The 1,107,953-nt window shown below is 35.5% G+C and overlaps 7 protein-coding genes across 19 annotated transcripts; 5 read left to right on the plus strand and 2 right to left on the minus strand.

The window, feature by feature from the left end:
• Positions 1-79,206: 79,206 nt before the first annotated feature.
• On the minus strand, positions 79,207-81,009 carry LOC145665189 (zinc finger MYM-type protein 1-like). The gene has a single exon (XM_081732474.1). It carries the CDS (start codon positions 81,007-81,009, stop codon positions 79,207-79,209), a length of 1,803 nt encoding a protein of 600 aa, XP_081588600.1.
• Positions 81,010-98,932: 17,923 nt separating this feature from the next.
• Positions 98,933-203,521, plus strand: LOC145664225 (uncharacterized). Of its 8 annotated transcripts, none has more exons than XM_081730689.1 (8): positions 99,114-99,230; positions 173,723-173,888; positions 181,000-181,158; positions 184,656-184,808; positions 190,372-190,626; positions 194,668-195,067; positions 200,980-201,023; positions 202,837-203,521. In XM_081730689.1, exons 2-8 carry the CDS (start codon positions 173,742-173,744, stop codon positions 203,500-203,502), a joined length of 1,824 nt encoding a protein of 607 aa, XP_081586815.1. In that variant the 5' UTR covers positions 99,114-99,230; positions 173,723-173,741; the 3' UTR covers positions 203,503-203,521. The 8 variants fall into 8 exon arrangements, with proteins under 8 accessions (XP_081586811.1, XP_081586815.1, XP_081586810.1 ...); XM_081730690.1 differs by lacking the exon at positions 99,114-99,230 and adding an exon at positions 128,341-128,445; XM_081730688.1 differs by lacking the exon at positions 99,114-99,230 and adding an exon at positions 168,190-168,458.
• On the plus strand, positions 128,452-151,964 carry LOC145664226 (peroxynitrite isomerase THAP4-like). The gene is made up of 3 exons (XM_081730693.1): positions 128,452-128,875; positions 145,509-146,463; positions 151,147-151,964. Exons 1-2 carry the CDS (start codon positions 128,726-128,728, stop codon positions 145,611-145,613), a joined length of 255 nt encoding a protein of 84 aa, XP_081586819.1. The 5' UTR covers positions 128,452-128,725; the 3' UTR covers positions 145,614-146,463; positions 151,147-151,964.
• A 23,671-nt stretch (positions 203,522-227,192) lies between the features above and the next one.
• LOC145664227 (putative OPA3-like protein CG13603) lies at positions 227,193-295,938 on the minus strand. 5 transcript variants are annotated; one of them, XM_081730697.1, is made up of 3 exons: positions 295,746-295,884; positions 253,600-253,842; positions 227,193-231,499 (listed from the first exon to the last, which is right to left on the minus strand). In XM_081730697.1, the coding sequence occupies exons 2-3, from the start codon at positions 253,739-253,741 to the stop codon at positions 231,048-231,050; spliced, it is 594 nt and encodes a 197-aa protein (XP_081586823.1). In that variant the 5' UTR covers positions 253,742-253,842; positions 295,746-295,884; the 3' UTR covers positions 227,193-231,047. The 5 variants fall into 5 exon arrangements, with proteins under 5 accessions (XP_081586823.1, XP_081586822.1, XP_081586821.1 ...); XM_081730696.1 differs by lacking the exon at positions 295,746-295,884 and adding an exon at positions 266,086-266,500; XM_081730695.1 differs by lacking the exon at positions 253,600-253,842 and having other exon boundaries at positions 295,746-295,938.
• A 721-nt stretch (positions 295,939-296,659) lies between these two features.
• Positions 296,660-771,121, plus strand: Syt14 (Synaptotagmin 14). 2 transcript variants are annotated; one of them, XM_081730700.1, is made up of 10 exons: positions 296,660-297,046; positions 629,226-629,390; positions 663,083-663,280; positions 672,894-673,165; positions 741,224-741,436; positions 742,694-742,802; positions 747,425-747,582; positions 750,252-750,415; positions 754,001-754,142; positions 757,440-771,121. In XM_081730700.1, exons 1-10 carry the CDS (start codon positions 297,040-297,042, stop codon positions 757,635-757,637), a joined length of 1,626 nt encoding a protein of 541 aa, XP_081586826.1. In that variant the 5' UTR covers positions 296,660-297,039; the 3' UTR covers positions 757,638-771,121. The 2 variants fall into 2 exon arrangements, with proteins under 2 accessions (XP_081586826.1, XP_081586825.1); XM_081730699.1 differs by lacking the exon at positions 296,660-297,046 and adding an exon at positions 400,996-401,615.
• A 22,421-nt stretch (positions 771,122-793,542) lies between these two features.
• LOC145664230 (uncharacterized) lies at positions 793,543-796,489 on the plus strand. The gene has a single exon (XM_081730703.1). It carries the CDS (start codon positions 793,914-793,916, stop codon positions 795,129-795,131), a length of 1,218 nt encoding a protein of 405 aa, XP_081586829.1. The 5' UTR covers positions 793,543-793,913; the 3' UTR covers positions 795,132-796,489.
• A 286,447-nt stretch (positions 796,490-1,082,936) lies between these two features.
• On the plus strand, positions 1,082,937-1,084,325 carry LOC145665191 (zinc finger MYM-type protein 1-like). The gene has a single exon (XM_081732475.1). It carries the CDS (start codon positions 1,082,937-1,082,939, stop codon positions 1,084,323-1,084,325), a length of 1,389 nt encoding a protein of 462 aa, XP_081588601.1.
• The last annotated feature ends 23,628 nt before the right edge of the window (positions 1,084,326-1,107,953 follow it).

A 1,107,953-nucleotide genomic window follows, 5' to 3' on the forward strand; every position in this document is an offset into this window, starting at 1 on the left:
ACAGGTTTTACTGTATACTAATCGGTTTGTATCTAGGAAAATAGGCAAGCCATTCCACGAAAATTTCACATCATGCTTTCTTTTATGAGTTATAGCTGCAGTGTTTCCAGAAGGCAAAATACTCAACCATTCACCTTTCATTCTTGTACCTTTGGATATTATCATTGGATGGAATAAAGTGTTCAAGCGCGTTTCCACAAGCCCAACCGATACTTTTTCACCATGTTCTTACCCTACCGAATGTACAACTTTTGACCCTATTCTTACACATACGTTTGGCTGTTTATGCAAACATAAACGGTACCATTGATATAAATTGATTCTGGATTATTCATTACATCCTTCTCAAGTTTCTGAAAATAATCCACGACAACACTAGAGAGCTCAATTTCAAAGCCCTTTCTGGATTTAACTTGTGGCATTTGCGTAGTGCGATTTCTGGATGGCAAGATAAGAATAGCTTCAACCAGTCATATCCGGCAGTTTTTCTTGACTGAACCTGTGTTTAACTTTGTTGTTCACAGAAAGTATACACGCAACTTCTAATACTTTTAATGTTAATGGACAGCCAACCAGGGGCGGATCCAGGACCGACTTCTGGGGGGGGGGGGGGACGGTGGGTTGTCATACTGCTACTTTTAAGGCTCTAAACTTTGGGATGGGTTTTATTTATATATATATAAAATAAGAAAGTTTCCTCTTCTGGGGGGCAATCGCCCCCCCTGGATCCGCCCCTGCAGCCAACATTACATAACCTTCCTTCTTTTTGGACGTCATATCCTTTCTGTCGTCTCTCATTTGACGTCGTTCAATATAATTTCTTAATATTCTTGGTGAATTTCAACGATTTGTTGCACCGCACTGCTCACAAACCTTTTGCTTTCACGTATGGATTTGATTGTTGCTTCAAGTATATCCTAGGACCATTGTGTACGTAGATTTCTTTGATTGTAGTTATGTGGGATCTCAAACACAAATCGGAAGCAAAACAGTAGGTCTACGTGCCACTGTTGAAAATATCTTCTTTTAATGAAAAGCAACACATAAAACTTGGCATTGTTACTCGAAATTGAAGTTGGTACTATTGCCTTGAAACCTTGGCCATAACAACCAGCTTCATGAGTCAACTTCTCAACTCCTAGCTCAGGGTCCTGGCAACCCTGAGAGAAACCAAGAAGAGACGATTTGCGCAACGGAATATTTTAGAAAACCCAGGATCTTGCCCCCGGAGAATGCAGCAGAACGAAGAAGTAATTAAACCAATCCTCAGCAACCTTCCAAATCTTATTTGTTTAGTTTAAATTACATTGTATTATATCGGATGTACTATTCCAAATGATTTTCTCAATTCCTCAGAAATACAAATTATTAACAAAAAGTAGCTTAGCATCGTAGTCTCAGAACCATAAATGAAATGTTGTTTAACCAGCGTCAGGTACCATGGGGTCAATTTTGACCCCAAACACTTATACTAACAAATATCCTTCATTAGGTAAACCCGAGCACAAGTCTGTAGTAAGCATAATTCCTGTCTGAAACCAAAGTGAAAATACAAAAAGAAAAAAAAAGGCTAGAAGCAATTTCGAATGTATTAAAAGTTACAGCACTGTGAAGAACGTGAAGAACACTGGGGTCAATTTTGACCCCATGGTACCTGACGCGGGTTAACACATGAGTAATATCTTAATAGTTCCACAACTTACATCAGGCAAAAGAAAGACAGGAAAAAATCAAATTTTAATAGCATATAGGTCGGCTTACATTTGTTCTTGTTAACATCTGCAAGTTTGCAATAATTTCCTCACGACAAATTGTAGGTTACAACTGAAGGATTTTCAAATTGACGTAATATAACTTTGAATAACAATTTAGAGACCATGTTTATTTACTATCCCTCCTTGTACCAAGAAATCGATGACTTCCAATCCTCTAATCACAATAGGCCATCACACAAATTCCAAGAAGTCGAGATTTAACATAAACAAACACTAGTGAACCTGTTAACACCTTTGGCCTTGCAGACAGTCATTACAGATTTAAACGGACGAATCTGACCTACACCTGAGCGAGCGTCCGCCGGCAGAAGTGCGACCCATTCCTAGTTTAATTCAGGAGCCGCCACACCACAGAGGAGAAAAGAAAAGAAAAAAGAAAAAAAGAAACGGAGAAATTATTATTATCTCATCTCCATTTGGCAGCTTCAATGTACTTGAGCGCACTTTAATATCACTTTTATTACCCTAATGTCAAATTAAAGCCACATCAGAAATCTTAAAAGCAACTTCTGCACGGTAAAGTCCTGCATACCAATTTCGGAAGATAAATTCACGACCAAGGTTCCGGTGACGTAGCACACTGTTAAAGCACTCGACGACACGACGACGGCCATAACTACGTAGTTAGTACTCACTAACGACAGTCCCTTACGGGCGAACAGAGGAGGGCGGAGTAGACAAGCGACGTGAAAACGTGGAAATATATATATTGTAGAGATATATTAAAAGATTATAATATTTTTATTTGGTGATTGGGATAATTATAATTTAAAACCAAACTTAAAGCTCAGAATATTACAACGATGTTAAATTGTGACATGCATGGCACGTGTTATTGTTTGTTATTGTCTGTCTGTTTGTGTAAGCAGTTTCACATGGTTATGTTTATGTTTTGTTATTCGTGAAATTCTGGCGAGACGCTAACTCGCAGGATTATGTAAATAGAAATTAAGAAAATTAATGTCAGCTTGAAATGTGTAATAACATCATTTGTTAACATTGACACAATTCGGATATGGCATAATATTCAGATTCGCAGAAATTGATAGTCTGGGAATTCGGTCACAATGTAATACGGTTTGAAACAAATGTTTAACCAATAGCTGAGGTAAACAAAGTCGAATCACGAAATGACGAATTCCATCGTCTGCAAGATGAAACAAAAACCCAGATTTGGATGGAATCAGGATCAGTTAGAGAGTAGCGGATGAACCATAGATCAGTCGCAGCTCAGAAGTAGATCAGAGGTTGATCTAAGTTTAAGTTCAAGTACTACGAACTACCATCTACTAATGGTTGGCCATTAGTTGGCTAACTGTGTAAGCCGAGTCGCAGATACCAACCTCGTCCTGATAGAGAGACATAGCCCAGCAGTGGATATTCGTCGTTCAACCTTTACAAACCTTTACAAACTCTCTCTTTCTCTTTCCCTGTTCCACGGAAAATTCAGTGTATTAAGAATAAACGTATTAATAGTAATATAAGGACCTGAATATAGATATATCTATGAAACCTAAACAATAAAGAAATTAAATATAATTAGAAGAGAACAATGTAATGGGTGATAATATCAGTTAAAGATTTATATTTTGCTCCTCTAGCTAGCCTCATTCCGTACCTTCTTTAACTACTGAGAATGCTTTAGACTGTGCCACTGCTCAACTCGTACAAGAAAAGGAAAAATATATTTAGGAAACGGTAGCAGACACCGCCTCATTTGAGATTTACTTTAATCTGAAAGAAGATATACTAAGGAATCCCTTAGATGTTATCCCTTAGATTTTATTGTACACATGAATTATCGCGATGGATAAAGACGATATATTGTGTTTACTTCCCAATGGGATAATAATAAAAAAGCAGGTTCACACCAAATAAGAAGAAAAGAAGAAACAAACAAGCCAATCCATGTCACTCAACGCAAATAAGATGACTAACGAGTGATTAGCACTGAACTTGTAAAGACACTAAATGGGAGTATACCTCAAATATTAAATACAAGAAATAGAAATAAATCAACTAATTATGAGTCTATAATATAGTTATCTGTTACGGACAGGATACATTACAACCTTTAATAACTACGCTTCTCTTTTGGAATGTTTCTTTCTTAAGTTCGAAACAAAGAGAAAATACAAAATGCCTAGTAAACTATATCTAACATACATACATAAACTTTAGCAAACCAAAAACTTACTCCTTAAATTTAGATCGGGACTTCTATATAACCGTTTTCAAGATTTACAGCACAATGACACAAACAAAAATAACACGTATCCAATAAGAATCCGTGACGTGGATTAGTTGCCAGTAATTGCAATATTCCCTTACGCGTGCTTCGGTACAAACACCAGCACGCACCAAACGGTTGCCGTCACTAATGGAACACGAAGAGATACGAAGAGGACCCATTCAACCCTTCCACATTTCCGCCTCCAAAGACTGCCTATAAATCTAATATCTCGCGGCAGAAGGCATCAGTTGTTAACTGATTATATTCTACCTTCTCTCCAAGTTGCATCAGGCGGACGAGACTCCTCTACCCTATCCCTGAGCGGCAACGAGCAAGAGGTAAACTCACCTATCTCCATGCTGCAACGGGCAGGAGATACTAACCCTACCTCTGAGTTGCTATGGGCAAGAGATTCCTTCAGATCCAGCTGCAACTAGTAGGATCATTCTTAACCTTAGAACGTACAACGTCCTTCCGGCAGGACGTAACGTCCAATAAGTCCTACCATGATTATCTATAAATTAGAGTACTTTCCATATGTCCGGCAGGACAGAAATTCTCCTGGTAGAAAGAGCATGAACTCTAGTTTTAGCGCAAAAAACGGTTACGTACGTACTACTCTGGTTGGTTCAATAATGGCGAGATGTTTTCTAAAGGTGATTGTTTGTACGTTTACGATCTTTTTTTTTTTTTTTTTTTTTTTGATCCACCAAACACCAATCATGTATAGAGTAGAGTGAATTTCGGTTATAAGAGGGAAACACTAAACCTACTCTTATATTGTTTATTGTATATTTTAAAATGTGTACTGCTGGAAGGTTTACGTCCTTCTAGAGGGACAAACTCACATTCTTACTATTGAGGAGATGCGTCCTTCCGGCAGAACGGCGGCTCGTGTACAGAGGTCCTTCCGGAAGAGCCTTCCAGTAGGACAGAGGCTTGAACTTTCTATCATTAACCAACAAACCTTAAACCTCCGAGCTGCTACGCGCAGGAGGTAAATTTATAGAGGAAATACTATTAGACAATTAATTATTTGTAATCTTGTATATAAAGTGTGCAATGTTTTTATAATAAAAAAGTGAGGGAAAAACAGGTGTACTATTACTATACTGAATATTACAAAATGCATATAGGACATACAGTGTTTGTCCGGAAAGTAATAGGACTGATTTTATTCTGCCATGACTGTACTTCGGAGCGCGCGCACCGACTGGATCCGGTAGAGGGCGTTCCTAGCTAACGAACGAGCGGCTGGTCAGTTGTCTCCGAGCACACGGAAAGTCAGGACAGGCTTTTTCGTGCGGCGTGTTTCTGTGAGTGGTGCAAGCCGAAAATGCAGCGTTCGTTAGAGCAGAGGTACGCGATTAAATTCTGTGTTAAACTCGGTAAATCTGCGACAGAGACGTTTGATATGATCAAGCAGGCTTACCCAGGTGATGCTTTAGCAAGAAGTGGTGTGTTTCGGTGGCACAAGGCCTTTTCGGAGGGCCGGGAAGAGGTCGCCTATGAAGACCGTGCTGGAAGACCTTCGACTTCGACAAACACCGACAATGTGACTCGTGTGCGCGAAGTTTTGAACTCAGACCGTCGACTAAGTATCGTTTAATTGCCCAGATGTTAAATTTACCAAAAACTGTGGTTCATAAAATTGTGACGGAGTATTTGAACATGCGCAAGGTGTGCGCGAAGATTGTCCCAAAAGTGCTCACTGACGACCAGAAATTGCGGCGAGTGGAATTGTGCCAAGAAAATTTGAACATGTGTGAAAGTGACCCCCAATTTTTGAATAACGTAATCACAGGTGACGAATCATGGATCTTTGAGTATGATCCCGAGACAAAGGCAATCTTCCGAGTGGCACACGCCGGCGTCTCCTCGCCCAAAAAGAATGAGCAAATCCAAAGTGAAAACGATGCTCATTGTCTTTTATGACATCAAAGGCATCGTCCACCATGAATTTGTTCCTCCTGGACAAACCGTCAACGCCAAGTTTTACGTGGAAGTGCTCAAGAGACTCAAACGAAGGGTCAATCGGGTCCGACCAGACATCGGAGCCGACTGGAAGCTGCACCACGACAACGCCCCGGCTCACACCGCCTTTCTTGTGAACAGCTATCTGACCAAGGCCGGCATCCCAACGCTTCCGCAGCCGCCCTACAGCCCAGATGTGACCCCCCGGACTTCTTTTTCTTTCCTCGCCTGAAACGCCCGATGAGTCGACAAGCATTTTGAGACGACAGAGGGGATCCAAGCAGCTTGCACCGCGGCTCTCAAGGCTATTCCGGAGAATGACTTCCGTGACGCCTTCAATGCTTGGAAATCGCGCTGGCAGCGCTGCATCGACGCAGAAGGAGCCTATTTTGAAAGTTTTTAAAGAATTGTAACGATTGGCTCAATAATTTTTTAAAAATCGACTCAGTCCTATTACTTGCCGGACAAACCCTGTATTTTTATGTCACCTACCAAATTCATTTGAAACTTTCTGAGAAATAGCTACTTGGCGTTATTTCCTCGATTGGCGTCATTCTCCCAAATACCTTATAAGTGCTTTTATTATTTGCTTGTTAACTTCTGTACATTTGAGAATGTTGCGTTTACCGTTGGTGCACGTGGTATCGGGTTCAATTCCCGGTGGGAGAGCAATAAACAACATTGAACGCATTACGGTGATCCGGATGGTTGCCCACGATAAAAATAGTAGGCTTTCACTGGTCCTTTCGAAATAATAAACACTTCTAACCAGAGTATATACACTTGTTTATTAAAAACTAAATTACAGTGTAACGGTTTCGACAACTTAACGCTGTCTTCATCAGACACAGAGTGAGTTAGTGTCTGATGAAGACAACGTTAAGTTGTCGAAATCGTTACACTGTAATTTAGTTTTAATAAACAAGTGTGTATATACTCTGGTCAGAAATGTTTATTATTTCCTTAGTGAGTTCCAGAGTCGTGATGGATAGAGTTGCATGGTTCTATCGAAAGACATGTTTAGTTGCCATTACGTATGTTCCGATACATTGTTGACTACAGTGAAGTCAATACTTGATAACAGTATATTACTTACAAACGTGTATTGTATTTTTCTAGGGGGCGCGGTGGCTCAGTGGTAGAGCGTTCACCTCTGGTGCTTTGGGTCTCGGGTTCGATCCCAGCCCCGGCCAAGTGAACTTTGTTGTGGACAAACACCGTGTGCGTGGGTTTTCTCGGGGTTCTCCCGTTTCCTCCCACTTGCTTCATTCCACCATTTCATTCATTACTCATCATCACCGTCTCCTTTAGCCTAACCGGCATAACCGTGGGACGTAAAACTCAAAGATTTCATTTCATTTTTGTATTTTTCTATGCATTTTTAAAATAAGGCCATTATTTGTATGAGCGTTCTCCAATGGAGTTTTCTGAAACTAAGAGAGGTCAACTCAGTTTGATATTTAATAGATATCAATTAAACAGAGGGAGAGGAAGCGTGGTGAAATTGTTTGGCGTCCGTGGCGAATAAAAATTTTAAAAATCCATCAATTAACCGTGCGGGTCCATGGCGTCCGTAGGTTACTTACTACCCCCTTTCGTATGTGGTGAGTGCGAAGCTTATACGACAGGCCCATCTCTGTCAGAAAGGTGCCAATAAAAGAGGGCACCCAGTCCGGCTAGTATTTACAATGGACCTTATCGCACTGTAAATATAACGAACGTGTATGTATGTGTGTGAGTGAGAGAGAGAGAGAGAGTATGTAACTACTGGATGAAACGCTACTCGATCAGGTGGCAGGCGTGTTCGTGAAATTAGGACGAAACGCTACTGATACGAAATGCTGTTTGGGACGAAACTATACGACTCGTGATGGGATTGGGACGAAACGCTACTTAAGACGAAACGACACGACACGTCCAAAAATAAACAAGAAGAAACAAAACTTCGTTCAAATAAAGATTAAAACATTTTAAAAAATATAAATATCAAAGATAAAATTAAATTCGTACTCTTAAGTTTTTCTATACTCACATTTACTAGATTCGTAAAGATCTACTATACTAAGTTTAGTCAATATTTGATAAATTTAATTGATCGGGTTTAGTGAATTTTCTTGTTTTTACTGAGTTCAAATCGAAATTGGATGGCCAATAACTCGCAAATTAAATATCTGTACACCATAATATGTCATGTACTTGATAACAGTATTTCTTTCAGAAAAAAATGTTCGAGGGGGCACACTTAGGATTCCGGGAGGCACTGCTGGTACTATTCTATTTATTATTATATTACAGACGTATTATTTTGGTCTCCTCCGGGGAGGCACTCTCAGAGCTTTGGGGTACAGTGTCCCCCCAAATACATGTCTGAAAGAAACACTGCTTGAGAAGCTCCTCAAGGTTTATCTTCATTCCAAAGAATAAAGATCACTCAAGTAGGAAAAAAGTGTCCACGATTACATACAGTTTTAACAGCGTCCCTTTATACTAAGTTGCGAATTCTAAAGCGAATGAAACTATTTTTAAATACATCCGTCCATGAGATCAGGAAAAAAAATGATCTCCAACTTAGAATCTTTGAAGTACTTATAGTGCAAATGACAAATGTATCCGCGCTTGAATACATTTTTGATTGTGCTTTTTATACTAATTTGAGGTTGCTAAATGCAGTGGAACTATTTTTTAAATATATGTGAATAGTTTTCAATATCTAGGTAGTATTATTAAACAAGATACGAAATGTGAATGATAACTAGAAAGCAACATTAGAAATGGTGAAAGATCTTTAAGATGATTGCGACGATAATGATAAGAAGCATACTGTATAAGTACTAAACGAAGAGGTACAAAAGTTCTCAGATGAGTATTATAATGTACGGATAACAAATGTGGACTTTACGGAAAGACAAGATGTATTTGAGTTCTCGGAATGTAATGTTGAAGGAAATGGAGAACTTAGCTGATTTGAATGATAAGTGAATGACTGACACTGTAAATAATAAGGGTAAAATAATATCATTGTATAAAATTAAGGGGTTAGAACTTGTTGGGAAAGGAACTATGGTCCGAGTACTTAGTAGAAGGCAATTTCGTAGTTAATGGAGCCGAACTAGCTCAAGCCCTTTTCCCATTAGTACAATGGGGACCGCGCCAAGGTTGGACGACGACAAGCCTGGACACTTTTTGTGTCCAGGCTTGTCGTTGGCCAACCTTGTCGTCAGCGACCCAAAATCAGATATGTCAAAGCATCTCGGGGTCGATCCCGACAAGCCTGGACACCTTCAGGAAAGTGTCCAGGCTTGTCGTTGGCCAACCTTGTCGTCAGCGACCCAAAATGAGATGTGTCCAGGCTTGTCGGGATCGACCACAACAAGCTTGGACACCCCAGGAATGTGTCCAGGCTTGTCGTCGTCCAACCTTGTCGTCAACGACCCAAAATGAGATGTTTCCAGGCTTGTCGGGATCGACCGCGACAAACCTGGACACCCAGGGAATGTGTCCAGGCTTGTCGTCAACGACCCAATTTAAAATGTCTGTTCCAACAAACTCTACCAGTTAAGGCGTTTCCAGTTCATACATACATGCCCTTCAATATAGAGTTGCACGGCTCGCATCTATATATCGCTATTGGCTGATTCTCGCCAGTCAGCTACTGCCCTCTACTAGAGGATTTTCGAATTATTTTAATTTTTTTTCTTTTATTAAAAGAGATTATTTTTATTTACAAAATTTTCGTTTTACAGTAGAGCGTCGATTATCCGAACGTCGGTCAACCGAACGACCGGTTAACCGACCTGTGTACTCGCTCGCACCTGTTACTCTCCCACCCTACCGTCCATCATCCCCCTCACTCCCAAACCAAGTTTCCCACAGTAGTCGCCGCACTGAGCCACCGCTGGCGGAACATTGCTTCTAATGGGGCCTTCATAAGGCGCTGCTGACCGGCCAAGCCGCCAGTCGCTGTGTTTCAACAATTAGCACACTTGTGTCGATTTGGCACTGGCTGTAGAAGTAGCGGCAGTATCAAAGCTGTTCACAGCAACAGCTGCGCCAGCTTAGAGTTGGGGCGTGCCGCTCCGCGCATGGCAAATAAACATGTGCAGTTCGATTATCCAAACAAACCAGTTTTCCGAACACCCATGTCCCCCAATTACTTCGGATAATCGACGCTCTACTGTACTTAAATAATTTACTTAAATAATTATTAAATGAGATGTGTGCCCTTGTACATAAAATTTTCGCCGAACTGAGCTGGCGCCGATACAGTGTCATCGAAACGTAGCAGCCCCAAAGCCTGATGGCTTGAATAGGTTTGAACCCTCATGTCTGTGGTACTTCTTACGATTTTTATGAATATTACGGTGGTATAAAAATAACACTGCAGTATAATCAGAGAGAACAGTTGCCCTTGTACATTGATAACACTAACTGCCCTTGTACACCCGTACAAGTGAATAAACAGTTGTATTTGTCAGACCTACGTGCTTTGAATGCACCAAATTGGCCCATTGGAATGTGTCCAGGCTTGTCGTTGGCAAACCTTGTCGTCAGCGATCCAAAATCGATCCCGACAAGCCTGGACATCTCAGGAATGTGTCCAGGCTTGACGTTGGCCAACCTTGTCGTGAGCGACCCAAAATTAGATGTGTCCAGGTTTGTCGGGATCGACCACGACAAGCTTGAACACCCCAGGAATGTGTCTAGGCTTGTCGCCGTCCAACCTTGTCGTCAACGACCCAAAATGAGATGTATCCAGGCTTGTCGGGATCGACCACTACAAGCTTGGACACCTCAGGAATTCGTTCGAATCTGGTGCAAGAGGATAAATTGAGAAGTGTCCAAGCTTGTCGTTGTCCAACCTTGTCGGGAGCGACCAAAATTAAGTGTCCAGGCTTGTCGTCGTCCAACCTTGTCTGCGTCCCAGTACAATGATGTTGCAAATGGATTGTGCGTATACTCAGTACGTTCTCCATTTGCCATCCTCGATGTTACTAAGCTTTTATATATATAAAACAATGATCTCATTGCATTTTATGCAGCATGTACAAACATAAAATGACGCTATTTTACCTGAAGATGGCGTGCTGTGTTCCTCTCCAGAGTAAATTTTTCCCTCCTGTATTTTATTTACTTTTATAATCTATCCAAAAAGCAAATATTGTACAGTTATGTTAAAAATAACTTAGCTTCCATAAACTTTAACCTTACACAAGAGTCCGGCAAATTAGTTGTATAGTGTATTCTATTCAGGGGCGGTGGGTTGTCATACTGCTACTTTTAAGGGCTCCAGACTTTGGGATGGGTTTTATATGTATATATATAAAATAAGAAAGTTTCCTCTTCTGGGGGGGTGACTGCCCCGATCGCCCCCCTCCTGGATCCGCCTCTGATTCTATTCTTTATCTTTATGGACTTTCGTTTTTATAAGCACCAAAATTTAACAACTGCGAAAGCAAATGTAGAGCATTGAAAATGAAAATGGATTACAAAATGTATTAAAATATGTTACAGGGCTGTAACTTAAACGAATTGTTAGTGCGCTCGACCTTGATGTGTGTAGTATTTGATTTTATTCCCGGTGGGAGAGTTAATTTTCAAATGTTCCCAACATCATCAGACAATAGAGGAACTATTTGAATTAACAGGCATCGAACTCCGTTCCAGAAAGCCAGAAATAATGGCGCCTGGAAGACGATGCGATAGTCAAACATCATCCAGTAGACGTACGTCATTTGGTTTCAATTCATCTTCATAGACTGTAGTGCCAGGGAGTTAATTTATTATTTCTGCCTGTTAGCTAATTTCATCAGTAGGCTACTTCAATACCGTGTAACTAAAGAAAACTAATCTGAATAGCTTCGGAGGGAAGTCGGAAGAGTTAGGGGCCGGCAATTTCATGTCTTTTTGTGTTCTGAATAATGTGTGATGCGAAGTATTTCGTGACGGTATATTTCACATTTTCTTCACTTATAAGCGTGAAAGAAAATATTGCAGAATGTGTTCTCCTGAGTAAGAGAATTCATGCTGCTGACAATCCTTAACACTTCCGAAATCGTACTAAAGGATTTCATGTTCACTGCTATCAAGGCCTCTCGTTTGCCTACTTTGAATCAATCATAAAGTTAGAGGATATCTTAAAATTCGGTTGATGGCATGTCTGGGAATTTCACCCTGTATGGAATACTCTGTACACTCACTGAACATTAATGCAATATGCATTTTTGAATTGCGTATGCGTGACTTCCTTTACACTGATGAGGACCACCATCCACAGTTTCTAGAATTCGAAATAGAACCTCTTGAGATTTGGCTTTTTCGCGATTTGGGACAGCCCTAGCTCTGAAACTATGCACTTTTCAGCATAGGTCCATATGCACTTTTTCTCTTATTTTGATGTAAAGAATCAACTCTTACAGTTTGTCTGTATAGTTCATTAACTCCCTGCAAAAAACCACGATATCACTGCCCACACTGTAACAGAACCACCCCCATGCTTTACAGTTGGGAGCAGACAGTCTGTATCATAGGTCTGCGACGGTGTTCTCCATACGTAAACACGACCGGTTGTTGGAAACAAGGTGAAAGTCGAATCATCGGACCACATTACCTGTTTCCACTGCTCATGAGTCCACGCCTTGTGGTCCGTGCACCACTGGATACACCTCTTCGCATTTAGTGCTGTGACCAGGGGTTTTGCGATAGCGGCCCTACCATGAATTTTCATTTTATGAAGTTCCCGCCGCACTGTTTTCGCGGAAACCGGGTTCTGTAGGCCGGAATTGAGTTCAGACGTAATTTTCATTGCAGTGGTCTTTTTAGCTGCTACAATCCGTTTTAATGCCCTCCGGTCCCTATCTGACAGGATTGTCTTTCGACCACGTTTGTGCTTTGCAGACGTCGTTTGCCCATTAATTGTGGATGCCACCGTGACATTGGATACAGTGCCTTTCGATACCCCCACAATGTTCGCCGCTGTTGCCACTGAAGCTCCAACGAGACGGGCACAAACGATCATGCCTCTTTGGAAGTCTGTCAGGTCGCCCATTTTACCACACCACGACACTCACAGGTGAACTGGTTACTGCTGACGAAAGAGGAAGGTCCACATGACACATTGAAAACAAAACAAAAAAAAAAAAAAAAAAAAAAAAAAAAGCGATCGGCAACCGCAACACGTGTTGTACAGTGGAGGGCCAAACTTACATGTCCTGTATAAAGTTTTAGAATTTTTTATCAACCCCTTCTATATAATCATGCTTTTTCTGAAATGATATAAATTGAGTGCTTGAACCCCCGTGATAAAATTCTATGTCACTGTCAATTTTAATATGCCAGAGAGCTCATGTTCTGCACTAATATGCATTTAATAATAATAATAAAAAGAATGTAGAACATCTTCATTCTATTTCTTTCACGAACAGCGAGTGCTTTGGGGATAACACTATATTCTTAACATAGAAAGCAAAAAGTATTGGACTACGGCGGATCAGTGAAAGAGCTTTCACCTCTGATGCGCGGGGTCCCAGCTCTCACCAAGTGAACTTTGTGGTGGATAAACACCTGTGCGTTGTTTTTTCGTAATTATCCCACTTCCTTCATTCCACCATTATCATTATCCATCTCATTATCACCGTCTCTCTCAGGCTAATGCACAACGTGGGCATTACATATAGTACATCATTTCAGATTTTTGCCAGGGTATGGCAAGATGCTCCACTTACATAAGAAGTTCACTTTTTATTGCTGTATTAGTATACAATCGATTAATATGTATGGGCTTCTCAAACTCAGGAAGCTTCTCACCGCCCCTTGCCCTCCCCAAATGAAGCTTCTGGTTAAATTAAAAAAAAGAAAATAAAAAGTACGATATTGGCTGGTCAGGGTATTGTGTCAACAATAGAAGTTCGTTTACATAATATTTTTTGAATTTATTTTATTGTTGTAATAAATTTCAATATTTCATATTCCTATAGTTACATAGAGTAGAAGTTAGAAAAATGGAAGTATGGTGAGTTGATAATTTCATTTTTAATATTTTGGTTAAATCACTAGCAAAATTTACTATAAACTGTTCAGAATTTGGATTCTTAAAAAAATAAATATGCATGTCGAATTTTCGATAGAAATATTTTTCGTAAACAATCATTCATGCAATAGGCCTAAATAAGAACGAAAATTTACGTATATTGGCGTAGTTATTTGATAAAATACTATATTATAAATATATATTGATGATTAATGTTTTCAAATTCACAACTATAATACTTTAAAAGTATTTAGTAAATACCCATTGATATAGCCCTATATGTATATAGCCCCATTTATATCTCTGGATATTGAGAAAAATGGCAGTGATTCTCGTTTGAAATTGAATATGGTTGTTCTAATCTAACAGTTGGCAATATGAACATAAATGCAGCTATGGTAGGGATTAGAAATGTGGGGCCAGCTATTTAGAAAAATTAGGAGTAAAATATAGTATTTATTGAAAAAAACAAATTTCAATGGCGTACGCAGAATTTCAAAAGGAAGCTTCAAGAACTCAATCTCATATCTTTTCAGGATAAGCGTGATTTTTGTATGTATATATCTTAATGTTTACTTTTCCTTGATATCTTTTCAATGTGGGATTTAAACCTCAAAATCCCTCTTGCGTACGCTTGACAAATTTACAATATACTACTCAGGTTCGTCTTCATGCTGTGCATCGAAAAGTAGTCGTTTAGAGTATTTTGCGACGGATTGCGTTGGTGCAACTATCAGTTAGTTCTGTAACTGTCTTCGTTATGTCAAGGATGTCAAGATTGATGTTTTTCTCGACAGATGGTGCAACTGACGGTTAGCTGTGTAACCCTGTAGCCAGTGATGTCAACTTGTTCATTGTTTTGTTTTATTCTTTCTTCAAATAACAAGGACATAAATTTCGTTTCTTTTTATATACTTGATTTTTAAGATTCACATATGATTAAGTCACTTCTGACTAGCATGACTTTTCCGATGACAAAGAAAAGTCTTCATACTAAAAGTTGACAACATTGACACATTTATTGATGACTCATTCGTAGAGAATTTCTCTGGGATGGATTATACATATAGCGAAAATCCCATATATATTTCCCATTTCGACAAAAATTTCTTTTATCCCATTCCGAACAATTAACGTCAAAAATCCCAGAAAATGGAATTTTCCAAGGGTTGGCATCACTGTATGTAGTATGCCTTCATTCTGCCAAGTTTGATATAAATTTATATTATCGTCTCTGCAACAGACGGCGTTGATCCCAAGGTGAATCAATTTTCCCGATAGATGGTGTTAATGCTCCTGTCGTTAGCTGTGTAGCATGTTTTTGATGTATTTATGCTATTTGAGAAAATTTTCTTTGAAAATTTAATTGAGTATCCAACAAGATGTGCATTTTACAATTCTGTGGTATTTTGTTTAAGATGATAAGGGACTGACATAGTGTTATTAAGCATGAGCTTGGTTACGTCTCGGACGGTTGTTGATAGATTTCATAGAATACTATTATGGTTTGAGGAATTCGCGGTCACTCCCTTAAGTGTGTAATTTGTTTTTTGATTTCTATTTAATTCTTAGATAGCATTTTATTGATGCGTTTATTTTCAATATCCGTTATGTTTAAAATACTGGAAAGTACTGCCAATTTCAGGTGCTGAGAAGAATACCGGCTACAGCGAGTTGTAGCTGAAGCAGGCTTTTTAAAGTTGGCTATTCGTGTATAATATTATTGTAAGCGTACTTATGTAACCCACCGCCACCTAATATCCACTTTCCAAGATATTTTAATACCAATTGACTAAAAAATGCCTGCTCCAGCACTTTCGGCGCCCCAACCCTTAGCGTTACTCGCCTGCCTTCGTTCTCTTAGTATAAGTTCTACAGTTTATCGCGACCAAAATTGTGAATTACCGCGCCTACTTGTTCTTGACACTTGTCACGCAATAAACTGAACATTATGTTGCTTGTAATTGTGGTAGTAATCGAAGTACTCTTTTATTTTCTTTAAGTTATAATTATAACTTGTCGATTGGACAAATATAAATTGCAGTTACTCTAACTTTACTATAGCAGTCAATCAAACATGATTAAAGATTAAAGATACTGAAATCGTTAAAGAATCATTTAAGACCACTATAATTGGCTTTCTAGCTTTGTGAAAATATCCAGGAATGCCCATAGTGCGATGGTTATGCTCACCTAACATGAGTCAATAGAATTTGAGGAAGTTGGGAGAAAATAAGTTGAAACTCGAGAGCAACTTTGAAAAATATATTTTAAAAAGTATAATTTATACAAAGAAAGCATCACCGCCAGTGGATGGTCAACACAGTGTTCAGTTAGGAGAGCATGGACAAACGAAAAAGAAATAATAGCCAAGTGTTGCTATGCCTTGTTGATGTCGGAGGGTTCATGCATTGATGTATTGTTTGAACGAAGCCGAAGTCTTCCTACGGAAAAGTGGGCTCATATACTGCGAAATTTGTGAATGCGCAAAGCATGCCCCCAAAACAGTGATGCGTGTAAGGAAACAGGAAATAATCATATCCATGGACGCTTTTCGCGCAATGTGATTATACCACTGGATAACACGTATATTGTTCACATGATTATGACAGCGAATATCGTTGTCCACAATACTAGCTAGACGCTGGAGTATAATGCATGTGAAATTGTCTTAGTCGAAAGTTTGACAGAATCTGGTGAACATTGTGCTGGGCACGTGTGATTTTCACTGATTCAGATCCACAAGCGCGTTGATTACATCGTTGTGGAGATCGTTGCAGGCGTGTTCAGCGGCAGGAGAGTCGTACAGTGATGGTTACATGCCTAGTAGACACTATCGTGGTGAGCGTAATCTGTTAGCATATTGTGACATCCAAAAGGCAGACGTGTTGATGTGAGGCGGCAGCATTGGGTACAACATACAACCTCAGCTGCTACCCATTCAGAGTAACCTCACAGATCTACACATCAGGAAAGTTCCTTCACACAACTTCGATGCAATTTCAACAGGATAATGCCTGCTCACATGTACGTATATATCCCTCATGCTACTTTCCTGACCTGCACATCGCCTGATATGTCACTGTGTTATTGTTTGTCGTCATCTTGTTCATGCCAGACCTTCGACAAGCAGTGTCGATGTCTTGTTGAGTGTACGTTTTAAGCTATGTTTACTGGACTTTGCTCAGTGAATCCGGGAACTTCTCAATTTCAGTCACGGAACATAACCACTTTGCTTTAAAATGCTGTAACATTAGAAAAACAAGACTTCTGGTAACCTTAGGTTTAGCAGCGTGGCAGGCGATTTTCCAGAAATGCATCCAACGCCTGTTTGATTAGACAATGTAACCTTGATAAGTCTAAATGCATAGTTTTGGAGGGTTGTTCAGTTCTTAAATGTACTCGTTTTTGTATAGTCATGTAATGAATCTGTAGTATATATTTTTGGTGTGCGATTTTTGGATATAGTGGTGCCCATGTTGTATGAAGTTTATCAGGGCTGTCGTTTGTGATTTCCCCTGCTCCGGGCTAGATCTACCTCTACTTTATCATTGTCAACGGTACAAGATATTAATACTATGAAACTAAATGATCAGTACATTCAATGTGCTCCTTTCGCCAAGAATATTTTTTTCTTCAGGTAATTATGACGTCACGAAAGGAAAAATGTTTTAGCCATTAAGAATATCACGAGGGCCGTTTATTTATCTCATATGATAATAAGCTACGTAGTAGCTACTTGTATTTAACATTGTTAACGACTTAACAAACTTTCTTAACATGAGTCCTTTCTCAGTGAGGGTAAGTGGTTGCTGAATGATAGTAAGCTCACTCCTATTGTGAAGTGTCTCTCTGTCGATCACAGGCCAAATGAGTTATAAAGTCTAATTTAGCAAATCAGAATAAGGACATACTCTGTGGTTAAAAGCATAATTTGTATGAGTTTTCTCAGGATTTTCCCGACTTCTTCCACCATTTTATTCCACCATTTATCCAATTTTCTACAGGCAAGGGCGCCGATTTCTCTGTAAATTATGCGTTGCCTATTCATAAAAGATACATATAACAATTAAAAATACATATTCACAAAAATACATGGGGACAACCTGAACTCTGGGGGGACCAGACCCCTCCGGGATCGGCACCTTTGCCTACAGGGTCCGTGAAATGTTAAACTAAATATCGGTATTTCATTTAATTTTTGCTTGAATGGTAATGCAGAATGACTCAGAGCTTAAGTGAAGTTAAAGGTTCCAGTACAAACATCCTTAAATTCATATTGTAGATGAATGTCTTGTTAGATCTCCGATGTGTATGAAGAACAGAGTGTCTTGCAGAAGGACTTTTATTTTTATTTTATTTTATTTTTTTTATTTATTTATTTATTTTGTTTCTCAGAGGCGTTAGGAGAGAAGCGATAGAAAGTTATGTTAATATAAATTAAGCAATAGAAGAATAGGTTTTATCCCTATCCTTATCCTCCTACTGATACAAACAACGGTCTTATCCTCTGCTGGTACCTGAAGTGGTAGTTTTTCCGATTTCTGTATTGAATACCGCATAGTTTGGAAGTTCATAATACATTAACCAAATCAAGATTAACCGAATTTCCGGATTAACCAAATTGTTAAATAAAAATTTATCCCTGCCTAGGGTGACCATAATTTCAACACCTAAGTAAACAAACCTAAAGTTGTGTGTTTTTTGCACATGCATCAAGTCATGAAAAATCTACCTTATTATTTATGAAAATGCTTCGGGCTTCTGTGCGTGATATATCTATAGGCTTATCAATTCCTGTAGACACTCTAGTATTTTAAGTTGAAAACTTTTTTTTATTTATTAATTAACGATATTACTTTTTTCATGAGGCCCCACGGCTGGTTAGACAAGACTTCAATCAGGCCCGCCACACACATCAATGGTCACACTTCCATTAGCGATGCTTTTCAAATTCATACACCACTGTATGCGGGCCGGTAGTCACCCGGGGTGGGGGGTGGGGATTCCAAGACATGTAAAAATAATCTAAAATGACCGATATTAATGTCAAAGAGCTCAATGATGAAATTCAAAATCGTGTTTACTTTCAAATTTAGAACCCCATCAGCTAAGGAACGGGGGCCATAATAGAGGGCTCATCGAGACATGTAATAATAATCCAAAATAATCGATATTAGTGTCAAATGAATAGTTTTCGCTGTCGCTGAGACAGGCGTTGACTTCCAAATACGGTCCCCACCGGCTGGGGGCCAAAGGCGTTGTTTGTTTGAAAATTGAAACCAGAGAGCCATAGGGGGCGTTTACCGGCATATGTAAAAGTAGTAGAAAATTATAGATATTAATGTCATCATAGTTTTCGCGGTATCGGCTGGGGGCCAGAAGCGATTTTTTCACAATTTGAACCAGGGAGGTCTCAGGGGGCATTTATCAGGACATGTAAAAGTAGTAGAAAATGACCAATATTTGTGTCGAATCCATATTTATCGGGGTAGGTCATATGTATAGTGACACTCCCGATAGTGTTTACTTTCAAATTAAGCCCCCATCGGCCATCCCAATGAAAACACATCTAGGTTGTTGCATATACATTCACATAAAATAGATCAAATTTTAGAAATGTTTCTTAATATTGTTCTTTCGTTGTTCAGTTTGTTTACATTGATATTTTATCTGATCCGTGCGAAGAACGGACATAACAGCTAGTCTTACATAATATACAACTTGCAAAGAATAACAAACAACCCAAAACGAAACCAATCCCTTTCCAACTGTTGGCAAAATCGTTGATTTATCAACAAACACAGCAAACTAAGTACATTTTTTTCACTTCCTTTCGCGATCTTCAGATTGAGAAATCCCAGGTTAGAACATATTGGTTTGGAAGGACTGCTTCAATGAGGTTTATGTTGCTCCTGAAAACATGACTTTATAATGAAGATGTCTGTTTCTTGCACCGAACTCTACGTATATTACAGAATTATTGTAACATTTAACTTATGTAGACATTAGCAAAAGTGGACCTACCTTTATTAATATAGGTCTGAAAGATATTTTCTTAATTCTTTGCCTTTCGAAGGGACTTCTTGTACTTCATTGTGTACTTCTTGCCAGCAAATTACCCTTATCTATTCTTTTGTTGCTAATATCCGACCGAATGCAGTATGAATATCAATGCAATTTCTTTGACACAGAAATCATTATTCTTCGTAAGTTGTCCGAAATGGATTCAAATTGATTATGAAAAGCAGCCTCCCTTTCACCAGTACACGCATGAGTTTGTGTTTTTCTTGTATATGTGCTAGTATTAACTGAGTGTTTAACGTTCAGTTTCAGCACCGAGGCTATATGGCGCACAAACTGAGTTTAATGGTGTTTCAAACTGTGTAAGCTTAACCTAAGCGAACCCGCGACTCCTTGAGATTGGAAACTTATTTCTTACCTGCAGAACGCCAATGAAAATTATTTGAGAATGTAGCATGAAAGATCGAGTTAAAGCAGATGAGTATAAACACGTTTAATAGAAAACATAAGAGCATACGTTGCATAAACTACAGATTGTCCGAAGTGGCACTGACAATTTTTAAATATGTTATTTTGGTATAGTAAAGAGTAGCTAGAAACAGCTTATATTTCTGATATAAATTCACGAAGTTTTATTGCAGCTACTTTTACCTCAGTATAGCTGCACTGAGTTCCGAGTGTTATACGGAGAGTGTCCATCTTCAATTCAATCTCTCTCAACGTGTTCTGCGGCATAAGTGGAATTACAAAAACAATAAGAGTAATAGGATCCGAATACGGATCTTCAAAATAATCTATCATTTCGCTAAAAAATAAATTGTCTTTGGTGTACCCCAAACAAAAAAGTTCAGAAGGGGAATGTGTGTATTGCGTTCCATGGATTATGCGTGAAACACTCTCTTATCGACTTCACAGGTTCATCTCACACTCGAGGTTTACCACTACCGTGAAGTTTCACCTCATTCTCTGTCCATGAAAATGTTTCCTTCCATATCTTGATAGTATTACGTGACGAAGGATACTTGTGAAACACACGGCGAAAGTTCCATTGTATTTTCAGAACCATTTTTGTCACTTTCTACTACCACACACATTATGCCTTTTAAACTACATTAGCACCACCGCGCCTGCACCGATTTCACAAATTAATTACTGTTTTTGCAACGCTTAGCTAACCAAAAGTTTGTTTGTTAAATGTGTAATAACTATTTAAAAACTGTCAGTTGGTATTCGAGCACGCTGTACTATTCCGCGTTTTCAGAACAGTAATTAAATTGCTTTAAATTGCATGACAGTAATAATTTATTTATTTTACTTTCAGATTATGTTTCACTTATACATTTATGGAATGTAATTCCTTCAACTGGTGAAAGAATCTGTCTTGACCCGAGTGGGTTACGTGCGTTGCTTAGGCAGCTTTGGTAAGCTCCTTAACAAGTAGATATTATTAGAGAAAATATATAAAAGGCATCTTGTCCACAGTAGCATCCCATTGTAGAATTTAACTTAATCTCTCTTTTCAGCATTGAGTTTGTATAAAACATGTACCGACAGTTTGATGGGATTCAAATCAGTGTAGAGCTCCATGGCTCTATGGTTAGCGTACGCGCTTTCGGTGCGGTGATTCCTTAAAACTGCGGAGAAGTTAAATATTTCCATCGGCTCGCAACTTTTACCAAATCATATACAAAACCTATGCTTGTATTAGCGAAATTCATACCGAGGATTCTCACATAGTGATGAGCACAAGAGTTGGATCTTGATCTTACATGCATTAAGACCATACTTTCAACCTAAGGGTGCATGACCAAGACCCAGACCATACTTTTAAGGCTCCCGCAAGACCAAGACCAAAGTGCAAGAGACTTGCACACATACTACTTGAATATTTTTGTTGAAGAAATTGTTTTGTTGAAGCAAATGCATGTACATTTATTGCAACAACCTTTGTCCAGAAAGTTCGGTCAATGTGTCTATATTTGGAATGTACTATTATCTTACCTGAATCAGCAATTACTGTCCTTCGAAGTAATCCAGTTGGTGGTAATGCACTTCTGAGAATGTCTGTACAAGTTCTGGAAACTCCAGGCGTACTCGTCTTTAGGGATAGCTTTCAACTGGGTCATAATATTACGTAGTATGTCGAAAAGCTTCTGGCCCTTCAGATCTGATTTCAATTTGGGGAACAAGAAAAAGCCTAGAGCAGACAAGTCTGGGGAGTATGGTATGTAATTCAGTGACAGAGCTTTCCTGTTGGCCAGGAATTGCTGATCCTGAAAAGCATCGTGTGGTCTGGCATTGTTGTGGAATAGGGTCCAGTCGCCTTACTTGGCATATTGGAGGTGTACCCGCTTGATCCATTGCAGTTTCAGTATTTCCACATACATAGCGGTATTTAACATTATATCCTCAGGAAGGAATTTTTATGGATAAGACCCTCAAAATCGAAGAACACCATGAACATTATTTTGATGCAGAATATCTCACTTCGCACGTTCTTGCTTTTCGGCACGCCGTCACTTCATACTTTGACGCTTTACGATGGTTTTCGCAAAATTTGGGTCTTGATCCGCCATGCAATTGAATTCTCCAAAGGTGTCAAGCCGAAGTTACATTCATTCTGGCGTCAAAGTGTGGGGCACGAGTCGGTAGCAAAACTTGCGTTTATCAAATCCAGGGTCACTATGAGGTGGGTCCTCTCACGACAAATTCCAACAATTCTTACTTCCCCCGATATCATTCACAGTGTCACATGACAATCCTGGGCCAAAAGTTCGTTCACTTTGTGTACGTTGTCTGGGATGCATGCAGTTGCAGGCTGACAGCTTCGGAGAGCGTCTTCCATGGAGTCCCGCCGTTCTCGGCAACGTTTAAACCGCTCATAAACACACTTCAAGGTGACAACACGTTCTCCGTAAACTGTTGTCAGAACTTCATGAGTATCTTTCGCTGATTTTCCAAGTTTGAAACAAAACAGCACATCATTCGTTGATCCATTTTGGTATCCATTTTTGATTTGGGCCTCTTGCATTACACCTTCACTCTACAATGTGCTGTTTGCACACGAAAAGCATACTTGCAGCGCCGCCGCTCACGAATTTGTTCAGAGATGTCTTGACCTGTCCCACGCGGGATGCGGCGTGGTGGCGCACTGTTACGACAGTGAGCAGTTTGACATCATTCACAGAACTTTCTGAACAGAGATTGTATTAGTGGTTAGCATCTAAAACATACATAATTCTATGCTTTGTACTTACTTCAGAAAGTTCATGAGAAGTACGAATTTTAAATTTATATACTGAATCAACCAAAGCTAATTATAAAATATACAATCTCATACAATTGTACGTACCTGATTAATAGACAATATAATTGAAATATCTAATATTCCAATTATGTGTAGGTTCTTTAAAGTGTTCTGTCTTTACAGGCAGATTCTCATTCGCCAGATCTACCAATCAAAGATCTTTGTTTGGATCCAAAAATAATTGAGAAACTCTTAAGAAGTGAGGGTGGATAAAAGAAGAAGTTTCATGTGTTTTTAAGGAGAAATAGATCTAAACTTACTTGGTTACATTCTTCACATCATGGAATAATAATAATAATAATAATAAACTAATATTCTTTGTGCCACAAGTACATAACCTGCAGAGACATTCATTCAGAAAAACATTCAATATAAAAATATTATTCGCAAAAGCAGTTGTTCTTGTAATTACAAAGGAATTTATCAGATTTTAAATATCAAAGACATTAAAACAGTGAAAATTAATAGTATCTATCACAAATCAATACGTAAGAGAAATTTTTGCAAAATCAAGCTTGCCAATGAGTGCAAAGGGAAAACAAACAAAAAACAAAAAAAGAAGTCAATTTGTGTAACTGGCCAAAGGAGTGCAACGAAAATGATGAAAGAATATACGATTGACAACCTTCGTCAGTACAATATTTTTCTTGATTCTTCTATGGATTTACGGTTGGAGATGGAAAAATGGAAAAATAGTCTCAGTTAATTATAAATTACGTAGATAGCAAGCTTTGAAATGAGCTGCAACACTTGGAAAAGTTCGTAACACACGTCAAGATGCAACATTTTGTACAAAATATTTTATCACTAGTTGAATGTGAAAAGTATACACAAAGACTCAGAAATTATTGAGATTTAAATTGGGAAGAAACAAAAAAGTTCAGTTTGAACTAGTAATCAAATGTTCTAAAGTTCAAGATTTCTTACTCAATGACTGTAGAGCTATCGAACAACACTCACCGATTATTTTAAGGAAGAAACTCTAATGGTTCAGTGCTTATGATTGATTATTCAACGTTCTTTAATCATTTCAAGACTGTTACTTACTCTCTATGGTGTATCTGAAATTCTTACACTTAATATTACCGTGTAATATGCAGCAGATACTTCTTATACTACATCTTCAAAGAGCTGAAACATATAGCATCTGCAAGAATTGTTGCTGCTACTGATTGTGGGATTTTGTACCCAGCTTCTACATTGGAAATGCTGTCCATGCCTGATGAGTCCAGTGGATGTTAGTAAGTATAATATTAGAGATAAACATTAATTTGCTGAAGTATCTTCCTCTTCCTTTTCAGATCAACAAACACTTTTCAAGAACTGAACATTATATATAATTGTTTGACTTGTGGCTCAAGGAAACTTATTGAACAAATTCAAATTTATCACAGCTCCGAAATCTCATCAAAATTCTTGGAAATGAGTTTTCCCGAAGTCAAGAGTTAGTTAGATTGTTTTGTCTTACCCGAAAAGTATCAACTCACCCCATTTGATAGAAGTTGTTAGGCAACCAAAAGGAAAAATATAGAAGAAAGGAATTCAAAGCTATTAGTCAATTTATTACACACCTTGCTTTCACCAGTAAAACTTCCCTTAAAACCTGCCCAATAGCATAGGCCAACGCTCTAACCTGTCTCGTCTACAGATTTCTGTGTGATCATCACTGGACCTTGCTTGTACTTAGATGAGATAGATGGAGAAGCAGACGATGTTAACAGTGTTGCTTTTACGTTAAGTTTACCTTTCTCTTGACTCTCCTCCGGTGGGCTGCCATGGTCCCAGTGTAGTTCTATACGATAGATGTCGTCACCATACAATGCTGGTGTTTCGTCTGAGTAAATTGCGGATAGGACATGTTGTTGATAGTAAGCAGCATTGATCTTACTTTTGTTTCGATCTTTATTAGCATAAGCAAGTAACAACCGAGAAACCTTTCGAGAAACTTTGCAATGACGCACCAAGTTAGATCGGTATTTTTCATGAACACCTCTGTAGGTGATAGCCAACCTTTTCCACAGAACCTTAGGTAAATCTATGCTTCCTCCATTGTCAGTACAAACGTCCACCGGTAACAGATAGATTTGGCTCGTACAGTTTTCTGCCCTTCTGTTTCTTTCGTGATGTTAACGCATACAACTGACCCTGCGAACAGTTTGCAGTTTCAATTTGTGATCGATTGCATGATTCATTATTGGTTGGGCCACACGTAATCGTTTGGCCATAACACCCTTAGGCAATGGATTCTCACAAGCAGCCATGTTCTGTTTCTTCTTTTATCACAGACCTTGTGAGTTTCAGTGACGCCTTCTTTGGTGCATTGGTGATGTGAGTTTTGGGCATGAATAATGTTTAATTAAATCACTGGCAGTGGGCGGTCCTAATACAGTCATCGTTTCAACACTGTTTTACTATGAGGGAAATGTTAAAGTTTCCATAGGAAAAAGCCATAACGTACCCTTCTCAAAAGCGACTTTTCTCATCGAAATTTTGCCCACTACAAGACTTTCACTCTGCTACACAACAAGTGAGAGGCTGATTCACATGTATGTTTACAATTTTGTTACTCTGTAGAACCAAGTTTGACAGTTGTCAATATCTTCAAGTTGTTCGGTTGGAAACATGGCCAGCTTCTGTACTGAAGTGGAAGAGAAGGGAACGCGGGTCAAGGAAAGCAACAACAGCAACGATGGGATTCGCATATGCTGATTATACATCCCTTAACTTGAAAGTAGACGGTTAGTCAGCTTAAATCCCTCAGGATGTCGTGCTTTAAAAAATTGATTTTAGTTTTAAGCTACATATATAATTGTATATACACATACATTCTCCTTGACGTGTGTATACAACCTCTGTCCAGAGAGTTCAGTGAATGTGTCTATATTTCGAATGGTTTGTTGTCTTTTACCTGAAGCAGTAGTCACTGTTCTTAGAAGTAATCTCCGTTGTTGGTGGGAACGGCTGTACAACCTCTGGAAACTCCTGGCGTCCTCGTCTTTAGGGATGGCCTTCAGCTGGGTCGTAACAATATGTTGGATGTCCGAAAACTCCTGGTCTTTCAGAGCTGATTTCAACTTGAGGAACAAGAAAAAGTCCGGGGGAGACAAGTCTTGGGAGTAGAGTGGGTGATTGAGTGACGCAACTCCCTTGGGTTGTGAGGAAGAATGCTGTGCAGGTCAGGAACTGCTGATCCAGATAGGCAGTATGTAGCCGGGCAGTGTCGTGGAGCTCGGGCCAGTTGGGGTGTACCTGCTTGATCCGTTGCAGCAGACGTTTCAGTATTTCTACGTACATAGCTACATTTAAAGAGATATCTTCAGGGGTGTAATTCTTTATGGATGAGACCCTCAGACTCGAAGAACACCACGAGTATTGTCTTGAAGAGGAATATCTGACTTTGCACCTTCTTGCTTTCCGACGACCCTAGACCCCGGCACTTCATGCTTTGACTCTTGCCTTTGGGGTCGTACCTCAGGCACCAGGTCTCACCACTACCGCCGCCACCGCTTTCAGGAAATTTTAGTCTCGACCACCATTTCGATGAGGTCTGCAAAGGCGTCAAGCCGAATTTCCATTTGTTCCAGCATCAAAGTATGGAGCACGAGTCGGTAGCAAAGCTTGCGTTTACTAAATGCTGGACCACTTCTCTCGACAAATTCCAACAATTCTCATTTCCTCTCCATCATTCACACTGCCACATATAAGTCTAAACTAACTACTAGCGTTGTTTCTTAATCTCCTAATTACTTTTACTTATATTAGTTATTTTTATTAATTATTCATTTATTGAATTTCTGACCCATGATTCTGACTAAGAAACTAAAAGTAGCATTTAAAAAACAATGAAATGAATTATGACAAACCCTAACCGTTGATTTCTAAAATATTATATATTGAGTGGCCCTCGTAGCGTAGTCGCTAACATTCTCGCTTTCGTTGCGAGCAGTCCCGAGTTCGATTCCCGGTGGGGGCACTCGGTTGGAAAAGTGTAAAAAGCTTTTTCAGGCCAGTAGTCCTGAATGAAGTTTTCCTGGGTTTTCCTCATTCACACCAGGCAAACACCGAGGTGGTACTTAACTTATAGGTCTCAGGCCGCTTCCTTCCTTTCCCAATCCTTTCTTCATTCCCTTTCCCCGGATTGTGTGCTCCCCGAAAGACGTCATCCCTCATGCACGTGACGGGCTAACATTACCATAGATACCGAAAGCCCAGAAATCTAGATCTTGAATCCTATATATTAGGTTCCAACTTAAATATTAATAATAAATAAATTAACTCTCACACATTAACGTAAAACAATTAAAATATATCATTGAATAAAATGAACATAACTAAGATATTTTATTCTTTTCAGGTTTCAGAAGTGTTCAATGCCGGAAAACAAACCATGCTTAAATCTTCTTAATCTTGGCAACTACATTGAAATTCTAAATAAAGAAGAGCAAGATGTATCTCTTCCCTCTCAAGAAGGTAAGCTTTATCTTTATAGGCATTTTTTCTACTCCAATCGAACGAGAAACCTTGTAAATGGTTTCGGTTACAAGGGATTTAATTTTATGTCTTGCTAAAATGTTACACATATTTTCAAGGATCTCAGTGCTGTATATTTACAGTATTTCTATTAACGTTAATGGTTTAGTAATTTGTCATGCTCCCTTCTAACCAAAATGCCATGCCGCATGTCTTTCATGAAGTATGACCTCAAGTTCGATTCCTGACGTATTCATGAATCATTCTGTACAACCCCAGTGTATACAGAATGACACAATGACGAAGGACTGTGAAAGGCTGACGATGCATCAACTAAAATCCCTCTAGTCGGCCGTAACACTTAGTGCGTTGAAATGCTACAAACAAAAGTTGTGGTTATAACCCTTTTAGCTATATTATTAATTGATTAGATTGGGGTTTAGCGTCTTTGCCAGCATCGAGGCTATATGAGACATGAACCTACAACTTAGTGTAAAGCCTGAGCCGTATGAGCTTCCTCCGGGAATCGAACCTAAGTCTTCCGCGCCGAAGACATGAATGCTAACTAACAAAGAACTTATCCATTTACTATGAATGACAGGAAATATTTAAAAAAAAAAAAAAGAGTATATGAAACACAATAGTGTTATGTCTGGAAGGAAATCACTTCTGTAACGTAATTAATAGATGAGCTAAGATTACATGTACAGTAAAACCTGTCAACTTGGCCACCTTTCTAAGTTGGCCACCTGCTTATCTTGGCCTGGTTCGTCTTGAACCTGCATTTTTCCATAAAACATTGGTTACTTATTACTCTGTAACTTGGCCACCTGTCTATCTTGGAAGTTGGCCGCATTGAAGCAATGTTACAATATGATGATAATGATAACTTTACCCGTGTATCTTGGCCACACAAAATACAGTTTTGTTATTTTTCTGAACTTTTTCGTATATCATGTGAGAGCCAGATGTTCTGTGACCGAAGACAAAGAAGTATGGATTCTCACAATTTGTTCTTGGAGGACAATGGCCAGAACACTACCCTGATGAAGGGTTGGTGAAGAAAGATGTGAATAAGAAAAAGCACGTAGAGGAATTCAGGAAATAGTTGTACGTATTTGTTTACTCTGTCTGTTTGGGTAAACCATTAGCTATATCGTATCCTTTTATCAGTGGAGATCTTTAGTAATTCCGGAAAATTCTCAAGGTTAAAGCTAACCATCTCAATTGTCAACTCTTGGCACCGGACTGCTTGTCGAAAGGTAGCGGAGGTTTTAAGATATGAATTCCCTTAAGATTCTTTAAACAATCTTTTACTCCGACGGAAACACTTGTAGCTGATTAGCAGAAGGTAGGTAACTACAAAATTAGAATGTGCATATGTGCAAAAAAGAATAAAAGAAATATGTCTATAACGAACCAGAATGAATAAATTTGTTATTAATAACTGATTCGCTATTTTTCGAAAGGTATCTACAGAAAATATTTGTCACTGTTTAATCAGTTCAGATGAAAGTTTCTTGCTCTACAGACAGCAAAAGAGCAATTTCTGACTTCGGTGTATGTGTATGTATGTGTGTGTATGTGTGTTCAGTGATCTCTGTATTCAGTGGAAGGGGACATGCTGAGTTCATGAATTTAGAATGGATTCAAAACGTAGAAAGTTGAATGAATTGTGCGTAAAGAAGGAAAGGAGGAGTTAGATTTGATAAAGGTGTGAGTCAATGCACAATATCTGTACAATTTGGGGTATCAAAATCTACCGTAGGGAACATTAATAAAATCAGGGACTCAATTATTAAGGCCTGGGAAAATAACTGCAATAATGGCAGGAAAAGAACTGTGTGTTGTAATGATTACTCTATAACATTATTTAAAAGTAGCTGTCATGCTATTGCTTATTAAAATTTAAAATCAAGTATTACTAGAAATCCTATTCTAAAATTACACCATTCATACTTATTTTCTGTAAGTTGACCACCTGTCTAAGTTGGCCACTTTTCAATGGAACTGATGGTGGCCAACATAGACAAGTTTCACTGTATAACATCACAAGCTCAGTATATGTTCAGGAAATAAACTGGGGGTGCCCAGTCAGTCAAGAGGAAGTGTGTTGTTGAACAGAGTTGTGTGAAAGTGCATAATGGAAAAGACACCGTCTTTACGAGTTTAAACTGAAATATTCTATACATCATCAACAGTGAATTTTCGTACTGGTGATTCAGCATTGAAAAATTAGCTAAGAGGTAACGGAACAATATAATATTCTGATGATCTCCTTATCAATATCGGGGAAGTGGACCCTCGGGAAAGTATCTGTGCTATTGCAGATTAATTGAATATACATTCAACCATGTCGTCCAGGAGCTTCCAGCAATCGGTAAACTGAAAAAGTTGGACTCAGGATCCTCATCTGGATGTGTGCGGTTCTCTGAGTGTGTCAATAACCGGGAAGGTTTCCTGCATTTTAGTGTTAATTTGATGAAAAATGGATCTGCTACGGCAATGGGCTATTTGGATCGTGACAAGGTCCAAACTCCGTGAGTTGTAGTATGAAACCATTCATCATTCACCATATTCTACTGACATTTCTCTTACCGACTACCGCCTCTTCCGGCATCTTGATCACTTCTTGGCGGAGAATGCCTCTGATCACCGGAGAGTGCAACGTGCAGTTGAGAGCTTCCCATCGCAAACTCTAGACTTGTTTCATCATGAAGCTCCAGAGACAGTGTTGCTGTAGCTGAGTTCTACTCTAACAAGATATAATTTCTTCAGTCTTTGAAAATTGCATGGCACTTGGATGTTTCAATCGCACTAGCCCAAGTACAAATACATGTATGTGCATGTAAGTATGTGTATCTATGTAAGTATCTAATGGTATCTGTCAACATTTTAGTATTTACATGGTAAAATTTCTTAGCATCATCTTCAAAATAGGTATATTGGTGTTGTTTCTATATTTGAATGGTTAAATATGATTTATAACAAAAATATTCCAATGAATAACTTCGTTTGGAATATTTGGTTAGTCATAAAATATATTCCCATGTCTTAACGGATTTAGCTTCGCAAAACAAAAGAGAGATTATGGATTTTATAGTTTTAGTGATAATATTTTTTTTATAAACTGATCACCAGTTAAATTAGAGACAGCAGGACAGTTGCAGAAACAGCCCTGCAGAGCTTCACCAGAGTATGTGAAGGAAACATATTGCGTGTGTACTCCTGGGGAAAGGAACACCGCCATTGGACCGTGGAAATGTGGAAAAAGGTTGCCTGGACAGATGAGCCACGTTTCACATTGGCACATGTCGATGGACGGATACGGGTGCGTCGCCAACCGTAGGAAGCAGTGGATTCATCATGCCAGCAGGGAATTGTGCAGGACGGTGGTGGTGGTATTCTCATCTGGGGCACGTTTACGTGGTCTGAAATGGGTTCCATAACATGTGTGACATGGTTACTCACAGGTAAACACTACCGCGATCTTCTGTATGACCATGTCCTGTCATTTGCTCGGCCGCAACATCCGGATAGTGACCTCATCAATGTGCCGGACCACCGCTCTAGGATGGCAGCAGACTGGTGTGATGAGCACTACTCTGATTTAGCAACACTTCCGTGGCCATCACGGTCACAGAACCTCAATTCCACCGAACACATCTGGGATGCCAAGGAACGACGTCGTCGGACTGTGGGCCCTTTTCCGACCAACCTGCGGGCTATGTGGGAGACTTTTCAGCAGATATGGATTGAGATGCCACAACAACACTTCAGGCGCCTCGTGGAGTCCATGCCGCGGCGGGTAGCCGCCGTTATCAGAGAGAAAAGTAGTTCTACAGGGTAATAGGTAGGTGTCTCTAATTCAACTGGAGATCAGTGTATATTTTTAGTTCTGCTTTTCTTTCATATAATTGTGAGGATAACTTCTTAGTGGTATAATGCTCTATTCTGGCTGGAAGCGTCGCATTTTAATCTTGAGCCATGCGTGTGCAAGTTGATGACATTATTCACGCAGCTTCCCTCGTTCCCTTCCACTTTCTCACTATATTTTTTAAAATCAAACTATTCACTCGCATCTATCAGCTAAAATACAATACGAACAAAGATAATTAGCAAGCGTATCATTCTTATATCAATATTGCAATAAATATACAGTAAATATATTCCGTTTGCAGTTAAAGGTGGCTTTAGCTTCTATCTGATGTTATCTCACAACAAAGATACTTAAAAGCTGAACACTAAGAGCGATTGATCTTCATATCGTACTTTTGCAGTCCTTGATCCATTATGTTAAGCACTGCTTTCAGCTGTTCTTCATCTTGTGCTAACACAACTATATCACCAGCAAATCTACGGAAGTTTACCTTCTCACCATGTACCATCACTCTTTTATTATTTTTCATTTTCTCTCGCAATTCGTCTATACCATGTTGAATATGCATTCGCCACATCTTTTCACAACGGTTTTATCTCTATTCAATCGTTGCATTACTCTCCTGTTTCTATAATTTACACAGCCTTTTCGGCATTCTAAACACTATTTTCTAATTAACTCTGTGAAATGCCTTTCGCAGTTCAACAAAGACAAGTACCTTTATCTTTCGTATCCTCTTTCGAAGATTAAATTCAACCCCAAAATTGCTTCGCACGTTCCTCTTCTACTAAATCCAAATTGTTCATCTGTCAGTATGTATTCCACCTTTCCTTCCATTCTCCGTAGAACGATTGCGATTAGTATTTTCGACGTACAAGTTCCATATTACTCACATTTAATGGCCGACGCTTCTTGGGTAAAGGTAAAGTAACACGTTTCTAAGTCATCCAGAAGTTGTGCTACCTCATACATCCTTTGCACAAGGGGAAACAGTTGATTAAATGTTTGAAACCTGAGGCCTTGATAAATTATGCAGAACGTTATCAATATTAGGAGCATAATTTTCTGATATGTTGTTTGCATTGAATAAACTGTGTAGTACAGAGTATATTTTGTGAACCACTTCAGTCAGAAATGATTTTTCTTTGTATAATACATTCATTCAGTATTGAATTAGATATATTACAAAGAAGATACAGGTTACCCTGAGGGACGCTCTTAAATTTATTTTTCATCCTCGTTTTTCTTTCAACCATTCTTAACTTTCCCCAGCACCTTTCAATTATAATCTGCATTAGTTCTTTGACCCTTCTCATGTGCTTTTGTATTTGGAACTAAATTCTGTCCTTACTTTACAGTTATCAGAGATAATAGATGTTATAATTTATTATAAGAAAGCAGCAATTGTTTACTTAGGTTCCTGTTATTTCTATTTCTTTCTTATTACAAATGTAAATATTCTAAATATTTGACGTACTAAATCTATTTGTTATCAATTTTCAGATCACTCATGGTATGCAGCGTTGATTTTATGGTATGTTGCTTTGATTAAATGGGGTGGTTGGATCAATGGGTGGGTGGGGATAGTGTACCATCAATCTTCAGAGACTTCAAAGGGTCAAAGGTGAAGATTGATGGTGGCTGGATTGACAGACAGGGGAACAGGCAGTGGAAGGAGGCGTTTGGGCCGCTGGGCAGACGGCCGGATGTAGTTACGTCTTTTTTTTTTTCAAAATCGACACTTTACATATTGATCTTTTTTTTTTTTTCTTGGGTGGCGTTGGATTGGGTGCGTGGGATGTCTTACAGAGGCAATGCCAATTAAATCTTAAGAGACATCCCAATTAAGAGGCAGAACGGTATTACTCTGACACACACACATATACACATAGACATATACACCTACGACACCACTTCCATGCACGCATACACATATACATACGTATAAATATATTAAACTAAACATATCTCATCTTTACCAATAACACCTCCACCCTCATATATATACATATATATTAGAGTAATCGTTATTTTTAAACTTCTCAGTTTCTTTTAGTCTCACCCTCTAAACTAGTTCCATATCAGACCAAAGTAACCCATGAGAAAACAACTTATTTGAATAATACACAGCAAAAATGATGATGTTTAACAGCTCAATTTGTCTGCCACTGTTAAAGTGTTATTTCAACAGCAACACCTTCGCCTTCCTAATCTTTAAATATCTAAGAACTGACAGTGAGAGTGTATATTAGTTGTTATTTTTGCTATATGTAAAGCTCTACGCGGTATATTCGACATTTATAGCAATAAACGAACAACATATGATATTTCCTGATGATGTTCACAACGTATGGTGTCAAAAAATTCACATTAACTAGTAGAGATATCATACGTTTTTCGTTTATTGCTATAAATGTCAAATATACTGCGTAAAACTTTGTATATAGCAAAAATAACAACTAATATACACTCTTACTGTCAGTTCTTAGATATGTGTGGGCTTATTCAGAGTCGTTCTGACGCGTGTTTAGTGCCATACTAAAGAGATCGATTAACATATGTTTCTTGCAGTAGTCAAGCCTTTAGAATGACGCTAATCATGTGTCAAAACGACTCTGCATAAGGCGGTTAAAGATTAGGAAAGCGATTGTGTTAGTGTTAAAATAACACCTTAACAGTGGTAAACAGATTGAGTCGTTTTAATGGCATCATTGTCTGCAGTGTACTGTATGGTGCCCCAAACGACCGCAAGTTTCGAATGCATTTATTATATACAATATGAAGGAAATGTACCTTGTAAACTTAGAAAGACAATTGCAAGTTAATAAACAGATATTGCTATACGTTCCTTTAGTGGACAATATAAACGCATAAATTTCCTCCATCTCTTTCCTGCCACCAAACCCTCTAGCCCGTCCCTCCTAACATTTGTAACACACTCTCATTCGCTTTCCACTAGACCCAGCTAATTCTCTCAATTCTTCTCCATATCCACATTTCGAAAGAATCCTGTCGTTTTTCATCACTTTTGCGCAATGTCTATGTTTCTGACCTATCCAGTACAATACTCCACACGAAGCACTTTTTGAGTTATTTTCTCAATTCAAGGTCTCACAAAATAGTATTTTCTTTCTTCTAAAGGCATTTTCCGTCATTCTTATCCTTGCTTTTATTTCACCTTCACACTTCGTACCACAACTAATAGTGCTAGCCTACCTAGGTATCGAAAACTAGATACCTGCTCTATTTTTTCCCTCCTACTTCTATATTTGCCACCGACCGCTTCGTTCCAATCACCATGACTTTTGTCTTTCTTACATTTATTTTTATCCCATATTCTAAACAGCCCTTCCTCAAGTTTTCTAACATTTTATTGATTTCTTCAGAGTCCACCACATGTGCAATATCATCTGCAAATCCTATACACATAGCCTAATCATGATACCTTCTACTGAAATGCCATCTTGATTATGTAGGCTCTTTTTCACTATGTCTTCTAGATAGATATTAAATATTGTTGGCGAGAGATGGCATCCCTATCGGGCCCCCTTCTAATTACACTGTCCTCTGTCATTTCTTCCCCTATTCTAACACTTACTTTTGGGTTTATTTATAAGTTTCTTGGAAGTCTTCGATCTTTCCATTCTAACCTTTCTTCAGAACTTCCAAACAATTTCCAATTCACGCGACCGAAATTCTTTTCTAAATCAACAAATACCACATACACCTTTTTCTATAAACTGTCACCGATCGCCCTTAAAAATCCAATTGCATCTCTTGTGCCCTTAACTCTCCTGAACCCGAACTGTTCCTCCTCAACATTTTCATTTGATCTTCCATACAGCCTTCTCTTCAGAGTTCGAAGTAAAATTTTTGCGGCACGACATATGAAACTAAGAGTTCTATAATCCTCACATCATTCTGGGTTCGATTACTTAGCCATCGATATCGTGATCGTCTTCAAGAAGTCTATTGGCAACTCTTCTGTTTCACATACTTCATTGCATAGTAGGAACAAATTTTCTTTCCCTTCCTCTCGTATTTTTAATGAACTCGATTGGTGTATTATCTATCCCGTTGCCTTTCCATTCTTAATCTCAGATATAACCTGTTCAAACTCATCGCGGAGAATAGTAAACCCCTTTATCATTTTATCAATATATATTCAGTCACTAGAATCTGTTTTAACTTTACTAATCTTAAACCAATAAGCTTATGCAGTAGAAACTCATCTGGAAAAGTTGCCAAAACATATATTAATAAATAGGACAAAATTATATTTAAATAAATATTCTGTATCGGAGTAATGAGATGGTTCGTAACATCATTGTTAAAATAATAACTACTAAATGACTAGGGATAAATTTGAAATAACGTGACGTAAGTTTGTGGTGAAATGCTATCCCAAAACGGTATGACACACGACCTTCTTTCTATTAGCCTAAGATATTTGGACCTGAATCCAAGATGGTTGACTTCAGGATGGCTGCCATAATGGTACTATACAATAATACATGCGGTTCTGTCTATATTACCCTTGCTAATATATGGTATCATCTCTCTAACCGTCCCAAACTTACAAAGTGCCAGTACAATTATCTCATGTTTTATAGTGTAAGTACATTCGAACCTTGATGTCCCCTGGGGCACCATTTAACATTATTCCATTGAGTTTTTTTTTTTTTTTGTGTGTGTGTGTGTGTATGTGTGGATTACTTTGGTCTGCTGTCATACCATTTTACGGGCTGAGAGTCAAAGAAAATCGGAAGTTTAAAAATAGAGACTACCCTAACACACACACACACACACACACACACATATATATATATATATATATATATATATATATATATATATATATATATATACGCGGTGTCTCTGTGGTAGAGCCCTTACCTGTAGTTTGTGGTGTCCCTGGTTCGATCCCAGCCAAGTAAGTTAGTATGGAAAATGTCATGTTCGTGGGTTTTCTCGGGGTGTTCTCCTTTCCTCCCACTTTCTCATTCCACGAATTCTTCCATCATCATTCACTTATCTTAATCATCGTCTCCCTTAGCCTAAAACTCATAACGTGGGACGTTAACCTGAAATTTCTATGGTAAATCTACCCCTGTTAGACACTTACGGTTTGTAGAGTTTTTTAAGATACTTTTTTGTTGTTGTTGTTTAATGCCCCACTCTATGCATCGAGGCAAGGAGAGTTGATGGTTATGAGATGGATGATAATGGTGAAATGACGACAGTGGCAGAAAACGGGAAAACTCTTAGAAAACCTACGCATACGGTGTTTGTCCACCACAAAGCCCATTTGGCAGGATTTGAAATTGAATCAGGTACACCATGCGCTAGAGGTAAGCGTTCTACCACAGACACTGTGGCTTTACACCGTTTCCACCTACGCGCACTCTAGCTCTTGAGATCGTAAGTGAGAGGAAATACCCAAGCTAACCAGAATTGCAACACAACACGCACGCGTTTTATAGTTACGGAACAAACGCCACTAGCCAAGTGGCATCACTTGTGTGGAGTTGGAATTGTTTATCCTTGGTGCTGCTTTGTATGTTTTCCTGCTTATAGCGTCCAGTGATTGTAATGTATGACCAAGAAGAGTGAATGGGGTGCCTGAAATTTTATCTTTGTTGGAGAAAACTGGAGTTGAGAGCGTTGTTATTCAGCAAATTATAATTCTTTGAATAAATCATAAGTTTACAAGTGTTTTCCGGTTCGTAAATGAAAATTTCAATTAAAGGCTTGATCAATTTCTGTGAGCTCGCAAGGCCTCACTGTTAAATTGCTACACATCCATCTGAGCACTTTCATTTCGGCTATGCCTAGTTTCTTCTCTTGTGCCTTTTTGATTCCGCAAGTCTCTGTTCCGTACAGCATTGCAAATCTCACTACGGTCTTGTAGACTTTCTTTCATCTTACTTATTCTTTTAACGCAAAGAAATATGAGTCTTTATTTCACCTCTTTTTCCACATTTAATTGCCCATCCTCATTTACCATGGAACCTAGGTATTTAACTGTATTTACTTCCTTTATATGTTGGGCTCTCATCTATACGGTTTCTCTTCCATCTCCTCCAAAGTTGATATATTCAGTTTTCTTCCTACATAATTTTAATCCTCTGTCCTAAAGAATATTCTCCACTTTTTTTAGTTTCTCTTCTAACTTATCTATCTTGGTATTGCGTACGACAATGTCATCTGCAGACACATACACCAAGGTAACGCATTTCTAATACTTTCAGATAGGACCACCAAAGCTAAGTTAAATATTTATGGGCTCAATGAGGATCCTTGATGTAACCCGATTGATACATATCTAGTCTGTGTAGCCCCGCTGCTCTTGATCCTTGTTCTAGCTTTTTTTATATATATCTTGGGCGAGGCAAACGTGCTTTTCTGATACATCTCTATTTCTCATGCACCTTCAAATCTGTTGACGTGACACTCGGTCCTAAAGCTTCCTCAAGGCCGATAAACACTATATATTCTTCTTTTCTTAGTTTTTCCATCATTTGTGTAATTGCAAAAATCGCATCTATTGTTTCCCAGCCTAGTATCAATCCGCATTGTTCCTCCTCTATCGATATCTCTTCGCGAATCTGTCTCTCAATGATTTTTACCACCCAAACCTTCATTGTATGGAACATTGAAAAGGGAAAAGCATTCTAAACTTGTGATTTATACGAAGCATTTCTCTTAAGTGCTTATCGAGGCATAATTATGGTCTCGGCTTAGTTTTTCCCAATAAAAACAATTTCAGACATCTCCTTATTCTTTGTGGTCATACATAACAATAATCACAGGATTCTACGAGTCGGAAGACATACAATGCACCACCAAAGAGGAACCACTTTACAGACTGACGCCACTCACAACATTGGCATGGGAACCCCAAGCTACAATGTCTAGCGGCATGTTCCCTAACTACAAAACGTATACATATTGTGTTGTAATCCTGGTTATTTTTGTGTACCCTCTCCAATAGCTGATAGTGATATGAACAATTACACAGTCACACGACACATACCTTACCTGGCTCTCCATATGTTATGTATGTTTCTTCATAGCTTATGGCATTTTCAGCAGCGCCCTAACACTTGGTCTGATGCCTACATTTTCATCTGACCCGATGTCCTATGGCCCAGATGTCTCTCCTGAAGTTTTCGGGCTCCTTTGTCTGTCTTCCCCCTATCTAGCCATTCTTTCAGCCACCCCATTGAAGCTGGTAGGAGAAAAGTCTTCAAGTTGGCCAGATTACTGAGGAACATAGTGAGTAGCTATTCAAGATGGAAAGTTCCCTTCTAATAAGAAGTTACGCTAGAAGATATTAAGGATTCGTAATTTAAAGACCACCGAATACAGCTAAAGGAAATAAGAAGCATCTCAACAAATGGTGACCAAAGGAGAGGGAAGAGTCCACTATCAGCGAAAGAAGATTTGTATCGTCAAACAACACAATACAAACGTTAATGTTGGATATATATTTTCCTGTCAAAAACATAAATTGTGCTTACAGAAACCCTTGTGTTTTATAAATAAATATAAATCTTTGCCTTCAATTCAATGGGTTCCTTTTAATTTCCTCAGTAGGTTTCTTAAATGTAGGTCTATATACTTTTTATCAGATATTCTTAAAGATGTTTAATACCTGCACCATCTTTATTTTTAGTCTTGATTTATTCGGGGAATTATTATTATTATTATTTTCTTAGAAATGAACAGAAGTTTTAACAGTTTGACTTTATTGCTTCCTCAAATCTATTTGAATGTCTTTATATTTTGTAATTTATAATTTAAAAAGTTATTAATCAATTAAATGAATAATTTGTAACGCAAATTCGGTTTGGAAAAGCAAGGGACATTTAACTAAACTTGAAGGGGAAACAATCAAAACACATCATTGAAAATTTCTGTTTATTTGAAATAAAATAGAAAATAATTCCCCGAATACGAATCCAGTAAATAAATGGGCTAAAGAACAAGGATGATGAAAGTGTTCAACATGGTTAACTACGACCTATTCAGGTGCTTTTGTAGGGGACGAAGAATGGAAATTAACTGAGATCGCGCTTTTACGTAACTTTGGCAACAAACGATATTCACGATTTTCACGATATTCACGATTCACGATTTTCTTAAAAATCCAGAAAACTTACAGATGCATCATTACTCTACTATCTATGTTCAGTGCCTTACCTCTCCAAAGAGGAGTGGTGAAAAAGGAAGTGACACAGTGTGTCTATCGGTGACGAAAGTCACGAATGTCACGAAGAAGTCACGAAATCAGAAAACGGTCATGAAAGTCACGAAAAAGTCACGAAATTTTGCTTTTAGGTCACGATGTTTTTAAACTGTACAAATGTAAGTACAGATTGGAAAATTTTGTTCTATAACGTCAAAATTCACCACCAAAAATGCATACAGTTTATATAGTATACAGTATATAGTTTATAGTTGGCTTTAGACGCCACCAAATCGCAAGCAAAGTATGTTTCTATCGCATGGATGAAAATTCGGCCTAATTCGTACCCGAATTCGCTCTTGAAAATGTTAGGAAAGTTTATGATTTGGTAAAGAAAAGGTCACGAAAAAGTCACGAAATATCATTTTGGAATTTTAGTAGACACCCTGTGACAGTTATTTTTAACTTTTAAATTACAATACAACCATTACCGTTAAGTGGAGTATCTTGTTCATCGTAATAAAAAGGTGTTATCGAGGGTAATATTTATAAAACTGATTTCATATTCCATAAATGAGGCCCTTTTTAAATAATTGAAACCTGGGTGAACGAAGTAGTAACAATTAGTCGAGATTGTACTCGTGTCCACCTTGTATTTTTCAACGTAAACAAACATGAAATTTATTAGCTCGTAGTGATACCAACCTGAAATGTTACAAAATCCCATCTCGTGAGGCAAAAATTTGCGTGTTATACTAATTACAAAACCTGTATTTAAAATATAAAAATGTATCGCTCACCTTTCTCGATGTAAGTCTGAGTATTCCAAGAAGTTCTAATTCTTCCGTAGTAATAACATTTTACACATAATTTGGGCAGTTTTGCTCGCAGAGTTCACTACACGCACATAATATAGGTATATGGAGGCCAGTGGCGTATTTTATGGGCAACCGAGGCTACCGGCGGTACCTCTGCAACATTAGTAAAGTTAATATAAAACGTATAAATTAATTTAAAATAATACGTTTACAGTTTATTATCTTCTTTTCATGGTACTAGTTTCTCTATATTGTCGCAAACAGTGTTTCTTTTAGAAATAATGTTCCGAGGGGCATACTTAGTATTTCGGGGGGCACTGCTGATACTATTCTATTTATTATTATATTATAAATATATTTTGGTCTGCTCCGGGGAGGCACTCTCAGAGCTCCAGGGGGAACAGTGCCCCCCAAAAACAGGTCTGGAAGAAACACTAGTCGCAAACGTGAATACGTACTAAGGCCGCGCCTTCATTGCTTTCGAGTGGGGGCGCAGTGGCACAGTGGTAGCGCGTTCACCTCCGGTGCTTGGGGTCGTTGGTTCGATCCCAGCTCGCGCCGTGTGGACTTTGTGGTGGACAAACACTGTGCTCGTGGATTTTCTCGGGGTACTCCCGTTTCCTCCCACTTTCTTCATTTCACTCATTTCTCATCATCGCCGTTTCCTTTAGCCTAACCGGCATAACTGTGGGAGTTAAAACTCAAAGATTTCATTCATTTTTCCATCGCTTCCGAGTGCGAATGAGAATTTCCCAGCACGTGTAATTAAATTGGAGTGCCTCGACTAGTTCCGACCTGCGAATTCCAAAAACCGACGAAAAGATGCGAATATGAACGATCCCAACATGCTGGGATTATTCGTCCGAATTCGTGCGAATGGAGAGTCGTCTGCAGAGAAATTGAGCGCTACGTGAGAGAAGAAAGTTTCTTTTGCGTGAAAGTAGACGACGTTGTGATGTGCGCAGATAAAAATAAAAATAAAAATGGAAATAGATGTTGATATTTTAATAAATTGTGTTTTTGATAAAGTTCCATTGTGGATCCAAGGTCATTCAGATTACCACAAACGACACGTCGTGACCAGATTATGGGCAGATGTAAGTAAAGAACTTGGAGTGGAAGGTATGTATAATTTTCTTTGATTTCTCTTTAAAATATGAAGATTCAATTAATACACGAACCGCTACTTTTTATTCGATTTATATTTCCCCTTTGTTCCTCAAATAATGATTTTACAAATACATGTAATTATTGACTAATATGTTGGAAATAGCAAAAACGTTTTTTTTTTTCACTCATGGAGAAAATTTTAAAATTTTCTTAGAAAGTTGGTTGATTTTGCAATCTATAATTTTATTTAGTTAATTTATTTTAAAGTGAAAATAGCAGTTACCACAGAAGCATAATAATAACAGGAGCTACATTGACTCTATTTTGCACACAAAGGAAATTAATAAATATTATTATTATTATTATTATTATTATTATTATTATTATTATTATTATTATTATTATTATTATTATTATTATTATTATTATTACTGCTCTGAAAACTTTAAGGTATGAATTTTCAAGCAACAATATTTCACATTGAAGGTTTGAAAGAGATATTGCAACTTGATTCGCATTCACAAAACTTCGGATGTAGTAGAGGCACATGAATTCACAGTTTGCATTCGCATTCGCGTTCGCAGTAGCATTCGGATGCAATGGATGGAGACGCGGCCTCACGCTCTCACAGACACTGATGATTTGGCAACCTCTCAGATACCTCTGTTCACTACTGTCAGCACGTAGGTTCTTTCGTAACTGTGTGTTAGCGACCCACGACAGACAACGAAGCAGGGTTCCTCCCTGTGAAGCGGTTTCTGTAGGTGGAGCGAGTTCATCAAAGTTAACAAAAATGTCATAGCAGAATTTCGGATCTATCTGAGAATTTCGAACATCATTTCGTAGCGCTTTGCGTCAACGCAATGCAAAATTTGTGCTTTATTTTGCGATTCTTGTTATTGTAGTCATAATTACATATTGCGTTATTTGCATTGAGATGAATTCGCTGATTTTGCGCCAACCCTTACGAAATGAGCCCCGCCGGCAGTATTGTAGATTGGAAAATGTGTTAACTTCTATTATTCTGGTGAGCATTGTGAGTAATATCTAGCTGGAAAATGAAATGCTACAAAGAAAATTATCAATTTTTATTTATGTTACAAAGTAAATTGATTATAGAACGTTTTTTTGTAAGGCTAAAATTAATACACTAATGGATTTAAGACCAAATAGCAGGCTTTAGGATTTTAATTTTGAGTAAGCCCGCACTCTCGCTTATGGATACATATACACATTTAATTGATTAATTACACTAGGAAATTACTTTTACAGTAATGGTTGATGCTATTTGTTAAATAATTATCTACCATTAATATAAACAGTGAAAAATATATTTGCTCTTTATTGTATCTTTTAGCATTTATATATTTTTCAAAATTTTTGGGTAGCCCATGTCTACTTGGTCTACGCGCTAAAGACGCTACTTTCAAATAGCAAAATCACTATACATATTTCGTGATGCAAATTGATGAACAAAAAACATTGTACGGGATAACCAGCACAATCTGTAACCGTTTGCGTTTACACAATGTAAAATTTGCGATTTAGGTAGCGATAATGGACATAACAAGAATAATGACTGTCTGAGAAGAACAGGTATTATCGGGACCGGACTAGGTATGACGATATACTGGATTCGCATATAATTAAGAATAGTTTCTTTTCTCCACGATGTATTAGGTTTTGGATTAATTACACGGCTATGATAAGGGGCATTATTCAAAACTATAACTGATGGCTCCTCTAAGCGTTTCAGTATGGAGTTTTCACAAACCAATTCTCGAAAATTTCTGCGCTTATTGTCCCATGATAATCAGCAGGAGCATCAGACATTTTCTTGTGGGTTATAAATAAAGCACTATCTACAAAACCAAATCGGCCACCACAGTGCATAATAACTATCCGTTCCCCTTTTTTGTCCGAAGTTGCAACTGTGCAATTGTCAGAGTCGTCGGACCAATTTTTCATTTGGCACGTGTTGCTATCGTTTCATCGAGGTACACGTCAGAGTATCCCGCGGAACGGTAAGCTTTAATTTCTTCGAGATAACGGTATCTCCAAGCAATAACTTCATTGGACTCACATTTCGCGCTTTTTCTAGACACTGATTTATATGAAAACCCCATACTATGTAACAGACGACGTAATGTTCTAATCGAATATGGAAATTCATAGTTAGTCCCGGATGTCTTCTCACACATAATTCGAGACAGCGTTCTTGCAGTAGGTGACACTCCTTTCTTATAGCACTCATATACCGTACGTCGCAGCAAATCGCGAGTAAAATCATCTATTTTGCCGAACGGTAACTGCTTTCTGTTCACGTGTCGTTTTGTTGGCGTTCGATAAACACTGGGATCTGGAATTTGTAAAATATTTTTTATCGTTGTGAGTCCAATCCGCGTAGCATCCGCTGTTAGTTTCATAACGTTTTTGCTGGGTAAAACTCCACCTTTTCGAATAACTTCACGCAAAAACTTTTGTACATTTCGCACTATAAGGACGCTTTGCTTCCTCAGCTTTGCTCCACTTCCAAGTACACGATCCTCCTTTCTGTTACTTGGACTTCTCTGGCCAGAAGGACCAGGTTGCGGATCATTTGGTACCGCAGAACTACTTATCCACGGCCGAAAGAAATTGGACATTTTCACTCAGCGAGAAAATACTAAGACACCAGCACACTACAATCACTTTGAACAAAGTGTCGAGGGAAACTAGAGAACTCAAATTTACCAACTGACAACTATTGACAACATTGGTGGCCATAAACAATAAATTCAAGCGTTCTATAAGAAACTAAGTTTATAGAGAAAGCATTCTGTAAGCTAATATTTTCCCTTCCTTCTATTCGTTTCTTTAAGTTTCAAAACAGTAGAAATAAACTATTTTAACTTTTTTATATGCTACTGCTTATTCATGGATGAAGAAGACTTAAGTTAAAACTGTCTTTCTTTTTTTTCTTTCCATTATAAATTTCAAAAAAAAAAAATCATATTTAAATTTACAAGGATGTGATTAATTTTATGGTTTGCAAAGTGCGGAAAACTGTAAAACTCAAGAGATAAAAAAGGAAAATAACCCTACTGCCTGCCCCTTGTAAATTATAGCACCAAAAGTAAAGTTGCTTGAAGGAACTGAGAATATTTACACTTTTAAAGGCATTTACACACTTCGCTTTTCGTTTTTTTTTAAATGTCATTCTGAAGGAAAGAGGATCCTTTAAAAAAAAGGGAAACATTCATTAGTTCATTTTTCCGTGTAGATCTTTTATGGGTAATACATAAATATGTCACTTCATCCAAAACTTCATCCAAAACAAAAACATTATGCAAGTTGGTGTGTAGGGAAAACTGAAAAATCAGTTCGTACTTTTGCTGTCCTCACATGACAATCTGGACTAAAAACCTTAAAACAGAAAGGAACAAGGTCATTCAGAAATCTGGCAGCATTGAGTGCTTCGCGAACCCCAGTGAAGTTTGCGGTTGCTAAGCCACAGGAGGTAGAGGAAAGGCTTCCTTCTTCCAGGAAAAATAGTCGCTTATCCATGGCCCCGACTTTATATTCAGAATTTTTGCGAAGACTGGTGCAGAATGACAACCAACGTCAGTAACAGAGGCGATTCTTGAGGGAAATGACATTGGTAAAAATTAACATTTTACGAATGCAATCCACGAGAAGCTAACTGCGCAAATATGTAATGGGATTTCCTTTACGGTGGAAAACATTAATGGTCTCAAAGCAAAAGTTCAAACAAAAAACACACCAATCACTTTTTATTCATTGTTATGCATATTATTATTATTATTATTATTATTATTATTATTATTATTATTATTATTATTATATTAATAATAATAATATACGAGATAAGTGGTAGCCCATGCCTTCAAACCAGTATACGCCACTGATACAGGTCTACGTAAACACACATACAGTAGTAATGGCATGACTTGGGTCAGTGACCTATGGGTACCTAGGACCACCCCATCTAGATTTTGGCAGGGGTACCGTGGCCCACTCCCTAAATTTTAACAGGGGTACATAGGATCACCCCCCCCTTAAATTTTGGAAATTGCCAAATCAAAAACTTTGGAATGGTAGCCTTGGACCAGGGTATGTACCTCTATCAGTATTGGGGAACCATCTCATTCCCTTTTATGGTTAAAAAATTGCCAAAAAGTCAAATTTTGGAGGTTTTTGACCTAATTTATCCCCTTTGATGCGGTCTTATTACCTTATATAGTTATATGTGCGTATACAGGGGTTCATTCCCTTTCATAAGACATGGGTACATTGATGCACCACTTTAAATTTTTGGGAGAAGTACCTTGGCCCATCCCTTAAATTTTGGAAATTGCCAAATTTAAACATTTGGTATAATAACATAGAACCCTAATATGTATCACTATAAATTTGGGTGGTCCATTTCGTTCCCTTTTATGGGTACAAAATTGTCAAAGTATAAACGTAAGCGATATGTTGTTCCACGTGTTCAGTTTTTGGCCCAATTTATCCCCTTGGATGAGGTTCTATTACCTTATATGGTTATATGGGCTTGTATAGGGCTCCATTACCTTTCATAAGACATTAGTCTATTGGTGCACTCCTTTAAAAATTTAGGAGGGATACCTTGGCCCACCCTTTAAGTTTTGGAAATTGTCCAATTTAAACATTTGGTATAATAGTACAGAATCTCAATAAGTACCATTATAAATTTGGGTGGTCCACCTCGTTCCCTTTCATGGGAAAAAATGTTAAAAAATCAAATTTCGGAGGTTATTGACCCCCTTTGGATAATCGAACAGTTAATTTGTTAATCGAACAGTTAAAAACCGGATAAAGTTTGACGGTTATCCGTGAAACGTGAAATTTTTAAGGTTGAAAATTTTTTGAAATATTTTGTTTGAAAAATTTTGTTTCAAATTTTTGTTTGAAAATTTTTTGTTTGAATTTTTCTGTTTCAAAATTTTGCTTGAATAGTTTTTTCAGTTTGAAAATTTTTGTTTTAAAATTTTTGTTTGAATTTTGTTTCAAAACTTTTGTTCGAATTTTTTGTTTGAAATTTTTTTGTTTGAAATTTTTTCGCTTCAAATTTTTTTATTTTTTTTCAAAATTTTTCTTGTAAAATTTGTTTCAAAATTTTTGTTGGAAACATTTTGTTTGGAAATTTTTTTTCAAAATTTTGTTTGAATTTTTTTAAAAGTTTGTTCACTCATTGGTAAAGAATCGGAATTGTTTAGAACAAAAACATCTAGCAACACTGTTTATTATGATGCAATAGTACACGTCAGAACATGGTAATGCAACGTCATCTGTTTTGCATCTTATATAAGTATCGTTCGAGTTAGTATTCTTCATAACGTCATCATTGCTACTTGTCTACAGTTTCTAAACACACGTCATGTGATGAAATCATTTACCAAGATTACGGATTTACAACAGAATATACCTTATAGAATCTTATCTAGCCAAATGATTCCTACAAAGTTTGGATTTAGAATCGTAGTGAAGTTTGAAAATGATAAGAATATTATTTTACCAGCAAGATATTTACCCATGGAAACATCAAAATAAGAACTGTTACGTTTCTTAAACACTGGATCTTTATGCTACAAAGGATTCTTGGGTCGAAGTCATAAATTTGAATTTAGTACACATCCGGGTACGTCAGTACATTCCTTTTCAGTGATGTCAGCCACAGCTGTATGACTTGGGGTGAAATCATCAATGCAGGTGTCAGCAAATTTCGTGTCAGCGTGTAAGCTATAACCCGTGAAATTTTTCGAGCAAGTGCGTTTTAGCAGGAAAAATGTGTACTTCTAGCGATAAAGAATTCCTCTTCGGAAGCTACTATCCAATAAATATATTTAAAACAAAACATGTGATGATTGGTAACAGTGCTACAACATTTGAATCTGTTATTCGATTGTGCAAAGCAGAACAATTTGATGTACAGCTGGACTTTGAAGAATGGCAAATATTATGTACACGAATCGACCAAATGATTGATTATTTTCATGATGAGCTAAATGTGACCATAGTCAAATCATTAGGCTCAAATCATGAAGTGGTGCTACGTACAGTTCTCGAGGAGATGGTGCTGCTACGTAAAAAGATTAAATTGCATGTCCCTCGTAACATGGTGTATCTAACGCAAACGGAATGAAACAAATTCATCAACGTATTTCAGTGTGTAAAACATTCGGTGGAAGTGTGCAACAAAACAAGAGTATTCCTGAAAAAGTACTATTTTGAGAAATGTGTTATGCATATAATGCAACATGTATCTAGATGGTGTGATGGTTGTCAACATCGTTTGTGGGCGCATACCTGCATTGATAAACAGTTTATTTGTGATCATATGGACATTGCATTTCCACCGATTGACATAGCAAGACAAACTGGTGCAAGAAGTTCAAAATACATTGTATCGACAATATCCAGATCATTTATCTGGTATGGATGTATGTGATTAACCAGTGCAGTGTAATAAAATGATCAATTTTATGATTTGTGTTTTTCATTTCAAGTACAACCCCATGTTCTGACGTATACTATTGCATCATAATAAACAGTGTTGCTGAATGTTTTTGTTCTAAATAATTCCGGTTCTTTACCAATGAGTGAACAAACTAAAATTTTTAAAACAAAATGTTTTCAACAAAAATTTTGAAAAAAAGTTTACAAACAAAAATTTTGAAACAATAATAAAACATTTTGAAACAAAAATTTCAAAAGAAAAAAATTGAAACAAAAATTTGAAATAAAAATTTTCAAGCTAAGAAATTTCAAACAAAAATTCTCAAACTTAAAAATTTCACGTTTCACGGTTAACCGTTAAACTTTGTCTGGCTTTTAACTATTCGATTAACAAATAAACGGTTTTGATCATATTTATCAGTGAGTGCAAAATGTTGAACGAAAATGTTCAAACCAAGATTTTTAAACAATGATCGATAAATGTTAAACAAAACTTAAAACTGAGTGCAGCAAAGATTAGTGAATCATCAACCAATCAGATTACACGAAAGATAGTGATCATCCAATCAAATTGCATCAACAATAACTGTCAGTGATCAGATTACATCTCCTTCTGACTAAATTTCAGTGTTGTAGCATACCAGGTATTATATGTTGCTTTTATACTATGAGAGATAAGATTCAATAAGGTTTCCTATCAAATTTCTGAAAACTCAAGGTAAAATCAACCACCACCAATGATCTTAGACTATGAGCTGTGACTAAAGTTCAAAGTATTGCTTCATATTTCGCGCCTCATACTAAAATTCTGTTTATCACAATTCCCAAATTTAAAGAATGGCCGTATGTACACTCATGTCCAAAATTATTGTCGCATGTCTATAAATATGTTGTTGTAGGAATATGATTTGATAACGAATTCGCCCGGTATTTCTTATAATGTTACTATGTGTATAATTGGCAAAGACTTGTATGTGGCAAATTTCATATCAAAGAGCAGTAAATAAGAACAATAAAACAAAAATAAAGCTTTCTCATTCATTTAGCAACATTTTGTTTTATTAATTCTAATTTTCGTATTTGTAAATTTTTTCCTATGAAATTTACCACAAATATACATTTCCCAATTATACACATAGTATCAGTATTAAAAACACCCTGCAAAATCATTATATATTCTTACAAGAAGACAGTTATAGATATGCGACAATCATTTTGGACATAAGTGTACCTCTCTCGATATACCTAAGTCTTAGAATTAACCATATATGTTCAATGAGGTCAATTACCTCCGTCAATTGTTTACCTCAGCAGAACCAACTGTTGTCTAGAAGTGTGTACCCAAACTTAAGAAGTACCACAACAAGTTTCGAAAAGGAAATGAATCCCTGTACACTACCTCATCAAGGTCAATCACGCGGTACAACATATTGCTTACGTTTATATTTTGGCTCATAAGCGGGAATGATCAAGACCAATGGGGTAATTTCATTTTGACAATTTTCAAATTATCTTCCCAGAGTTTAAGAGGAACGTATCAATGTTCTGGATCCTTAATCCTATCATAGGACAATAATTGACCAAATGACCACACTAATATTTGACAGTAGGGGGGCGCGGTGGCTCAGTGGTAGAACGTTCACTTCTGGTGCTTGGGGCCCCGGGTTCGATCCCAGCCCCCGCCAAGTGAACTTTGTGGTGGACAAACACCGTGCTCGTGGGTTTTCTCTGGGTTCTTCCGTTTCCTCCCACTTTCTTCATTCCACCATTCCACTCATCTCTCATTATCACCGTCTCCTTTAGCCTAACCGGCATAATCGTGGGACGTAAAACTTAAAGATTTCATTTCATTTCACTAATATTTGACAATGATTTACCCAAGCTGGATCACCCAATTCTAAGAACAACTACCAAGTATTGATTTAACAATAAGAAATGTACCCCTCCCAAAATTTGAGATTGGTGCACAAATATACCTATGTGTTATGGAAAGTAAGAAACATATACTCATTCAATAGTAAAGCCATATCAAAGAAGATAAAATAGGTCAATAACTAGGGGCAGGCGTTTTTCGCAAGTTGCGAAATCGCGAAACTTTTCCTATAAAGCCGAGAGTTGGTTTCCCAACGAACTACGTCAGATTGAGTAAGGAAATAGGTATTTTAAAGTTGCGACAAAATGCGATAAGTGACATTTTGAACGAAATATGCCGCAAAACGCGACAAATTGCGAATTTTTAAGAACGTAAATTTTAATTGTTAAAATAAGAAATAAAAAGTACAATTTTTCAGAGGAGAGAAAAATTTAAACTTAAATAACTTGTGCCTGTCGGCAATATGGCTTCCAATAACGAGTACTGACTGTGAAAGGATTTTTTAAAAATACAGCTTGGTAGTCAATGATAGAAAGCTACAAATGAAAGAAGAAAATGTTGAAACATGCAACATGCTGCACTCTTCATCAGAATAATAATTTGCAGACGAGATATACTAGAAGATACTTCACTAATGTATTGTATGTATGTGTTTTTACATGTATATATGTTTTCGGTGTATAATTAACACAATGTGTGGTGTTTTGTGATGGCAATCGTGATGATACTGTGCCAGTGTATTTTAAGCTTTTGGACTTGTAAAAGAAGAAAGAAATAATTTGTTGTTAGTAACTGCATAAAGTATAACTTCATTGTCCTAAGTATCATTATTGATTTATTGCTTATTACTTATATTGGGCTTACATTAGAATTTGTATAATTTATATTAGAATTTGTAAAATAATTTACTTAGCGACAAAATGAGATATTTTATATCTCAAAGTGCGCAAAATACGAAATTTTTAATATCAAATTGCGAAAAACTCCTGCCCATATCAATAACCTTCAAATTTAAATATTTGACCATAAGAGGGACAAAAACATTTACAATGGGTCCTAGAAAACGTTTACCGAATTTTATTTGGTATTTCCCAAATTTAAAGAATGGTCCTATGTACACCAAACAAAATTTAAAAGGGAACATCAAAGTATAAGGGAAATGACCCCTGTATACATTCATCCTCACCAAAGGGTTTCAGTTACTTCCAAAATTTACATTTTTTGACATTTTTTTACCCATCAAAGGGAACGAGATTTATAATGGTATTTATTAGGGTCCTATACTATTGTACCAAATTGGGCAATTTCCAAATTTTAAGGGGTGATCCAATGTACCATTCCTAAATTTTCAGTGTACCTATATCTTAACAAAGAATATAGACCTCTGTACACGTCCATATGTTCATATAAGGTAATAAGACCTCATCCAAAATTAATAAAATAGGTCATTTTAATTGTTGGCAATTTTTTTATCCATGAAAGAAAACGAAATGAACAACCCAAGTTTATGGTGATACATATTAGGGTCCTATACTACTATATTAAATGTTTAAATAGGGCAATATCCCAAATATAAGGTAATAAAACCTCATCAAAGGGGGTCAATAACCTCGAAAATTTAAGTTTGTGGTAATTTTTTATCCATTGAAGGGAACGAGGTAGACCACCCAAATTTATAGTGCTACATATTGAGGTCCTATACTATTGTAACAAATTGGGCAATTTCCAAATTTTAAGGGGTGGGCCAAGATATCCCACCCAGATTTTAAGAAGAGTGCATCAATGTACACTTATGACCAAAATTATTGTAGCATGTCTATAAATATGTTGTTGTATGAATATAATTTGATAACGAATTCGCTCGGTATTTCTTATAATGTTGGTATGTGTATAATCGGCAAAGACATGGATGTAGCAAATCTTATGTCAAAAGAGCAGTAAATAAGAACAATAGTACGAGAATAAAACTTTCTTGTCCATTTTGCAACATTTTGTTTTACTCATTTTAATTTTCGTATTTGTAGTTCTTTTCCTATGAAATTTAGCTCAAATATGCATTTCCCGATTCTACACGCAGTATCAGTATTAAAAGTACCCTGCAAAATCATTTTCAAATTATATTCTTAAAAAAGGGAGTCATAGATATGCGACATTCAGTTTGGACATAAGTGTACCTATGTCTTATGTAAGAGAATGAACCCCTATATATGCCCATATAACTATATAAGGTAATAGGACCTCATACAAGGGGGGTGAATTGGGCGAAAAACAGAACACGTGGTACAACGTATTGCTTACGTTTATATTTGGCAATTTTTACCCGTACCACCACCTAAATTAATAGTGATACATATTAGGGTCCAATATTATTACACCAAATGTTTAAATTGGGCAAGTACATATTTTAGGAAGAACTATACGCCTTTTTGTGAGAGTTATTTAGTTCTTGAAAAATAAGCTCTGCATTTTTAAATTTGTCTTCCAAGCAAGGAACTCGAAAATAATGCGAAGCATTCTAGCAGTCTAACTATGCAAGAAAGCAGTGCCAGCCATCTTGTATATGCATGAACCAACAGAAGATAAGATTGGCGATATAAAAGAATTTTTACGAAAAACTGAAAAGGGTATTTGACCAGCTCTCGCGATATCATATGAAAATTCTCTAAGAGGATTTCAATGCGAAGATAGGACGAGAGAATACTTTCAAACCGGTTATAGGAAATGAAAGTCTGCATAATGAAAGTAATTACGTTAGTTAGTATCTTGAACTTTGCAACATCCAAAAACCTTATCGTGAAGAGTACAAAATTCCCACACCATGACCTTCATTAATACACTTGGATCTCACATATAATAAAATTGATCACGTTTTAGTATATAGAAGAAGGCAGTCTAGTGTAACTGATGTTCGTCCGCTTAGAGGAGCTGACTGTGACACTGATTACTACTTGGTAACAGGGATAATGAGAGAAAAATTATCTTGAATAAAGGAGATATTCAACATCTAAAAACGGAGTAATATAACTTAAAGAAATTAGAGGAGAGCCAGGCAAGAAGAGAATATCAGATTAAGATGTCCAATAGATTTTCGGTTTTAAAAGATTTCCAATGCACTAGTGTTGAGGATATGCGGATTGAAATTAGAGACAGCACTACAATTTATGCAAAATAAAAATTGGGGCACACTAAAATACATAGGAACAAACAAGGGCTTGACTAGAAATGTACTAAAGTAGCAGAGAAGAGATAACAGGCAAAACTGCTTTGGCTACAAAATCCGAACAATTAAGTATGGACGATTTCAAAAATGAATTACCACCTGCAAATTCGGTAGTGTTCATTAAACGTACTGATCTGAAATACATTATAATAAATCGAGTAGGGAGCGTGGGTCATACCTTCCATTCCCGACTAACAATAAAGAAAAATTGAATGAGTTATATTTTACTGCTAAATTTCTATCAGAAAGAGGCTATACTAAAAGTCTAAATTCATTCATAATGAAAAGTTACAAATGTTTAAAAGGAAATTGAGTGTTGGCTCCCTAAGTATGTAGCATATCTTGTATATTTCGCATTTCATACGTGGGTGAAACAAAGTGAATTATAGGATAGAAACGAATTTTGAGTCAATTAATATAAATAAAATATCTCTTGAAATGACCGAAAAGGGTGCCATTTTCTAGTCATTTCTGAGCATTCGTCTGTTTCGAAAATCCAGTCTCGATTTCGCCTATTGCGGATATAACGTTGTAATTCGCAATGATAGATTGAACACGCTAGAGCTGAAACGGGTCATCGCAGTGACACGGTGATTCGATTCAGACTCGGTGACCCAGAGGAAAAAAAGAGACTTTACTTATTTCCATTACATGAAGTGTTCGTGTGCGTGTGTGTGTGTGTGTGTGTGTGTGTGTGTGTGTGTGTGAAGGAGAGAGAAGAGAGAAGAGGAAGATGCAATACCTGCTAAGGAAATATCAAGAAAGATGGGTAGAGAGTGAAAGAGAAATGAATATAAATACGAAAAATACTTATCATTACTCTCTATGATAAAGACTGCTTACGCTTTTTATTCGGATTCTCTTATAACTTCTCCGAGCTACGTTGATAGCAAATGCTTTATAAAAAGAGATACTACCTGATAGGGATTCGAACCGAGATTTTTTGGAAGTCTAGGACCATACTAATACAGCAACGGTTACTCTTCCAGAAACATTTTATAAAAGCCATAGTGTTTCTTTCTAAGAACAATAACGTGAAAAGTGGATACAACAGACCAATTAATGTTTCGAATTTCCTAGTATCCCGTGTATTATTTGCTCTTTCCCAACAAACATTCTTAAATCGTCTCTATCATGATAAAAGCATTTGCGTCCACATTCCTACGGATTGTTCGTTTAGTATGGGAAGTTACTCTTCGATTCTTCAAGACCACTTTGTCAAAAGAAACCTTTACCCTTACACCACACAGCTAGCTGAAGCTATTACTCAAATCTTACTAAATTCAGGTCAGCTCTTTTGAACTAACCGTTTCTTTCTGTAATGTTATTTACCCTAAAGTGCAAGCCGATATTAATTTATTTGACGACTTGGTTACAAATTAATGCCCACTAATAAACGAAATAACATACAATCCAGGAAAAATTACAGAAATAATAACATACTATGCAGAAATTACTCCGTGCAAGCTCAAAAGTACGCTAATAATAATAATAATAATAATAATAATAATAATAATAATAATAATAATAATAATAATAATAATAACAATAATAATAATAATAAATGTTCAGCTTCACTGTGTAGTTGTCATTTCAATGAATAATAATATCAATATGCGGAGTCAAGTAGTGTTGTAAATAAAAAAAACGGTTCGTATTTTTTCAGAAATTTACGTTTTTTTTAGAAAAAAACATTGCCTCTCGTTTTTTTCTAAATTTCGTTTTTTTTTCAAATAGTCATTTGTAATGCATCTTACGTCAATTTAAGTATGAAATATTTTTATGTAGGTGTAATTACCGTAAAATGCAACATAAATTATACGCTAGATACTGATACGCTACAAATATTTTACAATTTACATGAATATCATACCTATTAACAATTCGGGTTTGAGCAGTTTTCATCACTATCAATTAAGAAATAAAAGTAGAAGTGAAATTTTGTTTTTTCGTGAAAGCAGGCCTTTAATAAGTACAAAAATAATGTCACGAACAGTATCCAATAACTTGTCTAAAGGTAAAAACTAATACTAATTTGCCTAATAGTATTTTTCTAAATGTCATATATAAATAATTTGTCGACTAGATATATATGATATGCAGAGCCGGCTCTACCATATATGCAACACGTGCATTTGCGTGGAGCGGCAAGCTTGGATGGTCCGGCAAAATCTGTCATAAGTATATTGTAATATCCTATGTGATGTGGTAAACAAGCAATTCCACATCAATGTTTACAAACACCTCCACATGGTTCGGCAAGAGGATCTCCCACCAGAGGGACCTATAATCACATGCAGACGACGGCTTCTGGCCCCTCCCACGGAGCAGCAGTGCCACCGCCACCCAAAGGACCCTATAAATTGGATGGACAAACGCAACTTGATACCAGTTTTCTGGAGACCCTCCTTTAGTCTGCTACGGGACTCTTGGAGTAACCTAACCCCAGGTCTCTAGTCTGCTATGGGACTACGCCTATCCCATCTCCTGGCTTAGCCTGCTACGGGGCTCTGTCTGGGAATCCTAACCTCAGCCGCTTAGCCTGCTACGGGGCTCTGTTGGCCACTTAACCCGCCTCTGCTTGCTACGGAGCATTGGTTCCTTAAATCCACTCCTCTTAGCCTGCTACGGGGCTCTGTTGGAGATCCTGTCTGCGACCTTACGGTCCAAGACCACCTATAACTCACCTTGATTCTAGAGAGATCAATTTGTATAGTATTTTGTGAAAATACTTTTATAGAGGAAACTTTTTATAATAAAAACTGGTAGTGAGAGTCGATTCCGGACGCTCTTTTTATTAACTGCTCTACCCAAAGATCCTATATGAGACAAAGTTTTACAATATTATTTAAATTAAATATTTCTTGTTGGAAACAGACTTCATGAGGATGGTAGTTACATTTACTAAGCTGACCTTCTATTTGAATACTACATTCATAAATTAAGTTTAGGTTGCATTAGTTTAAGGCCACATGGATAATGCTAAAGCAAATGGTCGAATAAATCCGAGCACAAATTGCTTAATTGTTTCAAATGCAAGAATTCAATTCTCGAATAGTAGTGAATATTTGTTCCATGTAGTACGTTATCACAGTTTTGATATGAAACTAGTCTTGTTTTTGTCAGAAACAAGTTTCTTATCATTGAAGATAGAAACAAGTTTTTTTTAATGTTAGATGTAGAAGAAAAATCAAGAAATAAAGATAAAAGAGCTAGTTGCACTGGAATTGCAAACTGATACATTGAGATTGAAGCTCGATAGTGAATTCTATAAAAAGGATTACCATCTTTCCTCTGCAGGTGTGTTTGCTTTATCTTTCACTAACATAATAGATAAATATTTAAAGAAAAATAAACAGACACGACGGGATTGCATTTTTAGTAAGTATTTAAGCCTTTCTGAGTGGGACTGCACTTACCCTCACCTTTGTTGTTCATGCTGGAGTAGCATACTTAAAATCATGATTTTAAGATTTGTTCTTTCTGGAGAAAGGGGGAGGCGGCAAATTATGCCATTGCACGAGGCGACAAATTGACTAGGACCGGCTCTGATGATATGTATATAAAAGACATGAATATAGGATGACACAATTTGAAGTAGTGCAGGGCGTTTCAAAATTAATATTAGGGTTTTGAAACTTTGTAGTATCTATTACAATTAACTTACAATTATAAATATTATATCAAATGAAAGAGCAACTCAAACAGTTTTGTACTCACGCATGTACATGCATTGTTTCTTCTGTCTGCCGTTAGAAAGAACAAGTAGCAAAGATGGAGACTAGAGAGCAGAAAGCTTTTTGTGTTTTAATAAAGACTGAATCTGTAATTACAGTGCAACCGTCTGTGTGAAGAATATTAAGGAGAAGCTTGTAGCTACGTCTTTATCGTTTGCAGTTGCTACAGGTATAAAGCCTACAGATTACGGTTTACATGCCAATTTCGCAAGTGAAATATTCCTGCATAACAATGAAGATTTTCTGGATCGTGTCGTCTTCAGTGATAAATCGACCTTTCACCTAAGAGCTAATGTGAACACTCATAATGTTTGCATCTGGCCGTCAGCAAATCCTCAGGAGATAGTACAGTTGAAACGAGACTCCCCTAAATTGAATGTGTTTTGTGCCATATGGCAGAAACTTTATGGGCCTTTCTCGCCTATCGACTAGATGTGTGCCGTGTGACGAATGAATCTCACATCGCACACTTGTAGCAAAGACTGTTTGAGGTGCTATTTTACTTGATGCATTGCTTATAATTGTACATAAAATGTAATAAGTACTACGAAGACTTAAAGCCCCAAAATTTATTTTGAAACACCCTGCATTTCTCACCAACAGTGTTGGAACTAAGATGTAAAAAGGAGAGAAAATTTTCCTTAAAGTTACAACGATATTATTATTAGTCGAGACTATAACTACAAAACAACATGAGTTAGTAGTCAAAAAATGTAATCAAATGTATACTCGATGGCCCAGGTGGCCAAAGTGGCACACACGGGTGTGTCACTTGTTTAATCCGCTCCTGTGTGGACACTAATTAAGATATCGGGATATTATTCTTGCAAAATATGGCTGGACTATAGTTTATCATATTAATTTCTTTTTCTTCTGGTGTCGAATTTCCTTCTCAAATTTCACCCCAGTCAAAAATTCGAGAATTTTCTAATTTCGAATTTCCTTTACTTCCTTTTTCCCTGTAGCTTCCTTAGTTGTAGAAAGACATCCTTAAGACTTGCCAGGGAGATGCCTCGGATGGATACCTAACTGTTGACATCAATTGGATGGGCCTGCGCGCAGTGTTGCCAATTAGGGAAATTTAAATTCTCCTATATTTGGGCAAAAAATTAGAAATTTTTGTTTATAAATCGGTATTTATACGTTCGAGTGCAAGTCAACTTACGCCAATCGAAAATTTGTCCTTACTTAACAAACGAAAGTACAGATCGTTACAATGGGGTACGTAAAATTCGTATTTAGGTTCTAACCTTTGATTTTTCTAGTTTTTGCCTACTTTTCTGTTTACCGTAATATATTTTTGGTAATTAGAAACTTTATTCCTCAAATATCGCCATCATACTTGTAGGATATATTAGTGGTGTACCTATGTTTAATTTAAGATAATTTGCGTCTGCCTGGCAGCAGTGTTGCCAGCTACAGAAAATTTTAATTTCAGATTTTAGGGGGAAATTTTGGAAAAAATATATGTTTTGTCTCTATTATTTACCTCTTGTTGGCTATATCGGAACGAACGTACCAGTATCTAGAAGTCTCGTCTTTGCTCTACACAACGCACTATAGAAAGTTTCAATAGGATAATTAGGGGAAGTACAGTTGAGGTTTACAGTAGACCTTGTTCTCTAATTGGAAAGATAACTGATTTTTTTAAAGGTAGAATGAGATATTTTTTATTGACATGCTTACTTTATTAGATATCGTCACAATACTTGTTGGATATATTAGAGGGATACCAAAGCTTATTTTAAGATAGTTTGTGTGTGTCTGATGGTAGTGTTGCCAGCTACAGAAAATTTTAATTCCGGATTTTAGGGGCAAATTTTGGAAAAAATTCCCTTTTTATTTCTATTATTTCCTTCTTGTTGGCTACATTCGAACAAACGTACCAATGTATAATAGCCTCATCCTTAGCCTACACAGCGCACTACAAAAAGCTTCACTAGAATAATTAGGAGAAGTACAGTTGAGGTTTATAATAAACCATGCTCTGGAAATGGTAAGAAAATGGTGAATTTGTGAGGTAGAATGAGATTTTTTAAAATTTCATGCTTACTTTGTTAGATATCGCCATGATACTTGTAGGATATATTCTTGGAGTACTACGGTTTATTTCCAGATAGTTTTCGTTTGTCTGATGGCAGCGTTTCTAGCCAAAACAATTAATTTCCACTATTAGGTGAAAAATTCGGAAAAATTCCCTTTTCCCCTCTATTATTACCCTCTTACTGGCTACATTGAAACAAACGTATCACTACCTGAAAGCTTCCTCTTTTCCCTACAGAACGCACCATAAAAAGTTTCAATCGGATAATTAGAGAATCTGTAGCCTCGGCATATTTGATTTTTGCTTCTGAGGCCTAAAAAGTGTCAACATTTCATGTGTATGACAGAATTTTTTTTCCCTCTTTGAATGGAAGCCAGCGACTTCAGGATTTCAGTGTACCTTATCAACACACTAAAGATTTGTTTAGGTGACTTGAACTCATATAGCAGCAGTGGTGCTAGATACAAAAAATTTTGAAATTCGGTTAGGGAATTTTCTGTAAATTTTCACCCCTACATTTCCCTCAATAATTTCCCACCCGTTGGCAACAATGCAATGCAACTTACACCAAAAAATACCCACTTCTATTTTCTAAAAAATAAGACCTTAACCATATCAATCAAATGAATAGTTTTTGAGCAATAAGTCACTAACTGGAAATGTAGGAAAACGTCAAAAATGACCTGGGGCCGAAAAAAATAATCGCACAATTTTGCTCGTATAGGTACAAAGAAACAAATGATTTGTAAGTTACGAGGGATTCGACTCAAGTTCTGTTGATTATTTCAATAATCTGCCACATAAATCAATAAATAATAGTTGCCAGAAAAAAACAGACTTTTGAAAAAAACGAAAAAGAACGATGTTTTTTATTGAAAAAAACTTCACAGAAAAAAAACCGTTTTTTTACAACACTAGAGTCAAGCTAAAAGATCATTCTTTGAAAATTAGGCAGTTGTTCCGTTTACTCTTCCGTTTTCAGAAAATTCACGCACGTGGTGTTTATCAATCATGAAGTCTGTATAACATGAGATGGATCAATCTTATGTATCCATTAAAGTCGGGACCAGTACTACACATGTTATTGTCGAATAAATCAAACTTGTGTGCAGCGTTACAAAAATATTTACTTACGTCCTGTACGAGTGGACATGGGCTCAAGTCCGTTGGGAACTATAGATCACAGTGGTTCTTAACATATTTTAACCAAAATTGCAAGTTCCAATGTTAGGAGCTCAGCTGTTCGTTTTAGTCTTTCGTAATAATTATTATTGATAATGTTTAAATCGGTAATTTTTGTCCTTTCTTATTCTTTTCATTCTTTTCTTTATTTAAAAATATATTCAAAGAAATGCCACCACAATTACTCTTATTTGTAATGTAAACGCCATTTATAATTGATACCTAAAGAACAAAAATCCAACGTAGCTGTAAAAATTAAAAAACAAAAACTGGAAGTTAGGGGTTCGAACACATACTCCCAATATGGGCAATACAGAACTTGAATATATTGGTTGTTACTAAGCGTAATCGTCATGGCCAAGCGGTTAAAAGCAACTGGTTGTAAAGCTTTAAATGTCCATGAATATGGGTTCGAACCCCCATACTTCCATCTTCGTTTTTTACTTTTTTGCAGCTAAGTCGAAAAGTTAAATTTTTGTTCTTTATCAATTGTAAATGGTGTTTACATTCAAAATAAGAGTAATTATGGTGGCATTTATTTGGATATATTTTTAAAATAAAAGAAAGAATAACAATACGTAAAGACAAAAAACAATAACCGGTTCTAAACATTATCAATAAAATTACTACCTAAGACTAAAACAAATAGCTTAGCTCCTAACGACGGGACTAACATATTTTGGTTTAAAATATGTTAAGAACCACTGTGTTCTATAGTCCCGAACGGACTTGAACCCATGTCCACACGCACAAGACGTAAGTAAATATTTTTGTAACGCTGCACACAAGATTGAGTTACTCGACAATAACATGTGAAGTACTAATCCTGACTTTCGTGTATACATAAGATCGATCCCATCTCATGTCATAAAGATCTTATGGTGGATAAATACCATGTGCGTGAATTCTGGAAACAGAAGAGTAAATGGATCAATTGCCTAATCTTCAAAGAGTGTTCGTTAGATTGACTCCGCATATTGATATTAATCGTTGAAATGACAACTACACAGTGAAGCTGAATATTTATTATTATTATTATTATTATTATTATTATTATTATTATTATTATTATTATTATTATTATTATTATTATTATTATAAGCGTACTTTTGAAATTTCACGGCGGGATTACTGCATAATATTATACATATGCATAATATTACTGCATATTTCTGTATTTTTCCTGTATTGTACGTTATTTCGTTTATTAATGGACATTAGCTTGTTTCCAAGTCGTCGAATAAATGAATTTCGGCGTGTACTTTAGTGTAAATAACATTATAGAAAGAAGCCGGTTCATTCAAAAGACCAGACCTGAACTTAGTAAAATTTGAGTCATAGTTTCAGGTGGCAGGGTAGTGTAGAGGTAACGTCCTGCACTCATGAGTAGTATAAGTTCAAATCCTGGTCAAGTCAGTTTTTTTCCACAAAGTAATCGTGAAGAATCGAAGAGTGACTTCTCATACTGAATGAGCAATCCGTAAGAATGTGGATGCAAATACTTTTATCATGATAGAGACGATTTACAATTGTTGGTTGGGAAAGGGCAAATAATAACTATGGGGGTACTACGACAATTTGAAACATTCAATTGGTCCGTAGTATCCACTTTTCATGTTATAGTTCTTAGAAAGAAACATTATAGCTTTTGTTAATGATGTTTCAGGTAGAGTAACCGTTGGTGTATCGGTAACGTCCTAGACTTCCAAAAGAAAAATATCGGTTCGAATCCCTATCAGGTAGTAACTCTTTTTATAAAGCATTTGCTATCAACGTTGCTTGGAGAAGTTACAAGAGAATCCGAATAAAAAGTGTATGCAGACTTCATCATACAGAGGAATGATAAGTAGTTTTCGTGTTTATATTCGTTTCTCTGTCTGTCTGTCTGTCAGTCTCTTTCTCTCTCTCTCCCTCTCTCCCTCTCACTCTCTCTCTCTCTCTCTCTCTCGCATACACACACTTTATGTAAAGGAAATAAGTAAAGTCTCCTTTTATCCTCTGGGTCACCGAGTCTCAATCGAATCACCGTGTCACTGCGATGACCCGTTTCAGCTCTAGCGTGTTCATTCTATCATTGCGAATTACAACGTTATATCCGCAATAGGCGAAATCGAGACTGGATTTTCGAGACAGACGAATGCTCAGAAATGACTAGAAAATGGCACCATTTTCGGTCATTGCAAAAGAGATTTTATTTATATTAATTTGACACAAAATTCGTTCCCATCCTATAATTCTTCAATTTGTTTTCACCAACATCCAATTTTCCTGTTTAGCATTCGTAACTTACGATACAATTAGGACCTTTAGTGTAGACTCTTTCTGATAGAAATTTTGCAGTAAAATATCACTCATTCAATTTTTCTTTCTATTTTCTCTTTTCTTTTCTTGTTTATTTTGCATTATTAGTCTGGAATGGAAGGTATGGCGTAGGCTACCTACTAGGTTTATTATAATGTATTTCAGAGCATTACGTTTAATGAACGCTGCCGAATTTGCAACCGAGCTACGCGCAAATACAGGATGTGTGTTAAGCTTTTGGCATGATCCTAGATGTGTCGAGGAACTTTTCAGTTTCACTGGAAATTCTGTATTTAATTCATCACCAAGTTTGGTAATCATTTTGAAAATGACTTAATGAATTTTTCAAGCATCCTCTACGTATATATTTGAATAGTTCTCACAAATTTTTTAAAAAACGTTATTTCTATATTACTGTTGGATTTCTGGAAACGGATCTTTATAATATTAAGTTCTTTTCTTACTATATTTAAATCCAATACTTTTATCTGCGCTTCCTTTTATTTTTCTTCTATTTTCCTTTCTTTCTGTCTCACTTCCGTACATCTAACAGATATCTATTGGTTTCAATTTTCGATTGAGATATGTTTAAGTTTCTCTCTACCTCAACTTATGAATCTCGTTTCTTGTCATTTGTATCCTTTCACTGTATTGATAATAATATATGTTTATTTTGAAATTCGAATTGTGCTCATGTTTTTGCTGATTTTAATATGAAGAGAGCAAAGGAGGAGATAGAGGGGATCCCACTAGCAGACACGATTATGGAATAAGATATATATTGGATGGCCTAGCTGCAAGGTGTTAGCTGTCGCTTTTCGTTTTTTATGCGGAGTGTATAAGTTCAGTAATTCACCATGAATAGAGTCAATTAGAAGTGTTTTTGTAACGAAGAAATAACAACATGAAATGTGAAATCTTTTTATAACAAACTGTCGATGTTTGTGAGTCGACAAAATTTATATTTTCGGGTACACGTCACTTCAAAATCCCGGTGGCCAGAATTAGCCCAGGATAGGGGACTTAAAGTTAAAAAATGACAATCTCAGGAAAATGCAGAAGTCTTTTAGCCTGAGAGAAAAAGGAATTAAATCTCTCATTTCTAGTTCTATTAGTCAAGTAGTTCTGAGTCTATGTGAAAATTACGGATAGAAATAAGGACAATGAATTATGATTATTTTGTAGAACATTCCACTCTAACATCACAGGAATTTCATCTTCCGGTTTGCTTAGTTGTGGAAAATTACAGAGTATAGTGCTATATTATGTAAACTATGTCTACTGTCTCTGATTTCTGATGACAATCAGAAACTGAGATGTAAGATAAATAGTAATAGTTTTCTATTAAGAGGGAAGTATATACTTTTATTTTAACAATTTTTTTTGGCTTAAAATGTTTGTTCGGGTTCACCCCCTTCGCTCTCAGCCTTAGCTACGGAAATGGAGGAACATACTTAAATTTTGGTTATTGATTCAAGTATATTCCATTTCCTAAATTTTCTAAATCGATCTTCGGACTGGTAGGGGGAGCGAGTTACTTTGACTTGCGATAGATGGAGTAAATAAAACTTAATGCTTACAATAGTGTCTTCTAATGACAATTTCTTTATTACTACAAGTTGCAACGTAAATAAATCCACTTGCAAATTTGCAATATTATACATTGTAATTTCTTAGGCTCCAAAACTTTTCTGTTCTCGAAAAGAAAGAAAAAAGCACCTGCTAAAAACAAATGCTTCGGACTTTGACCTAGAATTTATCATAATAAAGTTTTTTTTTTTGTTCCTCTCTCGGATATTTCCATCCCATTTGGCCTTTGAGACAGCTCATTGAAACATAACCGCAATATGCAGACATGCTCTTAGACAGAATCAGAGATTTGAAAAGGAAACCAGTTTTCAATAATAATAATAATAATAATAATAATAATAATAATAATAATAATAATAATAATAATAATAATAATAATAATAATAATAATAATAATAATAATAGAATAATAATGATAAGAATAATTATTATGATAACAATTGGGTTTACAACTAGGGTCCCATCTCTTTATTTTGCATTGTAGGCCCTCAAGTCTGTTACGCGGTGTTCCTTAGTCTGTGTTTGTCTCTCTTTCCGTTTCCTGTGGATGTTTGTTTTTGTGCTGTTAGGCGTTTATATTAAACCTTTACATTATGTAACTTCCTCCTTTTTTCACGAGTTTTTTTTTTTGAAGAAGGAAAGAAACTACTTTCCTCTGATATCTATTTCTTACTTTTCATCTTGTTTGAACTGCTTAAGTAAGGTCATTTTGTAACTTTTTATGTCATCCATTTCCGCACAATAATAAAATCGTTATTTTTAACAATTTATTTTATTCTCTTACATGCAGTTTTCCACACTGATGTATTTGTAACAAAATTGAGGTTTGATCTAACGCCTTTCTAATTCTCAACCAACCTAACGACCCACTTTTCGGGTTGCCTAGTATTGCAGGAAGAGGGAATTGCAGGTTTTAATGCACTTTTGGAGTCGTGTATACAAGGTATAACCCTAGTAACGGTAGAAGATTTGTGCAGGCTTAAAACAAACGAGTTCTTCCAATTCAAGAATATTTACATAAACATTTCTTACTATCCACAATCTTCTTGCAAAAACAACTAGACGTAACTTCTCTGTGAAAAATTTTAATACACTGTTCTTTGTTAATTAATGAAAAATATAAATTCTCTATAGCAAAATCACTAATGGTTGAATATTTTACCGTTTTAGTAGTCTATGTTTTGTAAAGAATGCTGTTTGTGCTCTAAGAAAAACACCGCAAAATGAATAATAAATAATAATAACAATGAACAATTTTATGTCACTGAGATATACATAGCAACAGTCAATAATAAATACGGGATGTCTCAAAAGTCCCCTGTCATAGGGTAACTGTTATTATCAGAATTACAATAAAATGTAAGACTGGAGACCGTCTCCAAACATAGTGTTTTGAATTTAAAGTGAAGGAATTTTTAAATTGGACAAGTCGTTTGGGCTGTATGCTGGGGAAGGGAAGAAGGGGACGGGAGGTGGACAAATTTTGTAAGGATATGGTGAATGGGGGCATGTTTGAAATAGGGGCTGGCCATCGACGCGTTAGCATAACAGACATTAAACTTCAAACTTCATTCACTTATGATATGGATCCAGGTAAATGGTAATGTTTCATTTTCATTTAACATTGGGTGCATAAAAGAGTGTTCAGCCCAAACGGCTCGTCCGATTTTTTAAAGAAAATCCTTCACTTTAGATTGGAAACGTTATATTTAGAGGCGGTTTCCCCTGTTTCATTTTGTTGTAGCTCTGATAATAACAGAATTACCCTATGTCAGGGGACTTTTGAGACACCTTGTAGAATTAGTTATGCATACTGTATATATGAATTATAAATAATAAAACTGTATTTAACGCTTGAGACAAGTGTCCAAAAAGATAATGAATAGAATATTGACAACAATAACATATGTTATTAACACAGTATACAAAATTATTCAATATATTACATCTGTATTCAACATGAATTGCAAAGAATACAAAGGCGTTGCAACTAACCATTTGGGTATTTACTCATAAATCTTCTTATTTGCTAATGTCTCAAGCAAGTTTTTATACATTTTTTTCAATTATCTCATAGCACTTGACGTCACAGACAGCCATTTATGTGGAACATTTATATGTTTATTATTCTTTCTGTTATACAAATGAATATCTGATACAAGAAGAAAAAGAAACAAATTTATTGATGCAGAGGAAAAACATTTTGTACTGTTTTGAAACAATAAAATGTTTAATATTTTAGACTTGCAGTTTTTCCACTTCATGCATTAACCTATAATGTCATCCCATTTATGGTCTATATTTCCTTTATCAAAATTGAGTAGCGGATTAGTGTTCGAGTGTAAAAAAGGTCTATCCGTGCTGGATACCAAGGATGAAGTACATTAAGGCCTGCTATGCACTATGAGATAAATCCTAGTAAGTGTTATGACAAATGTGAAAAATGTTATGACATATCTCGTAGGAAATCCTACCCTTTTTGTGCCGTAAACGTGAAGATTTTTCCTGTCTGGCCTGATTACGTGCTTGAGAAGTACAACATGCATTTCTCACGAAATATTAAACTCTCAGGTGCAATGCCCACATATTTGGATTTCTTTGAAATGTTCTTTCAAAATTATATTACACATTTCTTCCGTACATTTCACAAATTTGTGAGATCTAAAATAGAATAGCACCAGTATAACTACGCCCATGTTTGTCAATTGTTAAATTGCATACCTCTAAAACAGCATACTCTCTCTCACCTGATGTCGTTTAAACCGAAATCTTACGAATCTTCTTTCCGAAATAGAGCGTGCTCTAAACAAGAGAAATCTCATAGGATCGTTCAGAACACAGGAAATGACATGCGATCTGATGCCATACACGTTGAGATTTTGACTCTAGGAATAATCGTAAGAGATTTCCTAGGATCTATCCTATAGTGTATAGCAGGAGTAACACCACTATCAATCTGGTGCCTGTTTTCGTTTAAGTACCTGTATAAATCTGAAGTGAGTAGCTCCTCACTTTCTGAATCCCTCAGTTTCTTTTACTCTAACTGAAATTCTTTTCGTCATACCCATATAAGAATTAGAGCATGAACAAAAATAAACAAATAAATAAAATATAACAAAAAATAAAATATCTTTAGATTTTTAGTTTAGAAATTGTGTTCGGTAGTTTAGAAATTGTGTTTACAAACTGTGAAAAACTTTCCACAGTTTTTCAGAAATAGCAGACCATAGAGATAAAAAAAATCTATATTTATCTTTCTAGAGTGGCAATTTTGTAGCCTATTGTGAAACTTTCATGCGCCATTGTTCCATTTTTCTAGTACGTAAACATCAAATCCATTTTCCTTACCTAAATCAATCAGTAACTGTAAATGTTTGTTGATCTGAAGTTCTAATCCTTTAGAGATGATGGGAAAAGTTCGTAGAAAAATATTCTTCCGACAATTCGTTTATATTATGTCTGATCCCACTGAATATTTGTGTATAAAATAATCACATACTGTTTCCTTCCTATACACTGAGTTGACGAATTTATAGTTGTGCCGGTAAATCTTGAGGTCGAGAAAATTTGGACAGATATCTGATTCCCTTCCAAATTAAACTTTATATTTTTGTGGATGGAATTAAATTCCAATAGAATCCTACGAAATGTTTTTATCCTTGTAAATAATTAGGAAATCGTTAACTTACCTAAAATACCTGAAGAATACCTCCTGCCTGCATTAGCGGACATTATTAATAAGTCATTTACTCAAGGAATCTTTCCGGATGTATTCGAACTATCAGTCCTGATAAACCTTGTTCAAAAAAGAATGTAGAAAATGAATAGAAAATTACCTACAGTTTCACTTTCTTCTATTTTTTCAAAACTTATTGAAAATCTAATATGTAAACGATTGCTAAGCTTCATAAAATGAAAAAAAAAGAATGAGCTTAATCTGGAAATTACAGCATTGCTTTATAAAAGACAAATTACTGTGATATGTAAACATATCAAAGTAGCTATAACATAAGATGATTAAGAAGTAATCTACGCATAAATAGTGATATTTCAAAAGAATTTGATTGTGAAGATTGTGATATTCTTTAAGATATATATAAAATAGAGAATTTGATATTAGGGTTATTTCTTTAGAATGACTCAATCAAAAAATGGTCCAAATTTTTCATATGGATGAAATAAATAAAATTCTCACACCAAACCCCAACCTAGAGGATCACCCCTTGTCCTCTGTCTGCGACTGCTTGTTCAATATATTCGTATCTAACCTGTTTATCTAGAGGCCATCTCCTCGATTTGCAACCTGAGGACACGCAATTCCGTGGTGACAGGAACCCATATTACATGATCTAATCTGATCTAATCTAAAAATGGCTGAGTGCAGAGAATAGCATGATCAACAAAAATAAACATATCCGTAATATCAATGAATTATAAGTTAAAATTATCTGAGTTAACAACTGACTTTATGTAAGAGCTAATCTCCAAACTGTTTTTAAATACACGTTTAAATTTCGAAGTGTTATCAGTAATAATAAACGAAGTTAACCATTTCGCTAACTTGTAGATTAGTGAATTTCGGCCTGAAATAATGGGTCTTAAACGGAAACAATACGTTAATACAGATTTTCCAAAGCTGTATTAACCTTCCTTATGACATCATTTTAGTGGATGATTGACTGTGGGGAATGTATCTGTTTTGGGTTCAATTTGTTTCAAAGGTAGGGAAATAATATTATTATCGTTAGAAAGGTGAGATTCCACTCTGTAACGTTTCCTTCGAGGCGATTTTCCATATCTCTGGTTGTTTCAAAGTTACCGCCATGAAACAAGCATAAAGATACGAAGAAACTCAAATTTTGTAGGTAAAAGTCATCATATTTAAAGATGGCAGCACCATATAAGAGTTACGCTAACTCAAATAACTTTCAGCGTTAATTACCTTTAATTTGACACCAGAATGAAGTTTCTATCTTCATTCTGTGATGAGTTATAACCAGTTAAGTATGAATGGGTGTGTTCGCGCGACCGCCATAGTTGTGACGTCATTTTAAGGGTGAATGGACACTTTTACAGGATGGTAACATGCTAATTTAGTCCAAGAGCTAAGGAAGGTTTTATTTACTCTTGATACTCAAAAGCGTCATAGTGTTTTTCTGAAAGCCTATCACCTACACAATCAAGATATGGAAATCTTACTAAAAATCAGTGGTGGAGGCATGAAATATGACGTCATCGATATGGGCGCCGTCACAATTCACAGCACAGTCTTTAAATAAGGGTAACTTTCCAATCAATGAAGCTAGAAACTTCGTTCTTATGCCAAATTAATGGTAATGGATGTGCTAAGTATTACAAGTCATTGCTGTTTACATATATTGCTGCCATTTTAAATATGTCGCATGATTTGCTTAGAATTTAATTTCTTTTGCTTCACTGTATTCCTTTCATGGCAAATATATATGAAACCGCTAGAGATAGGGGAAAACAGCTCGAAATAAACTAGATGGAGCAGAATTTGGCCTTTCCAACGGTACCAATATCATTATTGTATCTTAAAAAGTGGCTGAGATACTCAGTTTTACGTTAGTCATAGTGTAGTTCTCGACCTTCAATAATATACAAAGCAAACCGCTGCATTTGGTTCCAATTCATTGTAAATACTGAAGAGTGTTTGTTTTTTCTTTAAGAAAAATTATCACCAAAACTGTGTAAACAGTCTTAGAAATTAAGGATATTGAGATTTATAATGATTATAAGCATTTTTGTTACCACAAGGATCTGGAAAGAATGAGAAGAAAAACTGCCACTGTAGTCGTTGGTTTGGCTTGGGACAATTATGATGTGCATTTGGAAACTCTTTCAGGTGAAGGCACATTACATGATACTTTTGGCATTTGTTTCAGAATAAAGAAGTTGTTGCAGAAACAGAAGAGATTCCTCATACGTTGTAAGTCAAGAACATTTCAACACCAATCTAGAATCTTAGAACCATAACCAAAGAAACCCAAACTTGTAAACACTCTTTGAACTTCTACTGTAAAGCGGCTGAAGGGAAAGGGACCAAATCTTGTATACAGGGATTGGAAGTAATCCACATCTGACCCTGAGAAATAGCATGATGGCGGCCATTTTGAAGTCCGCAATTTTGTATTCGGACCCAAAATTTTAAATGGAAATGATGTTTTGTGACATCGTTTTTGGGTAACCTTTCATTATAAAAACATCTTCCTATATTTTCAACTTATCTCTGGTCATTTAATTCTTTTTAGCTTTGAAATAATAGTTTATCTTTCAACATTGTTTTTTCTTTATAGGTTACTGTAATAATAATAAACTATTACATACGTGTAACAAGGAAATAATTATATATGTTATATAATTACACCCCGTCGAAATACACACCAGCCTATATTGAAATTATTTATATGAAATGAAATTACATAAACAATATAATGAATGTTTAAAATGATAATAAAAGAAAGCTGAAGGCTGTGGATAACTAGCAAATTCTACTGCATCATTAAGCCAATTTTTGTAGAATCTGGATACCTTTTTGTGTTCACTGACTATCCGCAATATGTATTGTTTCTCTCTTTTGTCCTTTGTTAAAATGTTCCCGTATTCTTGTATCAGTTTAACACCTCTCTCCGCAACATCATTCACCGCCACAATGTTTTTCAATATATTCAACCCACTTGAAAGTTCACATCTTCTTTCCAAGTAGATGGGCATGTGCATTTCTTTCTTTACTTTATGATTTAATTCAAATAAGGGAAACTATTCAACAATCTTATAAATCTGCAGCCCATACAATGTCCGTGAACCTGGCCCCACCCACATCGGCACTAATTTTAAAACATATGCCAAAAATTAGTGCCCAATTAGTGCTGACGACCTGTAATGTTTAAAAAAATTGTGCTGTTACACAGACTTCAAAAAAGCTTCAAGAAGAAGTGGGTGGTGCTAGCGTGAACCTAGCCCGACCCACTCAACCGATTGAGATGAAACATATACACAAAGTTAGTGTTAAATTAGTACTGTCGATACCACTACCATACCAACACTAACATTGTGTATAGGTTTCATCTCAATCGGTTCAGTGGGTGGGGCTAGGTTCACGCTAGCCCCACCCACTTCTTAGTTTTTTGACGTTTGTGTAACAGCACTAATTTTGAAAACTATGCCAAAATTAGCGCTATATTAGTGCTGACGATAAAGCATAGGAAGAAAATTAGTGCTATGTATAGTATGATGAAAATGAGGATCGATTGTTTTCTTTGACGATGCCGCCATATTAGATTTTCGAATATATTTGACCAACTGATAATGGCACTAATTTTCTTTTTATGCGGTATCGACAGCACTAATTTAACACTAACATTGTGTATAGGTTTCATCTCAATCGGTTGAGTGGGTGGGGCTAGGTTCACGCTAGCCCCACCCACTTCTTTTTAGTTTTTTGACGTTTGTGTAACAGCACTAATTTTGAAAACTATGCCAAAAATTAGTGCTATATTAGTGCTGACGATAAAGCATAGAAAGAAAATTAGTGCTATGTATAGTATGATAAAAATGAGGATCGATTGTTTTCTTTGATGATGCCGCCATATTAGATTTTCGAATATATTTGGCCTACTGATAATGGCACTAATTTTCTTTTTATGCGGTATCGACAGCACTAATTTACCACTAACATTGTGCATAGGTTTCATCTCAATCGGCTGAGTGGGTGGGGCTAGCGTGAACTTAGCCCCACCCAAAAATCGTTTTTGTTTTTTGACGTTTGTGTAACAGCACTAATTTTTTTAACATTATAGGTCGTCAGCACTAATTCGGCCCTAACTTTTGTCATATGTTTTAAAATTAGTGCCGCTGTGGGTGGGGCCAGGTTCACGTGAAGACAGCCCCACCCACGTTTAATAATGGAACACTAATTTTGTTAACTATGCCAAAAATTAGTGCTGACGATACTGCATAGAAAAAAGATTAGTTCTATATATATCTTATCATAAAAATGAGGGATCTTTGGTTTTCTTTGATGATGCCGCCATTGAACATTTTCGAATATATTTTGGCCTTCTGATAATAGCACTAATTTTCTTTTTATGCGGTATCGACAGCACTAATTTAACACTAACCTTGGGTATAGGTTTCATCTCGACCGGTTGAGTGGGTGGGGCTAGCGTGAACCTAGCCCCACCCAGAATCTTTTTTTGTTTTTTGAAGTCTGTGTAACGGCACAAATTTTTTTAACATTACAGGTCGTCAGCACTAATTGGGCACTAATTTTTGGCATATGTTTTAAAATTAGTGCCGATGTGGGTGGGGCCAGGTTCACGGACATGCCCATACAGAGATATAAACTCTCAGAATATTAAGCTTTATTACTTCGGGACTTTTATTTTTCATAGTTGATAATTATTGCGTGTTCAGAGATAAGTGGAAAATAAAGGCAGACGTTTGTCGTCAAAAGCTACCTCAAAATGATATCATACGAGGCTATTTCTATTTAAAATTTTGTGCCCGAATCCAAGATGGTGGATGTAAAGATATGCCTCATCTCGGTCACTACTCAGTATCAGGTATGGATCTACTTCTACAACCTCTATCCAAGATATGATTCCTTTCCCTCAGCCATTTTTAAGTTACAAGAGTTTATTACAAACTTTTGACATATACTATACTACATTGTAAATGCATTTAGATGTTTAGGTCGTTTGGGGGTCGGTTAAATATTCTTCGATTGAGCCCATTTTTTTCACAGATTAATTTGGTCCGACATGGAACCAATTTAGGGGTGGGGATCAAAGAAATTCGGAAATCGAAAATTAATGACCACCCTAGAGGATAGGTTGGAAGTAAAAAAAAAAAAAAAAAAAAAAAACGTGGATTTGTTACCAGTTCAAAAAATTGAATACATGGAAAACATTAGCTTACCGCCCACCGGGACAGATTTTGTTTTTGAAACACTAAACATATTGCATCAACTTGCTTCTGAATGAGGCAATCATTTGTGCTTGTTCACTATGATCTAGCTATAGCAAAATTGGCTATTTTAATACAAAATAGGATAGTCCTCGTTTCGATGACATCTTCATTTTCTTTGATTCGTTTCATATTGAATTACCGTTCTTCGGTGCACTCGGCTATATCCTTGACGATCTGGAATAGAACATATTTTGATTGAAAGTGGAGTTCTGGCCTCTGGCTCACTCCAAGGATTCATGAAGGGAAAGCATTACAACCGATGAAAACGCCTTCACATATTACTATCACTAGCCTTGCAACGAAGTCACTTCAGCAAGTTCTTACAAACAAGTGATGAAAGTATGCTTTTGAATTTAGAAGAGATAAAAGCACAAGTAATAATTTGTAACCAAATTTTAACAGAGGATACCTTAAAAACAATTTTGAGTGATCACGATGTAACACAATTGCATGACGAGTACAAAGCTTTCACAGACAAGACAAGAAAAGGTTTGTATGGTAAAACTGCACAATTATTTCAAAAGTACATAGATTTCGCGGAAATTTACAAATGTTTCTATATATCATACAGAACCCGTAATGTTGAGATGTATATGCAAGCCAATTAAAAAATGTGCCCCATTTTCTTTACGTGTAATAGGCCAAATTACGCTCGTTGGATGCAAGTATACCTTCTGAAGCTTCTTAATATGGAAGAGATATACTCAGGCGTCAGGAAAAAAACTCTTTCTGAAGGAGGACTATCCATCAAACTATCCATGTAGCGGAGGACTATCCGCTACATGTTCTTTTTCTCGTGTTCCAGTAGAAATGGCGCTAGAACAAACCGTGAAAAAGGACGCCGTGTCAAGGTTTGGTGGTATCACAGCATTCGATAATTCAGATTCTGCCAAAGTAAGATGGATGAAAATAAGATCCAGCAGGAGCAAAATTGTGACAGATTTATGGGAACTAAGTGGATTAACACATGCAGAAGACATGAAAGCGGAATTTCATATTTCTAGAATCAGCAGAGATAACAATGATGTTACAGAAATCATGAATACTATGGTTAAAGTTTTAAATTCTTTCTACAGCATTGAACCGAATACTCCCATTTTAAACTTATCCACTTGCGAAGTTATTACGGATGAGATGACAGACCAACTGATACAAGGTTCTGAAAAGGTGAAACATTTAAAAATATGTATGCTAAGGATCATAACAAGAAACATAGTTGTGGCCGCGCGTAGCGTAGTCACTAACGCTCTTGCCTTCGGTGCGAGCGGTCCCGGGTTCAATTTCCGGTGGGGTCACTCGGTCGAAAATGTGTAAAAAGCTTTTTCAGGCCAGCCATCCTGAATGAGGTTTTTCTGAACATTCCTTATTCACACCAGGCAAATGCGGGTGGTACCTAACGTATAGGTCCAGGCCGCTTCCGTCCTTCCCCTTCCCCGGATTGTGTGCTCGCCGAGGGACGTCATCCCTCAAATCATGAAGGGCTAAATGGCCTTAGATGCCGAAATCTAAATCCTAAAGAAACATAGTTAAAAACTGTGCAAACATTTTAGCCCAAAAATCAAATACAACTCAACGTTGGAAATCGTGAAATGTTCGCGAGATCTTTTCAGGAAATTACTTCATCTTGCAGCAGTCGAGAAAAGAGACACTGAAAAAGTGATCGAGTATCCACTTACCCCAATTCCACTATCTCTGGGTTAAATAGGAGGTTATATGAACAAAACTGACAAGACCAAACCAATGTATGAAATAGAGAAATATCCGAAAATCAATCAACGAAAATCCCCATCAAGTGCATGTTGTTATATATGATGCAATGTTCGTCATTCATTGTTTGAAATTTCCTTACACTTACGGTGAACTTACAAATAAAGTACTGGAAACAATTTGCCATACATGCGCAAATGAGGTTCATCTAACTTGTGATGTTCACAAGACGCCAGGCATAAAGGATCCTGAACATGACCATCGATATGGAACAGTGTTCTGTGGTGACACAGTAGTGACAGGACCAGAACAGAAGACTACAGAGAAGTCACATGAGTCCTTGAGAAGCAGTTCATTTAAAACATCACTCCTTGCCTTCATTTGTAGTGCATTCTTGGTGAAAAAGTACGAGTATTGTATATAAGCACTGAAAGCACATACTATCAGTACAGCAAGCAAAATAATGTTATGAATTGCAAACAGGATCCTGAACTGAAATGTAACCACGAAGAAGCATATACACGCATAGTTTGGCACATTCGATACATAATCCAGAACCTAAACAATATCGTCGTTCGAGGTAATGACGCGGATATATTTATTTTGCTAATTTGTCGTCAAAGGCACTTCCAGAATTACAGTATGAGTGGATACAGGATTAGCCTCCAATAATACCAGATGGTTAATTGACGTTACTAATATTACGAAAGAACTAGGTGATCATTTAGCTCTAGCATTACCAGGATTCCATGCATTCACTGGATCAAACTTTACTGCAGCATTCGCTAGGCAAGGAAAGGTTAAGCCGTTCATGATAATGTTGAACACTATAATATACAAGAAGTTTTTTTCGCAAGTTTGGGAGAATCAGTACATTTCGAAAATAGCCTGTTTCCTAACGCCGAGCAATATGTGTTCCGTACATACTCTTTGCACATCAGTCACAGAAGCAAGGTACAACCTATTCAAAACCAAATGTGCTCCTAAACAGGCACACCAACCTTTGAAGAGGATACAAAGTATTGATCCCACTCTTCTTCCTCCATCTAGAGCTGCTATTCGTGAAAAGTTAAAAAGAAGTAATGCTGTTGCATTAATATGGAAGAAAGCTAATCAACGAAATCCTCACAAAAATATTGACCCTTTACAACACGGACGTTATTTGCATAATTGGAAGTACAAGATTCAGTGGTTTGAAGGACCTGTGTGCCCAGAAAAGCTAGAAATTAAAAATGATGAACAATCAGAAAATCAAGAGGATGAATATAGTGACGACAGTGGTGAAAGCGATAACTCAAATAAGGAGAAGACTGTTATTCTTCTTCATCTCCAACGATTTCAATTATTATCGAGAGCATTTTTAGTAATGATATTAACAGTCCATAGTGTAAGTTACGTATTTAAATACATATAATTATTACACTTAATATAATTAAGTGATGTGTTTTTATTATAATTATTATAAGTAGTAGTAACATTATTGATCAACTATTAATCTATAGATTTTAAGTGTGTAGATGAGTTGAATTTGAGTCGGCTCAGAGCCGACTCTAGCCGAGTCGGTTGGGTGAGCTGTTGGCTCGGCTCACTCCTCGGTTCGAGTCGATAGTGAATGAGCTGTGAGCCGAGCTACTCGAGTCGTTGACAATTTTAAACCCGGGCCGAGCAGTTTTGAAGATATTTGGCCAGTGTCCTATAACTTTAAACAGTGTTTGGCTCGAGCTCGAATACTCAACCTAGACCCTCAACCCAAATTCAGAATCTCGTGAACAATGTCCTTGACTTCTAGACTTCACGACTACAGAGGTTGGTAATCAACTAGTTTTTTAGTATTCAAATACAAACTGCCCATCTTTCATGTTTATATAGAGTGTTGTTAAAATTATTATTATTATTATTATTATTATTATTATTATTATTATTATTATTAATAATAATAATAATAATAGCGGTAGTAATAGTAGTACGGAAAATTGAAGTAATTTTTTCACATACTTTAAGTTTCGGACCTAAAAGTAACGCGTTACTTTCGAAGTAAAGTAACAATTACTTTTTTGGGGCAACTAACGCGTTACTAACGCGTTACATTTTAAGAGAAAGTAAAGTAACTTGTAACGCGTTACATTTTTACAAGTAACTTACCCAACACTGTTCACCTGATACAGACTTCCTCATGTTCGTATCTCGCTGCCGAATTTTCGGAGTTTCTAATTTTAATAGCGTATGGAATTCTGAATAGTCCATTCTGTAGAATTTTCTTTTTTGTAGGAACGAGGATCTTCTGCAAGTAGTTCATTATTCACCATTGAAAATATGGTGCTTTCCTGTGAATTATTGAGTCGAATTCACTCCCTGGTTCAGCAGCTCCTCTTTACTGTTTCTCTCTCTGTCTCTCGTTCTTTTTTTTTGGGGGGGGGGAAAGGAGGGCGGATTTTGTGCCGACAACAGAGCAGATATCTCTGCTACGGCTATTTCATCCTCTTCGGATGAACTCATATTGTGAAGTAGAAAAACAATAATATTTACAATTACGACAGTTGATTGTCCTGTGCGTAACACATTCTTCAAGTGTTTTTCGTCTGTTTAATACAGCGACCACGAGAGGCTCTGCTGGTAAAACCTACCTAGTTTTAAAGATCGTCTGTGACCCCTACATCACCTCAGGGGACTTGATCTTCTGATTTCGCTTCGACTGGATGTACACCTGTGACAGGACTACAGCCGATTCCGAGTGATTTCACGTGATCCTTTTGTGGATTTATAGTGTACTTGACTTGTGTAGTGTTCTTCACCTTTTATTTTCTCCGTGTGTTGTGTATTAGCGCAAGCTCTTTTTTTATTATTTTTTCTCTTTTGTCGCTGCCTAACATAGCAGCATCATCAGACGGACACGTGTTTCGATCCACTAATATGGATACTTCTACTCATTCTACTACTAATTCTTCAAATTCTCATGTATCAAATGTGCCCTATGCACATACTAACAATAACAGTTATGTTATCATCATCTATTATCTTATGTCATCCACGTTTCCTCCACTTCTGCTTTGAGCAAACAGCATCCTATGAAACTAGGTAGATTCTTATACAATAATAATCTAACAGATGTAACTGATATTCGTACTCTTGGCCCTCAGGGCTTGAAGGTCCTTTTTCGTACTGGCAAAGCCGCCAACGATTTCCTTCAACATCCTTTATTGATGGCACATAATTTGCGTGCTTACATTCAGAACTATGCCGATTCTTGTCAGGGTATATTACGAGGAGTCGATCCGTCCTTAACGGACGATGAACTCATCACTGCGTTGCGATGTAGTGCTCCAATTTTACATGTTCGTCGCATGTTTCGTAAACGTTCTTCCTCTGATGATTCCTTAGTTCCCGCTACATCTGACTCTTCTTTACCTCCAACCTCCAATTCTCAACCTTCTGTTACGGATTCTACATCTTCTTCCATCCTCAATGGGACAATTGCAACTAAAGCAATGTACTAACGCAATGTACTAACTGCCTATTTTACGGCCATTTTAAGCAGGCCTGCCGTGGTAAACAAACTTGTGTCCCGTGCGGCCTACCTGGCCACCCTTCTTCCTCCTGCTCTGCACCTCCCAAGTGCAAGCACTGTGTTGGTGACCACGTGTCCACCTTCCCTCAGTGTCCTGAACGCCTCATACAAATTCAAATTAACACCCTACAGGCTACAGATCATCTATCCTACACCGATGCTAAACGACGCTATTTGACCACGACCCCTGCACAACGCTCCTTAAAGGGAGCAGAGGCGGCCTTAGTAGTATGCGGGGCCGCGGGCGGGGGATTCGGTAGGCGAAGCCCCCCCCCGAAGCCAGGAAACATAGGTGAAATTTTTGAGGGGGTAAGGGGTTCTTATGGCATGAGGGTCGATATAACTTACGACATTAATGATTCGGAAACATTTTAAATGCATGCAAGATCAACAAACTAGAACACATAATAAAACTATCACTTACTTACGAAGCAGCTGCTTTGACGGTCACAGACGGAAATACACTTTTGTGGCTTTTCGCTGTGCAAAATCGTTGATAAGGTCCTCGTAGTCCATTGTTGAGGCAACTTCCTTTTCGATGGACAAAATAGCTAAACCGCACAATCTGTTTTGCGACATTGTTGATCGTAGATAGTTTTTGATAAGTTTCAACTTCGAAAAGCTTCTTTCCGCGCTGGAAACTGTCACAGGAATTGTCAACATAATTCTGTATGCAATAACGATGTTGGGAAATGAATCTTGAATGGGCTAAACGTACTGAAGACACTCTTGGGCAGCATTTATGTTATCAGGAAGCATTTCTCGAAAAATCTTCAATTCCGCGCACAAGTCAATCCAGTCCAAATCGCGTGAATCTTCTGCGCGTAACATGTTGTCCAAATCCATGCAGCACTTTAACAAATAATCGTCGTTCAATGACCGCAAACCCTTCAAGTTGTATAGAAATCCAAAAATTGAAGCATACTCTTCCAGTTGTTCGAATCTTTTTTCCATTGAGGTAAGTGCTTGATCCACTATCCATAAGAAATATCCTGTTCTGAAGGACTCCTCCGGCGAAGATGTTTCTTCGTCGTTACCCTCATAATCGAATTGTTTTTTCTTGCATCTGACTCTTCGTTCCTTGAATTTCTGAGCTACGTTCATTTCGGACGCAATTTCCTTTGCTGCGATCATAGCATCGGAGAGTCCGGTTTCCCGGTACTTTCTCAAGAAAGTAACAAGGCCTTTGATTTGCTGTATTGCCACATCGAGCTGCATGTCAGCTGATTGCAAAGTTTTGCTGACAGCATTCACAGGAAATAAAATGTCATACCACATGATTAAGCTCAGAATAAACTCGAAGCTTTCGAGCTCATAATTTGCAAGACATTCGGCTTCACTTTTTAGTAGCTGATCATTGGCGGTATCTGCGACAGTGAACAGTGCCTTTCTGACTTCTTTCGTCTGATAACGCAGCGCTTTCACACTTTCCAGGCGGCACTCCCACCGCGTTTCTGAAAGTGATTTTGTAGTCATGAAAGACACGGTTTTTTCCAAAATTTTCCACCTTTCAGCCGAGGCAGCAAAGCATTTATATATTCTCTGTATGACACCAAAAAACGTCACTGCTTGGAAGTTGCACTTAGCCATGTCTCCTAAAACAAGGTTCAAATTATGGCAGCCACACGGAGTGTAAAATGCTCGACTGTTCATGCGAAGAATGTGCGCTTGAACTCCTTGGTGTTTTCCCTTCATGTTCGCACCATTGTCGTACTCCTGGCCACGACAATCGGCGATGTCCAGACCGAGGTTCGCCAGTGCGGCAAGAAGAGCTTCAGACAACCCCTTTCCTGTTGCGTTGTCCACATCCAGAAATTCGATGAAGTGCTCCACCACCTTCACTTCCGGATCTGATACGTCCACAAAACGCAATATTAGGGACATCTGCTCTTTGTGGCCAACATCAGCCGTGCAGTCAAGGATGACGGCAAAATATTTAGCAAGTTTCACTTTATCAATAATTTTCCCCTTTACTTCTGACGCCATCAGGTCGATAAGCTCGTTTTGGATGCTATGCCCGAGGTAATGGTCGTGAGATTCGTCGTTCTTAATTTGGCGGAGATGTTCTTGCATGGTTGGATCGAATTTGGCCAGCATCTCAATTAAGCCTAAAAACTGACCATTGTTCGGCGCATAAAGTTTCTTCGTTCTTCCACGAAATGCGCTGTTGTTTTCGGCAAGGTACTGTACAATCGCTAGAATTCTTGTTAACACTGCACGCCAATGCAGCTTTTCTTTTCTAATTCGTTCTAGCATCATGTTATCTATTGCGCTACCATTGGACATTCTCCGAGCTGATTCCAACCACGCTGTCATGCAATTAACGTGATTTACAGAAACTTCGTGGTGCTGAAGTTTATCGCCAAGATGCTTCCAGTCGCAGCAGCCTTCGTTTGCTAACTGGCCTCTAGTAGCTGTCGTGCCAAACAACTTACAAGGAAAACAAAATACTCTGTCTCTGATCTTCGAATAACTTAGCCATCGCCTATTCACTGCTTCTCCGTTTGGCATCCTCCGTGTAAAGAAATTGTTCGAAAAATGACCGTTACCTTCGTCCTTTGGGTATTCACAGTCACTTAGCCTGATTGGACCCTACTCCACTAACATGTCACGCACTTCACTGTTAATATGTTTCCAATTACCTGGACCGTATATGTCCTCGAACAGTGTGCTCGTCGTTTGAAGAGTGTCAGAAGTATGCAGAGGAATGGTCACGCTTTCACAGGAGAGGTCACTTTCTGGGTCTGTTGCAACAACGTTGTCCCCAGAGAATTGCACCAAGTTTTCATTGTTGCTTGTGGGACAACAGGGCGTAAAAACAGTTGTTGCCGGCTAGTTTGTTGTCTTCGTCGGACGCAAAACTTGGTATCACAACCTGGTTTGTCGCATCACACCGGTCGCTCACAATCACAGACAAATCATCATTCGTGTTCTCAAGTTTTCGGTGTTGATCCGCTGATTTTACCGCTACAACAAACTTGTCCAAATATCCCTTTTGCTTCTGAATGAAATCATCTTTATATTTCCGTTTCTTGGCTTTCGCAGCCCCACTTTCGTATTTACGGAATTTGTCTCTGTCTCTGCCACTCATGATGGTCACTTATTCTTTACCCAATAAACGAATAATCGGAAGACACTCACGCACTAATCATAATATTACGTATCCACATCTCACTACGACTGCGCGGTCCGAATTCCGAAGCCAAACTGAGGTGCTACACAAGGCGTACAATAGGAGCTATTTCTTGGAAGCGATGACTCAGAGGTGTCCGTAGCAACAGGACCACTCTTCTGACCCAAAAGCAACAAACAACATGACTTCTCACTCTATTTCGACAACAAAGAAAAGTTGAGATAAGGCCATTTAGAGTCACGTGCATGGTATTAGCGTCGCCTTGTTTGCTGACCCGTTGTTAATCCGAAACTCAATGGCGTAAATATTACGGTACTTTAAAACCAAAAATATCATGCTAAACGCTTTCATAGTAATGGTGTAGATTTCGGAAATTTAAAGCTTCTAAAAGTAAAATATTGAGTAAGAAGTTCTGGTTTATGAAAACTGGTTTCCGAAGAAATCCACCACACCGTATTATTGGCCAAAGTATTCACTTAACTCTAAGCTACGGTACATTAAAATGTTGCAGAGGCCCCGCATATTTGAGCTGACTGTGACAAGAGAATATCCTATCGCGGGGCCTGGGGCGGACGCCCCAGTCGCCACCCCCAAAGGCCGCCTCTGAAAGGGAGATCCATCTACCCATTCTACTTCGTCCTCTCTTGCCACTTCTAGTTTACTCCGTTCTCTATCCCTATCTCTGCTTCCTTTTCATATTCAGCTGCTCTCTCGGCCTTCCACTTCTTATTCTCCTTCCTCTCCTTCCGGTGTTCGAAAAAAGTGCTCTCTTAGTCCTCACTCTTCGCCTTCTCTTTCTGCCCGATCTCTTCCAACTGAAGGATTCCCTTTAGCACTTTCTTCCCTTCCCAGCACCGTCACAGCTTTTCAGAAACCGTCACATGCGGCAGATCCTCTACCTTCTTTTTCCTCCGCTGTTTCTTCTATCCTTTCTATTTTAAAAAAATCTCAACACAAATTTTCTCCTTCCGACTATAAATCTTGCATCACCATACTTAAGCTATTACAATCACATTTACAATAACATCATCTGGTTCACTCTTTTCTAATCTCTTACAATGGAACATGAGGAGTTCTTGCAGTAAAATGTATGCCTTACATCACCTCATATCTTTATTTCATCCGTCTTTTCTCTTACTCCAAGAAACCCGGCTTACAGATTCCTACCGTTTTAATATCCCTTCCTACCATTGGCTTCATGATGTTCGCCCAGACGGTCGAGCGAGACTCTCTCTCGGCATTCATAATACTTTGCCTTACGTTTCACAAACTCCTCCTATCCAATACCCAGAAGTTCAATGCTAAATGATCACCGTTCACTCTCTCACTATGGTTAACCTTTATATTTCCCCTCATGTCCACCCTCCTGATCATCTCTGCCCTATCTTTTTAATTTCCTTTTCCCTCCCTGGATTGTAGGCGGTGACGTAAATTGTAACCACCCGTTCGGGGGGCTCTCTTTTCCAACCCAGCTGGCTCTGCTTTGTATCGCCTCCTTCCCACCTTACCCTGTACGCTTCTGAATACCGACACTCGTACACGTCTTCCCCGTCCCCGCGAACTTCCTACCGCTCCTGATCTTACCTTTTGTTCTCCTGCTTACTCTAGCCACCTTACATGGGTTGTTTCTTCCGATCCTTACGGCAGTGATCACTTCCCCATCATTGTACATAACTCTACTTCTCCTCCCTTTTCTTTCTTATCCTCTATAGGTCGCCCATTTTCTACTAACCTCGATTGGTCTCTGTATTCATCCAGCTTTGATCATTTCCCTCCCCCTCCCTCGTCCCGCGATCCCTTACACCTTTACACTGCTTTCTGTTCTCGCCTTTCCCAGGCAGTATCACACTCCCACCCTGATAGCTCTCCCTCAATTCGTTCCTCCCTTGTCCATTCTCCTTATCCTAAATGGTGGACTACGGAATTTCAGCAATAGATTTTCCGCCGGCGTCAAGCCCTTAAAACATACCTCGGCACTCGCTCCTATTCCAATTTCCTGGTATATCAACAAACCCAAGCCACCACGACCCGTATTCTTCAACAAACCCATCGTAATGCCTGGCGACAATTTTGTTCAACCCTAAGTTATGGTTCCTCTTTATCCTCCATTTGGAAATTTTACCGGTCCCCTCGTAAAAAGACATGTCGTCCTCCCTCTGGTGAATCTATATCCTCTCCCTGGCTGCATCAATTCCATTCCCAATTAGCCCCATCCACGTGCCTCTTCCCTCCTCTCTGGCTCTCTCCTCTTTATTCTCCAGAACTATCCACCCCTATCCATCTTCCATTCACCATGTCTGAACTCTCTCTCATCTAATCCCGTCTACCCAACTCTTCATCTGGCAAAGACGGCATACATTACCGACACCTACAACATATTCCTCCACTGTACCAGCATTTCCTACTCACCTTATATAAAACTGTATGGTCTTCTGAACGAATTCCCTCTCCGCAGAAAGACTACCTTATTATTCCCATCCTCAAACCTACAAAACAACCTGGTATCGCTGAACATTATCGCCCTATTGCCCTCTCCTCGTGTCTCTTAAAGGTCTTCGAACATCTCCTGAAACAACGCCTCCAATGGTTCTTTGAACCCACCTTTTATTTTACAAACACCAATACGGTTGTCGACTTGGTTCCAGCGTTTCTGACTAGCTGTCTGTTTTTATCTCCGATATTTGGCTTGCTTTTTCCCGCACCCAGTTTGTTTTTGCCGTATTCATTGACCTTTCTCAGGGTTATGACTCTGTTCCCCTTTATGACCTCATAGATATACTTTGGCAACAAGGCATCCTTTCGAAATATTTCCGTATTATTTACAACCTTCTGGTCCAACGTACCTTGTATCTTCGCCTCGGTTCCCAGCTCTCTGAAGGTCGCACCACTTCTCAAGGTCTTCCTCAAGGTTTTGTATTATCTCCTCTTTTGTTCAATCTCTTTCTGGCCCCTATATTTCGCCAAACCAGTAACACTGTACGGGTTCTTCCCTATTGTGATGATTTAGCCTTCTAAATTACTTCTCCCTCCTCTCAACTTGCTATACCCCAACTCATTTCAGCTCTCACCACATTCTCCACCTGGTGTTCCAAATATGGCTTAAGAATAAACTGCAACAAAACTTCTTTTCTCGTTTTTACCCGCAAACGCACTCCCGCCTTACCCTCCCTTTTACCGGTATTACCCTTCCTCGCCGTCCCTCTGTTAAATACCTCGGAATTGTCTTAGACTCTTCTTTACGTTGGATCCCCCAATACCAACTTCTACATCAAAAAACATCATCCTTCTTACGTTTAATTCGCTCTATTTCCACTTCTACTTGGTCTACAGATTTCCGTGTCCTCCTCATGCTATATAAACAGGTTTACTAACATATTTTAACGTATGGTGTTTTTTTCTCTCTCTTTCTCCTTCCAGAGTCTTTCAAAATTTCCAGTCCCTTCAATATACTACTCTCTGCCGTACTTTTAGCCTTTCATCCAACACTGCTGCTACTGCGCTTTATTCTGAGACCCGAGTTCCACCCTTAGCAATTCAGTTGAAACATCTCTCCGAAAAATTCTGTCTTCAACGTTTCCAATTTACCCGATCCTCTTTCCTCCCTAAACTCACTCTGCTCCGACACCTTCATACAGGCCGCAAATGTTCTCCATATCTCACATTTTCCCTTTCATATGCACCAGCTACCTAGATCTTGCACCACATCTGTTACACATCCAGCGCACGTACACTCCCTTGCTACTTGCATGCCTATCCAGTTTTTTTCCCCAATCTTTTTCTTTCACTTTTCCTCAATACCCTCCCGCCCATTTTTTGACTCCCGTCTCTTACCAACATTGTTTCCCTCATCCATTCCTCCTCTCCCTCAGCACACCGTGCATTTGTATTGCGACGGTTCTGGCCAGGGCTTGCATTTGGATACGACCCGCTCCCGGAAGTACGTTTTTACGCGCGCTACTCTAGCCAGCTGTTTTACGCGCTATCCTAGTCAGTTGTTTTAAGTTGGTCACAAAATCTATATCATGGAGTACAAGGGCAACAAAACGAGCCCTGCGGGGCTTCTAACCCGTTCCTCCTCCCCCTCCTACTACTATTACTTATCTGCAAAAAAAGTAAGTAAATCACATTTTTGAGTTTCGTATTATTTTAATTTAAAAAGGGTTATAAAAATGTAAAAAAATGTTTAAAAAACTTTCCTCGGGCCGGGTTTGAACTTACGCCAAAAGAGACTTTCGTTACTAGCATATAGTGCTAGCCCACTCGGCCACGAGGACCGACAAGAACAATCCTCTGAATTCTGCTATTTGAAAGCAACGTGGCAAGACATAGATATCGCCAACCAATCAGAACTGTTTTTTTCCTTCCTACTTCCGGGAGCATTACTCTCCTGAGCTAGTCCTTTTGGGATTAGCCTTTTACGATTCCTCTCTTCAGCAATGTTTCAGCTTTAAACTGCCCCATTATGTCTCCACCTTTCTCACAGAAGCTTATGCCTTGTTTGCGACTCTTCTTCATTTTCTTCTGCAACAGTATATATCTATCTGTATCGCCACTGATTCTAAATCCCTCCTCCAATCTTTACAATCTTCCCCCTGGACTTCGAAATCCTCCTGGATTCTTTATGAAATTCGCCTTCTTCTATACCGTCGGACTTCCCTCAACTATACTACTTGCTTAATTTGGTCCAAAGGTCATGTCGGCATCCTTGGGAATTGTCTAGCTGATGCCGCAGCCCGTTTCGGAGCCCTGCACGGTACTCCCATAGATCTTTCAGTCTCGCCTATTGACCTTTTTCGACGACTTATTACACTTCATTATCAACGCTGGACTGCTTATAATGCCTCATGTACAAAAGCACGTTAATACTGGCTCCATCCTTGTTCTCTCCGCTCTCTATCTTGATTCATTCAACATACTTTCTCTCCCTCCTTTCTCCATTTTCTGCTCCGTAACAGACTTCATATTCTGTATACTCCCCAACGCTTATATCTTTCCCGAAAACGCACTACTCCACTTTGTGATTGTGGTCTCGATACAGGGTCCATCAATCATATCATTTTCTCTTGCCCTCTCTACCAACAATATCGCCAGCCATTTCTCTCTATCCTTCATAAATTTCACGGTTCTGTTCCATTTAATGTAGATACGTTAATTTTCACCTTATCCCCACCTGTTCTTACTGCCTATTACTTTTATTTACAAAGATCTACGTTATTTAGCATCTTATAAGCATCTCAGTACAGATTCATGTCATTTCATCATCTGTTTTCATTTGAAAACACCTATTATAATTGCCGGGAGAGCGATCTTTGCTAAGGCAAGTAGCAACCGAAGAAGAAGATCACTTCAGGATAAAAGAAATTGCATGGAAGTTTGAGTTAAGCAATACTGTCAAGTTGTAACCTGAGTTGAGGCCTTAGTTCAAATCCGTGTGAGACGGGCTCAATAATATTTAACCCCATGGTTGTTTAATTAACCAGCCTTAATTCTTCAGAACTGCATACTGTCCTTTTTCCAAAGAGATTGCACCCATCCTTTTAGGTCACCGATAATGGCAAGGAGGAAATACTACCAAAAGGTGAAGGTGAAGCAGGATCTAAAGAGCCAACATTGGCCTCTTTTTCAGGGATCCAGGATGCTTCGTGCATTTGAAATTCGCCAATGTCGACGATGCAAAATTCTCTTCCTCGTCGACTACAGAATCGAAGTGGCTACATATGCGAAGAAGCAGATACGTCTCGCTTGTGAACAAGCTTTTGAGCGTCTTCTTTGGACTTTCGACTCAAGTTTACCCCTTTTCAAATTTCAAATCAGTGCTAGAAATGCGAATAAACTCGATTTCTTCAGAAATATTCAAATCAAAAAATTAGTACGAGATGAATATCCGACGAATAAAGTTTTTAATATCTTACTTTGGTCTGCAAATCTTGTATCGTTCCGCCGCGGAAAATATTATTTCACGAAAAAGAGTTTCTTCTGTTTCAGGTGCGAAACCCCTTAGAAGAAAAGAGTGGGTAATGATTCAAATCAAAAGTTTAAATATATATTCTCAGAAATAGCGATACGAGTGGCAACGCGAGGATATTTTCAAGCGTTGGTTATGATCACTGACAACTAACTCCAGAAAAGTATGTACTGTGAATGCAATGCTACGATAGCCACAAAATGAAGTTTTATTGTGTTTAAAACATGCAGGGTTCGTCACCAGTCATGCAGGTGTCTAGTGCATCTTCGAATCTTTTCTGTATGATTCCATTTATATAGTCTATGGTTAGCAATTTTCCAAAACAATAGAAACATCTATTTATCTGTAAATATATAAAAATGATAGTGACTATGGTCGTAACTTAATGACTATTGCGCCACCCAACCGATCTCGTTCGAGTTTTCAACATAAATTAGATTCGGACTTAGAATGATTTTTATCATTTCATTTTGAAGGAGCAACTTGGGACAGAGGGAGATATATAAAATGATCGAAAATGACCGATATTAGTGTCGAATCCATTGCTTTCGGTGTCGTTGAGATTAACACTGACACTTCCGATACCGTTTAAATCCAAATTGAGCACCTATTAATACTCCTAAGGGGGAATGGTGGAATATAAAACTAATTGAAAATGGCCAATCCTAGTATCGAATTCATGGTTCTTGGAGTCCCTAACATAAGTTGATTGGTGACAGTTTTGGTGTCCTTTATGTACAAAATTAAAACGCATTCTCCCCGTGCGAAGAAAGAGTATTATTCTAGTTTATTTTTAAAAAAGAACTTAGTAATATTATTTGTTTAAAACATTGTATATGAAATCTGAGAATAAAAATAAAAATTACAGAAAAAAAACATGCGTTACGTAACGAAGACGTAACCCCGCTCCAACCCCCTTGTCACACTTCGTAACGCAAGTCCGAACCCGCTCTCCCTTTTGCCGCGTTACGTAATATGTGGACGACCCCTAACAAAAATATCTTTTGCCGTACAAACCATTAAAAACACTATAAACCGAAATACAGCAAAAACATTATATTACTACTCATTTGAATCAATACTAACGTATGGATTAATATTTTGGGCAAATACTGTAAAAAGTAGAGATATATTTGTTCTTCAAAAAAAGAGTTGTACGAATCCTGGCCGATGTAGGGCCGCGAGCATCCTGTAGGAAATATCTTAAAGAACTAGCTATACTGCCTTTACTATGTTTGTACGAAAAGGGAGTAAACTATGCTGGCATTATGCTATACAATAAGTCAGGGCCGGTGCGAGTGGGGAGTCGAGCCGTGCCATTGCCCAGGGCGGCAAGTCTAAGAGGCGGCAAAATTTGAAAAACAAAAGTATACTATCAAAATATAATGCTTCGTAATAGGCCCACATGGAGAAATAAAATTGTATTCACCTGAGAATGTTATTAAACTTACTTCACTCACATTCGAAATAATACTCACTCAGGAAATTCGGCTTCATTTTCAATTATCAAACTACTAGCTACAGATATCTCGTTCAATATTTCTCCTGCAATGGCGTAGATAAGATTTTCAGCTAAGGTGGATAAGACTATCAAAGTTTCTTTTATATTTTTTCTCTTCAGCAATGTTCTAACATTCCACTCCAAATATGCAAAAGATACACTTCCACTTGAGGCAGGCCGTTCTAGCCCACAGCTTCTAGAGACATTTCGGTTCTAGCAGCGAGTTGTTAACCAATTTACTGAGCAAATAACCAAGTTCCGTTTTGTACAAATTATATATAGTAATGGAGAATGCCTTGTAAAAATTTGCGAATATTTTCTTGGTTTCGTACCGGTAACAGACATCGCTAGTCTAGGACTCACAGAAGTAGTAGTTAAACAGATAAAGGAAATTAACATTCCTATCGAAGACATGAGGGGCCAAGGGTACGACAATGGTTCCAATATGAAAAGCAAACATTCAGGTATTCAGAAGAGAATTTAAGAAATAAATTTCCAAGTCTTTTATGCTCCTTGTAGTAGTCATTCACTAAATCTTGTCTCAACGATGCAATTACAGCAGCTCAGTACGCCGTTTCATTTTTCTACAGCTAAAAAAGTTTATAACTTTTTTTTTTGCGTCAGTTCAACGTTCGGCCATACTAAAGGAACATATTAGCAGTCTAGTCTAACTTTAAAACTGTTAAGCACCATAAGGTGGGAGAGCCGAATTGATGCTCTGACTCAACTTACTGGTTAGATATCAAATAGGGAGGTTTATGATGCCTTACTTCAAATAAGTAACGACAATAGAACAGATAGAATGGTCACCCACGATGCTCTGTGTATTGCAAACCAGTTGCGTTGCTACTTTGCTCACTTGTTATCTGGTATGATTTTTTACTCCACATAAATATAGTAAGCAAAGTGTCCAAAGCATTGATTCTCATGTGTTTATGCAGTCGGGTTTCTTTAAAACGTATTTGAGTACTTTGAGAAGAGAAGAAATTATGCAAAGTTTCAATCTTACTTAGTTGATGTGATGAAGTTGGTATCAGCATTCCATATAGATGATCCACGGATAGGTAATACAGTGCATGCTCGAAGTCCAAAGAAGAAGAGACAATTTCAGTACAAGGCAGAGCTATTGAAGATACACAAACAAGATACAAGATCGATTTTTATTACAAAGTTCTAGAAATGATTTTGTTAGCTTTAAGAGGAAGGTTTGAGCAACTTAAACATCACAGCGAGTATTTCGATTTTCTTTACGATATAAGTAATCGTTAAGATATGCCATCTGAACTTTTGTCTGAAAAGTGTATTAGCCAGCATTTTAACACACGAATAATCTAAAGATATTAACCCCAGTGATTTGAAAGACGAACTGAAAGAACTGTTGTCCACTATAATTAAGCCTAAATGTTTACCAAAAGAGACTTTAAAATTAATTAAGGAACATGACTGTGCTCCCAATGTAAGTGTTGCACTTAGGATTTTGTTAACCTTACCGGTCAACAGTGACAAGTGGGGAAAGAAGTTTTTCGAAACTTAAGCTTATTAAAAACTATATACGTTCTTTCATGTGTGAAACACACTTGAGTAGTCTAGCGATGATATCAACAGTACACGAATTGGCTGGAACATTGGACTATGCGAATGTGATAAAAGAATTTGCTCATAACAAAGCAAGAAAAGTTACTTTCAATTAAGGTGTGTTAAATTTGTGTCTGTCTATTGTGTTCTAGTACATTATAGGGTTTAGGCTAATCACTTAGTTTTGCCGTAATATCTGATTCACTATATTATCTTCATGTTCCATACTCTATTGGAAACACCATTTGACATAAAATAAACTTAAAATTCTTAGTCGTGACTAAAACATACCTCTTTTATTTTATTTTCTGTATGTGCGTCAAATAGGAACATACTGTTGTTGATACCGTACATTTCAGACGTAATGCGAACCCCGATAGTGGTCATTCACTCCAGAAACACCTTTCAGCTTGCCAGCCAGAAGCATCCTGCGCGCTCGTATTTGGACGTTCGGAATGGCTCTTATGTTACCGTTCGGTTGAGTGGAACAGGACAAAATAGGAACGTTCACTGTCAAAACTAGGAGAATCTAGAATATCATTAGCATGTTTATTCTACTTGCTCTCCTCTCGCTATAGAGGATCGAGCTGGCAGTGTGATTCAACTATGCTGTTTCGTTTGCTTCCTAATCCAAGAGTAGTAAGGGGGCCACCCTATCTCACTCTTAATTATCCAATTTGGGGCCTCATGGGTTAATGCGAATGAATCAGGGATGCTTTGGCCTGGGATTGCGTCACCTATTGAAATTTTGCTTATGCATATTCAGGGGCCATGCACGCTGGTGCGAATGAGTCAGAGGTACCTTGGCCCTGCTATGACGTCCTTGAATTGGGAGTTTTGGATCAGATGTTATGATGATTCTTTAAAATTACTAAAAATATGATCTTGATGATTTATTACGTTATGAAATAGTACAGGTTTACAAATGCTTTTTATTTTTCGTTCCCTTTTATGGCATAAAATTTGGAGATTGTTATCCCTTTGATGAGATGGACTAACACTGGTGCAAATGAAATCTTTAGTTTTACGTCCCACGGATATGCCGGTTAGGCTAAAGGAGACGGTGACGATGAGAAATGAATGAAAGTGTGGGAGAAACACATCCGGTTGAGAAGCGCTGTGGTAAGTAACCTTCTATTAAAATGGTCCCAGGTTCGATTCAATGTCTTGAAAATATGCGTTTGTTTGTTCTGTGGTAGGGATTCGGGTTTTCACGTAGCGTAATGCCTATAACCGTTCTAAGAAGCTTTGCGTGCTTTCAAGATGATACGAAAGAAAAGTCCGATTATGGCTGGCCAGCTAGCTCATCACGTCGACGTTGATCTGAAACAAATAAAAGGTTACAGTTCACTAAAACGGTTCGTAAGTTAGAGCTGCTGATAAGATAAAGCTTGATTAAACTTCATTTCAAGCAATATCAATGTCTCGATTCGGCTATGGCTTACCAAACGGTTCATCGTCTCAAAAACTTAGTCCCAAATATTTCTTCAAGACAATTAAAATTTTAAAATCAGTGAACGACTATGGTTATGCCTTATGAAATGAGTTATGACCAAACAGATCATTGCTATTTTTTAAAATTTTTATGGAGTTTTCTCGTCATCTGAAATGATAAACTTTTATGACTATAAAACTTGAATAGAGGATAGTTATTGATGAAAAGTTACCTTTGCCCAAAATTGGTTAATCCCTACCTCTAACTTCTAGTTTGACATGGGAATCCATTCATTAATTTTACACTTTGAATTTTAAGATTACAAATGTAGTCAAAACCTTAATTTGTTGTAAACCGTTTATTTCTAAGGTGTAATCTAATTAAGTGATAACTTTCAAACCTCTGCTTATTTTTTTTAAAAAAGTTTGTAAGAAAATTTCGAATTATTTTTTGTTCGAAACTTTAAACTTTCAGTTCGAAAATTTTGGTTTGAAATTTTAGGTTCAAAAATTTGATTTGTAAATTTCGTTATATCTTTTTTTAGTTTGACAGGTTGAATCTTTTAATTCGAAAATTTGAGTCTGACTTTTTTTCGTTTGAAATAATCTTGATTTAATTTTTTTGTTCGAAAATTTTAGTTTCAAATTTCTAGTTCTAAAATTTGGTTTCAACTTTTTTGGTTCGAAAATTGTAATTTGAAATTTTCAAGTTATAAAATTTTTAGTTTCACAGGTTGAAACTTTTTATTCAAAAATCTCAGTTCGAATTTTTCCTTTGAAAAATCATTTCATTTTTGTTCGAAAATTTTAGTTTCAACTTTCTAGTTCTAAAAATTGGTTTCAACTTCTTTCGGTTCGAAAATTTTGATTTCATGTTTCGAAAAATTTTATTTTATATTTCTAGTTCGAAAATTTCAGTGTGAAATTGTTTGATTTGAAAAACTTGAAATCGAATTTTTTTATTTCATCTTTTTTGTTCGAAACTTTTTTGTATTATATCAAAATTTGTTTCGAAACCTTTTCACTCTAAAATTTCACTTTGAATTTTTCTTGATTTGAAATTTCGAATTAAAAAAAACTTATTTCAAGTTTTTTTGTTCAAAAATTTTAGTTTCAACTTTCTAGTTCTAAAATTTGGTTTCAACTTTTTTAGTTCGAAAATTGTGATTTGAAAATTTCAAGTTATAAAATTTTTAGTTTGACACAGGTTGAAACTTTTAATTCGAAAATTTCAGTTGAAATTTTTTGATTTTAAACTTTTGAGTTCTAAAATTTCAGTTTCAAATTTTCACTTGAACTTTTGTAATAACTGGAAATTAATGGACTCGAAATTTAATCCAATAGTTAAAAAAATTATTTGTTATTTGAATAGTTAAAAACCGTTTATTTGTTAATCGAATAGTTAAAAACCGTTTATTTGTTGATCGAATAGTTAAAAACCGGATAAGGTTTTACGGTTAACCGTGAAACAATTCCTTCTTTGCACTCACTGAAAAATTTTGCTTAAATATTTTGAGATGATGATTTTAACTAAACCTTCAATGTTATTTAAGACATAAATTACACGAACTAACACCAAGACCAAGAAGGTAACCTGAAAGTATCGTGGTTCTCTCTTATCAAAAAGCTTAAGAGGAGTGCATTAAGGTACGCATATCCTCATTATATGTAAATAAAGTGACAGTAAACTCTACTTTGAAGAGCTCACACAACGTTTATGTAGAGCATAAATCCAAAACAGCACGAAAAGTTGTTAATATCAGTCATATAAGCCATCATCGAGAATCAAATTCATGACCTTCGGAAACTAAATCTAGCCTGTGCATGCCTATAACGTAATAAAGAGAATACATGAGGTTAGAAACCTTCCCAAATTATATCTTTAGCAATTTTAGGTGATCAAATACTAAAATTAGTTCTGGAGTCCATGACTTTGGTTCTGCCAAATTAATCCACCAATCATGAAATTTTAGTGTTCGTTCATGCACCCATGCCCTATAAAAGCCTATACTCATGACGTCATTATTATTTATCCACGAACGGAAACGAAAGGTAGTAACTAGGTTCAGCTTCCCTCTTTTACCTTCTCTAGGAATGAATGTATTCTTCAAAGTAAACCATTACACATATATGTTCTTGTTTTGTCATAAGAAATAATTCCTCAATGTTATCTCGTTACATGAGTATGATTAATCGTTGTTACAATGAACCAATCAGTTTTAAGAAAACGTAAATGTGGTGTCACAGACGAAAACAAGAGGTACTAACTAGGTCCAAAATAACCTCATCTGATCCCTTTTCTCCTTCTCAAAGAATGAATATATCTTTTCAAAGTAAATCATTACACACTATTTGACAATTAAACACCGTACTTGTTCAAACAAACAATGCCAACGATACTGTGACAACGAATACGTAAGCATATGTAACACGTTATAGTTGATGATTCTTTTTCAACATATGATTATAAGTCAATACACAAAGAAGCTTTTTTAAATCTTTCCAACAGTTTTATTTAATCCACAAACGAATACAATATAAATTATTATTGATAACCAAGTCCGGGATCGCCCCTCCCCCTCTTTTATGCGTCTCAAATAAATGTATACTTTCCTGGATACACTATTTGACAATTGAATATCGTGGTTCGAGTCCCATAAGTCTCGTAAATGAAAACTATACCTTAACCAAAAATCAAGTATTCCTCACAAAGTTTTCGAGTTAAGTTGATTTTGAGTTTAACGTCCCGTTCAGCAGCGAGGATAAAACCTATTAATTAAGGTGAAATCCGAACCGCATAAGCTCCTTCCGGGAATCGAACCCTGGTCTCCCACGTTAAAGGCGCATACGCTAACCGATTAGCCACAGAGGAACTCCAAAGTTTTCAAGTTTCATATTAATACTAATACTAATTTATACTATTACTGGGTCTACTAATTCATAATGTAATAGGTCATCAAGAAAGAAATCAAACCTTGTTTTGGTAATGTTATACCCATAAAAGGGAACGAAACAAGCCATCATAACCTCCAAGCAAAAAATCCCAGCTCAGTGACGTCATACGAACACATTAGCTCAAACCAAATACCTCTAATTCATTCGCACCAGTAAAGAGCGCGGTAGCTCAGTGGTAAAGGGTTTACCTCTGCTGTATGGGGTCCCTGGTTCAAACCCCGCAAAAGTAGTTTTGAGGTGGGAAATATTATGCTCGGGATACTCCAATTTTCTCCCACACTTTCATTCATTTCTCATCGTCACCGTCTCCTTTAGCCTAAACGGCAAAACCGTGGGACGTAAAACTAAAGATTTCATTTGCACCAGTGTTAGTCCATCTCATCAAAGGGATAACAATCTCCAAATTTTATGCCATAAAAGGGAACGAAAAATAAAAAGCATTTGTAAACCTGTACTATTTCATAACGTAATAAATCATCAAGATCATATTTTTAGTAATTTTAAAGAATCATCATAACATCTGATCCAAAACTCCCAATTCAAGGACGTCATAGCAGGGCCAAGGTACCTCTGACTCATTCGCACCAGCGTGCATGGCCCCTGAATATGCATAAGCAAAATTTCAATAGGTGACGCAATCCCAGGCCAAAGCATCCCTGATTCATTCGCATTAACCCATGAGGCCCCAAATTGGATAATCAAGAGTGAGATAGGGTGGCCCCCTTACTACTCTTGAATTAGGAAGCAAACGAAACAGCATAGTTGAATCACACTGCCAGCTCGATCCTCTATAGCGAGAGGAGAGCGAGTAGAGTAAACATGCTAATGACATTTTAAATTCTTCTTGTTTTGATAGGGATGTTTTGATAGGGGACAGTGAACGTTCCTATTTTGTCCTGTTCCACTCAGCCGAACGGTAACATAAGAGCCATTCCGAACGTCCAAATACGAGCATGCAGGATGCTTCTGGCTGGCAAGCTGAAAGGTGTTTCTGGAGTGAATGACCACTATCGGGGTTCGCATTACGTCTGAAATCTACGGTATTAACAACAGTATGTTCCTATTTGACGCTGGCGGTGTAAATGCGGCATAGGCCGTCCGAACTTATTTTTAAAAAAAGAAAGAAAGGGAAATATGTAAACATCTTCCCATGTTGATGACGAAACTTACAGACAGATGAAAACAACGAAAAACTGTCATATTTTTACCCTTACCACCGGTAACAGCGGTAATATGGACTACACGCCTCTGCATTTATACATTATAATATTTCGAAATATCATTATTACAGCATGTCTTTACATGAAAAGACCTATTTTCTTAATTTACTATTACTATTTAGATTGTAAATACTTAATTGATTATATTCATCTATTGTGTAGAAGCAATATGATAATAGGCAGTCTTTGAATTTTCTTTTGTATGTAACATTAGACTTGATTTCCTTTAATTTGTTTGTTGACTTATTGTATAGGATAACGCCAGCATAGTTTACTCCCTTTTCGTACAAACATAGTAAAGGCAGTATAGCTAGTTCTTTAAGATATTTCCTACAGGATGCTCGCGGCCCTACATCGGCCAGGATTCGTACAACTCTTTTTTTGAAGAACAAATATATCTCTACTTTTTACAGTATTTGCCCAAAATATTAATCCATACGTTAGTATTGATTCAAATGAGTAGTAATATAATGTTTTTGCTGTATTTCGGTTTATAGTGTTTTTAATGGTTTGTACGGCAAAAGATATTTTTGTTAGGGGTCGTCCACATATTACGTAACGCGGCAAAAGGGAGAGCGGGTTCGGACTTGCGTTACGAAGTGTGACAAGGGGGTTGGAGCGGGGTTACGTCTTCGTTACGTAACGCATGTTTTTTTTCTGTAATTTTTATTTTTATTCTCAGATTTCATATACAATGTTTTAAACAAATAATATTACTAAGTTCTTTTTTAAAAATAAACTAGAATAATACTCTTTCTTCGCACGGGGAGAATGCGTTTTAATTTTGTACATAAAGGACACCAAAACTGTCACCAATCAACTTATGTTAGGGACTCCAAGAACCATGAATTCGATACTAGGATTGGTTATTTTCAATTAGTTTTATATTTCACCATTCCCCCCTAGGAGTATTAATAGGTGCTCAATTTGGATTTAAACGGTATCGGAAGTGTCAGTGTTAATCTCAACGACCCCGAAAGCAATGGATTCGACACTAATATCGGTCATTTACGATCATTTTATATATCTCCCTCTGTCCCAAGTTGCTCCTTCAAAATGAAATGATAAAAATCATTCTAAGTCCGAACCTAATTTATGTTGAAAACTCGATCGAGATCGGTTGGATGGCTCAATAGTCATTAAGTTACGACCATAGTCACTATCATTTTTGTATATTTACAGATAAATAAATGTTTCTATTGTTTTGTTTCGCCATGAGGAAAACATCGACGAATGAGATTGTGAAACCAGGGTTCGTGCAGCAAAATTCTACCAAACCCTTTAAAGTTTTGACTTAATTTTTTTACTTTTGTTTTATAGGATGAAGATAAGAAATCTTGTTCAATATCTTACAGAAGTTCATGATGTCAGTTTTTGGAGAAAGAAAAAGATGACTTTGAAGAATATCTATGGTCAGTGAGAGACGATTTCGATTGTATTTAGTAAAAAATGGAAGAACCTGAAGAGCCACACTTTTAAAAAAGATCAAGGCAAATGAAGTGGGATTTGACTCCCTCCTCTAAAAAATCGTTGCCAATGCCTATAGTATGAAATGATTGAAACGCTAAAAGAAAAAAAGTACTAAATTTCCTATATAGAAAAACTAAAGATACTTGTAATATCAACAACCGTTAACAATCGTGAAAGTGTCACGCCACACCACTGTATAAATGTATGAATTATGTTTAACATTAAATGTGTTTAATATATGTACTGTTCCAACTAAGCATGACGAATCCCTTGTACTATCGGAAAATTACTCCGAAGTTTGTACAGAATGGAGGGTAACAAGGGCGCCCATCTTGTAGTTTCCAGGGGGAGCAACTAGAAGCGACATTTGAAATACGACTAGCTGAGGAGAGTAATGCTCCCGGAAGTAGGAACGAAAAACACAATTCTCATTGGTTGGCGTTATCCATTTCTTACAACGTTGCTGTCAAATAGCAGTAATCAAACGATTGTTGTTGTCGGTCTTCCTGGCCGAGTGGGTTAGCGCTTTATGCTGGTAACGAAAATCTATTTTGGCGTGAGTTCAAACCCGGCCAGAGGAGTTTTTTTACATTTTTTACATTTTTATAACACTTTTTAAATTAAAATAATATGAAAATAATACTCAAAAATGTGATTTACTTACTTTTGTGCACATAAGTAGTAGTACTAGTAGTAGGAAAGGGTTAGAAGCCTCGCAGGGCTCGTTTTGTTCCCCGTGTACTCCATGATATAGGGCTCGTTTTGTTCCCCTTGTACTCCATGATATAAATTTTATGACCAACTTACAACAACTGGCTAGGATAGCGCGTAAAACAGCTGGCTAGAGTAGCGCGCGAAAAAACAATTCTTGGAGCATGTCTCTCCCGAGCGGGTCATTTTCAAATGTCTCAAATTTTGCGTAAGTATTCAAAAAAATCTATAGGGTTTTCGATCTTTCGAAGTACAATTTTTCTAGAGGGTTCGAGCCACCCACCTTGCCCTCCTGATGGACGCCCTTGGAGGGTAAATAAGTGAATTGAAATGAAACTGTTGAGGGACCTATCGATCTGTGGTTCTATTGCGTATCAATTTCCGCAAAGCTTAGGAGTAGCAACACAACGTAATTATTGTTGCTTTAACCATTGTAGCAAATTTTGGGTTGTGCTTAGGTCGTGGTTGACGCTAACATTTACGGAATGAGGTATGAGAGTCAATTAATAGAACGAGGGTACTCGACATAAAAGTGTACTGTGTGTCCATGTTTTGTCGTTATTTCTATTTTTCAGAATATATATAATTTTAATTATTTTTATATAAAAAAGTAATATGCCTTTATGTGCTGCGGTAGGTTGTACAAACTCAACAGAAAAAGGATATTTAATGAAAGTATTTCCTAGAGATCCAGTGAGAAGAAAACAATGGGCAGAAAAGCTAAGGCGAGCGAACTGGCAACCTACAAACAATTCATACCTTTGTCATGTAAGTAATCGTTTCTTAATTATTTTGAAGCTTACCTCTATCTCTTTTCGTGTAGATTAAGTTTAAGAATACTAATTTAAATAAGAATTCGCATACAGGTGTAGTTTTGGCGCACCACTATAAATAACTTGAAAAATTGTAGTTCTTTCACTGATTTACTTCCTATTGTCTCCTTAAAGATTTGCGCTGGGCGACATGAAAATATCTCACTTGGCATAGATAAAGTTGAAGGAGGGCTACCAGAGATAATTGTTGAAATATTACAATTCTTTTTCGATTTGCGTATAAATACGGTTTCCGGATGTACGACATAACTACAGCGCAAAAGCACAAACCAACCTGTGCTAAGTGGCTACTAAAAGCATGAATGCTTTCTAATCGAGTGAGGGTAGAGCGAAGCCGGTGGGCACGCGCTGCAGCGTGGGGGTTCTTCCCCGAAGGGAGCAGACGAGTCAGCGATGGTGGGTATACGCGTATGCGAGGCAGTGTAAAAGAACTGCATTTTGGCAAATATGAGAGTTTCAATATCACTTGCCGTGGCTTTACACTAGTAACGTTTCACTTGTTAACACAAAATACAGCTTCTGTATACTCTGCAGAAACACACCGCGGGCGGAAAATAACATCTAATAGAGTTATCTTTCATATGCTCTCACTTATTTTATCCAACGTAAAGCACTTATAATGATTTTATACTAGTAACTCTACACGTGTAAACCTGAAATACAGCTGTATTACTTTGTATAAAATTTTGTCGCTTGCAGAAATGTGTTCCTTATGAATATATCTTTTCATACAAAGTATTCAATTTCACCTGTAGATCTTCCAAAATGTGGTGCTCCGAAACTACACCAGCACCAGAATTTCTTCACTAATTTTGTTCCTACAGTTCATCAAAATTTTCTAGTACCGGTAGGTAATTTAATACCCAACTTAGCCTAGATGGAGATCAAGGGAACCACCAGAAATAATTGTTGAACAATTATTGTTGAAAATTGACGGGACCAGGCGCGTCAGCAGTGGCGATTTTTACGCGTAAGCGTACACTTGTAAACATTTGAAAATGATCTATTAGGCACTATTTTCCACTGGCGGAGCATTTCTGCACAATGTATAAAAGATATGTTTACAAGTGTGGCGTTACTAGTTTTCAAGGACTACAGTTGAAGCAGTATTAAAGCTTGTATCATTGCGAAAACATACGTGTTTTATTACTGCCGCTTACGCGTATGCACGTCGTCGTTGACGAGCCTGCTCACTTCGGACGCACGCACCCCCTGCGATAGCAGACAGGCCCACCTGCCTTAACCTGCTTTCTGGCATTAGTGCTGGCCACCTAACAGAGGTTGATTTGTGTTTTTGCATTGTAGTTTTTATGTAATGTATTTCTACGCATATCCTAAAAGAATTGTATTTGTAATCATTTACTTCTGTTGGCACCCTTGAATTTCTTCTACACTGAGTGATGTAAGGTGATATGAAATGAAATTAAATCTTTGAGTTTTACGTCCCACGTGTATGCCGGCTTGGCTAAAGGAGACTGTGATGATGAAATAATGAATGAAATGTTGGGAGGAAACAGACGAACCCCGAGAAGACGCACGCACACGGTGTTTGTCCACCACGAAGTTCACTTGGTGCGTATATATTGGATGGACAAAGATATGGAAAGACCTGAAAAATTGCACATTACATTTATTAATAGCAGGTAGAACCACCTTTGGCACTCAGAACGGAGTGCAGTCGACGGAGAATAGAGAAATACAGGTATCGTGTGATTGTCAAAGTGATGTTTTACTATTCTTTCACCAAAGCATACGTAAGTTATTGTAGGGACGATGGTGGTTGGTAGCGGGCTCACACCTTGGTCTCCAAAACTGACCACAAGAGCTCAATGATATTGAATTCTGGCGATAGTGGAGGCCATGGCAGATCTGACTTCTCTTTTTGCTCATCAAACCAATCCTAGACGATGTGAGCTGTATGAACATGGGGGTCTTTCATCTTGAAACACAATATTACCATCTGGGAACAAGGTTTGCACCATGGGATGCAGCTGGTCATTCAAAATGTTTACTTAGTCCTTAGCAGTGACATGTCCATGCAGGGTCATGATGGGTCCGGTAGGATACCAGGGTAAGGCTGCCCAACTTATTACTGAATCACCGCCATGCTTCACTCTTGATAACAGACAGTCCGTATCGTATGCTTGTGCTGGCGTTCTTCACACGTAAACTCGGCCAGCAGTTGGAAACAATGTAAAGGAAGACTCGGCCGACGAGATTACAGTTTTCTACTGCTGCATTGTCTAGTTTTTATGGACGCTGCACCACCGTCTCCGTATCGCATCATGGTCAACAGTCACGAGTGGTTTGGGAATTGTAGACCTGCCATAAATACACTGCTTGTGGAGTTCTCTTCTGACTGTTTTGACACTGACAGGGTTTGTAAGCACTGTATACAGTTCAGGTGTGACTTTTGGTGCCGTGGTGATCTTCGGTTTGGTTTCAATCCTACCCAATGTGCGTCTGTCTTTGTCACTCAACACGCTCCTGCATCCACGCTGGTGCTTCGCTGATTCGTTTTTCCGGAACACTCGTAGGCAGTCATGATCTCCGAGACTGTGCCTCTTGATACTCCAAACATTTTCACTACTTTCGTCACGAAAGCTCCCACCATACGCGCACCCACACTTTACCCTTTTTGAAACTCTTTCAGCTCAGACATGATTCACGATAACCTGCAAGGACCGGTCGCTGAACTGTAACTCGCCCATCTTTCGATTCGCTAGGTTGTATACCTCACAGGATGAGCCGGTGTCCACAGCGACACCTACTATTCGGACGCAAATCGTGTTTGAAATGGCTGCCTCTTTTATACCAGGTGGTTCCACATTTTTGTCTTATCTCCTCAATATATATCAATGTCCCACCAATAAAGGACGATATTTTCAGGAATGATAGTATAGGTCATGACAAGTAATTGTTCGAGATATTGATGAAAAGACCACTCTATTTCGTATATATTGCTTCGAAGGTACATATCTCCGAACTAATGAAAATTTCACAGTCATTCAAAAATAGGTAGGTAGCACACGTAATAGGTATTGCATTCGAGACGTATCACATTCATTGCACTCACGAATTTCAATATCCCGGGAAAAATTCTGGAATTCATATTCGAATTTAAGTCTGCCCATTGAATTGAAACAATTTAAGTTGCTTTTTTCCACAACAATGCAAGCCAGCGGGAAAAGTACACAGGTGTTTTCACAAATTTGTTTGGCTTCTTTCTTTGACTCTTGGATAGGTTATGCATATGTCTCTGTGTGTGTTTGTGTCTGGGTATAACAAACGGTTCTGCGAACTCTAAATATTTTAACAACCGGTGCGAACCGGCTGAATTGGTTTATAAGGGCTATTTCTTTTCATAAAGTCACTTAAAAAGCGACTATACGTAGGCAAATTTTTAATTTCAGACTAAGTATAAATATACTATTCTACGCGCTTTTTCTTCATTTCTTTTCACAATTGAGTAGGATCTGTATTTGTTTATTACTTCAGTCAGTCTTCTGAGTATTAATTTCTCTCATAAATTATATTTATTGTTTTCGCCATAAATACTGATCAAACAATAATATTAAAAGGGAGAGTTTTTCGTTACAGGAATTACAAAAAGAGGACACGGCCTATACAAATTTAGAACCGTCGAACTACATACTCTGCTAATTAAGATATACTAGTTACCGTTCATAGAGTAGTGTAGTATATCTTAATTAATAGGGTATGTAGTTCGACAGTTCTAAATTTGTATAGTCCGTGTCCTCTTTTTGTAATTCCTGTAACGAGAAACTCTCCCTTTTAATATTATTGTTTGATCAGTATTTATGGCGAAAACAATAAAAATAATTGAAGCGCTTGGAGGATAAAGGAGTTATGTTACATTTTTCAAAATGTTGCGTTCTGGCTGTTCATACACGTGTTATATGCTACTCATGTTACCAAACACATTATTTGGTGAGTCCTCGTCCTAGTGCAGATATTTAGAAACGATGAAGGTTGTATGTTAACGGACAAAGTTGTGAAAGTCAATTTTCCCATCATATTCAATTTGTTACATACCACCTTTATCCTCCAAGCGCTTCAATTTATGAGAGAAATTAATACTTAGAAGACTGACTGAAATAATAAACAAATACAGATCCTACTCAATTCTGAAAAGAAATAAAGAAAAAGCGCGTAGAATAGTATATTTATGCTTAGCCTGAAATTAAAAATTTGCCTACGTATAGTCGCTTTTTAAGTGACTTTATGAAAAGTAATAGTCCTTATAAACCAAGTTTGACATGAATTTCTGTTTCAATTCCTTTGAATCGATGTTATATTGATCCACATCTGTTAGAATTTTCCAAAGGCATGTGGCAATCCATAGGCTGATTCTTTGAATCGTGGTTGCATCCTACATATCGAAAGTTAAATGAGAAACAGAGAAACGAATGAAAACAACGATATTGCAAAAAGTATTCGATACCTTCTTTGTTATTATTATTATGAAAGTAAATAATGCACAATAAGATCGATAACTCGAACCATCAGTAGTAATCTAGTAATATCACTTATGTGAAAGCAGAATATTGATTCATAAAACGTGTCGTGATAATTTTTTACAGAATATTAAATATATATATTTATTTTTAATATTGAGTTTGAGACAGAAAGAGAAGATAGACCACTTAATAAGTTATTGAATTAGTTATTTTATGAAAAACATGATATCAATGTGGAGAATGGTGTTATATAGTTTTTTTTTTTTTTTTTTGTGATTTAACATTGAAAATATACTCAATCGATTAATATTTATTATATAAATCGCGTTCATTTGGCATTATGATTTCAATTTACCTACGAAGGAAGGCATTTCCTCCTTCCTTTAAAGCCTTTGGTAGATAGAAAAACTGCAGGCTGACTCGCAGAACTAATTATAATTTTAAAAAAAGAAAGGGAAAAAAAAAAGAAACGATTTTCGTTCGTTCAAATTAGAAACAAACTAAAGAGAAAATTATACTAATTTTCATTCTCCATTGAATACCAAGCCTACCTTAATAATAAGTAATGCTTGGTTTTCATGTTTGAGCCATTTTACATGTAAGAGAAGCAGTTTTTGTTCTTATGCTACGCTGAATTTTTATCAGTCCATTGCAACAACCACAAGCGATCGTTATGTATTCTTTTACAAATAAGAGCTGTTTTTAAGAGGCTTATTTAGGATAACTCTTAAACTTAAACAAAATTACCTTTGGTTGTATACAGGTTCACTTGGAGAACACTTATGGAAATTTGCAACTATATACAATGTTTCTTGCTATCGATAAGAAATGAAATTTCAATATACAGCAGACTCTTTTTAATTCGAACTTGGATAATTCGGACAAAAGTCTATTCCTCTTGAAAATTGTATTAAAAACAATGGTAAAAAATCGTGGGAAAATCGAACTTTTGAACCTCCTGTTTGGACAATTTGAAGTATTTACAGTGGAGAAATTTGCAGGGTTCGACAGATTGCAAACAGAACAATGCAATTTCAACTGTTTTTTGTTTATTTGTTACCTTATCCAGAGGTGACTGTGGGAAAGGGAAAGTTTTGTTTGTTAATACCACCTCCGCTGAACTCCCTCCCGTTATAGATAACCCTGCAGAAGGTGGTTGGTATGCATCTCCCCTCCTCCTCAATAACCTGGAAGTGTGAACGACGTTGGACCCTGTCCTCCACTAGCAAATGACTAGTACGAGACATTTGTGCAATTCTTTTTAACTGAACTAAAAGCAGTGACAAAAAGTTAAGCAGATTCATTTGTGATCTATTGGCGTGCATTATGTACAATGTCGAATTGTGGCGCGTATTTTAATTCCTTACAAAAATGTGGTATTTTAAAGGTAACGTGCATTGCTTATTATTTAGTTTTTCATATACAGTACAGTTATTTTGTTTCCTTAATTTTACTTAAAAGTAAGGGTTTTTGGTTAATTCGAATTTTTTTCGTGTGCCTTTGGACTTCGAATTAAAGAGACTCCATTGTAGTAGAAACTATGTTTTTTTTTTCTTTTTTTTATGTTCGAAATAGGTGACAGCATTAATTTCCAGTAATAATTGTAAACTTTTGTAATTTATTCTGTATGTGACCACACAAACAGCTTTATAATTTCGATTCTTTTACGGTAAAAAATATTTTGTGAAATGTAACGGAAATTGAGAAAGGAGCCTTCTTTGCGAGTTTCTCAATATTAATCAATGGATGTGAAGAATATGTTTAATGATTGCATTTAAAATCCAAAATTTAGTTTGGCTACTGCATATGTTTGAAATTATAGTAATTACTTAATTTCTTAATGAATGAAAGTTCTGAATTTCTGGTTACTTATTACTAATTAACATATTAAAAATACACTATCACATATACACACATATACGTATGTAGATGTATAATGTGTGTATATGTTTTGTATGTATGTAGATAGATAAAAATATCATACAACTAGATACGTATGCTTCCCCGATAAACACCACCCTTACGAAGACACTTATGTGTCGGGTGGGGAGGATTGCGTGCTACAGTGAAATTTAGAGCTGTGTCGGTGGTAGTTCACTACCAGAAGGGCCACCCCTACCGAATTGGTCTAAATGGAGTAGCCAGACGAAGAGTGTTCTGGGAGAAGGCAGCAGTTCTCCAGTAGCCAAGTTGGCGGAAATCATAGTGATTGGTACGGCAACTTGCACATTAGTCCCAGGCGTGGTCAGAGTGACTTTAACGGCTGGGATACTGCGGGGTGGAAGGCAACGGGAAACCACCACTCTATTTTCCCTAGTTTGCTGGCAGCAAAAATAGAACATATGAACAATGGTCTTTCGCAGGTCAAAATGTAGTTCCGGAGGTAAAATATCCCCCCATTCGGATCTCCGGGAGGAGGATGGCTTGGGAAGGACTATTGGACGAAAACGTAATAATGGGGGGAAGACAGACAGAGAAAGAAAGACATGGAAGAGCAAAAGGTTTAGGATAGGGACATGGAACGTACGTACTATGTTACAGGGAGGAAAATTAGAAAATCTTAAAGAAGAAATGAAACAAAATAATTTAGATTTGGTAGGCGTTTGTGAAGTTAGATGGGAAGGTAATGGAGTATTGAACAGCGAAGGATATAGAATGTTTTATTCAGGTAATGAAAAGGGCGGTCATAATGGCGTAGGAATAATTCTTGGAAAGCGCTTAAAGGAGAGGGTAGTGAAAGTAGAATTTATTGATGATAGAGTTATGATGTTAAGACTTAAAGGAAAAACGAAGGATCTAGTGGTGATACAGACATATGCACCGACGACTTCGCATGCAAATGAAGAAGTAGAGGAAAATTATGAGAAAATAGAAGAAATTATAGATAGGGAGAAGAAGGGTGCATGCATAATTCTAATTGGAGATTTCAATGCAGTTGTGGGAGAAAAACAGGAAGGTAGTATCGTAGGCAAATATGGTTTAGGAGAAAGAAATGATAGGGGAGAGGGACTAGTGAATTTTGTAGACAGAATTCACTAGTAATTGGGAACACTTGGTTCAATCAGCGCAAGAGAAGAAGATATACATGGAAATCACCAATAGACGGCGGAAGATATCAGATAGACTATGTTATGATTCAGAACAGGTATCGGAATAGCTTAAAGAACGCGAAGACCCTTCCCGGGGCTGATATTTTCTCTGATCATAATCTTGTGCTGGCCGAAGTAGATATTCAACTGAAAAATGTAGGCAGAAGAAAAGTAGGTAACAAAGTGTTTAATACTGAAAAGTTGAAAAACGAGGAAATAAGAAATCTTTTCGTTGAAAAATTCGAAGAAAAATGTTCAAACGAGGAAAGGATAGGCGCAGGTAGTAACGCACGGTGGAAACATATTAAACGTTGCTTACAGCAGGCTGCAGAAGAAGCAGTAGGTTACCGCGAACACAAAACTGCTAAAAAAAAAAAAAAAAAAAAAAACATGGGTTACAGAGCAGATGTTGCAAAAAATGAGGGAGAGTAAGATGTGGAAACAGGTTAATACAGAAGAGAGTAGAAAGATGTACAGAAAGTTAAATAATGAATTACGAAGAGAAACAGACAGAGCGAGGGAAGAGTTTTACAAAAGCAAATGCGAGGACATAGAAGAATTAGAAAGAGTTGGGAAATATGAGGAAATGTACAAGGAGGTGAAATCGATGGAATTTCGGAGGAAACAAGGGGGTATTATGATGGCAATAGAAAATAAGAATGGGAAGATAGTCAGCGAGAGAAATGAGGTCATAGGAAGGTGGAAAGAATACATTGAAGACTTATATGAGAGTAGGGATAGACCGTGTAGCCTAAATGTTGAAGTAGAAAATGAAGTAGGCGAGGATGATAAAGGATTTAGTATTCTTCGGGATGAGTTTGAAAAGGCTATATCCGAGATTAGAAATGGAAAGGCAACCGGAATAGATAACATACCAATCGAATTCATTAAAAATATAGGAGACAAGGGAAAGAAATAATTGTTGCGACTATGCAATGAAATATATGAAACAGGAGAATGGCCAAAAGACTTTCTGAAAACGATCATGATACCGATGGCTAAGAAATCGAACCTAAAGAGGTGTGAGGATTATAGAACTATTAGTCTCATATCTCATGCAGCTAAAATTCTGCTCCGAATACTGAACAGATGGTTATATGGAAGAACAAATAAAGATGTTGAGGAGGAGCAGTTCGGGTTCAGAAGAGGCAAAGGCACAAGAGATGCTATTGGATTATTAAGGGCGATCGGTGAAAGATTTATAGAAAAAGGGAAAGAGGTGTATGTTGTATTTATTGATCTAGAAAAGGCTTTTGACCGCGTGAATTGGGAATTGTTGTTGGGAGTTCTAACAAAGATAGGGTTGGAATGGAAAGATAGAAGACTCATAAGAAACTTATACATGAACCAACAAGTAAGTGTTAGGATAGGGGAAGAACTGACGGAAGAGAGTGCAATTGGAAGGGCAGTTCGACAAGGATGCTGCCTCTCGCCAACACTATTTAATGTCTATCTAGAAGAGATAGTGAAAAAGAGCCTACATGATGATGATGGCATTTCGGTAGGAGGTAGAATGATTAGATGCATAAGATTTGCAGACGATATGGCGCTTGTTGCAGAATCTGAAAAGAAAATCAATAAAATGTTAGAAAAAATGAGAAAGGGCTTTGAAGAATATGGGATGAAAATAAATGTTAGAAAGACAAAAGCCATGGTGATTGGAACGAAGGGGTCTGTGTCAAATATAAAAGTAGGAGGGGAGAAAATAGAACAAGTGAATAGTTTTCGATACCTGGGTAGTATACTTAGTAATGACATGAAATGCGAACGTGAAATAAAAGCAAGGATAGGAATGGCGAAAGAAGCCTTTAGGAGGAAGAAAAATCTGTTTTGTGGAACCTTGAATAAAGAGTTGAGAAAAAGACTCATAAAATGCTTCGTGTCGAGTGTTGTACTGTATGGGGCGGAAACGTGGACATTACGTAAAGGTGACGAAAATCGACTGGAAGCCTTCGAAATGTGGGTGTGGAGAAGAATGGAAAGAATTAGTTGGGTAGAGCGGAAAACGAATGAGAGTGTTAGAAATGGTGGGTGAGAAAAGAACACTTTTAGATATTATTAGGAAGAGGAAGAGAAACTGGTTGGGACATTGCCTAAGAAGAGATTGTATCATGAGGGACGTCCTAGAGGGTATGGTGGCGGGAAAGAGAGGGAGGGGGCGAAAGAGACTACAATTAATGGATGATATTAAAACAGAAAGATCATACGTGAAGACGAAAAGGTTAGCGGAGGACCGTGGAGCATGGAAGCTTCTCAGCTGCGGCAAGTGACCTGCCAATAAAGGCAGAATACCTATGATAATGATGATGAGATACGTATGCACAAAAAAAAAAAAAAAAAAAAAAATATCCTGATGATACAAGTAGTTAGTGAGAAATGATTCAAATTGGAAGCATTTCATATGCCAATGGAATTTTAAAAAATATCACTGGTAGTCAGTCTTCGAAGTGAGACGGTATGCGGTGGTATGCCATACCGTCACTGGAAAGTAGATGCTAAATACCTTTAATAAATCCTTTGTTATACACAGTAATTGACGAATAGCTTTGCACGTAAAAGGGTTTATTTCTTATGTAGAAAAGTTGACAACACCGACATTTTTCTTACTTTTTTCCTACCTTTTGTTTTTAAAATGAGGTGTCTGCAAAGATGTCACCTAATTTATATTTCGATGTGCCATATTGCATTTTTTCTTTGTTATGTGTGTGTCTTCTTACCTTAATGCATATAAATGCCGTGTTTTGAGCATGGGCAGGTTTAGGAGTTGTCTGCTATGGAAGCGGACCTTCCGGTGTTTCGAATACCCCACAGTCGAGTGGGGGACCGGGAGTTTTCCCGCAGGAAGTTATTGATATTCTCATTCGGTGTTTGAACATTTTCGTGTATAATTCTCTATAATACAACATAAGAGGATTTTTTTTTTTTTCAGAAATTTGGAGGGGATCAAAGTCTCTCCATGCCCCACTCCCATCTCCGCGTTACTACAGAGAAGCTTTCCAATGGTTTCAGTCATTATGTAAATAGAAATGCAATTTTTTAGGCAACATACCCTCACTGCATTTCAACATTTAGGTAGTCGGTATGTCAAGTCAAAATCGTAATAAAACATACCGCCTCTGGTTCTTTTCAACTTCGAACTTCTGGTAGTGATAAGTCTTTGGAAAAGAGGAAATTCTTTGGGATAAATTTTGACCTCTTAAGCCCCTAATCTACAACTGCTTCAAGTTCGAAAATGCGCCTGCGTGTCTCTTCACTCCTTTCATTTGCACCGTTGTGATTAATCCGATTGGGTAGAAAAGCATGATTAACTGAGCAAACTCATCACCATCAAAACACCGAGCACGTATTTCAGGGTTTGACCGTTTCTGACTTTCAAAACGCTGGTGCATACACTATAAGTGATTACTCGGCACTTTGTATATCACATCGTCATTAACAACTCGATATAATAATTTCCTTTAAGTAATATCGGTAAGTAAAAAGTTGTGACTCTTATTGAAACGTTTGGGTTGCGAGCAAGAAAATTTTTAACAAATCTATTTCTTTGCAAACTGACAGTGTTAGTTTAATAGGGCGCCAATATCTTTTCGGGGCGACGCATCGTTACTCACTTCCAACACTCGTTCGGCGCTCTCTTGCTATCAGCGCCCGGAGCAACCGCCCCACTCCCCCCCCCAGCTACGGCTCTGTCCATACTCGGCACATAATAGCTTCAATCGTGTATTCTGTGCATGACTATGTATGTTAAATATTCTGATCTACATTGGAAGAGAAGACAGACAAGTAGTATGTTGCCCCAGTTATTCGTCATTTACAGTGAATGCTTATTGAAGGAAGCATTAATGGGAATTGGAGATTTCAAGATTGGATGGCAAATCATTAACAAAATCAGGTATGCAGGTGATACAGTTATAGCTAGAACCGAAAATATACTACAGGAGATGATTGACAAAATAGTTGACACTGAGAAGCTAAATGGAATGGAAATCAACATTGAAATGTGGAAAGTCATGAGAATATCCAGTGCAAACGGGCCCTTACAGGTCAGAGTAGAACAAAGAGAACTTGAAGAGGTCGATAATTTCGAGTATCTGGGAAGTATTTTGACGAAAGACGCTTACTGTACCAAAGATATCAGGTCAAAAATGGCCATAACCAAAAAAGCATTTAACAAGATAAGATCTAACTGATTCATATTAGCTTTGCTATATTTAATAAATTACACTAAAATACAATTGCTGAGCAAAGTAACGTTTTATTATAAAGTAATAAACTTATAAATGTGACAGTTTCGGATATCTAACATATCCTTCTTCAGACACCATCTAAAATAAATGAAAATGGATATCTATATATAGTCATTGTTATAACAATTTAAAATTCTTTAACAGACATATATTCATTGTTAATAAAATTTTTAATTTCTCTTAACTTATATATACTGTATAGTCATTGTTAAAAATATTTAATTCTTTTAACCGACATATATAACCGAAACACGAAAAATTCTGAACGCTGATTGGCTAATCAATAAAGAATCATCCAATCTTAAGAGAAGTTTATCAAATTGAAACTAAACCCCCATATCCTCCTTGGTCTAGTGGAATATCAGCTACAAATCAAGACTTTTCAATAACTTGTCCCACTTCTTGTCGATTTTAAGTCCTGTATTCCAATTCATAATACAGCTTTCCTCTTTTCCAATGTACCTGACCTCTTTCCACTTTCTTATTAACGTCCTTTGTTCCCTTGCTAACACTTCACTCTCACACCAATTAATATTATGCCTCGTGTCCCTTACATGTTTAAAAATGGCATTACTTTCTCTTTCCAATCTAACATCATCTTGATGTTGCTTTAATCTCTCTTTTAGTTTTTTCCCCGTTTCACCTATATAACAGCTATCACAATCACCACACTTTATTTTATAAACTTCTCCTCTTCTTTCATTGATCTCTCGGCTTTCTTCTTTTTCTTTTTCATCTTTCTTCTTTTTCTTCATTCTTAGCACATTCAAAAGTCTTCTACTCCCTTTCCTGTGTGTATAAACTTTCCCTATTTTCTTTAGAACTCTCTTGATTACCTTAGTATCAAGAGAGAATAGAAAAGAAGAGAAGTCATGGTGGGGAATATAAAGTATAGGGGAGGATACTGAGGTAACCAAGAGAGTTCTAAAGAAAATAGGGAATGTTTATACATACAGGAAAGGGAGTAGAAGACTTTTGGATGTGTTAAGAATGAAGAAAAAGAAGAAAGCCGAAAGGAGATGAATGAAAGAAGACAAGTAGTTTATAAGATAAAGTGTGGTCATTGTAATAGCTGTTATATAGGTGAAACGGGGGAAAAAACTAAAAGAGCGATTAAAGCAACATCAAGATGATGTTAGATTGGAAAGAGAAAGGAATGCCATTTTTAAACATGTAAGGGACACGGGACATAATATTAATTGGTGTGAGAGTGAAGTGTTACCAAGGGAACAAAGGGCGTTAATAAGAAAGTGGAAAGAGGCCAGGTTCATTGGAAAAGAGGAAAGCTGTATTATGAATTGGAATACAGGACTTAAAATCGACGAGAAGTGGGACAAGTTATTGAAAGGTCTTGATTTGTAGCTGATATTCCACTAGACCAAGGAGGATATGGGGGTTTAGTTTCAATTTGATAACTTCTCTTAAGATTGGATGATTCTTTATTGATTAGCCAATCAGCGTTCAGAATTTTTCGTGTTTCGGTTATATATGTCGGTTAAAAGAATTAAAAACTCTTAACAATGACTATATATGTGGAGTTTGTTATCAAAACGTCTCTTGTCCACTTTTTTTTGAAAATTGAGATATCAATATACACGGAATCATCGAATAATTGTCTACATCTTTGCAATTTTATTTCAAGTCAAAACGTCTCTTGTCCACTGCAAAATGGCGGACACCTTACAGCAATAAAGTTCCGAAGCAAAACGTCCTATGTCCATTCCTCTTTAAACACGATTCTTCCTGTTTTACTTCAAACTGCCTCTTGTCCAAGGATTTTTCTCAGCAATTACTTGACACAAAAGTGCATTAATTATTGCTTTTTAGAACATTTAATGGATATTTAAGTCCACAAACTAGTTGATTTGGTACCACTGGCTCAACTGAGATAATTGACAAAAGATTTGTGCGATAACCTTATATTTTAAGGTGATTACATTGTCGAGGTCACATCAAACATATTGTTCGACGTATTTCTTAGTAAAATAGGTGCTTGAAGTTTGAAGGCACTTAGAAAAGTGATTTGTCAAACTCTGTGCAGTATCGCAGTTCATTTTCATAGATATGAGTGGTAATATTAAAGTGAATAAAATATTCACATTTTCATTATTTTGCATCAAATTGTCTCTTGTCCGATAGATTTGCTTTCATAACGTCCCCTGTCCATTTTTTAGTTTCAAAATGTCCCTTATCCAAATTAAATACCTTTATTATTCGTTACTTGTGTCTTGAATAATGGAATTTGTTTATAAAATAAGGCAATAGTGGTTTAAAGAATTTCTACACTAAATCTTACAATATTTATTAACCTTTTAAAATAATTATTAGTTTTTTTCGATTTGCAAAATCTTTGTTGGGTGGACAAGGGACGTTTTGATAATAAGCTCCACATATGTAAGTTAAAGAGAAATTAAAAATTTTATTAACAATGAATATATATCTGTTTAAAGACTTTAAAATTGTTATAACAATGACTATAAGATATATAGATATCCATTTTCATTTATTTTAGATGGTGTCTGAAGAAGGATATGTTAGATATCCAAAACTGTCACATTTATAAGTTTATTAATTTATAATAAAACGTTGCTTTGCTTAGCAATTGTATTTTAGTGTAAGATAAGGTCATTCTTAACTAGCAGACTTAATATTGGACTAAAGAAGAAGTTGATACTAAATATGGAGTATTGGACTGTATGGTTCAGAAACTTGGACATTATGGAGTTTGGAGCAGAAACATTTAGAGAGCTTTAAAATATGATGTTGGAGGAAGATAAAGAAGATAAAATGGACAGAGAGAGAGAGTAACAAACGAAGATGTTTTGAAACGGATAGGAGAGAAGAGAAAGCTTTTAACCAGGATTCTTTGTGGGAAGGCCAATTGGATTGGACACATCTTGCGAAGAAATTGTCTTCATATCGCCATAGAAGGAAAGATGGAAGAAAGCGAGGAATAGGAAGAAAATGAACAATTGATGGATGATTTGAAAAATAGAAGAAAATATTGGAACTTGAAAGAGGAAGCTGAAGATTGAGAAACGTAGAAGAGTCATTTTCAGGCCCAAACCTTAAAACTGATTAGTTCCAGGACCTGCCAAAAGGCAGAATAAATATAATAATAATACCTATCTTGAGAATACGGTATATTGTTTTCTGAGGAAACAAGACCCTAATATTGTAGGATTTCCACAGACCTGGAAAATCAGAGAAAGGTCATTCGGTCCGGGAAAGTTAGAGAAATTTACCAAACATATATCTTACGAATAAAGAAACTGAAAGTAGCCTATAGCTACTAAATCGAAAATACATATTTAAAAAGTAGTAACATTTTAAAATCAAATTGAGATTGGCTGGGCTGTATCTTAGTCAGTAGAGTGGCCATTACCAATCCAGTCATCTAGGCTTTAAGACCTTAAAACGACTTGATCAGAAAAGAAAGAAGACGAGAATAAGAGTTAACACAGTCAGACAGGAAATAAAAGTACATGTACTCCGAAAGAATATTAAGCATTAAGTAAAATTTGTGTATATCAGTTTCATGAAGAAACGAGCACATTCCGTGAAATTGCACATTGACAGTAAAGTAGTGCAAGAACTAAAGAAAAAAGAGATACCATAAAGCAGCATTCAAAGTTTTAGGTGTTATTAGTTGCGTAAGTAGTTCGTATCAGTCGAGTTATTAACATGTTCGTGTAATCATTATACATAGACTACGATATTGTTGTATTATAGTCCGCAAAGGTGGTGAAAATAAAACAATAGAAATTGAAATAAGAATATTAACATATGTAGGAAGGTATATATATATATATATATATTAAATGTTAAAAATCACCTGGAAAGATATAGAGAATATTGAAGCTAAGTATGATCAGCTGTAAGGGCGACGTAAAAAGTCATGAAAATTTATATTCAAGTCAGGGAATCTGTAGAAACCTGAACTAATGGATGCTATAGGATATATATATCATAAATAAATGGAAAGTCACTTTGTATCCAACAATTAATTTGGGTATGTTACGTGATCTCGGCTCTCTCTTCTCTCTGAAATCTTCTTCAGTAAGAGCTCTTCTGGTTGTGCATTCCTCCTTACAGATTCATCCCTAAAGAGGATTTTTCTGGAATATTTTAAGAACACAGAATGATCTGAAAACACTTGAAATTCTGTACTATCACTTGTTAACCCCTATTTTTCTGAACTTAGTCCTTAAATATAGAAATATCTAAAAATGAAATCCACAACACGTCGCAGGGATGAATGATCACTTTTTTTTAACCGAATAAAATAATTTTCTAAATACTGTCAGAGAAATCTAGAAATTTCTGTATTTAAGATTATTTCTGTAAATGATAATGTACAGGGAGTAACATGTTTTCAGATGTCCTGTGTCTTTCAAATATTCCAAGAAAGTTCTCTTCGCGTATGAATGTCTCAAGAGGAAAGAGCACCTAGAGGAATTGTTATTCGAGAGAGGCGAAAGCATGTAACAAACGAAGATGAACTTCTAAATATAAGATGAATGCCTATTTGTGTAAGGCCCTATGCCTACAAAACTTTTATGATTAGCGTATTTATATTTTCGCATTTTCCATTATATACATTAAAAGTGTCATTCTGTGTTGTAGCTGAAGTTTTAGACTTCTAAATTATCGTTTCTATAAGTGTAATAAAACTTATACCTGTAGAACTTATACCTTGTAGTATGGCTGTCCACAGGTATCGAAGCAAACATGGTAAAAAGTAGCGAAAAGTTTTTTTTTCCTTCCTACTATTTGATTTGAATAGATTCTGTCTGTCTTTTTATCGCTGTGTTGATAGCAAAAGTTGAATGGCATTGATATTTACGTTAATTAGTTGAGTGACACCGTAAGGAGTTAAATGAAGCACAACTGCGATCCGTTATTTAATAGCCACCGAAAATTTCAATAGGAACTCCTATCTTCCTTTGGGGAGTTTTCGTAAAGCATCTACTACAAGCTCATCACTAGGGCGCGGAAGTTGAGGGAAAATCCTCTTTTTTACGAGTGCCCGAAGACAAAGCTTAACATTATATATGTTCATTTTGGGTCATTGCAAGCCAGAAAATGGTAGATTTTATTTGTTCTTTTTTGCCTTTTTCGGCGTTTTGTTGTTTATTGGTCTTTTTTAAAGCTTTTTATAGGTCTTTACGTCTTTTTTGGCACTTTATCTTTCGACAATAAATTTATTGGTCATTAACTCGAACCACCGCCACCTCTTAAACATCTGTTCTTTAGTAAAGAATATTCAAAAGATAAGACATTGTTCAACGATTGAACTAATAAGACCAGATTTGAAACAATCACAAGTCAGATAAGGAGGTGTAACAATGTCCTCTAGCAGAGGGATGAGGGTGAGGAAGTTTTCTTATTTTAGTTTAGACTTCAGTGTGTGGAAGAAGGATAGACCTTTAACATGCCTAAAATTAAGCCTAGTAAACTTTCCTTTTGCGCCAATTTGTGTCTGAATTTAGGCCAGGGTGTCCCAAGGGTGCGCGGTTGCCTGGGGCGCCCTCGTCAGGGGGGAAGGAAGGAACAAATTAATATGTTTTGTCCTTTTTCTGAACAGTTGCTGACAACGGCGCAGACGTTGCAAAATTTATGTGGGTGCATAGGGTCTATCAATGGCGGGACATGTCATGTATTTTCAGGGGAGTCTCGATATTTTTTGATTGATTTCCTTTTACTTAAAATCTTCTATGAACTTTGTCATAAAGGGTTATTTTTTGATTCTATTCACAATATATATATATATATATATATATATATATATATATATATATATATATATATATATATATTGTGGGGACTGCCTTCGACTAGGCCAGAGATAGGCAAGGAAGGGAAAGTGTGTTGCTTGGATGCATTTGCACAAACATATTTGAGAGAATTATATTTTAGAATTTAGTAATTTTAACTTCCATCTCAATGTTTTAATTGCTTATTTTTTGATCATGGCAAGTGAGAAATATTTATTTTACTTTGCTTCTATCAAAGTAAAAATCTTGTGGATGCGGCGCACCCGGAGCCCCGGTGCACCCACGTAGTCGACGCGCATGGTTGCTGATCTCTTTCCACCACGGAAATAAGGGAATTTCGTAGCAGTACGGTATGTGTTGTATGTTTAGAGCTGAATAGCGGAACTGTTTGGATGGCGTATTTAGTGGGAAAATTTCGCAATTATTAAATGCCAAACTATATTAATAGTTCAAATAAATATTTCTTGATTAGCTTCGTTTTTACTCCCTTTTCTGCCACCAAACCGCTGATTGGAATATTCTGTATCAAGTATAAAAGAGGAGAAACTAGAACAGATGACTAGTTTTCGGTATCTACTTAGTAGCATTAGTAAAGACATGAAGTGCAAACGTGAAATAAGATAAAATAGTCCTTAAGGCCTACTCAGGAAGTCCAACAGTTGAACATCCTCGGCCGTAGCTACCTAGTGACCAACCACCTTCAATCGAAAAGTCGCGTAGCCGAGTATCTCTATAATGAATTACCAAGACCCCAGTTCGAAACAGTCGTAGTTGCTGCCGAAACCCAAACCTACAAGAAGCTTCAATGGTGTCGTTCCCTCAAACTCACACACATGCGTATATAATAACATAAAACAGCAGGTTGGCTGTGGGAAGAGACCAATAGTTTTCTCTCTCGAGCAGAATTACAACTTAAAGGATGCTCCATGGTTTGCCTACCTATTATATTCATATAAAGGATATTTTATGCAGAATACGTATTTTGACAATAATCATGTATATGAAGTGTAACCTGGAAGTAAGTCCTCATTTTTCTTAAGTAAGAATTTTATCACTTAACAAAAATCAAGCGTGCAATTATGTTCCTACTCAAGTACTTTTTTTTTCTTTCTTTTTTTTTTTTTACAGGCAACACACACACAAACTTCAACTTTATTTGTTTCTTGATGTATTCATTTGAATTTACACAATTATCCACCTTTCGAGTTATTTAGACAGGTATTACGTTTCCGAACATTACTCAATGTAGGGCATTATTCTACATTTATAGTGGCTACGTTGATACATGTTATTTTCATTCCTTTGTTTCAGGATTGCAGTTACAGACATGTGAAATAGGAAAAAAATTATTGACTAATTGTTTGTGCTGAAAGTGTGTGAAGTGATTGTGAAGAGGGCCACTGTGTTTCATAACACATTCGATAGAAATATTGAGAAAGGGAGGGAAATATATCCCTCCCTTCCATAATAAGTTCTGTAACAGCAATCCTGAAACAAAGGAATGAAAATAACATGCATCATTGTAGCCAATATAAATTTATAAACATCCATACTGACTAACAAAAATAATGACCTCTATTGAGTAATGTTTGGAAACGTAATACCTGTTTAAATAACTCGAAAGGTGAATAATTGTGTAAATTCAAATGAATACACCAAGAAACAAATGAAGTTAAATATAAATTAATTTCATGCTACAGGTAAATAGCTACAGGCAAATGGTTATCGATCTGAACCCAGATATTCACACGGTCAATATCTTGCAATGTTTAGTTTATGTTGAATTTTGAATCGGATCCTGTTGAGTGCCCAAAATGAAACTTTGTGGTGTTTTAGTACACATATGAGACTATAATCTGGGAAATTTTGAACAAATTCATAGGGACATTTCTGTGCGAAATTCAAAATTTAATTTTACATTTGAATTTTTGAAGTGTTATTTTTTTGTTATACAGGTTTTTCCAATATAATACAACTTGTAGAGCAATCTTTAATCTTCACAATGGTGTTTGTTCTGTCTCTAGTGCACATATTTACCATTTTCTGACAATTTTTAATAATAACTGTAACTGGAAAAATGCTCTTTTAGGCAAGTTTTGAACACCCTGTATGGGGACACTTTCAGAAGGAGAGGGATTTTTGGATTTTGGGATTTTTTCATCTCCCACTGTAATAAAGCTGTGCACCAATTTTTACAAAAAAATTAAGATCGCCAGGTCAGATTTTGTCATTTCATTGGTTGATTTCGCATGGAATGTCCCAGGGATGACGTCTCTCGGCAATAGGAAAGGAAGGAAGCGGCCTGGGACCTATGTTAGGTACCATTCCGGCATTTGCGTGATATGAATGAGGAAAACCATTCAGAATGGCTGGCTTGAAAAAGCTTTTTACACTTTTTCGACCGAGAGCCTCTACCGAAATCGAACCCGGGACCTCTCGCACAGCAGGCAAGAGCGCTAGCGATTACGCTACACGGGGCCACAGAGGACACGCATCTGTAGTGTGAATGGTCAGGGGCCCCTAGTTCGAACCCATGCTATATGAGTTTGTGGTGGGCAACATTGTGTCCGTAGGTTTTCTCGCGATTCTGACATTTCCTCTTAAATGATCATTCCACCGTTTTTTTTTTTTGTAATTATTTACTCTCATTAATCATCCGTTTCCCTTTGCCTACAGGACATATTCGTGGAACATAAAAGTAAAAAGAAAAATCATTTTGTTTTATTCAGTAATCAGCCCATTGTAACTAGTTTGTCATCATTACTGTGTTACTATATCTGTTTATTTCTTGGTTTAAATGTTAACTCGTGTTCAAAACACTTCACTCGATCTGTAAATGTTCACATGGGCTAATATAAACAATGTAAGAGTGTGTTACAGGGCTGAAGAAAAGGACAGTAAGCGTGAAGATAGTATGGTGAAACAATATTTTTAATGTGTAAAGTAGTTCGATAATAGCACTAGTGAGTTCTCAGAAGGCTCATGGGCATGCAGGGCCCGCCTTAGGTAGTGCGGGGCCCGATTGGGAACATTTTGCGAGGTCCCAGGTTTACAAATATACACGAGGGCTGACTGAAAAGTTTTGAGCCTTGAGGAAATTGTAAGAAGTACAGGTTTGGTAATACCTTTATTTTTCAACATAATCCCCTTAGACAGCAACACACTTGCTCCAACCGTGCTGCAGTCCTCTTATCCCAGTAGAAAAAAAAAAAGTTCTAGGTTGTGAGCACAGAAACTCCTCCACAGCTGTCATTACCGCTTGCAAAACGTCGTCCAGTTAGAGCCCTTTTTTAGATCTGGGAACAAGTGGAAGTCTGAGGGGCTAGATTTGGAGAACATAGTGGATGACGAACGAGTTCAAAGCCGCATTCATGAATAGTAGCCATGGCAACTGCTGATGTGTGGCCGGGAGCATTGTCATGATGGTAGAGAACGCCTCTGGAGATCATTTGTGGCCTTTTTTCTTGAATTTGGACTCGAAGTTTTTTCAAAAGGCTACTATAATATTATCCTGTGATGGCATGACCCCTTTGCAGGTAATCAATGAATATCACACCTTGGGAATCCCAAAAAACAGAGGCCATCATTTTACCAGCGAAGGGATCACCTTTGCCTTCTTTGAAGAAGGGGAGGAGGGTTGCTTTCATTGTTTGGATTGTTATTTTGTTTCTGGCTGTAATGGTGTACCCAACATTCGTCCATAGTGATGAATCGACAGAAAAATCGTCCACATCACGTTCTAACACTTTTAAATTGTCCACGGATAGGAGATACTGAGTGCGTTTTTGTTCTTTAGTCAGAAGACGTTTGAAAATTTGAAAATTTTCATTTTATTTGTAAAACGGGTAAAGGAATGAAAAACAAAAACACGTTAACCGACATCGGGAGGAAGTAGACATTTATTTGAGGGTATGCTTATCATGGCCATCATCTTAAAGTCGGTCATCTTGTATCTCTCTCGACTTTTTAAATAGGAAGAGGGTCACGTAATGTATCAAATCTTTGAAGATCTTTTTTAAAAGAATTCAAGTCAGGAAAACCTAATGCACGCTAGTGAGAATATTTAGAGAGTAGCTACTTATGAAAGGTATAATCAGCTTGAGATCATTATCGACTGCAGACAAAATGAAATGGTGATGAGACGATCAAATCTTAAGGAACTGATGGAAGATGGATGACATATTTTCGATTGGATTATTCGAATTAGAAGACAAACCATCATAAGCAGCCACCTATTCATTATTCACTACTAAAAAAAGTATAATAAATTCGGACTTCCTGACTTGATTTTTAAAAAAATAAATCCACGGGATTTTCCGCAGGAGAGGGCAAAGTTTGTCCTCTGGTTTTGTATTTTTAATATAGCTATAATAAGCACTGGCGCAAATCTCGGGGAGATCAGGAGGACATGTCTCCCCAATCTTGGAACTGGGGGGGACTGTCTCGGCCAATAATCCGATTTGATTCGCGGTAGTATCACATTACATATTCAGTAAGAACGCCAGGAACTTTTACTTGGTGGGGTGTTCTAAATAAAAGAGGGTGTGCATCCAGTATAATAATATAAATTTTTGCACAAACTCAAAGGAAACAATATTTTTAGGGATGTATGTAAGGAATTTATGTAAGGAAATTTGGGGGGTGTTGGGGGTTTGGACACTATCTATTTTTTACAAGTTGTGAAAACATAAACTACTGCAGCAATAAATTACGGAAATTTTTGTTTATGCCTGGCGTGTCGCCACGTTTGGCCTAATCCTCGTTTCGCCTAACCAATTATCTGACACTTTTATGACAGATAAATGATAAGATTTGTGTCCGCCATTTTAGGCGAAAAAAGGATCCTCGTTTGGCCTAATCCTCGTTATGCCTAAAATGGTGGACAATAAGAAAAAATCGTGGAAATTCAACTAGAGGGAAATTATATAAGAGAAAATTCCCTAAAGAATTAAGAAATGCAAAATATATAGATTAATATATTAATTATTTTCGAGGAGTTAGGATTACCATATCTCCTTTATGTATTTGCTAGGACCATGGATATATACGAATATATATGAGTAGGTGAATAGCAAAACCCGTTAAATTCACATTTTAAAATTTGTGACAAATCGAGAAAAACTGTTTAAACACGTCATAATTGTTAAATAACATTAGAAACTAGAGAACATTAAAAAATTAAGAATAATGTGAGTGTTGGTCTGTCGAAAGCTGTATAATCACACTAGTCTGTGAATTGCGTTATTGAAGAAAATACTTTGGATTTAACAGGTTTTGCGTATGTAAATGGAAATAACAGCTTTTGCATCTGGACGAGCGGCCATTTTTGTTGAGGCTCAAGATACAAAACCTATCAAAAAGAAAGGGAGTCAGAGTCAGAAATCAGTATTATGCCTACTAAAATATTGGGGTGGGGGATATGGATACATAAATGCTACATTAATTTTGTTCTAAATTGAAAACAATGGATCCAAATGTGCAAAAAATTGAATTATGTAACCTCCTCTCCATCATCATCTACTAAATGGAAATCCATATCGTCGTCGTCCTCTGGTGCATCACCATTTTCTCGGTTTTCTATTTCTCAAAAACCTCTTTGTAAAACGTGAGCTTTGAGCTGTTTTCAATCGTCAAACCCTTCGTAACTACAAGTGGAGTTAATTATACCTATCCGTATACATTTCTAAACTGAATGACTATATTTTGGAAGAGTTCTTAACCTTTTATGGACTAACATAGGGTGAATATTAATTGGCCAATCATCCCATATATGAATTTGAAATATAGCAAAACAAAATGTGCAAATGTTGAGTTTGAGCAAAACAGTGGCAGAAAGAGAATCAGAAATGGTAAATAAGTGGCAATTTTTTTTTAACATGTTGTACCAGAAGCATGTTATAATTTTGAATGATAATGGACACGAGACATTTTAAGAAAGAGATTCTGCTGAAGCTGAAGAGACCGTTTAGAGAAGAACCTAATCCAGCAATGTTCTGTTCAAAGTAAAGAGTTATCCTGAAATACAAAACAAACGACTTTTAACCATAGATAGTCCACTCACTTTGTCTTTTGGGGTACATTTCGTTTCCAGTTTTTCGTGTGTCTTGTACGTTTTCTAGTCAATTTTGGTGTTGTCTGATAACAAAATTATAATCATCGCTGCTTAGAGTATCGTTTTCTTTTAATTTTGCGTGCATTTGTCTAGTAATTATTAAAGAAAAGCAAATAAGCACAGAAAAGTTTCACGAACAGTTAGGTTAAGACGTATAGTGTCTCCATTTTCAGTCCAGGGTGCGCGGTGGCTCAGTAGTAGAGCGTTCACCTCCGGTGCTTGGGGTCCCTAGTTCGATCCCAGCTCGCGCCATGTGGACTTTGTGGTGGACAAACATCGTGCTCGTGGGTTTTCTCGGGGTTCTCCCACTTTCTTCATTCCACCATTTCATTCATTTCTCATAATCACCGTCTCCTTTAGCCTAACCGTCATAATCGTGGGACGTAAAACTAAAGATTTCATTTTCTTTTTTTTTCAATTTTTAGTCCAAAAATAAAAAAAAATAATAATGAAAGCACACACTTCAAATTCTGCCAAATAAAATTTCGAATGATTTACGAAGAGTTGCAATAAATATTCAGATTACTAAACTAATCCTATACAGTACGAAACCTCAAATTGTTTGAAATATGGAATTAACCGGGTTTGATTCTGCTTTTCTCATTAGGTTATTTGCAGGTTTGGGATTTAACAGTTTATGAAACAATATGGAAGAGGGATTTAACTGGTTTTGCATCTGAATTTTTCAGTTCTTCACATAGTAAGGAATATTTTTTTTTTCGAAAAATTTCCCTCCAGTTTTGTCTTCACGATTATTTTTTTTATAGTTCACCATTTTAGGCAAAACGAGGATTAGGCCAAACGAGTATCCTTATTTCGCGTAAAATGGCGGACATAAAGCTTATCTTTTATCTGTCATAAAAGTGTCAGATAATTGGTTAGGCGAAACGAGGATTAGGCCAAACGATGCAAGATCATGCCTGGAAACTTAATACAAACTATTCATTTCTTTGTTAGGGGGAGGCTATACCCTCCCTTGTGGAGTCCATGGATGTACCTGTATTTTAATATGCTGTTGTGTCTACTTGACAACCAAGAGTAGCAGAGCCATCTTAACGGTACCATAGCCACTTGACCGGGTGCCCCGCTAGCGGAATGGCATGTATTAACTACATGTGTTAGGAGCAAAATTTAGTAATAGAGACCACAATAAACTTGTTTGCTCTGGAACCTAATATGCTGTTAAAACGGCACTGGTAATAGATTAAACTGGACAGTAGAATATACGGCACTAACGCGGGGCACCCGGTCCGGAGAAATCGGTCCAATCGGCTTAAGGCCGGCCCTGTGGGCATGATTATCATCTTAAGTTTGTGCGTCCTTGTGTTGAACTCAGTAAAGAAGTTAGGTTATTTTTACTTGGGGAAATGTTTTTTCATCTGTTAATTTCCTTGGACTTCTCACTACACGGCTAACTATCGAATCCATGACGAACTTGCATACAAGAAATTAGCACTCTACTATCAAATCACTTTGCTTTTGTATTGATGATTGTTTTGTTTGTTGAATTGATGTATTGTTGAATTAATGAAGAAAATTCGCTTCGTAAGAGCGGTAGGTGACCTAAACGTGAGAACATTAATTAGTTCATTAATTCAGGCTGGATACTCACTATAATTTTGCTCTTAGATCAGGGGGGTAAGGAGGTACAATGCTACCCCCTGAGTTTGAAATTATATAATTTTATCAATAGAATGGGAGTAAATCAGTGATAAACGCGAAATTTTATTTATGTTTGCTAAGCTGTTCCCTTATTGAGCTGCACAGTCAGTTTGCCCTGAACTGGCATATGACGTATAAACATGGCGGCCATTGGTTTTGAGCGCACGAGTAGCAGATTGGAATTGAACCATAAATTTCTAGTTAGAATCATCGCATGAGCGAAAGGAAGTGTTCTCCGTAATCAGCTAGCTCTGAAGTATTTTTTAGCGCAAGAAAACAAGAATAAAATGTCCATTGTAGCGTATACACCATTAGAATGTTCGTTATACCGCTCAATTATTGCTTTTGTTTCGCAATAGCTTAGTGATTATGTCTTGAAGTTAAAAAATATATATGATATTCAATTCAGTATTGTTTTGGTGATATATATTTAACCTAACAGCGTTACGAAAATACGTTCTTAGTGCGAGAGCTTTAAAGAGAAAAAAGATTTTCTTCTTTAATTTGATGAACTGTTCATAACACTGGTATACAAATTTTGATCAAGGTCGTGCTTATGTTGATTTTTCGACGGTTTCTTAATGATTTGCACCCGCTGAACACGAATATGACAGTTATTTTCCCGTAATGTCAAAATTTGTGATGATATAAGCATATCCAATTTTATTGAAACAGTAACATATTATACAATGGTATCTTATGAGAACATTGAACTACAAGCATAACACAAACATTGTAGTCATGCTTCTGTTGATTTTTCATTGGTTTCTTAATGATTTACACCCGCTGAACACGAATATGGCAGTTATTTTCCCGTAATGTTAACATTTGTAATGATATAAGCATATTAGATTTTACTGAAACAGTAACATATTATAGAATTGCATCTTATAGGAACATTGAACTACAAATATAACACATACATTTTGAACATCAACTTTCTGGGTAACAAAAATCTACATAAAAATACATAAATACCAAAATATATGAATATTACATTTCTTATAAAAAATATACAAAAGTACTTGAAATTTGAGGAAAGTGTTCAGCAAGTACTGGAATTACCGTAATCAAAAGTGAAGGTTTAGTGGTTCTTTTTCTTTTGTGGAAAACGTTCACTTCGTCACTGACTAACCCCCAAATATAATCACCCATCATTGCACAGTTCTGTTTTCTATTACCAGAATGTCCTCATGGAAACGTTCCCAGTGCTCTTCGCTGTTCCTGGAATAAGCTCCGTTCTTTCAGGCCACACGGTTTAATCGTAATGCTGGTTAGTTGCCCGACTGTCCCACAGACATAGAAAGCAGGTATATTTAGTATAATCACTTTGCAACCCCCCCCCAAAAAAAACAATAATTTTGAAATCCCCACACACGTCCCATTGATGTCCCTCATATTTAATTTTCTCCAACATCAGCTTCACATTTGAATAACTTTTCTTCATGTGGATGGAATATGCAACAGGGATTGAAGGATACTGATCTCCGTTGTGCAAAATAACAGCCTTCGGACTGGTACTCGTACTGTCCATGAACAGTCGCCATTCCTTTGGTTCATATTGAAAGCCAATTGCCCTTAAAAGATCACCGATATCTGTACAGTAGCACAATGAATCCTTAAAGAAAATAAACAGAAAAACATTGGTGTCTGCATCTGTACTTAAATATTTTGCAGGAAGGAAGTAGAAAGTTCAATTCTTTGAGTTGTGGTGCTGGCAATTCGGACTTATTTTTCGGTAATTGTAGATCTCTAATCAGACCATCTAGTTCTTTTTGGTTCAGTAAATGAGGTTTCTCACTATCTTCCAAAACGAACGAACTATCTGAACTGTTGGAATGAGCTGCTTCTTCACTGAAAACCGTTTGGGGCGGAAATGAGGAAAAAGGGAGATCTTCACTATGCGGAACAGGTGCTCGGGACAATGGTATGTTTGGGTATTGCAGCTAACGTCTGTTCTTGCCTTTCTTGTAGTGCGTGAAGTCGATCATGCAAAAATAACAATGATCATGATGGTTGGTAGGTTCTCTACACACTCGCGGAATGGCAAACGGTATGCTTTTCCTATTCCCACGCAACCAATGTTCCAACGTCGACCTGCAATTGCCACAAGATACATACGGAGCCCATGGCTTGTCAAGATCCCCAACCGCCATTCCGAAGTAAGCTTTATAGGCTGGCTGCACAAAATTTTGTTCCAGGCACAATCCTATGCTTCAACTGCTTCGGACCAATATAGTATCCACACATATAACAAAAGGAATCTGCACATAACTTGCAGTTTCGACCCGACGACCTGTTGCTCACATAATACGAATTACACACTGACTACCTTTTTGAAAAATGTTTCCATTTATTTTATAACAACTTATTTATTTTGTAATAATTTTTGTAAGTTTTATAAAATGAATATTATTTAAAAATATTTAAAATAGAAATAATATTTAAAAAGTAGTAAACAAGGAACATAGACAGCATGATAAGTCATCAATTACCGTTGAGTTCATTTTTCTAGACGCTGCCTTTACCTAGATTTTTGAGTAATTCAAACTCTGTTTACACTGTAATTTCTATGGATGGCAACACTGAAAATTCTTCCTATTCATATTTTCGGGTGTAGAATAACATTATCTATCATTGTAGTAAGTTATATTTTATTACCTCTTTCCACTTAGGAAAAACGGGCAAAAGAAAAATTATTAGTTTTTCAAAAATATTTAGTAGTCTGCCCCCTTAACTAGACGCACGTACCCTTAGAAAGACATATACCATAATATAAAATAACTGTGGAAAATGTGGAAGCAGCACTTTGCGACCATTTCATTACTACCAAAATTGCCTACAGCTTAATTATTGCTTAGACTCTATTTAATCAATTTACAATTCTGCTATGAATTTTTAGAATCTATTATTCTCTGTTTGGTACTTTGAACAATTGTCTAATAACAAATGCGCTACCACCTAGCGAGTATCGAAATAAATGCACGCGAATTGCTCTGCATAAACCAGTATAAATAGAAAAACAAAACATGCTTATATCACTGAAAATATTGACACTACATAAAAATAATTGCCGGATTCGTGTTCAGGGGGTCATATTACATAGAAATTCGTCAAGAAACAATAATAAGCAAAATTTTGTATACCAGTGTAATCTGAACTAATTTTGAGAGGCCATCTGTGGTAATTAGCCCTAACATATTTAGTCTTATAGTTGTACAGATCAGGATGTTTCTTGTATGAATCCTGCTTCCTATATCCATGCTGTAATCAATTATAGCGCCGGCGCACTGGTTTTTTTTTCTTTGATAGGATGTTGTATAGAAATAGAACAAGTTTGTTTTAGAGCAGTTGCAACAGATGTGAGGAACAAAGAAATTGTATAATTTTGATGTCACACACATTCAAATTGTACTTTCATGAAACATCTTATACAACAGATCATGGGATTATTTAATCATGTGCAACAGGCTTATATATTATTTTGCGTAAACAAAATGAAAACTTGAAGAAACTGGTGATTGATTGTAGTTGGCAACCCTTATATGTATTTATCAGCTTTACTTCATTTCAGCCATTTTGAATCTTATTTAATTTTCTCGTGATCAATTCATTTGTATATTCTCGTAATGGTTTATTGTGTTGCTCCTAACTGTAAGAATCATACAGAGAAAGGCTACAAGTTGTATAGGTTTCCATGTAATGCCGATAGAAGAAAAATCTGGGCTCTCAATGTGAGAAGGGCGAATTGGGTGCCGACCAACCGCTCTTACATATGTGAGGTACAGTGTATTATATTTTTATTTTAAATCAACTCTTTGAAATTACGTATGCATAATAATATGCTGCCAAAAAATTTAGATAAATTTGGACTACTTCGACTGTGTTTTCTAGTCGATCAATGGTAGACAAAGTGATAGGAAGTATGCTGGTTAGATGAGCTTGTTCAGTCTTCGTTAGTCCACCATGTTTGGTCTTTCCTTACATCAACATATAATCGTATGTTAAGAAACTATCCTAATTTATGGTACAATAAATAAATTGTGTCCGTGGTGTAGAGTTATGGGTTGTAGTGCACCTAATTGCAGTAACAGTAGTAGAAAAGGATTTCGGCAATTTGCATTTCCTAGAGAGAAGCAGAGACGCTTATTATGGCTGAAAATGTGTCGTCGGGATAACTGGGAGCCAACTCTATATTCAAGATTATGTGAGGTGTGTAGTAGTTTCCTCTTGTATTTATTCATATTTAAATTACTTTGTTGGTGCAGACGTAGTTTATGGATCCATAGATGTATGTGTTTCTTTCGATCAAGAGATCGACTTTTAGCTCCTTGAAACATAGTTTCTTAAGGAAGATGTTGGATTCCCGGGTGAAAAATTACGTAGGAACGTTGATAATTGTGTGTATACAGTGTGCGAGCATATATACGCCTAATACGAACCCCACTGCGGAAAACAAATCAACCTGTGCTAGGTAATCTCTAAAGGAGTGTATGTAATTGAATCAGAACAGGGCGAATCTGGTGGGCCAGTGCGAGATTGCGTCCCTAAGGATGCAGGCGCAATAGAAATGGTGTTTATGCTCGAAAACAAAGATATTAGAAAATAACACTTTACATATTTCTTCTGTACATTATAAAGTACGAACAATGTAAAGCAGAAAGGGTCCAGTTATTTTTTTCGGCCTATGTTTAGCAGAAGGGGTCCAGCTCTTTTCTCTAAAAAATGTTACGATTTTGGTAATTTCTGTTCACATTCGGTTAGTTTGGGGTAGGGTTGGTTAGTTTAAGTTAGGTTAGGCTAGTTTAGGTTACGTTAGGTTAGTTTAGTTCAGGGTGGATTGATTTAAATCAGTCTGATTTAAATCACGATTTAAATCAAGATTTAAATCACTTGATTTTTTTAATAAAAATCGTTGATTTAAATCGAATTCCGAAATAAATTAATTTAAAGTGAAAATAAGTAAAATCCCGTTTCTGTTTTGTTATTTCGATTATGGAAATTAATAATCATAATACAATGAGACTCAAATGTACAGTATAGTATGAAAACAAATGTCATGCAGAGGATGATTAGGGAAAATCCCGTTTTGAACAGATAACGGAGCAATCCTGTTTTCTTCTTTTCGTAACATTGGGTTTGGGTTTTAAGATCGTTAACTATTCCAACGGGGAAATCACTATCGATATTTAAGACGAAAATTCTTTTTTGTGCGTGTCTGTTTGTTTGTTCCTAGATAATAGGGTGTATTTAGAGGGGTCCTATCCTCTCTCCATTTTTGTTTTTTGTTTTATAACTTTAGGCGAAATTTATGTATTTCATGCTACAAGCTAGTTCTGAGTTTTTAAAAATAGGCCCCTGGCAAATATAAGTAACTTTTGTGAAAAAAGTGTCATTTTGATAAACGTTGCTGTACTTTTTCCTTAATGCTTAACCTTTTAAATTATATAATTAAATTATTCTATTTAAATTATATTATATTTAATATTTTTAGGTGATAGGGTAGAATCTTCATTATTCGATTAAAAAAGTACCAATAAGGCTTTTTACTTCGTTTTCTTCAAGACTGGAGGCATTCTAGAACATGTTACATATTCTTTCACGCCTTTCTGCGTTGAGGCATAGTGTGTGATGACGTCAAATTTTAAAAAATGATTTTTTTGTTATGCGTATTATTATTATTATTTGGCATTTTGCGGGTTATATTTTGCATTCAGAAGACTGAAATTTTGCACACGCGTTCAGTGCACCCCTTAATAATTTTCAGATGTTTTCAGATCTTTGTAGAAACAGCGGGGTCCAGAGAGGCAAAAATGTTTAAAAAAAAAACAATATTTTTAACAAAAACTGCTTTTTTCGTGATTTTCCCGTCTCAGATGGAGACATATGAATGGTTCTGTTTCAAAGGCTGTTCTATTCTGAAGAAAATGATGTACGTAGTATGCTCCTAGGATAAATAGGGATGTCGCAGGAAATTGTTATCTGAGATTCTGTTTTATAAGGGAATCTGGGGTATTTGAGGAATATTATTTTTCACGGGCTTACTTTTGCACCTACAAGATTGAAATTTTACACATGTACTCAGTGCACCCCTCAGTATTTTTTAGATTTGTTTCAGATCTCTGCCTTAAAACAGGGGCAGGGGTCCACAGAGGTATTATTTATTAAAAAAAAAAAAAAAAAGATATTTTTAACAGAAAATTCATTTTTTCGTGATTTACCCGCCCCAGATACATGATGGAGACATTTGAAGGGACACGTTTGAAAATTTGTTTTATTCTGAAGAGAATAATGTACAAATCATGATTCTAGGATAAATAGGGATGTCTGAGGAAATTTTTATATTACATCCGGGTCATCTTGGGAATGTTCTTAGCACATTGTTAAATAATTTCCACACCCTTACTACTCAAGATAGAAGCTTGAAATTTTGTACATACATTTAGTACACCCCTTAGTATTTCCCAGTTGCTTTTGAGATCTGTGCGTTAACACAGGGGAATCCAGAGGGGATTAAAATGTTTTAAAAAAAGTAAAAAAAAAATGCCGATTACTCTCAAAATTTCCCGCTTCAGGGACATGATAGGGAAATGTGAATATTACCGTTTCAAAAACTGTTCTATTCTAAAAAGAGTGATGTATGTACCATGATCCTAGGATAAATAGGGATGATGCTGTAGCTGCTTGACTGAAAGTCTATAATTTACGTTTAAAAAGAGCCATGATTTAAAAGGGTTAAGAAACATTGTTTGGGATTGATATAAGTTAACGATTGGGGATAATTCAAAATTCAACCCCAATACTTTCACTTAAATGGCATAATTAGCATTTAATACTAATTCCTAATGCTTTTTCTTTAGTTCGCGACTTGCATTATACGAGGAGAAAGATTTGATTTAAATCAAAAAAATCGATTTAAATCAAAAAAATCAACAAAAATGATTTTTTTGAAAAAAATCATGATTTTTTCCCACCCTGGTTTAGTTTATGTTATATTAGTGTAGGAGCCCCGTATAATTTTCCAAAAAAATGATGGAATTTCGTTTACTTCTACTAATATTACGTTAGTTCAGGTTAGCTTACGTTAGTTTATGTTAGGTTAGGTTACGTTATGTTACGTCTAAGTACTTGTATCACTCATTTCTCCTGTAAATTTCGCGTTTTTTACGTGCTTCTGGACCCCTTGTACTAAACATACCCCTTTTTTTTCTAACAAATGTTAGAATTTCGAAACTTCCTGTTCACATTAGGGTAGTTTCGGTTAGGTGAGGTTACTTCGTTAGATTATATAAGTGTAGGGATCCAGCATAGTTTCCAAAAAATGATAGAATTTCGCTTATTTTATTAATATTAGGTTAATTTAGGTGATTTTAGGTCTAAGTACTTGCATCTTCCATTTCTCCTGTAAATTTTGTATTTTTTACGTACTTCTAGACCCCGTCTGCTAAACATTTACGTAAACTACCGTCACATAAAGAAGAAATGGAGAACTCTTATGTCCGTACATGGTACTATTACTTGATCATTGCTTCCTTGGATATTACAGGAGCAGACGGTTCTACCAAATTTTGACACATGTCATACATTTTCAAGTTAGGTTAGAGCTTTGTATTTCTTTTAGCAGAGCATGCACTAAGTGACGAATTCCATTACTACTTGCAGAGTGACTTCAGGAGGGCTCGGTATAAATACAGTGTGGACGTATGGCTTAAAAACTGTAGTGCATGAAACATGAATCAACTTGTGCTAGGGGGCGACTAAAAAACACGAATGCTATCTAATTGGGTCAGGACAGGCGCTTCAGCGACGGGGCGTGTACACAAACTAGGATCGTTGAGGAGCACACTTACTCATATAATGTTTTCACTATCACTTAAAATTGTGCTGTACACTGACAGTAATACCTTATATTTACACTCTCGTTCCTTCACGAAAATGTTTCTTATCGTATTTTACCTATAAATTTTCTATGGAGAACCGTCTGCTAGAGTAAGCCCCTTCCTTGTAGCGTAAACCGGGGTTTAAAGTGCACACTTTGCATTACATTGTTGGTGCCGGTTTATTGTACAGATCTGTGCATAAATTCATTGCATATAACCTTCTTTTTGAGTAAATCGACTGTATCTTAACTATTTTTGGGGTGTGAACTTGCATTTGTCTGTAAAGATTCAATTTATGACGACTTCAGTGTATGTACATGACAAGAACTATTGTGCGAAACACAGTAACCAGCTTCTGGCAGGTGGCCACTAAAAAGCACGAATGCTATCAAACCGAGTTAGGACACAAGCGCTGCAGAGGAGTTGAAGCGGTAGCGACGGGCAGCGTCCATAGGGCGCAGGCGCGTCAGCGAAGATATATTTTCACATAAAGAGGGTAGCACAACACTGTACATAGCATAAAAACACTTATATTTAAATGTTGGATTACGTATTTCTAAGTTGCAAAATACGTCATAGGTAAATCTCCTGGTAATTTTTATTACTTGCATATTTGTGTTCCAAATTAGCATAACATATTGCTAACGTAATTATCTCATCTACGTGATTTCCTTAACTCTTGGACACTTCTATAATTGCGCGTCATTAATTAACATACTGACTTAAGATATTTCATTTATTTACTGTAGATAATGGCTACTTTGTGAGAAAATCCATTAACAAGTTAATGTATCTCTACGTAGATATGCATCTTATAGGTAAGAACATAGCATATTCAGATTGTTTCACACTGGTCTATTGAAATATTATTACAAATTTGTTCTGTAAATTTTATACAAAACTATGTAGAGCCGTACAGTATATCTGCGCCACGTTATTATTAGAGAGGTTTCTACATTATTAGAGGATTAGATTCACATAAACCCTCGTGCGCCAAACCAATATGCTAAGATAACTAAACGAGATAAAAGTTAACGTAAGGAACTAAACTGACCTAACCGCACCCATTCATAAGTTAATATTGTCATGTTGAAAAGCAGGGTGTTAGGTTGGGTTAAGGGAATAAATTGCCTTATTAGATATCCCCATTTATTTTGATTACTTATACGTTCCTCTTTTGAAATAACAGTAGATATTTCTCGTGTAAATTTTACAAATCTATAGATCCGTAAAAAATGGTAATTTCACGGTTAAAATGAGTGAATGCATATCGATCAACAGGAACTGATCCTTTATCTCCATAATACATGATTGCATCTTGCACCCGCCTCTGTGCTACCAGAGAATCTTCGATTTGGTTTTCTACAATTAGTGTCTTATTGACTAAGAACTCGCCCTCCACTGAGACATTGCAGTGGGATGAAATTGAACATTCCACAAACCAGAATACGGTATTCTTGTTTCTTGAACATTAACCTGGTACTGCCCTTCTTCTCGTCGTGTTCTCTGAAGTCATGAGACCCCGAAATTTCAGTACAGAAAGACATAAATTGACACTTTACTTTCTCAGCTACAGAATCAGATATTCTGTTATGCTCGTGCAGAGTTCGTAGGATGTGTTTCATCCTAGTCTATGCAAGTTGTGATTGTTCTTTTGTAGTCTTGGGTGCAAAGCTGACAAAGCACTACTAGTTTGTACTTCAGACGGTTCGTTTCCACAATATTCGTGATTGTGCCCAGCAAAAAGTTTCGACAGTCAAGTCTGAAAGCTAGTATCTGATCCTTTCAGTTGTCTTAAAAAAACGATGTCCACGAAGATGATTGCTGACAGATGACGAGAAGAGCCCTGAAACAGGGGTAGCGGGGAAAGGTCAACGACACGGTCAAGTCCATTTTCGGTTTTTGAGGTGTGGTCTATACTTAGATGTCGTCTGCTACTCCGGGTAAAGTTATATGTGTGCTATTCCGTGGTGTCATTTGAAACCCCGTGCGAAAAGTGCGCGAGCCCATACCTACGTCATACTACTTCTGCTAGGGTTCATCTCGTCATCTGTCCACTGTGACATACTTCGATTTCTGATTTTACATGATCAATTATCGCCCTCTCTGTCTTACACACAAATACACACACAGTACCTCACTCCTTCAGTACGAAATAGCAACACTGCATCATGGGAATGCTGTTTCATTGTGGTCGTCTTCACATGTCAATCTGTACAATTAATAGAGAGGAAACAATGTTAGATTAAAGAAAGAAAGAAAGAAAAAAAATCGTACGCTTGCACATTTACATGCTTTCCATGACATTTTACGCTAAATGCATGATTTCCTTGAACTTCCCCGAATGTGGGAACCCTGTAGGAAATCATATAAAGCGAGAAAAGTTAGTTTAAAAAAATGGTCAGTTCTTCGCTTTTGTATATTTTAGTTGTGAATATATATATATATATATATATATATATATATATATATATATATATATATATATATATATATATATATATATATATATATATATATATAATATGTGTGTGTGTATATAATATTGCTATTTGGTATTTACGATGATTTGTATGTTGTGAATGAAACCGTTACGTAGAAAACCACATGTTGGTTAACAAAAGTCAGCACAAAAATTTTAAGTTTACGGTAAAATGTAATATTTTAGAGGAAAATTAAAACTAGTATAGAATTACAATGGGAACTGCACTAGAAATTGAGTATATACTAACAGCCTTTCGGACAATCTACTCTTAGTATCTTCATGCTTATATTTTCTAGGCATCGTTCATAGTTCGCTGCAGATTAACGTTAAGAAGGCATAAGCAGAATATATATATATATATATAGACGCAGCGTTTTTCTTTTGTGTGTGTGTGTAAAATTCTGCGCAAACCTAAAGCCAACTAAAACCTTAATGCAACCTTTTACTAGGATGCTGCCCACTATTTGCATGAAGCTTTTAATTTGTATAAAACTCACATAATAAGAACTGCAATACAACCGAAAAAAAAAAAACCCTCCAGAAGTATACTTCAAAACCTGGAATGAAATGATAGCCCTACTGAGATCGTAATTAATCGTGTTTATGTAAGTACACGCTTAGTTTGAGAATCGACTTTAAATATGTATTTATGAAAAGAAAATCTCCAGAACATAATATCACTGACAAAATATGTTTAGGGAGCAGAATAGCGAATGTTATTCGCGCTTGATCAGGTTCGCTCAAATGGTGTTCAACTGAAACCTGGAACAAAAAGCTATGTCCTCTGTTTTTATAGTACATACTCGTGTGTCAGTATAAACCAATAATAAAATGTTTTTTTTTCTTTCTGTGAACTAGTTAATTACACATCGAAAATTCTTCATTTATAAAAGGATTTGCGAACATTTTATTTTGATAATTACACTCATACAAACGAAGAAGTGTTGCATTAAAAAAGGAAGTAAAATGTTATCTTATGATAATTAGAAATGCATAAATCAGATTTATATATATATATATATATATATAATACCATAATTTGAATCAAAAACACTACGAACGCTTCACTTACAACTAAGGAAATTAGGTCTACTAAAGATCTACCTCTATTTTCTCAACACTACATCTGAATAATTACGCACATAAAAACGAAAAAATAGTTGCATTAAAAATTAGATAAGGCAATTTCTGAATTCTCTCGTATCTGGTTTAATATATGACATGTATTACGATTATCACATGTTAGAAAGGTCCTTTGATTGTAACATTTATTGTAAGAAAGCATGACAATTGAAAATGAGATTTAGGAAAAAAGAAAAAAACTCTCAAGATTTCAGTTCTTAAAAAAAAGAAAATCTTATTTTTTAAATCCAGTTAACGCTTTTACACTCTTGGATTTTTTTGACGAAATATTGTCTTTCAGTTAGTACCTACTTTCTTAGGACTATTCATTCGAGTATCATGGCTGATATGTCATCCTCTTTAGAATAAAACAAGCTTTTAAATGGTACGAGAAGGAAAATTTTGGGTAAAGCAGGTGAATGTCACTCCAAAAAATTTCTTTTTTGAAATTTGATCCTCTCTGGAGCGACCTTGGCTATAGGTACCCTAGCATAATCTACCTTGAAAGATACTATACGGTTTGTACATAATGAGTGTGCTAGTTTCCTTGTATATCTAGAATAGTTACAAGGGGAAAATGTCTTTCAGTTCTGTATGACAATACCAAATTTCACATGTAAATAAGATAAAAGTAGGATATACAAAATAAAAGTTTTCGAGTACTATTTATCCGAATATTGTGGTTAATAGTTATTCTCTTCTGAATGAAACAAAGTCTACCATGTTCATATGTTTATAATGTACAAAAGAAGGAAATTCGGGATAAATAGGGAAACCTCCTCCTCCCTTTTGGCGCCCCGATGGAGCGGTCTCAGCTACAATTACTCAAATATAATCTACCTTGAAAAATACTATGGCCTATATGTTATGCGTATGCAAAGTTTTGTTTCAACAAAAAATTGTTATGGGAAAAAATATTTCTCAATTGCTTTTTTTTTGAAAAATAAACACTGCTGAACAAGACTGCACTTATTTAATATAAAAACACATTTACACGTGACGTTTCGATCTTCTAGCCAAGATCCTCATCAGACGTGCCTTTTTTTTAAACTGGGTTTTTCACAACCAGGCCCGCAACAAGGGTTTCTGTCACCCGGGGCAAACACACAATTCGGCGTTCCCCCCCCCCCCACAAGGTTTAGTCGAAAAGTATCACTTATGGATTGCAACTGTAAATAACATTCTTAATGAAACCAGTTATATCGATTTTTAAGTACTTTAACCCTCCAATACGCGCGCGGGCTACCATTGTAGCCCAGCGTTTTTATTTTCCCTGCCGCAAAGTAATTCGAGATGCTTTGTCAAACGTAAAATCAGAAGGATCTCATTGTTATTCTGCTTGAAAGTTTCATGAGCTACATCTGTAGCCCGCGCGACTAGTGATGTCACGGGTGTTCCAAAGCGTCAAAGTTTTTTCATTATAGTTTGAGTGTTGATCAGATTGTCAATGAGTTTGCAAAATGCCAATTCTGATGAGAAATGTTTTTAAAACCAATATTTACGATCCAAAATCATTGAGAACATAACAATGCAACAATGAAAAGCTTATTTTTATTTCTGTAAATTTTTCGGTGTAATCCTTTGATGTGGAGAAAGAAGAAAACTTTCCATCAACAATGAAGCACACAAGAACTCCACACTATATTGTTATGTGTACCTCTCGAACTTGAGCACTTTCTGTACCTTTTGGGCACCTTTCTGTATACTTTCTCTTTCTGTATATATGCACCTCTAAGGTGCACACAAGTGATAGAAAAAACTGATTCGAGCAAAGCATCTGTCTTTACAGTGCATTAACTAGAAAGTTCATTAAATATGAAAGAAATTGCTTCATAAAATATTAATAAATAGATCAAGATATTTAGATTATTTAATGTATAGTAAATATTATACATTATACACGATTAATGTAAAAAAAAAATGATTGAAATTAACAATAAAGCATAATAAAGCATAAGTTGGACTGATAGATAATTCAAAATGCCTCGAAAAGCTCTCAAGCAAAACTAATAGATAAAGCTTCATACAGCCTTCACTCGCAAAATCTCTTGGTAGGCGTACAAGAAACAATTAAATACATCGAGGCGTTAAATTATCTTTTCCGCCACAAAACTGCCCTCTAGTTTAAAAACATTACAGCAATTGCGTAACATTACAGGGGGCGCGTCTGAGCTAAACTCTTCAACCACCAGAAAGCAACAAAAACCGGGAACTTTTCGCCCCCGCCCCTATTGATAACAGCGTTTTAAACTTCAGAGCTGTTCTCAATGGAATTATACAAACAAACAGCTCCTTGTGGTAGGAAAAGGAAAGGGGGGCGGATTCTCTGTGGTCGTCGCCCAAGGGAACAAATGCATGCAATATTAGGTTTTTAATGTATGACATTACACCTATTTAGATGAGATTCTCTCTCTCTCTCTCTCTCTCTCTCTCTCTCTCTCTCTCTCTCTCTCTCTCTCTCTCTGAATGCCTCGAAAAGCTCTCAAGCAAAACTAATAGATAAAGCTTCATACAGCCTTCACTCGCAAAATCTCTTGGTAGGCGTACAAGAAACAATTAAATACATCGAGGCGTTAAATTATCTTTTCCGCCACAAAACTGCCCTCTAGTTTAAAAACATTACAGCAATTGCGTAACATTACAGGGGGCTCTCTCTCTCTCTCTACATATATATATATATATATATATATATATATATATAAAATCAACGAAAAGAGGTCCCATGGAAAAGGCCAAGTAAACTTTTGATTTCTTTTAACCTCTAGAATAAGTTCTTCAAGGAAAAGGGTGCGATTTTTAAAAACAATTGATATATCTTCTTTCCGGCGCCCCCTCCAACCACGCGCCCGGGGCACGTGCCCCCTCTACCCCCCCCTTGTTGCGGCCCTGTTCACAACCCAGATTTGTATACACGCATATAATATGCTTACAATGTAATTTATTATATGCATGCAAACCTATAAACCTATATGTCATGCTAACAACGTATCCAAGAAGCACACACCGAGTTTGGTATAGCAATAGTTGATAGTACAGTGCACACCTTTTGATCCAATTTCTGTGATGCGGTCAAGCAAGGTAAAGGAAGTCAAATAATAAATCTTTTAAACAAAGGATTACAAAAAGTACATCTACAGCACATAAAACAGTGGATTACAAACAGTACATCTACAGCAAATACTGGGTATATTTTCAGTTTTCATTATAAAATTACACCAAAAGTCAAATCCGATACGTGCTTCCCTTAGCCTTCCTGACTGGTAGGCTTCACTGAATTTTCGAATGTTCGACACTAAAGCAGTAGACGAAGAAGATGGTAAAGTTATTGTTTAATGGAAATTTGTGATTTTGTTCAATAAAGAAATACTCTACATCTTATACTACAAAAGCTAAACGACGTATATTTTTGGGCACGAAATCGTGGGGGGAAAAAAAAAGTCGTCCTGTATTTAGAAATATACTACACACTGATTCAAAATACGAGTGCTACACAATGAGTATAGGAATTTCTGTTGGTGCGAATGAAGTATAACTTCGTTTATCTTTGTTTACGGTAGCTTTGGTGTGGTAACACCAGTTATTTTACTGGAGGTTAAGTTAATGTATTTGAGCTTACGTTATACCACAAGTTCAACCGGGCCAAATGAGACAAGTCCCCCTACGTAAGGGTCCCACTTTTTGAACTTAATGAATAAAACGTAAAAGAAAATAAAAGGTGAGTCAGATAGTATACACAAAATGCTATTGAATAAACTACTAACTTTGTTGTAGACCAGAAATTTGAGTTCGTGACATCGTAGGTAATTGTCTGATACTCAGCTTGCGGACTTAAAAATAACTAGTAGTAGCTCCCAGCGCAAGCATACGAGAGCTTATATTTTCACTCCAGGTATATGTGTGCGTATGTAGTACTTTATTTTCTGGAAATTATTGGACAGATTTCAGCCAAAATCGATGACAAAATACTCTACGATCTAAGGAATAAAATTTGGTATATTTGGTGGCCGGGCTCGGTCAGGGACAGCCTCGGCTCACCGTATATGTAGTACTTTATTTCTTGGTAATTACTGGCTGGATCCGATCGAAATTCAATGTGAAAGTAGCCTATCGTGTAGAATTTAAATTCGCTACATTTGATGGCCGGGGAAACAGGCTCGGTTTGCCTTTCATGTAATACTTTATATTTCGGTAGCTACTGACCGGATCTGAACTAATTTGGTGGACAAGCAATTCATCGTCTAAGGAATGAAGATCGTTATATTTGGTGGCCTAGCTCGGATAGGAACAGGCTCGGCTGTGTAACGAAGGTTTTGTTTCACAGCTTTACACGCCGGGAGCTTCTGAGTTAGGTTCACCTAGGTATGTATCATTTAATATCATTTTGTGTTTGTTGTTCTTTATTGTGATTTAACTGTTTGCTAAAATTCATGTAAGTGGGGGTGAGCGTAGCAAAGACTTTTACGGTGATGCCTAAACTTGTATACTGTATATTTGAGGCAAATACTCTTCTACCGCAATAAAAAATTGAACTCGAAACCATGCACACATACAGCACATACATTAGCAGCCTGTAACGGAGATCTACAATACCTAGTACTCACTGAACATAAGCTAATAAGAAGTGAAGAATGACCCACTACAGTGTGCCATGCAGTCAAACAGTCTGGGGGCCAGTATATGATGAATGCAGATTTCCTTCTTTACAGAGACCATATCATCATTCGTTTACTGACTTTACATTTCTTTTTTCAACTGTATTTGCATAGTCACAGGAATGCTGATACTACAAGATGTTGATCATATTATTTGTCCTGTACGGAAGTTTTCTCCTAATACCTTCAAAGCTGCTCCATTAGTGACTTCCCACTTTTATTAGGTATGCTCACACAAAATTGATTTGTGTCGTGACCCACATGAAAGTGCAGGAGCGAGTGAGTAGCAGAAAGGGTTAGGACACCATGGTGTAGAGGAAACTGCTACTTTCTCGTTGTAAAATGCTTGATGAAGTTCAGTGCTTCTTAAAAAGGATTACATGGTAATAAGGCGTATATTATGTATGCACTTTTTACATTTTTACTTCAGATGAGATGCCTGCATAAATTTGACCAGGCTTTAGAAAATCCCGGTCGCCAGGTCGACTTGAAATACGTGTTGAGTCCGTGCTTTTTTCTTCTTTATTTTCTTTAACGTTACTGTTTCGAGTTTTTACCTACCGCACTTCTGATTTTATGTTCCGAGATAGATTATAGTCAGATTGTAGTAATAGTCAAATTATAATAATGAATTTGTTATAAAGCTCAAAGTATTAAATTTATCTTAAATTTCAAGTCTTTTTACTTCTGTTGAATTACGAGTACTGCTATATCGCTTTTCTTCATGCTGTATCAGTGTTTGTGCTTTAGAGTTAGCTAAATTTTACTACTTCCAGTTCAGACATGGACGTTTTCAAATACTCCAAATCAGGATTTGAAGCCATCTTGACTGATGAATTATTTTAGCATACCAGTGTGGAAGAAAGACTTGTTTAGATTTTGAGTTGGAACAATGTGAAGCGAGGGATGAAATTTCACAATTGGACAACGTTATTGCTTTAGAACAGTAACATAACTGTTCTTTACTTTTTTATACCAGTAACTATAATTTAAGGCCGAAATGTGTGGATCTATATTACATTGGATTTGTATCATTGGTGAGCCTGGGTTTTACAACTGGCTCCTGGTTCAAAAGAAAATCTTCCCTGCTTTAGACGTTAGTGTTTCTTTTATGAAGTATAGATTTACCCACTTAATTTCAGCTATATGCATTGCTTTATTAGATACTACTACTAAGTATTACTGCTACTACTAATAGTAATAATAATGCAAACCTAGTCTATTTGCATAATATGGAACTTGTTTTATGAAACGATTACTAGTCCTGTTAAACAGTCACGGCAACCAATGAGTTACCTAAAATAATATCTTAACCTTAGTAAAATAATTAAACTTTTTAAGACTATTACTATATACGTAGGTCAAGATCTGATTAGTTCGGTAATTAGCAAACTGTGTTGTAATTAAACAGCATTTCCAATTTTCAGCTTTGTGACTCAGTGCATACATGATAATGGACCTTTTCTATTGAAAAATGTTTCATAATGTTTGGCTGGTATATAAAAAAAGAGCTCCCTCGTAGTTATATGGTTAGCGTACGCGTCTTCGGCATGGGAGATCGGGTTCGACTGCGGGCAGGAGTTCATATGGTTTCGATCCCACGTTAAGCTGTAGGTCTACGTGTCATCGCCTCGGTGTTTGAAAGGGACGCTAAACTCCAATCCAACCAACTCAGATTCAAAAGTATTCAGTTGCAACTTAGAGATTATTGGGGACATAAGAAACTCACTTAAGGTGTTCCTTTTTTCTTTTTTTTATGAGCTTCATCTTAAATAGCCTAATAATCTTGCTTGATTTGGTAAAATTTACTAGTTTCGTAAATACCATGAAGTTTACAAATGTCATGATTTTTTTAAATATCTTTAAAAATTGCATATGCAAGGAAATGTTCGATTTTCGTATACTTTAGATGAGTTTCTTGCATCATTCCCTAGAAATGTTTGCTTTGTGTCGTAGTTTTGCTTGATTATTTTAAGGATAATTATCAAAGGCTTGCATGTGGCATGAGGTGCTAATGACAGGGCGTATTTAAATTCTTAGAGTGGTAGTATTGGATTAAGTTAGAAATCAAGCTGATATTAGTAGATATGAGAAGCAGTATTCCAACTTGTCTACAAATGAATAAAATTAGATTTTTATTGTTGATCAATTTCCTGTATAGGCTTAAAAAGATTTAAAAGAAGGAAAGATTGATATAAGATGGATATTTAATATTAAATAAATAAAAGACTTATCTCCCTATCCCTGTGTGAATTTTTTTTGAACGAACTGTTTCAAGGCTTCACTCGTCTCTTTTTCAGTGTATATTATTCCACTTCGCTGCTAAACTTACGATACAGTGGGAGAATTTTCCACTCAGAAAAATCCCAGAACCTGAATAAAGTGCTCTTCAAATGAAAACATCAATCATTTCACACTCCCAGGTTATCTATCACAAAAATGCTAAAATATTCCTCTTGAAAAACCGGCACTAGGTTCGGAAAGTATTTAGCAAATGTCCATGATCTAGAAATATATTCCAGTTATACTGGTAATTATTAAATGCCTAAGTTGTAGGAAGTCCCATCTCACACACAATTAAATATGTTGATTATTTACCAATATGGTTGTAAATTTCATAGCATGAACACTCACTCGTTTGTTCTGGAAAACCTTTGGCAAGTTGCAGAACAAATTAAGTATTAATGTAGCTGCTGTAAGAATCTGTTCTTATGAAACAAATACAGATTTTTGACCAGGAGTACCTGGACTATTGGAAAAGAAAATGTTTAGAAAATAAAATATAAATGAACGTTGATTTCATACATTGTCTTCGTGTTTTATTGAAATTCTTAATTATGACATCCTATCTTTTGTCCACATTCCCTTTGGGAACCACATCAATGTAATACGAACTGTTTGATTATTTGATTCCTACATAGGCTTCAAATGGATTGATTATGCCGTTTAAAGTCTCTCAAATACTCATTAATTCTCGTTGAAATACTTCTTTTGTTGATATCTATATGAATGATTGAAAACAGGACAATGTAGGAAATAAAATCTTTAATAGTTTTTATATCCTGACTGTGTGCCCATCAAGTTTTCACCCATTGTCCATTCTAATTTGCACCCATTAAGAGAAAACGATCTTTCTGATTTGACCATTTGCGACGTAACCAAAAATTCCTGAAGCGTTTATTTTGTATACGGAGGCAAAATTTACGAGCTGAATAAGAACTTTGCTATGGGAAGGCCTTTATCTTCCTTATTAGCTAACCTCGGCCAATTAAATTTGTGGTAGACAACATCGTGTCCGTGATTTTTCTCGGGGTGCTTCAGTTTCCTCCCACATTTTCATTCTTCCATCATTATTCACTTTCCTTAATCATCGTCTCCTTTAGCCTAACAGGACATAATCGTGGGACGTTAAACTGAAAGGTTTCAATTCATTTCATTTCTATTAGTTAACATGGTTATGAATTATTTCGCTTAAAAATATTCTCATACAAGAAAACTTCAGATTTGTCAGTTATTACCGTATTGCGTATGACTGATTAATTATTTAGAACCATAAGTATAGTGCACCTCCTAAAATTAGTAGTCTTAACGAAAACTTAAAATTTATCTCGAAAAAGGATCAGACAATAGTACGAACTTTTTAGATCTTCATATTTAGAGTGTGGACAACAGATGTCATACTATTATTAGTATTTTTTTTAAAAAAAGAAAAACTTCTGTGGTATGTAGTTTAGGATGTCATTTTCCGATCATTTCTAATAATTATTGCATTTTTGCTTGATGCTGAACAAAAAGCATTCATTGTCTTTCGGATAATTCGTCCAGGCTACAGCTCATCTTCATAGTTTACGAGCACGAACCGGTTTTGGCACAAATTTGGTCCTGCTAGGGTTGCCGTTGAAATCAATGTACGTGTTCTCGTGGGCTCCGAGGTTACTGTCATGGGATTTTGCATAAGGATGATTAACGAACTTGCCACTAATTTCTGTCAAAATAATACAATACATGAAGAATAACATTATTCAGGTTACAAGTTGGTTGTAATTATTATTGTAACTGCAAACAATCTGACGCTTCGAATTTTCTGTTTCTGGTAGTTTAGGGTTAAAATTTCATTGCAGTTTTCATTCATGAATGTATATCTTTCTGTTGTTCTTATTAATTTGTTTCATATTCAAATTTAAATATGAGGATACAGTAGAGCGATTTGATTTAAACCGCGATTTAAATGAAGGTTGAATCCAAATTTCGAAATTATTTGTAAGGTAAAATGTGCAAAATGCCATTTTTTTTTTAAGTCTCTTACCAATATAAAACTCATAACGAAACATTTTCTGATAAATGTAACATGCATTTGCTATAGAGTATAAAACTTCTAATTTTGTCTCATGCTAGTATTTCTGTTTTGTTAGATGCACATATAGGACCCCGCACTTTTCGTATGGAAAAATAGCTTCATTAAGTTTCGTCAATGTGCCATATTTCGATTCCTCACATCTTCGTGAACATAGTCATAATGCGCACAGCAATCGGAAAGCCCTTATTAAGCCTTATCGAGGGCTTCCTACCAACCTATCTTGATAACTTTAATATGGTCGTCTCTAATAAAATGTTGCTTTCATTTGACAAATCATCAAAACTTAAAGTTGTTTAAGATGGTTAGTTAATAAAAATAGTTGGATAATTAAACTACTGTGTTTTCGCAGGATACTGTGGCGGATGCAATCTATTGGGACATATGTGCTGTGTCATATGCTCTAGATTTCGTCCAATGGACGATGATGACTACCAACACAGAGCGCAGATGGTGAAGGAGTGGAGATGTTTATGCCTGTGGAAAACAGACATCGAATGTGTAGACTGGCCACAACATTCTTCGGTCCTTAATTCAATTAAATAAGTCTGGAATGCCCTTGGATGTCCAATTGCAATCCAAAATGCACCACTCGAAGGTCTGAAGGACTTAAGTGGGTGTTTGGAATGAGTGGGATGTATTACAACAGAAGTGCTGGCTAGACTCATCCGTTGTATGGAAATACTCAGTAATCCTCTATAGCCGTTCGGTTTAAGTTTAAGACTGAACATTTCTGGCAATTTCAAACAGAACCATGTGAAATCGACAGAATGAACCTTCGAAGGACAGGTGCCGTACGGTCGCAATTTGCTTTTTCTGTATCATATGACTTCCAGTGTGGTTCCTAGGTATCTCTTACACACGTTTGATTCAGTAGCTCATTATCAATATCTCTCTTCATTCGTATGACACTTCCTGTGGTATCCCTTAACTTCTGAACACGAATATGTGCGGAGGAGTCTTTTTCCTCTACCAGAAATCCTGCACCGGCATGACGAGCAGTTTCATAACCAGGGATACGTTATAAATAGTTTGGTGGAGTAGGCACCACGCTTCTCGTTCATAAGCAGATTGAACATTTCTGGTACGCCTTTGCATATTCAATTGCAATCTGAAATCCACCACCTAGGATTCTGACGGATGTTTTTGCAAGAGTAGGGTGTTTTACAATAGGAGCTACTGGCTGACGTCATCCGTAATATGGGAACACGGTGCACAACGTGTTTAGCCGTTCCGGTGACCAAGAGTGAAAGTTTGTTGGAATAATAACAGGACCGATGTGTGTTCTCAGTATGAATCGACACAAGGTAGGTTCCTTAGAGTAGCCATTTGCTGTAATTCTATGTCATATGACCTTCAGCGTGGTCTGTGGGTATCTTTCTCACACATTCAACTCCGCAGAACGGCATGGACCCCTGTGCTTATTTGTGTCATTTTCCCATAGTGTCCCGTAACTTCGAATACTATAATAAAATTCTGTTTGGATCACCCAGTCATTTAATATTATAGTAAAATTCCGTTCTTATATCACGTGTGTCGCCCAATCCATCTATTTTATTATCTTAACCTCAATTTTTGATGATTTGTCGAAGAGAGTGACATTTAATCGGAAACGACCATATTGAAACTATAATTGTTTCCGGTTTGTGGAAAACCCTTTATAAGGCCTAATTGGGGTCTTGCTAGTTATTGCGCCCATTAAGACGTACGTTCAGAAAGATGTAAAGAATAGAAGTACCGAAATTACCGTAAGACGTTTCTCCAGAAGGAAAGTGCGCGATCCTGTGTCATAATTGTGATTTGCTTATTACTCATACAATCATATTCATCAGAACCATATAAGCCTCACACATAAGAAATTGGCTTGGCATACTTCCATAAGACTGTAGCAAAGAGACCGTAGACTATTGAAAATATTTTATACATGCCTTAAAGGAAAAGGAGGTGGGTAAAAATTTATGCCAAAAATAGAGTATCTCACTATAAGCTCCTTCTCAAAAATAAGTCGACATATGTCAACATTTGAAACTATCCTCTTCTGGGAAGATGATCGGGATAGTTTGTTTTCTTTTTTAAATCTTTATATACATACATATATATAAACATGGTCATTGACTGCCTCATCATGAGGGTAAATCGGCTGAACTGTTTGAAACGAATTTTGAACATAGCACCAGGCTCGAATTGGATCAAAATATGTATACTACGGGAATAAAGGTGATCAAAATGTGTGCCAAAAAATAGTCTCTCACTTGAGCTCCTCAACAATTTAAAGTTAATTTTTGAAAATCGTCAGCACTTGAGTCGACTTAGGCTTTTATCATTATACTTGATTGAAATACGTATTTTAAGGGTATAAAGGATTTTTTTTAATTTTTTACAAACAGTACCTCTTGAAATGCAGTTTTGAACATCGTTAGCACTTGAGACGAACTGGATGTTTATCATTTCATTTCGATTCAGATATATATTTCGCAAATTTTTCCCGTGCAACACCGAATATTTTAGCTTACATATATACGCAGATCCTTATCAATTTAATGGAAACACTTGGTGCTGTAAACACGTCAGATATCTGGTTGACAATGGTCAGGTGGCCGTTGCAGCGCCGGGTTTTGGTGTTCGGGTACACGATGTGTGAACAGCAGATAGTGATCGTGTAAAATGGTCAGTCTTTCTGATTTGCGAAGAAAAAAAAATCGTTGACACTCGGTTATATGTTGCGACTATGACGAAAGTGGAAAGTGTGGTGGATGTGTCGCGAGGGACAGTGTCAAGATGATGATGGCCTCTCGCTGCAAAACCACATCAGCAAAGAAGTACAGTTGTTGGACGAAGTCTTAGTGACAGGTCCCGCTGAGAATTAAAGCGGTCTGTCACAGAATAGTCGGGTGACTGCGGTGCAACTGTCAGAGAAATTCAAGCAGCATCTTTCACAGCCTGTGTGCACAATCACGGTCCCCTGCGAGTTACGAGACATGCATACATGAGGTCGGGTTGCAAATACGGAACCGCTGATAACGAGCCATAACACTATGGCACGACGCCATTGGCACCGCGAACATGCAACACAGAAAGCTGATGACTAGGAGCGTATATGATCGGATAACCATCGATGACCTCATTTCAAACCATTGGGTATGCTATGTGGGGCGGACACGTAAAGTAGTGTATGGTCTGTAGTGTCTCCCACTCAAACGTGAAATAAGGCGTCGGCTTTGTGATTCTGTGGACCTCAATATCCTGGTTTTCAGTGGGTTCTGATTTGACATTTACCTGTTGAGGTCATTATCGGCTAATGATTATGTGCCTATTTTAGGGGACCTTGTGCATTCTTAGTTCAGATATTCTTTTCGGGTAATTACGCCATTTTCGAAATGGTAATGCGCCCATTCACACAGCTGGAGCTGTTCAACGTCCTTTGAGGAACATCAGGATGAAGTGAACACTCTCTGGCCCACCCGATTAGCAAACTTGAACATAATTGAACACATGCGGTCCATTTTAGAGATACGAATGCTGCGCAGACTTCCCCCTCCATCTTCTCACGAAACAGTGATGCACTGTACGTGGAATGGTATGATATTTCACTTACTAGCATTTATGACTTCGATGACTCCATTGCACGTCACATCAACTATTGGCGAAAGGTAGTCCAACACTACATTAGTGTAGTAAGTTGAACTTTTTAGGTGTTTCAATTTGATAAGTATTTATATATACGCACTGGTTAAAAATTGGTTGTTCTTCAAGAATAATATTCTGTGTGGGTTCCATCATTCACAGTGCACTTGACAATATTTCATTGGAATGCATGTCACTTGAAAATGGTAACTAGTTGTAGCCTCAGGTAACACAAATATAATAAGAAGGAAGTACCATTGTGTGACTGCTCAGCAAGCTCCATAGCGAAATGTTATCCTTCTGGAATAATATTGTACTACTGAAGATTTGATCCACTGTGTAAGTCAAGAATTGGACCGGAGTTAAAGCTTGTTGGTGTGTGCTTGTAAAGTTCATCTTTTTCTTTCTATCTCGATGCACATCATGTAAGCCATCTTCAGTATAGTTCCATATCTGCACTGTATTTGCTCTTTGGCGTCGTTTTTTAATTAGATTTAAAGCAACAGATGCCAGCTGTAAAATGTTGAGCATATCCTCTGTCTTCTGATGTGTTAAGTTACTCACTTTCTCTGCGTAATTGCATTAATATTTGAACGAGTTTCTTATCAAATTTTCCCTCAAAATTGCCAGGTTTTTAACATACGGTAAAGCCAAGCAATCAACTACAGTATTCCATCGGATATCAGGAGGAGTTGAGGCTTGACCCTTATCTTCGTGATATTTACTAAATACAAAATTTTTATGTGGTACTTCACAATATACACCACCCGTTTATTGACACCTTCAGCTACAGGTCTTTTGTTAGGTAATGTAGTAAATTAGCTGTATAACCATATGTAATAATATCAGTATTTTGTGGTACGCGTAACATTTTTTTCATCTTGGCTGCATTATCTGTAATGAACCGGAATTCGTTACTTCGGAGTCAAGTAGCTCCCCAAATTTCAATCGCCTCACGATACTGGATCAGCACCAAAAATTGGTGCTTTTTCCCAGAGGATCGAATCCGAGGCATCACGTCTATTACTGAACCGCGAAGGATCTCAATATTATTTTTAAGTTTATAACTTAGCCATGGCCATCGAAATTTTCCCCAGTTGTATACAACTATGATTTAGAGACATTTTCTTGTCACTTAGCCAGGGTTGGCTGGTTTAAACCAGCTGATCTTTTCAAAAAAAAAAAAAAAGTTTAAATAAAAAAACAAAAATATTCGTAAAAGTATAAGTGTTCGTAAAATCTTGATGAACAAACATTTGTGAGTTATCATGTTTCACTCCCGTATATTATCATATTCAGATCTAAATTCCCCATTCATTACTCAAATAGATAAGACGACAAAAGTAACTTATGAATGTTTCTTTTGTGTGTGTGTGTGTGTTTTAATTTATTATTATTGTTACGCAATTGCAATCAAAAGAAAAATTCTAAATATTGTTTCGTTTTAATAATGTTTACTATTGATAAAATACATCGAAATGCCGTATAGTTTTTTTTGAGGGGGGAGGGGTATCATACAAATCCCACGAGAGGCATTTATTGAAATCAGAAGTATCTTTGGTATCTATTTATGTATAAATGGTCAGAGCCAAAGAGGACTCAAAATAATTCGTATCTTTATTCACTTTTCTTACTGATATGCAAATTAAGTTCTTGTATTTCATGAACTTGGACTAAAAAGTCGTAGTGAACTAACTTGGACTAAATTAGTTCTTCTGTACTCTGCAGTATTTTGAAATTGTCCATGTGTAAGTCTGTATGATGGTTTGACTTGTGCAATCGTTTATCTTTTTGTCCTTCTGAAATGACTCTTGACAATTATATTAACAAGTATGTAAAGATCAGTACAATGTATTTTTATCAGGAGTCCATCGTGAGTGAGTCGGCAGATGTATCGCATTTGTGGCCAATTAGTCTCGGTTTCGAGTTCAAATGGAGGACAGTTTCTCTCGGATGTAAGCCGTGAAGCGGTTTGTATTCCTCTTTAAGTTTATGTGACCCTTTCCAGCATAACCGATTGTTGCATAATAACACCAAGACGAAACAAACTTATTTCTGCCCATATGGGATACTGTCTACCCATTCGGCTGAGACCTCTTGTACAGAGATTTTCCCGTGTTAACTTAATCCGATGAGAACGCGGACGAGCTCCATCTTGTTGAAGTGACATGTTGATGAGAAGATTGTTACAGAGAGCGACATGATCTAACTTGTTCATACAGCATTTTCCTGTGTTAACCTAATCCGATAACTCCGTCCATCTTTTACATGACTTTTGCTCACTATGTGATACTGTTGTAGTAGTTTACATACGAATCTTATGAAAATTTCTTTCTATCAATCTATCATTATTATTATCATTTCAGAGACAAGTTGAAATCGCCGCCACAAACGAATTAAACTGGTCCTAAAGTATTGAGAAGACTCCTTTTAAGAAGCTAAACTACGAAGGCGGAGACGTACGGTTCCCGCGAACTCCTGACCTCTTTATAGAAGAGGAGGTTATCGATCTGACTAGAGCAAAACTACTACACAGATTTATCCCACATTATCCTCGGATGCCGATGAAGTTTATTCGTCATCGGCAGATGCAATTATTGATTGTGCCGGAAACGCTGTCGCCTAGGTATCTTCAACACCAGCGTAATCTTCATGCTTGCTGATACGTGTAAGCTGTAAGTGCGGATTGAGATAGGTTGACTCTGAGTGCATGAAGGGGGTATTGAAAAGTAGGATAGTGGTAAAATATTTCTGTGCGCCAGGTGTGTTTTTGAATAGTTTAACCATTTTGGGCACGAGTATTCTAGCAGATCAGCATAATCTTGAAACCCGAGCATAACTGCCAGCCCCAGTGTTGTAGAGGACATCTCCAGACAGTATATACTATGCGAAATAGTTTATTGCTGATTTACAAACAAGAGAAAGATTTTGCAAATTATATATGACTGTTGTAAATGATGCGAGGTATCTTCCCACACTGGAAGAAACAAATGTGATGTGTGATTTAAGAAAACCAAACTTTGTAAATATTCGTCGAGTATAGTGCTTTTCAAAATGTATCATGTGGCGGAGGTTCTGTATTATGTAGTACAGAAAACATTGATGTGAATTGTGTATTAAAAAGTATAAATGTACGTGTATATTATTTACGAGGTTAAATAAAGTAATGAGACTTTTTTTCGTATATGGTGACAACTCTGCACCCTGCTGCCTCAGGTAGTGTGTAACCTTGGTCTTTCCCAACCACAACCGCATGTGGCTCGCACTTGAAATGTTTCAATCAGAAGTAGCAGCTTGAAGAATGACGTCGTATGTTTGCTCCTCGTCACAGCAATGTATGTACACTCATATCCAAAATTATTGTCGCATGTCTATAAATATGTTGTTGTAGGAATATAATTTGATAACGAATTCGCCTGGTATTTCTTATAATGTTAGTATGTGTATAATCGGCAAAGACATGTATGTGGAAAATTTCATGTAAAAAGAGCAGTAAATAAGAACAATAGAACTTTCTTCTCCATTTAGCAACATTTTGTTTTACTCATTCTAATTTTCATATTTATAACTCTTTTCCTATGAAATTAACTACAAATATACATTTTCCGATTATGCACTATCAAATTATATTCTTACAAGAAGACAGTTATAGATATGCGACAATCATTTTGGACATGAGTGTACATCATTCAAATTCTGTAAACGCACACCACCTAAATATTTCTTCAATTTGGGGAAGAAGTGGGAATCACTAGGTCAGGCGGATATGGAGGGAGGATGTGGAAGTAATTCTTAACGCAAATCACTTAAGACATTCGTTATTTGATATTGTCTTCCTGCAGTAAAGGTCTCGCGTACAGCTTTCTAGAACGATTTTAGACGAGTACTTGTCGTAATGAGTCAGACAAAAGTTTGGAATATATTTCCCATTAATTATCCTTCCCTTTGGTAGATAACCTACCAAGATTATCCCATCACAATATCAATCTCAAAAACAATCAATACCTTGCTTACAAAAGAAACTGCCCAATTGTAAAGGGAATCTTCTGGTCTGCATCATTCCTTAGAACATTTTAATCTTTCAGTGAGGTTGCTAGAAAAATGTGTCATGATTTCCTGTTAATAGTCTAGCATTCCTGATAATGCTGTGGCTTAGTGGTACAGCGCTTGCGTCTTGAATGTTAGTTTCCTGACTCGATCCTAACTCATGTGGGGGCGCGGTGGCTCAGTGGTAAAGCGTTCACCTCTGGTGCTCGGGGTCCCGGGTTCGATCCCAGCCCCCGCCAAGTGAACTTTGTGGTGGACAAACATCGTGCTCGTGGGTTTTCTCGGGGTTCTCCCGTTTCCTCCCACTTTCTTCATTCCACCATTTCACTCATCTCTCATCATCACCGTCTCCTTTAGCCTAACCGGCATAATCGTGGAACGTAAAACTTAAAGATTTCATTTCATTTCATTTCGATCCTAACTCATGTTAAGCGTCAGCTCTGCCCACGGTTTTCTCAGCGTTCTATTTTCTTCCACTTTCTTCATTCCACCATTTCATTTCTCATTATCACCGTCTCCCATTGCCTCGGAGCATTATCGTGGGACGTTAAACTTTCAAAAAGAAGTGCAACACCCTGTTGTTACTTAGAATTTCCAAGAACTTTATCTATATATTAATACTAGTTGTTCGTATTCTTGTTTCTTATTCCTAGTTTACGGAGATTTAAGAAAAAGCAATCCTCGTATTTTGCTTCCCCAAACTAGAAAATCTGTATAGCTACCCATGTACCTTTCTGTCGAGGTTGAATTGAAATCTTTAAAGTCGTATACGTTTAAAAAGAGAGAAATAAATAACTGTATATTTCGATCCCTAAGTCTCCTAAATTTCCTGTAAAACTCATATATAGAAGTTTTCATTTTTTCTATTTAAGCGAACAGCTTTAGCGTTTTTACAACATTCATTTTTAACCATGTATCTGCAACATATTTTCTTTGCATTTGAAATCTTAATTAGTTTTGTTTAATAATAGATATTTCTACTAAAATACAAATTTAAGATTTAAATATAAGTATACATTTAAAACTGATATAAAATGCTCCTTATAATATTTTGAGATATCAAGAAGAGAAGTGCCGTCGGTATTCGGGAAGAAAATTTAATTTTATAGGTCCACGTCACTGATGATAATCACAGACGACGTCTTCCTCTGATCTGTGATTAGTTTAAAGCTATATTTTAAGCAACATTTCTGTCTGACATTATCATTGGGTCGCGTTAGTACGACACTTAATATTATGTTTCTGTAATTTCAGACTTACATGCCATAAAAAACAATTATTTTTAGCAGTTAGCGACAGTCTGCGCGTGCAGGAATACAAATAATAATAAGAAACACGTCAAACTAGGTGGTCTCTACCATCTAACTTTGCTTTACAGTTCCATAGTAAGGAACCACTATACGAGCTTTCTATTTTACGAAATTCACAAACGGCCTGTCACCACTAAGGGTAAAAACCCCTTCTTCCGGGTAAAAAAAAAACATTCACAATAATATTGAAAAGATGGACCTTTGAAAATTTTGTTCGAAAATTTTTAGTTTTAATTCGCCATCACTAGAGTGAAGTGCCAGGATGTACAGTCAAATATTAACCGTCTGAATTGAAACAAAGTAGATCCAATGTCAAAAGCATCTTTTTAGATTAACTTTTATTTATTTTAAAAGAAACTTTCAATTTTGATAAAATTGTTCTGCGTTATCTTGGATTTTTTAAAAGTATATAATATGTATTATATCCTTCCCTGCTGGTCAACTGGTAGCGCGTGTCCCTTTACAATCCTAGTGGGAGAGCGGAAAATTTAATTTCACAATTCTTCACTTTTATTAATCAACAGTCTTCTTTAGCTTAAAGGACATATCGTGGGACGTTAACTCAGATTTAATTTCATATGTGCATACTAGCCGAACTTGCAATGAATCCCTTCCCACTTGTTTACTATAGCAATATCAATCATTTCTAAAATACCTAAACCAAGAATGACCAAAAGTGGCGCTTTTAAAGGGAATCGTTTTAAAAAAAAAAAAGTCGTCGTCTCCGCCTCGGTACTTGTCTATCTTGACAAAGCTTTAGCGACTTATGGACTTACGTTAATCTTACGGGCTTAAAACGACCTCTGCAATGTTAAATAGAGAAATAGGAGCAGTACCGTACTTTGGGGGTAGGGGCGCCGAAGTAAGGGGGTGCAAAATTCGGGAGAAAAAAAAGAAAAGGATAGAAGAAACATATAAAAAAATAGTTAAAATAGTACTAGTATGTGCTTAAATTTTCTTCCTGCTTTAGGAAGTGGTCCCATATTGTTACTCATGGTAGGAAAATGCATGTGCAGATAAATGGGGTAAACCTACCTAACTTCGTGATATACCTTATTTCGTGATACGAGACAAATTATTCTTCACAGAAGAAGGAATTCATTATAGATAGGTACAGCGGTGCTTAAGAGAGGGCAGGAATATCGACAAGTGTTGAAAAGGTTTTCCAGTGGTAACGATGTTAGTTGGTCCACAGGGTAGAAAGCGGTTCTCAGTAGCGACCTTCGAAGACCAAATATTTTGTATCTGTGTACGCAGGCCCGTATTTAGGCAAGTGCTATTTTGTGCTTGAGCACAGGGCGGGAAATTTTGGATTTTTTAAAAAAAAGATTCACAATAAAGCGCGAGAAAATATGTTAGTGTTTAATTCGCTCTAATTACAGTAGTTACTAATTAGCTAGCTTATCTGATTGTTTAAAAAGTCATTCTCTGCCACCCCTACTCCAAGGGGTGAGAATGGTCTTGAACATCATGAAAACTGATACCGTTAAACTCAGCGACCTCGAAAACTATGAATTCAACATTAATATCTGTCGTTTTCGATTACTTCTAAAATCTTGCCCCCTCCCTGGGAGTGGAGTATAACTTTGAAGTTTAATCGATTTAAAACTGTCACTATTCATTTCAGCGACCGCAAAAACTGTGAATTCAACTCTTAATAGTGGTCGTTTTCGGGGGCGGCAATAATATTCACAATATATACAGGGGCTCACGCTTTTTAAAAAAAATACTCTGGTTATCATTTTGTGTATAACTTAAAACAGTAGTGCAACTGTAAAGCAACAGACACTTATCAAATTGCATCATATTCGTATAAAATTTTGTACCAGGGTGCTCATGGTCGATATGAGTTTCACCCTCTCTTCAATCCTTCCTTCATTAAAGCATTTTCCGTAAATAATATCTGGTTTCACTAAAACGGGAATATTTCCTCTGAATCCTCACGCAGTATCCAGTGAAGCACGTACAACAGACCCAAGACGTCTCGATTCCTCCCTGGACACAACTAGATCTGTATGTGCTGAGAATGGATCACTCGCTTCCACTAATAGCACTACATCACCGATGGATAGTCTTCTCCGTGTACCGAATTTAACCCTGCCTGACAAAAACAATACTGTTTCTGGCAGAAAAGCTCGACGAGACATGAAACCAACATCTTCCTGATCAGACCACACGTCACTACAGTGCAACATGATTCTCCAGCTAAAAGAAACAAGTGTCAGCGTAAGCAAACTGATGACTTGAGAGCTAGTTGTAACGATAGTTACAGTTCGGGAAAGAATCGTAGCCCCTGGATTCAGTGCTGCTCCTGTTTACGGTGGTTTCATGAAAGGTGCCAGAATCTTAATTCAGCTGACATAACCATTTTCATGTGCAACGTATATGCAATGACAAATGACAGTGGTACAGACGATGACAATTAATGTAACGTGAGAACACTACCGTATCACGAAATTAGGTACATACCCTCACGGAATAAGGTATGCTATCACGAAGTTAGGTAGCTCACACATATTGTGTATTCTGTTTGTTTATTTATATTGTTTTTTGTATTGTTTGCGCTTCTTTTACTGCAGCATTGTGTTTATGTTGGACCTTCCCAATATAGAAATTATATCTATTCTACATGCTTGTAAATGTGTATTATTTCAGTTATCCTCCTTCATATCACGAAGTTAGGTAGGTTTACCCTATAAAATGGAAGAAAAAATTAATAAAAAGTGATCAACATCAAGGAAAAGCAGTGTTATTTTTTTGAAAATTTTCTTACGCTTCGCGCCAACCAAGGTGGCGCTTCGCGTCTGATCTGTAGAACTCGCTCATATGTACAGAGGCGCCCGTCGTATACTCTTGACCCGGGTGCTGATTTTCCACGGCCCGGCACTGAGTGGGAGAACAGGCAAATCTACACAAAATTTTGAATCGACTAGCGAAAACGGCAAATGTCTAGGCTTGTGGTTTCCGAGATCTCACTGTCGAAAGGAATTGGTCACAGGCGTATAAACGTGTGACCAATTCCTAAAAAAGGAAAATAGAGGTAATTAGATATGACTTTTCCAACACTCCTCGTAATACATTTTTAATGCTGTGTGAAAACAATACAGGAGCACAGTCCTCTTTAATGTAAAAGTTCTTCATAATACAGAATTTTGTCTTCAGTTCCGTATAACTAACATTCCCTTGTACAACTTTTGAATAGAATTCTTTACTTTCTTCTGAATCATTGTCAAAGTAAGACTTCAACTTCTTCACGTCATTAGCTTTATTTTTGCTTACAGGATTTCACTGATGGAAGTTGAGGTGCTTCAAACATTATTGAAGTATTTCTCTTTCTAGGTTTAAGCACCTCAACGTCTATCGGTAAAGCAAAGAAAGTATTTTGAAAAAAGGCATTGTGCGCTAGTAGGTCTTCTTACATAATGCAATACTCTTGCCTCAGATATGTTAAAAGGCAATTTGGCTTTCATTAAACTCTTCGAGATTGATTTCATATCGTAATTATACTAGTCTTTTCCCCAAGAGGCTGATATTGAAGTACCAGAATCCGTTGTAAAACGCATTAAAAAAAAAAAAAAGATCCTAATGATCCTAAATTTCTAGTCAATAGAACAAAAGTTAGTTTGAAAACTCCTTAGTAAAGTATCAAAATCCAATCACGTACGTATACGGTTTTCAATAAATCGAAAGATCATAATACCTTTTGTATCAGCTTGGTGTATCAAATCGTTCCTGAGATATGCTGAACATAGCCTAAAATTTAGTAACGCCGATAACTCGTAATTACAACTATAAAAAATATTGCTAATGTTACAAAACAATCATTTTTAAAAGTTTCCACAAATACTCTATTTTAAGCAGGATAGCACTCTCTACTCATGTTTTTCTTATCCCCAGAATGGTTTGAGATGTCAAATTGCTGCAAATGATGGTATAAACACGTACGCCTATTGAAGACCAACTGTGTGATTGGGTGTGATACTTACCTAAGCACTTTTTTCAAAATAAAGCCTTTTGAAAAAAAAAATATCAAATTTTCAATTCCCCCTAACTATCGTCCTATTTATTCGAAATACATCATATTATGACCATGTGTTTTCGCTAGATTTGCATTGCTTTACCAATCTCATTTCTGTTATTACTGTTCTACAAGGAGGAGTCAAATTGTGCAATATTCTAGTACATAACATAATTGTGTTTACTGCAGTACATTGAAAACGGTTAACATTAGCCCCTCCTATTGGACTGTCTGCAGCCACTTTCCGTTCAGTTCCTCGGTTCCATATCGATACCACATCCTGCCCTTAGAGGCAAAGAAGTAAGTCACTGTTTCCACATCCTGCTGGTTCGTGAAGTATCATGATTTCAGGAAATGCACCATGGACCGAAACAGGTAGTAATCCGAAGGGGCAATGTTAGGATTATATGTCGAGTATGGCTCAGTTCGATACTCTCAAGATCCTGCATTTTTTGTTGCGTTTTTCGAATTGAGTGTGGTTTTGCGTTATATACGTATACTCTTGAGGTACTGTATCGATTGCAAAAATCATTTGTCACCTATCATCGTTTCTGTTTTATAGCAATAAATGTTGAAACTGGAAATAGTTAATTTGAACCACTTCCGGTTTGAATAAAGGATTAACGTGGGAGATAGAACCTATTTTTGTGACGCTGAATCGATTGCAAAAAAAAAAAAAAAATCTCGTGTACTGTTTTTGCTGTATGGAAGTCAGTATTCAAACCGCACGTAGCAGTTAATTTGAACAACTTTCGGTTTTGGCAGTGTTGTGGGTTATTATATGTTCTCTTCAGACTCTGAATCGATTGCAGAAAACCGTTTGTCGTTATTTATAGCATTTTTATTCTATTGCGATAAAGTTGAAACCGAAATGGTTAATTTGAACCATATCCGGCTTGAATAGAGGGTTAACGGAGATGTAACCTTTTCTTGGCAAGGGGAATCGCATGCAAAATAAAATGCATCTCGAGATCTCGTACCGTTTTTGCTGTATGGAAATAAGTATTAAAATGGGCGTAGTAGTAAATTTAAACTACTTCCGGTTTTAGTGAGGTGTTGCGGGTTGGGATTATTTGTGCTTTTGAGGTCCTGAATCTATTACAGATTTTTTTTTTTTTTTTTTTTGTCGCTTTCTCATTTTTAAAAATCTATTGCGATAAATGTTGAAATCAGAAATGATTAATTTGAACCACTTCCGATTTGTATAGAGTTTCAGCAGAGAAGCTGGAGCCTATTATTGGAACGCTGAATCAATTGCAAAGAGCCATTTTTTTGACATCTTTTATCGTTTGTGCTCTACTGAAATCAGTATTGAAACCGAAAACAATAGTAAATTGAAATCACGTTCAGTTTCGATAAAATATCGAAGATAGTCACATTCGATCTTATGCAGAGTTGTTTTGACGTATGATTTAGCGTCATACTAAAGACCTGACTATGTAAGAAACATGTTAGTCGAACTTTTTAGTATGGCACTAATCACGCATCAGAACGACTCTGCATAGTCTTTAGAACGCTGAATTGATTACAAAAAACCGCTTCTCGACATATCCTACCGTTTTTGCTCTGTCACCTGTCAACACACGAACAGAGTGAGGAAGACGTTCAATAAGACTTTGACATTTTGAAAATGTAGAACGTAATGTATGTTTAAAAACAGTAAAACGATTCCATAAGAAGTCTTAGCGTATAGTCCTTTGGACAGCGTTTCTCAGCCGCTGTGTCGTGACACGTTGTCACGAAAACATGACAGATGTGTCGCGAGATCTGAAAAAAAAAAAAAAAAAATCTTCAGAAGGAAATAAAAATTTATCGCCAATCGACTTGATTTCACACTTCTTCCAAGTTTAAAGCTGGAAAGTTTGCTTTTAACGCAGTTCATTCAGAAAAAAAAAAAAAATCAGTCATGCGCAACGACTTTTGGGTGCTCCGGGGCTGCGCCGCACTCAAGAATTTTAGTTTGATAGAAACAAAATAAAATAAATATTTCTCACTTCCCTTATCAAAATATAAGCAATTAAAACATTGAGATGGAAGTTAAAAATTCTAACTTCTAAAATACAATTGTTTGTTTCAAATGTGTTTGTACAAAGGCAACCAAGCAACGCACTTCCCCTTTCCTTGTCTGTCTCAGGCATAGTCACAGGCAGTCCCCACAATAATAATAATAATAATAATAATAATAATAATAATAAATTAACTATATTGTGAATAGAATCGAGCACAGCCCTGTATGACATTATTCATAAAATATTTTAATGGGAAGGAAATAAAAAATATCGAGACTCCCCTAAAACATATAATACGTCCTGCCATTGATATTGCACCCACATAAGTTTTAGAAAGTCGGCGCCGTTGATTTCAATAACACGATTCTAGTGTTTGGTATATTTCTGAGGGTAATATTTATCCTAATCCTGCTTGAGTTTCTTTTATGTTAATATGTTTCTATTCAAAAGCAGGGCCGGCGCTAGCAGTTTTTCCGCCCTGGGCGGTACTCTCAGATGCCACCCCATTATTCCGCAAACTTTATTTTGGCAGAAGACGTTCAAAAGTAAGATGCCTATTTAAAAACATGTATGAAGTGGAAAAGTAAACAAAAATTTTGAACTACCTCTCAGGAATGCTTACGTAATATTTAAACGACTCCATACATGACACTATTCAGTGTGCTCGATTTCGCTCTATATCTGTGATATACAGCAGCACATAAAGAAAAGAAAATTTAAAAAATATGCTTTTAGTCACGATTTAAAATTTCTATTTTTAAGCTTATTTTGTTCCAAAAGGTGTTTCAAATAGAGTATGGAGCTTGAAGATAATATAGTGAGTCAGATATTACGGCAAAATGAAATGGTTAGCCTAAGCCTTATAATGTACTAAAACACAATAGAGAGGCAAATTTAACATACTTTAATGAAAGAAACTTTTCTCGCTTTGTTATGAGCAAATTCCTTTATTATATTCACGTTCCAATGTTTTAATCAATTTGTGTTCTATTGATATGATCGCTAGACCACTTAAGCGTGTTTCAGATATGGAAGGACGTAGATAGTTTTTAATAAGCTTGAGTTGAGAAAAAGTTTTTTCTCCACTTGCCACTGTTAAGGTTAAGGTTAACAAAATCTTAAGTGCAATACTGACATTTGGAGCAAAGTCATGTTCTTTAATTTAGTCTCTTTTGGTGTACTTTTAGGCTTAATTACAGCGGATAACACTTTCAGTTTGTCTTTCAAACTAGTGGGGGGTTAATATCTTTAGATTCTTCGTGTGTTAAAATGCTGGCAAGTAAAGTAGGGAAGGTGGGGACATAATGGACACCTTAAGGTCGAAATTGAAATAGCAACGTTGCTATGAATGAAAAGTCGATGCTTTTGCAGTACCATATTCTTTATTATTTCTTTTACAAATGTAAATAGGTATAAGGCGTAAAAGGTTTACCAAACAAGTTGTATGGTCAAATAAATTGACCTATTGTGAATGACCGTTTTACCCCACCTCCCTGGGTAAAATGGCCCCATCCTTGGAATATATAGCTACATATTAACCAAAATTATGTTTTGTTTCGATAAGAAAATGCTAGTTTACTTATTCATTGAAAATGTTAATGAAACAATTAGTTGTACAACTATAAAACAATGAACGTAAAACTATAAAAACGAAAATAATACTAAAATAAAACTAAGTGAAAAGAAAATACGAAGTGGAATAGAGGGTCTATCAAAAATTTTCTAGATTTGGTCTCTTACATGTCAACAGATGACAAAACAAGGACACACGCTCGATCACAGCGAGCACTGACCTTCATACTTTTCTCAGGATAACATGGTGCCCTACTCAATTCGACACGGGATATTTTGGTTCCCTGTACAATGTTAAGGGGCCATTTTGCCCCAATCCCGGTATAATTTTCAAAAACCCTTTATCTGCTATCCACCATCTTTCACAAGGAAATCATGTATGATTGATGGCCAAACCTTTCTCACTATCTGTGTGTGTACCACGTTTCATTCAAGTAATTACTTTTTTCAGCAACAGGTAGCATATTCAGTATATACCTTATATCGACGTACCATGAAAATGGTTTTCTCCACTTACTTCACACGCTATTGAAAGTAGCGAAGTCTCCCTTTCTAAACACTTCGTGCCATATTAACTACAGCTTGTGCGGTAGTACAGTTCAAAGCATAGAAAATGTTACAGAAAGTTTAAGTCCAACTTAAAAACACTCTCTTGCGCCGTGTGTTTATGCATTCTCAAATACACTTCTCATCGACTAGTTACTTCCGGTATTCAACCCAACTCACCCCCTCCTCCACCTCTCCTTGTCTAAAGCTCTATGTGACGTAACATACTCTTTCCATTCAGACGAAAAAAAAAAAGCAGGAACCAGTTTACAAGGTTTATCGCTCTAAAACCATCTCTTTCATTCGTTTGTTCTGAAATGCTTTTCAGAGCCTGAATAAAACGTCACAAAATGTTTCCATAGCTTCTTAAACACCCTTATTTGCATTCTTTCCCTTCTTCAAAGGCTGCATATAACATCAACCTAGGAAGATGCTCCTTGTGAATTCTATGGAAATTGTTAATCATGGCAATAGGTTTTGTACTTCCCAAAGTCTGTAATGCGGGCGCAGAGCTCTAAAAGCTACTGACAGAAATGAGTGTTTTTCATTTCTTGTCAGTAATTGCAAGCAAATGTTCCAGTTGGCGTCATTTGGGCAGGACAGAAGGGTGTAATTGCCCCCTCCCTTGAGCTTGAGAAATACATATAGTTTGATCAAATCTGTAGTAATATAATTTAAAAAAAAGTTCGATCCCAGCTTGCGCCAAGTAAACTTTATGGTGCACAAACCCCGTGAGCGTGGGTTCTCCCGTTTCCTCCCACTTTTTCATTCCACAATTTCCTTTATTGCTTATCGACACCATCTCCTTTATCCTACTCAGCATAATCGAGGGACGGAAAACTTAAAGATTCCATTTATTTTTTTACTAATAAAAATAAAACTATTATGTCGGCGGAGAATCTCCGCCTCCCCTCCGCCCGGACCTGACAAAATCTAAAATGACGCTGCTTTTAACAACAAAACCTATATAGTTACGATAGCAGATTGCTTTTTTTTTTATTCCTCTATTACCCCTGCCTTAGCTATTTACTTATGGACTTATTGGCAGACGCTTCTGCCCCTTTCTCTTCTCTTTTTCGTTGTTTGTAACTCAAACGCCGGGGGGTTGGGCTTTTTTTGACCTGAGATCTAATTTCATATCTCAGGTCTCTTATACATTTTTATTATTTTTTTTAACTGAAATGCAAATATAATTAATTAATACAATCATAATACAATAAACAAACAAGACAAGACAAATACATACCGGTACTACTACAACACAAGACCAACTAAAGGAATCCATAACAACACAAACAATTAATTTCCTGTGAACTGAATTAAAATGAATTTCTAAATTGAACCACATTATACTATACAATAATTTCCTATCAAAATTATTTGATCTGCATATTTGGTTTTCCCTGTATATACGAAATTAGTTTCTCTTCTCATAACCTTTTATTTATTTAACCTTGTTTTTCCCTGTATGACGAGTTGTTTTCCCTATATGACTAAACAATTTTCCTTTTGACTATACAGTAACTAACCTACTTGGTTTCTCGAATGTGGTTTCATTTTTTTTTTTAATATTAATATTAGGTCCTCCATATATCCAGAACAATAAAATACGTACAATAAAACTAAAATTTACTTCCTTCCGTATACCTAATTGTACGTCGGTTCTCCGTGTAATTCCAACATTTTTTTGAACAAAACCTTAAATATAATAAACTCTTATTATAGTTAAAACACTAAAACCTATTCACACAACACTCAAAACACTCACATAATAACACACAAATACACTTAAGACTTGATTTGAGAACTCGAAGTTCAAGGTTTGTAGACTAAACATGAGTTATCGCTCTCTCTATTCCTGGCAAGATCAAGACCGATAATAACTATTTATCTCTGATATGTTTGTACATAGTCTATTTAAAATGGCTCCATATTCTTGATGTTTTATTAACTCAGGTATACTATGTTCTTTAATAAGTCTTAAAGTATTCCTAGCAACCTGATCTTCCTCTAAATTCAAATTCCTACAATAAAATAATTGGTGGCCTGGAGACTGAACTTCACCACAATCACACAAATCAGACTCCAGCAGGCCTCTCTTAGCAAATGTAGTCCGAAATGCGCCATGGCCCGATAAAAATTGTATCGTATGCTTGTTAAGGTTCAAATTTCCAAGCTTCAGACTATTCCTTATTGATGGGAAGATTTCATAGACTCTTCTTGACTCTACTTTGTAAGTTCTCTTGCAAAGAGTACAGGGGTTGGACAAAAAAAAAAAAAAAAAAAAATCTAAAACGTTTGCAAAAGTGTGAAAATCATACCTAGTATGGTGTGGAGCCTCCTTTTGCGTCCAAGACAGCTTGGATCTGACGTGCAATGGACGTATACAGTTCCTGAATCGTGGTCTGTGGAATTTTGTGCCATTGTTTTTCCACTCCAGTTCCTTAAGGGATGCTGGTGGAGAGTAATGAAACCGAACACGCCTTTCTCAGACCACAATGGCTCAATGATGTTCAGATCTGGTGATTGTGGGACCCAGGGGAGGTATGATAGTTCCTGGTCACGCTCCTCAAACCACGATTTCACCGTTTTTGCAGCGTGACAGGGTGCCAAATCATCTTGGTAGACGCTATCACAATCAGGGAACAATATTTGAGCCATGGGTAGAACCTGGTCCCCTGGCCTCGTACGCCTTAGCATTCATCATTCCATGCAGGGCTATGATGGAACCTGCAGAAAATCACGATATAACTGCCCATACTGTAACAAAACCACCCCCATGTTTTACAGTTGGGAACGGATAGTCTGTATCATAGGCCTGCGACGGTGTTCTCCATACGTAAACACGACCGGTTGTTGGAAACAAGATGAAGGTCGATTCATCGGACCACATTACGTGTTTCCATTCTCATGAGTCCACGCCTTGTGGTCCTTGCACCACCGGATACGCTTCTTCGCATTTACTGTTGTGACCAGGGGTTTGACGATAGCGGCCCTGCCATGAATTTTCATTTTATGAAGTTCCCGTTGCACTGTTTTCGATAAAACCGGGTTCTGTAGGCCGGAATTGAGTTCAGACGTAATTTTCATTGTAGTGGTCTTCCTTTTAGCTGCTACAATCCGTTTTAATGCCGTCCGGTCCCTGTCTGACAGGATTGTCTTTCGACCACAGTTGTGCTTTGCAGAGATCGTTTGCTCATGAATTGTATATGCCCTCGTGACATTGAATACAGTGCCTTTCGATACCCCCCACAATGTTCGCCACTGTTGCCACTGAAGCTCCAACCAGACTGGCACCAACGATCATGCCTCTTTGGAGGTCTGTCAGGTCGCCCATTTTACCGCACCACTTTCACACCACGACACTCACAGGTGAACTGGTTACTGCTGACGGAAGAGAAAGGTCCACATGACACATTGAAAACAAAAAGCGATCGGCAACTGCAACACGTGCTATACAGTGGAGGGCCAAATTTACGTGTCCTGTATGAAGTGTTTTTAGATTTTTTTTTGTCGACCCCTGTATATGCTCTATAATATCTTCCATCGAATATATTCTTGTTTGAAATAAATGCGCCAGTTTATTATAATTGTCTTTAAGTAGCCAATATTTACCAGCGGATCTTAAAATAGGTAAATGAAATGGTTCAATGCCTAGGATCACCTGTAGTACCTCGACTGGTGTAGTCGCCATCGCACCGGACATCCTAACTAAACATTTTCTTTGTGCCTGGGGCTACAGAATCAAGTACCATAAGAAGCTATAGTTAAAAAGATTGTCTTATAGTATAGCCTACAGTCCCGTGGAGACAGTTTAAAATCTTTGGCCATTATATAAAACTAGCAGCGTTCACCCCGCTTCGCTGCGGTCACCCCGGAACGCAATAAACTTTGTTACTTAGATAATTTTTACTTTTTCGCTTTCAAGTGATATGATAAAAACCATAGAAGATTGCAGTAAATCTTAACATTATATCGCCTGTCATTTATGTTAACCCGCCCCGCTTCGCTGCGGTCATCCCGGTGCTGGCATATTGTAAAAGTGTCTGTAAAAATAAGCAAATCAATTAAAAAATTTTAAACAGAAGATTCAAGCTATTTTCCGCTGTATATCGCCTGTCATTTATGTTAACCCGCCGAGTGACACGGTCATGCGGGTTGCATATAAATACGTTTATTTTTACCTATGATGAACTAATAACAAAGGATTTGTGGACACCTGAATGGTCAATTATCTCAAGACACTGGTAATTGAAAATTAAAGTGATATGATAAAAACCATCTAGGGTCCAAATCCTAATAACCCCCCAAAAATGAAAGAAATTGGTTCAGCCGTATTAGCGTGATGAGCGGACAAAGGATTTTGTACGTTCTCTTTTATATATATAGATATTTTCTTCGCAAGTCATATTATTTTTTTATTTCTGTCGGTCTATGTGATAGCAAAGCTAAGCATTTGGTAGATCCAAAGTCCTAAATACTTGAAACATTCCACTCTTGATATTATCGCGTTATTAATCTTAATTGCAGGATTCGTTTCCAATTTGCCTTTGACAAGCATATGTTTTGTTTTTCCTGAGGATACTTGAAATTTTGCTGACTCGCACCATTTAGTTAGCGTTTCCATGCCATTTTAGCATTAGGTTCCAAGTCCCTTCTAGAGTTTGCATAATTATTAGGGCTAGGTCATATGCATAAGCGATTACGCCTGCGACTTCTTTAAGATTGTTGAGCTTAACCAAGCCGGGTTGCAGTATTAGGTCCCAAAGAAGTGGGCTTAAAACCGAGCCTTGTGGATAACCTTTGGTAATATTTTTCTTGATTTCTAAGTTGTAACTTTTATATATTACTTGTCTCCGTGCACAGTAATTTTTGATCAATTACAGGCTAGCCGGTTCTAAATTAATATTAACCAGTTCTCTAAATTACTGTGCTCTGCAGATTGCTAGAGCGCTTACATTTGGTTTCAAGAAGGTTTGATCCCAAGCCATATGAGTTCATGGATGACATTGAGAGAGAGAGATTCAAATATGGAGACAGAAAGGAATGACTTACATATATAAGTTTAGAATTGGAGAAAAAATGATCGGACAGCATCCGTATCATGATGAAAATTGTGACTTTGTGAAACAGAAGGAAAGGTTCCGAACTGTAGGATCACATGACGCAGTTGTTGAATTAAGATGGAGTATTATTTTTAGAGCATCAGATGATTACGAAGGGAGAGAAAGATCTGGAGAATTAACAATTTAAAAAATCTTTGAGATTTGTATCTGTAGTCGTTCTATAATAATAATAATAAAAAGGATTGTATGTATTTTCATGTGTTTGCTTTTATGGATCAGGGGCATCCATTAAGCGAGGGCAGGAGGGTGCAATTACAAGAGTTTGGGGAATACGTAGGCCCTGTACTTTAATCGATTGTCTAATAATATACTAGTACAAAACGTGAAAGTCTTATGTCGGTGGTACTCTTACCTCCCTCAAGTGCAGTCTGAAATGACGCCTCTGTTATGGATCGGTACAGGGGTAGAAGTGAGGGGGGGGAACACGGGCGCTCACGCCGTCTCTCACTTTCAGAAAATGTCTGCGGCATCCTCCACTTTCTAAAAAAAAATACAATGGGCAAAAATAGTCACGGGGGACGGCGTGACATCATGCGTCCCGCTACATTTTCAGACCTACTTTTACCTTTGGATCCAGGGAAAAAAATCTCATGCAGGGATACCACGAAAGTTTGAAATGTACTTTAGTGTCCCCCAAAGAAAAAGGGAAAAAAAAGTTGAAAAACGCTGCTCTGGAAAATAATAGTCTATTCTTAGTTCACATACGGATTTCTCATATGAGTCTGGCAACACTGAACAGTGGGTACTCTTACTAATTCTATTTATGCCAAATATGCACCTATTTCAACATAGGTAACCATTTTGTGTCTGCGAGTTAAATAATGGACCGGTTTTAATATAATACTGAGCGAGTTGCAGAAAATGTTGTATGAACTCATAAATGCTAGTTGAACAAATCAAATGGGGGGTTGTAGTGCTCCAAACTGCACGAATCAGTCAGGTAAGACTAGAATGTATCGCTTTCCTGGCTGTTTTGCAAGAAGGCTTGAGTGGTATTTGAGATGCGGCAGAATGGATTGGGTGCCGAATAATAATTCACGATTATGTGAGGTAAGATTGTGAATAATAATAAGAAGAGTAATGAAACGAGTGTTACGAATTCACGTACTGGTTTACTTTTGGCGCATCAGTAGAAAAAATTGTTGAAAAATTGGGTGACATGTAACTATCTCAATTGTCATAGATGAAATTCAAGGGGCCACCGGAAGTAATTGTTGAAAACTTACAATTGCGTACCGGAATAAATACTATGGTGTATCTAACATACCAACCTGTGCTAAATGGGCACTTAAATGCACGAATATTGACGAAATGAGGGCAGGGAGCAACTGGTGAGCCCATGCAAGTGAGCGTCCGAAGGGAGCAGGCGCGTCAGTGATGGTGTTTAATTCCGTAAGCGAGGGTAGTGGAAAGAATTTGGTTTGGAGATGATAGAACTGTTAATAGCACTTGTCATAATTTCATATTGGCAACGCTCCACTTGTAAACTAAATATAGGTTCTATATACTGTGCAGAAGTATACTGCCAGTGGAAAATAGCATTTGATAGAGTTACCTATCATATGCTCTTTTTATTTTTCGTAAAACACTTGTAGTGATTTTACATTAGTAACTTACACTTGTAAACCTAAAATATAACACTATTTTATTGTATTTAATTTTATATTTAAATTTGTTCCTTAAAAACGTGTTTTTTCGTGCAAAGTATTGAATTTTACCTGTAAATCTTTCAAAATATGGTCTGCCAAGGCTACACCAACACTCCAATTCACATGTGGGCTAAATTTATAGACTCGTAAATAATTTTTTTCATTAATTTCTTTATCCCTTTATAAAATGTTTCAGGTTCCATTCAGAGGTGCCCTTTTTAGTTCAGATAAAATATCTGGGCTACTTATAAGGAATTAGCATATTTTTGGATTTGGGAGGTCAGATTTTTTTTTCTTTCTTTCTTAAAATTTGTACTCGCATTATTTTCTGTATTTTTTGATGGTTCAGATTTTGAGATTAACAGACCAGAATTCTTTGCTTAAGATTAGCACTTTCTTCCTAGGGTCGCGGTGGCTCAGTTGTAGGGCGTTCACTTTTGATGCACGGGGTCTCTGATTGGTCAATTCGAACTCGCGCCAAGTAAACTTTGGTGGACAAACACCGTGTGCGTGAGTTTTCTCGGGGTTCTCCCGTTTCCTCTCACTTTCTTCATTCCACCAATTCACTCATTTCTCATCATCAACGTCTCCTTTACCTACCCTGCATAATCGGAGGACGTAAAATTCCAAAGTTTGCACTTTCTTCTTATATTTTCTGTTTTTGATGGGTTAGGTTAGGTTACGTTACGTTAGTAATTACTCTTACGTAACAACTCATTTCTACTGTAAACATGGTGTTTTCTTTTTACCTAAGTTTGGGCCCTCAGTTCTAAAATCATCCTGGAATCTGTCCGCTTTATACTCTTTTCATCGTCTCTTGGTGCGGATTAAGTTTAGGCACACCGCACTTTGCAAACTTTGCAGATAAAATTAAGCAATACATAGAAAGTTGGAACATGTTTCTACAGTCGTTTAACTTAAGTGGTAAGTAATACAGCCGTATTTGATGCTACAAGTGTAAGATTACTACTGTTAAATCATTATTATAAACGCTATGAGACAGCTAGAACAAGTACGCACATATGAAAGAGGATTGTATTGTATGTTTCCTGATCGCATAGTATTTCTATACACTATGCAAAAGGTATATTTTATTTCACAAGTATAGCAATACTAGTGAATAGCCATTACAAGTCCAGTATCAGTATCATTGTGAGAAATCACGGAGATGACAGATGTGTATAATAACTTGTCGCCCTTTTGGGGCCCCACTATAACGAACTGGTTGCATTCGTGTTTTTTAATGGCAGTGCAGATACAGAATAGTCTGCCACCCCCCCCCCCCCAAAAAAAAAATCTTTCCTAATTATCCCTTTAAATGATTACCCAAGACGTTTTGGACTGTTATTACCTTGGCGTATGGGCCTATGTTTAGCAGAAGGGGTCCAGCTTTTTTTCTCTAAAAAATGATACAATTTTGGTAGTTTCTGTTCACATTCGGTTAGTTTAGGGTAGGGTTGGTTAGTTTAAGTTAGGTTAGGCTAGTATAGGTTACTTTAGGTTATGTTATATTAGTGTAGGGATCCCGCATAATTTTCCAAAAAATGATAGAATTTCGCTTATTTCTACTAATATTACGTTAGTTTAGGTTAGTTCAGGTTAGCTTACGTTAGTTTATGTTAGGTTAGGTTAGATTTGGTTACGTTATGTTACGTCTAAGTACTTGCATCATTCATTTCTCCTGTAAATTTTGTGTTTTTTACGAGCTTCTGGACCCCTTGTACTAAACATACCCCGGCGTATGTTCAAATGATCGCGTACAGACTGATAATAAACGTGCAAACTGATATATGCTGAAAATGATTGCATGCTATCCTACTTTGTGCAATGATTTGTGCCTTGTGAATGACACGCAACTCACTCGTGGTGCCTTAGAAATTATTTCTTATAGTAAGAGCTGTATTTAACGGTGCAGATTCACCTTACCGAAATACTGACACATCCAGACGTACACCATAGGCCTACAAACCGACTTCTTTTCGCTGATCATTAAACGAGAATGCTCTCTAAGTGAGTCAGGGGAGTAGGGCAGCAATGAATATATGCATAAACGAGGATAGTGAAGAAACATTTCATATAACATAAAAATTTATGTCTTGCATGTGAAACAAGTTTCCGACGCTTCTGTGATCACTGTGTACGGTGCCTTTACAGAACATTAAACGTCTTCAGGTCTGTCCTCATGAGCTAGAATAGCACTGTGTATTTTAATGGAAACCTAGCACAAGATGGTACTTTTTGTTTGTTTGTTTATGTAAGTTCGATCCCTACAGGTCATTCTGTAAGGAACTTTACCTATGCTATGTGGGTTATTGTCATGTCCTGAGCACAAACTTTGGGGAGAACAATAAGTAGAAAACCAGTGAAGGATTTAGGTTTTCAGCGGTGTACCTAAACTTAACCTGCATGAACTTTTCTTAAGTAATACACTAATAAATTGTAAAGTGTTATTTTCTTTGCATCTGCCCAAATTATTGCGTACAAATTGATAACATGCCACAAAAACTATTACTGATATGAAGAACACGAACTAACCTATGTTAGGTGGTGATTAGAAGAAAATGTATTTATCCCGGTTCGAGGCAGGTTGAAGTTTGTGGGGCCCACGAGGGTTTCTGTAGAGAACAGGCGCGTTAATGACGGCGAAATGCACTTACACTTAAGATTTTCTTACAGATTGCAGCACACTAATATTAGAACTCAGCATTGATTCTTCACCTCCCCTGGTCTCTTTACTAAGTACAAGAAAAGTCCATCTATTATAAGCCCGCTTCCAAAAATTAATATCTCATCTTTCTCACATTCAACAAATCTCATAGACTTTAAGCAGGCTGCATACAAAATGAAACATTCTTATTTAATCATTACTTTTACACAGAAATAAAATATACATACATTCGGAATACAGTCTCTACTAATAGTTTTTTTCTTCTTTCACGGTTCAGATCTGTTAATTGCAGTTTTTGTTTAAGCTTTCGCTGACATTTGAAAAATCAGCAATTTCGACCATCTTCCTATTGTTCTACTACTTACGATACAATAAAATATTTTCCAGTATAAACCAACATACCTTGTGCAGGTCTAAATCTCAAATGCAAATTAACATGTACCTTGGATCATTTTATTCAGGAGTTGAAGATAATGAGAGTTCACTCGTGAGTGTGGATTCAGTTTTAAGCTAGATTTTGCAACTTGTAGCTTCTGTGATTTTTAAATTTTACTTCCTACGTTTTTCTAGTTGTAATACGGAATTAAATAAGTTAAAAGGCATATTTGTGGTAATAATGTAATGTAAGTATTCTTCGTCATATTACTAAACAAACGTTACATGCGACGTATTTACAATATGGTAATCGAGCAAAATATTCAGTGCTGCACGTACGTTGATTTGAGTTACATGTTGGACGGCTACATACATAAAATCTAATAAAATGTAATAGAATGTAATAGATAAAGTTTATCCTATTTGTGATAATGTAAGAATCATTATATTATGTATTTGTCGATTCCAATATACTTCGACATCTGTCAGTTATGTTATGTACACCGAGGATAATAAGCGTACTCGCCTTTGGCGTGGGAGACCCGGGTTCTATTCCCGGTGGGAGCTCATGTGGTTCGTATTCTACGTTAATCAGTAGGTCCACATCTTATATAGCCTCGCTGCTGAAAGAGACGTTAAAAAACTCAAAATCATATCAACCAAAGATGGTAAATGAATATATAAATTAAGTATTAGATAATTAAAAGCGCAGTTCCAAATCATGATTGTTGAATCCTAAAGTAATGGGAAGGTATAAGTTAAAAAATAGTTACATGTATACAAAAGGAATTCGTTTTATTAATGTAAATAGAGAATAAAAATATCTTCAGTCTTAAACCTTACTTTTAAATGCCTTGTCCAACTCAATTGGCCTTCTCTTTTTCTCTATAACTGACTAATTGTAAATCAGGAGAAAAAATAAAAAGCAGATATATTGGTTTCTCAGCTTATACTACGAATCTTTTATCAGGAGAGGTTTTAATTGGAACTGTAAACTAAACTTTGGGCACTTAAAATTCATGCAAATTAAGAACGCAGTGTTATTTTTTCTGAAAATTAATAGGCGAAATCCCCTGATTTACTAAGGAAGACTTATTTATGTAAAAGGAGAGCATGTAAGTCATCTGTAAACATAGAAACAGCGTTTGAAAGTGTACTTCATTACAATGCAAGTGTAACGCAAAGCGTGCTTGTAGTGACCATCTAGCACATCTTCATGCATGTTCTTCGCACTTGTATTCTTTTATGCGCATTGCCATCGTGTGCTTGCTCCCTATGGACTCATTATTGTTCGAGTAATCTAACTTGGCCTTGTGGTTAATCGGAATAGATGACTGTTAGCTTGTAGTGGCTACCTAGCAAAAGATTGGTGCGTGTTTTTCTAACGAGCGATCGTTTTAATGGCATATCAGTTCGCAAAGATATTATTTATAGTATAAAAGTGCGCATATATATAATATATATTACATACATACGGGTACTATTAAGACACACAAGTTTGCAGCCATATTATAAATCTGTACGCAATTTGTAGGCAGACGCCAAGAGAACAAATCGAGAAGGCGTTCGGATAATTATATTCATCTAAGTTTTTCATTTCTGTATTTTTTTTTTTACTTCAGAACCTTTAAGAATCCAGGAATGGCTCGTTGCAAAGCACCGAATTGTAATGCTAACTCAAATAAAGGTGACAAGCTTTTCAGATTTCCGGCCAATAGTGAAAGAAGACGTTTATGGATTCGTATGGGTCAACTTACGTCATCCTCGAAATATGATAGATATTGTCGAGTAAGTGGTACCTTTATTCATGGAAGTTAGGAATATAGATGCTACCGTATAATGACTATGATGATTTCAGAAAAAAAGTTTCTAATGTCATCAAAGGTTGTTGGCATTTAGAATTTTAGCACTTATGTACAGATTATGAATAGGGACACCCAAAGGTAATGACTGTTCTCCTGTTGTTTTCTGTATAAAAATTGACTCCCAACTCCTTATAAACTTTAATTCTATTAGCGACTTTCCATTTTACTATATATGCTCAAACAAAGGATTTTCATAATCTATCGGAATGGGTATCATTTGGATTGTCGTCATTCTTCACTCTAAATACAGGACACGTAAAAAATAAGAAAGAAAAAAAAAAATTCTAAGCATGCATACATGAAAAAATAACGTAAGTTATTTTTGCATTTAAGAATATATATATATATATATATATATATATATATATATATATATATATATATATATATATATATATATATATATATATATATATATATATATATATATATATATATTCAGTACACCTAATTACTTGATCACAAATTATTCATTTCGAACACTACTGATATTTAGCAATAGAGTACATTGCTTTAGAATTTTTCAGAAGCTGTTTGTTGTGCATCACTAGTGAACAAATACACTGCCGGTCCTAATGAGCAAATAATGTGCAACCTATTCAGCTTTTATATAGGACAGGTAAAATATGGAAGGTCTATCAACCTTAGAGAGCATTTATAGCCCAGCAGTAGAGTACTTCTAGTGCGAAGGCTCTCGAATTCGATTTCGGGACATGCAAGCGGATATCCCGGTGGATAACATAGTTTCCATTATTTTTCTCCTACATTCTCATTCGACCAATCCTTACATAATCATTGGTTTTCTGTAATTATCTGTCTCCTTTAGCCTAAATGGGATGATCATGGGAATTGAAAATTAAATGGACAAACGTAGGCGAGTTAGGTCGCTGAAACGGGGTGCTATTGAAGTTAATGTCCCTTTAATTACATTGATAGGTGTGTACAAGGTGTTAATTTACATTGTGTGCAAGTGCTGTTCTTACACAGGAGCCAATGGTAGTGGCTCTTACGTTAATTATGTTTTTTCTCTACCCTATTATTTTAGTTAAAGGTGTGACGCATACCGTACGTAATTAAGTTGCTCAGATATTACTCTTTCTTTCTGAAATAGACTTTATATGTAAAATTTTCAAATTATTGGTAACATGTATCACTAAAATTAGTAGCTAACTGTATAAGCTTGTATACAAACTATTATTTTTACGAGCACCGTATTTGATCACTATGAGATGATATCACAAGATTCTTGAACACCAGTTCCGAAAAAAATTATTTATTGTCTAAAACAATGGTGCTCATTCACGAGCTGTCGGTCAAAATTTGGTAATAACACTGTTCAAATTTGTTCCTTGATCTGAAAGAGAGATGTGTAAGGAAGGGTAATTGTACTAGTGTTTTATCTTTTTCGTCGTGTACGTTGAGATGTATTTCACATGTACAAGATTACCAAGTATGATTTATCCACAAGTACCGTAAGAAGTAGTAGTATTATAGCTACGTAAGATTGCTGATCTTAAATTTGTGTACACAAGTTTTGTAAATGTATGAGAAGTGATTTCATGTACCGTAGAATAAGTAAAGAAATTAATAATATTATGGTTAAACATTGCATAATTTCAATTGAATTGGGTTGATTTTGAGTTTAACGTCCCTTTCAGCAGCGAGGCTATATAACTTAGATGGCGTAATTTCAAGCAAGTGATATGGCAATCCCTATTAATTGAAAAGTATTTCGCAATTCACACTACATACATTAGGCATTCACATTACTGTATCTACATAGAAAATGAGTTGATTTTTTTAGCATATAATATTTTCATGATAGTACTGTATAGTAAGTAATGGCAACACAATTAAAATGCTAAACTGCGCGTTTGTTGCGTCAAACCCCAGTGCTGTTTCTTTAGGTTCTTTTACTTCCTGGTAAGTCTCCTGGTTTTAAGATATTAGAAAGTGGTTATGTTCAAAAACATTACAGGAGCCATTAGGAATTTAACACATTGAGCATAGGTATATAGTAGGTTTACGTTAAAATTCTTGATCCTTGAGAAGTGATTTAAAAGAATATTTCGAAAGCTTACCTGCTTCATTCTTCCGGTTTAAAAATACAATTAGAAAACTGTTGTAAGTCCTAAAATTTTCCTTTTGTAAAATGTTACGTATAAACAATTTTTGAAATAGATTTTTCGTTTCAGAGCAATGGGGATTATCAAAAGGACGATTTAGGACTTACATGACGCCTCTACTTGTATTGTTTACAATCTGAAGAATGCAGCAAAAAACTTCACAAATGTAAATAATTTCTCCATGATCGACCTCTTGAGGTAAGCCTATTAAATGTATTCATTCGTAGTCATTATGTTGTGGTCCCTTTTTCCTCACACTTAAGGCAATGTTTGGTTTATAAGTGTAAAGTCGCAAATAAAAATATGTTGCAATAACGTTTTATATGATTATTTTATTGCCATTATTGTTGTGTACCTCTGTTCGAAATCTGAAAGTATGGGTATAAAAAATGTAAAATTACTAATAGAAGAGGCTTTACTATGTGTATATGAAAAAACAAGTGAATTAATAATCATGCACGAACCGCCCATTGATTCGGTGCTGCTTGGAATAAATATCTGCTCCTTGTGACTTAAGAAATTATATTTCATGTGCAGATTACACCATATGTGATAATCGACTATTAACTTACATTTACTTTGAGAGTGTATGAAGAAAATAGCTTAATACTAAATACTAACCTTGTGTCCCAAAAGAATATTATATTACAGTAAATTATTGCAACCCTTTCTGGGGTCATTGTCAGTACCTTTGCTCCTGCTGTTGTGCTTATTCGTGATTATTAATCCACGTAGGGGACATTCTTGAACCACTTAACTTGAGAGTATGAAGAAAAGCCCATTTATTTTTGTGTAGTTTGTATAACCTCACACATCCTCACTTTTGGGCTTCCATAGTTTAGAAAAGAACTGCAAGCATTTAAATGGTATAAATAATATTTTCAAAGGATGCACTATACGTTCTTCCAGCGATATTTTGCAAAAACGGTTCTGTTTACATAAGCATTTTCCACTAGGCACACCCTTCTTATAGAAGTAACTAAGTATAACTTCTTTTCTGTGAAAATTTATTTAGTGTATTTTCCGTGTTTTATTGTTTCATAAGCCTTATGTCAGGACACTTTAATATTATTATATATATATTTTTTTAATTTGTAAGTTAATTTGTAATTGTAACTTAGCTAGCTATGGGGATAAGGAGACCAGTAAAAAGTAAGGGAAAGTTGGAAATGCAGTCAGGGAAATTAGGAACGAATTTTCTGGTGACATCCTGTGACGATGCCTCCAGACATGGTTGAAATAATGTAATATAATACAATATTCTTTTGGGATACAAGGTTAGTACTTAATTTAATATATCATATTGCGCCCATTATCAAAGTAGCTACGTATGTTCTTTTCTTGAAATAGATAAACTATGTAACGCAAGTCATGTGAATAGCTAATTTTAGCGTGTTTTTCATTTTTAGTAAGAGTAATGTAGGTTAGTCGTGCTGTTAATATTAATACATTTTATGTGTCGGGTGTATGGAAATTCCAGTGCCATAGGCCAAAGCCAGTTAAGGGTAAAGAAAAGAAAGCGCTCTTGAACATAGTTTTCAACCTAAAATGATGGAAATTTTTCCAGTCACACCAGCCGTTTGGACGTACACGGAGTTGTTTCTTTTAAGGCAGGGAGTACCAGAATGGAGCCCAAGTACCTGGTGCGATTGGAAAAATTCCATAATTTTAAATTGAAAACTGCACATTTACAACAACTTTCCTTTTTTTGTATCTTTTATCACAACAGTGTTGGTCTATGGCCTCAGACTTTTGATGCAGCTGGTACATACATGTATATCGTCTTAAAAGAGCACCTACATAAAATTCGACGACCAATAGTCGCTACTCTCAATATAGTGGCGTTCCGTAGGACATCACGCTGCTTGTAGATCTACATGTTCAAATTAGTTTCCTCCATTATAGGAATAGTACTAATGGATATTGAATTACTGCCTTCAAATTTCCATGTGTGGCTAAAGATGCCTATAAATTATGTATCTGTACATGCACACGGAGAATGTAAGACAATATCGTTGAAACGTATGCGGCGAATTATTATATGGATGCTTTCTTAAGTGATTTTTTTCTGATTAATCTGAATCCTATTACGTCATTAAGTCATTTTATTTGTGGTCTGTATTCATGCAAGGGTCACAGTGGCTCACTCGTAGAGCCCTTATCTCTGGTGCGTGGGGTCCCTCGTTCGACCCCCAGGCAAGTAAGTTTGTAGGGGACAAAATCATGTCCGTGGATTTTCTTGGGATACTTCCGTTTCCTTCCACATTCTCACTCTACCAATTCTTCTATCATTCACTTGCCTTAATCATCGTCTCCCTTAGCCTAAAGGACATAATCATAGGATGTTGAACTAAAAGATTTTGTATGCATGCATACTGAGTCTAAGAATGTAAGATTGCTACTATAAACGGAGTTTTTATTGTCTATACAGCCCTCTTTCATTTACAAATTTAAACAATAAAACTACCAAGTTTTCGCAAGACTAACGTAATTCTGTGATACTTTATTTAGGCTGTTATTCTGAAGCTTGTAGAATACATTAAGAAAAAGAATTATGTTAATATTTTATTTTTCGAAGCTATCCGGCTCCAAAGCTGTAAAATACTGCAACCACAAGATCGAAAGTAGAAATACTACTTGTCCAGTCCTCATGGGTGACACGCAGATATAATTAAAAGTTTTTGTCTTACATCGAGTGTTTGTCTTATGTTTCTCATACATAACATGTTCAACAATAAATAGAATTTTACCTTGTCATGGTACTAGTTTTAAAATTTAAAATCACACATTAAAATTTATATACGAAAATATTTGCAGCTATAATTTTAAGGTTATGCCAATAGCATCTGTAATTTGCATGCAGAAGACTATATTATCGCTTCCCATAGTCAAACAAATTTTAAATTCTTTATTTCAATGAAGTACAAACGTCTTTTTGTATTATTACAAAGTATTTGACTGCTTATGCTGTATTATCTTAAATTTCATTGTATACAGGGAACAGTATTAACAAATGGAAGAAATGTGTTTCTTACGTATAATACCTAGTTAGTTAGATGTTTCAATGTCTCGTCGGTTATATTTGTAGCTCTTCGATATGCAAATTACATAATGAGCTTCTTCGTGACTATATGGTTAGCATACGAGTCTTTGACGCGGGAGACCTGGTTCGATTCTTGGTAGGAGCTCATGTGGTTAGAATACCACATTAATAGGTAGATTCACATCAACCAAACAAATTATAGAATATACTAATATTCATAAATATATCATCATTTGAAGAAAACAAATATATACATTGAGACAGAAAGAGAGGGCTCTTTTTCCAGGAATTCTAAAAACCCTGTTCATTTCTCTGGACCTTCCCCTATTAGTCTTCGCGACACGTGGTAGAGATTTATGATCCCTTCCGGCTAAAAACCAATGTTGCCTCGATTCCCTTTCCTTTTTCCTAGTTGTTTTTTTTAAATTTTGTTGTTGTTAACTGAAAATAGGAAGGAAAACTTTCTCCTTATTTTGCCGGACTTTTAACTACACAAGTGGATCGGAGGTACGGCAACACTGAGAGCAATGACAGCTTACACGCTCGTGAGGACTAGCCGAGGGTTGTGGGGATGAAAAGAAGAAGTGGTTGGGGAAAGAGCCCTTTAAAGCTGTCCCGATGTTTAATATTGTCTCACAATAAAATTTAATGTCCAGCTTAACATGAAACATTAAACATGTATTCTTTTATTTGTACTATTACACCCAGCCGTTATAATTATTCCTCCATTCGACGCACATTAGGTTATATCAATTCCGGACATAAGTATGTTTCAGTTGTGAACTTACTTTCGAACATAAGATAAATTTTCATTGAAAGTTACATTTATTTCTGGTTAGGGTTCAGTAGTCTTGAAATCTGTTGCGAGGACTCTTTAATTCGTGCCGGGAATCTCTTGAAAATGTTCTCTGGATATCTGTAGGATCTCAGCTAATGACTTTGTTGAGAAATGTTTATCGTCTTCGAATATCTTGCTTGCACGCTTCTAGTGTGGATTCCATCATTTTATCATATTTATTATTTAATGGAGATATCACGTGAAAGCTCCATTGACGATTTTCTTCATATATGTGGTCAAGTGCTTTGACTTCAATTGTGTTTGCTGTAAAGTGCTTGCTGGATGGATATATCCGTATATATTGTCATTTGTCCGAATTTGTTATCTATTATTCAGATATCTTGGCCATTGCTACATGAAACACAAGGAAAACGTAGTGATTTATTACCTGTAGTGATTTGAATTAGTACCTGTAGTTATGAAGGAGTACCTTGTATGCCATATTTCGTCCCATCCTCCCTTTTAATTTCTAAGTCATCTCTTGGATTTGTTATACTCAAGTAAACCTACTTACAATACATAAGTTACAATGCGTTGTCATACATTTACCAGTTGCTGAATAAAAATGGGCAGGGAATTACTCAAATCCTAATAACAGATGTTGTGAGAAAGGCTGATCGAAACAAGAAGTGTTAGTCCAGGCCATAAAACGTCAGGTGTGAATTTAGTAGCCAAATAAGGGGGTTTGGTCACCATTTTTTTTTTTCCCGCAGTTTGAGGGTAAACGAGAGCCTATCACGAGTCTAAAATATTCGATCGCCAATGGCGATCAGGCAACTGAAAATTTCGTGCTGTGCTGTAAACTAAAGAAAACAGATGCTAAGTTCTTGTACTCTTCGAGGCAAAGGTGAACACTCTGCGACTGGGCTAACGCGGGCCTGTACTTGTTGATCAAACTCATGAGACTAACAATGATCTGGTAGATCAGTGCGTAATTAATGAATAAAATTTTAGACATAGTTTTGTGTATGATAGAGGGTCGTTATTACAAATATTTTTTTTTTTTTTTTTGTTTGTTTGTTTCCAGGCACATTTTGATGAATCACAATTTGAATCTCATAGAGCTGATGGCAAGAAGAAGTTGAAGCCGAATGCAGTTCCAACTATTTTCGATTTTTCGAAACCACCACCCAAGCATAGCAAGAAAAAGATCGTTGGCCAGGAGCTACTAGAAGCCAGTGAAGAGGTAAAAATAGACACAGTAATTAGTTGATGCAAAGAGTAAAGGTGATGATGTAGAAATGTAGTATCATTCTCTTTGATTAGCACACTGGTAACATATCTGTGCGATCTTGAAATGTATCGTGATACGTTTTACAATTTCATTCCCAGGAAAAGTCAATATTCAGTAAGAATACTCTTAAGTTTCGATAAGAATATTTTTAAGACTATCAACCACCAAATTGTAAGTTATCAACTTGAGTGTTCTAGACGTATGATGCGAAACTACTGCCGAGCAAATTCTAAACAAATACAGAATAATCCCAAACGTCAAGATCTGCCATCAAATTTAAGAGAAATACTAAATGACAAATTTGAAAAACTGTTAAAATCAGTCTGCCGATCTAGTGCTGATAGGTGTTTATATAATGATTTGTGCCATTACTGAACTTATTACACTGGTAGTTGATTGAAATTAAAATTTGAGAAGCCAGATATGCATCTCTCTTCCCAAAGTACTTGCTTTCAGATACAAATCACACTGATTTTTTTTTTTTTCATTTGTATTTCTATATTTTTCAATGCAATTGTGCTTTCGTGATAGTAGTGAGCCATCTGCTCATGTATATGGAACAACTTCCAAATGAAAAGAATGGATGAGTTGTAAGGACCACCAATTGATTTTCCCATTGGTAGCATATTGCTTCCCAATAGTCGAATTGCACTTCATGCATCTGTGAGATTATCTTAGTGGGTTGTAGATTTCGAAGCAGCATCAAACGTGTATCTAAACAATCTTAATTGTCGGTTTGAAAAGGTTTTATTTAATGTTATCTGCTCTCTTTCTGTATATAAATGTTCGGGCATGTGGTCCTTGGTTCGATCCCAGCGCGCCTCAAGTGAACTTTCTGGTGGACAAACACCGTTTGCGTTAATTTTCTCGGGGTTCTCCCGTTTTCTTCATGTCGCCATTTATCATCACCGTCTCTTTTAGCCGGCATAACCATCGGACATAAAACTTATAAGATTTCATTTTTTTTGTATATAAATGTTCCGCTCTGATCACCTCCTCCTAGATTTTGATGATATTTGGTATCGGATTGTGCCGATGACCTAGCATATGTTTTCATCGTGTTACTTCCATTAAAATGCATATCCTAAAGGAGGAAAAGGAATAATATAGGTAAATATATATAATAATATGAATAAATTGAGTATCTTACGAGCCCGTCAAGTTACAAAGATCAATCTCGGTATATAAACTCATTAAAAATAAGAGGAAAATGTCCGATAGTTTCTGAAAAATTCCGTTTTAAGGAGGGGGAAGAGGTTTATCATCTCCGTATGTCGGCAAAGTTCTAGAACACAGGTCCCCCTTCCAATTTAGTTGTAATAAAGACAGAAGTAAAGTGCTCTGTGGGGCTCTAACCCGCCTTCACTGGCTAACGCTCGCTCGGCAATACTATGTGAATTGAGTATTGAACTTTGGCACACAAAGGAACTAACGTGATACTAGCCTATATAGGTGGACCTGTGTTCTGGAACCTTCCCCTGTGGGTCTTATGTTTCAACATAATTCTGGAGTGCCTGGAGCAAATTCAGCCAAACTTGGTATACATATGATCTATAATCTGACTGAGAGATGAGAAGGATGACATATAAACGTAATCGAAGATGACCGATATTAGTATCGTATTCATAGTTTTCAGGGTCACAGAAATGGATAGTAATACTCTCGATTTCATTGAAGTCCAAATTCAATCCTTTGACATGGAAGGGGGTGGGAAGAACGAGAAAAGGTAAAAAATGAAATACCCAAAATGATCAAGATTAGAATCGAATGCATAGTTTTCTGGGTCATGTAAAGCAATCGACTGTGAAGTGACTTTTGAAACATAGTGCGACTTCAAGCTTGATTTTTATCATGTCAGTTCGATTAAAGGGTTTATTCTCGATAGGTAGGGAGGGTATTTCAAAATATATGTCAAAAGTGAAGTATCTTATGGATTTTTGTGATAACTCTTTCATTGAAATGTGCATTTTAAGGGGTAAGAGGATTATATTATTTTCCATAAACCTATTCTTAAGGTATGAAGAACGATCATTTCAGATAGTCTATGTACGAGCGAAATATAGCTATACATATATAAATGAAAGTCACTATGTTACTTAACTCTTGAACTACCCGACCGATCTCAATCAAATTTTCAGCAAAGATGAGGTTCGTCCTGGGATGGTTTTTATCATTCACTTTGACAGTGAAACTTGGGTGAGGGGGAGATGTTTAAAAATGATCGAAAGTGACCTATATTAGTATCGAATCCAGAGTTTTCGGGGTTGCTGGGGTGAACAGTGACCGGCCGATGCCGTTTAAAACCAAATTCAGTTTCGTGGCTTGGGGACAGGGAGATATGAAAACGACCGATATTAGTGTCGAATTCATAGTTTTTAGGGTTTCTAAGTTGATTGGTGACAGTTTTGGTGCCCTTTATGTCCAAAATGAAAATTATTCTTCCCGTGCGAAAAACGGGCATTCTGCTGGTATATATATATATATATATATATATATATATATATATATATATATATATATATATATATATATAAATGTAAAAAGTTTGATGCTTAACTCCTCCATCACTGGACCGATTTTGATGATTTTTGCTACACTTCTAGTCACTGCCTTCCAGAGATTAAGTCAATAAAGTGAACTTAGATGATTCTTACTTCCCTCGGATGTGTGCTTCCAGAAAGACATATTTTCCTTCCGTTCTACCACAGAGTAACATAGCTAAATGTTTGAAAGAGTCTAAGAGAAATAGACCATCTGGACATGATCATCAAGTAAATGTTTAATTAGCCACGGAACAGCCTGTAGTAGTGTTTGTGTACTCTGTAAATATGTTGATAATAGTTGTAAGTTTCGAAAAAACGTAGTTTTATTTTCTTGTTATCAATAATGTCTTGTGAACTACAACGAGAGAAAGATAGTACGTTTATTGATTTCGTTAGGGATTGCACCTTTAAAAGCTTTAAAACAATTAATTGAACAGCGAGGTAGTACAAAGGTACGCGTACCGATTTCATTCTGAAAAGTGGCAAAATAATGGCAACCCAGGCTTACAATGCAGTGATATTGAAAGTGAATACTGTATGTTCATTTGTGACCCCAATTTTGCGAGTTTTTTAGCTTCCAGTGTAAGCATTCGTAAGGTTATAGTTTCACTCCAGTCGTATCTGATACTTTATTTCTTGGTAGCTACTGGCTGCATCTGGACCTAATTTGATGATTTAGCAAGGAGCCATCGTCTATAGAATAGAGATAGCTCGATATTTAGTGACCGAGCTCGACTACAGATAAGCTTGGCTTATGTTGGTAGGCCTACTTTAATTCTACAAGTGTTACTGTATTAAAATAATAGTTTTTCAGAATTAGAAATTCCATATAATTATATTGACAAACATTACTTAGTACTTAGAGATCTGAAATATTACTTAGCGTTCTTTTGTGTTTCTTCCTAGGAAAGCTCTACATTGTGTGAGAAGACTTACGAAACATCTGTTCTTGAATCAAAGAAGATTAAAATTTCTCCTTCTACACTTAAAAGGAATGATAACCGAAAGCGGAAAGTTGCATCACAATATACAGAAACAGAAGAAGTCGAAGCTCGAGAGGTATAAAATAATTATCAGTGGCATTACCTTTTTTTTTTTTTTTTTTGTGTCTAAATGGAAAGGCTGATAAATTGAATTGATTGATTGAGTTTGTCCTTGTTCATCACTCAGTCTATATGCGACGAGTGACCTATTAAAATAGGTTCCGAACTGCTATTTGGGATTGTATCTAAGGTAAGCATTCCCACTGGTAATCGTACCCGGTATTACGCGGAGGGAAAACCTGTGTTAACCATATCATTGCGAAAGGATACGACTGATTAAACTTGTATGATGATTTCAAAAAGTCCTTGGTTCGTAGTCGCACTCAGAATCGGTTATAGTTACAAATGTCTTTCAAATGTGGCAACATCGAAAACTATGCTTTGATTAATTTTTCGAATTTTTCATAAGAAACTAATTCCCGAATGAGATAAAGTAAACGGTGAGATATGCTCGCCTAATCAAAATTTCCAGTTTTATTCTTATGAGATTTACCTATTAGGTAGATAACACTCTTGCAAATAGGATAGCAACCCAGACTGAATAGGATAGCTTGATACGTAACTGAAACGTATTACAATTGTCAAAACTTCAAGAAAACAAATGAAATAAATGGATTGAAAACTTAGCAATTGTCAGACTTCTTAAAATATAAAATTGTGTTGGTATAGTTGTACTTGGGTTGCATAGTATTAAGTAATGAACTATTCAGTTTTTCTATAAATGCATACTATGTAGTATCTTCGAATGTTATCTATGCACAAATATACATTTGTGTGTGTGCTTGTTACATACACATTTTACAATTATTTGCACACCTGTTCGGAATATCGGACAAGTATTCAAAATTCAGAACAGATGCAAATAATTTAGAAAGTATGTAACAAGTACCTTAATAAATAGATAAATAAATAAATAAATAACAATTTACGTTTTGTTTAAGTGGATGTGGAACGTGAAAGGGAAGATTTGGTTGGCTCTGGAATGTGTGAACGTGGCCTTTCACTTTCTGTATATATATATATATATATATATATATATATATATATATATATATATATATATATATATATATTATACTTCTTCCATAACGTGTCTAATAAAGATGATGTTACATTGGTCAAACTGTTACATAAGTATTATTAATATATTAGTTCTTTGGACAGTTTTGTTTTATTGATACATGATAAATTAGTTAACAGAATGTAGTAAAAAAACAGTATCACATAAAACTGAAAAGTTACACTGTAAGCGCTGTTGCTGAAGAGTTCATCCGATAGGAAAAAGAATGAAGAATGAAGAAAAAAATTCAGGAAGAAACTGTAATCGTTCATTTCGGTGTTATATTGGAGTGCGGAGTCACATAATAGTGTGCCAGGTTAAAAGTGGACAACGGAGAAAGATAAAGGAAACAAGTTAGTCCAGTAAGAGTACAGGGGAGAGGAGGAGTAATAAATGAAGCGAGTGTGTTATATCCTTACATATATAAATTTGTCTTATCATTTATTAGACTTCCTAATAGAATGCCAATGTTTCTCGGTCGCTAGTATCAGAGCCAAAATCTGTAAGAGATGGCGAAAAACTGCTTTTTGGAATCGATTCAGCGTCCCAAGGTTAAGTTCCATCTTTTCCAGTAAGCTTCTCTTTAAACCGGAGGGGGTAGAAATTACAGTTTCTAATTTCAGCGTTATTCACCGTAGAAAAAAACAAATATATAGCGAGAGGTGGTTTTTGGAATAGATTCAATGTTACAAGCATGGATTCCGTGTCCATCCTTATTGCTGTACTAAAAACAAAATTTACTATAGTTTGCTATTTCACTATTGATCTCTATAGAACGAAAATGTTCAGAGGAGCGAAATTTTTAATACGGGTTCAGTACCGTAAGAAAAGGTTTCATGTCTGACCTTATCTATCTTTTACAACGAGGAGATATAGTTCTATTATTTACAGTTTCAGTGTAGGATTCTCTTAGCCTGGAAGTCAACCGTAGTTCGACTGTGAAACTAAACTCCCTTGTTATGCCTTCTCTCTGATACACTTCTATCGATAAATCTGGCCTACTAGTTACGTCTTTCTTCACTTCAACCTGACAACACTATCTTGCATTGCAGTATGGTGCTCAACTTTACATCCTATTCTGACCTTTTGGTTCTTTAATTTTACTAAACAGTATTTGAACATATCTTGCGGAGTCAGGATTTGTTTTGTGTAAGATCTTTGAAGGGAAGCTTGTGTTCTGCCTATCCCATCGCAAGAATTCTTCCCGTGTGATGAGGCAAAGAAATTCCACTCTGCTAGTAAACCAAAATCATGTTTGTGTTGGCAGACATTAATGAAGTTTTTCTTATTTTTGTATTGGCTGCTTGCGCCATTGCTAAAGTAAATGATCATCTCAACATCGTATATGATATTCGTAATTTCCCTAATGAGATGGATGTTGAAATGTGTACACAGTTGTGATATTTTGATCAAGGTGGTCACTAAGTACACAAATAGATTTGCAACATACTTTGTCTTCTTTTTTAAATTAGATGACAGACGGATGCATTGTTGCTTGTGTGTTAGTCCAGTGACAACGTTGAATTGAGTCCTGTACTGTAAGTGTATATTTTTCTACAAAATTACCGATCACTAAACAGTGGATTTCTTTCAGGTTTTCTTTCGTTTCCTTGAAATACTGAGCTTGAGCTTTTGAGATAAAGTGATGGGATTTTCAAAGCACAAGCTTATCAGTAAGAAATTGTGAAGTGCAGGTCTTCACCCTGTACTAATTTTCATGCCAATATGTGAATGATTGAATTTGCATATTAATATTTAAATGAAAATTTAAGTAGTATTTGTTTATTATATATTATTTTTTTGTTATTCTAGTAAGACTGATATTATTGGATAAGTTGTTTCATACGACTGCAACTATTTTGTGTAAATTGTTGTATATCTATTGTTATAAGCCCTATTGAAATAATTAAGTGCACAGAAACTGTATTGATTATTTTATGTTTCAGATCTATCTACCTCGATTCTTTAACATGAGAAGCCACATGGTGAATTATTAATCTTGATATTATTATTGTTATTATTATTATTTAAGACTTCTTATATACTATCTTATTCAGCATTGAACTTGAAGAAATCTAATAGTTTTTTTTTTCTTTCCTCGTTCACAGTTGGGCATCGAGAATACGAAAACAAATGAAGAAATAGTAGCCACCTACTCATACTATAGCCCACTAAATAAGAGGGGAATTACTTTAATATCGTATCTGAGTTAACATGGCTACAAATATATGGAAAAGAGGGAAAGGTTAGCACCACTGCTACCAACTTGATGTAGGTCTCTGTAATATCCCACGCACAATACCTGGTGCATTAACACTTTTCGAAATATGTAACACCTCAAAGGAGCAATGGTTGGTTTTGTCAACCGTCACTGTGGTTGTCAGTGGTCGAGGCTAGCTCATAGTTGCCATGATGCACTTGACTTTGAAATTTTATGTAGCTGTGTAACTCTGAGTTTTACTAAAATATGTAGAGGCAGTCGTATGAAGCATAATTATTCTTGGAAACATATCACGCACGTGTATGTTGTATTTTTATTAACACGGGTCCCGTCGATAAGAATAGTTTATATTCTTTTTCTATTGAAATAACGCTTTGGAAAGCACTCCTCATGTCACCCTCTCCCAGAAGGTGGACAGGGTCATTGAGCGGACGACAGTGAAGGCCTAGCGACTCAAGGAAAATATTTTTTTTTCATAGTTTTTGTGTATGTCATATATTGTTTTATATTTGTATACTTTACCCATATTCCAGAGATTATTTCTAGTTACCAATAACCATTGATTCTTTGTACAGATTTTAATTATTTCATAAATCCCATATAATGGGGATGTTTGGCATCACAGCAGATGACAGGGGTGGTTTCAAAACAACTGTCCTGTGGGTAGGGATGGTAGCACAGACTTGGTTGACTTTGGTGCTGTGAGGTAGGACAATATTTTATATATTTTAAAATGTTTGCAGCGATTTTTAGTTACTGTATAAACACCAACATATGAGTGAAATATATTGCTGGATTCCACAAAGCTCAAGAAAGCGGGGTGTATATATAGACTTTTCTGTTATATACAACACTTGCAAAGATATTTGGGATCAAGTAAATTCATTTGTATTATTGTTTGTCCAAAGCTTTTGTACTAGCCACCTAGGTAGAACATGGCCTGAAGCATATTGCTTCTTGCAGAAATGACAGGACCGGGTCGCTGTTTTGATTTACTCGTTTTTACTACACAAGCATTAAAATATATGAAATAATTAATTTTCCTCACTAAAATTACATCAGTATGGTGCATCAAGGAACGGTGATACAAAATTGCATCAAGATGCGGCGAGAGGAGGAATTCGAACTTTCCATTGTTGCTCGTAAAGGCAATTGGGAGTTGATTTCCATTGTTTGGGGCCTTTGTTGATATTTTTTCTTTGGTACAAAATATATTAACATATTTTTCTTTGTTGTACACATACACAGGGTTCTGGAATAAAAAGCATTATGCTTTATGCTTTATTTCTGTAAATTATGCTGTTTTATGCTTATAAGATTAGCAAATTTGGATATGTGAAGTGGTCAAAATCACAGATATGGTACAGTCCGCAGCAAAAAACCTGCAACATGAGCATGAAAGATTATTGTGAAACTACGCCTAACAGCGCAGGGAATGAACATAACGTCTAAGTGGCACGAATCACACCAGGAGAAACCTCGGCGTCCTCTCCTGCACACTTATTTTGGAAATCTTCCGTCGTTTCATGTTGCAGTTTTTTTTTTTTTTTTCGGACTGTACCAAACATAGGTGGAAAATTCCATTATGCTGTTACTGCTTTCTATGCTTTATTGTCCCCCTAGTTATTACATACTGCATACAAGAAGAAAGAAAACACTGATCACACATGAAATAGAAACTCCAACCGGAAGTAGGCTCAGATCTTGCAAACGATATTGAAAAATTCTCCCCGTTATGGTACCCCTTACCGATTTTTTATCAAGACGTCTTTCACTTGCGTCAGTAAAGGGAGACGTACAAATGTTGTGAGGAATGGCAAGGAGAGTCATGCTCATATGTGAATGATGCGCTGTATAGAGACCGAAGGTTCAGCTAGTTTAACATTAAGAATCACTTCGGTTTATGAGCTCCCTCGTGGCTAAGCGGTTAGCGTACGCGCCTTTGGCGTGGGAGACCCGGGTTCGATTCCCGGCGGGAGTTCATGTGGTTCGGATTCCACGTTAATCAGTAGGTCCACGTCTCATATAGCCTCGCTGCTGAACGGGACGCTAAACTAAAATCAACTCAACTCAACTCACTTCGGTTTATGTATATTCTATTTAATATTATATTTCATACTTGATAAATTACCCCTTAGGAGTCTTACATGAAACTGAAATGAACGAAGAAATCCGCCAATCTATATACTATGTACTATTTCCCAATACATCCGTCTTTGTCCCGTAGACTTTAACACAATAGAATATTGTGGTCTTTTCTTTAGGGTCTTATCTTCTGTTATTTCATCTTTTTATTAGGATGAAACTACAGAGGTACAAAATGAAAATCTTCCTCCGAAGAAAGCAAAACAGGACACGTCAAAGAGTTCATCTGCAGGAACAACCAAACATTCATCACCCACAGGCACAGAAACTGTTCGGAGGAGAGGGAGACCAAGGAAGGCTTCAAAAGAAGAGCTGCAAGAAAACACAAACAACGAGATGGTTGCTTCAAGACGGTCAGTTAGAATCAAGATGAGGAAGGGAAGATCTGCACGTTATGTTAAGAGAAAGGTTAATATTTTTCATTAATTTAGTGCTGTGTAGGGAATGTTGATCTTTGAGATAGCGGAGAGGAATCAATCGAATGCTTCTCATGTTGTCTTCAATATTGTTAGTTATATAGGAAGCGCGTCACTCTTAATCGTTTCAAAAGTTTTATTTGTCAAGAATTGAACCTTCTCTCTCTAATATTGTCTTCTTTTCTTCTTGGGTCAGCAGTCTTTCAATTGGTTGACTCAGCATTCCATTCTTCCCAATCCTCAACCAGACTTTTCATTTACTTTTACCATTACTTCCACATATCGTGTATTATTTGGTGCATTTATTTCAGTCGCTTCCTTCCTCTATGCATTTTTCCTTGTAACATTCCCTCCATAGTAACGTAATTACTCCATGTCTCATAGGATGTTCAATCATCCTATCTTTTCGAAACATTCTTCAGTATACTCTTTTTTTAATCCTGTCATTTCCAGCACTCGTTCCTGTGATATGTTATCTACTCATTTAGTTCTTAACATTCTTCTGTAGCATCACATTTCGGAGGCATCGATTTTTCGATTTTCCTTATAGAGTCCATGCTTTATATCCAACGTCACGCTCCATACGTGTGTTTTCATCGACATTTTCTTCAGTTGTGTGTCTATATTTCCGGTTAGAAACTTTCCGTTGTGTTCCAGTACCTTCTTTGCTTGAAATATTTAGGATTTTACATTTTCTTTACACCTATTATCACTTGTTCTTTTAATCTCAAAGAAACAGAGCTCGGAGAGTATCTTTGTAATAAGGCCACAATTACTCAGTTCTTGTATATGTTGTAACTTTATATTCCAGCCTATTCTATCACGCAAGTTCCGTAATTTAGTTTTTCATACACTTTTCTGAAGCATAGGAGAAAGTGACCATCCCATCTCTTATTTATTGGCTAGGAATACTCTATAAACGATGATGTGGGAAATAGAAATGTTCCCACAGCGGATGGAATCGTTATGAAATTTCGTCGTCGAAATTTTGGGGAAAAAAGCATCTATAAAGATAGTCGTCTACTTTTACCTTTCGCGTTAAGGATACCGATTCAAAGCCGAGAGGCATTTTTCGATCCAAGAGAAAGGTAAAATCGGTTTATAATCAAGTAAATACTCTTTGTAGACCAATAGCATATCTTTTGGTCTTAGGCTGCGTAATCCGAAACTATTCTTCCTCAACATCCCCATTTGTTCTTCCATATACCTTTTTGTACAATCATAATTTTGATGTATACAATAACGAGACTAGTGGGTTGAAGTCTTCATATATTTCTGTGTTCTGGTCTTAGACAACGGTATTCTTGTCATCTTCAGGAAATCTCTTAGTTATCTGTCTCATATATTTCATTACAGAGTCGTAACAATTCTGTCTTCCCTTTGGCTCCATATTCTTAATGAACTTAATTACGTATGTCCATTCTTCATTTCTCATATCACTTTCCCAAACAGGACCTGAAGTATAGTTTAACTTAATCATTCACTCTTGGTTTAATTCTTCAACATTTAGATCCTCCGTGGGTAAGCGGTTAGCGTATGCGCGTTTGGCGTGGCAGACCCGGGTTCTATTCCAGCCGGAAGCTCGTGTGCTTCGGATTACACGTTAATCGTCAGGTTCCGTCTCATATAGCCTGTTGAAAGGGACGTTAAAGTTAATCAACTCTTCAACATTTAGACTTCGCAGTATATCTCTAATATCATACAAGTCCATTATATAGTCTTCTCAACTTCTTAAAACTTCGTTTCGTTCACTGAACTACCTTCCCATTCTTATTTCGTATCGTTATTACCGGTAATACCCAGATCTTTCCACTAAATTCCCGCAAGTTTCACCTCCTTTTAATTTGTTATTCTACTTCCTGGACTTTTTTTTTTTTTTTTTTGTTTTGTTTCAGCGTTATCATATTTCCAGATCTTTTTTCATTCTATGAATATTCTTACCGTAACCAGTGATTTGTTATTCGATTTCTGTTTCGGGGCCGCAGTGGCTCAGTAGAAGAACGTTCGCCTCTTGTGCAGGGGGTCCCGGGTTCAAACCCTTCTCCCGTTTCCTCCTACTTTCTTCATTCCACCATTTCATTCATTTCTCATCACCACCATCTCCTTTAGCCTAGCCGGCATAATCGTGGGACGTAAAACTCAAAGATTTCATTTTTTTTTTCGATTTCTGTTTACGGTATCCTGCTACCTTTGTTGAGATCAGTGTCGAAAAAATAATAAAATAAAATAAAAAATAATCTTGAAGTCACTAGCCCAATTTTATTTACTTGTGTATGTTTTTTTAGTCTGGTTTATTGTTTTAGTTGTATATTATTCAAATTTGATTAGTAAAAGATTACACCCCTTTTCTTGATGGAGCTGCAATAAATTTATTATGTAATTTATGGACGGGTGGTCTAAATGAGGTAATAAAAAGTGTGTTACTGGCAAGGCTTTATGATAAAATTAAATAACTAACAAATAGGTGAATGTCAATAAAGTGAGGTTAATGTCAGAAAAGACATAAAACAGTGGACCTTTAAATAAATTAATAAATAGGTGTTAGCAAACATATGTTAAGTAACCACAAAAGGAACTAAACTGGAGTATGTTTATAACTTTACCATCCCGGCATTGTTTTATCATTAATGAAAGTTATGAGATGTAATTAAAACAATAGTGTGTGTGTTTATGTTTTAAACAAATCCGTTGACGAATCCATTGAAAATTTTGTCGTTAATAAATATTTGAACTTACGCTTGTTTTAAGTTAATAATGTGTTAGATAATTTAGCAAATGAATTATTGATCCTAGTCAAAGATTCTGTTGTTACAGCATATACAGATTACGATAGGGAGGTTACAATTTATATATATATATATTATGAGAAGGACATTTTCGTAACTATAAAAAATTATGTATAGCACACTCATATTATTCCTTAATGATTGTCATTGACTAGTTACTAGAAAAATTTTTGACAGGCTTACTGCTACTTCATTTATAGATTTGAAGAGCTAAAGAAACTAATTAAAAAGTAATTACTGTGAAACCGCACAAGAAATATACAGAAAAGATGGGAGAAAAATTCACAAAGGTTTTCTAAAATTGAGAGTTGAGACATTTTGTTTTAGACAGTGTGGTGAGTCGACTAACACGGAAATTTTGGCAAATAACTCAATGACTCTATTAATTTCTCATCCAACACCTGTGGTGTTTGGGGTCCCGGGTTCGATCCCAGCCCCCGCCAAGTGAACTTTGTGATGGACAAACATGTGTGCGTGGGTTTCCTCGGGGTTCTCCCGTTTCCTCACACTTTCTGCATTCCAACATTTCATTCATTACTCATCACCGTCTCCTTTAGCCTAACCGGCATAAACGTAGGACGTAAAAACTCAAAGATTTCATTTCATTTTCATTTCTCATCCAAGTTGCCTACATTAATTATTTCAGACGTTTTAGTCTTTAAGTTGCAAGTTTCTAAAATGTTCCTTATGTCGTAGAGGTAGTTGTTTTATTTCTTGAATATCTTGGGAGTCTTAGAAGCTATTATTATTTTAACAATCCCAAGACTTGCTACTTCTCTGTTTATTATGTTTATTTCTCGTATAGTTCCACAATAATAACTGGGAAAGTTTTTTTTTTAGTATCCTGAAATTACTATTGAGGACAGCGTCGAAAACATTTTAGTTACAAAGGTCGAACGAGAATCATTATTAAATAATGTATGTACAGTGCATGTTAAGCCTCCTATGTTGAAGTCTACATATATCGTATTTGGACACAACTTGTTTTTGATAAGAATAATATTTTTGCCTTGCATTGAAAAATCCCTTCTGTAAACCGACTTATGAAAGGCCAGTAGGAAGTCTCACAGGATTTACATTTTGTTCCTTTTGTACACATGTTTTCAAAACAACTTCAGCAAGTATTTTTTGTCTGGTGTTTTACATTTCATTTTACGCCTGATGTTTGATAATTACATCTCATAACTTTTGTGTCTGATGTTTATTATGCGCAAAATAGCGTTACATTAGTTTTCACTTTGTTGTAGATTCCACCTCCGACAGTAGAGTCGGATGATGCTAGCAGTATTGGCCAAGGGGATGATTTCCCATCTGTAATCGTAGAAATCGTTGAAGGCAGTAATGGAAGGAAACTCGAACTTAATGAGCACATGGAAGAAGTAGTTCAATGTTTTGTTTGTAACAATGCTATTCGGAACACCGTAGCAACAGAACTGAGCGTGTTAACGGAGACAACGAAAACGAAATTGTCTAACAAATTAAGCAAAATCATTGAGGGAACCGGAGTGTCTGTATCAGAAAGTAACTTTCTATGCAAGAAATGTGTTCAGTTGCTGAACTACGTTGATCGTATCGAAGTGGAAGTTTGTATGTTGAAGAAGTCAATTGTCAATTCTGTAACGAAGAATCATCCAAAACTAGATAAAGGTAAGTCGATAATTCTGTGTGTCGTTGAAAATAGTGATTGGACGAAATATAATGTACGCAAAATTTAATGAGAGAGCTGTGAATGAAGATATTGTACTATCTTAACTTCATTGTATTATATTTATGTCTGTTGTTTACTTGGACAGATTTAACCCTTTTAAGATATATCGTAGTTTTTAAGCTTGGGTGAGCTTCTCTTTAACCCTAGATTTCTGAAGTTTTACACAATCAGTGGGCCCTTTAGGTTTTATCTGAATTTTTTCGGATCTCTTCGTCAACACAGAAAGGGGGGGGGGGGTTCAGAGGGGTTAAAGCGTAAAAAAGGTATATTTCTTGACCAAAAATCCCACTTTCGTGATTATTGCTCCGCTCGGATACATGATAGGGACATCTGAGTGGTACTTTCTGAAAGCCCACTCGATTCTAAACAAAACAACGTATGAATCATCATTCTACGATAATTAGGGACGTGTCAGGGATTTCTTTTACATAATATCCTTTTTGTTACTACTGTAATTTGAAGCGCTTTGCGTGCTTTTCCCACATAGGAAAATATTTTTCCCGCACTTAGTATTGATGATAGGAGATTGGTATTTGTCACAAGTAATTAATACCACAAGTACTATTTTTGCAAGTGATTTCCAGATCTGTATGTTTACCACGGGCCGCGCCAAAGGGTCTCAAACAGGGTTGGCAAAAACCATGGTTTTTATTAAAAAACAAAAAAAAAAAAAACGTTTTTTTTTTTATTGTTTAAACCAGGTTTTTATGGTTTAAATAATTTGCTCTATATATTCATATCATATATGGACAGAAATAAGTTTGTTTCGCCTTGATGTTATTATGCAACAACCGGGTTATGCTGGAAGGGGTCACATAAGCTTAAAGCGGAATAAAAACCGCTTCTCGAGTTACATCCGAGAGAAAATGTCCTCCATTTGAACTCGGAACCAGGACTAATTGGCCACAAATGCGATACGTCTGCCGACTCACTCACGAAGGAATGCTGATGATAATAATAATAATAAAAAAAAAACACGTTGTACTGATCTTTACATGCTTCTTAATATAACTGTCAAGAGTCATTTCAGAAGGACAAAAAGATAAACAGTTGCACACGTGAAACCATTACACAGAATTACATATGAACAATTTCAAAGTACTACGGAGTACAGAAGAACTAATTTAGTTCAAGTTAGTTAACAACGACTTTTATTGGTCCAAATTAAAGAAATACACCGACTTAATCTACATATCAATAAGAAAAGTGAATAAAGATACGAATTATTTGAGTCCACTTCGGCTCAGACTCATTTATACATAAATAGATACCAAAGATACTTATTTCACTAAATACCTCTCGTGGGGTCTGTATGACCCCCCCCCCACACACACACAAAGTACGGCATTTTCGATGTATTTTATCAATAGTAAACATTGAAACGAAACAATATTTAGAATTTTTCTTCGATTGCAATTACATAACAATAATAACAACTACAAAAAATCACAAAATAAACATTTATAAACTAATAAAAAAAAAGATGCTTTTGTAGTATAATCTTTTTGAGTAATGAATGGGGAATTTAGGTCTGAATATAATACGAATAATATACGGGAGTGAAACGTGATAACTCACAAATGTGTGTTCATCAAGATTTTACAAACACTTACACTTTTACAAACATTTTTTTGTTTTTTGGTTTTTCCACAAAAAATCCCTATTTTCCTCAACTTTTCCCTGCTTAGGTACATCCGAGGGACATGTGAGTAGTACTGTCTGAAAGCGTACTCTATTTTGAAGAGAACGGCGCATGAATCGTGATCTACGATAATTAGGAACGTGTCAGGAATTTTTTTAATTTTGTAGGGTGCATTTTAGGGAAATTTTGGGCGTTTTTTGATGCTTTCCCAACATGTATAAAACTGTTTACCGCCATTACCATTGAAGACAGGAAATTCTAATTTGTCACAAGTAATTAGTACACTACGTAGTATTTTTCAAGATTTTTTCAAGTTTGTGCTCAGACTCGGAAGGGGGGGGGGGGGGGGCTCGTGGGCCCCAAACTTTGAAGAAGGTTCTTTGGTCAAAAAAATCCCGATTTCCCTTCAGAAAACATCCTCTCAGATACATGATAGGGACATGTGAGTGCTACTGTCTGAAAGCCTACCCTATTCTGAACAAAACGACGTGTGAACCATAATCCTACGATAATTAGGAATGATGCTGTACCTTCTTGACTGAAAGTCAACAAAAACACCTTAAAAAAAAAAAATCTTAAAAGGGTTATGTGAGTGAGTCAGAGAGAGGGGGAGGGGGATTTTCTAGAGACACCGTACGTTTTGATCTTGACGTGATAGTACCAACCTGAATCGACTGTTTTCAGATGCAATTAAACGACTCTTCCAGGACTCCAATCTGGGAAGGAGCATCAGGGGTGAAATTCGGGAAAATTTGTTACCATAGACATGATTTCTTTTGAAACGATATAACGTTTCTTAATTTTTGAGTACGTGACTGCATCTCGACTGAGCCTGACCAAGAGAAGTCTCGTTTAGGGGCATCTTGGAAAAATTCGGGAGGAAGTAGATATTTTCTCTAATGATTTTCATTAAATAGGGTATACATTGTTTTGAGGTGCGGAAAGCGATTTCGATCGGTCTTAACTTTAGCAAAAGTTATTTGAACGAACTAAAAAAAAAAAAAAAAAAAAAAAGGCAGAGGACGATTTATATGAAATGGAGGGCATCTATTCGGGTAAGAGAAGGCTTGTTCACTAAATTTCAATGATGAAAAAAAAAAAAAAAAAAAAAAAACAAACTTATTTTGGGGCGATTTGTGAGAGATTTGCAGAACTTAAGGGTATTTAAACGTGTCAGCGATTATTCAGAAAACAGAAGATATGTATCTAACTTCATCTTTCAAGTATTTCCTTGTGTTACTTCGTAGTCGAATGGCCAATGCATCTGCTTTCATGTTCTTGACCCTGGATTTGATTGAGTATTGCTTTGGGTAAAAACCCAAGTAGTGGTTCGATTCTGCTTTAAGCTGTAGATACCAACTTCAAGTATGTACTACTATTATCTTTGCCATTCTGATAACGGCATTTCTTCTAGGATATTTTCTATGTATTCATTAGAATAAGGTTGTTATCGATGTAAACAAAGTGGTCGCTGCTAAGGAAATAATCTTTTCAATGGATACATTATATACTTCTACTTATTACATATTAATATATATATATATTCCATTTTTATTGAACTTCTCATTAAAACAAATTTCCCGCTACCACAAATAATATGGTAGACAATAGTCTTTCGTGCACCCATCTTAGACTTAAATTCCGCCTAATGCAGCAATAGTTAACAGCCCTGTCTCTATCATAGGTATATCTTTTTATTTTCCGTTGAATTTCCAGCACACAATGTTCAGTGATTTCATTATTACTTTTGTATATAAAGTAAAGGTACATTTGTGCGAAGAAATAAGTCATACACTGTAATTGTTAAGTTGTCCCTATTATATTTCTCTTGTGTTGGGTAAATTTATTAGTCAGTATGTAAAGATGATAAAGCTCACTTCATGTATAAAACTATAAATAATAATAAAGCAAAATACAAAATCGATTGAGTATAGTTCAGTAGCCGTTTACTAACATTTCCTTAGGTTTTGAAGTACTCGCATTTTGAATGCTTCAAGTCTCTTTATATATCCACGTTTCTTCCTCATGCAATACAATACTCACCACAAAACATATAGCAAGTAGAATATTTTCATAAACTCTTCATTTAGCAACCTGTAAAATACGTTATTGCTCAAGGCTCCCTTTGCCATTCTTTTTTGTTTCATTTCCCATTCAAAGTGCGTGGTAAATCTTATTTTCATTATAAGAATCTAATGATTATGTGTGTCGCAGTATACTCTAAATATGTATTTTCGATAATATGCTACAATCCTTTTATTCTTTTCTTTGACATGTGATGGCGATTTAAAGGAGAAATGACATGTCAAATATGATAGTCGTAGTATCTTTCCGTAAGTAAATTTGACAGATTTAAGAAAACCTTTAATTGATTTTACTTCCCTATCTTGTAGTTCCAGTTCTTATTAATATGAAAATATTATTCATGTATTCTCCTATTTTAATAATGAGAGTTAAAATAGGAAAAGGGATTGATGTTCGATCCAGGGTCAAAATATTGTGGTTTCTACATCGTCGTTCTACTTCTCGCTCACGAGAGATATGGTGATCTTTATTAGAAACTAATTTTGAGGAGGTTCATTTTATTTTGTGCAATGGACTTTAAAAAGTGCATTTCGTTCCATTTCTCATTTTCTTTCTTTCTACAATACAATATGCTCTCTGTTCACGTTTAATCCGTACCCGTGGGGGAAAAGAGCTGAAAACTTGCTCTCACAGATTTTGCTAATACGTCTCGATAAGGCTCCAGCCAATGAGAGTATATGTGCAGATGAAATGACTAAAAATTCGTATGTTATGAGGGAGTTTGAGACTTCATTTTACGCCTGGGTTCTAGACTCATGGGCGAGGCTTCAAGAGAGAAGTAGGAAGAGCGAAGGACTATTCTGGAAGATGGCGTCATGAAAATTAAACCTGCGTGATATAACATTCAATTTTAATTTGGTAGTGATATTCTTTTCTTAACCTTTGTATATCTGCTACAACAAAGTATGTAACTGTGAAAGTTTGTCAAATATACTCAGGTTAAATTGCTGATTGATTCCTTCGTCGTCTCTTGTGTGCGTAGTCCGCCTAGTATAAGCTTCTTTATACTGTACTTTCTATAATAGAATGAATTTGCTGAAGTATATCGTTTTCAGTATAACATATAATATTGTAGTTTATTGAGGTTGGAACGAGACTTCGTTTTGTTCGAATCACATCACAATCTGCGGGAAAATAGCATTTGTGTGTAGATAGCTTTGTATGTATTCAGGTTCGATATTAGCGAAGCTGACAATGCACGGTCATATATTTGCTGAATGGTTTCGAAGTTCGATTCCCGAGCTTGCTTATTAGTTTGGTTTCTTTGCTACCCGCAGTAATCATTATAGGGATTAAGGAAATACAAGTTGTTTTATATTGCTATACCGTACATTCAGACCTAGCCGTTCTACAACTCTCGAAAGAAGGGTTTTTCTGTTTCTGTATTTGAGTACGAAATCTGATTGTAGAAGTCAATATATGTTTGCAATAATGTAGACACTAATTTAAACTAAGAAATGCAACACTGCTTCAGTGATCCAGTTGTTATACTGGAAGTTACACCGATTTACCTGTTTCGTTTCCTCCTGTTACTATAAAAATCCCTCACAAGTGTGGTTGTCAGAATATAGTAAATTGATCATAATTTTTTAATTTGCTTATAGTTTTGCAATGTTATCATAATTCTTTTTTACTGTGTCTACTTACTAATCACTGAACTTTAAACAATTACGGAAGAGAAGGATGTAATAGTTACTAAAAATCCTCAGTTACAATACATGTGCAAGATTTGTGTAGAAGTATATATATAAATACCTTATCACAGAAATTCAATGGTCAAAGAAAGAATTTATTTTGATTTGTATGCATGACAAGCGGCAAAAATTGCTTTGGACAATGTTCTTATTGTTTGGGTATGTTAAAAGTTACAAAAATATAAAAAGTTGACCTTAATTTCAAAATAGAACTTAGGAAACATAATAATTAGAAAGAAAGAAGTATAATGTAATAAGGATAACGTCCGGCATATTGTTGTTAAGAACAAGTGTATTTATCTCTAGGTGAATGAAAAAGTGGATCAACCTTTTTTTTCCTTTTTTGTAAGAACTATAGTTGTGGTACAGTGAATATTTATAGTTTTATGTTTATTTTAGTATTTTCGTAAAGTTGCATTTTTTCTTTCAGGTACAAGTCGAATAATAGATAATGAGAGTGATCATACTGATCCAGTAAGTATGCTTTCTCTTTCTTTCTCTCTCTCTGCCTATATATATATATATATATATATATATATATATATATATATATATATATAATATTAGACTTAAATGTACTACGATGATGCTCGAATTCTAAGGGAAACAGACAGTGATGATAGTAATGAACGAAATGGTTGAATGAAAAAGGGAGAGGAAACGGGAAAGGTCACGCACACGGTATTTGTCCACTACAAAGTTTACTTACGCGAACTAGGATCGAATCAGGGACTCCAGGCACCAGGGTTCTACTACCTAGCTACTGTGGCTCCGAATATATCCATAGAAAAAAAAAAATGTAAAGAACGAAATATTTGCTATTAACTCAGTACCTCTGAAACGTTCTGACGGGGAAGGGGGGGAGGTCATTAGGGTTACGTGGTTTGGTTCCAGGCTGTGTAAGTAGTTGGAATTTAATGGAGGAATGAAACTAATTATATGCGTTTGTCAGTAGAAAGCAAGGGAATAACAAATGAAAAGAAATATTTGAATAATATAAAAAGGGATTGAAAATTAAAAGATGTAAACAAAAATGATTTAATAATAATTAATAGTAATAAATAAAAAATTAAGAGATAATGCAATATGAAAAATATGTAATATAAATAATTCTATATTTTCATATTTATCAGTTTGTTTATTATTATTATTCCACACAATTTTGTTCTTCATTGTCTCCCATATTTGCCCATTTTGTAGCTACATATATATAATAATCGTGTATATATCCTATATGTTGTAATATTTTTTTCTTCTTCAAAAGGTCAAAATACAAGAGAGAAGATTAAAATGTATGCCTACAAACTGAAATTATGCATTTCTTTTATAATCATATAAACCTTTTTGTAGAAAAGCATAGGAGCATTCCTTATTAGAAAGTATCCGGACAAGCTCAGTAGTGAGACACGTGTCAGTCCAATACTTTTACCAAATTAGTTTCTTTTCTGCCGCGCAGGCATAATTTCCTGGATAAGAGTTTCCCTTGCAATTAAGTACATAAGTAGCCCAGTATATCTTCGTTGAGAGTATGACCAAACATACTTACAGAAGTAAGATAGAAGTTCTCCTGTCTTCCTTTCGATTTGAAATTTTGGGAAATATAGATCCATAGCTTCCAAATGGAGAATAAATAATTAGTCTATAAGTTCTACGAAGAATCCTGCTCTTAAAAATATTAGATCGTTCAATTGAGAAGCCCTTCTGTGCAGAAGGAAAACGCACATAAAACCACACTGTAAAACTTACAAGACTGAAAATAAAACATTTCAGTTTTACTTCCCATGACTATGCCCTATAGACTAAAGGAGACAGATGTTTAATGAAGGTGAATTATTGTGATAGAATTCATGGGATAAGAATGTTGGATAAAAAGGGGGGAACCTTGAGAAAACACACGGAAACAATGTTGTCCACTACAAACACTCACTACCTGCGATCGAGTCAGGGACTCCTCACACAAGAGGTGATCGCTTTACCATTGAGCGACCGTGTCCCTTTTGAAAGATTTTGTTTATCTGATTATTGCATAAGAATATGTCAAACAGTATATGTTCATTTCCACCAAATTATACGAAACATAATTTTGTCGGGAAGGAGGAACAACAAAATATGGGGGTTGTATTGGGACATGGTCTGTACAAGAGCGGCATATAATTCCAATTTAATTTATATCTGTTTCAGGCGGGTAAACATTTAAGTATATTCTTGTTACCTATCCCATTGACTAAGAGTATGTGTTAGCTCGAGGAGATGCTTGTGTTTTAATATTGTATGTCTTATCTTTCAGGATACTGGTGATGCTATTGATGAGATAGAACAACCTATAATTGTCTCAGAAAACGAAGATGACATTGAGACACCGCATTTAACAGCTGACTTGTCAGAGAATGCAAGTACTATTGCGCCGAACGACCCAGTGAAAAATGTGATAAAATGCCGAATATGTTCTTTCAAAACTCATCATCAGTCTTTGATGATATTTCATCTTCGGAGTCACACAAAAAATACTCGTAACTGTGATTTCTGTGGTGTATCGATGTGTTCGTTGCAGACAAAAACATCGAATCGTCCAGTTGCAGCACGTCCACATTCTGACGAACATAGAACAAAAGAAATGTCAAATAACGCGAGTTTGACTAAATCAAATGTAAAACAAGTAAGTGATACGGATGTAAATATAAACAACCGTGTTTCGGTGATTTGTGTCAATGAGTCAACGAAAGATAAGTCAGTGTCAACAGTTGAAGCTAGTAAATCGTGGAGAGACAGTATTGCAGAAGCTTTTATTCAAAACGTTAAAACAGAGAATGTAGAAGTCGACCAAGTTTTAGTTGAAAATGACTTTGGTACAGAAGGTACACCATATCAGATGATGTATGTAGGGAATGATTTAAGTGATGATAGTGATGATGAATATTGTTTTGTAATTGAAAATACTATAAATTTACAATAAAAGCTGTAAATAAATGCAACGATTGAGATGATGTTCTAAACTCACTAAATGCTTGAATTTACTTTGTAAGCAAGTAAGAGATGCAAAGGCTCGGAAAAAACTGCTTTTTTGAAAAAAAAAAAAAAAAGTTTTTTTTTCTGCTTCGCATTTTTTTGCTTGGAAAATTTTGGACGTTTTTCAAAATTCTGCTTTAAATTGACAAAGCAGATTTTGTTTCGCTTCTCTACAACATAGAAACTCATTTAATTAGTTGTTGATGCAGATAGTAATATAAAACCTCGAAAATAAACCATGAATTTCGAAAAGATTCTTCTTGAACAATTTTAATTCTTAACATATTTACATTATCAATCCCAAAGGATTAACCAACGTATATAATAGGATTTTTTTTTAACCTCTTACATACAAAAGTAAGTACTTTTTTAAAAAACAAACGAGACACAAATAACTAGCAAAATTGTATGTAATATTTTTACTTCAAAATATCCCACACCCTCTTATGAAAACAAAATATAATTAAAACATGAGAGAAATACATTTATATGATAATCTTAAACGTTGTACTTCGGAATCTTCGTTTTGGGTGGTTTTGTACATTCTTGAAATTTTGCAGTTGTTTTAAATTTCATGTATATTGTACAAACATTTCGAACGAATTTTCCATTCATTGATCATAGGGCCGCGGTGGCTCAGTGGTAGAGCGTTCACCTCTGGTGCTTGGGGTCCCTGGTACCATCCCAGCCTCCGCCATGTGAACTTTGTGGTGGACAAACACCGTGTGCGTGGGTTTTCTCGGGGTTCTCCCGTTTCCTCCCACTTTCTTCATTCCACCATTTCATTCATTACTCATCATCACCGTCTCCTTTAGCCTAACTGGCATAACCGTGGGACGTAAAACTCACAGATTTCATTTCATTTTTTTCATTGATCATATACGTAATAATCTGTTACCACCTATCAGGTGCTTCGGATCTGCAAAATTGGTAAAGTTCCGAATTCTTTAATGCACTGACTGTTCCTTGAGCTTGTTTAGAATCGAGAAAGTACCGAGTTTTCTGTTCATGGATCATATGTGTAATAGACCGTTCATCTGAGCGTGTTGTTTCCTAGGCTCTAGAATACATAACCACCATCACGGTTTACCCAGTGCTGAAGTTTTCTGCACTTTTAACAAGAGGGATACAACATATCACTACGGAAAAGAAAAAAAAGGGGGGGGGAAGAAAAACTACGGAAGACATTTAAGAAGAGTAGAAAGAATCGATTATTGTTCTAATTCACAAGAAAAGCGACAAAACCGCAACAATTATCGAGACCTCTCTCTCCTGTCAACCTCCTATAAAATTCTCTCATACATTATCTTAGCAAGATTGATCCCATACGCAGATAAAATTATTGGAGATTATCATTTGTGGATTTAGACGAAATCGATCAACTATCGACCAGATATTTACCATTCGACAAATACTCAAAAAGAAATGGGAATATAATACCCCAATATATCAACTATTTATTGATTTTAGAAAGGCTTACGACTCGGTTAGGAGGGAAATGTTGTACAACATCCTTACAGAATTTGGAATGCCGAAGAAACTAGTTAGATTAATTAAAATGTGTTTAAATGAATCCCAGAATAAAGTCCGACTGTCCACTAGCTTTCACATCGAGAAGGGCCTGAAACAAGGAGATACCAGGGTCTAGAGCTGAATGGTATTCACCACTGATAGGGGATGATTGTAGAACAATCGAAATAAATGGAGAGGCCTTATTAAATGCCTGCAGCGACATTGGTTAGCAGAGAAAACTAAATAGAAGAGTACCGGGATCGCAATACGACAAATTATGGCTGCGTCAAAATATCAAATAATACTTTCGACAAAGTGGATACTTTCAAATATCTAGGATGAATATTAACAGACCAAATCGTATCCACGAAGAAATTAAATGTTGACGGAAAGCAGGAAATTCGTGTTGTTATTCAGTTCAAAATATTTTGTCATCGCGAATTCTGTTGAGGAATATAAAGCTTAAAATATATAAAACGATAATCATACTTGTGCTTATGGTTGTAAAACATGGTCGCTTATTCTGAGGGAAGAACGCAGACTGAAAGTATTTGAGAATAAAATCCTGAGGCGAATATTTGGATCTAAGGGGAATGGAATGAGGAATAGCGGAAACTTCATAACAAAGAACTGCATAATTAATACGGTTTACCAGACATTGTTAGGGTCATCAAGACTAGGAGGCTCAGGTGGGCAGGTCATGTAGCCAGAATGGAAGAAATAGGAACGCTTTCAAAGTTTCAGGGATCTCCTATAACCTGCAGGTAATCTCTGCGTTCCTTTGGAGACTCCCTCACACACATCTTGCGGAGGTTTGAAGCATACATTTTTCAATAGAGCAGGTATGACTTCGAGTGTCATGTTCTAAACCGCACTCCCTATGTTGCGTTGTTTATGAATTACAGCCCTCTGAAGTTCATTTTTCCCACGCTTTCGGCACTTTATATCGCCGAAACTATCCCTCACTGATCAAAGTTCTAGAGGACTTTTTTGCTTGTTTCGGTGCCAGGAATCAGCTCCCGAATACATATATGATTGGAGTGTAATCTTTGTCACTTCAATGTGTGCATTTTCAATTATTATTCTATAAACTTGTTATTATCGTATCAATTCTGATGTTTGCATGGTCAAGTGGGAGACAAGGCATGATTAACCTTAACTTCGCCATGTAAAATAAGACTAAATAAATCATTGCACAGCTATACAGTATAATAGAAATGTGGAAGTACGCTCTGACCGATATATTGAAAAACTTAAGTTTAAATATGTGCTAGAAGCAAAAGTACTAAGCTCTAAGAAATGAAACATGGATGACTAAAAATGAAATGATCTAAAGAAGAAAAGAAATGTCGATAACTCAGAAGTTAAAATACAGTTAAGTAGCCTCTAAAATTGCTCTCAAATACTTCGTACTTTAATTTATAAAATGTGCTCCATCCATCATGACGGTGAATTATAGAGCGATATATGGCATTTAGTCAGGAAATCTTATTTAATTGTAGAATATACTGTAAGAAAGCTATTTAGATAGAAAAATCATCAAAATAAAAAAAAAAGCAGAAAAGCCAGCTTTTATGCATCTCTAAAAGCAGGGCTGGACTTAGGCCGTGCAGGGCCCAATATCTCTGAAATAGAATGGAAAGTAGTCAAAGTGTGCCTATATTTTAAAAAAAAAATGTATGGGACTCAATAGCCAAACAGATGTAATTTACATTTTAATATAATATTGCATACATATTAGCCTACAAGTAACTAACAGTATTTATATATTACCTCTGAAGAGCACATAGTCACAGTGTCACGTGCTTCAGTGACTGTGAAATGACTTCTTTTATTTTTCTTCGAAAAAAATGAAATTTTAAGTGTGCTGTCAGAAATAAATTATACATTTTGAACTTCTAAAAATCAGTGAACACCCATAAACTATAAATGAGTCATTTTCTTATTCCTTTTTATTATGAGAAATTTATTTTTCTTGCTGCTTCTCTGCAGGTCTTTTAGAATTTTGTCTAACTTCAAACTCCTACTAATTTAAATTCAATAGACAAAATTGCCAAGCTGGTCAAATGCTCTTGCTGAATTGATGATCGCAAATAAGTTTTGATCAGCTTCGACTTGAAAAACTTATTTCTGTAAATGTCACAGTTACTAGAATTATCAAGAAAATCGTATATTGTAGTGTGTTCTTTTGTATATTTGACAACCTGATAGTAGAATATATTCTAGAAGCCCTGTTAAGTACTACGTACATACATCGTACCATTATATAGAATGAGGCAAAAGTCTGCAAACCTTTATTTTAAATAAAGTTGAGATATTGAGATTAAGTATTGGAAATAGGTAATAGGGATGAGCATCATGGTGGTTACCTAGAATTTAGTTCGAGAATTTTAAATGGAAAGGGGAGAGATACTACATATAGTTTTAACATCCCATATACATATTTTTGCTTTATTGTTCTTTATTTTGGAGAGCGGATCATTAAGGCTGTCTATTAAGAGATTCAACACAATAGCAATCCTCCAAGAACAAATCAAGTTCTCCTGATGAGTGGTGGTGACAGTATCAGAATCATTGCAATGAAATCCAACGCGCGTCCATTATCAAGATATTAAAGAAATTTATATTCCTAAGAATATCACCGCAGTTATGTAAAAAGCTCCAAAGCCAGTTCCTGAGAGTTACTGTGTGTATCAGATGTCCATGTTACAGTTGCTTCATATTCCCACGTGGCCTCCCTATGAAGTGCAATAGCAAGAGCACTTATGGATTCGAGATAAGCTAATAGATCAAAATGTTTTGTCTCCATCACTCTCACGCACGTGACGTAAAAGTCTAAATTTTGCTGATTTTTCCATCATCAACTCCCACACACGGAAGTTCTATATATCTAAATACGTCTAAACAATTAATTATATTTTTTTATAACAGCATTGCATATTTTAAAACACTTTGTATTAGGTTGTAAAGAAAGTTATTGCGTTTTTTTTTACTTCCATTTTCAGTGATGTATTTTCAACTCAAATGTCGTTATAATATTGTGCCTATATACAGGGTTTTCATAAAGTCTGGACGGATTTAATTTGCTTATAATTTTCATAAAAATGCTCAATGAAATCAAATAAAGTGCAAACGGTAGTGGAAGGATTAAATTTTTAGTTGGCAACACTGTTAGATAAGCGGCAACTCTGAACACGTTGAGAGAGGGAGGGCAAGGGTCAGTTTCTTACCAAATTCCATCCATTGTTGTTTCAATGTTGACTGTTAAAAGTAAGTTGTAAGCTGTATTGGTGTGTGTGTCTTTTAAAGAAATAAATAAAGCGGAAATCAGAAATCTTTTAAAGAAATCAGCGGATCAAACACGACGGAACGCTGTGAGTGGATTCCAGCGCCACCTACGCGAATGTGTGGACGTAAATGGCGCCCAGTTGGAGGTGTGGTGGTGAATGAACTGAGCTGGTGCAGATTACAGGTAAAAATTTAATCCTTCCGCTACCGTTTGCACTTTATTTGATTTCAATATGAGCATTTTTATGTAAATTATAAGCGAATTAAATCCGTCCATACTTTATGAAAACCCTGTATATAAGTTTAAAGCGCGTTTTTCGCTCTATCTATTTGTTGTATTGGTTTTGTTTTGAAATACTTTTTTTTTTTTCACTTTTTTCTGGACTTCAAAAATAGCATGGACAAGAGGCGAATTCGCACGATTTTCTTGTTCCAGTTCAAGTTAGGCCGAAAAGCTGCCCAGATAGCTCGTAATATCAACGATGCATTTGGCCCAGAAACCACTAACGAACTTACGGCACAATGGTGGTTCAAGAAATTTCGCAGCGGTGACGAGAGCCTGGAAGATGACGAGCACAGTGATCGGCCATCCGCTGTTGACAACGACCAACTTAGTCAAAGCCAATCTACGCACAACTGTTCGAGAACTTGCTAAAGACCTGGGTGTAACACCTATGACTATTTCCAACCACCTGCAAGAGATTAGGAAGTCAAAAAAACACGATAAATGAGTGACGCACGAATTGACCGAAAATCATCGAAATCGTCGTTTTAAGGTGTCGTCTTTTTTTCTTGTGCGGAACAAGGACGACCCGTTTCTCGACAGGATTGTGGCGTGTGATGAGAAGTGGATCCTTTACAACAATCGGCGACGTTCGGCGCTGTGGTTGGACGTCGGCGAAGCTCCTCATTAGTTCCCGAAGCCAAAACTCCACCCACAAAAGATCATGGTGACTGTTTGGTGGTCTGCAGCCGGTCTCATCCATCACAGCTTCCTGAATCTGGGCTAAACGATTACGGCGGAGAAGCACTGCCAACAAATCGACGAAATGACCAGAAGCTTCGAAGTATGTGCCCGGCATTGGTCAACAGAAAGGGACCAATCATGCTCCACGACAACGCTTGTCCCCATGTTGCACAACAGACGCTGCAAAAGTTGAACACATTGGGCTACGAAACTCGGTCTCATCCACCATACTCGTCGGACCTTTCGCCCACCTACTACCGCTTTTTCAGGCATCTCGACAACTTCCTCCGCGAGAAATATTTCAAAAGCAGAGACCATACCGAAGCGACCTTCAACGACTTCGTCGCGTCCAGAACTCTAGAAGTCTATGCTACCGGCATTAACACATTTGCTTCTCGTTGGCAAAAGTGTATTGATTGTCATGGTTTTTATTTCGATTAATAAAGTTTTGTTTGAATTGAGATATGCTCTTTTGAAATTGAAGGTTGGAAACCGCAAGAACTTTCTTTACAACCTGATACATTAATCTGTGTTAGTGACATAAATAACCATCTTTTAGTGTAATTGTAAAGTCAATTAAACATTTGTCATTTAATTTGGTAGTTGATAGTAGTGGAATAATGTTGAAATAACTCTGTCTTCATATAATTTCATCTTAATATGCAAACCGAAAGCAAATGTAATCTGTATATGGGTAGTATCAAAGCGCCAATATGATAACGGTTCAACTTCGAATTATTAAAGAAGAAAACAGTGGAACACATCAGAGCCTTGCAAACGCAGGCCCGAAGACGGCCCGGCTGGATCTGTATTCTGTGCCCGGCTCGGCCCGAATTGAGCCGGGTGGAGAACGGGCCGAGCATAACCGAGCTGAGAACAACCAAGTCTGATAAGTCAGTCCTTCAATATTCAATGGAAAGTGAGAAATATATCGTCGTAACATTGGAATGTATGTTTGTCCGTTTCGAATGGGGAAAATCGTGTGAAAGGTTACCTAAGGGTTTGCTTTCTATATCTCTATTCTGTCTATCTATTTGTTATATGTGTTTGCTCAGTCCAGCTATATTTAATACAGCTCAGGACGAACAAGTTTTATACTGCATTTATTAGTGAGTTACGAATAAGAGGATAGGTCAAACTGCTACACCGTATGTAGTACTAACAGTACAACAACTACTATTATTACGATTACGAATACTAATGCTAATTCCACTATTGCTGCCACTGCTACTACTATTACTACTACTACTACTACTCATTAATATACTAATACGACAGCAAATACCACTAGTGCTATTACTAGTAATATGAAAACAAAACAACAACTACTACCACTAATACCACTACATCTACTATTATTACTGCTACTATTACTATTGTTACTAACCCTACGATGACTACTACTATTACTACTTCTACAATTACTATTACTATTAATACTACTATTATTGGTACTAATACTACTACTAAATTACCATGAAAAATACTGTCACTGACACTATTTCTACTATTACTGCTATTTTGCATAACGCTTTTCAATATAACTTCCTCCTAGATGAACTACCATCAGTAAAAACCTTTTTGATTGCGTTAGTAAAGTAGTTACATATTTCAAGAAGTCTGGATTGGTAACCCGGTTGCCACATACTGTTAACCAAGACACTGAGGTAAGATGGAACACTAAACTCATCGGGTAGTATTCAGAGAGAATTAATTAATCAATATTTAGTCACCGACTAGTTAGTGCCATACTAGCACTTCAGTAAGGAAAGTGTACTTTTTGGTATTCAGAGTCTACTTTGAATACAACTAAAAAGTTGATTTGGGTATGATTAACTAATATAACCCAATGCATTAGGTGAGAAAAATAAATGTGGCAACTACGGAAAAGAGATGTGCGCATGCGTAGTCTGTAAAAATGGAAATACATGACATACGAAATCCGAAATGTGTCGCACAAGCTAAACCGTGGCTAAAAAGGTACCCTCTGCTCTAGATTAATTAGTCACATGTAGTGAACTACGTCCTAATCAGAGACTCTGAATACACTTTTGACAACCATCTGTTAGTCATACCTATAGTAAGGCATTAATCAGACATCAAAACGACTCTGCATAAGGCCCATCATGTTGAAATCTGTGTATTCGCAGGTCGTCGACATCCGGCGGATATTAGAAAAGCATAAAGTTCAGCGCTTAGATTGCCTTGATGAATCCTTAAGGAAAGAAATTACTTAAGTATTTTTAGAAGATTTCTACGATGCCACCTTGATACTGCCTTGGTTTGAAAGACTAAACAAAACTTTGCAAAGTTAACAAAAGTTGATTGTAATGATATGTCGCAGCTTAAGGTTCGGGTGGAACAGTTTCGTAATGAGAAGGTCGACATTAGTATGGATCATAAAGTGGAGATCTTCAGCCTTAACTTTTCATCTCCGAGCAGTGTCTGTAGATGAGGGATTATTTGTCCACATAGAAGTATGTCGTCTCATTTCGTTAGAGTCAGCTATTGCAGTTGACTTTTTTGATTCCCTCGCCAAGGATAGTAGCTCAGGCATACACGGTTTGGAGCTGCCTACCAAGAAGAATAAATTAATGAAATGGGAAGATGGACCTTCAATTTCTAGTGAATTTGACGATGAACTACCTCAACATGCCATCATGTCCAAGAGAACTAGATATACATCAATGCTGGAAGCAACAAGAGGAAACATTACCAAAATTGTGCAAATTAGCGCATCAGTATTTGGTCATCCGTGCTTCTACTGCGTCTACTGAAAGAGCTTTTCGTACTACAGGCAATATAGTTCAGCAATGGAGAAAGGCTCTAAAGCCTGAGACTGTTGACTATTTCCAAGCTATTCGATAAGTACAAGGACATACAGTAAAGCGATGTTCATTCTGCACTATTAGTTTCGTAGGAGAACTTGTATTTTTATTCTACTACTGATATTTATACATTTATCCCTCAGCGGACGTTGGTGGTATATTTCGTTCAACAATGTTGTGTGTTGATTTTGTTTGATTTACTTGTGTTACAGCCGTTCCAGGAACACCTAATCATCCTTGGCGTTTTGGTGATTTATTTGATCATTATATGTTATCGTATTTGTAGCATCATACTATAAACAATACAGGAACATATAACACCATTTGCTATCTACTTTGCTAATTGACCATTACTACAAAATGCGCTGATCTTATGAACACGCCAGTTCACGGTTTCGGCTTCCGTGCTCTAATGGTTGCGTACCTAATTCTACTTAGTAGGTCAAGAACTTGATTTTATCGTACGTTCTTTAGGTAACTACGGCTCAGGCCGTATGGATGATGATGGGATGAATTGGTGGAATGAAAACAGTGGGAGGAAACGGGGCCACTCCAAAAATTCCCACGCACACGGTATTTGTCCACTACAAAATTCATGTACCAAGAGCAAGTATCGATTCGACGACCTCTAGCACCAGATGTGAGTGTTTTACCTACTGAATCACCGTTGCCCCTCGTAGATCAAGCATCGGTTCACATTCTACGCAGACCAGCCATAATAACTAGCATTTCTCCGATTTTTTCTGTACTTAAAAGGTAAATTCTGTACCGTCAGACATGTCAATTCTGACGCGAAGTCGTAGCAATTGTAGTAGTATTAGCAGTGGTCGTAGTAGTAATAGTAGAAGAAATAGTAGTAGTAGCAGTAGTAATAAAAATAATAGTAGTCAGTACTTTTCAGTCTTGAATAAAGAGTCAGTTTCCCAAAGTTAGTTTACAGTGTCCGGGCCGGCTCGGCTCGGAAATACATGTACCCGGTTCGGCTCTATAGCATTTGTGTCCAACCCGGAATGTACCCTGCCCCGTTAGGGCCCGGTCCAGTTTGATATACTTGAAAAGGGCCGGGTAATCTTGCCAGGCCAAACGGGCGCGCCCGGCCCGTGCAGGGCTCTGGAACACGTCTCGCCCGACTCTCTAATAAACTGATATTTTAACGAACTTTTTCTTTAACTGCAACACATTTAAAAAGCTATCGCTCGGTACAGACTAAATATGGAATATGCTACAAATGAATATACACTAAGATTTCTGACAAGTAATATATACAGAGTAGATCATTTACCTTGGTAAGCCCTTGTAACTTTTAAACTAATGGACTAAAACGCTGAAATTTTGTATGCATATATCGCGAGGAGAATATGGTTTAACATACTCTGTGATATCAAATTAACAGTCGCCAACATAAAGTTATTTTTCAAATGGCACTACGTCAGGTTCAGTACATACTTGTAATCTACATGTAAAACGAATATCACATTTGATATTCAGGTTGCAAACTAAGGACGTTACAATATCTCAAATATTCAAATTTTGGAATTCTCCATCCAAATTGTAGAAAAATTTCATTTTTGTCTGGTGTATTTTTATTTTATTTTACTAGACTGTCTTTAAGAATTTTAGTCCACTCTGAATATATATAATCTCAATCAATTTAATGGAAACACGCCCGGTGTCTGGGTTGGCAAAGGTTAGGCTACGACCACAACACCGGGACGTTGGTGGTGGGTGTTAAGACTAACTCCGTACTATCTGAGTAGTAGTAGTAGTAGAACAGCATTGTGCAGTGAATTGAGCAGACGATGATAGTGTAAATAGGTGACACTCTTAGTTTTAAAGTGAGCAAATTGTTGGTGCTCGGTTATGTGGTGTATATATGATGAAAGTAGCAAGTATGTTGGATCTTTCGGAAGGGGCAATCTGCAAGGTGATGACGGCCTATAAAACTTACAGCAAAAATCATATTGTCGAAGAGGAATAGTGGCCGGCAGAAAATCCTTAGTAACAAGTCCTGATGAACATTAAAGCGGATTGTCTTCTAGAACGTCGTGCAACTGCGGTGCAAGTGATGAAAAAACACAAGGAACAGCTGCAGTTTATGTCCACAATCACACCCCACCACGAGTTACATGATATGAACATAGAGAGTCATTAACATATTATTTAGTAATAAAGTTAATTAATTTCAGTATCTAGGGGTAAAACCAAGTAACAAAACCATAACATTAGTCTGATTCCAGCCTATCGTAAACAGATTCGAGTAATGACGGGACCAAAGTCATGGTGTAGTTTGAAATATATATGGAAGACAAAAAAACCTTGTATTCATCCATGATTCATTAACGGTCACCGACACCTAGACGTCTTTCGCGACTACGTGTTACTGTGCTTAATCTCGGTGGCAGATTCCTAGATTTTTCCAAGACGGAGTGTTCCTGTACTATACTGGAGAAATAAGAACGTGGTAAGTGAAACAGTTGTTAAGATACACATATATAGTGAAAAAATGTATGGCTGGATCAAGATTCGAACCCAGGTCTCCCGCTTAGTGTCGCGACGCGTTAATCACTATGCTACCCAGTCGTCTTGCAAGGCTATACATTCTTTCATTCTTGATGTCGTTGCTCAATCAGTGAGACCACATGGACTGTATCATAGCTCCCGTTTTGCTTGTACAACCCAGTGTCTCTATTACAGAACACCTTCGACAGTTGAATTTATATTTTAAATTTAGAAAAGAACCGATTTTATATCACGGATTCCTGCACTTAAAGAAGAATTGATATATAAAATCTGTTATTTCTTGAATTTATCAGTTTCAGGATGTTCGATCAACGAGGCCATCTTAAAGGCATGCTATATCTTCAAAAGATCACTTAGACAATCTCCAGCAACGATTCTGCATGTTTGTGACTCCATTTATTCCGCTGTGTTACTTGAAGTCTTCAAGGAGCGAGAAGAAAGCTGTGTCGCACAAGTGGTAAGTATACATTGCTGAAGTCGTCTTCTGTGAATTTTACTGGGCGCAGCCATATTGGTTACAAACAATCTGTTGCTAAGGTGGTTGTTAAGGCAGTTTCAATGGCGTTGTATGTGACAGCTATGAGTCTTGTGAAAGACGAACTTAAAATTATGAAAAAAAAAAAAAAAAAAGGCTAGATTTTCATGAATAGCAGTGAATATTTTATACATATAGGAAAGCTATATTTATCATAATATGAAATAAAATTACTCTGCATTTTAATTCCTTCAATCGCCAATAACTTGCTAGACAAGTGAGTGAGAATCCCAAGCATGTATTTACATGAGCGCACTATAATAATAATTTTAGATTGAGTTTAATTAAAATTATTGAAAATTGTTATGCTATATACTTCTGTCATATTGTTTGTTTAGCTTCAGTGAAAATGTTTAATATGGAAGAAAATTGATTTTTATAAAATTAGTGATCGATATTCGGAACAAAGGAGTACAGCGCTAGAATAACCAATGCATTTTAAAGCATACAATTACGAATACATAATCTCAGAAACTTAGCATCTTCGTGGAAACAATTTCCTAATTTATTCTTCATTCTTTTGTCAGTGGGTATCCATTCTTTGCTTGGCACTGGTAAAGTTGAGGTATAACACTCTAACTATCCTATATAATGTCCTAATGTTATCTGAATTGTTTTCTTTGCGTCTACCAAAAACGACGTACAGATTTGTAACATGCCAGCATATAGAATGTATTAAAATTCATAAGGAGAACACGTACCAACTTACGCTGGGTGGTCACTTCACGTAACACTACATCTATGATGATTAAGGGCAGCTTGAAGCTCGAGCGCATGTAAGGATGCATCTGTAGGGAGCAGGCGGATCAATGAAGTTGGATATGCGTGAAAGAAAGACAGGTACGAAAAGCGTACACTAGCCAGGGCTAGTAATCACTATAAGTGGATTTGCATTTCAATTTCTTAGTAACCATGGCACATTTTTAACGCTGTTTCTGTGTTCTCCCTCTACAGAAATAATTTTCTTGCACAGAAGTATTTTCGTAGATTAGTTAAATTTTACACATAAATCTTCAAATAATGATCCCGTATTTTTCATGTGTACTTAGCGTAGATCAATAGGATGGAGCAATTATATTTTATGTCAAATTGGATGAGACAAATTAACAAGGCCAATTTAAACTTTACTATACTCTTACCGAAATTCATATGCGGTGTCGCGCCCACGAATGGTCTCAAGGGAAAATAGACCTTCGTGGTCGACTTGGGATTTTCAGTGTTTTGAAATTATAAGAACACCGCTTCTATCACTTGCATTCAAAGAATAGCGAATAGTTTGTTCACGCTCCAAAGTAAACTTTGGTAGAATACACAAATATCGATTTAAACAGACACAAGCGCTTAAATAATTTATGGGTGTACTAACAGGGTGTTAAGACACCAACAGAGAACGATTGCCAAGAACAACAGAGTATTTATATACCGCCAGATCATAAATATCACATAATAAGAGCAATTCGTAACAATCTATCACACTGGAAGAGTCATAAATCATATTAGGGCGCAATAGCATGAGAAAAGCAGTCACGGGGAGACTGTCGGCCACCAATTTATATCGAAGTAGTGATTCGTACACAACAAAATAACAATATTCAAGAATAAAAGGAAGCCTCGAAAAAGGCTGTTTATATAGGGACTTTAAATTAGTCCGAATCTAAGGCGAGCTATGCAGCTCGGATGGTAGATGGTTTATTAGCACACAATTACAATAGCAATTAGGTCAGGGCGCAAAGGCGCAGATGTACATCTCAAGCAATAGGGCTATCGAATGAACACTCGTCAAGGGGGACGGAGTTCGGGTCCCAAAGCAATGCAGACAACTACAATGTGACGGTCTCGTTAGAAGTCAGACGAGCGGAGTTAGTACGCAAAAGAATGAATGATTAATACTAATATAAATTAACGTTTATACAATATGTCAAATTAGATCTCGTAGCACAGTTAATGTTCATGTGTAGGCTTCAGCGAGTTGGAATACCACTGCTATCAGTCAGTTTAGATTACTGAACAATTATCATGTCAAAATACATCATATCGCTACCATTAAACAAAGACTGACACTCGTTAGCAAAAGAGATCTTCGAAATCAAATCTAAATAACAATTGACCAAAAGAGAGGAGTGCTTAGGATTCGCTCTATCAACATTCACATACGTTATAAAAAATAAAAGACTTCAAAGTAATTGAAACACAAGAAAACACACAAGAAACACAAGAACAGGATAGACGGACGATGACCAGAACTTCGTACAGGATGATGTCGTCACTGGGCTTCGTACAGGATTAGAGATCTTCGGAATATTGGAACTTGGCACAGGCTGGTCTTCTGGATCGAAAATGTTGGAATAGAGGTGAGACGAATAGTAGAACTCGGCACCCAGACACAATGGCATCCAACGGGATTTCACTCCACATGTGTCTGCTTTCCCCAGTAGACTACAGCATTCGCACGCCGATGAATGAGGCGTTAATAGATGTCTCAAGGAAAACGAGGAGATTCGAATAAGAAAGTATTGATAATTTAGAATAACGCAAGTATGTAGTTCGATGTATAAGAGTTTTATTGGTTGGCTCGAATAAGTTCGTGGACTTGATACAACAACTGACTTCCTACATGGTCTTGAGAATTATGTAAATCAGTCTTAGCACAAGTAGACAGTAGTTGACGGTCGAGGAAGCATTTAGGAGCCGAAGTAGTTAGAGTTAAAAGTTTAGTTGGACTGTATACTCTTTTCGTCAAGTAGTACTGTACAGCTGGTTAGAATGAATTGACAACACACGCACTGTTCGTATTCAAAGTTAAGATATGGAAGTTCTTAACTTAAGAGTCGGAAGGAGTCAAGTGACCTTGACAAATCGAAGATATCGCAGTGCAAAGTGTTTCCTTATTTTGGCAACAGATGGGGTTGTTGCTGAAATGCCGTCAAAGCAAATGGCACCCCTCCTTTTCCTTCGTTTTCCCCTGCATGTGGTCAAAGTTGGACAGCGCAGGAGGGGGATGGTTACGGATGTAAATGGGACAGAGGAGTGAAATTCCTTTCTTTTGGCTAAAAGAGAAACAGAACTAAAGAAAAAATAAATACAGAGATATTGTAAGAGGGACCAACATGATATCAGCCGTCAGCCACTCAAATATTTACAACGGTCACAAACATACCATAGAGAACTAAAGCACTTGTCGCCTGTCTCTTTCTCAAAGGATTCTACCTATGGTAAATAACGCGGGAATAGTGCAGGAAGAGTCTGATATAAAATGAAGAACCATGCAAATATTAAAAAAAAAAAACGGGAGAGTCGATATTCTAATTTATTTTGGGCCTTCGTGGTTAAAAAAAAAACAAAAAAAAACTTGGAATTGAAAGGCAGAAAACCCAGACAAAGATCTGAAATGTATTGGCAATGTGACTCTTTTTTAGTGGAATCCATTTCTTTATTTTCTTTTCAAAATATGATCACCAGATTTACCCTCTGTCTCGCCTTCACATTCGAATGGTCCTGGGATCGATACCAGTAGCTGACCATCCTGAATTTTTCCTATTACAACAGGAAAGGGACGCAATGTTACATTTAGCCTTGGGTACCGGCTTAGAAGGACAGGAGGGAGCATATGCTCTGCTTGGTATTGGTTTTTATTTGGGGAAATAGACCACTTCATTAACAATAGAATTAAAAGATGTGTCACCTTCTTCAGGAAGGTACACTCATGTCCAAAATTATTGTCGCATGTCTATAAATATGTTGTTGTAGGAATATAATTTGATAACGAATTCACCCGGTATTTCTTATAATGTTAGTATGTGTACAATCGGCAGAGACATGTATGCAAGTTTCATGTCAAAAGAGGAGTAAATAAGAACAATAAAACGAAAATAAAACTTTCGTGTCCATTTAGCAACATTATGATTTACTCATTCTAATTTTCGTATTTATAAATATTTTCCTATGAAATTTACCATATATACATTTCCCGATTATACACATAGTATCAGTATTAAAAGTACCCAGCAAATTCAGTATTACATTATATTCTTACATGAAGACAGTTATAGATATGCGACAATCATTTTGGAGATGAGTGTACAAGGACGTAACAGGTGTTTGTTTCAAACATTGAATAAGTGTTCGTATACATTGAACTTATTTCCTGACGTCATAGAACTAAGAACTGTCATAGAGCGACGTAAGTCCGGCGACAATACAATATTTCATTTTTACTTTCATACTTTGCAATATATCTATTTATTTTAAAAGCAAATTTTAATGTGTTTTTATTTTCAACTATTTTATCCTAAAATAAATACTAGCCTTTAACCAGCCCTTATTTCCCTGGTTGCATATCACTTTAGGATTTGGAAAATGTGTCCAACGAATAAAAAAAATGATAAAACACCTTTTAAAGACATTCTTTTGTTAATCAATTCGCACTAAAAAGTTAAAAATAATCTTATCTATGCAAGCCTAAATAAAAAGAATGGGGCGCGTCATTTTAAGAATTTATAAAGTAACTGTATGTAAGCCTATATTAGAGCGCATCCCATTTTTTTTTTTTAGTCATGCATAACCAAAATTGTTTTCTACTTTTAAGTGCGACTTGATTAATGAAAGAATGTCTTTAAAATGTTTATTAGTATGTTTTTCTATTATTATTGTTAATGTTTGCATCCTTGGCATAGGATGTTTATTTTGTAAGGTACCGTATGGTGCGTTTCTATACTACTAGGGTATATAAAAATTTAGTTTCCTATGCGATACATTAAACAGCACTTTTTTTTAAAAAAAAAATAAAAATTACTACCGAATATAGAGTATTCCTCCGCTAATAAGAGGGAGACAGATTGAGGATACCAAACACCCCTACCATTGATTGAGAAATATTTCGGTGTCGACACTGATGAACATCATTTACATTTGAATTTGAATGTTTTATGGGCTTTAGGCAATTGATTCAGACCGGGATACATGGGGGACAGAATGTTGGAAGCAAGTAGTCCAGTCCCTAGTTTGAATGCCTGGAATGAATAAGGACTCTTCCCTCCTTGGTAAAACCTGCCGAATCTGAAGCAATATCAAAGAAACACTGCTTCGAAAAGAGAGGGAGCAAACATGCATAAATAGATAGTCAGAGTCGGATTTAGGTTTCGTGGGGCCCCAAGCTGTTTAAGGTAATGGGGTCCTTTATGTGTCCAGATGAACATAGGCACCCTACATACAGAAATGAACAAACTAGAGATAATTTAGGAAGCAGACTAGCAGAAGGAGCCCCATTAATTACATGAACGTAGGCTACACAGCAGGAAGCATTGTTGCTACGTATATATACATTTTATTTTATTTTTTTAATTTTCTTATATTTTAGAAATGTATATCCAGTTTTTCTTTAGATTTTTCGGCCCCAAGAGAGCAGGGCCCTAAGCTATAGCTTGTTTAGCTTATACGTAAATCCGGCACTGTAAACAGTATACACATACAGGCGCGGATCCAAAGGTGGCTATAGAGGCTATAGCCCCCCGCCCCTTGACGTTCAGGTATACACTGGATAAAATGGGCTTCAATCCTGTTTACTCTGGATAAAGAGACAAACTATGGTTTTGCTCCTCCCTTGATCATATCCTGGATCCGCCACTATATATATATATATATATATATATATATATATATATATATATATATATATATATATATATATATATAATGTTTGTGTTTAGTATGTTGTACGATGGAAGCTGATGAAAGAGCTTTATATTATTCTTGATTTCTTGACAGGCAAACAAAGAATATTTCGGGGATTAATCTACTCGATTATTATAATAAGATTATAATAATATATTTTATTTTTTTCTCTTGTATGTATATTCTCAGTCCTGCAGGAAGTTTTCATTTCTTTCTTGGAATAGATAAACGAAGACTTTGGTTCGGCTTCTCCTTCACAAATCTCTGTCGAAAGGTTGACTTTATCGCTGCCAACACAAATTACTTCTTCTCATAGAAACCATCTACAAATACACTGTACTGCTGAAACAGAAACCATCAACTAAAGAGGTCATAAATTTTGCTATTCCTCGTGTTTGAAGTTCCCGTTCTTCACAACGACTTCCTTTCTCCCGCCCCTGTTAAGAAGTTCAAAGTAGGTTTTCAAAAGGACTGGCTCCCGCTGAGAAGGAAAGTGGGATGAGGAATGACTATAGTGCCATCTAGCAGTTAGACGGCCAAATACGTGAACACGAAAAAATCTGATTTCTGTAGATTCAATAATGAAGGATATAATTTCTCATCGATTGTGTAATGAATGTCATTGGAAACAGCGAAAAAATAGTACAGTAGCGCACAAATACAAAGGTAGTACTCCATTCTCAAAAAAGTCCGAAGTTTTTAGCTCTTTTCCTTACTGTAAAAAAACAGAAGACTTTTCCCTCTAATTTTGATCATTTTCTTATGGGAATTTGGATTATAATTATCTGTATTTATAAGAAGAAAATATCACGCACAGCGTTCAAATTGCACCTTTAAAATGAGATGCATCATATTGAGTGAGCTATTGAGACATTTTTGCGAAAGAACGAAATGAAACCATGATTTGCCTAAAAAATGGTTGAGATCCCATGTTAAATTGAACACCAATCTTCCGGCCGCTGTGGCGCACTCCTTCTCCCTCTTAAGCTGAAGTTAACACTGGTGAATGAATTGACGATAACATACGCACTGTTCGTTACAAAATTAAGAGATGGAAGTTCTTACCTTGGCGACCGTGATATTTTTAAGTATTCAGTTCATACGCCTTTAGATGGAATTAAGAGTTAGTATCCGACACAACTAAGTAGCACTAGTCGGTGGTAGGCGTGTCGGAAGGTGAAGTGTCTACGGGAGACAGTCTCCAAGTAGAAGTTCCCGTGGAAGGGGCAACGAGCAAAGCTCGTGCCTTGACGGTTAGAGAGCGGTACCCCTAAGACGTCGGACATGTCCGCGTCGTGACGTTCGAAGGAGTTCCACCCCGAACGGGCCACAGACTTGAAGTCTGCTCCGCGTGGTTTCGGCGTAGTCCCCCCCCCCTTCACAAGAGAGAGGGTGCACTAGGTTTTTGTTTAGCCGTTATCAATTGCACTTGGCACTTCGGAAGTGTCGGGTGGATATGAAGGTAAGCTTGAGCTTTACCTGATTGGAGTTTAATTATCTATAGAACGAAATTCAGACTAAGCTTACGCAAGACAACGAGAGGCGCTTCGTAAAAGCTTCCTTTACATGATATTTTTTTTAAATACAGAACCCTGATAACTTTAAGAGGTTGACATTCGACCTCATGTTTACCAAGAGTCATGTGTGGTTATAGAAAGAAAAAAAAATTGGATGACAAGTTTAATTACTCTATTGCTCGCCAGACACATTATGATTCCAATAAAATTTGGAGACTTTAAAAGTTCAAACCTCGTACATGTACTGTGAAAATAATAACTTAGGATCTATGACAATTTGTATTACGAAAACTGTCAAAAACAGAGTAATAGAATTTATAATAGAACACTTGTGGTTCTGTTGCGAGGAAATGAGTCTTCATGTTAGTTTTACAGAATATATTACTGGCAAGTAAAAATAACCTTTTCACCTTTGAACAAAAATAAAATTTAATTTAGAGTATTCCTGTCCCTTCTATTTATTTAAAGCTATGATAAACAAGTGAGGATCTGTTACGTTTCTCTTAAAAAGAAAAATGTTATCTTTCCCAGACGGAAGAGGTTATAGTTTAAGTGCTTCCAAAGCAGACAAGTCAGCTGTCTGAGGGAGGATGGAATAGACACGATATTTCAACCGAGAGAAAATAATAATAAAGCAGCTGGAAGGAACTGGGTGAGCGCTAAGAGAATGCATAACTTCTATATGTTCTTCTCTTTTCCCTATTTTAAGACTTTAAGAAAAATAATATGCTATAATGTAATTAGCGAAGTTAATTGTCGTAAATTGACTATTTTTTTTTTTTTTTTTTTTTTTTTTATGGAGTGTGGCTCAACATTCGCTGAATTTTGGCACGGCATGAGCGCCACCATTACAGCGGTAAGGTACGGTTAGGTTAGGTTGTGATTACTTAAATGCGGTTGTTGTACATTTATGTGTACTGCCGATTTACTAATTTTAAAATCATCCATTGCCTGCAAATCTCAATTGTATCAAGAGTTTCAAATGTTTACACATATATGTAATCACAAAGGTAAAATTGTTATTGAACTTAACGCTGGTGAGGATCGGAAAGAACGGAGGTAGGTGAGTATCACTCCATGCTGGGACAGGGACTGTTCGAAGATTATATTATGCCTTTAAACGCTTTCAATTATCAGTTTACTAAGAAACGATTTTACAGTATTCTGAGTATTAATATATATTAAACAGCGAAATTAGCCTTAAAATGTCACAAACAAACAAACAGAAAAAGATAGAGCAAGGGAGCTTTGGTAAAAATATGTTTATTTTAATTTCTTTTGTGGCAAATATGCAAGGAGAGAAAGTGTTCTTCAAAAAGATTGAAACATATCTGTTCACCCAATAAGTAATGAATCATTATATCGCTTGTTGTACAGTGTGGCTTTGCTTTCTGTTTCTCTTTAATACGTTATATAGTACAATATTTCTAATTTCATTCTTGGGAAAACAAAACGACATTGCATGTACCTCTTAAACTGTTATGCTTATATCCGAAAACGAAACAAATCATTTTCATAGGCGAGTACCATGTAACTACTTCATATAACCCGCTCAAAGCTGGTTTGTTTGTAACCAGCTAGCTGAACATGAAGCGGAAATGACGTTTAATTCACCAGCGTATATTCAATGCATCTTTGTAGGATACCTAATCGCAAATTCAGCGGTCAATATATCCCAAACAAAGAATAGTAAGTCAAAAATAATTCACACATGGCTTTCTAGGAAACAACAAGCCTAAAATCCTGTTTCGTACTGCCATCTTTCTATTTTAATTCTTGAGCTAAATTTAAGTTGGTCACCATATTGCCCATATAACCCAAAGCTTTTACTTATGCACATCAATGTGACTTCAATCCCGCCATTCGTTTATAAAGAGTGTTACTACTTTTGCCACGCACTATAGTTACAATAAGTAACAAGAAAGCCGAAACAGGTTAAGGGAGAAAAAGAGAATTTCAGATAAAGTAAGATTTAGACCATATGTAACTTTCAGTTCTCAAAGATAAGAGTACAGCTCAAACATTCTAAATGTGAATAGTATTTCAGAACGTACTTTGACTGCATATTTACACAGGAAAGAAAAACTGTTTCCGAGATATTGCGACTTGAAAGTTTTTCTCCGTCGAAAATTTAATGACTGAAGTCGCCTAGTCTTCTTGGGGTATCTGTTAAATTTTATCTAAAATCAATAAGTATGTCTATTAACAATAGAGTACACGGAGTAGATTTTTAATAAATTATTATTAATAGCATGGTCGACATTATTTGCTATTTCTTTTATGTATGTATTTACACAAACCTGCTTCTGCTGTTTTTATTTATTTTATGAACGTTCTTCTTAGTTATGCCAATATCTATATCTCTGGCTGAGCAAATGATCTTATACACATGAAGTTATTATAAGGGATCTGTAGACGATCCCTTCTATTCAGTAATATTTTTCGCGATACAAACGGAAGACGTGCTATATCGTGCTGCATCTGCGCTGTAGAAATCAATTGATGATACGAGTATACGGATTCAATTTCCCTCGGTACCTTTCGTAACTGAAGAAACCTAAGAAAATATAATAAAAGCTCATTTTACGGCTTGAACCAGCCTGAAAGAAATGACCAAACTGCTAGAATAAAAACATTCTAATTGAAAAAGAAAACTGAGTATATAATGGCATGTTAAGATAGACACTCCTATAAATAATTATTATGACCGATGAAATGAGCTAGGGATTCATCCAAAGTGTAACTCCATTCGTTGTTAGAAGTAGGGGTATAGTCTTTCTTGTGATGTCAGTTCGTCGTAAAACTAGTGTTGGGTAATATGGTTCGCTCACTAAAAAGAGCCAGTTCATTTGAACAACCTACTTCATCTCTTTACCTGAATAAAGTTGGAGATAAAACTGTTAATGCGGCACAGAACACATTTAAAAAAATTCACGCTATGTACTAGTCTTTTTTTTTTTTTCCATTATTGTGATCTGTGTTGGAACTGGAAATCGCAAATCTTCGGCCTGAATAGGGATTAAAATTTATTTTTAGGTTGCTAAATGTATATCAGAAAGCAATTTCTCGCCATCTCCGACCGTTTTTGCTCTATGCAGATTGATAGTGTAGAGAAAAGGGAAGAGGTGGAATGCATTCTTGAGACGGTGAATGATTTGCAGAAAATCGCTTCGTATTACATCTTACCGATTTTGCTCTATGGCGACTAACGTTAAAACAGCAAATGGTTTATTTCTACCATTTCTAGTTTGAATGAGGATTCATGAAGCAGAAGGAACATGTTTTTGGGACTCTAAATCTATCCTAAGAAATCATTTTTCGTTAACTTCTATGATTTTCGCTCTAATACTTTACAACAGACCCACATAGCATAGTTGGTAAATTTAAAATTCTAAACACTAGTGACTGATTTAGGCACAGTTTTCTGTCATATAAAGATAATTACTTCTCATTTAGTGAAAGAAAACTACTATTTTTTGACAATTTGTTCCAAAGTTATTGGAAGATTTTTATTGACCTGGTCTATTCTTCAGTAGCACTGTACATACAAACATTTTTTCAGGGCAATTGACCTAATTAACTCCTTCAACCTCTCCATTCATAATTAATATCAAAAAGCAATTAAACGTCTATTTGTTCAAAAGTATATTGGTATTTTCTTTCAGTTCTGCAACAAAAATTTCGGAGGTGTAACTGTCAATCTAGCTCTGTCCTATCTTTGCTACATGACAGATTTCTTGGCACAAAGGAGCTCGGAATTAAACAAAATGATTAATTCATTTTGTTCCGCAGTAATTGCAAGCAAATGTTTCAGGGGCGTCATTTGAGCAGCACAGGAGTGGGGTAATTCCCCTCTCCCTTAGTGTGATAAAAAACATAGCTTGATCAAATGTATAGTAAAACACTGATATAAAAAGTGAAACTCTTATGTCGTTGGAGAATCTTCCCGCCCCAAACAAAATTTAAAATGACTCTGCTTTTAACAATAAACCTATAAAGTTACGATAGCACAATGCTAGATCGCTTACATTTGCTTTAAAACGTTTAGTCTACGAAGAATCATAAAAAAATATATAAGAACACTTTCAGTGGATCCTAACTATGGTCCTTCAGATTCGTAGTCGGCTGCATTAACCATCGGGCTACGACCACTTCCCCTTAAAATACGTTGTCACTGATACCTTTACAGCAATTGAATTTGCCCCCGACTTCCAATCTTCTATGACATTTTTCTTTGTTCTTTCGTATTCCTCTTATGTTATCACTTATCTACACCATGAATTATTTGTATTTACAACTTCTGCCCTCTTACGTAATGTGTTTTAGACTTCCATTCCCTCTTTGCACAAAACTATAGCTTTAACGAATTTAATTCTCATATTCTCCATATCAGTCGATGCAGGAATGTCAAATCACAAACACGCATAAGGAATTTCTCACATATATTGTTGCTTCGGAATTCCATATACAAGCTGGAATAATAAACCTAGTCCTACTGAGGAAAAATATTTTAATTATTTGAGAAATACCATTCCTTGGATTGTAACTGGAATATCCAGGTCAGTATAGTGGAATTTAACATTAATCTGCATCGAAAAGAATATGCTCGAGTTCCTTACACTCTATCAATAGTTTCAATATCTGAATAATCTTTGCTGAAAGTAGATACACACTTCTGTAGAAGTTATTCATTGTTAGTCATTTACTGTAAATTGCAAATAATTCAATTCATATTGTTCATCTTTTTTCCTTTAATTTCGAATTATTATTTTTTTTTAAAAAAAGGAAAGTACAACTGCGAACGGTACAAATATTTATTTACAAGTATATTTACATGGCAACAATCGTATCACAATATACCACCCTGTGTATATAACTTACAGGTTCATCTTTCAGAAAAAAGAAAAAAAAAACTTCTGTTTAGGATGGTTTAAATCACATGATTTGACAAACAAAAATATGTCATACCTTTATTGTCTTTATTTTACAACTAATTGGATTAGGCACAATCTTTAAATTGGTATATCAGATCCTTAATTTGCTCACGTTTGTTCAAAGTAAATCCACTTCACACCTATTTCTTAGTTAACATACCTTTACAGAAATTCTGAAGTAAAAACCGAGCTTACTCCAAATTTCAATTCAGTTAATAGCCAAGTACTTGAATACTTAGTTATTACTTGTATTATAGCCAATATATTGGGTGTTCCGTGCGGTGCTATATAATAAATTACCAAGAGAATTGAAATACATAATAGATGATATAAAGTTTTTGAGAGAGGTTAAAAATATGCTAATTTGTAAATCTTATTATTCTGTAGATGAGTATATAGGTGAATAATCATTTATTATTTCTGAAGGCAATAAAACTTGGTATGTAGATATACTGTAACCATTAGATTAAATAATAAATCTTTATTTTTTCCTTCTTTTATTGTAAAAAAAATTTAGTTTTTATATTCGTATGCTTATAGTTTGTTTGTATGTGTTTATTAACTCTTTATTTAACCAATGTATTATTGTGAAATGACATGTTCTATACCATATGTACAAATTTGTGTACTTTGTATGGTGAAATGAACGCAAATAAATCAAATCAAATCAAATCAAATCAAAAGTCCACCATTAAATGAGTTGTCAGTTTCAGCTAACGACCAGTGCCGTTACAAAGAAGGTGCAGATGGGTACAAATAGCAAAAGGCGATCGAGTAAAGCTAGAGGCGACACACTGCCGTCATAGTTGTATCAAAATGTTGTCCTGCAAATACATTTCAAACGATATATTACTTGGCACCCTCGCTAGTTATTATTATTATTATTATTCAGCCATTCATTTTGGCGACACCCCCTTGAATTTTATTAGCTCAAAATATCATACTGTTAAAACAAGAGTACTGGTCTTGGAATGTTTTCTTAGATCATTCTCCCCCCCCCCTCTCCCAATTTTGTGTGAGCTTAATTTTGTCTTGCAGGGATCTTTCAAATGACGTATCACTAGACCTCTTTGCTATTTAAAATTATTGATTTGCCCCTCTACTCACTACGATGATGGCCCTAATTGAATTTTATTAAGCCAAAATGTCCGCCAAATTGATGGATCACGGATTTCAGCAATTTTCACTAAAATTTTTTTCTGAGAAAAAGAGTGGGAAAACTTCTGGGACATCCTGTGTATATATAAAAATATAGCATAAGTAAACTTTCAATGATCTTCATTAACAGAAATTCGACTTGTTATACCCTGGCCGGTGAACGATGATTTCTGACAGCTTTGCACAAGGCCACGGCGAGCGAGCAGAAGACAGTAGGTCAACCAACCTTATGGGGCGTTTACACTTGGTCGATTTAGTCGCACGACTAAATCGACTCGCTGCATTTGCCACTAAATCGAAGCAACTAGGCCGAATCAGATCGATGGATGAATTCAATTATTTCAACCACTGAAAATAGAACGTCTTTCAATTCAGTTGCGTTAACTTAGTCGCCTTCGATCAACAAGCGATTAAGTTGAAGTCCCGTTTACGCGGTCGATTAAGTTGAAAGTGACGTCAATTCAACTGAATCGAACGCAAATCGACTAAGTGTAAACGCCCCATTAGGCTCAGAACCTGTCGCGTCTCCATGATAACCACCGCACATTGCCAGACTTTCACTTACCCCCTCTAACTCTCAACGTGGAAGCAGACGATTCTCCCCATGCGCAAGAAGCACATGGTAACACCGCGCTCCTCAGTCGTCCTCGCAGGCTGAATTGACAGAAATCATCGTTCGCCGGCCAAGGTATAACACAGACTTTAAGTAATTTTCTGCAAAATATTTTTTTTTTTTTCGAATTTAACTTAATTGCAATGCTTAGTACCTTTCACTAACCAAACTTACAAAAACTTTGTTACATTATGAACAAACAGATACCAGTTAACTTAACAAAAAAATGATTACTTACCAAAGAATCCTCTCTCGGAAAGCCTAAACACTTTTTAGACGTTTCGGAACTCACAGTTGGTTCCTTCTTCAGTGGCAAGGTAAAAGGGGTTAAAATGGATAGGAGATAAAAGGTGTAAAATAAATAAATGTAGCATAGAGAGTAGATCCTGAGATGAACGAGCAGAGCGAAGTGCAAAAGGAGTTGACTGAATCAAAGAAAGCGCGGTGTCTATGTTATGTCACTATTGCCAGATTCAAAGAGGGCATCAAAGGTAGGTACCCACGTTGTATTAATGTTGCCAGTATCAAGGTTCAATGCAGGTTTGTATTTATGAATAAAGAATGATTCTTTAATCTCGGGGTTTTTTTTTTTTTTTTTTTTTTTTTTTGCTGAACCTATTACCTTAACCTGTTTATATTATGTGTATATTGTCTTTAAATGAAGCGCCAATATAAATAATATAAAACAGGTTAAGGTAATAGGTTCAGAAAAAAAAATAAAGAATCATTCTTTATTCATAAATACAAACCTGCATTGAACCTTGATACTGGCAACATTGATACAACATGGGTACCTAACTTTGATGCCCTCTTTGAATCTGGCACTAGTGACGTAGTATAGACACCGCACCTTCTTTGATTCAGTCCACTCCTTTTGCACTTCGCTCTGCTAGTTCATCTCAGGATCTACTCTTTACGCTACATTTATTTATTTAGTGGTTCCTTGTTTTCCACCTTTTATCTTCTACCCATTTTAATCCCTTTCACCTTGCCACTGAGGAAGGAACTAGCTGAGAGTTCCGAAACGTCTAAAAAAGTGTTTAGGCTTTCCAAGAGAGGATTTTTTGATAACTAGCCAATTTTTTGTTAATTTAAATCATCCTCTTATGCGCCCATAAATCCTAAATAAATACCAGATTTGTATTTTAGTCATCAAATCGCTTCAGAGTTGTGGAATCACAATACATGCTACTGTTAGCTGAGATCGAATGTACACTTCTACAAGATTTTATAAAGTGAAACATATGGAAAATTTGGAAGCTTATAAATTTATTTTAAACTATACTGCACAATTATGAACAAGTCTTCAGTTGTTAAGATTGCACTAGACTTTGTTTATATACACTCTTTTTTTCTTTTTGTTCAGTTCTCTGTCAGGCACTTTTGATCGACTAGGTCAAATTGTCATGTGTTTTCTCATGTATTTGAAAATTAGACTAATGTAGTGACACGACTTTCATTTGTAATATTTATAATTTGAGTTGTGTCATCAGCCATTACTAAATACGTCACGTGTTTTAGAATAAATCATAGATTCTATTTACGTTTATACACTTTTTCGATTATTGCTTGTATATATTGTTTTCTCTAATTTCACCATAAATCTTACAGGACCAATAATCTCTTATTTGATAATTCTGGATAAGTATATGCTCATCTATTTTATAAGAAACAATAGTTTTTACTGTTTTATATGGAAGTGTTTCACTTTAGAATTGTATACATCTACTATAACAACCTATGGATTACTCAAATTCATGCATTTATACCCAATTCACTGCAACCTTCTTCCACTTAAAAATGTACGTTAAAAAAAATTAACAACTTTCCTGCACATAGAAGACACTATATTTTGTTTTCCACAGTTACTTTGTTTCCTAGAAAATACAAATACCTACAAAACGTATACTAAAGTCAGCTCACGTGTTCATCTACACTAGCCATTAGTCATTATCGCTTTCTTTTAACATCTTTATGCAAATACTCTATCGCTTCGTTAAGGATTCCTGTAGGTTGAGAGTTAGGTTGTTGGTCCTCTGGAGACTTGGTTAGTTTCTTGGTAAATATCTGCCAAGGCTTTAGCTTTGATTCCAAATCATACACAACTCGCATCAATTCCCTAATTTGAGCGTCTTGTTTTTCCGTTTGGAAATAGAGTTCTTGGATTGTATAATTTAACGTTGATATTTCGTTATTTAGTTTCTCTTCTTTTTCCTTTTCTTTGCGACTACTTCTGTTGTATTCGAAATACAGAACACCGGCTGCAATGATGAATATTATTCCTTCACCCAGTAAGTTAGCACCTAATTCAATAGCCATGTTCTCATTTAGTTTAGGAACGTGTGTTGGCTTTCCGAGATTCAATATCCACATCTTAGACTTCACCTCGCACCAGTTGTAAACTGAAATAGAGAAATATTATATTAGCATTTTTATGAAACATTTTAATTATTTCTGCATTGCAATTCTTTACGTTTTTACAACACAAGATTTCAGAAACAGTCCAAAGAATGAACAACTATTCTCTGAATAACTTCCCAATAAATTTAACAATTTCAACACGTTTGAATCATTTACAGAAAGTAAGTTGCTACCACACAGAATCCTTTAGGAACACGAAAAAGCCTCTATCTATACTGTATCTACAAATCTACCTTTAAATATTTCTTAAAATCTACATTGTTAGCGTTTAACGAAATTGTATTATACCAAATTTAAAAACCCCGAAATTATTGTAAATATTTAAGTTTATGTAATCAATTCAAAGGCTGGATTGAGCACAAAATACCAACTGTCTGAATTGAATGAATTAAGTCAAGTCCGCTTCATTGAAATAAGCCCAAAACTTATTTAATTCTATCAGACAATGGACGTGGAACTCTCAGACAAGGAATTATGAAAGGCGTCCGGATTGCATCTGCAGCTGTATATAAAAAGGACCATCTACGTTCACTCAACATACACTTCAAGTCTACACTTCAGCTCTAGACTTACCATTCGCCTACAAAAGTTACGTAAGTCAAGAAGAGGTGGAGCCTTCGAGGTTTACTTCAACTACCGTAAGGAACACAATGTAAGTGTCTTTTCATATTAACTTTTTTCTAATAGTTTCAGATTCCTTGCTTCGTATCTCAACTACAGCCTTTATACACGTTATGAGAACGAGTAATGAAATTAAAACCTCTTTATCACTCAATTATCAGTTTCTTATTCCCTTCAATTCATGTTAGTCTTTATCTCTCGCAATATTCTGTGAGAAATTAACCTAAAATTTACATTGGCTAACTTGCAATAGAAGGTTCGATTCTCAGTTGACACTCCAGTATTTAGTATTCTTTACAGAATGACAATATACCAATTGATGGACCCCATTAACCTCAACAAAATGATGAATGAGTGTAGAGCTCATGCGTAGTTTATCAATAAAAACTAATTTATTTGTAAATTTAACTGATACTGTACGAGAACCTCCCAACCTAAAAGTTGATACTGAAGTATATCCTATTAAACTGTATAGCAATATGACAGTACATAGTAATGGTTAATGAGATATAGTCTAAATTATCACTAACTCTTAAAATTTTACTTCCTGTTTAAAATAATGTCCAACATAGTCGATAGACGATTTAGAATTTCACAGAATAACATGCTTGAGAAAATTCCCGGTATATTACGAGAGAAATAATAAATAAAAAACAAATAAATAAAGTTCATTTTTGAGCTGAGGTGAATTTGAGTTTAACTTCCGGTCAGCAGCGAGGCTATATGAGACGTGGACCTACTGATTAACGTGGAATCCAAACCACATGAGCTCCCATCGGAAAAAGTTCATCTTTATGACACTAAAAAAGTACGTCCTTCGTCGCCAATAATACCTGGCAATTTTTATTTTGCTAAAAAAAATATTGTTTATTTTTACGTAATCTATATGTTAGAAACGCTGTTAACTAGCAGATTGTATCTTCTGTTGTGTTCCGCAACGGTGACACACATCCCTAAAATGACACAGATACTCCTAACACTTAAGGACAGACTACTTGCAATAATAATTGCTCTTTTCTAAAATACACAGCATCTGAAAATTAACGTCCTAATTTCTGTTCAATAAACCGAAATGTTATTTGTAGGTATAAATGTCATGAATTATTCTCAGGTTTTCGAAAATTTGCATTCTGATTTTTATCTCAAATATTCAATAGCGCAACATTAACTAGTTGAAACGTTATTTCTCCGTTATGATGAATAGTTCGTTGAAAATTGTACATTACCATACAGCTTAACGTTAAGAACCAAAGGTACTATATCAGGTCTAGGGGGGCGCGTTGGCTTAGTGGTAGAGCGTTCACCTCCGGTACTTGGGGTCCCTGGTTCAATCTCAGCTCGCGTCCTGTGGACTTTGTGGTGGACAAATACCGTGCTCGTGGGTTTTCTCGGGGTTCTCTCGTTTCCTCCCACTTTATTAATTCCACTATTTCATTCACTTCTCTTATCACCGTCTCCTTTAGCCTAACCGGCATAACCGTGGGACAAATAACTTAAAGATTTCATTTCCATTTGTATCAGGTCTTTCGCTTATAAACTTTTTACTTGCGTAATGATTTTACTTTTGAATATAGTATATCGTATGTATATGTATTTTGCTGCTTAAATGTTTTTGTATAAAACTATTATCGACGGGCATTTCATTTTGAAACGAATTAATAATTTCTTCAATTCCCCCCCCCCCCAGACACGTTTGTTTAATAGTGGATACTAATTTCTGAAAGTCCATCGTAAAAGATGATTGTATAGAATGTGTGTAACACAAAAGATATCTTTGACAATCTTGAGCCCGAGTTAAACTGTCTAAAACCTCTTCTAACTTTTGCCCTTTCTCTCAGTCTTTTTCTTCATTTTCGAAAAAGAAGCACTTGTCGGAAGTCTTATACATTTAGTGAATATGACTAGATTACGATTTAGTATGTTACCCATAAAGATAAAATAACGAAATAAAAAAAAACTGTCATGGTGATGACAAAAATAAATAGTGGTGATGGTCACATTAGCAACTCTAATCAAAAAATAACAATTTTATTTTTCATTTAAGTTCTACAAAATTGTTAATGTTTATCGAATATCCAAACATGAGAAACATATCAATCGATACAGCTCATTCTGCTTAACAAAATGATGTGAATGTGTGTGACACATCATGCGTAGTTTTTCAAGAAAATCCACATAAACAATCTTATTTTGTAAACCTAAAAACTGATGTGCAATAACCACCTATTAAGATGAAACTGATATTTAAGTTTACACTTATCGCTTTTCATTAGAGTAATATAAGACACTAGTATACAGTGTTGTTAGCGAGATAAAGCCCATAACTATTATTATTAACTCTTGAATTTTAATTTTTAACTACAATATTATCCTAAGTTAAAATAGTATATATCAATCGATGGATTACATTCAACTACATCAATGATCTTGTAATGTATTACGTGCTTGTGTGTACAAACATTTTATACGTGTTTTGGTTTACGAACAACAAGCACGCTCACTTTACGATGGAGGCTTTAGCAATACTTATGATTACATGACGACGAGGGAACAGCAGCGTAACTCCTTTTTGACGCGCTATATAGCGGTGAGAATTTTACGGACAGTTACTAATTTTGCATTTTTTTTTTTTTTTTTTTTTGAGTGTGTGTGTGTGTGTGTGGGGGGGATTGCAGTGGAACCTAGGAAGTACTTACTTTAACTTAAAGCCTTAGTTTGCAGTGGAGTTAACGATTTTTTTTTTTTTTTTTTTTTTAAAGCAGCATCGGGAAAATTTTAATAACAACTCAGCCTGGCTTGCAATGGAGCAGAGAGTGTTTCACACTTTCTTTTTACGTAGTTTGCTACTAAAAAGAAATTCCCAAAACCTTTAGGTTGAAGGAACGCTTATTTTTACATTTAAAAAATCATATTATTATAATATTTTATAATTAAAATATTGTTTATAGTAAATTTTTATAATAAACTAGTAATAAAAAAGATTCAAACTTATAATTTTTACTTTACCAAGCTCTACCTACCCTTATATAGATAAAACGTTACATGGTGAAGGCGTTTGGCCCAGTTCCTCAGATTACTCCTAACACTGAGAAATACTAATATATATATATATATATATATATATATATATATATATATATATATATATATATATACACTACCAGTGTAAATGTGTGTATATTAGTACTAATAATAAAAATAATAATAAAAAATAGAAGACAGTCATAGATATACTTAAGTAATATGTAGTCATCACTCGACTTCTAAAGCGAGTATATGTGTGTTAGGGTATTAGGACTTTATTCTTCTAGTGAATGCCATTCAGTTAACGTTAGACTTGGGAGTTTGGCGAAATACTGTTTTATTGAAATAAGCAAAAAGCTTACAAGCTGGATAACATCCATATTTATCTTAATATAATGCAGAGGGTGACATAAAATTAATAATTCTGGATCGTATTATCAGCGCATCAACCACTACGCTGATGTAATGAAAAACGTATGAAAAAATAAATAAAAAATGCTAGGCCTTAAGTGACGAACATTACGCTTCCAAATTTGAGATTATGATACAATATTACAGTGTTCAGTTTTTCAAGATATTGTTCCGAACTATGAAACATGCAAGAAGATTCAGGAACAAATGTCACAGCTTTCACGGGTATTGGGTGAAATGACAAGAGGATGTTATTCTGAGCAAACAAGTTCCTATATATGTGTGTTCTATATCCAATTGTTTTTGCGTCAATCTTGGAACCAATCTCGCGTCAATCAATTCAATCTTGGAACTCGACAACATTCACTAAATATTCATAGAACATCCAGTAATAGTTGTACGGATCAATTCATATCTCATACGAATGGCAATGGAGCGAACTTTCGAATGGTTTAAAGTGCGTTGCAGTAGTGTAGATGAAGAGAAAAGAAGAGAGGGATATTTGTAGAAGTTCCCTGGAAAATATCCCGTTTTTCTGACTATTTGTGCATATTGGATGGCCATGCTCTCGTTGACGCAGACGAAAGTCTATGTAAAGTTATCACAATATTGCAAGCGGTGATTATATTCAATGAGAAAAAGCGGAAAGGCTATTAATCACCGCAAAAAATACGTAGCAGAATTTTCTTCTACATGCAACAGGTAGCGTTTTCGGAAGATGCTACTTCCTTCATCAGCCTATGGTAGACTTCAAAAAGGATAAAAAACATGAAGGATGGTTAAAAAATGGTTAAAAGCTTAGGATATGTAAAAAAAACAAATCTTCTGTCAAACATCAAAACACACAGGAATATAAACTTACTGACATTGTACACTGCTGTTCACTGTTTTCTGTTCTTGCTTTCCAAATGGTGAAAGTATGTAGTGAAAAGATTACTCCAAATAATATATATTTCTCCTCTATCCAGGTAAAGTGAAGACCTTTCTTTGTGAATATAATATGATTCCTTAATTTTTCGTTCCGTTGCTGTTTTAGCTTTTTCAATTAAACATGATTCCACGATTTGATGGTTATAATCTCTAAGATGCGTTCCTAGACCGGATAACAGTTGCGGATTCCGAGATTTCGAGGTACGAACGTGCTCAGTTATTCTAGTACAAATGTTCCTTTTTGTTTGACCTATATACACTTTATCACACTGACATTTCATCGATAGACGCCACTGCTTTGTAAAGAGTCAGTAAAAAATGCTTTAGAATTGGTTATGTATTTATCTATAGATTTTGGAGGAACTTCTGAAATTTTGATGATGTGTCTTATGCAGAATCTTCTTAATTTTCGCTGAAAAATGTGGAACCAAAGGGACACCAATCCATCTGTCAGTTATTGCATCTGTTGTTGGTTGATGGTGGGTGCCGACAATCTCCTGTTGTACTTGTTTGTACCATTTTGCATAATATTGCATCAACCAACATTTCTACATACGTAATGTTAATATCATTAGTTTTACTTGTATTATTAGTATTATTTTTATTATTAGTCGTAGCGATATTGCGGTGCAAAGTATCGACGGAAAAAGACGCTGAATCGGTACTGTATAGTATATTAAACGAGACTCGCGTAATCTTAGATATTATTACGGCAAAAATAATAATTTCCGGATATGTTTAACAGTCAAAGCAATATTTTTACATGGAGAAAAAGCGGAAAGGCTATTACTCACCGCAAAAAATATGGAGCAGAATTTTCTTCTATATGCAACAGGTAGCGCTTTCGGAAGATGCTACTTCCTTCATCAGCCTGTGGTAGACTTCAAAAAGGATAAAAAACATGAAGGATGGTTAAAAAATGGTTAAAAAGTTAGGATATGTAAAAAACAAATCTTCTGTCAAACATTAAAACACACGGGAATAGAAACTCACTAACATGGTGGGTGTCGACGATCTCTTGTTGTACTTGTTTGTACCATTTTGCATAATATTGCATCAACCAACAACAGATACCGTAACTGACAGATGGATTGGTGTCCCTTTGGTTCCACATTTTTCAGCAAAAATAAAGAAGATTCTGCAAAGACACAACATAAAAATTTCAGAAATTCCTCCAAAATCTAAAGATAAATACATAACCAATTTTAAAGCATTTTTTACTGACCCTTTACAAAGCAGTGGCGTCAATCGGGTGAAATGTCAGAGTGATAAAGTGCATATAGGTCAAACAAAAAGAAACATTTGTACTAGAATAACTGAGCACGTTCGTACCTCGAAATCTCGGAATCCGCAACAGTTATCCGGTCTAGCAACGCATCTTAGAGATTATAACCATCAAATCGTGGAATCATGTTTAATTGAAAAAGCAAAAACAGCAACGGAACGAAAAATTAAGGAATCATATATTCACACAGAAAGACCTTCACTTAACCTGGATAGAGGAGAAATAAATATTATTTGGAGTAATCTTCTCAGTACATACTTTTACCACTTGGAAAGCAAGAACAGAGAACAGTGAACAGCAGTGTATAATGTCAGTGAGTTTCTATTCCCGTGTTTTAATGTTTGACAGAAGATTTGTTTTTTTACATATCCTAACCTTTTAACCATTTTTTAACCATCCTTCATGATTTTTATCCTTTTTGAAGTCTACCACAGGCTGAGGAAGGAAGTAGCATCTTTTGAAAGCGCTACCTGTTGCATGTAGAAAATTCTGCTACAATTTTTTTGCGGTGAGTAATAGCCTTTCCGCTTTTTCTCCATGTAAAGATATTGTTTTGTCTGTTAAACATATCCGGATTTTTTTTTTTTTTTTTTTTGCTGTAATAATAGCTAAGATTACACGAATCTTGTTTAATATACTGTACAGTACCGATTCAGCGGTTTTTTCCGTCGATACTGTGCTCCGCAGTACCGCTACGACTAATAATAAAAATAATACTAATAATACAAGTAAAACTAATAATATTAACATTATATGTGTAGAAATACCGCTGGAAACATTACAAACGAATAATCACTTTGCGGATTTTACGGATTATTGTGGTTCTTTTGGATATTCACTGCTGCGGAGATCTAACAACTGTGACAGTTGACTGTCGTAGGCGTTGCAAGAAAATAAACGAATTTTTCTAAGAGTTCTGTATCCTACGTGTGTATGCGCTCATTAAAGATGCCATACATTTTTTCATTCTGAAGGACATGATAATATAGTAAACGTTTACGGATTTTGCAATAGGAATATTCTACTACTGCTGAAGAGTATCACTGGTGATTCCAGTTCGTAAAGTGTTTGTAAATATCTTCGATTTTTGTGTGAATGTAGTATGCTTCCAAGTGCCCATGTTATTTCTGAATGACGTTTGCAGTAACATGTACAGTAGGAATACATTCTTGTAATGGTTTAATACACTCGCAACAACTAGCACGAGACGTATTTCTGCTCGTTTTCGTGGTATGCCATTAACATGGGTATGGCGAACACTAAATGAGAAGGAATTGTAACCAATTTCTCTTCAGATGCAAAATCAACATCCTGGTAAGTGTCAAAAGTCTGGAACTTTGTTCATTATACTTTCCTACATATAGTATTAGAGTCCACACTAAAATTTTGGTATTGCTTGTTCTAAGTAAGTAAATTTTCCCTGACTCGTGACACCGAGAACATTATCATTTCAAAACGCTAGTACCAAACAATAATTATACACTAACGATATCTTTAAATCTCGGAATTTTGAATAGCCCCATTAGCCTATATCTGATAATCTACAATAAACAAATCTATTCTTTTTTTCTTTTGTTCCAGTCAGATTTAAAAAAAAAAATAATTTGTTGTTCTTTCAAAGTTTGATCACTGTGAACCGTGTATATACAAACGAAGCCAAACACGCATTGACGATCACATATCTAACTTTCTGCAACTTACATTAATTGAGCAAGTCGAAGAACTTTCCTTGGATACTCGGGTGAGTATGTACGAATATTTTCAGAATGATGACGGTCCCACTTATGGTAACAGATCTGTAAAGAATTATCTTGACAAACGTTTGCCAAATCACTGGATTGGTTGTGGGGTTACTTGGCTTTCACGATCATCCGACCTAATCCCCGTAGACGTTTGTTAATTAGGCTAAATGAAAGACGACAGCGCAGAAGTGAATACCCACACTGAACTACTAGCACGCACTACGGACGCTGCTAACACTACAAAAGAGCGTTCCAATGCTCTCTACCACGCAACACTGAACACTGATATAAGAGCACAAAAATGTATGTATATTTGAGTAGGCTGACGCTGGAATTTTTAAAAATGTACTACCGTCCATTACTGTATATTAATTTATTTAAAAAAAAAAAAAAAATCTCTGCTATTATAACAGCAAATAACATGCTTCCGAATATGTTCAACAGACAAAATACTATCTTTGAATGGATACTCGTCTGTGTCGGCGATAGTGTTGCCATCCAATATCCGTAAATAGTCTGAGAAAAGGTATATTTTTCAAGGAAAGTTTACAATAGTCTCTCTATTCCTCCTCTACATCAACACCACTGCAACGTTTTGTATACTGTTCGAAAGTCCACTCGAAATGAAACGCTTACCTGCCTCGCACGTGAAAACTATTAGAAATAAAACACATATGTTTAGGACCTTTTCTATTCAGAATCATATCCCCATTGTCATCCGCGGCTCGCGAATCTCCATGTACAGTATATCAAATATAGCTTTAAAGAAAAAAAAAAGAAAAAGCACAATTTAAAAGCTAAAATTTCTTTAATAAATAAATAAATAAATCAGTGTGTTTACTTCCATTAAATACCAAAACAATGAAATATCCAGAGACTAAATTTGTTTCTGGTTTAAGAGTACACGAAAATTATAAAATGGAAGAGTATTTTTAGCTTAGTTGGATATGAAAAAATAATATGTTCTCTGAGCATTTAATTGCTTATGAAGTTTGGCCTCTCAATCCATTTCTATCCCTCTTCCCCCGTGATTTGCATTTCTTCCACTTTCGTGAAGATCCTACAGTAAAACTATTTTACAGAAGGCTTAATTTAGTGTACTACAATCCAATGAGTTTCTAAAAGCTATTAGCAAAAGTATTGAACAATTGAGTGGGGCTAGGATACAGTGAAACTCACCTATCTGAACTTAGAAAATGGTAATAGCTGACGTTGGTTGTTATTAAGTATTGAGAGCGGGAGAGAGGGGATATTAATAACCAATTGGGATTACTAATTGTTATTATCTGATTTGTACTGTTATACCATGTCAAACATTACTTAAAAAAAAAAAAAAAAAGTTTATGAACTATTTTTTAAATCTACTGAAAACTCAATATTTATTTACTTACCCTTCCTTGTTCAAAATAATCACCATAATATTTTATGCATCACCATGCACTTTATGATCAAAATAGTCCATTCCAATACCTAGTGTATTAAAAACATTGAACTACTTTCATAAGTATAATAGCTATTACTAACAAATGTAGGTTAAGTCAAAGCTTGGAAAGATTAAAAATAAAGTAAATATTAACAACTAGTTATAGCTGCATAGGCAAAAGCGGAAACAGAAATCACACGACGAGCAGAAGCATCACGACAAAACACAAATCATGCATTTATATCTATACAATAGGTCAACATTTCTTCAATTGACTGCATTGGCTTAAACACTTCCCAAGTTTCAGCACAAAGCAATTATTACTACGGAAGACACGGTTTAGTATATCATGATTCAATTGAAGTTTTCTAAGTTGTTAGCAGAAATGTTGAAAGGTGGAGTGGGGCTCTTCACAACTACTATAGTGATACTGTATTGTACGTAGAATTATATTTTCAGACATTAAACATTCCTAATATGAGCCAATTTTTGCCAAGCAGAACAAACTTTGCCGAGCGTTTTCAAAATTCCAATGATCACAGAAATAAATATTCGAAAGCACATTTCCCAGATTTCAAGAATATTTAAAATTTAGAAAACTGTTTTGCAGTCAGTCTCTCTATATCTTCAGATATTCTTGTCTTACGGCCCACACATATACGCAGTTTGTCCCATTCGCCATCCGCCCCGAGCTGTCATTGAGTAAAGCAAGGGGCCGATAGGAAATACCAAGAAGGATAAAATGACATGACTTTTTTTTTTTTTTTTTTTAGTTTTATGTTCCATGATTATGCCCTGTAGACTAAGGAAACGAATGATTAATATAAAAGTGAATGATTTTCAAAGATTTGGTGAAATGATAATGGCAGAGGAAAGGGGAAAACCCCAACAAAACCTACGAAACGATGTTATCCGTACAAATTACATGTCCTGGTTCCAGGTGTAAGGCAATAAGTAGGGAGTCCGTACAAATTACATGTCCTGGTCCCAAGTGTAAGGCATAAGTAGGGAGTACCCTTTTCAACAAGATATACCTCAATAAAGAGTTAAAGTAGTTAAAGGGGGCCCATGGAACTTTTGGATTTATTAAAAAAAAAAAAAAAAAAAAAGAACTTGGGCTTCGCAGTTTATTAGCATACCCCTAGACTATTAAGTTACAACTAAGGTAATCCTCCTGGGTTAATACGGTTAGCTGTAGCCTATGAGATAAAGGACTCAATCTTCTGAGTTTTGAATGTATGAAGATTCATATTTATACTTGTAAAACAAAATTTGAATCAATTAAGATCTTTTCTATACAAAAACGAATAGAGATAGAATTAATAATAGAAATCTATCTATCTATATATTTTTTTCGTATTACAGACAATGTATTAAAACTAACCTGACTTTTGGCACCGCCCTGTTTTAGAACCGGAGAAGCCTAGATACGACTGAAAAAGGGATTTTCCTTTTTTTAAACGAGACAGTTTCAACACAATTATAAGGTAAAGAAAATGTTATTCTAGGCTAACTTGCGTTGCAGTAGAAGTTGTCGAAGTAATCCGGACCTCTCTTTAAGTACCCTTATGAAAAAATACTTATTTTTTGATAAATACAACATTAAAACAAAATGCAAATAATGATAATAGTGGTAATAAATGTAGATATTAAAATAGGCCTATCACGCAACTACAGCTGTGATTTTCTTAATGGGTTACTTGACAACACTATTTTCAATCGAGTAAGAAGAGGAGACTGTCTGCTGAGCAGATTTTCCACATTATTTGCTAATAGACGTTTTCTTTTACTTCAGCTGATACGCAGATGACACTTGTCTTTTGGTAAGTGCAGAAAACGAAAATTTGGTGACGGAAATCAGTAAACAAACATTAGGGAAAGTGTTCAACTGACTGAGAAACAATAATCTTATATTAAATGTAAATAAGTCATGCCATTGATTTTCATCAATGATCCTCAGAGGTACACCATTCTTGTGAACGTTTGGTGAACCATAGAGTCGATGTGGTTGGCTTCCGTATGCGGACAGACCTTTCCGTAGATCTTTAGCAACACGTTTTCTTCTCAATGGTTCACGTAAGATCTCTGGTTAGTTTCTTGTAGGCACGGTCGTGTAGTAGGTCAGCTTTTTCCTTCTTATAAGCTTGTGTAGACAGCAGGACGATGGCATTACCCTTTTCAGCTGGCAGTATTATGTCTGGATTACCACGAAGTGACTCAAGAGCAGCACGTTCGGCTTTGGTTATCGTTGGATTTTGGTAGAATGACCCTAGAAAGGACTTATTTGACCTCCACTCGTATCTCGTCACTCACATCCGGTGGCAGGTGCCTAACAGCTCGCTCAATTCCGGCTATAATCTTCTCGGTGAGGATATACTTCGATGTAGGTGCGAAGTTTAAAAAATTCGATCCTTTCTTCGATCCAAATGTTTCAGTCGGCAGTTTTTGGCACAGGTGATCGCTTTTATACTTGAACACACTAAATGGATATAAAGTTGAGAGAAACGTCTGGAGAGCGATAATTCATTGTATACCGGTACTTTCAGTTTTCGCTTATTTCCCTAGGCTATCAATCGGTGGATGAATGTTGGTGAAGTTTATACATTTAGGGAAAAATATGAAATCTCGTTTCGTGGCTATGTTCTGTAAGCTAAAGGAGATGTACGATTAGTGCAAGTGAACGATTGTGAAATAGTTGGTGCAATGATGATGTGGAAGGAAACAATCCGAGAAAACCGACGGACTACCATTGTACAATTATCGGTGGAAATGCATTCGTTTCCTCTATATATTCTGTATTAAAAACTTTGGAATGAATGGATTATTAAAAAATATATTACTTTTTCTATTTATTCAAAGTTACTGATAAAAAAAAAACATAAGGAAAGAGGTATGCATTTTTATTGTTGCGAATAATGGAATCACTGATAGAATACCAGAGATATTTTCTTTATGATAATTATAGTAAGGTATTAAGTTATTCAACATCACCTTTAAAAGTCTCAAAATAAAAGTGATAATGAACAGTTTCTTCCAATGCGAGTTATCTTTTCGCTCACAATCTTCTGGAATGTAACTGTTTCAACTTCACTGGTATATTAAGTATATATTAATTATATTGATAATTACTGTGCTCTTAACTTTGTTCTTCATGTATAGTGAATCGCCCCTACGACAGAACGTTAAAACTGTGTACCGATGTATCTTGTGGATCAAACGCGAAATAGGAAGGCATGTAATATAAAGTTTGGATATTCTATACGATAAATTGTATAACGCAACTTGTTAGACTACAAAAGCAATCAGAGAATTTTGTCTCAGTCAATTAGCAAATTTACATAAAAATCTCTGATACTCATATTTCAGAAATCCCAAAATCATCGTATTTTAATATACTACTTCACAATCGTTCGTTAATATACTATGCATTAGCAGCAACAAATGCATAAGAAACTAAATTCTTAAAAAAGATATCTTTTAATGCAGTTTTCCTAATAAACAATTACAGAGTAGCCACATAAAAATGTTTCGTTATCTAGAAGAGTACGGAACAATAAAAGTAATACATACACATTTTCGTCTGCTACATAAAATATATTAATATATATCACTGATACTGCATTGTATTTCTACACAGTCCGTACACAATACGTAAGTATGAATGATGAGCGTGTTAAAGCGTTAACAAATTTATTGCCCGAGTACTGCCTTGAGGAGTTCTTTCATTTTGCGAAGTTCTTCAGTCATTTCTTCATCCATGAAATACTGAACATGTACCAATTCTGTTAAATTTCGTATTTGAGTACATAATTGCGCTTCTGTATTTTATTTCTTGCGGGCATCCCTACCACATTCAACAGCAACTGCTGCTATTCCAGTAAAAACGATAACAAGTTCGCCTAATAAATTGCATCCCAATTCAATTGCTTGTCTCTCGTTCAGTTTAGGAATTTTTGTTGGCCTTCCAAGCTTCATAATGCATATCGCACCAGTGCAATACTGGAAATATGAAAACAAACGTTCATGCTGCTATCATACATATTCAGAAGTGAAGCAATCATACAAATACTACCGTGTCCAAAAACAACTTTTAAAAATATATATTTCTTAATAACGCAATAAGAGTAAAAATATGACAGATATCTGAGTCTTTTTTTATTAATTGTATATAAGAGTCTGTGAAATCCTGAATCAAGATAAGAATACAGTAACATAACGCACAAACAACGTTTTCAACTAGTAATTTTACAGAATGATTCCTGACATCTAACTTTAACGTGAAATAATTTTAAAAAGCTTCAAATATGAGGGTCCAATGGTATGACTAATCCGTTTTCCAGACATGATGATACAAGACAAAAATGACAAGACAATTTCACGGACGTAACAATGCAACCTTGATCCATGTTAACACCCGACATTTTTACACATGTCATATTTATTCAACAGAATCGTTGGTCTACCTGTGCAACCCAGTTACTGGCAAGAGAGTAACATTAACATGGCAGACGGATGTCTGAGACTTGAAGAATGGAAGCAAGTTATTAAATATTACTGAAGGTTTGAGAATGGTGCTGCGGTTCAGAGACAGTGAAGACGTGAATATAAGACTGACCCAGTTTCAAGGATAACAATTACACGTCTACGAGACAAATTAGAGGTTCATGGAACAGTGTGTGATGTGCAGAATGGCCGATCATGACCACCTCGCACGGCCATAAGTGTTGAGTCGTCAGTTGTTGTCCTGAAACGGTTTCAGCGATCACCACAAACATTTTCAACATAAGGACTCGTAAGAGCGGTGTAAGTGCAAGTATTGTGCTACGCATAATGAAGAAATGTAAGCTGCGTGTGTACATTCCATGGCTGGTGCAATAGCTAAGTGACGACGACCCAGATCACAGGATAAAATTTTGTGAAGGATTCAGGACATCGTTGCGCGTGAACCGGGATTTCTTGGTAGCATTGTTTGACCGGATGAGACCCAATTCAAACTTAATGGAATGTCAATAGGTATAATTGTGTGTACTGGGTTTGAGATAATTTCCACATTACTGTTGAAAAGGCAGCGAATTTGCCTGGCATAAATGTCTGATATGGTAAGTCTTCTAGGGAACTTATTGGGCCTTTCCATTTTAAAGATACTAAAGAAAAAAGGTACCTAACAATGCTTGCCGATTCCATTTTCCTTGCCATTCCTGCAATGTACGGTAATGGCAGGTTTTATTACCAACAAGGTGACACCTTGCTGCCTATCATAGGGATGTGCGAGCATGCGTGGATCAAAATTGACCAGGTTACTGGACAGAAGCAGAAGACCAATCGACTATCCTGCATGCTCTTCAGATCTTACGCCGCTCGATTTTTTTTCTTATGGGGCACAGTAAAAAATGTGGTGTACCTTCGTAAATACTTTGAGATACGACTTAAACTGTGTGCGCAAAAATACCATTGGAGACTTTGATGCGAAATACGAAAGCAGTCATGACTTGTACTCAGAAATGTGCTCATTCTGAAGGCCATAATCTTGAACATTTACTTAACCACCATTTCGAGCATTCAGTGGTTTGACCAAAAAGTACACTTATTTTTCAAATTGAACTGTAGCCTTACTTTTCCAAGAAACTTAACTTTATAGATTGCAAAATAAATTTTCTATGAGAGTTCAAAGTGTGTATATATAATTTTGACCCACCCTATATATATCGAAACATGTCGTCGTGTGAGAACCAGAGGAACGAGGAGTGTAACTCCATTTTCGTAGGTTTACACGCGAGAGTACAAAAATATTATTTGCTTAGAAACTTGTGTTTTTAATAGGATGGTAATTGAGCTACATTACAACAGATGATCGACAAGAAGAATAGATGGTGTTCCGTTTCATTTACATCAAGTGGGGCTTTCAAAATTATGTCCAAATATGAAGAAAATGTAAACCGCATTTCTGGGGTTACATTCCTCTGGTTCTCATGCGACGATATGCAGCTACTCATTTACCGTACGTATTCATCCACACGTGGTATTCACTTATTTCTTTAAACAAAAGGTGGTTATAGGTATGTTAACTTTCAGACACACTAGTAATACATTGTTATGACTTTCTAGACTAATATTTCTTGGTATTACGTAAGGATTATTGCCATTCAGGTGGCTATTATTTCGTGATTTGTGGTCAGCACATCAATTGCCATCACAGTTATTTCTACAGCTCTCTCGTGACTATAAAGTTAGCGTACGTGCCTTGGGCGCGGAAGACTAGGGTTCGATGGCCGGTGGAAGCTCATGTTCGGGTCCACGTCTCATATAGCTTGAATGATAAAAGAGAAATTATATTTCAATGTAACCGCCCGATTAGTTATTTCTAGTTTTCTATAGTAGTTCCACACTTCTTAATTTAAGTAGTCATCCAACTGATCCGATGCTGAGTCATCATAGAAAACTCTTGTTTCCATCTTGCCAACCGACCTTACGACCACATACGGTACATTTGCTACACGAAGCTTGAGTAGTTGAATTATTCCCAAATAGATTCAGTTAATGTAAAGTTTACTATAATAATTAATAACTTAAGCACATCAATAAAACTATCTTCTTACAAGGTTGCTATTTGTTGTGGTATACAACCTTATGTATGGAATATAGTATAGTGTGGCTCTACGACTTATTACACTGCAGTCATTTAATAAAATGTTTCCAAAATACAAGAAGTATCAGTGGAGGTAAAGACAACGACTATATCTGTGACTGACACTTATTGCATAGAATATTTCAAAGTATCCAAGTGTTTTATCGGGGAAATTTAACTTTTCACTGAACGAAACTGCGAACGGTAACGAAAATAAACATAGAAAAAGAAAACTTCTATTCTTACAATGAAATAAATGAGTTTTTTCTGTCGTACCCTACATATATGAAAAAAGAATTAAGTCTATATACAGGAAAGATTTATTTTTTTTATATAATAATTCTGAACCAGCTAATACTTAATATATTGATTTTCTACTGTAACATAAATCCTCATATAGTCATTTCATTACTCTACTTAGTATCCTATAAGTTTTAAATGTTCTTATTCTACATTTTGTGGTAAACGAGTTCTTTCAGTCTTTTAATTTCGGTACTTTGATTATCGGTCATGAAATATAGTTCTTGCATGGAATCAGACAATTTACGTATCTCCATATATAATTGCGATTCTTTCTGCTCCTTCTTACGAGAATCCCTGGTGTATTCGAACATTATTATTGAGGCTGCTACGAAAAATATTGTTGCTTCGCCTAATACTTTAGATCCCAATTCGATTGCTTGGTTCTCGTTTAATTTAGGTATATTTTTTGGTCTTCCAAGGTTCATAATCCACATTCTACATTGCATATCGAGCCAGTGAATCACTAGAAATATGAAAGAACGAAATTGACGATATATTGCTATGTATAAATGAACTATATAAAATTGTTCTACTTGATGCCACTGAGTTTATTCCTTCAATTTCTGCTAGTTAAGGAAAAAATAGATTCGTCTCTGAACTATCATATCTTCTTACAAGTTGTATTATGTTAACTCAAATTTCAACATAAACTGTAATTGATCTTTACAAATGAAGGACGGTAATTATTATTGATCAACTTTATATTTAGAAGCATCTTGAATTGCTCGCTATTTCCCTCCTTTTTATTAAGTTCAATCTCCTCTTTTGTAGCGTAATACAGGCCAATGTGCTCATCAAAAACGAACGTGCTCATTATTAGATGTTCGGAAACAACGACGAGTTTACGAATAGAAAACCGTACAATATTAGATATGTTCCATCACTAACAATCTAGAACAACTATGAACTAGGTACAATCTCAAAAATAAATTGTACAGTCATCAGCGAAAGTGTAAATATTATGTGTTCTCCAGCCGCTACTCTGAGTCCCTGCAATGTATTTCCTTGTAAGCTACCAAAAACTATAACGTAAAAATTAAAGAGAAAGTCAAACTGTTGCATTATTAGCAGTTATAAATATTTTTATATAAACCGAAAATATGAACTAGAATTATGCATCAGTGTCATGATTAATTTCAAACATGTGTAAGAGATGTCTCTTGTTACAAAATAAATTCTGTGTATTTATTTAAACACAGGCAACATCCACCTGTAGAAAAAAATTATTGTCAAAAAATTTAACACCTCTAGAAACGAATATGAAACAAAACCAAACTGTAAAGTATTTTCATATATATTCTTCTCTACAAAGTTATTACAACATGGAAAAATATTTTTTTCCTTCCTATAAGTTATGACGGACGTAAAAACAATTGATAATTTACAATCACTTACGCGAACAACGTAAAACATTACTTAATCATTTTCCATAACAATTATTAATCTTGTTCGACTTTTATTTATTCTTAAGTCTGTACAAAACGTGACTAATTTTCACTGAGCGCGTATGAATAAACTTCCAAATTTAGCCTCGGAACTTCCTCTCAATCATATCCTTAATTTCTTTAACTTCTGCAGTTTGTTTCTCGCTTAAGGCATACAGTTCCTTCATAGAATTTGCTAACCTATTTATTTCACCATAAATTTGTGACTCTTTTTCATTCTTCTTGCGGGCATCCCTGGTATATTCAAATACTAGTATTGATGCTGCTATACAAAATATCACTGATTCACCTAATATATTGGACCCTAATTCAATTGCCTGATTCTCGTTCAATTTAGGGACATTCGTTGGCCTTCCAAGATTCATTAGCCACATCCTACAGTACACATCCAGCCAGTGAAAAACTAGAAATACGAAAGAACAAAACTTCATGATGTGCTGACAAGAAACGCATTGATTATACATATGTACTAGTATTTGTTGCCAAGGATACTAATTCTTCAGATTTCTCCTGCCTAAAATCTAAACTTTTAACTAACGTTAATACAATGTTTCAGGACAATTAAGTTTCAGGGCTGATGCTGATATTTTGTAGCTAATGGCAGAAAATTGTTTTATCATGTCAGATTAATGGTATTATATTCTTCTTTTGCAGGAATGTGAAGAGTTGGTAAAGAGAGCACCTATGGCCTACTAAGCATTCGTCATTAAAGATACCCTGGTTTCCATTGTCACGAATTCTTACAACGAACAAAGGGCGAACATTACGTTTTGCTGAAAAGTTCAGGAAATCAGTAACAGAGATTTACGAGATGATCAGAACTGATCGCCGTGAGAATGCCTTAATCTAATGGTAGTATGTTTGTATGATACGTCTGGTTCAGTGGTGGATTTGCACATATTTCTGATGACACCAGGGTGGGAGTCTATCAACCACTCGTCCAGAGGAAGTGCTCAAATGCTCTCTTTACAAAATATTTATCTTCTCTAAAAGAAGAATATCATAGTATTAGTTTTACAAGATAATTTTTTGTTACAGTAACTACAGAGTACCAGCATCTGTCCTGGAACTTTACTGTCAAATCTCGTATTATTAATAGAAAAATAAATTGTAGAACTTAAAAATTTGATGTGAGGGGACTTTTTTAAAATTAGCTGTACAGTTAAGTAGAACTTGGGAAAAATTTTAGACAAACAACAGGAAGCACTGCCACTATAACTTTAAAGCAGTTCCGTCACAGTTTCTATTCATTCCAACTGTAATTCAACTTAATTTTTTTTTTTTTTTTTTGTTTTGTTTGTTTGTTTGCTTTTTGTTTTTAAATTCCTGCCGATTTGTCCTTATGATTTACTTATCGATTCCATCAACGACACACAATATAAACAAAAACCAAATAAAATCATGTTTCCCTTTCAGTTATCAGGCAAACACGAAAATACTGAGACACATACAAACAGAATAAGTTTTGTTCACAGTTCATGAACATAGAAGTTACCAAAGAGAAAATAGAATACGAATATTAGAAGCAAACAATGGACGAAAAAATATACACATGCAATATAAGATACATAGGTGAAATTATTGTCAGTATCCTTTGAAGACAACTGTTACAGTAGAAAGCAAAGGTTTTAGTAAAAATTAAAATACCGTACAATAATAAGTAAAAAAAAAAAAAAAAAAAAAAAAAAAAAAAAAAAAAAGCTGTATGGACTATTGTTTCCGTATGAATTTCTCCAATTGACATTTATCTATAACATGAAATATTAATTGCTCCCGTGCCACCGCCCTAGTCAATGTTCTACAGCCCTTTCCATTTTCATCACAATACTGAATTTATAGAACTGTACGGCAAATTCGTATTCTCTTGGTTAAAAAAAAAAAAAAAAAAAAAATCCCCATATAGAAAATTCCGTCTTTTTATCTTACGAAATTACCCCCTCTCATAAATTTGTGAACTTTTTTTGCTTTCTTCTTGCGGGCATTCCAGATACATTCAAATACTATTGTTGATACTGCTGTACACAATATCACTTTAGCCTAATATATTAGATCTAATTCAATTGCCTCAGTCTTGTTTATTTAGGAACACTTGCTGGTTCTCCAAGATATATTTTATCTTTCCCACATAATAAATTCGTACATATAATCTAACTATTCCAAGTACGCCAAAGCCGCATATACCAAATTTCGTCTTTTGCATTCAAAAGAAATATGAGATTCTAGCTAAATGTTGCACTTACCCCATCTTTCTGGGGGATTCATCTTTCTGGGGGATTGAATTTTCAAAAATTCGTTATACTTACATGTACAGGCAATGATTTAATCATTACATCGAATATGATCCGGATTCACAAAGTAGTTTCGGCTAATGAACAGAATTACATCGGACACTTCTTTTTATATAAAGGACTAGCTAATACGTATGGCTTCCCACCAAGTAGATCTGGAAACATCTGTTAAGATGATATGTATTAAATTGTCAATAATATTTATGACGCGCTATATTAAACTTGTGAAAGAGAAAGACATCAGTAATATGTGTAGCAAGAAGTTTCCATATACTAAATTCAGTACCTTACATGCAGGGGTTCGACAGAGACATGCAACAATAGTCTAACTCCTCATCTTTCATTTGCGTCATCTGTATTGAATTCAGGCAAAGATTATCATATTCTTCTTCTGTGAAAATCTCCCCTTCCCTTATGATGGCTTCTCAATCATACCCAAAGTCACTGCGATCCCCCGAAGTAGTTGTTCCGTCATGGCACTAAACCAGCCGAAGGATTTAAGACGACTAGCTGGCGATATGTAATTGGGGATACATAATTAGCTCATCGTTAGTCTCATCATTCTTGAAACTGCTTTTCTTGACTAGAGTTCGTTATCCCTTTTACGTAGCTCTTCAACTGTCTTCACGACACTAAGTGAGTGACCTACTGCTAATCGCATCTTGTTTTCCCCAGGACCACTAAATAGCGGCTAGATTCGACAGCACTTGATTTCGGTGATCTCAAGCTTCCGTTATGATACAATCTAAAAATTTAATCTTCATTTTTATGTACCTACCAAATACTTTTAACCCCTTCCTCCTTTCCTCCTCAGGGTTGAATTTTCAAATTATTTTTAACGATATTTTACAAATTATTAAAGTCAAATCCAATTCAAGATTTGTCACGATACATTAAAGTATGTTGATCTACATAAAGGTTTCTGCTGAGAGCGAAAACATCTCTCCCTCCAATCCTATATTGAACTTGTGTACGTGAATGAGATAGTATTCTGCATTATTAGAAGCCCTAATATAAAAAAGTCCATGCCTTTATATTCAGCGACTCAAAAGCAATGTAGAAATCTTCTAAATCCCGTAGGCGATGAGAAGGTGGATTTCCAAATTTTAAGACTGTGGGAACCTGCAACAAATTGACCTATACAAGAAAGATCTCGATTCACTATATAGCTTTGTGTAACGAAATTCTCATAAAATAATTGTCATGCAATAGGTTGTGCACAAAGAGTTGAGAGGTGCACACGATACACGATAAGTAGAAGAATTGATGGATTTTATCGGGATTTAAGCCCAGATCTCCGACTTGACGTGTTGATGCATTAGCACACTACACTAGCTAGTCCGCTTCTTAAATATTCCGTGTAGTCTGAGTGGCTGAGCACTGACTTCAAGAGTTGCAGAATGTATGGTTGTTGAGGAAGAGGACCGGATAGCGCGGTGGTTAACACACCAGCACCATAAACCATAGGCCAGAGTTCGAATCACGGTTCAGTCGTGCATTTTTCACTCTTTGCAAATTCAAGGTACATTTCACAAGATTAACAAACGATTATTAACAGTCACAAAATATTGATACACCACGTGCCAGTATGACGAAAACTAAACATAGAATCTACAAAAAGCATATAATTCCATGATTTGACGTTGGGCTCCGACCTCTTAACATAACATTTTCCCTATTACCAACCATTTACCTTTTACTTACGATCATTACCTACGAATGAATTCACACTACGATACAACGTATTTAACAATTAACTGATGGTGAGTATCTACTACTTCTTTCTACCTATTTCTTGCCGATTTTTATTTTATAACGTTCCTTTACCCTGAACTTTATAGAAATAATACACAGATGCAGATGTAAAGTCACAAAGCAAGCAACAGCCAGAAAATTAATATTAAACTTCGTGTTAAACTTCAAAAATAGAATGCCAAGCAGTGAGTAGTGAATAGACAAAAGAGAGAAAATAGAAATTACATACATTGAGCTGGAGGCATACAGATTTTATTCCGAAAAAAGGGGCTGCTTTTCGCTCTTCTCTTTATGAACTCTGATGCTGGCTTAGCAACTTGCTTAACGAACAAAAATATCAATTTGGAAACTGGGAAAATTGGTGAAGGCATTTTGATGAAGTGCTCGTGATATCCAACGATATATATTACGTGAAGCAATTGAAGAGAAGTGGCAGTCCTTTGAACCTTCTTTGCTGGTAATGAATCTGCTCCTGAAATTCAGATAGAATTGGCTATGAGAAAGCTAAACTCTCATTTTACATCTGATTCATGAAATCTCTAGGAAACGTCTATTGATTTCGCATGGTCTATATGCTATGTCTTTAGTATTTAGATTCAGCAGTTCAGTAGTACAAAAGCTTTATCGGTGAGGACTAGCAATGTACCGTATCTTTTGAGTGTCTGTGTGTAATTCTAGCAGAGAAAGAAATCTGAATAAGCAACATAACGTATTAAACACGGAAGATAATTTCTAAATATTTAATGCTAATTAAAGAAAACCCATCTCTCTGAACAGTAATTTTGACAACAGCAATCTGTAACTTAACGTACTGGTCGGAGCACAACATCCCTTTACGATTACTTTACTTGTTTATGTTAATGTTACCTCACTTAAGTAGTACGACGCGTTAAACTTCTAAATATATAGTGTCATGAAACCAATCACGTTCTTACATCAATAATAACTGCGAAATAGTCAACTTCATGCCTCCAATGCATTACTAACATCCACTAATTTTAAGTTTCAATAATCTTTAGGAAAATCTCCTTCGATCCATAGTCAAAATTTTTTAACGTGTTTTAAAATTGTCACAATTAAAATATTACACACATAAACGAAACGTGATTGTGATAAAAGAAATTTGATTCTGTGAAGATTTTTTCTTTATATATTGAACAATTTAAATAGTAAATGTACGAAGCTAATTTTAAAGGAATTATCATATCAGTTAATCATAACAATAGTTTCTACAGGAAAACTATACTTCACCCTAAAGCTGGAAATGCAATTATTACAGTCTCTATTAATCACACAAACATAAAATCACTCTCAATACTTTTCATTAACTAACTAATAGAGCTTCCTGATGGCTGTATGGTTAACGTACGCGCTTTTGGCACGAGAAACCCGGATTCGATCCTCCATATTGGCTCTCATGTGGTTCGGATCCCAAGTTAAGCTGCAGTTAATATGGTTCACAGAATGATTAATAAATCTAATCTAATCTACGCTCATATCTCATATAGCTTCGCTGCTCAAAGGAACTCTAAACTGCAATCAAATCCAATCCAAATTAACTAGTCAATGAATTAATCGTGCTGCTAACGTTTATGAACCACCTGTTTTATTACATGGTTGTAAAGTTAGACTTAGATATTATTTCTTTGCTTATTGTATCAAAAAAGCTCTCTCAGTTTAACAACGAAAGTAAAAAAAAGATGATGAAACGCGGGTCAACCTATTTCCAGAAACCTAAATATATATAGCCTATATAACAGGTGCGTCAAAATAAATATATATATATATATATATATATATATATATATATATATATATATATATACTTCCAACTGTCACAGAAAATTTAATTTTCAACCTAAAAGGTTGAATTTCTGGAAAATAAAGTAATGTTATGTTTTCTCAACAGATGACAAAACACTCGTCAGTCTAGCTGTGCAACCCAGTTAGTGGAGAGAGAGCAACATCAACTTGGCAGATGGGCATTTCAGCTTTAAAGAGAGGAAGCAGATTAAGTGATACTCGAAGCTTGAGAATGTTATTGCAGTTCAGAGATAATGGAGACGTATGCGACTGATTCATCTTCAAGAATAACAATTACACGTCTACAAGTCAAATTCGAGGTTCATGGAACAGTGTGAAGTGCAAAAAGGCCGATTAAATCTTCCGGGCAATGATCACGTGACAGCGGCACCTGCTAGTAGTATGTTACGCCTAATCAAGAAAGGTGCCTAAACAAGAAAGGTAAGTTGCGTGTGTACATTCCAAGGCTGGTGCAACAAGTGACGACGATCCAGATCGCAAGATACAATTTTGTGAATGAGTTCAGGAGATGGTTACACGCAGGTTCGGACTGGCCAGGGCAGGAGGGCAGGAATCCCTGCCGGGGCCCTCATATATATATATATATATATATATATATATATAATGAATAGTGAATAACACGAAAAGTAGGATAAAACAAGTCTACCATTATTGGAATGAAACTAACAATATTATAAAGTTCTGTTTGGGGCCTAGTAAAAGGTATTTCAACAATAGGAAAAATGGAGCCCCAGCATCATATTGTCTAACTGTGTATTGGGGCCCCATAAATGCCGAAATGAGACTGACTTTAAAAGTCTTGCTGGGGCCCTCTGTTAGTCATTTGACAAGTTATTGCAACATCACAAAAAAAAAAACAGGACAGTTCCCCACCCTGGGGCCCATACCACGCGTAAATGAAGCTGATGGCTTTATGAAGAAAAGCCACACCCTCATTGCAAAGGTTTTAAAATACTCTGTTAAACTTGTCTTGTAAAAGGGCAAAGGGGAAAGGATGTTGTTCGTTTGTCACCTTTTTGTCGAAAACATTCATAAACAAACTCGTACGCATTATAGGACATGCCATTCAGAAGTACATTTTAACTAGCATAAAAAAGCTCAAACATTTAGTGTACTGATTGACTCGACTCAAGATGTATCGTCACTCAAGAAGCTTAGTGTGGTTTTTCGCTATGTAATCAATAGAAAAGCATTTGAACGTCTTCTGAGTCTTGTTTTGGCTCATGATATGACCGGATTGGGTATATATCAGCTGGTGAAAGACATGTTCGATAAACATGGTGCGTTTATGGCAAATGCGGTAGCCTGTTCGTCTGATGGGGTGTCCAATGTGAAGGGTTGCTACGAAGGTGTGCAGAGTTATTTGAAACAGGACAATTCTGAAAATGCGCACATACATTATATGGCTCATGTCCGTAATTTGATAATGATAGATTCCACAGAGCAAGATGAAGTAAATCTATTTGGTCTCATTCAGACGAGTTCAGTGTTTCTATCTGAATAACATAAGCACATGGATGTGTGAACGGAAGAAGCAATGCAGAATTATACTGGAAATGACAAGCTTCTTAGGCTTCAAAAAATTGAAGCTACTCGTCTGTGGATTAAACACAGAGCTTTAAATGCGATCATTGATACCCAGATTTATCAAGGGAAAGACCAAGATAAACAGGCTTCCAAAGAAACCGTTTTCTGACTTTTCTGCTGTTCCTAATTGACATTACAACCAGCAGACAGTTCGATGTAAAAACGAAGTTTGAAGCCCAGACCTTGTTGCATAATTGGTGTGAATTCCAAACCACTGTGATATGTGCTGTGTACGATAAGCTATTCACGTTAACAATCCCATCTCTAAATAGTTCAGTCTCAAGCTCTGAACTACACTACTGCTTGGAATTTAATAGCAAAATTACGTGAACAGCTACGCGAGGAACTTCAACACCAAGATAAAGAATTTGAAAAAGTATATGACAAGCGGAAGACTTTTGCAAACTGACATTGAGATTGAAAATGATCTTCCTGTTTGTCAGCTATGAAGAAAAAAAGTATGACTGATGAAAAGCCATCTGATGAGAGAGGTCAAGACTTAAGCCCATCAGATTTCTTTAAATTAAAACATTATTATGAGATTTTGAATTCAGCAATAAACAATGTGGAAGAAAGGTTTGAACCTCTTTCTGAATTAGTTAAGGATTTACGGTTACTAAATCCTAAATGTTTCAACGAAATAAAAGAACAGCTTCCAAAGAACGCATTTAAAACAACAAAAGGTGCAACAAAGTTAAACCTCGATATGGCTCAACTATCAAAAGAACTTAAACAATTCGCAAACAAGTACAAATTTATTTGCTGGTGTTGTAACCTTCAAAACAAGTGGACAAACTATCAAACAGGAATGCATCGAAGATTTCAATGATGAAGACTTCGAAGAAACGGAAGAGCAAGAAAGTGTGAAAACCGATAGAGCTTGTGGCACATCCTTGTCCTGTGCAGAAGTTATTCTTTTTGACTTTGTACAACAGACGAGTTCATTAAATGCACTATATGTCGCTTATAAATATGCCTTAACATTACCATGTACACAAGTGTACTGCGAACGAGTATTCTCAAAACTGAAATTAATTAAAACAAAATTCCTCTTTTCTGTCTCAGGACATATTGGAAACGTTTATGTTAATCAGCATGGAATATGATCATGATATCTAGTATTATCAATGTTGAAAAGGTGTTAGGAGAACTCTGTGAATCTTCCGTAGAACTGGAGAGGTTGTTGCGTTGTTAACCTTTACACCGCGAGACCTTTAAAAGCCGGAAAATCTTTAAATGCGGAGGAATTTACACTGCTTTTGAAGGGTAGCACATAATTTGAAATATCTCAGCTTCTAATTGACCGAAACCCACGAAACAAAAACCATTTGGCTCTACATTCTCCATATTTTGTCCTAGAAGTATATTTATATACATCGAAGCCAATGCTTTTCTATGTTTGTTGTTAAATTTTAAATTTTTATAAGAAAAGAATTATATTTTTTTAAAACATACCTCCCCTTCTTTTAAATATTAAGAACAGCAATGACGCAGCTATTTGTTTTCTGAGTACTACTAATGTACTTTATATTACACAAGAAAGATTGACTCGAGTGCCACATTTTTTTTTTTTTTTTTTTTTTACATTGAAATAAAATATTTACTTTCTTCAATTTGGAGAAAAGTATCTGGGTTGGTAACACTTTTCTTTACTAAGTAATTTTCTGGAAAGGTCAAAAGATATCAGTAAAAATAATAAAAGCAAACATTACTCACATGTGATGTTGGTAGGAAGTCAAAACCGTATTTGGGAGCAGGATATAGTATGTCCATTACATATGGGCGTAATCAAGGGGCTTGAAATGATTTTTTTTTTTTTTTTCAAGTTGCACTTATTTTCTTTGTGTAGCTCTTTTGCTTTTGCGCTAGAAATATTTATGCCCTGTGTTATTCTTACGTCTAATTTTAGTCTTTCTGGGAAAACATTCTAAGTAATACAAGGTTAGGGTGTTACTAGAGATAGTGGTAAGCGTTCTTCTTAGGTGGTCCTAGATTCGAATCCGGTTGTTTCTTCAGTATTTTTCCACAATTCTAGTAGGCCAATACCAGATATTATCTTTAAATACAGCCCGACTTCCTTTCTTGCTGTTGGCTATTGATGACTCCAATTAAAACTGGCCTCGCGGACCTATCTTGAAGTTCGTTACATAATAACCACTTATTAGACCTTCTTTCGTTGGTACTTGATTTTTTCTTTTTATTTTATTATTTTTTTAAGCATGCACAGCTCTATTAAGCCACTAGTTAATACTGAGCTTTACATTGACTACAACGTAACGATCTACATAATATATGTATATGTTGTTCTTTAATCCACATTACTATTAACCGTTCTATTCTACATCACTCGTATTTCCCTATAGAATGGAAAATAATAGACTAATAATTACTCAAACTCCTTTGCAAACTTTTAGTGACCTAAGGTATAAAACCGAAATCTCACGTCATTAACCTCCAACTGATTACCAAGCTCCCTCTTAGCTATATGGATAGCGCACACGTCTTCAACGCGGGAGACCTAGGTTCGATTCCCGGCGAAAGCTCATGTGGTTCGGATTCCACATTAAGCTGTAGCTGAGCTTATACACCTTGATGCTGAAAGGGACGCTAAGCCCCAACCCAACTGAATATCCTGTCCGGAATTCTGGGTCACATCTTATTCTGGTGGCTATAATTTTATCCTGATAATTTCTTGTTACAATTCCCTTCCTTATGCAGGGTTTGAAAAAACCCGGCGTTTTCTAAAAAGCACCTGGGCGCATTGGTTTTTTTCGGGTATTCTCGAGTTTAATTTTTTTTTCCGAATTATTTCAATGTCTTTGGGGTAAAAGTGTTAAAATGTGATTTATATTTCAAGGTTGTCATTGTCGCAACTTGCAACAATTTTCTAATCACTGCTGTTTTGAAAAAATGGCCGCCATTTTGAAATTTTACATTGGATCGCCGAGAAATCTACCCAGCAAATTTAGAACGTCTCATGCTTCCACCATCAAAATTTAATTTAAAAGATCGAATATTGCGCGTTGTAGCGTGAATACTCCTATTAAAAAAAAAAAAAAAAAAAAAAAAAAAAAAAAAAAAAAAAAATCGCCACTTCGAAATTTTACGTTGGTATGCCGTCAAAATCTATACAGGAAGTTTAAAGTGCCTCGTGCTTGTATCCTGAAAATTTAAACTTAAAATACCGAAAGTTGTACCCTGTAGTGTGTGTGGTACAGGCAGACAAACGAACAAATGTAGATCGAGTCATCCCAGGAGCTTCAGTGACGTTCGTCAAATATGAATACCAAATGTATTAATTTAAAACAAATATACAATTCTCGTTTTATAAAATAAATGTTTCAAAATGTATTATATGAAATAAATATTTACCAGCGTAAAATAAATGGTTTTATTGTTGAAGTTCACTTCCGATACTTTGTGAGTTCAATTACGGGAATTTCCCGAGTACTTGTTTCAAACCCTTTCTTTCCCGAAAATTAATATAAAACAATTAACAAACATATAACTCACATTTTTGTAAAATGAATGTTTCAAAATGTCTTAAATGAAATTAAATATCTTCCAGAATAAAATACTTTTATTGTTGAAGTATTCAGTTTCGATGCTTTGTGCATTCAATTGCGGGAATTTCCCGAGCACTTCTTTCACGGCAGGTTTTTCCCGAAAATGCAGCTTTCTTTACTGTACATCGAAATTTCCACTAGTACGAAAGTTTGAATTCAGCACTTGAAGTAGTAAGCGTTACTTAGTCTTCGGAGCTCCGAGCATTAAGCTTCTTAAATTTGACAAGAATTTTTACGCTACTTCTGGTGTTGATTCTACAGAATGCTTATTTGAAGAGTAGCAACAAATGACTGAACTAAACTGTTGTTGGAAAACCAAATTTTACTGACGAATACTTGTGTTACCATCAAAGGTAAGAAATAAAACGATTAGTTTTACTAATGCGTTTACGTATTTACTGATAGTACCGGTACTTACGACCTTAAACCCGTCAAACGTATGAGGAACACCGTCCCTCGGCGTCGCCGAGCACACTATTTACGAAAAGTATTTTCTAAAATATAAAACTGCATATTTTACTTCAAACAGGCTATAAGCATAATCCATACATTAATTTGCTCTATAATTACCTTAAGCTAAGGTTTTTTTTTCTTCTTTTTTTTTAACCATTCAGTGCATTCAGAACTTTATAAGGGTCTTATGTTGAATGTTGTACACCTTAACGTGAAAGCATCTAATTCGTCCAAAGAAAGTCCAAAATCTTATAAGAATCACTTTCAATGTGATTATCTTAGTTATACCAATAATATACTAACAAAAAGCTACAAGACCGAGGTGGGTCTTTTCAGGTGGGCCCAACCCGAAAAAAGCTGGCGTTTCTTCGGGCTGAGCCCAGCAAACCCTGCCCCTATGTGATACAAACTTCTGTTGGGCGATGGCAAGCATGACTGCATACAGATGGGAAACATACTTGTACTAGGTAGTATCAATATTACCGTTGTTTTCATCTTATCACTTGAAGAATTGAATGTCTAAATGACCTACTGTCATCAACAACACATACTTGAACAAGTTTATTAATTAGTTTTTATTTTCTACTACTACTGTATATGTCTGATTACTTTTTGACAAGCAACTAACTCTCGTTGTTTTACCGAATTTTGGTATAAAATAGATCTCGTTAAGGAAAGAACAGAATTATAAATCATAATACCAATACAAAATTGTTCCCATAAAAGTGAAATGGTACACCACACAGCCTACCAGTAATCGTAATGTGGATTCGCCCATTGTCGGTTCTTGCGTTGCTGAATAATAATTCAACATTTTGAAAAGCGCCAACGAAACACTTACTTGGAAGAATTTTATGCGAAAGATTTGATTTTGGTATGTGTAGGTGTGAAAGATAGTACGTAAACATGCTTTGTAATAAAGAAGCGAGGGACATAGAACACGATTTTAAAAAAAAAAATGATGCTTGCTGTATACAATGTATTCGATACAAATAAAGTACAAGGTGTGAGAAATAAAGTCACCGGTGAGATATGTGTATGAACACAAGCAATATTTGGAATATACTTCGAAAGCATGTAGGTTTACTTTACACGGACCCCTGAAATACGCGAAGTAGAAATAAGAAATTAAGTCAAGATAAGCAAATCAAAACTAATAACCTTTACGCGCTTATCTAGCGTCGCTAACGGGCCAGTTTGTAGTGAGTACCTCGCCTACGTTGTTCCGTGTCTTTGAAATTGGTGGTGGCTATTCTAAGCCAAACGTATACTAAGTGACTGAGTGAAATGTATTACCGCCACTGTAAAAGCCATACCACACTGTAGAGAGCTAAACTGTGGAGAAAAATTGATTGTGAATCACTGTAATTTCCGGCGCAACAAGCTGTATACAATTTAAGAAAAATCTGACAGGTTCAGTTATCCATAAACTTTAGAATTTATGAACCGATTTGAGCATAGTGGGATGTTACAAGGGTCGTTCAAGGTGACCGGAACTTACATTTCTTCAGAGGAAACAGATAGCACAAGAAACACCAAACTACATCAGCTTTTCAAAGTATTCTCTGTGCGCGTCGAGGTACCGTTGCCATCGTTATGGCGGTTCCCTGATTCCTTTGGCGCAGAAAGAACTTGGTTGTTGTCGCAGCCACTGCAGGACTTTGTTCCGCAGTTCTTCAGCTGTCGTGAATTTCTTCTCTCCCGGATGGTCTTTAAGGAATGCAAACAAATGATAATCACTGGGGCTAAATTTGGACTGTAGGGGGATGGTGTAGAACTTCCTAGCGGATTTCGGCCAGAGTTGTTGTTGTCACATTGGCCATGTGAGGGCGGGCATTGTCATGGAGAAGAATGACATTTCCAAACATCTCAGGTCTTTTCTTGTGAATGGACTTTCGTACAGCTCCACTCAAAAATGTGGAGTAATACTGGGCATTAATTGTGCTCCCTTTGTCCAGAAAATCCACATGGATAAAACCCTTCATGTCCCAGAAGACACTTGCCATGATCTTTCCAGCGGACGGCTGCGTTTTGCTTTTCTTGCGCGGCTGGGAACCTTTATGCCGCCACTCCATGCTGCTTTTTTTGGTCTCTGGGGTTGAATTGTGCAACCATGTTCCATCACACGTGATGATGGATTGCAACAATTCATCACCAGCTCGAAACCAATTCAGAAGCTGTTCACAGACCGTTATGCGTATCCACTTCTGATCAAATGTCAGCTGGCGGGGAACCCACCTTGTACAGATTTTGCGGAAGCGTAAGTGGTCGTGAATGATTGTCTCAACACTCCCGACACTGATATTCACCTCGGCAGCAATATCCCGCACTGTTACTCGTCGTTCTCAAGAGTCATTTTTTCAAAACGTGCGATATTCACTGGTGTGACTACAGTTGGGCGAATGTGTCCATGTGTTTTGTCACCAGCTCCTGTCCAGCTTCGCGAAACTGTTCACACCATTCGTACACTCTTGTCCGTGATATGGTTTGTTCACCATACTAAGCTTGCAATCTTCTGAAAATCTCAGCTGGTTTAACTTTCATCTTCACAAGAAATTTGATTACACACCGCTACTCCACAACCACAGACACATTGCTTGCCGCCATGTTCGCTGCAATTACTGCGCGTGCGCCAAATACATCACGCCGGGCGCTAGTTACTCGACAAGGAATACATTACATCACCCGCAAGTTTCATTATGATCCGGCTATTCATCGATTATTTACGTACGAAAATCCCGGTAAACGTTGAACGACCCTTGTAACTTGAAAAAACATTAATTTTGGGTTATATAAAGGTAACCAAGAAAGTTCATCCACCACCTTCGAACATCGATATGTCACCTAAGATCAAAAATTGTCAACATCAACATTGACGATCTTCTGTTAATGTACGCTATGGATTTTATCGCGGTAGAATTTGGTGGGCCATGAAGCGAAGAAGGGATCAAGTAAATTTTGCTCCTCTACTAGGGATTTGAACTGGGATCCTTTAAGATGAATGTTCAAAGAATGGAACAGGTAATAATCGGACGGTACAATGTCCAGGGAGTATGGCGGATGCAATAGCGTTTTCCATCCAAGGCGTAGAATGGTGTCCCGAGTCATCCTTGACACGTGGAGAATAGCGTTGTCCTGTAACAGGAGGACCCCTTTGCGATTCAGAAGTGCCGGCTCCAGAGTTTTGAGTTTTTCTTGAACACGGCTCAACTGCTAACAGTACACAGTTGCACTGATGCTCTGACCAGCTGGTAGCAGTTCCCGATGTACGATGCCGCGAGCAGTCCACCAAACACACAGGAGAACCTTCATCTGGTGCAGTGTTGGTTTCGGCTGTTTTGGAATCGGTTCATGGGATGCTCATGCTAACCAATGATGACGGCGCCGTGAAGCTTGGTACAGGACCCACTTCTCATCACATGTGAAAACCCTTCTGGCCCGGAGTCAAATCATGTGGGATCCATCGACCCAACTTGAAGTTCTTCCCAAGTTGATGGAGGTCTCCACTCACACTGAATTGCAGTCCCTGTTCTTCACATGTCTGTCCACTGTTCGCTTCAATTGCTGCCTGCAGTTCATTTTGTACATGTGTTGGTCTTCCGGCACGTGGTGCGTCTTTGAGTGTTTCATGACAGTCCTTAAACTTGTTAAATCACCGCTGCACTGTCTGCGTAGTCATGACCAAAGGCTTGGCACATCTTCAGCTCCGCTGCAGCGACGTTTGATCCCATTTTGAACTCGTACAGCATACACGCCCTTATGACGCTCTGTGGAAGTCCCATGTTCACTCTGTCCTTGCGCAAGTTCACGATGTACTGAACTGCCACAACCAGGTAGTATGTTGGGTATACTCACACCAACAACTGACTTTCGCCTTATCTCCATTCGCATTCAACTCACGGTGTGAGGGCCAATTGAACACAGACCTCTACCAAAAGCGACAGAACGTTCTTGTTTACCTTTATATAAATACGAAATCAATTAGGTGCAGGTCCAGAACTGTCCGTCAAATTAGAAAGATATCTTTCTCTTACTTTCCTTCCTTCAAATGATACCCTAAGACGTTCTGAACTGTTATTGCCTTGGCGTATGCCCAATAATTGCATATAGGTTGATAATAAGGGTGCAAACTGATGTGCTTCCCTTACGGGTACTTCATAATAACAACTGTGCAAAAAACACAAACCAATTTGTGCTAGGTGGCCACTAAAAACAATAATGCTATCTTAACCGAATTACTGTGGGAGCAAAGCAGGGACTTCCACGGGGAAGCACAAAGATGCGTCCGTAGAAAGCAGGCGTGTCAGCGACGGAGGTACCCGCATGAACGAAAATATTGCAAAAACATTTGATATTTCATAAAATTACATAGGTTAGAGCAATTATAATGCTTTCACATTACTAACTCTATACTTGTAAACATAAAATACAGCTTTCCTAGATCGTCCAAAAATACTCCGCCGTTGGAAATTAGTATATCACACAATCGTCTTTGACATGCATTTACTCACTTTAACCCTACTATAGTCCTTGTAATGATTTAACACTAGTAATATTACACTTGTAAAAAATAAAAGGACAGCAGAAGAAGGCCAGCTATATTTTCTAAAATATGTTACAATTTCGGTAGTTTCTGTTCTCATTAGGTTAGTTTCAGTTAGATTAGTTACCTTATGTTAGATTATATTAGTATAGGGGTCCAGCACAACTCTAAAATAAATGGTAGAATTTCACTTATTTCTGTTAACTTTTCCCGTAAACTTTGTATTTTTTACGTACCTGTCGACCCCTTTTGCTAAATTTTTACCAATTAAAATACTGTTTTCCTACATTTACAGAAAGGCTCCGACAGTGGAAATTAATATCCTAGACAATCGTTTATCATATCCACTCACTTGTTTTAACCGTAAAACTACCAGTGAATTATGTCGGACAGATGGGGGTCAAAATTAGGTATAATAATAATAATAAATAAATAAATAAATAAATAAATAAATAAAATATGTACAGGAGAAATCATTCCATGTTCCGAAGTGTGAGTAATTGTGATCGTAGTGATATCGAAAATCAGTGAGTGCAATCGGGGAGAGTGAATATGTTATAGACTATTTGCTCTTCGCGAATAATACTTAAGGGTGTAGGAATACACAAAGTTTGAGCGTTTTGAGGTATGGCTGGGCAAGGCATACATACGGAAGCAAACCTAACCTAACCTGGTATAACCTAACCTAACCTGATGTTAATGAGACTTATAAAAAGTCTTATAACAGCAAACGAATACTTACACTGTGCAGGAGGCATACATATATACGTGCGAAAGAAGAGACTAGATTTTGCCCGCTGCTTTAGTGAATCAGCTATGGGTCTACTTATATGCCTTAGCAACAGTCCAGCCAGTTTCGCGACTGGATACGCACCTACAACCATGTTTTCACGTTCAATACTACAGAGAGTGAGAAGATCCTGAGTTCTTGGTCCATACATGAATTACTGGATACCCACAAGAAGCAACAGAACAGAAAATGTCCAAATATTTATTTCCACAAACATCATTAATGAAGTATTTCTGAGCTTCAAGCACGGTAATTTATCCATTATTTTAATTTTGAGTTTTAGTTGATTTGTTTATAACGTATCTTGGACATGTTTCATGACCATATAATCTGAGAACAAATTTTGTCCCATAATTATACTACACACAGACTATTAACTCATGCAAAACAAAGAGGTGTTATACAAGGAGATGAAATGATGCCCCAGAATTGATTTATTTATTGATGTAACTGAAAACTATATGTAGCTAATTTTAAATCACATTTAACAATACTATCACGAATGAAGCATTAATAGTCTCATAGTCGATTTATTTACATGTTGTTCTTTTATGCGAGTGGTTTCAGCCTTCATTCCTGATGAGAGATAGATTTTTCGGTAATGATCAAAAACTGAATTAAGTAGCACGGTCCCGGGTACGATTCCCCGTGGACACTTGGTCGAAAAAGTGTAACAGCTTTTTCAAGCCAGCCATCTTGAGTGAGGTGTTTCCTGGGTTTCCCTAATTCACACCAAGCAAATGCCCGGATGGTATCTATCATAATGGCCGCTTCCTTCCTTCCCTTTCATCGGTTAACGAGCTCGTCGAGGAACGTCATCCTTTAACGTGACGGGGTTAAATAGTCTTAGTTGCGACAGCTCGAAATCTAATTTCTAAGAAGTAGCAAATTAGAGCCGCTAATAATAATAATAATAATAATAATAATAATAATAATAATAATAATAATAATAATAATAATAATAAAATAGATTAACAAACGACGTGAATGTGTTGGTAACATATTTAAGTAACCAATCTTCTGGGTTTTAGAAGGTCTATGGCCAATGGATTCTACTTTATTATCATTACCTTAGTAACACGTACATAGCTTGCCTATATTTTTTTACTGTTTAATGTTATGTAACATTATTCTCTTTACCTCTCTCGATATGCTCTAAGGAACTGTTATACTTCTTGTTTACGTGAAGACTAGAGCTAATAAGCTTATCAACATGCATTAATGTAGACTGGTCCATTGATGCGACTCATTCTAAAATTATTGTTGCAAGTTCGAAAAAAAAAAGTCTAAACTGGCAGAATATCAACAACCATACTTTGTTTACAGGGTTCTTTATGTGACTTGTTACAATATTTCTTAATATGCATCTTACAGAGATGTAACGTTTAATGCTTGAACCTATTAGTCATACGATACACTGTCCATCATTAACAGTTTTACTTTTTATGGTTATGATAGGCAAAAAAGGCCCGATCTTTACCCACCTCCTTTGATTATTAATATTAAAACTTGAGTAAATTCTAATTACGGGGGCCAAAATTTGTTTCCGAAGAATTCATACTCATAACTGTAGTCTAATTTTGGTTAGGTTAGGTTACATTACGTTGTATTTACCTTCATGGTTTGTATTGGCCTCCCGCAATTAGAATTAGCTTTAAAATTTTATAACAAAATTTAATTTTCCCTAAGTACGGGACATTTAATAAGATTTGAGGAACGTTCCAGTAAAATCAAATAATAATAATTTCACATTCTAACAGATACTATAGGGTACTTGTTATTAAATTAAGTTCAGTAAGATTCCAGTTCATTAAATTAAAAAAAAAAAGCAATTCATCATATAAATCAATGGACTAAAACACATAGATGGCACGGCTATTCACCACTCTTAATATTATAAGTGTGTTCTTTCTTTCTTAACATTGAAGTTTATATCTTCAGGTGCACACTTAGATCCCAGTCACCTATTATTGAGTTTTGTTATAAGTAAATGTTTTGTAATTTAATGTAAAGTTGATGAAAATAATGGAAGACAGTACATTAATCGCGTCCTCCTAATGAACCCTCGTAACTATCTTTATCACAGACAGAATGACCTTTTTTTGTTTGTTTGTTTACGCCTAGGCGAGGCAAGTAAAGCTTTTAAAAAGCGAATATTTCCAGCGGTAATTCTAAGTTATAAAAATCCTTAATTGTTGTCTCCTTAACTGAAGTAAAATTTAAATATTACCTATCGTACTGTATTGATAAAATTTTAATTAGTTGGGTAATACTGAACGAAGAATCATTTTTGGTTTCTTATCAGTGCATTAAATTAACGCTTTTGAGGAAAGCACTGTCTTCTAGTAATTTGTAGAATACTTTCCTTCTAAATATGAATATTTATTTAGCGCATCAGGCATTGATTTTGAGAGACGTGAGAATGAGTACTAAAAGAACTGCCTGTCCCCAATTTTAGGATGAGTATTCATCCTAATGACAGAGCAGAAATTGAAGGAATTCTCTCCTCCTACATAAATATTACAACTTCTACCATTAGTCAACTGAATCTCTTACAATTATATAATTACATGAATTATAATATACGAACTAAGATTAAAACAGGTTTTATTGTAATACCTATTTTGATTCCCAAACAAAAACAGACAAAATAAAAGCAGGAAAGTTTCTTTGGTTTTTAATTTTCAAATAGTTATCTAAAATTCTAGTAAATTAAGTTTCTGTTTAAACTATTCTAACAATAAAGGCTGTAGTTTAATTTTAAATCCAGTCAAAGAAACAACCTAGTTCTCTATATATAAGAAAAATGATACTAAAAACATGAAAATAAAACACAAATGAAAATGAAAATAAAACAATATCATCTCGTTGCATTGAAGAGTCATTCCAAGCTATTTTTTTTTAACGAACCAATATGCACACGCTTTCAACACAGAAAAAAAAAAAAAAAAAAAAAAAAAGAATTTAGTTTTAAACCTTAGATTAATTTTTAAAAATACATCCTATTTAGTATTCTTTTACCACAAGTTCTTCATTGTTTTATATTCTGAATTTACAATAAAATATCTGGCGATATCCAAGTTGGGAAATTCAGTCCTACGCTGTTAATATTAAGTTCATCTCTATGTTGGACAACTGAACATTTCCCAGTCAATGTTATCATCTTCATTATTTATAAACTGCAAACATCTTCAAAGAAGACAGAAGGAGATGGTACCATTTATTCTTTCTTTTGTCTGGTGTTGGAGCGTTCATAAATAGAAAGACCCCCGACATATTCACTGACAACAAAAAGCACCAAGAAAGCGTCGTCTAATTCAACTACAATTTGGTAGATGCGTAGTGCTATGAAAAGTGTGTAAACAATTAGAGATTTAAAGATCGGGAACTTCGCGAATGGCCACCAAAGGGTAGCAGTGTCAGCACAGTGCAGGAAGGTCAAGAAACACGCATAATGCATTAGACATTACCAGCATTTGGCGGTGTTCGAAAGAGGCCGCATCGTGAGGTTTCACGAGACCTATGGGCGTTTCGTGTAACTGCCAGACACGTGGGACATTCCGATGTCACTATGAAACGATGTTGCTGTTCGTCGATACGTGGAGGCGCCAACGCACGAAGTGAAGGTTTCGGTAGGCCACGACAGATCACAACACGGCAGTATCATCACATTGTGCATGAAGTATTACGTAACCGTGTGACGTCTGCGCCTGCCCTCGTCGACCCTCTAGAACACCTTGTGTTATCCCGCACAGTGTCTGGACGACTGGTATCAGCTGAATTGCAGGTGCGCCGTCCCCTGCTTAGGTTACCATTAAAACCACTGCATAATCGATAGCGTGTGGAGGGTGCCGCACTCGACCGGCATGGAATCCTTATGAATGGTAGCGGATCGCGTTCAAGGATAAGTGCGTGTGTATGTGTGTGTGGAATGGCATACTGGCGTTATTCCTGGAATCATCGCGTATGATTTTAAGTCACCTTTCGTAGTCATTCGCGGAATCTTGGCGGCACAGCGATACGTGGATGAGATTCTGCGTGAGCACGCATTCTGTGAGAGCACGGTGGTAACTTTTTTCAAGACAACGCTTGGCCATACACGGCACATGTATCTACAGGGTGTCTACTAAAATTCCAAAATGAAATTTCGTGACTTTTTCGTAACCTTTTCTTTACCAAACCATAAAATTTCGTAACATTTTCAAGAGGGAATTTGGGCACGAATTAGGCTGAATTTTCATGCATGCGATAGAAGCATGCTTTGCTAGCGATTTGATAGCGTCCAAAGCCGACTATAGACAATTTTGGTGGTGAATTTTGATGTTTTATTGAACAATTGAGTTGATTTTAGTTTAGCGTCCCTTTCAGCAGCGAGGCTATATGAGACGTGGACCTACTGATTAACGTGGAATCCGAACCACATGAGCTCCCGCCGGGAATCGAACCCGGGTCTCCCACGCCAAAGGCGCGTACGCTAACCGCTTAGCCACGGAGGAGCTCTTTTATTGAACAAAATTTTCTAGTCTGTAATTATAATAGTACAGATAACAAAAAAAAAAAAAAAAAAAAATAATCGTGACCCAAAAACTAAATTTCGTGACTTTTTCTTGACTTTCATGACTTTTTCGTGACACTCGTGACCGATAGACACCCTGATCTATGGTCTGTCTACATTATGCTGAGGTTTCTCCCTGGAAAGCAACATCACCTGATCTCTCCCCAATTGAACACGTTTGGAATCAGCTCGGTCGCCAACTTCGTGCTAATGCTGATCTGCAAGATATCGAGGCGTAGTTACAGCAGCTAAAAACTGACTTGGTTTACGCAACGATACGACGACTCTTCGACTCACTTCCAAGCCGGATCAACGTATTCGTGCCCGAGGAACTTCCTGATATGGAACACGCAATACGCTCGTACAACCATACCTGTTGTCGGATTGATCTGATATTGTTACAATTATTACAATAAAGTTGTATGACCTTGCACCCCATGAAGTTTCATTTCACTCTCTCCATTTCTTCTAGTGTCTTAATTTTTGTTTTGGTCAAAGAGTGTATTTTACGTATGTCCAGTCCACACAGATTTATTTAGCTATGTGTGTCCACTGTTTTCTCGTCACGTCTTCAGTTTTTTTTTTTTTTTTTTTTTCATTTGGAAAGCTTGCAAGGAATTTATAACAAATGACAACCAGATTCATATTAGAAAATGTAGAAGAGAAAGAAAATAACAATAACCCATTCCTACTGCTTGATAGTTCTCAACAGCCAGTATGAGTAGCAGAGTCATTCTGTTTGTGAATCCAGAACTAAAAGACGGTAGAAGCGAGACGAAATAGATATTCCAACTTTTCCTGGAACTGATGGTCTTATCTGCATCTATTATATTAAGTAGAAAGGAGAAATGAAGTATGTGCAGTAGCGTTTTGTACGAAATCAACATATTGAAGTTACAACATTTAAATCATGAAGTGCGAATGGCAATTTAAGATATTTATTACCATTAAACGGGGTTATTTTCGGATACACACATATTTGCAAATTGAACATAATGTAGAATATTCTGTTATTTCCAAAAGCAGTTTATAGCCACGTCTGAGAATTAAGTCTCTGCTTCTCTCTCATGACAACTTTCGAAACCATAAGTGCCTTGTCGACTGTACAGCAGCCTGAATTAGGTTGTGCATAGATACGGGAGGAGTTATTGTTGACAAACATTTATCGTGCATGCAGGAAGTAGTGCCACTGTTACAAAACTGATACACAAAATGAATATTGAATAATTTGATTATTACATGTCCAAGGGTGAAAATTTGGTTGTACCCACGAGGACGGAGTTTCCTTAGTCACAATTCTAGAGGTTCCTGAATTCATAGAGAAAATCTTTCATTGGACAGGTACTTCCAATCAGACTGCATCTATTACTGTAGACCACCCCCTTAGTTGGGAATTTCATTTTTACCTCTGCGTATGTTGATAACGTGGATGTGTACTAAAAACGTAATGGTGTGGTGGCGAACTGTATCAAAATTGAAGCATAAAGACTGCCACCATCCGTGCTGGCAAGGGAAGCTGGCTATGACAGGTGAAACCTTCTTGAAACATATCTCTCAGAAAAGAACAACAGTGACTTAACCTCAACGAAATATCTATTAGCACATCCATGGCATCCTCTGAGACATGAAAAGCAAATGACAGGATCTTTAGCAGTGGCAAAAGCGTATCGATACAGTTCATATCTACTGCACGACGAGCTACTACTCTGAGAGAAAGGAAGAGAAACACATTAACTGAGATGGAAACCAGCAGGGTGGAAAAAATAATGATTTTTTTTTAAAAAAATCATTTTTGTTGATTTTTTTAATTTAAATCGATTCTTTTTGATTTAAATCAAATCTTTGTCCTCGTATAATACAAGTCGCAAACTGAAGAAAAAGCATTAGAAATTAGTATTAAATGCTAATTATGCTATTTAAGTGAAAGTATTGGGGTTGAATTTTGAATTATCAACAATCGTTAACCTATATCTATCCCAAACAATGTTTCTTAACCCTTTTAAATTATGGCTCTTTTTGAAGGTTAATTATAGACTTTCAGTCAAGCAGCTACAGCATCATCCCTATTTATCCTAGGATCATGGTACATACATCACTCTTTTTAGAATAGAAGAGCTTTTGAACCGGTAACATTCACATTTTCCTATCATGTCCCTGAAGCGGGAAATGTTGAGAGTAATAGACATTTTTATTTTATTTTTTTTAAATTTTGATCCCCTCTGGATTCCCCTGTGTTAACGCACATATCTCAAAATCAACTGGGAAATACTAAGGAATGTACTAAATGTGTGTACAAAATTTCAAGCTTCTATCTTGAGTAGTAAGGGTGAGGAAACTATTTAATAATGAGCTAAGAACATTCCCACAATGCCGCAGATGACCCGGATGTAATATAAAAATTTCCTCAGACATCCCTATTTATTCTAGGATCATGATTTGTACATTATTCTCTTCAGAATAAAACAAATTTTCAAACGGTGCCCTTCAAATGTCTCCATCATGTATCTGGGGCGGGAAAATCACGAAAAAAGAAATTTCCTGTTAAAAGTGTATTTTTTTATTTTTTTTTTACCTCTGTGGACCCCTCCCCCCGTTTTAAAGGCAGAGATCTGAAACAAATCTAAAAATTACCGAGGGGTGCACTGAGTAAATGTGCAAAATTTCGATCTTGTGGGTGCAAAAATAAGCCCGCGAAAAATATTCCCCAGATTCCCGTATAAAACAGGATCTCAGATAAGTTTCCTCAGACGTTCCTATTTATCATAGGAGCATAGTACGTACATCATTTTCTTCAGAATAGAACAGCCTTTCAAACGGTACCATTCATATGTCTCCATCTGAGCCGGGAAAATCACGAAAAAAGCTAATTTTTTGTTAAAAATATCCTTTTTTTAAATCATTTTTGCCCCTCTGGATCCCGCTGTTTCCACGCAGAGATCTGAAAACATCTGAAAATTATTAAGGAATGCACTGAACGAGTGTGCAGAATTTGTCTTCTGAATGCAAAAAGTAACCCGCCAGAAAATAATAACGCATAACAAAAATATCTTTTTAAATTTATGACGTCATCAGACACTATGCCTCAACGCAGAAAGGCGTGAAAGCATATGTAACATGTTCTAAAATACCTCCAGTCTTGAAGAAAACGAAGTAAAAATCCTTATTGGTACTTTTTTAATCGAATAATGAAAATTCTGCCAGATCCCCTAAAAATAGGTGATATAATTTAAAAGGTTAAGGAAAAAGTACAGCAACGTTTATCAAAATGACACTTTTTTCACAAAAGTTACTGATATTTGGCAGGGGCCTATTTTTAAAAACTCAGAACTAGCTTGCAGCATGAAATACATAAATTTCGCCATAAGTTATAAGATGAACAAAAAAAATGGAGAGGGGATAGGACCCCTATAAATACACCCTATTATCTGGGAACAAACAAACAGACACGCACAAAAAAGAATTTTTGTCTTAATCGATGGTGATTTCCCCGTTGGAATAGTTAACGATTTTAAAACCGAAACCCAATGCTACGAAAAGAAGAAAGCAGGATTGCTCCGTTACCAGTTCAAAACGGGATTTTCCCTAATCATCCTCTGCATGACACTTGTTTTTATACTATACTGTACATTTGAGTCTAATTGTATTATGGTTTTAACTTCCATAATCGAAATAACAGAACAGAAACGGGATTTTACTTATTTCCACTTTATATTAATTTATTTCGGAATTCGATTTAAATCAACGATTTTTATTTAAAAATCAAGTGATTTAAATCTTGATTTAAATCATGATTTAAATCAGATTGATTTAAATCAATCCACCCTGGAAACCAGTGAAGTGAAAGTTAGGTATCGTCTTCAGCAATTCCTTACACAAAGTCTGATGACAATTTCCTCGGAGCTCTCGAGAACACGGACATTGATTGAAATGAATACACTGCTTCTCACTGTAAGTTTCAGGCAACCTAGCAAGGCCATACAGAATTTGTGCCAGAGCCTTTTAAATCATAAAGATAAGCTGTATCACCAGACGAAATATCTAAAAGAATATGAACGCCTTTTTCTTCAGCACCATGCAAAAGTGCAATAATCGTCGGTAATGATCGGAAAATGAAGATGTCTTAAAACCGCACGCCAGATGAGATTTTCAAATAATAAATTCACACACACAAAGATGCTGCCGAACAATCTTCAATACGAACAAGCTGGTTTTATATGAGGAACATATACATGAATACTCTAACTTTGGCATTTTGGATTTGGACGCATTTTCCCCTCGTTTCAATAGTTCTTTGTACGCCACAATTTTTGGTTTTCTTTCTTCACTGCATTTTCTGTTTCAAATGTTAATTTGTTCAATGGGAGTTACTTCATGATCTTTTGAACTTAATTTTTCAAACAATATGCTTGAACTTTTATAAAGATATTTTTTTCCTTTATACAACTATGATTAACAGGATTGTTGAATATACGTATAACTAAGAATGAAGTGCCCTTTAGCAGCCTAACTTCAATACATTGCAAATTTTCAATCCATACTTCCCTCCAAACACGACTTGTGCTTAAGTTATTCTAGTTAATGGGTTAGCTTTGGGATAGAAACGGGAAGAGATATCACAGTACATAGTGCTCGGATAATAAAATTATGCTTTTATATTTAAAACGAAAGGTTGATTCTATTATGCTCATCTAGTTTTGGATGGAAATTAGTTACTTTTTTTTTCCCTAATTTTCTAATTATACTCAAAACTGTACTAAAGTAACCCCATTTTAAGTTATATGCATTTTTTATACTACACGAATTTTTTATTATAATATTTATATAAATGTTATTTAGTGAGTTGGCTAGAAGCTGAATGTGCCTTTCAGGATCTTAGTACCGACACATATTATACGCAAACCTGCAGCTTAACGTGAAATCAGAGCTACGCGAGCTCTCATCAGGGATCTAACCCGAGTCTCCTACGCCAAAGATCCTCGAGGAAGCTCTGATATAAATTACGAGTGACGTTGTGCATTGCTTAAGTGAGCAATTCCCTGTTTTTCCCTCTCACTACTTTCAAGCCTAAACTATACGAGTGAGTCTCTAATCTCCAACAAAATACACAGTACGTTTTCTAATAATTGCTGCGTGTTTAATATATTCCACTGAAAATATTTTATTTAAAGTTGAAAGGATTTACCCCTCATTACCGGTCCATTTCAACTCCAAGCATCTGAAACGATTGGAAAACAACCATATTAGCCCTTTCTATTATTATTATTTTGTTCAAAAGATCCAATATATTTCAATCAAATGTTTATTTTGCACGCCTTATATCTGGAGAACTACATACAAACCCAAACTATCACTTAACTCAGTATGATGTGCTTATTTCGTAGAAAATATGAAAACTCGATTTAGGGGCCGTTCGAAAATTTTGTGGCCCCTGATCCAAAAACAAATTATTGGCCAAGATCGCAATCTTTTAATACATTTTTTATCATTCCTAATTGTTTCTCTTTCTGTTTGTTACGAAAGTTTTCATAGAATATACTTTTTTTTAAAATCATGGAGGGGAGGGGGAGAAGGTGAGTCAGTCCTCACATTTGACTAATTTTACTTTCCGAGTGAGAAAGGTGTGAACGCCTCAATAAACATATACACCATATTGTATCAAAATCGAATAATTTTGACGAACGTTATCCCTGAACACAAATTTTTAAACTTTGGGGATGGGGGGGAGGGGGAATAACTTCAGTCTATCACTCTAAATTGATTTTGAATCCAAGTATTCGAAACAATAGTGAAACCTTAAAAAATATGCGCTATGCTGCATCAAAATCTAATATTGGTTTTACAAGACATCGTACATTATGCTTTTTAAATCAGGAAAGAAGGGGAGGAAATAATCACACAATTTCACAGTTTGTTTTTGATTGATTTTAATCTCAGGCACTGAGAATTATGGAAAAGTGTCTGTCAAAGAACATATACATAATATTGGTTCACGTACGTTATAGCGTATGAGGGAAGAGGGTGGAATAATTATTCACTACTTTAGTCGTTTTTAACTTCATGCAGAGAGGATGATTGAGAAGAATCAAAGAAAATACGCACATTGCACACTTTTTACACGAAAATTATAGTTGAACATATATTTTTTAAATATAATTCTTGGCAAATTTTAAACCAAAATTGAGAAATTATTCGAAATGTTCTATATATATATATATATATATATATATATATATATATATATATATAAAAGAAAACTTTGCTATAATCAAATCACTTTTATGTAATTTATACTGGGAAATTATATTGCAAACTTACAACATGGAGTGGATTTTATTCTTAATCAGTTGCAGCCCCAAACAATTGTAATTTCTGCGGGTTTAAGGAAAACACGCACTAAGTTTCATTAAAATCGAAGAAGTTTTGCGAGAGTTATCGTGAAACGGGCAGACACACAAATGTTGATCGAGTTGAATGGTAGAAGTGTCGCTATGCTCGCTTCAACTATAAAATACCATTACTAATAGAGCGAATGCAACATATATTATCAATAAAATTAATACTATTTTTTTTTTTTAATTCCCAAGGAAATTAATATACAATATTTCGGAAACTATCAAGTTTCCATTACCAAGGACCGTAGAGGCTTATAAATATTTAGTAAAGATGTTTTCACATTCGTAAAGTTACGTCTTCAATGGATATCTTCTTTTTGTTTTTAGAAAAAGGTAACTTCTTTAAACAGCTCACTTTATTATTAGGGGCTACTCTGTGTATACATTCTCCTTCTTTTAAGAACTAAGGTTAGTATTAAGTGCAGTTATACGAAGCTTAATTACTAACAAGTGAATTTCGTTTCACAGTGTGAATTTACAGTAGACTTCCAAACTATGGATATAAAATATTCAAACTTGTAACTAGTATAGATAAATAACTATTGACTGCAATAGATCAAATATAGAAACTATTCCTTGGACGCTGAATCCACATTAGAAAGCATTACTCACTATGTCTTGCTGTTTTTGTTCTAAGGCGATAAAGGTTGAAAAACTGGAAATAGTTAATCTGAACCAATTCTGGATTGAATAAATCATCAAGGGAGGAGATAAAAATCCTACTCTTCGGAAGACGAATCGATTGCGATATTTCTTACCGTTTTTGCTCTACGAAATTAATACTGAAACCGAAGTAATAATAAATTTCAACACTTTCGGTTTAGGTAGAGTGCTGCGAGTTGTGCTATTATGTTTCCTTGATACTCTGAATCATTTGTAAAAATAGTTGCTATCGAATACCATTTTTTCTATGGCAATAAATGTTGAAACCGAAAACGGTTTATTTTAACCACTTCCTTTGAATATAGGGTTAACAGAAGAGATTAAACCTCTTCTTGAGACGCTAAATCAATTAAAAAAAAAAAAAAAACGCATCTCGATTTCTCTTACCATTTTCGTTATTTGGAAATCAGTATTGAAACCGGAAGTAATATTAAATTTGAGCCACTTTCGGTTTTGGTAGAGTGTTCGGGTAGTCATGTAATGTTGCGTTGAGACATTGAATCGTTTGCAGGAAACCGCTTCTCCCTATCTTTTACCGTTTCCGTTTTATGGCGATAAAGGTTGAAACCAGAAATGGCTCATTTAAATCATTTCTGATTTGAATAAAAAGTTAACGGTGAGATGAAACCTATCGTTGAGACGCTGAATCGATTGAAAAAAAAAATCGATATCTCTTATCATTTTTGCTCTGATACCTGTCGACAGATAGACAGGCGGACAAAGTCGTTCTATAAGACTTTCTACACTTATGCATAGCATAGTCTGAAAGTTAAAAAAAAAGGGGGGGGATGAATACACAAGGTAGCCCGCAATAATAAAATAAGTTATCTACTGAAGTTACAAGGTTAAAAATAAGATACTTTAAAAAATTGAAGATATCCACTGAAGAGCAGTTTTAAGCATGTGGAGACCTCTTTGATAAATATAATATAGGAATCTACGGTCTTTGATAATATAAACTCGATGGAGTTTCCGAAATATTAGATGTTATTTTCCTTTAAAATACAGAAAGGTTAGTATTAATTTTATGTACTAGATACCGGTACAAACTGATACGCAGATGATTAAAATAAGTATGTTACGATTTATAATAGTTATTACTTCAACACGCACTTATTTTCTGTAAGTCTGTCATCTGTCTAAAGTAGCCAGCTGACGGCTACCTTCCACTGAAACCGATGGTTAACCAACATAGACAGGAAGCTTTTTCTTTCTTTTTTTGCGGCGGCGGGGCAGGAAGGGGAGTACTTCTGTTAAAATAATACACTAATGACAACTAGTTGAAATCCCAGTTATCATGAAATCTCAGTTATACTAGACAGCAGAATTAACCGTGCAGCATGCGCATGCGTACTGATTAATAATATGGATACAATCTGATGTGCCATGAAAATAATTATAAACTTTTTACAGAATACCATATCAAAAAGCGTGCACAAACTTGTGCTACGGTACGATAGAGTAGTATATGTTAGGTTAGGTTAGTAGTTGTAATATATTGCATTTATAAGTATTTCAATGGCGTTTTCGCAGTGATACTTTTATCCTATAGCACTTGTAATAGTTACATAATACTTATGTGCATTTATAACATAAAATACAGTTTTCCTACACTCTACACAAATACTCCGCCAGTAGAAAATTATATCTAATACAGCCCTCTTTCATATGTACTAACTCATTTTAAACGTCCTATGACACTTGTCATGATTTGAGACTAGTAACCCTACACTTGTAAACACAAAATGCAACGTTAATACATTGTGCAGAAATACTCCAACGGCGGAAATTGACATCTAATACGCAGACTTCCTTTTAACACTAAAATTACCATTTTTATGTCAGCCACTTCTCAATCTGCATCGAATTAACATCAGCCTAAACTATTACATGGTATGTGAGAATAACATTAGTGATATGTCAACAGTCACTCTTATCATTAAATTTTCTACTGTAGGCGGAACGAAATTTCAAAATGCCAGACGTTAGTCAATACTGAATACTACTCATATAATATTAATATTTCGAAATATATACTTACGATTTGCAGGAGGTATGCATATATACGTACGAAAAAAATAATTTTCCTTCGCCTTTTCTTTCACAACATTAGCTATGGGCTTACTTATATGCTTTAGTAACAGACCAACAAGCTTTGCCATTGGAAACGAACCTATTACCATTTCTCAACACATAGAGCAATCAAATGCTAAATATCCACAAAATACAGGTAATAACCACAAATACACTCATGAAATAGCCCAATTCAAAAATACAGTACAATATTGTATATGCTCTTTATATTTTTACAAGGTATGATATTTAAACTTTGTACAGAATACCATATCACAGACTATCGTGTAGATATTCATATCTTTGGCATCATGACAGAAATCGTACATGCCAGTCCACATATGCTAAACTCTTTGGAAAACAGGCTTTTTTTTTTTTTTTTCAGTTATTTCCGAATCCTGCTTTTTAGATATGCCTTTATATATCCTGCTCAGAATAATAATAGAACGGAATTAAAGAAAGATAAGCTTTTATACAACATGGACTTATGTCATCAGGAAGCTAATGGGCCCTTAAGAGTAAAATTTAATCAGAAGTTTTAGATTTCGACAGCCCACAATCAATCGTAATGGATACGTCAATCAAAACAGTACTTGTTACAAAGCATAAGCTATTGCCAACATATTATAAGCCCTCTTGTTTCTCAGGTATAATTAAGGAATTAACGATTGCTAGAAAATCGAACACTACATTGCTTGATAATTTCTCCGAAACCAGAGCCGTCTGAAAGGACTGAATGTATATAATTTATTGATGACAGATGTTTCTACATTTCAAGCAGTGCTTTCATTCCTTGTACAGGGTGTCTACTAAAATTCCAAAATGAAATTTCGTGACTTTTTCTTTACCAAACCATAAAATTTCGTTCTCATAAACATTCTCAAGAGCGAATTGCGGTTCGAATTAGGCCGAATTTTCATGCATGTGATAGAAGCGTGCTTTGCTTGTGATTTGGAAGCGTTTAAAGCCGATCCTACACATTTTTGGTGGTAAATTTCGACGTTTCATAGAACAAAATTTCCAGTCTGCACTTATATTTGTAAGATAAATAATTTTTAAAAAAATCGTGACCCAAAAGCTAAATTTCGTGACTTTTTCTTGACTTTCATGACAGTTTTCAGATTTCGTGAGTTCTTCGGGACTTTCGTAACTTTCGTGACCGACAGACACCCTGTTGTAGAAGAATGAGCGTACAGATTGTAACGGTTTCATTCTGCTTATTCCCAAATCATGGACAATTCTACAATATGTTTAGCGTCTAACAATAAATAAATAAATAAAAATTCAAAGATGAGACATATACGAATCGAGATTTTAGCACCTGAATAACATGATGTGGGACAGTGAATAATCGAGGAAATCGAGAAAAATAAAGTTATTTTTTAAGACTTAAAAACTGATGGTATACAGCAACCACACCAGCTATTAAGATGAAAGTCATACTGAAGTATTCAGTAATTATTACACTATTCAAGACAACGCTATACAATATAGTTAATGAGATTTAGTCCATAATTATGATTAATTTTTGTTTAACTATAATATTGCTCTAACAGGTGACTAGTTTTCGATACCTGGGTATTACTAATAATGATGATTTGAAGCGTGAAGGTGAAATAAAAGCAAGGATAGGAATGGCAAAAGAAGCCTTTAGGAGGAAGAAAATACTATTTTGTGGGACCTTGAATAAAGAGTTGAGAAAAAGACTTATACAATACTTCGTGAGAAGCATTGTACTGTATGGGTCAGAAACATGGACATTACATAGAAGTGATGAAAAACGACTGGAACGCAAAGAATTAGCTGGGTGGAGCGAAAAATGAATGAGATGGTGTTTGAAATGGTGGGGGCAAGAAAGAACAATTTTAAATATTATTAAGAAGAGGAAAAGAAACTGGTTGAGTCATTGGCTAAGAATGAACTGTATCATGAGAGACATTTTAGAGGGTATGATGAAAGGAAAAAGAGGGAGGGACAAAGGAGACTACAATTAATGGACGATATCAACACAGAAAAATCGTACATGAAGACGAAGAGGTTAGTGAAAGACCATCGAACATGGAAGCTTTTCCGTTGCAACAAGTGACCTGCCAATAATGGCAAAGTACCTATGACGATGATGATGATAATATTGCCCAAAGACAGAATATATATGAATTAAACTGAATAAAATGACGTACTTGTAGGTAAGTTTCCATGCGTAGCTTCAGAGATAAGAAAGGAAAACTAATTTTTAAGGCGTTAAAAAGAAGGTCGTTCGTTGCCAATATAATGAACAGTATATTTTTTATTCTACTGAAATACATTTATTTATTTATTTACTGTACATAAAAATATACACGGATAAGTATTAGATTGTATCCAGTGTTGTTTGATTTCTCTTAACAGTGACACACATAGAGCTAATAATAAAACACACACTACTTAGAGTGTTACGATGGACCATGTTTTTATTATATTCAACATTTACATGTTTTTGAATGCTTAATTTTCATATACAACACATATACAAACATGCCACACGGTGTTCAAAAAGTCAATAGACTTGTGTAAGACAAGTACTGAATGAAAGAGCTAGTTAATAATGAGGACAACAGCTTTAACATGTTTTATTCACAATTTCAACTTTTCGTATTTCTATAACTATATTATTTAACGATTCAAGAAATAATACAAATAAACTTTATTTAAATTATGTTTATAGCACGTCTCTCATTTCATTTAAAATGTCATATTATTGAACATGAGTATTATGACTCAAAGTGTGCTCTACACCCATTTACAGAAAGTATAGGTTTTAGTAGTATTCTTTGAATTATTTACTTAGTTCGCTCTATAGCTTAGTTGTATTGTGCGTCAGGTTTCCAACTACTCCAGAAAGTGTTTATAATTTTTCATTTCTATCTTAGAATTTAGTCGTATGTTATTTGACGAGCTAACATTACCAACCAGTTTCGCCTTAGAAGTATTGATATTATAGTTTCTTGTTGCCGTTTCCCGTTCTTCAAACATGTTATCCTGTTGTGATTAAAGTTAAATTATCTTTAGACCGTCGCTAATGGAGACGAAAAAGAAGTATACTTCAACATTTGAAAAAAAAATCACACAGTAAATCGGTAATGAAGCTATTCTTTAGTGTTTGAAAGGGAACTTCACCTATTTGAATTGGCACTATCTTTGTATTTAGTGGATATACCCCGCCTCCTTTCCACATTTCGTGTGTATCGGAAAGTGTTGACGGCTATTCTTTCCCACGTTACTACAAATGCTCCTTAAGGTATGTGGATGTTTCTTCTGGTATCTCAACCACTTCTTTCGTGCATCAATATTCAGTTCCTTCTGCACTGTTCGACCCCACTACCATATCAACGCTTTTATTTCCACGATAATATCTGCCACTTCTGTCATCTTTCTGATACACGTGATTCCTTTCCTATCTTTGTGAGTTATTTCTAGTATACTGTTCTTTATGCTTTGTTGTCGAATCTGCATACAGTTCAAAAGAAATAATAATATAAAACTCCTATCCTCTTCATGGTGACACTGTGTACCATATTTCCTAATGACCTGTCATCGTAGCAAAATCATCGCGACCCACCGAATACATTTTCCTTGGAAACGGAATTTACAGAACTAATTTGTTATGTAATAAGAATTTCTACCTCCACCCCCCCCCCCCCCACCTTACGGTTAAATTTTCATAAGTTAAAATATTCATGATATAAAACCTCTCCACTTGATGTGCTAGAGACGCAAAATAAATAATAATCACAAGACAAACTGAATGAAAATCGCATGTAAACTAAGATACTGAAAAACCTTTTTCGTTACCCCTATGTCACTGAATTATCGTACGAGACTTTTTCGTATTCAGTGTGTTAAAAAGTTCCAACACGAAATTTCGTCGTCCGTTTACGACTAGCAGTTTTAAACAAATGCATGGTGATAAAAGATTTGATGAATAATGTTGTAAGGGTTAAAATAAGCGATTAGGTTTTACTACACAACAATTATTTATAACAAAACTTAGCAATATAGGTGACTGGATCCTTCGTCTGCAACTGAATATGAAAACTTAAGAAAAATGAAAACTAAGTGTATCGTACATAAGATGTATTATTATAATAAATTAGCGAATAAATCTTTGAAGAAGTGCATATTATGTGTATATGATTGAACATCGTCCTCCAGAGAACTTGATGCTCTAATAAGGGAATCAACTGTATATTGAATGCATATATAATTCCAACTTAAGTAAAGCAAAGCCATTATTCTTATGACAGAAATATTGGTTACGCTCAATAGCAAATCGAATATGTGATTATCTCCGTTGAATCCATAGATAATATAAACATGACCGAATAATAAAATGATTCGAGCAATAGTTGCCAAATCTGTACAAAAATCATTAAAAAGTTCACACTCTGCATTTTTTTTGCATTCACATTATAGAAAATGTAGTGTTCGCAAAATAGGTTTATCCTTCAATTTTTAACTATAATACTAAAACCGTATGTCAGCATATGGGCGCATGGAAATTAAAGGTAACATACAGGATGTTTCAAAACAACACCGACAACGTTTGGGAGGTGATTCCTAACACCAAGATAAGACGAAAAGTATAGACCAACCCGGGTGCACAAATGCTTCCTTTCGGAGTTATAGGCTGAGGGAAACTTATGGGACCCACCGTAGCCGGGTCAAGGCTTCACTTAGGAACTAGTATGTGGCTTATCCAAATATCAATGTTTCAGTTCCACAACGATTTTTATAGAGGTACTTGGTGAGTACTTCAAATTATATGCCTGTAGCCAAACTGTCTCTATAAAAATTGTTGCGTGAGTACCTTAGGATTCAAAAACGTATTTTTGGATAGCACACATATTAGTTTCTAAGTGAAGTTTTGACCCGACTACGGTAGATCCCATAGTTTTGGAGCTATGGACTTTTAAATTTCATTTTTTCAAGTTTTCGGCAGCCTACAACTCCGAAAGGGAGCATTTGTGCACACAGGTTGGTCTATACTTTTCGTCTTATCTTTGTGTCAGGAATCACCTCCCAAGCGTTGTCGTTGTTGTTTTGAAACACCCTGTATATGTAGCTGGACTGTTTTACGTGATGATTATTTTTTGCTAGATGCTGTTCATACGATGGGCAGTTTTCGTATCACTGGAAACCTTTCAAGAGAAGTTTTTTTCTTTTTCTTTTTCTTTCTTTTTTCTTTTTTTTTTTAAAGTGAGGTTAAAATAAGTTAATTTTGGTGGTTAGTAGAGTCAGGTCTAACGTTGGCTAGGATAATTCTGGTGGTTCGTAGAGTAGGTTAGATTACGTTAGTAGGGTACGTCAGTTTAGCTTAAGTTAATAGGATAACTTGAGTTAAGTTACCAGAGTAAAGTAGTTTAAGTTAGGTTAGTGTTTGTATGTTGTGTTTACAAGCACCTTAATGTGGATTTCACAATGTCAAGAGTATCTAATTTTGGTTAGGTTAGGTAACATTAATTTAACTATTTTTTCATCCGAGCATGAGGTATAATGCTTTGTACTATTTTTAAATTTTAATATTGATTTTACGTGTTTGTATGGCGGAGTTTTTTTTCCCCCCTACCTCTAACTTTTAAACTTGAAGTTGGAACAGGTTGAAACGTGATCAGAATCTCATCGAGCTGAACATCCGCATATTAAATTCAAGATGACGGGGACACGCCTACTTTTGGTAACCACGCCAAAATCACTATTGAGATTTCGAAAAATTGAAATTCTTTCTCACTTCAATAATTTTTGCGCTTTCAGTACTTTCATAGGCCTTGAAGTAAATGCTGTTCTTGTCCACAAGCATCGGAATCGCACTGAAACTTTAAATAAGTGAATTTAACGTCATGGTAACCTTTAAAATTAAAGAAGGAAACATGCCATATTCGAACTCTCTATTGACAGCTGGCCTAGAATCATATTATTACTGTATATTTCATACAATATTTTCTCCATCTTAAATCTACAAATAATGAAAACATGAAAATAAAAGTAGTGTACAGCACGCTTTATTTTATTTATTTATTCATTTTCAAGTCTTACACGTTGTGAAATTCATTACAGTGAGAAAAGAAAGAAAGGAGGAATAACACTACTAATGCTAGTCTCTTAAGTCCAAGATCAAGACTACAACATTAGCAATACTGCAGAAGTATTCCATAGATATACAATGAAAGAAAAATCAGCATCTGTTCGTAAGACGATCATTCCTGTGGAAAAAAATTCTCATTTAACCCCAAAATACTTTTTTTTTTTTTTTTAAAGCAATTTACAAATAATATTACATTTATAAATAACTTTCATGGAGTCCTCTCCGTTGGTCTACTGGCTAGCGCGTGCATCTTTGGTATACGTAGTCCCAGGTTTGATTCCTATTAGAAGAGCAATAAAATTTGAACGTATTAAGATTATTCGGATTCCACTTTGAACAGCAGGTCCGCGTATTATATAGCCTCGGTGATGAAAAGAAACACTAAATTTTGACAAACGAACAAACACCCATCAACGTCCAGTTAGGTTTAGTTTAAGGTTCACTTAGTTCGATACCTTTCATGGTGTTCATGCAATGATTGCCTTCGAAGCTAGAAACTAGAAGGGCAGTCTTCTTATGAAATAACTACCTTTCATATATATATAAAATATATAAATTTGATGCTCGGTGTTGCCACCTTCTTCTGAGTCTTTTAACTGGGAATGGATTGTGTTAAGATTTAGGTGAATAATAAAGTCAAGCTCTCAATTCTATGATAACTTTAATCAAAATGCTAACTTACGTTTTTCTACACTTTATTGCTATTTCTCTCCTTTTCCCATGTCCCCGTGACAGAGAGGTTAACGTTGATTGCTCTCTGTTCGCGTGACCCCGGTTTCATTCTCGATAGGGTACTTGCCTCATTCGTCCCGTCTTATATAGCCTCAGCGCTGAACAAACACGTTAAAGTTTAACCAACAACTTCCTCCTTTTTCTCGTCGCCCATGATATCAAAGTGTATTGTTGCCAGGTAACGATAATAATTACTGAATGCCAATTGTGGAATAGTCTGTGTTAAAGAAAGCTTGTAATGGCAGTAATAATAATAATTGATCATTGTCAGACTTTTGTCTTTTAGTGAGACATTTGCTTATACCTCTCTATATCATTCAATGTCCTACTTAATAACCGCAGCTAGAAGATATACTCCCCGTTAAAGCAATAGTATCTGATAATTTTTACATAATTGCATAGTGAAGGCGTGGATTGTCATTGCGTTCAAACAGGGATACTTTCTGCATATATAATATGACTCGGCAGAATCGAAATAAAAAAAAGGGAAGTTTATAAAACTAACCTTTAATAACGCACAACAACAACGTTCCTGATGTGGGACCGAAGCGTGGATGGCATCGTGTGCGCAGTGCGACAGTCCGTACGTTGCAGTGGAATAATTAACCTAAATCTATAATTTGCACTTGTGTAAAACTTCTATATTTGTAATTTTTTGTAAGTATTCTTCTAACGTTTTGAAAGGTCAGATGTCGTGGTAATGTTATTTTAATTCCTCTTATACGCTTTTCAACCCTTATTTTTACAGATATCTCCGACATCCCAATATACGAGGCACATATTAAAAAATAAAGTTTGATAATTTTTTATGCAGGGTGGGCAGCTCTGGTGAGCAAATAAAGTTGAGCATTCATTTGAATATGACCTAGTATTCAGTGCTTGTAACAGAGATTGAATCGTCAGAGTGAAGTTGCCTATCTGTGAGTAGCAGTAAGGTGAAACGTCTGCCGTAATACAAAATCCCGCCAAATGTGGAGCGAAATCTGTCATATGATTTCTGAACGCCCAAAGAACAGAAGGCAGCTCACATTCATAGGGAACTGTGTGCCATTTATGGACGGACAATAATGAGTAAAGAGAAGGAGAGGTAAAAGTGCAGAGAGTTTCGGGAAGAGTGTTTAAATGTCAATGAGGGTAGCGGAAGGCCTAGTGTCCAGACGAACGATTTATTGGAACACGTTAAAGGGAAAATGAGATCAAATCACCGGATCACAATAGCTGAACTCGCCAAATAATTTCCAGAAGTGCCTGCCAAAACAGTGCATTAAACTATGACTGACAAGCTGGGTTATCACAAACTGTGTGCGAGGTGGGTGCCATAAAAATTCCAACAACCCTCCTATATATTGGAAAATTCTGAAATTCATAAATTCAGATTCTAATTCTGCTAATTATCAACACCGGAATAATACAAACAGGGATGTTAATAGTAATGGTAACTAGAACATACAAAATGTTGCATGAAACCATCTGGAAGGAAAGAAAAAATTGCTTTAAGTACAAAAGTACTACGTAACAAACTTTACTGCAAATTGCAAATTCAAAATTAAAATGGAATATTAACAAACGGTTTCAAATTTTAGTAGTATGGACAAGATCTCTCCCTGATTTCATTTCGTCCGTTGAATAAACAAGACATTAAAAAGGGACAAGACCCTGTACACACGGTGTAACTTTTAATTAGTAAGACAAAATAAATAAATAAATAAATAAATAAAGTATTCAAGAATTGGTTAGCATCATACAACTGAATATTTAAATCGGACATAGATCTGTTCATCATTATGGATAGAAGCAATTGGGAGAAAATTCACTCTAAACTTACTTTCTCGAACTATTTGAACGTCAATTTAAATCAGTACCTTATTTACAGAATCGTTGTGTATTGACGAAACTGTGAAAACCTTACACAATGAAACTCGACTTTACGTATAAATATATGATTTCCGAAAATTCATACAAACGGACTACCACTAACGATTGCCAAATAGTAAAAATCTTTGCCCCTTAGAGAATGCAGATCAATTAATCCATCAATGTACTCATAATGCTCAATTCGATCCTTTCAAATTTAAGTTTGGAGTTCATTCCCCTTAGAAATAAACGGAATAATTAAAATTCTGTTGATATGCTTGCAAATCAATGATTTTATCTTCGAGAACAAGGTGTTACACGGTTTCCCAATCGAAATAAAAAAAAAGGGAAGTTTATAAAACTAACCTTTAATAACGCACAACAACAACGTTCCTGATGTGGGACCGAAGCGTGGATGGCATCGTGTGCGCAGTGCGACAGTCCGTACGTTGCAGTGGAATAATTACACTTGTCCTCATTCAACTTTACAATATCAACTGAACACAACAAGAAAACGGGGAAAATACTTTTAAAAAAATAAGAATTAATAGATTTTCTGAATTTGAAATCACGGTTTATTCCATTTTTCTTTATGGTTTACGAATTTCACGGCCTATTCACGGTTGGATGGGTACCCTGGGCGTAGCATAAATAGATGGAAAGACTGGCTACGGAAAGCTCCTTTCTCCTTTATTAGCAGCATCATGATGAACCATTTCGAATGTAATATTTTGAAAAATAAGAGTTCAAATTCATGTCTTTAGAACTGCAGAATATTTACAGGCACTACGTCATTAAATCAAATATATTCAAAAATTAAAGTCCTCTTGAATTAGAAAATTATACTAGTTTTGTTCTTTTAGATTTGAGATTCAGTATAGGAAGCAATGAACTCATTTCTAAATTGTGCAGAAAATCGATATCGCGTGACTCTATACACAAAATAAATTCGCTCACTCATGCAAGATTTAGGCTTCTCCGCTGATCTAGTAACTAATGCGTGCGCCTTTGGTGCACGTGGCCCCGGGTTCGATTTCCAGTAGGAAATCACAAAAAGTTTAATATTAATATATCTTTCACTAATTATTCGTCTCCTTTATTCTGAGGGACATAACTGTGGGACGTTAAATTAAATAATTTCATTCCAGTCTTTTTCCTTCAACTCTCACAGTTACCAGTGGGTTACAAAACGAATCGCTTTCTTCAAGATTACTTAATTATAAATTGAAAAGTAGCAAGTGTTCTACAGCTATTATACCTCTACTTGCGGTCATAACATTTTGCCCTGAAAACTTCATCCGCACCTACGCGATGCTTATAAAATTTAAAATAAAATATCCATTATCGTCACACATGAAAAGGCTTTCTAAAGGAAACTATGATTTTGCAGCCACTGTCATTGTGGACTCCTACTGTTACATCTTTCCAATGGTGGGTATACAATGTAAACGCACAGAAATATTATTCTGAAAGTAGACTTGTACCCCCCCCCCCCCAATATATATATTCCGCATTATATCTAAAATTATAGTATACTGTATGAAGAAAACAAATTGTTCCCTTATTTTGAACAGAATTAACTAATCCATCTTGATCATTTTGGATTCAGATACGTTCAATCCACTATTAAAGATATTAAGACGGTTGCAAACGAAATAATGGATTCTGAGTTCGATACATATACTACTCTGAATTAAGTTAAGCTTTTGACAAGTACTAAATCGTATCTTGCTTTCAAAATTACAGTTCTGTGTAACACATGATATTGAGATCTATCTAAGATCTATCTACTGATCGACGGCAGAGTAAACTTAATAATACGAGATTTGATATGCTACACGTTTTTACTGGTGTTCCTCAGGGATTAGTACTAGGCCCGGTTTTATCCTTAGTGTATATGAACGACCTATTTAATTCCCTAGTGGGTAAATCCATGCGAAGTGGTCCAGAAAAGGAATAAATCGTTGCTCGACAATTTTTAAAAATTCTGATTTTTTATGTACAGGTAACTTATCATGTCGTTAGTTCAAAATAAGCATTATTTTAATTTTATTGGCTTTTGGTTTCGAGTGGCAGCCATATTTGTTTTCGAAGATGTGCCGTTTTGTGGTGTTGTAAAGGGTTACAGAATCTGAAATATCTCAGCCCCTAATTACCCTATCGATGTGAAACCAAAACCAAAATGTTCAGTAAGTTCTACACTTTAAGAGTAGATATTAGTTATTGTCATTCATAAATTATGAATGGGTAAAATTAAAATTTGAAAAAGTAAGTGATTGACGTTAAAAATCCCAACTTTGGCACCTATTTTTCTAAGAAGGGAAGGGGTTAGGAAGTTGAGCTTTACTGAATAAAGAGGTTTGATGTGGTTCTTATCACTCACCAAGTTTCAACCCTTCCGTTCTTCCGGGGTTCTTCCGTTTCCTCCCACTTTCTTCATTCCACCATTTCATTCATTTCTCATAATCACCGTATCCTTTAGCCTAACAGGCATAATCGCGGGACGTAAAGATTTCATTTCATTTTTTAAAAAATAGTTTTATTGTTAGTATTTGATTCCGATGCTTTGTGCGTTTAATTGCGGGAATTTCCCGAGCACTTCTTTCGCGAGGAAGGTTTATTATTATTATTATTATTATTATTATTATTTTCCGAAAATGCAACCTTTTTTTTTTTTACTATACATCGAAACTTTCACTACGGTAGTACGGAAGTTTGAATTCATCACTTGAAATAGTAAGCGTTACGTACTCTTCGAAACTCCGAGCATTAAGATTCTTAAATTTCACAAGAATTTTTATGCTATTGCTGCTGTTGATTCCACAGAATGCTTATTTGAAAAGTAGCAACAAATAACTAAACTAAACTGTTGTTGGAAAACCAAACTCTACTGAAGAATACTTGTGTTACCATCAAAGGTAATAAAAAATAATACTAATAGTTTTATTAATACACTACCTATTTACTAGTAGTACCAGCACCTATGGCCCTAAACCCATCAGACGTATGAGGGATAATGTCCTTCGCCGTCGCCGAGTGGGCGAGGACACTATTCACGGAAAGTATTTTCTAAAGTATAAAATTGCATATTTTACTTCAAATAGGCTATAAGCACAATCCATAGATTAATTTGTTCTATAATTATCTCAATCTCAGGTACGGCATTTATATATATATATATATATATATATATATATAATGCATTAAGAACTTTATAAAGGTCTTACGTTGAATGTTGTATACCTTAATGTGAAAGCACCTAATTCGCCCAAGGAATGTCCAAAATCTGATAAAAATCACTTCCAATGTGATCACCTTAATTGCACCAATATACTAACAAAAAGCTCAAAAACCCAGGTGGGTTTCTTGGGTGGGTCCAACCCGAAAAACCCGGTGGGTTCTTTCGGGCAGGGCCCACTTGGGCAAACCCTGGCTTTCAGTGACGTAAATTCAGTAGCTGCAAATCACTAACCATCAATAATTTCAAGTAAGTAATGTTGGAACTGCATCATTATGAAAAAGTTTCCTACTACAGAACCTAATTTTTTTGCGTTTACCTGCACATAATTGAAATTATTAGTACTTTGAAGTAACAAATAGTAATATATACGTAATGCATGCTCGCAAATACGCAATGATCTTAAGTTACAGAAAGGAACACAGGACTGCAACATTTTCTGTAACAAGCAATGCGGTTTGTCGATGCGCGCAAACAAATAATTCCACATTTTACAGATGATTACTCTTTTTGTAGAACTAATGGTGCAGTTATGATTTGACAAAAGACCTACAATATATCTGTGAAGTACAAAAATTCATATATGTGTATAAAATAGCTTGTTTTGTCGTCAACGAGCATTACAGAGCGAGAACTGTTTTGTGCTGTAGATGTGCAATATGGTGTCCTGAGCGAGGGAAATTCAAAGTATATGTTCACGTGCGTGTTATTTTCGATTACATAAAGGTGGCAATCCATTAAATAATCAAGCAAGACAAATTGTTTTAAACGTGTATTTTACGACGTGCCGATCGCTGTAAGAGTGAGTGAGTAGTCTTATTGCTGATATGATAGGTGTCAGTGAGCTGGTGATTTTTTCGTTGAAAAATGAATTCTTGGAAGAAGGGAAAGTGTCAACACCGGCAAAGACAAGAAAAGATTGCACTGAGCTTCGAGGTAAGACCAATTTATATTTTAATGTAGGTATGTGTTTGTGTTCTAAAATATTTTTCCTTATGTTTGCTGTTGCTTCGTTCTGCTGTTTACCTGATCTTCGAACGTGACTGACTCCTGTGATCGTTAGTCGGAAGCTCTGTCTCGATTCCTACGCATCGCTTCACACACTGGCTGACAATTGTACAAAACTCACATTAACGCGCGCATGAATACAATACTTTCCTTCTGATTTTGAGTGGACCAGTGCTTACGTCACTGCAAGCTTAGATTGGCCACGACTTTATTTTTTGCTACCGGTATTTGTACGTAATTTGGTGAACGTACAATTTTCTAAATACACTAATAATATGTTAATAGGAAATACTGTATATAGTGTTACGAAATTGAATAATATATTTGTAATGATCTCTATAATGTAACTATTCACAGGTAGGCATCTGTGTAGTTGTAATAATGGGTTTAAAAAGGGTACACTTTGTGACTTGTAACGCTTATGTTGAAGAGTTTAATATATATTTACAATTTTCTCTTTCTTTGGATCTTGAGCTCTCTCGTGGCTAAACGGTTAGCGTACGCACCTTTGGCGTGGGAGACCCGGGTTCGATTCCCGGCGGGAGCTCATGTGGTTCGGATTCCACGTTAATCAGTAGGTCCACGTCTCATATAGCCTCGCTGCTGAACGGGACGCTAAACTAAAATCAAATCAAAAATCTTTCTTTGCATCTTATATTCTATTCTTGACGAAGTCTGTTATGTAGTCTAATAACTAACAAAGTTTCTTATTTTATCATTTTCTTGTTGCCGACAGTTCATCAATTTCCACGTAAAGAAGTCTGAAAACAGAGGATGTATGTAAGCAAACATCGTTGCTGACTTTACATCGTTATGTGGTGGGTCCCAGATTGTCCAACTGCGCACATAAACACTATCTGTCAGTAGCACTTAAAAACTATCTTGTGAAAATGAAGATGCGAGTGTACAATGCACGTTATTCTTCCCTTATGGAGAATTATGGGGAAGGTTCTAGGACGCAAGTCCCCAAATAGGTTAGTAGCCAAGTTGGTACCTTTCTGTACCAACTTAACTCACTACCTCTGTACCAGCTCAATACTTAACTCACACAGGATTGCCAAGCGAACGAAAGGAGTGAAGGCGAGTTAGAAGCCCCACAGGGCACGTTGTTTTCTATCTTTATTACAACTCAATGGAGAGGGGGACCAATGTTCTAGAAACCTGCCTAATTATGTTTAAGAAAGGTTTACATTATTTCTTTGTTAAGTAATTGATTTTACCGTAATAGTTTCCAAGCTTGGAATGTACTCAAATAGTTGTTTAAAAAAATAAAACCTTGAACCAGAGCTTTCCCGAAATAATTCTTCTTGCTCTCCGTCTTTTCCCACTTATGTGGAGTCTACGTTTCTGATGAGTTCTCCATAAGGTCTTTCATGGAATTCTTCCCTTGTTACTTAACCATATCTATCTATTTCCTCCTTCGTCTCCTTCTACCTTTCTTCCCACCCACCTCCCTTGCCATCACTCTTTTGACAACATAGTCGTTTGTTTTTCTCATTAGATACCATACCACTGCAGTGTTCTTTCTTGGCTTTTCTTTCATCTATTTTTACGTACATACGCATCTCACAAGATCCCGCATATACATATTTGGATTACTTACACAATGTTCTATTAAAATAATATTGCATATTGCTTCTCAAAGTTTGAAAAATATACGAATCCATCAGCACCGTCACAACCTGAGATACAGATAATTTGATGTGAATACTGATCAATGTTCTGAATTCAAACTGACTAGAATTCTCGGAAAGAGTTCTATTAAGCATTGTATGAGGAGTGAAGGCATTACTGCTGTGTCGCCGGACCAGTTTGAAAATCGAAAAGAAGTACCAAAGTGTACTGCTTTCGGTTGGATTAAATTACGTTAGATTACGTTATTAGGCGTGCAGTTTTACTATGCGGATCCGTCGGAGGAGGAGGAACGGTTAGAAGCTCCGCAGCGGTTGGTTGGGTTCTATTCTCGACATGAAATAGGCAAGGGCAAATTAAAGACTTGCCCAAATTTGTCTGTACATTTTACAATCTATGAACCCGTATAGTAAAACAAGTGTACCTCTCCGCAAAATAGTCCATCCGCCTCCACATACAGTGCCGCGTACTTTCACTCATTCTTCTTCACAAACGTAAATAAATTCTCCAATTGACCCGGTAAATTTCCTAAAATTGGTCCGGCGATACAGCAGCTAACCCGAAGTGAAAACAGTATGGTAACTCAAGAGGAGCATAGAAGTGAAGAAAATAAATCTCGAAAGTTGTGAATACCTTCTTTGGAAATATTAAATTACAATGTAGGTTGTTTTTCGCATTTGCTTTCGTTTGTACACATTGTGTGCTGCGAGTTTGGGAAGTTAGTAGTTTTCTAGAAAATATAAGCTGTCTTCATCACCACCTGACTCTGCCCGATGCTCTCGGCACACGGTAATAATTACTACTCGCATGATCAACTTTGAGCTCGTGCTCAAAGATATAACTACCCTTGTGAAGATACTACTACAGGTTAAAAGTGATGAGTTTACGATTGGCTGTATTTATAACCATAACGGTTGTCTTCCTAAAGTAAAACTGAACCCAGGAATGTAACTACTCCCATAAGAAACAAATTTTAAAGATACTTCGGGCAGATTTCATGAACAAAGTACAGGTAATTAATTTATTTATGAACCTATATTGTAGATCTGAACCACTGTAATAACGTACTATTCCCTTCCCTCTAGAAAAAGCGGTGGTTACGCATACGGTCAAATTGTTTGCAATTACGTCAACTGCAGAATGTACAATTATTATTTTGAAATTAAAGACTGCTTTGTTTACTTTATGTCGAATGATCTTTCATAACATTAAAATCGTGAGTTTCTGTACATGACATTACTCTGACTTCATATTACAAGCAAAAATAAATCTTATTCTTGCGCATGCACAGGCAATATACACAGATACAAGATTCTGTAATGAACTTATTTGCTAATCACTTACACTGTGCAGGTGGCATACATACGTATGTACGAAAGAAATAACTGTTTTTCGCCCGACTTTTAACAATGTTAGCAATTGGTTTACTTAATTGTTTTATCAACAAAGCTCCAAGTTTTACAACAGGAAATGCACCCACTACCATGTTTATCCGGTCATTCAGAACTTGCACTATTCCACAGCATCTATAAATCTAGTATTTGCAGTTTATCATTTTACTGCTATGATTCAGTAATATATATATATATATTTCTCACTAAAAGAAAAAAAATAAAAAAATCGATTCGTACAACTCAAAGCTTGTGAAAAAATATCTGTTGTGATGTTAAGGATTTCCTTTGTAAAATCTGTGTAGTGATCCCCTCTAAAAAGAACACTTCTCAACATCTAGGAAGCCGACACAAAATAGTAGACTGTAATACCTCTTGACTATGAGAAGTTTCTTCGGTTATGATTTCTATTCATATACTTTTGAAATATTTCTTTTTATTCCTTAATAATGCAGAAGTTTCGAAGTAATTTTTCGGGTTTTGATAATCAGTCCTCCTTCCCCTTACTTCTTGAAAAATTGATTGGAATGAAAATTGATTAACTCTGATATTTCCGATAAAATAGTACAACAATCATGAGATATATATTGGCAACTCTGACTGTAGTAACATTTACGTGAAAAGTTATCTTTCAAAATCATAAAAGTTACGCTACTATAATTATCTTAAAACGAAAAATGCTGTAGACTAATTGGTATCAAAACTATTTTAGTTTTTAAAACTAATATTATTCTGTTTTGCGGTTTCCAGGAAAATTCAATTTTATGAAGTAGTCATGTCTGGATAGATTTCTGCTACAAAATACAAAAGAGAAACACAAGTTGCGCATGACAAGTACACCCACAATAAATGTTTCACTTCAAACATAATACTCAGGTGCAAATCAAAATATTTTGTCATACATAGAAGTAGAATTTTATATCTGGCCTTATAGCACACAGACAAAATATACAATATTTACTGAATTTTGCAGGAAACACATAAATGCACAAGGTACAACTCAACGATTACGTATTGAACGGTAGTCGAGAATCGAGATTGAGTTGACTTGGGTGAAAAAGCGCTCATGTTCAGTTTCTTTTTTTGTAACATACTGTTTTATCTAGTGTTGATGATAAAAGTGGATATAAATAATTCCATAATGACTATTATATTAGGTGTTGACAATCGCTAGTGCTAAATGAAAAAAGACATATTACACAAGTGATGCCACTCATGGAATAGAATCGTTTCCGTTCAAATGAGTGATGCAGAGTAAGTCCAATAATTGCAAAATTAATGGTAGATTTTATAGTATAAATAGTAGCGCTACTAGTATCTAAATGTTATGGCTTGCTAAATGTTTGAAGCTATTATGTGTCACGTAGTATGCTCCTTAGCAATATGTTTTAGTTGATGAGCCATACGCAAACGCATACGTTTTTCTTATGTGCATCTTTTAAAAATCAAAACACTGCCATATGGGTAATCAGAAATCAAATATTACACTTCATTTTTCTTTTCGGTTTGGACAAAGTAAGGAACTGATTATCCCCATACTTATGGACATTACTATTTCAATGAGAAAGCAAAGCCTAAGAAATATGTGCTAGTTATGTATGCATTTAAATAAGAATGATGTTTTTCTGTAAGTTTGAACTTAATTATCAGTATTGGACGCTGATTAACGCAAGTTATATTTTGTTCTCGTGAAATTTCAACGGATACTTTGAAATTTCAACGGAAAATCTAGCTCTTAGGTGATAGCTTCCCTTTCTTTCACAAATTTAAAGTATGATATCATCGGACAATAGAAAAGATCTGAAGAAAGGGAATGACCACAGCTTATGTTTAATATACTTTATAGTAAGAATATAATGTAGTTAAGCAACATATTTATGATAAGAGTCATTATGAGTGGAATGCAAGCACCCTCATTTTCTGTTCCCAACATATAATTGGGAAAATTATGCTTAACAATTTATTTATTTATTTATTTTTTTTCCGTTTTCATTAGTGATTCTCTGCTCTTTTTTTAAAAAAAACTACAAGATAAACTGAAATATATTTTCTTCATTGGCGACTTCAGAGATCTGCAAAAGGGAAGTCACATCGATAATTGCAGTGAAACCGGCTTTGCACTCATCCCCCCACAAAATCAACCCCCAGCTTTGGATTTATCACTTTGAAGGCATTGTTTAAGTTCTGTGACCAGTGGTGTATGCAAGGGAATCGGGTTTAACTTCCCTTTGAAGAGATGCAAAAAATATATTAAGATATATACATGTATAACATATTTTTAGGACAAATCGCACTTGTCTTGAAAAGATATTAGAGCGAGTGCTTGAATCCCCACACTCTTTCTTCAATTTGAATTTCTTTATCGATTCTATAAAGATCCACTAACACATCCACATCTATAAAGATACACATCCACTAACATACTTATTAACAATGTGACTGGAAATGATACAGAAAAATAATGATTGAAAATTAACTAACTCTATTTATCATTTTTTTTAATAACATTTATTAACTTGTAAAATAGGAACACGATAATATTGTCGTGAAGCACTGAAATTCAAATATACGTTTGTCTTCAATCGTTTCGAAAGCAAATGAGAGTTCATTCAATCATTCATTTTCAGCACCAAGACGCAAGCGTATTTAGGGATTTGGGATTAGGATTTCTGGGCTTTCGGCATCTAAGGCCATTTAGCCCTTCACGATTCGAGGGATGACGTCCCTCGGCGAGCACACAATCCGGGGAAAGGGAAGGAAGGAAGCAGCCTGGGACCTATAAGTTAGGTACCACCCCGGCATTTGCCTGGTGTGAATGAGGAAAACCTCATTCAGGGTGGCTGGCCTCAAAAAGCTGTTACACTTTTTCGACCGAGTGACCCCACCGGGAATCGAACCCGGGACGCGCAAACGTATTGTTTAACATAGAATCTGAATCATACATGCTTCTATTGGGAATCGAACCCTGGTATCTAGTGCGGAAGACACATTTTCTAACTATATCCATGAGGAAGTTCCAACATATGCGTGAAGTTCCACAAGTCTAGAAGAAATAGAATTTACTGAGCCGCCGTGTGTGTTCCCTGCCTTAAACCCACCTCCTTTACATCGCTTGAAGATTGACTATTCTCCATTAATTCGTATTTTATAATGATTTATTTGAATTACAAGTGTTAGACTTACATATTCGTCTGTGGCTTCGCATCTTGCTTTCACAGGTATCCATTCGTACCTTAAATGTTTGAAAAAAAAAAGTAATGTTACTTTATGTCAGGTGTTCTTAAATTTCGAAATTCAGAAGTGCAGTAATACAACTTTCCCTTCATAATAATTTGTATGTGAGTGCCATAAAGAATGCTTCGAAGATGTATTACCTAGTCATCACGTCCTTGAAACGACATAAGTCAGTCTTTTCCTGCGATAGAGAAATATTTCCATCCCCTTTCATCGTGTATAGGACGCTCGAAACCAGCACAGGCTAAGAGGCTTCAACTCGACCCACCAACCCGCCTCCTCTTTTTTCCCGCGGCTATAAGCAAGTAGGTAGAAACTAGTCTACATTTCTTTCAGTCACATGAAAAGTGTGATTACGTTGTACGCAAGGGCAGAGGTTTAAAGGACTGCTCTTGAGGCTGGGTAACGCGAGAAAGGGCCTGGTCAGAACACATGAACAGTGAGTAACGTCAAGCAATGTGACTTGCGATATGTTGCTAAATCTCTTAACGACATCAATCACGGTCACAAACTCCGTATTAAGAAATTAAAATTTTTGTTCGGTCGTTCCTCATCTCTATACAAAAACATAATTATTCTTGATTAAATAATATTTTTTGTATTCATTGGGAAGGCACGTGATTTTGTGATTATACTACAGAGCCGCCCCTAAGTTTCAAATTTTAGCTATTGTATTCTATCTAGGGGGAAATAGTTATTGTTTTCACCTTTGACCTGGGAGAGGAGAGGGGTGAGAGTACACCTACAGGTTGTTCAGAATTCCGAAACCTACATTAAATTTTGAACGTTCACTCTAATAAAATATCCTGTTGAAAAGTAAAACTACACAAATCTAAATTACGTACTTCAGCAAAGTATATTTTCCAATGCGTCTCGCTTATTAGAATCACGCAAGCGGGATTTATATGGCTGTAATGTTATTTCGTCCGTTCGTCTTTCCGTTACTCCACATGATAATTCTTGAACGAAAGTGAACATTTTTGAATTCTGCTTTCTCTACAACAGATAACTAGAGCCAGAGGCGAACCTACATAAGGGTCTACTGGGTCCGGATTCCCTCTCCAAAAAACTTCCTAACTCAACATACATTTGTACATGTTCTCAATAAAACTATACATGTTTAACAGGAAAATTATTGATGTAGCATGAAAATTTGATCTTGCATTTCATCTTTTCTTATTAAAAACAATCAAGTTTTATCATTTTTTTTCTGAAAATATAGATGGGAGTATTTTACAATTACTTATCGTCTTTTTGGGTACAGAATAATATCCGTTCATACATAGACATAGTGGCTCATAGTATTGGATCCCCCACGCGAAAGCTTGGATCACTGCCAACAACAACAACAACAACAACAACAACAAAAGTCTTGGGTGCGCGTCTGGCTAGAGCAGTGGTTCTCAATCGATGTGTCGCGACAAACTGGTGTACCATGCAGTCCTTTAAGATGTGTCGCAAAATTTTAGAATTTAAAAATCATGAAGAATTTAATAATAATTACTAAAATCGAGACAGACTGTACCAGTCAACACCTCCAGCGGTAGCAATAATGCTTAATGCTATATGGAGTCATTATATAGCACAAACTCAATAACTAATAGGTTTGACTATTATAATACATATTATTATTATTATTATTATTATTATTATTATTATTATTATTATATAAAATATCAAACAAGTATGTCGTGATGCCCTGGACGTTCAGTAAAGTGTGTCGTCAGCAAGGGCGCCGATCCTGGGGGGGGCGGACGCCCCCAAATATATATACTTTCTTCATTTGAATGCCCTCCCCAAATTTACAGAGAAATCGGCGCCCTTGGTCGTCAGTCAAAAAAAGGTTGAGAACTATTGGGATAGATCGATTATCTCGGCTGAGTTTGTTAATGGAGTCATCTTCACGACTAACGATGAATTTAACGCTGGCTGTCCATATCCCATTTTCTACTGTTGAAAGAAAAGTGTGTATTTCTAAAGTGCTAGAAGTTACACGTAGAACCGTTAGATGGAAGCAAAAGTCCTCCAGCTGTTGACATCTATCGGACGAAATTGAAACTTTTAGAAATAGAAATAAATGTATGTTTTTGTGTGATCCTTTTTACAGTTTATTAACACATATTAACAGTGATTAATATCTTAGTTCTAAATATGAAAGTACGGTACTCACAGCATCGATTATAAGCAGTATTTCAGAAATTTAAGATAAACACTACGAGAAATTAAGATGGTGGTAATAGAAGCAAGAACACTTCGGGAGGAAATTTTTGACACTAACGATCATCCACAAAAAAAGGAAAGGTTTCGTCCATGAATGAGAGATTGGAAAATGTTGTAAGCATATACCAGGAAAAAAAAAAGGATTTATATCCATATTGGTAAGATTTCGTCCTTAAGTCACTTTCACATCTTTGATCTCCCCAACCCCACTCTTCTGTGAAGTTATGCTAATTTGCAATTTCTTGCTGCTTCGCAACCACTAGAATTTACTGTTGTTTCCTAGCCACGGCTTTGGAAAAACTTGCCGACATTTTACTATACATTTAAATTTTAAATAAGGTTACTTTTAGAGCCTTGTATTTTAGACTTTTTGTTGTAATTGAAAAACTTATCAAGAATTTATTTCACATTTTCTTTATGGTTATTTCATCAAATAAAATCTTGAATTAAACGTTTCTCATGATTGTTCCTTTAGGCTAAAGGGGAATGACGATTAAAGAATTGGCAGAACGAAGAGAAATGTGTAGACGAATAACTTTTAAAAAGGCATTTATTTCGAAGTTGGGCGTCGGCTTTCGTCAAGTTTTTTCGCTGTTATCTCCTTTCCACACTTTCTGTAATTTGTTATTAGGTTTATTAATCCGTGCTCTTCACAAACTTTTAAAAGATTTTGCTCGTTATCAACGTATTGCTTCACAAATGTTAAAACTGCTAGTCCATTGCCCTTGTACATTTGCCATGTTGATAACATAAATGCTCGTTTCTTTCCCACAATGCAACTGTTCGGTTGCCTTGCGCCAAGTAGTTCCCTCCGCTCGCCGTATAGTCCCATGTTTATAACCGCTTATATATAACAAATAAACAGATTTTTCGAGACTCTTATATATTATCAAGCACACAAACGATCACATTATCCATATCTTTCCTGTAAATTTTAAAAATTTCACTGGAAACAGACGCCCAACTTTGGAATTTAACCCTTTAAAAAAATGGATACAATGTTTTCCATCACAGATTTTTACATTTGGGATCGAATCAGCCACCCTTTCCGGCAGTGACTACTTGACTTTCTCCCATTTTTGTTTTAGAACGGAAATTCAAATCACAATTATCAAGGAAATGTTCGTTCTTTGCACAGGGAGAATAGATTTGCGAAAATTATTTAAAAGAAATATTTGAACCCCATTCCCCAATAAGATGCGTATATGAATAGTAATGAAATGATAATTCCAAACTCGATCCAAGTGCTAAATGTTAATATCTAAAAAACACAAACAATGTTAATACCTAATAACACAATTACTTTGTTCAATCTGTTTATTCTTAATCTGTACCTTTACTTTATCCTTGGTTCATTAAATTATTCGTATTCCATAATTTACCTATCTTACTTGGATCACAATCTAAATCTTAAATCTTCTTATTTAACATTTGTAATCATAGTAATATTGTCTGGATCATCAATCTATCTCTTTCTTATCACATGCTATAAACTCTTTAACTGCGTAACAGTATGTATTCCATTTGAAAGCACTTTGTGCCACTCACACATATCCAACACTAAATATATTCAAAATTTATTTTCTAAGAGTTAGCCATATTCTTTCTGAAAAAAAAAATAAAAATAAAACTAATTCTCCCTTTAGGATACACATTTCAATCAAAGTGTAATGATAAAAAGCGCGAACATTTCAATTAAAGTGTAATGATAAAAAGCGCGAACATTTCAATCAAAGTGTAATGATAAAAAGCGCGAACATTTCAATCAAAGTGTAATGATAAAAAGCGCGAACATTTCAATCAAAGTGTAATAATAAAAGCACTAATCAATCCAAGCGCGAACATTTTAATGGCTTAACTGTTTGCTTATTTCGTCATTTTATGAATACAAAATGGGAAAACTGTGAACTTATTTTTAATAAGGAGTTTACATATCAAATTTTATCTTCCTGATTTGAGGGGTTCCTGATATAATCTATTTCTGGGATAAATTTTGAATGCTCTTTTTTTCCCCTTAGGATAAACATTTTAATGAAGTTATACTTTAAAGCTCCACTTTGAGGTAGGCACTAAGGATAATAAAATGCATTTCAAACGGTTCATCGTTACTGCGTAATGATAAGACTGACAACATTGATTTCATATTTGATATATATATTGATGTTTATCGCGTTTATTGGCCAATGTTTTCATGCCATGGAGTGAGCACATTTTGGCATTTGTAAGCGTTCACGCGACGTATAAAGTATTTCAGCTTGAATTATGTTCTTGTAGTTGCTAATACCCATATTTCCACTCAATGGCATTCTTCACACTCAGAATAATCTAATGTTATATATTAAAATGATAGGTTTATATATTTGTGGTCAAGAAAAGTTTATATGTTTTTGGCCAATCTCTTCGACAATGAGACCTTGAAAACCACAAGTGCTAGAAACGTGCCGTTTTCGCTGGTCGATTTCAAATTTTTGTGCATACTTGGCAGTTCTCTTTCAAATTTTCAAAAAAGAAAAAAGTCTTTATATTTCTATTCTGCATTTTAGGCGTCATTTTCATCCTAATATTGCCCCTACGACATTAACATTGATAACCTTGTGAAAGACAACCAGTCGAGGAGCTACGTGTAGCGGTTGATGGACATTTCAGGCATTTTGCTTTAATCTGAATGACAAAACCTATTGCAAGCTGGCAACTCCGAAGGCTTGTAGACTCACAATGGGGCGTAGTCGGATATAGAATTATTATTATTATTATATATATATATATATATATATATATATATATATATATATATATATATATATATATATATATATATATATATATATATATATATATATATATAATTGCATTTAGTATCATCTATCACTTACCCAAGTTTGTCGCAAACCCATCCCAACTTCTGTATATATATTAAAATACTACATTTATATGAGCAATTCACTCCCATTGAGAGTCTTCCTGTCCTTTATTTGTGTCCGTAAAGGGACTTGTACTGATATAGTCAGAAGGAGATTCACGCTCATATTATAGAACTGTTCAGCTAGTTGTATTATTAATATTTAGGGTCAGATGTAGTGTTACTGACGAGACGAGAATTACTTTTCTAAATTCGGAACGAGACGACAAACACGACAATTCTCTTCTCGTTTCCGATATGCGAATCGAAATATTTAACGAATCTCAAGAACAACACAAATTCACCCAAGTTTTAGGTCTCAAACAATATTTTCGTATTACATGATTGATAATATAAAAAAATTGTAAATTAATAAACTGGTTGTACGAATACAATACGTTTATAAATGCGGAACTCAATACATATTATATTCCAATATTGTTGTATCACACCTTTCATAAACTTCTCGTGGCGCGGAAGGATTCTCATAACATTTAGATGAAATTTACGGATGTAAATTACTACATAAATATTCAAAATGACATAAGAAAATATTCGAGATAAAACAGTAAAAGTTGTATCGATCTTCAAGACGAGACAAGATGAGAAAATATTATTTCTCATCTTGTCTCGTCTCGTCTCGGTAACACTAGAAAGATATTTCTATGGACGGAAGATGGGAAGGACGGTGGCTTAGTCGTATATTTTGAGCGGAAAATTGAAACAAAGTATTCTGGTTCGATTTCAGATCATCCGAGCTTATAGTAGCCCTATTTATAGAAAGGTAAGCATAATTATAGACAACCTTTGCCCATTTGAGATCCTAGTGAGGACATTGATGCAAATTTAATTAAAAATGTTTTCAGAAATAAATAAATACATACGGCTATACACAATCCTTTACACTTTTAGGCTATTTAATAATAATATGATGACAATATGGCGGACATGATGGATCTTCATCCATATGTGTATGTTTTTTGATATTACGGGTGATTATCTGAATTTTTGTGTTTTCTCACCCTTCATTACACCAATATTTTCATCACTTATGTGTATATGCTATTCGCCTCCTTTCTCCTATTTGACATAAATGTAGAACGTTAATGTAAAATTTTCGTTTAGTGCCAGGTATCCTTTTTACGTATAAAAAACAAGATACTTTTATGTATTAGTGATGTTCTTAATAGTTTAAAATCAGGCTAATAGTTGTCACCAGTTGCGCTGCCTCCTATCTGATGCCAAGAGATGATCCTAGGGCACAGACAATTTGTGAACAAACGAAAGGCTTGGGGAGAACAAACTAGTATTCTAAAGTCGAACTCATTCTACGTGCATTTTAAGATGGTGATAAGGTGAAGGTCAGTTGTTGGTGTGGGTATATTCAACATACTATTTGGTTGTGGCAGTTCAATTACACCGTGAACTTGCGTAAGGACAGAGTGAGCATGGGATCTCCACAGAGCGTCTTAAGGGCGTGTATGCTGTACGAGTTCAAACTGGGGTCAAGCGGGGCGGAGGGTATGCCAGGCCTTTGGTGAGAGTGTCGTGATTACGCAGACAGTGCAATAGAGGTTTAACAAGTTTAAGGACGATGGAGAAACACTGCAAGACGCACCACGTGCTGGAAGAACAACACATCTTCAAAATGAAGATATTCAGGCAGCAATTGATTCGAACAGTGGCCAGAAATGTGAGAAACTGGACTACAATTCAGTGTGAGTGGAGACCTCCATCAACTTGGGAAGAACTTCAAGTTGGGTCGATGGATCCCACATGATTTGACTCCGGGCCAGAAGGGTTTTCACATGTGATGAGAAGTGGGTTCTGTACCAAGCTTTACGGCGCCGTCATCATTGGTTAGCATGAGCATCCCATGAACCGATTCCAAAACAGCTGAAACCAGCACTGCACCAAATGAAGGTTCTCCTGTGTGTTTGGTGGACTGCTCGCGGCATCGTCCATCGGGAACTGCTACCAGCTGGTCAGAGCATCAATACAACTGTGTACTGTCAGCAGTTGAACCATGTTCAAGAAAACCTCAAAACTCTGGAGCCAGCACTTCTCAATCGCTAAGGGGTCCTCCTATTACAGGACAACGCTAAGCCCTACTTGGCTAGGATAAGCCGGGACACCATTCTACGCCTTGGATGCATCCGCCATATTCCCCGACATTGCACCGTTCGATTATCACCTGTTCCATTGCTTGGACAATCACCTTAGAAGACTCCAGTTCAAATTCGTAGTAGATGTGCAAAATGCACTTGATACCTTCGCTTCACGGCCGACCAAGTTCTACCGCAATGGAATCTATGGCCTTCCAGAACGTTGGCAGAAGATCGTCAATTCTGATGGGGAAATTTTTTGAATTTTTAGGTACGTTTTACATTAGATGGCATATCGATGTTCGAATGTGTTGGGTGAAAAAGCGACAGAGCTATCTTGGTTACCTTTATATTACGATTTGTTTCTCGATTCATTTTCTGTCCGTCTTAAAGAAAACATCTGTAGAGAAAGAAGAAAGAAGACTCTTGTGTATCGTAATGTTTTCTGTATGACTTTGTCAGTGTTGGTTGAATCGATGAGTTGAAATTCGAAAGATGGTTCTTTTTCCTTCGCTTTAAAACATCTGTAATAGGATATTATTATTATTATTATTATTATTATTATTATTATTATTATTATTATTATTATTATTATTATTATTATTATTATTTCAATTGTCAGCTCAGTATTTCTTTTGTTCTTAAGTAAAGATACAACTTTTGAATAAAACAATTCACCAAACAATGAATACTTGTTCAAGCGTTTCATAGGAATATCTAAGTGGAAATGAAACGAACTCTTTAAGTTTTACGTCCCATGGTTATACCGGCTAAGCTAAAGGAGACGCTGATAATGACGGAAATGGTGAAATGATGAAAGTGGGAGGAAACGAGAGAACCCCGAGAAAATTCAAGCACAAAGTGTTTGTCTACCACAAAGCTCACTTGGCGGAAGCTGAGATCGGACTGAGGACCTCATGCACCAAATGTGAACGCTTTACCACTGAGCCAGAATAGCTAAGTGGATACCATGACGTCGTAATGCATATTCATTATACGATCAACTGAAGTCCGGCTCAAACCTCTTGACGTCTGTCGAAACCCAATGGTGTGCAAGTGCGACGTTGTCGGACTTCGCTTCTTTTCGTGTACAAGGCATAACGTCAGAATTTAACGCGAGAAATTACCTAAGATATTGAAAAAACAATTCACAAATTTATTCGTTTTTCCAAGTTATTAACGCTAAAGTGACATATGTCATAAGAACATACGGTACGTTCTGAAATTGCTTTATCCTAATCCAAGAACAAAGCTATTAGACAACGTCGTCCAACTTGCATTGAATATGTAAAAATGAGGACACGCTTTAAACGTAAGGAAGTTTGAGCCAAACTGTAGAGTAAGCGCTCTTTAATCCGACATTCTACGGCTCTGTACATTCTGTAATATGGCTTCGATCAAACTGTTCGTGTGTTTTTCGGGTGGATTAGGAAGTTTGTTGATTTTGACCATTGCGCTGTCCGTACACAGGTTTGTGGTTCATTTAATGTTTATCGTGACTGTCACTTTCAGTTTCAATACAGCGTTTCCTTTTTCTAGCGGATTGTGTATCATGTTTTCATTTCGGTACATCGTTTTTTCTTTCGGATTTCATATTACGTTTTCGTTTCAGTACTTTTCCGAATGTGCCAGATTAAAGACCGCCTATACTTTGTCATCTATATCCGTAGACTGTAGTAGTGCATGAATCTCCTTAACTTAAAAAAAATCAAACTGACATCAACAAAATTTTCACCAAGTCTTTGTGAAATCTGAGAGTGGGCTACCTATCATGACTCTGAGCTTCAAAGGAACTTATCAATAGTATAAATGATGAAATGTAGTGTGTGACAAAATTGTTTTTTTTTTTCGTTTAATTATTTTTAGTGTGTAACTTTTTCTTTTTTCTAATGAGTTGAACCTTTCGCTTTTCCGCTTTAGAAAGTGACAAAGTTAGGTTTCAACTTTAGGAAAAATCAGCATTGCAAAATCTCATTTCTTGGAGACCTAACTGGACTGTTAGTATTGTATTTGAATCCAAAATTGTTGGCGAAAACGTGATTTAGCTACTTTACTTTTAGTAAAGACATTTAGGGAAAACTTTGAGATGAGAGGTTTGAGATTTCCAAATCTCCTGTGAATTGAAACTCGTATCTATTACTAGGCTTTTAAAACCACAAGTTTCTATATATACTTCCAGTAATTTTTATCAATCCAGTACCCCTGAAAGTTTAAAATTACTTGCATTTTTAAAGATATAACTTCAGACAAGGTAAATGAATAGCAATTTTTACTAAACAAAATTATGATAATTAAATTTTTGTGTCGTGTGTATAATGAAACGCAAATTTGACTTTGTATTTCGGTAGATATTGTCCTCAAAATGCATGCAGTCGACCAGAGTTTTTTGCCAATACTTTTGTTTTTTTTTCTTTGTTAAACAGAAGCTCTTTTTTCCTGTGTAATTTAACCAAATCTATTCTATTATATACCAGTAGCGATTAGTGGTCTGTAAAAGCACCAGTTGCAATGTTGCAATATCAAAGGTATGTAGTTACGCGCAAGTATTTCCCTCCCCCAACATTTTTGAGTGTTTGAGAGCTTCAAATTTTTCTTCATTGATATGTGAAATGCTGGTCGCCAAGTTTTTCTCAATAGAAAGCATCGCTACTGCAAATATTTTCTGCTTTATTTTCTTTAGGGTACAGAAACACCTCTCTCCTCCGACAATATGCATTTTGTTAACTCTATGGCCAATGGAACCGGGAGGTTCAATGCCGCGTTCACAAAAGCTCTCCACTGACTTCTATCCTTAGCTAACTGGGTCCAGTTTCTACTTGGTATTCCTATTGCTGCGAGATCCATCTTAATATTGTCCTCCCATCTGCGCCTAGGTCTTCCTAATGGTCGTCTTCCGTTTGGTTTTCCAATCAAGACTTTGAAAGCGTTTCTACTTTCTTCCATCCTAGCTACATGACCTGCCCACCTAAGCCTCCTAGACTTGATGGCCCTAACAATGTTTGGTAAACCGTATAAATTATGTAGTTCCTCGTTATGAAGTTTCCGTTCCTCTTGGATCCGAATATTCGTCTCAGAATCTTGTTCTCAAATACTTTCGGTCTCAGATTGAGCGATCATATTTCGCAACCATACAGAACAACAGGTATGATTATCGTTTTATATATTTTAAGCTTTAAATTTCTCGACAGAATTCGCGACGACAAGAGATTTTGAACTGAATAATAACACAAATTCCATACTTTTAATCGACATTTAATTACTTCTTGAATATGATTTTTGTCTGTTAATCCTGATATCTGATATTTGAAGCTATCCACTTCATAAAAAGTATTATTTAATATTTTAACGCATCCATGCCGTATTACAATCTCGACGCATTTCCATGTATTTAGTTTTCTCTGCATTTACTTCTAAATCCAAGTCACTGCAAGCGTTTAATAATGCTTCTTTGTATGAATATAATTGACAAAAAGTCCATTTTCAGTAACTAGGCATTTTTGTTTGCTGTTCTACTATAAACACGCGTGAAATCTAAAATTTTTTCCCTTCGAAAATGAAAAAAATAATAGTTTAACATTCCAGCAATTTAGGCTAAAAAAGACAGATGAGTATTGAAAGTGAATGATTTGAGATTAATTTTTTATGCTCTCCGCCGGAAATCGAACACGGGATCATGTGCACGAAAGACAGAGCTAGTAATTAGACCAGTGGTAAGACATTTTTTCTTCGAGACTCGATCGCCCCCCCCCCCCAGAATAGGATATTTTTTTTATTTTAAAAATAAAATCTATCCAAAGAATTTTGACCTTTGTATTATAAATGTAAAATAAAATCTATTGACTTTGAACGAAAGCCCTCCCACAAACATTCAGCGTGGATCCTCCCCTGCTACCACCAGACGCGTATTTGTTCTTTTTGAGTTTCTGTTTTGTGAATAACTTCTTTCTTCCAAGCGTCTATATCTCACTCATCCTGTCAATTGAGTCAAGTGCTGCCAAGAGGAGGAATTCGTAACTACTACAGGAGCTGACTATATACCAGTTGTGGACGAAAGAGCAACTGGAAGAGGGCAATACGAGAGGATAGCAGCGATGCAAAAATAAACCCACCTCCTTATGTTAAGAGATAGGAGCTCGCTGCCATATGCTCAATATTACTGCTTCCAGTGGCAACGCTCGCTGCAACTGGAAATGTAAATCTCTCTCTTTCTTTCAGTTTTTTAATTGATTTTTTAAAGAAATGCATCAATACTGTTTTGCGGTCAAGAACAAAGGTTTATGTTTTACTGATACACTAATTTAATCCTTAAAATATCTTTAGTATTAAAAAAAAAATCTGGTTACACAACCATAAAACATACACCGTGTATAGTACCAGCCGCCGCTGTTATATACACAGTTAAGAAAAGTGAATAAAACGTATGTTTAGCCTTTTGTTTTCCGATGTTGGTAAACTATGGAGAACTATGAATATCTATTTTCTTTTTTCTTTTCTCTTTTTGTTTCTTTTGTTCTAGAACTGCCTCCTCCTAATATTTTACTTGATTCATTCCGAACTCTTTGGTTGAAAATATCGCCTACTCTTCGTGATTTAAGATTAAAATGAGATCAAGGACGTTCGGTAAGACTTATCGATCAATGGGAAACCAACTCAGGGCATCTGTTGATTACTTTTCCTTTCTCCCCGTCCCTTTTCTTTTTCTTTTTCATTCGCAAAACACTAGCAAAGAAAAAAAAGAAATGGAATAATAGAACTTCAAAATGTATGTTTATGTGACAAATTCATTAATATAATAGTTCTTCTCATGTAAGAGCTAGATCAGCGTTTCTCGTGCTGTTGATCACAAGTTGTTCTCGAGGATATTTCCTTGTGGTTCTCTTACGTTGAACATTAGTTCAAAAACTAAGAGAAAGTAGAATTCAAGTAAATGATGCATTACACATTATAATGGAGAATTTAAAACAGATGTAGACTATATAAACATACCATGCTATAGATTTATATAAGTTTACATATTGGAATTAATGTATAGCAGATTATATTGCCTAGAACCAGAAGAAGAGACTTCTGGAATCCTAAGCCTTATCATCCCTTAGATATGGATGAAGTTGTAAATGGAGGGAAATCTGGACAGCTAATTTGGATTGAATAATTTTAATTTCTTAAATAACATTTTCGTATTACTGTATTGTTACTTTATAATTTAGCCTACTCTCTCCATCTGATTTTGTATGTATATAATTCCTATTCATTGAAAATTTCCCAATGTACTATTGTAATTTAAATTTTTGTATATTGTTTTTATTTTAAATAATAATAATAATAATAATAATAATAATAATAATAATAATAATAATAATAATAATAATAATAATAATAATAATAATAATAGATTATGCAATTTAATAGGATAAATAATATACAAATTCTAATCACTTACATAAATGTATTACAAGTAATATATGCGTCAATGTTAATACGGTATCACGATTAGGAAAAGACAAATAAAAATAAACTCATTTTTTAATTAACTCTATTATGACATCCATATACACTGAAAAAATCCTTTATCCGAACAGCGTTATATTGTACAAGTATACAGTAACCTTATGTTTACTACAGAAATCAGTACGGAGCATACGTTATCCATATCCTACATACTGCCCTTAGATGTTAAATCATGCCGTTGCAGGATGCCTGACATCTAACAGTCTTTCGGATATTACATACGCTATGTATACATTTGTTACATTCAGCTATATGTTACATCCGTCTACCTGTATGTGAGATCCTGACCGCTTATTTTTTTTTCGTTATTATTAGTTTTTTCGTTCGTACGGAAAGTACGCTTATTCGGAATACTTATACGGAAAGTACGTATAAAATATACTTTTTCAGTCATACGTTTGCTGTATGTTAAGTCTAAAATCTACAAGATTTACACATGTAACTACATTTTTACGTACGCCACATACGATTATTTCTCAGTGTATGACGTCAAGATGAAGGCAATGAATTTGTAATTAAGTGAAAATTCTCAAGAATAGTTTTCTAGAAAATCGGGGAAAACTAAGTTTCTTTTGGCTCTAAAAAGTTGTGTTGTTCGCCGATAATGATAATTGAATGAGTGAGTGAAAAAAAAAGAGAACATTTCAAAAGTAAAACACAACATCACATGATATCAGTTTCTGTACAAGTAAATATATAATCTCATGACGTTGTTGGTATTTTGGAAAATCTAAGGTCAACATACGCTAACAAATATCCCATATGAATACATTTGTATAGAAGTAACTGTATTTCCAATATGGAATTTTGTTTTCCGTTCTCTAAATGTAAGATGTTGTGGGATGTTCTCCTTTTCCTACTCACTGATTCAGTTGGTAGTTTCTATTCTGCTAGAACAGTTTATTTATGGACTAGTGTTAGGACTGTATATGTCACCTTAGATGACAAATAACTCTCTCTCTCTCTCTCTCTCTCTCTCTCTCTCTCTCTCTCTATATATATATATATATATATATATATATATATATATATATATATATATATAGAGAGAGAGAGAGAGAGAGAGAGAGAGAGAGAGTTATTTGTCATCTAAGGTGACATATACAGTCCTAACACTAGTCCACTTATTATTTGAAATTAAAAACATAATTCATGTTAAAACTGACCCATTTTCTGGTTCAGTGCAGGCCAGGAAATAGTTAACTCTTAATATAATATTTTAGAAGAAAAGAAAAAATGAGCTAAGGTCTTTGAGAAAGCTAAAGGATGAAAGAGTTAGATTGACGTCATTCTTAAAGTTATATATATAATTCTAAGTTTGTTTGGTGACGTCCTGTTTTCCTTACAGGAAAATCAATTTTCAAAAATATTGTAAAAATATACAAGAGTTTTATGTATGATTTGAGTATAAAAATGTTTAAAAATATAGCTCTGTGCCCGTTTATCATTATCGGAATTAGTTTTTGAACTGTAAAGGAAAGTTTGTCAAAATTTAATACTACCAAATAGAAGCACTTCGATATTATGGATATCTTTATAATAATATGCTTCGAGAATATAAAATACCCTACTATTACTGATATCATATTCATGAGCAGAAACTAATAAATTGCTTATTGTTCACTGTTGAATATTGGCTGTCTTAAATTTATGACATCATCATTTACGAATTTACATTTTTCAACATTAAAATATAATTGTAATAATAACTACTATAGAACATTATCATCATAATAAATATTCAGCTGGATCTGCTGGCGTAGTCCTATCTCTCTTGGAGCTGAAATAATATAATGGATTAAATATTAATTAAAGAAAAACTTAGAATATCTTAATAGCATATTAGAAGTTATAAAGTTACTGTATGGCCGTAGGTTATTCACACGTAATAGAGCAATAATTCAAATGAAGAGAAATTAATCGATTTCAAATCACAAACTTAGAGACAAAGGTTTCGTTGTTAGTTATGTTGAAATATCAACAGCGAACTTCAGTACAAAATTTCTACACCTGATAAATCATTGTTTTTTCAACTTTGTTCAAGAATGCATTAGTTACTCAACAATCTACTCAATTTCAGACACTTACGAGGTGAATGCACGCTTTAAGAGCCATACTATTTAGAAAGATTCCATACTTAACTATCTACTTCTTATCATCTTCACTACATACTTGTCTGCTCTTACTGCTAGTTTAGTAGACTAGAACACACTCCTTTGCTGAACGGTGCCCCGTATTCAATTCCCAGTGGGAGACCCTTAAAATTTGACTCATTACATTGATTCTTATTCCAATCTAAAGTGTAGATTCACGTGTCACATGGCCTCGATGCTGAAAACTTATGCTAAATTCGAATCCAACCAGCCAACTACATACTCGTAAACCCAACTAAGGTGGGAGTACGCAGTTTTATCACCCATCCCTATTGCAAAAGTCTGATAAATGATGAATCAAAAGATGTCGTTATTTAATCAGCCAGTGCATGCTGCTATGTTCGAGCACTTGACCGGAAGACGGAACTAAGCAGGAACGAAGGGTAGCCATTCTTCTCTGTGTAACGCTGATCTAATATTGTGAGTTGAAATTCGTCCAATTGTGTAGTATGTAAGTTTATTTTCTGCACACAATATTGTAAATAATTATGTAGTCTCGCATTTGATTCTAGTCTTTTCACTTGATAGTTGTGGCATAGTACAATGTATGCAATTTTCCCATAGTGAAAACACAATGACGAAATTTTAAACTGTCAGTGTGTTTTGTTATGATAGGGCAGTTCTTTTCTAGTTAGAGTCCAGAGGAAATAATATGAAATAACTGCAGGTTTTTGAACAGGAACAACAGAGAGATAATGGGATTTTTGAGCAAATTTAACAAATATTTAAATTAGTGTTATGTAATAAACAGAAATTACAAAAGCAATTTTGTAGATATTCGCGTAAGAAATATTCACATTCAGTACGTAGTAGATTTTGACAGGTTTTTCAACATTAAAGTGAGTTTTCTCCACTTCAGCGATTTTGGACTTCTACGAGTTTCTCTTGAACTCTCCATTTGACTCAAACTATTTGATACTTAATCTTCCTTATATAGTTCTTAGTTTGCTTTTAGAAGCAATTGCAAAAATCTAGACATCATATTTTCGATGTAAAGAGTCAAGAGTATTACAAAAGATAACATGGTTATTTATTTAATAACCAATATGTTTGTATTGGTTTAAAATGAGTTAAAATAAATATTTCTAGCATTTCTTTATAACGTTAGATGAAAATTGCAAAGTTTATATGTAGTACTATTACCTTATCTTACCAACTGACACTACAGCTCAGGGTGAGCTCTGGTCTCCACCAAATGTCTCGAAGCTTCTCGACCTTCAACCATTTCTTTCCAGCCTCTTATCTTCATCACCTTCAGATCTTGCTCTACATGTTCTTTCCATCTTATTTTCGGACGCCCTCTTTTCCTGTTGGAGTATATCTTTTCATTAAACACCTTTTTCGGCATTCTATTATCTTCCATTCTTTCTGGGTGTCCGAACCATCTCAGGCTATGCGATTTAACAAATCTTACAATATCTTGTCTCTTCAGTATATTGTCTATTTCTTCATTATTTCTTATCACCCATTGGTTTCCTCTTCTTACTGGACCATATATCTTCCGTATGATTTTCCTTTCAATGTATTTTCTTCTTCCTTCCTTAGAACGCAAGTTTCACTTCCATATGCAACAATCGGTCTAATTAGTGTTTTGTATACCTTAATTTTAGTTTTGTATCTATCCACCTGCTTTTCAGTAACTGTAAGTTTACGTAGTATGCTCTATTTCCTGCTTGTATACGTTCTTGGATTGTTGTTTTCATGTTATTTTGGTCATTTATCACCATGCCCAGATACTTAAAGTTTCTAACTGCTTCGAATTCTTTCCCTTTAATTGTGATGTTATTACATTGATTCTCTTTTCTTGTACTTAACAGGAATTTAGTTTTGTGTGTGTGTGTGTGTGGATTAGTGACCAGTCCTATCTTATTCGCTTCATTTTCCATTGTATTATAAATTTCTTCTTGTTGTTTGATAGTTCTAGCTATTATGATCACATCGTTGGCATATGCAAGGATTTGGCTTAATTTGTGAAATATTGTCCCTCTATTGTCAATCTCCTTAATGACCTTATGCAACGCGATATTAAAGAGTATCGTTGACAATCCGTCTCCTTACCTTACTCCTTGGTTATATACAAAATCTTCTGTTATATTACTTACTTTAACTTTGGATCTGGTTTCTTTAGGTGTCATTATTGTCAAATTGATCGTTTACTTGGTATTTCCATGTTTACCATTGTCTCTATCAGCCTTTTCCTATATACGCTATCAAATGCGCTCTTAAAGTCCACAAATTAGTACGTGCAGGTCTATATCGTGTTCATAATGCTTTTCAACTATTTGCCTGAGGGTAAACAGATGGTTTGTTATGCTCTTTCCTGATCTGAAGCCACACTGATGTTCTTTTATCTTCTTATCTATAATCTTTTGGATTCTTAATTGTAATATTCCTGTCAATATTTTGTATGTAGTATTTAATAATGTTATTCCTTTGTAGTTTTCGCAGTTAGATTTATCTCCCTTTTGGTGTACGGGGTATAATATTCATATTTTCCATTTTTCTGGTATCTCTTCTTCTTTCCATATTTTCACTACAACTTTTATATTTCTTCTTGCATTTCTGATTCAGTATATTTTAGCATTTCGGTCGTGATATTATCATCTCCTGGTGCATTATTATTTTTCATTTTTCTTCAAATAGTATTAAATTCTTCTCTTGTGGGTTCTAATTCCATCTCTCTTTCTTCAATCTGTATGTTTCTTCCTATTTCTTCGAGTTCACCTTCCTCATCCTCACCATTGAGTTGGTCTTTAAAATACTCTTTCCATCTTTTTAATATGTCTTCCGTATTTTCCATTAGTCTTCCGTCCTTATCCTTGCACCCGATCTCTTTGGGTAAATACACTGTTCAACAAATTTTGATCGAAAGTATGTAAATTCTTTGAAATTGCTATTTTTACATTCATTTAAGCATAATATGAAAGGAAATGATAATAGAAGAATTTTCCTAGCTCAGGTTGTGAAAAAAACGCCCTTGTACAACAGTAGCTGTATATATACAAATGTATTAATATTTATAGAACATTTAAGCAAAATCCTTGTAAAAACCTACATTTCACCTTTTTTTTTATCTATTTCACTGTGATGTGATAAGCTGGGGAGTTAAGAAGTACCCTAACCTATAGCTTTCTATACCCTTGTACTTCATTTTTCAAAATTGCGCAAATACCAGTTTCACAGCGATACAGAAAATAAAGTAAGCGTTGTCAAGTTAAACATTAACAATTCCGTAATAAAAATCAGTATTAACATCAAAACATGAAAAATATGTACAAATACCTTTTTGTGCAAGAACTACACTGCAATGTAGACAAACGTTTCAAGTGATCCCTTGTACAGGATTATGTTTATTTTATTTTGAGCGTCTTCGCTTGGCTTGCCTTTTGTAGGTTACATCTGGAGCATTCCTTGCAATAGTCCAACAGTAGTCGGCCAATATGTTAGAACTCCACTTTCCCTCATATCTCTTCTCCATGGCTGCAATATCTTGATGGAAACGCTCACCATGTTCGTCACTTACTGCTCCACAATCTTCGAGAAAGAAGTCTAGATGTGAATGAAGAAAGTGGAGTTTTAGAGACATATTGCAACCAAGATTTTCGTAGCACAATAACAACTTTGCTACCAGTTGTTTGTAATTTGTTGCTCGGTGTCTTCCCAAGAACTGTGAACAATCACTCTTCAAGCTTTCTCCTCACCTTGGAGAATTTCGTCGAATTTGTGACCTTTGAATAGTTGCCTAATCTGTGGCCCTATGAAAACACCCTCTTTAACTTTGGCATCACTTAATCGAGGGAATTGTCCTCTTAGGTACTTATAGGCCTCACCCTCTTGGTTCATGCTCTTAACAAAACTTTTCATAAGACCTAATTTAATATGTAGAGGGGGAAGCAAAATTCGGTTACGATCTACCAGTGGTTCATGCTGCACATTTTTCACTCCCGGCTGAAGAGTTTCTCTGGTACTCCAATCACTTTTGCGGTAATGAGAGCCACGATCTCTACTGTCCCATTCACATATAAAGCAACAATACTTTGTATACCCTAACTGCATACCTAGCAACAGTGCTATTACTTTAAGGTCACCACAAATGAGTCACTGAAAATCGTAATATTTAATGGCTTGAAGTAAACGTTTCAAGTTTTCATAAGATTCCTTCATATGAACTGCGTAAACTACATGAATTGAAGGAAGTTCATTTCCAATATGTAAAAGCACTGCTTTTAAACTCACCTTGGACGAATCTATAAAGAGTTTCCACTCCGTAGGTTCGTAATTAATTTTAAGTGCCCTCATGAGACCATTTACATCTGTACATGCCACAAGTGTGTCTTCCATAGTAAAAAATGAAGTGAACATCTTCTCCCTATTCCGATACACTGAAATATTTACTTTTTCCTGCAATAAATTCCATTGCTTTAAGCGTGACGCTAAAATTTCGGCTTTGCTTTTCAAGAGGTCCAGTCCCTGATTAGATCACTTAGTTCCTCTTGAGTAAGTCTATGTGGTTCACATGGAGGTTCTTCTACAATAAACATAGGGTCCTTCGAAGTACTTGATTCAGGAGCTTCAACTTCTTGATCATCATCAGAAAAAAGATCGTATTCTTTAGGTGGGTCAGGAACAGATAGTCCTTCTCCATGTGGAACAGGGCGCATTGCAGAAGGAATGTTAGGATAGATCAAGGCCCACTTCTTCTTCGTGGAAATTCCCTTCTTGACGGAAGGAACCATACAAAAATAACAGTCTCTGATGTGGTCGCTTGGCTCCCTCCAAATCATGGGCACTGCAAAAGGCATTGAGCGCCCCTTCCCATTAATCCAATTTCTTAGATTGCTGGCACAAGTGTTACACACAATGTGGGGTGCCCAAGATTTATCTTGGTCTCCAATTTTACAACCAAAGTAATATTGATAGGCTTTTCTTATTAGTGGTGTTATAGTCTGCTTTTGTGAGGAAAATGTCTTCCCCACACACGTAGCAGAAGCTATCCGCACTGTTTACACAATTTCGCGGCATTTTTGTTTATTGAAATCCTCAAAATGTCACTTGAAATAGTTCCGACAACTATTTAAAAATATACATTCGAAATACCAGTATTTTTGCGTACTTGTAGTTGTATTTTTATGTCCTGCACTACACAAACGTCACACCCAAAACGATGATAACTGCACTAAACCTGTCTTTTCTAACAATAGCAGAACACTACTGAGATAAGGAACACAATGAAACCAAGCGTTCATATAGTTTCTCCAGTATTGCCGGATCAGTGTAACATTTTACCCCAAACGAAGCGAATATATTTATTTTTAAAGCGTTATTATTAGACATGCATGTAAAACGAAAAGTAGAGCGAAACGAAGAGTAGAGTAGTCGAAAATGAAAAATGAAAAATGAAATCTTTGAGTTTTACGTCCCACGATTATGCCGGTTAGGCTAAAGGAGACGGTGATGATGAGTAATGAATGAAATAGTGTAATGAAGAAAGTGGGAGGAAACGGGAGAACCCTGAGAAAACCCACGCACACGGTGTTTGTCCACCACAAAGTTCACTTGGCGGGGGCTGGGATTGAACCCGGGACCCCAAGCACCAAAGGTGAACGCTCTAACACTGAGCCACCTAATATTCGAAAATAACTTTCAAATTCGCTGATCAGCACTACAAAATCAATAAGAATTAGCTGATTTTGTTCAATTTACATTTTCGTTGTTGAACAGTGATATCTCTTACTCATCTTCTTCCAAGCAAAATAAAATTTTCTTGTTTCACTTGTTCTTTCTAATTGTTCAATTTGCCCTACTTGTTCTTTTATAAATCTTTTCTTTTGTTTGCATATTTTATTTGCTTCTCTTCTCAATTCCTTATATGTAGTACTATGTAAACTATAAACATTTCCAGCAAGCTACATTCTCTTCCGCTAATTAAGTTGCCTGCTTGCAGATAATATTGTTGTAAATTGGCGAAATTGTTTATACCCTGTTGGGAATTTGCCACTACGTAAAACGAAACTCTTGCTAGTAGCAAATTCCCAACAGAGTATAGACAATTTCGCCAACTTACAACAATATTGTCTGCAAGCAGGTAACTTAATTAGCGGAAGAGAATGAAACTTGCTGCTATTTTTTTTATAGTTTACATAGTATGTCACGCTCTTCGACAACGCTTTATTATTTTGACAAATCTGACATTTATTTTAGAGTTATTGTATTGGCCTAAACTGAGTCGCCACCACGTTTACGCAAAACGTGGAAAAAAGTATTTTAGTTCCAGATCCTTGATTTCAGAAGCAAATAACCATGAAGATCTATACGATCACATTGCACGGTACAGTATGAGAATAAACCGTGACTAACTGACGGAATGTATGGAAGTTTTCAAGTAAAATACGAATTTCCAACACTAAACTTAATACAAATCAATAATACCGTTTGGTTACCGAACTTAGTTAAGAATTCCGCATCTAGCATTTCCATGATCAGAACTTATCTTGTTATGACTCTAAAGTTACTATTTATATATCCAGCATTCGCCACAGCTCCTTAATTCCACAAAGGCAACGTATATTAACTATAAATTCTATCATATTTCAAATACATTCTTAAATCTTCCATTAATACATTTATCTTTAAATATTCATATTCATAATTATATCTTTTATTCCTTTTATATATAGCCTCTGTATAAATAATCATCGTTCCGGCGTTGCTGTATATGCTACTTAACTTCATAATTCAATATTTAAATTTCATGGATTAACTCAGTCTCACACAAAGGAATAGATTACATCTAATGATATGCGGATTCATATGTCATTCAATCATGTAGATAAAGATTCCGTAACAAAATAGGCATTACGATTATTATAAAGTCGTGCCGAAACAAATAACTATTTTCAAAAGATTTATATTGATTAAATTGTAGAAGGTTACTAAAATTTGGATTTTATACTTGTAGATTACACAATAGTTTACATTAGAACCATTTTACGGTGATGTGGCGGTAGGGAAGAGTAAGGGCCTAAGCCCTAGAAGAAAGTATTTAACTCTGCATATTCATTATTTTCTTAGCACCTTTAAAATATACACAAAACGTTCGAAACTTAAATAATTATAAATTAAATTATGTAACTTTTGGCCGATGACAATTTAAACACAATAATAACTTCTGAAGATTATTATTTTAATTAAATTTTCCGTTAAAAGTAACAGATTAACAATTTCCAATCACAAAAACATTTCTTTCACTCTTATTCTTCTTATTCTTAATATTCTTTCTTCTTCATCTAATATTTAAATAAATTAATTTCTGGTACCGACCAAAATTAAGTTGACATATGACAAAACATATAACAAATAAAATTTACATACTGAACAACACGAATATAAACACAGAAAGCACAGACACAAATAAACCAACAACATGACAAGCAAAAGGAATAAACAAGGTATAAACAAGAATAGTTGTGGGGCATAACAACTTTCCCCCTCTTCAAGAAAAAAAAAATTATCAGTGATATTTTTTTTTTATGTCTTCTCTATAGCATATTTTTCCATTAATTTAGTTTTTTGTTCAAGTGAACATTTGAAGAGTTTCAAATTTCGGAAGTTATGAGTTCCAATCGATTTATTATCTAAAGTATCCAGCACTGCACAATTGCGTAACACTTTACTTACTAAATAAGGTCCCACATAGCAGTTCAAATATTTCGCTGATTCATTTTTGAACGCAGATGATAAATAGTGTGTCTTTTTCATAACTAAATCTCCAGGTTTCAGCACAATATCTTTCTCACTCGTGGCTTTAGTAGATGATTTCGGCAGGACAGGATTTCGTAAGCTTATGATTCTATCATGTATATCCAAAGGATATAATTCCTCCGGCCAATTATACGCTTTCTTGAATATGTCCACAGATGAATGCCCGAGAAAGATTTCGGCAGGAACCTGTTGCGTCATGGTATTCACAGAATTATTTAAAAGATCCTGTACAGGTTTCAACATTTTACTCCAATTACTTTGTTCTTCAGCACAATACAGTCTTATAATCCGGTTGAGATCTCGATGTTTTCTTTCTATGATACCATTTCCTCGAGGATTATAAGGAGATGTTAGGCAATGTTTAATTTTGCGTTCCTGGCAAAACTTTTTCCACTGCGCCGAGGTAAATTGTGCTCCTTGATCGCTTACAATGGAAGATGGATAAGGAAAAACATAAAAGTAGTACTTTTCTAGCGTTCTAATTATTTCCGCGGTGTTAGCTTTACGTAGAGGATAGAAACAAACAAAGCGTGAGTATACATCAACAACGGATAGAATATACTGGAAACCATGACTATTAGGAAGTTTACCTTCTAAATCTAAACAAATCTTATTATGTGCATAATTTGCGTCCAGATGATATTTTTCACATTGGATTTTACGATTCGCTGGTTTAGTCTTAGCGCACTCTAAACAATCTTGGATGCAGTGTATCATATCCTTTTTCAATGTTTTCCAATAGAAAATGGATTTGCAAAAAGCTAAACACTTCTTTTGACCAAAATGGCCCTTCTGATGGATTCGACGAACAATGTCCTTGGCCATAGTTTGGGGCACTACCAGAAGCCAACTCCCACGTTTCACGTTCTTAACAAACAGTAATGATCTGAATAATTTAATATGTTCCGAGTTTTCTACTTTTATTTTATTCTTCAATAAGTTGCAATAATCATCTTGTGATTGCTTCCTCCTCATTTCCTCCGGATCATACAAATCAGGATCTTCTTTAAATATAAAATTACCATATAATCGGTGAATATCTTGACCCAGTTGTTTCGGGTTGCGTACGATGTCATCATTAGTAACTATATCAGGGGATACATTTCCATCGCAGCCACCTACCCCTGTTTCCGTAGGCTGCGGCGTTAGTTTCCCGATTGCGGATTCTGAATCGGATGTGACACATCGGTAGCAGATGATGACACATTAATTTTTTCCAATTCAGAAGCATTAACTCTTGAGTTTCCATTCTGATTTTGACCCATTCGAAAGTTTCTTCTTCTATTCCACCAAGGTGGTGGAGGACCATATGGATTCATATACCATCCACGATTGTTTCCTCTCCTATTAGGGTAAACTGGTCCGTAGTTGTATCTCCATTTGTTCTGGTTAATATTTTCAGATGGTGATTCGTTAACAAATGATGGATTGTTATCTGGGTTCTCTGTTTGGGATGCGGAGTCCATCTTCATCCTTTTCGCGTATCGTATTTGTGGAGTTCGCATGTATGGTTTATTATTTCCTGAGTATCGAGGTTTCGACTCATTATAACTCCACGGATCACCATAGTCTTCCATATCGGCTATCTTTAGTACCAGGTCATCCACATTTCGACTAGGGTTCGCTCGGACGATTTTGGCATCTTCTGGCGGTATGTTATCTAAGATTATTTCCATGAGTTCTTTTTCATTCCCATCTGTTATTATAGCGTGATAGCGCTCCACTATTGCCCATACGAAATCCGTTAAAGAAGGATATTGGTTCCGTTCATGTCGCATATTCTGTAATCTCCGCTTTTGTACCCTCTCTAGTCTTGGGGACAAATACTGTCGCTTGAAGCTGTCAACAAAATCCTGGTATGTCTGCAGATTTGGCAACACGTTCCTGAACCATGCTCCTGCTCCCTTAAGTAAACATCTTTGCGTGATTACCAATTTTTCGTCTTCACGCAACGTGAAGAGATTCAATGTTTGGGTAAGTTCTTCCAGAAAAGCTTTTGCTGTTCCATTGGGCTGACCGTCGAACTTAGGAAAATGACTTAAATCATTCATAGTTATACGTCCTATCGTTCCACATGTTTCGATCGGATTCATACTGATGGTTTTATTCCCCATTACTGGATTATTAATCGCAGAGTGCTCTATCACAGAACATACTGGTACAGGGTGAGGTGTAACTATGGAACCAATACTAGATCTGTTCGTCATCAACGAATCATTGGCATAGCTACTCTGTTGATTACTGGTTACCGTTGTAATAGTAGTACTACATACGGTCGCAGAACTCAGCAATATAGGTACTACCGGAGTATTATCGTGACCTACGTCCTTCCCGTTCATGTAAGATTTTTCTTCACACGGTCTTTGGTTCCTCATTTCTTCTTCCAGCTTCGTCATGCGAGTTTTCACTTCGTCTTCCAGTTTTTCAATTCGACGGGTATTATCTTCAATTTTCTGACAATTCTCCTCTTGTCTGCTCCTAGTCGTGGCTACTTCCATACTGACGTCATCATGAGCCTTGACTAACGAATCAACCGTTTTTTCCACCTCTTCTAATCGTTTCTCCGTTTCTTCCTCCTTTTTCTTTATACCTACAATTTCTTTCTTCAAATCTCCAATCGCTATATTTAAGTCCTCCCGTATTTCTTCCTTCAACTCTTTTCCGAATGTTTGCATGTTATTAGCCAATGTGGTGATGTTATTGGTAACTTCTAACCGAAATAGGGATATCTGCTGCATAAACATTTTAAACATTTCTTGGCTGTTTAGTTCTGATGGTGGCACACTCGGTTGTTCCTTGGCTTCATGTAAAACGACTGATTCCATTAAAATACAGATGTCTTGTGATTTATCTGCTTGTGCTTTTTCTTCAATTTCTCCTTCTTCCTTCGAATTTTGCAATTCTTCCTGTCTAGTTTCTTCGTTTGACACTTCTTCTTCTTTTGAATTTTGTACTTTTTCTTTCCGTTGAGTTTCTTCTTTTCCCAGTTCTCTCTCTTTTCCTTTTCCTTTCTCTTCTTCGGTATCTTCAAAATCATCCTCACTATCTGTCTTATTATTATTTTCGCTTCCTTTCAGTTGGCAGTCTTTACAGATCCAGTTCGAAAAGTATTCCATATCTTGATCATCTGGGTTTTCTATAGTTCCCACACATCTCTGGTGAAACAATTTTGTGCAGTTACCACAGGTAATTGCTTTATCTCGTGTATTAATTTTCCTCTTACTTCCTTTCTTTATTGTCGGAACTACTTCTTGGCAACACTTAAAAAAGTCTTTTTCAACTTCAGTACCTGACATGTTAATCTTTATAGTATCTAGGACCGTAGCACCTTTTCTTCTTTCTCACCACATTCACCATATTTATTTCCTCGTCTTCACAGTTAACATTTTGGGGGGAAATTTTCAAAAACATTCCTTCATATTTCATATATTCGATAGAGCGATTTATTAACATCTTCACGACGATTTGCCTTCTTTATCTAATATCCTGGCTGGGTCGCCAAATTCTTTGTCACGCTCTTCGACAACGCTTTATTATTTTGACAAATCTGACATTTATTTTAGAGTTATTGTATTGGCCTAAACTGAGTCGCCACCACGTTTACGCAAAACGTGGAAAAAAGTATTTTAGTTCCAGATCCTTGATTTCAGAAGCAAATAACCATGAAGATCTATACGATCACATTGCACGGTACAGTATGAGAATAAACCGTGACTAACTGACGGAATGTATGGAAGTTTTCAAGTAAAATACGAATTTCCAACACTAAACTTAATACAAATCAATAATACCGTTTGGTTACCGAACTTAGTTAAGAATTCCGCATCTAGCATTTCCATGATCAGAACTTATCTTGTTATGACTCTAAAGTTACTATTTATATATCCAGCATTCGCCACAGCTCCTTAATTCCACAAAGGCAACGTATATTAACTATAAATTCTATCATATTTCAAATACATTCTTAAATCTTCCATTAATACATTTATCTTTAAATATTCATATTCATAATTATATCTTTTATTCCTTTTATATATAGCCTCTGTATAAATAATCATCGTTCCGGCGTTGCTGTATATGCTACTTAACTTCATAATTCAATATTTAAATTTCATGGATTAACTCAGTCTCACACAAAGGAATAGATTACATCTAATGATATGCGGATTCATATGTCATTCAATCATGTAGATAAAGATTCCGTAACAAAATAGGCATTACGATTATTATAAAGTCGTGCCGAAACAAATAACTATTTTCAAAAGATTTATATTGATTAAATTGTAGAAGGTTACTAAAATTTGGATTTTATACTTGTAGATTACACAATAGTTTACATTAGAACCATTTTACGGTGATGTGGCGGTAGGGAAGAGTAAGGGCCTAAGCCCTAGAAGAAAGTATTTAACTCTGCATATTCATTATTTTCTTAGCACCTTTAAAATATACACAAAACGTTCGAAACTTAAATAATTATAAATTAAATTATGTAACTTTTGGCCGATGACAATTTAAACACAATAATAACTTCTGAAGATTATTATTTTAATTAAATTTTCCGTTAAAAGTAACAGATTAACAATTTCCAATCACAAAAACATTTCTTTCACTCTTATTCTTCTTATTCTTAATATTCTTTCTTCTTCATCTAATATTTAAATAAATTAATTTCTGGTACCGACCAAAATTAAGTTGACATATGACAAAACATATAACAAATAAAATTTACATACTGAACAACACGAATATAAACACAGAAAGCACAGACACAAATAAACCAACAACATGACAAGCAAAAGGAATAAACAAGGTATAAACAAGAATAGTTGTGGGGCATAACAAGTATTACGTATAAACTTTACAATTTTCACCTAATGTTATAAATGAAATACTAGAAATAATTATTTTAACTCATTTTTAACCATTACAAACATATTAGCTATTAAATTAATAATCATGTTATTTTTTGTAATACTCTTGACTGTCTGTGGAATAAATATTAGTGTTCAAACTTAGCGTCGCAAAATTGCGCAATCTATGTATCTTATTTCTGTGAAACCTCTGTCGAACTCATTTTCTAATTATACCTTCGTATGTCATTTCTTCTCCTATTCTAACTCTTACTCTTTGGTTCATATATAAGTTTTTCTTCTTCTATTACAACTCTTACTCTTTGGTTTATACAGTATGTTTCTTCTTCTCCTTTCTAACTCTTACCCGTTGCTTCATGTATAAATTTCTTCTTCTCCTATCCTAAGTCTTACCTGTTCGTTCATATATGTTTCTTTTCCTATTCTAACTCTTACCTGTTGCTTCATATATTACATAAGTTCATTATGCGTCTTCTGTCCCTCATTTCAATCTAAATTTCGTTAGCATTCTAATCAAGATATCGCAATTCACTCAGTCTATCGCTTTTCAAAATCAATGAACACTGCATATACGTTTAAACTGAAACTTATTCTCCTCAAATTCTTTATTTGGTCTGACCTGCAGTTTCCTGCTTAATATTCGGAATACAATTTTTACTATATAGATGTGAATCTGATTGTTCAGTGCACTTCATACATGTTTCCTTCCTTTTCCGACGTAATCATCACGACATATATTTTTTAAAGGTCGTTTTCCTATTATATATATTTCAGACCATATACGAAACATTTCTTTCTTCTATTCTCCACTTAAATTCATAATTAATTCAATAGGTACACTCATGTCCAAAATGATTGTCGCATATCTATAACTGTCTTCTTGTAAGAATATAATTTGATAATGATTTTGCAGATTACTTTTAATACTGATATTATGTGTATAATCCGGAAATGTATATTTATGGTAAATTTCATTGGAAAAGAATTATAAATACGAAAATTATAATGAGTAAAACAAAATGTTGCTAAATGTACAAGAAAGTTTTATTTTCGTTTTATTGTTCTTATTTACTGCTCTTTTGACATGAAATTTGCCACACACATGTCTGACGATTATACACATACTAACATTATACGAAATACCGGGCGAATTCGTTATCAAATTATATTCCTACAACAACATATTTATAGACATGTGACAATAATTTTGGACATGAATGTACATTATCTACTCTAACTACTCTCCCATTCCTCATGGCAAGACATGCTTGTTCGAATCAATCCTTCATCATTGTATATACTTTTTGTCGTTTACACTTACACATTTGTATATTCTATTAAACTGATATTCTATTATTGATGTTCAGTTTCTTTTTTTAAAAAGTATGTTTAAAGTTTGAAACATTTTGAGATGTGTGAAAAAGGAAGTGATATGGAATTAGTGTTGAACATCCCTCTTTTTTATCCTGTGGTTTTATATGAGGAACTATCTTATTTGAAATGAACTGAAATTTTAATTGTTCGGTTTTTACTAATTTTTTCTCCGAATCTATTTAAATGTTCCTTACTTCTTCAAAATTAAATGTTGTTATATGTACTATTAATATTTAAAATAAAGTCGAATTTAAGTAATATTAAAGCTATGCATAATACAAATTATTAAAAAAAAAGCAATGAGCATTTTAGTAGCCTTGAAGAAGAAACGAATAAAATTACGTTATTAAAATTCCAGCTCATTCAAAGATGAATAGTTCTTCATATAAATTGAATCACTGATTGGAAAAAGGGAATAAGTGCATCAGACCTAAGTTTTCAAAAACGCCAAAAAACCTTCCCGAAGCGTTGTTTGTATTTGTTGCAAAAAGTGTATAATTGATTACTTGTAGCAAAAGAACTAACAAACACTAAGACAAGAAGAAGAATCTTGTATTGCAGCACTGTAACTGGTTAGATAAGCTTAAAAACGGAAAAAATATTCCCTTTTTCCAATCAATTAGAGTTGGACGCAATTGCAATTGTGTGTAGGGTATGTAATGTTCAGTTTATGATAGAAAACTATGAAAATGTACATGCTGAATACAATGTTGTATGTTATTCTTGGATATATGTATCCGAACTATCACGCATGTTAGGCTTCTAACACTTTTATTGTCACCGAGCTCACTCGTGGCTAAGCAGTTAGCGTACGCGCCTTTGGCGTGGGAGAACCGGGTTCGATTCCCGGCGGGAGCTCATGTGGTTCGGATTCCACGTTAATCAGTAGGTCCACGTCTCATATAGCCTCGCTGCTGAACGGGACGCTAAACTAAAATCAACTCAACTCAACTCAACTTTTATTGTCACCGTTCTTTTTTTTTTTTTTTTTTTTTTTTTTTTTTGTACAGCACATGTTATTCGTACAGCAAGAAAAGTAATACAATAGACAGCTGAACAAAATACGTAGCAAAATACGTTGTCTCAATAGAATGTCTTTACATAGGGTCCTATCCGTGCGCATCTTCGTCTTCTACAGTTTCTTGGTCAGAGGTTTTTCATGAACAAATCATCCTATAAAATTGTTTGTATTGGTCAGGGATGCATTTGATGATTTGTGAAGAATCGTTTTTCGTTTACGATTGATCGAGACTTGCCGTATGCCTTTGACGTTCGCTGTGGAACGTTTGTGACATTATTTTTGAGTAATCGAAAAATATCAGTTCTTAGTCCATTGATAAACGTATGAGCTTGCCCATAACCTAGAGATTCTGCTTTATAAACAGTTTCTATATTTACTTACTTAGAATTTCACTGTTTTGTCCACAATGCTACCTGAAGATTTCTTGTAAAACGGTTACCACCAAAGTTTAAAATATGAGATTTCTTCATTGATAACTTCGTAAACCTGAAATGGAATATTACTATTTCTTGCATTCGCAATCATGTGGTTATACTGTGCTGGTAAATAAATGCGATTGTGTCGTTTGAGTTCTCGTTTGATTATAGCAATATTTCGGTCACATGGTAAAAACTGTGACCTCTGACAGGCAAATATTGCTGTATAGTGCTGAACCGTTATGACACGGCCAGGCTGAAAAGCATTCATGTCATTGTATGATTGCTGGTTTGGCATTGTATGATGACGTCTTATATCACTGAAAACACATAATCTATAACTGATTGGGGCAAAAATTTCTCTATAGATTGTGCAATGCAAAGACAAGGCGAAGTATCGAAACGTCAGCAGAGGGCTCTAGTACTTGCCTAGTCTCACAGTTGTGGTGGTATCCTATAGTGACTGGAAGAAGGAAATAAGAAACGTAGTTATTCCCTTTTTCTAATCAGCGAGAGATTTTGTCTTCTACATTGGTTATATAGAGTTGGCCAAACATTCCTATTTTCTACTCAACGATGTAACTATCTTAAAGGAACGCATCTGCTATCTCAGGTTAAAATCGCAAAAAATTGTACTTATTCCCTTTTTCCAATCAGAGGTTCAATTAATGTGTTGAAAAGTAAAAATGGCGTAAATTTTGAATACCGTTAATGAGTTATGAAAATAATCAGAAGTTGGTTCTGTTAAACAACACGTTATATTTTTATATTATATTCACTCAATATGTAGTTACTCTACTTCCAAAGGAACTTGCTTGCTTCCTCATGGATAGAACATTAAACTTTTACGGCATGGTCACATATACGAACCTTATTTCGATACAACATATTAGTTCGAGCAGTGGTTAGAATTCCACTTGAAGTCTCTCCATCACAACTTCAATATTACTTAAAGATGTAATGCCAAGATTTAAATCTATTTTCAAAAATTTTAGTGAAGTTTCTAACAGGATTTGTCTTATCAAAATTCATACACTATTTCTACTTTAAGCGTATACCAAGATTTTACACGTAGTATGCCCATCACTGTGAGGATGAGGTGTATTATTTTTTAGAAGTATGTATCTCACTCTTGTCGTCGCGAATTCTGTCGAGAAATTTGAAGCTTAAAATATACAAAACGGTAATCATGCCTGTTGTTTTGTATGGCTGCGAAACATGGTCACTTACTCTGAGGGAAGAACATAGACTGAAAGTATTTCAGAACAAGATCCTGAGACGAATATTCGGACCCAAGAGGAACGGGAATGGGGAATGGCGGAAACTTCATAACGAGGAACTACATAATTTATATGGTTTACCCAACATTGTTAGGGTCGCGAAGACTAGGAGGCTTAGGTGGGCGGGTCATGTAGCTAGAATGGAAGAAAGTAGAAACGCTTTCAAAGTCTTGACAGGAAGACCAATCGGAAAACGACCATTAGGAAGACCTAGGCGCAGATGGGAGGACAATATTAAGATGGATCTCGCAGAGATTGGAATACAAAGTAGAAACTGGATGCAGTTAGCTAAGGATAGAAGTCAGTGGAGAGCTTTTGTGAACGCGGCATTGAACCTCCGGGTTCCATAGGCCATAGAGTTAGTTAGTTAGTTAGTATGTATCTCACTGTTAGGAGTATTGGTGTCACTGTTAGGAGAGACGAAATAACAATATATCCAATCAGATGCTTCTTACGATACAGTACAGAATGATAAACTATCAATACAAACGAAATGAAATCTTTAAATTTTACGTCTCATGGTAATGCCGGCTAGGGTAAAGGAGACGGCGATAATGAGAAAGGAATGAAATGGTGGAATGATGAAATGGGGGAGACGGGAGAACCCCGAGAAAACCCACGCACGCTGTGTTTGTCCATCACAAAGTTCACTTGGCGCGAGCTGGGATCGAACCTAGAACCTCATGCGCCAGAGGTGAACGCTCTAGTACTGAGCCACCGCGATCTGGAACTATCAACTGCATCAGATTGTCGATGAACAACGTATTTCTTAATACCACGTTTTCCTTAATTTTCTCGAAAACTGCTCATGAGAGTTTACTCTCTCAAGTGTATTATTTTGTTCATCCTGATGTGATCTACCCTTGATATTTGTCTTATCTTTGTACAACATTAAGTAAAAATTAAAGTCTAAGAGTAAATAATTGTTTTAGGCTATAACATCATGTATCGTATTAGACATCTAGTGTCTTGCTAGTGTCATATTGAATAATTATACTTCAGTATCACTTTCATCTTAATACATGATGTATGTTGTAAGCATATTTCTTTATTTTAGATTTACAAATAAAAATAATATTTTTCTCAATTTTCTCGAAAATTACTCATGAACATTTTTGTCATCTATATCCTTTCGTTCAGCTCAATGAGTTCTATCGATTGGTACATGTCTCATCTCTTGAGGCATGTTTTTCGTTAAACACTAGAAGTATTGTTGATATCAAATTTAAACACCAGTGTTATATATTTTCTGAATATTAGAGTTGCTGATGTATATTTGATATATAAGTAATGTCTAAAGGGGTCAGACTACTAAATATTTTCCAAAAGCTAAATTTTTTTCTTTTGCCAGTTTTTCGTAAGTGAAAGGTGATAATGAAATGTATCTTACCACAGTAATAGATAATGTTATTCTACACCCGAAAATAAAAATCGGAAGAATTTTCAGTGTTGCCATCCATAGAAATTACAATGGGACCAGAATTTGAATTACCCAAAAATCTAGGCTATGGCAGCGACTAGAAAAATGAACTCAACGGCAATTGATGACTTATCATGCTGTCTGTGTTCCTTGTTAACTACTTTTCAATAATATTTGTATTTATTTTTTAATAAAGAGTACAAAATAAATAATTTTTAATAAACAGTAGAATTAAAATACAAATATTATTTAAAAAAGTAATTAATAAGGAACACAGACAACATGATAAGTCATCAATTGCCGTTGAGTTCATCTTTCTAGTCATTGCCAAATTGCCATAACCTAGATTTTTGGGTAATTCAAATTCTGGTCACACTGTAATTTCTATGCATGGCAACACTGAAAATTCTTCCGAATCGTATTTTCGGGTGTAGAATAACATTATCTATTACTGCCGTAAGTTATATTTCATTATCACTTTTTACTTACGAAAAACTGGCAAAAGAAAAATTTTTAGATTTTGAAAAATATTCAATAATCTGCCCCCTTGCCTTCCTGCTTGTAATCTAAAATTAAAGGAAAGCTCATTCTTGCAATTCACGGATAAATTGTGAAAAAGACGTTGGACAGCCAGATAATAACATTTTACGCAAATTGTGATAGTTACGATAAAGTGATCGTGACCAGTGTTGTATGTACTTGTTAGCTTGCAATAACGTTTATGTGTACAATTTTCGAAATTAATAGTATACAATCGTAAAAATATCTTACAAAACGATGGTTTATTGCAAAATACTTTGACTCAAAGAATAAATTACAAGTAATAAACTTGTTACTTTTCCTGAAGAGTCTAAGTCTTGAATGAGACAGAGGCTCTTCAGCGTAGTGCTTGGAAAGATTGCCTCACTTGTTCTACCTTCCCGTGACTCAGCCTTGATTCGACTTGATCCTAAACGGATTATTCAGAAGTCGAAGTCGGAAGATGTTTCCCATTTTTCCCAAACACTCTTGGTCGATTACAATTTGCCTCACTTGTGAGGGGACAACCCCATGCCGTAAGCGTCGGTGGACTACCGATAGGCAACTAGCGACATGTTCCCAAAAATTGGTGGTCCCGCAGCCAAAAATTGGTCCCACTTCCGCTTTGAAAACTATTCCACCACTGGCAGAGAAGCGACGGAACGCCAACGAACCACAAAATTGTTTCCCTAAAATACGTTAAATCGCCTTTGCATTAAGGTGAGTCTACAAACATTTTTTAAAAAAGTAAAAATAAAGTGCCCTGAGCTGGGCGTGAACCACCAACCTTAGGGTTATTAGGTGCGTGTTCTTCCGAATTCGCCCCGGAGGCGATTGTGAAGACACAGCTTGTAGAGTGATAAATCGTTGAAGTATTTTTAATATTTCTAATCAGAGTGCTCCATTAACCGTGTATATTTGACGATAACTGTTTGGAATCAGATCAAATGCACTCGTCATGTAATTTTATAATAAAATGGCAAGCGTCTATTTACTTTTTTCATAGTTCTCCCATATTCACTTGTTAGTGATCGGCGACAGTTGCCAACTAAATTCATACAATTATACGCACCCATCTCAAGATTTTTCACTTCATGATGTAAAGGCAGGAGTTACTCTTGACCCCCGGAGCTCAAATATTGTCCTTATAATAACAATTCATCAGGGAAAAGTAATATATAATAATAACCGCATGCACATGACTGGGATAGTTCGTGTTGGTCCCTTTGCGATTCTCCGTGACAAATCAAAGGAGCGGGGATCAAAATGAAGTCCTCGCTGTTACGCTGTTACGGTGGTAACTTCAATATCCCCGATTCTAGATATCTGCTTCGACTCGACGAATCCCTGCCACTAGTGGCACACTAGCGGCAATCCTTCGACGCGTCGCTATATTGACGATCGCCATTTACCAGCAAGTGGGCCACTAGGTGTTGGCGACGTTTACGGCATGGAGAAGCTAATAAACAAACAAACCAATAAATAAATCTAAAACCTTATAAAAATGTTTTCCCAAAATTTACATCTAGCAAAATCACTTGTTGGTATTCCAAAACTGCAAATTCACCTGTATTCATAATTTACTTCTATCGTAGTTTTGATATGAGAATGATGTGTCTGAAACTGTAACACGGGTCAATTAAGACTTTTTTTCTTTAGTCAGATTTAGCAGTTTTACTTAGCAGTTAGTCAATTTGGATCTGTGATTTTAGAGTTTTAGAGATTTCCTTAAATTTTTCATTTCTACAACAGTTGGCAACTAACACCATTAACGTATCTCTTTCGATATTTCCATAGGCAATGGCTTGGTCACTCCCAGTATATTTCATACAATGAACTACGGTGTCTTACTCCATTAATCCGAACTACATTTAATATCCAACAACTCTGTACATTTTCTCTTAAATCTGCAAACTTTCTACTAGGTTAAAACTGAGTATTTTCTATTTTCTTCCTTTCTTGCTAAAACGAAAGTGTTCTTTAGACAACCTGAAATAATGACAATATATTACATTATGTTGCATAGGGCATTTTATGTAGCATATCATTTGACAGTTGGACACTTTCTTCGTATATTGAAAGCAACAGGGATTAAGTCCTTCTACACTTACATGAGAAGTAAACAAAATCTTTTTAATTCGTGGAATTGTGCCAATGCACCTTGTCCAGAGAGTTTTTAATTTAAGATTATTATTATTATTATTATTATTATTATTATTATTATTATTATTATTATTATTATTATTATTATTATTATTATTATTATTATTATTATTTATTGACTTAGGTTTTCCTGAATATTAAGCAATATTTCACAAAAGCTATTATATTTTTAAACAAATGTGTTCGATATCAAGTTTTCATAAAGTAGTCACTCTCTCCTATAAATAATTTCAGAGGGGCCGCGGTGGCTCAGTGATAAAGCGTTCACCTTTGGTGCATGGGATCCTTGGTTCGACCCCAGCTCGCACCAAGTGAATTTTGTGGTGGACAAACACCATGTGCATGGGTTTTCTCGGGGTTCTCCCGTTTTCTCCCACTTTCTTCATTCCACCATTTCATTCATTTCTCATCATCACCGTGTCCTTTAGCCTAGTCGGTATAACCATGGGTCGTAAAACTTAAAGATTTGATCTCAAATAATTCCAACCCAAACAGTTGCAGGAAGTATGTCATTTCAAATAAAACAAACTACTCTATAAAATTCTGTGTACAGTATTATTATTTTTTAAATATACAATTCTAGCGGACCTTATTTCTAAATCGAAGGGTAAGAAGACTAAATTCATTCTTATTATTATAGATTAATTTCAATTGAAGCAGTTAAAATAGTTGGGGAAAAATTAGAAAGCCATACCCTATATTCCAGTGTGCCACAACCGGATAACAGGCACACTTGCGTGCCCAGCAAATTACAAGAATATTTGTCGAGTTTATTTTATTTTTTATTATCAACGATTCTCCCATGGATCAGCTGTCTGTATACAGTTAAACAAACAAGTATCACGTTGAGGGAATGAGTGTAATTATTTACTTTAATAGTAATAGAAAGGTATATTTTCTTGTATTCTCTACCGGGAATAACTGCATCCGGTCTAGAAAGCTGGGGCTAACAACGAAGGAATCCGATGTGCCAAACACACACCACTCTATAGTCATGAGTGCCACAAGTCCTTTTCTACGTCTTGGCACCCTAAAGGTTGTTGCCTTCAAAGAGAGAGAGAGAGAAATAACTTAAGTCTATTGCACTTCCATGCTTAAATAAATACATTATGTAAATAACTGTTTCGTTTTCTGTTATTATTATTATTATTATTATTATAAATTTCTTAGGAAGTTGACTGCTATATGTATGTACACTGCTCTCCCGTGCAGCGCCTCGTGTATGATTTTCCATACATAAACTATATATTCCAAGTTTGTTGTGTTCGTTCTATAGGTGTGTTTGTAATTAGATGCATATGGCGTAGAAGTCAAAATTTAATGTCCACGCTACGTATATGCAAAACTATAGACAAAAAAATTTATGAACAAAGACATTTATGGCGCTAAAACAAAGGGCAAAAATAAAGAATTACTGGCGGATTGTTGCCCGTTGTGCACAGGTATTAACGGTTAACAGTGTTAAATTTAAACACATAGTTTTAATTAAGCACGAATTTAACTTATAGAGTACAGTGCGGAAAGGCTGAGGAGTTTGCTAGGATCGTTACAATATCGAACCCCGTAAAATGTACTGCAAACCTGTCCGCAAGCCCCCCGTAATGTTCAACAGATGTTGTGCATTAATGCTCATTTCAATGCAAACCTATATAGATCTACGCACTTCAATACTAAACGAAGGTGCAGAGACTATTCATGAGTTCCAGTATTAAACTCTCTCACCCAATGTATTCTCCTAACATGTCTCCCAGCGATTACAATATTTTTTGGTATCTCAATCACTTCCTAGTAGGATAGCTTTAACTAGAGACCACTGATTAACCTGGTATTGGATGTTTCACTTTCTTACCTTTGGAGTTGACAGTCATGGGTTGGACTTTTACACGCAAATATCTAATATTAACAACGTTTCTTCTAGAATTTCGTAATATTGTATTATTTCTTTGTATTATTCATTAGCTTGATTAGACTTGTTTAAACACTTTTCTCTTTGCACCTATTCCTTAACGTTGGATAAAAATACACTAGTTCTCACCGGGAATCAAATCCAGAACCAATGCACTTGAACCATTTGGCCACAGCAAGGCACATTTAAAAAGAAGTTTCGATTTTCTTAGGAAAATTGTGATTGGGTGTAACATTTAAAAATATATTTAAGAATGGGTACGGATGAAACGCACTGAATTTTCTCGCTCGAATTTCTTAAACTGACTCGTGTTAGGCTGCAGCTATTACTGAAACATTTATTTGGGAAATGCGAATAAAATAATGTGTTTTAGAAAACTGCTCGAAGCAACTTACGTCCAAAAGTAAAGTACCCATTCGTCATATTTCTGTTAGAAATAACTTATGCCATACATTAGAATTATTAAGCAGATAATTGTATGTGAACTATGAGCAAAAGCGTCTGAGTACTTTCTGAGAAAATCGTTAAAAATGTCATCCCCAAGAATAAAATATCCCTTTTATATTTTTTCAGGACAAACGAGTTATGCTATTTATGAAATACGAACAAAATTGCCAGAGTAATTATCGACAAAATCGTAGGGTAAAACTTGCTCCGAAAAGTAATATACCACTTCTAGCTTTTTAGGATGTTGGAATTATACCATATCGTTAGGTTATTTATGTAACATTTATTTATGAAATATGAACAAAATTGGGTCAGGCGTTAATGGGAAAATCGTCGAAGAGTAGGCTAAACTACCTCTTCTGAATGTTTACAGGACGAACGAGTTGCGTCATATTGTCAGGTTATTAATGATACATTTATTTATAAAATGTGATTGAGAAAATTGTACAAAAAAATGCATCCCATACAGTAAATTACACCTTACGTATTTTTTAGAGCAATGATTCATACTATATTTGTAAAAATACAAACAAAATCTTTACAGCCGTTTTTGAGACAATTTAATGATTTTAAATTTTCATCCTTCAGTAAACTACCCTTATTTTTAGGTGTCGGAGGATATAGAATTCGAAACGATAGTGTTATGAACACAAATCTCCGGGTGTAGATGAAATTCCGGCTGAGTTAATTTTAGCTGGGGGCGAAAAATTGTGGAACAAGATACACAAACTCATTCTCCTTATATGGAACAAGGAAGAATTGCCACAAGAGTGGAAAGAATCAATCATTGTTCCAATTTACTAGAAAGGCGACAAAACTGTAATAATTATCGAGGCATTTCTCTTCTATCAACATCCTATAAAATCCTTTCAAATATTCTGTTAGCAAGACTGACCCCATACGCAGATGAAATTATTGGAGATTATCAGTGCGGATTCAGACGAAATCGATCAACTATCGACCAAATATTTACCATTCGCCAAATACTCGAAAAAAGTGGGAATACAATACCCCGGTACATCGACTATTTATTGATTTTAGAAAGGCGTACGACTCGGTTAGGAGAGAAACATTATACAACGTCCTTACAGAACTTCGAATACCGAGAAAGCTAATTAGATTAATTAAGATATGTTTAAATGAATCCCAAAGTAAAGTCCGGGTAGGAAAAATTTTGTCCACGAGCTTTCACGTCGAAAATGGCCTGAAACAAGGAGATGCGTTGTCGCCATTATTATTTAACTTCGTTCTGGAATACGCTATAAGGAAAATCAAAGATAGCAACCAGGGCCTACAGTTGAACGGTATTGACCAGGTTATGGCATATGCTGATGATGTAAATTTAATAGGGGATGATAGGAGAACAATAGAAAGAAATGCAGAGATCTTATTAAACTCTTGCAGGGACATGGGTTTAGAAGTAAATGCAGAGAAAACTAAATACATGGAAGTGCGTCGGGACCGGAATACAGCAAATTATAGATGCGTTAAAATATTAAATAATACTTTTGGTAAAATGGATAGTTTCAAATATCTAGGATCAATATTAAGAGAGGGAAATCATATTCACGAAGAAATTAAATGTCGACTCAAAGCAGGGAATTCGTGTTACTATTCGGTTCAAAATCTCTTGTTGTCGCGAATTCTGTCGAGGAATTTGAAGCTTAAAATATACAAAACGATTATTATGCCTGTTGTTCTGTATGGCTGCGAAAGATGGTCACTTACTCTGAGGGAAGAACATAGATTGAAAGTATTTGAGAACAAGATCCTGAGACGAATATTCGGACCCAAGAGGAACGGGAATGGGGAATGGCGGAAACTTCATAACGAGGAACTACATAATTTATATGATCTACCCAACATTGTTAGGGTCGTCAAGTCTAGGAGGCTTAGGTGGGCGGGTCATGTAGCTAGAATGGAAGAAAGTAGAAATGCTTTCAAAGTCTTGACTGGAAGACCAATCGGAAAACGACCATTAGGAAGACCTAGGCGCAGATGGGAGGACAATATTAAGATGGATCTCGCAGAGATTGGAATACAAAGTAGAAACTGGATGCAGTTAGCTAAGAATAGAAGTCAGTGGAGAGCTTTTGTGAACGCGGCATTGAACCTCCGGGTTCCATAGGCCATATACTTAGTTTTTTTAAAGTGTTATAAAAACTTCATGTCTAGAATTCGGTCCAGATACGTCGAACAGTATGGCCTCTATTTGAATACATAAAAAAGCGTGACGAACCGACAGACGAACAGATGGACAGACATCAAAATTACTTTTTCGATATATGGGGGCGTGAAACTTGAATTCATTGAAATCTCGAATTCGATTTTTATCACTATTACTACAATTTCTTCTTTCGTCGCTCGAACGTGAAAACGAATAGGAATACAACGACACGTAAGGTGATAATTTGTAATTCCCAAAATTTAATGAGTTAAGTTTAATGTGTTGCCGTGCTAGAAAAAAAGCTTATACCTGTTTGTTATATCATTTTAATATCAGTTTTTCACGCTACTATATAATGTAGAAATATGGTATGATTATCGTTCATATTCATGCTATCTTTTGGAAATATTCGTGTTCCGCATACATAGATCTGTATAATTTAGCTTCGTTCAACGAAAACATTCCTTACACAGACTTATGATTGCATTTTGAAATCGTGTTTTTGTCGTCGTTAGAATTTAGTAAATATAAGCATAACACTCAAATTAGTTTTTGACTTTTACAGAAAACCAAATTTCTGTAAAAAAAAAAAAGCCCAAAAGAAAAAAACTGCGGCTGACTTAATTCCCACCCTCCTTGTGCAGTGCATAATAAAACGCAAGTGTTATATAAATTATCCCCTACTCTCATTCGTTGCCGCTAGCGCAAATTATAAATAAAATTTTAAAAAATCATTCCTATAAATCAAAAAGACCATCTAATCAAAGTAAATAATTTTAAAAAAATAAAAATTAAAAATAAAGTAATTGTTTTTAAGCACTCAGGTTGTTAAATATATAATTTGCTTGTAGTTTACTTATTGTATATTATTTGTTTAATCATAATACATAATACTCGTAATTTTAATCTCACGTTAAATTCTTAGCCGTAATCGCTCGTAACTTTACAGTGTATTATAAAGATTTATAAATTATTTGTTTTAATTTTTTTTTATTTATTATCTTTACGGCAAGCACTTTTCTCTTCCCCAATATCTTTTCAGCGGCGGGTGAAAACGGGAACTGCTTATATAGTTTATAATGACCTTTCGTGGGTGCTAATTGCCACAAAGCCAAAGTTTAAAGCAAATGGTTAAAAAAAATGTCGTCTGTTAGCAATCCAAAATAAATCGTCCTATTCCCAATAAACCCACAAAGGTCGGTCATAATTTCTTGCAATTGTGGATATGAAAAAAAGAGAGAGGGAGAAAGTCAATACTCTAAAGAAAAAAAACACAAGCACACACACACACACAGACAAACGATAATTTGACATCAGCTTTTTCCTATCTTCCTTTTTTTCACGACAACAAGCATCATTTGATGTAACGTCATGTCGATATAACAAGGGGTAAACTTGGGAAGACTGTCAAGGTCGCGTATGTTATTTTTCCTGTTCTTGACATACAAATCCGAAGTGAGTTGTCTGCTGTTCAAGAACGGGCAGGTAACATACAAGACCATAAACTGAAAACAATAACTGTTTGCAATAGTACACGTATTCTAATACTGAATAAATACGTCGATTAAAGGATACTATCAATAAGTTATTTCCTTATTATACTGTTTCGGTTCTTATTAACATCAAAGTTATACACTTCCAATAATGTTTTGTTAAAAAAATGGGATGGGATAGGATGGGATTCGATGTGGTGTCAAAATAATAAAATATCCACGAGTCCGCCACTCTATCCACCTAACCACAGAGGCTACGTTGTGTTTGTTCTTTTTTCTTAAGAAATAATCTTCATAACCATGGTGCGTATCGCTTCGAACCTTAACATAAGAGTTTTTCTGTTTAATTCTATATTTTCGTACGACATCTTAGTTACAGAAGCTAATTTATATTTGGCAGGCAATCTACACACTAGGTTTTAACCAATAAATGCAACATTTTAGTTCAGTATCCAGTTCCTTGATCCATCTCCTCGACTTCCCTACTGAATTCCCTCCGCAATCGTGCTGTACTACTGAAAAAATCCCTAGAAATCATCGTTGCCAGTATACACAAAACCGAGCATAATTTTGTTTTTTGTTTATATTTTTATTATTTTATTATATTTTTTTGGAAATATCTCCTTAGATGGATTGCTCTCTATTATCTCCACATACTAATAACTCAATTTTACCAATAAACGTAAGGAAAAAGGAATAAATACGGAAAATCGTGAGTTACAGTATACGCGCAATTTTTTTTTTGCGCATGGGAGTACATACTTCTGAATTTTTTTTTAAACGTTTAGATTGTCTTCGTTTCGAGCTTTTCGTCTTTGATTTGACTTTTCTCTAGAAAGCAAAAGCAAAGAAAAAGAAAGAAAGAAAAGGAAGAAAATTAGAAAGACAGGATATATCGTATGCGGTGGATGAATTTCATTCAATCTGGGTTAAACCTGGCATGATGGTAGTCGCTGACAAGATTGTAAGCATAAGAAGTATTATGGTGTGCGAATCTTAGGTTTCCGAGTTATGATTTTCATCAAGAAACTTCTAATTGCTATTTAGAACACACACACATAGAGGTGATGAAGAGAGCGTCGCTTGTAGAGGGGTAAATTATTGAGGTCTTTTGTATTCGGAAAAATCAGAGTTCTCCTTTAACTGCATATATTCGACTATAACCGTTTGGGATAAGAAAAAATCTGCTTGCCATGTAATTTTATAACAAATTGACGAGTGCCTATTTACTTTATTTCATGGTTTTTCCATATTCACTTTCAAATGATTGGCGACAGTTGTCATCTAATAAAGTTGATGCGTTTATTGCTTCTAGAATACAATCGCTTAGAAAAAGAAGCAACAAATGCATCAAATGTGGGAGATGAATTTAGAATCCTAAATGGCGAATGTCTAGCACATCTTGTGCTGTTAGGGTATCTGAAACAATATGTACCTAAAGGACGTACTTAGAACATGATACATCTATATGTCCCAAGTGACGACATAAAAACAAATGATTGTTAGAGTGCGAAACTGAGCCAGGTATATAAATGCTATATTTGTGGTACATAATTGCAAATATCAATTAGGTGTAACAAGAACCTAAAACTGTAGATAGCTGAAGTACATATTTAGCACATGAATATCATATGTGCCAAGTGTCGGGTACCTAAAAAGTAGCTGGGACACCTAAATGGCACATGCCTAGCACACCTTGTACTGTTAGGGGTATTCTAAAATGACATTATTTTTACTGTTAAATAAGATAAATATATTTTTAAAAACGTTTTCTTGAAATTATTTAATTTTCAAAATTTCCCGTTTTCTGAATCACTCTGTATATGCCGTGTGTCGTGAAGATGACGGACTACAATGGACTGTGACATACCAAGCTTGCCTGATATTTTCCGAATGTCTACGTAGTGTTCCCTATGAGACTAGACGAGGCAGGATTGTTACGAAATACGAAACGAGAAGAAAGTCTTGCAATAGAAAAATATACTTTTCGAGACGAGACAACCTGAAATTGTGTCTTGTACTGGGACAACACTACCTCCAAGTGTTAATAGTTGGATTTGTCTCTACAGCTTAGCATATGACTAGGATTAACAGTTTCTGACCTAATTGACGTAATCTTCTTATTACATAATTTTTGGCATTAACCTTTACTTTACGGCTGTCACTACACTGCCAGAATAGTAAATCCGTTCTTTACCGGGTGTCACTGTACTGACACAGGCGAAAAGTTTACTTTGACCCGCGAGCACATATATTTTTTTTTTAAATGATGTGCCTTATTGTATGAAGAGATAGTCCATAGTGAAAGGAACCAGAAACGTTGGTTCTCAACCGGTGTGCTCACGGGTCAAAGTAGACCTTTCGCCTGTGTCAGTACAGTGACACGCGGGAAAGAACGGATTTACTATTCTGGCAGTGTACTGACAAGCCGTAAAATAAAGGTTAAAGAACTTAACTTCTTAAATGTAATACATTTAAAATTCTCTTTGTTATTTCAAAACGCTGGAAAGAAGTGGAAACCATAGAGAAGAGGTTTGAACTGCAACTTAAAAATTATAAATAAACATTGTTTAAATTGATATAATGTATGTTTTTCATCTTTCCACTCGCGGCGTGTTCCTTGTAGATAGCCTACGCGTTATTGAGAGCTGCTGCGCGGGCCATAGGTTGTAAATACTTATCAAATTTGGGCTTAGAAAGAAAACAGTTAGAAGAATGTATTGAGAATTGAGAAGTTTTTTGCATCATACATATATATCATAACATAGATTAAAATATAGAACTATTATTTCGTCTGTAGAATAAAGAAAAAGAAAGGCCGTTTCCATGGTCATAGAGATATTGATCTGTTGTGCACTTCGCTGTTTCATATAAGTCAATGGTGTCATTGCACTGCAGGAAACATATAACATGCACATGTAGACTCCTACACACAGCACTCACTCAACATGCAGGGAAATTTATGCTCATGGGTGCTAGTGAGGAAATTAAGTTAATAGCCTATAAAAGCAGTGGGATGAGGTTTTAGTGGAGCACAAACAAGGTGGCAATGTTCTGTATCAAATTGCATTATATTTGTTTTCAAGTAAAGAATGAAAGTTTCAGTTTTTCTGTGCTTTCTTATTCTGTGCCATCGTTGATTTTTTTTTTTAGCCGATTCATTTATACGAAGAACTATTTATCTCTACAATGATGTAATTTTACTAATTTCCTCTTCAATTCTAATTAAATGTCCCTTGTTTTCTCCAAAATGATTTAATATGACTTAAATTGAGTTTGATTATTATAAATTAAAATTACATATCTCAAAATTTAATTTTCAGGAAGTTCGTGACGGTTAGGTAGATTTGAATAACCATTAAAATTCTAGTTCATTCTCAAGAAAACAGAAGAACATAATTCTCAAATAAATTAATGAGCAATAAAACCAAAACAGATCAGGTATTCAACTAAAGTTGCTCAACATGATTAGCCTACTAAGGCGCCATTTTGGATTTTTTTTCCATTGATGGAGATTTTAAATATCAAAGATGCATGTAAATTAACATTTAATATTGTTTTATTTTTTATACATATATTTTGCTTCTTAGAAAACAAAATTCTAACACTAAATGTAAAACTATGCATTACGTTTCAATGTGATATATTTCAGAAACATAACAGGTTCATTCAAGGGGGCGTCCACGGGGAGTCCACCGGGTCTGGACCACCCCAAAACTTCCTAACTCAACATACATTTGTACACTTTCTGAATAAAACTATAACTGAAGCACCCCGCCGAACAACGATATATGTTACGTTTTAGCGATTTCGAGAAAAACGAGAACTCATAACACATTTCAGGAGTACAATAGGAAAAATAAAACCAGAAGCTAGCGATGTTCATCGGAGTAATAGAAAAAAAAAAAAAGTAAAATAAACGTGCCTGCATGAATGAACAGGAAGTTTTTCTCCAAAGCACTAAAATGTAACATATATCGTTGTTCGGCGGGTGCTTCAATTGTTAAACAGAGAAATGATTGATGTAGCATGAAAATTGATCTTACATTTCATCCGTATTTTTTCTCTTATAAAAGCATTCTAGTTCTATATTTTTCCCTGAAAATATAGGTCGAAGTGTTTTACAATTATGTATCATCTTTTCGGGTGTAGAATAATATCCGTTCAATACTACATAGACGTAGTATAGTGGCTTATAGTATTGAAGCCCCCCCCCCCCGAATAATTTCTGGGTGTGCGTCTGGGTTCACTCCTATTCTTTAGCATTTCTCAGAGGTTCCTACCTGTTCTGCCTAACGACTCTCTAGCACTTTGTAACACAATTTTGACCTAATTTTATATTTAGGCAGAACAGGAATTCATGTTCCGCCTAATTCCTGTTCTGCCTAATTCTCGCAAAAGGGATATCTAAATTTGAGGGAAATTTATTAGTACCAATTTTCCCTTGGTTTTCAAATACTATTCCAGAACCGTTAATTTAAATTCTCTGAAATGGGAATATAAGCTGTAATTCATTACGGAAAAACAAGTCATACAGTCATATTAAAAAAAAAAATATTTCCCATAAGCTCTATCTTTAGCATAAACCTCTCGTGGAAGAGCACCCTCAGAACCGTTCATTGTAACGTAAGTTTTGCAGTAAAAACAATTCTAATGAGTCATACACTATGGTGCAGGACCTATAGTGTGCTATGAGTGTAAGATCAAAATTCTAGACTTTGTTTTGGTATCATATTATTGTATACCAACTCAAATTCGATAAGAGTTTTCTCATGGGTTGTTTTTCTCATTTTATTCATTTTATGACCATCAAGTAGAAAACTATAACATAATAAATTCTACCAATAAGAAGGTAAATTCTATTTGAAATTAAAACTAAATTTGTATGTCCTTTGTTAGTGGAAAGGCATTTAAAAAGTAATGCTTAACAGGTTGACTGCCACGGGGGTGAAGTGGTTTCCTTAGCTTGGGGCCATGCCGCGAAATTTTCTGTGATTACCATTATTTCTGTGATTTTTGTTTACTTCTATATTGTAAACACATACTATAAGAAAATCCACGGGCTACGATCACTTTGCAACTTTCTGAGGCCAAATGAATATTTCAATCCATATATCCAGGTCTCGTGGCCTACACAAGATATGTATGTGAGACCAGGTTTCGTGTTTCATGTCAGTCTTAATCACATTTATAAGACAGCTCATATTAAATAATATAGTATAAATAATTCAATTTACGTAGCTTTTGGCAGCTAGTAAGGACACCTGAATCTAAGGCCTGTAATGTCTCCTTATTTGAAATAAGCAACTTAGAAAAATGGAATCAGTATGGAAAAATGGAGGACCAACTACAATCAAGAAGTAGTTGACATCTAGTTTTGCCTAATCAGAAGTAAGTATTTGTTGCCGTTTAGAGCTACTTTGGTGAGCAAACTGAATGCCAACGAATTCTTGCTTGTAATAGGCCAGATATTCCTCAACGTTTTTAGCTGTTCTTTAAATTACGTAAATGTTTCTAATGGCTTTCCAATATACTGTCGAAATCGGTTTTTGAAAAACCGAAAACCGGTTTTTGAAAAAAGTAAAATTTCATAAAACCGAAATGTCGGTTTTGAAAACCACTTTTGCGGTTTCGGCTTTGAAAACACCTTTTGCGATTTCAGTTTCGAAAACCGCATTTGCGGTTTCCGGTTTTCAGAAAATCGGTTTTCTCAAAACCGAAAACCGAAAATGTCACAAAAATTCGACAGTACTAATATCAAGTAACAACGAGAAAACAGCAAAGAATCTTTCCCCACTTCGGCTTACAGTTGCCAGATGGAGGGAAGTTTCTCTCGGCGTAGGGAAAAAATGCTCAAAATTTGCAGAGGGGAAATAAGGTATTTTCTCTTAAAATGTCTTAAAGTGTAGGGAAATTCTTGTTGAGCATACTTTTACAATTGGCAGAATAATAAAAAAAAAAAGTTGCAATTTCTCACAAAGAGGCACGGGTATCGTTATTGGGAAGTAAAAAGATACAGAATAAAACATGATCGGTGTTTCCTTCATGTATAAACTATTGCAGGTGTCTGGGACTTGCGATAAGAAACCAGTCAACACATGCAAAACCACACCATTCACATTCATCGGAGTGGCAACAAATCAACAATAAAATTGTGTATTGCGATCTAAATTTTCTTTCTTTTCTTTTCTTTTTTAATGAAAGGGAGGTGGTGCCTTTTTGTTAACAAAAGAGAGTGGCAGTACTATTTTTAAAAACAAGGGGAAAAAATAATAATAATATAAAAGATCTCAGTCTAAGTGGATGAGTTTTCGAATTGAATTTCATGAGTTGGATGTGTAGTGATCTCAAATAGAGATATACTTTATTTTCTATTTAGCTTAGTGTTGCCATATTACCCGATTTTTAGCGGTTACCACCCGATTTTCAGATTCTATATTCGTCCCCTTAAGCATACCTTAATCACCCAAAAAAAAAAAAAAACGCTTTTTGGGATTGGAGAAAAATCTAAGACGACTTAGTTGATAAAGTGATGGTATATTCAACGTAAACCGCTACATCTCTGACAATCTCAATTGCGATTGAGTTAAATTTGGACTCGCGCTCAGGCTCAGGCTGTGCGCTATCTCAGCAATGCACGTGTGCAGGGCCATTTGCTAATAAAATATCTGCTCTAATGCACAATGGTTTTCTTTGTGTAGTATATGTGTTTTTAATGTAAAGTATTGGAGGTTCTATACGAATGAATATTCGTTTGTAGATGTGACAAACGTACTTGAATTATTCATGCCTTCATAAGCTACAAGAATGCCGAACGACAATTTCAAGTGTAAGTTTAAAGGCTCTTATAGAAGCGAATTTACGTTTGTTAGCCAGGGCAGAACTCAGTTTGAAGCAAAATGTACACTCTGAAAAACTGTTTCGTTTGAAAAGTAGGCTGCAGGGAAGTAAACTGGACCCCACCTGATTTTTATATATTTTGTAAACTAGACCACGAGGAACACGAACCTGAAGGAATTTTGACATTCCGGATTTTGGAACTCGAGATATTCGATCATAAAGTGACCATGGAAGCAAACTGGACCCCAACTGATTTTTATACATCTTGTAAAGTAGACCACGAGGAACACGAATCTCAAGGAATTTTGACATTCCGAATTTCGGAACTCGAGATATTCGAACATAAAGTGACCACGGAAGTAAACCGGACCCTACCTGATTTTCTATATATTTTGTAAACTAGATCACGAGGAACACGAATTTGAAGGAGTTTTGACATTCCGACTTCCGGAACTCGAGATATTAAAACAAAGTTTAATATAGACGCTATGTGTCTATATGAAAAAACACAATATTCTCTATACGAAACATATTATGTCCTGTGAGATATATAAAGGTAACCAAGAAAGTTCTGTTGCTTTTTGTGGAGGTCTGTGTTCAATTGCCCTCACACCGTGAGTTGAATGCGAATGGAGATAAGGCGAAAGTTAGTTGTTGGTGTGGGTATATCCAACATTCTACCTGCTTGTGGCAGTTCAGTTACAACGTGAACTTGTGTAAGGACAGAGTGAATATTGAACTTCCACAGAGAGTTATAAGGGCGTGTATACTGTACGAGTTCAAACTGGGGTCAAACGCCACTGCAGCGGCCCGGAAGATATCTCAGGCCTTTCGTGACGGTGTCATGATTACGCAGATAGTGCAAGGGTGGTTTAGCAAGTTTAAGGACGGTGACGAAACACTCACGAAAGACGCAACACGTGCCGGAAGACGAACACATGTACAAAATGAAGATCTTCAGGTAGCAATTGAGGCGAACAGTAGACAGACATGTGAGGAACTGGGGCTAACATTCAATGTAAGTGGAGAAACTATTCGGCAGCACCTCCATTAACTTGGGAAGCACTACAAGTTGGGTCTATAGGTCCCATATGATTTGACTCTGGGCCAGAAGGTTACGCGAGCACACACCTGTGTTTGTTTGCTGTTTCGTCTGAGGAAGGAGCCATTTCTGGACAGGATGTTGACATGTGATGAGAAGTGGGTCCTGTACGAAGCTCCACGGCGTCGTCATCATTGGTGAAAATTCCATGAACCGGTTCCAAAACAGCTGAAACCAGCAATACAGCAGAAAATCCTCCTATGTGTTTGATAGACTGCTCGCGACATCGTGCATCGGGAACTGCTACCGGCTGGTCAGAGCAGAACATCAATGCAACTGTCTACTCTCAGCAGTTGAGCTGTGTTCAAGAAAAAATTTAGAACTCTGGAGCCAGCACTTCTCAATCGCTAAGGAGTTCAACCGTTATGGGACAACGCTAAGCCCCACATGGCTAGAATGACCCAGGACACCATCCTACGCCTCGGATGGGAAACAATATTGCATCCGCCATACTCCCCGGACATTGCACCGTCCGATTATCACCTGTTCCATTCCTTGGACACTCACCTTAGAGTTCTCCAGTTCAACTCCGTAGTAGAGATGCAAAATGCACTTGATACCTTCTTCGCTTCACGGCAAACCAAGTTCTAACGCGAAGGAATCCATGCCCATCCCGAACGTTGGCAGAAGGTCGTTGATACTGATGGTACTATTTTTGATCTTCCAGGTACGTCTTAGGTGACATATCGATGCTCTAAGTCAGCGTTTCCCAACCGGTGTGCCGTGAATGGGCCGCTGGTGTGCCGCGAGGAAATCAAAACAAATTATTAATTCTATAGCAATCAAATTGCAAGACAAAGGAAAAATGTATATTTGTATTTCACATTATTATGAACCTCTACTATGAATCTACAACTTTAAGTTTCATACCGTGTTACTTTTCTGTACATTTTTAATGTTGAAAAAATATTTGTTATCATTGTTACGACTATTATTGTTTCTTTATTGCTGCAGACTATTTCGTAACTTGAAATTTTAAAATATCATTCAATCCTTTCGACAAAGCAAACATGCATACAAATTACCTACATTTGTGTTTTGAAACTAAAAGAGATTTGTTTGTTCGTTCGTTATTTAGTGATCTTTCTTCTTAGTGAAAGGTTGGATACAGTTTTCGAAAAAGAAAGCTTAGTTTTAAAAACCTGAGTCCAATATTTCATTATAATTGTTTTCTATTTTTAAATTAGAATGAAAAATAAGCATAAATATTTACCACGGGGAAGAACCAGCGATTGAGCTTTCTTCTCTGTGAGAAGATCAGTAATCACAGAAAAAAATGCCACGGTATTATATATATTTACAAAGAATAATAACTATTAGTGTGCCGCGAGAATTCAAGTTACACCCATAGTGTGCCGCAAGTTGAAAAAGGTTGGGAAACGCTACTCTAAGTTGAATGTCAAAAAGCGACGGAACTTTCTTCGTTACTTTTATACATACTATATAAAACTGCTGTATAAGTTCTAGTATCTCGAGTTCGGGAAGTCGGAATGTCAAAATTCCTTCAGATTATTGCTCATTTTGGTCTAGTTTACAAAATATATATATATATAAAAACAAATTGTGTCCTTTTTGCTTCCGTGGTCACTTTATGTTCAAATATCTCGAGTTCCGAAATTTGGAATATCAAAATTTTTTCAGATTCGTGTTCCTCGTAGTATACTTTACAAAATATATAAAAATCAGGTGGGGTCCAGTTTACTTCCGTGGTCATTTTATGACCGAATATCTCGAGTTCCGAAATTCGGAATGTCAAAATTCCTTCAGATTCGTGTTCCTCGTGGTCTAATTTACAAAATATATAAAAATAAGGTGGGGTCTAGTTTGCTTCTTTGGTAAGTTTATGTTCGAATATCTCGAGTTCTGAAATTCGGAATGTCAAAATTCCTTGAGATTCGTGTTCCTCGTGGTCTAATTTACCAAATGTATGAAAATCAGGTTGGGTCCAGTTTTCTTCCCTGCAGCCGAAAAGTACATTGGAAGTGTCATCAAAGAAATAACTAAAAAAAAAAAAAAGTGTGAAGGATCCCAGGTCAGTATTTGTAACACACAAGTTTACATCAGTACTTACGGTTTAGAACCTCAAACTTTTCTGATTTTGAAATACGGCAACCCTAATTTAGCTGTGACTTGTACAACCATCGAACTTTCCCTTTAGTACAGTGCTGCAGATATTACCATAATAGTCTTGGAGTAAATAAAAAAAAGTTAAAACACACATATAAATCAATACAATTGTCTCGATTGATGGATGCTTTCACAATTGTTAAAAGGTGTAATTAAAAACAGCAAACATTGTTTCTGCTTTGAAAAGGACAAATATGGTTTTGCTTATAAAACTGCAAACACGGTTTCGGGCGGCTTTCGCTTTCGAAAAGAGCTTTTGCGTTTTCCGTTTGGAAATCTGCTTTTGTGGTTTCGGCTTTAAAAGCGCATTTGCGATTTCGGTTTTGAAAACCCCTTTTGCGGTTTCGGTTTTGAAAACTGCATTTGCGGTTTCAGTTTTGAAAACCGCTTTTGCAGTTTCGGTTCGGTTTTCTCAAAAACCGAAAACCGCAAATGTCAAAAATTCGACAGCACTACTTTCCACTAAGACTTGTACATCATATTTACTCTGAATTTCAAATAAAATTTACTGTCTTTGGTGTTAGTAATGTAAGGAAAATATTTATAGCCCATTGTAGATACTACATCATAATTAGTGTATGACTCCTTAGAATTGTTTTTACTTGAAAGTTAATGTTACAACGGACAGTTTAGCGAGTGGCTTTCCACGAAACTTAAGCCACTATACATATTATGGTGGGTCGAGACAAACGTATTTCTTCAAGTTCGATACTTTAATATTACTTGCAAAATAACCTTCCACAAAAAATACCATCTTTATTACAAAAAAAGTAAATTCAACTTGTGTACTTCAGAGTTAACAGAATGGAATCAAATCAAACCTAACAGTTCCATATGATTGCAAATATCCCGTCTATCTAAAAAAAAAAAAAAAAAAAAAAAAAAAAACCTTTTGGACATAACCATAAATAGCCGCTACTCACGCACTTGAACAGAAATGTTTTCCATGGTCGCACATTACGCTTAACTGTAGACTAAGAAAGGTGCGTCAGCAGTAAACGGAAAGGTAAACGGAAAAAGGAAACAGATTATCAAAAGAGACATTGCACATAGACCTTTAATAACGAAATAGACTCTGAAGATGTCAACCATCACGTAGTCATGTCAATCATACTCAATAATTTGGAGTGGAATACGGCTGTTTTGGTGTAGGACGTTTCGCTACAAAGACGTTTAATTTTGAGGCTGGTTCGGTGTAAAGTTCCCAATCTTTACACCGAAACGTCAAGTCTTTCTAACGAAAGTTTTTCAATAGGAAAAAATAAACGTAACGCAAGTTATTCATTAGGAAAAATTAAATTCATGAAAAAATAAAAGATTTAAAATAAAAATTAAATGTTGCATGTAATGTTATAATCTGCGTGAAATAATTCTTTTTTTTTTTAAATTTATTTTACAATATGAACTAGAAGCACAAGTTTAATGCTTTCTTGATGTTGATATCAATAGAAGCTGGTAATTTTACTAGAAACTTAATACAAGTATCCTTATGTATAACATGTATTATTGGAAGTGTCAAATCAGACGCAAGAAGCAAGACTTTGTTGACGTTTGAGAGGAACTGGGGAACATGAAGTCAGAACAAACAAACAAACCAAAAAAAAAAAAAAAAATGTCGGCGTTACAAAGAGGCTGAGCAACATTTGTACAAATGCAAACTTAATGATGTAATTATTTGTTAAAAGGAGTTGCATACAATATTAAATTCTAAATTTGGTGATACTGATGAAACTGACGTTGTTCAGATTTTCTTGACCAGAATTCCAATGAGGCAGGCACATACGCAGGAATTTATTTTGGGAGGGCCCAAATTCAATATGAGAATGAATTATATTAAAATTTGTAAAATCGCCCCTAAAATTAGACTAAATTTACACAAAAGTTAGGATTTCGGAGGGTCCACAGGACCCGCCTCCTGTGATTCAATCTGTAAGTGGATTTCTTACGAACATTGTGCAATAGACTCATTTGTTAACGCTGATCAGTTTGAAATAAATTTGAACTAAATTTGAGTATTATTGTTGATGTTATTATTGTCATTCACATTATAAGTTGAATATATTATTATGAACACATTTCATTCTATCATGAATGTGCTCCAATATCATTCTCTTAATTGTCTCAATACCATTTTAACCAGTTTACGCTATGGCATGGTAAGTACACTGCGGCATTTCGAGTGTAAGATCACAAAATTCAAAGTACTTTTTTAAAAAATCATTTTTTCTACGTAAATTAGTTCTTCCTTTTTCTTCATTACGAGTACATAATTAATGCTCTCAAATAATTTTTTTACGCCAAAACATCCCTTACAGCCAAACGTCCCCATATAGAAACGTCCTGCACCAAAACGTTCTATACTAAAACTCCTAGAGCCATTTGAAATATATTGTAATAAGTAGATTTGATGTGTATAAGCAATATATATATATATATATATATATATATATATATATATATATATATATATATATATATACAGTATATTACTAGACTATTAATGTAATATACAACACACAACGTACGTAGAAACTAACACATATTCATTCAGGGATGTAGCCAGCAAGTTGTTTTATGGGAACATGACTCAATGTGTTACTAACGAAGAAAAAAGAACGCTATATTTCAATTAATCAGACAAATAGTAAATGGAAAACTGTTAGGGAAACAAACTTACATAAAATAAAACAAAAAATACTAATATTTCTACAAGTTTCATTTATAGCCTCCCCCCCTTCCCAGAAAAAAGTCTAAGTTACGGCGCTGCTGACAGCAACTGCAATTGTCGGGAAAATAATTAGTATTAAATTTCCCTTAAATGTAAATATCCCTTTTTACGAAGATGAGGCAGAAAGGGAATTAGGTAGAACATGAAATCGTGTTCTGCCTAAAGGTAAGATTAGATAAAAAGCGTGTTACAAAGTGTTCATTAGGCAGAACAGGAAGACATCTAGGGGAACAAGATGGCGACGGACATCTTTACACCTGGAGTGTGATGCTCCTACAATTGTGCAATTGTGAATTTGTTCATAATTTCAAGTTTTGACAAAATTTAATTTCTTTACATTTTTTATATATTATTACATCTTTTTTATATGTCCTGAGCCTCTAACCCCCAAGTAATTTTACAAATAGTGTAAAAACAAATTTACTTAGAACAGGCGAATTCGTCCATGTTGGAACGCGCCATTTTATACAAATCTACGGTTTCAAAAACTATTAAAACAAATTTAATGAAGCTGTCCACTGGGCAATAAGGCTGGGACTTTCTTTATAAATCTCCCAAAAGGGAGATAGCTAGAACTAGAACAGGAAGACACCTTCTCAGAATAATGCAAATTATGAGAATGAAATTATTATCCTTTTTCACTTTTTATCAGTTTATTTTATAACATCTCGTATAAAATAGAAAATACTTACAATACAGTTTACTATGAAAACAATTGAAGTCCTTTACAACATTGTCAGTGCTTACTCTATGTATAAACTAATTAACAGTTTGGTGATTATCATCCAAAGAAGTGACTGTGCAGCTCCATATTGAAGGATCATTAATCCTCCAACTCCACGTACACAATTCAAAGAACATTAAACGATAATTGGAATCATATATACGCAAAGGGGTAGTTTCTGGGTTTTAACCCCCTCTAGAGAAGATATTATGTAAAGTAAACATTTTATATCTATATATATCATCACATGAATATGAAGCCCTTTTTAGGAGAAATTTAATTTCTTGATAATTAAAACATAAATGATTTGTTTTTTCTAAGTATATTTTGTAGGATGATTCAGGGTATTGGAATACAAAGGGTCTTTCCTAGTAAGCTAGTAAAATCGGTCCTTAATCCAAATTGGGTCGCTATTGATCCAAAAGTTACCCTTGACTTAAAACTATCTCAAAAATTTTTTTGACACCCTCCCCCTCCCCTTACCGAATTATAGTATCATACATGAGCAAAATTGAATGTTTTTTTAAATTTTGGCGGTGGTGGTCGAAACATTTTGAAAGTTTCACAGATTGTAGATACTATGTAGATGTAAATGTGTAATTTTTTTCAAAACCATCGATGCGTATTTTCTTAATTTTTGCGTGTTGAAAGTTTCAAAAAATTGTAGGAAAAAAATTTGGGGGGACACGTTGCTCATTTTTTGGTTAAAAAAATTGTTATACTCTTAGGTACAACATATTTTTTCGAAACCTGAAAGTGATGGCAACATTGTCAAAAAGAAATAAAACTGAAAACAGACGTGTTTTTCTACACAATCTGTGAAACTTTCAAAATTTCGACCACCACCACCAAAATTAAAAAAAAAAATATTCAATTTTGAGCATGTATGATACGATAATTCGGTAAGGGGAGGGGGTCAAACATTTTTTTTAAGTAGGTTTAGGTCAAGGGTAAACTTTTTGGTCAATAGCGACCCAATTTGGATCAAGGGCCGATTTCACTATCTTACTAGGAAAGACCCTTTTAAATAAAAGAACAATGCTCAACTACATTTGATAAAAGAAATAAGTACAAATGCCATTGAGCTATTTTTATAGTGTGTACTGGATAAGAGATCCAGACATTTTGTTAGTTAAATAAGCCATTTCTTTATAAGTTCAACATTTAGGAGTCTCTTTGAACAAAATCTTTTCATGATACAAAAGTGTAGCTCTTCTTTAAAAAAGAAAAAGAAAATAATTTTTATCATGCTAAAAGTGAAACAATAATTTTTCCCAGCTGTAAATGAAAGTAAATAATTTTGCACCGTGTCAAAAAAGATTAGGTTATTCTTTTTTAAAAAAACTGACTGCTTATACCATGCTAAAATACAAAACAAATGATTCCTTTTATGCTTTCGTAGTACAAGTAGCATTTCTGTTATCACCAAAATTTGCCCACTTCACATGAAAATGTGAAAAGAAATTGAACTTAACAGACTTACTTAGAAGTGTTACACATACAGTAGCTACTCGGTAGGAAAAAAGTTAAATTCATAGTACGTTTACTTTCAATTTTTGCACATCGGACACACAAATATGTCATCTGCACCACAGTCAGCATGAGCCCACTTGTAACAACGGGTGCATTTTACCAACTTTTCACTAAATTAATCTTTAGAATACAATGAACTTCAAAATACACATTGTGTATCACATTCATTTTCATCTAATTCTAAACTGTAAGAAGATTCTGCTAATGAGAAAGATTCTTCCGACGTTAAACTCAAAGTCAACTTAACTCATCTGTGGATTCTTCACATTTGTTCGGCACAACTTTCCTCATACTTTAAGTTAAATCCGAGTAATGTGATTGTTGCTTTCTCTTGACCTCACTAAGTTTCATATCTTGAGTTCCTGTAACACTCCTACCAGACAAGTTCTTCTTCACCGTCTTCATAGATTTTTTTTTATGGTGGTGTTATAGTTACTGGCTGATTCACAACTTGAGATTTCCCGGAGTTTGTAAGAGATGGGCTTGTTTTTAATGCGGGTTTTGGCTCAATGATTTCTGGCATTACTATAGGATTGCCATCAGAGATGATATTGTTTGGAAACTGTGTAGCTTGAACAGGACTTATTTCAGGCTCCTATTTCTGTTCAAATTGCCCTAACCCACTGCAGTTTGGTTGGGGATCCACGTCATTGTTGGGTAGTTCAACTGACTGACTCGTCATATTCTACTTTTCATTTTTAGAAGTAAGAGAATGTATTGTGAAATCATCATCGCGAAAAGATGTCTATTACAGAGGTTGTTTCCAATTGGTGACGATTTCAAACTGTACTTACCTTAAGAGAAAGCATGTTGCCAACATTGAGAGCAGTCGTTCTTTCAGAAAAAATGTTCTGGAAGGGGGGGCACTGCTGGTACTTTTCTATTTATTATTATATTGTAGACGTATTATTTTGGCCTCCTTCGGGGGGCAGTGTTCCCCCCCAGAAAAACGTCTGGAAGAAACACTGATTGAGAGTGTTTTATTTGGTCGCTCTGCATCTGGGCAATTGCCCGATAGCAAAGTTTCCACTGTAGGAAACTGGCACGCAGTGTAGTAATGTTGAGTCGCAACCACTCCTCCTAACAGGGTTTCCATAGCCCTTCAACGGTGTGGGGTTTCCTGTGAAACAAGGCTCGTTTCAGGAAGCTGAATGTGAAAAAGTCCTTCGATGACGCAACAGCAGACTTCACTGGAATGTCTGTGAATGAAATGGCATGAATTCGAGTTTCTTCTGCCATTTGTTGGAGGAAAAGGCGGGTTAAGCGAGATGTTTGGCTTGACACCTTGTCTTGATTCACCCACACACGGTTATTGTCCTTCCCATGGGCGGCGATTAGGGGGGGCAAGAGGGGGCAGTTGCCCCCCCACTTTTTTGAAGTGGAGACCTAATTTATATAGTTTCATTTGAAAATGTAAAAGGGTGTCCACACAATTTGGAGAAAAGATCTTTGACTTTTCCCTGACTTTCCATGACGAAATTCCAGATTTCCCTGACTCCTGAATAACTTAAAAATATAGAAGAAAAAAAGAAACCCAGCCTCCACACTCCCCACAGTTGGCCTTGTTCTCTTCCGCTTCTCTTTTTTCCTTTTTTCAATTTTCTTTCCAAAGGAATGTAAATTTACAAACATGTGCATTAGGCCGATATTGGTTAGGCTTACATATTACACAAAATATAAAGTTACAAACGAAAGTGTGCAGTATACAGAGTACTTAAGATATGAAAAAAATTACACATTATAATACCAATTACACAGCATTATAATATTGCCTATAGTAACAAACAGTTCATACATGATTTTACTGATTATTAAAAAAAAAAAAAACACACACACACACTATTTAACACACATTACATTATGTAACACACACACATCACTTTTGCTGGTGCAGTTGTTAAATGTAACCCATTTAGAAATTTGTTTTCATTCCTTCTCGCATAGTTTCCTTCTCATTGATCTGAATATCGTTCTTGTCATCTCCGCAGTTTAATTTTCTTCTCTTCTTCCTCCAACTCCTTTAGTTGTTGCTGTTGTTGTCTTCCGTTTCTCTCTCCTCTTCTAGTCTCCAGCATTTATTTCTCTTTTCTTTTCCAAATACAACTGATATTGTCTCATTGAACTTCTCACTGAATTTATCATACCTCTTGTAATTATTAATCTTGATGATCCACTTATTCTCATCACACAATCATATATGATCCGTTGAGCAACCAGAGATTCTTCTTGTAAGTTCTCAACAATGAGAATTTTATTTATTGTGAGATCACTTTCAAAAAAATGCGTTTCCACGAAAGAAGATAAAACACAATTTCATAACTAACCATAAGTCAACGAAGTTCTTCCCATTTCCTAAAGTAAAAAACTCATCAAGTCCAATACCATCTCTGTCATTGGCTATGAATTCATTCCAGTGTTCCTTAAATTCTTCAGTCTGAGCTTTTGCTGTGAGCTGGAGATACTATTTCTTTGCGTTCTCAGCCACTTGTCCAGATATCCTCTTGGCACCATTCAATTCTTCTAGAACAGCGTCTACCCTTTTGAGCAAATATGCCAGAATACAGTTAGACGTGTTTCTCGCAAAAAATTAGTTTCAACAACTATATCAGAGAACACTGACTCCCTCAATATCATCATTGAGAACACTACATTTTGCATCCAGTAACAGTAAAGATATCAACCCTATTTCATAAATTCAGTAATTGAACAATGGACCTAAATCGATTTTATCCTGACTTTCCCTGACCAATCTGCCATTTCCCTGACTTCACCTGATACATTTTTACTTCCCTGACCTTTCTCTGACTTTCACTTACTTATTTTCCAGAATGTGGACACCCTGATAAAGGGTTTGTAGAAAAAATGGTGCAATATGATATTTCCGTTGCGTGAGTAGGTATTGGTTATTTGTCTTCCCATAGAGTTAAGAAAGCTACAGGAATTGCGTTTTAATTGCAATTCAAAGCAATTAATATTGCAATTGCATATTTCTTTAAATGTCATAGCAAATGTTTGCAGTACTTACTGTATTTTATTTTCTAAGAGAAAAAACATTCCTTTAATGGCATGTGTGGAATTAAAAGTATAAGTTGTTATAAGTTGTTCATTAATCCCCAGTTTCAATATAACTTCTGCAAAACAAGCCTCATTATTCATTACTATGATTAATATTATCCTTTCTATTTATTTGTTTTGCAAATTTATTATTGAATAATCTGATCAAACAGTTTTCCAGACAGAATTTTAAGATGTTCATGAGCAAGATTTTAAATCTCTTTTTACACTTTCGATGTTTAAGAGTATAAAGGGCTAGTACCTACCTGTATTGCTCTTATGAATTTACTTAAAATAGAAATACGATATACGGTATTTTAAGTGAAAAAAGATAGTATCCTATTAGTTATACAACCTTTCATCAAACAGTATTAGAAACAATCAGAAAATCTAACATTGATATACAATTGTTCAGATCATGTCTTGCCCCCCCACTTTTAACGTCCAACCGCCGCCACTGGTCCCTCCCCTAGAGATGGGAATGTCATGTCGATAAACTTGTGTCAGGATGTTAGCCTGATAATATTTCGAATTCATCTCCGTAATTTTAGCTACATGATGATGGTCAGCTTGCCCTGATACAAGTATCCAACAATGGTTATGAAGCTTGTGCCAAAACTGTCCTTGCACTCAGTGAACCAACTTTGAAAGTCCCTCGTACCTGTTGATCGATAAAAAAAAAAAAAAATGCACGTGGCTTGTGACAGTCATCGAAATGAACATACGCCTCATTCAGTGTTATAACAAATTTCCATTTTTCAACGGTCAAGTACCTCTTCTACAGCTTTCGACAATTGGTGCGACTTTCCTGGATGTGTTTTGGCAAGAGTTTATGAACACGCCCCTTCCGTCACTTTACCAACCTCAAATTGAGGTGAATGATGGTGTGCAGTGTCTTCAGTGATGTCTGTAGGTAGCCGGTTCGCCATACTCATCTGTGTGGGTTGCTTCCCCCTGGTGACTAGAGCCCCGACTTCCAGAATTTTAGTTCTTATGCGGCTAGTGGCAGGCCACGGCTTGGCCTCTTTATTCCACACATGAATCATCCCACGCCTTGCCTTACCTTCGCCTTTCAACGCCTGTGGTATGTCACTTTTGAACAGAGTGAACCCACGCTCTTTGCACAGTTTGATAACTGTAGTTCACGTCGGAAAGGGCAGTCATGTAGCCTTCACAATAAGCACTTATTTTGGGCGGCATTTGTCCCGATATGCACTTACCACACCTGTCAGCAAAGCCAATGGTCCAAGGTACCCACACGACTGGCAGCTTCCTTCTGTTCCCGTTTGGTGGTGCTGTACAAGGTGTGTAATTTCGTCACCATAGGTCGGAAACAACCTCTGCAGAAGTAAATAAATATTCTTTCTAAATATATTAACAGATGTTTTTATAGTAGCAGTTCTGTTGTATGCATCTGACAATATTCTGGCAATTTTTGTGGTTTTTATTAGTTTCCCTGGATTTTGACGCAACCATGCTTCAACTTCTTTTCACGTAAGATGTTTTGAAAAGAAACATGAAACGTATGGCTAGAGGCTGCATTTTATGTATTGAGGATGGTGGAAAACAAATAATAGAAACATTGTGTTCTCTCGCTTTTTCAATCACAGCTGTATTTCTTACGTGGGATAGTGACCGTCTGAAACCAGAAGCACAGATTCTTGGAGTGAAAGTCATGTGAATTCCAGGAAATAATCAAATCACTGAGAAAAGATTTTATTTTGAATTTAACATGATGGTTGCATGCTGCAATGGATCCTGCAGGCACATAATCCATGAGGTCATCGTGTGTATTCTTGTGTGGCCAAATGAATAGAGAGGGAATATATTTTCCTACTGCATTCATGCACAACTCTATATTACTATGTCCAGTTTACCTCTTGCAGTGATGAAAACTATAAAACATATTCTGTGAACATATAAACTTGGAAAGCAATATGCTCCTAATAGGAGACTCTTGATTATTATAGTAATTCAATTCTGAGATTGGTCTCATATATTGAACATCTTCCAGGCGTCATGAACATCTTTGTCTCAGAAGTGTAAGAAAACAAGCAAATGATTACATAGTATGACACACAAATGCACCACCAAAAAAAAAAAAAAAAAAAGGATCAGTAACAATTTATTACATAGGTATTGAGATGCTAATTTCAAAACGACAGAAAGAATTCCAGAAGCACGTTTTTCTTCGTACATTTGCTCCGTCACCAACTCGTCGCGCAAAGAGTTCACGCGACTTTCAGTGGTATGGCTCAATTCTCCTTGTGTTTTAGCTTCTTTTCGCTAGAGTGGAGCTCTTCCTTCACAAGATACATGGGATCTCATTTTAGGTGTATATCCTCAAATTCGTAGTCTTTAACCTATATATACAAATCTTGCGTATGCTGAGAAAGTATGAGATTGAGTGCTTGAATCTTCCCCTTGACGAAATTCTGCGTACGCCACTGCACACATATATTTATCTTACTTTGTATGAGGGATCTTTTTGATTTAATGCAGTTCATTTAAATGACGGCAAGATTTTTTTTTTTTTTTTTTTTTTTTTAGAAAAAGGTTCTGAATGCTGTAAAGTAAGTTATGTAAATGCGTTATTCAATTATATTATGCATTTTAACTTCATAATGTAGAATACACTTAAAAACAATGCAGAAAAGATCTCTCACACATTTGTTTTCGGTGCATTACTGTACATTTTTCCGTACATATTCTGTGATATTTTAAGTTTTCTCCTTACTAGCCATAGATGCACGCCATAAATACAAATATTACCTAAATCTGGGATTAGAACAAGTAGTACAGAAAACATAGCTCCGTAAAACTCAATGATCAATAACACTTTAACAGCAACACAAAATACATCATCATGGCCCGTAACTGTGCTATTCTGTTTCATAGCTGCGTTATGAAGTGCTGTTTTCGTTGCAATATTTTTGCTTCACGTTACTGTATGCTATAACCGTATATATACACAGATCGACATATTAGTGATGATTATTTAAAAAAAAATCATTTTGAGTAAATAGTGTGATTCAGCTAATTTGCAGCCATAGATCAGAAACAAATTCAAAGTATTGACATAACTTGCAGCATCCAGTTATAGAAATGGTGCTCATATTTGCAGCAAAACATTTCATATGAACTTCATTTTTCAGATTTTCTTTGAAGCTAATTATCCTCTGGTATATAAACATATAATTTTGTCCGTTGTATTATCATCATCATACTGCCACCATTGACTCATATGCCACACATTATATGACTTTGCAACTTATAGGCCGGATAGTCGGGAGTCTCTACTGTATTTACAGAGGTCTACCTGTAAAAGCATTCTTATATATATATACATTACAATATATACAATGTGTGTGTGTGTGTGTTAGTTAAATATAAGTATTAGCGTTTAATCATATCCAGTAATTTTAAAAAGAATCTTATATACAATATAAAGCTGAATGTTTATTTGTTTATTTGTTCTTTTTATGCAAATCCATATCGTTATGTGTATTTCAATGATAGGATGAGGATCGTTCAAAATTTATGCTTCCTTGTGTTTAAGTGGCATACCGTGCCCACGACGTATACAACCCAAACAGCCCTGCTGTGTTCCAAGTTGCATAACGTTCACATAATTCAATTGTTGTTTGCTTTAAATCGTATTCTTCCTGGGCGAGAAACAGGCACTTCTGTTACTGATAAATACAACGAAATGTAAGCAAAAAGACAATGATCAAAACGGACTCTTTACTTTATTGTAGACATTTCTATGTTATTATTTTCTTGTAAAACATTGAAATTTAGTTATCATTGAGCAAAATTACGGCAATATGCCACTGAAGTAAATTAACACAAATGCAGTAATGTACTTGCAACAAAACAAAATACGTCAAACTTCGTTTTTTTTTATTTGTAACATGAATAATATTACGTGCAGTGCAAGTGCTTTAATTTATATTTAAAACGTTTATATAATGTATATAGCGTTATTTTTGAATTTTACTTGATTTAACATAGAGCAGCATGTTATTGAATTCAAAACTAATAAAAGATACAGGCTATGACATTAAACGTTATCACTTCAATTTCTTTCAACTAAATCATGTTATATTGCAGTTATTACTGAAACATTTATTTATGAAATACAAATAAAATTACGAGGCATTTTTGGAACATATGCTCACCTCACCCTCAAGAGTAAACTACATCTTGTGTATTTCTCCATTAGAAATGATTTATCCTATATTGTAGAATTTTTAACGAAATTTTTTATTATTGAAATATGAACAAAATTGCCTTTTTTATGACAAAATCGTCCGAAGAGAACGCACTTCCGAGAGTATATTACCGCCTGTGGAGTTTTTCAAGACCAATGAATCATACCACATCGTTACCTTAGTAAGAAAAAAAATTATTTATGAAATATGCACAAAATTGCCTTTGTCGTTTTTTTTAAAGAAAGAAAAATACCTCACCGCCATGAGTAAACTGATTATTTGAAATTACTGAAAAATACCTCACCGCCGTTCTGATTTTTTTCTTTTATTTTTGGATCAAAAGATCCAATATATTTTAATCACAATTTTTTGTAGGCCTTATATCTGGAGATCTACATATAATTTAGCAAAACCCAAACTATCACTTAACTCAGTATGATGTGGTTATTAAGTAGAAAGTGTGAAAACTCAATTTAGTGTCGTTCAAAAAGTTTGTAGCCCCTGATCCAAGATTAATTATTGGCCAAGATCGCAATCTTGTGATCCTTTTAAAAAAAAAATCATTCCTAAAATTCTTGTTGGGATAGATTACTTATGCCATATCATCAGAGTATTAGTAAAACATTGATTTATGAAGTATGAAGAAAATCAAGTGAAGCATGTTCTAGAAAATCGCTCAGAAAGATATCACCCCTAAGGGTAAATTACACCTGGATTTTTTTTCCCGAGAAATGAGTTATGCCGCAGTTTAATGAAAAATTGATGTACGAAATATAAACAAAATCCTTATTGCCGTTTTCTACAAAAATGCATTTCAAATATTTAACCTTCAGTAAGCTTTCCATATTTTTGGGTAGAATGAAAATCAAAACATCCAATCTGGAGATCTTATAACAACCTTAAGTTAAAATTTGGTCTCGATGCGAGGTGAGAGTATACATTGGAAGAAACGGACAAACAGATATACAGATATACAAATATATCTCTTTTTCACATTCAATTGTTTTCACGCCCACCGTTATTTCTTTCTCTTATCGTCACTCTAAAAAAAAAAAAAGTAAGAAGGAAAAAAAAGTGACTTCAAATCCCAAGAGATGAAGAGTATCTCTGAAACTTTGAAACACGATTCCGAAAGTAAGATTTATAGGCTGCATGTTGGATTTAGTAATGCTAAAATTATTTTCATTGCCCCTTATATAGCCCTATAAAAAGTATACAATTAAGGGAACTGTTAGGCAATAGTCATCTATTAAGAGACAGAGAGATTAATAGAAGGTAAGACAGCGTACTAGCCTTTTGCAGAAGTCGTTTCCAGCAACACAATAATGAATAAAACAGCAAATTTCAAGGTTAAAAGAAGCCTTTATTCAGCCTCTTTAATCTTGTGTTTGCTCAAGAATGTTGTTTAGACACTTCATAAAAGAACTTTTACTGCATAAAATTCCTCAGAAGGAAACTTTTAAGTGTGTTTACTCTGGCTCAAAACGTCCTCCATTACTTTTTTTTCTTTCTCCTTCGACCGGACGAGTGGCTAGAGTTAAAGAGCTTTATGCGACCAAGTTGTCGAGTGAATTTTAGTTGAATAATTGACGAGTATTGACAACCACGGAGAGCACGAGTTTAGTCGATGTAGGTGCGGCATGTAATACAGCTCCTCTGGCGGTCATTTCATGAACTTTGAAGCAAATCACAAAAGTTAATGCTTGGCTCGGAACACTCTGAATGATAAATTGACAACACGCCATGCGTTAACACCAATAGATGCAAACTACAAGCCACAGCTGTCGAAAAAGCTGAACAAGGCAGATAACGCTTGAAATAATGAACGCAACGCAGTTTTGTAACTCTTCTGCCTGTATAGAGAGTGAAAGAGGAAATTAACCTTCATTGTAACTCTAAAAATTCCATGGCAAGTTGTAATATTTAATGATTCATTCAATACAAAGCTTTATTTTCGATCTTTAATGTTACTACCTACCACCTGTTGATTTATAAGTACTGTATAATTGATTTTGATTCCATGGAAGTGACTGATTAGAGACCAAGTTCCTGCTCAATTGCGAATAATGCCACACAATTTTCGGTTTTATCGAGATTATGAAGTGAGAAGCTATTTAGTTTAAAAGCTGTCTACTTGTCATTGTCATTGGTATTCTACCAATATTGTCAGATCACTTACCGCAACCGAAAAGCTTCCGTGCACCACGGTCTTCAGCTAACCTTTTTGTCTTCACGTACGATTTTTCTGTTTTGATATCGTCTATCAATCGTAACCTCCTTCGCCTCTTCCTCTCTTTCCTACCACCATACCCTCTCGAACGTTCCTCATGATACAGTTCCTTCTTAGCCAATGTCCCACTCATTTTGTCTTCCTCTTTCAATTACATCTAAAATTTGTTCTTTTCTCCCCAGCTACTTCTAATATTCTCTCATTCGTTTTCCGTTTGACTCAGTTGATTCTCCCCATTTTTCATCACATCCGTCTTTTTTCGTCGCTTTGCGTTCTAACGATTATATTTCTTATTCTTATTTTATTCGCTACATTCAGCCCACAATTCGTGTAAGTTTTAAAATATGTCAACACGATCAAATTACATTAAATCAGACACGTCACCTTGCATCACTATTACCTTTTTATTCTTTTTCACAACTCCATTAATTATAATTTTCTTTTTCGGTTGTCATAGCAACTTTTAAATAACTATTTGCTGTTACGGTAACTATGAGTACCGATTATACATATAAAATCAACATATATTTTTCAGCTACGAATATTAAACTTCATTTTTTATATTTAGAATCAACAATATATATATATATTCTTTTCCTCTTCTTCTTGTACACAACAGGTTGTGTGCTTTTAAGCACCGTTGCCCAAAACCAAGATACAAAAATAGAAGAAATTCACAAAACAGATATACAATATCGTTGTATATATGACTCCCGACAATGACTTCTTGAATTGGTTACAATTTAAGAAAGAATCCTGGACCGTTATCTATTTTTACATATATGGTTACATTATTTTCCGAATAGCCTTCATATATATAAATTATAATACATATGTATTAATTTATTTTATCTCATTCTTATATTCGTTTAACAATTAATTCCATTTTAATTCTACAAACTTACCAACAAAGAGGACTTATTCAAAACGCGATTAACTTATTTAATTATTCAGGTCCTAAGGCATATTCTTTAGTTCAATATCATTGGAGCTCATTGACGAATCAACTCAGCATATGTTGACATACTATATAACTTATTTCTTCCATTTGGGCAAAAGTACAGCACTGATAAGTAAAACAAATTACAAGGGAATCATAGCAATACTCAAAATGAAACAAAATAATCAATATCATAACAAGGATTAATACAAATAAAGAAGTTATTATATTAAGAATCAATCTGAAAATTCGATGTTATCTATGTTAATCTTGGATAAAACTTCTGAAGGAACTAATGTCTTAACTAACTGTATCCATTTACCTCTAGTATGTTTTGACAGGCGCCATATTTTCAATTCGTCAATATTGCGTAAACCCAAAAGTTTACCAGTTTTCACATCCATTAATTCTAAAATTTAGGGTTAATTTGTTTGATACACAAATAAGGTCCTGCATACAAACCGCAAAACTTATAAACTCTTTTTAATGACGCTTCACTTTGAGGATGTAATCTCACAAAAAGTAAATAGTTTGTTTGAATTCTAAATTTACCTGACTGTTCATGTTCAATCTTCTGCTTTCGTAAAAGAAATTTTTGTGTCCTACGAAGACGTACCATACTTACAAGATATGAATAATCCATTTCATAACTTTCACTTAGTTTAATGCCAAAATCTTGTTCTATGGGCTTTGTGAAATCTGTTCCATTATGAATGTTCACCGGAGCGACACCCATGTATCCGAAACTGGATAATTTAAAAAGTAAATAATTTCTGTGACATATTGAATTCAATCGTTGTGTTTGCTACGACAGCAGTGTCTAAATAACATACCAAGATTTCGATGTACATTTTCAACAATAGAACTACTTGGATGGTATGGAGTAACAAAATGTACCTTAATGTTGGCATTGTTCATCGCACGGATAAATACATTGCTGCGAAACTGTCCACCATTGTCACAAAGTATATGTTCAATTGGACCACTTGTGTTTTTCCCATAACCATTTTCTTATGTTTACCGGTATAATCAACCAATATTAAATTATCTATTTTTTGTAATCTAGGATTGGAATAATCTTTTGTAAGTTTACGCCAAAAGGAATATGACAAAAGTGATACGGTAGCTCCAGTGTCAATCAAAGTTTGAAGAGGAATTTCGTTAATTTTAACATCTATTTTAGCAGTACTAAACGTTTTCAAGAAAACAAAACCATTATCATGGATATATACATCTATCTCATCATCAAACATCCAATGACAATTAGCGATGGGAATATATTGATAATTATCACTAGTATCTATAGCCTTAAGTTTAGTTTCATTTATAGAAAAACATTCTTGCGTATCAGTTACTGACGTGGCTTCAACCCATACCACGTCAGCCACATCTAGTTTAAATTACTATTACTAAACGATTCAGTTATGCTACAGTACATTGCTCGCCACAGTCTTGTGTACGGTCCTGCCTATTATGTACTTCAACGGTATTCGTATTTCTATTTTGAGAATTTCTGCCACCTATGAATCTATTATGAAATCCATTTCGTGGAAAGTTAAACTTATTGTTCGCTTGATTCCTAAATGTACTACAATAATCGTTCTCCTAAAATTAGATTCAGTTCTATTACCGGTAAAATTAGGTTCAGTTCTATTCTCGTTACAATGGAGTCTATTATTACTTCTCATATTAAGATCATCTTCTTCCCTGACACTGATGTTGCGAACAGGTACATAACTAACTTGATTACGATTAGTATTGGTTTGATTCCGATTACTATTAGCCTGCAACATAGATTGGCTTTCAAAATTTTGCAATATCATAATAAGGTGATTGAAATCAACACATTGAGCAGAAATCAACATTTGTTGCAACTTAAAAGGTAACAAGATTCTGATTGATGCTATTACTGTTGATTCCTGTTGGTATGGATTAATTAACTTTAATTTATTATATACGGATATCACAAAATCAATGAGACTCTTGTCCAATTTTGGGTTATAATGTCTATTTCGAACTAAGGCGTCTGTATTGTCCAACATGAAATCGTTTTCAAAATTAGAAAGTAAGGCATTTTTAAAATCTAAATAATTACGTAAATTACTTCGGATTGCTTTGAACCATACAGAACAAGATGGTAATACACCATGCGGCTGAATTTTCAAAAATTTAGATTTGTCTACTCTAATTAAATTACATTTATCCTCGAACTTTTCTAAGAATCTGCTGGCCGGGATGTCATCTGACATTCCACTAAATTTTGTTAGAGATCTAATTTCACTAAACCGAAAATGATTACTTTTACTAGTATGCTTACAATGTTTGGAATTTACGTGAATGTTTTTCCTGCGGTGAGTTGAATGATATCTTCTCCCATCTCTCTTTATACTAGCTTTACTATCGTCCTTTTCTGAATATCCTTCGGATGAATTACTATCTTCCACTACTACTCTGGATTCATATGGTATAGTTTCAACGTTAACAGCCGGAACTATATCACCATTTGCAGTACTAAACTTCCCTTTGATCGCATTTACTTCTTCTTGTAATTCCCTGATCTGACTAGTATGCTCATTAACTAAAGTTTCTACCATTTCTACCGAACTTTGTGCATTAGTAAATCGATGTAAAATCTGTTCCATCTTATAATATGTTTGTTCTAATTTTGAATGTATTTGTTGGTTTATTTGCTTCAATTTACTATCCATTTTAGTGCCCATTTGATTAGTTATTTGCTCAAACTTGACATCCATCTGTTGTGTTAGATGTGACATTTGCTCCAGCTTGGTATCCATTTTTTGCTGTTGCTGCGATATTTTCTGACCAAGCTGTCTTATAAGATCAGCCACGTTCGTTAATGAATTCGTACCTGGTAGCTCTACATCACCACCTTCCTCATTTATATTTTCACTCCCCAAAACATTCATTTTATTTTTTATATAAATTCTTTTCTTACTGCTAAGTAAAGTATACTCCGTCTTGAACGCTATGATGAGACTGTTCTACTTGACTTCAAACCAGTCCCCAGTTCGTTCCTGGGCGGAATCACCATCTAAAATGTAACGATTATATTTCTTATTCTTATTTTATACGCTACATTTAGCTCATAGTTTAAAATATATCAACACGATCAAATTACGTCACCTTGCATCACTATTACCTTTTTATTCTTTTTCACATCTCCATTAATTATAATTTTCTTTTTCGGTTGCCATAGCAACTTTTGAATAAACAACTATTTGCTGTTACGGTAACTATGAGTACCGATTAAACATATAAAATCAACATATATTTTTCAGCTACGAATATTAAACCTTATTTTTTATATTTAGAATCAACAACATATATCTTCTTTTCTTCTTCTTCTTCTTCTACACAACAGGTTGTGTATTTTTAAGCGCCGTTGTCCAAAACCAAGATACAAAAATAGAAGAAATTCACAAAACAGATAAACAATATCGTTGTAGCGTAATGTCCATGTTTCTGCCTTATATACTACAATACATCACACCAAGCATTTTGCTAGTCTGTTTCTCAACTCTTTATTCAAGGATCCACAAAACAGACTTTTCTTCCTCCTAAATGCTTCTTTCGCCATTCCTATTCTTGCTTTTATTTCCCGTCTGCTCTTCATGTCAACACTAGTAATACTACCCAGATATCGAAAATTATTGACTTGTTCTATTTTCTCCCCTTCTACTTCCATATTTGATACCAACCGCTTTCATCATGGCATTCTAAAAAGTTAACTAGGTATGTAGGGGAGACCGGGGCTGGTTGAAACACCGTCTTGGTTGAAACAGTAGTAAAAATTATGAAGAAAGGGGAATAACAACTCTGTCTTCATAGCACAGGAGCATTAGTCAACTGTCTTCATTGTATTCGAGTTTTATTTAGATCAGAGTCATCGTTCACAGTTTATCTTGAAAATTCTGTTTTTGAAGGTAGTGAGTAACTTTTAAGAAATTTAGATTTTCTTTTATTACTTCAGAATAACAGTTATGGAAATATAAATAGTATCCAGCAGGTGATTTGAAGTATCGTGTAGATTTGCTTTTTTTACATTCTTATTTAACGGATTATGTGTGAAAGTATATGCATTTTTATCAGGACGGACAGCAACGGGGTGGTTGAAACACAAATTTTTGGTTGAGCACAAGATATTCCATTGAATACCCCGTTCTTGTTTTGTTGGATAACCTTCAATCTCATTTTTAATTCCAATAATCGATTTTCGCAAAACAGGAGTTATTATTCTCTTATCTTTCTCTCTGCCCGGTTCCAGTTCAGAAGATGAATATTTTTGTCTTTTTTGTTGTCATACATATTCAAAAAGCAAACCTAGGGAAAAGTATTTTAAATATATATCATGCCTACTTTGAGCTCACGAAATGTGCACTGATGGAAGAGTTCCTTTCGTATCCCAAAACTGCAATTCCGACAATGATTAGTGATGCAGTTTTAGGGTAATTGTATAACAAGTTTTAATTATATGTTGTATTGCAGTGCTATATTTTATCATTGTCACAAACAGATTCTCTGTATGGCTGTGAAAATAGTTTTGATCTGTTTCACACTTTGTGAAAACGTGTAGAATACACGTACTATATGTACTATACTGTATTATATGATACAGTGAAAAAAATCACATTTTATAAATTATAAAGTACAACGTGGAATAATACAGGGGTTGGACAAAAAATCTAAAACGTTTGCAAAAGTGTGAAAATCATACCTAGTATGGTGTGGGGCCTCCTTTTGCGTCCAAAACAGATTGGATCCGACGTGGAATGGACGTATACAGCTCCTGAATTATGGTGTGTGGAATTTTGTACCATTGTTTCTCCAAAACATGCTCCAGTTCCTTAAGGGATGCTGGTGGAGGGTAATGAAACCGAACACGCCTTTCTAACTCAGACCACAGTGGCTCGATGATGTTCAGATCTGGTGATTGTGGAACCCAGGGAAGGTTTGATAGCTCGTGGTCATGCTCCTCAATCCATGGTTTCACCGTTTCTGCAGCGTGACAGGCTGCCAAATCATGTTGGTAGATGTCATCACCATCAGAGAACAATATTTGGGCCATGGGTAGAACCTGGTCCACCAAAATGCCCTCATACGCCTTAGCATTCATCATTCCATGCAGGGCTATGATTAGATCTGCAGAAAACCACGATATCACTGCCCATAGTGTAACAGAACCACCCCCATGCTTTACAGTTGGGAGCAGACAATCTGAATCATAGGCCTGCGACGGTGTTCTCCATACGTAAACACGACCGGTTGTTGGAAACAAGGTGAAGGTCGATTCATCGGACCACATTACGTGCTTTCACTGCTCATGAGTTCACCCCTTGTGGTCCTTGCACCACTGGATACACCTCTTCGCATTTACTGCTGTGACCAGGGGTTTGGCAATAGCGGCCCTGCCATGAATACTGTTTTCGTTCCCCGTCGCACTGTTTTCGATGAAACCGGGTTCTGTAGGCCGGAATTGAGTTCAGACGTAATTTTCATTGCAGTGATCTTCTTTTTAGCTGCTACAATCCGTTTTAATGCCCTCCGGTCCCTATCTGGAAAGATTGGCTTTCGACCACTATTGTGTTTTTCAGACGTCGTTTGCCCATGAATTGTGTATACCCTCGTGATACTGGACACAGTACCTTTCCATACTCTCACAATGTTCGCCACTGTTGCCACTGGAGCTCCAACCAGAAGGACACCAACGATCATGCCTCTTTAGAAGTCTGTCAGGTCGCCCATTTTACCGCACCACTTTCATACCACGACAGTCACAGGCAAACTGGTTACTGCTGACGGAAGAGGAAGGTCCACATGACACATTGAAAACAAAAAGCGATCGGCAACCGCAACACTTGTTGTACAGTGGAGGGTCAAACTTACGTGTCCTGTATGAAGTGTTTTTAGATTTTTTGTGTACCCCATGTAAATTCCCTTTGTTTCAATTAACCCCACGGTGTGTTTCAACCTGCCCCATGAACGGGGTTGCTTGCAACACTCACAGACCTGCTGAAAATCGTGTGTTACTCCGTAATGTGAACTATTAAAAGAATGAAACTCTACGTAATACTAGATGAGATTTCGAACTTTTATTTGGTGAATTTTTTATGAATTTCAGATAAATATTATAACAGTTATGTGGAAAAATGTAAAAAAGTGTTTCAACCAGCCCCGGTCTCCCCCATGTTACTAATCATTAATTTCTTCAAAACATATCAGACGCAGATTTACACTGCTATTCTAATAATAAAACCTTAGAATTAACATTTAGCATTGTTAATGTATACTGAAGTCTTATAAGTTATAGGATCTCTACCTAATAACGCATGAGGCCTCCTCAAGAGTGGAGAAGTGCAGTAACTCAAATTAGCAAAGACAAAACAAGTCGCTGGTAGTTCGCTGGAGAGATGTCCATCCTTAATTACCATCATAATTCGATGGTTGTTGCAATTAGAGGATCCTTGGTACGAATAGTCCGTTGGATGATATCCCACACGTGCTAAATAAGGATCATGTCTGGGGGTTTCGTGCACTGATGTCAAATCATAGAGGTGTCTGGAGATCTAGAGACGGAAATGTTAGAATGTTCCTGAAACCAGTCGCGCATCATTACGACCCGTTGCCATGGTGCATTATCATCCTGGAAAGTCCCATTGCTGGTAGAGTACAAGTGGCTGGAGATAATCACCCAGGAGCTAAACATATCAATATCTGGTTCAAGCAGATTAGAGGACCCTAACTATGCCATATAAACACGCCCCAAACAATTACAAAGGTAACACCAGCTTGAATACTGCCTTGATGAGAACTTCGGTTAATGGCCTCATGGGGTTTGTGCCACACACAGAGCATATCATTCGTGCGTACCAACTGGAAATGTCACTCATACAAGTATAACTACGTTGCCCGTTGCCAGCCCTATCTACGTCTTCTCGAACCCATGTGAATCCCAGCTGTTGATGATCAATGACTAATAGTGACATTCGTATTGGTCTGCTGCTGCGATATCCCGTGGAGATCAAATTGCGCTACACTGACCACTGGGACACGTTCCTAGGACGACCTGTACTGATTCATGAAATCAGTTCACTCAGTGTTGCTTGTCTGTTTGCCCGGATGAGACTGTCTAGATGTCGCCAATTACAGTTATCCAACACATGTGGCGGATACTGCGTTGTTCCTAATGTCTCCAATATGATATTCACGGTTCACTCTTGACAATGTGAAGCGAGAAAAAAAAATCCGACAACTTCCGAAATCCCATACCCCATTTGTCTACACCAACTACATCCCGCGCTCAACCTTCGATAGTTCCCGCCGGATTGTCACTACTACAGGAATCCCATGACTTTTGGCATTCAGTGTTTACTGCACCATAAAGGATACACTAATATACAATAAGAATAAAAGAAAGGAAAATAAGCTTGGGAATGTACAATTGTCATCATCTCGAGAGCCCTACCAGGGAAGAGCTTATCCCATCTCCCAAATGGGCAACTAACACTATTGCGTACAGATTATACATGATACTCAGCAATTAAAAATTAAAAATTTAAATAGAGTTTCTCAGAAATCAGTTAGCCTCTGTTGGTTTTACCGGAGGAAAAGATGCTTACCCCCATTTTCCAAATAAGCAACTAACACGATCCGGAAGTAGGATTTCCCAGAAATGAGTTGGGAACTGCCACGTTATGGTCATACAATGGGGATCAGTATCTTGAGGTATCTCTGCACTAAAATGAATAGTTGAGCTTGCTTTAACGCCAACACTAAAGATGCAAGTAGACTCACATTGGCTAGGGGAGTTCCGTCCACCAACAGATGTAACTAGGAAAAGGACCATAGTTCATTGCGCTAATGGGTGAACTCTATTCTTCCTTCAGAAGGATTTTATGTGCGAAATAGACGCCTTTTGAAGAAGCAATCACTTCACATCTACGAATTTACAGTTCTAGAGGTATAAGGCCTTAAGGAGAGCAGCTGCTTCTCCACCATGGAGGACAAGTGTAGTAGACACTTCTTCAACATTCTTCATCTCGGTTCCCCTAATTTTGCATTAGTGTCACATGGGTCCATCCCCCGTAGGAAATAATAGCATATCTTTTTAATTGGATTGTGAATTGGGTACCCTTTCAGGCTGAGACTATATGAAACATGAATCTACAGCTTAACGTAGAATCCAAACTTTATGAGCTCCCGCTGGGAATCAAACCCGGGTCTTCCGTACCGAAAACTCATACACTAACCATATAGCCACGAGGAACTCTATTTTTAAAAAATAAAGGTATTGGAAGTAAAATTAAAATCTACGCTGGCATTACCTTTCTTTCTTATAAAAGTCAGATAAGCTCAAGCGGTAGAGCGTTGGCTTCACATTCGGGAGGTCGTGGGTTCGATTTCCGCTGCCGACCATCCTGACTGACAATATGAGGTTTTCCAGGGTTTTCCTCAGTCCTACAAGGCAAATACCGAGATGGTACCAACTAAACAGCCCCTGGTGGATACCTTCCCAAATCTTTTCCATTGTTATTGTTGTTGTAAGACATGCAATATAAAATGGCCTCTGAGCTGTACCTGGTGATTTTTAAATAAATAAATAAGCCAAATATAAAAGGACACCTGGCAGAGGAGGAGAGGTTCGTCCCATTTAGATTGCACGAGTAATTGATTGCGGTAGTGCAGGTGATACCTTAACTCTGATCTGAGGAAGGTAGGGGTGAGATTAAAGTGAGCTTAACCCTAGAAAGACTAAAGGAGGGAGTCAATTTTGCCCGCGAGTTCTTTTTTGTTTATTTTATATGGATTAATATTTATTTAGGATTCCCTGTTTTTTTGTTATTGTTCCTTTTGATAAAATGTTCGTTTTCGTTTCTTTTCAACGGAAATATACTGCACTATTTTTAATATAAAAATAATTCATGTTGAGCGACCCGACAAGCCTCCATTGGTGATAGGTGCTACCCATCCTTGTTTTACCCAAAATTTCTTTCATTTGTTTTTTATATCTAAAACTTGTATTACTTTTTAAACATTTTACTTTTCTTCTTTATATAAACACGTAGGCTTTCACAGGCCTTGTCGAGTGTTAGCTATAATACTGATTTTCTGCATTATTTATATAAGACATTTGGTATGATATATAAGCAATTTTACGCACTGTATTTAGCCATGTTTTTACAAATAAAATGTACAATATGTTAAAAAAAACTTGTATTTTGAAATTTAGTTCAACACCTTAACTCAAATTGCAGAAATATACTCTGGAAGCTACTTAAAACCTGCGCGGACCAATTTGATTCCCGCTTCCTTTGGTCTTTCACATAGCAAATGCGAGCACGGACTTTCTAGGGTTAATCTTCAAGGGAAATATGTTATCGTGGGTATACGGGACTGTACGGCGTACATCAGCCTGACATTTTTGTAGTCTGGCGTACGCTCACTTCAAATTTATAGAGTATATGCTAAAATTGATTACTTTATGATCAATGTTGATTTCTTGAAACTAAATTCACCTCTGGTGCTTGGGGTCCACGGTTCGATCCCAGCCCCCGCCAAGTGAACTTTGTGGTGGACAACACCATGTGCGTAGGTTTCCTCGGGGTTCTCCCGTTTCTTCTCACTTTCTTCATTCCACCATTTTTCATTCATCACTCATTATCACCGTCTCTTTTAGCCTAACCGGCATAAACGTGGGACGTAAAACTCAAAGATTTCATTTCATTTCATTTTTTACTAAATTTTTAGCAAAAGCATTCATTATACTACGTAAATAAGAATTCATTAAAGGATTTTCTAGAAATTTAAATTTTACGTATATGAACTTTTTAGATCTGGAAATTAAACGTGGGAATATTATAATCTTCAAAAACACTCGATTGAATCAAAATGGGTTCCTCTTTTAACCTATAGCAAAGCACTAGACAACAAGATTTTAGTTAAATTCGGTCGCTCAATTCTAATTAGTAACGTTTCTCCATCGGACACGCGTATCCTCTTCTTGGAAATTGTATTATGCATATAATATGCTGGAGCCCCTGCATTAAAGATCATGTTGTAGTAGGTAGCAGAGATGGAGTGGGTCAGTGGGTCGATGGGTCAGTGGGTCAAGTGGGTCAAGTTTTCTGGGTGGGTCAGTGGATCGTGAGTCAGCAGCATGTGACCCACTGTGACCCACTGCGACCCACCACCCACCATGACCCACTGTGACCCACCACCCACCGTGACCCACTGCGACCCCGCACCCACCGTGACCCACTGTGACCCACCACCCACCGTGACCCACTGTGACCCACCACCCACCATGACCCACTGCGACCCACCAACTCAGTATGATCTACCGACCCCCTCTGCTCACTGCATTGTAGACAGTATCTTCTGAGGATTGGTAAATTTGTCTCCGTTTTACTTTCAAGACCTTCATTTCCCTTTCTTTTCCACTTGTTTCTGTCTACTTACCTGAGGTGAGTATATTTAACCAAGTGAAAAAAGAACTTCAGGCACTTTTGGATATTGATATTTTTAATAGTAATAATAGCAATAGGACTTACACTACTACTTGGCTTTCGAGACCTGTGAGTTTTTAGAGCTAACTACTGGAAAAAATACATTTTTGAATCACGGTAATATATAAATTATTATATAAAAAATGAATGTAACTGTGTGTGCCTGATCATCACGGTCAAATTGCAAAGTCAAATGAAATTACTTTTGGTATATAGTTAGGCCTTAATCCAAATTGGGATGTTTTATTGCTTTTATTATAATGCATAATATCCTAAGGAGGTAGTGAGGATCCGAATTTTTGCGAAAAAAAATGAGTATCTCGCAAGCCGTTAAACTTACGGAGATGAAATTCAGTGTATTAACTCTTTATTGAAAATAAACAGTGTGTTTCCTAGCATTTTTTAAATTCTCCTTTATGGGGGGGGGGGGGCACTTTCTATATATGGAAAATTGGTAGTGAGTTGGTTTGTAAAAATGATCGAAAACGATCGATGTTATTTAAGAAAAAAATTAGAAACAAAAAATACAGTGCTTGACTTCATATATCCATTGCTTTCTGCTATAATAATTGCTGAAGCTAATGTTTATTATATGGAGCGCTTACAGCACAGGGCAATCAACCCATAAAGTTGTGAGAAAAATAGGCATAAAATTTGTACTGTAAACTTAATTACATGGAAATTTTAAATTTGGATTGTACGCATAATTGTATGGAAAATTTTACACTTTTTCTCCCTTTACGTTGGTCTACTTACTTTGATTTGGAACTTTGAAATGTTATCCTTTTTTCCACTGAAAAGTATTGATACTTCAACAAGGAAATAATTATACTATGATAATTTAATTGAAATTCATCGTAATTTGGCACATGGCAAACAGCAGTGTGGTAATTGAAGTTGAAGAAGGAGGGAAATTCCCATTCAACTCTGAACACTTTCCAGAAACCTCGTTCCCTTTCGCTTTCTAGACGGGGGAGGGAACTTGGTAATGGTATCAAACCTTCATGTGTAATTACAAAAATTAAATTTATAAACAAATAAGAAATCATCATTTTATCAGGCTTTAATTGATAATTTATTCACAAGATTCCCTATCAAAGGCGTGGTAGATGAAGTTTCTGTTCTACATGGGTCGACATTGCCAACTGACATGGTCGATATGGAAAAGATGTTATATGGTGATAGAGACATGATACTTCTTGCTGAGTATTTCAAACCTAACCAAGAAAAATCGTTATCAGACTTAAGTCTAACAAGTAGATTGTCGATGAGAAGTTGCAGAAATCGGGTAGAAATATTATCAATTTCCACGACAGAGTGCGAACGGGGACTTCCCCTTATGAATTTACAGATGACTAATATTAGAAATACACTAAGTGCTCATACATTGTCTAACTTGTTGCTCATCAATGTTAATGGCCCACCACTACACAAGCTCAAAGTAGACGAGCTAGTTATTTCTTGGCTGAAGGATGGACATCATTCCACTGCGGATGATTTACCGCCAAAAAGTTACCAACAGGAAATAAATCTGATTTCAATTTGTCTTAGGGTGGAAAATTACGAGTTACGGAAAATGTATACTTGTATTACCAATGGCTTATTTGTGTTATTCAACTTTGTACCTAATTTTTAGTAAGTCTCTTCTTTGCTTTAGGTAAACTACTTTGAATAAATATTCATGATAATTGCAATTATGCATATCTGTAACTTAAATTTAACGTGGTGTTTTAGTGATTACACAAATTACAATTATGAGCATACTTTATGGAGATGCTCTCACAGATGGTACCCGAGCACCTTTATATTCTATGAACAACTGATTTTTCAAGTCTTTTGTGAGAAAAATACTGTGAACTGAGAAACCATAACGTTTTCCATATTGTACAGGGGTATTTTCCTGCAAATAGAAGTTTCTTGTGGAACGCGTTCAGAAATTAACACTTGAAAGAATACTCTCTTAGTACAAGTATATTTTAGACACACCCTAATTTCCCCCCACCTCGAACTGTTTCAATTTCCTCACTGACAAACACTTTACCATTTTATATCGTAAAGGTCAGATCCACTGTTATTGTAACAGAGTGGTGTTTGAGCGATTGACTAGAAATTCAAACTCCGATTAGTGACAATTCACAGTCTTATTTTATTACATGTGTAAACTCTTTAGTCAGTTGAGAAGAGGCCGTGGATCGTGTTCAGAGTTGATGACGATGGATTTTGGTGAGTCAGAGTAGATCAAAGTGGATGAGAGTGTTTCATGGTGGATGGTGGGTCAGAGTGGGTCATGGTGGGTGGTGGGTCATGGTGGGTGGTGGGTCAGTGGGTCGTGGGTCAAGTTTTCATTGACCCACGCCAACTCTGGATGACGATGTTCCAACATAAATTTATCATTAGTAAAATTACACGTATACTTAAATACATATATAAAGGAAAAGGAAAACGTTTCTACCGCATCGTTGAATAAGATGTTAAAAATACAAATTTTTGAAATGTTTGTATATAGTGTATTGTACTGTAAGCCACAAAAACGTCGACCATGAATAACTCTATAAGAATGAGGGTTGTTTTTGGTCGGTTAAAATGAAGACACATGATTAAGACTAAAAATATTGGTTGCTCTTCCTAAGGTTGAGGGCTAAATTTTTTATAAATATTACGAATGATGGTCGATAATAAAAATGTCATTCAAATATTTAATCACACCCAATGTTTTTAGTCGTAATCCCATTTCTTATTTCACCTCAACAAAAAATATTTTCTCCTTTTCAGAGCATTTTTATAAAGGCATTGTTTTAAAAAAATCGTTTTGAATTTTTTATTTACTGTTGGTAATCTTTTTTTTAGCATCATGTTATCAAATACTTTCTAACTTTTTCGTAGAAGACAACATAAAAGTCTCGAATCAGTACTGAACCGTTCTTCTATATATTGAAATAGTGCTCAATTAACCGACGTTGTTTATGGATGTAGACTATCTAAATACGATTATGCTAGAACGAAAATTGTGTGGAATATTGCATTGTTGTCGGATATGTGTACGAGGAACGTTCGGAAAGTAACCTCCGATAGGTTAAAAAAACACCAAAGTAAATAAGAATAATTTATTATATACATCTGAAAACTACTTCTTTGCTCTATTTTTCAACAGTTTCCAAAGCAACATTCAAGAACTTATCTAGCTTAGAAATTCCATCAGCATAAAAATTTCCCGCCTGTGCCTTGAACCTGAAAGTGACCGCATCTTTCAGCTCCTGATCACCACTAAAGCGCTGATGTGAAAATTCATCGGAAAGCTCCGAGATTGTGAAACGTCGATTTTCACGAACTTTTCTATCAATTTTCTGAACGAGTTCATCAGTGACCACTGATAGCCTACTACTCCTCTCTTCATCATGAATGTTTGTTTGTCCATTTTTAAATGAACAAATCCATTCACGAACAACTTCACTCGTCACTTGGTCCTTACATAGCCCAAAGTTCCCAAAGAATAGAGGCTGCCGAATATTGTTTTGTCGTAAGAAAACACATAACAGCTGTCACTTCGCACTTGGCGGGGTTTTCTATTGCAGCACACATTTTAAGACGCTATGAACCTGGAACAAGTAGTCAGGCAACCTTCAATCTATCACGACTGGATGCAGACTGATCTACCACGCACGTCTTTGGAAAGATGGTAGTGCTGCCCTCACTACTTCACGCAGTGACCAATTGGAGGTTACTTTCCAGACGTGCCTTATATTTATGTTTTAGGATTTGAATTTTTTCAATGTGATTTCCTACGATTCTTTCCTTGGATTAACAAAGACTCTGTCTGCCCCACTGCCAGTGGCGTATTTACGATTTTGTTTCGGGGGGAGGCTTTACTAACTTTCGGGGGGGCTTTGCCTGAAAATATGAAAATTCCACAAGATATTTCATATACTTTACTATAGTAAGTAAGATTTCGGGGGAGGGCTTAAGCCCCCCTAAATGCAATAGCTAGTCGAACCAGAAGAATTAGAAAAGGGTTACATTCATTATTCAGCTGCCTTAAATTTGTATTTTCTGATTTCGGAAACTTGTTCGTTAATTACAACTCATACCAACTACTACACCTAAAGGTGGATACATATAGGAAGACGGAAAGAGACGAAAAAGGCAACTGTTTATTGGATCAAAATATCCAATATATTTCAATCAAAACTTTTCTTGAAGGCTTTATATCTGAAAAACTACATATAGGATAGCCAAACCCAAACTATCAATTAATTCAGTATGATGTGGTTATTCCGTAGAAAATATGAAAACTGGATTTAGAGGTCGTTCAAAAGTTTGTGGCTCCTGATCCAAACATTAATTATTGGCCAAGATCGCAATCTTTTCATTTAATTTTGGTTTTCCTAGACTTATTGTTGTTATCAACCGATCATGCTGTATTGTGCAGTCACCCCTTGCCAGACTGAAAGCTCAGACAACGTGCTAATTAATTGTGTAATTGGGGATGTCAGAACTGACAACTTGCGCACAGGATTTTGTAAACATTGAATTTGGAAAAGCATAAAGTACAGGATTTGACCTGGGTTTCATACAAATAAAATCGAGCGTACACAAAAGAAACAGATTGTGATGTCAAAGAGGTTGAAGTGTGAGAAAGGAATGACTTTTAGGATTTGTTAATATACTCGCACTTACTTGCAAATCTCGGTGTTTCCTCCTCAACGATTCTTTCAGTGGGTTGATGTCCGTCCATCCTTTCTCTCTGGTCTACTGGGCGTTCTAGTAGTCGTGAGTTAAGGGTCAGCGAAACCCGGACAGGAAAACTAGCGTTGCGAAGGTAGTAAATTCAATCAAAATCGAAATTGCTCTTTAGCGAACTATCCATTGTAGTCGACAGCTATGACGTTAGCTAAGACAAAGTGCTCTCTAGGCTAGAGCAAGGTCACCTTCTCGTAAACTCGGAATTGTAGTTAGCGTTCTTACATGTTGATTCGTCTCCAATCTAATCCGGACTACCCATTCGAAAGTCTCTCAATGGTTTTGTTCGATGTCCCTTGCGGGTTTATATCCTGGGACGTTGACTATTTCTTCATTCTCGATGAAAAGTGCGTGCTCATAGATTAATCAAAGGTGAAGTGGTGATAGGAGTGCTGACAGGGAAACAATCTGTCGTTTTTATTGATTAAGAAATTACATGTGTAGAAAGAATTAACAGACAGCTTTCCTAGTAGGGAAAGCAAGTGAACTTAGAAAAAAAAAATCGAAAAGTGATTCAACATTAAATAAACGATTATGCTTTTCATTGTATTAAATTTTAAGTGAAATGTCCCTAAGTCCGAAATAAAATGCTTCATTATGTGTCCAAATACGCAAATATTCACAGTATTATCTTGTTAAAACTAATACACCATCTGGAATCATACAGAGAATCACTAATCTTTAACGTGAGTTTGTTAATATTTTCGTCTAATGGGAAGCAATCTATATATATAAAAGAGAACGCACAAATCCTTTGTGAACTCATCACGCTAATACGGCTGAACCAATTTCTTTCATTTTTGGGGGGTTATTAGGATTTGGACCCTAGATGGTTTTTATCATATCACTTTAATTTTTAATTACCAGTGTCTTGAGATAATTGACCATTCAAGTGTCCATACGTACAAATCCTTTGTTATTAGTTCATCATAGGTAAAAATAAACGTATTTATATGCAACCCGCATGACCATGTGACTCGGCGGGTTAACATAAATGACAGGCGATATAATGTTAACATTTACTGGAATCTACTATGGTTTTTATCATATCACTTGAAAGCGAAAAAGTAAAAATTATCTAAGTAACAAAGTTTATTGCGTTCCGGGGTGACCGCAGCGAAGCGGGGTGAACGCTGCTAGTGGTTTTATATATGTCTTGTCTTTCTTATAATTTCTTGAAATCTGAAGTTTACAATGTTGAATATTTGATTTCATTAGTTGATATTGAGCCATATGCGGAGGATCTAGTTCTTAGGTCACTGAAAAAAGATCCTTCTTAATACTTCGTTCCTTCTATGAAAATCTACTACTACTAGAAAAAACTCAAGTATATCTCAACATGTTGGTTCGTTGATTCCTCACCCTTTTGGCAGCGGTTGGCATTAGAGCAGCCCTTAGCCCTCATCCGAGTTGTAGTTTTTTTCCTCCCTTCTCCCTCTCCAGTTGCTATTCGCTTCCCTCCTCCCCCCGCAATAGACTACTTCCGCATCAATACGCAAACAGTAATCCGCACATGCGCCTCTATTTTCTCCTGGACAGGATTCTGCGCTTTCTCGCAGTGTTGCTAGTTTTAGAGGGAAAATTCCCTCGCCAGAAAGGGAATGAGCGGTATTCAGAGTGGCATAGACAGAATTTGGTTTCCGCGGGATTTTTTACAGTCTTTCTTCTTTCTCTGGGAAACTCTTCTGGAGAAAATGATTTGAAAATAATAATCTTTAGTGCCTGCTTTACTACTTTAATTTGAAACAGCTTTGGATTTTATTTATTTATTTATTTATTTATTTTTACAAATACTGCATTACTCTATGGAAAAAGAGTAGATTCCAAAGAAGTTAGTTTTGATATTCAGTATTTTAATTAAAAAAGATGATAATATTTGTTATAAAAGTTTAATTCCGTGATGTTCCATTATTACAGTTTTTAATCATGGTATGCATAAGTAGAAGTTTTATAGAATACCTAACGCCGTCAATCCGTATGTCAACAGGTGTCAGAGCAAATACAATAAGAGTTAGCGAGAAAAGTTTTTTCTATGTGAAATTACTGTTCTAAGAATATGTCCAATCTCGACTCTAAGACATCCATTACAACCGGAAATAACAATCTATTACCGCTTCTGATTCCAAAATTGATTGCAGAACAAAAACGATGATAGGTAGCGAGAAATAATATTAGATTTCCAATCTACGCTATGCATAAGTGTCGGAAGGCTTATGGAAGAGTTATATGTCCTTCCATCCGTCTGTTGACAGATATCAGAGCAAATACGGTAAGAGATATCGAAAAGTTTTTTTTTTTTTTTTTTTGCGATTGATTTAGTGTCCTAAGAATAAGTTCTATTTCATCCGTTTACCCTCTATTGAAACCGGAAGTAGTTGAAATGTTCTACTACTTCCGGTTTCAACACTGATTTCCATAGGGCCATAACAGTATTTGATATCAAGAAGCGATATTTTACAATCAATTCAACGTTCCAAGAATAAATTCGACCTCTTCCTTAACCCTTTATTCAAACCAGAAACGGTAGACGTCAACCATTTCCCGTTTCAACATTGATTTCATAGGACATAGACGGTAATAGGTAGCGACTAGCATTTTTCAATCTATTCAGGGTTTCAAGAGAACATACCATTATCATCCACAACACTCTACGCAAAACTGAAGTGGTTGAAATTTACTAATAAGTCCGGTTTCAATATTGATTTCCATAAAGCAAAAATAATGCTTAACCCTTATCCGGGCAAGACACTTTTGTAACGTAGACGGGCAACCGGAGCCTGTCAGGCCCAGTATATATTTTAGGTGCATAACACGCAAAATTCAATGCCTATTGTCACATACTGTTCCGACTAATCTAGAATATATATGTTTTTGTCAAGCAGCAATACTTTGTGTAACACTTTTGTAAGTCCAGCAGAATAGCAATAAATCCCTTATCCGGGCAAGACAATTTTTTTAACGTAGACGGGTAATCGGGTCCTTTGAGGCCCAGTATACTTTTTGAAGTACAGAACACCCTAAAATCAATGCCTGTTGTCACAAACTGTTCCGACTAAAGGTTACAATAGCCACGTGTTCAATATATAATTATGTAACCATTTGGTCTTATATTTCACAGGAATTGCTTTATAGTTATACGAGACCTCTTAGGCCCCGATTGCCCTTTTACTTCAGGAAAAAAATTCAATATTTTTTAAAAGAAATTCATTAGTTTTACCAACTCAATATGTTCATAATTTTAACTTCGACTAAAGATAGAAGAATTCAGAATTTTATGCCATCCAAATATGTATGGTTATTGAGAAATTCGAGAAAAATGAAGCTACTGGGCCTGGGAGGCCCCGGTTGCCCGGATAAGGGTTAAATACGTCGAAAGTTGTTTCTCTGTCATCAACTTTGTCCTGCCCCTCTTTTCTTCGTGTCGTCCACAGCAGATCGCGCAAAATAAGACAGGGGATCTGCAGCTTCCTCTATCCCACTCTCACGAAATACGGGACTTCACGTCGTCGGAAAGGTAGATACAAATCATTTTATGCGCAACTTGACTTTTTATTTCGATAAATTTAGTTCCTCGTAGTACAGCATGAGATATCCCACGAAGAATTAGACTTAGCCCAGTATTTAGTCGCCACCCTCTTCTGGGGAAAATTATGATTATCTGATTCCAAATTCTTTAATGGAATGTAGTGGAGAACAATGGTACTATTTTCTAACAACGTTTGGTGAAAATTAAAACCAAAACGTAACTTATACTGTACAAAACATCATGCAGCTAAACACACATACTACGACTACAAGTAAGAAATAACCACAGGTATCAAGGCAAAGTCACAGAGAATTAGATATATTGTTAATCTCAAGCTGAATACATCCACAAGGTGAGAATACAAGATCAATACATGCAATAGATTCTATATTCTTCGTCTACAATTTTACGATTGGACTTTCAGTTAAGACTTTGAAAGCGTTCCTACTACCTTCCATTCTGGCTACATGACCTGAACACGTGAGCCTCCTAGACTTAATGACCCTAACAATGTTTGGTGAACGGTACAAATTATGTAGTTCCTCGTTATGAAGTTTCTGCCATTCCCGTTCCTCTTGAGTCCGAATATTGTCTCAGGATCTTGTTCTCAAATATTTTCAGTCTACGTTCTTCCCTCAGAGTAAGCGACCAGTTTCGCAACCACTCAGAACAACAGACATGATTGTATTATACTAAACTCAATATCTTGTTTACTATAGATAAATGACATATCAATAAACTCTGATATACAATTAAAAAAAGATCACAAAATTGAAGTTTCAAGTTCATCCGGCAAATGTCAACCGAGGGGGATGTTTACTGCCATCTAGTGGCGCGACGTGTACATTCAACTACCTTTGTTTCAATAGTAGAAAATGGGATATGGACAGTTACCGTTAAAGTCACCGTCACCCGTGTAACTCTTAACGGATTGGCTCCATTAACGAACTCTGCCTAGTTAATTACTTCAGCTGTCTATTGAATATAGAAACAATTAAAAAAATATATCTTCCGATCGGGAGTTTTCTTATGGAGTAATGTACGTACTATCAACACAATCTTAAATCTTACTTGCGTGAGTCTAATTAATCGTAAATGGACAATATTGAAAAACTTCATTAAATACTTAATCGTGAGCTATGGCACATGGTCATTGAATATTGAAATCAGTATCACATTCACTTTATTTTATCTTGGAAAATTTTGCGTATCTTCACTTTATCCATTTTTTAAAATGAGAAATCTGCAAAATCTTGCGTGATATTTAATCTAAATTTCACTTGAATTTATTTTCATACTTCTTTAGCTTATTAATACTTAAATGTATTTCGCTGCACAGTACTGAACTAAAACCAAACGAAGGGAATTTTTAATTTTTTAAAAAAAGAAACTTTTTTCCTCATGGGCTGCCGTAGTTGATACCTCCTCTTCGAAAATGGTACAAATTTAGCTTTAGAAGATTTATAGTATTAGGAAATGTGTATAGCAAACAATGATGGTGTTAAAGTAACTCAATTTTAACTCAGTCCTGTGCTCCAAGCATTACTACCACTTAAACGTGTTATTTCAACATCAAGAGTCCTGTGGAGCGGGAGGGTCACCGATTTGGCACAGAAATGGTGTTGAACTGTGTGAAAATAACACAGCGGTGTTACAGAACTAGATGAATTAATAAAAGAAGGTGGAAATACATAGGAACAGCACTATGATAATGATGATAGATACAAACCAAACCACTTGGTGTAATAGCCCTTGTGGGCCTCAGCCGCTGCAACGCCATCTGTTAGTGATTGGCTGAACTACCAGCCTAGCAACGGACACGTGTTCAGCGCCCTGCGCCACCCTCTCTCTAACAGCGTATCAGGAGCCTAGTGCGGCCACCTCTTTTATTTACGTGACTCCCCAGTTTGCTTTAGGAATCTTTAAAATTGGGAAGCATCGACCGGGAATCGAACTCGAGACCACGCACATGTGAGTCCAATGCTCTAACTGCTAAGCTACAGAGCCTCCTTTCTATAGATGCCATGTGCTATTACCAACAGAACACCATGGTGAACGCAGGTCATTGAGATACTAATGATTGTATTATTTGTGAACGATTAGGAAAGCCTTTCATTTGCTAAGAACAATGGCTTAGAAAAGGCGTCACAATCACCTCAAAATCCTGTGTATCAGATAGATACACTCATACTGTAATCTTAAGCGTGCACAGTTCCTTCCAAGGATGTTACAGAAAACTAATAACTGTCATTAAGAATTTGTATTAGTTTAATTTTTCCAGTGACCAAAGCTTTACGCGGTATATTTAACATTTATACCAAATAACGAAATATACACTATATTTCCTGTAATGTTTCACAAAAATAATTTTGAGAGTATATAGAGTTTCTGACGTTTAATCAAAAAATGGTAGTATCTGTGGTTTCTATGTGTAGTATATTCCTCTTAAGTCGCGATTACACTTCGTTCCTTATAAATAACACTTATAAATAATATATGCCATACTTTATTGTCCCTCATAAAAGTCATGTTTGTTTGATAAGAAAGAAACCGCCTGATACTGAGTCTTTTTGATGTATGATTAGCATCATACTAAAGGCCTGACTACTGCAGGAAACATATATTAGTCGAACTCTTTAGTATGGTACTAGTTATGCGTCAGAACGACTCTGCATAAGGCCCAAAATGTTTTTTTGTAAAAATAGTTGTTTGGTAACTGTATTGCAACCAGTGTTACTAAAACAACTTTTTATTATGTCGGGTGGTTGATTTAACGACTACCATTTTAAGATTTAACTCCAAAGTGCGATGGAGTTGAAGTAGCATCAAGTATGTGCCAAACTTTAACACAACTCTGGTGAAACAGATGCATTGTATTGATTTAACACAGTCTTTTTTTTACTGTGTACGAAAAGTACTAATAAGTTTGCTTGCTTGTTTACTGGAGTTTAGAATCCCTTTTCAATGCCGACGTTATGTGAGCCGTGGAGGCACTGTTTAAATTGGAATCCAATCCACCTATAATGCGTTCAAATGTCAATACTCTTCCAGCGGAAATTGAACCCAGAATCATATGCACGAAAAGTGCGCGCGCCAGTCACCTGAACAGGAAATTGATCAAAACAAATACATCTCCTTACTCGTCTCTCCTCTTCCTCAAATAAATTCGTCCTAAAATAATTCGTCTCTCATTGATTGTTTAAAAAGAAAATCTTTATTATAACACACATTACATTAAATACTTCTATTGAACAAATAACTTTTATGCGACGAAGAGCTTAATTGATGATTGCAGTGTACCGATGGATGTTTCTTAATTTGTGGTAAATATACTCTTGATGAGGAATGAATACTTTTGCCGGTGGCGTTACCAATTGAGAACTAGCACATTTGAATTTTTTTCTTGACGAGTTTAGTTCCATGTATTGTAGAAATTTCTAGCGATGAAACTTGGTAGATGGTAAACAACTTGATACTTCTGAAACAAGATCTTTGTCAACTGGAAAACTTCTATTTTCGTTTGACTTTTCTAGAAATTACATCACTAACGAATCTAGATTATCGTATGTGTTGTAATTTATGAAAATAAAACAGACAGAATAGTATGTTATATTTTTGAAAAAACGTACATGGCAGTAGTAATTATTTAAATAGAATAGCAAGCACTGCTAACGATACCGAATAGTTTCGAAAATCCTTTCTACAGCACATTTCTGTAACTACCAGACGTAATTGGACGTCATAAATCCAGTAGTATTTCTAGAGAGAAATTTCAGAAAAGAAACCTTTATAGAAAGAGAGGGGAAGTTGTAAACATCCTCCCCCCTCTGTATAAGAGGGAATGGAAATATTCAGCATATGGGATGAAAAATCGTGCAATGAAATTACTGGTATACGACATTGTGTATAAACGGGAATATAGCGCTGGGCTGAATTTCGAAGTTTCGATAATGAATATTCTACATGAAATCATGACTGATTCAAAATATTGAATATAATATTTGTTTTAATGCAAATGTAAAAATTAATTGTGTTATGGATTAATATAAGTTTAATATTATCATATAAAAATTTTGTTACTCTACCATCGAATTGACGCTTCACAGTTGTTTAGATAAAGTGATCTGAAATAAAGTAAAAGTCTGCTATTTGATTTAGTACAAAATCATTGCAAAGGCGTTCAAAATGTAAAGCGACACGCTCAATTACCTAAGCGCTTTTTAAATGCTGCCACCATTAAAAAAATATTGATATATTTTCAACTCTACTTTATAAATACCATGCAATCCAAAAGTCGTGCACATTCAAATTCAATTGAAATTAGTGTTATAGTTAAAAAGTTCCATCGATTACCGCAAAATGGCACAATGCGTATTAACAACAACACATCTAGATGCTATTGAGATGTGTATTGAGCACATGATGCTTGCATTAGTGCTTTGTGTATTCCTTCGTGAACATGTTTTTACAAGAGCAAAGAATTTTCATTGTTAAACATTATTTGGCAGTGGATATTCTTATGCACGTGTTGCAGACAAATTTCATATTAAATATACTGATGTGACAGTGCCTAAAAATTCAACCATTACGAGATTAACCGCTCGTTTTATTAAGTGCGGATCTGTTGCAGACAAGAAGAGAACCGGAGACCGTCCATTTTGACTGATGGTAAACTAACTGAGGTTAAAAATATGATGCAGCGTTCGCCCTCAGAAAGCTTGAGGAGACTATCAGTGTACTCTTGGGTTTCATTTGGAACTGTTCAGAGAGCGATGAAGAGGTTCCACTTTTGTGCATACCATGCTTGCAGTGTTCAGGAATTAAGGGGGCCGGATAAAGATAAACGCGTAGTGTACTGTACATGGTTTCGCTCATTTGTTGACAACCATGAAATTGCAGAGCTTGACCGTATTTTCTTCTCTGATTTCATCTTAGTTTCTACGTAAAGTCAAAACACTGGAATTTGGTCAACTGAAAATCCACATGTGTTACACGAAACCTCCTTACATTCTTAGAAAAAAAATTCGAATTTGGTGTTCCGTATCAGTAGTCGTATAGTGGGTTTCATTTTCATAGTACAGTGAACAATGTTGTGTACCAAAATATCATTACACAGTTTATTGTACTTCTTGACGAGGGTGAAGGTGCTTGCTGGTTCCAGCAGGACAGTGTTGCATGTTACACATCTAACGATACCATGCATTTCTTGCGCTAGTTTTTTTTTTTGGCGAGTGTATCATTTCTACAAGATTTGGCCTCCACATTCACCTGATTTGCCGTGTCCTGATTTCTTCCTGTGTTGTTACCTTAAAGGTAAGGTCTGTAATGACAGGCCACATATACTGGAGGAACAAAAGATGAACATAACAAATGAGACATCAATAAACAGTGCTCCCCACAGTGACCTCAAACATAGTAGAAAGAGTCGTACTTGCATTACTGAATGGGGTACCGGTAGCCATTTTAAGCATATGTTGTGAAAATATATTACCAAGAGTTCATATGTTGTGAAAAAAATACATGTTCTAAGAATATATAATAATAATCAAATAGTAATAAGTAGTATTACTTATAGTTGTCTTATTTTTATTATTATTTTGGTGTGCGCGACTTTTGGATCAGCCGTTACCTTCTTTTTAAAAGTATTTTTAGCATGCATTGATTCCTGTTTCCACACAATAATTCAATAACGTTCTAAATACTTATCAGATAACATTAGGAAAATGACATTTGAAAATGAAGTAAAACAAATCAAACATATTTGATAGTTTTTTAAAAAAGGATTTTGAGAAATAGATTTCCCTTTTCTCCCCCTCGTGGATCCGCCTCTGCATAATCCTTGCTCCTGGATTGAATGAAAACTCCTACTTCCTAATTTTGTTTTGTTTGTTATGCAATATTTACCGACATCTTGAAAGGCAAGTGGGCGTAGAAGATTAAGTTCGTTTTACGTCCGGTAAAAAACTGAGTTTCAATTTGTTTAAGCGTGGATTGAATTGGATTAACTAACTAATAGAATATTCTCCTTTTATATTCTTTCTTTTTTCGACTTAATTCAAACGAAATAACTTGATGGTTTGTATTTTTGGTTTAAGAGACCATTGCCCACTTCAAGCTTTTTGCTTTTTTTAAAAATACTTTCAATGTATGCTATAAATAAGTGCCAGAACTCTTATAAAACGGTTACATCCTTTTGTCTGTCAACAGGTAGCAGAGCAAAAACTGTCAGAGATATTGAGAAATGGTTTTCTGATATGGATTCAGCATCCCGAGGATATGTTACATCTCCGTTCTTATCGCTCTATTCCATTCACGAGTAAAATAATGTATGATTTCTGCTTTTAATGTTGAACACAGTAGAACAAATACGGTTAAAGATAGCTGTTGTCTGATATGATGGATTCAGTGTGTGAAGAAAAGTTCCCTCTTCTAGCATTATAACTCTTCTTAAGAGTCTTCATCCGGCGAAATTAAAATACCCTAATTTTACAGTAATTATGTGATATCTTCAAATAGATAAAAGATAATTGAAATATGGAACAAGAGCGCCCTAGACAATATTATTTTGCGTAAATTACCGTTATCACAAATAACCTAGTGGCTTTCTGTTTTCAGCTGTTTAGAAACGCAAAAATAAATGCCGATTTTCAAAATGGCTCGAAATCGAAAGCAGATAAGTGAGTCGTGATAACGGTTTCTCATGTAAAATAATATTGTCTAGGGCGCTCTTGTTCCACATTTCGATTATCTTTTATCTATTTGAAGATATCACATAATTACTGTAAAATTAGCGGTATTTTAATTTCGCCAGGATGAAGACTCTTAAAACGGAAGTGGTAAAATCCACTGCAAGTTACTGTTCCAATATTGATCCTTATAGAACAAAAACTCTAATATAGCCAGAAACCATTTTTTTTCTAAATATTAATTTAGCATCCTAAGATTAACTTCAATAGATTCAATCATGGCTCTAATCCTTCTATTGTGAAGAAAGCAGTTCTCTATCTATTTTTGATACTTCTTTTCTTCTCAATAAAAAGTATTCATATACGGAACGAAGCATTAAGAAAGAACTGTTCCCACTGATCTACTAAGCAGATATAATATTAATACTTGTACCGTGGAAACCTAAAGGTTATAATATGTAATTCGCTGAACTTGCGCTATTTACACATCACACAGTTGTAATATGAGCGTGAATCATCTTCCCACTTCTCATTATATCTGTGCAAGTTCCTTTACGAACACAAGTAAAGGACAGAAAGACTCTCAAAGGAAGTGAATTGCTATAGACAAACATATAAATGTGGTATTTTAATATATAGAATGTTGGGCAGGGGGGAGTTTGTGATAAACTTGTATAAGTAATAGATGATAGTAAATGTAAATATTTTTTTTAGTATAATTCCATATCCGAGTATGCCTCATTGTGCGTCCACAAGCCTTCGGAGTTGCCAGCTTGCAATAGATTTTGTCATTCAGATTAAACCAAAACGCCTGAAATGTCCATCAAACCGCTATACGTAGCTTCTCTACTGGTTCCCTTTCACAAGGCTATCAACTTAGTTGCAATAATAAACTAATAGCACCAAACGACGTCTAAAATATGGGATAGAAAAATAAAGACGAGCTTTCTGAAAATTTGAATGAGAACTGGCAAACCTACACAAAATTTGGAATCGACCAACAAAAACAGCACGTTTCTAGCACTTGTGGATTTCGAGATCTATTTGTCGAAAGAATTGGCCACAAACATATAAACTTTTCTAGCATTGTAATACTTCGATATAAAATCTGCTAATAAGACAGTATACAAGTTCATGCGATCCCATATCCTTTTATTATAGGCAACCAACATTTCTTTGCTACTGTGCAGGTTGCTTACATGATAGGGAATGAACGAGATATGGAGAACCACAATTAATGTCGCCGTTACTGATCAAGAGTTTAACGGAGTGACTCCATTAGCGAACTTGGCTGAGATGCGAAAAAAAAAAACAATTTAAGAAGTCGCTTTCGTTCGAGAGTTATCGTGTGGAGTAACGAACGGATGCATGGGTGTACTGACGCTACAATCGTATGTCTCACTGTGTGACCTTAAATAATGTATTATATCTTTATTACATGTGATATACCGATTTTGGATCTTCATACTTGTGTAGAAAAAACATCTTATCTAAATTGAAAATCTGCTTTTTAGTTCACTACAAAATCGAGAGAGACGAGTTTTAACGGCGTTTAAAAGTATGCCGTTTGTTGCCAACTTATTACAGTTGCTACTTTTTATTCTTATAGAACACATTATGTATTTATGCACTGAATATGGAAGACCTGAGTTTGATTCCTGGCTGGAACTCATGTAGTTCCAATCGCATGTAAATTGTAGGTTCATGTAAACTGTCAAGTAAGAGATTGCATCCATTGTTGTTCGATTTACCCTAACAGTGACACACATACTTCTTACAGGGACGAGGGATCTTATTTGTAGAGTTCTCAGTTCTGAAGTGTGAGGTCCCTAGTTCGATTCCAGTTGCTGCGAAGTCGGATTTGTGACTGATAAACGTCGTGTTCCTGGGTATTCTTGGAATGCTCCTGTTTCTTCCACTTTCTTCATTCCACCATTACGTTCATTATTCTTCATCACCGTCTCCCTTACATTCGGAACAAAATCGTGGGATATTAAACTAAAAGAAGAACATACTTCTAACTAGCCCCGTATTAACGCTTTTGCACCCTTGGGCAGAAGATAATGTTGCACTCTCTCTCTTGTTTGTTCGTATTCAGTATAGACCTAATTCATACGACCGCGACCGCTTACATTGAACGCCTAATGGGACAGAACGCTTGCATTACAATGACATACAATAAGTAATACTCTAAGCTCGTTCTAGCTCCGCGGTGAGAAAAGTAGGTTTTACTGTGGTACCAACATTGTTTTCTGTATAGATCTTCCTAAACTTTCTCTCTTGTGAACAGTCTCTTTTCTTTGCATATCGTACTTTAATCTCGATTTTTTAAATATGCTGCTCCTGGATATTTCCCGCCCTGTGGCCCATGTATACATGAGCCTATCCCTAACAATGATAGACGTTATCCTAAGAGATGCGCATACTACTTGTAATAAATGAAACTGATATGTAAATATAAATTACTATTACGAAAGGCGTTTACAAGCAGAGAAACAATTTCGTGGTCTTGTAGTCGTGGGAGCCAGCTCAACACTAGTAGTAGGCTTAATTCTGACATTTAGTTTTCGCCAGTCAGAAGACTAACAAATTACTTTGTTACTACTTGTTAACGATTTAAGGTCAAAGTTTTCTTGACAGTTACATCGAGGAGCTCATAATAAGATTGCAAAGGAATGTTTCCCTCTGATAGAACATACGTTAGAAATAATTATAGCAACTAAGAAACTTGACCTCCATAATCTCATAAACTGTTCTTTATACAAGAGATGAAATAATTTTCTTAGGTTTCTCCTTCATGCTTTTCTAAGTTTTCTTTGTTATTCGTGTTTCCATGGTCACTAAAAAGTTCAACATCCATTTACAATACACATCAAAATATCCATATTGCGTATACAAAGTAACAAATAATAATAATTATATAGAGAGAGGTAGAGCCAAGGAGGCAGACCAAAGATAAAAATATACTCTGTAGCAGGAATCAGGGAAAGTGACGACGCTGGAAAGGGTAAAAGAGGCGAGCTGCCCCCGATGGCTCTCTCGTCCCACGACAGCCCTCAGACATGTTGCATAGCACGTAATGTAATTATCGTAGGTCAAATAATATCAAATTATTTTCGGTATTCAGAAAATGGCTACCCTCCCAAAAAGTTCTTCCGCCCCTCCATTTGTCCCCTCTCCCAACAAATTAAAACTGGCGTCGTCCCTGGTGTACGACAATCATAAACAACATCTCCAGATTTCAGGTCTATGAGGAAATACCTTCAAAAAGTTATTACTGTGTTAAACAGCATTTGATAGATGTTACGGCATAGTTTCTAAATTGTAATGTTCTTCATTGTCTTTACTATATTCAATAAAATTCGAGAATAGTGGGGAAAAACGTAGCTAAGAACCTTTAAAGGTGTTGGTGGAAGTGGGATATAGATTTTGTCAATAGTGAAATTACCTATACAGTCTTGGGATTGGCAAGCGTTTTGCCTCTGAAGAAATTAATATAATTTAGAAAAAAGTCCTTCCTTAAAAATTAAGGAGAAATACAGAAAAAGATAATACTAAAAAGTAAAAAAAGAAATGTTGAAATTTATGTCAAATCAACCAAATTAATGCCTAGTGCAAAATAAGTTTGAATTGTAATTTTATGAAGTATTAATTTGTAAGATCCGCACAACGTCAATTTTTTTTGTTGATATTAGTAATGAATTTAGTTTACTTTTAAGCGCTTTATTAATATTATTTTCTACTTTTTTTTAGTACTTTCGTTAAAGTCGGTTCATACTTTTTTTTAAAAGTTTTTATTCCTTTTGTTATAATATGTTTTCACATTCAATCGGTTCTCGAAATCCTTCATACCTTCACAATCTGAAACCCCTTAGATGTTATACTAAACCTGCAAACTGCAGAACAATTTTGGTTGCATAACAGGATAGATTATACAGTTAGAGTACGTTTGTTTTATCTCAGTGGTGTCCAATTATAATAAGCCTGAGGGCCATAACTGTCTTTACTAGTAAGGTGGAGGGCCACAGCTAATAATAATAATAATAATAATAATAATAATAATAATAATAATAATAATAATAATAATAATAATAATAATAATAATAATAATAATAATAATTATTATTATTATTATTATTATTATTATTATTATTATTATTATTATTATTATTATTATTATTATTACACTACAAAAGAAACATATAAAAAATATATTTGAAATATTACATACCTATTCAATGTGACTAATGAGGGTGACTAGCAGCGTTTACAAGGGCTGGGGTATCTACATCCATTCCTCTTGTAAAAGATGTAACCCGCAGATGTAAAAGAGAAGAATCTCCAAGGCAGCTTCTGGAGCGATTCTTTGCAATTTTCATGGTGGAAAATGCACTTTCACAGAGATAAGTACTACCAAACAGTGACACTATTTTCCGACACAACACACAAAAGCTAGGGAAACGTTTGTTAGAAAGTAGTCTGAAAAATTTACTCCTTTCTTTGTTCTTGTCTGAAACAATGGGTCAGCCTGAAACTCACAAAGTTCAAGCTGTAAGTTTGCAGCTTGTTCTTCGGTGTTTATTGTCAATGCATTAGTAAATAATGCAATGCCGTTTTTTAGTTTGTCAAAATCTGAGAATCTCGCATTAAATCCATTCATGATACTCTCGATGTTTCTACAGAACTCAGAAAAATTAAACGCTTCTTTTTCAAAATCTAATGTCAGACGATTGCAACTTGGAAAGTATGCTAAATTGTGTTTATCACAAGAAGTGGTGTATTTCTTGCGCGCTATGGCTTCTAGGCAAAGTTCGAGGAAGAAAGGGTCTGATTTAAAAAGCTAGATCAAATATAAATTCGTTTATTGAAGTAATCGTCCCTTTCAGCAACGGTTACATTACTGACTCCATTGTTGTCTTGGATGCCTGCTCCTTTTTGTTGTATAGAAGCGCTAAATGGATGCCTTATTCCGAAAGAAGAGTGAAAACATTAAATGAATGAATGAATATAAATTAAAATATTATCAGTTATAACAATCGTAAATCATGAAAGCTTTGTGGGCCGCAGGAAATGGTTTGGCGGCCCGCGGGCCGCCATTTGGACAGCCCTGTTTTATCTTGACACATTTATCACCATTTCACTTGGTTAGCCTTTCAAGTATTTTCTGCTAGCCTCACGTGAACGTTTTAATTCAATAGACATCTTATTGGTTTTGTCATGTAGGTAACGTTAGCTGTCAGCCAGCCCATCTAATGAGGTCATTGCTATTTGGCGGGTATTTGAAGTGTAGTTGCCAACGCAAACAAGTGTATTACAGTGATTTGTGAGTTGTGTGGCGTTTTGCTGTGTTTCCTAGCGTATTGTAACTCAACTTAAACGTGGTGTAGCAACAACGTGTTGCAGACAAATCCATTCTTTAATAGGCCATATCACGGCGAAATTAAAATACCCTAATTTTACAGTAATTATGTGATATCTTCAAATAGATAAAAGATAATCAAAAAGTGGAACAAGAGCTCCCTAGACAATATTATTTTGCATGAGGTAACGTTATCATGAGTCACCTAGTAGCTTTCCGTTTGCAGCCATTTACAAACGCGAAAATAAATGCCGATTTTCGAAATTGCTGGAAGTCGAGAGCAGATAAGTGAGTCGTGATAACGGTATATCATGTAAAATAATATTGTCTGCGGAGCTCTTGTTCCACTTTTCGATTATCTTTCACCTATTTGAAGATATTACATAATTACTGTAAAATTAGCGGTATTTTAATTTCTCCGTGATACGGCCTCTTAAGCGGAAAACGTGCCAAGAAGAAACAAACGTAATCTAGTAAATAGGAATATTAATAACTATATTGATGTGCGACACTGAAGGCGAAAATAAGTTTCACACGTTGTGTCACTCCCGAATGGCATACATTGGTGAAACTTGAACCATACATAGAAAGTAGTGCTAGAATACGATACAGAAAGAACACTTCTATATGGATTCAATCCTAAACGTACTGCGACTCATAATTACTCAGACTGAATCTCCTGTCATTGGGAAAGAGAACGTGACTCCACTCCATCTCGGTCCAATCCCCATGTTCTCGGTACCACTGCAAATAGTAATGCCGATGAGTAGGTATGAACCAGGGGTAAAAGTGGATCTGAAAGGATAGGGAAACGCATGATGTCATGCCGTCCTCCGTGCCTATCTCTGCCTATTTTAATTTTTTTGGGAAGTGGAGGAATGTCATAGATACTTTTGGAAACGGGGAATAGCGTCCCCCGCGTCTCCCCTCACTTTTACCTCTGGTGTGAACGGAATACAACGTAATGGCCGTCGTGCAAACAGACCACCCTAATGCAGTCAACGTGGCATTGCAGAGCGTGAGATTGGGCGACTTGCAATCCTTTTAAATTATTTTGCAGTTACACCAGATGTTTGACGTTGATTCGTTCTTGGCTGTTGCACAATGAAGTGGTTGTTCTCTGCTGTAGTTGATTGTGATGGACCACCACCTCTCCTTCGCATTACATTGTTTATGGTTGAAAATACTCCTCATTCATGTGAAACAATGCTGTAGACCAGCGTTTCCCAACCGGTTACTGTAAAATTAGCGGTATTTTAATTTCTCCGTGATACGGCCTCTTAAGCGGAAAACGTGCCAAGAAGAAACAAACGTAATCTAGTAAATAGGAATATTAATAACTATATTGATGTGCGACACTGAAGGCGAAAATAAGTTTCACACGTTGTGTCACTCCCGAATGGCATACATTGGTGAAACTTGAACCATACATAGAAAGTAGTGCTAGAATACGATACAGAAAGAACACTTCTATATGGAACATTGGTGTGCCGTGAATGGGCCGCTGGTGTGCCGTGAGGAATCGAAACAAAATTATTAATTTTATAGCAATCAAATTGCAAAACCCAGGGAAAAATGTATATTTGTATTTCACATTGTTATGAACCTCTACTGTGAATCTACAATTTTAAGTTTCATACCGGGTTACTGTTCTGTACCTTTCTAATGTTGAAAAAAATTGTTATCATTGTTATGACCATTATTGCTTCTTTATTGTTACAGACTATTTCGTAACATGAACATTTAAAATATCATTCAATCCTTTCGACAAATTGCCTACATTTGTGTTTTAAAAGTAAAAGAGATTTGTTCGTTCGTTATTTAGCGATCTCCCTTCTTAGTAATAGGTTGGATACAGTTTTTGAAAAGAAAGCGTATTTTTAAAAACCTCGGTCCAATTTTTCATTGCAATTCTTTTCTATTTTTAAATTAGAATGAAAAATAAGCATAATGATTTACCACGGGAAAAAAACAGTGAAAGAGCTTTCTCCTCTGTGAAAAGGAGATCAATATTCAGAGAAAAATACCACTGTATTTAATATTTACAAATAATAATATCTATAAGTGTGCCGCTAGAATCCAAGTAACACCCGTAGTGTGCCGCAAGTTGAAAAAGGTTGGGAAACGCTGCTGTAGTCTTTACCAAACTCCTGAGCCACACTCTTTACACTTAATCATTATTCCAGGTTTCCGTCAATTTTCCCCATATGAAGCCATCCAAATGTCTCTTGCCATGTTGTTATGATTAACATTACGACAATGCATGTTAACAGTTCTCTGACCGACACAGACTATTTCGTCCTTTCATTTAACTGATTCGTGTTAGAGAACGTAACCTATGACCACGCTGACGTAACGATATGCAACGTCTTGCTTCGTTTGCACGTATGATAGACATTCGACAACACGCTGCGGGTCTTTCATTCATTTCCATCGAGCAATATTTTATGCTACTTTATTTATATCGTCCTTAAATTTTGCACACCAGTGTATATACAAAATTGTTATCTTACAAATCTTATCCATAGATCGGTTTAATTTTTCACAAATATGTTATATTGCCAATTCTTCACAAAGCCTATATAGAGTAGCAAGAACAACACGGATAAACAAGATATAGGCTATTTTCAAATAAATCTAACACATAAACGCTCTGTTTCGACCTCTTTATTTATCTGTATATTTCTTATATATCAGAATCGGATCTACAATGTTGTCAATTGTCCCAGTCTTTCAAAGGAGAAAGTTGAGTACTAATCTGCCACATAGCAGATGCATGGATGATACAATTTGACAATGAGATATGTTATGATACTGACATATAAAACACTACATCTAGAATGTTTTAACATTGTAGGTATCTGAGGGGGGACAGTCACGGGGCAGGAGTAGCCATCAGGGGGCCCTCCCCCTTGACCTCCTCTGATGTCGTCACTGGTTGCGAGATTTAATAATAAAGTTAAACCAGAGCACGTATGAATCATTGTGAGTTAGAGAAAATCATGTAAATATCTGGTAACGTTAAGTTAAATCTGTTTTATAGTAATTTGAACATGCATTGTGATAAAGTACTACAGAACAGAATTATCCAGCAAGGAAGTCAAGCATATATTCCAGCGCCTCTAAAACAATTTTTCAACAGGTTATCGCTTTTATTATGTTTTACCCTACTCTTGTCCCCTCTGAAAACAAATGTATTATTATTATTTAAGTATTGTTGTTTTGAACATATACTGGGAACTCATATTTTCAAAAGTACGATTATCTAAAATTCCCTTTTATTAAGATCACACAGTGGGACTTATAAAATTACTTCGCAGGGTTACTCTTGAACGAAAGCGAATTTTTATTTTATTTTATTTTTGGCGATAGACAGCTAGAACGATTATCTCAGCCGAGTTCGGTAATTTAGTTAATCCGATAACATCTTAACGGGTATCCCGTTTAAAATCTGCAACTTTCCCTAGCTTTCTATGCAACCCGCACAGTAGCAAATAAATGTTGGTTGCCTACAATAAAAGTATATGGAATATTGTGATCTTTTAAGAAAATACGTATTAATTCTTTAAAAAGATAATAAGATAATTGATGGCTGACGATATCTGACAATGAAACACTTATCCTGAAAGGGCCCACCCAAAATTACACAGAAATCGGCGCACGAGAGAGCATATCGTACAAGAACACATCTTGAAGATCATTGGTCCGCAGACCATAGTTTGAGAATCACTGATGTGAGCTTGACTCGTAGTCATCACTACAAAGCGTATTAACGATGCTTTTACCAGCCTTCCTGGTAGGGAATTTCTAAATAAATCGGAGGGAATTTTGGATTCTCAGAGCTGGCAACTCGTAAGCTCGCGCCATCTGCAGCGGAGTTCTGCGGTGAGGACTCGGACACTGCCACATGAGTTCTAAACTGATAGGTAGGTGGCAGGTGCATCGCACTTGTATGCTACTCACCGCATTCTTTGAAGAGTGATACATGCCATCAGCAAGGGTTGTGAAGTAGAAACTTTATGTGTATAAGTGTGTGTGTGTGATTCTCAGTTGAACCTGTATACACTGGCGATCATCCATGTGAAAACATTCTGTAAAAAGCCTCCTCCATGGCGTGAAATAATTCCGATTGTCGTTAACGGATAACAATTTCGTTTTTATTGTTATCAAGTTCTCAGTTGTCAACATTCCGTGTTTGTTTGTCATGGGACCATAACATTGCTTTTATTCAGGCTATGTAAACGTTAAGAAATGGGCACTCAAGGTGATTAAATTAGTTTCTCAATCGTTTTAACGACAAAACATCTTGGTTCAAAGGCGGTTTATTTTCTTTTTATTATCAAAAAGTGAGGACTTCATTGAAACCTGTTTTTGTGCTTACATTATTTCCTTTCCCACGTGAAGAAAACTGTCATAACATCATATTTACGGATAACATCCCGAAGTGATTGTGTATTTTGTTTTGTCTGCAAAGTTTTATTGTTCGACAAATAACTGCTGGGAAGCAGAATGATGATTGCAGGATCAGATCATTTCATCAATGGTAAGTACATTATAAGCATTTAAATATAATTTCTTGATTTTTATTAATCTAACTTGTGTTTGAAACTTACTACGCATTAACGTCTACTTCGTTGAATGATTAATGTGCTCTGCTGATATATATTTTTAGTTATCATCTGTTCTATGTTAAAAATGTTTATTAATCTTACCCCACATTTCTGCTCTTTTCTTTAAAAAAATGTTGGAATCAAATTATACTAAAACTTATATATGTATTTGTTTAGGATTTAGAAATGTTACTTAATGGAATAGTTTATGTGGTTGATATGTTTCTCATTGTCAAATAATACGCACCGGTAATCAAATACATCATTAGGCTTAGCTGATGAGCTGAATAGGAATAAAGATAATGTCAAAATTACTGATAAGACTACTTATCTCTTTGCTTCTAGAATAACATATTTTATTAGTGTTTTAGTATTTAGCTAGAAGATAAGCAGATAAATTTATAATATTATACTTTGATTTTTCTCAATATTTTGAGAAAGTTAAAAAGTGTGGACAGGTCTGATTACCATTTATAACTATCTAAAAACAGTCGAATTAAACAATTCCACGTTTAATCAGTAAAAAGAGTCATTTTCACCTTCTAGAATATGTTTCGAAATTATTTTAGAGATTTCAAATAAAATTCCTGAATTTATATGACACTGTATATGCCTGAAACTCTACAGGTATAGACATTTTTTACTTTTAGTTTAAGATATTACCAATGTATGTGTCTGTGTTGAGTAATGTTAAAACAATAAGATGATTTTTATTTGATTTGAGTTTAACGTCCCTTTCAGCAGCGAGGCTCTATGACACGTGGACCTACAGCTTAACGTGGAATCCGGGCCATACGAGTTCCCACTGGGAATCGAACCCGGGTCTCTCACGTTAAAGGTGCATATGCTAACCACTTTTTCACGAGAGAGCTCAAATAAGAGAAAAGAAAAGGTTCATTGAGGACCAAATGAACAACAGAAAAAGATTTCTGCCTAAACCTAGTATTCAATAGAAGATTATGTACTCGGAAAATAGTAGAGGGTGGAATTTGATACACTCCAGTCTAAAGTTATAACAAGCTTAAAAACGAGGACATTTTCAGATTTCACAAAGATATTTATATTAGTCTAAACATCTCTTAATGGCATAGCTATTAATAATTTATACTACTGAAGGTTTACAATACTGATTACAGAATATCGAAGTTTCTTTCCTCGCACTTATAACCAGATGTGTTGTATTTCCTTGGAATCTAAACATTGAAACAGTATTAACAATTAATAATTTTTACAAATACAATACAGGGTGAACCATGTATCTTAATACGCCCTTGTAACTTTTAAACTGACAGATATAAAATTCTGAAACTGGTACCGCACAAGTATCGACAGAGGGACATAGTTTAACATATTCTACAATACAACCAGATTAAACCCATATAAGGTCGTATTTTTTTTCAAACAGCAATATGTCAGATTATTATGAAGGTAACCAAGAAAGTTCTTTCGCTTTTTCACCCATCACCTTCAAATATCGATATGTTAGCTGAGAAGTATCTGGAAAATCAAAAATAGTCCCCATCATCATCGACGACCTTCTGCCAATGTTCTAGAAGGCCATGGATTCCATCGCGGTAGAACTTGGTAGGTCGTGAAGCGAAGAAGGTATCAAGTGCGTTTTGCACCTCTACTACGGATTTGAACTGGAGTCCTTTAAAGTGATAGTCCAAGGAATAAAACAGGTGATAATAGAACGGTGCAATGTCCGGGGAGTACGGCGAATGCAATAGTGTTTCCCATCCAAGGCGTAGAATGGTATCCTGGTCATCCTAGCCAAGTGGGGCTTAGCATTGTCCTGTACTAGGAGGACTACCTTTGCGATTCAGAAGTGTTGGCTCTACAGTTTTGAGTTTTTCTTGAACACGGCTCAAGAGCCGTGCTGACAGTACACAGTTGCATTAATGCTCTGACAAGCTGGTAGCAGTTCCCGATTCAGATGCCGCGAGCAGTCCACCAAACACACAGGAGGACCTTCTTCTGGTGCAATGCTTCTTTCGGCTGTTTTGGAACCAGTTCATGGGATGCTCACCAATAATAACGGCGCCGTGGAGCTTTGCACAGAACCCAATTCTCATCACATGTCAACACTCTGTTCAGAAACGACTCCTTCCGCAGACGAGACAGCAGAGAAACATAAGTGTCTGCTCGCGTTGCCTTCTGTCCCGTACTCAAATCATGTGGTACCTATCTTGTAGTGTTTCCCAAGTTGATGAAGTTGCTGCCGAATGGTTTCTCATCTCACACTGAATTGTAGTTTGAGTTCCTCACATGCCTTGCCACTGTTCGCCTCAATTGCTGCCTGAAGACCTTCATTTTGTATATGTCTTCCGGCACGTAGTGCGTCTTCGAGTGTTTCGTCACCGTTCTTAAACTTGTTAAACCACCGCTGCACTGTCCACGTAGTCACGACACCCTCACCAAAGGCTTGATATATTCTCCGCCCGGCTGCAGCGGCATTTGACCCCAATTTGAACTCACACAGCAAACTTTCTTGGTTACCTATATATGTATTTCCAAATGTGCATGCAAAACGAAAACTTACAATACCACATTCATTATGCAGTACTGTAAACTAAGGATGCTACAGTGTCAAGGACATAAAAAATCAATCAAATTTTGATGAGTTCTGCAGCAGTAATAATGCAACTGACACTGGACAGGGTCATGCACATCAGAAATACTTTAGTATTGTCGTATACTACGGTCATCATATGCGGTATTTCGAACAAGTAGAAGAAAGTTACAATTAATTGAAAATTAGACTTTTTCAAAGAACTTTACTTTGAGAAAAATGTTTAAATAAGTATCACATCGGATTCCATAGGTAATTTCCAATATACACAAAGATCATAATGCTGTTTATAACAATTTGATATATTAAACCATTACTAAGATATAAAAAATATGGTTGAATTTGATATGTTGCTTAAAATGGGGTATTAGCGGGAACATTTTAAACAACATTTGGGTTTTCTTTGTTTATATAACATCATAACAATACTTTTGAGTAGTTGCAGTTACAAGAAGTTCTATTAATTGCATAATTTTAAGCAGTGTTGCAAACTTTACCATTGTTTATTATAACTCCAGAACAGTTTGAGGTATTGAATTGCTGTAAACGGCGTTGTGATCTTCACGTCTATTGAAAACCATCTATGCAATTGGGCGAGGTACTTGTCTAAGAAGTTTTTCGAAATAAAGTCTTTTAAAAAGTCAAATTTTCAATCCCTTGTATTTTGTTACTATTCATTCGAAATTCATATCGTACGAAATTCATGTTATATCATACTTGGCAATACTGAATAACAAATATGATATCGTAAGTTTTCATCAGACATGTGAATTCGAAATATGTAGTAGCCTGACGTAATGCCACTTAAAAAGCAAAATTTTATGTTGTGTTGACAACATTGTTAACCTGGTGATAACAGAGTGTGTAAAATAATGTCCCCCTGCCGATATTTTCATGATACGGAATTTCAGTGTTTACCTATTAGTTTAAAAGTTACAAGAGAGTATCAAGATAAATGGCCTACCCTGTGTATATATATCGGAAAAAAGATTACAAAGCATATAACTTGTGTTATTCACTGTAATTTAACGAAAATTCATTTGTAGTTTAATAACATGTTTGTCTTATTGCACTTCGAATTCTGACCAAGTACACCCGAGAATCGGACATTTAAAATGGTGACTCATCTGGAAAATTGCTCAAGAATAGAAATGAGGTCAATGTTGCAGTTCCTGTGAGCCAAAAACACTACACCTGATGGTATTCATGGTCAGATTGTGAAGGTTATGTTAAGGGCTTAATTTAAAGATAACATGTAAGTGGTGTTGTGACTTCAAAGAGGACGGTCCAGGATTGTTAATGAAAACCCAGTACCTCAAACACTTACCTCAACTGTGCTCGTGTTACCAGAAGACCACCATCACGCTCAATATCAGCTGAGCTATAACTACCATATGGTATTGTGCAGAACATTGTGGTTAATGTCCTTAAGTATAGGAAAGTGTGCAGGAAATCGGTGCCACGGGAACTATCTGAGAACAATAAGACAACCATAATGGCGACGTCACTGAATACCCTGGAGCGTTACACAGTGAAGGGGAATAATTTTCTTTACGGGGTAGTGATTAGTGTTGAAACAATATTGTACCTGTTCACTCCATCAAGGAAGCAGACATTCATTAAATGGAATCATACATCTTCCACACAGAAGAAGAAATTCAAAGTGGTTGCTCCGTAAACAAAACTTTTATGCACTGTATACTGGGACGTATCAGGTATGCTACTGATCAATCATTTGGAACTCCCTCGTGGCAAAACGGTTAGATACGCGCCTTTGGCGTGAGAGACCGTCCGATTCCCGGCGAGAGCACACGTGGTTCGGATTGCATGTTAAGCTGTAGGTCCACGCCTCATATATCCTCGTTGTTAAAAGTGACGCTAAAATCAAATCAAATCAAATGATCTATTATTGGGAACAGGGAGAAACTCTGAATGATGAAGGGTATTGCAGATACTTCTGAAGTTACCGGATGTCATGATTGAAAACCTTCTGATCTCCTTTGTCGTGGTGTGATTCTTCTGGATGATAATGCGAGACCCCATTCGGCACAAAAATCTGTTGAGCGTATTCAGCGCTTATACTAGGAATGTCTAGATTACCCATACAGCCATGATCTAGCCCCTAATGATTTTCACAATTTCCTTACTCTAAAGTAGAACATGGCTGGCCATCATAATTTGAAATGTGATGATTTCAAAACCGTTGCCTCAAGGTGGCTATGAGAACTTGTCGTGGATTTCTGTGCAACCAGTATGGAAAGCTTGACAAGTGCTTGAAGCAGAAAATGTAATTACATTGACAATTAGTGTTGAGTGTCCTCTATCATCAGGTGTGATGACCTCCCAGCTTTGTATCACGCATAAGCCACAATAGGTTTTATAACCTTCTTTCGAACGTTCCTCACACACACGCGTGCACGCAAATGCTTCCACATAATGCCACTGAGGGCAATATTTTGCGTTCTTCCTTCTGCAGCTTTCATAGCCTATGGAATTCGTCTGAATTCGAAACTCGAACGTCTCGTTTGAGCACCTTAGCAAAGCACCCACCATTTCCCTCTTATTGTAGACCAAACATCCAAAAGCGCTGAAACATGTGTTTAATAATTTTAGATGAAAAATGCAAGCAGTAAATTTCTGGATGATTTCAAAGGCCCGGAAAAGAGGATGTGTCCAGGTAAAAGAGAAAGATATCTGGTAACACTACTCCAGAGCCCCCTCCTGGCTAAGCTGTTAGCGTACTTGCCTTTTGCGTGGGAGACTCGGGTTCGATTGACGCTGGGAGCTCATGTGGTTCGAATCCCACGTTAAGTTATAAGTCCGTGTCTCATATGACCTTGTTGCTGAAAGAGAAGCTAAACTAAAAATCAAATAAAGTCAATGCAACTCTAGTCCAGTTCAGCAATCAGCTTTATACAGTATTTTTCCCTAATATTACCATGCCGTTAGATGAAGAATAAAGCAAAATACTTCTCAAACATCACTCCTAAAATTATTTTTTACCGGAGCTTCCTCGTGCCGGTATGATTAGCGTACGCGTCTTCGGTGTCCAAGACCTAGGTTCGATTCCTTGCAAGAAGTCGTGTGGTTTGAATTTCACGTTAAGCTGTAGGTCCACATCTCATAATATAACCTCGGTGTTGAAAGGGACGCTAAACTTTAATAATGCAATCCAATGATTGTTATTATTGTTTTTTTTCATTATGTTGCCTTAACTCCTGAACTGCAATCAAATTTTGTTCTATTTTCATAATCCTCTTCTATTTTTCCTTCAAGAAAGTGTACACATGAACTTGAAAAATAATAATAGTAACAATAACATTAATATGCTCTACTAGACAGTAAAAAGGATAACGCCGGTAGATATCAACGGTTAGATTATATTTGCTGTCATCTAATGGCGCGATAAGTAACTTCTACTACCTTTCTTTCAACACTGGAAAATGAGATACGGATCCTTCTTACCAGAGGAGGAGCATTACTAAACTATTGTTTCTATGTAGATCCTTAATCTTGCCTGTCAAGAATCTACAGTTTAACGTGATCACAATTTTTTTTACGGATTTTCTTTCTTTTTCTTTAAAAAAATGTTTCTATAGCGTTGTGTGAAATTCACTAAGAAATATAATGAATTTATCAATTTGTGTTTAAGACTACTACTTCAAAATCTGTTACCGAACCAGCTGAAATGCCCGTTTTTCAGATGGGAAAAATACATGGAGTTTAAATACCAAATTTCACCTTCCTAACATGTCTTTAGCCTTTAGGTATTTCAAGATATGGTCATTTTATTATAATCAGTTTATTATATATATATATATACTTCAATTGTTTTAAACGAACAGTCTAAATACCAAATTTCATGTCTCTAACCTTAAAGGATATTGAAACATGAACATTTAAATATAATAATTACCATTTTGAAAAGTCCTTTCCTTACTGGAACCTTACGTCACAAATCGTACGCATTGTCCAAAATTGAATTTTCAAGCTTAAGCAGTTTAGCCTGGACGTTGATCAGTCAGTCGCTCAGAACTTCTTTTCTACATGGAGATTAGATTTAGTTAATTTAAGGAATTGGAAGAAAGTTGTTTTAGGCAATAGTAAGTGCACTGAGAAAAAAAATGTAGGTAGCGTACTTAAAACGGTAGGGTACATGCATAATACCTGTAGTTTTCGGACTTAACGTACAGCAGACGTAACCTATAACTGAATACACATGTTTTATAATACTTTCTGTATAAGTATTCCATCTATACGTACTTTCCGCATGAAACAATATAGGCGGTCATTATCTCACATACAAATGGACGTATATAACATATATAACATAAGTATATGCATGTGATATATGGAAAACTGTTAGATGTCAGACATCCTGCAACGGCATGATGCAACATCTAAAGGCAGTGCGTATGTAGAATATGGATAACGTATGTTCCATACTGATTTCTGTAGTAAGCAAGAGTATTCCGTATATTTGTACAATATACCGCTATCCGGAGAACGGATTTTTCTCAGTGTAACATTTAAAGCTATACTTTCGAAAAAAAAAAAGTTTCTTAACTCACACAAAAAGCAGATTCAACAAACTTTAATCAATGTAAATTTACAGTATTACAGTATTTTCTCTACAATGTTAAATAATAAGGCTTTAACTACGAAACTAGCTTCATGAGACTGAAAGTAAACGTAACTATCGCCACGAGTGCATCTTATCCACCTTCGTGCCTTTTTAAGAAATCTTCTGTTATAGATTATCTCATCTAGTTATATATGACTTATATAACAGAGGCTGTGACGCACAAAACATCTTTAAGGAGATGACACAATTTAAACTAATTGTTATCACCCTTGCCTTGCATTAGGAGGACCCAAATTGAAAGCTTGCCACAGTCATCCTTCCTGAGGTTTTCTAAGTTTTTTTCCAGTCCACTTGGCGAATTCTGAGTTGTTTCCTTTAAATACAGGACTTAATAGACTGCTTTCAGAAGTTTTCTTCCCATTGTTAAGTTTCCAGTGTAGAATGTCCCTGGGACTTCATTTAGACAAATACTATATTAACCACTTACAAGCATAAATGATTCCAAGATTTTGGAAAAGTGATATATATATATATATATATATATATATATATATATATATATATATATATATATATATATATATATATATAGATATAGATATATATATATATATATATAGATATATATATATGTGTGTGTGTGTGTGTGTGTGTGTGTGTGTGTAAGCTCATACTAAAAATGTGAGTGATTCTATTCCATGTACTTGCGTATATTGAAGGAACATGCATAAATACATACTTTATTGTTACTGAATTTCTTTTCCTCTTTCAATGAAGTATGGAGGGAAGAATTAGGATGATCAGTATATCATAATCTTTCTAAATGTTATTTGCATAATTCTGAAATCAGAAAACTCTATTAACTGTTATAGAGTAACGAACTTACGTGTAAAGAAATAACATATATACTTGTTGCATAAATTAAGCGTAAAATTATTTTAGAAGACAGTAAAATTTGCAAACGCTAAAACAAACAAACAGAAATAATCATGTTTACAGATGGATGATATTTTTATAAAGATATTTCATTTGGAAAGAAAGGCTCAAATCGCAGTTCAGGTTAAAGAGAAGCGAGACAATCAGAATAGTAAAGACAAACATTGCCTCGCCTTTTATAAACATGTCGTAGCTTTCAGTTTTATTCTTACAAACACAACACCGTCATCTTCTGGATAAAGAAGTTTGACTCACTTTCTTGTACTATGTAAAAAATATGCGTATTAAGTAATCATATTTTGCATTACTGTATTGCTATACCGTAAATATTTATATAAAAAGTACTTTTTTAGCCTCGGCGGACACGGAATATTGTTGAAGATAGGGTGGAGCATGCATCTAGTATTATGGGTGTGCTACCACAAAGGAAAAGAGTTGCTTTGGCTTAGTCGGTAACACGTCTTCCTCGAAGCTGAATGGCTTATGTTCTAACCCCGGTGGAGGTAGATTTATTTCGCATTCTTCCCTTGTTCCAATGCCGTCGTGGATTTTAATCTGTCTCTACAAAATGGGAACCTAGAGATTCCAGTAGGCTGGTGGTACTGACTATGCCATTTCTTGAATGTCCTGAAGTCAAGGTAGTATTGAGCCTTACGTGACATCGCCTGAGGGTCTGCTGAGGTTTAGACATACTTTAACATACTACCCTGCATATTTTGTCTGTTTGATTTCTTTATTTCAAGCTCGTATTCCGAATACAATCTCTAAAAGAGTGGTGATGGCCACGAATTTTGTATACGACTGTGAAACGATAGTATAACATATACCTAGTAGTATATGGTAATTGTTCATATAGCCTATATATTAGGAACGTTTTTACAATTGAATATACATATAAACCCACATAAATGTATATGTTTTACTTTTTATTAATGTTTTATGTGAGTTATCTTGAGTATTTGTGTTCTAATATTTATTTGTTTAATTTTACTTTCCTGTTGTAGGGACAACGAAGAATCAATAATACAATCTTCTCCTCACGGAACTTATTTAAAGAAAGAAAAAAAAACGTGCACAAAATTTGTGATAAAATGGTATCAATTCCAACGGTGATTCTACAAATATAGCTAACGAAGAATGTTCTTGAAAACTAGTTTAGTGGAGACACATTTTTACAAATAAAGGAAGAAAAAGGGGTTAAGCAAGCAAGCCATAGTAGATTTTGGGATTGTTTGTGAAGATCTCATTTACAGCAGAAAGTAACGACGACGCGACACTTGGCCGGCGGCACGGTGTCTAGATTTGTGTTTATATGAGCTACTTCTGCTGTGGAGAAGGAATGAACGGATGAACAAACCAGAAAGAAAGAAAGAAACTTTTGTCTCTCTTTTCGATTTTTCCTAGCTAACTAAATTTTTATAGTCCACAATTTTATTATCTTTTGCGACTATTTAGTATTTTCTTTCTTTTGTACTTTTATATGAAACAAACAGAAGTACCTGTTTTTTCGCACGGAAGAATAGTTTTATAAAAGATATTTGGAAGATACATTATTAATTCCCCTATCTTCCTTCTGGATGCGTATTTAAATCGAAATGAAATTAAAAACCAAGCTCTTATTACAAAACTCTTTCCAAGAAAATCATTTTAAATCTTCAGCAGTTTGCTTATTTTTGCCATTTTATGAAAACGAAACGGGAAATTAAAATATTAGGGAAATTGTCTCCTTTCGTTTTAAATGTGTGTTTTGCGAAAATCCTGGGATACATTTCAACTTAACAAGGAGTTTACATATCAAGTTTCATCCGCTTAAGTTTAACTTGGGATGCTTCAGAGACACTACTTTTGACATAAATTTTGAACTACCTTGAGATACGTATTTTAATCCCAGTTCAAAGTAGGTACTATAACCATGTTTCAAAATTCATTTCAAACGATCAACAACGTGGATTTGCATATGGGGTAGACAGTATAAACATATATTCAGCTTTATACTCGTATGTAATATAACAAAAGAGTATTGGACTCTACAAGAATCTCTTAAGCTTTCTATTTCGGATTTTTCTTTTCGCGAATACAGTTTTTAAAATCATAATTATTGTATAGTGACCTATATTGTATATTTTTCTCCATAACATTGGAATGAGTATATTGGTTAGAACTGAGCTATCTCTGTTTTAAAGAAAGTGAAATTTCTTTAAGATAATATTTGAGTAAAATTGAGTAACTTTAAGATTAGGGAAAGACCAGCAACTTTATTGATTAGGAAAATAACGGTGTAATGTGTGAATTGTTTATAAGTTACAGTTTTGCTCCTATTCTACTACCTTTAACTTTAAATTATTCAACTACTCTTTCTTTTCATCCTCCAAGAAAAGTTATGAATAAATCAACTGAGGAGTAAGAACCTGTTAAACGCCGCAAGCTTAACGTTTGCTATACGTTATACGTATTTAACTCAATGTATTTACGTAGACATAACCCATTCATATGTATTTACGTACACCATATCAAATATTAATTTCTTTAGTAGAGTCGAATTTATAATCTTTCAAGTTTTAAGGTGTCACTGTTAAGAGGAAAATTTTTAATTACGCATTCAAATCGAAAACCATACAAATCAAAGATGAAAGTTATCATTTTAACAGTGAGAAATCTTCGCGTTCTTAACGAGGAAATTATATCTTGTATAATTTTAAGGAAAATTGAACCCAAAATTTTTTTTATCATTATTATTTATATTTATGTATATTAGAGCGAAAATTAAAGGCGCAAAAGCCGTATTGTAAATATTCTCTTGAAAATGAATCAAACTTAAAGAGAAGCATTGGTTGCTCTTAATACAAGGAGAATGACTTAACAGTTTTCACGTGCGGAACGAATACAAATGAAATTCGAATTTTTTTTTAAGTATAATATATTATATTAGTCTTGACGTTGCACAGATTTGTCAAAGAAACAACTATTTTGTTAATATCTTCGAATGTATTGTATTCCGTGATGTTAAAGTGATAAACTTGCAAAAAACTGAACCGAAGGACTTTTTATCTCTTCCAAAGATAACAAGGATATAAGGATCCTTAAATTCAGCTGAAAAGATATCCATTTGTTTGTCCAGTACCACAGATTTTCTTCAAAATAATATATTTAGACCATAAGAGTTGTTTTCTAAATAAGTTCGGAACAATTTGTAGATCAGAAGATTTCCGCTAGCATGTGTAATATTAGGTTGTCTTTATGTTTAACAAAACTATACCGGTACTTAAATTGACACTTTCATTTCGAAATTATTGTTATTTATGACTCGTAACTTGGGAATAAAATAAAAGCACGCAATGATAAGTATTGTAGTCTATGCAAGTTATGTGATTCTTGTAAGATCTTCAGATCATTGTATACCGTAAGATAAAAAATCAAGTAATTCTTGTAAGTGGGGGATCATTATAAGGGAGTCGAGAGTGGAGAAGGCGACTATTCCTGTCCAAAAGATATCCTTTTCTTCTAAGCTTAGTTGGTTTTGCGATAAGCGAAATTACATATCCTTCACCCACCTAACACAGTATTTGTTTAATAAGGTTTTCTATAGCTGATACGGACATTGCCGTTATTGTAGATTTTTTAAACTGACGTGTACCTCTATCATTCAAGTATGATATACACGGGATTTACTATAATGTTCACATGCCAAGTGCTTGATATAAGCGAACAATTTTTCCTACCTTTTAAATTTACAGAGCAGAATTTTACCCTAGTATAAATAGAAACGAAAAACAAGAATTTTAGGAATTATAAACAAAATGAATCAAAAGATTGCGAACTTGGAGAATAGTTAGTTTTTGGCTCAGGAACCACAACATTTTTGAACACCCTCTAAATCGAGTTTCCGTATTTTCTACGGAATAAGCACATCATACTGAGTTAAATCATAGTTGGGTTTGGCTACCCTGTGTGTAGTTATCCAGAATAAGTCCTACAAGATAATTTTTGATTGAAATATGTTGGATCTTGGATCATCGACCACAAAATTTTTGGCTGGCCCCTAAATTGAGTTTTCGTATTTTTCTATGGAATATGCACATCATACTGAGTTTGTTGTTTGGGTTTGGTTACACTATATGTAGTTATCCAGCTATAAGACGTACAAGAAAATGTTTGATTGAAATATTATATATTGGGGCTTTTGATCCAAAAATAGGTGGGGACTGTTCCCCTATTTTCCTATATATATTGCACTATGTTATTCTGTTCTGATGTAAAACTTGTATTATATATTTTGATCCTACATTCATCGTCCAGAAGGCGACCCCCCCCTTAACTCCACTGCAAATGACTCTAGTGATTCTTGTAGATGTTATGATGCACTGCAGTGTTATTTCAGCATGCTCCTGGTATCTTTCAGCACATTAAGTGTATAAGTAACTAACCATTAGTTGTTAATTGTATGTGTTACGAAAGTAGCATAATCACTTAATAAAGTGTTAGAGAACAGTTTTGACCAATCTTCATATCAAGACCCATGATTTTTTGCGTACTTTACTCTTTCTCATCTCAGGCTTTTGGACTCAGACTCCAAATATAAGATTGAAATGAAACGGAAATAGAAATCCCATGAGATTGTGCTTGACTTGCATCACAGTTTGAAAGTTTACAATCTTTCTATATATGTAACAAGTAGCGGTGTCACGTGTACAACACTTGAAGGAGTCTAGTTTGTATGGCATGATGTTTTGTCAATTAATATTGAAACCGAAAGTGATAGTAGATATCTACCACTTCTGGTTTCAGTAGGGAGGTTACAGTAAAGGTGGAATATATTCTTGGCATAGCTTAATTCATTGCTGTTTTACTCTATAGTAATCAACGTTAAAACCAGAAGTAGTTGATTCCTACCACTTGCGGTTTGAATAGTGGTTAAGAAGGGAGACGGTAACTATTTTTTTTTAGAACATCTAGTTAACGAAAAAAGGAACTTCACTGTCTTTTATCGTTTTTGCTTTATGTAGATCAATATTTTGAACTGAAACTATACTGGAGTTGTATCACTTTCAGTTTTAGTAGAGTGTTAAAGGTAGAGATGAAATGTATTCTTGGGACACTTAATGGATTCTAGGAAATAGCTTCGCGTCATTTATTGCAGTTTTTCCTCTATGGTTCTCGGCGGTAAAATCGAAAATGATTGTTTTCTACCACTTTCTTTTTGAATATAACCTCCATCAAGCAGTTTGATCCCCAACTTTAGAGTCTTTACATTCTGTCCAAAATTGGTTGCGATTTATTAAGTAGTTCTTCAGATTTTTGTCTTCCAGAGGATGGAGATACAGGGCCTTATGCAGAGTCGTTCTGACGTGTGATTAGTGCAATACTAAAGTGTTCCACTAATATATGTTTCCTGCAGTAGTCAGGCCTTTAGTATGACACTAATCAGACGTGAAAATGACTCCGCATAAGGCGGACAGTATTTGTCTCCTTGATAGAAGCACATACAGACAGACGGAGGAAATATTTTGAAACCAAACTTCTTAAAAATGAAATGATGTGTGTCTCCTTTTCACGACAAAACAGCTGAAACGTTTGGAATGAATTTTAGAACAGGATTATCACGTGGATCAAAATGAAGTTTTATCGTTTCGCTTTGGTAATTAGCTTTACACAAGCTGAGATAACTGATCATTGAAGTATATCCATTGCATTGCAATAGATCCAATTTTTCGTTGTTGCGTCTGGTCGCTGCAGTTTTCATAGAACTTGCAGCAACGTTGTAAGCGACAAAATATTGAGGCAGCCACTAAGATAAAATTTTTCATTGTTTGTGCTACTACCATGCTACTTACAACTTTTTTATTTTGCACGGGCCGCGGTAGCTCAGTGGTAGAGCGTTCACCTATGATACGTGGGGTCCCTGGTTTGATCCCAGCTCGCACCAAGTGGACATTTTGGTGGACAAAAACCGTGTGTGTAGGTTTCCTCCGGGTTCTTCCGTTTCCTCACACTTTCTTCATTCCATCATTGCATTCCTATCTCATCACCACCGTCTCCTTTAGCCTAACTGGTGTAAACGTGGGACGTAAAACAAAAATGTCATTTCCTTTTATTTATTTTTTTTCGCCTTATCTATTGATTCTCATTATACATATAATGTGATTTTCATTTCATTTCCCTTAGCTGATCGCAGTGAAGCGGATTAAACGAAGTTAGTTAAGTCATAAATCTTTAAAACGGAGTCTTTCACGCTACTCTGAATGATGGGGTTAGCTATACCTACGTTAATATTTTAGAACGAATTAGAAGTGTGCCATTTGATCAACATATAGTATGTATATCACGTAATCATTTCTTATTATCTTTTTTTCTCTTGATTTTGTTAAGGTATCAGAAAAGTACGTTATCAGGATAACATCATAAATTATAATTTATACTGTGTATCATGTTTGTAATGACAATGAGATCCACATTTTCCCTCTACATTATGCAAGTATGTGTGAGTAAAATTTTGATTGTTACTGTGTGATATATATGCAGTGTCACGTAAGAAATTCTAATATAATCTATTTTTGTGGCGCTAAAAAGTGTGTCATTCATTTCCAATAACAATTAGTAGATTTTTTATTGTGTTGGAGCAGATTGCTTTTACTTTATGTGGACTGTTTATTCATTATATTATATAATACGTATTAATAACACGAAATTACACATACTGGTTGATCAACTCAAAACTTTTTTTTTTTTTTTTTTGCATATTATAAATGTTCAATATGCGATCCACGAGTTACACGACACACATCTATTATATAATCAAGTTCCTGCCAAACTCTCCCTAGCATGGCAGGGTCGGTATTTGCAACAGCTGCAGTGATACGCTCACCCAATTCAACCACAACTGTAGCAAGTGGCAGCACAAATACGCGATCTTTGATGAAATCCCAGAGGAAGAAATCGCATGGAGTGAGGTCTGAGGATCTTGCTGGCCATTGCAAGGACACAGAACGCTTTCTGCTGGCCTGTAGAAGGCCTGTATGTTTACGTAACTATACCTCTGTAATAGAAAGAGAAAAAATATTGAGATTATATTCCAGAAAAAAGTTATGTTGGCAAGAAAAGCTCATTATTGTTCGGATAATAAATTAACGAAATCGGGAAAATTATTTTGACACCCGGTATATTAACTAGTAGATTGTATTATTGTTTATTTCTTGCTAATGGTAACGCACTTACTACTTCTACGAACTCCTCGAGAGAACTTACGTCTTACGTCTGTCTTTTAGTAACTCAAAGTCTCTCGGAAGAGTATAAAATAACCATACCCATTACTATTATTATTATTATTATTATTATTATTATTATTATTATTATGTTTATTATTATTATTATTATTATTATTATTACGCATTAAAAGTTTTAAGAAAAATTAACACAGATGCGTCACAGACATCAGTTGTTTCTGAATTTTTACTATTGTGTTTTATAGAAGCTTTACGTAATACAGTCTTGCCTACACGACGTCTGTACTTATTGGGCTAAACGAAATAAGTACAAGACCACCTTGTAAAACGTACGTATCTCTAGATTTTATGATCTCATTGGACGAGAAATGTGTCGGCATTAATCGCCTTTATTCTTGCCTTGTAAATCCTATTAAAGTGTAACATTTTGTTGTTGATACTGTAGTTTAGAGCGAGAGCCAAAGTGCGTTTTTACCTTAAAGAAACTTGTTGTCTTGAACAACGAATGTTTGCTGATGTCGTACAATTTAAGATAAAAACAAGAATAAATATAAGATTTCAAAGGATTTCGATGACGTATATAGCAACCCCGTGAACATTATTTCTTGTAAATTATTGTTTAAACTACTTTAAGCACCTAGAATCATCTGTAACACTGGATACTGGTAGGAAATACTTCTTTCATGATAGCAAAATCGAGTTATTTTAATTTTTTCTTGTGTCTTTTCTATCCCGTTGACGCAAGGCAGCTTTAAGAATGTACGCCTACTTTTCTTAGTAGTGGCTATGTTAAGCTTTCAGTAAATAAATATTGTGAATTCCTTTTTTGAAGGTAGATTTTGGAATATTTTTTTAATTACTTCAAATGGTAGCAGAGAATGTTCAAGACATTCTCAGAACTACTATAACTATGCCTTGAATTTCTTTTTTTTTCTTTTTTTTACTTAATGTAGTGGTAATATCTATAAGATGATTCCATTTTCTCAGAATTGTCCCATCTCTTTAATAATAATAATAATAATAATTAATAATAATAATGATAAAACAAAAGTAACTACCTAATAGATTTGTAATCTCCTGGGGCTAGTATATGTCCCTTGGAAGCCTTCGAACATTTATTTGTCTCTGCAGTAAGATAATAAGTAACTTCCCTTTCGGGATGTCTGTGGGGCTCTCGGGATACTGATTGATACGCTCCGCCAAACTCTGAAATTGCGTCCACTGCCATGAGCATCAATTGCAGTCACTGCTAAAGGAGTTATGTGTCCAATGGGAAAGCAGAAGCGGGATTAAGGAAATCTTCTTCCAATCTATAGACCTTCTATCCTCTTATTGAAGACACGAGAGAACCTTGACTCGGTTTAGATATTGGATCTGCTCCTAAACATGAATTAATAACTAGTGAGAGAGTAATCTGTTTCGTATCTACTGAATACGATAAAGAAGCGCTTGATCTCGATTTTGATTTCGAAGTGAACTATCCCATTATGTATGTCCATTTTAATCACATTAAGCTAATTATACAACTAATAAAACCAATACTTTGTTTCTTCAGTTTAGAACCAGAGCTTTTAAGTTTAGATCCATAAATTTATAATAAAGACTTCGACCAAGAGTACAGTCCTATCGTTTTGTATAGTCCCTCTGAAGAAAATATGAGTGGACATTGTTGTGTAATAACATTCTACCAAACTGTATTAGTATATTTGAACATTACATGATATTTCGAATATTAGGTTGGACTTTTCTAAGTGTAAAAGATCATATTTAAGCTTAAGCTACAAAATAATGCATATTTCTAAAACTGTGTATGTTATGTCATTGTAATGCTTACATAAATCTACAGAATGTTACATTAGGTTCTAAGAAAACAAATACTATCATGTTCTATACAATTCTCGGAGGATGTTTGAGCAATGCTTGGATAATATTTGACGAGGTTGACACAAATCATTGAAACATCCAAGACAAAGATGTAGCTTTCCCTCGCAATTGTTACAATATGTAATGCCTTTATTCACGTTATTTCTGCCAATTCGTCCTCTCTTTGCATTGGAAGTTACACTGTAACAGTTTTTACAGAGTGTTCAAACTTTTTGAGTTAGATGTTTCTTCAGAAGTTGATGTATCAGAATTTTTCCAGGAGGAAATATCAAGTGGCAAAGAACGAAATACATTTTAATGCGATAAAAATTACGAATGCTCCATACCTAAGAAATGAGAGTGTATTCTAAACAATGCTATTTTTATTCAACTCGATATGATCTAATATATATATATATATATATATATATATATATATATATATATATATATATATATATATATATACCTATCGGGTGTTCTAAAAATGGCGTCCATGGGCAACGCAGCGCTAGTCTACAGGTCAAAATAAAGCGAAAATGGTAAACCCTCCGAGATCTTTTTCAATCACTACGTGGAATCAAAAATTTTACTATATGGTAATGTTCTAAATTAACTTGGAAGCATTAGCATTGCTCTACGAATCCATCATGCAGTTACATCGATTATCACGCTAATAGATGGTGTTAGTGCCAACGTGTACCGACTTTAACTTCTTTCTGGAAAGAATCGATGTAACTATTTGATGGATTGGTAGATCTATTCTATGGTTCTTTATCTGCAACTTTGCCACATAGCGCAATTCGTGTTTCTAGACGAGGATTCAATATATATATATATATATATATATATATATATATATATATCGCTTTATTTTGACTTGAAGAATAGTGTTCTGTAGTCTGTGGGCGCCATATTTAGAATACCCTATATATATGAAGTTAAGCCCAAAATTATTATAAATTCTTAGTTGTTAATTTCTTTTGAAATGAATTATCCAAAGATTTCACACACACACATAATATATATAAAATTCATTTCAAAAGGAAATTAAAGATTAAAAGTTTATAATTATTTTGAGCTTAACTTCATTAACCATACTATGTATTGTCGTCATGCTATCGTCATAATGAGGAGATGGATAAGATATATTTCAGTACCAATTTTAATATATAGCATTTTTTTTACGTACAGCATCATCTTTTACATTCACAAAAGGAAAAAAATGTTTTCCTCGGAAACTACACATGAGCTTGTATATCTACATAATTAAGTATATGATTTTTTCAGTTTAATAAATATCAAATAGTATAGAGCTCGTCTTTCGATATTCTTTTTTTTTTATTAAACGTTAATAGATTACGATACATTATATAACAAGTATATGAACAACAAAACAATGATATAGCAAAATTAAATGTATTAAAGACATTTATTTGTTCCATAATACGTAGTTTATAAGTACCAGAAAGCTACAAATATCAGATTTTAATATTGTAGATTGACCTTCTCTATAAGATATTAAAATCAAGAACCACTTGAAGGATCTTTATAAAATGACTACTATAAACCATTTTTATGTAAGATTTGTTTCAAGATTATTAGCGAGAGAGCAATAGGAATGGAATTTCTAAATCAAGGTTAAGAACAAAACGGGAGATGTGGAAAGACGTAATATGAAAGATTTGTTGCTCTATCCTTTGGTTGCGTGCATAGTCATGAAAGGAATTTTTGAAGGGTTCGCGTGATCCGATTCTATTCTCAAATACTGAATTCTTGAAATTGATTGCCTTTGCAGAGTTTAAGATCTCGTGAGGAAGACGGTAGAAACACGTGAAATATAGATCACGTGAAACATAGTTTTCGCTTTTTCTTTTTCTTAGACGTCAACATAAAATTATTATCAATAGATTCCTGTATTGAAAGTTTTTGTTTATGTGTCATCAAAATATAGATTTCTTAGACATCGGAACTACGATTTATAAATATGAGATCTATGTGCATGCGTCTGTTGATAGGTATCACAGCAAAAACGGTAAAAGAAATGACAATAAGTGTTTTTTCAATCGATTCACCGTCCCAAGAATCGAACGAAAGATATGATTGTGTGAGGCTCCATTGGGCCTCTTGATCTTCAATGCTACACATTAAGAGGTGCCTAATTTGTAACCACTGCATCAGGGAAACTCCAGAGGCCTAGTTTATACCTTTCGTTTAGACAACTCGCATGCTACATTTTAGCAGGGCAATGTTTGGCCCCAGTTATCCTAAAATGTGCAAGAGATTCTTCGAGAAATGACGGTATTGTTGCTTCTCTGGGTCGCATAGTCGTCTGGCATGTCCATCTAGCATATGTGGGGTATGGTTGGACGGTGTCTTCTTCTTCACAGTGCTCCAGCACGGTGTCAATGTCTTGTGAATTCGCACACAAGTAGTGTGGCAGGCGATCTCTCACGGTAGTTTCTTTCTCCTGAGTTTCGAAGAGGGATAGAGGAAACTAGAAATTAAAGCACTGTGGTAAAGAAATACGTTGATAATTAGGGTCAAAGATACTCATATATAGGATCTGAGTAATTGTGGGTTAATTACTGAGATTAGTGAGATATTTATTGGTGCATGTCAATTATTATTCTTCCGATATAAAGATAGTCTAACATCTTTTAATAAAAATGAGATAGTTAATTTGAAATTGTTATTGTGACTTTACCCGTAGTAGTCGTCAGAATATAACTGAAGTCTAATTCAAGATATCATATAAAGGGATTGAAGAAACCGAGAGATCAATCGTCTTCAATTACCCATTTTATAATTTATAGTGATAATACTATACATTATAGGGTTACCTATAGATGGTCATTTATGAAATAAGCTTTAAATTTAAAATGGATTTAATGTGAATTAACTTCTAAGTGTTCTGTGTGTATGTATGTGTCTGAGTGGTTATTTAATTTGATGAATAGCAGTGACATATTTATAGGTTAATAACGTTAACTTACGCATGCTTATTGCAATTGAGAATAAAGTTTTTTGGTTGTCCAAATTGTAATTCAGCTCAATTCTTATATTTCATGTTGGTCTGCTAGTTCCTTTTTCTATGGTCACAGATTTCTATATTCAGAACTCTGTAGTTATTTGACCATGGAGAAGCTTCTACAATAGATATCTCACACTTTTGGAAATACAATGTGTATCAAAGGTCCAGGGCTATAGGCAACTTTGTTATCAGGAAAGATACGAGAGAAAATGACAAGAATGGAAAGCTGTTGAAAATAGGTGGTTTTCAATCTGTAATGGTGGAATATTTTAAGACTCTTTTAAATGAAAAAGCAGGTTGTTCCCTTGGGTCCTCAACATACAAATAGTACAACATTGTTAGGAAACGGGTTCTAGATGTTCTGGGTTATCTTATACAACAATGTACACTTTTCCCGTGTCACTGTTGCGTGCACTTACGTTCCGTTAGAAAAGCTTGCTAAACTGGAGAACATTGCTTTTTCCAGTTAATACGCTACGTTCAAATAGCCTGCTGAACTGCACAACATTGCTTTTTTCAGTTAATACGTTCCATTCGAACAGACTGCTGAACTGGAAAACATTGCTTTCTTCAGTTAATGCGTTTCGCTCGAACAGCCTGCTGAACTGGAGAACATTTTTTCAGTTAATAGGTTCTGTTCAAACAGCCTGCTGAACTGGAGAACATTACTTTTTTCAGTTAATAGTTCGAACAGCTTGCCGAACGGGAGAACATTACTTTTTTCAGTTAATAGTTCGAACAGTCTGCTGAACTGGAGAATATTACTTTTTTCAGTTAATGCGTTCCGTTCGGACAACCTGCTGAACTGGAAAACATTGCTTTCTTCAGTTAATGCGTTTCGCTCGAACAGCCTGCTGAACTGGAGAACATTTTTTTCAGTTAATAGGTTTTGTTCAAACAGCCTGCTGAACTGGAGAACATTACTTTTTTCAGTTAATAGTTCGAACAACTGCTGAACTGAAGAACATTATTTTTCAGTCAATGCGTACCGTTCGAACAACCTGCTGAACTGGAGAACATTGCTTTTTCCAGTTAATAGTTCGAACAGCTTGCTGAAAGGGAGAACATTACTTTTTTCAGTTAATAGTTCGAACAACTGCTGAATTGGAGAACATTATTTTTCAGTCAATGCGTTCCGTTCGAACAACCTGCTGAACTGGAGAACATTGCTTGTTACAGTTAATACTTTTCATTCAAACAGCTTGCAGCATTGGAACATATTTTTTTTTTCAGTTAATAGAAGAACCTTTTCAGTGTAGGGCCAAAAGGCGGGTGCGATTAAAAAATCCACCATTTTAGATTGAAAACAACCTATTTTGAACAACTTCCATTTTTCGTATATTTATTCATAGTTGAGTTACCTATGGTCCCGGACTTTTGATACAACCAGTATAGACTAACATCTGAAATTGAAGTAACTTCAACAAACAAAATTTTAAGAATGTTCTTGAGTAAATCTTTACTCATACTATAACTTGGAGATAGTTAAAAGTTGTCATGAGTCAAATTTCTGGAATGACTGTGATGCTCTACTCGACTGTTGTTCAACTCCTACTCATCGCAGCTCTATGACTTCCTGATAACCCGTACTTTCTATGATTCTAGAAACAAAGGGCTATGTATAGAATTCACGCACAATTATGTAAGAAAAAAGAGGAAGTAATTTCGTTGCATAGTAAAAATGCAATACCAGCGTCTATACTCTGTCACGAACCAGTCATTTTTACTGGAAATGTATAATATCTTAGCTTTTCTTCAAATAAAATATGGAACTCGGTTTACGATCAATAATAGACACAAATTCATTATCAGTCTGCTCATCGTTTGTGTGTATGATTTGCTGTAATGCAAATGTGAATTTTAGAATTCAATATTAAGGACTCGCTTATGTATGACGCATGCAAGCTTCATGGTATAAAGCAAACAACACTAATAATAAAAGAGCCACGAACAAAAACACATGACATGACTGTGACATTAACGATCGATACGACACTCGTGCTTCTTGTTTACATAGTGATCGACCCAGCGAGTTCTTAAAACTGATCCGTTAGTATCACAAAGTTATTCGATCAAAAACTCCTCGTTAGGAAAAAAAATCTGCGTTCAGTTTTTCTTTTAAAAATATATAATCGGAAAATACGGTTTAAATGAATTTTGAAGAATATTCTTCCTATATTTGATCTCACGAAAAAGAGTGTAAATATTCACAGTACGTAACTACCAGGTTGGCCTAAATACTGAGATCGTACAGCGGCGCAAATCTGTCTTCAACATTCGCGGAGGAGGGGGGGGGGACAAGTAAGACCTTTTTTTGTTAAGCGATGCTCAAAATATTTGTAAAGTTGAAAAACAATCCTGTGGAGGATCAGGGAGCAGAGTTGTCTTCAACATTGGAAGGCGGAAGATTTGAGGCTTATTCTGGGGGACATCAATTTCATCTCACTTTGCTTTGTGGCAATCGGACACAAATCACGTTTTTCCCCCCTCCCAAAAAAAACACATTTCAAATCGGATTATTGGGGAGGACAGTCCCCCCAGTTCCAAGATTGGAGAGGACATGTCCCCCTTATTCCCCCGTGATTTGCGCCAGTGAGATTGTAGGGTGTAGATGTTTGGTCTTTCACAAGTCACGAATTTATACCCTTGTATCTTGTGAACAGCAAAGAAAATTCTATAAACAATGTCATTGACAACACAGATATTCTGTGTTTATGGCGCACTATATTGTCACTACCGATAAGAACTGAAAGGCGATAGTACGAGTACATAGAGCTGATGGACTAATCTTAAAAATGTTATTATTGTTTCTTAACATAGATTTTTTCAGCCGTGGGCGTCTCTGGCGGGGGGACAAGAGGGACGCGTCCCCCCTATATTTTGAAGTACAAAATATTCAATACTTTAATCTAATTTAATTTATTTACTAATAACAGAATAACATATAAATAATAGTCTAATAATTATGTTCATTTGGAATGTAATTTTCAGGCTGTGAAACGATTATAACAGAGTTCTTGATGTACCTTAGGAGGTCCGTGAAAGTAAGCAGAAAGGTAACAAATAGAGTCGAAGATGATAAACAGATTGGGCTAGATAGTAACATTTGAATCACTTTCTTTGATGGCCACCTCCCAAAATTTTACATGCCAGAGACGCCAGTGTTTCCAGCACCTTATTCAAACAATCCTAATTCGGTAATTATCTTAGGTACAGCTTTGTAAAGTAAAATATTTGTAAAAAAAAAAAAAAGCAATAAATTCATACAATTACATAAAAAAGGAAAAGCGATTCATTCATCGATCCCCAGGACGAACTATTATAGCTAGAAAAATAAATTAGGAGAGAAAAATCCTTTTATCACGAAAGCGAAAACTAAATACATGCAGAAAAAACTAAATAGGCCTACATAGACGTTCGACGTTCGTCGGGATAGTGATACTGTAAATTATAGATGCGTTAAAATACCATTTCGATAAAATATCAAGAACCAATATTAAGAGACGGAAACCATTTTCACGAAGAAATTAAATGTCAACTAAAAGCAGGGAATTCGTGTCATTATTCAGTTCAAAATTTCTTGATGTTGGGAATTCTATCAAGGAATTTGAAGCTTAAAATATATAAAACAATAATCATGCCTGTTGTTCTGTATAGTTGGGAAACATGGTCGCTTACTTTGAGAGAAGAATGTACACTGAAAGTATTTGAGAACAAGATGTACGGACCCAAGAGGAACGGGAATGGGGGAATAGAACTTCATAACGAGGAATTACATAATTTATATCGTTTACAAACTATTGTTAGGGTCATCAAATCTAGGAGGCTCAGGTGGGCAGATCATGTAGAAAGAATGGAAGAAGGTAGGAACGCTTTCATAGTCATAACTGGAAATCCAATCGGAAAGCGACCATTAAGAAGACCTAGGCGCAGATGGGAGGACAATATTAAGATGAATTTCGCAGAAATAGGAATACAAAATAGAAACTGGATCCAGTTAGCTAAGGATAGAAATCAATGGAGAGCTTTTGCGAACATGGCATTGAACCTCCGGGATCCATAGGCCATGCAGTTAGGCCGAAAGCGAAAGATAAGGAAGGATTGTTTTGAAATATGTATCCTAAGAGGGCTGCAGTTTTTTTTGGGGGTGCAGTTTTTTTTTTTTAAAAAAAGTGATTCTCATGGCTCAGTAAAGTTCGGGAGATAAAATTCGACATATACATTTCCCATTAAAAGTAACTGAACAGGTGTTTCAGTGTTTATGAAAAAGGGAGGGAAAATAAAAATTTTACAATAGTCATATTTCCGGCTCTATTCATAAAAATCTCAATGTGGGAATTCGCTTGAGTTGGAAGTGTTAAATTTGATATTTAAACGCCTAATTACGTAAAAAGCAGGTAATATGTGTTTCAGTGTTTTCGAAAATTCCGCTCCTAAAGTGGGGAAAGTTTCAAAAGTTTACAATATTCAAATTTCCGGTTTTACATGCATTAAATCTTTCTTTTCATTTGCGAAAAACAGGTTCTTCTGCTAATAAACAAATAAAATGAGACTTGAGTAGAGATCGTGTAATTCATCTATTTTTGGAGGTGAAGACGTCTTTCAATCAATTGTCTCTGGATTCAATTTAGTTTTTTGTCCAAAGTAGAGAATGAGATTTTTTTTACGTATAGAGCACTTACTATGCGTCACCACACGTGCTCTTTACATTCTATTTAAAAATTACGTCTTTTATTGATAACATCATTGTCAGCTCTAACTACCTAAAAGCTATTTTAGTAGAGAAATTTCATTGTTTCCTCGTAACATCTCTTCCCTGGGACTCTGTGGAAACTAATAAAAAGCCAAGGTTACTTGCTATACTTTTTTTTTGGTAACATAAAGTCTCTATAATTAAGAGTCAAGTGTAGTTAGTAATTAGATTCTCTCTTCTACATTCCTCAGCGCTGCTGCACCTGTATTTATATGCTTGTAACATAACGCGTCATGCCTTTGAAGTCAGCGTCCTGTATCCAGTTTGTCGTCAGCTTGCGTCAGCACGGTCATAGATGGAATTTTAATCAAAAGTCTTTTTTTTTTTAATCCTTTTTACAGATTTCTTCATTTTGTCAATAGAACACAAGCATGTTTTTCCCTATCTCTCTCCAGGCATCTATTCGTTTGAATTCAAAGTAATTATTGATAAAGATGTAAAAGTTTTGTAAAGAATGACTATTATATTTTAATCTACTGTAAAAATCAGTCAAATTTACTATTTAAGTGAAGTATTGTACTTCAAATAAAATTTGTCAAATATTATTATTCTTTTAAGACTTTTTGGATGCTCATGTAATTCTGGCGAAGTAGCTTGAAATAATAGTAATGGAATTATATAATCTGGAAACACGCCTTACAGAATCTACAATTGTCTTAATAACCTATTATAGTTACTTTATGGTTGCACAACATAGAACTAGTTACTACTGTTAGCCGCGAGACAATATTTGAGTCTGCCTCGTCTTGAAAGTATAATTTAGAAACGTTGTCTCTCCTCGAAAAGTAGGTTTCCTATTGAAGGAGCTATGTCTTGTTTCCTATCTCTTCACAGAAGTTGGGTCTCCTCTTGTATCGTCTCGTGGCTAGTACTTCTCTTTGCTGTTCTTCCATTTTATTGTGGAGATGATGAAGTAAAGACCTTTCATTTAAGATGTTAGCCAATCCTTATGACTAGAGCTCCTATTTCTAGTAAACGTAAATCGCAGTTCAAACCCAGCTAGGATTACATTCCTTGATTACAAATCCTAGTAAAGTGTTCGCATAAGAGAATACTCATAACATTTTAATACTTGTGTTTCTGTAATATCCTTAGTTCTCGTACTGCCAGATATCCAAATAACAAATAGAGATAAGATAATAATATACGATTATTAGAAGAGATGTATTAGATGTATTGGAGAACTACCACAGAACTGGAAAGAATTGTGTTTTGCGTGTTAAATGTGCTAGATAGTTTTCTTGATACATAGATAGTACTTATTGGATTCCTATTTTAATAGAGCTCGTATTCTCAGGAGATCGCTGTTATTCACTCATTAAAAACGTAACTACGTGGGTATTACATTTTTCACTACTTCTGCATTAATATTATATATTATATTGAATTATAATATCAATGGTGATAATTTAAAAAATATTATTTTCGTACTTTATAGTAAATGATTTGTAATTTTTTTAAGGTTTAGTTTCCGTTCCTCTGCCCTTTTGACTGGATAGATAATGAGGAATAAATGATGATAATGAAATGGCCATACATAATACCTAAGCAGAAAATCTTGTGACGGCCATCCTAGTTAATGCTTAGACTGCTTGACCTTTCGAGCTGGCTGTATAAAAAAATAAAGTGAAATTATTATAAATGTAGTGAAATTATTATAAATGTAGACTTCAAGTCATTATATTGATGTTTTTCTCGATTCCGAATCTAATGACTCTTATGAGTAATTTAAGACATTTTCATTGATCATAACAAAGAATTCATTACGTCCCATTGGAAAATATTTATTTCTGATTCTGTTATTTTAAAATAGTTTGAAAAGAACAATATATCACGAAATATTAATTCTAATTCAAATGTTTTAGTAATACTAAATTTGTAAGATGTTGTTATTCTCACTGCGTGATGTTATCTTCTAGTTTGGAAAAAGTATAAATATCATTCATAAAATGCCATACTTTAGAAATCTAAAGATTCTTGGCTTTTAGCTCAATACAGACAGTTAGTGTGTCGGTCGGATGGTAACCTTTAGTACGCTAGTATGAAAGCATATCTGTTGTTCCTTTTATATTAATTAGTACAGATATATATAGTTTCCTAATTGTATCAAATACCGAAAATTCTGCTTTCCTGCTTGGAATCCTCACCAGTGGCAAAATAATCTTGTTGCCCGGATAGAATACAAATTGTCAAAGACAATAAGGTATCTAATTCCAAATTATTATATTACGTTGTATTGTCGTATATATATATATATCATTGAATCAAAAAAAGAAATATTATGTGCTCATTTTGTAATTTCAAAATTCAGAATTTGATTTTTTGAGTTGATCAGCCTACACTCTTTCAATCTAATCCTAAATGATTTATATTTATCCATTAATTAAGGTTATTATTAGTTCTCCATTCATAGTATTTTAAGATTGAATATAGTAAAGATATGAGAGAGGCATACGCCTGAGTGTAAGATATATTTGCAAAGATTTGGATTGTTTTAAGTTAAACACCCTTTTCAGCACCTAAGTTATATTAAAAAGACTACTGTTTGAAGTGGGTTCTGAATCACTAGTTACATTTGTGCTCAAGATAAATATCATCACAGTGAGTCAAACTCCAGACTATACGCATGGAAAGTGCGCGTATTTGTCACGAGGAGGTACTATGCTCGTAAGTCAATAGCATCGTTACCTTGACACACAAACAGAAATCTCATTAACGGGCGTGTCTCACAGAAACCAATTATCTCTAGAACCGCAGAGCTGCATTTGTTTACCAAAAAAATTTTAGTTTTTGTTTTCCTCTCTGCCAGTTGCATGTTGATGAGATTGTGAACGTTCCATTTAAATCAAGTATAGTTACTACGAAGGGGCTAGCAGTAACCTCAGAAAAATAGAAAGAAAGAAAAAAATAAAATGTTTGTGTTATGCAACCCACAAAACTTAATCGTTATGGTCAGTTGCATAACATTGCAGGTTCAGTGCTTGCTTCGTTTTATGTTCTTACTTGAAGTGTAGTGGAGTATCGATTATCTGGATCGATTAATGTTAAAGGCATTCAGATAAACAAAAATCCGTTTAATCAAAGTATTCGGTAATGCTATCTTTTATTACGATTTGTATGTACTGTTCCGTAAATATAAGTGACATTAATACACAATGTAAAACACGTTCTTTGCACAGTTTGTGATACAGGAGCACATGTAGTATGGAACACTTTGATACAATAATTTATCTTTTCACTAGAAATATTTTCCCATGCATACTTTAATATTTTCTCATGGGCTTTGCTTGTTGAAACAATGATCTTTGACTCAATTATAATATATTTTGTCTTTTTAGCGTTTATTTTTATTTCATACAACATTATTCACCCTGTCGTTTGGTTTCAATTCACATTGTGGAGCAAGTACCTCTGTCATCTTTAAATTGAATAAACTTCACATTTCTTCTTCAAATCGAAACATTGTTTTTTTTATCAGCGCCTTCTTTACTATTTCATCTAATTACGTAAGTTGATGATAAGCTGCGGGGAGTACAGATCAATCTTGCCCGCTGAATTTTTCAAAGTAGGGAGTGTTGATGATCTCTGGAAGAAGATGTGAAAAGCATTTGTGATCAGAATGAATCGTACAATTTTCAATACCTAGATACTGCTAGTAAAAATAATTGGAAGCAAAGGTAGGAAACAAGGGGCAAATCTTTAGGAAGAAGGAAATCCTATTGATGTGTCATTGAACAATTATTTAAGAAGAAGATTCACAAATTGTTTCGTGCAAAGTGTCATGCTGTTTGGAGCAGGAACATTGAAAAAGCAATGAGAATCACCTGAAAGCATTCTAAATATATATTATAATAATGGGGAAAACCCCCTGAGTGGAATGAAAAGCCATCTAGAAATTGTTAGCATATAATGGTAAGATACGAATAATCCTACAAACAGTTGAAAAGAGAAAAATAAACTTGTTAGGACATTATTATAGAATAAGTTTTCTTAAGTGGGATACGGTAGAAAGTATGGTATGATATATGACAAAAAAGAAAGGAGAAAAATGACAAAAGAGAAAGGAAAAAAGAAAATTGATGAAAATGAAAGGAGAAAATAGACAAGAGAGAAAGGGGAAGAAAGAAAATTGATAATAAAGAAAGAAGAAAGGAAATTGATAAAAGAGGAAGAAGGAAAAGAAAACTGACAAAAGAGAAAACAAAAGAGAATTGATAATGAGAAAGGAATAAAAGGAAATTAACAAGAGAGAGAGGATGAAAGATAAAATTGACAAAAGAGAAATGAGAAAAATAAAAGTTGCAGTTGTTGTATGGTAATTTTTTACGTTGGAATGAAGATATTAACGAAGGTCGAATTTACATAGAAGTCTCTCAATTTGCCATTGGTGGCACAGTGTCTATTATGTTGACGATGAGAAGTCGGCAGACATATAATGAATCTTTTAAATTCTCTTGTTATTGATACCTTTATGTGGCTATGGTAGAGTACAATTGACATGAGAGACAATTTATGGTTAATCTCCAATCTAAAATGTTGAACAAAAATAAAATTTAAAAAAATAAAGAGGGACAGTAGAAAAATATAAAAGGAAAAGTGTGAGAAAAGAAATGGGTTTTCGGATGGTATCGTAACTGGAGAGAGATCACGTGACCTGTTGCATGTCTGCGATGGAGGGGAGAAAAGACAGCTACCACGTAGTCTATTTCCTCCCCCTTCTCATTTCTTCTTCTTTTCTTTCCTTCCTTTGAATTTCTCTCTCATGTCGAGCCTCAGACGCCACGAATATCTATGTCACGTGTTTTGTCCTATCCACTCTGAAGGAAAACAAAATTCCTTCATAATTTGATGCACGATTACATTTCATATGCGCAATGTAACAAAGACATGAAAACAAATGAAAATAATGTAATTTGTAGATGTGTGCTTCGATTCTCGATTTTTCCTAGTGAAAAAAGGAAACTAGAGAGTTTCAGTGGCTTCGAAGTCACATTTTCTTGTATAGTGATCTCGCAGTTATAAACTATTGTAACAGGAACTGAATAATGCTTACACACATTACTGATGAGTTCAAATTTACAGTCTTGATCAATGTCGACTCATTTTGTGAATTAAACCAGTTTCCAAGTCGCATGAATGTTGAGGGATAGTCTGAGTATTGATACATTAAATGTCAAACTGTAGTATTCCATAGAAAATGAGTATTCAACACACAATACCGTCACCAATAACTTCTCACAAATCTTCATTATTAGGCAGTGCTGACTACATCAAACCAGATATAACAATCTGTATACAACTTTCACTAACAGTAGAATACATAAACAACAAGTAATCAGAACGTTCTAATTTTTTTTAGTTTTATAATGCTCAATTTAAAAGTATTTCCCACCAAAAATAGATTTCAACTTAAATTTCTTTCTGGAAGATGTGTAGTGCCTTGCCAAAATTTAGTGTTGCTAATGTGGATTAAGGTTCCTTAACTAGAAGATAAGGCCAATCGTTTCAGTGTCTCTTTTGCATGGGTCAGTAATAAGTCTTACAAAAATTTTAGGAATGATACAAAAAATAGATCAAAAGATTGCGATCCTGGCTAATAATTAGATTTTGGATCAGGGGCCACAAAGTTTTGAATGGCTCGTAAATCGAGTTTTCATATTTTCTACGGAATATGCACATCATACTGACAAGGGAAGATCACGAATTGCCTCCGCTGAGATCCGAACGAGACAATTGTGTTTGCATTTGATAGGTTATAACTAGATGAGTCCCAAAATTATACGTACCACTGTTATGTTAGAACATATTTTGTAATATAAAATCAATTAGATTCTTAGACGGGGTCTAACTGAAAAGTTTTAAATCTCAATGGGGGGGGGGCTAAGTAGCACATCATTTGAAAGCTGTTACGAAATGAAAGTCTTGATTCTACGACAACCCTATGTAAAATGGCGGCGAGTCAAAATGTAAACAAAAACTTAATTGAAAAGTCCATGGCTACCTCTATACATCGGAAATGATGAAACAAATGTAAAAACACTAAAGCACTTATGGCATTAGTTTTAAAGTGCAACTTTTTAAAGTAAAAACATCTTGTTCCAGGGCCACTGCAGGGTTCCAAGTGGGGTCCAACTCAAAGTTTTCAAATGTCGAGGGGGATTAAGTGGCACATCATTTGAAAGCTGTTGGTAAATGAAAGAAGACGAAACAAATCTCAACTCTCTACGATAACCCTGTGCAAAATGACAGACGATCAAAATGTAAACACAAACTTAATTGAAAAGTCTATGGCCACCTTGAATTCAAGATGGCCGCTTAACATCTATGTCGAAAATGTAGGTACTAAAACTGCTGAAGCTAGGAAAACCAAATTTGGTATGAATGTTGATCGTAAAAAATGACTTTGTTTATAAATGCTGACAATTATATTGCATCTGACAATTATGATGCATCTTCATTCATTCGACACGTTGAAATAAAGAGATGTACTAGCAACTCGACCGTAGTACAGAAGTTGTCGCAACCAGACAGCAGCTCTAACTGCCACAGGAGACGATTGGAAGCATCATAGAGCGGAGACTACTATTGTTTTCTTTATTTACTATTCCGATTATTTATTTCTTCTTTGTTATTCTCACTTTCATTTTCTATTCCGTTTGAATCATACATATTACTCCATCATTGGGAACTCATTTTCTTCCATTTCACAACAACTTTCAAACAATGCGGTACTAAACACTCCTTGCCTACAAAACTTTTGAGTTGGGTCCCACTTGGGACCCTGCCGGGGACCTAGAACAAGAAGTTTTTACTTTAAATCGTTGTACTTTGAAAATAATGCCATACATGATTACCTGTTTTCACATTTGTCTCACTATTTCCGATTTATAGGGGGTGGTCATGAACTTTTCAATTAAGTTTTTGATTAGATTTTGACCCGCGGCCATTTTGCACAGGTTTGTCATAGAGAATCAAGACTTGCTCCACCTTCTTTCATTTCGCAACAGTCTTCAAATGATGTGCTACTTAGCCTCCTTTGCCATTTGAAACTTTTGAGTTGCACTACGTCTGGGAGCCTGCTGGGGACCCTGAGGCACCCCAAAAATGTGTCCTTAAAATGATGGATACTTGCTCGTCGAGTTTTCTATCTACCCAATCGTTTCCGAACAAATGATCCAGTTCAAACTATTCTGCTAGCTAATAGCTTTTACATTACAAAATATGTGGTAACTCACGATATCCCACCTGATGGCACGTGTAACTTTGGAATTCTTCTAGTCATAACTATCAAATGCAAACACAATTGTCTCGTTCGGTTCTCAGCGGAGTAAGTTCGTGACCTTCCCTTGTGAGTTAAGTGATAGTTTGGGTTTGGCTACTCTATATGTAATTCTCCAGATATAAAGCATACAAGACAATTTTTGATTGAAATATATTGGATCTTTTGATCCAAAAATAATTTAGGAACTAAAATAAATTGGCTTTCCACCATGTTCTCTATTAAGAATACGGGTCTATAGACAACATGGCGATCTTATTTTTGTGTCAGTATACTGGGCACGATACAAGGCGGACTGTTAGCAGTGTGGCGCCAAGTAAGCTTTGTGGTGGACAAACACCGTGTGCATGAGATTTCTCGGGATTCTTCCATTTTCTCCTTTCCACCATTTTATTTCACCGTCTCATTTAGCCTAGCCTGCATAACCATGGGACGTAAAACTTAAAGATTTCATTTCATGGTAGCAGTGTGAAAGTAATCAAACAACATGACACGTTCATCGTACAGAGCTCATTCCTGTATTTTGGTATGGAGAGCAGTAAGCGACAAAATCCTGCTCGCCTTTTTGTCTTCGTTCAGGAGATTATAACTAGTGGATTCGTGATTTCAGTCTTATCGTCTGTTCTTCTCTGACCCCGGTGTCCCCGAGTAGCGTAGTTGCTAACGCTCTTTCTTTTCGTGTGAGCGGTCCCGGATTCGATTCCCGGTGGGTACACTCAGTCATAAAAGTGTAAAAACATTTTCATTTCCAGTCATCTTGAGTGAGATTTTGTCTGGCTTTTTCTAGTTCACAGTATTCAAATGCCAAGATGGAATGATAGTGTGGGAGAAACCGCTCTAGGGCCGCGGTGGTTCAGTGATAGAGTGTTCACCTCTGGTGCTAGGGGTCTCGGGTTCAAACCCTGCTCCCGCCAAGTGAACTTTGTGGTAGACAAACACCGTGTGCGTGGGTTTTCTCGGGGTTCTCCCGTTTCCTCCCACTTTCTTCATTCCACCATTTCATTCATTACTCATAATCACTGTCTCCTTTAGCTTAACCGGCATAACCGTGGGCATAACCGGCATAACCGGCATAACCGTAAAACTCAAAAATTCATTTCATTTCATTTCAGAAACCGCTCTATCACTATCTATCTACGTAGGCCTATATATAATCCGGTAGATCACATTGAGCTGATGAAAATAGCATGCTTGAAGATAAACGCTCATGCGTATATTTCGAGTAAATCGAGAAAAATGAATTTTTGTGGATGAATTCTAAAAATTATATCGGTTGTTGCCAATCTGGTGAACTTGATTGTTTTTATTCTGCGGGAATACATTATTTATTTATTTATTTGTATATGAAATATGATACATGACGCACATAATATATGCACTCCACAATGGATCGGGGAAAATTTTCTTTTCAGTATCTGGTGAAGAACATGTTATATTATTTTTAAAATTTTACAGCGCCTAAAGTTTGTTAAATGTTGAATTACTAACTGAATAGGTATCCTGTATGAATACATGTTCCCGTTTCTGTTTAACTTTGATTCTATAAGGAAATAACAAGATGAATAACTACATTACTCTTTAGAGATTGGAATTTCAACATCCTTCTATTCTATTCTACATACCTACAACACGTTTGATAAACATTTTCCAAAGTTCTCAACTTGTGATGATACAACAAAGTTTCTCGTATATTACTCAGCATCTTCTACCGTACAAGAACTGCGTATTACAAAATCATCAACTTAATTAATTGGTACATGAACTTTGCAGAAGAGAGAAATGTTTTGTGGTTTCTGATTAAACTAATTCAGTCGCGGCGTTTGTAGTTGGTAAGTTTGTTTTCCAGTAATAATATATTTAATAAACTAAAACTTGTAATTTTGTAGAGAATAATCCTTCTAATACATACATCTTATCTTTTATGAGTAACTACTCATTTCCGCATTAGATTTATATCCCGCGAATTTTATTACACTATTATGTTAATGTGTAATGTTTATTGTTATCATAACTTTATACATAGTTGGGGATCTCACCTTTGCTCAAGAAGTTGGGTTCAATTCGCGATGTTGACATTTGAGTTCTAATCCAGTGCTAACAGTATCTATATCTGAACAGTCATTTAGCTCAAAAAGAGTTTCGACTACCAAACAAACTACATATACACAGAGATTTGTGGTATTCAAAAATTTTTGGGTGGCCTGCATAATTACCTTTATTTTTACCATCCCTACTTCCAATGTAGATAAGAGAAAAATGCATGTTTTTCGAATAAATAATAAAAAAAAACAAGGTAAGAGTCAACGTAGTGAATTTTTTTACCTTCCATTTCATATTAAATCAAGAATTATTAATAAAATACTTAATTATGAAATAAGAACAAGTCACCGTAGTCGTTTCTGAGAAAATTGTCTAAGATCATACTCCTAAGAATAAATTGTCTTCTGCATTTTTCCTAGAAACATGACATATCATACATATTATACTGATGTTAATGGAAAGTTGTATTATAAAATATAAGCACAATTGTTAGTGTCGTTTTCGGGAAATTCGCAATTTTTGATCCCACAGTTTTGTTTTTCATTTTCTGTGTAGAAACAAAATTCGAACTCTTCTCTGGAATATGAGGAACTTATAAAAGCCTTAAGTTTAAAATTTATTCCGGATACCTTAACGGGATGGTCTCTCGAGCCAAACCGGACATCCGGAAATCTCTTTTTGTTTGCCATGAAGAATATAAAATGGCATTAGTCCTTTTTTACATTTTTTTGCAACCACACATTTTATTTTCTTTTACCATCGCTCTAAAGTTTAAGATACATATTTTTAAGTTTTATTTTGTTACAGATATGCTTACAGGTAACTAAGCTGCTTTAGTTCCAAATATATTCCTTTAGGAGTGTTGGATTGTCATTGGTGGTGCGCTTGCATTGTGTATAGAATGTTTTAGTTACTTACTCGATTAAATGAAGCAACAAATGCGATAGGGAACTATTCTCATGGTTCGAGCCTGACTTAGTAAAAATAATACAAAATGTACCATTTTTCTTTTGCTTGTTTATTCGTAAGTGAAAGGAGATAAGGAAATGGAACTTACCACAATCATAGATAATGTTATTCTACAATAGGAAATATAAACCTGAAGGATTTTCAGTGTTGCCATCCACAGAAATTACAGTGTTACCATCCATAGAAATTACAGTGTTACCAGAAAAACAACGCCCCTAAAATCTAAGTTGAGACAGCGTCTAGAGGAGCATTTGATTGCGTATCATATTGTTTTGGTTTCCTGTGAAAAAATACTTTTTAAATAACATTATTATTTAGTTTTAATAACTGTATGTTAAAACTATTTTGTTTATTACAAACTAAATACAACTATTATTTAAAAAGTAGTTCATATTAAACCAAAACAACATGATACGTAACCAAATGCAGTTGAGTTCGTTCCTTTACTCACTGCCTTAACTTAGATTTTGGGGGCGTTGTTATTCTGACAACACTGTAATTTCTATGGATGGCAACACTGAAAATCCTCCAGGTTCATATTTTCTGTTGTAGAATAACATTATCTATGATTGTGGTAAGTTCCATTTCATTATCTTCTTTCACTTATGAAAAACAAGCAAAAGAAAAATGGTAAATTTTGTATTATTTTTAGTAAGGCAGGCTCTTAAGTGTTGAAAGATGGAAAAGTAAAAGAGGAAACTGGAAAAAAGAATTGGAACAAGATTGGAGTACCAAATGAGCAACATATGTTTCATTATAAATGCTACATGTCATATATGTGACAGTGCATGTCATGTTATTATTGGCTTTTTATCTTTTCTCTCCCTGATATATGTATCTGTTTGAATTAACTACAGTTCAAGAAATTTAGTCTAACATGTGTCCAAGTGAATTCAATAGTTCGCTCTCAATTTCAGAATAAGGATGTACTTTTAATTTGTTTATAATTTATTATTTTCTTTTTTAAAAAATAAATTATTTCATACGTTTGGTGAAAGGTGTTTAATTCAATTCAACATATATATTCGTGTGTGTACTTATACTCGTACACCATCAATGTACTCAACAAATTGTTGTATTAGCCTTTCTATGCCAACCAGAGATTTGAACGAAATCGTAGACTCTCACGTTAGCGCCCCTCGTGACTCCCTCAACTATCACAGAGTCATGATTGTTACATCTTTGGAAAGCCTATGGAGCACATATTACAACGATGTAACATTTGTGTAATTCCCCCTTATTCGCAGAAGAAGAAACAAAAAAGTCCCCAAAATATGAAAGAAATATAATTTGGGAACCTGGCACCCCTTACATTCACCCTAAGCGGACAAAATGATGCTAATGTATAGGCAACACACTTGCGACACTAATATAAACCATGGTAGCCATTGCTGCAATATAAAGCGAGATAAAAATTCCGAATGAAATTCCTATAAAAACGTCCTGTATATCATTTTCAACGGGCTGTTCAGACCTTTGCGTTGGCGGTCCTGGTGAGCCCCCTAATTATCACAGGGTTACGTCACATCATGTACAGTAACAAGAATTATGCGTCTAGACCAATTCATTGAAACTATATCTTGTCTTATATGGAACCGTCCTGAAAATAAATGTAATTTACGTAAAAAAAAAAAAAAAAAAAAAGAAAAAATTGACCACCTTTTCGTTCCCTCATATAAGCATTAAGTACACATGCAGAGTATTACGATGCAGTGGATTACTTCACTGCTTCACATACTAATTTTTATGAATGTACCCCCAAGGAAGGAATGGCTCCCAAAAAACTTGATGCAAAAAAAAACTTTACCCTTTTCCTTTCGGTGTGGTACCCACTATATACAGGGTGACCGCGTGACTATGTTACAAAATTTAAGGGATGATTCCTGACACTGAAACAAGAAAAAAAGTTCAAATAAACTTTTGTCCAACGAACATAATTTCGGAGCTACAAGGTGCCGAAAGCGTGGGAAAATGACATTCAAAGCTCTATAGCTCGACTATGGTGAATGATAGAGCTAATGCGGCATGGTCACGTCAAAGACACCGAAGCTGCTGTATTCAAAAATGCTTAGGTCGAGATCGTGCAATTCGTGCACAAGGGATTCCCCAAAGGAGCGTAGGGATTCCCGGATAATCTGTCAAGAAAGATGGGTTGAAAAGGATACGGATGAATAGCTGTCACAAATGCTAGCAATAATGAGTCTGTACTAAGTCGATATCTAGCACAAGCACAAAATGGCGAACAGTTTTATACGTGTCATGTGTGGTTGCATAACGCGTACTAAATAAGAGTGGGAAACATGAAAGGAAAATGTGAATAATTTGGTACAAATGGTAAATACATGATATTACGCTGTCCCATCATTGAACAGACGCTTTTAATAAAATGTAATAGTCATGAAACGTACTAAAATGTTGTAAAAGGATAACACTATTAAAGTCTTTTTTCCATGTATTGTTGTCATTGAAAACAAATAAACAAAACTGAACGAAACAACCATAATGCAGAAGAGGTTGTTTCCTAAAAACAAAAGTCACAAGAATGGGAATAATGTCTTCAATCAACATTTTACAGCAGGATTGAATGCAGCCAAGAACATCATCAATTACCTGTAAACGAGACAAATTTCCTAATTATCCTACAGTAGGCGATGGACATGGCGTCCCTCTACTTCAACACAGGCGTTACAGCGTCGCAGTAAGTTCTGACGCATCCGCTGTAACAACACAGGAGCTGTTCTTATAGTATCACAGGCAGCGAGTATTCGTGCTAATAGTTCTTCTGCGTTGTCTATAGGCGTTTCATAGACAAGTGTTTTGACATGACCCCACAAGAAAAAATCAAGTGGAGTCAAATCTGAGGAACGTGCAGGCCAATTACAAGGACCGCCTCTTCCAATCCATCTGTCTCGAAACGTTTGATTCAAATACTCTCGAGCACTAGCTGAAAAGTGGGCTGGGGCGCCATCATGTTGAAACCACATCCGTTGACGAACACCGAGAGGGACATCCTCTAATAACTCTGGAAGTATGTCTCGCAGGAATCTCGTATACACTGACGCAGTTAATCGTGGTGGTAGTAAATATGGACCTATTATCTGATCACTGATAACACCCGCCCACATATTTATGGCGAATCGGTCTTGGTGGCCCCTTTCCACAATTGCATAAGAATTTTCGTCTGCCCATACTGTACATGACTATTGTGACTATTAAATATCCCGTATTTCGTAAAACAAGCTTCGTCGGTGAAAAGCACGTAGGAAGCAAACTGCCGATCAATTACAGAGCGTTGGAGAAACCACTCACAAAACCGAACGCGAGGTTGAAAGTCAGTTGGACGTAAGCCCTGAACCCTCTGCGGATGATAGAGGTGTAACTGTTGCTCGTGTACTACTTTCCAAACAGTATCTTGTGCTACTCCCGTTTCACGTGCTACTTTCCGGATACTTACTGTTGGGTCTTGGGCGAAACGATCAAGCACTTGTTCTTCAAAGTCCGGAGTCCTTGTGGTTCTTCGTCTTCCTTGGTCGTAGTATTGAGGTTGTAAATTCCCCGTGTCTTGTAAGCGTTGAAAAAGTCTGGCAAACCTAGTATGGGCTGGATATTTTCTTTGTGGATACTTCAGTGGATATAACCTATAAGCTTCTCGACTGTTGCCATTTGCTTGACCGTATATAAATATAATGTCCGCGAGTTCTGCTATCGAATACTCCATTTAATCTCACATTCGAACAAGCAAAGCACAAACTGCACTAAGGAACTCGTACGCAAGAACAAACCACACGAAGAATGACCTTCCACCTTCCACAACGCCTTCTAGCATTGTTGTCTTATACTTTCCTTACCTTTGATTGTTTTCTACGACAGAAGAACAAATGCTTGTGATCGAACCTGCAAACTGTGGTGTACTTCAGGTGATAACGCCGTCTGTGAAAACAAAATATCTTCTAAACGATAAAAATATGACGACATGTTAAGCATTCTAGACAAAATCTCGGAATCAGTCTTGCAAAACATCGGAAGCAGCGACTAAAACAAACGTCCTGATAAATTGTTTTTCCTTGTTTTTTTTTCAATGTTCGGGTAACGCACATTACGGCTAATGATAAGAAACGGATATTTTACTGTTGTTCTCTGGCAGTGGTCATATTAACATGGGATGGCGGAAAAATCCCCCTCTCGTAAAAAGTATCCTCGGCTCGTATCATCAAATAAAATAAGATTTCTGCCTGGAAGAAAGCACTCATACCCCCGGTTTTTCCACTTAGTTTTACTTGCTTTCAATGACAAAACTACATGGAAGAAAACAATGTTAGTGTGATGTTTGTACAACATTTTAGTACGTTTCATGATTATTCCCTTTATTAAACGCGTCTATACGTGCAATGAACAGGACAATGTACTATAATGTATTTACCATTTGTACCAATTTATTCACATTTTCCATTCATATTTTCCCACTATTATTTAGTGCGCGTTATGCAACCACACATGGCACATACAAGACTGTTCGCCATTTTGTGCTTGTGCGAGATATCGACTTAGTACAGACGCATTATTGCTAGCAGTTAGGACAGCTATTCATCCGTATCCTTTTCGACCCATCTTTCTTGACAGATTATCCGGGAATCCCTACGCTCCTTTGGGGAATCCCTTGTGCACGAATTGCACGATCTCGACCTAAGCATTTTTGAATACAGCAGCTTCGGTGTCTTTGACGTGACCATGCCGCATTAGCTCTATCATTCACCATAGTCGAGCTATAGAGCTTTGAATGTCATTTTCCCACGCTTTCGGCACCTTGTAGCTCCGAAATTATGTACGTTGGACAAAAGTTTATTTGAACTTTTTTTCTTGTTTCAGTGTCAGGAATCATCCCTTAAATTTTGTAACATAGTCACGCGGTCACTCTGTATATAAAATACATATTGGCGGAAAGCTTTATCCTTCAGAAACATATTGGTACCAAAATTATCTTCCTAGCGTAATAAGGAGCTGAGCTATTTCGGTTTAAAGCCTTGACGTACCAGTTGCGTCAATGGGTATTTAAAGGTTAATATAACTACAAAGTTTGTTTCACATATTATTGTTACATGATTGAGAACGAAAAAACAAACATAATATACATTTGTGCTTTTCTAGTTTAACTCCAATGGTTATGTCATTTAGGCTAAAGGAGACGAATGATTGATGTAAGTGGATGATTATAAAATAATTGGTGGAGTGAGAATGTGGAGGGAAACGGGAAAACATCAAAAAATTCACGAACACGATGCTATCACTACAAATTTACATGACTAGGATAGAACCAGGAACCTCCTCGCACCAGAGGTGAGCGCTCTACTGTCATGCCACCATGCCCCATATAGCACATTTATGTTTATTATTTTTGGAATCCACTCATTATTCCTTTTACCGGATTGCAGTCTTTCCAATATACAATTATATTGCTATTGGTAGTCAAGTTAAGCATCATACAGTATTTCTTATAAACATGATTTGAATTTAATTCAAAGAGCAGGTTATAAGGGCACTGCGTATTCATGTTTCTTTTTAAAGATTAAGTTCTTATATTCAGTACACAGTAAGCTAAAACTAGATGCTACAGCTTTTGAAAGAGCTATGGAGAACTTTAATTTTGGCAATCTTTGAACAGCGCTTTGACGTGCGAAGCCAATTCTGTTTTTCTTGATAGGAATTTGACATCTTTTAATTCAAGTGAGTTACCCAATCACATTACGCGCGCAACTACATTACTTGTACTCCGTCAACAGTTTTATCCGGAGTACTGTATCGTTCAGTCCATAGGGACATCATTAGCATAAATGGCGGAAAGATATTGGATCTGAGAAATTAGTGACTTAAAAAAACGTAGGAAGGAATGGGGATGATAAGTGAGGCAATTAGGAAAGGGAGTGAAATAGGAAGCGAAGTGGACTGGAGAGAGAAATCTTTTCCATTTACAGCGGCCGAAGCCTTCTAGATTATGGACGTCTGGAGGCAACTTCTTTCACCGAAGTTACACCTTCTTGCGCTTCATTGTAGAAGATGCATGGCCCTACAGGGAGCTGCCGGAGTTAAACCTGAGCTGGCTGTTGGATGAGACGTGTTCGCTGCTTCAATTGCGTCGTCCTCTCACAGGAGGCAGAGGAAGGGGAAGGAAGAGGGAAGGCGTATTCGATATTTGCTCGACGTGCTCGGATGGCTGGACGTGGATTTACCTTTAACTCAGTTGGTCTCTCGCGCAAACCACCAATTCCTTCGTTGACTTTACAGCAATTCGGTTCCACTCTTCGTGTTCGAGTGCAGATCAAGAACCATAGCAAGAAATCTAATACTTTTTTCATATACTTCTTTTTTAACTTACATAATTTTCTTCACACTGATTTGTTTATAATTTCCAACACCAACATCCTCCATTTGGGAACAGTTGCTGAATTAAACTCCACTCTTTTACAACAAGATATGATAGGAATCTTTATAAAACATATAGTATCAACATTCATTTAAATTAACTCTTGCATTTCGGGAAATAATTATATATTTTGAAGTCCCCTGATACAAATAATACAACTCTTTAATTTTTTAAAAATAAAAATAATTATTATATATTTAAGCAAGTTTTTACAATGCTGCTAAACTATAAAACAGATAATTAATTTTATATAAATCTAATAACACAAGTTTAAGTTTATTTACCTATTATGTTATTTACAAAAGTCGTGTAAACTCATCTCTAATCAAAATAATCTGATTTACACAGAAACATCTTCAGTGTAAACGAATAACTCAACTATGAAGCTCTGTTTTGATTTCACACCAGGTACACCTTAAGGTACGCTTGCTATGTTACGAGTTATCTCAACACATGGCGATTATGATTGATATGTGCAGTCTTGTTTACAAAAGCTTGACCAGCTAAAGCAATATTTTGGGAAGTGCATATATGAAATTCTAACACCATAGCTAATACTATAGTAGCATGACTCCAAATAAAGATCTCAATTGGCTAAAGAAAATATATATACTTTTCGTTTAATTCCATCTACAGGTAAGAGTATAAGATTTCGCAAAAAGGTGGACGGCCAGATTTTTTAGACAAGACTTTTATATACTCTAGAGCAGCGTTTCTCAACCTTTTTCGACTTGCGGCACACTATGGGTGTAACTTAAAATCGCGGCACACTCATAGATTTCATTATATTTAAATATAAAATACCACGGTATCTTTTTCTGTGGTTACTGCACAGAAAAGAAAGCTCGATCACTGGTTTTCCACTATGGTAAATCATTATGTTTATTTTTTATTCTAATTTAAACATAGAAAACATTTGCAATGAAATAGGCCTATTGGACTTAGGTTTTTAAAAATACGCTTTCTTTTTCGAAAACTACATCCAAACTGTCACTAACAAGGAAGATCACTAAATAAAGAACGAACAAACAAATCTCTTTTACTTTTAAAACACAAATGTAGGTAATTCGTATGCATGTCTGTTTTGTCGAAAGGATTGAATATTTTAAAATTTGAATTTACGAAATAGTCTGCAACAATAAAGAAGCAGTAATGGTCATAACGTCATGACAATGATAACAAATACCTTTTTCAATATTAAAAATGTACAGAAAAGTGACGCTGTATGAAACTTAAAATTGTAGATTCATATTAGAGGTTCATAGTAATATGAAATACAAATATAAATTTTTTCCTGCAATGTAATTGCTACAGAATTAATAATTTTGTTTTGATTTACTTGCGGCACACCAGCGGCCCATTCACGACACACCAATGTGCCGCGGCACACCGGTTGGGAAACGCTGCTCTAGAGTCATGCTCAGTATTACATTCCAATGAACAATTATTTTGGACATATGACTTCCGCCATGAGCTGTACACGAAAATGTAATTACTTTTCAGAAAATAACTGTGAACTTCAGAGAGCACATTTACTGTAATATAATTTTCCTTCATTCGAAACATACATTTCTGAGATGACAAGTGTTTTCTATTGGTGAAAGCTTTTCTATCAGATCCAGTAATCAGAAATGGTTGAAGAAAATAGACAATCTTCTTTCTTTGTTGAGATCAGGAAACTCGTTAATAAGTTTTGGTCATCGATAGAAACTTCAAATAAATTTAAAAAAAATGTAAATATGCTATGTAAACTTGACTGTAATATTTTCGACCGTATATCAAATGTTTTAAGTGTAACAATACCGGGTCACATATTTAACGGAATTTTTCGTTCTAGATTTCCAAATTATGGTATGTATAGGGGATTATGGAAAGTTTTATAGAACGACCTTATCTGTTCGATAATCAACAGATACCAGAGCAAAACAGTAAGAAATAATGAATTTTTAAATGTGGATTCACTTCTGCTATTTCCGCTTGCAATAGAGGAATAACATTGGAGATATAACCTATTCTTGCGTTACTCAACCCATATCGGAAAGCAGCTTCTCGCTATTTATTATCATTTTTTCACTGTGGTTGGCAGTGTTGAAACTGAAAATCGTAGATTTCCACCAATATCGGTTTGAACATGAATAAAGATCGAGATTAAACTAATTTTGGGGACCCATGTTAGAAAGCCTTTTCTCGCTATCTGTTACCGTTTTTGCTTCATGGAGATCAAAATTTCTACCACTTTTTGTTTTAATAGAGTGACAGGAATAAAGCCTGGATCTATTCTTGAGATACAGAATGGAATACAAAAAAAATCTTCTCTGTCTATTACCGTTTTGATTTTGTGGTAATCAACGTTGAAAGCGAAAATAGTTTATTTTTATCGCTTCTGATTTCAATAGAGGGTTACTGGAGGAGATGAAACCTATTCTGAATCGATCCCAGAAAGCTGGTTCTCGCTATATCTTATCATTTTTCTTTGATATCTGTCGACAGACACACGACATTGCGTTTTTGTAAGACTTCCTATATTTATGCATAGCTTAGTTTTGAAGTCTTAAAATTAAAGAAACAAGTTAGGACTTGTTTGAGAAGGAAAGTTCTGATAAACAAGATAAATATAAAAAAAGAAGATTATAGTTGAAAGTTGATATTGAAGTGTTTTAACTACGTCAAATAAAGAGATTAGGAGGTGAACTGTAGTACATGTAAACTTTCATAGTGTGCTGTTCTTAGATTACTTTATATATTTAAGTTTAAGCACAATGTCAGATTAATTATATTGAAAATGTTTGATAATATTGTAAATACAGAACATTTTAAGCTTCATTGAAATATTTATCTTTCAAGTTCATAGTAATAATTAGCTCTGTATTAAGAAAGAAAGGCAAACAACATATAGAGATAATATAATAAAAGTGATCATGCAATTCCCGTGTTTATCTAATATTGACCTCTTTGTCCTCCAGTGTCAGACGAATATCACGAATGTTCTGTTTTGACTTCTTCTTCCTTAGCAACGGGGAAATTTCCATTCATCAATTATATTGTATTATATTATCATTAACTCAGTCAATAAGGGATCGTGTTTGTCTCTTTCAAAGGAATCACGCATTGTTAACTTTTAACAAGTGGTTATATTTTGAAATTTGTTCCTCTTTCCTTACTTCTTCATATGTACAAATTCGACAGAAATCCCGAAATTATTGAGAAAAAGATGAACAACGTATTACATTAATGCGAAATATGATTCATGTGTTTACTTCCATTTTCGACAAACTTCCTCAAACGACTCAATTGTTTGTCCTTTTTCTTTGAATTCTTTCTAGCCAGCAAAGTCTCCGATTTTCTAAAGAACCCAATTCTTTAAGCCAACGATTTTCTAAACAATTCAATCCTTCGAAGTGCCGATTTCCTAAGGAATCAAATTCTTCGAGCCATCGATTATCTAATGCATTAAATCCTTCGAACCATCGGTTTCCTAAAGAATCTAGTCTTTCGAGCCACCGATTTTGTAAGGAATTCAATCCTTCGAACTGCTGATTCCCAAACGATTCTCACCCTTTAAACTGCTGATTCGCCAATCCTTCTAGCCAATGATCTAAAGAATTCAATCCTTCAAACTGCTGATTAAATAAGCAATCCAAGCTTCCGAATCACCGATTTTGTAAAAAATTCAATCCTTCGAGCCGCTGAGTCTCTAAAGAATACAATCCTTCTAAATACCGATTTCTTAAAGAATCCAATCCTTCGAGTCATCGATTTTCTAAAGAATTTGATCCTTCAAACCGCCGATTCTCTCAAGAATCCACTCTTTCGAACCACCGATTCCCTAAAGAATCCAATCCTTCGACCCTCCAAACCTTTTAAGTCACCGATTTTCTAAATAACTAATCCTTCGAGCTTCCGGTTTTCTAAAGAATTCAATTATTCGAACCGCCGATTATCTAATGAATCCAAGTATTCGAACGGCCCATTCCATTAATAATTCATTCCTTTGAGCTGCCGAGCCTCGAAAGTATCCAATCATTTGAGCTGCTGATTTCTAATAAATCGAATTCATCTACGAACGTCTTTATTGCCATATCCCTTTAATTCCCAAATTTTGATGAGTAACACAGGATACCACCTTAATTTTTGAAATCTTGTTGGAGGCACAGTAATCCTAAGTGCCACTCACCTGCCTCAGTTTTCGGTGAATCACAATTGGTGGATCACAAGACAAGTAAGTTGAGAATAGAATGAGAGATTTTAAGTCGTTAGGAGTCGATTTTTTGTATAATACTATGATCCTCGTATATATATATATATATATATATATATATATATATATATATACGAGGATCATAGTATTATACAATATATATATATATATATATATATATATATATATATATATATATATATATATATATATATAGAGAGAGAGAGAGAGAGAGAGAGAGAGAGAGAGAAAGAGAGAGAGATGATTCATGAAGTTCAAGTTCTAAATTTTACCAACAGATGGTAGGAGTGAACTCATGAAGTTTTTAAATCGCACAATAGACAGAACAAAAGGATTTGTTGGAGCAAAAGGATTTGTTTTCACCGACTCTAGCGGCACCATGTAATGCAAATCTGGACGATTTACATTTACTACCAACAGTAGCAGCATCATGTGGCACACCTGTAAAGCTTTTACGTCTACGCAAGTCGACGGCGTCATTATTACTGTTAGACGTTTATATACAGGGTCATATCCAGAACTAGTAGGATTGATTTTTTTTTAAATTATTGAACATTTTGGTACATCGACTTCATATTCTTCAAAATAGGCCCCTTGGGCATTCACACACTTCTGATAGCGAGCCTTCCAGGTCGCGAAGGCCTTCTGGAAGTCGTCCTCCGGGATGCCGTTCAGCGCCCTCGTCGTCGCCGCTTGTACCATTTCCACCTAGTTGAAACGATGCCCCTTGACTGCCTCTTGATACGGGGGAACAGGAAGAAGTCCGGCGGTGCCACATCAGGGCTGAGGGGGGGGGGTGACGCAACGTGGAAACGCCGAATTTGGTCAGGAGATCCCTCACATTACACGCGCCGTGGCACGGCGCGTTGACATCGTGGAGCTTCTATTTCCCCACCAGGTCTGGTCGCACGCGTGTGATCCGATTTCGCAGCCGTGTGAGCACTTCCAAGTAGAATCTTGCATTTACATTCTGTCCAGGAGGTACAAATTCCTTATGGACAATGCCACGACGGTCAAAAATGTAATCAACATCGATTTCGACATTCTGGCCTTCTTTTTACTGGGTGATTGTGCGGCTCACCTAATCGTAGGCCTGCGTAAGCATATCCTTGGTTTTAGGTCGCTGATTTTCCCAGTTTGACGCAAAACTTGATGGCGTACCGCTGCTCCAAATTTCGCTCCATCGCAACTGACGACGAGGCGTCACAACAGGAGGTCACTAACACAGTGGTCCACACTCAACTAACGCACGCAGGCGACTGCCGCCGGTCGACACCTGTTTCCAAGGCTCCCCTCCATAACATTCGGCCTTGCAGCCCCCCCCCACATTGCTCCGCGCGCGCGGGAAAAATCAGTCCTACTACTTCTGGATACGACCCTGTATGTATAGTAGAACAATAAAATTGCAGTGATTATCATCTCACAGAAATTCGAAAATTATACTACACCAAATTCAACAATTTTAAAACCTTCTTCATATTGTTAAGTTCGCGGACTGGAAGAAAATCTGTTAGACCTACATTACAGAACAGAAACAGAACTAATTTATTGTTAACTAAGACTTTTTCAATTGTTTCATCAACATCATGATTTGCTACAACAATCAGTTGTGTGCTATTCTAATACAACATAAGACCTTGTATTTATTTTACTCAATGTTGCACTGAAATGATAAATAACGATTATGTTCACACTACAGATCCCTTTAGCACTCCATTAGCTGGGAAGCATATATTATATCACTATGTCATAAGAAAACAATACCAACATTCAGTGGCATATTTAGGAGAAGCTTCCGGGCTTAAGCTCCCCCCGAAATCTTACTTACTATAGTAAAGTATATGACATATCTTGCTGAATTTTCACACTTTCAGGCAAAGCCCCCCGAAAGTTAGCAAAGTCCCTCCGAAACAAAATCGAAAATACGCCACTGCCAAATTAGTTGTAGGCATTTTTTCCATTGATTACAGATTTTTTAGCCATTAAATACACACACTTTATTAATTGAATATAGACGTTTTAGCTGTTGATTTGACCATAAAATCAAATGAAAGGACCACGGGAGAAAATGTGATATTTCGCATTTTCCTACTTTCTAATAGTCCAAATATTAAACTGGAAATATTAATTTGAATATGTGTAGCATATATATATATATATATATATATATATATATATATATATATATATATATATATGATCCATATGCAGTTTCTTTGTAAATAATGTTCTAGATAGAACTGCAAGATATTACAGAAAACATAAATTTGTAGAACAATAAAGTCGAATTGGAAATACGTAAATATGAATTAACAAATGTAACGCTTAAGAACTTCAGTAGAAAATTTAAAGGTATAAGGTGAGAGTATGGAATTAGAAGAACCGAATTCTTCCATCCATTTACCTGGGTCAGACGATTACTATGAAGTGTTAAAGAAGAAATTAACACACATATGTTAGGCTGGAATGCACCGATAAGAAATAAATTACATTAAATAGAAAAACACCAATGTGTCCGACGAGAAAAATTATCAATGAATGTCCGCTATTTGAGGTCACTCTTCTAGCAGCCTTAATATTGGACTAAGGAAGAAATTGGTCAAGTGCTATATTTGGCCAATTGGACTTTATGGCTCAGAGACATAGACATTACAGAAGTTAGAGAAGAAATATTTGGAGAGCTTCGAAATGTGGTGTTGGCGGAAGATGAAGAAGATAAAATGGACAGAAACAGTAACAAACGAAGACGTTTTAAAACGGATAGGAGATAAGAGGATGGTTCTAGCCACTATCCTTCGTAGAAAAGCCAACTGGATTGAACACATCTTGCGAAGAAATTGTCTTCTTCATACAGCCATAGAAGGAAAGATGGAAGGAAAGCGAGGAATAGGAAGAAGAAGAACACAGCTGGTCGATGATTTGAAATATAGAAGAAAATATTGTTAGTTAAAAGAGGAAACTGAAAATCTAGAAACATGGAAGAAATATTTCCAGGTCCAAACTGAAAATTAAGAAGAAAAGAAATAAGGAAAAAGAAGAAAAACTTCACTAGTCCCAGGACCTGCCAAAAGGCAGAATACTTAATAATAATAATAATAATAATAATAATAATAATAATAATAATAACAACAATAATAATAATAATAATAATAATAATAATAATAATAATAATAATAATAATAATAATAATAATAATAGGTGAGACTGTTCTTGCTTTTGATATATAACAATAGAAAGTTATTATTTGTAAATCTTTCTGAATCTGGAATAATTGTTTGTTTTGATTTGTACACGCCAAAGTATCAAATGTAAGTGTACTCAATGGAGAAGAAAAAAAACATGCTCGTTATGGAGAAGGTGAATTATGAGCTGAATATAAAAATGATGAAATTTATATGGTGGCTAAGTAGAAACTGCGTAACGTACCTCTGATGACTTTGCAGCATATTCCTTTAGATTTTAGTGTTTGTTTTAGTTACTGGATATTTGTGATCGAAGCAAATCAATTACTTACATTGTACATAGAATTCTTTGATGCTCCAGGATATATCTAACGTTGAAAACCCTAAAAATAAAAAAAAAAAACTTTAATATAATCAAATGTTGTATGACATATGAAAGCATAAAGCACTGTCAGAAATGAAGAATTGAATTTATTAATATACATCTACTCTACATCTTACAAAAGAAATGAAAAAAAGTAAGGTTCCCTAAGGACTAAACAAGAACTTGCTTCCTGCCTTCTTCGTGATGAGTGGAAGTGAACGACCCTATTGAAAAAGAAATAAAGTGAATAACCCTAAACTGAAAGGAAAAAAATATCCATGAGAACTTCTTAATATTAATGTTTCTTCTCAGAGATGGGAACATCAAACAAGATATAAAAATGTACAGGAAATCTACTACTAGTAAGAATACATGAACTTCTGAAATAGAAATAAAGTCATTTACCTGGGACGTACTCAGGAATTTATTTCGGTGGGATCCAAAGTCAATGTGAGAATATATTATAATAAAATTTTTAAAATCGCCCCTAAAATTAGAGTAAAATTACAGAAAAATTGGGATTTGGGGGATTTGGATCCCCAGGACTCCCCTGTTACGTCGCTGCTATTTACTATGAATCAATAAGAATAAAATATTTCAGTATTTAATTACTTAACATTGCGATTGTTTCCTTGTTAGATAATAACTAAGCATAACGTAAACATGTTCATGAAAATATCAAAGAAATGTCTTTTACGAATTGCGTTATGTTGCTATGTCTATTGTTATGTGATCTAGAATCTAACAATCATTTGCGATGTACTAAACTCGCTAGCATTGCAACTCACGAAAAGTTCTAGCCGGTCCTAGCAAACAAGATAGGATTTTGTTCCAAATTGATAATAATGAATAATCTGATCCATTTTCAGATTCTCATGGGGAAATCAAACTGCTTGTTAAACTATGTGTGGTCATCACATTGGCTCTCATCTCTGTTATGCTTATATAACTGTTCAAAATGGTAGAGAAACTATGATTCCAAGATAATAATTGAATTTTGTTTGATGTTGAGTTTAGTGTCATTTTCAGCAGCGAGGCTATATGAGACCTGGACCTACAACGTCACGTGAGATCCGAACTACATAAGCTCCCACCGAGAATCGAACCAGGGTCTTCCACGCCGAAAGCGCATACGCTAATTGTTTAGTCATGAAGGAACTTCCCATAGACAATAAAATGGTCAATGCTGAAGAAACAAAATTTAACATGCTGCTTTTAAATTTTATTATTGAATTCCGAAAACAAAATCAACTATCCAATTAGTGGTTTAAGAATAAAGTTTGTTCGTACTAGTGTCAAACGAAATGAATATTTCAATTGAGAAAATGAAATGACCATATGGGCTCAACCTTAGTATCGTTGTACACTCATGTCCAAAATTATTGTCGCATGTCTATAAATATGTTATTGTAGGAATATAATTTGATAACGAATTCGCCCAGTATTTTTTGCAATGTTAGTATGTGTATAATCGGCAAAGACCTGTATGTGGCAAATTTCATGTCAAAAGAGCAGTAAATAAGAACAATATAACGAAAATATAACTTTGTTGTCCATTTAGCAACATTTTGTTTTACTCATCTTAATTTTCGTATTTATAATACTTTTCCGATAAAATTTACCACACATATACATTTCTCGATTATACACATAGTATCAGTATTAAAAGTACCCTGCAAAATCATTATCAAATTATACTTTTACAAGAAGATAGTTATAGATATGTGACAATCATTTTGGACATGAGTGTACATGTATGACTATTGAGAAAAATGAAATGACCCTTTTCATTCGAACTGTACCAAATATTGTAGTATGAAAGATCGTTTATATGGTAATTGTTATAAATATGACTTCAAACAGCATAAGCAGATTTGTGTTTAGATTACATTTTATGTTACCATCTGCAAAAGCCATACATTTATAACCAGCTGTAATATACCGATGCATTATAAGTCTCAGAGAGGAAAACGAGAAAGAATTTGCCCATGTATAAGTGAGATTACTTGAAAGAAATGTGAGTTGTCAGTTATATTTAGAATTACCAACATGCAGTGAATATCGGGCGTGGATGTCCTATGTCAATTGGTCTATGTTACAAACGGCTCTTGAACATCCAAAGATGTCTAGTAGCGTGTTAATTCAATATCCATGGATAGTCATGTTAGTGGGTTATGCCAGATATCAAAACTGAGGCATCAAATGTCCTTCGACATACATTTATCAATGCAATATAGAAATTTTAGTGAGAAATTAAATTGTTACATAATAATAATAATAATAATAATAATAATAATAATAATAATAATAATAATAATAATAATAATAATAATAATAATAATAATAATAATAATAATAATAATAATAATAATAAGAGTCAAAATATTGAAGAAGAAAATGGTTGCATCTCAAAAAGTAACAATTGGTTTGGAGACTGGAATTTCGCTTTCAGTCAGACGGGTCGGGAATCCACGTGCTCCGGAGGCTGGACCGATCAATGCTCCATAGAGTTCCGGCAACTCACAAGCAAAAAGGGGGCTTGTAGGGTGGAATGTTGGGGATTTAAAGGGGTGGAACACGTGTCAAACTAGGCCACCACCCACGCACAGGGTGCTCTCTCTCTAGCAGCAGTCAGCATCCCGTTCACAAAATCTTTCTCGTATCTTCTGTGTGCTGCGTTTTCCAAGGGAATTGCGCACGCGTAAGCAGTTCTTTCATAAAACAGGGGTTGCTATCTAATTTTAGAATGAATCTTTGAACAACCCTTTTTGCTTCTCTTCTTTGTTAATGACATTTGATTTTACTTACAATGTCAATAAAAAAGACAGCTTAAAGGCAAAGCCAAGTGATGTTTTCATCGTTGTCAATCCACTAGGATTATCCATCCAGAGACAACTACAAATAATTGTGTATAAGCCATTTGCTTACTTAATTTCTAAAATATCGCTAATGATGAAATGATTACAATATAATAATTTTTAAAACTACATCTAAAGTGCCATACAACACTAATAGTTTTCTAAAGTTTTCGATGTAACATCAACTTACTAATAAAGTCGGATGAACGGGGTAATTAAGTAGTTGAACTAAGTATATTAACGATTCTGCTGTTTCCAGAGGACCATTTTAGACATTTTAGTCTAGAAGGGTTACTTCTTAAGCCTCTTTGCTAATTTCACCACCATTTTTTTCAACTTTGGTGAATAACTTAAATACAAATCAGAAGATAAACTAAAAATTAAGCCAGGCAGTTTCAACAAAATGGTGATAAATTAACGAATCGTCATAGATATTCTACCATTATATATTGGCAGGTCACTTGTTGCAACTGAGAAGCTAACGTGTTCCACAGTTCGTCTTCACGTACGATTTCTCTGTTTTGATATCCTCCATTATTGTAGTCCTCTGCGCCCTCTCCCTCTCCCTCTCTTTCCTGCCACCATACCTTCTAACATGTCTCTCATGATACAGTTCCTTCTTAGCCAATGTCCCAACCAGTTTATGTTCCTCTTTTTAATAATATCTAAAATTGTTCTTTTCTCCCCCACCATTTCTAACAGCCTCTCATTTATTTTCCGCTCGACGTTGCTAGTTCTTTCCATTCTTCTCCACACCCACATTACGAAAGCTTCCAGTCATTTTTCTTCATTATTGCATAATTCCCATGTTTCTGATTCACACAATATAATACTCTACACGAAACATTTTATGTCGTTTTCTCAACTAAATTAACGAATAACTATTTCAAAATCTTTTGATATAGACCAGAAATTTGGGTGCGAAGTTTGTGACATCATAGTGTTGGGTATCTAAATTTTTATCCTATACGAAAGGTGCTAAAAACAATTATTAGTTAGTGCAGTAGCATTTTGCGGATACTATCTGACTTGCATCCTAAATTTTTGGTGTTTTATTATCTTTAGTTTTGAATAAAATTGAAAACAGTAGGGGTGAACTTAGCGAAGAGCATATTCTTTTCTTTTCTTTCTTTTTTTTAAAATTAAGATACAAGGTAACATAAAATTATTTCTTCCTATACACACTTTAGTTTTTATCTGAACATTATTGTAGTATTTTTTTTTTTTTTTTTTGTTAACAAATTAACACCACATCTATCTTAAAGCCATTATATAGGTAGAACTGACTTTATTCGGTGAGCAGCCCATTTGGGAGTAAGTTTGGTTGGATTTATGTTCCCAGACAACTTTTAGCGTGCTATTTGTACTTGACAAGCCAAGAGTATATTACATTTTAGCGTGGGATCCAATTAGGAACCCAAAAATGGAATGAAATGAAATCTTTCTGTTTAACGTCCCACGATTATGCCCTGTAGGTTAAGGGAGACAATGATTAAAGCAAGCAAACGATGATGGAAGAATTGGTGGAATGAGAAAGTAGGAGGAAACAGGAGTACCCCGAGAAAATTCACGGATACGATGTTGTCCACCACAAACTTACTTGACCGGGGATCGAATCAAGGATCCTACGTACCAGAAGTAAGCGCTCTACGGCTAAGCCGCCGTGCTTCTCGCAGTAATCGATCCAATCGGCTTAAGCCTGGCTCTGGATATAAGAGTCAGCTCTTTTCATTCCCAGTATCAAACAGAATAAGCTATTGAGGTAACTCGATGCCAGTAGTAGTAATAGTAGACAAGCAGCAAAAACAATATTTACTCACATGTTATTTTTTATGTATCTTCATTATGTCGTGCCAAAGTGGTGGGATTATTGCGTCATTTGTGATTCATATATTTTCGGATTAGATATATCGTTTCTAATTTGGAATGCACCTGATGAGCAGGCGTGGGAGGTCAAGAATGAGGTACACATTGTTGAAAGATTGTATCTATAAAGTGAAGAAGATGTAAAAAAGGAAGTTCTCTCTATATAAAGGAAGTTCTGACTGAGTGACTGACCGACGCCTAGGCTAAACTGCTTAGGCTAGAAACTTGAATTTTGGAGAGCAGTAGAATTTATAAGAGAAGGTACTACTAAGAGAAGGGTTTTAGTGGCATGTGTCATGAATTTAAACGGCTTCAGAAGTATCACTCTTTGTCTCAGCGACTTTGAAAACTATGGATTCGACATTAATATTAGTCATTTTCGATCATTTTTATATATTTCCCCCTCCTAAGGTTGTAGGACTGAATTTGAATTTGAACAGAATCTGAAGTGTCACTGTTCATCTCAGCAATAAGGGCGCCGATCCTGGGGGCCCGGGGGGCCCGGATCCCCCAAAGCTCATGTGGGCCCCCGTAGTGTATTTATGAATATACAATATTTGGCATAATTTGAATGCAATTTGTCTTAACATCCTCATATATATACCTTCTGCATCTGAGTGCCCCCCAAAAAAAATTTACAGAGAAATCGGCACCCTTGCTCAGCAACCCCGAAAACTATAGATTCGACACTAATATCGGTCATTTTCGATCTTTTTAAAATGTCTTCTCCCTCTCCCTCCCTTACGCTGCACCGTCAAAGTAAAACGATAAAGACCATCCCAGGCCCGAAGCCTCATCTATGTTGAAATTTTTATTGAGATCGGTCGGGTGGGTCAAGAGCTATTAAGGCACAAAGTCACTTTCATATATATATATATATATATATATATATATATATATATATATATATATATATATATATATATTACATATCTCCCCTCCTTCCCCTCCCCTAAATTCTACCGTCAAGATGAATAAATAAAAACATTCCTAGGCCCAAACGACCTTCTATGTTGAAAATTTGATCGAGATCGGTCGGGTTGTTTAACAGATTAAGTGTCACAAACATAGTCATTTTCAATGTTATTATATAAATTAAAAACGGGTTTCAGACAGTGGCGTCGCCTTGAGTAGTTTGCAAGAGCACGTGAACCACCAAGTGTCGTGGACTGTTTGTTGCTCCATTTAGAGTATTATTATATTGTCGTTTCGTTTCTTGTCGCTTTACCCCTTCCGTATATACATTCCATCATCACACCACGTTCACAACAGAGCAGCGAGCGTGATAGATTGCTCTGTGTGTAGTACGGAAGGTAAACGCGGGCAGCTGAGGGGAGGAACTGCGGTCCCCTGACGTTCAAATCAAAATTTGCACGAGCAGCGTTGACAGCACTGTTGTTGACTAATTTCCAGTAACGTGGCGCTTTAAACAGAATCAAACAATGAACTGCAACTTATTATAAATAGAAGTATAGTAGTACTATATAACTCATTTTTTCAATCAGTTATCTACATTTCTTTTTATCTCAATTTCTCGTAATGAAAATACACTAATGGAACAAACAAAATTACAGCTTTCTGAGATCATACCAAGGGAAATGAGAGGTTTGAAACCTTTCCGCAGAGATTTTTAACTTAATGCAGAATAATATTAAATTTTAATTTATTTTCAAGACTTTTTAAAATATGTGTAATCTTTGATTTTTCCTTAGACTATGGTTTTTCTACCTAAATAAACTAAATGTTTGTAAGAAAAGCGAATAGCTTATCAAAACATACTGTACTTGGTAATATTGCTACAATGGTAAAATCTTACCTTCTGTATTGTTGGAACCTGGAAATTGTGGGAAGGAAATTTTATAATTAATTCTTTTCAACATTCATCTTTAATACATGCGAAATAGAAAAAGACGATTATTGAGATTTGCAGTAACGTACCTTCAGCTGTAATCGGAAATGTTTTTTTACTTTGGAGGGGGGCGAAACAGTAATGAAGTGTCTTGAGATAACAATGGAAAAGTACATGGACAAAGTATTCCTAATTAAAAGTATCTCTGCAACTATTATAATAAATTGATACATTGCATGTTTCGTCTATATTGTTAACAGTTCACTAAAGAGCATACATGGCCAATACGAGTTGAGTTGATTTTGAGTTTAACGTTTTTTTAAGCAGCGAGGCTATATGAGACGGGACCTACTGATTAACGTGGAATCCGAATATGAGCTTGCTCCGGGAATCGAATACGGGTCTACCACACCAAAAGCACGTACACTAACCGCTTAGGCATGCAGGAGCTCTTCAAATATACAAGATAGCAGACGTTTGCAGTCTTGATACTAATGGAGATTATATTTAATATATTGTGAAATTGATGGTGAATCTGTAGAAAGAGAATAGCATACAACCAAATTCTTGAAAATCATAGCAAATAATCGAAAGTTGACTTCGGAAACTGAAAGTTGTGTTACCATATTAATGAATATGAAGGCATTTAAAGAAGTACCGTGGCTGAAAATAGTTTGACTGCATTAGCTATAGTATCAATACAGAAAAAAATTGAAAAAAAAAAACTAAACTTCAGAAGAGTTATTGACAAGTTGATTGCCCAGAAGAACATGAGAAGTAATTTCATATACGAATGAAATGGATCATTTGTTTATAAATTAGTAGTTTACATTATGCGTAAATATATATATATATATATATATATATATATATATATATATATATATATATATATATATATATATATATATATGATTACTTTCATTGATTATTTATAGTTTTTCTTATTTAGAATACTGAAAGAATTTTAGAATTGAATTTTGTAATGACTGTGAACTACCGAAAAATTATGTCACGAGACGCCACTGGTTTAAGGGTTATTTGATATTTGCCCTAGAAAGAAAGATAAAAGGGTAAGCTAGATTCACTAAAAATACCAATAGCCTTTGAGTTCAAACAAATTCCATATGAAGGGTTTAGAAGGAAAAAAACTTAAAATATTGCCTGCAATAACGCATGTGAGCGTTTGCTAGTTATTAATAATAATTCCATAAATGAAATGCAGGATCGCATTGTTCCAAAGGCATGTAGGGTATTAGAAAAACGAGAAGTAAGGTCGATTTTGCAGGGCTTAGTAAAGGACACCAAGCAAAAAGAAGTTTAGCTTGTTTGTTCAAAAAAAAAAAAAAAAAAAACCCCAGTGAATACATTTGCTTTTCGTTTGCTCCTAATATCTATGTCCATTGTTAATAACAATCGGTGTGATAAAATAATAAAGCTATTATAACCTGAAACGATGCAAACATTTCTCCCACCTTGAATATCTTCACTCTTTAAATTAGTTTGTATGTTTCTTTTATTACGTCAGATGTAAAAATATTATATATATTTTGGTACCAATTTAATTAAATGATTCCAACGTGTGTTGGAAATATAAAGGCGGAAATGGTATGGCATATGTGTATACAAAAATTTAATTACAGTAATTTATTCTATGCAATATCCATTGATTTTGATGACTTACCAAACCTACACATGTTTAGTAATTTTATGAAGTGTTGGAGTTTAAACATTGTTAGAGTTATCATAGATAACACTTCATTCAGGAGGTTTCTATATCCTGGTACTGAATAGCTATTCTCATCAATATTTCACTTCATATGGGGCGTTTAAAACACTATTAAACTAATTGTGTTTGTTTTATATTACGCGCGTATGGCATTAAAAATTCCTGTTTAACTCAACTAGCTGTAGATTAACATTGTGAGTTTATACTCTTTACACTATTTGCATATTTTTTTTTCTGTTTATGCTCATGAATATTATATAAAACTACTGTATTACTTCATATTTGCAATATTCTTCAATATTATCAGCATTTAACGAAAGAAAAAAAATACCCAAATAGGAGACTTGCACAAATCAATAAATATCATTCAGCTGAATAAACAAATGTAACGTTTTATGAAATTTACGAGAAAAACGATTTTTTGGGAGAGGTAAACTTAAACTGGATGGTGTACGAAACCACGTCACCTATTGAGATATACAGTAATCAAGTTTTTCATTGTAAACTAAGAAGACGAGAATATGCAGTATGGTTATAAAGGTAACCAAGAAAGTTCTGTCGCTTTTTGTGGAGGTATATGTTCCGTTGGCCCTCACACCGTGAGTTGAATGCGAATGGAGATAAGGCAAAAATCAGTTGTTGGTGTGGGTATATCCAACATACAACTTGGTTGTGGCAGTTCACTTACACCGTGAACTCGTGTAAGGACAGAGTGAATATGGGATCTTTACAGAGCATCATAAGGGCGTGTATGCTGCACGAGTTCAAACTGGGGTCAAACGCCGCTGCAGCAGGGTGGAAGATATGCCAGGCCTTTGATGAGGGTGTAGTGACTACGCGAACAGTGCAGCGGTGGTTTAACAAGCTTAGGGACGGTGACGAAACACTCGAAGACGCACCATGTGCAAGAAGACCAACACATGTAAAAAATGAAGATCTTCAGGCAGTAATTGAGGCGAACAGTGGCTAGACATGTGAGTAACTGGGACTACAATTCAGTGTGAATGAAGAAACCATTCGGCAGCAACTCCATCAATTTGGGAAGAACTACAAGTTGGATCGATGGATCCCACAGGATTTGACTCCGGGCCAGAAGGCAACGCGAGCAGACAGACACCTGTGTTTCTTTACTATTTCGTCTGAGAAAGGAGCCATTTCTGAACAGGGTGTTGACATGTGATGAGAAGTGGGTCCTGTGGAAGATCCACGATGCCTTCATCATTGGTTCATGCAATCGGTTCCAAAACAGCCGAAACCAGCACTGCATCAGAAGAAGGTGTTTGGTGGTCTGCTCGCGGCATCGTGCATTGGAAACTGCTACCAGCTAGTCAGAGTATCAATGGAACTGTGTACTGTCACCAGTTGAGCCGTATTCAAGAAATGCTGAATACTCTGGAGCCAGCATATCTGAATCGCAAAGGTGTCCTCCTGTTACAGGAGAACGCTAAAGTCCCACGTGGCTAGGATGACCCGGGACACCATTCTACGCCTTGGATGGAAACACTAGTACATCCGCTATACCCCCCGGACACTGCACCACCTGATTATCACCTGTTCCATTTCTTGGACAATCACCTTTGAGGACGCCAGTTCAAATCTCTAGTAGAGGTGCAAAATGCACTTGATACCTTCTTCGGTTCACGACCCACCAAGTTCTACCGCAGTGGAATCCATGGCCTTCCGGAACGTTGGTAGAAGATCATCGACACTGATGGGGATTATTTTTGATCTTGCAGGTACGTCTCAGGTGAAATATCGATGTATGAATGTGGTGGGTGATAAAGCGATAGAACTTTCTTGGTTACCTTTATAATAAGCTATAGGCAGAAATTGTATTTAACTCTCAAACTTTTAATTCTTCTTGAACTATAATGCTTTCTCAAAGATAAGACACACGAATAGACAAGTCAAAATTAAGTGTTTAAGGAAAAATTCTCATGCATAGTTTTCGAGAAGCTCCAGAAAGAACGTAATTTATTGGTGAAAATGTAGGACATTTGTAGCCAATCAGATCAATTTCCCAGTTTTTATTCTACAGGAACTGATTATTTATTTATATTGTATGTAAAAGGTGTAGACACTCTTAAGTAGCAGATTGGATCTATTCTAGTTTAATTTCTCCTAACAGTACAACACATATTCCTAACAGTAACGCATATTCTCCTAAAGTGACCATATTCTCCTAACAGTGACGAACATAATTCTAACAGTGACGCGCATACTACTAGTGAGCTGGATTGGAGTTTAGCGTTTCTTTCAGCAGTGACACTATATGAGACGTGGACCTACGGCTTGACATGGTTCCGAATCACATGAGCTCCCATTAGGAATCGAACTCCGTGTCTTCCGCGCCAAAGGAGCGTTTTCTAACCATATCGCTACGAGACGAGAGAGCTTGTCGTATATGCCACTTGTAATAGTAATAAGATTTTGTTTCTTGTTTATTTTAATAAAAACTTGGTTCTTAAATGTAAGATTTCTGTTCATGGTACGTAATTCCATGGGATATATTAAGTAGTTGAATATTATTTAAGTTAATCATATTACTTTTTCATATCGACAAAGCTTCCGAATTCAGTTTGTTGTTTTGCTATTTCTAGTATATTTATTCTTTACATTTTGCCGTATTTCTATGAACATACATATAGGCTAATTCCTTATATGTGTGATACAATTCAGGTATATCTTTTACAGATTCTACCTTCTTTTCTTTTCTTTTACTCTCTCCAATGTTTCAATTCACTTTCTATACATTACATACGATGTACACACTGCAGCGAATAGAAGTCGCGATTGGAGATACAGAAAAAAAGAGAGTGAACATCGATAGTTTCTTACTTTTGATCGTTCAAAATACAACCTTCCTGCATCCATACATCGTTGCACCCTTGCTGTCAGTGCATAGAAGGATTACCGATAGTCCTTTTGTGGAATGCTGTTGAAAACTCTTGTCATAGCTCTCTTGATGGTCGTTACGTCATCGAAGTACGAATCTTTGAGTGCAGACTTGAATTTAGGAAATTTAAAAAAAAAATCGCACGGGTGAATAGGGAGAATGGAACAACACACAGATCCCCCTTTTGGGACAAATGTCTTGCACAATCACTGCATTGTGCCTGGTGGCATTCTTTGGAGCAGTCGTCACTGAACATCAAACCGATACTCTGGCCTCATATGTGTGATACGTTGCAGTAACCTCTTAATAACCCTTGTATAATATAAATAATATTTTATCGACAGGGGCATCATTTGGGGGATAGCAAGAGACAATTGCCTTAGTTTGATCTAGTATCTATCTATCTATCTATCTATCTATCTATATATATATATATATATATATATATATATATATATATATATATATATATATATATATATTCAATCAGTAGCATAGTAATATAATCATGGAAAACTTCACTTATATCTCTGGAGAATCTTGTCTTCCCCTAATGAAAAGTATGCAATGACGCTGTTTTTCTTGTAATTCCATTAACAGATTTGTTGAGTAGTACACTTTTGTGAAATTTAAAAATGCTCTCTTTCGTAATGTCTGTCATAGGACAACTCTAAACATAGATAGTATTTGTTGTTCATCTTTATTATATGGTTAACGCGTGTGTTTTGTACATGCATGGTTTTTTGAGTTCAATCTCCGGTTGGAATAATTATCTTGAATCAGGGTCACCCTTAGAATTCATGAACCCTCAGACAAACTTATGGGCCACCACTGTTACCAACTTCATTGTTTATGAAAATAATCTGGTAACGATTCAAAAGTTACTGAAATTCTTTATATTATCAACGGATTAAACTTTATTCTTGTCGGCAGATAATGATTAGAAAGTCGCTAAATCTAATCTTTACAGAATATTTTTTGTCGCTTTAAGGAGTTTTAAAACTTTTAAAAAATCACAACTTAATGAAGAAAACGTAAATTTTTTCACGGGTCACCCTCAAAGACTTGAACCCACGGGTCACCCTCAAAGACGGGTCACCATCCTATGGGTGCTTCTACTTGGATACAAACCTGAGTAGAGTAGAGTTGAGTTGATTCTGAGTTTAACGTCCCGTTCAGCAACGAGGCGATATGAGACGTGGACCTACTGATTAACGTGGAATCCGAACCACATGAGCTCCCGACGGTCAAACCTGAGTAGAGATTTGAATTCCACTTTAAATAGGAGATCTGGTCTAGGACAGCCTTGGTGTTGAAAAGAAATATAAAAGTTCGTAACGGTGCTTACCCCAGCACTTTTTGTATCATCAAAATAACAGAAAAACTAAGGAACAACAATAAATATGTCGTTTTAAAAAGTGTATTGAAAATAATTTGTAATATCAGAAGTGTGATACATTTTTAAACTATAAGTAATGTGTTGGAAATATAATGATTAATTTTACTTTATATATGTACATTCGCTGTGAAACCAAGTTTTGTGTATGTATTATTTGGAAGTAATAAAGTGCTCTGTACTGTTAAGAAATATTTGTCCTTTTTGCTTTCTTATTGCTGTATTACCTCTGACGTCAATCTTAAATATCCACGTGTAATATGCATGTGATATTCTATAGATGAAACTAACGTGAACTACAATTCTATGAGAACTGCAAATACAGCTCCGTCATACCAAATTCTCTGAGGACATTCAGTACATAAGGTCTGTTGCAATGTTTATGTACACTACAGAGTATTATTGATTATGTGGCTTGAGTTGCTAGTCAATACTATTCTGTCTGACGGCAACGTTGTCCTTGATGGTCCTTAAGCAGCAATAACAAACAAGTCTTCTAAGTGTAACAAATTGTCTTCTTGTTCAGAGCTTTTGGCAGGAAATATGGTAAAGAGTAGCCACAGGGAATGTCATCTGTAAAAGAAGATCTGGGAAATAATGAGTCTTGAAGATACTTCGAAACTATTATTGAAATGAAAATGAAATCTTTGAGTTTTACGTTCCATGGTTACGCCGGCTAAGCTCAAGAAGACAATGCTGATGAGAAGTGAATGAAATGAAGAAAGTGGGAGGAAACGGGAGAACTCCGACGAAACCCACACACATGGTGTTTGTCCACTACAAAGTTCATGTGGCGCGAGCTGGGATCGAGCCAGGGACCCCATGTACCAGAGATGAACATTCCACTACTGAGCCACCGCGGCCCCGAAACTATTATTGAGTGACGCATATTTTCATATCTTTCTGATTTATTTAACAAACTTCCATATGTAGTGTTCGAACTCCATTCACACTAGAATCATTAACAATGTATAATAATGTGAAAGAAAATGGAAACAAGTCCACAAGGCCTGTATTTAAAGGTAGCATGCTGGAAAGATACCATTCCTCTTATGAAACTTAAAAGAAAGAACTGATAACAGGCTGCTGATTCGAACCGGGACTTCTCAATTGCGAAGCAACTTTTTAAGCTCTTTCTACGTTTTGCTTCTTGAAGAACAAAATACAGCATTGCCTACTCAGTCCAAACGTCCCAGAACTCGAACAACTTGGAATGCGAACGAAACATTAAAGCGAATTTTCTCCTGGAATGCGAACTTCCAGCACGTTTTTATCTTGTATGTTTTTACATATGTAAATACATTCACATTGCACCTTAACTATATATACACATTGTGATGCATCTCGTTGTCAAAAGCTATAGTGACAGCACCTCTTTGGATTTTCTCTGCTTATACCGGTATAATAACAAGTTAGTGTATTCGAATTTGTTCTAAAAGCTTAATTTTGTTTCAAATATTATTATTATGGTTGACTACCAAATTAGCTTTGTGGTAGACAAACACCATGTGCGTGTGTTTTCTCCGGGTTCTCCCGTTTCCTCCCACTTTCTTCATTCTACTATTTCATTCATTCTTATCATCATCGTCTCATTTAGCCTACACAGCATAACTGTGCGACGAAAGTTGAAGGATTTCATTTCTTTTCCGCTGGTGTTATTGAACCCTGATGGGAAAATAATGATAGAACTAGATTATTTTTTTTATAAGAGAAAGAGTACAGATGAAGTGTAAGATTAAATTGTCATACTACGTCAATCATTTCCCTATTAAACAAACATAGTTTTATTAAGAAAGTGTACAAATGTACGCTGAGTTACGAAGTTTTAGGAGGTGGATCCGAACCCAGTGGATCTCCGTTGGTGCTCTCCTGGGTCAACAGTTACCAAAAATGAATGACAGAGAGTAGATATTTGTATCAATTAAATGTCGGTGACTAATAAAAGTGGGCTTTAAAAAAATAGTACGAACGACATTAACTTATGTTTTGGAGGGAAACCGAGACATTTAGAGTTCCGAACATATGTACATAGTTCTTTGTGGGGCAATGGCGGGCAAATGATGTAAATCCGGGACTGTTTCGGCTAAACCGTGACATCTGGGAGCTCTAGATATATAATCGATATATTGTATTTAGCTGAATATGAGATAATTGAGAGTAAATTTTTGTGTGTAATTTTCGCAAAATGAAATGAGGAAAACTAATTATTATGGAGCCAAAAGGTGTGTCATTCGTTGCCAAGAATAAATGATGGTTTTAAACGTGCTGGAACATGTTATTTATTTAGATACTGTATACGAAGAAAAAATACACTCCTAAAAGTAACACACATACTCTTAGTGTATCCATTCTTAGGAGTTTGTATTCTTCTAAAAGTAACACACATACTCTTAGTATATCTATACTGTAAAAAAAAAATCGTTGTGTTATTTCAACGACATGCCTGTGTGTTAACACGATTGTATAAAATATAACACAAACAGGCGGTTAGAACTACTCACTCTCTATTTCGAGTTGTGTGTCAAATGCTGGTAGTTGAAATGACACACAGCCTGTGTGTTAAATTAACTCAAGTATAACATTTTCGGTGTTGTTTTCTGCGTGATTGCCACATGTTTTGTCATCTAATTCTAAAGGTTAATGGATTGAAGCTACAGACAAACACAATACAAAGAAATACTTAAATCCAGGTATACGCAAAATTTCAACATGCAAATCGTACGATGTTTTTTAAATTGTTTTACACAATGTTTCTGAAGAAATATGTCAACAGAGAGAAACAACATCGTATTTAGGGGCGGATCCAGGACGGACTTCTGGGGGAGAGGGCGGTAGGTTGTAATACTGCTACTTAGAGCTACTTTTAAGAGCTCTCGAATGGGTTTTATTTATATGTAAAATAAGAAAGTTTCCCGATCGGGACGATCGCCCCCCCCCTAGATCCGCCCCTGATCGTATTACTGTGTCACTTTTACACTGCACTAGAGCTCACCAGTCAAGACCGGGGACTGTGCTTCAAAAATGGCGGAAAACAAGTAGAATCACGATTAAGAGGCAAACATATTATAAGGATGTAGGTAAGAGTTTCCTATCATTCTTGAACAAGATGTTGGTGAAGGTTGTGTTTCTCACCACCAAGAAATACTTCACAATAAATATTGGAGAGGACGACAAAAAATTTTATGAAGATTTTCTATATGAAGTGTTCTGTAGTTTACTATTCTTATTTTAAAATTAGAATCTTCGGTTAGCGTAAGCATGCACACCACATGGTTTCCCAACACAGAAAAGTGGTTACATCAACACCACACACGGAGTTATTTCAACACCGAAATAGGTGTCGTAGTAACACATATGTGGAGTCAAACTATCAGCAAAAACGGTGTTAATCTGGTGGTCTGACCTTGAATTATGACATAGATTGTGTGTTGAAATAATAAGAAAATGATGTTGAAGTAACACAGGGACTGTGTTATATTGATACTTGACATGGTGTAATATTAACACAAAATAATTAACACACTACACACTGTGTTACTTTCTTCGTGTTGGTGCAACACCGCCATAAGTAACACTCAACATTTTTCTCCACACCACCGACCCTCACATGGTGTCGAATCAACACCGAAAATACTAACACAGATCCGAATTTAACAGCACTCAACACCGGTTGTGTGTTAAAGACGTAAACACCCCATGTGTTAAACGTCAACACCACGGGGTTTATGTTGAACTAACACCGCATAGTGGTAGTCACGCTGGAACCACTGCCGTGTGTTAAAGTTGAGTTGAAATAACAACCATTTTTACTGTGTATTCTTAGGAATTTGTCTTCTCCTAAAAGTAACACACATATTCTTAGTGTATCTATTCTTAGGAGTTTGTCTTCTAAAAGAAGCACACATACTATTAGTGTACCTATTTTTAGGAGTTTGTCTTCTTCTAAAAGTAACACACATACTCTTAGTGTATCTATTGTTAGGAGTTTGTCTTCTCCTAAAAGTAACACACATACTCTTAATGTATCTATTTTTAGGAGTTTGTCTTCTCCTAGAAGTAACACACATACTCTTAGTGTATCTATTCTTAGGAGTTTGTCTTGTTCTAAAAGTAACACACATTCTCTTAGTGTATCTATTCTTAGGAGTTTGTCTTCTTGTCAAAGACAATACTCTTAATGGTTACACACATTCTTCTAACAGTGACATTGTCATTAATTTTGGTAAAGAAGTATTAAAATAGATGTACACATCATTTGTGATAATAAAGTTTGCTTATTATTATGATATTAAGACCAATTTTGTATTTAAATTCGAACATTAAGGAAGTTGGAAATATTTCACTGGAAAAGCTGCGAAGTGCATCATGTTAAATTGGCATAACATGTTCTGTAGCTTATGAGTTTAAATACAAGAGTAATAATTATAATATTAATAATAATAATAATAATAATAATAATAATAATAATAATAATAATAATAATAATAATAATAATAATAATAATAATAATAATAATAATAGGTGTTTTTAAACTGCTTATATGTATGTTGCTAGTCGTACTTAAAGAAATTGAAATTTAAAACTACACTGAGACTTCTGGGACACCATACAATATTCCAAACAGTCGTCTCGTAAGCTTATGCGGTAAAGAAATCTGGAAGACTGCCCGATCAGAATGATTGCAGCCAATTTTGGAACGTCAGCGCTTACAACCACACAGAAGATGTGAGATCAAAATAACCTAGTATTTTAGCTTCAGTCAAAATTTTGAGTATTTATTTTTGATTATCTGATTATATATATCATTCTGATTGTCAGGTGAGAATTGTAATTCTGATAAATGTATGAAAATAATATCATATCTTCCACTAGTTGTTTGATATAGAGATCCGTATTGTGATTTTTTTTTTGACGAAGACAAGAAGCTGTTGTCATTTGTAGATTTGTTATTTTCTTTATCAGAAGATTTCTCGGAAATGAAAAGCACATATCTTTGTTGACTTCTTTTTTTTCTCATTTCGGAGAATGGAGATATCGAGGAGATAAAGAAGAATGATGGACGTCGAGAGAAAACGTCGTCCACCATATTCGAGTTCTATTGATCCCCCCGACCGACAGACCGGCTCACTGCGTGGGCGTAGGGGGAACAGGTGACACCCTTACAGCCAGGTACCACAAGATTTCACGACGTCTCCTAACAATAGTTTTCCGTTTTCCTGTCTTTTATACACACAAGATTTTAAATCTCCTTTGAGCATTCGGAAGATTAAAAAAAAAATAAGAAAAGAATTCCCTTATAGGAGAAAAGAACATTAAAATAATTGGTGCTGTTTTTGATATTTCATTGACAAACATTAAGTTTTATAAAATTTTATTTAGAGCTAATTTGCAGAACAGAAAATTCATGTATATTTTCAAGACTCCAGTAACCAATCTAAAGCGTCAAATCAACTGTATTCTATTTTTTTTTTCTACAAGTAGTTTATGCTCGTGATACTGCGAAGATTTTATCACGTTAGAAGATAAATATGAGAAAGGAAAAATTCGTTTTGTCAAGATACTATTCCAGAATTTCTTCTGTGTTATTGCCGGCATAGTATCCGGTGAAGTAAATTCCAACTTACCTATAGTCATAATAGACAAAAACAAACCTAGGATCAGAAAACTTCTAAGTAGAATTATATTATAGGTAGACGATTAACATTTTTCGGTTTGTAATAGGGTGAGCACGGCTTCAATTACGACAGTTATTTTGACTGGGAATTTGAAGTTTTTTTTTTATCAGGTCTACCAAGAAAACACTAGAATGAAATCTTTACTAAAAGTCTTCTACTTCGTTACAGTTAAATGACCTTCAAGGTGTGTACATGAAATGTAATTCATAAACAAATATAATAAGTTGTTCATTTTATATCGTACCTTATTAAGTTTAAATAAGATTTCATGTTTAAACTTTTAGTTAAACAACAGACTGATTAATGCATATCTTAAATATTGAAAAAAGAATCTGTAAGAATATCATTATGGAATTCTGAAACGTCTAACAAGTTTAATGTCTGTACCATGCTCGAATACCTTATAACTCGATACTTAAATGGGCTATTCTAGCAATTTCCTGAGTATAGTTTAGTTGTACCAGACAAATACAGAGATGCAGATCAGAGCCGGATTTGGATTTGATGAGACCATAAGTTATTGAAGGTAATGATGCTCTTCATATGTCCAGCTATCCTTTGTCAATGACAAATTGCCTGCACTGCAGTGGCCAGCTGTATGCTACATGTTGCCATGCAATCAGACCATGAAGAACGTAGGCACCCTATGTGTAGAAATGAGTAAACTAGTGATATTTTTGGGAGTAGGCTAGTAACAGGGGTCCCATTACTTACATCATTGAAGCCTACGCAACATAAAATACTGTTGATGTATGTGAGTTTATAACTTGTTATTTTTCCCACGGGCGTATCTGGCGGAGGGGACGAGGGGGACGCGTGCCCCCAATATTTTGAAGTACAAAATATTCAATATTTTATTCTAATTTAATTTATTTACAAAAGACAGAATAACATATAAAGAACTATATTTATTTGGAATATAATATTCAGGCTGTAAAACGATTATGGGTCCGTGAAGGTAAACAGAAAGGTAATAAATGGAATCGAAGATAATAAACAGCTTAGACTAGGTAGTGCCATTTAAATCACTTTCTTTGATGCCCCCCCTCCCCCTTCAAATTTTACGTGCCAGAGACGCCAGTGCTTTTTCCTATAGTTTGGAAATGTACATTTATTTTTTTCCTGTAAATATGTTGGAGTCCGCAGGAGAGTTGGGCTCTAAGCTATAGCTTGTTTAGTTTACGTAAATACGACACTGATGCAAATTCAAACCGATTTCTGAACTCACTTTCTATTTCTTTCGTAAACCTATGCTCATCTCTCTCTTTTCACTTTTCTTTTGTGACTTATCGTTCTGTTCTTGCTGAAGTAGCCGTTCTTTGTCAGAAAAGAAATGGGAAAGAAAGAAGAAAAATAGAAAATACTTGAAACATACACAACACTCTAACTTCTAGCTTTTGATAGGATTTCTAATTCACTGATGGTCCGAAAATCTGTCATACCAAAGCCAACCTTCATCTAGTTAAAAAATGTCTTTAATATGCGTCTGCTTATTGAATTTGTGCAAGTATAGATATATGTTTTCTGTATATCGACAAGATACCAAATTTCGTGCTTTCAAGCAGAAGAAACAGATACTAATGAGTGAATTTCCATTTTCGATCCCCGTGAGTGTAGAACTTTAATAATTTGTGCAAGTGAATAATATCTTCGTATTCTAGTATCAAAAAGACACATATTCTAAATTTCGATAGTTAAATTATCCGTTTTCATATCCTTCGACATAACATTTACTGAATTTTTGCAAGTTCAATAAATATCCTCACCTCATATAACAAAAAGTTATCATGTAAAAAGTTTCGTGATTTCATGTCCAACAGTTGAGGATCATCTCTTTATTCTAATGTGTCTATCCCATAGAATTCATCATCTATTTTTGGATGGTATTTTCAAAGTTTGTCCAAGTAGTTAAACAGATATTCAAATGAAAATGCTCCCACATACCAAATGTTGTGAATGTATCTGCATTAGTGTAGAAGAAACAAATTTAAATAGTAAAAAAATCTCTCTAACCAGCATTTTGAACTAGATTTTCTAATCTCTGCAAATAAGTGTGATTTCTGAGTATTAAAAGAAGGCAATAGAAAAATCTATTGTTATGTCCAGGGTCCAGAATAGTTGTTAACTTCTGCTTCTGTGTTATTGAATGTGCCTTCCGTCACTTGAGGGAGTATTTCGTAAATTATTTCCTAATGGACATATTTGTATTCTGTGTATCAAAGAGCACATAAATATGAAGTGTCTAGTTCCATGTATCTCAGTTAAGAAGAATTATTTGATTTAATAATAGTTGAATTAATTCCTCCCTTTCCCCGTTAGAAACGGAATATCCTAAATTCGTGCAAATGAATGCAGTATCAGTAAACTGTTTATTTAAAACTTGCTATATATCAAATATGGTATTTAGAAAATCTTTCGCCTTTATTGCCAAGGGTACAGTAAAAAGTTATCTCCATCCGCTTTCATTGTCATATTAAATCCATCAATCAGTCCATCCATCTATCATCAGCCAGTATGTATTTGTGCAACTAATGTCAATGATATATTAATATAGTGTTTATTTAAATACATACTCATACCAAATTTTATTGAGGATTATGTAATAATAGTTAAATTTAGCATTTCCTACCCTTTGGGATAGAATAACTCGAATTCGTTCACGTGAATGCTATATTTGTATTATGTATGTGTATCAAATATTCCTTATATACCAAATTTCGTGGCTTTATGTCTAATGGTTCAGGAATGTCCTCCCTATCTCTTTGTGCGTCCGCCATACTGAAATCGTCTTCTATCCTTAGATAATGAATTTTCAGCCTTCATTGTTTTTTTTATTGAAGTTTAGCGTCATTTTTCCAAAACAGACTATATGAGACCCGGATCTAAGTTTAAGGTGAACTTAATGCGTTTAGATTGCAAGGTTTTCCCGCCGGAAGAGAAGCTCGGGCCCATGGGAAGGTTTGCGCTAACTACTAGACCAATGGAAAACATTTATAGAAATGAATCAAATACTCATATTCTGTACATTAAAGTGACCCCGACGTATGAAACTATGTGGTTTTGTGTGTAACAGTTCAGAAAACATTTTTTTAAAATTAAATTCTACTGTTGTCCCTACCAGAGGGAGATTGAGTTTTCTAAATTGATATATATTTTTCCGTGACGAAGTTACGGCCTTGCAGCTTTCTCCAAGCGCTTAACTACACATACATGAAGTTCTATTATTTTTAAAATACAGGAAATATTCAAATTGTACAAACAACTACAAAACAAAGATTTCAACATAAGCATACACATCATGTATATATATATATATATGAGGCCGGATACAGGATTGTCTGAAGGGAGTGCACCAATCACTAACAAAATAAACAATCACACTGAAACTCTTCAAAGTGACATGTGGCAATATACCTTACTCCTGGCAACACTGATGCATAGATCGGAAGAAAGTATTTTAAAGAGAGTCGCAAGGGTTATGCAGTAAAAAGAATGTTCTTCTCTCCTTCTGTCTTCTGTTTTCCTACGTACTTGACAACTGATTTTTTGTTTTGCTTGGTGCATCCTTTTCCTTCAATCTTTTGAAAATCAACTTAAACTATTGCTTTTGCAAAGCAAAGCTCTGCTTTCTTTTAAGCCCCAAACGGAAACATGATGGCAGAAAGTTTCGAAAAGTGTTGCTATTTTCACTGTTAGCTTCTCATTCTCATTTTAGATAGTGTGTATTTACAACGAAGGTGGGGGTGAACGTCGTGCACCATTGCACCCCCTAAATCCGGCCATATATATATATCCAAATACAAAAATTAGTGAAAAAGTATATTATGTAAGAAAAATGCATAACTACTTTGAAAGAAAATACAACATTTCAAGGAGGAGAATACAAGCTGAAGTACATTGAAGACGAAAAAAATGAAATTCAGTATTGTACACAGGTTGTCACTAACTGAATAAACATATTTGTATGTATAAACAATGAAATAAATATGTTAAGCGTACGCTAAGAATAAGGTATATTTTGGTTCCTTCCTGAACAATTCGTATTCATCATATGCAATTTGCCTTTTATATTGAAGAACTAGCAAAATAGGTTTTGCACAGGAAGAATAAGGTTTATGCACGATATTTGAAATTAAAGAACTGAGTAGAATAAATAGCGACAAACAACACTTAACAGGCCAATTTAATGCACACCCTTGATTAAAAGTAGGCTTAAATGGCAATGAGACTGTCACCAATCAACTTAGCATTCCGAAAAATGTGGATTCGCTATTAATATCGACCATTTTGAAAAACAATCATTCTTTCTCACCTCCGTGCCAATTGGGATCGAGCTTGCAGCTAGATGGCATTGGAAGTGTCACTATGCATCTCAGGACCCCAAAAACTATGGGTTCGATAGTAGTATTGGTTGTTTTCGGTTACTTTAACTTGTAACCCCCTTCCCACCTCTAGAAGTGTTTTACCCCCACAGTATTTTTCGCCAAGTTATTTGTCATACGTGCATGTCAAAAATGGTTTTGCATAGCAATTTCATCTTTCTAATATGAGAAGCTATGAGATAATGTAAATTTTTAACCATCGTTTTCCTTTCTCTCTCTTTTCTCCATAGAATACGCATCAAAACATTTTAAATAGCCTAGAATTTATTCCTTACCTCGTTCTCTTCGACACAGTTACTTTGAAGTTTGCTAAGTCAATGGCGTGGATTTGTATATCGGACAAGCATGTAAACAAACGCACAAACATTCATATATATATGATGTGATACTAGTACAGGTAAACTATTAATAATAATAATAATTGATCATTCTGTGAATGCAGAAGCTGCATTTCATTTTGAATTTTTTTGGGAGAGCAATCAGATTGGCCAGTCACCTAGAACTTGGATTTCATTGAGCTCTTAATCGGAAATACAATGTGTTTTATTGATTCTAATTGCATTCATTTTTTAACGTTTCAAAAATCGTATTGAATAACGCACAATAAAATAATGTTTAATTTACTATTTTATTATTTGAGATATTTTGCTAGCAAACAATAATAAAGAAACCTCAGATATGGAACTGAAATAGTAAGTAGTGTAAACGTTGAACTTTTACCATTACTACATAAAAAAAAAATCACGGCAAACTGCAAAATTCATAGCATAAGTTACTGTAAATCACATGGAAAAATAAAATTAAAAAATGCATACTCAATAACAGCATCGGCATCAACCTCTACGAAAGGCCATAACAATATTTAATCATAAAATCAACGAAATCCCTGTAGTATATCTTGTTTATTTCTTGAAAGCATTTCATTTTTGACTTCCAAACTATGCTATGCGTAAACATGTAACGTCTTATAGGATTCTATCCTGTCTGTTGAGAGGTATTTGAGCAAAAGTGGAAAGAGATAGTGAAGATGTTTATTTCATTTTATTTTAGATTTATCGTTTCAAGAATAGCTTCCTTCCTCGCATTTATCCATTTGAATCTCTATATCTTGGATGTTTATTGTAATTTCACAAATGTAAAACAAAAGTTAGTAGTTTTAAAAATTAATAAGAACTTTTCTAGATTTGTAGGAGTAGTAGGCAAGTTTTATGAATTCAGCATCATATACTTTATGGGATTTCCTTAAATTAATGCTTCATAAATTATACATATTGACCATACATAGTAGGAGTAATGAATACATTATTGTGATGCTTTACAATTTGGTTTCACATAATTATTCACATCTTTAAGCACAGAAAACGCACATTTGAATCGATTTCTGTTAAAAGGACGTATGTAGCATTTAACATTTTTTTAAAAAAAACTGAGTATTTCACTCTTCACTTTCATTGATTTTCACCTCTTTTAAAAGCTGAGTATTTTAGAGGTAGATGCAACGATTTAAGTTAAAAGGAAGCGTATTTCTTGAAACGTGTTGAAAATATGTCATTGAATTATATTATTATAATATAATATATTATTATAATATTATACTATGATATCTATATATATAAAAGAGAACGCACAAAATCCTTTGTCCGCTCATCACGCTAATACGGCTGAACCGATTTCTTTCATTTTTGGGGGGTTGTTAGGATTTGGACCCTAGATGGTTTTTATCATATCACTTTAATTTTCAATTACCAGTGTCTTGAGATAATTGACCAATCAGGTGTCAATACGTACAAAAAATCCTTTGTCCGCTCATCACGCTAATACGGCTGAACCGATTTCTTTCATTTTTGGGGGGTTGTTAGGATGTGGACCCTAGATGTTTTTTATCATATCACTTTAATTTTCAATTACCAGTGTCTTGAGATAATTGACCATTCAGGTGTCCATACGTACAAATCCTTTGTTATTAGTTCATCATAGGTATAAAAATAAACGTATTTATATGCAACCCGCATGACCCTGTGACTCGGCGGGTGAACATAACTGACAGGCGCTATAAATCACTTGAAAGCGAAAAAGTAAAAATTATCTAAGTAACAAAGTTTATTGCGTTCCGGGATGACCGCAGCGAAGCGGGGCGGGTTGGGGTGACCGCAGCGAAGCGGGGCGGGTTAACATAAATGACAGGCGATATAATGTTAACATTAGTGCAATCTTCTATGGTTTTTATCATATCACTTGAAAGCGAAAAAGTAAAAATTATCTAAGTAACAAAGTTTATTGCGTTCCGGGGTGACCGCAGCGAAGCGGGGTGAACGCTGCTAGTATTATAATATATTAATGTGCCCTGTTGGTCGGTCTATCAGCTGTACTGGAATCTCGACAAACGCTCAGGAATTTGAGGAATAAAACTTAAAAAAAAAAAATACTCGCTTGGGTTAAAAATAAAAATCCTACCATTAAAATAATATTTTCTTGTGCAATGCTACTTTCTTGAATTTTCAATTATGTCTTGTCGCACAACATAAATAAAATCCACCTAAACTTATAATTGCCTGCTTTGGCCTTACACCAGGTAAAGATCAGTCTCAACTTTGTAGCCACAGTTTTAGATCCCGTAAAAGATACCGTGAGAAAATTTTACCTTTTATTCTGGCACAATATTAAAGGTTTTCAGGATTTTGATTTAGCATGTTGGTGGCCAAGATATATTCCAGCATTAACCTCAGTATTTCCCGATATGGAAGTCAAAGTACTTTACAAGTCGGAGTAAGGCAAATAGTGACAACAAGTGTTAATTCAAAACTTATCCTGCCAGAGATTAATTTTTTAAAAGTATTTTTTGGAGAAAATATTTTGCGTTCAAATTAGTATTATTTCTAATTACTGTTATTAGTATTTCTGTCTTTCATTAATATACTACCAATGTAACAGTCTAAAATTTTAGATATATTTCAGAAAAACCCTGGTTTCGCATTTTATGTCACCATCTTTTCTGTTAAAAGGGCGTATGTGTCCAAAGTTTAATATTTTTTGTAGATTAAACCATAATTCACAGTTACATCCTATATAGCTAATAAACAATCATTACCCATGTATATTTACACATATTTTTCTTTTTTTCATTAACCGAACCGACTCGAGAAATAACAGTTTTTGTCATTTTCCGCAAATTGTGCTTATTGCACATATGCCCTTTTAACAGAAATCGATTCACTTAATATGATAGAATATAAAACTCACATAGTTTTAGAAGTTCCACATCAAAGAGTACTGTAGTCTCAATTTTCCATGCAAAGCGTACTTTTCAACTGATGATTAAAGTAGAAGAACATGCCATACCTGTGTCATAACGTAATATAAAGGAAACATAATCTTCCCTTTTATCATATGTCAATAAACCCTTCCGAGAGTGTCTCATCACCCAACCCATATAAAGTTCTTGTCTGTAAAATTTAAGTTTTGTGTGATACTGTATAAAAATTTCCACTACTGGAACATTAAAAGATATGGATGTGGGGTAGTCTAAAAGGAACTGGTCTTACTATCTTTATAAAACACGCACGAATCTTGAAACTAAATTCTAAATTCTAAAACACACAACAACAGTTCCGAAAACGGAAAAGATGTTAAGATTGTTAGTTTTGGAGAATAAGCACACATAGGTGACATAAAAGGAATAAGTACATGAGATACCGCAATTTAGTATGAATATTTTATTTCGTGCTCTGATGGCTGCTTTCACTGTTAAAGCATTTCATATAAAATCGGCACATCATGGATAGATATAATAGTAAAATAAATACAAAAATATGGCGCACTCACATATATCAGTGGATAAACGTTAGGTTTCTCTCCAAGTGCAACGGTTGATACCGTTTTCCGCTTAACCAACTAATTCTTTCTATTCTTCTCCACATCCACATTTTGAAGGCTTCCATTTGCTTTTCATCACTTTTACGTAATGTCCACGTTTCCGCCCCATACACACAAAACATTTTATGAGTCTTTTTCTCAACTCTTTATTCAAGGTCCCACAAAACAGACTTGTCTTATTCCTGAAGGCTTTTTTTCGCCATTCCTATACTTGCATTTATTTCACGTTCGCACTTCATGCCATTATTAATAATACTACCCAGATATCGAAAACTTTTCACTTGTTCTATTTTCTCCCCTCCCACTTTTATATTTGAGACACACCTATTCGTTCCAATCACTATGGCTTTTGTCTTTCTAACATTTATTTTCATCCCATATTCTTCAAAGCCCATCCCCAGGTTTTCTACATTTTATTGATTTCCTTTTCAGATTCTGCACCATATTGTCTTCAAATCTTATGCATCTACTCATTCTAGCTCTTACCGAAATTACATCATCATCAAGTAGACTCTTTTTCACTATCTCTTCTAGATAGACATTAAATAGTGTTGGCGAGAGGCAGCATCCTTGCCGATCTCCCTTTCCAATTGTACTCTCTTCCGCCAGTTCTTCCCATATCCTAATACTTACTTGTTGGTTCATGTATAAGTTTTTTTTATGAGTCTTCGATCTTTCCATTCCAACCCTATCTTCTTTAGAACTCCCAATAACAATTCCCAATCCATGTGGTCTAAAGCCTTTTCTAGATCAATAAATACAACATACACCTCTTTCCCTTTTTCTATAAATTTTTCAACGATCGCCCTTAATAATCCAATAACACCTCTTGTGCCCTTACCTCTTCTGAACCCGAACTGCTCCTCCTCAACTTCTTCATTTGTTCTTCCATTTAACCTGTTCAGTATTCGGAGCAAAATTTTGGGCGCATAAGATATGAGACTAATAGTTATATAATCCTCACATCCCTTTGGGTTCGATTTCTTAGCCATCGGTATCATGATCGTCTTTAGGAAGACTTTTGGCTACTCTCCTGTTTCATGTATTTCATTGCATAATCGGAACAATTCTTTCTTTTCCTTGTTTCCCATATTTTTAATGAATTCGATTAGTATATTATCTATCCCGGTTGCATTTCCATTCCTAATTTCGGTTATAGCCTTCTCTGACTCATCCCGAAGAATACTAAATCCTTTATCATCCTCGCCTACTTCATTTTCTACTTCAACATTTAGGCTACATGGTCTATCCCTACTCTCATATAAGTCTTCAACGTATTCTTTCCATGTTCCTATGACCTCATTTCTCTCGCTGACTACCTTCCCATTTTTATTTTCTACTGCCATCGTAATACCTTCTTGTTTCCTCCGAAATTCAATAGATTTCACCTTCTTGTATATACATTTCCTCATATTTCCCAACCCTTTAATTCTTCTATGTCCTAGCATTTTCTTTTGTAAAACTCTTCCCTTGCTCTGTCTGTTTCTCTCCGTAATTCATTATTTAACTTTCTGTACATTTTTCTGCTCTCTTCTGTATCAACCTGTTTCCACGCCTTTCTTCCCCTTATTTTCTGCAACATCTGCTTTGTAACCCATGGTTTCTTAGCCGTTTTGTGTTCATGGTAACCTACTGCTTGTTCTGCAGCCTGCTGTAAGCAAAGTTTAATGTATTTTCTTCGTGCGTTGCTACCGGCCCCTATTCTTTACTCGTTTGAATATTTTTCTTCGAATCTTTCAAGGAAAAATTTCTTATTTCCTCGTTTTTCAACTTTTCAGTATTCAACACTTTGTTGCTTACTTCTCTTCCGCCGCCAAGTGAACTTTGTGGTGGACAAACACCATGTGCGTGGGTTTTCTCGGGGTTCTCCCGTTTCCTCCCACTTTCTTCATTCCACCATTTCATTCATTACTCATCATCACCGTCTCCTTAGCCTAACCGGCATAACCGTGGGACGTAAAACTCAAAGATTTCATTTCATTTTTCTCTTCCGCCTACATTTTTCAGTTGAATATCTACTTCGGCTAGCACATGATTATGATCAGAGAAAATATCAGCCCCGGAAAGGGTCTTTGCGTTCTTTAAGCTATACCGATACCTGTCCTAAATCATAACATAGTCTATCTGATATCTTCCACCGTGGATTGGTGATTTCAATGTATATCTTCTTCTCTTGTGCTGATTGAACCACTGTTTCCAATTACTAGTGAATTCTGTCTACAGAAATTCACTTGTTTCTCTTCCTTTCATTTATTTCGCCTAAACCATATTTGCCTATGATACTACCTTTCTCATTCTCTCCCACAACCGCATTGAAATCTCTCATTACAATTATGCATGTACCCCTCTTCTTCCTATCTATATTTTTTCTATTTTTTCATAATTTTCCTTTACTTCTTCTGTTGCAGGCGAAGTCGTTGGTGCATATGTCTGTATCACCGCTAGATTCTTCGTTTTTCCTTTAAATATTCACATCATAACCCTGTCATAAATAAATTCTACTTTCACTACCTTCTCCTTTAAGCGTTTTCCAAGTAATTCCTACGCCTGAGTAAACCATTCTATATCCTTCGCTGTTCAACACCCCATTACCTTCCCATCTAATTTCACAAACTCCTACCAAATCTAGGTTATTTTGTTTCATTTCTTCTCTAAGATTTTCTAATTTTTCTCCCTTAACATAGTACGTACGTTCAATGTTCCTATCCTAAACCTTTTGCTCTTCCTTGTCTTTCTTTTTCTGTCTGTCTTACCTTGATTATTATTTTCTCGTCCAATAGTCCTTCCCAAGCCATCCTCCTCCAGGAGATTCGAATGGGGGAGGGGGGATATTTTACCTCCGGAACTATATTTTGACCTGCGAAGGACCATTGTACATATGTTCTCTTTTTGCTGCCAGCAAACTAAGGAAAATAGAATGATGGTTTCCCGTTGCCTTCTACCTCGTAGTATCTCAGCGTTAAAGTCACTTACCACACCCGGGACTAATGTCCAAGTTGCTGTACCAATCACTAAGATATACTGTTAATCTGCTGCCGTCTTCCAGAACACTCTTCGTATGGCTACTCCATTTATACCATATATATATATATATATATATATATATATATAGATAGATAGATAGATAGATAGATAGATAGATAGATAGATAGATATAGATATTAGGGTGGCAACCAGTTATATGCAAAAATTATCCTCTAAATTTCTTCCTTTTGGTTACTTAGACATGCGTGCGAAATTTCATGAAAGTATTTTCATATTTAAAGGTTGCTCAACGCGTTCAAACTTATAGCTACGTCTACATACAAGACTAGACCATTACATGCGAAACTCAGCGTGTCTTAACCGGGATCAGCCCAACTCTTTCTCTTTAAGTTACAGTTTTCACACTTACAGTATATGATCTCCGGATGTACTATTGTGAAGTTTGGTGATGATAGTTTAGAGGTCTCATGCTATAGGGTTCTGACGAGTATATTACATAGGGCGCTTGTGACGTCATTTGACTTTCTCATTTTACCTGATAGTTTCTTCTTAAACATAGCATTTGTTATAACTATTTGGCATTTGAAAACAAGATGCATTGTGAAATACACTTTACACGAATCACGAATACACTTTGGGAAAGTAATTCTATTAAGACCCTGGTCGCTATATTTCTGTTTTTTCCAAGGCACTCGCTGAGGAACGCTATCTCTGAGATAAGATTATTTTCTATAAATAAATTTCGGAGAGAATCGACTTAAAACGCGTACGAAACAAGTCCTACATCCCAAAGGCTGTCCGTTACAAAAAAAGCCAAAGTTGTGTTGACCAGCCACAATTACACTAGAGCTGTTTTCAGCACTGGATCTTGCAAAACTCAGCAACAGAAATGCCACTCATGTTCTACCTTCTGCAGCGGAAACTTTGGGCTATAGCTGATGAGAAATCTGTGTTAATAGGGAATATATCAGAAGAACACGCAGAAGGAACCGCAAGGAAATCCCTAGTAACATTTGTTCATCTCTTCCATTTGGCGATCCATTTACAGTGCATTGCGATAAGAAGTTGTTACCTGCTCTCACTTCTAAGAAATCACTTAATTGCATAGCGGTTTCTGGGAATGGTGGCACGAAACCATTAGGAGTACATGCTATTCCAAATGGAAGTGGTACCTTCCAGTCGGAAGCTGGGTTTAAATTGCTGGAGGATTGGAACCACACGCGTGCATTTCGTGTGCTTTGACACACCATATAACATGGGGTCACAAAATGGAACTTATACCCTGCTGGAAGAGAAAGTGCAAAGGATATGATCAGGGTTCCTTGCAGGCATTACATAATGGAACTAATTGTGGCGAGAGTGTTCGACATGGTTTTCGGTGCTTTAATGGGTCCACACACAAAACTCTTTCAACGTTTGTCTTAGGCTTGAAACTCAATTGACAAACTGAAGTTCGACATCGGAATTCAGGACGAGGTTGTCGCAGAGGGTTTGACCCCAGTAAAGTATGAACTGATATTTTTCTTTAATCAGCAACTGACGCACTATCAACCCAAAGATGATTACAGAAAACTTTTACAACTTGCTCTCATATTTATTATCGAATTTCTTCCAGGATGTATCACATTCTATGTTCCTGGAACCTACCATAGTGCACGATAGATGGCGAAGTTGATTTCTTTCGTGAAGATATATCTTTTCCGGTCACAGTTTCACCTTACATCTCGTGAGCTGAACAGCTTAGGGAATTCAACATGTATTTGAAGGCATGGTATTCCTCTCCTGTTCTACTTTCAGCTCCAAAGATTGACCTCAACCTCTTAACTTGCATCATTCAGTTCTATAAGAATGTTATTGCAAAAATTGCAGAAGCACCAATGCACAGTTTCTCACGACATTTGTGGTATTTGAGCAAACAACTTACTGGTCTCAATTTCCTTGATCCTGAAGACCACGCAGCAATGAAGAAAGACATGGTTATAGTGCTATTTAGGGATGGAAGTGTAAGAGAAGAACTCATGCGTTTAAGATATGAGGAGACCACGACGATAAAACCCTTAGTGACATCGTTTCCAGGAACACCAGAAAGCTCTTTGAAGCACTGGAGATCTCCACGGATTTTTTTTTTATTAGAAAGCCCTGAAATATGGGAAGCGAACAATACTTTCCTGCAGGCACGAAAGCTCTCCGTGTTGTAAATGATCTGGCAGAACGAGGAATTGCATTGATTCAGAACTTCAATGGGAAGCTGACCAATCAGAAAGATCAGGCCCAATTTCTTCTTCAAGTTGTAGAACAAAACAGGATGAAATTTCCTCACTCCAAGTAAATTCATTCTCAATCAAAGTATTTTTGTTTGATGTGTTGAATATACTTTCGGAAACTTAAATATTGAACAACTATACATTCGTGAAACATAAATAATACTAAAGGATGTTTCCAAACATATTTTTGAATTTCGTAGTATTTATATGTGAATTTTCACATATTAGTGGTTTTAAGCAAATTTATTGATGCGTTGAGCGACCATTAAATATTGTGGGATTGCTTCAAACTTTTTGTAGTAAACATTTGAGAAAAAAGGAAATGAAATTTGGCCCTGAGACCATTAAAAATCCAAAAGTGAATTTTCGTTGCACCCTAATATATATATATATATATATATATATATATATATATATATATATATATATATATATATATATATATATATATATATATATATATATATATATAGTGTGTGTGTGTGTGAACATATTTTCTTTCTCAGCTTCGAGTACCTAAGAATCTGTTCCTAAGTCATAAATAAATTAGAATGCTCATGGAAGGTATAACTGTTAAAATGCCTTCTCAAAACTTTATTTGGGTTAGTGGAATCTAAAGAAGGCGAAATGGAACTTTCTTGCATTTCGTTGGTGCTTCTGTGGTGTGATGAAATGTACCTCAGAATGGTCTCTTTTTCCTACAAGAGAATACTTAAGCCGTCCAAAATAATGTTTCCTTTATGTAATGTTCTTCACTGCTACGCTTTACATGCGCATATGTAATATATATCACTTTTACGATCGCCCACACCATTCATGTGTAAGTGAAGATCTAATGTGAACAAATGGTTTTATATTTTCAAGGGAGGAATAAACGGGATATGGTTTAGCAGCTACAAGTCACTAATACATGTATAAATATATATAGTATATACACCTACACGCATATAATTTTACAACATATTTTCTTATGTAGTAATGATTAAATTACAACTTGACAGTTCAAAAAAAAAAAAAAAAACTTTCTTTGTGAATGAAATGTGAAGTTTTACCTTTTCAGAGTTGAAGACTGAAGAAGCATATGCACTATATGCACTATATGGTTATATGATTGAGTATAGAAGTCCTGGATAGAAGTGCATTAAGAACCCTCCTTGAGGAGTATATACAGGGTGTTTCAAAACAACGACAACAATGTTTGAGAGGTGATTCCTGACACCAAGATAAGACAAAAAGGATAAACCAACATGGGTGCACAAATGCTTCCTTTCGGAGATTTAGGCTACCGAAAACGTGAAAAAAAAATGAACTTTAAAGGTCTAAAGTTCCAAACCTATGGGACTTACCTTAGTCGGATCAAGACTTCACTTAGAAACTAGTATGTGCCCTATCTAAAAATCCATGTTTCAGAATCCTGTGGTACTTCCGCAACAATTTTCATAGAGGTAGTTAGTGAGTACTTCAAATTATATGCCAAACTCCAAACCAAACTCCCTCCATAAAAATTGTTGCGTGAGTACCTTAGGATTCTGGAACATGAATATTTGGATAGGGCACATACTATTCCTAAGTGAAGTCTTGACCCGACTACGGTAGGTCCTTTAGTATTGGAGCTATGGACCTTTAAAGTTCATTTTTTTCATCTTTTCGGCAGCCTATAACTCCGAAAGGAAGCATTTGTGCACCCAGATTTGTCTTTACTTTTTGTCTTATCTTGGTGTCAGCAATCACCTCCCAAATGTTGTTGGAGTTGTGTTGAAATTGCAATTGCAATTAAATTTGGAAATTGCAATGATGTGGTAGTAAAATTACCTCGTGCTTTATCTTGTTCTCTTTCATGGGTATGAAATTGCCAAAATGAAAGATTTTTTGACCTCAAGGATTCTCCTGTTTAGTATTGGTTTATTACGTTATGGATGAGTATAGGGGTTCACGACAGGTGTACATTAAAGTCTCAGGAGGAATATATCGATTCATCCTTAAATTTTGTTTATTACCAAAACTTTAAATTTGTTATGATAATATAGGATTACAGTATATACCTCGTGATTCATCTCGTTTTCTCTTATGGGTATAAAAATGTCAAACTGGAAGGTTTTGGACTTCAAAGACCCTCCTCTTGAATGATGGCTTATTACGTTATGACTAAATATAGGATTCCTGGACATGAGATACATTAACATACACCCTTATAAAATTTTGGGAGGTGTTAATCGGTCTTACCCTCAAATTTTGGAAGTTTTCAAAATTTTAAATTTTGTATTTTAATATAGGACTATAGTATTACCTCGTGAGCCAACTCGTTTTCTTTCTATGCGTAAAAAATTGACTACAATATAAATTTGGAAGGGTATTGATATGAATAAGTATAGCGGTACCTATAGAACATGAGTACATTATTACATTCCCTCTTAATTTTCGGGAGGAGTGTAGAGACCCACTCACTTCGCATTAACATTATAAAATAGCCATTTTCATTCCCTTTCTTTTATCCTATCTTTTTGTTCTAACATGACTGCATCTGGGTTTACTGTCTTGAGAGAAATCAACAGACATTATTGGCGTTTTAATCTCGGGAGACGAATGTTGGAAATTCGAATTAATAGTCCTGCTAGTGGCACAGATATTATTGAGTGGGTTCAGACATTATTCCAACATATGTTGAATTATTTATTGGAAAATGTGGATGAATCATCTATGGTTGGATTATCAATATTGTCAGATGCTAAGAAGAACAAGTTGTTCTATTTATCTTTTAGCCGAGCAAGTAATCTGAGTTTGGAGATTGTACGAATATCGTTTGACGTTATATTACAGAGTAATGATACTTTTCTCATGAAAGAATTATTCATCCTATATTTTCACCAGTTTAATGTGCCCCGTGGATTCGAGCTGGTACGTGAAGATCTTTTGACGGACGAAGAATTAAGAACAAAGAAACATATCTTACGAGTAAAAAACATAGACAAGAAATGTTTGCCGATGCAATGGCGATCGCTATTGGCATGAAGAAACACAATATTACAAATAAGAAAGTCTATTATCAATATTGCAAAGACACCTCCCAAAATTTTAGAGGAGAGTATGTTAATGTATCCCATTCAGTCCTAACGTAGTAAACCATAATTCAAGAGGAGGATCTTTGAAGTCAAAAACATTCCATTTTGGTAATTTTATACCCATAAAAGAAAATGAGATGAAACACGAAGTAAATACTGTAATCTTGTACTATCATAACAAATTTAAAATTTTGGTAATATTACCAAATATCCAAAATTTAAGGGTGAATCGATACATTCCTTCCGGGACTTCATTGTACACCTGTCGTAGATCCCTATATTCATCTATAACGTAATAATCCAACATTATAGGAGGAGGATTCTTGAGATCAAAAACCTTTCTTTTGACAATATTATACCCATGAAATAGAACAAGATGGATCATGAGGTGCATACCATAGTCCTACACTACCAACCATGGCAATTTCTAAATTTAAGAGTGGGCCTATACATTCCCCTCCAGGAGAGGTGGGAGGTACTTTTATCCTGGACCCCTGTATACTCAATCACATAACTATATAAGGTACTAAAATCTCATCATACGATAAAATAGGTGAAAACCCTCCAAAATTCATATCTTTGAAAATTGTATACCCATAAAATGGACCTCCAAACTTCTAGAGGTCCTATGCGCCCCTTCTGATGTGGAGCCAAGGTACTCATTGCCTTAGAATGTGGTTCTACGCACCCATGAGTGGTCCTATGCACCCTGGGGGTGGTCTTATGCAACCCTGGGCCAGGGAACCAGGGACACAAAAATTCGACTAAGTAATCCCAATACTGCTACGTCTCTCTTATTTTTGAATATTAAGACAGTTGTATAATTCTACGGAATTTTCGCTATTACAATACATTTACTAGGTTACTTTTCTGTTTGTTTATTTGTTATACTCAAATCTTACAACTCACATTTTACGTACTTCCATACTAATTGTCAATATTTGTACAGATATGTAAATCCGATGACTGTATAATATTTTTACATAAAGCTATAGCTTATCGTCTTACTGTGAAATTAAAAAAAAAATAGTAATGATTATCGAGCACAAACTCCTTGTCAACTCATACGTTCATATAAGTTTTGTTAGTTGCAGACAACAATGTTTTTTAAAACAATGTTTTTATAAGATGCAATAAAACTGAGGAAATATTTTTAATGGGATGATTCAGAGTTATTGCTTTATCGACAAAACTTTAGAAAAAATACACGAAAAAAAGAAGAAAGTAATATTTTGGTGGAAGTGGAAAGAAAACTAAAAGCATTGGGTGCGAGAGAACTACTTATCTAATATACATAAAAACGTTCACTTTTAACCTTAGGAAAATCCAATGTTTTTAGTTTTAAATCTATTTTCCCACCAAGAAAATTTTCTATTTTTGGCATTTTTTAATAAAATTTTGTTAATAGGCAATAACATTGAAGCACTACTCCACAAAAATATTTTCTCAGTTTTAGCGCCTTTATAAAAACATTGTTTTAAAAAAAAAATTAACGGTTGTTATTTTACACGGTAGGTAGAAACAGTAAGAGGTAAGGAGTTGGTGGTGAAATCCAATGATGCTGAAGTAAAGAGTGTGGCAATAAGATCCCCCCCCCCCATTTGGGAAGGTAATAGATTGTAAACCAAAGAAGATACGACCTTTGTTTATTTATTTCTAGAAAAGACACGGAATGCCGTTTTAAATCAACATGTTTTCAACGGATATCAAAGAAGTGGTAGCCTCCACTATTGTTACAAAGCGCAAAGTTGATACAAAGTGCACTCTGCGCTGCAATTGGTGATCCATCATTTTTTTAAAACTCCTCAAAAAAAAAAAAAAAAAAAAGACATAATACTTTTATCGACCATGCTATGGTACACACTTAATAGAGTACCTATACCGCTGTTGGACAGTTGTCTTACCACCACTGTACACGCTCCCCATCAGAAACTATGTCTCTCGTAATTTGAGATATTTGCCGTTCCTCTGCACCAGAGAGCTTCTTGATTTGAAAGAAGTACAATTTCGAGGAGGGACGTGTCGAACAACGGTGTACGCATTCTTTTCAGTATACACCATGGTGTGATCTGGAGAATATTGTGCCTTTTTGTTGAGGACATTTTTAAAAATGGCAAGTCGCCGGCAGGAACCCAGCGTGCATTTTGCATCAGCTTCGCACTTTGTATTGTATCAATATTAGAGGCCATCACTTGAGAGAAGTTTTGTTCAAAACACGTTGATTTTAAATGGCATTCTATGTACACTCATGTCCAAAATGATTGCCGCATATCTATAACTGTTTTCTTGTAAGATTATAATTTGAAAATGGTTTTGCAGGATACTTTTAATACTGATACTATGTGTGCAATCGGGAAATGTATATTTGTGGTAAATTTCATAAGAAAAGAATTATAAATACGAAAATTAGAATGAGTAAAACAAAATATTGCTAAATGGATAAGAAAGTTTTATTTTCGTTTTAATGTTCTTATTTATTGCTCTTTTGATATGAAATTTAGCACATACATGTCTTTGCCAATTATACACATACTAACATTATAAGAAATACCGGGCGAATTCGTTATCAAATTATATTCCTGGAACAACATATTTATAGACATGCGACAATAATTTTGGACATGAGTGTACTTTCCAGAAATTAATAAACGATTGCTGTATCTTTTTTGGTTTAGAATTTATTAACTTCCCAAATAAGGGAAGCTCCCAAACAAGGGAAATCTTTGTCACAATATTAAATGATATTGGCCTTTATTACGTTATATTAACTTGTAAAAGTGTGGCTGAATGGAGATGTTTGTCTATATACAACAATGGTTTTGACTGGAGAAAAAACAATGGGAGAGACAATATAAATCTTCAAACCTTTCAGAAATTTATAATCTCGTCAAATTTTTCTTGTAAGTAGACCGTAACCTTCTCTATCTTGGTTGAGAAAAGATTTGAGATCAGCTTCTGTTTTTCTATCTTCATATAGTAGATATATTTTTTTCAAGCTCGACTATTCACTCTCATTATTAAATCATTAGGAATGGCGGTTCCTTTCTGTCAATATTTTGTCTGACGAGGTTTTGGTCACTGCGTGAAATCCTTACATTTCCCACACAGAGCAGTCTAAAGACTGTACTATAAACCACTGATTATTTTTTTAAAAAACCACCACAATGACCTTGCGTCCAGCGAAATCTGGGAGGTCGTTATCCTCTTTTTGGAGATGAATGAAGATGGGAGCGGCTGAGTTCCTTGTTTGTCTGTTGTGTCTTCTGTGAAACTCGGCGGTCTCATATCTACCGGTGTATGTTTTTTTTTTCCGAAATTAATTGTTCTAAACCATCGTCACTTCCTTCTTGAGATAATTTAAAAGACTCATACTATTTGAAAATTATATTTTACTCACTAATTGACCGTATCCACACTCCGTCATCCACAACCACAAGAAAAGAACTGGTACACTGAGAAAAAAATGTATGTGGCGTACGTAAAATCGTATGTTACATTTGTAAATCCTGTAGTTTTTGGACTTAACGTAGAGCAAACGTATAACTGAAAACACATGTATAAGTATTCCATCTATACGTACTTTCCGTATGAAACAATATAGGCGGTCAGGATCTCACCTACAAATGGACGTATATGACATATAGCTGTCGAAGATGATATATGTATGTAATATAGGGAAGACTGTTAGATATCAGACATCCTGCAACGGTATGATGTAACATCTAAGGGCAGTGCCTATGTAGCATACGGATAACATGCTCCGTACTGATTTATGTAGTAAGCAAGAGGAATCCATATATTTGTACAATATACCGCTGTCCAGAGAACGGAATTTTCTCAGTGTACAATCAAATGTCATGCCTTTGGTTCATACACTTCTTGCCATGTGTAATTTCTTTTCATTGTTACATGTCTCCATACTTAAATATAAACAAAATATTGACACGTAGTAACGCCCCTTCTTTAAAACTTTAAACGAATACTTTAGCAGTTATTTTTTCTTCAGCTCGACAATCAAGAAGGAGATTACAACCAGAAATTTGAAATATGGCACGTGACACTTATTCGTCAACTTCAAATAAATTTGATTGGAGAAAAATTAACGTTGATGCGGCCCTTTTAAGATTTAACATACGCCGTTGTTTGGGACGTCAACACCTCTGCTTAACTTGGTATCGAGAAATGAATGCCAAGCAGCAAGAACGATTTTATTTATGTTTGGTTCAGAAGTTTTAGACAACTTTATGCTGTTTGGTTAATGACGAAAGGTATAAAAGAAGGGTTTAAAATAATAAATAAAAGAAGAAGAATGAGAACCAAAATAGAAAGCATGAATTTGCATTAAGATCTTGTGGGAAAGGTTGCCTCTATCAGAACAATCGACTCTACGAGACAGGAAGCTATTAATAATAAAGAAATAGAAGGAAAATGAGAGTTACAAGGTATAAAAAGATGAACGCAACCAGAAGTGTCATAATACTCTGTTAAAAGTTAAAATTCTCACTGCAACGACACATCTTCACATAGAATGGAAGCTTTTGTGAATGTTCTAATAATAGACCTACTAAAAGCATTAAGTCACAATTGACTCCACACTGAAAAGGAAAGTGTAGTGGAATATCTAAAACATTTACGAACCAGAACGGTCATTTACTATTTTTGACGAAGCGGAACTGGATGGTTCCGAATAGTCACGAACTGGAAAGCCATTCCAGCTGGCTTCGGCCCATTTTGAATCCTGTAAGGGACCCTATATATTTTTCTGTAATAGATTTTTACAATAAAATTAGAAATTATAAGCTTTCGTATGCAGCTTTGATGCGTCATTTATTGACCGTACTTAAAGTTACGGAATTTAATATAATAGCAATAGTGTTTTCTCTTACTAAGGTTTGCAAATCATACATAACTAACAGTTAAATAAGAGTTATATTCTTGATGTTTTGGACGTTTTCAATATGTAACGGGGCCACGGTGGCTCAGTGGTAGATCGTTCACGTCTGGTGCATGGGGTCCTTGATTCGATCCCAGCTCGCGCCAAGTAAACTTTGTGATGGACAAACACCGTGTGCGTAAGTTTTCTCAGGGTTCTCCCGTTTCCTCCCACTTTCTTTATTCCACCATGTCAATCATTTCTCATTATCACCGTCTCCTTTAGCCTAGCCGGCATAACCGTGGGACGTAAAACTTAAAGATTTCATTTTTTCAGTATATAACAAACAGCAGTAAACATAAAAAGGATTCTTATGCTTGTTCGTGTTTGAATTTGAAAACTGTGATGGTGGTCAAATAGATAAATCCTTTATACGTAATGAGAAGGGCTGAATTCAGGGTGAACCCTTCGCTATAATGCGATGAATTTGGATGAAACTTAAGAGATATTTTGGAGAACTATTTGGATGAACAATATTTAAAATGCTATTTCACGTTTATGTTCATTTCAGTTATTTTTCCTTCCCATTGCTACGCCACTTGAATTTAAAAAAAATACAATTGAATTACATTTCTTGTTTCTAACGTTCTTCGGAGAGTGGCTATTTACGAAGAAACGATAATAGCAAAAAATGCCGTTGGTGATCGCACCTGTCGGCAATGTTGAACGTTTTCGCGTCCTCGTTTCTGGGGTTTCCAAATGTGAATTAGTTGGGAAGAGAGAGGGAGAGAAGCAGGCAAGGGCCTGAGAACCCAAAGTTGAAAAGAGGACGGCGTCAGATGAGGAGAAATGTACGAGCTGGCGTCGCGAGGCACAAGTGAGGGAGTGAGATGTCCTAATTTTGTTCCTGCGAGACCAAACTTTTAGTGGTAGAGGATAGGACATGGAAGACACGTCTAAAATGTTTTTTCTCGTATATGCGCTGGTTTTGGTAGTAGGATAATTTTATTAAAATACAAATATCTTTCGAGTCAAATGTGTTATGATTTCATTCGTATTGCGAGTAGGATGCATATTATTGACACTGCAAGAGAAAATAAGTTCCGGACTTCTGTAGGCGAATATCTGTAATGATGCCAATATGCAAAAAAAGAAGCATTTTTGAGATTTTTTCATAACAAGCCGGTTTATTTTTGGAAGCACAAGGATTTTCCCTGTACTTTGAGAGAGTGGGATTTTTGTTATTCAACTACCACCTTTTAGTTGTTGGGATAATATTTTTAAAAAGGTTCAAATTTACTAGTTATAAATCAAGTTACTCTGATTTGTATTACTGAGTATTTACTACTTTCTCCAACCTGAACTAGAATGAACTAGTGTGAACTGAAGTAGTTAGTCTGAATTAGTATGAACTATAGAACACCAATTAAGAAAACTAATTACATTATGACAAATCCTAAGTCTTGTAATTCAAAGTTAACTTCTTATGATTTAACACCTACTGGTAGAGGTCTGCGGGGATGCAGATATATATATTTACTTTCTGTGCGGATAGCGGATAAAGTTACGGATATGGTTTCCTTCATCTTTTCCCTTCCTATAAAAACGCTATGAAATTTATGATGATGGTGGAAAGAGCACTAAGAAACGTTTGTTTGAATCAAAAGTTTTAAAACTTATTGAAAAATAACTAAAATCAAAATAAATGTGTTTGAAGCTTGTGACTCGGTGACAGCAAAAGGACAAGAAATGACATGGGAGAGTTGTCCTTTTATTGTTTTTTTTTTTTTTTTTCAATATTTTTAGCAGCCGTTTTGTAGCTGAATGATATCTCTGACCTAAACAGAACGAATTAGTGACGTGCTCTAAAATTACTTGATAGAGGGGATATCACCTACCTGGCATTATTTTGGTTCTGATATTACTTTACGTACATAGATCGTTTATTAATTTCTAATTTGTACCTACACGGTTTATATTGCATTTTATTTAGCGTAGTTGGTATTTTATCACAAGGAAACTGACATAATGTATTGCTTCGTTTGATTCAGAAAATAGCTATTTGATATACAGGAGATAGCTATTTAAAATGTGTTCAAAATATTTTTGAAATCATGACTATTATAGAATATGTACGTATATATTTGCTACTTCATTATCTGCGGATGCGGGTGCGGATAGAGATGTTACGAATGCGGATAGAGATGCTGCGGATGCGATATTTTATGTCCACGCAGACCTCTACCTACTGGGAATAAAAGAATAGGTAATAATGATAGGCCTTCTTGATCATACATAAAGAACATTCGCTTCCAAATTATTGCCTATAGCGCTTTCCAAATGATGAGTTACTACATGACCTTATGCAGGCTGTTTGCTTTCTCTAATCGCAGTTACGCTTATTGTCAATTTGTGGCAGACGATAGTGTATACTGACTTCCCGCACCGTTGGGAATCTTTTCAATATCAGACACGCTACCTAGAAATATTGTATTACTATACTAATTGCTGTCTTTAGCAAAGTAGAAAAATGAATTATGAACACATACATGCAAAACGCACGTTTCTGTCAACTGTTTGTTATAGTACAGACTTAATTTTTTCCGTATAAAATAATCGTGAAAATCTTTAGAATGCAATATCTTGCATATCTGCTTGTAGATTTTCCGAAATCTTAATTTTCTAAATTCCGGAGTTTTTCCGAAATCCGAAAAGTGAAATTTCCGATTGCGGAAAATTTTGGTCATCCCTATTTCAAGCAGTAATGATAACATGGTTAGGCAACCAAAACGACATCTGTAATAAGTTGGTTGCATAACTTACCTTTTCAGTAATGCCAGTTTGGAAAGTAATCAAGATAGCCTGATCATAGGATCCACGGGACCGTACTTTTGTAAAGGCACTTTTCTAATTGTAGAATACATTACAGGAAAAGTGTTGAGAAGGTTAAAAGAGAAAAGAAGTATTTATCATTAATTACCGAATGAAGTGTTGTTTATAAGTCAAGTAATGTTTTGTAGTTACTAATGTTTTATATGTTACAAGGATATTGATTTTAAGATGTTGAAGAAGCTTCTTGTAAAGGATTATCAAGTCATCTGTTCCTCCTCTCCTCCTTCCCCCGAAGGGAAGAGGGATTTCTAGTTTAACGGCTACTTTGACCACTGTATATTTAGAATTTGTTTGAGATGTGACGTGACGGGACAGAAGGTTTCTAGGTATAGTATATCTTTGTTAGTAAGGGTTGATCGGAAATACACTGGAAATAAGCATTGACGAATTTGCTTGAGTTGGGCCGTATGATTTTGATATGTGTAGCTGGTTTGCCTTTCCAAAATGTTTCAGTTGATCATCCATCCACGGCAGAACGTGAAGTCGCAGCTTTGGAATTTATTGACAAACAAGTTTTCTTTTTATATTGTAAACAAGTTGTTTGTGCGTTTTTTCTTTTCAGATGTGCTAAGTTGTTTAAAGTTTCAATCATATTTGTAGCGTAGTCTGTTGTCTTGATATTTTGAAAATGATCCTCACAAAAGCTGGATTGTATTAGTCTTTTGACAAATTTTATATTATGTTGTTTAATGTAATGTTCTAAACTGGTTAGGTTATAAAATCGATATGATTCTTCGAATGTTATGTCTTCCTTTGTCAATCGAATCCAAAATATTTCAATCCTCTGCAATTTATGTATATCTTCATTTGTGAAGAAGGGTGACCCATGAATTAAATTTTCTCTAATGACTGATTTATATATTCGTGATTTGATGTTATCTTTTAAGGTAACTTCAGCTATTTTCAGATGAGAAGCAACATAAGAAGTAGCCAATGGTACGCGATGTTTAGCACGACTTTGCCAGATTACAGACTCTCCTTTTCCTTCTCGCTCTTTCTCCACCTAGCGTTATAGCAAATGAACTGGTAGCATTATTCACAACGTCAAAAATGTTATTCCAATAAAATTTAGAATTTTCACTGTCCATGTTGGAAATATAAATAAAAACTAAATTAATTGTCTTTTAAGTTATTCCATAGAAGCTCGTCGTCTATTTCATCTTGCTATTACCATCGTCTATGATAGTTTGTATTTTGTGACTGCGTTAGCCTGAGTCTTAATAACAGATTACAAATTTTGTTAATCACTATTTCATGAAATCTCTTATATTATTTCTATATGTTGTGCAAACGATAATCCTCAGTTTTTACACTATGAGATTAGTCTCCTTGTCGGTTCACAAAGGACTTCCGTGCTTTTGCATAGATGAATCACACAAACGAAATGAATTCTTAAGTCTGCTTTTATAGTTTTCTTCTTTCCTGCTCTTTTTTAAAATTAAACTTAAATAATTCCTGGAACCACTTAAAACACTGACAAATATTTTTAAATACACGAAAAACAATGCGAATTTTATTTATTAAGAAAGAATTCAAGGAACAGTTATACGAGTAAAGGTAAAAAGTCTTCCTTGTCACCACTCAATTGTAGCAGCTCTCCGCGTCTTGAAGCAGTCAAATTTGTTTTGGGTGCAATAATTTATGGTATTATTTAGGTCTCTTCGCGTTTATTCAGAATCATGAGCTCATATGTTGAGTACACGGGAAGAGAGAGGGGGAAATGGATGATGAAATAGTCATGCCCAGGGCCGTATTTAGGGGGGTGCAAAGATGCACGTGTACCCCTCTTCGTTGTAAATGTACACTATCTAAAACGAGAAGCTAGCAGTGAAAATAGCAACACTTTCCAAAACTTTCTGTCATCATGTTTCCATTAGGGGCTTTAAAGAAAGCAGAGTTTTAAGTCCATTTTCTGAAGGTTGAAGGAAAAGGATTCATAAAGCAAAACAATAGAACATTATGTCAAGTAGGGAAGAAAACAGAAGCCATGAAGAGAGAAGAACTTTTCCTGTGTGCCACTTGCGACCGACCCTCTTTAAAATACTTTTCTCCCTTCTATGCATTCAGTGTTGTCAGTGTTATTTGTTTATTTTGGTAGTTATTGGTGGACCTCCCCCTCAGACAAACCTGGATCCGGTCCTGGTCATACCTATACCGGATTAAAAAATGTTTGTTACAAAACTAAAACTATTTTTCAAAAGAATATCATTTTCTTTTTATACGCAGTAACATATGCATCACCAAACAAAGAGAGTCCAAGTAGTGTAAATAAGTTATTTTGTTTACTATCCTGTGATAGGTTATGGATTCGATTTCCTATAAGAGGGAAATACAGAAAAAAATCTTGAATCCCGAAAATAATGTTAGGAATTTATATATTCCATATAATTATCATGAAGATATCTGTAATTAAGTAAAAATCACTTTGTAGTATCCCATCCGTATTTCACTTATTTAACTAATGTTTCAAATGCACTGAGTGCGTTCATCGCCAGAATTTTTACCAATTTTGGGATATTGTTGTACAACTGCTGTAATATAATTGAATTGTTACAATTTTACATTTCAAAATTAATCAAATCTTGTTATAATACATGGTTTAATTTATAGAAGATTCTTAATTATTGTTCTGCATTCCAAATATCACTTAATTTTAAACATCACTCTCTGTTAATTTTGCTAGTGCATGTTGCACTAATGTTGACTTCTCTGGTTGGTTTCATACATCTGGAGTTCACTCGTGGCTGAGCGGTTAGCGTACACGTCTTTGGTGTGTGAGACCTGAGTTCGACCCCTGGCTGGATTTCATGTGGTTCTGATTCCACGTTCAACTGTATGTCCATGTCTCATATAGCCTTGCTGCTGAAAGCGGTGCTAAAATCAAATCAACAAGAACCACAACAGCTCCTCACACCTGGTTTCTATTGTACATCCTACTCGTCCAATATATACAGGGTGTCTCAAAAATTCCCTCACACAGGGTAACTGTTCTTATCAGAGTTACAACAAAATGTAAGAGGGGAAACCGTCCCCAAATATGATGTTTTCAAACTAAAGTGAAGGATTTTTTTTTAAAAAAAATCGGACGAGACATTTGGCTGTATACTCTTGATGCGCCCAATTTTAAGTGAAAGTGCAACGTTACCATTTACCGGGAGGTGGATAAATTTTATAAGAGTGTGGTGAATGGGAGCATGTTTAAAATGGGGGCTGGCCATCGACACGTTAGCGTAAAAGACAGTAACCTCATTCAGTTATGTTGTGGATCCCGGTAAATGACAACGTCGCATTTTCATTTAACATTTTGCACATAAAGAGTGTTCAGCCCAAATAGCTCGTCCGATTTAAAAGTATATCCTTCACTTCAGATTGAAAACATCATATTTGGAGACGGTTTCTCATCTCATATCTTGTTATAACTCTCATAATAACAGAGCTATCCTATGTCAGGGAACTTTTGAGATACCCTGTATGTTAAGCCACACATTAGTAAAACTTTGGCGATGAACGCAATTTGAAATGTAAGCTAAAAATAGAAATAAAATTTTAAAAAATGGATGAATCCTTTGAGAAAAAAATGTATTCTCGAGAACTTGATAAAATACGTGAAGTAAAAGGAACGTAAGAAAAGAATACAATTACACCGGCGCAGCAGTCGGTGTGCTGGTACCTTGAAACTAAGATTAGCATACCCATGGTGTGACGATATATAAGGGGTGTTCTTGAAATCGTTTCCATACATGCCAGCTGAAAGTAGATGAATATTTTATCTCACAACAATCAACGCTTTTAGCTGTTAAGAATATAAATACAAAAAGACATCACTTGGTCAGGATGTGGATTCAAGGACTTCGTGAGTGAAATATATTAATTTTCCTTCACTTTAGCGTGTATCGTGTAAGCTAAATTTTTATTACAAAACGCTTATCCGAGTTTTAAATTTTACAATAAGAATACTAAACACTCTTATACTTCTTGAAAATGACAGAATGGTAGCTTGCAATATATGGTGTAGGGCGGGGTTTCGCAACTTGAGGGTTCGGATCCCTACGAGGTTTGCAAGAGGAATACGGGGGTGGGGTTGCAAAGGGAAATTAGAAGGATAAATGTGACTAGAACCTCGTAATGAATAAATATATTTTTAAAGATTATTTTGAATTTGTTATTTTGACACTATATTTCCGTATTTGTTGTAAATAACAGCAAAAAAGCTGGAATAAATGAGAAATGAACCTGGTGAGAAGATGCATATTAAAATACAAGAAAAATATAACTTACAACTGTAAGCGATGGCAGCAACGGGATGGTACCTCACATACTGGCCCCAGACCTCTTTCTTCCTGTCCCAACCCTTTCTTCCTTCTCTTCCCTCGGGTAGTGTTATTTCCGAGGGACGTGACAGGCTAACATGGCCATAGATGCCGAAAGCCCAGAAACCTAATTCCTAATGCTAATCCTAACAAACCGGAAATTCCTTCTTGGGTTCGCAGGTAAGAAGATGTGATAAAAGAGGATGAAGATATGAAATAGGTTGAGAAAGCATGGTATAGGGAAACTACTACCGACTCTGGATATGAAACGAAAGTTAGAGTTTCAACCAATAGGGGAAAGGGGAGCTCGGAGTGTGATATGACAGTTATAGTGGCTTCAAATGACAGCTGACCATAAAATTTGGCACAATAAAGCCTACAGAATGCATCCTTAACACAATCTGTCAGTTGTCTCTGTTATAAACTAATAAAACAATCAAAAACGAATATTTAAAAAATGAAGTAGAATTACTAGGAACAACACGTAAGATACGGCTTTTCGTGGAATTTCTGGAACCGGGATTCAGTCAACAGTTCGTTTTTATTTACAGAATGCTTTCTTTCCCTCCTGAACAAAAACAGAGAAAGGTAGGAGAAAAACAATGAAATATCGTTGTTGAGGTGATTCCAGACCATCACTGGTATTGTCTTTGTTAGGAAGCGTGTTTGTTTGTTTGTTTGTGTGTGTGTGTGTTTAAGTGTAGTGCTGGAGAAGACGGGGGAATCGGATCGATGGTCAGGCAAGACGGTTCCATTCGCTGACAGCGTGCGTGGGCAGAAAAGGGGTCTCATCTGTTGATTCTCACCCGCATTTACCTCTTTCTCACTGTTTTTGTTTCTTTTGTTTTATACCATGGATCTTTTTCTCCTTATCATTTGAGTATTTTCCAGGTCTTAATCTAAATACGCGAATAGAGAAGTAGAAGCTCTGAGACACCTGTATTTGGCACTTAGTGAGATTTGCACTTGTTTTCTTCTCAGTTAAGGCAACATCATCAACATTGATCAAAATGTAACAACTAAAGATTGACACACGAGTCTTTGATGCGCGTAGTCCTGTGTTTAATTCCTACTCGTGATGGAGAAGTTTCTGTGTTGGCTTAGCATCTCGAGAGAACTGAAAATCTCGCTAAATTAAGAAGTAGCGAACTCCAGTCTGGAAAGCTAGAAATAACAGTGATGGGAGATTATATACTGACTATGTGTAGTATTGCTTACGAGACGAAAAACTCTTGTGGGCCGCGGTGGCTCATTGGTAGAACGTTCACCTCTGGTGCATAGGGTCCTTGGTTCAATGCCAGGTCGCGAAGAGTAAACTTTGTGGTGGACAAACACCGTGTGAGTGGGTTTTCTCGCTGTTCTCCTGTTTTCCTCCCACTTCCTTCATTCCACCATTTCCTTCATTTCTCATCATCACCGTCTCCTTTAGCCTAGCCTTCATAAGCGTGACACATAAATCTTAAAAATTCCATTTCATTTCATTTCACGAAAAACTTATCGTCGAGACGAGAAGTACACTTTTAAATTTGAGACGAGATGGGAAACATGAGAATTCTGGTCTGGTCTTAATTTGGAGTCGAGCCGAAAAATTTCTCGAATCTCGTGGGAAACACTAGTGCACCCAAATCTTTGGTGTCCAACACTGTTCTAGTGTTGCATAATTAATAGTATCTATAAAATCTATACATTGATTAAAGTGGTTGTACGAACACAATGAAGAACACTTATTAACGTTTGAAGACACACATACACAATATATTCCAATAATAAATATGGTTTAAACGTTGTTTATGTCACATGCTTCATGGAACTCTGGTGACGCGGAAGAATTCTTATAACTTCTAGATGAAACCTATCTATATAAATAAAAATGAAAGTGACTATGTTTGTGACTTAATAACTCTTGAATCACCCGTTCGATCTCGATCAAATTTTCAACATAGAAGAGGTTAATACCTGGGATAGTTTTTATTATTTCACTTTGACGGTGCAACTTAGTGGAGGGGGAAGATAAATAGAAATGATTGAAAACAACCGATATTAGTGTCGAATCCATAGTTTTTGGGGTCGCTGAGATGAACAGTGACACTTCAGATGCAGTTTAAATCCAAATTAAGACCCGCAACTTGTGAGAGGGGAAGGATATATATATTTATATATGATTAAAAATTACCGATATTAGCGTTGAATCCATAATTTTCGGGTTCCTGAGACGAATAGTGACACTACCGATGCTGTTTAATTCCAAATTCAGACCCATTAGTATTCCTAAGGGGGAATGGTGACATGTACAAATAATTGAAAACGACCGATATTAGTGACGAATTCATAGTGTTTAGGGTCTCAATCGAAGTTTTTGGGGTCTCAATCGAATTTTTGGGGTCATCAATCGAAATGTCAAGTTGATTGGTGACATTTCGAGAATCAAGACGAAAAATGTACAACATTTACGAGACAAGAATACCTTTTTTCGTATTGTCTCGTCTCGCCTCGTGGACAAACCCAACTACGCGTTATTCAATTGAACGAGTACCCTATGTTCTGACAGAACCCTTCAGGTAAAGAGCACTATTTTACGTACTTAGATTAGTAAACAAAATTTAAAGTCTTCTGTATGACAATAACCTTTCGTAGTGCAACGGCAGAGTTGTTAAAACGCTCCCGAGTTTCTTTCTCTTTTACGTCAAATATATACATAATATAAAATAAAGTTCCGAAAATAATTCTGAGACAAGTTTTCCTACGTAGTTTGTACTGATAATGTCTAAGAGAATGTCATAATGTGAGTACATTCCCCCCTTCAGCTAATTAATAAAAAACATTGAGTTTTATTAGTTATCTCCCTCTATCGGATCCAAGGATCGAATTTGCATGGGATAAAATAGTATTTGAGGGAATTTTGATCGTACATTTCAATGGACAAACTTACACTTATACATGTTTAATCTCCCCCTCCCTCCCGTGAGCAAATCCTGATACATTTTCAAATATATAAAATGATAATTGTCTACGAGGACTGTGTATTAACAGGAAAGTTCCTTTGAAGAAAGAAATTGAGATCTAAAGAAGTAATACAAATATTTTCATTTTCCCTCTGCTCGCTCAGCTTTTTAAACTTCAAAGACGTTGGGTGCCTCTCTAATATGTATATGTGAATATTATCGCTTTAGCTTAACTGAATTAGGTACAAGTCTGTACATGGGGCGGTTACAGCATAAAGGATTCAAGTCCACTTTTTTAGTCATTTTGAACATATTGTATATTTAAGATCTCTACCTGATGCTCCTTGCAGTGCTTAAATGATTCATGTCCACATTGTAAATTATTCTTATAATGCTAAACAAAAAATGTGCACTTTTTCATGTATTTAAACAGAGCGTGCAAACTTTATTCCTCTTATACTCGCAAATTTGATAATTGGACTGGAATATTTTGTGCTCTGAACGCCCTAAATGTCCTTGTATACATATAGCCACTGGCTTAGCGTACTTGTAAAGTTTTGTTTTCGTAGATACGAACAATTCAGAAGTTTTTCAGTTTTATATCCCTCGGTTACGCCCTGTAGGCTAAAGAAGACATGTGGTTAATGGAAGTAAATAATTATGGGAGAACTTAATGAAATAAAAATGAAGGAGAAAACGGGAGAACCTCAAGATAAACTATGGACATGATATTGTCCACCACAAACTCACATGGTCTGGGATCGACCCACGAACCACTCACACCAGAGATGAGCGCTCTAGCACTGAGCCACCACCCCTTCTCATAGATACAGAGTAGAGTGTGGTTTATACTTATTAATTCCCAAAGTTTGATCTTGATTTACGAGTTCCGTGCTGAAATAGGGGGAGGGGAATAAGTCTCCTTAATGCCCTACTCTTATGCCTCGTACTACCCCGCGATGATAAATTCAAATGAATGATAAACGAAAAAATTAGTGGAGTGAGGTTGTGGGATGAAATGGGGTTAGTTTCAAGAACACTACACACGATATCCTTCATCGCAAACTCACATGGCATCCTACCACGGCCCTTCGTAGTTGAAGTCAGCGCTCTACCAAGAATTTTTCGGTTGTTCCACGTAGTACTTGCTTGTTTCCTTGTTAAATACCGCTGTGATGTCACAAGGTCATCGCACTTTACAATGAAAATGCTGAAATTATTAAATGACAACTTGTGCAAATTTTCTTGTTTATTCTGTTTTACATACATTATTACCCATGTATATGAGCTCATACGATTTTCAGCATGAAAATTGATTCATCTTTTTTAAATCATCGATAGTATTTCACGTTAGTACAGCAAACCTCATATAATACGTATTTTCAGATAACCTTTATTTTTTTCCTTCACATCCACTTCACAAAAGAGTCATCCGGGAATCGTCGTCATGGGAAAAAGCTGAACCATTTGAGTTGAATTTTGTAACATAGTTGATACTTAGCTCAGGCTGGAATGTTATGATGTCACTTTCATTTAAATGCATATTCTAAAGGGAAGAAGGATGGTTTCAATGTATGTAAAAAAATAAAGTATCTCATAACCTCCTCGTGTCATTAAGATCAAACTTCGTATGTAAGTTCCTTATTAAAAACAAACGAAAACATGCCCGAGTGTTTTATGAAACTTTACTTCTAATAGGAATTAGGGGACAATTTCTTTAACTTTCTCGTTTTGTATTCATAAAATGGCCAAAGTGAGGAAACGTTTCAACCCTTTAAAATGAATATTTGAACATAGTTGACACTTGAGATGGCTTAGATCATTTCACTTTTGATTGAAATGCTTACCTTATTAATGTTCGCAAATATTCGCAAAGAATAACGGCTAATAAGAAATGCATTTTTGAATATATATATATTAGTACTTGGATCAAACTGAGTTTTTTTTTTAAATTTCATTTTGGTTCAAATACGTCGTAAGACGGGAGAGAGTAGATTCAAACATACTTTTCAAACATTTTCCATAAATCTATTCGTCTCGTACGGAGAATAGGCATTTCAGTTCGTTGGAATCTAAATATATTCTATATTATATATTGAAAAGTTCCTGGATATAATTTTAAAATTATTGAAAATGAATTTTAAATCATCCTTGCAGTTTTATGAAGATGAGAGAGAGAGAGAGAGAGAGAGAGAAGAGAGGCACAAAAAATAACTAGACAATAAGTTATATCAGAAAATCAACAAACTCTTGAATTCTATGCAAAGAGGAAAAATCTCACGCTTTCTCATTGAGCTACACATGTGTTCATATACATCAATCCGCCTCCTCTATAGCTATCAATTAAATTGAGTGGATGCGGTGCAGAAATTAACCTGAAGGTATCCTGCAAATAACTATGAAATCGTTGATAAATGATAATAAAACAAACATGCTCGTCTTTTATTATTTTATTTTCCATTCGTAGTTCGCTTGAGCTTCATATTAGAATATTACCAAGCATCATTCTTGCCATATTGGAAGCATTCGTTGTACTTGCAGCTTATCAAAACAAATCGAAAATCAAATTGTTTTGTGGATACAGTTATTTCACAGAAATTTCTAGCTGTGTTTACATCGATTTTACAATCTACATTTGGTAGTGAAGACGTTTCTGTGTAACTGCAAATCCATACATGAAGTGTGTTTTACAAAGATCATTCAAGGACATCTAGAATCTATATTTTATTTGACAATGAGCATGTAGTTTGATATATTCCGACGTAACATATTTTCTAAATGTCTCTTTAAAATATTTATAGTTCGTAACGTGCTCTTTTAAAACAAGATAGAGTGGAACTGGTTCATAGTAATTTTCACCAACTAGAATACGTGATTTTCTTCACAACGACTAGGATAATACGTATGATTCTTCTCTTACCCACTTTACTATAAGCTTTAACATAAGCAATTTCAATATTTGTTTTCAAGCTTTTCGTTCTTATTCAATGTACATCGTACGCCCTTAGATGAACTTACCATATCTTCATCAAAATTAGGATGGTAATGGCCTTCACCTTCTTGGTACGCATGTGAAATAATCTCTGTGGCCTGTGGAACCCGAAGGTTCAATGCCGCATTCACAAAAGCTCTCCATTGGCTTATATCCTTAGCCAACTGGATCCATTTTTTATTTTGTATTCCTATTTCTGCGAGATTCATATTAATATTGTCCTCCCATCTGCCCCTAGGTCTTCCTAATGGTCGTCTTCCAGTTATGAATTTGAAAGCGTTCCTACTTTCTTCCATCCTGGCTACATGACCTATACACCTGAGCCTCCTAGATTTGATAATCCTAACAATGTTAGGTAAACCGTATAAATTATGTAATTTCTCGTTATGAAGTTTCCGCCATTCCGCATTCCCGTTCTTCTTGGTCCGAATATTCGTATCAGGATCTTGTTCTCAAATACTCTCAGTCTATGTTCTTCCCTCAGAGAAAGCGACTATATTTCGCAACCATACAGAAAAACAGACATGATTATCATTTTATGTATATTTTAAGGTTCAAATTACTCGACAGAATTCGCGACGACAAGAAATTTTGAACAATAATAACAGGAATTTCCTGCTTTTAGTCGGCATTTGATTTCGTCGTGAATATGGTTTCCGTCTGTTAATATTAATCCACTTTGAAAGTATCCACTTTATCAAAAGTATTATCGTGTAAAATAATATTTTGTGTAAATCTTTGGTTCCTGAGTTATAGACCATGAAAATGCGGATTTTTCCTTAATCAAATTAGGACAGTGTGTGTGTCGTACGCGACCTACATAGTTCATCCGATTTCATCAAAGATGGGAGCTTTCACCAAAGAAAAAATATTTCTGCACTGACCCGTTCAAATATGATAATTTAACATGGTTTATACCCTAATATAATGCAAGTCAATAGGTCAATACTACAAATACGGGTCAAAATTTGGGTCACTGCATGTGTAATGTACAATTTAAAAGTGCTAGTGTTCGCCTTCCTTCAAAAGATTTACAATAGGTTTTTCTTTTGCATTTTGAAATTTTCGAAGATCTTAAACGTATCTGTCTTCCAGTGATTGTTTTAATGTAAATGGAGGTAGTTTGCATTTTATAAATAAATTACTATTTTTATTCTTGAAAATAGAGCAGATATTCGTGTTTTATATGGCAATGTCAAACTGTGATTGTTTGCTTCCGATCACATAAAAAGAAAGCAATTTTAAAGCGCTATCTTCACACATAAAAAATGCTTCGAATATGCTACACTAATGGAAAGAAACTAAATGTGTCGTTCAACAAATAGGTACCTGCCGATCTATCTTTTCTTTACAGTAAATCACTACTTATGTATTATTAGAACATTGTCACTTTTTATCAGCTCTGTCCAGACCAATATAGAATCTTGCTGCTGATTTAATAACTCGTGAAATTGTGTATTTATTACCGTCTGTGTTCTTGCGAAGATAGAACAATAGACAACAGAGAGACCAACGAAAATCAATTTCCTATCTTGCGTTGCATTTTCAAGATGAAGATTATTTTTTATGAGTATTTCTTCTGAAACAGACAAAAGAAAAACAATCTTTGTTATATTCTATTGTTTTCAACTGCAAATATTTTTGGAATTAGTTCATTCACTAATTCAGTCTCTTACGAGGGGATATTCCACAGGAGATAGACTAATATCAAAGTCATATGATTGCAGGGCCCAGAGTCGCGAGCGCCCTCAAACGATTCAATCTTCGGTGATTGAAGCCTTCTCCCTTGATCAAACTCTGTACATACCACTGGCAGAGACAACAATACGAAGTGGATAACGTAAATATTCAAAGTAATCAAATGCTTAGCATACGTTATTGTATGTATATGATCCCAGGTTTCATCCCAACTAGTACTACACGAGGATCCACGTTAAACTAGATTCATGTTCAAGGGAGAACTAAAAATTGATGTTAAACTGTAACTAGGGATGACTCCAAAGTTGAACCATGGATCTGCGGACAACCTATATATTTCCTGAAAGGGTTCGTTGAGTAAGTTCCAAAACAAATTTCAATTCTTTGCCCTTAAGTGACCCCACCTCTTCATTGTTGGAAATATATAGAACAACTTGATCTATATATCTTATATATCAAAGTACTCCGCATGACTAGTTGATTAAGAATGCAGCAGTTATTTCCTATATCAAGACAATAAACCGAAAAAATGATTATATCACTATAAATATTCTATAATAGTGAACCTCACTATCACGCCGTAAAGTGATCGTGAGATAGTGTGAGTTACGTGATCCTTACACCTTAAAAACAAAGGCCTAGTCCTGGCAGTGACATCTCGCCAGTACTGTGACGTGTAAGTTACGTGATTACTACACAAAAACCACAGCTAAAGCCAAGGTCTGGCAAACAACCAGGGTCCTATCCAGCCGGAGCCTTGTTTCTTCTCATTACCCGGGCCTTGTCGGAGCTAGAGGGCTTAAACCCTGAAGGGTAACCAATCGGGTTTATATAGTGTAGACTCAATGGAAGAGCTGTTCGGATCGAGTAAATTAGCTCAAATTACCACCACGACTAGTTTTCCCTAATTAGTAACTCAAAATCTATTGAACGTTTTTGTACCGTGTGACCTATTAAACAACTCATGTAGATAAGCAGTTGACGAATATATCATGAATGTACTGACTTGACAACGTATATAGACGAAATAGTGGAAAATATAGAAACTGAAATACGTACACCGAATCTGTACCAAATTACTTACTGTTGACTTGATATCATGGATATGCTTTTCTCAACTTTATAGGTCCACTAATATAGCATATTTATAATGAAATAATAATGTCTTTGGTTTTATTCATTAATATAGGATATTTGAGTAGTGCATATTATATTCTTAATCTACTAGTCATGCAGATCATTTTGATATAGGGTATATAATGCATATAGGTCAAGTTGTTCTATATATTTCCAATCCTGAAGAGGTGAGATCACTGCCGGGCAACCCTTTCAGGAAATCCACAGATCCATGGTTCAAATTTGGAGTCTCTGGTAAATTAAGAACTAATGGATAACATCATTTACTTATCAATACAGTAGGAGAAAAGTTAAGTTCAGCTTATCAATTTTTCTTGAATGATTCTTTCTTTTAAATAACCACATAGTAAGACATCCAGGCAGAATTTAATATTCTTACAATTTCATAAGTAAAAGATTGTCTATAAATGCAATAAACATATTTGTATTTTTGATAGGATATTTATAGCTCTCATCAAATCTAAAGTTACAATGGAATATCTCCGGGAACAACGCTAATTGAACTTTATGTAGCTGCAACAAAGATATGGTGTATGTGTGTGTATGTCGTTATTGCCGGCGAAAACAACTAACAATAACTTTGTAGTTTCGAATAGAACTTTTGGGTTTATCATCCAAGGCTTGTAACAATTTCTTCCCTCAACTTACGAAAAATATTTCAGGATATGAACGCACCCACATGTCTGTACCGCTCCTAGGTGTGCTTTTCCGCGTTTGCCGTAAACAGTATCTTTCAAAATTCTGAGTTCAAAGACTACTTTTTCTTCTTTTTTTTTAACTTTTGTGCCTTTTAGCCTCCACACTGTTTTGTTTAATTTTGTGTAGCTTATTTGTCTTTTAAAAAGATAACGTTATTTACATTTTACATTCTTTATCTCAGTAAAACACTTAAAAAATATTTTTAAAATCTACATACAGTACGATATTTATATGGGTACGAGGTATTAATAGTATATACATTAATTTAAATGGGAAAAATAATTCCGATTCACGAAATTTTTGGTTTGGGAACAGCGTTGCATAACGAATTAAATCTGTAACTCGAAGGTTCACTGTAAGTGTGGGTTGACGTGGTAGATCAATGAACTGTGGAGCGCAAGACGCTTTCTTTTAGAAGGGCTGGTTGCCGCCAAAGAGTGGTGGCAACAGAGATACGAGTTCATCTCTGTACAGAGAGTTTTGTTCATCTCTTCAGTTTTGGCGCCAAAATTCGCTGAGAAACTTTGCTGAAAAACCTTCAGAGTCGACGTATAGAAACGCAGGGAAATATCCCAATCCAAATATTTAGATGTTTTTTAAAACTCTTTTGCCATTATTATTATTATTATTATTATTATTATTATTATTATTATTATTATTATTATTATTATTATTATTATTATTGTTATTGTTATTATTATTATTATTGCGCTGTGCTTGTGTTTAGACACCTCTTTCTGAAAGCAACAGTCTAACGCTGTTTGGGTTTGAGAAGGCATGAAAATCATTCATAATAGTATATTACATATCTGATGTACAGAGAGCTAACGACGAGAATTATTGGAAAAACTTCAATATTTATTTCAATATTCGGCATTATTCTTAAGTCATTATTACATGACTTTGTAATGCATTAATGAGAATAACGCATTATACTGTTTACAATAGTTACCAATAGTTTCCATGGACGGTACGCCAATGGATATTACATTTTACCATTGACCCACGGTGATTCCTAAACAAGATTGTAAAATCTTGTAACAATGATCTGGATATACTAAATGCAGTATATTTCCATTAACTATCTTAGAACCGCATTACGCAATACTGCTTTGTATAAATTTGAACAACTTCAACAGTACTTATCGTGAATCAGTGAGCACCGACGGGAGGGCCACCAGATCCAGATCTCTCCCTCTAAAAATTCGTAACTCCTTTTAACCCTTTATTGGACAATGTTGCTCTCAAGCAACATCGCATTCTATTGCGGTATCAACACGAATTATAACTTCAGTGACCATTTAATTGACATTATTGCTTTCATACAATATTCATATACATGATTTGCTATCGCTTCTTTAGATATTTCTAATCTTCGTCAACAGGGGACAGTCAAATTTAGTATTGTAGAAGCTTTATCTCCTACGTTCTTACAGTGTGTTTTATTTATTTATTTATTTATTTATTTATTTATTTATTTTGTTTGTGGTTTCTTGCTCTGTAGGAAAATATTGCAACGAAACTATTGGTAATTACTGAGAGTATTTTTATGATATTTTACCATAATAGGGCAATACTGCTCAGTAGCCACATATAAGACCTATTTTATGGCAATATTGCTTTGTAATAAACACCTTGTATTTTGTAACCAAAGTACAAAAATACTTTAAAAATTACGAAATTATGATCAGGAAGACATGGTTCAACCATAAAGCAAAGTAAATATTTTAATGGTAATGCTATCAACGCTTGTCAATTAAAGAGTTAAATAATACTTGTTTTTGTCTGCAATAAATGCGCACTCTACGGTGTCCAAACTTTAACTTTGGACCTTCCCCAGCAAACAATTCTGGACACGCACTTGTCGTGAACCGATTCCGTTTGGCATTTTTTGGAGCATTCTTGCAATTGCACGATGACTTAATAAAATAAAAGACAAATTCTGACCAAACCATATAATATTTAATAAATAATATTGTTACAGTTTCGGCAAAGTATCTTTTCCTTCATCAGACACATTATAGAATACAATTTCTAACACTACAACTGATATATCTCAGACAGTGAGAGGAGATCATAGCTAGGAACCAATAAGGGGTCTAATAGTAAGGAATTATATCTAGAGTCTAATAATATTCTTTCAGTTTTAACATTTTTTAATCGATTACATATTTGCAACTTTAATGATAGAACTTTCATTTGAAAGCAGAACCTTTTAATTGGCCATGTGTGTTATTTTAATGAACAACTTTCACTTTCGAGAACTTAAACTTTTAATTGGCTGTCTGCTATTCAATACACCTGTGTTACCTCTTTTTTCCTTCCCTGCTTTATTCAATATCATTCTCCATACATTATGTATATTTAGTTCACTATTCCAGTTCATAAGTTCCTTGCTTCCTTCCTTTCGTATCCATTCGGCTTCGTTCCATTTTCTTATAATGCTTCTCTCTCTTTCCATCCTGTTTTCTGTCTAATACGTTTCTTATCGTCACAACTCTATTTACTTTTTTCCTTTACTTCTCTCGAATGTCCGAATATTTTAGTCTGACTGATCTATTGCTTAAATTGAGACTTATCCCACTGCTATTGTTGCTTGAAATTAAAGAATAAATCATTAATGATTTATCTCTACACTTTACACTTCTATTCAAACATATGGAAATGAGTGGTCGTGGGTTCAATTTCTGATTGAGGCATAGAATATTTCACGCTAACAATACATTATTGAGCCATTGGAGGGCCACTTTAATTAAGAGATGGAGAATACCGGTTTAGAAAGCGAGAAACAATGGCGTTGAGTTTTGTCCAATTGAACATTCGCTATCTGGACAGATAGGGTCTATAGCCCTTCGTAGGCCATAGAATCAAGGAGTTTAATTTTCATTAAGACTCCCAAACGATGCTATGCATAAGTATAGGAAATCAGTTTGTCAGTCAATACGTATCAGAGCAAAAACGGTAACAGATGGTGAGAAACTTTTTTTTTAATCGATGCAGCGTTCCAAGAATAGGTTTGATCAGGCACGTAGCCAATGGGGGGTCCAGACCAGAAATGAAAAAAAAATTAAGGAAGGATGAAACAAAATTAAATGAGAAAAAGAAGGAGCAGCGTTAAAAATAAAAAGCTACAGGAAGCTTTTGGTTACTCTTTCTTATGAGGAGATTTGTATTACTTGCAATACATGATGGCGAGGTGAGCGAGATATCCTGGAAAAGTCAGGGAATTTGAAATTTCAGAAAAGTTACGGAATTCTCAGAATTTCTGCTACTAGTGAGGGAGATTTCAAGCATAGTGCTTTCGTGTAATGGCGTGGACAGTTTTTATCATAATTTTTCGTCATTGCATCCTTGCAGTATCAAACATGTTATTTCAAAAAGAATTTCTGCTGCTCCTTTAACCTGTCATTTGGAACAGACAGTAGTTGACGGAAAAATAAAAACAAAAATTTATGTGGAAAGAAAGTTTTGTTAACATTTAATTCAACAGAGAAAGGGACGCAGATATTGTAAAATATTTTACAAGATATTATTGAGTATGTACTTTTCATAATAGTGAATATGTACTTTTTATAACAGTTGAGGTCACAATGAAAGGAAAATTGTTATATTTGAATGAACAGAGGAAGGACGTAAATATTGTAAAATCTTTTTCAATACTTTTATTATTATTATTATTATTATTTTACTCCAGATTTCTTCATAGTTTGTTACCAACATATCCTCATTTTATTGTCCTAACAAACCAATATATGTTGATAGTAAAGCAGTTTAGATTGATCGAGGTCCTGGGCCTTCAGAATTTAATGTCTTCCCCTCTCCCCCCGAAATCCTGGCTAAACGAACCAATATATGTTCCAGTAAAATAGTTTAGAATGATCGAGCCCCTGGTGTGATGACAACAATATTTCATGTCACTGACCCCCCCTCCCCTTCACGAAATCCTGGCTACGTGCCTGATTCGATGAACCTTCTCTTTAAACGGAAGTAGTATAAATGTTCGGTATCCAGTTTTAATATTTACTCCCATTCTGAAAATAGAAAAGTAAATACTCGTAAACAGTGAGAAACATTTTTTAAATACAGAAACCGGAAGAACAGAACCTTTCTCGTTTCTCTATTAGAACCGGAAGTGGTAGAAATATACTGCCACTTCCGGTTTCAATATTGATTCAGTATTAGAAGGCGACAAATGATTTCTTGGTGCGGATTCATAATCCCAATCATAGATTTCATCTGTGAAGTAGCTGTGTATTAGATGCGAGAGGTACTGGGATCAATACCCGGCATCTTCACCATGTGCTGGTGCCGTGCCATCAGTTGCAGCTCAGAATACTTATTGAATGAATGCAACAAATTGAGGATGAAACTGATGCACAACACGGTACTTAACTGCAAAGTTATGATTGAATTTAAAGAAAATTCAAATGTTTCTAATTTGAAAATGACTAGTTGGGGGAAACGTGAGAGGAGAGAGAGAAAAGTTTTTAACTAAGATAAAGGAATGAGCACTAGCCTGATACTTCAACGAGGCTGGCGTCGTCCTGGTCATCTGGAACGATAAATGCCTTTCTCTGGAGGAACTCTGGAAATGCTGGAATTGGTCAAAATCTGGATCTCTATCCTATTGATCTGCTAGGGGCGTCGAGTTCTCTTCTTTAAGGTGCACCTTTTACGATGTTCTTCTCCCACCTTCATTCCACTACTCTGTCAGATTCAAATGTATCTGCGGCGATGAACCTACAGAATGGTATACTCAGATTATGGAGTCGGTCGTCCTCCAATTGTGCGATGTGTCTCTCTCTGACGATCATGCACCTTCATCAACCGTGAGGCGAATACCTCCTCTCGATATGTCCTCCGTGGTTCTGTTTGGTTGCAAAATGAGAATTCTGACGTTCAGTAAACTTGGATATGTCAAGCTGGGCGGAAAGGAACGCGGAAAGGTAAAAAGGAAACTAGTCGTGTTTATTAAAAAATATGTGATTACAGAAGCTGTCTGGAAATGTACAATATTAATAAAAGTTTTGTTCCGATGGATTTTAAAGAGTTCATAGTTCTTTCGTTGATAAATGTAATTTAATGAAATAATTGAATTTAGCGAATTACGTTAAGAGTTTACACAATTATCACATGGTCACTTCACGTCTAATACACGGCTACTTCACACATCTCATGTACTATTCTTCTACTAAAATCGGAAGTAATTAAAACCAATACAAATTGTGGTTTTAATATTTCATTCTATATGATAAAATTGTAAGAGATAGCAAAAAACTTTTAAAAAAGTGGATTCAGCAACCTAAGAACAGGTTCCATCGCTAATCGTATCTGTCTCTATTGCAACAGGAAGTTGTAAATCTACTCCTTTTGGTTTCAATGTTGAGTTGTCAAACTTTGTAAGTCTACTGGAACTTCACAGAGTAAACGGAAAATCACTTAAATTTCTGTGAGATGAAAGCATTTTGAATGATACGCTCTGCATTAATACATCTTTAAAAACAATGAATGATAAATGTCTTTAATGATTTGATTTGATTTTCAGTTTAGTGTCCTTTCCTGAGATGTAGACCTACAGCTTAACGTGGGATCCAAACTACATGAGCTCCCGCCGGGAATCGAACCCGGGCCTACCACGCCAAACACCTTTAATGGTCTCCTTGTTAAATAATGGTTGAAAATTAACGGTTACTTTCCAGTTTTCTTACCAAAAAAAATCATAATTATGAATTGGTCTTATGCAAAGTTCAATTCTCAGGTTTGAATGAATAAAGGAACAAACTGCTTTTTGTTATAGGTTTTTAAAAATGTTATTCTCATATTCCGTTTCCTACGCCTACGTTGTGACACGTTTTATGTTTTTTTTCTTTTCAGGTAAAAAAAAAATGACCATATAATTAACAAGGAGTAGTTTCTTTTCTTTTTTCTTGTTTTAAATATAGAAGTTATACATGTAAACTTTCTCTTCTTCTCTATCTTTGACCGAATCCAATTATAATTTTCCCTTCTCTTTCAACAGGGCTTTTCTGAGTCACATCAAAGACTTTTTCTTCTTCTTGCTTGATGACTGCTTTCATTGGGAACTTTATGCTATCACAAGTTAGAAAGACGCAAATTGACTCTGATTCATTCTAACTGTTGAAAAAGGTGGAAATCAAGGCATTATTTGCTTATAAAATATGAACAAAAAATATATTCTATTTCTTTATTTCTTTACTTCTTTTATTACTTGAAATGGGAAGACTTCAAATTCTTTTCGTAACTAAGTAAAATTGCTAAGTTTCAAAAGAAGAAAAGGTTAATGTACCAACAGTTTTGCAGTAATGCTCTTAAATGTGAAGGATCGATCAATGACTTTTGGTTTATTTGTTTGTTTCTTTGTAATTACAAAATCTTATTTTTTCATGTAATAGTTTCCTTTAAAAATCAAAGCTTAATTGGTTTTAAGCCTCATATTACCTCAAGTTTTACGGATGTTATTCTTGGTAAGCTTTCGAACCTATTTAATTGGAATTCTCAATAAAAGAGTTCATCTGATTGCTTCAAATCTTCTACTTTTAAGACTATCAACTTGCTTGGTTTGTACTTAGATTAGTTCTTCCACTTCCTAAGTTTTTGAAAGTTTCCATCACTTCAGTATTATAACATTATTATCTTGAGCATGGAGCCGTGGACGAGGGCTGGCATTTGGTGCGTGGGTCCCTGGTTCTATCCCAGCTCGCCCCAAGTAAACTTTGTTGTGAACAAGTACCGTGTGCATGGGTTTTCTTAAGGTTCTCCCGTTTCCTCCTACTTTCCTTGTCCTTCCATTATCATTCATCTCATCATCATCGTTTTCCTTAGCCTCGCTGCATAATCCTGGAAAGGTAAACTGAAAAAACTGGAGCATATTTAATTTCAAATCTTAATTTGGGGACAAAATTTGCTCAGTGGTAGAGCGGTTATCCCTGGTGCGTGGGGGTCCCTGGTTCGATTCCCGGCTAAGGAAGTTTGTGGTGGATAGCATCGTGTCCGTGAGTTTCTCGGGGTACTTCCCTTTCCTCCTACTTTCTCATTCCACAAATTCTTCCATCATCATTCACTTGTCTTAATTATTATCGCCCTTGGTCAAAAGGGCATAATTGTGGAACTTTAAACTGAAAAATTTCATTTTAATTTTTTTAAATCTTAATTTTCCTTTATTGTTGTTAACGTCAAAGTATCTTAGAAAATAGTAGTAATTGCCCTACAATTATTACATAATAGCGCTGAAACGATTCTCATGAGAAATATTTCAAGGCAAGATCAAACTATAACTAACTAACCAACTTATACTATGGCCTGGAAGCTGAATATCGTGTTCACAAATGCTCTCCATTGGCTTCTATCTTTAGCCAACTGGATCCAGGTTCTACTTTGTATTCCAATCTCTGCGAGATCCATCTTAATATTGTCCTCCCATCTGCGCCTAGGTCTTCCTAATGGCCGTTTTCCGATTAGTCTTCCAGTCAAGACTTTGAAAGCGTTTCTACTTTCTTCCATTCTAGCTACATGACCCGCCCACCTAAGCCTCCTAGACTTGACAGCCCTAACAATGTTTGATAAACGGTATAAATTTTACAGTTCCTCATTATGAAGTTTTCGCGATTCTCTATTCCCGTTCCTCTTGGTCCGAATATCTGCCTCACCATTTTATTCTTTAATACTTCCAGTCTGCATTCTTCCCTTACAGTAAGCGACCATGTTTCGCAACCACACAGCACAACATTACCATTTTATATATTTTAAGCTTCAAGTTCCTCGACAGAATTCGCGGAAACAAAAGATTTTGAACATAATGAACTACATTGAATAATGATAGGAATTCCCTACTTTCAGTTTAAATGTAGTTTCTTCCTATATATGGTTTTAGTCTGGTAATATTGATCCTATATATTTGAAAGTATCCTCTTTGTCCAAAAGTATTTTTTGATATTTTGAGGTTTCCATAACTTGCAGTAGTATGATCCCGGCGAATTTTCATGTATTTAGTTTTCTCTCCATGTACTTCTAAACGCATGTCTCTCTAGACGTTTAATAAAATCTGTGCATTTGTTTGTATTGTTCCCTTATCCGATTTACATCATCAGCATACGCTACAACCTGGTGAATACTATTCAGTTCTAGACCCTGGATGCTGTCTTTGATTTCCTTATATCGTACTCCACACTGAGAAAAATCCGTTCTCCGGACAGCGGTATATTGTACAAATATAAGGAATCCTCTTGCTTACTACAGAAACCAGTATGGAGCATACGTTATCCATGCTACATACGCACTATCCTTAGATGCTACATCATGCCGTTGCAGGATGTCTGACATCTAACAGTTTTCCGTATATCACACGCATATACATATGTTACATTGCTCAGCTATATGTTATATATACGTCCATTTGTATGTGTGATCCTGACCGGCTATATTGTTTCATACGGAAAGTATATATAGATAGAACACTTATACGGAAAGTATTATAAAACATGAGTTTTCAGTTATACGTTTGCTGTACGTTAAGTCCAAAAACTGCAAGAATTACGCATGTAACCTACCTTTTTAAGTACACCATCTACATTTTTTCTCAGTGCAGAACAAAGTTTACTACTACTACTACTACTACTAATAATAATAATAATAATAATAATAATAATAATTCTCTATATCTTATTCTATGGAGAATAATAATTGAAACCGGAAGTGGTAGTTGTTGACAGTTGCAATAGAGGAATACAATCAGGAATTAAAAGTATGCAGGTCACCATGTGAAAAAAAAACTGGTTGTCGCTACTTATTTCCGTTTCTTCGTTACGGCTATCACTGTTGATACCTGAAATCTACAACTTACTCCATTTCCGGTTTGAATAGAGAGATTAATGTCGAAGAGAAACTCATTCTTGAGACACTGATCCATGTGAAAAAGCCGTTTTTCCTTATCTCTTACCGTTTTAGCCCTATGGAAATTAATATTGAGACCGGAAGCTGTCTAGTACTTCTGATATTAGTACAAGGATAAATATAGAAACGAAATCTATTCATTGAACGACTCAATCGGTTTCTTAGAAAAACACTTCTCGCTAGTAGTTCTCGTTTTTTTTTTTTTTTTTTTTTTTTTTTTTTTTTTTTTTTTTTAGGTGTATGACAATCAACGTTGAAACCGGAAGTGGTTAATTTCTAGCACTTCCAGTTTAAATAGAATGTTAAGACATGAGACTAGCGTAGAGACGCTAAATTGATTTCAGAAAATTGCTTCTCGATCCCCCCTTTTTTTTTATTACAGTGTTTGCTCTGGTACCTGTCGGAAGACAAATAGACAGACATAGTGTCTCTATAAGACTTGCGATACTAATGCATATAATAGTTGGGAAGGCTAAAACGGACATAGACAGTTTAATGGTTCTGAAGTTATTGTACAGCTTTATTTCTATCTTATAACATTAAAATGAAACTCGATTCATATGTTTCTCCTAGGGTTGCCTACGACACAAGAATTAAGGCTATCTCTTCTTAAAGATGTGTCGTGAAAGTAATGTATCGTGTCGGAAAGATATCTGTTTGTATTGGAAGAACTCCGTCTCGTCTCGGAAAGTGTATCTGTTTGTATTGGAAGAACTCTGCCTCGTCTCGTGGGCAACCCTAGTGTCTGCAAATAGCGATTCATTTGGTTCTATCAAACGAATCTTTGGTATGTATTGCTCCTCTTTGACATACGCTCAATCACGTGTTGCCATTCTCGTGTTACACAAACACGTGACGCTACGGAGAGGGGACAGATTGCTGGTAAGGTGCATGACGTAGGAAAGCCATCGAATGAAAGAAAAGTGAAGATAGCCATATGACATCAGGAATGATGGAGCACAATGCGTTATAAACACAATTAAATATAACAATTTAATTCACACTTTCCTTTATTATTCGTTGCTATTTTAGATATTTATTCCAAATGTTGACATTGGTCAGTTCACATCTGCAACTGCACAAACAATTAGGTAACGTACTTCATATTATCATATACATATATGTATATTATCATATACATATTCATATTATCATATACATATTATCATGATATACATTCTAAGGCCAATTAATCATCTAGAGCTCTGCTTCTACAAGAGACCGATTCTCAAGCATATAATATTATTCATAATTAATACAAAACAAATTCTAGAATTTCATAACTCAATTAATTATTTTCAAATAATAGTACTTCATATATTCTCTGTTTTGTCGTACACTATTTCGCTGGGATGTCATTATTCAGCAGTACAGAATCATATTACAAATATGGTTAAAAGCCTATTAAAGTACGCACCATTTGTCTGGACATATAAATGCAGAATAGTTATAATGAGTATTGTTTTAGGCTTGTGTATAGCCCGCTCCTCCCAGTTCTTTGTCACCGGAACTGGAAGAGTCACTACTACTACTACTACTACTACTACTACTACTACTACTACTACTACTGCTGCTGCTGCTGCTGCTGCTACTACTACTACTACTGCTACTACTACTACTATTTATATCGAGAACAGAACCCAACCAACCCCTGCGGGGCTTCTAACCCGTTCCTACTACTACTACTATTGCTACTAACTACTACTACTACTACTACTATTGCTACTAACTACTACTACTACTACTACTACTACTACTACTACTACTACTACTACTACTACTACTACTACTACTTATACTAAAAGAGCTTCCTTACCACAAGATTTACATCTTAAATCTTTATAACATGCGATTCCGATTCATTATGAACTAGTATGAATCGTTAGAATCACTATGATTCGTTAAAAATCACTGGGGGGAGCGGGCTATACTCAATCCTTGTTTTAATATATTAAGCTATCGTATCCTGACATGTTTATTATAGATCTAGTGGAAGAAATAATATAGACCCAGTCGCAGAATTATCATGGATTTTGGATTATAATGATTAGTACATCATTACTACAATTACATTTCACGCACAGAAAACCAATATTTATACTTCTAATATTTCACCAAATTATGATTTTAAAGTCGCGTGTTGACTACTTAATTTATATCGAATATATTTGTAGATGTTACATATTGAAACTTTTTTTATCTTTATCGAAAATCGTTATATATATCATGTCGAAGAAAACGAAGAAAACTGGCTGTAAATTCCGAGCCGTTAGCGCCAGTATATTTTAGGGCGGCGCAGATTCAGAATATCCCGTTTCTAACTAAACAGTAAGATACTGTTAGCGGATGAACAAGTTAAATAACAGCAACATATAATAAGAGAATTATTACCTGTAAACACACAAAATAAGGACTCACAAAAGATAACATTAAAAGAAACTGTAATGGAGACAAACGGGTCCATTACAGGTAGAACTGCCTTTACAACTCGAAATCTAAATTAAGCTAAAACTGTTCATTAAAATAAGTTGAACTGGTCTATACATATTAAGCTAAATGAAAAATGTGTGATTATTATGAAGCTAAGAAGTAGACCTAAGTAGCCCCACGTAGCATAGTAGCTAACTCTCTTGTCTTTGGTGCATGCCGTGCCGGGTTCGACTTCCATTCGGGACACTCTGTCGAAAATATGTAAAAGCTTTCTCAGGCTAGTAATCCTGAGTGCGGGTTTTCTGGATGTTCCTCATTCACACCAGGCAAATGCCGGGATGGTACCTAACATTAAAGTCCAAGATCACTTCCTTTTCTTTCCTTGGATACTAAGATCTCCGAAGGACGATATGGTTCTTATGTGAGAGACTAACATGGCCACGGATGCCGAACACCCAGAAATCTAATCCCTAATCCTAACAAGTAGACTTAGGTCTTATGAGCATAATTTTATTCAATGTTCTGTGATTATTCTGAAGTTAAGTTCCTTTTATATAATTTCATTGTAGAAAAGATCAGATGTTTAATATGTTTTGAAAGTAAGATTTCAGAAGGCTGATAATTAAAGTGCAGCAGTAAGGAAAGGCAAACAGCCTCTCTAATTAGAATAATATATTGAATATTTCCTTAAATGAGTCACTAGCGATTTAGATCTGAAATAAATCCATATATCCAAATAGTCTACTGAATGAAAATCTTTAGCTTTTTACACACTAATCACAAGGCAATGGAGGAAATCCTTTATTATGGCTTCTGATTAGGGTTGAATTGGTTTTAAGTGGGAATCCGCTCTTCAATGTTGAAGTCATTATGTAAGGATTAAGGTTTGCTTGTAGCTGAATCCTCTGCTACTGTTATTTACCCATCATCCAACATCGTCACCCCTCTGGACCGTTGAAGGTAACGGTTCTGTTTCCTAATTCGCTTTCTGTTTCTCTTAATATGTTGGTAATCCTGTCTCTCTCTCTTTTACATGACTTGCTTTTTAATCTCCGTAATAGGAATGTTATTGTTTATTATTTGTTTGTTTATTATTTGGAAATTATTTGTTTCTACAAGCGTCGCATAATATTTTACATATTTGATAGCTTGTTTATTTATGTTTTGCTTTTCTACAGTAATTGATAAATTTCTTTTTTCTTTTTTTTTTTAAAAAAAAAGAAAGCTATTTTAATGTTTAATAATATTTTTCTTCTCGTTTATTTCCTTTCTTTTCGTGTGAATTTAAAATAAGAACATCGATTACGAGAGTCATGAGTATTAACACGTGAAGTCTTAATTTCACATCCGAAATCACTGCAATGACACCGACCACTACCTGGTAGCAGCAATAATACGAGAGAGGGTATCGTTGAATAAAGGTAATATTCATTGTCCGAAAACGGAGAGATTCAATTTAAAAAAATTAGAAGAGAGCCAGGTAAGAGAGAAATACCAGATTGAAGTTTCGAATAGATTCTCGGCTTTAGAAGATTTGGAGTGTAATAGTGTTGAGGATACCTGGATTGAAATTAGAGATAGCATTAAAATTTCAGCAAAAGAAAAATTGGGACACGCGGAAATACGTAGGAACAAACCATGGTTTGACCAGGAATGCATAAAACTAGCAGAGAAAACAGGCAAAATTACGCTGGCTACAAAATCCGAATGAAATAACTACACAAAATTTCGCAGATAACAGACGGGAAACTTCCAAAACTCTTAGAACAAAGAAACGCGATTTTCTGAAAGCTAAAATTAAGGAACTTGAAGATAATAGTAAAAATAAAAACATTCGGGACATGTATAAGGGAATCAACGAATTTAAGAAAGGCTATCAACCTCGTGCTTATATATTAAAGAAATCTGACGGTACAGTTCTCACTGACACGGATAGCATCTTAAATAGATGGAAAGATTTCTTTGACGATTTGCTTAACACGCAACCGAAAACTAGTGTGCGTGGAGAAAAGGAGATACACATCGCAGAACCGTATATCCCAGAACCCAACTGAATAGAAGTAGAAACTGCTATAAAGAAAGTAAAGAAACACAAATCTCCGGGTGTAGATGAAACTCCGGCTGAGTTAATTTTAGCTGGAGGCGAAAAATTGTGGAACAAGATACACAAACTCATTCTCCTTATCTGGAACAAGGAAGAATTGCCACAAGAGTGGAAAGAATCAATCATTGTTCCAATTCACAAGAAAGGCGACAAAACTGACTGTAATAATTATCGAGGCATCTCTCTTCTGTCAACATCCTATAAAATTCTTTCAAATATTCTATTAGCAAGACTGACCCCATACGCAGATGAAATTATTGGAGATTATCAATGCGGATTTAGACCGAATCGATCAACTATCGACCAAATATTTACCATTCGCCAAATACTCGAAAAAAAGTGGGAATACAATACCCCGGTACATCAACTATTTATTGATTTTAGAAAGGCGTACGACTCGGTTAGGAGAGAAACATTATACAACGTTCTTACAGAACTTGGAATACCGAGAAAGCTAATTAGATTAATTAAGATATGTTTAAATGAATCCCAAAGTAAAGTCCGGGTAGGAAAATTTTTGTCCACGAGCTTTCACGTCGAAAATGGCCTGAAACAAGGAGATGCGTTGTCGCCATTATTATTTAACTTCGTTCTGGAATACGCTATAAGGAAAGTCAAAGATAGCAACCAGGGTCTAGAATTGAACGGTATTCACCAGGTTATGGCATATGCTGATGACGTAAATTTAATAGGTGATGATAGGAAAACAATAGAAAGAAATGCAGAGATCTTATTAAACGCTTGCAGGGACATGGGTTTAGAAGTAAATGCAGAGAAAACTAAATACATGGAAGTGCGTCGGGACCGGAATACAGCAAATTATGGATGCGTTAAAATATTAAATAATACTTTTGATAAAGTGGATAGTTTCAAATACCTAGGATCAATATTAACAGAGGAAAATCATATTCACGGAGAAATTAAATGTCGACTAAAAACGGGGAATTCGTGTTACTATTCGGTTCAAAATCTCTTATCGTCGCGAATTCTGTCGAGAAATTTGAAACTTAAAATATACAAAACGGTAATCATGCCTGTTGTTCTGTATGGCTGCGAAACATGGTCACTTACTCTGGGGGAAGAACATAGACTGAAAGTATTTGAGAACAAGATCCTGAGACGAATATTCGGACCCAAGAGGAACGGGAATGGGGAATGGCGGAAACTTCATAACGAGGAACTACATAATTTATATGGTTTACCCAACATTGTTAGGGTCGTCAAGTCTAGGAGGCTTAGGTGGGCGGGTCATGTAGCTAGAATGGAAGAAAGTAGATACGATTTCAAAGTCTTGACAGGAAGACCAATCGGAAAACGACCATTAGGAAGACCTAGGTGCAGATGGGAGGACAATATTAAGATGGATCTCGCAGAGATTGGAATACAAAGTAGAAACTGGATGCAGTTAGCTAAGGATAGAAGTCAGTGGAGAGCTTTTGTGAACGCGGCATTAAACCTCCGGGTTCCATAGGCCATAGAGTTAGTTAGTTAATAATTTGTAAGAAAAAAAGTTCAGAATTAATTATATAGCTAGTGTTGTAAAAAAAAAGTTTTTTGTGAAGTTTTTTTCAATAAAAAAACGTTCTTTTTCATGTTTTTTTTCAAATGCCTGTTTTTTTTCGGCAACTACTATTTATAGATTTATGTTGCAGATTATTGAAATAATCAATAGAACTTGGGTCGAAGCCCTCGTTACTTACAAATCGTTTGGTTCTTTGTACCTATATGAGCAAAATTGTGTGATTATTCTTTTCGAACCCAGGTCATTTTTGGCGTTTTACTACATTTTCAGTTAGTGACTTATTGCTAAAAAACCATTTATTAGATTGATATGGTTAAGGCCTTGTTTTTTAGAAAATAGATGTGGCTATTTTTTGGTGTGTTGCATTGCAGTGTTGCCAACGGCTAGGAAATTATTAAGGGAAATGTAGCAGTGAACATTTACAAAAAAATCCCTAACTGAATTTAAAAATTTTTTGTATCTAGCACCACTGCTACCATATGGGTTCAAGTAACCTAAAAATTCTTTGGTGGTTGACAAGGTACAGTGAAAACCTGAAGTTGCTAGCTTCCATTCAAAGACGGAAAGTAAAATTTCTCTGTCATCATACACATGAAATTTTGACACTTTTTACGCCTCAGAAGCAAAAATCAACAGATATGCCGGTTCTACAGCTTCTGTAACTATAATATTGAAACCTTTTATCGTGCGTTCTGCAGGCCAAAGAGTAAGGTTTCAGGTAGTGGTACGTTTGTTTCAATGTAGCCAGCAAGAGGGTAATAATAGAGGGGAAAAGGAAATTTTCCGAATTTTAACCTAAAATCGGGAATTAATTGTTTTGGCTGGAAACACTGCCAGCAGACAGACGAAAACTATCTGAAAATAAACCTTCGTACCCCAACAATATACCCTACAAGTATCATGGCGATATCTAAATAAGTAAGCATGAAATTTTTAGAAAAATATCTAATTCTACCTCAGAAATTTACCATTTTCTTACCATTTAAAGAACATGGTTTATTATAAACCTCAACTGTACTTCCTCTAATTATTCTAGTGAAACCGTTTATGGTGCGCTGTGTAGGATAAGGAAGAGGCTTTTAGACAATGGTACGTTTGTTCGAAAGTAGCCAATAAGAGGGAAATATTAGAAACTAAAAGAAATTTTTCCAAAATTTCCCCCTAAAATCTGGAATTAAAATTTTCTATAGCTGGCAACATTGCTATCAGACACACACAAACTATCTTAAAATAAGCTTTGGTATCTCTCTAATATATCCTGCAAGTCTTGTGACGATATCTAATAAAGTAAATATATCAATAAAAAATCCCATCCTACCTAAAAAAAAAAAAAAATACAGTTATCTCTCCAATTAGAGAACAAGGTCTACTGTAAACCTCAACTGTACTTCCCTTAATTATCCTATTGAAACTTTCTATAGTGAGTTGTACTAGACTTTCAGATACTGGTACATTTGTTCCGATATAGCCAACAAGAGGGAAATAATAGAGACAAAACAGACAATTTCCCCAAAATTTCTCCCTAAAATCTGGAATTAAAATCTTCTGTGGCTGGGAACACTGCTACCAGACAGACGCAAATTATCTTAAATTAAACATTGGTACACCACTAATATATCCTACAAGTATCATGGTGATATTTAAGGAACAAAGCTTCTAATTATCAAAAATATATTACGGTAAACAGAAAAATAGCGAAAAACTAGAAAAATCAAGGGTTAAAACCTAAATACGAATTTTTTGTGCGTACCCTAATTACCCCATTGTAACGATCTGTACCCGCGTTTGTTCAGTAAGGACAAATCTTTGACTGGCGTAAGTTGACTTGCACTCGGACGTATAGGTACGGATTTATAAACAAAAGTTTCGAATTTTTCTTCCCAAATTTAGGGAAATTTTAATTTCCTAATTGGCAACACTGTGTGCAGGCCCGTCCAATTGATGTCAACAATTAGGTATCTATCCGAGTTATCTACCTGCCAAGTCTTAAGGAGGTCTCTCTACAACGAAGGAAGTTACAGAGAAAAAAGAAGTAAAGGAAATTCGAAAATTCTCGAATCTTCGACTGGGGTAAAATTTGAGAAGGAAATTCGACACCCAGAAGAAAAAGAAATTAATATGATAAACTATGGTCCAACCATATTTGGCAAAAATAATATCCCGATATCTTAATTAGTGTCCACACAGGAGCGGATTAAAAAAGTGACACACCCGTGTGTGCCACTTTGGCCACCTGGGTCCGAAAGGGTTACGAGTGTACATTTGATTACTTTTTTTTTTTTTTTTACTACTACCGGTAACCCGTGTTGTTGTAGTAGTTATAGTCTCGACTAATAATAATATCGTTGTTGTAAACAATAACTTTATAAGGAAAATTTTCTCTCCTTTTTACATCTTAGTTCCAGCACTGTTGGTGAGAAATGCAGGGTGTTTCAAAATGAATATCGGGGTTTTAAGTCCTCGTAGTACTTATTAGATTTTACGTACAATTATAAACAATACATCAAGTAAAAGAGCACCTCAAACACTCTTTGTTACAAGTGTTTTTTTTTTTTTTCGATGTGAGATTCATTCGTCACACGGAACACAACTAGTCGATAGGCTTGAAAGGCCCATAAACTTTCCGCCATATAACACAAAACACATTCAATTTAGGGGAGTCTCGTTGCAACTGTACTATCTCCTGAGGATTTGCTGACCGCCAGATGCGAACATTATGCGTGTTCACATGAGCTCTTAGGTGAAATGTCGATTTATCCCTGAAGATGACACGATCCAGAAAATCTTCATTGTTATGCAGCAATATTTCACTTGCGAAAATTGGTACGTAAACCGTAGTCTGTAGGCTTTAGACCTGTTGCAGCTGCAAACGATAAGGACGTAGTTGCAAGCGTCTCCTTAATATTCTACACACAGACGGTTGCAGTGTAATTACAGATTCAGTCTTTATTAAAACATAAAAAGCTTTCTGTTCTCTAGTCTCCATCTTTGCTACTTGCTCTTTCTAACGACAGACAGAAGAAACAATGCATGTGCATGCGTGCGTACAAAACTGTTTGAGTTGCTCTTTCATTTGATATAATATTTATAATTGTAAATTAATTGTAATAGATACTACAAAGTTTCAAAACCCTAATATTAATTTTGAAACACCCTGCATTACTTTAAATTGTGTCATCCTATATTCATGTCTTGTATATACATATCATCAGGACCGGCTCTAGGCAATTTGTCGCCCCGTGCAATGGCATAATTTGCCGCCTCCCCCTTTTTCCAGAAAGAACAAATCTCAAAAGTCATGATTTTAAGTATGCTACTCCAGCATGAACAACGAAGGGGAGTGAAAGTGCAGTTGCACTTAGAAAGGCTTAAGTACTTACTAAAAATACAATCTCGTTGTGTCTGTTTTTCTCTTTAAATCTATTATGTTAGTGAAAGATAGAGCAAACACACCTGCAGAGGAAAGATGGTAATCCTTTTTATAGAATTCAATATCAAGCTTCAATCTCAATGTATCAGTTTGCAATTCCAGTGCAACTAGCTCTTTTATCTTTATTTCTTGATTTTTCTTCTACACCTGTTAAGATTTTTAAAAAAAGTTTCTATCTTCAATGATAAGGAACTTGTTTCTGACAAAAACAAGACTAGTTGTCATATCAAAACTGTGATAACTAACTGAATGGAACAGAAGATGTTTGCTACTATTCGAAAATTGAATTCTTGCATTTGACAACAAACAAGCAATTTGTGCTCGGATTTATTTGACCATTTACTTTAGCATTGTCCATGTGACCTTAAACTAATGCGACCTAAACATAAGTTATGAATGTAGTATTCAAAAAGAAGGTCAGCTTAGTAAATGTAACTACCATCATCATGAAGTCTGTTTCCAATAAGAAATATTTAATTTAAATAATATACTTATGACAGATTTTGCCGGACTCTTGTCGGACAGACTTGCCGCTCAATGCAAATGCACGTGTTGCACATATGGTAGAGCCGGCTGTGCATATCATATATATCTAGTCGACAAATTATTAATATATGATATTTAGAAAAATACTAGTAGGCAAAAAAAAAGTAGAGGTCGTAAGTTGCGTGTTATTATTTTACTAGTGAAAAACTATGAAGAAAGAAAAAGTTTTCTTTTTAATTTTCATTGTCTTGGATATCACTTATTCTCATATTTTAATCATATTTCACTGACTGTAACGCATTGTTAATCATCGTTAGAGTCAGTAGTATTTATAGCCACTTATGTAAGCGACCGTCACATCCTTTTCCTTTCACTCAGCGTTTTGACGGTGCTATTCCAATGTCCTGATTCTTGTTTTTCTAAGTTTTACCTCCCGCTTTGCAAACCAGCTTCTCGACTCTGGTATTAAAAAAAAAATAAGAGTAAAAGGAAGAGACGTTGATTCATTACTCTCTGCTAAAACTCTGCTTATTATTTCGCTAACGGCCATCTGAGACTCCTTAATTTAACTCTTCCGCTGTTGGCTACGTGATCCCAGGACATCGTCTACATGAAGCTGAGGAACTGTCACTGCCTCATAATTTTTTTTCCTTATTCCTTCCTTTTTCCTTTATGTTATGTCAGCGAAACTGTGAAATATGATTTTAACGTCTTTTCTTTCTTTAATTTCATTCTTTACTTTGTTAGTATCCGCAGAAGACTGGATATGAAAGAAGAAAAGCCGAGAAACCGGGAAGAATTTGCTGGAAATTCTCTCCAGAAACAACTGCACCACAGATACCTGCAGCTTTGTTATTACATAAAAGACGTAATGCCTTTTGTTTGACCAACAAATACAATCAAAAATATGTGTTTCAAAGTAACGAAGAATCATACAAAATGGACCCATATACAGGCCTTTATACATCAAGTTTTTCGCTCCTAAGTCATTGTATTTTGCTTAAAGTCAAGGATGTATGCAATGTTTTAAAATATTGGTCACTTAGAAATCTGTCCAAAGTCGTGTTCTGTGATACATCTCTCTTAGTACATAAAGCTTATGAAAGATAAGAGCTTCACTTGATAAATTAATATATTTCGTGCATTTTGCTTACCCTGTATCAACATTTCTGTGCATCGTTTCTTTGTTTGGTGACCAAAAAGGCTGTAAAATGTACAGCAGAGCGATCACCTTTCGTGCGACAGGTTCCTGGTTCGATGCCAGACTATATGAGTTTCTGCTATAAAATATTGTTTCCATGCGTTTTTTCGAGGGTTCCCTGTTTCCTTCCACATTCTCATTCTACCATAATCATACACATCTTCTTTACAGGTGGTACGTTCTCAGTGTTACGTTGTCACTGTAAGATATAGTATCGAAAATAAAACACGTTGTATTGCATGAATTCTCGAATACTACATAAAACTTACATTATTATACTAATTCTCTAAGAGTTGCCGTCTTAAGAGGAACTTAGTTCTAATTGTTCCAACCATATTATCACGAATTTCTAAAAAAAACAGCAAAACAAAGATTTCGACATTTTTATTGTGTTGATTTCGGTACGACATACTGCAACACAAAATTGATGGTCGGGCTGATGAATTTTTAAATAAATAATTAACAACTTGCTTTGTTATGGTATTTTGTGAAAAATCAAGGACAAGGTTATTGTTATGTTTTTTTCCCTGCCCATTCCCTTGCCCTTTCCTTCTTGAATAACGTTGCTTTTGCCTCTCAATATCAGCTGTGATGCAGATTGCGGAAATCAATTTCCGTCAGAGTTTCCGGTGCCGAAGGTTGTCTGTGCACTGATTCCTTCTCTGCTGTTACACCTCCTCTTTCCCTTCCATCCTGTCAACTTTCCCATATCCATATCACCACCACTAACATGGACGACACTCACTCAGTGAAAAACTTCAGCATCTCTGCAAAACAACCTGGTACGTAATTGAGCGAAACCTTGGTTTCTCCGAATAACAAATCTGGTGTGATATTTCTGGACTTCCTTAGAATTTGTGAGTGAATACCTAAAAAGACAGATGTAAGGTATTTGCATGTCATCTTTTTAGTAATTTTACCTATGTTTCGTGTCTATTTTACTGGAAGGTTTATGTATTTCATACATCATAGAGTACCATCTTTTGACAAAAGACCGGGAGGACAAAATTTAGAATCTGTATTTAAAATCATACACAATCTCGAGAGAATTTTGTCTATAGTTCTAAAGATTACAAGTATAAAGCAGAAGAGGACGTGGTGGCTCAGTGGTAGAGTGGTCATTTCTGATGCTAGGATCATTGGTTCGATCATAGGTTTGTGCTCAGCAACATGCATCCGGGGATTTTCTTGAGATTGTCCCGTTCCTCTCCCACATTCTAATTCCACCAATTATTACAATCATTCACTTTCATTAGTCATCAGTCTCGTTTGGATTACAGAGCATAATCGTTGGACGGGAAAATACAGAGTTAGTTTCAAGTAGAAAGTCCACTTTTTGTTCGTTTGTTCGAAGTTTCACATTTCTTTTAAGTATTAAAGGTACTCTATATCAAAAATGTTCGAGTTTAACATCCTACAATTATGTCCATTAGGCTAAGGGAGACGTTGATTAAAGCAAGTGATTGATGATGGAAGAATTGGTGGAATGAGAAAGTGAGAGGAAACAGGAGTACCCTGAAAAAAAACATAAGCACGATGTCGTCCACCACAAACTTACTTGGCTGGGGAACGAACCAGGGACCCTCTGCATCGAGGGTAAGCGCTCTACCACTGAGCCACCCTGTCCTTCTGCTGTATATCAAACTCAAACCTACGGCTTAATGTGCAATTCTAACTGCATGCATTTTTACTTTCACTCGAGACGAAAACCATGTCTCCCACAAGAAAGGTAAAAGTCTTATCTACGTGAAGTAAGAGCTTCATGATTACAAAGCAGTCATAGCTTTCTCAGTACATTTTTTTTTTAAATAGTCGAATACACTTGTTTTGTCAATTCAATGTAAAATCCTTACGTGTATAATGCTTTCATACCAATTTACAGCAAAAGTTAGCATGAGAACTGGTATATTTATAACTATTTTGAATTAGGATAACGATTACGTAGTCCTATTACGTAAGAGGGCAGACTACTAAATATTTTTCAAAAGCTAACAATTTTTCTTTTGCCAGTTTCTCGTAATTGAAAAGAGATAATGAAATGTAACTTACCACAATAATAGATAATGTTATTCTACACCGGAAAATACAAATCGGAAGAATGTTCAGTGTTGCAATTCGTAGAAATTACAGTGTGACCAGAATTTGAATTACCCAAAAATCTAGGTTAAGGCAGCGACTAGAAAAATGAACTCAACGGTAAATGATGACTTATCATACTGTCTTTGTTTCTCGTTAATTACTTTTTAGATAACTTTTGTATTTATTTTATAATAACTTACATAAGTTATTACAAAATAAATAAGTGATTACAAATTAAATACAAATATTATTTAAAAAGTAGTTAACAAGAAACAAAGACAGCATGATAAGTCATCAATTACCGGTGAACTCATTTTTCTAGTCGCTGCCTTAACCTAGATGTTTGGGTAATTCAAATTCTGGTCACACTGTAATTTCTACGAATTGCAATACTGGAAATTCTTCCGTTTTGTATTTTCGGGTGTAGAATAACATTATCTATTATTGTGGTATGTTAGATTTCATTATCTCTTTTCACTTACAAAAATCTGGCAAAAGAAACATTGCTAGCTTTTGAAAAATATTTAGTGGTCTGCCCCCTTAAGAGATTGGTGCAACTTCGATTCACCACGTTTATATCAAGCTTGAACACAAAATATGAAATCTCGCCATTTATAATTTACGTCGTGAACATTGATATATAAGTGTTTATTTCTTTAAGGACATGGTGGCTCAGTGGTAGAGCGCTAACCTGTGGTGTGAGGAGTCTATGATTCGATTCCAGGCCTTGTGACTTTGCATTGAACATCATAAGTGTCCACGAGTTTTCTCGGAGTTCTCCAGTTTCCTCCTTCATAGTCATATTCATTCCACCAATTATTTCATAATCGTCCATTTACATTAATCTTCAAGGCATAACCATGGGACGATAGACTATACATATCACTTTCATTATTTTTTCAAGTTTCCCTCCTAGTTGTTATTAATTATACATAACTAGTGGCTTATTATCAGCTAGTTTGGGTTAAAAATATAACTGAATATTGTCTCTGATGATTGTGAAACTGTTTTTACACTGTCTTCTGGAATTTAGCAGTGAGGCGTCCTTGAACTGTTCTCTATATTTTAATGACTCAGAAACGCAACTTCAGCTATTACAATCATAACGCTCACACGCAAATTAATAAGAAAACTTATTGACTCAACAGCAATCGTTTTGTATTTCCTTTTCACAACTCGGATAGAAGGTTTATTGATGAAAAGTTTCATTTGGCTTTTTTTTTTTTTTTTTTAACTACCGGAGATGACTCAAAGCTCATTCCGGGAAAGAGAAAGAGAGAAGGGAGGGGGAGAGTAAGAAACTTTCGGGCGAGACTTTTATCTTGGAAATTTTATCTTTCAATTGAACAAGCAGCAAGATTCCTGCAATTGGCGTCGAGTCAATTGCGCTGTGCATTTTGGAGGAAAATGGAACGATGGAAGTGAAAAACAGTTAATTTTCTTTTTCTTTTTTCTTTTTTCTCAAGGTTAACGTGGACTTTTTCATGCTAAGTTCAAATCAGTATAGACAGTTTTGCACTGAGCATGCTACTACTACTACTACTACTACTACTACTACTACTACTACTACTACTACTACTACTACTACTACTACTACTACTAATAATAATAATAATAATAATAATAATAATAGCATTTTTGAGTTTAGCTTCCCTTTCAGCAGCGAGGCTATATGAGATGTGAATCTCCAGCTTAACGTGGGATCCGAACCACATGAACTCCAACCAGGAATCGAACCCGGTTCTCACACGCCAAAGGTGTGTACGCTAACTGCTTAACCCTACGTACACCAAGGTGGGTTAAAAATTTGTCCATACTGTTATTAGGATAAGAATTTTTATGGATGTTTCTTTACCATCATGTCATAACTCAGGTTTTGTGTCAAAAATAATATAAATTCTATTTGCTGTCATTCAATACTCTAATTTCTAGAGAATAATCCAAAGATTTTTATAAAAAAACTTTTCGTGGTGGACATAAAGTTCCTTCCCTTGGTGCAACGTTTTACCATAATGTGCATGAGGTTATTTGCAGTTTAAGTTGAAGAATCTGACACTAGGCGTCGCTACAGGTACAGCTAATGCAAATCATCGCATACACACATGAACGGAAAAGACCTGCTGGTTTCAGAGTGATGATACTAAGAGTGGAAACCCTATGCACACCAAGGGGTTACACATAACACCGCACACCAACGGAGATTTAAAAAAATGTGCGGTGTTACGTGTAACCCCTTGGTGTACGTAGGGTTAACCACGAGGAAACTCTAATCCTATTTTAATATAAAAACTTGTCAGTCCGTGAGTAACACTAATTCCTTATAGTATCGGCATAGGCAAGTTAATAGATGGCGCTGTCGTGCATGCAATTTGAAAATGTGATTGTTTCGTTTTTTTATTATTTCAAAATAGAACAAGAGTTGATTATATTTAGAATTAAGCATTCAATACTTGTGTATTTCTACAGTACTTTATTGCGACGATTTAATTACAACTTAAACTGTATTGTTTCAATTTAATTACAGGAAAACTTATTAACTTGACCACTTCTTTAAGTTGACCATCTGTCTATGTTGGCTCCTTGTCTATGGAAAATGCATTTTCCCCATAAGACATATTGCTTAAAGTTTACATTAAGTTGACCTGTCTATCTAGGAATTTGGATGCAAAAAGTAACGTTGTTTCTGTGCTGTCAATTCATCTCTGTAGACGTCTACGTGGTATTCATTTCTTGGGAATCCTTTCAGAATATATTTTACTGTTTTGTGTTTCAGGTAGTCAGTAAACTTAAGGATGAAAAGGGGAACATTTGTAATAATAATAATAATAATAATAATAATAATAATAATAATAATAATAATAATAATAATAATAATAATAATAATAATAATAATAATAATAGCAACAAGGAACCAATGTACAGGGAGCAAAAAAGTATACCAAAAGTGACCATTTTTGCAATTGAGTCTCACTCGAGCTCAGGCTCGCTGTCTCGAACAACGCTTGCGCTCAGTAATTTCAATTAGACCTTTGATAGCTCAGGTCACACTTGCTCGAGCTTGGATTTGTAACCGTCAACAGGGCTTGCACTCACTAAGGACTAAGGTTCGTTATCCTCAGTGGAGATCACACTCACTAAAGGTTCATGTACACTATCCTCAATGGAATCTGTACTCACTAAGGACTCAGGTTCCTTGTGCTCAATGGGGATCCACTAAGGACTCAGTATGCTATCCTCAATAAAGCTTCGAGTCATTAAGGGCTCTGGTTCGTCATCTTCAATGTGGATTGCACTCACTAAGGGCTCATGTACGGTATCCTCAATGGAGATTGCACTTACTAAGGAATCAGGTTCGTTATTGTCAATGGGGATCGCGCTTACTAAGGACTCATGTACACTATCCTTAACGGGAGTTTGCATTCGCTTGTGCTTGCATTTACTAGTCATACTGGGGCTCGATCACACTTGGACTCGAGTTGTTCCCTATTTATCTATTTATATCTACTCATATCTATTGATGAGGAGTTAGGTTTAAATAAAATTATATTTTAAAAATTTATTAAAATTGGTTAAAATAAAAACAAAAAGATATAACAAAATTAAAAACAAAAATTACAAAATTTAAAATTAAGTAAAAAACATTAATAAAATATTTTAAAATTATAATGAAATTGTAATGTCCAAGTTATTGTTTTTGTTTTATATAAATTGTAAACACAAACATATGGATTTGTAATGTTATAATGACAAAGGACAACAAATAAGCAAGTTGCAAAGTAAAAACTATTGTAAAAGTTATTGTAAAATTTATTTGTTAACATCAACACAATTTTGGGATGTAACAAATCTGTCAAATTACAAAAATAAACGTCTAAAAATTTTGTCTATTTGATGATAATTGGAAAATATAAATTTCGGCAATGAGATAAGCAAACACGTGAAGTGACGTGAATCAAGGTAGCAGTTTAAAAATCAACATTTTCCAAATAAATACTCAACCAAAAATGAAACTAAATCATTCAAAAAAGATCATTCAAAAAATCATTCAAAAAGGTCATTCATTCAAAAAAATAAAAAAAGTCAGCAAACAACAAAAATATTAAACAGCAAATAATTACAAATCATGGTGTACTATTATCAATTATAAGTTTTACCATCGTTTAAAGTTCTAAATCTTGGTAATTACATCGTTCCAAGTCGTTAAAGTTTGCTAAGCTACACCTTAATTCCAAAAAACAACCAACTACATCAATTCAAAAAATATGTCTTTGCTATCTAATCAATGATATCAAATAAAAAAATAATCAGGCTTTGTAAGTTATAATCTAATAATGTTTTGCATATTCCTTACACACAATACACATTACACATTAATGACAAATCACTTTAATAAAAATACAAATTTTTAATAATAAATTTGGCATTGTGTTTGCTTTCCTAAAATAAGTTTACTAAATTTTCCCAAACATTTTTAAAAATGTTCAAAAGACAATCTCCCTACGTTCAAAGCTACGCAATTGCTAAAAAAGTCACAACAAGGGGGTTGACACTATATATCTAATTATCTATATAAAGTAAATGTTACGATGTTTGCTCACTAGCTCCTTCTGATTTTGATATATATATATATATATATATATATATATATATATATATATATATATATATTACAAGAGCGAACTCTGGTCTAACTTATGTTTTTAGCTAATTTTTTGCAAGGAGATGAAAGGGTTAAGAGGATAAACGTGGGACGTCAAACTGAAAGATTTCATTTAATTCTTTCATGGATATAACTTATGTTTATTTCTCAATGTACTTAGATGAAATGATATTTCAGCTATTATATTGCAGTAACCGATTCCTTTGATTTTGTTTTGTATAAAACGCTAGCGCTTTAGTCGTTCACCCACAAAAGTTTGTGCTACCGGCCTCCTTGGCTCGTGTTCTCATGACGTAGCCTGATCAGACTGTATCTAATAATGACCGTCCCTATGAATTCACGACTCATGTAGCTTCAATACTGAAAAGAGATGCTACACTTCAATGAAAATAATAAAACCGGAAGTAGTAGAAATCCTCTACCACTATTGGTTTCAATATGAAACTGCACACAGCAAAAACGATATTAACAAGAAATTGATGTTTGAAATAGATTCAACATTTCAAGGATAGGTTTCGTCTTCACTGTTATTGGTCTTTCAAAATCGGAAGTAGTAAAAATATACGATTTCAATATACGGTTTCAACACTGATCACCATAAATAAAAAAAAGGTAATAGATAATGAAAGCTGTGTTCTGATGTGAATTCAGTGTCGTAAATCATAGGTGTCATCTCTATCACTATGTTTCTAGAAAAACCAGAATCTGGATAATCGCTACAATTTCTGGTTTCAATTTTCTTCCTCGTAGAACAAAGAACGTCAATGGGTATAGAAGAATGTTTCCTCATGAGGATTCAGCGCTTCAAGAACATGTTCCATTTCATCTCCGATCATGTTCTTCTATTGGAACCGGAACTGGTACAGTTACCACTTCCGGCTTCAATTTTTGTTCCTTATAGTTTGAAAGTCTACTATAGTTTAAAAATTTAATTGATTGATTGATTTGAAGTATTATCGTACCTTTTAGCAATGAGACTATATCAGACGATAACCCACAGTTTAATGTGGGGTCCGAACCGCATGAGCTCTTTTCGGGAACGAACCCATGTTCCCCGCATCTAAGGCGTTTACGCTAACCACATAGCCACGATTAACCTCAAAATGTGAAATAAAATTTACTTATTATTATAACTGCTTTTAAAAATCGAACTAACAAAAACGTGATGAATACGGACTTGTTCATAAAAAAAAGTCTATTTATCTTTTTTAAAAAAATAGAAAGAAGGAAAGAAAACTTGTTCCATTTATCTATCATATATTGTTAGCAATTGGGAATTTGAACATCTGTGAATGACGTTGGGGATTTTGGCTTTGATCTTTGAGAAGATCTATTGCTTCTCTTTCTTCCTCTTGTTGAGAGCCATAAACAAATCACACCCAATCAACAAGTGGAACGGAAAAAAAGAATTCCTCTCTGTCTCGGCTTTGCAATAGCTCACTACCATCCTTACAGGATAAAAAAAAATTAAAAAAGGAACAACTAGACAAACAAAACAAATGTCAAAGATATTTCTGAGAAGGAAATCAGAGGATCAAAGAAAACCATCGAGCAAGAGAAATGAAAAAAAAAACAAAGAAAAGAAAGAAAGAAAACATGTGATAGACTGTTTGATATTCTCGTTTAACACGCTTACTTTTTCATTTTCCTAAAAAGAATATATATTTACAAGAGTTTATTTCAATATAAGTTTACCATATTTACCGCACGTTTTACCCGAGATCATAAAAATACATGAACTTTTCTATCGGCCTTGTTCTCAGACTGTGGCTGCTGGTGTTCAATTTAAACGAAGTGTGAAAGATAAACACTCATTCCTGGACTTACAAGTAACACTTCCGAAGTGTAACACTTCGATTTTGATAAAAAAAAAATTGTCAGGTAGATACTACACATGAAATAAACGAATACGTGTTTTTTATTTATTTTCTGCGGAAAAACGGTTTTAGAGGGCAAAAGCTCTCACCCAAAATTTTGAAAGTGGACGCGCGAGGGGCAAAAACAACTAAACCGAAGTCAACGAAATTGAACACACATATTGTAGACGGAAAATGAGGGAATACGGGTTTTGTATTTTCCAGAAAAAACGGTTAGGTGGGGCACGGACCCCTCCAAACCTTTGATCACGAAATATCAAAAGTGCTAATAATAGTACGTCAGATGTATGTAAAGGACATGAAAAAATGCAACGGAACTTTTTGTAAGGACAATAGGCAAAAAATAAAGAAATACGGGATTTTTATTTTCTGCAGAAAAACGTTTTTAGGGGGCAAAAGTCTCCACCCAAAATTTTGAAAGTTGAAGCCCGAAAATCCGGAGGAAATGAACCGAAGTGAATGAAATTGTGGACAGATATTGTAGACATAAAATGAGGGAATACGGGTTTTGTATTTTCCTGAAGAAAGAAAAAAAAAAGAGAAAATAAAATCGTTTGGGTGGGACACATACCCCTCCAAAACTTTGATAGTGAAATATCAAAAGTGCTAATGACAATATGTCAAAAGTGCTTAAAGGACATGAAGAATTGGAAAATTGTGTAGGGGCAATACGCAACAAATAAACGAATACGGATTTTTATTTTCTGCGGAAAAACGGATTTAGGGGGCCAAAAGCCCTCATCCAAAATTTTGAAATTTGAGTCCCAAAAGGCAAGAAGAAGTGCACCGAAGTGAATGAAAGATATTGTGCAAAGATATTGTAGACGTAAAATGAGGTAAGTGGGCTTGGTATTTTCTTGGAAAAAAGCGGTTGAGTGAAGCATGGACCTGTTAAACCATTGAATACGAAATATCAGAAGTGCAGATAAGCATACCGTACGTCAGAAGTTCCTAAAGAATATGGAAAATTGCAATGAAACATCGTATAGGGACAATTTGCAAAACAATAAATGAAACAGTTTTAATTTGTGTGGAAAAACAGTGTTGGGGGCTTAGGCCCCATCCGAAAAAAAAGTAAATATTACCGTAACAGCAGGAGGGAGTGGACCGAAGCAAGTCAAATTGTGTGTAGATATTGTATAGACCCTATGTAAAATAAGGCCTTTCGTGTTTCTCAAGTGTCCCTATCCATTTTGCTTCAAATGTGACACATCAACAGCAAACAAGAAATAGATCGATACGTGTTTTTGTTTATGTGGAAAAACATTGTGAGGGTTAAAGGTGCCTCCTGAAATACTATAAAATACGCTTGTGCTTGTATTTGTGCTTGTTGCTGATCTGCCAAATTCGAAGAAATCGGATGGAGACACTTGTGAAACACGAAAGGCCTTATTTTATATATCCAATATCTACATACAATTACATTTGCTTCGGTCCACTCGTTTCGCCACTCAACGCCTCGGTCCACTCAACGGTCTTTTTCTTTTCAGGAAAATACGAAACACGTATTCCCTCATCTTACCTTTTCAATATTTGTGCCCTCATTCACTTCGGTCTACTTCTTCTTGCCTTTGGGACGTCAATTTCCAAAATTTTGAACGGGGGCTTTTGCCCCTTAAAAAAGTTTTTCCTCCGAAAATAAAAAAAAACGTATTCGTTTATTTTTTGCGTATTGTCCATACACAAAGTTTCGTTGCAATTCTTCTTGTCCTTTACACGCATCTGACACACTGTTACTAGCACCTTTGATATTTCGTGATCAAAGATTTGGAGGGGTCCGTGCCCTACGCAACCGTTTTTTCCAGGAAAATACGAAACCTGTATTCTCTCGTTTTATGTCTATAATATCTGTGCACAATTTCATTCACTTCGGTTCACTTTTTCTTGCCTTTCGAGCGTCAACTTTCAAAATTTTGGGTGGGGGCTTTTGCCCTCTAAAACCGTTTCCGCATAAAATAAAAAAAAATCTATTCGTTTATTTTTTTTCGTATTGTCCATACACAAAGTTTCGTTGCAATTCTTCATGTCCTTTACACACATCTGACATACTGTTATTAGCACTTTTGATATTTCGTGATTAAAGGTTTGGAGGGGTCCGTACCCCACCCAACCATATTTTCTAGGAAAATACGATACCCGTATTCCCTCATTTTACGTATCCCACATCTGTGCACAATTTCATTCACTTCGGTCCACTTGTTTTTGCCTTTCTGTCGTCAAATTTCAAAATTTTGAGTGGGGACTTTTGCTTTCTAAAACCGTTTTTCCCCAGAAAATAAAAAATACATATTCGTTTATTTTATATGTATATGTTTACCTGACAAATTTATCAAAATTGGAGGGTTACACTTCGGAAGTGTTACTTGTTAGAATAGTTTTTCAAACTAATAAATTATAAGAATATAAAATAAAAAAAGAATAAATTGAACATTTTACTTCACATATCCACTGATAGGAATGAATTTTAGAACATTCTTCAATATATTACGAAATTCTTCTCTTGTAGACATGATTGATCTTAGTTCTGAAGTTCGAGCTTACACCACAGTACAGGGAAGGCTGCTCCTGGTGTCTGCCGAAAGCATGATTCAAGTAGTTTGAAAGTTGTACGTGGAGAAGTTTGTATCTGTGTATACTATGCTAGCATTGCTCCATCGATGCCGTGTTGTCCAACTAGGTGACTTCGAGCGTAGCTTCATAGTGAGGCTGCGAGTAGTTCCTCAGAATTGCCACCCGCGTTGGGTGTTAGTAATCCATCATTAGTGTATATGATGTAAAGCTGAAGGTCCCCACAGCAGATATGCCTCAGTGTTCTTAAGACGCATCGAGTAGTACATGGACAGGATTGTATGAGCCGGCCTAACTGACCAGACGATAACCACCAGGACAATCAGGGCCACCGAAGCTCCCATGTGAGCTCTCAAACAACAAACCATCACTTAGTGGGTGCTGGTCTACATTCCAGCGCTTTCTCACCCAATTGTTCTTTATAATTATTCATGCCAAGAAAGTTTTCGTTGGTGTTAGAAGTGACTTGAGTGACGAGGCGAATAGAGGTGGTGCTTTCTTCCTCGAAACAGTGAAGGTTATATGCGTATCCATAGACATATATGAACTAGGAAATCTAGGGTGCCTTACAACATTCGCCATATGGGACCTATATCTGGCATTGTGGTAAGGAACAACAAGTAACATTTCGTGCACACCTATGAAGTTCATTCGGGAGGATTGAGTAATTCATCGCACGTTCTTGGCGTTATCAATCTTGCCTTACAACTTTATCTCAACAGTTTGCGGAACCATATATTCCAGCAGGATAACGTGCGTCACATACAGCTAAGGTAGCTTAGGATGCTCTACTGTGTATATTACTTTTACTCTGACCGACTAAGTCTCCCGACCTAAGCTCTCTGAAGCAGGTGTGAAATGTCAATATATCACTATGACGATAATTTGGAGGAGTCTTATTTTTGTATCCTTAGATAAGTAATTTAGTCATAGAAACACACAAACTTCACGAATCCATTGTTGGTACTGAACATTGTTTAGATTGGACAAACACAATCGAATTATGATACAAGTTTCAAGTTGGAACATGTTTTAATGAATACTTCTGTAGAACATGGTTGTGTATATGTAGTCTGTTAATATGCTACTGTACAGTGTGTGTATAGGGATCAGATTATTTCACTTATTTTGTTGTTGTTGTGATGAATTGTCCTTTGTTTGTAGTTGAATTATCGTAGAATCAAAATACAATGTCGAAGGACTCATGATAGTTCTCTCGCTGAGTTGTGTTATCGACGGTACGTACGAAATCGGCTTCCATCTCGCAGAGTGGCCCACTGACTGAAATCTGATTGACCTCTGATTTCTGACTGACATTTTGAAAATGCATTATATTGTATACTAGGACAATTCACTGATCTCTTACCAGTGTACACAAGGAAAAAACCTATGCACTGGCACGCATGACCTAAATCCAGAAAATCACAGTTTACGGAAATTCATTAACTTGAGAGAGAATCTATCCATTGGTACTTATGTGATGGAGATAGTTCCTTATATAACAATGAAGTCAACATATAAGCAGAAACTAACATACACGTGAGTTCACATACAGAAATACAATTGAGGTTACATTCTTGCATTCTCAGACAATTAAGTATATTTTCATTCTTTTCCAAGCAGACTAATAACCAGAGAAAAATATAAAGATTACAAATAAAATTAATATGAAATTAAAATAAGTGGTGTCATAGGATCACATCTCTGGCAGCAACTCTGTTTTGCTCTCGCAACGACAGGGTATAATCAATACAAATAATATGTATAATACATTAATATTAATGAATACCTGAGGATATTAAGTGCTCTCTATCAAAACCTGTTTCAACTTTATGGAAGCGACCTTATATATCAAACATAGAAATTAAATTATATTGTGACTGTGGAGAAAAACTTCATTGTTCTCTTTACTCATTTCTTATAGAATTAGATTTGAAGTTTGCACTGTCCAAATGATTTATCCACACATATTAAGTATTTTCCTTGCTGAAATAATTCAACCATCGAACTGAAAGGCAGGTGTTTACAAACCTTGGAGTGTTGTGGTTTGCTCGTTGTCTCTTCTCCTCAGAGACCGTTAGTTATAATCATGTCAGCAGGTTTTGAATTCGAAGAAGTTGTTGTCATAGAAAATTCGTTTAAAACGTTGTAAATCATATACAGTTTATTGACACTTTATAAATATATTACTGAACACTGAAAATCGATTCACAAGCTATTAATAATAATTATATGCATTATGAATTTCATTAGGATGTGATTATATTAGCCCATTAAATTCTTCAACGGTTGGCAGTGATAATATCGTAATTAACCGACTTCATTGCAAGCATATTTACGTATAACTTCAGCATAGATGCAACGATTTTAATTATTATTATTATTATTATATTTATTTTTATAGTTTCAAAGAATATACTTTCTCGTACGTTTGATATATTGTAAATTTCATTATGATCTAATGAAAATCTTTCATTAGATCTTCAGTTAGACCATGAAACTTCTGAACAGATAAGAGTGTTAATACCATGCACCGTAATGCGTATACCGACAGTATATGGTCTTACATAGATACATATATGTAGTCACGAATATTTCGTAGGCCAACCTATTTTATGGAAGTTATTATCCTAAATTGATTTTAGCTATCTGACTAAACTACTGGGTATAACGAAAAAAAGGAAAAATGAAGAAACTTTTAAAAATAGCCGACTTTAAGAGACTAACACTAAAAAGTAGACAATAATAAAAGCACTAACATGCAGAAAATAATAATAAGCGCATGATAGCTTAAATTATTCATTAATTACCATTATATATATTAAAAAACATGAAGTCTGTGCCAAGCCAAACAAATTAATATCTCGTAAAATTGCCATTCAAACTAATTTTATATTAAACATTAACTTGTTGGGCTTGGCAAACTTGAATTTTTATAATACATAATAGGGGATACGAACAAAATCTCGCGGCCGAAACACCACCATCCAAACTATCGCGTTCCAGAACCTTGCGTGGCTAAAATCTCGCGGAGCGAAAACCTCACCTGGCCAAAACCTCACCGACCAAAACCTAGCGGGCCAAAATCTCGCCTGGTCAAAGCCTTCTCATCCAAAACCTCGTGGATCAAAATTTCGCTTGGCCGAAACCTTGCAGGATGAAACTTCTGCCTAGAATTTACCCAATGAGTTTCTTAATATAAATTCCATATTACAAATAACAATGAAATAATAATAATAATAATAATAATAATAATAATAATAATAATAATAAGAGGCTTAAGTAACATGTTTAGAATGTAGAAGCGTAAAAACATTGACGGGTTTAAAATAAATACATATATATACATGTAAAATTAATCCACAATGTCGAAATCTTGGATTTGAAGTCTGGGGTAACTACACTGAATAAAACCACCTACAAACTTCACATATTTTTCTGCGTTCAGGACCTCAATACAAGGAAAAAATTATTTACGACTTTGGTTAGAAATGCTTAATTATAGCGATAGGGCTAATTAAAAGTAGTTAGTAGAGTTGGTCATAGGGTGACTACATTGAGTAAGACAAACTTCAAAAAAGTGTTTAAGACCTCAATTCGAGAAGAAAGTTTGTCTTCGACTTTGGTTTGAAATTCTTAATTATGACGATAGGGCTAATTAAAGGTAATTAGTTGAGTTGGTCATAGGGTGCCCACACTGAATGAAACAACCGTTAAACTTCACATACGTATTCAAGACCTCAACATAAGAAAACCAATTATCTTTGGTTTAGCTCAAAAAGGCTTAATTTGGGCCAGGCGAGACACTGCGTCGTAAGATTTAGGACCGCGAGGTTTTGACCAGGCTAGATTTTGGCAAGGCGAGATTTCGGGACGCGAGGTTTTCAGCGGCGATGTTTTAGTCATTCGAGATTTTGGCCCGCGAGGTATTGGGAGGCGAGATTTTGTTCTGAGATGTTTTGGGCGGCGAGGTTCCGTACCTGAACTAAATAATAGTAATGATAATTTTTAGCTTTCAAGCCCTTATTATTATCATCTGATTTTAAGTGCTTTTATTATTTTCTACTTTCCAGTGCTTTTGTTAAAATCGGTTAATATTATTTTTTAAAAGGTTTTGCTTGAAATAAATTTTCTTTTCACTAAAACATTCAACACTTTTACAGCCGCGAAATTTGAAAGAAAAAAACGGAGGAATATGGTTGTCTTCCGGTGGATATCTTTAGTCATCTCATGCTAGTTGCTTGTGATGGAAATAATGTTGAGTTTAATACTTTTTCAAACAATTTATTTGAGAAATGTTGAAATAGTTCTAATGGTGTCAATGAGAAGAAAATCATTCCTGGTATGAAGTTTAAATGTCATTGATGTTGGGAAGTGTTTGCTTTGGAATAGTTTATTTACTTCTTGTATGTGTGATTGTATATAAGTCGTTTCCTTTAGCCTAAAGGGGCATAAACGCAGGACATTAAACTGAAAGATTTCATTTCATTTTCATTCAATTATTTGTCTTAATAAACTATATTATATTGTTACCATTATACTGATCAGTATTTCTTTATGTCTAATGGCATTTTTCTCTTATTTGTCTCGTTTTAGGTAAGTTCGTCACTTCCGTAAAATATTTTGTCAATTTTGTGTAGAAAGTTACTATACGTGAGTATTCATAAAAACTTCTATTTATTTGTATCCTAACATATAAATTAATATTACTAGACTCAAATTTTATGAGATATTTACTAAAATTATTCTTAAATCTACAAACTAATTATTTCGAAATTTAGAACTTTACTATTCCATAGATGTTTGGGTAATTAAATAGAATTATTATTTAAATAGAATAGTCTCATTGACATAAAAAAGTGTACATGCTTTACAATCGAGCAAGGCTTTTCCATTTTGGGGGCCTTTGTTCACCTACAACTTAGGTTTCAATCACCATTTACTTAGTTGTCGCCGAAGACTAAAAGTGACTATAAGTAAGTAAATGTCTAATATCCTGAAGAGTGCCTTTAAATCCTTTATTAATCCATTACTTCTTTAGAAAAAGATGACACCGCATGGAGATGGAGACCTACTTTTTTATAATCAAGTTAGGTGCTTAAGTGAAGCAAATTGTCTTCAGAGACATTTTGCCTGAATGAGATACAGGCAAGATACAGGGAAGATACCAAGTAGTTTCTGACCTTATGGGTTACATCAATGGATTCTGAAAGAAGCTGAAACTTCTAAAACTGCTGAAACTTTTTAGAAAGAAAGTTTTCTTTTTAAAAATGCTAGTACATATTCTAGAGAAAAAAAAGGGGTTCGGCCAAGAATAGAGTATCTTAAGCATTTTTGGACTGAGGGAGGTGAAGCTCAACATATAAACTTCTCATTCAAATGACTGGAAATTTGTTTAAACATTTTCGAAGTTTTTACTGTTGAAGGAGGAAAGGAGAATTTTTGCAACTATAATATTCATATTTTCTTTCCTTTCTTTAAATCCAATGTGAGAATTTGCTTAAATTAGCGTGTGGAATTCGCTATTTAAATTCTTAATTTAAAATAAGCGTACAGTTTAAGCGTTTTCAAAAATTCCACCCTTAAAGAGGGAGGAGGGGCAATTTCAGCAATATTAAAATTTTTTGATTCGTAGATTAGAAAATACTGAATGTGAGGATTTGCTTAAATTTGTTACACAAACTCTTTATTGAAACTGAGCGAACACGTGTTAGTACATCGTTTTCAAAAGCTTTTTCGTTTAGAGGATCATAATGTTCAGATTTCCTGCTTTATACTCATTAAGCGTTATTCTAACCGTGGAAAGATCGAGCATTTTGCTAGTTTAAAATAAACTTTTAAATTGAATAGTAGTCCATTTATTTCAGTAACGTTATGCTTACTATGTGCACACGTTTTGTTAATGACGTAGATTCATTAAAAAATTCAGATATCGAAGAGAAGGACGTTAACATTCTGGAAAAAAAAAAGAACATACAAAAATAATAACTGATCTATTTGCTATTCAAGCTTGCAGTCTAATTAAATACCGTAAAAGTGATACATGGGACGGAATTTATGGTTCTATCGCAGCTCGGGAAACTAATTGAGAATGAAAAATGTGTTTTGTTAGCAAATTAAAAGAAACGGATATACCATATTTGTCACTCTTGGACGCTGACTGGCTTGCTTTCCTCATTAATAATCAAGTGACAAACGAATTAACTTCTATCTGTTACGCTTAATTTGATGCCTTGCGAGGATGGCATTTGTCACTGTGAGCAGGATACTATACTGATTTTATTTCTGGACATCCATTTTCTTAAAAGTCTTTCTCTTTAATCATTATAATTTGTTATCTGTTTATCTGTTTATAGCCTTGTTTTCCCTTGTCATGCTATGTTATACATTTTCATTTCATTTTTCTTGGGGAAAAAGTTATATGTAATAAATACGCTAAGCAACTGTGTGGTAGTTCAGGGAGTTACCAAGAGATGTTCTTTGTTTATTAGCTTCCAGCGTAGGAATACGGGAGCTTACAGTTTCACTCCAGGTGTATGTGTTTGTATATAAACGTAGTACTTCTCTCTTGGAAACTATTGGCCGGATGTAAAGCAAAGTTTGTGTGCAAGTAACTCTTGGCCTAAAAAATAAGGATCTCTATATTTGGTGGCCAGGCACGGGTTGAGACAAGCTCAGCTTAGCTCGACTTTTATGTGGCGCTGTATTTCTCGGTTACTCCTGGTCGGATTTCAACCAAATTTGGTGGGCAAGTAGCTCATCGTGTAAAGAACACAAATCACTATATTTGGTGGCCTAACTCGCCCAGGGAGAGGATCTGCTTGCAGTGTTCTAAGTGGAAAAAAGCAGGACATACCGGCTATCTAAATGTTGAAATGCAGTAAAGGTATGTTGCCTAAAATATTCTATTTTTATTTACATAATGACTGAAAACCATTTGGTCTCCAGCCAACAACTTTCTGAAAAAAAAATAGGGCCTATTCCCTTATCTTGTATTATAGATAATTATACAGGAAAAACCAAATGAGGATATTAACAATTTCATTCTTGAAATCTCCCGGTTCCCCCACACGACTGTGAATATTCCGAAACCTCGGAAGGTTCGCCCACCACAGCAGACAACCTGCAAATCCGCCCATGCTCAAAAGACATTATGCATTAAGGCAAGAAGACACACATAATGCATAAGAAAGAAACAATTCAATATGGCACATCAAAATATAAACTAGGTGAACTCCTTTGAAGACACCTCATTTTAAAAACAAATGGTAGCAAAAAATAACAAAAATGTCGGTGTTGTCACCTTAGAAATTATTTCTACACAAGAAATAAAATCTTTTTACGTGCAGAGCTATTTGTCAATTACTGTGTATAAAAATGGATTATTAGACGTATTTAGCATCTACTTTCCAGTGACGGTATGTTTTAATCATTGAAAAACCAGAGACGGTATGCCTTCATCACTGACAAACCAGAGACGGTATGGCCATACCCGAGCGTGTTGCCATTGTTGAAGGGTTCATTCTCACTGGATCTTTTGTGAAAACAAAGAATTTGTTTCGGGAGAAATTTCCAGGACGTTCTGTGCCTGCAAAAAGCATCATTCAGGAATTGATTGAAAAATGGCGGCGTACAGGATCGGTTCAGAATGCTCCCAGGAACAGACAACCATCTGTCTGCACACCTGAATTAAAGATGCAGGTGGAGGAGATAATGACAAGAAGTCCTCGAAAGTCAACCAGGAGATTGAGTCAACAGGTTCATGCGAGTGAGAGAAGTTGCAGACGTGTTTTAAGGGGACTGAAGTTAAAACCGTACCGGATAAGTGTTGTGCAAGAACTGAAGGAGCCTGACTTGCAGAAGAGGGTGCATTTCTGTTCATGGCTGTTAAGCAATGTTGCCAGTGGTTTCTTGGATCCACTAATGCTCATCATGAGTGACGAGGCGTGGTTCCACCTGTCTGGGTACGTAAATTCCCAAAACAACCGGTATTGGTCGACAGAAAATTCACACGCAATCCACCAGGTACCCTTGCATGATGAGAAGATTGGTGTTTGGTGTGCCATTTCCGCTACACGCGTTATTGAGCCCATATTCTTTGAGACGACAGTGAACAGTGACGTGTATATGGGAATCCTGGGGGAGTTTTATACACACTTGACCGAAGAGGAGCGTCAGTTATGTTACTTTCAGCAGGACGGTGCAACATGCCACACATCAGCTGCATTATTGTCCCTTGTGCATGAGATGTTTACACCAGAGAGGACAATCAGCAAAGGCTTGTGGCCTCCTCGGTCACCAGACTTGTCCATGTGTGACTTTTACTTATGGGGACTGTTAAAGGGAAGAGTATACGAAACAAATCCACACACAATTGAAGAACTCAAGACCAGGATCCAGGATCTCACCAATAGCATTACAACACAAGAACTGACAAGGGTATACATGAATCTCCTCAATCGTGCTCACATGTGTGTTGAAGTGGGCGGAGGACACTTTCAGCACCTGCTGTGAAGGCTGCTGTGAAGGTGAGTAGTCATATTCAATACATTACATTTCATTTATGTGTTGTAGTTTATCATATTCAATACATTACATTCATTTTATGTGTTCATTTTACGGGCCGGTTTTACGTGCCGCACCCTGTATATGTTGCTGAAAGGAGGCGAAAGATTGGTATTATGATAGATATATCCTCTGTATGCATGTGTGTCAGGCTGAGACACATTGCTTGTTACGGTGACAACTCGTGCTAGTAATTGTTGATCAATGGATTTAGGGGATAAATCGACAGTGATTGAAGGAAGATTTCGACATGTAATTTCTTTGTTATAAGGAAAGTCATCAGATAAAAGACTACCGTCTGGTTCATCTTAGTGTATACATCACAGGATTAGGTTACATAACAAACACACTTTCTCAGTTTCTGGGTTATTTAGTCCGGTATAAGCCTAATGGTAAAGTACCTTTGGTTTTTGATTGGCACAGTACATGTGTCAAATATCCTGATAAAAGGAAGCTGCTAAGAGGGACGTACGGAAGGGGGGACACGGGGGTCCGGACCCCCCCGAAATTTCGACTTTTTAAAAATTTAGCCTAATTTTAGGGGCAATTTTAGCAATTTTAATATAAAATAGCTTCATATTTAGTTTGAACCCCCCCGAAATAAATTCCTGGGTACGCTACTGGCTGCTAATGCCCCCACTACATAGTACTCAAAATTGTCAATCCTTAGTGTATCTTTATTCCGCTGTTTGTAAAACAATTTCAACTTATTTTATGGCAACTTTGTTCGTAGGAACCCTGGAAAATGTTGTGAAAGAAGACTATGAGAAAGTCAGTTTCAGTTGGGAGAAATCAGCCTCTTTTAAATTCTTCGCATATGGATTCTGAAAATGATTGTATTCAATTGTGATTTTCGATTAAAAGTAGTATGTTGCACAGCAGATTGAAAACAAAGTTAACGAGCTTACATTGTTTCAGTGTTATTGTATTTCACCTTAGGTTGCAGGCCCGTATCCACGGGGGAATCTAGGGGAGCCGGGCCCCCTAAATATTTACTGGTCTCCTAAAATTTTCATGATAGGCTTGCCAATGAACTATTATATGATGACAAACAATAACATGGTTGGATCGGCCCCTCTACATTTTTGAGCTGGCTACCGGTCTGTTAGGTTGTAATGAATTGGAGCAAACTTTGCAAATAAGTCATATGTAGATAGTAGAAACGTTATATCTAGTATTTCATTGCGTTTTATGTTTGTGTTAAAGGACTCTGTTTTCAAAGATGTTCATGATTTTATTGTTCATATAGTGTCAACATCTCTCATAGTAAGTATCGATTTCTCCTGCAAGACCTCCAAAATCCACTGATCCGCACCATTCCGTTTATGTGTTCTTCCACTTGCAAGTACTGCATTCAAGGAAAAGATTTTGTGTTTTATAGCTAGGGCAATGATTATTGTCAAGTATTATCGCTTTTGCAGAATAAAATTATCATAACTTTCAGAGTAGCGTCGAGTTGTTTCTTAACGTGTCGAAATGTTCCTAAATGATCCTACCCACATTTCTATCTAATTTTTAGACTTTTTCTAACGTAATTTTACATTAAAACAGTTTGCACCAAATGTGAAGACTCATCTTATTTACCGTAATGAACACATTAGATGATATAATGGAAGAATACTATGAGACTGGTTGATATGATTTGGTTTGATTTTAAGTTTAGCGTCCCTTTCAGCAGCAAGGCTATATGAGACGTGGGCCTACAGCTTAACCTGAGGTCCGAACCATAGGAGTTTCCGACGAGTGGGTCCCCCACGCCACTATGAAACTGGGTCTCCACATTTGATGAAGAATGATGTTTCTGCAATCCAGAAGGCTAGTTTTGCCATAAGTATGAATTTATATACATATTATTGTAATTTTCTCATATTCAGTGTGTTTAAAGCCATATGGAACTTCCATCCTCATTACTAATGCCCTTCTGTGACCAATGACTAATGTGAATGGTATCTGTGTGCCTGGTCCCTATTACATATCTGGAATAAAACCCCCAAGAAACGGTTTAAATAGTATGTTCCGTCTTATATACTTTTGAATAGGGGTGGGTCAATCCATACGAAGTGGTCCAGAGGTGGTTGTTCGACCATCTCCAAAAATTCTAAAACTTTGAGTGTTATGAACCTTGTGTATGAGAAAAGCAATAACACTATTCACGTTGTCGTATGTACAAGTGTTCCTGAATGGCGGCCATCTTTCTTGATGGTGGAGTGCCATTTTTTGCATTTGCAAGCGTTTACGAAAACTACAGTTACTCAGGACGTACGTATCATACGAACTCCAAACAGAAACGAATGTTTAGAGGAGAGACTGAAGTACACGAAAAACATACACTCTTGCTTCTAAATAAATATGCAGAGTTGCAAACCAACACATGAAATCACTAGAAAAAGTACAGAAAATTACTTTTAAAGGGGCTGAAATTTGGAATGGCATAAAGTGGGGATTCACAAATTTTGTGCTGACTACTATTGTATATAAAGAGTCCGTAGAAATATCCACACCTATGATACTACTGGCATCGTAGATTTATGAGGGTCCGAAAGTTGAAGTTTGTGATTTTGATGCCACGTTTGGAGCGTAATATCTCAGAAGGGCAAAGTGCTAAAAATTTCTGCTTAGGCCACAAAGAAAATTTGTATGGGAATAAACTGGAGAATGTGGAGATGGTCGAGCAACCATTTTCCCCATCTTTGGACCACTTCATATGGATTGACCCGGATATTAAGCTACAGAAAATGAATTAAAACAAACAAAAAGTTTTAAATGAATATTTTACGCACCGACCTACATCATTGGATACAATTTCAATGAGTATTTTGAGTTATATATGGGTAATGATGCTGTACATCGTTGAGGCAATCGATTTCCTCTGTCGTCTCTCTTACTAATTTCAACCCCAACTATACGGAGTAAGTCAAAATCTTAAACGAAACAGGCAAAAATCTTAATATTTTTATGAAATTCTCACGGACAATTCACTTGCTCACATTCACTCGCTTCAGCTTCATCAGTACAGACAATTGAGAATACTCTGAAAAAAATATGCCATATTCTACCAAAATTTAACTATTATGACTTCTACTCCAAACATTCGGAATTCTCAGAGAACCACAACAAGCATACACACCGTATTGAGTCAAAAGAGAGTAACTATCACGTAGATAGTCGTGTGACATATCATTTACTTCGGAGGGACAGGGAGGGAGAGGAACAATTCACTTATCGATTAATTTTTAATCCAAATAATGAAGAAAATTTTGAAACCTCAAAAATATGCGTCATATTGCATCAAAATCAAGTACATGAATATGTTTTTTTTTCCTATTCGGTGGGATAGGGAACAGGTAATTCACCACTCTTTCGTGACTGTTTTTAATCCTAAACACTGAAGACTGTGGGAAAGCGTTTAAAATGTTCATAATATTCTATCAAAATCGAATATTTTTTGAGTTATTGTGGAACTTTTTTTTTTTTTTAATAAATAAAGAAAAACAGGGTGCGTTACGGGAGGAGCGTAATTCACGCTTTGCTTTTCAATAATCTTAGGTCCATTCGCAAACCTCAATATCAAACCCTTTTGAAATGAAATTATCGTGAAACATACTTCTTAAATTGGGGAAGGGGTAAATTTATCCTTTCATTATTGGCAGATTTTAACTTTGAGATGTGAGTATTATCGAAATCCTTTAAAGAACTGTGCAATACGTTTTTTCGAAATTAAATTATTATTATTTATTTAGATTATCCTGCAAAATTTTCAACGCATATGTTCAAAGTTTCAGCATTGCGTTGATTTTACCTTGTTCGACCCACTTATTCTTGATGGACTGTAACTCTAAACAAAAGGACTATGCGGAAAGGTTGGAAGTACCTACGTACCAAGTTACTTTAAAATAGGATTAGTTTTACTACAGTGATCGTGAAACAAACAAATGGACAAATAGATACACAATTGCCAATCGAGTAGAACATAGAAGCTCGCCAATGCTCAATACAATTAGGTTTTTGTTAATGTTTATTTATAACTAGCTAAAATACATATTCTTCGCACAGAGAGAATAGGCGAATGAGAAATATTTGAAACACGTTTCAATCAAAGTATAGCCTAGTGATAATAATTTATAAGATACTCTTCTTTTGTCAGAAATTTTAAAACACACTATCCAATAGAATACGAACTTCAAAGAAACGTTAAAAACTCACCTTGACGTAGATAGTATGTTCCAAAAGTTATTTCAAACGGGTCAACCGTTTCCCTAACCCCGAAAACTATGGATTCCACATTATTCTTAATCAGTTCGGATATTTTATTTTTCAACCCTTGTCACTTACCACGCCGCTGGAGGATGAACGTGAACTTGAACAGCATTGGAAGTGTCAGTATCCATCTTAATGATTCCAAAAGTTATGGATTCGGCACTAATATAATCTACTTTCGGTTAATTTTACATATGGCCACCTTCCGACCCCAACTTGGAGGGTGCTAGAGGAGTTTTACCCACATTTGGGACCGATGTTTTTTTAACTTAACGGCATCGCAAGTGTCAGCATTCATATCTGTTACTCCGAAGAACTATGAATTTGACATTAATATCTGTCTTCTTCGATTATTTTTGTGTCACTACTTTCTACTTCACTCGTAGTAGAGCTAGGGGTGTCTTGTTTCCCAGTTAAAAATCATACGTGTATCAAGTTTGGTTCAAATAACTCCATGCGTTTCAGAGTTATAGTAGAACATCCATCCATCCACGCACGCACACACGTATACATCTCTATAACTGAGTAGAATAAATAACGAAAAGCAACACCTTTGGCATTTCCCCGTCACAAAATATGAGGCCGAGTAGAATAAATAAGGACAGGCAAGGTCTTTCGGCGTTGCCACTGTGACCAGATGATATGCCAATTCTTGCCTAAATCTGAGCTTAAATGTCATCGGGTTTAGCATCTAAGATCTTAGAAATTTTGAAAATACAGTAATCGACGATAGACCCAGATGGATTCGATAGTAATCTCGGTCATCTTATACGGGAAGGTCCCACAAGTTATTGCCCAAATTTGATTGCCACACAGGACATCTAATAGAGCATTATGAGAAAAGAAAATGGGCAAAATTTAAGGTGTTATGGACCAGAAGGATAGGAGCTACGGGGCTTCAAAATTGGAATATCCAAAAAATTATATCGTGGAATTATGTACGTTTAAAGTAAATATCTTGAAAACCGTTAAAGCAATCAAAACAAAAGTTGTACAATATAATGAGAACAAAATATCCTATCGAAAACCACATTGTTGCCATAGGCGAAGCAGTGTTGTCAACTCATCATAAAATATTTTTTAAAATAGCACCATATACAAGTGTGCACAGATTTTAAATGTACTATTATTACTAAACATAACAGTGAACTGTAGTAGTACAGTGTTGCATACTGTTGGAGCTACGTGTGATAAAAGTGTACAGTGGAGAAGTCTGATATGTAGCAACAGATGGTAATAAAGGAATCTGGATATCATACTATGAATTTAGTTCAAATGCCGATAGTATAACATAGCAAAATGTCATCAGTGTCACAAAATATTGATGCATTTGAAAAACGAAATTGAGTGATGCCATTCTTACGTCCTGTGTCAGCTCCGAAGGTATATAGGACGGCACTTATAGCGTAAAGTTTTATCCAAACCACTAGGAAAAAATATGACAATGAAATGTAAGGTGAAAATTACAACAAAACCATGTCCGAGGCGGGATTGGAACCCACGATCCCTAGTATGTCGGTTGTCTAGCCTTCTAGACCACACGGCTATTCGGGCCGACTAGAAACGAAATGAGGTAGTAATAAAATAATTACATTTCCAATATGAATATTACAGTGTACAAACATAATCATATAGTATGTAGGAGAGGAAGTAAAAGAATATGTCACCAAAGTCGAAAGATGTAAACCAAGAAAGTACTCTTCCAAATATTGATAAGATAATCTGGAGAACCAGTTTACAGAATTAGTGAACACGTGCATCTTTCCTCGCGTGTATCATTTTGTTTTAGCGAATTGTCTGCTTATTCATCTGGGCTACAGAAGTATAATGCTAAACCCTCACTTTTTTCTAGTGCATTCCTTTATTACCATCTGTCGCCACATATCAGACTTCTCCATTGTACATTTTCACTACACGTAGCTCCAACAGTGTGCAACACTGTACCACTAAATTACACTGTTATGTTTAGTGATGGTATCAGTACATTTTAAATCTGTGCACACTTGTATATGATGCTATTTCAAACAAAATATTTTATGCTGAGTTGGCAACACTACTTCACCTCTGACAAAATTGTTTGTGGTTTTCGATAGGACATTTTCTTCTCATTATATTGTGCAACTTTTCTTTTGATTGCTTTAACGGTTTTCAAGATATTTACTTTAAACTTACATAATTCCATGGTATATTTTTTTGGATATTCAAAGTTTGAAACCCCGTAGCTCCTATCCTTCTGGTCCATAGCACCTTAAATTTTGATCATTTTCATTTCTCATGATGCTCTATCTAATGTGCTATGTGGCAATCAGATTTGAGCGACAACTTTATTTTTCAACTCATCTTAACCCCATACCAATGGGAATGAATTTGGACTTTTAAGTATGTCGAAAATATGACTATTCATCTCAGCAACTCGGAAAACTTTAGATTTTACACTAATATCGGTCATTTCCAATTATTTTGACATACCATCCTTTTTCCATACCCTAAATATGCTAATAGAAGATAAACGTGAACGTAAACGACATTGGAAGTGTCACTATTCATCTTATCGACTCCGAAAACTACACTTTAGACACCATTATCGATCACTTTTTATTACTTATACACATTCACTTTCACACACAACCTTGAGATTACTAGGGGTCTTACCCCTACTAGGGGCTGAACTTGAACTTAAATGGCATCCGGACTGTCATCAATTAACTTAGCGATCCCGAAAACAATTGATTTGACTCTTATATCGATCGTTTTCAATTATTTTACGTGCCACTCTTTCCCATCCCTAGGGGTGATGATAGGGGCTGAACTTGAACTTAAATGGTATCGGGAACGTCACGACTTACCTCAGTGACCCCCAAAACTATAATTTGACACTAATATGAGTAATTTTCAATCATTTTGTAAGTCACCTCATCCTACTTCTCCTATAGGTATACTAGAGGAACCTTACCTCCACTAAGAGCTGAATTTGGACTTAAAAGGCATCGAGGCTGTCACCAATCAACTCAGGGACTCCTAAAACTATGGATTCGACGCTAATATAAGTTGTTTACAATTATTTTTATACACCACCATTTCACTCGCCCAGGACTGCTTATAGGGGATGAACTTAGAATTAAACTTCATCAGGAGTGTATATATATATATATATATATATATATATATATATATATATATATATGTGTGTGTGTGTGTGTGTGTGTGTGTGTGTGTATGTATGTATGTATATCAGTGACCCCGAAAATTATGGATTTGATACTAATACCGGTCGTTTTCGATTATTTAATTTATTTTCCCTCTCACTCTCCCTTAGATGGGCTACGGGGTCTTACCCTCGTAGTATTCTTTTCCGGATTATAAGTAATATGTGTATCAAGTTTACTATATTTAGTTTCCTTTCCAGCGATAGATTACGCGAGACATACATATATAATACAACATGGTATCTAAACAACTTGTACGCCAACTGGAAATTGGATCTCCGTTACCAAAATTCACAAATGACATTTAGCGATGAAAAAGTTCAATATATGATTTGTATTAGAAATGGTTAATATTTTTAGGTAAAGTTGTGTCGTAGATTTGAAAAAAAAACAAACGAAAAAAGCATTCTCTAGTAAATCTTAGTGGAACAGAGTAATCCTGCGAAAGAAATTTCTATTTCATATTGGTCTACTTACCATGTGCTGATGCTTTGAGTGTTCGTGAGGGAAGACTCGAGCTGTGTGTACATGAACATATTTCGACTCCTGCAGTACGGTGGCGTCGTCTTGTACTCCAGCAGTCTTGGAGGCAAGATAGTGTGGTGGGTAAGGACCTATACTGTGAAGTTTGATCTTGCACATTGATCTGTGTACAAATCCAACTGAGCTAGATTTAAGCCTCAGTCATGGTTTGGACCCCATTTTAATAGTGAAGCACATTCTTCACAAGTTAGGCATTGCATAAGGACGCAAAACACAAAGATTCATACTCATACTGGGTGCTTGAGAAGATGATTACTAGGTAACAGGAAACATCAGTCTACAAGGTTTCTAAACGACTATTACACTTCATTGCCACGGGGATGAGTTCATACATCAACCTGTCAGTACCAATCCATTTTTCTCAATGTATACACTAATTAGTTTCTAGCATATTGTCCTAATTCATTCTTCCTAACAAACCTTTTCACAACTATATCTTTGAAATAAATCGACTTCGATCAACAGCAAAAGTTTCTCACAAAATACAAAGTAATATTTTATATCTTAAAAGTAGCCAGACCCCCAAGTCTGCTCGGCCTACGGCCTCGCATTTCTTATCTATCGGCCTTCGCATCAACAATGAATTTCGCGAACTTGCTCTTCATATTTTCTGAATCTGCCCATCCAGGGGCTTCGCCCCCACACACTGTCTTTGCTCGGCCTACGGCCTCGCATCTCTTAAACCCATAAATCTCTCGTTTCTTTTCCTATTTCAGCTATCTAAAAGATAAGATTTTGTATCCAAGGAAAACGTCTGTTTAAATAACATGGGAATCTCTTCATCCCCATTTGGACTCCTAAAAATTAAAAATATTCACTTTTGGCATTTTTCCTGTCGGTTAGTCCTGGAAGGCTACAATTATGCCAAATTTCGTCATTCTAATCCTGCCGGAAGTGCCTAAACATTTTGGAGTATAGAAGACGTCCCATATAAATAACATGGGAAAGTTTTCAATTCCCCATAAAACCATTCAACGTTGGAAATTTTTATTTCTGAGGATTCGCTTAGGTAACGCTAACGAAAACGTACAAGCATACCGAATTTCAAGTTTTTATTCCAATTCTAAGTACCTAAAGCATGAGATTATAGGTTCAAAAAATGCCCATTTAAATAACATGGGGAAATTCTTCATCCCCTCTTTAAACCCCCTAAAGTTAAAAATATTCACTTTTGGCAATTTTCCTGTGTGTTTGTCCCAGAAAGCTACAATCATGCCAAATTTAATCATTGTAGCCCTACAGGAAGTGCTCAATAATTTGAGAGTGTAAAAGGTGTTCCATATAAATAACACGTGAAAGATTTTTCAGTTCCCTATAAAACCACTCTAAAGTTGGATTTTTTATTTTTACTGATTTACTTAGGTAGTGCTAACGGAAACGTACAAGCATACCGAATTTCAATTTTTTATTCTAATTCTAAGTACCTAAAACATGAGATTATATGTCAAAAAGAGGCCCATTTAAATAACATGGGGAAATTTTTCATCCCTTCTTTAGTCCCCCTAAAAATTAAAAATATTCACTTTTTGAAATTTTCCTGTGTGTTAGTTCCAGAAACCTACAATCATGCCAAATTTGATCATTGTAGCCCTACAGGAAGTGCTCAATAATTTATGTCAGCTCATGTAGTTTTATATATAGTTAGGGTTTGGTGTGCAATAATATGTCCAAACTTCAGCAAGTATTTCTCCAAGAAAAGGCAGCAAAAATGTATACATCAATATACTGTACTTGTATATGTAATGCCGTATAGTTTCGGAGATATACGGAGTGATCGAGAACATACTAGGTAACAAGAGACATGACGGAAATATGATACGTTGTGACTGTCTCCAACGTATTTATATGTCTTTCCAGGCTTTGTCGTTTCTTATGGTGCACACATATTTCCGAAACGGTACCGTATCACACATACAGAGTGTCTCAAAAGTCCCTTGACATGGGGTAACTCTGTTATTATCAGAGTTACAACAAATAGATAAGCTGGAGGAGGGAAGAGCAGGGCAGGAGATGGATAAATTTTGTAAGAGTATGGTGAATAGGGGCTGGCCATCGACACGTTATTGTAAAAGACAGTAATTTCATTCACTTATGTGGATCCAGGTAAATGGCAACGTTGCATTTTCATTTAACATTGGGCGCATAAAGATTGTACAGCCCAAACGGCTTGTCCGATTTTAAAAAAAAACATTCCTTCACCTTACATTGAAAACATCATATTTGGAGAAGGTTTCCCCTCCTACATTTTGTTGTAACTCTGATAATAACATAGATACCCTATGTCAGGGGTATTTTGAGATATCGTGCATATATTAAAACAGAATAATTTATTGTCATCTTAAGAGAAATCAGCTGATGAAATTTGCATATACCTTTGCACACCACCTATATGAAGTTGGGCAAAATTCTCTGAAAATATGCAGAACACATCCTGAATCAATCTATATTTATTCAGTTACATTGAAACGTTGCCAAAAATATTTTATTTCTGGCTTGTTTTTTTCAGTAGATGGAAGTGTTGTCTTCTAAAAAAAAATAACTATGTTAAACTATTGTGCATGAGAGTGTGTGTTAGTGTTTGTATGTATGTACTACACAAGGTGAAGGGAAAAAAGGTTGACTGTTGTGAAGTCATGAGAGAATGAGGATGAGTGCCGAAGTCATTAGTTTCTATGGAAACGGTTGAGGTAATTCCTGATGAAATATAGCTGGTCTACGCATCTAACACCTGTAAAAGCAGCTTGGTTTTTTCCATATAAGTAACGGCACAAAATGAAAATACAGGGAAGAAATATCGATTCATTCTTTTCTGTCTTTTGAGAGATGACGACGAAACTATAACAATTTTGCTAACGACTAACTTTTCTAATCCGGAAGGATTCGTGGAATTTTTTTTTTTTTTTTTTTCACTTTTCAGAATTTACTTTGTGTTTGCGAGAGTTTGAGAGTTTGAATTACTAGTTCCAAATTTTGTTTGAGTGCGTTGCTGGACAAGGAAAACACACAGAATGTAAAGTGTAGAGATTAATCAATAATTGAAGTAAACATAGTGAGCTTCTGCCATTCGACTCAACCAACATTTGTGTGTCTATTTGTTCCACGATAACTCTGTAGAACTTATCCGACTGTAATGAAATCTTGTATCACCTTTTCATCAAACTTCCAAGTTAACTTTATTATTTAGGATTCCAATCTCTCAAGATAAGTGGATAAAAGGGAATACAAATAAATCATCCCATCAAGTAACTCTTGATATTTTGTGACTCTCGGACAGACATAGAGAAGACTTAGCCAATACAGTATATAAAGAATTTTTTGATAAACCAAAACTCCTTATATAAAGAAATTTTTGATAAATCAAAACTCCTTATATAAAGGAATGTTTAATAAACGAAAACTCCTTATAGTATATGAAGGAATTTTTGATAGACCAAAACTTTTTACGTAAAGGAATTTTTAATGAGCCAAAACTCCTTATATAAAGGAATTTTTGATAAATTAAAACTCCTTATGGTATACAAAGGAATTTTTGATAAACCAAAACTCCTTATAGTATATAAAGGAATTTTTAACAAACAAAAACTCCTTATAGTATAAATAGTAATTTTTGATAAATCAAATCTCTTTATTAAAGAAATTTTTTGATAAATCAAAACTCCTTATATAAAGAAACATTTGATAAGCCAAAATTCCTTATAAAAAGGAATTTTTGATAAATCAAAACTTCTTATAGCATATAAAGGAATTTTTGATAAATCAAAACTCCTTATATAAAGGAATTTAAGATAAATCAAAATTCCTTATATAAAGGAATTTAAGATAAATAAAAACTCCTTATAGTATATAAGGGAATTTTTTATAAACAAAACCCCTATAATATATAAAGGAATGTTTGATAAACAAAAACTCCGTATATTATATAAGGGAATTTTTGATAGACCAAAACTTCTCATGTAAAGGAATTTTTGATAAGCAAAATCTTCTTATATAAAGGAATTTTTGATAAAGCAAAACTTCTTATAATATAAAGGAATTTTGATATACCAAAGCTCCTTATATAAAGGAATTTTTGATAAGCCAAAACTCCTTGCATAAAGGAAGTTTTGATAAATTAAAATTCCTTTTAGTATATAAAGGAATTTTTGATAAATTAAAATTCCTTTTAGTATATAAAGGAATTTTTGATAAATTAAAATTCCTTTTAGTATATAAAGGAATTTTTGATAAATTAAAATTCCTTTTAGTATATAAGGGAATCTTTGATAAATCAAAACTCCTTATGTAAAGGAATTTTTGATAAATCAAAACTCCTTATGTAAAGGAATTTTTGATAAACCAAAACTCCTTATGTAAAGGAATTTTTGATAAACCAAAACTCCTTATGTAAAGGAATTTTTGATAAGCCAAAACTCCTTATGTAAAGGAATTTTTGATAAACCAAAACTCCTTATTTAAAGGAATTTTTGATAAATCAAAACTCCTTATGTAAAGGAATTTTTGATAAACCAAAACTCCTTATGTAAAGGAATTTTTGATAAACCAAAACTCCTTATGTAAAGGAATTTTTGATAAGCCAAAACTACTTATATAAAGGAATTTTTGGTAAACCAAAACTCCTTATGTAAAGGAATTTTTGATAAATCAAAACTCCTTATGTAAAGGAATTTTTGATAAACCAAAACTCCTTATGTAAAGGAATTTTTGATAAACCATAACTCCTTATGTAAAGGAATTTTTGATAAATCAAAACTCCTTATGTAAAGGAATTTTTGATAAATCAAAACTCCTTATGTAAAGGAATTTTTGATAAACCAAAACTCATTAAAATGTCAGCACCTAACTTCTAACAGCCAATTAGATTCATCCTTTTATTTGTACACTTATAAATTTTTGATTAGGTAAATAACTTTTGGAACACGAAGAATTTTTCATTCCGAAGAATTGTATTGACGTTCCATTTTCTTACGTGGCTCTTTGTTCGGAGTCAAATTTCATCCCATGTAAGAACTGCGTTCTTTTTTTTCTTTTTTTCGTCCATTCTACTTTTCTGTTTCTTTTTCTCAGAACTTACTTTACTTTACTTTCTTTTGTTTCTTCTATCATATTTTCGACCGTTGTTAGTTGTGATTCTAGTAGGTCGTCATCAGTAACACCAAAACTAAGAGGAGGTGATAAAAGAAACTAGTGTTAACACGAACTTGCGTAGATATCAAGATAATAGGACTTAAGTTATTATAGCAATGGAATATTTAGATAGTTCAGTTTTAAAGAAACGTAAATGTTTGAATTACAGGAAATGTAGAAGGGAAAATAAGTAGCCCGGGAAATTAGGTACGCCTAGAGGTTCCTTTTTCTTCTATGAATAGAATAAAATGTTAGATTCACTGCTAAAGTTCTGTATTATTGCCATTAAAACTTCAATTTATGCATAAATAAAAATACATGTAATTCTCAAACTCAGGTGTGCAGTTGCCCTCCTGCTACCCCATATTGTGCGTAGCCCCCCGAAACAAAATCCAAAATACGCCACTGGTTATAGCATTTGAAATCGGTCAAGTATAAGCGGTAAAAGGAGTTTAGTTCTCTCAAACTTCAAAGTCTCCTTGTTTAAATAATATTATAGAAAATTAAATTTTTCCTGGTTAACTTTCACACACACACACACACACACACACACACATGCACACAAAATTTCGATTTCAATATAATATGCTGTACACTTTCTTTGAGATTTCCGAATCATCCCCTTTCCTCGGGGTTTGAAGATTTTCATTAATGAATGAGTTAATTTATCTCTGTCTTCCATCCCAATTTAAGAAAGGCATCTTGATGATAACCTAATTCTGACGGAAGCAAAAATCTTCTATTAATTAATGATTTGTGTTACATTTTCGATAATCTATCATTCTCTTTATGAGACATACTTCCTTGTGTCAAAATTGCAACACAAATTATTAATATAAGAGTTTTATTTTGATCAGCTTTTGGATTTATGCTACCGCTTGTAAATAGTAGACATGTACACTTGTAAGTTGTGGCATTATTCTTCGATTTCTGAAATATTAAAACAAAATGAAGATCACATGGACCTAAGAAAATAGTGCTATACTTTTTGGTAGAAATTGAGTTATGGGTATCAGTGTGTATGCTATGAAACTATAATTTCTTATCCTAATATTACAGACGAATAATGCATATGTTGTTTTAAAGTCAATAGTCTTTTGTTCCTGATACATAGCTACTAAGTAGGCTGTGGTTTCAAAGTTAAAATTCAATTTTCTCAAAATGAAGAAAAATCGACCTTTTGCCTTTCTTTCTCGTGGTCTTCAAATTCGAAAAAGTTGCGTGGTCATTTGCATCCATACAGTTATATATTCCACTTATTCACATTTCCGTTTGTTGTCTTAATTTACCCAATCAGTCGTGCCACTGGTGTACTGTAGGAGAGCAAAGTGAACGGACAGTGGAGTGACAATGTATTATTTCGTGCATTTTGAATTCTCTGACTACATATAATTATAATAGTAAATAACTATTATGTTTTCCCGAAAATGAGACCTTCCATGAGAATGAGCCCTAGCATATTTTTTTTTTTCAGATTGCTCGTAAAATAAACCCTTTCCCAAGATTAAGCCCTATCTTCTATGTGTGCCCCACAAGTTGCAGGACTTGAAACGAGTTTCTTTATAGTAACTTAGTTACTTTTTCCATCCCTTATGTGCAGTTACTGAAGGTTACAGTTTTTATCGATAGGCTACAGAAGTGCTTATTGGTTTAATTTTTAAATAAATTATTATTATTATTATTATACCGATAAACCTCTTAATAAAATTACTTTTCATGTTTATTGGTTACGTTTCTAAATATACAAATATTATTTATTATCCCGAATGGAAAGAATTATCTGGGTTGAGCGGAAAACGAATGAGAGTGTGTTAGAAATGGTGGGTGAGAAGAGAACAATTTTAGATATTATTAAGAAAAGGAAGATAAATTGGTTGGGACAGTGACTAAAAAGAAGGAACTGTATCATGAGGGATGTATTAGAGGGTATGGTGGCAGGAAAGAGAGGAAGAGGGTGAAGAAGACTACAATTAATGGACGATATCAAAACAAAGAAATCATACGTGAAGACGAAGAGATTAGCGGAACACTGTGAAGCATGGAAGCTTCTCAGTTGCAGCAAGTGGCCTGCCATTAATGGCAGAATACCTATTATAATTATTATTATTATTATTATTATTATTATTATTATTATTATTATTATTATTATTATTATTATTATTAATATTATTATTACTGTTATTATCCCAATAAACCTATCAATAATATTATTTTGCGTGTTTCTAGCAACAATCAGAGAGCACGTTAATAATGGCTCCGAGTTGAGCTCTCCCCCGCACGTCTACTAGTTAACGCTAGTGTTGTTAAAGTTTTGCAAATAATTAGACTTGACTACTCGGTTATTCGATTATTTTTTCTTCTGCTTTTCAAATATCTAAACATTCGTTTTCAATATTCGAATAACTGCTCGAAGAATTATTCGTTATTCGAACAATTGTTCAAATAATTAGCTATTATTCGAATAATTGTTCGAATAATTAATCGTTATCCGAATAATTGTTCAAATAATTAATCGCTATTCGAATAATTGTTCGAATAATTAATCTTTATACGAATAATTGTTCAAATAATTCATTTTTATCCGAATAATTCTTCGAATAATTATTTATTATTTGGACAATTATTCGAATAACGAATTTTGCGCAAATATTGGAAGAATCAATTATTCGAATTTTAACAGCATTAGTTAGCACACACGTCTTTAATGCATGAGATCCCAGATTCGAGCCTTGGAATTTTTTAACTCATTACAGTGATTCAAATTCTACTGTATTGTAAGTCCAAATTCTCATATAGCGTCGATACTGACGTGAGAAGGGACGCTAACTCCAATTCTGCCAAGCTCCAAGTTGGCAAGCACAATGTTGCCAGACACGACATATCATCTTATTGTATCGCATTTTGCAGATTAAGTAATCGTTGAGAGACGAGGGATTACGAAAAATCTCTGGTTGAAGATATTTTTCAAGCAGCAGGAAAACATAACGCACGCAGAGCAATTTGTAGTTTTCTTATATATGAAAGAAATAAGATATGCCCTAAAACTAAATCCTAATATGTCTTTTGGGCAATAATAATAATAATAATAATAATAATAATAATAATAATAATAATAATAATAATAATAATAATAATAATAATAATAATATAGTCGATCTTATTTTCGGGAAAACATGATAAATATTGGGTCTTCCGCCATAATTAGGCAAATATTGAATATAAGTAGTCTATCCTTATAGTACACCGTGTAATTCAACATAAAAAAAAAAAAAAAAACAGTAGTTTCGTTGAGTCAAGTTGCTTCGAACTATCTATGTATGGATTTAACGAAAGTTTGATTTCTTTCACAAGAGACTGAAAAGTTTGTGTTTGTTGAGCTGTTTGGATTGATAATACCATTTCATTATATAGTTCATTCTACACTTTGAAGTCAATTCAATGGAATTCAAAGAACAATAATTAATTGCATTGCAAATACGTAAGTAAATACAGAGTGAAAAATCCTGGGATGACAGGAGGGAGTTCCCTTCCACTTAATAATTTTGAAATGAACTTCTCCACTTGGGGTGAAAAAGTGACACCCTTGCTATAAGTTTTCGAATTAATTATAATAATTTATATGTAATTAACGGGTAAACGAGTGGTTAGCGGTATCCCTAATCTTCCATAGTTAAATAATTATGGATGTTCAAAAATATGAATTCTTTATGTTTGTATTGAAACATTCTAGTGCGAATAGTTCCCCCCCCTAAGACTTCTGTCTTCTCCACCAACTTCCAGTAATGATAACGCACCCTGAGTACAAATGACGCTGTAACACAATGAGTAATTTCTAATAAATACATACATAAACAAATTTCAGTGCCTTCTATACGGTTGTGAAACGTGCTGTAAATTAATTGTGTTGTTTCGTCAACTTTACTGTACTTTCTCTTTTGCTCTGTACTCTAAACAAATAAGGTTGCAAGGTTCAGCTACACTGTAAACAGATACACACACACGTTTCCTTCGATAAATATGTATTTATCGAGACATCGTCTGTAATTAAAATACTTAGGTAATGAAGTCAAATTACTCTCTGTGTGCTTTGTGATAATGATTCTTTAGCAAAACGTAGCTAATTGGCTAAATAACTGTGCAAAATGCGTCAGACCGTTTCTGCATTATGTGTTGGTTGGACGTTAGTTTTGGCTCTGGAGTTTGTTAGCAGATTTACATGGTAATATAACGGAAATTTCAAATCAAGTAAGTCGTCTGATTCTAAATGGTATTATTTATTATTGTTCTATTTGATATTATGTAAGTGATTAACCTTTTACAAGTACAGTTTTTGTTTTAATGTTATAGTGCAGTATAAAAAGTGGACCTCAGAATAGAATTCACAGGTTTTCAGATTTTCACGCGTTCAAGTCCAGTGAATGCGTGATGGATTTTCAATATAAATATTGAATTATGTGATAATTCTTGGCTGCACTTAATTGTTTGATTGGAGTTGTTTTAGCAGCAAATTGATTGAATGACTGACTGGAAATTAATTTTTTCCAGCAGCAAAACTATATAAAACACTAGCTACTGCTTAAAGTGTAATTCGAATTTGAATTTCCATTCGAGGCTATCATCCTCACTGAGAATCAAATATGACACCATGTGCACGAAAAACATATGCGTTAGCCACTTGACCATAGTGGAACTTCAGATACACTCAATTGTATGAGTTTCCTTGCATGCCTACATTGACAAAAAAAGAACTTCAGTTACACTCAACTATGTGAGTTTCCTTACATGCTCACAGTGACAAAAGGAACTTCAGTTACACTCAACTGTGTAGGTTTACTTACATGTCCATAGTGAAATATAGGGATTTCAGTTACATTTAATTGTGTGAGCTTCCTTACATGCTCACAGTGACAAAAGAAACTTCAGTTACACTCAACTTTTGAGTTTTCTTACATGCCCACAGTGATACAAGGAGCTTCAGTTATACTCTGCCCACAATGATACAACAAACTTCAGTTACACTTACCGTTGCTTTCTTTTAAGGTTTTTCTCTTCTTGTCTCGATTCTCGGAAAGCTTTTTTAGGTTTGTCTCATTTTGTAAATTTATGTGCAAAATTTATGCCCTGATTTTCTTTTCAATTTGATCTAAAAGTTACCAGGATCCTTTCTCGTTACGGAAGATCCACGAAATGTGTGGCATAACAACATTTAAACCATATTTATTATTGTAGTATATTGAGTACTGACATACGTACTATCTCTAAATGTTGATAAATAATCCTCATTATGTTTATACAATCACATTATCAATTTATAATTTTTTACTATGAATGGTGTACAACTAAAACATAGTTTGAGATCTAAGGCTTGGGAGAACTAGTGTTTCCTATTAGACTAGAGAAATTTCTCATCTCATCTCAAAAATAAGATGAGAATTATTGTCTTTATTGTCTCGTCTCGTCGCAAACACTAGTTATGCTCAACTGTCTGAATTTACTTATATACCCACAGTGGGTACAAGAAGTTTTCATTGGAAGATGTGAGTGAAACATTTGGCCAAATCTATTTTTACCACCTATTTATGCAAATAGTCCTCGTGGTGTCAAGGAACATTAAACGCATGTTTTGTTTATTTGTTTGTTCATTACGGTTCAAAAATTCCGTCGGATGTTCAGGCAATAAAAACATGAAAAATTGGCAGGCTGTAAGATTATAAAAATAAATAATTAAATAAATAATCACTAAAATCTAACTGCAAATAATGAAGATAATCATTCGATGACAGAGGAAAACTATAATCAAGCAATGCGTAGTGTGCAAATAATCTAGAAACATCTGATCGTTGTTTGTAGAGAAGATCTTTGAAACGAAGAAGCATCAAATTCTTTCCATGTTGTTCTAATAAATAAATAAATAAATAACAATTTACATAATCTTGTTTCTTCACAAACCAGTCCATAATTTTACAACACTTTACATTCAACCATCAGAAGAAAGAAATTATTGGTGACTTGAATTAGAGCGTGTGACACAATTGATGGTGTGTATGGTAGGTGAATAAAGCGAAGACTGGTTGCAACATAACTGTGTGCTAAAGGAGTATAACTAGACATATGCACTAAAGTGTATGCAGGTGACAGATATATTTAGTTGGCGTACATACATCCCATAAACTGACATGAAGGTGCACAAAGACGTGGCAACACCGCAACCCTCTCATTTCCCCATCAGGAAGTCGCGGTCGGAAAGAGGGATTGCAGCCGTCGACGGTGGCGGGCCGCCGTAGGCAGCCGGCACCCGTCCGCGGCGGCACGACGATCTACTTGTTCAAAGTTGCCGACCTTTTACCGAGGCGGCAAGCGGTCAAAAATCGTAAAATAAAATGCCCTTTGCCGACTGTTGCCGACCGTCAGAGTCGGCAAAGCAGTCGGAAAGACCTCTTTCCGACCCTCTCCCGAGTCCTTATGCCGGCCTCTTTTCGACGGCGGCGCCGGGTCATTTACTGCGTCTTTATGGCTGTTTGCCGACTGCTCGGCAAGACAACTTTCCGACGGCGGAGCCGGCGCATTTAATGCTCATTTCCGGCTGTTTGCCGACTGCTCGGCAAGGCAACTATTCGTCGCGGTCTAAAATCGGGCTGAAAGACGCCAGCGTCCGGCGCCGGTAATCCGACCGCGGCATCTGGTCGGCATGGACAAATTGTCCGACTGTAGGCGGCAGAATCCTGATGGGATTGCTTACAGCGTTTAAAGGGAAGTCGGAACTCCATCTTCAAACGTCATAAACTCTATCCCTTAGTTTAGTAGATAAGTTGTTAAGTATATTTTAATTTCATTTGCTTTGGTAGTCTGTTACAAAAAAAAAAAAAAAAAAAAAAAAATCGTTAGCTGCGATTGCACATGTTAATGGGGTATATTTTCAAGTGTCAATATGACTTTAATTGTATAACTTTATTATTATTATTATTATTATTATTATTATTATTATTATTATTATTATTATTATTATTATTATTATTATTACAATCTCGCGGATGCAACCGGGACATGTTGTTTGGTACATTTCACCTTTGAACACGATTTTGTTCAATTTGCTCAAGTCTTTATTAAATAAAATAACTTGTTCACAATTATTTCGGCGATATTTCCTCCCTGTATCAGGGTAAAGTTTAACTTGACATAGATAAAGTTGGTTTGTGTTATTTTTAAATTTCAAAGAGGCAACAGAAACATGTAGTTTGTAATGTACCATTACAGTTGAAAGTAATGGCAATTTTTTTTTACGCACCCTGTACCTAGTAATTTTTTTTTTTTTTCAATTTCGGTTTAGCTACACAATTTATTTACTCCCTTTACTTCGAATTAAATATAATGAATCGAAAGGTTTCATTAATAACCATATTTCCCACTGTATAATATATTTATTTACATTTTGATTAAGTGTAAATCCCATTTTCTGATATATAAGTTGAAAAGTTTCAAGGTTTACCATTCTGACGTCATACCGAAACTTAGTTCTGTCATTGGATATAAATTTTCTTAATTTCAGACCAATGTAGAATTTAGTCAGGTACCTAACCTTTTCCCTCACCCCCTCTCAGTAGTCCTTAGTCACTTTTAGATCCGGTTATATCTGGATTTACCAAATTTCCATTCGCTTTGTAATTTCCGCGGCTAAAGTTTTCTTTCTGATTGGAGGAATTCTCCTACCTCTGGCTTTTTCGGCGCAATGTTATCAGAATAATCAAGAACGACTCTACGAGCACAGCCGTGGAAATCAACTACGCTATACTGGCTGGTAAAGACGTGGATTTCGAGTGTAAAACAGGTAAAATTTAGACTAAATGTCATCGTAAACGTCGTGTGATTAATCGGGAGCCAGGAAACCCATATTTTTGTTGAAAGAACTGCAAAACCAGGGGAAAATATCTGATTCAGGATTTCGGTTTGCAGGAAGCCATGTTTGCTGCCCAGCTATAACAGCAAAAGTGAAAGAGTGACTTTACTTTTTTTTCTTGTTATTCCAAATTCAATTAGGGACTAGGGAAATTACGACCTGATTAGTGCATGTTGGTCGTGTATTAAGTAAATGTGAATTATTATTATTTATTTCGTAATTGCATGTATGTAGTAGGTTTAATAGTACTGTAAATAATCATAATGGCAGCTTAAGTTAGTTCAAAAGGGCTCCTATCCCCTTTTCTGAATTGAACCGGTTCTAGCGGGGGAATGGGTTAGTTATTGTTCGTTTTAGGGCCTTTTCCCCTTTCAGGGGAAGGGTCCCTACATAAACCTCCTTAAGGTGCCCCCCGGGCATCAACTTTTGGTAGTCATTATGTAAACAATTGGTCAGGTCAATTGGACCTAGTGTTTACCTTTCTCATTTTGCCCCCTCTAAATTTAATAGAGCCGACGGTATATATCAGAAGGGAGTATTTATTTTGTCAACATGCATGTAACTAAATGGTGCATGTTTGGTTTAGTTAGTTGTTTTATGTATAGTATTAGCAGTGGTGTATGTAGTTAGTAGTTTTGTGTGAGTGTGTGAATTTTCGATTTGGACAGTGTATAAATATGTGTTAATTTAGTACCATTTTCCTAACAGAAATAAACCAGAGTAAATATTAAATTTCTGATTAATGAGTACAAGTATACATTTCAGTACACGGTAAATTATGCCTCCACTACAGCGCCACAGCGTCCGGTTTCGGTACTCAATTGTTTGTTGACAATACGACATCGCATAACTTAGTGATCTAGGTTGTTGGATTTTAGTCATTTATTCAAAAATTACTTTCATTGGACATGGATTTCGGGTCAGATGAGTATACCTTCGTATAAAATAGCATGAGATCTTACTGTACTGAAAATTTCAGCTTGCTAGGTCCAGTAGTTAATGAATAATCCGCTGAAATAAAGAACACCTATTTTCTTAATAGAAGTAAAGCCCATATGCTGTTACTGTTTGTTTAAAAATGTAGTATTAAATTCTTTTTTCCCGTGGCTGTCGAAAATTCCATTGTTGCTTCAGTTTTATCAACAAATCAGAAATAGATTAATCATTGACAATTTAACTTTCCGTAAATACATGTATGATTTTTTTTTTTTAAACCTGCAAGGTAAATACAATTTGGGTGCTTCGAAATAAAGAGTACGTGGTTCGATGAATGTGATCGTGTGGTGGTTTGAGCGTGATAGATTGTGATAGTTATATATATATATATATATTTATTACTGCGTAATGTAGATATGTGTATGGCCTGCGTGTAAAATGTACGAAATAGGGTGTTTATAAAATATTACTTCGTGCGAAAATTAGTAGATAATGAATGAACGTAATGATATGTTAATAATATGATATATAATATGAACGAGATGACGACCCCTATATTTAAATGGATAGGCCTAGTGAATTTTATATAGTGAAAATATGAATATGTTTACGAAAAAAAAAAAATCTCTCGCGTTTTGACTTCCACACCAGTGCATTCATCCAACCGAGTTTGCTACTTGAATGTAAATTATAGTTGGGAATTGTGTGTTACTTTGCATTTATGTACCTCATAATAACAGCCCCAGATCTTAAGCCTTTCAATAGATAGAGTAGTATCATGTGGGAATTACTTCTAAAGGTTGACAGAAATGATAATTAAGAAAACCAACTGCTATATCCTGTGATCATCGAAAAGTACAGGTTTCGGTCATTTGTACCTTTAGCATTCATTGCCTCTCCGAGATTTTTTTTTTTTTTTTGTTGCTTACCTTATTTATTTATTGTGCAGTGTTCATATAACTCAGTTCGGACTATCCGATTAAATTAACTGCTACTAAATGTAGCGTACCCGGACGTCGACCCCTAGTCCCCTTAAGTATTTTCATGTCTTTTCTTAGTTTAATTAGATGAGGGAAATTAACGACGTCCCAGACGGTGGCATGTCTGCGCTGGGTAGCCATCGGTGATGTTTCGGTAATTGAAATCACCGATCCAAAATTCAGTTTATTTATTTAATTTTTTTTTTAATTTTGGCGAATTACTAATTAGGGATACCTTAGCTATTACTCTAATTTCATCCCTATTCTGGAATCTTCTAGTTTCCAAGAGGTCGGATGATTTTTTTTTTTTCTTGAAATTCTAAATTAGCGCCTTCTCTAACCTTCCGGACGATTTCCGGGAACCTGCTGGTTTGGGCCGGATACGGGGATCGGATTTCAATCTTACAACCAAACTCTTGTGGGATTGGGATCTGATGGACACAGAACTTGCATCCTTGGCAGCAGGTCGTTCCTTGAGTCTACGTATTTGAGTAGACCACCCTTTTGGCATGTTAAGAATATTTTGGCTATGGATTTGTCGAGATAGAAATTCGACTTTTGTCTTTGTAGCGTTAGTTATTTCTCACTTAAGTCTTTGGCGCCACTATTCTTCGTCTTCCTTCTTCTCTATCTCTCTCTGTCTTCATTACTTCGAGATTTTTTTTTAATTTTTCAACCTTGCCCCCCCCCCCGATTTCTGAAACTCATGAAAACGTACAATATTTCATATCACTTATTTCGATCGTATGTACTAACTGAGACATCGAGGGATGCAATTCGTGGAGGTATTGCAGCACATCTCGGGACCATTTTCGCGATATTCAATCCACCACTGGAGAAATTGATGGGAAGGTACACTATGCTTTCGGATTCCTAGAAACATTCGTTATTCATGGATCATACAAATTATATCCATTGACAACTGATTTCTGGTTTTTATTTCTATTGATTGGTCATATAGTGTGTATGTATTAGTAGTCTGGGCCCACTAGTTTCCAATAACATTGATTTTTTTTTATATACATCTATATATGTGCTTACATAGTTTTAAAAGTTACGTGCCTGCTCAATTTGTTACATTTCCACCTCTTATGTCACTAAATAACACCAACTATTTTTTATATATATATATATGCGGATCTTTAGTAAATTGAAAATGATTATTGATTATCGGGTTTATACATAGAAAGTACAATGTTGCAACCTTATGAGAGAAAAAAGTGAATTTTGATAGTCAGGGTTTTTGTTTTGTCTTTGAGCCAATAAAATATAAACATTTATAAAATATGAATACTTGTCGAATATGAACGGTTATGTAAAATTTAAACGTCGACAAAATACTACGATGGATATTAAAGTAAAATTTATTGTATTGAATAATATGAATATATATATACGAGTATGTATGTAATGGGCTCGGTATTTACCCTGGTTTTGTTTAGGTTGCCATAGGTTTTTGACACCCGACCGTTACCAACTATTTGTGACATATAGTGTTACCGCGTATATTGTAATAAATTACATTTTGTTGAGTGGTTACTGATGTCTGTAACTATTAAAGTTGAATATAATGTTAAATACCGCATGTAAGTAAAACGAGTAGCAGGTCGTAAGATAAGTAAAATAACCCTAATCCTCATCCAAATTTATTCGCAAGATCAAAGTGAAATTAATAACCTACGAAACAGTGTGCCCCACCAACGAATCTTCTATCAGTAGACTCTGAAACAAATCCTTCCCCTACGATCAGAAATTTAACTATTCAGTGACTAGAATCTTTTGACTACAAGATCTATACTATAAAGAAAATTACTGGTCTTAAATTTAATGAAGAGAAATTTAGTTGATAACTTAATGTGAATACCGGAATATGGAAATATGTTCTCAATATCTGTGACTGGATTCAAAATTTTTTTAACCTTGATAAACTTTGAAATTTTATATTGAGTGCGTCGAGTGACGAAATGAGAAATATAAATATATATGTGATATGAAGCGACTATTTGTCTATAGCTAAAACAAAAACAATTAAACACTCTCATGGACACAAACCACAGTGCGAAAAGAGAGTTGGAAAAAGGAGCTATTATCGATGTGAGAACAAAGACTCATAAAATCGTCGAAATGTCTCCTCTTTGGACAGAGACCTAATAAAATGTTACTAAAGTGTTTTTTTTTTTAGAATGATTAACCAATTATATATATATATATATATTTTTTTATTTATTTTTTCTTTCTTTTTCCACAACGATATATATATATATTCATGACATTGAATCCTAAATGTATTGATCTTTGAATTTTTTTTTATTTTTGTCTTTCATTTTTTTTTTTTTTTTGTCAAATTCTCTTTTATGTAATGCAACTTTTAATATATATATAGGAAGATAAATGTGTTATTTGGTCTTGATAAAATTAGCGAATTTCTATGCATGTTAATGAAACATTCTTTCCATGTATTAAATTTTTTCCCTGTTATGTCCAACTAATTTTTCTTTTATTGAAATGTAATAAATGTATATAGTAATGTAGTTAGGTTAGTTTAATTTAACTAAATACAACCCGAAGTATACATTGTCCTGTATGAATGTGTGTGTGAGTGAAATGTAGGTTTAGTATTAAGTGCATCCATTATTTTGACATATATGTGTGATTTATTATAATTAATGGTAGTTATCAATTAAACTCATTGAATGTTAATACTAACTTAAGTTGGCTCTATGAAGGAAGTAAAAAGGACTGAAGTAGCCTGAACGAATGATCAGCATGGGAGAACTGTGAGAGTCAAAATCTTCTACGAATATGTAATACTCTGATTTTTTTTTTTTCTTTGTGGTCGATTCTAACATGCCATCAACTTCGTCGTTTATTTTTCAAATATTGGATATTAGTGGAAATATTGAATAAACTGTAAACTTAAACTTTCTCGTCTATCTCAGATCTAGATCGGGATAATTTGGTAGTTGGGGTTAAATGGATCTAGATCGGGGATGTATGGGTTAACATGTGTCTACCCTTGATCACCTTAATACCAAATATTAACCCAATAGCTATTGGAATTCGATAATTATTCACTTTTCTTTACCATATTTTTCAAAATATTCAGTAACAGCTTCCTCTTTATCACCTTCTTACTTTACCTCTTTCCTCTTCTATTTTCCTTTTCCTTTCTTCATCTTCTTCTTCTATTTTTTAATAAAACTAAAAAGGGGGTCGTGACTGGGAATCCTAGATGTAATAAACACGGTCATGTATTTAGTTATTTTATTTCATTCTCTTTAGAAGTCCGATAAAAAGTTTTCTCGTTTCAATCGAATCTAGTATGTTCAAAATTAAGAAACGGTGGTTTCTATGGCAACGACGACTTTCCCTTTTACAAGTTATCTCAGAAACGTATAGAACAAGAGATCTATGTAGTTGTCCCCAATGAAGTACCTGCTTTTCAAGAAAATGCAGCGCATACGCGATATTTCACACTTAATCAACAATATAGCTAATATGAAGCAAACTAGGCAAAATAAGTTTTGCTGGAATTGACGTACATACCCCCGGCGAAATTAAAATACTGCTAATTTTACAGTACTTATGTGATATCTTCAAATAGATAAAAGATAATTGAAATATGGAACAAGAGCACCCTAGACAATATTATTTTGCGTGAGATACCGTTATCACAAGTCACATAGTGGCCGCCGATTTTCAAAATGGCTCGAAATCGAAAGCAGATAAGTGAGTCGTGATAACGGTTTCTCATGTAAAATTATATTGTCTAGGGCGCTATTGTTCCACATTTCGATTATCTTTTATCTATTTGAAGATATCACATAATTACTGTAAAATTAGCGGTATTTTAATTTCGCCGGGATGAAGACTCTTAAGTGCGTTCATTTTCCTCATATCTCTAATATTAAGGAAAGAACATCCGGTCTCTAGTTTTAAGAACTCATGTTGGTGTGGAATGAGGATATTGATTACCACTAAAATTACTTTACATTCATAAAGTACACTGATTTGACAATTGCTAGTATACAAATTTCGTACATTTTGAGTACTAATTTTTTGAACACAGTCAGGGTACAGTTAGTGACCAATATATAAGTACCGATATTACGTCAGTTTTATTGACCAAAGATAGCAGGGATTGGTCAACACGAAAAATCAAGCACATAGAGAGGTGTATGAAGTGAGGACACGAAATGTTAGTTGTCATGAATATAGAAGGGTTCTGAGCAAATTTTTGAGATGTATGATCACCTTGGATACCAACATATGCTTCGCACTTATTTCTCATGCTGTCCACGAGAAAGATAATGAGTTCCAGGGATTATGGGGTTTTTGCCACCACTGGATTTTAGTGTTGTATACCAAATTTGTTCAAGTAGAATTCAAGCACTCGAGATAATCATTTTTGTGCTTAGAAACCTGCTAAATGCGTTTCAAAATTGATATAACTTACAATTTGTGTGAGTTTATGTGTGTAGCCAACGTTGAATCTCCATTGTAGTGAGTAGCAATCGCGACAAATGTCGGGGACCTGGACCTTCTGGAGGAGGCATGATAAAAATTATTTTTCTTTTAATATTGTATAACCTTCCTAGAGATTAAATTAAACAAAATTAGATTTAAATACATGGATTTAACGATCTTTTATCATTACAAGAGCGAAGTTTAGACCATTCATAATACGAGAATTTAGTGAGTTTTATACTGTTACTTTGCTATTTTCAAACCCACAGAAATTATTAAAATACACGGGTGGACAACCTTTCCATAGATTTTCTGAAACAAGATGGAGTGTGCGAGAATTGAAGTGGATTTAAGTTTAGCGTCCTGTCCAGAAGCAATGCTATATGAGACTTGGGCCTACAACTTAACGTAAAATTCGAACGACCTGAGTTACCACCATGAATTGAACCCGAGTCTCCCACGCTAAAGGCGCGTACACTATCCACATAGCCACGAAGAAGTTCTGCGTACGAATTGAAACGAAACCTATTGAGACAGAAAAACTACTAGAAATAACAAAAGCTTTACAAATGTGCAGTAATGGGATAGAAGAAGTAAACGGGCAGATTATATTTCTCCAAGTTTGGTCCATTAATTCTACTGGATGTTTGAAGGGAAAATTTAGACCATATAAATATAAGAAGTTGAATCTTGCAGTCGAAATATAACTCATTTGATACTGAAACACTCGCGGAAGAAACTGAAGAAGAACAATTTATAATAAAGGTTTTCTTGATATAATCGTACATAAGATCGTACCTCAGATGGCCTTTCGGTGTGGAGAGATGAGAAATATTTGTGCAACTTTCGAAGCCATTCACAGAATAAACACTTTGAGTGACAGAGATGCAATCCAAAAATTAGTTATGATCTACTTAGATGATATGAGTAATAGTCTTGTCAAAGAGAAACAAATGAATAAGTAAATATGTGTGCAGCTACTTTCTCGGATCTGACTAAGTTACAAAAAATAAAGAGCTTTCATTTCTTCTTCTCATAGAGATTTATAAATTGACGTTCCAATATTTATGTTTCCTGAACTTTGCATTACACTCAGTTTTCATTACCCTGTTAGTGACTGTTGTTTCAGATGAAAGAGAGTTTAGTAAATTATTTTTAAATCAGAAACCATTTGAGATCAAAAAGCTTAACTTTATGGTAATTTTCCTCGTGATAACATGGACAAATACGTTTAAAAAGAGTTCCATTGGATTTAGAATCATCAAATTAGTATGGAAAGCGCAATTAGAAATGTATCTAAGTGTGAATATTTTCACCATTGCCATAAACATTGCTTCAATGAGCAAAAGCTTGAGGTTATTTTTCCCGTGACCTGATGCATGTTGAAAAATTTTTTCATTCGATTTAGCCTCCTCCAAATAATTTACAAAGCGCAATTGGACATTTATCTAAGTCTGGGTGCCTTTTTGCTAGTGGTATTAGAGTTAGTTTTTTGGGTTAAGAGAAACTAAATCATCTAATACTATTGTCAATAGAGCATGAATTTGTCTCTAAAATGAACTTCCTTAAGGTATTAATAAGTTAATCAGCAACAAGAATAGAAGATTCAGTGTGTTTTATCTACTGTGGCTCAAAAGTATTCAGCTTACATTACCTGTGGGCAGCCTTGCATATCATAAGGGTAGTCTTGTAAGAGTCTATAGTATTTCTGACTATGACTTTACTCTGTGCTAATTGTTGCGCTAATGAGCAGCCAAAATTTGTTTACTTAGGCAACTAAGCTATTTGTAATTCAACTCGTGTAGAGCCTCTTCTCCTTCGCAGTGACCAGATATAAAAGATCCAAAATTTACAACGTGAAATATTGTGTCGTATATAAATATGTAAAGGGGAAGGCTTGTTTTACTACCAATATCATTTAAAAAGAGAGAAAGTTAAGGTGGATCACTAGGTGTTCTCGACGCTATGCTAAACGCTGCTTGAATAGCGCGGAGTTGCCAGATAGTGTCAATTTTTACTGATGTCAGATAGTAAAGGGATTAATCATGGAATTCTGCTTAGATACTTACCGGAGAAATTATTTTTCGACCCTTACCGCGATTCCTCTTCTCGAACTGCAACACTAGAATCCAGGAATTTTCTTATTGTGACTACTACACTAAACGTACAAATTTGGCAACAACGCATTATGTCGTTCTGCGAAAGTTTCATCTCAAAATCTATTTCCTTAAATGTAAATTAATATTTAAATAAAACATGAAACATAACACGAAAAACGGTCAAACAACATATCTATTTCGTAATAAGATTGTTACTTTACCAACACAAATAAACATTTCATAAAACGGAGCACTTCTAGTAACAGCAAGTGCCATCTTGTGTGCTTATTGTAAAACGATTTAAATATTTTCTTTTATTTGTTAACTTTTTCGAAATTACAAGACAGAACCAAATGAATCAGTGTCTTGTGCTCTATCTTATAGTACAATATTTATAATATGTAACGTTTCATTGCGCAAGTAGTTAAGAGAAAGCTAAAATATGTACTGACTTCCGGGTAGTGATCTACCTTAAAAGCAGTATTTCATTCGAATTTATATTTTTCTTAATGGACGACGTGCAGTTTGTACATAATTTAGAGGACAAGATTCTAATAAGAGCTGTAGGAGTATGAATCAAATGTGATGTTATGTTGTAATAATTATTTTTTCATGCTTCTAGGCGCACAAATTTTATTTGTTTTATGTTATTTCTATAAAAAGGCTTCTGGGGAACATTAGAAACCAGTTAGAGTTAGCAGAAGGGCTAGATGAGATCAGCTTTGAGCTTCGTAACTTAACATATGTACCTTTCTTACAATTGGCATTTTGTAACTCCGTATTCTTGCGACTGCCAGAACTATTATATTTCTTAAGTATATAGAGGCCACGGAGGCTCAGTGGTAAAGCATTCATTCGTGGTGCGTAAGGTTTTTGGATGGATCCCAGCTCGCGCTAAATGGGATATGTGGTGGACAAACACCATGTGTGTGTGTGTGTTCTCGGAGTTGTCCGTTTCCTCCCACTTTCTTCATTCTATCATTTTCATTATCAACATTTCCTTTAGCCTGCACGACATAATCGTGGAACGTAAATCTGAAATATTTCATTTCATTTCATTTTTCTTAAGTATATAAAACCCAGTCCTTTAATCGAAATAGGATAACGGAGAAATAGAATATTATATAACAAGGTGTGATATTAAGAACCGTTAAAAGAGAAAATATTATTACATCAATTTATGAAACTATCGTGATATTAATTGTGTTTTGTATTCGTTTGAGTGAAGCTTAATGTTCTTTTTTAGTAGCAAGGCTAATGGCTGATATCAATAAAACGGAGAAGTTACTCATTACGCCCAATTTTGAAGTAGTTACTCGCATTGCTATCAATAAGAAGAGAACTGAGCACTACTCGTCTCGGCTGACCTCGGAGAAGCCCCGCCGTTTTGAAGTAACCACACCTCTATTCTCGAGCCGAGTAACTACTCCGCGTTTGATATCAATAAAAATCAAAGACTCCTCTGTGATGCTAGTAACATTTTCCAAATTTGTGGAGCAAGCTAAATAAGTGACTACGTGCGAAATATGGCAGAGTATATGATTGTTTTGCTATGTAGCAAAACTTATAAATTGCATAGAACTGTTGCAAATGGAGATTACAAAAAACATAGGTTCATGACAGAAAATGTAGTGGTTAGCACAATATTTTTTAGGAGAATCAACCGAAATTTGGGGTGGTGCACTACGTAATGACGAAAAGATGCGGGTTTCTTGCTTTACGTGAGTGATCCGGGATTCCAGGTCTGAATGTCAGGAGATTCTGTTGGGGCTCAAAGTACTGTGTCTATGACTACTACAAGTGTAATGGATGCGATTATTGCGAAATCTGAAAATTGATTGTTTCCAGAGGTGTGCGTAATATTCAAACAGCAAAAGCAGAGTGGCAAGAACAATATACATTTCCGGGTGCTATCGGAGCACTTGACTATACGCACGTGGCAATAAAAAAAAAACCTAGTATTTTGGAGACGAATACGCTAATAGGAAGAGCTCCTTCGTGGCTAAGCGGGTAGCGTACATGCCTTTGGCATGAGAGACCTGCGTTCGATTCCCGGCGGGAGCTCATATGGTTCGGATTCCAAGTTAATCAGTAGGTCCCGTCTCATATAGCCTCACTACTGAAAAGGACGTTAAACTCAAAATCAACTCAACTCAACGTTGATAGGAAGAGTGTATACATGAGAATGTATATTTTTTTATGCCAAAGTGAAAGGGGACACGTATGGTGTGGAAAACCCAATCAGATGGATGTGCTTTATGACGTGACTGGCTGGACTATTTAAAAAAAGGAAACAAAGGGGCCAAGTGTCTGATTTCGTTCTTAAAGCCAAACAATCTTGGGCAAGACCTTGGACAACACGTGATATGCACTCGTCGTGCTCATCTTGATATTGCTGGATTCGAATCAACATCCATCAGTTCCAAGAGGTTCGTTCCCATGGTTTCAGTATTACTTTCTTGTTTCCCGTTTTCTTTCTCAAATTAATTTTTATTATTTATTATTTTTTTAATGCTCGCTCGAATATTAAAGATTCTCTTTTGGATTTGTGTCTCATTTGTAGAGGTATTTGATATTTCGTTGCATTTCACTGTAATTGCCTTCAAAGCTTCGACTTTCCTTCGTTTACTTTCTGGTAACTGTGACTTTGAAAGTACCACTGGAACTCTTATAATATCCACAAATACACTTTAATTGAAACTGGCGTTCTTACTTGCTTGTTCCATGGCGTTTAGGTACTATGCCATAGGTTAAAAACAACGAAATGACCGCGTGACGGATGGGAGAAATGAGTAACCACTTCCTTTATTGATACGACTCAGTGCTACGCGCAGAGGAAACGCGAGTGAACGTTCATAAATCTGGAGCAGTCTAGACCTGAGTAGTGGCTTGTTTTATTGATACGAAATTGAGGGAGGAGATTACTCCAGGTGTAGTTACTCAGATTCTCGAGCAGGACTTCTCAGGAGTAGTTACTTATTTTTATTGATATCACCCATAGACCGTATTTGAGAACAAGATCCTTAGACTAATATTCGGACCCAAGAAGAACGGGAATGGGGAATGGCGGAAACTTCATAACGAGGAACTACATAATTCATACGGTTTACCCAACATTGTTAGGGTCGTCAAATCTAGGAGGCTTAGGTGAGCGGGTCATATAGCTAGAATGGAAGAAAGTAGAAACGCTTTCAAAGTCTTGACTGGAAGACCAATCGGTAAACGACCATTAGGAAGACCTAGGTGCAGATGGGAGTGCAATATTAAGATGGATCTCGCAGAGATTGGAATACAAAGTAGAAACTGGATGCAGGTAGCTACGGATAGAAGCCAGCGGAGAGCTTTTGTGAACGCGGCATTGAACCTCCGGGTTCCATAGGCCATAGAGTTAGTTAGTTAGTTAGGCTAATGAGACCTCTTTCATTCCAAAGATGAGAACAATTGCCCTTATTCACAAGAGATCAAAAATACGCCTGGCAACCGTTACCTTTTACGTCAGATACGTGTAATCCTGCGGATATTTTAATGAGATATGATAAAATCGCAATAAAAGTACTGCAGCATAATCATGACAAACAACACTAAAATTGAGTTGTGGCAAATGGCACCACAGCAAACAACATGCAAATATCTTGCCCAATTCCTACCTGAGGGCTGCTTTCAGATCGAGAAGGGCCAAAGATGGAGATTCCGCTGTGCAACATAAAGTCCAAGAACATCCCAGGCAAGCTCAATGGGATACAGACAGGGAAATATGGTGGCCGATCCATGCGATAGATATTCTCATGCTTTAGAGTCTCTTCAATTTGATCAGTTCTATATGGATGTGCGTTTTTGGCCATAAACACGAAGTCTGGACCCACTGTACCACGGATAAGATGCACATATCCTGCCAGGATCTCATTATAATACCGTTTTCCGGTGAAGGATTTGCCTGCAAATATATACAGTGGGGTTCGTCTATTTTTCATGATGCCCGCTCATACCATAACACTAGGACCCTCTTGCCTGTCACATTCGCGAATGTTTGGTGAGTAGTAACGTGTTCCTTGTTCATACCACTTCAATTGATACCCGGAATAAATGCACTCAGAAAAATCCGTTATCCGGACAGCAGTATATTGTACAAATATATACGGAATCCTTTATTTACTACAGAAATTAGTACGGATCATACCTTACCCATATGTTACATACGCACTGTATTTAGATGTTACATCATGCCTTGCAGGATATCTGACATCTGACAGTCTTCCGTATATGATATACGTAAACTTTTTTCTTTTTACATACGTCAGCTATATGTTACATCTGTATGTGAGATCTTGACCACCTATATACAGTTCTTTTGTTCGTACGAAAAGGACATTTATTCGGAACACATACGGGAAGTACGTATAACATATACTTTTTCAGCTATACGTTTGCTGTACGTTAAGTCCAAAAACTACAGGATTTACACATGTAACCTACGCCACATACGTTTTTTTTTGTTAGTGTGGATTCATAGAACATGGCTCCTTTGAGAACACGAGATTGGCTCAGTTCCTTTCGTCCCAGTCATGATATGAGCTGTGGAACAGAAAAACTGTGAAGAAAAAAAGCTACTAGAATTAATGGCGTCAAAACTAAGAGGTTAGCTGAGGACAAAAGTAGCTGAAAACTTCTCAATTCCGTGCAAGTACAGTATTTAACGAGGTGGCGAGTACATGCGGTGTTTTACTTTTAGAATATCCCCAAAACAAGGAGTGCGTCGTATTCGCCGAAACAGAGATCTCTACCATTTCAGTCTCAATAAGTTTCTCAAGTTATTCCATATTGTTTGATGTCTTTCTTGCTTCCTTACGATGTACGACAACATTCTTATTACATACAGTTCAGCGACTCAGTAGATGCAGTTTCAATACACTCGCTTTACTTATCCTTTTAGTGCTTATACTTTTCTCTGGGTGTAAATGTAGTAGAGATATTTCCAGATACGCATGTAAATAAAAGTACATTTAGTTAAACACATGTTCCTATGAACTACTTAATTTTTATTTTATTTTCAAAAATATGAAAAAATATACTTTTAAAAATAATAACCAGAAACTCCTTAGTTAAGTTGGACAAGTATAGTACTAAGGAAATATACACAGTATTACTGATATTGTTTAGGTATAACCATGGGCGCCCGAAGGTGCGGGCAGGGTAGGCCCGGGCTCCCTTCTGGCTCACGAAAATGTATACGTAATATAGCAAACCACGTATATTATACTAAATACCAGACGTAATATAGCATCCATGGAGATGGGTCCCCTCTAGAAAATTTTCTTCGGGTGTAGCGACCGCCTCTGGGTATAGCGACCTTTCTGGGACTAACAGACTAAGATTTGATCTTCACTAATCTAGTTATTAATTTACCTTCGCTTTCTTTTAGTTGTTACTTCTTATCATAGGACTTTGTGAGTAGAATATTCAATGCTTTATGCTTTGTTCAATTGTGTTTATTTAATTTGAAACATGAATAAATATTTATAGAGTAATTATTTCACTTTTTTAATATACGAGGGGCATTCAATAAGTAAAGAGACAAATTGCTATAGCTCAATAAAGATTTATTTGAATCTTTCAATACTAAGGCTATTTTTCAATATAATCACCCTTTACAGTTATGCATCTATCCCATCTTTCTTGCAGCTTCCTAATTTCCTTGGCGAAGAAATCTTTCGATTTATCTCGAAGCCACCTTTGCACCGCTGCCTTAAATTCCTCATTGTCTGGGAACCCATCTGGCACACGTTTTTCTGTACTTTAAAATGTTCCTAATGACATTGTGAACAGTTCCAACACTTACTTGAACTTCCTCAGCTATCATTTCAACAGTAATTCTTCTGTTATCACGAATAAGTCCATCAATCCTCGATTCCAACGAAGAACCAGAAACTTCCACTGGACGTCCACATCGGGGTTCATCACCTACACTTGTTCGGCCACTTTTAAACCGATCAACCCACTTGTACACATTTGCACGGTTCATACAACTGTTACCGTACTGTCTCAACATTCGAGAAAAAAATTCACTTTGTTTTACACCTTCTGTGACTAAAAACCTAATGACTGAGCGCTGTTCTTCTAATGTGCAATCTTCTAGAAGACTTGCCATGATGAATTGATATTTTTGAAGTTATGTTGACATAAAATTACGAAACAGCAGATCAGAGCATATCCCAAGGTTGCCAGCTAACACCCCTGAAACAAAAAAAAAAAAAAAAAAATGGTTAGTGTTAAAAATATAGACTTTGTCTCTTTACTTATTGAATGATCCTCGTATCTGGCTATGTTGTTGGCTCTTGAGTTTTTGTTCACTTTATAGTAAATCCACCGTTTTGAAATGAATAAGGTTATTTGCATATCAATTTGTCCCTCATGAAAATTGTGATAGGACTTTTGTGAGTATAAAGGCCTTTTGAGTGCATATGCCATAGGATATATTATTTTGTCTTGTGATGGGCTTCAATAACCCTCATTTCGATTTGCACGGCCTTGACTTGTAATCGATTAGTTAAAAAGAAGAGGACAAAAGTGTCACAAGTAAATCACGTGCTGCATCAACTTTATGTGACAAATGCGTCCTCGTTACAATCCTTTCCCCTCTCCGTGTCCCTTCCATTGACAGCATAATAGTGTTTGTTTTGGATTCAAGATTGTTGTTCTAGCAATTCCACTCAATTATCTGCTTTGGTAACGAGCTCTTAGGTTAACAGTTAGTTCAGCTTTTCTAATTGCCATGCTGTCGATGGGGGCTTCTCAGTAGAAAAATAATGATATTGAACAAAGGAATTAAATAAAGCTTTACAGTGTTTTATTTTATGCAACGAAAACGTTGTACATGATTATTGGGAAGTGAACGGACGTTGTCATGAAGTCTACCCGAATAAATAGTAATGATCGTTAGTTATGCATTGTTGACAAATAGCTGGTAATTTTAAAATAAACGTACTCTACACTTTCACATGTTATTTTCACATTAAATTTTCTTTCTCATAAGAAGAGAATTGTGGTGGAAGAAATTTATTCTTTTTAAAGATATGATTACAGTAAAATAGCAGTATAACGATATTTTTCACTGAGAAAAAAAACGTATGTGGTGTACGTAAAAACGTAGGTTACATGTGTAAATCCTGTAGTTTTTGGACTTGAAATACAGAAAACATATAAACCTAACTGAAAAAGTATATTTTATACGTATTGTCTGTGTAAGTGTTCGGAATAAATGTACTTTCCGTACGAACGAAAGAACTGCATACATGTGGTCAGGATCTCACATACAGATGGATGGATGTAACATATAACTGGACTTATGTAACATCCGTATATGTATGTAATATATGGAAGACTGTTAGATGTCATAATCCTGCAACGACATGATGTAACATTTAAGCGGGAAAAGTATGTAGCGTATGGATAACATATGTTCCGTATTGATTTCTGTAGTGAACATAAGGATTCCGTATATTTGTACAATATACCTCTGTTCGGACAACGGATTTTTCTCAGTGCGGGGACCTCAACAATTAATTTCGCACACCCGGTGGAAGACTGTTGCAAGTTAAAATACATATTTATGGGATCATGACTCTTAAAGTTGTTATTCTATCAAAATCGCTTCCTGGAATACTGGTATTTCTGCCATGTAGGGGTTAATTTGTTTAGTTACGTTTCTGCGAAAATACCATCAGGTAGAGCTCGTTTCTCTCTCTCAATTCTCTTTTCAGCGATGATAACTCAAAATTTCCATTTTTTGAGTTGTAACACTCTTCCACCGGGTGTGCGATTTGTTTTAGCGAAATTGTCTTGTACTGAAATAAATCAATTCTCAACAATCAATTCTGTTGTTATATTTACTACAGGATTCACATTACTTCAATATAAATTTTCAGGGAAAAAATAAAAATACATAATTAAACCATGAAAGCATGTAATTATAGCAGCTTAAAGTGTACTTGTTAAGCATTTATTCAACTATCATTGTGCAACTGTTTATTTTAAATAAAGGAGGAATGTTAAGTTAAAATAAACATACACATAATTAAAACAAAATCCTTAATAATTACAGTAAATTTTTAATATTTTATAATAAGAAAGAATCTGTCTTGACTATAACTTAATTCTTTGAATTGGAAGATGCACAAAGCTTTATTAATGGAATAAAGCTCATTAGTTACTTTCAAATCAGTATACTGCTCGACTTCTTGCATAAATGTATGAAAAGTGGTTAGTGTATCATTTGAATAATAAAATAATGTAATAAGATAAATATCCTTAAGTATTATAAACGAGATGTATTTTAATTGTATATATTTAAAAAAAAAAACAAAGGGAAAACCACGAAATTTTCATTCGTTATATTGAAAGTTCAAAATTCGATAAAACGAAATGTTTTAACACACATTATAAACTGGAAAGGCAAGGAACCTAAAACTTATTTCTTACTAGCAATCACTACAGCGATGAAGTACGTATTTCTTTATTTTTAATTAACAATCTACATACTTAATTTTACACTTGCAGCTCAAGAAAATTCTTGCATTAAACATTTTGTAAATAAATAATATTATAGAAAAGACCCTCATTTTCCAATCAGTGGAATTTCGAAAAGGCTAAAAATTGATTTTTCTTAAGTGCAGGGGTAAAAGTACGGGGGAATGTGGGGGTTAAGTGCAGGGGTAGGCGCCGTTCTCCTACCTCCAAAAAATAAGTACGGCGTCCCTCCAGTTCAGAAAAAAGTTAAGGACAAAGATAAGCAGGAGAACGGCGGGACGTCAAGCCGCTACCTACCGTCCCCTACTTTTTCAGATCCACTTTTATCCCTGGTTAAGTAGTTGTATGCCGAATTCCTCATCTCCAACTTAAGTGAATTCTGACATTCAGCCGTTGTAAATAAATAAAGAGAAATTTCATTATTATAGAAATTGACCCTCTTTTCCGCCTTTGGAGGGAATTCTCGAAACGCACATTCTCTTATTTCTACTTTTAAGTGTTTATATACCGCATTTCACAACTTCAACTTAAACGAATCTTCCAGAGGTGGAGTGAGTCCATGTGTCGTGGGTCAAGTAGGTCAAGATTTGTGAGTGGGTCAAGACATGACCCGTTGCGACCCACTATCCACCGACCCACTCTGACCCACTGACGCACCATAACCACTCTGCTCAGTTCATTGATATAGCACCTTTTGAACACGGGTGAATTTGTCTACGTTTTACTTTCAAGGCCTCCATTTTTCTTCTTTCTCCATTTGTTTCTATTTATTTACCTGTGATGAGTATATCTAAGTGAAAAAAGAACTTCAGACACTTTTGGATATTAATATTTGTAATTGTAATAATCAGTGGCGGCGATTAGACGTTAAAAGTGGGGTGGCAAGACATGATCTGAATATTTGTATATCAATGTTAGTTTCCCTGGTTCATACTAACACTTTGTTGACGGAGAATTGTATAACTAATAGGATACTATTTGGTCTAGGAATTAATTCGTGCGGTTGGTACGCACACATTGAAGCTGTAGTACAAACACAAAATACATAAATACCTTAAGAAAAATATTGTCCATCGCTAGCCACCACTTTCGCCCATCTGTCAGGCAATGTACGGATTCCGTGGCGAAAGAAGTCCTCATCCTTGGAAGCGATCCAGTCAGAGACCCATGTTTCGATATTTTCTGAAGAAGTAAACCGCTGTCCAATCAAATCGTTGTTCATGCAATCGAACAAGTAGTAGTCCGAAGGAGCAACGTCTGGTGAATACGGCGGGTGGGGTAAAACTTCCCATCCGACATTTTCTAAATAGGTTTTGACCGGTTTTGCGACATGTGGGCGAGCGTTATCATGTTGAACAATAAGTTTATCATGTCTGTTCTCCCATTCTGGTCGTGTTCTGGCCAGAGCTTGCTTCAAACGCATTAATTGTCGTCGATAACGTTCTCCATTCATAGTTTCACCCGGTTGCAGCAGCTCATAGTACACCACACCTTTCATATCCCACCATATGCACAGCATAACCTTTGCACAGTGAATATCTCGTTTTGGTTGTGATGGACCTGGTTCACCTGGTTTCACCCAGGCCTTTTTTCGTTTAGAGTTCTCGTAATGGATCCACTTCTCATCACCCGTAATAATTCGATGCAGAAACCCCTTTCTGCTCTGTCGTTGAAGCAGCAATTCGCAAATGGTTTTTCGTCTTTCAACGTCTCTGTCTTTCAATTCATGTGGAACCCAATGTGACATCTTTTGAATCATTCCCATGGCTTTCAAGCGTTTGGAGACTGTTGTTTGATCAACGCCTAATGCTGCTGCAAGTTGTTCCTGCGTTTGACACGAATCCTGCTCGAGCAATGCTGTCAATTCTTCGTCTTGAAATTTTTTTGGCTGTCCAGTTCGCTCTTGGTCTGCCAAGCCGAAATCACCACTTCTAAACCGTGCAAACCACTTCTGACACGTTCGCTCAGCTAGAGCATGGTCACCATACACTTCCACCAAAATACGATGACTTTCAGTCGCACTTTTCTGCATGTTAAAGTAATGCAGCAGGACACCCCGCAAAAACACTTTATCAGGCACAAATTGCGCCATGTTCACTTAACTACAAACTGGTGTTGTTGACGATTTAATCCACTGCCCTATACTACGAACGATACGCGATGACAGGGGTTTGCAACACATGTGTGGATACACGGAACTGTGGGACGCTCCGTTCGTTGCGCCATCTCTTGTCCACCCGCACGAATTAATTCCTAGACCAAATATCTTTTTCAGTTAAAATACCTTAATTATATCGTATTTCATATATTATTAAGTAAATTGACAAGAGCAACACAAATAGGTACTATCCCTTTGTACTCTTAAATAAAGAAAGAAATAAAGTGTAAAAAGAAATTTTGATTCGTTGCTTATGAACATTTTAAAATTCTATCTGGAAAACTGTGATCAGACTATTTAATAACAAATTTACTAAACAAATAAATAGAAAGGATAACATTAATCATAGTAATGAATAATGAGGCTTGTTTTGCAAAAGTTGAATTGAAATTCTGGATTAATGAACTACTCGCATTTTTAATTCCACACGTGCTAATAAATGTGTTATTACTCTTAAAAAATGAAAGACATTAAATATTACAAGCATATGCTACGACATTTAAAGAAGTATTTGCTTTATCAGCTTTCCGAAACATGTTCGTTGCCATTAGATGCAGTTTTCACTTTCTTGGAAAATATCAAAACTCAACAATACTTAGAATCACTCCACAACCCAGTTATACAAAATAATCCTAAAACCTAGAATTATGTTGAATTAACTAAATTTAATTGTATATACACTCGTACACCCCTAAACACAAAACTCCATTCGTATATTACACTGAAAAACAATGGAAAAGTAGATGTTGTTTCTTATTACTCCCTTTTAATCAACATTCCTTACTATTAGAAAGAAGAAAAGACATTTTAGGAAGTGTCAATTTTTGTGCAATTAAAGAATAACTTGTGAAAGACTTTTCCTTTTTTGCGAAATATCATCTCAATTAGTTTTAAAGTGGGTGATTAACATATCAAACCCTTGTAAGAAGAAGTGAAAATCGCTGGAATTATTTCGCTCCGATAGGTTATTTTTCGGCCATTTTCTGTGGCAATTAAAATGTAATTCCTGCAGTTTTCTTAACTTCACAGGAAGACAACCAATACGTAGTTACGCACCGGTAGGGGTCATAATTTTTTCTATGAATCAATAATACATACAATAACTTTACATTTCGAAATTAATCTATATACATTAATGTGTCACTAGAAAAAAGTGAGGGGGCAACTGCCCCCCTTTGTCCCCCTAATCGCCGCCCATGGTAATAATAGGAATTTGATTACTACTTGGCTTTCGAGACAGTCGAATTTTACACTGTTTTTTTCTTTTTTCTCGCGTCTACTTTACCTTGATTTGAGACTTCCAAATTTCATCCTACTTTTTATTGAAAAGTAACTGTAATTGAACAAGGAAATAATTATATATAATAATTAAATTGGAATTCATCGCAATATGGTCCATGACAATCACTTTACAATTTTATATCGTAAAAGTCAGATCCACTGTGCTTGAGCGATTGACCGTAGGAATTCAAACTCCGATTCAAGATAATTTCACATCCTTGTTTTATTACAAGTTTAAACTGTTTATTCAGTTGAGAGTAGGGCGTGGATTATGGGTCAGAGTTGATGACGATGTGTTCTGGTGGGTCAGAGTAGGTCATGGTGGGTGATGGGTCGGAGTGCGTCATGGTCGGTGGTGGGTCAGTGGGTTATGGGTCAAGTTTTCATTGTCCCACGCCATTTCTAAGATCCTCATATAGGGAATTTTCTCAATAAAAAGGAAAATTTGGATGTTATCGAAATGGTTTCCTGTTCCTCCTAAGGGCCGAAATTTCTTAAAAATCCGAAACACTTGTTTTTTTTTACTTAGGAGTTAATATACCGAATTTCACGTCTTCGACTGAAGCCAATCCCTACATTCGGCACTTTGTTAATGAATAAAAGGAAATCTCAACATTATAGAATTGGCCGTTTTTTCTCTTTTAAGAGCAGAATTTTCGAAAACGCTGAAACACACATTCTTTTATTTTTATTTAAGAGTGTATATACCGAATTTTACATCTCTAACTTAAACAGATCCGTACATTCTGCACTTTGTGAATAAATAAAAGGAAATTTCAATACTATTAAAATTGTTCCCTTTTTCTCGTTAGAAACGGGATTTTCAGAACCACTTGATTACACTTTTCCTTATTTTTAATTTAAAATCTATATACTGAATTTCAAATCTGTAACTGTGGTTCGGATTCCACGTTAATCAGTAGGTTCACGTCTCATATAGTCTCGCTGCTGAACGGGCGTTAAACTCAAAGTCAACTCAACTCAACTCAAATCTGTAACTTAAGTGAGTCCTCACATTCAACACTTTCTGAATAAACAAAGGGAAATTTGGGTATTTTAGGAATATCCCCGTTTCCATCGTTAGGAGCAAAATTTTCCAGAACGATAAAACATGTTTTCCTTATTTATAGTGAAGAGTTTACTACGTATTCCTTGATTTCATGACAAAGGGAGTCTTTTGTCCAAATTTGACGATTCTATCTATAGTAATATGGTCTTGGCGATGTTGACTCACTCATTCCTACTCTTTTGTATAATACATAGTATATATTTGGTATAATCGAATTGAAGATTACAAAGATTAAAAAAAGAAGAAGTTGAGTATTTTCCATGATATAAATTATTAATGAATTATTCGACTCTTTAGGTATCCTTTGATAACAAAATACAGGGTAGTGCAAAAGTCAGTTTATCGAAACAAATGACATTTATATAATTTCTCTTCTTGCTAAGTGATATGTTTGAGCGATAGGATTGGCCACATTGCTGTATGACCTTGGTAACTGAGCATTCGTTATTCTCTTGTCGACGTTATTGTGATGTGGTGAGGTTGTTGTGTTCAAGTAAGTGTTCCGGTGCAAGTATATTGAATATCCAATCAAAGTTTTCTGATACACCTTCACCAACACAACAACAATAGTAGAAAGTGAGCAAGAAATTTAAAACTCACGGAATGTGTTGCAGATGCACCGAGGTCTGAATAACCAAAAGTTGTTTATACGGAAAAAAAGAGTTGGTCGTCGAAGCATTTGTAGAAAGTAAATGGAGGACAGTTTGAACAATATCACCACTGAAATGGATAATTTTGTGTATAGGACCACAATATGCAACTGTTTTTGCAATTAAATTTTCTGTTTGACCGAACTAACTTTTACGGCACCCTGTATAATTATTATGTATTAACAAGTGCATGCCGTGACAAATAATGGTGGATTTGTGTAAACGGAAAGAAAATATTGTAATGATGTTCACTTGTTTCATTATCAGGAAAGTTAATTAGAGTTAAAGGATTAATTCTTTATATCTCCTTATTGCAAACGTGTCTAGTCAATATTACTCTACTGCTCACCGCGTACTTACTTGGGAAGTAACTTTAGTGCGTCTCCCCCTCCCCCTTCTTTTTAACGAAATTAAATTTTAGTGAATTAAAATATTTAAGGAACTAACAAAACCTTATTAAACAGTTTTTTTTCTGCTTCAATAGATCAGTGAAATTGGATATTGTTAAATATATATTTGTGTATAAATATGTGTGTGTTCTGCAAACTTTATACTATTATTAATTTGCATCTTAGTAATCAGGTGACAATGTTGTGTAATACCTTTCTCCACGTCGAACAATGAATATATTGATTATAAATAATAAGCAACATGAGATTTAAATACTGGTTAGACTAGTATTAGTGTCACGACTTTCGATTGATTGAAATATGTGGACTAAATAATAAAAGATGTAGGGGAAAGAATACATGAAAATACAAAGTCTGGCTCAGGGCAAGGAACAATAAAAAGTTGCGTCAAATCCAATCGAGAGATTGCTGAGCTGAGGAGAAGAAATATTTTCAAAAGACAAATCTAAAGCCATCTTTCCAGGAGCCATATCCTCTCAACTGAGTACATGCATATACGTATAAATGCAAGTACTTTTAGAAGTTCACACTTTTTTTAAATTGTCGGGTTTTATCGCACCAGTGTCTCGTCTGAGAGTTCTTCCCGAAGGAAGGATCACTAAGCCAATAGGGTAGAAGTAGATTAGCCACCTGTATCCTATGATTTAGAATGATATAAAGAAAATTATAAATTACGGAGCTGGAGTGAAAGAATAAACTGGCAATTGGAGTTAAGGATACCAGAAGATAAGGATAATTATCATTAATGAATTCTTATCTTATGAATTAATAATGTTTCGATATAAGGCATTTTGACCTATTACAGTTTCAAAGTATCAGCCTTACAGAAGTAAAAGCAAGAATACGAGAAGCTAACAAAATATACTATTAATCAGGGGTGCCCACAAAGGGGGGCTATGACGCAAAGTGCGTCATTGAAATATTTGGGGGGGGTAAAATCTATATAAATATGTTTGAAAGGGTGTAAAAATCAGTCGAAAAGATTTTTTTTCATGGAAGAACACCTACGGATAGACAATTGAGTAGGGTGCGTCACGGACATGAGGGGGTGGGCACCAGTGTATTAATCAACGCTTTTTGTAAAGAAAAGGTGCCAGTACCGTTAAACAACATTAATATGTTAATAGAACAACTTTTATACTTTTATCGTATCGTTGTGTCTAGATCCGTTCTCGCTTTTACTATCATCCTTTCAGAATAAGGCCATCAGAGCAGTCATGAGTCCATTATATGTTATGGTTAAAGTGTGTCACGGACGGTCCTGTCCTTGGAAATATCAGTGCACAATATGTTCGTCTCACATTCTTAATCTCTTTTCACATTCGTTGGAAAGAGATTAAAAGTGTGGTGAAAATGTATTTAAGAGGAAATAGTTCTGGATTTTATATTTCAGAATACACTCACTGAATCAAGAACTGCTTCTTTTTCATTTAAACAGAATTTTAGCGGATGCGAAAACGAGTGCCAAAATTTAAACAAGTGGAATAAATTAGCACGTGCTACAAATTACACTGGTCAACAAGGTTTTTTTGTTACAAGGAATCTGAATAGAGTTATGGTGATAAATTCGAAAGTGAAATCAATTTTTGTACATCGGGCTCAGTTTTCTTATAATATGCTACCCTCTTCTTAGTAAAATCATTGAAAATTGGTAAAAACGCTGCATATAGTTTATTCTGCCATAACTGAATTTAAGTAATTTGCAGACTTATTGACTGAAATAAAGTTGAAAGAAAGTAAGATAAAATCGAGAAAAGTGCAAGGAATTCCAATGCGTGCCCCTGAGGTCAAGGAATATACTCCAGGAAATGAATGACGTTTGGCAACATTGTAACGTAGAATTGTGTTGTGATTCTTGCCACCTGTGTCACAGCATTATGAGTTTTGATAGCGTGGGAAACGATTGCATGTTATTCTAGGTTAGTGAAATTTGAATGTTGTGGTCATTCAGAAGGAGAAAATGCCTCGTACCTGTGTCAATAGTGCAAATTCTTTTTGTTATATCTGTGAAGAGATGACTCTCAAGTCGCAAAAACGACAATTGACCCCGTTTGTAAAGGATGCTATGAACTTTATTTAGGGTGTAAGGTTCGCGACCAAGACAAGAAATGAGGTCCCCACATATGCTGCTTGACATGTGTTAGACTTCTGACAGGCTGGGCAAAAGGCTCACGGCATATGCCGTTCGCTGTTCCCATGACTTGGCGGGAACCAACGGATCACACAACAGACTACTATTTTTGCTTAATAAAAATAGCTGGAAACACATCGAAAACAAAGAAGAGTTGCAATACCCGAATTTACCATCAGCTATAAGACCTGTATACCACAGTGGGGAACTACCGGTACCAGTGCCTCCAGAAAATGTGATAGTGAGTGACGATGAATCTGGTAACGAGAATGAAGAAGGTTCAGGAGATGGGGGATCCACTCATGCCGACCCAACATTTGAATTGCCTGTAAATCAAATACCCCACACATTTTGACACAAGGTGATCTCACCGATCTTGTTCATGATTTAGGTTTGTCTAAGCAGCAATCTGAGCTTTTATCTTCGCGATTGAAAGGGTGGAATCTTCATTCTCCCGATGAAAAAAAAAAAAATCGTGACCACCATGCTGTTTTTTCTTAATATTTCTAGAAGGAAGGTGACGTGGGTTTTAGTAACAAGATTCGATATTGTTACTAAAAACCATGTCACCTTCCTTCGACATAGCCAAGAGACTCCATAACAGATTCGACGTGGAGACTCTTGGCCATGCATACAGTTGGCCATACAGTACATGCATTCTTTCGTCCGATGTGTCGTTCAGCTCCCATTACTATGGCACTTTAAGTAGAGCTTACTGTGCAGTAACATATAAAATTTCAATCAAATACTTTCCATTACTCAATAAAATTATTTGGTTCCGAGCATTAAAAAAAATAATTGCAACATATCTGAACATGCTAAAATGGAAAGTAGTTTTTGGATTGGTATGGGTTAACACTGTGAAACCTAAAGGCTGGAATATATGAAATCAAACTGTACACACATATCTATCTCTCTATTTATCTATGTGTCTTTCCATCTCTCTCTCTCTCTCTCTCTCTCTAAGGTAAAGGTGTCACCATCCCCGACACTATCGTATACTATCAGCCCACTTGCTTTATAGTGTCTGTATATATATATATATATATATATATATATATATATATATATATATATATATATACAGACACTATAAAGCAAGTGGGCTGATAGTATACGATAGTGTCGGGGATGGTGACACCTTTACATCGAACTTTACTTGTCGTGTAAACATTATTTGACATTAGTGTCTTCATCTTCGACGTACCTATGAGCAATTTACTGTATATTCGTGTATTGAAATTGGTGAAACAAATTCCAATGTTTCAGAATGTAAAAAAAAAAAAAAAAAAAAAAAAAAAGCCAGGGTCGAGAACCCTCAGACAACTAACAGCAGAGATATATTATCTTGTAAACTATTTGTCCTTGCCTTGTGAGTTTATTTGAATTTATTTTTAAGACCTTTAGGCAACTTTGACCGAATGGATGATGATGGGAAAATTAGTGGAATGAAGAAAGTGGTAGGATACTAGACAACTTCGAGAAAACACACACATTCGAAAAATGAAATGAAATCTTTGAGTTTTACGTCCCACGGTTATGCCGGTTAGGCTATAGGAGTAATGAATGATGAGTAATGAAAGTGGGAGGAAACAGGAGAACCCCGAGAAAACCCACGCACACGGTGTTTGTCCACCAGAAATTTCACTTGGCGGGGCTGGGATCGAACCCGAGACCCCAAGCACCAGAGGTGAACGCTCTACCACTGAGCCACCGCGGTCCCCACACACATTCAATGTTTGTTCACCACAAAGCTCACATGGCACTAACCGAGATAGAACCGACTACCACATACACCAGAAGTGAAGGCTTCACGGTGTAGCTACCGTGACATTTCTCGTCTTGTGTGTTCTGGGTAATACTTGTAACTTACATGATAGTTGTATCTTGATTAACATGGTGCAGCCTGCTACATTTTACATTCGTTCCCATGGTATACTGCTATATTCTTTACGAGACAAACGAGACGAGACAAGACAGCCTGAAGTCTCGTCTCGTCTCGTCTCGTGGCAACACTACTTATTTTTGATTGTAAAATCAGAATCTGCAATAAAAATAGGGGCTTTTGTTTGAAATTTTCATGTTGGCCCCTGGGACCCTATGATGGGACCCTCGGGGGCACTTGTTTACAGAATTTTATAGGCCTTTGACATGTGTACATTCTTACTTAACTAAATTTGTCACATAGACTATTTTGTCATTTCGGAAATATTTGAGGTCGCAAATTTATGGGACGTACGTACGATGATACAGGGACGATCCACGACGGATTTCTGGGGGGGCGGTGGGTTGTAATACTGCTACTTAGAGCCACTTTAAAGAGCTCCAACTCCGGAATGGGTTTTATTTATATATAAAGTTGAAACCCCCAACTACGTCACTCCTCCTACATTCTGGTTATAATTTGTTTTGTTGGTCGCCAAGGCAATTGTAATAAGCCTAACGGATTTAAATGATTTATGAAGGCATTAAAGTTTTAAAAGGCAATGGACTTCTGAAATTATATTTTCTTTTCTTTTAGTTATATGACCGTGTCCAGAACGGAGGATGAGGACGAGTGGTTTTCAATTTAAAAAGAATGACACGAAATTACCTTTTCTAAGGTAATTTCATGCTATTGTTAGCTTGTAGTATCAGAAATTCGAAGTTAACAGTAAATTGGAACTAGGCCGATTCATATTCAATTACGCCAAATAATTGAATATGAACCGAGACCCTCCTTGGTAAGCTGCGAATTGATATGAATGTACTAATCATATTTCAGAGTGAATTCCTAATAAAATTGTACCGTTAACTTAAATTACCGTATTCGTTATTTTCTTCTATCATGATCATGCACCACCTCATGTTTTATTCATTAGGCTTTTGATGGTAACTCTGTTAAATGTTGATATTTATGGATTTCCAAGTTTAAAGTAATTCTTTTGACTTGTCATAGATTACTAGTATCCCACCAAAACTATCTTATTACATATTCCTAAATTATACTAAACACTAAAGTCAAAAGTCAGGTACTACTTACTACTAATACATGTTGAATCAAATAATTCAATTCCACAAAACATTTTAATAGACGAAATATTCATTTTAACATACAGAAAAAGATTGGAAGAGAAGAAAAAAAGTTGTATAACAGAATATAATAAAATTCGAAAGCAAGATTTTAAAATTTTATCATTCGCAAAACAGATTTAACTAATGAGTTTTAAGAAAACGGTGTTACATTTGAGATTATTAAAGTATCCAACACATCGGTAACCAGATTATTAAAACATAAATGAAATTAATATACATAGATATATTACACATTTTAGAAAGTTTCCTAGCTTTTGCGTATGTGAAATTTAATAAGCACGTCTAGAAAACAAAATCTGTTTCTTAGCTCCACTATCAGTGTGGCATTACGATTGATACTATACGAAGAATGGTTGATAATAAAACGTCTAATAGTGAACCACTTCCTTTAAGATACTTGAAAGGGTTTCAAGTTAGCAAAGTAACGAAAAATAATAATAATAAAACAAAATCCTTGAAGAGGTTAGGATTAATTAGTACGTTGAGTCTCTTCGCTCACATCCACTTAAATCTTAAATCGTTTGATTTAAAAATATATATATATATCGGGTCCTATGTCAATTAGATTGTAGTTCAAAATTTCACTAAGAGTACACAGCACACTTTCATAATTATATATATATATTTCCCTGCTTCTGATCAGCGCTCTAACTGATCTGCTTGAAGGAACTGTATCGGTTTACTTATTTATCCGTATCATACCTGAAGAAAATTAGATTTCCACACAGAAATCATAAGTCTCATCCGGGAATAGCATATTTAGTCATTATGAGGAATTTTATGGATTGTAGTATCAATTATAACTTCATGAACTAATATGTTTCTGCTTCCACTTAACATAATGACCACAAAATAATTCTTAGATCAGGATATATATATATATATATATATATATATATATATATATATATATAGAGAGAGAGAGAGAGAGAGAGAGAGAGAGATTTGGGACAGCTTCTTAACTTTGATTTCACTAAGTTGGAAAGATATAATTTGGTATTCGTGAGTGCTTGGTTTAGTATGTTACTATATTGCTTGCCACCACTGATTTTTTTTTTTTTTTTTGAAATCACTATTTCACTGAGAAGTTGATGCATAACTATGTCTCTTCACCCAATTTACAACATTTTAACAGTATTGAATGATACGTATGCACAAATATCGTACTTGAATTGTATTAAAATCAGCAAATATATATTTTAAAAAGTCGAACAAAATATGGCTAGCACCCCAGATGGCAATTCGAACAATGTACTGGTAGGTCGGGACTCGACAAAAATCATGTAGAATCGGTAAATACAGGGCTAACTTTACATTTCTTTACTTATTTCAAACATTTCGTAATGATTAATTATATATGTTTCATCGTAACGTTACAATTCCCTGTAATCATATAATATAAGCATCACAATTCAATTTTATTTTCAACCCCCTTTCCACTGCGTACAACATATTTATATAAAATGCTCTGTGGCGCTAGGAAGCTTTACTTCATTATATATGTTACAAAATGACTTTGGGTGAACAAAATTATTAAAACAAGGCTACTTCAAAATTAGGTATATGAGTAAAAGAAAAAAAACATAGTATTTGTAAGATCAATAATTTTCTCTAAATGCATTCAAATGTATCGACAACTGTAACAAGTTTGAGGGGAGAGAACAAAATCAAGTGGTATATTGTGATTCTTCCTACACAGAATGGGTATTTGCACTCAGCTCGACGAGGAAATACAATGTCAGTTAAGTTATATCGCAAGAAACCGTCAAGTAAAAAAAAAAAAAAACATGTGTATTGAAATGTTAATCTGCCACTGAATAACTCAGCTCGCCACAATCCAGACACACGACCGGAGAAGGTAGCAGATAGGCCCGAAACGTAATCATTGAGTATAATATATATACACAATCCAATGTACAAACAGCTAAAAAAATGTTAACAACCACTACGAATTGATGCTCAAACTTTTATATAGATATATTAACATGTTTGGGGAAAAATAGGGGGATATCAAAAATTAAGAGATAGATTAGAACAAGAGAAAGTCAGGAGTCAAAAGAAATTCAGGCAAAGTTAGTTAGTTGAGAGTAAACGAAACTGCGAGTCTTTTTTTTTTTCAAAAACTTAGCAACTATTTTAAATGCCAAATATATTTCCCCTACTCCAAAAATATCGCTAGCATTAATTTAGACAATTTCCCAACTCGTAGTCCTCGTTAATCATCAACACATGCATAAGTTTCAGGGTATTAAGAAGAAGTAAGAAGTGGACATTGTTAGTTTCCCACGCTAAAAAAAAAAAAAAAAAAAACATTTAAACATTCGCTGAATATCCAAACTATTTCATAAACTCCGAACGAATACCGCCCCCAAATATCGGGCGGATTGAAATGTCCCGACATGACCGCTGGAATTGCTGTGTCCTAACATGGAAAACCAAGAGAAAACACCCTAGGCGTTACCCTTAGGTTCCCCGCGCTCTAGTCGCTGTAATCTGCCAGAAACGTCCATCTCGGTTACGGCCGACTACATCGGAGGGATGAGTTTGCCTGTTTAATTTTGAAATATTCTAAAAAAAAAAAAAAAAAAAAAAAAAAAAAAAAAAAAAAAAAAAAGTGGTAGTTTTAAATGTCCGTAGAAGACAGGAAAATAGTAAGGCACTGACTCCAATCTAAGAAAATAATAATAAATAATAATAACAATAATAATAATAGAGAAAAATAATAATAATTCAAAATTCCGACATTTTGGGAAAGAAAACTGCCAAAAATCCCAAAATGAGCTCACAAAGACATGCTCCCCACAGACATGCGCCGCGTTTCTAGAACGTAAGAGGAAAAGGGAGCGGCGTGTTATCTTATGGTAGTGGTAAGTCAATAATAAAGTTTGAACATCGTCTCTATCGATTTTTCCCTTGCATTTAACAGATTCCGAAAGTACGAAAACGAAATCGCAGAAAACAACAAAATTTGCATCCTCCCAAATCAACACAGAACACACACATACAACACGTTGTCTACTGCACGCCAGAAGCACACCACGCAAGTCAGCCGCTTGGAATAATGTTTGGACTTCGGGATAAAATATTTCTTTGCCGTTCGTCAGAGAATAAAGACCATAACTTTCATAAAACAGTTTTAGTTGACCATCCGCATTAGTGAAATGATATCATGGACTTGTGCCTAAAGAAAGTGGTAGGGTAAAAAAAAATCCATATACATGAAGTGTATATACTGATGAAACCTACTTTGACACTATATCTAAACAATTGGCAGTGGTTCCGTTAAGAAAGTTCACTATTATGCTGTTGGTTTCTGCCTAAAGTCTAAATTTCCTTCACTGCAACTTCTTACCTAACTCAACTAAATAACCTTCCTTTCCCAACGCGTACCGAACTATTCAATTTTGTCAGCAACAAATACAGTTAGCGCAAGACGCCGAAATATCACACGCACTCATCATTACACATGTACTTCCATTAACCGTGGCCTATACTCAAAATACCATGGGGTCTTTATCAATATTCTTATAAATTATCATTGGTGTTGGGCCCGAGAGTCTCTCACTTGTCGATAAAACATTTATATTTATATTTATTTATTTATATTAGTATTACATTACGTTACGGCCACAACACGGTCAAACACATTTTGACTTTATTTACTTTTACACCTATAGACCGCCACGAAACTATACTCTATTTTTTTTTTTTTTTAATGTGAGTATATGTTAGCCAGGTAAGTGACATGGCTAGCATTTACAACACGAAAAAAACACTCTCACTTTTCTGCAGTCTTGAAATAACTGGATTTGCTTGAAATAACTGGATAATACTCACTCCCAACACATTAGGCTTAAATTTTTACATGAAATTACCAACAGCATATCAAGACTAAAACTTCGTATTTAAAATAACCCAAGACCACTTTTTTTTTTTTTTTTTTTTTTTTGTTGTTGTTGTTGAAGCGTATAACTGCATATTAGCAGCTACTTATCAAACTCGCCGCAGGAGTTTGGTGAAAATTGTTCTATTAAAACAAAACACTAACATTGAGCGAAGGGTAACAGATGACACCCTAGTCGACACAGTAGACAACGATAATGCATCCCTTGCACCTAACAATAAAATTTTCACTTTCACACGTATATTTTCACTACATGGATGTCACGGACTAAATTAAATTTACGAAAATTATCGAAAAAACACTCGCGGCAAAATTCTTTAGTCTCGAAATTATTTAAAAGAAATGAGGTTAAACAAAACAAAAAAATAACAAGTAAATACTCTAATAAATACTCCATATCATGGACCTGTCCTTGACCTTTACTACAACTAAATCACACAATACATTAACTAAAATCAACAATTATATTTTTTCCGGTGTGATACTTAACTACGGTGGAACTCTTACCTATTGTGGATTGTTACATTTTATGTTTTGATATAGCTCGGTTTGCAAAGCAATGGTCAATTTCTACACCGAGTGGAGGGGAATATTGATAATAATGGTTATAAAATTACATATTACAAGTTTAAGACATCTGCAGAGATCAGTCAAGGATCTCTGGCAGATGCCTCGCCGAAAGAACTACATTTTTGAACCCTGGTGGGCCACTCCTTCTTAACCTGACATTATGTTAATGTTTATAACGGCATAGAAATTGCATGGGGCTGCCATGATAAAAGATTAACAATACGCTTCATAAAACAAATGATATACTGTCACTTTTATTGGGTGAAGGTACCTATAATAACGTTTCACTATTTAATTTTTATTCCTGTTCAAAATTTTGGATTTACGATTCCAATTACTGCAACATGGCTGCCCACATGACTATTGTTGTGTTCACTTTTGCTTATTACTTTCTGCTGTTAGTTTGTTCTTTTAGTTTCGATTTCTGCTTATTTCACTATTTCATACCTCTGTTATTCGTGTCTGTCCAATCCTATTGAAACGGAGCACTAATGGTATGTATAGGTTTATTTATTTTTCCTCACATCCGTTGGCCCTTCTATGCTCGCACAGGTTCTTCAAGAAAAGACGCTAACATAATAGATTTAGCGGTCTTTGTAGACTATCATCCAATGGTTTAAAGGCAAAATGCCAATAGGACCTATAACAATCAAGTTAGAGATGGGGGCGATAGAAGAAAACTACAGGAAACCATTCTAGTGCATCTCATTGGATGAGATGGTCCCTATTTTTATAAAGTATTTTCCTTCCTTCCCGTGATTTATATTATTTGCTTATAGTCATTTATTTTACTTAAATAGAAATTTTAATGTCGAAACTAAAGAGATGAGAGTAAAATAACGTGGTCATTAAAGAAGCAGTGGCGGAGAAAGAATTTAAAAAGGGGATTAAATATATTTTTTTAATTAAAATTTAACAGGGATATAGAAAAATACATGTATAATTGTAATAATATTTTAGATTATTACAAAGTTAAAGCCTTTTCTCTTCTGGGGGGGGGGGGAACGATTGCCCCGATCGCCCGCCTGGATGCGCTACTGTGATGATATTCAGTTTTTGGGATTACAGTGCCATCTATTAGGATAACGAAAAAGTGCTTTAAGTAAAAGTTGCTTATTTTTGATCGTAGAATCAGAATCTGCAATAAAAATAGGGAATTTCCATTTGAAATTTTCATATTGGCCCCTGGGACTTTATGATGGGACCCCTGGAGGCACTTGTTGTTTACAGAATTTTATAGATCCCTGGCATGGGTACATTCCTGCGTAACTAGATTTGTCAAATTTTTTTGTCATTTTGGAAATATTTCAGGTCGCGTTCGCGTTTGTACGGGCACTCTTTCGGTAGACTTGTCCATCGCCCTCGTTAGTATCTCAGCCCGGGCCTGGTGTGAATACATGTTCAGAAAGTTTTTTTTTTCTATATTTTTCACAAATATAGCGTTTTGGTGGTACCTAATTGTAGCAAATGACCAATGCAAACGAAGTTAAGAACTGATGCTAGTTATTTTATAGAAAACAATAGTGAACTCTATTCCTGACTTTTTTTAAAGTCTCATCTTGACAATTTAATAAAGAACTAACAAGAATTTAAACTTTTTTTTTCATTTTCATAATGAAATTTGAGCAGTGATTGTGTATCTTGTAACCCTAAATTCCTAATACCTATAGGTTATTAACTGTTTTCTCTTTCACAAGCAACAAATCTATAACAGCCTCTTTCCAATTACAGCATATTAGTTCCCATAATGAATTGTTGTTCGCTGCAAAACTTCACAGATGTGGGTGTCAGAACGAGTGTGTGCTATACATAGTTTATAAGAGAATGGGTCATGCCCTTGTGCAATTAATGTAGATTGCTGTGCGTTTGATCACACGCTGTTTACAGATGTTTGTGTTAGCCGCCTTCCCAATAGATGCTATTCATAATTGACAACGATGACGAAGTAAATATCCACTTTGAGTGTAACGATTCACTGGATCTTTTAACATTCTTAGTTCCTGAAGGGTTTAGAATTAAAAATAAATATGTGCTATCTACCTATAGGAAGTTATTATTCCTACCTCTTCCCCCCTTCCATTTCCAGCTATGCGTGCATGTTTCTATTTTGCTTTACCCTTTACCCGTCTGGAATGAAACGCTAGGAGAGCTGAAAATCTGTATGTCGTTACGTTACATAACTTTTAGTTGCTATCTGAATCACAGTTCCACCTGTGAAGGGCGTTTTCGCTTCTGTGACTTTGGTTTCAGGTGGGCGAGCTAATAAGCTTACTGTTTGATCTAAGTGAAAAATTTCCAGGAGAAAAAATGACTTTAGTCTGCTACATGTAGCCTGTCGAATAATCTCATCATTAAAGAGACGGTTTCTTCTTTGAAAAGTATTATGAAAAAAAAAGTTTGATTGTGGGGAGTAACTGATTCAATTTTTTACACTTAACGCATTTACCAAATTAAAAGCAAAGCAACGACCTACCTCTCTATACTTCGATCCGAAGAGACTGAGATCAGGGACAAGGTAATGATCAGAGAGGTGAATGACCGCTTTGTAAGTGCAAATGTTACTTCATGATAAATATTCTCAAGCTCATTCTAAAATGTCATCGTTTGAGATGCTAGGAAAGTTTAAACAGCGCAGAAATCATGTATATTCTTCCATGTAAAATAAATTAAAGCCGGTGCTAAAAAGATTGAAATTAAAATTCTTGTTTAACGTCCCACGCTAATACTCTTTAGGCTAAAGAAGACGAATGATTGATGAAAGTAAATGATTATGAAAGAATTGATGGAATTAGAATGTCAGAGAAAATGGGAGAATCCCGAGAAAATGTATAGACACGATTTTGTCCAGCGCAGCGTCTGGGATCGAACCAGATATCCGTAGCACAAGAGATGAGCGCTCTATCACCGAGACATTGCGCCCTCTTTTGTAGTCAAAAAAAGGCAGACAAAAAGTCCCCGGAATTTTAATCGAGCTCTTTATTACCACGATATAAGTATACATTTCTTTAATCGCCTTCAAAGTAGCGGGTTACATGCACAGGACCGACACTGCGTAGGGCCGACACGGTGTAGGATCGACACGGCATATGACCGAAACGGCATAGAACCGAAACGGCATAGGATCGACAGCAGAACTTTCATACGATCGAAATAATAAAAAATACATTATTTTATAATTACGCAATATTAAGTAACAATTATTTTCTTAAGGACATATAGGAGAGAACCGTCATACGATCGAAACGGCATAGGAACGAAACGGCGTAGGATCGACACGGCATAGAACCGAAACGTCACAGAGCCGACACAGCATAGGACCGAAACGGCGTAGGATCGACACGGCACAGGACCGAAACGGCGTAGGATCGACACGGCATAGGACCGAAACGGCACAGGATCGACACGGCACAGGACCGAAAGAGGTTTCTGAGTTGAATTGTCGGTCGTATGCCGTGTCGATCCTGTGAAGTGTCGGTCCTGTGCCGCATCCCCCAAAGTAGCCACCTTCAGAACACACACACACACACACACACCTAACACTTGCTCCACTGCTCCTATTATTGCAGGAAACACTGACAAAATTCCTCCTTTTGTATCTTCCAAAGTTGAACCATCGCGCCTGGTTTCGATCTCTTCTACGGTGGTGAAACAGATATTTTTGATTCCTATTTCTAGCTTTGAGAAGAGCCAAACGGTCGATGGTGTTAAACTGTCTTTAAGACTATCAAAGTCTCTGGGATCAGATTTCCCCATTTGCACGTAAACATGATGTTTGCTTGTTGCTCGAACTGTGACATTGCGTCAACTGGTTACCACATGCTCTTGCGTTCAGCTACATTGTTTGTACACTGCCTGTTATGGCCTGTTCACACTTGTCAAATTGATAATTAGTCAACTTAAGGAGTGTACTGTATAAGTTTCATTGTGATTGCATCACAAATGCGAAAACCACAACATTCTGACAACTTTTTGAGTGCTCCTTGTAAATGCGTTATATGCAGGGATAAAAGTAGAGGGAACGCAGGGTGACGCCGTCCTCTTACCTTAAAAAATATGTACAACGTTCCCCCAGTTCCTAAAAAATACAATGGGCAAAGATAGGCAGGGGGACGGCGTGACGCAACCTACCATCCCCCAACTTTTCAGATCCACTTTTACCACTGGTTATATGATTGCCCACATGACCTTTTTTACACATTCAAACACATACTTTCTGCCTTACATGGATCAAAGCAGACACATCTATTTATTGTTGAATCAAGGCGACTTGGTCTGTGAATATACTAGTTCTTTCTTTCTTCTATTTTCAAAATTCCCAGTCTCAACGTTTTCTTCCACATGCGCCATCTCTCGTAGTGTATTTTACCTTTCCTATTATAATTATTTTATGAGGTACGGAAGAATGAACACATTACTCAGCTTTTCTATCGCTGCAATCCTCAGATTAAAGTATCTCTTAACAAAATACAGAATGAAATGTTTCGTTTATGCAAAACACGACCATCTAAAAGTTTAATGCTTCTCTCTCTCTCTCTCTCTCTCTCTCTCTCTCTCTCTCTCTCTGTGTGTGTGTGTGTGTGTGTGTGTCTTTGTTTTTAACTTGTGTGCCTTTGTCTGTACCTGGAGTTTATGTAGAAGTTGTTCTTTGCCTTCTCCAAATCTTTATTATAAGTCAAAACAATAAAAATATGTAATATCTTTGCTTTGTGACTAGATACATAAATCGCCAGTTGTTTTTCAACGTGACTATGTCATATACGGTACATCGAAGAATAAAGATAATTACGCTTAAAATATACATGGGCAGTTGTTTCCAGTTCAAACACCTTACTTACTACCTAAAAATCACACATCAATGTCTCTCAAAATAATATGTAAAGCTTATTACAAACACATAAACCAAACAATTATTCAAACTTCTTAAATATATACTACATCCAGGTGCTGGAAACAAAATCTCAAAGCACATACAAAACCATAGATTGCTACCCCTGTATAAGCTTTACTATTTTTCATTCGACTGAATGCATTCAGTAAAGAGTGGAAGTAATTTATATTCACCATTAAGACGGTAAATGTAGTTTATGTCAGTAGCCAGGCACTATGTCACTAAAAAAGAAAATTTCTTTCAATCTAGCAACCAGACGATATTCAACATATTCATTACAGATTACTTTTAACTCACAAAGATTACTACAATAATATCACATACATTGATATTTATTCAAAGGCAATCCACTACAATTATAATCATAGTCTTATACGTCATCTCCAGAACTTAATAATCATTCATCAACTAATTGTATCACACACACACACACAAAAAAAAAAAAACTTTTCAAATATGATGGTTGACTTATGCTATCATAAAAAGACAAGATAACTTGAGCTAGATCAAAGTCATTACACAATGTAACAAATAGAATTAACGTGTTATGAATGAAGGCTAGTACAACCACTTCCAGACACTCTATAGTTTAATTCGAGTTGAGTTGATTTTGAGTTTAAGGTCCCTTTCAGCAGCGAGGTTATATGAGACGGGACCTACTGGGAATCGAACCCGGGTATAGTGTAATTCGAAAATGTAAATAAATGGTAATTTTATGAATTCATTTGAGTATGTACTGAATACTTGACTACGTACTTTTTTAAACATTGGGGCTTGTTGACTCAGTGGTAGAGCGTTCACCTCCGGTGCTTGGGGTCCCTGGTTCGATCCCAGCTCGCTCCGTGTGGACTTTGCGGTGGACAAACACCGTGCTCGTGTGTTTTCTCGGGGTTCTCCCGTTTCCTCCTACTTTCTTCATTCTACCATTTCATTCATTTCTCATCATCACCGTCTCCTTTAGCTTAACCGGCATAATCGTGGGACGTAAAACTGAAAGCTTTCATTTCATATTTTTAAACATTATTTCCAGATAAATGTAATAATTAAGTTTGACTAATTAGAACTAACCTAACAGAGATTGTTTTACATTTACTATCAAATGAAAGCTTCCGTAAAACTAACTTTGGAAGGGAAAAATCGGTTTTGTTCTTAACTGCCCCACTGGGTATACTGAGTGCATCCACTTTTAGTGTATGTTTGCTTTCTTTAGTGTTTTTAGTTTCTGAAAAGATTATGCTTTAGTGCTTCAATCATCGATCTAGAAATTACTAACACTTAAATATGAACCATTTTTTCAAAGTCTGGGTTATCTAAAATCGCAAGTCAGGTTCATTATATATATTAGAATAATATTAGAAGTGGATATTTTTTTCCAGTATACCTGACTTTCGCCAAACAGTAGAGTTGACATGTAATTTAACCTACTCCTCTATTAAACAATATAATTGGCCTACTTTTTGCTTATATGTACATTGTACACGTATATGTCCCATTTCTACTAGTACATGTATGTGCATTAATCCCATATTTGGGGAGCTCGATAGCTGAGTGGTAGAAAATGAAAATGAAATGAAATCTTTAAGTTTTACGTCCTACGGCTATGCCGGTTAAGCTAAAGGAGACGGTGATGATGAGAGATGAGTGAAATGGTGGAATGAAGCAAGTGGGAGGAAACGGGAGAACCCCGAGAAAACCCACGAGCACGGTGTTTGTTCACCACAAAGTCCACACGGTGCGAGCTGGGATCGAACTAGGGACCCCAAGCACCGGAGGTGAACGCTCTACCACTGAGCCACCGCGCCCCCCAGCTGAGTGGTAGAGTGCTCACCTCTGGAGAAAGACGTTCCTAGTTCGATTCCCGGTCATGCGAGTTTGTGGGGAACAATATCATGCCCCATAAGTTTTCTCGATGTTCTCCCGTTTCCTCCTACGTCCTCATTTCACTAATAATATCATAATCATTCAGTTTCACTAATCACCCTTCTCAGATCATAATTGTGGAACATAGAACTGGAAATCCCATTCATTTAATCCCATAGGATTATGGCTACTGTTCCGTAGGTGACATCAATTGAAATCCAGTCAATTAAGTTAGTCCGCAATTTTTTAATGTGGAAAATTGCATTGCTTAGTTCAGAAATATCTATTTATGGTCAGATGATATTGAATAGTGAATAATATTGAAATCTAGATGCTGATCACTTGTAAATTTGTCTACAACAGCAACAATCACATCGTGTAGCAAAAGCCTTCTGACTTTTTATTAACTAAGTTAAATCTTGCGAACTCTAAGATGCTGAAACTATCTAATGGCGGAAACAAACAGGAAGAATGTTTTCTAGATCCGTCATGTATAAATGATGACAGGCATCAAAAAGACACAAATGGACTCTACTTTTTTTTTTGGGGGGGGGGGATGATTCTGGGTTTCCTTAACGTACATAGAAACACACACCTATATTTTAAAACTCTTCATAGCACATGCAATATTCATGAAGACTTCATCTTGTGTCTTCCACTGGTATAGGCAATCCTCTTAACCTCATTCTTCCTCTTCTCGTCTTCGTTCAAAATGTTTTTTTTCTCTCTTTTTCCTTCTCCGCAGAGCGAATAAGAGATTCAACGCTAATCATGATCAGTGCAGAATGCCTTCTCACAAGAATCTCAGCAGCAGCGGCAGTATTATCACGATTGCCGTTCCTCGAGTCTCCTCTCTGGTATCTCCTTTAAAAGAATGCAACGGCAGGCGGGAAGAAAGGCGTAAGGAATTCTCATGTCGTAAGTGAGTTTCTTTGGACAAATTGAGATGAATCCGGAATATTTCAACTTTACTTTTCCTTCATGGTTGCTACCATTTCTTTCTTGGTTCTTAAGAAACTATAGAACACAAGAAGATTTCTATTCTAAATTCCCTCATTTCTTAGAAAAGAACGAATAATTTACATTTATGGCTAAATCTGGCTTTCAATTTGTCTTATGCGAAGGGCCGTGTTTCTGAGAGAGGTGTCATGAAAGTTAGTAATAGGGATTTCTACAAGCTAAATTAAATTCCCTGTTAAAGGCTATAACCGGCTAAATTTGCACGTTCAACTGGGTAATTTGTTGTGAAAAAAGGCATTACATCTTTCGTAGTAAAGTTTAATGCGTTTTAATTCAGACAGGTTCGTAATTACATCATGGTGATATATTAACATTAAAACGTGCTCTGCTGAGATTCGAACTGGGACTACACTCATCAAAGATATACACACTGAGCTTTTGTCTGCATAGGAGATCAGTAGGATACTTACATAGTAAAATTACAGAGCAGTTATTGACACAATTGTTAATCGTGTAAAATGCACAGTAATTGTGTCAATATTTTATATATATTTATCAGGAATTTATGCTGGTATCCATCGTATGCGTTCTTTTATCGGTAAGAATTTAGATATATTATTTAATGAGAATGCAAAATGCACGACTGGATTGAGAATCGAAGCTGGGTCTTTTATAACCATATCGATGCGTTAACAACCACGCTACCCAGACTGCTCCATGAACAGCCGTGCATTCTATCACCTTTGAAATCGGTATTAAACTACTCAGAACAATGTACTGCATTACAACTCCTTTTGTGCTTGAACAACCCTGTGCTTCATTGTATCAGTAAATTTACTTTTAGATAAAAGGAAAACGTGCATTTCTATAGCCTAAATTTATGCGTGGCTTTCTTTAGTATCCGATAAGAAAATACAATCAATCTAACGAAGCCAATGTTACTGAGACAAAAGGTTTTTATCGTACTTAAAACCATTGACTCTGGACCTTCCATGAAAATAAAAGCAGGTAATGTAACAATCTACCTTTTTAATTAACGTTAAAACTGACGAAGAAAGTAATAAAATATAATTACTCAAATACAATTAGAACACAATTAATTACTAACAACCACTGCCCTTCCTTACAATTTTCATACAACGCAATAAATGTGAATTACTATCCTCATTATTAAATAAGTAAATGGACTCTTGCACTAAGTAAGGCATGTCGAAACAATGCCTGAGATTACATTTGAAAGTAACCTTAGGTGCAAAGACGAAAAAAAAACCTTCTTGAACAAAGGTTAGAAGTCACAGAATTATAATGTACTGAGTGCACTTTCCTGCTTTCATTCAAGAACTAATATTTCATGAGAATTTGAATAGTTATTATTCAGTTTCAGACTGTTAATACGAGGACAGCCACATAAAATTTTCTTATAAACCCAAACTATATTTAATTTATAGACGATAAAAAGAAAAAAAAGAACTATGGAAGTATTAACAATGACATTAATAGAAAAGGCAGTTTGTAACTTTGCAATAGGAATAATTGACTAGAATTTTCCATTATCTTTCCCGTCTTACTAGTAATTCTCTTACATACCGTAGTAAATTGTAAATAGTGTACAGCGTGCCACGTCAAATAGTTATTGACATTCAAACAACATATACATGATTACATACAAAGTCTTGCATGTTTCCATTCGAGATGTTTATTACTAGTATGATTCACATGTACACTCATGTCCAAAATGATTGTCGCATATCTATAACTGTCTTCTTGTAAGAATATAATTTGATAATGATTTTGCAGAGTACTTTTAATAGTGATACTATGTGTATAATCGAGAAATGTATATTTGTGGTAAATTTCATAAGAAAAGAATTATAAATACAAAAATTAGAATAAGTAAAACAAATAGTTGCTAAATGGACAAGAAAATTTTATTTTCGTTTTATTGTTCTTATTTACTGCTATTTTAATATGAAACTTTCCACATACATGTCTTTACCGATTATACACGTACTAACATTATAAAAAATACCGGGCGAATTCGTTATCAGATTATATTCTTACAACGACATATTTATAGACATGCGACAATAATTTTGGACATGAGTGTACATACTGTGTACGAGTATAACTTTCAGAATTAAGACACTCCAAGAGACACTTAAAGCGAAGACTAAAAACAAAACTCAAACTGAAGAGAAACTACTATTAGTAATTTAAAAGAAAGTTATAACAAATTTATTTGTCCTGCTGCACTTGAAAATAATTACCAACGTCTCAACAATATTCATATCATAGTGTATCGGCCCAATCTGTTCAGTACACATAATTGATATCTCGCAATGTAGATTATGGCTAATAACAAGTTTCTTCACTCGGACTCCAAATAATAATGTAATTTCTTTCTAATAGCCTATACTCATCTCCTGGTAAAACAATTTGCAAGAACTACAAGTTTACATCATTAGTTTGATTAATAATTTAATTATACCTAGGGACATTTTCATATTCAGAAGTATAGACCAGTGATGGGCAGACTATTTGAGAAGTGATTCAAACATAGTAGAAAACAAACTTTATCCCAATGTCGTGACCAATATATTAGTAATTCATTTTTTAAAAAAGAACAATAATGATGCATTTTAAATACTAGAAATCATGTCTCGGGTCGGATACAACACTTCAGAGGATCTCATCTGACTCACGTGCCGTAGTTTCCCCATCAGCGTAATTGACTAAAACTTCTTACTTCTTAGAATCTCGGCGCATCTATACGGCACAAAGAAAGAGGGGTTAAGATAATTGGTTGTTATAATTACTTATGCTTCTCTAAATTATTCTGAAATCATCACTCGATAATAACTATAACTGAATTAAACTACTGAATAAACGATTAATTATCTCATAACTGTTGAAAGTAAAAACAAATTGAAATAAAGAATATATCAACTTACGTAACACAAAATGAAAATACTTAACAGTATGCACTATGGACAGTATGCAATATGCACTAATTACAGCAATATGGGCAAACGAAAAAGAATTTTGATTTTTATCCAATATGGTACAATATTATACAAAATAATGCTACTACTTATTATTACTGAAAATTCAGCTTCACGGTGGCTCAGTGGTGTTCACTTCTAGTGCTAGGTGTATCTGGTTCGATGCCAGGATATGTGTATTTGTAGTGGACTATATTGTGTCTGTGGCTTGAATCGAGATTCTTTCATTTCCTCTCGCATTATCATTCTACCAATACTTTGACAATCGTTTACCTGCACTAATCAACTGTCTCCTTTAAGGCTAAAGACCACTAATACCAAAAATTAATATTTTTAAGGAGCTTGGTTAACTACAATTTCTTTATATATTTAACATATCCGTGTGTCCGTCAAGGAGACAAAAATTTCAAGAACTAGTTAATAGATTACCATGAATTTTGACTAGAGTGTACAGGGTCAAAAATTAGGAATCGACTTCATTGATGGGGGTGACATTGAAATCGGAAATAAGAGAATCAACGTTTTGCGGTTTTAACGTTGATCATTATAGAACAAAAACGGTAATAGATAGCGTGAAGCGGTTTCCTGTAATTTGTTAAACGTGTAAAAAGATACATTTAATCTCAATCCTCTATTCCCTTGTAAAACAGAAAGCAATAGAAAGCTCTAGGTTTCAATATTGATCTACGTAGAGCGAAAATGATAAGATACGAGAAGCGATTTTCTTAGACTCAATTTAGCGTTCTAACGTTAGGCACGATTTTTTCCCCCTTAATCCTCTATTCAAACCGGAAGTAGCAGAAATCAACGTTAATCGCGAAGAGTAAAAATGGTTATAGATAGTTAGTTACGATTTTATGTAATGAATTAAGCGTCTCAAGAATATATTCCATTCCTACTTTAATCTCTCTACTAAAACCATACCATATAAAATTTCATACCATATAAACCAAACTTCTACACATGTATACATGTGACACTGTTACTTTGATTTCATTAATAAAAATTCGAAATACACTCGAATTACATAAATATCCCTAAAAGCGAGTAAATATCGTATTTTAAAACTCGAAACACTAACAAGATATATAAAAGGTCAAATTAACTGAACAAAATCGGATAGAGGTATTAAATCCCTAATAGTTCCTATTACTAGTCTACTGGTTGGTTCGCATGCCTTTGCTGCACTGGATCCCAAATGTGATTCCTGGTGAGAGAGCATTGAACGAACTAGTAGTTCAGATATCACTTTAAACTGTGGATAATGTCCTATATAGCCTCTCTGCTGACGATTAATGTAAGATATTGATGTAAACTTACTTTGAAGTAAATTCAAAATTTCTAACCAGACGATTATAGTGTTTCTTTAAGAATTCAAGAATTTCTATAAAGACTCTAATTAAGATACATCATATTTTCCAAGAATACAACAGGAGCGTATTTAAATGGCGTCCAATGTTCCAAATTCTACATATTATTTTCTTTTGATGTGGCATCATGAAGCAATTGGGATGCAATTAAGAAATAGAGCGTTCAGTGCACAAATCCCATCCCATTTTTTGGTCCCCATCCTATTTTTGGGTAGTAATCAAATCCCATTTTTGGTCATTTTGGACATATTTCATCTTTAAGATCTTTGTCTGAAGATTTTTTTGAGCGCTTAAAATATTTTGTCTAAATATTGTAAATTATTCTTATAACGCAAAAAGAAAAGTATTTACTTTTCCATGTACTCAAGCAAATCGTGCAAACTTTCTCTCTTTCTCTCTCTCTCTCTCTCTCTCTCTCTTTCAAAAGTTGGTAACAACTTGATTCCCTTGTGCTTTGAATGCTCCAAATCACAAAGTTTAGCCTCGGAAACTACAAACAAATGGTGTAATGATCAAGATACTGATTACATATCATCTAGTCATCCGTACAAACATAGTAATTAACTTATAAAGTCAGGGATAGTTTTAAGTAATTAAAAATTTATAAGAAACAGTTGACTTTTTGTTTTTGTAATCGTAGTTGAAAATTTAATTCGAAACCCTACACTTTCTACGATCTGCTTATTTGAAAAAGATCACTATCATTCTATTGTTTCCTTCGAACAAGTAACCGGCTCAATATTACGGAAAGTTTTGTTCTAATAAAGCGCTTCTAGTTTATTATTGCGATAACGAAAGAAACCATTTTGTAATTCCAAGTATCATTCCTTCGCGGGTTTATCAGTAAGAAAGCCTAGTCGTACCGCAACCTGCATTGTTCGAGAACTACTTTGGTTGCATACCATTTCAGGGATTAAATGACTACTATCCATTTCATAAAGATAGGCCCCTGACTTCGTGGTGCTGCCGTGACGTTCAGTCAAAACTTATATTGCATTGTCGTACCTCGTTGGAATTCCTGAAATGTTGTCTTTTCAATACTTAAGACATAAAAATTTTCTTTGTACTATGTAGTGAGAAAAAAATAAAAATTAATGAAAAAGTGCGTATTTTTTCGTACTTTTTTGATAGATCAATGTTTATAGTACTATATCTCAGAAAAGAGATCACGTGAAATAATTTCCTGTGTACAATATCTAGATGCATCCATTAACTGTAAGTTGTGAGAATTTCAATTTTCATCACTTGATACTTTTTGTGTAATTAAAACAAATGTACGACGCTCTGATCTCCTTTACCATGGTAGTTAGAGAAACGTACAAAACACTGCTCGAAAATTTGGAAGTCTAGTGTTCCAAATATTTGGAACTATTAACAAAAAAGGGTTTAGTTGTAGAGTATTTATTTTTTTTTTAAATTCTTTTACTTCAAAATGTTCTCTGCGTTAAGCGGTGAGCCATGTTGCAGCCCAATCTTTAAATTCCCCGCGCTTATATGAAGAAACAGCATACAGTAAGTGGAAGTGCGGCAACGCTGTCGTGCAGTGTTGTCGCGTTCAGGAAGCTTGTAGCGCGAAGCTTACTTCATAAGAATGTAATAGGAAAAAGTATTTATTATAACCTTTCACAACATCATAAAAATAATAATAATGCATTACACATCTCAATTTAATCGAAATAAAACGTTGAAGTAAAACATCCAAAAACTCATCTCTTAATCTATTTACTTCATTCACTTTCGTAATGGGTTTGTTGACTCATCGCTGCTCCTGTTATCTTCCTGTACACTTATTAACAATGGCTCCATTTTTACCTCAAGATCTATCCGTATACACACTTTCCAGCTTACGAACATGTTAAAGGTTAAAAAGAAATGTATCCTTGGCAATCACGTGTTCACCCAAGTTCTGCGATCAATTCCCCTGCCGAATGTATACAATAACACAGAATGGGTCCTTTGTTTTCTTTCAACGAAAGAAAACTATGCAATGTGTAGGTGACGAGGGCTGTATTTGCGTCTAATCACGTTGCACTGATTACGCCTTCAACACTTCCCTTCGGTTCGTAGGCGTCAAAATCTTAGACATGCACTCACACCATATGGGTTGATTGCAATGAGACGGACGAATGGGCATTTATATTTTCCTTAGTATATGTCGTGGTTTTTGATTAATATATATATATATATATGGATATTCCTTTACGAGCGGCGGTATTACAAAAAGAAGAAGCAAAATTTTTAGCGATAATGAAATTGCAGAACTGATGAATGACTCCAACTCAGACGGTTATGAGTTAGTAATGAATAATAATGACATTGATTATTCTGTGTTCAGTGGCGTATTCGGGAGTGAACAAGATAGTAACTCTGTTTCAAGTGAACCTGCGGCTGCGCCGGGAAAGAGAGAAAAAAACGTGTCGTTCCTATTCAAAGACAGATTCTGATGTAGCTTGGAGCGATAAAATTCAAGTAAATGCAAAACCCCTGTTTAGTGGTATCCCGGGAATTGATCAAAATGCTGGGTTATCTACAGAGTATTCCGCATATAAAGTGTTTCAGCTGTTTTTACCGATGAAGTTTTATAGTAAAAAAAAAGTTGAATTGATTTTGAGTTGAACGTCCTGTTCAGCAGTGAGGCTATATGAGACGTCGACCTACTGATTAACGTGAAATCCAAACTACATGAGCTCTCAAGGAATAGTAGTAAAAGTTATGAATCAATACGCAAAACAGCAGATTGAGAAAAAGAAAAAATACTAAAACAAAAATCTTTGTTTTCTAAATGAAAGCGTGTTACTTTAATTAAAAACCAGGAACTTTTTACACTAATTATTCACATAAGCCTTGCACGGAAGCCAGCTTTACGCGATTTTTACAAATCAACTACGCAAGAGCTATTAGTATGTCTGTCAAGTGGTGCAACAGATCTTCTGTGAAGTGTAAACTCAATATTACATATCAACTAAGGTTGTATCATATAATAAAGTTTATGCTTGTATTTGTTTCTGTGCAAGTGTATTTTGTACTGCGTGCAGTAAGTGAAAAACTGACAAAAAGCAACAAATTTTCGAAGACCATCACATGCAAATCCAAACAAAATAAGAGTTCGCTTTTCTAATTTTGAACATTTGGCACATTTTCTGTATATCCTGTTAATTTCTAAGAAATTGGTTTAAAATCTGTGGAGACATAAAATTTTAAAAATATATCTAAAAAGTGCCGGACAGTGTGCGTGACAAGTTTAAATACCCGTCCGTCTGAGAGTGTATACGCGCCAGGAAAATGTGGCAACGTAGCACTCCGTATAAACTGCGATAGCGAAGGGCGCAAAGCTGAGAAAATCATAATGTCATATTTGTGATTGTTTATCTTTTAAAACAAGTCAAAACAGTTTGGTTGAAAAAGCTACTTTAAGATCTTTCTAAAAGTTTTTTAAGATTGTTAATACACCGCAGCAATTCAGAGATAATGATGTCTCACTTTTTACTGAATAACAAGAAAACTACTATGTGTTCAGTAATGAAATTTTCAGAACTTACAGGTAACATATGCATCTACATATGGTGCACAGGAAATTATTTTATGTTATCTCCTTTCCGAGATATAGTCCTATAAACATTGATTTACCAAAAAAGTACGAAAAAATACGCACTTTTTCATTAATTTCTATTTTTTTCTCACTACACAGTACAAAGAAAATTTGTATGTCTTAAGTATTGAAAAGACAACATTCCAACAATTCCAACGAGGTACGACAATGTAATATAAGTTATGACTGGACATCACGGCAGCACCGCCAAGTCAGGGGCCTATCTTTATGAAATGGATAGTAGGTAATGTAGGTTGTTTGGAAGATATGGCTTTAGAATAGAAATAATAATAATAATAATAATAATAATAATAATAATAATAATAATAATAATAATAATAATAATAATAATAATAATATAACTTGTTTAATTGCTCCAAAGAGCTCTGAGAAAGGGAAATTAAATAGTAATTACATATTTATTTCTAACCGTTTCACAAAAGTCTTAAAAATTAGCAAAAAAATATTTTGACGCAGAAAACGAATATCTCATTTATTAACTAGTGTTATAAATTTTCTGACGAATATAAGGACTTTTATAATACACAGAATACCTAAATCTTACATTTGAATAATTTCATCCGGTGATTAATTTCCGAAATTACAATGAATTACTACTTCCTTCAACGACTTTCCTAAGTAAGAAACCAGAGAGAGTTATGTGTGTTTCAGGTACTGTGAACCAGTGTTATATTCTACCGAGCTAATACTTTTTATAATTAGATTTTTTCTCGTTGAACAAAATTTGACTATGCTACTCTTGTATATATTATTTCCTTCATATCCTGTATCTCTATATAAACTGCTCGTTTTAGTTTATTCTGTTTTTATGTTATTTTTAACCCCTTTTCTGTGTTTTAGCTAAAACAAGCCCATTTAGCCGTAGTTGTATTTAACTCTCTTGTACTGTATATAAGCACACTTATCTTCATTTTACACGGTGTATAATTAATACTGAGCTTCAGCAACTACACATAAAAAAGTTGATAATCGAATTTGTTCTAAAGGTTGTATATTTAAGTATTTAGTATAAAAAAACAGTATTGAGAAACAGCTTAATTACAAAGTTAACGAAACATGTAATCTGGTTATTCTAGTTTATGCAAATGGTAATTACTCCAGATATTATCCGAAGATTAATTTAAATATTGCAACTTCAATTATATTACAATAGGACACTGATTCTAAATGTATTACCCGTCTATCACTAGTTTCAATCTTGTCTTCATTGAACATAGTCACTACTTCATTGAATATATCATAACCTAAAACTACTTCTTGCTTAATTTGTTAGACGAGTAAGGAATTTCTATCTAACCTAATAGTAGATGCTTGCAGACTTTTTGCTTAGATAGGATTAAGTTCTGCCTATATAGTTGAGCCGTGTAGTATACTGAAAAGAGAACAATGCTGTAATGAATTTAAACTCAAAAGAGCATGAAAGTACGTACTAAAACATCCATTCATTAATTTAGAATATATATTAAACTATTATGTGCCATATAAAAATTTAGTGTCAATCGATTAAATCGAAATTGATCCCGTTTGAGTAATATAATTCTTTTGTGTGTGTATGTGTGTATGTGTGTGTGTGTTTGCGTGGTAAACAAGTTACCATGCTGTGACGGGACATTGAACCCTCCGGTACCTATAGTGGTGGCCGTAAAGTTTTACTCAAACGTCAGCAGATTAGTATCTTTTTTTAAAAATCTTTTTCTATTCACACTACTTTCCTGCCATTCATTCCCCAGTTCTTCATTCATCCACCCTCTCCACGATCCCCTCTCCAATTGGAGGATGTCTGGCGACAAGCCAATCAACTTCTTTTATTTATCCTCTCTCTGATCTTGTTTCATCTCATCGTATCTGGGGAGAGAAGGAGAGAAGAGAAGAAACAGAGTAAATTGTCTGTTGTCTGCTTTCCATCCAACAGCACACAGCAGTCGTCGTTGTCGCGACGACCAGAAACATGAAAAGAGAATGAGGGTGAAGGCAATTGAGAATATTCTTTGTGTACAAAGTTAAGTTGTGTATGACAACGTTACTGGATAAAAATATCTGGTAGAGCTCTTATGAAATAAAGAGTAATCCGGTAGTAGTGTATGAATACACTGTAAGTAATATTCTCCCGAGTTACGGATATACATTTTAATATTTCATTTTGGCTTTTGAATGGAAAAAATGGGTCTACCACACTAACTTCCTCACTCAACTGTGATTAGACAATAGCCTCAAAACTGTTGCTCCACGAATCTTACCTTCCGTAAGCCCCTCTGTTGGCAAGTGGCTAACACACGTGATCCCGGATTCAATTCCCGGTCATACTTGCCTCAGATACAAATAAACCCGGTTATTGGTTCGGACCTTACTCAGTGACCCGTCTCATATAGTCTCACTGATGAAAAGAGACGTTAAGCTTTAATCAACGAACGTTGTACTTTGTAATTTTCAAGAAAGTACGGACTTTATTAAACACGTTATAATGTCTTTAATAATGCAGCGGCTCAGTGGTGAGGCAATTTACTGTTGTTTCAGTCCTGGTGGTTATCATTGTCTCCGTGACCTTTCCTAGACTTCTTGCATTTCATTCGATAACAGTCGATAATAGAAATCCCACCAAAGTCTCAAAATGAATAACTTGCGTATATTATTATAAATGTTAGTCTTCTTCAGCTTACACTACAAATATCGGAAGTTAAACTATGTCATTCTCTACATTCTATCTTTACAGTCATGTTTCAGAGGTTTCTATTCGTTTTACTGTCTCGTAGTACGGCTCTGTCGTTTACAATATAATAAGCATCAAAATATTTGATTGTTTATTATTTCTTTTATCCAGTGACGACGCTAGAGGGGAGTGAAAGAGGCGGGAGACTCCCAGTGTTATCGTCCGTGCCCCTGACTGCCTCCCCCAAATATGTTGCATTGTAATGTAGGTTAGTAATATAAAACTATTCTTTTCGGAATACTAAAAAATAGTTGTTCTCCAAAATTGTCTCTACACCTTCGTTTGTCCCTTCCAGGAAATTATAGCTGGTGTCGCCACTGCTTTCATCAGGGAACCACAGAATTCCACAATACTAATTTGTCTTTCTGCCTTTTCTATGCTAGCTTTATTTTTCAGAAAATTATATCTGATTTTATATTCTTCCCTGTAGCTTCTACTTTTACTTATTTGATTTAACCTGCTTTTATTCTACATTTTCCATAGCTATTTCGGAAGTTTTCTAACAGATCACTTCAATTGTTTTAGATTAAGAATGTTTACTAAATTGGGCCATGCTTCCTATTTTACAGTTTTCAAAATATTGCAGAAATCACAGAATGATACTTTTTTTATTGCATATTTGATATTTGATAGGTGTATGAATTTACACCACCTACCTTGCCTACCATTTTAGTTTCGATCATCCACAGATTCACGCTTCCCATGAGGGAGATGTGTATTTTATTTAATGTTTAATGTAATTTTATAGTAAATTCTGAAAATATATGCAGAACATGCTGTAGACGTAATTTTTGTAATCTTTTCTTAAAAGTATGGAAGGCAACCTTGAATTCAGAGTCGTCTTGGATTCATAAATATACTGTAATTAACACAAGTGCAGGCGATTAATTAAATGAAACGTTGTATTTATTGTTACACGACACAGCATTCAGTCAATCAATAATGTACTCGCCTCCATTGTCAATGATTATCTGCCAACGTTGCGGGAGGAATTCGATGCCATGTCTATGAAACTGCTGTGAGTTTGAGTAGAAGAAATCAGTTAGCAAAGTTTCAAGAGCAGATTCATCAGGAAGTACTTCGGCCTTAATGTGGTTATGGAGGAGACGAAAAAGGTGGAAATGTTTAGCCGCAAAGTCAGAAGAATATGGAGGGTGCGGAACGGTTTTACTACCTCTTTCCAATAATTTCTTTAGCAAATTTGGCTAAGAACTCATACGTCCAACGTTTGTACCTCATCCACAGAATGCAAATGATACACAATGGCTCAGCGATCACAATTCATAATTTGAACGGATTCCAACGCTTTTTGGCTGGAATTTTCGTGAAGAAAGTCATTAAAGAAATTTTCGTCAAAGCTGACGATCGTCCTAACCTTGGATCAGCATATATCTAAGTCAACTCAAAGAGCAGAATATGGCTCAAACATTGAACTTTGTATTGTTAACATTTCATCTTGTTTTAGCTGGGAAATATACAAAATGTGAGCAAAATTATCATGCTTATCTTATTTTCACCAACACGAAATAACGACGTAAGCAATAACAATGGAATAAGAGACAAGGAACCCTTAGCAATACATTGGTAGCATAAACAAAACACTACATACTTACGTAACATTCCAATATTTAATATCTACTTACAGAGAGCTATTTAGTTAAACAGTTTGTTCTGTTGATATGTTCCCCATTGTTAAAGAATACAAACTTATGTCTTCAAACAAATGAATTATGATATTGTGGATTTAGACGACGGAGTGAGCAAGGAAGAAGACCATCTCAAAAAACAGTGACTAGTATACTTCTTGGTCCTTGATACTTTTCAGAAAACCACACACTTAAATTGTAATATAAGTATTTGATTTTTGGAATATCTCCGAAAATTTTGTTTATTGTTTATTCTATGTGTACTGTTCGTACGCTCTGATCGAAGTAGGACGAACTTACATGACTACCTGTACACTTATGTCCAAAATTATTGTTGCATGTCTATATAGGGTTGTTGTAGGAATATAATTTGATAATGAATTCGCCCGCTATTTTTTATAATGTTAGTATGTGTATAATCGGCAAAGTCATGTATGTGGCAAATTTCATGTCAAAAGAGCAATAAATAAGAACAATAAAACAAAAATAAAACTTTCTTGTCCATTTAGCAACATTTTGTTTTACTCATTCTACTTTTCGTATTTATAATTTTTTTCTATGAAATTTACCGCAAATATACATTTCCCGATTATACACACAGTATCAGTATTAAAAGTACCCTGCAAAATAATTATCAAATTATATTCTTAAAAGAAGACAGTTATAGATATGCGACAATCATTTTGCACATGAGTGTACATCGCAGCGCATGCCTTGTGACACAAAACCAAATTCGCTTAGTTTAAAATCATAAATTAATACAATTTTCATGAGATTTGTATATTCATTATCCTTGCACAGAGCGTCTTCTTCAAATATTAATATATTGTTGGTAGTATTCACCTGATAAAAACCTATGCGAAGCAGCGTGTTTCTTTTTCTGCTTGTGAAGCAGAAATACGTTTTAAAAAGTGCCCCATAAAAAAGAGAATTTTTCCAGCAATTTTGCTGTATCTTGTCCTTGGCCGTGAGTGTAAACTCTCCATACTCCCGGCGACAACGACGACTTGTTTGGTTACCAAGTTGCTATGGTGATATTACTTATGCTTCACGAGTTCCCTGTGGAGCGGCTTTCTTTGATTGCGTATGTATGATGCCTTTGTATATGCATAAAGAGAAAAAGAGGGAAGGGAAAGCATTATATAGGAGGGAGAGAAGCTAAAGTTTAAAAATATGCTTTTGCGAAAAAGATGAAGAAGAAACACTCAAATTGAAAACTATCCAGCAGATCATAAATTCATTCTGCTACAAGAAAATGGATTACTGGAACAATCAGAGGGAAAAGAAGAGAATGAGATAAATGGGAAGCAAGGGAGAAAGAGAGAGAGAAAGAAAAGGTAAAGATTTCAATTTTATTTCATCTAGAAATTTACATGTTGAATATATTTTTAAACTACAAAGGAACAAGCTTTCTAGAATTCTACGTAATCCTACTTGTTTATAACACAAAGTGACAAATGGTTTTATAGAGGAAACTGCCTAGAAACATTTGGGAGATTAACATTTGGGAGATTTAAAGAAACGAGTTTGCGGTTGCTTTACTTTTAGTACCGAAACTTTAAATTCGGGTTTGATTATATGTAATTTGAAATCAGTCCTAATTTGACCCATTTTTAAAATATCTCAAGGTTATGGACAGAGTCTTCATGTTTGCAATTAATTTTTTATTATTATTATTATTATTATTATTATTATTATTATTATTATTATTATTATTATTATTATTATTATTATTATTATTATTATTATTATTATTAAAAGCAAAACCCCTCTATTTAACTCTATGACCTATGTAGCCCGAATGTTCAATGCCTCATTTACAAAAGCTCTCCACTGAATTCTATCCTTAGCCAACTGGATCCAGTACTATTTCTGCGAAATCCATCTTAATATTGTCCTCCCAGCTTCCCCTAGGCTGCCCTTGGTCTTCCTAAGGCACGTTTTCCAATTGCAATTCTAGTTAAAACTTTGAAAGCGTTCCTAATTTCTTCCTTTCTGGCTACATCACCTGCCCGCTTAAGCCTCCTAGATTTGATGACCCTAACAATGTTTGGTGAAGGGTTTAAATTATGCAGTTCATCGTTATGAAGTTTTCGCCATTCCCCATTCCCGTTCCTCTTGGTTCCGAATATCCGTCTCAGAATCTTGTACTCAGATACTTTCAGTTTAGGTTTTTTTCCCTTAGAGTAAGCGACCATGTTTCGCAACCATAGAGCACAACAGGCATGATTATCATTTTATATATTTTAAGCTTCAAATTCCTCGACAAAATTCCCTACAACAAAATATTTTGAACTGAATAATAACACGAATTCCCTGTTTTTAGTTAGCATTTACTTTCTTCGTGAATATGGTTTTCATCTATTAATATCGATACTAGATATTTGAAAGTATCCACTTTATTAAAAGTATCATTTGATATTTCAACGCATCTATAATTTGCAGTATTACGATACCGACGAACTCCCATATTTTTAGTTTTCTCTGCGTTTACTTCTATACCTATGTCCCTGCAAGCGATTAAAAACAAAACGGAAACTTTGAAATATTTTTTTTTTAATTACAGAATAAAAAAAGGAGAATGTTAAAAGTGTATATATATGGGAAATATGCACAGGCTCTCTGTATGGACGTTAGTTCGAATCTTTGAGAATACATACTTTCGGCTAGTCCGGAAACAAGATCATTAAGTTTAATCTTAAAGTAGACAATAATATATATATCCTCTTTGAATTATACTTGGTGGTTAGAATTAAAGTGTCGCTATTCATGGCGGTCCAGAGCGGGCTGTAATCAACGAATTACATTGAAATTTTGTAAATATACTAATGAGACCATGCGGAAGAGAGTTACATTGGAAAAATAGTAGTTCCACTTTCCACCACCAGGGGGAAAATTTGCCGCCTTACAGGTAATACGCACATGAAGATGGCCCTGAATGCATAGATAAGACGATTAGCTAGGTCGAAGCATATGTGAAATAAATATAATGCAAACAAGGTGAAGGGCAAATGATATTAACAAATGGTGCAAAGGGAATAACTTTAAAAATAACGTGAGAGTAACAAAAGGTACAATGGGAATAACTTTATCAACTTTTACGGTTAGAGTGATAAATTTATATAACATGTTCCATATGACAACAAAACACATCGACGACATATTCCATCCCCAAAATGGTGTACGCAACAATTGATTGTACCAGTTCCGATTGAATTGTTTCAACCTGTCACCTTATGCTGTCCTAGAGATCCACCAGCGACTTGACATTTCCCTGGTAGACCCAAGCTTTCAGATATCCCCATAGTCAGAAGTTATACGGATTTAGATCGGGCGATCTTGCTAGTCACGCATCTGGAAAACCTCGAGAGACGATGCGATCAGCAGTGAAGGTTTCACGAAGAAGATCTTTCACGTGGCGACCGATGTGCGGTGTTGCCCGGACTTGCATGAAAACAGTCGTCTCCAAACAGTTTCGTGCCTATAAAGTAGGAGTCACATATCGCACTAAAATTTCTCTATAACGTGACGATGTCACGGTATAGGTGACATTTCCTTTGGTTGTCATCTTCTCAAAGAAAAACGGCCGATAATGAACGTACCTGTGAATACTTACCACATAGTCACGTACGCAGAGTGTAATAGCAGTTTCTGCATAACTTGCGGGAACCCCATACCTGACAGTTTTGTGTGTTCGCTGCTTCTTCTAGTGTAAAATGCACCTCTAGTGGATACCAGTATTACTGTTAATTTTACGCTGGTTTACTTACAGGATTCACACAGTACAGCAACTGAAACCCAAAATACGCTTCAAAATCGAGTTTGCTCTTTTTTTTTTTTTTTTTTTTTTTGACAGGGATGGAAGTGGATGACATGTAACCGTGGGATATTCTGTGGACTGATGAGGCGCATTTTACACTAAAAGTTCAGTGAACACACAAAACTATCGGGTATGGGGCTTGGATAATCCGAATGTTGTGCAAGAAGAGCCATTACACTCTGCGTACATGACTGTGTGGTGTGGTTTCACAGGAACGTTCATGATTTTCGTTTCTCTTTGAGGAGATGATACCCCCAAGGTAATGTCAGCTGTACCGTGACATCAGCCCGTTATAGAGACCTTTTAGTGCGACATGTGATTTCTGCTTTACAGGCACGAAACTGTTTGGAAGAGACTGTTTTCATGCAAGACCGGGCAACACCCCACATCGGTCGCCACGTGAAAGATCTACTTCGTGAAACCTTTACTGCTGATCGCATCATCTCGCTAGATTTTATAGATCCATGACTAGCAAGATCCCCCGATCTATATCCCTATGACTTCTGGCTGTGGTCTACCAGGTCAGGTCTACCACGGAAATGTCAGGTTGCTGGTGGATCTCTAGGACAGCATAAGGTGAGGTGTTGGAACAATTCCATCGGAACTGCTACGACCAACTGTTCCGTACACCATTTTGCGGATGGAATATGTCGTCGATGTGTTTTGTGGCCATATGGAACATGTTATATAAATTTATCAGTGTAACCGCAAATGTTAATAAAATTATTCCCATTGCACCTTTTGTTACTCTCACGTTATTTCAAAGTTGTTCCCTTTGCACCCTTTGTTACTATCATCTGCCCTTCACCTGGTTTGCATTATATTTATTTCACATATGTGACCTCTTCGACCTAGCTAATTGTCTTACCTATGCATTCAGGATCATCTCCAAGTGCGTATTACCTATAGAGCGCTATGTTTTCCTCTGGTGGTGGAAAGTGGAACTACTTTTTTTTCCAACGTAACTCGCTTCCGCATGGCTTCATTAGCATATTTACCAAATTTCATAGCAATATGCTGATTACAGCCGACTCTGGACAGCCATGAATAGCGGCACTTTAATTGTAACCACCACGTATTAGCAACAGATAGGATTCACTGATGATCTTGTGGGGCCTCATAAACCATAGGGTTAGTTAGTTAGTGTATTAATTAATAAGTTACTGCATCCGTTTCATCAGGTAGTGTCTTCGTCAGGAAGAAATTTCGGAAATATGAACATTTTGTCTCGTCGTTGCCTCGTTAACTTCGTTCTTTTTTTCTTACCACACCGTATTAATATTTACATTTATTCATTTTGTTCAAGCAAATTGTTATCATGTACATATTGTGTTTTATCTAAATAGACTTAATGTAAAACAAATTCTTTACACACTGTCATAAGATATATTTATTTTCTTTCACTTATCTTGTTATATTCTATCAAGTTTACATCGTCTGCAGGCGTAAAGTGCTGAGTGAAAAAAAAATAGTGCCACTTGTCTGTTTTTTTTTTCTTTAATTTTTCTACTTGTGTATTAAAATGATGTAAATAAGAAATTTTTCTTCTTTACATTCTTTGATTTTTATTTTTCATATTTTACTGTTTGTTGCACTAAGACACGTCTTCATCAATTTTACAGTCCTTCAACCTATGAATGTTTGCAATCAACAATATTATATGTTTTTTTCAAGTATATAAATAATTGATCAAATATACTGGCATATTGCCATTTTTCTTTAATATTTATGTGACGCAGAGTGTATGCTTGTCGTTGTTAATCTACTACGTCTGAAACTCTACTAATAACGTATTTCCGACTATTTGATTTCCATAATGTCGGCCATATTCACGGAAATGTTACACAAGGCATCATTGCGAAATAACAGAGGGACATTCCTCGTAAATTATTGCAGAGAGTTTTGCCCATTTTCTTAAATATAGTCATTATTATAGATTTTCTTTAATACTGATAGGAATTTCGTCTTTTTGCCATTTAAGGCAAATAAGTTAACTTGAAAGTCTAAGTTTAAAGTCTAGACCTAGACTACACTCATTCATATACTGATAAAAAAAATGTGGCGTACGTAAAAACGTAGGTTCCATGCGTAAATTCTGTAGTTTTTGGACTTAACGTACAATTATATGTAACATCTTTCAGAAAAACGTATAACTGAAAACATGTGTTTTACCATTATACTGTCCGTATAAGTATTCCATCTATACGTACTTTCGATATGAAAGAAATCATTGTATTTTGGCGGTAAGTATCTCACATACAGATGGATATATACAGCATAGAGCTAACGTATGTGACCTACGTATACGTATGTAATATACACAAGACTGTCAGATGTCAGAGATTATAGCAGCATGATGCAACATCTAAGTGGGAAAAGGCCAGTGCGTACGTAACATATGAATAACATATGCTCCGTACAGATTTTCGCATTAAACATATGAATTCTCTATATTTGTTCAATATACCGCTGTACGTATAAATATTTTTCTCAATGCATTTTTATTGAATGTTAGCAAATCACTTAAAGGCAATGAATGAAATAAAATATACCAGTATCACTGTGTACACCACGTGAAGGAGTTTGGTTCATTACTGTGTACGTGACGTCTTGAGACGCTTAACCGAATGCACAAAACCGGTTCTCGTTATCTATTACTATTTTTGCTCTATAGCAATCAACCTTAAAACTGGAAGCCGTTGGTTTTTGCCACTTTCATTTTGAACAGAGTTAAGAGAGAAGATTCTCAAAGCACTAAATCAATTTTTTAAGAAAATATCTGTTGTCGATTTTGCTTTGTGTAAATCAAAATTGAAACCAGAAGTTACAGTGGATTTTTATCCCTTCTGGTTTAAGTAGAGAATTAAGGTTGTAAATGAAATATATTTGTGGATGCTTAATCGGTTGCAGGAAAGAGCCTCTTGTTGTCTTCAGGCCAAGTCAAAATGATGAACTTGATTTAAGAAATGTAGTCTGTGAAATCTAATAAACACATGTTATTGAGACATGTGCTAACAAAGTCAAACTGTCAAAAAAAGTTTGCTTCAAATGTATTACAAGTGTTCTAGGTGAACAAGTCGCGTGATACAGCACACATCCAGTCGATAGTCTATCTTCGAACAAACCTTTTCTAGCATGTTGTGGTTAATATTAACAATTCATTTCATGCTCGCTACCGACTCTTAGCAGTAGAAAGTGGAAACACTGCCTGGAAACTAAATTTAGAAAGTTAATCTTTCGAAGCGCATGTCTCACAATAACATATATTTATTAGATTTCACATAAATGAAATGAAATGATTTTTTTTAGTTTTACGTCCCACGTTTATGCCGGTTAGGCTAGACGATGATGATGAGAGATGAACGAAAATGGTGAAATGAAGAAAGTAGGACGAAAACGGGAGAACCCCGAGAAAATCTACGCACACGGTGTTTGTCCATCACAAAGTTCACTTGGCGGGAGCAATGTTTGAACACGGAACCCCAATCACCAGAGGTAAACGCTCTACCACTGAGATTTCACAGAATAAATTTCAGAAATTGGGACCATCTGTATCACTTGCTTTGTATTACTATTTTCCTCTGTAATTATTAATGGTAAAACCAAAAACCAAAAATAGTTCTTTCTAGCATTTCCGTTAAATGGGTCATTTTCATTCGAAAAGCAATTCGATTACTAACTTTTGATTTTCTCTATCCTATCAAGAAGTAGTCTTATCAGGTAGTAGAGGTTCTTGACAATTTATTTATTTATTTTTTTGTCTCCCGAAGATTTTTTTTTTCAAATCTACAGACAGGGTAAATATATGAAAGAGTTTTTGGTAAAACAAACTCCTTAAAAACAGAAAGTGAGTCAGATAGATCTGTAAAATGCTAGAGTAATAACTATTTCCAAATCTTATAGACCAAAACTCTAGGTATTCAGCTTACGATGTTATAATTCCCTTTCGCTGAAATTACTTTCTGCATTTCTTTCACAAAAGTTTTTTTTTTAAATAACAATTAATTAATTTAAAATAGCATTTTCCAAATACTATTTTTCTGTACAGAGAAAAAAACGTATGCGGCGTACGTGGAAACATAGGTTACATGCGTAAATTCTGTATAAGTGTTCCGCCTATACGTACTTTCCGTTTGAAAGAAAGAACTCGATATAGGCAATAAGAATCTCACCTATAGATCGACGTATGTAACATAGAGCTGACGGTATGTAGTATAAGGAAGACTGTTAGATGTCAGATACTCTGCAGCTGCGTGATATATCGTCTAATTAGGGGGGGGGGAATAGTACACGTGTTATATGTGGATAACATATGTTCCGTAATAAATATATGGATTTCGCGTATTTGCACAATATACCACTGTCCTGATAACGTTTTTTTTTTTCAGTGTAACTTTCTAATTTTTTCTCCTTAATTGTCATTAAATTGGTCAATAACATTTAAAAGAGTCTAATAGTGATCTTAACAAGAAGCCTTATATTAATTGACTGGAAGAAAATTAACTCCTGGATAAAAGCAATTTATGAAAACATTAGTTCTAACTTGCCTTAAAAAGCTCAATTTTTGATATAGTGAATATTTATTCTTCTTTACGATTGTACATTTATTTGCGTTTATTTTAAATGTCACAGTACGTACTTATTATCAGTATATAGTAGTAGCATATACTATGGCTTTGATGACTTTATGTTCGTAAATCCACGACATGAGTAGATACCATATTGTCCAATCATAATATTGTTTTTACTTTCTGTATTTTAGTTCCGGTGGAAGCGACGGCGTTCCTTGGAGCAGTTGCTGCATTTGTGGTGCTGCTGCTGGTGTTTTTCCTCTACCTGAACAAGAAGTGGTGCTTCTACAGCATTGGAGGCTTCCCTTGCTGCGACGAACCGGTCATCAAACCTCCACGCAGCACCAAAGAGCTTGGTAAGTTTACCTCACGTATTGCATTGGATATATAAAACTTCTGCGACGTTATTGATTTCATACAACTTCTTTTCATTATGAAAAATATATATACTGGATACAACAGCATGAAAAGAAACTAGAAAGATAGTCTTTTTTTGTGAAAAAGTGACAAAATCATGTAAAATATTAAAATCTATTGCATGTTGCATTGATAATTTAATTCTACAATTGGTTGGTAACTTTTAAGCACTGAGGCTATAAAGCCTGAACCTACAGCTTAAAGTGTAATCTGAACATCCCTACTACATTTAAATTTCGAAGCTTTCTCACGGGAATTGAATCAGGAAGCCGTGTATCGAAAGCACATATGCTAGCAACTAGACCATTAGGGAGAACTACTGGTTAGATAAATAAGAAGTTTTATGTGTTTAGTAGATCAGAGCAAAAAGTACTAGGATATGTTTTAGGCATGATTTTATCGGTATAATTATTTTTATTAATTTTATAATATTTTTATATAGGAGAGTGTTCGATCATACACCATTTACAGAAAATTTTAGGAGATGTATATTTAGCAAATATAGGGAAGTGTGTGAGGTACTCAAATTTAAAGATATTATTATGATGTTTATTATATCAATGTAATGAATAGAATAATGTGTCATTAATATGCGAATTTTATGATATGAAAATGTTGTAAACGTTGGCTTGTATGAGATGTTATACAATTAAGGTTGTATTTCAAAAGGACAACCGTAATATTATTAGAACACCTTGGAACATGGAAAATAAACAGCATAATGCGGAAAGGTGTTGATTATGTATATCTTAAACTGGTAACAGTGGCGTATTTAAGGGGGGATTTCGGGCTTAAGCCCTCCGAAATTTAAGAAACTATTTTAAAGTAAATGGAATATTTTCAAGAATTTTCACATTTCCATGAGTAAAGTTAGTAAAGCCCTTCCCCCGAAACAAAATCGTAAATACACCACTGACTGGTAATATGATAAAATATAGTTAAATCAATAAAAAGATAAATATCTTCAGGAAGCAGCTAACTCCAACTTATACAGCGTGATTCAAAATGATGTGAACGATTACAACTCCTTATAGCTTTTTTATTAATCATCCAAATAGCTTCAAATCTTCCAGTTAAATGTTAAAACTCTCCAAGTTTTTGTGATAAAAAATGAAAATATTACATCACAAATGTTCTATGTGGGCTCCCTTTGTTACCTTGCATACATCTATTCAGTATTCGAATTCCACCCAGACCCGTTTCAACATGTTTGCATCAACAGTTTGCACTGCAGCAGTGATGCGCTCTTTCAGTTCATTCACATCTTGTGGTAAAGGAGGTTTGTAGACAATGTCTTTTAGATGTCCCCATAGAAAAAAATCGCAGGGGGTTAAGTCCGGTGATCTTGGTGGTCAACGTAGAAGCTGATGATCATTTTACCTGACCGCCCAATCTAGTGGTGTGGCAGTCTGTTGTTGAGAAAATTTCTAACATTGTGATGAAAGTGGCATGGATCTCCGTCCAATTGATAGATGAAGTTTGCACTGTCATGTTCGAGCTGTGCATAAGCCACGTAGTAAGCGTTTGTAGAAATGTTTGTCCGGTCACAGTTCCTTCGTCAAAGAAGTACGGACCATAAACTTTTGAAGATGAAATTGCAGAAAACACATTCGTCTTCGGTGAATCACGCACAATTTTACAGATTTGGTGAGGCTTCTCAGTTCCCCAAATGCGAACATTTTGTTTATTCACTCTTTCTGTCACATGGAACGTAGTCTCATCACTGAAGCAAAGTTTGCCCAGATAATCATCATCAACACTGAACAACTCTTGAAATGACTCACAAAAAGTCTTGCGACACGTGTGATCATTACGTGTTAAGTGTTGTTAACAACTGCACTCGATACGGATCATCTTTAAATGTTTACGCATTACACGCCAAACAGTTGTTTGAGGCATTTGAAGCTCTTTGCTAACTCTCCTTGTTGACTTTTGTGGACTGCGTGGAAAATATGTTCGAAACCTTTCGACATCTTCCTCAGGAGTGGACGACCTACCGGGCGATTTTTCTTTACAAATGCAACCCGTCCTGTTGAATTTGTCATACCACTTACGTATGGAGTTCTTTGATGATGGATCTTTATGAAATTTTGTGCGGAACTCGCGTTGAACACTAACAACAGACCGACAAACGTGAAACTATAAAACACAAAATGCTCTCTCTGCACCACAGGCAGCCATCTTGGAACTAATCACTCTGCTACCTGGCGGATAAATTTTAAACTACTACGCTCGTTCCAAACAAAACTTGAGGATAATATTGAAAGTATTTTCATAGAGATTTCATTGTTGGCATAGTATTATCACTTATAGAAGTTTTCTTATCGTTCACAATCACCTTGTATATTTAATCAGCTAAGAAAAATGGAAATACCTAACCTGGCCTTGCTAGCTTGCATTTCCTAACCGTAACAACAGAATACCTAGTCCAGGGGTGGGGAACCTTCGGCCTTAAGGCCACATGTAGCCTAGCCTCCAGACTCATAAAGCTGCCTTCTGGCCCTGTTGTGAAAGGTGCTAAATTATGCATAGGTAGGATAAGAAAATGGCAACAATGCTGTTTTGCATTTTCTAACAATAACAACAGAGTGCCTAGTTCAGGGGTGGGGAACCTTCGGCCTTAAGGCCACATATGACCTCCAGATTCATAAAGCTGTCTTTTGGCCCTGTTGTGAAATATGCTTAGGTTGGGTAAAAGGCGGCAACAATGTTCTCACGTCAAAGGGATGTATCTCGATGCGACAAGAGTTTCGTTGCTGATAAGGGAATATGAGGAAATGAAGTGTATAGCGAATGGTAACGACTGTGTGTTATTTAGTAAAAACCCACAGTGGCAAGTAGAGAAGACAGTGGATGCGCCATAACATTGTGTTTCAGAATGACGAACAATATGCGTGGATCAAGATTGAAATGGCACGTGAGTGCAGTGCACAACGATGTTTCCAGGGACTTTGTAACGATCTTTTCGCCAAAATGAAGTAATTTCTTGACAAGAAGCACTACGGCACAAGAGAAGTCATCGTCTGTGCCAAATGGTAATATCAGGGAGACACCGACAACAATTGATTCGCTGACAGTATACGATGCCTTCCATCCGTGCGGCAGAAGGTGCTAGAGATAGGAGGCGATTCCATTGAAGGAATGTAACAGGTATTCTGTACATAAAGCCAGGTACGAATTATAAATATTGTTGTCATTACTTCTTATTCAGCCCTTGTATAAGGAATATGAAACATACGAGAAATATAATTCTGGAGTTGCATATACCAAACAATAATTTACTAAAATGCAATAAATTTTCATATGAATTATTAATGTAATTGAATTAATCTAATAACTGTTAAATAACTGAAAAAATAGGTCTATTCAAAACTGCCCTATGTGGACTTCTGGAAAATGGGCATTATCAATGTAGTCTTTAAAATAATGAAGAAAAAAGGTTTCCAACCTTAAGTCTAATCTCTTTAGCCAACTCATTAGTCACATTGACCTAGAGTTCATTTTGTCCCACAGAATCTATGTGGGCTGAGAGGTGATTAGAAATGACCTAAAAATGCAAACTAATTTCCATCTAAATGTGATTTATTGGATCACCGAGTAGCCGCTTAGTGAGGCTACTGGACGCGTAGAAATATATCGATATATATATATCGTCGCATAGGTTAGATAACAATGTCTTATGCAGTTATGAGTGTATAAGAACTTGTAAAAACGGTTTGCATGTACTGCACAAAATGCGTTTTTATGTATTTATTCCATTATCATTATTCTGAAAAATAAGATTACTCTTGTTTATAAACTTTGCACTTCTAAATACCAGACTCGTAAATCATACAATTTATGCTGTGCTTTTTTAAAGCTCAACAACTTCTCTCATTTAATATCGTTTTATATTAAGACTGACTTTTTATCGCGTTATTTGCGTGACTCATTCAGTATTTGCATGTACTGTGTGTATACATATTCTTGTATAGTATTAGTGGTACTACCGAAAATAGAAGGATTCTTTTACATGTTATTATTAGCCTATTATTTTTCTTTTTTTTCCCTGTTGAATCATGTTAAATGTTTTCCGAATCTATTCTGTCCTTAAGTATGATATTTCTTAAGAAATCTTTGATAATATATTTTTAAAGTAATTGTTATCAAGTGGTAGTTCAATGATTCCTCATTTTATTACGATGGATTTCATTCTTTTCTTTTTCCTTTTTGGAACTAAGCCGGGTGATACGAAGGCCGAAGAGTCACAAGCCAGATAGTCAGTAGTCTTACTGTAATATTATTATTATTATTTATAGACTGCAGTTTCTCACAAGTTTTTTTTTTTTTTTTTGTTAGTGCATTGTGAACTTGAATAATGACGTGTTGAACGCTATTTACGTACTCAGAACAGAAAAGATAATTTGAATATGCATTCTTTAAAATGAATGAGTAATAAAGCTTGACATGATAGAACAGGCTTGCCAGATGCCTCAAATGAAAAGAGAAACTTTGTGGAGAAGTATTACCATGTCTAGTTAGTACATTGTCAAATTTACTCACATGCTTTCTTCCGCCGTTAGATAATTTAACACCAATTGATATCTCATTGTCGAGACACTATGTAAACAAAAATCAATCCAATGATCTGAACCTCGTACAATTAAAATGTAAAGAGGAGCCGGAGATAAACGAAACAGGTTTCTCTCTTGAAGAATTAGATTGGTTCGGATTCAAAACGTAGTAGCCAAAAGCTCACAACCAGATCTTTCGAGCGTCATTCTCGTTTGGTCGAAACCACACTGAGCAAAATCTCGCCTGGCTAGAATCTCGCTTAATGAAATCTCGCCTAGAACAAATTCTTACCAAAACTATTTCTTTAGTGTAGAACGTTTATTATATTCCTGTAATTAATGTAATTATACTGATTATTTCTCTCCAAGCCTTCGGCTTGCTAGTTAAAATTATACTTAATTAAAATTCCAATTATGTGGCAAGACTAAATGGCGTCAAGCTCCAGGTCGATGCAAAGTGGTGCTCTTGTTTTTTTACCTTTTTTGGTGGTTGTGTGTTATGTTTGTGTGCGTGCTTTGGTGCCATCATATTTCTTCGGTTCTGTGTCTTTTCCAAGTGAAGTGTTGCTAATAAACATGGACTAAAGTGTAGTGAAAGATCTTTCTATTTCATTGCTGCTGCATCCATACCAAGAGGGTCGCAATGTGTTCTCTTAACTTCTGCTAACAGTGGCGGATGAACTACCAGTGACTGTGTAACAAGGTATGAATCAAAAGCAAGAGAACAGTACCTCATTCTCTTTTGTTTTCTCCTGCTTTGTGGTGATATTCAAACCATGGTCCACTTGGCCCAGGTTTACGTTTGATGAGATTTTACGTTGCGAGCCTTTGGACTACGAGATTGTGGATGGCAGTGTTTCGGCCGCGAGATTTTGTCCATATACTGAGTATATACCATTGGCTACTTGGTTTTCATTTGATGACTAATATTAGAAGTTGTGATTTATTTTCTTGTAAAGAAAATTCTAGAAGAAGACTTTTTATATCAAGAAATAATTAATTGTTACAGTAGATTAGGATCTCAGGTGCATCAATCAAGTGAGCTTGTGCATATTTTCGATTTTGTATTGATAACTATTAGGCATGGGGAGTATTTGATACCCAGAAAATTTTAATCAATCAGATTTTGACCCTACGAAATATATCGTGAAGTAAGACGTACGTTGAAAATCAGAAATAGTTCTCGCCAGCAGTAATAACATAATACATGTAATATGTGCTCAACGTTTGTATATACCAGTGATGAACAAACTACGACCCGCGAGGACGGTGCGCTCTCCTCAAAGGTTCTGTGTAGTCCGCGAAATGCCACAATGCTATGGGGGGGGGGGATAAAAGGAATAAATTAGCATTTTCCAATTAACTCGGATAATAGTGTTAAGGTTTACATGTAACTTTGAGTTTTACTGAAGCAAAGTAGCACCTCTGCGACTCTTAACAACTGACTCCATGGCATTCAATTTGTCATGCACACACCCCAGTTATTCCCAAGTACACAGTTAACTTACATTGGGCTTATTGAGCTTATAAGGAGTTCACCAAACACAGAACATGAGCTCTTTATTTATTCACTGGTGGTTTTCATTGTGTGAGAGTGATTCATGTACTATCAACAATGACGATGGCACAGAGGATCATACGAGAGCCATTCTTGTTTCACGGTAGCATTTCGTCCGAAAACTATTTATTCTCCTACAAGACAAGAAAGAAGCCATAGTCAACTCAAATGGCATCCGTGATCCTACTTCATATCGCTTCCCAAGATGATGGAGGTATTTGAGAAATCATCTTCTTCTTAATGCCTCACATGATTGGCCATTATCGACTTCAATAGCCGCTTTGAATGCCTCGTTGTCTATAGCTTGTTGGCGTCTCGTACCTGGTGCTTTCTGAAAAGATTCATAACTTGTTAAACCAACTTTGTACTGTCCACTTATTCATAGCATTCTTATCGAACAAATGCTTAGGATTTTATCTTTCCTTTTTACTCACGTTTGTTGTTTACTTAAAATCACAAATTATGGAATTTCGTGTAACGCTGTTTGAAGTTCCCACTTTGACCTCTTCCTACTGACGTCTTTATTTAACTATATCAACCACAACCTGCAAGTTACAAGAGGAAAAACTCACTAACTCGTTACCTTGCTCTTTCCTTCTTAACTCTAAACGAGATAACCCAGTAGTACCATCATGATGAAGTCCAGCAAAATTGTTTTGGGTTCCTAATAAATGGCCGCAAAACTAAACTTCCAAATATGAATTCAAGTGTCAGTGGGTAATCTGTGAAATAGGAAGATCTGGCAACACTGAAGGGATGTAATCATATGTTCACATGTTGGCAACAGGGTATATTAAGAACTTGCGTGCAAACAAACGCCAAATAAGATTTCAATCGTAGCACGTGACTCTTTTTTAGTTATATGTTAAAGAGGGAAGTAGTATTTCGTATTCGAGTCTTAGTTTCGGGTGGTTTAGTGAACATGTTCTTATTCTTAACATAAAATATTTACTGAACATTTAATAATACGAAAAGACTCTTTCGGACAAACTTCTGCTGCTTAAATTTAACTTAGTGTGCATAAGAGTGAAATTTTAATGGATGTTGATTCAGATTACGTGTCATCTACAGTGGAACATTGATCTCCTTCTTGGTAATTGCCTTTCTCCTACGGTGGAGTCCTGTAAGTATTTTAATGTAACAGAAATGACATCTGCACCACTTCGCAATTACATAATTGCAGTGCAATGATTTCATATGTACTCGTCTACAGTTTCCAACTTAATGCACGAGACACATCTATTTATAAATAAAACGCAACTTATTTACTAATTATACAAAGTGATTTTTATAACACTTTGCATATATTACCCGCTTTGTTGGGTTAAAATAAAACTTTAAATCGATAGAAACAAAGAAAATACACTGTAAAAAATTTCATAGGTAAATTTACAAAAAAAAAAAAAAAAAAAAAAACTGTGGCAATCTGTTTGCCAATCCTCTATGTAAATCAATTTACAACTATAAAGTAAAATTACTGGTACCAAATGGTGAAAAATTACATTTTTATGAATAAAAATATATTTTCTTATAAATTTACTGTAAATTTGTAAAAAATACAGCAAATTTGGTAATTCAATCTAAGAAAATGTAAATCAACTTACATAATGAGGGATAAATGATTTTACATTGATATTTGGCAATTTAAATACAGAATTTTTTTCCGGTTTATAATGAAAAATCAGAAAATAATTAGTAATGTATATAAATAAAAGTTAAATAGTACTATTGTGGGCTGAATTTGGATTTAAATGGCATCGAAATTGTCACGATAGCAACTCCGAAAACTACAGATTCGACATTTTCTATCATCTTCACACACACATACACACACACACACACACACACACATATATATATATATATATATATATATATATATATATATATATATATATATATATATATATATTATATCTCCCCTCCCCCTTCTCTAAGTTGCACCGTCAAAGTGAAATGACAAAAAACTATCCCTGGCCAAACTTCATCCACGTTGAAAATTTGATCGAGATCGGTTGGATGGTTCAAGAGTTATTAAGTCACAGTCTATTTTTTACTTACATAGATAGATTACTGTAATATATCCAGGTGAAATATCTAAATGCAGTTATAGTGTATCAATTAAATTATGTGTTTTCATTTCACTGTCATTGATGCATTCAGTAGAACTACTGATACAGTGTCTTAACCCCTTACAGCATGCCGTGCCATATGTGGCACATACCCTTTTTTCACTTTAGCTTTTTTGTGATTTATCAAAGGCATCAAATGACTGTTTTGTCTGCTGTGTGAGATATTGACGTGTATGAATAAGAGATTTTGGTGTCATCTGGCATGTTCTTTGTGAGTTGTAAGTGTGTCATATATGGCACTTACTTATTTCTCGTCGGAATTAAGTGAAAAATCTAAAATTCAAGTTTTAATTCATTTTTCAAGTTCCCATATGAGGATTTCCAATACTGATTACTTTTTTCGCTAAAAGAAAAAAAAACTCATGCAGAAAGGGGTTTAAAAACTATTCTAATTACCTATAGTGTGCCAGTAGAAATGTTGGGACATCAAATAGCTAAACGCCTGTTCTTCGCGGGGCTAATGGTTTATGGAAAATATTTTATTAGAATTTAGAATAGGCTCAGCAATAGAACGTTCACTTTTGTTGTGAAAGGTTCTTAAGTTCATTCCAAATCATAAATTTTTTGAAACATGCAATATTGTACCCAAAATGTAGTTCTTCTTTCATTATCTCCTTATGTCTAGTTAATCTTCTATTGTTATTCACTTGCGTTTAAAAACCGTTTCTCTAATCTATAATGAACAAATAAAGGAAAAAAACGTAAAGATTGAAAAACATAGAACTTACATGCCACACTAAGTTAGGCATCTTAAAGAAAAGAGGTGGAGTAGAATAATTTAGATTTGGTAGGAATTTGTCCCTGTTTTAAGAATTATATTCCAACCGTAAATTTCGTAAAAGCAAAAATCAGCCAATTTTCGTGAAACATAACACATATTTCGCTTAGGACTTAATGAAAATTGATTTTATTATTGAAGTTGAAAGTAATGAGTAACAAGGTGGTGAATTCAACCCACCTTGAATAAAAAGTGCTTACAGATAACTCTGCTAGAAATTGTAAGTTTTTTTCAATAAACATGGCGTGTACTTACTGTAGGATTTTACAATATAGCCCAAAATTTACGGTTAACATAATTGACATAGAAAGAGTTAATCCATATCTAGCATTTAGAACATGCTCCAGGATAACGTTTGAAGAAAAAAATATCTGATTATCGTGAATCGTGATGTGTTTCATTGTAGCTGAAAGGGTAATACTCCTTGGTTGGTGATGAAATTTTTGAAAAGTAAAGTGTTTGAAACTACCAAATGAAAGAAAATATTTCGCTCACTTTTATAGTTGATGACATCACTGGTACTGGTATATATTACATACAATATAAGAACAGTTTTATTTTAACTGATACATGAAGCAAAAGATCGAAATTACCTCAGGAATCTATTAACAATCATACAAGGACTCACACCTTTTCACAACCAACACAACAGCCTCTCATAACCAATTTATCATATTTATCAATTCTACACAATAAATAATATACCACAATAGATTCTTTATACGAAAATCCATTGATTGTATACTTTTGCATATTCTACCGAATGCGACGGAAGCGAACACAAAGAAGAAAGCATTCCCAACACTACAATGAAAAATATTTTACCTTCCAATACTCTACACACGTACAAAGAAGAATACACAGAAAACATGTGCACAAGGACAACAGACAAGCTACACACCACACAGAAGAACAGCATGGAACCACCTTTGGTTGTTTGGATTTAACAAATACGCACGCAAACATATACAAACACTGGACGACGACGACTATCTTTTCTACAGACTTCGGTGAGCAGATTAACTTACTTCTAAACTAGACTAGACTAGACTAGACCTAACTAACGAAATATGACATTGCATCTGGATGAAGTTTTTATTTGGTTAGATAGAGACGGATATCTCCGATGTCTGCTCACACAAATTTGTCAACAAATAAACTCACTTTTCGTAACAAGAGAGCTAAAGTAACCACAAACGTCACATTCATAGAGATAAGTTTGCACTCTCACAACATATGACAGGAATACCGGTACCGCTTCTGCCTCTAATATATTTTTAAAAGCGTCACAGTTATAACTACATATGTCACTATGTGTCACCATTAGTAGACAAACAACAATAGATGTAATTTGCTACATCACGGTGTGTTTTTCTTTACATATACAATAAATTAATAATAAACATCTACAATACATAAATAACAAACAATCTGTTTCATCAGAATAAACACTGTCAATTTATCTCAGCAATGAACGATATAAAGATCGTATATTTACCTTCCTCGCTATAAACATTGGTTTTTCTCCAAATTCACGCATGCAAATTTATCTTCAACACATCTCATTCCGTTCTGCTCTCGTATGTGATCTTTCGATTTGCATACACTTTGTCGCATTTGTGAACAATATTTTATTTAAACGAAGATTCAAGTATGAGAATTAATTCTAATTTTGTGCTATAGGGGGCGCTCCGTGCACATAGGACTCAAGTCCATTTTTGTTCATTTTGGACATATTTCGTATTTAATTAACATCTCCACCTGAAGCTCCTTTCAGAGCTTAAAAGATTCCTATATTACAAATAGCTCTTATAATGTAAGAAAACAATGTCTGTTTATCCCATATCAGGATGGCCCAAAAGTAGGTATACCCTTGTATTGATCAAGTATAACATCTAGCTTATAGGTTTATTTGCTTCGGCTGTTCCGAACTTAAGATATTAATAAAAAGACATTAAGAACAAATAATAAAGAAACTAAGTCTACCTGATGAATAACAATAAGCAGTGATATAAAAAGCAATGAGTTGATCAGTACTGGACTGTATACTTGCTTTCGGGCCACCCTATATTTCGATGTAGGGTACCAACTTTTTTCTTGTTTTCTCACAACTTTGGGAATTGGACTTCAATCCCTTGTACTCTGAATGACCAATATCTCGCTGCTGAAATGAACGTTAAACTCGAAATGAACTTAACCCTGTATTGCCAACTCTGTATTGCTAGTGTCATAATGAAAAGCTTGATGAAACTAATACATTATTATTATTATTATTATTATTATTATTATTATTATTATTATTATTATTATTATTATTATTATTATTATTTGTTTGATAAGACCTATCGATTGGTATCTGTTCTGTCTTTGGCATATTTTTTTCATTTAAATACTAATAGTATTCTAGAACTTTAAAATATACTGTAAAATATATACATAAATCATGCACTTGAACGCATGACACACACACAAACGCAAGCACAGTAAATAGTTGGAAACTTATTACATTAGATCTCATCCTTTGAAATATTTGTACTGGTAAATTTTATAATTATAAATGAAAAATATCTTTCCATTTAAATCAGATTGGAGAATTGAAATTATTTAAGAGTAGAGATGAATAAAACAGTAATGTAAAATTTGATTCCTATAGCTTAGTAAGTATGCTCTAAAAATATAGTTACATACCTAGGTATATCATTATTCTCATCATAGACATTCTACCATTATTGACAGACCACTTGCTACAACTAAGAATCTTCCATTCAACATGGTCTTCAGCTAACCTCCTCGTCTTCACGTGCGATATTTCTGTTTTCATACTGTCCATTAACTGTACCACCATATCTTGTTTTTACCACCATATCTTCTAGCACTTCCTAATGATGCAGTCTCTCCTCACTCAATGTCCAATCCAGTTTCTCTTCCTCCTTTCAATTATATCTAAAATTGTTCTTTTCTCCCTCATTACATCTAATGTTTTTCCTCTTTCGTTTTCCATTAAACACAGCTAATTCTGTTTTTTGTGTAATATCCGTACTTCTTCCCCTATACAGTACGATACTCCACACAAAGCATTTTATAAGTCTTTTATTTAAACTTTTTACTTAGGGACCCACAAAATAAACTTTTCTACTTCATAAATACTTCTTTAGCCATTCCTGTCCTTGCTTTTATTTCACGTTTGCATTTCATGCCATCACTAATAAATCTACTCAGGAATCGAAAGCCAATCACTACTCTATTTTTTTCCCCTTAATACTTCTATATTTCACAGCGATGGCGTCGTTCCAGTCACCATTTCTTTCTTTTGCCTTTCTAGAACTCACATTTTCAAGTTAAGTTTAGTAATTAAATATTCGTACTGATAATGGTACTCAGAAACTTTCACTATTAAATTCATTCAATTAATTAAACTGGGAATTAATTTATTAACATCATTAACAGTTATGTATGGCTATAAGAAATTATTAAACGAAATAATTATCAATATCATTATCTCCATGAAAAGTTGTCTACAGTTGAAATCAAATCAAAACTCCGTTTTATGACTAAGCTAAAAATTTGTTTCACATAATGAATAAAAAGTTGATACAGAAACAGGAAGTAAGGACGAATACAGTATGTTAATATAAGATCTAAACAATATCCTGAAACTACAATTTCGGCAGTTTCTAAAATAACGTCCCAAAATGATGTAAAATTTAATTCTGTTCTTCGAGCTCAGTTTGTTATCCGCCCAAAGAGATTGTAATGGAAACCCAGAAGAATTAGATACAGAAATTAAACATTCCAGACTAAAAGATTATCCATCCGTTTTAAGAGTGCTTGTTATAAACAAACTTGCTCCCTCAAAATAAGGTTCTGGGAAGAGCTCCCGGATTTTCCGTATTTACATAAACTGTTCCCCGAGGAAATGTTCGAGACTCTAAATGTCTCTGTTTTCATCTAAAGCCAGGGGTAAAAGTGGACCTGAAAAGGTAGGGGGACGCATGACGTCACGCCGTTCCCCGTGCCTATCTTTGCCATTGTATTTTTTTAGAAACTGGGGGGCATCACATATATTTTCTGGAAGTGGGGGGACGACGTCACGCCGCGTTCCCCTTCACTTTTACCCCTGTCTAAAGCATAAGTTAATATAATTTGTGAGATATTAAAAAATATTAGTCATCTATACTCAACTAATAGAAATAATCTTCTGTCTGTCACTTATTATCGGTGAGTGTTCATCTATTATAATTAATTCTTATATCTTAGTAAGAAAGGAAGTTCATAAATATGAATATACCGTACTGTAAATCTTCATAGAGTGTCACAGTTTTTAGTTCAAAGAACTAATGATTGTGCTACTAGTAAGCTCACGCTTACAGAAAATTCTAATTGCAGATTTTTTTTTTAACTTATTTGAGGATACTGAATCCAGTGAAACTACGTATTTTTGAACATATCCGTTCATGGAGTCACGACAAAGATGGCCTCAAAGTTGGAATCTCTGAAGTACCGCTTGCACCATTAGTAAAAGTGGTCACGCTTGAATACATTGCACTTTTTATACGAATTCGATTACGCTGAATCTAATGGAACTATTTTTTTTTAACGTCCATGGGGTACCTACAAAAGTGATCTTAAGTTCGGCATATGAACAAGTATCCCAACTTTGAAGAAATGTTTCTCGTGATTTCATGCACCGATATGTTTGTAAATAGTTCTATTGAATTTAGCGTCCTCAAATTAGTGTAAAAAGCGCAATTAGAAATGTATTCAAGCGTAGGCACTTTTATTGTTGGCTCAAGTGGTACTTCAAGGGTCTTAACATTAAAACTATTTTTAGCCATACGCGTTCATGGGGCGTTTAGAAAAAAAATTATCTCAGATACGGATAAATATATATAAATCACAACTTTGAGGTAATTTGTTTTTTGACTTCATGGACGGAAATGTTTGAAAATAGTTCAATTCAATTCAGAACTCTCAAACTAGCATTAAAAAAAGCACAATTATAGATGTATTAAAGTGTGGAAACTTTTACCATTCGACTAAGCATTCTCTCAAAGACCCTCAACTTTGAGGTTATTTTTCTTGTCACTCAATAGGCGAATATGTTTTTTTAAAAAAAATATAATTTGATTTAGCATCTTCAAATTAGTACAAGAAGTGCAATTAGAAATTTATCCAAGCGTGGATACTTTTTACTAGTGGCATGATCGTTGGTTCTTTCATACGGTGTTGGTTTCTTTTAGTCTAAAAATCTAGAAGCTCTAGTTCTGGGACCTCATTATTTTGGTCTTTGCCAAATTTGGATATCGTATCGCAATGAAGAAAACAGCAAGTAACTATAACTGCTATGGTGATTACTGCAAAGTAACAAGAAAATTTTGGGTTGCGTTGGAGCAAATCTATACGTATGAGGCCATTGATTGGTCGAAGGAAGAAAATGGAAATATAAAATATAGAAATAACTGCGAATAGAACTAGTTTGCAATGTTGCCAACAATGTCGTTAAATAGAAGATAAGTAAATAATTTTAAATTTATGAAATTCAATAAAATGTGTAATTAATACTAATTTTACCAGATAAATACAAGGGTTGATATAAAACTATCTACAAATTTAAAAATGAAAATGAAATGAAATCTTTAAGTTTTACGTCCCACGGTTATGTCGGTTAGGCTAAAGAAGACGGTGATGATGAGAGATGAGTGAAATGGTGGAATGAAGAAAGTGGGAGGAAACGGGAGAACCCCGAGAAAACCCACGAGCACGGTGTTTGTCCACCACAAAGTCCACACGGCGCGAGATGGGATCGAACCTGAGACCCCAAGCACCGGAGGTGAACGATTTACCACTGAGCCACCGCGCCCCCTGCCTACAAATTTAAGTAGAGATAATAAAAAAAAGCTACACAACTAAGCAGGTACTAAGGAAAACAGTATATTCGTTGGTGTTAAGAGAATTAAGTTTTGCTTTGCAAGCGATAGACTCCTAAAACTAAACCTGAAATGAAGAAAGTTTGAGGAAAGGCTGTAAAAAACAGAGGTTGAACATAGAGCTAAACGTTAAAATGACAAACGCAATACTGATAGGAAAAAAAGAAGTGTAGAAAATGTGGAAATTGAAGGGAAAAAGGAGAAAACGTGATTATATCATAGGCGCCGACTTGAAGAAAATATTGGGGGGGGGGCAAACAATGAATAAATATACTGTATAATCATATTCAGCCGTTTTCTATCAACTGCTTGATAAAGGCTCCCTTCCTCCCAGATCTCGGTCCGCTGCGAAATTCATAAACTAAGTCAAATTTGTCTAAAGGCATTAAAACAAATTCAAGTTCAAATTCTGGTTGCCATAGTGTTGGTTGAAGCTTCAGTGCTCTATTAAACACCGTATTGAAAACGGCGCTTTCTATCGATTAAGGAGGCTGTTCCTAACATTGAATTAAAGGCAAGGCAAAATTTACGACAGAAATTCTTGCTCCTCTTTGTCAATTCTTCTCCAACTGAATTATATTGCGGGGGGACGAGAACACCACCTTTAAATATTGAGGGGCCAAAAGTGCCCTGCCCCCAAAACTCCGCGCCTATAGATTATATAGTTTAAGGAACAACATCAATAGTAAAGATCTGAAATGTAAAGGGGAAATAAAAGCAAGAATAGGTTTGAAATGCAAGTCTTTAAGATAAAGAAAAGCCTTATTAGCGAAAATTTGAAATGTGAACGGAAAATGGAAGTAGGAATTTTAAAATAAGCCCTTAGGAAGAAGAAAATCATTATTTGATGGAAAGAAAAGATTTGAAATATGAACAGGAAATAAAAACAAAAAGAAAAATGTTGAAGAAACCCTTAAAGCGGATTATTAGTAAAGATTTGAAATGTGAACGGGAAGTAAAAGCAAGAATAGGAGTGGCGTAAGAAATTTTTAAGAAGAAGAAGAGCATTATTAGTGGAGATCTAAAATGTGAACGGGAAATGAAAACAAGGATAGTAATGACAAAAGAAGACAATGAAAAAAGGTTATTTTGCGGACGCTAAATACAGTTTCGTGCAGATAAGATTTTTCGTGCAAAATTTTAAATTGTGTAGAGCAGAAACATAAACATTACGGAACAGCGATGAAAAGCAATTGAGAGCTTTCGAAATGTGGGTTTGAAGAAGATTGGAGGACATGAGCTTGTTGGAACAAAAATACAATGAGAAAATGTTAGAACGTGTTGAGGAAATAACAAGAATAGTGCAAATAGTTAAAAATATCAAAATACATCAATAAATCGGTCTGCATTAAGATAAAAATTTATTCACTGGAAACAAGTTAATAAAGACACTTAAAATTACTTTACAGCTCTCCTTTATAATTCGAAATATATCAAATGATCTATCACCGTTATGATCTACGAACGAGTTAAAAACCTGTTTAAGGTTTATCGATTTTAATATATAACAATCTTCTGTTAGATTCCTCAGAAATAATCAATATTTCTGTATAGCTTATTCAACAAAGGTAGGAAATTAATTGAGAATTTCAAGGGAAAAAGTTTAGTTGTCTAAACGTAACTTCGTCCTGTATTCTAATTCAACACGCTCACTACTTTTAGGACAAATTGAAAATGAAGATTTAGAAAAAAAATCTGTTTTCCATTTCGGCAATTTTGTTTGTGTTTTGTAACTTGAATCCAATCTCTGTTGTGGCTTAGTTGGAAACCACTTTGAAACGAAGCACTGTTGCCCAGGGCTAATTAAAGCTCACCCTGTAAGTATTCGTTACACAGCTTTTACTCTGCTTGTTCAATTTGCTCTGCACTAATTCGTTTCAGTGGTTACATAACACGATTCATTTTTGCTGTGTTTAGCTACCATAGCATATTCACGTTTTTAAAAAAAGTTATTTTGCTAGTGGACTATGGTCCAGTGATACTGTATTTAAAATAATGCGGACGTTCGCTAACAACGCGGAAAAATAGTGGTGGGCAAACCTCAAGGGAGACATCTATTGTCGACAATATATATTAGCAACACACAATAGTAATATAACTCATGAACCATAGGTTAGTTACCTTCCTCTCTATATATATCACTCTGTTCCTATGTGATATGTACTTATATATTGGCATGTGTGCGACGAGATTGGTGGTTTGTGTCAAATGCCTCCTACAAATTAACGTATTGATTTAAAATGTGAGGTTTGTTAAATTATTGGAGAGTAACACGAAGAATTATACTGTACTACCAATATAATTTTCTACTCAGTCTCATGTTTCATTTACACATTTAACTTCAGTAATTCAATTTGCGTCTGGAAGTAATACAATACTTTCCAATTGTATTCAGGAATAAGTTGTTGAACTGAAAAAGTTTCAAAACCAAAAACTTGATAATAGAAGATAGTAAATACTGTCTTCTTGTCTTGAATAGGTCACATTTGAATAATATATTATTAAGAGTGCCAATACTTATATCACACCAACAGTGATATGTATCTTTCTTTCTAATTTCAGTAAGTTTCGCTGTGGCTAATTCTGTACCAAATAGAATGCTATAGAAAATTACGTAATATTTCTGATCTAGACCCATTTTTTTATATTATCCCAAAATTTCAGTATTCTATTATCCATTATAGACGAATAGAATTTACTAGGTTAAGACCGAGTAATACTTTTCCACTTTGATATGTCTTAAATAAATTTCTTCAAAATTATCTACTTACAGTATTGGAAAGGAATTTTTAATGAGTATGATTTTTCCTTTTTACATGGTTTCCTAGCAGCAAGATATAGGATATTACTATTTTCTATGCCCACATGTGACCTTGTGAAAAGGAGTTGTATCTCATAATTCTTGAGTATGAGATTATTATATAGTGCTTTAATATTTAGAATTACCCAGGAATCCTTTTTATTCCAATGTAGTATTTCATAAGGAATGCAATGCACTTAGGGAATCTGAACAAGAGGATATAATTTCATTTTCCTTGACATATAGTAGTGCTAGACACGTTGCAAAAGTTTCAGCCTCATATACAGATATTGATACTGGCAATTTAAATTTCAAAAACATTTGTGAGTGGCACAAAGACTGCTTCATTAACATGTAAGTCTGGATATTTAGAAACATGTGCATAGGGCAAAACTGTTCATTCTTTTAATTTTTGTATTTAATATTTATATATCTTATTAGGAAATCATTCATTTATTATTTTAATATAATTGGACATAATTGTCTTATTGAAACGAAATTAACATTATAATTCCATGCAAAACATGAAAGAAGCGGAATTTTATGAATAAATTGGCTTAAAATTTGAACTTGCACAAACTTTCACCATTTAAGAGTTGTTATTCTTGTATTGGAGGTTTTTTCGATGTATTATATCCTAGATTGTTTTGAGGTTTTGATATGATTGGTGTATTGTTCTTCCAAAGGTGTGATAGAATGAAGTTACCTGCCTGCCTTCGAATCAATATTGAGGCAGAAAAGACACTAAATTCTTTCAACAACTATTTTCTTTAAGGCAGAAGAAAGTTAAGAGAAGAGAATTGTTCTAATTTGGGGTAAATATATTTCAAATTGCTTGAAAAAAATATACCATCGTTTGCCTATTACACATTGTCTCATCACCAATAAACTGGAAGGTTTCATGTGCCATTTTCTTTTTGCTGAACTGCTGAGCAGTCTGTGAAATTTACAAAATTTTGTAGATAATTTAGGTGAAATTTCCAATTTAATTTTTGATCAATATATATATAATCCTAAGTTTTTGATTTTTAACATTAACTATTTTATGATTATTCAGTTTAATGAATCTCTATGGTATATTTTTCATTTTTGAGGAGATTATGAATTTCCTGTTAATTAGTACATTGTGAACTACTCGAATCATTTTGCTTGGATTATTGAGTTTGATTTTTTTCTTTTTTAATAGTAACTCTAAATAAACCGAGTCATATGCTTTTAAATATCAATGCTTGTAGCTGTTTCTTTTTAATATCAGTCTTCTGCCAAACGCACTGATTTATTACCTTTTGGTATAGGTATGATAGAAATCTTCTTTAAATCATATGGTATATTACTGCTATTCTAGACTTAATTTAAAATAAGTTAGTAATTTGTTCAAACCAGAATCCAGAAGATTTTTATAATAAAGGTAACTGATATCATGAATATCTGGAGTTATATTTTACTTAATTTGATTCAATACTACTTCTAGCTGTTGCGTAGAAAAAGTATTTTTTAATTCCTGATTATTATTACCAAATAAGAATTTTTCAATTCTTAATCTGTCATTATTAATATAAGGGGCAGTTAAGATTGATGGAATGGATCTATCCATGATGTAGGAGTATGTAGGCGTCAATTATTGAACTTGAGCTTGATTGAGTGCAACTTGAGTTCCAACATTAGTAATATATATAAAAGAAGTGTACGTGTGTCTGTCATCAGATTTTGGCATTAAAAGGAGTCACCTGGAGTCACCAAATTTTGTACACAGACAGTTCTTCACAGATCTAATAGAGTACGAGTCAGTTGCTTTTCGACTCAAGGGGGAACTAGGGGGTCAAAATTTAAAGTGTCTTGTATAGGTATATCTACACAGTGTACCATATTGCCTTTGAGGTAGGCAACCAAACCATTTTGCCCCTATTGCAGGTTGCATACCTTTCAGATATTTGATTTCTTTTTGCATTAACCTTATTCTTCGTGTGCAACGAACGGGCATGTGAGATGGGCCGAGAATTGTTATAATATGGGCAATGCCGAAAGGAGACGGGAGAAGTTTAAATACTTTTCATAAACCATATTTTCCCCGTGCGATGGACCGTCATTTTAGATAATATACAATATAATCTACCATCTTCAGCCTGAGTGATGGTTTAATTTAATTTGTTACAATTCAACGGGGAAGTGATTTGATTTCTTTTATATAGTTTACTGGGGATGTCAACAGCGAGACTATTTTATACTTTAACGGCCATATGTGGTACGTTAAGCTAGTGCCTTTCATTTCGCTCTTTAATCGCTATGTTAAACAGAAATTGAAATTGTGTTTGCGGAGTAGCCATTTGTCTTAATTCGTTTAAGCGAATTCAAGACTTCAAATAGAATATTTGGTCTTACTGGTTTCCACGTTCTGCCACCCTCTCTCGCAGATTTCCTTTTCTTTCTTTCCTTTTTTTAGTATACACGCGAAGGTCACTGACTTAATGAATTGCAAACGACGGCGAATTATGTCACGAATACCAGGCAAAAACACGAGGTAAACCTATGGTTTACGAATCACGCAATTTTTCGTTCTGTTTGTTCTTCACAGAGGGAACTTAATACATGAGTCACGTTTCACTTGATATTCTTCTTCAGATTTTCTTTTTGTTTTACTTTCTTTCTTTAACCATAAACAATAAAATAAATTAACCATTAGGAATTCAAAGGTTAATTTTATACTTAATCCTTCGTTATTTAAAAAAAAATATTAAATGATAACATTTAAGTCGTTTAGTGCTATGATTATAGTTAATAGGGGTTTGAATATTTTAGGTAATAGTTTCGTGGGCTATTTTGTGTTAGGCTTGCCAACCATACGATAGTTTATCGTGATACGTGATAATTTAAGCCTTAAAATGCTATATACGATAATGCCGTTGCGATTAATAGGTGAATACACGATAATTTTAGAGCGCACACTTTTTGCAACTTTTGATTGTGCTAGTAAATTTGTTGATGTGCATTAAATACAGTAATTATAAAACACAAACACACACACACACACACTGAGGTTTTTAGCAGTCGTTATCGCTAAAATAAATCAATAACGATTTGAGAAGTGGAAAATGGTAACCCTATATCAATTCTTTAAATTCAATTACGTTTAAGAGAGAGTGGAAATATTGTTGTTGTTCATAGTAGTGGTAATAAGGATAAAAAAAATGGGGAGGGCAGTGGCGCCGATTTTTAGTTCGAAACTGAAAATTACTAGCTCAGTTAGTAGTATTATACTTGTTTCTGCAATTATCACATGCATAATGAATATACGATAATTTTTTTTGTAATATATGATAATTTTAAAGACAAAAATGGATAATTTGGTTCTTTGAGGTTGATAACTCTGAGGCTAGTGAAATAAGATAATATTCTATTTCAAATGGTACTGTAAGAACTATAGTCATCTTAAACAACGTGAAATGTTCGGGTGCATGAAGTTTTTTTTTTTTTTTTTTTTTTTTAAGCACAATATTCAACGTAAACGACAGAGACGTTAATGGGCGGTAGTACCGATGGAAGCCTCGTGGCTATATTAATGTTTTTTTATTTATTATGTTGAGTAGCTGAAATATCCTTCTTCCCACGAAGACAATAGATTTATGGAAACCAAATTTCACCCCTTCCCACCTTAGAATAGGTATTTCAATGAAAGTTTAATGACAAAACGCGTAGAAATTTAGGCACATATTTTTGAACGTCTTACTTACTTGGTATATATATATATATATATATATATATATATATATATATATATATATATATATATATATATATATAGACAATAATCCCTTTAACCCTAAAGATGGGAAATTTTTAAATTGCCGGGACACGTGTCCGTTTATTTGTAATGAGGAGCTTTCGTACCTGCTTCCATCTGGACGGGGATGTGAAATGCTTAATTTGTTTGAATACATTATGGTCCCTGTTCCATCTCTCCCCGTAAGATATGCATTCTATCCAATTTGACATGGTAAAAGACTAGTTTCACGTAAGTAACAAAAATATTCCTAATTCATTTCATGCTATTTCAACCATTCACCAGTAATTCGATCGACAAGTTCAGTTTCATTCCTATATATTAGATAATATGGAGTCTTCGAATTATAATTATAACATCAGTATGATCATGAAGCTTTCATGAGTACCAGGGCCGTAATTTGTGGATGGCAAGGGGCAACTGCCCCCCAGGGAAGCTCTCACCGTTTAAGGGGGGCCCAGTTTAACACAAAATTTTCTTACTTCATATAGAATACGAACATTTGAACAAACTATAAATGAAGCATCAAACAGGTTCACTATATTACATAAATAAGACAGCACACAAAAGGTAAATAAAACAAAAATGAGTCGTGGGCCCATTTCGGTAAAAAATGTCTACCATTAGGAGCCCTAGAAATAATATTTATTCGTATAGCTTTGAGATTTGCCAATATCGTCCACTTAATTAATTTGTTATATATGGGGCGTGCGGGAGGGCCCACAAAGAGTAAGAGAAAGGTGTAAAGAAGGGGTCTACTTTCGAATTTTGCACGAGGGCCCAAAACAACTTTTTCTAGGAGTCTCAAATATTAATGCTTGCCCGCCCCTGAAAAAATCTAAGTTACGGCGCTGATGAGTACAGCTACATTAACATATCTGTCAATTACATTGAATTATTGGGTCAGTTTTTGTTTTCAATAAACTTGATAGCTCCGAGATATACAAACGAAAAGTATTTATGCCCTCTGTTAAATCGAAACTCTTAACTCATACTACCTAGTTGTATCCACTCCTGTCCCCTCTTAATCATCTCCATGCAAATACATTTTAATAAACATTGAACTTTATCAGTTCATATGGACTACTGTTACTATAAATTATTATTACTCTATCTATCCAAAAGAAAAAAATCTCGAGAACTAAAGGGTGTCGCAAATTCACGCAAAAAGTAATTTTGATAGAAAGAGAGGTTTATAATTAAAAATTGGGGTAAATAGTATATTGATTTATAAAATATATAGTAAAGGGTTATGTATGGAATAGCATATCGGGTAAATGACCTCCACGGCTTTCCGGAAAATACTCACTCTTTTCTTGAAATTTTCCATGACCGTTTTGCATATATATGTGACTGTAAATGTGGCTGAATTTCGTTGATGAAGCGTTCAATTTTCTCCTTCAAGGTGTGTAAGTATGAACATGCAACTCTTTCGTGAGAATACGATGTAGAGAGCTCCTCACAATATCCAATTCTTGACCACGGTGCCGAATTGATATTCCTAGACTCTAAGTAACACTTTCACGAACTGCTTCGATGTTTTGTGTTGAATGACTTATTGAAGGAGGCCAGAGTGTTTAAGATCACAAATTGATCCAGTCTCCTTAATTTTTTTTAAAATTAATCTCTTCACAATTGATGAAGTTAAATCAATATTCCGACCATATGTGAAAATTGTGAACTGTACTGGCCAAACCTTCATTATTTAATAATAATAATAATAATAATAATAATAATAATAATAATAATAATAATAATAATAATAATAATAATAATGCTAAACAATGAAAAGTATTATTCTTTTTGTAGCTCTCCATTTTTAATAATCCTGAATTGTCAGCTGTCATGCAGTCTTGGTTTCTGTTTCTCGTTGGCAACAGCTTACCGCACAAATGGAGCAATGTTCAAATCTTGCGTAAATTTTGGGACGCCCATTCCTTTGAAGAATCAACATCAAGTTTGTCCATGATATAGAGGATCAAAAGCTAGGAATCAAGTTCACTGATGGAGATGATATTCAAACCGGAAGCGGAAGAAATCAAACACTTCCGGTTTTAGTGTTGATCGCTATTGAGTAAACATGGCAATAGTTGGCGAGGAGCGACATTTTGGAATCGATTTAGCATTCTAAGAATAAGTGACACCTCTCTGTAGGGATTCCATTTTTTTTTATTTTTTTCCTACAGTCTTAAATTTTTATATTATTATAATATTTTATTATAAATTTCGTATATTAAGAGTAATAGTTTAATTTCTCTAAGTTTCTGTTTATGTCAGTTAGTTTTGTCATGTCGTTATTTAACTAGCTTATATGTGGGCGTAGTGATGCTAATGATCAAGTTTGTTACTCATCGAAATGTATATATATTTAGGAAAATTCTTCTATATTGAGTGAATTCATATTATTTTAGAATTATCGTATTCTAACTATTAGATTTCATTAATTGTGATAAATATTTTCAAAATTAATCATTCCGAAACTTCGATGATTATTTACAATAGGCGAATTATATTCATAGTCTTGTATATGTTTACCTTCCTATATATTTTAATGTAACGTTGTCATAGAAACTGGCTAGTGAAACCCTGATTTGGATATTTTAGTCGCTGAACGTCTGGGGTTGAGACTAAGTACTCGGTGGTGTTTTTAAACGAAAGCAGTCGTACGGAATTTCTGTTCTCGTATATATATATTTTGCCATTTTGTTGCTTTCAGTAGAAGTGAAATTAGGCACCTGACATTTAATTAGTAATGTCCACATGGAAGTTTCCAACTTAAATTGTGGGAGAAAATCCACTAAATAAAACAACCGTAACAATAACTCAAGTGTAAAAGTATCGCTAAATTCTTGTGAGAAGGTAGGCTATGTTTTCTCCGGCAACATAACTTATTTTATGTGCTTGCAGTACCGTAAGCCGAAACATTATTTTGGTTGAGAGAGATTCTTCAAAATTAACGTAAAACTAGCTGTAACATTTTGGAGGTTTTAATAGTGCAACTCAAATTACTTTTACCAGGCAGAAGTTGAATTTTGAGATGAAAAACGCAGTGAGCATGATTTGTGGCTAGTTTTATTTTTAGTCCCTCCTTCCACAGAGCAAAATGGCTGTATTTCCGAATATTGCACAATATTTTACAACATACCTAAATTATTAATATATTGACAGAATGAAGTCTTGTTGAACAAAAGTATAATTTTGTTTTTTATCCAATTCAATGCCTCATATTTATAGTAATGACAAAATTCTTTAAATCGGTTTTGATCCATAGAGTAATACTTACTGTTGCACGTATAAGCATAACAGATAAATATCAATGGAGAAAATACAGTTTGATGGATACTTTTATTTTTCTTTGTTGGTGTTTACAAAAATAATTCCCACAAATATTTAGATTATCTTGATTATTTTCCTATTTTGATTCTAATACAAATCATGATTAATGGACCAGAAAAGATGGTTAGATAGTGTTTTGGTAATATCTATGTTTAATAGATAATTTAGATTTTTCGGGAATACGCAATATAGAATAATTGTTGTAAATAATAGGACAGCTATTATTATAAGTAGTGAAATGCACTTATAGAATATGAACAGTACACGAGATTTTTTAAATCTATATATTAATATGTGGGACAATTTTAGAGTAAAGTAGTGATGAGTGTTGTAATATATGTAGAAAGCATATAAGACTATTACCATATTTTGGTTTACTATGTATATTAACATTGAATGTACACAAAATAAGAATAGTTCATAAACTATTTGTGTAGACACCTAAGCACAACCTTATATGAAAATATGAAAGTTATTTTGTTTAAAATTTGAGAATAACTTAACTATTCAAAACCGATTACTTACAGCTGGTTATACTTAAAGAAGTGGTCGTTTACAAAGGTTTAAGTATATAGTAAACTAGTGTTTATTCGAAGTAATTGGAACCGAACCTATCTCAGATACGCAAAAACTCGAATTATGCGGAGATTAAGTGTTATTGTATACAGTAGTACATACTGTAAATGACAAAGCATTTCCTTTAAAGCAAAATATTTTATTATGGTATTCTAAAATTATTTGTTTGAAAAAGTTAGTGATTGTTTTCTGGTACATGTGGCCTCTCTTTGATGTTGCAGTATTACAGCGATACACGATGAATGATAGTGAGCCTGGTTCGACGACAGCCAGTATGGTCGTCATCTCTTATAACAACTGTAATCTGCATTTTTTCGGTTAATACAGAGGCTCGGTTAACCGGAATTCAGATAATCGGAAGTCCACAGTATTTGAATTTTGATTCAGATCTATTAACGTAATTTGAAGGTTTGTTTGAGACATATTGAAGTCAAACTACTTGGAAACATTGGTTACTAAGCCAACGCCTAGGCCATAAAAAAAGAAGAGAAGAATAGACGACCATTTGTCCAAGTAAAAAATAAAGAAAGCAAATTGCCTACTCTTTTCTTCTGTTTTTGACTTCGTCTCCTTTTGTCCTTTGGTAACGACACAGTTGTGAAGATGCGACGTGTAATGTTTCTATCCTAGAAGCGTCTCTCATCAACGAAGAGAAAAGATAAAGAGTCTAGTTCCCAAAAGACTCCATTTGGGCGATTGTTAAGAGAGACAGAGAACAGCCAGACGAGCACAAAAGTTCATTGGCTCTTTCGCTAGCAGCACTCATTCTCAGGAAGATAAAAGAGAAAAAGAAACTAAACAACTGAGACATTTGAAACTTATTTCTTTGTTTTCACGTGCCTTTTTAAGGCACTGGTATTTTGATGGAAAAAAATCGAAATATCAGATGCTGTAATCACAATGCTGATTCTTGGAGAACATAGATTCATTTACTTGTACCAACATAAATAATATCGAAATTTTGTTTTTCTTGTTTATTTTTGATTCGTTTGTCTATTACAAAATAAGAAAGATTACTGAGTTTCTGCTAATCATAAAGAGAGAACTTTATTTTACTGCCGCAACATGTTATGCGGTAGAAATACTTAAAATCACATGAAAATGTATTAAAATTAAAATTTTCATAATACTCATAATTGTATATATGTTAAGTGAGTTTTCACCCCATTTTTGTTAGATTATACACTACATGTTATGTTTGGCATCATTCTTTCCTGAATTTATCCAACTTTATGTGATGACTAGCTGAACCTGCGCTCTCTACACAGCGCAACATTCGCATAAGTCCTTATGAACATTAATCTTCTTGTCATTCCTCACAGCATCTGTACATGTCTCTTTACAGACACAAGTGAAAGATGTCTTGATTTTTAAAAAATCGGCAAAGGGTAACATTAAGGGGATATTTTTTCGATTATTATTTCAATATCTCGCCGCGTTTGCAACATTTAAGCCTACTTCCGGTTGGAGTTTCTACTTCGTGTATGATCAGTGTTTCTTTCTTCTTGCATGCAGTATGCAATAGGCAAATACATTACACACACAATTAATTATAATATCAGTGATATTTGGTGTTCATTGGGCAATGCACTCCAAACAATAAAGGTTCATCTTAGACTGGAGAATGGTTATCCTTCGTTTTTCATTATCATTTGGCCATGAAACAAACGCCTGAGAGATTTACTACTCCTGTATACAATTATGTGGTGTTCGGATGTATAACTCGTAGGATATGTTGCTTTTTTTAAATTTCAACACTTCCAGTGTACCGCTAAAAATGTAATAAAGAAATAACGACCATGTTTTTTTTTAATATTCAATTTGAACAGGACAATCTACACAAAATTTGGACTCGACCAGGGAAAACGACATGTTTCTAGCATTTGTGGTTTTCGAGATTTCATTGTCGAAATAATTGGATACAAACATATAAACCTCGCATTTTAATATATACTGTAGATGTTAGTATTTTAATTGCTTATTTACGTTTCAAGTTATAAGTAGTAAATACCGTCTATTTCTGAATCCAAGATGAAGTTTCTTTTTGCAGTAATTTCGTGCCTCAAAATATTATATCGTCTTGCTTTCATGACATATGAGGCGTTCAGAGCACAATGGTTTCTTGCCCAATTACCATAGTTGTAACAAAACGATACATAAATTGTGTACACTCTGTTTGAATACATGAAAAAGTGAACTTACACTCCAGTTATTAAAAATATCTGGACCTGAATTTTTAAAACATTGAAAGAAGCATCAGATAGAGATATTAAATATGAATGAAATATGTCCGAAATGACTAAAAGTGGACTTGAATCTTTTGCGCACTGACCTCCCCATATTATGTGGAATTTTATATATATATATATATATATATATATATATATATATATATATATATATATATATATATATATATATATATATATAATGAACACATACACGAGCTTCCATTAAGCTCTAACTTTCCTCTCTCTTCGGCTACCAATGTCATGTTGGACATTTTCAGATTCATTGGCCTTTTCAGTGAAGAAGAACTAAGAGAGGTCTGTATCTGGTTGATTTAATTTTTAGTGTGATCCTATAGTGATTCTGAAAATATACCCAATATGTGATGTAGATGCACTTTAAAAAATTCTTTATTTAAAACATTGAAGATTGTCTCGGACTCAGAAATATCCAGTAACATGGATGTCGCAGTTCTACGAAATTTCTTTTGATGGAATATTTTTTAAAAATCGAAACAAACAATAGAAAGACCGATGTACGTTTCCGAAATTCCATTAGCATATACTGTATTGTATATGTTCGACAACTTACATTATATGTTATTGTTTTATTTTATCCAAATCATTTCTGTCACTGGATTAACAGCTAAATGTATTTGCTGGGAATCATTGTGATAGAGCGCTAACCTCTGGTGTGAAGATTCCTGGGTTCGTTTCTTACCATGTGAGCTTCTAATACTACAATATTATTAGTGTATAATGAAAATAAGTCGCAATGTCATGTGTAGACCACGTGAAAGGATTTAATTTGTATATTCTCAATTAATATTGAAGCTAGAAGTGATAGTAGTTTTCTAATCCAATCGGTTTCAGTAGGGTGACGATGGAATACATTCTTGGAGCACTTAACTGATTGCAAGAAATAGCTTCTTGCTATTTATTACTGTTTTTACTCTACAGCGATCAACGCTAATGTCGGAAGTGGTTGATTTACGGTACTTCCGGTTTGAATAGACGGTTAAGAGAGAAGATAGTACCTCTTCTTACAACGTTACATCAAATCCAAAAATCCTCTTCTCTCTAACTCTTTGTTTATGCTCTATGTGTTATAGATCACTATTGAAAACTAAGGTTGTAGGATTTCTATCACCTCTGTTTCTAGCAGGGAATTAAGGATATAGATTAATCTCTGGACGCTTAATTGATTGCAGGAAGCCACTTCCCGCTTTCGGATAATCGTTTTTGCTTTATAGTGATCAATGTTAATATTAGGGATGGAATCGAGACTAGATGAGATGAGATTGGATACAGTTTTGGTCTTGTCTTGGTCGGTAAATATCGGTCTGGCCTTGAATCATAAATCGTCGTCTCGTTTCGATAGTCTCGAAATAAATTGTGGGGAAACTAAAGTGTACAAGTATTTTGTCTTACAACTTGTTGTTTTCGGTTTATTTGATTTTTTCACTTCGTTCTTGACTGTATTGTAGGCCTTATCACGAAATGCTGAAAACAGTCTCCGAAAAACGTGCTGTCACCTTGAAGTATGTTTATGAGTTGTTTACACGTTTTCCAGAAGGGCGAGACACCGTACTAAAGGTCCTCCGAACTGGCTGGCCTACAATTGTATGCACCCCGGACAAGTACAGAAAGCGAAGGAACATTTAAGCCCAGAGTCGCCGTGTGACTGTGAGAATGATAGCAGAGGAAGTGGAAATTGGTCGTGAGATCTCATAGTAACCCAGAATTTGGGTAAATGCAAGCTTTGCTCTTGACTCGTGCCCCACACTTTGACACCGAAAAAAAAGCAACTTTTGCTTGACACCCATGGAGACCTCATCGACATGGTGAATCGAGTGCCAAATTTCCCGAAAACCATCATCATCGGCGACGAGACCTCGTATCTGAGGTAGGACCCGAAGGCAAGGGTCAAAGTATGGAGTGGCAAGGTTTAGGGTTACCGAAAAGCAAGAAGGTCTAAAGTGAGAGATCCCGCATCAAGACAATTCTCGTGGTGTTCTTCGACTCTGGGGGTCTCAAACATAAAGAATTCATCTCTGAGGACACCGTGTTAAATGCCGTTACGTACGTAGAAACATTGGAATATATGCTGCAAAGGATCAAGCGGGTACGCCCGCAGTACACCAAGCAAAACGACTAGACCCTGCTCCACAACAACGTGCGGCTACACACTGTCTTCTTGGTGCAGCACTTTCAGTCCAACAGGGGTTGTCTCAGTCAACCATCCATCCTACTGTCCAGACTCTCACCTCCAGAATTTTTCCTTTTCCTTAAAATTGAAATCAGCCCAGAAGGGCCAGCGGTTTTCGGACATTTCGAACATCCAACGTAATTTTACGACCCAGCTGAAGACCATCCATAAAGATGAGTACGCAAGGAGTGTCTAGGACTTGTACAGCAGTTCCCAGAAGTGCTTGACCATCAACTGGAATTACTTCCAGAGACAGTAATTGCTGTTTCAGGTAAGATACATTCGAATATAGACACCGTCACGGAATTTTGTGGACAGATGTTGTATTTCAACCTTAAAATCCCTGTCTGAAATTCCTTACAGAGCTTAAAAGATTCATGTCCAGATACTGTGAATAACATATTATATCACAACTTCGATAATTGGACCCATAGTCCATTTTTCACACTACTTTATGAGATTGAATTGCATTATATACTTACATATATACGTATTTCTTTATTTTCTTCTCCTAAATGGCCTTAGATGCCGAAAGTCCAGAAATTTAAATCAAATTCCTTGGTTTTCTTCAAATCAAAGTAAAGCACTCACAGGCGAGCTCATATTAATATTCTACTTCAGATGGAGGCCAATCTGACATTTAATTCGAATGTAAAGAAAATGTTTTTCTGGGGGGAGGGGTAGTTAACATAAGGACCTTCGGTACGAGAGACCCGGCTTCGATTCCCAGTAGGTGCTCGTGTGATTTTGGATCGTATGAGTATCGATCCACTTTCAGCCCATGTCTTATGTAATTTGGGATCGCTCGTTTGCTGAAAACAGCGCAAGTTTTAACAGATTTTTGCTGATAAAAAAGAAATTAGCTTTTACTTTTCGCAGATAAGAATGAAAAACGAAATGATGAACAAAATATAAACTAAGGGCATAACTGTTTAAGTCAATCATAGTAGACCCAGAATTCTAGGGTTTAAGTTGTATTTTATTTTTTCTATTCTCCATAATCTACGTTTCTCAAGAATTATATCTAAGATTAGCAGTTTATTTGTGTTATTTTCATGTGTTTAGAATTAGTCGTTTTAAATATTAGAGTAAATGTGCATTAATATGTAGTTTGTGCATTAGTATGTAGTACTGCGGAAACGTGGAAGTAAAGGGAGCATGATTCTGACCCCATCACCTCTTCATAATACCGAGGTCATAGTAGTGTAAAGCCGTACCATCAGGCCACCCACCGTCAATGGAAATCGTAAATGTACTTTCTGTTTTCACATTCTCCATTTTTTACGCCTCTTTTTGGAATTCAACTACTAAATTAAAATGGATACTAACGATATTGCAGAGTAAACATTAAGAATACTTGTTATTATTTAATGGATGTAAAAAAAAATCTGTTTAACAGTAAAGTAACTTTTTCTCATATATTTAATATAGCAGAAGTTCAGCTCACTTTTGAAATTCTACAACAATTAAAATATATTTGTAATTTAAAGAAAGATTTACACCTTACTTGAAAATGATACCAAAGATGGTTGCTGAGAAACATAGTGTTCTAATATTTTATTTAGCAAATATTATTTTAAATTTGCATTGAGAAGTTAGGCAAATTAAGCTACCTACCATCCTAGCAATCAGCCTAAGATAATCTATTCCTGGGCGAAAGTCCTCCCTCGTGGCTAAGCGGTTAACTTACGTGTCTTTCGTGGGGATCCAGGTTCGATTCCCGGCGGGAGTTCATGTGGTTCGGCTCCTACGTTAAGCTGTAGGTCCACGTCTAATATACCCTTACTGGTGAAAGGGAAGCTCAATCAATCAATCAATGTCTGGGCCAAGTAGGGTCGTAATAATATATGTGACGAGGATTACATTTCTTTAAGATAAGTATGGCATCCCTTACACACTACCCACTTTATTTATTGGGATTACATCTCAAACTACAATCCGCTTAGAAAGAATGGAAAAACAAAGAAAGAGAGAGAGCATCCTTTTAGCATTTTTGTTGGTTAGTAAAAGTAACAGTAGTGATCAGGGGCAACAATTGCCCTCCTTTCTCCCGTCTATACGATAATGACTGTGGTCATCTTAGAATAGGCGAGTCATTGTACTTATTTACATATAAGTTAACAATGCAACTTAGTTTAAATACAGGCAATGATAAAAAATTTTGGTCAATATTCGAGACGAAACCGATACTCTCAGGACTGGGATTAATCTCGTCTCGGTTGCATCTCGAATTACAAGTGTATGTCTCGATATAAGTCTCATCTCGAGCAAATGTTGATATATGTTAGGTTTCAATCTCGTCTCGATTTATAAAGACTCGTCTCGATCTCGGTCTAGTCTCAAATTTTCGAGACGAGAGTCGAGACTAGACTCGGTCTCTGCACCATCCGTAGTTAAAATCGGAAATAGTTGATTTTCACCCTTTTCAATTTGAATATTACTCGTGTCAATGAATTATATTCCTAACCTTTGATTCTCTATTTCCTGGCGAAAATTCACGGTGATCTATCAAACTCTTGAGCTATTTTGTCTTCTTGACAGACGGACACACAGACAGACACGGTTAATATAGAAAAGACTTTTGGTTGGTAAACGTAAATCCTTCAAAATTTTCCAAAGATGATAGTTATATCAAATGATGGATTTGATCAAGCTAAACAAAATAACATGTTCATGCGTAAGCTATATGGTCATGCGTAGTTTCCGAGAAAATCGACAAAAATTAATTGCTGTAGCGCTTTAAAAATATGTTATTCATTGCCAATAAAAAATGCTGACCAACACGCCACCTATTAAGATAAAAGTGATACTAAAATATACTCCATCAAGTTTATCGTTACAACATCAGCAAGATAACAATATAACTACAGTTAATGAATTATAATAACCTAAAACTAACATTAACATAGTTCGTTTATTTGCTTACTGGAAGTCTAGCATCCTTTTCCAGTAGCGAGGCTATATAAGGAATGAATCTAGAATTCAAAGTGGAATTCGAACCACGGTAATGCGTTCAAATTTTTTTAGTGCTCTCCGACTCGGAATCGAACCTAGGACCACGCAATTCAAAGGTGCACACGCTAGCCGATAGACTACCGATGGGAGAGGTTATTTTTCAATTAGTGTTTTCAGAGTTGCACGTGTTTCTTGTAACAACATTGTGTCCGTGGGTTTCCTCAGAGCTCTTCGGTTTCCCGTCAATCTCTTCATTAGACCAATTCTTTTCTTATAACACACCTGCACCTGTCAATAATCTCCTTCAGACTGTAGGGCTTAATCAGGGATGTTACACAGTAAAGCTTTTCTTATTGCATTTCAGATTTTCAAACTCTTATATAACAAAGTACGTTACATGAAGCATTTCGGCATAACAAACAGTTACGTTCTGTATGCATTTGATCGTTACTGAGAAGGTAGAAGTAGATGGATATAATCAACGATGACCAGCATTGTGAAGCATATTAACTGAATCATATGATTACAATCTTCAACGTATCCATATCAAATATACTTCTAATCACAGATCCCACAGTTTTAAACAATAAAACAAGTTATGGTTATCAAATATATATAAATATACATATAAGCCACACGATATTAGGTTTTGTGAGATTGTGAAAATGATATTTTTCTAATTTCTTGAGTTTCTACTCTGAACCAGTTAATATGTTCTGAAATTCGCCTACTTAGTTTGAAACCAAACCATTTCTGATTTACTATAAGTTGCATGAAATCCATATTATTTTTGTATTGCAGGCAAAGCGTACTCGTATGAAGAGCCAGAGTCGAGTTCGGACAGCGAGGAGGATGTCCTCCGTAGACTACAACAATCCATCAGCGTCCAGTCTACGCAATTGTTGACGGAGCCGCTACCAGGACCATCCGCCGTCGAGGACCCTTTCTACCAACCGGAGCAGCAAACACAACATCAACAACACACATATGCTCATATAGGTGAGTATATGCCGTATATGTCCTAGCTATACTTACAATCATGTTTTGATCCCACAACCACAATGTACCTAAGTGTCAGGTGAAAAGCTCCTTCTTGAAGGGGGAAATCGGTTTATGAAAAGTATTCGAAATTCTTTCTCCGTACCTTAGGACATATTACAATGAAAGTATCACACCCTTCCCATCCACACCCTTTCCCCCATGCCGATGGAGGATGAATATAAACTTAAATGGCATCAGAGGTGTCAGTATTCACGTCAGTGATCGCGAAAACTATGGATTGAACATTAATATAGGTAGTTTTCGATGTTACCACTCCATTTTTTCGCATAAAGTATAATCCCCCGCTTTCCCCTTAGAATATGGATTTTAATCAGTTTAATATTATAGGGCTATGATCATTGGGAGGGATGTGGCAATAGGTTCAGTAGTATTGCAAACAATTCGACTTCTCAAGACAATATATCATGACTATCCAGAACATATTACCAAAGCCGAAAGTGGTTTAAAGAAAAAACGATAAAATGCTATCAAGGTGCTATTTTGCAATGGAGTTAGTGTTTCAAGAATAGGTTTAATCTCCTTCCTTAGCCATCTATTTATGCAGGAAGTGATTCAAACAAACTATTTTTGATTTCAACCTTTATCACCATAGAGTAGAAATAGTGAGGCATATCGAGTAATGGCTTCTTTGATGGATTCAACGTCCGAGATACAGGCAGTAGCGGTTCGTGGTCTGTAGAAGTACCGGTTGCAATGTTGCAATATCAAAGGTATGTAGTTACGCGTGAGTGTTCCCCTCCCCCTAGCATTCTTGAGTCTTAGCCAAAAAATATTCAGGAAATATAAAGAGGAAAGTCCTTATAAGCTCCATTTGTATATTTATTGATTAAAGTGTATTCTCTAATATTGATTTAATATATAAGTTATTTCCTTTTTTCAAACAACCACTATCAATGTACGTTTATACACTATTTATATACAAAAACTTCTACTTTCATGTTATTAAACAAGAGATAAATCGAATATATAGCATGTGCTGTAAGCCATGAATGATATCGTTAACCCCAAAAGAAGAAGAAAAAAGCAAGAAAATTGCATATATTCATGCACACAGTTAAACAAAATTATTTAATTAAGTAAACCATGAATTATTTTAAAATGGATGGTCTTTCTTCGTTCTTTTCAAGCTTCAAATTCTTCTATGACTTCATTGAAATCTAAAATGCTGCTCGCCAAGTTTTTCTGAATAGAAAGCATCGCTACTGCAAATATTTTCCGCTTTATTTTCTTTAAGGTACAGAAACACCTCTCTTCTCCGACAATATGCATTTTGTTAGCATTTCTTTGTATGAATACAAGGGACAAAGAGTTCATTTTCAGTAACTACGTATTTTTGTCTGCTGTTCTATTATAAAGAAGCATGAAATATAAGATTTTTTCCTTCGAAAATGAAAAAAAATAATAGTTTAACATTCCAGCAATTTAGGCTAAAGAAGGCGGATGAGTATTGAAAGTAAATAATTTGAGATTATTTTTTTATGCTCTCCGCCGGAAATTGAACACGGGATCATGTGCACGAGCGACACACAGCTAGGAATTAGACCAGTGGTAAGACATTCTCTTCTTCGAGTCTCGATCGCCCTCCTTCCCACCCAGAATAGGATATTTTTTATTTTAAAAATAAAATCTGTCCCAAGAATTTTTACCTTTGTATTATAAATGTAAAATAAAATCTATTGACTTCGAACGACTGCCCTCCCCCAAATATTCAGCTTGGATCCGCCCCTGCTACCACCAGACGCGTATTTGCTCTTTGCGAGTTTCTGTTTGGTGACTAAGCGTCTATATCTCACTCAACCTATCAATTGAGTCAAGCGCTGCCAAACGGAGGAATTCGTAACTACTACAGAAGCTGACTATATACCAGTTGCAACGAAGTAGCAACTGGAAACGCGTAATACGGGAGGATAGCAGCGATGCAAGAATAAATCCACTTCCTCATGTTAAGAGATAGGAGCTCGCTGCCATATGCTCAACGTTACTGCTTCCAGTGGCTTCAACGTTGCTGCCACTGGATTTGTATATCACTCTCTTTCTTTCAGTTATTTTTTTTAGAAATGCATCAATACTGTTTCGCGCTCAATAGCAAAGGTTTATTTTTTTACTGATACACTACTTTAATACTTAAAAATATCTTTAGTATTAGAGAAATATCCGGTTGCACAACCATGCAACATATAGTACCAGCCGCCACTGGAAACAGGTTCTATATTTGATCTTATTCTCTATTACAACTAGTACTTATAGGTGCACTACTTCAAGTTTGAGTATTTAATATAAATAGTTTGGAAGTCTTACAAGTACATTCACGAAGTGTCCCCTTGTCGTGTAGAATTGATTCAAATACAAAGCTCTCCGCGGCCCAATGTCTATTGTGCTAATTTTAGCGGCCCATACCGGTAATTTGCGTATTTATAGGCCTTCATATATCCAGAATTCAATCATACACTAGTATAACGCTCGGACACCATAGCATTTCCGAGAAAAGTTTACATGAATTTGATGTATCACTTGCCCATTTGAAAAACCGAAAGTTGAATCCAATATGGTGAAACCAAAATAGCGGGCGTGGTGAATAACATGTGCAGAGAAGCAGTACTTGATCCAATTTGTTTTGCATATGATCACATTCATGCCCAGTTACATTAAAGAAGCTAAAAGCAATTTTGTGTCTGAGCGTTATAGTAGTGTATGATTGAATTCCGGATATATGAAGGCCCATAAATATGCAAATTATCGATATGGTCCACTAAAATTAGCCCAATACACATTAGGCCGCGAAGAACTTTGCATTTGAATCAATTTTACACAAATCCCGAGGGGACACTTCGATAATGTACCTGGTTAGTTTCACGGTATGAAACGATACACACTTTTTTTTTTTTTTTTTAACAAATCTTTGCTTCTTAAGTCGCCCCTAGATAAATGATTATTCACATGCCTATGTCAAGTATTTATTTCGGAATAGGTCAACCCGGAGTTGGGAACGCTAATATCAACCTAATTCATATCACAAGTTATAAACTTTCAATAGTAGTAAACATTTATCATGTTTCTTTAGCAAACGAAAGAGTGAATGAACAGGTTTTCTTTCTGTTTAATCCACGTTCTTTGTGCGAATACAAAGTTATTGACAGATTCATCCCATTTATTGTTGGTTGTTGGTTTTCCTTCTCATTTATTACTGTGCTGTTGTTATGGCATAAGGTGTCAGCTACTGTGTGTTTCGTTGACAGAGCGTTCGTATTTGAAAGCCATAACCTCTGTTGTATTGGGTGGGATTTTGCTTTAGACAACAAATAACCTGCATGTAGAAAAATTGCATCTGGCGTAAAAGATCAATAAAGAAAACAGAAAGGAGACACAATTTTAAAGGGGAAAAAATCCACCTCAACTTTCCTTGATAAATCTAGTCGATAAACGAATGTTTATTTAAAGCTTAATAACTTTTGTTTGAAGTTGTCGTGTTCAAAGCGGGTTACTGTTCATAAAAGGAAGTAACTTTCTCTCATTTATGATATAAAATGTTCATTAGGCTGAATTTACTTTCCTTGTAACATCACAATTCCAAACAATTGTCAGGTCCGGATTTAACGTTTTGCCGCCCCCAAGCCGAAAGGTGTGTGTCGCTCTTCACCGAGACATATGAAATTGTAACATAACAGAAAATTCAAAAAAATAAACTTAATTTATGCATGCTTTAATTTATGAATGCTTTTGTTACAGGTTTTTTTGTATATAATTCAATGAATTTTTGTACTGTGATTGGGTGCTGTAAGTCATACATGCTTGGGGGCGCAACGTGCACAAGAACAACAGCCTTACAAGCCTGCCTCTACGCAATTATCTACACGTACTGCAAGTACAACGTTTAATTTTCATTCAACTTTAAACACCATGATTGAATCCAATAAGAATTATTACTTGGAGATCGATTATCCTGACTTCAATCATGTTTTATTATTATTATTATTATTATTATTATTATTATTATTATTATTATTATTATTATTATTATAAGTTTTTAATGTTCTTCGTCTTGCTTTTTAAGTTTCGTCCAACTTGCGCCTCAACTAACGTTGCGCCTCTAGGCCCGAGCCTAGTATTAAAAGTTAAATTCAACCCTGCTAATGGTGGTGCATTGTTATTTATAATGGCTTGCATTGCACGATGATAAAGAAAAAAAAATTCTTTATCTGAAAGTTTGCTCATTCAGATAATATATGATTCTAATGTTTAATTTTTACTAATCTGTTTCCAGAATATTCAGAAATATATTTTAACGAAAGCAACACAACTTTAGATCAGAAAAGTTGTAAAAAACGTTCAGAAATGGTGCGCAACCAATGATCTCTTGTCAATAATCTCCAGCCTCTTTTATGAGTAAAATATATCTTTTAAGCAGCAAAGTTGTGTTACTATCGAATTTTATTACTTAGGTTAGTTCAATATAGTTTCATTTGTGAGAGCTTACATTCATTGCATTCTTTCTATAATGTTAAATGTAACTTAATCAATTGCGTAAAAAATATCGCCTCTCTTTGAGTTTTTAAAAACAAATCTTCATTGAAAATGTTTTGCAAAAAATTCACTAACGAGGGATGTACTTGAACCTGAACCCATAAAATGGGGGTGATTTATATATTTTCTAAAAGCTTGGGTCAAGGTATGATCAAAACCGGTTACCAAAATTGGGAAGGTCTCATGCATTTTGCAACGTATCAAAGTAAAATAAATTGTCCAAGGGCCCCCTGCAGGGTCCCAGAGGGGGTCCAAATCAAAATTTTTAAATAGAAAGAGGGGTCAACTTGCATATCGTATGAAAGCTGGTGTTAAATGAAAGAAGATAAATCAAGTGTCGACTCTTTACGATAACCCTGTGCAAAAAAGCGATGGGTAAAAATATCAATACAATCTTCATTGCAAAGTCTATGGCCACTCGTATGAATCTGAAACGGTGGGATAGGTGTAAAAATAAAAAGATGGATATGTTATTATTTCAGAAGTATAATGATTCAAAGTAAAAAAATGTTTCAGGTTCCCTCTCAGGGTCCCAGACGGGGTCCAACTCAAAATGTTGAAATGGGAAAAGGGTTCAAGTTGAGTATCGTATGGAAGCTGATGTCAAGAGAAAGATGAAACACGTCTGGACTCTTGATGATAAGCACGTGCAAAATGGCGGTGGGTCAAAATGTCAACATAGGCGTCATTGAAGTCTATGCTCACTACTATTAATCTGAAACTGTGAGACAAGTGAAAAAAAAAAGACTAGAATGTTTCAACACGCTTGAATTGATATTTTGACTCACCTCCATTTTGCACAGGCTTATCGTAGAGAGACGAGACTTCATTTATCTTCCATTTAACACCAGCTTTCATACAATATGCAAGTTGACCCCCCTTTCCATTTAAAAATTTTGATTTGGACCCCGTCTGGGAACTGTGGGTGACCCTGGGACAATTTATTTTACTTTGATACGTTGTACTTTTGAAATGATGAAAGACATGTTTTTCTGTTTTCATATCTGACTCACTGTTTCAGATTTTTCGGGGTTGTAACGGACTTCTATAGACAGGCTTCAAGATCTTAATAATAATGAATAAAGCGCTGCCCCCAAGCAAAATGCATGAGACCTACCCAATTTTGGAAACCAGTTTTGATCATTCCTTGAGCAAGCTTTCAGGAAATATATACATCACTCCCACTTTGTGGGTTCAGGTTCAAGTACATCTCGGGTAAGTCTACGCCTCCCACTTGATTGCCTGTAACTCGAGAACCAAAAACGTATACACTACAATATTTCATAAGCTTGTATAGCAGTCAAGTTCTAACAACATGCAGTTTTATCCAGATCAGATGAATTCAGTTGAACTTGTTTGATATATATATAACTAGCAGCGTTCACCCCGCTTCGCTGCGGTCACCCCGGAACGCAATAAACTTTGTTACTTAGATAATTTTTACTTTTTCGCTTTCAAGTGATATGATAAAAACCATAGAAGATTGCAGTAAATCTTAACATTATATCGCCTGTCATTTATGTTAACCCGCCCCGCTTCGCTGCGGTCATCCCGGTGCTGGCATATTGTAAAAGTGTCTGTAAAAATAAGCAAATCAATTAAAAAATTTTAAACAGAAGATTCAAGCTATTTTCCGCTGTATATCGCCTGTCATTTATGTTAACCCGCCGAGTGACACGGCCATGCGGGTTGCATATAAATACGTTTATTTTTACCTATGATGAACTAATAACAAAGGATTTGTACGTTATGGACACTTGAATGGTCAATTATCTCAAGACACTGGTAATTAAAAATTAAAGTGATATGATAAAAACCATCTAGGGTCCAAATCCTAATAACCCCCCAAAAATGAAAGAAATTGGTTCAGCCGTATTAGCGTGATGAGCGGACAAAGGATTTTGTACGTTCTCTTTTATATATATAGATAGATATCCTTGATTTTTGAAGGAATAATAAATGGAAAACGAAAAATAATGTTCATTAGCTGCAAATAACCCTATCAAAGGAAATGCCAATGCTACTACAACAACGACTTAACAAACTCGTTCTAACTATTGCCAGGCGGTACAAAACATACATCATCTTAGGCGCTGGTTATAATCTCCAAGGCAGAACTGTATTCTCCTTTTATCTTCGGGAGCTATATACTGTGTTTATACAGAGTCCGCCAGAAAAAAATGTATAGTCTTTGTCATCCTGTATCAGGATACTGGTATTGACAATTGTTCTGAAATTTAGGTATGTTGTAGTATGGTTTTTCTCCCAACAGATGTCGGCATTGTCAATTGTTTTCAGTTTCAATTATGTTGTAGTACTTTCTTTCGTTCAACAGATGGCAGTACTGTCAGCACGATTAGTGAGATAAGAAAATGACAGGAGCGTGCTTGACGTTCGACTTGTCAACAATGCGTTTGATTGTTAGGTGGATTGGTGGTTCAGTACTAAACTCCCCTCTCCACTGATGCTGCACTTCGATGGAATTCCCAAACCTGATAAAACACTTCAAAACGTACTTATGCTGCTCGAACGTCAAGTGTGCTCCTGCCATTTTCTTATCCCACTAACCATACTGACTGTACCGACATCTGTTGAGCGAGAAAACGTACTACAACATCATTTTGACTGAAAACAATTGAAAATGCTGACATCTGTCAGGCGAGAAACCATACTACAACATAGTTAAATTTCAGAACAATTGTCAATGCATCCTGATACAGGATAACAAAGAGTGTATACATTTTTCTGGCGGAAATGGAACTACTGCTATGATGTCAATTGTGACTAAAGGCCCTTTGTATAATTCATGTTTCCGTTGTTGGACCGCTTTGTTTCCTCCTCATTTCAGCTTCTATTATTATTCATATGTTTTTCACACATCCAGAAAGGTTACAAGTGAAAACGTGACTTTTATTTACTACATACATTTACGAAGATTTTTTTTTTTTTTTTTTTGAAAATTCTGTACCCCTCGCGTTTATAGCTTTACCTTTCAGCTAACAGGCCCCCGCACTTGCTCGCCCTACAACCTCGTACCACATATTTCAGCGTTTGCTTCCATTCTTCGCAGGCAAAAATAAGTTTATGGCTTTATTCTTCGCGAAAAAATTAAACCCTTTTTCCCATAGAATACGTATTTCAATCAAAGTGAGATGATAGCATCCTATGTCGGCCCAAATGCTGTGTTCAAATTCATTTCAAATGGTTCACTTAATTTCCTCTGATGATGTGACTGACAACGTTGTAGTCATTTTTTATATGTTTAGAACAAATTCGTCAAAAGCAGAATCTCCAGAAACACTGTGTCACTTGTCCACTTGTTTTGAATAAGAAATTTTATACCGGTACCTAGTTTTATATCTGTAACATTTCTATAATCTTAAGAGATATCGAATTATGGCAATTTTATTATAACAATCGCAGCCACCACCCGTTATTTCTTCCCGTCTTTTGTCTTCTCTTCTAATGGAAACAAAAATACGCTTAAACACGTCTTAAATTATTTTAAATTAAAAGCCTAAATACCAATTTTCATGTCCCTAACATCAAGGGATTTTGAGGTACGGCCATCTTATTACCACAATTGTAACTCCCATCATTTTTGATTTCCACCTTTCTTTGTCCCTTCAAGGAGATATAATATATATATATATATATATATATATATATATATATATATATATATATATATATACTCTAAGTATAAATACCAAATTACATGTGTCTAACCTTAAGGATTTCGAGATATGTTCATCCAGTTATAACAATTCTAACCCTACCTTTTTTCTTCTCTTCCATGGAAAATGAAAAAAAAAAGAAAAAAGAAAACAAAAATAAAACAGTGGAACATTATTTTAAATAGGAAGTCTATATACTAAATTTCATGTCTTTGCTCTTAAGAGTTTCGGAGATAGACAGTTTACAAATAATTCCCACTATTTTCCCGTTCCTCGTGGAATTTTTAAAAACTTTCCCTTAGTGATACCTTCGTCACAAATTCTATGCACTGTCAAACTTTCAAGTTTCTAGCTTAAGCCGTTACCGCTGAGCATTGATCAGTCAGTTAGTTACTTACTCACTCAAGACTTCGTTTATATATAAAGATATTACAAAATCAAGAACATATGGAGTGATGAATTGGAATGCTTCGACATCCTCTATTTTATTCATTAATTTTTGTGCACATTGTTCTAATTCTTTCCTTAATTTCATAATCTGAAATCACATAGGAAGAACACCTCTTTTATATGAAACATTATTGTGGAAGTGAGAGTTGTTATTGAGTTTAATGCCTGAATTCTTGTGATGTATTGCAAGAATAAAACTATTTTGAATTTGCTATTTGCAAATCAGTAATGTTCTTTTAAGTAATGTGTATCACATTTATTTTTAAACTGTAATACTTAAATGACTTCACGCAAACATATTTTTCTCATTTTTTTTTTAAATACGTGCATTTGTATATCTTCCTCTGATGAAACTTGGAAAACCATTCCACTTCCAGATTCCAGCAATTGGTAAAACTGAAGGCAGAACAATGAAGGCAGAAACCCAATTGTCCTATTGCTGGTAATATACACAGGGTCGGATATAAGTGCACTACAGGACAAATTGAGACTGGTTCTGAAATTTGGAGCCGTGTACTAGTAACTCCTTGTCCGCCAAATAGCCAACTGAAGATCCTCGTCGCCAATACTACTTATTAGTCATCTTCTAATTCCATGTCCCAGCGTTCCGCGTTCGCGTCGCCATCTTCCAATTCTTCTGGTTCTCCAAACGGCCGGACCTGTCTTCCGACTTGGGTGAGGAAAGCCTCAAATCATGACAGTGGAATTATATCCTCATGGCCATATACCTGTCGTAAATTGTCATCCACCTGCAATTTGCTAATCACAGGTTATCTGAAAAATTAAAGCAAAACTTTGTAAAGTTCACTAGGAGACCGTGCTTAGAATTTTCCACTGGTAGCTTTCATTGCAGACTTTGAGTGTTTGTCAAAGGAATCAAGCATACGTATTTCTCTTTGCAGAGTCACCGCCGACACACAAATCTCAACCAGATACGAACAGCGACCTAATCTCTCTGGCAGAGAAAGGGAAAGTAGGTGGTAGCAGCAGCGCCTCTTCCAGCTCCTCCACAACTAGCGGCGATGATGAACTTATTTCCCAGAAGGCCTTGCGACATCGTGACAATCGAGGCTACAGGAAGTTGCCATGCAGTGTCAAGACTATGAACGAGGAATCGCCAACGCCAGTATCGGAAAATGCTGGCTACACGGAGCCTACCACCAACGACAATGACGTAAGTATACTTTATTGGTTCTCGTAAGCTCATCAATATTCAGTACAAGTTGGATAAAGATTTTGCTTCATGTAATTATCATTTTGATGTATACTTATCTGATTATCATTTTCATACAGCTGAGAGTAGTAACAATCAGGGATCGATTTATAAAGAGAAGGCTACAAGAATTTCCCGTACTTTCGCATGTTTTCCTGTGGCACTGATTTCCGAATAGCCATCTCAGCCTAAGATTTTTTGTTAAAAATCGTAAAGTACTCCTTTCGTTTGAATATTTCTTAAACTGGACCCTTACGAATTACTAAAACAAATAAACAAACAAATGTTAGATATGATCAGTAGTGTAATGCTAGAATCTTTGGTAAGTATACGCTCGATTGTCTCCAAAAGTATAGCGTATACGCAAGACTACTTGGCGTATACGCACCCCAATATACGCTCATTCGTAAATTTAAGGTGAGTATACGCTGGACTATAACAATTTGAGGTGGGTATACGCCGTATACTCCCGTATACGCTCCATTACATCCCTGGATATGATGATGTCACAATGACAACCATTATCAACTTCACCGATTTGTTCTTACAAACGAGATTTACTTTGGTCTAGGGGTGGACGGTTCCTGAAAACGTAAACCGCGGTTTAGGTTTGCCACTTAAACCGGTTTGGAACCGTTAACCGAATCCGAACCGAACCGTTTCCAAACCGAACCGATCCCGAACCGAATCGAATCGTACTGTTCAGAACTGTCGGTAGAACTTTGACAAACTAAACTGTCCAAAGGGTTTGAAACGTGGTTTCGTTTACTATTGGCTAACCAAAACTTAAGCGAACTCCGTCAAAGCGAATTCAGCTGTGTCCAAATGGAGCTGAATTTAACCTTTAACTCACTCGTAACATAAGACCAGTTAGGAGATTTGTATATAAATAAAAGAATAAAATAGCAATGAGCCTGAAAGTACTAATTGCAGTATATATATATATATATATATATATATATATATATATATATATATATATATATATATATATATATATATATATATATATATATATATATAATGTTTGTATATCTTTTATATGTATGTAGATAGATAAAATATCACACAACTAGATACCACGTATGCACAAAAAAAAATCCTGGCAATACAAGTATTTAATGGAGAAATGATCCCAATAAATTCCTTCAAATTAGAAGTATTTCATATGTCAATGGAATAAAAAAGTGATCAGTCTTTGAAAAAAATGAAATTCGTTGGGTTAAGTTCTGACCTGTTAAGCGCCTATTCTACAACTGCTTCAAATTCGAAAATGTTATTATTCCCTTTGTTTACCTTCACTTTTAATATTCCCGCTCAAATAGCAGCTTGCATGTGTGTTTTCATTTCTCTCGTTTTTCATACTTTAATTCTCGCCGTCGTGATTAATATTATAAGATAAGCGTGATTAACTAACCAGACTCATCATCATCAAAACGCCGAACACATATTTCAGACTTTGACCGTTTCTGATTTTGAAAACGCTCCTACGTAATGTAAGTCAATACTCGGCACCTTGTATATCACATCATTAACAAATCATTATATAATAACTTTTTGTAAGTAATAAGTAAAAACTTCTTGTGAGTTTTACTAAAACGTTTGGATTGCGAGCGTAGCGAGCAAGAAAATTTTTAACAATTCTATTTCTTTGCAACCCGACAACAATATTGATTTAATAAGCCGCCAATACTTTTGTTTGTGGTGGGCAAACACCGTGCTCGTGGATTTTCTAGGGGTTTTCCCTTTCCTCCCACTTTCTTTATTCCACCATTTCTTTCGTTTCTCATCATCACCGACTCCTTTAGCCTAACCGGCATAATCGTGGAACGTAAAACTAAAGATTTCATTTCATTTCAATACTTTTGCGGGGCACCACATCGTTTACTCATTTTCAACACTTCTTTTTTCTTATTGTTTGTTCGGCGTCCTCTTGCTAGGAGCACCTCCCCTCGTAGCTACGGTTCTGGGTGTCGTATCTTCTCCATTACGATGTAGGTTTTGTACATTTGCTAATCGTACGCATAAATATCATTCTCTGACAGAAGAGTTACACTAAGTTGCAATCTCGCTATCTTCGATTCTGGACAGTGAACACAATGGCGAGAAAACATCTACCATTTCCCACTTTAATTTCGCTTTATTTCATCACCATACGTCCAACGAGTGTGATTACAGAGGTAACGGAGGAGTACATACGTGAGAAATTGGCAAACATTGATCTGACATACGGGAAAGCGGACGGTAATGGCCGTGTGGCACAACGGCTTTACAGACAACAGTTTCCTAATCTTAGAATTCTACATCACGCAACATTTTCCGGTGTAAATCGAAGATTACAAGTAACAGGATTGCTGGAAACACACAGGCCCAAGGCTGGACGAAACAGAACCGTATGGACTGTGGCTTTTGAGGAGGAAATTTTTGCTTGTGATAAGAGAAAACCGTCCACCAGCACACGGGTAGTAGCTGCTGAAATTAACACCCATCATCGGCTGGTTTGGAACACGCTTCACGAAAATCAGATGTACTCTTTACATGTCCAAAGGGTGCATGCATTACACGCCAAGCACGTAAGCGGGAGTTTGTCCAGTGGCTACGCGAACCATGTTAATATATCCCGCTTCATGTCTCGTATGCTATTCAAAGATAAAGCTATGTTTTCCCATGATGGAGTGATGAACACTGACACTCAACATTTGTGATGTGAGGCAAACCCGTATGGAATGACAACTCGTGCCCATCAGGAACGGTGTTCAGTAGTTGTTGGCGAAGTTTCAGATCAAAACTGGGGGTGGTAAACACAATAGAATCCTTTTGTATTCATAACAGTGAAGCACCAGCGGGGTGCCCGGAGACAATAGGTAGAGAGTATAGTGCTATAGAAATACACTATTGTTTAAATGACATATGATGACAGATAATGGTTGTTGTACTATTGTATGTATAATAGTGACATAAAAGAGAATAATAAAAGATGTCAAAGTTGAAAAGATAAATGATTTTAAAAAAAACCTTGGAAACTTGTTGAACAATGCTAGCTTGTTATAAAGAATAATAAAAGAGAAACCTTGCAGCTGTATGTAAAGAGAATACTTTGCAGGTGTATGTAAAAAATAATAAAAGAGAAACCTTGCAGCTGTATGCGTTAAAGAATAATAATTTATGTGGTGAACAATAGTGGATTGTTATAAAAAGAGTTTTTTAACCCGGCGGCGGCGGAAACGCGGACGCGGCGCGGGAAGGCGCGAACGGAAAATATCCGCGTGCGCGGGCGCGAGCGCGTGACGTCATTTGAAATTTTTATTTAAATATTGGTTTTAAAAAATAGGCATGTATAGTTTTGTTAGCGATGGAGAACCGTCAGTTTGTAGAAGACGTTGATGTGAAGCATAAGTTAGACGGTGAGAATGAATATCCAGATTCTCCAGATTGTACATTTGATGAAAATGAATTAGAAAGATATGAAAACGACAATATAAAAGTTTATGCAAATGATAGTGAGGTGGAATCAAATGACGAAGTGGTATCAAATGTGGATACGCCGCCATGTTCACCTGATTTATCAGAATTAAGTTGGAACTGTGAATGTGGTGTTAACTATGTGGATGTGAACTGTGTAAGAGATTGTATACTGAAATGGAAACCAAATGACTATTTAATATGCTATGCATGTTATTGGCATGATACATGTGAATGGTCTCATGAATGTTTTTATTGTAATGACGACGTTTTAGACATTCGTGTTTGGTCTCTGTTAGTGAATCCTCGTGTACAGGAGGAATTATTTGATATTTATGCAGAAACACATACAGTTATTACACCATTAACAAGAGATTATTTTAATATTACATTTGGTGAACTATCAGTGGATGTGAATGTACGAAAAGAACTTTTAAGTATTTTTCTTGAAAAAGACAGATCGAACGACTATAGTGAGGTGTGTTAAGAAAACGTACTGTACATAATGTATTTTGAAAATAATTTTTGTGTATCATGTAGTGAAGAACATATTAGTGAAGTTTGTGTTTTAAAAACTATAAGTGCATACTTACGTTTTAATAATAATATTTCTTGTGAACAATGCTTGCTGCATCTTGAACATCAATGTTTATTTCATCATGATATTGGAACTTTTGCTGTAGGCTATTTATCCAACGACATAACTCTTATTGATTTATTTGAAGTGTTTGAAGAACACCATAGTGAAATTTCAAGTATAAACTTTATACGCAAAGTGCGTGATTGTTTAAAGAACACGGAATTTGTTGGACAAATTATACCATTTTTCTTAGATCGTAAACATAAAATTTCACCATGTGTTAATGAATACATTATTGACATACAAGGTTTTAAGATTTCAAATAATGAATTTATTATACGTGAATTTTGTTTAACTGCGTGTGATGATACAGTAAATTTGCATTGTTTAATAAAATCACCAGTAGAATACAATATACTTCCATTAGGTTGTCAAAAACAAATTGAATGGTTAACATTAAACCTACATGGATTAACTTGGAATGATAAATGCGGTTATACTGTATCACACATACGTAACCTTATATATCAACTTTGTAAACAAGATGCAACCTTTTATTGTAAAGGTGCAGAAAAAACACTTTGGATTAAAAATATTTTTGCACTAGCTAATGTTATTGATTTGGAAAGTAAACAGTGTCCACCATTAAACACAATGCAAGCAAACGTGTGTAATGATTATTGTGCTTTTCATGAACAAAATATTAAACTTGAGAAAAAATCAGGATGTGCATTTCGTAATGCACAACAATTATGTTATTGGTGGAAGTTTCAACGTACTATAACATTAACTAATGCATTTGCAAAGTTGTAAAAAGGATATGATATGTTCTTGTAAATAAAAATACAAGATTTTAAATTGTAAATAAAAAAAATTTATTAAACTAATCTACTTGTTTTTCTTTTTCATTATATTGGATACATGATTGAATACAATTTTATCATTTTGTTTAAGATTATTTTTTTTGAACAAATTTAAACATTCGTTAAAGCTTTTCTTTCGTACAATATGATGCAGAAAGTACAACACAAATTGTCCACACAAGATTGAATTATCATCTTGATATGCGGAACTATTTGTAAAATATATTTTACAATTTTTATTTAAAAAAGTTTTTATTTCTTTTGGAAATGGTAATGCTAGGCTATCGAAATAGTATCCTCTTTGATTTTCATCAATGAATACACACACCCAATGTGTACCACTTGAAGATGAATTGCTTAAATTTATAATAAGTCCAGCCGGTGGTTGCACAGTTTTTGGTATTCTATCAATAGGATAAATGCCATGTACATTTGCACCAGTAACTTTATCACGAAGTAACACTTTTATTAAATCATCCGTGTACATAACTTTTGTTTTTAAATTCACATCACTTCACTTCACTTTACATCACTTTATACGCGTATATGTTGGAAGACCTAGTGGAGTATATGGAATATTTTCATAAAACGAAATAACATGTTTAAAATATTTATGACAGATTTTTTTATAAGTTTTCCAATAACGATGAATGGTGCTAACGCATAAAAAATACTTTTGACAAACTTCATAGTATGATACCTTGTAACTCTTTGAATAATCAAGCAAAAATATTACAATATACAATGTTTAACACACTTTGTACCAGTAGGACACATATAATTCATATGCTTAGAAGTGAACAGTTATACTTCTTTTATTAAAATGATACTTTTAAAAAGTATTATCAGTATATATATTTCTATCTTTATCAATTTGAATTAAAGAATCAAACTGAGCGTAAACAATACATGTTATAGGCTCAGTTAAATTTTCAGAAAAGGAAACTTTAACATTTACAGGCGCATCACGCACAAGGTCCCACGTACAATCATCTAATGTTGCTGTAGGTGATAGAATAAATGCATAAAGAGTATAGCCGTGTGGATATTCTTCAGGAGTAATAGTATGTGCATCATCTTTATAATATAAACCAGTACCGGAAAACAGAGAATGGTAACTTAGAAGGTACAAATTGTTTTGAAAATCGGGGGTGAGGGGACTGGGAGGAAAAGATTTTGATCCAACTTGTAGCTGCAGTTTGTTAACGTTAAAGTGTTGAAAATGAAATGGATTTAGTTCAGATTTTCCATTAAATGCCGAATTGGAAACAAACCCGATAACAACACCTTTAGGTACGTTACCCAGAAAAATATTATCAAGATTGTATGAATTAACGTTTGCAGGAATAGTATACGATCTTGTTTGTACTCTTGTAAGGGGATATTTTGCTGTTTCATGATTCATATTAGTATTGATTTCCATTGCTAAATGAGGTGCAACATCAATGCGACGTATATGTAGAGTAACATCTTCAAGTTTTACTTTATAAGAAGTATTTGCAGGAGATAATAAACAAAAAGCATCTTTACTACGATGTAATTTTATACGAAGACCTACTTTATTTACAAGTGCTCTTGGTAATCCAGCAATATCTGTATACAGACGACCATACATTTCAAACGATTTACTATTTTTAATATAATTAGCACGTTGTTGAAAACCTACATTAGCATTACCAATGCTATCAAATTGTTTAGCAGTATCTTTATACCACATACCTAATTTCAAATGTGTATCAGAAGCATCACGGGAATAATTTAATAATGTTTCAAGGTACGCACGATAAGGATAAAATCCTGATGAAGAAGTAATTAATTTATCATTTAATGAAATGTCAATTTGACTAAATAATGAATGTAGGAAATTATTTGTTGGTGCTACAACATCAGTGTCAGCTAATGGTGTATCATCAGGTTTTGTAATTTTACAACGTACGTAAAGATAAAGATATGCAGTATGAATAAATTCTCCTGTTTCACCGGGAATAAAAAATTCAATAGGTCCATCAGAACTTAATGTTGAAATTGGACGGTATTCAGCATTAAAGCAAGATTCAATTGCAGTTTGTGTCATTGGAGTACTAAACAAATCGAAATCATTGGTACAACATTCAACACTGTTTGAATTAAGTAGTGCCATTATGAAAATATATCTGTAACACGACTTATTTTTCTTTTTACTTTTCTTTTTCTTTTGCTTTTGTTTGTACGCTTACGTTTAGTTGGAGGTCCAAAACGAACAATTGCCGGAGCTTTACGCTTGCGTGGCCGTCTCTTACCACTTCCAGTTAATAACTGAAAACATTTTACATCTCCGTGCTCAATATTATAAGCACTAACTTTACGAAGTACTGGTCCAATATTTTCTTGTTGTTTTACAATATCAACACATACATTAAAAACGTTTGGTATATTATATTCTAAATTGCATGGAAATTTTGCACGTGTTACGCTTGGAACATCTTCATTAACTGGTTTTACAAAAACAGCATCTGTAAACTCTGTTGTATTTTCATTTATAAATCCCAGTAAATGTTGCAATCCGCGTGTCATTCCAATAACACAAAAATCTTTCAATTTTAAAGAATGTCTAATTCCAACTTGATTTTTATTTTTATAATATTTTAACATTCGTAATTCTTCAGGAATCATTTCTAAAATGGATGAAATAGAAGTATAGTATCCTGGTGTAATATCAACATCTACAATTTCAAGTTCATCATTAACGATGGTTTCAATTACAATTTTTTCATTTTTACCTACATTATAAAAACTAAAAGGAACATTAAGTTGCGTTAAGGCAACATACCATTCTCCTTCACTTAAGTGAATAGGTTGTGCTAACTTTACTATAAATGAAGAAGTTGTATTATTAGTAAAAATTTCACTACTAGCATTTGAAGGAAGAGTAACATAGAAATCATGTTCTATCATTGAACTCATTTTGAAGACTGAACAGAATTTCTTTTAATCCATGAATTCATACTTGATGGATATCCCAACCACTTTACATACATCATATCTTTTTTTCGTTTTAGTACTTTTTCAATTAAAAATGTTTTGTTTGAATTTACATTTACTTTTTGTAATTCTTCTGTGTAAAATATTCCTCTAATTTCCTCATCATTCCAATCTTTTAATTTATATGTAATAGGATTTGTCGGAATACATTTATTAACAATAAAAATTTCTTGTGACCATTTTGGTAAATATCCCTTTTCTAATTTATGTTTATATTTACTAACACGCACATAATCACCAGGGTGAAATTTACATGTTAATTTCTTTTTATTCGTTTTATCACCGTACAACGTATTTAAAACTTGATCAACATTAGAGTAATTTACATTGGCTGGTGCCATTTTAATACTACTATGATACGAATGATTATAATTTTTTACAAATTGATCTAAGACATCTATATAACGGTATGTATTTTTAGCCGTAAAATAACGATACAATTTTTCTTTTAATGTTCTTATAAACCGTTCAGCTAATGCACATTTAATTTCTGAATGTACACTATAATGATTAATTTCGTATTCTTTAAATAAACGTTTTACATGTTGATTATAAAATTCTGTACCTAAATCCGTTTGTACATTAAACACGGGTAGTTTAAAATTTTTTAAAATTTTTTTGATTGCTTTTGCCATTTCAGGACCTGTTTTTGTTTTTAAGGGAACACAATACGCATACCGTGAAAAAATATCGATACAACATAATATATACTTATAATTTTTGTTATACTTTGCTTTTTTTTCATATCTGCTAAATCCATTTGTAATGTTTCATTTGGTGCACTAACATAATATTGTTTACGTTCAAATACTTTACGTGCTGGTGCATGTAATGTATATGCATCTTGAGATGCTAACCAATTTTTAATTTTCTTTTTTGATAATTTTGTTTTTGTTTGTAATGTTTTAATACTTGATAAAGAAGCAGGATTCGTATAATCATAATATAATTTTGACAATTTTCCCATTTTTTTATTTACATTTTATATTCTTTCCAATTTTTAAAAATATTTGTTACTAGTGTTGGACTTTGTGATTTTTTAACTTTGCTATGTGATTTCACTATAGGAGTAGAAATAAATTCACGTGGTACATTAAGATCATCCAATAAATTTTTAAACTCGTGAATGCCTATAGGATTTCTTGAATATTTTCGTGTACGAACAACATCATTTATTAAATCAATAATATTAGACCCTGGTATTATTTTTCCCTGAATACGTACTGTTCCTGATTGATCCCAATGAATTTTATCAGAACTTGTTAACTGTTTTAATAATAGATCTGTTTTCCTTCGTTGTGTTTTTGGTACTGATTGTAAAATGTCTGATACAAAGGGTAAAATAGAATTATTTTTTTCTTCTTCTTGAGATAATGATGATGATGATGTTTGAGGAACATCTTTTTCAATAATAGGTAATGTAATTGGATTTTGTGAAACTGATGAAGTATAATTTAAATATTGTTGTAATGCTTGCTGATACAATTTCCATTTTTCTTCAATACTAAGATTACGACGTTGTAAAATACTATTCATTTCTTCATCTAAACGCGATTGATGTGAATCTATTGATTTTATATTCGCATGCATTTGTTGCATTGCATTTTCAGGCACTAATATCATTTTACGAAATTCCGACATACTTATCTTCCAAACAAACTACTTGCTACTGCACCAAGTAATGGTCCTAAAATTAATGGTAAAAATGCCCCACCTTTCTGCAATAAAATTTTCTTTTTCTTATTAAGTGCTGTACGTTGTGCAGATAAAGCACGCAAGATCTTTTTATGTCTACGTAAACGTCGCTTCTGACGCGAATTCAACGGAATGTTTCCTTTTATTGTGTTTTTAGCAACTTGTGAAATAGTACGTATTAAATCACCAGATGCATGTCGTATAATTTGTTTTCGCTTTGCGCTTTTGCATTTGCACAAAGCACGGAGAGTATCAAAGTGTTGTTTCACCTTCAACATCTTGAACTAAACTAAACGTAAACGATTGAATTACTGTCTTTTACATTTGCATATACATGCAGTGTTTCATTAGGAAAAATATTTGTACGTAATCGTAATGCATCATTTGTTTTTTGAGTTAAGTCAAATAACAAATAAGTGTGAGGTTCACGTGTTACATCTTCAAACACATTCACAACTTGTTTACTATATCGTGGCATAATTTGTCTTGCTAAATATTGTATTTGTAATTTATCACGAGGATTTTTAAATACTATAATATAATGTGCATTTAAACTTATATCACGAGCATGTTTTCCTTTTGGAAATAAATTTTGAACAATAAATATTACTGTTAATTTTTTATGATGTGCATATTTTGTAAATAAGTTTGCAACATCACCATTGGTTTCAGACATTAAGTCATCTAATATTAATAATGAATTTTCTTGTATTTCAAAATTATTCATATCTGGAATTCCTTCTATAAATCGAATTTCTGAACTTGCATCTAAATTTGGTATGACTGCACCATAACACCAAACAATTTCATTAAATTTCATAGTAAACATTTGATCACGTTCATTTAATAATCGATTTACAAAACATGTTTTACCTGCACGTGAAGGACCAGCAATTAAAATGGTTGATGGATGTTGAAACTTTAACATCTTGTATTAAACTGAATGCATACAATAGATACTTTACTTTATATACACTCATTCACACACTCACTCACACAATTAACAACATAAATTAAAAATAAATTAAGAATAAGTTAAACAATAAATATTAAAGCTTGAAATGACTAAAATATGAATGAATGACTAGAATAAATGAATTACTAGAATGAAATGTATACTTTGGTTTACAATTTATAAGTTTGCACAGCAAACGATGGAATAAATAAATAAATAATTAGTCATACTCTACTAATGATTTGTTAAAAAATAAATAAATAAATAAAAACAATCACTTATAAGCCAAGCTAAAATTATTATGATACATATCCATGAGGTAAACTTTTTGTCTTTGGTATTGGTTCGTCACTTTGTGTATCGTTAATACGTTTACGTTTTTTGTTTACCTCTTGGTGTGTTTTTGTCTCTTTTCGTGAAAAGATAGCGAAGCCCTGTTTTCGCACAATGCTATTTGGATTTTCTATAATTGTACAATTAATATTTCCTGTCACTAATCCATAGAAACTCTCAAAGTTTATTCTTTGAGAGGTCCTATCATTTAGTGTAATTCCCCGAATTTTGAAAATATTCCGAAATTCCCCTGCGGCATTTTTAAGCCGCATACTATAATTTTTTGGCCCTAATCCTATAAACGTTACAAACTCCCACCCTTCTTCAATTTCATCAGTAAGATCACCCAAATAGCTTCCAAGCTTCAACGGAGGTTCCCTATCTTTTTTACACGTAAACATAATACTGTCTGTGTCACAATAAATTACGTCTTCAGGTCCTACAGTCACAAGTAAATCATATAATTGTAGCCTGGCCCATGAAGTAATAAAACCGGCAAGGACAACATTGGAAAATTCCAGAGGTACATTTTCGGTTTCCAAGTCTTTATATGTTAGAATAAGATGTTCATCACCAACTGGAATAACACTATGAACCTCATATCTCGGTGTAGCAAGGTACCTATGGAACTCTGCCCCACTATCAATAATTACACACTGTGTCATATCTGTGCGCTGTCCCCATTTTCCGTATAAGGAATTGAGGTACAACTTCGCGCATTGTCTAAGTCCAGGGTTCGTCCTAATATTATCTTTATTTAATTTTATGCCTTCGTGAGCATAGTAATCGTCAATATACTTATCTTTGTCTTCTTCAGTTTTACACCAAGCAGGATAGCCTGAAGCTTCCTGCTTCATCTGAAGAAACGTATTCACATAGTTCCGGAATAAACTAGGTGAATTCCGATCTTCAGAACCCATGAGTTCAAATTCCCATATTTCATAAATTTTGACGATTTTATATCCGTTTTCAAGAGCACGGTGAAGCTCTGGTGTACAAAAAGTTCCAGTTAATGCGCGTTCAGTATCACTATGTGTGCAATTATCAATAGTTTCTCCTTCCATACATAGCTTACAAAGTCCAAATATTAATCGGCTTTGTGCTACATACGGTAAGATGGGAAAAAAGAGTTGTTTAGGAGCCAATACAGTACATTTTACAATCCCATGAATTTTTCCCACATCTGGGAAAACCGGCCCCTTATGCACCTTAGGTGCCCCCACCGGAAGAGGTTTCCTTGCCATGACGTAGGGGTATAACGATGTAATATCATAATAAAGAATGGATTCATCGTCCGCACAATTCACATAAGAACGAAATACTTCAGTACGGCCTCCGTTGTAGCAACTCTTAGGAATAAGAAAGTCTGCAGTAGTATCACATTGTTCTTTTAAGAACTTTTGTAAATCTACATCTGTGCGTACTTTATTATCCCAAGAGCACTCCCATATTTCATACAAATTCATTTTTAGAATTTCTGTGAAATATTTTCGCCGGATTTCCGTATGTTCGTACCTTTTTTCAAATGTGTTGTACGGACCATGTGCATTATCTATTATGGCATTACGGTTATTTGGAAAACACGTTTTACAGGCATGCCAGTAACATCCCATAAATTCGAACACGGCATTAAGCTCTGCATTGTATCCGTCAACATTATACCTTCCAAAAGATTGTTCTCCGTTTCGTCCAGCATGCTGGATTTCTATACCCAATTGGTGTTCCATATACTTTAGCCATTTCATTGATTTTTCACTGGTTTTTGTTTTATAATGGTACCCCAAAGGTGGTATAACAGAAATACTTTCTTCTGGAAGGTATGATGTACGATATGTTTGCATGGCTAAACTTGCAATCGTAGACGATACTAGAAAACATTGTAATCCACCCGTTTTCTCTTCTATGATATTACTAAATTTAATAACAGCTTCGGTGAGAATTCTCACATCATTTTCACAATACTCCAGCATTTCCTTTTGCAAATTAAATTGCTCTCCCAATTGCACCCGTTCTTGGTGCCATCCCTCCAACCGCTTTTTTTCTTCACCAGATCGCGATTCAGGATCATAGTACTCTATTCCCGGATATGGTCCTACATAATTTTGGTTCTCTACTGTATTAAACAAGTATGGGAAATCTCCCTTCTTTAAATTTTCTGAAAGGCCTAACGTCTTAGGTAATTTTGATAATTTTACACCAACAAACAAATAACTATCTCTAAAAATGATTTTATTATGAATAGAAATACTAAAAATCTTTTGACCCTGAATTAAAGTTTTTGGAATGATATGCTGGGACTCAATGAGAGATCTCAAACAGAAAATGCTATCAAATCGACTACCATTATGACTTATGACACATACTTTACTAAATTGGGGTCTATCTAATAAAATATGTGTAATAAATTCATCAATGGTTTTAAAAGAAAACGAACGGTTACCGTTTTCATCACCACATGTACTGCAGGCTTCATCAATGCCGTTATTCATACATTTATGGCATACATGTCTAGCGCATACCAAGCAAACAACGTGTTCCCGCTCCCCACGCTCATTTTCCGGTTTGAGCATAGTTTCTACGTCAAAGACAATATAAAGAAACCTCTTAATATGAGTAGGTTTTACTTTCTTCACATAACATGAGTGACCTTCCTGTACATGTTCACGACATGTAGTGCAAAAGTATTCACCACATGTATGATCAGATTTACGTGTTCTTAAATCATAGAGTGCATTACAGTTGATGCAAACTTTCACATATTCACACACATTCTTGCCAATTTTATTACCTTTTAAGTGATTGTCAAAACATTCACCCCTAGTAAAATATCTATTGCATGCATTGCATTTCATTTTATACATCGTAACATCTACTTTGTGCATATGTTCGCAAGATGAACACATTAACTCACACTTATGATAACGATTCAAACCTTTAAATCCCTTTAAACAATGCAAACAGTACTTTTCTTTTCTTAAAAATGACGTTATAGTACGAATAGGACGGAAATGCCCAATACTTCCCCTTTCATTGTAATAAATATAGATGGGTTTTGCATCCCGCAATTCTGGTCTTTGTACTTCTGTTTCCGGATAACGTACTCTAAATTCACGTTTCCTTTCGGGTACTTTTTCGTAAATAATAATTTGATAATTTGGAGCTAAATGTTTCTGAAACAATTCAACGTCATTGAAATCGCAACCATCTTTAACGCTAACACCTGCCTCAGTACAAAGCTTAATTGCTCTACCTTTTAATGTATCTCGAGTTGGATCTGTTAAATTACTCAAATTTCGTTGTGAATCAGTATGCTTTGCTATACCCCAAGCAATACTTTTAGGTAAACAAAGTTTGTCATTATCGGTTCCCGGGAGCTCAACCAAATGTTGTACTAAAAATTCATTTAACGGCAAATATTTGTTTAGTGTGGAATTATTATCACGTGTTCTTCCAGCACCAAACATCGAATTTACTATATGAAATCGAAACAGGACATGATTACCTAAAAGGAAGTCTTCATTACTATTTAACACTCTAGTAATGGAAGCTAAAACGGACTTAGCAGAAATATCTTTGCGGCGTCTCCATGGAACATACACTGCTTTTTTATCCTTACTATTGGACGAATCAATGTACATTCCAACAAAATCGTTAGGTCTCGCATTGTTTAGTACATTATCCAATGCGAAGTTCATTAGGTTTTCAATATAGGCCGCAGGATTTCTAATTTCTTCATTTCCCATTGGCCTTACCGCAATTTCATGTCCCACCAAGTTAAACTTAGTGAAACTTTTTCTGCTTTCATGTACTACTTCGAAATTACCTTCCCCTGTATTTTGAACATCTGTATGTCCGCTACGTTCACTTGGAGGAACGTAACCGGAAGTACTAGGTTGTGGAGAGCCCATTCCGTAACCACGAGTATCCCGTGAACATTGTACACTTGATACCTGTACTTCATTATTTACAACATCCACAGGATTTTGTCCATTTTCACATAACTCGTTTAATAAAGCCTCCACATAATCAGATGTTCCAAACTCATCGGAATTTACTAAAACTGCGGAATTTTGATTTGTTTGTGTACCATCTGATGCTTCATTTTCTATTTGTTCATTAATAATTTCATCAATTAAATTAAAATCTTCTTCTTGAAGTATGTTTTCCAAGGGTTGACTTTCTTGGTGGACCGAGGTTACGGAATTTTCAACAGATGGCAACACATTATTATGAACCGAAATAAAACGCGATCCATAATTACAAAATTCGGCTACCTCTGCTGCATTTATCCTATCACCTTGTGCAGAATTAAAATAATTAAAATGAATGAATTTATCATGTGCCCACTGATACATGATTTGCTCACGAAAAAATCCGTGTACAAATAACTCAACAATGTCAGCACTAGACATTGCATATTGCAATATAAGTGCTTGATTATCATAATAAAAATTAAAAAGAGCTGATAACAAGGTATCATACCTTTCACTGCCACGATATCCCTGACGTTGCTTATCCATAATACGCCACCAGGTCTCCAACACGCGTTCCTTTGTATTCAGGCCTTGTATAACAGCAGACAGGTAAATTTCGTCAATTTCGTTAAACTCGTTTACGTATGATGCACCGAGAAATTCCATCTGTAAAATATAAAAACAAAAATTAGTATACATTAAAATAAATACAACAATATATAAAAATATAGTGTTATTCAGTTAACAATATTATTTAGTTTTCTTCTAAGAAGCTCTACTTATTTTTCTGTTAATAGAACACTCATAGAGTGTGATCATCATTAAAATTCTGCAAGAACTTCGTTGTTAAAATAGAGTGTGATCATCATTAAAATTCTGCAAGAACTTCAATGTTAAAATGGAGTGTGATCATTTTAAAATTCTGCAAAAACTTTGCTGTTAAAATACAGTGTGAACATTTTAAAATTATGCAAGAACTTTGTTCTTAAAATACAATGTAATCGTATTAAAAACATGTTTTGCACAATGGTAAAACAAATTTCGTATGTTTTAAATAAAATATTATTGTAAATATTTATCAGTTTACAATTTTTAAAAATAATACTTTATATACAAATATTTAATCAAAAACATGTTTTGCACAATGGTAAAACAAATTTCGTATGTTTTAAATAAAATATTATTGTAAATATTTATCAGTTTACAATTTTTAAAAATAATACTTTATATACAAATATTTAATCAAAGTATAAAAACATAATCATTCAAATATGTATAGTATGTAAATATACTTACGATGATCTTCTAAGTAAATCTGTTGTGTATTCTAAACTTGATAAAAATCAGGATTTCTTCCTTCCTTTCTTCTTTTGTTTTTCTTCTTATCTTGTTTTGAATTTCAACAACTGCAACAATACGGTTAATATTAATACTCTTTTGTAAATATAATATTTTAATATTTCTTTTAATATATGTTTGTATAAATTTATTCACTAACTAAGTAAATATTGTGTTGAAGGTACGGTTACCAGCATACATATGATAATATTTCCTTAGCAACGGGGTATATATATATACACAATGCCTAACAATAAAAGAATAAAACCAGTTTAAACCAGTTTAAACACCTGCAGCAAAGCAAACAAAAGAAATTCCTAGCACTACTAACAAATGAATTTTTAAACCCACTAACATAAGGTACAAATTACATCATATTGTGTAATATCACTGTTACTAATTTAAAATATGTTAAAGCACCTGCGTACGATACTACAAAACCAAATGCGTTTGGGTTCGAGATTACAAACCAAATGCTTTTGGGTACGAGACTACAAAACGAAATGCGTTTGGGTACGAGACTACAAACTGTGTTGTAGCCTATACAGGTAATAGTGTTATATTCCGTGTTAATATTATAATTATTATTTTTAACGGTAATTAAATTATATTTAATGCATAGTATACGTATACTAAACGTGTACGGTAAATCATAATACATTTTTATGTTTATGTTTGGAACCGTTTGTGTAATACATGTATAAACATGTACACAAATTGTATATAAACTGTTATGTTCGTCAATGTTCGGGAAACTTCGGTTAAGTTCGGAACCATTTGTGTAGTACATTAACCAATATGTACAAAATTGTACATACATTTTTGTTTGTTCGGCAATGTTCGTAAAAGTTCGTGTTAATTTGTTTAAATTTTTAATTATTAGTGTTTTAAAAATAATGTATACTAGATTAATGCAAAGAAAACACATTAAAATCCATCCGCCATGTTTGTTTCTTGAAAGAACGCCACCTGTACCATAACATTCACATTAGTGTGTATAAGACTGTGCGTGTGTGTACATGTGCCATAGCAAGTTACCGAGTGCTGTTTGTTTTTATAACCGGCAATACCCCGCGCAGTTTACGGGCGGCAATATTTTACGCGTCCCGCGTCGCAAAAACCTTTTTCCGGGCGCAAATACCGCGCGGCGCGCACCGGTCGCGGTAAAAAACGCGCGGCGCGCACCGGTTACGGTAAAAAACGCGCTAAAAAGGTATTTATTTTAGTAATATTATTCATTTTACCTATTCATATAAAAATATACCCTTTAATAAACATATTTCCAAAGTTTCAAAAAAATCGACGCCATATTGTTTATGCAAATTCATTAAATTTTTATTTTCAATTTACAATGTTCTAATCTGTATAGTCGTGTTCGTTATGTCCTAACGATTAAAAAAATATCTTTCTTTACTTTCTACGACCAATAGTTTGGCCAAAAAAGCGAAAAAATAAAAGAACTATACTTTTGAAACACCCTGTATATAAATTTCAAAAAAATAAAAATTGTTCAAATGTATCATGTAGGGTGTCTTTCTATATAGATTTTGACCTGATAAATCGATTTCTGGTGTCCATTTTCTCCTACAATGAACCGTTTAGGAGCTATGCATATTTAAAATTATTTTAAAGTTACAGTGTTCTAATCTGTATAGTAATGTTCGTTAGGTCCTAACAATTAAGAAAATAGCTTTCTTTTGTTTCTACAACCAATAGTTTGGCCAAAAAAGCAAAAAAATAAAAACTGTACTTTTGAAACACCCTGTATATAAATTTCAAAAAAATAAAAATTGTTCAAATGTATCATGTAGGGTGTCTTTCTATATAGATTTTGACCTGATAAATCGATTTCTGATGTCCATTTTGTCATACGATCAACCGTTTAGGAGCTACGCATATTTAAAATTATTTTAAAGTTACAGTGTTCTAAGCTATATAGTAGTGTTCGTTATGTCCTAACGATTAAGAAAATACCTTTGTTTTGTTTCTACGGCCAATAGTTTGGCCAAAAAAGCAAAAAAATAAAAACTGTACTTTTGAAACACCCTGTATATAAATTTCAAAAAAAATAAAAATTGTTCAAATGTATCATGTAGGGTGTCTTTCTATATAGATTTTGACCTGATAAATCGATTTCTGGTGTCCATTTTCTCCTACAATGAACCGTTTAGGAGCTACGCATATTTAAAATTATTTTAAAGTTACAGTGTTCTAAGCTATATAGTAGTGTTCGTTATGTCCTAACGATTAAGAAAATACCTTTGTTTTGTTTCTACGACCAAGTTTGGCCAAAAAAGCAAAAAAATAAAAACTGTACTTTTGAAACACCCTGTATATAAATTTCAAAAAAAATAAAAATTGTTCAAATGTATCATGTAGGGTGTCTTTCTATATAGATTTTGACCTGATAAATCGATTTCTGGTGTCCATTTTCTCCTACAATGAACCGTTTAGGAGCTACGCATATTTAAAATTATTTTAAAGTTACAGTGTTCTAATCGGTATAGTAATGTTCGTTAGGTCCTAACAATTAAGAAAATAGCTTTCTTTTGTTTCTACAACCAATAGTTTGGCCAAAAAGGCAAAAAAATAAAAACTGTACTTTTGAAACACCCTGTATATAAATTTCAAAAAAATAAAAATTGTTCAAATGTATCATGTAGGGTGTCTTTCTATATAGATTTTGACCTGATAAATCGATTTCTGATGTCCATTTTGTCATACGATCAACCGTTTAGGAGCTACGCATATTTAAAATTATTTTAAAGTTACAGTGTTCTAATCTGTATAGTAATGTTCGTTAGGTCCTAACAATTAAGAAAATAGCTTTCTTTTGTTTCTACAACCAATAGTTGGCCCTAAAAAGCGAAAAATGTAATGTTAGAGCCATACATACTCAGCCGCCACTGTTAGCCCCCACAAAAAATTGTTCAATTTTATCATGTAAGGTGTCTTTCTATATACATTTCGACCTGACAAATCGATTTCTGTAGTCCATTTTATCGTATAATCAATCGTTTAGGAGCTATGCCCATTTAAAGTTATTATACGGAAAAAAATTTTAGTCTTTATGCATCAACGCCACCTATATACCAACACGTGTCAGTACCATTCATGCTTTTGTGCGGTTTACATCACATCGTATCGGCCTCGTCTTATTTGTACAACCGGGAATGCCTTATACGTTTACCGATAAAATCTTTTTGTCGTTTCCCGTCTTTTTTTTCCGGCATATATTAGTGCTTCGTATGTGCTTCAAACATCAGAAAAGACAATTTATCTTACGTAAGTATTAACATTTCTATACTTTACATGTGGTTTCCCATACAGTATAATGTAACTTTACATAGGTATATCTATTCTTTCAAATGACACACATATTTTTTTTTTTAAAAATAGTCACTTAGAATCTTAATAAACAGCGCGCGTATATGCCACTGATATCAACAGATAAATTATTCGTTTTCGTTCATGTATTTGTTTTCTCTTGGCTTACACAAACTTGCAGTTTCTGTGTTCAAAATCACGGTTTTTCCCTACCTTTTAAAAGACCGTAAATTCCATTGCATTCAACTAGGAATAAAAAAAATGCCCTGAAGCAGGTTAACCCCGCGCCTTCCCCCTGTCTTCCGCTCACCAATACATGCATGCTTCGCTCTACCTCTCTTGCTCTTTTCGTCAAACTGCCCCCGCACGTCTCCTCTCCTCTCACGCACCCAACGCATTTATCCAACCTTGCAAACATTCTCTCCCTATCTCCCTCTCTTGCTCTTTTCGCCAAACTAGAAGCAAAAACTCCCCTCGCCTCTCTATCGCTGTTTCCTTCAAACTACAAACACCAAAATCCTCCCGCCCCGCCATACCTCCGGCCTGGTCGCTAGCCTACAATGAAGCAAACTTTTTTCTTTTTTTTCTACCTCTGTTAAAGCATTAACATAATAGCAATCTCACAACCTGTCTGTTTTCACCCTTTCGTTTTTTCACAAAAACAAGTACAATAGCTATTCTTTAAAGTTAACAAGAATCTTTTCCAGAAAAAGGACTTTTTCTTTCTTTCTTTTTTCATTCTATCAGGGCATGCTAAATGGAACATTTTTCTGTCTAAGTCAGAAAAATCTTTTTTTTCTTTTCTAAAAAGAGTTACGTTCAACTCGAAATTACAGGGGGTCCCATCCGTCAACAATAAATGTCACATACGTTTTTCTCAAATAACTTTCTATATCCTAACAACTTAAAAGATCTTTTTTTTTCTTTCTTTTCTAAAAAGAGTTAGACATACAGCTGGGTTAAAAGTATCATGGCGTTTTCTCATCCACACACAAAAAAAGTTTCGCTTTCTATTGTAGTAATTTTAACTATTCCCACGTTAATTTAAACTGGTCCTTTGGTCAAAAGGACACTACACTTTCCCTATGTAACATTTTCAAGGTATTTCTTACATTCTCTCTCCTTCAGTATACTCATTGCTCTTTCTCCATAGGGTGCAAGTTACACTGTCAATTAAGCAATGTCTTTTTATTCCATGGGCAGTACAGTTCGCTCCCCACCTCCAAAAAAACCCTGGAACACACACATACAAGCAGGTGTCTCCTATTTCTTTCTTTTTCACATATTTTTCAGTTTCCATGCAGTAGAAATCACAGTCCCTCAATTAAGCATTGTCCAGAGCACAGTTCGCCCTCCAACTCCAAAAAAAAAACTGGACCACCCAAAAATTACAGCACACCTGTGTATATGTTACGTTCGGTACTCCATATCAAATGGTTTTTTCACTCCCTCCTACGCCATTCTTACCTAACATATAGCTATGCTTTATCCAGAGTTTCCCATGTTTTCTAAAAGTCATTTCACATGTTTTTTCTCACCTCCTACGGTTAGACTATTTTCAAACACCCATATCTCACTTTCAACTCGCACTTTCTTACTTCCTTAATTAACAGAATGATGGAATTACGTGACACTTACAAGAAGCTTTTCAATTTTAAATTCTATCCTTTTTCTTTCATGTTTCTCATGTTTCTAAAATTTATTTGACGTGTCTTTTTCACCTCCCACGGTTCAAGTATTGTGCAACATCCATATGTCACATTAAATTGACAATTTTCTTACTTCCTTAATTGACACAATGATGAACTTACGTGACAGCTTCAAAAGAAGCATCTGCTACGCTTACAAAAGCTTTCTATTGTAATTACCACCCCCATTTTTGATCTGAAACTTCGCCAACAACTACTGTGTTCTGTGAATGTGTGGGCATGAATCATTGATAATTCTCATTAGACCGTACCTACTACCACAATGCCTAACCGGGTGGGAGTGTTGGATATTTTTGAAAGAGATTCTGCCTGAACCACTAGAGACTGTGCCACTGGCTGTTCACCGAAACATGTGATTTATGCACAACGGTGCTCCAGCACATTTCTGTGGAGGTGCGAAATTGTCGCAACGCATCCTTTTCGAACAAATGGACGGCAGAGAAGGACCGGTATCTTGGCCATCTCGCTCATCCGACCTTAACCACTTAGATTCTTTTTTCTGGGGCCATATGAAACAACTAATCTACGCGACGCCTGTGCAATCAGAGGAGGATTTGGTTGCTCAAATTGTTGCAGCGTGGAGCATTCAGGAAATGCCAGGGGTGTTTCAACGCGTTCGCAGCGTCTTTTCCTTCGACGCCGCTGTAACCTTTGCATTGAAGTGGCGGGTCGAAACCTTGAACACCTTTTGCAGTGTCCGTTCTAAGAACCATCCTCTTTCCATGTAAACAAAGACTCCCCTCTGTACCTTGCTCTCTACCCCTGCCTTCTGTATGCAGTTTCGTTATACGACTTGGAACCAGAAATATCGGCCCCTGTTACAGTACGTACAAATATAGTGAATTGAAGGAATATTTTGTTTCACATCCGTCAGTTTAGAACATTGAATGAAAAAAAACGTACTGTAGTCGCATTTGTGTGATGTACTGATCGAAATGAATGTGCTTAAACAGTTATGTGTATTATTATTATTATTATTATTATTATTATTATTATTATTATTATTATTATTATTATTATTATTATTATTATTATTATTATTATTATTATTATTACGCATTCTTTATTTGTCTGTAGTTCTTGTTCAATTACTGTAGTTGTAAGGGTAGATGCATTGTCAAAAACGTTGCGATACCATTAATATGAGCAGATCAGCAATCGGAATTTATTTTCTGTTACTTATCGGATTGTGCTGTGCGTGTTTTTACATTCTAGCGACGTAAAGTTTCCAGTGAATTCTTGTACAACGACCTTACTAGTACTTTTTGAGGAGGTATGCAACCACACATAGTAATTTTTATTTCATCGCCATCTTTTATCTTCGTGTATGAGTATTGACCTGCCACGTAGTATTATTTCCAGGTAGTGAAATGTCCTTTACATGTTGTTGTCCACTCAATTTACATCATAAAATGTCAGGGAATCCATAACGTCTTTTGGGGAATCCCCTGCGCCGCCATTGCACAAATCTGAAAACTGCAAATTTGGATAGAGCAGGTTAGGATTCTTTGTCGATATCATGCCGCATCACGTCTACAATCAGTAGTTTGTGCAATATTTAACTCTAAAGTTTGTTTTCCCACGCTTTCGACAGCCTATAACACGTAAACGACATGCTTTTCATCCTATGTGTACTGGACCTTTTTTTGTTTGTTTTGCTCTCAGGAATGACCCCTCTGTTTTTGTACAACGAATTTAGCGCCATACTGTGTAACGTCATTAGAATCAATTTGACCACACTAACGTGACAAAAGTAACTGTTCTCAAAAACAGCACAAAATTTCTTGGTTACCTGATAATATTACACCACGATATATTCCACATACAGGGCGTAAATCATGCCCCCTCCCCACTGGTCATTTCAAGATGAGTTTAATGTTTCATTCTAAACATAGCTTCCCCTGGAATAACATCCACACTTCAAGTAACTGCCTCCCCTACCACCGTAATATTATACCGTTCCTAAATCCGTCCATGCCGTAAAGTTGTCTTCCAACTGATATTAAGAATTTTATTCCAAAATCCAAAGCATCAGTAAAAGTACCCACACAAGTCCGACCCCTCAATTGTTTCATTAATATCGAAATAATTTTAATCTGAATAAAGTTATACCGAAAAACGTAACATTCAGCCTTATTGTAATGTCTGGGTAGACGGTTCCTAATAACGCAAACTGCATTTCTGTCGATTTCAAATATTGAACTGAAACCGAACGAAACAGTCCTCAAAAAGAGCCCAACAGTTCTTAAACCAAACCGAACCATTCTACAAACCGAACCGAACCGTTCCCAAACCGAACCGAACCGATCCCAAACCGTACCGAACCGGAGCGGTTTGAAGTCCAAACCGATTGATTCGGTTTAAACTACAAACCGAACGAAACCGGTTAAACGGTTCTTGGAACACCCCTACTTAGGTCGTACAGAGCTGATTTGTCAACACACATGATTGTATTCGGATCTGTTGCAGAATATTCGACTGAACGCCTTGTTTATCACATTTAACCAAATAAATATAATTTGTGGGGGGGGGGGGTACTGAGATTGACAGGATCAGACAGTAGAACAATGATTTCAAAACTAGAGTCGCAGGCTAGTGAAAGATTGTGTTCTCTGTGTTAGAGAAAATCATGAGTAAGAATTATGCAGTTCATCTCAACACATTCAGTTCATTCAGTTCATTCCTTTAAAGGGTTTCAATGACTCATTCTGGATACAATTACTAAATAAAATCATTAACGAATACGAGATGGATTTACTTTACCTATCAAAAAACATGTTCTACGATAACATATTCTACAAACGCGGTGGCTCAGTGGTAGAGCGTTCACCTCCGGTGCTTGGGGTCCCTGGTTCGATCTCAGCTCGCGCCGTGTGGACTTTGTGGTGGACAAATACCGTGCTCGTGGGTTTTCTCGGCGTTCTTCTGTTTCCTCTCACTTTCTTCGTTCCATCATTTCACTCATTTCTCATTATCACCGTCTCCTTCAGCCTAACCGGCATACTGTGGGACGTTAAACTTAAAGATTTCATTTTTACTCGTAACAGTGACAAACATTCCATTAAAAGAAGCAGACCTACTCGTCACAGTGACACACATAATCCTAAGAGTTGAGGACATTCAGGGAAGTCGTTTGGGGCTCCGGCAGGGCAACTGCCCCCACTTAATTTGAGATTTAGATACGTTTTAATCAATAGGATAACATCTTAGCAATGAAAAGCGTGAAAAATCTACTTACATTAGAGATTCTTGCCCTACTCCCACTTAAGCAAACTCTGAAACGACGATGCAGCACATAGTACTTGTAATGAGCCGATGATGCTATTGTGACTCACATCCTGTTTACCTTCTTATGTATATGAAATAACAAGTATGATAACGAGAAAATTTTTGTTTTCGTATTCAAACAATAAAAGTTTCTGAAAGTTTTTCTTTAAGAAGTTGTTGAAAACAAAAATTAATGAGCAAAGTTTGTCTCTAGAAAACATTTTTAGATTCCTAGGCGAAACTCTCAAAACACAAATACTTCAAGGTTTCCTTCTAAAAATATATCAGTGTTATTTAAGGACTGCACTAGTCTTAATGTTTACGTTATATATTTTGAAATAAAGGATATCGTCGATCCATATATGTATTTTTAAATCACTAACAAGATGGAAGATAAAAAAAAAAAAAACAAACGAAAAAGTTTTTGTTTTACTATGTAAGTACTAAAACAGAAAGATAAGAAAATAGTGTTTACATCAATAACTTGAAAAAAAATTATTTACACAAACCAAAAAATATATATACGTATGTGAGCCGTTGTTACAGGAGATGGTTTCCATAAGAATTCTAGTGGAAAAATGTCAACTATCCACAATTCGAATGTCACAGACAGAAAGAAAGAATTGTGTGACCTGTTTGTTTCGAGAAAAAGTCAGAAGGGAAAGAGAAATCAAACCCCCCTGATATTTTCTAGCAAAACATGTCAACTGTTTTCAACAAAAGAAGGAAACTTGTCGATTGCAAAATTCTCTTATTCCCTTCTACTTTTTTATTTTTTAAAAAGGGTATTCTTTTTTTTTTTTTTTTTTTGCTAACCTTTCTCTTGTTTTCGTATTCAGCTTTATAGATAACAGGTAAATACTGGGTAATGTTTTTTAACTATTAAAAATAAATGAATGTAGTTTCTGCATTAATAGACTGAACATTGAAAAATCAATAGTATCATATTTTTTTGTAGAAAGACTGTTGAGTACCTACATTACCTTTGCTGTGTAGCCCAGTGATATATATGGCTAATTATTTTTTCTTCTTTCTTTAAAAAGTGCATTTTAATGGTCTAAATTTATTGATTTCGTCTTTAAGTCGAGTTAAATAGCCCTTACACCATGAAAATTAAATTTTGTGATATAGTATTAACAAGATCAAATATGCAGATGATATGATTATTCTAGCTAGAACCGAAAAAGTACTACAGGAGATGATTGACAAAATATTTAACATCGGAAAACTATATGGAATGGAAATTGAAAAATTGAAAGTCGTGAGAATATCCCGTGGAACAAACCACGGGTCAGTGTAGAACAAACGGAACTTGAAGAGGTCGATAATTTCAAGTATCTGGGAAGTACTTTTGATGAGAGACGCTTATTGTGCCAAAGAGATTAAGTCAAGAATTGCCATAGCTAAAGAAGCATTCAACAAGAAATGATCTCTCTTAACTAATAGACTTAATATTGGACTATGGAAGAAGTTGGTCAGGTGCTATACATTGTATTGTATGGTTCAGAGATCTCTAACATTACAGAAGCAAGGGAAGAAATATTTAGAGAGCTTCGAACTGTGGTGTTGGAGGAAGATGGAGAAGATACAATGGACAGAGACAGTAACAAAGGCAAATGTTTTAACATGGATAGGAGAGAAGAGGACACTTTTAGCCAGAATTTTTTGCAGGAAGGCCAATTGGATTCGACATATCTTGCGAAGAAATTGTCTTTTTTATACAAGGAAAGCCATACAAGGAAAGCAAAGAATAGGAAGGGGAAGAACACAACTGATCGATAATTTGAAAACAGAAGAAAGTATTGGAATTTAAAGCAGGAATCTGAAGATGGAGAAACGTGGAAAAAACATTTTCAAACCCAAACATAAAATACATCTCATTAGTCCCAGAACCTGACAAAAGACAGATGCTTAATAATAATAATAATAATAATAATAATAATAATAATAATAATAATAATAATAATAATAATAATAATAATAATAATAATAATAATAATAATAATAATAATAATTTATCTCTGCAATCCGAACGCACCTGAACTTGAACAACTTCGAATCCGAACAAAACATTCCGGGAAATTTTTGCCACGAAACTCTAATACCTAGCACGTTGTTCACGTCTATTCCTGCTTACGTTTCCCCACCGTTCGGAATCAGTGACGTAAATAGGAGGGATTTCGGGATTTTAACCCACCTTTGAGCTAGATGATATGCAAAAATAAACATTTACTATATCAACAGCAGGGCTGCATTATCCATCTGCAGGCCCCGGGCTAGAAAAATATGTAGCCCCTGCTGACTTCGCCTAATACATTTCTGTGAAAATACGGTAGGAAAGTTAAAGGAATACACGTAGTTCTACATGAACCATGCCATGCATTAGATGATCTAATAAAACTTTCAAAATGTATAGAAAAACACACAAAGTTACCCTATTACGGTGTAAATGTAATAAATAAATAAAAATTGTGATGATTGCATCATATCTTGTAACCTTTTTTTTTTTTTTAGACAGCTAATTGAAATTTTGATTAGAGTGGAAGCCCTTGTCTACCTGGAGGCCCAGGTCTGCAGTTCCCCTAAGCCCCCTTAATCTGGCCCTGGATATATATATATATATATATATATATATATATATATATATATATATATATATATGCAAACTCCTGATAGTATACGAACTTGTGAGCTTTAACTCTCCCCTTCTGACGAACTTCTGCTTACGCCACTGCTCGGATCACATACATAGTTCGTTGTCGAAAACTAGCAGAAGCATCTCGTGTGATTTTTGCTTTTAATTTTTTGCTTTGGTGTTTGCTTTATGTTCTCTTTTAAAAATACTCCTTTTCACGTGTTTCAATTTTATTAACTTACATTTTTATTCAAGTACAATAATAATAAATATATTATTGCTATTTGTTAACATTTTACCCTAAAACCCAGTAAAAGTATATTTGCTGTTAAAATCATTTTGAGAAGTCGAGTCGGTGGGATCTAAGACGGATTAATCCACTTTCTATTATTTCGAAGGGAAAAAAATGTCTTGAAACTCGAACAGGGTTCTGGGCCGCGGTGGCTCAGTGGTAGAGTTTTCACTTCTTATGTATGGAGTCCCTGGCTCCACCCCAGCTCGCGCCAAGTGGACTTTGAAAAAATGAAATAAAATCTTTGAGTTTTACGTCCCACGATCATGCCGGTTAGGTTAAAGGAGACGGTGATGATGAGTAATGAATGAAATGGTGGAATGAAGAAAGTGGGAGGAAACGGGAGAACCCCGAAAAAACCCACGCGCACGGTGTTTGTCCACCACAAAGTTTACTTGGCGGGGGCTGGGATCGAACCCGGGACCCCAAGCACCAGAGATGAACGCTCTATCACTGAGCCACCGCGGCCCCACCAAGTGGACTTTGTGATGAACAAACACCCTGCGCGTGGATTTTTCCGAGGTTCTCCAGTATCTTCCCACTTTATTCATTCCACCATTGCATTCATTTCTCATCATCACCGTCTTCTTTAGCCTAGCCGGCATAACTGTGGGACGTAAAACTCAAAGATTTTTGAATGGGACTCTGGGACAGATTAAATTCCGATTCGAAGATATTATTGTATTTATTAATCAAATGTAGCTTAAGTACTATTGAATTTATATCCAATGCAAATCGAATGTGAGAAAGAAAGGAATATTTAAGTGAACTTGAAGAAGAAATCAAATCATTAAACCTCCAGTTTATTTCAAAGAAATGCGAAGAATAAATCGCCCAAGTGCGGACAAAAGGGGATATTCGGGTTTTAACCCTCCTTAAATTCAGCAAAGTTTTAGAACAAAAATAAGCATATACCAAATACGTGAAATTGAACTCCCTTGACAAGACACTGCGTACGCCACTGAATTTCTCGTATAAATCAAGATATTGAAAAAAATGGCGCATCTGGTACTTACACATAACATTGAAAATATAAATTAGTATTTGCTTTTCTGGGCACCATTTTTGTCTTCCTATCATTTATGATGTTATGATATGGTTTTAGTTCGGAGCAATACAAAATGTTCAGCAATTTCACAGTTTAGCGAGCATTCTAATTCAATGAAAACTCTCAAGTACTAATTTACAAGAATCGCACGCCTTCCTTTGGTCTTTGTCATAGTTTAGTTACTCACAAATTCGTGAAATATAGATTACTATTGGTAGCAAAATATTCTATAAAGATCTCGCAACTTTTCCCAAATCCAAAAATAAAAGGCTATAATAAGCTACGTTGAAGTGCATTAGAAAGAAACAGCTTCATATTAAAAACTAAAATACATAACAATTCGTGTAAAGCATAAAAGTTCCAATAAATAAATTCCTCCTGTTTCTGACGCGTGCCTTGGAGACCGAATACAAACAAAATCAGACATACGTAACTTCTTCTGGGCTATATTATTAGCGTACGCATCTTTGTCGTGGAAAAGTCGGGTTCGATCCGGCGGAGCTGATGTGGTTCGAATCTCACGTTACGCTGTAAACCCATGTCTCATATAGCGTCGCTGCTGAAAGGATACCTAAACCCAGTTCAACCAACGAATCAAAATCAGGCATTCACTTTTTGCAGACTACGCAGCAAAGCATGGAGAGACAAGAATGCTAGGCCTTTCCCCAATCAGGAAAAGTACCCATGGATTAGAAAGATAAAGGGAGTTATGGATATTATCGTCAAAATAAAGTCATTGAAATTGCAGTGAGCCTGGCGTATTGGTAGAAGAAACGTTGATACGTCTACAAAAGCAATCCTAGACTGAGTATAATGTTGCGAGAAATAGGGTAAGAACCCCGAACATGAGACCATAAAAGTTAGGATGCTATATACTAGTTAATTATAGCATAAACAAAGACTGTTGTTACTTTAATACATTCTGTGGAATTCCTAATTTACGATACAAACTATTGGAATACATAAAAATATAACAATAAAAATTATATTGAAAAATGTGATCAAAGTTGCGACACTGCCATTTTTATGAGGGGTACCTAATAAGAGACCCCGGCTTTTTGTGTAATATTAAAGGAGTTATTTTATTAATTCACCATTCAACACTGTCTTTAAGCCAAATCCGGTAATGGCACAAAAATATAAAACGCCACACTTTCAATCTAACTCACTTTTTTCAATTTTAGAATATACGCACTGTAAAACTGCAACGATTTTTGATCACTTCTTTTAGTGTTCAAATATGTAACAAATGAGAAGAAGTGTGTCCAAAATGACAGTATAATGCCAACGAAATCACTGAACTAAGGACTAAGTCCACTGACTAAGTATGTACAGGACTAAGTCTAAGAGACTACTTTGTGAGTACAGAAATGTCGATATAAATGAACTCCTAATATAAGACCAATATTATTATACAGGTCACATTATGAAACCGGTCTCATATACTGAACCCGTTAAGGATCTCATAATAGGACATTCGACCAGTAAACAAATGACTAACGCCATCTCAAATATAAGTGGAAGAAAATCGGTTACATGTTGCAATACGCAAGTAAAGATAGAATGAATATAAATTTACCTTCTTCATTTTCAGCGCATGATGTGTGCACGTTAAGAGAACTTTGTAGAGACGCAATTTCTTCCAACCTCCAATTTACTAACAACTCTCCACATAACGAGCTCACGTGACCTCCGGGGCTGTAGTGGACTATTTCCTTTTGTTTTAGCTCGCTTCCATTAGATTGCAACTCTTGCTTCACAAGATAGGTAGGGTCTCAATTTTAGGTGCCTACCCTCATATTAGGGGTTCTTACCCTACTTTAGTTAAGTCCCTAGTTTTCACCAAAAACTTCCTACAGAAAATTTTAACTTAAATATTAGTATTGAATATATGATCATGGGTTACAAATGTCATTATACATAACACTGAAATATAAAATTATGTAATACGTATTTTCACTCATAAGAAATCTCTTCCGCATGCTGGTATTTACTGTCATTATGTTTTTCTTTTCTCAAAACATTGAAACAGTCAACTCAAATTCTACGGTACCTTCTTTCCTTCTATCCGAAAATTAGAATCTGAATCGGTTGAAACCTGGGTTGGTAACTCAGTTACAATTATTACAGTTTGTCAGGATAGTGTGAAGCACGGTGACTTTGAGTAGTTAATATTACCAGTACGATAATTAATTTCATTTACTAAATTCTTTTAAAAAAAATCTACATTTCCTACTAATTTACGAAATCCTTCCCTCTCAAAACCGCATGCAGACAGTAATGAAATGGGTCTTGCATCTATGTTTGTCATCTTGTCCACAACAGCTGCCCTGAGAGCCGCAACGGTGCTGTGTGGATGTTAATTGAAGTCCCTCTGAACCACGCCACATACGTAATAGACTATTGGATTAATATCTGCGGCGCTGAAGGACCACAGTTGGGACTTACATGACCATGAAAATTGTTGGTAAGGCATTCTTGGCTGGTATGGGCTTTATGGGTATGGTCCTGCTGAAAAACATATGGCCTCCCACGCCCTATAGCAGTAATCCAGGGCTTCACAACCGTGCTCAATACCTTCGTGTAAGCAACATATTTGCCCTTGGAAGTATCATGTCGCCTTCACTGCTCTCAATCCCCAGAACGATCACTAACTACGCTTATATATGTAGTGCGAGCAGCCCCGGGTTCGATTCCCGGTGGGGTCACTCGGTCGAAAAAGTGTAACACGCTTTTTCAGGCCAAGCCACCCTGAATGAGGTTTTCTGGGTTTTCCTCATTCACACTAGACAAATGCCGGGGTGGTACCTAACTTATAGGTCCCAGGCCGTTCCTTCCTTCCCTTTCCCTGAATTGTGTGCTCGCCGAGGGACGTCATCTCTCAAATTGTGAAGGGCTAAATGGCCTTAGATGCCGAAAGCCCAGAAATCTAAATCCTAAATCCCTTATATATATACTTACCACACATCGACCATATGCCGAAGTATATTTACCGTATCTTCAGTACCATATGAAAAAAATAACGTGCAGTATAAATAAAAGTACTTTACAAATTATTTTGTTGTCGTAGCTCCATTACATTTGCGTCTACTTTACTTACTTGTATTATTATTATTATTATTATTATTATTATTATTATTATTATTATTATTATTATTATTATTATTATTATTATTATTATTATTATTATGGTACACCAACTTACTTTTGTATTGCTTTTACGTGTAAAACTGAACAATGTACATGTAATAGAACTGTTAATAAAGTATTTTGAAAAGTTAAATGGCTTGCACGTTAGCCTTGGTTGCACGTGGTTCGGTGTTCGATTCCTGTTGGGAGAGCATAGCAAATTTAATTTCTTAATAATTTCTTTCATTAATCATCGTCTCCTCTGGCCTAAAGGGCATTGCCGTTGGACATTAAGGTAAAATTTAGTTTCATTTTTATTTTCCGATTCTATTATCATTTTGGATATTGTTCTAAATAAATCCAACGCGCTGGCAGTAATATCTCCTACTACCGGCATCATACACATACAATTTCCCCCTTTGAAAATTGGAAAGTTCTTCCACTTTGCACCTCGAACGTCTGACCTACTACTTTCACGAATCCACTGTATATGGCCTTGCGAGCTACTTACTTACCATCATTTTCCACTATGCTGCTGAAAGACACAAATGTTCAGTATTAATAAATTACAAACTTGGTCAACAGCAAGTTCAGGAAAGGGGGTGGGGCAATTGCCCATCCAGGGATTTTCGAAAGGTGTTCAGTTCTTTGAAACAACTATTCTTACTTACATACCATAGTATTTAATAATATTTATATAAAATACTATAATACTATACTAAATTTACTATAGTTAATAAAATTATGTAATGAGTGTGAATGACTGTTTCACATGAACATCAGGATGTGTGCATTCACGATTGAGATTTGTGCCGGTCCTTTGCCCCCCTCTACCTTAGAAAGAGAAACCTTACAGGCATCTCTCATTACAATAGTTGCATGTTATAGTTCATAAATGTTTCCATTACATTATTTTAGTAACTATTAGTATATAGACAAATCTGATACTTAATAAAGAACCTAAAAGATAAGAAAATATCGTGCTGCATGTGGTAAGCAAGTATTTCCCATTTCTTAAAAGTCTCGGACAAGGTACTATAGTGGAGTCCTAGGAAAGGGAATTTTTTAGTTTTTAGAAATTTTTAGACGTATAATATAGAAACCTTATGTGACAATTAGTTCGTACTCAAAGACATACTGGAAATCAAGATACCAAGAACAGATGTGCTATTCCCTTAATGAAAAAGGCATGTAGGGAAGGAAAATTATATTATTCCATAACTAACTTTTGACTGGCACTACAAATTGTCTGTGATTAAAAGAAAGAAGGAAAAGCTCGACCAACTTTGTTCCGCTTGTAACTAGTCTTAGCTGGAATTTAGTAAGAAAGTTGAAAGATTAACTGGACATCGCATTATAGTGAGCTAAGGTTTCTGGTTGCTCGGTGTTGTTGTTGTCAGTGCTGCTAAATTAATCACTCTTAGCCACAAACTCTTAATGAGATTAGAGCAGTAACGGAGAGAGAAGCGACAGGATCAACTAGAGGAACAGCAATATCCGGACGCCCTCCTATCATTCTCTTTCCAAAGCTCGGCTATAATCGCAATCCGGCTGCTCTTGCAGATGGTCAAAACTGACAGAAGTTTCTAAAACGCGGTTACCAAGCTTATTCTCCTTATTTGATAAATGTCCTGAGGTATCACGTCACGGCTACTACTCCCACATACAAAACTGAACTACCAACTGCTGTGAAAGAAATTGATTCAATATTAGGCTAGCGAGAGAGAACTTTCGCTCGACTGTGAAAGCTTCAACAACTATCAAGGTACAAGTTTCACTCATGGTTTGTTAAAGAGCAGCAAATTGTGGACCAAAAACATAATTTGCACAAAGAACAGAACTTTTGAATGATGTTTGATAAAAATGAATAGATTTTTCTTTTCTTGATTTAAACAAGTGAGTTTCATTTCACGGTAGACTTCCAAACTATGGAAATGAAATACTAAAACTTTAAGCAGTACTGGTTATTATTGAGGGATAAGATCAAAAATTGAACCTGTTCCTCGGACACTGAGTCCATATCATTAAGCCATTATTAATTATTTCTTACTATTTTAGCTCTTTGGAAATTAATATTGAAACCGGAAGTTATACTTTATGTTTCCTTTCACATTTATTATCATGCTAATTAAAATTTCTTACGCACGGGAAGAATAAGTTTATAGATAATGTTTGAAAGACACATTTAAATCCACTTACCGCCCTTATTAACACTATCTAATGAAAGTGACATAATAACAAAAGTTCGGATCAATCTGAGTACTACACAGTAAAAAATGGTTGTATTAATTCAGCTCAATTTTAACACAGGGCAGTGGTTCCAGCGTGACTACCACTATGCGGTGTTAGTTCAATACAGACCCCGCGGGGTTGGCGTTTAACACAGGGGTGTGTGTTACGTCATTAACACACAACCAATGTTGAGCGGTGTTAAATTCGGATCTGTGTTTGTATTTTCGGTGTTGGTTCGGCACCATGTCAGGGTCGGTAGTGTGGAGAACAGTGTTGAGTGTTACTTGTGGGGGTGTTGCACCAACTCGAAGAAAGGAACACAGTGTGCAATGTGTTAATTATTTTGTGTTAATATTACACCATGTCCAGTATCAATATAAAACAGTCCCTGTGTTACTTCAACATCATTTTCTTATTTCAACACACAATCTGTGTCATAATTCAAGGACAAAGCCGTATAAGTAACACCGTTTTGGTGTTAATTCAACACTTCCTGTGTTAAAATTCATGGTCTATAACGAGATACTTTGTATCGGCTCATAATTACATATATCTCGGGCAGAAAGTGCTTTTACACAAGCACTATACCTGTTATAATGTTAATTAAAAATAATAAAAGAAGAATGTTTTAATATATAAGAAATATACATTATTGTCTAGTTGGTTGCTATGTCGTTGTTTATAGATACTCAGTTAACATGTTGGATTGCAAGTCGGTTTGTGTGAATATATATTAAAAAGGAGTCAAAGAATAAATTATTTAACATTCATCATGGACTTGTAATTTCAGTAGAAAAGGTGAGCATACTAGTGAATATAACTTCAGAAGATATTTTAAGGTGAAAACGAGTATTGCCACTGAAGATATAACTGAACCAGGGTTAACGACTACCTTTGGTGAGTCGTTGTAAAATTTTTGGTTTACCTCACCCGGAATTCTTGTAAATTCATATCCCGAAGTTTAAAGTAAGGGTGAATTTACCTTAGTAAGAAGGTTCATGAATACGAACTCAACTATTCTTAGAAGTGGTAGAGTAATTACAAGAAAAATCATGATTGGTGAGACAGTAGAGAATGAAACTGTTGATGATGCTAACAACGGGCAGAATATAGCTCCTATTGCACCCGGAATGTTGACATTAGAAGACAGAATTCTAATAGCATTACAGCGACAGGAACAAAATTTAACTCAGATGTCCAAAGAGTTAAAACAATTGGTACAGCAAAAATCCGAAGAGTTGAATGGACGATTAGAGAGACAATATGAAGAATTGGGTAGGCAGTTAGAACAAATAGATCAAAAGTCCGAAGAAGCGAAACAATCTGTAATACAAGCTGTGACAGACATCACGTTACAATTCGACGAGAAGTTAAAAAGATTATCTGAAGATTGCAAGGATAATTACAATCATGTAATCCAAGAAGTTAATATTGTAAAAAAAGATTTTGAAGTAATAGAATCTTCTGTTCATCAGCAAAAGATTCAGGTGACAAATAATTCTAACCAAATACGTGCAAATGCACAATTGATATCTACCTTACAGGAAGAAATTAGGACGTTACAGATTAAAGACAATGCATACAACAACAACATTGTTACTGATCGTTTGGAGTTCCCTCATCCACAAAGTAATGCGTTGTTAAAGAAGATTTATAAATTTTGTGACATTTTCTCAGGTCCTTATTTATGTTTCAAGGAAATAAACCCTAAGGTTTTTGAATTGTTGAACGCTAAAACGGGTACGTCAATTGGACTTCGTAATATAGATGAGTTGAAGGTTTGGAGACCTACCCAGTATACAAGAGAAAAATGGATGCGTCTAGTAAAAAAGTTAGTTGCACCTGACATTCTTGCTCAAATAAATAAGAACGAAGGAGACTAAAAAAAAAATAAATAAAAGGGGACTTCTGTTTGTGTAAAAATAAATTTATTTTCTTCTTTTTGCTCGTCCGAGCATAGGTTACATTTTATTTTTGATTTTTACTTAATTTAATTTTCTTTAATTCTCATTAACAAATGATAATTTCCAAATGATTTTAATTCCGTCTTGTTAATGTGAAGGATTATAAGTCGATTCATAATTGATTAAACACAAAGGTTATTTATATTATATTGATTTGTGTTGAAACTTGGTTGTCAAAAAATAATAATAATGGAATAAAAGTTTTATTATAAATGTATTTATATGAAGGAAACTTAATGAAGTTATATATGAAGGGCGATCAAAATGTAAAGAATAGCACTATTCTTATGTCATTATTATAAACAGACCAGTGGTTCTTAAATATAAAAGTCAAGCTCCCTTGTAACTTTTATATTTAGTCCCTTTATCGGGCGACATTTTATATAACGAGATACTTTGTATCGGCTCATAATTACATATATCTCGGGCAGAAAGTGCTTTTACACAAGCACTATACCTGTTATAATGTTAATTAAAAATAATAAAAGAAGAATGTTTTAATATATAAGAAATATACATTATTGTCTAGTTGGTTGCTATGTCGTTGTTTATAGATACTCAGTTAACATGTTGGATTGCAAGTCGGTTTGTGTGAATATATATTAAAAAGGAGTCAAAGAATAAATTATTTAACATTCATCATGGACTTGTAATTTCAGTAGAAAAGGTGAGCATACTAGTGAATATAACTTCAGAAGATATTTTAAGGTGAAAACGAGTATTGCCACTGAAGATATAACTGAACCAGGGTTAACGACTACCTTTGGTGAGTCGTTGTAAAATTGTATATTTCTTATATATTAAAACATTCTTCTTTTATTATTTTTAATTAACATTATAACAGGTATAGTGCTTGTGTAAAAGCACTTTCTGCCCGAGATATATGTAATTATGAGCCGATACAAAGTATCTCGTTATAGGTCAGACCACTAGATCAACACCATTTTTGGTGTTAGTTCCACTCCAGTTCTGTGTTACTACAACACCTATTTCGGTGTTGAAATAACTCTGTGTGTGGTGTTGATGTAACCATTTTTCTGTGTTGGAAAACCATGTGGTGTGCATGCTTACGTTTACCGAAGATTCTAATTTTAAAATAAGAATAGTAAACTACAGAACACTTCATATAGAAAATCTTCATAAAAATTTTTGTCGTCCTCCCCAACATTTATTGTGAAGTATTTCTTGATGGTGCGAAACACAACCTTCACCAACATTTTGTTCAAGAATGATAGGAAACTCTTACATATATCCTTATGATATGTTTGCCTCTTAATCGTGATTCTACTTGTTTTCCGCCATTTTTGAAGCACAGTGCCCTGTATTGACTGGTGAGCTCTAGTGCAGTGTAGAAGTGACACAGTAATACGATGTTGTTTCTCGTTGTTGACATATTTCTTCAGAAACATTATGTAAAACAATTGAAAACACAACGCGCGGTTTGCATGTTGAAATTTTGCGTATACCTGGATTTGTTTACGTATTTCTTTCTACGGTGTTTGTCTGTAGCTTCAGTACATAAGCCTTTATAATTAGATGCCTAACATATTTGACAATTACGCAGAAAACAACGCCGAAGATTCTACACTTGTATTAATTTAACACACAGGCTGTGTGTCATTTCAACTACCAGCATTAAAACACAACTCCAAATGGAGAGTGAGTTGTTCTAAACACCTATTTTTGTTATATTTTGGCACAATCTTGTTAACACATAGGCATGTCGTTGAAATAACACAACGATTTTTTACAGTGTATGTTCAAAAGATCATTTCAAACGGTTTAGCTGTTTTTCTCGTGATGATGTGACAAGCAGCGCCGAAGGAGATCCCTCTCTTCCCATCTTTAGATGCGGAAGTTTCGAAATCGCTGTGACATGTGACTGCACATTAAAAAATGGTTGTGTTAATTCAATTGAATTTTAACACAGTGGTTCAAGCGTAACTACCACTATGCAGATTAATTCAACACAGACCCCGCGGTGTTGGCTTAACACAGGGTGTATGTTACGTTTTTAGCACACAACCGGTGTTAAGAGGAGTTAAATTTGGATCTGTGTTAGTATTTTCGGTGTTGATTTGACACCATATCCATAGGGTCGGTAGTGTGGGAAAAGTGTTACTTTGTGCCGGTGTTGCACCAACACGAAGAAAGTAACTCAATGTGCAGTGCGTTAATTATTTTGTGTTAATATAACACCGTGTCAAGTATCAATACATCGCAGTCCAAGTGTTATTTCAACATCATTTTCTAATTATTTCAACACAACACCTGTGTCATAATTCAAAATCAAAGCCATATAAATATCAGCGTTTTGGTGTTAATTCAACACCCTCCCTTGTGTTAAATTTAAAGGTCAGACAACCAGATTAACATCGTTGTTGGTGTTAGTTTGACTCCACTTTGTGTTACTACGACGCCTATTTCGGCGCTGAAATAACACCGTGTGCGGTGTTAATGTAACCCTTTTTCCGTGTTGGAAAAGCTTGTGGTGTGCATGCTTACGCTTACGGTGGTTCGCCATCTTTGAACAATATCTAGTTAACTTGACAACCAATTTATTGCGTTCGGAAATAACGAAACTTAAAGAACGAACTTAAAGAAAAGAACTGCAACAGATTAATTCGTGAACATCGTCAATTTCGTCAAATGCCTCGGAACGTGCCCTTTCTTGAAATGCCATTAAAACATTAATAGGGCGAGGAAGGAAACAAATTCTAATTTTAAAATAAGAATAGCAAACTACAGAACACTTCGTTTAGTAAAACTTCATAGGCCTTATGCAGAGTCGTTTTGAAGTACGATTAGTGCTATACTAACGAGTTCGACTAACATATATTTCCTTTAGTAGTCACACCTTTAGTATGACGCTAATCATAAGTCAAAACGACTCTGCATAAGGCTTCATATTTTTTTGTCGTCCCCCTCATCATTTATTGTGATGTATTTCTTGATGGTGCGAAACCCAACCTTCACCAACATCTTGTTCAAGAATGATAGGAAACTCTTAGCTATATCCTTACAATATAACTGCTTCTTAATCGTGTTTCTACTTGTTTTCCGCCATTTTTGAAACAGCTCCAGGTGTTGACGGGTGAGCTCTAGTGCAGTGTAGAATTGACACAGTTGCTTCTCGCTGTTGACATGTTTATTCAGAAACATTATATAAAAGAGATGAGAACAAATTACTCTTTTTGCATGTTGAAATTTTGTGAATACCTGGATTTGTTTAAGTATTTCTTCCTACTCTATTTGTCTGTAGGTTCAGTATATAAACCTTTATAATTAGATGCCCAACACATTTGGCAATCACGTAGAAAACAACAGCGAAGATCATCGGTTAGTGTACGCGCTTTTGGCGTGAGAGATCTGTGTTCGGTTCCCGGCGGGAGCTCATGTAGTTCGGATTCCACGTTAATCAGTAGGTCCACGTCTCATATAGTCTTGCTGCTGAACGGGACGTTAAACTCAAAATCAACTCAACTCAAATCTACACTTGTGTTAATTCAACACGCATGCTGTGTGTCATTTCAACTACTGGCATTTGACACACAACTACAAATAGAGAGGGAGTTGTTCTAACCACCTGTTTGTGTTATATTTTAACACATTCGTGCTATGACATAGGTATATCGTTGAAATAACAACGATTTTTTACAGTGTACTATTTCAATAAAGAGTTTACATATTGAGTTTCATCTCCCTAACATGAGTGGCTCGTAGGAAATCCTGTATTTGGCACACACTTAAACTTCCTTTCTCTCTTTTATGACATGCATTTTAATGTGACTGGGAAGAACCAAGCTCGAGAACAGCTGTTTAAAAAATTCATTACAACCAGTGCAATCGTTTTTCCGTGATGATTAGACAGACAATATCGATTTGAATGTAGACAAAAACAAAAGAGTTTCGTTTCACAGTGTGAAACTATGACATCTATAATTAGTGGTTGCAATATGTTAATAAGATCATAAACAGAATCTGTTCCTTGAACGCTGAATCCATAGTAAAAAGCCATTATTTCCCATGTCTTATAGTTTTTGTTCTATGATGATAAACGTTGAATAGATGGGTACACTGAGAAAAAAAATGTAGGTGGCATACTTAAAAACGTAGGTTACATTCGTAATTCCTGTAGTTTCCGGACTTAACGTACAACCGTATATAACATCCTGCAGCAAACGTATAGCTGAAAAAGTATGTATTATACATACTGTCTGCATAAGTGCAATGACGTCATTCCTGTGACGTCATCTGCAGTAACAAGTATATACGGAGGTAATATCTAGCTTTGTGACGTCACGATCGTATGTAGCATGTGGGTTAATAATGACGACACTCACTGACTATCAGGACGGAGCATAATTTCAAGAAGTATGCAATATACGTTCTGTACGTGTGTTTCTTGCGTTCAACCCCGAGGCAGCATCTATATTGTACTTGTGCCCCGTACGTACGACTAGATACAGTATGCGTCATGTACGTATGTATTATACAGATTTTCCTTATGTCGCACACAGCTTGTCCCGATAGAGCATACAGAATATCCGTATGCACCATACAGAGTGCACATATGCAGCTTACAGACTGTGTGCATGCAGCATATAGATTATACGTATGTCGCGTACAGGCTGGCCATATGTAATGTATGGATTGGATGTATGTAGCTTATAGATTGTCCGTATGAAATATACGGATTTTACCTGTATCGCATACGTATTGCCTTGTTGTAATATATGGATTGGACATATTCAGGATCTAGATTGTACGTATAGTGCACCGTTATTGAAGTGCTGCAACATACTGAGAAATGCATGATACATTCTTACTGTAATGTTGTCACATATTGTTTTTCTCTGTATGGAAACAAAAATAGCTTAAAATATGGTTGATCTCCTTTGTGCCAATAATAATAAAATTAAAAATACTACACTTTTCAATCCTAGTTTGGAGCCGTGAAATGTCCAGAGAAATGTATTTACCTGCAGGGTGTAAGTTTGGACTTCCTGCTAATTCTTTGGAAAGCTACTGCAAAGCCAAGGTTGAAAAGTGGCACAAGCGTTAATTTTAAAATTATTGGCACAAAGGAGGTTAACCATATGTTAAACTATTTTAGTTTTCATACAGAGTAAATCAATATGTGACAATATTACTGTAAGAATTTATCATACCTTTTGCAATAACTTAGTTGCAGCACTTCAATAATAATGCAAAATGCACAGCCATGTACAATCCTATGTTCAAACTAAAAAAAGACTCAGGTACAGTCATTTATTAAGCCGTTATCATCCATTGCTTGTGCAGTCACGAAATTAAATATTCTTCAGTTGACAAAATTTGTTTTCCTAAAAACTCAACAATAAATTAACCTATTAGAGTACCGACTTTGGCAGGTTGTCAAGTTATAACTATTCGAAGAATAACAACAAAAAGATCCAAATAAATTCATTTGTTCCCGAGCTATTGGCAAAAGAAAATTTGTCAACTGTCAAATACTTTCTTTTCCGTGTGTACTATATAAAGACGACTTTACCTCATTCTTTTCCTTAATAATATCCTCTTCCAAAATGCAGAAGTTGTTACCACAAGAGGCGTGAATAGGATTTTCCAGAAATAACTTCTCTGCACATTTTAATTAACAGATAAGTTATTTTTTAAATGACGCTATAATTAAAAACATGGTGTCAGCTGAAAACGTGTTCGCTCACAAGATGATTCCCATACAGTACTTGCCATTAAAAATGAAACTTCAGGGAGACAGGGTAGCTACGTCAAAGTTCCCAAGCCGATATCTAATAGTAAGTGTCGAATATGCTTAACCCTTAACATACCAAGCGGGGTACTCTAGGGACCCCAGAGAGTGATATTTAGTGATACTGCCGCAATCATAAGAATCAATTTATTCTCATTTTTTATATGTATCCTGCAACCCTTTGAGATATTAATTACATGATTAGATCAACGACTCGTTTCTTTAAAAAATACAAAAAAATAAAAAAAACACTTGAAAATGTAAAAACTCCATTGTTAAACCTGTGTTTCAGATTTACGAACACAAAAATATAAAATTGTATGAAGAACTGAATAGTGCTCAAATATACATAATATTTGATGTCAACAATGTTCATTTAACTTAAGTATGCTTCTAGACATCCAAAAAATAATAGTTGGAGTAACCCTCTGCAATACTATGTTAAGAAATTAAAATAATACTTGGGGTCTCCAGAAGACTCCAGCTTGGTAAACAACTTTGACGACTTAGCCTTGGTACGTTAAGGGTTAAACTTACCGCTGTTTTCGCTGTGTGACAACGTGGTGACAAAGGAGCAGAACTGACCCAACATTGACAACCAGAACGACTGTAACACAGCGAGACATCGAGAGGATGTTCTCTTCTGGTATGGTAAGCCATGCGTCTTACGATCCAATGCCACAGCTCATCAACTGTAGCTGGCGGAGTTCACAGGTATGAGAAGCTGTGCAGCCATCGACCAAACATATTTATCCTTCCCTGCTCTATACATTCTGCAAATTTGGACTTTCCTGGATGTATCCTTCTTAGTTCAACATTTTAAGTAACGAGCAGTGTAATAGTCTCATACATTATTTAAAGAAAGAGCGATGATTCTGAGAACTACTCGGAAGTTTCTAGTTTACAATTTTATATATATATATATATATATATATATATATATATATATATATATATATACAATAATTTAAAACGGTTATATCAAAGTTTGCAATTCAGAGTACAAAAAGAAGTATAGCTCTCGGAACACTGATTATAGCCAGATAATACCACTAGTAAACTCAACCACACTCAGTACCGTTAGTTGCTTGGTATTGTCTATGAGGCAAAGATCATCGTATCTCATTGCGTGTAGATTTTTGTATTTGTTTAACGCTAAAAATTGTTTGTCGCTAATCGAACCCAGTAACATATATATACCGACAGGACGTACGTTAGTCACAAGGTTACATGAGTGAAACACTAAATTATTCGATTGACACTTGCGGCCTTGTCAACACTAGAGAAAGGTACAAAGTGATTAAATAAATACGAAACATAGTTCATACAAAATATAGCGATGTATGAAGTCTCCTTTTCATACGATTTGGATAAAGGATACATCTGTAGAGAGCAACATAAATGATTTCTCTGGATAATTTGGATTAGTCCAAAATTCGAACAAAAATAATTTTGAAATTCGTTGTTAAGTCCAACATTTTTTCTTTCTTTCTTCGGATTCTCAATAAAGTTGACTACTGAAAAGCTGAGTTACAGATTTTATGTTAAAACATGTTCACTATACCATTGCCTTATTCACAGAACAATATATTAGTTATTAATGTATGTCTGAAATAATAGTGCTTCGTGCAGATACTTTATCCAATCGGAATTGCACAATGATAAAAAAAATGTTGCAAGGTATAATGTTCTTATTTACAGAGAAAAAGAGTTGAAAGGACTTAACACTAACAAACATTTTCTTTAAACAGACATACATTTATTCTAATTTATGGAAGAAAGAAATAATTTGTGGAGCAGTATATTTATTAAGGTTACATATTCGTACAAAAGAATGTAAATATAATCGGGTCTGTCTTCAGAAAGGACGTGCTTTTAGCCACAAATTACACTGCTTCTTTTCGCTGTCTTTCATGCAGAATCCTGGTTTTGTTTTGATGCATGAAATACCTGAAACAAAAATCCAAAAAATATTTAAAATGTTACATTTTAAAATATTTAACATTTTTTAAAATTAAATGGACAAAATCTGTTCAGTCAGGTATGGACTTTTGGGTTTCTGGTAGAAAAACGATTAATTAAAAAAAGTGTTTATTGATGCTGAACAACTCGAAATGTATTACTATGCAACAGTAAGTGGGTACCCAATGGCGTTCGAGGTACTATGGGGTACCTAATGTCTGCATTTTTAGATATGTGGAAATATATGTCTCTAAAATGTAAAGAACTGATATCTGTTTAGTACAGAAAACCGCAACTCGGTAAGCCTTATGGATACCGAGGTATGGGAAAATAAAGAACAACACCATAGAAGTGTGAGGTTTGCGTACCAGATTGTGCAGTTTCGAAAACGTAATTACTGAGAGCTAACAACAACCTCAAAAGTAGTTTCAATTCAGTACACTACACACACGTCCTTATGGGGGTTTTCGGGTACTATGGCATTCACAGACCTCCCATTTCTGAACATTCTAAAATATATCTTAATAAACTTATAAAGAACGTTACAGGTGTGTGTTTACCGAAACCGCAAGTCCGTACGTTTAACAGTTACCGAAATATGGTGAAATAAATAGGAACACCATAGGTATGTGGGGCTTCCATACTTGACAGTACAGTTTAGAAAATTAATGAAAATATGACTAATGGGTATCAAGATATTGTCAAATAAAGGGAGGACCCACACAGTTATGGGGTTTTGGTGTTAGGTGGTAAAATTTCCGAAACCGGTCATGAAATCTGAATAAGCACCAGTAGCAATTTCATCCTAAAGTAACTGGGTATTTCCATGGGGTTTTAGAACATCATGGGTCAAAAAAGATTAAGTTTGAAAAGCTTTGGAAAATATAATTTGACATTTGTAAAGAGTATTAGAAAAGAGAATAGAGTTACCCAAAACTTCCAGCCAGTACATCTTACAGCTAGAGAGACACCGTGAAATAAAAGAGTATTAGATCTTGAAATTTCATAAAACAACTTTTGATCTTAATAAAAGTTAAATAAGATGGTACTTATATGGGTGAAGTGAGTACCTCACACTCGTCAGGGCAATTCCGATCGAAAGATTAATTCAGCTCGAAGTTTTCTTCGGGTAAATCCAAGCGTGATAATTCCTAGCGTACAAAAAGAATGAAAATTCTTTGTCAATATCTAATATAGCAACCGAGATATAAGTAATTATGTATTTTATGACGTCGTAAAAATGGAGACCCACATGGATTTGTACTGTTGAGTCTTTGCTGTAAGAAGAAATTTCAGAAAATTACCGTATATACCTTAATAGACAATTAAATGGGTGCAGGCACGGTGGCTTAGTAGTAGAGTGCGTACCTTTGGTGTATTGGGTCCCTGGTTCGATCAGCGGCCAAGTCAGTTTGTAGTCGACATCGTATTCGTGGGTATTCTCGGGGTACTCCCGTTTCCTCCCACCTTTGCACTCCATCAATTCTATTATCAACATTCATTTGCCTTAATTTCATTTTAAAATTAAATGGGCAGTTAAGTGTGATCGTATCTCTGTGGATTAAGAGAATACTCCAGTGTAGTTTCTGCAAAACATACTAGGTAAACACCCCACCACGAAGTTACTGTGTCCTCACTGATTTAATTGTCTATTAAGGTATATACAGTAGGTTTTTGAATTTCTTTCTTATAGCAAAGACCCAGAAGTACAAATCCTAAAAGATCTCTATTTTTACGTCATAAAACATATGACTCGTTATATTTTGGTTACTATATTAGATATTCACAGGGAATTTTCACTCTCTTACACAGCTCGATGAACCTTTGGAACTGCCTGAAGAAAACCTAGAACTAATCTTTCCATCGAAATTGTAATGAGGTACTCACTTAACCCATAGAAGTACCATCTTATTTAATTTTGTTGGGACCAATAATTTTTCCGAAGTTTCAACATCTCATACTCTTTTATTTTACGGTGTTTCTCTATATGTTAGATGTACTGGTTGGAAGTTTTAGGTAAACATATTTATACTTACATATTTCTAATACTCTTTACAAATGTCAAGTTATATTTTCAAAAGCTTTTAAAATTTAATCTTAGTAGACTATAAGATGTTCTAACACCCCATGGAAATATCTAATTACTTGAAGATGGAATTGCTACTGGTGCTTATTAACTTTCCATGACCGGTTTCGGAAATTTTATCATCTAACACGAAAATCCCATACTTGTATTGGTCCTCCCTTTATTTGACAATATCTTGAAAGCATTAGTCATATTTTAATCCATTTTCCAAATTGTACCTTCAAGTATGCAAGCCCCAAGACCCACATACATATCGTGTCGCTCTTTATTTTCCCATATCTCGGTATCCGTAAGGCTTACCGAGTTGCAGTTTTCAGTAAACAAATATCAGTTCTTTACATTTTAGACACATGCATTTCCATATATCTAAAATGCAGAAATTAGGTACCGCATTGGAACCCCATTGGAGTACCCACTTACTTTTGCATAGCAGGGTAAAAACGCCAGTGGTTCTCACTTTAAGGTTGAAAACATACTATTTTGTCTCTTCTCTGAGCATCGTGAATCTGTCGGAGCTGTACCATAGTTGGAAAGACTCACTGATCCTTCCTATAATGACCATGTAGTCAGAATTCAAAAAGGAGTAGCCGTTGAAGGAAAAACAATATTTTAAAATCCTTGCACCAGTAGTCGTCAGCTTAAAATCAAAATGTTCCAGTAGTAGTCAGAATTTTCTACCAGTGTTCGTCACTCAAATAACTTGACATAATTTATTCAGAAACGCACTGTTTATCAGTTTAAAATTAAGAATAGAGTATAAAGTACTAATGTTAATAACTGTGCATCACTTTTGGCACTCAAGAAAGAAAATAAAAACGTTTTTACATACTTTTTTAAAGCAATTTCAGTAAGAAAAATGTTAACTGAATTCAAAAGTTAACTGTATATTATTTTAACGTTAAGAGTACAATATTAAATACTATGTTTAATAACTATAGTGACTTTAAGCACTCAAGAATGAAAATAAACATGTTTGTACATACATTTTTAAAACAATTTGAGAAACAAAATCAGTTAACCGAATTCAAAACTTAATTATACATCACCTTAAGATTAAGAAGGGACTATAAAATACTGAGGTTAATAATAATGCATTAGTGAAGAATGAAAACAAAAATGTTTTTAACTAACTATATTGTATTTACATGTTGTTATTTCTCATTAACATGCTTTTTGATAACGCACGATATGGGCTAGGGGTGCGCACGAGAAATGATTTGAGACTGTCACCTCTCGCAAAGATGTCGCGAAAGTTGTCTCCTCTCGAAATCTGTATCTGTTTCTATTGGAAGAGCTATGTCTCGTCTCGAATTTCGTAACAAAAATTCTGTCTAGTCTCGTGCCGTGCGCAACCCTAATCAGGCCATAGACAAAAACTTCATTTCGGAGGGGTTTCGATAGGGCTTTGTGATATCCAAATTTTGAAATAAATAATCGATATTGAAATACTATTGAAACTTGTTCGAAATATCAAAAAATACAGCAATATCAAAATATAAGCAATATCAAAAATCGAAAATATAGAAATTGATAAAGATCAAAAACATCGATATATCGGTCAAAAATTTTGATATCGATAGTTTGATATTTGAAAATATTAATCGTTCGATCGAAATATCGCACATCCCTTGGCCCCAACTGTTACCACCTTAAAAAAGAATGTGAAAATTGCTAACTACCTAGGTATACTTGAGTACCTTAAGGTTACTTTGCACTTCAGGGTTAACTTCGCACAAAATACGAAAAAAGTTACACAGTCTTCCGTTGGTAAACCCATGAACTGTAAAGAGAAAGTTTCAATTGCCACCGTAAGATAGAACATCTAACTGGATTTTGGCTATAATGTTGGCGGTTAACATCAGTTCTAATCACCTGAAGGGTTTGTTGTTGTAGAGGTATGGAAAGCACTCACTGTAAATGCAGACAAAATTTGGAAGATATCACCTACAAGAATTTCCGTCAAAGTTAAGTCGGTTTCGTAGAATTCTACTGTGTATGATGGGACTTCCAAGCAATAGTTGAAACTGAAGGGTGAAACATTGTAAAGTCATAGAAAAAATAAAACTGGGAGAAGGCTGTTTTGAGCCTCAAATCGTGGTTACTTTGTACCGGGTCAACGTAACCCCTTAAATGGGAAATTCTTACTACTGGCACCTCCTCCCGTCTAACTTTAGGAAAATTTCCTCTTTAGGTAGATGTCGAAATGGATTTCTTGTTGGAAAATAAATTACGAACAGCGGCGGATTCAGAAGAATGGTTTGAGAGGGACTTCACACAGAAATACTTCGTTTATTTAGAAATCACTAGACTTTTTGAAGGGCTTGACGGGCATACGCATAGGAATGACTAAATTAGATTTTTTAAAAAAGAAATCCTGCAATTTGGGTGGGCTTCAGCCTGAAAGCCCCAAATCCCGTAAATCTTCCACTGATTACGGTTGAGATGATATTCTTGGATATAAAGTGCAACCAAGGCAAATCTGTTCACGGAGATTTTTTCTGTTTTTCAGTTGCCATTTTTGTGGGTCATGCTAAACTATCAGAATGTGGCTCCTATTTCGGTACCAGAAAATACACAATTTTCTTTACAAATATCGATAATTCATACTAAGTACTGATACCGGTACCATAATTCCAACATCAATATTTGTAGACTGCATGCAGTTTTGTGTAAAAAGAGAAATGTATAAATACAGGAGAGAAAACATTGCAGACAAACATTATGATAGTATGTTGAACATACTTTTTTGTATGTGGTGCAAAATATCTTCATCTATGGGGTTACTTTGCACCAAAGTTTATATGAAATGAAATCTTTGAGTTTTACGTTCCACGATTTTGCCGGGTATGCTAAAGGAGACGGTGATGATGAGTAATGAATGAAATGGTGGAATGAAGTAAGTGGGAGGAAACGGGACAACCCCGAGAACACACGGTGTTTGTCCACCACAAAGTTCACTTGGCGGGTACTGGGATCGAACCCGGGACCCCAAGCACCAGAGGTGAACGCTCTACCACTAGTTTTATTATTACCTTCTTGAAAAATACAAAATGGACTCAACTAGCTGAGTCTAAACAAGAAAAGCACTAGACATAAATACAAAAATCACCAAATCTGGGTCTACAACTATAAAGGCAGAGAACTAGAAATAAATAAATGCATATTTAAACAATAATAATAAGAAGAAGAAGAAGAATACTTATTAAAAAAAAAACGAGAGAGGAACGTTAGTTCATGACAAAAGCACTTCTAAAAACCTACTAAAAGAAATCCTTTCCTGCTGCGGAGAATAACATTTCCGGCGTGTACGTTGAAGAAAATCAAAGTAAGTGCGTGCATCCAGTAACGTGATATGCCGCTGGAAATATAGTAAAGTGCTGGCTAGCAGGAAAAGCACTGTACGATGCTTAGTGGGGGGGAAAAAATGAAAGTCCGGCAGAAGCAAATGATTAATGTGAAACTGTGCACTCGTACTGTTATAATTACTATTGTTATAATAGTAATTATAACAATAAACACAGAATATACCTAGATATAATTTACGCACCTTGAAGTCTAGAAATTAATAATTGCAATCCTCAGCATTCCAATAGAACTTTGGTTTCTCCAAATGAAGATTCGGACATCGGTTTTCTTCTCAAGCAATAATGGGGTACAATAATCAGTTGCAGTCCAAAGCCAAGTCACTAAGCATGAATATAAAAGATTTTGTGTTAAATATTTCAATGTAAATTTCATGAAATACAATTCATTAGTTAGTTACATACAAACTCTTACGCATGTAAGTCAGAATCTACTTGTAATAACTTGTAAATTTAAACAAAATTATACTACAGTTATAGGGACATCAAACATATATTCCATAAGATATATAGGGTGTCTCAAAAGTCCCCTGACATAAAGTAACTCGGTTATTATCAGAGTTACAACAAAATGTAATTGGGAAACCGTCTCCAAATATGATGTTTCCAATGTAAGTTGAAGGAATTTTCGAAATCGGATGAGTCGTTTGGCTGTACACTCTTTATGCGTCCAATGTTAAATGAAAATGCAACGTTGCCATTTACCTGGACCCACAACATAAGTGAATGAAGTTACTGTCTTTTACGTTAACATGTCGATGGCCCATTTCAAACAGTAACTTCATTCACATATGTTGTGGGTCCAGGTAAATGGTAACATTGCATTTTCATTCCACATTGGGCGCATAAAGAGTACAGCCCAAACGGCTCCTCCGATTTAAAAAGTGTTCACTTTAGATTGAAAACAACATATTTAGAAATGGTTTTTCCTCTTACATTTTGTTGTAACTCTGATAACAGAGTTACTCTGTGTCAGGGGACTTTCGAAACACCCTGTATACATCATACGAAGTTCCTTTCTAAATTCTACACGGGTGTAGTTTAATTGAATGTAAAATGGATGATACATCAGGCCGTTTGGGAATACTCACACAGATGGCCGCCATTTTGGATTAAATTTGTTTGTTATAAATTGGTGGGTAATGTGATACATATATATGGCCACGGGCTAGAATTTTCTCAGTATGTCAAATATGCAATCAGATTCCATGGAGCTTAATTTGGTGAAAAGTTATTGTCAATTGAACGTTGTATTTACCTCTTTCTTCTAGATGTAGAACCATACCGTTAGAACATGAGGAATGTATCGAAATATTCAAACTGTGGGGCGGGAGGAGTGCCTGTGCAGTGGTTACCGATTGCAAACAGAATCATCCACAATGTGACTGTGTTACATGTTGCAGTGTCACAGTAATTAACTAAATTTGAGGAGACGGGCACATTCGTGGACATACGTCGTAGCGGACGATCGTAGACAGCTACAGATGAAGCAACGCCTACGGCAGTGCTGACTTCCTTCTCGATGTGGCCCCAAAGGAGCACACGTCATTTATTAATGCAATGTGGGTTGAGTCATAGGGTCTGCGCGTGTATAAGTGCATCCGTACAAGGTGCAAATGAAGCAACATCTCCACGAGAACGATCTTGGTCGCCAAGTGCAGTTTTGTGACCGAGTTATCGAGTAATTATGGTTAAACTCTACCATTTTTATGCAAATACTCTTTTCACATGAAGCTGACCTCTACGTAAATAGGAAGGTTAATAGGCAGAACATGCACAATTGGTCACCTGACAACCCCGCGTGCAAGACCCCTCCAACATGACCAGCGCAAAGAAAATTAATTATGGTGTTGGCAGATAAATGAGGAATACGTCTAATCAGTCACTTTTTCATTCCATAAAATTAACTGCGGAATAATACCTCACGCTCGTACAGGGATAGATATTGCGAGCTGCGATGCCCGAGGATGGTACATTCTCGCAGTTTTTTCAACACCATGGCGCTTTCTTCATTATGGATTCGTGGTGCGTCACTACTTGAACAATTCCCTAAAACATGGGTTGATCGACGAGAGGCAGTTGAATGGCTGCCCGATCACCGGACCTAACGCTGTTCAATTTCTAGCTTTGTGGACATGTTAAGCCTATGGTTTGTGCAGTAAATATTCATAATTTTTATCATCTAGAACAAAGTATCGCCATCGTCTGTGCACGAATTTGACCCTATATCCTACTTTGTGTCCACATTAATTGGAAGAAGCTTCTGCAAATGTTTATTGCTCAGTAGGAACATGTGGAACATATACTATAACCAGGGGTAAAAGTGGACCTGAAAAGGTGGGGGGACGGTAGGTAGCGGCATCACTCCACGCCGTTCCTCCTGCCTATCTTTGCCCATTGTACCATTTTAGGGTCTGGGAGACGCCGTACATGTTTTTCGAGGTGAGGAACTGTGTCCCTCGCGTTCCCCCTCGCTTTTACCCCTGACTATAACAGGGAAATGTGTTCGAAGTGGGAACAATCAGAGGCGGTGCGTTTTATTACGATTTTGACTCGACATATCGGCTATCTAAATGTTCAAATGCAGTGAAGTGTGAAGCCTACAAGATTGCATTTCTATTTACATAATGTCTGAAAACCACTGGAAAGCCTCTTTAGTTACGGAGAAAAAATGGAGAGACTGATCCATCCATCGTGAACAACTTTCTAAAAAAAATAAATAAATAAATAAATAAAAATAGCCCCTTACCTTGTATCAGAGAATTATACACGAAAGTGCTCAAAAACCGACTTTTAATATTAACAATTTCCAGCGGGAAAACTCCTGGACCACACACTCGAATGAGGGGTATTTCAAACTCCCGTAAGATTCGCCCCCACTGCAATCCCCTAAATCCGCCCACGCTCAAACCACGACGCTTATAAGACTTCAGACAAGACGACACATACCAACATACGAAAGAAACAATTCAATATGGCACATCAAAATATAAACTAATGAACTTCTTTGAAAACACCTCATTTTACAAACAAAAGGTAGAAAAAGTTAAAAAAAGGTCAGTATTGTCAACTTAGAAGTTACTTCTACATGAGAAATAAAATCTTTGTCAATATATAAAAATGGATTTATTAAAGGTATTTAGCATTTATTCTTCCCTGAAGGTATATCTTGATCACTAAAAAACCAGAAACGGTATGTCTCTGTCACTGAAAAAAAAAAAAAAAAACAGAAGGGTATGACATACCACTACATATAGTCTCACTTGGTTCACTGCCAATAACATTTCACCAGAATAAGTTAAATGATATCTGATTGCACATTTGACATCCTCAGAACATTTTAGTGCATGGCCATATATCACACTACCCACTTATCATCCGTATTACAATTTCGAATCTAAGATGGCGACCGTCCGCGTGATGTAATCCGAAAGTATCCCTCTGGGCCTAATGTGTATCTCTTATCTCGCATTCAATGAAACTACATCCCTGTAGTTTTCAGAAAGGATGACAAGGGACTTCTGATGCATCCTGTATATAATAGTTGTATCAATAATGAAGTTGGAAGTATGTGATCTAGATCGTTGTTTCCAATTTAACCTAATGTCTTGCTGAAAAGGGAATATTTGTTGAAATCTGAAATGAAATGAAATCGTTGAGTTTAACGTCCCACGGTTATGCCGGTTAGGCTAAAGGAGACGGTGATAATGAGAAATGAGTGAAATGGTGGAATGAAGAAAGTGGGAGGAAACGGGAGAACCCCGAGAAAACCCACGAGCACGGTGTTTGTCCACCACAAAGTCCACACGGCGCGATCTGGGATCGAACCAGGGACCCCAAGCACCGGAGGTGAACGCTCTACCACTGAGCCACCGCGCCCCCCTTTGTTGAAATCTGAGTTTTACGTGCGACGGGTATACCGGCTAGGCTAAAGGAGACGCTGATGATGATATAATGAATGAAATGGTGGAATGAAGAAAGTGGGAGGAAACGGGAGAACCCCGAGAAAACCCACTCACACGGTGTTTGTCCACCACAAAATTTACTTGGCGCGAGCTGGGATCAAATCAAAGACCCCAAACACCAGAGGTGAACGCTCTACCACTGAGCCATCAAGGCCCGACAGGAATATTTGTTGAAGTCTACTGTCTTCTTCACTACCAAGGTTACACAAAAATGAGCCTATGGTTTGATGGAATTCGAACCAACATTATATGTATAATCTCTCAGCGAGAATCAAAGCTGGCACCAAGTTTACATATGCGCGCGCATTGTATGTTACTTATATAGCTCACAGAGCTATGGGCGAGCAAGCAAGGCACGTGCCCCGGGCGCGTGGTTGGAGGGGCTACTAAAAGGGAGGTTATATATTAGTACTTTTCCGTTTTGGTGTTTAATACTTTTCATCAGAGTGCGAAATCATGAAATCAAAGTGGGGGAGACTGAAGGACTGAAGAGAGCGAGAGAGAGGAAAAAACAAAACAAAAAAAAAACAAAAAAAAGCTGTGCAGTTTTACACTTCAAAGAATTGTAGTGAAATGAGAAGGTCAGAATTCAAGATGACATTCGGATGCTTGGCACGAAGAAAAACATTGCAAGCAATTAAAAAAAATGTGATTTTGTAGGCTTTGGATATGTATGTTTTAGTTGGCATCAACAATTATTGGTGTGTTTTGTCACAATTGACAGTTTAGCGAGAGACTAGGCTAACTGACAATTTTAATTTTCTGAAAGAAAAGGAAACAAATGAAAAGAGCACGTTACAAAGGATACGTCTGATATTCATAGTTTGGCTTAGTATACAACAGGGGTGGATCCAGGATGGACTACTGGTGGGCGGTGGGTTGTAATGCCACTACTTACAAGCTATCGCTACTTTTAAGAGATTCAACTCTGGGTGGATTTTATTTTATATTAAAATACACAAAGTTTCCTCTTCTTGGGGCGATAGACCCTCCCTGGATCCGCCCCTAACTCAGGACAAGCTACACCGACAAGTGGTTGAGGCAAAGGTCAATTAATGACATTGGTATGCTGTTCCGTCAAAATCTCAATCTTGACCTGGATGTAGGTTAGCCTGGTCCTCACTGAACCCCTCAATTGAATGTTTAATATGTAAATTAGGCACTCCTACATCACAAACAGTAAATATAACCTACCTTATTCTACGTTTTTAAATGCATTTCTACAACTGATTGTAACTTTAAAAGTTCTCGTGAAGATTAGCTGGCGGAGGTTACCTAACATAGCCATGAGTTATCAAATTAACAGTTGTGCATCGTGGGTGATGATAATGATCCTGAGGTTAGATGTTAAATTGGACTCGAGAGCGGAACAAGGGCTGATGTTATTCGTGTCTCAGACAGGGCATGGAATGGAACGAATATGAAAATAAGGTTCCTGTAATAGTTTTCCACAGGGTTTGTAAGATTTTCGAAACACTTGGCATTTTTTTTATCAAGACTTGACATTTTTTAAAGAAAGAAACCAAGACTTGGCAATTTCAAGTTTCATCCCCCTCCCAATCTTGTAATGCTCGCTACGCCGCTGTAAGCAATACATATTTTCGACAATATTCGTTGTTCATCCGTTTCCGCTGGGTTACAACGTGGTAAGCTGCATATGGGACTTTTAATAGTGTTATTATAATGAGAAAGAATTGCAAATTATGTTGATGTTCCTAAAAGAGGGAAATTGAAAGAGAAATTAAATTAAAAATAAATAAGAGAGAGAAAAGTAATTACTTGAAAATAAAAATAAAGTCTTTGAGTTTAATGTCCCACGATTATGCTGTTAGGCTAAGGGAGACGGTGATTAAAGCAAGTTAATGGTTATGGAATATTTGGTGGAATGAGAAAGTGGGAGGAAACCAAGTCCCCGAGAAAACCTACAAGCACGTATATGAAAATGAAGTAAAACATACACTGGACTATGCTTTCTTTGTCTAGCAGAGTCATAGTTTGGAATCGAAAATGTGTTTTGAATCCTTGTATTTAGAGATTGAGAGTGTAATAACGAAATCACTTAATACATCCATTAAGATTTCGGAAAGCGAAATCTAAATTTAGGTAAGCTAACTCCATGTACTAACTGCTTGCATCCGCTTCGTACATTGTTCGAAGGGTCACGAAGCAAATCACCTCATTTAGTCTACACATACCTAGTACTAGTGTTAATTACCTGCTTCGTTTGGGTTCGATCATTCTAAACTACTTTACTGGTAGCATATATTCGTTCGTTTAGCCAGGATTTCGTAATGGAAGGGGGTGCGTGACTTGAAATACTGTGGTTACAACACCAGGGGATCGATCAATCTAAACTATTTTACTGACAACATATCCATATTGATTTGTTAGGACAATAAAATGAGGATATGTTAGTAAGTATTTTAATTAAAGAATTATGAAGAAATCTTGCGTAAAAGAATAGAAAAAAGTATTAACAAAGACATAGTCTTCCGAGGTCATTCTAACTCGGTTCTTCTCGTCTTCTTTCTATTTCTCTTATCTTAGTTTAATGCCGTCAAGGATAGCAACGAGATCTCTTTTCGGGAGTAAAGACATCCTATAAAATGGATTAGTGTTGCCGCGAAAATCAAAATGGTTCATATTATTGGTAATTCTGGGCATTGCTTAAGTTCTAACTGACAGGCTATCTGAAAGAACCGGTTTATCGATCGTCATTTTAGTCCATAAGGTTACCGGCGCAAATCCCGGAGGGATGAGGACATGTCCCCTCCAATCTTAGGACTGGGGGGGACTTTCCCCTCAATAATCCGATTTGAAATGCGTTTTTGGGGGAGAAATGTGATGATTTGTGTCCGATTGCCACAAAGGAAAGTAAGATGAAATGATGTCCCCACCCCAGAATAAGCCTTCAATCTGCCCGCCTCACAATTTTGAAGACAACTCTGCTCCCCTGATCCTCCGCAGCATTGTTTTTCAACTTCATAAATATTTTGAACATCTTTAAAAAAATTATGAGAACTGTCTTATGCGTCCCTCTCAATGTTGAAGACAGATTTGCGACGCTGCATAGGGTTAACATGGAGCTAGATGGAATTCGGAATGTTCCGTTACAATAATATCCAATTTCAACGTGATTCCCCCGTTTCCTCCACACAAAGCTCCTCGTAAGAAAGAGTAACCAAACGCTTCTTGTAGCTTTATATTTTTGAGGCTGATTCATCTGTTCCATCTTTCCTTAATATTTTTCATTTCTGGATCCAAAGGAGGGGGTCTGGACCCACCCCTCGGCTACGTGCCTGGTTCCCGTAAAAAAGCTTCATTCGAACCCTGAATCAAACAACTCCATCTGTAAAGCAGTGCTGAGTTGATTTTAATATCCTTTTCTGCAACGAGGCTGTATGAGACGTGGACTTACTGATTAACATGGACTCCGAACCACTCCCGCCGGGAATCGAACGCGGGTCTCCCACACCAAAGGCGCGTACGCTAACTACTTAGCCATGAAGGAGCTCATCTCTAAAGCAGTGTAAGCAACAACAACAAAAAAAGACACAAACACACACACACACACACACACACACACACACACATATATATATATATATATATATATATATATATATATATATATATATATATATATATATATATATACTAGAAGTTTGCGCAATTGGGGATCAAAACATTCTCAATGAAGTATGAGAAATAGTAAACGTCAATCAAAGTGGGCTCTGCTTATTCTTTACTTCGTTAATACTTAATTCCTTCTAGAAATAGTGAAACAATACTATGAAGTCACAGTACTTCGAAAGAATAAGACAAGGAAACAGAGTAATTTCCGACTGATTAAACTAGTCATATATACTATACCTAACTGTTACATTGTATTTCTTACCATATTACGAAAGCGATATAACTTTTTTACCAGCGATAGAAGCTGGACGCAATCCAATACTGCAATTTAGACGCTGTAACGATAGCTGCAAGTCAAACGCCTGACACTCCTAACTCTTCAAGCTGTTTCAAGCGGTCTGCAACTTATGACCTTGAAACTAAGTGCTAGTAACCAAATTAATGCCAAGGTACGATACAAACACCCCAACTTGCCACAATGACGTCAACACAAGGAAAAAAAGAAAAACATCTAATTTTTGGTTCCAAAATTATGAAACAATAATAATAATGTTTTAATTCTCAGTAACTCAAATATTAGTTAACTAGAGAACATAACAAGCAAAACAAAACAAAACAAAAAGAACTGACTGCTGTTTTTAAATTTCAGTGAGGCTGTAAAATATGTTTTGTTTTATTGTTAAAAAACAAAAAGAAAAAGAAAAATAAACAAAGAAATGAAATAAATTTTGTTGCAAATATCCTAGTAAAAATAAATTTTCTAGACACAAGTGGCTCCGCGTAGCGTAGTTGCTAACGCTCTCGCCTTCGGTACGAGCGGACCCAGGTTCGATTCCGGTAGGGGCACTCGGTCGAAAAAGTATCAAAAGCTTTTAAGTCCATCCTGAATGAGGCTTTCTTGGGTTTTCCTCATTTCACACCAGGCAAATGCCGGGTGGTACCCAACATATAGGTCCCAGGCCGTTTGCTTCCTTCCCTTTCCCCGGATAGTGTGCTCACCGAGGGACGTCATAACTCACATGTGACGGGCTAACAAGGTCATTGATGCTGAAAGCCCAGAAATCTAAATCCTAAATCTTCATTCACTACACAAGAAAATGTTCGCGCTGAAAACGGTTTCTTAGCAATTATGTTAAGCAGTCCTGTAGTAAATCTCCATCAAGTAATAAACCGTCACATATAAAAAGGAATGAATAAACACATAACATTCATTTTGAGTACATTGAAATGTAAAAAGTTACAAAACATTAATATTCAAAGATTTCTCAAAATTCAGATTAACCCATTCCTTTCTCCTCAACCATTAACGAGTTACAATAGTAAGAATTGTAGTCATAAATCACATTACTTGTTTAGTACTATATTAAAGCAAGTTATACTAAAGGAATATATAATTAATGGAATATTTAACTAAAGTGATAGTTTACTATTGCACTTACCCAGGCTTTTGTTTCCTTCCACTCTTCTTTTCCGTTTGTAAACAACCTCGTTTATAAACCAACTCGCAAGCAAACGACCGTTGTTTCATGACGTCATCTATGGTGCAAGAAAGAGGTGTCTATAGGAGGTCAGGACCTCACACACAGATGGACGTATATAACATATAGCTGAAGTATTTAACATACGTATACGTATGTAAAATACAGAAGATTGTTAGATATCAGACATCCTGCAGCGACATGATGTAATATCTAAGCGGGTAAAAGGCAATACCTGTGTAGCATATGGATAAAGTACGCTCCGTACAGATTTCCTTAGTAAACATAACGAATCCTTGTATTTGTACAATATACCGCTGTCCGGATAATGGATTTTTCTCAGTGTAGGGGAGGAGATAGAACCTACTCTTGGGAAATTGAATCGATTCAGAAAACCTCATCTCGATACCTCTTACGAGTTATGTTTGATACCTGCCAACGGACGGACAAAACCACTTTATAAGACTTCCGACATTTACGCATAGATAACTAACTAAACTAACTCTACGGCCTATGGAACCCGGAGGTTCAATGTCGCGTTCATAAAAGCTCTGCACTGACTTCTATCCTTAGCCAATTGGATCCAGTTTCTACTTTGTATTCCAATCTCTGCGAGATCCATCTTAATATTGTCCTCCCATCTGCGCCTAGGTCTTCCTAATGGTCGTTTTCCGATTGGTCTTCCAGTCAAGATTTTGAAAGCGTTTCTACTTTCTTCCATTCTAGCTGCATGACCTGCCCATCTGAGCCTCCTCTAGACTTGACAACCCTAATAATGTTGGGTAAACCGTATAAATTATGTAGTTCCTCGTTATGAAGTTTCCGCCATTCCCCATTCTCGTTCTTCTTGGGTCCGAATATTCGTCTCAGGATCTTGTTCTCAAATATTTTCAGTTTATGTTCTTCCCTCAGAGTAAGCGACCATGTTTCGCAACCATACAGAACAACAGACATGATTATCGTTTTGTATATTTTAAGCTTCAAATTCCTCTACAGAATTCGCAACGACAAGAGATTTTGAACCGAATAGTAACACGAATTCCCTGCTTTTAGTCGATATTTAATTTCTCCGTGAATATGACTTTCATCTGTAAATATTGATAATAGATATTTGAAAGTATCCACTTTATCAAAATTATTATTTAATACTTTAACGCATCCATAATTTGCCGTATTACGGTCCCGACGCACTTCCATGTATTTAGTTTTCTCTACAGTTACTTCTAAACCCATGTCCCTGCAAGCGTTTAATAAGATCTCTGCATTTCTTTCTATTGTTCTCCTATCATCTCCTATTAAATTTACATCATCAGCATATGCCATAACATGGTGAATACCGTTCAACTCCACGCCCTGGTTGCTATCTTTGATTTTCCTTATAGTGTATTCCAGAACAAAGTTAAATAATAATGGCGACAACGCATCTCCTTGTTTCAGACCATTTCCGACGAGAAAGCTCGTGGACAAAAATTTTCCTGCCCGGAGTTTACTTTGGGATTCATTTAAACATATCTTAATTAATCTAAATAGCTTTCTCGGAATTCCAAGTTCTGTAAGAACGTTGTATAATGTTTCTCTCCTAACCGAGTCGTATGCCTTTCTAAAATCAATAAATAGTTGTACTGGAGTATTGTATTCCCACTTTTTTTCGAGTATTTGGCGAATGGTAATTATTTGGTCGATAGTTGATTGATTTTGTCTAAATCCGAACTGATAATCTCCAATAATTTCGTCTGCGTATGAGGTCAATGTTGCTAATAGAATTTTTGAAAGAATTTTATAGGATGTTGACAGAAGAGAAATGCCTCGATAATTATTATAGTCAGTTTTGTCCCCTTTCTTGTGAATTGGAACAATGATTGATTCTTTCCACTCTTGTGGCAATTCTTCCTTGTTCCAGATAAGGAGAATTAATTTGTGTATCTTGTTCCACAATTTTACGCCTCCAGCTAAAATTAACTCAGCCGGAATTTCGTCTACACCCGGAGATTTGTGTTTCTTTATAGCGGTTTCTACTTCTATTCGGTTGGGTTCTGGAATATACCGTTCTGTGGTGTGTATCTCCTTTTCTCCACGCACATTAGTTTCTGGTTGCGTGTTAAGCAAATCGTTAAAGAAATCTTTCCATCTATTTAAGATGCTATCTGTATCAGTGAGAACTGTACCATCAGCTTTCTTTAATATATAAGCACGAGGTTGATAGTCTTTCTTAAATTCGCTGATCCCCTTATACATGACCCGAATGTTTTTATTTTTACTATTATCTTCGAGTTCCTTAATTTCAGCTTTCAACAAATCGCTTCTTTGTTCTAAAAGTTTTGGATGTTTCCCGCCTGATATCTGCGAAATTTTGTGTAGTTATTTCATTCGGATTTTGTAGTCAACGTAATTTTGCCTGTTTTCTCTTCTCTACTAGTTTAATGCATTCCTGGCCGAACCATGGTTTGTTCCTATGTATTTCCACGTGTCCCAATTTTTCTTTTGCTGAAATTTTAATACTATCTCTAATTTTAAGCCAAGTATCTTCAACACTAGTGCATTCCGAATCTTCTAAAACCGAAAATCTATTCGAAACTTCAATCTAGTATTCCTCTCTTACCTGGCACTCTTCTAATTTCCTTAACCCTTATCCGGGCAACCGGGGCCTCCCAGGCCCAGTAGCTTCATTTTTCTAAAATTTCTCAATAACCATACATATTTCGAAGACATAAAATACTGAATTCTTCTATCTATCTTTCGTCGAAGTTAAAATCATGAACATATCGAGTTGGTAAAGCTAATGTTTTTTTTTTTATTTGAAAATTTTTTCCTGACGTAACCGGGCAACCGGGGCCTAGGAGGCCCCGTATAACTTTAGTGAAATTCCTGTCAAATATTAGATCAAATTGTCACATAATTATATATTGAACACGTGACTATTATAACCTTTAGTCGGAACAGTATGCAGCAACAGACATTGAATTTTGAGTGTTCTGCACTTAAAATATATACTGGGCCTCACAGGCCCCGGTTGCCCGTTTACGTTACAAAAATGTCTGGACCGGATTTGCTATTCTGCTTGGCTTACAAAAGCGTAACACGAAGTTTCACTACTTGACAAAAATATATAACGGTACATTCTAGACTAGTTTAAACAGTAAGTGACAATAGGCATTGATTTTGTGTATTCTGCACTTAAAATATATACCGGGCCTCACAGGCCCCGGTTGCCCATTTACGGTACAAAAATGTCTTGCCCGGATAAGGGTTAAATTAAATGTCTCCGTTTTCGAACATTGAATATTACCTTTATTCAACGATAACCTCTCTCGTATTATCGTTGCTACCAGGACATCAATTATGCTAGATTGCCTTCTTCTATTTACTAAAACGTGACCAATTTGATTATGTGTTTTTCCGTCTGGTGATGTCCAAGTGTATTTATGAATGTCGCGATGTGGGAATTTCGTACTCTTCACGATTAGGTTTTTGGATGTTGCAAACTTCACGAGTCTAACACCGTTGTCATTACTTTCCTTATGCAGACTTTCGTTCCCTATAATCGGTTTGAAAATATCCTCTCGTCCTACCTTCGCATTGAAATCCCCTAGTAGAATTTTCATATGGTATCGCGGGAGTTGGTCAAATATCCGTTCCACTTCTTCGTAAAAACTGTCTTTTATATCGTCATCCTTATCTTCAGTTGGGGCATGTACATTTAAAACAATAATATCACACCACCGCCCCTTAAGGGTAATAAAAGAAAGTCTGTAAATAAAAAAGTCAACCCGTTTAATTGCTGATAATATTCGTTTGTGAACGAAAAACCCTGTTCCTAACTGGTGATTTTTATTTCCTTCCTCGTAAAAAAAACGTAAAATTTCCGGAATTCACAGATCCATTTCCTTCCCACCTAACTTCCTGAATTCCTACTAGGTCCATCCTGTATTTCTCTAACTCACTCGTTCCGGATTTTAACACGCCTGCCCTATAAAGACTTCTAATATTCCATGTTCCAAATCTCATGTCCATTTTCTTTTGCTGAGGTCGTGCCAAATTATCAGTCCTTGTCCGAGGCTTTGGTCAATATTTCTGAACTAGTGCTTTTTTTATTATTATTATTATTTTTTTTACATGATGAGGTTTTTAACGCTACCCAAACCCCCAAGCTGGAGGACGACTCTTAGTCGTCTGTCCGCGACTGCTTATTCAGTATATTCGCAGCTAACATCTATATCTAGAGGCCTTCCCCTCGATCCGCAACCTGAGGACGCAACCTCGATCCGCATGATGACAAGAACCCACGTTACACGGATTACGCATAGCATAGTTTGAAAGTCTAAAAAGTAAAGAATTTTCCTGTCTTTCCCCTTAAAAGAGGAATTTTTGAAAATGTTGTAACAGGTGCCCACTTATTTTCAATGGGAAGTTTATATACCGTGTTTCGTTTCAGTAACTTGAGACGCTCATGAGATACTCTGGTTTTAGCATATATTTTGATCATTTTTTTTCCTCTTAGGGTACGTCCTTTATTCAGGACGATACGATAAAAATCCGTTAAATGTAGGTACTAATAATTAAAAAAAAAAACATTGATTTTAAACAGTTTAATATCTTACTCTCTTAGAAGTGGAATTTTCGAAAACGATTAAATACATATTCTCTTATTTTTAACTAAGAGTTTATCGAATATACCTAACTTCACATTTCCAACTTAACCAAATCCTCACATTGAATACCTTCTGAATAAAGAAAGGGAAATGGCAATGTTATAGAAATTAGCCTCTTTATCCCCATAAGATTAAATTTTTGAAAATATTCAAACACGTACTTTAATTTAAGTGTTTATCTATCGAATTTCATCTTCAAGTTAAGCGAATTCTCACATTCCTAACTATCTGAATAAACAAAGGGAAATTTGAATATTACAAAAATGACCATTGATCTAATGTTAGAATTTTCGATAGGTATATGTTCGACCATTTTCAAAAATCTAGCGTATACCCATCTACGTATAAGCCTATATTCGTTCTTTCGTAAATTTGTAATGAGTATACGCCGAACTATAAAATATTAGGCGAGTATACGCTGTACTCCCATATGCACCTCCTTCATCGCTGGAAATGTTCCTCTTTCCTTCTCAGGAGCGTTACTTCCTGAACAAACAAAGGGAAACTTGAGTATTTTAAATATTTCCTCTTTAGGAGCGGAATTTTCGAAAACACTGAAGTACGTACGCATTCTCTTATTGTTAACGAAGAATTTATGTGCCTACTTTCAACTCTAACTTTAGACACTCATGAGATATTCAATTCTTGGTAGAAATTTGAAAATCCCATATACTCCCCTTAGAATTGGTGTTTCAAAATGTTCTTCCTTGCAGAGGCGTACGCAGAATTCATCAAGAGGGGATTCAATAACTCAATCAGGACAAATTTTATTTGTATGTATATACGGATACACGTATATATCCTAACATAGTACCGGTAAATGTTTTTTCATAATATTTAGCTCGAGTGTGTTGAAGGAAAGTTGACACACTGAAACACCTTCCTTTCGTATACCACAACTTTCTTGTTTCTTGCTTTCGTGACAAGAGGAGTATTATGTCCAGATTTCACTTTCTACCTATAGTAGTATATCCTGGGCGATAATGAGTTACTTACTTCTATCCTTTTATATAATAATTTAGAAGTAAAGATTAGATAAGATATTCGTTTAGACACAGCAATTTCCAAGAACATAAACAATAACAAGGGGATCGCGATCGCTGAGTGGTACAGCGCTGACCTCTGGCACGTGGGGTCTCTGGTTTGATCCCAGCTGTCGCCAAGTGGACTATATATGCTATATGCTAATTTATGGATCTAATAGATATCTAAATGGAAACAACAGCCCCTTACAAGAAGGGCTGCGAAACGGGGGCTCCATTATAGGCGGAGCTGGATGATAGGGGCCTCATTACAAGTGGGGCTAAGAAATAGAGCCCTATTACTTGCTTCATAAAAGCCTAGTATATAACAATAAAAAACACCATTGTTGTATGTGCGCTTTATCTTATTTGCATTTTCTTGTTATTTGGAAATTACAATTCAATCAATTTTTTCTTTAATTTTTTTGGGCCTCCAAGAGAGTGGGGCCCTAAGCTATACCTTGTTTGCTTATACGTAAATCCGGCTCTGTTCATGGTAGACAAACACCGTGTGCAGTGGCATACGCAGAGTTTCATTAAGGGGAAGCTTCAAGCATTCAAACTCATATAAGGACAAACACTTCTTTTTTGTACATGTATCGCAGTAATATAAAGATACTTGTCTTCTTCACCATTATTGGTGTTTATTCACTTTTGCACCCTCCAAGTATTGTGCAACAAATGTTAAGAAGAAAAGTTTTTATTCAACTGTTTAAACTTATTTTTTCTTTACTGGAAATAATATATTATTTTTTAAAAATTCTGTTAATTGTTCCAAATACTCTTTAAAATTGTTTTTTTTTTCATGTTCTTTTTTTTTTTTTTTTTAAATTAAAGATTGACATATTACTTCCTTGTATAACCAGTTTTGGATAAAAGAGATGACGAGAGATTTTATATATATATAAATAAATTAAGTCCTCATTTTGATCTGAATTGTACCATTGCTTTTATTCCTTTCCAGTTATTTGATGCCAAAACAAGTTTATAAGAAAATGGTGCGTATATATAAAGATACAGTTTTATTATTCCATCATATCTTGCTCAAGGGGGGGGGAGCTGCATGGGTTTTGTAGAGGTTTCTCCCGTGTCTTTTCGTCGTTTTACTATTATCATCCACTGCTTTATCACCGTTTCCCTTAGCCTCAGCGCATAATAGTGGGACGTAAAATTCAATAAATAAATAAATAATAACAAGAGTGAAATACTTTTTCTTCTGTGATCCTTTACGTAAGAAGCTAGTGTCAATATATTAAGCATTTTCTGCCCTCCGAACATTTTCTACCCGTATCTTCACTCGTTCTTTTTTGGTTTTAATTTAACTTTTCTTCTAGTGTTAATACCCTCACAAAGGTAAACAGAATCTTGTTTAGTTATGCTACACGTACATGTGTTTCCGTTAATTGTGTCAATGACTTTGATTTCATTCAAGAATGTGTTGTGTGAAGTCATGACAATTAATTTTAAAAACCTTGTCGGCGATATTCAGAGAGAATTCGTTAATCAAGAGCTAGTCAAGCGATTAATTAGTATCATGTTAGCTCTGAACTAAGGAAGGTATACTTTTTGGTATTCAGAGTCTGCTTGGAGTTAAGCTAAGTTGATTTGGGCATGATCAATTAAAATAACTCCAATACATAGGGCAAGAAAAATAAATGCATGCGCATGCGTAGTCTGTAAAAATGAAAATATATGAAATACGGAAGTCGAAATATTTTCTTTCCGGTTTGACAACAAAATAACTTATAAATAGTTGTGAAATCAGATTATAATTAACTTATTCATTTCTGATGGATGTATTTATGGCAGGAATAAGTAGAAGGATTATGTTGTAATTATAATGGAAGATAATTTATCTATAAGTTGTATGTGTCCCTCAGAAACTGGATATTTTCTACTCATCTCGCCTTGTTCACTTTATGAAACAGTTCTGCTATTGCAGAGGACTGAGCTAATTAGCTGCTTCATAGTTTATTCACCCGATGTAGTGAAAGGAAAGGATGAAAGACAAGTAAATAATTACCTCTGTATTCTCATAGTGTAAATTTACTATGGCTAAAACAGGGTTCCCTCTGCTCTAAATTAATTAGCCACATGTGATAAACTTAGTCAACTACTACGTGCTAATCAGTGATTCTGAATATACTTCTGATAACCATACATTAGTCAAACCCTTAGTATGGTGCTAATCATACGTCAAAACGACTCTGCATAAGGCCCTCATGGAATCGACTAGACACGTACTTATCCAGTTAGAATAAAAATTTCACGAGAACTAAAACGTAAAACTAAACATAAAAACATGATCCAGATGAAATGAATAGTTGCACACAGCGTCGGATTTCCGACTAGACAAACAAAGACTGCTCAGGGTCGCAGTACTCAGAGAGTCCGCAAAACAAAAAATCAACACTTGGAACAATTCTTTTTTCTTCTAAATTATGTATTATTCTAACGTTTTAAGTTTTGTTTGGTTTCGTTCATTATCACTCTAAAATAGCAAATCTAAATTTTGGGGCTGAACTTGCATTTATACGGCATCGGGAATTTTATTCATCATCTCGGGGACCCCGAAAACTATAGATTCAACACTAATGTCGGTTATTTTTTATTATGTTTACATGCCACACCCTTCCAGCCCTCCTAGGAGTGTTTAACTCCACATTTTTTTTTACCAGATTGTAAGTCATATGTAAATTCAACTTGTTTGTTAGAAATGAGTTTATATACCGTGTTTAATCTTCCAAACATGAAAAATTTGTGGCATACTTTTTCTTTTACATATATTTTACACCACCTCTTCCTCTTTGAAGCCTCATCCTCAGGCTGGTAGCCAGCCTAAAATTGTAGGGAGGCCCGGCTGAAATTAGGGGGCCCCGATCCAAACGTATTGTAGGTCACCACCATACTATAGTTCATTTACAAGGCTATCGTGAACATTTTAGGCGATCGCCCCCCCAGAAGAGGAAACTTTCTTATTTTATATATATAAATAAAACCCATCCCAATGTTTGGAGCCCTTAAAAGTACCAGTATGACAACCCACCGCCCCCCCGGAAGTCGGTCCTGGATCCGCCCCTGCCTAAACCCCCCTGGATATGGGCCTGCTCCTCCCTCTTAAGATATGAACCAACCTACACCTACAGTCATGGACACCTACAGTAGGTGGGCAAAGATGCAGTTGCCTTCCTGGAGTTTTGAAGAGTATGCAGTTCTTGGAAGTGAATGTGAAAACATACTAATTTGCTCCCACATACGATACTATAAATATAAATACTACAGGATTACAGTATTTATATTTAAATACTATAATACTACAGTTTATTTACTTGTAGTTAATGAAGTTATGTGTGTAAATAATTGTCGTTCTATATGATTATTTATGTATACATGCGCATCAAACTGTGTGTGTATTTGTGACTGTGGATATGTACAGGATTTTTGATTCACACTTGGAATTGGTCTTTTGTCTCTCCTTGGAATTGATTTTTTGCCCCCCTTGGAAAAAATCTTGCGGGCGTTACTGCTTAAGGCTTCTTCAATAAAATAACTTTGAAGTATGCTAAACCAACGGAGCCATTTGTATACCGGACAAACAAAGAAATGTTGATTTTTATATATAAAATACGTAAAGAGTCTATATATACCGAGGCATGGCATGGCAAGTGAAATCCGCCCTCAAGGGAACTCATTTTCAGAGTGTGACAGAGATGCAGCATTAAACAACAGCGGAACTCAAGATGGTAACACCTGAAAATTTTCACAACTGCTTCCAACAATGGAAACTTCGTACACAAGCGTATATATATAGATTGAAGGGGAGTATGTTGAAGGGCATTTAATTTGTAAGTTTCTGACAATAAACCGTACTTTCAATAAGTCCCGTTATTTTTTAGTCAGACCTCGTAAACTAAGGGCCTTATGCAGAGTCGTTTGACGAGTGATGAGTGCCATACTAAAGAGTTCGACTAACATATGTTTCCTTTAGTATGACGCTAATCATACGTCAAAACAACTCTGCATAAGGCGGTAAGTGTTTATTTTCCATAATATCTTGTCAAGAGCGGGTTAAAGCCCTGATCATCGCTTGCATATGCTACTGTTGAAATACATTTCTTTATTTAAGTAAACACGTACGTTAGTAAATGAAGAAGACAGAAGATACCGATGCATGTGTTGAATTTTTAAACTTAAGTTTTGCTCTCATATTTCCGTATCTTGTGAAAGGACACGCACATGAGAAAATTTTTAAAATTTTTCATTTTCTTTTCTCTCTATTTCAGTGTGTAGTAGTGCTGCCGCAAGATCAATTGTATGATGTGACTGATATTCAAAGCGCGTTTGGGGACCAGGAAGCAGAGACGCAATTGGTATCCAAGTGCGGAAGCTTGGAGGTGGCCTTTGCGTATGATGCACCTATGAGGAAAATGACTGTCCACGTTCTTCAGGCCAGGGATATCCCAGCTAGGGACAGAGGAGGCGCTTCACATACTCAGGTAATTATTATTATTATTTTTTCTCATGGCATTGTCATGTTCTCGCTATATGAAACATCTTTACGTGTTATCCCCAGATAAGATGTGTATGAGTTTCTGTGTCGCCTCCTGACTAACGCATTTAATTCCAATACGTGCCTTTACTGGTTGACACTGTATCAATACAGTGTCACCGATAAAAACCAAGTAGCGATTTTCACTTTGATAGTAGGTCCCGTCTTTCATAAGGAAGTAGAGCGTAATTAATCAACTTAAATATTTGTATCTGAAAGAAATATCAATATGCAACTTGTCAATGGATTTGACTCCGCACTGTCCACTCAGTAAAATCATTATGCATTCCTTCTACGTGAAGAATCGAGAGTATGACAATATTAACTTGGTTTTCCTTATGAGCACTATTTCCACAAAGAAACCAGAGGTACAAGCTACATTTGACAAAAAAGTAGTCATCTATCAGCAATGTTTCTTCGAGGCATACTTTCTGGGGGGAGGGCGTTTTCCCGGAGTTGACCAACCACTCCCTAAATCAAGGAAGAATTATATTGCTATTGCCAATATACCAAAATAGTGTATATCTGAGTTCTACCTCACATTCTGATTTTGTCCTACCTACCTATGATTCTTTCTGAGTTTTTGTTTAAAAAGTGTTTGTTTGTTACCAAACCCTGCATACTTGCCAGGCCTGCTCTCTGTGATTATTTTCTTTACCTCCAAATTAAAATTATGACTGACGGGTTGCTTCCTTGATGATAATTTCGCTATACAGAAAGCAGTGACGATGACATTGAACATGATTACATTCCAGAACTTCCAGAAGTCATTCCATGGCTTACTAGATCATGCAAAGCTATATGTGGACAAAAGAAGTTCCTACTTTGAATAAACCAAGAAAAGTTGATCCTACGTCTTCATCTTCTTCTTCTTCTTCTTCTTCTTCTTCTTCTTCTTCTTCTTCTTCTTCTTCTTATTATTATTATTATTATTGTTATTATTGTTATTATTATTATTATTATTATTATTATTATTATTATTATTATTATTATTATTGCATAGCCTAAGAATAATAAATCATTACCTAGGTATAATAATTGGGATTGATCCAAAAGGTGTTGTTAGTTCAACTTCATGTCCTAATTGTCTCACAGTAGTGTTTACCTGAACTTATTATTTTGCGAAGAAAGTAAGGTAGAGATGATTGTAAAAATTATTGCTGTAACTTTTAAAATTATATTGTTTGTTTGTGTTTTCGTACAGGTGCGTCTGTTGCTTCTTCCGAGTAAGAAGCAGAAATACAAGACAAAAATAAGACACGGTGATAATCCACAGTACCTGGAAAGTTTCTTGTTTCATCGAGTGAACCCAGGTAAGGGCTTATAAACAATAGTGCTCCCTTCTAAAATGATTATTTAACGTACTTTTATTTCCTAACAGCTGAGTTTATAACATAAGTCAAGGAAGGATAAGGTTTAATTTATTTTATTCTCATTGTAGAAATGTTTCAATAAAATTGTAATTTAATACCTGGCTACAATGTTTTAGATTTACAATTCAAGGTAAGAAAGAATCAGACATCCAGTGGAATTCCATTTTTCTTTAAATAAAGAAGTTGTGAGAGCATTTAGAAACGTTTGAAATGTGAATGTGGAGATGGATGGACAAAATTAATATCAAAAAAGCAGCAAAATTAGAAAAGAATAAAAAGGGGTTATATTTTTAAGAATTAGACTATCAGCATATTGATTAGAGGACAGGATAGGCAAGCCGAGGTGTGTACAGGCAGGAAGCTGTGAACAATGGACCAAAGCCTCGTACCTCTTACCGCATACTCATCCGAGCGTGTCTCTCCAACATTGTGATTGAAACACAAAGTGAATGCAACCATGTTTCTCTCTCCTACCTCGACTTGCTGATCCGTCGTCTGGTCAATATGCGCCTAACCTTAAAATAGGTCAAGGAATTGACTATGCAGCAAGTAAGAATTGTTAATACGAATCGGTTAGCTGGTAATGGGAAATTACGGATGCTTTAACGTTGTTTTCGAGTATGACATCCTTTTCAGCAAGTGCTATATAAAATGTGTTTTATTCAAAAACTATCCTTCTTTTATTCATTACAAAATCGAGTATTCAGATAGCACAATCCTTCAAAATAGTTCTCTTGGGTTGGCGCACACTTCTTCCAACGGCTCTCCCACTGTTACAGGACTGAAACGTATCTTTTGGGATTACGCATAGCTGGGCTGTCGCAATCTGTATAATGTCTTCTCTGGACTGAAATCTGGTTTCTTTTCAATAAATCAGATCCATTACCTGCAAATTAAGAGTATCGTCACAACAATTAACACAATTATTTCGTGACAAACTAAGATTCTTTCTGATTGCACAGACTAATTCATACGATTAACAAAAGTAAGAGTATGTACACAACCTCTGTTGCACTTTGTGCCTCAACAGAAGAAAAGCCAGAAATTACAGGGAGAGATGTCGGAAGAGTAGGAAAATTGCAAAGCACAGTTCGTATACATGCGCTATGTTATACCAGAAACATCTTATAGAATGTGAAAAGTAGCCTATCAAATCTGAAAAATATTTCGTCTTCGTAGTCTGTTGAATCTTGCGAATCGTTTCCACTTGGGATTCTCCAAGCTTGACGCAATATTTAATGCAGTAGAGTTATTCAAATGTTTCAGTCGTTTTGTCAAAAACGACATTCCGATGCCCCTCACTTACACCTACTCATTTGTCAGTGGTTTAGTAGCTACTGACTGTTTCTGCAGGCTTAAAAAGGAAACGAATGCGCATTAGGACCACCTATATAAATGATCAAATCATACCTCCCTAACTACATTTGTTTAAGCCAAAAAAAGAAAAAAAAGTAAGGCCAGATACTTTTTGAACAAATCTCTTATGCTCAACTGGAAAGCTGCTTCAAGTCTCATCTCAAACTCACAAGATGTTAGTATATACATAGTACTGAGAACCAAGGTCAGCCTAAGAAGGTACAGGTCTCAGACTGATTGATTGAAAGCCCAGAAATACTATGAAGTTCACAAACCTGAAATGAGGTCGAGAGGGAGCCGTTTCATAAAACTATCAAGTTCTACAAATGATTTTTTTTTTGTTTCAAAATGTTATAAAGCAGAAAAATTACAATAGCAGTAAAATAATTTGTTACCTGTAATTTTTGCACAATTTCTATTTTTATTTTATTCAGTTATATTACAAAACTAGTACTTTTGTGAAGCAGGCCCCTAAATTAATATGACATTCTATTTCATTCAAGATATAATCCGAAGAAAATGTTGGTGGATTGTACCGACTTTGATTTATGAATATATATATATAGTGTGTTCCACTAATAACACTAAGGCCCATCTCCTGAAGAAACCAAGGTAGATAGAAACATGAAACCTTTTGTAACCTTCAAGGGAAATAAAAGGCAAGATTATGCTAACATGGAAAACCCTCCATGAGGTGTGCTCAAGGGGCTTACAGGAGGTTACTACAAAATTTTAAATAGCAGCTCCCACCGTGTGGTATCTCATTTGAAAGGTAATCATGTGTACAGACCAATTTTGGAAATTACATGTCGCTAGCGTGCCCCTATCCAACTTGGCGGCCATCCGTAAGTACGGTCGAAGTACTCGTAGTTACCCCTCGTAACCCCCTTATACCCCTCTCATGGTTGATTTTCCTTATCACCATAATGTCTCTTGTGTCCCTTCAAGGTTACAAAGGATTTCATGCTTTTATCTGCCTTGGTTTCTTCAGGAGACGGGTCTTACTGTTAGTGTTATGGGTGGAACGTACTTCGACCGTACCTACGGATGACCGCCATGTTGGATAGAGACATGCTAGTGACAGTAGTTTCCTAAACTTGTCTCTACATGTGATTATCTTTCAAACGAGGTACTACACGGTGGGGATTGCTGTTTAAAATTTTGTAGTTACCCCAGGAACTCTCTTAGGCCTTTCTCTTGGGGGATTCTCCTTATCAGCATAATGTTCTCTTTTATGTGCATTGAAGGTTACAAAAGGTTCAAAAGGTTCAAAAGGTTTCATGTTTCTATCTGCTTTGGTTTCTTCAGGAGACGGGCCTTAGTGTTATTCGTAGAACGCACTGTATATATATGTACAGTGGCGGATCCAGGATATGATCAAGGGAGGGGCTGAGCCATAGTTTGCCATTTTATCCAGTGTAAAGTAGGATTGAAGCCCATTTTATCCAGTGTATACCTGAGCGTCAAGGGGGGGGCTATAGCCCCTATAGCCCCCCTTAGATCCGCCACTGTATATATATATACATAGGATATATAGGATTATAAGAAACTATTTGAACAAACTTCGGGAGCTGATAGCCGACACCGAAACTAGCAAAAAAGTCCTTTGAAATTTTGGTACGTGAGGGATAGTTTCTGCGATATAAGGTGCCGAAAGCGTGGGAAAATGAACTTTAGAGGGCTGTAATTCAAAACCAACACAACGTAGAGAGTGCGGTTAGAATATGATACTCGAAGTCATACGTGCTCGATTGAAAAAGGTATGTTTCAAACCTCTGCAAAATGTGTGCGAGGGATTCCCCAAAGAAATATTGGATTCCTATAACCTGGCAAGTAATCTCTACGTTCCTATATATACACACAGGGTCTCTAATAACAATAATATTATCCGGGGAGAAGTCTGGGTATGTTCTTCCATAGTAACAATGGAAATGTTCCAGACAGACAAAGAAGAATTCTAATTTTCAACCTCCTATAAAAGTTTTCTTCGTCTTTGGCTGCATTTCAAACAAAAAATGAAGGTTTTGAGTTTAAATTATACAAAGTATATACTAACATTCACCTAGTATGTGACTTGGGCATCCTAATCGGTTTGTTATATTCCTAATATAACGTCAACCGATCGTAGTAGCTTTCGATTGTTAGACGTTAATAAAGAACTGTTACTTCACAAATATCCTACATTTTATTCAACGCAGTCCTTTTATACATAAACACTAAAATCAGCAACAAGTTGTTGATATCTAAAGTGATCACCACATACATTAACTCTCAACTTTGCATTACCGATATAGAAATAATCTACAAATTTATTATTTACACACGTTACACACAATTTAAAATGTTTCACTTCACTTCAGTTAACTTCAGTTGATTTCTTCTTCGTCGTCTTCTTTAATCCATAGAAAAATTGCGGAAACTTATAGAAATCTTCGTATGTAGAAAATGCCTATATACAAATCTGAAGAATTGTGTCCCCTATACAATTTAAAATCAAATAGGTTTGCGTTTTTGAATGAAGTTGTTTATAAATAGAACCCAGTTCTTGTGCTGGTTTCCTTTGTTCAAAATGATTCGAACACATTTCTCTCTGCTGACTATGATGTTTTCTTGATGACTTTGATATCCCCGAAGTTTTGTTTGGTTATCTTGGATATTTTGATGAGTCAGAAACCATTGAATCCTGAACTTTCACGTTTTTTATATATTCTTTCATTGTAGTCCTGATATTTATTTTAGTTATCTAAGAGTAAGAACTGTCGTCTTGACAAATTGCCTCGTAGACACTAGTTTGTACAATGTTGTTAACAAAGTACTTTTTAGTAATCCGAAAAATGCTTCTTAATACTTTAGGGGATTTGGAGCTAATATGAAACCAAAATCCTTTTTGCAGCCTTGTTCAGTCTTGAAAACAATTTAAGTCAGTATGGAAAGAAAATCTAATTATTCTTGGAGTGTCTAGCAGTCGAAGGCAAAATGGTTGCAGAAATCATGCTAGGAATATAATAATAATCCGACTAGTATTTCCCGCCACATAATGGTTGGTGTTAGTGTTCGGTAATCTTTACAAAAAGTGCCAGATAGTGTCTGTGTTAATGTATAAAATATTATTTAGTACTAACTTATTATTAATAATATACTTTTAAATAAAAAGAGTGAGTGTATATATATTTTTATAATTTTAAAAATGATGTTCTTTTCCGCAGAGGATGTAAATAGTATGGGAGTGAGGTTCAGACTTTATGGCTGTGAGCGAATGCGGCGTGAGCGAATGATTGGTGAATGTATTGTAGGATTTTCAATGATAAATCTTGTACTCGAGACGAATATGTGGCTTACTCTTGAACCCAGGGCGAATATTGCGGTAAGTTGATCATTATCTGCATTCTAGTTTACTCCTAACTCGTTTTACTTTATGCTAAATTTTTAATTTAAAAACGTTCTCTATCATTGCTAGGAGTGACAGTTAATCTTAAAATCAATAAATAATACCATTAAGTTTGAAATACTCTATTGATGTCCTTAAATATCGTGTTACTTTTTATCAGATGTGGTATTTGCATTAATCAGTATAAAATTGAAAGGAAATAGTTCAAGACTATGATGAATTAGTCGAAATAAACCCGGAAGATTATACCAGCATCAGGACATTTTCTTAAGTCGCGCTGAATCGATGAAAAGTGGGTTTGAATAATTCAAGCATGATCAGAAAATACCACTATTGTCTACCAAATCTGGCCTGCGCACGAGATCATGTCTTTTCTACAAAGTAGCAGTGTGCCGAAAGCATAATTATTTTTATATGTATCATATAGTGGAAGTTAGGAACATATACAAAATATACATAATAGCTTTAAAACATTCGGAGTTGATTCCTTGTAACTGTTTAAAGAGAACAGTAATTACAAACACAGGTTGAATGAAAGCTCGAAACATGTTAAGAAAAATCCACTCTAATACGAATGAAATAACTAATAAATGGAGTAATTTGACGGCAATCGTACCCATCGAATCAAATTATGCCGAAACAAATTACTAATTAACTTTATGAAACAGATTCACGAAAAACAATGGTGTATTTATCATATTTTCCTTCACAAAAGAATTTGTAATCTTTTGAATTATTTTGAATAGTGTTTATTTACCAAATATTCTATCATGTAGTGATTCCAAAGATGCGACTACCTTTGTCTTTCCTTCAATTGCTATTAGTTTATGCATTTCATTTCAGAGTTTATAGCTCTTTAAAATATTGGTAACAACATTTTTAGACGCTTCATACTCTTGAACAAAATAGTTTACGAACATACATTTTTGTTAAAACTTTTTCTCTGGTTTGGTATGTATAGAATTAATTCGGAAGCTCGAAAGATTGTATGTATTCTATGTAATATTAATTTCATGTATAATATTCAAGTCTGTTGTTCACACGAGACTGTAGTGTAATTTCGCTTTGTTAACTTACATAGTTTGACTGCATGTTTGAACATATTGTGCGTTTGCCGATAGTTCCTATTGTATATACTGGTGCAATTTTTCACAGCCTTTACTCAATTTTCCAACAGGCGTGTACTTCAAAAACAATAAGGTATCTTCTTTCCTTATTAAAAAGAGTACCACGAAGAAATTTTAAATTTCACCAAAAATCTATAAATGATATTACTATTTTCTGTTTAGAAACATAAGCGTTTTGTTTAACAGGAAAATACCCTGCAACCCCAGTTAACAAAGCATGTGTCAAAACAATCCTTATTATAATAGGAGAATGTCTCGGTTTGTGTAACGCTAATTTCTAATAGTTCACTGGTGGCACTATGCTCTGTCTGCCTGCCTGCCTGGCGCTAATAGATGACGCTAGCGTGCAACAAACCGAAGACTTGGGAGGAACAAATCTCTGTTAAGAAACTTAAATACATTATTTACCGCAACAGTCAAAAGATTTTTTGAAGGGGGTGTCATTTCCAATGCAGTGGGTATACACGACAACTACACGCTCCTTCCTTGGGGCTACAAGCCCCACTTAGTTGCAAAAGGGAAGCCAAAGATACAGCTGGAGTTGAAATAATCTGAAATTCTTTTTTTAAAAAAAACTTTATGATTCTAAAACAAGGGGAGGGGGTAGATATTGACAAAAGACCAATCAACTATAAAAGTTTTTGTGCTTATAACGAATATTATATTGTTAATGTTCTTCGTTCCGCCCAGTGTGTGTGATCTATCTCCATCTGACATATGACTTTATTAGTTGGTAATAGTTCGTGTAATTTTGACACATTTTTATCTGTTCCATGAAACAGTTAAAAAATACAAATAAATCACAATGAGAAGCTCTTTAATTATGTATGGTACCATAAAGGAAGGAAATAATCGATTATATATATAGGTGTGAAGTCAATTATATACAAAGATTGAAAATACACGATTGGACAGGAATTGAACCCGCTCTTCGACTTGCCGTGCCGATGTGTGCAGTCCTGTGAACAATTACGTTACGTAATCCGCTTGCTGAACCGTCAGAGATGTTCTGAAATTTAACAACTAGGTTGTCCAAACATAACTGGAGTTGTGGTTTAGGCCATTCGCTTTGAATGGTTGAGCACCGATATCCAAGCGGATGAATGCATGAATGTTAAGGAAGTAAAGTGCTTAGTGTAGTGTTATATTTGAGCATGTTAAGCCAGAGACCTAAATTCAATTCTTGATCCAGTCGTGCACTTTTTCACTCTTTGTATAACAAGCTCTCCAATTGTTTATATAAAGGCAGTAGAAATGCATTTAAATTGGTAAATCTAATTTGAAATCAAAGATTTTAATATGAGGATTTATACTGCCTTCAAATAAGGAACAGGAGAGCTTAAGATAATGATTACGATAGTAAATTCGTGTCTGTATTTTCAATAAATTACCTCAAAAATAAATTTATGTTAATATTTCAACTTTCGTAATTGTGCACCATGTTATATGTGTTATCAATATGCATAGATTACTTCATAATATCTGTTTTTATAAATTAATTTTCTCATTGCATTCCAGCACAACTCCTCATCAGCGGACCTGATGAGTTTGGCGCGGAGTGATAGTACAGGCTCCACGCACTCCATGCAACATGGAGGCGTTCCAGAGCTATTGCTTGGTCTGGCATACAATGGCACAACAGGCAGACTGTCGGCGGAAATCGTAAAAGGGAGCCATTTTAGGTAAATCATGTAAACTTTCGTATGCTTTGTACTCAATGGATATCTAATGTGTATTCATTTCAAATTGGAACGAAGTAGGTGTTAATAAAGCTGTCTGATAGCAAGAGCTTTAATTTGTTGATAAATTTATAAGTACATTATAATATTACTGATAAATTTCGGTTTAAAATTGGAAATAAGCAAAGGTTGAAACTATTTATATACCAATTAGATCACATAACAATAATGAAATTGCTGCGTATAAACGGCCCTAGCTTTAACTGTAACTAACATGTATTTTACAAAAAATAAAAATAAATAAAGCAGTGTAAATAGAAGGGATTTACAAGCAGTCTGGTTAGAAATTAAGGACTGAATGAAAATACAAAAGTGCCCCAATTTCATTTTAAGCCTTATTGCTCTGTGGCTCTTCATGCAAACGCTTTTGTACTTCACTATAAAAGATATAAAACATTTTTATCTATTATTTATTTCATACTAGCAGCGTTCACCCCGCTTCGCTGCGGTCACCCCGGAACGCAATAAACTTTGTTACTTAGATAATTTTTACTTTTTCGCTTTCAAGTGATATGATAAAAACCATAGAAGATTGCAGTAAATGTTAACATTATATCGCCTCTCATTTATGTTAACCCTCCCCGCTTCGCTGCGGTCACCCCGGAACGCAATAAACTTTGTTACTTAGATAATTTTTACTTTTTCGCTTTCAAGTGATATGATAAAAACCATAGTAGATTGCAGTAAATGTTAACATTATATCGCCTGTCATTTATGTTAACCCGCCGAGTGACACGGTCATGTGGGTTGCATATAAATACGTTTATTTTTACCTATGATGAACTAACAAAGGATTTGTACGTTATGGACACTTGAATGGTCAATTATCTCAAGACACTGGTAATTAAAAATTAAAGTGATATGATAAAAACCATCTAGGGTCCAAATCCTAATAACCCCCCAAAAATGAAAGAAATTGGTTCAGCCGTATTAGCGTGATGAGGGAACAAAGGATTTGTGCGTTCTCTTTTATATATAAGATTATTTTCACGGAGATGTTTATAATTAAATAAATAAAGCTTTCGTTATTTTTACTTGAACTCACTTTTCAAAGGCAACTGGCTGTCTTTATCATTAGAGTTGTAATAAATTAGAGAATTGCTGTACAATCATTATGACATAATATTATTTATTACATTGCTATAATTTTCTTTTATGCATAACAATCAGATGTTCTTACAACGTCATGCTTAATTCAAATTTAGAATATTAGCATTTTCCTTCCTTTTTAATTAGTAGAATCATTTATGGATTTCTTCTTCTTCTAAACCTTTTCTCCAGTTAGCTTCTTTTGTCACTGTCCTCTATCTATTTCTATCTTGTGTCATATCCACTGTAACACCACAATGCACAATATGGATCTTCTTACAATCTCTCCACTTCTTCTTTGCTCAACCTCGCGCTCGTTTCCCATTCAGTTCTATAACATCCACGCGGTGAGCTAGGTATATTCATGCCCACCCCATCTAAGTCTACTTTCTTGCACTTTTTCTACTGCTGATCTCATTTTTAATGTTCCTCGAATCACTTCATTCTTAAATTTTGTTCTTCCGCGTCATTTCATACATCCATCGCAACATCTCCATCTCAGCAACATGCAAATTCTGTTCCTCTCTCTTCTTCGTCATCCAACATTCCCCTCTGTATAATATGGGCGATCTCACTACTATTTTGTAAAGCTTTCGTAAACTTTTCCTTTAAGTGCATTGGTTCCCTACTGTCACACAATACTCGTGCCACTTCCCTCCATGTTCTCCATCCACTGCTAATTCTGCTGTTTACATCTTCCTCTATTCCTGCATTTTCCTGTAATATTGATTCCAAGTACTGTAATTGAATTTCTCCACCATTACCACTTCTTCTTCGCATTTTCGATTATTTTTTTACTGAATGAGCAATATGAATATTCCTTCTTGATTTTACTAATTCTAAGTCCTTTTCTCTACTCTGCTCCTCTTCAAGTATCAAATTTCTCTTGCTATGTTGACGTAGTCCCACTCACTAGCACAAAGTCGTCCGAGAATACCACATTCCGAGGTGCTAATTCTTGTATATTCTTTGTAGGCTCATCTATCACCATTGCAAAAGGTATGGGCTAAGACTCGACCCCTGATAAAGTCTCACTTTAACTGTGAACTTTTCTGTTATTCCACACGTGCTCCTCACTTCTGCCCTGCATCCATCATACATATCTTGAATGATACATATGTTATGTTCTGGGCACAAATTTTCTTCAGTGCCCACCAAATAAGATCCCGTGGAACTCTATCATACGTTTTCTCTAGATCGATGACAACCATATGGAGGCTCTTCTTATATTCTCTGTATTTTATCTAAATGAGAATATTGCATCCGTTGTTAACCGTCCTGACGTGAAACCAAATTCGTTCTAAAGTCTTGCCCGCCTACGGTAGGTCCCATAGTTTTGGAGCTATGGACCATTAAAGTTCATTTTTTCATATTTTCGACAGCCTATAACTCCGAAAGGAAGCCTTTGTGCACCCAGAATGGCTATACTTTTTGTCTTATCTTGGTGTCAGGAATCACCTCCCAAACGTTATCAGTGTTGTTTTGAAACGCCCTGTATATATGAGAGAAACGTCTAGACAATGAAACTAATAAATAAATCACGTCTGAGTACTGACTTCCAAACTTGAATCAGAGACAAATTTCTAAAATCCAGTGCTGAAATGTTTTTAGATAATTTAATAATAATAATAATAATAATAATAATAATAATAATAATAATAATAATAATAATAATAATAATAATAATAATAATAATAGAGAATGAAAATAACTAAAACTAACTTAAGAACTTTTTATTAAACTATCATCGTCTAACTGTAGACACGCGTGATTTGCTCCTAATTTGGCTGATTTGCATTATATGATATGCAATCTTGGAAAATTATTAATTTACTCGTTAAATATTATACCTAAATACATATGTATGGATATATTAATCCTCTGCATTCTATTGGATTGCACATTAATAGTATTTCATCTTGTGTAAATGTATTTTACTCCTTTGTTAGCATTTATGTGGTTTTTCTAACATTTTATTTTTCCTTTGAATATTTTAGTGCTATATTTAACAACTTTCTTATTTTAACTTTATTTTCACTTTTTATGTTATTAACAATGCTTTGTGCATTTATTTTCTATCTACTATATTGTATTCATATATTTTGTAACTTGGTATATATTACTTAACTTTAGTATTTATGGGAATATTTTCAGTATTTTTAGCTTTCTTTTTTAAATGTAACTTAGACATTTTTGTAACATTTCTTTGAATTATTTTTTGGATAAAGACATTAGGTGCTGGAGCAACATTAATATATTTCGCACATTTAAATATACTTCCCATTTTATATCAATGTAATTTCTGCTCTAGATGTGTTCCATTCCTTCTATATATTGTTACCTTCACTCTTTGAATTATGTTCTGTGTCATATTCCTTCTTTTTACTTTTTTTTTTCAAAATCAAAATCTATGTCTAATAAAAGGTTGTTGATTTGTAGAAATATGGCGATGACTAGAGCTCCGGATACTTATGTGAAACTGTGCCTCGTGAGCAGCAGCGGACAGGAAATGTCTAGGAGCAAAACGTCCATCAGACGAGGACAACCAAATCCGCTTTTCAAAGAAACTTTCATGTTCCAGGTATGTACATCAAACTTATTTCAAACGATGAACGTAGTAATTAATCACAACAAATGACAGTGACGTTTTATTGAAGAAACTATTATATCTGAATGGCAGTTGCGAAACAAACAATTAATATTGAATTTCCATTTGTCATGACTGAATTCGTGATTTCAGAAATATCATTAGTACTATTTTATTAGTAATTCGTTTAATTAAAGATCTATCTTCCTTCTCTTTCTTTGTTGATAATTTCTTTAATGTATTATAATCGACAAGTATGGTTACCTTCTTCAGAAATAAGTATATGGAAGAATGGTTTTATGTCACAAGTTTTTTTTTCTAAAATCGCGCTTCCTTGTTATCTGTATAAGTTTCATGGATATACAATAAAAAATATCAATGAAGTCTTATAGATAAAATAAAAACAGCAATGAAATCTTATAAAATAAAACCATCAATGAAATCTTATAGATAAAATAAAAGCATCAATGAAGTCCTATAAATAAAATAAAAACCAATGAAATCTTATAGATAAAATAAAAACATCAACGAAGTCTTATAAATAAAATAAACACATCAATAAAATCTTATAGATAAAATAAAAGCATCAATGAAGTCTTATAAATAAAATAAAAACATCAATGAAATCTTATAGATAAAATAGAAACATTAGTACACAAAAGTAGAAATACACAAAAGACTAGATTATAAATATGTGCATCTACTGATGTGAATAATTATTGTGGTTGATATTTGACATTGAAGAACTTCTCTTCAAAGAATGAAATAAGGAACTTATGTTTAAAATGTATTTCGAACGCGAGAATACAGTTGACTTTTTAATAAATTCTGACTACATTCGAAGCACATTTTGTAAAAAGGATATCATTATTTAGAAAAAAAATCAGAAATTTACGCCTTCTCTTTAGCCAAACATTTCTTTCTTTTCGGAAGAATTTTCTCTACTTCAACAGCACAATCTTTTAACGGCAGCCCATTTGTATGACAAAGACTTTAACTCAATCAGCTGCATCTTTGAAAATGCACAAAAAGTTTCTCGTGTTCATTCCTCAGTGTAATCTCAGTTCCAAAAACCTCTAAATAGTGGGAAACAAATGCACATTGCACAGATGTTCAAATGTACAATCTCACTGAGTGATAAAGAGTAGATTCTTTCTATCTGCTGAGTATCGATGACTTTTTTCATACCGCACGAATGGTATTATGTTTTGGCACATTCTAGCGTCTTAAAAAAATCTGCAGGACAGGGGACATAATGTAAATCTGGGACTATGCTGGCTGAACTGGCACGTATAGGACCCCTAGCAATGATCCATAATTGCATATGCAATCTAAGTTTAATACCTGATTCGATTTGAGGGTGTATCATGATTATATTTAATCTAAATTTGTATAAATTTCGAAATATTTACAATTATTCCAAAAAGCTTTTTTAAATAACTACTGTATTATGGTATACATTGTAATGATGACTTTTAAGTTCGTTTAAGAAATAATCCTGTATCTTAAACTATAATATGACATGAGTTATCTATTACGCGTAGAGGGTATAATTGTTAAGTAGAATTATTAACATTTAAATTACATTTGAAATTTTGAGGAAGATCCAAGGTTCAGGGCACAAGTCTTGGGCGGAAACACTGTATATTTTAGAATTAGAAAATTTGAATTTATAAAGATTCATTAAAATTACCGTCAGAAATATTTTTGAAGTATGGCAAAGTTGTTCTGTGCTTCTGAATTATAAAGTGTCATTTACATGTAAATTTCCTTTCATGAAACTACTGAATGAACTAATCTCTTATATTTTCCGTCCGTCCGATTAATTCCCGTTTCTTGTATACCACAAAGCCGTTTCTTGCTATACGCGAATACTCTTTCTTTTGGCGAGAGATACAAAAGCAAACTTTCCGTTAGTGAAATCTTTCTAACGCGTACTGATAATGTTTTTGTTATACGTATTTGTTCCTATGCTTTATGTTTTCGTGTTTTGTTTTCTTTCAAGCAATATGCAATATATCAGAGCAATCAAAAAATTTATTTATTGACCTTGACAACAAGACACATAATTAGTATACTAAAAATATACTCAGATATATAGATACTCAACAATATATAGATACTTATCAAAATAATGGAAACACCCATGTGCTGTAACACGTAATCTTTGTTAGATACTAACATTAAGTATCATGTCTCGTGTCGGTTCTATAATGGGTGATAGTGGACAGTATTCGAGACGGTGTAGCACAGATTCACGTCTACAATAGGGAAGATAGTGGTGTAAAATCGAATACATCTCGTTTTCAAAGAGGCCAAACCAGTACTGCTGCCCCTTCTTTGTCTGCTTGGTGTATGGCGATATTTTTTTCTTTTCTTAAGCTGTTTTCCTTAAAGATAGCATACGCTTTTGCAGACTTTTAAAACGTCTTTATTCAGAAAGAGGCACATACATATTTCATAGATGATGATATATTCTTTATTTTGTAGGTACCGTAATACCTTAACGAATAAAACGTGCATATTTTGAATTTGAAATATGATCCACCAAAACTAAACATAAAAGCATTTTGAAACTTAAAAAGTCTTTGATTAAGTAGTATGAAGAGGAAAGAGATGTTTGGTTAGTTTCCTCTTGAAAACACAAACAACTACCACCAGAAACTCTTCGTTTTTACATTCATAATTTGTTCTGTTGTTATTACGTAGTGCTTTGTCTTAACGCTTGGCTTTAAAAGTCTTCCATTTCTGTTTAGTTTTCCGAAAAAATGAACATTTTTTTTAAAGATTTTATATTTTATTTCACATTTACTTAATGTTCACACTTCTTTTCAGACTTTTAATGATTAACATATTAATTTAAAGTAATTGGTTTCAATTTTAATGTATTGTTTTTAAATTATTAATGTCATTTCTGACTTGAATAGGATTATATTGCATTTTATTGTTGTCTAATCATGATACACTATGAAGTATTCCGTAAGAGTCGAACCTTGGTCATTGTTTTCCCTACTTTTATTAATGTTATTAGAGTGTATAATGAAATAGTAGTTCATTATTGCTTTCTGGACTACCTAGAGCTGTACTAAATTGTGATGTTAAATGATAGTAAACCACTATAAACAGAAGTACAAAACTTATCAGCTAGTATAGGTAGTGCGCATCATATATAATTTGTTTAATGTATAGTATATGTGGATACTACATTATAAATGGATTAAGGTTATTGAGTTTCTTAAATAAGCTAAGGTAATTAAGTATATATGGATAATTTACTCCTTTTTATTGTAGGTTGCGCTATTCCAGCTTCCTGATGTTACGCTGATGATCTCCGTATACAACAAAAGAAGTATGAAGAGGAAGGAGATGATTGGTTGGTTTTCTCTTGGGCTGAACAGCTCGGGAGAGGAAGAATTGGCCCACTGGAATGATATGAGGGATGCAAGAGGGGAACAAATCTGCAGGTGGCACGTATTGCTTGAGTCGTAAGCTCAGCAACCACTGCCTTTACTTGAGGATTTATTTGACACAGAGTTTACTCCTATTAAAAAAAATCTTTCTCCCTTTCTAAAAACCCAAGCTATTTGTCACTTCTGCTCCCTGCTTAGGGAGGAGAACGGAATATCAGGTTTGTTGTACACATGTTTTTCCGCTGATGACGCATTTCTCGTGTCTTCTAAACTCAGCAGCTCAGATGAGTATGGGAAACTTACATGTACAACTTTTGAAATGTGGGTTTTGCACATTTTGTTTGCAGCTGTGCAAAGGAAAAGAAATGTATATCAAGATCTTTATTTCAGGCAGTAACGAAAACTGCAAGCTGAAACCAAAGATAAGATTTATTACTTAAAGTTTCTAATTGTCAGACAGCTTTGCACGTGATCCTTATGATATGAAGGATACAGTTTATATTACAATAATAATACACATAATCGAATAATTTTGGAGAGGGCTAACATAACATCTACACCTCTCGTTCTCTAACGTAACCTAATTATTGAGAAAAGTTACCTTCATCGTAAAAACGGTTTTTGATGTGGTACATCTTTACGTATAATCTTACAGAGGAGCGATAATACCGTATACTATTAAGTAAAACTTCATATATATATATATTGTAGAATATATATATATTGAATTACACTGATCCAACACCATCTTTGTCTCGAAGGAATTATGATGTAAAAAAAAGCAATGCAGTGCAAGTTTGTTTTCATATAATAACTAAATACGATTGTTCAAGCACAAAGAAATGTTGATATGTATATTGAAGCAAAATAATAGCTTATTTTGGCACGTTATAAAAATGATATAAAACATTCAACTATTTTAAACGTAATGGACGTATGATAATACATATCTACAGCTTCATTCTTTTTTCTTAAAAGCACTTCTTTTCAAAACGTGACACAAAAATTAAATATCTTTTAATCCTGTGCTACGGTGGCAAGTTAATTTTTAATGATTACAAGTACCTTATTAAGTATTAATTTGCATGAGAAGTACTAGAATTCCATGTTTTGTCAACTTTACTTGCCATAAAAATTAAAATATCGATGACGCTTAATAAATAATGTTTATGTATATATGAAAAGAACTCAGCAATTGATATTTTTGTTCGTACTGTATTTAAGACTTGTCTTGGGCACAAATTTGTAAATAACTGTTTGCATGTGATCAGTTCATTTCTTTCGGTGGAAAACAGTTGTATTGTAAAACACAATACGCTGTAGGGCTTGGAGGTTAAAGTATCAAAAGTATGGCCAAAACATAGTCAATTAAATTAAACTAAACTGTATATATGTCTGCGTGAGTGTATCAGTATGTATGTAAGTATGTAAGTATGCATGTGTGTAAATATATACATATATATATTGAGTATTGTTCCTGAATGTGTAATAAGGTGAATTAAAATTCAAAGATATGTTTTGCGAAATATTTAAAAATAATGTAGAGGCTGCTTGAGTAGCCAAAAATTAATGATCATATTTGTGTTCTCCGCTAAATAGGAAATGAATGTAAATTTATTTTCCATACTAAGAATCCTTTGCAGGAAAACTTTCTATGAATAGTTTCCTCAAAATATATTTATTAACTTACTAAAAGTGTGTGCGTAAGTATCAATGCATAGGAACGTAGCAAATGAATGTATGTTCTGTTGTAAATCATTTCGGATAATAAGAACTTTTTTGCCTTCCAAATTTATGACTAAATAATGTATTAATGTTGTTAAACAATGTTTACGTGTTACAGCTTAAATATTACTTGCAAAGAAAGATTGTGTAAATATATAAATATATATATACATACATTTATATAGATCAATTCATGAAATGCTTTGTGTATATACATATAGTAAAGTTTGACTTCAGTTTGTTGGATGAAGAGAATATAGTTTCTCAATTGATTTGGTAAGATGCTTAGTTCTTCTACAGTTATGGACTAGACATATAATATCTACATATATAGATATATATGTATTCACAAAGTAGATATTAATGAAGTTTTGGCGTAGGTAGTGTATTGGTATATACATTTTAAATGTTTGTTCCATACATACACCAGTTCTGAGTAGAATTGTATTTTCTGACACAGTGTGTGTACATGTTGTATTCACGATAAATACGAATTTCACAATTATAATATTAGCATTATAATATGTATGCGAATTGTATGTACATACACCCACTTTTAAACCTATCATTAGTGGTGTCCAGTTTTCTTATAATGTACGTGTGTTTGTTATTTCTGATTATTACAATCATTTCAGGTAGCGTGAAACCTGATTTGAACCCTTGAGTACAGCCAAAAAGAAGGAATTGTTTTATTTGTTAGTATATTAGTTTCGTAGGTTGACTTCTACATATCTTAGGGTTTCTTCGTGTAGCGTTTCATTTGAATAAAGAGAGTTGAGCATTTAAACTATAAACTAGAAGATAATGTTATTTTTATAAGTGATTCTTAGAAATTAGACTGGAAAAATGTAATCTTTTTCGAAATTTATGGCATTATCCTTAACTTTTCCCCTTATATAAACACGATAAATTTAAATATTATATTATTTCTACCCTAATATCTACATTTTCCTTTTTCAAAAAACTTTTGTATCCAGTTCAACTTACCTTTTTATCACAGAAATTTTAAAGTGGTTGAAAAGAAGTTGGAACAAATAAATATTTCAAAAGGACATTTGGTGTCTTCCATTGACAATTTATAAATTATTTTACGGAGCTGTAATGTATATAACACGACCTATAGCAGATTATCTCTACAAGCTGTTGCCTTTCATAAACTATTAGGTCTCCTACAAGGGTAGTACTCGGCACTGCAGGGTGTTCATATGTTCTTTTTTTCTACTGATAGTATAGAAAATATAATGTTTGTAAAAGTGCCAACATTTTATTTACCTGACGAAATAGTAAGGGCGAGTTTTGGAAACAGGTTATTCAATAGAATTTACATCTAGGTTATGTGCTTTAAGTTTTATATTTTTTCAATTTTTTTATATATCTAGTACGTTACACAATAGATGGAGAAACAAACATGAGATTTGAATAAATTTTCTCTGATCAAAGTTACTAATATTTCTAATCTAACAGTTAGTGAGGGAAACAATAATAATTTTGACAATTCAATACGAGTGGTAGACAATTCTAACGAAGTAAGATTCTAATATAATTGATTAGTAACTATCTGTAGATCATTTCTGCTGGTCGTTGCTGGGGAATAACTTCCAATTAAATGACATCAAGTGGATGAATGATTCTACACTGAAAAGAATTGAAGTATAGCATGTGAATGAAAAAAAATCAACTTGATAGAATGGCGATTAAGTTTACTAATGAAAGATTTCAACGAATAGTGTAAAAATACAGTTCACAGGGTGAATGACTTGAAATCACTAGGTATAAAATACAGTAAAGAAATAAATTACGTAGCACAGGATCAAAATACAGCGAATAGTGAGAACAAAACTTGAACGTGAAGAGCTGCGACTAACTACTCAAAAATATAATAGGACCAAAATCAAACGATGAGTAACATCTAGTCTAGAGTCAGAACAAAGAATGTGAAACTGCAATTCAGTAATGAAAATATAAGTGTATATTTTACTGAATTGAGTTACAACGCAGCCAGAAAATGGATTTTCTTTAAATGAATTAGTACCAAGCACGTTGGAATAAGCGGCAGTATTTTTCTACCGTTATTAGAACTCCTGGTGATAGACATAATTTCTTGATACGTTAATCACATCAAATGAACGTCTAGATGAGGCATTAAATAGAAGTGGTGACTATACTCATTGTTTGCGCTTCTTGGACAATATTTACTCAGAGACATATCATCCTTCAACTACACAATTTAAGAATTTTGAATCACAAAATCCTATAGATAAGAATTTCATGAAACGAAAACGGAGCCGAAATTAGGTATGATTTGTATTTAATGGAAATAAGATTAAAATATTGCATGTGGATGATAATATAAACTGAAGAAAATGAAACCCAGTAACTTAAGAACGCCATCTAAATAGGTCTATTACATAGGATGTATAGTGAGACGCAACTGAATAAAATCTCATTATCTTTATTCAGTTCAGAACTTAGAGTTGAGTTGAGTTGATTTTGAGTTTCACGCCCTTTCAACAGCGAGGTGTATGAGACGGAACCTACTGATTAAAGTGGAATCCGAACTACATGAGCTCCCGCCGGGAATCGAACCCAGGTCTGCCACGCCAAAGGACAGAACTTGGAAATGTTTATAAATGTAAACAATAATGATGAAATTGTAGGTATAATATAAACTGAAAGAAAATAAGTGCTTCGACAAAACCCATAATGCAGTGCTTATCCATCCTTGTCTGCTCACATTGCATGGGAATGAAGTGAAACCTTGAGAACTAGAGTTGGAAGCTCTATTAGTAGATCATCATGCTCGATGCTGGGTGGATGAGTAAACTGAATCCAAACTTAGTAAACGAGTGAATAAAATTTTATAATCTTAGAAAATTTCCTGTTGATTTAATGAGAGTGGAACTTCATTATCCAAACTTAATGTTAATACCATCAATGAACGAGAAGAAAATTATAATTTTATTTGAAGGAGGAAATATCACACAAACAAAACAAAGTTATATTTTCAGAATATAGTTTTAAACTATTGAATATATGAACACGGAAATCGAGATAATAATATGATTACGCAATTTTCAAATTATTTTTGGATAAAAATCGCAAAATATTCAATAGATATTCTCCTAATCAAGAGAAATTTAAGATTAAGTATATTTTAGTTTTGTAGTAAAAAAAATGAATACGTTCACAGTTAATTAATACAATATAATTCATCTTTAAAATCAATCTTGAAGAATCAACTACTGATAATAGATTACCTTATTAAAGCTATAAATCAGGTATAAATAGTAATTAACTTTTAGAATAATCGTCTTGTTTAGAAGTATGACCTACAGTATAGTCTCGATTATCCGACCTAATGTGGACCAGATCTAACTCGGATAAGCAAAAACTCGGTTAATACGGATGGATACATAGAAAATTTTGTACAATATGTATTATTGTTGTTTATTGATTATTTCTTTTTATTCGATTATTCATTATTATTGTATTTATTATTTAATTGGACATACAGTAGAGTACATATAACTATACATGCATACATAAGGAATTAGCCATAACACAGTAAATAAAACTGCGGTTTCATATTGATACGTACATAAGTTAAACACAACACAAATAAGACACTGTTTAGCATACACATATTGTTTTCAAAAGTCGTTCATAGTTTTTTCTGCTTCATTAAGCTTCCTAGTTTTTTGGTCGATGTATTGTACAGACATAGCAACATCATAATGTCAATTGGTGTGGTGTCGCCTTGCTGTTCGACGTAGAACAGTGTCTTCTCAAGCTGAAACTCATGACGTGCAACAATTAAAGCTCGCTAGCTTAACTGTGGCAATGGCGGGTGGAGTCATTACCTTTACGCCAGCTTTATGTTTGCTTTATTGCTAAAACAAAAACCTGTAAACTGCTTATCGTTGTAACTGGATTAGTTTTTAAATTTTTGTTTGTTTGGATTAAGCTCGGATAACACGGCTCCGGATTAAGCTTGGTTAATCGAAACTCGGATAATCGTGATTCCACTGTACTTTTGTTAAAGTAAGTGTCAAACGCTTTTCTGTCGCTTGTGGCATTAAGATTTTTTTTTTTAAAAAAATTTGCTGAATGCATCTCTCCATTTACTTTAGAAGATATTACGTTATTTACATAAATATATATGTGTTATTACGCTACTGCAGAAACTCTTTTATTTTCTTAGGATCAAGCTTTTAATTTAACTCAGAGCTGTTCAATTATAGAATTATTTTCTTCGATATTTACAATGTTAAATTTCCAATGAATACTGGACCATAGATTGAACATCCCCAAATTAAAGCATGATAAAGAAATAGTTTCTGATTTGTGAATGATTTTAGGTCAGAATAAAAAGGAAAATTGTAAGGTCGAATAATAAGAAATGAGCTCCATAGTACTACTTCAGCACTGAAAATATTCTACACTAGTGTTGGTATTTAGTTTCAAAGTAATCGGCGGACAGAATTAAAGTTACGTTGGAATTCCATATGTTCTCTTACTTCTTTAGACTCTTCAGAAACCAGAAGTATTAAGATTGGAACAAACTTGTCAATTAATAAAATTAAACTCTTACTCTCGTTTCTATATATAAACTAAGTTTCAAAGATTAGTATTCAAGATAAATTCTAATTAGATATATAAGAATCGTACCTAGATGGATAATCTTTTTACCTAAAGTATCCATTATTATTACGTAAAAATATAGAGCATGAGAAAGATAAGGGCAAAAATAAGACATTTTCTTTGCCGCACAACATATGATGTTCATTTGTTTAAATTTAGCGCTCTTTTCTAATATTGTGGCTATATAAGAGGTGGATCTACAGCTTAAGATGGTATTCAAAACACCGTAAGGCGTTCAATGTTCTCCCACCGAGAATCGAACCTGGTACTACTAGACTAACAGGGAGAGGATGACGCTCATTGTCAACGGAAGACAGCAAATTTCCTGTCCAACAATTTTGACTTCTCTCTATTCTTAACTCTTTTCATAAATATCTATCAATATATTAGAAGATTACTAATTTTGACATCAATAGGAATGTAAACAAAATAATATTAATTTAAGTATATTGATTTAAAACAAAGAACATTTTTGTTTGTTTAACTAAGATATATCTAACATACATTAACCTATGCTTATCATATAAACTAAATTGAATTACAGTATAACTTAATAACTTTACCTTACTTAACCAAATAAAACAGCAGATACTTGTATCAATTGTTTTAAGAGTTCACTTATGTATTCCATCTCCTTGCATTTCCTTTAACAGTGTTGTAATTTGTGTGATGGTAGCGTCAAAACACCAGTTTTAAAAAATTAAGTTTTAGCAATTGATGTTAAATATGTAGAATGTTATACTTGTGGTACAAAATATTCGGAAATTGTCATTACATGACAAATACGAAAGACTGCCAAAAACACTCAGTATTAAATGTGTAATATTTATTCATTATCTGTTCTTAACTGTATATTTTGAATTTATGTTAATTTATACTAATATACGCTTGAATTATATTGATATGTGAAATTAATTCACATTAATTTCGATCCCACCGCTATATTCAGTAAACAGGGAATTGCTATATTCAATAGGTCTACAGTGAATTTCAGTCCACAATATAAAGTGTTAAAAGAAGAATGAATATAACTTTAAAAGATCGTATTGTTAAATTCTTAATTCTGATGCTATTCAACTGTTAAAATTCTATAAGATGGCGAAATTTTCCCATATCAATACAATTTTAATCATTATCAATCCATTTTGTTACCATGATAAGAGAAATATATACAATCATAGTTATATAACAATTTCCTGAAAAAGACTTTGACATAAACTATATAAAAGTCAATATGTTATCTTTATAATAAATTTATTTCATTCTTTATCTTCCATTTTAGCTTATTTTTACTTTCAGTAAATTCTGAAAGCATTCATATTATATCTCTTGAAGCGCAAGTTGCTGCAAAATTTTTCTCAGCAAATCCAACATTCTTATTGTAGAAGGCAGATTAAAATGTTAGATTATAGAGATAAAATTAAACAAAGTACAAGGTCGTGTTTAAAGTAAGACCTGATTGTCAAGAAGAAAAAAACTAGTAAAGATAGTGTCATATATTTTCGGTTATTTCCTCTGTACACATTAAGCTATTTTTCTTTTACATAGTTATCATGTTTGTTTAAACATTTACCTTAGCACTCGACAAGTTTTTGTACCCCCACGTTGTAGAAATCGCCCACCAGTCACCAAAGCCAATCTTATTTTCACTGTTGCTATGTTTGTTATTTATGTCGAAATGCGCAAGCGCGCTGTCTCCCACCATGTCTTGGGCATGAGACGACAACTAGTTGTGGTCATAGCGTCAGTGTGGGCAGTTGAAATATTTCGTCAAACTGAGCATCCAGTCAAGTATGAAATAAAGTCTGTGATTCGGTTTTTGACAGCAAAGAACGATGTCAACAGTGGAAATTCATCGCTAGATATGTGAGGTGTACGGCACGAGTGCAATAAGTGACAAGATGCGGAAATCGGCGCGATTGTTCAAGGACGGGCAGGAAAATGTTCATAATGAACCGACCTTTTGTATTTATAGACGAGTTGGTGTGTGCAATTGACGCAAAAATCCATGAAAACCGGCGTTTCACGATTTCCATGTTGTCATTGGAACTTCTACACGTTTCAGTCGGTACTGTACACAATCGTTTATGAAACCTTGACATTCCAAAAACTGTACACGCGATGTATGCCCAGACTGCTTACTGAGAAACACAAAAAGACGAGACTGGCTTGTGCTTCGATCTTTTTCATCTGATACAATGAGAAAGGAGATCAACTGTTAGACCACGTTGTCACAGCGAACGAAACATAGGTTTCCTACATGACTCCACCATCGAAGTGGCAACCAATGCAATTACGACATCTGCTGTCAAAGTGAAAGCCGAACAGACAATGTCTACACGCAAGATTATGGCTTGGGATCATCATGGTGCCCTGTCAGTCGAGTTTACGGCACGAGAAACAACCACCAATTTAGCTGCGTACTGAGCGACCTTGAAAAAGTTCCAACGTGGTATACAGGATAAGCGTAGTGGCCTACTGCCATTTATTGTTTTGTTGGTGCATAACAATACACTTCCTCATTCTACTGCTCAAAGTCAAAAGTTAATAAGATCTTTTGGAGGGGAGCTACTGGACGATTCACCGGACAAACTAGATTTTGCACCGAGCAATTACCGGTGTTATCTGTGCCCTGCCTGAAACAGTTTCTTGCTGGTTAGCGGTTTGACTAAGACGAAGAAATGAAAACAACGGTTGATGATTGGCTTCGGTCATAGGAAGATGAACGCTAACTTTTTGAATGCTATGATAGATGTTTAAACAAACATGGTAACAATGTGGAAAAATAGCTTAATGCGTACAGAGGAAATAACCAAAAGGTATGACGCTATCTTTACCATTTTTTTCTATTGACAATCGGATCTTACTTTTAAAAAAATAGCCTTCGTATGCTAGTTGTACTTGTACGTGCAAGTTGTTGGAGTACCTGAACGACAGAGTTCAATCAAAAGAGAAAACAAAAGATAACATTGAACTCAGTTCATGACGCTTACTTCTTTATTTGTTTATATATTATGCAAAAGGTTGTCGCCAGGGAAAGTTCTTTATGTATTAATAATATTACTAGATTATAGATAATTATATCCGGTTGTGTAATGATGGTGCATTATACAGCGATGTCAATATTTAGTGGTAAAACATTGGTTTTACATTCAAAATATTTCTCTGTTCTTTTGCTTTCAAGGAAACTGTTAGCACTATTGCTTTTATTATTATAACTACACCATATTTAAGCTAAGTTAGAAAAATTTGTTTATAATTAATAATTGTGATATTTTTTAAGATGTAATTTCAAAATAATTTACAAAGAACTTGTCAAAGATATTTTTAACTTAGTAGTACAATGTGTTGCATTTTGTCTTGTATGTATTAAATATTTTTGACAATCTACTTTTTAATTTCATGTTTTTAACTGATTGTGTTAAAGGTTAGAAAATTGTTGGTTGCAACGGTATTTTAAAAAACTTTACGATATTATAACTAATAATGGCATATATCTTTACTTAATAATACTTTTATTATGTTTATTATTATACATAATAATAATAATAATGTATTATTATTATTTTACTTTGATATTATATGAAGGATTTAGCTTGGAATATGTAAGGATATTAAGATTCTCACAGATTGAATATAGTCATGTATAAGATCGTAATGTTTGTAATTTGTTAATACCTATTTGGATGTTGTACAGAAAATTTCTTTAAGATTAATTTAGATATGTATTGAGAACAAAATATTTTTCAAAAACATAATACAATCCCTGTACTTTTGCTTCTTTTATTACACATTAATACTTGCTCAACTCCGGTAAAGAGGATAATTATTATATTGAATCTGAAAGTAATACTAATACACAGTTAATCTTTTGAGTAGTTTTCTCAGAAAGGCATTGGAACAGAAAATACTGATTTCAAGTTTCAACCTTTAAAAATATTACCTAATTTCTATAATAAGATTTTCCTCAAGGGAACTGAACATGAAACAAGATATACTCTTGAACAAAATATTTGAAAACTCAAAAATTAAATTGTGTTTTAACATATGTATAATTCTAATAATGTAATGCATGTCTTTTGAGAAAGAGATTAAATTGTGGTAAATTCTTTTGTATAACTTAAGTTTGTAATGGTGAAAACGTTTAAATTTAGAATGATATTTTAAATAAAAAGCAACATGTTTAGTTTACTTTTAACGAGTGACAAATCTTGAATTGTTCTTACCTGTTGTTTTTTGTTTGTTTTCGATTTGTCGTTCCGATAATTAATTTACTTGTATGCTCATTACTCCTAAGCATTATTAGTATTAAAAATAAGTAGTACGATGTGTGTCGTGTAGATATAAGGCTTTATTTTAGAACGCACTTATATTAATCATAACACTAAGAAAAGAGCATAAAAGAAGATGTACTGAATACAAACGAAAACATTTTTAATACAAATTGTTACAATACTCATGAAAGCAGGAATTAATCATCCCAATAACCAGAGAATTGTGTCTTTTTTCATACAGAACTATACACCTAAGATTGTCAATAAAAGTGGAAGGCATTGTTGAATATTGCTATATTCAAAACTAAAGTAAATACAAATATGATTTTAATTTATATTTTAAGATATACTGATATCTCACATACATATATATATGAACAATAACTGGGATATTCATTTGTTGATATATATTAAATTTTCTTGAAGTAATATTATTTTCATTAATTACAAGCTAAAAAGTGTATAACTCATAAAATATACACGGAGGTTACTATTTTCTGTATAAATGATTGGCTGAAGTACGTTTCGGAAATCAGAGTAAAGAAAAATCTGAAAGGAAAAATGCTGTGTTTCTTGTAGAAACGTTTCTTCAGCTCTTTTCATTAGTGTATGACTGTTTTGCATCAGTGATAAAATGTGTGATCTTTTTGTATGAAGAAAATTTCACTGAGATTGATCTATTGAATAATTCTAATGTCTTCTTCCAGCATGTTGGCAAAAAGCCAGCATGATAAATAAATATAGAATGGCACAAGTCGTGTAGTATTGATAGGAATATAATTGAGCTTAATCTAAAGAAGAGAAAAAAATACACGAAATTTTCCACATTCACATCATTTGCTACAATTACTACGACTACTACTATTATTACTTACTACTAATACTGAAGCACAAATTGTTAGTTTTACATCTTTTTTAATAAAGGTATAAAGAGAGAGAAGTATTCTCTGTATTTTCTCATGGATTACAAATACTGTTCGTTGTTGTTATTTGGATACACATACTCTAATTCTAGTTTTATTTTCCTTGAATGGTTTTAGTAGGAGACTATAGAAGTGTTGTAAGTATTTTTTTTCGGTAGAATTCAAGGAGGCTCCCTTTCGGAACCATACACTTGATAAAGATATATAACTATTTGGAAGAAAACTCTATTTGTGCGATGTTTTAGACAGTGCAGCATAAAATTTAGACAGTTATTGAACCGAATAAAGTATGAAAATACTTGAATGCAAAATGGGACTGATAAAGTTGTAGATTTTAAACACCAAATTCATTCTGGTTCATATTTTAGACTTTAAAAACTTCTGTTTTTCCATTTATATTTTTTAGATTATAGAAAATAGTATCATTTGGATAATTATTATTGTAAATGGTTGAAACTTATTTGAAACGTCCGTTAAACACAGTATTTGAACTTAAAAAAAACAAAACACTGTCTAAAGTTTTGCACGATCATTCTGTAAGTGTAATCGTTAATCATTAAAGCTGATTATTAACACAGAAATTGCATAAATAACACAGTGTAATAGCTTAAAGTGAGTCTACAAATTAGAAAATGAATTTAAAGAAACACAATATACCATCTTCCGATATTTTCTCATACTTGTGACACGAACGTATCTTTATGACAGTAAAGATTATTTATTTGAAAAACGTCAGATGATTGTGGGTAGCCTCCAATGAGAATTATACGGCGTTGAACAGTAAATCGTCTTGTAATATCACCCTTTACATGTATTTAGCGTACTGTTTTTAGGTAATGACAGAGTTCTTCATTAGTACGGTAGAGAAGCATCCTTGTAGGAGTCAAATGAAAATAAAAAATGTATAATTTGCATGTTTTTTAACCAATGGCAACTGGGTAAGTAATACATATATATATATAATTACACTTACACAAAGTCTATCTATATATACTTATATTGTGAAGCGCGAAGGATGTTGTATGCATTTGTTCTTACGAAGAAAGTTACTGATTGTAGTATTAAAATATTTTTGGAAGCTATTAAACATTTTGTCACAAGGTTTGAAAGGAAATGTTGTAGTAGTGATTGTTTGTATACAATGCATAGTGTAGACGTATTATTAATAGAACACGTACATACATACATAATACAAGGTCCTACTCACACCATACATTTTCATGATGATGCAAACTTTTATTAAATATATTTATGGATGAAAAACCCAAGATTGAATTTTTTATGTAAAAAAGAAGAGAGTAATATATAAACATAATACATAATACCTATCATTGTTGGTGAATCTTTCTAAGAAAAAATAATTTTTCATATAATGTTCTTGTCTTTAGTGTACATTAATATAGTATGTTGATATATGTGTTCAGTAGTGTTTTAAAAAGATATTGTTCTTTTATTTCGTAAAAATAGTTACAGTATTGGACATGTACATAATATATTAAAAGCATTTCTAGCTTTTGTTGTGCTTAAAAAACGTACAAGAAATCATATTTATAATCCAGTATTGTGTTTAGCATAAGTTATATATATTTTGTAAAAAAAATAATTTTTATTGTATTAAATTCTAAATTTTGTTCCATTTGCAAGGAAATTCAAGAGAAATTATTTGTGATTAATTAGTAGCACCTGGTAGTAGTAACTGGCAGTGTGTTATTAGTTTTCACATAGCGCCAGGATTGACTATTCGATCATAAAACACTGTTATATTCCTTCCTCTTAAGTGGAACGCTTGTATTACTGTGCTACTCATTATTTCCTTTCGGAAGACAATCACTGGCTTTTACGTAATATTGATACTTTTTTTCTGTTTTAAACTACATAATACTTGTATTTAGTGTCACAGTTCCTTCCAGTATTATTTTTTATGAATATAACATTTTGGAAAGAGGATATTCCGTTTCTGTACCATCAGAGAATCAAAGAAATAAATCTGCTTCATATTTTTATTGCCTTCCATTAAAGTACCTTCCTATCTAAATAGAAGCATACTTTTATGTATTTTTTAAATACAAAAATCTAAGTTTTGCTTACATCTATAGTACTATAATTTGCATATAGATTTGTTATGAATCTATAGTACCATCGAATGTTTTATTAACTACAATACGTGTAGTCAAAATACCTAGTGTAATATTGATATTCCTTGACTATCTTTCAGACGCTCAAGTCATGAAGGGAACGTTTCTCATTTTCTTGACCACGGCTGTAGGACCATTTAAATAACTCACTCTATTGCTTATGAAACCCGGATGTTCAATGTCACCTTCACAAAAACTCTCCATTGACTTCTATCGTTAGCTAACTGGACCCAGTTTCTACTGCGTATTTCTACTTCTGAAAGATCCATCTGAATATTGTCCTCTCATCTGCGACTAGGCCTCTACCTTCTTAATGGTCGTTTTTCGATTGAACTTCCACCTAAAAAGTGCTCCTACTTTCTTCCGTTCTGGCTACATGATCTGCCCACCTGAACTTCCTAGATTTGATGACCTTAACAACGTTTGGTACACGGTATAAATTATGCAGTTTCTCGTTATGAAGTTTCCGACATTCCACATTCCCGTTCCTCTTGGGTCCGATTAATTCGTTTCAGGATCTCATTCTCAAATACTTTCTGTCTACGTTCTTCCCTCAGAGTAAGCGTCCATGTTACGCAGCCATATACATCAACACGTACTAAGCAAATCCCTTGACAGAATTCGCGATTATAAAAGATTTTGAATTAATAATAACACGAATTCCCTGCTTTTCGTCGACTCGTCGTGAATACGGTTTCCGTCTGTTAATATTGATCCTAGACATTTGAAAGTATCCACTTTATCTAAAGTGTATTATTTGATATTTTAACGCATCTATAATTTGCAGTATTACGATCCCGACGAACTTAAATTATTTAGTTTTTTCTGCATTTACTTCTAAATCCATGTCCCTGCAAGCGTTTAATAAGACGCCTGCATTTTTTATATTGTTCTCCTATCATCTCCTATTAAATTTACATCATCAGCATACTCCATAACCTGGTGAATATCATTCAACTCTAGGCTCCAGTTGCTATCTTTGATTTTCCTTATAGCTTATTCCAGGACAAAGTTGAATAATAATGGTCACAACTTATCTACTTGTTTCAGGCCATTCCCCACGTGAAAGCTCGTGAACAAGAATTTTCCTACTCGAACTTTACTTTGGAATTAATTTAAACATCTCTTAATTAATCTAACTAGCTTACTCATCGGTAGAATCAACTAATTGAAGCTGAGAATTCTGTAACTGCAATTTACAGTTATATGCTTGAGATTGAGTAGATTTATTTGAGGGCAGTTTTATTTCGTTCCAGAACAGTGTTTTACATTTTCTACTTTTCTCTCCAGTGCACGTGGTCCTGGGTTCGATTCACGGTGAGAAAGAATACAAATGTAATTTCTCAATTATTTACTTTCGTTAATTATCCGTTTCCTTCAGCATAAAGGGCATAACTAGATCGTTAAATTAGAAAAACTTCATATCTTTTTTCTACAACTTCGTAACCCTGTAATTTTCTTTATGTTTATTCACAGAACTATTGTATCGCATTTTAACACATGCTTTCATCATAACTTGTCAAAGAAATGCATTAAGCAGCAACCATTAGAAATTTCTAATTAAAAAGTAACACAGTCTCTTCTTACTTGTGAAATGTCGGTCAATGATTATTTTCAATAAAGTACTCATCGGTGAGTAGCACATACAGGATGTCCCAAAAGTAATGGTGAAAACGAAACCAAAACAACAGGTAAGGTTATATGACATATAGTCCGGAAGTTGACAGGGGTGGAGCTAGATAGCTCCGAATGTGGAGGAGAGGAACTTCATATCTGCCTACCGGAATAATGATAAGAGCTATTAAGAGGGTTCAGAAATACACAAAAATCATACCGGCTTAACCTGTTTGAGGCACGTAACATAACTGCGCAAGAGATTTTCTATATGTCATTTAGGGATTCACCGAATATCTGTACGGCAGTTGTAATGAAATGGAGCAGTAAAGATGGAAGTCATACAGATAGAAGTTCTTATCCGTAGCACGATTGCATCACATGTATATACGATTTCAAAAGTGCATTACCACCTGCAATTCTCCCTTTCCTGCAATAGTAGGCAACCCCCAAAAAACAAGGTCGTTAGGATGGTTGATAATATAAAGGCGTTTCACCAAACCTCAATTTTATTACAAATATAGCAGTGTGGCAAACTACTAACAAAAGAATAAAATAAATTGTTAAGAATGACGATTTTATTATTGTAAGGACAATGGATGACATAAAAAGTTAAAAAATAATCTTACTTAAGCAGTTCAAACAAGACGAGTGGTAAGAAATAGATATCAGAGGAAAGCAGTTTCTCTCCTTTTTCCAAAAAAAAACTCGTAAAAAAGCTTACATAATGTAAAGGTTTAATATCAAAGCCTTATAGCACAAAAATAAACATCCACACTAGACGGAAAGAGACAAACACAGAATAAGGGACATCATAAGTGTAGCAGACTTGCGGCTCTCCGATGCAAGATAAATAGATAGGATCCTAGTTGTAAGCTCAATTGTTATAATAATAATAATAATAATAATAATAATAATAATAATAATAATAATAATAATAATAATAATAATAATAATAATAGTTCTTGGAAACTTGGATGTTTCTCATAGATTAACAGACCTTGCATGTTTCAAATTTCAAACGTGAATAAAACACATTGAATTATGGGATTGAAACAAATTTTGTGTCAAACTAATAGAAATAAAATCTTGTCTTCAAATAACGAAAGAAAAATTTTCTAGTCATCTCGGAAGATTTATTTGACCCGAACATCCAGTGTCGATTTCATCTATTGCGGATATAACGTTGTAATTCGCACAGTTGCAGCCATAATTTTATGCGAAGAAACGATACTACCTGGCGGGAAATCGAACCGAGATTTTCCACATGGAAATCTTGCACGATAACAACTACGCCACTTTTTTTCGAAGAACTTTATTGACATTGAAATACAGAAAAAGTTGACATTGAAATACAAGGATATTTACAATTCACAGCCACAAGGAAACTTTAAAACAGTATTCAAGAAAGCTCACTTGTTCAGTTCATTTTTGTCTGTTACGTCATAAGAAAGTGTGGGGGCTATTGCAGATAAGTAGTTTCCAAAAAACACTTTCGTTTACATGTAGGAGAGAGCTTCATAGAATGATATATTAAATACATTTCATACATTTAAATACTCAATGGTCGTGCTGTAACAAGAATAAACATGATAGTTTGCACAGTAAACCAGATCACAGCATTATGTTTATAGCTAGGAAAGTAATGAAAATATGTAAATAATATTACATTATGTACACTAAAAACATTGGGTGAAATACGACATATTCTACTAACTATAATGCTAAAATTCTTCCAAATGGATGGTATGTCTAAATAGTTATGGAATCTATGTCCGAGAGTGTTTATCTGATTGCAATAGTGGCATACATTTGTAGGTGTGATTCCTAGATTAAAGAGCCTATCAGACGTTTCATATAAATTATTAACTCGGATGTTTCAATACTCGGATGTTTCAATACTTGAACTATCAAATCTACAGGAATAATAATAGTAATAATAATTATTATTATCTCGTAGAAGATTAAAATTTAGAAGCTTATTATCGCTTAGGTCATACCATTATAAGCAGAAACGTGACTTTTGGCAAGAACATTTCGATTTGGTTAATGTTGCCAGCGAGAAGAGGAATTTCTCATCTCGTTTCCAAATCAAAACAAGCAAAATCGAGACGAGATTTAACATTTTACATTCGAGATGGGACAAGGATAACTCAAATTATCGTCTTGCTTTGTAGATGAGAATCGAGACGAGACGGAAGCTATCATAAACATTTCTCGCCTTATCTCGATTCTCGAAATAGTATATGTCAAATCTTTAAGTGACACTTGCTCTGTAGACCGAATATTATACTCTACTTTGTTACTTCGTATTTCGGAACTCATGAAATTATGGGTGTGTGGGTATTTTTTCAGCAAATCTTTTATAATTAACTTTCCATATCCTAAAAGTTAGTTTGTTATATGTCTTTTGTTCAGTGATATTCAGTTATTTTTATTACAGTTATTTTCCTTGAAACGTATAGTAGAACATTTTCTACATGAAACTTTAGTGAAACGCTTTGGTTTAAAACTTAGGCAGTTCTACAGGTATCTTAGTGGTACGGACATCCCTATCCGAAATCCATGGTTAGAAAAAATTCATTTAAAAAAGAACAGAACATGTGTTTTAAACATGAAAAAGATATTCAAGATGTTTTAAACGTTTTAAAACACAAACAAAAAACATGTTTTAAACATTTTGAACAGTTTGAAACATGATTTTAAAATATTTCAAATCGTGTAAGATTATTTATTTGTTAAGACTTTTTGGTCTTTACTTGCAACCGACCTTTTCATTTATTTTATCCTGGTTAAGACTACTGTGTTGGGTACAGAATATTTCAGTATAGATTAGTAATTCTCAACTTATTTCGTATCACGACCAGCGGCGTAGCGTAAGGGAACGCCGGTATGCCCGGCATCCCCTGTTAATATGAAAAACTACGTATTTCATTATATATAAATTGTTTGCTTGTAATTATCACAAATATTTCCACTGCAATCTTCTGAATGCGCTCTCCCGCCTTACTTTGACAAGCGTAACCTACGCATGCGCGTCACTCAGATGCACATTTTTTGTTTTTCCTCCTGTCGTATGCTATGTTCCTTGGGCTTCCAGGCCTACTGTAAGCATCGGGGTTTTCGTCTGCTTTCAGTTGAATGTGAATGCCCAACTACTTGCTTTCTCACTCCTCCTAATCCCTTGCAACTCTACGTTTTGCTTTAGATATAAGCTGGCATATTCTCAAGTATTTCCAACTCTATCTGTTTTGAACTAAGCTATAGTTTCTGCATAGAACGTACGTGCGCTAATGTCAAAACAAAAATGGCTAGTTCAATGCCTTTTTGAAACATGTCGGTTACTTAAATAGTAGTATAAAAGTAGTTATGCTTTAGTCGTAATTAAATGCATCGTAATTGTTAATTAATCGTAGTCGTTCATTAAAGGCAATTATTAATATTCATCATAAATACACAGTATGCCCAGTGGTGTAGCCAGAAACTCTTTGAGGGAGCTCACACACACAAGCATAAATATAAAGCATAATGTAGAATCACGGTCACCGATCTGATATGCCAAGAGAGGCAGCACTTCCCGCTCCCCACAAAGATTGCTTGGGCTCTTCAGTATCTGGATATCTGACAACGAAATAGACGCACAAAAACAGGCCCCCTGAGTTGTTTTAAGTACTTTATATTTGCATCTTTAAACGATATACGTATACACTTAGGCCATGTTCACGAACAGGCGTCTGAGTTCCGGACCCAAGATGACAAATTTCTAGGGCGACGTATCTTTTCTTTCTTTTTTTTCTTTTTTTTTAAAGAACGAAATTGAAGTATAGTTTGCGAAGAAAGAAGCTGCTCACAGAAATAAAAAAAGGTAACTACACTGAAAACAATGTTCATACAACAGTGGAGCTGAATTTTCTAGTCACAACGGTAGTGCCAAGAAAGAGCTGATACAATTGATTATTGGCTTCTAACGTAATCCACGCATTTGCTTCTGTATGCCCCAGTAGACCACCAATTAGGGAGGCCTGCTCCTCCTAAATTTTTTATGACCCTATAGTTCCTCTATGTATTGCTGATCGCTTTGTAGGTAATAAGCTTTGTAGGTAGATTTCAAAATCTATCTACTATGGAGATTCCTCGCAATCTATCACTATACATGACGAAACAAAAGTTCTCACCACCCTTGTGTGTTGAGAACAGGTTGAAGGAGAATGATGAAACTTGGAAGTGGTTTGAGACACATCAGATGGTGCTATCAAGCATCATGGCGGACATCTTTGCTCGGTATTCGAAATTTCCAATGCAAAGGGAGTTATGTTACATGTTTGAAGGCCAGAATTTTCCCAGAAACATGCTTGTGCGGTTATTTTAGCCCTAAAACAAATCATTTTGGTTACTGCTTCTGCAAGTTTCGTAATTATGCTCTTAACGGGGCTAAAGTTCGCGTTTCGTTGGGCTGAGTAAGATTTTATTTGCAAAAAATCTATTACTAATTTAGAACACTGATACTAATAAACTTATTTAAAATAATAAATTTTCGAAATGTAATATTTGAAGTACACTTCATGTTGTGCAAAGTTTAGAATATTTTCTACAAGCCTACGTATTTGTTTTTTTTTTTTTTTCAATCAATAATTCATTGAATAAAAGTAATGTTTGGGGCATTCAGAGCACAAGGCATTGAACCCCATTTTCAATAGGGTTCAGGTTTGCTCAGCAAATGCGTTCTATTTCAAAACGTAGTATCTTCGCAGTCAAGAGTCCGAAATAAATATATCTAAAACCACGTGAAAGGGGGTAGGATAGTTTCATATGACAGACGCTAGACAGGGGCGTCAGTGGGGCGGGCAGGCAGCCGTCTCCCCACCCTGAATTTTTAGTAATTGGGGACAGTGAGGCAGTTTTAGAAACCTTTCGATAAGCAAAGTCCAACAGAACAAGTTTGAGGTTCTTACACTGAATAAATACGGAGGAAATATAGATGATCAAAACTGGAAAGTAGCTTATTCCCAATTTACTGAATTTTAAGCAGGCCAGAAACTCGAAAGTAGAGCCACGTTTGGAATCCTTGGGCCAAAAATATACAAGAGAGCAATGTAGACCTATAGCTCCTTACGACCAATTAAAATGGATTGTAACTGATCAAATTCCGTATTTATTCAGTATAACTTTTTTCTTTTGTTTTGCTTTTGGACTTTGCTCAGCAAAATGTTTCTAAATATGCATTACTGACCGCAAAATCTGAAATTCAGGGTAAGGGAGGGTGACCTCTTAACGGACGCCCTTCTCTAGCGGCAATCATATACAACTCTAGATTGCACCTTGTCATGTAGTTTATCTTTCTTTCATTGGATTGGTGTTTGCGAAAATATGACGTTTTCCGTCGGAGTATTCTTTTTTACACATCCTGCATTTATTTAACGTAATTAAACATCATTGACTAGAGCTTTTGGAGCTTGACTCAATCATTCCTATCTTAAATTTATGGGCAACGAGGGGGAAATTAGCCCTCCTGTTCCCCCGCTCCATCAACACCCTTGTCTAGCGCTTGTCCTATGAAACTCTAGCCTATTCCCTTTAACGTGGATTTTGTTTCATTTATTTCGTACTCTTGGCTAAGAAGATATTACATTTGCTGAGTAAAAGTGAATTATTCTGAGAATGGACTTGGATCCGTTGTGCTCTGAACGCCCCACATCTAAAAGCATTAAAAAAGCTGAGCTAGAGCCAAATTTATCCTGCAACCCACGTTTGTACGAAACGCGTAAAATTAGTTTGTTTAGTTTGATTGATTACAGTTTCGCATCAGTAGCAAGGATATATGAGACAGGGCTTATTGTTTAAGGAGGGATCCGAACCACTAATTTTGAAATTTTACATCGGATCGCAGTCAAATCTATACAGTAAATTCCAGACGTCTCGGTACCTCTATCCTTAAAATTTAATGTTAAAAAACCGAAAATTGCACCCTGTAATGTGGGGCATACATACATACAGACGAACAAATGTAGATCAAGTCGTCCCAGGAGCTTCACTTACGTTTGGCAATGATGGGCCAGTATCACGCTTTAATGGTTACTTACACGGAGACTGCCATACGTTGCACTTTCTCGCTTGGTCCTATCATACAAGCTATGGAAGGGTATGCTTTTTTTTAAGAACGGAGGTGGCGGAGAGGGACGAAATAAAATTTTCATAATATAATGAAAAAGAAATTGGTGATACAAAATTAATTCTTACCTGCAGTTCTCAGTTGCATCTCAACCACATCACTGAAGTTAGAATCATCAGAAGCAATTTTCAAATCAACACTTCTACCATCTATTTGGGTTTTTAGTTTTTTCCATATCATAGCATTTTTCATAATGATTTTACATTCTTTGAACTAAACCAACAATTTCTTTCTTTACGTTTAGCAAAGAGCCCGTATGGTCGTTTTCTTATCTGATGGAGTTTGAGTTACTTTAATAAATTTCCTCAAAATGGTGTTGTTTTTTTCTTCCCGTAAAACATGTGAAACAATTCCAAGTTGTACGGAGACTGACAAGGTACGTTCGCAAAGTGTCCTCTCGAAATTCGTGTAAAATTGATCCAATGCAAAGTTCTCTGTGGCCCAATGTGTATTGTACTAATTTAAGCGGTACATACCGGTAATTTGCATATTTATGAGTCTTCATACGTATATCCTGAATTCTATCATATACTATTATAACGCTCAGACACAAAATTGCTTCGAATGTAGTCACATGCAAAACTAATTGAGTCAAGTACTGCTTCTCTGACATATGTTACCTACCCCGGCCGCCATCTTGGATCCGCCATATTGGATTCAACTTTCAGGTTTTCAGATGGGAATTGGTGCAAGTGATACATCAAATTAATGTAAAATTTTCTCGGAAATGCATTGGTGTAGTGAGTTTTACCGTAGTTTGTATCGGCTGCAAGTTATTGCAAGTTAAATGGCAGACACTTCACGAATATTGAACCAAACAGAAAGTTATGCAGGGCCACATGTGTAAATGTTGTCTTTTATGTAATTTATCGTTCACTAAATATTCTCTGAACATACACACATACAGACACAGATGCCAATACGGAAATGGTAGGTCTTCACCAAAATCTGATCGTATCTGGATTTACATTAGGCATTTTGACCGTAATACAATACTCCCTTATTATAGTATATCATGCAAGTAATAACTATCACTCACATATGTAATAAGAGATGTATGTAATGTAATAAGGTTATGATACCTGTGTTGTAAAGAGTTTGTTTATACCTACAGTATTTTTCCAGTTAGAAATTGTTTTGGTTTGTCAACATAAATAACGTAAGCGTAACTGATGTTAAACTACAATGTCTATTCGCGAATTGCCTGGAGGATTTAACATGTAATACATTCCAAACGGTAAAATGCACTACACCAGCGGATTTCCGAGAAAATTGTACATGAATTTGATGTATCACTTGCACCTATTCTTATTTGATAAACCAAAAGTTAAATCCAAGATGGCGAATCCAAGATATTGGCCTGGGTGGGTAACATGGGTCAGAGAAGCAGTGCTTGATCCAATATGTTTTTCATATGCCCACATTCACGTCCAGTGACATATAAAGATACTAAAGCAATCCGAGCGTTATAGTAGTGTATGATTGAATTCTGGATATATGAAGGTCCATAAATATGCAAATTACTGGTATGGGCCGCTAAATTTAGTACAGTACACATTAGGTAGAATTTGCATTTGAATCAATTTTACACGAATCCCGAGGGGACACTTTGCGAATGTGTCTTGTGAGAACCAACATGTAGGCTACTGTATCAATGAATACCTGTAATAATTTAATTTCAGAATCGGAATTTAGCAAAGAATCCTTTGTTTGTTTTCTGAATACAAAAACTCGTTTCCATGATAATTCTTTTATTTATTTTTTGATATCACTTCTACAAGTAGTCCAATCTTCGACCACGACACTTTCTGGCAAATTAACTGATAAGGATTTAAACAATACAATAAACGCTAAAAACAAGAGAGAAAAAGAGAAAGGTAAATTGTAGGTCACAACATTGATCTGCTATAGCCACGAGAAATCAAAACATCCAATCGGGTCTTCTGAATGGGATCACTTTTTGATAATTTTCTTTCTATTCAAATTAATATAAATAAAATCTCTCTTGAAATAACCCCAAAGTGGGCCATTTTCTAGTCATTTCTGAACATTTGTGTTCCGAACATTTACTTTCGATTCCACCTATTGCGAATATAACATTGTATTTGCAATGATAGAATGAACACGCTAGAGCTGAAGCAAGTCATCGCAGTGACACAGTGATTCGATTGAGACTCGGTAACCCACAGGAAAAAAGAGACTTTAGTTATTTCCTTTGCATAAAGTGTGTATTTGTGTGTATGTGTGTGAGAGAAGACAAAGATGCACGACATGATAGGGAAACGTCAAGAGAAATGGATAGAGAGAGAGAGAAAGAGAGAGAAGTTGAGTTGATTTTGCGTTTAACGTCCCTTTTCAGCAGCGAGGCTATATGAGACGTGGACCTACTGATTAACGTGGAATCCGAACAACATGAGCTCCCACCGGGAATCAGAAAGAGAGAGAAATATTAATATGAAAACTAATTATCATTACTCTGTATGATGACTGCACACACTGTTTATTAGGATTCTTGCCTTGTAACTTCTCCAATCAACGTTGGCAGCGAATGATTTATGATAAAAAAATAGAACCTAATGGGGATTCGAACCGAGATTTTCCGTTTGCAAGTCTAGAACGGTAGCAATACACCAACGGTTACTCTATCCGAAACATATTTAACAAAAGGTATAGTGTTTCTTTCTAAGAACAATAAAATGAAAAGTGGATACTAAGGACTAAGTAAGTGTTTCAAATGTCCTAGTAGCCCCCATAGTTATCATTTGCCCTTTCTCAACCTTTGTCTTGACCAGGATTCGAACCTACGTTTTGAACCTATACTACTCGTTAGTCCAGGACGTTACCCCTACCCTACCCTGCCACCTGAAAGTATAACTCAAATTTTACTAAGTTCGTTTCTGCTCTTTGGAATGAAATGGCATCTTTCTGTAAGGTTAGTTACACCAAAATGCAAGCCGAAATTAACTTATTCGACGACCTGGAGACAAATTAGTGCCCACTAATAAACGAAATAACATACAATCCAGGAAAAATTACAAAAATTAATAACATATTATACAGTAATTACGCTATGCAAGTTCAAAAGTACACTTATAATAATAATAATAATAATAATAATAATAATAATAATAATAATAATAATAATAATAATAATAATAATAATAATAATAAATTTCAGCTTTACTGTGTAGTTTTCATTTCAACGAATAATAGTATCAATATGCGGAGTCAATCTAACAAACTTTTTTTTTTTTTTTAAATTAGTCAGTTCTTCCATTTACTCATCTGTTTCCAGAAAATCCACGCACGTGGTGTTTATCCACCATAAAGTCCGTATGACATTAGATAGGACTATAGATAACAAATGCCATATTTGCACTTAGGACGCTAATGGAAAACTACAGAGAATATCAGAAGGACCTTCACATGGTTTACCATACAGAAAGTGTAGAATAAAGTGCCAGGATCTTATTTGGTGGGTACTGAAGAAAAAGTGTGTTCCAAACACATACTTCTGTATAAATCAAAAAGTGTATAATGAATGTAGAACGAGTGGAAAGCGAGTGCGGAATAATGAATAGTTCACAGTTGAAGTGGGAAAAACACTAAGCGATAGCGGGTAATGGCATTTTTGGTATGGATCTAACCTCCGAGGAACATGTTCTATTTCTGATCTTATTACACTATTGCAATCAGTACTTATAATTACACTACTTCAAGTTTGGGAATTGAATTCGTATAATTTGGAAGCCTTAGTCTCACACTGTGAAACGATACTCACTTGTTATATTATTGCTGTTAATATTGTTATGGTTCGTTGACAATAGAAACCATCTAACATAACCAAACTTGTACAACTGGTCGTACGAGCTATTGGTCGTAAGCATAAAAAAATGAAATGAAATGAAATCTTTGAGTTTTACATCCCACGGTTATGCCGGTTAGGCTAAAGGAGACGGTGATGATGAGAGATGAATGAAATGGTGGAATGAAGAAAATGGGCGGAAACGGGAGAACCCCGAAAAACCCACGAGTACGGTGTTTGTCCACCACAAAGTCCACACGGCGCGAGCTGGGATCGAACCAGGGGCCCCAAGCACCGGAGATGAACGCTCTACCACTGAGCCACCGCACCCCCTCGTAAGCAAAAGAGAAACTGTAATTAAATTCAATTAAACACTTGTGCAGTCGACATAGACTTATAACCGTGACTTTAACAACACCTGTATAAGTATTGAACTTGATCATAACTGTATTTTTCTTCATCTAAGCTTTTTTTTCGATTTGCCTGGAGTCGGCTTTTCGGATTGCTGTTCCCCACCTGTTTCAATTTTGTGTCATACCCACTGTGACACCACATTGCACCATATTCTTCTTAACATAATCTCCCCACTTCTTCTTTGGCCAGCCTCGGGCTCATTTCTCATTAAGATCTATAGCATCCACTGGATAAGCTACGTATTCCAAAGATCTTTTTCTTACATGCCCACACCATCTAAGTCTACTTTCTTGCAGCTTTTATACTACTGGCCTCATCTTTACTGTTCCCTGGATCACTTCATTCTTAATGTTGTCCTTCCGCATCACTCAACACATCCACTGCAGCATCTTCATCTCCGCAACATGCAACTTCTATTCCTTTCCTTTCTTTGTCGTCCAAGAACTCGCTCCGTATAATATTGCATGCCTCATTACTCTTTTGTAAACTTTTCGTTTAAGTGCATTGGTACCCTACGGTCACACAATACTCCTGCCGCTTCTCTCCAATTTGTCCAACCGCTGCTAATTCTGCTGTTTACATCTTCTTCTATTCCTACATTTTCCTGCAGTGTTGTTCCCAAAGTATTTGAATTTTCTATGTCATTACCACCCTTTTTTTTTTTTCATATGGTCGTATTCTGTAATTCTCAACTACATTTTTTCCCTAGAAAGACAATGTAAATATTCTGTCTACGTTTTCCTAATTTTGAGCTCTTTGCTCTCCAATGCTCCTCTGCAGGCATCTAATTTCCCTTGCAATGCTGCTTTGGTCTCACTCACCAGCACATATCGTCCGGAAATAACATATTCCAAGGTGCTAACTTTTAGATATTCTTTTTAGGTTTGTCCATCACAACTGCAAAAAGGTATAGGCTAAGACTAGATTCTTGATGAGATCCCACTTCAACTGTGAACTATTCATTATTCCGCACTCGCTTTCCACTCCAGTCCTACATTCATTATACACTTCTTGATTTATACAGAAGTATTTGTTTGGAACACACTTTTTCTTCAGTACCCACCAAATAAGATCCCGTGGCACTTTATCCTACACTTTCTGTATGGTAAACCATGTGAAGGTCCTTCTGATATTCTCTGTAGTTTTCCATTAGCGTCCTAAGTGCAAATATGGCATTCGTTATCTATAGCCCTGGCATGAAGTCATGGGCGGAGTTAGGAATTGTCTGCTGGGGGGCAGAGCTTTTGATCGGTCTCGGACCTGGGGAATATTTCCTAGACGAGTGTGGAGTTAATATGAATAACTCACTTTTTTTGTCAAAAACTTGGGGGATAATGCTCCCCATGCCCCCTCATAGCTCTGCCAATGCATGAAACCAAATTGGTTCTCTGTTATTTCGGTCTCCTTCCATAATCTTGCTTCTATCACTCTCCCAGAGCTTCATTGCATAGCTCATAAGTTTTATTCCTCTGTGGTTGCCACGTTCTTGCACATTTCCTTTGTTTTAAAAAACCTCTATAATGTAGCTGCTTCTCAATTCTTTTGGTATATTTCCCATTTCCAATATCTACTAAAAAGTCGAATAAACAACTGCACTTTTTCTTTGCCGAAACTTTTCCATGCTTCGATACTGAGATTATCCAGTCCTGGAGCTTTAACGCTTTTCATCCTTTTTAAGCATTTTCTGCCTCTACCATGGTCACAGGCCGAACCAGTATCTGATTCGTGGGTAGATTTTCGTAAGTTTCCCTCGAGTTTGCTTCATAGAGAAGTTTCTGGAAATGCTCTTTCCAGCTTTTCTTTATCTTCTCATTTGTCAGAACCTTAATATTTTCGTCCTTGATGCAGAGCACATGCAAAATATCTTCCTTTTACGTATCTTTTACCATTGAAAACTTGTACCTCATCTTCTCTGTTTTGTTTCTAGGTTGTTGTACAACCTTATCATAAGCCTTTCTTTTTGGAACATTAACTGCCTTCTTGGCGTTATTCTTCGCTTCCTTATAATCCATCAAATTTAGTTGATTGCCAGAGTTCTACCATTTTTTGTATCGTTCCTTTTTCTCCTTCATACCTGTAGCTTCTTGAACTTCTTTATTCTCCCACCATGTTTCCTTATCAATGAGGCCTCTTCCTTTTGTTTCTACCACAACTTTTCTTGTTATATCTCTGAGTACCACTGATACTCTGGTCCATTCCTCTTCCACGAGCAAGTCTTCTTCCTTTCGGTAATTGGGATGTGCTAATTTTCTTTCAGCATTTTTACCATCTAGTTGCTACCACTTCAGGAACATTTTCATACATAAACATTTTCCTGCTTCCTGCTTTTACTTTCATGAAGATATCGGTGGCTACTAGGAGGCGGTGTTGCTTCGTTAGACCTTCACGTGGTGTTACTTTGTAGTCCTTTGCATCATGTAGGTTCTGTTCCCCCATAAGATGAAGTCGATCTGAAATCTTGTGGTGACACTCTTATATGTAATAAGATGTTCTGTTTTCTTCTTGTAGACGGTATTCAGGATGGTGTTCCACTCTCCTCTTCCTTACGTAGACAAGTTTGCGTGTAAGGTCGAAGGGAGTAACTAATTTAGTTATTCTGTTCTGATCTACTTCCTGGACAATATTTTTTTTTAAAATTTAAGACTATATTAAGAATGCAAGCTCGGAACTAAGGCGGTGTGACCCTTGGAAGAAGGTGAATAATCCGATGTACACTTTAAATCGGATGTATACTATATACATAGTTATATTGTACTAAATACAAATAAAAGAGCAACTTAAATCTCCAGATGTAAATAACAGCTTCATTACCAATTTATTTCAAATTGTAGATACATAGCAGTCTAAAAACATTCAACGAAACTTGGAAATGTATGCAATTAATGATGCCTTACAAATACATATATTATCTCAAGAGTTACAAACCATATTAACTCAGCTCTGCAATTGTTAGCATTTATTTGGACATTTGACAAAACTTTATACATGCACGGCGCAATCACTACTTTCATTACGGGTGTAACTCAATATATCATTAAATAGTAACACCTAGACTTATCTGATAATATCTTGAAAACCATTTATAATAAAAATCGAAGAATTTATACATGCATTTATATTTGTAATAGTCAAATTCCAGTACCATTTTCTAATCAAAATTGCAGGCTAAATATTCTGTACGACCGGCAAGCTGAATGTAACTCATCATTCGGCTTAAGTTTAGAGTTGCCCTTCCAGTTTCAACTCAACAAAAAAGCAGTTAAAACATTTAAAATTATTACCTTACGTTAGTTTAGTTTAGGTTAGGTTAAGTTTGGTTAGATTAGATTACCCGGTAAGAATTAAGTTAGACTAAAACAGTGATGGAACCGGTTCTCATAGAAGATTCAATTATTATTTTAATTCAGTAGTCGGTGGTTGTTTTAAAAAAATAATAGATCATGTTCAATATTCTTATATAATTCTGAAAAACACAATGTGGAAATATCACATTCAACGCACCGATTCGCCATCCTATAGGACTTTCATGCTGCTGAATCATCGAAACCTTCCACGTCTTGCAAATAGTGCCCAGTTCTACAAATCTTTTCTCGTATTAAACTTAACTTTACTGCCAAACTTACACACATAAACATCACATAAGAACTCCAAATCATCATTTCTTACCCCAGTTCTGTAAATTTTTCTAATTTTTATAAAAACGAAGGGGCAACTCTAAACTTCACCCCATCATTCTATATAAAATAATGGTGGTTATTATTTTTGCTAAAATACAATATATTAAAACAAGAACATCAGGTGGTCAGGCTATCTTCAGGACTCACTTCATGCAATAAATATCATGAGAAATTTGCTTGGTTTAACCCTTGTAGCACCAAGGCTAGCAAGATACGTTAAGCACCATGGAGGGGTGCAGTTGCACCCCATATGGAAATGGTTTAATAGTTGTAACACTATGTTTAAGATTTATAATTACGCTTGAAATTAACAAACAAATGCATTTAATATATTTTAACCTATTTTAATTGTGGCATTTATTCCGAAGTTGGGCGCCCCCTTTCGCCACGTTTATTCGCTGTTATCTCCTTTCCACACTTTCTGCAATTTGTTATTAGGTTCATTAATCCGTGCTCTTCACAAACTTTTAAAAGATTGCTCGTTATCAACGTATTGCTTCACAAATGTTAAAACTGTTAGTTCATTGCCCTTGTACATTCGCCATGTTGATAAAATAAATGCTCGTTTCTTTCCCACAATGCAACTGTTCGGTTACCTTGCGCCAAGTAGTTCCCTCCGCTCGCCGTATAGTCCCATGTTTATAACCGCTTCTATATAACAAATAAACAGATTTTTCGAGACTCCTATATATTATCAAGCACACAAACGATCAAATTATTCGTATCTTTCCTGTAAATTTTAAAAAAATTGCTGGAAACGGACGCCCAACTTTGGAACTTAACCCTTAATTGTATTTAGGCGCTTGCATTGTATAAATTTATGCACAAACAATACGGGAACAGTGCATAAGAAATTCAAGCTGGTGTGCATGTGCACCCCCTTGGTGCTACGAGGGTTAATGATAGCAAAATAAATTTACATCCAATGTACTGTATTTGAATACTGCTAATGTTATTTGTAGGATTCCGGGTGGAAAAATATATGACATACTCATCATTTTCTTGCAGCTATTTTCTTTCAATAATTCTTTCATCCAACGGAAAAAAATGAAAAATAAATAATTGTAATCTATATAATAACGTAAATATTGTGATGCCAAAGAATAATATCAACGAAGTAATTATTCTTCACTTTTTGTACAACGACGACACAATTTAGAACTTTTTTTTTCAATATTAGTCACAAAACTTTTAAAGATTACACTGGCCGACGTTAGCTCAGTTACAGAAAGCAAAACCTCTGATTCTGACTAATTTCAGGATTCTGAATTCGAAATTGATAGCTGTTTTACCACATTAGCTCGTATTTTGGCGTTATACATTATTGCCAATTTTGCCATTTTGTGGGGACGGCTTCAGTTGTCATCAAAGTAACTGGTTTGACAATGCTATTTGAGTAAGAAATAAATTAGATTTCACTCAGTTACTCAGTTGGCGACAGATAGGACCCTTTTGTTGTTGGCATATATATATATATATATATATATATATATATATATATATATATATATATATATATATATATATATATATATATATATATATATATATATATATATATATATATATATATATATATATATATATATATATATATATATATATATATATATATATATATATATATATATATATATATATATATATATATATATATATATATATAATATATATAACAATGAATACCGGGAGGATGGGGATGATTGAAAATGCTTGACACTTGTGTTCCTCCCCCTCCTTTGTTTGTTTATTTTTAGACCACTGAAACCGATTTAAAAATAGTGTCTATGTGGCAACAATGAGCAGCACGATGACGCGGGCGAAAAAAGCGCCGACTGCGCCGTTATTGCGTGGCTCAGTCTTGCTATTATGCATTGCAGTAAGTAATCTCTCAAGTGTATAAGTATTTTGTCGGGAGAATTGACTTGGAATTTTTACGTCAGTAACTTCAGTTTTATTTTACCGTATTTTTAGAACCGTTTGCCTGTGTTTTCAGTATCTTTTAGTGATTTTATGGAATAAGTGGTTATGCTGTTGCTCTAAGTTTCGCTTTTCTGTGCAAAATGTCAAGTTCTTCCCGCAAAGGATGTAAAAACTCACCGGACAGATTTTGTTATATCTGTGGCGTATTTATGGTTAAGTCGCAGATTAGATCGATAAACGATTATGTTAAGAAAGCATATTATTTTTATTATGGCTGCAAGATCGGTGATCAAGATAAAAGCTGGGCCCCTCATGTGTGTTGGTTGATGTGTTATGCGACTCTGACTGCTTGGCTTAAAGGAACCAAACGAAGGATGTCTTTTGCTGTTCCGAAGATATGGAGAGATCCCCGGAATCATTATGATGATTGCTATTTCTGTATGATGGATACAGCAGGAAGTAACAAGAAGAAACAACGTGCCATCGAATACCCAAACTTGCAATTCGCGATCAGACCAGTGCCCCATGGAGAAAATTTACCTGTACCTACTCCTCCGAAAAATTGGGAAACTATCGATATTACAGCGCCTACAGGAAGCGATAAGGACACTAACTCAATATCTGCAGATGAAGCCGAGAGACAGTTCCTTCCACGTAAAAGATGAGCCTCACTTCATCCTACAACATGAGTTGAATGATTTAGTGAGAAAGTTACAACTTTCGAAAGAGAAAGCTCAACTTTTGGGTGCTAGACTCAAAGAGTGGAATTTACTGGCTCCAAGAACTACTTACACTCACTACAGGAAAAGGAACGAGCCCTTTTCAGAATACTACAGAATGGAAGGTTCTCTTTGCGTATGCACGGACATCAATGGTCTGATAAATGAATTAGAAATTCAACATGATCCATCCGATTGGCGTATATTCATAGATTCACCAAACTACAGTCTGAAAGCAGTTTTCCTTCATAATGGAAATAAGCTACCGTCTATTCCTATGGCACACTCTGTTTCGATGAAAGAGACTTAAGAGAATCTCGCACTCATTTTAAATCGTATTAACTACAAAGAATATGGTTGGCAAATTTTCGGAGATTTGAAAGTTATTGCAATATTATTTGGTCTGCAAGGTGGATTTACAAAGTACTGTTGCTTTTTGTGTCTTTGGGACTCAAGAGCCACAGAAAAACATTTTTCACAAAAAGAGTGGCACCCCAGAGAGACATTTAAACCCGGTACCAACAGTGTCAAGTATGAGCCTCTGATCGATCCAGCCAAGATGCTGCTTCCACCTCTTCATATTAAGTTGGGCTTCATGAAGGATTTCGTAAAAGCTATGGACAAAGAAGGTGAAGGATTTAAGTATTTTAGACAGTGTTTTCCAAAACTAAGTGATGGTAAATTAAAAGAAGGAGTTTTCACAGGACCTGATATTCGCAAACTTATCCATGGCGAATTGTTTGAACAGAGTTTAAACGACAAAAAGTTAAATGCCTGGCGTGCTTTTGTTCAAGTTGTAAAAGGTTTTTTGGGCAAAACTAAAGCTCAAAATTACGAGGCTCTGGTGCAGCAGCATCTGATCGCATATGAAGCTCTGGAATGTCGGATGTCTTTGAAACTCCACTTTCTGCACTCCTACCTCAACTTCTTTCCAGAAAATCTTGCAGATGTAAGCGACGAAATGGGAGAACGGTTTCACCAGGATATAAGAACGATGGAAACTCGATATCAAGGACGTTGAGACCCTGCAATGATGGGGTACTATTACTTGTCGCTGAACAGAGAGAACCCAACATTTCATAAAAGAAAAAAAAAGTAAAGCAGTAGGTGTTATTAGCAGCTCTAAACATTAGACTTTATAAATCACTCTGTGTATGTAAATGCTAATAGGCCTACACTAACAGAATATATACAGTTTTTTAGTGCTAATACCCAAACAGAATATATAGTTTTTAAACTGGTTTGATTCAATAAATTAATTTTAAGAATTTTTTAAAACTGAATGTCGTTCTTGACCAACTGTCGAAATGAAGTTCATTCCCATTCGGCACTCAAACAGTTCATTGCCCGGTACATTTCATGATAGCTCATTTTCCCTATTATAGTAAATCTAGCAACTATGCGTTACACAAAAGTGCGAGCTAATGTAGTAAAATGGATACCATATTCATATTCAGGGACCTAAAATTAGTCAGAATCAGTGTGTTTTGTTTCTGTAACTTTTCAAAAGTTTAAAAACGTCGGCCTGTGGTCTGTTACAGTCATTTACAACATTCTAGGTGCAGATAAAGAATATTATAGAAATGAAATCTTTGATTTTTACGTCCCACGGTTATGTCGGTTAGGCTAAAGGAGTAATGAATGATGAGTAATGAATGGTGAGTGATGATGAGTAATGAATGAAATGGTGGAATGAAGAAAGTGGGAGAACCCCGAGAAAACCCACGCACAAGATGTTTGTCCACCACAAAGTTCAGTTGGCTGGGGCTGGGATCGAACCCGGGACCCCAAACACCAGAGGTGAACGCTCTACCACTGAGCCACCGGGACCCCAAGATTATAGATCATCAATAGAAACATTAATACTGCTTGTAGACGATCCAAGAAAGCTTGAACAAGAGTCTTGTTCAAGACCATTCAAGACTATCTGATGAAAAAGATGTCAGCACTGAACTCATTTTTGTCTTGAATTCAATAGTTTCGTTCAAGAGATTTCGTTTCGGCCCTGTTCTAAACAGTTCAATTCAAGAGCGTTCAATAGCCAATCAGCGTTCGAATTGAGTGCAAAAACAGCTATGATGACGTCGTGAGACAGAGTGGCAGTTATTGAATAAATATCTTACTCTTTTCCACTATTATCTGATGTTCAAGGTGTGCTTATAATAATAAACAAAAGCTAATATCTGGGCTGGGAGATATTGTTAGTATTTTGTTGACGACATACACGATTTATGCAGTTATAGTGCTTGCATGCCCATAACTATTGTTAAATTTTGAAGCAACGATAGGTGTAAGCATTAATTTGAGAATTTAATATATAAGAATATCGGATGTAGATTAAGAAAGAAGAGTTCATCATATATATATATATATATGTATTCTTGCTTTAATAAGACGTTTTGTACTGTAAATCTGGGATAATAAGAAAATAATTGCGTACAGATTGATAATATGCTCGCAAACTGAAGTACCCTGGAATTGATTACATGTTATCTTATTATAAAATATGCAATTATTTTATTACTGAATTGACACTTAGTATTTCAGGAGTCATTTCTTAAGGTAGGAGTTAAGAAGTTTCATGCTGCAGGTTAATTTTACGAGGACTTTCCCGTAAGGTACAAATGCACATCCAGACATATGCCACATTATGAAAGTTAAAAAACCCACTAAAATCTAGAATGCTATTTAACAGTGTCAGGGCAGGAACATAGAAAGCGGCCCACGCGAGAGTATGTCCGTCGGGAGTAGGAATATAAGTATAAGTATAAGAATAAGAAGAATAAGAAATATAAGTATAAGAATAGTGCAACAAATCTTTGAAATTGTATTCACTCATTTGAACTCAATTATAGCCCTTGTAATGATTTGATAATGGTAACAATAAATTTCTAAACATAAAATGGTTGTTTCCTACATTATACTTCAAGGTTTCTCTTTCTAGCACGAGCTTCACTATAATAATTCTGTCGATTACTCTCTTCGTGTCGACCAATTTCTCCTACATATTCTTATTCAAGACATTTCCAACGCCATTCTTTCTGTTGTTGTTCCCCTATATATAAGCTTGTATCAATTTCCTATTTTCTTTGATCTTGAACAGTCAAGTGCACTCATAACGTTAACATAGGCTACATTAAAGGTACTTTGTTAGATACTCGACTTAACCTTTAACACGACAGAATTTAGTTCTAAAATTTACGTGCTGCAGATAAGAATTAGTAAAATCCAATTAATAATTATTGAACTCTAAACCTCGATTCATATATTCAACTAAATAAAACGCTGGGCTTCAATGAGTTTCCGCAAATGAATACACTGATAATTGGCAAATACTTATTGTGTTGTATAGCCTCCGTGCAATCGATTGTTACATTATGTTACTTTTCCCTTATTTTAAATGTTTAGTCGGGATATCACTATCATTGATAGTATGGAAAAATCCAAATTTATGCAAAATAATTCACTCATGCAGATATGACATTATAACCTATATCATTGACCCACAAAATAGACCGGAGGTCACTGCTGTTGACAACGTATACTAGGAGCTCTCTTGACTCTTACTTTTTCATGCCATTGTGTTTTCTGCTGCCAACTATAACTACTGAACGAAGTGAGCACGCGGTTTATTGAAACCTTTCATGAGACACGGTTTGTTCGGAGATTTTCTTTATATATTGCGAAATTCTCCGAGGGCCTCGAATGCTATCGTGTTGCGCACGTCTTTTCTTTCTTTTCGTGTTAAAGTTTGAAATTTTCTTTTTTTCCTTCGAGTTGTAGTGGAATTTTTTACACGCTTTACCAGTGTATGAATTGACTGAAATTATCGTGTAATTTCACGCATAGAGTAAATATTATTATACTCTCACGTGTGTATATGAATATATTCAATGTGGCAACACTGCGAGTCATCTGATGAGAAGAAGAAAACGAGTTAAAATGTACTTAACTGATGTGAAAAAAGTGAATAACGAAAATTTAGCTCTTGAGAATTTAACAATTCATGTACAATTCACTATTTTTTTTAAAAAATATATGCAAACTGAACATGGTAATGTATTAAATTTTAGTATGACCGTTCAACAATTAAAGAATTACATATTATTATGTTACACGTTAATATTCCATGGCAATTTCTTCTACACAGAGCAACATTTAAAATCGTTCCGATGTCTTCAGGGTACGTAAGGATATTTCTTAAATTATCCAAATTAACCTAGTATATGATAAATTAAAGGGTAATTCAGATGAATTATTGCGGTTGGCATAGAATTGAAAGAATTATGAGTAATAATTATCCTGAAACAGGGTAATTTTCACATTGTTTTTACAAATGAATAGAGAAAAAGGAAATAATGAAAATCAACAGGACCACAATAGCCCTGATCAACTAGTTCCGTCAACTTCAGCTGATGATTCCTTTGTTTTATTGCATCAAAGCAATACCATCGTGGACACCGATTCTGCAGAATCTGGCCATCCCTTGTTACGCAGACCTATAAATGCAGGTATAATCCAGTATGATAATGGTTCATCAGTAGATCATGTTCAAAGGGCTGACGCTGAAACTTCAGGAAATCAAAGCGAAGAATCGACGACAAGCGGTTCAGTGCTACGTTTCATTCTAAACAGTGGTCACAGCAACGATTCGGGACGTTTAGTATATTTATCAGGTAATTATGAAGATGATTCGTATGAATATGAAGCAGGCCAAAGACCTTCTACATGGTTTCAATCTCTAGGCAACAATACAGCGATGAATGAAGGTTTATTTAACGAGTGGTTGTTTTCAGAACCTGGTCCATCAAGGAGAGTGTACTATGAGCTATTACGACAAGGATGCCATAGTTCTCCTTTATCACGACGTAGAAGTTTCAGTGCTCCTTCGTTACTGAAACAAAGCATCTGGAGTGTGAGTACCAATTTCTGTTCTACTGATGTGCCAAGACGCTCACGTTCTTCTATTGAATTAATGTGTAGAATATGCTACGGATCAACACTCTCTCTAGGAAACTTAGAATCTCCATGTTTCTGCAAAGGATCTATGGCTTTTGTTCATTTAGCGTGTCTGGAAAGATGGCTGTTGGAATCCAACACAAGGCGTTGTGAATTATGTGGATATCAATATACAACTAATAAGATTTTAAAATACTCCCGTTTCACGGGGTTTTGGACATGGTTAAGGACTCCTGAAAATAACCATCACACGAGTGACTTCATACGTGCATTTCTTCACATCATATTTCTTATTCCGATGTTCAGTATGGCTATATATTTGCTCATTAAGACATGGAATGTATGGCTTTATGAGAAACTAGAAAATTGGAAAGTGCTAATGTGCCTTGATGGTGTACTTGGTTTGTGTATATTTGTGTATTATTTACATATAATTATTTCACTTCGATATTATTTTCCAATATATCACCGTTGGTGGTTAAATCAGTACTATTTGCGTGTGATTGTTGATTCACCAGCGGTTAAAAACAAAAAGCTTAAATTAAATTATCGTTTCAGGCGAAATCGAACTCCAAGAATTGTTATACTACAATAAATGTTCTTTGAGTTTAGTGTCATCTAAGAATTTTGCCTTGATCCAAAGTATCATAACATATAGCCATTGCCGTTGGTTCGGAATTCAAATAGCATTTCAAATTAAAAATGTCTCATGTAGTTTGTCAACCCGAACTCGAAACTTCTTTTTTTTTTTTAATATTTGACTTAGTTTAATAGAAGCGTCACTTTTCGATATCGCAGACAATAATTTAATTTAAAAATATAAAAAAGCCAAAAACTAGCAATCGCGAGTGACTCTGAAACAGTAAAATTTAGAACAGCAGCAAACCTGAAACCTTTCCCAAAAAGTTTAAAAGGCAATTCCGTAAATTTACAAGATACCACACTCTCTTATTCATGCAATTGAACCTGGTTGGTAAATGCAGGAAAATAGCAACTAGACAGTTAAATTAAATTTCGGACAGTTTTAATTAGTATCAATTTTAAGATTCAAGTATAATATACAGTTTCAATGTAGGAAGAGCAATTCCAACTTTATCCAGTTTCTTCTTTGTATTCCTATTTCTGCGAGATCCACCTTAATATTGTCCTCCCATCTGCCCCTAGGTCTTCTTAATTATCGTTCTCCGATTCGTCTTCCAGTTAAGACTTTGAAAGCGTTTCTACTTTCTTCCATCCTGGCTACATGACCTGTTCCGGGTGGTCTTGGTCTTGCACATCCAGTCTTGGTCTTGGTCTTGCACTGGAACCTTTGGTCTTGGTCTTGATCTTGGTCTTGCACACCCAATCTTGGTCTTGGTCTTGCACTGGAACCTTTGGTCTTGGTCTTGGTCTTGCTGCAAGAGTCTTGCAAGTCTTGCTTTTAAGAAATCTGATGCTTTTCATAGGTAAATTTTACTCTGGATAAATTCTACAATGCGAAAATAGTGACTGCAATACAATGTATGTTTCTAAATGAAATATAATTTATTTTCGTGTAAGTATGATGATAGTATACAACATAGGTGATAACATTTATTATTTTTTTGAATGAGTCCCCATGCTTCACTACTTATAAGATAAATTACAACGTTTAATACCCGTTTTATATATTTTTAACAGATTCAATACTACTGGTTCCCAAATTGGTCCGTAAAAATTTCTAACGTATGTTTGATCCTTGGAGCCAAGGCCATACCCATATAGTCGGCACCTATGGTGTGCGGAATTAAGGATGTTTAATACTACCTTTCTTTTTAGTTTTACAAAAAGAACACCACTAATATGTTTTGAAATGATGTCTAGTTTTACGTGTCACGATTATGCACCGAGGCTGAGAAATATGGTGATGATGAGAAATGAATAAAATGGTGGAATGAAGAAAGTAGGAGGAAACGCGAAAAGTCCGAGAAAACCTACGCACACGGTCTCTCTCCACCAAAAAAGCTAACATGTTGCACGCTGGGATCGAACCAGAGACCCCAGCACCAAAGGTGAACGCTCTACCACTGAGCCGGTACTTGTGCAAGACTCTTTCACAAGAGTTGTGGTCTTGGTCTTGCAGGTATGGTCTTGGTTTTGGTCTTGGTCTTGCACCTCTTGGTCTTGGTCTTGATCTTGCATCGGGACTCCTGGTCTTGGTCTTGGTCTTGGTCTTGCATGCAAGACTCTTGCGAAAACTGCAAGACCAAGACTCTTGCGCTCATCATTACACCTGAACCTCCTAGACTTGATGACCCTAACAATGTTTGATAAACCGTATAAATAATATAGTTCCTCGTTATGAAGTTTACGCCATTCCCATTCCTCTTGGGTCCATATATTCGTCTCAGGATCTTGTTCTCAAATACTTTCAGTCTATGTTCTTTCCTCAGAGTAATTGACCATAAAAGAACTTGCCACTTCCAAATTGGAAATTTGAGAAAAGGCAAAAGCATTTACCCCATAAAGCTTCAATCCTCAAATAGCTCCAGATTCCAATGCCTTTGTTTCAACTACATATTGTGGAGCACGATTTGTTAATTTAAGTTTAAAGTTCTGTGTATATCCTTTTAATCACTCTGTATAAATCAGTGAATTAAATTTAATACTTTAATTCATAATTCCTTGAATTATTCTGAAATTAACGTAAAACTTTTGCATCTTAATTCGGGCAAACTGACCTTCAACTTTTATTCCATCAATCCTCCACTTAAAGTGATCTACAGTCACTTCTTTTAGTTTCAGTTAAATACTAAATAGTTTAAAACTGATACATTATCCATTAAACTTACAAGGGACGATTCCGATGTGATGAATTCAATTGCTAAATGTTTGCTAGCACTGGATTCAGCACCAAAAGAAACAGAAAAAAAGAGGGTGTTTACTGGCAGACCGTATACAAAGTGGGAGATAAATGAGGGCAAAGTGCGAAGTTAAAACATAGAAAATGTCTAGAAATGCCATGTTAATTTTGAAACGAGTAGAGGGATTGAGGTCAAATGTTGGATATGAGGAATGCATATAGAGCTCCACTGAATAGGCGTAAAGTGAACAGTGTTTAAACTACCAATTGTATGTAACTGGTTGTGAGAAGAGTCACCAGTGTTACAACCGGCACGTTTTGTTGGAGGAGGTCATTAATATATCAGAACCCTGAATGGAACGGATGTTTTGTGCAAGGTACCACGCCAACATTCATCCAGTATAACTACTTTTCATTCCGTTACACGTTGCAAACACTCTTCTTGATGCTACAGGATTCGATTCTCTTTCTACTCCTCGTGCATACAATATGCTCATGGACAGTACCACAGGGTCTCTACTTCCTCATTCACATAACCTTTACGACAGTATTGATACATTGCCATTGCGTGAAACGACTCCTGTTACAGAGGTCTCAAACTGTATTGGCCACTATTGATTTCAATAGACGGTGTGCGTCAAGAGCCATATGTCACACGACCCCTTTCCCGTATATTCTTCTTGCGCTAAATCCAACATGGCGGCTTTTCAGATGTCCCCAATGATTCATATTTCTCCTGTTCAGTGGAGCTCATGCATTCCTCATATCCAACATTTGACCTCGGTCCCTCTTCTCATTTCAAAATTAACATGGCATTTCTAGACACTTTTTACGTTCTATCTTTGCACTTTGCTCTTACTTATCTCCCACCCTGTATACGGTCTGCCGCTAAACACCCTATTTTTCTCTGTTTCTTTTGGTGCTGAATCCAGTGCTAGCAATCATAGTACAGTCATTATAGAAAATTTTAGAGAAAAAAATCATACAAGCAAGGGACTTTCTATAAACATTCTATATACCTTTAGGACTCACAGTATGTAAAGTTTCCTAAAATAAAAGTTGTGCTCAAGCCGCCATTTTGGAAAATGTCTAAACATCCAATATTTACGAAGAAAGTCGCAAATTTAGGTTTAAAATAATATAGTAATCACACTAATTGGTCAATTGGTATAAATTATACCTTGTTAGAACCATAATAAAATAAGCATAAATACGACATTTAGCAATTGTTCGTAGTACCTACTAAAGGAAAGTAATGACGGGAAATATTTAAGATTTAGAGCCAAAATTTCCTTTTTTCGATTTTTTCGGCAGTAACATAGCAACATTGCATGGAAATCATACCCAAAAAATTGTACAAGTACACTAATACATAATAAATATAGTCTGAAAGTTACACATTATTCCGAAGAACCAAAGGGATTAATAATTTGCAGTTTTTATAATTACGTTTAGTTTGAACCCCGTAAAGAGCTCTATAATAATGTTTCGCAAAGAGATCATTTTCACTATTCCACCTGCAGCTATAATTATTCATCTCTCGAATCACAATAAAATGAGCATTGAATTGGTTACCGTTGTTGTTTAAAGTGTTTAATATAAGGAAATACTGAAAGGAATTTTCGGAAACTTAACTCTAAAAATTGCCTTTTTTTTTAAATTATTGCTGGTATAGAGAAGCAACACTTGCATGGAAACAAGATTAAAACTTTATAAATAAACATTAACAGATATTAAACATAATTTTGGGAAGTATCCAATCTTTCCATCAACAATGGTAGATCACAGTAGTCGAGCTCTTAAGTATCGTAATATACGAAGGAAAAAATGAAATGCCAGTCAACAAGTCTTTAAGAAATTTCTTCAAAATTTTTATTTGAAAAGTTTGGAAAAGTTTTGTTACACACACCTCTTTTTACAATTCTCAAATAAAACTATGAAACAAGAGGTAGATAAATTTATAATATTACAAGGTTATTTTTTAAAACCGATTTTAATATCAGAAAATGTTGTCGAGCTATGTCCGCATAGTATGGATTATTTCATATCAGGTTAGCCCGATGATTTTCTGACGACTCTCGTTAAGATTGTCTTCCAAATCATCATCGAAGACTTCTGTAGGATTGTTACATGTAGCACACATTGGTGAACAGGCCTGTCCCGATTTTATACATTCACAATATTTGTTAGTGCATAATATTTTACGTACACAGAACACTAGTTTCAGTAGTTCGGGTGATGCAGGCTATTTTGAAGAAATCATGGGAATTAGCAGTTTATTCTTGATCATCCATCCCCATAATGTTTGGTCCAGCATGTTCTCATCCAATGCTGGATTTGTAAATAGACCATGTATGAGTACTGTGAAGCCGCATCACTGGTAGGTGGAAGCATGGCAAGATCAAACGCTCGATATACTTGTTGTTTGGCTACTGCATTACTGTACCTGTAATACCTCAAATCATCGAGGTTCTCACTCATCTCACAATCATACAACTGAAATAGAAATTTTTCTCCTGCTGAAGCAATGCCATCTTTCGAAGCTGAAGACAGATTGAGAACCTTTACAGTCGACCGAAATTCGCAATCTTTCTGAAGAATGTTTAGAGCTTTTATTTTGCCTTAGTTGTAGAGGACTGAAGAGGTATCACATCCAAAAACAGCATGAGCAAAAAGAACACCACAAACTTCACGCAGAAGAGCCTTTTGGTCTGGAATATTGGACAACATGTCTTTTCCATGCTTTGAAGCTGTTTTAAAGAAATACATTTTGTCACACAGAGAAAACTTAGCAGTGAGCAGAACAAGCAAATCAATATCCTGACCAACTACAACGACATTCGTTCCAGAGTTTGCTTTGTCTATGGCTACTGAAACAATGACACTGTCTGCACCATATCCGGCTTGATAAATATCCATGTTTAATTCTCGACACTGTACTTGTACAATTTTTGGGGAGTATGATTTCCATGCAGTGTTACTATGTTGCTGCCGAAGAAATTCGAAAACAGGAAATTTTTTGCACTAAATTTGAAATATTTTCCGTTATTACTTCCCTTTAATAGGTACTACGAACAATTGCTATATGTCGAATGAAAACTTATTTTATTGTGATTCTAGAGAGGTATAATTTATACCAATTGACCAATTAGTATGATTACTAGAGCCCGGATTTCCATGCACAAACAAACTCCAAAATATGCAGCAGATATACACGAAAAATATCAAAAATATGCACTAAAATATGCATTTAAAAATTAACATATGCACTGAAATATACACTAAGAAAATAAAATGTCACTTTCTTACAAAAATATCTTAAGGGTCTCTGTTTGTAATGAACTATTAACATTTTCCTTAGGTTTTGTTCTGTCAACCCTCTGCGTCTATCAGTAAGAAACGTTTTGTAGGTCAAAAAATTTCTTTTTACATTAGCAGAAGTCACTGGTGCATGTGAAAAACACCAAATGTCTTCCTGTGTTACGTTCTCTTCCAATTCCATGTTTTCACCATTAAGTACATTTGCAATGGCCCAGATTATTTTGTACCCAGAATTTTTGCCTAATACTTTACAGAGTTTATCTGACACTATTTTTAGTAAGAACGTGAGTTGTTTCACTGGACAAAGTCTGCGGTGATTCAAAGCATTCTTACGGGATTCCAACTGTTTGATAACTTGAGGTATTCTCGAGAAGTGGTTGTGTACATACTTAATTTTGTTCTCAATGCCACTTATAGAGAAACATTTTTGAGACACATAAATAGCTACTGCATCATCGGGACTTAGGGAGTCTACAACTGTCTTCACTTGAATTTAGTTATCTGCATAATACAGTACAGCTTCTAGCCACGAGCTCCACTGGTTTCGAAGGTACTAGAAAAGTTTTCACAACTTCACGAAAGATACGTACGCGCGGTGGATCTTTCACAAATACTTTCTTTATATTTGATACAAGCGCGTCTACTGCTAAGTATTAGCATCTGATTGTTTCTGCTACACAATGAAGAAAGTGTGCAAGTCAAGTCAGGTGGACTAATTTAGGATAGGATACAACACTGTCTTCTATTATTCTCTACATTTTATTCTACATCTGCGTTTACAAATTGAGTCAGTTCACTTTAAATATAACCTACTTTCTTGTGATATACTCTCAAATATGCTAGTATGCAGCAATAAAAATCGGAAATATGCAGTATTCTGCAAAATTTACGAAATATGCAAGCACATCGAAATTCACTCAAAATATGCACTTATATGAACCAACATATGCGTCTCAAACGAATGCTTGCAAATCCGTCAGAAAGAAGAAAACATTTTCCATTCGTTTCTGCATGTTACTATAAAAGCATTTTGCATGTAAATCCGGGCTGTAGTGATATTATTTTAAACCTAAATCTGCGATTTCCTTTGTAAATATTGGATGTTCAGTCATTTTTCAAGATGGCGGCTTGAGCACAACTTTTATTTTTGGGGACTTTATATATTTTGAGTCCTAAAGGTATATAGAATGTTTATAGAAAGTCCCTTGCTTGTATGATTTTTTTTTCTAAATCTTCATTTTTCAACCTACAGTATAATGACTGGACTATCATTTTCAGCAACTGAATTCACCAAATCGGAATCGTCTCTTGTAAATTTTCGATTTTGTTTAATAATTACTCATAGCGAACACTAGAACAATTTAATCTATAAACTACTCTCATATTTCAGCTCTTAGTTCTGCGAGTTAGCACTATCAACTCATCACATAGTTTTAATTCAGTTTTGACAGCTATTCGACGCAAACATTGATAAGAGTTACTTACAATTTAAATTTCCTATTTAAATGGCTAATTCTTTTAAAAATTCCCTTCTAAGAAATTTAATATCAAATTTAATGTCAATTGATTGATTTCTCACAATATACATATATAAGAGGAACCCTACTATAACTTCATTTAAATAGCATTTCCTAAATAACCTAACAAGTTTGACTATCAGGACTGAACCAAAAATGATAATTTTCTCAATGTTAAATTTAGCTCTACTGTCACTGAATACCAATTAAACACGACATACAAATTACTTACTTTATATACACACACGGCAAGAATCCATTATTATATTTTTGGTTTTACTGGATTTATAGTTAGAGGCGAAAAAAATGCATTCAAACCTACACACGAATTAAGCCATACAATGTAGATGCTGCTGAGTAATCGTAATTCTTCATTATTCCCGGGTCATTCCATATGAAATCAATACAAGAAAAGCACATTTTCCTATAATCTTAAATATTATTACAATTATACATAATTCTTTTCTATTTCCCTGTTAAACTTAATTTAAAAAATCCTCTTCAAATTCTTTCTCCGCCACTGCTTCCGCAATGACTACGTTATTTTACTCTCATCTCTTTAGTTTCGACATTAAAGTTTCTATTTAAGTAAAATAAATGGCTATAAACAAATTATATAAACCACAGGAAAAAAAGGAAATAATTTGTAAGTATATGGACCACCTCATCCAATCGGAGGCGGTAGAACGGTTCCCTGTAGTTCTCTTCTATCCCCCATCTCTAACTCGATTGTTATAGATCCTATTGGCCTCTTGTCTAAAAACAATTGGATGATAGTCTAAAAAGACCGCTAAAATCTGTCATGTTAGCGTCTAATCTTGAAAAACCTTTGTGAGCACAGAAGGGCCAACTAATGTGAGGAAATAAATTGAATAAAAATATAAATTCTTATTGCTCTATCTCAAAGACTATTACAGAAAATTAACAGAGGTAAGAAACAATAATAATTAAATGAAATTCCGACATCAAAACTTAGATTCGAAGATTTAGCAACAAATTAAGAATCGAAAGTAACACAATAGTCATTTGGTCAGCCATGTTTGCAATAACTGGAATCATCCATTAAATTATAAATCCAGAATTTTCAGCAGTGAAAAGAAATAGTGAAAAGTTATTGTTACCTTCACCCAATAAAAGTACCAGTTTGACAATTCTTTTATAAAACGTAGTATTGTTGTTCATTTATCATGGCAGTTCCCTGGAAATTCTCTGTCGTAAACATTGACATAATAACAGGTTAACTAAGAATGGCTCACCAGGGTGTAAAAAAGGTCGGTCAAGATGGAGTTCCACATCGCCATTTACAAAAATAATTTATACCAGAGTTTTGTACTGTTTTGTACCAACAATAAAAAGCTTTGTACTAGTCCCAAAATGTCCCAAATTTTAGATTTTTAGTGTGGAACTCCAACTTGAACTCTGAGTTCAACATTTACCGATTTGCATCAAAGTGGCCTCATTACATAAAGAAAGTTTTATACTGTTTTGTACCAACAATAAAAAGTTTTGTACCAGTCCCAAAATGTCCCAAATTCAAACTTCTAATTTGGAACACATATACAAATCTCAGTCTCATAAACACATATATCAATGATAATGGTCTCACTAGATAAAGAAAGTGTTGTACTGTTTTGTAACAAAAATAAAAAGTTTTGTACCTGTCCCCAAATGTCTCAAATTCCACATTCTAATGCGAAACACTAAGGTCAGGTTGGAGTTCCACATAGCCCGATTTCTTTCAAAATCATCTCATTAGATAGAGAAAGTTTTGTACTGTTTTGTACCAACAATAGAAAGTTTTGTATCTGCTCCAAAATGTCCCAAATTTCATCTTCTAAAGTGAAACACCAACAGCCTCTCAGTTTTCCAAGTAAGAATTTACAAATAAAAGTTGAACCAGAGTTTTGTACTAGTTTTGTACTGCTTTGTACGAACAATAAAAGGTTTTGTACCAGTCCCAAAATGTCCCAAATTTTAGATTTTAGTGTGGAACTCTAACTTGGCCTCTGAGTTCTACATTTGCCGATTTGCATCAAAGTTTCCTCATTACATAAAGAAGGTTTTGTACTGTTTTGTACCAACAATAAAAAGTTTTGTACCTGTCCCAAAATGTCACAAATTCAAACTTATAATTTAGAACGCATAAACAAATCTGTCCCATAAACACATATATCAATGATAATGGTCTCATTAGATAAAGTTTTGTACTGTTTTGTACTAACAATAAAAAGTTTCGTACCTTTCCCCAAATGTCCCAAATTCCATCTTCTAATGCGGAATACTAAGGTCAAGATGGAGTTCCAAATACCCCGATTTCTTTCGAAATAGTCTCATTAAATAAAGAAAGCCTGAATTTGGGACATTTTCGGACTGGTACAAAGGTTTTTATTGTTGGTACAAAACAGTACAAAACTGTCTCTAATGATATCACTTTAATGCAAATCGGCAAATGTGGAACTCAGAGCTCAAGTTGGAGTTCCGCACTAAAATCTAAAATTTGGGACGTTTTGGGACAGATACAAAACATTTTTATTATTACTACAAAAAATTACAAAACTTTATCTAATGAGATGATTTTGAAAGAAATCGGGCTATGTTGAACTCCATCTTGACCTTAACGTTCTACAATAGAAGATGCAATTTGGACATTTTGGGACCGATAAAACCTTTTCCAAATACTAGAAAAGAGTTCAAAACATTCTTCATATAATGAAATATTTCCATTGAAGTAGATGTGTGTTGAACTAAGATTTGTTTATGCGTTCCAAATTAGAAGGTTTAAAAGTACAAAGTATTTATTGGTGCTACAAAATAGTACAAAACTAGTACAAAACTCAAATATATTTTTTTGTAAATTCTTACGTGGAAAACTGAGATGACTGCGTTCTACATTAAAAAGTGAAGTTTGGGACATTTAGGGACAGGTACAAAATTTCTTATTGTTTGTACAAAACAATACAAAACTTTTGTTATCTAATGAGACGATTTTGAAAGAAATCGGGTTATGTGGAACTCCATCTTGACCTTAGCGTTCAGTATTAGAATGTGGAATGTGGGACATTTGGAGACAGGAACACAACTTTTATTGTTGTTACAAAACAGTACAGAACGTTCTTTATCTAATGAGACCATTATCATTAATATATGTGTTTATGAGACTCAGATTTGTTTAGGCAATATGTGTTCCAAATTAGAAAGTTGAATTTGGGACTAGTACAAAATTTTTTATTATTGGTAAACAAATAGTGCAAAACTTTCTCTATCTAATAACACCACTTTAACGCAAATAGGCGAGTGTCGAACTCATAGGTCTAGTTGGAATTCTACAATATAATTTAAAATTTGGGACATTTATGGACAATCACAAAACTTTTTATTGTTGGTACAAAACTAATACAAAACTCTAGTGTATTTTGTTTGTAAATTGTTACGTAAAACTGAGTTGACTGTTGGCTTTCTACATTAAAAAATGAAGTTTGGGACATTTAGAGACAGGTACAAAACTTCTTATTGTTTGTACAAAACAATACAAAACTTTCCTTATCTAATGAGACGATTTTGTAAGAAATCGGGTTATGTGGAACTCCATCTTGACCTTAGCGTTCAGTATTAGAATGTGGAATGTGGGACATTTGGAGACAGGTACACAACTTTTTATTGTTGGTACAAAACAGTACAGAACGTTCTTTATTTAATGAGATCATTATCATTAATATATGTGTTTATAAGACTCAGATTTGTTTAGGCAATGTGTGTTATAAATTAGAAAGTTGAATTTGGGACATTTTGGGACTGGTACAATTTTTAATTATTGGTAAAAAAAATTAGTGCAAAACTTTCTCTATCTAATGACACCACTTTCTATCTAATGTGCAAATCGGCACATATGAAACTTAGAGGTTAACTTGGAGTTCCACATTAAATCTAAAATTTGGGACTTTTGGGACAGATACAAAACTTTCTATTGTTGGTACAATACAGTACAATACTTTCTTTATCTAATGAGACGATTTTGAAAGAAATCGGGCTATGTAGAACTCCAACTTGATCTTAGTGTTTCGCATTAGAATGTGGAATTTGGGACATTTGGGGACAGGTACAAAACTTTTTATTGTTGGTACAAAACAGTACAACACTTTCTTTAATGAGACCATTATCATTGATATATGTGTTTATGAGACTGAGATTTGTTTACGTGTTCCAAATTGGAAGTTTGAATTTGGGACATTTTGGGACTGGTACAAAACTTTTTATTGTTGGTACAAAACAGTACAACACTTTCTTTAATGAGACCATTATCATTGATATATGTGTTTATGAGACTGAGATTTTTTTACGTGTTCCAAATTGGAAGTTTGAATTTGGGACATTTTGGGACTGGTACAAAACTTTTTATTCTTGGTACAAAACTTTCTTTATGTAATGAGGCCACTTTGATGCAAATCGGCAAATGTAGAACTCAGAGGCCAAGTTGGAGTTCCACACTAAAATCTAAAATTTAGGACATTTTGGGACTGGTACAAAACGTTTTATTGTTGGTACAAAGCAGTACAAAACTAGTACAAAACTCTGGTACAACTTTTATTTGTAAATTCTTATTTATAAAACTGAGATGGCTGTTGGGATTTCACATTAGAAGATAAAATTTGGGACCCTTTGGGATACAAAACTTTCTATTATTGGTACAAAACAGTACAATACTTTCTTTATCTAATGAGACGATTTTGAAAGAAATCGGGCTATGTGGAACTCCAACATGACCTTAGTGTTCCACATTAGAATGTGGAATTTGGGACATTTGGGGACAGGTACAAAACTTTTTATTGTTGGTACAAAACAGTACAAAACTTTCTTTATCTAATGAGACGATTTTGAAAGAAATCGGGCTAAGTGGAGCTCCAACTTGACCTTAGTGTTCTGCATTACAATGTGGAATTTGGGACATTTGCGGACAGGTAGAAAACTTTTTATTGTTGGTACAAAACAGTGCAAAACTTTCTTTATCTAATTAAACCATTATCATTGATATATGTGTTTATGGGACTGAGATTTGTTTATGTGTCCTAGATTAGAAGTTTGTATTTGGAACATTTTGAAACAGATAGAAAACTTTTTATTGTTTGTACACAACATTACAAAACATTCTTTATATAATTAGACGATTTTGAAGGAAATCGGGCTATGTGGAACTCCAACTTTATCTTAGTGTTCCGCATTAGAATGTGAAATTTGGGACATTTGGGGACAGGTAGAAAACTTTTTATTGTTGGTACAAAACAGTACAACACTTTCTTTATCTAATGAGACGATTTTGAAAGAAATCGGGCTATGTGAATTCGAACTTGACCATAGTGTTCCGCATTAGAATGTGGAATTTGGGACGTTTGGGGACATGTACAAAACTTTTTATTGTTGGTACAAAACAGTACAGAACTTTCTTTATTTAATGAGACCATTATCATTGATATATGTGTTTTTGGGACTGATATTTGTTTGTGTCCCAAATTCAAACTTCTAATTTGGGACATTTTGGGACTGATACAAAACTTTTATTGTTGGTACAAAACTTTCTTTATCTAATGAGAAGATTTTGAAAGAAATCGGGCTATGTGGAACTCCAACTTGACCTTAGTGTTCCGCATTATAATATAGAATTTGGGACATTTTAGGACAGGTACAATACTTTTTATTGTTGGTATAAAACAGTACAAAACTTCCTTTATCTAATGAGACTATTATCATGGATATATGTGTTTATAAAACTAAAATTTCTTTATTTGTTCCAAATTAGAAGTTTGAATTTGGGATATTTTGGGACTGGCACAAAACTTTTTATTGTTGGTACAAAACAGTACAAAACCCTGGTATATATATATATATATATATATATATATATATATATATATATATATATATATATATATATATATATATATATATATATTTGTAAATGGTGATGTGGAACTCCATCTTGACCGACCCCAATATTTGTGAATTTGGTGCTAGCGGTGCTAGTACAGCTTAGAAGAAATGGCTTTTATCAAGGAAAAAATACAATATGTGTAGTATATGAAGAGACCAAAATGGTTGTGCAACTACAAGGGAACTTTCGCCTTGTGTTTCTAAGGGATGGGGAAGTGAGTGAATACAGCTAACATATCGTAACAATGAACTTACTGTTTGATAAATAACTGTTGGTTTGAGCAAAACAAATACTGTACACATTGTTACTGTACTCATTTCTAAATAAAGTCGGAGACCCGGGTTCGATTCCCGGCGGGAGCGCATGTGGTTCGGATTCCACGTTTATCAGTAGGTCCACGTCTCACATAGCCTCGCTGCTGAACGGGACGTTAAACTCAAAATCAACTCAACTCAACTCTAAATAAATTCGAGCACGGATGAACGTTTTTCTTCTGCAAAGTAGCTATCATGAACTAACAAACTATGGTAGATCCAACATTGAAACTACCACTTCTGGCTCCTGTAGAAGATAAGAGCGTTGTTTGTATAAATAGGAGCATAAGGGAAGAGATGAAGCCTATTCTTATGATAATAAATCAAAATCACTTTTCGCTGCCTGATATCGCTTTTGTTCTAGAGTCCTGGTACTGAAGTAGGCACTTTTTAATCAATTGGTCTTAAAATACCTTGAAAAATATATGTTAGGTGGTACAGAGTTATATTATGGATATTTACTTCTCCTTACTACATTACATGAGCACATTTGGTCAACTCTAAAAAGCCTGCTTCAGCTACAACTTAGAGACTGAAAGTGGCACTACTTTCACGTATTTTAAATACACTGCAGTATTGAAAATAAACGCCTTAATAACACGCTATTTAAAAATTAAATAGAAAGCACAATATGTATGACACACTCAAGGGAGTGTTCCTTAATCCCCCAAATAATAATAATACCGTCCGAGGCGATAACCAAGAACATGTTCAATAAAATTATATCTAACCCTCTACCCTATTAAAAAATATACAACAGAATTGTAAAATGCACAACTTACTACATACTTAATTTAATTTTCAAACAAAGTTCCTCGAATAGCATAGCATGAATACGACAAAAACATGTTACATAACTAACCCGCAGCTGCAACACCACCTATCGCGAAAAATTCATCTACCTTAGTACAAACGCATCTATTGCAGTTACATAAATTTATATAAAATAATAATAATTGTAAAAATGTAATATATGTAAAATATGTATATATATATATATATATATATATATATATATATATATATATATATATATATATATATATATATATATATATATATAATATAATATAGGCCTAATATAACATATATGTAATATGTAATATATGTAAAATGTATATAAAATAATAATTGTAAAGCTTATGGTTTGAAGGCGATCCTCCAAACACAAATGTGGTATGAAACCAATGTTACAGGTAAAGACTTTACTCCGAAATTAAATCTTACTGATAATTGTTGTGAAGTATTAAATTCTCATATATACCTGGAAGATATGCATATTAACCTATCTATTCAACATGTAATTAATTCGGTTAGTGACTTAAAGGTAGCAAGCCACAAAATTCAGGAAGTAGAAAAGAAAATAGATGATGAACAATGCAAAATACTTCATTCTGAAAAGACAACTCATCTCTCTTGGTTTTCATATTTTGGTACAGTTCTGATAGCTCTAATATTAATATTTTGTTGTTGTTACCGATGTAAATGTTTTTTCAAAAGGTATTTTGATGATGATAGCTGTTGTAAACAAATATGCATTAAACCTTTTATTATTACCAAAATAAATAAATAAAAAAAAAACAGCCTGTAGTCATGTCAAGAATTGCTGAGCAGCTTACTGAGATTACAGATGAGTTACAGGTAGCTGTTCCCCCTAAGAAAAGTCCTAATCTACGTAAGGAAAGGTAAAAAAAATCTTTCTTATGTTTCATATCAGGCTGTGAATTTTCAGTATCCAAATTCACAATTAGATATGAAAATTCAAAAAAGGAGGGAGGTGTTGTATGAACATGTATTACCGTTACTTTTCATTTTGTTTTTCTTATTTTGTTTATCACCTTCGATGCATCTCTCCTCTTAGCAGTACTTACCTGGAATGTCACTGTATATATTGTATATAAAGGTTCGGGGTTCGATTATAAGTTAGTTTATTTTACAGTTGTTATATTATTTTTGAAGTCAATGTTAATATTGTATAAAAGACGAATCTTTATTCTTTAAGCTATTGATAATGTGCCAGCCAAGAACAACAGGATGTAGGGTCACTGAAGGGTCACACATATGTGATGATATTATATGTACTTTCAAAATACTCACTTTTGTAATGGTTTCTTTTTTAAGGAAGTATGAGTATTTATTTGCGTGTTAAGCACATCGTCAAAGAAATCTTTCCATCTATTTAAAATGCTATCTGTATCAGTGAGAACTGTTCCATCAGCATTCTTTAATATAAGCACGAGGTTGATAGCCTTTCTTAAATTCGTTGATCCCTTTATACATGTCCCGAATGTTTTATTTTTACTATTATCTTCAAGTTCCTAAATTTCAGCTTTGAAAAAATCGCGTTTCTGTGTTCTAAAAGTTTTGGAAGTTTCCCGCCTGATGTCTACGAAGTTTTGTGTAGTTATTTCATTCGGATTTTGTAGCCAACGTAATTTTGCCTGGTTTCTCTTCTCTGCCATGGTTTCTTCCTACGTATTTCCGCGTGTCTCAATTTTTCTTTTCAGAGAGGATCCTTCGTAAGCAAAGAAAATAATTCATTTGCTGGAATATTTTTCTCCATAATCTTAAGGTTACATCTGCTAACTAAAGAGTATATGACATGCGTCAGATTTCTGTAACGATTCCTGTAATGTTATTGAGATTATCATCATTTTGCTAAAGAGTATTGTTGCGTCATACATAATTGATATTCTTTCTTCATAGTTTTGAGGAAGTCATTATTTATATTATTATATTATTATAAAACAATTTTAACGTGGATCTTTGTAGATGCCTAATTAGAAACATTCCAATTATAAATATGCATGTATTCAGTTTTCAGAATGTGTTCACGGCAGTGATTTGTAATACTGATATGTACTACTACTTCATCTACATCGCCTAATATATAATATACTCTACAACAGTAGATCAGATTCATCTACCGTAATATGAGTTTCATCTCCCTTCTCTAGAATAAGTCTCAAATCTGCCCAGCTCCCACTGTTGAAGACAACCAATGGCGTATTTAGGATTTTGTTTCGAGGGACTATGCCCAACACAAGGAAGGAAGTGGGCAATTGCCCACCTGAGTTTGAGAATTAAGCATATTTTAATTTATGCATAAATTGAAGATATAATGGCAAGAATTACAGTCCGATAAATCCTATATGTTATGATACATAAATTTAGGAGTGAATCTAACCCTTTGTTTTATTCATACAAGAAAAAGGAAGCATCCTTTTGGTCTTCCTAATTTCCCGGGCTAATTTTTCCCCCGTTTTGATTTTCTTTAATTCAAACATTTCCTTTTTTTTTAAATAACTAAACGATATAATTTTTCCTTTGTTATAATAACTAAAGTCCTGTCATGTTGATATCCGCCCAAGTTGGTGTGAAACACCAGTTCCGCTTATCAACTCCTCTTAGTTTTGGTGTTACTGATGACGGCCGACTTGAATCACAACTGACAACGATCGATAAAGTATGATAGGCGAAATTAAAGAAAGTAACGTCAAGAAAAAGAAACAGAAAAGTAGAAAGGACGAAAGAAAGAATAAAAGGACGCAGTTCTTACATAGAATGAAATTTGACAAATACAGTATTATTTCTGCAAAAAAGAGTATAAGAAAATGGAAAGTCAATGACATTCTTAGAAATGGTAAGAAGGACTATTGTTGAACTTGGAATGCGAAAAACTAACAAATTTATTTCGGGGGTAGCTTGAGCCCGATAGCCTCCTAAATACTCCACTGAAGACGAATCTGCTCCCCTGATTCTTCACAGCATTGTTTTTCAACTTCACAAATATTTTGAACATCGCCATCGCTAATATATATATGATATATATATATATAGGGTCATTCAGGGGAAAACGCGCATACGGGTTAAATGCGCAGAACTAAGTTTCTCAGTTATCTTGCAACACTAATTAATATGTGATGTACCGCGCGCAAGCCTTTGCAAGGCAAGAAGAGTTGCAGAAACGAGCGCTGAATTTTGGAGGTAAGTTGAACATAAAATATCACATATACATTTTAACATGTTATGATATAATATTAAGACATTGCAAAAACGATTGTGTTTGAAAACAATGTGTAAGGTTAGTAGATATATGCAAACTTGGAGCAAGGTAGGTGAAGTGGTGAATACAACTCTATGGCCCATGTGGCTGAGAACAAAGCCTACTGATCAGATTCGCCACATGTACGAAAATTTTTTGCCAGGGGCGAAATGCTCATATTGTTGTTGGGTTAAAACCCAATACGCGGAAATTACCTCAAGTGAGTGGTACAAAGAATTAGAAATATATATATACATATATACAGGGTGTCCCAAGAGGAAGGGGCAATATTTTGGGAAATGGTAGTATGGGTGATTCTAAGCAAGAAAGCTCATATGAACATTTGTCCTAATCTCAACGGTTTGAGAGCTACAGGTTGTGAACCACTTTTGACTTTATGTTGCGTATTGCTCACTCTGTAAATACTCTACATAGGTGAGACATAGAGGATTTGAAATGTGATGGAATGGCTTTGCAACGGTATGAAGCATACAGCGGTGGTGTCTTTGGAAGGAAAGCTATTGAGGGAAATTTGGAAAAGTTGAAGATTTTTAAAGAAATTGGATGGCAACACTGATTTCCAAATATCCCTCAATAACTTCTCTTCCAAAGACACCACTGCCACATTTTACATACCAATGGAAAGGCCGCTACATCACTTTTCAAATCCCTACGTCTCGCCTCTGTAGAATAAATAATTGTGATCAATAAGCAATATACATTCAAAAACGGTTCACAACCTAGAGCTCTCAAACCGTTGAGATTAGGACCCGTGTTCATATGAACATTTTTGTTTAGAATCACCCATACTACATTTTCCGAAGTATTGCCCCTTTCTCCCGAGACACAGCGTATAACGCGTACATTTGCATGCCTGATTCAAGATAAAACGTACTGGTACATTTGATTGCTAGTTGGATATTTAAAAATGGACGAACTGTGAATTATACATCGGATCCTTTATAGACTTAAATATAAATAATAACAATTAGATATTTGATTACTGTTGTTTATGTTTGATGACAAAGAGCTACATAAATGCAGTATTTTCCTTCTGTTTCAGTCCAATGGTTGGAGATATCAACGACAAACACAACGATGTTCATATGGAAAAGCAGCAGCACAGGCAACTTTGTTCGCGATAAAAGAAAGTATGAAAATATATATACTACTAGTAAAACATTTGGAATTCCGCGAAGGACATTGCAATACAGACTAAAAATGGACCACGGATATCAACCTAAATTAGGTCCCCCAATCCCATCTGGTTCTGGAGAAGAGAAATTGGTTCAACATATGTTAAATTGGAGTCGAAAGGTTTCCCACTTACAATGGCAGATACTAAGCGACTAGCTTATCACTATGCAACGAAGAAAGACCTTTCCAATCGGTTCAGTTCAAGGAGAAGTAGTGCAGGATATGACTGGTTGTATGGACTACTCCTTCACCAAAGGCCTGGAATAACTTCCGCCCCGCTGCAGCTTCGTTTGACCTAGGCCTTTGGTGAGGGTGTCGTGACAATGCGGACAGTGCAGCGCTGGTTTAACAAGTTTAAGGATGGTGACGAAATACTTCATGTGCCAGAAAACCAACATTCCAATTCAGTGAGAGTGGACAAACCATTCGGCAGCACTTCCATCAACTTGGGAAGCACTACAAGTTGGGCCTATAGGCCCACATGATTTGACTCCGGGCCATATGGCTACGCGAACAGACACCTGTGTTTCTTGGCTGTCTCGTGTGAGGAAGGAGCCATTTCTGGACGGGCTGTTGATATGTGATGAGAAGTGGGTTCTGTACCAAGCTCTACGGCGCCGTCTGGTCGACTGGTCGTGGCATCGTGTACCGGAAACTGCTACCAGCTCGTCAGAGCATCAACTATGTACTGTCAGCAGTTGAGCCATGTTCAAGAAAAACTCAAAACTCTAGAGCCAGCACTTTTGAATCGAAAAAGGGTCCTCCTGTTATAGAACAACGCTAAGCCCACGTGGCTAGGATGACTCGGAACACCATTCTACGTCTTGGATAGGAAACACTATTGCATCCGCCATACTTCCCGGACATTATACCGTCCGATTATTACATGTTCCATTCTTTGGACAATTATTTTAGAGGACGCCAGTACTTCCTAGTAGAGGTGCAAAATGTGCTTCATACCTTCCTCGCTTCACGGCGCAAGTTCTAGCGCGATGAATTCCATGTCCTTCCAGAACGTTGGTAGAAGGTCGTCGATGCTGATGGAGACTATTTTTGATGTCCGAGGTACGTCTTAGGTGACATATTGATGTTCAAAGGTGGTAGGTGAAAAAGCGACAGAATCTTCCAGTTACTTCTACCAAATGTTGTAGGTATATACCACTCTTTCAATGTATAATTTGCTACATGTGTGCATATTACACATATATGCGGATATTACCCCTATATTGGGGGAAAATGACCAATTCGTAGACTTCAGTTTAAGCTGCAATAACATTGTCACATTTAAACATTATCGCTATGTTACTTGTACACAACAATAAAGGAAAGTCTACTGTATGTTGTCTGAACTTTTCACGCTGAAGAACCCTTTACACTTGGTAATACATGATTAAAAAGCTTAATGCGTGCATATATCCCCCCGAATGACTATATATATATATATATATATATATATATAGACTATATAATATGGGAACAACGATGAAGAGTTAAAAGAATATGTTACCACATAGTTGGCGACATTCTATGACGCAGGAATACATAAACTTATACCACGCTATGGAACATGCCTGGAAAATTACGGGAGCTATGTGGGAAAAGTAGTATAAGTGTTATTGATTTTTATGCAATACGCTGCTTTCTTTATCTGTACTCGAAACAAGACCCTAGGAGCAAGTATTTACATTCCGAAAAATAAAACAATATTGAAATTCTAATTACCATCATACATCTCTATCTATGAAGGAGAAATCTTCGTTATTCGTCAAGTATTAACTTATACAAACTAGAACAACAAATAATCTTATATTTGTTCTGATTCGCTGAGTGTATTAACTTTCGCCCTATTAACGCAACCCAGTGGGATTCTAAACCTACTTGGAATCACTAAAATTTTAAACATTTATACAATAAATTATATGTCAATATTAGCTGAAATTCTGTTTTTTCGCACAAGGAGAATATGTATGAAAAATATTTGAATCTCCTTCCCGTTAGAATATTTAGTTCAATGAAATACTCTACTTTTGACATAAATATTGAAAACCTTGCCCCTACAGAATGTGCTTTTGATCAAATTGATATGATTTAAAAACCCAGCTTTAAGTGGGTACTAATTATCTTCCAAAAGTCTTTTCAACGGTTCTATAAATGAATGGTGCGGTTTTAAAAGTTATTTATAAATCTAATTATTACCTTATATGGGCAAACCTTACAGCATAAGCAGCGGCAACTGTAGAAGTTTCTGTTGCAATTAATCACAATTCTTCAAAATATGCGCCAGTGGTCACACGGCACACATCTACGAGGTAATCAAATTATTCTCATATTTGGTGTAAATTGTCCGCCGTAATGGTCATGCATGGACGCATGCGCTATCCAATCACAAACTTTCTGAAGGGACACGGGCATTGGCGGTTCATAAACTGTTTTTAACAAACTTCAAAAAAAGAAAAGAAAAGAAATAGCATGGTGTTAAACCACGGCAAACGGGTGGCCGGGGAGAAGGTTGTTGTCTTCTGTTGCAGCGCGTCCAACCCAGCGGTGGTGAAGAACATGCTTAAAAAGTTCTCTTATATTTCTGTGAAAATAGGGCAGAGCACCGTCCAGTTGCAAAATGTAACCATAATAATTGGTGTTCAGTTGGGGTAACAACTAGGTTTCCATGTTTAGAAATGAGTCACTGGTCACAGTTTTTTATTCGAAGTAAAATGAGCCGTGCACTTTCTCGCTGGACACCGCACAGAAAACGTTCACGTTTGGACAGTCACGCTGATGCTCTATCTGTGTATGTGGTTTCTCGCTTCCCCAGTTACGGACATCGTGTTTGTCCACGTTAAGACCTACATGGGAAGTGACATCAACACAGAAGATGAATTTTTCTACAAAACCATTGTCCTCCATTTCCCTCCACTCTTCTGTCGCGACACCATCCCGGAAATGAGCGCTGCTGCCGCAGTAAGCATGACAAGCAAACATCAAGTAGCGCATTAGAAACATGGGCAGTTGCAACTGCTTATGGTGTGAGTTTTACCCATGTAAGGTAATAAATATATTTATTATTAACTTTTGAAACCGCACCATTCATTTATAAACACGCTGTGTAGGCCTAGGTATAAAGATTCATTATTGAACAAGCTTATGTCCTAAGAAAAATTAAGGGTTTATAAAACGCTTTAGATAAATCAGATTTAATGAAAACGTAAATCTTTTCAATATTCCGTAACAATTGTCGGTTGCAGCACTATTCAGGGCTTCAAGTGAGGTTTTCCCTGGGTATCCCACATTTACAACAGACAAATGCCGGGATGGTACCTAACATAATGGTCCCAGTCCGCTTCCTTTCTTCCCCAATACTTTCTTCCTTCCCTTGTATCGGATAGTGTGCTCGCCGGAGGACGTCAGTACTCATATACCTGACGGGCTAAATGGCCTTAGAAGTCGACAGCCCAGAAATCTAAATTCTAATCCTAAATCCTAATTAACTTCACCCAAGAAACTGTTGCATCCAGTGGCCTCCATTTCTTGTTAAATTATATGGTGGAGGCGATTCGCTGTCTTGCAATCTTGCATGATAAACTACACATGAAGATGGTTGCAACCGATAGTACTCTTCTTCAACCCGAGAGACTGCAACGTACAGAAAGAGCAGCGTGTTTCCATTGCCTACGAGTGCATCTTCAAGTTGTTTCATAGAAGCAACTTTCACCACAGGTGCTGGATCCTCTTGACTGGGGCTGGAAGCTCGTGCATGGGAAGCTGACACCCATTATGACTGACCAAGCACCTGCTCCTGATGATCTGCTGTCATACGTTGTAAATGCAAGATGTCCTCCAAGCGGCTATTTGGAATAAAGTATTTGCTTATGTCCTAAGTACGGTCTAAAATGCATTGTAGCCTGTGGTCATTGTAACGATAAAGGATGCCAGAAACCTGAATCTCCGCAAGTTGAATGGTGAAGTGCTGGAGCATTCAAATGAAATTAGATAGAACTTTTTTCTCCATGTTACTTTTTGTGCTACTTGTTACATTAAGCTATCAAAGTTTTTCTTTTTGTTAATGGATATTTTCTTCTTCAGCATTCATATATAAATGAACGGTGCACCGACATTGCGCAAATTTTCCCACGCTTATCTGTTGGCACAGATAAAGCCTTAATGAGCAGGCAACAAAATTGGAAATTGCGAAAAAAATCTTGTGCAACGTTGCCATCATTACCATAAGTATATCGACTAATAAAAACAGTCACCAAAATGCAAGTCGTTTTAACAAAAAAAAAAAAAAATACAAAGTAATGGATAACAATAGCATTTTCAGTCATCTATATTATATGTGTGCAATGGCGTCGTTAGAGAGGGTGACTGGGGAATGTGTCCCAGTCATTCATTTTCCGTATCATATCTAACTGTAAGATTAAAACTGTAAGAATATAGTTATTGAAAGCAAATAGTTTTGAAATACTGTAAGGAAAACAAACATATATAAAATAAACAATATATATAAATATTTCTAGAAGTTCTCTTGAAATATCGTGAACAGACGTTCGACCAATCAGAAATAAAGATTTGTCTATATCTTCCAGTTTTGGCCAATCAGAAACAAGCACTTGTATACATATTTCAGGTGTGTCTACCACATATCTTAATAACTATCCTTTCACCTTTCTATAAATGATACTTAGATTTGCATTTGCGTCTTAGTTGTTCTTAGGTGCTGTGAGAAACATTTGTTATATATTACCTAGGTATTATCGTATAAATTGTTACAAGAATGAGTGGTCAGTGTATTAGAGATAAATAGGGCCCCTTGGCAAGAAAGCTCGCCCCCTTGAGTGATGCAGCAACTTATATCTACGTGTACCTCCTACATGCAGTTAGAATTCTAAAGCAGCATGTCGAATGTTGTGTCTCGCCGCGGTTTTCAACGAACTTAAAGAGTTCTGGTTTGGCCAATGGCCACCAATTAATATTGCTACCAAAGTGTTTACCATCCTCTTAGGTATTGATTAAGACCAATATCGTCTCTCTATGAATTACCGTTCCCATGATATTGGCCAAAAATGGCCGATTTCCAGAGATTTAAGGAGCATTATTTGAGGAACCGTAAGTCATAGAGAGGTCATATTGGTGTTGGTCAATATCTAAAAGGGTGGTAAATATTTTGGTAGCAAATAGTAACCGGTGGCCACTGTGCAACTGGCCATCAATTAATATCAGTACGAAAATGTTTAATGTTCTATTAGGGATTAACACTGATATCATCTCTCTATGACTTACCGTTCCTGTGATACTGACTAAAAAAGTTCGAATTTCTAGATATTTAAGCAGTCATATCTCGAGAACTATAAGTCATAAAGAGATGATATTTTGTTAATTTTTGCGAGAAAGAGAAGAGGGTGCGGATAAAAAGATTTACCTTTACATCTAGGAACAATTACAGCTATCCTTCCCGCTAGATCTCTCCATTCTTTTAAAGTTCGTTCTGGCAATGCTCTTAGAGCATTCTCAACTGTTTTATCCTGAAGATATTTACCGGACAGTGTACATTAGAAAGGTTTTGGACCTGAAATTGGTTTGTGGGCCTGAAAAGGGCCTCAGTTCTTTAATTACTGTGTATTTGCTTCACTCCCAGAGAGATAACAAAGCGTTTCCGTTAGCCGACTGTCGGCAAAGCGTGTTCAACGTATATGGCCAGAGCAAATGTTGAAAACATTCTCAAGATGGGTGCTGGTCCCTCCTTTGTTTGGACACGAATGAGGTTCGTGAACTGTACGTTTTGCTGTTTTAATGCATCTCTGATGTTATCTATGTTGGTTGTGGTTGGAACACCTTCTTCAGGAAAGCAATGCATCTCAGCAATTCTTCTCTGCAAAGCTTATTCTTCTCCGTTGTGCACTCTCCCAAATGTCACCAGCAACTGTATGTCAGACTTCCTCAGGTTCTGTTAAAACCCCGAACGAATTGCGGATATAATAAACCAATAATAGAACAAGCCAATGAGGAACGAGAATCACAACGAGCCAATCAGGATCGAGAATTAATCGCAAGTTTTAGTGAGGAGGGTAATATAAACAGGAAGCAATAAACTGGAGAAACATAAGTGAAACTTTCAGAATGGAGTTTACATTGACGAAAACAGAAAAAGGTGTACCTTGTGTATTAATGGGAGGCTTTAAGTATCGTTTCTTTCGCCAAGGAAAAAAAGGCTCAAATTGGAGGTAAGTTAATGTAGTACATAATTTTTGCATGTATATAAGCCTATAGCTTGCTAAGTTATGCAAAGCCTACATTAGTATTTTCAGTAGTCAGCTTGACCTATATTTTAGTAAGTTCTGTAAGCCTATATTAGTATTTATGCTAGTCAATAGGATCCATATATACTTTGTTAAAAGATGTAACACACTATTAGTATTAATGTCGGGAAGTTGGACCTATATTTTGTTAAGTGATGTAACCTATATTAATATTTATGCCATTCAGTTGCTTCTATACTTTGTTAAGTAATGGAAAGTTACATTAATATCCATGTCAGTCAGTTGGGTCTATATTTTGTTAAAATATGTGTCTAGTCCCTATTTTAATATTTATGCCAGGCAATTTGTCCTATACTTTCGTAAGTGAATAAGTAAGCCTGCATTAGTATTTATGTCAGTCAATTGGACCTATACTTTGTTAAAAGGTGATGGAAGATATAACATTTTTGCCAGTGAAATAGTGAATACATTTTTCTTTAAATAGTAAGTTTAGAACACGTGATACGATTTAATTATTATTTCCTTTCTTTCAGATGTACTAAGAAAAGCTGTAATGCTAGTATAACAATGGATGAAAATACAAGTGAAGTTTTAGAAAGGAAAGATATTCATAATCATTGTGAAGATGAAGATGGTGTTCAACGGCATTTTCTTAGAGAGAATTGTAAGCGACGAGCCACTGAACAATTGAACGAGAAGCCAAATAAAATTATAAGGCAGGAAGTTTCAAAATTGGAACATCATGACACACTTGATCATAAAGAAATTAAAAGATGCCGAGACGTTATTTATAAAAATCGAAGAAAGGTGACTCCTCGTCTACCCAGAAACACCGTAGAGGCTATACAGCAAATGGTTCAGAAGCAGGATGATATAGCAATTGACGGAGAAAGATTCATCTTTGTTGATGATGAAGCTAATATAATTCTTTTCACGTGTAAGAAAAATATCGAGTAAGTATAATTTCATTTATAACCATTAACTTTGAAATGAGTTTCATTTACAGCATCAAGAAGTAGAATAGGAAGTAGTTGCTTGAACAGAAAAGTTCCTTTTTCCGTCTTATTTCCAAATTATAGTAAAATAGTTTTTTTTTTTTTTTTTTTTGATTCTCACAAAATATATCGTAACATAGCATTTCACCTAACGATATGACACTACAGTCTTGTTTACTATTTTCTTTTCTGACACTAATCTTATTTTCTTTTCAGTTTTCTGTGTGAGTTCAGCGGGTTAGAAGTATTTGCAGATGGAACTTTCACTTATGCTCCTAAGCATTTCACACAGTTATATACAATACATGCATATAAAAATGGATATTATCTACCTCTATGTTTTGCATTTTTGCCGAAGAAAGACAAGAATACGTATGTGGCCATGTGGAAGATGATAAGAAACTTAGACAGTAGATTCGACTTGAAAATCATTTACGTTGATTTTGAAACAGCTGCTCACGAAGCCATCAAGAATGTGTTTCCAAATTGTGACATTCGTGGCTGCAGATTCCATTTGGGACAAACATGGTGGCGGAGGATTCAAGCCGACAATGATCTGCGACAAGCATATATGGATCCAAAATCTGAACTAGGTATTATTGATATTATTATGGTCTATTATTCTTTATTATTAATTTAATAATACCATGTGGACTTTGTTTTGTTATATATTAATACAGAATACAGTTGAAAATAGAATCTTATTCTGTTTGACTGAAGAATCTTAATTCAGTCACCATTCTTAAAAGCAAATAAACTGCTGTTCTAATAATGTACGAAATGAAGAAATTATAAAGCCAACAGTAAGATCCATCAATTTCACTACTTTCCCAATGCTTGCTTATTCTAACAAATTATTATTATTATTATTATTATTATTATTATTATTATTATTATTATTGCTTTTCTTACAGGTTCATGGATAAAGGCATTTTTTGGGTTGCCATATTTACATCCAACAGAAGTATCAGATGCCTTTACTCAACTAATATCAATGACGCCGGATGATACAGGGCATAAATTTTCCGATTACGTCCTAGAAAACTACATAGAAGACGGTTGCAAGTAAGTAGCTTCCTTTTGAATTTCATCTATAGTAGCACATGCTTCAATAACTCTTAATACTGCAAAAACTGTTGTCCTAGTTTGAACACAACATTAATGGTTGTGCTGATATGGTATTTTCTCTCAATGCAACTTAATTATAGTGAAATTTTCTTCTGTCTTCATGTAAGACGTAGATTAAAATGCAGGTTTTGATAGTTGTAAACAAATTACGGGCCAAGACTATAAATATTTCTTGAATCTAGTGTTATAAATGTTTTAGTGTTTTATATAAATTGTCAATAATTGTGTGCATGAACTAAGGATCTTTTTATTTTATTAATTTTAGGTATCCACCTGTCATGTGGGCGTCTATACCATCCACGATGCGTCGGACGACAAATGGACCAGAAGCTTTTCACAGACATTATAATAGTCAATTTTACTTCCCTGCTCCTGATATTCATACGGTGATTTCTGCTTTGTTAGAGATCCAAACGGAAACTGCCATGAAAATAACGTCCATATTAAAAGGAATTTCAAAGGCCCAAAGACCAGCAGAAGTCAAAAGGAGCGAGTTTGTCATGAGGAAGTATGCTGAGTTCAGGAATTCGCAGAGAAACTATGAGAAGGCACGTATGACATTTTTAAAAGCTGTAGGATTTAAATTTCAAGCATTCAAACTGTAAAATGAAATTTTCTGTAAATAAGTATGTTGCTTTGTAAATATTAGAATGCAATAAAATATATCTCATAAAGGAATAGCTTTATACATTTCATTTCGATGCAAAATTTCACACAATTCCTTAAATCCTGTTGTTGGCAACGTCGCGGCGGAAATTTGCGCAATTTCAGCACTTTCTGCTCCTCGTTAATAAGACATAAATTACTTAGATTATCAACGATCTAATCTTTAGAAAAATTTGCGCAATGTCATTGCACCCTAAATGAATTGTAAAGAAAAAGAAGGAAAACAACATAAACAATGAGTATCAATGATTGAACTACGTACTTATGTTTGTTTACAACAGCGCCCATTGTGAGAAAATAAAAAGTTCTCTGCAATGTGCTTCTTGAATAAAAGGATATTTATGACCAGCAAAAATGCCATTATCTTGATAGATTTTTGGCGAATTTTGAATATTTTGTTGATAGTAAGTACTTCGATTATCTGTTAGAAGATTCTGTACCATTTTGTTGGGTAGCAATGAAAGTTATTGTAGACATTTCAGTTAATTTCTATTAAACCTTTTGACACAGAAGGTATATTTCTTTAAAACATTTGCCATACTGAAATATTTTGCAGAAACACCCTGATTTTTCGCACAACTGAGACAATGTATATACTCATCTTTATGCGAAATTTGGTTTAGTTAATAATTCCGCAATAGGTTAAAATTGCGAAAATTACAAATTTTTGAAAAGTTCCAACTTCCGCCATTTTAAAATTTATCATAGGATCTTGCTGGCCAACAAACATATATACTAAGGGATGACGAACAGAACAGTTATGTATAAATTTTCACTAAATTTCTTATATGAGGGTTTGTGCAGTAAGTAGCATTGTGAAGAAATGTTTCTTATAAGTAAGCGTATCCATAAATTCCAGGATAGTGCTCATAATGTGCAAATTGCTTGCAGTTCACGAGTTTCCCGCTAGGATGTGTTGTGGTGGTGTCTTGTGAGCCAGTGTGCCGAGTAGCCAGGTTTGAAGTGGAAAAGTTTGAATGTTGCACGTGTTTTCGTGTGTGTGCTGCATTAGCCGTCTGCGTTTTGTCTTATCTCGGTGGTGTGGCAGAAGTTGAAGTACAAAGGATGTGCATCAAATTCTGTGTGGCATTGGCTAAAACGGGAAGTGAAACTTATGAAATGTTGAAACATGCTTTTGGTGATTCGTGCATTAGCCGTAGTCGAACATTTGAGTGGTTTGGACGTTTCAAGAAAGGTAGAACATCGAATGCTGATTATGTTAATTGAATACGATACTCATTTGTTCCCTTGACCAAGAAGGGATCGTACAATGGGAATTTGTTCGACATGTAAGCACGGTCAATGCAGACTTCTACTGTGATGTCCTAAGAAAGTCGCGTGAAAATGTGCGTCGCAAAATGCCACAGAACTGGCATAACGGTAACCTCATTCTCCACCACGACAATGCACCTTCACACCGGTCTTTTGAAGTGGCGCAGTTTTTGGCTGAGAACAACTGACATGGTTTCCCATCCTCCATACTCACCTGACCTGGCCCTGTGACTTTTTTCTTTCCCCCAAGCTGAAGCTTCGGATGAAGGGGCGAGGATTCGACACCATTCCAGAAAGTCAAGAAGAATCGCAGTGGGTACTTGACACTAGTCCAAAAAAGGACTTCCAGAAATGCTTCCAAGCATGGCAGAAACGCTGGGATCACTGTATTAATGCAAAAGGGGAGTACTTTCAAGGTGATAGAGGAATTTAACATCAAAGGAAAGAAACTTTCATTTTACAGATTCAGTTATGGAACTTTTGGATACAGTCTTGTATAAAGCGTACTTAGAAAAGTCGATTTGTATTATTGTTAGACACCATATTTAATAAATGGCGGCAATACATGCATAGTATTTTTCACAGAAGTTCTTTTCTGATGTGTTCTATACGAAATGAACCGAAAATTTAACTTTTGTAATGAACGGTACAGGTTTTATATATTATTCAATGTACTGAGACGAAATTTACGAACGGCCATTTTGTTGACGTCATATCTTGATATTCCCAGGGGGATTTTGAGGATATTAATTATGTTGAAGTACAAACATAAACCTTTCAAACAAACCATAAATAGTTTCTGTATCTTTTCTCTTTTCGGGTTCACTCTTCTATCTACTGTACTATTAAATAAATTTAAACCGAAATTGGTAAAATAAGCATTCCAATTCTTTTCAAAATTCTCAAAATCAATATAAGTACTAAAGCGACGGGATTATGCGGGAACAACGTCAAAAGATTATCGAATAGAATGGTGCATATATGCTTACATAATGTTATTTTCAAATGACAATAAATTATCTTCTCAATTTTGAACCCTGAATGGTAAATATTATTGAAGGAACTTGATGTTACCAAATTCTAACTTACGTATATTACCTGATCAGCGAACGAGTGCGGGCGGCCGGTTTTGGAACTAAAATGCAAGCAACAGTGTTTCTAGCCTGATTACTTGTAATCGATCTATCAAAGTTCATTTTGTCCTGTTGGTAATAAACTACTTCACGCATATGCTCAAGTCAGGGGCAGATCCAGGGGGCGGGGCGATCGGGACAGAATATTTTTTTTTTATTTTAAAAGTAAAACCTAAGAATTTTCACCTTTGTATAATAAATGTAAAATAAAACCTAAAATAGGCAAGCCTTACTTTTTTTGTTTTACGTTGCAGAAGTCAAATAAGGCAATAAATTGCAAGAAATTACCTACATTGGCGTTCTTGCTAAAAAAAAAAAAAAAAAAAAAAAAAAGTCCACCTTAGAAATCGCAGGTGGCCATTTCTGTTGTAGAAATTGCAGACAATAACTACTTCTCCTTTTCTAAAGTTGTTTTATATTTATTTTTCTTTCTTTCTTTTCTTTTTTCTTTCTTTTTTTTTTTTTGCAATACACTCTTACCGTGATTTGACTTCGAACGACCCTCCCTCCCAAATATTCATCCTGGATCCGCCCCTGGCTGAAGTTAACACAAACAATTTCAAAAGTTCTTGAAGTTATTTGCAGAACATCTTAAGTAACAAACAAAAAGCAAGAACAACAACAAAAAAATAATCCCCTTCGTATTAATTTGCGAACAAACTAGCGAGCAGCATTTTACAGGCTGCTCCTGTTTTATAATGATAGCCAATAAAACGTAGTCAATTTTTATACAATCTGCTTAATCCATGATAGAAGCTCACTGGATTGTAAATTGTGCTATGTTCTTAAATTGGTAATTTCCATTCATGTATCACTATTCACAATACATTCAAGAGATTAGAGACATAACATCACTGTAACTTCTAAAAACGTTGGATACACTGCAGAGTGAAACTCTCCGCTCCCCCGTTCCACCGCGCTTGACAAGAAACTGATGTAAACACAACACCAGCGCCATCCTCCCAAAACCGCACCGCTATCCTGGCCAGGTAATACTCGATATTACTCTTGTTTTTCTAAGACGCACTGTGTCATGTTAGATACTGTGTAACGTTGATGAATTGATTAATTAGTTTATATTTAATGACCCTTTCTAGTAGTATATATATATATATATATATATATATATATATATATATATATATATATATATATATATATATATATATATATATATATATATATATATATATATAAGAGGGTAATTTAAAATGCAATACGAAACAGTACTCTAGTTTTAAGTCAAATTCAGCATTTTTCCTCTTGCGGAAATCGGTATTATATATGGTGATTATAATAGAAACAACATAAATATTTCTTCTTGAATTTCCATAAACGTTATGTTATTTCAAAATGTATAACAAAAAACAAATGAACTATTTTATTTGTTAAGAAAATCTTGCGGAATTATTTGATGTTATAATTCAGAGGTAGTGACCACGCCAACTTTAATTGTTTAGAAAGCTAAACTGGGCGCAGATAAATTTTGGGGGAGACAGCAATATTTTTTTGTATACCAAAACTAACAGTTTTATATTACTTGACCCATATTAGAACACAACGTATTTAGGGACTAGTTACGGGGCGGACAATGTCTCCTGGGATGCTCGCTCCCTTTTTTCTCTCTAGCGTAATTACTCAGAGTATAATAGTTGGTTAATTATATCTTAGTGTCCTAGGAGCACGCAATTAAAAAAAACACACACACACTTGATCTTCTCTAGGATTTTAACACACGATTAATGAACTAATCGCCCAAATCGCTTGACTACTTCTCACACTATATCAAATCCACTTTGTGTAAAGTAGTTCTCTGTTTCACACTGCGTTTTGTTAACAGTCAGATAGATTGAGTTTGCGGCATATAATTGGAAATTAAATATCTTGCAATCAAATGTATAAACGTATTTTTCGTTCATGTCACATTTTCTTTCACGCCACAATAAAAGAAACAAGATGAATCTGTGAAATGATGAAGGGAATTAATTAACTAATGATCGACAGGGTCATATGGGCTCGTCAAGACTTACATGAATTTTTTTTTTTTTAGCTAGTTAACATCTTTTGAGCAACCTCAAGACACAGATTAACGTAGGTAAGTCGTTACTATATTGGATTTTCAAGCAGAAGATCGGGGTTGAAGTCCACGCAGAAGTAAACTTTTTTTTAACATACTTCAATTTCAATCCATACTGAATGTGATAAGAAAGGTCTTCTCCTGTAAAGATGAAAAGACTTGAGGGAATAAGGCTGGACTGGAGTAGGACTATAAATGGAAGCAAAAGTTTACAAACTTATTTCCATCAATTGCTTCAGATTTGATATTTTCAGTTAATTTCAACCATTTTGTAGTTCGTGTATGAGCAGTGTTTTTTTTTTCATTCTTCTTATACGCAGTATGTAGTGAAATAATCAAGGGCGCCCATGTTGTGGTTTCCAAGGGGAGGGCAAAAATAAGCGACGTTTCGAATTTTGCTGTAACTAATGTAAAAATTCTATTGGGTTTTCGATATTCCCAAGTAAAATTCCTCTTGGGGGGCGAGCGCCCCACCTTGCTTCCCCTGATGGGCGACCTTGGAAATAATACATTATACATACAAGAATTATAGTGTCTTTGATGTGTGCCTCTCATTGGACAACATGTTCCAAACAATAGAGATGAATCTTAAAATGGAGAGTTTATCTTCGTGCATCAACACAGGATTACAGTGCTTTCAGTGCTTCACAGGTTTACAAATGTTGTTCCCGGCTTGAAATGTTAAGTGTAAATTGGGTTGCAGCTATTCAGGCATTTGCGACATAGCCTCAACATAATGGAGTTATAGCAGGCAGGGGGTTCATTTACTTCTGAGATTATCTGTACAATACTCCATACAACATTTGATCTGTCTTTCTTCTACTTTCAAAAGACTTCGTTCGCCATTCCTATCCTTGCTTGTCTAGACCAAAAATATACTGTAAACAAGGCGCCTGTTCCGTCCTTCCACCTTCCGTACTTTATCGTTGATATATAAACTGATTCTTTCAGTTATCAATTTCTTTGCCTTTACAACGCTTATCTCATCTCACGTAGTTCATCATTTTTCTTCAAGTTAGTAATATTCTAATTTTCGACTCAAATTTCGCAAGAAGAGAGCTCTGTAGGAATTTCTTCCAAAAAGAAAAAAAAAATATTTTTTGTTGACATCTTTATCTAACTCAACTTCCAATGATTCTTTCCTGTTATTTGTTTCCTCTAACTTACTTGTTGTTCATATATGAATTTCTTTGAACTCTCATCTTCCCATTCAACCCAAACTTTTTCATCATTTCTCAGCTAAATGCCAAAGGCTTAGATTTAGGTTAATTAATATTTAAGATTACATTTCGTTCTTTTTCGCTTTGTTTTTTTTTATAAATTTACACAAGGATTGTTAATAATCTGTAACAATTAAGCTGAAATTTATTCTTGTACATAGCTCTTGGTGACAGAACTAAAATTAATAATGTTTTATCTTCATGTCTTCGACGGTAACGCCTTACAAAAGGCAAAAGTATTCGTTCTTACGAAATGCTGTTTGAAAGGTAAGATTCTATGATATGATTCAAGTAACCATTTTATACTAGAAAGTGTCAACTATTTTCTTTTCAAATCATTTAGTTTCAACCGTTTTCACTCACAATCCAATCCGGGTAAAATCTTACATAATATTCACACATGGGCAAATCATGATCATTTATCTACATGTCTTGTTCACGTATAAATGTTTTTATTTTAATTGTTTGTTAACTTTTGTATACTTGAGAATTTTTCGTGCGCCTTTGGTGAACTTACTCCCGGATTCAACCCCCAGTTCGTCGAATGGCTAACGCGTGGTCATGGTCGGGTTCGATTCTCAACTGGGATAAGTGCTTTGGGTACAAACCCGAGTAGTGATTTTGATCTCAGTTTAAATAGTATACCAGGTTTTATATAGCCTCGGCACTGAAAATGGGCATATATATTTAGATCAACATTTTTTTCTTTTTGCCGGGGCACTTTGTTGGATGAAAGTTAAATGTTCCAAATGACAGGTGGGAAAATCACACTCGTTGCTTCCATCGGTAAAAAGTGCTTAACCAGCACAAAAACTATTTTGTCTCTCATTTCGTGTTGGATAAACACCGTGTGAGTCGATTTTCTCAGTGTTCTTCCGTTTCCTCCCACTTTTCATTCACTTCCTAAGACTTTTTCTCAGGATTACAATATCTATAACATGTCACGGTTTCAGTGATTTTAATCGGACTCCAGAATATCACTATCTTCGGCTGCTTTCAAAAAAAGTGGCCCTGTAGTGGAAACACGATCAAAGTGTGACCATTGAGACTTTTTCTCAGGATTACAATACCTACAACAAATCACAGTTTAAGTCATTTTTACCGAAATCCAGAATAGCGTTATCTTCGGCTGTTTTCAAAGAAGTGGCACTGTAGTGGCCAAACGGTCAGTGATTTGTGGTTATGTCCATTGAAACGTTTTCTCAGGAACGCAAGATCTACAACATATCACGATTTCAAGCAATTCCAGCGAAATCCAATTTCCGTAAGGATTGTGAGAGGTTCTTTGTTATTTCGAAGGAGGCCATTGTCCCTTGCTACTCTTTTCCCGCAAAAACAACAAAACGCGTAATTTCTACTTTGAGGTCATTTTTGCATCGGCAGAGTTTCGTTTATTAAATGTGGCCCTTATAATCAAGGGGACCCGTTTTTGAAAAGGGGCCCTCTGCCCTCATTAACGTATTTTCCGTAAAAAAATGCATATCGATTTATTTTCGGTCTAGTATGTGTCAAGTTTGAAGAAAATCGGATAAGGAGAAACCCGTGTGAAGCTCTCCTTTACACTTTTACTTTTTGGACTTGACGGGTTTTTGCTCCAAAGTCTTCAATCATCAACCATTAATATAAATAATGGAAAATATATTTACTCTTTGTTATATCTTTTAGCGTTTATATATTTTTCAAAATTTTTGCGTAGGCTCGTGCTTACCCAACCTACCCACTAAAGACGCCACTGGATATTGGCCAACAAATTTGGGTTTTGCTCTCAATTGGGCCTCAAAGACAACACAATAATTGGGCCTAGAGCCTGTTGTGTTGTGCTTGAACTAAAATAAAATAAAATAAAATAAAATAAAATAAAATAAAATAAAATTGGTGTAAAGGTCTACCATCATGCCAAATACAAATTTGGTTGAGATCGAATGAATTCCTTCAGTCGGGTCTAGTGAAGGTTTTAATTTCTTCGAAAATTTGATTATGTCCAAACCTCAACTTTGATAGTCAATAATTCGAGAAGCAAAAGCTCCATTTGGCCATATCTAAGATGGTGATAGACCTTGAAACACTTAGTAAGCATATGAAATATTACACTGTGCAAGCGTTTGCTTCCATATTTATTGGTCATCAAAATTGAAGTTTGAACCTAGTCAAAACATAAGTCTGAACTCCAACTTTGATAGATAGTAATCGAAACTCAAAAGTGGACACACAACATCTCGCATGCTTTGTGATCTCCTCAAGCTCTACCACCATGCCAATAATTTTGTTGAAAATCGGATGAGTTACATCAAATCACGTTCTAATGAAATTTCTTGATTTACCGAGTACATTACCAATTTTGATGAACAATAACTCGTTAACCAAGAGTCCTTGCATCATAATATGTCATATGCTTGCTAACCTCGTTGAGGCCTATCTTAATGCCAAAGAACTAAAGATCATGCCACTAGCAAAACGTAGCCACTCTTTGATACATTTCTAATTTGCACTTTCTATACTGATTTCAGGGTGCGAACCCAATAGAACTATTTTTAAATATAGATAAATAGTTTTCAATACCTGGGCAGTGTTATTAAACAAGATACGAAATGTGAACGGCATGTCTAAATCAACGAAAAAAAATGGCGAAAATCTCTAACATGATTGTCACTATTATGATGAGATGCATTACTCTATGAGTACTAAATGAAAAAGTACAAAAAAATACTCACCTTGTCAGATGAGTATCACAATGTACGGAGAAGAAATGTGGATATTACGAAAACAAGATCTATTTGAGTTTTTGGAAATATGTATATTGTGGTGGATGGAAAATCCAGCTGACTGGAATGATAAAGCAACGAGGGTACTGGTCATAGTAAAAGTGCAATAATATCATTTGAAATACTTAAGAGGTTAGGATTTATAGGGGAAAGGAATTAAAACTCTCTGCAGTGTTGTCCACCAGACGAGCGTCTTGTCTTGTATTTTTTTCGAATTCTTGTCTCATCTAGATTCTCGAAGCATTCTTTCTCGTTTCGTCTCGTTTCTCGGAATCCTTTTTTTCTTGTCGTTTCGTAAATTTATGTTCAAACTTTGTCTCAATTTTCTTATTAATTTCATCTGGAAGCAGGCCGGTAGCCAGCCCAAAAATGTAGGGGGGGGCGGTAGAAGTTAGGGGGGCCCGACCCAACCATATTATAGTTCATCACTATATTATAGTTCATTTGCAAGCCTACTAAGAAAATTTTAGGGGGGGCAGTGAAAATTTAAGGGGGGGCCGGCCCATCCTAGCCCCCAGTGTATACGGACCTGTCTGAAAGTTAGCAGAATCCTTCCGCACACGAGATGTCCATGATGGGTGTGACGTAACAACATTTAAAATATATTTATTACTGAAATATATTATATAATGACTTGTTTATTTTTCATCGTCAATAAATACTCTTTAAACGTTGATAAATGCTCGTCATTATGTTTGTACAATAACTTTATCAATTTATAGTTTTTGACCGTGTATCATGTAATACCAAAACAGTATTCGAAATGTAAAACTTGGGTCAACTAATATTGCCCACGACACTCGAAAATTTCTCGTCTCGTCTCGAAAACGAGACGAGAATTGTCATTTCTCGACTCGTCTATAATTTGAAAATTCCCATTTCGTCTCGTTTCAAGACGAGACAATTTTTATCTCGTGGACAATACTAGTTCTGAGTGAGTTAGTAGCGTAGCCAGTAGGTTCAACGAGAGGCGGATCCAGGAGGAACTTCTGCGGGGGGGGGGGTTGAAATACTGCTATTTACAGCTACATTTAAGAGCTCCAAACTCTGGGATGGGTTTTATTTATATATAAAATAAAAGAAAAGTTTTCTTCTCTGGGAGGGGACGATCGCCCCCCTGGATCCGCCAATGGGTTCAACCCAACTCAAACCTTCCTCCCCATTAGTGCAGTGATATCGAAAATGGATTTTGCTTACACTCAGTACGTTCCATTTGTTATCCCCGATGTTACGACGGCATTTTATAAAATGTTAATGATTTCGTTATATTTTACACAATATGTACAAATATAAAGTGAAATTATTTTATCTTAAATTTGCGTGTTCTATTTCTCTTTGGAATACATTTTTCTCCTCATATATTTCATTCGCTTTTATAATGTATCCGAAAAACAAATATTGCTCAGTTATGTTTAAAAAACTTACTTTCCAGAAGCTTTAATTTAACCCTTCATAAAATTCCAGCATATTAGTTATAGGGGAGAGTAGCCAAAATCGCACCACTTTTTACATAAATGGTTTTTAATTGAAACTTTTGAAGAAACTGAAACTGATTTTTTAATCGTATTGAACTTTATAGTTTTCCAATTCTTTCGTAGTGATTTCATAACGATATCTTATCATTATCATGATAAAAAAAAAATGATGATAGTTTAGAATCCTGCCATTGGTGCGATTTACGCAACAGGTTTCCCAAATCGTACTATGTGAAGCCAAAATCGCACCGCCATTTGAATGCATACAAATTTTACAGTAAAGCATATGGGTAAAACAAATTATCACTTCCATGGAATATCACATTATTTTATTCATGTTATATTAAGATGAGGAATAATACATCTTTAAAGAGAAAAAATACTGCAATGTAAATATAGAAAAATCTTTAATATCTTGTAATATTTGACAACATGGTCTTCGTTATAGTTAATTGGCTCAGTGAAGTATTTATATATATATATATATCTTTTAATAATTCCGATCTACATATTGCAAAAATATAAAGTTATATCTAATTATGATAAGTATTTATAGTTCTGCTTAAAAGAAACAAGTCTGTACGTAACAGGAAAAAAGAGGAATTTATTTTTATGAAAGTAAAATTTAGAACTAGTGTTCTTAAAGACGAGGAAAAAGAATCAGAAGTCAGAAGCAACAGTTAAATAAGTGATGCCACCTGGTGAGCTAAAATAACGGGGAGAAATTCACGATCTCCAATAACTCTTTCTTATCAAAATATCTGGTTTACTATATCTTGGTGCTTAGATAAGTAAATAGTTAAAAATAATGAATCCTACTAAGACTCCTTCCACCACTCTGGAAGTCCCTGACTAAATGTTTAAACATCTGACTATCATTCTAGCCCAGCTATCATTCTAGCTGTCTCTGCTTTTTTTTAAAGAAAAAAAAACTATCTTAGGCTCCATTCAGGCTTCAGTCGTCACTTCGACTGTCACTAACTCTAATAAGGAAAAAAAAATATCTTAGCCTCCATTCATGCTTCAGTCGTTACTTCGACTCTCACAAACTATTAGAAAAATTTTGGGGAGACAATCATTCTAGTCGATCCCGCAGATTCACATCCGGCTATCAGTTCAGCCAGCGGAAGGCGTAGGGGTACTGCTAAGGCAGCTTGAGAGCACCGAAACCAGAGAGTTCAATTTAAGCTCTGATGCAGTGTTGCCACAGTACTAGCTCTGGAGTGAGCTGAAAAATAGTACCAAATTGAAACAAAAAGGGCTGAATTCATTATTTTATACCACTGGCTTCGTAAGACGAAACTAAAAGAGGTTAAATTCTAGAACACTCGCTCCCATCTTCCAACAGTCCAAATCAAGAAAGTGCTCTTTTTAAAAATAGCTAAACAAAAGGACTCCGAACAACTGTGGAAGTAGATGAAACTTTTCTCGCACGAAGGAAGTATAACAGAGGCCGCATATTAAAAGGGAAAACAGTTATCTTCTTTACGTATTGTAAGGAAAATAAACACTTGGTATTATGGCCATATATGAGGGAAAATATATAACGAGGCCACATATGAAACGAGGAACAAATGAATCATCTCCGAGTTCGTGCGTAACCAGTGCATTATAATAAAATAATACGAATTACGAATTTTCCACACAAAATTCGTAGCGTTATGCGCTGCAACGTCAAAATGAACGTTCAACAGCATTTTTTAAGAGTCCAATGCACAGTGACAAGTATTTGTTAAATGGTGCTGAATTGGGTAGAATTGTACCAACTTTTTCACAAAAGGGGCTGAAAATGATACCAACGGGCCCGTGGTACCAACGGGCACAGGAATGACAAAAAGGGCTGAATTTGGTACAATTGTACCAAGTATGGCAACACTGCTCCGATGAGATGGGGCTGCCGCTTCCCTTAAAAAGGGGAGGAAAGCAGAAAGAAGGGTCACGATAGTGTCGCCGCTGCGTGGGAGAAAATTTTTAAAAAATAGCTACAAAAAAGGGTTGAGCGATCGGGGGGACACCTGGTGTCTTTTATTGCTGCTGTGGACAGAAAAAGAACGAAAGAAGTTACATGTTAGCTATGCTAACTAATAAACATAGATAAACACAAGATAAAAATACAATTATATTAAAGATAATAATTAGTAATAAAATTTAATCTTTGGCCAAAGATAATGATGTTCTTTATGCAACTGTTTTTTTTCTTTTAATTAACGAAAACAGGGTATTGTAAAGTAGAAATGTAACATACAAATAAAACAAATTAATATTTCTATGATATATCACATTCCTTTATCTCAATGTTATTAATACGAGGAAGAATATATCATAAAAGAAAAAATATCCATATTGTTGATTCAATGAGCAATAATCTATGAGCAATGTTGTTCATGATCGTATGAAATGTAAATGTACCTATATTTATGGAAAACACAGACAACTGCGTCTTATGTGCAGAAAAATCACATTGGAATGCACGTTCATCTCCTGAAACACCCGCACAAGACTCATGTATCCAGACTTTACACAAAACACACAAAACTAAATTTTGTTGACAAAGGATGCAAAACCAATCTTGTTCATTGACTTTAAAAGCCACATTTGAAACACTGCGAATATGTAGCTCGGAGCACCGTGATTTGGTTGTATCTACTTTTCGAATACATTTTTTGGTGTTAAGCTATCCTGAAGCACATGCAGACCTAACTGAACGTTCAGAAAGATTAGGTCTCTCCACACGTTTGGATATTCTTGATTGCCTTCGCCGTTGTTTTTCAAGATACTTTTTGTAAGGACTTCTGTTTTTTGTGGTTGCCTATTGGTAGTCCTACTTCCTCCTGCTGTTGGACTAAGAGCGTCACTTTTATAGACTGTTTCCAAGCGCGATTTTTAGACACCGGAGACATTTTCCATATTGTCGTGTACCCACTTTGTGTGAACAGTAATGAGAAACAAACCAGGAAAAACAATTACACCACGGGAGCTAAAATCGTACTGGTGCGATTTCGGACACAAGGTACTAGTGCGATTTGGGAAACTAGGCCATTTAAAAAAAATTCTTTACGCACCTCACAAGTTAAAAAAAGAATAACTTGAATTTGTCACTATAATATCAATGGTATTTTGTTTATTACTACTTATTGAAACATAAGCTAATTTTCTTACCGCAATTCCTATTCTGCTGTGAAATATCCCGAAAATTAGTAAGGAATATTAAAATATTATTGTATTGCATCTGCACACACATATAACTTACTAAACGTCGTCACTTTACTGTGAAGCTATGGGAGTATGCGTATTTAATTTAACTGCCAGGTGGTATGTTAGTAATACCGTTCTTTTTAAACTGGGGGTGGTGCGATTTAGAACCAGGTGCGATATCGGGAACTCTTCCCTATACTGTATTTCTAATTTTTGTTAACTCTGTCGTACTACATCCACCAAAATTTAACATTTACGAATGCAAATACAAAACATTGGAAAAGAAAATTGATTTTAAAAATAAATGCATTACAAGGTTCCCATATATTTAACCGAATTATTAGTGTGTGCGACTTTGATATGTGTAGTACAAGTAGTCCAAGTTTGAGTTTGGGGAATAAGTTACAGTCTGAGGGAGTTAGATCTGGGGAATAAGGAGGATAATATAGACGTTGAAACTCCTAGATCGTGCAATGCCAGTTGTGTTTGAAGTGCTCGATGGTCAGGGCTGTTGTACTCAAGGAGAGATTTCATTTTAAAAAAAATTCCCGTTGCGTTGCATTTTCAGTTTTGTGAAAAATGCAGAGAAATACCCTACATTAATTGTCTGACCTTTGGGCAGGTAGTCTATGAGAACGACTCCATCCTTATTTCAGAAGAATGTTGCAAACACTTTCCCAGCCGACTTCTGTCTCCTAAACTTCTTGGGTTGTGGGAAACCAGAGTGTCACCACTCCATTGACTGTTGTTTCGTCTCAGGTTCATAGTGGTACAACTATATTTCGTCCATGGTTACTATTTGTGGCAGAAATTGGTCAGCATTGCGACCAACGCGTTCCGAGAAATGCCCACAATCTCTGTTACACGGTTTGCTGAGATTCTGCGATTTTCAAGAATAATATAATGAATCTCATCCGCGATTTTGGGTACAGTCACTGTTTTTGGTCTTTCTGCATGTGAAGCACCATGTTGAGAAATCACATCCAACTGTGCGCCAACTTCTTTACATGTCACGAGAGCCCCGTAGTGGTTCACTAATTTTCTTCCGAATTTGCTTCGGAGACTTTCCTTAATGAAACAAAAAGGGATGGTATCGAAACGAGAAGAGACGAGACTTTGTACAGTCTCGGTCTCGTCTCGGTTGATAAGTAGCGGTCTCGGTCTCGATCTCGTCTCGAGTCAAATATCGCCGTCTCGGTCTCGTCCCGGTCAACAGATGCTTGTATCGATCTAGGTATCGTCTCGAAATAAATAATGTGAAATTAAAATTGTGAAAGTTTTATTCCCGTACAGTCTGTCGTTTCCGCTTATTTTTTGCCTTCAGTCTTTACTTAGAATTATGGTATGATGTAATTATGGTAGCTTATTTGCTAGCGCTAATGCTTTCCATGCGTGTGTTCCAGGTTCAATCATCAGTAGGTGTAACATAACTGGAATAAAATCCTAATAGTAACCCATATTTCACTTTTCAACAATAGACTTTGTCTCATATAGCCTCAGTACTGCCTAGCCTATACAATTAAACACTATTAAATCAACTCCAGTACTATACAGTAGTTTATTTCTTTCCTTTAAATCAGAATTTTTGAATACCTTATAACGGATAACGCATAGCAGCACGAATGTATTAAATCGTACCGAAATTGAAATTTTACAATTTCTCATTTTTTATCCAACACATTCTGCTTTGACTGTCATTTTAAAACAGAATATAACGGTCATTATCTTAACAAATAGGGTAAGTTATTACAACAATATATTTTGTTTCAAATTGATCGAATGCTTTATAATCGTTTTACATCTCAATGTTTAACTGACACTTTAAAACAAGATCTTCCTTAACCATGTGGTGGGAGCTACGGCACTCATCTTTGCTATTTGAGGTCTCGGGTTGGATCACTAGATTCAAAGTCCGATGTTTCGTACAGTTCGCTTCTCACTTTAAGTACATTCTGTTTCTTATAAAGTTTGTAAGGTCGTAATATATTGCATAAGCATATATCTAGTGCCGTAACATAGATTAAGCTAATTCCTGAGCTCCCAGCGGTGCATGTGATCTTTATTCGAGAAAACTAATCGTGTGTTCATTACGTTAAAATTTTATATTGTTTAAAAATTACTTGCGAAACATGGCCATACATATTATATAAGTATATAGGTAATTCGAGCTATCTGTATCTATTTTCTCTCTCTTACCAAAACAAGTGATTCTTAACTTTCTAGTTTTCTTTTGTATTAATTTTCGTAGTTTTGGTGCAACACGAAGGATTGAAGAGTCAAAAATATTTTTTGCTGTACGACTTTCGTTAAATTTTGGATCCATTTTTACCCTAATTTACCTACTAAAATAGGGCCGAATCCCGGATTTCTTGAAGGGGGTGCACCAATAACTACCACTACATTTGATTTAAATTTTTAAGTTTTTAAATGTCTTTAGGCATTTATGGTGTGAATGAGGAATATTTGTTCAGTAAATCCTTTTCCTTCAACCTTTAGAAAATCGACCTAATCTATTGCTTTTGCAAAAGTAAGCTTTCTTTTAAGCCTCAAACGGACACATGACAGCAGAAAGTTTCGGATAATGTTGCTTTTTCACTGCTGGGTTCTCATTTTTGATAGTGTATATTTACAGTGAAGGGGGGTGCATGTGCCCCGGTGCACCTCCTAAATCCGGCCCTATACATACTATATATATATATATGAACTTAAGTGCTAGACTATGCTAAGTCACTTGGGCTAAATGGAGTTAAGAATACTTTTTAATAGACTATGTTCTTTCTAGTGGTGTAATAATGTAAGTCTAAAAGCATCCTATTACTTTGTAACTACTTGTTAGTATAGTTTGAAAAACAGTACTATAGATCTTACTTAAGGAGCCGGTTTTTCGCTTCTCCTGTAAAATTACGAAATTATGACTTTGCTTAGTTTACCTCTGAGGTCCAGATATAATAAAATCATAATCAACCATTATCAATTAAGGTCTTTCCAAGTCTTCTCCATTATGTTTCTGGACTATCTATCTTGAGCATTTCTTGTTCAGGTTACTCGCCAGTTGTTATTGATTTCGTCAAACCTTCTTGTATAAGGACGTTTCCTAGGCATGTTTTATCCCGTGGTATCCAGTCTAGAATTATTTTCGTCCATCAATCATAATTTCTTGAAATATGTCCACCACATTTATCACCACGTTTAAAATTATTTCATTAGTACCAGTCATTAGTTACCAAAGAATTTATTTCTATATATTTGGGCTACAAATAGTTCAAATCCGCCACTTTTGGAGCGCACACACATTACTTTTTGAACTTCGAATCTGACTCAATGATTTAAATTAACACAATGTGAGAACTTCCATTTGGTCTAGCGGTTAGCACGCTTGACTTCGGTTCACGTGGTCCCGAATTCGATTTCCGGTGGGGCTATAGTTGAATGGCCTAAGTGGTTCGAATTCCTCTATAATCAGTAGCTCCGAATCTCCTTTAGCCGCCCTAGCATATCCGTGGGACGTTAAACCAAAGATCAACACGATGAATATTACTAACTGTACCGTAAGTCCTTGAATAATTGCATATAGGTATATGGTATTGATTAAATTTTAGGAGGTCGGTGGTCAAACTGAACAAGTGAAATGTAACCAGGGTTTAATTAGAACTTTTATTTAAGCGCGGTTTTGTGTACATAGACCTAAGGCTAAGGGGAACAACTAGTGTTACTGAGAAGTTATCAGTTACGTTTAATTTCAGTTACAATTTGCATTTACATGTATTGCTGGCAGTGGCGGCGGTTGGACGTTAAAAGTGAGGGGGCAAGACATGATCTGAATATTTGTATATAAATGTTAGTTTTCCTGGTTGTTTCTAACATTTTGTTTGACGAAAGGTTGTATAACTAATAGGATACTATATTTTCAGTTAAAATACCGTATATTGTATATAATAGTTTATTAAGTAAATTGAGAAGAACAACGCAAGTAGATACTAGCCCTTTGTACTCTTAAACAACGAAAGTGTAAGAAGAGATTTGATTCCTTGCTCATGAACATCTTAAAATTCTGTCTGGAAAATTGTGTGATTAGATTATTTAATAAATTTGCAAAACAAATAAATAGAAAGGATAATATTAATCATAGTAATGAATAATGATGCTTGTTTTGCAAAAGTTATATTGAAACTGAGGATTAATGAAAAACTTAATATTTAATTCCACACATGATATTAAATGTATGTTATTACTCTTAGAAAATGAAAGACAGTAAATACTACAAGCATATGCTACGACATTTAAAGAAATATTTGCTTTTGCAACTTCTTGAAATATGTTCGTTGCCATTAGGTGCAGATTTCACTTTCTTGGAACACATCAAAACACAACAATACTTACAATCCACACTTCAGTTATACAAAATAAACTTAAAACCTAGAATTATGTTCAATTTACTAAATTTTATTGTATATACACTCGTACATCCTTAAACACAACACTTCACTCGTATATTACACTACAAAACAATGGAAAAAGTAGAAGTTGTTTCTTATCACGCTCTTTTTAATCGATATTCCTTACTTTAGAAAGAAGAAAAGACATTTTAGGAACTGTCAATTTTTGTGCAATTAAAGAATAACTTGTGAAATAGGCCCTACTTTTTTGCATAATGTTCTTTCGATTAGCTTCAAAGCGGCTCACTAACATATCGAGCCCTTGTAAGAAGAAATGAAAGTATGCTGAAATTGTGCTCCAATAGGTTATTTTTTGGGGTTATTTTCTGTGGCGATTAAAACGCAATTACTGTAGCTTTCTTTACTCCACGGGAAGACAACCAATACGTATTCACGCAACAGCAAATATTATATGGCAGCATTTTTTCCTATTAATCAGTAACACATATAAAATCGTTACATTTCCAAATGAAACTATATACATTAATTGGTTACTTAAAAAAAGTGCGGGGGCAACTGCCCCCTTTGCCCCCCCTAATCGCCGCCCATGATTGCTGGAACCAAAACTTTGACATTAGCATTAACATTATAAAGACTATGAAAATCGTCGTCTTTTGAAAACATCTTTGCATCATAAAACAAATTCGAGTAACTTTAAAATATTTTGCAGTTTAGCTACATTATTTGCACTATATTTAGAATAACATTTAGCAATTTATTTAAGTTGGCAGCACTGCTTAAAATAATGGAACTGCTACTTGTTGTAATTAAAACCACCAAAAACTATTGTTGTAATATTTTAGAAGCAAATGAATGCAAGAATCATTATAAACATTTAACACAAGAACGTTATTTTGAGTAGTACAGTAGAGCGTCGATTATCCGAACGTCGGTCAACCGAACGACCACTTAACCGAACTGTGTACTCGCTCGCACCTGTTACTCTCCACCCTACCGTCCATCATCCCCCTCACTCCCAAACCAAGTTTCCCACAGTAGTCGCCGCACTGAGCCACCGCTGGCGGAACATTTCTTCTAATGAGGCCTTCATAAGGCGCTGCTGACCGGCCAAGCCGCCACAAAATGCGTATGTAATATGTACATATTTTTGTTTAATAAACTGTACCACATACTATATATTCCTACTAAAGTTGCCTTTGTACGTTACTTTGTAATACTTAAAGAGATGCCTGTTTTTATGAATAAATTTACTGTACAGTACTTCTTTTTGGCAAATAAACATGTACAGTTCGATTATACGAACAAACCAGTTTTCCGAACACCCATGTCCCCCAATTACTTCGGATAATCGACGCTGTACTGTATAACAATTACTATTCATGTGTTTGGTATCCCTAAAATGGTTTGAAATAACAATTGTTGTAAATGACATTATGATCATTTAAGTCTTTTAGAAGCATCTACATGATGAGACGTGATATGTCAGCACGTTTTCGAAGTAAAGATTTTAAAAAGTGTTAAATTTTTCATTTCTTGTAACTTTGTTCCTTCCTTCATTCGAAATACATTATACCATGATCATAGTATTTGACGCTAAGATACAAATGATCCGCATTGCACCGTCTATGCCATTTGAGTTATTAGAGATTTCCAAAATGATGTTAGTGATACTATATTGTCCTTTGTTACACTGAATAATGTATATGGTACTGTGGTTTTATTTAATATCTAAATTATAAATAGGCAATACCTTTCATAGTGCAATTTGAGAAAATACGACTTTATGGTTGACAACACTGCTTGTTTATCTAGTGGTATTGCAGAGTATCTAGAAGAATTTTCCTTTCAATATTTCACATAATGTGGTACAAAATTTCAGCATTTTAATATATATATATATATATATATATATATATATATATATATATATATATATATATATATATATATATAGCCGCAGGTAAGAAACATTTGTGTTGTACGTGCAATGCAAAAAATGATCACAAATTTATTTCGAGAGGGCTTGAGCCCCATACTTACCCCCTAAATACGCCACTTTACATCAGTGAACCATTCTCATATTAACTCACGCAGCAACGAAACAAATTTTGAGTAAAGGCAAAATAGCTATCAATATTCGAGACGAGACCGAGACTTGCGAGATTGACCTAAGTCTCGTCTCGATTTATATATAAAGGTCTGTCTCGGTCTCAGTCTCGTCTCGGTATATAGAAGGCCGTCTCGGTATATAAAAGTCCGTCTCGGTCTCGGTACCATCCCTAAAATAATAATAATAATAATAATAATAATAATAATAATAATAATAATAATAATAATAATAATAATAATAACGGGTGATCTGATCTCCATGATCGTGACTTTCGTTGATTGGGCATACATGATCACTTCAAAGGCCTGAGAAACACAATAAGAATTTCGTTATTAAGAAAATTTGTATTTGTACAAAGTAATGTTCTTTAAAACTGTAGGTATACAATTTCATCATTCTACCTGTACTCTTTCTGGGTTGGGCTACGAACTTTTCGCCTCCCGTCGTATGATAAATGTTTAATTTTACAAATTATTTTGCTCAAGGGGGTTTAAACCCCCTTGAGAAATATATTATGAAGAAATCAACACTTACTATATTTAGAAAAATGAAATTAAAATCTTTGTTTTACGGTCCACGGTTATGTCGGCTAGGCTAAAAGAGACGGTGATGATGAGAAATAAATGAAATGGTGGAATGAAGAAAGTGAGAGGAAACGGGAGAACCCCGAGAAAACCCATACACATGGTGTTTGTCCACCACAAAGTTCACTTGGAGCGAGCTGGAATCCAACCAAGGACTCCATGCACCAAAGGTGAACGCACTACCACTGAGCCACCGCGGTGCCTTTTACTATATAAGGATATACAAAAATCGTACTTCTGAAAGGATATAGGATTGAATGCTTGAACTCCCCGTGATAAAATTCTACGTACGCCACTATCCATTTTAATATCCCAGAGGGCTCCATGTTCTGTACTAATATAGAAAAGTCCGAAAGTCTTGTTACCCCTCTTGTTCCAGCTTGTTTAGTGATCCAGAACATGAGTATGGATACCACCATTATTGTAACCCAATATGAGGTGGCGCCATGTCCTGTATGAAATTTTCCGCCGCTCCAAATTTTTCTTGCTCAGAAAAAAAACACTCCCCTATTCCGACAAGGTCAATAAATTGCATTTTCGTCTGAGAAGAAAACTTTGCCTCTCACAAACACTTTGAGCAAATTTTAGCAAGCTTCATGTCTTCGTCGTGTGTTCCGCTCTCATTTACGAATGTTGGCCTAAAATATGTAAATTCAAGACCATTTTGATGTGTTCACTATAGTCATTTTTGGAACTTCAAGTTCACAGTATCTTTTCCGCAATGATTTTTTTTATTACTTGGGGAGAGGGCAGTGGTACTATTCAGCCGGTTCGCACCGGTTCCCTAGAAACGGTTGTTAAAATATTTCGAGTTTGCAGAACCGTTTCTTATATACAGACATAACAATAAATTTTACCCAGTTGTCAGGAAGAGTAAATCTTAGTTTAACTATCTTTGTTGTTAAAAATTCTTACAGTTACAGGGTTAAACATATGATCTCTCAGAACAAGATATAAGCATTTATTTCTTAATCCCAAGTGTTCAGATATAATGAATGAGAAGTGGGTTCACATGGGTGTAGTGGTGAGGGCTATTTATATTTGAAACGCGTACATATCATTATCAAAAAATTATCGATCCATTGCTGGATTAAGGTCTTTCCAATACTTTTTGACAACCATCTATCTTGCATAATTTGTTTCCAAGATATTGGCAGTGCTACCTAGTTTTGTGACACCATGTTGTATTAGAATGCTGTGTACGTCTCTATTTGTTATTTGTGGTATCCAGTATATATATAAAACCAGTTGTTAAAAATAGAATAACACCACTGGGGAGGGGGAGATCTCACCACAGAATCCACCACTGTTTCGCATGTTTCTTGTCATGTTGATGGTCGACCGTCCTTTTCTTATAAAAAGCAATATCGTTTGCTGCCCATGCATGTACTTGCCAGAATACATAATTCCACACTGTAGGCAGTGTTGAATTCAGACATATTCACCCGGGGGGAGTCAACTCCTCGGGGGGGAGGGTTGTTTTTCTGATTTTTGCAAGAAAGCAGCATATTTAACAATTCCATTCACATCCACATTTTACCTAATATTGAGACTAATTGCTGCTAAATATTCAATAAGAGATTATAATTTTAAAAAATCGTTTAATTTTATCTAAAACATTAAATAAAGACTGGCAAAAATATTTTACATTGAATGTTAACTGCTATTTACAGTAACTATTTTTGTTATTATTTCCTATATTCAGTAGTTACTACTCGAGATGTAGAAGTTTTTAAAAAGATTTAAATTAACTGAAATATTTTTGTCCTAAAACAAACCTACATTAGAATATCTTAACAAAAAGTTATAATCCTTTCTCACACTTCTGATTCTAAATCAAGCATATTAGCCTTGGTTTCTTCACTACATACACATCAATACTTTAGTTTACGAAATCTTCAGTAAAATTAGTGCCGTGTCGTGGAAAATCAGCGCTTGGCGTGAGAGTATACGATGGCACCCTTATATATGAGTGAGGTCGACAGACCAGCCGCGAAAGGTGAGAAAATTTTAAAAAGTAAACCCTGCTTTTCCTTGATTTTGAGCACTTTTCATTACTTTATTCCTTTCATTTTATATATATGCACATGTGCACATGTGTTTCATTCCTCTGTTTTTCTTTCTTTCTTTTCTTTTCTGTTTCCCTTCCGAATTTTACAGCCCCATTACTTCATTACTTCGGCGCCCGGGGCCGTCGCCCCGCTTGCCCCACCCCCATGGCACGGCACTGAGCAGGATCTTTATCACCTTCAATAGCAATCTTTTACTCATATACTACTATCATATTGATAAATTCTAAATAAATCTCTAACCAAGGAGGGATAACTGTTCCTCCCTGATCCCTCTAAATGACGCACTCTGAATCTCACCCTTTAACTGACTTATTTTTAATTAAAGAAAAGTGTGTTTACTTTAACAATCGTAAAACACATTACGTCTGTTACTTCCGATTAGTGCTCTCAAACGGGTCGGGTTACGGGTCGGGTCGGGTCAGGTCAGCTCGGGTCGGGTCAGTCGGGTCAGCTCGGGTCGGGTTATCGTGTCGGGTCACTCGTGTCGGGTTGTCGGGTCGGGTCAGTCGGGTCAGCTCGGGTCGGGTTATCGGGTCGGGTCACTCGGTCGGGTTGTCGGGTCGGGTCAGTCGGGTCAGCTCGGGTCGGGTTGTCGGGTCGGGTCAATCGGGTCAGGTCGGGTCGGGTTATTCTGGTCGGGTTGTCGGGTCGGGTCAATCGGGTCAACTCGGTCGGGTTATCGGGTCGGGTCACTCGGGTCGGGTTATCGGGTCGGGTCAGAAGGGTCGGGTTGTCGGGTCAGTCGGGTCGGGTCAGTCGGGTCAGTTCACTTTGGTCAACTAAGTTTAGGTTGAGCTTAAACTTGGCTGGAGTCGAAAACTGCTGTATTACACTACCTGCGTAATTAAAAATAGCAATTTTCAATTGATTTTATAGAAGCCATAAATGTATTTTGAACACTTGCAGCTAGTGTTTTTATGGTAAATGCTTATTTTTGTACTTGTATGTACTTTAATTTTTAAATGTGGAAGATTGATTTTACCAATCGACTGTAATATTAATATCTACGCCAATATGGAGTCTGGATTTAGAACAAAACTAGAAGTTGTTTAAGCAAGGTCAAAAGAAAGATTGGACATGGACGACCAAGCCCAAGCAGGGCCGCGGTAGCTCAGTGGTAGAGAATTCATCTCTGGTGCATGGTGTCCATGGTTCGATCCCAGCTTGTGTTAAGTAGGCTTTGTGGTGGAGAAACGCCGTGTAGTGGGTTTTCTCGGGGTTCTCCTGTTTCCTCCCACTTTCTTCATTCCACCATTTCATTCATTTCTCATGGTCACCATATCCCTTAGCCTCGAAGCAGAATCGAGGGACCTTAAACTCAGGGGTGTAGCTAAGGGGGGGCCATCGGGTCCAGGCCCCCCAAATGGTTTCCTGCCCCCCCTCAAATGACCAGCTTTAAAAACATCATAGTAAAATTATCTCGCTTCCTTCATTTAAAAGTAACAAAGTTATTGACAATTAATAATATACGGTAAAATAGTATGGAGAAATATTGTTTTTCCATACCGATCGAAAAATAGGATACATTTTTGTGACAGCAGATTACACAATTTACTGCGATTTATATTTGACAGTTTAAAGACAAACATTTTAAACAGATATTATAAATACAGCCATAAAACAAAGGTACTAAACTGATTTGTAAGTACATTATATTTTTATATGCTTCAACAAGTATTTTAAAAGACAGAGAATGGAAAATTTGGTGAGAAACAATGTTTTTATTCAGTTTGGATTTCATTCGCTCTCTTTTATTTCTACTCAGTGTAATAAAATAATTGTTTTTTTTTAGTCACGAATAATAAATAAATATTTTTGTCAGGAAACTATAAAGAAATTAAGTGAAATTTAAAGAAAATCAATCTTGTGTACATAGGTTCTGTATACAAGGTCTTAAATTTAAATAAAAAGGTAACCAAGAAAAGTTTTGTTGCTTTCTCACCCACCACCTTCGAACATCGATACGTCACCTAACCTGGAAGATCAAAAATAGTCCCCATCAACATCGACGACCTTCTGAAAACGTTCCTGAAGGCCATGGAATTCATCGCGGTAGAAGTTGGTGGGCCGTGAAACGAAGAAGGTATCAGGTGCATTTTGGACTTTTACTAGGGATTTGAATTGGCGGCCTCTAAGGTGATTGTCCAAAGAATGGAACAGGTAATAATAGGACGGTGCAATACCCGGGGAATATAGTGGTTGCAATATTGTTAACCATCCAAGGCGGAGAATGGTGTCCTGAGTCATCCTAGCCACGTGGGACTTAGCGTTGTCCCGTAAACGAGGACCCATTTGCAATTCAGAAGTGATGGCTTCAGAGTTTTGAGTTTTTGTTGAGCACAGCTCAACTGCTGACACTACACAGTTGCATTGATACTCTGACCAGCTGGTAGCAGTTCCCGATGCACGATGCACCAAACACACAGAAGGACCTTCTTCTGGTACAGTGCTGGTTTCGGCTGTTTTGAAATCGGTTCATGGGACGCTAACCAATGATGACGGCGCCGTGGAGCTTCGTATAGGACCCACTTTTTATCACATGTCAACGCCCTGACCAGAAATGGCTCCGAAACAGTAAATAAACGTTTCGGACTGCCGCGTTGCCTTCTGGCCCGGAGTCAAAACATGTGAGACCCAACTTGTAGTGCTTCCCAACTTGATGGATGTGCTGCCGAATGGTTTCTCCACACACTGAATTGTAGTCCCAGTTCCTCTTTGTACGTACATGTGTTGGTCTTCTGGCATGTGGTGTTTTCGGGTGTTTGGTCATCGTTCTTAAACTGGTTAAACCATCGCTGCACTGTCCGCGTCGTCACGACACCCTCAACAAAGGCCTGGCATATTTTCTGTCCCGCTACAGCGGCGTTTGACCTCCATTTGAACTCGTTCAGCATACATGCTCATATGACGCTTTGTGGATGTCCCATGTTCCCTCTGTCTTTACGCAAGTTCACTGTGTATCTGAATTGCCACAACCAGGTAGTATGTTGGATATACCCACACCAACAACTGACGTTCGCTTTATCTCCACTCGCATTCAACTCACGGTGTGAGGTCCAATTGAACACAGACCTCCACGAAAAGGGACAGAACTTTCTGGTTATTTTTATAGTTATGCACAAAAGTATAGCGTTTGGTCCCGGGCAGTAGTTCTTGATTAAGCATAATAAAAACTATCTTGAATATAGACCTAATTTATGGATAATAATAATAATAATAATAATAATAATAATAATAATAATAATAATAATAATAATAATAATAATAATAATAATAATAATAATAATAGTAATAATAAATAAGATAAAATAGTGTTTTTAGTTTTCCAGAAGGAAACCAAAATTTTCCTTTCTTTTAGGCCTGAAAAACACTAGCAGCAACACATTTTTTGCTTTGTACATTGTAGCCGCCCCCCTCAAAAACGACGGGCCCTTCCTACACGAACCTGCTGGCTACACCCCTGCTTAAAGTGAATATTTCATTTTATTTCACCAAGCCCAAGGACATCGATACAAGAACAAGATAAAGATTGGATATGCAAGACGAATTGCATAGTAATCTTGCTCTTGGCCTTGTTTTGGTGATCACCAAGTAGCGATGAGCGTATTTTCTAGCTTTCCGTATAGTATGAAATACCATAATCAAAATCACACTTGGTCTTCATTTGTACCGATGAGGTGAGCATTCTTGGCTCTTGTATAGCATGAAAGATCACCAAGACTACGAAATGCAGGACCAAGACTTGACTGCAAGACAAAGAATAAGACGCAGTATTGATGACCAAGACCTAGGGAGCGAATTGTTTGAATTTCATTTGTTGGGCTGAAAGTGATGAAATAAAATTAGTGCTTTATAATTAAATATCAACCTGTATTTTTAAATTCGTATTATGTATCTTCTTACGTGCAACTATATATACTGTAAAATACGTTTTAATTACCGAGAAAGAAAAATCAAAGTGGTACGGGTCCCGGAATCATAAGAACCTATTTTGGAATGAAAGTTGAAGGGTTGGAAAAAACCACAGGTGTTCTCCTGTTTCCTCAACCCTTATCATTGTAGTTAAATGATTTCCTTTTGTCTCCGCCAAGAGACTCTTGCTACTGCCTTCCGAGAAGACGCCCTGCCGTCCCAGCAGGTGAGAACACTGACCTTGAAGAAAAATTTCGTCACATAGAACTAAAGAAAAAAATAAAATAAAAATAAATAAATAAATAAATAAAATAAAAATAAATTTCTCCCACGTCGGACATTGGTATCAGTTATAAAAAGAAATAACCAAACCTCAAAAGTGCCAAATATTCATTAAGATGCATATACAAATCCCCTCTTGATCTAGCTAGTGGTTAACGTGTAAGACTTCGGTACACGTGGTCCGGGTTCAATTCCCAATGGGAGTGCATTTTGGTGTTCACCCAGTGTTGTGACCATAGTGCTCTCAAATGGATCGGGTTGACCCGACCCGATCCGTGACCCGACCCGACCCGACTCGGATCGGGTCAGCTCGGGTCGGGTTACGGGTCGGGTCGGGTCAGGTCAACTCGGGTCGGGTTGTCGGGTCGGGTCAGTCGGGTCAGCTCGGGTCGGGTTATCGGCTCGGGTCAGTCGGGTCAGGTCGGGTCGGGTTATTCGGGTCGGGTTGTCGGGTCGGGTCAATCGGGTCAGCTCGGGTCGGGTTGTCGGGTCGGGTTATTCGGGTCGGGTCAATCGGGTCAACTCGGGTCGGGTTATCGGGTCGGGTCAGTCGGGTCAGATCGGGTCGGGTTGTCGGGTCGGGTCAATCAGGTCGGATCACGGTTCGGGTCAGTGGGGTCGGGTCAGTCAATTCGGGTCACGGGCCGGGTCGGGTCGGTCTTCAACCCGACCCGACCCGACCCGTTGAGAGCACTACTTCCGATGCGAGAAATGGGATTTAGGCGCTCTATTTCAGATAATGCAAGAACTCAAGAACTGAAGTCTGCTGACATCAGAGATCATATGGAATGATCGAAAGATCTTTCCTTTCCTATCTCAATCTGTGCTAGTGCTACCTACTGATATATAATATAGGGCGAGAGTATAGTACCTACTAAAATACAAACCTTTCTTCAACAGTTAACAATTTCATGTTCTGCCAAACTCGGCCATAGCGCTAAGAAATACAAGTTTTATTGACTATTTGGTGTTCTATCTTAGATGTTACATGTTTAATATTTATATAGAATGGGTCAGCGTCATTTATATGTATATTGAGAGATCGGATTTCGTCTGCACGTGCACGGAAAGAAAGCAAATAATTGGGTGAAGTAATTTCTACATTTTGTGACTGAAATTTTTTGAGTTTCTCCGGGGGAGAATGAATTTTCTTCGGGGGGTGGGAGGATTTTTCCCCGGGCTACCCCCTGAATTCAACCCTGACTGTAGGTACTTGTGTTAGCAATCTGAAAAGAAATTGAAGAATAAATACACATATACGTACAAAGAAAAGGGGGAGGTGTCAGCCATCTAAAAAAAAGAATAAAAATACACATACCTACAAATGAAAAAAGAGGGACAAGGCTTTCAGATCGTATTGTAGCCGTTTAACAAGTATTTATAAAAGTTCTTCCCCCTTCTGTTTCTCTCACAAGTAGCATTTTGGGGATAACACTATATTCTTAGCATTAAGAGTACTGGACTACTGTGGCTCAGAGGTAGAACTTTGACTTCTGAAAAATGAAATGAAATGAAATCTTTGAGTTTTACGTCCCACGGTTATGCCGGTTAGGCTAAAGGAGACGGTGATTATGAGAAATGAATGAAAATGGTGGAATGAAGAAAGTGGGAGGAAACGGGAGAACCCCGAGAAAACCCACGCACACGGTGTTTGTCCACCACAAAGTTCACTTGGCGGGAGCAGGGTTTGAACCCGAGACCCCATGCACCAGAGGTGAACGCTCTACCACTGAGCCACCGCGGCCCCAACTTTGACTTCTGGTGCATGGGATCTTTGGTTTGTTCCCAGCTCTCGCCAAGTGAGCTTTGTGCGGAACAAACATCGTGTGCGTGGACTTTATCGGGGTTCTATATTTTCCTCCCATTTCCTTTATTCCACCATTATCATCATCTATTCCATTATTAGCCCAGTAAATAAAGGACCAAAAAGGGTGTCGAGCTGAAATAATTTAGAAAAAGCTGAAAATTTCAGGATTTGTTTTTCATGTGATCTTAAATGAAATATCAAAAGTCTCCTAAAATCCCGTGTGCGCTTCATCCTCAAAATGGCGGCCAAAGATGGCGGCCGTCCGGAATGCTCATGTCTCCCGATTTTAGCTTGTAACTCTGAGACTATTTAAGATATTCCAATTCTGTAAAAGCACTTTTGTTCTAGAAGCTCTAATCTATTACTTTTCTTAATACTTCTTTCTCGTAAAGTTTGACACAAAGCCACCATTTTCCATTAAAGTATAAAGTGATACATTTTGGAAGTTCTGCTCTTGGATTGGTTGTAGAAAATCTCCAAAACCGTTAGGAATTCGCAAACAATGCTCGGAATAGTTTAGATTGAACATTTAATTAGCTTTGTTTTAAAAAAAAGAATCATCTAAATCAGAATACAATTAGTCGGGAAATTCGATGTTTTTAATTAAAAGTAGTTGGATAAAAATTAATCGCTATTAGTCCAGCACCTAAAGTTTCGAAATTCATAGTTGTGCTGGATTTATGGCATTCATGCCTTGGATTCCAAACTGAAATTTCAAAACTGTCATAAAACCTATGTGAATTTCATACCAAAATGGCGACCAAAGAGGACACTTGTTCATCATGTCCCCCCCCAAAAAAAACTAACAGCTAGAAAAGGGATTATTATATTTTAATTCTGTAAAAAGCACTTTAATTATGAAAAATAAAAGCCCTATTCTGTAAATTTTGTTAAGAGTAATATGATTTTAAGTACATTGAAAACAGTGGCGGCTCGTTGTTATGCAACCGGTGGTGCACACGGAATAACTAAGTTTGGTTGTATATTCATAATGATACCAAATGGTCCATTTGCATTGAGTCTACTTGTAGATACACAACCCAACTTACAGTTATGTACTGTGCCTCACTGATTATATACCAACGAGCCACCATTGTTGAAAATTAAATATCCGTTTTTACATCTCATTTGAGCTCCCTTGTTCAGTAGATTCTTCATTGTAAATAGTCAAAAAGCTAGTAAAAAGTTTTTAAAATATGTATTACACCTACTTTCTTTAATACATGAAAATTTCATGGTCTTCAGAGTCGTCAGGAATTAACATATTTGAACAAATATTTCTCCGACAATTAAAAGAGAGTTTGGAACAAGTCAGTCCTGCCTTTCTATATTCACATTTGCTGTCACAGTCTTTCTGCGTTCTTATCTTACATGGGCAAGATACAAGGTTCAGCAGATTGTCAGGAGCAGCTTTTAATTTTATTACACTAGAAGCAACTTACCTTCTATTAATTGCCACTGGAAACAATTTACCTTCTATTAATTGCCACTGGAAACAATTTACCTTCTATTGCCACCCCATTTTGTTGGGTTCAAATCATTCCCCAATCGTTGGTGTACTTGAAGGTAAACACATACACTGTGTTGAGAGGCAGCAGCACTTGTAAGAGGGAAATTTGCCAAATTGAATTTTGAGGATAGTTTTCTAGTCATTATCCTGTTGTAGGCTTATATCGAAGTTCGTCTGAAGAAATTTGATTGTGTTCCCCATACAACCGCGTAACCAATTTTTCTCTATTTCAATGACTGTTTGGGGATCTAAATTGGGTTGGTGGAAGAGTGTGGCCGCTTTAGATAGTTCTTCCTACTTCTGAAGAATTTTGATGGCAGCCTTTGTTGAAAAAAAGATAATGATGTGTTACACCCTGTGATAGCATGAAGACACCCTGTGAAACATGACCTTCAGTGACTCTAGTTTCCTTTGGATGTTGCCAATGTGGAAGCATTTCTGTTCAATTTTGTTTTGTTTTTTTTCGGCCTCACAAAGTACACTGTAGTGTCTAGAATTGTTCGAGAATTAAGATGGCCAATAAGTCAGAGTCAGTTCCTACTACTACAACAAAAAAATGTATTTTATTTAATTAGATTAATGGCTGTGCTGACAATCAGAGCATCTGCATCTCCTTCAGCTTCGTACACTGTAATGCTTGAAGAGTTAAAGTGGGTTTGGAAAAAATCAATCAAACGTCTTTTATTTTCAGAGTTCAGTAAAAAGGGTGCTTGCTCAATAGTTTCATCAAATGCGATTGTAGAGACATCTTTGACATTGGTCTTCTCTGTCGTTCAACATTTTTGTTGTTATTGCCTGTTGCATAGCCATCAAAAACTGCAGCTCTGCATTGTGAAATGTGTTTCTGTATATATCGTACATATTTTTCAGAAGTATTTGCATATGTGTTGTAAAGGGGATGGGCCGTAGCGTGGAAAATAAATTAATTATTATGCAAATTAAATCAAAATTTAAATAAATTTGAATATGCTCATCTTGAAATGCTAGTGTTCTGAAAAATATGTAAATAACTAGCTAAGTCGGTAGAGCTATTAGGTTTAAAATGTCGGTAGAGCAAAAAGATAAAGTAATTTAATGAACAAAATGAAAATAATTTAGAATAGCATTTCAAATTAAAAGAGAGACTCTAAGTTCCAGGTCTACGTGTTTCCCCAGGTGATTAGAGACAATACTACTTCTCACTCACACAACAATACTTGGTTGTGAGAGACCGTATTTTACCGGACATGAACAACTCCGGAGCAGCTGAAAGAAAGACATGAGAATATTACACTGAGCACATACCTGGTCAGACTTCCTATGGAGAATGAAGTGCACACGGGATTCATATGATAAACTTTTAATGAGGTGTGACAACACGCGCATCAACACTACACACTGTGATAAAATAATAAAAAAAAATGTTTTTGAACTTTCGCCGAAATGTTTAATTTCAAAAGTAAGGCCTTATTTGTTTAGATTAAATGTTCGTGCACGATTTAGCGCATCTTCAATTGTTCTCCTCTTCTCCTGGATGTCCTCCTGGTCCTCTTCTTGCTGCTTCCGATGGCTCTGCTCTCTTCCCTCTTTTAGCAGAACGTAGGTCCCGCGGAGGTCACGTTTTCTTCCACATTGAACATGACAATACTCTGCTTTCCTCCTGGTTTGTCTCCAGTCCAATATTCAGAGAATAATTAACTATCTCTGGATCTTGTATCTGCAGTGGATCTTGGCACAGGTTGTTTCGCCTAACCTAACGCGATCCAGCCTGTTAGGTGGCTATTTCTCGACTAGCTAACTTCATCACCCTTATAGAAAAAGGGAAGATGACACTATCGGGTTCGCCTGCTCATAAAAAAATATGTTCGTACACCACTGTACTGTACTAAAGGTACACAGTTGCGAAGTTCGTTGTGAAGGATTATGAACAAGAGATATTATATATATATACGCATTTTACGATGAATATCTGAACTATGATAAATATTGAATATATATATATATATATATGGTTAATAGTTTAAGTATTTACAAAATTGTTTACGTGCATAGCTCATATCATGAGCTTAAATGTTCGTGGCTAACACTCGTAGTATCACAGAGTCACAAGTTTCTCTGTACGTCCAGAGTCCAATTTCTCTATACGAGCACACGGATACCTCTCTTCCGATCACCAGACACGAATTGCCCCTCTTCCGCCTGCCTCCTTGGTTTTGTCAAAACCACCTTCCACACAAAAAGCTGGGCTCGCATCCCAGTTTTTGCGAGTCTTATGACGGGGTGAAGTGGGGAAGAAAAGGGGTTGCCTACAGAGGTCATTGTCCCCTCTGACTTGAATTTACACTTTCACTATTTCTAATGTACATCATTTAAAATTGTTAATAGATACTCGCAAACTGATGTATCCACAGTATAGCTGAAATGTCTAGCTTTGAAATGATGCATAGCACTTCACTAATCATGTTCTTATTAACCATGTATTTTATGTTTTTCTTACAAAATTTGCTTAATTTTCGGCTGAGAGGACACGCTGCTCTCCTCAGACCTGACGGTCCTGACACCTAGCGGGATTTCTCCGCGACCACTCACCTCTGTGAGGGGTTGCTATGTGAAGTTGTCATATTTTCATTGTTTATATTAAGTTAAAATGTTTGTCAACATACCACACACGAGAATTAATACCTATATACAATAAGACAGCTTATTTGTAAGTGTGACATGCTGTCATATCTTAAAAACATAGAAATTTTACATTTTCTCCCTTGTTGGTGCAGTTTTCCCCTCAGGACGTCGCCTGCCAAGATACCGGAAGTTTATGCTCTTACATCTATCATGCATTCCTTCCATGAAGTACTGCCGGACTTGCCGTCCTGTACTGAAATAAGCCTTTTTTGATACGACACAAAAATAACACAATACAGCGACTAACCTAAGCTGTAAAATTATCTACAGGGGTGAAGGATTCTACATGGAATGCTCCGTTCCTCGGTTTTTCTCCGGTGAGGTGAGGGGAGCTGCGAAATTCGAGGTTGGATTCTAGCTGGCCGAATTTCCGTTGGAAGGGACGCTTGCTGCTCAAAAAGTGTTACTTCTGGCCAACTTCTAAAATTATCACACCTCTTTGTAGTCGAAGTTTCGCATGTACTTACGAACTCCAGCAAGCAAACTTAAACAATGGCTGCTCCCGACTTGGAGTCTACAGGTACACATCGTCTCTGACCATAGTAATTTTCCCATATGTATCTATCACAGGTTTATGCTCACTGAAGATTCATACATATTCTCTTCTTTCTAAAAATTTTAGTTAGCAACCCTGGACCAGCTGCACTTAAGTCTTGGGTGTTCTTTTCCTTGAGACAAAGAATCTCCCAACTTTGCTTTTTTTTCTCTCTCTCTCTGTGTGCTGGGTTCATGCGATGTACTTCCTAAGATTTCCAAAGCATTGCATTCTGCATATATTATTCTCAATTGAAGTGTTTAATTCAACTTCTATCTTGATTTAATCCTTACCCTTACATTTATATAACACACACAATAATAATAATAATAATAATAATAATAATAATAATAATAATAATAATAATAATAATAATAATAATAATAATAATAATAATAATAAACACAAAAATGAAATAAACTATACACAATTACTTCCACAACTAATCCTTTACTTATTCTATCTTAAATGCAAATTAATATACGGAAAGTGTATGTGAATATGTAAATTTTAGGAAAAATTAATTATATGCATATCACGATTTTAATACATTTACATAAGCTAATGTATGTACGTTACATTTATCCCCCTCTGAAGTGATATACAAGGTTATTCCGATAATCCTTGTATATTCCTACATTTGTGTTGGAAATAGTTACATCATAATCAAAATACAATAATATCAAAACAAATAAACAAACACTAACATGATACGCAAAACTAATTGACAATAAGAATAAATATTCAAAGCTAATGAGGATCCAGAAATGAAAACATGTATGCATAAATGAAAACAAAAACATTACACTCCTAACCTAGAAACTAGCTATACTATTTAACTAAAAAAAAAAATCAGTTATGTATTGTTACCTCCGATGCTTGCAGTGAGGTACAGCGACGAAAACAGGTTTTCCACCGCAACGCTGTTTTCTTCTTTTTCTTCTCTTCTCTTCTTCAAGCAGGAAGGTTAGCACCCTGCTGGGGGTTGTTTTCGCGTTCAATGAACCGCTTGAGATGGAAGCCGTTACGCTTTATTATGTGTTCCTTGGTGTCAGGGTCACCCAAGTTATACACATTTTTCTCTGTTTTAGACAGGATACGGTAAGGCCCAGAATATAACAGTAATATTTTCTTAGTAATTCCCTTAAATGCGTCAGATTTTGGAAAGTTTCTGAGCAGTACTAATTCTCCAACTTCGAATTGCACAGTGTGGTGTCGTTTATCGAAGCTTTTCTTCCTCTCTTGTGCATTCTTGTTCAAGTTCTTGGCCGCTATCTCCGAGTAATATTGTATGCTCTTGTGCTTTTCCAATTCCGGGATTTCAAAGAGTCTAGCCACTTCTTTTGACATAGACTGTCCAAAGTGCACTTCATACGGGCTTAGGTTTGTCGACAGATGTACCACCGAATTCAGACACTTTTCAATTTTTTCTATATGTTTTGGCCATTCTCTCTGCTTGTCATGGCACAATTTTCTCAACATTCTCACTGTCGAACGTACCCCTACTTCCGCCATATTTCCTTGCGGATAATACGGTGTACTGTAGATGGGTTTTATTCCTAGCTCGTTTAGTTCTTTCCTCCATTAGGCACTAGAGAACTGTGACCCATTGTCTGTCAGAACAACCTCTACTGACGGGCACAGTTTGAGAAATTTCTTCAACTTTTTGAGAGCGGTACTCGTCGTCGCTCTTCTACATGGAAACAAACCTATCAATTTAGAGAATGCATCAACACACACCAAAATGTAGCTTACATTGCCTATCCCTACAGGCAGTTGCCCTAGCCAATCGACACAAACCATGTAGCTATGTCTGTTTACTAACACAGGGTTCAGTGGTCTCCGTTGGTATGTGTGTGGGGGTTTTGCTTTCTGACACAGTCCACAAGACGCTGAGAATTTCCTGATAACATTTCTCATTCTAGGCCAAACGAAGTACTCGGATAGCATTGGCACTAATTTGCTAGCAGAGACGTGTCCACGCTCGTCATGATAATATTGGAGCAGTGGTTGCACAAGTACATCCGGTATGCAAATGCGCAAACCATCACGGTCACGCTTGCATAACCGTCCATTTGAAAGAAGGTACTGGTGATTACTGCTTGCTACCTTTCCTGTATGGTCGTCATTCATAATTTTCTTCTTTATTTCCCCATACACTGGATCCGACGATTGCATCTCGGGTAATATTGCTACCAGTTCCCTGAGTTTCCCTGGTAACGCTGATAGTATGGTCATTAGGGACTCGTTTAATACTAACTTCTTGTTCTCGTCGAATTTCTTTCCGGTGTTGGGCGGATATCTCGACATATAGTCACTTAAGTTTTCTTTCGACGGGACGTACTCGAACTCGAAAGAAAGGACGCTGAGTGCGAGTACCCATCTCACTAGCCTCTGTGACGTCAGTCTACACAGTAACAAGAAGCGAAGTGATTGGTGATCTGAGCGAATTTTGAACCGGTTGCCTACCAAATAATGTTTGAATTTATTGACGCCATCTATCACCGCTGCGCATTCCTTCTCTGTGATCGAGTAATGACGTTCCGCAGAATTGAATATCCGTGACGTCATTCCAATAATATGGATGTTTCCATCATCGTCTACTTGATAGAGATGCGATGAACAACTGACATCGGATGCATCGCATTCCAAGATCAGTTGCTTGTCAGGGAGCGGCTTTTTCAGTACAACTTTCTCCTGAAATACTTCCCTGATCCGGTTGAAAGCATCTTCATGACAAGGAAGCCACTGAAACTTTGCTCCCTTTTTCAGTAGCTGGAATAGCGGGAAAAGTATTTCTGAAAACTGCGTACTGAATATTCTGTAAAATTGACAGTACCCTATAAAGCTTCTCAACTCTCGCACATTTCTGGGTTTTCTGAAAGTCAACACTTTCTCTACTTTCTCTTGACACTTCCCTATGCCCTCAGGCGAAAGTTCATAGCCCAGAATGTTAATGCGCTGTCTCGCAAACTGACATTTCTTTAATCTAAGTGTCAGACCACCTGCGTGTAATTTCCCAAGTACTACATCAAGATGACGCATGTGCTCATCAAAAGAAAAACTGGCAATTGCGACGTCATCAACATAGTGGCCGCTAAAGCTCCTGCATTCATCTCCTAAAATTGAGTCAATTGCTCTTACACAAGACGCTAGACTTTGCTTTGTACCAAAAGGAAGTTTTACAAAAACATATGTTATGCCCTCATGTATGAAACCTAAATATTTTTGACTTTCTTTTTCCACTTGAATTTGGAGAAAACTTTCCACTGAATCTATTACTGAGAAGAAGCGTCTATCACACAGGTCCTGAAGTGTACTTAACGCTGGAATGGGCTGGTCGAATTCGCTTCTAGTGATCTCAGACAATTTACGCGCATCCAAACATACGCGTGCGCGTCCATCTTTCTTTGCAACAACCACAAGTGGGCTCGTGTACGATGTGGGAAACTTCTTCACAATTCCCCACGCTAACCATCGATTTATGGTGTTGGTTACCTGATTCTTAAATCTTAGCGCATAGGGATACATTCTTGCTTTTAGAGGTCGGTCGTCTGTGACCTCGATAGTGTGTTGGTAATTCTTTATACACGAGGGCTTCTCGTCAAAAATCTCACGGTGTTTATAGAGAACGTTATACAATTGTTGTTTCTCATCCCTACTTAAATCGGTGTACTTTTCGACATGTTCCTTGATCTCTGCTGGTGTAGCCTGGGTTCGAACTTTAGTCCAATCATGTGGCGAGTACACGACATTCGCCAGTTCAGCGGTGGTTGGGAATTTACCATCATCCAACCGCGTACGCAGTGTTGCCAATTCCTTACCACGGCATCCTCCTGCATCTAACAACTGAGGCTGAACATTCGTATGGGGTCCTCTATTTGACACGCACATACTACTAACATTGGGACTGTCACCAATCAACTCTCTAACATCGTCGTCGAACTCCCAGGATAATTTTCTTATGATCAGATCGTCTTCCTCGATCTCTATGTTGCGAAAAGAAACCTTTATTGAATGGGGATGGTTAAGCTGCAACACGCCCTGATCATAATTCAGGACGGCTCTACTCTCTACGAAGAACTGAGATCCCAAAATCAGTTCTCTATTAAGCCCTTTAACAATGATTCCTACGGTGTAATACATCTTCCCTTCTACTTCAATTTCCAACATGGCTTGTCCAATGAGTGACGCAATGGACCTACCAAAAGCAGAACTGACCCTAATGTTAGTGGATTTTATAAATGCTGGAGAAGGTTCTCGCTTACTAACGCGTTCCCACAGCTGTTCTGACAAAGCACTCACTGTAGCCCCGCTGTCCAGAAGTGCTAACATTTTCTCTCCAAAAAGAACTACCTCCACTTCCGGTAGTGTAATAACATTATTGGTGGGGAGTTTTCCTGCACTAGAATCTAATAAGTTACGAAAAATCGCATTCGTCTCATCGAAATTTTCCTTATCTAATTTAATTTCCTTCCCATTTCTCAAAATCAAACAGATTTCTTGACGAACAACTTTCGCAGCACTGGAAAAGTGTTGCTTCTCAATGATTTCCACACATTGACTACATTTACTTCCTATATTTTCAATTTCTTTAACTAGCGTCTCGCAGTCTACTTCATGAGATGAGCATTTCTCGTTTTCATTATTACGTACGTGTCCAGGTGTAATAATCGCAGGCGTTTCCAGAATATTCAGTATGCATCTTGCATCTCCGCCTCCCTGTTCACGCACGAGATGTCCTCAGTTTCGCACGCTGGTAGGGCTATTCGGACGTGAGCGATTTCGAGACTGAGGCTGTCTCGATGGTCCTGCCCTCTGCTCTTGCACACTGACTTCATTAATCTCCTGAGTGTACTCGTTTCCACTCTCGTGTCCAGAGTTCCTACCTCTGCCACGACCACGCCTATTTCTATTCATGCCTCGTGGTGCCGCGCTGTCTCTAACTCTCCAGCCACGATCGCCCTGTTGCCAATTCTCATCATTATTGTGGCTCCTATTCTGGTGGTTCTGATTGCCTCTCCTACCCCTCTGCTCATAAGGACCCCTATTTTGGTGCGTCCTTCTGCGTATCCTGGAGGGGTTACTCGGCCTATTGTTCCTTTGTGAGGGGGGTGACTTTTCACTAGCTACTTCCTGAACTTCTAACATGTTTATCCCCCTCCTACCACCATTGTTGCTACTCTGGGGTTGGTACGTGCTTTGCAGCTCTCCAACAATTCCCAGTAGCTCTTCGATGGTGCGTGGCTTCGACGAGACGATACATCGATAAATCGAGAACGGTAGTTGTCTCGGAAGCACACGCAATAAGACTGATTGGGGCAGTGGTGGGTCGAGAATACTATTATTGTGTAACAGTTCTAGTAAGTATTCCGTCGGTTTTTTGTTGCCCCTCGGCTCGAATCTCGACGTCAAAATCGATGCTCGTAGGTTCGCCAGTTTTTCTTCATTTAGATAAGTAGCCCGGAAGTGACTCAGTAATTCTGCATAACTCTGGCACTTAATTGAGGTTACTTGGAACCAACGCCTGGATATTCCCTTGAATGCTCGTCCACAGAAGGCCAACCTTCTGTCTTCAGGCACGCCAGTCAGTTCGAAGTAGCTCTCCAACTCCTGAAGGAAGTTGTGAGCCTGTATTTCACTTTCACCACCAGAAAAAATGGGCAGTGTAAGGTCGCGATGTAAGAAACCTAGTGCGGACGCTAATTGACACGTTTGAGGTCAATTTTGCAGTTGGAGAGACGACTGCTCTGCATTATTGTCTCGTCTCGAATGCTCAGGGGTCTGTCTCGACGGGCCTGGAACCGGAGATTCCGCTCTGTTATTCGAGACGGATGCAGACGTGTTCACCTCGCTTGTCCGGTCTCGAACCGTTTCTTTCAGCGATTCGAGCTCTCGTTCCAACTTGGAACATACGTGACTCACATTTTCTTGAATTTCCTGAATGCCATCCCGACATTCACTTCGAACTTCTTCGAGCTGCTGTTCTTGCCCGAATTCTCGTCGTGCTCGAATCAATTGCTCTCTCCAACTGATCTCGACTTGTTTCAGGTTGTTTTGTAGTTGTCCTACAGTTCCCTCAACATTGTCAATACGCCCAACTAAATCTCCTACATTCTCGCGGACACCTTCCACTTGAGTATTTATATCTGTCACGTGGTCCCCTACTCTTTCAATCTCACCACGCAGGTGACCCACTTCTCGGTCTACTTTGGCTAAATCTGCGCCTAGAGCCTCGGTGACCTCTTCAATCCTGTTTCCTGAGCTAATCTCAAGTTGTCGAACTCGCTCATCTGTTTCCCGGATCGAATTCTTGAGCTCATCGCACGTCACCGCTAACCTCTCATTTAGAGACTCTGCAGTCGCGTCTAAACGAGCGTTTAACTCCTGAACACTGCTGTTAAGCTCCTGTCGAACGCTGACAGTGATCTCGCGCCCTGCAGTCTCCAATCGTTCTAGTAATCTCTGGCTTGCTTCTTCTTGTTTACGGGAAATTTCCTGAAGGGATTTTTCCTGCTTCTTCTCCTGACTTTCTAACCTACATGATATCTCCTGCAGCGATCGCGTCTGGTTCTCCGACATTTCCCTCAACATTGAAAACAACGAGGAGAGGGCGGGGTCTGTCATGTTGCTCACGAGCCGAGCCGAGGTTCCCGGAACTGGTTCTTCGTTGCGCTCCCTCTCGGCATCGCTAGCTGCAGCGTTGCCAGCGTTTACATCTGATACCTGCGCTTCCCCCACAGGTGTTTCCTGTCTAACTGTTTCTCTGTCTTAATTATCTCCTACCTCTTGTGTGTAGTTCTCTAGGTCTACACCAAACTCGCGTAGCTGATTGAAATTTTCTTCACAGTTATCCATCTTCCTCGTCTGGCTACGCGTTCTCACCATGAATACACGAAAATATATAGTAAACAAAGATTTCTAGCACACGAGTTTAAAAATTGATCCCCCTCCTAGTCTCTAAATATGGTGAAAATTCTCTAAATGTACATATCTATCTCTAAATATCACACAAGAAATAATCATAAATACACATGCAAACTGAAATTTTCTTGTTCTGTGCGAAAAACAAACAAACAAACAAATAATTAACCTGACACGCGTAAGGCTTATTTCAGTCAATACGGTTGTGCGAGAAATAGTATTGCTCAGCTGAGGTTTTCAATCGACACAAAATTATTACCATTGCAACAAGATTACAGTACTTAACTTTACTTTAACTTGCCTCAGCTTTTACTGTTCAGTTGTATTAAAACAACAAATTTTAAAAATTGCAAAAATTTTGAAAGGTTTACCAAATATAGTCTGAACAGTTTTCTCCTATCCTTATGCAGTTACTGATTTTCTACCTGGAGAAATTCATGCCCCATGCTAGGTAAGCCAGATTTGTAAAGGGGATGGGCCGTAGCGTGGAAAATAAATTAATTATTATGCAAATTAAATCAAAATTTAAATAAATTTGAATATGCTCATCTTGAAATGCTAGTGTTCTGAAAAATATGTAAATAACTAGCTAAGTCGGTAGAGCTATTAGGTTAAAATGTCGGTAGAGCAAAAAGATAAAGTAATTTAATGAACAAAATGAAAATAATTTAGAATAGAATTTCAAATTAAAAGAGAGACTCTAAGTTCCAGGTCTACGTGTTTCCCAAGGTGATTAGAGACAATACTACTTCTCACTCACACAACAATACTTGGTTGTGAGAGACCGTATTTTACCGGACATGAACAACTCCGGAGCAGCTGAAAGAAAGACATGAGAATATTACACTGAGCACATACCTGGTCAGACTTCCTATGGAGAATGAAGTGCACACGGGATTCATATGATAAACTTTTAATGAGGTGTGACAACACGCGCATCAACACTACACACTGTGATAAAATAATAAAAAAAAATTTTTTTGAACTTTCGCCGAAATGTTTAATTTCAAAAGTAAGGCCTTATTTGTTTAGATTAAATGTTCGTGCACGATTTAGCGCATCTTCAATTGTTCTCCTCTTCTCCTGGATGTCCTCCTGGTCCTCTTCTTGCTGCTTCCGATGGCTCTGCTCTCTTCCCTCTTTTAGCAGAACGTAGGTCCCGCGGAGGTCACGTTTTCTTCCACATTGAACATGACAATACTCTGCTTTCCTCCTGGTTTGTCTCCAGTCCAATATTCAGAGAATAATTAACAATCTCTGGATCTTGTATCTGCAGTGGATCTTGGCACAGGTTGTTTCGCCTAACCTAACGCGATCCAGCCTGTTAGGTGGCTATTTCTCGACTAGCTAACTTCATCACCCTTATAGAAAAAGGGAAGATAACACTATCGGGTTCGCCTGCTCATAAAAAAAAATATGTTCGTACACCACTGTACTGTACTAAAGGTACACAGTTGCGAAGTTCGTTGTGAAGGATTATGAACAAGAGATATTATATATATATATACGCATTTTACGATGAATATCTGAACTATGATAAATATTGAATATATATATATATATATGGTTAATAGTTTAAGTATTTACAAAATTGTTTACGTGCATAGCTCATATCATGAGCTTAAATGTTCGTGGCTAACACTCGTAGTATCACAGAGTCACAAGTTTCTCTGTACGTCCAGAGTCCAATTTCTCTATACGAGCACACGGATACCTCTCTTCCGATCACCAGACACGAATTGCCCCTCTTCCGCCTGCCTCCTTGGTTTTGTCAAAACCACCTTCCACACAAAAAGCTGGGCTCGCATCCCAGTTTTTGCGAGTCTTATGACGGGGTGAAGTGGGGAAGAAAAGGGGTTCCTACAGAGGTCATTGTCCCCTCTGACTTGAATTTACACTTTCACTGTTTCTAATGTACATCATTTAAAATTGTTAATAGACACTCGCAAACTGATGTATCCACAGTATAGCTGAAATGTCTAGCTTTGAAATGATGCATAGCACTTCACTAATCATGTTCTTATTAACCATGTATTTTATGTTTTTCTTACAAAATTTGCTTAATTTTCGGCTGAGAGGACACGCTGCTCTCCTCAGACCTGACGGTCCTGACACCTAGCGGGATTTCTCCGCGACCACTCACCTCTGTGAGGGGTTGCTATGTGAAGTTGTCATATTTTCATTGTTTATATTAAGTTAAAATGTTTGTCAACATACCACACACGAGAATTAATACCTATATACAATAAGACAGCTTATTTGTAAGTGTGACATGCTGTCATATCTTAAAAACATAGAAATTTTACATTTTCTCCCTTGTTGGTGCAGTTTTCCCCTCAGGACGTCGCCTGCCAAGATACCGGAAGTTTATGCTCTTACATCTATCATGCATTCCTTCCATGAAGTACTGCCGGACTTGCCGTCCTGTACTGAAATAAGCCTTTTTTGATACGACACAAAAATAACACAATACAGCGACTAACCTAAGCTGTAAAATTATCTACAGGGGTGAAGGATTCTACATGGAATGCTCCGTTCCTCGGTTTTTCTCCGGTGAGGTGAGGGGAGCTGCGAAATTCGAGGTTGGATTCTAGCTGGCCGAATTTCCGTTGGAAGGGACGCTTGCTGCTCAAAAAGTGTTACTTCTGGCCAACTTCTAAAATTATCACACCTCTTTGTAGTCGAAGTTTCGCATGTACTTACGAACTCCAGCAAGCAAACTTAAACAATGGCTGCTCCCGACTTGGAGTCTACAGGTACACATCGTCTCTGACCATAGTAATTTTCCCATATGTATCTATCACAGGTTTATGCTCACTGAAGATTCATACATATTCTCTTCTTTCTAAAAATTTTAGTTAGCAACCCTGGACCAGCTGCACTTAAGTCTTGGGTGTTCTTTTCCTTGAGACAAAGAATCTCCCAACTTTGCTTTTTTTTCTCTCTCTCTCTGTGTGCTGGGTTCATGCGATGTACTTCCTAAGATTTCCAAAGCATTGCATTCTGCACATATTATTCTCAATTGAAGTGTTTAATTCAACTTCTATCTTGATTTAATCCTTACCCTTACATTTATATAACACACACAATAATAATAATAATAATAATAATAATAATAATAATAATAATAATAATAATAATAATAATAGTAATAATAATAATAATAATAATAATAATAATAATAATAATAATAATAATAAACACAAAAATGAAATAAACTATACACAATTACTTCCACAACTAATCCTTTACTTATTCTATCTTAAATGCAAATTAATATACGGAAAGTGTATGTGAATATGTAAATTTTAGGAAAAATTAATTATATGCATATCACGATTTTAATACATTTACATAAGCTAATGTATGTACGTTACAGTGTTAATATCGGACAAACAACCGCATGAAGTAAGAAACCACCGTCTACAACGTAACTCAATTCTGATAGAGTTTTCATACAGGGTTCTATAGGTCCTACAATGTCCACAAGTACAGATTTTCTAGTTTTTCTAATTGAAATTTCATCAAACAAAGAGGGAGGACAAGGTGCTAGTTCATATTTTTTTAAAAAAATTATGCATCTATTCATATGATTGCAATACCGCAGCAATTGGGCTGAACAATCAAAGTGAGTTGATGCTAATAGCTTCCTTCCTAATATTAATTGTATTGCTTGTCGCAGACACACAACCTTCTCTTTTCTTTTTAGAACTACGTTACCAAAGGTTTTACCTATCATTTGAGATAGTGATTTTGACCCTATCTCTTTCGCCCTATCACAGTTAACTTCCTTACCAGTTACTAAGCCAGTTGCAATGTTGACTAGAAGGTCTTTTTGATAGGACTGTTCAAACGGGTTGTGAAGACTAAGCCAATCAGAAAGTTTTCTGATGACTTGATCATCTGTCTCCTGACCGAAAGGTCTAGTTTCTATATGCTGTTCAGACACTGACGACCATTTTTCACAGAAACTTTCTAAGGCTTCACTCACTTCCATTGTAATTGGAAAAAGACCGGGCCAGCCAATATCCCGCCCGGTCCGAGATAACATATTTGAATCACCTTTCTTACTTCTAGTTACATTTTCAACAAAAAATTTTAATAGTTGTGGATCCTCGGGAGTAACTTTTTCCAATGAAGAAATTGCTTCTTTCTAGGTAGGCGCGATACGAATGCATTGTTGATGCTTCTATTTTTAGACATGATCTGCTTTTCTTTTCTTGTTTGCTTCATTCTTTGAGATAAGAAGGCAGAATTTGCTGTTTACTTTCATACCACTATGAACCACATTAGCTTAAAATTTATATATGTTTAGAATATAATAATATATAGTCTACCAGCTGTTACGCCAATGATGTTAAGGGTGAGTCTACTTCATACTTCATATATATATATATATATATATATATATATATATATATATATATATATATATATATATATATATATATATATATTCATACTTTAATTCTACTACAAAAAAGAAAAAAAGATTTAAAAGAACACAGTGTGGACAATTGGGTGACAAGAAAGCAGCTCTGTCCACCTATATTTTCAAAAACGTCGAATTTCTCGACTAATTGTATTCCGATTTGGATGATTCTTTTTTTAAAACAAAGCTAATTAAATGTTCAATCTAAACTATTCCGAGCATTGTTTGCGAATTCCTAACGGTTTTGGAGATTTTCTACAACCAATCCAAGAGCAGGACTTCCAAAATGTATCACTTTATACTTTAATGGAAAATGGTGGCTTTGTGTCAAACTTTACGAGAAAGAAGTATTAAGAAAAGTAATAGATTAGAGCTTCTAGAACAAAAGTGCTTTTACAGAATTGGAATATCTTAAATAGTCTCAGAGTTACAAGCTAAAATCGGGAGACATGCGCATTCCGGACGGCCGCCATCTTTGGCCGCCATTTTGAGGATGAAGCGCACACGGGATTTTAGGGGACTTTTGATATTTCATTTAAGATCACATGAAAAACAAATCCTGAAATTTTCAGCTTTTTCTAAATTATTTCAGCTCGCGGTCCTTTATTTACTGGGCTATATAACCGTCTCCCTTAGCCTCAGTGCATAATTATTGGATGTTAAACTAATTAAATAAGATTTTTTTAAATTAAATAAATAAAATTAAAATAAAAAAAAATATGAGAAATACTGGCTGCTCAGAGCATTATTTCAACAATAGAAAGGAACAATAGAAATTCGTTTAAATTATAAATTTTGAATTTACTTTATTTGTTGTAATTGTTTAAAAATCTATTTCCATGAACACTACCGCAAGATATGGACGCAAGGTGAGCTGATAGTAATTTCTCTCATTTTTTCTTTCATTTTTATTCATATATTTTGATTAATTCATTTGCAAACTTTACGATAAAAAGTGGAGAATTTGACAATTTGTATTTTTGGAGGAAAAAATACGTATGCGGGATTTTCAATAGGTAATATTTATTTATAAATAATAGTGGGTGTGTAGCCTAAGTATTTACGACGATGTTTGAATTTAATCTTATTATAAAACAATAGGCCAATGGGAGAATAAAAATTTACATATATTGGCCTAAACCATTTGATGAAAATTTATATGCATGTAAGGATGTTATATATTAATAGTGATGATTAGTGTTTCCAGATTCAAAACTCTAATGCTTTAAAATTATTTAGTAAATCATTCGTTTATATATAATGGATATATCAAAATTTGGTGGTAATTCTTATTTGAAACTTGATGTGATTGTCCTTATCTACCATAAATTAAATTAAATCTTTAAGTTTTACGTCCTACGATTATGCTGGCTAGGCTAAAGGAGACAGTCCTTATCTAACAATTGGAAAGATGAACATAATGTAGCTATGGTGGGGATTAGGTGTAAAATCATTGAAAAATTACATATTTCAGTAGCGTACAAAGAATTTTAACAAAAGGGGTTCAGATACTCAAACTCATATTCTTTCAGTACAAACATGACTGAACTTTACTTTTTCATTATCTTTCTCAATGTGGAATTAAAACCCGAAAATCCCCCTTGCGTACGCCTCTGACAGATTTACCTGTACTTCGTAACATACGCTCCAATTCGCCTCTACGGGCACCGAGAAGTAGACTCGTTTTCGAGTGTTTTGCGACAGATTGCATTGATGCAACTTTCGGTTAGCTCAGTAATTTTGTCTTAGTTATGTCAAGGTTAAGATTGAATTACTTTTCGCGACAGATGGTCTAACCTTGGGTTTAGCTATGTAGCATGTCTTTGTTCTGTCAAATTTGTTGTAAATTTATATTACTTATCGTCTCTGCGACAGATGACATTGGTCACAAAGTGGATCAACTTTTCACGATAGATGTTGTTAATGCCGCTGTGGTTTATCTGTATAGGCGTCTTATGCTATTCGAGGAATTTTCTTTGAAAATTAAATTTAGTGTGCATCAAGTTGTGCAGTTTACAATTCTGAGGTGTTGTTTAAGATTAAGCGAGTATAGGGTCAGACATATTGAGTATGAGCTTAACTATTGTCTCAGATCTATTTCATAGAATGCTTATATTGTTTGGGAGTTAGGGAGTGCCCCTCAGTAGGTGAGAAGAATACTAGCTACAGTGTTGTAGCTGGAGCACACTTTTTAAAGTTGACCATTATATAATAATGTAAACGTATTTACGTAATGCATCGTGAGGAGAAGCAAATATCCACAATATAAACCCTCTGCCAAAGTCCTCATAGCGTTTTCTCTAAGTTACGATTAAAACTTGACGACTGGTGAAATTATGAGCGTGGCTACTATAGCTTTGCTACAGCCAGTTAATCAAACATGATTTAAAATTTAAAAAGAAAGAAATCGTTAAAGAATCATTTAAGACACCACTTTAATTGGCTTTCTAGCTTTAGTTGTAAAAATATCAATGAATTCCCATATTTCTAACATGGTTATGTTCCAATGTGGATCAATAGAATTTGAGGAAGTTGAGAGAAAATAAGTCGAAACTCGTGAGAAACATTGAAAAGCATATTTAAAGAAGTATAATTTATACAAGGAAGTATACTTTAGTTATATTTAAGGAATAGCACAGCGAGAGGGCAACAATCAACACAGCATTCAGTTGGACAATTGAACAGGACTTTACTGACTGAACTTTACTTTTTCATAATCAAAGTATATGCCCAAGTGTCAATATGTCTCGTCACCATAGGAGGGCTCGATGTAGCCTATTAATATACTGTGTTCAATGGAGTCCTAGGTTTTCCTCCAAAAAATTAAGACCATGGATGGAAGAAATGGAGTGGAACGAGGAATGGAGTCATAAAGATCGTGATAGGTAACAAGTGGAATTTTATACCATTTCGCGTGCAGTGCATCACTCAGTTCAATGACAAAGGATGGAGGCGGAAATCTAGACGGGATTTGTGTTTCTGAAACAGATCACAGATGTTCAATTATGTACAGATCAGGGAATTGGGAGGGCCAGGGAAGATGTTTCAACTTTATCCCAATGTTCTTCAACTGTATGAATGGGCGCATTATCATCCTATCATTACTAGCAAACAAGTTCTGAAGCACAGGATACACATGGTCTCCTAAAATAGCGACATAATCACAGGCAATGAGGCGACTGGTAAGCATTAGCACAGGGCTCAATGCAAACCAGGATATTGTGGCCTACAGCATCACAAAGCCTCCGCCATTTCAAGACTGGGCAAAGATGCTGCGGATTGTAACCTTGCATCAGACATAAACGCGGCCTATGGTTTTAAATAATACGAACGACGATTCACATAATCATATTACACATTTTAATCTGCGATCTATGTTGCGTGTCTATGGTCCATGCTGCATGTCCGCTGCATCGTTGGCGTCGTTTTAAATATTTTTTTTCCCTATCAGTGCTTTCGCACGTACAACCGTCTCCGTATGTGCATGTAATGCGGCTCGCGGCGGACAGTGATTATCACCATGAACACCCCGGCGAACTGGTACCTTCTAACAATGAAGACGGTCTAGGCAAATTAGCTTTATCAGTGGAACAAATTCGGAACAAGCTGATTTTCGTTACACACGTTCAGAATAGCATTAGAAACAATACTAGAGAGTTCAATTGATGTTAATGGTGGGAAACTTGGGAAATCGGCGTCATCTTGAAAAAAATATTTTCGGACATGTTTTTTCTTCACTATTTTGTTTTTTGTGCTAAAACTAAGCAAGATACGCAGGAATGTTATTGGACCTTTCTTGTAGAGCATTAAATTTTCAATAAATTGAAGAAAATTGCAATTCTCGAAAGCAGACGTTGCCAAATGGTGGTTCGCAGACCCGTAAAGTTCAGTGGATATTCACTACAAAGTTGGGGAAAGGGTTTCATCTTAAACCAACCTTCAGCAAACATTATAATATCATTTTTAAAATTTCTAACCGTACTTTGTCTTAACATATTTAATTGGTGACAGGATACATTGTCTGTATTTTTTTTAGGAATGGGATTTCAATCACGATTTTTAGGAATTAGCTTTCTTGGAGTCTCGTTCATGATAATGATAAATAAAGTCCTCCAAAAATTGTTGGGAACCATTGCTCTAAAACAACACGTTTTCGTTTTCCTTTTTCGAGAGCATTTTCCCTTTCTTTGCTTTTTTCTTGCCTTTTATTTTGATCTTTTTATTTTATATTTTTATATAATCTTAAAAACATCTTTACTAAGAGAGTATTACGTTATATATTTACTCAATCTTTAAAATTGTGAGATAAATTTAAAAGAAACTAAAAATAGTTTGCTTACTATTCTTAACGAGTTGTCAGGATCGAACTGAGGAAGGCTAACTTCATGTAACATTCCTTATTCGAATTCCATTATATCTTTATCTGAATGTCCTGGCTGTTCGCAGTCCTCTCTTGTTGACAATATTTTGTCAGCCAATTCTGTCTGTGACTTTCGAAACGCTGCTACCAGAAGTGCACAACCCTACATTTTCAGGTTCTCTTTTGTTTTTATCTTCATCAGCAAAGAGTTGTTCTTCAACTTCATCACCCATTATTTCTTCTTCAATTGACATAGTAGGTGGCAAGTTGTGGCATCGCAATCCTCTACAATGAAAACATACAATAGAACATCGAAGACCTGCATTTATGCATCTGTAACGTAAATAGCAATCCTTTTGATATTTACATGCTATTAGCTTCAAAAGGTTTTCGGGAGCGGATGGTTTAAGCGTGGTGACTGGAACCAAAGAAATTCCATCTCCTTTCTGCCAACCCCATTTTTCTGCTGGTAACACATTGTCCTTCCATAGTTGCACTTGATGAAACACTGAATAGGTGTTGTTGGGCAGCCTCTGTTGTTCGGGGAAGACTAAGCAAGTTAACTTCAGTTTTGGCTTTAGAAACGAGTTGACAGAATTTAGTGTATCTAAAGGTATTTAATGAAATCTCTGTCTCTGTAGCTCCGTAGACTCAAAGAAAGTTTTCACTTTCAGCCAGTATTATCGATGCTTGTGCTGATGTATCATTAAAACTGAAACTGCATTTTGAAGTTCAGGGTTAGTTCTCAGAATTTAGATTTTCTTCTTTCCTTGAAAGGACAAAGATGATGTGGTGCTACAGCCACTTACTGCATGTAAAAACAGAAATTGATCTTTGATATTTTTAAAGCAGTGTTGCACATCAATAGAAGAATTATCAGAAACTTTGCCTCGTCCTGGCTTCAAAAAGTAGATAGGCATCTCATCGGGTGTAAATGATGTCAGCAGAATCAGTAGGTCAACATATTCTCTTACTACAACTACAGGCTTATTATTGATTCTGGTAGCCAGTTTGATATTCGGTTGCACGATGAGCCTGTCTGCATCATCATTTGCTTGAATAACAGTAATTCCTCTGCTTTGGAGCTCTTGTGTGAGTTGCTCAATAAAACGAGATTTATTCGCCACATTTGACACAAACTTGCTTTGTTCAATCATTGAATGCATATTTTCTTCAAAAACTATGCCAGGGTAAATTATTTTTTAGGATCGTCTCTGTCTTTCGACATTTTTTGTTAGTGCTGAGCTGGATCATAACCATTAAACACTACTACTAAGCTATAGCCAAAGTCCTTGATCGCATAAGTGCTGCATGTTTTGCATATATTTTCATATGTGGTTTGAGTAGGCCAAACCACTTTGTGCAGCAGATGACCTTCATCAATTACATATTCACAGTTTTCCAGAGGTAAATCCTCAGTTGGTTTGAAAAGAGAGTAGAGAAAAGATTTGTGTGTCTCTCATTCCACCTTCATCAAACAATGATAATGGTACTGGTACCAACTCATACTGAAAGAAGGATGACAATTCATTTTTATCGTTTACTGTTCTTACTACTCGTTAGTATGGTAGTCAGGGGTGTAGCAGGATTATCTAGGAGGGCCCCTCGCTTTTGAAGGGAGACCAGCTACAATGTACAAACTCAAAAAACGTTACAGCTAATGATTTTGAGACCTGAAAAAAAAAACGGAAAATTTTGCTTTCCGTCCGGTAAACTAAAAACAGTTTTGTAGCTTTCTGTTCTTTTTCTCCATAAATATTATATTCCAGGTAGTTTTTATTGTGCTCAACCAAGAACTACTGTCCGGGACTAAACGTTATACCTTTGTGCATAACTATTTGAATTTAAGCCCTTATACATTGAACCTGTCTACATAAGACTGATTTTCTTTGACATTTCACTTAATTTCTTTACGATTTCCTGACAAAAATATTTATTTATTTTTCTTCGTGGCTAAAAAACACGATAATTATTTTATTAATATCTATATCTCACTTCCTGTTTTACATCAAGTAGAAAATAATGAAATCCAAACTTAAGAACTGAATAAAAACGTTGTTTTTCACCAAATTTTCCATCTGATAAAAACGTTTTTAAAAAGACACTAGTTACAGCTTATAAAAAATATACTTACAAATCAATTTAGTACTATTGTTTTATGGCAGTATTTATAGTACCTTGTTAAAACGTTTGTCTTCAAACTGTCAAATATAAATCACAGTAAATTGTGTAATCTTCAGTCACAAGAAAAGTATTTTTCAAAGTCCATTTGTTTATTATGCCGTTTAAGTTGCCACAAATCTAAAAAAGAATTACACACACACAAATTGTAAATGGTCTGGAATAATATAGTTCCATTATCTAAAACTTTTCCATCCAATTTGGATGTAATTGAAACTGAAATACAAGAAGTTCACAGTTTTTTTTAAACCACTTGGGTTAAAGCAGCTACAACTTCTGCTTTTCACAGAACCGTTACAAAAACTTGTCAGGAGAGATATTTTGCAATATGTCACTCTACAAATACAAGCAAAGTTAAATTCGGTAAATAATTTACCATAAATTATTAATTATATGTAAATTTTGTTATTTTTAAATGACTGAAGCGAGGAATCTTACAATGATGTTTTAAAAACTGGTCATTTGAGGGGTCTAGGAAATCATTTGGGGAGCCTGGCCTCGATGGCCCAACATGGCTACACCCCTGAGTACAGTTGATGTTGTTGGTAATACAGTATCATTTATGTTGTTGTGTCTATTTACAACAGAGTGGCAAAACTCTTGAGTTATGCTTGTAAGTGGCATCATGGAAATTCTTGCCAGAACTTTCCTTAGCAAGATTTTTTCACTGTTATAGCAGTTAATGCTGTCGTTAACAACAACTCCTGTTGCTAAGGACATGATGATGTGATTTCGGAAATCAAAAGGCTGGTGATCTTGTGGTCATTTTTCAAACATTTCAATTTCTCTCATGTCACGCTAGGTGCGGAAGTGTGTTGGTTTCCTCCAACATATGATTAACAAACATTTCAAGTTGAGAAACTTCAATACAAGCTGGCATTTCTAAAACCCGTTTGGATAACGTTGATGAGGATACTCCCTTCCCTTGAGTCAGGCCTCCAGAAGTCTTCGTGGATCGCACCAGCGTCTGTTCAATTGTCATGTCAGTCCATGTTCCTGCCCATGCTTTTCCAGTTCTCCGTACGGTGAAGCACCCTTCTTCCACAAAATCTTCATACTCTTGGGTAGTAAGTCCACTTGTAAGCTCAAGCATTGCTTGCAAATATAATATAAAACTCTTTTCCCAACTATAAATTGCGTGTCCTGTAGTGAATTCCACTGACCTTTAAGGGTCCGCGGACCACCTGTTGGAAACCACTGCTTTAGAGAATTGCAGGGTCCGCGGACCACCTGTTGGAAATCATTGCTTTAGAGAATTGCAATTTTCTTCAATGTATTGGAAATTTAATGTTTTACAAGAAAGGTTCAATAACATTTTTACGTGCCTTGCATATAGTTTTAGCACAAGAAACAAAATTGTGAAGGAAAAAAATGACCAAAAATAGTTTTTTCAAGATGGCGGCGATTTCCCAGGTTTCCCACCATTGACATCAATTGCACTCTCCAGTGTTGTTTCTAATGCTACTCTGAACGTGTGTACCAAAAATCAGCTTGTTCAGAATTTGTTCCATTGATCGCTACATTTTTAGTTTAACTTGCCTAGATTTACAGAGTGGTTTTATCACTCAAGATGTATGGCGATGGAAACCAGATCGTGTATCACATCATCCCAAAAAGTTAGCAAAATTATGTCACAGACTAGCATTTTACACATATTGACCTAACAGATTAATATTATCATAACAAGTTACGTAACATTATAGTTCACCTGCACGAAGAATACCAATTTCCAATTGCCAACATCCAGCCAGTATACTATACATAATGAACGGTGTATATAAACTACAACTTCTGCATGACTTCACGTCAATGTATCAGATTACCCCTATTTATGGTATAAATTGATGGTATGGAACGAAATGTATTATGTGTTCCTTTCATTGGGATTATTTTTTCCAGGTAGTTATGATGTCTCAAAATGGAAAAAGTTTTTAGCTATTAAGAGTTTCACGAAGGCAGTTAATTTATCTCATACGAATAAGCTACGAAGTAACTATTTGTATTTAATATTTCAAGTCTTCTCGAATTTATCCTTTTTTATCGATGGTGTATGGTGGCTCAGTGGTAGATTGTCCACTTCTGTTGTGCAATGTTTCTTGATCGATTACAGAACAAGTGAACTATAAAGTCTGATTAACAAAAGCAGAAGAAAGAGAGAATATGTGTTTAAAAACATAATTTGTGTGTTTTCTAAGGATTTTCCCATTTTCTTCCACAATTTTTACTTACATTCGTCATCCATTTCCTACAAGATCCTTCGAATGTTAAACTAATTACATTTAATTTTTTGTTGAATAGTAATGCAGAGTGAATTAGAGCTTGAGACCAGTTAAAACACTCGGTAAATTCATGTTTGTATAATAATACCTTATTAGACTTCCGAACTATGTGGAACATAGGTACGAAGAGTTGTATAGAGGGACTCTGTGATCTGTCTCTTAGAGGCATCAGAATAGAAACGATAGCAGACATTAAACAGTAATTGTATTATAAATTTAGCATCACAAAAATAGGCTTTTTCTCTCCCTTTATCCTTCTACTGATACAAACAATGTCTTTAACTTCTACTGGAATTAGAAATGGTAGTTCGTCCGGTTTCAATATACTGGGTCCACCATAGTTTGGAAGTTCATAGTAGTTTTACAATATGAAATGAACCTAACTTCTTTCTTTAAGAGTTTTCTGTTCTAAAGTCCGAACGCCTTCTGTATATAAAAGTATAATATGTTAGAACGATTTTTCAACCTATTCCACATGAAGATCTTATAGGTGATTTCCGAATTGTAATTAACTTTTTGATCGTTGCCGCTTGTCTTTTATAGTTATATAAATGTGTAAGGCTTATACAGTATACAACTCTGCAAAGAATAACAAACGATTCAAAACGAAACTTAGAACATGCTGGTATAGAAATATTGTTTCAATTGCGTTTATCTTGTTCCTGAGAACGTATCTTAAAATGGAAATGTATGCTTCTTTCACCAAAGTCCACGTATATTATAGAATCATTTTGTAGATATTGAGAAAATTATACCTATAGTTCTTCTGGGAACATAACCAATTTTTATCAGCATTATACAAGTCCATTTACCTGTTTTCTGTCATCAGGAGATACAAGTAAGACTGATCTATTCTTCCTTTGAATAGTCTTTAGTGTTATAAACAAACTATTAAAAAATCAAAGTAAGAACAAAATACAACTCATTCAACGACGAAGTAATTTCCTCTCGCATTGTTGTTGTTATTATTATTATTATTATTATTATTATTATTATTTCTTGATGTTTTTTGTGCAACTTAGAATCAATCTTATATAAAGCACTCACTAGACCAGGGTTCTCCAAACTACGGCCTACGGGTCAACACCGACCTGCGAGCACCATCAATCCGGGGTGCCACAGTTTATTTTGAGTTGAGTTGATTTTAGTTTAGCGTCCCTTTCAGCAGCGAGGCTATATGAGACGTGGACCTACTGATTAACGTGGAATCCGAACCACATGAGCTCCCGCCGGGAATCGAACCCGGGTCTCCCACGCCAAAGGCGCGTACGCTAACCGCTTAGCCACGGAGGAGCTCCACAGTTTATTTTGATTGAATTATAAAATTTACTAAGTAAATCAAACAAAATAATATTCAGATATTTTATTCGATCAATTAAGAAACACATTAACTGACACATAATGAAATTCAACATTTAAAGTGTAATTAAAGATACGAGACTTATTCTAAAACTTAGAATAAGTAACTTAAATAGGTAATTCACATAATTAGATTAAACATTATAATTAGGCCTATGATTAATGAGATTTATGAAATTTTCCGTTGGCAATTGTCCATTTGTGGATGAAATTTACTAGTGGAAATTACTAACAGTGACTTCAAATGCTCATCAGTTAACTTGAATCTGTAAATATTTTTCTTTTTGTATATTTCATTTTGGAGAAAGAATGCTTCGAGCAAATTTGTACAACTGATCAACTTGTGTGAGTGAGAGAATTAGAAAATTCCAGCAATCATAAATTTAAATATTTTTCTTTAAAACTATCGCTACACTGCAAATCAATCATTTCCAATTAAAGTTCTGGGGAAAGGGCTTCTATGCCGGCGTTAATTTTTTTTAAAAAAATCTTAATGCTGTTTGTAGTTGTATCAAAATTTGAAAAACGAGACTCAAAATTTATTTTTAAAGCACCTAAAGCTTCTATTGCAAAATCTACCGGAAATGAAGTCTCAGTTTGCTGACTGTTTGATATGTATTAAAATGCATGAAACTTTTTCTTTTAAATTGGGATTGAAACAAAACCATTTTTGTCGAAGGGACTTAGTGTCAGACAATAAATCAGGCAGAACCTGGCCTTCTTCTAGTAATTTTAAATTAAAGTCATTCATATGGTTAGTTAAATCTGTATAAAATGCTTTCATAATCACTCATTGTTGAGTAACTCATCCAGAGGACGATTCTTCTGTTTCAAGAAAATTTCTATTATTGTTCGACGTTCAAAAAATCCGTTAGAACTTTCCTTCAGCTAAGCCAACGTACTGCAGTATAATATGGTAGATGACAAACAATCCTTATAAAACAAGGCGAAATTTCCATTGCATTTGCATAACACTTCATAGTATACGCACATTGTACTTTTTTTAAAGGTACACTAGCACCGTCAGCACCAAATACACAAATTTAGAGACTTACGACTACTTTCGCAATATTTAGTTAACCAAAAGACCCGTTTGTTAAAATGTGTAATAACTGTCATAAATCTGTAATAAATGTGTAATAATGTGTAATTTAAAAGCTGTCAGTTATAATTCGGGCACCCTGTGTTATTCGGAGTTTTAAAAACAAATAAATAAATTACTTTAAACTGTATGCCAATTATTATTTATTTCATTTTATTTCCAGACTATGTTTTCCTGATGTCACTGTGTGACCCTACATATTTAAGGAATGTTATTCCTTCAACTGGCGAAAGAATCTGTCTTGATCCGAGTGGGTCACGTGTGCTGTGTAGGCAGCTTTGGTAAGCTCCTTATCAAGTAGAATAAAATAAGTATGTTTCTTCTATTGACCTTTATTTACAGGTTATCAGTGAGGGATGTCACTAGAGAAAAATATTAAAGGCATCACGTTCACATTAGTATGTCGAAAACATGAATACAAAATTTTAATTAACATAATTGTCCATAGTAGAATTTATTTTTAGTGTCTCTTTTCAGCATTGAATCTATATGAGACATATACTGACAATTTGATGGGATTCGAATCAGTGTAGAGCTTTGTGACTACGGTTAGCGTACGCGCTTTCGGTCCGAGAGATTCCATCATAGAGTGACTGATTCCGTGAAACTACGGGGGCGTTAAATATTTCAATTGGCTCCAAATTTTACCAAATCATACATGAAGACCTAGGCGTGTATTAGCGAAATTCCCATCGAGGATTCTCACATAGTTAAAGAAGAACGCTCATAGCACCATCAGCATGGGATTGACGAAAATAGCCATCAATTAGTGATGGGCAGTGGGAATATTCCCGGTGGGAAGAAATTTTAAAAATTGGAATATTCCCGGATTTTTTCCCTGGCCTATAAATTCCTGGGAAGGAATTTATTTCCATTTCTTTATCTTCCAAGTTATAAGAACCATATGACTAATTACTTTATTTTAATATATTATGATTTACTTCTAGGTTTTAAAGAATTTGGAGGTTTAAAAATTTAAAATTATTTGACGGTACTTTATATAACTAATAATATGATCTTTTAAGATCCATTTCCATTTGCACTAAAAGTAGGGTAATTGTTTAGTATTGGGGGCCAAAACTAGCAAAAAGTAGGATGATTTACGGAAGAAATGAGTTGATAGTGATGTTCAAGTAGTCAAGAAAGTATCGAACACATTTTTTTAGGGCAGTAGGGGATTTAAACAAAACGGAAAGGTAAGTAGAAGTGATTTATGTGAGAAAAGCAAGTGAATTGTTGGTAACAAAGATAGAAAACAACGTGCCATGCGGAGCTCTAACCCGCCTTCATTCGCTAACGCTCGCTCTGCAATGCTGTCTGAATTTAATGTTGGTAACGTAATTTAACGTATGAAACCATAAGAGAACCGCATCGGAATAGAATATCGCAAAAATGTAGGTGCAAAAGCTGGCCCCCAATGCTAAAGAACAGCCAAAATTAGCAAAGTACTAATTTACAAATGATGAAAAGGAACCATTTTGTAAAGTAATTTAGAATTATGTAGAAATAGAGATGAAGTACTATTAATAAACCCTGAACCACCATTAGTAATAGACGTCGGTCTGTCTCCTCTCTCTGACTCGAATTTCTGAAGAGGTACTCGGACTTCTTTTACATGTGAATTAACGTATGGAATTTCGAGAAATAGGTAGAATGAAAGGTCGTGTATGGCAATGTTACTTGCTAAAATATAAAGTTAAGTAAGTATCTTGCAAATTTTGAGAACATAAATTGGTGAGACATGTATCTTCTAGCATTTACTCAATCTAATTGGTTTATAACATTTATAAATTTAATGTGTTTATAATATCAGTAGTAGAGTCAAGTTTAGCAAATCCACTTACATATAAATTTAAACTGTTTAGCGGTTTAAAAGTATTAGGACTTACTATATATTTTCTTCACACATATTTAATTGATAGAACATATTGTAAATAAATATACATTTATGCGTACTCTCTAAATATATTAAAGTGTTAATAAAGTAACATAGTACCGTTCAGAATATACATTTTAATGAATCCTCTGTGGACAACAGTAATAATATGCTGTGATATAAAAATTAATTCAACCTTGAAATCATAATATAGTAATAGAATGCACTTTTCTTTCTGATTGAACATAAATTCCCTGATAAATTCCAAAATATCTTCCCGGGAATTTACCCATCACTACCGTCAATGATTCGAAAATTCTGGGCAGTATCGTCATACAAAATGAATGATGGGTTTACGGGTACAGAAACCGAGATAATGCCATCCCATTGAAATCATCCTAAAAGGCCAGACAAGGCCAATCCTGTTGAAAATGCTAATTGGTTGTATTTTATTGGCATGTTCGGGATCGTACATCGTAAATTTGTTCTATGTGGCCAAACTGTCAATAAGGAGATCTACACAGCTGTGTTATGACGATTACGCGATTCCGTTCGACGTAAACGTCCGGACAAATGGACATTTGGATAGCAGCACTGCAGCGCTCCGCAGCAGTACTATGACAGCGGTCCGTGTCACACTTAAGGAATGGCTTTTAGCTTCTTGCTGAAAGACATCACCATTGAACACCATTGCTTCTAATCATATGATCTAACTCAATGTTACTTTTTCCTGTTCGCTACTGATGATGATTGTGTTCGAAAAATCCATGGATTCGATCCCCGTTGATGTCAATTCAAGGAATTACCGTTAATTTTATATATATATATATATATATATATATATATATATATATATATATATATATATATATATATATATATATATATATATAAAAGCATTATTGATGTGGTCTCAAGCTCTCTTGAGCGCTTTTGTGACTTTTTTAAAATTAATTTTCTCTGTACAATAAACTCAGGTACATGATGCAGACTTCCTTCTTAGCCAACATCCGCTACTTTTGTCTTTTACAGCAATTCCTTATTCTCTCCTGTCATTGCACCCGTTTGCCAGTATTTTGCCTCCCCATGTGTCAGCTTGTGGAAATACAATGGATTGCTGATAAAGTAGAATTAAAACTTCCTAGTTGTTTTTAATGAGGACGAAAAAAGTTCACAGACTCTTCCGTAATTTTGGTCACAGTCAAGAGTTTCATTCCGCCTTTTAGCTACATCAAGATTCCAGGATGTGGTACGATGGCATCAAAGAAGGTTTCAAGAAGACGTACGTATCTGAGGTTCACAACCTTCATGGACACCCGAGATGACGGCTATCTTCGTCATAATTGTAGATTTTACACTAAGTACCAGTTTCCATATTTGCAATTGGAAGAGACCGAAGGTGGGGCCCGAAAAACGAACCGAGAACAAAACTATCAACCAGAGAAAGGGATTGGAGAACCAGATTTCGATGGATTCACATCAGCTGATCGACCAGCGAGATAATAGATCTTCACCTGCAAAGCAAGATGATGTGCCAAACCGAGACTTGGGAACACTTTAAAAGCTCATACCCAAAGTAATTCACAGCTCTATACCTTAACTTTAGTCTGCAGTGCCTTTCAGAAAATAATGTGTTCATGTTTTATTTAAAAGTCTATAACATCAAATGAGATCCCCTAGTAGATTATGTGTTACTTTTGGCATACGCTGTCAAGCCTGTTAAATCTTTAAGTAAATCGTGTTTTATGAGCCTACACTCACTTTATGTATAATAGCTTTAGCTATAACTCTATAACATACCATTTAGGTTACGTTTCATTACCCTGAATCGCATTTGAAAGGAAACTATTTGACACTATTGAGAGCATTTAGGATAATACAAAGGAACTCCGGCGCATTTCACAGTTTTAATAGACCATTTGCTGAAAGAACATACAATTAATATGCAATTAGACACATTGGTTCCAAAACTAGCTATATTGACAAGATCATTGCACAAAATAGTGATCATTATATCCAAAATATTGTCTTTTGCATAGCCGGAGCTAGGAATTGTCTGCTGGGAAAGCAGTGGGGGGCTGACTTTTTGGTCGGTCTCGGAGGTCTTGGTAGGTGGCCATCTTATAGGTGGCATTTTTATTTTTTTCCGAAATAGTTGGGGGCAATTTCCCCCATGCCCCCCATAATTCCGCCCATGGTCTTTTGGTACATCAAGGCTCATGTCCTTCGGTACAATCATCGACCTATTCATAAACAAAATCAAATTCTAATAATGAAGAGCATCTGAATGTAAAAACAGTGGATGCGTTATAAATGTACTGGTGTATTTGCTTGTCACCTTCATTTATATGTAGCAGGGTAAATAGTTTCAAATATTGAACATAAAAATTACTTTTATACACGGAAAACATAAATGACCTTCCCGGATGCAAATCACTCTTGGAACAATTGCTTCACTGGAAGAAGAAAAAAATTGCCAAAGAAATTCAGGAGGGCTGCAGGTGCGGTGTTCCTGGTATACGCTATCCCTGGAATAAGCAATCACCCTTACACATTTTTTTCCGTCTGACTCTAATCTGGGAATTTTAGTAATGTTTTCATTATATTATTTTATTGTTTCCTTATCTCGGTGTTCTACACTCCAATAACTACATCAAACACATTTTGGAAAACAAAAGCGAAAAGATCTATTGCAGTTTCACATCACAAATGACATTGTCTAATCGAATTCTCTGCTCAGATTTCAATTGCACTAAAGGGCCATTCTTCTACTGTAGAGTCTCAAACAGTTTCTAGCTGTTATGAAAATTATAGCTTTTGCTATAGTTCTATAGAGATTTTGTTTACATGACTCATACAAGCAGATCTATCTGTATAGAGTACAAAGTAGCTAGGAAACGAATACGTACATCGATGGAAGGAACAATTATTTTATTTTTGCATGATTATTTTTTCTACTTCTTCCGTAATGTGTGCTGGGTCAATTATAACTCTGGGTGGTGTAACTAAAAGAAACTTTTCCCCAACAAACAAAGATTTTAAACTTTTTTTTAAAAAATTATGAAACTAAAGTTATATTTGTTTACAATTAATTACTGTACTTGAATTATTCAGAGTTTATTTCTGCCACCTCCAAGTTCGTCCCCCATTCGCTTATCACCATTCCTCGCTTAAGGAAACATTCCGAGAACAGAACTTGTGTCCACAGAGTATAAGCGGTTCATTTAACATCTGTGTGCACCCAGGAGGAATAGCATAGTTGGTTAACAAAAAAATAAAAAAATAAAAAAAAAACGAAAACGAGCCCCCAAAGTATCTTTCTCTAAGCAATGTACTCAGATTAGTCTAGATGCATAGGGTTTAAACAAAGCTTCAAAATACTCCAAAAAAAAGTTCTAATAACCTTTATGAGAAGATAAAAAGGAAAATTCCCAAGGATTAATCTATAGTAAATCTTTATTCATACTAAGAGGGGAAAACATGTCTCGGATCATTTTATCTGGAAGTAATGAATCCAGCCCTTTATAGGAAAGAACCATTTATCACGCATATCCCCCAAAATTGGCAGAAGAATACTAAAAAATCGCGATTTTAACGAAAACATCAGATTAGTCTAATCTTCCCCCACCTATGATTCTCCTGCTCTTATATAGTAGTCACAGTCAAGTCACAAGCCAGAAAAAATAAAAAAAAAGCAAGATTAGCGTTCGTAACTGGCTTTCCCCTAAGTGAGCTGTTAGAAAAAATATGTTTCGTAAAGAAGGAAAACTGCTGTTAGTTAACAATTAAGCTAAACAAAATTATATTAAAGATAAGAATTAATATACTGTAGATTATATATACTGTAATAATTAATTTGCCCGGTCGAAATTTCTTTCTAAATCTATATTAACTAAGAATACATAAGATATACAAGAATAATAAACAAAATAGCAATTACAAATATTAATAGCAGCTCCCTAAGAGGGGAATATATATTTCTGATTATCATAGTTGAAAGCGAAATGTGTTTCGGAAAATACAGTATTTAAGAACAGATAAGACTTTGATGTGTTGAGTGATTAGTGCGTTCTGTCTTCCTGTCAGAGAGTTTCAGAGAGTTCGCAGAAAATTAACTACTAAATGTAATTATTTGCTGTTGTTTGTTTTCATTAGATTCTTAGCCTGAAATTATGAATATACGAAATAATAATTTATTCAGATATTAATAAAATTTACGCACTTGAATTTATGAAAGCTTGCTCCAACATTAGCAACAAGTGTGTTTTCCGCTAGCAAGATATCTGTGTTGCATATTCATCGACAATCGTATTGATGTTTTATACTTATTGATGAGATATGCAATCATAAGTACAATAAAGCAAAGCACAATTCTCAGTTAGTAAGCAGTTTCTTCCAAAATGTGATGATGTTACATTGATTAATAGACAATATAATTGAAATATCTAATATTTTAAGAAGTATAGACTCTTTAAAGCGTTTTGTCTTTACAGGCAGATTCTCATTCGTCAGATCTACCAATCAAAGGTTTTCCTTTGAATCCAAAAATACTCCTTAAGGAATCAAAACGATGGAAGTTACATGTGTTTAGAAGGAGTAATGATCTAAACTTACCTTGGATATATTCTTCGCAGAATGGAATTAAAGAAAAGAACTGATATTCGTTGTGCCATGAGTACAACACCCACAGAGATAACTTGTGATGCAGAGGGAAAATGTGTACATATAGTCCTTAATTACATCTTCAAGAAATGCTTGGGTTGGATATTTAAGAGAATAATATATCGCCTAACTTCAAATTATAGGAAGAAATTAGTAAAATATACTGAAAAATATAGTTTGATAAAGCAGATAGCTTCGACATAATCATGAGTAACACAATGAACACATCTATGAAACAGATACGATAACTCCTTGCTTTGAATGCACTGATCTTATGCACTTCTAATATGCTTTAAAAAAAGTTAATTTTAAGAGGGGTTCCATAACTTTTGTGATCCATTTATCAGAAGATTGTAACGGAACTAAATTTTGAGAAGAAACATTCAATATAAAACCATAGCATTTGCAACAGGTTTTAAATATAAAAGAAACTAAAACTGTGTAAATCGATAATATCTATCACACACCAAGACTTTCTTTGAATTGCCAATAAATGCCAATGCAAAGTGAAGAACAAGTCAATTCAAATAAACGAGCAGAAGAATCTAGAAAAGATGAAGTTGAAAGAATATACAATTATATATAACCTTCGTCAGCATAATATTTTTCTTCTTTTTTCCATGGACATAATGTTGTTGAAGATGGAAAAATATATATTCAATCAATTATAAATTACATGGACAGGAAGTCCCGATATGATATGGGATACTTCGAAAACTTCATAACATACTTACGACAAGACAACATTCTGTACAAAATATTTTATCACTAGTTGCATGTGAAAAGTATACACGAAAACTAAAAAATTATTGAGGTTTAAATTGTAAATAAACAAAGAAATTCAAATTTTAACTGGCAGTGTTCATCCAAAGAAGAATCAAGAGTACAAAGTTGCTTCTCAACGCTTAGTAAATGATTGTCGAGACATCGAACAACCTCCCGTGATTATTTTAAGGAAGATTCTGTAATGTTTCAGCGCTTATGATTTACTGTTCAACACTCTTTAACCTCTTCAAGACTTTGCTATTAACTCTTTATAGTGCATTTGAGATGACCATACTCAATATTACATGCAATTAGCAGAAGATTCTAAGGTTCCATGTTCAAAGAACTGAAATATCCAGTACCTGCAATGAAGTGTCGCTGTTACTGATGGATGTTACAGTTGTGGATTTTGCAACCAGCTTCTACGTTAGAACTGCTGTCTGCGCCTGCTTTAAATGCTATGGATGTTAGTAAGTATAATGTTAGATCTAAACATTAAGTTACTGTAGCATCTTTCTCTTTATTTTCAGAACAAGAAACAAGCTTGTTGAAGAGTCAAAAATTATCGTATTACATATAATCGTTTTAATTGTGCTTCAGGAAACTCGCTGAGCAAGTTCAAATTTATCGCAGTTCCAGACTCTCACAAATTCCTTCGAAATAGCTTTCCCGAAGTCAAGGGTTACTTAAATCTCTTTCAATTACCCGAAAGATGTGAATTCATCCTATTTGGTGGTAATTGTTAGGCAATCAAAAGAAATAATTCAGAAGACACGAGTTAAAAGCTGTTAGTCAATTTTACACACACCTTGCTTCCACCAGTAAAAGCTTCCTTAGAATTGTTCAGTAGCACAGCCCAACGCCCTAATCTCTCTGATGTATCGATTTCTGTATAATCATTGCTGAACTTGGGCAATACTTAGATGAGATGAATGGGAAAGCAGATGGTGATGGCAGCGTTGCTTTTACTTAGCGTTCACCCTTCCCTTGCCGGTGGCCATGGTCCTGGTCCAGTTCCATACAATGCATGTCGTAGCCATACAATGTCGTATTTCATTTGTATAAATTAGGGATAGAACATGTTTTGAATAAGCAGCATTAATTTTGACTTGTGTTTCGACCTTTCATCTATAGCAGGAGAAAGCAAAAGTCATAAAACCTTTCGAGAAACCTTGAATTGATGTACCAAGTTACATAGACTTTTTTGACGAACAGCTATGTAGGTGATGGCCGACCTTTTCCACAAACCCTTGACCTTATGGTAAATTTAAACTTCCTGCATTGTCACAACAAACTTCCAGCGGTACTAAATCGGTGGCGCTCGTACATCCTTCTGCCCTTGCTCTTTTGCTCCATAATGTTAACGCATGCAGCTGCCCTTGCGGACAGTTTACAGCCTCAATTTGTGATGGTTTGCACGACTCACTGTGATTGGGCCACATGTAACCGTCTCACCGTAACATGCTGAGGTAGTGGATTCACATAGGTAGCCATATCTCAGATCTTCTTTGGTACAGATCTTGTAAGTTCCACTGATGTCCTCTTTGGATGCAATGCCTTTGGTAATAAGAGTTGTAGAGAAGAATGCTGTGCATAACGTTTAATTAAATCACTAACAGTAGCCCGTCTCATGACAAAGCCATTATTTTGACACTGTTTTACTATGAAGGATATGTTAAAGTTTCCATGGGTCAGGGCCATGACGTATCTTCTTATCGGCATTTTGTCTACTACAAGACCTTCACTCTGCTACATAAGTGAGAGATTGATTCACGTTGCGTACAGTTTTCTTCTCTGTAAAACCCAATTTGACAGATGTCACTGTATTCAAGTTGTTTGGATGGAAAAAGGAACCGTTTCTGTACTGGAGTGGAAGGAGGAGTGAACTCAATGCTTTGAACTAACTACACATGTTGTTTCTTGGAGATGGTCTTTTAATTATTTATAGTTTACTTTTATTAGTTATGTTTATTAGTTATGCATTTATTGAATTCTATGATCCATGATTTTGACTGACAAGATAAAAAGAGCAAGTAAAAACAACTGCAATGAAAAAATAATATGAAAGGGGTTATCCGTTGATTTCTAAATTGTTGATATTGAGAATGTTGAATTCCAACTTAAATCTAATACAATGAAACGTATCTTTAGTGGAATCGAGCGGGGCTCGTAAAAATTTCCGTTAAAGTCAGGTTTCCGCTTAAGGGGGGTAGAATTTTCCTTAAAAATATATGCTTATAACGGACAAACTGGGAAAATATATTGCTGTACGTACGTTTTTCAATTACAGTACTTCTTTTTTCTACAAATTAATACACAAAATCTTCAAATAAACCCAATATATGCTATGCACACGTTACCTTTATTTTTTCCAATAGTCAAGTAGGGATTTTTGTATATATTGCTGCTTGGCTGCTCCATTTTCCGCACACACTTTAGCCTCAGATACTACACTCTAGTAAATCAGAGACGTTTTTCCGTAAGGAAAATTGTCCAGAAAGATTTAACAAAGGAACGAAGAATTTATTGCAGATAGTACTGTATAATGTATATGTTTGCCCCTCACAGGATGTCTAAAAGTTTTCTAAACGCTGCAGTCCGGAACTCTGAATTTTCCGTTAAAGGTTTATTTTGCCTTCCGTTGTCCACATAACACAGTTTTCACTTAATGAAGGGACTTTTAGGCGTTTTTAGTCCAAAATTCATGAGACTGTGAAATATTTCCGTTTAAGACAGTTTTCTGTCTAATAAAGGGTCCGTTGAAGCCAGGTTTTACTGTAGTAAACAAGGTAAGAAAACTCTTACAGAGAACGTATAACTTCTTAAATATCATTGAATAAAGTGAACAAAACCTTAATATTCTTCATTCTTTTCAGGTTTTAGATGTCTTCAGAGAAGAAACTATGGTTGAATCACCTTATTCTTGCCAACTACCTTGAAATTTACATAAAGAAGAGCAAGATGTATCTCTTCCCTCTCAAAAAGTAAGCTTTTTCTTTATCCTTGTTTAATTATAGACATTCCTTCTACTTCCATTAACAGTAAAATCTTGGTTTCAATTACAAGGAGTGTAATGTTTATGTATATTTTTAAAATGTTACTCTTATTCTCGAGGATAGCAGCGATTTATGTTTCTTTCTATTAACGGTTTACTAATTTGTTATGTTCCCATCGAACCACAGGACCTTCTTGCAATGTCTTTCATGAACTATGGTATCGAGCTCGATTCCTGACGAATGCACAACATTCTTTTGTTGTCTCACCATCGTGAGACAATCGGGACCATTGGATTAAAAGGAAACGAACTCCAGTCTATACAGAACGAGACAACAACGAATTAATGTGAAGGGCTGACCACACACCAATCAGCTGAAATCCGTCTAATCGTTCCTGGGTTGAAATCTTCCTGGGCAGACTTCCTGGGTTGAAATAATAGAAAGAAAAAATAGTAGTGGTTATTATTCATTTAGCTATGCTATTAATTGGTTGAGTTTATATTTAGCGTCCCTCTCAGCATCGAAGCTATATGAGACATGAACCTAGAGTGTGTGATCCGAACCACATGGTCTCCAGCCGGGAATCGAACCCGGGACTTTATTAAAATCACTGATTCTACATAGTATAGGGGTTTGGAAAGAATTTAACCACTTTCCAAGAAAGATAGAAAACATTTGAAAAAAAGAGAGAATAAATGAAATACAACATATTTTCGGTTGTACGATCGGAATGTCTGCTCTTACGTTTGCAAGGAAACCACTCCCTATAATGCAGCCAATGGATGAGCCGAAATCACGCGTATGACGTCACAAACTCAGTAGATGTTCACGAAACAAACTGAGATGCAACAGTCAGTCAAGATGAAGTGTATTCTTCAACAGGGTCTTTTTAAAATGCATCATGGAGACCACACAGTTGTGAGTGCTTACTCTTTACGAGCTTAAACGGACACATTCTACTATCTAGTCGCGAAAAACATCAACAGTGCATTTTCTTGCCTGTGACTAGGGATTGATAAATGAGAACTACAGCAATCAACAAAAGGGATTTCTGATGAGTTCCTCAGCAATATTGTGGAAGCAAACCCTGGAAAAAGTATTCGTATCATTGCAGACGAGTTGGACGTAGACTCTTACCAGTGACTTTCGGTGGCTTCCTGTAATCGGTAAGGTGAAAAAGTTGGAGTGAGTGTCACATGAGTCGACACTGGGCGACAAGGATCCTCATCTGGTAGTGTGCAGTTCTCTGAGTGTACTGAATAATCGGGAAGGTTTGCTACATCAAAGTGTTAATTGGATGAAAAATGGCTCTGCTGCGACAACCACAGATGGTCAGAACTGGTTGGATCGTGATCGACGTCCAAACTCACCTCTCCGCCCGCATCATGTTTTTCTCCATCAAGGTGAAACCGTCACTGCTAAACATTACAGTGGAGAAATCCATCAAATCACCGAAAACTTGTCCACAACCATTCAGCAAAAAGTGACAAACATGATATCTTTCTATTTCACGAAAATGAACTTCCATGTTACGCTCGAAGGATGGTGCAGACTCTCTGTAAGTTGAAGTATGAAACCCTTCCTCGCCAATCATATTCTACTGTTCTACTGTATTCGACTATCGTCTCTTCTGGCATCTTGATCACTTCTTGGCAGGGAATCCATGATAATCGGGCGGTGAAATGAGCATATGTATATATACATATGTGCAATCGGGCGGCACATATGTATATATGCATATATGTGTGTTAAGTCATGACGTCTGTAAGCAGTGAAGTACTTACATGGTTTTTTTTTTTCTTTGCACCATCTTCAAAACAGATATATCGCCGTCGTTTCCATGTTTGGGTGAGTAGTAAATATGATTTATAACAAAAATAATGCAAAGAACTAATCTCGTTTGGAATTTTTGGATTGATCATAAATTATGTTCTAATACTTTAAATTGGATTAGCTATAGGGAAACAAAAGGAACATTATGGGTTTTATAGTTTTAGTTCTTATAAAATTTTGCTTTATATTTTTAGTTCTAGTTTTCTTCCACATAATTGTGAGAATAGCATCTAGGTGGTATAATATCCTCTTCTGGCTTAAAGTATCGTACTTTAATCTCGGGCCATGTGTGTTCAAATTAATGACATTATTCCCGCAGATTCTCCTATTTTCTTCCACTTCCTAACTTTTCCCCCAAATTTATTCACTTGCATCTATCAACTAAAAAAATTATTCTATTTCTTTCTGCAGCACAACTCGTCCCATGGAAAATATCTTGGGTAGTATATTAAACGGAATCGGAAGCCTCTGTCAGTGTGTCTTTTGTTAGTGTTTCGTAGCTTTTGCAGCCGGTATCTTCAATTATCTGGTGTATGTACTATAATCTAGGTTTTACCCTAGGATTCTCTCCCTCTCTAAATCCTTCTAGCAACCTTTTAACTAGTCATCATGACGTAAGATGTCTTCACACCAGATATTCCTTTTCTCGTATCTAATCCTTTTCAATATTTTCTGATTTGTTACTTTGTCCACTCTTGGATTTTTCAAAACAAGTCTGTAGCAGCAGTGGTCGAAGTGAGACGGTATGCGGTGGTATGTCATACCGCCTCTGGTTTTTCAGTAATGAGGACATACCGTCTCTGGTTTTTCAGTGATCAAGACAATATTTAAATAGCCGGTATGTTGAGTCAAAATAATAATAAAACATACCGCCTCTGCTTTTTAATTCACTTCGAACAGTGTGTAGCACCACATTTTAAAGGCTGTTATGCGTTTCTTATCTATTTGGCCGAGCATCCAGGTCTCGCTACCATTTAAAAATAAAGGTAGTTAGCAAGCTCTTGTGAATTCTCGTATCAATATTACAGAAAGTAAATATAGTCTGTTTACTGTTAAAGGTGGCTTTAGCTTGATTTATTCTACTAACAACTTTTATCTTTTACATCTGGTGTTATGTTACAACCAAGGCACGTGAAAGCTGACACATTCTCCAACTTCTCAATAAAACATCTTAACTTTGTTTTGTTCTTGCTTGCTACCATTACCTTTGTCTTAGCTGTCTTAGAGCAAATTGATCTTCATATTATAATTTTTGAGTACTTTAACCAATCATATTAAGCATGGCTTCCTACTCTTGTTTATCTTCTGCTAACACAGCCTTGTCACCGGCACCTCCAAAGAAATCCACTTTCTTACTATGTATTCTCACTCCTTTATTTTATTTTATTTATTTATTTATTTTTTACTTATTTTCTCTCGTAATTCGTTCATTCTATTGAATATATGCATTAAATAGAATAGGTGATAAAGAACCTGGCTTGCACCTTACTGGGAACCTCGCAGGATGCCTTACACCTTGCTTGATAGCATCTTCCTCAATATATTCGCCACATCTTATCACAGTAGTTTCATCTCTATACAACCGTTGTATTACCCGCCTATTTCTATAATTTACGCTCAACCTTTCCAGCATTCTAAACATTATTTTCCAATCAACTCTACCAAGTGACTTTTCCACATCGACACAGGCAATATACGTATATTTATCTTTCGTATCCTGTTCTTCAAGATTAAATGCAAACCCAATACTCCTCCGTGTTTCCCCTTTCTCTTCTGAATTCAAACTGATCATCTGAATGATAGATTACAGCTTTCTTTCAGTTGTCCATAGAACTTTGGACGTTAGTATTTTCGTCACGTTACTGAACTCATAGCTCTATATCGTTCACATTTGACGCCAGACATTGTTTTGCGTATCGATACAGTAAGACACGTTTTAAAGCCTTCCAGAAGTTGTTCTATGGCATAGATCCCTTTGCACCTGGCGAAACAGATCATTATGTATTTGACAACCTGTGTCCTTGATAAGTTTTGTTGGAACGATATCAATACCTCCTTTCTTCTGTTTCTTTATGGTCTTGTCAAATTCAGTGCGCAGTATACAATCTTCTTTCTCATCCTGAGCAATCTTATCTTCCTCTTTCAGTTCATTCCATCGTAGAACTTTTCGATGTACTATTTCCACTAAATAAACATATAATACAGAGTACATTCTGTGAGTCACTTCAGTTAAACATAAGTATTCTTTGAATAATACATACATTCAGTACTGAGTTTAGATATAGAAGAGAATATAATAAAATACTCTATTGCCGTTAAACGTTACAAGCAATAGACAATGTCCAATTAGTATATAAACATAAATATGATTATTCATCAGTAATAATAATCAGCCATAATATACAAAATTCAGTGGTGGTTGATGTAGTAACAAAATATAGTAAACTTCGTAATATTACAGAGATGATGAACCTTACCCCGAGCTGACACTCACTCTTTTTCTTTTCTTTTCTTTTTTTCTTAAAATATATAGTTTAGCATATAAGTCCATATGTTAACTAATGCTACTGAATACTTTGTACTAGGTACATACTTAAGTGTTCTGTGGTAGAAGGCTAAGATGTCATGGGCTCAATTTTATAAAATGTTAATATTGACTTCATTATCATAATCATAACTTCTCACCATCATCTTTGTTCCTAAGGTTATAGATGTGAAATGTAAAATTCAAACAAATAAAATTAGTTTATATTAAAAAAATAATTTAAGCGAAAGAGGCATTGAGAGTACGAAAGAGGTTGAGAAGTGACAAAAAAGGGAATAATGTACAGGTATAGTTTTTAGGGCATTATTGTTTAATAACTTTACTTGGCCTGCAGAAAACTACTCTTTGTACTTATAATGTCTGAATTTCTCAAAATTTCAGTCTATGTTAGTAAATAAATTATAATCATAGTGAATAGAGTGGATTGTCCATACATTGAACTACAAATCCTTTAAAACATTCAGTGATTTACTATCCTGGTTTGAAAAAGATTTGTTCGTGAAAAAATAAATGTATCTTTTTCTCTTGGTTTTCTTTCAACGCTTTCCATTATAATCTGCATTAGTTCTTTGGCCCTTCTGATGATAGTTTGTATTTGGTAACCTTAGTTTGCAGTTAATAAAATAATATATAACACATAAATAAGCAAGCAATTTTGTTAATTTTTACATGTATACTATATATTATGTATGGTTTGAATTAAGAATAGATTCCTATTGTTTCTATTTGTTTCTCATTATAAACGTGTTTAATAGTTCTCAATATTTGGCGAGTTAAATCTATTTCTTTTCAAATTTTCAGGTCACTAGGGGTATGCAGAACTGATTTTAGGTTACGTAGCTTTGATTAAATGGGGTGGTCGGATCAATGGGTGGGTGGGGATAGTGTACCATCAATCTTCAGAGACTTCAAAGGGTCAAAGGTGAAGATTGATGGTGGCTGGATTAACAGACAGGGGAACAGGCAGTGGAAGGAGGGCGTTTGGGCCGCTGGGCAGACGGTCGGATGTAGTTACGTCTTTTTTTTTAAAATCGGCACTTTACATATTGATCTTTTTTTTTTCTTGGATGGCATTAGATTGGGTGCGTGGGATGTCTTACAGAGGCAATGCCAATTAAATCTAAGAGACATCCCAATTAAGAGGCAGAGCGGTATTACTCTGACACACACACATCTACACATAAACATATACACTTACGACACCACTTCAATGCACGCATACACACGTACATATGTACTACACGCCCCCCCATCTACATCACTAACACCCCCACCCCCACAAATACCTATCCATCCACACACATATACACATATAGATAGATAGATAGATAGATAGATAGATAGATAGATAGATAGATAGATAGATAAATAGATAGATAGATAGATAAATTGATATGACACACACACATTTTGACGCGGGAGATCTGGGTCCGATTCTCGGCAGGAGCTCAAGTTATTTAGATCTAATGTCAAACTGTAGTCCATGTCTCATATAGCCTCATTGCTAACGAAAGAATCCTTAACTCAAAAATCTAACACACACACACACACATTTGACACTGCGACACCCACATCCATTACGTCATTTCTAGAAGATACTTGTTAACTGAATCCTGGGGATATCCAAGTAATCCTAACTTTTTCGATGACTGTGCCTTACAGTTTCTTGCCAATAATCATCAAACATTAATATCATTCCAATCGCATCTATAAATAGTTATGAATTGATTTTTTAAAAGTAAGTCTACTTCTTACAGTTTTTCTCTCCATTCCTAAAACCGTACAAGGACACCATTCAATTTACATAATATAGAGAAATGATGTCGTAAATTAGTCTTCTATATCATCCACCAAATTCCGTAAATGACGTATAATTCATAACCTGTTTTGATCTTAATTTGAACTTCGGAAACAGTGACAACCGTCTGATCCATTCTTTACCAAATCCAGTGTTATTCCTATCATTATGTTTTTAATATGCATTTGTTATCCTTTTTTATTATATTCCTTATAATATCTATAATTGTTTTTTTTCGTTCTCTCTCTACAACTTTTATTCCAAATGAATTAGGTGTTTTGTGTTATCTTCTTTTGTTTCAATTCCTTTGATATAATCACTTTTCTATAATTTATTTTCCAATTCTTTTACATCCTGAAGCTTCCATCATATCTTTATTTTAATAATAATCATTTGTTTCTACATCTTTTTATCAAATTTCTACGCTGCTCTTTTTTCATTCCCAATACTGTGTTCTTTTCTAACTATTCGTTTCATTTACTCCGACATTCACCATAATTCAATAGTTATGTTGGAAATAAAATACTACCCGTATGGTTATATCCATAGATATGTCTTTGATATACTTCAATATTATAAAGCTTACTTTTAACTTTTTACAGCTGGTATGAGCTTTTGGCTTTTCACTTTACCGCCAGTGTGACATACAGACTCATACCGGCTTAATTCAATCACCGCCTTATCATCTCGTATCGTAATCTCGACTTTACATATTTCTACTCATCAACATACGTAAAAGTTATATACATAGTAACAACTTATTATTTTCAAGTCTTTTTCTTTCTTCCTTAATGACTGATACTACGTGAGACGTAGATCTATAGCTTAACAGGAAATCGAAACCATTTGATCTTCCACCGATAGTGGAATCGGAGAACCTGCAATTTGTAGAGATTTTTTAACTTTTTTTAGTTTAACGTCCCACAATTATGCACTGAGGCTAAGGAAGACGGTGATGATGAGATGGATGATAATGATGAAATGACGAAAGTGAGAGGAAACGGAAAACCCTGAGAAAATCCATGCACACGGTGTTTGTCCATCATATAGCTTACTTGGCTGGAGCTGGGGTTGACCCAAGGACTTACGCATCAGAAGTGAGCGCTCTAGCACTGAACCTCGCCGCATTCTTTTACATAAATACACTACACTACACTGATATTTCCAAATACGCGCACTCTAGCACTTCAGTTCGTAAGTAAGAGGGAATACCCAAACCAACCAGAATTACAACACAACATGCACGCATTTTGTGGTTACGGAAAGCATGTCACTAGCCGAGTGGTGTCACCTCTGTGTGGAGTTGGAATTGTTTATCATTGATATTGCATTGTGTATGTTCCTGCTCATAGCGTCCAGTGTGATGTATGACTACAAGGACTGAAGGGTGAGCCTGAAATTTCGTTGTTACTCGACGACTGTTACACTTCCTTGATGAGTTCATCCACTTTAGCAACATGCTGATCTGTAACACGCTTCGGTGCACCATCCTGCTTGTCATCCCCGAGCGACGTCCGTTCTTCGCAAAAGCGCTTGTTCTACTCATGAGCTTTGGACAGTGATATATTGTCTTCTTTTCTCTTTTACTCTTTCTCTGCTTATGTGGGATCGATATTTTTGAAAATTTTATTCCACCTTACTCAGTTGCAAACCCCAGTCTCTATTAACCTCTTTTCTTCTAGGTTAGTAGTTATACAATCTATCCATCTTCCTTTTGGTCTTTCTCTTCCTCTTTTGGCTTCTGCTTCCCCATTTTCTTATCAACATAATCATCCTTTTCTCTCATACTATGACTATACCAATGGAATCTTCTCTCTCATAATTTTTATTTATTTATTTATTTATTTATTTATTTATTTATTAGATATCTCAGTCTTCTTAAAGCTATCTGTTATTCTTTCGTTTATGATCTTGCCCAACATTGATCTTTTTGGTAACACCACAATTCATCTGAGCATTTTCGTATTGGTCACGTCTAGTTTCTTCTCCTACATCTTTTTTGATTTCCTAAGTACCTGTTCCATACAATATTGTGAGTCTTATTATGCTTGTAGGCTCTTCCTTTCGCCCTGGAACTTACTCTTTTGTTACAAACAATGCCTGAGATCTTCTTCCATTTCATCTATCCCATATTAATTCTCTGCTCTACTTCCGCATCTAAATTGCTATTCTTATTCACTGTGGAACCTAGGTATTCAAATCTGTTTACTTTCTTTACAACCTGTCCTTCCATCTGTACGGTTTCGTATCCATCTCCTCCAATGTTCATATATTCAGTTTTCTCCCCACTGGTTTCTGATCCTCTATCCTCAAAGGTCTTTTCCACTGTTCCAACTCTTTTCTGTTGATATTATATTAAACAGTGTCATCTGCATGTAGCATATCCCAAAAGTGATTGGTCTTTCATACCTTCCTTATATGTATTTTGGACGAAGCGAACAAATTTTCTGGTACAACTCTACTTCTTATGAATCTTTAGATCTCTTGACGCAATATACAGTCAAAGATTTCTTCAGGTGGAAAAACATTACATGTAGTTCTTTCTTCTTTTCTTGATATTTTTCCATCATTTGTTTAATTGCAAAAATCATACCTGTTGTTCTTCGACATCCATCAATGTGAATTATTCCTCTCCTATTGATGTCTCCTCCCGAAGCCATCTCTCATGGATTATTTTCCAAATCTTCATTTTATGGGACATTAGCTTAGTCCCACTATAATTATCGCAGCCTTGAATATCTTCCTTCTCCTTGAAAATTGGTATTATTATACTCTTCATTCTTTGGGGTATTCTTTCTTCGGCAAATACCCTGCAACAAATTTAACAATAGACTTTTCCTTTTTCGCCGAGGCATATCCATATTTCCACAAGTATTTCATTCGGGCCGGTTGCGTTCCTATTGTTTGTTTTGAGTACCGCTAATATTACTTCTTTTCCCCTTATGTTGTCTTAAACCCCTTTGTTTAGTATACTGTTCTTCAAGATTACTTTCAAGTTTTCTTCATTTAACAGCTTTTTATAGTAGTCTCCGATCTTCTTTTGACTTTGTTCTTCCTGTGGTACTTCTCCTTTTTCATTCTTTAACTGTAAAATATCAGAAAAATATTCTGTTTCTTCATCTCGTTCCCTGGCTATCTATAGGAGTTCCCTCTCATTTTTACTAGTTTCAAGTTCTTCGTACACTTTTCGCTGGGCGTCTACTTTGCTTTGTTCTACTCTAATTTTAGCTACTGTGTTCAGTTTCCAGAATAGTTCTCGATCCTCGTTAATTCCTAATTTATCGTATTTTGCTTTCACATCTCCTTTCTCTTTGATTGCTGTGTGAACGTCTTCATCTCACCACCAAGTGTGTTTATTTACTAGAGCACCTTTCTCTGAAGTCTTACCTAATACTTCTTCCCCTATCTTTTTAATGACTACAGTATTTATCTCCCACCATTCGCTGGCACCTTTCATGGGTTGTATTTTGTGTAGTAAGCTTCTTTGAACTCGCACCTTAGATTTGGATCTACGAATTTCTACTACTTAATGTTAGCTGTAGTTCTCTTAGCGATTCTTTTCATTTTGCATTAGAATTGCAACCAAGTAGTAGGATTCTGTGATGTACTGCTTCTTTATGGCTGATTTTACAATTCTTTGCAAGTTGTCTTCTGCATAAGAAAGAATTTATTTGGCTCTCCCTTGTTCTGCTTTTATATGTAACTAATTGCTTTGTATTCTCTTGGAATAATGTGTTACATATATAGATAGTACAATCACATGCCTGTGCAAAATTTAATATTCTCATCTCTTACCCATCCCTTTCTCCAGCATTCCAATCTTCGTGGACTTTTGAAGATATAACTCCTTCTCTTCATCAACATGCCCGTTTAGATCGCCAGTTATTCTTTCTTCCTTTGTTATGTTCACTCCAAATCATTCCAGAAAGTGTCATTTTCTTCATCTTCGCATCCAACTTGCAGATCGTACAGGATACTAAACATTTCTTCAAGACGCGATGTGACACTAATTGTTCTATCACTCCTATTTGCACCAACTACACGTTGAATTAGCTCACTAGTCAGGACAATTTCTGCTGTCATTTCTACCTTGTTGAGTTGCTCCACCATACAGTAGTTTATATCTACTTCTTAGGTTCTTCGCTGTATATCCTCTCCATCTTGCTTCCTGAGCAAACAGTGCTTCTATTCTTCTTCTTGCCATTAGATCTGCCATTTTCCTTCCTTTTCCGCTCATTGACCTCACATTTAAGGTTCCTATTTGTAAATGGAGTAACTTGTTGAACAGTTCTCGCGCATTACTTGGTAGCCGTTTCTCATTTCTTACAGGAGGCAGGCTCTTACGCGTCGCTTCCGGAGAACACTATCATTTTCCTAAGCAAAGTGTTGGTTTTGGCTAGGCAATATGGTTTTACGTTCGGATGCACTTCCGAACGCTAATCCTTACCATTTATCCGGGCTTTGAATAGGCACTAATTATGCGCCTCCTGTAATTGGTTTAAGAGTGATATTCAGTTTTCAACATAAATCCTTTCCGTCCTCTTTATTTCTTGTGGTCATACATCACAATAATCGCAGAACATTAAGAGTAGGAGGATACACAATGTAGTATCAAGAAGGAACCACTTCACAAAGACTGACGCTACTCATGACATTGGCGAGGAAACCCCAAGCTATAATGTCTAGCGGCACATTCCGTAACTACAAAACGTATCCATACTGTGTTGTAATTCCGGTTACTTTTGCGTACCCTCTCCTATTGCTGATTGTTATATGAACAATTACACTTACACGACACCATACCTTACCTGTCTCTCCATATGTTATGTATGTTTCTTCATAGCTTATGGCATTTTCAGCAGCGCCCTAACACTTGGTCTGATGCCTACATTTTCATCTGACCCGATGTCCTATGGCCCAGATGTTTCTCCTGAAGTTTTCGGGCTCCTCTGTCTGTCTTCCCCCTATCTAGCCATTCTTTCAGCCACCCCATTGAAGCTGAAGGAGGAAAGCTGTTCTAAAGTTGGCCTAATAAAAAGGAATACTGAACAAAAAGCAATGGAAGAAAAGAAGAGGATCAACGCCCAAGACAGGAAATACCTTTCCATTAAGAAGATAAGTCATGCTAGAAGACATTCGTAATTTAAAGCCAAGCTGAAATCCTAATCCAAGGAGAGGGAAGAAGATCAGCGAAGTACTAGTGAATGGAAAGCTGTATCATCAATAGAATGAAAAGAACATTTAACTCAAAATTGGATAAATTTGCTTGTCAAGAATATCAATTATCTAATATATTTATGTTTTATAAATAAATGTAAGTCTTTGCTTTCAATCCAACGTGTCTCTTTTAATTTCTTCAGCTTGTTTCCTAAAATATGTTTCTTTGAGACATGTTTTAACGGTGTTGAATACCTGCGCCATCTTTATTTTTAGCCCAGTGACTTTTACGGGGAAATATTGTTTCTTTGTTTGAAGTGAAATTTAATTTTTAGTAGTATTATTGTATTGATTTCTCTTTGAAATCTACTTAACTTATGAAAATTAAGTTTTATAATACAACTAGCTGAACCTGCGCTGTCTACTCAGCGCATCGTTCTGTTATGACCATGAATCTCCTTCCCACTGTGCATCTTTTCTTACTCACACAAGTAAAGGATAGGAGAATAACAAAGGAAGTGAATTTCTATGTATAGATATTGGAGTGAATTTGTGTCAAATTTCTAGAAGTAACACGATATCAAGTGGAAATATTTTTTCTAATAAATTCATATCCGTCCGATTACGCCTCATTGCGTCTCTTGAGGCCTTTGAAGTAGGGATGGCCAAAACCGTTCCTGGTGGAACCGGTTTTCGGCTCTAAATGAATTCGGTTCTAGAAGATCCGGTTCCGGAACCAGGTTTTCAGATCCAGGCCTGGAACCGGATCTGCAAGAACCGGTTCCGGCGGAACCAGAACTTTGTGGCCATCCCTACGCAGTTGCTGGCAAGCTGTGAACAGTATGCTAGATGAAATGGTGAAAGCGACAGGCAGGCACCTAGGCGGCGGCCGCTTGTCTCATTTGACTAAACAAACTGGTTAACTGACAAACTTATTGGCTAAACAGGAAAACTCGCAAACTCATTTGGCTAAACATCCACTGGTGGACTAACATTTTTTCTGGGGGGCACAAATGGGTCTGGGTGGAGAGGGCACAAGCGCGTGGTCTTCTTTGTAGTGTTTTGAAGGTGAACTTTGTGCCACCTTTACAGGTCTTTGAGGGCTTTCGAATCCAGGTCTGGAAACGGTTCTTAAGATCCGGTTCTGGAACCGTGTTTTCGGATCCAGGTCTGGAACCGGTTCCTAAGATCCGGTAAACAAAGCGCCTGCAATATCCGTCAATCTTCCATACGTAACTTCTCTACTGGTTGCCTAACACCGTAGTTTCAGCCTGCAACAATGTTATGGGCTCAAAATGGCCTCTAAAGTGTTGAATAGACCAATAACGATACGGTTTTTGAAAATTTGAATGAGAACTGGAAAATCTACACAAAATTTGGAATCGACCAATGAAAAAACGACATGTTTCTAACACTTTTGGTTTTCGAGATCTCATTGTCGAAAGGATTGACGACAAACACATAAACCTAGCAAATTTAATATGTAGACTAGCTGAACCTGCGCTTTCTACACAGCGCATCATTCGCATATCAGAATAAATATCCTTCTCATTCCTCACAACAGCAGTACATGCCCTTTACAGGCACAAGTGAAAGACGTCTTGATTTTTTTTTTTAAAAAAAAGGCGTATCATAAAGGGGAGATTTTATCGATTACTTTTAATCAATATCTCGCACCGTTTGCAAGATTTGAGCCTACTTCCAGTTGGAGTTTCTAATTCATGCATGACCAGTGTTTTCTTTCTTCTTGCATACAGCATGTAATAAGCAAATACATTACATATACAATTAATTATAATGGCAGTTATATATGGTGTTCATTGGGAAGAACACTTCAAAAATAAAGATTCATCTTACACTGGAGAAATGGTTATCTTTCCTTTTTCATTATTATTTGGCCGTGAAACAATAAACACCTAAGACATATGCAAACCCTAAATACAACAGTAGGTGTTGGAATGTATAATGCTTAGGATTTGATGCTTTAGTTTTTTTTAATTTCAACGGTTCCAGTGTACCCTTTAAAATGTAATAAAGAAATAATGGCCATGTTTGTTTTTTAAATATTCAATTAGAACATGACAATCTACACAAAATTTCCGATCGATCATTGAAAACGTCATGTTTGTAGAGCCTGTAGTTTCCGAGATCTCATTGTCGAAAGGATTGACCACAAACATATAAACGTCCACAACATATAATTTAAAAGAACTCGGAAGATGGAAGCACAATTCACATGCATTGATATTAGAGAAGGCTTATTAAAATACAAAGGCTTTGAACAATAATTCTAAAACATAAACTTTATGAAAAAGATCTAGTTAACTAATTTATTTAAAGTACACATACTCAAATTGTTTATCTCTGTTAAATGTGAAATCACACATAACCGTACATTAAAGATTCGAAAGATAAAGTTATAGATTGGAGCTCAGCCGCTTTTAATATAAAAAGCTACAAATCTTAGAACGTCATGCCTTCAGAATCGCTTACCGTATATCCTTACCTAGCCCCACTGCTGATCTCTATAGACACATTACTTTTCCCACCCTTCTTTCCCACATAGAACATCTTCGGTTAAAATATATCACTCATCGACTGACAATGAACCACCCTCTACTCATGGACACAGTATATACTGCAGCCAACTTCGTTACTCTCACACCATTACGCCCCACCCCTCTATCTCTGCTTTTTACCCTTTATCGATACACTGTCCCTCCGAATCATCCCGACATTCCTCTTCTCGATGCATTTCATCTCGATATTCATTCACATATCATCTTTCCATCACATCACCCACAGTAATCCTACTGTACTAACAGGGCACCCACTGTCTTACATCAATGCCCCGCGTAGCCCCGGGGCGAGAAGATAACCTCACTTGTTCTTCTGACCTCACCTATGTGTTGTGATGTGTATTGCACGTACTCATTACTTTCATACAACATAATCATTTCATGTCTACCTTATGCTAATGTTTATGATCACAAGATCATAAAATCCAGTGACCATTAAATGTTAATAAATAAATAAATAAATAAATAAATAAATGGACAAATACCACTTATCCCGACAACAGTAGTCCATATTCCTTTTTCCTGATTACCTCTTCCCGAGTCGAGGGCGTAACCCTTGGGTGGGGCTAGCCTTAGGCTAGCAAAAAATAACGCTTTTAATACAATTATTTGGTCTACAACTTTCTGCTATTTATACAGGTCCACATGCTCACTTTTCCATAACATCTACGAAAACAGATCCAGAATGGCCATCTCTGTAAATACAAAACCCATCCAAAAAACGTTTCTCATGTTCTCAATCACCATGGCAGTCACGTTCCTCTTCCTTAACATTCGATCTCTTCTCACTCACAAAGCAGTTTTTGAACAACTTCTCCGAGAGGAAAAAGTACAGACTTTTACCCTAAATGAAACTTATCTCAAACCTACCGATTATATCCGCATTCTTCAGTTTCAATTACCTTATCAACGAGCAAATGGTGGCACAGCAATTGGAACCTATCATACTATTCCTCATATTTTCCCAAAACCACATGATCTCCCAGAATATTCCACACAAATCTTCGCACAAAAATCATTACTCTCTGTACCATATATGTCAGACCAGGCCACCCTATTCCCTACGAATTTTTTCAATATATCGACAATACGTTTTGACATTATATAATCATGGCAGACATCAATATTCATAGTCGATCACAGGCAGAGAAACAACATTTTCAAAACTATATTTCTAATATTGTAGCCGTTGACTACCATCATCTACCATCGCAATCACGCCCAATAGCAATACTTCACCCGACATAGTTATCAGTACTCCTTCTCTGACTATTCACAATCTCTGAATTCTACCACCTTTCGGCAGCGATCATGCTGCGATACTCCTTCATCTTATCACCACACCCCCAAAACACAACCCCCGCCGATTCACTTCTTTGGTTACACTCACGCAAACTGGGCTTTTTTTTCAAACCGACCTCACAACTTCACTACAAAATCTGCAGGAGCCCAGTAGTGAAGAAGAACTCTATAACCTTGTGAACCAATGGACCAAATCACAACATCCCTTGACACAGCCACCCGAAACAACATTCCTCTTCGTACAGGTCATCCGCACAAACCTCTAATACCTCCACAATATCAGTCTATCGTTGCTGCTTCTTTCCGTGACTTCCAACGTACACGTAATCCTATATCATTAGAACATCATCGTCGCTGGAATCGCATGCTCCACAATTACCTAGATGCCTATAAACGAAAACGTTGGCCTCAGCCTGCAACAGTCTATCCATTACCTCGCACCCTACCAAATTCTAGCAAAAATTTCATCAGTTAACTGGAAAAATCCGTCATACTTCATACCCTATCATCTCACATAACAACCCTCTTCAAACAGATACTGACAAAGCAAATGCTTTCGCCTCTTTCTTTCAAGACATTTTTACCCCAATCGTACAACCACTTCATCCAACTCTCACCCGCCGTGTGGAACATCTTACAAACCCGCACGCTCCCCAACTCCAACCCAATCTTCACCACCAACTTACCGCTTCCCCTCTTAACGATATCATAACTCCTGAAAATATCTCTTCCACCATCCGATCAAAACGAAACACGTCCCCCGGCCTTGATCACATTACCTCTAAACTCATCAAATCATCTCTTCTCATCCTCTTTTCACTTCTCGCAACCATCTACAACTTCATTCTTCGCACCGGATTTTACCCTCTCCAATGGAAAATCTCAAAAACTCTCCTTTTTATCAAACCATACAAACCTCCTGCTGCACTCTCATTATACCGACCCATCCAACTAACCTCAGTCCTTAACAAAATCTTGGAAAGCATTCTAGTCAGCCGTCTGCATACCCGTCTTTCCGACCATAATCTCATCCCGCTACATCAAGCCGGCTTTCGTCCACATATTAGTATTTCTGACCTTCTGCGCCTCACTACTGCTATAACAATTTATTATAATACCTCAAAACCATCTAGTCTGTTACTCTTCGATCTGGAGAAGGCTTTTGACAAAGTTTAGCATGCCGGCCTCATCGCAAAACTTCACTCTTTCAACCTTCCTATCTCATACATCCGATGTATACATTCTTTCCTATCCAATCGTATGGCTTATATTAATATCAACCAATCCCTTTCCTATCCGATCTTTCTTCACTGTAACGTCCCTCAGGGATCTGTCCTTTCACTTCTTCTATATATTCTATATGTCGCCGACATGCCCCCTCTCCCACCAAATGTCCCAGTACACCAATATGCAGAAGATACAGCTTTTCTTGCCACATCTAATACTGTTCAAAACATAGATAGAACACTCCAGCAGGCAATAGACGCCTTTACCTCCTGGTATTCAAAATGGCGCCTTACCATCAACTCTCTAAAAACAAAAGCCCTTATTTTTCTCCCACCTCGTTGCCGCTCACGAATCCATCCCATTCCTTCACTTCTTCACATTCATGTGAACGGCACTTTCATCCGCCCATCAAAAGTTACCTACCTTGGGATCATCTTTGATTCTAAACTCAGTTGGAAACCCCACCTACAGAAGATTCGATCACGGGCAACGAACCGCTTAAACCTCCTCCGACGGCTAGTGGGCACAATCTGGGGCTTACATACCGACATAGTCATAACGACCTATAAAGTATTCCTCCGACCTGCTCTCACACATGGCCATATCTGCTGGATCTCTGCCCCTGATGAACTATAGAATAGACTCACCATCTCCGAAAGACACGCTCTCCGACTTGCTTATAGTATCAAACTACCAGCACTGGCTGCCGACCTCTATCGCCGAATCAACTTTCCAACAATACTTCCACACTAAGAAACACTTCGCACTAAATACATTACAAAAGTCAATTCAGAAGGAAATCCGATATTCCTAGACACCTTTCAACAGGACATAATACATGATACGCCCCCACGTCACCAAGCCACTCCTCTACAACCTCTTCTCACTCTATACCATAACACTTTAGACGACAATGACCCTCAAAAGGCCGACTTTGCCATTTACCATCCACCTCATCTTAGTCCATGCATTTATCTATCTCTGCACTAGTGTTCCATCAATGTTGCTAGCAGCGGGCTTCATCTGTCTTCATCAGCCCTGTGACGCCCCAGGGCAGAAGATAACCATTCACTCGTCCATACTAACATTACCTTTGTGTCTGTGACGTCCACCTGCACTTCACCTCATCTCTCATAACATACCAACAGCCCGGCCTCGAATTACAGCAATAGTGAATAATCAATGCCATCTACCTACTGCAAATTGATGTCTCCAAGGATATATTAAAAAATAAATGATGCCTACAGGTAAGAATGAAATAAAATAAAATAAAATAAAATAAAACAATGCTCCCAACGCTTAATGCCCAATACAAATAAAAATAATTCCCCATACCTATAATACTCGTCCAGAGGAAAGGGCGTAACCCTTTGACCGGCTTAACCCTAAAAAAATCGTTTTTAGTTGCTATTGTAGCGTTTTAATAGATAGATAACTTTAATATTTAACTAGCTGAACCAGTGCTCTCTAAACAGCGCATCATTCACATATGAGCATAAATATCCTTCTCATTCCTCACATCTGTACATATTCCTTTACAGACACAAGGGAAAGACGTCTTCATGAAAAAAAATCGGCAAGGAGTATCATAAAGGGGAGATTTTCGATTATTTTTTCTCAATATTTCGCACCGTTGGAAGATTTGGACCTACTTTCGGCTGGAGTTAATAATTCATGCATGACCAGTGTTTTCTTTCTTCTTGCGTGCAGCATGTAATAAGTAAATACATTACATACACAATTAATTATAATGGCAGTTATATATGGTGTTCATTGGGCAAAACACTCCAAAAATAAAGATTTATCTTACACTGAAGAAATGATTATCCTTCCTTTTTCATTATTATTTGGCCGTGAAACAATAAACACCTGAGACATATGCAAACCCTATATACAACAGTGTAGTATTGGAATGTATAATGTATAGGATATGATGCTTTAGTCCTTTTAATTTCAAGCTTCCAGTGTGCCCTTAAAAATGTAATAAAGAAATAATGGCCATGTTTCTTTTAAATATTCGATTAGAACTGGACAATCTACACAAAATTTCCGATCGATCAGTGAAAACGTCATGTTTGTAGAGCCTGTAGTTTCCGAGATCGCATTGTCGAAAGGATTAACCACAAACATATAAACGTCCACAACATATAGTTTTAAAAAACTCGGAAGATGGAAGCACAATTCACTTGCATTGATTTTGGAGAAGACTTATTAAGATACAAAGGCTTTGAACAATGATTTTAAAACATAAATTTTATGAAAAAGATCTAATTAACTAACTTATTTAAAGTACAAATACTCAAAATATTTATCTCTGTTAAATGTGAAATCACACATAACCGTACATTAAAGATTCGAAAGATAAAGTTATAGGTTGGAGCTCAGTCGCTTTTAATGCATACTGAATCAAGGAGCCTAACCTCTCTTGTGTCTGTTAATACGATAGCTAACACCAAGTGTTGCAATATGCTTTTGTGAGCAAAGCACATATACAACACTTAGAGGATTGACGGAAGTTTTCACTTTCGGAGGGTAAACTTGCTTTTTGAACTTCATTTCATCATCTTTTCACATTCATCTTCATTTGGGCTTCGGTCTTAGGTTACCTTCTTACGATGACGGACTCTGGCATCACTAACGGGCAATCGATTCTCGGTAGACATATAGGATTACCAGTCTCAGTTCCTACAAACGCAAGCACTTCGCTTGCTTAAGCTGCACCCGTTGGACCTTCCAGCAGCACTAGACATTTCTCATGGGGAAGTCAACCGGTAGCGAGTATATCTAGGGATAGACACCCATCCACTGATTCTACCCAATCTGGAAAAAGATTCCGCGGTGGATCCCATTCTACTAACAGTCAACCAATTCATGTCGACAACGCCATGGACACGGGACCACCATGTTCAGAATCATCATCTGCTTTTCTCGGCAGAACTCCAGACCCGGTTTATAACTTTCTCCTTACTGATTTTGACTCTAAATACACACATCCGAAGATTATCTTTCTGCAGATCATTAAATACGTCCCTTGTGTTAATGTTGACCAAATAGTTCACACTAGAAATGGCTATATCATCAAGTCAAAAGATCCGAATTTTGGCATCTACTTGAGAAACAAGGCATCCTACCAAATTTTTGGGAAAAATGCCAAACTTACTAAGAAAACGGATTCTAGGATCAAACAACCTCCCCTCTGAAGAAGAAACCAAAGATGTCTGTGGTCATTCGTAGCATCCTGCCTGAATTGAATTCAGAAGTTTCAACGCAATTAATAATTTTTAAGAATCAATTGTGCACGACTCATTTTTAATTAAAGTCAAACGAACCGGTTTTAATAACTGTATTTCAAGTAATTTTATGTTTCTCAGCAAGTTTAATTTCTTACCCAAACAACTAAATCTAAGTTTAATTTCCCCTTTATCTGAAGAAAGAATTTCTTGTATTTTTTCTAACCGTTTTTAACTACATTCGATTACTCCCCTTTTTACCATTTTTACCGTTTTTTGAAGTTTTATCGTTCTATTTTTCTGGTTTTAATCAAAAACGTATTAGTTTAAGGAATGACAATTCACTTTAAGAATTTTAAACAGTTTAAAAAAAAAATTCACACACAAAAATGCAAAAAGAGAGAAATGAAAACAACTAAGTTTAACAAGAAAATACCCGTTCTTCAACACGAGTAAAATAACATTACCTACGTCTTTATCTTTCTATTATTCATATCAGTTTTATCTTATAGTTTATAATGACAAATTTAAGCACTTAATTGTTTTACTCTGGAATATTTAAATTGCATTACATTCACTAAGCAATAGGGTGCATCGAATTTCCACTTTTTTTGAAATCAGCTTACCCTTAGTGATATTTTTTTGCGAAATGGTCTCCATATAACGTGTAAAAAATTGCAAGTCGATTGGTCAATACCTTTAGGTGCCACCAACGGCGAAAAGTTTTAAAATGTTAAAAAATAAATGTTATTTTAAGAAATGTAAAATATCTAGTTTTATGAAATATGGTTATCCTATGTGGTTTTGTTTCTGTAAAAGGTCAATATTTTACGTGAAAAAAATTTCAGCTTGATGAGTCAAGTCATTCAGGTGCCACCTGTGGCTTAAAATATGGACAAATGTGTCCCTACTTTTTCATTTTTTAAAATTAAGTTGCATTTTTTGTGATTCATCTGGATCGTTAATTAGATAAGAAAGATTTTGTTTTACATCTGCAGCTATTTGCTTATTTCCAAACATTACTGATGGAAATAACCCAGAACTCACCATGAGGAGGTGGCTGCAGTTCGAATTTCGCCCACCCTTATATACTAATGTTGCATATGGTAGTGCAAGTTCATATCGTTACTCTTTTACCTCAAATTGTTTTATTTTTGTATTCAATTCTGTTATGTTTTTTCTTGACTGTAGTGTTGATAGGACAAATCTATGTCGTGCTTCTTGCCCACATACCGTTGATGCCGCTTCTGTCCCCAACTTCACCATTCTTTCTACCGCGCGAGTGTGACAGGGTAAGGATGTAATATATTCATTAGCCATTGGAGCCGTCTTTACATTTTCTCTTAGCTTCTGCAGGCTCAAGTGTTTTGTCAGTGGTGGCTCCGTCAGCGTCATGTTGACCAATTAATCATATCCCCAATTAATCATCATACACACGAATGAGCTCCCACTTCGACATTTGATTGAATTTATAGACGGCAAGTCTACTGGACCAAATACATTTAAAGGGCCAATAGGATCAGCACTTACAATCTGCGAAGAGTTGTCACTCCAGATTTTTCAGCCCGTTCCAGTAGACTGGGATCTCAACTTCACTGAGGATTCATTAAACACGGATCAAAAATATGTGCTGAATATCTGCCAAGCGGTTTCTTCAGGAGAATGGCCCATTGAGTTAGCTCACATGAAGCCTGGTAAAATTAATCAAACGAGATGGGTAATTACAGCAAATAGAGTCTTATATTTGTGCGTAGTAACAAAAGAACCCACGAATGAACTTAAAACCATCGACCAGTACATCATGATGGTCTACGCGCTACACTGGTTTGCTGTGATCCGTAATACATCGTGTACAGAAGAAGCTCGTAATTTGTGGCAACTCATCACGACTTCTCGCCACATGGAAGCGAAATACAGGAAAATAATTGATCCAGTGTCCGTAGAAATGCGTGGTACGGTCATCCTGAGAACCTACTTCTATCAATGTTGACTGACCAAGATGCTAATGTACGAGAGCTCGGCTGGAGGCGAGTCCTGAAACCAAGACAAACGACCCAATCTGGTGATCTCGTACCGGTACGAAAATTCGTCATCCCTGAAATCTACTTAGAAGCGACAAACTATGTTGTTATGATTAATTGGTCAACATGACGCTGACGGAGCCACCACTGATAAAACACTTGAGCCTGCAGAAGCTAAGAGAAAATGTAAAGACGGCTCCAATGGCTAATGAATATATTACATCCTTACCCTGTCACACTCGCGCGGTAGAAAGAATGGTGAAGTTGGGGACAGAAGCGGCATCAACGGTATGTGGGCAAGAAGCACGACATAGATTTGTCCTAGGAACACTACAATCAAGAAAAAACATACCAGAATGTAATACAAAAAAGAAAAGAAAAACAGTTTGAGGTAAAAGAGTAACAATATGACTTGCACTACCATATGCAACATTAGTACATACGGGTGGGCGGAACTCGAACTACAGCCACCTCCTCATGGTGAGTTCTGGGTTATTTCCATCATTAACGTTTGGAAATAAGCAAATAGCTGCAGATGTAAAACAAAATCTTTCTTATCTAATTAACGATCCAGATGAATCACAAACAATGCAACTTAATTTTAAAAAAATGAAAAAGTAGGGACACATTTGTCCATATTTTAAGCCACAGGTGGCACCTGAATGACTTGACTCATCAAGCTGAAATTTTTTTCACGTAAAATATTGACCTTTTACAGAAACAAAACCACATAGGATAACCATATTTCATAAAACTAGATATTTTACATTTTTTAAAATAACATTTATTTTTTAACAAAATTTTAAAACTTTTGGCCGTTGGTGGCACCTAAAGATATTGACCAATCGACTTGCAATTTTTTACACGTTATATGTAGGCCATTTCGCAAAAAAATATCACTAAGGGTAAGCTGATTTCAAAAAAAGTGGAAATTCGATGCACCCTACTAAGCAAGTTTCATTCTAGAACAAAATCTACCTTTTAAATCGATCTTGTCAAATTAATCTCTTTGTTTAACGTATTTTAATGAAAGCCTCTAAAGATTTTTTTTTTAAAAAAAGAAGTAATTTCAACGTATTCACTTTCAAACTAATTTAGATTTTTAGTTACGTGTTACAATTTTATGCACTCCATTTTTCTTCTTTCCGTTTTAACTTAACACTCACACACACAGCATGACGGAAGCCAAAATCAAACTTCGTGTAACGAAAAACACTTAACAGAAGACCCATCTGCTCTTATCCGATGTTACTTTCCCTTATGAACAAACAACAGGTACGGCGCTCGAAAGCCGCGGGGAAGAGAAGGCGTGGTCAAGCACACCAAGCAGTAAGACTACTACTGCTGCCATCTCTTATTGAATAAGCAAAACATTACCACTTGCAATAAGATTCACAAACTTTTTTTTTTTTCACTTTTTTATGTGACTACACATCACAATTTACAGATGAAGAAGTTCGTGAAGAACTTATTTAAGAGGGCATAAATGTTGACAAATGCATTCGTATCAAGAATAATTCAGGCCCTACTTACATGGTTCGGGTATTATCTCAAAACCAACAAGCTATTGATCACTTATTAGCCTACGGTGCACCCATTTACAAAAAGATCCATAAGGTAGAACCGTCAAAAACTACTGGACCAGTGCCTATCAGATGTGAGAAATGTCAAGTTTATAGTTCTTATTTTACAAACTCCTGCCCTAATCAACCTAAATGTGGCTATTGCTTTGAACAAAATAACACTAGGTTGTGTAAAAACTACAACGATATGTTGTATATTTTTAACTGTAACAATTATTAACTTGTAATTTTGGGCTATAATGTGTTTTAAATATTTTAATTATATACTAGGCAGATTCTGCTAAAAGAAGAAAAAAAGAAAAAGAAATAATATGGTTATAATATTATTATATAAAAAGATTATTCAAATGTTTTTAGATAATCTATTCTCGGTGTCGTCGTCATGACAACAGGAAATGAACAGAATTATTCTTTGTGTAAAAAAGCAGGCATCGTAGAAACTTGTATAAAAAATAAACTGTACACTTCTCCATTATATTTATTAAAGCAAGTGTATACAAGGTAATTGGTGTGTTTCAATGGCTCGATATATAAAGAATTCAAGAACCATAACAATATCGTTATAAAACCAACAGCAACCTCCAAAATGTCCCACGTGCGGAGACGCACACCCCACTTACTACTATCGCTGCAAGGCAAAGCCTCAGGCAGAGCTTACTTGTCCAAAGTTTACAGCACCCCTCCGAAGTTCTGACAAACCAACCCCACCAGCGCAATCAATCTTACACCCTGTCAGTGTTGAGGATCATCGCTGTTTGACTATAGTGCTTCAAAACATACTGCCTTTTCAACGTTATCATATCCTTCGCACTATTAGTGACACATCTAAATCACTCTTCAATAGCAATCTCCACGCTACCTACTCCAGACAATATGCTCATTTTCAAATCGCACCACTTGAAACAACCGTATAAAACCATAGCACTCGTATTTCTCATTATGGCAATTATGAATACTCTATTTCTTAATATTCGATCCTTTCTACAACATAAACTTCTACTGGAACAGCTACTGCTAGAAGAACACATTGATCTATTTGCATTAAATGAAACTGCACTCAAACCTACCACGACAATACGTCTACCAAGTTATCAAATATATCGCCATGACTATTCAGGGTATGGTGCAAGAACACAGGGCGAGGTCGCAGTTGGGTTTTCCCCTAAGATATCGTTTCGTCAATATCATCCACAGATTTTCACCAATCATCCGGAGCATCTTCTTTCGTCAATTTATTACCCATCACTTGTTATCAATATTGCTACAATCTATATACAGCCGCGACACGCGATCAAATTTGATTTTCTTCATTACATAGCACATAACTTCCGAAATGTCATAATCTTGGCCGATATGAACATTCATAGTCGAGGCGACCGAGAGAAACAACACTTTTTTGACTATGTAACTCAAAATTTGAATTTACATGTACATCGTTTACCTAGTCATTCACGACCAATTAGTCAAACAACACCCGATGTAGTGATAACGTCAATGTCTCTTAATCTTGTCAGTGACTGCACTATAGAATTTGTTGATACTATAGGCAGTGATCATGCACCAATTAAGCTATCGTTGACTAGGGGCCGTTGCCCACAGTCTAATACTGTACTGTCAAACGATATGATCGAGTAAACTGGAGCACATATAGGCAGAATATTGACAGAGATATTACGGATATTGCTGCACCGAGTAGTGAACACGAATTATATAATACTCTCACTCATCTTACTGGCACCTTAACAACAAACTCAAGTGTAAGTGTTCCTGAAGACAAAATATGTGCGTACAAACCAAAATTGCCACCTCAATATCTTGCACTTGTAAAGCGCTCACGTCAACACATTAGAGAATATCACCGAACTAGTAATGAGGAAGAGCTCCTTTACCACAGGCAATGGCAAAGAGCACTTAGGAACTACCTTATTGCATACAAACGGAAGCACTGGATTAGTACTTGCAACAAACTGCGAGACGAAGTACATCCAATCCGATACTGGAAGAAATTTCACCAACTAACGGGTAAAAGTACAATAAGTACGTATTTGCTTCAAATTAATGGTGTGCCACTTCACACTGATATCGATAAGGCAAATGCTTTCGCTGACTAATTACAGACAGTTTTTACTCCATCAGAATCGCCTTGCCGTGATGAAAGGATTGAGCTTGTATTGCTCCCTTTTGTTCACGCAACGATTTGATTGAATTTGTAATGCCACGCTATCGATAGTGATTATTATGACAGGCGATAGGTGAAACTTACTAAAGCCCTTGAGTCGCCACTAGAAACATTGTTCTAGAAAAATATACTTCAACGCATCCAGATTCGCTGAATGAATTGAACTTACCCCAGAGAGTCGACGTAACTTAAGATTTTCCAGATCGGTGCATATGAAGGTAATAGATTTAAAATTGTAGTATAAGAAAACAACTATTTCTGCAAGAACACTACTTAAACATGTAAACAACAACTGGATTCTAATTTTTATGGTTTATATTTTGTTCAAAATAAAAGTGTCAAAGAATCAATAACAACAACCGAATTATTTTTTGCGTTAACGAAGATATTACATATGATGGTATAATTCCATTATCAAAATCAATCTTCATTTTGCTAAGATGCTGGTCGTCACAATAGTTATTTTTTTTTATTGAACTTCTTTCTTTGATTACGTCTGTTTTCATACATACTCCAGGAGAATCCGACTGTATTATATAGTGGATGTCTTTAGGACCATAATATATATTGTAGGAATCAAATAATAGAAACAGTGGATTTTATATATATATGCACAACATTCAGCTAGTATTTGTAATTAATTATGAACTATAATTGCGCTGGTTAGATTGTAGCCCAATATATATTATTTAGATTGTTTATTTACTCACTTCTACGATTCTCTTATTTGTGCATTCATTTCTTCATACGTAACTCCATTATTTATTTATTGATTTATTTCATATCAAATATTTATTATTTTCTTATTTTGTTTTTATACTTATTCAAAAACGTCGCCTTTCATACTTCATTTATGGCTATAAAATCGCACCAAGCAATTAAACTCATCCTCATTTCTTCAAAAAAAATTCATTAAAATCCACATTAAAGTGGTACCGTCGATCCACAAGATTGGGTGTTCCTTCTCCAGTTATCAATTACCTTAACGATCATTACACATAAACTATGAGTAACGCCGGACACAAACATCTAAGCATTTAATGAAGTGATTATCGAAATTTTAATATTTGGATTACTAAAACACCATTAAAAGTTCCAGATTTGATAACTGATTTTTCACAAAAATTTTGATTTAGCTTCAAGATGATTTAACACATTATGCAGAACATTTGGGAGAATTTAGCTGTGGCAGGAAAATTCTGCCGGAGATGCTTAGTTACTCATGCATCATTATTACTTCTATTTATACCAACAAATACTAAAATAATTTTACTTTAATTATCTTAAATACTTATTCACAGTTTTGTTCGTTTTCTGGCTGCAAGAAACTTCTCAAAATCCATGAAATTTGATTGAAAATTAAGTTGTTAAATTTCCTTTTCTTGTAGGAGATTTCACATATTTTCTAGTAATAATTACAATTTCTTCTTCTAACAAATATACATTGGCACCAAAATTATTTCACATTACCAATCACTATTCTGTAACCTTCGGTGCAGGTTCAGATTACCTCAACTAATACAAAATATATTTAAACTAACAAATAACACTGAAACACAAATAATAAACATAACTGTGCAGGTCAAATATACATATAAGCACCATTAAACATTAGTGACCCGAAAAATTATGATGTAAAAGCGAAACCTGGGGCATCACAATCTCTCCACCATCTGTCCTCTACAACCTTCTACATCACATCACATTGATCACAATCATCCTCTTACAAGGCCTATTACACCGACTGAATTTCATTCAGGTCTTAGCAGAAAACGAAACACAACACCAGGCATGGACGGCATTACTTATAGGATGACAAAAGAATCACCGGTCTCTTTTATCACTTTGTTAATTTCCGTTTATAATTTCATCCTCTCAACTGGTTATTAAACGTTACAGTGGAAGGTTTCAAAGTATATATGTTCCATAAACCAAATAAGCCCATTCATGATGTCAGTTCATATCGGCCGATTCAGTTGACCTCTGTATTTAGTAAACTATTCGAAAAGATTCTAGTAAATCAACTTCATGCACATCTTAAGGCATATGATTTATTACCAATACATCAAGCAGGTTTTCGGCCTAAATTCTCTATCAGTGATCAACTGCTTCGTTTAACTGCAGTCATCACAAATCAGTAGAATAAGGGCCTTCCATCCTGTCTAGTCCTCATGGACTTAGAAAAAGCACTCGATAAAGTGTGGCATTATGGCTTACTACGTAAACTACTGTCACTCCGCCTGCCCACTTGTTACCTTCGACTCATATACTCCTTTATAAGTAACCGTATCACATATGTTACAATAGGAGATGCACTATCAAGGCCCATTTTCCCACATACAGGTGTAACACAGGGTCCCGCTCAGTCCATTATTGTATATATTATACGCTTCCCACATGCCGAGCCCACCGCCTAATGTGTACAGCTTTCAATACGCAGACGACACTGCCTTTTTATCGCTTGGGACAACAATCCTTCAGGTCAGCAGAAACCTACAAATAACCTTAAACAACTTTCTTACTTGGTGAACTAGCTGGAAATTAATTGTTAACACTGCGAAAACACAAGCCCTTGTTTTCCTGCCTTCAAAACGACACAGTAAAGTACACAGAAATCCTGCAAATCTTCGTGTGTCAGTAGATGGTCATATCCTTAGACCAGCAGTTTCTGCAACATACTTAGGAATGGTCTTTGATTCAAAACTCTCGTGGAAACCACATTTCCAAAAACTGGCGTTGCAAGCAAAGCGCAGGTTAAATCTCTTCTGTCGTCTCACTGGCACAACTTGGGGGCTAAATGCGAAGTTTCTACTCAAAACCTACAAAGCATTCTTACGGTCTATATTAACATTTGGTCACATTGCCTGGTGCCATGCCTCACCTACGCTATACGAAAAGCTTGCAATTCTGGAACGCCATGTTATTCGCCTTGCACATCGTATTTACCATATCCAAATTACCTCACGTATGAACACACCGATTTTCTCAACATCATTGACCATCTCTCTTCTCTTAGGGCACGATATGTACGCTCTCACATCACTACTTCTCATCCCTTATATCTCGATACATTACGAGTTGATGCCCTACCGACGCACCGTACAGATTTCTATCCTCGCCACTCAACATCCTAACAACGATATATATTCAAACATCGAATCCAAACGCAGCAGAAAGAAGTATCCTTACCATTTACATGATTCACGAACATTTACCTCACATTCTACCATCTTAGTACTTGTTTTTCACTCATAAATAACGTTGGGCCTCCATCCTGTCTACATCAGTCTGGAGTCGCCCCGAGACAGAAGCTATAACCCTCATGCTTTAAACTCAACTACCCATTGTGATTGTGGCGTGAATGCACTTCATTTCATCTATTCATATCCACATTATATTTATTTACAATTTCAAAATATGTATTGTTTTTTTATATCCAGCACCTTAGTACCTTGAATGTATTCCTGCACTTATGTTTCCTTATTTTATATATATATATTCTCATCAAGATTAATGTATTTTGTTTTTTGTGTTAAATATTAATCTACTCACAGTCGCATTTAGACCAACTACAATCCTTTAAATTCAATTAACTCTTCTTAGTAACCTCTAATGGCGTAACCCTCTAATGACTGGAAATGAAACATCTCTTCCCCAAAATGGATGCTCTAAAAATGATGAATAAAGATATCTATTTTATACCTTTACTCCCTCACCTAAAAAAACGCTTTTAATGGGATCTTTATTTTTGAACAGAACCCAGACTCTCTTATAACTGTTAATCTGTTAACGAGGATCACGTGTAGCATACGCATTTGTCAGCATCACAGACATACGTTATTCAGAGGATTGACGAAAGTTGATACTTTCGGAAGGTCGCTTGTATTTTTGGAATATCATCATTTTCACTATTATTTTCATCACTACTGTTGTCAAATCACACGGATAGGTTGTGCTGGTCCTTGGACCAATGCACAGGAACCTACCCAGTTTGCGGGGCCACCGGCTCCTAGCTCTCCTGCAGTAGACTGTGAAAATGTATCTCGCTCCGGTCGTACTAGGCATCTTTCATGGGGCAGTCGAAACCCAATTTACGAACAACTAGACCCAGAGATCGTAATGATTCAGGTAATTCTGTTCAATCAAGTAAACACCTCGTGATAGATCTCGGTCTCCTGTTCTGCCTTCAAACCTGGACTTTGCTATGGACACTGGTTCTGGCACTTCTTTTTATACAGCCAATGAACCAATCTATTCTTTTCTACTCACCGATTCCGATACCAAAGTATACTTACCCTAAAATGGTGTTCTTACAAATAATCAAGTATCTGCCTCGAGCTAGTATGGAAAACATTGTTAAAACTAGAAATGGATACTTCGCTCTAAAGACCCGAATTTCGGTATAACACTCCGAAACAAAGCGTCCTACGAAATCTTTGGTAAAACAGCTAAATTAACGAAACAAGCAGATCGGAAGACAAAACAACCACCTTCTCCTCGAAAACTACCCATGTTTTCTGTTGTAATCCGGGGAGTGATACCTGAAATCAGCTATGAAGATGTTCTTGAAGAACTCAAACAAGAAGGATTTGAGGTTAACGAATGCATTTGCATTAAAAATAACACTGGCACTACTTATATGGTAAGCGTTTTGTCGCAAAATCAGACCTTTCTTGACTATCTGTTAGCTCATGATGCTCCTATTTATAAGAAACTTCATCGTGTCGAGCCTTCCAAGACACCAGGGCCGTTGCTACTTCAGTGTGAGAAATGCTTAGAACCTATAACGCTCATTTTACAAACCAATGCCCTAATCCATCTAAATTCGGCTATTGTGGTCAACCTCACGACACAAAATCATGTAAACATCATCAACAACAACCAAACTGTTCCATCTGTAACGAAAATCGCCTAACATACAGCTACCGCTGTAAGGAAAAACCTCGCGCAGAACCGGAACGATCAGAACTAACAGTGCCAGTACAAAGCTTTGACAAAGCAACTCCACCCTCACAGTCTCTCGTACAACCTCTCTCTGTCGAAGATCTTCTTCGTTACATCACAAATGTGTTACAAAATGTTTTTCCTTTTCAGCGTGAGCACATACTTCGTGTTGCCATTTCATCAGCCAAATCTCTCTTTAACCTCAACTTTACTGCAACATATTCAGGACCTTTCGTTCACTTCCACATCGCTCCTCTAGAAACAGCAGTCTAAAACCAATTTGGCAGTACAAATTATGGCTCTGACTTTACTTTTTCTTAACATCAGATCTTTCCATCAACATAAAGTACTTCTAGAGCCTCTTCTGTTAGAAGAACAAATCGATATCGTAACCCTTAACGAAACAGCTTTAAAACCAGGCTCTTAAGCACGACTTTCTGGCTACCAACTTCAACGATGTAATTACCACGATATACACGCACATGCTCAAGAAAGGGCGTTAATTGGTTTTTCTCCCAAACGTCCTTATCGACAGCACAATCCTACTGCATTTACACACCTTCCTGAACACCTATATTCTCCACATATTATCCTTCTCTTACAGTTAATGTAGCTACTATATACGTATATACGCTCTGGTCATCCAATACCATTTACTTTCTTCGATTATATAGCCCATAATTTTAAAAATATAATCATCATGGCTGACATAAATATTCATAGCAGAAGCGCTAGAGAAAAACGTTTTACGGACTTTGTTTCAAATACTTCATATTCATAATCTTCCTGGTCCCACTCGACCAGCTAGCCCAAACAACCCCGGATGTAGTAATCACATCTCTCACGCTTATGAACGACTGTGAGGCGAAGGTTCATTACACGATCGGGAGCGATCACTGTCCCACCAAATTCACCATCAAAAAGATACGTCTATCTCTACAAAAATTAGAACCTAATATTATCCACCGATATGATAAAACTGATTGGCCTCAATTTCGACACATTGTCAATATCCGTGTCTCCACTTTTCAACCACCAACTTCAGAAACTGAAATGTATAATGTTGTCAACCATATCGCAGACGCCGTACGTAGCGTTGTTCAACAAGCTATACCTGTAGAGAAAATTTATCCGTCTAAACCAAAATTGCCTCCACACTATCTCTCTCTAATACAGAAATCACGATAACAGTTTCGAGAATATAAGCGAACGAGCAATGTCTGTCTTCATCATCACAGAAAATGTCAACGCACTGTTACAAATTATCTCACAGCATACAAACGTCGCACTTGGATCAGTGCCTGTAATAAACTCAACGATGAAGCCTCACGAAGCCGTTATTGGAAAACCTTTCATAGACTAACGGGCAAAAGCACTAAAATATCGTACCCTCTTTTGGACAATGCTGTTCATCTATTTACAGACTAAGATAAGGCTAATGCTTTTGCAACACAATTACTGTCAGTCTTTACGCCTGCAATATCATATAATCCTCGTCAACGCACAGACTTGTCTTCTATTCCAGCTTTACAACCATCACTTTCCCACGTCATAGATATTGACCATCCTCTTACAACACCTATTGCCACCCATGAACTTCAACGTGTACTTCATAAGAAACAAAATACTGCACCCGGCATCGATCATATTTTGTACCGGCTAATTAAAGAAGCCCCTCTCTCTTTATTTGTACTACTTTGCACTCTACAACTTTATAATCCGTACAGGCTTTTACCCTGTGGATTGGAAAGTATCCAAAATCTGCATGTTTCTTAAGCCTCATAAGCCTGCACACGCCATGACGTCTTACCGCCCAATACAACTGACATCAGTCTTCAGTAAGGTGTTTGAGAAAATTCTTGTCCAGCGGCTCCATTTACATATCCAAGAGCATAACTTACTACCCATACACCAAGCAGGTTTTCGACCAGCCTTTTCCATTAACGATCAGTTACTTCGGCTCTCTACAATCATCATAAATCAATGTAACAAAGCTTTTCCATCTTGCCTCGTCTTAATGTATCTTGAAAAGGCTTTCGGTAAAGTATGGCATTATGGCCTTATTCAAAAGTAACAGCTAAACCTCCCGATCTGCTACTTACGTTTTATATATTCCTTTTTAACTAAACGTATAGGATATGTTTACATATGATATGCTATTTCACACCCTATATTTCCATATTGTGGCGTTCCACAGGGTTCCGCCTTCAGTCCGCTCTTATATATACTGTATGCCTCTGATATACCTAAACCAATGCAAAACGTGTTTTTATTTCAATATGCCGATGACACGGTCTTTCTAGCTCTCGGCAAGACTGTGCACCAGATCAGCACATATTGCAATCCACTCTCAACGAATTTATACAGTCTTGCAAAACTTGGAAACTAACTGTCAATAGCGAGAAAACACAAGCATTGATCTTCTTACCCCCGAAACGCCGCTCCAAGCTTCATCGCAATCCGCGAAACCTCAAAATCACATTTAATGACCATAATCCGTCTCCTTTAGCCTAACCGGCATAAGCGTGGGACGTAAAACTCAAAAATTTCATTTTTTCATTTCATTTCATTTTTAATGGCCATAATCGTCAACCTACCTCAACGGCTACATATCTTGGTGTTGTATTCGACTCCAAACTAAATTGGAAGGCTCATCTTGAGAAAATACTCCAAAAGGCTACTATCCGGCTCAATCTTCTACGTCGCTTAACTGGAACTACATGGGGCCTAAACGCGCCATTGCTACTATATACATATAAAGTGTTCCTTCAGTCCATCTTAACTTTTGGACACAGCTTGGTGCAACGGTCCTACGAAATTTTACGACCGGTTGTCAATAATCGAACTTCATGCCATTCGACTTGCGCATCGCATAAGGGTGCCATATACCAACTTTTTCAATTATGAATATATCGATTTTCCTCAACTGACTCAACATCTCGCAGATATCCGTTTGAAATACATACTCTCTCGTCTGACAATCTCACACCCATTTTTTCTTGATACTTTAGAGACTGATGCTGAAACTGACGCCCCGTAAAGGTACACTCATGTCCAAAATTATTGTCGCATATCTATATCTGTCTCTTTCTTCGAATATAATCGGATAATGATATCACAGTTTACTTTTAATACTGTTATTATGTGTATAACCTGGAAATGTATATTTGTGGTAAACTTTCATAGGAAAAAAATTTATAAATATGAAAATTAGAATGAGTACAGCAAAATGTTGCTAAATGGACAAACAAAAGTTCTTTTCGTTATATTGTTCTTATTTACAGCTCTATTGACATGAAATTTACCACATAAGTATCTCTGCCGACTATACACATAGTCACACTATCATAGATACCGGGCGATAAGAATATAATTATCAAATTATATTCTTATAACAACATATTTATAGACATGCGACAATCATTTTGGACATGACTGTACTTGCACACACCATTATATGTCCTTCTTACGTTGCATCTCAATACTGAGCATCCTACCGCCAACGAGCGCGATATCTTCCATATTTATCATATACCATATCACCTACCTCATTTGTTTCCATCTTTGCACCATGTATAATTTCATCACTAACACTGGGCTTTTCCCATATCACCATCAGTGTCGAGCCGCCCGAGACAGAAGAACTAATTTGCATTTGTCTTCTTAACACTGTGCCTGTGACGTGCATGCACTGCACTTCATCTTTCATCTGCATTATATTTATTCCTAAAAAAACAACTCTCTGTTTATACACTCTTTTCTCTAAATAGTCATAAAAAAGTGTTTCTACTTGCACCACTTATATATGTATGTTTATTGTATGTATATTTTTCTGCACTCATATTTAATGTTTTTCTACACGATTTCACATTTAGATATTTTTTTCAACTTTTTCATTTCCCAATTGCACATAGTCCATCAACCAATGCAATAAAACTAATGTGTAATATCACCTGTGCTAAAGAGAGGGCGTAACCCTCAAATGGCTAGGGTTAGGAATATTATCCCCATGACAACAAATGATGAATAAAGAATTCCCTAAATCCCTAACCTTTTACTATTAAAAAACGCTTTTAATGATACTATTTCAATTCCTAGCCTTGCTTATAGCTTTCGGTGCATAACACAGTAATCAGATATTGCATACGTATCTGTAAGACATATACATTCACTGTATTTCAAGGACTGAGAAAGATCATCTTTCGAAAGGGATGAGTTACTTAAATCTTGCGCTTATCATTTGTACATTGTTTACAGGTGATTCCGTGTGATCTTGCTTTGTTTCATACTAACACGGTTTGTCAGTCCACTCAAAAGTAAGGCGATGCGCAACACTTAAGTGTTTGCGGTACGCCGAACTATTACTAACAAAAAATCAGAATTATAACTTGTTTGGTATAACTTAACAACTGGTAAAGTACTAATCTATACGTTCAACCTCATTTAGGGGTTGGGATGGAACCTCCTCTACCGTCGAATGTAGGGCCCCCGGGCTGACAGAAAACAAATCCTAAAATTGTCACGGGGATCTCACGGAGTTCTACCGAACGTGACATGAAAGCACGCTCACAATTACGTCGCAATTCCAATGCCTCGACCAGTTCGCAGGCTTTTCGTGTTCGCTCCCGATCACCTAAGAAAACAAAGTATAGCGATGCTATTAAATCTCCAGGCAAAACCCGTCCTGCTCCACCGGCTACTTCAGCTGATCCTGCTATGGACTACCAATCGACCGACACGACTCTTTCTATAGATGCCATACTCTTCACTAATTTACCTCAAGATCTCAAACATCCTAAGAACTTTATCCAGAGACTACTTCGCCATTGTACCCGTGAGGATATCTATCGTATTATTCCTACAGAAAATGGCACCATACTAAAAACTACAAACCAAACCTTATATAACCATCTGTGCTTTAAAGTCGGTGAGACATCTTTTGGTCCAACTACCCGAATGCAAAAGTTAAAAACATCTACAACCAAAGCGCAACCGCCTCCACGCCGAGTTCCTCTACTATCAGCTGTCATTCGTGGCGTCGATCCTGCTTATACCGAGAAAGAAATTCTCGAAGAACTGCAAGCTGATAACATCCATACAACGAAACTCTTTCGTATTAAGAACAATGTTGGTCCTACATATATGATACGACTACTGATAGACAATCCGGAATTGGTAGATGATCTTTTGGAGAATGGGGTTTGTATCTATCGTCGCTATAACCGAGTAGAGCCCTCTCACACACCGCCTAGACTATCTCTTCGCTACGCAAAATGCTTACGATATAATGATCATCCTACACATAAATGTACAAGCCAAGCTATTTGGCCTCACTGCAAAGGACCTCACGCAGTTAAGAACTGTATTCAACCAACAGCCTACTTGTAATACTTGTGACGGCCCGCGTCCTACTTATTCATACAAATGCACCAGAAAACCGAAACCAAATCCTGCAAAACCGGAAACGATTGTTCCACTCCGTGTTCATAATGATCCTACTACTACAACCACAACCACCAGTACTCAAACATCAATCCTTCAGCCACCTACTATTGAAAACGTACTTCGTTTTACGACTTTTGTACTACAAAATCTCTTTCCATTTGAAGGTCAACAAATTCTCGAACCTATTCAGAAGGCGGCCTTTGATATTTTCCATCTACATTTGACAGTTACTTACTCCGGATTATATACATATTTTCATTTCCATCTGGTACAGCAGTATGAACTATCCAACTCGGCGGAAAAATACAATCCGTATTATGTTCAACAAAATACGCTCTCTACCCACAAACTGATTTACTTTTGGAAACTGTGGCAGCATTTCACAATGTCGACTGTATAGATCTTAACGAGACATTTCAGAAAAGATCCAACCACTTCTATCTAGCAAATTATCATTTACTTCGTGCCGATTTACCGCAGAATGTAGCCCGAGGCGATGCTGCATTATGTCTCAAGTGCTCCCTACCGAAACGTTCCATTATTCCACCTGACTCTGCACAATATCCGGAACACGTCATTGCCAACGTCTATTTTCCAAACCGAGCTATCATAGTTGCAACTATTTATATCCGATCAAGCCAGCCATTGCCATATCGTTTCCTTATATATCTGAACCTCCATTTTAAGACATACGCTCTACTGGATGACCTTAATTATCATTCTCGTAATCATCATGATCATCTTCCGATACTACTTACAATACAACAACCCGCTCGCACCCAAATTCTATTATCTCCACCTCCGAAATACAATTTCCATAAGGTCAACTTGACCAAGTATCAAACTCACATCTCTACCAGACTCGTCGAAACTAATCCCACTCTTACCACTTTTGAATCCATAGACTAATTAGCAGAGACTCTCACAGAAGGGGAACATGCAATACCTAAACATACTTTCCTCCCACTCCGGCCTAATTTACCTCCATATGCACTTTACCTTCTGAATCGCTCCCACACATACCTTACCGAGTACCGAAGAAAAAATGAAATGAAATCTTTGAGTTTTAAGTCCCACGGTTATGCCGGTTAGGCTAAAGGAGACGGTGATGATGAGTAATTAATGTGGTGGAATGAAAAAGTGGGACAACCCCGAGAAAACTCACGCACACGGCGTTTGTCCACCACAAAGTTCACTTGACAGGGGCTGGGATTGAACCCGGGACCAAGCAACAGAGATGAACGCTCTACCAATGAGCCACCGCAACCCTGAGTACCGAAGAACACATGATCCATATTTTTTTACATCTCCACAAGCAGTTTCAGAGAATGGTAAAACATTATGTCATGGCCAAAAAATGTCTTACTTGGCGGAATTCCTGTAAAAAAAATTCCAGACAGCGCAATCCGACAAAATTTTAGAACCTATTTAAACGCCTGACTTTTCAGAAACATGGTCCACAATATCCTCTACTCGTAAATGATACGGCTCCAACTACAGATACCGAGAAGGTAACGGCCTTTGCAACATACTTTGAATCTTGGGGTCTATTTTGATAAACATCTAACATGGCGCACTCACCTAGCCGCTCTCGAGAAAAACATCCGCCAACGTCTAAATCTATTACGAAACTTGAAAGGCACAACTTGGGGCCTAAGCGCCAAAGTGTTACTATACACCTATAAAGTATTTGTCCTCCCAGCTATGACATACGGTAATCTAGCGTGGCTTTCAACACCACCACATTCTTATGACCGCCTTCAACGTCTCGAGCGCAAGGCGTTACGCATCGCCTACTCTCTTCCATACCCAAACCCAAACGCTGAACTCTATAAAAATACCACCATGCCCTCTATTTTGGACCATCTATATAACCTCCCAACCCGATATATCACACATTACATAGCTACATTTCATATTACAATCACAGATCTCTTGGACCAGACTCCTGCTCTCCCCCGTTCTGGATATCCTCCTCTGTACCATCTCCTCGCAATTTACGAAAGAGCAACAAATTCACCTGATTACAACCCGGAGCGCAATATGTACCAAACCCATCCACATCTATATCGATAATGACTTGACCACATAGGCCACAAACTTTAGCCTACAATTAACATACTTTTCTCTGGTGCATCAAATTTGACATTTTTATTCTAGGCTCTACACATATAATTGAAACCTGTCTATCACCTCTACAGTAATTATCAATTATTCATCTAAACCACTGGCCAAAGAGAAGGCGTAACCTTCTACGGCCCGCCCATCGTCAGATGGGAATGAAAAACAGTTTTAAAAAATCGCTTTTAATTGCTATTGTAGCATTTTAATAGATAGACTAGCTGAGCCTGCGCTCTGTACACAGCGCATCATTCATATATGAGCATGAATCTCCTTGTTATTCCTCACATCTGTAGGCCCTACATATCCCTTTGCAGACACAAGTAAAAGACGTCTTGATAAATATCGGCAAGAGATACCGTAAAGGGGAGACTTTTTTTCGATTAAATTTTCAATATCTCGTACCGTTTGCAAGATTTGAGCCTACTCCCGTTGGAGTTTTTAATTCATGTATGATCAATGTTTTCTTTCTTCTTGCATACAGTACGTAATAAGCAAACACATAAACCAACTAACTCTATGGTCTATGGAACCCGGAGGTTCAATGCCGCGTTCACTGAATTCTATCCTTAGCCAATTGGATCCAGTTTCTACTTTGTATTCTTATTTCTGCGAGATCCATCTTAATATTGTCCTCCCATCTGCGCCTGGGTCCTCCTAATGGTCGTTTTCCGGCGGGTCTCCCTGTTAAGATTTTGAAAGCGTTCATTCTTTCTTCCATCCTGACTACATGACCTGCCCACGTGAGCCTCCTAGATTTTATGACCCTAACAATGATGGGTAAACCGAATAAATTATGTAGTTCCTCGTTATGAAGTTTCCGCCATTCTCTATTCCCGTTTCTCTTGGGTCCTAATATTCGTCTCAGGATTTTGTTTTCAAATACTTTCAATCTATGTTCTTTCTTCCGAGTAAGCGACCATGTTTCGCAACCATACAGAACAACAACCATGATTATCGTTTTATATATTTTAAAATAAGCTAATACAGTACACATACAACAATTATAATGTCAGTGATATATGGTGTTCATTGGGCAAAACATTTCAAACAATAAAGATTCAACTTAGTCTGGAGAAATGGTTATCCTTCGTTTTTCATTATAATTTGGCCATGGAACAAACGCCTGAGAGATATGCAACCCCTATGTACAATTATGTGGTGTTGGAATGTATATACAATAGGTAGGGTATGATGCTTTAGTTTATTTTTTCAACACTTCTAAAAATGTAATAAAGAAATAATGGCCATGTTTTTTAAAAAAATACTGAGTTAGAACTGAACAATCTACGCAAAATTTGCAATCAATCAGTGAAAACCATCTTTCTAGAGCCTGAAGTTTCCGAGATCTCACTGTCGAAAGGATTTGCCACAAACATATAAACGTCCACGAACGTATAGTTTTAAAAACTCCAAAGATAACAGCACAATTCATTTGCATTTATTTTGGAGAAGGCTAATTAAAATGCAAAGGCTTTGAACAATAATTTAAAAGGATAAACTTTGTAGAAAAGATCTCTTTAACCCCTTCAGTACGTAATTTTCAGATGAGAACCGTTGTAAAAAGTGTACGTTTTTTTTTAGAACTTTGGAATTCGTTACATTTTAATAACTTTTGAACCTCTCAAGCAATCACAATGAAATTTTCGGCATTATGATCTTTGTTGCTTCTAATTAGCTACTATAACTTGTCGTATTTATGGTTATCATCATCATCATCATCATATGGTTAGGTTACACAAAATTTGGGAATGCCTCAACAGATTAAGCCCAATTTTTCTGTGTTGTCTCTTGGGGTTACTATGTGAGCGCAAACTCGCTAAATATTGTAAGGAATAACATTACTCATACTATGGACAAGTATATTTGCCATACGCAATACAAAATATCCTAAGCAAAATGAAAGCGTATATATACGCCATCCGCACAGCTGTGCGTTTTGAAGACACGAGTTATCTCGTCACCCACACTAAAGGGGTTAAGTAATTTATTTCAAGTACACATACTTTAAAATATTTGTCTTTGTTATAAACGTGAAATCACAAATAACCGTAAATCAAAGGTTTGAAATCAAAAGTTATAGGCTAGAGCTCAGGCGCTTTTGTTGCTATTGTAGCATTTTAGTAGATAGATAATGAAACTTAATTTGAGTAATATTGTAATGTAAATTGATTTTGAAAAAGCAAGCCAATGTAAGGAATCAGTAAAATAACATAATTAAAATCCCAGTTTAGTGATGGGAAGTTTGGTTCCTTTCCCGGAATCAATTCCTTTGAATCCGTTCTGAAGAAGGATTCGTTCCTCCGGAGCGAATCGTTTGGTTCCGCAAGCTTAAATGATTCCATGTGTTTTTAGATTTGATTCCCTCAAACAAGGATTCATTCCTCTCTAGACCGAATCCTTTGGTTCCGATGAGTCGGAATAATTCTGAGTTCTCATATGGCTCTCCAATTCGATTCCCCCTTTCATCCAAAGTTGTCAAACCACTGTTATCGTCTGCGAAGTTGCTGCAGTGTGGTGGTGTGAGAAATTGGAATGAGTAAAACCAAAAGAAGGGATTGCGGTGTTTTGAAACATGTTCACAAGGTTCCATTTTTTCCTGATAAGACAGAGATAATATTGCACATAGGACAAGAACAGATACAGATATTGTTTGTTACTTTGAAGTTTTCTGTTTTATTAAGGCGTATTGCTAAGAGTGCACGTTGAAACTGTTCAAGGATAACAGGTGGTCTTCTTTTTCTTCTTCTGCTTTTCATTTTTTACATGACTATTAAACGCAAAAAGTAAATGTTCTGTAATTTTCATTCTTTCGTTCTTACTATTTATTTAAATACGTAATACTAGCGACAACAAACGAAGTGTCGGGCTTCCTTGTGAAGGATGGTCATTTGGAGAGGGCAGGGGCAATTGTCTATCCTGATTTTGAGAATTACATATTTTTTAATAAATTGTATAATAATAATAATAATAATAATAATAATAATAATAATAATAATAATAATAATAATAATAATAATAATAATAATAAACGTTACGCGAAATTTTGGTTCTCCTCGCGGGAGACTCGAGTTGTATTTCCAGTGGCAACTAGTGTGGTTCGGAGGGAGGATGCGGTGGCTTAGTGGTAGAGCGTTCATCTCCGGTCCTTGGGGTCCCTGGTTCGATTCCAGCTCGCGCCGTTTGGACTTTGTGGTGGACAAACGCCGTGTTTGTGGGTTTTCTCGGGGTTCTCCCCTTTCCTCCCGCTTTCTTAATTCCACCATTTCATTCATTTCTCATAATCACCGTATCCTTTAGCCTAACCGGCATAACATGGGACGTAAAACTGACTTTTCATTTTTTTTTCGTGTGGTTCGGATTTCTCATTAGGTTCTAGACTCACGTCATATATATTAATAGCTTCAGTGCTGAAAGAGACGCTAAACTCCCTTTCCTCAAAAGTATGAAAGAAGTGTGGTGAATCGTGGGAACTCATATAAACAGAGTTACTTTCACGCATATTTCGCAGTGAGAGGGAAAGGGAGTTGAGTTTATTTTTAGTTTATTGTCCCTTTCAGCAGCTAAGTTATATGAGACGGGACTTACTGATTAACGTTGAATCCGAACCACATAAGCTTCAGCCGGGAATCGAACCCGGGTTTCCCACGCCAAAGGAGCGTACGCTAATTGCTTAGCCACGAAGGAGCTCGAGAGGGAAAGGGATAAGGTAAGTAAAATCACTATTTTATATCAGTCTTGTGACTAGGAAATAGTCACATTTTGATCTTACTCTTTTGGAGAAAATTTTCTGGTTGAAGGCCAGAAAGGGGAGAATGTGTGTAAAGTTTAAGTTCCATTTTTTTATAGCTCGTATTTGTTAAATACAGATGACATATCATTCCCTAGTCTGGTTTAGAATTTCATTCCAGATTTTAATGCTGATTGTGAAACAACAAGGCCCTCTTTGATGACAACAAGCGCAACAACAATTAGATTCCTTCAGCATCTTAACAGATGAGTGCCCTTATGATGAATTAGCTTATAAAGATCTTTCGTTTCAGTTTAATATCCACGATTATGCCCTTTAGGCTAAAGCAGACGATGGTTAAAGCTAGTGAATGATAATGGAAGAATTGATGAAATCAGAAATTGGGAGAAAACGGCAGGGCTGTATTAACCCATCTGGGGGCCCGGGGTTCGAAAAAATATGTGGCCCTTATTGACTTCACTTAACACAATTTTGTGAAAGTACAGTAGGAAAGTTAAGAGAATTCTTGTATTGTTTTCGAGACAAGACGAGAAAAATCACGAGTCACGTGAGCAAAGGATTTCTAGAGGTGCAACCAGGGGGAACAAACGGAGAGGCAGATAAAATTTGGGACGAGCTGTTTTCTTGTAAACCGAAAAGATTAGTTTTGTATTACTTTACCTACATACAATAAATACATGTTTGGGGAGAAGATCTTGCCACACAGAAAATACACGAAAGAATAATAGAAATTTAGAATATTTTGATTCGTTTTATTTTTCAAGTATAAAATCGTTTTACGAATACATTGTGCCAATGGTAAAAATATTAGTTCCTTTTACAAAAGTTAAAGATACGCAAAATAGTGGTCACTAGCTCTGCGTTCGTAATTTTTCTGGGGTTCTTTTGTTTCCTGTCTTTCTTCATTCCATAAACTCTTTCATTATTTTGTCTTTCGCGAACGTGATTCTGGATTCGATTCCCAATGGGAAACCACAATAATTTAATTTCATAATTATTCATTTTCATAATATCCGTCTCCTTCAGCCTAAAAGGTATACTGTGGGACTTTAAACTAACATTTTATATCATTTCAAATATTCTTACATGATTAATTTTCATTTATTATCAGTTTCCTTCAGCTGCAGAGTATAATCGTTACTTTGTCTGAGTTTTGATGTACTTAATGGACAACAATCGCTCAGTGGTAGAGCGCTCACCTTTATCGCTTGGAATTCCGGGTTCGGTCCCAATCCCGCCAAGTGGGTTCCATGGTGGACAAACACTGTGTGCGTGAGTTATCTCGGGGTACTCCCGTTTCTTTCCACTCGTCATTTCTCCATTATCATCCATCTCGTCTTTACCATCTCCCTTAGCCTCGATGGGACATTAATCTAAAAAATATATAAAAATATCAATAAATTGAGTTATGCAAATTCTGAAATCTTTAGCATTTTGCGAAGATTATGAAAGAAGATAAACATTTCTGGTTGTCGAACTGTTTTAATGTAATGTAAATAATGTAAGTTCGGAGTAAATAAAAATTCTCAGACATATTAAACATCTGCGAGCGGTTTCAAGGCATTCCTCAGCGAATCTAAAGAAAGTCTCTTGCTACATAAAATGCATGATGTATGAAATTCTGTGCTTGTCCATCCTGTGAAATAAAGTAATAAGTTTGTAATACGATAACGAGATTTCTTTGTTTTCTTAATCTATGGGTAAAGTAAAGCATTTGGTATGTAGTTCTACGTAAGATCACAAATAAACACTCAATTGACTATCTTTAGATGCGCTGACGAAGAGGTAAAGAATGCCTCGAAACAGTTAATATTTTTGGATCTTAACGTGTGAGAATTTATATTGACTGTTATAAGTATACATCCCACCGTATCAATTAGTAATTAATATAATTTCACCTTGGCTCATATTGAAATTATCACACTGTGGAAAGAAATAACTTTTCAATTGTTTGTGCTAAAACTAAGTGGAAAGGACCATCTTTTCTTTTCTACTTTCTTTTCATTTTACTGATAATTGAATTTTCATAAGTTGTTAGCAAATCCTACTGTAATACATGTTTATTATTATTATTATTATTATTATTATTATTATTATTATTATTATTATTATTATTATTATTATTATTATTATTATTATTATTATTATTATTATTTGTACTGTTCATGCAAAAGCTGCTATCAGTGAAAATAAAACACCACATGAAAGTTACGACCCTTGGATTTGCATCTTTTATGATTATTATTATTTGTGTAGGAGGTAATACGACAAATTTCTCTCTCTTCCATGGCTTATTCCATACATCTGAAAGCAAAATACATTACCTCGTATCTTGGTATAAGCCATGAAATATGATTAAAAAACTGAGATATTTCAAAATGGTGGCATTTTTGATTGGTAGGGTCCTGATTGGTCTTCAAGTGGGGTGAGCAGTTTTCGTTGTTATACTTACCTTTGGAACAGCAAGAACACTGTAACGTATTATCACAGAAAGAACTGGTTCTTGTCGGAAAGCACAAGGCCAAGTATGATATTACTGGACATTTGGACACTCGGATGTGCTCATCATTGCATACATAACTGGATGTCATGAAACAATTTACCATAGCTTTTTTAAAGAAGTTTGTAACCTCTAAACACACTCGACACTCTTTTCCCAAGCTATTTAAGGCAAACATCGAAAGACCACAAAACGAAGAAGCTCCTGGAGTTCACAACATCCTACCGAATTCAGTAGGAAGGAATGAGAAATACAAGTCACCATTCATTAGAAAAGAATCATCATTTTTAACCAAATTAAGCTTATATTAAAATACGAGTAATTAGCCAGTGAAAGACATGAGCCAAAACCACAGAAAATACGTTTGGACAAGAGCAATTGGATCTAGAATTTAAAACTGCAGCCCAATTTGGACTATCGTAATATCGGAACTAAAAAGGTTAAGCATGTATTTTATATCTATGTACAAAAAAGTAAAGGGTTATGTAAATATCAAATTTTGGCAAAACCGGATGCTTCTGAAAAGTGCTCCAATTAATAGTTTCCCTTTTTTTTTAAATTTTTAACTCAAATTTGGAATCAATATAACTTACCTTCTAATATTTAACTTTGTATTATGGAAGTTTGAAAGCCTATATACATTAAGGTGACCAGAGTTTCAATTTTAAAAAACGGCATGCATATTAATCGGAAAAAAGGATTCCTAGATTGCATTGCATTTCAGACGCCAATAGTGTTTTCAAGCAACAAAACACACAAATAAGGATGATAGCGCAACGTTTCCTAACTTTATTCTTGTACTAAGTTAATACGCACTTCCCTTTCGGAGGTGTCATGATTCACTTCACTACCACGAAATATGAGACACAGTGTTTTGCATAAAAGAATTTGCAGTACTGACGACGCAGAGCTCTCAAATTCTCAACGCCATAATTTCTGCTTGATCATTCAAGTTTCAGGCATTGTTTAAAACTTCCCATGTTGTGTGTTGATACACACAGTTGCTCTATAGTCACTACTTTTAACGAAAGAGTGTAGAATTTACTTTGATGATATATATTTTGAGAAATAATTACGAGACACTTTGTTCATTTTTGCTGAGAAACGGGAACATTTGGGCATCCTGTTTGAAAATCAGAAGGAAAAAATAGGCAACGATTGAAAGAAAGGGACGTCTGGTAACTATAACGTACAGAGGTAAAAGTGGATCTGAAAAGGTGGGGGAACGGTAGGTAGCGGTATGACGTCACGCGGTTCCCATGTCTATCTTTGCTCATTGTAAATTTTTGGGAACTGAGGGGACGCCGTACATATTTTTTGGAGGTGAGAGGATGGCGTTCCCCGGCACTTTTACCCCTGTGTGTATGTGAAAAATATTTGTCAATCATTTCTTACTATCCAGAATCTTCTTGCACACTATTCTGTGTTAATTAATAAAAAATTAAACTGCTGTATAGCAAAATCACTAATTGTCAAATGCTTTATTATTTCAGTAGTCTCTGCCTCGGAAAGAATGCTGTCTGAGCTGCAAGAAAAGCACCATATGAGCAAAATGAATAATTAACAATAATGATAATAATAATAATAAAGAATTTTATTGTAGCTAAACTATACATAGCAATAGTCATCATAAGTTAATAATAAATAAAATTAGAGGTGCATACATATGAATTATAAATAATGAACTGTAATTAAGGTTTAAGATAAATGATCAAAAAGATAATGGATAAAATGACTAAAATGAATGACAATAATAACACATGTTACGAATAATTATTAACAGAGGTTATAAAATCATTTAATATATTACATCTGTATTGAATAACCAACTGCAAAGAATAAAAGGGCGTTGTAACTATTTGGATGTTTACTCTTAAATCTAACTACATGTTTATTTCCTAATGTTTCAGAGAAGTTATTCCGATTATCTCATACCACTCAGACAGCCATTGATATGGGATATCTATATGTTTATTATTCCTGTTGTTATACAAATAGATCTCCTGTCCAAGAAGAAACAGAAACAAATTTATTTACGCAAAGAGGAAAAACATTTTGTAATGTATTGAAAAAATAAAATGTTTAAATTTTAGATTTGTAGCTTTTATAATTTGTTGTGTTCACCTATAATGCCATCCCATTTATGGCTTAGATTGCCTTTATCAAGATTGAGTAGCAAATTATTGTCCGGATAAAAAAAAAAAAAAAAAGAGTCTATTCGTGTTGGTATAACAAGGATGAAGTACGCATCTTAAAACTATCAATATATGCCCTGTTTCGTTTAAGTATCTGGACAAACCTGAAGTGAATAGCTCTTCACTTTTTGAATCCCTTACAGGTTCTTTCACTCTAGCTGAAATGCTTCTTTTTGTCACCCATAGAAGAATTAGAGCATTAACAAAAATAAATAAATAAAAATATTAAAAAATAAAATAAAATAATAAAAATATTTAACGTTCTGAGGTAGCTAACTTATTCTTAGTTTTTAAATTTGGAAATTGTTTTCGAAAGAGGCCTCAGATTTCACAGAAAAATTTATGCCAAAGTTCGATCCAACTTTGCACAGTTTTCAGAAATACCAGGCGATAGAGGTAAAGAAATCCGCTTTTGTATTTTTAGAAGGGCATTTTTATGGCCTATTGTGAAACTCCCATGCACCCTCCTTTCATTTTTCTAGAGTGTAAAACATCAAATCTATTTTTCCTTACCTAAATCAACCAATAACTGTAAATGTTTGTTGACCTGAAATTCTAATCCTTCAGAGATGATACTGAAAGCTCGTAGAAAAATATTCTTCCAAACATTCGCTTATATTATATCTTATTCTGCTAAATCCTTGTATACAAAATAATCGCATACCGTTTCCTTCCTATAAACTGAGGTGAAGAATTTACTGTTATACTGGTAAATCTTAAGGTCGACAAAATTTGGCTTATTTCTGGTTTCCTTCCAACATAAACTTTATAATTTTATGGGTGGAGTTAAAATTCAACAGAAGATTCAATAAAATGTTTTTGTCCTTGTAAATAATCAGCAAATCGTCAACATACATAAAATACCTCATAAATACCTCATGCCTGCATTAGCGGATATTATTAATGAGTTATTTTCTCAAGGAATCTTCTCAAATGCATTCAAACTCTCAGTCGTCAAACCTTGTTCAAAAGATTGTAGAAGAGAAATAGAAAATTAATTACAGTTTTACTTTCTATTTCTTCAAAAATTATTGAAAAACTAAAATGTAAATGACTTCTAAATTTCATTAAAAAAAGATTAATCTCGAAATCGCAGCATGGTTTTATAAAAGACAAATTACTGAATATAGTATAAACCTATCAAAGTAGCCATAACATAAGATAGTTAGGAAATAAACTAGGCATATACAGTGATATTTTGAAAGAATTTGATCGCAATGATGATATATGTTAAGGTAAAATAGCGAATTTGGTATTAGGGGTATTAGTGTAGAATGATTCAAATCATACTTGTAAATTCTAAAAAAATAAAAAAAAAAGATCATGAATATTTTTAATATGGATGAAGCAAATACAACCTTGTAGTTATTAAAGTTTTTATCCGGTGTGTTTACCTACTCCCTCATGAAAATGATCTGTATATTGAATTTTCTTCCTATGTATTGATGATAAAAAAAAACAGTATGACAAGAAACCCTTTTATTACATTTTTTAAGATTTCTCTCTTTGTGACTTACGTAACTATTACCTTTTACTTGTTTTGGTGATATTACACATTTTACGACAGGGAATGGAAAATTGAAATAGAATGCCTTTTCTTTGGTACGTATAGGAAAGTTGTGTAAAAAGTAATTAAGATCTATTGTTTCTTTGCACAACCGGTAAATATCTTATTATATATTATGACTAAAGAGCGGAAGTTAGGGTAAAATGTCATAAATGCCGTATTTTGCCATTAAAAAAAAACTCTTTGATAAATGCCATTTCTTAAATAAATTGTCACATTTGCCATTCCCTGACTGCTTTTTCGTTTTAATTTTTCCTTGCAACGGGAAATGTATGTCATGTTGCTAATTGATAGAGCAGAACGCATTGTCACCCAGTGAGATAAGGAATTTAAGGTTTCTAGCTGGTTCGCCCCAGGAACTAAAGCACCGTATTATTGACCAACTGAGTCCTACAAATTCTTGGAAAGAACAAAAGGTAGCAGATGCTGCGATAACAAATGATTTCTTCAGTTAAAGGAATTTAGTCTTGTTTGTTTCTTGGTGCTGTTCTGTGAGTTATTGTTCCTCTCACAATATACCAAAGTTTTGGAGGGTGAGAAACGGTTGACGTGGGTTTCGATCTCATTGTTGTCGAGTGCTATAAATTTGCTCCTCTCACATCGATGGACGTTGAAAGGTCGTTTTCGCATCTCAAACGAATCTTAGCAGACAGGCGACATAATCTTACAGTGGAAAATTTAAAATAAAATAAAATAAAATAATAAAAAAAAAAAACCTTTTTATTTCATGCAACAAGAAGTGAACTATGTGCTGTGTAGCAAGACTGCTTTCCCAAGAGCCAAGATATTTATCTCTGCTCATTTGTTAGACGTTTCATTCTCAAAGACGCACATATAAGCTTATTTATGTTAAAATGATGTGTTCTTTTGTATCATAATTCCAAGATCATGAGTTAAATTGGTGATACTTGCAATGATTATTTTATTCATTATTATTTTGCTATTAAGTTTAATAATTGCGTAGTTATTAGAGATTTCTTTTTAAGTAAGACAAGCCTTAAAAGTAAAACAAAAATATGCTTATATCTGTCACGTAAATTGCCATTTTTTGAAGTTATTTTGCCATTTTCAGAGCAATTTCGGGAATTCATTTTGCCATTTTGCCTGCCATTTTTGTTATTTTATTTTGTCATAACTTCTGGTCTTTAATGATGACGGATTCCAGACAAGTATTCGATTGTAGGACTTGCTAGAGTTATAGAAGAAATAAATAAATAAATAAATAAATAATAATAACAACTATTGATCTCCACATTTAAAAGAGAAAGCTTGATCTCATAGCTTCTAACTAACGATCTAACAGCGAAAAATAATCCTCGGAGGAAGAAACTATTTATTTTTGAATTTATTTTCTTCTGTATCACTATTTTTACATAGAACTCCAACTACCCCTGAACCTGCTTTCCTTGCCCTTTCACAATTACATATGGTAGTCAAGTACAGCTGTGGAGCTTATCAGACGGATGTACCTTCGTTGTGTTGTAAGAACATATATTTGAAATCCAGGAGAGTTAATTTATCCAAGAATCTTCGAGTGCTGGCCACAGGAAAAGCAGTGAAATAAGTGTCAAGAACAAACTGACTCTTTCGATATATTTTCATTTCATCCTGTTAATACTGAAAACATCAAGCACCAAGTACATCAAGCCTTTTTTTTTTTTTTTTTAATTTTGTGTGACGTTATCGAGCTTACCGCTGACGTAGCTCTTGTCACTGTGTGTATGTACCACACAGCATGGAATCTGTAACATAAATTGTAAGCTATCCCACCTAGAGAGGACTTCGAGTTAGGAAATTCCTTCTGTACGGGGTTGATACCTTTGTGCCAGAAGTCTAGCACAACGACCTTTCTTCATTTATCCTTCCATTCCCTCTCGGCTGACGGGCTGACGTACTGAGAATTGATATTGGTATAGTGCTTCAGTTTTAAACCTTTTTACTTTAGCCTCAGAGCATAAGGTTTAAACTGACTTAAAGCCATTTAGTGACAAAGTGAATTTATTATAAAACAAAGAAAGAGAAGGAAATTACAAAAAAGGTTACAAAAGTTACAGAGTAAGGTTTAGGATACAAGTCATGCTACAAATTTCATACGAGAGTAACGCTATATATTTTGAGATACAAGAAAACTACAAGGCGTGTGATGCAAATGGGCTTATTTATGTTCAAAGTAATTCCCACCTACATCAGTGCACTCTTGTATCCGAAGCTTCCACAACTGAAAGGCTTGAAGCCAGTCATCTTTGGGAATGCTCTCAAAAAAGTGATGCATTTCCTCATCGATCTACTCCTCCGTCGTGAGACGTGGTCCACAATTTTTTTTTTTTTTTTAATTAAAGAACAACCAGAAATAACACACATGGCCAAATCAGGCGAGTACGGCGAATGTAGAGTGACTTTCACTTTATTTTCATGTAAAAAGCCAATTGTTTGCTGTGCCTTTGTGACGATACATTGTCGTGATGCAACATTAACCTGCTAATCGTGACTGACTTAAGCATTGCAGGTAAAAATTTTGTGATGTACTAGGTGGCTGTAATTGTACGTCGCTCTTCAAGCTTAATTGCTTTCACTTAGCCTGTAATACGAAAAAAAAAAAAAAAAAAAACTGTGTACATAAATTTTTTGATAGACCTTCGCTTTTTCGTCATTGCCGGGGTTGTCATATTCGTGAATCCACAGACGGCTCTCCTGGCGGGTAGAAACATTGAAAAATAGAATGTATGTTTCGTTACCTGTTACGATTTTAGACAGAATACGATGACCACCATTATTTAACATTTCTAACATTTCCGCGCGATTCTTACTTGCCTTGCCTTTTGGAAATCATTTAACGTATGAAGCACCCATCATTTTTTTTTTTTTTTTTTTCATAGGAGATGATCATGTAAAATTGAATTGACTTGTTGCGGACCCAACACCAAGAGTTGCCTCAATTATTCGATAGGTGCATCTTCAATCTTCTTTGATCGTACGTCGCGCTACCTCAACGTTGTGAATAGTCACTGACGAACAGGGCCTACCAGCACATGCCTCATCACCAAACGGTATCCGTCCTCTTTTAAGTTGACTATGTCACTGAAACACAGTTGCCCGTAATAGACTTTCATCATCAAATCCGCGTTGCAACGGTTCAAGACTTTGTTGTTCACTTAAACCGACTTTGATATCGTAGTAGATTATCGCGCGCACATATTCTCTGGACAAGTCCATGTTTCGCTAAGAACTCGTCTGTGACTTTGACTCAACTGACGTTAGGCCTTTACTCCTAAAGGATGAAACTTTTAAAAATGCAGTGTTGCCAGCTTCCATTCCTCTAGTTTCGTGGCACCTCAAAATATATAGCGTGCCCCACGTAATGAAAACAAAGAACTCATAATGTTTATAATGAAAAAAAAATGAATTAACAGTTCCGTTGGACTATATAAAACCCTAGTTTGCAGTGTTCACTTCCTAAATAGTATAAGTTAACTTCATTTTGTCCATACCAAGGATAAAAAGGAAACCCGAAAGTAAAGAAAGCTGAAATTAATAAGACCGGGCGTGTCATAATCTCAAGTCTAATCTCAAGAATGGCTAAGTTCAAGCCGGTCTTGGGTGATGTGAATAAATTTTTATGTTGGGTCTCCTAACCTCCACCAAGTCTCATGCCACCGCTGGGTGTAACTTAGAAAATACTTAGGTCTTTGCTGCTGTACAACTTTCAGATGACTGATAGAATTCTATTCAGGACTCAAGCAGTTCGTCGTTTAGACCAGCTCTCTTCTAGGCTCCAAAGAACACTTCTTAAGGTCAAAAAGCTTCTTTCATAGAGGTTGGCTTCCTGCTCGCTTGGAAGGAGGAGGGGAAGGAGGGAGAGCATTCATTTTTTCTTTCTCCTTTTCCTCCATTGCTACCACGTCACTCTCACGTCATTAGCACCGACTTAAGACAAGCTCTGTCTCTGACTTTTACTTGACTAGTTCTCGCAGCCACGTGATGGAATTTGCTTAATAAAAATAACGCTTTTTCTTTATTTACGTTTCTTATTTTTGCTACTTTAGTTGAAGCTCAGCTCGAATAATATTTTCTACATTATTCTTACAGCTATGGTTTCCTTTAAGTTTCCATTACTCTGTGGCCCATAATGTGAGAACTACCAATAGTACGAGGCACACTTCAGTCGACATAAATTGTATTAATAAAATCGGAACTCGATACAACTTTATGTGTTCTTTCTCCCATTTTCTTCTTCTTCCCGTTCCGCTGAGGTACAGGACCTCTATTTTAAGAACAAGAAGCCTGGTTCTAAGACTACCAAACAACGTGTGTAACGTTTGTTTTATTTAATTGGCCACGTTAATTTTTTTTTTTTTTTTTTTTAACGAAAATCATCAATGTGCTTTTGTGAATAACTGAAACGTAAAAATTGTGACAAAATGCTGCTTGATGCTCCTATTATTGAGGAACAGCGATATTATCATTCAACTACGACTGTATCCAAATATTTTTCACTATTCGTAATGATACTATAGTAAGTTCATTGGATACATTCCGATACCACGAGCTATGTGTTCAGACCAAAGTTTCTGTGGCATTTTTTCTCACTTCAATTGAAGTTAAGTAAAGAGACTGAGCTAATACTACGTCATCAAAATACATACAATAAGTGATATTTCATTACACAGTAACAAAACTTAATTTTCTTTTTATATTTTTTTGCAAATATTTCTTTCCATTTTTTAAAAAATTATATATACAGAGTGCTAATGAACTATACCCACAAACTGTAAGAGATGATTCCTTACATGAAAATAAGAGAAAAAGTTCATATGAACCTGTGGGGGAAAGTGCATAGTTTCAGAGCTAGGGCTGTCCAAAATCGCGAATAAAACTAATTTCAAGAGGCCCTATTCCGAATTCGAGAGGCTCTGAATGTGGTCCTTAAGCGTAAAGAAAGTCACGCATACGCAATCAAAAAATGCATATTTTATTAATGTTCAGTTGGTGTACAGAGTATTCCCTGTAGGGTAAAATTTCCAGACATGCCATCAACCGAATTTTGAGATATACTTTGTTGACATTATGATTGATCCAAAGTAGGCAAAGGTTAAGCTTTGATAGCAGTGAACATGGAATCGTTTGACGCAATGTCGGAAAGTGTTAAGGATCGTCAGCAGCACTGTCTCTCGTACTCGGGATTACGCATGATGCAATGTTTTCTTTCACGCTTGTAAGTGAAGAAAACATGAAATAAATCATGACAAAATACGTCGCATCACACATTATTCCGAATGCAAAAAACATGGAGGTGGTTGTTAACACTTCCGACTTCCCTCCGAAGCATTGGATGTCTATAGTTGTCGAGGCTTACCTAATGCCTACTTTGGACACTCCTTGAAATCAGGGTATATCTGAAAATTCTATTGAGAGCATATTTTAGAAGGGGGGCGCGGTGGCTCAGTGGTAGAGCGTTCACCTCCGGTGCTTGGGGTCCCTGGTTCGATCCCAGCTCGCGCCGTGTGGACTTTGTGTTGAACAAACACCGTGCTCGTGGGTTTTCTCGGGGTTCTCCCGTTTTCTCCCACTTTTTTCATTCCACCATTTTACTCATTTCTCATTATCACCGTCTCCTTTAGCCTAACCGGCATAAGCGTGGGACGTTAAACTTAAAGATTTCATTTTTTCATATTTTAGAATTACACCCTGTATTGAATCTCCTGTACAGCTATTGAAAATTGATGAAATATTCACTTTTGGATTGTGTATGCGTGGCTTCCTTTACGCTGATAAAAATCACCATCCACAGTTTCTGGAATTCGAAATAGGGCCTGTTGAAGTTGAGCTTTTTTGCAATTTTGGACAGCCCTAGCTCTGAAACTATGCACTTTTCGCCATACATCCACATGAACTTTTCTCCTTATTTTGATGTGAGGAATTACCTCTTACAGTTTGTCGGTATAGTTCATTAACACCCTGTATATATAATATAAAAATAATGTTACAACTGTAGACTGATGACAAATATTTTGATGCCTAAGACCAGTGTTGGATTAGGTACTCATTTTTGTACCTAGGTACATGTACAAGGCACTGACCAAAATTGTACCTAGGTACAGGTATTAGGTACTAGCTGGACAATTTGTACACTCATGTCCAAAATGATTGTCGCATATCTATAACTGTCTCCTTGTAAGAATATAATTTGATAATGATTTTGCAGGGCACTTTTAATACTGATACTATGAGTATAATCGGGGAATGTATATTTGTGGTAAATTCCATAGGAAAAGAATTATAAATTCGAAAATTAGAATGAGTAAAACAAAATGTTGCTAAATGGACAAGAAAGTTTTATTTTCGTTTTATTGTTCTTATTTACTGCTCTTTTGACATGAAATTTGCCACATACATGACTTTGCCGATTATACACATATTCACATTATAAGAAATACCGTACGAATTCGTTATCAAATTATATTCCTACAACAAGATATTTATAGACATGTGACAATAATTTTGGACATGAGTGTACTTAGGTACAGGTACAGGTACTGATCAAAGTACCTAGGGTACTTTCTAGGTACAAGTTGCTACCCAAGAATTTTCATATATAAATGAATAGTCGTCTGCCAAATGAAGTTAGAATATGATATTTAATTATAGTAATAGACCATGGGAGAGGGGGGGGGGATTTCGTACATTAGATAAGGACAGATTGTAGATTAAGAGTGCATACCCATTTTGGCGCTCAGTGAACATATTTGTATTTTCTGGTTCATTTCTCAAACGTCTTTCGATATATAAAATACTCTCTTTGGAAAATGTGTGTTGAGGTTTGTAACAAACCTTATCCCAATAACCTTATTATTTTCACAACAACAATTAGTCTATCAGTTAATGCATGTAACTGAAATACTAGCATTTAATGAATACAATTTTTGCAGAGTACTGACCAACTAGTCCAGAAATGACGAAGAACCTCGAACGGAAGTCCACATTATCAGAGACTACACAATTTTCTCGAAAGCTCCATGTGTTTCCTGAGCAGAAATTCTATTCCAGGATTTCCCGTGTGCTTGAAACCATAAGTACAACACTGACAGCGAACAGTAAACACAAATTAGGCGTTGGATGGCAAAGTGGCGTAAGTAACCTTTGAGACATTTTGATGTATTGAGACTTACACCACTTTCCCATGCAGGATCATCTTGAATTCGAATTTACAACGTTCTGTATGCTTCCATCTCTTGGACCATTTTTAACTCTAAGATACCCAACTTTGCCATCCAACAGATTATGGTTTGAAGTTCACGGAAATGGCTTAATCTCATTTTTTAAGAAAAATGAGTTATGCCACTTTCCCATCCAACGCCTCAAATAATTTGTACTAAGCCACTGTTTAAGGAGAGATCTATTTTATATTATTTGAAAATGACTACAATAAAACCAATTTACATTAATAAAAAGTGAGCAGTTTTTTTTGCATGGTTAAAAAATACAAACACTTATTCCCCTTGTCCCCCACTGCAGCTTTTACTAATCCATTGCGAGGCGAACTGAAGTAGTTCGAGTTTCCCCAGTCGCAAAATTTCAGATTTTTCATTTCTTCTCCTTAGCGTAACTTAGTTTTAAAAGCAGTAAAGTTTCAAATATATCGTCAATTTGACGGTTTCTTCTCGCAGTCAAAATTTATCCTCCGGTACTGAAAAGCCGCTCGACTGGGGCAGATGAGAATACGCCGCCGATTTCAAACCCAACATCCACTACTTTTCGACACAATGCACTATTTAGCACTACATCCCACGCCTACCCGTTATCTTCACACTCCATTATATCTTTTATTTACGTTATACCATTACACTCTTCCTCCTGATGATCCTTCACTCTTGCTTCTGAACGATTACGTCACTCATGCTCATTTACCTCTCATTTTTCCATCATTTCATGCACAGTAATATTCTCATACTAACTTGGGTTCATCATGTCTCTCATCATAGCCTAGAGTCCCCCTAGGCAAGAAGATAACTGCATTCGTCCGCTAACATTTTCCTATGTGTTCTCCTGTGATTACACCTCATCTCATACTTCATCCTCATTAATTATATTACTATAATACTTCATTACTATCACTTAGTTTCTATTCTTCTGATCGTATTTATTGTATATATTGTTTACTGTTCCTCGTTTATTGATTTGTAGATCATTGTTCATCTACTATCATAACAGCTATATATGTATGTTTACCTCTCCACCTAATGTTAAGGAACGCAAAGTTCCTTATGACCAGGGCCCGGATCTTGGTGACAAGTCAACTTTTTTCTGTTACGCATAGGACAAGGCAACTTCAAATAAAAATGTTATCCATCAACTCTAGGTTTTAAAAAAATATTTTTTTAGGGTCAACTTTTGGTCACTTTTTGCCGTTTTCAAGTTTCAGGTCATTTTTTAAATATTTTAAGGTAACTTTTATGTCACTTATGGTCTTTTTATTCTTTTTCTTCTACATAAGGAAATCTTAAAATGAACACTGTTAATGAATGTGAAAAAACACGAAGTTAAATGATCTCATTTCCAGTTTCCTGACTATTGGGTGGAAAAACTGCATTCTTAACAAGCTAATGAAAACTATGCTGGTTGACGAAAGGTGGGGGTTGGTAGGTGTCCAAACAGATAACAGTTTTGGGTTGTTGATCACTAGAGACCGGATGTTAGGCAAAATGCCTATTCTTTAATATTAAAGATATGATCAAAAATAACGTTTTAATGTTTATATGGGGGGCTATAGTTTCGATTTAAGGCAATTTTATTTTGCCTATTTTGCCTATTTTGACCTTTACTGCCTAAATAATTGCTTTAGTTCCTAATATTGCCTATTCTATGCATTTTCTTCAAAATAAGCCTTTATTGGGAAAATATATAATATATGTAACATAATACACACATTTTTACGTATATTATGTGTTTGTAAACACAAGCATGTGGTACGTTGCAATATATAGCTATACAAGATGAACTTCAAAGATGTGCACATACTTATTATTTCGAGTTATATTTTAGTGCCTATTTTACTGCCTATTTTTTAAATTTTAAGTGCCTATTTGCTTGCCTATTTTCCAGGTTTTTAGTGCCTAAACATCCGGTCTCTATTGATCACAAAGGATGTGATCACGTGAATAACTAAAAATGGATTAGAAGGCGTACACAGATTTAAAACAGGGTTTTTATCTATTCTCATGTAGTCTACACTTGCGAACTTTTATTGTTTAAGAGTGCTTCCTAGTTTCAACTCGGGAGTGAATTGGCGCTTTCAGTATGTACAATGTCGTACAATAGACTGATCAATGGCCATAAATGATCAATGGTCTGCGAGTAATTGAAACAAAACTTCTTGAATATGAGTGAGAAACGTTAATTAAAATCACACACACACACATATATATATATATATATATATATATATATATATATAAAGTCAATGTTTAACGAAATAATCGTTTAAAAACGCAAGTTTTAAGGTCAATTTTTGTGAATTTTAGGGTCATTTGACAGGAATTTTAGTGTCATTTTATAGGTCACTTTTTTAGAAAATTTTAGGTCAACAAGATCCGGGCCCTGCTTATGACCATTACTGCTCTGAAATAAATAAATAAAGTACTTAGACCAACCACCGACCTAAAAAAAAAACCAACAATCCCTTCAAATCGCTTCCCTAAAAGAGGGCATAACCCTCTCAGAGGTAGCTAGCCTTAGCTAGCAATGTAAAAAAAAAATAAATAAATAAAGGAAGATGAGAGCAAAATTGTATTATATTTCAGAAAGATCTGTTTCATAATTAGGAACGAATGAATGCTGACAGATCTTTGCTTTCGTCCTTCAAATAGGACAGTACTTAAATTTTGGCCGTATTACTTGCCGATAAAAGCGTGTCTAAGGAAGACTTTTGATTCAGAAAATCAAAGGAAGGCTCTGACATTGCTCCTATATATGTACACTTACATACCTGCGATCCTTCCTTTAAATCATATTCATACTCTTTCTAAATGCACCAACGTCATTTTTTCACTGTTTAAACTCAATAATATTTCAAAAAGAAATTTTCTTCTCACTCGTTCTTACCATCTCTTATATATATAGTTACGTGTAGTACATCATCAATTGCATTTATTGCCTTTTTCACGTTCATATTTTTCAAAATTTTTGGTAGTCTTGGGCCTAACCGTTGAAGCCACCTTTCAAATTAATTGTACTTTTAGTCCATATCTAATTAACGTACTAGATATTATAATATCCGACAAGTGGTCTATATTTGTAAACAACAACACTTGCTTCTTATTTGTAAACAAAATCACGTACTCTCTTACTACAATTACAACAAGCAAGCATACCACAGGCACCGTCTTCATAGCCAGGAACGTAAAAGAAGAGGATATAAAACAACTGTCCAGAAGAGGATATAAAACATGCTGTAAGGTTTTTTTTTAAAAAATCAAGTTTAGTTTCGGCTTGCCATCTTCTGTCTTAGCTTTCCTGGAGTTCTGTGGGAACTCGACCCCTCTCTTTGCTTGCCTAGAACACTGAGAGATTCTAACTGCAACTCGTTAGCTTGCCTGGAGCTCTGTGGTTTCCTTTCCTTAGCTTTCTGTGCCTTGAGACTCCTACTTACTCATACAAAATACATAGAGAGCATTCTAGTGGTCTTTGGACCAAAATTAGAATGATCTTATATATTTTAAAAGAGTTTTTATAATAAAATTTTCCTCCTTTTTATAATAAAGGAAGAAACCTAATTCCATGTGCGAAATTGTTCTACCTACTCCTTATCAAGGTAAATTTTACAATATTATCGTCATGTTAGTATCATAGTAAAAGGTTTATTAACAGTTCTTTTCAGTATCAGTGTCCCCTCAATAAGTGGCATGGTTCTCAATATAACATCAATTTTAGATTTACAAAGGAATTCGGTTTCCTTGATTTTCTCAAAACTTTCGAGAAAATTACTACTTCATTTTTTGTGGATCCATTACAAGGGAAAATAACGATTATTAAACTTTGATCATTTATAACTGACATGACCGTAATTATACATCTTTGCTTTATGTAGTTATTATTTTATGTGATGTTAAATGGCCAACCTTAAATTGAAACATACAACAATTTATTAAATAAAGTCTTCAACGTAATATATTTATACAGTATATCAACAACGAATGTCGCATTTTTTTTTTATTTGATTCATATTTGTATCGATAACCTACTAAAAGGGGTCTACATGTTTCACTGGCCCGAAGTTATAAGTCTAGCATCTCCATTGACTAAATTACGAACAATGGCTACCAGTCCCCCATAATAAAACATGTTCAATCTCATTTGCATTTCTATTTAGAATGTTTCAATATTTTAATGTCATTAAGCAACATATTTTAGGTTCATAATATGGCAATTTATTTCACATGTGGATTTATATTTCTAAGCAGGCCCGTAGCCAAAACGCTAAAACAAAAGAGGTGAAATATACTATGGGAGGGGGGGGGCTAACTCGAGCTCACTTCACATTCTTGAGTGCTTAGTTTTAAAACATACATTTGTCAAAATGAAGAACTGAGTTTCCGAAGAACTAATACTCCCTATCCACCGCTAGATGTGGGTCTGATTCTAACACTTAAGAGAAACTGAGGATGTTTTATTATGTATTATCCACTCAAAGGTGGGGGTCTCGCGCTTGCCAAAGGCGCTCTCTGTTGCTGGATTTCTATAATAAAACTATACTATTCTTAAATTATATATATATAAAAAAAAAACTATATAGAAAATGTACTTGAAATAAATTTCGATGTAATTTGTAACAATATTTTTCCTAGCAGATGAAACTCCTTTATTTAAATTACTTCTAATCTATTCCAAAAGTGTATATATCATATAATAGATTTATGTCAATATCAGTGTTATTCTATTTAACACTTGTATCAGAAACATAGACAGTATTGTCCAGTTTTTTCACTAATTTATTTTCTAAAAGGCTTGTTTATACAAAACCACATAAGCCTATATTTAGTTAAATTTCAAGATTAAAATCTACAACTTTTACATGCAAAGTGAACATTTATGCTACTTCAATTTTTGAAGGTTAGGATTGCCACTGCACACTCTGCCAAATAATAATGTTTAAAAGTTCAAACACTAAAGCATCTTCTTTTGTTTATTTGTTAAAAACAAGATATCGGGATCTCTGAAAAAAATGTAGTTTCATTACCGGTAATACATTTTAGAATGGTTAGAGCATTTCAATAATGAGAAAGAAGTTGCTATGAGATAATTACACAATTTGTCTCACTTTACCCACTCTCTGACTTGGTACGTAAATGATTTGGGTAAAATTCTCATCATTAGATTTAGCAAATTAAAATACAGAATTGAGTGTGAAATACTATTTGTTTTCTCCACAAAATTGGACGTAACTGAACGAGATGAACGGGGCTAATCTGAAGAGAAATTGCACTTTCAAGTTTGAAAAGTTCCATAAAGCAGAATAAACAGAGATGTCGATATGCATTATGTAAATGTATAGTCGTAAAATATATTACAAGGAGTATGTGCATAAAGGAGTGTGTTTGTGTGTGTGTGTGTGTGTGTGTGTGTGTGTGTGTGTGTGTGTGTGTGTACGTGTGTGTGTGTGTGTGTGTGTGTCATGGTAGGAAAATACAAGGAACAATTTGCTAATTAATAACAATCTGCTACTTATAAAATACCGGTATATAAATAGATAACAATTTCTTCCAGAAAAGTAAAAACTGTCATTTATTATTTACTAGCATCTATTACCACCTTCACTGGGTTAACTTAAGGAAAAATAGTATTTGTTCCTTTAGTCAGTCACGTTTTACTATTCCCAACGCGCTCTCTGACATCGGTCATTTTCCATCATTATTATATTTCTCTCCCCTCCTGTCCCCCATGTGGCGTTTATAGATTTAAATACCATCGGAAGTGTCACTGTTCTTCACAGCAACACCGAAAATATGGGTTAGGCAGTAATATCGGTCATTTTCGATGATTTTCATATATATATCTCCTCCCTTCCCTCCTCATGTTGCGGAGTATGGCATTGAAAGTGTCATTGTTCATCTCGGCGACCCCGAAAACTATGGATTCGACCCTGATATTGGTAATTTCGAATATTTTTTTATATCTCCCCATCCCCAAGCTGCAGGGCTAAATTTGGATTTAAACCAAGGTGAAATTATATATATAAACTTTCCAGTCCCGAACCTCATCTATGTTGAAAATTCATTGAGGTCTGTTGGGTAGTTCAAGAGTTATTAATTTACAAACCTAGTCACTTTTATTTTTATTTATATTGATTTTTGTATATTTTCCCTCCTCCTTCTCCTCAGTCAAAGAGAAATGACAAAAACATCCTAGATCCGAACTTCATATATGTTATAAATTTTATTAAGATATTTGGCTTGGTTTAAGAGTTAGTAAGTTTTATTTTTAACTCTCCCTCTCGCCTTCTCCTAAGTTCTACTGTCAAAGTGAAATAACAAAAGACTTCCAGGCTCGAACCTCATCTATGTTGAAAATTTGATCGAGATCGGTAGGGTGGTTCAAGAGATTAGAAGTCACAAACATAATCACTTTTAATGTTATAATATAGATTAGCAACAAACTACATACTCTTTAGTGTCACAAAAATCCGTCTCTTTTCAATTTTCTAGAAAACCACACATGATAATTTACCCTCACACACTTTATCTTGTTAGAACTTCCTCGTGTCTAAAGAGATCGTGTGACATGGCTCTTGACGTACACCGTCTATTGAAATCAATAGTAGCCAATACAGTTTGTGTAATTGATACAAAAATGGAGACAACAGTGTGCACATTTGAGGGGTGTAGATGCAAAAGTAGCAATCTCCACTCGGCCGAATTTTTCAGGACGAGCGATTAATTGATATCTCGTAAACCCCATAAGATTTTAACGTACAGATTTTTTGGCATAGTAGATCGTAGCAATATAAGAGGATTGAACTTAAATTTTCCCCAGAGAAAGTCCCTCATTTTTTGTAATTACTGTTTCAAAATTGGAGATTGCAAGTTTTGAAAATGAACGTGGACTAGTGAACTAGTACAAACTTGTTGACACATTACAAACTAGTGAGGAAGTTTCGAACGATTCCAGGCAAGCGATACGGTAAGCATGGCAACGTCTGGCGCTAGCGGGCCTCTGATTGGCTGAAGTGGAGGTTGTCACTTTTGAACCGCGCCGGGTAGTGGAGATTGCAAGTTTTGAAAAAAAAAATCGTGACATTCGACTTCAGCTTTTACTGCGAGGATGTAGGTTTTGATCCAAACAGACTTCACAGCTCGGTCGGGGATACTTAAAACAATACAGTCCCACCTCTAACTCAATTTCTCAAAAAATTGGAGATTGCCACTTTTGCATCTACACCCCTCACTTGAGAAACGATAAAGATGGACAATCGGGCACGTCTCAGCTGTCTCCGATATTGAAATTGAAGCAAGAGTCGACAGGTGTCTTGAATGCGCCAGATGCTGTTTGCAAATATCCAGTTTTGTAGAAAGAATATCTAATCATAGCTTGCAACCTTGGTGCTGTAAACTGGAAATGGGTGAATGATTGCAAGTAAATGAAGTTGTCCTGTTGTCATATTTTGAAGTCAGATGTCAGATGACAGAAAAACGATATCGGTTATGTATTTTACGAAAATATTATACGGACGGAAGAAGAACACATCCAACAGTTGTATGAGTGACGTGCAACCATCATGGATAAGGAGTAGGTTAAGTATTACATTGTCCGGTTTCTGCACCAATTCTTCATCTTTATTGGTTCTCCATGAACCAACTAGGAGAAGTAGTTTTATCTGCTCTATAGAAGGCCCGAAAACGTCAATTATGAACTCTTTCAGTTTGTCCTTGATCATATTTGCACTTTTACTAGCATATATCTACACTAATATTGAGTGGATCGGAACGCTTGTTGGCTGGAAAGTGGCCTCATTCACGTCACCTTTATGACAGTATTGTTACATTGCCATAGCGTGGAACGACTCCTGCTGCAGAGGTCTCAAACTGTATTGGCCATTATTGATTTCAATAGACGTAGGCCATATGCCACATGATCCCTTTCCCGTATATTCTTCTTGCGCTAATTACAACATAGCGGCTTTTCAGATGTCCCCCATGATTCACATTACGTCTATTCAGTGGAGCTCTACATGCATTCCTCATATCCAACATTTGACTTCAATCCCTCTAGTCGTTTGAAAATTAACAGGGTATTTCTAGACGTATTCTATATTCTATCTTTGCATTTTGCCTTCATTTATCTCCCACCCTGTATATGGTCTGCCTCTAAACACCCTCTTTTTTCTCTTTCTTTGGGGCTGAATCCAGTGCTAGCAATCATTTTCAGCAATTCAATTCAACAAATCCGAATGTTCCCTTGTCAGTTGCGGCAAGTGACCTGTCAATATTGACAGAATACCTATGATGATGATGATACCCTGTCTTGGTAATATAATAAGAAAGCTCTTAATGAGGGTATGTTTCAATAACAGTTTCACCTCAATAAGTGGCGAACTTTTAGGTTAACAAATTATTTTTCTTCATTTTCTCAAAACCTACGCATGAGTTTTTACAGTCATGTATATCATTTTATTTAGCTCAATAAATTCTATGTACAGATATATGCCTCATCTTTCGACATTTTCCACCATTAAATGCTATTAATATAGTCAGCAGCGAGGGAAAGAAGAGAGTATTTTTTAGGAACTTCTTGGAAGAACCTTAGCTATGAAGAGGTTATAATAGGGAAGTGCGTTCGTTGTTCGCAGATTAGCAAATTTTATACTTTAAAAAAGAATCTTGAGTATCTATATTTCGAATAATAACTGGCGCCGAATAGCAATAGAAGTCAATTAAATGGGAACTGAAAGCAAAATAATATTACTCCAATTGTGTAGTTATGTGAAAGAACACATTAAAGGTTCTTTCTTACATAATAAGTGCAGAAAGAAGATACTAACCGAATTTTAAAATTTATTAGTGAGAATAGTAAAATCAAATAAAATTCTCTACCTTAACAGTTCATTAAATATATATATATATATATATATATATATATATATATATATAGATAGATAGATAGATAGATAGATATAGATAGATAGATAGATAGATAGATAGATATAGATAGATAGATAGATATAGATATAGATAGATAGATAGATAGATAGATAGATAGATAGATAGATAGATAGATAGATAGATAGATAGATAGATAGATAGATAGATAGGTAGCTGCAATGGGTCTATTCCGGACGTTTTCGTTCAGTTTAGACCCCTTTTGCAATGTACGAAAATACACAAGGGGTCTATACGGGACGAATGGGTCTATTGAGGACCAAAAATGGGTCTAAGTCGGACGATAGGGGTTTAAATGGGACGGAGGGGTCTAACTAGGACGATCAGTGCTACCAACATACTTTCTTGAAGTGTTTACTGAAACTTTATAAATTATGCTCATCTGATAGTGATTTGAAGTTTAGTGTTTCTTTTCAGCAGTAAGGCTATTAGACACTTGAATCTAAAGTTTGAGATGGAATCCGATCTACGTTTGTGCGTTCCAATTTCTGTTCTTTTTCAACCGGGAATCAAACTCTGGACCCCACGTGCCAAAGTCGTGAGTGCAAGCCACTATAGCAACGAGAATAGCAATAATCATGGCATAAGAGCTTGTGGTAGCATTATAGTATCAAACTACATATATCCATTATATTTCTTCCATCTCATTTGGGATTTTTTTAAATTGAGAAATATTATACTAGTTACCAACTCTACCATTATACCAAGATCACTAAAAGTACAGTCATCCAAGCAAACAAAACACATCTTAATTCCAAGTAATTCGGAATACTTAATAATTAAAAAGATAAATACACAAAAACATTAAAGTAGAAACGTAAAACATTAAACACTTGACGTAGCACTTACAATTTGGGACATATTTTCGGTATAGTTTATAAATATCTTATTGATAAAGTGGTAGACCGCTTAATGGTTGCGTTTCCTGGTTCGATGGTGGCGGTGTCTTCGCACTTGCGACAGTCCTATTAGCGACAGGAACTGTTAACTGTCCTATGAGCAACCGATTCGATCTGTTAACTTCACTATGAGTCACCGGTTCGTTCATACTAAGATAATGGAAGAAGATAAGGTTCTCTCTTCTTTAACTTGTTTTATGCTAATGTGATTTAGAACCTAACAAAATGTACTATGAAAAATTTCGCTCTACCTGAATTTAATACGTGAGGATGCTCTCATTACATTAACAATCTTTTATACGTTTTTCCTAATATTATATTTTTGAATTAATTTCTATGAATACATTGACTATATCTAGGGGGAAACTAACTAAATACTTAGAGTAGCCCCACCCCGCCTTTGTCTATGATTCTAATATAATTAAAAATTTCATGTTAAAATTATACGGAGCATAAGTTTAAATTGAATATGTTTATGGCATAAGAAAGAAATCAGAAAGAAGTAGGGGCGCCCGAAGAAAAGTTTCTAGGGAAGGGCATTTCCATGGTTGCTGTATCACGTCTGGTATATCTGATATTTAATATATGTGGTTTGCTATATTACGTATACATTTTTTGTGAGCCAGCGGGACAACCCCTGCCTTCCCATCGGGTGCCCATGGAAAGAGGATACCAAAGAAATCTAAAAATACGGTGTATTCGAAGAAATTATTACACAAGTTACAAATCTCAGGACTTAACAGTTCGTCTAGTTATAAGGTACTATTTCAGATTGCTACACGACAAGCTTTTATGTATAAGTCAAAACAAGGGACGAAGGCAAATTAAGCAATTAGTTTACGTTTTAGTAGCTTACAATAGGGAAGAAGGTAGTTTAAAGAATTTGTTTACCTTTTGGATTGTTTAGAGTGAACTGCATTGTAATTGGTGAGATATGGTTGAGAATAGCCAATCAGGTGTAAGGGATCTCAAAAGCTGTCTTTTGTTATTGACTTTTTATTTTATTTTATTCGCGGCTAAACTGTTACACGTTTAAGTTTTTTTAAAATAAAATTTATTACTGGGCTTAGTGAGTAATTAGATTTGAATCAAATTAAGTACAGAAAACAGAGCTTTTGAAGAAAGGGGATATTACATCTGGATTTTCAATAATTGCATAGGAATATACTTTTCATGGAAATATCCCTGTTGTCTCGTTAAGTTATTTGATATCTTTTATGTCAAATCTAACTCAAAATTAAAATAAGTTTTATTTGCAGTCTCAGTAGAGGAAAAATATATTTGACGAACAGTATCACTGGCACGTACATATTTCATACCAAGGTTGTTCGGGCAATAATAACGCCAGAGGCAAACATACTTTACGAGATGGAATCATATCATCTTCCATTATCTCAATGTAAATGAATCGGTCGCTCATAGGATAGATAACAGTTCCTGTCGCTAATAGGACTGTCGCTTCTGGGACTAATTCGATGGTGGCTAGTGCCAAGTCAGATTTGGGATAGAAAAACACCGTGTGCATCGATTTTCTCTGGATTCTCCCGTTTCATCTATTATCAAGTGTGGGAGACTTCAGTAGCCTCCGTAGAAAAAATCATTTTGGAAGTTCCACTATTTTCACGAAATGTGGTCAAAGTCCTTTTTCAAGTATGATGTTGCAAACTAAATGTGTTTCAACTTTCATTGAACCCGTGCCCTTATATGTGGAAGCCATACCATGAATGCGCACTTACAAAAGGGGTTGTGTTAACATTCTCGGATTTACAGATTCTATAATTGAAAGAGAGAAGGATTGCAATCATTAGATTGAATGGGTGGAGAATTGCAATATGTGTTATCAGTGACGTATTTAAGATTTCGTTTCGGGAGGGGCTTTGCTAACTTTCGTGGTGGGGGGCTTTGCCTGTAAATGTGAAAATTTTGCAAGATATTTCATTTACTTTACTATAGTAAGTAATATTTCCGAGGGCTTAAACCCGGAAGACCCTCCTAAATACGCCACTGTGTGTTATTGTTTATATTATTAAAAAAATATAATAATTCCAATTCAAAGTAAACATTTTTAATGCACTTAATTTTACAACTTTAAAAATTTCTAATGTTTCTTAATATGCCAGTATTTACTCTAATTTCTCATCTAAATTTATGTTTTGTGCAGTTTGCGTTTTCAGTATATTCTTCTATAGTTATTTTGCGTTTTTTTTTAATTCAATTATTGTCAAATTACTTTAAGTTTAAGGCCACACGAAAGTTCTATGAACAACAGGAATTGATGTAGCATAATTAAATAAAAATATTGTTAAACCTACCCAGGGATTAGTGGCCGCATTGGCTTAGTGGTAGAGCGTTCACCTCTGGTACTTGGGGTTCCTGGTTCGATCCCAGCTCGCGCCAAATGAACTTTGTGGTGGACAAACACCGTGTACGTGGGTTTCCTCAGGATTTTCCTATTTCCTCCCAACTTTTTGATTTCACCATTTCATTCATTTCTCACCATCACCTCTCCTTTAGCCTATCCGGCATAACCGTGGGACATAAAACTCAAGGATTTCATTTCATTTCCTATCCACGGATCAAGGCCGGATTAAGGAGGGCTTAGGGCGCTGTAGTCCTGAGCCTAAAGGTGGATGGGGCCCCCCAATTTGATCGAAGTCTCAACTGGCTGCCTAAAACGCTTACTTTCAGCTGGTGCATGCCGTGTGTCTAGTTACGAGGAGCAACTCAGGGATTATTCTGCACATGTACAAATTTATCTTTTCTTGAAGATGATACAAAGAGAATTTACTGCATTACTATTCTAAACTGCACCAGCCGACAGCCTTGAAAATTCGAAGTTCCATTTCAAATTCATTTACAAATAACAGGGTCCTGAAAACCTTATATATTTGGGATATGACTCACTCGTTCATTCATCAAAGCTTATAAAATATTTGCTGTAAATATCGGAACTTAAAATTTGGCAAATATATAGCTTTTGTGACACAAGTAAATAATAAAAATTCGAAAACTCGAAATTTCCCCTCTAAGAGAGTAAACTAGGGGCCATTTGTGAAATTACACATTGTCATTTCACTTGTGATATTTTTCTTCAAAATCCATAGGCAACTTCCTGTATATAACAACTAAACATATGCCTCATATATATGATTTATAGTACAGGTAAAGGGAGAAAACTCGAAACTTCCAATTTTCGCCCCTATAAGAGAAAATTAGGGAGAAAAATCCAAAAACACATATTGTGACATTATAATATTTATGACTTATTTCTTTCACAATTTAAATTATTTTGACTATTACGGTGTCAATCTCGTGTTTTGAGACAATTGGAAAACGCTTGAATTATGAGTTATCAAATCTCTATTTCGAAAGAAATAAACAATAAATAGTATTGGAAGTCTACGTGTTGACCACATATTATTGAGCCAAAGTACTCCACTTGGTTTGCTGTAGCCATTTGTTAGTCTTAACCAGAGGTAGATAGATACGCGAATTATCCAATGGGTCTATTCAGATCGTTTCCGGCGCGTTTAGACCCATCTTGGAAAGAACTAAAATATGCAAGGGGTCTAAAACGGACGACTAAATGAAACAACGTTTTCGACTATTTTTCTATACACTCTTATCACTCCCGTTTTAAAAGGCTGAGGTAGCTAGCTACCATGAGACAAAAATAGCCAAAACTTGTTACAAATATAGTTTTGGCTCGCGCTGGTTATAAAGTGTAATCTACATTCTCGATATGCTTTACAGTATTTTCATTCTCTCTGTGAAGAAGAAAAGATACTGCAATTATACAGTAAATAGAGATGATTTATGGACACTACAGTGAGTCAATGCAAGTTTTCGGTTACTCTCAGCTAGTATGTATGCCTTCTGTCTATTTACACGAAGCAACTCGGAGATTATTGTGTGTTTATAATTGACTAAATATGGAACATGGTAGGAATTAAATTTTGAAAATAAAAAAATAACAAAAATATTACTGAAAATCACTTGTTATGGTATATCGTGTATAAGTTGAAACTACAGGTAAAGTGAATTTCCAAGAGGAAAAGAATATTAGTGAGGTACTGACACGTGAAAACTAGAGGTGATTTATTGCTTTACAGCTCCTTTTGTCTGCCATTTCAACAGGCTATGCAAAGAATATGCCAATCAATGAAACGAGCTGGTGAGTACGGTCGATTTTTGCTTAGGTGGTAAGTAACAAGGAAGTATTCCTGGGTATATAGCGTCTTGTAGTGATAAAATTGGAAGTTTTCGATTATTTTATTAGGTGCAATCTCACGTTCTTGTTCATAAACGAAGCTACATAATATACTGTTTCTGTAAAGATATGGTCCGTTTTGTCTGTTCTTCATTCACGGCTTAGTATGCTACCGAGAATAGAAATTGGAACAAGTACTTTGACCACTACTCTACGTTGCGGTACTAAGCTATCTCACGTAGTCACATCTCGACTTGTGAGATTGACTTTGTTTCTGAAATGAATTATAATGTACTATTGTCTAGTTGAATTCTCATAATATAGAGTTTTATCGTGACCCATTTATAAATCTTTAAAGGAGCAGATATAAAAATAATAGAATGGAACACAAGATAAGGAAATTCAAATTACACAGTTTACTTTCGAAACTATCTTCATTTCCATTGTTATTTCTACGGCCAAATTCTCTTGTTACTTAAGAGTTCCAAAGTGGAATTGGACTTAAAGAGAAGCGTAAAGCCATGTGTAATATTCCCTTAAGAATTCTTCTATCAGCGTATATTTACAAGAAAAATGTCCGTTTTCGAGGGTCCATAGACCGTTCGATAATTATCGTAATATAATCACCTATTTATGCGTTACTCTCTTGAGGAAAGACAAATAATTTCAGGAAAACTGAAATTTCAAACAATTTGGACTATTTTGCAAGGGTTTCAATACTTCTCGGAGAACTGAAAATGCACATTCCGAAAATATAGTTACAACTACAAATTGATTTGGTGGTGTAGTCATGTGGGTCGTGTATTATACGTCATTATCCTCAGCACAGACATGCTTTCCGAACAAAATCATACACACATGTATTCTGAATTCCTAGTTCTGGTTAGATTCGTGAATATTTAAGAATGTCCTGCCAAAATAGTGATGTGTTTACTTTTACACAAAATGGTGCACAATCGCGGACCCAGAGGCCGGTTAAGGCACGAGAAATACCACGAATAGCCTTAGAAGACTGTCAGATTACTACAAGTAGGAATGGGCACAAGTCGAGTTTTTAGCCGAGGCAGAGAAATTTTCTGTATTCTAGTCACAGTTTTTAGGTCGATTTTCGAATCGAATCGAGTTTGATACTTCGTTCACCCGTGCGGCTCCTTTTAGCTCATTTAGAGATCATAGATTTCTTTGTTTCGAAAACGAAAACTATGAAAAAGTAAGCAGTAATGTGGAATAATTTTAGTGTTGTTCCCGAGAAAGGGCAATTCTCACATCTCGTCACATCCCGAAAACGAGACGAGACTACATTACCCTGAGACAATCCCAAATATCGTCTCATGAACATCGCTGCATATAGCAAAGTCAAGCTAAAATTTTGTAAATAGGATTCTTTCCCAGTAATTCGAGAAAATGCTAACACAGTGCTTACTAACCTGCGGATGAACTCGGAAGAATAGTGTGAAAATCTATTACCGTAGAACCCTGATACTCCGCCGCAAGGAGCCCTGACCCGGACACCGACGAACCAAGCGTAGGTATAGGCCCTCATATTCCATGTTTCTACGCATGTGGATTTCGTCCCCAAAGCTCCTCTCGGGGCTTCTCCCTCAGACTCCGAAGTAACTTTTTTTAACTTCGAGAATTAGAAAACACTACGTTTTGTAACAGTTATTACTTAAAATTTTCAAGTTGACCTCAGAAACACTATGACAGGGTTCTTTGGAGCATTTTTACAGAATTGAAACTTTTGAAACTGTTACACTTTATTCTCATCCATTTCCATCACATGCATATAGTTATTTTTTTTAGGCTGGCCTTTTGATTCAGGGATTACTAATACGAGTACCTTGAGAGATCTTCTTATATAGAATTTAAAACTAAGTTTGAAATTATATAAAACTTTTGTTTTCATTCATTTTAAACCTAGTAGCACCAATTGAATGCACGTGCACCCCAACTTCAATTTTTCAGTTACTGTTCCCGTTTTTTTGGTGGAGAAATTTACTTATTCAGAGCATTGTTTTCTGAACGCTACGTTTCTTTAAGAAAATATTCAGATCATTTCAACAAAGTGGACAAGGAATAAGTATTTTTTTCTGTTGCAGTGCAGCTGCTTCCCTGCTTGCTGCTTAACATTCTGCAACGATTCAATTTCTCAGGGATTTCCAACAATGTGTTACAGGCTTTGTGAAAGATGTTTTCAATATTATTAAAAACATCTGAAGTGTGATTACTTTCATGAACAACAAACGTCCATCTGCACACATTATCCCCGTATATACAGTATATTATATAGGATGTGAGTGTACTGTATAAATAAACGGTGCCCCATAAGTCTGGTTACACAGGCCATCTAGATAGCGATTAAAGATATGAAAAAGTTATGAAACATAAGAGAGCAATGTTACTGGAAAGTATAGGCTTTCGGTCTAAAATGTTTCAATATTTCAAATTGGACCAAGCATCTGAGCTCTACAGTGATGTAGCGCTCAATTAAAGAATAATGTAGCGTTACCACGCCACGCCATTAATGGAGAAAGTGAATGAAAGACGGGGTAGTTTGAAGTGTTCTGAACCACGAAAGATGAAAGATGGAAGAGACGAGCATATGAAGGATGAAGGATCACATCCCACTTCAATGTTCACGGCACTGGCGCCACCACCAACCTTAGTAATACATACGTTGATTCAACGTTGAAATTTCATTTATTGTGAAACGAATAAACCGTTTAATAGGCAGACATTTTCCCTTTATCCAACGCTGGAGAACAGTACGAGTTAACATTTAACTACTAGTTGTTGTTCTGAAGACAAATTCTTTAATCTATTAGGTCACCTCTATTTAGATAGTAATGCTCATTGCTCAGTAGACAGATATTTCTTTTTCTGTATTTTCGGTTATTAATCATAACTAAATATCAACGTTTTAATAAACATATGTATAGTAAAATTCACCCTGTTTTAATTTAATTTTGTTTTGTATCTGTCCCTTCCTCTTGTTTGTGAGTAGTAACGGTACTGCCATGAATATTGAAGTCGTGTGTAATCACTCAGCCAGTGGAGTAGAGATCACTATGCCTGCCACGCGTTATTTAGTAGGTCGAGGTTGGCAAGAACCCATGCTCCGGTAGGACATCCTGACTGAGGGGTTTCCTTATTTATTCAGTCCCTCCAGGTGAATGCTGGGATGATAGTTACTCTTTTAGGCTAGAGCCGCTTTCTTTCTTAATCCTAGCCCAACCTAAAGGGCGAATGTGACCTCGGTGCTGAAGGTCCGAACTCCTCCTTGTATCCTTCCCTTGAACAAAGAAAATGCTCGCGTGTGATCCTTTCCCCTTCATATATCCGCCCATCCAGTGTACTTCAAACTACACTGGATTTGACTCGAGTCGAGTTGGATAAATTTTCCAAGCCGAGCTCTCGAGTGGAATTGAAAGAAAACTCGCTCGGACTCGTCATGTCCATCCCTAACTACAAGCCATCATGGCAGTAGATTCTGTCTTTTGGGAGAGTTTTGTTCCGATTCTTTGATTTCTATATTACTTTGTTTTTACCACTTCCAAATTTAATAATCGATTAAAAAGATAGAATTATGACGTCGTTCTATTAACATCTAGCACTCCAGAATTTTCCGTGCCTTCGCAGTAGAGACTGAGATGAAATGTTTAGAATCTGTGGAAGTTTATTTTCCGCGATTGCCAATTACACAGAAGTATTATTAGCGAGGAAAACGGGGATTAGAAGATCAATAGCCAGCCGGAAAAATGAAATGAAATCTTACGTCCCAAGGTTATTTCGGCTAGGCTAAAGGAGAGGGTGATGATGAGAAATAAATGAAATGGCAGAAGGAGGAAAGTGGGAGGAAACGGGAGATTCACGAGGAAACCCACGCACACGGTGTTTGTCCACCACAAAGTTCACTTGGTGGGAGCAGGGTTTGAACCCGGGACCCCATAGACCAGAGTTGAACACTCTAGCACTGAGCCACCGCGGCCTCGAATAGCCAGAATGATTTCTTACGTGAGGGAGGGAGATATGAATACTGAGGGTGCAATGGCAAAGTCACCAAAGATTACAAGAAAGAGTTTATTTATTGCATACGGAATCTGGGAAGAATTGAAGCTCCTTTTACAAAACTTATGATTTAAACTCACTTAGCTCATGAATATTTATGCTGTAACAGACATGCCATTTGTGTACTGTAATTGAGATGCATATTATAGCATACAAATCCAAGACTAGAATGTTTTATCAGCAATACAAGAAAACTAGAAAATACAGCGGTACATAATTTAATTCAGTTACATACTTTATGTTTACAGAAAAATACAAAGTATTGATTTTAGAATGCTTTGGTTTGAAATTCTTGAAATAGCAATATCCCTGAGGAACACATTTGCTATATCTACTAAGAAGCATATCAAATATCACGCTTTATGCAAAAATACGTAAAATGTGCTTTATTGTTCAAGATCAGTAATAAAGACATTAAAAGATACATTAAACGAATGTATTACATGGTCTCATCAACTACAGAATTATAATCCCAGTTTTCCAGCTATGTGATATATGAATGCTACGTCGTGAAAAAAGAATGACATAAAAAAATAATATTAATAATAATATACAGTGAAACCTCATAATGACACCGATAAGATAAAAGGTTGATTCAAAATTGTGTATACACCTTTGTAAGTTGGAAAGTATTGTACTGATTGCAATGGAATTTGCGCTATAGCTATTCTGGTTGACGCTTTTATCGGTGATATATTTTAAAACCTATAAAATATACCCATATTTTTAGAACATAGTAGGGAGAGAGAAGCTGTTGAAAATTCGACACACTAAGTAATTTGCTACATGCATCTAAATATTGCCTTTAGGAGTGTTAATAAGAATAATATCATAATTCATGTTATACAGACATTAATAATAACTTATACCAAACATACACACATCATGCACAGAAGATTTAATAAAAAGATGAAAATAACGGAATGTAACACTCATAGGCGCCGACTTGAAGAAAATATTGGGGGAGCCACTGGCGCAAATCCCGGGAGGATGAGAGGGACATGTCCCCCAGTCTTGGACCTGGGGAACTGTCCCCCCAATAATCTGACGTGAAAAGTGCTTTTTGGGATAAGTGTTATGATTTGTGTCCGTCTGCCATAAAGGAATGTATAATGGAATTTATTTATCTCTCTCTATATATATAATTTTGTTTATTGCGTACAATATATTCCTGTCATAAAATTCATATATATTAATCTTGTATATATAAAAAGAAATTCATATATATTAGAAAGAATTGTATTGAGTAGTAGTTCAAACTGAACTTCGTGCTGTAGTGCGTTTAGTAGTTTCATCAATATGTATTAATTCCACATCCACTACTTGGGCACAAATTGCAATAAATGCCACAGGAGAATATGTCCCTCTCCTCATTCTGGAAAATTGTCCCAGCTGTCGGTACGGGCAAAAATCCCGGGGAAATTGGGAGATATGTCCCCCAACATTGGAAGTGGAGGCTCCCCCAATAATCCGATTTGAAAAGTGCTTTTTGCAGATAAGTGTGATGATTTGTGTCCGACTGCCTCAAAGGAAAGTGAGATGAAATAGATTTCTTTTGGCTTTTCCATTTTTAATGGAAATGAAGGTACGCGACTGTGCGTGACGTAACCTGATACGAAATCTTATCTCCTCCTCCCTCCTAAGCCCTAGCACACGAAGAGTATATAGACTACCCTACGTCAGTAGAACCCATCTTTTCAGTAAACGCGCATTTTATCTATTTGTAGTATCAGACTAGGCATCTACTCATGCTTCGTAAGTAAAGAAAAGAATTTAATTGCTGGAATATTTTTCTCCGTAATCTTAAGGTTACATCTGTTAACTAAAGTGTAGACTATATGACACGTGTCAGATTTCAGTAACGATTCCTGTAATGCTATTGAGATTATCATCATTTTGCTCAAATAAGCGTATTGTTGCGTCATACATAATTTTCTTTCTTCATAGTTTTGGGGAAGTCATTATTTATATTATTATAAAACAAGTGTCCAAAATTTTAACGTGGATCATTGTTGATGCATAATTGGAAACATACCAATTATAAATATTCACGTATTAAGATTTCAGAATGCGTTCACGGCAGTGATTTGTAATACGGATATGTACTACTACTACTTCATCTACATCGCCTAATATATAATATACTCTACAACATGTTCACCTCAGAAATCAGATTCATCCACCGTAATATGAAAATCTTTGAGTTTTGTGTCCCATGGTTATGCTGCCTGTGCTAAAGGAGACTGTGATAATGAGAAATGAATGAAATGGTGGAACGAAGAAAGTGGGAGGAAACGGGAAAACCCCGAAAAAACCCACGCACATGGTGTTTGTCCACTACAAAGTGCACGTCGCGGGAGCAGGGTTTGAACCCGGAACCCGATGCACCAGAGGTGAACGGTCTACCACTGAGCCACTGCGGCCCTTTACCGTAATATGGATTTCATCTCCCTTCCCTAGAATAAGTCTCAAATCTGCCCACCTCCCTATGTTGCAGACAACAAGTGGGGCCTTTAGGATTGTGTTTCGAGGGGCTACGCCCAACACAGGGAAGGAAGTGGCAATTGCCCACCTGAGTTTGAGAATTAAATGTATTTTAATTTATGCATGAATTGAAATTTCAATGGCAAGAATTGCAGACCGATAAATCCTATATGGTATAATACAAAAACTTAGGAGTGAATCTCATTTTTTATTATATCCATAGAAGAAAAAGGAAGTATACTCTTGGCCTACCTAATTTTCCAGGTTAATTATTCCCCCGTTTTGATTTTCTTTAATTCAAACATTTCCTTCTTTTTAAAATAACAAAACGATATAATTTTTCCTTTGTTATAATAACTAAAGTTCCGTCATGTTGATATCCGCTCAAGTTGGTGTGGAACACCAGTTTCGCTTATCAACTCCTGTTAGTTTAGGTGTTACTGATGACGGCCGACTTGAATCACAACTAACAACGGTCGATAAAGTATGATAGGCGAAACCAAAGATAGTAACATCAAGAAAAAGAAACAGAAAATTAGAAAGGACAAAAGAAAGAAAAAGAGGACGCAATTCTTACATTATATGAAATTTGGCAAATACAGTATTATTTCTGAACAAAGAGCATAAGAAAATTGAAAGTCAATGAAATTCTTAGAAATGCTAAGAAGGATTGATTATTGTTCTAAGTGGAATGCGAAAAACTAACATATTTATTACGGGGCGATCTTGAGCCCGATAGCACCCTATACGCCACTGAAGACAACTCTGCTCCCCTGATCCTCCACAACATTGTTTTTGAATTTCATAAATATTTTGAACATTGCTTTTATATATACGAGGCCTGTCTAAAAAGTATCCGACCTTAAATTTTTCCACGCAAAGTAGTGATTCTCAGGCGGCGCCACCGTGCACGGTGAAAGGAGGAACCTTAATGCTCATGCTTGAATTTTTTCACCACGTTCGCGTGTGCCAGTCGTGAGCTGGTGGTCGCGAAGTGAGGTGCTGTTGGTAGTGTTCGTCGGATTTAGTGTTTCTCGCAAGATGACTGAACGAATTGAGCAAAGATACTGCATCAAATTCTGTCAAAGGCTGGGTGATTCTCAAAGCCAAACAATTCGTAAGATTCAGCAGGTGTTTGGAGAAGATGCGATGGGTATAACACAAATTAAACAATGGTTCAACCGATTCAAAGATGGCCGCACATCAGTCGAGAGTGAGCAGTGTAGCGGCAGGCCCCAAACTGCTCGGAATGCAGCTGTTGTTGAGCGGGTGCGAAATTTGGTGATGGTAGATCGCCGTTTGACAGTGCGGGAGATTGCAGAAGATGTTGAAGTGAGTAAAGATTCTGCACATGCAATTTTGCGTGACGATTTGAACATGAAACGAGTGGCTGCTAAATTTGTACCCAAGTTGTTGTCTCAGGAACAAAAAGACACCCGTTTGGACGTTGCACAGGACCTTCTGGACACCACCAACACTGATCCTGGGTATCTGAATTCCGTGATAACTGGAGATGAGTCATGGGTGTACGGGTACGACCCAGAAACAAAACAACAATCGTCTCAATGGAAGCTTCCCGATTCTCCAAGGCCGAAGAAAGCGCGGCAGGTACGAAGCAAAACCAAGGTGTTGCTGTTTTCTTCGATGCCCGTGGAATTGTGCATCACGAGTACGCACCGGAAGGACAAACAGTGACAAAGGAGTACTATCAAGATGTTCTCAGGCGACTCCGTGACGCAGTCCGGCGCAAAAGACCAAACATGTGGACAGCGAACAACTGGCACGTCCATCATGACAAAGCCCCAGCACATTCATCCCAATTGATCCACACGTTCTTAGCCAAACATGGAATTACAACCGTTCGCCAACCTCCCTACTCTCCAGACCTGGCTCCTTGTGACTTCTGGTTGTTTCCAAAATTGAAGACGCATCTGGAGGGATCCTGTTTTGAGAGTAGAGAAGACATAATGCGGAACACGACGATGGAGCTGAACAACATTCCAAAAGAAGACTTCCAGCGGTGTTTCCAGCAGTGGAAGGATCGGTGGGCTAAGTGTGTGGAAGCACAAGGGGCCTACTTTGAAGGGGATTAGGGTCCCAAATCTGTCAGGTATTCGCAACTATTTTTCTGGCCAAAGGTCGGATACTTTTTAGACAGCCCTCATATATATATATATATATATATATATATATATATATATATATATATATATATATATATATATATATATATATATATATATAGGGTAAACGGCTCCTGAACGGGACGTGTTATCATCCCCATGATCTTCAAATACACTCTCAATAATTAGTCAGGTTTCTAGCTCAGCAAGCCACTATCGCACTTCACATCTCTTCAATAACTAATATATATATATTACTCCACCCGCTCAATATTGAAGACGGATTTACGCCGATCGGGGGGGGGGCAAACAATGAATAAATATATTATCATATTGAGACGTTTTCTATCAGGTGCTGGATGAAAGCCCCTCCCCCACAGGATCTCGGTCCGTTCCATCCGTTCCGCTGCGAATTTCAAGATCTAAATCAAATTTGCCTAAAACAAATTCAAGTTCAAAATTTGGGAACTTCACTGCAAGTTTGCGCACCACATTGATCGTCCCTTGTCATATCAGTGCTGCGATAGTGTTGGTTGAAGCTTCAGTGCTCTATTAAACACAACTTTGAAAGTGGCGTTTTGTATCGAATAAGAAGGCTGTTCCTAATATTGAATTAAAGGTACGACGAAGTTTACGACAGAAATTCTTTCTCCTCTTTGTTACTTTTTTCTAAACTGGATTATATTGGGGGGCGAGGACCCCACCTTTAAATATTGGGGCAGCCAAAAGTGTCCTGCCCCCCCCAAAAGTCGGCGCCTATGATGCCCGCTATTCGCACGGGTAGAATAAGTTTTATGGAAAATATTTCAAAACATTGCAACAATGAAAAACTCGATCGACGGATTTTAGACATAGAATTAAACATAGAACTTACTCGTTACTCGTAAGTTGTGTTTAACACTACGGGTTAAGTACACTACTTTTAAAAATAAAACTCATAATTGAAGAAAACTCGACATGAAATGAAAGCTTAACCTATTTTTGTTTTTGGTTTGTTTGAGTTTAACGTCCCACTCTTACGCCGTGGTGGCTGAAGGAGACGTGAACCTACTTATTATTGTGGAATCAGAACCACTTTTCTCGTATCACAGTGGGAATCAAACCTAGGGCTACGCGCGCCGAAGGCAAGCGTTCTAACCTCTAAACCAAGCATGAGTTCTCAACATCTTCGTTTTACTCCCATTGAGATGAAGAACAACAATGATATACAGTGAATTATAATGGAGGAACACATGTAACGCCAAAGAAAGGTAGAATAAAGCTCAAACCCCGCGTTGTACACTATAAAATTCACATGAAACTTCCTGCCATTGAACAAAGGACGAATATCACCAAATGTTATACCTTTAGCACTTAGTCACTGCGGTACCCTTTAGGAATCATTAACCCGATTACCCTTTCCCCCTTTTTCACAGGTGTCTCTTTCCAAAGTGCGTGTGATCCCTGTGACCTCTGTAAACTGCATCTCAAGTATCCTGTTGTGTGAAAAAATCGGTAGTGGATAGTCGGGAAACGGAAAAAGCTAAATCACAGCAAAAGGTTTCATAATGCGGAAGGGGTGGGGAACTCCTCCCATGTGGCAAGTTGTTGGTTCAATACATGAAAATAGAACAAAAATTTTACACACCTGCATTTTTGTTACTGACGGGAGTGAAATAGATGTTCTATCATCAAGTTAAATTTTTCCTTTGTGTTTTGAATGTTTCAAGAATGACTGAAATGTTTCAAGAAAACTATGTCAGTTGTTTTTTCATTCTTTTTCTTTTCTTTTTTCTTATTATAAAAAAGCAACGCTCTCTTGTCACTTGCTCAAGTGTTACGAATGAGCTAGTGCATTTAGAGTAGATAATATTTGCTTTCATTGTTTGTAGGCTCTACTGTCTGTGTACCCTAAAAGACTTCAAAGATATGGTTGTCTTTCCTTTTTATCTGGCACATAGAAATAAGCTTAATAAAATATGGTACCATTCTTATCATTCATGGCATCAGCCATTCAAATTTTACATATAGTTGTATCTGACACCGCCTGTGTGAACAACAGTCCTGGTGATGATTTATAGTGATTTATTGACTACTCTCAATACCTAAATGAATGATTCGCTAATAATGATCGCAAATTGATATAAAATTGATCATAAAAAATCGTTAAAACTTTCTAAATTAATTTTTTTTTTTTTGAGACTGAAGCTGTTTTAAAGAATCGTCAAATTTGAAGGAGTTCGAGTAGGGATGGTATATAAACGAGGCTGCAGTTCCGGTTTCGTATCGTTTGACAAAAGTGGTCTCAGTCCCGATCTCGTCTCAAAGTAAATAGTATAAAATAAAAAAAATGTGTAAGTAGTATAATTTTTTGCTTTTATTATTCAATTTGAATTGTGTGGCATATCCATTTGTAGCTAGGTGGCCAACACTCGTGCTTTCTATGCGTGTTGGCGGATTCAATCATTAGGATGTATATCAAGCATGGGATAAAACTCGAATAGTGATCCACATTTCACTTTAAACAACAGATCTTATCATATAAACTCAGTACTTGCTATGCAGAGAAACTCTTCACAGTCAACTTCAATACTATAGTTAATTTCCTTCCTGCTGAATCAGAGTTATTCAATATCCTACCAGATAACACAGTAGATAACAGCAAGAATGTATTTGAATGATAGGAAATTTAAATTGTACAATTTCTCATTTATTGTTCGCTACCAGAATGCCCGTTCTTTGCACGGGGAGAATAAGTTTCATTTTGGACATATAGGGCAAAAATACTGTCACCCATCAACTATGAATTCGACACTAATATCGATCATTTTCAATTATTTTTAAGTCACCATCCCCTTTAAGAGCACTAATGGGAGCTGGACTTAGAAGATTTAAACAGCATCGGAAGTGTCACTGTTCATTTCAACGACACTACAAACTATGGATTCGACATTAATATCGGTAATTTTCGATCATTTTTGAATGAATCCCCCTCCCCCTCCCTTACATTGTACCGTTAAAATAAAATAATAAAAACCATCCCAGGCTGGAACTCATCTATGTTGAAAATTTGATTGTGATCGATGGGTGGTTCAAGAGTTATTAAGTCACAAAAGTAGTTACTTTTATTTTGTATATAACCTATAGATTACACGACCTTCTTACAATCTTATGATGAGCTTATTCTCCATAATACTATAGCTGCACATTAAGTTGTAGGACCACTTCTCAAATACTCTCGGTGCAGAAGGGAATGCTAAACTCAAATCAAACAATCACCTTTTATTATCTATAGTCTCGGTTGCGTCTTCAATCGAGTTAAGTTTAGGTTTGAACTCAGATTTCTCTCGTAGTTCGAATTGCACTTTCCATTTCTTATACAAGCTCATAAGATCGTGATGCATTATATAGGCATGTTTTTTTTTTCTGTTGTAAAGAATAAAAATTACAAATTGTTGTATACTTTCGTGTTTATAGTGGAGCAAAACGAAACTGCTAGAATTTTTTATATAATTACGAAAAAAGCACAGTTGCGTAACGATAACAGAAAATTTAAATCTCAGAATGCTGAAGTCTTAGTCTTGCAGTTTTTGCAAGAGTCTTGCATGCAAGACCAAGACCAGGAATCCCAAGACCATACCTGCAAGACCAAGACCAAGACTCTTGCGCAAGAGTCTTGCACAAGTACCGGCACTGCTTGAATTTTTTTATATAATGTAAAAAAGAAGGAGATGAATTTCTTGGCTTCAGTAAAAATGCTGCTGAAGTGAATGTATTCCAGTAGTTTATGCAATCCGTGTGAGTCGATCTTCCCCTGTAGCTTATAGCAACAGTATGTCGTTTTCTGAATTGCTTGTTCACGTGTTCTGTAGATATTACTCGTTTTCAAGCGATACAGGTGTCATTTCGCACCATGTGAGCTTTATTGGTGAACAAACACCGTGTGCGTGGTTTTTCTCGTTATTTTTTCGTTTCCTCCTACTTCCTTCATTTCACCTCTTCAGTCATTTCTCATCATTACCGTCTCCCTTAGCCTTGGTGCACAATCGTGGGACGTTAAACTAGATACTTCATTTCATTTCAAAGCATATTAGTGGTGTTCTTCTTCCAAAAATAAAGAGAAATGTAGATCGAACATCAGTAATACCGTACACCATAGGTGTCGACTACATGGGTATGGCCTTGGCTCCGAGACTCAAGCATCCGTTGGAAATTTTCAATGTGTACTCTTAAAACTAATATCGAAATAACATTTTCATGACATTGACAAACACTTAGGGCATGTGATCGCAAGTTTGATTTCATGGGCGAATGCTTATACATTGAATAATTGTTTATTAATATTTAGCCTTGTTAGGTATACGACACATTAAGGATTAAACAATATAACATTATACAACAACAATAAATTTATATTATAAAATTGAAAATGACAATTTTTGGGACTCCTAATCTCTTGAACCAACAGACCGATCTCGATCAAATTTTCAACATAGACGAGATTTGGGCCTGGGAGTGTATCCATCATTTCACTTTAACAGTAAAACTTAGGGGAGGAGGAGGGCAGGGACGTACGGAAGGGGGGACACGGGTGTCCGGACCCCCCCGAAATTTCGACTTTTTAAAAATTTAGCCTAATTTTAGGGGCAATTTTAGCAATTTTAATATAAAATAGCTTCATATTTAGTTTGAACCCCCCCGAAATAAATTCCTGGGTACGCTACTGGAGGAGGGGGAGTTATAAAATAATAAATAAAACTTAATAACTCTTGAACCAAACGACCAATCTCGATCAAATTTTTAACATAGATGAGGTTCTGATTTGGGGTGTTTTTTTAAAGGGGTGTTGGGGTGTTCTGACTTGCGGAATGATATCTGTCAGTTCACTTTGACGGAGCAATGTAGGGGAGCAGGAGGGGAAGATGTACAAAAATCAATATAAATAAAAATAAAAATGACTAAGTTTGTGACTCAATAACTCTTGAACCGATCTCAATCAAATTTTTAACATGTATGAGGTTCGGTCCTGAAAAGGTTTTTAGAGTTTGTTTCACTTTGATGGTAAAACCTAAGGGAGGGATATATATATATATATATATATATATATATATATATATATATATATATATATATATATATATATATATATATATATATAATAAAACTTAATAACTTTTGAAACACCCGACCGATCTTGATCAAATTTTTAACATAGATGAGGTTCTGACTTGGGGTGTTTTTTCTATCAAATCACTTTGACGGTAGGAGGTGGGGATGGAAAATGTACAAAAATAAATAAAATTTAATAACTCTTGAACCACCCGACCGAACTTGATCTCATTTTCAACATAGATGAGGATCGGATCTGAGATGGTTTCTGTCATATCACTTTGACGGTGCAGTTTAGGGGAGGGGGAATGAAAGATATTTAAAAACGATCGAAAATGACTCATATTAAAATGGAGTCTATAGTTTTTGCGGTTCCTAAGATAAACAGTGACACTTCCGACGCTATTTAAATCCAAGTTCAGCCCCGTAGCTTGGCGGAGGGAAGAGAACATATATAAAAATGATCGAAAATGACAAATATTATTGTCGAATCCATAGTTTTCCAGTTCGCTTAGTTGATTACTGGCACTTCCGATACCGTTTACGACCAAATTCAGCATCGTAACTTGGGGAGAGGGAGATACATAATAATGATCAAAAATGACCAAATATTAGTGTCGAATCCATAGTTTTCGACGTCGCTAAGATGAACAGTGATACTTCCGATCCCGTTTAAATGCAAATTCAGCACCGCAACTTGAGGGAGGAACAACATATATAAAATTATCAAAAATTACCATTATCAATGTCGAACTCATGGTTTTCGAGGTCATTGAGATGAACAATGACACTTCCGATGCCGTACCTCGCAACATGGGGGTGAAGGAGATATATAAGTTTATTGAAAATGACCTATATTAGTGCCGAAACCTTAGTTTTGGGGGTCTCTGAGACGAACAGCGACACTTTGATGCCGTTTATATTCAAATTCAGCCCCGGAACTTGGGGAGGAGAAGGAGAGAGAAATATAAAAAATAATCAAAAATGATCGATGTCAGAGAGCGCTTTACTAATAGTAAAAAGTGACTAACGAAATATATTATTATTATTATTATTATTATTATTATTATTATTATTATTATTATTATTATTATTATTATTATTATTATTTAAGTTTAACCCAACGAAGTGGGTAAATGATGCTAGTAATCCATATTCACAAGTGAGACTTCAAATAACTTGGAGTTTGATGCCGTTATTTTGTATTTCAAATGCAGGTCAAAAGTATTTATATAGATTGAATTTACACAAAAGGCATAGACAGTTGAATCGTTTTCAGTTTTGACTCAAATTATTCTACAATATTAAGAGGTTTGATTATAATAATTATTATTTTAATTTTTCCTCTCTCTTTTTTAGTCAATATTGCTAAATATATCATGATTTTCATAATAGCTATTCTGCCATTATTGGCAGGTTACTTGTTGCAACTGAGAAGCTTCAATGTTCGGTGGTCCTCAGCTAGTCTCTTCGTCTTGATGTAGCAATTTTCTGTTTTAATACCTTCCTTCAACTAGTCTCCTTCGCTCCCTCCCTCTCTTTCCTTCCACACTACCTTCCAGCACGTCCCTCATAATACAGTTTCTCCTCAGCAAATATCCTAACCAGTTCCTCTTCCTTCTCTTAACAATATCTCAAATTCTTCCTTTTTCCCTACTGCTAATTTTTTAACACCTTCTCATTCGTTGTCCGTTCAACACATCTAATTCTCTCCTTTTTTTTTTCATGCCCATGTATGGAAATCCTGCAATTTTTTCATCACTTTTGCGTAATGTCAATGTTTTTGACACATAGAGTACATATTGGAATCAGTAAAACAAAATCTCAATATTTAATTGGAAGTTTGATTAATACAAGGATTAGCTAATCGTGGTTGAAAAAAAAACTGACGCCTTTAGAGTGTAAAAATAATTTTGCAATTGGTATTTCAATAATCTGTGTCGTCTTGATTTATCTTTCTTGCGTTTCAGGGGTAGCCTCTCCAGTTTGGGAACCAGTGGAGTGTTGGATCTGTTAAAAATATAAACAGATTACGAAACGTTGTGATTTAGGCATATCTTACAAGTAGTGAAGCGTGGGCACCCACTAAAAAAGAAAAGGTCATCACCTATGTTGTACACTATCATGATACTTACACAAAGTTAAAACTATATTACATTTAGAAACATGCATTGTATTTCCGTTACTATTGGCGCATTGTAGAGTTTATTATCCCTTATATCCAGAGTAAAATTTACCTATGAAAAGCTTGATATTTCTTAAATGCAAGACTTGCAAGACTCTTGCATGTAAGACCAAGACCAAGACTAAAACTGGATGTGCAAGACCAAGACCAAGACCAAGGGTTGCAGTACAAGACCAAGACCAAGACTGGATGTGCAAGACCAAGACCAAGACCAAGACTACTCCGGTCTTGGTCTTGGTCTTGCATTTGCTCATCACTAAATACTATGATTGAAATAAAGTTTACAAAAAAAATCCCCTTTCGGGTATCATGGCTTAAAAGTCTGTTTGTGGCACTCATGCCTGTGGGGGTGATGAGTGCTCACAATCAGTACTCGACTCTCGTCGCCGTTAATGCTGGCTTTCTCAACCGGAGTTCGCTATTACTTTCTTTCAAGTAGCTTCCTAATTGTCCTTATGACGCTGGGTGCGTGCCATAATGCCAATACTATCTGGTGAGTATGCATGGTCGGCAATCGTTCCTCGAGCCAGACCCGACACTCCTTAACTTCGCTGATCTCACTAGGGTATTGCCGATTTATTTAAAGATTTACAACTTCGCTTTCCACTACATTAATTAGTTTTACATCGTTATCTACGTAAAATAGAAATTTATTTTTATTCCATACATACAAGCGGTTGTAATAAAACAACAGGAAATTTTAAACGTATATTTCTGTGGATAATTCCTTAACTGTGTAACCAGGGACGGATCCAGGCTGAGTATTGCTAGGCGAGCAATCGTTCGAGCTCAAAACAAGTAATAATATATTGCAAAAAAAAAAAGTCAAACAATTTTATAAAAGGGAATGGATTCTTCTGTACAATTAACTTGTTTAAACATTGATACTGATGGATTACTACTACTACTACTACTACTACTACTACTACTACTTCTACTACTACTTCTACTACTACTACTACTACTACTACTACTACTACTAATAATAATAATAATAATAATAATAAGTAGTAGTAGTAGTAGAAGAAGAAGAAGAAGAAGAAGAAGAAGAAAAAGAAAAAGAATGCGATGCCAGAACCTTAGGTCTATTAATTTTTTGCACTATCAAACTAGAATTTCTAAAACTGCAATATTGACAAACACTTGCGAACAGATAGCGTTTAAAGCTTATTGTCTACCAATTGTTTAAGAAAAGCAGAAATCGGTTTTCAGAACGGTGCTGATTGTCATTGCTGCTGACTACCACAGCCAATTATTGGGGCTGATTGCCACGACTGGCGCTGATTGTCAATATCAAGGTGCTGATTGTCACGATGGCGTGCTGACTGCCACGAGCCTGAGAGGAAGTTGCTAGACGTAACATTACCGGACGTCAAGAAGCATGAAAGAAACGTGATGAACCTAGGATCATGTTGTTCAGACCAACTTCTAACAAACGTAAACAGGTCTCTGTATGTACTTTCAGTTTTGTCAGGAAGCGGTACGTACAAAATTGGTACGATTTATGTGTTCTCACTTGAACTCCCTATGTCAGCATGAACTGTGTACAACTGCGCAAATTGTTTGGAGCAGCTCTTGAAAATTACATTTAAAAAAAAAAAAAAAAAACATTGTTGGCTGTCTTTCACAAGGGAAGTTCGGGAGAAAGCAGTCGGCTGCAGAGAAACTAAGCATGCCATTTGAAGCCCTAATTCATGCTGATTACAACAAGCTAATAAATTTCCTGTACGGTTGAGAACGGTTCGAGATATTCAACTTGGCATTATATGAGAAAATGAGGATATGCACATTTAAACGCATGAAGTGCAACATAATTAGCAATGAATATTGACATACGAATTGAAAGCTATCGGAAGTAACAGAAAAAAAAAACTGTTTTGCAATAACTAACGGGTTTGTTAGATACAATTAGTCATTATATTGTTCACAATAATGATAGGTTAGAGATGAAAATTGATCACTGTTGTTCTTCTGTTTTATGAAGAAATGACACAGGCAAAAGACTTCCTTGCACCATGAACATTTTATATGTGCCATTGCGTTGCATCCGTCAAGGGAACAGTTTGCAGAACCAAAGCAGAAAGCAAATTTGACAAGTGATTCAAAAGGTATAGGCCTATAATTTGTTCGTAACCTGTTTTGTGAATCGCAAAATGAAACAATCCAATTTATTGCGGTGATCGGAACTGATTTGTATGGACACGAACTGTATTTGATTATTTCGTTGGTACATCATAATGTCCTGATGAAGTTGTTTCATACTCTGTACAAATCTTCTGCCATAATCTTTGATTGGTAGGAATCCAAACACATCAAATGGTTGTATCCCCGTATGCAGCAGTTCTTTGGTATCTTCTCAACCATTACGTATTTTGTCATCCGTCATGCAATTTGTCTGTGAATTGACCCAGTGATCAAGCAGTAGCAAGTTCAAAACATCAGGTTTCGCTATGGAAGAAAATACTTAACGCGTTTAAATATGCATCCACTCATTTTTTCATATAAACTTCCAATCTGAATATCTCCAACAGTCCTCAACTGTACAGGAATATTATTACCTGTTGAAATTAGCATGAATTGGTCCTTCAAATGGTAGCTTAGTTTCTCTGCAGGAGAGTGCTTTGTCCCGAACTTCCCTTGTCAGCACTGATTTCACACCATCATATCCAAAACACAAAATCCGTTTATCTTGTTCCAATCTATCGTACTGCAGAAAGGAAATTCCTTCTTCGAAGCGAAGATGATCATCCGGAAAATCTAGTTCTTCAGACGTGGGATTATTATTATTATTATTATTATTATTATTATTATTAATAATAATAATAATAATAATAATAATAATAATAATAATAATAATAATAATAATAATAATAATGCCAAGAACTGTCCTTCTAGCATTGTTTAAATAGCCCTTTCTTTGACTCTAAAAACATTATTTGGGTGAATAAATAATGTTACTTTATAACACTAATATTACTTTATAATACTTATCCATTAAATAATACAATAAAACAATTAATTTAAACAACGAAATGTGCAAATTGTACATATAACAGAAAAGACAATCCCCTTTATAAACATCCAAGCGTATGTCGTTACACTTAGTGAGCAACTTGGTAACTTACAGGATGCCACATAGATTTGCTGTGATGATTACTAAATTAATCCCTCATATTAATTTAGTATGATGATTAGTAAATTTAGTATGATGGATTAATTCCGCTCTTCCCAAATAGTTTCTCTGGGACGTAAAACTCAAAGATTTCATTTCATTTTCCAAATAGTTTCTCTCAGGCAGTCAGCACCTTGATATTTGCAATCAGCGCCAGTCGAGGTAATCAGCACCAATAATTGGCTGTGGCAGTCAGCACACGTGGCAATCAGCACCAAACCTTCAGAACGAAGCGATAGCGCAAAATATCACATCTTAAAAAAAAAAAAGAAGAACAAGAAATGGCTACCTGCATTTTCGAAGGTCGAAATTTTCTGAGCAAGAACGCGAATGCAAGTAATTTCTTGCGATGTATTGCTTCATTAAACTTCTACAACGTAAAAAAAAAAAAAAAAAAAAAAATCCTATGGATCTACCGCTATGTGTAACAAAATAATATTGGAAGGTAGAAATCTTATGTGCTTGTTTTACAAAATTAGGTTTCGGAATTTGTTGAAAACATGCTCTTTGACTAAAAATGACTTGAAAGGGAATAGATCTACAGTATATTGAGTCACAACTCAAAATTTGAGTTGTTTTAAACCCTTTCGATATACCTTGTGATCAGAGGTGGAATTCCTCTTTCTCCCGTGTATAGGGCTACCCCTGTGAACACGGTCACCCAAGGGTAATTGTTTACTATCAGAAATGTAACTTAACAATGCGTGCATTTTGAGTAAAGACAATGGTATAAATATGTATTTTTTGTCGATATTCGAAACGAGAGACCGAGACTTTCGAGAGTGAGCTAGATTTTTTTTTTTTTTTTTTTTTTTTTTTTTGTGACGAGCTAGTTTCAGGAAGTTACTCCCTCACGAAGTTAATCCCCAGTATTTTCAGGTGGCGTGTTGTTTGTCACGACTCGATTTTCGTGTTGATTGCCACCATTTTGCCACGATTTGCATTCCGATCTTATCATATCTCATTATCGCGGAAATTCACACACACCTGGAGTAAAAGGAAGGGTTGCAAGGCACCTCTCTTTTTGATTCTCTGGAACAAGTGGTAAATGTTCTCGCCTTTGAACACAAAACATCATTAATATCACAATAGCTTAGTAAATTGATATAATTGCATTTTCTCTTTTAACTGAGTTTTTAATATGGGCTGTTACAAAATGTTACTTTTTCCGTTATGCTACGCGACTAAACAACTGGGTTTTTTATACACTAGAAAAATGAAATGAAATATTTCAGTTTTACTTCCCATGGTTATGACGTGTAAGCTAAAGGATATGGTAATGATCAGAATGAATGAAAAATAGTGTAATGAAGAAAGTGGTAGGAAACAGAAGAACCCACTGCATCACTGTCATCTAAAGTGTTTACTCTGAGACTTGCTTGAAAAATTAAGCAAATATTTCTCATTTCCATCTGAGATACGATCTTGTGTACGATTACACCACAAAAACAATATTTTAAATTGTTCTTTTTTTCTGGGGGTGGTTCAGTATCGAATGATTTATCTTTCAATTGCGGAATTCAACTTCTTACATTTATATGGTCTAAGTTTTACCTTCAAACGTCCGAGAGAATTAATGGTTCAAACCTAGAGAAATGTAATCTGCTAGTTTACTTCTGCCATAGGTTTTATTGTATCAAATCGTACACAGTGCTCCCTTGTGGTTATGTGGGTAGCCACGCGCCTTTGGGGTAGGAGACCTGGGTTAGATTACCGGCGAAAACTTATTTGGATCGAATTCCATTTTAAGATGTAGGTTCATGTCGCAGTCTGCTGCTGAATGGGATGTTTAACTCAAATCTACTCCAATTCATGCACATTCCATCTTGTTTCAAAAAAGCTATGAAGGGATTGCCGACCCACGTATTTTAATAATCTCTGTTGAATTGATTTGATTTAATTTTTAGTGGCCCGCTCAGCATCGAGGCTATATAAGATGTGGACCTACAGTTTAAAGTGGAATCCGATTCACACGAGCTCCCGCTGGAATCAAACCCGGGTCTTCCATGTCAAAGGCGCGTACACTAACCGCTTAGCCACAAAGGAGCTCTCTGAGTGGGCTTGAAATTAGCCAACTAACAATACAAAAGCCACTAAATTTTTGTATTACCAATAGAAGTTTCCTTCCTCTCACCAAAGATGTTTAAAAGATTGCTAAATCCATATATTTAAATCTAATTTTGTTTAATTTAATCTCCAGGAAAGCTATGAAAGATTTAAAAAAAAAAAAAAAATACATGCCCCTTCTGAAGGTCCGGGTTCTCATTTTTCGGGATGGTTACCTCCTACTTATGGGTGGTCCTGATGAAATGCCTACATTCAACATTGGTCATACATTCGAACACACACAAATTGTACATCATATAAATTTTGAAAATGCATTTGGGGAGATTTTAAGCACACAAATGATTACATCGAGTGCTTGAACTCAACTTGAATAAATTTAACAGCGGCGTTAGCAGCTGATAGCGTAGTAACCCAATAACGTGCTTGGGACAGTTTGTATTGTATGTATTATGTTTATAAATATAATAGATTTGATTTTTATCATATGGTCATCTGGCAACCCTCAGCTTATGAGTCGATTATGTATAAATCTTCACGATTGTGATGTAAGATAAGCCAGAGATAATACCGTGGCAAACAACACCAAAATGAAGTTGTGGCAAACAACACGTCAACTATTTCCAGCCCTTTATCTTAAAAAAAAAAAACTCCTGAAGTTTGGAACTTCACTCCTAAGTCCTCGCAAACACCTCCTAAATGATTGATATTCACGAAGAGTTTGACTAATGGGAGACCCCACTATTTTGTTGCACTGTATATCCAGAACTTTTAACTCATAAACTTAACAATTTCACTCCTAAATCCTTCGAAACAATTAATGTAGGTTTCCTTATTCGTGGCGAATGGGGACCCTCCTTTATTTTACTGGCTGTATCTTTAGAAGTGTAAACTTCTAAACTTTAGGATTTCAGTCTTAAATCCTCTCAAAAAATTTTAAAGCAATTGATGTAGGTTTTGAAATTATATGTGAGGTATGGGGTGCTAACTTCACGAAGTTGGCCCCCAATTTTGCGGTAATGTATCTTTAAAATAGTAAACTTCTAACTTCGGGACTTCACTCCTATATCCTCCCAAGCAAATCATAAACGATTGGTGTACGTTCTAAGAATATTCGCGAGAAGTTGGACTAGATGCATAAAACTTTCGCATACAAAGAACTTTCAATTTTTAAAATGGGGGCTAGAGATATACATCCCCCACATTTAAAATGGGGGTAAGTCGAAAGCTGTGAGAACACAAAACTCGGGGTTTTCAGCAAAAAACGGCACCAAACTTTAGCATAGAAAACACTTCCTATTTCTAAAGTGGGTTGTTGCATGTCTCCAGCCCCCTCAAATTTATTGTTGCTTTAACTTGAGAAATGTGAGCACGGAACTGAGGATATAAACTGACGTAGAAAAGACTTTCAATTTCTAAAGTGGGAGGTTCATCCCGCACCTCCAAATTTATTCTTGTTATAACTTGAGAACGACAAGAGCACAAAACTTGGGGTTTTCAGAGTAAAAGGGTTAAAAAAAACTTTGGCATAGAAAAGTTTTTCAATTTCTAAACTGGTGGCTGGAGAGATGGGTACCCCATATTTAATAGAGATAGAACTCGAAAACGGCAAGAGAACAAAACTAGGAGTTTTTAGCACAAAACTAGTACAGAATTTTTGCAGAATGAACTTTCAACTTCCGAAGTCTCTAGCCCTCCCAAATTATTCTTGCTATAACTTGAGAACGGCGAGAGCACAAAACTTGGGGTTTTCGGTACAAAAGGTAAAAAAAAACCGCAAGACTTTGCCGTACAAAAGACTTTGAATTTCAAAATTGTGTGTTTGTAGGGGGAGGGAGACTTGAGACATATACCCCTAACTACGGGACCGCGGTGGATCAGTGGTATAGTATTCACCTCTGGTACTGAATCCCTGATTCAATCCATCTCATGCTTATTGCACTTTGGTGCTGCGCAAAAACAATGTGTGTAGGTTTCCTTGTGGTTCTGCCCTTTCCTCCTATTTTCTTAATTCCACTTGTTTCTTTAATATCATTCGTTTTTCTCATCCCTTACCATCCCCTTTGCTTGTTGTTTATTGAAGTTAACGTCTCTTTTTAACAGTTAGACCATATGACACATGGGCATACAGTTTAAGGGCTTCACTCACATCCTTCTCGTTTAAATCTATTCATGTTTATTATAATACTGACAACCCGAAATATTTCATCGTGAGTTTGAAATGAAAACTAAAAAGAAACGGAACGCTGTGGTAGGTTCCAAGTAAATTGGTATCGAAAATAACTTTCAGATTAATTATTTAACTTGCACTTATGAAAAATACACCAGGAAAGCAGTGACTGAGATAACAAGTCCGCAGTCGCTGCAGTGCAAGACGGCCGTGACGTTTAATACCCCTTCCTCAAAGTTGTAAAACCAGATTCGTACAGGGTTAGCTTTTTTTCGGGGTTATACTGACACTGCATAGAAAAACTTAATATCAAACTAAAGTGAAAAAATACATTTCATAGTCAATTTGTGCTACTTGGTTCTGAATGTTTCAATAGAACTAAAGTCCCTATCCAGCACGGTCCTGTTTTTCTTGAATAATTATTTCGCCATAACATATACAACGAGGTTTAATACCATAGATCATCCCTTCCCAACCTTTTTCAACTTGCGGCACACTACAGGTGCAACTTGAATTCTCGCGGCACACCCATATATATAAATAGAAAACAATTGCAATGAAATATCGGACTCGGGTTTTTAAAAATCCACTTTCTCTTTCGAAAACTGTATCTAACCTTTAACTAAAAGGGAAGGTCACTAAATAACGAACAAATAAACAAATCTCCTATACTTTAAAACCACAAATTTAGGTAATTTGTATGCATGTTTGCTTTGTTGAATTTATTGAATGATATGTTAAAATTTCAAGTTACGAAATAGTTTGCAACAATAAAGAAGGAATAATGGTCATGACAATGATAAATACGTTTTTCAACATTAAAAATGTACAGAAAAGTAACACAGTATGAAACTTAAAATTGTAGATTTATAGTAGAGGTTCATAGCAATGTGAAATACAAATATATATTTTCCCCTATGTCTTGCAATTTGGTTCCTATAGAATTAATAATTTGTTTCGATTTCCTCGCGGTACACCAGCGGCCATTTCGCGGCACACCAGTGTGCCGTGGCACACCGGTTGGGAAACGCTGCCATAGATAGTTGTAGGACCTCCATGTCGTTGAAATTAGAAAGTATAATAGATGCGATAAATTGTTTGGAAGCTGGATTACTTGTGTAAATGTATTCAAGTTATTACAAAAGTTTCCTTATGTTCTTTAAATAATATTATTCGAACATTGTTTTGAAAATTTTCACAAAAATAAATAAATAAATGAATAAATCTCATGAACTTTGAACTTTCCTTTATCCCATCCTAAAAATTGATCATGCACACCAAAGAAACAAAAAGCAAGAGTTGTAAAACTTAGTATGCTTTAAATAAAATCTTTTCTTTTTTCCTTTCTTTCTTTCTTTTTTTAAAGCAAAATTGCAAGTAACGTTTTAGAGGTTATTAATATATATATATATATATATATATATATATATATATATATATATATATATATATATATATATATATATATATATATATATATATATATCTTTTTTCAGCTTCTCACACAAACATGCAGCAATCCTTTCTTTTGTAATCACTCACGTCGTCGGTCGACAAGTGAGCGTGGCGCTCACAAATTACGCATAGTCACATTTATAAAGCCAGTACTACTCCAACAGAAGAGAATGAAAAGGTTACACTTGGCTTTCACACACAAGGCACAGCTAGACAGCGTCTCAGGTCTGTGACCCCACTAGGGCGACTTTGAAACGAAAATATAAAATAGGGTGAGCGCTGCGCTCACCTGTCGACCGTTCCCGGGTTAAACAAAATAAAGCATCACAATAATAATAATAATAATAATAATAATAATAATAATAATAATAATAATAATAATAATAATAATAATAATAATAATAATGATGATGTCTATTCGCATTTCTCTTTCAAAGCAGTTTTTCGCGCAAAAACTTCAGTAAAGAGACTTCTTATAAAATGTTTAACTTTACAAGAAAAATAAATAGGAGATCCGCAGCAACACGAAGAACTAATTGTTATATGAATAATTTGCGGTCACTAGCACCCATATGCAGTAATATTTTTCAAGAGGTGGCTCAAGGTATTGCTCCCGGAACTACGAAATTTCCCCCAGGGCATACTTCATATCAAGCTCAATGGGGATTGCCAGTATTTTGCAGTAGTACTTTTCACATCCAATGTATTGAAATCCATCAGTAACAAATCTGAAATCATTACTGCCCATATGAGATATCACCAAAGGATCGACTTTAATCCCCAAAGTAACGACATATATGAAGTGTTTCTAAAGAACAAGTAACAACTCCGTGAACATATAGTACTCACAAGGGAACATTCCGATTTGGTGAATTAAATTGCTGAAACTGATTACTAGCACTGGATTCAGCACCAAAAGAAACAGAGGAAAAGAGAGTGTTAGTGGCAGACCGTATACTGGGTGAAAGATAAGTGAGGGCAAAGTGCGAAGATAGAATGTAGAAAATGTCTAGAAATGCCATGTTAATATTGAAACGAGTACAGGGATTGAAACGAGTTCATGCAGACATGCTTAATTTTACACACCTCCTTTTTTGTTAAGGTTACTGATCAGAACGAAATAATTATTCTACCATCCTGTAAAACGTTTTCTTTGTTTTGAACTTTCTTTTATGATCAATATTCCAGGTAAATTATGTCAGTTGTCTTTTTTCGTTAGTATTTTCTTTCTTCTTTTTTTTTCCATCGCTCACTTGTCGCACTCTCCCATGTTTGAAATGAGCGAGTGGATTTAAAGCAGATAAAATTTCTGCTTTCATTGTTTCCGCTTGTCTTTCCTTTTGTTTGGCACATAGAAATAAACTTCACAAAACATGCTACTATTTCTTATCATTCACGGCATCAGCCATCCAAAATTTTACACATAGTTATATTTGTCACCGCCTATGTGAACAGTTCCAGTGGTGATTTCTTGATTATTCTCAGGACCTGTGTGAATAGTTCCCTAATAATGTTGGTAAATTGGTATAAAGTTCATCATCAAAAAATCATGAACATTTTCTAAACTATGTTACAAATGGTTGTTGAGCCTATAATTCTTTCAACTTCTTTTAGAGAATCGTCCAATTTAGATGAGTTCGGATTAGGGGTGGTATAGAGACGAGACCGCAGTGTAGGGCTTGTCTCGTTTGACAAATAATGGCCTCGATCCTGATCTCGTCTTGATAAACACACTGTACGCTTGTCTTGATCTAGAATGTCGTCTCGATTTCGTCTCGGAATAAGTAGTGTGAAATAAAAAATGAGACAGTAGTATCATCTTACAGACTGTCGTTTCATCTTTCTTATTTTTAGCCTTTATTCTTGAATTAGAATTATTGAATGGCGTGTCCATTCGTAGCTAAGTTGCAATGCTCGTGCTTCCTATGCGTGTTTGCGGATTCAATTATTAGTACGTATATCAAGCCTGGATAAAACTCGAATAGTGATCCATATTTCACTTTAAACAACATATTTGTCTCATATAACCTCAATATTTGTTATATAGTGAAACTCTAACCAATCAACTTCAATACTATAGCTTATTTTCTTCCTGCTGAATCAGGGTTATTCAACATTCCTACCAGATAATGCCGTCGATAGTAGCAAGAATGTATTTAAATGATAGGAAATTTAAATTTTACAATTTTGTATTTATTATCCATTAATTCTTCTTTGCCTGCCATGTTAAACAAAGAAAATTACGTTCATTATCTTAACAAATAGATATTTTACTAATACAATATTTGTTTCAAATGGATGAAATCATTAATTACCTTTCACAACACCAACTTTAATTGACACTTTATAACACGAGCTTATTGCAACCTTACGATGCGCTTATTCTCCATAATATTATAGTTACACATTAAGCTGTAGGTCCGCGTCTCATATAGCCTTGGTGCAGAACGGGACACTAAACTCAAATCCAACAATCATCTTTTATTATCTATGGTCTCGGGTTGTGTCACCAAACACGAGATTCAAACTCAGATATCTCTCCTAGTTCAGATTTCACTTTCTGTTTCTTATACAAGCTCATAAAACTGTGATGTATTATATAGGTATACAACCTTTTTTTTCACCTAACAGTATGAATAGTTCCAAATTATCGTACACTTCCGTGTTTGTAGTCGAGCAACTCGAAACTGCTAGAATGTTTTATATATATATATATATATACTGTATATATAACGAGAAAAGAAACATAATTTTGCAAAATGGAAAAAGAAAAATAATAAATCTCAGAATACTACCTACCGTCACTGAAATAAACTTTAAAAAACACTGGCGTAACAGCCTTTAGGGGACCATGGCTTGAAAGCTGGTTTACGGCACTCATGCCTTTGGAGTGATGTGTGGTCAGCACATCGCCCCCCTCGCCGTTAATGCTGGATTACTAGACGGGAGTTCACCGGGCTTCAAGTTTCGCCTATTCAAGATTCGCTTAATACCTCCTAGTTATGCAAACGTCAATCAAAGCGATGACACAGTTAATTTTCTTACTAGGCGAAAGTTGATTTTTTTAAAGCACTTCGTTTAGCTCGCATACGTTGGTAGTCCTGCACCTTATTAATAGTTATCATTTTTTCTTGAAAGTATTTTCACGTTCTTATTAAATAGTCCAGTATGTAGCTGAAAATTTTGACAAACCCAGCGCAAATTGGTAGCCTAACGAAACTTGCAGGATAGTTTCCTTTTATCAAGTATAGTAATATCCTGAAAGTCCCCGAACATTCCTCTTGAGCTACATCCAATGTGGCTGCTATAACAATTTGGCCGACACTGTGTATAGAAAAATAATGTTTTCCTTCATTTCTTAGCTTAGGTTCAATTATACGGTCTTGGTACTTGTAACAAAATATTTTTGTGAATAAAATTACGTTTCGTTTCGTATATTTATCTCTGTAGGTCAGGTAAATATAAATCTAGAAAGAAGGAGTAGGCTTGTATCGCTTAATGTTGTGCCTGTGTTTCTGTCAAGCGTATTTTTCTGATTTCTTTGTTTGTTTATACAAATAATATTTATATAAGTAAAAAAAAAAAAAAAAAATAGAGAGAAAGAAAATATGTGAACATGCTAGAATTACACTTAACATATACAAAATATGATACATTTGAGAACAATAGGGCATTATACGGAAGTTTCTGTAATCTTAGTTAGCAAAATAATCTATAGAGAAAACGTTAATTAAGCAAAATTCAGTTTTTTATAAGCGATAGAAATAATTTATGGTACATAAAAGACAAAAAAAAAAAGTCCATCCCTGGCACGGTACACTGTTGGGACATAAACGATACGGTTGGGCGTAAATAAGGGCCCCGCAGACCCCGCATTGCGGGGGGAAGCCATCACGGGGCCCCAAATCGAGATGTAGGTCGTAGAGAAGGGGCCCCATTCCACGTTGTCTGCTGGGTGGCCCCCAAGCCCTTAGTTACACCACTGCATGTCTGAGTGAGTAGTAATCGCCCCACTTGGCCTAACTTTGGATTATCCTCAATGAGGGGCCCCAAGGCCAGGGGTCAATGACCTAGGGGTACCTAGGACCACCCCCTCTAAATTTTGGCAGGGGTACCTTGGCCCACCCCCTAAATTTTGGCAGGGGTACATAGGACCACCCCCCTTAAATTTTGGAAATTGCCAAATCTAAAAATTTGGTATGGTAGCCTAGGACCATAGTATGTACCTCTATCAGTATTGGGTGTCTATGTCGTTCCCTTTCATGGGTAAAAATTTGCCAAAAATTCAAATTTCGGGGGTTTTTGACCTAATTTATCCCCTTTGATGAGGTATTATTACCCTATATAGTTATATGGGCGTATACAGGGGTCCATTACCTTTTATAAGACATGGGTATATTAATGCACCCCTTGAAAAATTTGGGAGGGGTACCATGGCCCACCCCTTAAATTTTGGAAATTGACCAATTTAAACATTGGGTATAATAGTATAGGACCCTAATATGTATTATGATAAATTTGGGTGGTCTACCTCATTCCCTTCTAGGGGTACAAAATTGCCAAAACTATAAACGTAAGCAATACGTTGTACCACGTGTTTGGTTTTCGACCTAATTTATCTCCTTGGATGAGATCCTATTACCTTATATGATTATATGGTCATGTATAGGGGTTCATTACCTATCATAAGACATAGGTACATTTGTGCACCCCTTTAAATTTTTGGGAGGGGTACCTTGGCCCACCCCTTTAATTTTGGAAATTGCCCAATTTAAACATTTGGTATTATAGTATAGGACACTAATATAGATCACTATAAATTTGGATGGTCCACCTCGTTCCCTTTTAGGGGTACAAAATTGCCAAAATTTTAGTACAACCACGTGTTTGGTATTTGGTACATTTTATTCCCCTTTGATGAGGTTCTATTACCTTATATGGTTATATGGTCATGTATAGGGGTTCATTATCATAAGACATAGGTACATTGGTGCACCCCGGGAGGGGTACCTTGGCCCACCCCTTAAATTTTGGAAATTGCCCAATTTAAACATTTGGTATTATAGTACAGGTCCTCAATATGTATCATGATAAATTTGGATGGTCTACATCGTTCCCTTTTAGGGGTACAAAAATTGCCAAAATATAAACGTAAGTAATACGTTGTACCACGTGTTTGTTTTTTTGGTCCATTTTATCCCCTTTGATGAGATCCTATGATTACAAGGGGTCCATATCCTATCATAAGACATGGGTATATTGTTGCACCCTTCTTAAATTTTGGCAATGGGGGTCCACTGAAATTGTCCAATTTAAGCATAGTACAGGACCTCAATATGTTTCGGTGGTCCTATTTTCAAATTTTTAAGTACAACCACGTGTTCGGTTACTGACTCAATTTATCCTATTTGATAAAGTTATAAGGTATGGACGGTATCTCCTTTCAATTTGGTAGTACCCTTCGGGTGTAGTACGGTCACGTGATCAATGATTTGGTTTTGATGCGCGACGAGGTCCCTGGTCAATGTTCTCTAGGAATTAGGTGGAAACTTTGTCCAGGGTTCTCGTCTTATATCGCACAGTTCTTTAGGAGAATCTGATAACGTTGTATATGGAATGGACAATAAAAACACATAAATAAGTATAAATTGTATTTTATTCATTTTTCTGCTTTCTTCTTTTTCTTTCTTATTGACAATGTTTGTATATTGAGCTGGGTTTCTTCATTAGACCGCCTCCTCTTCTTGATTGTAATGATTTGTTTCCATGTTTTGCAGCATAGCACCCGTTTGCAAAGCTTCGTATTGTGAATTCTGTAAAAAAGAACGAGGAAAAAGATGATTAGTATAGAAATAGATGATGATTAAACAATACATTTGCAATGATAAATATGATAAAATTACCTGGAAGGTATATTGCAGCAGTCTACGATCATTAACCGTGGGTACTGTTGTGAACAAGTATTGAATTTCACGCAGAGATTTTCCTTGGGCTTTACAGCACAAATAAAAATAAGCATAATAGCCACATACGGATGAACCAAGACTTTGCATTTGGCTATTATTATATTTATAGTACATACAATGAAGTTTTAAGAATGCAACATGTTGTGGTACATAAGGAGGAAGGCCATAGCTGTCAAAATATTCTCCAACACCGCGATGATCAATATAAATTGCAATCCAATGACTTCCTAGTTTTGTGGATGGATCTGTATTTACAATCATTGCCAGAGGAAGAGAAATCCGTTAGGGCAACTCATCGCTTGCAAATACCCCGGTAAAATGATTTCTGAATAATGGACTACCGTGTAAAGCACTAGCTAATTGTAATGTATTCAACATCGTGAATGGAAATGATACATAACGTATACGTACCTTGTAATTTAAAAGTCCAGGATAATGTTGCGCTGGTGGTCGATCTCTAGGAGTGAGGAAAACTCTCCATACACAATACAGTTTGCAGGTGCTGCTAATTTCTCTTGGAAATGAACTTCCAATCGGATGGCGCCATGTCGTTGTAAATTCCAATAGTGACAATCTCCAGCAGAAGAATCGGGAGTTAGGTCAAATACAAACAGTGTATATCCATTCTTGTAGTCGGCTCTTGAAATTGTATTTCCAGTATTGGTAAAATGTATGCCAGAGCCTGAGAACAATGTGTGGTACGATGAAATGTAGAGATTTTCTTCAAAGTTGGGTTGCAATGGTTTTGAAGGTACAGCTTTTCCATCCACGTACAATGTAAAGAAATTAATGTTTAGATGTTGAAATTCAAATGGATTGGTGGTAATAGTTCCACTGGATGCTTCATTCGATGTAAATCCTACAATAATACGATTTGGCAATGTTCCCATAAACAGGTTATCAATAGTTTTGGATTGTATATCCTTCGGGATGGTAAATGATTTCATTTGAACCCTTGTCAGAGGATACTTTGCCGGTGTAGATTGTAAAATTTTATTGTGTGCCAATTTAACACTAGGGCTGATGCTGACTTTTTTCACCTGCAACGATGCATCTAGAATATTGATTTTTGCATTGACACCACTTTCACCGGCCATGAGACAAAAGTTTGGTTTTGCAGGAATAAGTTTCACACGTAATTCCACTCCATGAATTAAAAATTTATCTTGATTAAAAATGTCACAATGAAGATGTCCAATCATATCGAATTTCATACTTTGTTTTGTCAGTTCATAGCGTTGTTGAAATCCTTTGTTCTCACTTGTGGTTGCGTTCATATGACCAGCCGTATCTTGAAACCACATTGCTGTTTGTAAATGTGTATTTTTAGCTCCATCACTATAATTGAGCAGTTTTTCCATGTACGAACGATATGGATGATTATGTGACGGAAATGAAATCAGTTTATTGTTCAAGTAGATTTGTACTTCACTAAACATAGCATTTAGAAAATCATTGACAGGTGCAATTGCTTTATCCGTATTGGTGAAGGAGGAACCATCTGGTTTCACAATTTGTGCTTGGATGTACAATAAGGTTTGTGGCAAATCAATGTATTCATCACTGCTACCACTCACTACAAATTCTATTGGTGAATTTTCAGCTATTGAACTAATTGGTTTGTAGCCTATAATACGATTGTCCAGAACACTGGTTTGCGTGGGCAACGTTGAAAAAATGTCCAATTCACTTTTTACACATTCACAGGATTGATGATGTAAGAAAGCCATCGTTGAATTAATCAAAAATATCTGGTGACGATGCCAATGATTTCTTCTTCTTATGTGATAATTTACGTCTCTTTGTAGGATTGATGGTGTTGTTGATCGTTGGAAGGTCAACCTCAAACTGAGAGCAGTCATCCCATTTTCGTTTATGATATCCACTTCCCAGCATAGTTTTCAACTTATTTTTAGCTTTTTCTTGTAAATTTGATTTTGCCTCTTGCATCCGTTGATGAAACGATTCTTCCAGCGGTTGATTCGAGATCACAACATCATTAATCATATTGGCACCTGATTTTAATAATTCTTTTCCCACAGTTTTAGCTCCTTGCTTCACAAGTGGTAACACTGAACGAAATAAGCCACCAAGGAAACTTCCAATGCCATGTCCTGCTTGAAAGGGACTTCCCACATAGACGTTGCCGATACCGGACAACGCTTGTTTTTGGTAGTATTGCAAATACGGATCAGTCATGACGACGACGACGGAAATGTAGTTTTGTACACACCGTTCCAAAGGTGAATGGCATCCGATGACCTGTGCTATCCCTTATATCGATTTGTATTTGCACAAATTCATTTTTTCCACCGGAACATAATGTGCAGGATTAAAGATTTGTACTGCATGACTTCCAAAAGTATGATTCACAGGATCCATGTTGACAATTCGTAGCAATGGTACCATTGTATCTCCAACAATGACAGATTCAATAATGTCACAATAGACGTACATTTGTGATGGTAAGCCTAATCGTACATCCGGTGTATATTGTCCCTTTTCCATATCTTTTAAATCACTTTTCGGTTCAAATCCAAGCATTAAACTAACACTTGGTGAAATTTGTACAGAAGTATGGATTTCCTTTTTGGGATGTCTTATGAGGCATATATTATTAGTTGCGTCATGAGATATAAATAAATTGGTTTCTTTATGATGTATATTAATTGCATGAATAAGATCCCGTATATTGTTATAATAGCGAACAGGGATCGTTACAACCTTCCACGGTTCTTGATCATTACTACTTGATGATTTGTAATATATTTTATTGTTTTCACTGTTAATGTTCAGCAAAGAATGTGGATAATGAATCTCTACAATTGCCACATCCCATTTCTGGCGAAACTCTACACGTCGTTGTAATTTCGTAATATATGAAGTCAATGTATTTTCTGGAAAATAATCCATGGAAATATTACTGGGAAGTGTAACGTAAAAATCTTGATCAGGTTCCATTCTTCTTCTTCAATGAAGTTGCAGGGATCCACGAATTGAATGAGGAAGGATATCCTTTCCACTGGACGAGATACTCCTTTCTGCGACCTTTTGTTCTTGTACGTAATATTTTATCGATGAGGAACGTCGAAGGGAGCGGTACTGGTTGTAATTCTTCTCTGTAGAAAACACCATCGATGAGTTGATGATTTAAATCCTCTAGTCGATACACTGGTGGGTTTCTTGGTACAATGGCTTTTACTCTGAATATTTCCCAAGTCCAGTTCTCGAGGTAACCCTTGTCAAAGATACGTTTTGTTTTACTTATACGAACAGTATCACCAACAGATAAATCCGTATCTTGTTTTGAACGTTGTAGCTTTTTGTCGTATAAGTTATGCCACACCTCCAGTAAATTGTCCTGAGAAACGTTTGCAGGTGCCATTTTAATACTGGAATGCCGACTTTCATTGTATGCTTTTACAAGTAAAGGCAATACTTTGATGTAATTGTATGTTTGATATTTGGTAAAGTATTTCCACATACGATGTTTCAATGTCTGATTAAATCTTTCTGCGATGCTGGCTTTAATATCTGGATCCTTTGTTGTAAAATGTTGCACGTTGTGTTTCCTGAGAAACTTTTGTACTGTCTTGTTGGTAAATTCAGTTCCTTGATCACTACGTAGTACAATTGGTTTCCTGTCCTGGAAAATCATTTCAAATGCATTCACTATATCCTCGGCACTTTTTGATTTTAGTGGTACCGCCCACCCGTACCGACTAAACACATCAATCACTGTAAGAATATAGCGGTAATTGTCATTATAGTTTTGAAGTGATTGTAAATCATTTAAATCACATTCCCATTGATCATCAATATTGTTGACAAGATAAAAATCTCTACGGAAACGACGACGTACAGGACGGTGTAATGTGTAGGTAGGTTGTTTGTTTAACCAAAGTTTTATTTTGGCTAGAGGTATAGATTTTCCTGTGGCTTGCCATAATTTCTTTGCAGTAGAAAACGATGCAGGATGTGCTGGATTGTAATAAATGGATTTCAACTTTTTGTTCATGGTTTGTACGTTGACCATTGTGGAATAATACGTTTTCTTTTTGGTCGGACTTCTAAAACATCATCATCATCATCTTCTTCTTCTTCTTCTTCTCCGGAAGAAAATAATTCAGGTGCCGGTTTTGGTGGTGCAGATCCTTCAGATGCTGTTGTACTATTATGCTTGACAATATAGTTTAATCTTCGCGGATTACCAATCAATTCTTGAGGTGTGTTTGACGATGCAAGGTAGTTGCAAAACAATTCCCAGCCTTGAGGATTAGAATGTTTCCTCGGTCGAGTCACATCACACATTAAATCTACAATATTGGATCCATGTAGTTTATTATCGTTGATGTACACTGTTCCTTTATGATCCCACGCAATTGCGTCATCTTGTTTTAAACGACGGAATAGTAGTTCGGCTTTCTTACGATACATTTGTGGTATTGCGGCTAAAATTTCTTGTTTCGTGCTATCGTCAACATTCGGGACGTCACCATCAGGTTTCATTGATGTAATTGTAAGTGGTATTGGTTCTTCTTGTTTACGTATCACATAAAGATATTTCTGTAATATTCTATTGTACTGATTCCATTTTTCTTCATCACTTGGATACGATGTATTCAATATAGATTGCATTTCACGATCGAGATTAGATTCTCGATTTTCACTCACACGGGATGATGATGCATGCATTCGTTGAAGCATTTCTGGTGGCACTAAAACCATCTTCTTGCTATGTTCCATGAAGTTTATTGTTTAAACAAAATACTGGATAACACACTTCCTACAATAGGTGCAAGTAATGCAGGTAAGAATCCTCCTTGTTGTACGGCTAAATGTTTCTTCTTTTTATCCAATGATTTTGTATTGTCTACGAGATAGCGGAGCGTGTTCTTGTAACGCTTTAATCTTTACTTCTGCGCACTTGTCAGTGGAACATTGCCTTTTAAGACATTATAACAACATTCACAAATACTATGAATTAATGAAGCGTCTGCATTGGCAATAATAGCTTTACGCAATCTTGGTTTAGCTTTGTGCAGAGCACGTAGCAGATCAGCGTGTTTCACTGTAGGAGACATCGTGACAGACTAAGTCATTCTTTTCACATGCACAATAATTTAAACATGTTTTGTTGGTACGTAAACATAATGATGCAAATCGTCGGGAAAAGTATTTGTACGAAATCGCATTTCATCGGGTGTATCTTGTTTAAGATCCATCAGTAAATAACCATGTGGATTTCTTGTTGCGTCTGCATAACTTTCTTGTAGAAACAGTGGATGCTCAGGCATGATTTGATAACTCATATGCTTGATTTGTGACTTGTCACGTGGATTTTTAAACAACACCAAATACGAACAATTTAAACTCATATTTCTATTTGCTTTACTTGGATGAAATACATTTTGTGTTATAAAAATCACACTAATATTTCGATGATGTGATCCTTTTATGAACATATCAACAATATCACTATTCACTTCTCGCATATGGTCATCAATAATAATCAAATGTGGTCCATCTTGAGGCTGAAAATCTTTCATTCGTGGAAGTCCTTCGTGAAATTCTACTGGAACTGGCATTGTTGCATACACGTCTTGCCATTCTGCATAATACCAGTATATCTTACGAAATTTTGCATTGATCATGGTTGGGAGATGTGACAGTAATCGCTTCACAAAATACGTTTTTCCACACCCACTAGGCCCTGCGAGAATACAGGTAAATGGATGTTTCCATTGTGTATCCATGATGAACACTAACACCTTGTTTCAAAAATGATGCGTATTTAAAGAGAGTACAAAAATTCTTGCACTCACTGGTGTGAAAAGGAAAGAAACAGTTCATCTGTTTATCGAATAGTTGAAAACCGTTTATTTGTTAATCGAATAGTTGAAAACCGTTTATTTGTTAATCGAATAGTTAAAAACCGGATAAAGTTTAACGGTTAACCGTGAAAGCTGATCACTGTTTGATTTAAATTCTAATTGAAAATTTTTCGTTTGAAATTTTTGAAAATTTTCAAAAATTTTTGTTTGAAAATTTTTTGTTTCAAATTTTTTTCAAATTTTTTCGTTTGAAATTTTTTTGTTTGTAAATTTATTGTTTCAAAATTTTTTGTTTGAAAATTTTTCGTTTCAAATTTTTTTGTTGAAAATTTTTCGTTTCAAAATTTTTGTTTCAAATGTTTTTGTTTCAAAATTTTTCGTTTCAAATTTTTGTTTTGAAAAATTTTTTAGTTTCAAGATTTTTGTTTAAAAGTTTTCGTTTTCAATTTTTTGTTTTGATTTTTTTTTAGTTTGAAAAGTTGAAAAAAAAGTTTTAAATGCCAAGAATCTTGTTCAAAGTTTCCGCCTAATTCCTAGAGAACATTGACCAGGGACCTCGTCGCGCATCAAAACCAAATCATTGATCACGTGACCGTACTACACCCGAAGGGTACTACCAAATTGAAAGGAGATACCGTCCATACCTTATAACTTTATCAAATAGGATAAATTGAGTCAGTAACCGAACACGTGGTTGTACTTAAAAATTTGAAAATAGGACCACCGAAACATATTGAGGTCCTGTACTATGCTTAAATTGGACAATTTCAGTGGACCCCCATTGCCAAAATTTAAGAAGGGTGCAACAATATACCCATGTCTTATGATAGGATATGGACCCCTTGTAATCATAGGATCTCATCAAAGGGGATAAAATGGACCAAAAAAACAAACACGTGGTACAACGTATTACTTACGTTTATATTTTGGCAATTTTTGTACCCCTAAAAGGGAACGATGTAGACCATCCAAATTTATCATGATACATATTGAGGACCTGTACTATAATACCAAATGTTTAAATTGGGCAATTTCCAAAATTTAAGGGGTGGGCCAAGGTACCCCTCCCGGGGTGCACCAATGTACCTATGTCTTATGATAGATAATGAACCCCTATACATGACCATATAACCATATAAGGTAATAGAACCTCATCAAAGGGGGATAAAATGTACCAAAAACCAAACACGTGGTACAACGTATTGCTTACGTTTATAGTTTTGGCAATTTTGTACCCCTAGAAGGGAATGAGGTAGACCACCCAAATTTATCATAATACATATTAGGGTCCTATACTATTATACCCAATGTTTAAATTGGTCAATTTCCAAAATTTAAGGGGTGGGCCAAGGTACCCCTTCCAAATTTTTCAAGGGGTGCATTAATATACCCATGTCTTATGAAAGGTAATGGACCCCTGTATACGCCCATATAACTATATAGGGTAATAATACCTCATCAAAGGGGATAAATTAGGTCAAAAACCCCCGAAATTTGAATTTTTGGCAATTTTTTACCCATGAAAGGGAACGACATAGACACCCAATACTGATAGAGGTACATACTGTGGTCCTAGGCTACCATACCAAATTTTTAGATTTGGCAATTTCCGAAATTTAAGGGGGGTGGTCCTATGTACCCCTGCCAAAATTTAGGGGGTGGGCCAAGGTACCCCTGCCAAAATTTAGAGGGGGTGGTCCTAGGTACCAATAGGTCATTGACCCCTGGCCTTGGGGCCCCTCATTGAGGATAATCCAAAGTTAGGCCAAGTGGGGCGATTACTACTGAGTGAAACAATCTCGAACATAAACAATAGGCCTAAGTACATGAGAGTTTTACATTTGCATACACGAGCTTTAAAAAAAAATGGTGCTGCTATGTCCAAACAACGAACTAGGTAGCGTTCTCCATTTTCTCTTCCGATCCCCAATACTTGAATATGTTGCTCCCCCATATCAATTACTTGAATATGTTGCTCCAGCAAAGTTAGCTCCTCAGGGTACACTTTCTATACGTGCCGTCTGCTCACATTTGCTCTTAAGAGTAAAACTGAGGGGTAAGTGACTGGTGTGAAATAAGTCTTCTGTATGTGAAATATCGACAGAAAGCCAGTGCGTCACCCCATGGGATGCATAAAAGTATAATTGGAAACGTTATCCCACTTTTACTAGTTCTTCAGGATTCGTGGTAGAATTATTGAATATACTCATAACCTGTTACAATTAACTGTCTATCTCTTAAGTAGTTTCAAAGGTTTTCTTCCCTTTTTGGAACAGAGACAAAGCCATGTTACTTCCTGAAAATTTATGTAAAAATATCATCACATCATCCATGTTTCCTCCTGTATTTTCATGTATTTAAACATTTTGACTGATTGATGAAATCTGCTTTCTTTATGAAAAATCAGAAAAATACGCTTGAGAAAAAAAAAAACAGACACAAGATTAAACGACACAACCCTGTCCTTCATTTGTAACTTTATATCTACCTAACCTACAGAGATTGTGCTTTATATCAAACGAGAAGAAATTTGTTTACAAAATATTTTGTTATAAGTTTCAAAATCGTATAATTGAACGAAAGGTAAGAAATCAAGGAAACATGGATATTCTATAGATTGCGGCGATCACATGAAATATGGCAGCCATATTGGGTAAAGCTTAAGTGAATATTTGGTTACTTTTAGGATATGCCTATACTTAATGGGAAGAATCTGTCCCATAAGGTTTATTGTTACTATTTTTTTTTCGGTTCAGACCCCTGCATACTGCACTAAAACAGTTTGCACTTCATTAAAAATTTACACTTTTAATGGTGATGCTCGATGTCAAGCGTATATTATCTATACCGTAATTGTGCTTATACTGATCTTTGGTGCTTTGTTTAATTTTATTTTATGAATTATGCAAACTCTCGTCGAATTTGTGACTTCATTTTATATTTTCTGTAATGCATTTTGTAACTTTATGTAATATTTTCATATCTTGGTGTCAAACGTATAATATCTAGTCATATAGTGTAATTGCGCTTATACTGTTTTGATGTGTACTTTTTATTTTTATTTTTATTTTTTTAAAATTTAGAAACTACAAATTTCTGAAATTGTGTCATTTCTTGTCAGTACTACCAAGATAATTTCACATTAGGCAATATTGAATTCAAGATTCGCTTACACTTTCTCTTGAGTTAACATCTGCAAATTTCATTGCCTGAGGTTATTAGACGAATCTTGAATGGCCGAAAGTTGAAGTCACCGAGTTCAATACTTTCTTTCAAGTAGTTCCCCAATTGTCCTCACGACGCTGGGTGTATACCGAAATGTCGATACCATGTAATGAGTACGCATGGTCACTCGGACCAGATCCGGTACTATTTAACTTCGCTGATCTCACTAGAACATTGCCGACTAAATTAAACATTAACAACTTTGCTTTCCAGTTAACATTATTTAGCTTTACTTTACATTGGTATCTACGTAAAATAGAAATTTCTTTTTATTCCACGCATGCAAGCGCTTGTAATAAACAACAAAAAAATTTAAATGTATCTTTCTGTGGATAATTCCTTAATTGTGTAACTAGAGGCGGATCCAAGTTGAATATTGGGGGGGAAGGCAGTCGTTCGAGCTCAAAACAAGGTAATAATATATTGCAAAAAAGAAAGAAGAAAGAAAAAACGAAAAGTCAAACAATTTTAGAAAAGGGAATGGACTCTTCTGTAGAATTAATATGAACAAAAACACCAGAGGTACAAAAAGTGCAGCCAAGTTCGTCAGCCTCAAAAAGTGTTGAGATGAGGATGGATGAGCCAAGTTCCTTATCACTGCATCTGAAACGAACACTGGAACTGGGCGCGAGATGTCTAACATATTCGAATACATTAAGATGTCTGTTCCTAGTTTCACGGCCGGGACATTTCAGCCATAAGGCTAATGGTAACCCCCAAACCCACCACGCTCACAAACACCATCCCTAAGGCTCGTTAACATCATTTACCTTGACACTTCGTGAAGGAATATAAGTTTTCCTTGTCTGGGTTTCGAACCACCAATCTTACTGCAGTATACTGTATACGTGCCTTAGCACCTTAGCGAAGTTCATATTCCTAAGGTTGGTGGTGGTCCCAAACCCACCACGCCCACCACCACTATCCCTAAGGTTCCTTAACATCATTTTTCTTGACACCTCGCGCCAGCCAAGTTCCAGTGTTTGTTTCAGATGCAGGGCCAAGGAATTTGGTTCATCCATCCTCATCTCAACACTTTTTAAGGCTGACTAACTTGGCTGCACTTTTTGTACCTCTGGTGTTTTTGTTCATATTTCACTTCTTTTTGTAGTTCACCATGTCAATATCGTATACCTTAATTGTGTCATATTATGGGATTTAAATTTAAAATTGTACATTTTTAAAGGAGTTATAATGTGTCACATGCAACATTAGTTCCCAAGGGCTCTCCCACCGGAAATCGAACCCAGGACACCGTACAAGAAAGGCGTACATGCTAGCCACTAGAACAGCGGGGAGGATTTATTCTATTAAATATCTGTCAGAGAGTTATGTCCAAACGAGATTCTAATTCATTTACCCGAACTACAAAATCACGATCTCTAACATCTCATTTTTCATTACCTAAATACGAAGAGTATCAACAGAGCCCAAAACCCTTAATGCTGAATCCTCGCTGCTACATCACTAGACATGGCTGGTGTTTCAATATACTTAATTCTTCTCTACCATTCCACATTGCGAAATTACGGAGTTCATTACATGACGCGCATGTTGCGCAGTTTCATACTGCCTCGGGTTTTCCTTCCAATGATATACACCTTTCAAATAGCTTGTAATCTTAATTATATTTCCCACCAACATATAATAATTGTATATAAAACTACATGAACTGACATAAATTAAAGGGGTGCTTCCGGTTGACGTGGAAAGTTGAAATGATGAAGGGGGATGAAGAATTTCCCCATGTTATTTAAATGGATCTTTTTTGGACCTATAATGTCATGTTTCAGGAACTTGGAATTGGAATAAGAACTTGAAATTCAGTACTAATTAATCAGTAAAAATAAACAATTCCAACTTTAGAGTGGTTTTATGAGGAACTGAAAAACCATTTCCATGTTATTTATATTGGACGTCTTCTATACCCCAAAATGTTTATTTAACTTCCGGCAGGATTAGAATGATGAAATTTGGCACGATTGTAGCCTCCCGCGACTAACCTACAGGAAAATTGCTAAAAGTGATTTTTTTTTTTTTTTAATTTTTAAGGAATCTAAAGGGAGATGAAGAAATCCCCATGTTATTTAAATAGGCGTTTTCCTGGGATAAAAAATCTTATGTTTTAGATAGTTGAAATAGGAAACTAAATTTGAAATTTGGTAGAATTGTGAGCTTAAGAGGTGTGAGGAAGTAGGCCGAGCAAAGGCGGACACGTGGGGGCGAACCCTCAGGTGGTCAAATTCAGGAAATATGAAGAGCAAAGGCACGAAATTCACTGTTGATGAAAAGGCTGATACGTAAGAGATTCGCACACTGTTCACAGATAGAGACACGAAGCATCAAGAACATTTTTACATAATGACTGTGGTAACTATAATACAACTCGTGGTACCAACATATTCACGAAATCGGATACATTTTGTTGCTAGTCTCACATAAACTCGAACAATTAAATTTCTCATTTCTTTGGAAACTTCATTAATTATAAATATCCTCACTTCTACAATATCTTACTTACCAATTAATTTCAATATCTATTTAATACAAATGACTACAATAAAGGAAAAACCTTCACCGAAAAAAGAAAAAATATTGGCTCGCCTTGTCTGGGTTTCCAACCACAAAATTTACGGTAGTATGTACGTGTCTTAGCCCACGTTTTTAAAAGTTCTCAGAATTTGCCTCATTAACATGCTTAACTACTTATTACTAGCTTTCACTTATTTTACTCGCACACTGAGAAAAAATGTACGTAGGTACATAGGTTACATAGGTAGGTATGTGGCGTACTTAGGTTACATATGTAAATCTTGTAGTTTTTGGACTTAACGTACACTAAACGTATAACTGAAAAAGTATATTTTAAACATACTTTCCATATAAGTGTTCCGAATAAACATACTTTCCGCACAAAGGAAAGAACTGCTGTATGTAGACAGTCAGGATCTCACATACAGATGACCGTTTGTAACTTTACGTAGTTGACGTACGTAATGTACGGAAGACTGTTAGATGTCAGACATCCTGTAACGCCACTGAGTAACATCTAAGCGGGAAAGAGGCCAGTACGTATGTAGCATATGGATAACGTATGTTAAGTATTGATTTCTATAGTAAACATAAGGATCCCGTATATTTGTACAATATACCGATGTCCGGATAACGGATTTTTCTCGGTGACCTTACCTCGTTTTTCTATTAATCTAGAACGACAGGGACACGAACACAGAAACATCGAGGAGAGTTAAAATTCCAAAGGCTCTTCTACCGGGAATCGAACTTTGGACCCCATACTCCAAAGCCGCACGTGATAGACAGCGAGGAGGGCACCAACTCGACTACTCGGACGATTGAGAACATTATCACAATGCACATGATGTGTTTAATAACGGAATCGTTCCCGATTTCTGATTGTAAAGACAGTTTTTTTTTTTTTTTTTTTTTTTGGCCAATGAAAAATTTTCCATAGCAAATTCCTCAAATTTCATTCTCAAGCCGTTACAGGGTACCTTCATAGAGTTTCGCATCTTTTTCTCATTAAGAAGTACCTAATGGCTATGGACAGTTTTTGGCCCATAAAAATTTCCATAGTACATTACTTAAATTTGGAACCTTTTACTTAGACAAGTCATTATATAAGGTAGGTACCAATATGCTGAGTTTCACGTGTCTATCTCATTTGGAAGCACCTAACCAATGATGAGGGAGTAAATGAACCGATCTCTGTTTGAGTAAGGACAGTTTTTCTCCTATAGAAAATTCCATAGCATATTCTTTAAATTTCGGACATTTTTCATATTTAAGCCATTACTGTATAAGCTACCTTTGTGTAGACATTCACATCTTCATCTCATTGGAAAGTACCTAATGGCTACGGACAATTTTTCGCCTATAAGAAATTTCCCATAGCACATTCCTCACATTTCGGACTTTTTCCATACTCGGGTCATTATAAGATACCTTTATGCAGAGTTTCACATCTTATCTCATTGAGAAATACCAAATGAAAGTGATGAGTGAGTGAGTGAACCCATTTCTGCTTGGCTAAGGACAGTTTTCACCCATAAAAAATTCCCATAGCACATTCCTTAAATTTTGGACATTTCTCATACTCAAGCCAAGCAGAAATGAACCGATTTCTGCTTGGCTAAGAACAGTTTTTCGTCCATAAATATTTCTTATAACACATTCCACACATTTCGGACATTTTCCATACTCAAGTAATTATAAGATACCTTTACGCAGAGTTTCACGTCTCTATCTCATTGGGAAGTACCTAATCAATTTGATGAGTGAGTCAGTGAAACAATTTCTTTGTTGGCTAAGGATATTTTTTTGCCCACCCCCAAAATTCCCATGCCTCACATTTCGGACTTTTTGCATATTCAAGTCATTATAGGGTACCTTTATGCAAAGTTTTACGTCTCTAATCTATCTCAATGGAAAATACCTAATCAATTTGATGAGTGAGTGAGTGAAACGATTTCTTGCTTGATTAAAGAAAATTTCTTGCCCATAAAAAATTCTCATAGCACATTTCTCAAATTTCAGACTTTTCCCATACTCAAGTCATTGTAGGGTACCTTTATGCAGAATTTCCCATCTCTATCTCGTTGGAAACTACCTAATCAATTTGATGAGTGAGTCAGTGAAACGATTTCTTGCTTGGCTATGGACAGTATTTTGCCTACAAAAAATCCCATAGCACAATACTCAAGTCATTATAGAGTACCTTTATGCAAAGTTCTACGTATCTACCTCATTGGGGAGTACCTTATCAATTTGATGAGTGAGTCAATGAAACGATTTCTTGCTTCGCTGATGACAGTTTTTTGCCCATAAAAAATTCCATAGTACATTCCTTAGATTTCGGACCTTTTCTATACTCATGTCGTTATAGAGTACCTTTATGCAAAGTTTCACGTATCTATCTCATTGGGGAGTACCTTATCAATTTGATGAGTGAGTGAGTGAAACGATTTCTTGCTTAGCTAAGGACAGTTTTATCCCATGAAAAATTTCCCATAGCACATTCATCAGATTTCGGACTTTTTCTATACTCAGGTCATTATAAGGTACCTTTGTGCTAACAAGGGACATCACCCAATTGTCCGGCTCCGATTTCAATGAAATTTTTATTGCTGATAGAGGACATGTATTCATTACTTGCGATGAAAGAAATTTTTGCCATGGTGCATGTTTTCTATTTTTTAATAATTTTTAAAGGTTGTGATGTGGTTAATAGAGATTACTGCAGAAGTCCCTTACTACCCTTTGTAAACGAAGTGTTAATGAAATAACAACCATGTAGATACGCATAGGGCATAGGGGGAAGTCGTATGGTACGTATGAACTTGACGGCAGCCACCTTGAAATCCGCCATTTTGAATTAAGGTCAAGTTTTTTAAATGGGAATAGGGTAATATGATACATAATTTCGGGCTAGAATTTAATCAGGAAGACAATGATGAAGTTAGTTTTAAGGTGCGCCCATTTGGAGAAAAGTTACAGGCATATTAATTGTTTATACTTACTATGTGCGTAAGTCCCTTACCTCCGCTTCTAACCTGTGTATTAATGATAATAAGTGGATAAAGGTTTCGGTAATACATATTATGCCTAGAGGGAAGTGATACGATAAGGGTATCATTGACGGCAGCCATCTTGAAATCCGCCATTTTGAATTAAAGTGAAGTTTTGAAAAATGAAAACCATAGCATGTGGCACCTAATTTTAATAGTAAATTTTCCCCAAAAGCCAATGGTATGCTTATTTTTGTTCTATAGTTAACTAGTATGAATTTATGACTCTTCTAATGAGCATGAAACGTCCATTATTCGATCTTTCAAATTGGGAACACTCCTAATTTTCACCGCATGTTTTAAGATTCCGATTGACACTTTGCAATTGTTGCCATGGCTCATGTTTTCTAAATTTATTACATTTTTTAAGAGTTGCGATTTTTCAGTTCATGAATAGTGTTGGGATAAGCATCCAGCAATCTTTCTAAATTTTGAAGACCTGCCATGTAATTATTAATTTCCTAATTAGTGTAATCATTTATTTTAACCCAGGGTACATGAGGAACCTATGGACCTATGTGACGTAAAGAAATACAAATAAAATTATAACAAATTGGTGTTACACGAAGTCAAAATTATCATGAAATGTGGCCTACATGTTGCGCAAACGATAAACAGTATTTTTTAAATAAATACAACTTTAGAACTTTAAAGAAACAGCAGCAATGATAGAAAATATCAAAGAGACATAATATGACTCTTCCCAACACACTGTTTGTACCATGAACAAAATATGAAAACAAGTAACTTGTTTATAAAGAGGTGTAACTTAATCGAGTTCCCGATCAATACCGATTATAAATCTTCCAAACATGAACCATCGACAACAATCGCTAGAAAACGAATGACTTTTTTGTCTGACTAGCTAAAATATTGCCACAGAAAATAAATAAATATACAATAAACAAATAAATATAAAACAAAACAAAAGACCATTGATTTACAAAAAAAATCATATTTCGTTTTCTTTTTTGAAGTGAATTTTCATTTGATTTCTCGTCTCATCCACTATCCATTACAAGCTACGTCTTCGGTATTACCTGAATGCAAAGTTTGTGTTCTTTCGTTGTGTGATGATTCATGTCAGTAAACGAGTTTTTGAAGGGCAGGTATAGGAAATAAATAATTACATTGCCTAGGAAATTAATAATTACATGGCATGTGTTCAAAATTCAGATAGATTGCTGGATGCTTATCCCAACACTATTCATGAACTGAAAAATCGCAACTCTTAAAAAATGTAATAAATTTAGGAAACATGAGCCATGGCAACAATTGCAAAGTGTCAATCGGAATCTTAAAACATGCGGTGAAAATTAGGAGTGTTCCCAATTTGAAAGATCGAATAATGGACGTTTCATGCTCATTAGAAGAGTCATAAATTCATACTAGTTAACTATAGAACAAAAATAAGCATACCATTGGCTTTTGGGGAAAATTTACTATTAAAATTAGGGGTCACATGCTATGGTTTTCATTTTTCAAACTTCACTTTAATTCAAAATGGCGGATTTCAAGATGGCTGCCGTCAATGATACCCTTATCGTATCACTTCCATCTAGGCATAATATGTATTACCGAAACCTGTATCCAATTATTATCATTAATACACAGGTTAGAAGCGGAGGTAAGGGACTTACGCACATAGTAAGTATAAACAATTAATACCTGTAACTTTTCCCCAAATGGGCGCACCTTAAAACTAACTTCATCATTGTCTTCCTGATTAAATTCTAGCCCGAAATTATGTATCATATTACCCTATTCCCATTTAAAAAACTTGACCTTAATTCAAAATGGCGGATTTCAAGGTGGCTGCCGTCAAGTTCATACGTACCATACGACTTCCCCCTATGCCCTATGCGTATCTACATGGTTGTTATTTCATTAACACTTCGTTTACAAAGGGTAGTAAGGGACTTCTGCAGTAATCTCTATTAACCACATCACAACCTTTAAAAATTATTAAAAAATAGAAAACATGCACCATGGCAAAAATTTCTTTCATCGCAAGTAACGAATACATGTCCTCTATCAGCAATAAAAATTTCATTGAAATCGGAGCCGGACAATTGGGTGATGTCCCTTGTAAGTTTCACGTCTCTGTCTCATTGGGAAGTACCTAATCAATTTGATGAGTGAGTCAGTGAGTCATTGAGCCTGAAAACTGCATATTTTAGGGGTCCAGTACTCAAATATGGTTGAAGGTAGGAATGTGAGATTTGGTATATGAGCATATCTCTCGGATATCTCCTTAAATTCTAAATTTCATGTTTCTTCCCGTTACTAGAATCGGTTTTACAGAGCCTCGAATTCGGCGATTTTACCCAAATCTCTAGTTCGTGTATAATATGCTTACGGCAGTGCAGATCAGTTTTCATTTTCTTCGCGGAACTTAGCTGCCATGCACTGTCGTGCATGCTGACTTGTTTAAAGGTTGATACTGATGGATTACAAATAATAATAATAATAATAATAATAATAATAATAATAATAATAATAATAATAATAATAATAATAATAATAATAATAATAATAATAATAATAATAATAATAAACAGTAGGAGCAGTAGAATAAGAACAATAATAACAATACGAATTCTTCTTGAATCATGAACTTTAATTTCTATTCATACGCTAGTTATATTACTTCCTTCTTTGTATTTTCAATTGCACTTGCATGTAAAATGCCAGAACCATTACGTTTATTGACTTTCTGTACTGTCAAACTGGACTTTCTAAAACAGGAATATTGGCAAACACTTGTGGACAAATGGGTTTATAGCTTACTGTTTACCAATTGTTAACAAGAAGCAGAAATCAGTTTTGAGAAGGAACGGATAGCTCAAAATATTGCATCTTGAAAAGAAAGAAGAGAAGCGGCCACCTACATTTTCGAAAGTGGGCATTTTCTGAGCAAGAATTCCAATGCAAGTAATTTATTGAGATGTATTGATTCATTTAACTTCTACAATTTAAGACTTACTTATTTTAGGTGTCATTCTACAATTATAATACAAAGTTTAAAAAAAATCAAGAGCTACAACTTTGTAATGGGTTTTATTTTTTTTTTTTAATCCTATTCTTGGGGTTGCAATCGCCCCCGATCGCTATCCTGGATCCGCCCCTGTGTTTGTTTTACAAAATTAGATTTCGAGATTTTTAGGGAACATGCTCTTTGAGTACTAAAAATGACTTAAAAGGAATAAAGTATAATATTTGTAATATATATTTGTGATGAGTGGGGAGCTAACCTCAGGAAGTTACAATTAATAGGGATCAGGTCCCTGTATTTCACCCCCTACAGACCCCGCTCTGTTCTAGTGGTTAGCGAGCGTGATGTAAGAGGCTCCGAGTTTGATTCTTGATCAGCTTTAAAATTTGAACTCATTAACGTAGATCTGATTCGATCTTAAGGTATGGATTCACTTATACGGAAACCTCGGTGGCTCAGTGATAGAGCACCTATCTACTTCTTAGGATATGTGGCCCCAGCTTCGGTCCTGGTTCTCGCCAAGCCGGTTTCATTGAGGATGAAAATATGTGCACGGGTTTTCTCGAAGACCTTCCATTACCTCCCGATTTTTATATCGTCAAGATTTACCATCACTTGTTTATTTCATTCGCTACCATCTCCTTCAGCCTTGGAACATAATTGTGTGGCACTAAACTCAGAGATTTCATTTTCAAGCAGTGATTATTTCAGAGTGTGACAGGGATCCCCTTGGAGCTATTGAATTCCTCCTGGGCATGTTAAATGTGAATTTCCCACCATTTCAACAATATTACTTTTCACACCTAGTGTATTAAAATTCCCACCCCTGACGGAAAATCTAAAACCATTACTGTTTTCAAGCAACGTATAGCTTCGGTACTAGAAAGAGGTCATAGATAAATTTCTTATTTATTCATTGGTAAATCCTTTGGTAAAGATGATGCTGAAATTATAACAAAGCAAAGTTTTTATAAAATGCATTAAAAAGAAGAAACTATTTTTGAGAAGGTAAAATGAAGAAATTAAAAACATTGAGTGCGGTTTTCTCGAATATCAGGGAAGTAGTTTAGTTTATAGATACATTTAATCTCGCAAATGCTTTTAGTGTTAATTTCATTTCTTCAATTTACCACCACAAAAACTATTTTCTCCCAAAATTATTGTTTTCAAAATTTTTTGATGTTATTAACTATATTATTTAAATACCACTCATTCTAGCTTTGAAACTTTTTGTATAAATTAAAAGACAAATTCTGACCAAAGCATATATAAAAGAATTTGTCTTTTAATTTAAACTATATTATTATTATTATTATTATTATTATTATTATTATTATTATTATTATTATTATTATTATTATTATTAGTAGTAGTAGTAGTAGTAGTAGTAGTAGTAGTAGTAGTAGTAGTAGTAGTAGTAGTAGTATCTCCATAGCTAAGCGATTGGCGTACGCGTCTTTGGCGTGGGGTACCTGGGTTCGATTCCCAGTAGGAGCTCATGTGTTTCGGATTCCACGTTAATCAGTACGTCCACTTCTCATACAGCTTAGCTGCTGAAACGGACATTAAACTCAAAATCAACTCATCTCACTAATAATGTAATAATAATAATAATAATAATAATAATAATAATAATAATAATAATAATAATAATAATAATAATAATAATAATAAACGACACGATGTAAGGAGAGAAAGGCAAGAAACCATATAAAAAACTGCATGCGATCATATGAAATCGGAACCTCTCCTTTCAGTGTAATTACCAGTGAGACACTAAACCATAAATAAAACAGTAATATAACGGTCTTATTAATGGTGTTCCTGAAAATATGAGACATATTGTAGAGTGGTAGATTGGAGTATTTAATTATCATTGAGTAACATGTATTTCTTATTCTGTATACATGTATTGTAGTTATTATTATAATATTTCAAATGGTGTGTGTCTTTTAGTCTAGGGCTTCTACATATTTTCTCAGCTTTAAATATGTTTGTGTAGAGCACAGCCTATACAATTGTTATTGAAATCTGTAACCAGTCTTTCTTGTTCGCTTTACTGCTTTATAACGAGCGGAAGAAAACAGCTATAAAGGAACTTCAGGTGTCAATCAACTATTGAGCTGCTGCGTGACGCACGTGGGGAGGGCTCCTCCCCTACATATTTCCCCCTTCTCAATACTGTTTGTTATGAGCGAACGGTGGTGCGGCTTTCTCCGAAGCAATTGTGTATGGCGATGATGTTATATCTGAAATGTTGGTAGACACTGTTTTTGTCAATTTTCCATCCTAATTTGTGTGAACTGTTTAAACAGAATAGTTTATGAAATGAGAAATGCTTGAGAGGAGACGTTTTAAAGAATACGCTCACAGTTGCCGACATTTTCTTACACATTCTGTTGAGAGTTGGATACCTGGAAATAACAAAAAATCGTCCCGAAAAAACCCCTTGACCATAAAAAATATCGTCATATCAATCAACGTTATTTCTGTCTAATTACTGACACGTCTCAGGAAAACGTTTCTTATGCTACTTAGATTGAATTATGTCAGATTCATTGCAATAAGATGTAAAATATTGTAATTATTTTTAAAAAATCCAAATTATTGGAAACATTTCGTCCCGTTTAAACCCCTCAAAATTATAGATATGTATAAATATGTTATTTATTAAAATTAATTAACGAAACTTTCTATAACGATGTTTCTCACAGTCCTTTACCACTCTCAACAAAATTTATTGGAAAATATAAACATTTTTGTCCTTCGACTTTTTCACCTCACAGAAAGATGCCTTGGTGGTATGTAATGAATAAAATACATTTTGTTTCTTAAAAAAACAACAAAATATTTATTTGTGAATAGATAATAGGGTCGATAAAGCTTTTTATACTTATTTCTTTGTAAAACGGTGACATCAAAAGTCATTTTTGCAAAAATAGTGATATTTTAGGAAAAATATCATGACATTCCGAAAACTAAATTAGAACAGAACGTGTTGATGGCAATAGCATATTCATAGTTTTATTGTTTCACGCATTTCTTCAGATCAAGATTTAGTCAATATAGTATAGAGAGGAGCAAAGAAATCAAAGTTAGAAAATTTATAACTTATCTATTATTTCGACCTTTTTAGACCCCTAGCAGCTAAAGATAGATATAGATATAGATAGATAGATAGATAGATAGATAGATAGATAGATAGATAGATAGATAGATAGATAGATAGATAGATAGATAGATAGATAGATAGATAGATAGATAGATATTAATCATCGAAAAGAAAGTACTTGATTGACCAGCAATATAGGAGCGTGGGATGAAGGGAGGAATTGAATGAGTACAAAAGAATATAATGGAGGATGACTAATCTGATTAGATTCGAGTTCACTGTCCCTTTCAGCAATCATCAGTGAAGCTATGATACTTAGACCTATAACTTAGCGTGGAATCCGAGCTACACTTAAAAACAGATTTTATACTGTGCCAAAGACGTGTACGCTAACCATATAGCCACAAGGGAGCTTTTCATTCTCTTCGACTACCTTTCGGCTTAATGATTATAAAAAGTTGAGTTGAGTTGATTTGAGGTGTTTTTGAGTTTAACGTCCCGTTCAGCATCGAGTCTACATGAGACGTGAACCTACTGAGTAACGTGGAATCCGAACCACATGAGCTCCCGCCGGGGATTATAAAAAGTTATTATTATTATTATTATTATTATTATTATTATTATTATTATTATTATTATTATTATTATTATTATTATTATTATTATTATTATTGCTTCTCGGCCTTTGACCCCGTGGCTACTCTATTCTTCGAATGTATTTCTTTAGTTTTCTGGCCAATTTCCATCTAGAATAGCTGTACCTTCCTCCTAGAGTGCCAAGCGTTTCCTTACTTATCACATCTCATTCTTATCCTTGGCTGGTGGGATTGGTAAACGCTGATGGCAGTTAGTCAACCGGTACTATGACAGTATATCGCAGTGACTGTGTGTTGCTTCAGGGCCTTCAGCGGCTAAGCAGGGACATTTCCATCTGTCCGTTATCTACATCCTCATATTTCTGAGTAGGAAGGGTCATGAGGTCTTCTTGTTGTTTTTAGATCTTCTGGCAGTGCTGAGAAGTGATTTTGTATTTTGTGTCTGTGTTTTGGATGGTCCTTTTCTTTGTCGTGCTCCTTAGGCCAGCGGAGTTCTACCTTTTCTTTTCTTTTTGATTAAAGTAGTTTTTATTTGTCATTTTTTTTTTAAATATGCCACCCTCAGCTGAAAATTGTCCATATTGTGATCTCCCAGTTTACGGAAGACAAAAGCTGTTAAGTGTAAAAAAAATGTACAACTAAATATCATGCTTTTACAAAAAAAATAAATAAATAAAATAAATAAATAAATAAATAAATAAATAAATAAATAAATAAAATAATAAAATTAAAATAATAAATATATAAATGATGAGAATACTGATGTGTTTTGTATGATGTTCACTTTCCTTAAGACCATAGTTGCGTGAATGTGTCACTGATTGGGGACCGCGAACCGACCGGGCCCAGACGGGTAAGCTGTCAACACTCATTGACCCATCCACCAAACCAATCATCCCCGGAAAATTGAACTCAAATTTGACCCAAAATGTGAAGATTTCCAAGCCTCCTTCATTCTCACTCACAGTCCAGTATCCGGATCTGCAGTTCATCATCTGCATCCCATCACGAGATAGGTTGCGGACCACAGTCTTACCAATACAAGACACCGACCTAAGAGTGAAACTGACAATGAGTGCTTCGGAGATCTGAATGTTTGTATTTACTAACCCAGATAGAGAAAAAAAATCTCGAACTGAATTCTGAATAGCGCAACGGAATTGAATTTTGTACACTAAATGCCTAAACTGAATTTAGTTGATTTTTTTACGAAGTGAATTTTCTGTCAGGTTTGTTATTTCAACCCCGGTCACACTAAGCGAAATCAATTTCGTATGTTTTCAAACGATAAACTTTGATTTTTGTCACACTGTTTACGTACTGCTTTCAAAACTTTGTATACTACATACTAACAATATACAACTGAGTTGACTTTACTACGTTATACTAAATAATGAGCTTTGCACTTAAAAAGAAAAGATTCTGTTTCGGCCCGTACATTTTATTTATGCTAATTTTCACTATGACAAGAGAGAAACAAACACAAGGAAAAGTTGACATGGTTGGTAATCGGGAAGAAATTTTTAACACATCTGAATGAAAGAGTTAATATACAACATTGAATAAAATGACACCTGATCTTTCCCATCTCGTGAGTATTACTTTACACGTATTTAATTTCTGTTGACTGTAAAAACAACTCTGTATATTATGATATTTACTAAGAAGAACAGACTAATCACACAATCAATACTCTATACTACGTACATATAAATATATACCACTTGTGTCTGTGCCCTATATACTAGTTTCCCCTTCTTTGTATTATTCTCGGTCGATGTTGTGCAAGTGGGGCCAGCACAGAGGATTTATACCGATAGGGTGATCTCCTTGCACAAGCTCAGGCCTATCCACATTTCCCTTTTCACAACAAATTTCAATGACATATAGAAAATACACACACTAGGAAAACATTCAAATAAAATGTATACTTAACCTAAAATCCCTAAACCTAACTATCTAACCTAACTTAACCTAACACATATAAAAATCACTTCCAAAAAACATATATTTTTTGAGTATATAGCATGCACAGCCTTTACTAAGGACGTATTAAATCTTTTAGATATGTAAACACCAAAATTTTCTGTACTGCTTGATATCACAATGCAAATAAATTCTCTGGTTTTCTAGGCTCACATTTACTTTAGATCGGATATGATAAGACAAATGTTTACAAAACTTTCGGCTCACATTGATGACAAGGGTGCCACGTACGGCTATTGGTAATGGGAGATGTTTGTCAACGGTGAAATATTCGTTTTGTATTCTGACTATTATGGCTGACTTTACAAATGTGAAATTTTAAAGATTTATGAAATAAAAATTTTGATTTCTTTTGAGGATCCCCTAAGCCAAAAATATCCATGAAAATACACAGAAAAGGATTCAAAACGACCGGATATGACATTATTTTCTAAAATAACACTAGATTTTGGCTAAATATATGAATATTATCCAATATAGATATATATAACCATATATTTTCATCTAAATACCCTGAAATCATTGTTTCAATCAACTTTACGCAAAATTTGCGATCTACGTGAAAATTGAGTAAACAACTAATTATATATTTTTTTCAAAAGTTCAATAAATATAAAATTCCTATAGGCCTATATATACTGGTTGCTCAAAACTTCCGGGCCATGTTACATTATACAATGTATAAGGTAACAATGCATCCTGTATTTCAATGGAAACTGAAAGTAATTATGTATGTGAAAATTGTATGGAACAAAAAGACTATGATAACACTGGAAATAGTAGTGAAATGAATAAACAGAGTAAATTTAACCTAAATGAAAATCCTTCTTTGGCTACTTTTCAGAGGCTCATTGATAATTCTTTAGATAAAATGACTCAAATTTTCTTGAGAGAAATAAGAGCTCTCAAAGCTGAGATAACTTCCTTACGTGATGAAAACTGTCAGTTGAGGTCTCTTTTATAACAGAATGTAATTATGTTCGATCATGTATCTAATATGAAATCGCAATTAGAAAATGCTCAAAGTAGTGAGGTTTAAAGAATTAGATCAAGAAAACAATTTTCCACCGCTTGTAAGTGTTAATCAAGCATCAAGTACGACTAATCGGAAGGATGATTCCGAGGGAAGTTGGGTTGAAGTAATTTCGAGAAATCAAAGGAAAATGAAAAGTAAACCTGCTAATAAAGACAAGGTAAACCTAAATCAAAATCCGAATGTAGGTACAGGAGTATAGAACAATTTACGCAAACTGAATGTTGGTCGTGGTAATACTAAAACAGAATTGGTTTCTAATGCAAGGAAAAAGGTTTGTTACAAGATTTAGCCCATCCACTTCCGTTGAGGATGTTGAAGAGTTATTAAGTGAATATGTAAAATCTGTTATATTTACTAAACTCAAAACCAAATATGACTCTTATTCCTCATTTCATATTGAGGTCCCTGAGTTTGATTATAATGTTATACGTGACCCTGAAATTTGGCCTAAAGGTATTTTGATTGGTCCGTTCTATGGTAAACTAAAGAAACTAAATGTTACAAATAATATGGAAGAAATGAATGAAAACATAGAGACTTAACATGGAGAACATTGAGTTTTGGTACCAAAATGTACGTAGATTACGAACTAAAAACAAACAGTTTTATAGTTCTGTGGCAGACTGCAAATATGTTGCTGTCACTGTGACTTGGTTAAGTAACACTTACATTAATGATGATTGTTTTCCCGACACTTACTGTTGCTTTAGATCCGATAGACACTATGAATCTCATGTTTGTGAAAGAGGTGGTGGTGTTCTCTGTGCTGTGAAGAAAAACATTAAAGTAGTGAGACGAATTGACTTTGAATTTTTTGAGGAAAGTGTTTGTTTAGAATTTCCAAGGAAAACTGGAAAAAATATTTTATTATTTTGTGTATATTTCCAACTTAATTTGCAACTGAATGTATTTAGTGAATGTTTTAGGTCTTTTCTAATAAAATAGATATTCTACATTATGACATTTTAATGGTTGGTGATTATAATGTACCTAAAGTGGATTAGGTTAAGAAACAATTTTTAACAGGTATTCATTATTATGCTAAATGTAAAGCTAAAATTTTATTTACATTTCTGGATGATCTTAATCTCAATGTTAATTATAATGTATCTGACTTAGATTTGGTAATATCTAATTTTAATTTATGTGCTTCCAAGAATGTCCAACCGATTGTGGTGCCTGATAGCTTTCATTATTCTATTGAAATTAAGTTTCCTTTTTATTTCAATACACCATTAGTTGGTAATTCTTCTCACTATGCTTATCATAAGGGCGATTATTTAGCTCTTTATCAACAACTTCTTGAAGCTGACTGGACTAATATTCTGTTGAATCCAGACATTAATACTGCTGTTATTGCTGTAGAAAATTTAATAAAATCCAGTATGAGTAATTACATACCTCTATATAGACCTAAATCTAGAAAATATCCTTCTTGGTACTCTAGGAATTTGATCTCATTAATTAAAGCGAAAGAAAACGCTCATAAGAGATTTAAACTTACTGGTTTAAATGAAGATTATAATGTTTTTGCTTACATACGTAAACAATTTAAAGAAAGGTTAAGGTTAGACAAGCTTGCTTATATACATAATATGGAGAATGCATTAAGTAATTCACCTCAAAAGTTTTGGAAGTTTGTTAATAAAAACAAAAGTCAAATAAACCAAGCCACTGGACTTATGGTTGATGATGTGTATGTGTCTAATCCTAAAACTTTAGCTAATTCATGGGCTCAATTATTTGAGACTATATATCAAAGGAGTCCTTCTTTACATAATATTGACTTATCGGACTCGGCGGGTAATGATTATTTTTATCCTATTATTACAACTGAGCAAGTAAGTAAGGCGCTTAGACGGTATACCTGTTTTTATATTGAAGGGCATTGTGTCCATCATTGCGCCTGTCCTAACATCTCTGTTCAACTGGAGATTATTTACTTCTGTTTATCCTGAACATTGGAAGATGGTCGTTCTTGTTCCTATCCCCAAGACTGATGGGAAAAATTTATCCGACTATAGATCTATTTCTCTCTTGAGTATCATACCTTGGTTTTTGATAGGTTCATATATAATTATTTTTATAATCATGTTTATCCCAATATTACGATTTATCAACATGGCTTTATGAAAAATAGGTCAACTACAACTAACTTAACATGTTTTATAGCTGATACTCTTTCTATCTTTAAAAGTAATGGTCAAATCGATGTAATTTATTTTTACTTCTCTAAAGCCTTTGTTAAGTTACCACATGACATCTTAATTTACAAAATAAAACATTATGATCTCTCCATTGTATTTATTACTTGGTTAGTATCATACTTGTCACAGAGAAAGTTTGTGATTAGGTATAAGGGTAATCTTTCAGATATATATAACATATAATCCGGTGTTCCGCAAGGACCAAATCTCGGACCACTTCTATTCCTTATGTTTATTAATGATATAACTGAAAATTTGGATTGTAAATGTTTGATGTATGCAGATGACCTCAAAATCTACAAAACTATTGTAAATTTGGATGATTGTTTGGTGCTTCAGAGTGATATTAATAAAATATTACTTTGACCTCAAAACAATGTACTACCTTTAAATTGTAACAAAATCTTTTCAATAAATATTACAAATAAAACAAATCCAATTTTTTCATTTATAACATAAATGATACTCCAATTAGAATTGTAGATACTATTAAAGATTTAGGCATTGTTTTTGACAGCAAATTGCTTTTCAAACAATATCTTGAGAATACAAAAAGTGAGAAGGAATCTTGGAATTCTTAAATGGATGTCCAAAGATTTTAAGTCTGTTAAAACATGCCTTATTCTTTATTATTCCAATGTCAGAAGTCATCTTTAATTTGTTTAGTCATATGGAATAGAAATATAGATTATATATCTACTTCTCTGGAAACATCGTTTTCTTGCTTGGTTACGCTGGAAGTTTAAGTGTTATGAAGGTATGTCTTTGGATGAAATTAGGATGTCTTTTAGGTATGTTAAGATTGTCTGAAAGAAGGATTATTTTGGATCTTAAAATGCTACATTTAATTCTTCACGATAATTAGAATTTGTTATCGATAATAACTCTGTATACAACCAGTTATCATGTAAGAAATCCGAAAATATTTAAACCCATTCAGTTTCTCAATGATGTTCCTTTGTATAAAATTTTATCAGTAGCAAATGATTTTGTCAGTATTATTGACATTTTTGATCATAACTTTAGTAATATACAAAGACAGTTATATAATAATTTCATTATCAGCCGAGAGTTTTATTTTCTTTTATATAACACCATGTTTATTTTATGCATGATCTTTGTTCTCTCTTTCAATGCATGTGTCAATTGTATTTTATAATGTATTATCTTTATTTTTGGTTATTTGCTTGTTATTTGTATGAAAATTGTAAGTGGGCAATTCTCTCTATAATTTCCAGTATGCAATAATAATAATAATAATAATAATAATAATAATAATAATAATAATAATAATAATAATAATAATAATAATAATAAATTATTACAAGTAATTCATTCAGGAATCTCAAGTCGTTAGTATTACCTTTGAATTGATAGTACTGCTGTTTTTCGATTTGAATTTCAAAAGTACAATAGGCTCTACTGTATATGAACATCGCCTCATATTGCGAATAGATAAAAATATATCACCATGAGAAAAAATTGAAAAATTCCCTGTGTAGTATTTCTAAATTGATTGATGAAACTATCACATTGATGTTATTATATTATTGATTTAATTATGATATTGAAGAGCACGACCCCTTTAATTAAAAATTATTCCAATGATAAGGTAAATCTGTACAGTGCACATTTCCTCTTTCCTTCTTAAAAATCTTCAGCCTACTTACCTTATAAATGAATAGAAAAGATGTGCACTTCAGGGGCGGATCCACGACCGACTTCTGGGGGGAGTTGTCATACTGCTACTTTTAAGGGCTCCAAACTTTGGGATGGATTTTATTTATATATATAAAATAAGAAAGCTTCCTCTTCTGGGGGGCAATCGCCCCCCCCCCGGATCCGCCCCTGGTGCACTGTTTGGTAAGCATGTTTTATACATCTATGTCTAATATTAGGTTCTTATGTGATGCATTTACAACTAAATTTCCTACATCTAAGTCTGGTGATAAAGTGTCTCCTTCATATAGGCTATTACTTATCGCTTTCCAGGTAAGGATGCACAATATGTTAATTTAAATGGCTTTCCAGTTGATGATGATGGATCAATTATCAGTGGCCAGTACACCAAAGGCTAGTGCAGCTGATGATTCAGTTCAATAAAACAAATGTATTTGCTAGTTTTAACTTAGGGAATATAGTGAGTCGTCAATTTCCAAAAACAGTAAATTGGGGCTTACAAAAGAAGAAAAGAAAGAAGAGGAAAGTAATAATATGAAATATACATTTTCCACGGTAGTTCTATAGTAATTCTAATAATACATACATAATAGGTACTGGCAAGGGCGCCCATGTTGTGGCTTCCAAGGGGGGGCAAGTATAAGCGAATTTCAAATGTAGTCTCAAATTTTGTGGTAACTATTCTAAAATATCTATTGTGTTTTCGATCTTCCACAATTTCGGATAGGTGCTACTCAAATGCATTGTCTGCAGAGCGGTTACATACAATTAAATGTTATTACTATAATAACAATTGATAAAACTCGTTAATTTGCAAAAAATGATTGCCTTCTTTTTGTAATTTTTATTTTATAGCTACCTTTGAAGATTTACGATCAGTTCTAATTTTATTTTTCTTAACGGAAGATTCAAAACATTAACGTCTGTTTATCAAAACAGTTTGTAAATACTCGTATATTTTATCATACTGATAGAAAATCACTCTTTTCTGACCACGATACCTGTAAAAGCATGTAGAGGAGAGAGTACAAATGTGGAAACGTGAGGGTAATGTGGAAACGTAAGGTATGTTGACTGGAGAGAGCTTTATCCTAGCGGCGATCGCCGCAAACAATCATCCTCGTCTCCATTCGTCATGGCACAATGGTATCAAGCAGTTGGCCATTGTAGTTAATGGTGGTGCGTCGATTGTTGTTTACACATTTTTGTGAAGTTTTTGGAGGTAAGTGTTTAGTATTATTAAGTCGAAAGTATCATAGATGTAGTGTAATACACATCAGAGTCTTGTGAAAGGGAGTTATTGGGAAGGTATTGGTGGATTTCAATCAATCACAAGCAAACGTGTTTTTAACTTAACTCGTACAATCCCGTTTGGCTTTAGTGCGGGTAACTTGGAAATATGTGGGTGAGGAAAATGTGGAAACGTTTCCACATTTCCCTCACCCTAAAGTCCATTGCATTGTTTTATTATTATTAAATAATTTATTGAAGATAACACACATTTGAATCATACAAGTATATGTTAGATACTTTTTATTCATGGCCTAACTGAGGGGCAGGATAGAGGGGTAATACAAGAGGTAAGGCTTAGGGTTAAAGCAAAATGGAAACTGACATAGAGGCGGAAAAAAGGCAAATAAATTGTCTCCACGATTTTTATTACAGGATCCCAGCGTACCGAGTACCTCTTCAGAGGATCCCAGCGTACCGAGCACCTCTTCAGATAATCCCAGCGTTCCGAGCACCTATTCAAAGGATCTCAGCGTACCGAGCACCTCTTCAGAAGATCCCAACGTTCCGAGCACCTCTTCAAAAGTTTGTATGTTACCATATGAAATCATGAAAATACCTCCTTTGAAGAGGAAGACTTCGAATAGAGATCTTAAGCCGAGTTTTTGCGCTATTTTCACATCGTCTCCGTACAGAAACAGCTCGAACTATCCTTATCTAAGAGTCGACTAGACCTACACAGAAGCCGCCTGCAACCGGTAAGAACTAGAAAAATGCAATGTGGCAATTTTCCAGGTTAAATTAACGATTCACTGCTTTTTTACAAATTAAATACAAACTGGATTTCCACATTTGCACCTTCTCCTCTATACTTTGCGCAAATTTGTAGGGAAAATGATAGAATTTTTTCACGATCTTAGCATTAGTACGAGGCACCCACAAAGTAAGAGTGACAATGGACTGTAAAATAAAAGATGAATATCAGAAAAAATATTTTATTACTGCAGGAATGTATCGAAGGGTGGGGTAGATGTTCTGAGGGAACTGGAGCCCCAGAATTTTTTTTTACTTTGATGCTAAATATCCTCTCTTTCTCCCTCTCCTATTCTTTATATGAAAATTTCCTGAAAAAATCACCATACTTTATTACTAAATTTTCTACATAATTCGAAGACAGACGCGCACCTAGAAGTTTTTTGTCGGGAAGGTTTCAAATATTTATTATACAGATTATTCAAATATAGACGATTTAAATCTGTTTTCCTTTCACCCTTTTAAAATTACTAGATCATGTGGCCAATATTATTAATGATGATTAATGTCATACTTAATTGTATTGTAAGTGGCTTTCAAAGCACTTGCTTTTCTCATAACTACGTGCTACCAGTAACATACGAAAACACGATCTGTCACAAACACAAATACACTCTCAATATATTAACCCCCTCTATCCCAAAGTCATATTAGCTACAATAATTGTTATTCTTGATTCGAAAAAAATCTTTTTAAAAAGGGGAAAACTCTGCATACCTACTAACCATATTTCAATGGAATTTTACAAATATATAGATTTGGACATATAATATTTCTCGAGATATCTTCCGTGTATATACCTGAATATGATTGCTTAAATCTGGAAAAAAGTTTTATCGGAAAATTCAATATGTTCTCTTTTTTAAGACTTTATCTCGGATTTATAAATCGTGACACATGCAAATAGATCTATTCGAAAGCGTGATTTATTCTAAAAGTAATGACGTATAAACTATATGCCTACGGTAATTACGTACGAACAGGAATTTTCTGAATGATTTTTACTTACTTTTCTTTTCAAAATGTCACAATATGGTTTAAAATATTTTTCTCTTTATACCTGCTAATCGTATTTCGGAGAAATTTGGCAAATATGTATAGCCAAGGGAAAGTAATATTAGAAGTTACTTTCTCACAGTTATATTCAAATAGAGTCCCGATAGGGGTTTCCAACTGTAGAAAGTATTTTTATTTTTTTATTTTTTTAGTCTATTGTTATTTTTCAAATTTATGGATCCGTGACATACACATGTGGTATCAATGAAAAGATTTTTTCGTATAATGAAAATGATTGACGAACCATGAATATAAGGTAATAAAGGCACTAATAGAAGCTTCCTAAGTGATTGTTTTATTATTCAAAGTGTTTCATTTGTTATTTATATTGTTCAAAAATATGTTTATACTACCGCGTCTGAATGAACTTGGCAAATATATCGTCTAATTTTACGACGAACCTAAACCTGTGATCATGGAACTTGTGTCTAATTAATAACATTTAAAAACCTTACGGGAAACATTTTAATATCTTCCTGAATTTACGTATATACTAGACCCACGTTACACATAGAGTAGGCTATAATATGCAAAACCCTGATTCGTTCTAGAGTTATTGATACAAACAATGAACACTAAATGAATTAGAATACAACAGGATCTTCCCAAGTGAATTTTTGTTTTGACTTTTGAAATACAGTTCGAAAGAAAGTTTATTTCATACTTCCTAACTGTACTTCAATGAAACTTGTAATACGTCGTGGGTGCGATGATTCCACTTATGTTCTGGGATTATTCGGAACCAATTTCGACCCAAACATGATTTATTAGCATTCCCAGCCTGTCGACCTTAGAATCGAATCATAGGCCAATTCCCAGAACTGCGGTCTATTCTGACCGAGAATCGATACAAGGTTATGTTACAGATTGCATCCTTTTTTATTTTCTGAAATTTTAGAATTGAATCGGTCATTGCAGAAAGTGCGCATGTAACTTTTTGGTCGAAATTGTGGTAACACTAGATTCATTATCTATATAGGTAGGGCCATTATTTGCCACAAAGAGATCATAGCCACCTTCTGAGGGCAGTTGTTTTGAATATTGAAAATGTCGTTCAATGCAACAAGGGCAGATGTGTAACACATGTGCCCTTTTTGCACTGAACGCAGTTTGTAACACATACTACTACTCAAGGAAATTCTTATATTGAACGCGCTGTAGAAGGTCATTTGTTACACTTTTCCCGCTAAAATGTCTCTTTGTGATTAGATAGCTAGTACAACACAGTACGTCATAATAGTTATATCGTTCTTTCGTCCTGGATGTTGGTGCTCTGTTGAACACGTTCATCTTGTGTTGTAATTAGTAGTGCTGACTTTGCCATGTCTGGAAGTAGCGACAATGAATCTCCGCAGACCAAGAAACGAAAAGCAATTTCGCATACTAAGAAGTACCAGAGAAATGCCATGAAACAAGCTGAAGCTAAAGGAGTGCCACATATATCATATTTTAGCCAGTATATTCCAAGTGTAAGAACAAGTGATGATTACTGATGTAGATTAGTGTTTTTCAAAATTTACCGAAAGTGAGCGATTCAGTATACTGGCTTATTTCCTTTCATTAGAAACCAAAGATTCCCAGGATATCTATCTCCGAGTTTTATCATCGTTTATAGCAGTGGCCAAGAACTCATGAAGACGTACAGCAACGCATGAATGACGACAATAGGGATGAAGTGGAATGAAGAAAAAGACTGATATCCAAAATAATGTCATTATTTTCATATTGTGAATCAAACGAGTTTTGTTTATTTTATTCGTTGTGTATTTCGAGTATGTTGTTTTCACTTTCTTTACGTGGTTTTATTAGCATGTTTACTTAGTCAACTTGCAATGTTTTCTACTGTAAATTACTGAGTAGTGAAGCCATGTAAAACAAAAACCTCCGCGTTTATTATTAATAATAACCTACAGTATTGTCGGCCTTACAATAACTTAGATTGGTCATTGTATTAGAGATCGATCTTTAAACGCGCTTCTCCGTTAAAGATTTATTAGGATATTTTCTTTCAAACCTCAACTAATTGCCTTAGGTTACGTTAAGTTAGTCTTTATTTATTTCTCAAAGCAATTCGCGCAACAGTATATTGTTCGTATACTCTTCGAAGATCATATAATATTCGTAATAATAGTTTGTTGCTTCATTCTCAGTTCACTCAGTGCAGAAAGGGCACATGAGCAAAATTTAAAACTTGTCTAGTAGAAAAAATGAACAACGATCGAGAACTATTGTTTCGCACAAAATAATTGCGTATCTCCACTGTCTAACCAGGTGGCATGCCATTTCGGTAACAGAATACGCGTACAAACTAAATGGTTTCTTGCCTTTTTCTCGGAAACATGGTTTTGTAACATGTGCCCTTTCTGCAATGACCGCTTCAATCTTCCAACTTTGTAATCTGAACGTCTCGGGAAAACGGAAAGAAACGAAATTAAATTCACTTATGTTGAAACCTTAAATAGCGTCTCATATAGCCTTGCTCCTGAAAGGAACGTTAAACTCAAAATCAACTCAACTCAACCTGGGAAAGGTGTCTATAGCCTAGGCCTACTTATTCTTCATAACAGAATATGACTGGATTTAGAGTTTGAACAAATTTATTCTGTTGAGAAGATTTTACATTTGTTTTTATAACGCCGATTCTAAGCCATTTAGTTTCACTATCTCCCTTGATATGTCATTATCTTGTTCCTAAAATCAACAATGGGGAATATATAACTTTTCCACTTAGATTGCTTATATTCTTTTTTTTTTTTCAAAATTTGATTAAAACTCCATAAGGAAATCACAATATGAAGAAACAATTTGCCCGGCTAACTCAATGTTACTACTCTTCAAGATGGCAATGCGGTATTTCTGGTTTGTCGGATTAAAAGCACAGTCACATTTCCCTAAATTCCTTGTAGATTCGTAAAACTTTAGTTAATTTGAAGCATGACTGCAAGTTCGATTGTTAGTAGGCCAAGAACAAGTTTATCGGCCAATGCTATCACCGTCGCAGCATACTGTTTTCGTTCCTGTATGAGCATCGCTATGCGATCTGTTGCTCAGATGGGGCAGAAAGCTCATCGGCTCACAAAGCCGACGGCTGGCAGAGGGGAAAATTTAGGTCATCGCGAATTCCGATAGGTTCTCCGAGTCGGCTGCCCGACTGCTAAAATACGTGCATTGCTTAACCAGTGGAGAGAATAATTCTCTTATCAATCCTTCATATTACAGACAGCAAGTCTGCGATCTCTTATATACTCGCAATTGTGGTAAATAGGAAATGTTAAGAGAAATGTTGTTGCACAACTATACGTAAAATCAGAAGCAGTTTCTACCAAGGTTAAAGAGAGTGCGACCAGAGGTCACTGTCAAAAGAATGGAAAGTCCATTCAGAAGCGAAGATTGAAATAAAAAATATATACTCTCTGATGGACTTGAAAAAGCAATCGCATCCCGAATATAGTAATTTTCAAATGCATTCTACCAGATCGGAAAAAACGGATTTTAAATCCAAATTCTCACGATCATTCCTTTTTCTTCTTTACTGTTTAGTGATATGTGCTTTCTTTCTTTCTTCCTTCATTGAATTTGCAATCCATCTAGTGAACGGTAAAACATTTTACCGTTACTAAAGAAAGTTTTATTTTTTAAAGATTAGCACCACATAATAATAATAATAATAATTCTCTATATAATGGATGTAAGCTAATAAATTTCATATTTGTTTACGATGAAAAACTAAGTGGGTACAACTACCACTAATTGCCAGAACTTTGACCGTCCATATTTCGGTTGTTTGCAAGGGGTCTATTTAAATAATAAAAAAAATCACTTTTACAAATATTCTCTGGAAATGATCTATGTCATTATTACACGTTATCTTTTGGTAGAATATTCAAGAAATTTCAAGATGAGAAATGGGGAAATAACCCCTAGTTGACGGTGATGATTATCAGATGTCTAATTAATCTGTTAAAAACAATTAACGATTAAGTTAATCAGTTAAATTTTGTTAATTTTTATTCTAGTCAATTAAATCATACAGGAGCTAATTTTTAATTGATAATCGTTATTAATCGTTAAGGAATAAATAATTATTCGTTATTTTTTAGGAATTTGATATAGAACTTCTTTATTATACAATATTTACCATATCCGTCCGTCCGTCGTCCGGGAAACAAAAATCTTGAGAACTACTGGATCAGTCATCACTAAATTTGGTAAGAATATTAAGGGTCAAAAGTTGGGAATGTATTTTGTTTTTGAACTCGATATTCAAACCGGAAGTCTAGAAATTAACCATTTCCGGTTTTGATGTTAATCGCTTCAAAGGAAAAAACGGTAAACGCTAACAGACAGCGAGAAGAGTTGTTTGGGATCTATTTAGCATTCTAAACTAGGTACCATTTTATCTCTTAATCGTCCGTTCCAACCGGGGTGACACAAATCAACAACTTCCGGTTTTAACATTGATCGCCATAGAAAAAATCCTAATATATAGCAAAAAGTCTTTTTCTGTGATCAATGAAGGGTCCCCAAAACATATTTAATCTCTATTCTAATATGTCTGCTAAAACAGTAAATTACACAAATCAACAACTACTGGTTTAAACTTCGATCACTATGAAGTAAAAACGGTAACAAAGTGTTTTCAGCAATCGATTACACGTCTCAAGAATGTTTCACTTCTATTCTTAAGTTGCTGAAAAAACAGAAATGAACTAAATATAAGAATATCAAAACCAGAGGAACAACTAAATATGAAAAATATTAGGGATCAGAAGAATTAGGGGTAGAATTTAGCTCCTCGCAAGAATATCAGCAATTATGCTCAAATTACCGTATTTCAATGTTCAACACACATTCTGTTTAGTACGTGAGCTAAAGCTTACAAGGAACACCTTGAGTGCAAGGTCGCAAGTGCAATCTCTAGTAAGGCTGATTTGAAAGTGTAGTATGAACAATGATGACAGGAAAAATATTAGCTGCTAATGACTCACCATGTGCATCAGCAGGGCAACAGAAAATGCGTGTGTGGGAGGTGCAGAGATGAACCTTCTATGGGATTTATGTATTACACTTCATAAAATAGACATAGTCGATATTTACAAAATGTTCAAAACAATCCATTAAGTTGCACCATGAACACCGAATTAAATATGACGCACCACAGTGATCACACACGTTCGCACCATCGAGATCGAAGGCGAACACCTTGGGAGTTACAAACTGTTCAGGACGTTCAGCTAGGTACCTACCTGGTAAAGAATGCATATAGGATCACATTGGTATGACGGAGAGATGAGAACTGATGTAACGTTTTGGCACCCGTTACACCAATATGATTCTATATGCATTTTTTAAGACTGGATACCTAGCTGAGTACCCTGAACTGTTTATAAGTCCCAAGGAGTTCGCCTTCGATCTTGATGATGCGAACGTTTGTGATCACTGTGGCTAGTCATTTTTCATTCGGTTTTCATAGTGCAAGTTAATGGTTTGTTTTGAACATTTCGAGAATGTCGATGAAGTATATTTTATGAAGTGTAATACATACATCCCAAATAGTAGAATGTTGTAGAAAAATGGTAAAAGAATGCCGCTCTTGTAAAATTTGGTACATGTAATGAGTTTTGAGCTGTTTACAATGTAGAGAAAGTCATATAGAGTTAATTGTCACATAGGTAAAAGTAGGTAACGATTTCTAAAAGTGTGAATGACATTAGATGGTGGATATTGACCTTAGATGCTTGCTGTAGTCAGCAGGAGCATGGTCCCTGGCTTGAGAAGGAACCCTGAAGAGTGTCCCTGGGATCCTGTATCGTTCAGGACCCTCCAGTTGTGGTTCCCAGATTTTTTGTTTTGGACAGTATGTCTTTTTGCCACTTCCTTGCCTATGGATAGAAAATATGTTTCGTATAAATAAAAGAGTTTCCAGGTTCAATTCTAGGTACTGTATGAAAAGCTAATTGTTAAAGTGGTTCCCAGGACTCCTCTTTGCCCCCACAGAAGGAAAGAATGGCTCCTGACCTCCTAAATGGTCGATGCAAGCTTGAAATATGTTTTTCAAAGGTATCAGGACCCTTCAGGATCCCCAATATAAAAAATGAACCCCATGTTCTTCACAAATGGTTCCCAATGTATTGATTGCGGTGTCATCTTTGATAACAGGCGTCGAAAATCTGGTCTTTTGTTCAACATGTAATATGTTGATATAAACCACACATATTTTGTTTGGAGACAGAAGCCTGTTCATACTAGTAGATTTATGTACATAGCCTATGACGTAGAGACGATGTTGAAGGAACCGAATGCTCAGGTGAAAGGGTAAACGAAATACTGCTGGTGTGTTGTCAGCACATATGTAACAATTGTAAAGGAAAGGTATCGATAAGCCTTGTAAAACATGCGGTGATAATGTTGGAAATCATTCGTTTTCTTTTAAGACGGTGACGGCATTTATTAACCACGTATTAGTAGAACATCCTGTCTTTCGCAAGATAGTGGCTATTGCGCATAACTCTAGGCGTTACGATGATCTCTTCTACCTTAGAAATCCCATTGAAGAGCAGCGTTTCATTCCTAATGTCCTTATCCAGGATCAGAAAAATTTTAATATTAACATTGGCAATCGTAATTTTTTCAGATTCTTTGGTTTTCCTTGGTGTGAAATTATCAAAATTACCCAAAACATTAGATCTTATTTAAAATTTAAAGAATGGAGATTTCCCATATTTGTTTAATACAGAAGAAAATCAAAATTATGTTGGTCCCTATCCTGCACGTGAGTTCTATGACCCGTTGTCGCGTTCAACTGAAGAAAAACAACTGAAAACCTACCGTAAGGAACGTGCGCTAAGTGGCGAGGAGTTTAACCTCGAAAAGGAAATGCTTTCTTATTGTGAAAATGACGTTAGAATTCTAGCAGAAGCGGTCGTCAAATTTAGCGACATTATTGAAGACAAAACGAATGGTTTACAATGTTTCATTACTTCATCCACCATTGCAAGTCTTGAAATGCGGACATATCGTATCTTGCACTTACCTGATAAGACTATTCCGTAATTCCCGCGTTGGTTTTCCATTATAAGACCAAGTATAGTACTAAAGCTATGCACTGGCTTTTGTATATAAAAGAACAATTAGGGATAGAAATCCAGCATGCTAGGAGAGGTGAGCAAAACTGAATAGTATGTACAAGGTCGATTGATGCAACGAAGGACTTAACGCTGCCTTCGACGTTATGGGATGTTACTGGAATTCTTGTAAACAGTGTTCCTCTTTTAACCGTGAAGCCATGCTGCATGACGCTCATGACTCGTATAATACTATGGAAAAAAGGTACAAGCAAATAACACTGCGCCGTAAGTAACTAAAAGTATAGGTATAAATTGATACGAAATGGGGGAATGTTCTTGGGATAACAAGGTAAAAACGGATAACAAAGTACAAAGGTTTATGCAAGAAAGTTAAAGAAATCTGCCTGATTTTCTTATTCCCAAGAATTGTTACAACGGCGGCCACACTGAAGTGTTTATTCTTACGTCAATTGTATGGGTGATTACGCCATAAAATTTTTCGATATCACAAGTTTGTATCCATGGGTAATGGCACGTAAAACTATGTCTGTCAGTTCATCTAAGATACCTACGGGGCCGAACTTTCCAGATGTAGAAAGTATTCACGGTGTAGTGAAATGCAGCATATTGCCTCCAAAAATATCTATTTTTCCGATACTCCTGTACGTTGCGGAAGGCAGATTACTTTTCGGTCTTTGCCGTACATGTATGGAGGAGGAAAACACTAACGATAGTACTCATACTGATGATGAGTGTGCTCTCACAGGGACATTTTGCACTCCAGAGTTACACCTTGCTCTTCAAAAAGGTTACAAAATACTCGATATACACGAAATATGGGAATTCGAACTCATGGATCCTGAAGAGGGGAATTCAGGTGATTTATTCGGAACTTATGTGAATTCTCTCCTTCAGATGAAGCAGGAAGCCTCTGGTTTTCCCGCTTATTGTAAAACGGAAAAAGACAAACAGAAATATATCGAAGAATATTATGCTCATGAAGGCATACAGTTGAATCATGGTAACATTAGGACGAACCCGGGATTGAGGCAATGTGCAAACCTCATTTCATTTTATGGTACATGGGGGCAGCGCACAGATATGTCACTTAGTGTAATCGTTAATGGTGAAATGTTTCTTAGATATTCAACGACGACACGGTATGAAATTCAAAGTGTGGTCCCAATTAATGAGAGTTTCCCAATGTGATACAGTCAAACCTGTCAACTTGGCTACCTCTCTAAGTTGGCCACCTGCTTATCTTGGCCTAGTTCGTCTTGAACCTGCATTTTCCCATAAGACATTCGCTACTTACTACTCTAGAAGTTGGCCACCTGTCAATCTTGGAAGTTGGCCACACTGAAGCAATGTTTATCCTATGATGATAATGATAAATTTACCTGCGTATCTTGGCCACGCAAAATATGTTTTGTTATTTTTCTTAACTCTTTCTTATTCCCATATGAGAGGCAGATGTTCTGTATTTGTGACTGGAGACAAAGAAGCATAGATTCGCACGATTTGTTCTTGAGGGTCAATGGCCAGAACACTACCCTTATAAAAGGGTGGTGAAGGAAAGTGTGAATAAGAAAACGTACGTACAGGAATTCAGGAAGTGGTTGTACGTATTTGTTTACCGTATCTGTTTTGGTAAAACCATTAGCTGTATCAATTCCTCTCATCAATGGGGAGCTTTAGTAATTCCGGAATATTCTCAAGGTTAAAACTAACCATCTCAATTGTCAACTATTGGCACCTGTCGGCTTGTCAAAAGATAGCGGAGAGTTTGAGATATCAATTCCTTCAAGATTTACTCAAAACATCTTTGGCTCCGAGGGAAACACTTTTAGCTCATTAATAAGAGGTAGTTAACTACAATATTAGAATGCGCATATCTGCTAAAAAGAATAAAACAAATACGTCTAGAATGAACCACCATTCAGTAACAACTGAAAAGAAGTCATATAAATTGCATATGAATTTCTCAATTTATAACTTAGCTTTACTTGTTTTCAATCTGAATAACTCAGTGTGCTATAATATCAATTTCAATAAACTGCGTACATACGCTTTTATTTCATGGTCGTTTGTGTTATTGTTTTCAATCCAAATAATCCAATGTACCAGACTAGTTTTCAGGAAGAGAAAGTATGCACATATCTTAAACATACTATAGTAATATTTCCTAGTACTGTATACTTTTATGATTACTTTATATACATTATTTATAAGTATCTGTTGTGGCACTGCTTATTAAAATTTTAAAATCAAGTAATACTAGAAATCCTATTTTAAAAATACACAAATCACACCTATTTTCTGTAAGTTGGCCACTTTTCGATGGAACCGATGGTTGCCAATATAGACAGGTTTCACTGTACTAGCAGCATTTAGTACTTCGTGGGTTAAACTAAGACTGTGTTCTTACAGAAAAAAGATGAGGAACATTTGATCCCGCTTGGAAACTATTTGGGTTATCTAACAGATGAAATACCAGAAGGTTGGAAGTTTACAATCTATGTCAGGCGCCAGAAAGTACGGTATGAGGCTAATGAACGCCTAAGGGGATGTTCGGCATATACTCAAAATTAGGGGGATTACACTAAACGATAGGACATGTCAGAAAATTAACTTTCAGAGTTTCTATAAATTAGTGTCTGGACATTTAGAGCCCGCAGTAATACAAAATCCAAATAGTATTGTGCGTAAACCGGAGTTCCGCATCTCTAGCTGTAGAGAGACAAAAACACACCGTAAGATCAACAAAAAATTAAACGTTTTGACGAACACGACATGACAGACGATGAACCCACACGAAAACGTCCAAATGTACCTTACGGTTATAGGCTTACGAACGAGTGAATGTGCCCTGTATGAATGTCTCTCTTCGTGCTGTGACCTATTAAAGTATTTATTTTTAATTTATTTTCTTAATTTATTCGTAATTTATTTTTCTTAGTTTGTTTTTTTCTTAACTTATTCATAATTTATTTTTAAACAGGTCGTTTGCTGTACAAACTCGTTAATTGTTAACAGGTTCGTTTGCTTTTAGTAGATGCTTATAAGTTCACTCTATTAATATGTCATTATTTTAGCTCGAGAGCTTTAATATATTAAGCCAGTGATTTTCTCCTTTCTCATATTTTACGGATCACTTGCTATGGAAGCTTGGTGTTAAATGTGTGGTTGTGTGTATATAAAGCAAACGCTTAGTTCTATGTATTCATTTGAGTACAAGATATTAAAGTTTCAACATCCCTCTACTATTTTAATCGCTGGTCCTTCAAGGGCTGGAAAAACTTGTTTTGTAAATCGATTACATAATGAACGTGATCAAATGTTAGGTATGAAATTTAATGATATTGTATGTTGTTATAAAGCAGTAATATCAAAATTAGATGCAAATGCAAAAATACGTTTTGTAAAGGGAATACCCGACATGGGTAATTTTGACATTAAATAAAAGTCATTATTAATACTTGATGACTTAGTGTCAGAAATCAATGGTGATGTTGCTAATTTATTTACAGAGTATGCACATCGTAAAAAGTTGACTGTAATATTTGTTATTCAAAATTTATTTCCAAAAGGAAAAGATGCAAGTAATATTAGTTTAAATGCACATTATATTATAGTATTTAAAATCCTCGTAATAAATTACAAATACAATATTTAGCTAGGCAAATTATGCCCCGGTATAATAAACAAATCGTGTTCGAAGAAGTAACACGTGAACCTCACACATATTTATTATTTGACTTAACAGAAAACAAACGATGCACTGCGAATACGTACAAATATTTTTCTAATGAAATCATATATGTGTACGCTAACGTAAAATACATGCATACAAAAATTTTTGTTTAGTCTGCGTCAAGATGTTGAAGATGAAACAGTACTACAACACGCTTCGTGTTCTGTGCAAGTGCAAGAGAACGAAACGAAAACAAATTTTACAAAATGCTTCAGGGGATTTAATATGAACAATTTCTCAAGTAGCTAAAACAGAACAAAAGGAAACATTTCTTTAAATTCACATCAGAAGCAACGTTTACATAGATATAAAAAGATCGTACGTGCATATCAACAGCGTACCGCATGGAGAAAGAAGAAGTTGTTAGTACAAAAAGTTGGTGCGCTTTTATCGCTAATCTTGGGACCACTTCTTGCAGCAGTAGGAAGTAGTATTTTTAGTCGTTAACTATGCCAGAATTAAGTGAAAAGATTTTAGTTCTTGAAAATGCTCTACATGAAATTCGATATAATCTTAAATCTATAGGTTCACATCAGTCACGTTTAGATGAATAAATGAATAACATTTTAAAACGCCATGATCTTAGTGTACAACAAAAGTGGAAATTATATCAACAAGTTTCCATCGTTATTTACAATATATTTAATCTTCACGAACCTATTACATTTCCTGTTATTCAGCAAGAAGAAGAAGGAAAAGAAAAATCTTGATAATCATTTTTCCAACATAATAGCAATACTTCTATTTTACCATTTGTATCAGACATTTTACAATCAGTACCGCAAACATACGTAGGAAAACAGATCTATTATCAAAACAGTTGATAAATTCTGATAAAATTCAATGGGATAAGTCTGGTATAGTACGTAACCAAAGAAAAACAATACCAGGTTGAAATATTATACCTTTAGTAAACGATGTGGTTCGTACAAGAAAATATTCAAGAAATCCTATAGGTATTAATGAATTTTAAAATTTATGAATTTAAAATTTAAAAATATAAAATATCTTAATGTTCCTAAAAATCTATTAGTACAAATATTACCACACCAAAACTGAGTAGTAGTAGTAGCAGTAAAAGACAACTTAGTCGTAAAGTAAGAAAATCACCTAGTCATCCAGCAGTAGCTAATTTATTTAAACATTGGTAAGATTATAGTATGTAAAAATGACAAAATTATCAAAAATATATTGATTATACAAATCCTGATTGTTTATTAAGTATGCAAACCTTACATCTTAAAACAAAGTTGTCTAGAAAGAAAATTACGAAATGGTTAGCTTCTCAAAATGCTTATAGATTACATGCATCAGCCCGTAAAGTTTCTGAACGTAATAAGTATTAGGTTAGTGCACCAAATGAAACATTACAAATGGATTCAGCAGATATGCAAAATATTGCAATTAATAATTATAAATGCATGTTGTATTGATATTTTTCACGTTATGCATGTTGAATTCCCTTAAAAGCAAAGGTCTTGAAATGGCAAAAGCAATATTTTTTTTAAAAAAAATCAAGTTACCCGTGTTTAACATACAAACAGATTTAGGCAGCGAATTTTAAAATCGTCAGGTAAAATTGTTTAAAGAATATGAAATTTATAATTATAGTTTTCATTCCGAAATTAAGTGTGCTTTATCAGAACGTTTTATAAGAACATTAAAAGAAATATTATATCGTTACAATACTGCAAAGAAAAAATATCGATATATTCATGTCTTAGATCAAATTGTAAATAATTATAATCATTCATATCATTAAAGTATTAAAATGGCACCTTCACAAGTAAATGATTCCAACGTGAATCAAGTGTGTGACACATTATACGGAAATAAAATGAATAAAGAGAATAGAAGTTGTAAATTTAGTCCTGGTGATTATGTCTTTGTTAACAAATATAAACATAAATTAGAAAAAGGATATTTACCTAAATGGTCACAAGACATATTTATTGTTGATAAATGTATTAAATCAGATCCTGTAACTTATAAATTAAAAGATTGGAATGAGGAACAAACGAAAGGAATAGTTTGTACACAAGAATTACAAAAAGTAATTATAAATTCAACGACAACTTATCTAACTGAAAAAGTATTAAAACGCAAAAATGGGTGGATGTATGTAAAATGGTTGGGATATCTGTCAAGTATGAATTCATGGGTTAGATTAGATCCTATTCACTCTGCAAGATGATTTCAAACTTTACACATGACATTTACGTTATTCTTCCTTCAAATGCAAGTAGTGAACTTTTTATAATAATACTACAGCATCATTTTGAGTTAAATAAGCACAACATATTGATTTAGATGTTGGGGAATGGACTGTTGCATTAACACAAATTAATATTCCGTGGAATTTTTATTATGTTGGTGAAAATTAAGAAATTATAATTACTACTGTTATCGATGCTAAAATTGTACACAATCATGTTCAAATAACATCAGGATATTATTCTTCTATTGAATCTATTCTACAGTTGATTCCTGAAAATGTTCGTATGTTACATTTTTAGAGAATATAAATCAAATTCTTATTAAATATTCTATAAAATTAGATGAATGTGTGATCGGTATTACACCCGGATTACAACATATTTTTGGATTTATTAATGAAAATATACTTGATATTAAAAATGTTGTATACACAAAAGTTAGAAATGCTTGTTTGATATTAACACGCGGACATTTTCTAGTAATTTAGATTATAATATTCCTAATACAATTAATGTCTGCGTTGATATTGTAAAACAACGACAAAATATAGGACCGATAGTTCAAAAACTTAGTGTTTATAATGTACAACACGGACATGTAGAATATTTTATTTCACACACCGCATTATTTTAAAGTTGAAAAGCAATATTTTGATACGATAGAAGTAAATTTAAAAGATAAACACGGATTAAAATTACCATTTCGTTTTTGTACTTCAAACTTGACACTTCAATTTAAATAAAAATGATTTATGAAAGTATTAATGATAGTGTTTACATTACATTAGTTTCAAACGCTAGTACAAATGTATATTCTACAAGTAGTCCAACACATTCTATTAATCAATTAAAAAATAATATACGATTATCAGAATCGGATTGGTACGTAGGGTTAAGTGAAGTACATACTGTATTCCATTAAAATGTTATAATGTTACCGAAGGTGTAAATGTTATATAGTACAAATTTTAAAATGCAGAGCCTATGAAAAGTAAAGTTGTTGGATATTATCCAACCATTCATCATTTAATATATGAAATAAACATAGTATCAAGATTTATAAGATTTAGTTTTTCAAATATTGTACATGTTGAATGTGAAGAATGTGTAGAATCTGTTAGACTGTCACCTACGTTAGCTTTACAATTAGGTTTTTCTGAAAAATCGGATCTTGTTAAGGACTGTCTCAGATTCAAACAACCTTACTTTGATATTGGATATCCACATCAACTTTTTATTTATACAGATATTATACAATATCAACATTTAGATGATACAAAAACACCATTATTACATATAGCAACAATCTCTGATATTAAATATGGAAAAGTTCAAACAATTACCTTTGAAGATATTCATTATATGTCACTTGCAAAATTTTTATTTAACACTATCGAAATACTCTTAAAAGATTACGCAGGGAGAAATTTATCATTTCTATCTGAGTCACTGACCGTACCACTATATTTTAAATGCTCTCGTGCATCTGCTAAACAATAATAATAATAAAGATGAGATCAAGACGTGTTTCTTATCACCGTGGACGCGTAATACCATATTTTTCAGGACCTGAATGCCAAAGGGGACATGGTACAGGTAGTTTCTTTAAAGGGTTATTTCGTTTTGCTTTACTATTTCTTAAACATGCTGCAAAATTGTAGGGCGTCAGGCATTACAAACGGATATACAGGTTGCGGATGATGTATTGGAAAATCGTCCATTTAAAGAATCTGTTCGTGCTCGTGTAAAGGTTGGACCGCCAACAAAACGTAATAAACGATATCTTTCCATAATGGCACATAAATTCAGATAGTTCTCAATGTTGTACCAATGAATTTAATTTTTTCTATACCAATGACACAAACAGCTATTGAAGCAACTACTAATGCTGAATATCGTCCTATATCTACATTAACCTCAGAAGGACCTATTGAATTTATTCCTGGTGAAACAGGGGTATTTATTCATCCCGCATATTTATATCTTTACGTACGTCCTAAAATTACAAACGCTGATGGTACAAATTTCCGACATTCAGTATTTAGTCAAATTGATATTTCCTTAAACGATAAATTAATTAGTTCATCAGGATCGTATCCTTATCGTGCATTATTAAAACATTAATAAAGTATTCTTATGATGCTTTTGAAACACATTTGCCATGTGCCGTGTGCAATAAAGATACTGCAGAACAGTTTAATAAATTGAATAATCCAAATGCTGGTTTTGATAAACGTGCTAATACGGTGAAAAATAATAAATCTTTTGAAATGCGCGGACGTTTTCTTACTGATATTGTAAGTTTAGATCGTATGCTTCCCAATAGAGTTAGTTTACATATAAAATTATTACGAAGTAAAGATAACTTTTGCTTAATGTCTCCTGAAAATATAAATTATAAAGCTACATTTGAGGAAGTAATTCTTCATGTACGCCGCATTGATGTAGCTGCAGATTTAGCTATGGAATTAAATACGCGAATGGTTTCAGAAACGGCGAAGTTACCTCTCACAAGAGTAGAGACAAGATCTAATAATACACCTGCACAAGTCTTACAACCTTGACAATCTCTCTTCGGGTAATGCTCCTAAATGCCTGGTTATTAGTTTCATCTCCAACACAGCCTTCAATGGGAAATCACATCTTAATCCCTATGGGTTTAGAAACTAACGTTAACAAACTGCAATTACAAGTCGGCTCAAAATCATATCCTCCCAAGCCCCTCACCCCTGATTTTAATGATTTATACCTTCTAATTTACTATACTTTGATTTCAGATAGTGATATATATTATCAAAATTATTCACATACTGTTAGTCTTGATGAATATCAAAATGAATATGCTCTGTATGCTTTTATTCTGTCTCCGACATGAACTTTAGATGACAATACATGGACTATAGTACGTGATTCCCCTGTAAATTTAAAAGTATCATCAGAAAATTTAACTGAACCTGTTACATGCAATGTGTATACTCAATTTGATTCCTTAGCATAAGTAGACAAAGATAGAAATATTTACATGATAACACATTCTAATTTATTCAGTTGAGTACGATGAGGGTTGTTGTACACTTCTCTGCTTTTCACGATAATAATGATAAAATTATTGTAAAGGAGCAAGCAATTGTAAATCCTGACGTTCGCTTTTTCCAAAATTGGATATTTAAACCACCATATCCTTTAAATAAGTTATCTGAGCCGATCATACTAGAAACAAATGTCTAAGTGAGAATGTGTATGGCTGGCACGAAGGTGATGTAGGGTATTCACATCTTAAGGAAACGTTTCAAACATATTGTTCAAATACAACAAGCATTTATACTTACGGAATTACTAGAAAATGTTTTCTTCAAGAAATTTTTCAAATCAATGTTACAAATTTGGGAGAAATAGCCTGTTCAAAGTATACTGCATTAGGTGTTCACGTTCACAAATGTGCGCATAATAAACATCGTTTCGGACAATATAGGTACAGCGTACATGAAGCATTACTGCATAGTGAATATGTAAAAGTGTATGACTATGTCTTACATGTGAATAACGGTGATAATTATATACCTATTACAATTAAAATAATCTTCATCATGTATAGTAACGAATTCTTAAAAGTTGCTTATAAAGTGACTGGTGCAAGTGTTACTGGGATTTACACTACTGACAGAATTCCTGTAATGGTAGAACCACCTGCTGCACTTGTGATTAATCTCGATACATCTGATTCCAGTGAATCACATTGGGTTGCAGTGTACATCGATGAGAAAAAAGCAAGGATATTATTTTGATAGTCTTGCTGTAGACATTACCAAGAAAACGAAAACTATTTATCAAAATATACCCAATATATTTTACAAATAATCAACAATAGCACCACAATGATTATGTGTTGTGCGGATATTTTTTATATTCTTTTTCATATTAGTCGTACTCAATCATTTCAAGTGTTTAAAAATGATTCTCAAGAAAAAATTAAAAAAGAATGATGATATCGTTAATAAACATGTAAACATAATTTTAAAAAGAAAACAAATATTATTTGATTTTTTATTTTTTATTATATATTTAGATTTTTATCTTTATTATATGTACAATTTGTTTATTACAATATTTTTTTTAAAAAATACATTTTTACATTACATCCCTGCATTTTATTTACAATTCCTAACAAAAAACGTTACAATGTTATTAATGCATTAGTTAATGCTGTTGATTGATCTTCCATATTTCCACAAATAAATCAACTGTTGTGCATTACGATATGCAAATCATCCTGATTTCTTTACAATATTTGTGTGGAAAGAGCATTATTTATTAAATGCGTTTCCACACAATTCAATTAATGAAGGACAATGCTTTGTTTCTAAATCAATAACATTATCTAATGCAAATATTCTCTTAATCCGAAGAGATTTCTCTAAACCTTTACAATAAAAGGTTGAATTCTTTGCACATAATTGATATACAAGGTTCCGTATGAATGACACATTATATCCAGTTTTGTTACCCCACTTCAAACCATATTAATTTAATGTAAACCAATCAATTTGTTTATTTCAACTTAATGATAATAAATTGTATTCTATTGAGATTTTAACAAGCAATGAAAATGTCCTGTATCATTTATGCGGTTAGAAAAGCTCACGAAGAAATTTGTTATCAGACAATTTAAAAATCTTGAATATTAATAATATATTGATTTACGCATGGTAAAATTTCATTTCTGTGCTGAATGAAGAAAGATCTAATTTGTCCAACAACTTCATTCTGTATGTTTTAAAAGATCAAAAGTTTTACACATAAAGCAAATAAATTGGATTAAACTATGTTCTTGTTCAAACACTTCAAAAAGTTCACTAAGAGTTTTATCAACAAATGAGTATTTCGCTGCAAATGTTCCAGTATTATGAAGATGAGTACAATCATTTAGAATATTTAATTTGCATTCCACACATTCAATTGAAGTATTATTACGTAAGGATACTTTTATAGTTTTTAATACACAATTCACATTAACATTTTCAGCAGTATATAACAAACATGAAACACTACCGCTATTCGGATACATTTCTTCAATCTGGAATGGCAGATTTCCGTTTGTCTTTTCTTAATAAAGCGTCCAATAATTCCGGGATATAGTCTACATCATTTAATAATTCCACATATGTTTCGTAAAATTTTTCTCTTGTTAATATTCCAATAGCAGTGTCTATGCATACAGCTAAAACACATCTTCTTCAACACTAGGGCTTGCTACAATACTCCAAGCACGCGTTTCGAATGACTTTGGGGGCACATTCATACAATCATGAGCATAATGATGATAGGACCCTTCTCCACAACCATCGCATATTATTGTATCACCGAAATTCCGTTTTTCAATAGCCTTCCTTATACATTCACGGTCCACTTTTTGACTATTACAAAGACAGTCTAAACTCCAAAATCTCAGTGTTCTTGATAATACGGGTGGATATGTTGGGGTTTCTGAGACTGATAGCACAGGTGATTTTATTGCATCAATATCAAATTCTTCATTTGACGAGATGATTCATATCTTTCTGGTTCAGCATCAGACGAATGTTCAGCATCAGATTCACCAATGTTAACATTGCAAAGTTCCTTTTTTATAGGACTGCATGATGCATCTTTATATATTTTTCACTTATAACCTGTATTTCAAGTATTTTCATACCCACAAGGTAATCAGTTTCTCGCCCTTCGCGGGGCTAAACTTCTTTTCTATTGCGTCGTCAGTTTTCTCTGATGTCTACCCATTGCGGCGCCAAACTTCTTTTCTTTTGCCCTCTCAGTATTCTGTGATGTCAAATTTCTTTTCTATTGACTGTCACGTAGCAATAAGGTCATTACCCCACGCCACCAACTTTTACTTTCTTCCATCCATCCGGGTTCGAAAAGATCGCGAAGACCTCAGTCTTCTTAATTAACCAGAGGACCTATCTGAAGACTGTTCCGAATCCTGCTATAAGTAAGAGCTTATACACAATAGCACATTAAGCAAGGCTATGTGATATGTAAAAAACACTATCACGTAACAGTTTCAACACAATAAATGTGTCTTCATCAGACTTCCACTTTTTTTCCACATGTAGAAGTAAGAGCTTCTACAAGTTCTTAATATGTTCACACTCAAAGAGGGTTCTGAGTTTGGTAAGCAAATCTTCAAATTAATAAAGAAATGTCGCGCATGAATAAAGTTTATTCCCTCCCATCTTTTTAAATATGATCACAGCATAGCTGTTCTGCATTATGTAAATGACGTTCATATCGCAGAAAAATATCAGGAGCTTGAAATAAATAATTAACAAGGAGTATTATTATAAATAATATTATGTAATTAAATAAGTAAAAATCGCTCCGATAAATACCTGGGTTCGAAATTTATTTTTTATTACATCACAATCAAAGATTGTTCATCGAATAAATTACAAGATATTAAATAATACATAAGCAGAGCTTCCTATGGAAGCGATCAATTAAAAAATAATACGAAAAATAAAAAAGTTTTTCTACAGGGTCAGGGGATAGAGGAACCATTCTTTATAGAGGTCAGGGGCTATAGGTACAATACGGATCAAGTTTTAACAACTAGTTTTTTAATGAAAACGAAAAAATGAATAATTAGTATCATCACAACATAGCTGTTGTATGGTGTATGCTATGCATACGATCCAATGAAAAGTAAGCTGGGTTCGAGATTAATTTTATTACATCACAATTTTAACGAGTTTCCAAAGGAAACGATCCATAAAAATTACGAAAGAATAATTTTGCCAACGCGTTCTGATTTTTAATATAATCACAATCAAAGATTGTTCATCGAGTAAATTAATGCGAGAGCATAAAAACAAGTGATACAGGTCATTCATCTTACAGGAAAATCCTCACCTATGTACCATCTAACGGTACATGACTTTCTCTACCTTCTAAATAGCTCAAAACCCATTACCAGTACCCAATTTTACAAGAGCCGCATCTTTTCACCACTTGTCTACAACGTTCTACTATCCCGTAGAAGGTTCATCTCTGCTCTCCCGCAGACGCATTTTCTGTCGCCCCCCTGATGCACATGGTGAGTCATTAGCAGCTAATATTTTTCCCGTCATCATTGTTCACACTACACCTTCAAGTGCCTTACTAGAGATTGCAATTGTGACCTCGCACTTAAGGGATTCCTTGTTAGTATCAAATATGAAAATTTTGCTAATTTGAGTACCTTTTTCTTCTTTTCCTAAGAGAAAAGTTTAGAATTGTTGCCGTTATATGGAATGAATCCTCAATGTAACGACTTTTCAGAAAACTTTATATTGAAAAATTGCGATAATATTTGGATAATGGAAAATTCCAAATTCTTTTAGATCTTCGGTCATACGGTTAACTAGAGAATTCTTGGACATGAATAATTTGATGTAGAACATTCTACGCAAATTCATATTTCTGAAAATTTTAATTTAAAGAATGTCCAATTTTACAGTTCTTTTTTTCGAAAAACAATAATAGGTCTACTTATCAAGGGAAAGTTTAATTTGCTTCATAAGAGATTTGATAGAATTTTCCAATCAAAGAAAATATCATTGTTGTTTGTAAGGACATTTTCTGCAAAAAAAAAAAAATGAAATGAAATCTTTGAGTTTTACGTCCCACGGTTATGCCGGTTAGGCTAAAGGAGACGGTGATGATGAGAGAGATGAGTGAAATGGTGGAATGAAGAAAGTGGGAGGAAACGGGAGAACCCCGAGAAAACCCACGAGCACGGTGTTTGTCCACCACAAAGTTCACTTGGCGGGGGCTGGGATTGAACCCGGGACCCCAAGCACCAGAGGTGAACGCTCTACCACTGAGCCACCGCGCCCCCCTTTCTGCAAAAAAATCAATAAACGAAATCATTTATTTTTCCTAGCTGCATTTTAAACATGTAAGTACGTTTACGCAGCTTTGTTTTATTAAATATTAAATTAAAAGTTGAGTGGAAACTTATCCTGCACAGACATTGAAAAATATTAGTTCTTCCTACAGCTCCGTGAACCTCAGCTACGTGAACCTATAGTAGGAGTTTAAATTCGAACCAACATATTTAGTTCAAATTTAAATTCTCTCCCATCGGGAAACGAAACCGGGACGTCAAGCATCAAAGGCATGCGCACTATCCATTAGACAGCAGGAAGAGCTATTTTTATAACAATTGATAAAGTTGTTTCGTAATTTTATATTTTTTTAATGTTTACTTTTATCAGTTTTGTTCTAAAATCCTAAATATTCATAACAATCGATTCTTTTTCCCATATACGCAATTTTATCCACTAAATTCTACATTGACATTGACAGTTCAAAACAATTCTTACAATTGCAAGATATTGAGAATTGTAATTTTTAATTTTAATTTTAATTAAGTAACTTTGAAGTTACCTTTAGCGTTGCTCTTTTCCTGTATTAACTTTTGATTTAATGCGTTATTTTTTCAGAGCTTTAATTTCTAATTTTAATTCGTTAAATTTTTCATTAACTCTTCAACTGTGAGTGATTATATCGTTATTTAATAAAAATAATAGTATTTTTTCCTTCTCCTTGGAGAGGAAAGACAGTGATCATAGGTAGTGGTGATGATGGATACTGTATGTTTCCTGGATTCTTAAGAAATTAATTCGTGTAAACGTTATTGTTAAAACTTATATAGATGTGCGATCTCCATTATATTACATTCATTCCTGTAAAAAAACTGAATATTCCGTTGTCAACCATGTTGAACACCTTCGTCATGCTTGTTCTTTAGTTCCTTGATTTACTGGATTCGTATTCGGGAATTATTTTCTATTTTGTTTCAAATTAAAAGTTTAAAGGAAGTGATTTGACTGATTTCTCCTTGATCTTGCTAATTATCCCTTTTGCTCTTTCAACCTGAATTTGCATTACAATATTACTCAAATTAAATTTGGTTATTAACTATTTAAATTATAAATTACAGAGTATAATGTTCACACAGAGGCATTGAAGTAGATTTGAAGGACAAATAGTCAAACTGCTAAAATACCTAAAGTTAAAAGGAATCCATTGAATTGAAGGCAAAGACTTACATTTATTCATAAAACACAAGCACATATGTAAGCACTGTTCACGTTTTTGACAATAAAATATAAATATTCAACAGTAACTTCTGTCTTCTGTTCTTGCTCATTCTGTTGACGGATACAAGTCTTCCTTCACTGGCACTTCTCTTTTCCCTCTCGTTTAATCATTATTCAGTAGATGTGTTCATTATTTTCTTTAGCTTCAATCAGTGAACATTAAATCACGAATCGTAAATATCTTCTAGCAAAACTTCTTCGGAGAAGATCATCTTTCATCTTGAGTATTATGTTCCTTTATTATGACATCTTTCCAGTATTCAGACCAACTTAAGACTTTTCATCCACCAGCTTCAATGGGGTGGCTGAAAGAATGGCTAGATAGGGGGAAGACAGACAGAGGAGCCCGAAAACTTCAGGAGAAACATCTGGGCCATAGAACATCGGGTCAGATGAAAATGTAGGCATCAGACCAAGTGTTAGGGCGCTGCTGAAAATGCCATAAGCTATGAAGAAACATACATAACATATGGAGAGACAGGTAAGGTATGTGTCGTGTAAGTGTAATTGTTCATATATCTATCAACAATAGGTGAGGGCATACAAAAAGAACCGGAATTACAACACAATATGAATAAGTTTTGTAGTTACGGAATGTGCCGCTAGACATTATAGCTTGCGATTCCCGCGCCAATGTTATGAGTGGCGTCACTTTGTAAAGTGGTTCCTTCTTGGTGCTGCATTGTGTGTTTTCATACTCGTGGTGTCCTGTGATTATTGTAATGTATGACCATAAAGAATAAAGGGATATCTGAAATTGTTTTTGTTGGGAGATACTACGGTCGAGACCATACTTACACCTCGATAAGCACTTAAGAATAATGGTTTGTATAGATTACAACCTTAGGACGATTTTCCTCTTTCCAAAATTGCAAAATGTCAATTGAATACGTGGTTTCTTAAAAAGTATCCGACTTTTTTTCGTAAACTAATGTATAAGGAGCAGTCAGTATATAATGAAACATAAGATATTGCACGAAAACTATGGTATTTAGAAATATGGAGACGAACTAGAAATGTAGTTACTGGTATTACGAAAACGATTCGCTCGCGTTTCACTCACTAAATGGCGTTATGTGTTCAGCAAGGGATGAGAAACGATGATAACCGAGCAGCAGCTATATCCAGCTCTTCTAAGAAGTGGGTATAAACTGTCGTATAGTGGAGCAAATCAACTAGGCAGGAATGGGGTAGAAATTGTCCTGAGTAGTGAATTAAGTCGAGTGTACTTAGTGTAAATATGAGGAGTGGTAGCTTGAAGAAACGTTTTATATTGTGAACGTGTACTCTCCGCAAGTTGAATGCGAAGACGAAGAAAAGGACTCTTTCTGGAATGATTTGGAGCGCAAATTAAATGGTATGCCAAAGGAAGAAAGAGTGATTCTGGGGGCTACACGGACGAGCATATTGATACTAGAGAAGGAATTATATCTTCAAAGGTCCACAGAGGTTGAAAAGTCGGAGAAAATAATAGGGAATTGGAAATATTAAATTTTGCAGTGGCATCCAATTATACTATATGCAACTAATTCTTCCAAAGGAATGTAAAACAGTTAGTTATAGAAAAAGCTGAACAAGGGGAGCCAATAGATTTTCTCTTATGCAGGAGGTAACACTCGAAAGAGATAACGAATTGCAAAATCATCATCAAGAAGCAGTTGGAACACAACACAGAGTCCTAATACTGGACTGTAAGTAGAAACACGCATAAAATTAAGTGCTGGCAACTCAAAGATCCCAAAGAAAAGATTACAAAGACTACAGCCCATAAAATGAGCCAACAAATGGTGGGAGATAAACACTGTAAATTAAACAGAAAGTGGAGGAAGTATTAGGTAACACTTTACAGAAAGGTGTTCCAGCTGATACATACACTTAATGGTGGAATGAAGACATACAGAAAGCAATTAAAGTGAAAAGAATTGCGAAAATAAAATGGGATGAGTCAGAAACTGACAAGAATCGAGAACGTCACCGGAAAGCGAACGAAGAGCTAAAAGAGAAGTGGAAAAAGCAAAATCAGAGGCCTGGCGAGAAATATATGAAGAGTTTGAAACTAGGAAAAATGAGAGAATACTAATACAGATAGGGAGGGCCCGAGGCAAACAGTGAAAGATTTCTCTCAATATTATACAGATAAAATATGAAAAAGGGGAAGTATTACAGGGAGAACATAAAATCGAAAGAAGATTGTAGAAAGCTGTCAAATGAAACTTGAGAGTAATCTTGGAGAACAGTGTATCAAAGCAAGGAGTTACAAACAACACAAAGAAAGAAGTATTATAAGCGGTACGCGAAGTGAAAAATAGGCTAAGCAACTGGCCCGGATGAAGTACCTGTGGAAGAATGAAAATGCTTCGGCTAGATTATTAATAGATCTACTGTTAACTTGATGCAAGATATATTTGCAGAAGAATAATACCAGTTTTTTTTTAGGAGAAGGGGGATATCCAAGATTGCAATAATTATAGATGGATTACGCTAATGTACCATAACATGAATATTTGAGGAAAATTCACTAAGAAGCGCCTTCGCGAGAGATCATTGGAGGAGAGACAAGTCCAATTTCGAGTTCATGCTACGTTGGAGAATAACAGATGCGATTTTTGCAATTAGACAAATGGTGGGAAAATACTAACAAAAGAAGAAAGAAAGAAATATAGTGTTTATCGACCTGGAGAACAAAGGAACTTTTGCAAAAGTTCAAGCGGGAAGTCCTGTGTCACCCAGCTGTATTCCAGGTCTTTCCCCATGTGACTTTCACATCTCTGGTGAGCTCAAAAGAGAAATGCGCAGACATTGGTTTCAAACAGACGATGAAGTCAAGGAATGTGTGCGCAATATGTTTCAACAGAAGTCAAAGGAGATTGGACGTAACATTGTGCGACTACTGTCACAGTGGGATAAATCCCTCGACAATTTCGGGAGGTAAAAGTTCAGGCTCGTCCTTCATTCCTCGTAGTCATAAATCACAATAATCATCGATCACTAAGAACAGGAACATATACAAAGCAGCACCAAGGATAAACAATTTCAACTCCACACAGGTGATGCCACTCGCTAGTGGCGTGCGTTCCGTAACTATAAAACGCGTGCGTGTTGTGTTGCAATTCTGGTTAGCTTGAGTATTACCTCTTACTTGCCGAGCTGAAGACCTAGAGTGCGCGTATTTGGAAATGTCAGTGTAATGTATTCATGTAAAAGTATATTTAAAAAAAAACGCGGTGGCTCAGTGGTAGAGCACTCATCTCTGGCGTATATGATCCCTGGTTCGATTCAAAATGCTGTTAAGCTTCATGGTGAACAAACACCGTGCACATGTTTTTTTTCTCGTTTTCTCCAAGTTTTCTTATTCCATCATATATTCCATTTCATTATCACCATCTCCCTTTGCCTTGGTGTATAATTGTGAGACATTAAACCAGAAAAAAAGGTAAAAAAAATAATAAATCGTAGGTGTCTGCTTTGGTGGATGTACTGTAGAAAACGTGTCTGGGTATGAATAATATTTTAGTGTGTTTTGTGCGAGAGATTCCGGTTCTACTATCGGTGGGAGATTATGTGATTCCGGTTCCTTGTTAAGCTATGGATCCATGTTTCACACAGTATCAGTCATTAAAAAAAAAAAGTTGAGAACAATAAAATGCTTCTATGTATATACCATGTACATTTGTTCATGAAAGATGTGTCAATATGGGTAGTACACAAGTAGATGTATAGAAACATATGCAATCAAGATTATGAGATGAGATGACTAAGGCATTGATCAAACTGGGCCGGTATGAATCAGTACGATGTACTGGTAGTAAATTAAAAAGGAAAAATCATACCAGCTGTAAAAATTTAAAAATAAACTCTGCACTGTGTTATATCAAAGATATATCTATTCACTTGATCATATCAGCAGTATTTTATTTCCAATACGATTATTGAATTATTGTGAATGTCGGAGTAAAGGAAACGAGTCGCTAGTGAAGAATAGAACATTGGGAATAAACGAAGTGTGAGATAGAAATTTGATAAAGAGTTGTAGAAATCAATGATTATTATTAAAAGACAAGTATGATGGAAACTTGAAAATAAAAAGAAATGGAAAATAAATTATAGAAAAGCAATTTTCGAAGGAAGTAAAACGAAAGAAGAGAACACCAAGCAGCGAATTCTTTAGCAGAGAAAATTGTAGAGAGAAGAGAATGAAGAAAGTAGTTATAGATGTAATGAAGCACGTGATAAAAAAGGGGGAACAATGCACATTAAAAACATAATGATAGGAATAACAGAGAAAATTTGGTGGAGAGTGGAATTACGGCTGTCATTATGTTTCCAAAGTTCAAATTAGGGACAAAATAGGTTACGATTTTAATAATGGTTCGTAGCATTTGGTGAGTGGAAGTAAAGAATAATTTACATCATTTCTTTTTGTTATGTAAATTGAACGGTGTCATTGTACGTTTTAGGAATGTAGGAATCGAGTGAAAAACTATCAAAGGTAGATTTTAATAATAATAATAATAATAATAATAATAATAATAATAATAATAATAATAATAATAATAATAATAATAATAATAATAATAAGTACTTTAGATACGATTGAAATGACATTTATGTTCGATAATTGTTGGCAAGAGGCTATAAGCTAGACTCATCGAAAAATTAGGATATTTTATTTGGATGTCCTTCGCATTCAGTTAGTAAGTATCCTCCAAGATTTATGATTTTTGCCAGTGAATGATTTTGTCTAGAGTGACAATGGATATAGTTCGCAGTGTCAAGTAAGTGTGTGTTGGATTTTTTTCTTTAGTTCAGGGTCACTTTCAGCAGCGAGCTGTACGAGGTGTGGACCTACAGCTTAACATGGGATTTGAACCAGATAAGATCTCGCCGGAATTCAAACTCGGATCTCCCACGCCGAAATATGTGTATGTGTCATATCTCTCTCTCTCTCTCTCTCTATATATATATATATATATATATATATATATATATATGGGGTAAGATTGTTAGTGGTGTAGATGAGGTGCTTGTAGTTTAATATATTTATATGTATGTACCTGTGTATGGTGCATGGAGTGGTGTCCTAGTGTATATGTTTATGTGTAGATGTGTGTGTGTCAGAGTAATACCGGGCTGCCTCTTAATTGGGATGTCTCTTAGATTTAATTGGCATTGCCTCTGTAAGACATCCCACGCACCCAATCTAATGCCATCCAAGAAAAAAAAAAGATCAATATGTAAAGCGTACATTAAAAAAAAGACGTAACTACATCCGACCGTCTGCCCAGCGGCCCAAACGCCCTCCTTCCACTGCCTGTTCCCCTGTCTGTCAATCCAGCCACCATCAATCTTTACTTTTGACCCTTTGAAGTCTCTAAAGATTGATGGTACACTATCCCCACCCACCCATTGATCCAACCACCCCATTTAATCAAAGCTACGTACCCAAAAAATCAATTCTACATACCCTTAGTAATCTGAAAATCGAAAAGACAGATTTAGCACGCCAAATATTTAGAGTATACTTACATTTACCTAGGTATAATAAGAAACAAATGCAAACAACACGAACACATTCTTAGTAAAAACTATACATTTCTTTAGTATATTTTTATTAATAACTCGTTATATAGCTTAAATGTAAATCAAAATTAAACTATTGCTTAGTTGATATATTGTATTCATTATTTTATTAACTGTAAATTAAGGGCAGTATTTTCTTACCAAATACAATCTATCATCAGAAGGGTCAAAGAACTAATGCAGATTATAGTTGAAACGTGCTGTAGAAAATTAAAACGCATTGAAAGAAAAACGAAGGCGAAAGATAATCATTGGATGTTTTAAAGGATTTGAAGTTTCAATTAATGGACAATCCACTATATTTATTAGACTTTGCTCCCTATGATTATTACCTTAACATAGATACTGAAATACTGATATTTTCAAAGAACTCAATCATAATAAGTACAAAGAGCATTTTTAAGTGGGCCAGATCAATTAATTCTTTTTGGAAGAGTTATTAAGGAACGATGGCCTAAACATTTTGAACTTTGGAATAAATAAATAAATAAATAAATAAATAAATTGGTGTATGAAGATTATCCTCTTTTTTGTCACTTCTCCACTTCTTTCCTACTCTTTATTTTGTTTTAACATTTTTTCATGTTTGAAGATTATATAATGTTTTAAAGCATTTAGTTCAGTTTAAAACGGATGAGTTTATTCAAGCGAACCATATAATTGGGATGGTGAATTCAGACTTTTTACGGGAAGACTTCGTAAATCCAGGAGCGACGGGACCTATTTCAAAAGTTAGAGTCTCTAATGTTTCAGTACTATGAAACTATTTGAGTTTAACATTTGACGTTCATAACCTTTAGAGCAAAGAAGATGAGAAATTATGATTATGATGATGAAATAAATTGTAACATTTCACAAAATTGAAAAAATGATTTCCAGTCTTTTACCACAAAACACAAATGTATGCTAGGAAGTATTCAGTAATAACAGTTAACACATGGATTTATATGCAAAAGTATATTAAATTTAAAGAAAAATCGGAAAGAGCGTCACCTCAGGTTAATCTTCATCTTCTCTGTGATATATCTAAATTCAGAACTGAATGAATATTTTATACAAAGAAAACTTGCTTTTGACTGAAGTAAACCACAGAATGTACTCTGTATTACACGGTTTATTCAATGGAAACAGTAGATCAAAAACATTCTGCTCCTAATGTTCATAAGGTTCCGCAGAATTTATCAAGTTCTCAGGTTCTCAAATACATCATGAGCTGCCTCCTCTGGTGCAAAGGATGTATGAGATAGTGAGATAGCATAACTACTGGATGACTTTAAGAAGCATGTTACTGCACCATTACGCAAAAGAGTAAAATCTGCAATCAAATGTGAACATATACAACTCTGAACTCAGTAGTTCATGCGTCGAAAATATTAATGGCAATCGTTCTACGGAGAATCAAAGGAAAAGTGGAATCTGTCGTTACAGATGATCAATTTGGATTCAGAAGAGGAAGAGTTAGCTGAAGATGAGCAAAAGTTGGAGGCCGTGCTTAATGTATAATGAATCAAATACTCAAAAAGTATAGTGTGAAGATCAATCGGTCAAAGTAAAGATAATGGTAGTAGCTAAGAACGAAACAAAGGCAAGATATTTTATTGGTGGAGAGAAGTTAGAGAATTTGTCAGCTTTCACGTACCTTGGTTGTAAGATAACACTGGATGGAAGATTCAAGGAGAGGCTGCAAGTCGAATAAAGCGAGCTAAAGCCACCTTCAACAGCAAATGGAATATACTTGTATTCTGTATTATTGATTATGAGGATTCGCAAGCGCTTGCTAACTACTTTGTTCAGAGTTGTATTTTTATATGGTAGCGAGACCTGGATGCTTAGCCAAACAAGTAAGAAACGCATAACAGCCTTTGAAATATGATGCTACCGACTGTTTTGAAAATTCCTAGAGTGGACAAAGTAACAAACCAAGAAGTATTGAAAAGAACTATCCTGTTAAAAGTGTTGTGAAAAGTAGAGCTATCTGGTGTGAACACATCTTACGGCACGATGGGCCAGTTAAAAGTTACTAGAAGAACTTATAGAAAGAAAGAATGCTAGGGGAAGACCTTGGTTGCAGTGCACACAACAGATAATGGAAGATGCTAGTTGCAAGAGCCTGGAAACCCTGCAGAGACTTGTATACGACCGTACATTGTGGACTGCTTCACATCAATCATTTGATTGAATACCGAGAACAACAACATAATTAATCTAATATGTAACCCAAGATGTTTCTCATGAAATGAATTGTGCTCCAGAAAGAAAATGGAATATAAATTTTTAAATAGATGCAAGTGAAAAGTTTGTATAAAGATGGTGAGAAAGTAAAAGGAAATGTGATAATCTGTGGGCATAATGTTACACATGGCCCAAAATTAAAGTGCGACACTTCCAGCCAGAAGACAACACTATACCATCGAGAATGTACCCTCGCAATTATGTGGAAGAAAACTAGGACTAAAAATATAAAGAAAAATTAATTATTGACTAAAACGAGAAAATCCATAATCTTTCTCTTGTTTCCTCATAGCTTAATCCGTTAAGACATGAGAACCTATTTCACGATCAACCAAAAAAATTCCAAACAATGTTAATTCTTTGGAATATTTCTGTTATAAATCATATTTAACCACTCAAATATGAAAACAACACCAATATACTGTTTTCAATATGATACAAGTAAAGTTTTACTATGTAAATACTTCATTTTTGACAGATGTCATGATAGACATATACATACTTACATATGGGTTGGTGCAATAGACACACCCGACTGACGTGTAGCTTTCAAAGGCGAAGAACTGGTACCTGGCTAGAAGTCTGGTGTCTGCGGTGCCAAACTCTCAGCTGCACGTTGCACTGCCCGCTGATCAGAGACATTTACTGCCAACGAATAATCAAGATGATGGAAGAGGCAGCAGTCGGGGGAGAAACCAGTAGAATACGGTGGATAATGAAGGATTTCATACTGCAACTGACGGAGAATCTGCACCGTCCTTCGATCGACATGTGGAAGTTTATTTTCGTGTAGCAAAAAAATGTCTGTTAGCCATTGCTGGATGCTTGCAGACAAGTTTTCGGTGAATATCATGGAGTTGAGTGTAACGTTCCTTAGTGGTGGTCTCGCCTCGATATATATATATATATATATAAACGAATCACTCTTACCATAGACTGCCATTCTAGCAACAAAAGCTGCGGATGGAGAAGTCAGGTTGGACGTTGATCACGATACAATCAGTCCTGATCTGTATGATTGTCATAGCTGGTCCATTTCTAATCCAATTAGTAGGACCCCAATTCAGGAAACCTTCTCCGTTATTCAATACACTCAGAAAACTGCACATATCCAGATGAGGATCCTTGTCGCATAGAGTCAACTCATGTGGCGCTCATGAGTCCAACTGTTTCACTTTACCGATTGCGGGAAGCCGCCGAAGGACAGTGCTAGGATGTATGTCGAATTGGCCTGCAATGACATTAATACTTTTCCGAGGGTCCGCTTTCACGATATTGCTGAGAAACTCATCAGAACATCCCATTGATTGGTTGCCGCCGCAGGAAAATTCACTGTTGATGTTTTTCGCGGTCGCGGCTAGATGGGTAAAATGTTTGTTTAAACTTATAAAGGATAAGCATTCTTGTGTTTTCTCTATAATGTGCTTTCACGCGACCGTGTTCAACAATACATTTCCTCTTGACTGACTGAGCGCTCCCGTCTCCTTCCTAAACATGTGTTGAGTTTGTTACGTGACCTTGCCTCATGTATTGGTTGCACTACAGAGGGATATTTCCTTCCAGATATAAAAGCCGACATTCCGATCTTAACAATCAAATATAAATAACACTTTTGTATTTTATGTGCTCTTTTTTGTTTTCCGTCTTTCTGATAAGTGGCTCCTATAGGCCTACACCTATTTGCAAACTCCTATAGTCCTACTACATATAATTAGTAATGTTAATAATGTGACTGAGCTCCCTCATGGCTATATGGTAAATATACGCGTCTTCTGCGCGGGAGACCTGAGTTCGATTCTCTGCGGGAGCTGATGAGGTTCGAATTCCATGTTATGTTGAAGGTCCATACAGCCTCGATGCTGGCAGAGACGCTAAACCCCAATATAACCAAAATAATATAGGTATTACAGCCACTACCTTTTTCTTTCTAGCGTTTCAACCCATGAAGTATCACGGCCAACTACACGGATTTTAGTTGGTGTGTGGTCAGCACATCACATTGCTTCGTCGTTGTGTCATTCTGTATAGAATGGACTTCGTTACCTCTTAATCCAATGACCGCAGTTGCTTCACGATGATGGGCCAACACAATTCTATGCATTCCAGGAATCGAATCCGAGATCACATTTTATGAAGGACATGCGAGATGACACATTGGTTAGAAGTAGGGATGGCCGGAACCGATTCCTGGTGGAGCCGGTTTTCGGCTCTGAACGGAACCGATTTCGGAACCGAGTTTTCGGATCCAGGTCTGGAACCGATTCTCCAAGAACTGGTTACTCGCAGAACTGGTTCCGCCGGAACCGGAACTTTGTGGCCATCCCTACACTAAACTCGAGCTGCTGGCCGGCTGTGAACAATGTGCTAGATGAAATGGTGGAAGCGACAGGCAGGCGCCCAAGCGGAGGCAGCTTGTCTCTGACTAAACAAACTGGGTAACTGGCAAACTTATTTGGCTAAACACCCACTGGAGAAATTTTCTTCTGGGGGCACAAGCGGGTCTGGGCGGGGACACAAGCACGTGGTTCTCTGCAGTGTTCCGAAGGTGAACTTCGTGCCTCCTTTATACGGGTCTTTGGGGGGCTTTTGGATCCAGGTCTGGAACCGGTTCCTAAGATACGGTTCTGAAACCGGGTTTTCTGGTCGAGGTCTGGAACTGGTTCCGAAACCGGTTCTGAAAACTGGATCTCCAAGAACCGGTCCTCGCGGAACCGGTTTTGCTGAAATCGGAACTTTGTGGCCATCCCTAATTAGAAGGAAGCATCACAAATTACAAAACCGTTAATTGAAATATATTTACCGGTATATAGCACTGAGATCCTTGAGAATACGTATAATATTAAGAACATACCCCTTGTAATCGAAACCAAAATTTGACATTGAATGGAAGTAGAGGGAATGTTTATAATTAAAGAGAAAGAGAAAAAACTTACCTTCTTGAGAGGGAAAAGATACATCTTGCACTTCTTTATGTAGAATTTCAAGGGAATTGGCAAGATTAAGATGATAACCATAGTTTCTTCTTTGGCGAAAATTTCTAGAACCTGAAAAGAATGAAGGATGTAATGTTCATTTTATTCAATGATATATTTAAATTATTTTGCGTTATGTGTGAAAGTTAACTTATTAATTATTAGTAGACCCCTGCAATTCAATATTCTCAATATCTGCAATTTCAGAAATCAAAAATGAAATGAAATGAAATCTTTAAGTTTAACGTCCCACGGTTATGCCGGTTAGACTAAAGGAGACGGTGATAATGAGAGATATGAGTGAAATGAAGAAAGTGGGAGGAAACGGGAGAACCCCGAGAAAACCCACGAGCACGGTGTTTGTCCACCACAAAGCCCACACGGCGCGAGCTGGGATCGAACCAGGGACCTCAAGCACCGGAGGTGAACGCTCTACCACTGAGCCTCATAGCAAGCATTTAAATATGTTTTCCTTAGAGTAGATTCTGACGGTACAACTTCCTTCGTGTATTTTTCCAGGAAATTTTTTAGTCCCTTGTTTTCCAGCTTCCAGAAAGGTATTCCCGCTGCTATGAAAGCCTTGCATAGGTCAAAAGAAAGTTGTGATTGTCTATTGGATAAACAAACAGCTGTTGAAATCAAGGAGAATTTCTTCCGTCCCGCCATTTTCAAAGCATCATCTTTATGTTTAGCAGTATTCAGATCTTGAGATACAAAGTATCTTGTCGTGATTAATGGCTTTGCCACATACTTTGCCCAACAAAACTGCGCCATCGGTAGTAAGCGTATCTGCGCCAAGTTCACGGACGTATCCTTGTAACTTACTGCTCAACGGTATGCTAAATTTTGGCATGATGCAGCCTTTTGTGCGTTCGAATCTGGAATAAAGAATATTGCTTCGAATGCTTCGTTGATGGAACTTCTTTCATTCTTTCTTTTTCATAGAACCTCCAGTTTCTTTTGATGCCGACTGTGGAAACAATGACCCCGCGAACAACAACTTGAAGAAAATCGCCACTCTTTGTTGCAAGCGCAGATATGTATTATTTCTGATAGCACGCTACCGCCTTTGTTTGCATTAATTGTTACAATCCCAAAGTTCGCCGACTTTCGTCGTTTTTAAATCAACCTGAACCTGAAGTCAATGTTATGAACATATCACGCTACGCAGACATTTCAATGAAAAAATGACACTCCTAACCGAGAATGAGCATTTATAATTTTGAAATTTTTGTATCTAAAATTGCAAAAAAAGGCAAAAAAAAAAAAAAAAAAAAAGGAATTTACAAACCCAAAAGTTATTGAAGCTATTAAAAGGCAAAATAGGCAAAATAAAAATTTTCACTACAGGCTCACAACAACACAAAATGAATTTTTCCTTTTAAAAAATACAGATACAGGCATCTTTAAAAGAAAGGCATTTTGCCAAAGTTCCGGGCTCTAGTCATCACCTACAGAGCAGTTAGTTAAAAAGACCAATGTAACTTTATGCATCAATGCAAACAAAGTTTCACGAGTTTTTTGTTTGTTTGTTTGTTTGTTTAATTATTAGGCCTATTTTCATTTGCTATAGAGTGAAGGTCGAAACAAAGTCAAAATCAATTCTGTTTATTACCAACATGTCATATCTCCAATTTACACAGACGAAACACCAGCATTGTATGGCGACGATATCCATCGTGTGGAACCACGGGTGTAGTCACGGGAGGCCCAACGGGACCAGGCCCCCAAATGACTTCCTAGTCTCCCCCAAATGACCAGCTTTAAAGTTTACATATAATTAATAATTTACCCGAAAATAGTATGGAAAAATATTATTTCACCATAAAGATCGAAAAATAGTATGGTATCTCTTCTTTATACCGATCGGAAAATAATATGGTATACTTTTTTGTGACACCAGATTACACAATTTACTGTCATTTATATTTGACAGTTTGAAGTCAAACGTTTTACCAAAGTACTACAAGTACTACAATTGAACAATGGTACTAAACTTATTACTAAGATATTATATTTTTATACAATGTAACTATAGTTTTTTTAAACACTTTTTTTTATCAAATGGAAAATTTGGTGAAAAATAACGCTTTTATTCAGTTTTCAGTTTCGATTTCATTCGCTCTTTTTAATGCTACTTGCTGTAAAACAGGAAATGAGATATAGCTGTTAATTGTTTTTTAGTCACGAATAATAAATAAATATTTTTGTCAGGAAATCTTAAAGAAATTAAGTGTAATTTCAAAGAAAATCAGTCTTATGTATAAAGGTAACAAAGAATATTCTGTCACTTTCTGGAGATCTGTGTTCAATTGGCCCTCACACCGTGAATTGAATGCGAGTGGAGATAAGGCGAAGGTCAGTTGGTGTATCCAACAACTACCTGGTTGTGACAGTTCAGTTACACCGTGAACTTGCCTAAAGACAGAGTGAACATGGGACCTCCACAGAGCGTCATAAGGGCGTGTATGCTGTACGAGTTCAAACAGGGGTCAAACGCCACTGCACTGGGGCGGAAAATATGCCAGGCCTTTGGTGAGGGTGTCGTGACAGATAGTGCAGTGGTAGTTTAACAAGTTTAAGGACGGTGACGAAACACTCGAAGACGCACCACGTGCCGGAAGACCAACACATGTACAAAGTGAATATCTTCAAGCAGCAATTGAGGCGAACAGTGCCCATACATGTGAGGAACCGGGACTACAATACAGTGTGAGTGGAGAAATCATTTGGCAGCACCTTCATCAACTTGGGAAACACTACAAGTCGGGTCAATGGGTTTTGGCTCTGGACCAGAAGGCAACACGACCTGACACCTGTGTTTCTTTGCTGCCTCGTCTGAGGAAGTAGTCATTTCTGGACAGAGTTTTGATATGTGATCAGAAGTGGGTCCTGTACGAAGCTCCACGGTGCCGTCATTATTGGTTAGAATCCATGAACCGGTTCCAAAACAGACGAAACCAGCACTACACCAGAAGAAGGTGCTCTTGTGTGTTTAATGGGCAGCTCGCTGCATCGTGCATCGGGAACTGCTACCAGCTGGTCAGAGCATTAATGCAACTGTGTACTGTTAGCAGTTGAGCAGTGTTCTAGAAAAACTCAAAACTCTGGAGCCAGCACTTGTGAATCGCAAAGGGGTTCTCTTATTACAGGACAACGCTAAGCCCCACGTGGCTAAGATGACCCGGGACACCATTCTACGCCTTGGATGGGAAACACTATTGCATCCGCCATACTCCCTGGATATTGCACCATCCGATTATCACCTATTCCATTCCTTGTACAATCACCTTCGAGGACACTAGTTCAAATCCCTAGTAGAGATGCAAAATGTACTTGATACCTTCTTCGCTTCACGGCCTACGAAGTTCTACCGCGATGGAATCCATGGCCTCCCAGAACGTAGGCAGAAGGTCGTCGATGCTGGTGGGGACTATTTTTGATCTTCTAGGTAGTATAAACCCCAGGTGACATATTGATGTTCGAAGGTAGTGGATGAAAAAGCGATATAACTTTTTTCGTTACGTTTATAGATAAGTTCTGTGTACAAGAGCTTAAATTGAAATAGTTATGCACAAAGGTATGTTTGTTCCGGGGCAGTAGTTCTTGGTTAAACAATAAAAATTACCTGGAACATAATTTATGGAGAAAAAGCAAAAAAATTAAAAATAATAATAATAATAATAATAATAATAATAATAATAATAATAATAATAATAATAATAATAAGAAGAAGAAGAAGAAGAAGAAGAAGAAGAAGAAGAAGAATAAGCTAAAAACCGTGTTTTTAGTTTTCCGGAAGGAAACCTAAATTTTCCGGTTTTTCAGACCTCAAAAACACTAGCTGCAACAATTTTTTTTTGTACGTTGTAGCTGGCCCCCCTTCAAACACGATGGGCCCCTCCTCTTTAAACTGCTGGCTACACCACTGTGTGGAACTCCACCAGGACCATGGCCGCCCGCAGAGGGAGGAGTAAACGTTAAGTAAAACCAACATTTCGAACACTATTTGCTTCTCCACCCATCTCATCCAAGTACTGGCAAGGTCCAGCGATAATCACACAGAAATCGGTAGACTAGACAAGCTATGCCGTTTTCCTGTGCTACTGTGGACATATTTTAGGGAAATTTCTACTGGTGAATGAAACATGCGTGTAAAGAAGAGTAATAACTTTTAATTCATTTTTTAAATTATTTCTTTTGGTTGCCTAATAGGTTCCATCAAATGGGATGAATTCATACTTTTCGGGTAAGACAAATCGATTTGACGAAGTCTTGACTTCGGGAAAAGTGATTTCGAAGGAATTTAGTGAGAGTTCGGAACTGCGGTAAATTTGAACTTGCTCAGTGAGTTTTCTGAGCCACAAGTCAAATGATTACATATAATGTTCAACTCTTGAAAACGCTCTCCCAGCCCCCGCCAAGTGAACTTCGTGGTGGACAAACACCGTGTGCGTGGGTTTTCTCGGGGTTCTCCCGTTTCCTCCCACTTTCTTCATTCCACCATTTCATTCATTACTCATCATCACCGTCTCCTTTAGCCTAAAAACGGCATAACCATGGGACGTAAAACTCAAAGATTTCATTTCATGTTTTTTCTTGAAAACGCTTGTTTGTTGTTCTGAAAGAAAAGAAAATTATTCTGCAGCAAATTAATGTTTAGATCTGCCAAAAAATGAAAAATACTTACTAACTCCATTGGACATAAAGCAGGCATGGACCATGGACAGTAAGTAGTTCCAACAAGGAAGCTGGGTGTGATCGACAATCTGTAACATCAACAATTTATTGCAGGAGTTGGATGTTTCAGCTCTTTGAAGATGTAGTAAGAGTTTCTGGTGCTTATTGCACGGTAATATTGAGTGTAATAATCTCAGTTGCACTACAGAGAGTAACAAAGTGTTGAAGCGGTTAAAAGAGCGTTGAACAATCAACCATAAGCCCTGAAACTTTGCAACTTCTTCCTTGAAGTAATTTGTCGGAGTTGTTCGGTGCCTCTACAGTCACTTACTAAGCATTGAGTAAGAAATATTACACTATAGATTCTTCTTTGGAAGAACAATGATTGCTAGGTAAAACTTAAATTTCTTTTTTTTTTTTTTTTTCTTCTCAATTCAAATCCCAATTGAGTCTCGCTTGAGTTTTCGTGTACTGTTTAGTCTACTGTTCACATTCAACTAGTCATAAAACGCATAAAATGTTGTTACTTGGCATGAGTGTGTTATGAACTTTTCCAAGTATTCCATTTCATCTCGATACTTCCTGTTCATGTAGCTTATATTTTATCTTCATCATGTCTACAGAAGAATCAAGAAAAATATTGTACTGACGAAATATCGATCATGCATTCTTTCCATTTCATATTATCTGCATTCTTCTGATTGTTTATACGAATTAACTTTACACTGATATTTATTGGCAGTCTTGGTTTATCAAAAAATTGTCTTAGGCGAATTGATGTGTGATAGATACTATCAGTTTACACAGTTTTAATGTTTTTGAAACTTAGAACCTGATAAACTCCTTTGAAATTTGAAGAACAACTGTTCTTGCAAATAATCGTTTTATATTGAATGTTTCTTCTGCAAAATTAAGTTCCATTTCAATCTTCTGATTGACGAATCACGAAAGTTATGAATCTCGCCTTAAAGTGAACCAAGATTTAAAAAATATTAGAAGTACATAAGATCACTGTACTCTAACAGCGAGGAATTATTATATTTACTTCACATATATGTTTATTATGTTGTTCGTGATTATGTCAAAGCTATCTGAAATTCTTCCAATAATTTGAAGTTAGACTGTGTATTAATCTATTAATCATCCAACCGAAGCATTTCCTGATTACCAAAGCATATGTACACAGTTTTCTTCTGAATCATAAGTCATTTTCAGATTTTGTATTTATGGCACAAAGAATTTTTTTTTTAATCCCATAATATAAAGAATGTTACCAAGGTAAGTTTAGATCCGTTACTCCATAAAAACACATGCATCTTCTTCTTCCATCCGTCTTCATTTCTTAAGGATTTTTCATTTATTTTTGAATCCAAATAAATACCTTTGATTCGTAGATCTGACGAATGAGAATCTGCCTGTAAAGACAGAAAGCTTTAAAGAATCTAGATATCTTAAAATATTAGATATTTCTATTATATTATCTATCAATCAGTGGTACCATCATCATATTTCGAAAGGAATTGATTTATTAAGTACGTAAGGATTGTTCTTTTCTTTATTGCACTTAAAACTACTTAACTCATCAATAAGTAAAACACATCAACGTGCTTTTGTCGATGACTATGCAACATAGATATTTTGCTAATCAAGAACACCTCTTGACAAGAAAGCACACTTGCTCTTAATATTTGAGAAACTCTTCACAAATTCAAATTCTTAAAATTTATTAACATTTGGATGAGTTATTTTGTATATTCATAATTTCAGACTAAGAATTTAATGAAAACGAACAACAGCAATAATTTACATTTAGTCATTAATATTATGCGAAATCCCTGACATCAAGCCAAAACATACGAATCGCTCGTAATAAACGCACTAATCGTCTATAATTTCAGATCAAAATATTATCAATTCTTAAATATTGTATTTTTAGAAAATCTTTTGCATTCGAATATGGTAGTCGGGAGTAAATTCAAAATGACTTAAGTACATTAATTAACTGTAAACAAATGTCACTTTCATAATTTTGAAAGAAGATTAAAACCTTTATGGGATGAAAGTTTTTTTTTTTTTTTTTTTTTTTTAGTTACGACATTGAGTATTGTAGTTGGACTAGTACGGAAACAAACATTCGTCCTATCGACATGGGTGCCCGCAGCGAGAGGAAATTGTCCCCTCTGGATTTTTGAAAGGGATTCGGTTCTTCGGAATATATGTCAAAATATATTAGATTTGCTTACTCCTAATATTCAGTATTTAATATATTTACTGCAGTTAATAAAGCTCTGTAATGTGCGTCATGTTTTACATTAAAAATCATGTATATGAAGATGTTTATATTCGCGACTTCGCTTGTGTCAATCTCTTGCCTCTCCCTCTTGGACAAAATCCTGCAGGCGCTCTTGTCTAACGATATACAGATGGTGATCAGAAAAATGGAAACACCTGAATGAAATTGCAACTTACCAGATTACTATGGTGTCGGGCCACCTTTCGCCTTCAGAACAGCCTTGATGCGACGTGGGATGGAGGCATAGAGGTCGTGAATGGTAGCAAGTGGAATTTTACACCATTCCTCGTGCAGGGCATCGGCCAGTTCTGTGAGGGAGAATGGAGGTGGACATGTCGCCGGAGTCGTGTTTCCAAGACGGACCACAGATGTTCAATTATGTTGAGATCTGGGGATTGGGCGGGCCATGGGAGGTGTTGAACTTCATCCCGATGTTCCTCAAACCACGCTGCAACAACGCCAGCTGTGTGAATGGGTGCATTATCATCCTGGAAGATGGCGTCATTGTCCGGGAACAACATCCGGACCATAGGATGCAAGTGGTCTCCTAAAATTGCTTCATAATCGTTGGCAGTGATTCGTCCGCTAAGTGTGACCACAGGACCCAATGAAAACCATGATATTGCGGCCCACAGCATCAGCGAGACGCCTCCATGTTTCACAGTTGGGCGGAGACACTGCAGATCATAAGCTTCTTTGGGCGTTCTCCACATATAAACACGGCCCGTGGTTGGGAATAGGGTGAAGGATGACTCATCCGACCATATCACACGTTTCCAGTCCTCAACGGTCCAAGTTGCATGGTCGCGGCACCATTTGCGGCGTGCGAAATCGTTATAGCTCTGATGAGCGGTTTGGCCCGTGCAACACAACCCCGTAAGTTCATGTCATGTAATTTGCGGCGGACTGTGATTGTCGAAACAGGGTGGGGGAGGTGCTGATTGAGTTCCTCCGTCACTTGCTCCGTAGTGGCACGACGGTTCTGCGTGACAATGCGCTTTAATACCCGGCGTGACCTGTCACTCATGATTTTCTTCCGCCCACTGTTCCGCTTCCCCGATGTGGTTTTCCCGTGTGTTGTGTAGGCCATCACCTTCGACACTGTCCCACGCGACACACCTAACACAGTAGCCACTGCCGTCACACTCACTCCACATAACCGCGCACCAACAATTTGCCCTCTTTGAAAATCTGAGAGGTCTCCCATTTTACACTACCTCCGCCTGCTGCAGCCACTGGACACTGCTGTTCCACTGCGCCTGACGTAGTATGGAGACCGACCTAACACACCACCACCAGCGGTCCGGCACTGCGGGCGCCACGACACCACTGCCAACCCATACATCTGACGTGTTGCCAACTACATGTGTTTCCATTTTTCTGATCACCATCTGTACATATCCATTCCCTAGCTACTTCATAGTATATGCGTCACGTAAAAAATCATAATAGAACTGTAGTAAAAGTTACAATACTAATTTCGCAACAACCACTAATTGTATTAGAGTGTATAGTAGCAGATTGATTTCCTAAGTAGAAATTAAATCTTAGCAAAGAATTCGATTATAGAACGTTGTTATTTGTGAGCAGACTCTGAACCTGAAGTTGCAACAGATCTTATTGCTTGTAATTTGTCGTTTTGTTTTAGTTTTCCAAAACGAGTTTGATGAAATAATTGGAACGTAAGACACCGAGAGAAGGAAACAATAAAATAATAGTACAGTCAGTGGTGTATTTACGATTTTGTTTCGGAGGAGGGGGGCTTTGCCTGGAAATGTGAAAATTCTGCAAAAACAGTGCTCACTATAACCCTCACCCTAGCTACGGGTCTGATTTAAGACGTCCATCCACTGTTTCTGCATTTAGATTATTTTTATTTATTATGCACTTCATTTCTAGAATTGGATTTTGTTTATAAATTGGTCAATGGTTGTATCAAGTGACATGAGCCTTAATATACGAAGAGACAATACTTTGAATTTAATGATCACTATTTGCTGTAATGATCTTATTAATACATTTAGTTTTGAAACCAAGATTCATAATTGCATATTCATTGCATGTTCTTTCATCAAATGATCTGATAAAACTGTGGAATGCGCTGGAGCTCCCTTGTCGTATTATCCTGAATGTCCAGAATGTTGCCAAATAGTTTCCTTTCAAATGGGAATTTCAGTGCAAGAAAAAGGAAAAAAAATCATACGGCGAGTAGGGGCAACAATAGTATTCGACAGGGATGATTTATTAGAGCAAGAGTCGGAACACAATTCCTTAAATGTGATACAGAACATTGTCATGTTAATGACACTATTCAGATGTCCACTTGTCCGGCGGTTTGCGCAAATAGTATCGCGTAACCATTTTTACACATCTCATTGCAGGCCCGTGCTGGCCCACCGGGACACCGGGACGTGTCCCGGTGCGCCCTCCGAAACATAACAGTATATATAAAGGTACAAGATTTAGTAATAAATTCTTACAATTTTATTGGCAAAGAACCCGTGAAAGGTGCAGTGCGCCCTTTACATTAGACGCCCTTACGAGTCCACATCAAAGGTGAACGATTTTATTTACTCTTCTGTATACCACAGTTCTGTACAATAAATACATACAGTTACTATTGATAAAGAAGTCGTGAAAGGTACAGTCGCCCTTCTACATAAGGCGCCCTACGAGACATCATATTATAGATATGTGGTTTTAGTTATCTTGTATACGAGCTTTGTATAATAAATTCAAATAGTGATTTTTAGTAAAGAAGCTGTAAAGAAGACAAGGCGCCCTTTATATGAGATGCCCTGCGAAATATTACATTTAAAAAAAAAAAAATATTCTTCTGTATTCCAGTTTTGTATTATAAATGCATACAGTTGCTATTGGCAGAGAACATGTAAAGAGTATAATCACTTGAAAAAATATTATAAAGTTATGTAGCTATAAAACGAAACAATGTAATACCTCAAGAATAGTTCGGATAGTCAAACGTACGAAGCATTCATGAAATACTACATTGACACTAGTCTCTAATTTACGATTTTTACGGCATCGAAGCTTGCACAGTCTGAATATGCATCCATATATCCGAACATATTGATTATTCCTGTGTGTTTTAAAGCAGTGTTCGGATAATCAGCACCTATTGTATTTCTAAGATATAGCTATATTAATTTCTGTGAAATGTGGTCTTCCTGTCATCACGGCATGTCGCGCCCTCAGGTTATGGATCGAGGAGAAGGCCTCTAGATATAGAGGTTGGCTGCGAATATACTGAATAAGCAATCGCGGACAGACAAGGGATGATCCTCCAGCTTGGGGATTTGGTGTGGCGCTAACAACTCATCCTGTAGAAAAAAGGCTTGTTCAGATATATTCGCAGAATTCTCGAATCAAAAATGATAACTTGGCAGGAACTCAGCAAAGTAAAATCGGCATGAGAATTGGAACATGGAAGATAAGAAGTCTCTATAAAGCAGGCGCGTTAAAATGTGTAACGAATGAGTTTAGAAATATAAGATGGAGCTAGTGGGATATCAGGAAGTTAGATGAGAAGGAAATGAAGGAGACAAGTCGGGAAATTTTACGTTCTTTTACGGGGAACGAATTAAAAATTACCAACTAGGTTCAGGGCTTTTCGTTTACAAATATCAGCAATTTATAATACGTAATATCAGCAATTACATGGGTTGAATTTGTTAACGATAGATTTTCTTTTACTTCTCTTAAGGGTCGGTGGTGTAATATTATTGTTTTAAATGTACATACCCCAACAGAAAATAAGGAGACAATAGAAAAAAGCTTTTATGAAAGAATATAACGGGTATTTGATCATCTCCTGCAATACCATATGAAAATTCTGTTAGGTGGTTTCAATGCGAAGGTAGGACGAGAGGGTATTTTCAAACCGATTATAGGGAATAAATGTCTGCATAAGGAAGGCTGTGACAACGGCGTTAGACTCGTGGACTTTGCAAATCCAGAAACCTTATCGTGATGATTACAAAATTCCCACATCGCGACGTTCATAAATATACTTGGACCTCACCAGACGGAAAAACATATAATCAAATTGATCACATTTTAGTAGATAGAAGAAAACAGTCTAGCACAACTGATGTTTTATAATACGAGAGACTATCGTTGAATAAGGGAAATATTCAATATCTGAAAACGGAGAGGTTCAATTTAAAGAAATTAGAGGAGAGTCAGGTGAGAGGGGAGCCAGATTGAAGTGTCGAACAGATTCTCGGTTTTAGAAGGTTCGGAGTGCACTAGTGTTCAGGATACTTGGTTGAAATTAGAGATAACATTAAGATTTCAGCAAAAGAAATATTGGAAAACGCAGAAATACGTAGGAACAAAGCATGGTTCAACAAGGAATGCAATAAAGTAGCAGAAAAGAGAAAACAGAAGAAACAGCGTTGGCTACAAAATCCGAACGAAATAACTACATAAAATTTCACTGTCATCTGGCGGAAAACTTCCAAAATTTTTAGAACAAAGAAACGCGATTTTTGAAAACTAAAATTAATTAACTTGAAAATAATAGTAAAAATAAAAACATTCGGGACATGTATAAATGCATTAACGGACTTCAGAAAGGCTATCAATTTCGTGCTTATATATTAAATAAAGCCCAAGGAACAGTTCTCACTGATCAGGGTAGCATCTTAAATAGATGGAAAGATTTCTTTGACGATTTGCTTAACACAGAGCCAAAAACTAATGTGCGTGGAGAAAGTGAAATGCATACAGCATAACCGTATATTCCAGAACTTAAACAGACAGAAATAGAAATCGCTATTTAAAAAATAAAGAAACACATATCTCCGGGTGTAGACGAAATTCTGGTTGACTTAATTTTAGCTGGAGGGGAAAAATTGTAGAGCAAGATACACAAACTCATTCTCCTTATTTGGAACAAGGAGGAATTACCTGTTCCAGTTCAAAAGAAAAGCAACAAAACTGATTTAATAATTATTGAGGCATTTCTCTTCTGTCAACATCCAATAAATTCTCTTAAACATGCTATTAGCAAGATTAACTCCATACAGAAATGAAATTATTGGAAAATTTCAGAGCGGATGTAGGTAAAATTGATCAACTATCAACCAGATATTTACCATTCGACAATACTTGAAAAGAAATGGGAATACAATGTCCTGGCAAATCAATTACTGACTAGACTCGAGTAGGAGGGAAACATTGTACAACATGCTTACAGAATTTGAAATACCGAAAAAGGTAGATTAATTAAGATGTATTTAAATGAATCCAAAAGTAAGGTTCGAGTAGAGAAATTCTTGTTCACGAGCTTTCACGTTGAGAATGACCTGACACAAGGAGATGCGTTGTTGCCATTATTATTTAACTTTGTTCTGGAGAACACTATAAGGAAAATCAAAGACACCAGTCAGGTCCTAGAACTAAATTGTATTTACCAGGTTATGGTGTATGCTGATGAGGTAAATTTAATTGGGGATGATAGAACAATAGAAAGGAATGTGGAAATCTTAATTAAGCTTCCAGGGATATGGGCTTAGAAGTAAATGCAGGGAAATCTAAATAAATGGAAGTTTGTCTGGATTGTAATACTGCATTTTATGATTGCGTTAAAATACCAAATAATATTTTCTTTCGACAAAGTGGATACTTTCAAATATCCAGAATCATTATTAACAGACCAAAACCATAATCACTCAAAAACTTGATGTCAACTGAAAGCAGGGATTTCGTGTTATTATTCAGTTAAAAATCTTTTGTTGTTGCGAATTCTGTTGAGGAATTTGTAGCTTAAAATTTAAAACGATAATCATGCCTGTTGTGCTGTATGGTTGTGAAACATGGTCTGAGGGAAAATCGCAGACTCTGAGGGACTCTGAGGGAAAATCGCAGACTGAAAGCATTTGAAAACAAGATTCTTAAACCAGTATTCAAACTCTAAGAGAAACTGGAATGGAGAATGGCGGAAACTTTATAACGAGGAACTGCATAAGTTTATACCGTTTACAAAAACATTGTAAGGGTCATCAATTCTAGGAGGCTCAAATGGGCAAGTTATGTAGCCAGAATGGAAGAAATTAGAAACGCTTTCAAAGAAATTAGAAACTGGAAATCCAAATAGGAAAACGAAAATTAGGAAGATCGAGGCGCAGATGGGAGGACAATATTAAAATGGTTTTCGCAGAGATTGAAATATAAAGTAGAAACTGGGTCCAGTAGGCTAAGGACAGAAATCAATGGAGAGCTTTTGTAAACGCGACACTGAACCTCCTGTGTCCATAGGCCATAGAGCTATATTAAGTTGTTGATACATTTAGCTTCTTTTTATTTGACAGAAATGTTATTAGGGAAATTAAAAAGTTTTTCTCTAGTAAAGAGGCTTTCGATTCAAGGTGTTCACAAATTAGCTATTTACGTTAATACCAAAACAAATTTGGTGGTGATTTTGATATAGAAAGGCATCCACACTTTCTTTCAAAGTATATATATATGACAGGGGATGACAAAAAAATCTACAAACACTTCATACAGGACACGTAAGTTTGGCCCTCCACTGTACAACACGTGTTGCGGTTGCCGATCGTTTGTTGTTTTCAATGTGTCATGTGGACCTTCCTCTTCCGTCAGCAGTAACCAGTTTACGTGTGAGTGTCGTGGTGTGAAAGTGGTGCGGTAAAATGGGCGACCTGACAGACTTCCAAAGAGGCATGATCGTTGGTGCCCGTCTGGTTGAAGCTTCAGTGGCAACAGTGGCGAACATTGTGGAAGTATCGAAAGGCACTGTGTCCAATGTCACGAGGGCATACACAATTCAGAGGCCTACGACGTCTGCAAAGCACAACAGTGATCGAAACACAATCCTGTCAGATAGGAACCGGAGGGTATTAAAACGGATTGTAGAAGGTAAAAAGAAGACCACTGCAATGAAAACTACGTCTGAACTCAATTCCGGTCTACAGAACCCGGTTTCATAGAAAACAGTACGACGGGAACTTCATAAAATGAAAATTCATGGCAGGGTCGCTATCGCCAAACCCCTGGTCACAGCAGTAAATACGAAGAGCGTATCCAGTGGTGCAAGGACCACAAGGCATGGAGTCATGAGCAGTGGAAACGCGTAATGGGTCCGATGAATTGACCTTCACCTTGTTTCCAACAACCGGTCGTGTTTACGTATGGAGAGCACCGTCGAAGACCTATGATACAGACTGTCTGCTCCCAACTGTAAAGTATGAGGGTGGTTCTGTTACAGCATGGGCAGTGATATCGTGGTTTTCTGCAGCTCCATCATAGCCCTGCATGGAATGATGAATGCTAAGGCGTATGAGGCCATTTAGGGGAACAGGTTCTACCCATGGCCCAAATATTGTTCCCTGATGGTGATGGCATCTACCAAGATGATTTGGCACCCTGTTACGCTGCAAAAACGGTGAAATCATGGTTTGAGGATCTTGACCAGGAGCTATTACACCTCCCCTAGGTTCCACAATCACCAGATCTGAACATCATTGAGCCATTGTGGTAGTCTGTTAGAAAGGAGTGTTCGGTCTCATTACCATCCACCAGCATCCCTTAAGGAACTGGAGCATGTTTTGGAGGAACAATGGTACAAAATTCCACACACCACGATTCAGGAGCTGTATACGTCCATTCCGCGTCAGATCCAAGCTGTTTTGGACACAAAAGGAGGCCCCACACCATAGTAGGTCTGATTTTCACACTTTTGCAAACGTTTTAGATTTTTGTCCAACTCCTGTATATATATATATATATATATATATATATATATATATATATATATATATATATATATATATATATATATATATATATATATATATATATGTATATGTATATGTATATTCCCGTTTGTATTGGCGCCCTCTTAGTAGAGTTGTCCACCGCCCTCATTAGTATCCCAGCACGGCCCTGTCTCATTGACCTCCTTATTGACAGTTTGGCCACATGAAAGAAATTTGTGATGTACGATTCCGAATATTAAACACACACACACTCAGAGAGAGAGAGAGAGAGAGAGAGAGAGAGAGTAGCACTTTCACCGGGATCAGGGGGATCAGGCTTATCTGGCCTTTTTAAGTCTTGGAGATGCAGGTGATTGGCTAGGTTTTCCATACAGTTGAGAAGATCTCTTGTAAACCTGTCCAGCAGGCATCTTCTCCTTTCCACTCGATTGCAAGTAGTGTTGGCAGCTCATACGTTAAAAAGGACAAACAATTACAGTAACAACTGTCACTCACATGCATTATTATACATCCGAAACAAATCTCTCCAGCAACGTGAAATTATTGGTATTAAGCTTTAGAACATCACAAATTAATGAACTTTGGTCACATTTATATGAATAAAGGTTGATTGAATGGGACGCAAGGATTACTGACGCATCTGGAATTGCTTTCTGTTTCCAGGTGACTTTTCCTGAAGGAAGGGAAAAATCAATAACATGTATGATTTTCAGCTGTAAGGAAGGGAGGCCTACTTTCCGAGGAAAATTCCACGGAAGCTGTTTGGTTATCTGTCTCAGGTCCAGCAAAATTTCAGCATTTGATGGACAATTAACGAAATATTAGTGGAACCAATTTATTCCTTACAAATGACAACAGTCATGCGAAGGGGCTACTGAAAGTGTCCTTTCAAAACAGTATTCCGAACGAAATGCTTGTCGTTGCAAGATGTATCGACAGAAATAAGTTTTCGTTGCCTAGGCTTGTCATATCAAAATTATCGAGTGCCAGATATTCTTTCAGTAAAAGCTTGACTTTCCACACACAGAGTGAGAAAGACTTTTTAAACTTTTGAAATGAGCTATTTTTCTGCATTATAATTGTGCTGACAATATTGAAACTGTCTCATTCTAAACAGGAAAATTTCATTTTCAATCATCTAGGCTTTCTTCGGTTCTAGAATAGGGCAGCACCAAATGTCAGGTTAGTTTTATTACGTTAGATCTTATATCAATCAGATTGCCACTTGGGTAGCTATTCGTGTTACATTGGTTTTTCTGTTCAGTTGTATCGTTTTGTAAATACAAATAAAAGTGAACTCTTCATATTTACTAAAAGTTAGGTATCCGGCTGAGCGCAGTATTACGTGAAAACAGAAAGAACCTAATGATTGTAAAAATAAACTACGATTATGTAACTTTTCATGACAGTTTGCATCACACACATATTATATATAACAAAAATCGAAACAATATTGTATGTTGAAGTATGCAGTAGATTCTCCGTTTCATAAAACGCTTTAAAACCTGCTATAGCTTTGTTTAAAAAAGTAATTTCTGTTTTTATAGCAGAATGATTAACACGAACTACTAACACATGTCGGTCCAATGCCAAAATCGCAAATGTGCAAATTTTGCTATTTTCACCTAAGTGCAGTTTCATGTTACTTGGGGCACACATATTCCAATACCAAAGCCCCAATTGTAAAATATGAGTATATTAGAAGTTACCGTCAATTCTTAAAATATGTACCTAAGTCTACTGGTTTTTCGGGGTAAGTTGAATATTAAAATGCTTATAACTCAAATTCAAATTTAGCATATTCGCGATTTTGGCATTGGATCGACGATGGTGATCTATGGTTCAATCAACGGTGAAGCACACAGACTTGGAAATAAGTTGGCAATACTTCGGGTCATATTGCAAAACTACTTTTTATATTTTCGCAGTTGCGTGAACTAGTGGTTTCAAAGGAAAATTCTATCTTCCTCTCCCTCAAAAATAAAAAAGATACAAAATTTTCATCGGTGCGTGCTCAATGTGTGTTACCAGTATTTTTTCAGTACTGACAAGGGTGTGTCTGTGGCGCAAGCACAGTGCGCTCGGCATGTGTTCGGCAAGCTGCGTAGCAGTTTCTTTAGAACTCTTCTCTACTGTATCTGCAAACCCATGATTCATCTTGTATGGTGATACTGGCCAGAATTCTGATATTGGTTACTGCTTTCTTCAATGGCGATTACTAATGGTGACAAGTGTCCTTCTTGTTCTACGTGACAATCCTCGGCACGGATATCGTCAATACACGCCTAGGTCTTCGTCTGTAACTTGGTAAAATTTGAAGCTGATAGAAATATTTAACTCCTCCGCAGTTTCACGGACAGTCAGTCTACGATTGAGTCTCTTGGACCGAAAGCGTATACGATAACCATATAACCACGAAGCTCTACCTTGATTTGAACCCCATTAAACTGTCGGTACATCTCTCATATAGACTCAACGCTGAAAAGAGACATTAAACTAAAAATAAATTCTACTGTGAACAAATAATTGAAATTTTGTAATCATGTTTTCGATATGCTAATGTAAACATGATGGATTTTATGCAGAATCGTTCTGACGCGTGATTAGTGCCATACTAGAGTTAGACTAAAATATGTTTCTTGCAGTAGTCAGGTCTTTAGTATGACGCTAATCATATGCTAAAACGACTCCGCATAAGGCCCGATGCCTTTAATATATTTTCTGTAATGACAACAACACTGCTATATAAACCTGCAAATAATGGTTCTTTAACCAAGAGGTCAATAGAAGAGACATATTTCTTTTATTCTACTTGATAAGAAGCTTACCAAAGCTACCTAAGCGGCGCACGTGACCCACTCGGTCAAGACAGATTCTTTCGCCAGTTGAAGGAATTACATTCCTTAAGTATTTAGGCTTAATACCTAATCCAGAAACATAATCTGAAAATAAAATGAATAAATAATAACTGGCATGCATTTTAAAGTAATTTCATTATTGTTCTAAACACTCATAATAATATAGGATGTTCGAATTCTAACTGACAACTTTTAAATAGTCATTACACATTTCAACAAACGAACCTTTGGTTATCTAATCATTGGAAAATCAGTAATCTATTTGTGAATTTGTTGATGGGGACACTAACGTAGCTTAAACAAAAATGGCTTTGATTGAGGAAAAGTCACAATGTGTGTGTGGTAGTACCTACGAAAAGACAAACTGGTTGTGCAAATATGACGGAACTTTCGTCGCATCTATCACAAGGATCCTTCGTACTATCAAGACTTAGAAGGTAATATATTTATTGACAGGGAATGAGGTAAAACCAGTGTGCGAAATCCCCGGGGGACGGGGGAATTTCCCCCCACCAAAAATGTTCTGCCTGTAATTCCCCCCACCAAAATCTGTAGACGGGGATACCTCAATATAAAAATATAAGTAGGTCTATAATGGAAATTTTCAGACAAACAATAATTTTAAATGCATGCCTGCTCAAAAAAAAAAAAAAAAAGAAAAGCAAATTAGTTGTAAAGGGATCAGGTGTTTAACTTTGTCAGCTATTCCGTTGTGAGGAGATGAAGACTTCTAGCGTACCAGTTACGTGCAAAATTGGTAAAATTCCTCAAGCAAACAGATTCTGAGAATTCTGCAACTTTTCTAGAAATTTCAAATTCCCTGACTCCTCCAGGATAAATCGCTCACCTCGCAACCATGTATTGCAAGTAATACAAATTTCCTCATAAGAAAGAGTAACCAAAAGCTTCCAATAGTTTATTTTTAACGCTGATCCTTCTTTTTCTAATTTCATTTTGTTTCGTCCTTCCCTATTTTTTTCATTTCTGGTCTCGAAGGGGGGAGCCCGTACCCCCGGACCCCCTTGGCTACGTGCCTGCTCGTCTTGACTACAACCGTCAATTGAGTCTTGTACGATATTTGTACGTTGGTAACTGGACATAGATCGGTGCTTTTTCAATGGCTCGGATTTTAAACCTTTCAATAATATACTTGGAACAGCATTCTTTCTCAGTTTGCGTGTAAATAATTATCCTGGCATTAGCCAGAAGTGAATCTAGACGCTAAAAGCTCGGGGGGGGGGGAGTCAGAACCCAGACTATGATAGGTATATCATGTTTACTAAAAACGTTCAAAAATATCTAAATAATAGCTTAAACCAATTTTGTCACTCAAAAACTGGGGGGCCTAGGCCCCCGGCCCCAGCCTAGATCTGCCACTGGCATTAACTTTTCTTTCAGTAAACTTGACTTCTCGAAGGCAGGCTCTTCAAGGTGTTTGGAACACGAGTGATTTTATTTGGTACATTTTTTCCCATTGATTTTCTTGAGCCTTAATTTATATCGATCTGGTGATATCTCACGACTTGAAAACGTAAAAAAAAAGACACTTTATGTCCTCAGCTTTAATTGCACAAGAATTACAACCGAAAACACAGCAGGTGTTAGGCATTTCTACTTCACTTCACAGACACAACACGCGCTGTACTAACACGTGTTTTCTACTTCACACTAGTGTTTTTTTCAGAAAAGAAAATTCCGGGGGTGAGACACTTAGTATTCGGAGAGGCACATTATTTGTACACAGTACTATATTATATTATAGACGTATTATTTTGGGGGAATCTCCCAGAGCTCCGGGAGACAGTGCCACCCTAAAAATATGTCTGGAAGAAACACTGTTTCGCACAACAAACGTAATTACTGCTCTCTCTCTACTCTTTTTTATACTAATGCTGTAGGAAAAACAACTAACAAACACGTCCCCCAAGAATTCAAAACAGAGCAAGACTGCTAACAAATCCAAAACACAATCTATTAAATCCAATACACTATTAAAGGTTTATCAGCTGCGTAAAACGGAGTGGTTACTGACTCACATTGAGTTTCTCGCGTATCCCACCCATGACGTCAGCATTTACGATTCATCAAAAACAAATGCCTGTAGAAGCTGAACGAGACGACCTATCAAGATATAAAAAAATACGGGTCTCTTTATTTTTTGTTACTCTTTCTATTGCACCAATCTTGTTTTTAACTCGAACTGCTCCTTTAAGTAGCCATACATATATTTTCTCCAGTCGTCTAGTTTTAATCGTAACTTTAAAAAAAATGTAATTTAGTTACTATTATATCTGTTAGCAACACAATGTTCAATTTATTGCGTAACAAAAATGTCAAAAAGAAAAAAGTTTTGGTTGCGATAAATTGTGGAACCTGCGAAAGAGAAGGTAGGCGATTAATGGCGAGTATTGGGCTCCGAAAGTGTTGGAGCAGGCACTTTTTAGTCGATTGGACTTAAAATACCTTGGATAGTGTATACTTTTTGGTGGAAGAGAGTTTATATTATGGGTACTTGCTTCTCCTTACGATGCATTACATAAGTATGTTTTATTAACTCTAAAAAGTTTTCTCCAACTACAACCCGCTGTAGCTGATATCCTTCTTAGTGACTGAAAGTGGCACTACTTTCGAGTATTTTATAAACACCGCAATATTGAAAATAAACCCCTCAATAACATGCTATTTAAAAATTAAATAGAGCAGTGGTTCTCAACCTAATTCCTATCACGGCTTCCATTTTATCATATCCTCTTTCCAGCGACTCCTTTATAATTTCTGGTTTGTAATAAGCTTGTGTGGAGATCTCACGACATCCGTCTATTTCTATAATAGCAGTATCCATTTCTTATATTGTAGTAGACACACTAACTTCCCTAAAAGCGAATGGATTAAAACCAAATTGTCAGTTCATTCATATTACAAATATTGAATCCGATCTGTCGTACTGTTTCAAAATGGAGGCCGTTTGAAAATTTTAAAACATCATAACTCTATTAAATCTATCAACAACCGTCCAAGACAATAGTAAAGTCATGCTCAATAAAACTATGTCTAACCCTATATTCTCTTAAGCAAAATACCACAGAATTGTAAAATGTACAATTTACTGTATACTTAATTTTGAAAGTTCCTCGAACAGCGTAAACAAGCCAAACACATGCTACACAACTAACAAACAGCTGCAATAACACAGGGTGACCAACCGTCCGTAAAAACGGGATTGTCCCGTTTTTTCACTACCTTTCCCCGTGTCCCGAAAAATTTTCCCGGGACGCCATAATGTCCCGTATTTACGTACATTGGGTACAAAAAACCTTTCGAATCGCTAAAATTTCTTAATTTATATTATTATTTCCTAAGCTATGTGATTATATTGAAATATGTCATAATTACTGAGCAACGTCATTACGACGTTTGCGATATTGGATGTGGTGGTTGCACTGTTTTCCCTCCTAGGCCTCCCTCCCCACTCCGCAGACGGCAGTGCAAGGGGCTGAAAGTCTTATGAAGAACAAACGTAACCTGTTTTACTCTCTTTTTCGGGCAGTGGAAGATTGAGGCGCTGTCATCAGTACAGTACACAATTTCCGTAATTTGACTAACTAGTAAGATGCAGGGATTTATTTGTAGCCAGGGAAGCCTGGGAATTTCCCCCCTTCTAAGTTTTGACTTCCCTGCCTCTAGATTTAATTTAGTCTTCCCAGCCTGGGAAGATATTTTCCCCCTTTCTTAGGCTATACAATCTGTTTTTATAAAATTTTTGAGCACGAAAAGTCTATTGCACACAAGAAATGTTCACATGTCGATATGTGAACAAAGGGATACGGAAGAAGTATAGGTTTCAATGGCAAATGCAGAAGACAGGTGGAAACTTGTGAATTAAATTCGTGTTAAAATGACAACTACGATATTTATGACTACCTACGTTATTGTCCAAAATCGTCTATCGTTTACGGTGCTCCCACGTCTTATTAAATTGCAAGAAATAAATTTAATGGACCTCGGACAAGTTCTTTACTCGTATGTTACATGTGCAAATATTATTGACTATTATTATTAGCGACAGAAATGAAAGCAAACTGGCCGAGTACCTTGCGCGTTCCGTTGAACCCTTCGAGGTAATAGTGTATGAATCCTCCACTGTGTCTCATAAATCTGTTCTCATTATGTATATCCGTACTGTAGTTAATCGCGTATGTATCAATACAATTTTAGGATTATTTGAGTTACAGGCAATAACAGGCAGAGAGGTTTGTGATTCCGTGATTATGTGAACGTATGAATCTTTCCAAAACGATATTACGGGAAAGACTTATGACAGTTTGTCTGAGAGTGCCAGTAATATGCAACGCGAAATAAATGATACTGTCTCTTTACTGCAGTGAGAACTAGACACCAATTTACTCGTGTTTTACTACATGAGTCAGAAGATGGAACTGGTTGTTCACAACGTTGTTAATATGGTTTCAGATATGGTTCATTTTCAAAACTTTGTAGAGCGCAGTGGCGTAGGGAAGGGGGGCAGAGGGGCCGGGCCCCCCAAAGAGGTCCGACAATGTACTTTCGTATTTTGATGTTTGTAATTTTTTATAAATTTTTATGTTTATATATATATATATATATATATATATATATATATATATATATATATATATATATATATATATATATCGTATTTTTTCTATATGTACCGTACCTATAACAGCATTAGGGCCTTCCCCCCAAACACACATCCTGGCTACGCTACTAGAGCGATTACACGGTGTTTACCCAATGTCCCCGTAGAACACGAGAAGTCGAATTAATATCATAAAAAGTAGGTATTCTCTTCTATAATAGTTTTTGATATACGGTGGTTACCGTTCAGTAGAAGCATTGTGGAAATCGTACCCTGCGCTAGTGGAACACTTTCGAGAAGCTTCTACAAATTGGCAGAGAAGTTTTGAGCAGCGTGTAATATTTGCGGGCCTGCAAAATTTCACTAAGTGGAATTTTGTTTATGAAATGTCCATGATCGGAGATATGCTGGAACCTCTAGATGTCCTTAGCCTGTTTCTACAAGAGAGGTCAGCATCCCTTGTAATAAGCAAAATTGAAACAACTGTACGTGTACTGGAAGCGTTGCAAGATAAGAATGGCATGTTCATGGAAGAATTACAACGTCAGTTTGGAGAAACTGGTCAGTTTTGTGGAGTCCCGCTTGTAAAACCCTTAGACAGTTCTCTTGAGAAATACCAGCAAATAAGATTACAATTCTGTCAGGGTCTAGCAGATAACATACGGTCTTGCTTTCCTAACGAAACGTTCAGTAGGGTCGAGGTTTTGCTACAATGCAAGTAGCCAGAAGAATTGTCTGAAAGAATGTTATGCGGCGACAAAGGACTAATGGAAATTTAAAAAAAATAATAATTCCTCTGATAATATAGCCAAAATTCTGCAGCATTGCGAGAGAACTCCTAATATTGGACAAAATCTACAAAATCTTAACATGAAATCATTGTTGTTCTAGTTTCTTCTGCATACTGTGGGAGAGGCTTTTCCAGCTTAAACTTACAGTACAGTGACGCTAGAAACAGTTTATCTGTAAAAAAAATAAATAAATAAAATAAAATAAAATAAATAAAAAAAAACCTCGAATCTACCAGATATTATGAGACTTCTTTCAATGCAGAAAAGTATGTCATTAGCTGGATAAAAAGTGGACATCATGCTGCTACCGACAAATCAACTGGGAAAAAGCCGGTATCCGATTTAAACCAATCTCCTTTTGCTTCACTATACTAAAGTGAGGTACGGTGTGACAGTACTATTAATTCGACTGGTACTAAAAATTATTTATGGTATGAAGAATGACATTTAGTACCGTCTTTTCCCTACTATTTAATAAAATTAGATTCAAGTGTATGTGCACCTATCACTGTTCTTCAAAAAGTAAACTCTTAACTATTTTAGTATTTATTGTTCGGGCGATGAATTTCGTCTTCAATTAATAAGAATGGACTTAAGAATTACTTCTCATAACAAAACAGTTTTACGTAGGAGTGTGATACTTGTTATGACAAGCTATGCAGGTTGCAATGTAACTATAGGGCTTTTGCTGGATGCTGCCCACTTGTTCTCAGCAGTAGGACGAAAAGTAGCAAGGCAAGTAACAAATGTAATATCATCTACCTAACCAAATTTTATCTAACGTCCCCACCAATATTTATCATAAAATTGTTTTTTGAAAAAAATGAAAAAAAAGTATGAACTTGGGGACTCCCTGAAACTAGTACTATAATTTCAAAGTAGGTAGGTTTAAAAATAACGTTGTCCCAACCTGACTTTATAGCTGTTCTGTTATACGGAACACAATCTTTCATAAATATTCCCCCCTTCTACAAAATCCACAAATAAATCACTGGTAAGATGTGACACCCTACGAGAGGGAAACAAAGGTACGGAACTGTGAAAGTAAAAAGAAAACCAGTTGTAAGTGAAATAAGGTTGAAAAGTAAGAAAATGCAAATAAAATGAGTTGGAATCCGATTATGAGAGTAATTATAAATCGTGTCGGTGACAGATTTGAGGGCTCGTATATTTTTAGTAATGTTTCCAAATATTTCATTTTTTGTTAGCTGCTGATACTTACTTGTTATCTAATTAGTTCCACAACCTTTTCTATAGGTTTTAAAACGAAAAAGTGTAAATTTGCCCTTTTTGGTAAGATACAAAAAAAAAAAAAAAAAAAAAAAAAAAAAAAGAGAGAGAGAGAGAGAGAGAACGGAGAGGCTAAAAATATATATAGGGGAGGTACCTATCCAGAAATAAAAGGTGTCCCATTTTTTCTAGTTGACGATTTGGTCACACTACAATAACACCACCTGTCGCGAAAAAATAACCCACCTTGATACCAGCGCCATCTGTTGCACAGACGATATGTAATATAAATTTATATCAAACTTGACAGAGCAAAGACATGCTACACAGCTAACCGACAATTGCTCCATCTATTGCAAAAAAAAACTGTCATTCCTAACTTTGACACCCTAGCGGCGCAAATGTGACGTCAACATTAGTGGGACCGGTAAGACCGTTCCCATATATATGTTCAAAATATTTACGAAGTTGAAAAACAATGCTGTGGAGCATCAGTGGAGCAGAGTTGTCTGCAACATTGGGAGATGAGCAGATTTGAGGCTTATTCTGTGGGGACATCAATTTCATCTCATTTTCCTTTGTGGCAATCAGACACAAATCATCTTATTTCTCCTCCCCCAAAAAACATATTTCAAATAGGATTATTGGGGGGACAGTCCTCCCAGTTCCAAGATTGGAGGTGACATGTCCCCCTCACCCCCCGGGATTTGCACCAGTGAATAGTTACGCCAGGGCAATCTGTGGCAAAACACTTGTAAACAAATCCTACTCGCTGATGTGCATGAAGAGGAACTGGTATTGAAAAATATTGAATTGTATTGAAAAATTAACACATCAATAGCATAAGCTAGCGAGAGAAAGAGGAGTTTCTGGGTTTAAAACCCAGGTTGAGAAAGGCATTACAGTTATGAATTAAAGATATTATGAATGTTTTACTAAATAGCTATGTAACAGAGTTGTGAATTCGATAACACTCATCATCAATATTCATGTAAAAATAGAACATACAAATACTTATCAAATAGTCTACGCATATATACATTAAAATTTTCATTCTTACATAGGCCTATTCCTCTACAATAAGATTAAATTCAAACATCGTTGAAGATAAGGCTATGCACATATTATTTATGAAAAATATTACCTATTGAAAGTCTCGCATTGTATTTTTTCCCTACAAGAATCTATTCTGAACACTTTATCGTAAATTTTGCAAATAAATTAGCCAAAATACTAACAAAGAAATTATTATTAACTCACCTAACGTCCGTCTTCTATTTTTTATGTATAATCAAATTAATCTGATGTATTTATAGTAACATTTTTAAATTATTACAACAAATAAACTAAGTTCAAAATTTAAACGAACTTCTACTGTTACTTCCTATTGTTGATCCAATATTTTGACCAGCCAATACTTTTTATTTAAATTTTATTATTATTATTTATAGTTTTATGTTCAACGTTATGCATTGAGGCTAGTGCTCTCAACGGGTCGGGTTGAAGACCGACCCGACCCGACCCGTGACCCGAATTGACTGACCCGACCCGACCCGTGATCCGATCCGATTAATCTGACCCGATTGACCCGACCCGAGGGTCAACCCGAGTCGTTTGAGAGCATTATGGTCACGACACTAGGTGAACGCCAAAATGCACTCCCATTGGGAATTAAACCCGGACCACGTATATCGAAATCATGCACGTTAACCACTAGCTAGATCAAGCGGGGGATTTGTAAATGCATCTTAATGAATATGGCACTTTTGAGGTTTGGTTATTTCTTTTTATAACTGATACCAGTGTCCGACGTGGGAGAAAATTATTTTTTTCTTACTTCAGTTCTATGTGACGAAATTTTTCTTCAAGGTCAGTGTTCTCACTTGCTTGGACGGCAGGGGGACTTCTCGGAAGGCAGTAGCAAGAGTCTCTTGGCGGAGACAAAAGGAAATCGTTTAACTACAATGATAAGGGTTGAGGAAACGGGAGAACACGTGATTTTTTCCAACCCTTCAACTTTCATTCCAAAATAGGTTCTTATGATTTCGGGACCCGCACCACTTTGATTTTTCTTTCTCGGTAATTAAAACGTATTTTACAGTATATATAGTAGCAAGTAAGAAGATACATAATATGAATTTTGTAATTTAAAATTTAAAAATACAGTATGATAATTAATTATAAAGTACTAATTTTATTTCATCACTTTCAGCCCAACAAATGAAATTGAAAGAATTCGCACCCTGGGTCTTGGTCATCAATACTGCGTCTTATTCTTTGTCTTGCAGTCAAGTATTGGTCCTGCATTTCGTAGTCTTGGTGTTCTTTCATGCTATACAAGAGCCAAGAATGCTCGCCTCATCGGTACAAATAAAGACCAAGTGTGGTTTTGATTATGGTCTTTCATACTATACGGAAAGCAAGAAAATATGCTCATCGCTACTTGGTGATCATCAAAACAAGGCCAAGAGCAAGATTACTATGCACTTCGTCTTGCATATCCAATCTTTATCTTATTCTTGTATCGATGTTCTTGGACTTGGTGAAATAAAATGAAATATTCAGTTTAAGGTCCCTCGATTCTGCACCGAGGCTAAGGGATATGGTGACCATGAGAAATGAATGCAATGGTGGAATGAAGAAAGTGGGAGGAAACAGGAGAACCTCGAGAAAACCCACTACACGGCGTTTCTCCACCACAAAGCCCACTTAGCACAAGCTGGGATCGAACCATGGACACCATGCATCAGAGATGTATAATCTACCACTGAGCTACCGCGGCCCTGCTTGGGCTTGGTGTTCCATATCCAATCTTTATTTTGGCCTTGCTTAAACAACTTCTAGTTTGGTTCTAAATCCAGACTCCATATTGGCATAGATATTAATATTACAGTCGATTGGTAAAATCAATCTTCCACATTTAAAAATTAAAATACACACAAGTACAAAAATAAGCATTTACCATAAAAACACTAGCTGCAAGTATTCAAAATAGATTTATGGCTTCTATAAAATCAATAGAAAATTGCTATTTTTAATTAGGCAGCTAGTGAAAAACAGCAGCTTTTGACTTCAGCCGAGTTTAAGCTCAACCTATACTCAGTTGACCAAAGTGAACTGACCCGACTGACCCGACCCGAATAACCCGACCCGAGCTGACCCGATCCGACAACCAGACCCGAGTAGTCTGAACCGACAACCTGACCCGAGCTGACCCGACCCGACCCGACCCGTAACCCGGTTTGAGCTGACCCGACCCGGTTTGAGAGCGCTAATTGAAGCTAAGGGAAACAGTAATAATGAAATGGATGATGATGATGGAATGAAGGAAGTGGGAGGATCCCGAGAAAACCCACGCACACAGTGTTCATTTGTCGAGAGCTGGGATCAAACCAGGGACCCCACGCATCAGAAGTGAACACTACCACTGAGCCACCGTAGCTCAGTACTTTCTATGCTAAGAATATACTGCTATCCCGCAAAATGTTATTTGTGAGAGAAACATAATGGGAAGAACTTTTACAAATATTTATTAAATGTATATTAGTACAGAGCATGAACCTCTGTGGCATATTAAAATTGAGAGTGGAGCACTCATTGGAACGTACGCAGAATATCAGCGTGGTTACAATTAAAATGCTGCTATTCACGGCAGTCCAGCACGGGCTGTAAATCAACATATTACATTGAAATTTGGTAAATATGTTAATGAGACCATGAGGAAGCGAGTTACGCTGAAAAAAAATAGTTGCACTTTCCGCCACCAGGGGAAAAGATGGCGCTGTACAGATAATACGCATGTGGAAATGATCCTGAATGTATGGACAAGACGAAGAGGTCAAACATGTTAAATAAATGTAATGCAAACAAGGTAAAGGGCAGCTGATTGTAACAAATGGTACAAAGGGGACAACTTTAGGAATAGTGTGAGGTTAACAAAAGGTGAAACTTTATTTCCATTTAATGGTAACAAAAGATGCAATGGGAATAATTTTAACATTTGCGGTTCCTGTGACCAGACATATCAACGACATGTTAGATTCATAAAATGGCGTGCGCAACTGTTGCTTACAGCATTGCCGGAGGAATTGTTGCGTCATGTCGCCTTACACAGTCCTAGAGATCCGCGAGCGACTTGACATTTCCCTGGTTAGACCAGAGCTTTCAGATATCCCCACAGCCAGAAGCCACACGGATTTCGATCGGCGATCGTGCTGGCCAATCATCTGGAAAGCCTCGGGAGCATGGAAGGAGTTATGGGGGGGCCTAGAGGGGCCAGGTCCCCCAAAAAATCTAAGCTAAAACAATTTAAACCTTTTTAGGTGCTTAACATCATTATTTAATCAACTGATCAACTTATACCTGTTACGTTAAAAAGTAATAACATCTTCTTTATTTGCATTGCTTCCTAACCATTTTTCACGATTGTTACTGAAAAATATAATTCGTTCATTATCATAAATGGATTAAATACATCTTTGAGACTACCCAATGTATAGGGACATTTTTTTTTTTTTGGTCGCTGCAGGGAAATGCAACATTACCGTTGGCAACACTGACTGTCAAACACAGAGACTGAGTATATCCCGCGCTGCCAACCCCGCCATTTTTGTCAGTTCAGTAGTTCAGTGTAAGCCGTCATCTCGTGAGTTTTAGACAGTGTGGTGTGTTATGTGTGTATAAACAATGAGCAAAAAACCTAAGCCTGACATTCGTTCGTTTTTTAAACAAAGAGAACAAAAACCTATTGCAAATAATAGTATTTCAACTATGGATAACACTCCAGCAGTGCAAAGTGATGCTTGTAAACAGACTTCTAACCTGCAAACGCTGCCATCTCGTAATGAAGGAAGAAAGACTGAACTTGCGCCTTCGCTTGGAATTTCAGCAAATGACCTAGGTGATCTTTGTAGCGGACCAGCTTGTCCAATCTTGCAGCATTTTCCTTTGACAGACTTTCCAGGTAGTAGAAAGCGCAACTTTTCTGTTTTGTACTACAAAAACCATGAATGGGTAGAATACAGCATTAAAAACGATGCAGTTTATTGCTTTGCCTGTAGGCAATTTCCCTCAAGCAACAGAGAAGAGTTATTTGTTGAAAAGGGTATGAAAAATTGAAAAAAAGGCTGATGAGAAATTAGATAAGCATGCCATTAGTATATCACATTCTTTTTCTATGACAAAATGGGTTGAATATAGAAAACCATGTCAGTCCGTGCAAACATTATTGTCCGACAACCACAAAGAACTAGTACTAGAAAACAGAGACTATATGAAAAAGTTAATAGATATATTTCTATATCTGTTAAAGCAGGGTTTATCTCTAATGGGTCATGATGAGTCTGATATGTCAGGCAACAAAGGAAATTTCTTGGAATTATGTGACTTATTTTCTAAGTATGATGAAAATTTCAAAGAAAAATACAATAAGTATTTTAACATGACTAGCCCTGATATCCAAAACGAGTTGTTGTGCATCCTAAAAACAGAAGTTTGAAGAGTGATTGTAGACGAAATAAATAGCTCTGGATTTTTTGCACTAATGGTAGATGAAGCAAAATCTCATAGAACTCAGCAGCTTTGCAATTGCGTCAGGTATTTAGTAGGACAAGAGATCAAAGAAAGAATAATAGCCATTGAAGATGTGTCACTTTCAAGGTCTGCTATTTCATTAGCTGATGTTATATTAAAAAAATAGGAGATATTGGATTAAGTGCGTTGATGGTTGGCCAGGCATATGATGGAGCGAGTGTAATGTCTGGAATAAACAATGGTTTACAAGCTATCGTCAGAAAACAAAACCCCTACGCAATCTATGTCCACTGCTTGGCCCACAAAGTAAACCTAGTTCTAGTTGCAGCTTGCAAGGACAACGATTTAAGCTGCAATTTCTTTAACATTATGCAATGTCTGTACCAATACTTCAGCTATCCTGACACACAGGCTGAGTTTCATATAGTTCAGAGAGAGCTAAACATTACCAGCCCGGGACCTCATGAAATTCACAAACTAAGCGATACTCGATGGCCTTGCAGAGCCAATTCAGTTTTATCTGTAAAAAGAAACTACTCCGCAGTTATCGCTGCACTCACAGCTACAGCTTCTGACATAAGGAATCCCAAAAACCCTGAAGCAAAGGGCCTGCTTTCGTCTGTAACCTCACTGGATTTTATCGTATGTTTGTCAGTGTTTCCTCAGTGCTTGCCATTAATCAATGTAATTAGCCAAGCTCTACAAAAAGCTGACTCATCAATTGCACAAAATTCAAATGTTGCTAGGGGTGTGATCGAAGAGCTAACTAACAATCGAAACCAAGTCTCATGGGACAAGAAATGGCTAGACATAAAGGCTTTTGATAACGAGTTTGACCTAAGGATTTTTCAAAACAAAGATGAGAGTGGTATAGCTACAGATAATAGCTCCAAGTCTAAACGACCTCGAGTGATATCGAAAACCCTAGATGATTTTGTAATTTGTAGTTCAGTAGGCCAGAGAGATAGAGATGATATGTATCCTGAAACCACTAATTTGCAGAAAAGGGATGAATTTGTCAAAAATAAGTACAAAATTGACTTTTATTACCCTTTGCTAGACATTTTAACAGAAGAGCTTAAAAGAAGGTTCAGCGGCGAAGCTTTGGAAATAGCTGATGCCAGCGAACGGCTTATCCGAGTAGATGAAGCTGGAGCAGAATCATTCATCAAAATGTTTTCTATACCTGAAGTTGATAGAAATATACTAAAGGCAGAAATGGTAGTTTTAAGAAGAGTTATGGAAAGTTCTGGTATAGATCTGCAAAGAAACCCGCTAAAAGAAATTGTTGCAAAATTAATGGAAGTTGTATTAACGACCAGCTCAGAGACATACACAAGTTTTGGCATCCTTTTGAAGATTGCTCTCGTTTTGCCATCAAATAGTGCCACCTGTGAGAGTTCCTTTTCAGCAATGAGGCGGATTCACAATTGGTTGCGGTGCACTATGGGCCAAGAAAGGATGAACAACTTAATGATCCTATACTCAGAATCAGATGTTGTAAGAAAATTGGATATAGAGAGTTTGGTTGATATCTACAGCTCAAAAAAGGAAAAAAGAAAGATAACCCTTATGTAAAAATAGGCCTAAACCCTCAAAGTATTGATCATTTACTCAATAATTAAAAATGAGTTTTTCTCGAAGTTCTCAATGCAATAGTTAGACCTATCATTTTCAATGTCATGGCTTAATGTTTTTGTTTATCGTTTAATACGTTTTAACTAATAAAGAAGTTAAATCCTTAACTTAATGCTTTTAACTCAATACTCGTTTAATACTTTTTTTTAACTATTAAAGATTTAAAATTAATGCAATTCTTTATTTATTTTACCCTTTTCCACTACATCTTTTACATATCATACCAACTATTAGCATGACAGTAAAGCCGTTGAAGTCATTAAATACCCTTTACCTAGACCCCTTGGATGCCCCCCTCCTCTCAATATGCTATGGCAAACTCCGCCTATGCTCGGGAGATGACGCAATCAGCAGTGAAGGTTTCACGAAGCAGATATTTCATGTGGCGACCAATGTCTGGTGTTTCCCCGTCGTCCCCAAGTAGTTTTGTGCCTGTAGGTCTATATAACATGCTGATTTCACGACACAGGTGACAACTCCTTGGGATGTCATCTTCTGAAAGAAAAATGGCCAGTAATGAACCTTCCTGTCAATCCACACTACACAGTCACGTACACAGAGTGTAATGGCTGATTCTGCACAACCTGCGGATTATCCGAGCCACATGCCCGACAATTTTGCATGTTCACTGCCTCTTCTAGTGTTAAATGCGCCTCATCAGTCCACAGAATACTTCACGGTCACATATCGTCCACTTCCATCAATGCCAAAAAAAAAAAAAAAAAAAAACCCAAGGGCAAACCCAAAGCATTGCGGCGAATCTTGGGGTTTCAGTTGCTGTACTGTGTGACTCCAGTAAGGATACCAGTGTAAAATGGACCCAAGAACTTTCCTCGCTGTTGACATGGGATGGCAAATTCCTGTGACACCGCTCGAGCACTGGTAGTGGAATATGGAACACATGCTGCCTGGTTCACAACAGCCACAGCAACCTAGCCAACAACCACCGTAAGAATGGGTTGTCTTGCTCTTCTTGAAGGCACATGCAATTAGAATGGATCGTCTTACTCTTCCTGGATCCATACACAACTCATTTGTTGTCTCGAATTTCAATGCCATCTTATTTAAGCCATTTCTTAATAGCGGTCCTCTTCTCATTTCTTTCAGATGCCGATATTCCCTCAATGCTGCAATGTAATTATGAGCAACGGCGGGAAGAAGGGGGCGTGAAGTTGTAGGGTATACAAAGTCCCTTCGTTTCGTTACTCTTTCTGGATAAATATATACGAGGTGCCATCAGAAAGTACAGTAAATCGAAGTAATAAGCCTACCTCAAATATGAACCAAACTTCAAGACACTCCCTTTGGGTTGCGATGCACCTATTTCAATGTTGATTCCACGATTGGAAGCACTTCTGGGAGTGCCCTTTCTTCGGGGTCTTTAACTGCTCTGTCGAGTCCTTCTCAATGTTGGAAATGGGGTGAAAGTCTTCCTTCTAGCACGGTGTTCATTGTTTAATAATGACTTAATGCAATGGTTAATTTTTACCACTTCCGCCTGGAATATCGGCTCCAGAAATGATCTTGATCTCTACATCTTGTAGAATTTTGATGATGATTGCTGTAGTAATTCTTAAGATTTTTGTCTCCAGGACGGACGAACGAAATATAAAGGGTAAATATATGAAGGAATTTGGATGAAACACCGAACTCCTTGAAAATAAATGGAAATTGAATGTAGTTTTGTATTATAGAGTAGGTATATGTATTTGTAAAATTTGTGATTTATGAAAAAAAAAAAAAAAAAAAAAGCTGAAATGCATTTCGAAATGTTGGACATGTAATTGAAAGTAAGCTCAAACTGTCTTATGAAGGAGGTTTCTATTGATAAGAGGTATTTTTGTTGAACTTAACTGGTCAAGAAGTGGGAGATTTTAAATTAGAGTCACTTATCATTATCAACGATTTGCTTCATTTGTTGGACTTGCAATCGAACTTGGTTAGGTTTGGGTCACATGTGTGGCGGCCTTTCAGTATAATATTCCAAAATCACTACGTGCAGAGCCGGGTCTTCCATATGTGCAACACATACATTTGCACTGGGAGGTAAGTTTCGAGGGACGGCAAAATCTGTCATAACTATTTTATTTAAAATAAATATTTCTTGTTGGAAACAGACTTCATGATGATGGTAGCTAAGTTAAATTTACTAAGCTGACATTCTATTTGAATATTACATTCATAAATCATGTTTAGGTCGTATAGTTTAAGGTCACATGGATAATGCTAAAGCAAATGATCAAACAAATCCCAGTATGAATCGCTTGATTGTTGTCTAATACAAGAACTCAATTCTCGAACAATAGCAAACACTTGTTCCATTTAGTTAATTACTACAGTTTTGATATAAAAACTAGTCTTTGTCAAAGAAAGATCTTATCATTGAAGGTGGAAACCAGTTCTTTATTATTTTTTTTAACAGATGTAGAAGAAAAATCAAGAAATAGAGATAAAAGAGCTAGTTTCAGTGGGATTGCAAACTGATATCTTGAGAGTGATGCTCGATATTCATTCTATAAAAGGAATTAGCATCTTCCCTGTGCAGATATGTTTACTTTATCTTTCATTAACAAATAGATTATTATTTAATTAAAAAACAGACACGAGATTGTATTTGTAGTGGTTAGGCCTTTCTGAGTGTGAGTGTTATTTTCCTCCCCTTCGTTATCATGATGGGGTAGCATACTTAAAATCATGGATTTTAAAATTTGTTCTTTCTGGAGAAGGAGGTGGCGGCAAATGATACTTTTGCATTGCACGGGGCTGCAAATTCCCTAGGACCGGCATGACTACATGTATTCTTTATTACTTTATTTAATATGTCTTTGGGATATAGTTTTGTTGCTTGGAAGCGTTTCCTGATTATTTCGGAGGTGATATTTAGTAACTTTATGTGCAGGAAACTTTTCTTTGAAATTGTTTAATTGTATTGGAAAACATTTAACATTTAAAAGTATTGAATTTCGTCGTAACGAAAAGACATTTATTTGATTTTCTTTTTTAAAAATGAATAATAACCATTTCGCACGTCATTTTAAAAAAACGGCACTGTACTCAGTGGTTATAGTTAGAATGGATGTTTGAAATGGAAAATATTGAACGTTTTTAAGAAACGTTTACTTAACATGTACCGAAACTTGTTATGGTTCTCACGCCCATAATATCATTCTAAAATATGCTCCAATTTTCTACTTTTTTTTAAAAAATCATTATTATTATTACCGCCACTTCACCGAAGAAAAGAGAAAATAAAACATTTCAGAGGAAATGTCTTTAGAATGAGATGACATGAGTATGGCCGTTAGACTAGGAAAGAAAGAAAGGAAAAGAAAGAAGAAGAAGAAGAAAAATGAAGAAGATAAAATAAAAGAGAAGAAAGAAACAGTATCTAACTTATCCACATAAAAGAACAACCCTGAGAGAAAACATTTACAAACCAACTTTGCAATTAAACTATTTCACTATTTTTTTTAACTAGTCACCGTTTCAACGATTACTCTATCTTCTTCTGTGTTATACAGCACAGAATATATGTATATATCTAGATCATATTTAGAGGAGTAATAATAATTTGATATTACTTCATAATTTCGACTGATACTTTTTTTAGTGCATGCCTAAGCTGGGTATTGATTTTACTCTCATATATATATATAATCATTCAGTATTGAAATATTTTTTATAACCAAAACGGAATAAACCCACACCATCACATCAACCTACCATACATAAATACACAAATAAATTAAAATCGTACTAAATTACCATTAGTTGCTAGGGTGCATTCGTGTACAAATTATAGGAAATAAAGAAACATTTTTCCAGCTGGAATTTTTATTTACATTTAATAATTCGACATGTTCAAATTAAGAAAAAAAATTATTAAACTTCGAAATAAACATATTAATATTTTTCAAAATGGAAACACCTTCGTCCACAACGGCAGTAAACAGGAATATGGTTTTAGCAATATTTCACATAAGATTCGCAGTATTAAATGATATTCAAAACAGTTAATGGTTAAAGAAAAAAAAAAAGATGTCTTCTATGGCTTTACTTGACAAAGAAAGTTTCATGAAATTTTTAAATAACATTGCGTAAAATTGCAACTTAAAAAAAAAAATATAGCACAAATATTCTGAACTTTAGTTCTCAGCAGTAGCGTAGCCAGGATGCGTGTTTGAGGGGGGGGGGCAAGTGCTGTTATAGCTACATATAGAAAAATTACAAACAAAAAAGTATATAAACAAAAATATATAAAACATTGCAAACGTCAAAGTACCAAAGTACATTGTCGGACCTCCTTGGGAAGGGGGGCCCCTCCGGTTTCTAAACATTTCATCAAATCAGACTTCCCTTTACAGTTTAACGATCCATCATCTGAAAGCGATGGAGGATATATGTGGTTTTCGTGGCAAAAAAATCATCAATATCTCCCTATCGAATCTGGCAAGCAATGTACAATTCTAAGAAGACGTTCGCGTTTTAGTCTCCATTGTGGCGGAGGTATTGGATTTATTTGATTTCTTATGCTTGCAGTTGACGAGTTGGAATTTGGTTTGAATCATAGGGGCATCAACTGACTTTTCACAGTCGATCAGTCTTTCCTTGAAGAACTTCTCACTCAATTTTTTTCCATTCTTTTCTATTGACTTAAGGAATTAACAACTTCTTTCTCCATAACCTCCCTGGTGTTGAGGACCAACAAATCGTCATTGGTACCTGCAAATGGGTTTCCCATTTCTTTGATAGTAGTAATTAAGTTACAAACTCTATTTAAAAACTTGGTTTGTTTCTGTGGCCTGTTATTATGATAAGTCCATTTGTCGCTTTCAAGGTGTTTTATTTGGCTTTTGAACTCCTCAACAATGCGTGCTACTTCCGGCCCGCAAACCATCCACCGAAGCAGAACATCTGTATTTTCAGTCAGGCCTATTGCTCCTCCAGTACCCTTGACTATGGCATTGTTCTGCTCTTAAGCTTCATCAAGAGGCATACAAGAAAACTGGCAACCAGTTTTGTTCGCTGTAACTTTTCCTTATAGAAATTCTTGATATACTTCAGGGTGTTTTCTCTGCAGTAGCATGATGTCTCGAAGATGAATAGCAACATATCTTGCGTAGTTGTGATGATCTAGAGCATGAAAAAGCCATTGAAATTTAAATAATGTTCCGACATACTTTTTAACATCTCCCTCATGTATTGCTTTAACCCACGCAAAAATCTCCAGTTCTGGTTGGAGAATGAGGTTCGAAAAATTGAACTGAGGACGTGTTGAGACAAACACCATTATTCTTCAGAGGTAACTACAGTCTTGTCTTTTTCTTTACAAAATTTCTTGTATGCTTCCTTCCGAAGCTTGTACAGTACGCATGTTGTTACCTGATGTGCCTGTAACGCCTTCTTTATGAGGACAACATTCAAAAAAGAGTTCACTGTTCCTGAGGATGCAATTTTGGCCTTTTCCAGGATGGAAGTCCACCCACTGCTGTCTAACGAATTTCCTATGCACTTTAGTAGTGCTAACTTAATGTGCAATAAGACTAACTTAATAACAAAATGATCCTCTCAGTAGCTATTAATCCGAGTCCATTGTATTTCCTTCATAATTTGAATAATGGTTGATCGCACGTAATTTACTGGCGTTTGTCCAGGATTAGTAATGTCAGGAGCTTTTCTAATTACATCCATGGAATGTTATAACATAACAACTGACTTAGAATCGTCTTGAAAAAGGGGAAAGAGTGCAGTTTTAGTAGGTCATATTGGATTTCAAGTTTCCTTCTGACTGTGAAACGCAGGCCAGCTTGCATTGGTGCTTGTTTCTTCATTTGTTCCCTTTTTGTCAACAAGCTCTGAAATTTGCAAGCACCAGGAATACTCACTTTCAACATTTTCATATGCTAGTTGTTTTGATGAATGATCAACAGTTTTGATTTTTTTTTTCTTGGGAGAACTTATTAGTTTAGTGACCGAAATGGGAGGGAAAGATGAATAGCTTGTTGGCAGTTTCACGACTTCCTTGCTGGACTTGATGGTGAAGTTAATTGTTTGATTTAAACCAGTGTTAGTCTTTACAGATTGCTGAAAAAGAGAAATCCTAGTACCATGAAATGAACCTTCTGAGCTTATTGTACTGGGATTATGGTCTATATTGTCAACTGCTGAAGTTGTAAAGACATCAATCTTTAAATTTGGAGGGACTGCAGCTCCAATGTTGCAAAAATGAGTAATGACGGAGTAATCAGCTGACAAACTTAACATTCGATCATATGACATTGATATTCCCAAGTTAAACAGAATATCAATCAAATCCTTCGAGCGCATTTTTGAGTGAATATAACTACCTAAAAATAACGGACTGGTGTCTCTTGAGCTTGAGAATGTCTACTTCCCATAGATGTATGACGCCGGCCTTTGCAAGTGTGGTAACTAATTGTGCTAGAGTAAGACTTGACTATGATGCATTGGCTGCCTCCTCATTTTGAATTCTAAGTTCATGCATGGCCATGGACAGGAAACTCATAATGGTAGGAGGAACTGATCTTTCTGAAAATGATCGATCAAATGGCGGATGTTTATGATTAAGAATATCTCTGCGCAATATTCTTCCAGCACAAGCGAGGATAACTGCCTCTGACTCATTCTCTAGACTACATGTTTGCTTTAGAGAACGTTTGTCTCACAACTGAGCGCCTTTTATTTCTTTAACATTCTTATTTTGAGTAAAGATTTCTGAGGAAACCGTATTTCAAATTATAGCTTAACAGGTATCAATGGAAAAAACATGAAATTATCCTTTTCATTTATTCAGAGATCAAAAGTGTTTTTGTGCACCATACAAAAGTTATAGAATGAAGAAATCAATTTTGATCGAAAAATTTTTAGATTTTTAAAAATTGTGCTGAAACCTTCATGTTTAGGGAAATCTTTGTTATGACAAAAACATTTTGTCTTAAAACGAGCTTTAAAACAAAAAAAGAAAAATTAAAATCGGACTATCCGTTAAAAAGTTATTGGCTAAAAACCAATTTTGACCGCCATTTTCCAATATGGCGGCTCAAAGGCCAATCCGCCGATGCCTACAACGCTCAAAATTATTAATTCTACATAAATAACACGTACAGCAAGTTTCATGCTTTTACATGCAAAATGCACAATTCTCATAAAAAGTTGACTTAAGCCTCCGGACTAAATAGTCTGCGTTCCGAGTAAAATATACTCGTTTTTGCTTGTAGTTCAGCAAGATCTAATTCACTGAAATCTGTGGGGTGCATATGCACTACAGAACAACATTGCACTTGCGTTGGACGAAAGAAGTTTTCGTACATTACTTATTATAATTTGTGCACCAAGTAATTAATTCCCATTGATTATGGCGACATAGAACAAATGCATAGTATCCATTAAATAATTTGACATTATTATTATTTTCAAAGCATCTTATATCGAGCAGTCTTCTTTAATTAACAATAAAAGAAGAGAGCAGAAGTTTGTATTACTTGTGAAATAATCATTCCCTCTGTTGTTCGCATCCCGATCGTTTGAGAAAAATTAGATGCTGAATACTACGAGCAAGTACTATTTGCTACCGATACTGGTTCTCCCTCTCGATTACCTTCTGGTCTTGTCTTTAGTACGTCTAGTTTCCTAACGCTCTTGGCCATTAACAATTCTGTAGAATCCTTCTGGTACAATGTTAACTAGCGATACTAGCAGCCTCCAGGAAAACGGAGTCAGCGCTTGATGGACCGATACTACTAACTAAAGCCTGGGGAAATGTAATAAAATTCAGTGATTCTTTGTAAATAAATCGTTCAGAAGTACTTTCCTTTAAAAAATTCAACTGTAGTTTAATTCCGAAAATGATACTTCATAGAGAAATTCCAAAGTTTATCACAGAGCCAGTGTTACAATCTCCTGATTACTAACCATCAGGTAAGATACCAAGATGATAGTAGTTGGTCGCGGCAGTAATGTTATTTTGTGTAAAGTGATAGGTACTCCCGTGACCAGGTTGTGTCATCCCGTTATCTTATCTGATATTTAGTAATCAGTGAGATATCAGGAGTTTATGGAACTGGTCTATAAAGACTCCATTCAGTGAGTTCAGTTACTGAATACCAAATTTTATCGGAGATTTATATTTGTTCTTCGTCAAAATATGCTTAACCATTTCCGAGAAAATTACATTGTAGGAATTATGCAGAACAGTAAATCAGTGGTGATGTGAATTTTGAACAGGATATAAGTCTACTAGTTAATGTTGTGCCTTCATATCTAATCTCAAAACTAACAATATTAATTTAGCATCGACTACGGGATAGTAGCGTTAAGTTACTTCAACTACTTTTGAATGTATTTTAAGGCTTTGAAACATCCGAGGCTCAGAGAACACAAATGAGGGAAATGAATCAATTGTGCCATAAACATTTTGCTAGTGAACTAAGGAAGAGTCTTGGTAAACTCCTAAGTGGACGAGGGATCGATCACATCATCTTCCGAATCTGAAGTCATTGTAATACCGCTAAGCTCAAATGCACATGGTTGATCATACTTTTGTTTTCGTATTCATATGCAGTTTTATTAACTACCTAAGTAAACTACATACTTTTTTTGTAAAGTAAACTGTTACAAACTGGTATTGATCAATGCTTCTATGTGTTACAGCTGTCAAGCACACAAGTGAAATTAGCTATTTTAACAAAACAATATAGATGAAGCGCTGTTTTTGAAATTTATAATCTTCCACCTTTTCTGAAATAATACTGTTCGTTCTACCGTTTAACACTACATAAAATAATTTGCGTTGTCACATAATAATACTTGTTTATTCAAAGTTTTAGAAAGGTAACGAAAGTGTATAGTTTATACAAGTGTTTGAAGTGTTATATTTAATGTTTTTCTTTGTTGTGAGAGTGAGGAAAATCATTACAATAAATAGAATAAGTTTATTTTATTTTAATGGAGTTTCGACTAATCTGTTTGTGAAAACCTAACACAGCAGTATGCATATCAGCTTGATTCGAAAGTACAGCTAAAGTTCTGGTAGCTCTGCCTTCGTATATAATAAGCAAATTCTTAAAATAACTAGCATCATGATATAAGTGAAAATTTCAACGAGGCACTTTGTTCCCTTTTGATTTTGAGTATATATATATATATATATATATATATATATATATATATATATATATATATATATATATATATATATATATATATATATATTTCTCTGCTTCTACGTTCCACCTAAATCCATCAGCTACAAATATTTTAAACGCCATGATTAAGTAACTACTTATATTAGAATGGAAATCAATTGTATAAGGTGGTTGTTTGAGGTAGTAAATTCTTATATTTTCGCTGTTTTGAAAACAGTAAAATCATGAACAACAAAGATGGAAACATTCATCTTGAACACACACACACGCATATTATATATGTGTGAATCAAGTTTTTCATTATTGGAGATGGCCCCTTCAGAATTTTCTTGGGCCCTTCGTTGGCCCCCCTGAAAAATATTCTACCTACGCTACTAGTTGGATTTTTCTTTTGGGATGGAATTATTACTACGGATTCTTCACTGATTACGAAAATTTTCATAGTCCTTGAAGGTACTCTCGCCCGTACAGGGAAATCATATACAAAAATATTGACTTTACATGGTAACATCGAATATAAATGTTAATATTTTATCTTTTCATCAATTTATTTCGAATAAAGGTTAAAATTTTGTAACATAGATATAGTTCCAGAAAATGTCGTCAGTATACTCATCGCTGATTAAGAGAGATGGCGCAGAAAATTGAGATTGAAGTGAAAACAAGCAATTTGCAAAAAAAATTCTTATTTAATTAAATAGAAGTCTTAAACAGGTATTACAGTATGAAACAAAATTTCTGATAATTACATTCAACAACAGATACTGCTGTACAGTCTTGGTCTAGTAAAAGAGTATATTAAGATAGTTACAAAAATATTATAGTAAGAGCTTTTAAATTCGTAATAACAGAAGCTTGTATATCTATACAGTAGTATTCTCGTAAGGACCTTAATTATTAAAAATAAAAAATAATACATCAAAATATAAAAAAACTTCCACAAATCTCCTACTCAAGGTTTTTAATTAATAAACAGTTTCTTTTAACTCATCAAGGTATATGAACAAAATTAAAAAAACAATGTTAATTGCGTACGCAGGTGATTAATATTTCTCCTTATTGGTGATTAGCTAGGCCTAGCTGATGTTAAGGATACTATTTTACTATAACTTGCAGAAATATAATGTGGAACCAGTATGAATATTGGATTACAGGTATATTTAATGGAGACTAATTTCTCAGCAATATGGAAAACGACTTCCGAAATCATGAACCTATTTCGGAACCAAAATCCCAGAACCTCAGTTATAAGTTCTTTAAATTATATATATATATATATATATATATATATATATATATATATATATATATATATATATATATATATATATATGTAACATGTCGTCTATTAGAGATGTCTCTATTATAAATATTAAAAAATTACTTATGTCAAGGAATATAGTCCGTAGTACCTAGGTTTCTAAGGAGGAAATGAAAACTTGGCCAGCTACATTACACCCCTTTTTTGGCACTCAACACCCTCTTTAGCCCCGCATGGCTACGTGTTCATACTTCACATAGACAATACTTCCTACCATTTTGAACTTGAGTCACATCCAAAAAAATAATTATATTTGCTTTCCTTATACATGAATCAAGCGTGAGCGAGAGTAAAAATTAAACCAGAAGAATTTTATAGTTCAACAATTAGTCATGTTCAATAACGTCCAAATATGGCTGCCAACTTATTCATTCAATGAAGTCTGAAATTTCCGATCCCAAAACACTACTTCTGGTTATTTGTAAATTTTGATTATTCGAACATATTTGTTTTACTTACAGTGGAGATTTAGATATTCAGCTGACGAAATATTTGTACGCCGAAAACTTTAAAACTGAAAATTTCTATAGAAACATTGTGTGTGTTAATCCAACCCCGATATTCGAAGAAAAGACGCTTCTACATCTCCTCCTCTCAGCTTCTGGATATCTGGGGGCTAAAATCTAGCCAATGACATTTCTTCTATCCACCTGTCAGATGCGACGAAGGAAAAATATCACTGCTAGCATTTGCTAGTAATTATTTCAACTTAATAAATATAAAGAATAAACTGTACTATTAGTAAATAATAAACTGTACTAGTATGATCTCAAAGAAAGAAAATTTGATGCTACAGATCTTTTACGTTTAATTATTAACTGAAATTTCTGTTTTCTTGGCAAAGCGCTGATGCTTAAGTACACAAAAAATCTATATGGAAAAAAGGAAAGAGTGGGGGTATGGAAAGATTTTTTTCTCTCTGTAATCACTGTAACGATAAGTTACAGTTCTCGGGCCTGACCGAAGAAAAATTTTGATGTTGATGATTTACTGAAGAGCAAAATTTTTCTTACACAAAAATAATATAACCCTATTAATATATCCTAAAAAAAATTATTAAACATCCCACATAATATTACATACACACTAAACTTATTCTACTTCTGTTGGGAAACGCACTATAGTGATTACTTTGGATAATCCTTAAGTAATTGTTCGAACTTTTCCTGCGTACAATTAAATGTTTTTAAATTTTGAAAATTATGTGTTCTAGCACTATCACTTTTTAAAGTGTGTAAAACAGCACAATTTCTCAAAATCTTATGTACTAAAAATGGACCAGTATATACTTTCATCCATTTTGCGGTTTCATGTTTTAGAACAGATGATAATGGATGGGTTTTTAACATAACCAAAGTTCCTTCATGTATCATGAGACCTGATTTCTGATTGCTATCAACTTTCTTATCTCCGCCGGACACTACTATGTATCTCTTTTCGCCAAACTCTTTGGCCACGGGAAAGAATTGCGAAACATCTCCGTCGCAGAATAGATCAGAAAATGTTCTGCCAGTGCACATTGAATACTGGTACAATATGAATTATTTAGGTGCTGTACTTTCGTCAAAAACCGGATCCAATTTGCTTGATCATCGTGACACCACAACCGAAATAATCTATTTAACTCCTTATGGCTCCTCTCTGTTATGCCATTCCAGTTTGGCGCATAACTAGAAGTGCGTTTATGAGTGATACTATGCTTATCACAATAGTCCTTCCACATTTTGGACATAAATTGAACTCCACGATCGGAGATGAATTCACGAGGATATGGTACTAGATGAAAATACCTCCTTTCTAAAATAGTAATAATTTCTTTAGTATGAGCCTTTCTTAAAGGTAAAAAGTTGACAAACCGAGAAAATATATCTATAATGGATAGAATATAGTAGTAGCCTTGACTTGATGGCAATTTAATAATGATATCCACCCGAAGTCTCTCATGCGCTGCATTCGCCTCAAAATGAAAGACTTGTTTTGTTACTACACGAGTCGCGAATTTAGTTTCAGCACAGTCAGTACAATTATGTATGTACTGTTTAATACTAGACTTTTGATTCTTCCAATACATAATCTAAAACATTTTTGTAATCTAAAGTGTCCTACTGAAAGAATAATTTTAATCACATCATCAATACAGTTACGTGCAATTACCAAGAGCCACTTCATCACTGTAACAGGTTTTATGTATATTAAATCATTGTACACTGTAACGTTATCTGATTCGATCTGATTATCATATTTTTCTTTCAATTTTTGACAAAATTCATCGTTGGCTTGCTGTTCTTTAAAATTTACGTAGTGCATCTCTGGTTCAGCCAATATCTCAGGCGGATTTCTACTTAAAGTATCGGCTACAAAATTTTTATCACCAGGACAGTGCTGAAAAATTAAATTGAACTTTCGCAATTTCAGTAGTATTCTCGTTGTTCGAGGATCTAGTCCCTTAAGCGTGAATGCATGTGTGACTGCAGCATTATCAGTATGGACGTAGGTGGTCCTTCCAATAATAAATTGATCGAAATGTTCGCAAAGGAACAATATGGCCAATAACTCGAGTTGAAAAATTGATAATGCCAACTCATGGCTTTTACTCTTCGACTAGCATATTCTAGCACACGCGATTCACTCTCTCCTGGAGGATATTGCGCTAACAGACCCACTAAATTTCCCATGCAAGCATCACATTGTATATGATATGGTAGAGAAAAGTAAGGTCAACCTAACGCTGGAGGGTTGCTTAATATCTCTCGCGTTCTATAAAATGCTTGAAGTGTTTCTTCATCGAAGATAAATTTACTGTCTTTCTTAAGAAGGTTAAAGAGCTTTCCAGTCAAACTAGAGAAATTACTTGCGAATTTCCGCCGTCAATTTATTAGTCCAAGATATTTTCGTAACATTTTACGAGTTTTCGGAACAGGGAAACATCTTATAGCTTTGTTTAAACGGGAATCAACTTTTATGCTATCTCCGCTCACTACATGGCCTAAAAATTTAACTTCGGATAAAAGGAATTTATATTTCTTAAAATTCAATGAAAGGTTGGCCTTTTTGAAAATATTAAAGACTATTTCTAAATGGATAAGATGGTCATTTTGAGTTGGACTTTTCACCATTACATCATCCAAGTACAAAAGAATGTAGTCTCGAGTCTTTTCCGTAAAGAATTGATTCATGATATGTTGAAAAATTGACGGAGAAGCCTTAAGTCCCTGAGGAAGCGTAGTCAGTACATACTGACGGCCTTTATATACGAAACTCATACATGGATAAGAATCCTTGTGTAAACTTATGCCGTAGTAGGCGGTAGACGCATCAAAGATTGAGAACCAATGGGACTGTGAAATTCTACTTAAAAGTTTATTAATAGGTTCTACTTGCACTTGCGGTGTAATAATTTTACTATTAATAACTCTTAAATCCAAAACTGGGCGTACCACACCAGAAACTTTTCTCACCACATGAACGGAATTACGATACGGTGACATCTGTTCTTTGGCAATGACCACTTCTTAAGTTCGATTTCGAAATCCGCTTGTAGAGCTTGCGGTACAGGATAACAAGGACCTACAACGGGTTCATTATCTCTAAGCTGTAATTTGTAAGGAGGATCGTTAACCTTGCGAGGATTTTCAGAAAATAAAATACGAAAAGTAAGTAGCAGCTTACGAAGTCCAAGTTTAATATTCTCAGGTAAGTCATTTCGAGTTTCAATGTAATCATCGACATCCGCTTCAGTGACATTGCAATCATCATCCGAGAACAACTCGATGTGATCAACCCTTTGAAGTACCTCACTCGAAAGAGGAGCAACTGCATTAGCAGCTTGAAAAAACATTGGTGTCAAATAGAGGCTGGGTCCTCACTGGCTTCCCCGGTATACTGATTGCAACCTCATCCTGAGGGATTTTAATAAACATCACATTCGGTTATCTGTTGAGACTAATACTACATTTCCCTAACTATCTTTTAACTTGTTTTCTTTCAATATCTACTACTCCACAGAAGTTAGATAAGAAGGGACAGCCTAGTATTAAGTCCGTTCTCAGATACTTAATTATAAAAATAGGAATTTCAAATATATGTTCTTGTATATTAAGACTAAAGTTTTGCACCCCTTGAATCGAAAATTTTCCTGCGAAAAAAATGAATCTTTTACCGCGAAAGCTCTTAAAGTGAGACCAGTATAAGGTTTTAATTTCGCAGATGGAAAGCATTGTTTTAATCGTCTCCACACTTCCCAATCCATCAGACACAATTCTGACCCACTATCAATGGTAGCTACTAATTCTAAACCATCAGCGGTTCCTCGTACTACTGAGGAAGTAGAAAAATAGCGATCTACATCCTGATCATTGGGTTCTTCCTCAACCACGAATTTAATATTAAATTTCAAAAACGGATCTAATTTAGAATCATTACCTACTGATTTTGGAATAAAACATGTTCGACTTTCGTTTGTTGTATATGAATCAGAAAAAGTAATTTTAATGGGGTGTTCTGTTGTTCCGCAACCATCTTCCCCCATTTGACAAGACAGCTGCGATCCTAGTTTGTTGTTTTTATAGCTGTCTCGTTGCCAGTATAGTTCGGCACCCTAATACTAACACCTTCTTCTCTATTAAATTCGTTCCTGTTACTGTCTCTATTGTTCCTATTACTCATATTGTTGAAATTACCACGACCTCTTCGTCCGTTTCCTCGCCTATTATCACTACCTCGAGAATTTCTGTTATTACCATTATTGTTATTATTATCATTATTATCACTCTGGCTCGATTCCCTATTAGGTCGATTGTAAGGTTGATAGCTATCTCTAAATCAAGAGTTGTTATATAACCTTCGCCCACCATTGAAATTCCCAGAATTAAATTCTCTCGGATAAGTGTGTTCTGCTTTCTTATAGCTCAAAAAGTCCGTCTGACAACTTGTGTTCACTTGAGTGGTTACTGGTTTATAAACCTTGGCCTGTCTAGCAAAATACTTCCGTGGAGGAGGATGTGTCAAAACTCGGCTTAACTGATCCTAACGCAGCTATTCGCGAAGTCAATTCTGAGATATCTTGACACAAATGCGAAGTTATAGCTCTAGATTCCTCAGGTGGAAGGCAATTTGTTACCAGATCCACAACTTCAGCTTGATTCGGATTATCGGAAATGCTATAGTATAACTCGATTATTCTCCACGAGAAATCAAGAAGAGATGAATATTTGTTTTTATCACACCGCATAAACTGAAGTGCGCGTATTTGGGCCCGCTCTATACGATCACTGCAATATGTTTCTTTGAATAATACTGCAAAATCATTATGTTTTGATTTTGTGCTTGTTGGCTTCAAACCAAGCAAAAGCATAGGATGTTAATGATTGCTCTACTATGTGCAAACGTTTTTTATCAGAAAAGGGATACATAGACAAGCAATGTTCAAGATTTCTCAGAAAAAGCTTCGGAATTCCTGACGAAGTGTTACCTTCAAACATTGAAAATTTGTCAAAATCTCCTATTTTGACTTTCGAACACATATACGGTTCAATGGTTAACTGATTATTCGGTAATGCAAGATGGAGGTCGGTCAAGATGGAGTTCCACATCGCCATTTACAAAAATAATTTATACCAGAGTTTTGTACTAGTTTTGTATTGTCTTGTACCAACAATAAAAAGTTTTGTACCAATTCCAAAATATCCCGATTTGTTTCGAAATAGTCTCATTAGATAAAAAAAGCCTGAATTTGGGACATTTTGGGACTGGTACAAAACTTTTTATTGTTGGTACAAAACAGTAAAAACCTTTTATCTAATGACATCATTTTAATGCAAATCGGCAAACTTGGAACTCAGAGGTCAAGTTGGAGTTCCTCACTAAATTCTAAAATTTGGGACATTTTGGGACAGGTACGAAACTTTTTATTGTTGGTATAAAACAGTACAAAACTCTAGTATAATTTTTTTGTAAATTGTTACATAGAAAGCTGAAATGACTGTTGGCGTTCTACATTAAAAAATGAAATTTGGGACATTTTTGGTCAGGTACAAAACTTCTTATTGTTTGTACAAAACAGTACAAAACTAGTACAAAATTCCGTACAACTTTTATTTGTAAATTCTTACTTGGAAAACTGATATGACTGTTGGCGTCTCACACTAGAAGATGAAATTTGGGACATTTTGTGACAGGTACAAAACTTTTTATTGTTTCTACAAAACAGTACAAAACTTTCTTTATCTAATGAGACCATTATCATTGATACATGTGTTTATGAGACTGAGATTTGTTTATGTGTTCCAAATTAGAAGTTTGAATTTGGGACATTTTGGGACTGGTACAAAACTTTTTATTGTTGGTACAAAGCAGTACAAAACTTTCTTTATGTAATGAGGCCACTTTGATGCAGATCGGCAAATGTAGAACTCAGAGGTCAAGTAGGAGTTCCACACTAAAATCTAAAATTTCGGATATTTTGGGACTGGTACAAATCTTTTTATTGTTGATACAAAGCAGTACAAAAGTAGTACAAAACTCTGGTACAACTTTTATTTGTAAATTCTTATTTAGAAAACAGATGGCTGTTGGCGTTTCACATTTGAAGATGAAATTTGGGACATTTTGGGACAGATACAAAACTTTCTATTGTTGATACAAAACAGTACAAAACTTTCTTTATCTAATGAGACCATTATCATTGATATATGTGTTTATGGGACTGAGATTTGTTTGTGTGTCCCAAATTCAAACTTCTAATTTGGGACATTTTGGAACTGGTAGAAAACTTTTTATTGTTGGTATAAAACAATACAAAACTTTCTTTATCTAATGAGACAATTTCGAAAGAAATCGGGCTATGTGGAACTCCAAATTGACCTTAGTGTTCCGCATTTGGGACATTTGGGGACAGATACAAAACTTTTTATTGTTGGTACAAAAGAGAACAAAAATAGTACAAAACCCTGGTATAAATTATTTTTGTAAATGGCGATGTGGAACTCCATCTTGACCGACCTGTGTAAAACGTAGTTCTTTCGGCGAGACATCTGCCAGGGATCCTTGACTGGTATCTGCAGATGTCCTAAATTTGTAACATGTAATTTTATAACCATCTTATCAATATTCTCCCCCACTCGATGTAGAAATTGACCATTGCTTTGTATATCGAGATATTTCAAAACGTAAATTTTAACAATCCACAATAGGTAAGATTTCCCCCGCAGTTAAGTATCACACCGGAAAATGTATAAGCCTAATTGTTGATTTTAGTTTAATGTATTGTGTGATTTAGTCGTAGTAAAGATCAAGGTCAGGTACATGATATGTAGTATTTATTAGAGTATTTCCTTGTTATTTTTTGTTTAACCTCATTTCTTTTAAACAATTTCGAGACTGAAATAATTATGCCGCGAGTGTTTTCAATAATTTACGTAAATTTAATTTAGTCTATGCCATCCATTTAGTGAAAATATAATATACGTGTGAAAGTGCAAAATTTATTGTTAGGTACAAGGTATGTATGATCGTTGTCAACTGTGTCGACTGAGGTAGCCTTCGCTCAATGCTAGTGTTTTGTCTTTAATAGAACAATTTTTCACCAAACTTCTGCGGCGAGTATGATAGCTGATGATATGCAGTTGTCATACGCTTTTTAAAAAAAGGTAGTCTTTGACTACTTTTAACTACAAAATTCTTCATTTCCATGTATTATGCTGTTGTTGATTTGATGTAGTGATTTAATCTTAACGTGTTGGGAGTGTGTTAGTAAAGAAAAGTGAGTAGAAAAGTAGGCTTGTGTATAGCCCGCTCCCCCAGTTCTTTGTCACCGGAACTGGAAGAGTCACTACTAGTAGTACTGCTACTTCTACTACTACTACTGCTGCTGCTACTACTACTATTACTACTACTACTACTACTAATTATATCAAGAATAGAACCCAAGGGAATAGAACCCAACCAACCCCTTCGGGGTTTCTAACCCGTTCCTACTACTACTACTACTACTAGTATTGCTACTAACTACCACCTCTACTACTACTACTAATATTGCTACTAACTATCACTACTACTACTACTACTACTACTACCGCTACTACTGCTACTACTACTACTACTACTACTACTTGTACTAAAGCTTCCTTACCACAAGATTTACATCTTTATAACATGCGATTCCGATTCATTATGAACTAATATGAATCGTTAGAATCACTATGATTCGTTAAAAATCACTGGGGTGAGCGGGCTATACTCAATCCGAAAAGTATAAATTCGTTATTAAATTTAAGCAAATCCGGTTATTTCGAGACTGCAGAAAAGTGAGTGCGTGTTTTCGTGTTGTAAATGTCACTTACCTGACTAACATTTACTCACTCACATATTTATTTTAGGAAAATAAGAGTGTAGTTTCGTGGCGGAAATGTTTTGCAAGGGGGTCCACATGTGTAACAATGAATAAAGTCAAATTGTGTTTGACTGTGTTGTGGCTATAACGTAATATAATGATAATAAATAAATATAAATACAAATAATTTAAAGACGAGTAAGAGATTTTAGACATTAAAATGTCTTGGCTTAACACCAATGATAACATATAAGAATATTGATAAATGGTCCCATGTTATTTTATTTGAGTATAGGCTACGGTTAATGTAAGTACATGCGTAATGAGAGTGCGTGTGATATGTAGGCGTCTTGCGATAACTGTATTTGCTGTATTTGAACAATTCGGTATTATCTGTTAGGAAAGTAAATGTACACCTATTTTTCGAGTCTGGCATTCCTGCGCTCCATCCGTGGAGAGTATGAGAATTAAATCAATCAAATGTTTACTGAGGGGCAAAAAGAAAAGTTTCATCTGAATAAGACATTGCAGAGGGGCACAAGCTATGACTACTAATAGTGCATAGTGTAAATAAAGGACGACACCGAAAGAGAAAGCCAGAAACAGCTGTTAAACTTAGAAAAAAGAGTAAAAATTGTCGAAGTGGGAACATAAAACATAAATACAACAAATACGCCGACAACTAAACGTTCTCCATGCCATGATATTGGTGTAGTGGTTAAGGTGCTGGCTTACAAATGCAAAGGTCGCCAGTTCGAATCCTCGGCAAGGACATTTTAAAAAAAATTGTTAATAATACATACAGCTCATGACAGATGGTAAAAGAGGTCGTATTTAGTCTTTTGTAGCAATTATTATTGGTAATGTTTGGTACTGATAATACCGTTGCGTATTGCTTTTATTCTTTTCTTCATTTCGAAAGAGAATATCCGAACAAATGCCACCGAAATTCCTCTTATTTTGAATGTAAACGCCATTTGCAATTAGTGAAGAATAAAATTGAACGATCTGAAGTAGCTGCAAAAAGTAAAAAGAAAAACATGGAAGTGGACCATACTCATGGTTACTAAAAATACAATTTCTACATTCCTTACACCTCCCGACCACGTTTCTACGTTAGCAAGAAAAGGCTTGTGTTTAGGTTAGGCTGGTCAATACGTTTTGCAAAGGGGCCCGGTTTAGCTCTGACGCGCCACAGGTGCGAGAAGGGAGCAAAACACTTTTTCTCTCTCCCTCTGTGTGTTTAATTTTCTATCTATTTGTATATATATATAACGCTATTTGTGAATGCCATAACCACCCTAATTTTCAGCGGATTGAGACGAAACTTGGCACAAACATTAATTGTTGAAATATTTTTATGAGTTCGTTAACCAGAATAATCGGATGAAAATGTTGAAAATGGCGGCCCTTCAAACTCTTAAAATGATCCAAGGGAACCAATTTCGCCCATAAATAGGTATTCAGTAAGTTTGAATAACTTTTCCTCTTTTGCTGAAATATTTGTATGTAGGGACTTATATAGACTATTTCGAGAATCGAGACAAGACGGGAAATGTTTACTATACTTTTCGTCTCGTCTCGATTCTCATCTGCAAAGAGAGACGAAAATTTTGAGTTAGCCTTGACCTGTCCCGAATGTAAAATGTTAATTCTCATGTTATTTTGTTTGTTTTAGAAACAAGATGAGAAATTCCTCTTCTCGTGAGCAACATTAAACCAAACCGAAATATTCTTTCCAAATGTCACGTTTCTGCTTGTAATGGTATGACCTGAGCGATAATTAGCTCCTAGCTTTTAATCTAATACGAGATAATAATAATTATTATTAGTTTATTATTATTCCTGAAGATTTGATAGTCCAAGTATTTATACATCCGAGTATTCAAATATCTGAATATAATAAAACGTATGTTATCGCTGATCAATCGCCACCAAAAATCCTAAAGTAAAAAAAATAATAATTGCAACGTGCATTCGCACAATCACCTTGAGCACTGAACCGCGATCGCTACGCGGTAAACGATTCGTCTTTATTTGGTTACGTTAGGTTTCTTTGTCTCCGCTTGCAAACTTGTATGTTATACTTCTTCGATTCAAAATGTCTTTCGTATTTCTTTTATGATATCGGCAAAGGTTACATTAATAACTTGAGTTTTTCTTAAACCGTTGGTTCACAAGTTTGTTTCTTCTCCACACGAAACTACAAATGTGACAGATTGAATTCTCATACTCTCTATTTCTTTCAAAGCAGTCGCCATTACCTGGTCAAAGACTTACTTCCGCCACGATTCATATTAACCAAAGTAAATTCATTTTTCGGAAGCGGAACTTTCACTTTCCGGATTTCGGAAAATTATGGAATTCAGTTAAACTCCCTAATTCAGAAGAAATCCGGAACTCGGGAAGAATCCGGAATTTAGAAAATTCCGGAATTGAGAAAACTCCGGATTTCGAAAAAAATTCGGATTGTTCCGAATTCCGGAATGTTAACGAAATCAGAAATTTCTAAATTCCGGATTTTTTCAAATTCAGGAATTATTCCAAAATCAGATTTTCCGAATTCCGGAATTTGTCCGGTTTCACTTTCGAGAGTCCGAAAAGTAATAATTCCGGAATTGGCTATCTCTAGTTTATACACAACCTTTCACAAAAAACAAGTAAGGCAAAGCATTTTGTATCCTGTAATAACTCATGTATTAAATTCCGACAGCAGTGTCAGTATCTAACCAGAAATTGCATGTATCTAGCTACTGGAAGCTGAGGTATGAAGAATTGTATTGTGTCTTATCTTTTTGTGTCTTATACAACCCTGCAAACCACTGAATATCTAAACGGCTTTCGCTAAATCCAAGTTGTAGTACTCACAGTTAGATCCATTTGTGTCTATATGATCGTGTTACTAAAGCTTACTATATGATAGCGTTAGTAAGTCTTTCTCTGCTCTCCCGTAAAGTTGTGATATGATCTACTACAGAATAAAGAACAAATTATAAATTTAACCAAGTTGTTGTATTACTACACATCTGCTTCCGCCTCTGTCAACTCAGGTCGATTTCGTTGACGCGACATATTTGCTTTTTTATACCCCTTTTTTCGTTTACTGAACTAAACAGTAACTATTCTGAAATATACTACTGCGCATGCTTCGTAGATAAATATTTCTGATGCCAATAGTTTCCGTTTTGTCCTAGCAAGGTTCTTTTTCTTATTCCCAGCATGACCCTTTTAATACATTTTATGAAGAGTATGTAGGTCTAAATACCTCATGTATTACATAGAATGTAGGTTTAACTCTTCCTGCAAAGAAGAAACATGTGATCATAGTATACAACCCACAGAAGTGATAGCTGGCAATACAGTGGTCGTAATCCCTAACGACACAGGGAGTGAGCGGTGCCCTCCCCGCTGGTCTAGTGGCTAGCACGTGCGCCTTTGGTGTATGGTGTCCCGGGTTCGATTCCCGGCGAGAGAGCATTTATGATTTTTAACTGTCTTCGATGTTTTTGTGTTCGTTATAAGTTATTAGACGAGAAAAGCAAGTTAAACGAGTGAAGCAAGTAAAATTAGCAATAAGTAAGTTACTGAAACACATTCGGTGAGTCAGTTTAAAAAAGTGAACAAAGCACTGGCTTTTCGCGCCGTCATGCGAGTTCGAATCTATCTCGGCTTGATTTTTTATCCATTTGAGATAAATTCTTGTTTCTTTTCGCTACAGGTAGTCACTCTTTTCGTATTTTTCGCTGTAGTTCACAGTTAAAGTAACTGACTATTATTCTTTCTACGAATGATGAATCTTCTTTTCGCTTCATGTCAAACATGCACACGTAATGAAAAGACGCTGTCGATAATAATAATAATAATAATATGAAATATTACTAGCTAACTCGTGTTACGGTTAATTCTTTCTTCCTTTCCTCAGAATTTGGCCTAGGCTGAGTACTCTCCTGGGTACTGAAGGTACTCCAGTTTATCCAACCGTATCTTAAATTGTATTCGCTCAACAAAAAAACTGAAATTTAAAATATGAAAGAAAAATAAAGTAACATCTGCAATAATGAAGAAAAAAGATAAAATAAAATAAAACTATACTTCGAATCAGGATCCTTTCTCCTGTTGAGACCACTGCGAGAAGCACTGTAACTGTTGATAATATCCTTCGTATTTAATTCTTTCGTTCTAAAGACCACTTGGCAAATATTGTTAATCCAGCTTATAACTAATGGATATTCAGATCTCATAACACAATGACTACTACTTCATACAGTACAAACTAAATTTATTGTTAGAACAGGAATAAAAAAAAGAAAACTACATGACAGAGCTCCCCTTCCCGCACGGGGAGGAAAAGACTGAAGCACACATTGCAAGTGGAAAGAAAAAAATATATAATTAGGTTTGAAAATTTAGTCCCAAATTTAGTTCTTAATTCCCAATTTTGTCTTCACCAATCCTACTTTTACAACAATTTCTACGCGCTCAGAACAACTTTTTAACGCACCTCTTACATTTCCAAAGAAAAAAAATTGTTCAGGTTATAGTTAGTTATTTTCGTACAATATAAACTCCGTTTGGTCAATCCGATTCTTAGTGCAAGTACATTTTAGAATTTTGAAGATTTAGAGTTACATAAAACCAAATACAAGTCCCTTTTTATATCGGTTGACCTATTTCAGGCGCAACACGTCTTTAAATACACACTTTCTTCATATATTTAACTATTTCTTTGCCCATGGCTCGTTAAATCGCAACTT

This window comes from Thermobia domestica, chromosome 11 (genome assembly GCF_964235325.1).
Source record: "Thermobia domestica chromosome 11, izTheDome1.hap1.1, whole genome shotgun sequence".
Lineage (NCBI taxonomy): Eukaryota > Metazoa > Arthropoda > Insecta > Zygentoma > Lepismatidae > Thermobia > Thermobia domestica.

Excerpts from the sequence above, each read along its gene's own strand:
- LOC145665189 (XM_081732474.1), bottom strand. The coding sequence starts at position 81,009 with ATGCCAAACGGAGAAGCAGTGAATAGGCGATGGCTAAGTTATTCGAAG.
- LOC145664225 (XM_081730685.1), top strand. The coding sequence starts at position 99,078 with ATGCCTTTATGTGCTGCGGTAGGTTGTACAAACTCAACAGAAAAAGGA. Across the intron at positions 99,231-180,999 it reads ACAATTCATACCTTTGTCAT|GCACATTTTGATGAATCACA; the intron begins GTAAGTAATCGT and ends GTTTGTTTCCAG. Across the intron at positions 201,024-202,836 it reads AGAGTGATCATACTGATCCA|GATACTGGTGATGCTATTGA; the intron begins GTAAGTATGCTT and ends CTTATCTTTCAG.
- LOC145664226 (XM_081730693.1), top strand. The coding sequence starts at position 128,726 with ATGGGTTGTAGTGCACCTAATTGCAGTAACAGTAGTAGAAAAGGATTT. Across the intron at positions 128,876-145,508 it reads TATATTCAAGATTATGTGAG|GATACTGTGGCGGATGCAAT; the intron begins GTGTGTAGTAGT and ends GTGTTTTCGCAG.
- LOC145664227 (XM_081730694.1), bottom strand. The coding sequence starts at position 266,284 with ATGTATGGACCAAGAACTCAGGATCTTCTCACTCTCTGTAGTATTGAA. Across the intron at positions 231,500-266,085 it reads ATGTATGCCTCCTGCACAGT|TTTACAACTGGTGCGAGGTG; the intron begins GTAAGTATTCGT and ends TCTCTATTTCAG.
- Syt14 (XM_081730699.1), top strand. The coding sequence starts at position 401,582 with ATGATGATTGCAGGATCAGATCATTTCATCAATG. Across the intron at positions 663,281-672,893 it reads ACACACATATGCTCATATAG|AGTCACCGCCGACACACAAA; the intron begins GTGAGTATATGC and ends TTCTCTTTGCAG. Across the intron at positions 673,166-741,223 it reads CTACCACCAACGACAATGAC|TGTGTAGTAGTGCTGCCGCA; the intron begins GTAAGTATACTT and ends TCTCTATTTCAG.
- LOC145664230 (XM_081730703.1), top strand. The coding sequence starts at position 793,914 with ATGAATAGAGAAAAAGGAAATAATGAAAATCAACAGGACCACAATAGC.
- LOC145665191 (XM_081732475.1), top strand. The coding sequence starts at position 1,082,937 with ATGGTTGGCCAGGCATATGATGGAGCGAGTGTAATGTCTGGAATAAAC.